This window comes from Tyto alba, unplaced genomic scaffold (assembly GCF_018691265.1).
Source record: "Tyto alba isolate M040663 unplaced genomic scaffold, T.alba_DEE_v4.0 Super-Scaffold_40, whole genome shotgun sequence".
NCBI lineage: Eukaryota > Metazoa > Chordata > Aves > Strigiformes > Tytonidae > Tyto > Tyto alba.
The window spans coordinates 28,036,421-29,149,271 of NW_024881316.1; the positions used below are offsets into that span (position 1 = coordinate 28,036,421).

Sequence of the window (1,112,851 nt, forward strand, 5' to 3'; positions counted from 1 at the left end):
GGTGTAAAATGATAAGAGTAACAACATAACTGGTAAAAACTAGGGCTGTTTAAGAAATACTGGTAAAAAAAATGGCCCTGTGATCATCACTGTCTCAAGTACCAACTCTGGTTTCCTTTCCCTGCCATTCTTTTGTTTCAACTAGATATATAGTAGGGATTCTTGACTCCTAATTATTCTCCTCCCTCCTATCCCTCTGCCCCACACTCCCACTTCATTCCATTGAGTAATTTATGAAAGTTAGAGTCTCCAAAATAGCCTACTAATTCCTAATACTGATGGGTTCATTCCAGCAGCTCTCAGCACTCAGTAGGCCAAAACAAATTAAAAGTGTGTGATTATACATATCGAGTGCATTATTTTACTGATATTGTGTGTCAGTCTCTGCTTTTAGGAGCAGTAATGTAAAGACAGAATAGTTCCAGTAATGTACTAAATGTGTGGAACTATTACAAACTTGCATTAAATTATCTTAAAGTAGGAGTTGAGGCAGTAAATATACTTAAATAAAAACATCCTTTGCTACAATAGTACTCAGGCTCACACTGGTAATAGCTACACAGAGATGTTCTGTTAAATCCAGTGCGAATCTGGTGTGCAGAATAATGGCAGACAAAAAAAAAAAAGAAATTCATTAAGATGCTTGTTACTACAGCTGCTCAACGGTGCCACCATTTCCCCTTCTTGTGCTTTCTTAAGTTTCCCAGGAGCAATGCCACTGGAAAAAAACACCAAGATACAACTCTGTCTAAATCTTCTGGGTTCATTCAAGCCGAAAGCACTACATGTCAGTCCAGACACAAAGCAAATCACCCCAGTACCACTGCTAAGCTTTGTGAGAATGAAGGGTAACACATCTGTGGAGCAGTCAGTGGAATGGATACCATAAAGCAGGAAAAGCAATAGGCTGATGATCGTGAAGAGTGATCATCAGGATACAACACTCTGAGAGCCAATCAAACAGCACAGGAGAGTTGCAGCTTTCAAGTGAATAATTTATTCTTTTATCACTTTAAATTTTACCAGGTACTTATTTACAAAGGAATTTTTTTTTGTGGACAGAATTTACATCAGCTACTGCACAATTTTATTCATTAATAGGGTATGATTAGCATCCTTCCCGTGTTGCTTAACAGTGCCTGCTTTGATCAAATAGGGTTATTCTTTTGCCAATTATTCCTTTGACTTAGTTTCCAAGTGTAAACAGTATTTGTACACATGCCTTTGCCGTAATTAAGATTTCTTTTTACGGAACCAGTTAATAGATGGAAATAATAAAGACCCATCTGTTATCAGCATTTGCTTAGAAGGCTTGTTGCTTTATTGAAGCACGGGTTTAGTTTCAGATGCAATGAAGGCTTTAGACATTTCCACGTTAGGCACTGCAATGTCTCTCTACCAAGGCATCACCCCTGAGAAGAATTCAAATTACCTGCTCGGCCTCCCAGTATAGTGCATGGAGTCCCTCACCTCAGACTGGCAACCTACAATACAGAGCCTATCCAGGAGACCTTCCCACAGAAGAAAACTTGCACCAACATGTACTAAATGTGTCCTGAATTACCCATCCAGGAGCTGGAGCCCAGAATCTCCCCAGGACTCGGTGTGCAAGAGCCTACGTATGCTTTTGGTGGATTTGCATGAGGTTCATCCCTCAAAAAGAGCCGCAGGAGGTGGTCCCAATACTCTTCTAGTCATCTAGATTTGAGAACACATACACATGAAATGGGAGGCCCGAGTTCAGTCCTTACTCAGCTCAAGGGAATTCAAGCCTACATCCTCTAGCAGATGATACTGAAAACAGGAGTACTATAGGGAGGAGGAATCAGAAAAATTATCTCCTGCATGTCCTCTTAAAAGTGGGAGAAGGGGACCGTGAGGTTCACGGAGAAGAAAGACAGCAGAGAAGACTATGTCTCTCCAGTTAGTCTCAGATCACTCACTGAGGACGAAGGTTTGAATTCACCTGCCTAGATAATTTCTGAGATTTTTAGCCAATTAATGTATAATACAAAATGCACAAATATTTAGAGATCAGGGATTAGCTCCAAAGGGTCCTTCAATCCATCGCCAGTCAGGCAGTGGGAGATGTGGGTTGAATCCTTGCAGGCTAAGAAAGCAAACACAGATCTCCGTGTTCCCAAATACAGCAGCCTTCAGGCTATTGGATAAAAGAGCTTTGTTTTAAAAGCAAAACTTAACGCAAACACAATTTGAGAGTGGCACGGCCCTTTAGTTTGTACCATAAAACCATGTTACATCACTGGCTTCTGGTTGTCACATCATCTAGCTGCAAAGGCGCTGAGGCGGTAGCTGGGTGGGTGCGCAGCTGCTCAGAGGCGAGCAGTTCTGAACGGGTGGCGGGGAACTGCTCAGCACCTCCGCACGGCAAAAGGTTGCTCGGCGTGCTGGTTGCTCAGTTTAGCAAATCAGGGTTCTGAGATGACAATTTTGGTCTTCAAATGCCTGAAGTCCACCTGAATTCTAGTTTTAGTAGCCAAGTTTGGTGTTTTTTTTTTTTTTTTTTGGGATACGCTGAAGATACAATTGGGGGAAAAAACAACTCTCAGCAAACTTGCCTCAGGCTTACCAGGGAGGAAACGGAGGCCACAGAGTAGGAAATCTGGCTAGAAACATGCCTCTGTTGTCAATCATCAGGCTGTGATTATGCAGAGAGTGTACAAAGGAAGCAGGTTTGACAGGCAGCTACTAATGAAGACCAGACCCTGCCCTCATTTACACTGTGTAAACAGTGAAAGCGGGTAAGCACTTGATTCAATCTTTCTTAACAATAGGATCCAGCAAAATTACAAACCACTGCAGGTTTGTAGAATGCTTATTACTCTAAAGATTATTTCCAAATGTATTTCTTCATGGTGTACAGCAACGAATACTGGAAGAAAGGATACTTTTCATTCTTTCCGCAAAGTCTGTGGCATATTTTTACAGCTTAACTCATGAAGACTTCACAAAATTCATTTAGAAGCATTTTCATGCATTAGCAGGAATGAAAATGCTTAATTAATGTTTAATTAATAGGAATGCAAAAGCTGGCTTGATTCCTCACTATGCTGTAGTATAAGAACTATACTACACAATATTCTGAATTATGAAATCGTATTATATTGTAAGACAAAACAGACATTTCCTTGTGTGTTCCTGGTGACTCTACTAATTTAAAATCTGGCCTAGCACTTATGCCTTTAGTTTAAGTATGCACCTAAGTGTTTCACTACACAGCCTGAAATACTTTCTACAGTTAACATAAAAATGATGTTGAAGGCAAACACATAATTTTTCTTTCCTGTTCAAGCTACAGTGTTGTAATTTAATTTAGAGTCAACATTTCCAAGGATTCTAGTCTGAGAATTAAGTCCATCATTCAGTGAAAAAAAAATTATTTCTTTGTGAATTGCTAATGAATATGCCATCTGTGGTATTAAATTCCACTGCACTGACCTGTACTGAGGCTAAGATAAGCATCACACTCTGCAGGCCTACAGCTCCTACCTGGCTGATGCTTTAATTAGCTCACTAGGGAATAGGCTCACTTGGCTAAAACTTTTAGGACTGGACCACTGTTTTCTACAGTGGCTAAACAGATCAGCTGCATGAAAATCCTGTGCAAGACAGATTGAGACAAGAAAAAAAAATCAAAACAAAGCAACAAAACGTGAAAGTAAAGGAAAGAAGTATCTATAAACTTCACTATTCTCTTTTGTGAAGACGGTGTCTCTTAGGACAGAGCCTGCTGCCTTCCTTTGGAACTAGCAATAATGTATAAGAAAGCTAATGTCCTGTTTAACAAAAACATCTTAATAAAACATAAAAAGATCTGCTTTCTTTGATGTAAGGTCCCTATATCTTTCTAAAATATGAATCTATACTAGAGCTTTGAGTATAAACAAGTCCCTTCCACAGTCCATGACAGTTCCAGGCTGCATTACCAATAGCAAAAACACTGGTTCTTCTTTTTTCTTTTTTTTTTTTTTTTTTTTCAGAAAAGGTTCCTCAGTGACTTACCATAAAGCTAAAACATTTGCCTTGCCTATTGTTTGGGAGTTTTTTATATATATAAAATGATAAAATGTATAAAATAAATGCATGTGCCGTTTTCAACATAGTCTGTCTGCGTAGACGGTTTACACTTTTCCAGTTCTGAGTAACATGACAAAAAGTGTGCTCCAACTTTCCAAAGGCAGGAGGAAGCTTTGTGTGGTTTTGCCTCGTTGGGATGCTGCTCCACAAACAGTGCTCTCAGGTGGTTCAGAATCCCAGTGACAGCGTACGCCGTCAGCATGTACTGCAATTAACAAGGACTTACTGATTACAGCAATCATTAGATCAAAATAAATAAAGGAGTCTCTCAGTCAAAAGATAGGGAAATAACATCATGCTAGTGTACAATATAATCAACATGTGTAGTGCATTCCTATTTTCCATGTCCTCCTTTGATGGTCTTACACTAAGTTGGAAAAGCTTCTTGCCACAGGATACTGAACATACAGTGAAACACTTAAGCTGTCTGCAGACAAGTTTCAAGGAATTTACATTTGGTTTAGGTTAATCTTCCTCGACATGCAGTTAATTAAAGAGCAGCTGAAGGACAAAATATTTCCCCCAACTCTAGTGGCATACGTGGTCATGTCAATCGGTTGCAGTCTGAACAGCTTCAGTTCATTTTTGTTATAATTTAAAATCTCTGATAAAAAAAGGTAATAAAATTATGTCTTTTTTAGACAGAAACCATTGCCTTTTTCAACTAAAGAACATATCAACATTTCATATCTGCTATAGTATGCCACAGTTTAAAAAGGTAACTTGCTTTTTTTTTTTTTTTTATGTATTCCAAATACAAACATGTGGCACACATTTGTTACTTTAAGTCTGGTGTCTGTTAAATCATTTGTGGTTGAAATTCCTGGGACCACACAGTGCCACGTCTTCCTTAAGCCATCTTTTGCACCAGAAATGAAAGGCTGTGATGGCGATGTTCTTCCTATAGTTTTCTAACACAGGAAATAGCTGGTTTAACATAAAAACAAATGCAGCTAAACTATGTTGCCAGCAGTGTTTATCCCTCAGTATCATCCCAGAGAGAGAGGAAACAAATGGCAGAAAAGGCTCCAGCCCGGGTTGCAACTATGTGTAAACACTCAACCAACACTAACAGTAACGTCCCATTATGACACTGTTGTCAGGACTTTTTTAGAAATCGAGGTGTAAAAAAGTTTTTCTCAGATTGGGAATTGGCACAAACATAATCCAGAGATTATCCTTTATAGCAGCTTTTCCTTTCATGTGCTTGGCTTTTCACGCAAAGCACAGCAAACATGATTAGAGTTACAACCGAGTTACAACCAAGTCACTCCAGCTCAACATCTGGGGAGCAGAGAGGAGGGAAGGGGGAGCCCCTCCTCTCTGCAGGCACGCCAGAGAGGGTCCCCTCTGTAGGGGGCAGTTTGTGGGTCCCCCACATCTGCAACGCGGCTCCCCACTCGGGAACCCAGAGCCAGGCTGGCCACCTCACAGCGGGAGGGAGCCCTCCTGGTCCCCGGCTTTGTCCAGCCTCTCAGGCAGAGTGAGCACGAAGGGCAGGAGGACACCCTTGGCATCCAAGGGAGCTTTAAGAAGCTCTCCATCGAAGGTGCCCTTGAGCCCGCCATCTGCTTCCACCTCGCCGTCCTGGGCTAGGCTGAAGCGGAGGGTGCCGGTCCGGTTGACGCAGTAGATGGTGTTGCCCAAGGGAGCGCAGCGGAAGGGCTGGACGGGGCCACCGCCGGGCCGCAGGCTGGCACACTGGCTCCAGCGCTTGGCCACCGTGTTGTACCGGAACACTTCCACACCACCACCGCCGGCAGTCCCACCGCCCGGGCCCTGCTCCCCACCGCGGCCGCTGCTCACGTCGAAGCGGTAGATGAAGCTCTTGAAGGCCACCATGTCAGCAGAGCGCCGGCGGCTGCTGTTGTAAGGGCACTCCTGCCACTCGTCGCGCTTGGGGTCATACTTGAGCAGGCGGTAGAAGAGGGAGCCTCCCGACACATAGATCTCCCCGTTGCAGGTGGTGGCCTCATGAGCCACTGCGAAGGCACCCTTGGGCAGGGGTGCCACAGGGCTCCAGCGGTCAGCCCGTGGGTCGTACCTCTCCACGGTGAAGAGGCACTCGCCCCCAACGGCGTAGAGGTAACCATCCAGGGCCAGCAGCTTGAGCTGCGAGCGGGGCTGAGCCAGCGGCCTCACCTGGCTCCAGGTGTCGGTGAGGGGGTTGTAGCAGAAGACCTTGTCGGAAAGGCGGGCCCGGGGCTCCCCGCCCACTGGCCCCGCTGCGATGCCCCCGGCTAGGAAGAGGTAGTTGTGGAGGACGCACATGGCGCAGCCCTTGGCATTGGCCTCCTCGGGCAGGCGCGTCAGCACCCTCCACTCGCCGCTGGCCTCCTGGTAGCAGTGGACGAGGGAGCCGCTCTCCTCCAGTGACACCACAGAGGAAGGGCTCTGCGGCCGGCTGCTCTCGCGGCTCTGGGGCCGGCTGCCGCCACCGGGCCGCTCGAAGGCATCGCTGACCTCGGCCACCAGCAAGCAGGGCCGGCCGGCCTCCATGCGCCGCTGCAGGATGAGGTCCCGCTCGGTGCCGCTGAGGCGGCCGTAGACGCCGGGCTCCCGCAGCACCTCCAGGTAGTGGTCGCTCATGAAGCGGTAGGCAGCCTCGCGCAGCTCCGCCAGCCGCTGCTTCTTGGCCAGGCAGAGGAGCTGGTAGCAGTTGTCGAGGCGGAGCTGGGCGCGCATGGCCTCGGCGGCGCAGTGCAGGGCGCAAGGCATCTGGAGGACGCGGGCGCCGCTCACCACCTCGGCCAGGTTGTCGTGCCGCACCTCGCCCATGCGGGCCGTGTACACGTAGTCGATGAGCAGCCGCAGCGCCCCGTAGCTCACCCCTTTCACCCGCAGGACGTCCCGCGAGGCGCGGGCGCGAAAGTAGTCGCTCTTGGCCGCCAGCACCGACTTGTGCGCCCGGATGCGACGCCCCGACACCTCGATCACCAAGTCGGGCTCCTCCGCCGGCCGCCCCCGCGGCCCCACCGTCTCCCCTTCCTCCTCGTCCTCCGGCTGGCAGGCGGCGTTGTTGATCTCCCACTGGCTCTCCACCACCCGGCCGCCGGCAGCGGGCGGCTGCGGCTCGGCGGCGGCGGCGCTGAAGCAGAGGGAGGAGCTGAAGCCGCAGGGGGCGGCCGGGGTGGGCGGCGGCGGCGGCGGCGGCGGCGGCGGCGGGGGGGGGAGGTCGGCCTGCCCGGCCCGCCCGGCCCCGCTCTCCTCCCCCGCCGCCGCGCCGCTGCCCTCCATGGAGCCGCGCTAGCTGCGCCGGCGCCGCGCTGCGCCCCCGCGGAGGGCTCCCGGTCGCAGCGGCGCGGCCATCACCTGCGGGGGGAGACGGGAGAGCGCTCAGCTTCCCGCGGCCCGGGCCCCGCTCCCACACCTAGCCCCCCCCCACCCCCGACCCCCCCCGAGCCGCCGCTCGCCCAGGCGGGGCTGAACCCGCGCTTCTCCTTCCCCTGGCGCATCCCTCCCGCTACCCGGGGGTAACTGCACTAGCTTACCCCCCGAAAACCTGACCGCTTTCTGGGGGGAGAGGCGGGGGGCGGGGGGGGGGGATTCGCCCCCACGCACACCTCAACAGCGTGAAAAGCGATTCAGCTTTTCCTGGGGCTATGCAAAAAAATTAAGCGGTTCTCACGCACTGCGTCCTTCTCGTGACAACTGGTCCCTTCGCAGGGCCGGGCAAGGAGGAAAAACGTCCGTTAAAGGCAGACAGTTGGGAGTACTATCGTAATTTATTCACCTTGTGCAACTATTTCAGCGGAAGGTAGTGGTTGCAATCTGTTCTGGAAGGAGATTCCCCACTAGCCAAGTTTTGCATTACATGACCTTCGCGAAGGCTTCTTCATTATCACTGCTCCTCACGTCCATTCCCTCTGTTTAAAAGACAGTATAAAAAGTTGATTAGTTTTAAAATCGATATATTCTCAGTTCACTCAGAAGTTTGGGACTTTTAGAGTTATGTTTCCTTTAATAGCATATCTACAGTATCTTAAAGTGACCAGAAGTATGCTAATAGATTCTAACTATTTACAGAACACATCAAAGGATTTGTTGTTGTTGTTGTTATGACAAAAGCAATCCAACATGTATGGTAACAGCATATGTAGCTGTAATGCATTAGCAAGATGTAAATCAGACTTCACAGGGACTGGCTCATGTCTGAAAGATTTATGCCTTTAGTAGGAGCAAGCAAAAATCACAATAGATAATTAGAACATGAAGTTTTTTCTGGGAAAATGGCAGGCTACAGGGTATGGCTGTAAGTAGGTTAAGTCCCTGTCAGCACAATCACCACCCAGTTCTATCTTCATTTCACAAATGTAGTTTTTAAAATTTAACAAAGTACTGTTTGTTTGCCTTTTGTTTGTGAATTTCCCAGACTTGGTTTAAGTTTCAATGAATAATGCATGAAAATTGTCCAAATGTACTTAAATTTATTTATTAAGTATCTGTAGCTCTGATTCTATTTTTAAGGAGGTTATTAATTTCCTTTAAAATCTGCGTTGGCAGGTTTTTCACAGTCCTCAAAGAACACTCATTTCCATGTAAAATATATGTTGTGACTTCCTTTCAGCAGAGATGATTTATTTACTTACCCTATTAAATTAATATTAGGAAAATATGTTTGTTTTTTTTTTTTTTTTTTTTAATGAAAGCATAAGTGGTAAGTGAAATTATCTGGAAACTTCTGACACAGACATGAAACCTAGAAGCCCATACTTGCCAAAGCAAACTTAAATGATAGGATCAGGATCAGTCTTCTCTTACAGGTTTTTATTTTGTGCACTTGCCCTGTGAAGGACTTTCTACTACATTTGATCACATTCAGTGAGACAATAAATCAATCCTGAGGTTTGATTTCTGGATATTTGAGCCTTTGAGACCGTAAAAAGGCTTCAACAGCATTTGAAAACTCCTTACTAGAATGAGTAGATTTTACAAACTTTGTATTTCTCATCTGGGTGTTTAAGAATCTGGCGCTTAGGAGCCTTCTATGAGATTTTATGAATTATGGATAGCCTTAGTGGCAAATTGGCTGAGGTCCAGACCCAAACTCAGTAGGCTAGGCTTTACTGACTTTTCTGCAGCTTTAACTAGACGAGGAGAAATGCAGTGATCTGTGTGTACACTCAGTATGTCTGTGGAAGATATACTGATTCATTAATAACTTAAGCTGGGCAGCATCCCTGTCGATCTGACTTTGTTTTTCAGTGAGTCTTCACAGTACTGAACTCACTATGTGACCATTTTTTATTCTGATTTATTATGCTGTAGACATTGAGATTAATCTACTTTCTGCTCCAGGCCTTCCAGAGCCCTGATGATCAGCTGTGTTCGAGAGCAGCTACTGTACCTGACCCTGGCAAAATGACAAAGGTCAAATGGAAATGGTTAGAAAAACACCTAGAATGTCAAGCTCTGATGTGCTGTTACATTACGAAAATTGCTAACTGTATATCATTTGTAACATAAGTAATTGGAACATTTTCTGTCTCCTATGCTCTTTCTTGGGCTGAGTGCCCTGATATTCAACCCTTATCTTGCTACAGTTCTGGATAGCTTGATCTCCTCAATCACGAACATTCAAAGGGTGCTAAAATACTTTCCCCTGTTGATCTCAATATTACGATCTTTCCTGGATCCAGACACACCTCACTTCTGAGACCACTTCTCCTAACTTCTACTTATGTTCCCTCTCTACAAGAAGGAACGAGTAGCTTCAGATAGTTTCAAGCTCTCAGTCTACTGCTTGATTTTGCAAGTGAAACTATAAAGGAAGAATGAAAGAGAATGCTAACAAAAATAAAAGTTGTGGGTGGCTAAATGTGAGAAGTCAAAAACAGTAACTGTAACACCAATAATATTTCTGTATGGTGAAATGTATTTCCTGCATCATGTCTCAAAGGAAAATGACCAATGAGAACATTCAAAGTTGTTAAAAACAGCATCTAGAAAAAGTAATCTTTTCAACTAATAAAAAGGGTGAGATCCTCCTCAAGCACAGTAATCATACCTTTTCCATATTCAGGTGTCTGCTTGGCTTGGAAGTTTAACTTGACACTGAATTGTTATTGCGAAAGAAGCTGCCACCCACCATACTCCTAACAAAAACATCTGTGTCGACATCCTCTTGAGGAATCACAAGGAGGAAGAAGGACTGATGGTACAGTTGGCTAATGGCAAGCAGCAGAATTCTGAAGAAAATGATCAGCTGGTATATTTAAAATTAACTATCAAGAATATGTTGAAATTTATGTTGAGCATGAAGAGGACTTGAATCAAAGTATCACATGTAATTTAGGCAACAAGGAACTCTACAGGGAAGCTGAAGACTTAGAAAAGTGGAAAGAGGGTTTGGAAAACTTTGTCAATGACAGAGCAGTGACTGCTCCTGCAATCTCAGGACCTTTGTCTAGCTGAAAACAAAGTGTAAAAATTACACAAAGATGAAGCCAAAAAAAAAAAAAAAAAACCTCAGAGAAGTTGTGGAACCTTCTCATTATTGAGCAACACAACCAATCTGAGTTAAAAGGTCATGGATTTAATATAAAACAGGAAGAAACTGAAAGGGGCTGATGGAAATACAATACCTAACTCCTTCATTCTTTTCTTATCTACAGCGATCAAAGAGTTGCATTACTGTTCTGGTGACACAGAACATTAAAAAAAAAAAAATCACAAAATCACAGAAGATACTTGATAGCTGTGCTGATTCAAAAGGATCTGAGCTCCTAGCGATCTTGTTTGGCTTAAAACAAACTTGGATTTAGCATGTTTTTCAGAACTTGCAAACAAGATAGGTACTGGAAAAGGAAGCAAGCTGTTTAGCATATATGGCATCTGTGGACTGATGTCACCTTTTATACTGGGGACTTTTAAGTCAGAAGCTGAATTACTTGGACTGAAACTGTTTTCATTATCATGGGTTTGGGATGATGTAATGTTAATGGACAGAGAAACTGCCAACAAACATGAACTGTATTTACAGACTTGGCAATGACACGCTTACAATATCCTGGATGTGTGCCCCCAACCTCAGATGCTGTGAGACGTTACTCAAGTAACAGCACAGATAAGAAGGCATAGCTTTTTCTGACAGAGGAACTGTAATGAAAAGCTGCAGGTAGTTTCCTGGCACGGTATTCATTTGGCAGTTGTTCTGATAAAATCCAATTAAATGCTTGTTTTTCATTGTTTTCTCTCTATTTTTGTGTGCAATGCCAATAACCTTTGACCCAAACCCTGTCCTCTAGCAAGACCTACTTTCTCTGGGGAATATGTGCATGTGGGAGGAATTGAGTTACTGGTCTCCAGTTCACAAATGGAAACTGCTCTGACTCAGTCCCAGGGTAAATAAAAGCTGTGCTTTCCCTATCATAAGCAACTCTGATTTACATGAGCAGGCTATCCTCCCCAGGAGACACTACAGCAGTTCAGAACTGACAGAATGCCGTTCTGCTCCACCTTAGTCCAGGAAATGCTTTTGTAAAAACTTGTTCTGCCAAATTTTACCCCAGTTGAGAATTCCCTCAGGATAGGGGCGTCATCTGATTGAGATGATTAAGGAGTCCAAAAAGGCAGCATCATCAAAAGAGAAAACATCCCTTGTATTTATTTTAAAAACTAAAAGATGACTGTTAAAAGTAGAACTGGCTAGCGTGAAGACATCCAGCTCAGCCCAGAAGGCAAAATCTTCTGGAGGGGTCAGTCAAGTGTAGAGAGGTTTGCATATTTATAAAAATGGTCTGTTACGCTCCTGCTCATTGAGCAGATCTGTGAAATTTGGAGGAAGAAAAAAAAAAATGGTCTCTTCTTAGCTGAGGAGAATGTCTGTAGCATAGAGATGCCATTTCTCTGAAAGGGCTTGCAGCACTTGCATTCTTGCATCCTATTACAGACTTAAACTTTAGATCTTAAATACTTGATTAACCTCCTGCTTGTAAGAAAAAAAGAATTGTCTTTCAATGTCAAGAAAAATTGCAGGAAGAATACATTTTTTCTTTCCCTTTTTTTTAAAATTAGGAGTGCTCAAAATTGGGGTTATAATACAGTCCTAGTGTCTTGCCCTACCTGCTGGATGTATGTCTTCTGTAGTATGGCATCCACACTCAAGTTGCCTATGCAGCTTCCTTGTGACCTCTCAAGGTGCTATAATTTTATCAACATGTAATGAATACTTTTATCTCATAGATACAAAATTTTCATAAAACCATAAAGAAAAATAAGCATGCAAGAAATACAGCTTATGATTGCAGACCACACAGGAAACGTGGGCAGCAGTTCCTCATCAGAAACTCAAAGGAAGAAAATGCTCTGTGTGTGTCTGGGCAGGGAGGAAGAGAGAAAGGAAGTAGTCATAATAAAAATATTATCAAAAGCCTGATTAAATCAATATTATAGCTAGCAAATCTAAACTAAAAATATACAATTTCTAAACAGTCATCATGACCAGAGAAAAGGTTTCCTAACAGTGATATCCAGAGACAAACATTCTCTGAAAAGGAAACTATCTTTTTGAATTCCTTCCAATTTAGACTTTTCTGAAGTAGTTAGGGAGGAGCAATGTCTCTCAGGAGTTCTCACACCAAAAAGGAAATAACACTCCCACAAAAGCAAAATCTAACAAAGGTTAAGTACAAGTCCTCTCCAGTATCTCTTAGAAGAAAGAAAGTCTAGCAAAAGAAGAACTGTCAGAAACAATATTTTGAATTATTACAATAACTTCAGCAAAAACTCCAGGGCTGATGTGATATCTTTATCACTAAAGCACTACAGATCAGGAGATAATGGCATGGCAATACCATACTGAATGTAACAAAACTTTTTATGGAGAACTGATGCTAATTCTAGACATGACCTCATAATTACAGTTCTAGATATAAGGTGAGAGCATGTCATCATGTCTGTGATAAACTGAAGTTTGGTTATTTTCACTGTACTTGGACCCAGCTAACACTGTTAGCTGAAAGCTAACAGATGAACAGCGTGCATAACATACCAGCATAGTGCTAGAGCTGAAAGCATGAATGCCATCCTTGAATGTGTATCCTGGGAAACAAGCAGTAACTGTAGCAAAAAGGCTACCTTTCATCTATAGCATTAGTAGGTTTGCAATGAAACACGATGGATGGATGGATGGATGGATGGATGGATGGATGGATGGATGGATGGATGGATGGATGGATGGATGGATGGATGGATGGATGGATGGATGGATGGATGGATGGATGGATGTTCCAGGCTTTATATTTTGGAAGTAGTATTTAAAAATCTGGGAGGACGGAGAAAAGTGCCAAATTATTTAAGAGCTATAGAAAAACACTTCAGCAAGAGACTTGGAACAGCACTCTGCAACCAGACATGAGCTTACTCTGTCTCCACACAGTGTATGCCAGTCTCAAGCCAACTTACAAACAAAAATGTAATACCTAGCTTAGGCACCACCTCACAGCCACACTTCCATGGCTTTGGAGAAGGTAGCTTGTGCTAGTAGCTTGGAGAACAGGTAGAGCAAGCCTTAGTCAGCCTGAGAAATGCAGTGCTGACACTTCTTCAGGGCTTGGTATGTTTGCTCTGTGACTTGATGACTGTGCACAGGGGTAGGCACATGAAAATTCTGCATGCTGATGGCCGCCTTAGGCTGGTGGAGGAAGCCCTAAACAAACCAAGGGGTGAAGCATAAACAAAGCAAAATATTTACACTACTGAGGGGAAAAAAAAAAAAGGAAAAAAAAAGGAAAAAAAATACTACTGCAGCATATTGTTGATCCTGAAAAGTTTACATCTATTAATGGGGACAGTGAAGAAGAGGTTCAAGGAAGGGAAATCTATTTAAGGTGACTAAATACATACTAAACACTAAAACTGCATCCACCCTAGGAGGACCCTGAACTGGAAAATGGTCAGAGTATTAATATTCAAAGGTAAGCTAGTATCCCATGATGAAACACACATTTTAACCCTGCTACACACTTCTTTCAATACTGGATTATGGTCCATATGGGAGGCAGGATGATGAGCTAGGTGGACATTTGATCTGATATGGGAAGACCCTTATTCTGGTATGATGAGGGAGATCAGGAATGTGTGCCTTGCTGGAAAGCACCTGGCAGTCCTGGGGAATGAAATTTGACAGGAGCAGACTAGCTGATCTAGTGATCCATTTCGACCTTAAATTCTGGAAATTGCCATATGCGAGGAGTACTGACATCAAGCAAAGCATCAGCTTGTGATGATTAAAAGCCTCATCTGAGCATAAGTGTGGTTAACTGCAGTAATGTTGATTGCAGAAATGCTTTTCAGCATTAAACTGTGTTGTCAACAAATAAATAATTGGAAACATGTTCAAAGTCTCTGAGAACACTTTGGCAATGTTGGTACTAACAAAGGAGGAGGAGAATATCCACAGAGAAGCCAAGTCAAGCAAACCAGCAGATTTCTTCAGAATGGATTTTTGAAAATAAGGGTCAGGCTTGGTGTTGCATTCCAGAAGAGCATTGATCACCATGAACATACTGCATTCTTGCAACACACCTGCTATGTATTGCATTTAATAAAGAAGGGCCAATGTATTTGGAGGAAATTAAATTCCTTCTTATAAAACTAGATTTTGCTTTTTTAGTATCATTATGGAAAGGACACGCAGATTAAACAGCTCAAAGCACCAGAAATCTGTCAAAGTGTGTGACCATTGTGCTTGAGAAAGACAGAATGTGAGAAGTAACAATAGACTTCAAAGGAAAGCTAACAAAGTCCCATTCTATGCCTAGGAAAAGAAAGTAAAAGAAAGATTTAGAGAGGAGGGAATAATGAAAACACTTATTTTTTCCAGAAAAATTCTAAATTGGGTACTTGAAGAAAAAAGCCCCACTTTTAAAGACTGAACAGGTTCATTGATTTCTTGATGAATTAAGTAAGAGATGCTTAGAAAGGCAGTGGTCCTTCAGATACATGGCGAATGGCATCCTTCTCATTTTGGAGATCATATATTGTTTCTTTGCCAAGATACTTTTTTCAAACTTAAGGTTTACTAGTTAGATTTACAAAATAATTCCAGGTTTCTGCAGACATCATCTCTACACGGGCTTTGGACTGGATTCAAAGATGGAGAGATGCACCGCAATGCTAAACATGGCAAAGGCTGACTTTGAGGGCAGTTTTATCTGGCAGATGGCAATGAAACAGAGATAAAGGAGCTAAGGCAGCCAGATCAGATAGCAGGAGAAAAAAAAACTCCAGCACGACAGCCCTAATCTGAAAGGAGGAAAAGAATGAGATTGCAGAGACTTCTCTCTGCCATGGCAGAAGTGCTGGTGGTAGAATTTGCTTTTGGGCCTATAACTGTGAACTATTAGGTGACTCATGGGAGTCTGACTTCTTTTATTTATTATTTCATGGAAACCAGGCCAAGGTGCAAAGACATGGGGCAGGCCTAAGGCCATATTCCTACACAGAATAGATCTGTGGGTGGGATGCACCTCCTAGTTCTCCTGCAAGGGCAGAGACGGATGCTGTGTGTCTGAAAAGAACAGTACTGCTGATCTGCCTATAGCCAACTCCTGGAATGGAATCTGAAACATATGGACAGGTTTTGTACCCATATGCATCATGTGGGTACAGTTAGATGCCAATTGATTGGGATCCTTAAAAACCAGCATACAAGATCTACCAACAGCTAACCAGTAGAAAAATACCAAAGACTACAGTGATGAAGTGCTTAACTAACCTCAGGAGGTGTTCTTGCTTTGAGTGCCTTAGCCCAGAATCCTCTCTAAAATAGACCTAAACTATTTTAAAAGATAGCAGTACTGACTCTTGCTGCTACTTCATCTTTCTCTACAATGGTTAGAGCTCTGACCAAGCCCCATAGGAAACTTGCTGCTGCTCCTTCCTTTGTCTGACAAGATTAAAACCCCCAAACGTCAACCGAGTGCCTAAACAACCAAGAGTATGAGAGGAAGTTTACTGTCCTTCAGACTAAAGCTGTATTACTTTTCACAGAAACAACAAAAACGTTACTGAGGGAGAGAAAGAAGAGTCCTGGGTTCTGTTCCATGATGAAAGGGAACTTTCCATACTTCTTCCCACTACCTTTGGTGGCGCAGGGCTCAGCTATACCGCCTGGAGATCCAAGCCATCCCTGTTTGTGCTAGGACTGAAAAACACTTTTGCTGATCTCAAAGCAGAAACACATGCTAGAGTCATAGGTACTTTTGTGGCAGGACTTTACTATCAGAAATAGGGTGTCAGCACAGATTTCACCATGCAATGGGAATGTTTTTAGCAGCAACTATGTGGATGAGGCCTTAACAAAATAGGAGGCTACTCCATGTGGTCATTGGAACTGAACAGGAGAAGAAGAGAAAATGTAATGTAATGCATGCTGTTTACATTACTAGAAGGTAACAGTTGCTGGCCATTTTGAGACAGAAATAAAATAGGTTTCTATTAAAATACTATTATTTCCATGGCCTGACACTTTCTGCACTGGATGAGTAACATTTTTACTATAATGTGAATTTCATATGCTGAGCCTGGGCGTTCAGGGAAAGGCTTTCTGGCTGCACTGATTTCTCTGACTATATTCAACTTCTAGAATTTAGTGCAAGCAATTCAATAGCTCCCACAATTTTTTTTTTTTTTTCACATTTAACAGGGCAGGTATGTAACAGTTAAGATGCCTGAATTTAAGGGACAGAAAAGACTGCCTGGTTATCTAATCTTATTCCTGCAAGAACAGGCCAAAGAATTTTACTCCTGTACCAAGCCAATAACTTCTGGCTGAATTAGGTCAAAGCATTGTTCTGCTCAAATCATCCATTTCACATCTATATGGTTCCTCTGTTTTGGCCAATGACCTTGATGGAAAATCAGATGTCAACTGGATCATCCTGGATATCTTGCAGAAATACATATGCTGCTTTTCACTTTGGACTTCATTTTTTTGTCTGCTGACTTGGCAGCATTCTGTTTTCCCAAAATGATCCATGCTCTTTCTGAAGAGACATACAGACGGGGAGCACAACTGTGAAGGGTGATGAAGACCACAGCTACCTCAGGACTGTCCCATCTGCTTTTGGACTGCCTGACGCAGAGGATAAGTAAATATTGTAGTATGGCTGAGTAACCTATGATTCAAACATGTCCTTTGCAAGTACTACAGGATAAAGGCTTGTTAATGCATGCAGTTAAATTTGCATCATGTGCGACAGTCATGGTGCTATTCTTGCATTTATTAGGTAACAATTTGGGCAGAGCTGCACAGAGTCAGGACCTGGAGTAAGAACTAAGACTTTCAAAGCAGGATGGGAGGCAGAGAAGTGTTTCATTTTATGGTTATGATTAGGGAGGTATGAGGAGAAGCCCAGATTCAGGGGTCCTGGTTTGTTGTTCTTGACCTGACCGTTTTGAGATTTTGATGTTTCACTCATAAGTCTAAAGTTTGGTTGCTTCTGACTAGGGAGATATTTTACATACAGATCAACAACATTTCCTCAAAGCAGACAGTGGGACTTTTCAGCCACTGTACTCTGAAAAATTGCCTGATTTTAGGGGTGCAATAGTGGTATTTATTTCTCCATAAGGCTGCAAAATGTCTTGGCAGGGATATAGTCCAGGCATCGGGCTAACAATCCAATAGGTCCTTGCAACTCTTTTTCTCATTATAAAGGTCTGGTCTTCTGTCACAGTGAGTGGTACAGACCACATCCTGGTCAAGGAGAAGCAGCAGCAATTAATTTTATCATACAAATGCACATAAACAGTCTTTGCCCTCCTTTTTCTGTATCACAGTGTAAAATTACTTGGGACACATGACACTGACTAACTCCAGAGCTCACAAAGCAATACACTCAAATGACATTTACTTTACTGTTTCTGCATTTGCTGTAAAAACCCAACTCCTTCAGGACTCTATTATCAGTTGTTACTAAACAAGAAATACGTTGTCTGTGTACTGGTCATTTCTATGGCTTTGGAGAAAACGAGGCTTGTGCTAGTATCCTGCAGCTAGAAACTTCCACCTAAGTTTCACAGAGCTTTTTTGATAAAGCCAGAGTCTGACATCACTGTAAATCCTATCCCCATTGTAGTCAAGGGAAGATTCCCATTAACTTCATGAGCATCTGGATTTCCTACACTGTACATGCAAATGTGTACAGTAGCTTTTTTTGAACTGAGGCAATGTGGGGAGTTACAGTAAAGATGAAAGAAAGCTGCAGGATAAGAGGAGAGCTCTCCCGCGAAGAGATTTGTCTTTGACTGACGGAATAAGAACACTTGTTGTTCACATGCCATTCCCACAGCAAAGGGTTGGCTTTTGGTTCTTACTGTCTAACACTTCAAAATATGGGTCACAGAAATAATAGTTTATCTCCAGAGCTTAGGGCCTGTTCTTCTAATCTACTTACAAGAAGGGGAGAGAGGAAAGCAGAATTGCTTCCAAGAAAAAAAATGAAAATTACTGCAGATTTCTGACAATCTGAAATGATTCAGAAGTCCAGGAACATTCCAGCAGTTAGAGATCCACATGCTAAGCTTACTCTGCTCCTTAAATAATCCTGGAGGAATCAGTGTCCAGAAAAAAACAAACAGCTCATGCTAAGCTGTGAATGTGTACGTGTAAAACAACTTCGGTGCTATTAATTAATGCAAATCATGTTGTGACAGACAACATAGCAGCATGGAAGCTGCTTGTCCAACTTATGTGGATTTGCATGGAAAGGTTGCGGTTTCTGGCGTGTTTCCGAGTGAATTAAAAAAGGCTGTCAACCCATCTGTTTTAGCCAGAGGCACAGCAATGGCAGCTCGTGAAACATCGCACCTGAAAAGCATTTGTGTGACACATCTTTCTTCTCCTTCTGACACAGAGTGCAAAATCTGTACAACTACTGGATTTTTTTTCCAGCTTGTTTTGCATTAAATAAACTGACTTAACCGATCATGAATTCCTGCCATCCTCACTGATGAGGTATAAAAAACTGCAAACTACCAAATGTGCAGTGCAGAACAAAGGACCTAGCCAACTCTTTTTTGCATTAACACTCAATCATCCATATAGAATACTGACCCACTCTTATAATTCTTTCAAAGCCGAAACTGCCGGTTACCATCCGAGGAGCATTTTAGGATGAGGACAGGAAAAAGGCTACAGAATTGTCAAGACCATCTAAGGAAAACACAGCATGTATGGTCCTGATCCTGCAGAGAATTACATGCAGACTTAAATGCTCTGGTCACAGGACTAGCCCCACTCATAATGCCAATATCTACATATGTAAACTCAGTGTTTTCTTAATTAACTGCAGGAAGAAGGCAAAATCTATATCCATCCACTGTAGTGTCGTGTGGTTACGAGTGCTGGCACAAGGAAGCAGGCAGGTCTGTATGGCCTGGGCTAGGGAAGGAGCAGGGTCTCTTCTCGCTCAGTGACAGCTCAGTCATAGATCAGGTTAAACTGGTTGTCAAATCCTGAACTGCTATGAAGTAGTTCTTCAGTTAAAAGAACTAATCATGCCTGCTCTCTGACAAAACACCACTGAGACCAAAAATGAAGCAGAAAGAACGGATGATGACAATTCCATTGAAAAGTAAAACAGCCGACATAAAAATGTCATGTCCCAAGAAGGCTAATGAGATCAAGCACAATGAAAATGAGCTCATTTTTCAAATGGGTATTTCCAAGGGTGTGAAGTGGTATAAAATGACTTAGCTTCTGTTCACAGGAAAGAAATAGCTTCCTAACTGCAATGCTGCAGAATCTCAGTAAACAGCAAAATCCCTGCAAAATCCATACAGGATCTCACAAGACAAAAAAAACAAAAAAAAAAAACAAAACAAAACAAAAAAACAAAAAAAACACCCCACATTTTAATTCTATTTTAAAAGAAATTGCAGGATTTCCTTTCATGTTTTATTATACCCTTCTTTAGCAGCCAGCTGCCCCCAATATCCTCTTGCAACAGGATACTACAGGATGCCGAAACCCCTGGTAAGTAGGATCTGGATCCAGTCATCTAACCACATCACTGTCTCTACGGTAACCTAGGCCAGCCCTAAATACTATAATCCTGCTTTACTATAGTAAAGCCAGTTAATGGCTTTCATTGAACGTTCCTGCCAAGTAATGGTGCTCTAATATTTATTGACATTTCAGAACAGTCCACCTATTTGGACTATTCGTTACACTGAAAAGTCACGCGAGCAAAGCACTCGTAGCAGAAAGGAAGTTATTAAGGATCTCGGTCTTTTGATGTTGTCAAGGCGCACTCCTGCAAACTCCAGCTCCTAAGAGTGTCACCACTGACTTCAGTGCCACTACTGCCAGGAGTGAGTCCCTGCAGAGCCGGGGGGAGCTGGGGCAGGCAAAGGACCAGCCCTCGGCTCTTTGGCAGGGTCTCATCAGACAGTGCCACTAGCACTGGATGATAGGAGGGTCCCACTGGCACGCACTGGATGTCCTAATTAAAGTGAATAAATACTGTGTGATGGGCCCTGGGAAGAGGAGAATGCAGAACAGGCAGGATAGGCCAGAGAATTAAACCAGGGAGCAAATATTGCTTTGTCAATACTAATGACAAATTAATTATTATTGTCCATAAACACTGCGTTTCGTTCCTTTTTGGGAGACAGATGGTTAAGTCTCTGAAAAACAGAGGAGCTCTTTAGCTTCTCAGATCATATAAAAGGATTGTTCCATTTTATTGCTATTCTATTTTTTATTGCCCTACTTTTTTCTATCTTTTTGTTCTAGTTTTCTATTGTTCGATTTAATAGCTGTGGAAAAGCTTTACATAATATAATTTCTAGAGGGTTTTATTTTTCCTTGACGGGTGAAAAAAGTTGGCTATAGAATTTAATACTATCATTTTCTGCACTACGTCTAAGTTTGGGTTTGGGAGCTAGCTTTTTGTTGCTTTAAAGGACCAGACATAAAAACCTGCTGGCTTGGGACAAACGAAATCCAGTAGGACTTTTCTTCAGGCACCTTCCACCCTGCAAAATCGTGCGTGCATGTGTACACCCAGGGCTTGCACCACTCGTGCTTTTAGTAGGATGGGGAAGCACGCCATGAAGAATTTATAGCGGGAAGCAATCTGCTGCTGTTACACATCCCTAAACGTTAGTGTAGAGAGTCACGTAGATTTTAAATGGGTCAGCAGGATAAAAAAAAAAAAAAAAAAAAAAAAATACGCAAGCATCAGGGTTGGCTCCTCTGCGACATATGGAGAAAGGAGATGGGGATATGCCCGGCCTCCCTCCTGCCCAGGGGAGGAGGGTTAAGGGGGACTGAGGGGAGAGAAAAGCACGATTAAACCTGACAGTGCTCCCGCACAGACACACACCCGGCTCCGCGTCGCGGTTTTTACCTCAGCGATCCGCACCAATCCTCCCCGGAGGCTCCGCGGCGGCGGGACGTGCCCGAACCATCCCCCCGGCCCGCCGCTCCGCTCCCGGCACGGCTCGGCTCGGCACGGCTCGGCTCGGCTCGGCTCGGCTCGGCTCGGCACGGCTCGGCTCGGCTCGGCACGGCACGGCGGGCAGGCTGGGGCTTACCTTTCGGCGCCGGCCGGCGGGCCCCGCGCCGCTCTGGGGAAGCTCCCTCCTCTGCCCACCGGGGCGAGAGCTGGCGGGGGAAGCCGGGAAGGAGAAGCGGGGAGGGAGGAGGGGGGGAGGCGGGAGGGAAAGCGGCGGTACGATGCCGGGCGAACGCAAATGGCTGAAGCGCAGGGGCCGGGCTGGCGGAGGGGGCCGGGCGGCCGCGCTCAGCCCCTTTGTTCGCCTGACAGGCTCGCACAGGGGCGGCGAGAGGAGTCGGGGGGGGGGGGGGGGGGGGGTGGCGCAGACCTGTTGCGGCCGCTGAGGCGGGAAGCGGCGGCGGCGCCGCTCCGGGACCGGGTGTCCGTGCTCCCGCCTCGGGATGAGGCGGCGGAGCGGCCCCACCTGCCCGCGCTGAGGAGAAACTCCCTCCGGGCGGCTGCGGGAGGGGGAAACGGCGGGTCCTCACCTCCGGGCGGGGTCGGGGGGAGCCGCCCCTCCGGCAACCGGGGCGTGGGGCAGCTCCGGAGGGGAGCTCCCGGGCTGGAGCCTGACCCAGCACGGCCCCCTAGGGCCAGCCCGGCCCCCGCCCCGGCCGCGGCACCCCCAGCACCGGCCGTGCTCGCCGCGGTCGGCCACGGGGCGGGCTCCCAGCCCGAGCCTCTGGGCCGCTCGAGTTTCTGCCGACGGAGGAGCAACGAGGGGGAAGCCAGGTGGTTTCGGTTTGGCTGCAGTTTGGGGCCGGGTCCCATTTTGTCCTGCTCTTCAAAGCTGGGACTCTCATTGGGATTCCCAGAATTAGACCCGTTTTCCAGTTTATTGTCAACAAGTGCCTCGTGTGACGTTAGTTGTACCCTGGGTCTGCTCCTGATGCAGTTGCTGGTACTTACCTAGCTCAAGTCCCACCACCAGCTGCAATCTGACTTCTCCCAAGACAGGAGGCACTGGCACCGTGCTATCCGAGCCTTCCTAAACCATGGCTGGTGCCTGGGCATATCGCTGTTGCAACACATGGTTTTCCTATGATAGTGCTGTCTCTAAACACACTTCATCTGCAGCTTTTCTCTTTTCCCCTCTTTCCACTGACTCCAGGGTCCCGTCAGACTGGTTCTCCTGAAGCCACCCAGCAAGTGGCTTCCAGCCCTGGGAGACACTCCTGAGCAGACTTGCAAAGCTACTCCCATCTCCTCTCAAATTAACCAGACGATTAATTTATTCTGTTCTGGCAGCATAACCATCGCAACTGTATGTTCTTCCAGCTTCTTGGTGGTGATGGTTAAGCATGGTCGGGTGTCTTCTCATTCATTTTGTCCCATTGCTCCTACTTTCTGACTTTGGCTTTGCTAAATCTCTGTGTTGAGTTAGCCCTTAATACACTAAAGTACTTGCATGCAGTGCTGGCTAAGTGTAACCGCTTGAAACCCTTGGCTCCTCTCATGTTGTGCACTTAAATAAGTGCAGCACTCATCCAGAAGGCTGGTTTTCAAGCTGAGGTCATGTCTCATCCCTACTGAGAGAGGCCATTGTGCTTCTTGGTGCCATAAGTAATAGTCATACAGTGTCACAGGGGTCTTAGAATAATTGGTAACCACAACATGTGGTTTTAACATAATTGTGCACAATTTAGCACTATTGTGAATTGTCCCCTGATTTGGGTCCATTACATGATTGGACTCTTAGTTTCTCTATGTGGTTTTATTCCTAGCTAGCTGGGAGAAGTTTCTGTGTGGTACAGCAGATCCATTAAAGCCTGCCAGAAATAACTCTTTTCTCCTGACATCAGGAACTAATCTTCCTGCTGTTTCACGTTACTTTAAATACTATATTTTTCAAGATGACATTGAAATTAGACAATTGATACAAGTCCGGGAAATTATTTTCACTTTTTAGATCCCCGTTGTTCTATTCCTCTGTGGAAGATCGTGTCCCCTTGAGGTGCCTGACTGCTGTTCACGCTGATGTGAGTTATGTGGCTGTGGCAGCAGTATCATATCTGAGATAATTTGAGATCATTCTGACCCATGCTTTCTGAATATATGACAATTTTAAGCACTACTGGGATTGCTTAGCTCCTCTTCGGGTTTAGCTGCCACATCACTTTTAGCTGCCACATCACATTCCAGCCTGTGTGTACACAGAGGTATCTGAGCTACGGTTTCTGGAGATGACTGAAAATCAGTGGTGGGTAGGAATCAGCATATTGCATGTTTATGGGCCATACTTTCCCCTGTGGCTGGAGCCAGCAAAAACCTATACAAAACCCAAGCTCCATGGACGTCCTAGCCTGCGAAGTCAGGTAGCACTTGGCTGTTGCAGATTTATCCTCCACCTTCACTGAACATTGCCAGGGGCAGATCAGGTAAAATTACCTCTGTTCTGCTGTTTGAAAGTTTAGCTTTGTGCACTGAATCCCTAACTTTGAGAGCCTCGGTCTACTGTCCTCCCTCTAAGTTTCTTTCCAGTTCCCTCATGCACCTTTGTCATCAAGAAACCTTAAAGTGAAAACAGATATAAAGGAGAGTCGCTGACCTCTTAGCACAATGTTTGCAAATTACTGCTGTTCTGTAGTTCATAGGCTGGGAAACTTCTCATGGAGAATAAGGCTGCTCATCAACTAGCCTTTCAGTTTTTGGTAGAGCTGAAGATAATGCTAAAAACTGAGACACTCATTGTAGATATCATCTCAGTTCTAGCTGTTTGATTTTCCTACTTAACTTGAGTTCCCCGAGGCTCCATTTATAATTACTGTACAGGAATAACCGTGTCTGGAGGGCAATTTTTCTCACCTATCTTAGACATCTTAAGATGAGGTAAATCACCCTTTTGTATTCCTTGTTTCTTTCCATTAGCTGTAAAGTCAGACCGGTACAGCTGTAGACAATTACTTTTCAAACACTTAAATTACATGAGATGAATCATTGTCCCAGTGTAGAAAAGACCCTGTCCTAAAGAAATCAGGTATTGCACAGCTTACATGATACGTAATTTGGTAGCTGTCATGTATTTCTGCAGCTCAGCCAACACAACAAATATTCTGAGGGACTGATTTCTTCTAACTGCTGCTGCTGCTGTGCTGCTGTGAGCACAGTGAGGTGAGTAAAGGCAGGGAGGGAAGTGTTTGTTCTGTTCTGTCCCAGAAACCTTATCTAGTTCCTGCCCAGTCACACACAGCTAACGTCCTTCTGGACATACAGCTCATCCTCTCTGTCTCTCACATATCAGCAGTAGTGCTCAATAATAAACAGGGAATACAGTCTGGAACAACCATATCAGATGTTTCTCTGGTTAAAAATAAATAAATAAATAAAATCCAGATGAAGAAATAGGAATAGGAGTTTCTTCATTTTATAGACCCTTCTGTCTGTTTAATCCACATCAGGTAAAACAAAAGATGTTCGATTTCTTCTTCCTAGAAGACAATAGACTGTGATGTCTGTAGCGCAGAAGTGGGCACTAGAGCTGAACGCCGTTCTTGTGGTAGGGTCACCAAAGGGCATCCTGATCCAGAGAGATGTACCCCCGCTCAGAGCTTGTCGGGGCCCTGCTCTCCCGGGAGAGGTACTGAATTCCTTTCCTTCCTCCCACTGGCCGCGGGAGCAGCTGCATTGCCGCAGTTCCCAGCTCTGAGGCTGCCGTGCAGGACTGACTGGGCTACCCTGGTAGCTGCAGCCGATGCACTGTTCCTCAGTAAACTTAGCCAGGAGATCACATCAAAAATGAATCAGCTCAGTCTCAAGGGTGTTGATTCCTGGCCAACGAAGCTACAGAATTTCTCATTTAAGGAGGTTAGGAATCATTTAACAAAATCGTTATTTCACCCAGGTGAAACACTCAATCCATAGCCTAAGGACCAAGAGGCTTTCAACCTTCCTAGATAGCGGGCTCAGACTGTAGCTCACACAGGCGTACGCAGGCTAGCTTTTACAAGTAGCAAGGTAGAATCCTGAAGGTAGCGTATTGATGGCAGTGTGGAGCTGAGCATGGGTCCATGATCAATTATTTACCCAGCTAATTAGGTGGGCTTTGCAGCCTTCACTCGCTGAATCCATTACACTGCGGGCACGTTTCCAGCACACTGGGTAGGACTGGTATGCCTACACAGTCTAGGCTTGCTACTGGTGCCCATGCAGATGCAAAGCTGTTGGTAAGCTATTCTTTTGTGGTTTAGGTTGGCAGAAGGGTGTTTTGGAAAAATAAACATTGCAGCATCAAAATTCTGGAACTGGAATAGGTGAAACTCGGTAGTATTCCTCCTGTGCGTACTGGAGTATCAGATACATAGTGGCAGTATCTGACGTTGGTGGTCCCTGCAGTACCCAGAGATACGGTTCATTGCCAGAAGCCAAAATGTAAACCCAAAACAAACAGAAAAGAAAACCTGACTCCTTTTGCTCATCCTGTGTTTGACAGCTGAACGCTCCTGTGTGAAATGCTTCTTGGTATTATAACACAATGGCCTCAAGGACTGGTTTGACGCTATTGCTGGCACAGACAAAAGGCTTATTGTTTTTCTGCTGAGCAGCCAAAGATGCCTGAAATACATTTTGTATATTTGGAATACAAAAACCATACATGCTGTAGTCATGTTACACAGGATACATTGTATATGTCTGATGCTGACCCAAGCTGATCTGCCTTTATGTATTAGTTTTCACACATCCCTGTGACACACCCAAATAGTAGAATCAAAAGAAAAGGGCTGGTTTCATCAGGAGGGTTATCAGCTTGCAGCAGATAGAGCAGTAGTAGTCATAAAGAAAAACAGATCATAAAGATTTTTTCAGTGTTGTGTTGCATACTTCTATGCACTGAAGACAGATGAATATTGTTTTTAATTTAAGAAAAAAACCCACAACAGCATAACAAGAGACTGTATTAATGCAGATTTTTATCACCCGAAGCAATGCTCTAAACAGGTAGAAGAGCTTTTAACAAGGTTGAAAGCATTTGATAAGGTTAAAAGATGGGGAACACATAGCATTTACTTAGATGAACAATTGAGAAAATGTGCACATCATCTCCTAACTCACTAAAAAGATAATAAAAACTTAAAGAATTTGAAAAAGAGAATTAAATCATACCCTTGCTCTTTACAGTGCTCTGGGATTATCCAGTCAACATTTTTTCCCAGCCGTAATCAGCCATGGACTGTCCCAGCACATGTTTCATCAATGTGCATCTATGACTATGGCTTTTGAGCAAAACACCTTGTGATTGGTACATATCTCCCAAAATAATGGTGTATCAATGAAACATCATCATGTATAAGCATAAGCTATAACCAGTTTTGCTTGCCCAGACAGGAGGGTCTGTGCAGGGAAGGGACTGGCACATGGATCCCACCTGGTACAGCCTCAGGATGTGCATCAGTATCGTTTGAAGTGCTCTGGAGTTCAGCAGTGTAGATGCAGTTTAAGTTAACTGAGGGTGTCAGCTGCTTGTGAGTGGCATTAAGAGCATCACAGACTGCTCTGAGCAACATTGCAGAGAAATCGTTGCACTTACAAATCTTGGCTGAACTAGGGGTAATCCTCCTCATTAATGCACGCAGCCTGTGCTACCCAATTCTCCAGAAAAAAAAAAAAAAAAAAAAATCTGTTTAGAAAGGGAACATTAAAAAAGCATTTAGTGTGTTAGTGTGGTCTGACAGGCATGTTCCGCAACTTGAAGTGCGCACAGAAAGAACAAACCAGAAAAGCCCACAGGAAACAGCTTTTACCATTTGCTTTGGAAGGCGTGAGTGAATACATTTTTTGTGCCAACATTCAAGGCGACCTTGATGCTCAAGGAGAAACCCATACAATTTCTCTCCAATGTGGAATAATAGAAAGCAAAAATAAAAATTCTGTAACTCTGTAGCTAAGCTGTATCTGGTTTCTTGAATTTAAAACCCTCCATGTTATCTTCATTGGGTATGTAAATATTCAGATTTCAGTGGAAATTAGGCACTTTGGTACTTGAGAAAACTCTGCTGGAGGCTCACCTGGATCTTTCGGTGTCAAATACTCCTTAAATCAGATTTCCAGTGAATTTTTACAATGATTTCATCCCCCCCCCCAAGGTGTGCCATTTTAATGCTAGGTGTTCTGACTCATCTTCTGGGCTGGAACACACACACATTAATGATAACTGTGATTATCCCCAGAGTATAACAATATGCACAACAGGAGAACTTGCAGTTCTGCTGTCAAAGCCTGTTTTGCTGGAGGAAAAAAAAAATCCCTTTGAACACCTTTGAAGGTCGTGCTATGAAAGACTAACTGCCTTCATAGTGTGGTTTATGGAGCTTGGCCAAAGCAGTTGAAGTGCTTTGGGTCATACATCGACACTGTTGCATTTCAAATGAAGTCACACAGTAAATCTTCATTTGCCTAGGAAATTTTCAGATCCTTTCATCTGAAGCTGTTTCAGTGTTGCTATTTTGATTCTTTGTTTCAGGAGGCAAAGGGTGTTTCTGGCAGTTTGGTAGCTGGGCATGCCTTTAAGGAAAATGCTATAATCAAGTAAGCACAAGTACAAGGCAGCAGCAAATCGAGTAATTCTGAAAAATCTTGAGCTAGATCTCTCAAATCAAATAGCAGATAGATCTAGCAGTGTGCTTGCTGCATTTGTGAAGAAATGGTGTGCAGATTCTACATACAGCTATAAAACCCCTAAATTGGAAAGGTGAAGGAAATAAACCGGAATTTTGAGTTGTGGCGTGGCACAAGGAGCTGATAAACCATCACAGTCTAACAATGAGACTCCTCATACCTGCCACTGCTACCTGTATGGTAGGTGTCAAGACTATGCTCGTACATATTTCTGTCACCTCCTGACTATGAGAGACTGGTCTCAACTTCTAGGCGGCTAGGCAGCCATCCCGTACGAAGTAGGTTGCATGGATACATGCTAGGCTACATCAGTACCAAGAAACCAAAGGCAGAGCCTATTCTGCAAGTGGCACCGCACGGTTTATGCCCATGCAGTTCATTAGTCCCCCAAATATCCCAGATAAGTGGCCGTGTCAGTGCTGTCTGACAGGAGCAGCCCAGGCCAGGCTCAGTCCCCGAGAGCCAGCTGCTGCGACCACAGGTCACTGCTCACGTTGTCGCCCTAGTCCCGGGCAGCGTACCAGCAAACGGTTTCAACAGCCACACACCCAGGGCACCTGCAAGGGGGAGGCCGTTTGAAGGGCTAATCATGGGCTTAGGGAGCAGCAATGGCTTTAATCTGTGTGCTTTTACAGGCGGCTCATCATGTGGCTTCAAGTCAGGCAAACACTTTTCAACTCAGTTTCTTCCTAGCTACGGGATGATATTAATATGCCTTCTTAACAGGATTATTATTATTATGAGAAGTATTATTACTCTGTAAAGCAAACAACTGTATCAACTCCATGGTATCACTCACTGCAATACAGATTAACTCTTACAGAACCCTCCACTATAGTTGCACCTTTCAAACTACAATTTTTCGCACCCCTAAGTACATTTTACAAAACCTAATTTGTCTTTATGTGGTCAGAAAATTAAATAGGACAGAAGAGAAAGCAAGAGTGAAGTTTAAGCAGTGAACCATGGTTCAGGAAGCCCTTCTCAATATTCAGTCCTCTCTCAAAGGGGCAGTAAGCAATTTTTAACCCTCGGCCTCCCACCCATAAACAATGAGTTGTAAATTCCCATTGAGACAGAATTTGTCTTCAGGTGTCTGAATGTACAGTATCCTGCACCCATGTGATTTGATGTTTTCCAGAACTATAGATTTAAGAGAAGTGGTATAAAAACTAGAGCAAAAAGGCAGGCTTTACCAGCAAACAAACTCAGTAACTCTTGTTTATTTATAATAGTGCAGGTACACACAAAAAGGCTATTGCCGAGGCTGATGAATACAAGTCTCAGTATTTAAACACAATCATGGGATTCTGTATATATCCTTTATGGCAGATTAATTAGAATGAATTGCCAGTTAGCGACTGTAAATTAATTTCCTCTGTTAATGCTTTTGCTCTGCAATACTCATTTTGATGATTAATGCTTCTCATTCTCACGCATCATGCATGCTGCCCAAGTGCTAAATGTATAGTCCACGTACACAGCGTGGTAGAAATTCCACTGCTTAGACACTATTTGGGTCCATTGATACAGGGGTCAAACTTATTTTAAGACTGCATCTTTTTCAGAAATTGCATTTGCTGTTTTCTAAATGGTAGAAACTATAAAACTAAACAAAAAAATACACACCTTCATTAATGTCTTAATGTTCTACTTTCCCTTTTATAAGTCCATTAATTTGTATACTATTCATTAGTGCATGACACAAATTCTAGCCTTCTAGTTAAAATGATGACCCGAGAAATGTGCTCCTGAAGTTAATTTTTATCATATTTTTTTATTAAACATTTTTCTCAGTTTATACTTTGAACATAAATACACAAGTTTTATGGCTCATGTTATAAAAGACACTACTATGTGTTAGAAAACATATATAGAATATATCATAGTGGTTACACTTGCTCCTCTCTTTTCCGAATATTTTCTGTAATTTCTAATAATCTAGAAAAGCAGTATCAGAAAGCAAAATCCAACCTACCTAGCAGCACAGTCTACAACAGCTATAAAGACTATGCCAGCTGTAAGAGAAACTTTGGTTCCTGCCTGTTTTCATAGTAAATACCAGTTAGCTGCATATCAGAAAACAAACATTGCACCTTGTGCTCAGTTAGTCACTAAAAATCTAGTTCATGACAATATGCAATTTTAAAGACAGACATAGAGCTTGTCTTTTGCTTTACAGCTTAGTAAAACAGATACTTATTTCCAAAACAGTATAATGTAAATGAGGGACCTGGTTCTGTTCTTACTGAAGTCACTGGCAAAACTCCAATGTACTTTCAGAAGAGCAGATTTGTACTTTGTTTCTAATGTTTTATTGATAAAACTGAGGAGAATTATATTTCATGTGGAAGATAGGATGAATTTCACTTTAAAATTCTAATGCATTAGTGCTAGCAGATCCCGTCATAACGCCATGCATGGATTTCCAGTTGAATGTGTGGTGAACTCTGCTCACTCTGTTTTATCACTCTGCTAGTGATAAAGATCCATGAGAGAGTGGACGTGATCCTCCAGTCCCGAAGGCACGGACATGGAATCCCACACCGAAGGAGCACACAGAATAAAACCTGTGGGTTTTTTACTGCAGTGTAGCAAATGGATACTAGATTATATATGTTTTATACACAGAAGAATATTTTAACTTGTTTTTTAATATACATACATTAAACTGTACAATGTAGTGCTTCCACACAGTGGGCAAAGAACAGCTCCCAGGGCCATAGCTATGGAAGAGTGTAGAAAATGCAACTGGCCTTGATCCCTCAAGCCAGGTAAGCCCAGGCAGTAGGCCAGGAAGAAGAGGAAAAGTTTAGGAAAATGTTGCCAACTTTCTTGCTTAGAGGCACTCTGCCTTTTTTTTTTTTTTTTTTTTTTTTGTGCATCAGGACTCATGCCAACACTAAGCCCATGCCAACGCTGACAACACTCAACTACAGTTGCAAGACACACAGAGAAAGACACTGAATAAAAGCACAAAATGGTAATGAAGACCCTAAGCCTACAACCTCATCTGTAACAAGTGTCTGTTGTGTTTCACTGAAGTCTGTACTATTATGGCTTAAGAATCCTGTTCTGATCAGGATGTTGGATGTGGGAAAAACTGCTGAAAAGAAATTGGGGTGTGTATCTGATTTCTGAAATGCCTATTTTGGTGCCATCCAGCAGGCAAAGACTGTTGCACTGGCATTCCCTCTGTTCCAGGTACTTGGTGTCAGGGAAGACCCAACGCTACTCCGGTGCTCTGTCAAACTTGGTAAGTCAGCCCACTCACCAATTTTGGGGTCACCTTGATAGAGCAGACAGACTGAAAATTTAAAAGACACACAAATCTGCTGCAAAATAAAGGAAATATATTTCAGCACCATTATCTAAAAAACCCTACTGCTATTTTGAAAAAAAAAAAAAAAAAAAAAAAAAAAAAAAAAAAACAAAACAGAAGAACAAAAATGAAACAAAATAATTCTGTCTCTAGTACTGTTTACCTTGAAATGTCATGTGCTGGGACACTGTAATTACAGTTGATGTTGATTTAAATTAGGCAGATCGAAACAAAACATGGCAAAATCAAGGAGTTTGTATTAGCAGTAGCAGAAATAATTTCAGGGCAAACCACCCCATTATTGGCACAGTAACAGTACCAAAGTAGCTGAAAGTTTTACTTGATTCTAGTCAATGCATACATCTGACAAACGTTCTGCTTCAGGTATATTTAATTTGCATTTTACTGCACTGAAGGACAGTAGTAGAGGTTCTTAACATATTTAAACGAAACTTAATCATCCTAATTTCTCTGTCTTTCTTTAAGTCTATTGATGAGGAGAAAGGATGTTCCCAGTGATTCAATTCAATGTTATCTGTATTAAACATATTTTGACTGAAGGATGTGTCTCATCACCATTTTTGGCAATGTCTTTCTGAGCCGAAGGCTTTGCCTTATATTTCACATGTGCAGAGGCTAGTGCAAAAAGCAATTTCAGTAGGAATCCCAAATTCAAAGTTTCCTTTGGAAATACATCAATTCATTAAGAAACAATGATTAGGTCTCTATTTAGAATTCAGCCCTCTAATACTACCAAAGCAACCAACCTGCCCAAATGAGCGAATGAAGCTGTGTGTGCTATTTTCACAGTATCTATTCACATGACCATACTTTGCTGAAATTCTGGGTGAAAAGAGGTGACCGCCACTCAGATACAGCCGTACCTGTGCTGTAGCTGTTGTGCTGTGACATTATTTGATATGTGTTTGCCTGAGGACGTAGCACAAATCAATTGATGTAGGACCTATACCCACAGTGATTACCTGCACTTCCTATAGATATTCCAATATTAGTATATTTCTCCCCAATTAATTATTTAATTAATAATTTCATTAGTAATTTACTGGATGTGCCTCCTTAAAAATGGCATAGTACATGTCTGGCTTTGATACTGAGTTGCCAGGGGGAGAATGTGTTAGCAGCACCACCATGCACACCTGTCCTGTACCTGTATTTTCTATTTTCCCTAACCCATAGCATCCTTAGAACTTTCTCTGTATAACGAAGGTGAGTCACAGACCCATTGCACCTACCAAGAAAATTAATGCACTTTTTGTACTGCAACTTTTTGGATAATACTGAGCATTAGAAATAATAATAATAATAAAATCTACTTTCTATATTAAAATAAACAAATACCAATCAATTAATATAACTGCTTTTATCTAGACCAAACTCTGGCTTGTGGAGTGATGTTACAAACTACTGTACTAATTATGAAATTAATATTAGCTTACATTAGACTATTAATTGTTTAAAAATATTTGCTAATTTGTTACAATCTACAGTCCATGCAATGTGTCACTTTGGAAAAAGAAACAACAGCTGATTTACATAAGCAAAAACCAGCATGAGACATGGCATGTGTTCCTTGCCTTCCCTAAGTGCTATAGAACATACTTGTGGTATTTATAAATGTGAATATAAATAAGGTAAAGATTCTAAAACCATTTAAAAGTGTCTAACAGATCCTTTTTGTTCTAAGTATCAAGGACAGCATCAAGGGCTGAACGTCTTCCAACACCCTAACACTGCAGAATGTTCTAAGTATGTGAAGACTGTCGTGCAACCCTTAATCCTGTGATCAAAGCCTACTGAAATTGCTCCCAGATGCTTAAAGTCTATCCATTTGGGTCCTAAGCTGGAATGTGCTGTAAGAGGATATCAGACTTTTTTTTAATAGCAGAAAGTATCTTGGATTTAGTTCAGTTAGATATTTAATAGCGGGATTTGCCAGACCATCACTGAAGACACTAGTTCATCTTGTCGCTGCTGCTTGGTCTTCTTGTTCACTCTTCTGTGTCCTTGGCCACCAGAAATGACTAATATTGAACTCGCTTTCACTTTCCGAGATCTCTGTCTTTTATTTTTAAATGAGATATTTTGATCCTTCAAAAGCTCGTAAATGTTACTGTCCTCTGGCCTGTGTTCTAGGGAACCTGATCCGTGAGACAAAGTAAGGGATCCAGAAGATGACGACAAGTCACTTTTTTGTGCAATGGATCCTACTGAACCCCCCAGCCAAATTGCAGTTTCATGGGTGTTACCAAGGGAAGAGCCCGGTCTTTCATTGTGCAGAACGTTCTTCTGGTCGTCATCTTTCAGTTCTGAGCCTGGAGGCAGGCTGTTCCTCAGCTTGTTTCTGTTCTTCTTGTTTACAGATGTAGCCGTTACAAGAAACCTGACTGGGCCGTTGTGTGCATGATATGACACCATGCCTCTTCCTGGAGCCAAAAGACAATTAAAGAATATTATTTGTTTTACCACAGTGTTCTACCATAATTAGTTCATGAAATTTGCTCAGAAAAGCATAACTCTTGAAACCCTATTGTATGCATCCAGTCTGTCTTGCGCCTTGTGTGTACACAATTTACAGAAAAAAGTGTACAAAAAAAATCATCTGTTGTACCACAAGTGTTTTAGGAGTGTAGTAATAAATCAGCTGAAACATAGCATTATGAATTTTAGTTGACATACTTTCGTGCTCTGTTCTCACAACAGCACGAGTACAGAAAAGCTGCTAACTTCTTTTTGTTGACATTGACACAAATGTAACACAGTGAGTTTTCTCCAGTAATCCGCAAAGAAAATACGTGATTTTCAGTTAATCCTATTGTACCTCTGTACCTCTCCAGAACAGCGTAAGAACATCTGTTTCATTGTAACAGACCTCTACACACTACACAGCAGGAACTAAAACTCATCCTTCTGAATTTTTGTCTAGTTACTGTGACAGATTCATAAGGAAATGAGTGAACAATTATTATTTTTTCTTTTTTTTTTTTGTAAGTATTTAAACACTGGGCTGTTGGCAATACAAGGAAGATTTACAGTGTGCAAACCATTAGAATGTATGAAAAACAAATTGCATACAGCCAAATTCAGAAGCTACAACAAATATCAGTATATGTGGCTTTTATAGCAAAATCAAAAAAAAAAAAAAAAAAAAAAAAGAGACAGTAGGATTGTACAAAATTAGCTACAATATGGAAAAGACCTAGTCTGTCAAGGGAAAAAACCCACAACCCTACAAATCATTCTGTCCATCCCTAACTCCGTAATGCATTCATGGTTGCAATAAAACATATTTTGCTTTTACAAAAAATGCCATGATATAGAGATGAATTATCACTATTGGAAGCACAACTGGAAAATGAAGCAATTTTTCAGTTCAAATTCTAAATACGGTATCAAAGACTATAAAGATAGATCTCTAAACATAATGCTGCTAAATCTGTGAAATCTGACAGATTTTGACCCAAAATACAAGAATATATAGATGACATAAACCACAATAATCAAAACAGAAAATGGAAGAATAACATGAGAGATTTTTTGATTCTGCAGCTATGCATTTTTTTGTGTTGCATTTATTTTCATCTATCATAGGTTCCATAATTTTAAGAAGCATTTATCCTGTGTCATACTGGATTATTGCTGCATATTTTGCTGAGCACAGAGGATTTCGTTTTCATTTTGCAAAGTTACATAAGCTTTTTTTTTTTTTTTCTCCCCCTGAAGGAAGTTGCAGACAGCTTGCCTCATAAAATCTGCCAGCTTCCCTCCACAGCACAGAAGCTTGAGCAGAATTCTGAACCCAAAACATAGCATGGCAAAGCCCCTATTAAACACACTTTTAAAATCTTGTTTCTGTTAGTAGCTTAAACATTTGCAAAGTGATACAGCAGCATTCATGCATTTGTACTTTAAATGGGGTAATAGGAAAGTAACTCAATAAGTACATCTCTCCAAAATGCAAAAATCTTTGTAATTGTCAAAAAAATGAAATGCATACTCTCTTATATTTTAAGTCTCCTGTTTGGAGAGAAAGGGAACAAAACCAATTTATGTCAGACAACAAACTAAATTTTCAGTATCTATGTCTCTAAACCTAATGCATCTATTTTTCCTAAATCTGGAAGAAAGATTGTTTGCCTTCTCTTCTCATCCCCACATATTTCACTGTACTCTGACAGGATTAATGCCTATCCTATTCTTATGCCCTAAAGAAAAACAGTTGTCCCAGCTCAAATAACTAAGACAAAACTAGACAAATATCTGGATATAAAGCTTAGGAAGAACAACAAATATAATTTTAACACAAAGCTCTGATATATATGTAAACAATAGAGATAATTTGGCAGGTTCACTTAAGCTACTGACAGAAGAGAAATAAAATCTTCAGTATAAAACCATTATACTTGATCCGTTTGAGAAATTTCACTCACCGGTTACTTTGGGAATCCCCTGCAAGCGTGGCACTGGTAATGCTACTATTATACCCAGGTTTGTTCCAACCAACAATAAACCATGGCACACCAGGAGGCTGGTCACAGAAACACGCTGCTGCCCTGCAAAGTTCAGGAAGTGCTTGGTTACTTCAGAGTGATGATCTTTGACTAGCTCAAAGTGACTTCAGGCAAACACAATCAGCTGTGCCATCTCATTCAGCAAAGCACTCATCACAAAGGCAAATATTTTGCTGGATTGTGGTATTAAACTTTACATACATGACAATTTAAATACTATTGAACTTCTGAAACACTCTGTCCTAAATCTCTAAAGCACAGTATCTAAAAGTAGACATGAATTATCTTTACAAATAGACTATGTTTGTGTATTCTCAGTAATAAAACTGAAACGCATTTCACCTCACAATACTCCATAATATATTGCCATAACACACTATACTCAAACCTCTTCATGATTACTTTTTTTCTCCTAGTTTTTATTCTGTGAAACTGTATCCGAAGTGCTGTGTCCCTTTGTTTGAGTTTGGATCCCCCCGTACAAGAATGGCATTGGCCCAACAGAACAAGTCCAGTGGAAGGTGACCAAGATGGGCAGGAGACTGGATCACATAGAACACAAAGAGAGGTCAAAGGCAGTGCTGTCTGCACCTATCTGACGGGAGGAGGCACAGAAGACAGAGCCAGACTCTCTTCAGATGTGCACAGTGGATCAAATTTGGAACACGGGAAATTTGGATGGGAAGTAGGGAAAAGCTTCTTTATCGTAAGGGTGGTAAAACACTGCAAGAGGTTGTGGAATCTCCATCCAATCTAAAGATATTAAAAATTTGTCTGGACAAGTCCTTGAACAACCAGTTCTAACCAGGCCTACTTCAAAAAGGAAGGACAAGATGACCTCCAGAGTAATTTCCAATCAAAACTATTCTATGGTTTTCTACAACGTATTATTTATGGGATTGCAATGCTTACTAAATATGTTTGCTTCAGTATAGATGGACTTTCAGAATGGTATTAACAAGTTTCAGAAATGGAAACTACAGCCTGACCAAACTTTTGCCATGGCCCAAGTTTATGCGGAGGAGCATTTAAACCTTGTTAGAATCCTCCAGGTTCAAAACCTACGTGTTCTTGGATTTATGATTAACTTTCCATGCAAGAGAGCAGTCATTCTCATCTTTGTCACAGCTCTCAAGTTGTTAATCACTTCATCTGTAAGTACGGAATTTGGATTCTTCATCTGACATAACCTGGATGAACCCGTATGTTCCACACTTTGGAAAAGGGCCTTAATTATGGTGTATCACAAACGAATGCATTTTCCACCTCATCCCTTGAAGCTTAGCCAATTTACATCCAAGACTATGAATCACAGACCCAGTGGGAAAGTAGGGAAGGAGCAGCTTGACTGTATCCCAGAGCACTCAGCTGGACAGCAGGAGGCAGACCACAGTTCAAGTCCTTCCTCACAGAACCTCACAAATTGCAAACAAAGTATTAACGCAGCAATGGGGTGTTGTACAAGGTACACATAGGGCCAGATCTGGAATCCCAGCTCTACCTACCTAAAACCACATTCTAAAAAAACCCTAAAGGCACCACGGTTAGGTCATCCTCAGCAGGTGTAACAAGCATAGGTGAGTTGAAGAGGCTCCATCTACTCACGCAGACCTTCAGACACATCTGTGTTGTTTTCCATAAACTGTATGGTGGTAGGACTGCATCATCCCCCTTCAACTACATAGACATGGATGGTCTATGCCTATAGATAAATGAGAAGCCTTTTGAAGCTGGGAGTTCGCTCTTTTGAGGGTTTTTTTTTGTTTGATTTGGTTTTGGTGTATGGTGTTTTTTTGTTTTGTTTTGTTTTGCTTTGTTTGTTTGTTTGTTTGGGGTTTTTTGTGTGTGTGTGCGCATGTGTGTGTGCATTTGTTTTTGGTTTGTTTTCTTGAGATATTAATGGAATTAATGTAGTTTCCAAAACAAAGCACACAAAGGCACGCCTTCAGCACAAAAGTTCAACCAGTGATGACCAAGCACCACTGTGTATTGGTGTTCTCAAAAACCAGTATTTGAATTCTGTGTTTTAAAGATCAGGCTTGCTCAAGTTATGTATGGCATGTGAATCCTCTCCCACAACTGGTGCCACAGCAAGTGCAAGGTAACTGCAGGTTAGTTTGACTTCACTCCATTTCACTTAAAGATTGTATTACAAACCATGAACAGAAATGCTTAAGTACAATTTTTAAACTGTTAAAATTATCAAAAACTGCAATTGTACTTTTGCCTCTCAAACACCTTGCAGAAGCAAAATGCTCACATTTTTAAATAACAGATTTTTGATGCTTTTTTAAGCATTTAAAATGTAAAATAACATGCATGATTTCATACTACAACCCTGAAGCAACTTCTAACCAGTAATTTTTACCAGGGAAAACTGGTAATATGCATTACTGTTTCCATAGGTGAAAACAGCAAATTATCAGCCAGCAACATAAAATGTTAAACACTGAGCACAACCTTAAGCATGAACCATCCATAGCGAGGCCGAAAGTACAATCACTTGCTTTGAAATCTTAGAAAGAAGGAAACATCTGCATCTGAAAATATAATATGAAATAGCATAAAAACAACTGAAAAAATTATATATAGGTTAAAAAAAAACCTATTAAAACACTAAAGTATTAATTTGTTATCTGCTAGCCAAGGCTTGAAATCATACTTTTCTTTGTTGTCTTGAGATATTTATTTTGATACATCTCAAATTCAGAGAAAAAAAAAAATAATCTAATTTTCTAGAATGTGTTATGCAGTAAGCACAGAAGTTAACAAGATGGGAAAATTATAACTATAAATACCAAAACCAATCAAATACTCCTATCTTTAAATTACAAATACTTCTATCTTTAAATTACAACTTTTAGATCACACTGTCCCAATTCAGACAGAACTGTTAAAACCTGTAAAATAATCTGACCAAGATCTTGACTTTATGAAGAACTGAAGCCAGAAATTAAGCTTATACATGGACAAATGTTTTTACTGCCTATGTTCTGCTCTATGTCCACCTTTCTGGAGTCTCAATTACAACAGCCACCAGACCTGGGTAAATCCTCCTGTGTTCCCACATAGATCTTCTGAAGTCAACCCTAGGTAGATGCAAGGGCATACTGGTGCATATTCTCTTATGTGACCATGCTGCCTTCACTATATAAAAACAAGCCCACTGTACAGATCTATTGGGATGACCTAAAGTTTCCCCCAATCTGTTTATCGTTTCCCAGCAGTAAAATCATAAAACAACTGCATTTTATGGTCTGGCACCTGGTAGGGTGGGGACAAAAGAAAGCTGTAAGCCTCAAAGTATAGTTTGTTTTCCACAGAGAGGAAATTATACTTTTTTTTTTTTTTTTTCCCCCTTCTTTGCTTTTCTCCTCTGTTTCCAGGAAACACACATGACATTAGAGGATATACAGATATAAACAGAATACAGCAACTCAAGCAGAAATCACCTCTTTGTTAAACAGATAACCTGCCACAGTCCATATAAGCAATGAAATTACATGTATCAAGTTCACAGTAGTCTCTTTAAAAGGATAAACTATTTTAGAGCTGGAAGGAAAGACATGTTTAAGGATCTTCTTGAAGAATTAAATATTGAATGTGACTATGAAAAAAAAGTGGACTGTATTCATGTGCAGTATGATATTTTTTTTTTTTTTTTGCTGTGGTCTGTGATAAAGGCTGGTGAAAAGCTGTCTTTGTTGAGATTTCAGCTACAGATCACAAACGCTAAGCATAAACTTACTCTACAAATGAAGTACATTGCACTAGTGAAGTGTGTATAATTTGTTTTCAAATGTTAATAGACTTTTTTTCCTGCTGCTCAGTATGCCCTCTGCTCAGCTAACAGAGCTGTGCTTGGGGCACTTAAAAGCAATCCTGCTGTACTGTGGTTTACAAGATAGTGAAATAAATAGTTACCTGGACCTGTAATAATGATGATGCTCTTTTTTCTCAACCATTCTCTTCCTTCCTTATATGGCATTTGTGCTGTTTTGGCGTTTTGTTATAGAACACAAGCTTGTTATACATTATTAGGAAGTATTTCTGATGATATATGAAATAAAGGTACTGCGGACCACTCCAGACTAAATGTCTATCCTGTGGTTGCCTCCGTGACTCTGGTTTAATTTCCAGTCCTGCATTGCCACACACAAACTTCCCATAACTCCAGAAAGCAAGAGCCCTCCCAGCTCCATTCTTCATAAGTAGACTGACACAGATTAAAAAGGTTACATGCAGCAGATAAAAAATTCTGCCAAACAGAGTCTGCTTTTTTCATTACTAAACTTTGCTAAATCATAAAGACAAACACCTCCTGTGCCATTTCCCTTACACTTCATTCCTCTCTGATTCTGTCCTGTGCATTGTGCTTGCAGGGTTGTCTTCCTCAAAGCAAGGGAGGCACATCCTTTACAACAAGGAGAGCAGATAGTGATATTTAAAGTCATTCCCTCCTAAGAACAAACTTGGGAAAAAATCTAATGCTATGAGAACTGGTTACTAAGGATATGCAAACCTCCTGCTCCTCTATCTTAATTAGTTACTACAACTATCCTTTAACTACAGCACTGTAATTCACAGTAACCATTCCTGACAGTGACAGTAAGTTTTCCTTATACTGTATAACAACAAGATAATTTCATTAACTTCATAGAGTGACATTTCCCTCATTTACATTGTTCTAAACGAAGACAGATGACATCTCCAGGTAGCCTATGAGGCCAATATTACATATTGTTGTTCCTACTAAAATCTTGGCAAAAGAAGTCCAGCTTCTTTGAAGTTATATTGAGATCTTGACTTTTTCATCTCTCTCTTAAGACCCTTAGCAATATTTTTACACTGATTTCTTCTCTCTCATTTCAATACCGGTTGAATTTTTACTTATCTGTTATTTTTGCATATTAAAGAACTCCTGTTGGATTTCAAAATACTATCAGCTGTTTCCTTTAAAACTAAAGTCCTAAAAATCCTCACTAAAGGCAAATACATATTTTATAAATACTCAGCTATTTCACTCTTTTTCTGTTTGACTTTTTTTTTCTTTTTAAATCTCAGTGTATACTACACAGAGCTTGATTTATTCTTCAGCTGCTTTTAGTTCCAAAAGGTCCTTATTGCTGCTTTATTATGTAAATCTCCTACTCCTCTGTCTTTTAGCCTTTGCTGTTGCAGCATTATTGGGATCATATAAGCAGGCCCAAGAGCTGACGCTAAATAATTGAAATTCATTTCATTTTTAGAATGGATTTTCCCTTGGAACGTTTGCTGTAATGTTCTACTCCTGAAATAAATTTCCACTTCCATTCACTGGCATGCTCTTTGTGAAGATGCTGAGGAAAAAATGAAGGAACTAAAATGGGTAAGAATGACACCGAAGAGATATAATTAGCTAACAGTTTCACAAAAAAAGATGGTATGTTACATCAGCAGTTTTATTACCATGGCAATGAACACTACAGCTAAATTTCTGAAGATTTTTATATGCAGAAAAAATGTATAAGGGGAGGCCCTACTTCCCTTTTTTCTCCCACTATAAACAGAAGAACATATTAAAAGTTAATCTTCTTTTTACAACTGATCTCAAGTTCTTTGCATAACTGTGATGAATTCAATCAAATGACCTATTTAAAGGCAGGTGATTTGCTGCTGACACCACATGTAAGAAACACCCTGTCTAGAACATGATCTAAATGGACACAATTTAAAATAGAGCTTTATTGCAAAGCTAACGTCATCTGAAAGAAAACATGGTAAGACAACACAGCCTGAAGAAGCAAAACATTTTTTGATGCAAGATTTATACCTAACTCTTGTAAGAATATAAATATAATCTCAGCCTGGGAAGAACTGGCTTCTGCTAGAAGCAAAGCAATAAATCTGGCACACGCATTGCCCATAAAAACTGTAGACGCTCAGGAGAGAGACGGAAAAAATGGTTGTCTCCTCATGGACACCTCATGCTCAGCCATGCCAGCATCACTCTTCTGCCCATCTCTTCTCCTAGCACTGGCACAGCTCCCACACGATGTGCTTGCTGATGCTGAGGCCCTAGCCATTCACTTGCAAAACTGACAAGTGCAACTGTCTGTGATGCTGATGACCAAACAGCTTCTGCCTTAAAGCACTTCAAGATCCATTAAATTTTATCCTAATAACCACTGGTTCCATCTTTACGTACAAGATTAACCATTTAATTCAACAGATTAAAGCTCCAGTCAGCAAAGCGCTGAACTCCAAAATGCCAGCATGTGAGTGGTTCAGCTGAGTTCGCTGGGACTACTGATGTATCTAAAAATAAGCAACCGTTTGTTTGGTCCGATCCTAGGCAAATTGACTGCATCATGTACTCTGATACTAAGTTCCAGAAGCAAATGCTAAAATTTGCAAAGCAAACATATTTTCATGGGAGAATGCACTGTCCTACTGCTTTACAGTTACAAAAGAAAAAAAAAAAAAGACTAAACAGAAGAATCCACCTGCTTATCTATATAATTACATTTATAACCTCTAAGGAGGAGAGCTGCTAATCAACCAGTTCACTGCACACATTGTTCTTCTGGGCAGGCACTGATTGTGATTTACTAAAGCAAACAGTCATGAAAGTTGTCAGACTCAAAGTCTGAGATGGACCTTCTGATTCTGGCCTAATCTACACCACTCTGGAAAACGATGGTGATAAAGACAAAAGAGAAATGTTATCACATGATGTGATTCAGCTACCTGGCAACATATTGTGAACAGGTGTGGCAATGTTAATATCCTGGAGGTGTTTCAGTGTCTCAGTGTGGAACAGGCGAAGCGTAGATCCAGATGTGAAGGCAATCCAGATTCCCACTCCAGCAACAGCCATGTGAGAGATTACCATCCCTTCCTCTTGATGGGCTTCAAAATGGCTCTGTAAGAAAAAACAAGGATTGTGTGGGGACATGCAACTGAACATCATTCAACCTTCCTTATCAGCTCTTAGGTGTAGGCACTGTATCTTTGTCTGCTGTGTCAAGGACAAAGCTAGTTTCCTCTGCTTTGCTCACAATATGTTCTGACTGATGAATATTATGTGTTAATTAAACTGTTAATTTTTTTTTTTGAAAATACATTATCATTAGAATGGAAGGATTCTCAGCTCTTGAGACAAAGTTCTATCTCATGACAGAATAACTTCACAGCAACTTAGATAATATATTTCTTAAAAATATTGCATAGTAGGGGCTGGCAAGCCCATAACAGCTCAGACTTAAAAGGATTTTGTATTTCTTTATTGATACTCCTTTGGGAAAACTACCACAGATGAAGTTCCTGGGAGTGGGCAGATTTTTTTCCTAGTATGTTACTTTTATCTACAGAAGAACTCCTCTTTAAACAATAAAAAGTATTTTTCTCTGTTCTGTTAGGGGGTCTTTTCAGAAGAAGGATAATAGAATCAAGGAAAAAGTAATCTTTAGAAAGTAGAGTGTTTATGAATACAAATACACAATTCTTTGCTCAACTACGTACATAACAATGTGAGCCTTAATACTGTGTCTTGCTTTTTGGCTCATAGACACTTCTGAATTTCACAAGTATTAGCTATTTTGTTTTCCTGTCCTTCAAAATATTGATGCTTCTCATTAGAAAAGCCAAAATCCTCCTTCTGAAGATGTGCAATACAAGGACTTTGAAGATAGACTTTTTCCTTAGTGCCTTCAGTTAGAACTTCTGCATGGCTCCAGCAAGACCAAAACCTCTCTACTTACCCCTGTTAACATGAAAGATAAAGCGGTAGTAAAGTTCTTTAATCATTAACAAGAAGTAGGTTTTTTTTTTTGCCACTTTTGTAAGTAAACTGTCTTAGAAGTTAAACACAGACTTTTAATGTTGTGCCAGCTATTATCAAATACTGAGAGCTATTCTGACAAACATAAAACTTCCTTGGTTAAATAACTGACAAACTGTTCCTTGGATACAAAACCCTCTCTGAGGGATATGGAAGTAAATATCTTCTAGTATTCATGCTACATATTATATACTCTTAATTATATTTGCAGATAAAATGCAAAAGTACCTCCTCCCTCCTTGTAAAAGTACACTTAAATTTTCCATGCATTACAATTAAGAGTTACATTTTGGTATTTTTTCATCAAAATCAAAATTACATGTTTCTCAGGATAAGATCTTGGCCTAAGACAGTTATGTTTTTAATATATCAGGGTTATAGTTATATTGTTCAAATTCTCCATCTAAATTCAACAAGCAAGCTAAGGTCAGAGATAAAGAATAGAAGTTTAAGCTTTCACAAAGACTAACTTCTGATATTATACTTAGTAGGCACTTTATTTTCTTTTCATACTTAGTGCTTTCCACTGAGAAATTGACTGTTTAAAAGTAAGAGGAATGATTTTTTTTTTTTTTTAAATTTTTATTTGTTAACACTGTTCTTCAAATATTCAGTTTTTGGTATATGAACAGAGAAGATTCTCTTCAGCTATTACGCAGTGGTTCAGTTTTTGAGCGTTATTGTATTATCTTTTGACTCTGAATAACACCACTGCAGAATGAAAGGTAAGCACCTCTGGCAGGCATATTCACTGCTTTCCTCAAGTAACCTCCATTCATTCTGTACCAAACGATATAATTTGAAAATCATATGATTTATTCAATAGAAGAATTCATCCATTAACATCTTTCAAAACCAGAAACATCTCTTATGGCTAAATTTCCAGATATTCTCATCATGCATGTTTTACTGCAAAGAGGATTTAAAAATAGTAACATCTGTTTACAGACTCATATCCTTACACAGATGATCAACTGATTTCTCAAAAATTTCTCAGGGACAGATCTAAGGCCACTGAAGTGAACCTGACCAGGAACTGGCACTGTATGAAATTAGAAGAAAAATGAAGCAGATCGTAAGAAATGAATTTTCTCTGGAGTGGTCTGACCACAGCTGACAATTCTGCTGGTGCCACTATAAACAACTTGCACACGAATTTTTGTCACATTCCATTTTTACCAGCCAACTCATTATACTCCCACTTAGCCTGTCCTGCCATTCATACAGCTGTCTGCTGAAACACATAGACTTGTTTAAAGTAAAACTCTAATACTGTCAATGCCACAAGAAACATGTAAAAAGAACCATTCTTCTCATTCAAAGGGTCTTTTAACATGGAGCAGGAACATAACCCAAACCTGTACATTCTTTTACAAATGCATAAGTTTTTGTATGGAGGATAGATGTGACATCTGTTTCAATTACATGTCTTTCTGAAAATCAATAGCTGGACTTTTTCTTCAATTTTTTCGTTTTTTCTTTCCATAACAAAAAACACAGATACAAAATGTCTTATTCCCTTCGTTGTATAAAAAAAATTTTGAACTTCATTTTACTTTTCTCTTTTAGTTTTCATACCTACATTCCTGTCTATTCAGAGCCCAGCTTTTTTTCCCCTCAGGCTCTCTCGTTCAAACTCTATAGCAACATGAGAGCTGCAGAAGACATTCTGGATGCTGCAGCCCGCCTGCCCAGCAGTGCAGCCCAACATAGCTCACTATTGTTTCAGCAGCGTGGGGCGTAGCTGGAGTCTTTCTTTTGAGGGGGTGCTCACTTGCACCAAACAGCTGTGCCAAGAACTGAACCACGATTTCTCAAGCTTCATGAGAAATGTATAATGGGTACCATTGTCCACAAGGTAAAACAAATTACTTTTACTGCTCTAAAGAAGTTACAGTACTCAGGCAACATACACTCCTGTATAGGGATTTTCATTTGTTTTGTTTATTCAGCTGAACATTTCAGAGTAACTGGTGTACAGTTAGCCAAATTTTAAAAACAAGACAAAACAAATCAGGATGGAATGCCATTCAATTGGTGACTTTGTTTTTAAACAAACACATACTGCCTTTGCAGAGCATAAGGGTGCATAGGCACAGAGACCACTAAGGGATCAAGGTCTACACTCAACGGCAATACAACTATCAGATCTAGGGTCAAGACTAAGGACAAATTTATTCTTCACAGAAAGAGTATCAGGGTATGTAATTAACATATAACAGAAACTAATGAATTTTTCATATGCACCTTGCCAAGGGCCTTGAGGCACTGTGCCAGTTTGAGCTACTGTGCCAATAAAAGACATTTCCTAAAACATTCTATTGCAGTAATATATAATTAAAACAAGTGAGTTGAGAGTCTTATCCATATCAGAGGGGAAAAAAAGCTGGAAAAGCAAATAACATCCAAACCAAATATATAGGATGCCAAACCTGTTCATTTACTAATCGTTATTAAAAAAAAGCTTAAATAAGAATCTTAGAAAAGCAAGGAGGCATGGAATGAGATTGTTTTCAAGGATAATGTACTTTGCAATTAGCAAATAAACAGTTAAGCATGACATATCTATGAAGCAAGAAGTGCCTCACAAAGACAAAGTTTGCAAAATAGTCTTGAATACGCTCATGGGCTTGCACAAATATGGCCTCAAAAACTAGTCAGGTGCCTTTGTAGATAACATATATGATACAGAGCATACAATATGTATGCATGATAGTACAAAGCAATGAACAAAGAAGTAGCTGCAATTTGAAGTATATGGAGATATAAAGGAGTCCAGCAAAGAAGAAGGAACAACAGTTGAGCCCTATGCAACACTTGGATTGCTGCTGCTAAATGTGAATGTTACGCAAAAAATCTAGAGTCAAATCATTACTACTAACTCTCAACAAGAGAGGGCACAGAGGGAGAACAAATATTTCCTCGCTGCTATTTCCTTTCATATAGAAAAGCTTCTGTTCTGCACAGTAAGGAAGAGGTAGCACAGATGTATTCAGCTGCTGATACTGTTAAAATATTCCCTATAGACAGAGTTTAAATTGCCTCATGTATAATATAATATTGAAACAATATTGCCAATGAACATAGTATGCATGTCATAGCAGATCACTTTAGGAAATATAAACCCAGGAAGTTATCAAAACAAGTCAGGTAACTGAGTAGGTAGCAACAGTGAAAACATTAGTGAGCTGTTCAGTCTGGTCAGATGATGATAGCAAGATCCATGCTTGCTTGCATATGTCTTAGGACCAGTAAAGAGGCAACAGAAAATAATCATTTGTTCACAGTTCTGTGAGGAAGATGACATGCTACGGTATGGATATTTGTGTGGAATAAAGAAGATGAACCTTAGCCAGTCATACAAAACCTCATCACGTTCTTGAACAAAATTATTCATGTCAAGAAAACATTATTCAACCCATACGCACCATTTCCAGTTGCACCATTTCTTATATGTTGTTTTCTACAGCATTCCTTGCCTGCATATTAATTATATGCACTGACTTTTATACCTAATCTGAGCTATTAATACAACGGACAGGTTAGTTTACAAAGCACTCTGGAAAAGAAAAGTAATCTGTGATGCTTTTGTAGGAAAACTTGTAGTAACAGCTGAAAAACGAAACTACCGTATCTGAGAGATATTGATAGAATATTTGTTATTTTATATCTCAGCTTCTGTTTTCAATACTGCAATCTGTTACACTATACTGTATTTTGATAAAGTAAGCTTTATACATTCTTTAATCCTCAAAGCTTGTCTAATTGGTTTTGTTCTCTTGTGCCAAAACAGCACACAGCCCAAACTGCAGCTGTACCACCTGATCTGGGAAGAGCTTTGTGACAGAATTAAGCCAGAACTGCAAAACTTATTTACAGAGATCTGGCTGTATGAAACCAACCTCACAGGAATAATCTGGCTTCAATTCTCTTCTTGAGAATCAGAGAGATTCACCATCAAATTCTGTAGGACAATAACCAGAAGTGTCCCAGAGGCTACACTGCCCCCCCAGTGAAGCAAACAGAAGTCCATTTCAAGCATCTATCCAACTCACTTTTCCAAAATCTTTCCCTCATCATACCATTCAAGCTATCAAAAAAACCCAAGCCTTAAAGAAAAACAAAATCGGAAAATACATATTCCAAGCATCTACTTGGATGAAACAAATCACCCAGAAAGCACCCAGAAAGACAGAGGAAATTAGGATGTTAGCTATTTCCCTGCAAACCCATGACAATGACTCACAGAATCAATTGTACCAAATAGACAATTGTTGGGAGAAAACACGATCATCAATGAAACAAAAAAGCGGCAACAAAGCACACAAAGGAGGCGGCTGTGAGCTCATCACGACTCCTGTTTGAAAGAACTTCATGGCTGTAAACATCACGCAACTCACTGTAACTGTGTTGTAGGTTGAAGGAAAGGTTTAATTCCTAACATTTCATCAACTCCAAACTTTAGACCTCCACGGCTTTCTTTTGGTGGAGGCTGCAGTTTTGACAGAATTGAGGGCTTAACGCTTTCTGGAAAATGAGGTCACAAATATGAGCTTGAATCCTTAACACTCCACTCCTTCCAGAAAAGCTGACCTTCGTATGTTTATTCATTAGAAAATGTCCTTATGCAAAGCAATTTTTTGTACGCCACTGAGAAGCAGAAATCTGAAGATAATATGAAATTATCACAAGGTACAAGTAACATCTAGCTATGTCTCTTAATTAAACCTTCGTCTGGAATTCACAGGCAATTCCTACAGGCACCCACTTCTTTGCTGCCTTTCCTCCAATCTCATTTTTAAGTGAACCTCTTGCTTCAAATGCTCGACAAGTTCCAAGCACCTTATGGAAACCCGGAGGAAAATGGCAGCAAACAGAGGTCATCAGCAGAGAACATCATGGCAGAATTTCAAAGCACAGGGAGTGGGCTTTAACAGAACCGAAATCATATTTCATTAAAAGCTTCCTGAATCATGAGACTTCTTAAACATATTATAATGTTTAAAATTTCACCACTATACCCCTTGTAGCATAGTATGTGAGCAATGTTTTTAAAAGTGTTTACCTCTATGGCATGTGTCACAGTGCTGATTATAAAAATTTGTCCACCACATGCAGCCCAAATGGTCTCCTCCATCACAAGCAGACTTCTAACAGGCAGAACCCCCAGTTTAACTATCTTCTGAGGCTCTGTGTTCCATGTCCCATCTTCAATAAGAAAAAAGAAGAAAGGTTATGCACAACAAAACGGTAACCTTTGTTTTAAAACAGTTTTGAAAACACTATCTCTCAAGCCTACTGCTTGAATCTCTGCAGGTTGCCACTTCAGGCAACACTGTGATTTATGTATGTTTAATTTTAGATTCCAGGGTAAGTTTGTAAGAGTGATACAACATTAAGAGGAAAAACCAAACCCAAGCACTCAAAATTTGTTCAGTTAACAAATATATATCTGGATTACTTGATAAACAAGGAATCCCACTTTGCTTTTCTGATACAACTGCCTTCCTTTCCAAAGGAAATAAAAATCAGAAAGCCATGGCTGATGTAATTTTCTCCAACTCAGAAGGAGCTCACAACCAATCTATTTCAAGATGAATCAACATCCAACCAGAACAGAACCATGTTTCATGTGAAAAGTAGTCAGCAAGATTTTTACTATGGGTTCTAAGGAGCTCAGATGACTCTCTAAGAGCATGTTGATGGAATGGACTTCCTGCTACTAAATGCTTGATTTAAGGAAATTTTTTTAAAAAATAAATTAGAACTAAATTTTGTGCTGTATCTTCACTTTTTCTACTTTTTTCCCCCCACCTATAATCCACAGTATTTTCTGGTGACTGCATTTAGCAGATCCAAGTTACATTATGCATGCATGTGTGACACAATCAATTATTCAGAGACTTTCTGACAAAAATTGGATGCTGCCACTTACCACTCTGGTCACTCTCACTTGCCATTTCTTTGAAACAAGGATTAGCAGATTATTTCTCCCCAAATTTAAGAGCCAGAAACATAGGCTTCTTGAAATTGTAGCTGTGTCTTTTGACATACTAAGTACGTTAATAACAATTTTAATACTTTTATGTTAGTTTATTTCTATCGTAAATGCTCACTGAACATGAAGTCTCAAAGACCGCACCTCTAGCCATCTTGATTAATAGTATCAAACTCTGTTAAAGTACCTGTTTTTATATTGAGATAAAATATGTCAAAAAGGCCCCATTTCCTCATTTTAATGCCTTCTTATTGCACAAGCTGAAGAAAAGTTGTCTACTTTACTGATATTGGTTTCAACTCAGTAACCACTTAAATTTTGATTCATGAGACCAAGGTAAACACTTCTTTAGGCAAGCACTTAAGTACATTTTTTTTTACCAGTAACAAGTGTATCTTTTATTATCTGCTTAGGTAAAGGGGTATGAAATTTCCTGCTTTGAAATAACAGCAGCAACAACAAGAAGCAGCCTCAGCCCTAGAGTACTTCTCATCGCTTCTGCCATCTGCATGATACAACCTTCACTGAGTCATTCTCAGGATGTGGCTCCTTTCCAAAAGCATCTTTGTAAAACTGACATTTAGTTTTAGGCCATCAAAATAATTCTCATGATTTTACTTTGCAAGGGAGAAGAGTGTTTCCAGTTATTAGCCTGCAAACTCTCCCAGCAATGTCAAAGTTACTCCGTGTTCTTCGTGACTCATATGTACCATTAGTAATAAGGAAACTTCTGGAAAAGTTTTAATTTCCTAGCAACAACAATATCCTCAAATTAAACTCTAAAGTGGAAGCTGCCCATACCCTATGAATGTTTTAACTACTGTGGGTAGTTCAGTGCAAAAAGCCTTCAGAGAGGAGCTGCATGCGTGTGCATATCCTGACTTCTGCTGTGTAAATTATGCTGACTGCAGAAGTCATAACAGCATCCAGCATGTAGCACCCTTGTGTTTCCTTTTTGGGGATAAACCCGGCATAATTCTGGTATATGTTTACTGACTCTTCTGAAGGATAAACACTGTGAATTTGGGCAAAGGGCAGATATGCTGAGCAAGCAGCCTTTATTTTCTTCTGAAGATATATTTTCACACTGAATAACACATTAATATGCAGAGAAAACCATTCACTGAACTTGACAAATCTTTCTCTTAAACACATTCAATCCATACATTAATCTAGACATAAAGCATAGCTGATACTGAAGTGACAGGTAAACTGGAATTTTCAGGATCTCATCTGTGGACTCTGATTTAAATTTTGCTTAATTTTAATTTCAAGCATCTAGGGTTGTTTATTTTTTTTAAACTGGGTCTTTATGCCCTCAACTTCCATGCAGCTCCTCATGTGGCTAAGCGTTAGGCCATGTTATTAATTTTGCTGAAGTCTTATCTAAAATTATCATCTAGCAATTATAACAGTTTTGAGTGAAAATGAAAATTAGTACTGGTGTCAGGTGGATGTCCATTGCAAAAAAGTTCTAAAACAACTTACTTCAAGGTAAGAAGGAGAGTTCAGTATTACCAATGTTATGAATACTACCAGTGTTATGAATAGTTGATTCAATAAATATGCATATCAAAACTCAGTTCTCACAAAACCATTTTCTGTTGGTGCTGCTAGCACAGCACTGAGCAATATGGTTAGCTTTAGGAGTTCAGTGGGATTGGACATACGAAATAGGTGAGACAGAGACCTGATGTTTTCCATGCTACTATGACTTCATGCAAAGAAAATGCAATCCCACTCGATGTATCGGTCCGGGAAAAATCCAAAGCTGTCACTCTACCCAGATACTCTAGCCATGTGATAAGGCTATTCTGTAGTACTTTTTTATTTCTTCTTGCAAACATTGCTGTCTTCCAGATCAGACAGCATCTGAGACAGATGAGAGGAAAAAAGGGGTGGGGGGGAGACTCTCTAGTCTGGTAATTAGGGCAGTGTTTAAACGATGGGTCAGCAGTGTTCTGGTCTCTGCCTCAGTGAATGCTTAATTACTTATACAAAGTAGAATGGCACCAGGAGGAGAAATTAAGCACTGTGCATCTTTCTCCTCGCATTTTGTGGAAGCCAGGGAAATCTCTTTCCCTGAGAGTTGGAAGCATGAGTACAAATCCTCTCAAGCAAGGCAAGGGATTAAGCCTGGTAACCCAACATACTTCTGTGAATGCTTTAACCACGGGCTGCTGGTTAAAAGCAAGATCACTACTTCATTTTGCTAACCAAGAATTTTATCACCCATCACCAAAATTACTTAGCAAGTCTGTGTCTAGTTCACAAATCGTTTCAAGAGTATCAAAATCACACTTTTAAGAAAACATAATACTCTCTGCCTCTCTCTGCAGATTTCAGCAGACCCTGTGCAATCCCTGCCTGCACAAACTTTATGCTTGACATCGGCTATTTCATGTTATCTGCCTGATCCAAAGTTCATTGCTTCTAAAATCTAAGTGAAAAGAAGCTTTATCTTTATTCTACTTGTGTAAACACCTGCAGATTCAAGACATACTTATGTAAGCAGGTCTAATAACGGTACTATCCCTGTATCAAAAATTAGGTGCAGCACTTGCAAAACATATGGAACAGCTTTGTCTGATGTTATAACTCCTTGGTCAGTTACTGATTTAATAAACTGATTTTTTCCTAAGAAAAAAGAAAACAAGCAAGAAATAGGAGCAGAGGTAAAACTTTTGCCAAAAAAATCTCAAGTCATACAATAGGACAAAGCCAGAGCAAGGAGCCCAAACTATTTTCTGAAAAGCAGGAATTGAGCAAAAGAAAAATAAGCGATGGAGATGTACATAACGCAGCTCCCAGAGACCTGGCTGGAGAATAACTACAGAAGAGCCCACAGAAGTGTGGCTTGTCTTAAAATTCTGTTCAACTGATACCTGGTTGCTGTTCTCAAAATAAGCACTGTTTTAGTTTTATGGTCATCGTTGTCTCTAGAATGCTGAAAAGTCACAGACAATAAAGTCGTCTTCTACCTATGAGGTAAGCATATAGATACCAAATGAGATGCAATATGCAGTACCTATATCCTATAACCAGAGGCTAGTCTGTATATGGAAGAATCAGTTATCTGCACCCTGAGCAAATACAAGATTGAAGCCTGATACCTGTGGAAACAGGAAAGAAACAGTGGGAGAAGAGATAGAGGTTTTCCTTCTGCTTTGTGAGAAAAGTCCACACAAGTATTAATGCCACATAAAGATTACTGTATTTGTAAGTTTTAGTTGATTCAGATCTTAAAATGGCCACATCAAAACAGGTATACTCTTACAATCAATACACCAAATGCCTAGTACACAACACTTGACAATCTCTGGCTGCCTCTATAACATTATTGTAATAGAATGTAGGCATCTATATGAATTGCAGGTACAGCTATTTGCAGGAATGAGATGTGTCTACAAAATCTGAGAATAGGGTCAAATATAAAAACAAATCTAGAGGATTCCAGAAATAAGATGTCATAACTTCTGATATTTGCATATTAGATGAATATTTAAAACATGAGAACACAGTTTTTAAGCACTATTGTGCCTATGCACTAATAGATCTCTTATGCCACTATTTGTAATACTCTGTAAGTTATATTTCTTGAATGATAATGTTTATACCCCAATGTTGAACGGTATCTTGCAATGCTTGTATCAGACTCTTTAGCTACATCAAAGTAACATATCTTATGCTCATAAAATATTTCTCAGATTCTAATGTAAAATGACATTGTACCCACTAGTGCATTTTGTCATCAGTCTCATGATTTTTATGAATTTTAGAGAATCAGTTATCCTTCTATTCACTCAAATTTAATCAGACAGGAAAAGTTTTAAAACAATGTTCATTTTATAGGACAATGTTGGTTATTCTATCTTTCTGTGGTTTCTTTCCATAAAACCCAATGAACGAAAATAGTATTATCTTAGAATAATATATAAAAGTACGTTTCCTATTATTTAATTTATAAATAATTTATTAATATTTAGTATTTTTAATAATTTGCTGGTGCTATCAAGTCTTCATATGAGAGAACCTAATAAAATAAAGTTTATCTCCTCAGAAAGCCTTTTTAAAGTTCGTAGTAGTTTTCCCTTCCTTTACACTTTCAGTCGAGCTGAACTGAACATGCTTTTTTGTTGGTAGGTTCCTCCCTTAGCAGCACTATTGATGATTTCAACAGAGCTGCCAACGCAGCCCTGGGAACGGCGGTTGTTGGTTAATTTGTGCAGTGGAGCACAAACATTTTTTCCATCACATGGTACATAAACCAGCACTGCTGAGGAGTAAGATGGTAGCTGCAGAAGTAAAACGTTTAGCACATTTCCTATCACTTGGAAATAAGCTGAGAGACTCAGGTCTGCTCTTCTACACAAGGTGTAACTAGGAATGTCCTGTGCTACACATGCATATAGTCATTTTTTTATACATATCCAACAAATTCTTCATGCTAAATAGCTGACAGAACTCTAACTAAAATTATAGAGAGAGGGTGGTGCTGGAAGTCCCAGCATGAGATATACAAGTAAGACTGATAGCAATGTCAACATACTTCTGGTAACAAGTATTAGGTGATACTGCTAACAGTGATAACACAGTCAAGACAACAGTATTTATTTCTTTTTCAATATCACTGCTCTAGTCCTCTCCCTAGCAGCTTAACACCATGCCTTACTTTGCATAGCAATACCTCTCACCATGTCTACTTTAAGTGGCAATCACATGCCAGAACCACAATCTTCAGACACACTGGAGCAGTGCTTGGATCCACCTCCCAAGCTCTGAAGTTTGACATCAGTCCTTTACATTCCATATATTCCTCCTTTCCTGCATTCGTCAAAGCACACAATTATCTTGCCAAATTCATCAAGGTAACTTGCTAATGAATTGGTCTGCTACCCTTACAGTTTTATAACTGTTTCTCCTTACCCATATATTTCATTTCAGTTTTGGAAGGCCAGCGGAGAGCAGTGATGAGTGGCATTCCTCAGGGGTCAGTGGTGGGGCCAGCACTGTTTAACATCTTTGTTGGTGACACAGACAGTGGGATTGAGTGCACCCTCAGCAAGTTTACCAGCAACACCAAGCTGTGTGGTGTGGTCGACACACTGGAGGGAAGGGATGTCATCCAGAGGGACCTGCACAGGCTGGAGAGGTGGGCCGGTGTGAACATCGTGAAGTTCAAGAAGGCCAAGTGCAAGGTCCTGCACATGGGTCAGGGCAATCCCAAGCACAAATACAGGCTGGGCAATGAGTGGGTTAAGAGCAGCCCAGCAGAGAAGGACTTCAGGGTGTTGGTTGATGAGAAGCTCAACATAAGCCAGCAATGTGTGCTGGCAGCCCAGAAAGCCAACAGTATCCTGGACTGCATCAACAGAACTGTGACCAGCAGGTCAAGAGAGGTGATTCTCCCCCTCTACTCCTCTCTCATGAGACCCCACATCTGGAGTACCGTGTTCAGCTCTGGGGCCCCCAACATAAGGAGGACATGGACCTGCTCGAGCGAGTCCAGAGAAGGGCCATGAAGATGACTAGAGGATTGGAGCACCTCCCTTATGAAGACAGTTGAACTTGTTCAGCTTGGAGAAGAGAAGGCTCCAGGGACACCTTACAGCAGCCTTCCAGTACCTAAAGGGGGCCTATTGGAAAGATGGAGAGGGACTTTTGACAAGGGCATGTAGTGATAGGACAAGGTGTAATGGCTTTAAACTGAAAGAAGGAAGATTTAGTTTAGATGTAAGGAAGACATTCTTCATGGTGAGGGCGGTGAGGCCCTGGAACAGGTTTCCCAGAGACGTTGTGGATGCCCCTCGGTGGAAGTATCAAGTCCAAGTTGGACGGGGCTTTGAGCAACCTGGTCTAGTGGAAGGTGTCCCTGCCCATGGCAGGACTAGATGATCTTTAAGGTCCTTTTCAACCCAAACCATTCGATGATATGATTCAGTTTTGGTTCTTTTCCTCAATATTAACCCTCTGAAAATGATCACTGATTAATGTCATAAAGCTTCTTTGGACAGGTAAGTTGTAAAAACTCTTGACCAATTCAGAGCTGTCTAAATTTTAACTAGTGAAGTCTCTCTGAAGAATGCAAACTGCTGTTATGTGCATGGCCAGAATTGCCTCAGCTGTTGTTCTCGTTTCACACTCAACTGCAATCCTCAAAGTTGAGCTTTTCTTGGAGGCTTCACAACCTCTCTGGACAAGATATTCCAGTGCTCAGTCACCCTCACAGTAAAAAGTGTTTCCTGATGTTCAGAGGGAACCTCTTGTGTTTCAGTTTGTGCCCATTGCCTCTGGTCCTCTCACTGGGCATCACTGAAAAGAGCTTGGCTCCATCCTCTTTCCACCCTCCCTTCAGATATTTACAGACATTGATGAGATCCCCCCTGAGCCTTCCCTTCTCCAAGCTGAACAGTCCCAGCTCTCTCAATCTTTCCTCACAGGAGAGATGCTCCAGTCCTTTCATCTGAATGGCCCTGTGCTGGACTCTCTCCAGCATGTCCATGTCTCTCTCGTACTGAGGAGCCCAGAAACTGGTCCCAACCCTCCAAGTGTGGCCTCACCAATGCTGAGCAGAGGGGAAGGATCACTGAGCATGTTAAGCACTGTCCATTTAATTCTAGGAGTGTGCGTGCAAGAGCTCACTGTAGGTGCTGTATACATGAGTGAGGCTACACATACCAATCATGTGCCGAAAGGATGGCCACCACAATCAAAGCAGCATGACTTTTTTGTTCATCTATTCTCTCACCTTAAACAAACTCCTTCTGAAACTACTAATATATTAATTCTTCTACTCTTTGCCACAATCGTTTTGAGTTTTTATTTTCTTTTTCCTGTTTCTCTCCATACTCTTTACAGGACTTTATGGAAAGGAAATGTGTATCAATGTCTAGAAGAAAGGAAGTAGCTGGAACTGACTACAGTATATCAGGAACAATACACCTATATTATATAAAGATTGTGACTTCCCTTTCCTGAGATACTTTTGTGAATGGAAGTCAAACACACACTGACCTTTTTGTCTATTACATCACTCAGAAAACACATCTGCTGGGCCGTCTGCAATCATCAAAAAGGGGTTTTGTTATGTTTTTTAAACAAAGACAGTACAATGTACTTTTTCCTTAACCTCATCTAGAAGTGTTTTGCCTGGAAATATTCCTAATAATTCAGCCTGAGGCAAACACTAAATACACAACATTTCAGACTGATAACTGTGCAAAAGTTAACAGCACTGTAAACAAGTTCCCACCACACAAGGTGTCAGAAACTTTACAATCTGCATCACTACCATTCCTACATATAAATGCATTTAATGCACTAGCTGTTTCATGGTTCCCCAAACTAGTCTTCTCACCCACATAGAAGTAAGGATTATTGAGGATAATTATCAGGGCTCCTAATTTTACAGCTAACTTATTAGCTGACCTACATCATAGTCTTTCTGTGACATTTTCACAGATCACTACGTTAGCTCAAATTTAAGAACTCAGTAGATTTTATTATATCAGCACCTCATTGACTTTGCTTTTAATTTATGTTCAAATACATTCAGGCTTAAGTGCTTTTTAACTCATAAGTTAAAATACACAGATACAGAGGTGTCTCAGTAAAACATGACTACCCTCCAATAAAGGCAGAAATCTCACAGTGCACCTTCAACTCTCCAACATGGCATGCATTCCTCGGTTTACTATACATACTTCTTAGTTTCCATTTTCAATTACTTCAGGACAAGACTTTCTGCAGCCAGAGGGCACTCTGGATGCTGTTGATCTGACAAAGTTCTCTTGTGAAGTAAGTCAGAAGAGAGCACCTGCTGTTTGTAAATAAGCTGGATATATACATGCATTGAGCCACCTGAAAACAACAGGAGAAATTAGAGCTATTTGGGTACTGAAAACTGAAGAACAGAAGTTGTGGGTCTTTGACTATATACATTAAGATATTGAGCTTCTGTGACTGAACTGATCCACTACACTTTCTGCCCAGAGAGATGGACACAAGGCTCACAACTCTAACAGAGACTGCAAGGTGGACTTTCACCCTAGAAGAAAGATTACCCCTTTTCATTCATGGAGTCCCACAACAGGCTGCACAATCATTTAGGTGTGCATCCCATAGCATTTGTCCTTTTCAGGCTTCAAATTAAGATGCCTTGTAATACAGTGACCATATTTCATGTTCCCTTTTAAATCTTTCCTTAATCTCCTTTATGCTGGTAGACCAAAACCCAAGTTGAAGTTCATGGCTGGAAAGTAACCTGCTCTGTAGAACAGAAGGTGACCCCAATGAATTGCACAAAGCTCTTTGGGAGGCTGCATTCCCCCTCCCTTTTGTTTCACCGCTTGAATTCCTTTGTTTGGTAAAATAGGTCAGCGCTCATAAAAACAGCCCTCCAGGGCTGACTGCCTCACATGACCACAGCAGCCAACTATGAGGAATACGAAGGCTAACATGGGAGCAGCTGATTCGCACAACCTTCACAAGGCACGGAGATCTGAAATCACACACAGAGGCCAAACTGGAAGGAAAGGGACTACAAGATGAGTCAGGTAAACACGACCGCGCATTTCCCACCTCAGAGCTTCAGTGATCCTGAAATAGACTCTGACAGGCTCTAAGAATAGCTGCGCAAAACTGGTATCTTCAGAGGAAGATAGACAGGGCATGCTATGATCCTGGTCAGTACAACATAAGCTCCAGCTCATAATGTATTTCAGTCTGGTTAACAGCTCTGCCTTGTCCTTACCTTCCTCTGTAGATATGCAACCCATGCATCCTTTCTTACCTGTACTACCAAGGATGCCACTCATGATTTAGAAATGTTTTTTTCCAGAAGAAGTTGAGTGACAGCAACTGAAGTCTTGAAACAGCTTAAATACACCAATCCCCTTCAGAGAAAGTGACAGATTCACTTGACTTACCACAGCCAGCTACATACAGAAACTGAAACATCAAAAACTATGTCATAACACTAGAATTAAGGCCTCATTCCTGTGCTTCCAAAACAAAGAAAAATTTGTTATTCAGTGGTAAAAAAGATTTCTTTAAAGGGAACTAAAATCTAATGCCTGGCATCAGATCAGAGACGACAGCTCAACAGGAAACCCACTGGTTCGAAGATGATAACTGGTGAAAGGAAATCTCTTTCCCAACACTTTTTTTCAAATATTTTGTTGCTTGGAAAAAAAATAAAATGCATCCTGTACCTTTACAGAACTAAGTCTTTATATGATCTAACACTGGACATATAATTTGTTCCAAGATTCAAGATACTGACTGTGGCTCCTCGGCGAGAGACTGGCAGGATTTCCTAGGCGAGGTACAGTGCCACACAAATGCAACTGCACTGTTTACAGGGCCCACCTCATTAGAGAAGTATGACAACCATCGTTATGCAGCTCACACTAATAAGGTACACCAGATCTCTGCTGGCTCTGTACTTTGCAAGGTTAGGTGCCTCTGTGCTAACTTAAAACTCCTGATTCAAACTCTGAGTAAAGCCCCACTGATTTTGAACTGAACTAGCTATGTAGATGTGCAATACTGCAGGAAGGGTAGTGAGATGTACAGGAACTACACAGAGCAGCACCCAAACCAACTCTGGAGAAGACAGTTCGGGTTCAGAAGTATTACCTGGGATTCTCCTTTACTCCAATTATTCTAGCCAATTACTTTGCTAGATACAAAACAACCAGCTGTGATGCTAATGGGAAAAGGAGTCTTACTGTGAAATACGAGCCACACACATAGGAAAGACTTCTCCTATCTGTACAGTAAAAATGGAGTTGTCATTTCAAATGAGCTATACAGGAATCTCTAACAATAGTGAATTTTTGTCCTCTATAAACACCAATACTGGGTAGTTCAGTGGAATTAGCACTGTGCTGTGTAAAATACAGTATACTGGCTGTTATCACAAACTTCTGGACACTTGTAACACTGAAGACCTTAGGGTTTAAGCTAAGGGGCACAAATTAGTTTTCGTATGTATTGTATGGTAAAGTGGGAACACTATCAAAGTTTCCACTATCCTTCAAAAAGAGAAAACAAGTCTTTTCAGAAGTACTGAAAAAGTGTAGTAACCTTAGTTCAGAAGTTTTACAGATACATTTTGGAAAATATAATAGTGGAAAACTATTCCTGCCAAAATATACTGACATGCAAGTTCCTCAGGATGTTATCAAATCATTTCGCTACATTACCTTCTGCTTTTGTGTAGATTGAGATGTTTCCATTTACCAAGCCAGCAAACAAGTATTGAGACATATATGTTAAGCTCATAACAGTTGATTTTTCAGGAGTGAAGAAGTGCTGAAGTCGTATTTTCTTCGAGCCTTGGCAACTTTTGTAAACAGAAATGCTATAAAAAGAAGCAAGAAAAAATAAATAAGTGAAATTAGGTTTTATTTAGTTCTTATTAGAGTATGCACAAAAGAGCTTTAGAATAAAATACTGGGGGTAAAAAAATATTTTCTCCTTTCATTCACAGGAAGATGAGTAAGGAAAGGAGTATTCTTGACCCTCCAAAATGTCTATGTAGACAATTTGCAACTACTTAACATTGACATATGACACTTTTCATATTATCTTGGCTGGAGAAACATTTATTCAACAAAGAGACATAACAAAAATACTGCTCAAAGTCCTTATTATGAGTCTATACAAAAGTTTCTATTAATTTAAAAGAAATATTGGATTAAGTACTACCTGGAGAACAAAAGAAGAAAAACTCACTACTAGACATCAATTACACTTAAAATTTCCACCATTACTACAGATTATTACCATGGGTATGTTAGGAATATTGAATAGTTAAATCTGTAATTAATTGAACTTCACAAGCAAAGATAATCAGTACAATTAGATGTTGGAATTTCTGGAAACTTAGCATTTCCTTCAGAGAATTTTGTCCTCTTTCATTTATACTGGTTAGAAACACCTTCAACAGTCACATGTAGATACATATGCCCTCACTAGCTGTAACAAGATGTTTGCTTACTGACGTATAAGTTTAGAAAATGTAGCTTTGTTCTTAGTGATGCAGCAAGTTTTGACTCAGTAAGGTTATCAGTTCAAACAGAGCAAACTAATTCATGTCAATAGTAAACAGCAATATTATTTATTTGCATGGCAAATCCTGCACAATATCAGAGTGGAGAAGGTTAATGGGTTTCTGATTAACACTGTCATTCTGAAAGTTTTTCAATACCTAAAGATTATGTTGTAACATTTATATTTTTCAGACATGATGTATGATGAATTAATCCTCTTTTCATAAAAGACACATCTTATTTTCATTTCAAATACTACATAGTGTATTTTAAAATCACAGAGAGTGTATTTTTATCTTGATTTAGGTGGAAAGCATAAGTTGAGGTCACTGGGATATCGCATGGATACTTTTTAAAATATAAAACATTTTCTTGGAAGTATTTCACGCAGTTTTGCTATAGAATAGTGAACTCAATGAATGAATCATACACAGTACACTAAAAAGAGAATCACCTTCCTTCTTCCATGCCAAGGCAAATAGTAGGCACATTAGAAGTTTTTGCAAGAACATTTTCAGAGTCAAGAGTCTTATTTTGCTCTTTCAGTTTCTCCTCCTCTGGTATGTAGACCATGCAGAGAATCCGTGATTCCACATTGAAACATTCAATAACCTTGGGGCTGGAGCTTTGAAATGAGACTATTGCAATTTGGCCCATCTGATTAGTGCAACTGCCAATCTGAATTGGAAAGAGGAAAGGGAAAAAAATACTAAGACTGATACCTGTCTCCAGGAAGATCAGCAATAACGAGAAGAAATGACTGGAATGTTAACTGAAGAGTGCATCACAAGTTATATTTGTGAATATGAGTTCTTATGCATTAAGACATAAACAAGAAAATAATTCAGCACAAATACAAGAGATTTCAAAAACATTATATACACAAAATTCCCTTGTACTCTCACAAAAGCAGGTCATTCTTTTTGAAAAGGAGGAATATTATGGCCTATTTTGATGTCTGACTCATAACTGCAATGCAATTACAGTAAGTACCTGTGTAATATATTATTTTAATAAGCAGTGTTTTAAGTTATCTCAGATTCTCTTAAAAAAGGTCATACAGATGAGGCTTGTCCTTTGCACAGTAACAGGTCTACGAATAAATGCTCTGCCCCAACAGAAAGAGGGATTATTAACATAAACCCTTTTGTAAACTTTCTGATCCAGGATCCTAAATTTATCCCAGATCCAGAACTAAGTATCATGAATATGTCCACAAATCTGTACACTTTAGGAATCTGGGAGCAGTAAAAAAAAAAATCACAGTCTGCCCAAGAAGCAGTAAGTGTTTTTATACAGTAACTCTATGTTTATATGGTATTTAAAAACATAGCAAAGAAAAATATTTTGTGTCAGTAGAAAGATTTTATTGGCATATATTTGTGATGACTGTTTACAAATAGCATAGACAAAAAGAAATTATATGGGTCACCTTGAAAAAGACCACTGACAAAAGCTATTTCTAACTTCTACTTTTAATTCACAAGGGTTCCCTTAAAATCTCAGTACTATAATAACAAGAAAAGCTACTGAAATCATTAAAAAAAAAAAAGGCAGTTAAAGTGTTGGCTATCTTACTTAGTCTGCTGGAATATCTGTATATTTGGAGTCATAACAATATGCCAGAGTATTTTTTTTCCCTATGTACAGACTTAAACAGATTATTTATGGCTAAAATAGTTTTAAAATATGGAAACAGACAATAGGATAGTGTGAGCTCATATGGGTTTTAGCAGCCCTCATTATAAATTAGCACATAACTCACTTCTGAATAGGTTCAGCACTTTGGAATTCATTCTGTGCTGCAATAAGAAATCTCACACACATAAGAGGCACCCTCCAGAGAACAGAGATCACATGGACAAAATTACTACCTATCCTTTATATAAGTCCATCTTAAAACAAGCAAACAAAAAAAAAAAGAGAGAAAAAAAACCCTGAAATTTATTTCAGATCCATATGTTGCTGAGAGTCATAAAAAATGCAGAGAAACCGGAGACAACCCTTTTGTAGCTTTTAAAGATTACACTTACCCAAAGAAAACCATGTTCCATGGCACAAGAATCTGACTCCGTTTCACCAGAGAGGTATGGTTCAGGATTATAAGCAGCACATTCAATCTTCAAAGGAAAAGGCAGTAGTTATCACATTAAAATGATATGCCTGTTCCTGCTTAGTTTAGCCTGTAATTAACTAATGCATTTAAGGATATCAACGAATCACAGAAGGCAAGAAGTCAGTTTAGTCCATCCAGCTTCCCGTGGGCAGAGTCAGCTGCTTGCGTGTTGTTCTTGACACATTCCTTGTCTACTCTTACGGACATTAAAGGCCAAAGACTACAAATTCTCTACTTGATCTGCTCAAATGCTTCAGGGTCTTCATTAAGTTTTTCCAAATACCCAACTTAACATCATCTTTGCTGTAACTGTTAGTCTGTTACTTCCCATCACAGCTACCAGGTACCTCTGCTACAGTATCCTTTTACATATAAGGCTGACATATGTCATGACCCTGCCTGAGTCTCCTCTTCATTAGGCTAAAAAATTAACATTATCACTTAATTAAAAATAAAAATTTAAAAAATAACTTATTTTTAAAATTATTGTTTTTAAAGTTTTTATATTTTTTCCAAATGGTATCTCTCCAGCAGATATATCAGCTTTATATATTTGAGAGTGCAGAACCTTCTCACCTGAACATGCTATTCTAACAGAGCTGTTAACAGCACTACATCATGATTACCTCTTCTGAAGCCTGTTTGCACACGTTCCATTGATTGTTTGCTCTTTTTAACAATATTACATTCTTAATCAACCCTTATCTTGCTGGTCTATTAAAAATAATTTTTACAGACCTTCTACTCAACCACCTCCTCAGTCTGTACTTGTGAAACTCTTTACTTCTGCCTGAGCATACCATGTGTCTGTCCTACTGTCATCCCTTTTTTTTTTCTTTTTTCCCCTCAAAATATTTGTCCAAGTGCTTTACTCATTTTGAATGCTAATGCTATCATCCGTAATACTCCTACTCTCTTCTAACTTCATGTCACCATGTTACTGTCAGTAAACTAATAACCATACTCATGATATTATCATGTGGACCATTTAAGAAAAACCTGAAAGCTAAATACAGATCTTGAGTCTGGTTTAACTCCATCCCAAACTAAAAATCATTCAAGTACCAAGGTTCTGAAAACAGGCATTTTTATGAGCAGTCATGGATTTCTGTTCTCCCTAATTTCCCTAATATCCATGGCAGAGCTCCCTAAAGCTTATGTAAACACTCTGTAATATATACAAGAAATTTATAACCATGTAGAGAATAAAAAGGTTTCTGATGAGGTGTGATACTACATTTTAGACAAGACTGTCTATAAGTCACGTGCTCTCATCTCAGACATCAATGTCATTGTGATTATATTGCAGCACTGGAGACAATTTGGTTGGTATTGACTTAGACAACTTCACCATAACCTGACAACATCACCTCCCAATAGTGAAGAATTAAACAAACAAACAAAGTAGTGAATGAGCAGGCATAAGTTAGAGTTTACTTAATTTTCAAGCGTGCAAAGAATTTCACAGATCTCCCTGAAGTCAGCAGGTATCACCAAGTGATTAGCTGTATTAAGAATAATGTTATGTATCATAAAAACAATTCACTATAAGGATAAAAGATGGAAAGTGATAGATGAAAGAAAAAAACAATTAAAAAAAGAGCTATCCATGACAATCTTAGCATGTCTCATTTAACACATGCTGAAGCTATCTACTTGTAGTGGGGATTCACAGTAGCTGTGACAGCTAAATACATCACTAGTTAAAGAGAAGACAGGGTGAATGCTGGATATTTCTCTGGCTGCTTGTTATGCCTCTGTGTTACTACCTATCTTAGTCAAAACCGATTATGTTTTTCCGTAGTTAAATCCTGGTAGTTTAGCTCTCAATCTTGACAGAAGCCCTTTGCCTGGGGTGTAAACTGCTCTGATGGGTGAAGTTGTTACAGGCTGCCCACAGCACTGGGCAGCCTGAGCAGCACGCAGAGAGGTAACAAGCAGGATCAGCCAAGCAAAGGGTCTCTTCCCAACCCAAGCTGTGGCCTGACACCCAAACTGCAGCTGAGGCTGCAGAAAACCACCAGTAATACTTAGATCATCTTTTCCAGTAATATCGAGGACTTAAGGAGCATCAGGCATGACAGCTGGGCTCACGTCCACATTATCTTTAGGAGCTGCAAAACCAGTAAAATTGACCCAGAGCTCGGGCAAATACTGCCACACACTGTGTTCCCGGGGTGACAAAGGCCAAGACCATCACCCAACTGTATGGGCAACAGACTTTCCTTTTGTTTCAAAACAAGCAGATCCTGTTGTAACTTCATTACAGGAGTTGAGCCTGGGCCTTCAAGACTCCTGGCATGGACCTACAGGACTTACAAAAGCATAAACTCTAAAGAAACATAAATATTTTAAGTTTCTGACAAAAATTAAATTAGCTTGGTTATTTCACCAGTGGTGACTTCAGAAATTATTCAATACTGAAAAAGCTGACTGTTTAATAAGACAAAGAATGACTATGGCTGTAGTGGAGACTGGAGACTTTCAATAGACTTGGCTGCTGTAGACCGCAGCTCTGCTCTGAAAAACAGTATCTTAGGAACGGCTTGATTTTACCAATTATTCTCCCCCAACACCCACACCTGTATACTCACACTGGACATGAAGCTGCCAGCTGAACTTCCCTCCTGTGTAAGCTGTCCTAGCAGACTTAGTGCTTCAAGCAGTACCCACACAATGATGTTAATTTAATACTGGCGTTCTGTTCACACATATACAATTGAATTTCCATTAGTGTTTTTGCACAAGCCTAACTGGCTAATGGTCAATAAGAAATCCTGTTTCTGTGTAGGAAAAAATAGTATCCAGCACCTTTCCCTTCCATCTGTCAGTCTGGACATGCTGTCAGTGGTCAATATGACTTCAAACTGACATATTACTTTAGGAAACAAACCAGTAAGATGAGTTCTGTATCATTGTTCAGAACGGAACTACATTCAGAACAGAACTACATTTTATGTAAGATGCCACAAAACTGAATTTTAAAAATTATTTGAAAACTATTGCTCTCTGTGCACTAATGAAAATCATAAAGTTGAGGAGGATTCAACAGGACAGCTATCATGAAGCTCAGATTCCTGCACTTTGTAAGCTGCAGATTACTTTGGAGCCTCAAACAAACACTTGGAAACCTCAAGACCAATTCAAAATTCTCAGCAGTTCTGTTTTCATGGAGTGATGAATTTACATTTGAAAGTAAATGCCATACTACATAAAAGTAAACACTATGTTCTTTAGTGCCTGAAAGATTGCAGTATTTTGCATTCCTGTGACCCTCTCTTGGGCCTTCCATTGCTACCGGTCTTACACCAAGGTAGTAACTCAAGAGAACTAATAGATGTATTTACAATACTGTACTCTTTAGCAATTATATCACACAAGAAGAGCAACTGTAATCTCATATAAAAATTCTATTCACCTTAAACTCTTGCTGCTTGGCCATCATCACTGGCATGTGTCTAACAAGGAGAGGATGTTTCTCCTTTTTGATTTGATTCCCATCATCTTCTACACAGAACCAACCTAACAGGTTATCTTCAGCTGTAATGGAAAGAACAATAAACATCCCATAATACTTTCACTGAATAATCACTTACACCTCTCTACAGGAATAGAAGAAAATTCTGTTAGGATTGGTTAATACTGATCAGGCTGTTCTTACGTCATATATGCATACATGACAACATAAAACTATGAGCAAAAATTCAATATGATAGATAACATGCTTTACTCTAGCAAAATGTTAAGGGTGTTGGCTTAATGATCTTGTTGATAGGTTATTAAAAGAGGAAAGGGCATATCAAACCTCTCCTCAGACTCCAGGAAATCTTTTTTGCAAACAGCATTTCTCTGCCTGTGTAAGTGACATCACTATCAACTACTACCCATCATAATGATAAGGATCTTCCTCCTGGAATGATGGAGACATCCATTCTCCTTTCTGGGTTTGTTATTTTGCCTGCCTTCAGGAAAATACCATAAAAGCACTGGATTCTGAGGATGTGCTGGTGAAACTTGCTTTCTAGCAAGCGCATATCATCAGTGGTTCTCAACTTAGGCATTCAAAATTCCAGGTATCTTGTATCTATATCCCCTGTGAAAACTCAGAAGACTAATCACATCACCAGACAGCACTTTATTGCTCCCACTTAGATCAGGTTTGTTTGTGATAATCCCTCCAGTGAAGACTACAGATTTATGATAAAAAACAAACAAACATCCCCCCAAATAACGTGAGTTTTACATATCCAACTGTAAAAATACTGCATTATATTAAAACTACACCATAGGTTTATTTCATACTCAGAAAACTAAACAAACATACTCAACAGCTTTACTGATTTCCTAGATAAAATCATTCTGAGCTGAAACTGAGAAATCTGAACCTGAAGTTCATAGTTTAAAGAGTTCATAATAAATATGTTTATAATGGAACAACTTTCTCACCTGTGTGTTCTGTAGCATATTTCATTCTTGTTGATTTAGGTATAACAACTAGTAATGACTAGTACAGGCTTCATTAAAACTGTAGAAATTACATTCCTTCATACTGAGACCCCCATCCTATCTATAACATCATTACTTCATAGTGATACACTATCACTACTATTTACTGTATTACAATTTTAACATCTGCAGATAGGTTTTCACAAAAAAAACTTGTTTTATAAAAAAAAAAAATAAAAAAATTACACTGTACATTGAGAGTTATCTTAACTTGATAGGAAATTTAAGTAACTAAGGATTACCAAGGGCCAGTTTAGCCATTTGTAAATTGTTGATCCAAGACTGTTTGATGGCAGGGGTAAATGTATTGAACACAGCTGTAAAGAAAGTGGGCCGCCCAGACCTGCAAGACAAAAAAAAGAGCCACTCTAAATGCACTGAGTATGAAATACAGTCAAGGCTAGAAAGGTTGAGCAAGATGAAGTATCATTATTTTCTAACACTTAGACAAAGACACAGCCCCAATATAAGCATGCAGGCTATGATATGCCATACACCCATCTTCCTAGTCTTTACATGAAATGGTACCAGAAGAACACCATCCTTGGTGAAGGAATATAACGGTGGCTGCTCCCTATTAACTGTCACTGCCATGGTTCCTCTCTTGCTTCTTGCATCTGGAATGCAGGGTTGAGGAAAGAGAGAAAAGCTACAGTGCTGCCCTGGAACATGCAAGTTCCCAGCATTGTGCATGAGAGGAGAAGTCAGAAGCTAACGGTGGAGACAAGAGGGGGAAGAGCTACAGATTCCCAAATCCTCCCTGGTACATCTCTGCCTAATACATAAACCCATTTAGAAAGTTTTGTAATCAAGATTACTACTGACTTGTCCTGTTTTCCTGGGAGTTGCAGCTGAATTCTACAGCGATCTGCGGCTCTGATTTCATCTTCTTTTTTCAAAATCAGTTTTTGTAAACCTGAGGTCCAGTCATGGGCTACAGATTGGTTTAAGTTCTGAAAAATTAAAAAAGCTAAGATTCAACGCCAGCCTGCTGGCCTATTTCCAACAGGCTAAGGTGATCTCTGCATATAACAAACAATTCCTGGCACCTGGGCCTCATTTAGTCCACATTTTAATCATGGATAATTTAGCCATATTTGTAAACACATTTCAAAAACATCTGTAAAAAATTTGCTAGCATATTCTATCTGATGAATTAATCTCACATTGCTCAGAGCTTGATGATACACAAATGACATTCCCAAGAGTGTGTCAGATTAAGAAATGTAAATACACATCAGGTGTACACACAACCCTTTTATTTTGTTTCTATTAGTTCTACAGAACTCACAATTCTGTTTCTAAAGAAAATCTCATGAAAATATCTATAAATTATACTGGCAATATGTTTTTGTTCATATCTTTGAGCAAAAATGTTTACAGAGCCATCATGAAAGCTGTCTGTGTGGTTGAAATCTGTTTTAAGTAGAATGATGAAACAATAACCCCCTGCAAGCTGAGTGTTTGGTCACAGAGGGTAAATGCACACCTGAGTGACACTTAAAGCACCAATAGTAATGAGTAATCATACATAAAATTACACTAATTTTCCACAGTCAGAATTTTATGAAAATTGAAGTCTTTTCCAAAAGTAGAAAAGTTGACCTCATTCCTCACCTGAACCGCTCTAATTATCTTACACAGATCTCTACTTGAAAATATTGACTGAATTTTAAGTTTTCAAAATGTAGTCGGCTCTGACTGGCAGTACAAGCAGAAAGGTTTTGTATATCTTAATGGGCGAATGTCTTATGGTATCTGTGCTATATGTATTCCCAATAATGCAGCTGAAATTCACCTTCAAATACCTGTGAAATTTTGTCCAAAAGTACTGTTTCCATAAACTTCCTTCACAGTACATATTTTCATAAAACGTTATGTTTTATTTAATGCCATTGACTCTGAAGGCAAGATATTCCAAGAGAAACTCAGCGTTCATATGCATATTAACACACACTCATATATATTTACAGCCTGTGGTGGCAGGTAGGAGTTAAAAATTGTGCCTAAGCAACATATAAAGCATATAAAACAAAAGCAAAAAAAGCATTTTTTTTTTAAGTCTTAAGACTGGAAAACTAATTCTGAAATTTGGTGTTAAAGTACTACATCTGCTTGCCAGAATATAAGCTAAAAGGCATGTAAACAAAGCCAAAGCAAATTACTTTCAAAATTTCTCTGAAAATCCTTTTATATTTTTGTGATTTGCACTCAGTTTGAAGCACAGCTCCCCCCAAAAGCTAGGATTATGAGCTCGGATGGGCATCAAGAGCTTCCTCCAACCAACCAGCCTCCTACTACCTTGTCTAACTGCAAGAATCCAGTTTCTTAAGATCAAAATTTAATTCTGTTTCCATATAAGCTTATCAGCTACTGGGAAATGCAGACACTTGTAGTATCCACCTACACTTAAAAACAATAAAGAAAAACAAGATTAGAAAGACTGCTGTAATCTACTTATAATGCTAAACAGTTAACAGTAATTTAATTACTAGAGGTAAAAATTATTACACTCTTTAAAGAGAGAATTAAAAAATGTCTTTCACGGACCTTAAGGAGAGACAATTATGTTACTTTACAACAGGAACATATTTGAAAAATAAATCCAGCTTTCTTTATTACCTGATAGTTTCCTTTAAGGCTGCTTATTAATTGACTAATTTGACCAACTACATTCAAGTCATGTAAAAGGTTCTGCAGATCATGGTACAGTTGCCCTGGTCCCATATAGAGCTTGTCTAAAATGAATAAAAATATAAGTTTATATACAAATAAAAAGATATAATTCTCAGTTGAAGGAGGAAAGCATGACAAAGATAATGATTTTTAACACATATCACTATTTCTTGACACTATGAAAATTAAGCTTATCAAAACTGATGACACTCTGGATTGTAAAAACAACTAATGCACTGATGTGCAGCTGGGGTCTTCATTACCTCTGAAAACCAGAGTGATTTATTTACACATATATCATTGATATTTCACTTCGCTGCTTCATGTGTTTTTAATGCAGACAGCTAACTGTGAAATGCATCCCAGGAAATTATAGGTAGTAGTACTTTATCACGTATTAGCTTTACATGTACAGGTGTTGCACCATAGGCATCTCCTTTTAGCTCACCTTATCATTGCCTTTTATAGCAACAATTAAGATTCAAGTTTGTTCATCTAGTATGACGGAGAACATCATGTGTAGTTTTAATAAGCACGCACTAGAACTGTGACAAATATCAAAGCTTCACTGGCCTCTAGATCTCACGCTGAAGTTTTGCTTATCACCAAGCATCAGATTCGCTGCTATGCTTTAGTTTCAACATCCTTCCTGAAGGTTGCTTTTGGTCACATGACGAAGCAAAAAAAAATTATTTGTAGCCTTCATTATGGTGGTTTAAAATTCACAATTTGTTTAAATGATTGAAAGACAGTTCTGGATCACGTATCCACATCCTAACTCTTAATACAAGTCTGCAATTTCACTGAACCACTTGAAATGTAATTTCAATCGCGGCTAAGTGAAAAAAGCAACTGCATTGAGAACAGCAACAAATGTTAACAGCAGCAGTAGTATTTTGCCCTAACCATCAATAAGTACATGTGTTTATAAAATAACACTAACTCAGATAAATATTCTGATTAGTAGGATCAATTGTCTATTTAAATACACAAACCTTGCAGAACCCTGCTAACACACTCTAACTCTCAGACACGATGTCAGGAGCGGGATGGCTATGTAATTTTTGTGGAAAGTACACTCTCCCTCTCCCCTAAAAAACCCCACTCCGACTCATACAGAGTTGGCATGTTTCCCTTTGGCTGAGTGGCAGGAACCAGGCTGGATTATCTTTCCAGGAAACCCCTGCAGATCATTTAGCTCACGTAGTGTAGTATCCAAACTATGGGCCCTTCACCCTTACCACAACTTTGGAAGGTAGTCCTGGCGCAGAAAGATTTCAACCCTGTGTTGGTGAGAACATGATATAAATATGATGCTGGCTGGTGACTGTGCCAGGAGCCGTGCCAGCAGGCCTGGCAGGTCGGTGCTGGACACAGCGCAGCCGCCGGCCCAGGCACCGCTAGCACCTCCATTCAAGTCTGCGACAGGCACCACCGTGTAAACCGAAACGCAACGAACCAAACACAAAGCTATCAAAACAGCATAAGCCCGAATAAACATCAAAAATAAGCACGTGAGAGAGTTCTTCTTAAATCATTAGAATACTCTCAGTTATGTACCCAAATAACTATTTTCTAAAGACACTTTCCTGTTTGGAGGCATCATACAGATCAAAGCCAGCACCTGATGTTTTTCTATAATGCAATTCGCTATATTAAGCTAGGAGTCTGTCTTAAACCTTGAAGAGTATAAAACTTCAAGGCTCAAAGAAAACGTTAAGGGTTACATTTTATCTCTGAATTCTCCACTTCACTGCAGGTAAATGCAACATAAACCTGATATATTACACATTCCCATAAAATTTCAAATTATTCTCTTGCTTTTAAATCTTCTCATAAATTGAATCAATGAAAGGATTTCTGTGTATTGCCCTTGAGCACTAAACAGAGGAATGACTGCCCTTACTACTATTTACCCGGCCAGAGAGTAGATGCAACTTCCATCCACTCTTCTTTGCCTGTTCTGAATGTTAAATAGAAGAACAATCCAGCTCTTCTTACCCTTAAAAAACAATTAGCCCAGAAGAAAAGATCGTTACATCTATTGTACACAATGAAAAGAAATGACTGCAAAGTAGACCTAAGAGGAAGAGTTTTGAGATTATGGTCAGATGGTCAATAGAGGATGCTTGAAGATTTAAAAAAAAAAAAAAAAAAAGCAGCTTTTCTGGAACTGCAGACTACATACTTTCATTAAGCTGCATTTTTACTTTCGTCAATCCAAATACTTGAAAAATTATTCCTAGACATTTCAAACGATTTTGATAGGGCTACATACAAAGAAAGGGGTGGGTCAGTGGTAATAGAAGTCTGGTGAAATCTATCTAAATGCCATGATAATGTGTTTGGCAATGTAAAGAACACAAGTGATATAATTCTTGCCCCAAAATTCTGTAACAAAAAGATAACTTCTGCAAAACAAAATTTAGACTGATCGAAAATAACGGGCAGCTTAGTTGAGTTTTCAGCAGAAGTCCATTCACTTGCCTGTCATTCATAAACTCCACTACCAAACCAACCAAACTGCTCCACTGAAGAAAGTACTACAGATATTTCTGAAATTTATCCTCATTTATACCAAGAGAAAATTTACAACTACCAGGCTATGAAAAGCTGAGTTTGTGAGGATTCTCTTATATAGGATGAATATTTTCACTCAAATGAATTAAACTATTTTTAAGTTCTAAAAGTTAAAATCACTCGTCACAGCTTCTTCATAAAGACAGAGTTACCAGACATTTCATTTTATTCTTGAAAGCAGGCCGGAGAATGGACACTAACCTGAAACATGTAACAGCAGGCATTCAGACAACTCTTAGATGCTGCAGGGCTTTACACCATAGACTTCAACTGAGGCCATAAAAAAAAGTTTTAACTACTTACACAGATGGACTTGCCCTGTGCACTATATACATCCAACATGCCTCAAAACAGCTGTCTTCTACAATCCTCTTCCTGGAGCTTCAAATGCTCTTACAAATATCCTTGTTCCAGCCTTGGGAATAAGGCATAAATCTTGAAATTCATTCAGTAATTGTCACCTGAGTCTATTTTGTCTGCACAGCTCATATCTTATAACCTTTAAATAAGTCAAGATAAAAAGGAAGCAGTAAGAGTGTCAAAGCAAATAAACTAACCTGCCATCTGAAATTCTGTCACATAGAAAAGCCAAACAGAAGGAATTTTAGGCTCATTCATTAAAACCAACATTCTTAGCACAGGAAAGGAAGCCAAAAAGAAAATCAATAAATAATTAAAGAGAACCTACTTCCATCTTGTGATATTCTAGAAAAGTCAAACAGCTAAATTAAGAAGAAATTTTAAGAGTCAAACAAAGACTAGTTCAATAGCTACAGCTAATATTCTTTTATAGAGGTCCTTATTGGGCACAAACTGGAACACAGAAAAATAAGTAGGCTTCAGAGATCAACAATGGTGGACTTATCAGAAGAGAGTTCTCTGAGAACTGACCACTTGGTTTGTCTGGATAACAAGTTACAGGTTATAGCAACTTCACCTTTGAACTGGGTCCTGTAAGGGTTACTCAAAATGTCTTTTAAAATAGGATTAGCTTCTCAGTGGTTAATAAAATGTTGAATACCAGTTGATCTGGCTGAGAATTGTCTGACAGAGGGTTTTTCCTGGGTGAAGGAGGTGGGGGGGCACACTAGCCTGTTCATCAGATGTGTCTCTCAGTTCATAGCCAAAGACTGGCTGCTGCAGCCCACACATGTTCCCTGACCATTCAACTGCTCCTATTTTGGAGTGGGTGTTCACTCTTTCTTTTTTCCATAGAAAGCACTGAAAAAAACTTGGCTTCACTCCAAAGCAGATACGTGGTTGGTTTCTTCTTGTACTTTGAAATGTTTCACAAATGATAAAGCCATTTCCTTCCCACTTCTAAGCCACTCTTGCTAATTATCAAGCTTCAAAACAACTTATTTTTCCAATGGGAAAAAAACACCCCATGAGTTTAGAGAAGGTTCTCCCCAGGTCTATATATCCTATGTGTTACAGAGGACAGAAGACAGCGTGCTGTAACCAATAACCACGTATGTGGCTTCAGAGGCAACATCTTTTGCATTCCACCTACAGATCAAGGCTGAAATCTTGGTCATGTGTAAATTAGCAGGAATTTTTTTCATCAACTCCTCTGTTGCTACAATTTTACCAGGAGAATTTATGCCTCCCTGCAACAGGCAAGTATGCTGCCAACAACCAGTAATGCATGTAAAATACCTAATTCCATGCTCAGCATCATTATGAAATACATTCAGGGTTAAAAAAGAAAACAAAACTGCCACTTGCTTTCGGGAGAGGAAAGGAGGTTAAAGTTTAGATTGATTTTAGCTGCTATGTAAAATTGTGGTGGGAAGATTCTGCTTTTGATAACAATTGCTCCTTAGCTAAGGTATTTGAGTACAACACTAAACACTTATTTTACCTGCTCCATTTCCCAGTGTTACTCGCAGCACCACAGCTTTAAATTTATCAGCTTCGCCTGGTTTGAAGTGCTTCTTAAATTTGAAGCAGAAGCAGTTTTAGCCCATTTACATCCAAGCATTTTCCGAGCCTGCAGGTAACTGCCTGGGTGTGGTTCAAGTCAGTTTAACACGGCTGGGGCAAAATGGGGATTTGGAAGGCTGTGCATAAATATATACATGTAAGAGAAAGTGTGGTGGGTGCCTGGGTGTGGGCAGAGGGGGCAAAGCCCTGCCACTGGCAGTGGGCAGCTTTGCCAGGGAGCACAGCCAGCAGCACCAGCTCTGTCCCAGCACAGCAGCAGCTGCTCTAATGGGCACTGGCAGAGCCACCGCTCCCTCCGGATCGCTGCCTGTCTGGTTCCTCTAAATTTTCAATTCTCATGGGCACCACAAGCATATTGGATATTGTAATCCTAAACTGATCACACCCTATTCTTCCTCTCAAACAATTACTAAGGGACACATTTATTTTCTGTGGCAATTTGTTACTTGTACACATTTTCCAGTAGCCTTTGCTGTGTGCTTTGATTCTCTCTTGTGAATAACTAATTTATCACAGATTTATAAAGGGGAAAAATAATGTGTTACAATGCCTAGAATAGATGCAGTCACCCGTAATTTCAACATCTGTTAGTGGGTAAGCAAACATAATGGCTCAGGTGGTCCCTTCCTGTACTGAACTCCTGTTTATTCTGTTAGGGGGATTTTTTCAAGTAATGGTATGCCAAATGGCATGCAAATAAAATGGAAACCTCATTCAGCATACTCTCAATACTGCAACTGTTCTTGCAAACATTTCTATATTGTGTATCATGCTAAAGGCAAAGTCTGTTAATAGATACACTCCTGGGTATCTCTTTTACTGTGAAGTAACTAATCTTGACAAGATCTGCCTTGAGTATGAGTATAGTAATGACCTTTCCCCCACATGGTTCAAAATCACAATACATCAATATAAATTGCTTTGGAAAAAGCCATATTGACATGAAGTGAGAATCAATGTGTCATGGAAATTCAAGGTCCTTAGAAAGATTACTTTGCTTCTGAGAGACACAGAGCCCTGAAGTCTGACTAGGTGCTACAAGAAATAAAAGTTCACAAATGCTCACATGTGAAAACCACAACCAAAACTGAGAAAGCCTATGTTCCTGACTATAGTTCCAGCATTACTGAGGGCTAACACAAAATTAATGATACAGCTGAAAAACATGCCAGATTTGAAGACTACTCTGAAAGGCTGGTAGATCCCAAATTTGACTTGCCATTTGCAATCCCGTCTTTGAGGCTGAGCACATTTGTATTGCTTCCTCCCACTGAGCCATCTGTGTGCATCCAGGCAGCATACCCAAACGTCAAGTGTTGTGAAGGGAAAAGATTTGGAAAGGATTCAATCCTCATCTTGAGCATAAAAATCACCTGAGATAGGCAGAGAAGTTATATATGTGGGAGGTAACTTTACAAGTTGCTGTGTCTGAGGAAGGCATAACAAACTGGTACTTGTGTAAAATTACACACCCAGAACAAAAAAATAGGTTCCTTCCACAACATTTAAGTCTACATTTAAATCTGAGAAGTTTGTACTGTGTTCTGGAAAGCAAAGCATCATGATACCAGATGAATTCTTGATCAGTTCATAATAAACTGGGCAGATTTCACGGAATTGTTAACATGTTTAGGTTAAACTATGATAGCTTAGCAGTAATATATCTAAAACTACTTAAGTGCAGTCAGAACTGTTCAAATGTTTTGTTTTAAATGTGACTTTGATTGTCCTGGGAGCGTTTCACTGATTTTTTTCATCAATTAATAATAGGGAGACAGCATCCCACCACTCAGTTTAAGATGCTCACCTTTAGGAAGGACAAGGATGTTTGAGAGACAACATTATTCCTGAAGTAAAATACTTTCCTGTCCTCTGCAAATCTTGATCATTAATTTAAAGAAGGAAAACCAGAAACCATTAATAAGACCCAAGATTCTATTACTGCAACTGATAAATTCTTCCCCTATACTTGGTACTGGATCCTGCTCCTACAGATGTACTGGTACACAAAACACACAGGACAAATGCCTGACAGCTACTCTGGGGAAGAGAACTTGTCAAATAGAGGAAAAACATTCTCCCTGAGGAGGTCTAGTGGAACTAATTTTCTCAGTGTAAGTAGAAAAGGAGACCTTTATGGGGCGCTTTCATATCCAAGCTAACTATTTCAGCAACAGGTAAACAAACAGAGGTGGCAAAAAGATTATGAATATTGGGAATACCGGGAACACTCTCATTCATTTATCAGTTGATACAGATGCCCACTGTTAAATATTATTCCCTTGCCCTTTACAAAACCCTCTGCACCAGAACACCTGCTTTTGCTGGAAGGCCAGTGATGAGGATCCCCTGCTGCACCGAAACCTTCCCTTGCAGGGAACTGGACAAATCCAAGCACCAGCTATACACAAGGGAGGCACCTCTGTACCACTGATCCTTCCTGCCTCAAAATTCTGTATGAGTGTTAAAGCCAGTGACAAAGCAGATGAGATTTTATTTTTAGATGCTGAACTACAAGCTTTCTGCACATTGTGTTATGTAAGCAAGGCCCTTGACAGCTCTCCCAGCACCCACCCTCCTCCTATCTGTGTCTTTCCACTTGCTCACTCATGCTGCTCCTGTTTCCATAGACACCTCAGAGAAGCACGTGGGTGGGTTATGTTTTCTCATTTCTCCTTTATGAGGGCATTTTAATACCCAACTGGATTTTCAGTAAAATAAATGAAAAAAAAAAAAAAAAAAAAAAAAAAAAGTAGTCTTGTGAATCCAAAATTCTGGTTTAAGAGCTAAACAAGCCTATAGGTCAATTTAAAGTTCACAAGAGAAAAGCAGACTTTCTGCCTTACCCCTGTTTGTTCTTTCATGCCCGGGTCAACTCACAATCTCCACAGTTTCGTGCTTCCAAAAAATCTGAGCCATTGTAACTCAACTGCAGCTCACCTGAGATTACATCATACTCTCAGGTCCAAACTACACAAATATTTAGAGAGTGGTATCAGACTCCAGGTTTGGAAATTGAAGCAAATGTGAAGTCAGGAATAATCTCAGAAAACAAGAGCTTAGTTGGCAGTCATCAATGAAAAGCTGAGCAGCTACTCACATGCAGTTTTACAGCACAACCCTAAATCAGGTTTAGTAACCTAGTGCAGAAAGAAGCAGCACAAACACATACATAGCATTAAGTGATATGCAATAAGCCCCTGAGATTACATGAACACAAACTTTTAAATTCAGACATGGGGTAGGCAAGCCTAATTACCAATACTGCCAGGACCTATCATCATCATCAACCAACACGAAGAGCATTATCATAAACATGAAATGACATTATTCAGCCTAATAATACTTTAATCATGCAAGCACCTAAAGGTAATCTTTATGATTTTAATTACTGAGTTTGATAATCTGAGCCTCTAAAACTCTTTAACGTATTTATTCTCACTGCCATGCAAGACTGGGGAGTTCTTCAAGTCCTAATCACAAAGAACCAAATACCACATGTCACCCAGAACACACAAAGCAGAGCTGAGAAACAAACCTCCAAAGTCTCAACTCCGACAAAGTATTTTTAACACGCTTCACCTCCGTCAGCTGTTAATACCTTGCTCTCAACTGGTAATTACATGAATGCTAAGACCTGTCTTGCTATAAACTCATTCTATCAGATCTGAACACTCAAGAAACAGGCTGCACAAAAACTACAGTCCAACCACAGAACTGCTTATTCACACAGCTTGAGCAATGCATAGATAAAATCAACAGCTTGCAACTGCAAATACTAGGTAAGGTATTAAATACACAGTGCTATACCATTTGTGAGTCAAATTATGCAAGGACACCAAGGAAATGCAGAGCCTCTTGAGATGGTGAGAAGTAGCTCATACATTGAAAGCATGGCTTCAGGATTATATTAAACTCCAGCTAATCCTGACCGTGCAGGGAATTTCAGAGACAAAATGCCGTAAATATTTTTCCTGCTGACAGAAGCAGCTGTGCTGAGCCAGACACAAGGGAGGAAGCAAAAGCAATGGGGAACAGGAAGCAGGAATACCAGAGCCCTGATATGCTGACAAGCGTGGACCCCACATCCCGGCTTCTCAACATCACGCTAGCCTGGACAACGGCCAGGTGTCTTCCTGGACTAGGTACTGACTGCAGGTACAGATCAGAGGGACTCTAGGTCCTGGCTCTGTTCCCACAAGGAGGGAAAATCCTGGAAGAAAATAGACTTTAGAGTGAAAGAAATGAGGTGTCATGGCCCTTTCCTCTCACAGATCCCACAGGGGAAGGCTGAGGGCAGCACGGATCTGGAAGCCCCTGCCCTCCTACGGAGGGAGAGGGGCTGCACAGGACCTGTGGGGTGTGCCTGCATGGGCACGAAGGGCGAGAGAGGAACTGGGTGGCATAAACAGGCAGTGAAAATACACTTGTGAAGGTGTTTAAACAATGGAAGTACTGCAGGGATCTCAGGACAGGTCTGCAGGTGATCGCAAACCAGCCAAGCTGCCAGAGGTTTACATTGGAGCTCCCACGAGGCTATCTGTAACAGCTCACATGGAATTCATACTGTGAGGAGCTTACCTCCCTCTTCCATACTCACTTGCTTATAGGTAGGTTTCTACTCATTTTACTACTCTGTGTCAGGATGTGGATGAGACCCCTGGCAACACAGAGAAAGGTTTATAGGAGGTGAATATCAAGCCCTATAGCCACTATAATGACTACAAAAGGCAAATAGAAGAATCTCATCCTAAGTGGGTGAGACAAATATGTGACACCTAATACACCAGCAAGAAACATATATTCATTTAATAAGTGAACTATTTAATGTCACCCATTTTCCTCAGCTGAGAAGGCTGTTTGGAGTTAGATTTATTTAAAATCTCTGGTCTTTTGTTCACATATATTAGTGATAGGTTTACATTTGTGAACATACTACATCATCTTTAGTGCACAGTATTAATTTCAATAGTTCTAAAATAAAGATTTACATTATTACTCTATACATATTTCGCAGAGATTAAAGTTAGTTCAACTACCAATTCATGTCACATCATCCTTTTTAAAACCTTATCATCAATGCTAGACTTGATATGCCACTTAATATTTAGACATGCTTATTCTGGACATTGTATTACAATTGCCCAGCCTTAAAATGATGGTAAAGCTGACTTTTTTTTTTTTTTTCCCCAATTCTATATTTCTAATTAGACAAACCAGAAAAAAAACCCAAACAGCTTTAATAGCAATGGCTATCAGACTAGCACTATTTCTGTTTTTGAGAAGAGCTGTCCTTTCACTGAGCAAGATATTAACAGAAACACAAGTGCCCACTGTAGCCCATCAACCATTCTTACCTGTTTCCCTGGCAACACTCAGAGACCTACACGAAGTGATTGCATCAAGCACAAGGAGCCTTGGAAGAGAGGAATCATGCCTGCACTTTGGTGTTGTGTCAATACTACATTTGACAATAAACAAAACCCACAGAGATCAAAACCACATGCAAGTGGAAACAGAGTACAAATGTATCCATGGAAGTCTGACCAGGAAAGAAGAAAACCCATGGTTTAGCAGTGCTGAGGTTTGATCTCAGTCACAAACTGTAAAACTGGGAAACAAAAAACAACACTAAAATACAGCCACAGACATAAACGTGCTAACCTGTTTTTTCATTTTACTATCTCCTACACTCATCACTGCATGATATATAGTACAACTGGGTCTTGCTCATTTTCTCTTCCAGCCTTTAGCCATATGGCTCAAATTAAATGGTTCTTTGCTTAAATAATAGACTATGCTGTATAAAGCTCCTAATCAACATGGTCAGCAGCAGAGCACTGGTTTCCCACCCAGAAATGGCAGGATGCTTAGGTGTCTCCATTTCCTTCTACAGAGTATCTGTAGTCTGGTCGTCTTAAATAAAATCACTGTGAAAAACTTTTATAGCTCACCCTTTTCATTCTTGGGAATCAGAGAACAAACAACTCAGGGCGGTCTCTGTGGCACCAAACAGCCTCTCATCTTGGCACAGAAACTGCATTTCACGACGCAACAACAGTTTGCATAAAGTGCTGCGAACTCATAATAACATGTGCCAGGAGTCTGAAAAACTGAAACTCTGGTCAGTATATTTGACTTTCCCATTTAAAGGGCAGTGAAATACATGTATTTTAGTGATTTTATGTATAGAAGGATGACTTGCTAGTGAAGGTCAACTTCTGATTCTTCTAGAGGATAATATAGTATATTTTGATAAGAAGTTAGAAATTTGCCTTTGACTATACTCTTTATATTTTTGGAATACATATTTAAAAGATGAACATCTAAAATAAGAGACAGAAAATAATAAAAAAAATAGTTAGCAATAACCTAGTACTTGAATATTGTCACTGATTACTCTTTCAATTTCTCTATGAGATAACATGATTTTCAAAGATAAACATGCCCACAGGTAAATTGCTAAGTGATCTGTGGCCTCCATCAGACTCCTTCTAGACACATTAGATGTGTGAGGTCCTTTGAGTGTGTAGGGTTCCTACCCAGAGCATGGCATAAATCATAGGTGGGGAAACTGAGGTACAGAAGTAGCAAGACTCTCAAACAAGCAAACCCATGACAGAGCAAATACTAAAACTCAGGAGTCTTTTAAACTTGATGTTCATTTCCCTGGGTCCATAATAAACAGGTCGCCTATATCTATCTTTGTAAAAAAACAAACAAACAAACAAACAAACAAACAAACAAAAAACGAGAGAGAGAAAAAGAAGGGGAAACAAAATAAAACCAATATCCCAGATGTGAATGCTGGAGATGAAATCAATGCACGTATCAACACAACTGTGTTGAAGAACAGAATTCAGTAGTTAACATTACATAAGGAAGACGGGTCAGTAAGGAAAGTGTCTTCTTTTGAGATTTTCAACCATTTATAACCTAGGGTTTTCCCCATATTACATAATATTTTTGCTGAGTTCTTTTCAGATCTTGAATCACAATTGTTTCACAGAATCACAGAATGGTTTGCGTTGGAAGAGACCTTAAAGATCGTCTAGTCCAACTCCCCTGCCATGGGCAGGGACACCTTCAACTAAATCAGATTGCTCATAGCCCTGTCTAACCTGACCTTGAATGTTTCCAGGGATGAAGCATCTACCACCCTTCTGGGCAACCTGTTCCAGTGTTTCAACACCCTCATTGTAAAAAAATGTATTCTTTTTATCTAGTCCAAATCTACACTCTTTCAGTTTAAAACCATTACCCTTGTCCTATTGCAATAGGCCCTACTAAAGGGCCTTCCACTTCGCAACCTCACTTACCATTGTAACAGTTTTCATATCTTACCACAGAATCAAGACAAATGCTCCCATAATTACCTAAAACATGCTTCAAATGCTGCTTACTGAGTTCCATTACATAACACAATTCTTCCAGGACAAGTAAATCAAAGCCAAGAATATACAACTTCCTGTTCATGCTGAAAATATTCCTCTTTTCCTATATTAAGTCACCTTTCCAGTACTATGAATGTGTCTGTGCTTCTGTACGTGGACTAATTGGGAAGGACAGAAGAACAGCATAGCCTACCAGAAATAGTACGTATATTTGTTAGGGAAAAAACTTCATCTTGCATCTTTCTGCAAATCCTTCTACAGAAGAAAATTTGTTGATTTTCTCAGGCCTCTTTGGCACAGCGTTAACTACTTCCACAGGAACTGTCCAGCTGGGATGCCAGAGACTCATACTCACAGACTTTCAAGAAAGACTAACTCCAATACATGAAAGAGAACTTTGACTAATTTGCTCAGAGAAATGTGATGCGATAAACATGCTATTTTTTTCTGAAGACTGAGAATGTGAAACATTTTCTGCTTTGAATATCGTTACAGGAAGTAAACACAAGTCATAACTGCACTCCACTAGGAAACAATATTAGAACCATACAAATAAATGACTCTGCCAAGCAGCTGAGACTTCAATCCCTCTCCATGTTCATAAGTAAAAGAATCCATAATCTACTTTTAGTGATAGGGGAGAACAACAGGAATAAGGCAAAAGCACATCAAGGACAGGGGCTGCATAGCAGAATACACCCTAGGAAAATTTTCCTGTTCCCTCCCTCCCTGTCCCCTCAGGCCACACAGTTTCTCCTGTCAAAAGACAAAGGGCTTAAAAAAAGACACAAACTTAACAACCCCTAAATATGTTCTCCTCTAGAATTCAGAGACAAATGACTGGTATGCAAAGCAGAACTGGGTAAAAAACTGCAAATTGATGACTTTGCCAAGTGAAAACCAAGTTCACACAGTCCTTGATTTCCACCTTAGAATAGTAATAAAGCATGCCCTTGATTTATATGTACTCATAAAACATTTCAACCTTTCAGCAGTTGCATATTACAGTCTGTACAAGATGGATTCAAATTAAGCTATTAATTTCTCTGTAGCACCCAAAGTAAAGTTTATATCTTTAAACTATACTATCTTTTCTTGCAGCATTGTAGAAAGCTGAAAGCACCAATGGCATTTAGCCAATAATAAATAGTGAAATATGCTTATGACAGTTGCCTCATAAAAAGGATTCTGGCAGAGAAAAAAGTACCATGATAAGAGAAATGTAACTAATAACCAGTCATCTTTACAAGGACACAACCAGAATCCATCAAGAATCCTTGCTAATCATAGCAGTAATGTGAGAATACCAACTTTACAGGGGTCAAGTACTTAACCTGGTGTAATACAGATACAAACCAACTTTTCTCAGTCCTCCAGAAATGGAAGAGGTAGTCACCCTACTACTTAATGCTTTTAGACAGAATCATCTTCATTCTGTACCTCTCCAGTTCCCACAAAGAGGAAATGAGAGCTGAAAATAAGGTCTGAAACATGGTTCTACCTCATGAAAGCAGAATTTTGCCTGCAGCATCCCAAATTGTTCTTGATCATTAGATGTTATTAAAACCACATACTATGAGGCCACTGGGATTTCACCACAGCAGTTCTTTCGTATACTTTGAAAACAGAGAGAAACATAACATAACTTTGAGGACTGCGAAATCATGCAGTTTCAGGCAGAGAACGACAATATTTTGCTGGTAGTGCTTTGCAATTTGTGGTAAATACCCAACAGGCTCACCAATGATGCGATAAAGACTGTGTCGTCATCAACTATAAAACACATCATCTTGGTGGGTGCAAATAAACAAGCAACAGTGAACCACTACACAAAGTCTTACCAGTCCTTTCCTTCTGCAAGAAGACTGTGCTTTCTGAGCTTCTGCAAACTTTAACAGGCAAGAATACTGGAACTAAGGGGGCAACTCTACAGAACAACTAATACAATTAGGTGTGTACTCAAACACACATTAGGTGTGACAGCTGGCACAGACCCAGCAGTACAGGCAAATAGCAAGGCTATGCTCTTCCTCTTTCATAACAGGTTGTGTTCAATATATTGTGATCATTTGACAGAAAAGTTTGATTAAAGTTAAGAGAAGACTTACTCATTTGCATAACCAGTATCTATCCTACATATACTTTTTAATTCTTATCTTTTGACACCTTTTATTAGAATACTGAATTAATACAACAATCAGAGCCTACCAGGAGAACAATGAAATCCACTCATCCTTTACCTATTGAGTACAATTCAACCTGAAGGTTGAGACAACAAATGATGTAAAAAGTCATTTCATTTTTTTTGTGATATTGTCACCAAATATAATGAAGCTGAGAAACCTCAAAGCCAAGAGGTTCGAGTAGGTTCTACAGGCCTGTTTGGGTAAGAGTTTTTCTTTCCCACCTCATGGTCCACTTCCCCATCTGATCTTGCTGACAGACAAGGATTTGGTCTAATCAGTTGTGAAGCTGCTGAACAAAGTCTCAGTAGGAATAGTCAACAAGTTGCTCCTCCCTCACTCACTTATGACAGGGATCCCCAGTTCTAAGTAATACACTCCCTTATATACATTCCTCTCGGGGTCATGCATGCAGCAGCTGGTAAACGATAAAATAAGAGCTTTAATCTCATTGTCTAAGTAGCTCATTAATGCTCAAAAGGAGTTACAAGAATGAAGCCACCCTTGAAATTGAGACATAAGTACCTATAAAATTTTTCTGTGGCTATGTACAAAGGGAGGAGCAAGAAAACCTGACAATAACCATCCTGAAGAATATGAGGGGTATTATATGCTGCAGCTGCACCTCGGATCATTCTGAACTGTAACATTTATGCCTCCTTACAGCACTACTGTGGGCAAATTCATGAAGCAAAAGGTGTAATATTAAATAAATGTAGTGTGAAATAATGCCCAGAGCTAGCACTGGAATCCATGTAAATTATAGTCCATTAATAGGGATCACAATCTAAATATATTAAGTGCACTTAAAAATACAATATTTAGGCAAAATTACAGGATATAAAAATAACTCATTATATATGAAAGGCTAGCTACAAGTAAACTCTTGAAATTCATATATCTCTTGAGGGTAGTTGGCAGGCTTGTAGGAAGGATTAACAAGCACAGAAAGAACTTGCAAACTTTAGAGCTTGAGGTTGTTTTTGGAGAGAGGCTAGGAGGAAATTACATTTTGGCATATTGCTTCAAAAACATTCATTAAAATTAAAATTGAAGTTTTTTTTTTTTTTTTTCTGAAGCACTTGTTACTGTCTTTGAAGGGTGCAATACTATGGGCCTGCGAGAAGTAACTTCTACCCTGCAGTAACCACTTGTGTCCACTCTTATTTCAGAGCAATAGGGTGGCTGGTCGTTTTTATTGAGAGAAACTTCCTTGCTTCAACTATGGGAAAAAGAACATATGCACGTCCAGCTACCATGGGACATCTGGCACACCACACCAATACCACCTTTTTGCATGCCCACACACATTCATGCTTTAAAACTCTTTATGCATTCATGCATAAAACTTTAAACTAGGGCTAATACAATTCATAACAGCAAGGCAGGAGACTGGCTATCACTTTATAGCTTCTCAGTTTCCAAAAGGGACGGGTTATATTACTGTTCATGTTACAGAAGTTTTCATGCACAAAATGCTTTCTTTTGTTTTCAGTAGCTCATTGAAATGCAAATATGGATTTTAACAAAAAAAAAAGTCTGTAAAAGTCAGTAACTCCTGTCACTTACTTGGCTTAGAGTTAACGACGACATTTTCAGCAGAGTGCTGGGGTGGAAACCTGCAGTTCTCTCCTTGGCCCTCACCGTTGCCATACTCTATGACTTCCACTTGTCCCAGCGGTACACTCCACTTCAATAAATACCTATGGCCAGTTGTCACGGCGCCACTGCTTTCATAGGAAGAGCTGAAAGATGCACAAATTATTGCTGTGAAAAGCAACTATGTTTCATGGCATCCTATTTATTATTTTAGCTTCTAAAATCTGCTGTTTATCAGTCCGAGTACCGTGCACAACTTGAAACAAATACATGCATCAGGCTGACTTTTGTGACTGACCTTTCCTGAAGTGCAAAGAGCAGCTATGCAGGTGTAGATAATCTTGTTTACAAACAGCATAGGACTGTCAACAACAGTCCCTACATTTCTATAACAAAACATAAATTACCATCTTGTAAGATCAATGTGCATTTTGACTTCCTAATACAAGTGCTTAGGATGATACTTTTGTTCCATATTTTCCTTTCTTTTGAAACAGTGCTCAAAAGAAGTAACTGCTACATCTAGGGAAGTATGGATGATGGGACCTTTGAATCACTACCAGCAGCAGGAAGGGCAACGCATCCTCCCAGGCTAACATTTCTGCTGAGCCCCACAGCCCAGGATGTTTTTTACAGCAGACCTTTGCAACTGCTGTGGCTTCTGAGAGTAATCCCACATGAGCTGCTGCATTAAAGGAAGCGTGTATCACAAGAGGCATTTCGGAGGAAAGAGCACACTGAGGAAGCTCACTTGGAATAGAAATGGCATTAATACTCCTTTTTCTTTTTTTTCCTTCATTCCCTTATTCACATTCAAGCACAAGGACAAAAGAGGTGTTAAAGTGAACAAATAAGGTTTACTTCACAGAAAGCGTGACTGAAATAGAGAAGTTAAATGCTTAGGAGAAATCAGCAAAATGCATTTATTAAGAACAGTACCAAAATGATGATGATCAGCTAGTCAGCTACTTATTTGCAACACAGTCATACTTTTGTTTCAATGAAGAGGCAAATATGAACAAAACCCACAAGTGCCACAACTTAAGTAAATATTTATAAACTCTTGATCTAGTTCAGAAGAAAGAAAACAAGATTAGGCAGGACACAGCTGTTCAGTCACTAGGGATAGCATCCACCCCATCTAACTGCTGCTACTTATAAGTTAGGTCTCCGGTTTGAGCCGGTCATCTGGACAACATGTGAAGAAGGACCTTCCGAGTGTCATGTACTCTGTAGAAATACATGTCTTGACAGCTATAGAAAATTGGTCTGGAACCAATGATCCCCAGGCTCCTGGGGACATCCGATCATTTTTGCAAAGGTTGAACAAAAAGGTGGTCAAGCAAAGTGAGCTGACACATACTGCACAGCTACATGTACATGTAAAGCTTCTGAAGAACTCTACAGCTCCAGGGTAAATCTGCAGGCATGCACCTTGAAAACCACTGCTATAGCAGAAACCTAGCTTAGGTAAGATGCCTAACTTCTATACAGTTAAAATTAAGATAAATAAAGCTCATCCTGCGCAAGTCAAGCAGGTAAGTGGTATATTCTATAGCATATGCTTATTTTGAACAAAAACTTCTGGCCTGGATATAGGTGTCATATGTGAAATATGGCAGATGATTTCCTTCAGTCCCTAACTATACATGACAAAGGCAGTTTCTTCTGCAGTAAAAAAAAAAAAAAAAAAAAAAAAAAAAATCTAAGAGCAGCCCATGAAATCATGGAGGAATCCTAAAACCCACACACAGCTTTCAGGTCAGCCCACCTCCAACTGAACACCCCAGGGAAGTCACAAACCTTTTTTTTGCTAGTAAATAAAACTAAAAGTGTGTTCAACTATTACTAAAAACCCACTCTTATATGAATAAATGGGTTGGAAAGCAAACCTTAACTGCTAGAGAAGACCATAATTAAACTCTTTCAGAGTTAGCAAACTCCCATGACACATGCATGCCCAATTACCATCCCAAAGGAGGTTGCTCAGAACCAGTTAACGCCCATGGGAACAACAGTGCTGTGATAACCAGAACTGTTGACTTAAGGAACCCGGGGACTTGGCATATAACATGAGACCAAGCATTCACACAGTTACAAAAATAATATGTAAGGTGTTCATACTTCAGTAATAAACTCAGATATCAACTCATATTATGCTTAAGAAAAGCTGTTCTTGGAAGTTTTTAATGGTTCACATTTTCTCTGTCAGAATGCACCATCACAGAAAACAATTTATGACACAAGCAACATTTCAGTGTGAGTGTGACCTTGGTATACACAGAGGTATAGTAACAGTAATAATTACAGCCATCTAAAATACAGAAGGCACTATGAAAAAATGCTTACCTCAGAGCACCTCAGCTTTAATCCTTCAGTGTTTGGTCTTAGAGTTAAAAACCCTTTTTCAGCTGTAACTTTGTTAGGGAGTTCCAAGTTTGTTCTGGTTACATAGATCAGCATTGTGTTTTGTTTGGTTTTGTTTTGTTTTTTTAAATTTGCAAATTGTGTAAAGTTACAGATTTATGTGTGTGTGAGACAGGATAAATTTAAGGAATACGAGAAAAAAATCCTACCCTTTGTCATGCCTGTGCTCTGCCTAACTAGATATTACAGAGCATGTCTATCTAATCTCCAACTGATGTAATTTTCTTACAAATTAACTCTAGAACTTCCAAACATCGGCATGCAATTTAGAGGACTGTAACAAAGTTAGTTATCCATTCATTATGACTACTCCTAGAAATCATTAGCCATAGTAAAAACAATTAAAAAAATTTCAGTGTCATTTTTTCCAGTTGAAGCTTGAATGATCATTTAAAAAATATGAATCAAGTCTTACCGAATATTTACTGTGGCACACATCAGCACATCATTTAACATGAAAAGTCGTCGTTCTTTGGTTTTGATAATTTCTCCTTTATCATTGTAAACAGTCTCAATCATATCATCAGTCCTTATGAGGTATCTGTTTCCACTGCTGAGAAGCTAGATTTTAAAAAATCAACACTATATATTATACATGATACATCTAACATCCAGTGCAAAAAATAAAAGGAAATTACAAGAAGTCATCTCTTTCTATCCTAGTACAAGTGTTTGCATTTGGATTTGCCAAGTGAATTAAGCCTCTTTACTAATTTGCTTTCCACTTAGAAAAACAGTAACTTCTGCTGCCACCAATATGGTCTGTAAGGTTTTTTGGTCTTAATATGGAACATAATTGCTCTGAAAATCTTCCACACTGATAAAGGTCCCCTAGCAAAAAAAAAAAAAAATAAATCCTGATAGCTTCCACAATTTCTGTGGTTTCCTTTCCTCACCCCTTTGTTCACTGCCCATGTAAGTGCTACGCATGGTTCCAGCTGTCCCAAAGGGGGAGGTCGAGGTGGGGGGAGGAAGAGTGCTCCTGCCCAGGCTCACAGAGCTAGCCGAGGAGCACGGCTGCCACAGGGTGCAGAGGAGGTGATTGGTGTAAGAGATGCTTGGCATCTAAATTTCTCCTGCCATTTGCCTTCAAGGGCTGAGGATCATCACTGTGCGCAAGGCTGAACCAATCCCTCACGAGTCAAACACACCTCCGTAGTGGCCCAGAGAACAAAATGGTGCATAACTCACTCATTTCCTATCCACCCACCTCCTTCTCTGCCTGTTTCACCCTGCCTGGCATTGTTCCAAACCTGTATATGCAAATATTAGCCCACAAGGCACACAGGACCCTATGGGATTTGGAGTGACTATCCACATATATATCAATTCATCCTCCCAGTACACATCATACAAGATTTCATACTTGATATTGATTGACAAAAGGAAACCTGGACCACCTCTTAAAAAGCACATTCTGTGCCTTAAACTTCTCCAACTATTAGTAGATGATCAGTAGCTGCTTCAAGAAGCAGCAGTATGAGAACTAGAAAAGAAAGTATAATGTCTGAATCCATCTTCTAATGCATTTAGAATGGAAGTACTGTTCTAGTATGACAATAAATTTAGTATCTCATTTCTAAGAAATAGCCTAAAACAAGTGTGATCTGGTTAACTACTAGTATCCTAGAAACTATGCTTTTATGCATCACAAAAACACCCCACTCCCAGCACTCCTTCAGCTTATCCCCATTACTCCATCCCAGAATGAGTCCAGACCATAATCACCTCTAATTTCATGAAAGCAATAATTGAAGCTTTTATGCCCCATCTCATGGGAAAGGAAGAACCATTTATGATGCAAAAAAAGACAAGCGTACATATATCCATAGTACAGATAGCTACTAACAAACTCAAATGAAGAAGAGTGTTCCTTCCTACTGAATGTCTTCTACAGTTCTTTAAAGACATTTATATTGTGTGATCCAAAGGCATGAATGAAATAGACTGAGATATTCCTTAAAATAAGAAAGATGTTGGAAACATTCAACAGCATGTCTTGAACCACTCCATAGTTGGAAGCACTGCAGTATAAGGAGCTGGCTCCTTCCTTTATATGGTAGTAATTCCTCAGTTCTAGGGTAAATTCAAAGTTGAATTTTCCCAAGCAGAAAATGTGCGTCAGACCTTACTATACAGCCATATTTCCTACACTGCCACAGAACACTGATACTGCTGCTGCTATTTCAGCATGTTGCCTGCTCCAGCACACAGGGGTTTAACCAGCAAGCCTGTTCAGTCCTGGAGGTAGGTCACATCTCACACCTACCACTACAATGACCCCATGTTGTCGAGCTCTACAGAAAAAAATGTAGGTGCCTCTTTGGTGTCCATTTTAGAGATTGCTCAAGGACCAGACATTAACTCTTCCATCATATATTCCTACTTTCCTCACCTTGTTCAAATAACGTTCATTCATTGCTTTTGCTATTTGTTTTATTTCACAGCGCTGATCTGCATCCCTTTTCCTTTCATTTAACTTCTCTGCCAGTGTTTCAAGTTCTGTAAGAGCCATCTGTAGAGGTAATCTGTCAGGATGTCCTTTACTAGTGTTCTTCAACATATCCTGAGGGGAAGCAATAAAACAAAACAAAAATCAGATTTCATTTCAAAGTCAAGTTCAAAAGATTACAGGATGTAAAGTTACCACTATATTCTTTAGCTGAGTACTACTAAAGAAAAAGACCAATGAACACCTAATGAATATTCAGACAGCACATTGCTTACTTTTCTGAATATCTTAATAATTCTTTAAAAAGATACTGAATGGGGTCACATACGGCTTATTTACAGGATGAAGTACAGAGAAGGAACTTGAAAATAAATGTAAAAACCACAAAGGTAAATATAAATAAAAAAGATTAACATAATATTAAACAATTTGAGAATCAATATTATAGTATAATATGTAGGTGTCTGTAAGCAATTATTTAAAATTAAACTTTTCTGATATTTATTGTAGTAATAATATTGTATTATCTTCATTACTGTTATTACTGCTCAATAAAACACTGACACCATGCTCATCCTGAAGTAGGAGTCATTACTTACTTCACGAAGGTCACAACAGCTTCTCAAAGTCTTTCCCTTTTGTAGGAATACAGTAGGAATAATCTGAATTATGTTTTTTCTCCTTTCCCACAGTGTTTACAAATCCCAACGTAATTACTACAGCTTCCTGCCACAATGAACTCCATCTCTCCTGCTACCTCAAAAAGTCTTGCCATGGTTTCCTACCGGCATGCTCTGCCCCCCCTCCCCGAACTGCCTCTGCTCCTTCTCCCACAGTAATTCCCAGACCTGCATCCCAAAGCCCGTCCTCCTCTGTGGCATCTACAAAACACAGCTAACTCACAGCGCTTACTGAGATAGAGCTGCTGTGGTCTGGAAGGAGTAACAAGCTGTAAGTTGGTCTGGAGCAAGTTTACACTGGGGAGCTGTGCTTTTTCTGCAGCTTGACTGCCTGTTCAGATGAGACCCAAGGACTCCCTGTCAAATACTCAGTTTCCACGGAAAGGAAAACAAGATGTTGAAGGTCAGAAGGAAGCTGCCACACACCCCATCAGGTCCTGTGAGCCAAATAGTGAGGGAGAGAACATGCTTTTGTTCTACATCCCACATATACTCTGAACTATCCAAGGCATGAATTAGATCATCTTGTATTTTTCTTCAATGGAAAGCAATGCCACAAAGTTCCTAGTGGTGTTTTAAAGTGTTATTAGCTAACGAACTGATATGGAAAAGTAACACGTTTGAACTACAGCTTTACTGCAAACTGACTTACGAGCTAAATCTAACATAGAAAGTAATCTAGAGTAAATCTAGTTTACTAAGATTTTCCTGCAGCGTATTTACTGCCTATCCCTGAAATCAGACTACAAGATCAGCATGTTGTGATGCACTGAAATTTTTTCTTTGTTATTTTCCCATGATTCAGTGGTCACTTCCACTGCAGCGTGTTCCTCAGCAGAAGACAGCTACCATGCAAGCCCACAAGCAAACCATGTAAGAATGCAACAAGAGCATCCTTTTGGTAAACCTTATTTACCTGCAATAGTAGAATGAACTGTGGAAAGCGCTGGATAGGTTTCATCATTAAACCATACAGTGTAATTCGATCGGGGCTTGACTCCTGGCACTGCTGCAAGGCAAGAAAGCCACACTATTTACTACCACACGCACATTTCCATCAGTTACAGAATGAAAGGAAAACATTTCCTAAAAATTCTTCTACATCATTTACATTAATTATAATAGTGGTACTGTAAATATTTGTCATGGTTTAACTCCAACTGGCAACTAAGCACCATGCAGCCACTTGCTCACTCCTCCAAAACATAGCCCCATACTTGCTACTATGAAGAAAAGTAACTCTATCCCCAGCCAAAACCAGCACAAGATTCCATTTACTATAAAGAGTATATTTAAAAATATTAAATCATAAAAAAAATATAAATCACTATTAAAATGATGGTGTGCCACTGAACTGAAATCTCCTTAAATAAATACAGCTGGGATAAAGCCACACCAGCAATGCAGCACCTATGTATATATCAATACAGCACTTTCATGCTTTTTACATAAACAGTGCACTGAAACATCTGCTTAACTTCAAGCACAACAAAGGGAATGTACATGTTCAAGGTCTTAAATTTGAAAACTATAATTTATCTGTTGATTTATAGTCCATAATTTACTATTGCTGCTCTGTTTCTTGGGGCTAAGAGTCTATAAATCTCAAACTACCTATGTGTTTTTAAGAGGAAAGCTAAGGAAACATAATCTCAATGCTATGCAAACAAAAAGAGATTTTAATTTTCTTTATTAAAAGACACTAAGGAAAAGAACATTGATTTTTGTTTGGAAAGAAAAACATAAGAATCCATTATTTTGGTTATCAGGACTCGCAGATAAAGACAGATAAATTTCATTTGCATGTGCATAAAAGTCCTGTTTGTATAAGACATGTCAACATTTGGAAATATTTTGGCCAGAACCACAGCAGATCCAAAATAAGGAGAGCAGAGGAAATACTCAATATTAAAGGCAAAGCAAACCCCAAAAATATTAAACTGATGCTGTGCTTAAATTGCTGTTTATTACTACAACTATCAGCTTCACAACAATTTGCTTCCACAGTTATCTCCACAAACATTGGGGTTTTTTTGCCCAAACAGCAGCAGTGAAGGTTCTGGTCTTCATCACTGGTGGGCAAACCGAAAGAGGAAAGTACAGAAATGTCTCCTGTCCTCAGAGTTCAGCTGAGAGCTCTGAGCAGCACCAGTGCTGGCACTGACAGGCAGTGATGAGAGGTGTAAGTTATGCCTCTATTGGAACAACAGGATTTTAACAGTGTCAGAGGGACAAAGTGACTATGTGCTCACTGGAGAGTCTGATCTTCGTGGTGCTTAAGGCTTCCAGAATATAAGCCTGTGCGGTGCTGGCCACACTCCAAAAAGCTGTTAGTTAATTTTAAGATCTGAAAACAAATTAGGAATCAGCCCCACTGCCACTCCAGTCTAGGCAGCTTAAGAGCTTCACTATTTAGTTGGCCTAGGGTACCAAATTTCAGTGTTTGGTGGACCACTGCAACAGACCTAACAGGGTGACAGCTCTGAGAGGCACAACCCAATCCAGGACTCTCAGGGAATGAGACAAGCAGAGCTTCCAGGCCCTCAGCAGTGTCACAGACAGCCTAAAAGCCTTGCAATGTTCTTTGTGCACCCTGTGTGAGGTATCATCCCTAGAGATTCGCAGCACTTCTGCTGCGTGTATCAGGCTCTCTGTGCACATCATCAGAAGTATCATATTCATCAGGGTAGTATGCATTCTACACACAGATTTTCAATTTCAACCTGAAATTGGAAATAGTTATTTTCAAAATTCTAGGAAACTCTAGTGGTAGTACTCTGCACAATATAATAAAGTTAGAAGTAAAATAAATTTCAAAGAAGGAGAGGCCTCCGATGGTGAACTATTATTTGAAGCTCACCTGATGTCCTGGTTGGGGCTGGCCTAGAGTTCCCGTTGGTCTGGCAGCAGGAAGAGTGCTGCAGCCCCCTGAGACCCCAGGGGCTCCCCAGGTCCCAGTGCCCTCACCTGTGTGCGGGGGCGGGGGGAGCACAGCTGGAGGGCTGGGCCCCGATTGGCCGATAGTCCATGTCACGTGACCTTGTGCTCACTATATAAAGGCAGGAGTGGGCCAGGAGGGGCTGCTGCTTCTGGGAGTGCTGCTGTGTTGTCTTTGTGTTTGGGATTGCTGGCCGGGAGCAGGTGGGTGTTGGTCAGTGGGTGGTGAGCAGCTGTATTGTACATTACCTGTTGATCCTGCTGTCAGTGTGTTATTCTGTTACTGTTATTAAACTGTTTTTAATCTCAACCTGTGAGTCTCCCTTTGCCCCTCCAATTCCCTCCCCATTCCCAAGTGGGGGGAGGGTGGGTGAGCAACTGTGTGGCATTTAGCTGCTGAGTAGGCTCAAACCACAACACCTGACAAGAAAGAATCCTAATGTTTTGCCAAGTATAGTCATGCAAACACCAATAAACCGATCTGAGCAACAAAACAATTCTCTGTACTTCAAAATACATCCTAGATCTAACATCATGTTATTATTCTGAAAATACAGTAGTGGAAGTGAATTCTCTGAGAATTTTTTGTGCTAAACCCATAGAAACAGTCATACAATATACAGTAACAGCAGTCAAATTTCCACCTAACTTATAATTTATAGTGCCTTATATTATATGCCCAACTGCTTTAAGATTGAACTCACCTTTAAGAAGTCTAAAAAGGCAGGTTTAGTGGCACATGTTTTCTTGAGAATCCCTACTGCTGTACTGAAGTTGTTCACATATTCGCTGTACGCATCCAATACCATAGATTTAGAAAACTGAAAAGATAAAAGGGTAAACCTTAAGTATAAATACAAATATCTCTGAAAGTATAACTATCTAGATCTTTGACTATTAAGGACTTGCCTTGCTTCGAGCTAAGGGCTTTGACTGGCCTAGTGCTGGATCTACAGAAATACTGGTGATGCCCAAAATAATCTTTCTGTAGAAGACAGGTTGGAAACCTGTAACAGCTGTGAAGTACAAAATTTAAATTTACAGAAATAGCTTCATCTTGGCTATGAGACAAGGGCAGACCCTGAGCACTATGGGCAATCAATGGGCATCCACTGAGATTCAAAGCGGCTCCTGGGATCCCCTGATCATCTCACTGCTGCCTATCTTCCAGATTTGGTGAACTAGTGAAGCCCCAGGGCCTTCATGCCCCATCTTCAGCTGCTAAGGGTTTACCAAGAAAGCAGACAGATTGTGCATCCTTCAAACAGCTATGTGAAGGGCAAGATCATTGCCCATTGCCCTGTTCATAATTTTATTCCTCTCTTGCAGAGGTGGTCTCACACTGCCTAACTTGCTTCAGTCAGAACAAGGCAGGTTTGCTTTAAACAGCAAATCTTTCGCAACCGCTTCATTTTGACTGAAACGGGGCCAAAGCACTCAGAGACACAGATCCCAGCTCTCTTACAGCAGGCATGAAAAGGTGGTAATTTCCAGCAGCTGGATGGCACCAAAACAAAGCACACAAACCAGCAGGTAGGCAGGGAACTATGTCTTTCTATCAACCAAGACCACTTCTTGTTTTCTCTAATTTAAAGCAGTGACTAGTTCAGCCCTTTACTGAATGGGTGGGATAGTGTTTTATGAGTACTCTTTACCTGTGCCCCAGGCTCAGTTAAAACCCAGGAACTCAGGACATCACCTACTGTGTTTTTTTTCTACTCCCAACAAACATACTATGTGTGACTACCTACTTTTTAAAAGATGTTGAGCCTCAATCCCACTTTAATCCTGGTGGGCTTGTGAATCTCTACCTTCTCAGAAAAAATAAACTGTTTACTTAAATGTCTGAAAGCTTGACCAAAGCCTGAAAATTTTGCCCACAATCCTTTCGCATCTGCCAACTAAGCCAAAGACATGTGGTGGTGTCTCCTTACCAGGATGGTACATACATACTCCGACAGTTGCCTGAGGCATTGGAGAATATGGGAATAAAGTGGCCAAGTTAGATAGAAAGATATGGAGATGGAATAACAAGTCTAAAATAAAAAGAGAATATCTGTTCAGATGCATTTGCTTACTGAAGCAACAAAGACATCACCAATCATTTCAACAGAGTCCCACTCAGATACACGACTCGCCAGTGCGATCTGAAACATTGAATGGCACTGAAGAATTTCCTTAATTCGGTAAAAGACCATTTTGAGTTTTCTTTCACTCAATAATTTTGGTTCCATATCTGAAAGGGGCTTTTCATATTGCTGTGGGAAAAAAAAATACAAAAATAGATTTAAACAAACAAAAAAAGAGGTCTTCTACAAGCAGAAAAAAAAACAACTTATGTAACAGTATACACACACAAGATGTCTAAATATTTGGCTTGAAGCATCTGCAGCAAAATCTATGTGAGTCATACTACAGATTCCTTAAGGACGTGATTATTTTTCAAATTTCCAAATTATAAAATACAAAAGATATTAAAGTACCTCCAGGATTCTTTTAAGAGCATCCACGTAATTCTTCTCACTGTCAACTACAGAGCCCAAAATATACCTTCTCACAACCTGTTGAAGAAATAAAGATTTCTCTGAAGCTCTAATGAGGTAACACATTCATTATAGCTGGGAATGCTGACAACAAAATTCTCACATTAATAAAACACAAGAAGCATACAACAATTTCAATACTGAAACTGCAATAAAATAACACTGTAACTCCTCAAAAGTAATTAGATTTACTATTGCTCTAAAATTATATATATCTAAAATTATATATATTTAAAGAATATATATATGTTTATACATAATCTTTAAAATATATACTCTATATAGATATAGATACAATAACTATAATCTTTGCTGACTGTTGCAATTCTAAGTTTTACTTTGGAAACTTGTCTTTTAATTTTAGATGTATAAATTTAGGCATTAATATAGATAATGATAGGTATAGGATGATGTTGGTTACTTCAGTGAATTGCTGCAACAAAATAGGTGACCAGTTTTCAAAATCAGCTTTCAAGATTAATTTTCTTTCTTTAATATGTTTTATAAGTTTACTAGGAGTAACCTGAAGGACAAACAAGCAAATATTATCTTTTTAAGGTAAAGCCATATAAACTGTACCACTGAGAAAATACCTAAGTCAGCATTCTGTTTTGGGCATTACCATGCATAAGTGAAAATCCCCTCATCTATATTCACATGCATTGACAGAGTTGTAACAGCTTCAGGAAATCCTACCATATTTCATGTTTACAAACTACAGGCTATTTATCATACCTCCTTCTCCACCTCCTGCTTCTGTAATTCAGCTGAAATGCACTTTGTATGCACGTGCAGGTGACATAACAGGAAGGACCGGGGAACTGATCTGGTTTAAAATTTAAACTTCTTACTGTTATTAGACTTCTTGCTGGTTTTAAGGATTTGTTTTCACCCAAATCCATTTCCTAATGCAGCTCATCCCAGGGCTTTCAAAAGCATGACTCTGAGGGAGAAGACAGCACAAGGGCAGGATCAAACCATTCCCTACTACAAGGGAAGGCAAAACTGCCTCTCGCTATTTCAAGCCAGCCTAAATGACCATGAAACTCAAATCTCAGACTTGCTTCTCTCTGCTCCCGATCCCCATGGCCTCCTGCCTCCTCCACCACGGCTGTCTTTAATTCTCCACACTTGTATTTTGCATTATGAAGTTAAGTGGAGATTATGCGAGAATTTTCTTTCAAGTTCTGGCATTTCAAAGGAAGACTTAAAAATTATCTGAGGCCTTGCTTAAAGATATATATGGTAAAATTAGTTATGTCTAATTTGTATTTAGAATGGATTTAGCAGTGACTTATTCGGTATAATGTATCAGCTGCTCTGGTAAAGGATACTAACTCTACTTTTAGTCACAGTTCATTCCTCTGAACAGAATAAATATCTGTAGAAAATGTTTTTTTCAGGCTCCCTAATAGACAAAATAGATACTTAATAGCACCTACAGGTTATTGCAATTGACACACATAACTTACAAGAGGCTTGCAGGCAAGTCTTGTATTTATATTCACATTTTTTCTAGTAACAGTAGCATACAAACATAAACAATGTAATAATTCAGGTCCCAGTATTAAAACAAAGCAAAAGCTATTCACGACTGAGACCCAGCTCAGGACATCGTATTTAAACAGGCACCAGGTTTGAAACAAAAGCTATCATGCCACCTGCTGTTTCAAAGAAGCACATTCATAAAGTCAGCTCCTTTGTGGCAGAGGGGTCCGGGTTGGAAGGGGACCCTGGACCCGGCCAGGCGCGATGCCCAGGGCTGCCGCGCAGTTCTGCCAGCCCCCAGCCCCTGCCGTGGCTCAGGGTTACTCCACCCCAGAGCCAGGACTCGTGTTTGGCTTCTGTTGAGCTGCTCGAGTTTTTCTGTTAACCTCAGCCCATCTGAGCAGCAGCCTCACCCTCCCACATATGGCCTGCTGTAGCCCTCTGATTAGGTGTCGGCTCCAGATGTGCACTGCATCTGGTATCCAGATCATTAATAAAGGCATTAAACACCACGGGCCCTGTATCTGCTCCTGGGGGACCATCACTAACTCTGGTCACCCACTGGACTTTGTACCATGGAGTACAAACTTCTGAGCATGGTGTCCTCGCCTGATTTCCACCCACCTTCTGGTTTAGCCATATAAATTGTCTCTCACCTATATGGCTACAAGGACACTGCAGGAGATTGATGAAAGCCTTGCTAAAGCAGAGATAAATGACACCCTCTGCTCTCCTCTGTCCACAAGCCAGTCATCTCAAAGAGACTTAAGGTGGTCAGGCACAAATGGACACTGGTCCATCTATGCTGACTGTTTCCAATCACCCCCCTGTCCTCCCAAACCCAGAAATAGTTCCCAGGAACATTTGGCTCCATCACCTTCGCAGGTATTGAGGTGAGGCCAGTCTGGATCCTCCTTGTTCTTCTTGAGAATGAGAGTGTGACATTTACTTTTTTCCAGTCTTCTGATCACCGTGATCTTAGATGTTAGAGAAAGGCCTTACCCTCAGCACCCTTAAATCTATCCCGTCTGGTCCCACAGACACCTGTATGTCCAGCTGCCCTCAGCACCCCCTAACTGCAGGTAATGCTTCACTCCAGCAGGACCTGACCATAGGCTGAGGGACTTCAGAGGGTTGAGGACACACCTCACCAAGTAAAAGCTGAGACAAAGGTGACACCACGTACCTAGCTCTTTTCAGTGCCCTTTGTCACCAGGTACCTGCCCCATCAAGCAGCAGACCTGTATTTTTCTTAGCCTTCCTTTTGCTGCCAAAGTACATCTAAGAAACTTTTCATTGTCTGCCTTCACCCCTCACTAGCTCCAGATGAACTTTGGCTTTCCTAACTCTATTCCAGCCCACTCGGTCAGCTCCTCCCGAGTAGAGAAGCAACATACATCATGACCTACACAATTACTAGTTTGCTCCAAACTAAGAGCACTCTATTTTTCCAAAAGAGGGTACATTTATTTTTAACTACCTACAAAAAAACACCCACCCAGTGAAACTCTCAAATTTAGAAAGAAGGAAAAGAGCGCATTCAGATTGATGCTGAGGTCTTACATTATAATGAAATCTTACAGTAACATAACACAGTTTGGTAGTTGTGTTGTTACAAGATTAGCACTTCACTATGCTAAACACATTAGAAAAATAAACCTCACCAAGCAAATAAAAAAGAAAACAAAAAAACCACAACAAAACATATAGCACTCTCCTCAGTTGCCCCCTAATTTGTTTTTTTGCTCATTTTCTGAAGGTACTGACCAACTCATGGCTCGACACCACAAGAAGCTAAAAATTCTCATATAGTTATTACTTGTCATAACAATACAGTAACATGAACCCACAGGATTTATTTTCAGCCAAAATTTCTAACTGATGCTGATTTCAGTGTTTTTTGAAGTGGTTTCCACAGTGACAATAGAGTTTGAGGCAGAGAACTGCAAAATATACTCTTCTATAGACTTGGCTTTATTGGGGACAAGTTTTTTTTCATCAGGGGAAAACTTAACATTCAGACAGCATACAGGATATTCTCTACATTTAAAATAGAAATCCTGGAGTAGCTGGAGCAATGTCTTCTGATTCAATAAAAATGTTTAAACTCTTTTCTTTTTCACTCGAAACCACTGTATTTAGTTTAAGTGTTCAGGTAACGAAACAATATAATTATTATAGATTATTTTATAACTCAACACAGCATTTTGCATCTCTGGCTGAATTCAGGACTGATGCAAACATTTGCACACATACCAATTTTCAAAAACTACTTATTCAGTTCTGAATTAGACGTCCACTTAATTTATGTTAAACACTAGTATGTTTGAAGAGCACAGCACCTGGGAGCCATTGACATAGAGCTGAAGGGGAAGAAAAAGAAGCAAATGACAATATTTCCAAAAGCCTACTACCTGCTGCTGTGATAATCCTTCAGGCATAGGAGTCATAATTGCTTCTGTATGCATACAGTCCACATCAATAAATAAATTTAGCTCCTCTTCTTCCAGACATGACGATCTGTGATCTAAAAATAATTGAATAACCAAAATGCCAACTTTTACATGTAGATTGAAAGAAGGGAAAAAAAAAAAAAAAAAAAAAAAAAAAAAAACAAAAAAACCCCAAACAAAGATCCCATCATCCAAACACAGTAATTACACAGCGGTCTTCTTTTCACCTACCAAAGAAATTTCCCACTTCTGTATCACCCACTCCTGTATCAACTGTGAAATCACATAAATACCACAACCGACTGGCACTCTAATACAGAACATCTTTCAAAGGTATCTTAAAATCCTAAAACACAGCACGAGACAGCTAAAGCGTCTTTTGCTTGACCTCTACTCTCTCTTCACAGCCAGGAGAACAGAGCTGCCCAGAGTACAGGACAACTAGGGTTAAAACACTGCAGCTCCATGGCCAGCAGTTTTGAAATAAATGACTTCTGAGAAGAAATTAAACACACCCATAATATGATCCAGCTTAAAAAATTCCATACACCCTTCAATAACTGAACAAAAATAAGTAGCCAAATATACCAAAATGTTGGTTTTCATCAGAAATGAGAGTAAGGGATTCTGTATTGCTTCCTGTATATTAATTTTATGCAAAAAGCACCACCAAAGTACAGTGATAGGTGGCAGTACTCAGCCAGCCAAACACACAGACACGGGCAAAGCACAGATAAAGAAAGAACAGTATGTGAAACTGTCTTAGAACAAAAAGGGAAGTAAGAGAAGCAGAACTGTTGGCTGGGAGGAATTTGAGTTTATTTGACAAATTTGTCACTAGGTCCCTGCTGATGTGGTAAGTGGCTTAGGGATTAAACTGTCCACAGATATCCTGTGTTCTCTACCTAACATCTAAGTAAGGGAAAATGCTGAGGTCTACTGTAACACTGCCCTGCTGAAGCAGATCATTTTCTCCTGTGAGACAGCAAGAAGTTGAGGATACATTTTTGATAACTAAAGTTTGTGGAAATAACTTCCTATTTTCTGTCTATGAATTGGGTAAATGCAGAAGCAGTTAGAGGCCATGACAGGCATGTAAGATGTGTCCTGGTCCTTACAGATAGCATGCAGCTTTATATTAGCTCACTCACTAAAAATGTCTTGTTCTAGTCTTGTGGCTTTAGCTTCCTAAAATTGTAGTTTTATAAGCTCTGAAGTCACAGCCATTCAATTAGTTGGGCAGAAACTTGAGCAGAAAGACATACTACCTCTCAAACTTATCCTGCAGAAGAAATAAGGTTGTATTCAGTTACTAACCCCTGCTTCTTGAAAAAATTAACTGTGGACTGCTGCTGCTGAGGCTCATGATAGAGGGCTGACATTTGTTCCTAACTAGAGAAAGAACACAAATACTTTTAGCTTTCTGATTTTAGACCACCTTCTGTTTTCCCAATCCAAACTCAACTTTCATCAAAAATCATGAAACTGATAAAGCAGAACAATCTCTTCCCCTACCTCCACTCTTAAGCATGGAAAGTGTTTGTTATCCCTTGGCCACAACATACTTTTAAAATAGTCAACTATCACTCCACTGAAAAACATGTCATAACAGCAGACATTCCTGACATTCAGGAGTTACTCGGAGGGAATTGGACAGACTTAGTAACTTAATATAACTACCATATACCAATACCTAGATAGCATCTATGACAGTGTTTGGGGAGATTTTTTGTTGTTGTTGTTGTTGTTGTTGTTTTTAAGTGGACCCTTCTCTGCAGTCCTCAGGTTTCTCATGTCACTCAGATTCTTGCCCCAAACCCAAAACTACTCAAGATGCATTGACCATACTGTCATCTGAACTGGATATAATACCATACTTTATTAATATAAAGCTGATTTCATGCATCTAGTACTCAGCTCCCAGTATAAAAATCTGCTAGACCATTCACTTACTTTCTCAGAAATTACTAGAGAGACTAACAAAGACGGTATAATTAGCACATACCTTGAGAAATAAAAGATTTTGTTCTAATGAAAGAACGACCCTTTTTCACAGCTGCTTTTGTCTTTTCAAGCCCATCTTTGGTACCTTCTCTAGCAGCTCTCATAAGCTTTTGCATCTGTAACATAAAAAATATAGTCTACATGTTCAGTGAATAGTAGGAACACATTTGAGCATGCCATGCAGAACACTTTAGATCAAAATATCTTTAGAAAGAACACTGTCAAGTAGTTTAGGCTATAAATATAGCCCAAAGTCAAAGAAATAAATAGTAAGCACACAGATCCATTAAAGCTCAGATCTGAGCACCTGTACTTTTTCTTAATAAAATCAAACCTGGAGAAAGGGATTTATTTCATGGTAATATTGTATGCAAGCCTAAAACAGCAGAAATGCTTAAAAGTCTTCTGCATCAAACATCTGAACTCAAAATAGTCTCAAATGCTCGGCTTTACATTGTACAACAAATAAATGCTATGGACAGGTCGTTACTGGCCAGGGCTCTTGTCCATCTTCCAATGTCCCACTCTCTGCCAAAGCATTTCTGACCTAAAGATAATGTCCTAGGCTCAGCTCTATATTAACTATAATCTCAAACAAACACTGTTTTTCAGAAAATGTTGCAACTAATATTATTTCATTAACTGAAGAAATAAGTTGGTTTAATTAAGAATTACATCATTTTATCGTACATTACATCAGCAAAAAGAAATTTATAAAAAAAAAAAATAAAGGAAAAAAGTGTTGTTTTGCTAGGAAATGTTTATTAAAAATACTGCTTTGTACTTTTGCTTTACCAAAATGCCACCACGGCAATAAGTCCCCACTACTGTCAGAGCTGTGCTGACGTCACCAGAGACATCAGAACACAAAGCTGTCTTGCAGCAATCAGGCAATTTCTCAGTTTGAGCCGAAGCTTTTAGCAAAAACCCAGCCTTTTCATACTGGCTCCATTCAGAATGGAGAGCAGAGAGATTCTGACTCGGGCAATTTGATCCCATGTGGCTGGAGAGCCAGGGTCAGGCTAGCCCTCTGGAGCTCACCCAGGCCTCGGCGCGGCGCCGGGGCTGTACGCCTGGCTCACACTGTAGGATAAGGGCACCAGTCAGTGGGGAAGGACAATGCCCTATCTCATCTGAAACTGTTACCATTAAAAATAAGCATGCAAAAAGTTCCTTGACGAAGTACTTTTAAGACAAACTGCATAATAATAATCCAGCACATTTAGAATTCATTTCATACAAATTATTGTCTGCTTTTTCAAGTTATTATTAAAATACAACATTGTCTGTGTTGGAAAAGCAATCATTTAAACATAGCTAGTTACAAAAATCAACTACACTACCTTCAGCTCATGTTTTTGCTTTAGTTGCTGAATCTCTACTGCTCCCACAGTGTTTGCCATCAAATCTTTCATCTTTTTTTCATAATGCTCCTTTAAACGCGTTAGGTCATGAGAAAGCTACAGTGTATAAAAAGACACAATCTTTTCAAAAAGCCTGCAGTGCAAACTTCATGCTAAAGTACTTGCGTATATCATGCATGTTGCCCCATCTGCCTCCTGATACATAGACAATGGAGGGAAAATTATCATTTAGGGAAGCTCCAACCTGACAAGTGGATCATCCCTCCTGTGCATTGCTGACCTTCCTGAAACTCAGCCAGGTGACTTTCTGCTACCCTAGCAACTATATAGAGGGGCAAAGTCACTGAGGCTAAGCTAACATGTATTAACTATATTGTGCACATCTCGCAAACTGTATGGAAACAACACATCAGCTTTAACCATGAGCATCATTCGTTGGAGAGCAAACCCTAGCAAGTATATTTTTTACTATCCTTCAAAACAGTGAATTGAAGAATTCTCAAAGGCTGAAGAACCTGTGGACGTTCCTGGTGCCTGAGAAGATGGAGACTGACTGTGCCAGCAAGCTGGGTAAGGAGACACTGACAGGGGAAGATACACAGTCTTGTAATTTCCACGTGCATCTATCATAGCCTCATTGTGTGGAGCATGTGTGTCACCATCTCATACATGAATATATCCATTTGCAAGGTAAGGAAACTATTGCAGAGAAATGCTCTGGAATACTAATTAACATTCATTAAACATATTGAAGAAGCCAGATAAGAGAGTTTCAAATATAACCAGAAAAAAAAAGAAAATATTTGGTGCACCTTATAATAGAAGTCCAGTGGAAAAACCCTCAGCTTGATGTCAACACAGTTATTTGGCAAGAGATGAAAGCACCAGGAAAGAGGAGGCCTACTGGGTTGAAAACAAAGGGACAGGTCGAGCATATAGCTCCACTAGGCTCGCTCAGGATGCAATTACCTCCAACATGATGATTCTGGCATTGCAGCAGTATAATTAAGAAGAGCATCTGGTTCACAGACTAGAAATATTTAATATCACAAAAACTTTCCCATCTTTAAATAAATAAATAAGTAAAATAATCAGGAGTCATCATGAAAAAGTGACTTTGACAGAAGTCATACTATCATTTAACAGTAAAAATCCCACCTCCAACCTCCTCATACTTTTCAACGGACACTAAAAATAAGCAAGGCAAGTCCGTCATAGGCTCTGAAAGGCTATAGAAGGAGATGTGCTGGGAAAATAGTCTAACATCCATCACAAGACCTGAGGAGAAGTGAGAATTAGTGCAAGGAATGGATACAGAGAAAAGTTATAAAGTAGAGTGGTTTCTGCCTGTGCTGAAGTGTCAGTGCAGGGAGGGCTAGGGTTTTTTTTTGTTTTGGTTGGTTGGTTAGGGTTTTTTTTTGTTCTGGGTTTGTTGCCTTTTTTTTTTTTTTTTCCAGCAATCTTAAATTTTCTGTCTTTCCTTATTCTCTGCAAAATCCCTTCTCTAGTTTCCTGACTTCTCCATCTCCCAGTTACCTACCCAGGTGCAGCAGCCTCTCCGACTTCTCCATCAATCAACTAATGTGTGCCTAGGCTTCTCATCCCCATCCTTACAAAGCAATCCTCAAACCTTTTTGCCACAGGCCTGGAGAAGCCAGCTGCAGGGCAGTAGCCCGAAGCACGCTTCTTCCCTCCCACCACTCCTTGGTCTTTTGCTCAGACACTCTGTGCCTGATCCTGACACCGTCACTCTCAATCAACTGCCAACAGTTTCCTGTGACAGATCAACATATAAGTGTTTTAAAAATTATTTTAAACCTTTCTTTGTGCACGTGTGTAAATAGATTCCTATGACTATGGTCAAATCTGAAGCTACAGATAACAGGAAAAGATTAAAAAACAAAAACAAAACAAAAAAAAAAAAAAAAAAACAAAAGCAAACAAACAAAAAACATAAACAAAACCAAACCAGCAGCCCTGTTAAGACTTACACACTCACATGCAAAGTCCTTTCCTAGTTTCTTCCAAAGGTATTAAAAAAAAACAAAACAAAAAAAAAAAAAAAAAAAAAAAAAAACAGCCAAACTGTTTTCTTCAGTCTAATTTAAAAACTCCCCAGAAAAAACCAGCTGCAATAGCTTAAACTTGTTCTACTCAGGACAAAACCAGAGGATGAGCACTCAGCTTACAAAGTGCTGATTTCTGTGGACTCAAGTCTTGCAGTTAATTGCTCGCTGCCCGATTTCCAAAGGGTGGACAGCAAGGATGGAGGTGGGGGGAGAGCAGACAATGTGCACTGGAGGGAAACAGATGACAGTGAGGCTTTTATTCTCATCAAGATAAGAAACCTGCAAAATGAGAATAAGGGTCCCATGAGAGAACACCCTGGCCACTATCCATACATCCTCCAGCCTCGGGGTGCTGGCACAGCCAACAGTACCCAGCTGTGGAGCAGCTCCTGGGTGTCTATCCCTATCCAGCACACCCTGGGGGGCTCTCAGGATTTTGCAGTGAACCCAGGCACTGAGCCCAGCCCTGCCTGTCCCCACTGTGCCCTGCACCTCCGTCCTCCAAGTGCTGAGAGCAGGGAACCTGCAGCGGGAGGCTGCCCAGGTCCCAAGGCAAGTCTTCCCTCTCACAGAAAGGGCACGAGGGCAGAAGGAGAGGAGCCAAAGCAGTGAGAGCACGGGGGTCTGGGGCTGCTCCTGGTGTGCGATCAGATAGATGCAGCGAGGGCAGGCACCCATGCTGTCAGTGTCTCCCTGCCTCCTGTGGCACGGGTGTAGCCAAAGATACTAGACCAGGGATGTGTCACAGGTGGATCACCTTAATTATGCCATCTCCCTTCTCTCCTTAATAAATGGTACAGACTTCTATTTGATCACAAAAACCTTACATTTTGGGGATTTTTTCTAAGCTCAGTCACCTTCAAACAACCAAAGTGATATAGATCTAAGACAGAAAGGTAAGGAACACTGGTGAACACTCGTGTAACTTTTGAGCACCTGAAGGATCCCAAAACTTCAAGTCTTGCCAGGCTTACCCCTATTTGTTCTTCACAGTTTTTTTTTCCCACATTCATTTACCACTTACACTAATCCAGCAGTTGCAAAAGAAGAAAAGGTGAGGAACTGCCCACAAGCAAAAATAATCTCATTTTTAATTTCACTTTTATCCAATTTGAGTTTTTTCTTTTTTAAAGAGCTTCTGTTTAATATTTTTATCTTTTCTTTTCACTGTTACATTTTGTTGTGGACTGTCACCACAGTGATTCACATCTCCTTTAAAAAGATGCTGTTGGCATTTGAAATTGGATTGAGGAGAAGGGAAATACAGGTGAGAAAGACAAGTGTTAGAAATAAGGATAATCTCAGCGACGGAGCAGCACTGTGGGATACATACATGTCTCTTGTGGTTGCCTCGCAAAAAGGAGCTGGGAATTCCATTTTTACACTCAGAATCACTCTGTTCTTCATAGCTTTCAAACTCACTGGAACTCCACCCATATTCCAGCGAGCTGTTTCCACCATCTTCACCATTTTCAACATCATCATAAATCATTTCCTCTGCAAAAATTAAACAAAAATTTAAAAAGCTACACTGAAATTTCTGTTTGTTTAAACACCAAAAAACTCATTCAGGATGTACTACAAAGAACTATACAGACTTTTGTATGCACATTTTTTAATGTGAATTAAATCCACATTCAAACAGCCGAAGTGGGTTGTCTTTGTTGAAAGAGAGTACTAAAAGAGGATAGTGTTATGGGTACACACCAAAATCCTCTTAAAAACATGCCTTTCTCAAACTACATGGTTATGTCCAAATCCCACAACATGTTTTAGAAGAAATTCAAAGGAAGTTCCAACTGTAGCTGTGAACATACGTCTGCACTGAGAAGAAGCATCCTTCCACTCGCAAGCTTGCCATTAGTCCCTAGGAACATCAGCAGCAGCTAAAATGACAAATGCTAAAACACTGCAAGAATCAAAGGGAAATGTCACCACTTCAAGCAAAACAGATCAGACCAAAATAGCAAGAAACATGTTACGCTATGATATTTTACAACTCATCATTCTTGCAACTCCAGCAGTCAACTACAAGTCTCCCATATCCGCAGGTTATCTCGTCCATAATCTAGTTTAAGAGCTTGAAGCATTAACCTTTCCAAGATAAAGAAAGCTATATTGCAAAGGCTGACCAAAGTATCACCTGTTAAAGACACAGGTCTTTTCATTGGCACAGTTGTTAAGTACACCAAACTGACTCAAAACAAAATGGAAAATTTTTAGTGCCTATTACTTTGAGGAAACAGGCACGCACTCTGCATGCAACATCATTTGTCATTTCAAGTAGAGAAGTGTGGACACTTCTGCCAGGGATCTCCATTGTCAGAAGTTGAAATGCAGCATTTAAAACTGTCTCATATTAAATTCAGTAAACAAAGCTTGTGCTTTCATTTTAAGATTGAAGTTTTATTTAAATCGAGGGAAAAAAATGTAGTTGAAAGAAAAGCTGATGTATTTTACACATCCATCTAAACCCTGGATTCTGTGATTTGAAATGTACATTTTGACCAGTAACAATATTCTAATATTAACATTAATTAAATTCTTTATAATTAACACAGAGGAATCTCCTCTAATTTTGAAGATTCAAATTTTAAGAATTTTTTTTTAAACCTCCATGTATATCAAGACCATCCTTAAAATATCCTTACTGAATAAGACATTTTAGGGGTAATCTAGCACAATGAATAATTAAAGAGAAACATCCTAGTAAGTCAAAAAAGACTTACAGAAGTCACACTTTTGCAATGACAGTATTGGGGCAGAATTTACCCAGTGATTTGTTAGACTTATCTTGTTCATGTGCTAATGTAAACAGCTCTGACTGTGACTTTTTTGGAATAGTTGTGCGTCCCTGACAAAATATAAAATTAACAAATATCAAGGTCATGAATGAACAAAGATGAAATTTCCCTCACTACCTATTTTCTCAGAATCTTTCAATGTCTTTGGGGACAAATGGAAAGACACCATTTTAATTAATGTCTTCTGGGTTAAGCTGAAAATTCTGACTGAGATGCAGATCTTTGCTGCATGTCCCGTCTCCCTCCCCAGCTCAGCCTCCTGGCCTCGGTGCACTTGTTTCCTGACTGAGCAGCAACACTGCAAAGATGCCCCTGCCCAGAGCAGCACAGTACACTGAGAGACCATCCAGTGGTAAAAGCATCCAAGTCACAAATGTAACATAATACTGTCAAATAATAAATTAAACAAATTTCAGTAATAATTTGTAAAACACCTTGCCTGCACAGCACTAAGGCCATGAAATGAAAATGTTACAGCTTTAAAGATAAATGTGGTTTTCATACAAGAAAGATTAAGTGTTTTCCTGAATCATTAACAACCTCAGTGTCAAATGCCTACACACTCCGAGAGCCATGACAAGTAGATGTGGGGTTCCTAATAAGCCGATCCACTCAAACACAAAATCAGTTAGTATCAACCAATCTTTAAGCACAGTCTTCACTAGAACCAAAAACTGCAAAATAAATCTGAGCAAGAACTCATTCAAATAAGCTTCTTGAGCCCTACCTCCACCATTCCCATTAAAGGTAAAAATCTTGCCTCCAGCAACTACTTTAAAATCTATTCTACTCCTTCCAGACATGGTCACACTATCAGGAGCTGGACCACTCCAAAGCTGAAATAAAACATTTCCAGAGTCACAGTCAGGGTGGTAAACAGACACTCTGAATCTCCTCTGCCATCTATTAGCTATTTTTATGTTGAAGGGGGACTTTCAAGAAAAGATCAGGTCTCTACAACCATGAAAATGATGCATTATTATATGTTACTTAACTATTTAAAACACCCTTTTCCTACCTACCTTGCCTTGTTTAGGTCACTATAGCTACTACACCCAACACTGTAACTCTCTAATATACAGAATACTCAAGCATTTGGGACAATATTTATAGAACAAAGCAGAATTCAGCTTCTGAGAAAAGCGGTGTAGGAGACCTGCTGAGATAAAGTCTTTCAAGAGTTAGTTTAACTCTGAACTTTGTAAGACCTACTGATTATTGACACAGTGTTAATTCCATTTACATATATTTTAGGTACTTAATGAATATCTATTCAGTATACATGCACATAATTCCATATTATATTGCTTTCAACGTGGGCAGTATTACAAAGACCTCAAACCTGGTTCAGAGTCTGAATTTTCTCTTGGCACATCATCATAAATTACTTCATCTGGGTCTAAAAGCAAAATAGAAAAAAAAATAAACAAAACAAATGAGAAACCCTCTAAAATTTGAATGAGACCAATAAACAGTGTTTAACAGGCATTTGGACAATGACCTTAACAACAGTGCTTTAGCTTTTGTTCAGGCCTGAAGCAGACAGGCAGTTGGACTAGATGATCACTGTAGGTCCCTCCCAGCTGAAATAGTCTATTCTATTCTAAATAATTTTGGTTATATTGGCATATACGAATACAATGGTGACATGACACATTCTCTATTAGCATTTTGCTAGTACATCTAATTATCATTCAAATAACGCAATAATGCACAAAACCAGTATGTGGTATTTGTGAAATTTCTCACAGCTTTATCTACATTGTTTATGATGACCTTTGGTGGCCTAAAAATAGAAATGCACTTCCACAGGCAACATTTATCTCTCCTTTTTAGAGCAGTATGGAATGTTCTGTGCTTGTCAAGGGCTGCTCATTGCCTTACTAAATGGCTGTAGAGAAGCTGTAATAAACACTTTTTTTTAAAAAGAACCAAAACTAAATAATGTAATGATCATTGTAGTACATTAAGAGGCAAAACGAGGATGCAAATTCATCAGTCACTTCAAGTGACCTGTAAGATGAACCTCCATCCCAGTGTGAACAGATGAGAACAGGCAGGATAACCTGTCCTCAAACCACATGGGCTCTGTTCTGGTTCAAAGTGCAGCTGCCAGCCAAGAGCCAAGCAGACATACCAAGAAAAAGTGTCAATTCCTTCTCTTCCACTGTCTCCAGTAACTTATTTGCCAGTTACTGCATGAGAAGAACAATTTCATATACAGCCACAGTATGACACAGACTCTGAAGTGGAACAAATTTCCACTCTATGTGTATTGATGAAGCCAAATGATTCCACACACTACAAAAAGCACTCCACAGAAAAGTAAGTGCCAACTTTATTCTAAAATATGCAACTTTATTATGCTGCTGGACATTCTGGAATATATCTGAAAAAATACAATAAAACTTAACATGAACATTCCTCTAAAACAGATTAATACACACATACTGTTGACCACAACTTAAAACTAACCTTCTTCTATCGTTGTACTTCAGTGCTTACTGATACTTACTTTCCATCCATGCTGTATTTGCAGGATCTGCAACCCACTTGGCCAGAGCATCATCCTCTCTCTTGGCCTGGTTATCTTCACTTGAAAAAAACAGCCATAAAATAAAAGCATTAAAAGCTACACCACAATATTTTTAAGCAACTGTGAAGACAAGACAATAAATATCTTGCTGCCTTCCGGTTACCACTCAGAGGCTTCTGATTACTCAAAATTACATACTGAACCAGTGTTTAAGAGATTAATAATCTACTCTATTTAACCATCTGACAATTTTAGTCAAGAAATTGAAAATACTTCCCTTCCAATCTCAAATATTTTGCTTTTGAGTTCTACCAGAACACAGAAACCTCTCTCTTAGAAAGCAGTGGAGAGAGCACTGCTCTTTCACTGTAAATAAGACTAAAGATGTTCTGGACTGCATCAGGAGTCATCGGGCTTGATGAGGCTGTTATCCTCTCTGCTTGGTGCTGGTGAAGCTGAAGCTGCAGGAGCACATCCAATTTTGGCTTCCCACCACTCTCCTTCTAGAGAGCTGTGGAGAAATTGAATCCACCTCTAGAGAAACATGGAGAAATTAAAATTGTGGACTAAAGCATATGGCCTACAAGGAAAGATGTGGAAGACACAGAGCTTATTTAGTCTGGTGAAAAGGATGCTACAGGGTGATCCAACAGCAGCTACAACTATCTGAAAGAGAGCTACAGAGGTGATGAAGACGTTTTGGGGTTTTGGTTTGGTTTTGTTTGAGTTTGTTTTGAGGTTTTGGGGGCTGATTTTTTTTTTTTTTTCAGTGCCACATGATACACAAGGGTCAACAAACCGTACGTTGGAAGATTTGGTTTGGATACTAGGGGGAAAAAAAAAAAAAAAAAAAAAAAAAAATCACCAAAGGGTGACAGTACAGCAGGGAAGACTGCCCAGGAAAGCTGCAGCATCTCCATCCTTGGAGGTTTTCAAGGCCATAGCTGATCTAATAGCATGTTGGCAGTGATCCTACTGAAAGCAGCAGGCTAGACTACAAGATCTCCTGCAGCTGACATGGCTATAACTCTAAAACTCTAAAACCTAGTTCCTTCAAAAATGTCATGCACAGTTACACATAGGAGACCTCAACCAGTGCTGATTTTGGTACACAACCAGAGTTAGAGTTCAGAAAAACAAAAATAAACAAACATGGAAGCATCACACAAGAAAAATAAAATACTTATCAAATGTAAGCTTTCTCAGGAATTAAGGTTTTACAGATCATTAAAACATGCTGAATTGACAATCACCTATTTTGAGGCTCCTCCGAGTTTACAGAATTATATTGACATTCTTCAGTTGCTGACTGTGTACCTGTTAAATAGGAAAAAAAAAAAAAAATCACCAAAATGCTTGGAATAAAATGTCACATGTGGTTCAAGTGGTACGTTTTATCATACAAAACTGATATTACTAGTTTACTGCTAATGAATAATCTACTTCTATACAGTATTTTTATTCTTAAACACTAAAAATTTTAGAAGTTTCTTCACACTAGCCATTTTTGCAAGTGAAAGAATCTAGAGACACAGTAGCTTGGTATAAGAGCTGTTAAAAGGAAATTGCAATGTCTGATGCATTTCATTCTAATCTCTCAGATATATATTCCTCTACAGATGATAACAACCACACAAACATTTACCAATGTTCCTAACAGTGGTAGACAGCAAAGACTGCAAAAAAAAAAAAAAAGTATCACATTACATGGAATTAGAGTAGAATTGCTGCCTAAAGAATAGTATATTCAAAGTACAAGAAAGAAAAAAAAGGCAGGTTAAGGGGAGCTTTCTGCTCCTTGTATGAAAGGACAAACAGAATTCGCCTCAAGGAAAAAATCCCACAGCAACTCTAAATCCACAAGGATTGGAAAATAAACAAACAGAAGTGCAGACAGAAAAGGTAAAATGGACAGGAACTCTGCCAGGACCTAGATAAAGCATCGTAAGATATAAGAAGAAACCATTTTGCTTGAACACTTAAGAATGGCTCTGGAAATTATTTTATTACATTAAAAGGGAATTAGCAGTAATCATTCTTAATGGCAAGATAAGACGGGAGTCTTTCCTTGTACCACGTGTTGTAATACAGTGCCAGCAAAACAAAGGTCAAGCAACACAAACTTAAAGAAGGGTTGAGAAAGAACTGACTGTGTATGCACATTTGATTTTTCTTACGCATGTTTACTTAGGCATCTCAATCTTAGTATGGCAAGCAGAGTCCCGTAGAAGTTGTTGGTTTGGTTTTTTTTAATAAACTGACATTTTTTTTTCCAAGTCTGACATGAAATTTTAGTTCATACTGCAGAATAGAATTCTTTTTCTCTTTTGACACAAAATCTCCCACACACGTCCAGGCTGAGTGCTACACAATCATTTACAAAACAGCACAGGTACCTGAGGTTAAACAAGGATTACCCTTCAAATAAAGTAAGGTGTGTAAACATAGTACCTTCTTCATCTACAGAAACACTGCGTATTATGACAGGACTGGAGTATGCTGGCAGTAGCAAAGGTAAATTAGATGGCACAGCATAGCCACAGGGGACAGGAACAGAATATCCACCGGACAAGTTTGGACTTGCACATTCATCTTGAGGACTTGGTTCTGGTGATGAGGGTGGATCTTTGTCTTGGATTGGTGAAATATTTATGACTGAGTAGGGATTTACTTTGGCTGGAATGCCTTCTGCAGCAGGTTCTGATGTTTGTAGCTTTTCACTGTTTTCTAAGTTATCAGCCCCTTCAGTTGAAAAAGTAAACAAAAAAAATATTTTTTTTTTATTTTTCATACCTGTTCAAGCTGCTTAATATTGCTCTTTGCAAATATCCTAGTCACTGTTATGATGCTTATTATACAAGTAGCATACGATCTATGACTCAAAATTCCCACATAGTTCCATTTTACAGATGAGGAATACAACAGCAGCAAAATAAGCTGGGTTACAAGGCTGTTTATGGAAAAACAGTAACTGGATTCTAATCCTGAATGGGAGGATTTCTGAAAAGTAGTGAGGGTCCTCTTTTGCTTGTCATAAGCATACAGCTCAAAACAGCCTCGAACCCTGAAGGCTAAAATCTGGATTCTAAATGAATTGGGATCTCAAACTGAAATACAAGAAACATTTTCGGAATAGCCATGAGGACAGAAAAAGTTCACTGGAATGGCACTCCTCAAAGAATAGTCCTGAAAATGCTGTTAAGGAGAAATAATGTAACTTTCCAAGTTTTCCTCATGGAAAATAAATTATTTTCTGTTACACAAAGTTCTTGTTATTTATTGAGACAAGTTGAGGTACAGCAGAATGAAAGGCCCCTCTGAAGCAAGCTGCAGAACTGCATCCCAAGCGATTGAAAGTTTTTGAGCTGTAAGTACAACTTCATGAAAGGGTGAGCAAGCAACAAATTTTCAGGGAAAGATGGTGTTTAAGTTCCAGGTTGTCAAACTGCATAGTCACCTCAAGAGTTATCTGTCTTTAATTGCCAAGACCACAATGACTCCACTTACAAAATCAGTTGTAGTCGACTTGAGCAGAACACAGCAATTTCCAGACTACACCCTACACTGGGAACGTCTGCATGTGTTGTAACAAACATTTTAATGCTTATTACATGTTTATGAACAGAATTCATACATTCAGACTCCATTTATTTTTTTGTACATCATCTTAAGATCAGCAACTAGCAAGCTTAGCTGTGAAAGCAGCTTATCCCAAGCCATCCACATGCTATTAGAGTTGCAAGGGTGTAACATTTTCCTGTAGCATGGCGCTGTGACTGAGACCAATCCATTGGTTTGGATTGGAATCTCACAGGAATTACATGTGATGGTCATTTGCCTTGTCAAATCTACCATGACTGTAACTAGCAGGAATATTCAAAACACTTCTATGGTATTTCCATGGAAACCTCTTTTCTTTTTACCAGTATTTTTACTGCACTGTCATGAAAAGGCATCCTATAATCAGTCTTGACTATTTAGCCTAGTGGAGGCACAGCCTGACAGGCTAACTTACCTGTGGCCTTAGCCTCCTGGTGCTCTATGTTATTTCCAGGACCAGGAGGAGGTGGCACAGAGGCTTGTCTGTCTGCTTCTGGTATCTCATCTCCACTGTCAAAGTCAAACTGTTCTCCCTCATCCTCCTCTTCATCATTCGTACTCGCAGCTTTTGGTTCATGCTCTAGAACTGTGCAGAAAGACATGCATTTGGTTGTTTGCTCTCACTGATTTCATGGGGACCAGTAAGTGTTCCATATTACAAATGAAGCTTACACAACAAACCCTTAGATTTTTAGGTTACTGGAACAGAACAAAAGCTCCTTGACATTCTGATAATCTCACACAGTTTTCAATCCTTTAGTGTAAACACTTAAAATACTTGGAAAACAATTAAGTATTGATAATGCAAATACCCTTGCTTTTGTCATAATGAACCAAAACCAAAACATTTTTAGGAAAACACTTAAGTAGCCAATACTTTAAACAAGAAAAGTTCAGACTCATTTACTTGTACAGGGACTTTGGGACTTCATAACTTCAAGTCATTTTTCCTTTCTAATTCAAACTTCTAAGTCTATTCTTTCTTAACAGTGTCAAGATGACAGTGAAAGTAACTTTATTCACACACATCATGAGACACAGCAGACTGCTTTTCCTACTCCAATCTGAAATAGTTTTAAACCAACGACCTGCAACATGCTATTAGCCCTATTACCACACACAAGGTGCACTCTGGTGGAGGTGGGGGGTTGACTATTCAGTTCTTACCTTTGCAGAAGTGATGGCTGAAGTAATTACAGCGTAATATTTTTTTTTTGTCTTTGCTTGTGAAGACCTTGCAACACAGATTTGGCACTGTACACGGAGCTGGGGAGGGGGGAGCAGAAGGTGCCGGGCAGTTTTCCTTCATGGTATTGCTCTTACCCACAGGAGCCTGGAGAACCCATGAAGATTTAAACCCTTTCAGTGCCTTACCTACTGCTGGTTTTGCCATGCACTCGTATCGCGAGAAGGCTGCCCACAGCATCCACAGCCTCTGTCAGAGACACTGCACAGAGGAGGCACAGCCAGAGCAGCAGCAGGGAGGGATGCCCAAACCCTCCAGCCTCCTCCCTGCTTCAAGAAACCTTCACTGCAGCTCCCCAAAACAAAAGGGCTTCATCCCTCCCTCCCTAAACCTGCCTTCGCTGCTCTTCCACCTGCTGGAGGAGAGACTCTTACCAGAGGTCCCCTTGAGGCAGAAATGTCATCTGTGGAAATTTTTTGGCCCAGCTGACCTTCCTCCCAAGCTCTTCCCCAAACACATGATCAATTCCTAACTTTTACAAAGGTGTTCAACAACGTATTTTAAATGTTATAAAAACCCTCACACAACTATAGCATAAAAGCATATACTAAAATAAACATGTAAATACACCAACATGTTATAAAAATATACATCAAATTAGTAGGGATTCCCCCTCCCCCTCTTCAGGTAACACAATATGAAAAGGTCTTGCAAGGACAAATGGATCTCCTGAGTCATGATGATATTATCAGCTTTTCCATCATCCAGGACAGGTTTTGTATCTTTATGATAAAACCCACACAAACCACAGCTCTAGACTGCTTAGATTGTCATGGTAATCAGCATTCCTGCCAAGGCTTCTGTTTCTTCAGGCAGGCTGAGCCAGCATATTTTATCACAGCCACAAATAACAAGATCTTTCATGCAGCCTCTCTGCAGGAGAAAAAGTGAACTAATTGCAAAAATAGTAAGGAACAAAAAAGGGGTTATCTTGCATTTATTGTCATGGTTTATGGCTGAGGCAGCAGGACATTTAATTTAATTTTGATGCTTTTCAAAAATCCTTCTGTACAAAGTCAGCCTTTAGACTAAGGCTTTTCATTTTTGCTTTTGTCCATTAGCAATATTTTTTTTCCTGAAAGATGGAAGAGCTCTGCAGGATTTTTTGCAAGTGATTCAAGACAATCACGGCATTCTTTGCCAATTCAGCATCCATTTGACTAGACTGTACTACTTGCTGCTTGACAGTAACAAGGAAAAGAAAGAAAGGGGGGAAGGGTATGGTGGTGTTTTATTGCTGTTTATTTCAGTTTCTTTGTGTTTTCAATATGTCTGCATACTTCAAATTTGGAAAACACAAGCCCATGTAATACTAAGTAGAGTGTTTGTGATTACCAGTGTATGAAACACCGGTTAGTCATGCAGACTAGGCAGGTAAGTGAGTAGATGGCAGTCACAAGCAGGTAACAGCCACAAAACCACAACTTCTCATGTACATGCACTGCTATCTGCCACTCTTCTCACTGTACTATATAAATGAATCACAGCAGCAACCACTTCCAATACATTAAGTAGCTCGGTCTGCACTTCATGTGGTGGGAGGAAGGGGAAGATGAGGTTATTGGAACGAGTCAATAATTTCTGCAGGATTAGGCCACTTGGAAAACTGGGGCATTGCTGGAGCAAGGCTCCGCTGAAAGCCATGAACCCACAGGCTCACTGTAGGTGAATTCTAGACATCAGCAGATGAGAAAGCGTGTGTGAAACATCCAAGCCATGCAGGGAAACGTCGCGGGAGCAGCAGGCACCTCTGAGACTTTGTGACTGCTAAGTCAGGATCCAAATACTTCCTTAGGCATATACAGGTAACAGGTATCAGATGCCTGATAACTCGCTACTCTAGCACTTTTACACCAATGCAATTCCCCAGGCACTCAAGTCCAGTGCAGTGCCATTTGTCAGAGACAGACAAGACCTGCCACAGGCAAAAAAGGGTAATTTGAGACACTAAAAGCAAAATGACTAGGGACTCAGGAGCAAGACCTGGTCAACTGATACACAATTCCCCTCCAACATGACTCCCGATTCCCCCTAAAAAAGTAACCAATGCATATTTTATGATTGTGGGAAGAAATCTTGACATAGGATTAATTTTCTCAACTCGGGTAAAAAAAAAAAAAAATATCGAAGGTACCACCTAATTTTTATCTGTTATGGTTGTTAATGCTGCCCTGTTACATTTTTTCAGGAACATTTACTTTGTGTCATAAATAAACAAGGCACAGAACCTTATAATTGGGCACTACAGCCTGGAAAGATCCCCTAAATCACATCACTGATGGGACAGTGAGTTAAGATTACAAAACAGATCAAGAAAGAGAGAAATTCCCTTCTCAGATTACATGTCCTTTAAAAAGGGCAGACTGGAGATAAATATCTTCACTTCAGAAAGTTTTAAAACTGTATTTCAGCCTTGTATCACTTCTGTGTTTTCTTAATTTGGAGGGATAAACGTTGACCCTTTAAATTTACTGATCCATTCAATCTCATATTCTCCTTTAAGCTTTTAATTTCAAGGGCAAACTATTTCAGTTGGTGGAAAAAGTATTTTAATAACAAAAATAAAGAGAGGGTGGGGGGCTTTTTGCTTCAACTGAAGAGCTGCTCAGCACTGCAGATAAATACAATTATGCCATAAAAAAAAAAAAAAAAGACATCCTGAATAACTACAGTTTTGAAAGTATGCACTTTTCCTACAGTTGTTTGGGTTATGTCAAAACAACATACACACATGAAAGCACTTGTGAAGTGCCACAATAAATTAGGAAGACACACAGCATCATTACACTTAAGCCGAATCTGGCTAAAAAAAAACCCACCACAGGTCTTGCAAAATTTGATGCTCGTGAGAGAAAGCCCCAGTTTCTCCAGCACTTTAACTGTAAATCAAAAGGATGAAATAAAAAAATGTATTTCCAGGCAACTGTGCTTGCAGAGATAAGCTGTGAGGGTGAGGAGGGGACTTCCAAGGTCCCCCTCCTCAAAGAAAAAAAAAAAAAAAAAAAAAAAAAAAAAAAATCACACAAGCAGCAACTACTTTTTTATTTTAAAATAATTTTAAAATACACTATTTTTTTTTTGCCAAAGTAGTAAGCACAGAACACTTAGCATTACAGAGTCTGCCTGGAATTTCTTTGAATAATTAAATTAGTTACTAAAAATCCAATTTGCCCTTTCACCACTACTCACTTCCTTAACTTTATGCGTGCCAACCAGAGCAATAAGAATACAATAATTGATTAAACTTTTTCATCTTATGCCAATACCATTCTGCAGCATTTGCTTTGCAAATGCTTCAGGGAAATTCTTGTGTTTATAAAAATCTCTATTTGGAGTTCTGAAGCACAAAAAAAAAATAAATTATATAATGGAAAAATTGTGTTCAAGTTAAATTAAGTGTGAAAGTGTCAATTTAGGATTAGGAAAAGGAATATATACACTTATAATTGTTAGCACAACACACGGATTTATGACTTTTTTTTCTGTGGTATGTTATTCAGTGAAATTACTTTTACTTAAGCTTACTTCAAAAACGAGCTAACTTAGGCTGTGTTTGCAGAGACCTGCTGGGGCATAAGCAAATTTAAACAATTTTTGGCTGCTCTGCCAGCTGCAAAGCATTCTTGACACCTTCTGCTTTACCATTCAATTTCCTTATATTATTTATACTTCAACGTAATACAGCTAAAGGGTTAAAAGCGTGACATTAATTTTAAAACTGAGATTAAGCTAGTGAAGCTCCATTAATAGTTTTCTTCAACAGTTTAATTTAGAGATACAGAAGTAAGACAAAATAGCTCTGCACTTACTATCAAGTGCACTTTGAATACAGTGCAAATACACAGGAAAAAAAAAAAAAAAGTCACCCCAAAACTCTATCCTCCCTTGCAAACATGTAAATCAGAGATGATGATGAAGAAATCAAGTGAGTTTCTTCCATGCAAAACCATGATAAAGGAAGAAAAACAGAACCCCAAGCAGGAACATTTTAGCAGTCTGGAACATGGTAACAACAAACCTGCCATCAAGAAATATGAATATTTTATGTTATGAGTTAAGGTTGGAAAAACAAATATCTTTAGAAATCAAAGTAAGGCCTCTGTATAATTAGGAATGTCATCCTTGCAATCAGTTGTGGTGCTTTTTTTTTTTTTCCCCTCATAATTTATTTAAAGTTAGTAGGAATCTATGAGGGAAAAAAAAAAAAAAAGAAAAAGAGGAAATGCATCTATTAGATTTTAAAGAGTCCACGACAAAGAATTTTCAAAGGACTGTAGGACATAGTAGATATGCCTGTCCTCAGAAGGAAAAACTATTTTTTCCTTTCTCCCTCTAACACTGACTTTTCTTCCAATACATATTTTTTTTTTTAAATGAGGAGGGAGCACTCTAGAGTGCAACCTCTTGTATATTCACTGAATGACAATTTTTTTTTTTAAATTATGAACATTTTTACTCATTTTTACCATATCACCACCTTACACTGATCAGTGAAGAAAACAACTGTACAGTGTTTCAGATGGAAAATATCTAGTTATTATTTAGTGAAAAAAATATTAATACAATTGAACCTAAAGCACACTGGCAGGAACTGCCTGTTCTTATTCCAATGTGCAGTTTTAAAACATTTATCTTCTTTACTCATTTATTTTGGATTGCAGTAGGACACTTGGGACTTCACAGACCCACTTTCCTTCAAACTGAATTCCCTAAATGTTTCAACTTTCTACAAATTCTTGAGTATCTTGAAATACACAAAACTTTTACTTCAGTAAAAAAATATTCTGAGACAGTAAGCTTTCTTTATATTTTAGGTATTATAAAATTTGATAACTTAGAAAGGTTACAAATCAAAGCAAACAGCCAGGAATAGCAATCTGAGTGCTTATTATTTAACTTGGATACATTCCAGAGATTTCTCAGATAAGATATGCTTGCCTTTTCAGAACCTTATTTCTAAAGAGTTAAAATGTGCCCAGCTCCTCATGTAAGTCTACAAGGCACTAGATAGAAATAAGAAATGGTAGTGTGCAGATAGCAGGAAATAACTGAATTTTTAAAGTTATCATTACTTTTGTAAACCTAACCATTCAGGCCCAAACATACCATGCTGACTGTGCTCCACAATGAACGGGCTCTCAAGCTGTTCACTTTTCATTTCAGGCGAAATTTCATAGCAGAGGTTTGGTATTTGTCAGGAAGGTGAACCTTGAGCTAGGAAACACTCGTGCCTGCAAAAGCTCCCCAATTCGGCCAACTTGTAAACCTTTGGAAAATGACGGTTGATTCGTATTTAGCAGGAACTTGCAAAAATGTTTTAGGAGACTCAGTAGCCACTGGGCTGCCTCTAGTTTCTCTCAGCTCTTTAGCACTGATTAGACTGCATTCCTACAGCTAAAAAGCAACACAGTATTTTCTACCTGCTCGCGTCTCTCACCTGTGACAACTATTTCTTTGGTATCAGGAGAGAAAACCAAAGTTCAATATTATTTTGCTCTGGTACCTGGCTTACGCATCTCTCTCCTGCCCTTCCCCAAATGACACCTCTGCTGGCACCTGCGCAGGGAGAGGGCCGAGGTGTGCAGAGCAGTGGGGCAGGGCAGGCAAGCTCCTGCAAACGCTGCCCTTCACTGGCTCTTCCAAGTCCCAGCATGACATTTGCCCGCACACCACTGGCATCCATAAATCAGCTCCTCGTACGGGCACACAGGTGGAAAGCACCTATTCTGTTGGGGGAAAGAAAAGCCTAAAGCAAAACTGTATGCAAAAACAGACGGGTAAGACCTCCTTCCCATAGGAAGCTGATCAGAGCCAAGGACTTTCATTCTCGTTTCGCTTGCAGTTGTGCTAAGATGGTGCTGCAGGAAACCCAGGTCCCTGCGGTACAGGCACACTGCTAATTACACACAGCTCCTGCACACACCCAAAGCATGACCACAACATCAGCATTACAAGTCTCTGGGGAAAACACTTATCAAAAACCAAACAAAACAAAACAGAAAAACCAAACCCAAAAAACAACCCAACAAAACTAAACAGTACACATTCACACAAAAAGTGTTTCCAGTGATGGAAACAAAAGCAAAACCACATGTATCAACAGGCTCTCCCTGTAAATAAACCAAGAAATAAGTAAAAATGCCTCTCTAGTATTTCATAAATACACCTATTACATACTAATTATGTTGTCAAGCATGCACAACAGATATTATTCTTCTGGATAAAAAACAAACTCAAAACTGAAGTCAAAAGAACAATGAATCTGCCTGCTCAGGTTTCAGAGAGACTACTAGCAACAGCATGCCTAATATTACAGGACTTTTTATTTCTTGAAATAAAGCCCAGATCTCTGGATGTTAGGAAATAATTACAATTACTGAAAACATTGAACCTTACAAACTACTCACAGTGCTAAAAATTAAGCTTAAAGTTAGCTAAAAATTAAAATAATTGAGTTGCAAAAAATCAAATCTAAAATAAAAACATTAGACATGAACTAGGTTGTCCAGAGAGTAGCAGCAACATCAGCAGACTTGTACTCTTTTGCGACGCCACAAGATGCTTTTCAGTGCTGGCTACACTATCACCAGAAAGACTGCTACGTAAAATCAGCATTTTGTGACCATTTATTTTAACTTCCTTCATACTCAGCACACTGGTATTGCCTGCCATCACCAGAAACATAGACCAAGCCTGGTCCCAAGCAGGTCTTTTCCACCTCAACGCCCTATGAGTAGATTCTGCCATTAAATTTCACCAAGAAATGTTGCTGGTATGTAGCAAGTCCTTAAAAGGAGATGCTGTAAGGAAAGTAGGTACAGCCAGTATTTGGAAAACTGCATAAATACACAACGGATCCCTATTTATGCTGAAAAACATCTATTCATATTAAAGGCTTTTAGGTTTCCATCAGTAATAAAGGAATACTAATATACTTAACAGTACCAAGGTTACCATTCTAAATTTGTGTAAATTCCACCAGGCACCTAACATGAGGTATAACACTCAAAACAGAAAAGCTACCTTTCTGTCTGACACACCTGTTGGTAGGGATAGGTGCTGATGCTGGCTGTGTAGCCGAGCTCAGCCTCAGCTACTGCGCATTATGAACTGCTGAACTCACCTACAACGTGCTGCCAAGGGGACGATCCGCACAGGGAGTGGGAAAACCAAAAATTGAACAGCAGGAGGACTGCAAAGTCTTTGGGAAAATGAAGATCTATCCCTGCACTGCCAGAGCTGGATACGTGTTGGCTAACCATAGGATACAAGTGTCATGTGAGAGAAAAAAGAAAAGGAAAATTTTCTAGGAAATGTAGTTTTGATGATGCAGTTGAAATATTTGTGAGAGAATAACCATTTTTAAGGAAATTTCCACCAGTGAGAACAGTCTGGCTTGTTCTTTATTTCTTCACATTTTTTTTCTAGCAGATATAATCTATTAATATCTAGTTTTCCAAATAATTACTTTTTACATTGAAGCAGTTACTGTTTAATGGTTTGAGGAACATGCATTCCTCTAATACAGCTTGTTTAATTCTAATTAGCAACATGAAACTGCTGTATCATCTGATAATACCTTGAACTGAAAGGACTTTAAGAATAATTGGGAGTCCCGTGAAGCAGAAAGTATTAGAAAGAGGCCCTGGAGGCCTAAAACAGGGAGCACGAGATCCCACTTCTACAGGAAGGAAGCTTACAGTTCCAGTACATAAACTGTGTCTCATACTAAAAAGTGCTGAAACCCACTCAGAGCAAAAGCTTAAGTATCATAGGTCTTGGATCATGCCTAGCAACATCTTTCTACCAGGCTGACACATTTTGGATTTGAAATAGCAAGGGATTTGACTTCATTTTTGGATCATGTTTCTTTCTCTACCTTGCCAGCAACTGTACATACTTCCCATACCGAACCTTTGGATGACTTTGGCAGAGGGATACCTAAATTCTGGGTCACTGGTCCAGGCTGAACAACCGTTTATCTAGCAATGTCAAAACTGAAGCACTTGCAGGCATTCCCCAAAAGCAGCACTTTGAACATCTAGAAGCATCTAACTCACTTATCAACATCGTTCATACACTCAGCCTCCTCCCGTGGCAGCAGCCCTGGGGTGGGCTCAGAAGATGCACATGGCTTCAGGAATGGATTTGTCTTTTTGGACACACTGCCACCGGTTCCTTTTTCTCAACAAAAACTCCATCTAACACTCGCAGAGCACTGCGTGCCACCTGTACATACACACTCAAGGAAACCTCAATTGTTAGATAAATGTATTCTAACCAAGAAAACAATCTAGAAATCAACTTTTATAGCAACTTACAGCATCTTTTACTACAGAAAATTTATAGACTAGAACAGAATGGCTACGTCCTGTAAATCCAGGACAATACAGGAAATATTTTGGATTTCAGCTGGCTTCTGACCCACTTGTTTCTATTGCTAACCCTTCGCCCAGCCCAAAGAGCACTATACAGATTGATCTGTAAACAAAGTTCAATATATGCTGTCCTGGGTTTGAGTGAGTGGTGAGGTGTTTTTTGGTGGCACAGGAGGGGGCTATAGGGGTGTCCCCCTGTGAGAAGCTTCTCGAAGCTCCCCCAGCTCCAAGTCAGCCCCACCTCTGCACCAAAACTGAGCCAATCAGCTGCACCTCTGCAATAACGTATTTAAGAAGGGACATGGGAGGAGGAGTTGGACTTGTGAGGAGGAGTTGCTGCAGCTGCGTGAACACCAAGGTCAGTGGTGGAACAGAGGAAGAAAGGAGGGGGGAGGTGTGCCGGAGCAGAGACCCCCCTGTATCCTGTGGTGAGATGGCAGGGTGGCCCCCCCCTGCCACCCATGAAGATCTACGGTGGAGCAGACATTGATTAACGGCCTGTGTTTTTTGCCTGGATGATCAAGGTGCTGTGCCTGAAGAAGGCCAGGGTCTTGTGGGAAAAGGCAGCCCCGCTGCTGTAATTCAGCGCTGGGAGGATTGCAGCATGCGGGGGAGTCCCACGCCGGAGCAGCTCGGGAAGGGCTGCAGCCGTGGGAGGGAATCCAGTCAGGGGAAGTTAGTGACCCATGACGGAGCAGTGTGGGGAACGCTGTGGCCCATGGGGGGAATTCAAGTCGGAGAAAGTTTGTGGAGGACTGTCTCCTGTGAGAGGGGGACCACGATGGAGTAGGGGGAACAAGTTCCAGAAGCTCCCTCCACCAAAGATGGAAGAAGAGGCAGCACTGACTGCACCCCACATTCCCTGCCCCTGCGCCACTGGGGGAGGAGGAAGAGATATCAGGAGCAAAGCTGAGCCCGGGAAGAAGGGAGGGGTGGGGGGAAGGTGTTCTCAAGATGTGGCAATGCTTCTCACTGGCCTACTCCGTTAAGTGATGTTGTTAGTGTCTGTAATAAATGTATGTTCTTTTTTTCCTTCCCTTAATGAGTCCACCTTTTGTCCATAATCATAATGGGTGATTTGCCCCTCCCAGTCCTATCTTGAATCCCAAGCCTGGCTCATTTGTCCCTTCTCATCACTGGAAGAGAAGGGAGGAGTGAGCGGCTGCATGGTGCTGGGCTGCTGACCAGGCTCAAACCACAACATATGCAAAGTTTGACAAATCCATTATCCCAGAAACTAGTGGGGAGAGAGTTTTTTAGCATCTCTTTTCTTAGCATTTGTTTCAATTGTTGTTTTAATGTGTCTTGCTCTTCTTTGTCCTAATGTACTAAGGTCCTGTTATAACTCAAAAAAAGTATAGTTGCGGAATTCACGCAAACTCAAGAAAACAGTAGTTTTTACATCAAGACTCACTAACTGAACTCTCCAAAATCCTGTTTTACAATATACCCTTTTAACACCGCTTCTACCAGAAATTCTGTCACCTTTGTGGACACTGGCTTAAGTTGGGCAACAATGGTGTTTCCTTGGAACTTTTCAGTCCATCGCCCTGAGTCCTCATTGCCACCTTTCATTAGCCATGGAGGGGAAAGGAAGCCCTGTCTTGGCCCCAACATTGGCCAAAGACAACCACCATAAACAAACTTCATGATTCAGAGCTTCAGCCAGTCCACATGAAAGTCAGGAAGGAATTTCTTCCAACATGAAGAGTGTTCTTAAGAATTTGGCTGGCACATGTTCTTCATGTGCAAACGTGAGTCACCATCAGATATGCAAGTGGGAAAGAGCAAAGCCAGCCAAAGTTAATTTTACTTCTACCTTCTTATGCAATACAGGAGACTGCTAAAATGCTCTGGATATGTTACACCCAACCAATTGACTACTCCCAGGGCAGCACCTGGATCTCCCTTTGTCTCTCCCTGTGGCAACTGGGAAATACAGAGACTGGGAAGTTGACCATCAGTGTTGGCACCCCCTTATTCCAGCCCTTGGAGAAACCTGTACCAGCATAACAGAAGATTTTTTGGGAACTATCATGCTTTCACCTAATCAAAGTTATTAAGCTCAACAACAGACTATTTAGCAATGAGACAGATTCCTGCAACAACTCTTATTTGACAGACATCTCCTATAGTCATTTTACTGAAACTATGACAAGGTTGCATTTCCTGGAAAGATTATTTAAATGAGGAAGAAAAAAGAATCTATACAGGGCATTGGAGCGTTTTTCCACAAAAAAAAAAAAAAAAAAAACGTTTAACATGTATGTCTTCCTCAGTTTTACCCATGCTCATGCATAAGATAAAAGAATTATAAAAAAAAGTTATAAAAAAATTATAAAAAAAGTTAATCCCTCTGTAAACTCTAGAGAAGAATCATTACAGAGACTTTAGGCATAGTTAGGGAATATTTACTGGGATCAGTGAAACTGAATTAAAAAAAAAAGAAAATCCCTCAGTTATTTGGCAGCAATTTATCCTGGCCAGTTAATGCTATATACAAGTCCTAAAAAGGCAAAAGAAGCAAAGAGAAAAATAATTCACACCTCTCCTTATATGTTGGCTCACTGTTTGGAAGTAAAATTTCAGAACTTTGCTTACACAAATATTCATTGCAAGAATACCCAAAAATCAGTACAAATTCCTTTAAAATTTGTTTGTCTTTTAAGAAAACAATACTAGCTACACCAGACCAAAGATAAAGTTTTGCTGCAATCCCTTGGAAGCCCTTTATCTCATCATTTGCTCTTTTTGATAAACACGTCTGGGCCTTGTCCCTGCACACAAATAGCAAGTTAAGTCCAGCAGTAAAGTCACCTTACAGAGCAGCTGAGTGATTAGACAAAAAAACACAACAACTTATTATTCAGAAAAAAAAAAAACACCAAATACTACCAGAAGGATGAAGTCAAATTCTCAGAAATCTATGACAGTAGATCACATCTGATCATTTAACAAATTATAGACATCTAGCAAAGATTTTACTGTATTAGTTCAAAACAAAATAAGATATAATTACATCTATGTAAACTGTGTTTTCTTTGTAGACGCTAAAAACAGAAACAAGTTTTTAATTAATCTATTTATTTTCTCTCTATTTCTTGATTTTCCCAATACTCATGAATAGTTGGCTAGAAGAAAAAAACACATAATTAGGAGTGACATGTGACACCATCTGTGCATTTCTGCAATGGGAATTTTCTTGTTACTCTTTGTTATACAGCTTGTCTGAATTGTCACACAAAATAGTTGATCCTTACCTTAAACAATGCATTTTCCTTTATTTACTGAGAGAAATGTGATCTTTAGAAATAAATAAATTGTTCTGTTATAGATGGGATGTCAGACACCAGCAAGATACTGCCAGCTTCAAAAACAAGGAACCATTCATAACTACAATTCATATTCTGTTCTCATTCTTCTGAAATCTTGGCTCCCCTTTTACCATCATTTGTAACTGTCTGTATGCTGAAAATAGATACCTAACAAACAATGCTGTTTAGCCCAAGACCAACTCCCTTTATAGCTGCAGTTTAATTTAAGCAGTGTTCTTATTTCAATCCCCCCAATCATAGTAAGAAACATCTTTTTGTTTTACTTCAGTCTGAAATACAAGCTTGGGTACCCCCGGTGTTCTTCACTTCCATAAACTAAATCGTAAAACATACAAGTGCTCTTCTTGTCAATATTATAAAAGCCCCACTTTAACTTTCTCCTTTCTCAGTCACAAAATTAGCTTTTTAAAACAGTTGAAACCTAAATAAACTGTGAAATAATTCACTAAACAGCACAAAATGAAACTAAATAATCTGAAAGAAATATATATAGGGGACACAATAAAAACCAGTTCCTCTAGCAGAGAAATATAGTGATCTCTACAGCAAAACATAGAAGCCATCCAGCAGCTCCCTACCAGGGTTAATCAAAATTTCTTCTAGTTTTTTTTTTTTTTGTTGTTAGAATATGTAAAGTTATCCGAATGGCAACTTTTATGAGAGTACAGTTGTTCCTACTTCACTCTTACCCGCAGACTCAAGCCAGACTTCCTTCTCAGGGACAGAGGAACTAATGACTATTTTAGTGTTCCGGCGCTGGCAGGCAAACAACAAAAAATAACTGCGGAAAGACACAATCACAGCACTCGATCACATACAGGATATCCAGATTTAAGTCCTTGGCCTCCTTGCTCTATGTCTCTCTGTATCAAGAACAAAGAAATATCCCACTCACAGCCCTAAAGCGCTAATGATTTGTACAAAAAGGTATATAAAATGCTTCTACGATTGGTGTCTAGGAGATATCTTCAGTCTGTTGTCATTTTAAAAAAAGTCAACCAACCAACCAGACAAATTCAATGCCTTTGAAGAACATCTTAAATCCCAAACTTCACCAGAATAAGGTTTCTCACCTAGCTTTACCCACAGTACTGGGGACAATGGTGTAGGTAGAGTGAACATCCAGCACTCCACTACACTTGGTCTTTAAAGGCACCTCACGCTTCCCAAACAAAGAGTGACAAGTGATTTTCTCTCCAGTAAAGAAATGATTTGGCAGTAATACAAAGACTATGCTATCAAATTAATTCTCATTGTCCTTGGACAAACACTAAAATTTCAGTATTTCACTTCAAAATTTTAATATTGTGCTGGTTTTGACTGGGGTAGAGTTATCTCTCTTCACAGTAGCTAGGATGGGGCTATGTCTTGGATTGGTGCTGAGCACAGTGTTGATAACACAGGGATGTTTTCATTACTGCTGGGCAGCGCTTACACAGTGCCAAGGCCTTTGCTGCTCCTCACCCCACCCCATCAGAGAGTGGGCTGGGGGTGCACAAGGAGCTGGGAGGGGACACGGCCGGGACAGCTGTCCCCAACTGACCCAAGGGACATCCCACACCATATGGCATCGTGCTCAGCATACACACCTGGGGGAAGAAGGAGGGAGGGGGGGACATTTGGAGTTACGGCGTTTGTCCTCCCAAGTCACTGTTACACATGATGGAGCCGTTTTCCTGGAGATGGCTGAGCACCTGTCTGTGATGTGAAGCAGTGAATAAATTCCTTGGTTTGCTTTGTGTGCACATGTGGCTTTTGTTTTACTTATTAAACTGTCTTTATCTCAACCCACCAGCTTTCTCACTTTTACTCTTCCTCATGGTTGAGGTTAAACCACAACAAATACAAATAATACGTTCACTTCCTATAAATACGAAACAAAATATACTGTCTGTTCACAATTCAAGAACTGTATTGTGTTGCAGCCATACTCTAAATCTCATCACTATATATTAACCTATCTTGATAGACTTAATTAATTATAAAACAGAGCTTAAAGTTTATTTTAGGCTTTACAGCTGTTGTAAAAGGCAACTCAGTGTAGGACAACCGGAATGAATTGTTGGCAAGTACACTCAGTATGAAGAAACACACCCAACGTTTTCTAGTAGTTTTCACAAAGAAATCATATGACGTATACTGCCATGTACCAGAAATAGTGAGAGAGAGATAAATTCAGAGATGAAAATGCAAAACCAGAAGCCTAACTGACACAGATAATACACTCCACTCACAGCCTCCCTTGGGCAAGCAAGAAGCTGTTTCTCAGGTATCCATCCTGCTGAGCAAAAAAAGGTGGTTTTCCTTTTGAAACAGGCCCTGGTGAAACTTCTCATTTGAAGAAAAGGACTTCCACTTTTCTTTAGTTGAAAAATATCTTAAGATCTTGCAATGAAAAACAGCCAGAGATCACATCTCCTAATAAAGCATTAATAGCACGAGCACAGGCTGTCACACATAAACACCATTCTAGCATTAAACATCCATTCTCCAGTCCTAGCTGGTCAGCATGGACATGATTCCTCTACAGAAGCACAATGTGATTCCTGGTTCTCAGAATTACCAGCTTTTTAATTCCTCACTGCAGAGCCTACATTCCGCAGCATATCCTTTTCTTGTCTAAATGAGTTTGGTTAAGGACACTCCATTACAGCAACTAATTAAAAACATAATTATAACTTTCAGCCATGATAAAATTTACCATTTTCATTTAGCTTTTAAAAAAGGATTTGTTTTGTTGATAGAGAGAACAAGAATCATTATCTACTTTATTTCACAAAATAGCCATGGAAAGTTTTTATATATGAAATCTTAAATACCAGCACTTTGTGCATAAATTCATATGCATAGACACACTAAAGAAGGGAACACAAGCTAGTACTATCATCTCAAGTGTCAATTTTGGAAGTAGTATTTTGGATTATGCTCTTAGCTAAGGCAGACTTTGCATCCACCCTCCTCCAACTGCTCCTTCGATAACACATACACTCATTCAAAATATATAGAGAAAAATACTAGGGAATTTTTAATCATGGCTAGAAGAACCTCTTTTTAAAGCAGGCTGGAGGAAGGAGCATACAGGCATTAATTTTTCTAAAGTTACTCAGTACTTGAATTTGCTCTGGGGTAGGGGAATTATCTAGCACAGACTTGCCTCTGCCTAATTAACAATGCATGAATGGAATGTCCAAACAGCTATGAGCAGATATGTTGCATAAGCATAATAAATTAAATAAAAGGTAAAACATGTTATCTTCCATTCTTTTATCGCAGGTAGTTATTCCCTATCAAGAAGTGGCAGAAGCAGCTGTGCTAATGGCCTTAACTGTACTTTAACTTAAACAAGGTATAGATTCACATGGTTATTGCTAATGAAAATACATTATTTAACATTAATTTAATCACATAGCTTTCATATACATTCTCACAACATCCCCATGACAAAGATGAAGGTTTACCATTATTCTTCCCCTTTGTATACATTAGGATTGATACAAATAAATTTGTGGCATTTACTTGTTCAAAACATAGACAACCTACGTGACATGAATAAAACTGAGATTTATAATGCAAAGCGTACACCTGTAAATGGAATGGAACCCGTGCAACTTTAAACACTGCAGCTATATTTGTTAGGACAATAAATAGGTAAAAGAAAAAATTCCCATGATGTTTAAAAAAAAAAAAGGCAAGCAGGTTATTTCATCTGTGACTCCAATCCAGGCTTTTAGAATCATTATGCTATGTTGTGATTTAGGCCTGATTGGCAGACAACCACAATGCAGCAGCTCTCTCTCCCTTCCCCTCCGGCAATGAGAAGGGACAGAGCCAGGCTTGGGGTTCAAGATAGGACTGGGATGGGGAAAAATCCCCCTTTTATGATCACAAGCAAAAGGCAGACTCGTTAGGGGAAGAAAAAAAAAGAACATACATTTATTACAGACACTAACAACACATAACAGAGTAGGACAGTGAGAAGCATTGCCACATCTTGAGAACACCTTCTCCCCACCCCTCCCTTCTTCCCAGGCTCAGCTCTGCTCCCGATATCTCTACCTCCTCCCCCAGTGGCGCAGGGGCAGGGAATGGGGGGTGCAGTCAGTGCTGCCTCTTCTTCCATCTTTGGTGGAGGGAGCTTCTGGAACTTGTTCCCCCTACTCCATCGTGGTCCCCCTCTCACAGGAGACAGTCCTCCACAAACTTTCTCCGACTTGAATTCCCCCCATGGGCCGCAGCGTTCCCCACACTGCTCCGTCATGGGTCACTAACTTCCCCTGACTGGATTCCCTCCCACGGCTGCAGCCCTTCCCGAGCTGCTCTGGTGTGGGACTCCCCCGCATGCTGCAATCCTCCCAGCGCTGAATTACAGCAGCGGGGCTACCTTTTCCCATGAGACCCTGGCCTTCTTCAGGCACAGCACCTTGATCATCTGAGCAGGAGCAACAGGCCACAAATCAATGTCTGCTCCACCGTAGATCTTCATAGGTGGCAGGGGGGGCCGCCCTGCCATCTCACCACAGGATACAGGGGGGTCTCTCCTCCGGCACACCTCCCCCCTCCTTTCTTCCTCCGTTCCTCCACTGACCTTGGTGTTCATGCAGCTGTAGCAACTCCTCCTCACAAGTCCCACTGCTCGTCACCACGTCCCTTCTTAAATACGTCATCGCAGAGGCGCAGCCGATTGACTCAATTTCCCAAACAGAAGTGGAGCTGACATGGAGCTGGGGGAGCTTCGAGAAGCTTCTCACAGGGGGCCGCCCTGATAGCCCCCTCCCCTGCCACCAAAAAAACTCCACCACTCACTCAACCCAGGACATGCTAAAACTAAAAATATTTTTTTATGATGTATGAAAGGGTCCTGCCCCTAGGACACAGCAGGAGCTTCATCTTCACTACAAACCACAGTAACTCACCCATGCACCCACTGTGTGAAGGCACTGGCGAGTGCTGCTCATCCCTTCTGAGCAGACACCAGGGGTGGCCAGTGTATATGCATGCCAAAAACCCCTCAACCATTACAAAAAAATCCTGTATGTTTCCTTCATTTGTTATCTGTATTTGCAGTCATACTTGGACCTAAAACCTCATTTATTTTCCACTTGCAAAATGGCTCATCAGAATTATATAGAAAGTGAACTAAAGTGTATTTCAGTGTGATTAATAAAAATTATCTTCTGATATACCCTTTATTAATATGTTTTTTAAGAGAGTTAGCAATGGTAAAGTGAAAAAATATACAAGTTCCAATACGTCAGACAAAGCTTTTTGAGATGACAGTCAAAGCATCCACTGACAGAAGATCAGGTAGAGCAGAACCTCAATTTATGTTAAATAAATCTAACCTCAGCCTATTAAGGAGTGACATGTCTGAAAATAAGAACACGACACACATAGTTGTACATGTCACAAGGAGCTTTGCAGAGAAAGAACCTGAGTGCTGGAATTGTACTGAACTACATCACCCTGAATTTTTGTCAGAGTATCCCACACACACTGACATGCTACACAAAGTTGGAGCAGTTGCCGCAATTATTAGCTGTCTTTGAAAAACAGCAGCCCCTGCTCGAGTGGAAATATTGATTCCTTAGGGATGACTCTTCCCCCACAGCACTACATTGCTTTGGAAATGGATTATCCAATTGAGACAGTTTCACAGTAACTGCCACTAAACAAAACAGAGCTAAATTCAGGGTCCTGGCCACATGGATTAGGACAACGACAGGAGAAGCATTTTTGCCAACAATAACCTCAGAGATATCTCAGAGCATAAATAAAACCGTCAATAATGCTGGCCAAAAATCTAACCCATTAACAGCTGATTTCACAGCTTTCTGATTCTCTCACATGCCCCATTTCCTAGGTAGTACTTAGTAACAGATATCTATCTGTGGCAATGTCTAATCTAGAAAGCAGTTTTGATCTAGGATGGCAATTCCAAAATTTCTAAAGAGTTATGGCTGAACAAAACTAAGATAAATTCTCTTTCATACTTAAATGGCTTCATATAGGTATAAGTTCTGCATGAACAATAAGTAAAATGTCCTATAAACAATCATGCCTATTATTTATATATATTAATATATACATATATCAAAGTATATAATAGAGTATAAGTCCATAAGTAATAATGTCTTCTATAAGGGAGAGATCAAAAATATATGGGAAAGTAACTATCTATACAAACTATATTAGCGACTTCACTGAAATAAGAACAGCTGTATCCGGTTCAAACACGGGTCTCCTTAACCCATGTCTCCATAAGCTTGTGCTTTGGAATGATCAGAACAAGCACACAATACTTCTCCTAAGAAGTCTTCCAGCATCCAACTGTCAAAAGCCAAATCCTTTGAAGACTTAAAATACACAACAACAAGCACTACACAAAGGTGTGTTTACAGGAAATCAATCAGGAAAAGAAAATAGACACATGTAATATTCTGTTAGAGAGAGCATAAGTGCAGAAGGCAATTACACGGTATTTTTGTAGATCATAGCTTTGTGCCCCCTGAAACTTGGGTTACACCAGTAGTGGTCATACAGCTACCAGCATAGAGCAGGCACAGGGCACCGAGTGCTACCTTTACAGAACCAGCTCCATAGTCCAGCATACATAATACTCTTCCCTAAATCTCTGTGCTCTGACCACACAGAGGTTCGGATGTGCATGCTTCCTCTCTGCTTCCCAGGGGAATGCACGCTGGCTAGAGAACAGCATCAGAAGAAGGTCCTTCAGCTACAGCCCTCAGCAGACATTGCCCAGATTAAGTATGCTTGGTGGAAGCAGCACACGCACTAACAGAAAACAACTCGCCCCTCTCTGTCCTTTCAATTCAGACTCCAAATCTGTCTGAGCACTTGAGACACTAGCCCAAATATCCTGCCTGGGTCACAGGCTTCACTTGTTTTTTCTCTACAGGGCACCATATGCATGAACACTTGAGACTGCCAAAGCACACAATGAAGGTGCAATGATACAGTCCACACAGTGTTTCCTTAGAAAACAGGTATTTGAAGACTTGGACTGTAAGGACCCATCACTCCCCAGGTTTCTTCCCGTCATGCTCTTGCAACACCAGCAAACAAGGTCCAAGAACAAGATGGTGTAGATGACAGGAGCTCATGTTTCAGCAAAATACCACTGGGACCAAGTCTTAAGGTGATATGGGAAAATGGAGTGTTAGGGAGGTAAAAACACTTTGGGAAATATAACCAAATCGTTACAGAAAAATTAACTTTAAACCCCAAACTATTTTTATTACCTTCTGGTGGTGGGGGAGGGAATTCCTCTGTGTCCATCCTAGTATATCCACCGCACCTTTAGCAGACTGAAATACCCTGCAAAAATGAAGGGAACATGTTTTGTAGATGAACATAACCTCCAAATATTGAGACACTCCTTTTCAATTTGGCCAAGCTCATACCTATTAGCTAATATCATTAGGGAAGAGAGGAAATGTGCCTGGCTTCTTGCTTCAAAATACATCTAGTCCAAATTTTTATGTACACAGACCTCAATATTGGAGCCAATTCTTTTAATGCTCTCAATAAGCCAGCTGAAAAAAAGATGAAGTTTTCAAACTATTTGGTACTCTGCAGCTCCCACTGTGACAATCACAAGCAGATTACTAAAACATGTTATTTCAATTCCTGTTTGGAGTATATATTCTGTTTCAAAATCTTCACGAAGAGGAGATGGATAAAAATTCTAGAAAGCTCATCTGTTTTGATAATGCTTTATTTGGCAATCAGAAATCACAAGTTTTAATTAGACACTTTATACACAGCTGCTTCATTTCTTTCCTTTTTTTTTTTTGTAATCTTGAGAAGTCCACTTGAGCCCCTTTTCCTTCCACCTCTTCTGAGAAGAGTGAAGTGCCAACAAGCAGTCTTCTGAGTGTCTTCTCTTTCCTCCTCTTTTGTCAAATACCACCGATCTCATGTATTAAGGAAAAGACTAAACCTACAAAGTATTCCCATACTTTGGTCCTGTATACACACTGGGGGAGAGCAAAGCCCAGAATCTGCCAGAGAAAATTTCCCTTCGTCCCTGTAACAGTACTTAACAGTGATATTCCAGTATCATCTGGAAGGAAAAACTGGACCTGTCGGGGACACTCTGCCCCAAAATGATTTTCACTCTAACTCAAAAGACAGCATGTCAGAAAGATAGAAATCAGAACAAGGCTGAGGAGGAAAAGTATGTTTCCAAAAGCCACACAAGACAGTGGAAGAGCCAATACTGAATTTTCTGTCCTACTCTTGAGTAGCCCATAGATATTAATCTCAAGAAGCTACCATTTCTGCTGGCAACAGCACACAAAACAGCTCAAGCCCTTGGAAAGTCTCCATAGCTGAAGTATGAAAAGAGTAAGTTCCCTTTTAAATCTTCTTAAATTTTGGTAATTTTTAATCAAATCCTAGACAAAACCAAGTAGCTTCAGAGCCAAGGCTCAGAAAAGATTCATCCACGTATACAGCGTAATTCCCTAACACAGAAAATGATCCATTACATGCTTTCACCATACAGTGTCCCTTCTAAAGCCTCTTTTTATAATTTATAGCTGCAGAGCTCAAAGGCGTGTTCCTGCTTACAAATGTCTGGAATGCATCTTGCCACACCAAAATTATCCGCCAAAATGAGAGAAAGTTATGTTTTGAAGAAAAGGCTATTTTTCTTTATTTTTTCAAAGTTGATTCACCACTGGAACATAGAGTTTCAAGTGTGAAACATGCAATAACTGGCAGACCACTGAAAGTTAGTCTCTTTCAAGTACATCTTTAAGGGAGTAACTAACAGGCTTTCAGAATACCTTTTTTATTATTATTATTTAAGCATATGATGGATGAATTTAAAACACCTGTGGAAGTTAACTTCAATAACGATTTTTAAAATCAGTTTCTTCCTCAAGCAAATACTAACAACATGCAAAATTGAGCTATGGACATTTTCAGCTTGTTTTCCACTTTGATATATCTTAGTGACATACTTCAAATTGCACAAGAATTGTGATGAGGAAGGACACAGACCCAGTGTTAGAGTCCTAGCCACTGACCTGCTTGCTCTCATCTGAACACTGCAGTTATTCACAAGAAGAAAGATACACTTTCTCACTTAAGCATGCCTTAGGGGTTGACTGATACATTGCATTAATTCATCTGGAAGTTCTACAGATTTTTCTCTACTTTTTAGGTGCTGAGAAAAAACATTGCAGCAGCAAAGCGAGCTTGTGTATGTATTGTACATTCTTGTAATACCCTCCATAAAAATAAAATAATTGCCATTTTATGTAGCAGATGGCACATTCACAAACAATCTCTAACTGCACCATATTTCAAAGAGAAGTTTTTCACTCTTCTATTGAGAGGCAGGGGAACTAACTCAAGTCAAAGATGTTTAAATCCAGATTAAGTCAGATGATTTAATTTGACTAGCAGCATATGGCACAGTTTGTGTTTGTAGCTCAAGCGGTTTCCCCATTGGTTCTGCTGTTAACAGTTATACACCACACAGCTGTACAGGTGCATTCAAAAAATACTTGTGGAAATCACAGCTCAAATTAAGCTGAAAGGAACCTCTGAATGTTCCCTCACACACTCAGGACAGGCGTCTTCAAAATTAGATCAGGTTGCTCAGGGCCTTTCCCACCCAAGTTCTGAAACCCCTGCAAGGTGGAGGTTTCACGACCTCCTGGGTAGGCAGCCAGTCTGGGAATTTTTCCCTTAAGCCCAACTGGAATTACCCTTGCAGCATTTTGCAGCCATTGCCTCTCATTCTCCTGATGGGCACCTCTGAAAAAAGCCTGGCTCCATCTTCTTTCCAACACCGTCTCAGGGAGCAGAGGACTGCAATTCAATCCCCCTTCAGTTCTTTCTTCTCAAAATGACACAAATGCAGTTCTCTCAGCCTCTCCTGACCTGTTCCCACCCCCAACCATAGCAGTGGCCTCCGCTGGACTCGCTCCACTTTGCCAGTCCCTCACTTGTGCTGAGGCCCCACACTGAACGCTGAATTCCAGATGCAACATCATGACCACTGAGTAGACGTTACTTAGTTTAACATTACATTATTTAAGAAATTGAACAGCTATGTGCTTTTAAGACACAGAATACTAAAATTGTTCCAAACGTATTTAAAAACTGCAAATAGAATATTTTAATAGTAGAATAGAAAATAATCTATTAAACATGAAAGACATGAGCTATTATATTCATGTGTATGGCATTATAAAATTATGAATCTGAATAACTGAACAACTGCCCTGACATAAAAATGCTGAGCTTTTTTTCCATAGAGAATTGATTTCTCAAATGTAGTATAACCTCTGCTTAATGACTCAAACCACTCCTTTCCAGGCTCCACAGCAATCACAGAAATGCAGGAACAGAAAGAAGCTCCTGAAGTTACTTAGCCCAAAGTTTAAGATTTCCCATGGGCTTCCAGACACCAGTTCAAGTTGCTTGACTCAGCGTTCATCACGTTCTTTGCTTCAGATGCTGGTAGAGGTATCTATCAGTGGCTGGTGCAGACTACAGTGGTGGTCTGCAGACTGTCTCCTTTCCACCTCTTCCCCCACATTTCCCCTGCATACCCAACGCACAGCAGAGGCAGGGAGAGAGGCCAAGGAGCACCCAGACACTTTTACAAAAGGCAGGTGACCCACTCCGGCCAAAAGACTGGCCCTCACTTCCCCTGTCTGCTTCCTGCTGTTTTCACCTGGTCCTTTCTTGTCAAACTGTTAGGAGGAACAGGTATCCCCTACTCATATTTACAAACTGGAAGAGGAAAGGCAGCTTTCCAACTCTAAGTTCCCAGTTTAACTGTCCACTTACAACAGGTTAATCACTGAACTAATCTATCTGAGCAAATCCCAAATATTCCATGTCTGAGACTACTGATGTTAAAAAAAAAAAAAAAAATATTTGTAGCAAGGTAAAATGCTTTTATTCCAGCCATTTAGCCAGTAATTTGTTAAGTTTGTCTATAAAAATCAGCAATAGCCATGTTAAATGCATGCATTTGAAAAAAAAAAAAAAATATCAGATTCCTTAATACACTGCAATATATTCAGCTCCTCGGCAAGTTTGTAATGATTTCTAAATTTTAAATTAATATTTAAGAAAATAATAATTAAAATACCACATTAAAATCTGATGTTCCTGGGCAAGTTTCTCAGGCAGAGAAGTCCCACACAGTCAAAGGAGTCAGATCTCAAATGGCACTCAAATCAGAAACCAGAATTGGCCAACCATGAAATGATCCCCAAGGAAGCCTCCCAACACTTATTCCAAATTCTCCACTAAGAGCACTCACCTTTGACCACAAGAGCTGGTATGGATGGAAATGGGAGTCTGCAGTGCTCTCCCGGGCATTGCAGACCTTACAGTCTCAGAGTGCTACCACCTGGAGAATAGAGGCTGGTGGCCTGGCATCTGTGAGACTGAAACTCTGATTCCACAGCAAATGGCAGTTTTAGCAAATAAAAGAAAGGCACCGTTATACTTGTCCGAAGACTACAGAATAAAGTCAATGTTCCTGTCTGTGATTCAGTTTCCCCTCTCATTACCTCTGGTAACTCCTTCTGCCTCCAGGACTGGGTTTCTCAGCTACAGCTACGCATCAGATGTGGTCTGATAGTTTCCTCTAATTGTGAAATGAACAACAGACCACCAGATCTCAGCTACAGGGATACAAATACTGATCAACATCTGCATTTCCACTTCTCTGAAACTATTTTCCCAAAGTCATTACTTGTACAATAGTCAGTAGGTAATAGAAACAGGACTAATACAAACTCCACCAAAACTGAGGCAGCACAGCGGTTCAGACCTGGTGGAAAAAGTACCTATACACTGAGCTCCAAAAGGGCGCATGCTGTCAAGTTTTCCAACTCTATCACCCTAAAAACTGTAAAGGCAACATACCTTCTCTTTAAGAAGGAATGCTCACTGTAACTGCAGTGACATCAGGATTCTTCGTTCTTAACACTGCAGAAAGAATGAGCCAGTGAGCATTTTTTAATAGAAAACAGAAAAGATGAAGCAAGGAGACTGATTTCCAAGGAACTGTGACTCATGGAAAAAGCTTAGTGAAGGCAAGCTGCAAAGTAATTTCTCTGAGACAGCCTGAAAACCTAAAAATTAAATAAGATAAAAAAACAACGGTGAAGTCAAAGCCCATGAATGTCTAAAATCCTCATGTCCACGTCACTTACTGAATATTGCTGTGTAATGCCCAATTGAGTCTTCTTCCACCTATAACTACAGAATTCTTGCTGGGAAGTAAATCTTGCTGAAATTTGATATATAGGCTCTTTCGGGGGTGCAGAGAAGCAAGGAAATAAAAGAACACAAAATAAAGAAGGTTAATTTCCTTTTTTTTCTCCCTATACCTCAAGATGGCTCTGTTACATAGAAAAAATTCAAAATGATAGCACAATTTGTTCTCTATACAAGACTAAAACAGAGAAACACAGACTGTAGGATTTTTAAGAGATGTTTTTATACTACAGTAGATGTAAATGAAGCAGGCATTTGTATTATGACAGATTACCATCACATGCTGTAAGCCATGGAAGAAGGCTGTATCAAGACTGTATAGTTATTTCTTTTAATGTATATTTGGTTTTATTAATAGCTAACAGTCCTCTACTGTACCGATTTTATTATTAAGTTTATCAAAGAAAATTACCTAAATCATAAGCAATTGAATAATGAGGAAGTGCGTAGGTTCAAGTAGAAAATAAATATGAAGCCCAGTTCCCGTCTCAGTTAAAGTCAAGGGAAAGTCTATTACCAGTTGCAATGCAAACAAGGTCAGATCCACGGAGATGAACATTTTTCAGACTGCATGCAGAATCCACTTCCCCAAAAGTTACTTTGCTTCTTTTTCTGCCACCCCCTTTTCACACCAAGTAGCATCTTGCTCAAAGCTAGAGAACAACGTGGCAGCAAGCCCTGAACAAGCAGCAATCTACAGGGACACCTCACAAACATGGCTGAAGATCGGTTTTCTGAGCCTTCTTTTTAAAGGATATTTACAACATTTCTTCACCTTGAGTGGATTCCTGTCCAATACATCATCTGAAGGAGGAGAAAAGAGGAAGAAAGCAAAGATTGCATTTGCAGATTTGTCTGAGGGCTCCTACCCTCAATGCAAGCAGAAACCACTATGGATTTTTTTAATATTTATGTTCTTCCGCTCTATAGACTATTATTACAAGGCAAAAATACAGAATCACTGATTAATAGACTCATTCAGGTTGGCAGGTACCTTAGAAGGTCATGTAGTCTAACCAGCAGCTCAAAGACAGGTCAGCTATCAGGTGGGGCCAGACTGCTTTACCTACTGAGATCCTGAAAATCTCCAAAGACAGAAACTGCACAACCTTGCCAGGCCGCCTGTTCTGCTTGGTTGTCCTCCTAGAGAAAAACATTGCCCTTGTATCTAGTTAGAACCACCCTTACTTCAGTTTATGACCATTGCCTGTTGTCCTGCCACCTTCTTGATAATCTGCCAGCGGGCAGCCATTGGGCCCCCATGAAACATCTCCTCTCCAGGCTGAGCAAGCCCAGCTCCCTCGGACTCTCCTCCAGCGCAGTCCTACAACTCCCTGACGTTGTGGTGGCTGTGTGCTGAACTTGCTCCAGTTTATCCACATCTTTCTTGTACTGGGGCCAGGTGGGGTGTGGACACAAATCTGGATGCAATACTCCAGGTGTGGTCTGACAAGCGCTGAGTGAAGAGGAACCCTTCCCCTCAGAGGAGCAATTCCTTCCCACGTGCGCAACCTTGCCCTTGTTATTGAATTTCACAAAGTTCCTGCCAGCTGGCTCCTCCAACCTGCCCAGGTCCTTCTGAACGACAACCTTCATCTCAAGCACATCAACTGCTCACCCCTTCCCCCAGTTTGGTGTCACCTGCAAACTTCATGAGCAAGGGCTGGTCTACTTCCAAGTCATGCATAAAATTAAACGGGACACATCCTATGACAGACAGCTGGGGCCACTCCACGAGCTACCAGCCTCCAGGGAAGGTATAGCCAACTAGCCACCTCTAAACCCAACCATCCCACCAATTTTACACCCATTCAGATCATAATGTCATTCTGCAGAAGACCTTGCTGAATCCAACAGGAACATATGATTTTATTAAGCTCAGACGCACTATACTCAGTTTACAGATGGGAAAGCCAAGACGTACAAATACTTAAGGAATGAGAGGGAGTATGGGTAAAAAGAAACCAGGGAAGGGAACAGGTTCCCAAATAAGCAAGTCGGGCACCTGACTTTTAGTGAATAAGCCTTTGCTCCTACCTTATGCGCTGGCAACTCTTTGAACACCCAAAGGAAGAAAAGAGGCATCATCCCAGCTTTTGGAGGCCATCGTGGAGGTCAGGTGTACCATAACAAATCACAAGCATCCAAAACATTAAAAATGAATGCTGGTGTCATGTACTTTTAGAACTGACTTTTTTTTTTTCGGCACCACACAAAATTGAGGACTGTTGCTGATTCAAGACCACGATCTTCCAATGTCGCATGCACAAGCAAAATAAAAATATTTGAATACTAACTGCATGTTTTTAATTCATTCTAAACTTGATTCCAATCAAGTAACTTATCTGGAAAAGTAATCTTATTTCTGAAATTTTCTCATTTAAACTTAATCCAAATTAGCTCCTTTCAATATTGGAAATCAAGTATTACCTTAATTAGAAATACCCTCAGCACGATTTCTATTTTTAAGTCGGAGAAGATCCTCACAGGCTGCATAACACTTCAATTGTGATGTAAACCTACATATGGTTTAGTTTCATATATATTACTATAATGCACATGTAATTCGAATTACTATGCAGAGACTTTACTTTTTTTTAATTAAAAAATACATCAAAATAGTAATTTACTGTAGTAATTCTGATCAGCCTTACCTGTAAAATGCAGTATTTTGTCACAGAGAAAGTGCCCCCTCCTGAAACGTATTTTGATTTCCCAGAAAATCAAGTTCTTAGCTTCCCAAAAAAAAGGCAGGGGGCAGGGAATGTTTTTTACGGATGTAGCTGATAAAGTATAATTTTCCCCTCCAATTGTACTTCATCTGCACATCCACTGCAAAAGCAGAAATTCCTGGTCAAACTTGAATTAAACCTGAGAGTCCTAGCTTTACAAGGCATAGGTTGTCTTTCAAGATACTGATGACAACTGATGAAAATTTCAATCAGAAGCTCTTTCCAATGATACAGGCAAAATGATACATTGAACTTAAGATTCAGTTTCTACTGCTTTCTGCAAACTTAGTCCTGACAGAGACACTTTTCCTAAACATTTTCAGTTCTTTGTGTACTACTGTCCTTGGAACCATACTGTTTCTCATCAAGAGCAACCCATTACATCTGACCATTTCAAAAGTGTCCGATTAAACAAATTTATTTCACCTGATGAATGAAGTTACTAAGAATATAAATGCAGACACTTGTTCCTGTGTTTCTAAAATATTTGGAGTAAAAGATGGAAATACATTTCTAACCATAAATTAGAGTTATAATGCATGCTCTAGAAAAATAGCACAATTTCCATTGATTTTATAACACCAGAATACGATTCAAATAAATCAGAGATCAGGTAATGCAGCCATTAAATCATCAATTAAAGTAAGAAAGAAAAATAGCAATAGCACCTGCACAGAACAGCCCTCATCTCCAAAATATGTATAACGGAAGGCAGTTTTCCATTGAAGTATAAGTTCTGCATCTAGTCCTAACATCAGTGGTTTTCACTCTTTCCTTGATTTGAAAATGATCGAGTAGACCTCTTTCTTCTCTAACTTCTGCAATTCAAACGTGAAGCTTTTAAGACTCAAATTAGTCAGTCCATTGTTTGCAGCAGCATTAAATATTATATATAAAATTCTAAAATAACACTGAATGCTTTAAAACGGTGGAAAATATAAAGTCAAGAGCCAGAAGCCCAAGACTCACTGTGGTCCTATCAGGAAATCTAAATATTGTCATCTACTTCCCAATAACTTACGATCCTGTTTTACAGATAAGGAAATAAAGTTTATCTCCTTTCTCGAAATTTCCAAGATGTATATTCTGTATCTCTAAGGCAAAAAAAAAAAAAAAAAAAAAATTGTATGGTTTCTGCAATCTTTTTGAAAGTATTGAAAGAAGAGATTACAGAACAGAAACAAGAGTGAATGTCTGACCTTGAGCCTGGATCCTAAAAATTCGTATTCATGGTTCAATCCCAAGTAACAAGTATGGTACAGTACAGTAAGTCACTGAAACAGATTTTCCCAAGATAATGCCCCTATTCAGCACCACGTAAGTAGAACAATTTATTTTGCCCTGGTTAACTGCTTCACCCACACATTTGACATTAAGCTTCAGGCTTCCTGACTGAGCAGCAAACATGTAGGACATGAATCAATGTTGTGCAGTTATGCATCACTTCCCACAGTTTTGCTGATTCAGGCAATTCATAATAAAATATAAATCAGGTTTTTGATCTAGAAACACAGAAGTTTGAAAACATATTTCAAATCTTGTTTAGCATTACTTGTCATCACTCCCTTAAAAACAAGTTGTACTTTCACATGTCCCTGGTTACAAAATAACCTGAAGTATTTTGGTGCAAGTAAAACTCAGATTCTCTACTGGAAGAAAATGTCCAAGTGATTTAAATCTCAAAAGATGCTAATAATGCAGCAGTTTCCTTCCATGAATACATGACAGACCTTGATTCCCAAGATTCTGATCTCTACAAACCACATATGCACGCAATGACATTACTGAGAAAGATGTGAAAACAAAAAGAGTATTAAAACATAGCTGTACAGGTCCATAATGAGAATTTTGTTTAATCCTGCTCATGTACTTCCCCTCCTTATAAAGAGCACCTCCCCCTCACAACATGCCTGCAGTCTCCCTAAGTAATTCACAAGCTTCGGTTTATGAATCCCTGATAATTTCGAAGCATCCAGGCTTGCAGCTTTTCCACTCTTTAATCTATTTCTAGATTAAGAAACCAATTATTTCTAGATTAAGAAATTTACCAATATTAATTTTCCACTAACAGATGTAATAACAAGAAAGACTTTGTATGAATAGGAACAGGAGTGGAAAAAAATACCTCTAATGAATGCTGATTTTAACAAAAGAAGGTCTTGGATATGAAAAATGCTTCCCTCACGTGTTGTAGAATAGACATAAATTGAAAGACTAATTCATAGTATCAATGAAGCCTGCTTTATTGCCCCATTATAATATACAAAATGTTCAAAAAGTAAGACATATTTGACAATTGTTTAATTTAACACTGTAGCTCCAAAGGAAGCTTCTCTAAGGGGCAACTGCTGCAACAGATATTCCACAAGAAGCATCCAAGGAAACGCACTTGCAGTTCAAAAAGCCATCAGGAAGCTGAGCTTACAGAAAGACAGTTTTAAAAATGCCTTTAAATTTAGAGGCCATAAGACAATTCACCATGAGGTCCCTTGCACAGTTGTAAACAAAAACTATAAAATGGAAAGACATAATTAAAGAAAAAGCAAAAAGCGAAACAGAAATCACTTTACAGAAGCTGAAAATTACTATTCCACGTATGTAAAGATGAAGAAAATAAGTACTACACACTGCTCATTTCTCCATCAAATATAAAATTGAAAGCAGTGTAGTATTATAGACACATGAATAAACTGACTGCAGCTCTGCACAATATATAAATTTTAATCCGAAAGTCTGAATCGGAACTCCTCCTCCTCCTCCTGGATTCCAGAATTTGTTTCCTGGCTTCTTCAGAAATAGACCAACGTTTATAAATTGTCTATAACAAATGCTAAAAATAATTTCTACTTTATATAGAAGCAGTTAATAGACTTCCTGTTTTACAAATGAGTAATGCACTATTTCCAGTTGCATTGAATTCCATTAACAATTACGAAGTTTGACAACAGCCCTTCAGGTTTTAGACAACCTTGTTGGCTTCCTTCAAATGTTTATAAACTATGAAAGGACTCCTGAACAACTCAGAATCAATTTAAGAACTCCTCTGGTGTTGAGATTTCTTCATATCAAGTTTATTAATGCTGACACTAAATACCTTCAATTGTAAAAGAAATGGGAAACAAAAGACAATGTGCCCCCCAGCAGCAAGTAGTAGTGTCCTGGCCAAAAAGAAAAAAAAAAAAAAAAAAAAAAATCAGTACAAGATTTTATGCATATAAAATGATAACCAAGATGACAAACAGACAAAGAAAGAGTTCGTTAAAAGGAGTAACTTAAAGACACTAAAAAATTCCAAAAGCATTTAAAAAAAAAGCTGTGATATCTAACATTAATAATTCAGCCTACTTAAAACTCAGGCTGTACCTTACTTAAGACATGCTATACAGCTACTAGGTTTAGGATAATCAGAAGCTTCTATACGCAACATATGACTAAAGTAAGTCTTTTGACTCAGTGTTTCAACCTGGTGTAAGTCAGCACATTTCCACTGAAGTTAATGGTCTAGAAGAAAAATAACCCAAGATGCTTAGGTACCTAGACCCTTGATTTTACTCATAATAAGAATTAGAATCTAAATACTATTTATGTAATAGTCTGTTTTTTTAAAGGTAATCTCAATAAACGTTAAAGCTTGGTTCACAGTATTCTACTCTGGGAAGGACTGTCGCAGTCTATTGACGAATGAAACCATATCCTATCTGCTGAGAGTAACCACAGCTCCTGGGCAGAAGAAGGCTTCTGTGCATGGGCACGGAGGAAGGCAACAGCCTCTTCAGTACATGGGTGTGCTCGCCACTGACCCGTCAAAGCGAATAGCACAAGACTTGCACATTTGGTCTCAATGTCTCCAAGCCGCGATGCCAGCCTGCACGCACCCATCACCCAACGCTATGGCTCCTCCATATCCTGTGGCATATGAACTCCTGAAGCCCAAATCTATAGGATCCTGCTGGGTCCTAGCACGCAGCAGCTGACGGACAGCACGTTCCTCAAGCATCTGTCTGCTTGCACAGCCCTTTCTCTCATCACATCCATCTGTGGGTATCAGCCATGAAAGCCCCATGCACTGGGCAACTGGTGCCTGTCCCATCACAAGAAACGTGTTGCCACTCATGCAGTAGGTCATGTCTTACATACACTGCCACAGGCAAACTAAGAAATCTGTAGACTATACTATAAAAGTCTTGAAATCTCACTGCAAAGCCTTCAGAAGTATCAGATTTCAAGGTAGTATCTAAAGAACTACTGTTCATAACCAGATAAACACATGTAACTAGTTCATGAGCTACTGAGCCAGAAGGTGGGGAAAAAAAAAAAAAATAAAAAAAAGACAAGATGGATTATACAAAGCAAGTCAGACAGATTATCAAGATCAAACAGATCACCCAAGTGAAAAGAATGAAGGGCCCATTGAAGAAAACAGCTGAACAGCCAGAACCCCTGCCTGAGTAATGGGCTTGCGGTTGTAGGCGCTCAACATGTCCCATGTTCAGGCAATAAATCTGTGTCTCCTGAGCACCAACAGAAAATTCAAAAAATGTAATACTTCATTTCTACTGCAGAACAGATCTCTCACTGGGGTTCACTAAGCAGAGTAAAGGCTTTGGAAAAACATTTATTTTCTTTACAATAATAGCAATAGTCACAAACTAGCATTTATTTATTTATTAGCAATTATTCAGCATGAGACAGTTTTTAAACAGTCAATCTTTCTTACTTCCTGACTCATGCAAAAAAAAAAACTATGCCTTTTAATGGTAACAGTTAAATTACACAACTGAAAAAAATAAGATACTTTCTACATTGCAATTGAACAACTTCAAGCCCGCTAGCACAAGGTAAAAGATCTGAAGTAGCTTTGAGGGAAAAAAAAAAAAAAAAAAAAAAAAAAAAAAGGATTGAACAAATACTTAAATGAAAGAGGACAGGATTTAGGAAGGATGAAATCTTTTTGGTCAAAAACGCAAGCACCACCTAAACGCCTTTGAAATAAACCTTTGCTGTGGACAAACTATTACTAGCTGTCTTCCCAAGCACCTGGCATTGCCTACTGACAAACCTCACTCACTCACCCTGGTGAGTGACTGGTCAATGTTTTAAAGCTGTTCTTGCCTTACCCTGTAAGAACAGGGCATCTGTCAAAAGTAACTGCATGGTCTGGGATCACCACAAGCAACTATGTAACTCCTCCAATAGTTAAAGTGTTAATTACAAAGAAACCAAAGACAATTCAAAACAAAAACAAACCACAAAAACAACAAAACAGAAACGGACAGCTGTTGCTGTGTCAAAGCATTTTCCCCTCTGTTTCAAGAAAGCCAATTTAACTACAGATGCCAACTACAAAGCTGGTGTTGAACAGTTTTTAAGAAGGGGGAAGGAAAGAAACTCAAGTTCCCCTGGGAATTCGGTTTTCAATATCCCTGTCCCTACCTGATGAAAAGGAGAGCGAAGCTGGAGCCGGGCAGCTCCCGATGCCGAACGCCACGCAGAGGCGCACACGCGAGCAAAAACGCCAGCGAAAGCCTTGGGGAATAAACTCCACCAAAAGTTCGGAAGAGGGGTAAATGCGTCTATGAGCGACCCCTTGCACCCTCGCTTCAGTAACTCGCCAAGCCGCGTTACGCTGGCAGAATTTACTTAATACTACATTTTTTAAAAATCGGGGTTTCTTCTGCTCCGCCGAAGCGGGGGGAGATCGCCAGCTGCCCCCCCGCAGCCCCAGCGAGGCGCCGGCGGCGGGAAGCGGCGGGACGAGGAGGGGTGTCTCCCCGCCAAACACCGAGCCCGGCCTCGAAGGACAAAACTTCCCGTGACTGACACCGCAGCGAGACCCCGGCGGGAACACCCACCTCCTCCTCCTCCTCCTCCTCCTCCTCCGACGCCGCCAAGAGCCCCGAAGCCGCCGCCCGCCCGCTCCGCTGCGGCTCCGGCGGCTGCCCCGCTCCCCAAACCCAAACCCACCCCCGGCCCGGCCCGGCCCGCAGCCGCCGAGCGCGCCCGCCCGCCCTCCCTCACTCACCGCCGAGCAGAGCTCCCGAGTCCCAGCGGGGACCCTCCCGGCCGCGGTCGCCGCCGCCGTTACCGCCTCCCCGGGGCTGCCGCCGCCGCGCCCCGCCCGCCGCCATCGGGGCGGGGCGAGGCTCCGCCGCCTCCCGGTTGGCGCAGCGGCCCGCCGGTCGAGGAGGGGCGGGGCGGGGCGGGGCGGGCACTCCCCGCCCCCCCCGTCTGCGTGTGTCCCCCCCTTGGACCCCCGCCGCATTCCTGCCGGCGGGGCGGGAGCCCGGCCCGCTGCCGGGGCGGGGGGAAGCCCCAGGGAGGGGGGGCAGCGCTGCCCGGGTGCAGCAGGGCTGGGGGGCGGGCGTGGGGCCAGGCCCAGCCCTGGAGAACGGGGCACACGCGGGACAAACTCCCCCCACCCCCCCCACCAGCCTCATTCTCCCGAACAGCCCACGAGCATGCTGGGAGGCGCGCTAGGCCGCGGGGGCAGTGCTGGGATTTCATCTCCTTTTCCCACTTGAAACTCGTCACTAGTTTTCAAAATGAAAGATTTTCTAAAGCTGCCGGCACCTCACACCTAAACCTTTAGATCCTGGCTCTTTCCTCCTCCTCCTCGCTCGACTCTCCCCACAGCAAGCCTCGCCGCGGACCGGCCGCGCTGTCGCTCCAAGCCCGTGTCCCTCAAACACCTAATGCCGATTCTGGAAGTAACATTCCCACGAATACAATTCAGTACGCCACGTAACCCCTTCCACAGAAGTGAACAAAAAGAAAAAAAAAAAAAAAAAAGCCACCTTCACAAGATGCAATTATTCTGAAAATGTGTACTTCACAATATACCCATGTACACATCTGTCACACTCGATTAAAATAAATGCTCCAAAGTACAATTCTTCAAACATACTATAAGTCCTTGATATCAATTACAACTATTTAATGTTGCTAAATATTATTTAAATACTTTGGACCACTTTTAAGCATGAAAACTGCAAGTTAAACGCTGTTCAAAGATCCATGTGTCATCCAGCAGTGATCCTTGCCTATTTAAGTGCATTCATGCTACAGTCAATAATGAAATACGTCCAGATATAGTAAATTCATTATCATTACATGAAAATGTTAGCAGGAAATGGTGGTGTTTCAAAAGACATTTGATTAATCCACCTTTCCTCTACATTTTTTATTTGTCTATAGTTTAACAACACACATTCACAACTATCCCATGTCTTCATGCGGGTTCATACAACCTCAATTACAAATTAGATATTTAAAAGTTGGGGGGGGGGGGGGGTTGTCTATGTTTTCGCAAAGTTATTTCTTTGTAATGCAGTTTATCACCATGTGAACTTAAAATAGTTCTTACATAGCTCTGTAGGCTCCACATAAAAAATAAAATGAGAATGAATAATTGGGCCGTATGTAAATGTTAAGGCCAGGAATACCATTATGGAATTCAGCCTCCAGTAGAGACACCATTTTATCCTGTTGTTTCATGTAATTTTTTAAATATGTTGCACTTCACTCACACCCAGTTATCATTTCAGGAGCTGAAATGGCAGGGAATCAGTCTCTGGCAAACTGATTAATGACTGCTTATCATTAGAGGTCACATTAAAGAACAGACAAATATTTACACTAAGTGCAACTAGCTCAATTCCATGATTAAAAATATGATTTACTAGAAATATCCTTTTCTTTTTGGCAGCCAACACATTATCCATGTGCACTAATTTATCCCCTTCATAATTACGTTTCACTGTTAGAGACACAAAATCCTTCCTGCTGTTCTTTTCTGAACCCTTTTGATCTTTGACAACCACTTTTTGATTCTGGTGACCATACATAAATATCCTTCTCTAATTCCAATAAGAGGTCGCTGTGGAAACCTTGTTGGACACACCAGACAATATCAGATCAACTTACAAAAAAAGCAAAACTAACTTCCAAAATAACTTGCATTCTTCCTACTATTTTCTAAGGCAACATTCTACTAGCAGTCATAATTAGCACCCTGATCATTGCAATCACAAATTCATTATTTATCCACCCGTAATTGTCGATAATTAGAGTACTGATAACGCCTGTCTCCAGAGTTAAGATGATGCTTTTCATAACCAGGTCCTAAGAAGATGATGTTTAAATTGGGTTTACCGGTGAAACACGTACAACAAGACCTCCTCAAAATTTACTTACTCTCATTGTTGCCTACTGGGGCTTCAGAAAAGATACCTCTTGTCTCCAAGCTACCATAGGTCATGTATCTACTCCAGAATGTGTACTGGTCATCTTAAGGACACCATGGACAATTAACTGTGTCCTGGCCCCACGTGACACAATGTTGTGAAAAAGGGACCTCTTTTTTCTCTCTCCATGGAAATTGGGGTGGTTGAATGGAAACTTATGACACCTAAGAACATACATCATTCCTATTGCTTGCTTTCCAAAATGTTGCATGAAATCTGAACAAGGTAACTAAAACTTAGGTTACCAAGTTCTTCAGTGATGCCAGACTTTCTCAGTTTCTTCCTTCTGTTTACCAGCTAATGTAGATGGCACTTTCTCTTAGAGAGTTTTCATCCACTGGCAATTCAGAAATTGTTTCTCTTGTTGTTCTCAACCATGTTCTCCACAAAGACACTATGTCATTTGCTTACTGTAATCCTTCAGAAACCACTCAAAGACAGGACATCCAATGGCTTTACTTAACTTGAGCATCTGCAGTACTCATGCTGGAGCCTTGTGAAGTTACATCCCCTCTACTTCCCTTACCAGATAAGGTTGAATTACAATACTTTTTAAAATTTTTATATACATATACAAATTATTTTTAAAAAGGCAAACCCACACAGCTTGCTTAAATTCAGACTGTTACATCAAAATAACATTTGGTTTTATAAAAGCATTGCTCATTCATGTTCTGACATGACGCCTACTGCTGGCCTGTCTTCCAGCTCTCCCTGAAGCACCAGCACCCCTACTGGGAGACAGTTTGCCAATTCTGAGCATACCAGCACACATTAACTTGACAAATGAGTTTTATAATACTGCCATGTTTTACCGGCACTAGAACTTCTTTTATGAATGCCTTTAAAAACTCTCTGCTTACAAGGAGACTTTGCAAGTCAAATTCTTCAGCTGCCAATTCAGATAGACTAGGTACATATTTTCCTAAATTTTAATACTCCTCAGAACCAGAGTCCTTGTGTTACATCAGCTCCTTATTGTCACGGATGGCACACGAGAGAGGGTACAGATAATGCTGTAACTTATTGTGGTAGGTTGACCTTGGCCAGCAGGCCAGACCCCCACCCAGCCACTAACACTCTCCCTCTCCTCAACAGGACAGGGGGAGAAAATAAGATGGAAAGATCGTGGGTCAAAATGAAGACAAGGAGATCACTTAGCAACTACTGTCATGGGCCAAACAGACTTGGCTGGGGGAAATTTCATTTATTGACAGCTAAAATTAGAGTAGGATGGTGAGAAACAAAAGTAAAACCACCTTTTCCCCTGCACTCCTTCTTCCCAGACTCAACTTCACTCCTTCATTCCCGACTCTTTTGCCTCCTCCAGCCCGAGAGGCACAGTGGGGTGGAGAATGGGGGTTGTGGTCAGTTCACAACAGCTCTGCTTTGCCACTCCTTCCTTATCACATTTCTCCCATGCTCCTGCGTGGGTCCTTCCCACAGGCTGCAGTCCTTCAGGATAAACCTGCTCCTGCATGGGCTCCTTCAGAGGCTGAGGGGAATCTCTGCTCTGATGCCTGGAGCGCCTCCTCCCCCTCCTTCTGCTCTCACCTTGGGGTTCACGATTGTTTCTCACTCTGTTTTTCCCCCTTCTCCTCTGACTGTCTGGTGTTTTTGCCCTTTTCTCAATATATTTCCCTCAAAGCACCCCCAGGGTGTCTGTGGGGCCGAGCCGTGCCCTGCGGTGGGTGGGTCGGAGCCGGCTGGAACCAGCCGTGTCCGGCGCGGGGCAGCCCCGGCCTCCCCTCACAGAGGCCCCGCAGCCCCCGGGGCACCTGCACCTTGTACAGTAACATGCACAAGTTATTTCCATAACACAAAATTCCTACTTTTGGTTATTTTGCTGTGCTCTGATGGCTCTGCTTCATTCTGAAGCTGAGGAAGGGAAAAACCTGAATTAATACACTGTCACAGGAGGACCATGAAGCACTAAGGTCATGCAACCGTGAAAGACAAATGCAACCTTTGGCTGAAGCAGAGCTACTTCCAGTGGTGGGAAGGAAGTACTAGTGTAATACAAGGTATTGAGAAGACTTTATATGAAATACTATGCATTACTTTAAGCCGCCACCATTTAAGAAAAAGGAATTCAAGTGGGAAAAAATGGTAAATAAAAAGTATTAGGATGACTAGGAAAATAAAAGAGCAGGTTGATTTGTACTCATGAATATGCAAAAGAGCCTCCAGGGATAAAAAATAATTATGTAAGATAAAAAGGCAATAATAATATAAGAATAAATTACTATAAATTAGAACACACCGTAGGCTACTTCAGCTTTGGGTAATACATTGCTTGGGAACTTTGATGTCCTAAAAAAGGTCCTCAGACTTATCCTCAGCCAGTGGCACTGTGATACTTAAAACAATCTGTTGCTGAGAATAAAAGAAGAGTTAAACCACTGGACAATCTACATATTCAACGTCCCACTGCAAACTGGTCAGCACTGTACAACGTAGCAACCAGTCTCAGCTATCTCATCCCAAAGCCTCCTAATTTTTTTTCATGTTTATTTCCTATGACTCCTAAGCAAGGCCACTGCTGCTTTCCAGGATACACTTTCTTCCTGTAAGTATGACGCACAAGACAAGATGATCAAGCTCTTGTTTGATGCTCCATGTTTAGTCTACACAAACCACTTCTCTGTACTTTTGTAGTTTGCCTGCACAGCTGTTTTTCAAGGTATCATAATTACCACCTTGATTTACTCTTAGAAGATCCTGACAGCAGAACTACACGGTCCATTAAGGTAGGAAAGTCAACCCTCTACTTTCTACAAAACTAGTCCTTTCTCAGCCTTTCTCAGGTGTTCCCCGCCCCCCCCCCCCCCCCCCCCCCCCCCCCCCAGTGCAAGCCCGATGCTTAAACTTCGGTGAGCACAGCTTTGGCGACAAAATGCAGTGTTCACATGGCAAAGTGCTCTTGGCAGCAGAAGTAGCAAAGCAGGAGAGGGAAGCTGCAGACCTATATAGCAATAGCAATATAAAAGTCACGCCAAGTTACTAACTGGAGCTGCCACTATAAGTACTAAAACAAGGTACATCCTCACAAGTCTTTACGGTAAATGTCAGAGAACATACCAGTGAAAACAGTGTCAGCTTATACAGCACTCTAATGTACACTAAAGGAGCAGAGGCAGCTAAAAAGAGACTCATATGAAGAAATAAATTATTTCAGACCATAAGTAATGTATCCTTTATCTGATAAAGCTAGTATTAAATTTCAATTCTCTCTGCTCAGGTCATATCCTTAAGGACTCAGAAGTGACCCGAGCTGACTCATCAGAACACACAGAGATAGCACCACGCAATGGCACAGCCAATTTCCTCGCTTTCTTCTTTGTGGACACATGAGCAGGCCCCACTCCATTCCTTTCATGCTAGGACTGTCTGCCACCTTGAACACTGACATCGTTGCACATTTGCTGCATCCGTCTCTTTGTCATTCCACCTCACTCAGCACTGTTTTTACTCAAGGAAAACAGGAAGGCAGTGTGCTGCAAGAACACTTGTTTCTGCTGTGTGACACTACCACTAACAGAACACACCGGTTAGACAGTCAGTTCCAGAGCATGCCAGGTCTCTTCCAACACTGGAAACCCATCTGGGGGGCTGATAACTAGAACAACAGGCATAAATTTTTTGTTCCAAATTATCAACTTAAATACCAGCACCATGACACAAGATCAAGATTGCAATTGCTGAATAATACCATCCATCAGGATAAGTGTGCTCTAATACTTTTCTGGGAATATGGTAGGAACTACTAAGTAAAATATATTTAACTATTAATTGAAAACATCTGAATAACAAAACATAGTAACATTTAAATTCCTTTTACATATTGTTTACAAATAAAAAGGACTTTATTCATACAAATACTATTATGCATTATTCTTCTCATCCCAGCCTGTACCCACACAAATTCCAGAGTTAGTGGAGCTTTACACATGAATGTCTTACTTTTGCTTTAACTAATCTTGGGGACTTCAGAGGCAGCTAGCAAAATTATGCCAGCCAGTTGCTTAGACAGTGCATTCTTACAAGAATAATTAAAATGCCTGTAATAACTCTATTTTCCTTTAACTCACTAATGCTGGAAAGCATCAGGAATTAATTCTTGCAAAGCACCACACAGGACACACGCTTAATGCTTAGAACTGTATTTTGTTATTTAGCAATAAGACAAGTTTTATGTTTTGGTTTTCTTCTTTTAAATTTAAGGTGTTTCATATTAAATCATGAAGTGTCATGTGGTACGAAATGAAGTGCCTTCACAGTTACAGACAAATGCAAAAATAGACCACACACTTTAAATACACAAGCCAGAAGAGTCCTTCCTAAGTGATGCTTTTTAACAGTTTTTAATACATACTTACATATAGCGCAGCTTCTAGTGTTTTATTCATGTAACTAAACATGCTCATGTTCATAATATATTAAATGTTGGTGAAGGGACATTAGTTTACAAGATTTTATAGCTATTTCCATGGATATGATATTACCTTTGCCAAGTTTAACAGCATATTTCAAAATAAACAAGTCATCTTTTTAGTGCATGCACTACAAAAAGTGTTTAAGCTACAAATAGCAAGTAAAAAATAGTAGGCATTATTTTCATCAGTAAATGAAACTCATGGTAGACAATTATTCAATAAAATACTTTTATTTATGTACACATTGTAAAGATGTTGTACCGTTCAACAAATGTTATATTGTACCAGAGCAGACTTGAATTTGCTTAACACTTTTAAATTCACTTTAAGTGGGAGTCTCCCTGAGGTTAAGAAAGGTGTCTTATAACTGTACATGACATCAATATTTAATCAGTGTTATCAGGAAAAAGGAAAAACACTTGAAAGATTTGGACATGGGTACTTAGCGAAGGAAGGGCCTAACAGTACATGCTGAAAACTATTAGACAAAAACATTGCTGCGGTAATGTGACTGCTGCAAGGTCATGACCAGTACTGCAAGTAAGAGTAAATATTATAGAAAAATTTGTGGGTGCGAGGGGAAACCATGACAGCTTTTGGAAAAAAAACATGACAGGACACAAATGGAGGCAAACACAAACTGTGACTTAGGAATGCTGTATGAAGACAGTAAGAACCAGGTGCCTGGGCAGAGTGTCTTAGATCAGACATCTTCCTTTAAAACACTCCCTCCCCATCCCCCCATCCCCCCCCCAAAAAAACAAAACCAAAAAAAACCAAACAAAAACAAACCTCTAAATAAACACCAAACACCCCCATCACAGTTTGTTTGTTTGGGATTTGGGGGATTTTTTTTTTTTTAAAGTTTCAGCCAGAAAGATGACACTAAGAGCACTCCTTGAATAAGCCTCTCCTACAAGAAAGCAGGGTGAAGTCTCTAATAATCACCTAGGCAAACAAAAAGTTCACCCAAAAATCTATTATGCAAGAGTTGTCCAAATCACAGCAGCAGCACACCCTGTGACCTGATCTAGCCACTACTAAAGCTGACTGAATTTTTCTACATCAGAGTGCAGATGAGGACTTGTAAGAGAGGCCCAACAGGACTGGGATTAGTTTCACATTACCAAAATTATAAACAAACTATAGCTAGTCTACCTTTGGGTTGAAGAGCAGCACTTAGTTATGAGAGTAATTAGACAGCAAAACCCTCAGTGAAGATAGCTTTTCCAGTCTTGTTTCAGAGCAATGAGACAGTCACCCACAAGCATAAACCAGAAAATCCTCTCGAAGAAAGCAGCCAAAAGGCACTGAAGAAAACACCTGAGTATAAAAAAAGAGGCTCCATGTAATAGAACTGGTAACTCCAACTCTAGGCTGTCAAGATGAATAAGAAAGGTTGTCTGTATTTTTATGTCCTGTTGTATTTCTAGCTGGACTGTAAAATCCCCTCACCCCTCAAACCAACAGAAACAAAATGAGTGCTGTCATTTGCTTTATTGCATCGCTCTCTTATTATAGGAGATCTAGTAGTGTTTAGGTTAACAGGTGCTCTTAGGTATTATTATAGTTAAGACATATGAAAGATTTTCAAGATACACTGTAACAGTCTTTGCGTGAAAAAACTCACACTAAGATGCATACTAAAAAGACTGCCTTATTATGATAAAAAATACTTTTAGTGAAAGATTTAAAACCAATTTAATAACATTACACAAAGTAATAATACAAAATATTAAACTTTAGAAGTCTGATGCCACTAACAACTATCCACCTGTCTGCCTGGAGCACACCTAATCTCTTTTTTAAGTCCCAAATACACCAACAACCTCAAACCTCCATATTCTTTCATTTCAGCACACAGAAACTTCACCTTTTTTAGCCAGCCACTTTAAGAATTACTCACTTAGCCAAAACTTGTTTTTCTTCTGATGCTTCCATTTTCTGTTAAGATTCTTCAGAATTCTGTAGCTGGGATTTTTATAACAAACAACTTGTTTTATTGAATCCAAACCTTTCAGTTTTAAGCTACATAAAGCACACCATCATTTTGATAGCTGGTGACTTATCCTCTGCCTTCTGCCCTTGGAACTCCTGTAAGTGAGGTTTGGATTCTGCAAGATACGCATTTGGGTCACATATTTGGATTCTGTTTCTGAGGAATTCACCCCTCTGCTTTATTCTAAAGTACTTTTAACATTACTCTCCCCCACACAACCCCTCAGGAGAGATATGTAATTTTAAGCTTTAGAGAACCCTCTTTTCTATAAAATAGCATCCAGACAGGTGACACTGCCAAAACACTATATCATCATTCTGGTCTGCTTAGAATTAAGAAGGTAACACAAAATTTAGATTTTTCTCTATTGAATATCTGAAGGATAACAGACAGGGTTGCTGTGCAAAATTACTAAGACCCTCGTAGCCTAGTTTTGAACAGGCAATTTCAGATATTCACCACTTCATCACACCAACAAGATCTGTCTGTACATTTGTACAGTAATGTACAGTAAGAAGTTTCCTCTCCCTCATACAGTAGCTTTTCAACTCTATGCCCACAACAAAGTAAAATAGAGAATACAGCAACCTGGCCACTAGCTTCCTCAGAACAAAATCAAAGGCATTCCCACAAAAAAATTAGTAAAATGAGGCTGTTTACACCAACCAGTGCTTCTCTTACACATTTAAAACAATATGCTCAACCACAGATCAGTACACAAAGCCTTTAACACACACCTTGACCTAAAATTCTTCACAGCTTGGGCTTGCCCTTTGGAAAGTAAAACTGTGTAGCAGTGTCCTCACACTATACAACAAAGTTTCAAAGAACAGGTTTTTTATCTCACTAGTTCAGTACATGAAAATTAATTAATACCTTTATTATTCTCCTGCCACTAGGCGTCACTCTCTTCTATCGTGATCTTTATACCTTCATCTGCTGTCCAACATTTCACCCAGGAACCATCAGTCCAACACTATTAGTAGGAGAACATTCACCACAGTTTGACAAATCCCTATCTAAAAAAGCAACCCCTATTCCTTAGGTCAAGGAAAAATTTAGTGATGTGGCAGATAAAGAGCAAAGGATCATTAGAGTCACTTTGTAAGTTCTTCAAAGTAAAGTAATACTAAAAGAACAACTGAACTCCTGAAGGAGGTGATATGGCCCTTCCTCCACAGAGGAGTCACCATAGACCTCAAACCCCTCTTTTTTTCAAAAATTAGAGGAACCATACAGGAGCACTAGTGTAACTAATTAAGTTGACCTGAGTGGTCATGCAAATAAAATAATTTTACTAATCAACCAGCAATCTTTTCAAGGGTGAAACAGAGTCAAACATTCTGTCATTACCTCTTGTATTTCACTGATTTTACATCCAGAAGGGACCACTATGATTAGCTAGCTAGACCACCAACACAACAAATGCCTGCAACCCCACATGCATGTTTGTGGTGGACAGGAACTCCTCCCATACTGAGGGCGACCTGGAAGCTGCAACTCACTCTGACAGCAAACACTCAAACAATTATCTTCCTCAAGTGCACTTAAAAAAAAAAAAACAAAACAACCCAACAACAAAAAACCCAAACCCCAGCCGTGACTGCCTTCTACCACTGACCAATTCAGCCACTTGGAATGATTTAATGGCACACAGGAACTAGGTACCCATGCATACCTAATTTGGTTCATAATTGATCTTAACAAACAACATAATTTCCAGTATCAGTATCTCTGACATACATGAAATAGGATTCAAGCTAAACTTGATTCAAGCTGAGCTTAATAGACAAATTAATTGTAAAGCCACTTTGAAGCATTAGGACATAGGATGTCATTAGAGAGCATGTCATTACTAAATCATGGAATACTGTCCAACCTGATAAAATTGTTGGTGCAATTCGTAACTAAGAGGTTGAAGATCTTATGTGTGTGCACATATGAAACACAAATAATGCTTTTAAATACTTCTAGTGCATACAGAATGCTACCAGCAAGGAATCACTGTGTTAATGAGCTTCTTGCAAAAGCTTCTAGTTCACAAGCAAAGAATTACTTTGCATTATATTCTTCCACTACCCTAGTAGGAAACATCTGTTTCAGTGTTATATCCTCTTCTTTTGATGTGTTTCACCATTTAATTTTCCATTTTCCACTGTTTTACTTTCAAAGTTCCAGTCAGTTGGGCGGAGGAGTTGCTGAGTTTTTTTGTATGTCCAGTATGGGTTAAGTATTAGTGTAACGGCAAATAATCCCGAGAATAAAACAATAAAATGAAGAAGTCCCAGGTTTTCCACCACAGAATTCCAATTGAAAATGCACACCCACCACATGTGGTAAGTAAGAATCATGCGGCAGTGAAACAGGTGGATCATCACCCACTGGTTTGCCTTCCAGAAGAAGGTGCTAGCACGGCCAGCCTAGAAAAACAAGAACAGAAAGTATGCCGAAGTGAGATTATTACTTCAAGATAAGGAACTGAGGAATCTGTAGAACTAATGTAAATATTCATCTTTCACATACACACGCTCTCAGGCATTTTTTCCATGTAGAGCTATGATATTCCACATGCATACAGCATCCTAAACTCAGAACGAATCTATACCAACTCACTGTCCACATGTACACAGCATCACACAGAAACCTATAGGGAAGACTACAGAAATATCATCATGACAAAAGCTGATATCACAATAACATGGGTATCAGTTACATGAACACAGATTACCTATGGGCAAGCAAGTGAGATGCCTGAAAACTATTACAAACATAACTTGAAAATCACCACAGTCTTACCTTTAGAAGCATCCAGGAAATACATGTTGAGGGAGTACTCATCTCCAGCAACATTCCCATCAAAGGCAGATAATGTCCAGATTTCACATTAATTACTAGACCAGCCAGGCCACCAAAAGCAAGCAAGTGATGAGCCACCAAGAACACATCAAATGTTCTAAAAATAATGTTGGACATGTGAACAGCTACATTTTCAAGCAAGAAAAATCCAGCAGCTATTAAACAGTTAAACCAACTCCACTTTTGCTGTGAATACACTTTGTCAGCATGAAAAACAGGATCTATGAGCAAAGCCCATAAACCAGCAACACAACTCTGAAGTCCAAACACGCCACGTGTGACTGCCATATTCCAAAACACCTTCTCCTTTGCATACAATGCACGATAAGTGGTGCTTATCCATGAAGACAACCAGTGAGACAGAAAAAATACCCCCAAGTAGATTAAAAAACCAGCAGCTATAAATGTCAAACGAACTTCCCATAAGAGATAGTCCCAGTCAAAAATGGTCCCAAACACTTCATCGTCATTTCTAAGACTCATTTCTTCTTTTTTACAGAGCAAAGCCTTCCAAGGGGCTTGGCACTTCTCACCCGCACTACAGTCTCCTTTACGCCTATTCCGTCTCTGCCATTATGCAAACCAGAAACCATGAACTCTTCTTTACCATCTGGAACAAGGAGAAAAAAATTAAGTGAATTTTTAAGTCATCTATATACATAACTTCTAAACCATCAAGAACTCACTTCCACTGCAGTTACAACTGTGGTCCTGTTGTCATTAGGCACAGTCATCCCAAAGACAGGTAGACAGATAAAAAACCTTAAGCAATGTGTTTAACAGTTGGCCTACAAAATCTGTACTAGTCCAAAGTAATGCACTGAAACAAAAGCTGAAGAGGGCAAAGTAGGAAGGCAGGAAAGAGGAAGAGAAAATACCAGCAACAAACTCTGTCTTCTTACTTATGAAACTTGTATTTCAGCAGCAGCATGCAGTTATTCTACTTCGTGATTCTCCTACTCCCCTGCTTTTTCCACCGCTCCCTAGGGCTTTGAGTGCAATTCAGAATCTCAAATACAGATCCAGGACATAAAACTACAAAAACTTAATCCTGTAAGTGTGGCCGCTCATCCTGAAAGCCCTTTTCTGTGTATCTCAAAACAAGACTTTGCAACCAGTTTCTGAACATTAAACCACTTTCCAACAGAAAACACATTCCAAAAATGCAATAAAAGCATGGAATGCAGGCAAGCAACATTAATATGTATTATTAACAACATTAGTGTAATTAACCGAACAGCCTGGCAGTGAGTGCCCTAAGTTAGCTGAAACTTCCTGAATGCACCACAGTTGAAAAACAGATTTGCGGGGAGGGAAAAGCCACATAATAGTGCAATATTTGAACGCCAGCTCATTTTATGAACGATTTAGGCGATCTCAGAATGACCACCAGACAGACCCACTGCAGCCTGGAAATGCTCAGAACCACAAACGGTGCGTTTGGGAGTTTAGTGGGAGCTCGATGAAGAAGCCACAGCAACCAGAGAGTCCAGAGCCCCTGGCGAGATGCTGCCGCCTCGCTTCACCACGCAGAAAATACCAGCACGGCAACCCAGGTCCTGCAGGGACCGGCCCCCCCCGGCCTTTGCTCGCAGGTGTCCCAAGCCCGACAAGATGGGGGGGGGGCGGGGAGGGCGGGTTCGCTGGCAGGCCCGGTCCGAAGGACCTACGCCCGCCCCACGGCCTGACAAAACCAACTCGAAGGTGGGGTCCCAGCAGATCCCCCCACTCTCCCGGGGGAAAAAAGGGGTAAAACACACCGATCCGATGGCACGAGCAGGCCCTGAAGAGCGCGACCCGCTGCGGCGAGCCCTGGCTCTAGAAGGGCCGTGACAGCTCCTCCGCCCCCACACAAACACCGGCAGCAACTCCCCCCGTCCCCGCCCGCCTCCCCCCCGCGGCCGCCGAGCCCCTCACTCAGACTCGGGTGGGGGGGGGCCGGCCCCGGCGCACAGATCTCGCTCACACCCGCCGCTCCTCACCCACAGCGCTGCCCGACGCGGCGGGCCGGCCCTTCCCGGCTCCGGGACTGCCCCGGGCGGCAAACCACCCTCACCGGCCTCCCGAGCGCGCCCGGCCCGACCCACCGCACCGCAACCTCCCCCGGCTCCGCAGCCGCCATGGGCCGGCCTGCGCATGCGCCGTACGCCACACAACGCCACCGCCCCCTGCGCGCATCGGCCCGGCGGCACGAACCACCGGGCGCCGCGGGGGGGGGAGGTGGGGGTGCGCGGCTATACCACTGGGGCGGGGGGGGGGGGGGGACAGGCGGCGGTGTTTTTCTCCACCACAGCTGAAAGATTAATAATATTTAACAGATGCCTGTTCAACAATAATAATAATAAAAAGAAGGAGCAGTGATGCCATAGCTAGTACCTTTACCTGTAATTATACAATTTCATTAAACACAACAAATTATTAAATTGATGTCATGGAGTTCTGCTACATGATTCTCTCCATACCTGTGAAAATTGATGCTGTCATCCCAGTGACTCAGCCCGGCAGGATCTCGGAAGCATCACCGGGGCAGGTCACTGGAACCATGCCGGGAGGGTTCCACAGCTGTGCCTCAGCCCTGCACCCGGGGTTTTGCATGGCTTCAGCATGAGCGACTGCGCGTTTTGCCAGGGAAAAGCGCAGTCCCACGACAGAGCAGGTGATTCCACCAACAAGGGACCAAAAAAAATAAAATCAAGCCACAGCTTCCACATGGAGAATTGCTAATGTGATACACCTGATGGACGCCCCAAGCTCTGTCACAAGTAAAATCTCTTCATACACCACCTCCATAGTTTACATAAGGGCAGCCAGCCCAGGTGTTTATAGGAAAAGTCTGGGAACAAAACCTACCCGCTCGTGTCTCCTTTCAATGCGCTGGGTGTGAGGCATCACACCTTCTCTCCAAGCTCTACAGACAGCCCCGAGGGACACCAGGGTTTGGCTGAAGCCATGCCCACACACCCAGACACTACCTGTGTGCCATCGAGGTGAGTCACAGGCTGGGGCAGGCCTGACACCCCACCGCCTGCATCTCTGCCCAGGAGGCCCCGGCTCAGCAGGAAATGCAGGGCGAGGAATTTCAGCCAACGTACTTATTTCACGCAGAGAGCACACTCATGATCAAGTGACAGAGATCCTAATGACACGCGCTGGCAAGTTGGTCTTGTAGACAGAAGGATTCGTCTTTGCACAAAAGTGAGAGTAGATTTGTTGGAAAGCTCTGAGTCAAAGCCATTTGCTAACCCTGAAGAGGAAAAAGGGCTGTAGGGCCTGAGAGATGCAAAGTAGAAGATTTGGAGGAGTTGTCACTTGGGAAGTGCTTCCTAGCTGGTGATGGATATTCATTTAATAACCTCTGTTCCCTAACAGATGCTGGACCTGTCCTGGATAACATGAAAAGGATGAGAAAGCTGAACAAGCAAAAGCTGAGTGAGCTACTGTTAGAAGAAGTTGCTCTCCCAAGTAGCATGATGGGGCTAATGCACCAAGAGCATGTGGTTTAACTTCCCCTAATTTTGTTTTTCCCATAGTTATCTTTAAAGAATTCCTTTAAATTGTAAAACCTTGAGTCAGGAGATTTTTTCACTTACCTATAAGGAACTGTGATAGTACTGTAAAAACGAGATCATAGGCTGTTGTCTATCTTGGAGATTTTCCTTGTCTTTGCTGCTTTTCTTCCCTTCTCAAGCAAAATCACATCTTTTTTAATTACTGCTAGCTGTAGACGTGATGAAATAGTTTAGTGTTACTTTCTGAATCTACTGATACTACAACCATACTTAGTGACAACTTTTTAATATGTGCCTCATTATGGTAATTATGATCACTTCAGGTATTTCAAAATAGTTCTTCCTGCAGTGAGGCTCATCTTACATATTATGTCATACTCAGTTCTCCCTTTTACAGCCATTCTGGCTGGATGCTACAGCATGCCCTGTCCAAAGCTAAATTTCCTGACTATCTGCAGTCTCAGTTTTGGAAGACTTCCTCGGCATCTTTAGAATACCATAGCTGGAAGAGCAAAGAGCACCTCCAGGCAGGGAGTCCTGCCTGCAGCCTGGGTGATCTGCACCTTGTAGCTAAGAGCCTCTGTATACTGTTTCGGTAGTGCTTGCCTGCAGTCAAGAACTGAACATGATTTTCTCTCACTTTACAGTATCTGCATTTTAGTGCCTCAATGGCTACATCTATACAGCCCCCCATGTGGGGGCTGCCTTTTACTTTGAAATGGTGTGGCTACATCCCTGCTGCCCATTGAATATGATTTTGGCACACACTATCTCCCAAAACATCCATAGAAATGTTGGCTTCAGAAGATAATTTTGGCCAGACTCCTGCTTCAAATGGGACCAGTTCCCAATACCCAGGAACCATCTAGCAAAGCACCAGTTGGCACAGGCCAAACTTCTTCCAGGTAGCATACTAATAATTAAATATTGCATGCAGTAATGAATCAGGAGTTTCTCTATTGTATTTATGAATATATAGATAGCTGATAAAAATGTCTTTAGTTTTATCACTTTTTTTTTTTCTCTTCATTCCTCAAATTGGAGTGCCACGATCCCAGGTCTTTTTCCTGCTCCCTGTATTTCCAGTGGCAGACTAGTACCCTCTCAGTGGTGTGAGAGCACCTTAAAAGCAGAGTCTCAGGGGTTGTGTATGGAGGACACAAGACCAACCAGTGAGACCTTCAGTGAGAGGGGAGCCAACAGTTTGTGCAGAGGATGCAGGATGACTATTATAGGACATGTATGAGCACTTGTGTGTATGTGTGTATCAGGAATACAGAATATAGCAAGCTGGTGCTTCTATTGCCATTGGCAGTGAATTGAGTAAGGTGTTTTAGGGGTGGGTTGAGAAAGGCGTTTTAATCCCATTAACAAATTAATCCATCCATTGCAGACAAGTGTTTATCCTGTAAAGATTTGCCTTAGGCATGTAGGGGCAGAAAAGTCCAGAACAAGCCACCCTGAATTCTGCCTCTTGCTATGGCAACAGAGGGGAGTTCTTTCTCTGCAGGAGACATGGTGTGATGGCAAAGTGGCCAGAAATTATCTGTGGCAGCAGTGAAGGAATGGAGATTGGAAGCAATCCTGCCTGATGAGGCTGTTCTCTGATCATTTTATAGTTCTGTCTCATCCTCTGAGTCACATATGAAGGAACTGGTTACTGCTTTAGGTTATTTTAAATAATTTTCTATTTCCAGAGTACCAAAAACCGGTAGTGAGTGGTACTGTATGTTGAACTAAGTCCTCTGAGTATAAATAAAACCTGATCTGGTAATCTTCCCAATAGAGGATGAAAAGTAGGCTTCAACTTTAAAAGTCCAGACCTCGTTGACTTCTCAAAAGGTTTTAGCTCTCTCTTCCCAAAGTTTTCAAAAAGCTTGCATGTTTACACACACAGATCCTTGCATATACGCATAACTTGTGCTGACCTGTCACATAATCATATATTTTCAGTGACATACTTCTTGAACTGTTTCTTTAAACTGAAATTTGCTCCTTTACGACCTATTAATCTGCAGTCTGCATTCAAATCTGTGGGAGCTTTACTACTAATTGTGGGAGCTTTGCTTCACGTCTGTGGGAGGTTTACTACATGACCGCCTGAAGGAACTCTGTGGCAATACCAGATGTGTAAATCTCACTTCGTTAATGTTTTACACATACTCTCAAAGTTCTCCTGATTCTTGTCGAACAAGTACTTATGCAGTATTCCTATGTGCAAACTACAGTTATTCCAAGAAGCACTTTGAACATGCTTGTTTAAGGCATTTTTCCTCTCAGCTAATAGGAAGCATACTCAACTTCTTTCAGAAAACCTGTATTACAAAGCTTTCATGTACGTCAAAGATTCAGAAAGTCTTTACATTGCATAACATATTAATCTACCCAGGCTGGTTTGCTTTCCTCAGTACCTGGAGATCAGCACTAGTTTCTACAAACTCTTTTTCTACTTCACTTACGGTCAGTTTTAAATGAGTTAATCAACTCGTGCTGCAGAGCAGATAGTAGCAACAGCTGCCCTGAAGCACATGATATTCTCAAAATTTTTAAAAATTAAGATTTCCTGAGCATCCAAACTTTAAACTACCAGTTGTGAAAATTGCAGCAATGAAAATGGCTGTTTTTGCCTGCTTGAATCTTCCCAGATAATTCAAATATTGTAGAACTTGAGAGTCTTTGCTCAGTCCCTCTCAAGATTACCCCCCCCCCCCCCCCCCCCCCCCCCCCCCCCCCCCTTTCTCTTTACCTTATTAACATTTAATGAAAATGCTGGAGGTATACAATTGCTGTTGAATAGTGCTGTCTATCCCAGTCTCACTAAAAAAAGCTCTCAGGTGTAGACGCTGTTCAGGATGTTTATAATCCCCATGCTGACCCTGTGACATCTGGCCATTCCCTGTCCACTGCTTAATCGGACCTCACCAGTACAGCCTTTGGGCAATTACTCCTTCAGTATTTCCTCCCTTCTCAATATTTTACTTCCATTCAAGGCAAGATATCCTACCCATTTTTCTTCTAATCCTAATTTATTTCTATTATGATACAAGACACTCTCAAGGTCTCTCCTGCTTGGTCCAGTCATTTCTCTCAAGAATTTCTCTAAATCTCAACTCCTCTCTCCCGTTAGCTCTGCAAGTAATCTGCAATGCTAAAAATGTTGCTGCTTCACCTCTTCTTTGTGTCCTTAAATTCATACCTCACTCCAAAACCTTCCTAGCCTCTTTCCATTTTGCAAGCTTCTCTTTATGTTCCATGTACCATAAACATGCCTCTTGAATCACTGCTTAAATATATATATTTTTTTTTCTCCCTCTTCTCCTTCACTCTGTTAAAGCCCTGGCCAGTCAATGCCTCTTTAGGCTCTTCCTTGAGGATTTTCACTTCCTAGTGCCCAGCATCACTGGTGAAACTATAACCACTTCTTTTACCCCATAGGAATAATAAATAATACTGACTGTATCCAGTCCCGGATGTAAGTTCCTCAGTTGCTTCTGGTTGGCTTCAGGTAACTAGCAGGAGATGATGATAGAAGCTTGAGTTTGCAGTTGAACCTTTTTATTCCTCCCTCACCAATCTACATGTCTTAACAATGTTCACTGGAACAAGTTATTCTGCCTTAGTAGTTAGGTTCTTGCTTCACAGCTGTAGTCATGGTTAGTCTAACTGGTGTTTCAGGTATACCCAGAATCTCTAGTCTTTCTTCCTCATTATTCACACAGGTACCTCCAGTGCCTCTTCAAGTATCAAAGGAGAATCCTGTGTCTGTCTCATGGAATATATGCTTATCATTTTGGAGTTTTATTTAGCTCCAGATAATCTCACCTAAATAGAAACTAGGGACTTTACCAACAGGCAAAACAATGTTTGTCAAGTTAGAGCAGCCAGTGACTGGCTTACCAGTGGGTCCCTAGCAAGGGTTGGATTCCAGATTACCACCTGAGATCATCTTTCAGTTGTATCTGTAGACAGCTTCAATCATTTCCTTTGACAACTATCTAAGATGAAGTCAAGGACTACAATTACTGTTCGGTAATGGTGGGCAGAAACTAGGAACATTTCTGTCGTCTCAGTAATCTAGTAAGTTTACTTTTGGGGATTTCAGTAAAATGACAGCAAATCCATCATATTGACAAGGTTCTCAACAGCTTAAATGACTTTGTGGAATAAGCAGTTCATAAGCAGTAAAGAGGATGGAAGGTGACAAGCTATTTTCCTGTTTTCAGCTTCATCCAAGTGGACACATTCAAATATTTCACAAATTGCAGTACTGTGCAATAATGACAACAGTATAAAGCAGTAATAAATATTAGAAATGGAGAACAAGTGGAAAGAAAAATTGTTTCTGTTAAGACATTTTGTTAGGGATAGTTGGGAGGAATGTAAGGTATGTTTAAAACAGCAGCTGAGAATGAGCTTCCTTCATGGCAAGTTGTTCTAGACTTGCAAAAGACGGAAATCCTTTTTTTATGTAGTCTATTTAAACTTATTTAGAATAAGAAGATTCTAACCATTTACTTCAGATATTCCTAAAAATAAATTCTACAAACCCATATTAATGTAAGTAAACAGCAGTTACGCAGTCTCTTTTAATATTTAATACAGTTTTTAACTTAACTAAGCCTCTGGTGCTAAAAGCCTTCCTAATACCTCCTTTCTCCGAAAGCTAGCTTTATATGCACTGGTCAAGAGTCAAGCATTTGATGTCTGCCACAAATCTGTCAGAGTGTTAAATAAGCCTAGAGTTTTCATCACGGTCTGTTATTTACTGCATTATAGCAACTCTGTGGTATGCTGAAACAGAAGACATCATCCAGCACATGACTACTGAATTGATTTATACCAATTCATGGTCAGGCCCTGTGTGGGCTTTTTCCATTTCTTTGTATTCCATCCTTCCTGAATTTTCAGCAAAATGTAAACTTTCAGTAAAATGTAAACTGTCCTTTACACTATTTCACTAGACTCTTACATACGACAGTAGTTTTGTCAGATAGATTAATGTGAAGGGTAAAACTTAAGACCTTCCATTCACAAGAGTCATATCCGAGGGGAAAGAAAATATTTCAAGGGTGAGAAGAAAAGAAAGAGAAATGTGGCAGAGATTCCTCTGCCAAGTTACTCTCTCCTATTTCTTGCAAGCTTAATCAAAACCCCACTGAAATAAATCATAGCAAGTTATGGACATAACCCATTGTAATACCCTTTAGAGTATTTTAAGGAGATTTAAAGGAAAACATACAAACAACAAATGACAAAATTTAAAAGAAATAAGGTTTTATGTAATCTTACCCTTTGCACATCAGCCCACATGAGATTTTCATAGTGCCTTTTGAACCAGTTGGCTGGTTTCATCCAAAGTAAATACATTCTTAAAAGTTTAATAAAAATGAGCAGTACCCCAGTTAGTACCCCATGAAAAGAAAGGCTGCACCACAAAACAACAGATCTCTATCCTGTTTGGCTAAAGGCCCATCAGCTATCACCGATATCCCAAAACCAATGGCACCTCACCAAATGCAGCCACAGGGGCAGCTCACTCTGCAAGTTGCTAAGGTCCATGCAACATAGCCAGGAGTAACATGCTATTGAAGCACAAGAGAAATTCATGGTGGAAAAATCACAGAAAACAAGTTTCCTTTGCCTTGCTTCTCTCCAAACAAATTGATTAAAACAATTAGTAATGTCTACTCAAAAGCATGAGCAGGCTTTTCAAGCCTAGTCCTCAGAAAAGTTCACACCCAACTTTATAAAGATTTCTGTGGGATTCCTTACAGTGAAAAACATGAGTAAGTCTTTGTGGACTGAGGTGGTAATCTATTTAATCTGTGTGTAACTATTTCCTCATGTTCAAAGGGCTAGGCTGCAGCACAGCCCCACGGGTGACCAGAGGGCTGTGGAAGGAGCCAGTTTTTAGAGGTCTGAAGGCTAAGCTGTGCTACAGCTACGTACCCACCCTCCTTTCTCCAAAAATGATGATGCTAGAGCATAACACTTTATCTGTTTACTAGGTGTGCACAGTATGCCAGAGATGGGTCTTGGTTACTGTTTGTTGCATCCTTTTATTTTGGAGGACTTAGGCATTTGAAAATACACCATAAGGAAAAATATAATATATTCTGCATAATTTTGCAGTTTTAAAGTGATAGAGACCCCTAAATAAAGCAGGTCTCAGTGTAATGATTAATGTCTTACTAGATGCTATCTTCGCACTTGCATAGAACTTGACAACTCCCCTAAGGGTGAAGTCAGCCTGGTTTTCCTGTTCTTACAAGAAGATCCCCATTCTATAAATACTTGTGTTAACTGATTCTAGTCTTCCTATATCTTCTAAGACGTTATTTTGCAATTAATTATGTTAATAAGGGAAAAGCCCCACTGAGAGTTATAGCAGAGATCTTCACTGTAACCAGAGAACATTTTTTTCTACAAAGGTGACAGTCAGGACTGAACTTTGTACTGAAGTTGCTATTTTTGTGAATTGACAGAAAAGTGATACCTGCTTGCACAAGCTACAGAAAACAGTGGCCCTAATTCTTTACCAGTTATTTGAAAAAGAAAACCAAAACCCCCATGCATCCGACATATCTTACATACAAGGAATCTGAATGAAATAAATGTCTGAAAGAAAAGAGAACAAACTGAAGGTAGAAGCAGCCAATTAATTAGTCAACACCTCTATCATAAGGAGGCAGTTCTGACAGTAGCAAAGAGCAGGATCTCTGCTGTTCTAGCATCTCCAACAGATAGGCTATTATCAGAAACTAGATTTTAGTTGCCAAGTAATTCTAATTCTGATTTGGTCTTGAGGCAATTCCAGGTTTCCTAAGGGACAAATAAAAGATCCCACAGGAAACGTTTTTGCGGCTCAGGAACAGAAAGGGGTGAAATGGCTGTGTAGAATGAAATGTCCCTTGTCTTCCAGCAGGAATAAGCTCACTTTTCCCTATAAAATGAAATCTCAGTTTACCTACACTACCAGAAATCAAACTGACTACCAAGAAGACAGAAGGTGTGCTCATGAAATCATTGTAGGAGAGTTTGCTGAGCATTCAACCCTTCAGCACATACAAAGGTACTCTGCACTGACAAGGCAATAGATTTCCGTTTCCTAAGGTTATAGTTTCATCCCGCTGAAGTCACTGGATTTAAAACTGCATGCCAAGCAAATCAGATTAATTACTACCACTGATGAAGAGGATAGACTCAAAGACAAAAAAAAAATGTATTTCAGAATGACAGATTTCTGAGGAAATCTACATCAACAACATATTGCAACAGCAATAAGTAATAAAATACCAACTTTGCCTGAAGCACAAACATAAGGTTCCAGATACACACTTCCTATTTTACCCCATTTAAACTGTTATACCTTCTGCATTCTCCATGCTGTATTCATTACAGAGCTGGCATTGGTAGCTGGAAGCAGCATAAAAAAAGTAAATACCTTGGCCACAGCAACAAATCACTTAAGTTCAATCTATTAAATTAAGTTTTTGTGACTTATTATGACTTGCAAATTCATCATCTATCACAGAAGATGAATTTTTCATGAACGGACCTGAAGAATGGATATGAGAAAATACCTCCAGCTTCTTCCAAAGTGACAGTCAGGAATGAGTTCAAGTACTAATTAGAGTGGTTCTGCTGCACAACAGAAGTAACAATATGACCATGTCTTTAGAAGTGAGTGGGAAGTGAATAAGAACAAAGAAGGGAGTTTTTAGAGTGCTCCACGGGCAAATTAAAATTCAGCATTAATGGGGAGGTATGCAGATGAGATTGGGATGGGTAGAAGCTGCCAGAGGAAAATCCTACTTCCTATTGTGCTCCTTAATTTAGAGACAGGAGAAATCAAGCAAAACTAAGGCTGGGGCACATGTTCACTCCAAGATCTGTCTGTGCTAGCAGAAGCTGTTGTCTTCAGCTGAACACATTTCCTCTCCCCCACCATCCATGTTGCAGTTTACTGCCCCTTCTAATCTGCTCCTGAGTTGTTTGTATGCTTGTCTCTGCAAGCTGGGTTACTTTGAACGGTAACCCTTTTCTGACCTGTCACATTTAGCTCTGTGTAGGTAAGGAACAATTCCAAGCAGCTCAGCTAACAGCTGGCAGGGAACTATAGCATCTGGCAGGAGATCCATAATGGCCTTCTAGCTGACATAGCTTGGAGCTGGAGAAGCTGTGCCCACTGTCTGGCTCTTCACAATTAGTGGTGACTTCTGTGACTGCCATTTGGCACAATTTCATATGCAAAAGATTCATTAAGCATCAGCCTTTGGTGGTAGAAAAAGAAGTTGTAAGAGCTTTACAAAAGGTACATCCTTGAGCAAATCTGTACACCACAGACCTTAAGTTAGGCCAGTGTGTGATGTGGCTATAACTGGCAGAAGAAAAAAACCCAACATTGCACCCAGTGAAAAATAGGGCATCATTTGGCTAAAACTAGCAGCTAATTGAAACAGCTTTCTCCCTAAAAATACAATTCTTATTACCTACATGTGTCAGATGCTAGCAAATAACTAATGAAACAGAAATAGCAAACAGTAATAAAGGTGTTGGGTGAAATCTTGCTGCTGAGAGTAGTACATATAAACACTGTGGTATGGTGGTTCACCACATGACCCTGTCGGTACTTTTGCCCAATTCCCAGAGCTTCAGTGTATCGTTAGGTATGTAAAAATGGGATATACCTTCAGAGTTAAAAATCGTCCCGTCCTCAGACTAAAGCCAAGATGTTTTGAATGGTTCTTGACATACGGCAAGTCAGCTCATGTGACAAAAAAATGCTTTTATGCTGCTTGTTCAGTCATCACCGATACAGGTGAAAGACAGGGCGCTATGCTGATCTGGGTGAAATGCTGAGATATAACTTCAAGCTACACCGCACTACGTAACACTACCTAGCACTCCCAAGCACATCAAGACATGAAATTTGCAACACATAACCAAGCTATGAGGTTGTTATTTGCAGTGGATAAATTAATGAACTCAGTGATTAATATAGGCTTTACAATTATTTACTCCAGCCTGTTGAGTAACACAGGTCACTGGACATCCGTTAATTAATTTGCTCCAAGCCCAATAGATGGTTCTGAATTAAAGCATGTCTATCAAGTAAAAAAAAAATCCAATGTTGATTTAATTCAAGTGATGGGCAATCTCTGATAGATTATTTCAACAGTTAATATGCACACAGATAACTAATGGGAGCATTATTTATGGTCTGAATTAGTTTAGCTTCATCTCCCAGCCACTGAATCTCATTATATCTTCAACAGCTAGATTTGGCATTTATAAACTGTGATCAAGGGGCCTTTAATCTTTGATCATTTAAATAGATAGAATTTGGGATGATTAAGCAACCTATAACAAGTTTTGTCATTTCCATCTATAATTTTTTTGAATCTTTATCCATTTGGACACAGTAGTCTAGTAGTTGTTTTACCAGCAACCTACAGGAAAATACTATGAAAATGTTATTTCTATTTTCTAGCATCCTGTTTGCACGCAAAGCTTACCAAAATGATCTCCAAATTTCATTCTACATTTCTGTTTCCTGAACACTGTGGTGGAGGTATGTCCTATGTCCTCCATGCCTGGAATCATAGTCTTACTTCTGACTAGGGCAACTGTGCAGAATTTCCCTATGTAATCAAGTTGTTGATCTCCCACTAATTCACTGTGTGCCTGCTCATGCATCCAGCTGACATTCCCATTGGAGCTGTATGCAGATGTTAAGCCTCTTCACCTGAGCACAGTTTTTAACTGAGATGCTGTAGCTGAGAAGTGATAGATTTTTAAATAATTCTTCAGCTGTAATTGGCTTTTTGGGTTCTGCTAGTTTATTCCTGAAAGACAAGACAGTGAACTGAAAACATTACTGAAGGATCTTTGGTCTGACACAATATGGAGGGTCTTACTTATCTACAATCAAATAGGCTGTAGACAGCATGCATTTTTAGAGAAAAGCGTCTTTATATATGCACATATTTTAAAATAAAGACATTAAACTACACTTGTAAGTACTGTCAACACTTTTGGACAATAAAACATGGCATAGCTAGTCTATCAAAAACGAGACACATTTAAAAAACTTTGCTCATATTACTAACTGAACACTCTTTATTTTCAGGAAAGCAGCTCATAGACAGACATTAGACTAATGAAACTGAAGGAACCACGGAAACAAGTGTGATGTGATGTGCCAGATCCATATCAAAACAGCTGGGCTGTGATGACATATGAATAGCTGGGGAGGGCAGAAAAAAAACGTGAGGCAGACTGCTGGTCCAAGTTTGGTATGAGTCTTGCCCAGAATACTCCAGGCAGTAGGAATGCGGGTACATTAAGACAGAAATCACAACTCAATTTACAGGAAGACAATTTAAATAACCAGGTGGGTCATGAGGGTCTTCAGCTGACCAGCACCAGGCTACCACCACTCTCATGGCAGCAGCCACTCAACAGCAGACATTTATCCTAGAATAAACCAGTTTTAGTTAATTTGCTACTGCAAACATATCTCAATGTGCACCGTCAGTAGCTGCTTGCCCAGAAAGAAGGTGTTGGGAGTGTGCTCCTGTGTATATGGGGAAGGCATTGACAATGATCAGTGTCATCAGGCTTCTCTAACAGCTACCCCTGTCACGTCTACTCCCTTCTTCCATTTTGCAATATCCTCAGGCCCAATTCTCAAATCCCTCTCACCTCACTTTAGTGTGCACCTCCCCTCTCTCCTGATACTGCAAAGTAACACATCCTTAACATCTTTTTTCTTCCCTAACACAACAATCCTCCAGCCTGTACCTCTTCTCTTCCCTGTGCCCAATCCCCAAACCTCTACTGCCAAACTACCAACCTTTTCTCTTACAAGGCCCTTTATCCAAAGCCATGTGAGTGCTCCTGGGTGTCCTTCTCCCAGCATCTCCATGCCATAGTCTTTTGATCCTTCTCCCTGGTATTCCTACGTTTTGGCCTGCTCACACTTGACAGGTCAGGTTGCATAAGACTACTTTAAAAGATGAAGAGAGAGTGGTTTAAAGATTGACTTCTCAGAGCAGGCTATGACAGCTCAGTCAGTAGCATGCTTGCTTTCCTGCTGACAGGGTAACAGCATGAGATGGTCTGAAGGGAATCTTTTGCAGCTGAATCTTAAATCTTCTAAAATTAATGCTTAAAAGATCTCTTTCTTCACATGAAGAACAAAATTTAAGCTAGACAAGCGAGGCCTTACTTATTTAGCATTTCTCAACAGCTGAGTGATGTTTCTGCAGGGGCCAACAACCCCAGAGGCACAAAAGGCTTGATGCCTTATCTGCTTTTAGCCCAGACCTCTTGCCTAATGTGCAATAGGATGGCAAAAGAGATCAGAATCCGATTCAGCAGAAATTCACTAAATTGGGGAAGAAATATGAAATTGAGCCCATACAAGTCTGTGGCCATAAAAACATTTATGTGCCCAGCTTTATGAGCTGCTGTGCAATGGTGTCATTAAACATCATCTGAGGACCGTTGAAGGCTGTGCCACAGATGATTTACATCACACTTTACACAACTGCCTGAAGTAGAGAACAGAAAATATGACCGGTAAAATCCAAGGACTTTTTGGATTGGATAGTATTTAAAATACGAGTATTTCCGTGTATGAAGAGTACTGTCAATATTTGAGGAGAGTATGGCTGAGAGGACAGAGATAGTGAGCAGAGCCCAGATAATGTGGTAGAGTCATCAGACTGTCAGGCAAATGTTTAATGTGTAGTGTTGAACATCTTCTCTGTTCAGTACATTACAAGCCTCTGCAGAATAAAAAAAAAAAAATAAAAAAAAAAGAGGAGACAAAACTGATTCTGGACAAAAAAAAAACAAAACAAAGTGTGATTTGGGCATAATGAATAGAGTATCACTTTTAAATATGTGAAAAACATTTATTGTGTACTGCCTCTTTGCAGGGATTTGTGGTATTTAATGTTTCTGTTTCTAGTGGGGAAGAAACACTCTAAAAAAACATCAGAAAAACAAAAAGAAGAGAGATACTTCATTTTTGAGTTTGGGAAGAATTTCTATGTATGAAACTTGTTTGTCCGTATGTTGTGGTTTAGGCCCTGTGGGCAACTGAGCACCACACAGCCGTTCACTCACCCCTTCACCCTCAGGAACAGAAAGGAGAATATGGAGCAGGAATGGCTTAAAGAATCCATCTAAGGGCCAGGAGGAGTAACTCACCCATTATGGTCACAAGCACAACACAGACTCACTAGGGGAAGAAAAAAAAAAAAAAACAAAACAAAAACAAACATCACTTAATTCAAGTGCTAACAAAACCAACACTTAACAGACAAGGTGGGACAGTGAGAAGCACCACCACACCCCAAAACAGCTCCCCCCACCCCTCCCTTCTCCAGGGCTCAGCTCTGCTCCCCATCTCTCTACCTCCTCCCCCAGCGGTGCGGGGGGGCAGGGGATGGGGATTTCAATCAGGTCCCTGCTTCTTCCTTCTCAGGAGGTGGGGTGAACGCCACACGTTCTTCCTGTGCCCCACGCGGCTGCCCTCTCACTGCAGACAGTCATCCACAAACCTTCTCTGGTGGGAATCCTCCCCACAGGCTGCACTGTTCCCGAGCTGCTCCAGCGTGGGTCACCCCCGCGTGTTGCAGTCCTCCCACCGCCGAACCACAACAGTGGGAACTGCTTCTTCCCTCAAGGTCCCGGCCTCCCTTAAGCGCAGCCGCCTGTCCCGGCGCGGGCTCCTCCACAGGCGTCAGGCCGGCGTCTGCTCCACCGCAGACCTCCAGGGGCGGCAGGGGGGCGGCCCTGCCGTCTCCCCGCGGGACACAGGGGTCTCTGCTCCGGCACACCTCCCCCACGTCCTTCTCCTTCCTTCCACTGACCTGGGTGTTCATCCTCCTCCCAACTCCTCCTCGCAAGTCCCAGCCCCCTCTCAGGTTCCCCTTCTTAAATATGTTATCGCAGAGGTGCAGCTGACCGGCTCGGCCCTGTCCAGAGGCGGGTCTGGCTGGGAGCCGGGGGAGCTTTGGGAAGCTTCTCACAGGGAGCACTGCTGTAGCCCCCTCCCCTGTTACCAAAATCCGTGCCACTCAAACCCAGCACACCATATTAAACCTGACAGTTGGTAGGAAACAAGAGCAAAATTACTTTAAAACAGTCACTGTTGCACTTTGATGCCTTATTACTTAATCTCGCTTTCATTTTATAGTTAAAAATTGAGATTATATTTATTGATATGTCTTGAAGGAGCCTTGATTTTCAGTTTCTTTGTTGTGATTTAGTAAATATGCAAAATAAGATATTACAAAATACTTATTTCTGAAGGTTGAAGGTATGCTTAGACTCTGTGAGAGCGTTATTTGCTAGGCACTTGTTTTTCTACCATAGGTTTCCCTAATACCTCTCAGCTGTTTTGTTTAGTGTATGTGTTAGTTCATTTTAATAAGTATATTCTAAATAAAGCATTGGCAATGCATTGGAGGGTTGCTTTGATACGGAGGAATGTTTTTTCCCAGGTAAATGAAAAATAGTACCAATTCTTTTCAACATTGCAGCATTTTTCTCTCATATATGAGACACTGACATTATAGAATTTTCCTTAAGGTATGCCGTGGGCGTACACCTAGCATGTGGGAAAACAAGTAGTCATGTGCTTGTGATTTCTCTCATTTGAATGCATGCTTCAGGCAACTTATCTATAAAATCGAACAAAGTGCAGCTTGAATATATACTTTATTTAGGAAAGATTGGCTGGAGGAAAAAAAAAAGTCACAAATGTTCACAGGTTGGTTCTGCCTTTAGACAACTGGTAAGCATAGGAGAAAAGGAGAAAAGAAATCCCAGAGGTCTTCAGAAACAATGTTCATGGTATCTAACAGTCTGATGAATTTTATCTCCCCAGTTTCCCTCTAGTCAATGGAGAGAAAATGTCTACTCTAGGAAAAGTTTCCCAGCAGCTGAACTCTATGTGATCGGGAACCCAAAAGACATCAGGGCCCTGGTCACCATTTTCTAGGACCATACCTCTCCTGATGGCTTGGCTGCTGGAAACACGGACTTGGCAGTAAGGAGATACGGTTGCAGTCAACATAGGCCAGCTTCACACAAGGCAGCAAGCAATGCTGTTTGAAAGTCAAGGCTACGTGCATCCCTGCGAAGGACAAGCATGCTTTCAGAAGTGATATGAATGCATGGCAATTGCACATTGAGTTGCACAAGATCTGAGGCAAGGCAATACCGGTGAGACTTTGAAGACAGGGCCAGGGATCCACATGTGCCTGACAAAGCCTGAGAGCCAGTCAGCTGAGGACACTGGTTGTTTATTTCTGGATTATCAGCCCCATACATCCCCATGTCCTTCTGAAGCAGCCCAAGAAGGATTGCTAACACAGAAGAAATGCAATATTGGCATGGGTCACAAAATAGTGGGCACGTCAGTTTGCACTGGAAACACGCTGGCCAGTACTTTGGTGAGCTCCATCAGCCAGGCCATTACATGGGGAGCAGGGGGAAAACCCTCTACTCCCTACAGTGCTGCTGTCACGGTTTAAGCCCAGAAGGCAACTAAGCACCACGCAGCCACTCACTCACTCCTTCCCCCTCAAGGATGGGGAGGAGAAAATAAAATAAAAGGCTCCAGGATAGAGAGAAGGACAGGGAAGGATGACTCACCCATTATGGTCATGTGCAAGAGACAGACTCATTAGGGGAAGAAAAAGAACATACTTTTAATTTGAACACCACCACCACCACTAGTTTACCAACCAAACAGAGTGGGTCAGCGAGAAGCATAATCACATCTCAAAAACACCTTCCCCCCCACCCCTCCCTTCTTCCCAGGCTCAGCTTTGCTCCCAATTTTCTCTATCTCCTCCCCTGCAGTGGCACAGGGGGACAGGGATGGGAGTTTTGGTCAGTTCATCACCTATTGTTTCTGCCGCTCCTTCCTCCCCAGGGGGAGGACTCCTCGCACTCTTCCCCTGCTCCAGCACAGGGTCCCTCTCGTGGGAGACAGTTCTTCGTGAACTTTCTCTGCTGTGAGTCCTTCCCATAGGCTGAAGCTCTTCATGAACTGCTACAGCGTGGTTCCCTCCCATGGGCTGCAGTCCTCCCAGCAACGAATTGCCCCAGCGCAGGCTTCCCTCGGAGTCCCGGTCTTCCTTGGGCACAGACACCTGCTCCAGTGTGGGGTCCTCCAGAGGCCACAGGTGGGCATCTGCTCCACTGTGGACCTCCATGAGTGGCAGGGGGACAGCCTGCCCTCTCATCACAGGCTGCAGGAGACTTTCTGCTCTGGTGCAACTCCCTGCCTCCTCCTCCTTTTTTTTTTCCACTAATCTCAGTGTTTGCATTGGTGTCTCCCTCAAAACAATTCCTCCTCTCAGGTTCCCCTTCTTAAATACATTATTGCAGAGGTGCAGTCACCATTGCTAATCGGCTCAGCCCTGGCCAGAGGTGGGTCCAACTTGGAGCCAGGGGAGCTTCTAGGAGCTTCTTACAGGAGCCACTGCTGTTTCCCCCTCCCCCGCTACCAAAACCCTGTCACACACAAACCCAACACAGCTGCCTACTCAGAGAAGAGAAATCATGGCAGATGTGATATTCTGCTTTTCCCTCGTATTTTCATGAGCTCTGAGAGCCACACCAGACACGGATTCACTACATCTGCCATTGAGCCCAATCAGCCCATCTTCATGAATGACCATCCTTATGTCTGAGGGTGTATTTCTGACCCTCAAGTGCAGAATATTCTGCTTTTTTTTTTTTTTTTTTTTTTTCTCTTCTCCACTCCCAACAAACGATCTGTCATCACATTAGGGGATGACACTTCATGTGGGTGTTGTGGGGTACAGAGTAACCTCTGTGACAAGGTGGAAACAGTTGGGGGAGATTTATGACAGCACAGGAACAGAGCCTCACAGCAAGGTTGAGGAAGAGAGAAATAGAGAGGTCTCTCTCACCACCCTCTCTGAGGACTTTGGGGTTTCAGCCCTTTTCTGGAACAGCTGATTTATCATTTGCTGTACTGAGACCATTTGAGTGACCAGATGAAGAGAAATGTGTATTGCATCCAGCACTCCAGATAGCTGTGGACCCGTGGTGGCAGCCCACGGTGACTGTCTCCAGTAGCCCACCATGCTTGTTCAGACTGGCTGGGAGCATACCAGGACACATCAGCTGCAGAGCTAATGGAGTTGGCACTTCATCAACTGCCTTGAATTCTCCATGTGCTTTGCCAAAGACAGCTTGAAGCAGCAGCTGGTTCTTAACCTACTCGGATCAGACAATTAAGAGACAGAACAGGGAAGCGGCATAGAATTATACCTCTGATATAGGAAGCAAAATTAGCTCATTCTCTCTCGCTTTCTCTAGCCACGCTCCTTTTAGCTTTCACACTAATCTGCAGACTGCTGCAGAGCTGTACAGGTCACTCCAGATGCCCCAGGTTCACGGGATGCATAGCCAACATGCCATCCTGTGTGGTGCTCTCCTGTAAGCACCGTCTGGTACACGGTCTGCCTGGGACAGGACCTGCCAAAGGACGAGCACAGCCTGAGCTCTGCACACACTGCTGCTGTGATGGAGAAGAGCCCGACTCAAGAGACTGTGTTCAGTGACAAGATCAATAGCTCCTTAGGTCGCTCACTTGTATGCTCTTAAATAACTACTTTGTTCAGTTAATTAAATATTTTCGTTTGATTGAAGTGGTTTTTTTTCCGTTTCCTTCGGAATTTCTGAGGCCCTTGCTATCTCATTTTTGTCCCTCCCTGGCCTGGAACAAGGGAGGGCAGAGGGTCCAGGATCCAGTGCATAGCTAGTAGCAAAGGAGTATCTCTGTAAAGAAGGGAGCAATGGAAGTGGATATCCACCATGTGTCCATCCTGCAGGGCTTTGGCCTTGTGGCCACCAGGGCCCCAGGGGACCTTAACCCACCAAGCAGAGGCTCAGCTACACGGGAGATGCAGACAGCGCCACAGTGCATGCGGATGCCTTCACAGAGCTTAACGTTTGTGCCCCACAGTGGAACAGGGTCCAGCGTTGGCAGTGTGTGCCTAAATGTCCAGTCAGCACAGTCTTCTGATCAGCTGGCTTTGGAAGGTCAGGAGGCTCCATCTTCCCATACCGCCCATCCACACGCCCCGAGGCACCATACCAAGGCAGACGGAAAGCTGAAGCCTGGGAATTCAGGCTCCACGGGGAAGGAAGCAGCTCCAGTTAACATTTGTGGTTTTCCACATTTCTGTTTACTTTCTTTAATTAAAATAGGAGATTACTCACAAAACTACTGCAGTGGCCCCAAGTAAAGCAAATCAGACACTTTCAGAAATTAAGGTCTGCAAAAAGCCAACAGTCAAATTTATCTTACATTCACAGACCAAACTCATCCATGGATGGATCTTGCAACTCCTCCAAAGGCTGCTCTAACGAGGCAAAGTGGGGGGTAGCACCCAGCTCCTGGAGGCAGCGTTCCTGGGGGATGGCAGGGGCTGTGCTCCCCAGGGAAGGTAGGACCAGGCTGCGTCACTGGCTGCAATTTTGGTTGCACAGTTCTTCCTACACCCTGTGTCTGCATTTGGCTTTGCAGACTCCTCCTGAGCAGCCAGGGACCTGCTGCGGGGCAGTCACCTGCCTCTTCCAAAAGCTGTAGGGCCAAGGCCCTTTCAATATTGCCCATCCAGGGCAGGAGGTGGGGGGCACAGGGACAGGCCAGGTAATGCTTTTGGGGTCTCTTCCTCAACTTTAAGTCCACATCTGGTTTGAGGCAGGTGTGAGGGATGCAGTGTTGCCTGGTGGCCAGTTGTGAGGCACAGCACCCAGTGAACGGCACAGGGTCTGGGGGGCCTCAAATGGCCATGGGGACAAGCAGCCTTATGTTCGAGAGTGTGGCGCAGCACTACCTGGGAGAGGCTGATTAAATTCCTGTACAAGAACTCTACAATTTCTTGCTGTAGTTCCTGGGTAGTCAATTTTACAACTTTATATAGTCTAAAATCAGCCTATAAGAAATAGAACCAAAATAAAATTAATAGTTGCCTTACTATTCTTATGCACTAATGGGCTAAATGCATGATTTATAATTATTACAAGTAAGGTCAAGCACAGTGCAGGAGTGAGCTCCATAACAAAAGCTTCATAGTAAAAACTTCAAGGAACTTCATGGTAGAAGTGTTTTGGCTACCCTATAAAAGTAATTATTTAAGACTTACAACTCTCCTGAATCTCAGTGCTCAGAAATTCATTGCTCAGAAAGATTTTGGGTGCAGTTCCCAACAAGTATTTTGACTACAGAACACCTTTCTTGCTGTGTGTCACTTGCTAAAGATGAAGACATAATTTTCAAAGTGGCATTACAATACACCACAGCAATAGAGGTTAAAGGGTAAATAAACATAATGAGATGTTGTCTTCTGGATGGGAACTTGGCGGTGATACTCTGTTTATCAAGACCTCACCCTTTTTGTACAACTCTTCACGGGATTTATCACTTTTTTTCAAACTCTCCTAGTCCTAAATTCCTATTGTAGAAACAGGGTATGGCTGGGACCATTCCCACCAGCCCTGGCCACCCCAAGGCCATGGCAGCTCCTACCCCGGGTCACTTCTTGAAGGACTCCACCTGCGCTCCCCTTTTTCACTATTTCATTTTTTTTTTATTATTATTATTTGAAACTATGCAAACAAATATAAAAATAACCACCTTCTGCGGAAAAACGAACAAACACACACACACACACCCCACCCCACCCCAAAAAAAAAACACAAAAAAAAAACCCCAAAACAACCAAAGAATAAAAGACTCTGCAACTTCTCCCTACCGCTTTCCAGCGGCGCCGCCAGCGCTGGGAGGGTCGGGGGGTCCGGGGGGGGACGGGGACGGGGGGGGGGGGACGGGAATGGGGGGACACGCGCTGGCGCCGCCCCGCCCCCGCCCGCCGGCAGCGCGCGCGCCCGGGGCGGAGCCGCCGCCGCCCGTTGCTGCTTTGCTGCCACCTGGCGCGAGCGGCGGAGCGGTGCGGGGCGCCTTAATTAATTACTTTTAATTAGGGACCCGCGTTAATGAATTAAACAACGCTGCCTCAGCACCTTTTCCAGTCCGCCGTCATATGGCAACGCTGCGGGTTAGAGGGCCCCGGACTCCGCGGCTTAAGGCTCAGCCATCCTTAAAGCCTCCACAAGTTTTCTACGCCGGGTGCTTGGCTGTATGCGAAGAAGTGGAGGGGATGGCGGTGTATGGAGATGAGGCTCGCTCTGCATGTTTGAACATTAATCCTGGCTTGTTACAATGAAACAGGTTGGGATGCTCCCACCCAGCAGGAAAACTATTTGTTACCTGTTTCAAAATGACAACCACCCCAAATGGTGAAGTCGGGACATGCTAGTGACACACAGGCTCCCAAGGTGGTTCACAATCGTCTTTCACGGCGCTGCTGGCTAGCCTTTTGATGCCTAAACCAAAGCTCCAGACTGTGATGTTTCCAGCTGCTGCACCTCCCATCCCTGTGTCCGCTTGTGTAACCCACCCCGCTCCCCAGCACGTCCCCTGTGCTGTCCCTGAGCACACCTGGGGACGGGCCGCTGCTGCCCGGCGTCCCGCTCTCTGCCAGCACCCTAAACCAGCGGTGCAGTGGTGGCTGCCTTCTCTTCCCCCAGGTCAGCAAGGACCCGCTGCTGTGGAGGACGCGTGGATGTTACTGTTTGGCAGAGAGCAACGCTGCTGGGCTAAAATCAGGACTTGGAAAACACTGTGCCAGACACGTGTATTTAGAAAGACAGCCTATCGAAAAGGGACACAGCTCCTCCTCTGCAGAACGACTCCCCAGAGTAAATGGTAGCAGTGGCACTGTTCCTGTGTATTACTTCCAACAGTTTCCAAGAACATTACTATTGACAATTTTGTTCTCCCATTTGAACTTAACTCAGTGCTGGAAATCATTCAGGAATGGAAGATGCAGTGGGAGCTTGCTTTGCAAATAGATATGGTAATACCACTTAAGAAGATGTAGCAGGCAGAAGGCTGGTGTGGGACATACAAATCTGCAGAATTTAAAGTCTCCTACTGTTTCAATCAAAAAAAAAAAAAAAAAAAAACCACAAAAAACCAACCCCAAAAAAACCCCAACAAACCAAAAACAAAAAAACAAACCCCTCCAGCTTTTTAAGCAAACAGTTGCTTAAACATCTTTAGTGTTTGTTCATTGGTAGACCTGAAATGAGATCTGAAGGGCCCAAGGAGTCCCTAAAATCTTGTCATTTATCTCACATGCCTGAGGCTACAGCATGCACAATGCATGCCTGTCATTTTTGTGGACTTTGCTGTGATAAATAGAATGGCCTTAGCTCTTATTTGTATTAATGCTGTAGTAGTGTCAAGGGGTCGTAAAGTGAATTCTGTTTCTTATCAAGGTTTAGGAGCATAGAAAATAGCAAAGCAATCATAGACAGGCACATGGTAATTGTTTCCCTGTTTTCTGAAGAAAAACATAAAATGGAGAATAAGAAAAATGTGGATTTACTGAATTGTGATCATTATGCTGGAAACAAGTACAATGCTGTATTTACTCAGAGAATTTAAGGATAGATGATATCACTAGAGCATGTAATCTAACATCCTGCACATCACAAGCCGTTAAGATTCACAGTTGTTCCTTTATCAGACTTCATCACTTGAGTTTGACTAATGCTTATTTTCAGAAAGCCCGTTATTGTGCTTTTGAAGGCCAAAAGAAATGAAGAATTTGTTGCTTTTATTAGCAGTTTGTTCCAGTGACTCATCTCAGACTTAAATGCATGCCTTTTCTGCAGTTTTTCTGCAGTCTAGCTTCCCTTTTTTGTGTTGCCTGTTACACTTTTACTTGCTAGATTAGGAAGCCTGTTAATTCCCATTATTTCCTCCCTGGGAAAATACTGATATATTGTAATCAGATGACATGCCAGTTTTTTGCGTTTGGGGGAGAGTGGGTTGGGTTTGGTTTTTTGGGTTTTTGTTTGTTTGTTTTTTTTATAAACGAAACAGATTAAAATATTTTTATGCTCATCTGTGAGGCATTTTCTGAATCTTAATATAACTTGCATGAATCTTTAAATCTTTTAAAGACTAAATATGGACTATAAACAGTTGATCAAAAATATCAAGGAAGGTTTTTTTAAGCCTAATTATAGCCAAACTTACTTTCCTACCTGTTTTACATGTAAATACTTACTTAAAGTAGTTTTTCCCTTTCATCATTCTTTTCATTTCATCAGAATATTCTGATTCATTGGTGCTGAGATGATTTGCAGAACTGGGCTATTTTAGGGAGAAATTAGTAATGGATTGGACAATTCATTGTGGAATGGCTTTTTTTTTTTTTTTATTTTTGGTTTCTGAGCAATCTTTTTTCTTTCTGGTGCAGACAGCATTTATCCAAAGAAAGTAGTAGTAATATTAATAGCAGTGGAGCTACATTAATCCAACATGGTGCAAGAGAAGCCTACTTCTATAAGGAAACTCCTGTCAAGATTGTATGGAAGACAATGTCTACAGATGGTCCTTTGTCCTTTCCACTCTCAACTAGGATGTCCACTAGTGCCCTAGCTACTCCATTTTGACTCTCTCTGACTAGCTGCACTCTGCCAGTTAGCATCAGACTCCAGTAAATGATCCTTTTATTAGTGCCTTGAAAATTCATTTGTAGTCCATTAAAGTAAATCTTGAACTGCTCTGTGTCTTTTCTCTAAGTGGATAAACACAACAGATACTTAATGTTTCAAGAATAGGACCAGATTTTTCCAACCTCAAATATACTAAATGGTGTTACTTTCCTCATTAGAGAAAAGCTACTCAGCATAGACTGAAACCATCCAGGAACAGAGCTGCCTTCAGTGATTTTTCTGCTTGGCCATTGCCTGTGTTGGTGGGCAGGATCAGGGAAGAGGAGCAATTACAGCCTTGGAGAAGAAGGTATTTTCTCAAGTCAGTTTTCATGTTGTGACAGTTCATCCTGATTTTTATCACAAATTTTCATTCTCAAATTGTACTTTTTCTTCTTCATACGAAGCTAATAGAATTCCTCCCACCCCAGTGTTCAGAAATATGTCCCAAGTGCTTATGCCAAAAATAGTGATGCAGTCCTTTCACATAAATGGAAATTTGTTCTCTAGGGCAAAGCTTGAGTGAACACATACTTTTTGTAAGATCTGGCAGATCTGTCTTGACTTATGTTCAATGAATATACTGCTGACCCTCCTTGGCATACTATGACTGATAATGCATTATTGAAATTAAATTACATCTGCAATATTTTGTAGTGGGTTGATCTGTTGGTTTTTGTTTTGTTTTGTTTTGTTTTTTAAAGCATTAACAAGTTCTATATATTATCTACAATTCTTAGTGGGGTATTTTGAATGAAAACCAACAAAAAATAGAAAAATGTATTATAAGATTCAGTGTTCTTGTTGATTTTATGTATTCATTCTTGCCTCTTTGTTTGTCTTGTACCTTGTAATGTTTCTCCTGGCCATTAATTAAAATTATTGAAGTTCCTCTGTGTTCAGATAGGTACCTTGTTTAATTTCATTATGTATTTTCCCCCCTTGCTGTATTATAAATCCCTGTGGTTACTTGTAGATTCTCACAGATGCGTATTATGTGGTAGCACTGGCAGTGGGAAAATGGAGGGAGGATGCTGAGGAACCCTCCATGCTCCAGCTGGGAGCTTGCCCATCCTGCTTTCCACCAGCTCCTTTGGCCTGAGGAGGAGCTGCATTAAATCTGTTCTTTATTGGATGAGGGACAGGGTTTTTTTCCCCTATAAGCACTCTGAAAGTGGCTTTCAGTGCAGACTACTTAAAATCTCCCATCTCCTCTACCCCCAGCTAAAATCCAGTTTGGTATTTAAAAGGACTAGATCCTTCCAACCTTTTTACTGGTCTCCATGTGAACTGGTTTCTTAAGAGGGCTGAGACATAGCTGAGAACTGATCTATTGTTTTTTTTCAGAGGCATTGGCTAGGAGTAGCTGAACATTTACACTGAGTAGCCCTGGACTGAGTTTGGGCTGGAGAGAAGTTCCTGCTCTGTCCCAGCAGCCAGCCTTGGGTACCTGCGGCAACTTTTTCACAGGTATTTCTGCCTGTTGCCTATCCTCTGGCTCTTCTCCTGTTCCTCCCCTCCAGGCTTGCTCCCCTCCTTCTTCAGTAGGAGCCGGATTTCTTCCTCAGCATTTTTTTATGTCCTGGGCACCAGACAGTAAAGCACAAGGATCCCCAGAGAGACTCCCTGCCTTCCAAGGAGCAAGAGCTCCTCAGTTCCTTCACAATCTCTTCAGAACTGGGAGAAAGAAGTAGAGGGAAAATCCTGGTGTCCTATCCTGCTCCGTGATGGTTGCTGTGCCCTGGAGCTCCCAAAGTCCAGCCACCTTGAGCTGCCCATGTGCAAATGGCTTCTGTTTTGTTTTCCACATATGGCTGATGCAGAGCTGAGCTTTACTCCAGACATACCATGGAGTTCCTCAGCACTACAGCACTGGTGAAATGATTCTCACATCTTTTAAAATACAAACAAAATGCACTTTCTTCCTAGTCCCACTTACAGAAATTAATTTTTGCCTAAAATGACCTGCTAGATGATTTCATCAGTTGCTGACAATTGGCATGGAAAATTTAGGATTTAATTGATAAGCATTGGTGTAAAGGGAATTTGTCATCTATACACACGTGTGTATGTGTGTGTGTGTGTGTGTGTGTGTCTGTGCAACTTTGATATGCATGGTTGTAGTAAGTGAAGCTGAAGGGAGGAAATGAAACTAAAATTAAAGCAAAGTTCTTTGAATGACACAAGAATGGTGCGAGAAAACATTTGCAAAACTATATGAGAGCCTAAAATCCCCCAAACTCTCCGAAAAAGAGTGAAATCAACACCATTGAAGAAAATTCTTGATTTTGGTCTTTGTATTTCACCAACAGCTGATATATTGTTTTGATGCTTTTTTTGCAAGCTCTGTCTACACGAAAACATAGATTCTCTTATTACAGCAATATACACTGATGGTCCAGATGTATCAAATGTGATTTCCTTCTTGCCCCATTTTATATGAGTTGTAGCTCCCATTGCACCTGCCCTGCAGGTGCCGTTGCTTCTAATCATGTGATGTAATGTATCTTCTTGTCAGGCAATGGATGCTCAGCCTCAGAGTTTACAAAGACCTGAATTTTCTCCTCTGCACCACTGCAACATGCTGACAACATCTGGAACAAAACCCCTGTAGCAAAGGAACAAAGCTGGGGCTGAAGTATTCTTGGCTGGGAAGAAGCAGGCACTAAAAAGAGATCCAATGACTCCACAGTCTGATCACGCTGCCTTTGATAAAGCATTTCCACCCTAACCTACGCAGACACACTTCAGAGCCGATTATTCCCAAATATATCAGTTTGCTGTGATGGAGAGCTGTGACTCCAGAAAGGGCAATGTGCTATCGCGAATGAAATCTGCTCAGGAGTTCGCTATCACGTTCAGGGAAACGCTGCTCCAGTGCAGCAATGGGTGGCAGTATAAACTTCTGAAATGCTGAGCTCCACGTTCAGAAGTGCTGGCTGAGCTGGTTGGACACGGCGGCTGCACGCTGCTGCCGGCGAGGCAGCCCCGCAGCCCGGCTGCGGCAGGGCGCAACGGGAGGGTGCAGCAAGGCCGCTGCGTGCCGCCTGCCTTTGGAGAGGCACCCAGGACGACAGGCTGGGGGGGAGGTGTGAGGTATTCCTGTCATTCCTGACGCTTTCCAGGATAGCGAAGTGGGACTGCTGAGTGCTTCCTGCCGCCCGTTTGACAGAGTGTTGTGGTTTGAGCTCAGAGGGCAACTGAGCACCACGCAGCTGTTCCCTCACCCCTTCACCCTCAGGAATGGGAAGGAGAAAATAAAGTAAAAGGCTCGGAAATTGAGATAAGGACAGGGAGGAGTGGCTTATCAATTCATGGGCAAAAGACAGACTCCTTAGGGGAAGGAAAAAAACCCTGTCACTTTAATTCAGAGATTAATAAAGACAAGATTTAACAGACGAGGTGGGACAGTGAGAAGCACCACCACACCCAAAAACAGCTCCCCCCACCCCTCCCTTCTCCGGGGCTCATCTCTGCTCCCCATCTCTCTACCTCCTCCCCCAGTGGTGCGGGGGGCAGGGGATGGGGGGTTACAGCCAGATCACCGCTCCTTCCTTCTTGGGAGGTGGGTTGAACACTGCACATTCCTCCCCTGATCCATGTAGCCCTCCTATCACTGCAGACAGTCCTCCACGAACCTTCTCTTGGCATGACTCCTCCCCACAGGCCACAGCCATTCCCGAGCTGCTCCAGCGTGGGTCACCCCCGCGTGTTGCAGCCCTCCCACCGCCGAACCACAACAGTGGGAACTGCTTCTTCCCTCAAGGTCCCGGCCTCCCTTAAGCGCAGCCGCCTGTCCCGGCGCGGGCTCCTCCACAGGCGTCAGGCCGGCGTCTGCTCCACCGCAGACCTCCAGGGGCGGCAGGGGGGCGGCCCTGCCGTCTCCCCGCGGGACACAGGGGTCTCTGCTCCGGCACACCTCCCCCACGTCCTTCTCCTTCCTTCCACTGACCTGGGTGTTCATCCTCCTCCCAACTCCTCCTCGCAAGTCCCAGCCCCCTCTCAGGTCCCTTCTTAAACACATTATCGCAGATGTGCTGCTGATCGTCTCAGCCTTGGCCAGAGGTAGGTCTGACTTGGAGACCGGGGAGCTTTGAGAAGCTTCTCGCAGGGGGCACCCCTTCCCCATTACCAAAACCCCCACCACTCAAACTCGGCACACACAGCCGAAAAGAACTGAAGAATTTAGTGCCACCCCAGACTGTCCCTCCACACAGTATTCAAAGGCATCCTTCCATCTATCTGTTTCTGTTTTTTCTTCTTGACAAAGAAGGGTGGGAGAACCACATTTATACTGGTCCATTATACTGGTTATACTGGTTCATTTAGCTAAATGTAAGAAACAGTGAGGTTCTTTCCAGAATAAGGTAAAATTAAGCAAGAAGGGTCAAAGGAGGCTTGCTTTTAACCATAGTTGTACAGGGAGGGAATTCCCAGGACCCTGGTAGTGTCTGTTTGTTTAGGATAAAAGGAAATAACAGCTATATCTTTTGAGAGCATCAGAAAGGGGGGCAGGTGAGCAGAGAGAATGGTGGTGAGACAAGGGGTCAAAGGGCTGTCAGCCCCTCTTACTCTTTCTGAAGTCCCGATCTTCCTAGGGCATGGTAAGGTAATGCAAGGATAATTACAGCAAGTTAGATCCTATTTTGATTATAATAATATTTAATTCTTAGCTACTGGAAATAAGTTTGTAACTGAAAAGCAGCTGTTGTTCCCTCCTATCCATCTCTGACTTCTCCCACCCACCTCCTCAGGAATGATTTCCCCCATATATTTTACCTTGCAAACTACACCCTTTCACAAATTGATTCAGAGTTATCACTCATCTTGTCCCTGAACTCACCTAAACTTTCTTGACAGGTGAAAATACAACAGCAGCTTTACCAGAAACCTTTAATCTTTCTTCAAAAAAGTCAATGGTCCCAATGTAGCATCTGACACTAGATAACAAGACAGATTATCACAGGCAATATTTACAGATCTTTCATTTGTGACAATAAAGACAAATACTAAGCAGCTCATAAGCCAGCTATTCCGTCTGGTTTCCAGAATAGAAAAGTTTGGTCCCAGAAAGAAGCCCTGGAAGGGTCACAATCTGTTAGGTCTCACAAGGTAAATGCCGTTGAAATGAAATGCATCACAGATGGTAAATGTGCCCCAGAGGTTTCCTGCAACAAGCCTTTCAAGTGGCCGTGAGGTGCTGCTGTCTGCTCCTCAGGTCCTCCTCTGCACAAACCCCCTCCTTCCATTGTATTACTTCATTCTCCTCCAAAACAGTTCATTCAAGGGAGAACTTTGTAACCCTTGACTTACAACAGCATTTTGATTACACTTATTTTATTTTGATATTTGGAGACAAGCAATCTGAGAAATGCCACGTACAGGGAACCTCCCCTCCACATGTGCTGTCACAGCTGGTACACACATGGCCTTAAATGACTCTTCTGACTGAAGGGATAGATATTCACAATTATTTCTAGGTATTGGACTTTTTTCTTCTTTGTTTACTACAAAACGTAAAATCTAATGGAGTATTACAGCTTCTTACTAGTTATTACAAATGAGGATGCTCTTGTAAATTTTGTTTATTCCATGTCACATTAAATAAGTCCGATGATAAAATATATTTTGGAAATATTCTCTTGGGAGAATGGAGTGAATCTGAGTGGAGGAATAAAAGATCTTGAATTTGTTATATAGCAATTTGTCTCAAAATGATACAAATACCTGTCCCAGTTCAGAGGGGAAGGTGTCAAAATGCATGAATTAGGTCATCTCATGCACAGACTGTTTGCTTTCTGGCACAATATGGGTGTCAGTATTCAATTTGTGGTCTGGCTGTAGAAACAGACAAGCAGTGTGATTTAACCCAAAAATGCCTTTTCATCCTGAAGCAGATTTATAGTAAAATCTTGTTTCAAATCAGCTAAAATAGTCATATATTCCTAATAAGCAAAGAATAAATAGTATAGCATTTAAGTTTATTTTGGTCTGTAGGTTTTCCCTTTTGTCAGCCCTATTCTCCTCATCCTTCATTTCAGCTTCCTCTTTCCTTCACTTAGATAATCAAATGTTTTTTTTTCCCAACATATAAACAGGCACAAACAAAACCAAATATAAATTTTTGCCATTTAAAAAAAGTAAATGTATATAAAATTTACAGTTGGTCCTCTTATATTTCTGTATGAATAAATATATACATACATATTATATATATACATATACATATGTGTATATACATATATATTCATACACACATATAAAGCCACATAAACTCATTGAAATATATAAATATAAACATCCATAAAATTCTAAATACCAGCTTTTTTCTAAGGTGTTGTCAATGCTTCATAAATTTATAAATATTTTACCAAATTTACTTTGACATATTCAAACCCCAAAGCATAACATTCATCTGCTTCCCTTACTGTTCACTCATGATTTATTTCCTATCTGGAAAAACTGATTTATCACCTCTGTTATGATTGGGTTTATGTCACTATTTAATATTTAGAATCTTTGATTTTTACCAAAGCTAATTTCCTGTTTAAATTTGTTTGAAGCAGTCTATTATCATATACTCCTCAAGGATCTGCATTTAAATTGATTTGTCATTATTTTCCATTCCACTGACCTAAGCCTGTCCTCCTCAAATATTTCAGTGCCAAGCTCTGCAGGGAGTATGATGAGGTTCAGCTGTGAGGAGGTGAACCAAGTATGGCAACGACAGGCGCACAGCCCTTCTGACAAGCAATGCCCTCGGTGGTTTTATGTATTGTCTAAATAGCTCACAGCTACGCAGCCGAGTTAGTGTGGGTCATAATACTATAGTCACACAACATCCACAAGGACCTTCTAGGAGATTTTGGCTGAGCATGTTAGTTACCTCTACACCTGGTCAGGATCCGTGCTTCCATGCAGGGGTAAAGGCTGAAGTGATGTTAATCCTCATGTGAAGCGGAAACTTTCTTATGATTTTTCCCTTAACTGCAACACCTCAAGCAGCCCGGTGCCTGCTAATAATAAAAAGGGATAAGAACCTCGTGCTGAGGAAAGAACATTGCTGACTCAGCTGCTCTCACCGATTTTCTACAGTTCATTTACTTAATGTTAAGGCCTTTTATTCAAGAACGGTCCAGCTTCATTCTTGTGTGGTCTGACAGACCCGTAATACACAGGAGGAGCAGTGGAGAGCCAGCCATGACCCTGAGCGCTCACCTCCCCAAGTGCTGAGGCCAGCTGGGGTGCACATGAGCGGGGCGATGCTGGGGGACCAGCTGTGGCCGTGGGCCAGCCTAGCCGCTCGCGTCCACCCGTCTGGTCACCTTCTCCTTCTGGGAAGAGCTGGGGAGCAGCTCTCTGAGCAGGACTTGCAGCTCTGGCAGATGAACACCTCTTTTACACTTGCAAATGGGCAGTTGCTTCTAAATAGGATCTTGTGTCAAGTGAGAGGAGGGGACGAGTGACCCGGGCGCATCCCTTTCAGAGCACGTGCGCAGCCTGGATGCTGGGTGGTGGTTCCTGTGGCTCTCCAGGGGAATCCGACATGTGGATCACATCTGCAAGGTTGCATAGTGAATGCTTGCAACCTTGTATTACCGAGTCCTTGAGCTAAATAGTTTTTCCAGGATTCACTATCCAAACCGGAAAAAGCTAGACTCTTATGCTAGTTACGATAATAACGTCTTTCCAGGGAATGGGGAAAAATATTGCATTAACAGTTCACAACAACCTCTTCGTGTTGAAACAAGTCAGTCTTTTCTTGATCCATTTTGTGAACTTCATTCACTTAGGTCATGCTTTCTAAAGCTTTTATAATCCTTATTACTTTCTTCTGAATTTTCTCCATGTGCTTCTCGATTCCTCCAAAACAAGATTTAATACTCTAACCAAAACCTTACCAGTACTGAACAGAGTGAAACAAGAACCTCTCAGTAGCACAGAGGAGACATCTTTACATCCCCAGAATCTGGCTTGCCACTTTCTCAGTGAGTCATTCAGTGTCACTTTTAGATATGCTGAAACGCTTCTGCCTATCTCATGTGTTAATATTTTGCGTTTGAGCACTTGCCTGAGGTTCAGAGGGTAATTTCTGTTATCTTAGAGAGGACTTGGGTGGAAGTGGCTATGTTGAAGATAGTGAGATTCAGAGAGTCTGTATCACACCATTACCCAAACATGACAGTCTGGTTCCCAAACGCAGGCAGCCAAGCGCACAGAAAGGATCCTGCCCTCTGCCCCAGCCCCTCTGTGGTTCCAATCTAGGACAGAAACATGCAAAATTTCCATCCGAGTTCTGAAAGGGGCTCAGCCTGTTAAGAGTCCTTAGACACTTGATACACAGCAAAATGAAGTGGCCATGGAGATTGCTGCTGAGCAGCCTGGATGGAGGAGGACAAGACATGACTTGGATGCCTGAGTTTGATTTTTATGGATTTGAAGACTTCTTCCTTCTATGTGCAATTTGTTTTAGCTTGGCTTGCAATGTCAAGTCCAATAACATGTGCATGCCACAATTTAAGATTGTGTATACATGGATGATTACACAGCATGATAATTTGTTAAACCACACTAATTTAATGATATGGTAATACACTCAATATTAGGTTTCCCATTTCCTTAAGAGCATGTGATTCAGCTTGTGTTGCTTTAGCATCAGGTTGACTCTCATTTAGCATGTGATCCACCATAGACCACATCTTATTTGCTCTACTTTTTCTCAAATGGATATTCTGTCATATCTGAGCTTGATCACATCTTTTCAGTATAGCATTTTGCATTTTTCCTTCATTGAATTATATCACATTGGATTTAGAAACTGTCCAGCTTTTTGGGATCACTGTGAATTTTGATCATATCCTATACAGAACCTGTAACCACTCCCAGGCCCATATCAAGCGATCAATTAATATTTTATTTTTTAGTGAAGTTGTCAATGAAATTACTGACTAGTACTGACAGCAGGTTAGATTTTTGCAAGATTCTCTCTTTCTCTCCCATTTCAAAAGCCCTTCAGATTCCACAATGGGTCAAGGATATATACAAATATATATTTTAATAATAATAATATATATTTAAATAATATTTTCAGCTGTATCAGATTTGATTTTACAAGACCTTTGTCTAGACAATATTTTCCTAGCTTTATATAAAAATGTTACATTGGAACTGTATCAAAAGACTTAACGAAGTGAAGATCTATCACAGCCTACTGTTTTTATGTAATCCATTAGGCCGTTCATCCTGTCAAAGAAGAAAATTAAATTGGTTGACATGATAGGATGTTGGCAAATCAGTATTGCCTAGTTTTCATCACTGTATTATCCTCTAGCTACTTATAAATTGATTGTTTAAAAATTCACAGCAGAATCTGTCCAGGGCATGTGTTAGGGCTGCATTAGGTTATGTAAGGCACTTGTCTACATTTCAAAATTTTCACACTTCAGCTGTGCTGCTATGGTTAAAATAATAACAGCCTTCTGCAAACCCACTGCCAGTGTCAGCGCGGTTCAACTGGAATAAATATGCTAATTCTGGAGCATGTACTCTGCACCTGATTATTTGGTTCAGCAATTAAAATATGCCATATCTATGCTCCAGCTTTACTGACCTTACTAGTTCATCAGCAATGACTGTCCTAATTTATATGGGTAAGCCTGTAATACTAAGGCTGACAAGCAACCATCTGTAATACTACTGTACAAGAAACTGCTTGCTTGTTAGTCTTGAGATCCTCTCCAGATTGCAGGAAGGATCACCCTATTTTAGGGAATTCATGAAGGCTAAGACAAGCTAAATGGTTATTGGAATTTCAGCTAGAAGTGATCAAGGCCTTTCTTAGTTGTAAAACATCAGTACAGAACTGCTGTGAGTGATGCTCTAGGTCATAACATCTACTATTAGGATACAGACAAAAAGAAGCTCTTAAGCTGCTCTAATGACTTCTCTCTAAATTTCATTTTCATTAGAACAGCTGACATATAGCTGGAAAATTTAGAGCCTTCCACAACAGGTATTAAAGATGAAAATTCCTTTTCACAAATAATGAGCCAGCAGAGAACTGAATATTTGATTTTATTGGTCTTACTGCCAAGACCTTTCACAGTTTCTTGGTATACCACCTGTCCACAGTGTAACTAGCATCATTCATTAATTATGGAGATGTCAGCTTCCACCTCCAGTTGACTCATTACACCAAAATTCGTCATCTCTGTGTTAAATTTTCAAACAAACATCTTTCTTGGACTCCCTCCCTTCTTGGAAAGACATCCCCGAGGGGATCTTCCAATCCACTTTGTTATCCTCTCTTCTGATGGCTATGAAACAATTGACAACTGATGGGCTGCTGGGATGCTGCAACCACCGCTCTTCATTTTAATTAATAGCATCTCACTTTTTCCCTTGGCTTCTCTCCTGTATCTGCCTATCTGTTGTTTCTCACCTAATGGTTGGGCTGTAAATTCTTTGGGTTAAGGGAAAACTTATAGTTTTGTAAATGTACAATGTTGTCTTGGTCCATAGCTAGGGCTCCTAAGTGTTATAGTATATATAATAAATAAGCAATAAAAATCCAGTGATTCGAGCAACTAAGCACTTTTCTATGCCAAATAAATTCATATTTACGATACTATTTCTGCTACCTCCTTTATCTAGATTCAGAGACTCCACACATCTCCACTGCATGCCTACCATGGTTTCTGTCTTATCAAGGAGTGTGGCCAATACAAAGTATTGATCAAATTTTCTGCCGAGATGCTAAAGCCATTCCCAGAAGGACACTTGTCTGCCCTGGAAGGAGCTGAAAAACATGGAGTGAGCTAAAACTTCTCTTTGTTGATTCTGTTGCAAGCAACAAAAAACACACATAGAGATGCTCCAGGATTCACCTTTCCAAAACAAATTATTTCAGTTACTTCTTCCCAATAATGACTGCTTAAAAATAATTCAATTTTGGAAATTTTACATGCAAAAGAGGCTATTATTCTTTCTGCTAATGACACACAACAGTCTGATTCAAAATCAGTGCATGATATTCTATACCTATAGTACTAATGACTATAAACGAAATCACATCAATAGCATTGCATAGCTGATTCTGTTACTTGGCAAATTCTTTCAGATTTTAAATGTCTTCATTTGAATTCAGATAAGACCCAATCAAAATTATTTTACTGAAAATGAATTTCCTGACACTCAGAAGGCTACTTGTCTAAAGTAATAGTTTTGTGTGGTCTACAAATTGTGTGATTGGAAATGGCATATTTTAACTAATGCAAAACTTAAAATGTAATAAAGAGTGTACTCTATTTTTCTCAAAAAATTTAATTGCAGAATTATTTACAGGAGATGAACATAAACAATACATAAACCAATTGAAAGAGGCAGCTTCATAAAAGAGCCATGGGGCAAAATAGTGAAGCACATTTTCTTACAATCAGCTGGAGGTGAGTTAAGAACCATGAAAAAAGAATAACTCAATAATAAAACAATTCTCAAATATGTCTTCAAAGTAACAAATAACATTCTGGTAAAGAAGATATTACTGAGAAGCGAGAAATTATTGTAGCAATGAAACAACATACTGTACATTCAATTTAGGTATCCTGCATGCTACTAAATAGAATTTATCAAAAGAACCATAAAAGCATGAGAAAGAGAATTACATAAAATAGTTTAATTCTAGTGAAGTGTAGTTTTATACAGATGGTGAATATTTGGCACTCAGTTCATCCTCATTGTTGATATGATTTCTTATGTATATATATTTATATATATTTATATATATTTTTAATGATAACTAAACAGCTAGTTTCCTGGTTCTAACATTCCTTGAAATTCTATAGGAGGCATTTAATTTAGTCCTTAGGCCACACTTGATTATTTTGGCATGTCACATGGTAAATGAATGTATGAGTTTTGTCTCTGTACAGAAAATCCTGCACAGTCATAGTGGCTTTTCTTCAGGAAAGAACAGTTCTAGAGCAGTATAAGTCAGGCTACTTGAAAGGGAAATTTTCTTAATTCAATAAATTAATATATAAATGGAACTAAAGAATACATACATGCTGAGCCCTTTTAAAATGAGATGGCCATACTATTAAACCTCTTAAGGGTAAATCAAAGCATGGATATGAGCATGTGGATTCCATGGGTAATTATAAACAAAGCTAGTATTTCTTTGTGAGAATGAGTCGGAGACCTGAAGCTACTACCAAGCCCTCTGCTTGATTGTGACCTACCTGAAAAGAAGAACTACATCCTACAGAGTAGTTATGAAGTTGCTAATTCAAATGATGAGTTCTTCCTACCTCGGCAGGACTTGCTGAGACAGATATTGAGCTGAATTATAGTGATCCGAATCTGACTCCTTCTGATTTCGGTTTCTCAGCATTGATTTAAATACAGCCGAGATCGGAATTTAGCCTGAAGCTCTGCAATAATCCATCCCACAAACAAGAAACTCACATGACAGTTCAGCTTCAGGAATGGGAAATGCTGTGTTGAATGAAAGAAGAGTAAGGGAAGGAGAAGAAAAATCCTCACTAATGGGCTGTGTTGGTGAGTAATGACCATATCTTCAAATAAACCTCCCCCTCGTTTAAGTTTAGGTGAAAATATTAATGGTTTTGTACTAGAGAAGAAAAAATCCTGTCCGACAAAACCAATTTAGAAAAATAAAAATTTGGCTTTAATAAAATAGAGAATTAAATTGCCAGCTGATGAAAATTGTTCTGTGTTTGCTCAGTTAAAGAGCAAGCCACATAGACACACTAATTTACATTATCTACTATCTGACTTCAAAAGCCCAGTTCTGTTTCAGCAATGAAGGGTAATGGGAGAAACACCCATGTGTGGAACGGTGCGACTGTGAACATGCAATCTTCTTCTGTGATCATCATTTATGAAATGTGATATGCATTTAATGAGAAGGGATCTGGAATATGGTTTTTAGATATAACTAATGCCATGGCCTCTTGCAGCTATTAGAATTTTATCTCGTTAAGAGGAGCTGAATCAGCCTTAACATGCTGGCCAAATTCTCTTTTGGGCAAGTTTCCATTTCAATTTCGGTTTTATACTTGCTGTCCTGAACAGCCTATTATGTAGTTAAACAGCTGCAGCATTACACCATAGAGGTAGCTGCATTTCAGAGATAAATTAAGCAATTTCTGCATAATTTCTGCATATACAGAGGGCTTAATTCCTGCCAGGAGTCTGTGTATGCATATGAGTATGCTATAAAACAGCTGCTCCCAAAAGATGGTCCCTGGAGGTGAACATGGGGAATAGTTGCAGATGGGCCGTGGGGCTGCACTAGGCAGTGAACCGGCCATGGCCATCAGTGCTGAGGCTGAGCTGCGAGCAAGTGGCACGGTCTACAGGAATGTGAGTGCTGACTGTGGTTCCTGGGTCCAACTCTCTGGGACCACGGCACCAAAATATCGTTATATATGTATATATATATGCATGTATATATCCTCTTTCTGTTCTCTGCGGTATGAAATGGCTGCCTCCAGTCTGCGGATCCTGCCAATGCGGAGAGGCGTCCCCATTGCTCTGCCATACGAAGAACCCTTCGGGTTAGAGCTGAGTCTCAGTAAAGAGCAGCTGCCCAAACGAAAGCATAATCCTTATGCCTAAATCCTGCGCCCCACACTATCCCTCGCGTTAGCTTGGCTGGCGGGCAGACCCGGGGAGAGAACAGGGCGCTTGGCAGTTACGGCACAGGGGCTGCTTCTCCAGCGCGTGCCCCAGATGGGTCTCTCCTGCTAAGAAATCTGGGGGGGAAATGCACTTGGGAAGGAGAGACTCGCCAAGATCCCCGACCGAGAGGGCTCAGCTGCAGGCGCCACCAGCTCCCGCGCCTGGCACGGGCCAGGGCTCTGCTGCGGCACCCTCCCAGGGGACCTCCTCCACTGCAGGGACCCTCACTGCCATCGTCGTGAACAGAAGCAGCAGAGATTGTTCTGGAAACTTAGTCTGATGCTCTTCATTCCCTGCCTACACCCTGGGAGGATGGTATGAGCATTGCCCTCGCCTCTGCTTTGCTTCGCTCAGGTCCTTCTTTTGGTTTAGTGAGTCTTTGCTTCTCCTTCGGTGCAGGCTGGGGCCATAAGGGTCCTCCCGGGCGCTGGGAGGGTGGTGTGGAAGGAAACTCCCCGGCAGTGTGGGGACAGGCAGAAGATCTCCCAGTGTCCCACCATGCCGGCTCACCAGACCACGGGCAGCTTAACCTGCTCCAGCTGCATCCCAGCCTGGAGTTTGTGTGTCGGCTAATAAAGTGCTTGGAGATCCTTCTGGATGAAAGGCACTGTATAAATGTAATAAGTGTCAGCCTGTCATACACCAGGAAGCACCTTTCTAAATGTTAAGGGGTTTGCTGATATTCCTCACCTCGAACGCAGTTTGCGGGTGGTTTCACTACATCATAAGATGCTCTGGGAACAGTATCTGGAGGAACGCTGCTTCGCATTTCATTTAAGCTAATACTGAGGCTCCTGCTACACAGGGTTTCGCAGCTTTTCAGCACACACAGCTTGACACCTGGCGCTGCCAAACCAGCTTCAGACCTCAAATTAACACGCACAGACCAGCGCTTGATGGGTCAGCCTCCAGTGTGCCCCCTGCCACCAGCGCCCACGCCGAAACGCCGAGGAGGAGGAGGAGGAGGAGGAGGAGGACATCAAACCCACCGACCGGGCAGGGCAGGCTCAAGGCTTTGAACGCAAAGGGCTGAGAGGTGGGCTGATCTGGAGGCACGTTGCGCCGGGCACAGGGGGCCGGGGTGGACCTGCGTGGGGTGCCGTGGGGCCAGCAGCCTCCCAGGGGCACTGCTTCGGCAGGGCACGAGGCGGCTGCGGGTCTCGTACGGCACGTCATCACGTAGCTGGTATTTCTTCTCCTGGCAAAATCACCCAAACACCGAACGTTCCCTCACTTTCTCCTAGATGCAGTGCTGAAGATGAAACTAGAGGACTAACTTACTGATACAGCAGGACACGGGCTTATTTTAAAACAAATAACTTCCATTATATGAAATGTATTTTATATATATATATATATATATATATATATATATATATATATATATATATATGAAATCCACACACCTTCCTATGCACGCTTTAATTCCTTCCTGCTTGATCTCAAATCTAACATAGTGACAAGGTTTAAGCATGAATTAAAATGTCATTTTTTGGTATTAGACTGTACAATATTATTAGTCTTCACACGCTGCCAAAGGCCATTCTAATCAGGTTGACACAAAATAATAAAACACTTCATAATGTACTTCACCAATTTACAAATAATTTAAAATCTAAAAAAATATACAAAGCAAAAATAAGTATGGCAAATATCAACAATTTTACCAGTCAGGTCATCTTCTTTATTTAAATTTTCAGAATTCTGTTTATTATACTTGTGTTTTACAGGCAGTGAAAAATGAACAGAGATTTTCTATAATTTTCATCTGTTAAAATAAATATTAGTCCAATTAGTATTTAATTAAACACTAGATGATATTGCTATATCCAGGTTTTCTGTGTGGCTACACCATGAAGTCTCTAAGTAGAAAGCATTCTGCTTTCTATCTTTATGTTTATTTACGTTCCTCTTACATTGGTTTTGTAACTGAATTTTATTTTTGTGATGTGGGGTCGGATTACAATTTATCTGTTTATATGTTTATTAAGATACCACATGCTGTGTTTCTTATGTCAGGGACTAAAGCAATTTGACTTTTTTTTATTTGCAACACAAGTATGATAAGCATAATGTTTTATTTCTAAACTAGCCAGATGTACAATATGTAAATAGAAATGGCTTATTTGCCTTTAATGATAGAATGTTACCTGTACAAAAATGTAATATATTGCACTTTGAAATGTAACATGCACAGATAACATATTATCAGATTTTTCATTAGGCATCTAGTTTACTTTTGATTCTTCCTTTTTCTTTTTTTTTTTTTTTTTTTTTTCTTGAAACAAAGGTAGAACAAACAGAAATCAGATATCCAAAGCTTATACTGAACATTTTCTCATAATGGCATGGTAAACGTAAAATACAGGGTTGGCGTCATTCACACAGGCCTATTTTTGCCTGAGAACATCCAATAAAATTTTAATGTATCAAAAAACTATCAAAATATGATTCTAAAATTAAAGACTTATACAGATTGCTCCAAATCAGCATTAATAAATCATCTGGGATCTAAACTTATCTGTAATCTGTTGTTTTTACAATTTGTCTTTATAAACTTTGATTACTGGCATAATCAAATACAACTTGTCTTAATCGCATGACTTGTTGCTGCAGGTGGGGGGTTTTCAAGAGAGTAAGTCAAATATGATTTCTTCTTGAGGTGTACAGGAAAATTAGATAAAATGTATCAGCTGCCATATATATATGTGTATGTATGCATGTATGTATAGGGGGGTGTGTGTGTCTATTTTAAATTTCTTAAATCTAGGAAAGACACTGGCTTTAGTTTTGTGTGGATATTTCTAATTAGCAGCTCCACTTTAAATAAGATACCAGCTTTCAAGAGTAAGGGTGCCAATATCTGCAGATAGGATTCAGCTCTTTCCTTAATAGAAAATGCCTTGAAAATACGAGGGATGGGAAATATAATGTTTTCAGTTATAGAAGAATATTTCAGGGATTTTTTTTTTTTTTTTTTTTTTTTTCATTTTTGAAGGATATACATTCGTCTTGGTTTTTGCTTCCAAATACAGTTTAAGGCTATTTGGTAAAGTATATACCAGATATCAGGCTCAATTTACAGGGTTTTCTTCTCACAGAACCTTCTCAAAACTTCATCTCTAAAGATTCATATCTTGAAGCTAAACATGCTATATCAGCTGTGCTCCAAAGACAGAACTCATGTTTAGTACTACACACTGTAGGAAAAAGAGAAGGAAAAAGAAAAACAAAAAAAAACCCAAAAGGAAACAGATTTGAAGCAATGTCAGATCTGCATAACCTATGATACTTCATGTTTTCAGTCATCCATCAGGCTGCAGGGTGCGTGGGATTCGCATTTAAAGTGCTCATCAGGTGAAGAACCAAAGTGCTTGAGTATAATTAAATAGCTGTTCTGCCTATGGCTAAATACATTGCATTTGTTAAAGCAGGTAAACGGGGGATGTGGTATTTGGGGCTGTCTGTCTCTGGGTTCAGACTCTTTTGACCTAAAGCAGTGTTCAGGAGGATTCAAACCTTGGAAATGGGGGCTGTGGGTTACTCATCTTATTGCGTCTTCACCTGAAGACTTCTAAGTGCTGGGTTGCTCAGTTGGCTCTGGAAGGTAGGTGAAGTGGAATAATTCTGTCTTAATTTGTTTTAAATTAAAGCCTCTTGGCTGTGGTAGTTACCACTTCTCTCTTCTGACAATGTGAGGCTTGGAAATATATTATTTTCTGTATATTCCATGGCTGGAAATCACTTATTTCTTGAGTCGTGGTTTTTTTTTGTTGTTTTTTTTTTTTTTTTTTTTTTTTTTAATGTCTGAAGCAAGCAAGAAGCTTTTTCTTGCCATAAATGATACTGCATAGAAAAATAGTTCTAAAAAAAAATACAACTGTAAACCACAGTTCACCTTTACCTTAACATAACCATTTAAACTTAGATATACTTACCACTCACATTCATATTTCTTAAACTGTTTACAACATCACAACTGGCATTTTAAACAAGCAAGATTTTTTTTTTTTTCTCAAGGATACCCTGGAAACTCAATTGATATAACATTTTGAGAGTTTGAAATATTACATGTAGCATAGCTCTTGAAATGAAAGAGAGAAGGTTTATAAAATAAATGTTAACACGTAAAAGAACTGTTAAAAATGCAATGAGTGTTCCAAAGGAGCGAGTATAACTTTTTCTTTACACATCTTGCTACAGAAGATCTAACTTTTTAAGGCTTCCATTTTCCTTTCACCCATCACTCAAGTCCTCTTGCATTATAATTTTGCTTAGGTTTCAGAGTGTCGTTATACTGCTAACGGCAAACGTTTCTCAGTGGGCATTCCCACCACCACCACCAGACTTGTATGCTTCTTGGTTTCTGATGAACTTTGGAGTTTTAGTGGCTGGATATCCCTGTTCATCTCCAGAAACTTGACATGACATGAGAGGCCTAATGTTATTTTGCAGTAACAAAGATGAGAAGAGTGGCAGAGCACATGGGTAAATATGTTAGCTGGGTTCTAGGAAAAGAAACTGGAGGTCAGAGAGATAAATGGGTTCTTTCTTTCCTGCTCTTTACATTTGTAGCACCTTCTACTTGGATTAGCTAATGCCTCTAGTGAATGGTGAGATGCACCCATTTATAGTTTGTTATTCTTATCCCTAATTATCACACATTTTATAAAAATATAAATAACAAAAAAGTAAGCTGGGTTCCATCTCAAGAGGTGTTTCTTGTTGTCCTCTGAGAATATATTGGATAAGTCAGGTCTCAACAAGCCCTATCCATTGTAGCTGATTGTTAGTCAGACAATAAATACAAAAAGAAGTCGTTCTTGCGGTGAGCTCAGCAAATTCTGAGGAAATCAAAAGCATTCCACTGTGCTTATGGCACAAAGAACACAACAGCAAGGGCATATTTAGTGGAGAGAATGAGACAAAAATTACCAGGTAAGTGACAAACTGTACAAGCATTTTGTTTAAAAAAGGAACTCTGCAGCATTCTGTCTTTAAAGCCGGGTTTGAGCCTCTGGGATATATATCTCGATGCTGTCTGCACGTTCTGTGGCTGAATTCTGCCGGAAAGAGGCTGCTCTCTTTGCAGCCATTAGCCGTCTTCTAGCTTCTTGTCGCTGTCTGTCAGGTAGGTCCAGAGATTTTTCTCTTGTAATAGGGAATTTTCCTTTTGGGGGCTTCTTTGGTACAGGAGGAGGAATCTTTCTTTCTTCCTGCAATGGGGTATTAAAACTGAGTGTGAACGGTGTGTGGAAAGCACCGTCAGGGGAGCATGCAAATCGAAGACATGAAATGCAAAATACTGGTTACATACATCAAGCATGCTCAATTTGTGCTCTCCACTCAGCTGACTAATGTATCACATGAATAGCTATCCACACTAGGGACACTGACAAAACCCTGTTGCTTCAGTAACCATTACAAATTCTGCAGTCCTGTGCCTTAAAAAAGACTGGGCTTCTTTCTACTGTCCTTGCAGATATCCTGCACATGCAATCTGTGTACTTCACTTTCATATGAATTTGTTTAATTTTAGTTGACACATTATTACAGTCATTATAAACAGAAACACACACTGGCTCTCCAATAAGAATTCAGCACATCTGTGTGGTCTGATTGAGTGAAAAAAAAAAGACTGTCTAAGATTAGCAGGATAGGATTTTTAATTAAATTAATCATACTGAGTTTAGCCTCAGCTGGATATGAGACAGCAGCTGTGTATATATATATATCTATTAGTTTAGTCTCCTCCATGAATTGCTAAATGGAAACATGCAAGCATCATCCAGAGAGAGAACATAGGGCTAATTGTTCTGCTTGCCAGCCTGGACCATTTTAAAGAAAATTATATTGAAGAATTATTAAATTATAAAATGAGAGTCAGTAGATTTTGGTAGCAAAGTAACTGCAAATTGCTCTGCAGGTTTTAAATCAAGAATTGTTTTGAAGTATGAAATTGATATTGTACTCCATTTAGAGACTGTGAAATATCATATAAGGGCCTTAAAAAGATAATGTAGAATCACGGAATCATACAATAGTGTAGGTTGGAAGGGACCTCTGGAGGTGATCTCAAACAACCCCCATTCAAAGCCCCCTTGATATTAGAGGCAACTTTGAAGTTAAAGCAGATTTTTAACATCATATGTAATACTGGACTGAATAGCCCCAAAGGCAGAGACTCCACAACTTCATATGTATAGTATGGTTATTACGATCAATTTTTCTGATATATCACTTAAAGTAATAGCAATAGTCCAGAGTATGGGCTGTTCCTTATGGAGAACACAGTTAATTTGATGCACAGCAGGATTCAAATAATACAAAAATTGAACTGATGCGCCTATGGTTTACAGACTTTACATTGTTTGTTTGTTTGTTTGTTTTTTAAAAAAACTAATTCTGAGTCTACTACCAAAATGCATTAGCCAAGACTAAATAACTAAGGTTATTTAAGAATACAGGTCTACATTCTCAATTCAACAGGAACAGTGCAGCAGCCTAAGATGCTATTCCCCATGGCAGCCAGCTCTTCCAGTCTTTATTTTCTCTATTTCCTGTTTTCAGCCAGGAACACAAGGGCTCCATTCCTATTGTCCCATCTCATATTTTATTTTTCACTTTTAGTTATTTCCCTCTTAGGAACATCACTGTTGCTGTCATTATAATAATTTCTTACTTCCAGTTGTCACTAGTAAGCAAGAGTTGCAAACTCACCATCCACCAACCAGTTGGCTGAAAATTAAAATCCAAGAGGAGCATGAAGAAATGAAAGAGTTGTCAAAATGCCTCCTAATTCCTTCCAAACCAAACAAGTATTCACCTGAGGCCAACAGTACTGACTCAAACCAAATGCTGTCTTCATCTAACTGATACGATAATCAGCAAAGATAGTGGGATAATTAAAATGAGGGGTGGAGCTCTAGAAAGGGGAAAGGCAGTTTCAGAATTACACTGCTTTCATGGGCAATTTGCCACCTTTGGTTTGTAAGCATCATGGCTAGGGTGTCTCCCAGGTGGTGGAGTTGCAGGGCAGACGTGCAGGCAGTTTGCCAGAAGTACTCTTTGTCCCCCAAACTTTTGTGTCCCAAGCTTTAGTTTGACCTGTGCTATGTTTTGCCCCATGCTTTTATCTCACTCCTGTTCTAGTATCAATTGTGTTGTGCAGGCAGGACCAAACATTGTAGTGCTCGGGTTTGAGCTTTCCCAAATGCAGCAGAGTGCTGAGTTTACCTTGATTGAATGCTGGGGCTGTTGTCCTCAGTCTGAATTGATCAGAGTATATTTCAGGTCTAGCTTTTAGAATGTGAATCCAAATATTTTGAACAAAAGTGTTATGGAATGGACTAAGCAAAATCCATTTTGTTATACAGTTCAGCTTAACATTGTTAAAAGGAAAAAAACCCTCACATCTGATGAAGGTTTCCATGTATAAATTGGGCCATGCCAATTAGACACTTTCTAGAGTTAGAATCCTATCATGTTTCACTATTGTATTTAACACAGGGAGACTACAGGACTTCAAATGGGGAGTAAATGGTATTGTCCATGGTCTGCTTACCTTCCTTTCAGGTGATTCTATTATTTTCCATTCATTGAGTTTCAACTGGTGCAGTTCATCAAACTTCATGCTGACATCTTCAATTGAGAGCTGCAATAAGTCCCAGAAACCTGCTAGGTCCTGGGAAGTTGGTCTCGGCATGGCACTCGGATCCTGTCACGCACAAAGGAGAGCATATGAATAGACCAGGAGGCTTTAAACAACATGCTCTGAGGCAGGGAAGGCACCGCGCCAGATTCCATTGCTACAGCGCTGCTCAGTGCTAAGGCTACGTGTGCTTTACAGCTGGGAGCTGTAACTGGAAAGTTTTGCCTCCTACACAACCCAAACATGAATGAGTTGGATGTCATACACGAGCCTTCCTGAATCCGTGCGGCACGAGAAGTTCCTTAGCACCATATGCTGTGCTGACCTGCATTTCTAAAAAGGAAGAAGCTGACAGTTCCTGCCTGCTGATTATTAAAGGGAAGGGGAACGTGGTTTGTATTCTAGCCAGTCTGAAGTCTTTCTCATTAAAAATTATATTCATGATAGCTGATTAGAAGGCAAAACACCACCAGTAAGAAGATGTCAGCTTATGCTGAATTTGATGTTTACATTGTCTTGCATTTTCAAATGTATACATAAGGTATACAGTTTTGAAGGGGAAGGTAGGATTTTGTTCTCCAGGGAGTTGAATCACCCCCAGAAACTAGGAAAACACTACCCCCAGGTACTGCAGTTAAGTGGCATTATGTGCACAAAACTTAATGGAGCAAACATTGGTCATAACAATTTGCAAGATGATCCTCCATTTAACTGTTAACTTGATGTCAATGTTGGATAAAGCTTACATTAGGAGGTGGTATACAGACTCTTAACCCTATGCTCTATGAGCACTGGTACCAGTTCAAGAAAACAGCTTTGTCACTTCAATGAAATAGGACTTAATTGATAAACGTGTTTGTGAAGATGATGTAGAGATGCCTCTTCTCTTCCAGGGAGGAGGAAGCCATTAAGGTGGTCTACAGAATGGAGCTGGGGGAGATGGAGTCAAAACCAGGCCAAAGGGACTCTGGATCTCCCCCTTCCTGGGTAAAAGCTGAAATGACTAGTTTACTATGTCAGAAACACTGGTGTTATTTCTGAAGCAAGGCTCTGTGCCCCATCTTTTACAAATCTAGTGGACAAAGGCATTTTAGATATTAAACACAACCTCACATAGTTGCCTAAAAGCTGGGACTTAAGTCAGTATTTCTACTGAATTCCTCCCTTGAATTGCACATTTTTAGGGGTATTAAACTAGGAATGGCTACTCAAGTTTGGGTTTTGCAGATGCCACTGTGGGATCTGAGTGCCTGGAGCTGGGCATGACGACATGCAGCGTCACTCATACCTAAGCCCCTTTTGGAATTGGGCCCAAGAACCAGCTTAGAACCCTATACACTTGGAAGTTTTCTTCAGTAGAAGAAAGTCTCTTTTTCATAGGGAGCTTCGGGATCATAACAGAACTCGCCGTATAGATTATAACACTTCTGGGAAACAGGATACAACTCCAGATTAGTGTTCACTGAAAATGACTTAATTGGGTAGATCCCAGTTTACTCCAAAACAATTTAAAATTTATGTCAGTGGTATTAGTTACTCTACAGAGGTCAGTATCTCAGGCTTCAGGAACCAACTCCTTGTGTGAAATTTGTCCGGACAGTCCCACAGCAACGTATCTTATATTGCGATCTGTTCTCTCCAGCTTGGCCTCCTCAGTCACTCTCCCCAGTTTCCTCTAAACAGCCATAAAACGATGCCACTCATTGAAATGCCATTGCCTTCTGAGTCAAGGCTAATTGCTCTTCTGTACCTCTGTGTCCCCCCACTCTGCTCATCATGCTCGGGAAGATGGCAGCCCCCAGCGCGGCTCCTTGCAGCGGAGTGTGCGGCGCATTGTCTGGACACAAGAGGGCTGCCTCCTGCTGCTATCGCTTATGGATCCACAGACCACGAATAAATGCTGGCACAAATGATTACTATTACAGCTAACTAAATTTTGAAAAGATTGGCTTAAACCTGTTTCTGCTCAGAAGCTGCTGTTTTATTTGTATCTTATTTGGAATTCAGCTTTGCAGCGCTCCTGAAGGAAGCCTAAAGCAAGCAAAAAGTGCCTAGCCAGTGCTCGAGCCACTCTGCTTTTGCCTGTAACCATGACATACTGGGAGATGATTTCATGAGCTGAGCAGGATCTGTGCTGACTAGAGAGTATGGAGGAGGACACTTCAAAGAAAAAACAGGGTGTCACAAGAGATAATGTGAATAAAGCAGAAAGGAGCAGTTATTAACCAGTGGAGTTTTTTTTCTAGCAGTTAGTGGGAGCAGTAGGTTGTAGGAAATAGCCAACCAAATTATTAAAAAAACTTAATCGAAGCTTACATTTTTATGAATTTAACCTAAGTGAGAGTGTTTGGTAAGAGATCTTAACCCAGAGCATAATCAAATGTGTCCCTTAAAGTTCCCACCAACCCATAGAAAAGTCCATAGGAGATAGGTGAGTTTCCTGTTTAAATTTCAGTTTGAGTAAGTATATTCCTTTTCCTAAACCCTCGCTGCATTTTGAATTGGCAGAAGTAAATGCTGTTGTTCTTTATGCTACATTTATGCTCTTTGCTGTTGAACACTGTTAGAGAAACTGCCGTGTGGTAGCCCTGTAAGTGCTAGATGTTTTTGAGTGGGGGAACACACTAACTGGCTGCTATCTGGCAGCATTCCCATGGGGCACCGAGATGCTGCCTCAGGAGCATATGGAAAGCCTGCTGTGGATACGCACTAAGTGACTATTTAACAACAAACTCTATCGTTAGTCATAGGAAGAAAAGCCTCAAAACATGAATAAGCTAAAAGTCCAGTTCTGCAGTTGCTGTTTTCGGCAGAGCCCGTTGCTGATTTAATGAAGCTGAAGAACATTCAGAGTCTAAATCTTCAGGGTGGGATAAAGCTGCTGTTATGGAGTTCAAAGGTTTATTATCCAAATAAGGAGAGAAATAAAATCTTTCCAGTTTTTTGGTCATGTTGTCTGCAAAGCTGCAGATTTCTCCTTGTGCTCATATTGCTTTTGCAGTAATGAACTGTTCACACTTGCAAACAGCTGATGGCTGTGCTGAGCAGGAGCTACGCTTGTTATTACAGTAATGCTCTCAAGCACAAGTGCTGGACCCACTTGAGGATAAATGAAGTGGAGTGGGTCTCCAAATCTTAGTCTGCATAGCTTAATCAATCAAGTAATGGAGAGCACTTTGAAATTTGCAGTGAGAAACTTTTAGACATTGATGAAGATTTCCTCTTCTCACCGCAAAACAAATTACTAGATAGGGAGCACACATGATGTATTTGATACTACAAATGTGGTCATCTCCTGCTTGCCTGACTTTGCGTATTTCCTCTGTCATTCTGTAACAGCTATTAAAATTCTTGTTTTGACAGAGTCTTTGAAGTGTATAATTGGATTCTTTCCTAATGAGGACCATATATCTTATCATTTTCTATCAGAAGGTAGGACATTTTTTGCCATGACTTTCTCAGTAATATTTGATTGCAGTTTCAGGAATTCTGGATATTTAACTTTATGGATGGAAAGTAGCAAGTAGGTCTCTGCAGAATGCATGTTTTGCCTTAAAAATTTATGTGGCAAATACTAACAAGTAAAGAAATGTATCTAACCAGACATACAGATCATGATGTCTGTTGTCATGCATGCAACAGAATTCAGTACTTTTAATATATGAGGTGTAGGGGCAGTCAAAAGCTGAAAGTTATGCTTAGTTTTAAGTGAGCCAAAGAAAGGTGTTCTACTAGCTGTAGGTAGATGAATTACATTCTTCCATTCATTAGTACTATCACTGGTGGCTGCTGTCATATTAATGAAGATAACGTTTAGAATTGAATTACTCTATAATGAACTTCCAGAACAATAGCAGTAACTCTCATAAGTAATATACTGCATCTGTTCCTTTAGCCCTAGGACATCTTATATATAATTGGCAATGCAAATTATGAAACCCAATTTTAGGAACATTATGTATATTCCCATTTCTAAGAACAGTCCTATTTTCAGGTAGGTAGAAAGCTGGATCATGTATTCTCCACTATTCTGCTATTTTACTATTCTCCACTTACTGTTATGTGAAAATTTTCTCCTTTCTTACCAGAAACATAGTTACTATTTTAGGGTATTACAAAAATAAGCCTTCATTTTATGTCTCAGAAAACTTGCATTTGTTCCCTTCTCATTTTTTTTTCTTTATTAAAGACAGCAAAAAAAGAAAAGACAAAACACTGCCAGACTGCAATTACTGAAATATTGTTTGCATTGATAAAAAATGTACTAACATCATACTTAAGGATTAAATTAATTAAAAAAATTTCAGAATGCTACTGTTTGGGTACTCTATACTTGTTTTTGTTATTGCCTTTTAAGTAAAAATATTAAATTCCAAAATTTAAAGTTATGTTTTGTGGAATATCTATGGATGAGTAGCCTTACACTCTTCAAGAATGGCCAGACATGGTAACTTACCAGATTTTGTTGACAAAGCCAATAAAATTGCTGGAATTTCTGAGACATGAGGAGCTGTGCGCTTCCAACAGCACTTCGGATCTTACCTAGGACTAAGCATACAGACAGGTTATTACCAATAGATGTCTTTTGGCAGTAAATGCAAAATCCAGCTCAAAAAAATATGTAGCTGAAATTACTGTTTATTTTATAAGGGAAGTAAATATTTGGTTTTGTTGTTTGTGATTATATACATAAAATATTTTTTACAAGATGGAGATATGGGAAAACTCAGAGGCACCTCACCCTTTGGCAATAAGAAATGATATCTTAATAACTCATAACAGCTAAGACTGTATTTTCTTAAGGAAATAGAAAAAAACAAGAGAATATGTCTGAAGTGGTCATACATACATATGTTTTTGAGAACAATCTTAAATTTCAAAGTAAATGACACCTCCTCCCTGATTTAAATTTGCTTATGTAAATTAAAAGCTGTTGAAATAGCCTTGCACCAAAAATCAGTTAGATGCCTGTTCCCTCTGCAAAGGGAGCTCTACATGTACCTTAGATAATATCTTCTGATTCTGCAATTACAGATGACTTCGCTCACTTGTGTGGATGATCCCTGGGTGAGCACTCTTTATCCCGTCTGTTCTGGGGGTAACGTTAATACATTAAAGTATAACATAAGATACAACCATAAGGATGAGATCCTCAGGGGAATCATGTATCTGAGACATGTCTTGGTAGCCCCGTTAGGAGTTACAGGTTGCTTACCCAGAAAAACGCACAAAGTCCTAAGCACAGGAGCTTCAGACAAAGTGGGACACAAGCAGGTGCTGCAGGACTTTGCTGAATTGTGATCAGCCCTCATGGCTCATGGGGCTTTCCCCACCCTCAGTGTACTTGCCACGTACAGTGTGCATAAGCAATGGGGAAAGGGACCAAATTAATTTTATTTGACTTTGCTTCCAAGAGTCATCTGTCTAAATCAAAATTTCTGGACGCCCTATAATCAGTAATCTGAGCTCATCAGCTCAGCCATTTTAGCACTTATTTTTAGATGAGCTGAATCTCTTCCTGGAGATGCCTACTTCTTTCTGTTGACGAGTGCCTGAGGGGACTGGTTTATCCCCAGGAAACTAACTCCTGGACTCCCACGTTTACTGGGATAAATACCATACTTTTGTAGGTAGCAATATATTTTCCTACATCTCCTTCCTACACATCCTTTCCTACACTTCCTTTCCTCCACATCCATCCCTATGCTGAAAAAACAACACTTTAAAAAGCATTCTAAACTGAGGTTTCAATGGAAGATTGATTTTATCCAGAGAACTTTCAGGTCTTTAAATAATGTTTAGGGTAAAGATAGAGACAGGTAGGTGCAGGGGTGAGACAGGAATTACTCTGACATCTTTTAATTCAACTTGAAGAAACCAAATTGATAATTCAAACAGAATACATAGGGTGGAATGAAGCTACAATAGTACAGCAGAACTGATCTGCAGCCTGTGATATAGAAAACATTACATTCTGGCAGGGCTTAGCACTTTGTTGTTATTTGGAATAAGTACAGAAAGGGACTGAGTTGCACGTGAAAACAGCATTATTTTTATAGTAGGTATTAAATTTTAATTTTACTTTCTCTAGACCAGTGTAACATCTGCTTAACCACAAGTAGCAGCAAGAGATAATTTGAAAGTTTTAGGCTCCAGGTCTGTGGAAACATAGAAACTCTGTAACTTTAAAAGCATGTGTTAATATGTAGAGCTGTGGTTCTCAAACTCTATTCCATTTTCTGCTAGACAAAGAGTACAGCTGTGCTACAACACTAAATTAAACAGCAAGATGCATAATTCATCAGTCCTCTGTGGCACTCATTTGTGAAAGGGTTAAGTGGTTCAGAGTTGCATGAGTAATTCACTGGTGTTTTGGTATTGTTTTGTTGGCCAAATGAAATAAAACATTTTAAATAGTTTGGGGTTTTTGATCACCAAACCCTTCACTTTATGGAGTTACTGGCACATGGAAAGCAATGTTTTTGGTGTTAAAAACCTGAATAAGCATACAAAAACCTAAATAAAAAGGTAATGTTTCACTTGATCTGAAATAAATTGCTTTAATTTGGTTTTCAGCATTTTTAATAAAGGCAAAGATTTAAGTGACAAATAGCTTTGTATCCTCCTTTACCCTCAGTGCGCTGTAGCTCAGGACATAAGATAAACTCCCAGTGTGGGGTTAGAGTCCCTTCTCTGCCAGGGTGGGGAATTATGCTGTAGCAGGTCGCTGACATCTCCTGTTTCATGCTATGTTCAACTATTCACTGGGCAGAAAGAGAGTGGGGATGGTTCTGTAGGCTGATGGTTTTAGTGCTTGTCTAATAGTGAGTAAAGTTCAGTTTTAGTTTCTTCTGTTGAATTTTATAGTTCATAGCTTGGATACATAGCCCAGGTAAGGGGCATTTGCTTTAGCCTTACTGCAGAAATGTAGGTCTTGACAGAATCTATATATGACTGATATTTTATAGTGAATCTCACAGTTACCGCAACCCCCATATTAAATAAACATTTGTTTTATTTTTGTTATCCTGAAGGATCATGTCAACAAGCACTGGCGATTTAAAGCCCAGTCAGACCAGAAAAGACTTAGGCACTGGCAATGCCTCATTTTGGTGGGATACACATCCATTGGGGATGTAAAACAGTGGTTCTGAGCTACTTGTATGTGTCACTGAGTCACAGTGGTGAATACATATGTATAATTACAGCCCTACCATTTACTAAAGATCTTAGTCTATTTCCATTTCAATAAGTAAATCAGACGTAATAAAACATGGAAGTTAAAATCTCTCATATTCATGCTACTCTACTTTGCTGTAATTAAATTAAAGTATTAAAACACTTCAACTCATAATCTTTAGCACAATATTAATAGACAGTCAAAGCCTTGTTATTAATTTCATGCATTGGGGAATTATTCTGATGAGTGCAGATTGATTATCTCCATGAAAGAATGATGAATGTTAGAGACTGGAGAGATTGAGATGTTTGGTGATGCCTAGAAGATTTTGCTTGTAAATAAATGATGATAAAATCTACCAACATACATAAATATATATAATTTTCATGTAATCTATATACCTCCCTCTATTAAGATAATGTTATATTTACTTGAAAGTCAGGAAAGAGTCACACAACCTTAATTCTGCTCCCTGAAGAGTATGAAGCCCTACATTTTTGTTGTGTGGTCCTGTATGGCTTCTACTCTGAAGACATATAAAACTCTCACCATGGCTGCAGTAGAAGCAGACTCAGGATTTATACCATGGATAGAGACTGTGTAAATTGACTGTATACAAAGTGCATAATTAAGACAATGTTGTCTTTTCCCCTGCAATAAGCATATTACAAAATTTGAAGTAATATATGTGTTGTATTGCTTGCTACAAAATCTTCTGATTAAAACTGATTTCATATCACACAGGTAGAAGGGGAAAAGTTGGATCTATATTGATGAAACCAAGATTATAGTCTCATGCTGTAACACTATTCTTGACAGGTTAAAAGTTTTGCTCAGTTGTGTCACTGCTGCACCAGCAATGTGAAACTACTAACAATCAATCTACTTCTGGTATTAAATACTATTTATTTAAATGACAAGTATTAATTTAAATATTAATTCCATTTGATTGTTCCTTTTTTTTTTTTTTTCTATACTTGTAAAATAAATTGATCTACAAACAATCTGAGAAAATATGCCTGGAAAAAATACTGAAACTGGCATTTAGTTCATCCTCCTAACTCAAAGCAGGGCATGATATTTGTCTAACCTCTAAAATTACAATTACAATTACAATTACAATTAGTAATCTTCAGAAATATATGTCTTTTTCACTGTCAACTCAGCAGGTAAGTGTAATAGTAAGTGTATAATATTCAGAGTGAGATAACATTTTAGGACAGCACAACTATCACTTGGCAGTGCTCTGAAGAGTAGGTAGGGCCATGGGATCTTTGTGCACCAAATCGAACATGGGGCAAATTTGCTCTTTACCTCAATGGAGCTGAGTTCAAAGAGAAGAAAATTTAAGCAGAACAATACAAATGCTAGGAGGAATTCTCAGATTCCACACTATGGGACTGTCTTTTATTGACTTTAAAGACTGTTTCAGGGCAATTAAGACATTCTGTAGTCATTCACAACACTCCAAATGTAAATTTCAATAGTTCCTGAAGGATTGGTTTGTGAAAAGCATTAGGAAATTATGTCAGTAATTACTCTTTGGTTAAAGGATAACCCATATTTGGTCAAACACCTAAGAAAGCTTTTGTGGATGATTAATTGATGAATATACTAAAATAAATTAGTTGTGAGGGTTGTTGGGGTTTGGTTTGGGTTTTTTTTTCCAAAGCATGGGAGATTTAACACTATATTTTCCGTTACAATTCGGCTGTGTTAGTAAAGCCCTTGCAGTACTGTGGGAATATCAACCAGAGGACTGGCAAGGAAAAATCCAGCATCCATGGAATGGAGGGGAAAGGGGAGAGAAGGGTAATTTGAGCTCTGACTGTCTCTAATGCCTTTTTTTTCACTAGAGGTCACTTTACTATGTATCTATGCCAGCAAAGCTCCTAACCATGATGCAAAAGTTACCAGCAAAACAACCTTTTTTCTGGCACACCTTATACTATCATTAATTTTCTTTTCACCTATTTTAATTTTTTGATACAAGAGTAAACTCTGTGTGGCCGTTCTCCATTTGTCTTGTGCACTGAAATACTTCAGTGGCCAAGCATGTGGCATTCAGAAGCCCAGGATGTCTTCTGCTTCCCTCTGCCAGTCCTTGCCTACAAGCCCTGGGCAGGGACTGCGGCTCCCCACCAGCCTCGCCTGCTCTCCCCCTCCCTGTGCCAGTCTCTCTGCTCCCATCACAGAACTCGTGGGCGGCAGAGTCCTGGCCCTCTTGGTCTTCCATAGCTCTGTGACAATTGAAAGTGTTTTTCTTCTCATCACCTACACACCAGTCACAGCCAAACACAATTTTCAGGGTGTAAAACTGAAACTCCAGTCAGCACCCTTGAGAAACACATATCTTTGCTCGAAGGCACCCTGCTAGTGCAAATGATCAGATGACTTACCCTGGGAGCAGTTACAGCCACATATATTTTATATATATATATCTAGATATGCTATAATAAACACTGAGAACATGGATAACTGCCCCCACAAACAATATACGAACTTTGCAGAGAGACCAAAACAAAATTCATGGCAACTGACCAAATAAACAAATTTTATGAAAAGAAAGGGAGGTTATTTTTGCTGCAATGATTATCTTCTCCTTTTCTAAGACCCAGTGAGTGAAGTTCTTAAAACAACATTATGGGAGAAAAGCTACAGTGAAAGAAAAAATCAATACAGCAATCAGATAGCAGTCTGTGATCTCAGGGCTATTGTGTTAACACAGAAAATGAAATTGTTTCTAAAATGCAGTTCTATTTTAACTCTTCCCATGATTAAAACAAGATAGAAATGGTTTCATAAAGACAGCGTTCTCCTATGAGATGCAAAGCTGTATTTGGTCTTCAGGTACAATTAATATACCCAGGCCAAAAAGAAATGATTCAGCATTAACAATGACAGTTTGAACGTACAAACTTTGCTCCTTCTGGAATAGTAGCTCCTGCTGGAAGATGGGAAAACTTATTTAGTGGTTTCTGTCTCCCCCATTTGTGTGTTATTTTTTTCAGGGAACTGCCAGATGCTTAAATATTTCAAGACATTTCATGCTGGGATATTATTAAACTTCAATTCTTGTGGATATGTACCCTTCAACCTCCATAGCTCAAGCTGGGGATACAAAATGTGACAAAAACTCAGCAGGAAAAAAATTATTCATGCTGAAATTTTAAAATGCTGTGGAGCTCATTCCCTTGGTGAAAATAATTATTTGATAACTTCCTTTTACTTGATGTAAGCTATATTAGGTGAAGGGGTACCATTTCAAAGATAATGTAATTTGGAAATTATTTGAGGAAGATCTCTTGAAATGAGTCACATAAAATTAAAAATTGGAAGTCTGGGTGACAATCAGCTGAAGACAAGCATCTGATTTTGCATAAGTTGTATAGACCTACTATCCTACAATAATTTCTCTAACCTATTAGGGACGTCAAAATATTCCCCCAAACACAAGTAATGAACCCCTTTTTGGTTAGCTTAAAAAGAGTATTTCAGTGACCCATTTCGGTTATGATTTAGTAACTCTGTATCAGGGAGTTGCTCCTTCTTTTTCCTCTTAAAGAGTAGAGTCACTCTGCAAATGAGAAAACATAAAATCCTGATATTCCATTTTGTTTTCAGATTGAAATGTTCTAGGTTAAAAGGGTGTCACTAACTTCAAATATTAATAAAAATTACTGAAGTCCATTTTGTCTTTGTCCTCTGTACAATTTACTGAGAACTATCTTCCTAATTGCCATTTCCCCATGCAGCAAGGGTATTTCTGGAGTGCAAGAGCATAGCTTCACATGGTGAGAGGGAGGGTGGTTTTGCCATTTCCCCATGCAGCAAGGGTATTTCTGGAGTGCAAGAGCATAGCTTCACATGGTGAGAGGGAGGGTGGTTTTGCACCTGGGTATGTGTAGTCAGCTAAAATCAGGTCCTCCAAGTTTTCCTAACAGTACACAGCTTCATATTCCAGAGAATAACACCACTAACTCCCTGTCTGTGTCTCCGAGTGAGGAAGGAGTACTGACGTGAGAATGTTTCCACTGCTCATTTCATGTGGCTGCAGATTTGATTAGGGCTGTGCATGAGGAAGGGCTTGCAGAGAGAGGAGGTAGGAAAAGTCCATCCCTTGCCTGCAGATTCCTCACTGGCCTCCTAGGGGAAGAGAGGGGCTAACAGTGCGTGTGTTTCTCCCCTTTGCTCCCTAATAATTTTACTCTTTCCAGGGAGATTAAAGTCTTGCTCTTTGAGCTTCTGCTTCAGATCATAAGCACTGATGTCCCCACATCAGTAACAGGCAATCTTGGAAGCAGGTGCTTTGGGATACTTAATGATGGCAGAGAAATATCAGTATTCAGCAGTGCACAGATTTGGGGAATTGAAAAATAAGACGTATATGGTAAAAAGAAGTATTAAAAAAATAGCCATTATGAAAGAAGCCTTGAAAATTCTCATAAAGGCTAAGCAAAGCAAAATATTTTATTATTCATACTTTAACAGCCCCTCGGAGTGTATTCAAGTCTTCACAGAATTCAATGTGAAGGGAAAATTCTCAGTTCAGCTCTGCCATGATGAAACTAAGGACAAAAACCTACACTCCAGAAAGCACTGGAGGCTGAAGGAAGAAAAACAGCCTTATGCTCTCCCTGACCCCAAATTCTATGTTGTTACTTGGCAGACTTGTGTGCAATAAAATCGAGAAATATTGCAGCAAATTAAAAAATGATGAGGTAAAAACATAGACATCCTTTCTTTTGAACAGGTCAGAGAAAGAAATAGAAATTGGCCTTTTAGTCACCATGCAGGCCTGGCCCCAGACCTGAGGGTAGATCACAGCAAGGATTCACTGAGGAGGAAAGAAGATGATCAGGAAAGAGTATTTGGAGGTGATAGTGAGATTTGTGAGAGTGCAGGAAAAGATGCTAGTAAGAAAACTTAATATGAACTAATTTGTGATCTGAGAAAATCTCGGCTGAGACAATAATTCAGATTGGCAGGGATTGAAATATTTATAAAACTGAGCCTGAAGAACAGGGATAATTGACCTCAGAGGGAATCACAGGGAGCTGTCTACTGAGTTCTAGGACCACTTTGATATATTACTATCATTAGTGCTGGCTTGGATCTTGTTCCAAAATAGTCTACATTATTTTTCACTTTATTCCATCACTCCTCTCAAGGTGTCCACAAGACGTGAGAGAATAATAATGATTCTTGACAAATTGTAATAAGAAAATGCAGCTGAACTATCTAATAGTGCATATGCCTGTGTAACTGAAGAAGTGCTTTAACTATTGTTCTTGCCTACTCCTTTCTATTCTTCCAACAGATCCTTTATGATAGGCAGAATTGCCTGTAAAGGAATTAAAACATTTTAAAAATGACTGTTAATTAATAAGAGATAAATTCTCAAGTTTCAGGAAAACAGCAAAAAAATGTTCACATAGGACCACCTTGTGTGCTTTGGCAAAGGCTCAAGCACCGGAGCCATAGAAGTGTGTGGGAAGAATGAGTCAGAGTCAGAGCTGTGGATGGAGCTATTGCATCATTTGAACCATATCTAACACCAGACTTGGATCCTGCGCTTGCCTCTACAGCTGGCTCCTCAACTACTCCTACAAAACCTTACTTTGGGAAATGCCAGCTTGCACAGTCAATTGCAGGACAGGGCTCTCATATATAATAGTTCCGTAGAGTGTCTTTGGTACTACACAATGAATAAGGACAAACTACAGCCCACAACTTTATCCTAACCGATTTCTTATTTTAGCAGACATCTATAAAAAAAGATACCAAAATGCTCTTACTTTCTTCAGAAAGATCATTTTCTTCTGCTTCTCTTTCCATTTCTTTACACCACCCTTCCATTCTCTTAGTTTCAGTATGTAGTAACTTCATAAACCAAGATCCATCCCGTCGACAAGGAGACATTCGCCCGGTCTCTACCGTCTCAATGGTTGGCTCTAGCCAGGGTTCTGGTGGTGGAAGGTTTGAGGTGTCAACTGGGGTCCTATAATCTTCTCTGTAACTGAACAGTCCCTGTGTCCGTACAGTTCTCACTGCGCTGTATTGGGTGGGTGTGCTGGGCTCTGAGTGCTGCTGGAACGACGAGCCAAACTGAAGCCCCTTGTCCTCCATCGTGATGTGTCCTGGAAAGCCCTCCAGTTCCAGGTCAGCCTGGACAGCTGCTGTTACACTGTTTGAGCGCTTGAATCGTCCGTGTCTTGGTGAAGAAGGAAGAAAGAAAAGAGATTAAGACATATAAATTCATATGTGATTATACAGAGGCACAGAATAATGTTTCAGTGAATGGATTCTGGTTTTCTTTAACTTTATGTTGAATATTTTTCCTTTGTGCATATCTCACTAACATAAGACAGTGAGTAAAAACAGAGAGGAAAACCAAAATGCATAGTGGCATCATTGATCTGTGCAAAGATAAAAAAGAAAAAAATTTAAATTATCTCTGGAAACAAATATTGATTTATTCTCATACTACAAAATACCATGTATCATTACTAAATGAACTGGAAATAACTAGCAGAACTGCAAGGTTATATCTCCTGATAGCAAAGTACATGTATGAAAACATCTCAAATATTAAGAATTGTAATTAGACAAGATCTGAAAAACTGCTAAATTAGGACTGTTGAGCAAAAGAAAAATAGTAGCAGCAGGTTTAAGACTGTAGGTTTTTTTACTTGCCTATAGGATGGCCATTAAATGCTGATTTTCTATTGTGATATGGCACTGAATAATGACATTTTAGAAAAGCTCTATGTTACATAGAGAGGCAAAGATTATTTGTGAAATCTTTTCACATACGAGCCTATTGCTTCAAATTGCTTCTAGTCAATGATGGTAAAAGGTAATTAGCAGTCAGTTACTGTCTGACAGCTGCCGTGAAATGAGATAATGGTCCCAGTCCAGTACCTAACAGGCAGTGCCTGCCAGGGATAATCTGTGGGTTAGTACATGGACCATCAGTTTTATAAAGCTAGAGAAGGACTGAACAAGTATAAAAGCTGATTCTAGCTTAGGATAAAGGTACCATGGGTTACATCCTAACTGTTACATCACTCTATGTGGACTGGGAAAGCCTGGATCAGCATGAGGCGTCCTATCAAAGGAAGAGTATTCTAATATATAGCTCTTCGTATTTGTTATGCCAATAATTAAATTATATCAATTCACTACTTTAATTTAAAACTTTTACTTCCTTCTCTCCAATTAAAAACTGCAAAGTTAACTAAATATTAGGCAACTTCCAAGTAATCTCTACAAATTTTATCAAATGACCAGCATGCCTATAAGAAATTTGGCTTTGTGATTTATTTAGGGGCAGCACTTGCCAGATGTTTGTTATTAATTCTGTTTACAAATGCGTGTTGTGCTATGAAAGACTACAGATTTTTGTACATGCTTGAATTACCGTTTTTCATCTTCCACTTGTATTCCAACAGAGTGGTATTCCCGTAGGCCTCTGCTTTCAGTATCTGAATCAGTTGCTGTTTCCACCTAATTCAACACAAAAGATATATCTGCAGAGTGAGGACCAACAACTCAACACTATTTCTACCTGCACTTATTCAAAATTAATTATATATTTCCTCCCTTACTGCTAAGAAACACCTAGCACAGTAAAATAAATGAAATCAGTATTCAGCCTGGTATCACTGTTTTGGTGCTGTGTTTTATAAAGCTTTGCGCAAGTACTTCTGTTCTATGTAATTCCCTATTTCAAACCTAAGCAGATGCAATTACTTAGTTCAGCGAAAGCAGGGAAGAAGCTTGGTCTGGAAGAGCTGTTCTTAGAATGAGGAATCCAAAGGATAACCCCTTTTTATATTATTATAAAACAGTCTCATTATAGTCCTTGATTTACAAAACAAAATAAAATTTCAAGTAGCCTGATAAACTTGCAAGTAATAAAAAGAAATGCTGCAATGAAATTTTATCGACAACTGTGTTGACAAATATAGAACCATTTAAATGACGTGAGGGATACAGCAGAATGCCATATCTCACCTTTTTAAATAACATGGTCCTTAAAATCAAGCAAGCAATTTATGCACTTTTTATAGTATTCCCATCTGAAATACACTTACCAAAATACATTCAAAGTAGAATTTTCTTCATAACCAAGACCATATTACTTTTACAAGTTTCTGTGGGATTTTATATAACACTCCCCAACACCACACCGCCCCCAAGTCTTTGACACAGACATAACGAGAGCTGCAGTATGCAAATTATACTGAATCAAGGGAGAGACAGGAAAAAAGACTAGAACTGACTTTTCATTTTGAATGATATTTTCACTGTTAAATTATAAAAATAATACCAGCAACCAGTTTTTCAATATGCACACTCTCTGTGTGAATTCAAAGAGTGTATCCTATGATGAAGACAAGATAATTTTTCCCCTTGCAGCAGTCACAGGCACTTCTGGAAGAAGCCCAATAGCCTTTGCAGCTGCCTCTCAGCTGCACAGTCCCAATCCCGCCAGGTTTCTGGGAGGGGGAAGGAGGGTGGAAAGTGAATATACATGTGGACTATACTTCTTGAAGAACTCAGTTGTTGGTAACTTCTCTTTCTGTCTTCAAGCTGTAGCTCCATGTAGATTCACATGGAAGGCAATTCCAGCTAGTAATCATTACACATTTATATTTACATAGGTGTGGGTCTTGGAGATGTTAATGAAAACAGCTAGTGTGGGAACCCTTTAGTAAATGTTAAGAACATGCTTGAACTGTACAGTGTAGTCTCAGACACAGGTTTGCCAAAAACTCAGTGTAGCAACTGTTAGAGAAAGGCACATTTCCCGGCAATTCCATTTATTCTGCATGAGGTCTAGGGGAAAGTGTGCTCTTCTGTCTGTTTCCACCTTGGCGATGCATGGAAGCTGGCTATGTTCACTTGGACAGGCAGGACATAGAGAGAACTAAGACATCAGGCTTGCTAACAGTCTCCAGGATTTGGTGTTGTCAGTATAAAAGATCCCTCTTGATGCTGGCTGTGAAAAAAAACCTCAATCACAGAGGTAGGCAGCTTGGGGAAAAAAGAAAAACAAACAAACAAACAAACAAAAAAAAAACAAATCACAAGAGTCAACCAAAACCAGGCAAGCTGGTTTCCTAGTTAGGGTGGGTCTTGGCTGAAACACGGGTGAGAAGCTTAAGCTGTACTTGGAGGGTGACCCTCTGATGCAGGAACATTGCTATAAGTAGAACAGCCATAAGGTCCAGTTTCTTAGCACAAGAGACACCTATCAGGAAATACACCCTTATTTATAGCATAGAAGGATCCAAAAGAGTCTTGAATAAGTTCAAGTCTAAGTGAGGGACTAGGCACCCACCTAGACCTTTCAGGGATGTGAGAAAAGCTGCATATAAAAAATCCTCATTAGTGACCGGTGAGCAGAAATTAATACTCATCTAGCCTGTTGGAGGAAAGTTACACTTGCAGTGATGAGAGCTCGATCAAATATGCACAGACATGCTTTGAAGAATCAAGTCAACTTATGCTCAGAGGGACAGGAGGTGGTCGGTAGTGAAGAATAGCAGGTAACAAAAAATGCTGAGACTGTGGCTCTTGGGTGTGTGTGCTGGGTTTGAGTGGCAGGATTTTGGTAGCAAGGCAGGGGGCTACAGCAGCGGCCCCTGTGAGGAGCTTCTCAGAAAGCTCCCCCAGCTCCAAGTTGGACCCACCTCTGGCCAGGGTCGAGCCAACTAGCAGTGGTGGCAACATTTCTGTGATAATGTATTTAAGAAGGGGAACTTGAGAGGGGATTGGGGTTTGTGAGGAGGAGTTATGAGAAGGACAGCTATGCAAACATCCAGGTCAGTGGAAGGAAGGAGAAGAAAGGGGGGAAGGTATGCCAGAGCATCTGTATATTGTGGTGAGACAGCAGGGCCGCCCAATCTGCCACCCATGGAGTTCTGCAGTGGCGCAGAGGCCAACCTGATGCCTGTGGAGAAGCCCACACCAGGACAGGAGGCTGCACTTAAAGGAAGCTGGGACTGTGAGTGGAGAAGAAGCCCCCACAATTGTAGTTCAGCGCTGAAAGGACTGTAACATGCGGGGGTGACCCATGCCAGAACACCTTTCTTGGAAACATAGACAGAAGGATTGAGTGCACCTTCAGCAAGTTTGCAGTTGACACCAAGCTGAGTGGTGTGGTTGATACTCTAGAGGGAAGGGCTGCCATCTAGAGAGACCTTGACAGGCTAGAGAGGTGGGCCCATGTGAACCTCATGGAGTTCAACAAGGCCGAGTGCAAGGTCCTCTACATAGGTCAGGACAATCCCAGAGATACAGGGCTGGGCAGTGAGTGGATTGAGAGCAGCCCTGCAGAGAGGGATTTGGGGGTATTAGTGGATGAAAAACTGAATATGAGCTGGCAATGTGTGCTTGCAGCCCAGAAAGCCAGCCACGTCCTGGGCTGCATCAAGAGAAGTGTGGCCAGCAGGTCGAGGGAGGGGATTTTCTCCCTCTACTCCACTCTGGTGAGACACCCTCCCTCCCCGCAGTACTGCATTGAGCTCTGGGGCCCCCAATATAAAGACATGAACCTGCTTGAGTGGGTCCAGAGGAGGGCCATGAAGACGATCAGGGGGCTGGAGCACCTCCCTTCTGAGCACAGGCTGAGAGAGTTGGGGTTGTTCATCCTGAAGAAGAGAAGGCTCCAGGGAGACTTTACAGCAGCCTTCTAGTACCTAAAGGGGGCCTACAGGAAAGATGGGGAGGGACTCTTTGTCAGGGAGTGTAGTGATAGGACAAGGAGTAACTGTTTTAAACTGAAAGATGATATGTTTAGGTTAGATATTAGGAAGAAGTTCTTTACTGTGACAGTGGTGAGACCCTGGCACAGTTTGCCCAGAGAAGCTGTGGCTGCCCCCTCCCTGGAAGAGTTCAAGGCCCCAGGTTGGACGGGGCTTTGAGCAACCTGGTCTAGTGGAAGGTGTCCCTGCTCATGGCAAGTGATTTGGAACTAGATGGTCTTTAAGGTCCTTTCCAACCCAAACTGTTCCATGATTCTGTTCTATTATATTATTCTATTGGACTGAGTTCAAGGAGAGAACCAACATCATTACTTCTACTTGTGGGATTGTTGATCAAGATCCTTGAACTTGTTTGGATGAACCACAGCTCCAGATGATGATGTCAGTATTGCAGGGACAGGATCCATGACATTACAAGCCTGAAGTTTTGACAAGGGAAAAGAGCTTTGTGGGTGGCCAGGCTGAAGAAGCTGAGCAGATGGGAACACAGGATTCATCAGAGCCTCCTGCTCACTCACATGGCTCAGCATGGAGGGACTGGACACTGTGTGCCACACCAGACCTGAGCCAAAGCCAGACAAAAGAAGCCAAGCTGACATCACCCCATGTGTCAGTTTTTTCCTTCAGTTCCTTCTAAAGCACTCCCTTTCCTTCATAGACTGATATCCCGAGGATGACCATTTCTACATCATATGCTCCTTGGGACCTACTGAATGAGTTCTGGGGGATGAATTGGAGCCCAGATTTCTGCACATGGAAATAGGCTAAGGAAGGTCAATGATATCACATTTGTGGGGCTAGCATACAGCTAGTAACACTCTGGAGGTGAGCAATGGTCAATGGACAGAGAAGAGACTTTTGCCTTCCATAAGGATGTCTCAGCAGCTCAGACATAGCGTTGTTGGAAACGTGATGGTCTAAAGATATAAACAAGGAAAATTCCCTACAGGGAACATCAATTTGGCCAATTTGTGTTGTTGGAACAAAGCAGGCAGACTGGCAACTCATAATTTTCTTCTGTATTACATATCAAAAGCATATCTGGTTTTGCCAACTACCTTGACTGGTTTAGTAACAGATAGCATGTCTTCTTTTAAATTCTCCTTCCGATGTGTGGAGGCAGATTTCCCTTTCATATTTTAGATGGGATGGTATTTTCCACTGATGCAACACATTGAGAAAAAGTGTTTTTCATCTACCTGTTTTCAAGTGCTTTCTTATTGGTATTTCACCTAGAAGTAAGCTCTGAATAATTTGCCCAATATGCAATTGACACATAGAATTGACAGGCAGAAATTAAGTAATCTGCTCTAAAATTTTATTCAAAACAGAATTATCAGGAAAATGATGACCCAGGTATCAAAATAAAAATGACATCAGTTACCCCTAAATATAAACTCTTGCGAAATTATCCTTCCCTCCAGCTTGCCAAGGCTGACACTGACTAAATGACCTGATGATTGCCTTCATATTTTAATGCTTTAATTTCCTTGCTTTGCCTTCTAACAGCAGGTAGAATGCCAATTTTTTTTTGTGTGTGTGTGCAATCTAGGATTTCAAATACTGTAACAACCAATAAAAAAATAGATCTGTAAAATGGAGGCAAATGCCAACACAAATAGAAGTGGGAAATAAAATAATTTTCACTCACAAAGAAAAAAATTAACAAATAAATTGCATTTCTGAATGGCAGATATTATAAAGACACCTGCTAGAAGACAGCAGGAAACTTTAGATTTAATCAGCTTGGCCAGGCTAGATTCAAATGAGCAGAGGCGTAAAAGTAATGCTTTTGGTTTGATTGTGTGGCTCCTGAAATTCAAATAAGTCTTAATAGATTTGTTGTTATTCTCCATGATTCATTGTTGTTTTAATACTTTCATGGGTTCTAAAAACCTTAATATTTGCAAACTAGCCCACAATCTCAGTACAGCAAAATAATGTGACAAATTATATGTCTATCTGGTTATGAGGGAGTCTCACACAGAAGAGGAAACAAAAAAATAGCCAGTCACTGATCAAAAGCAGAAGAGGAGTATATCTAATATAGCAGGTCATCTTCCTCTCTCCTTGCAAAGAACTAAAATTTCTTTAAAAATCTGGCACTTTATGCCATGAAAAATGTTGGTTTATGAGCTTATAGTATGTCCCTAAGGCTTATAATATTAATAGCAAATGTAATGGAGCATTTTGAGATTTTTTCTGTCTTATTTGTCTTATCTTTCACAAAGGCATAACTTTATCCTCCATGTTTTATTGCTGCCAATACAAGGAGCAGACAGTACTATGAATCCTCTTTGATCAGTCACTGATGACTGATCCAGCTCACAGTCTGAAAACTAAGTATCAGACACTGACACTGACTTGGTAATAAATGATCCACAAGTAAATTACACTAACATAGATGTATTTGAATAAATGCAAATCACTAATGCAAATAACTTGCTTATTATAATCAATCTTAGTTTGTTTATAGGCAGTCATTCTAGAAAAGGATGCATGAACTGACAAAATTATTCCTTTGAAGTATTTACTAAGCTTTTTTAGCTGATAATTTTAACTACTTAAAAGCAACCTTTATTTCTGTATTAAAGTATTTTTCTGCTCTTAAAACATGAGCACTGCAACATAACTATGTTCAGTTTTGGTCCTCACTACACAAAAAATATGTGGGCAGGCTGGAGAGGGTCCAGCGGAGGGCCACTAAGATGATCGAGGGACTGGGAAGCCTGTCATATTAGGAAAGGCTCAGAGAATTGTGATTGTTCAGCCCTGAGAAAAAAGGGCTTAGGGAAGAGCTTATCATCATGTTCTGGTATTTAAAGGGTGGCCACAAAGAAGATGGAGACTCCCTTTTTACAAGGAGTCATATGGAAAAGATGAGGGGTAATGGTTACAAGTTACACCTGGGGAGATTCTGATTGGACAGAAGAGGAAACTTTTTTCTAATGAGAACAATTCCAAAACATTGCAATAATCTCCCCAGGGAAGTGGTGGATTTCCCAACATTGGACACTTTTAAGATTCATCTGAAAAGGGTGCTGGGCCATCTTGTCTAGACTGTGCTTTTGCCAAAAAGGTTCAACCAGATAATCCTTGAGGTCCCTGAAAACCTGGTATTCTATGATTCCTTGGTAACATTGTAGTGTCCTAAAAATTCCAGTCTATGCTTCTATACATACTGCCTCTAAGGGAGGCTTGGATTTAATATATTCAATCCATAAGAAAACAGATTTTACCCTAGTGTCTTTTGGTTCTCTCCTATAAGCATCAGTAATAAGAGTCCTTCAGGCCACATTATCTCTCCCTATGCAACTTCACTGCCCTCAGTGGGTTTTCACTGCTGTAACCAATTTGTTCTATAATTAGAATTTTATAAACAATCTCTGATGATGCACAGGAAGGGAAATAATTCACCTTTTTCTTCTCACATAGACTTCACAGTGATAACAAGAGTAAAAAAAAAGGGAAGAAAACACTACATTTGACACTAGATCAAGTACGTGTAATTGTGAATGCAGATAACTATTCTTAGGTACAGGGAGATCTTATTTATATGCAGTGACTTCAAAGTAGGAAAAATACTTCAAATAAAACTACAGTACTAACTGCTACTGCTTTTCTTAACTGATGGAATACTTTTATCAGCCAAAAACCATATACTCTTTCAAAATAATTTTTAGAAACCCACAAAGATAAACCTACACTTTCTGCTTGAGTGATTTCTTGTGCCTCACCACAGGACTCCATTCTGCTACTCCACTACTTCCCAGCAGAACATCTGGACTACTCAAATACATTGCAGTGGCACAGTAAGTGCTAATTACCATGAGAATATGCTACAATGGGTTGAAAACTTCTGCTGGTCTTATAAGAAAGCACTTGTTGAAATGCATGCCAGTTTAGAAAGAGGATTGTGTCAAGCTAATATAAGATAGCAACAACAAAATAAGCAGTGGTTGCTCATAACTTTTTTAGTGCATTTAATGCTAAGTGGCAAATTGGTCTGAACCAACAAATATTCTGCAAGGCAGCAATCTGTATCTTCTCCACTTTGAATGTTTCATTATGTTACATGGCAGTTAAGAAAATGAGCAACAGTAATTTGTGAAAAGATTACAAAATTAGATGGCTTTAAAATAACCATAGCTTTGTTTTAACTACAATTCCAACTGCTAAGATTTTTGACAACTGAAGAGGCCAAAATGCAACCACTGGCTGGGAACTCTGCTAACCAACTAAGCTGGTGAATTCTGACTCATGTGTGTGTGTATATATATACACATATATATATATGTCTCTACATATATATATACACACAAACACACATATATATATGTATAGGTCAATGTTAACTCTAAAGGCTATAGGTTATATCTTCTGTACCGCTGAGGTGTTATCAAAACCTTCACTGACTTCTGCAGGCCAAGGACTTCATGCACTTCTCTCTCACAAAAGCACAGCCTGACAGTGATTTTAGGAGGTGAATGAACAATGCTTAACTCTGAAACTTTGGCTCATTTATGATCCAAAGCCCAGTGTACTCATTGTGAATATTTCGTTTTATTGCTATGTGTACACTGAAGTAGAGCACTGACAAGGATGGTATAACCTAAACAGTACAAAGAAAATGTAGATGCTTATCCAATATGTACCATGTAGGTACAAAATACTTTACCTTAAAAGGAAATTCCACTTTGAGACTGCAGAGTTTCTTGAACAAAGTTTTTATCACATGATGTTAATAATTTCATTAAATATATGTATAAATATTGTGAAGAAGATCCTCTTTTGACACAAAAAATTAGGCAGGCGAGTTACTGCACTAATCCTCCTGAATACAGCTTTTGATTTACAAGAACAATTTGTTTAATGAAGATTCTAGAGATTAGAAAAAAAAAGATAGATATTTTTAAGCATGACCTCCTGATGATAAATGAAGATGACAGGGTCCATTCTCTACGCTACAATTAGTGCTCATCTCCAAAAATACCATCATGAATCAGCCTCCACACTTACAACATTTGTTTCCATCTCATATCCTTCCAGGGTTTCTGTTCATTTTGAGAAGCCTTGATGTCTTTTAGAGAAGAAACAAAGGCCTGCATGTATTGAAATACTTGAAAAAAATAAGGAGCAATTTCTTGACATGTTTTCTCATATATTTTACAATCCAAATGCTTTTAATACAAAATGGTTTATAACTAGAGCAGTTTTTGAATGTTAATCATTAGCATATATACAAGGTTGTGCAAAAGAGCAAGGAGAATCCCTGAAAATACATTAGCAATAATTTTGTTCTTGACATAGTGGTTATTTTACTCTAGACAATCTCTATCTCCATTTTAATTCCAATACTTTGATTAGTCTTCTGCTGCCATGATAGAAGACAGATATGAAGACTATAGCTACAACTATTACTAGAATTTTATTCTTTTTTGTATGTATATATTCTTAAGAATGCTGACTATATTTTTAATCCCAGAAGTGATATTTTGCAACTCATTTGAATTTGGGAATCAACTTTTTTTTTTTTTTTCCAGTGCCTACTGATACATCTGACAATATTCCTCCTGATTTAGATATGGCAGTGAAAAAAAAAAAAAAAAAAGAAACAAACAAACCAAAAACCTAAACAGCAAACCAACAGTTATTTTCTGGAAAAGCTTTGTTCCTGAAGCTTTTTTTGTTCAAAATTCCCATCTGGGTTACATTTAACATACTATGAGATGGGTTACCATACCTGTGCTGTTCTCTGTCCCTGCAGACAGGGTGCTACTGATCTTCATAGTAAGTCCAGTGCTCCCCTATAGGATTACTGTTCATTACATGTACACTATACAAATCATATATACCAAAGACATGGGAGCCCTAGGCTGGGTCCACATGCAGAAGCATCACTGGTTGTTCTTTATCTTTGTGCCTCTCTGCTCCTGCATGAAGCTCCATTGGCGAGCATTCTCACAGCAATGTGTTAAAGGAATAAAGCATTAAAAAATGCACAAATTAACCATCCTGATAGCAAATTAATTAATGCAAATAAATGCAAATCAAATGCATTACCCTGACATGGCATGCTAATGAGAAAACAAGTCATTTAGTCAATCAAGGAAATATGGAAATAAAAAACATCCTTTTCTAAGGTGCTTTGATGCAGAAGTCTAAAAGAAATTAAATACTTCAACTGTATTTTGGGGGCAGAAATTACTATTTATGTAGTTTGCAATAAGAATATTTCACCCCGTGTTTTTATTCCTTACAAGTCTGGCAACAGGAATACAACAAAACGCATTTTCTGCTTAGAAATGCTGCAGAAAGGTATTTTTCACACTAATGTGAACTTTGAAATTTCCTGCAGAAAAAAACCCCTAACAACTAAAATGTGTTCTCAGGATACTGTGTTGAGGGTAATTTTGCAGTTTTAACCTTATCTAATGCCAAATGGTACAACCAAGCAGTTTGTACTTCTCAAAAGATAACAAACAGCTCATCCTTCTAAGACCTGCTGTTGCAAACAATATTTGCTTTTTTCAGTGTGTGCACCTGAGGACCAGTATTATAGGCCAAGCGTCAGATGGCGAGTTGCTACAGAAGATCTGCTGCCTTCATGGAAATCATTGCACAGAAGTTTTATGTGGATTATAAGAACATATTATTAAACACACCACATACCAAGAAGGGTCAGAGCCCAGTGAAAAGTCCTGATCATCACCTGCAGTAAGAAACAGGATGAAGTGATGTAATCAAAGTTTCAGAATTAATTGCTGAAATACCAGGACTGACTGAAGCAAGACACCAACATTGCTAAATACCAGTGTGCACAGCTGCTGTAAAGAAGAGATAAGAACAACACTAGATACTATTCCTCTCTGAAGAGTAAGTTTCAGGTTAGGGGCTAAGAGGTACCAAAAATGACTTGCTGTTCATTTGAGCTTTTCACTGTTATTTGCTAAGCCTCTTTTTTTTAGGATACACTAATTACTTTGTAAAACATTTGAAAAGTAGCCATCTGAATATTTTAGCACTGCTGTTAAATTGCATTTGACTCTTCTGCATCTCAAGAAGCAGAAGCAGTATTTTTGTGTTGAGAAATGGACATGCAGCTTGTTGGCAAAGCATATGCCTTCCCATTAGTCTAATATGTTGTGGAACAGCAGAATTGTGCCACACTAAGAAGTTAAACAGTGAAGTTCAATCAGTAGCTTGGACATGCTTAACCCAAATACTTTCCTCTGTATTTTGAAATTAATGGAAATGGAATTACTACTTTTTAAAGAAAATAATGTACTCCTAGTAGATGGACAGACACTCACTGGGCTTTGCTACATGGACTATTATCTGCTCAAGATCTATGTTGCTGTCTCCACAATAGCTGCAACTATGCCAAAATACATGGCATTTTCTCTATAGTTGATCTGGCAAAAGTAGAGATTTTTAAGCACAAAAGTGAACCTAGTGATGTAAAAGGGAATATTCACATACTTAAAATTATAAATGTGTATAAGTAACAGCACAACAGAAACCTAAATTTTCCTCTACTTCTCAAAGGACATTATATTCCTTGCAAGTTCAACTTTCTGATTTTTATTACTACTTGGTATTTCCTAGAGATCTAAACAAATGACCAGTGCTATCTATAGTGCTTTCCATTTAGCAGAAGGAATAGCATTCAGAATTTTCATTTGGAATCATTTCATTCATCTGAAACAACACAACATAACTGAGGTTTCCACAGACTGACAGACATTTTGTCAGGTGAAATACATACTCCATTTTTTTGGTGGACAAATGGAGGAGTGCTCAAGGACTGTGCTTTTATTAACGCTCTGTCATTACTCACAATCTATAATTGTGCTGCATCTACATCAGCACATTTCTTTCTCTTCCTTGGTACTTTTTCCCCAGCAAAACTAAAAGAAAGGGCAGTGGGGGGGGCTCTTTCTAGGTAGAATAACTTGAAGACCCAGCAGCATTACACATTTTCCAAGGTCAAAAGAGAAAGATAATGGAAAAAATAGAGTCAAGCATTTTAAAGCTAGCATAATTCTATAAAAAGGACTGTGAATTCATGGAGGGCAGGAGATGAACATGCTGTTCACCTGTAGCTCTGCAGTATAATTTTCATATCAAGTGTTAATGACAGGGAACCTCCCCAGAGATTTATTCATTCATTTTCTTCCAGGTACAGCATATTAGCCGAAGAGTTTGCTGTACAGCCACATTGCCATGATGTGAATTACAATTAACGCTAAGCAGCCAGGGGTTGTTTGTTAGATTATTAGAACCAGTGAAGCTGAATGACTCATTCTATGCTATTTACAGAAAGAAGGCAAGCAATTCATCACAGAGAAGATGTTAATGATAGGCTACCTGGATCCCTATGGAGGAACGTCGACTCTTCAGAAACTCCTCTGCTTTTGTCACTAAAATGGCCTTGTCACTGGTTCGTATCGAGGTGCTCTGGCTCTCGGAGGCGTGGCGCTGTGCAGCTGCAGTTTCCAAGGCAAGATTCATGGCCTTGTTACTGTCCAAACTGTCGGTGGAGTTGTACATCCCTCGCCCGTCCTGTGGCCACGGGGAAATCCTCTGAGTCCGGCTGTCATGATATGCGTCCTGGGTGGATTCTGTGCTGCTCTGTGCCGTGACTGAGATCAGTGGCTTGGAAGTGGTACGAGGGGGTACCGGTGGCGGTGTTTTTTTGTAACTTGTGTAAGTTACAGCTATGGAAAGAATTTAAAAAAAAAAGAAATCAAGTTTAATTTGATGGAAACTTCACAACAGAAATCACTTTAAGATTACGCTACTTAAAAATGAAGATGGTGCAACATAGCGCTCTTTGCAAACCTCAGTATTAGTTGAAAGTGTCTCTCAAAGTCAGATGAGTATTGACAGCAACTTCTTATTTCAATCAGGAAGCAAGGTGTGGAAATTGGAGTCCCAGATTACAGTGAAGATGAGAGAGAGTTAGTGAGGATTTGTGTCTGCTAAGACCTGTGCTGGGTAGGTACACATTGGGGATTCTGAGGTTGTTTCTGCATGGGCTAAAGCTTATAAGAGAAATAAAGGAAGATTTTTTTTTTTTCCCCTCTTGTTATCATCTGAATTGTGGGATCTGTGTTGATACAGTATATTAAGAAAGTAGCATCAATATACTGGAACAAAATATTGTTCAGAAACTTCTACTTTACAGTATGCCACACTTTAACCTTTAAAAATACTTCCAGGTGTACTGGCTGGAATTAGGCAAGATTGGCTACTTACACAAGAAGCATATGTTTTAAAAATATCCACAATACGGCTAATAAAAGGAAATTCTAGACATGCAAAAAAATGTTAAAATATATACAAAGCTACTAGATACTTGGACAAGTAATATCAAAAGCAGTGACTTTTTACCCATTATCCTGCAATAAACCTTAAATCCTTAGAACATACACTGAAGGGGGGATACACCTAAATGCAGAGCATATGGAAATACAGAGAAAAAAATGGGTCTGAAACACTGGGAGAACATGAGCAGAACTAAGACTTTGTCTGATGAGCAGAGCAAGTCTGAGGCTGGTTTAACATAGATTCTGTCTTTCAGCAAAAGGCTTAATAGAACATCCAAGAAAGCTCTACAGATGTAGAACTGTGCCAATACTGCTTCCTTACAAAATTTTAGAGATTTTGTAGAGATAGATATTTAGTTATTAATATCTCACAGCTGAATTTTCTAATTGTCTAAGCCCGCTATACTTATTTGGTACTAATAAGAGCATTTCTGTTATGGAACTGTTTTTTCCCCAAAGCACATATATTCATAATTCATAAAATTAGCAACTGATAAAAAAGCGCATTGTGATATAGCTTTCCATATTCCTGTACAGGAAAATCGAGTCCAATACATTTCTTGTATAATTGCAGGAAGATAAAACTATTGTTTTATTGTTTTCCTGTATCAGTAATGCTGAAATAGCATAATGTAACATGTAGAGACCAAGCCAATGAATGACTTAAGGAAAAGGTTTGCCTTTTTCTGGTGTTGTTAAATGCATTAGACATTGCAACAGTGACTCAGGACACCTTGGAATTGGAGTTACTTGAGTCCAAAAAGGATTCTGCAAGATTTCCTCTTCCCATCATACAAATATGGTCTCATGAGAAATAAAGTCAGAAGGAGCGCCTCTCGTGCTTTTTGAGATGAGGCTATGTTGCAGCTCTCTGGAGAGAAGAGGCCAGTTTAGGAATTTGTTAATACCTGGGACTGCTGAGCCTGTGTCATCAGGCTAGCCTACGGGAAAAGTGAGCCTAGAGAAGACTACTTTTAAATTTTGATTCTCATAATCATAAATAAAAGAGTGATCATAAATAAAAGCGAGTCAGGCAGACCTAGGAAGTGAAAACCTTCATTTGAAGCATGTCTTGAATTACTATTGATGCCACTCAATTCTAGTAGAGATTGAAAGAGAGTCTTGCTCTGAGCTAAATTGCTCTAACAGAGTGAAACACATGAAAACATGCTCTTCAGATTCTGAGACTATGCTTTTAAGCGCTGTTTTGTTGTCCTATCACAAATCTCATCACCTGTCAGTTTTGTAACCAGCAGTTAAGAAGAAAGAAAAAAAAAACGGTATTTTTCAGATGCTTTAGGGAATACAGAAAGTTCACAAAAGAAGGGAGAGCCTGTAAAGCTTGGAAGTTAAGACAGTGCCCTATGAGCTCAAGAGGTGGCTGTAAGGAATGTCCGCTAAGAGAGTTGCCATAATACTGCTCCGTTGACTTCCCCCTGCAAATGTATATGCAAGTGATCAGAGTGCTGGGAAACATTAGAAATAGAGACAGTGGGGTGAAATAAAGTGAATGAAATCCAGAACAGGAAGCTATTTTTATCTATAACATAATACAAGTTATCACTGTTATTTTACTGTTATTTACTGTTTTTTACTGTTTGTCTTCATGCAAAAGAATAACAGTGAATAATGAAACATATGGTAAATGTGATAATGAAGCATCACAAGAAATTATATCCCTACTACTTGGGCAGCAGATCACTTCTCTGTCTAATGAATATAAATGTTAAACTTCTGCTGCAACCTTTCATAGCTAACTTAATTTTCATTTACATTTCAACAAAATAAAGTCTCCTTGTGGCAAAACCAAAACAGTCACTCACTTTTTCTTTTTTTTTTTTTTTTTTTTTCCCCTTAGGATTGAATATTTTATTCTGGAAATTTCTGATTGTTTCAGTGGAGTGACATGTCTTAAAGCCTCCAAGTATTACAGTTACTGCAGTATTCTGGCAAGCATTTGATCACGAGCACTAAAGAGGAATTTAAAAACCCACAGATGTTCAACAGGGAGAAGAAACCAGGAGAAAGACTGAAAGTTCATGAGAAACTGGCTACATATTTACAGTGAAATATGGCAGGAAGAAAAACAATTAATTTCTAAGATACAGTCACTGAGATCAAATATTGAACAGGGGAAAAAAATCCATCTCTACACAGCTAACAAATTCCTATCTGGAACAACAGTTTCAGAGCCACAGAAATCTGGGACTAACTGGAGACTGTAACAAGATCAGGTAAGAGGATGGAGGCGTGAACTTGTGAAGCAAATCTTGCCACCAAATTCTATTTGCTTTAATCACTCAAGAGGTTCTAGTGAAATAAATGGGATAAATTAGATAAATAATGTGACCAAGACTTATCTTAGATAAACCTGGTATGTGTTGCTGATTTAAGAGATGAATACATAACAGATTAGGGGCTTGTTAAAGGATAAAAGTAACTTCATAATCCATAGTTCACTGTTCATGCTTAGTCTTACATCTCTAATAAATAGGTATTGACTTAAGGTCTGAAGCATGAAATTTTATGTCACTTTCAAGTTTTTTTTCCATTAATTATTATGTCTGTGAATGTTCCTGTTATCATCAGTAATGATGACAGGGGCAATTCTTGGTCCCGACGGCCATCCGTACCACATACTATATATGGGAAGAAGCATTTCCTTTTCCTAACAGAAAATTAACTTCCTTTTCATTTATCATCCCCTTCTTATGCTGATGCACAGAAGCTCCTGTCAGCTTTGCATCATTCGCTACTTTGCAAATTTTATTGGCCTTAGTGGTTATTAGTTCAAAGTAAGCAACATAAAAGCTCCTCAGTGCTGCTTCATGCCTTCCTCATTTTTTGGCCCATCACTCTACGAACTCCAGAGCCGAGGTGGGTTTTGCCGTCCCCTCAGGGAGGGCCGGGGCTGGGCAGTGCAGCCCTGGGGCACTGAGTGTTGGACAAGGACCGTGCCTGAGTGACGCCATCCAGGGCACTGGTGATGAAAGCTGAACTGGGAAAAAGGAGACCGGGATGGAGGCTCCTTGTCTTCAGTCGCAGCGGGACAGGCTGGGTGTCCGAGCCAGCGCAGTGGTCAGGGACGAAACACAGCGTGAGGACAGGGGTGTGCAAAACCAGAGCACCAGGAGGGCAGGGCTGTCGCAGGGCGACTTTAGGCTGATTTAAATTGTGGACTTCAGCAGAAGCAGAGACATGCTTCATGTTTTGACATATATAACATCAATCCTGGATAATCTCCTGTTGTTTCTGTGTCTCACAGAAGATGACCAAAGATTTCTGATTTCTTTAGTTTTCTGAGCAGTTTCAGTGTGCATATTCTGGGCACTCCTGATATTTCTCTCACCAATCCTGCCGTTGAGCAGTGAGGCTCAAGCTAAGTAAAAGCAACAGCTTTCTGTCATGCTGTTAATCAATTTGTAAAATCTATAGCTGCTCTGAAATGCAAAGGAAGAGAAAGTAGATGGCACAAGAGGTAAATATATATTTTTAATTTTTAAACTAAACACAGAAAGAATTAAGAAGAAAATAAAATTTCTCTACCACTTGTATTCAAAGGTTATCTTAATATAGAAAGCTGAATTTATTTTTTGACTTTTTTAATAAAGTGGGAAAAAAATTTTTTTGGAGCTCATAAGATACAGTCTATCTCCATCTCTTAGTTTATGATCATCAATGAAAAATTTCATAAAACTGGCAAAAAACTGTTCTAATTTTCAATTATTATGGGTATTTCAGACTTCCATTTGAATCAAAGTATTAACTGTTCAGGTATTTGCTTCGCTTCAACAAAAACATGTACAATTGGCTCCACTGGACTTTCCTTTAAAGAAGGACATTCCTAGGGAAAAGGAAATGGTTCTGTGCTGCTTCATAGTAGGCTTGACTAAATGATGATGAAAACCAGGTATAAATTGTTTAGGAGAAAGGAGCAGGTAGCACAGCAGCGTAACATGCATTAATTTGTCACTCCGGCAGGAAAAAGTTTAACACATCAATTTGTTTTTGTAAGCATAGCTGCCTTTATGTAAAGACTGCAGTGTGCATTTATGCCAGCTCCAGTTATCTTCTCCTAGCATATACATGATTTACACTTGATACCTTAATGGCCAGATGACCCTCACATATACAAGACAGCCTATCAGTACTGAATTTGGCAAAGAGATGGCTATAAATGACCTGTTTTGCAAACCTAATTAATTTATCCTCTGTGCTTTGTGATCCAAGCCAGGAAGCACTGGTCAGAACCAGAGCATTAGGCATTATGGCAGCACTGCAGAGTAACCAGGAAGACAATCCCAGCACTGGAGAACTGGAAGTTTGATGGTTTGGACACATACAAGAGAAATCAAAAGGAAGTTTCCTGATAATTCATAAGTAACAGAATTATTTTTTATTTAATTGATATATGTGGAAGCAAAATATCACTCAATCTACACTGCATTTGGCTAAACTTGCTTAAGGTTACTACCGTTACTACAGCCATAGAAAGAAATCAGTTACTCTTTCCATATTTCTGTGCCAACATAGTTCATATAAGAAATAAAATTACTAAAATAATTAAATTTAGATATAACTCCAGGTTATCTGTAGAGATTCACAGACAAAAGGCAGAAGGAGAGATGTGATATATTTGATGAAATGTCAGTGGCTGTAGGTGACATTCAGAACACCTTTCAAATGGCAGTCTTTTAATAAATCACAGCTGTTGGTCCATTTGCAAGATAGAGTCACCTGAGGGGTTTTTACAAATCAATATAACCACTAAGTACTTAGTCAAAATAACATTATTCAGGCTGAGATCACAAAGTTAACTGGATGATGAATTTACATGAAAGCACCATCAATTAAAGGAAAAGGTTGTCCCTTATGACATACAGCAGGAGTAAACTGGATTTTCTGTTTTACAAGGAGGTTTATTCAGAAGGAGGATAATTACTCTGCAGGGAGCATGGAGCTGCCCTGGAGGCAGAGCTCCCAGGGGCAAGTTGCTGCAGGCAGACGGGGCTTCTCTGAGGAACCACAGCACCGAGAGAAACACAGTGCAGACTCCCAGGCTGACGAGAGATCTTCTGCTTTGCACAGGGAAGGTGAATGCTAATCCTTGAAACCATTTCCGGAGAGGAAAAAGAGACCTTCCCATAATGAAAGGCTACAATTAAAACTAACCCTCTACGAAAAGAGTACTACTCAGTTATTGGTATAGTCTTTTGATCATCATGAATAATGTTCTAGCCAAATGTTTTTACAGTCCCAACTAGCATGGCTGTCCTTGAAATGCCCTGAAACCTCATCATTGTGCTCCATCATGGTCATCAGGACCTCTGAGATATTCTTAAAATAAAAATGTACATATGGATGCATAAGAGTTACTTCTCAAAACAAAGAATGATGAACATTAAAAGATCATTAAGAAATCAAAGGGGACTTTTGAGAAAAAGAAGTCTCACCCACTAAAAAAGTATATTCCACACACAAAAAGTGAACTCTGACAATCTTTCTACCAATTCATAGATGTCAAAACTAAGAACACAAGTCTCTATTTAAAAGAGGATGTTGGGACACAACTTTTTATATATGCATCTTGACAACTTCCATTATACACTGTTCTCCAATGCCAAACATAATTAGAAGGAGACTGTAGTGTCAAACAGGCCAGTTAAATTTTTATGAAGTAAATCTGCTTTTTCTAAAGTAAAATTCTGAAATGCTAGAAATCGGTTTCCTTCTTCGATCAGTAATACCTTTGAAGTTCAATCATAACAAGATGATTTAGAAATGCTGAGTTTTGACATATGTAGCCCCTGGCTGATCAATTAAGAAAAAGTGATAAGCTAGAATGAGGGGAAAAGGTTAAGGTAAATTAGTCTGTTTGGATCCAAGTCTGATGTTTTCAATGTGTGCCATCAGTGGCCACCTCAAAAACCTACACTGGTAATTTGGGGTCTACTTTCTCTTTTCAGTGCTGGAGCAGTATGTGCTCAGGCTCTGCACAGAAAAAAAAAAAAAAAATTGCTCCATTACCTGACCCTAGGCAGTGCTAACTGAATGTAAATGCAAGTCCTTCAAATTACTTCTCAAACACACCTGCTTTGCACTTAAATTGAAACATTGGCTTTATGTGAATGCAGGGCAGGTGAGGAAGACACTTTACGTTCTCATACAGTCTGGGCTCCCTCCAGCCCTTTTCTTTGCTGCTCCCTGGGCAGGTCTACACCTTTGCTTGCTGCTCTGCTAGTGAAAGATCCTATAATTTCAGAGGGCTTTCCATGTTAAAGAGTTTCTCCATTTGAAAGGTAATGAGTGTTTTTTTTGAACTGTGAGGATATTCAAACCTTGCAAAAATAGTCATTAAAACTTACCGATGTCATACCATGCTTGAAATTCAAGAGAGAATTTTGTTTTAAATGAGTTAATTATTTTAATCGAGTCTTTGATAGATCTCCTTCAAACATAATCAGAGAGATACTTCAGTTATTAACCTATCTTCCTGATTCTTCCCTTTTCTCGTTCAGCCCTCCACAATGAATCCTAGCCAGTAAAGAGACCACATAGTTTCTCAGTAGAGAGAGTCTTTTTGAACTTGGATATCCATGAAAAGAATCCTGTTTCTTGCTTTCCAGATTAAGCAGTAAGAAACGGTGATATATTCACAGCGATGTTTTTGTGAGATATTTTCTTGGAAAGACTTACACCCAGATGAGTTTTATCAGCATAGTTTGTGTGATGGGCTGCATTTTATTTAAACTACATAACCCAAAGCATTGTCTGGGTGGTAGGTATCTATAACTTCCTAATCTTTTTTTCCTGATGGGTCACTTTATATGTATTATGTTTAGGTAAACCTGGATATTTGTTACACCCTAAAGTCAGATGTTAATTGACGGTCTCATGTTGCCATAGTCCATGAGGACAAAAGGCTGCATTTATCCTGTGCTGTTTTTTTAACTAGAGTCTTTTAGTAACAATGAATTTTGTCATACCTTCAAGATGATATTTGAGAACTATACGTGGGAATCAATCTCACCTCACATTAGTCACTTAAAAAACAGTCATCCAAGTCTAAGTTAGTTGTTTGATCTCTTTTAGAATTACAGGGAGAAAAATAAGAAATTCTGGGGGCAGCTCTCACCCATCTTAGATGCGTATTTTACCAGGAAATGAATCATCCTATGCAGGTGCCTACTTTTCTCCATCAACCATAAACAGAATCAAGGACAACCAGCTCAGATTAGGACATCTAATTTTGAAATGCTTAAAGAGGTGAGATAAAGTCCAGCCAAAATCTCTGTCCCTGTGACAGCACTGGTAGGACTCTAGCATGCTCTGGGACATAACTTCCCCGTCTTCCGTTACCCATGTTCATTGGAAAGGTGATAGCTTCATCTTCTCTGTTTCGCATCCCCTGTGAGCTGGCTGTTCAAGCAAGCCCGTGTGGAATTTGCGTGCACTAATGACTGAATCCCAGTTTCCTGCTTTGATTCCTTCTGCTGCAGCTACTACATAGCAGCTAGTATTAGCTTGGCCCAAGGTCCCTTTGTAGCTCCACAGAGGTATTAAGAGCAAACCCTCTGTATTTTTGTAGTTTTAAAATTGATTGCAGTTTTAGGCACTGAAATTGTTGATATTGAAGTCAGTGGAATCAGACTAATTCACACAAACTCAGGATCTGGATCATTATCATAACATTATTGACACAGACAAGATTTGCGCTACTTATATATGACTTTTAAAAAGAGTTTTTTAAAATAACATGTCACTGAGACACTTCTGTCATGAATCCCATATAAAATGTTATTTTTTAAGCAGCATCTGTTTTTGACATCTCTCCGCTAAACAGAATCTATACGGTATTTGTGAAAAAAGACTGAAATCATTAGCATGACACATAACCTCAATCAGAATTTATTGGGGTAAGGCAAAATTACTGGAGGAGTTGTGGTTTTTTTTTTTTTTTTAAAGATGTGTGTGTGCATCAGGTTAGACTCAACATTCAGAGCAGATCCTTTTAGGCTTAAGTTCTGTACGTATATCTGATTTTGTACAGGAAACTAACAATTAAGTGGAAATGTGACCACTAAATTTGGAAAAAGCTGGAGTCTAAGTACATACTATAATCTCCCAGGAGGAGAACAGTCTAAAAGGAATTACTGTAATCAAGTCATTCAGTGCGTAAGTTATTACCTCCATACTGAGGAAACTTAGGTCTGTAGGCAGCCCATGTTACGTAAATGATAAAATCTGTTTTGACAGTGTAATTAATGTTAGTCTCAAAACAGAAATGCAAATTAAACAAGACATCAAGATCAGAAATTGTAAGCCTTTGCCAGAGTTAAAAGATATGTGGGCAACACAAACCTCATGGACTGCTGATGGACTAGTTACAAAGGTTTCTATTTTAGATCAGTTAATTAGTGAGAAATTATAGCCTAACCAGCATCCTGTAGATGACAAGGCAAAGTGCTGACAGCTGTTTTGCTCTTCTAAATGGTTCCTCTGTGCCTCTAAAATACTAAAGTTGCATTAAAAGCCACCATCTCAGTTTTTTGGTTGAAGGAAGGAAACATGTACCTTTAACTATATTTAATTTACAGAATGTATGTGCGACTTTTTAGGAATAGAGATTGCATTTGTCACATCATCAACACAGTAAGAGACAAAGAGAAAACAGAGCTCCAAAATCTAAGAGTCGCTCTTACTAGGCTACTCTTTACACATTGAAAAAAAATAGAAAATTTGAAAACATTTATCAGCACAATCAAACTAGTATTGCTGGAATTCTGTACTTAAAAAAAATTAAATAAAATATCCTCTTGACCTCTCACATATTCTTATCACTCAAGTCAGATAAATTCCATCAGCCTCCTAAACCCACTCATAGATATATTATGTAGGCTTATTACTGGTTTTATCTGTGTATTTTATATTCTCACTCTTGCAGTAACTATGTGCAGCTTGTGATTTTCTTTGACTTACAGTAAGGAATTCCAAACTGAATAGGATGAGAAAAACAGTTTGCTCAGTTAATCGTGAGGAAGTGTTGCACAATGGAAAAAAATTAACAGTGTATTATGATGATGGTCCTACATTAGAGAATTTAAATGATTGCAAAATATTTTAAGATAATTTAATACCTTTAAATCATTCTTTTAATCCAGAGAGCTACAAGTCTGGACATAATCTCATAATGCACTTTTGAGATTGGTAACAATACAGGCAATAGTCAAAGCAAGAAATCGTTTTACCCAAGATGCAGATGGAGCCAGTATCAATGTCAAAACCAGTGCCCAGAAAGCTACTTGCAGGCTGCTGGCCCTGTATTTAGGTGCAGCAAATGATGATGCTGGGTTTTGATGTCTCAACACTCTAAATCAGAGTATGGTGCTCTCAGTTATCCTTGTTCTCAGTGGGACCAGGACTTAATCTTTGGTTTCATCCTATAATGCAATTTGAATAGGCCTGACTTTTACCTCAGATTTATAAAAGTTAGCTAGCTATACTATGCTGTCATTGTAGACTATTTTTACAGGCAAAGGAGAGAAATAAGGATGTCCATAAAACAACTTCTTACATAACAAATACTAGTCCTAAAGGAGATAAATCACATTCCATTGACTATAATAAGACATTAATGTGACTGCCTTTGACAGATACATTTTAGATATAAGTATTAGATGAGATGAATTTTTATGACTAAAATTTTTATGGTTTTTTTTTTGATTGGGGCAAGGAGAAAAAGAGTGGAAATATATGTATTTTTTTGGACGCAGAACTGTCCCAAAAGGTAAAGAAATGCATATAAAAATCATGACTCATTGATATGTCCTTGATATCCTGTTCTCTGACTCAGAAAGCCAAGTGATAGGTTACTCTCTTCAAACTCAATACCTTCCCTAACCCTGTTTGGATGTTTTCTAGTTGCCCTTGAGGAGCTGTAATGAGCTGCTTGGATTGCTCTGATATTTGTGGTTTCCAGTTTGTATATTGTAATGGACTATATATTGAGACTAAACCTTGGCCTTACAGTGAGTGTCGAGTTTGTTGGTATCGGGCTGCTATTAGATGAGTGTTAGACACCTCAGTGTAGGTAGGGGTTTGTTGACTCTCTGTTGGTGCACAATAGGATCCATACACTCTATTCAGCTTGAGTCAAACTCACACAAACATAGGTATCTAATGCTTTTTTAGAGGTCCTTGACCCTCCTGCCTAGCCTACAGCTGTTCGTCCAGAAGGATGCAATTCTGTTGGAGGTCCCACGTGGATGTCTCAAATGTCTCAAATGGTACCAGCCAATTATCTTTGAACTAATCTGAATTTCTTGCGTGGGAACTTAGACAGCTAGTTTGAACTAAAGCATCTATGTTTAGATGATATGATCTGGAGGCAAACCCCACACCATTCAACTAACCTGTCTGACCAAATGCTAATTCTGATTATTCCCTAGGAATGTCACAAATTTTAGTATCTTTATTTTCTCCGATCCTCTTGAAAATGTCTTTCAAGTATGTTTTAAGTATCAGGTTTTCCAATTGCCCTTCTAGGGTAGAGCTGCGTCTGAATAAAATTCCTGCCAAAGAAATAGAGACTTAAGTACAAGCTTATTTTGATAAAAGTCCATTTCAGGGAAGTGAAAATAGAGGATGGGAGTTGCTGAGAGGCCATAAGAGATGTGCAAGTATCGTAAGATGTTTTTTATATTAACAAAACAGAATTTTCCTGAAGTAAAACTAAAGGTAACTACAAAATTTTTTTCTCCTCCTTCTGTGACTCTCTACTTAAACAAAATACAGCTTTATTTAAATAGTGAAGAGCTTGCTTTGTCTCTACCTTCAGATGTCTCTTTTATTGGAAAAGATTTGGGTAGGGCTGCTCACTAGCATTCTGTTCTCCTGGAAAAGGCAATTCTGCAAGTGAGAAATAACATCTCTGAGGACAATTACATGGGTAAGTGGTGAGCATTAATAAAAATGTCCTTGCCATGAGGCAGAACAGTAGAGAAAGCACCTGAACTTGCCTCCTTAAGTGCTTGATAATGCATTTTTGGAAATAGCTTTACTAGCCAATGGACATTCTAAAAGTGGAAGGGTCCCTATGGAAGCAAGACCTGACCTGCCGTAAAGGCGTTTATTGTTATTTTGAAGTCCAACTCTCTTCACACATACCCTCTATCAGCCCCTGTGCCTTTGCTATGACCCATAGGAGAGGCATTCCCCAGAGGCTGCACACACAGTTTTTTGGGAGAATGTTTTTATTGTGAAGAAGCTCAAGCAGAACACAGCTCACACCCCTGTTGTACTGAAAGTGTAAAAAAGCTAAGGGCTAATTTGTCAGCAAGCAAAACTGGGTCCACTTCAAGAGAGTTATGCTTAGTTACATTAACTAATGGACTGAGGCCCTGATGGATGAAGTATTACATGTAATCTAGTAAAAACTAGTGTCAGAATGCAATCAGAATGATGTCTGTATACCCAGCACAGCAAGCATTGTAGTCCCAGTGCACATGTCATCATTATGGCTCGTGACACATATGCCTTTGACAGAAACCAGGACTGAATACATGCAGAGCTTCTGAGAAGACTCCTTAGAGGTTTATTTCATTCACGGAAGAACACAGAAGGAGAAGTACTGGCAGGAGAGGGGTTCTGCCTTTTTTACTACAGGTACAAGGAAGCACGATAAACTGGTGCTTCCAGGCTCACTCACCTTGTGAACCTCCTGCAGCTGCACAGACCCACCTGAGGACAAAACCCCCTGGCAACCTCAAGATAAATAGCTAGGCTCAGATTTACCTCTGCCAGTTAGCTTCTATCATGTCAAGAAGGCTTCAAACACTGAGCAGTGAATCATCCTCCTTGCATTAATTTTTTTTTCTTATACATTTTTTTTCTTTTTTTGGTATAATATCATAAAGAAAACGAAGCTGGGAAAACTCTGTGAAAACTGATCTCACAGAACAGCTTTGAAGCCAAATTCTGCCAGGGGAGGGAACATGGGTGTTCTTTTTAATAAAGAAAGAACCAGCTGTCTGGCAAATCTATTAGGTTATGGAGGAATTATGTCAAGTGCAGAACAGGAGGAGCAAGGAAGAAACACTCATTGTACATTTTTTTAAACAAACCACAGATGGAAGGCAGTGACTTTATTTTTTATCTTTGCCTCTGCAGATCATCTGTACCAAGGAGAATGAAAATTATGAAAAGCTCCTGGCTACTGATCCAACTGTTTTCATGCCTCATCAGCCTGACGAGGCCAGGCAGCCAGGCAGCCCCGATTAGCACAGCCTTACTCCATCTCAAGGAATCCCAGACTTATGAACAGTTGCGACGGTCCCTTGGTCATCCTCTGTTGAACTCGAATTGAAGGGCTTGTGTCACCTTCATCCCAGTGACTCCCTGGGCCACTTCTATGACGTGGAGCTGCTATTAAGCAGCAGCGTCAGCATAGCAGCAGACCTTCAATATATTTAAAAGAACTAAAGACTAATTATTCCCCTCAGATACACCCAAAGCAATGAAAATGATGTATGATGTAGAACTGGGCTCATTGTTTGTTAGTATAAGATTTATTCTCACAGTATAGGCACGTAAGTTGGCACAGCATCAAAGTATTAACTCAGGATCCCCGAGTGGTCCCACAGATATATGGTATGTTTCCTGCAGTGACTTAGTGCCAGATAATTCCATGGAGCCCCCAACCATAATTAAGCAAAGTCAATAGGCAAATTATAATTGAGAAAACAGCCTTCTATATCTTATTTGGACTTAAGGTTTTGAGGTTTTAAGTGTACCTGTTGTGGATACCACTGCTAGCTATTATTTAGCAACAGATATCAATAAAAACCTCTAAGGCCCAGCATTTATTTCTATAGAGAGAACAGAAATTGTGGAGATGTTACTTCATGCTTATGTCTTCCCCCATTTGGCTGGGTTTTCCTAGACATAGTGCATTGGATTAATAAGATCTAAGCAGCCACCTGGATGAATTATCTTATTCTTGAGGTAGTAAAACAAAATCACGCATTTATTGATCTTTTAGGAACTGAGTGTGTTTTTCCAATTTTTATATTTATATACATTTATAAAATCCCCTCTGAGCCTTCTCTTCTCCAGGATGAGCAGTCCCAACAGTCTTATCCTTTCCTTATGCCAGAGATGCTCGAGATAACACTTTGTCTTCTTAGTGAACCTTCACTGAACTCCACTAGCTCCACGTGTTGTAGCACCATGACTTAAACTTTTGCCTGCCCTTGGTATCCTCATATCTTTGAAAAAAAACAACCCAACCCCCCAAAAAAGAATAAATACTGACATTCTTGTTCAGATTGCAACAAGAGAATTGGTCCTTTTGGGGCCTGCAGAGGTAGTTGTGCTATGGAACTTCTTGATGAAATAACATATTCTTATGTCTTTATGTTTGTAGGTACATGACCATGCAATCTATTTGCTGGAAATGAGAGTTTTGTGGCTAAATATCACACATCTGCTCTAAAAATTCACCTTACGTAGCTCCTTATTTCAAAAATGGAAAGCTGAAAATAGATTTAAGTCAGGAGAAAGGAAACCTGCAATTCCTTGGGCATTCTGAGTAACCGTATGAGCTGTAATTGAAAACTCCCTCATGCAATGTGACCTTGTTTGAATTAATTGGTTTTGGAATCAGTGCTCAGTAGTTCAGCAAATGTGGAATTCTCTGAAGTTTACTCATCGCCAAGCAGAGTCCTACTGGCTGAGAAAAGTAGAATGGACAAAAGACAGTTCCCCACTTCTCACCTTTTTCAGTGGACTCTTTAGTAAACATGAATTTAGTAGAGCTACCTACTATAAATTAAAGGAGGTGTATATATAATTGATCTGACCAGTTTGCATTATGCTACATTTTCTAGAAAAATTAAGTCACTGTAATACAGTGTACTGGCCACTTAAGGCATGTAACTATACCCCCTGAAATCAGCAGTGCTTCATGCTAAGTTTCTCTCAAGATTGGCTGGAAATCCCTGAAGTGGGAGAAGTGATCTCGGACTGACACTTAACATAGGACAGAAATCCAGGATGCCTTTATGTACTGTGACCTAATCCCCATTGTGCTGAAGTCCATAGTTAGGTGGAGATTTTTTGTCATTAATTAATTCATCAAATACAGTTCTAGCCAAAAAAAAAAAACTTGGGTTAGAGGAAGATGTGAAGTAGTTTTAATAAACTGAAAATTATGTTCCCTTTTATTCATCAGCCTAAAAGCTGAAGAACTTAACTGAGGCCACTCAGTCAGTACTTGTTGCTAGAGAAGGATTCTGTAACTCTGACTGGAGTGCTTCAGTTCCTCCTTACAGGATATTTAGTCTTTACTGTTTAAGCTGTTTTGGTTTGCATATAAAAGTAATATTCACTGGGCAGATATTCCACCTGATGGGTGAGTGTCCTGAGCAGTGGGCTAGAGCAGCACTGTCTCAATAAAGGTGAAAGTGATTTTTACAATGTATATGTACAATGTAATGCCATCAGGAGAAACTGAGTGTGTCTCCCCACACATGAACAGATGATAATCCAGTGTTCAGGTTATCCTGGATGGCCAAAGGTGAAAACACCAAATTACTCTCTGTCTCAGAGAAGGGATTTTAATATGTTCTTCTGCTTCACAACAGATCATCCTAACTGCTACCTCCAGTATCACTGCAATACAGTAAGTATTTCTGCATTTGCAGTAAAACCAAACAAGAACAGCAGGAAAAAAACCTGTGAGGAAACATCCTGAAATATTCTGTAACATATGGAATAAGTCATATACAGGACTGTCTCTACATATAGGACATGAAACAAAAATCAGTTGGCCTCCTCAGGCAAAGGGGGAACAAGGGAGAGAGTGGTTAGTATCTTCCAAACCTTCTTGTTGGTTATGCTTTCACCGTACGATCCAGTGTGGTACTGGAATTACTTTTCAGTAAGACAACCTAGGTGTTGCAGGAGGGATAAGGCGTGTAAGCAGCACTGCTCCCAGCCCAGTGCACTCTGTTTCCCAACACAGCCAGGGCTCACTACGCACCACGCTGCTGACGACACAGCCCCGATGATGCCTCGGGTAGCTCGTGTACCTCCTGCAGCACTCTCCTGCACTACCCAAACGTTACCAGGGAGGAGCCTTCCAAGCTGGCCACGCGGCATATATATGCACAGATGTACTTAGACAATAGGGAACCAAGCTGGTACTGCCTGGAAAAGTGACCCAGGTTTTATGAACTCTTCCTGAAAAGTGAAGCATTGCTTGCAAGAGTAGCAAAGACATAAGGCAGTAGTAGTTAGGATGACTGCTGCACTCCGTGACTTCCCATTCAGGAAATTACATGTTGTCTGTGATGGAGGGACAAGGTGGGAAGCGGCAGCAGCTGGAGCTCTATTTTCTCAGCTGTGCATCTGACAGCTGCGATGGGATACAGTTCAGAGACAGAAGGCATGCGCTGTCATTCAGGGCTTTTAACATCAAGCGTTTTTTACTGGGTTCATTATCTCTTTACAAAATGAAACGGGATGGCTAGAAATGCCCAAACCACAATGAAATACGAGTCTTAGCAGGGGTCACACAGAGTTCAGGTCTAGCTTACAGAGTGCCAGGAACGCTGGCTGCCTCCTCTCCATTGTCACTTGTCTCATTCATTTACACATGGGGCAACAGGTAGTGCCCTATGCCTTCTTACACAGTCTCCATCAGAGGTATAGAAGCCTGGTTCCACAAATAATTAAACCAGGTGGGTCCATGCAAAAGTTACGTGTTCATTAGTACCACAAATACTACCAACGAACCATCGGGCTTTCTTTGTAAAGTTGTATACATTCAAGAAGAGCTAGTTACTCGTCATTAGTTTTTCATCTACTAGAAAACCCTGGAAACAGAGTCCATTAATAATGTTCCACATAGTATTCATTATGGTTGCAACCTTCCTACCTTCTGAAAGCTGTTAATGCATCTAGGAACATTTAAGGAAACTGCATGCTGTAAATATATATTCCATATTTTTGTAATTTAATTCATAGATCAAATATTAAGTTTTTTATTTTAGATTGACAATTTTAGTTACATGAATTAATTTTTAGCTAAGCCTGTGTGTTATGATTTAATTACTTTATATCGACAAGAGGCGGTCATGACCTATATCACTAAAATTTCAAGTAATAATTAAATTGCAATGCCTGTTAATTTTCTAAGAAATTGCTTTGGTTTCTTTGCCAAGAAGAGTTTGTTACATCAGAAGCAGGAAAGGAATTAATGTAGTGTAATTTTCCTAAGAATTCTAATGATTGAATTGGAACTGAAGGCTGATGTGAAACTTCGACCTTTTTGACATTTATTTGAATGAAGCCCATATAAATGTCAAATATCTGCCAACACCATTTTCATATTTCAGGCAACTGCTTCTTTTACAATTTTCAGAGAGGGCTGGAGAAGTAAGATTTTTTTTTTTTTTTTTTTAATTGTAGTAATAATAGGAAATGGAGCATCTCCCTCCAAAGTGACAGGGACTGAAGAGAGAAATATGGAAGAATTACCCCCAGGGTTTTAAAAATGAGAACTTATTTGGCAACTGAAATTTTCAATTAGTAGTGAATCACATAATCCTTAATCTTCTTGTAAATTAGATAAATATTTGTAATTTAAATATTTACTTTATATAGACACTGAAGACAAACTTCCTTACTGATAGAGAGACAATATTTTGAACACAGAATCACACTCAGAACTGTATACAGTCCATATGTTTGGAAACAGTTTTGGCTAAGGAAATCATCTCAAATAACCTTTTTTCTCCACAATGTCAGTATCACCTCATCACAACAAAGTAGAAAAATTACATATTTGGGCAAGAAAATTAATTCTGATTAATTTCTGAAATAAGGGAGAATACATATGTGAAACAAAGATTAAAATTTTCAAAACCACTGTATTTAACCAGAAGACTGCTAATCAATGCAAAAGATTTTTCATAAGTATGAAAACTCTGGGATTCAAATATATTTAATATCCAATCTGGTTATTTTCCCAAACATATATTATTCAGCTTTGTTGCTCAAGAGAAAATAAATTCCTTTCACTGAGAATTTTTCTCTTATCTGACATACAGACGCAAGACATCTTAGGTTAAAACCAATCAACCTGGTAACCAAAGTAATTCTGAAAGTATTCCAATTCAGTACCTGGAGTCAGACACCAAATTAGATACTTAGTTGTGTCTTTCGCCATGGAAGTTTTCTTCATAATAACCACACAGTACTATATGATATAGATGAAAATTAGTCTCTGGAGTAGCAATAAAATCTTATTTTGTATCATGATAGCATCTCTATTAAACAAAGGACAGAAACATCCCTAGAGGTGGCACTGTAAGCCACAATTTCTGGTTTTACATGAAGTTATATATAGCAATTAAAATACTATGCTTAAGATAAAATAACATTTTGTGCTACTTCTGGAATGCAAATTTATGTTATTCAACCTTAGCTTACTTCCTTTCTAAGTTCCTACTGTTCTGTTATACAACAGATGTGTCAGGCAAATAATTAAAAAAGTATTTCTGCATGATACATTTTGAGCTCTATTTTTACCTTCTGTAGATGGGTGGCCTGCATTGCAATTTAATAGTATGTGGCAAGGACAATATCATAATTAGGAACTGACGTTAACATAGCTGGAAATATAAAAGTGAATTTGGATCACTTAACAAACAATATGTATTTGTAATAGATTTAATTTTAATTATTTAACTGCTATCTGTGAAATCTTTTCTCTACCAATACTAAACACTAATCTAAAATGAATAAAGCTATCATCTTTTCTAAGCAATTAGTAAGAGAAAAGAAAGTTGCTAGAAGAATGTTGAAAGATCCTAAAAGTGAATGGTATAGCAATGAATGATAATTGTTACTGATGAGTAATAGCAGATGTGTGAAGCTTGTCATAATGTTTATGATTCAGATCAAAATATTTAAAATCTTGCTTTTCTTTTTCTTTTAGTACTTTAAGGACCTAAATTAATATCAGTGCAACTGATCTGATTAAGAAGACCAATTACTTGATAGATAAAAATACCTAAATGTCTAACAGTATCTAAACAATACCGTTTGCACTTTCATTTTTATATGTTCACCTGGATAACTGCATGTATGGGAAATGGAGGTCAAAAATCCAGGTCCATTGTATTATGCTCGCAGGATTCTCCCCAGAAGGAGCTTATTCCAAGCTGTAGCCACAACGGTACAATATTATAAACCTAAGAATACTGGTATCAAATATTATCACTACACAGGGAAATTGTTTCCAGTGTCAAACATCCTTTTACAAAATAAGATAACATATTTTTTACATGCAGAACAGTGGGTCAGTGTAGATTTGCTTACCTGTGGTTGACCTGATAGTTGAGGTGATGTTGGAAGATGCCATCGCAGGTATACATTCATCATCTTGGGAATAGCCTGCCTGAATGGCACGCAAGTAACTGTGGCTTCTTGTTCGGAAACATCCAGGGAGGTCAAGGGCATCCATTGCCTGAGCTTCAACTTCACTAAACACTGATTCACACACCGATTCAAATTGCCCATTAACCTCTGCTTCACTCATCTGAATAAACAACAACAAGGCATTTGATTTTTGACTTGCTTTTTTGTGATCATCACGGCCTCAACATCTCAAATGGACACCTGTACATTGATGAAGAACTGTTTTAGCAAATAGTTAAAATGTAGTAATCCCTTCTGATCACATTCACATTTTTTTAACTTACATCAGCTGTTTATATGTATATAGTAAGTACATCACACATGCCATACATTTAATTTTACATTTAATGTCTTTTTGCATATCCAGAGGATTATAAATACATGATTAAATGGTAACTAACAAGATCACTCTGTGCTGATAGAAATCTGTGTTCTGCCAGGATAGGAGAACAGAAATCAGCTATGCTAATATTAGCCCTCAAAAGGTGAGGAGGTGAGGGTGGATTGCTTGGATTCCTCACTTATCAGCAAAGTTATTACTCATATGAACATTTAGCCTGTGTGGCAGGTTGTTATCTTCCTCTCACTATGAAGGGGCTCAAGGAAGTATCTCATACTTGAAGATGTGTAAGTTCAGAGGAGGTGATGTTTCTGAAAGGTTTGAGAAATATAGCCTCTAGAGTTGTGTCCAGTGAAGCATGTGAAAGAACCATTGTCTGAAATAATAGAGTGAAAAGTGGTCAGAGAGCAAGTAATGCTTGGCCCGCCTTTAGCTGAGGAGGGCCCTAAACCAAGTTAATTCCCTGGTTAACTGGGTCAGCCATTCAACTACTGTGGAAAAACGAGACACAGCCACTACTGCTGCCTCTTCTTCAGCAGCATTGTTTTAAGTCTGATACTTCTGCCGCGGGGTGTGCTGAGGAACCCTTCCTGTCAGAGCACCCTAGCTGTGCCTACCTGCATCACCTCCCAGGTTGTCCCCTTAGAGATTTTGGCACCACCCTCCAGCTCCCTGCGGGGCTTGGGCAGGAGCCAGCATCTACCTACTGTCCCTGCCCTGCAGGTTGGGCATGATGCAAAACTGTGCATTTTTAGGCAGCTTTCATGATAAACAGGGTTTAGTCAGGCTGGTCAGGCTTAGGGATTCTCTCAGTCGGGAACTGCATTTTGCAGTTTTGAAGATGATTCTTTGAAGCCTAAATTCTACCTGCATCATTTTTATCAGGTTCTCTGAAGTCAGCCCTAACTACCTGTGAATCTATGTAAATAAATCAAAACTATGTTTATCCAAAATTAGATAGGAAGTTAACATTGGACAGATAAATGCATGACCTCCTGATACATCCTCCTGATAATATTTTTTTTAAGAAGAGAGTGCAAGAAATCAGAACAAATGTAAATACCAAGTTAAATTTGTTGTGTCACTAAACAGCACATCCAGTTGATACCATTTTTTCTATATGGCTGCTAAGTGCATTTTTCATTATTACTGTTCCTAGTACATTATTAATTGTGGAAACAGAGTGAGTGCAAGTGTTTCAAATGTTTTAGGATTTTTATTAAGTAAATGGAATTTTCATATGGAACTTCTGATGATAATGAATAACTGATGTTTTAATTTCATGTAAGACATTTTGGCTACTACATCTCTTCTGAAAGGAATTACATTACCCTTCATAAAATTTGCTTTTAATAAAGTTGACTAATGTAATCTCAAAAAGATTAAAAAAAAAATCTCTGAAATATTTTACATACATCATTGATCAGGAAATTTATCGTAATGTAGTCCATAAACACTTTAAGCTCTAACCACTTCTTTCAAACTAAGGTCACTGACAATAGAAAAATAAAAGTTTTAAAACTTAAATTAAAAATATAAACCTTGGAACCCAGCATCTTTCTTGACTCTACCTTGGTAAAGAGTGAAAAAGAAAGGATCTCACAAAAAAAAAAAAAAGGCATTAAAAATACCACAAATCATATAAACTGCTATTATGTAGATGGAACAAGAAGATGATGGTTTAATGGAAAAAGAACAGGAAACAGCAAAAGTTCAGAACTTGTTATTTTAATACATTTACTTTGTGTAATATCTATTAAATGCATTTATTACTGGTCTGGAAACCGCTGGACTGTGAGGTAGGAAGTGTGTGGTTGACACAAAATAAAGTGTAGACTGAAAAAGAAAGTAAGGAAATATATCCAGCAGGTTTAGTTAATCTGACCAATTGAGCAGTCTAACTGCAAATGAAATCTATTGTGGACATCTTTCCAGGTAATGCACACTGGAATGAAGAATTTTAACCACTGCTGAAACCAATTAGTCATTATGGACAGCTGAGTGAACACCTCTGTGCACAAGCATGGTCAAAGAGGCAGAATAGTTCTGTATTACAACATTGATAGGTGACAGCCAACAGCACTTGCTTTGAATGCAGGATCTAATTCTTGTGAAGCTTTCTCAAAACCAGAGTGTAATAAAAATAGAAAATAACCAAAGCAGGGTAATGAACGCCAAGGCATGAGGATGATGAGGACAGGATTCACAAGGGAGATATGAAAAATAATGAAGGGTTTGGAAAATGACTGACTGTCTATTTCTCATTCTGATGGGTGCTATACAAGATTATACTTAGATTTATCCCAAATAAATTAAGGAATCTTCCTGAAGGGCATTAGTCAGGCGACCAGTCCCTCCCAACTCTCTACAGTCAGCAGAGACTGACAAGCATTTCCAGAGGGCTCTCAGCCCACTTGGGATGTGCATTGTCTTGGAAGAAACTCTTTCATTCCATTAAACACAGAAGAAGCTTTAGTTGTTGCCTCAGTTAAAAACCTCAAGTTAGATAAGCTGAATCCAGGCCTGAATAGCCATGCAATGCAAATTGAATGTGAACGAATATAAAATTGTTTAAAAAAAGATTTTTTTCAATAACCATTGTGCATAATCAGCTACTATACCCTTAGGTGCCTCACTAAATGGTCAAAGAAAAATAAAGTAATACATGTCTGAGAAGAGGGCAGGGCCTACCTGTTGTGAAGCAACACAGTGAAGAAATGTCAGGACCAATGAACATTAGAAGCATTGGAAATTTTACATAAAGTCCTCTGCTAAACAGAACATGCACATACTTCATAAGGCTTCTTGCACTTCAGGCCTAATTCAGATCTCACTTCAACATGAATTAGTACTAACTAACCAACATAAATCTATCAGGGTGGAAAAATGTCTCTTTTCAGAAGTCCCCATACATAGAATAATTCTTGGGACTTATTATTTCACCCAAGAAGAACGAGGGATTGAGTTTAGAGATGAATCACTGCTTCTTTGGAGCATAATTATTTCAATCTATATCTTAATTTGGCAACCCACATTTATTGAAATCTGAGTAGATATTTTCACAGGATGAGTACTGTAGGAGTGTGCCCCTTGTGCTCAGTCTGAATCTTAACATTTAAATATTTAATATAGATGGAAAATGAAAATACCGGTATTTATATTTTTAATGAAATATAAATGGAAAATATTATGCGTGACAGTGTCCCTTTGCTTCTAGTAATCAGTATTTTTCTTGAAATTTTGAACAAGGGTTACATTCCTTAGAACTGAATTACTTTGACAAATCACATCCTTACTTTGATATTAATTAAAAAAAAAAAAAAAAAAACTAAAACCATCCACTAGTAACAACTCTCACATCTGTGATTAACCTATAAGAAAAGTTATAACAAGAATTTCCCACCTGACTAACACAGCTGGCCTGACTGAGCGTGCTCACTGCTCTCATATAGCTCTGATTCCTTGAGCGAAACTTTGGGGAATTGTAGTTTGCAGAGGGATCCAGGTTGTGACCCCCAGGCACGTCACTTGCAGTTTGAAGGTAGCTCTGACTACAAAGGAAAGAGGAAGAAAAAAGGAAAGGGTGTAAAACTACAGATGGAATCAATTAGGACACTAAAGACAGTAATTTATATGAGACTCACAAATCCATTCCCCAGGGACCAAATGTCTCTCTGTATAAAGTATCATAGATCTGTTGTAGACAAACGCCTTAGCACGAGCAGAGAATCTGTCTGCAGTTCTGCTACCTAGATGACATGAAATTTTAAGTCTTTGTTGTATTTAAACATCATTAATCCTCCTGGCTATTAATGTTGAACTTTACTAAAAGAGAATGTCTAGGTCAACAGGAATAAGAACCAGAGCTAAAGCACAAACCAAAATAACTAAAAATCTTTCTTCATAGATAAAATCTGCTACTTGTCATCTGGTTTTCATCAGGGTGTTAGGCATCAAGAGACCTTTTATCTTCAAAAGATTGATATATTTTTACAAAAGATCAAAATATCCCATGTTCAGCTAAAAAAATAGATTAATAAGGTACTTAGAGCAACTGCATGAAGCTCCAGAAATTCTCTTCTTACAGCACATCTCCCAGTTTGGAGAACTGGGATCTTAACACCACACTGAGCCATTTTCAGTATGCTTTCACTAGAAGGGTATGTTAGTCTTCATGTTTTATGTTAAATATATTGATTATCTATCATTCCAGGAAAATAAATAAGCCTAAGAAAAGAGCAGTACTTTGCTTTTAATACAAAACTAAAAAAAAAAAAAAAAAAAAAATTAAAGTAGCAAACAAGGTTTACCAGCCTCCTCAGAACCTCCGAAAATCAGATTTTAGAAGTCATGTGACACTCATCCCCAAACATCAGTGCATAAATTAATTAATATTTCAGAAAATGTTGGGGGTTGTGTGGTAAACAGGCAGTTTTTAAATGTATTCCTTAAAGGTAGCTTTAACAAAAACACATTTTATGTGAACAATAGATTTGTGCCAGTTGAACATCTGTCAATATTGGCAATACAGTCATTTCAAGCTGAGCTGGCAGAGTCACTCAGTCCATCCGTGGCTGTGACACATGCCCAGGCTGTTGGGAATTTCCCTGTGAAGGAGGAAACTTCCCCTCTGGAAGGACCAGACCACTTAGTGAATGAGAAAGCCATACGCTCAACTCCTGGTGCAAAAAGGAGGCACAAACCAGGATCTTGTTTCTTAGTCCATTTTTATGAACTGCTGAGTGTGACCATATGCTGGTGGTTGAGGAAGGACTCATCCTTCCTCACTGAGTGGACACAATGTGAGTTTGAGTTTGAGTTGGATGCAATCCATGAGGAGCACTTGGGGAGGAATCTCAGATCTTTTATCATGGCTCTGTCTGGAGCAGCAAATAGTGTTGAGCTCCATCTCGCTGTGTGGCCATGTCCTTTGATGTCAGACATGGGATGACCTAGGGTCCCCTTACACCAGCAGCTGCAAGAGCAGATGGGATTTATAGACCATCCCAACCTTATACTTGAGAGATCTGTTCTCAAGCACTTCCATGTGTTCTCCCTGACTTGGTCAGCTCGGGGTCAACATAGATGTAGCCTTGCTTCCTCTGTGCATGTCCCAATAGCTGGGCTATCTGATCCTCTAAGACACACTGCCACCTTCCTCTTCAGTAAAAAAGGACAGGTTTTGTTTTCATCTTGGCACAAGACAGGCATTTTTTTGAATTCTTAAGAAATTTCCCTGGAGAAACCCCATTTTTTAGTTCCTGTCTTTATTCAGTGATTTGTATAGAATACCTCTGTAACCTCATGACAGAGGTAAGCTATGTAGAAACTATGCTGTATCTGCTAAAACCAAAATGAAAATGTATGAGATTGATGCAGGAATGTGATCTGAGGTTAATTAAGTCATTACAGTCAAAGTGATTTGAAGATTAAGATAGCTGTCCGATAGTGGGTCTAATATGGCCCTAGTTGATGAAAACAACAACTGTAGCAGCATTTTTTTGTTCCCAGAGGTATGAATACAAATATAATAGATTAGGCAAAGTGGTGTAGAGCCTCCCTATCTATACTTAGTTGCTGGATGTAACTAAACCTCCTTTCCTCTATAACCAGCAGGTTGGTAACTGTCACCTGCTTTGTGTTATTCAGTTTCTCTGCATATGCTTTACTACATTTGTCTGGTATTGTTAATTTAATATTTTTTTCAAAACAGTTAGATGAGCCCCCTCTGGACCTTCTGCTTGTCCTCAGGTGGCAAAATCTGGGATTCTGAGTTCAGAAACAGCTTGTGAAAGATACATCTGAGGTTTCTTCATTAAAATATGGGTCACATTAAGAAAAGACAGAAGTAATAGAATTAAATTATAAATTATTAATTATTTTATAAACTACTTAAAATGTAATTAATTTAAACTGGCTCCTAATAACCATCTCTTTTGCTAATTAATGCTCAACAACTTAGTATTTCATGATGCACATAAGAGTTCCTCATGAGGTATTGCTATCAACAATTTCTACAGCAATAATTTCTTAGGGAAAGAAGCCCAGTATTCCATAGTAACTGCTAAGCAGCTGAGTTTTGATGGATGAGTTTGGACATTACCTAAGATATTATCAGAGCAGAGCAATTGATTCATAGGACTATAGCAAAATAAAAAAAACATGTTAAATATATTGGGCTGCAAAAGCAATTTCACATCTATTTGGTTAATACTTTGAAATTTTCCTAATAAAAAGAAATGTTTAGTTTTCATTTCTAAGATATACGCTCAAAGTTATTTTCTAGGATAAATGTGTCAGTGTGTGGTAAAAAAGGTGACCTTGCTATAAACATGATCCAGAACCAAAATGACATAGAACCAAAAGTTTTGAGGGGAAGTTGTTCTCAAATGTCATTATCTGTTGCTCAAGGAACTTTCATGATTGTCAAGAACTCTACAAAATACAAACCACATGTGGCATTGGTAAATGCTGGCTTTTTAACAACATCCACTCTATCTATAAGCTTCGAAACAAAATTCTTGACCTTCATTTCCAACCACAGCTTTATCACTTTGATAAAAGAAATTTTTTTTTTTTATGCTCTGTAGTAGATGATCTTATATCTCAGCTGATCACTGAAGAAGGGCAAGACAAGCATGAGTACATGAGATGGTTTCATCTCCAGGACCACAAAAAAATTACGCACATTGACATCAAGAAGGTGACTCTAAAGTTCAGTATTGTGGAAAAGGTACTGTAAAGGAAGAGGATGAGAGTAATAGGAAAAATTAAATCACTATGTCAGTTTTCTTCACATTTGATTTTCCAAAGAGACAAAATCTTAAGAGTGGATTCCCCTTGAAAAGCTTTTTTGCCCTCAAGGGTTGCTTTCCCTTACCCATTAGCTTCAGAGAAACTCCAGGGCAGCTAGGAAGAGGTCTTAAATTTAAGGAGAAGTATCTTAGCTGCAAGCAAGACTCAAAGCCTAGAGAAACTTTTGAGTATAAGGCAGTCCCCTGTAATGACCTTGCAGCTCCTGAGAACCCCTACTCTAAAAGCAAAGCTTTAGGATTCCCAGTGAAGGCAGCTAAATTTGCAACAGCACTTTCAGCACTCAGCAGATTGCCTGAATGTATTCAGGGAGGGCAATATACTGTATCATAACCACATAAGGTGAGCTATAGCACAACATGCTTATCTGGGACAGTATATCTGATAGCATATCTGATGGCATGTCACCCTGATAGACAATGAATGGGAAGGAGGTTATGCTGCATATTCCAACAGCAAAAGATAGACAAAGAATAAGGGAGAAGACAGCAATCCAAAACAGAGTTCCTGCTTAGCAGTTTCTAAGTCTTGCATTGCAGCCTCCCTTTTCCTGCATTTCTCTAGTCCGCAAAAACTCAGGCCTCTGTATCCAAACCTCATATTCCCTGCTGCTCCTATGTGAAAGCTGTCCCTTCCTCCAGCCCCAGAACTCTCACTTTACCAAAACCCCCCAAGTACAGGTATACTTCATTCTTGGCCAACCCAGACCTTAATCCTTACTACTCCTCTTAATTCTCTGCTCGTGGTTGTCCTGCTCAAGATCCTCTAAAACATCATCACAGAAGCCAGAATTGGGCCACTTACACTACTTCTGTCCTTCTCAGATTTCAAAAGTACCCTTAACACCTCTATCTGTCAGCAGAGTCCAGCTCACCCCTGCTACAGCCATCTAATCCTACTCCATCACTGGGGACATTGGCTTCCATAAAAGCACAAACTCTTTTCCTTCTTGTACAATCTAACTGTTCTTGCCCACAATTCACCAAGAATTAATTTAAGAGTGGAATGGGGGAAAATAACTGATGGAAAATATCTGTTACTGTAGCTCTACAAGGAACAAGATACGTAAAAAAAAAAAAAAAAAGTCTTTCCTCTCTTGACTCCAGAAAATAAATTTCCTTCTGTGTTTTGCCATGTCTTTTGGCTGTCCTTAATAGGACTCAGTACAATAAAAATGTTGGAAGAAGTTTAAGTTTACTTATATTGTAATCAAAAGGCATTAGATAATGTTTGTCAAGAGATTTCAGGAGACTGAAAAGCACATCTACATCTCCTTATCTTTTCCCCACTTATGCCATTGTAACAGAAGACTTGTAAAGCTATTTAGAACATGTTTTAATGAAAGGAACAATCATGTAAGCTAATCCAATAGCTGCAATCAAGCATTAACTGATGATAAGGGAAGGACTCTTATATCCCCATCTTTAGACATCTATTACTTAGGCATCTATTTCCTTCTCTATTTACTGTGTATTTTTAAAAGGAATAAGATGCTTACTTTACTTTATAAACAGTAAATAGTTAACTTTTTTTTTTTTTTTTTTTTCCCCTGCATTGCATTGTTTTATATAACTTTTGGAAAATTTATATGACCATGGATAGTGTCTGAAGCAGTTCAATGACTTTGGCATATGGTGCTGGGGGGTTTGAGGCATTCGCGCTGTGGTCTGTACCACAGCACCTTGCTCCACTCACTTGAATTCTATTGCTTTGTGCACAATTCAGCCCATGTTTTGTCATCACTGAGTTCAGATGCTTATGAATACCCAGGGTGGTTTCTGGTGTGTTTCCTGAAGTCTCTTGTCATTGCTGTATGATGAGTATTACTGTAAGCTAGAATTACAACATGCAGTACTGTACCGTGACTTAAGCAACCATTACATGTTTTCTAGAAGACAAATCTTTTATCATATACTTTGTCACAAACCTAATACCTTTGCTTAAAAAAGCATGAACATGATGCCAACAATGCAGCAAATGTCATACACTTGCCAAGGTCATTTCTTGATCTACTCACATTCAAAACAGTGATCACTCCCCAGAGTACCTGCTCTCTGTCAAACATTCAGCCACCAGTGCACTCTGGGTCAAAAAGGTAACAAAAGTGAATTAAAGTCTTCCTAGGCCTCTAAAAGTTGCAGCAAGAAAATCACCTTATGGGGCTGAATGGGTCTATCAGGCTTAGTAAGGGAGCATCAGATATCATGAAAGTCCATTTTCCATAAAATTAATTTTTGGAATTGTAATATCTAAAATCGTACTTTTTTATTTTCATGATCATTCCTGCAGTTGTCCAAAAATCAGAGAATGAATGGGAACATTAAATAAAGTACAATCACTTCTGTTTAAATCAGTATATGCAATTCAGAAGTATCATTCTGGGACAAAAAGATAAAATTTGTAAAAGAATTCATCTTGGGCACCTAAAAGGGAGGTGCATTAGGATTAGCAAGGTAGCGTAAGTTATCAAAACCTATTTTACAGAGAGATTTGCATTTCAATGGATATTCATTTCTCTATCTGGATCTATCTTAACTATGTCTTTGTAGGTACATGAAATAACTCATCGACCAGAATCTAATGATTAAGCTTAGCTAGCAGTGCCATTGTATAGCAGCTGCAAGTCACACTGTGTCTCTGTGAATCCCTGCTGAAGTCAAAAGAGCTCTGCAAAGGGGCACAGATGTGCCTGCACGCAGCACACTGGGGAATTTAAAATATAGACTAAGTGTGATTCTTTCTTCAGAATAGCACAGTTAGACTGGTTCTTTGAAAAAACTGGAAGTACTCATAAATCTGGTGAATTTATCTGTAGTGAAGAATTTATTTTCTAATCTCTGCCAAACTGGAGCTTCTCTTTGATCAGTGATAGATATCAGAATTTGGGCCAAATTAAATTTTTAAGATGCCTATATTTTTCATCATTGACCCATAGCCTTTTTTTAAAAAGGTGCCTGAAAGATATTGAACATTTGATTCATTACAGGAATATGTTAGGAAAGAGGTGGAGACTGCTGTATCCATCCTTATGAAATGCCTACTAATCACTGGTAGGAGAGAACCTTTCTCATCAGTAAGTACTTAGGGACTTTGTACAACATGAACCAGAAGAGAATGAGAGGAAATCATCCAGAATAGTTAAACAGTCTGGTGATTTGATCACTCCTTGCAAAGATACAGAGGATGTAGGCTCAATCAAGCCTGTACTCCAAATCACGCAGAATGTGCATGTAATAAAGAAGTCTGATGTGGGAAATCTAAACTCAGAGCTCTTATTTGTAAGGGATGACAGATGTGCATATATAGCTAATCCTAAACGTCTTGTTCCGATACCCTATTTTGGGCTTGCCCTGGAGAGTAGACACTGAACTGGTCAGCAACAACAAAACTCAGGCAGATGTTACAGCAAAAACTTAGAGGCATTTAAAGCATCAGGTAGCAGTTCAGGAAATGGATCTAAGGATCCAGGCAGAACTCAAATATGGGGTCTGTGTTCCTAAATCCCTTTATGGGACTGAAATAGTAATAATTTTCTTCAGGAAGCTATGTCACTTTTTCTTTTATTTGCTTTTGGTACATATACATGTATACATGCAAAAAAACCATAACTGGGCAGAACAAATGTAGACTAGAGGCCATCAGGACTCAATAGAGCATCTGAGTGTGAGCTTAATTTAAACATACACATAAGTCCATTAAACCCAATAGGTCTTAAGCAAAAAGTGACCTTTTCATGCTGAATTTGAAGACATTAATGAGACTATGTAAATTCCGGGGAAAAAAAATAAGAGTTGAACTGGGATAAGTGAAAATATATATATGATTTCTGCTTTTTACCCTAAAGCATCTTGTTTTTCAAATTCTTGCCTGAAGAAAAGTGTTTTTACACACATACTTCATAGTCTCATTTAGCTTTTATTAAAAGCTAAACAAATGAGAAAGGGAGGTCTTGATCCTTTTCAAAAGAAAAGTAAAACTAACATTTGTTGAAAGCAGGAATAAATAAGTACTGGAACTGTATTTTCTTTTGGATATCAGTATTTGTGCTTGTGAGACTGGCCTGAATCTTACTGCATTTTCACTGCAACCCATTACATAATTGCATATTTCTGACAAAAGCCTGGTTTATTCCTGAGGAGACTCTGAACTTTGTTCAGAGCCTTAGGATCCACCTTTCTATCCCTAATCCAGAGTGATACATTTCAGCCTTACAGCATAAAGTTGGTATTCACTACAATGAGGCAGGAGATTTGGGCTCAATTACTCCCCAGATTTCACACTACGCTACTTCTAAGAGAACAAGGTGCCTAACACTGCTTAAGAGTGTTTACTATTATTGTGCAAAGGAAGAAAGGATGGGGACCATCTTCTGATCCATAAAAGATACTTCCAAGGTAGCCAGATGACAAGCTGCCCTTCATCAACATTCCCTCTTAACCCTGTGGACTAATCTAACCCAGATTTTACTGACAACAACAGAGAACACTATCGTTGTGCCAGTGGCCCACTGATAGTATTACTAGTTGATAAGGCTTTGTAATTAGCCCTCAAACTGTCCTCAGTAAATCTCCAATTTCATCCCTCAGAGACTCTGAATAGATGCTACTAAACTATAGGGCCTCAGAAAACTACTAATGAAGTGTGTAATGAGGCTTTTTAGAGTCAGAAGAATGAGGAAAAAAACAAAGATAAATAAAAAGCGTATAAAAGATGGATTACTTTTCTAGTGATTTTCCCCATCTCTTCTACTGAAAATATTTCTCAGGAATGGCTTCAAAACCATTAGTAATTCAAAATGCAGAAGAAATTGAAGTTTACCCTTAAAATTAAAAAAAACTTGTATTACTGTTGCACAGCAATGGATAGCATTGAAATAGGACATTAATTTCTCTAGTAAGGAAGCTGTGCTTAAACTCTTAATCGATTAAGTTTTTGCAGCACACCCACTTGTCCACATGTGCACACTGCAATACCAAGACTTCTTTTTGTACTACCTATCTGCTCACATGCCTTTCTGTCTGTTCACCCATCAGCTTAAGGTATCTGGACTACCAGCTGCCACAGTGAAGCCTGCCATCAGATGTTCACAAAACAGAAGTACACATTGCTGTCACCGATTTGATTTTGTTGTAGTTTAACCTATTTCATCTTCATGTTTGCAGCATCTAGTTTCCCATGAGTCACTTCAGAGCATAATGGAAAACTTCAGCACAGCATGACTCTTCATTTGCGTGAGTGATACCAGTACAATCTTCAAATAGAATGTGTTAACTTTGGGCTAAATGCTATTGTTATCCCTTTTGACTAAATGGTTAGACAGTTTTCAGAGTCTTTCCCTTTTCAGAGTCTTTCCCAACACTTCAAAAAGGAGATACTGAAAATGGAACTTGCTATTTCTACAGTGCTATCCTGTTCATTTACATAATCAGTATATTAAGTACTCTTTTCCTGAAAACAAGAAACACCAAATAACTGGAACATTTTCTTCAGTCACAGAATTGATTTTCCATCACATAGTCTTGTTTTCTTTTCAGCTTTCCTTTCTGGATCCCACTGTCTTTGATGCTTCCATCTACCAGCTTTGCTTGTTTTTGTCACAAATACGGAGAAATGACATTTACTAGATTGGAAGGATACCCTTACAAATCATATGGGTCAGTCTCTCTTCCAGGATTGCACAAAACTTATTTAGGACAGACATTCCCTTTGTTTCAAGTTCCATAAATGGTTCAGCTGTTTTGACCTTTACTGTAAATGAAAATACCTAGCAGCAAGTTGCCTACCTTCTACAAGCTACCTTCTGCAAACTACCTTCCAACATAGCTCAACTCCATCCCCTGTAGCATCACAGTACAGAAGAAAACAATGGACTGAATTGAAAGGGCTTGCATTTCACCTCCAGAATCCCTGTATTTGTTCATAGGATACTAAAACTGACATCTGAAAGATTTTGTATGTCTAATCAAAATGCCAAATAAAAAAATAATTTAAAAAAGTTTTCTATTTTTTCTCCTGGGAGTCAAGATAATTTCCACAATAAATGGTATTGCTGGCACTGTTCCAAGAAAGCAAAAAGTTGGAAAGAAAACAGATTCAGTATGTGTCCTGTCTCCACCACAGCAAGCCTGATTGCATTATATTTCACTCAAATGCAATTTCATAATAATAATAAATTATGCTGGCTTTCAACTTGATGTTATAGGACTAAGTAGTGCAACATACTATTTAGTTTTGAAACAGCATTCACAATGAAAGAATTGAAATGCATTTATCTTCAGTAAGTAATGTAGATATTTAGGTGCATTTAATTTTTGAAAAATCCAGCAAAATTTGAGTCACTTAGGCTATACTTCGAAACAAGCTAGGCCCATTACCTGACCCTTCAGCCAACTGACCTGTACGGTTTCTTACCCTATAGAGAGGGTGGCTGTGTCCAACAGGGTTAATCCCTGAAACAGGCCTGGGCACTATCTTGAGGAGAGCCAGGTGCCTAGGTGGGAAGTGGGCTGGGGATCACCCCGGCCGTGCTGGCACTTGGACAGAGGTGGTGATCAGATGGCAGTGGTTGGGAATATGCCCTGCTTCTGCCATCTGCCTAAACCAGCACTGGCAGACCCTGCACTTCTTTTTTTATTCCCACTTGGAGTAAAATATACTCCTTTCCAAGAATAACTTAAAAGAAACTATTTCAGAATTCTAATGCTTCTTTTAAATCAGTTACATTTACCTATTTGTATGTTGTTAAAATAATTTATTCAGATACAAATATGCATTTTTATTGTTTGTGAATTTTTAATGTTCAATTTGCTGAGTCTTTGAGCAACACAAACTGACAAAATAGGGGTTTACCTTTTATCAAGGCAGAAAAAGAATTTAAATGGAAAAAAAAAACCTCCTTGCAAATAAAACTCAGAGGAGAAACATGCACAGATGTCAGAAGTCTGTTGAAGGTTAAGTGAAGGCTTTTCTAATTTTTATTTTTATCCTATTCGGGACGGTGATAGCAATCTAGGTTTACTCTTATGAAACCCACCTACATACGGTTTGTTTTGCAGCTAGTGCATGTTTTTACACCAAAACTATCAATATTCAGGTTTTATTACAGGTTTACTGGTGCTCTGTCAAACCCCAGTTCTGAGCTATTCTGTCACCCAAATGGAGGACGTAGAGAGCATAAACCCCATTTTATTTCTGTGCATTAGCTGCCTCCATCCTGGTAAACAAGCTAAAAAGCCAGCTAATGCAGCTGACATCTCAAATTACGTAATTTCTCATAATACATGCCAGAGATGCTATTCAGCCCTGCTACACACGCAGGAATGCTGCTCAAACCCTGGCTTCTGGCTCAGCAGCATGATCGGTGGTACAAAAGGTACTCAGTATGCAGTGGGGATTACTGAGCTGTGCTGGAGGAGGAAGGAAGGTTCCATAACCATCATCCCTTGCTATATCCTTCATAGCAATCTGCCAGACAGAAAAGGTAACCAGAGTGACAGGGAGACAGACACGTACTGGGAGGAGATGGCTTGTGGTGAAACTCCAGTTTTAGGATCAGCACTTTGTATTCTTGTGAGACAAGAAATTTTCTGTCTACTTTAGGACTGCTGAAATTTACAGATTTTTGCAAGAAAGACATACAGCCAGAATAGTTGTCACATTTCTGCCTGAAGTTCACCGGAAAAAACCATGTATGTTAGGCTGGCAGATTCAAGGTGCTGCCCCTCAGTTTAAGGGAAAACTGAGGATTTAAAAGATATCTGTCAGCCGTAGCCTGGCTGCTCAATTATTCCTAGTGCAGTGTTTGCGACAAATTCTCAACAGAGCCCCTAATAATATTTCACAGTATTACAAAATGCTTCCTCCTTTTCCCACTGCAGTTAGTGGTAACTATGCCATTAAATCCTTTGGGACCATGAACAGGCAGAGCTGTCAACCCCAGTATACTGCATCAGCATCTCACTTGTGTTTTAATCAATTACATTTTGAGCAGTGTATTTTCAATACATGGAAAACTGACAGAAGACACAACATTTGGCGTTGACCTACTAATAAGCATCTGCCTTCAGGATTTAACAGATCAGAAAGACTTTTTTTTCTTGAAACATTATTTGTTTGAATACATATGTATGTCTAGACATTGTCTGGATCTGTTTATAAGCTGTAGGGGTCTAGACAAGGCACTGAGACTTGCTGCTCACTGGAAAATTTGTGCCATTATCTACATTCACTTGTGGGAGGCCCAACCATATTTGAAAACAAAAACCAGAATAGAATATATTTTGTTTGGTCTAAGTACTTGGAAAATTGGAACTGTCTCTGAGAAAAGATTTTAGTTTATGGTACTACAATGGATCTGACATATCCTCCAAAGCAGGATGGCTGCATACAAACTGCTTCCTGGGAATGATCCCTGGTCTACACCAGTGCCCAGAACTTGGCCAGGCAGTGACTGGGACAGTGCTAATAGACCCAAGTGACAAGTCTACCACTCCAAAACTTTCTCAGTGTACACTGTCAGGTGTCTGTACTCAGGAATGTGTTCTGGAAATGTTTCATTTACCAGCAGGAAGACAGCCAGGCAATGTGTAGAAGTCTGAGAAAGACGACTGTCTCCTCTTTCCCTGTTGCCTTCAGAAGGGTCACTCTTAGCAAACCACAGACACTAGATCACTCTCCCTTAGCACATCTTATCCCACAAGGATAATTGCCCTTTTGCAACACCCACAGCTTTCAGAGACATTTAGGAGAAAATCCAGGACTGAAGAATTCACAACATATGTCTCCACATGGCTGAGAAATTACAAGCACTTCATCCTGAAAGACCTCTGTTCCCTCTGACACATACTCACAAGCTGAAAATTAACCACCTTTTTTGTTTCCCATGAACTTTCACAAATTTGAATTGAACCAGTCAATGTAGCCAGCACGACTCAAACCCAAAATTCAGCCCACATACAATGACTGAGGGTATAAAAAATTCAAATGTTGCTTCCAACCACTGTCATTAAGAGCTCATCTTTACATCTTTAGAAATCAGCCAGGTACAGGTTTTCCAGCAATACTTACGTTATAGGCCATGTTTTCATCATTGGAACTAATATTCTAGCAAATCCTACAGATTCACATTCAGAATTTGGCTCAGTTACCTAAATATAGGTCTCTGACACTCTTTGAGATGCCATTAGGTATCCTGCCTGGGTTTTAGTCGCCAATTGAGACCAGACACCTACCAGTCTTATTTCATGGTATCTCAAATCTTTATAGCAACTCATGGTACAGATGCCTTTGTGCATCTGAATTGAGCCTACTGAGATGCATGAGCAAGCTATATGAAACAACAGAGTTGTAAAATGTTCTCTTCAGTAATACTGAAAGTTGATGGTTTTCTTCCAGATCACAAGCCAAATAATTCAATTTAATTAAGCCAAAAGGATTTTTGCCTAAGGTTTTTGTTTTGTTTTATTTTATGAAAAGGTGAGTCACTATGGTATACTGTACATGGTATTAACCTACAGAAGAATAATCAACCTTTGATCAAAGGTTTCACTCTTAATTTCTTCATTTTATGTATTACTCCAGGCAAAAAGGTCGATTTTCTAAGATATGAGAAACACCCAGTCTCATTAACTGAAGGTGCAGATTTTAAATCAGGCTACCACTTTGAAACTATATTCAGAATTATACTTACAATTTAGATATAAAATGATTGAAAAGATAAAATGGAGAAAAAAAATCTATTGGAAAACTTATATAACTTCACATTTTACTATAGTTTTAAAATTTGCCTTAATTATTTAATAGGTCATATTGTAGGTAGTATGAATGGAAAAAAAACCCAGTCAAACAAACCCCTCCACAATGTGTTTAAATGAGTATCATACAGTACAACTGATACATAAAGCATTGTACTGATAAAAAAGGTGTAAGATGCCAAATATAGGATACAATTATGTATTTGTTATTACACCTAGTACAGAGTGTATTTTCTATTTCAGAGAAAGCAATGAAATAACAAAGACTTCTAATATCAGTCAATTCTTCCAGAGAAAAAATATTCAGAATTTTAAACTTTTGATAAAAATATGGCTATAATTGTTTCAGTAAACATAACAAACTCCTTCTGAAGTAGCAGGTTTGTTACATGGATGGAGGAAGATGGTAGTTTTTCATGCAGTAATCACAAGAAACGAAGACTCAAAAGTTATCTTTTTAACTACAGTATTATATTTTCTCATGGATACTGACCACTACCAGTAGGACACAAAGAAAAATTACCCAAGTCATGGCAACTTTCAGAAAGGTGTATAACGTGGTATAGCGAAACTTACTTTTGATGATCTCCCAGTGGTCTCTGTCCAATGGATTTTAATAATGACTCTGGTCGAACCGTTAATTTTGGTGATGTCTTGGGGCTAGTATCAGAGTCTCCACTTTCTTCATCTCCCATGGCCTTTATATAGCTCCCACTTCTCATTCTTCTGCAGGGGATCTCTTCATCTTTCCCACCAGCTGGGTATCCTCCCCATTCATCCTGAGGTACCTAATGGAGACCATAAATCACACACGTGAAGTGTGCATTATTCTTTTCATACACTTAAATATTTCCTTCAATTTTTAATTTTATAGGCAAGTAATGATTTTTTTTTATTCTTCAGAAACAGATAACTTAGAAAGAAATTTCTAAGGTCCTCAAATGATTTGGCAATTTAATTCCAACTTCAAGATTGGAAATTTTCAGTTTATAAATGTTGGAACCTAAGGCACAATCAAGTCATGGTTTGTAAACTGAGCTGCAATATCTATTTGTAGATATGCCCTAAATTACAGGAAGAAGCTTAGTTTAACCTCTTAAAAGTTTGCACACAGATTTTCAGCTGATAAACAGGAAGTTGATGAGGTGTCTCAGATTTAGAACTGAAAGCTGAGCACTTCAGAGTCTTACGAACTCTCCTTATCGGGGGCTTTGGCTGCTTTTCAGGAAGGTGAATGACGTATTTAAGCTAAACTAAAGTGTGATTTTGGCATAAATGGATAGGATTCTGATTTAGGGCAAACTTCTGTAAAAAAAAAAAAAAAGTAAATGTGACAATTTGTCTTTTTCTTATTTAGGAACTAAAAAATAATTCATAGATGTTGTAACATATCAGTAACATAGCCTGATATGATTAATTATTAATACAATTCACTGAGGCTGCTTTGTTGCAGTTGATATGGTTTTTGAAACAGTAAGATTGGTAGTCAGATAATCCACAGCTGGTGGACGGGTATCTCTCTGCACCACAAATTGGCAGAGAAATCAGCCTTCTTTTAAGATTTATGGATAAATTCAGTAAGCCTGTCTCTGACAGTATTGCTCATTCTCTGCTTTTTGTTTAATTTTCCAAGGTGCCGAGTCCTCTGGTCCTAATCCAGAAACACACTTAAGCATTTACTTAATTTAAAGGATATAAGCAACTCTCTGAAATCCATTATAATGACTCATGGTTAAAAAGAAGGATGTGACAGAGTACATCAGTGAACTGGGGCTGATGCACTTGGCAGCATCAAATTCTTGATCAACATAATGACTTCATATACATTAAACTGTACAATGGCATTATTTACCAATATGCTATAAATCTGAAATTCCAGTTAAACATATGTTAAGGAGTTTCTGGAAAGCAAGATGTCTAATAAAGACTTTCAAGTCATATTTGAGACTTTCTATAGACAGTTCACTGCAGAGCTGAAGGAAATACTCCCACTGGTTTCAGCAGTCTTGGAGATCGGATTTAAGTAACTAGTAAGATCTGCCTGTCATCTTTACTGCCCTTTCAAGATACGTGAATTAGCAACAAACCAGGTGAACAGACTTAGTGCTCTGAGTCCTAAAAAGGGATTAAGGGGGAAGTTTTAAAAGGGCGTGAACAAGTAAACATAGAGGTATTAAATTAAAGAAGCAAGATCAGGACAGAAGAAAGGGAGACTAAAGGTGAAACCAGATAAGAAGAATGAAACAGATCACACAGATCCCCGGCGGCATGAGGAGGAGAAAAAACAAAAGGCTCAGGGGTTAAGACAAGGACAGGGAGGGCTCATTCACTAATTATGGTCAAGGACAAAAGACAGACTCAGCTTTGGAAAAAAAAGACATCAATTTAATTCGAACACCACCACCACTACTAATTTATCAATCAAACAGAACAGGACAGTGAGAAATACAACCACATCTTAAAAATGCCTTCCCCCTCACCCCTCCCTTCAACCCAGGCTCAACTTTGCTCCCAATTTCTCTAACCCCTTCCCCAGTGGCACAGCAGAATGGTGATGGGGGTTGTGGCCAGTTCATCACATGTTGTTTCTGCTGCTCCTTCCTCCTCAGGGGGAGGACTCCTCGCACTCTTCCCCTGCTCCAGTGTAGGATCCCTCTCTCACAGGAGACCATCCTCCACAGACTTTCTCTGATGTGAGTCCTTCCCACGGGCTGCAGTTCATGAACTGCTCTGGCGTGGGTCTGTGCCTCAGGCTGCAGTCCTCGCAGCAACAGACTGCTCCAGTGGGGGCTCCCCTCAGAGTCCCGGCCTTCTTTGGGCACAGCCACCTGCTCCAGCGTGGCGTCCTCCAGAGGCTGCAGGTGGGCATCTGCTCCACCGGGGACCTCCACGGGCTGCAGGGGGACAGCCTGCCCCCTCACCACGGGCTGCAGGGGAGTCTCTGCTCCAGTGTACCTCCCCCCTTCTTCACGGACCTTGGTGTCTGCATAGGTCTGTCTCACATCTCACTCCTCTCCCTGCTCCAGGTTTTCCCCTTCATAAATATGTTACCACAGAGCCGCAGCCACCATCTCTATTTGGCTCGGCCCTGGCCAGAGGTGGGTCTGACTTGGAGCTGGGGGAGCTTTGAGAAGCTTCTCATAGGAACCATCTCTGTAGCACCCTCCCCCACTATCAAAACCCCACCACACACACAAACCCAGCACACATGGGCCTCCTGCAATCTATACTGGTCAATTTTCTATACTAAAGCTGAATTATTATGTTCAGTCTTAATATTCTTTTTTTCAGAAAACTCAAAAGTTTTTCATCGAATAATTATTTTGGCTTGAAATTTCTTTCCTTCATTTTAGCTCAAAGATAACTAAATAGAAAGTTTTAAAAGACATTGATCAATAACCTTTTACTTAGTCAAATGCAAGTAATGATTAGTTTCTCAACTTTTTTTTTGTCTGAAATTCCATTTTCAAATAACTAGATAAGGACTGGATTTAAATGAGTAAACACTGGCTTATTTGTTGATTGAAGTAGAAATCTTACTTTAAAAGATAGAAATGACTGATTTTTTACATTAAAGTATCTACAAATTAAGTTTCTTCACTGTGATAAGGAGCTTCACAAGGACAAATCTTACAGTTATGTGCCTTACTACTGCTGTTGATTACATTTCTTTTGCTTCCTGAATTCATAAGTTAAATGAATTCACATAAAAGCTAAAAACTGAAGAAGTACTACTCCATTTGTGCCTGTGATGTACAAAATGCACTAAGAATCCTTTTCTAATCAGAGTAACTCATTGACTATCACAGAAGCATTTATGGTTGAAAAATCACATTCACAATTAAAATATGTCTAGTTTTTACCCTTGAGCCATCCAAAGGAGCAGAATACAATGAACACAGGGAAAATGCTTCTGGAGCCTGGCAAGCAAATTTGACAGTGTTCTCTCAGGTTTCATGCAGAGCCTAGGAAAACAGCTGGAGTCCTTTTGCTGTCTTCAAAGGCCAACAAAAGGGCCCTTGACATTGTTTTTCCTCATGGACTGAGAATAGAAGCAAAATTTGAGTCCCGACTCAGCCTGGTTCATCAGTTAGTTTAGCTGATAGGTTAAATACTTGGAAAAATCTTTCCAAATCCAGACCATCTGAGACCCAAACATAGCTTTAAAGAAAAGCAGAAGTATTGTACTACTGCAGGAAAGATTTTTATTTTGAAATATTAACAAAAATATTTATCAGCATGTGTGAGGGTCATTAAATGTATATTTTCCAAAACATGAAACGGGCTTTGCAGCTTGCAGAAATGCTTTCTTACAATAGTTACCAGCCCCTGAAATTCCCATCTGCAGGGCTTGCAGCTGCTAATTGGGAATAATTACCCTAATTATCTACTTGCATATAGTGATGAGTGCTGATATTTATAATGTCTAAAAAGACCTTCCTTCTGTTCTAGATGTTAACATGAATCTTTGTATATGCAGTTTCTATCCACATAGGAGTTAGACTGCATATTACCATATGAATTTCCTTTTGTAAGAACAAGGAGCTGACAAGGTCTGGATCTTTTAATTTAATTTTGTCACTGGCTGCTGATTTGGTTGTAACTATTACAGAGAATGATGAGTCTTTTTCATAAATTTCATCCACTGTTGCTGTGAGGAGCACAACCAGGTTCAGGAAACTTGGGATCTTTTAATTGCTCTGCTACTGATTTCATGTGATATGTTACATTAGTCACCAAGGGCCAATTTTTTTAGAGCACCTGGTACATAAAACTTATTACATTTAATGAACCTGATCCTGAGAGTGAACTCCAGAAGCTTGGGTAGGACCCTAAATTCCTCATAAAAGGCATTTAGGAGAGTTAGCTCCTTCAGAGTAGCATCCTAAAGGTCCCTTTAGTTAGCAACCAAAATGCAAAGCATGAAGAAAAATCCTGAATGCTTCTCCTTTCTTGGGTTTATTGTGTCTGATTACAGGCAGCACAAATGCCCTTCTGTCATTTCCCATTCACAGCTTAAAACCATCTTCTGAACAAATTCAGATATTTTTTTCAAAAGAACTGAGCAGCTTTTTTCTTTCCTTCCATGATGAAAAGGCTGTGGGAGTAGGAGATGTTGCTGCCCGCCAAGCAATAATGGTTGGAGTGCTGAGGATGGAGAATACTTAGGGCTGATAAATAAACCTGGATGCTCTCCTCCTCTTTTTGTAACTTCTGGTCTTTTCATGAAACACTCACAGATTGCCTGGGGAGGACTGGTTAAAAGAGAAGGACTTAATGTACAAGAAAGGGTGTGTTGCAGCCTTGTGATCCAGGCGCTTACCTGGAATGAGGGATCTTAGTTATATAGTCCCTGGGTCAAAGACTCACATGAATTTTATGTAAAAGGGTATTTGGATAAAACTTGTGGAGCGTCCTAACAAAGAAAGAAGTGCCTTTGCTCCAAACTGCCTTATAGCCTGCTGCTCAAAATGCAGTTTGGGGAATTTTGAAGATGGGGGCTTGACCTTCTACAGGTTAAGGAAGAAACTGAACTCCTATCTTCACAGTGGGTATTCTGGAAACTTTGTTACTATGAAAAAGAATTCCCTTGTTTTAGAAGAAAAGTCACTATCCTTGTGTTTTGTTAGAAGTCCTTCCTGTTGGGTGTCTTGGTTGTGCTCAGATTAGACCTATCAGAAGAAAAAGATTTTGGACCCCTGACTGGAATTCAGCAGTAAATCTGTCCCCTGATTCTCAGATTGCACAGATTCTGTGTGTAAGCAACAGCATGTTGTCAGGGAAAACCGGGATGAATTCACCAAACTTCCAGAACAAACCAGGAATCATGGAATTGCTGAGGTTGAAAGGGACTCTGGAGGTCTCTAGTCCAGCCACCTTCATGGTCAGGTATATAGCCCAGGACTGTGTCCAGTTGGGGTTTGAATGTTTCCAAAGATGGAGACTCCACAACCTCTCTAAGAAACATATTCCAATGTTTTACCACACTCAGGGGGAAAAAGTTTTACCTTATATCTAATCAGAGATAGGTAATCTAGGTTCCCATCAGGAACTAGTGCTGGCAGTTTGAATAACCAACCTTGTATCTAAGGAATACTGATGTTAAAACTGGAAGAACCAATGAAGTATCCATTCTTCTGGACTTTGACCACTGTTACTTGAAGTTTTTTTATTTCAGTTTAGCATTTAGCTAAAGAAGTCAAACTGGCAACAGCCACTAGCATTTCAAAACAGATCTGCTCCTGTTGTTCCACCCACTTCTATGCCATTTGCTCCCAGCTCCCAGAATTTCAAAGGTGTTCCACCACTAAACTGCCGATCTGCTCAAAATCTGCCATATCACTTTACTATCTAAAATTAAACACTTCTAAATATATGGCTTCAGCTGAGGGAGCTGACTATCACTTCTTCATATTTCTCATTCTAAAAGGTTAAAATGAGGATTATTTTACTTCATAGGAGTCCTGTGAAATTTAATTAGCATGCAGATGTAAAATCCACTGAAATATTCATTATGACCTAAATCTTATTTTAGTAATATAAATTTCAAATTTTACTAGAAGCAGAGGCTGTCTGTGCATGAAATTAGACTATAAATGATATGAAGAAAGGTAAGATATGAAACACTACATAGTCGATATGTAATTTTTGCAATTTTATGCTTTTTCAGCCTGGTCAAGAAGATACCGCCCCCCCCCCCCCCAAAAAAAAAAAAAAAAAGAAGGACACAATCTGAAATGTAGGTAAGAGATTTTCTCCTAAATGATTCCTTCTTCAAGGAGCCTTAGAAAAACAGCCTTTGTGCACAGCTGCAAGTAGATGAAAGTAGATGACAATCTTGCAAGGCAGACAGAAGTGCTTTTTAGCATGGTAGAGTTTCACTGATATTATAATGGGAGGTGGGAGCTGGACCTCCTGTGTTTTCAAAAATGTTGCTGAAGAAGGAACACTGACCAATTACTAGAATTTTCTTCTGAAGTTAATGACACTAATGACGTTACCCTATTTACTGGCTGTGGACTCTACACCCTATTGGTCTAGCTTTTTGCAGGAGACAAGAGTGCAGTATCTGAAAATAAAACTTTGTTTTCTCAGTAGCTAACCTTGTGTTTACACCTCAACACTATTCTCAGTGCCGATTTTTAACTATTTTTTTCTGTGTTTTTTTTATTAATGTGTTGATTCATTGTTCAAAGAATATGAATTGTACAGTAAAGTCATTCAAAAATCTCTACAAAATATGCCAGGGACTACTTCTCACCACTAGCAACGCCAACCCTTGTAATTAGCTTTAATTTTCACATGCCACCCCCTATACCCTGAACTCCTTGACAGCTCAGAAGCACAGAGTTCTTGCAGCATTCCTCCAAAGTTCATTGACACTGTCCATCAAGGCAGGAGCTAATCTGAGAAAGCAAGAGACATATTCACCTTATCAGTTATTCTCTCTGGGGTTTGCTATGAACAGCCATATTATCACAGGAAGAAGAAGAAATCACATAGATCCCAAACAATATATCTTTTACACTGGGAATTCAGGAATTTGGGAGTTGGGAATGGACTGGACACCCATACAGATCACAGAAGAGTAACATAATATTCCAGCTGGGTGATGTTCAAATAGACAAACCAGTACCAGCATTATTTACTGCCAAATTTTAGTTTTGCATGTGTAGTTCCAAACAAAGCTGTGCTAACTGATCCTTGATGGAAAGATGATTTCCAACCAGTGTATTCAGGATTGCTCAGTCATCATTTCTGTATTTTCTACAGAACAGTGTTCTTTTCATTTAACTAATACTTTATAACTCATATCTCAACAGTGATGAACTTAAAAAAAAAAAAAAAAAAGAACCAGCACTATGTTCCCAAACAAATGTGAATTGTAATTTGAGGATGGTTAAATACTGTTAATAGCGTTATGATGCCTGTGTGGCTTTGTTTATACTGTTTGGACTAATGTGGGCCAAATGCCCATTTCATGTCCTGCGGTGCTCATATTGTTGGCAAAGACCCTTGCAGTTCAGCCACCTGCAAATGCTCTGCTATGTTGCTGGGTCTCTCTGGGACCCACTGAGAGACAAAACTCTGTTCTGTTTTGACATGGTGGAGCAAGGTGCAGTCAGACAGCAGTGGTGGGCTTGTCCACACTATGTGTGATTTTAGCCTGCGAAGCCTGGAGCTCACTGAGATCTTGTGCCAGAACTTTGATATGAGGTGAGCTTGGACTGAAGGGAAGGCTAGACCTGTACTTAAATGAGAACCCAGAGATATATGCCTCATATATATATTTTTATATATATATATGTCTCAATCTAAGACACAAAACAAGTAGGGATTCAACCAAGAAAAGTGGGTTCCAGCTGGTTGCACATTTCCTTTGGTAAGTGACCCAGGATGGTGCTTCATGGTCATCTTAAGCTGCTTTAAAATTATACTATTATCAACTTAAGTGGGGCAGGCTTTCCTTAAGCAATATTCAGCTTTTCAAGTCATGCTAGTCATAGTAAAGTGACTTGAAGTGCTGCCTGGAAAATTACCTTAACAGTACTAAAGATAAGTAAAGATAAGTATTCCGCTGAACTTGTGAGTTGGTCCACTTGCTGTGCTACTGCACAATCATCAGTACTAATGAGAGAAGGATGCAAATGGTATGGTGATTACTCTAGGGCTGTGCATACATTAGTAAAGGAAGACTCACTGTCTTGCCTGAAGGTCAGCTGGCCCGCAGCACTCCACACCCATGTTATTGAGCAATCTTTGAAATAAATCTTTCCCCCAGGGGACCACAATATCAGCAACTGAAGCTAACTACAAGTTTTCCTGGTGGATATTTCTGGGAGAGGTAGACTGAATTGCCTGAACTGCAATGGAGCCCAGGTATCCGCACAGCACAGTGAAGAAAAATTTTGTGACTGATGAAGTTGTGGGAGACAAGATTCTGAGAACGAGGCATGTGCTCCTGCTCCCAGGGGTCACCTGCATCCCTGTGGCCTCATTGCATCACCCCCCCAGGCAGCTGGGGCCCTGTGCAGCACACCACAGGCCTTGCAGTGCCTCACTGTTCTGTCCTTTTCTAGCCACTTTCAGAAATGGGAAAATAAAGTATCAACTGCCCCTTCAGCCCAGGTTCTCAACACTGCATGACCTATCATGTAAAACCACCTGTAGGTCTCTCTGGAAATATCTTTGCCTTTACCATTGCAGACATTAAGGGAAATCCAGAGTTGTGACCTTATCACTACCTGTGTGAGTGGGGCAAGACCCCACAGACCATTCATGGTCACAGAAGTATAGAGTAGGAGACAAAAATGCCCTCATAGAAAGAAAAGGAGAGGTGCTCCCAACATACAACGCACACAGCACCTCTAAAACCACAGAGAAAGTAGATGTATCAAGGGTTCCAATGTTGTAGAGGTATTATAATTCTAGACAGGGAAGAAGAACCTAAAAGGCATCATGGCTGACCCAAAAGGTGGCCTGTAATAAACAGTGTCTTATTTAATCTACGCAGGAAATGATACCACTTTTTTTTTTTTTTTTTTCAATTTGTTATAGGGCTACTGAAAAAAAAAAAAAAAAAAACAAACCCAAAACAGTGTATGTCTTTAAAAAAATAATTTTAAAGGCTATATAAAATATATATATATACACATTTGCCTTTAATCTGTTTTTCTCATTTTAACTAATGATTGACAGTTTTGAACAGTTAACTCCAGATGACTTCAATTATTCAGCTTAGGGAGTGAAATGAGCATTTTTTTTCCTGTCTAGGTACTAGGTAATACTTAACTATCTTTTCAAAAGACCAGTTCCCCTACCAGAAGTACCTTGTTCATATAGACATTCAGCTATTTAAACATACCTGCAACTCTACTTTAAAAAACAGCCTTTAAGCACATCACTGTAAGATGGTCAAAACCACATGAAAAAAAAAATAATCAAAGCAACATTTATGAATGCTTCATCATTTTTTACAGTCACCTCATTGCAGGAAAAAAGGTATGGACTGCTCAGGATAGGAGCTGGCTCTGCCCTAGGCAGCAAGCCTGCAGCGTAGGAGAGCATGCAATCACTACAGCCCTGAGTGCACGTTCCTGGCAGCCTCATTTGACAGATGCAACTGGCCTAGGTGTATAAAATAATAAGTCACTCCTGCCTGAAAACTTCTTCAGACCCAGTGACACCTTTGGGTAACAGCTCCAAAGGTCAGCCTTCAGCTTTGGTGAGGTAAACATTGAAAAACAATTTGGCAACATGCTGTAGTAATGTTATAAAAGAGGACAAGTCCCCCTGATTAAAGGGCAGTGGGATCACAGCCTCCGTTTTCTGCTCCTAGCTTTGACATTTCTACAGTAATAGGGACTTGTTTTGGCAGCTTTAAGAAAATACTAACTCTGGAATCTTTCTACTCTTGTTTGGTAAAAAGCTTCATCAATTAATTTCAGTCAATATAAGCAACCTAGTACATGGGCATGGAAGTAGTGCACTGTTGTATCACTGATTAACACAGCAATTCAAGATACCAGTAATCTGAGACAACCATTTGGTCAGAGTTTTACACCCTCATTGATTGAGTGTATTTTTTTTTCCCCTTCTTTTTCCCTTGAAAGGGATATTTAAGAAGTATTCTGGGGTTTATGACACAGAAAACCATCAGCATGCTGTAAATACAGGGAAGTGTCAGTTTTATTAAATCCTTTTTATTTAACGTTCTTAAAATCATAAGTGCCAGTCAGAGATGTGACGGGTAGAGAGAGCACTATAAGGAACAAGTAGGAAGGGTTGAGCTTGTTGCTCTATATGGCAGGATTATACCTTTTCTGAGCTGGGGAATAACTCCACAGAGCAGCCCCAGGTGCTGCAGCAGGCTTTGCAGGCTGACATTACACTGGAAATGGACTGTAGGACATTAACTGTCCTATCATTTCCCCTATTGCCTGGGCATTACAGGTCTCTCTTGCACATCTCCCTCCACTCCTGACTGGGAGGGCACAGGGCTAGCTGAAACGTCTTTGTGGGACTGTAATGGGCTGTGGAAATCAAAATGGCATAGCACGTGTCCATGCTGATTTAGGATGCAGACTACCCTGCAACCCTACTATTTCTACTGGCTTTTCCTGCTGTGAAAACAACCCAGTTAATTCTGGAGTGGTGGCTGGTCATAAATCATTGTGTAGGCAGCGTGGGTGGTAGTGATTTGGCTGCTAGTATCAAAACTCCGCTAGCTCTGGCTAACTCCACAGTATGCATCAGTTGATAGAGTATTGGATATATAGTTTCTGTAGTTCATATATGGGGTTTATGTCAAGCAAACAGATACAATCTAGTTTCACAGAGATGAAGTGCTGAGAAAGGTGCACTGAGTTCAAATCCATCCATCCTCACAAACCAGAGGGAGAGTGCAAAGCAGTAGCATGCCTCTCGAGGGCAACGGCCTCGTTTGTGGGAATCTGTCTTGTCTCCAGGAAGAGTTCCTGGAAAAATGTAACTGAGGGCATAATGTCTGTTTATCCATTAGCTTGTCCTCAAAGCTCTTCTCCATATAGGCAGAACTTAAACCAGCAAACAGCCTTGTTGAAACTGCTGCTTTTTTCTTTTCCTCTTTTAAGAGACCAAGTCTTGTGCTTTTTTTTCATTCTGTGGAGTACACAGCTGACATTATTACCCACATGCTTAGCAGTGCCACTGCTGTAACGGATGACGCTAGTACTTAAATGCACTAGGAAGACAGGAGTGGGCTGAAGCCATTTTTAGAACAACATGCTATTTTCTTTTTTAGTGCTGACTCATTCACTGTACCTTGTGGTATGTTTACCTTGATTGCTTGCTGCTTTGCAGGCTGTTCAATGGCTGAGGGAGGAATACTAATCAGTGGCACATAGCACTGTGCTCCCGAATTTCAGTGATGGTGAGTGCTATGCTCTTGACTGTTTTTTGGCTTTATTGTAGGAATTACTTTTGTTTAACTATCATTCACATGTGTTTCAGTCCTGGAAACTGTAAGCGACACTTCTGCATGCATCATTTTAGCACAGCTATCTAGTTCATATCCATTTTTTCTGTTGAAAATCTTTGCTCCTCACTAGTTCTCATATCAGAGTGAAATTAATCAAAGTCATTGCACTGTATACATGTTGAACCTAATTAGCCAAAACAGCTGATGAAGACAGAAGAGATCTCACAACTCATTTATCTTTTTCTTAACATATTTTATATTAAAATTAAAATGACATGGAAACCAGTAGCAGCTGCTATAGCTAAAACTATACAAAAGTGTGCTTTACTGCATGTAGGATGTACTTAGGGTATTCTGCCTGCTGAATGAGATGGCAGAAGTGTGTGATACCCAGAAATGCATTTGTAGCTCAGTTTGTCTGTATTCAAAACAGAAATTAAAGGCCCATACATAAGAACTGTTGATAGTCATTCACAGGGATCTGATAAATGCTATTAGTGTACAGTTACAAATGGCTGCTCTCTGCTCTCATGGTGCTACTTGACCATCTGGTTCACTTTACAGCTAAGCTGATTTAACAATGAGCTGGAGTCCAAAGGGGTTTCCTACCCTTCCCCCCTCTCTGCTCTCTGCATGTTCCCGCCGTCTCCACTGTAGCAGGAGTGATGCAAATCTGATCCAAGCTTTAGATAAGAAAAATAACCACTACTTTATACAGCTCTATTTTTATTAATTTAGTTCTCTGAAACTGTCTACTTCAGGGCTAGATGACCACCCATGCTGGAACAAGGCACGCTGACTGACTCACCTCTAACTTACAACAGCATACTCCCTGTCCAAGGAGACCCCCCAGCTGCAAGGACTGTCTGTGGAGAAGCAGGGGATGTGAAACCCTAAGTGAGGAGCCAGAGACTAAGCTTGGAGATTTACCAGGTTAAAGAAATATCTGCTTTCAACTCTAGGACATGACAAGCACATAATATGCAGACACCTTCAAAACCTCTTTTCTCGTCTCCTGTTTTCAGTTATCTGTGAATTTGGTAGAAGCTCCTTTCTTAGAAAGGAATTTCCTTTGTTCACTCCTCAGAGTTCTAGTTTTAAGGAAAAAGCAGCTCAGTAATTACTGCGGAAGACAAAATTGAAACCCAGAAACAGCACAGAAAACATGGGTTTAAGCACAGGCCTAAGACACGGCCATGGTCTTGCAGTTTGGGACTCTGTACCACAACTCTCCAGTGGGAAACAGAAGTAGCAATATTTTATACAGGTGTTGAAAGAAAGAATAACAACAAGGAGACCAGTAGATAGAAAAGTGAGTTGGGTACAGTGAATTCTCATATAACCAGGTAGCAGAATAAAAGTCACATATATATGATACATTTATAATAATAATATATAAACATAGAAAATGAATTTTTATTATTTTGGGGTATGTTTATGTATTCATATATAAAATCATGGAATAATTATAATTTCACAACTTTGCATTAAAAAGATTTTAAAAATATGTAGCTGACATCACTCAGGAGAAATGTCTTTTAATATCATGTGTTGTAATACTATAAACACAAAGATCCTGTGGAGGGCCTGGGGTTTTAAGCTAATCTGTTCACTTGTGCACCTCGGGGAAATATGCTGCTGCATAATCAACTTCATAATCCCTTGACTTCTCATTGCCAGATATTCTGGAGCAAGGCAGTAAACTCTCTTGGCTAAGGATCTTGACATGTTTCTCCACCTTTCCCAGTTTTTTAACCTAATGAGTATTTTTATACAATCATTATTTAGTGATTCTTCTTACACTTCTGTAAGAAAAGTTAAATATCACTCAGTTTTGCAGATAGAGTAATTGAAGTCTGCAGTGATTAACAAAGTACGTTTCCTGGGTCAGAGAGAAAGTACATGGCAGAACTAATAATGGGACTTATATCTCTAGTCTTAATGGTTACAGTGTGACAGCACAGTGTCCCGCAAAGTAGAAATTTCAAAACTAAGCATTCAGTTATGACATTGACAGAATGGGGTCCCTTCAATTTGTTTGCTGACCTTGGACTAGTGAATAAGCCAGACACTCAATCAGAAGGATATCTATGCTCTGAATGGCATATTCAGATTCTACAGAACTTCTATTTTATTTTAATATTTTGTAATAAGAATACTCCTATTATAGAATTCCTTGTATTATTGCTTTGGACACAACTGTAGATTCCTTATGGTGGTAACTGAGCACTTGAGTCTTCACAGATTTCCATTATAGGATCCTTGTGAATAGGGAATGGCTACTATTCCATTTTTACAGGTGCTTAAAAACAAAAATCACAGAGAAAGTCTCAGGTGCAGCAAAAATATAAATTCACATCTCCTAGATTTCAAACTGGATGAGCCTACCAGTGGATGAGCTTCCCTAATTACTAGATGAAAATTCCTTTCTGTAGTCATCCCAAATCATAAAAAGCATAAAACAATGACTGCAAAAAGTGTGCTTTCCCGCTCACTAGGCTTGCCACTGGGCTTGATGTAAAGCTTAGTGATAATCAAGTTAGTTTGTGAACTCAGTGTTTCACATTCACTAGAGGATGCTGATATCAGTTGGGAGTAAGAAGGCCCATTAAAACGTAAACACTGGTGGTTTCTGCAAAGAAAAATGAGATGTAAAGGAGAAGAAACAATGAAACATGATGAGAAGGAAAGCACAAACCCCAGCAGATGTAAAGGAACCAGAGCTGACTCTGTAGAAGTGGGAGTATGTCACAGTAAGGAAAAAACTAGCCTTAAACTTCTCTATAATGTCAGAGCTGAACATGTGGTTTCAGAACACAGACACAAGTGGAACTCGCTGCACAGGACACGCTTCCAGTTCTGGATCACTGAGATTAAAAACTTTTAGGGAAGTACGGGCTGTTTTATATATATGAGAACTGCACTTGGATATGATAAAATATCACAGCTGCCAGTCTAAAATAGAATCCATTTGCACAGTAATGCTACGAGGGTTGCAATTTCTTTATTTTCCTTTCTCTACAATAAGGAACTTTCCCTGTTTTTCTGGGGAAGATTGATCCTGGATGTCTGCATATATGTTTTAAAAGATACGGCTCTTCAAATGTGACTCATTACTATTGGACCCCTGTTGCTCAGAGGGGAGAGAGCTCTGCAGAGAAGTACAATGGTTGTTGCTAGCCTGTGTTTGCTGGCTTCTGCAGAGCCCACAGGAACTGAAATTCTCTAAATATATAAGTCTGCAGTGGAGATTTGCACATGTTAATATGACAATCAGTTAAGCTCTGGAGAAGTTCCTTAAAAAGAAGTAAAAGAGAAGGTACTCAGAACAACATAGGCTTTGCAGACTGTACTTGGTAAGAATACCTAAGAGAATATTTGTATACAATGTTTTTTTTCCAGTGGCAAAGCCAGTTGAAGAAGTTATCCTCCCTGCTACACTCTCCTTTCTGCTATGCTCCCACTGCAGTTCTCCATACTCACTGAAGCACTAATGTCACTTGTCATGGGACTGTGCGTAGGCCACGTAAATGATGTAAATGTCTAAAAAAAGTATTTTGGAAGCTATTTTTTAACCATATCACTTTAAGATCCAGATCATCATGCAACAATATGAATGGCTACATTAACATGACTTTGGGGTGACAAATGGCAGCAAGCAGCAGGTATAAAAATTTAAATGTAGGAGAAAATAGGAGCTCCTTGTTTGCCGCTAGAGAAAACAAGTGTGCAGAACACCACCATAAATAGTCTGAGTGCCAGGCCTGAAATATTTATCTCCCTGAGGTACCCATGTAACTTTTACCAAGGATAGCTTACAGTATGGTCTCAAAAGAGGATCAGTTCAATATGATCTTGGGTGACCCAATCACTAAAAGGAAGTTTGTGAGTGATCATCATCACGACAAAGCAACTGAGTACACCAGTAAATCCATTCTCCTGTAACTTACAAAAACCCAGAGAAAGGAATAAAAGAACATGAAAACAGGATTCCACACAGCTTGTTTTTAAAATCACTCCTTCACAGATGTATTTGAACCATTTTTTCTAGCCCCTAGACTGCTGGGAGAAGTGCCCATTTTTCAGTCTGATATATGGATTTTATCAAGATGTTCAGTGTGAACTCCAAAGATTACAACACATCCACTGACCTTAAATTAATTTATATCACGCCAGTTTTATGATCCATAGGAACATAAAAGCACACAGTTTAGAAACTGTGCCCTATAAACAAAGTAAAAAACTAGAGTTTTCTCACTTTCATGGAATATCTGCATTAGGTGAGCCATACAGGTATTTTTTGAGAGATACACCGATTACCCTTGTATTTTATGATGACTATGGCATAAACTGATGTTTTTTTCATTACAAATCTTAAGAAAATCTTCCTCTTACCTGAAGGTAATGGCACGGCCTCAAGGAAGGTTTGATTTCCTGATGAACCAGAGGCTTATCTAAGTTCAGTGATGATTTGCGATAAGCTTCTTTAGCCTGACTTACTGTAAGCGTAGACCAAGAACTCCTTTTCATATATTTACCATCAGGGGTCATTGCTAGCCCTTCACAAGCCGAACACTTCACATCATTGTTACTTTTGGAAGTCTTCAATGAGAGATCCCCAAAATGCCCCTGGAGTGCCTCAGGATAGCAATGGGATATATGATCTGCATGGTGCCTATTTACCACACTAGGGGTTCGGTAAGTGCTATCGCTGTCCAAATTATCATCAGAGCTCCACCAGCTGCTCATTCCAGATTTATGCTTGGTTTCTGGTTTTCGCTCCTTACTTTTACTCCTTTTGCTATGCTTGGAATGGTGCCCATGATGATGGTCGTCCCCTCGACTATCTCCCTTTGTTCCATTAACATTGCCCTTGGATGATCCTTCCAGAGAATGAGATTTAGTAAAAAGTTTCTGGACAGAATGAACGAGATGGCGTATTCTTCCTGGGCTCTCACTGCGTTGTTCCGCAGCTGTTGAGGTCCTCTGGTACTGTAAAGTGTGAAACCCATCCCGGTGAAGAGGAAGTTGTTTCTCAAATTGGTCCAAAAGATTTGCAGGAATACGGTTAATCTTAGGGTTACCGTGAGACATGGCGCAGTCGTCTCTTGAGTCGTAATGTGAGCTGTAGTGCATTCTGGGGAAAGTGCTACTTGACATGTGATCGCCCATTACCATGGGCATCATCATGCATTCAGAATGAATGGAGCTGCGTGGTGAGCAACGATGGTGGTCCATCGGGCAACTCTCCGTGGGGCTGAGAAGATATGATTGCCTTGGCTCCTGCCCATGGTGGATATGGTCGTGGGCGTGTTCACAATCTTCAGGGGATGCTAAGCCACAAGTATGAGCGGAACATAACTGTGGTTGGTTGCGACTACCAGATAATCCTTTCATATTCCTCGGAGCAGGAGAGTATCTTTCTTCATTGAAGTGCTGAGAAGGCGACCATGAGTACTGCTGGTCTGTCAGGAGAACACATAAACCTATGTTATGTGTCTGATCAAAATATTAACTTGCAAAATCCAAGAATATTTCAAAACTAAACATTTTTTCTCTATGAGTTTGATGGAAAATCTCACCATTTATGGAATTTCATTCATTATTTTAAAACTGGTTAAAATTGCTCACTGTGACCAAATTATGGGGTGAACGCACTTTCCTTCGTGTTTGCAAAACTGTCTGCTAGCAGTTCTAAAATTTATGAAGCTATTCATTATGTAAATTTACTCAAATAGATTTAATGTATACATTCAGTATTCATTTTATTATTTGATACCTGGAATTCATATGTTAAGCTTTGTGTCTAGTCATTTAAGTTACATGTGTCTAGTTTCTACTTCTGTGGTTTCTCAGTTGGGTATAACCTAAATGTATCCTTTCTCAATGGAGCCAAATTTGTATCACAAACTGAACTTCATTTTCTTAAATGAATCTGTTTCAGGATCCCAAGTTCACTGTTCATAAACATAATTAATAAACAGCAAAGAGAATAAGAATATGAACATCTTGAGATGAAGCTTAATTTTTGTATCACTAAACAGTTTATCAGTGAGCATTTCATACTATTTGAACAAGTTATCCCTAGTTCAGAAGTATTAGTGCTATTCCCATACATGTAAAGTTTTCTGTATTAGGCAGTTTTTCTCTTTTTATGTCCAAATTAAAAAATATTTATTTAACAATTCTGTGTTATTCCTGATTTTAAAAATATCTTTAGGCACAAGCTATGGGTTTTGATAGACACGATTATTAGTTCCTGTGGATCATGTGTTCTGAGTTGTGGTTATTAAATGAGCATGATTACTAAATAAATGTAGCTTGTAAGCAAAGATTTTGATATTCAAGCCTCTGATTTTTTTTTTTTTTCCTCTCATGCAATTTATTGCAGCTGTCAAATGCTACAAACAGAAAATTAAAAAACCCAGAAATGCTTCAATTTGATTTTCGCATTCACTTTCTCTCTTCAATTTCAGCTTATCTAAGCAACATTTCAAAAGCAGACAAAGATATAGGATGCAAGACTTTAGAGGATCAGACAGATGCATAAGTGTTTATACAATCCACTTATCATAGTCTGACTGCAAATTTGCTCTAGAGAATCTAAATAATCTTGCACAGGTGCCTGATACAAGGAAGTTGAAGGCCTCAACCAGAATGGAAGCCAGAGAATATGTACTTGTTATATATAACAACATAACTGGACACTGGAGACTGTAGAGATAACACAGTAGCCAACAGCACTTTGAGGGGTTTCTAAACATATGACAAAACTCTCCTAAATCATATTCCCACTGCTAGTGAAAACTCAATGACTGGATATGGTCATGAAACAGATCAATATCCGTATCTCTTTAATGTATTCAATTAGTGAGTGTTATGTCATGATACTTCAGTACAAAATGAAATTTGCTGCAAGTCTTTAACATCAGCAATCTCATAACCTAAATGCTCTAGATTTCCTATAGTGGAAGATGCTTAGATAATTTTATTACATCCTAATTTCCACAGAGCGCCACATAATGTTTTAAAATGAATGTAGCATTAAACTAATAAGCAATAAAATATTCTTCATCCTAGTCAAAATCCTGCCACACTAAACTCAAAGATGGATTTAAGGTTCCAAATGTCACCTCCAGACCTTATCATGGTGTGAAACTGATGTGTCTGTGCACATATCCTTTTCTGCTTCTATTTTGTTTTTATGCAAGTTTCTTTTACTTAATTCTTGGCTATTTTCACATTAAAATTAAAACTTATTACTGTTGATTACTCAGTCTGTTGTACTATTTAGGTTATAATGCCCTGCATAGATGTAGTTACAAAAAGGAAATAAAACTCCTTCTCTGAAATCACATAATTTTGATTATCCAATTAAAAGTACAGCTATATATAGACAAGGTAGTAAATTATAACAGTGCATTGGGATTCAGCCACATAAGTAGCACTGTAATTAATGGTACTTAACACAGTATATTACCAAACATTATCAGGGGAATAATAATGGTCCATGTGTTGAACTAAGTCTGTGCTTCCCATTAAGGGTTTCCAAAACACCTGACAGAGATTACTGCATTAGTTTTTACAATCCCATGAGATGTGGAAGGCACAGTTCTTCTTTTACAGAAAAGGAAACTGGAGTACAGGCAACATATTCCAAAGTGCTTGTGGATTTGCTGATTTTCGTTTTCACAGTGGTATGAGCCAGAGGGAGGTGGAAGGATGCTCTTCAGTCAAACTGACAGCACGATGAGAGTCAACATTCTTGCACATCTATGAATGAAGGTAACTCTTGTACTACGTCTCAGCAATGCATTTGGAAAAAAAAAAAAAACAACCAAACAACAACAAAAAAAACCAACGGAAGGGCATGGCAGAGATCCAGAACAAAAGAAAGAGTTAGACAGGAATAAGAAACTCATTTAAACGAGTTTCCTAGCACAGAACTGGTAGTCCCTGGTGATTTCTTTAGGCCTCACACAGTACCAAACATAGCCCAGAAGGATTCAAACATTTTCATCTTGTTACATCCCTAGCAATATGAGACAACATGATTTGATTGCACTGCAATGGATAATCTAACAACAGCTTTTCCATACCTCATGACTTCCTATGATTCTAGCTTAGTGCAGTTATAGAAAAATACCATTTTCTGTACATTGCTTTCTCAGCCTTATAGCATTTCATGTGCCTCACGGAATGTCTGAATTTGAAACACAGTAGTTAGAAACTGTTATAGACATTTAATAAGCATAATCAAAATAATTAAAAAGTGAATTAAGAGGGGGGCATTCTCCAAAAGTAATTTTCCTCTCTTAAATCTGCCATAGAGAGTAACTGATACTAGATAAAATCCCAAATTACTTACATGTACATCATCTAAATTTATCACTCCAAATAGGTTTGGGCTCTGGTTGGGACATAAAACCTGTTCTATGTCCCAGGCACCATTACTCCTTACAAACCCTGTGAAAGTCTTCAAAATTTTGATTATAATACATAAATTTATCAAGTTATCTCTGCTTTGTACTACTCAGTCAACTTTGTTCAGGGAGCTGGTTTCAGGGCTCAAAGAAACAGTTGAGCTATGGCTGAATGATTTACTGTACGGTACCAGGCCAGTGTAACTGGCCATGTGCTAGATCTTAGTCTGCCAAAAACGCCAAGAAAAATGTGCTAGTGTAAAATACAGTTGAGCTAATACGCTTTTCTTGCATTTGCAAGGGGCTAAGAGTGTGTCTACAGTCAATGTCCACAGCTCATCTGATTCATAAAAATTTGTAAAGCCACAGTATTAATATTTTTTTATGAATCCTTTAAAAAATAAATTTAAGATTTTGATGTAACAATATAATGTCAGATTTATCCAATAATGACAGATTAAATGGGAGTTTTAGTCTATGTCTTGAAGATAATGATATCTAGAATAAAATGCAAGTGCTTTTTTTTTTTTTTTTTTTACATCAGCTCTTATGTTTTCTTAGGGTAATCACTCTAAAAATATAATTGAGGATACTAATGTCTAGTCCCTTAAAGAAGGTGCCACCATCCAAATCAAAGAACTGACAGGAGACAGAAGAACAAATAAACATAACCCAAGGCAGATAGAGGAAGAGGAACAGAGAAAAAATATGTGAGCACAGGAATGGCATTTTTTTAGGTTTCATCAGAGCAAAATGGAATATTTCCACTGACTTCAATGGATAATCAGAGAATACATAAAGGCTCAGAGGGAGGACACCTAGACCAAGACTTAGGCTGTTATGTCATAGAGAATTCTGTCATTCCAAAATCCTGAAAATTCCTTAAAGCTGTTCTTTCCGGAGACTACTGTACAGATATAAGTCAACCTTTAACCTCGACAGACGGAAGAATTTCCACATCCTTTCCTGTCTATTTCAACACTTTCCCTTTTATGGCATGGCTTTCCCTGCTTTTTCTCCCTGTTTTTAATTCTGGACTTCCTGATGCTAAAAGAATTGCTCTCTCACTCCAAGCAGATGTTAGTTTGACTGTCTTCAAGGACCGGTCACAATATTTAGAGCCTTCAAGCTTCTTCCTTATGTCAGTATCAAGGGAAGAAAGAGAGGTTCAAGGACCAAGAATACTGTTTGGAACAATTAATCAGAATTAGTTTTAATGTTCTAGGGCAGAACGGCTAAAAATCGTTAAGCAATGAAAAATAAGAGCTGCGCATTTCTAGAGTTCCTGGAACACTGCTCTTTGCTAAAGAGAATCAATGTAAGAACACTAGAAACCGCTCTGACATTCAAAAGAAGTGCATGTCTCCACAAATCTCTTCATACAAATCTTTTTGTGTGTTACATATTTAAAGCAAGCTTTTGGAGCATAATAAGAATTCCTGGAACTAAAAAATGGTGCCTGATTTTTGCTTTCATTTATTTATTTATTTATCTATTGCAAAGCACTTCTTTTTCTCTTGAGAAATTAATTTAAATTGCTTTAACCTTATAAGCCCCTGAGTAAACTGCTTACCCATCTGAAACATTTGTGCTGTTTTCATTGGAGAAGAAACAGCTCTTTTGCATAGTGTAACCAGTAAAATGCATTGATGAATAGAGATACGCAATCAAGCTTTCAATAAAGATGTGGTATAGAAAACCAGACTGTTGCATTGTGCTGTTTCACTCAGTTAAATTAGTGCTGCAATGCATTATGAAAAAAAAATATATCCACAGTCTAACCTATAACTAATACAAATATTAAATAATGTAAAACCAAGTACATTAATCAAATAAGTATATATTAAATATTAAAATGTATAAATAAAATACTTTGGATGGAGATTTGTCTGCCCAAGGACTGTAGTAAGTAGCATTAATGAGCACTGTTTCCTCATTAGCTTGTTATAGTATTTTTCTCTGGTTTATTCTAACCTTGAAAATGAATATTTACATGGATTGAGAAGCGTGACTAACCTGCCAAGTGCAAGGAAGAAATTCTGGAAATGCCTTAAGCTGCTATTCCAGTCTCATGAGATTTCAAATCTATTTATGCAGCACAACATCTTGTATAAAATTTACATAAAATTGCAAAGATTGGGTGACTACCTGACTTTAACCTCCAGCTTTAGAAGATGACTTGTATTTTCCGTCACATTGAGTTGATGCATTTGCACTGCATGCAGTGCATTCACCTGTCTATGAATTCCTATCTAACATCTGAGGCTGCTTACTTGAAATACTGAAGTCTGAGGAGACATCCTCTCAAAAATGAGTATTATCAGCCCTCTCGGGACTATTGCAACAAGGTACAGTCTCCTTGTGCAAAGGAGAGAAGTAGGCAGATCTGAGGACCTAAAGCCAAGCACCAGAATGCCCAAGGCTGTCAAACACACAGCAGTCATGGGCTGCATGTGCATTCCTGTCTTGTTCTGACACTTAAGCCTGAAAATGAAATACCTCTCTATTCCGGATCCTGAGCAGTCCTTGTGGTAGGCACAGATAGCTGTGTTTATACTAGCGGACTAAACAGAACCAGGGGATGTGATCAGTCCATAAAACTGTTGCCGTCATAGTGTCATACTATGTAAATAGGACTCTTCCAACAAATATATAGACACAATTTCAAGAATAACATGGGCCAAAGATTGTTAGAAATATGCCGTCTGGATGCAGTTTTATTTTGCAGTGTGAGAAACTGTCGTGATTCATCTCAGCCTGAAGTACATATCTAAAAAATGTCAGATGAATACCACCCTTCGTGTACGTATTTATCTCTGCTGACTACAGCAGAAGCTGTGGATGACAAGTTCCGACGCAGAAAACTAGATCATAAATATATAGATGTAGGTGATCTGAGGCACATGTCTAATGCTAAAATATGGAAATGATTTGACAGCCCAAGCTAATTCAGTGGAACCACATGACTAATAATGACCAAGGGTAAGATGGTTTTTATAACTCCCATGTTAGATAAAAATGGACATGCAAATTCCATTCCTAAAACAGCTTCTGTGACCAGAACATACCAATTTAGAGCAAAGTCAGAAAACCCAAAGGGATAAGTAAGGAGTGGAGTGCTGCCATTTATTCAGCACAGTCCCAGTTTCAAGCACTGACGCAGATGTCTACAGGTGGAACAAATATTTGATGGCACCCAATCATATTGTTCAGCACAACAGTTCTCTGACTTCAGCTCCATCCATCTTTCAAATAGAGGTTCGTAGAGTGGCAACCCAACATCCCAAGGGATTTATTTCTGAGATAAACAAACATGATCAGAGAAAAGGGTCCATAGTAAAAGGAGTGCAGAAAAACTGTCAATTAGTGAGAATGGGATGTCTGAGGTGGCGGAGTGGGAGGTGGGGGTATTGAATTTCAGGGGATACATAGTGCAATATACTGAGAGGAAGAAAAGCACAGAGAACTGTGATTACTGGAGAAAGCTGTGACCAGGGGTATGCTAAAGTAGGGTTACAACACCTGACAGAGAGACCAGGGTGTGCCATATGTGAAAAAGGAGAAATGTGGAAAAATACGTGAGGAATTATGACATCCCACATCTTCTGGGTGGAAGAATGGGCACCTGGACTGTATGGGAAGGCTGAGAGGCACAATATTGTGTTCATGCCATGACAAAGGACAGGACAGAAATCCATGAGAGGTAATATGGGATTCCAGGGATTGGAGTGGAGGGATGCAAGCAGTCCTCAGGATGGTGCAAAATTAAATTCCATTGGCTTGAAGTGTATGATGTCCTAGCATTAACTGGTATGTAGCACACAGACCTTCATAGGGCTTTTCAATTTTTGAAGTACATTGCCACTATTCGCTTTTTCAACAGTGCTATGACAGAGCGAAGTCCACAAAATGGTTTATGACTAACATTTTTTAACAGAATCTGTATAGTCAGTGAAGTTTTTGAAAAAGATATAAAGTACGAGGATTAGATTGACCTAAACTAACTAACGCACGTGTAGAGAGATACAGCTGTATGGAGTCAATCAGGTCTTCATTATATGAATATCATTGAACAACTGGTTATAAGAAGATAGGTTATAATACTTTGAAATAAAGACCAGGAAAGCTAGTCCAACACTATTAAACTTCTTTTGTTCCTTATTGTGCCTGGCTTCATGGACTTTTTTTCCTAAGGGAGAAAATTCTGCTGCTTACAGTTACTAGGTCAAATACAGGAGACAATCAGTTTCCCTCGGTGTCATTAAAACTGCAACAGTTTACTCAGCAATTAAAGAAAGCCAAAGTAATTGAGTAGTACAGGTCAAAGAAATACACAGGAATCTACACACAACTCTAGAAGTAAAAGGAAAATCCTTGTCCCATTGAAGGCAATGACAAATCTGCTGTTAACATCACTGCTTCAGGGTTAGTTCTAAACATTTGCTGAGTAAAGTTCTTGGTCAGTTTACCTATGAAACCTGGTATCACTTGAGGAGAATCGCCTCTAATCAGTGCTGTATTTTACAGAAAGCGCAATTCATGATGGACTGGAACAAATGTGTTAGAGGCCTGGAAGGGTCCCCAGTCAGGAAGACAGTGGCATGGAAGGGAGAAACTGGTTCTGCTGAAATACTGTCGTTGATAGCACAGGGGTCAAGCTTTAGTCCCAAGGATCTAAACCACTTGGACCAACTATTCAGCTGAATGGAACTACCATATCTCCAAGGTTTCTTTTCTAATAAGAAATACTTATAGTTGATTCTTAAATGAAAATCAAACAAAAGAAATAATGCTGAAAATTAAGAACCTCTTCCTTGAATGAATTTTCTCTGCTTAGTGTTTCTGGAATTCTTCTGAATTTATCCTTTATTTATGTTGATATATCACAGAGGAAGTTTACCATCATCTGTAATGCAAGAATTAATGTTTCTATATCCAAGCAAAAATATTTCTCATACATTCCTCTTAAACTGCCTTTTATTATTTCTTTAAAATGTGGATATATTTTAAAGATTTTGCTTATTTTATAAAGCACTCTTCTGGGAAAGAAATAATATAAGCATTAATTCTCAGAAGCATTGATTATTGCCACAGAACATATGAATGTTCAATTTTAAATACCTTCCTATTTCAAAATCCACTTTATTTTTTTAAAAACAATCAATACATCTTTTTAAATTGTCAGAACTGAAGAAAATTATTTGATTTTCTGTTTGCTTCAGCATCAGTTCTTTGCAGCCTTTTGATTCACCAAAAATTTCAGAGTTTGAGCCTTAGTCTGACCCAAAACAATTATTTCTTTTACTTTTTGGATTTCATCATTATCTGCTCAGCTGTACACCCTTGGCACTGCCTCTTGCTGCTTTGTCATTGTATTGTGAACTTTTCTGCTCAGCTCAACCCACTGAGATGGAGGAGGTCTCATCCTGATTTTCCTATGGGGTGCAGGAAGAAACAGCAGTCTGGTGACAAGTTCTCTTTTAAACCTGTTGCCATAGTAACAGGCAGAAAAATCTCCCTTTTTCCATAACCTTCAGACTGGGAATTTTCAAATCAGGGTGCTGTCTCTTTTCTGCCTGGCTAAGCTCTGCTTTGGGTCTGTGAGAAGCACTGCAAATATTAATTGCCTTTTCCCACAACCATTAGCACCCACGTTTCCCATGTGGCACCGAAGGGTCAAACTGCAAACCCTGCTCCTGCGATGAGGTGATGGTGTAAGTACCCACACCCTTGGCAACTTTGAGACAGGACATCTTAATATGCTGTTGTCTGATTAGTTATGAAGAGAAATGACTTTGTAAAAAGGTGGTAAACAAAACAAAACGAAACAGAATTGCTCAAGAAATTCATCATGAAAGGTGATAGCTGAACTCACTGGTGAAAGCCTGGACTGTATTATTAATACTTGCTGGTGTTTATCCTGCTGTACTACTTACATTAGTGCAAATCCCCTTAGGATGACAGACTGAATCAGTGACCTGTGTGGCCAGCACTGTGAGAGACAGCCATGGCCAGGTACCTCCATGCTGGAAGTACCCCCACCACCCTGGGTGGGCCAATACAAATTGTCCTGCCCTCAGCAGAGCCTAAGCATCCCGCAATGAACGTGGAGGTAGAGCGTGGTAACTTTTCTCTGGAGAAATGGAGAGCACATCATATAAGCTGTCCATCATGGGAATACATTTAAAAGGCTGCACAAATTTTATCCTTTTGGAAAGAGACAATACAGTGAAGACACTCAGTGAAGAAGGCAGGCACAGTGAAGCAGCCAAATGAGTCAGTCTCTCATCTCCATTGCAGCCTCTATGGGAAAGTAAATTTTGCATATCAGCTATGCACCCAGGTGTTACAGAGGTCACTGGGGCATGAGGGAGAGAGAAATATCCCTCCTGTGCTAACAACCCACAGGTGAAAATGTGAAAATTAACTCAAGCTGTTTCACCACCTCCTCACTTCTCTCTCTTTTCCTTGGAAAGGTCTTTCATTCATTCCAATGCAGACACTGGAATCAGTAGTACAGATGTGGACTAACAATGGGATGACACTTCCCAATCTGGAAAGAACATATTTCCTCTGCAACTGAACTTAGGAGCCTCCTGGGCTGGACAGCCCAGTCAGAACGCACAAATCATTTAGAACAACAATATTTGCTTCTTGGCAAAGTAACAAATGCATAAACCCCACTGTATTCTGTAGTAGAAATGGATGAATAATTCATAACAAACAACCTATTTGATTAATCTTACATTCTTACAAATATCTTCTCCTGTTTGTGAATTGACCTTGGGCCTAATGGGATTTTTGCAGAGTTATGTGACATTATGAGGTGTTTAATTTTTAGAAATAGCTTCTGGTCTGCAGATTGTTAGTAAAGAGTTTGTTGCCAACAGACTATAATTAAAATGCAGGATAGTTAGCATGTTTTTATATGATGCTCAGGCCATATGATATGATTTTGTTCTATGACTAGAAGTAATTCATAGAATAATCTCTAATTAAAGCATAACTAAATAAGCATAACTAAAAGGAATTTAAAGTTCAAAATTAATTTTCTGAAAAACATTCTTCATTATTTCATTAATGTTTTCTCTGGTCCCTATCATCACATCAGTAAACTTCTACACTACAGTTTCTGTGTTCAGATAAAAGGAAGGGTTTGAAGTAGAATTATTTACAGATATGATGGAATAATAATAAAAAAAAAAAGGTTGGTTTTTGCAGTATCTGTTCAGCTAGTCACAATAAGCAAAAACAGCATTGACACAGAGACGAATCGGGGCATCTCGTATTTAAAATCTCTTGTAAGTTTAAAAGACTTTTATATCTCCACACCAAACCACCTGTCTCCATATTTTTATTATATGGAAGAAAAATAGTCCTGTGGTTAGTAGATTATCTTGGGAAATCTGCAGTCAGGATTTCCTGTCCAGCCATGAATTTTTTGTATGGTCCAGGATAAGTCCATGGGAAGTGATGACAGTGGCCACTGAGAGGCTTTACTTTGCCTCAATGGGTTAAAGTTAACCATTGTGGATGACTCCTGTAAACTCCCTATCACAGTTCCACATAGCATAAGAATAAAAGTAACTTCTGTACCTCTAAGGGTTAGTGTCAGAAAGCAGGGAAACATTCAGTCTCTGGGATAATGACTGTCTAAGAATTTAAAATAAAGTGTTATTGTGCCTGCTTTTGCAGTGGTGTCACTGTAGCAGTTTATTCTGTGTGTCCAAGCCCTGTGTCTGACTGAAGTCCCACCAGCTCCAGTCAACATCTACAGCTGTTTAACCATCCCTGGATGCTCTGGGGGAAGGTGGACCGAGGCATGGATCTGTCACAGAGGAGAGCCAAGTGCCCACTGCCAAACCCTTGTCTGTCTTTGGGAAAAATTCCTTGTTGTGCCTGTTATATGAAGCTGAAACCCATGAAAAGTGCAAAGTGTTCAGATGCAGACTGCACTGAGGAAGGAAGGCTGGATAATTAGGTAGAAAGACAGACAGACTGGAAAGTCAGTCCTTTATTTTTTTTTATTTCAAGAGCAGCTATATCCTTTCTTCCTTTCAACACATAAGCTCAGAACGGCATGATCATGCAATCAACAGTGATTGGATAACCACGATGTTACTGTCTGGCACTCGAACTGTACCAATTAATCAAAAGTATGACTGCAACAACTGTGAAATAAAAATACATTTTTGTAACCTGCCTTTAAACCCTCTTAGAGTTTACTTTGCAATTGGGGCAGGTTAAGAGCATTATTAGTAACTGCAACCTGTTTTATAGGTTTTTAACCTTTTTCTTAACATCAACTCAATATCCATTCCTGAAGAGAAAACAGTAATTTACTGAAACAAAAAGCCTTTAGTGAGAGTTCTCTTTCTTTGCTTAGCATTAGAAGCTGGTGTTAAACTTGTGTAAAATAAATGTTTTCCTTACCTATAAAAAGGAGTTAAAGTAAGTTTTCAATAACCTATTTTTCTCTCTTTACGCTGTGCATATACTACCTATTAAAATCTATATTTAAAGAAAAGTTCCACCTTCCCTGTTCACATCTTTCTCTTACTATTTGAACATGGCACATTTTCACTATGTTTCTTGTTAAGATTTCACTATTTGTTTTTGACACCCAAAGCAAATGTTACTTTGCTCTGTACATGCTTAAAGTAAAAGACTGTAAGAAGTTTCCAGTTTGCATAGAAAAGACTGGTTTCATAAAATGTTTGTGTTTTTTTTTTTTTTTTTTTCTAATACATTAATGTTCAGATTTTATAGTCACCAGCTAGAAGAAAGTCTGGAATTGGAAGAACTCCAGTTTTCATGAGACTTAGAGTGAGCTACTTGAGATCACGCATGTCAGATGTCTTGCTCCTACTACCATGCCCTGCTACCTTTATCAGGTTTCTTATTTGAGCATGCTTATTTGAGATATTTCTAGTGAAAAGAATAGGAATTTCTGGTATGAGCGTGAATCTTGTAACCATGACAATACTTATCACCCTGAACTCTCTTAACAAATAAGTGCTAATGGAAAAGCAATGAAATATTGTTCTTGAGGACTGACTATGAATGCTTGGGTAAGCTTTTTTTGGAGGAAACCATTGCATTTCTGCCTGCTTTAACTAATGATTTCTTTTATAGAATCGATAATGTAAAAGAGCTGAGATCAGTCCCATCCCTTGATACCTCTTCCCAATTAAGACAGTGGATCATTGTATTAATAATATTATTTAGTGACTATTCAGCATTTTTACTCTGGTGAGATACTGTGCAAACATTAATTAATCCCCACCAAAGCCCTGAAACCTCACTGGGAAATATTAAACCTGTTTTACAAATAAGGGCCTAGAGCCAGAGATTTTTCAGTACCAGAGAGATCGTAACTTGAAGCTTCTTGGGACAGTGAGCAGGTATCAGAGTCTAAAATAATGAATAGCCCTGCAGTTAGAGCTACCTTGAAGAATATCATCTCTATTCCTGCCTTGACCTGGGGCAATGATTTTACTTCTCAAGGAAAGCCTTTTCTGTGCTTTTTTCAGGGATTAATGTCTCTAGCAGTCCTCGAGACTGTGGTTGTTCATACAAAATAATTACATAGTCATTGGGGTATATATATTTCTATAGAGAGAGAGCGAGCCCATTGCCACAGCCCAGTGGTTGGAGTATCCAGATTCAGACTTCTCTCCACTGATTATTTAACTTTATACACGTGCAACAGCAAGAAAAAGTGGAGCCTAAAAAAGATCTAATAGTTTGTAGCTTTTTCACTAATGTTATGTTGAGTTTGTGACTTTGAACTCAAATCTTCAAGTAAAGGAACCCAGCATGGGGAACAGACAGACAGACAGATATATCCCAGTTTTATGTAGAGGTATTAATCACTAGCACAGCTGTAACTATAGAGCTTGTCTGCTTGGAACTTGACTGATTATCCCCAAACTTTTATAAAGGTCTTCTCAATTTCCATCTTCCATAGTATGCTCCTCCTTGTTTTACAGTGATTCTCTCTGAGGGAGAATGGGACATAATTTGTTTTTACATTACTGATGGTATCCAGTTCACCTATTTTGGCTATCTCCAGTTTGGCAGCTAAGTCAGGAGGACAGGATTTCGTTCTGCAAATACGAAAGCCATCCACCTCTCTCCATTCATTAACTAGTGATCTTTATTACTTACTTTCAGAGGACTCCAATAGGGATCCAAAATTTATGAGCAATCATAAATTGTCCTTCCTTGCTTTTAGCATGTTGTTTGTGGCTTTTTTGTCCAGTCCTCTGGTCATAAATAGATGAAGTTTTTGAAAGCAGCTTAGTTTCTTTGTAGTCTGGTTGAAATTTTATTCTTATCTTTTACTTTACTGGTTTTCATTTCTGTTGACTAATCCCCATCTTCTTCCTAATCAGGGTGCTGGATGATTGATCAGTTTAGCACATCTTTGTGTTAATCTTTGATTACCTATTTCATATGATGGCCCTTAGTCCTGTAGATACCTGACATTTAATACTATTGACTTATACATCATTTACTCTAGCTTCAGAAATCCTGCAGTTCTTTTCAACCGAATGGGAAAGAGAACAACTTTGACATACTTCTAGAGCACGATTCATCTCACCCTAAGTTAAACTTCTAAAGTAGGCCAAATCTGTAATGTCCTAGAAAAGTCTATCACTCTTCATTGACTCTAAAGGAAGTCCTGGTATCTTCAGTTTAGACATCTACATCTGAATCACTTTCCAACTGTTAGATAAGATGAGATGAATTCTACTCCAGGGCATCTGAACTCCTTCCCCTGTGTTGTGAAATGGGGTAGCAGGGCAAAAAAAACCCCAAATGTCCAAGAAGGATGAGAGGTGTGTACATTCCATGAGTCCTCCATAGGATTCACTTGTGAGATTCCTAGGGTCCTCATGTTTAACCGAATCTTCCCTCTTACACTATTTTAATTAAGGCAGAAACTGCCTGAAGGTTCTTCAGTCTCTTCCTTAACATAGCCTTCTGTCCGATCTTTGGAACTTATCCCATAGCTTTTTTTCCGTTGTTTTCTAATATTAAGTGGACAAACAAGTCTAATACAGATATTTTTACACCGAATGTTTATGGAACTCCCTGACTTGAGCGTATATCAGTGGTAACACTTCTTGTTGCAGAAAATCCTGTTTTAAGAGATTATTTAAACATAATGATATCTCCTGCCTGAATTCCTGTTCCTTGTTCAAACTGTTTGGGTTTATTCCTTAATATAGCAACTATGATTTATCTTCCTATCGATGTGCAACAATAACGTCAGAGTAAGAATACATAATAATCTTGTTAAATACAAAAAAGTCCTAATAACACAAAATAAACTGTTGTGATGTATGAACACGGGCATATGCATAAAAGGAGAAAAAATACTGTTACACTACCTTCTGAAATGTAAGTATGCTCACTTTGAATAAAGGGAACTTTAACTAGCAAACACACAGAAACCACTTTCCATATTTCTATTCCAAAAATAATCACATAAAGTAATTGCATATAAATCAAAATGTTGATGGATTTCACATAAAACAGTGACAATCTGAATATAAAATTTCAGGAACAGAAACTCAATCTTGCACAGTCTAAAAGGTATAAATCTGGCTACTCTGAAGCCAGTGGGACAGTCTACTATTAGCTTTGTGAGACAGAAGTATCAAGATTTCACTCATGGGCTCTATGAGTTTCTTATTTCTTCTTACTTATGTTAGTTTTTTAAATTTGAAAGATTGAAATATTGAAAACTCTATCTGCAATTATTATGTTTTCTAAGGGGTAAGACAAAAAGTAAAAGACAAAAGAAAGCTGACCATTTCCTTGAACACCTTTTTCTTTTGAATTCTTGGTTGCCTGGATGTTACTCAAATCTGATGTTGTTCTGCTTTCGATTCTCTAACCTTATATAGCAGGTGAGAAATTCCCAGAAGGATTGGACTGAGAGTTTTTTGGCCACTCTCATTAACAGAATCTGGTGCCATGCCTGATGTGGGCTTTGTGGCTGGAGGAAGGCTGTACCACCGAGCAGCCTCCCGCCTCCTCACCCCCACGGCTGCTCCCAGCCTCTGAATGTACAACCAGTACAAGTTATCTGAGAGATGATATCTGTACCTAGCTCCTCCTCTGGCGTCCCTGGAAAACTGAAGCCCGACTTGAGCAGATCGCCACCCTCTTCTTCTGAAAAGACAGAAACAAAGTAGCTATTTAATAACTCTGATATTTTTGTGTACCCAGACATAAACTCTCCACTAGTTTTAAAATCCACTCTGTGATTCCTATTACCATGTAGTATCTTTGATACTGTGAAGCTGTTGAGGTGTTATCATCTGCAGTATCTATTAGTCTTTGACAGTTGTTCTAGTGTTCTTTTTTTTTAATTATTTTTAAATTTTGCCAGATGTTTTCACATTGCTAGTGTCATAATATTCATAAATGGTTTATTTTTTAACATCTTGCACATTCTTCTTTCCAGCTTTGATTAGTCACGTTGAATTCTACTGTCTTTTAGTCTTAATGTATTTATTCCAAGAAGAATCTTTGTCAGTCCTCCAGTTGTACTTTTAGCACTTCCCACCTTTGATGATAATAATGCCACTCATGATTTTCAGGCCACTTTCTTTACCTTTTATTCACAGCCATTTCAATTCTGCAATTCTGAGCTTTCACAATGCTGTGATGGTGACTCTCTTATCAACATTTACTTTTGTGTCAGAGACAACTTCTGTAATTCTGGAAGAGTGCTTAATCTCAGATGATATGTCTATGCTGCATGAATGCAGCGAGGTACGCAGAAACCTGCTGAATAGCCTTTAGCTACCCTGCCTATATCCCTTTCCGAATTGCAGCTTGTTGCCTCTGCATTGCGTTATTGTCATGCTGGCATACAAATTAACTTGGACCTGGCACCTAACTCAAATATTTGTAACAGGGAGCTGCATATGGAAAACTATGTCAGTAACACTTCCTTAAGATTGTCTTGAGAATACAAAGATTAGGATACAAAATATCACAGTAGCGTGTTTCATATAAGTACACAATAGTATCTTTTTTTTTTTTTTTTAATGTTTTTGTCCTATTATCCATATTGACTGGTCTCTCAGGTGAGTGGAATTTATTTGAGTATATGCAGCTTTTCATTGTGCTCTTTCTTACCATCTGTGCGTGCTACACATACAGACACCTCAAAAGAACAGCGAAAGAATGGAGTACTCCATAGCCTCTCAATATACATACAACCAGCAGTTCTTCAGAGAAAGACAAAATCAGGTATTGCAGACCATGTTTCTGTAGTGCACAACCGAGGACTGATGACATCTAAATAACTCACATCAGTTCATGTTCCTTATATCCTCAGGCAGACGTTCCTCTAAGTCTGAACCAACTCAGACTTTTCACAAGAGTACCTCAATCCCTATATCAGACAAGCTGTTTTTTTGTGATTCAGTTTGCAACAGACACACTGTTTTGCCTGTTTCAATGCTCCATTTAACAAATACATGCATTTTGTATATTTCTTGGTCTTGGTTGCACTTTTTATTTGTACTATGATTTTTTTCCCAATTATCTCACAGCAAGCAAAGGGAGTGAATACTCTCATGTGGATACTCTCAAACAATTGTTACTGGCTTCGAAAATTTGTGAAGTTAAGACTATACAATTGATAACAATGGGTAGTATAGCATAGGTCCTGCATTGAAAATAAGTCCCAAGGATGTTAAGAATGTTGAATAAGGTGAGCTGTCAAATAAACATCTTGTTTATAAACTCAATTGTTAAATAAACTCACTCTGCTAAAATACAGCCTACTAGAGAGATCTCGTTAAGTGACGGATAAAAAGTCATACACAATTTAAAAAATGACTGGCATATGAATTTAAATTAAATTTCATTTGGAGAGGTAATGGACAACTCTAATTAAATAAAAGCACAAATTAGGCAGTTTCCATGGAGACTTTGCTCACATGATCTGCCTATATTGTATAACTCATATGCCTGTCCTCTAATTTGGCTGCACAAGAGTAAGGAATTCAATGAAAGTTATAATAAAAATATTCAGAAGGATCCTTTACATTCATGTAAGTAGGAGATCTTACTGTTAACTTTATGATAAAGAAGCTTTATATTGAAACAGTAGGTTTGTATTTTTGAAAAAAACTATTAATTTATTCCAAAGTAATATCATGTACATATATTCAGAAAAACTTACAGAATAATCCAAAGAAAATAAAATGCATAACATTATTTCTCCCTTGCAAGAAGTCAGCATTATTCTCACAAGCTCTGTCCAAAAATAGACTAAAATTTTATGGGTAGGCTAAACTAGCCTAAACATTTCTGGGTTTGGAATGTTTGAGGAAAAAAAGAAGAAAATAAATTTCCTTCTCAAATTGAAAGGGAAAGGTCATGCAATAGGATCTGTAAATCAGATTCTGACTCTGCCATAAGAATTCCTGTGCAATTTTGGACAAATCAGTTAATCTCTTTCTGCCTCAATTATCCAGTCGAATTAGGATTAGAATTCATTTCTTTCTCATAACTATCCTATATGAATACATTTGTTAGTGTCATTGAGCCTGTGGTCTAGAAGAGTTTATAGAGAGTGCATGAAAGTTAGAATTTCCATCCTTCAAGAAAGCTGTGTTCTGTTTTGAATAGGGTCAATTGCAAATGTTTCAAAGGAATTTAGAATTGCTTTGTGATTCCCTTAGGTTTATGAATCTGCATGAGGGATATGAGCATCTCTTAGTGATTGGTTTACTTCTTAAGTATGAGGACTTCTTATTTCTTTATATTTTATGAATATACCTAGTCACATCATTAATTCATTGTTTAGACTGTCTTTTCAAAAGGCTATTGTTAGTTCCTTCGGTCCTTGAAGAGATTCAGTTTTTGTATTCTGCATTTATGAAGCATAAATTAAAGTCTCAGTGGCTCTTGCGGTACTACAAAGACAATCTTTGTGTGAAGTTGAACTGTACTTCAAAGTCATATTATTTCTTCAGCAACAGACATACATGGTTTATTCAGCTTACAATTTTCCTAGAAATTACCATTTTTATTATTGACCACAGAAACAAAAAAACATATTCTTCACTGATGAGCACAGCAGCAAACTTCATATCTCATGGTAATGAAGTCAGGCAGATTATCACAGAATTCTCATGCATGAAAGTGTCATAAACTGCATGCATTCATGTTATGCTATTCACCTCCTCTATCTCATAGCTCCATAGTATTTCAGCTTGCCCTTTGCTCAAGATGGGCCTACTGGTAGGATATTCTACACCAGTGGGAGAAGAGGAAAATGGTAGTCTTACCATGGAATGTTTTGATGGGCAATGAATTGCAAAGAAAGAGATTTTGAAAACAGGATGATTTACAGTCTAAGGTTTTAAACAATGCACAGAACACACAGTCCACAGACAAGGGACACAATTACTAGTTAAAATCTCTTCTCAATATACAAACTACTGCATCACAGAATAGTCTAAATAGAAAGTAAAAACCTGCCTCTGAAACTGAAACTAAAAAAATAGTGGGAGAATTCTTCACTCTCAACAGGGCTCAAAATAGTGACAAAAATTTATAGGCTTTAAAAGTGCAGAGATGCCTGCTCTTGTGAAAGTTGAATGTATAGTAAAATGATGCTGTGATCTGCATAAATAGGAGAGCATAAACTGTCATTTACATCTAGTACCTCATTTTCTTTTTAAAAAATGTGATGGGTTTGTCATGCATTCCAGTGCAACACTGCACAGATAACACTCAAGACTCTGTTAGGTACCTTTCATAGCTGAAGTTCTCCAGACTTAAGCTTGGAAACATCAGGAGCCATTGCTGAGCTGGAACCAGCTTGACAGATCCAGATGGCTCATTCAACCCTGAGGCTACTACATGTACAGTGGGAAATTACATGGGCCAGTGCCTGAGATCAAGCTGGCATGGCATAGCGTTTGTCCTCAGAACAGGCTGGATGTCTGTCAGGAGCACGGCCCGGCTTGTGCTGTTCCTTATCCTGCTAAGAAGACATTACCTAGGGGGAGTGCTGGTTGGCATGGGCCAAATCTGGGCAAGGGCATGTGCTGTGGTAGGGATGATAGCTGCCATTGCTCAGGCGTGTGGTGTGTTCCTGGTGAGCTACAAATCGAGAGGGAGCCTTAGCTGCTTCTACTCAGTTTTCTCTGTCTAGAGAATAGGTAACAATCCAGTGTAAATCCAGAGTAAAACTACTGAAGGCCACAGAATTACATCTGCGTAAAGCTTGGATGAAGGAGATGCAGCTAATCTCTTGGGTGGTCAATTTTGAATCATTCCTGAGCTGCACTTGGTACTGGATTGTGGGTCAGTAGGATGTTACTTTGTGTTCTGGGTCAGGGAAGTAAAGTTTCTGTAAGAGCTTATGGATGCAAGCTCTCTTCTATCCTGTTGCTCTCTGCTTATGCTTTAAGAGAGCATTTGGACAGTCAGTGCACAGAAAACACTTGATGTCGCTGCTTTTCCTCAGTTCAATAATCACTTTACCAATCCTTTGGATTTTATCATCTCAGTTTTAACTTCTCGATCTACTCTCTGAGCCTGATCTATCAGTTTAAATTCTCTTTCTTCACCTGAGAAGTCTTGCAACCAAGATATGCCTCTATGTTGTCCCTCATTTTTTATGCACTCATTCTGCCCTTAATAACCAGGCGTCCTGCTTCCATCTCCTAATCATACTTTTTCCATAACCTATCCATCCACAAAACAGGCCCCATTCTCAGTGGACTTGTTGCACACATACTTTAAAAAGCTCACATCAGCAAGACTTACAATCAATTAACTGCCTTCTCCATCACAATATGAGAGTAAGACTGAACTACATCCAATATTGAACTTCTCAGTTCATTGGATTTTAATTTATTTATTATTGGCTTGCTCTGGACCTCCCACTGTTTTTTTACTGTGCTGTGTGCTTTTATTTCAGCCTGGAAGCTCCCTATGGTAGCTGTTGTTCTTTTAGTTCTCTCTCATATAGCACCTGGCATATTAACTCTGACAACAGATGAAAGAAAACACAGGCCCTGAAATGTCTGGATTAAACAGCAGGTGCAACTTCATTTGATCACATAATTACAGAGCTTAAACCATGTATAGAGTAGGAATATGGGTCTCTCACCATATCACTCCATGATCTGAGAAAACCAAATTGTCTCTTCGAGACTAGAGATACTGAGAGATCTAGAAGAGATATCTCCTGTACCTCTAAGCCCACTAGCCTGTTATCCAATTAATGTATTTCTTGCAGGTGGCTTTTGACCCTAGCCAAAGATATCTTGTCTGCTACAGGGCATGTATCACTGAGAACTGTCATTAGGCTGATCCTGACCTAAGCGAAATGACCAAACGCGTACACACCTGGGTGCCGTTATGGCCCCCTCACCCCCTCCTGGGAGACAGGTAATTGACTTGGTTTGGACCTTCCCCAAAATCACTTGTTGCAAACCTTTTCCTTTTCTCACCTGATCTCCAAGAGGTTACATCCAATCAGTATTACAACATCTATACAACATCTATAGAGTAAATTAAGCATGGTGAAGGCCCATTCTCTGGCCATAAGGCCAACTGGCACGGTCTAGCATATCTTCAAGAACAGGCTGGCTCCATCCAAACTGTTATTGGGAATGGTCTCTTGCCCTAGTCAAGCCTGGGAATTACTTGGGAAAGTAAAAAATAGTTGGGAATTATTTGGGACAGTAAAAATTAGGTGGCCAAGCTTAAAATTAAGACAAGGACCTCTATAACCAACATTATAAATACTCAAATTCCTACTTGTTGGGCCGTTGCCCTGGCACTGTTCAATCTACTACTACAGATGTAGCCCAGGTGGCAGTATTGTCAAATACAATATTCTTGTGCGTTGTTTTGATAGCATGCTGGTAAGCAACAAATGCACAGAAGCACAGCAGGTCTAGCAAAATTCTGACTGAAGTAAAAATTAATGATAGTATGAGATTTAAGCTTATTGAGGTTTCCTTTGCAAGAGGCCTGTGTGAAAAGTATTAACAGTAAGAGGAAGTCATTGTTTAATTAAATTGCTTTGTTTTTTTCTCATCTTGCCCTCTTTTTTTTATTCTTATTTTTTCTCTCACATGCATATAAGTGTTCCTGATGGATCCAGCAAAGACCTGTTCATCCCCATATGCTGGTTCCAGCACTGGCCCAAATGGATGCTGCTGGAAACACGGCAAATACATAGATTGCCTAGAATACCTTCCCAGCTTCGCGCAATCAGCACTTAAGGGACTTCCTGAGCTGGAAGTTTAATCTAGACCATCATTTTTAATAGCCAGCAGTGGATCTATCCTCTATGGATTCATCTAATCTTCTGTGAACCCATTTATACTGATAGCCTCTACTGCATCCTGTGCCAATGCACCTCACAATTTAATTATGCTTTATTTGAAAAAGAATTTCCTTTTTGTTTGTTTATCAGGATGCCTGATAACTTAATTAGGTGCCCCTAGTTCTTTGGTTGTGAAAAATCATGGATCTTCGATCCCTATTCACTATGTCTATTTCATTTATAATTATGCAGACATTTAGCATATCCCTGCCTCAGTCCTCTCTTTTCCAAACTGAGGAATAAATTGGTTTAGTATATTATTGTGGCAAAGCCATTCTAAATCTTTCATCATCCTTCTCACTCTTCTCTACATTTCTGTTACTCTGCTATGCCATTTTCAGACATAGCAGCCAGAAATTCAAACAGCTTTGCAGCATGGGTTTTTCTAGTGGCATGATGCAGTTACCTTCATTTTTTCTATTTTTTTTTTTTTTTAATATTTTCATCTGCCCATTTCATAACTCAGAGAATTCGTTATTCATATTAAGTTGTGCCCAAGAGAGACAATTTGTTTGGCTTTCCAAACACAAATACATTTCTCTTTTATATTACTCTAATAAATATTGAAGAATCCCAGCATTTTACTTTGCTTGGGCCACTACCAAGACTGTTAAAAGCAAATAATCACAGTCCCCACCACCTGAAGAGCAGAACTGAGGAATTCCTGATCTCCTGCTTTCATCCAGCCTGTCCACTTTTATATAGCATAGTTCCAGATAGCAGGACTGTGGAACCAGGCTTCAGCGATCAGAGAGTAGCCAGGCACACAGCCTATTAAATAAAGTAGAGGAAACTGGCTGCATCCCTCAGGTCCTCTCTCAGAAAAAGTGTAAAACGAACTATATTGCAGGGATCACAGAAGTTGTCAGGGGTTGTCTTGGTCTTGGCATCACCAACTCCTGCCTCTCAGCTTTTGGCAGCTGAAAATAATCCATAAAACATGGGTTGCCTTAGCAATATTGTGGTGATCACCCTGAAAGGCTTTGGTTCCCCACAGCAATTGTTTCTGAGCCAGCCAGGGTCATTTTGCTCCTTGGAAGCCTTTCTGAGCTGCCTTATCCCTTTTGCCCCAGAGATCTACAAGTTCCTCTTCCCTGCCCCTATTCAAGCAATAAATGAAAAAAAAAGTGCTGGATAATGCTGTGGAGTGTTAAATTAGATTCATTTTTCAGTCATTCTAGAATTTAAACGACCAATTCCGTTAAGTAGCTCTATCTCTCCTTATCAAAATTAACAAATGACTGCAAGTAAAAAGAGTGAGCCAGTGATAACACATTGTGTTCAGACATGGTTCCGTGTGATCGTGCACTTCAAATAGCCTAGGAAATTCCTAAAAGCCCTTTCTTCCTCAATTTTTCACAGCTGAATGACTGTGTCAAGCTCCTGAATGAGCCATTTACCTTTTATTGCTTTTCAGGATCTGTGAGAGGAATTCCAAATCTATATTAAAAAGTGGGAATATTAAAGAGTATATTAGCTAATAATTGTGAATAATGACCCTTATTCTGTGAGCCCAAGACATCTGGATACCCCAGAAAAACCTTTAGCTATTCCCTCCTACTGATCTTCAGAATCCATCCTTTTTCCTCCCCCCAGGTAACATGCAGCAGCTGCCTTTTTTATGCATTCATCTTCCACCTGCTGTGACAGCTCTTGGAAGGACTTGCAGCTTTCTCCACAGTGGACACCTGAGGAGGTCCCAGAAATGTATCTTGAGCCTTGGCAGTGAGTAAATAGAAAATGCGTGTCAGAAACACTGTTAGAATGATTTTGCACAGCTGTAAAGGTTTAACTGTGGTGTCAGAGAAGTAAAATGCTTACTGAGTCTATCAAAATACCTGAAGAAATTATATGAAAACATACTTAAAAGAGACAAAGGTGAGGAAGAATGCCAGGACAATGTGCAGGACAAAGTCCAGTAGTAAGAGAGGAGTGTACAAGTCAGAAAACTTGGCTTATACCTCTCCAAGATATACACAAAAAATGTCCCTGGATCTCCCTGGTTTGTGAATAGAAAACACAGGATCTTCTTCTTACTGGATGAGTATAGATATTTAATGATCTTTCTACCTCACATATGCATGGAAAATGGAACTGACATTTAGGAAAAATAAACTAGATAAGATTAGTCTTTTCAATATATTTCAAATGCACTTTGATGAAAAGCATTTCTTTAAGACTCTCCTTAAAAATTACTGAGATCTCTAATGTTAAACGATGTTTGACAGAACACAGGTTTTAGAACCTTTCAATTTTTAGGTGAAAAATAGATATGCTCACACTATATTTACTCTACTGTTTGGTAAAAGCCACAACCAGATCTACAACAATTACTACTAGTGGGTGATGGCATTCTTTTTTTACAGCTTTGTTTTACGGTAGGGCAAAAGGTCTGAGCACTGTCCCTGTCTTTCGTATATTCAATAAATAAGATCTTTTACCATTAGAGAACAACTGTATATGTTACACTGATCCAGCATGGTAGGAGACATTTAGCATGAAAAACCTATGACCCTGCTGGGATGTGAGGGCAAAGTCAATAGTTCCCCTGAAAACTGAAATTAGCTATTAGTGGCTGCAGCCTTGAAAACTCTCAGTAAGGCCTTTTGACATGAGGTGATGAAGGTCTATATTACCAGAGATGGGATGCATATGGGTTTTTCTGTATGTGAAATGTTGAAAGGAGAGCAGGGGGAGGGCTCAATTATATTCATTCCTACACAGGCCAATTTTGGTGAGGATTTCTGTGAACACTTAAGTGCTGGGGCGATATGATTGGAAGCTTATGTTTTTTCCTTATCTAGTAAATATGATTACATAAAATATAATATGTTGCTTCCTTTTGGCAATTTAAGCAGATATGGAATGCCAGTACCTTTTAAATAAGCCATTTTTCCCTCACAAAAATAGTGATAACCACAACATGGTTTCTTCCTAGTAAGAATCACAGGTCTGGAGCAGCTGTAGCAGGCAAAGACTGATGGATCAGGATGCCTCATTTTTTTGTCCTATCTTTTCATCGTCTTGTGGATACTACTGAAGTTATGCTTAGCAGCTCAGATTCATCCCTCAGACTGAATGTATTTTCCAGTGATTGGTCATTAGGTCCTACACCTGCCCCCCCCGCAACCTCCCCAACATACTTGCAATGCAAGTCTTGACGTCTCATCTGCTTCCTTTCATCTTTCTCATCTTTAACCTGTTCCCTTGTCCCATATTTCTAATTTTTCCATCTCCTTCAGAGATATGCTTTATTTTTTTCTTCTTTTCCCTTTTAACCCTCTCCCACCATTCTCTTGTTTCTTCCTCCTCTTCTTCCAATCTCAGCTATAGTACTATTGAGGTACAAGTAATACGTCACAGGTTAAAGCTCACCCGAATATACTGTGCATGCATGTATACTCCCAACTGTATGCTATACTGAGTTATTTATACCACAAGGTCTTTAACGAAGGACTGCAAGTAATTAGAAAGAGCAAAGAAACTGTTTTCCCTTCCCATAGCAATTTTCAACTACAAAGCAAAAAAATCCCAATTTAGAATTAATTTAAGATTAATACAATTGTTAAGTGAGAGTCTAAAATGAAAGAAACTTCAATATTTCCAAAATAATTCCACCTTTTTCACAAGTTAAAAGAGATCTGAAGCAACAAATGTTCGAGCTGGAAAGATGAAACTTCTAAAAATGTCAAAATGGGGTGCTTCAACAATTGAAAACCTCTGGTTTACACCTGTATTTTTACCTGAAAAGGGTATTTGTTTGAAACTGACCCATAAACAATTTCAGCTTCAGAAAGGCTGTGCTTTACAAAGAAAAGGCTTCTACCAGCTACCTCGCCACAGAGAGCTTTCTCACTAATGCATTTGTTTAGCACTCTGCACAGTGGGTGCAACCCTCCTCAGGTCCTCTCTGGTTGCTTTAGAAATCGTGTAATATATAGCACGTATTTCTGTGATTGTTTAGGATACACAGACACACTGACATGTTACATTTCAAAACCCATCACACCAAGGCTGAGGTGGACCTTTCTGTTTGTTGGTTGTGACATTTGACTACAGCCTGTGCAGCTGCTGGGTTATTTGGACATTCCCTATGACACAAACAGAAATGAAGGTGAGGGAGAACCAGTTTTGTGTGTGGCCAGTGAAATCGAAAAGCAAAATGCTAAGGTATGTATTGCGAGGTGGGCAGAATCAGTATTTAGGATGTTGCAAAAAGGTGTGCAGATGCTTGGCAAGTTCCTAATCCTAAAGTTCGCTGGATTGGTCTCACCAAAAGACATGAATGTTTCATTTCATTTCCCAAGCATAGGCTTTTCACTGAAGTACTATGCAGCCTGGAAACACTTGTCTGCTACTGTTAATGGAGAGGAGCAGGCAGCTCTGGGTTGATCTGGGTCCAGCCTACCTCTCCAGGGACTCAGAGGGGTGCTGGGTGGCTGGGCTCTTCACCTCCACTCCTCAGTTGAGGGCTTAAAGTAAAATGACATTAAACCAGATTGTCATGATGAGTTAAATAGGAATTGAGAAACTGAAGACAAATATTTGCTCTCTCAGCAAAGATGTTATTTGTTCAGATCACCTCACTATCTGAATTTACATTTGTAGCTGCTACACTGGGAGGGGGATGACCTAAATTTCTTCCGCATTTAGGTGTTGCCAATCCTACTTGTGCTACAGAAGCAAAATAGTTCCCAACCTTGTTCACTGGAAGAGTTTCTCAACTGAGGTCTGTATGTGGACAAATACACATGCAGAGCCAAAGTCACTGACATGAATGTGGGCTCTTTCAACACCTGTATCTGCAAAACACTAAAGGTACTTTGGACATATGTCAGCCCAGACTTTTTCTGCCCTGGCAACAATGCATGGTCAGAAATACATCCAGCTTATTCTTCGGAGGAACTCACATAGCTGACAAATTCAACCAAGACAATATTTAATAATAATGGCTTAGATATCAGATCAAATTTTGATGGTTTAATGTGCTTAAGCATATCAGCTCTGCTGAGTGTAACTATCCATCTGCCTGTAAGGTAAGTCAAATTAGTTAAGCCATAGAGTGGGGGTAAAAGTACCTGTAATTAGTTCATATTTGCTAATAGTATAACAGTGTAAACAAGTTCAGTTACCAAAGCTCAGCAGACACATGATCACTTGTTAAACTACAGCAACCCAGTGGTGTGGCAGGACCCTCACTTTGATCTGGTTATCACAGATACAAAATATACAGGGAACTAACACATCATTGAATTTACAGTTACATTTGGGCAGTATCATTACGTTGAACACAGTATCTTTCAATTGCAATCCATTTTTTACATCATCTTACTATAGTAACTGCTTAGGACATACATAAACATTTGCTGTTTGCTGGGATGTTACGTACAGTCATGCAGTATTTAAGCCATAGCTGCATTTTCAGGGGAAGGAGTAGAAAAGCTTGTATGAGGGTCTTCAAGCTCACATTACAAATGGAAAACAAATTATTACTGTTGGGCCCATTTTGATGCTCCATATCTTTGTTTATTCAAGGCCATAAACAGGGCCACCAGAAAGGTCAGAGAGCTGCAAATGGAATACTGAGATTTTCATTTCTGAGAGCATTGCTCAAATCAAGCCCAGGCTGGTAGTGACAAACACACTGGCTGAAAATGAATTAGCAAATTCTGTCAATTTCCACAGGAGAGGTGTCCATCACTACAAAACTTTCACCTCCCCTTGTTGTCTCAGAATGAAAGGGCAAGGGGAATAAAATAACCTGTCAGCTTCTCACCCCATCAGAATCAAGTCACATCAGCAAGACAGTACTGGGAATCTTGCCTCCACGTACCCATTATTCACCCATGCAATTGGATATGGTTCCTAGGCTGTCATTCTGAACTCTTGAGGACATTTGTGAGTGTTTTAAAATGCAAAGCTGGTTTTGTTCTATAGAAATCCATGAGTAAGGCCTCCACATTTTTAGCAATTTGGTCTCCCAGTAATGGGATTTAAAATGAGTTTAAATCAGTGCTTAATTTCTGCTCTTTCAGGACAATGGCAGTGATTAGTAGTAATGTTTGACTTCCAGTTCCACTCTTTTTATGCAGCTGTAATGCTGTCTGCATTTGACTGCTGCTTTAATGATTACTAATGACTTTATTTTGAAAGTAATATAACTTTTTGTATTCATTCCCTGGACTCTGAGCAAAAAGCTAATTTGAGTTGAATTACGTAGTCTGTTCATACAAGACCTTCAGTTGGTTAAACTTTGTTTTGAGTCAGACCAAAGGAAAATGGCAAAGGCACAGAAAACACTTGATGTATTTACACACGGCAGGAAGAACATGACTGTGTGAAAGTGGCAGCTAAAACTAGTTACAGCACAAAGATCCTGGCAAGCATCATGTATGGGTGACTTTCTAGACATCAGTTTCTATCATTGAAAGCATTTAATGGGTTAAAGTTTACTGCTGAACACTCAGTTCTTTAAGAGGAATTATCTCCCACAGGACATCAATTTGGATGATCCTCTATGGAAGCACCGAGGGCTACATTCTGTGCTATACACATGACTGCAGTTTCTTATTCAAAACATAACCTCTGAGCATGCCTTATTGTACACAACCCATCCTTTTGGATTTCCTGAGGAACTTTTACATGACTTACTCCTTGATGGATAAATTAAGCTGGGGGGTTTTATTGCTGTGGGGAGTTTTGTTGTTATTGTTGTTTTTCCTTTTTTTTTTTTTTTCCTGTTTTTTCTACTCTTAGAAAATATCAACTCATTGAGATCTAAATTTTTTTTTTCATGAACATATCAATTTTGATGAAGGTTTCCTCTTCCAGTCAAAGAGAGAAGGAAATCTGCCTTAGAAGAACTTGCTAATTTTGGCACTGATTCAGCCTAGGAGAAGCAGCTGTCAGCTGTTACTTTATCTGGGTCAGGTTTGGGGTTAGAAAGCAAGTCCCTCACACTCTGATCAAGCGCTTCAAGTATCTTGATGTTCTGGCCTTGATCTTTCCTAGTTTCTTCTGTTGGAGCTCTTTAAATGTATTTAAATGAGTAAATATTCGTTAAGACGGAGGCTATTCAGCATGCCAAAAGTCAAGTAATGTCAAGAAGAATAGGAAAACTAGAAGAATGTGTCTGGGTTACTCGTATTGCCACCATGAGCCATACTCCTCTTCAGCTTTTTATTAAAGAAAAAAAAGCAAAAAAGCAAAAAGCAAAGCTTCAGTTTCTGCTAGTTCTGGCTGGGATGGAGCTAGCTTTCTTCATGCCAGCCCATAGGGAAGAGTAGGAGGAAGGGGGGACATTTGTGGTTATGGAATTTGTCTTCCCAGGCAATCGTCAAGGGTGCTGAGTCCCTGCTTCTCAGGGACGGGCTGGACACCTGCCTGCTGATGGAAAGCAGTGAATGAATTACTCTGTTTTCTTTGCTTGCATATGCAGCTCTTGCTTTCTCTCTTAAGCTGACGTTATCTTGGTCCACAAGTCTTCTCACCTTCCTTCTATTTTCTCCCTTTACCGTGGGAGAGGGGAGTGAGTGAGCAGCTGTGTGGGTGTTTGGCTGCTGGCTGGGGTCAACTCCCCACAGAGTTTTGTTGCAGTTCTGAAAACTTGTGATCCTGACAGGTCTTGTGACAGTGAAAAACTGTTTCCTGTTCAGACCAGTACAAGGCAAATGTTCAGTCCTCCAAATAAGAACAGTACCTGTTTGAATATTATCCGCACTTACTTTGAAATTACCATCATTTGCATCACCTAAATGCAAAAATATTAGGATATAATTTTACTGCTCATTTAATGAAAGAGGAGGAGAAGGGGTCTTTTCTCCACAGAACTTCATCTAAAGTTTTCAGATTTATAGATAAAAGCAGAATTATCAGTGGCTAAAACTTACCACCTTTGAAAGAAATAGAACAGAACATACTGTAGTGGAATGCTTTCACTGGTACAAAAAGACACTGAGTGTTACACTCAAATCCACTTTCCTGTCCCCTGCCCCCAGAATTTGACTGCATCATTTAGGTAGTGAAGGCAGGGCCTCCTATGCTATCAAGCTCACTTCTGTAGTTTTCCATCTCGCACATGCTGATTAACTGCTTACATCCATCTTCAGCCCTCTGTTCTCACACACATGCACACATTTGCTCAATATCTTATGCCTTTCTGTTAAGAATGATTACAGCATGTGTAACTTTAATCTGGTTGGAAATCAACAGTTGCTAAGCAATAGCAACTCAGGCTTCAGCCACCAAGAATATACACAGGGTCCTGGTAAAACCTTCCATGAAGCCTGAACAGCAGCAGCTTTGTTGCCATCAGTACTGGAGCTAACTACATCAACTAATCTGCAGAACTAATTAATGGAAATCACACTTGATGGTAGTATAAATATGTCCATGGATAATGTTGTCCAGGACAACATGTCAGGGCTTGCTTTGCCATTTGCTAAATTATGCTACTGGTGTTCTGGACACATGGAACCAGCCGTGGGTAGGCCCAAGAACCTCTAAAACATCCCCAGCTGTTTTCCTTTGTTTGGTTTCTCACTTGACAACATCTCTCTTCTTCTCAAAACTCCAAGTAAAAGTTATATATAACAAACAAAACTTCATTAAAATAACTCCCAAACATAGAACTAACATGATACCTGTAAATCGCTGCTCAGTCTGTGCGTTGTAGTAATTTCTCCTGTTATTTGCTCATTTTGGGATTATGGATTATAAATACTAATATTCTTAATGTACAGAATCTCTATATGTATGCATTGATCAATGCTAGATTTAATATATAAGTAATGAAAGAACTAATTAATACTAGACTTATTCTAGTAGTTACTCCTAGTAGTATGATAGTATTAGTATTTCTAATACCTAGTAGAAGAATTATTATTATTATTGAAAACAGTTCATTAAGAAAGTGCACAATTTGGAACAGTAAGGCCCTCAAATGAAAGTCAGGGCAGCCTGATGTAGCCTGAAAATGCTACAGCCATAGAATTTTTCATCCTGGTCTTTTTTTAATGAAAAATAGTAACTTCAAGGATGAGAAACACATTTAAAAAGTTAATAAAAGCAACAAAGAAACAAACATTTGGGTGCCATAAGTAGCAAGATACAGGTTTCTCTTGCATAGGTAATGACTTGATCCATGAACTGGCAAGTTAATATTATAACAATATACACATAAGACTTCTGGAAAAGAAATCACTAGCCTTCCATTAATAGCAAATAAATGGATATGTAAACAGAGTGGCCACGCAGGACTGTACTGTCAATATGTATTGAATCCAAGAGACATAATTAATTGGCATATATATTTGTTTCCATTTACAGGAATCAGACGTCCCCTGGAGATGCATTTAAGACTAAACAGAACACGTGAAATTATGAATAAAAGTAATTTCAATGCTTCAGTCTGTAGTTCATGAAAAGTGCTGCAGATTTTTTTTTCTCTGTTTATATTATGCAGTCTGTTACTAACTGTCTGAAAGAGTTTCTAGGAATCTTTCAGAAGTAGCCACTGATGCTTTCTGTGGTTGTTTCCACTCTTTTTGCCTTTCTTCTATTTGACCGTAATTAGGAGGAATATACTAGATCTGTAGAAAGGAAAACATCAGGCTGAAAAATAAAACATCCTTACATCATGAATCATTGGATAATCAGACATGAATTTACAGGTATGGTGGTAGAAACGTACTGCCTGCTTGCCAAGTGCAAACTGGAAAAACCTCTAGCCAGCATACTAAGCAGGAACATCACGTTTATAACAGATTACTGGAATCCTCCCTGCCTGAAATGTTTAAGACATCCCACTGTAGGAGTATATACGTGACACAGTCTCCGTGATGCTAAGAGCCTTTTCCACAACTAGCACAAACTTTTTTTGTATAGTCAAGAATATATTTCTCCTATTTTTGATAATTCACATTAAGAAATTATATATTTTTCTTAATATTCTCCATTTTCCATGGCCATAAAGTAAAAAAATAGGGGGATAACCTCTCAGAAGGTAGTTGGAAGGATTTTTTATCGTCCTAATTACATGTCTGGCCTACTTTGATTGCTGAGATTTCACTGCGTGTACCGCTTCACTGAATTCCTTCTTAGATTTTTCTTTATTTAAACATGTAAAATTTTTATTATGACTCCAGATTCTTCTTGGTGGTTCCTTTATGAAGTTAACTTTCTTTTTAATATGTGCCCACAACTCACCTTTCCATGAAATAATAGGCCCTATAATAGCCTTGTATGTCTCAAGCTTGGCTTTTCTGAGTATTTCAAAGCTACCAATTATCTGCTGAGAAAAGCAACAGGCATGCTTACTTTGTACTTGTGCTGTGCCTTAATTAATCTCCTCATTAAACTGTAAGTAATTAACATTCCCTGTCATTTAAACTGCATTTTTTATATCAGAGATTATTTATCTAAACATGCTCAAGATTTTCTCATCAGCTAACAACACTGAATTGTTTCACTCCATTAATCTTACATCTATTTCATCATTCTTAGTCTCCTATAACATAATGTATAAATAAAGCCAAAAATTCAGTACATTTATTATAACAGTTGCTTATGCACATACCACTGGTGAGAAAAATGTTAATACCAGCAAAATTAAATGGAGTAATATTTTGTCTGGATTTGTTGAAATGGGTGAAAGGCCAACATTTGTTTGAAAACACCAATGCTGCTCATAAAAATATCCAGCATTTTCTGGCTCCTGTTCACTGGAGTCAAGATGTTTTATAAAGATGTTTTGAACCCAACAAAGCTTCACCAAAACTCAGCAGGAGAAACAAATTCATTTTCCCTTGGATACTTCCTTAGGAACGTGGCTGCAGCCCAGAGACCCAGTCAGGAAACATTTGCAGCTCTGAGACAGGCTAGCCATGGGAACTACCCAATCTGATAGAATTCTTCTGGCTGAAGAATTTAAAATTTAGGGGGTTTTATGTTGAATTAGAATTAAATAGGATTTCAATATCCTTCATGAAGTGAATTTTAATCCCTAGGTCCAGTTACAGCTTTTTATGTGTCTAAAAAATTCATTGTGTTGGGAAGAAAAAGGGAAGAAAAAGCATCTCCTAAAAAAAATAAATAGCAGAGTTTTTCTGAAAGGAAACAGAAAAAAAAATATTCCTAGAAAAAGAAAGTGGAGAATAGAGACAAATACAAGTGAGCATGTCTTTTAAAAGGAACTGGTATAAATCTAAGAACCAAAGAAGCTTTAAACAGTTATTTGAATAATAATCAACAGAATCTGATGACTGATAACTCAGTGCTTCTGTATGATACCAGTTTACTTCTTTACTCTAAATAATAATATCCCTGCACCACAGAAGAATGCAGTGGTGTCCATCTCCTTCCCCCTAGTCAAGAAATAAATGCAAATGAACAGTTAGGTGTCTAGGACATGAAAGAAGTATGTGTAACTGAATCTAGTCTGGTCTAAGAAACAGAGGGTCTTATTTCTGTGTTCCATTTTATTTGCCTAGATGACTACCTAAAGACTAAGTATTACTCTTCCCCCTTAATTATTAAAAGTCTAATTGAGGACAGTTGGAAAGTCTTTCCAACTCAATAATCAGTTAAAATCTGAAAGTAAAAAAGTAACTTTTTAAAAACATAGAAAAGTGGGGGGTTTTTCCCATTATTTTTACATTTCAGGTATCTTTTAGTATCAATATTGTATCCGGTATACAAAATAACACTTTTGGCCAAAATTAACCTGTTATTTTTTCAACTGACAATGACTTCTGCTTGCCGAATTAATGTGAATTTTGGTGGCTTTGTGTGGGTTACAGAATTGCAGTAGGTGGTGCTACCATCTGCTTTTTGTTTTTCTGCTTTTAATCATTAGAAATGAAAACAGAATTTAGTTTACTACATGGCTGGAGTCCTGAGACTTCTGTCTTCAGATATGCCAACTGTCGTGTTTTGTCTAGGCAAAGCCAACTTTGTGATAAAAACAAAACAAAACAAAGCCCAGAAGACAGCTTTTCAAAACTTAAAAACTTGCTTACATTGTTTTCCAAGTAACTAAGTCAATGGAAAAATATACTATAGAGATAATATTCTGCATTAGAAATGACTCACCAGACAAATAATAGGTCTTTTGCTGCTTTCTTAGATCTTGGAGTATTTTTCAGAGTATCCCTTAATCTGAGTCACTACTTATCTGGGGCCTATTTCTGCTATAACAAAATGTACAGCTTTCCATCACTGTGCATCAAAATTAAAGCCTAAATGAGACAAAATGTGCTCAATTCATAAACCTCTTTGATTCATGTCCCTTTTTCATTTCTTCATTTTAGTAGTCTCTTTTCCCTACTATTCTGGTATTCCTATTGATAAGCCCTCCTCATGATTCATACAGGCTGCAGGATACTAAAAAAATGGAATTTGTTTTCTGCTTTCTGACCATCACTCTGTTTGCAGTGCATACCATACACCTTCTCTCTCTGCATCTTCTATGTGGAGAGTGATATGTTTGTAACAGGTAGCTACATTATGCTTTTGTAGTTTAATGCAAAAGGGACAAGATGCCAGACTTGAGGTGTTACCTTTCTATGGATAACAGCAACAAGGACAAGGCAAGATATAAAGCCTTAAAGGCAAAATAAAAAAAAGGTTAAACATGCTCTGTAAGGTATAGACATAGGTGAAGGGAAACCCAAGAGCAGAACAGTGCTTTAGTTATTAAAATAGAATCTCATGATAAAAGACCTCTTCCTTCATGGTGAGGGGTTCCTTCATTACTAAAAACAAATATGAGTTGATGATAATGACCAAAATGCAAGGAAAGGATGGACAGCAGTCAAACACAATACTGACTGAAAGTCTGAAATGACTGAAAAATACAGAGGCTTAAGTTATGTATGGCTGAGAAACCAGAAAGCTGCATAAAATATTTTGCAGGTTTTACTCAGATCATAGGCTGCAGACAGGGCACCTGGCAGTTGCAGGAAAATTTTCACTTTTATCTGGTAGGAATGAGTGGAAGATTCACATATTTTTTAAAAGGAGATCACCTGTTTACAATGCATCAGAGAGTGGAAAAATCTACATATCAATTCCCTTTGCAAAGATTTTACTTTCACATAACTGCTTTTGAGCATGCAAAACCCCCCATATCTACAAGTGTGGAAGAACTAATGAAAGGAAAAACAGTAAGTAGAAATCATACAGCATTGCTCTTGTAGGTGAATTGTCAGTGGGGCCGAGAGGTCACATAGCAATAGGACACAGTTTGCTGAAATAAATTAAGAGTCCACATGGCAAGATTAAGAATAAAGTTATATTTTTACTTCAGCTATTCTCTGAAGATCTGTGCTGTCCTTTCTGCTGCTAGATCATAATGGAAAAATTGACCTTTCAGCATCCTTTCCCCTAAATTTCTCGTGATAAATATTTCATTTTAATACACAAAACTGAGTTCAACATCCTATTCTCAATTTTCAAGAGACAGGTTAGTACCACTGGCCATGTTTTCCAGTGCATGTTGAGGCTTTAATGTCTTGGTCTTTCAAAGGGAGATGAATTAAAATTTGAAATTTCAGTTAACTTTCTGAAAAAAAAAGGAAGAAAAAAAGAAAAAAGGAATGGTGAAGTGGCAGCATCTGGGCAAATGAGGGAAGGCTGTGAATCAGGAACTCATGGGTCCTAATTACCGGTTTTGCTGCTGGTTTGATTTGAAACCTTGGGCAAGTGACAGTCTCTCTGATGCAGCTACTCAATCTCTGTAACATGAAATACAGCTGTACTCTTCAAAAACAGCTCGTGAGTTTCTATTTCTGAGTTTATTCAGGCCTTCCTTGCCAAAGTGGCTGTGACAGGCCCGCTGAAAGCAGCGCTGAGATGAGTGGAGTGGGCAAGGCTCGTGGAAGAGCTGTGTGTCCATCCACCCATTCCTGCACTGCAGCCTGAGACAGCTCGTGCCCTTACACCTCCCCTGATCTCTGCTGGCCCCTCTCCGGCTTGTGGGCTCATAAATATAATGGTTGAAAATCTGATGGTCATAAAATATAATTCAAAACAACTATTAGTTATGAACCATTTTCATTTTCCATTCCCAGATCCTAAACCACACATTTTAGGCAACCTAGCACACTGTGACAGCCTAATGAAATCCAGCAGGGACAGAAACTGAAATCCTGTTCAATTATTTTGGATACAGAATTTTATTTCACCCATATGAAGCTATTTATAGATCAGAATAGCTAGATGGAGAATTTCAAACATACAGGAAGAGATATTCCCAGTAATAAAGACATTGCAATGTAAAGACTAGATCCAGCATGCACACACCAAGATCTGTTGGTAGTTGCAACACTTCAGCAACACTTGGAGAAAAACAAGTCATGTGCAAAACAAACAAAAATTAATGAAAGAAGGGAAACAATCTGCTTTTCATTTAAATGGAAGTAATTTTAAGAGAAGGTGGTAACACAAGTATTAAAAAAATTGTTGCTATTTACCTAATCCATGTTTTACTACAAAAGCTAGTTTTCCTTTGACTAGGCTATCTGCATAGGATCATTTGAGTTTAATTTTTTCTTTTATCTGCTGTCATAATTTCAGTTTGCACTGAAGTTGATAATGAGGTATTCAGCATACTTAAAGCTAACTGTATTATTCCTACAGCAAAAATAATGGGAAGAAATTTGACTTGAGATTGTATTCAAATATGGTACAAAAATACACATTACCTCTAAAAGTCAGTAGGCATGGTGCTATAGAACAATCATCTCATATTTCACTGTCCTGTGAGATAGATCTTTTGGGGCACAGGTTACAAAACAGGCAAACCTAAATTTATTGAGTTAGCATCCATTTCCATGTAAGAATCACTCACATTTAGATTATATTTAATACAATTCTTAGATATGCTTTTGTTAGTCCTACACTATGGTACCATCCTGCTCAAGGCAATATCTAAACTCTGTTTCCATGGCACCATTTACCTTCCCATGCCGCTTGTTCTGTGTGTATTATTAGAAAATCCTGAGAATTGTTGCATCATTGTACCAATATTGAGTTATCATCATAAGCTGTGGGAAGGTGGAAACAAAAAACAAAACAACATGAACCTTTCTGATTTCTTGGATCAGTGTTTGTTTGTGTTTTGTTTTTGTTTTTTTTTTTTTTTTTTTTTTTAATTCATCTGCAACCAAATTGCTACATTTTATTCACAGCCCTGTAACAACTCTTCCAGTGCAGCTGTATCACGCTGGATTCAAAGGCAAAGGCTGCCAGTTATATAGATGAGAAGTACTGTCTACAAACTACCAGTACACTAATAAATTAAACAATGCTCAGGAACATTCCCAGGCTCTGGTGTGTAGTCAAATACATGGATAAATTGTTAGATTGGTCTGTGACATGCATTTTGCCTGTGCCACCTAGCAACATCAAAAAGTCCTAAAGCATTTCCACCGGTGGTGTGGATTCAGAATCTTGCAGGGAAATGAGCAGATCTCTGCTCTTCCCAATGGACACTTGGCATGCAATCATCCACGCGCACAGGCAAGTTTTGGAGGTTGCCAGATTTACTAACAAGAGGTAAGTCAGACCATGCCAGATGGTTTCATTGCCCATCACCATTCCTGGGCACGTTTAGTTTACTTACATAGATGTAGCTACAATATCAACCCCACGCTGGAATGTTGAGGGCATCAAATGGCTCTTACAGACATCTGACCATATTATATAAAGGTATAAAACTTCTAAATACCAGGCTACAATTTGTTGTTATTCTGTAAGATATTATGGATGAGATTTAATTCCTTCCTTACTACACACTTAATGAAGATGTTTAAATGCGTGCTAGGCATCTGAGCTGCCATATACTCAAATACAGTCAACAGAGCCTGTACTGTGAGCTGAGGCTCCACTGATGAGAATTTCACTGATTATAATGGGAACTTAGACATCTAGTTTGCCTGTAGACAACTATATTTGACATTTTAATGCTGAACTGACTTCTGCCCAACACATTTGTGCTTGCCAGCATTACCTAAGGTCATTCTAAACATACGGACACTGAAGAAACAGTAATTTTCTTTCTTTCAAAATTGTAAGTGAAGCTAAAGAACCAAATAATAAATCAAGAAAGCACAGTTTTAGTTTTGACATAAAATCTCATTCCTTCTTCTCTGCTCTAGCATCTTGGCTAACTTCAAGGCCAGGTCTCTTCAGGTGCACATCTCAGCTGAGCTGTGTCTCTCATTTAAAATGGAGGCTAGAGAATATTCCAGCTCCCATCATTGTACAGGAGCAGGAGCATGAAGAAAGCAGGTCCCTCTATCATGCAGATGGATGGAACATCCACAACAGAAAGCTGAGAAGTATTCAAAATACTTGGTGGATACCTTCTATGTGTTTCACCCTCCTCTCCCCATTATGATGAGGATGGAAACTGTTGTTTCTCTTTTTCACCCCTCTAATTTCAAATCTGTTCCCGGTCACTAGGAAGGTGACTTGAGTAACACAGAACTCATTCACTGACAGTAGCCAAGAAGACGTTGGAGTTGTTCCCTTTCCTCTTGTCTGTTTCCTCTGTCCACCTTTCCATCCTATCCACATCTTCCTATTTGGGGAAATTTATTTCTGATGCATTGTTTTATTTAATACATTATAATTACAGGATGTTTTTTTTGCAAACAACTCTAAAAATGAGAAAGAGTAGACTGGTTTTAATGTTTTAATTCTTATGGTTAGGAACTATTCATGCTGGAGATACCAAATCCCGTTATTCATAATATAGAAATGCTGTTTTTTAAAACACCTAATTGTAATGATTTTTCATAATAAATAATTTTTTAAATTCAATGTGTGAAAGCTAGCTACTTGTTATTATTAAACCGCTAAAATGATCTTAGCCAGTATTTCTTTGATGACTATTGCTCTAAGCATTTAAAAGATTTATATATGAGAAGCATGTGTTTCATCAGTAAAACCAGCTGACTTAATATTTTTAACAAAGGCCCAACTTACACTGACTGATTTTCATTTCCCTTGAATTGCAAGTTAATTTATTACTCAAATGATTTTGTAATTCCTAAAATGATATTATTACAAGTTTCTGACTGCGACTGGGCAAATAGTGGCATCCTGACCTATTTATAATACTTTTCAAATATATTGCAATATGTGATCTCTATAGGCTATGTAGCAATTAAAAAAACAACAAAAAGAATAAAATATTCCCAGTGAACTCTCTTCCAGTTACTCTACCAATAAAATGTCTAAAGGGTTAGCATATTCATAAATACATATATTTTATACAATTTAGTGACAGGAGTGCATGTTTATCACATTGACATTTTCCCTCATAATATATTTGCCTTCAGCCATTTATGCTTTCTATAATGATAACCCTGGCCATTTTATTACGTTTGGCACAAAGCACTTAGATAATATTTGGAGCCTGGAGAACAACATAAGATAAATACTCTACCATTAATGGTGTAGCTTTTTCCCACTATGTTTATAAGAACTCAGCTGTGTTACAGCTGTTACCAAACTATTGTTAAAGAAATCAAGCAGCTCTCCTTCTCCCCTCCCAATCTTCATTTATTATATTTTCTTTTTACTTTTCACCAGAAAATAATGTTTTGGCATGTGAAAAATATTATTAACATGGAGATAAAGGCAATCTGTACTAGATTACATACTGTTCCAAAATGCATCCTCCAATTTTTTGTTTTGTTTTTCCTTCTTGCTTTTTCTCCTCTAATAGAAATATGAGGCTGAAAGCTGTGGAAATGAAAAGGGTCTCAGAAACTTTGTGTGATAGTGTCCTTTTCTATGGGTATTAATTACTACCTGCTTCATTTCTGTGCACAACTGTATATACACTTATATTACTCTTGTGAAGTTAATTTACTCATAATTGATGATGTTCTGGAAGGAAATACCGTTTACATCCTTTTTCTAGCATTAGTACAGATGTGAGAAATCAGAATTTAAGCAATCATTTTGACAAATACTTCCTATTTCAAACTTAGAGAACTCACTTTCAGGGCTAGATTTACAAGGGGATCTAGATTCCCAAATCTGCTCTGTCTACATACATATATAATATAAGTGCTGCCTATCTATCTAAGCAAGATTCTCCATCTTTCTACCAAAGAATTCGAAGCTTTGTATCTGAGATCTGCATTATGTTACTATCTCTAATGTTCCCTCAGAACCAAACATTTTGTCACTAATTTTGTTCATTTTGAACATACTGTACTAGGTAGTGAGTAGGAAGCACCTAAACCCCCTCAGAAGACACAAAAGAGGCATTTTTGCACCTATTTAATCTTCTCTACTAAACTCTCTTTCTAATGTTCTGCACTGAGCACCCCTCTCAAGATATCTATAAAATTTCCTATCTTAATATATAAATGCATTAAATATTACCCAACAATTATTGTTCAGTGAACCAAGAAATAAATAATGAATATAATAATACCCCTCTCTAATATGTACCTCTCTCTTCATCAGTACATCAGTACATTTCAGATTTCTTGATGGAATAGTCAGTGTCATTATTCACAATTTATGAATTGGGAAACAGTAAAGTAAGGGGGTTTGCCAGAAATCATGCCACAGGCTACTTTAATAACTAGGTCTCCTGAATCCCTGGTTAATGCACTATTCAGATAAGCTATGAACACAAAAGAACTGTTAAAGTCAAAAACAATGAGCCAGTTGCTCTTCACAGACTAATAAACAGTCTCTAGTTATTTCTCTATTTCAACAAACAAATCACACAAAGGGATTTACTCTTGCTCTTTTATGCCAAGTGGAAACCTGACATTTGTGATGTTTCCCACTGAGATGAAAAAGAAGCAGAGGGAAACTCAGCTAAGGAAATTTGTTATTCCAAATCTCTTTTCACATCCCATCTGAGACACACAGTATTCAAGCTTTTATAGGAAAACCAGAGGAGACAGTTGGGCTCAAGAAGTGTGTGTGTCTCACATTTCCACCACAACAATTTGGCTCATTCAATGTCTGAATAGTTATTTATAATCAGACATGTGTTCACTTTTCCATCCTGCATAGCTTATGTTTGTAAGATATGAAAAGCAATTAGCATGGTGATGAGTCTAAGCTAATAAGCCTACTGTGAGGGAGGGTATATTAGCTTAGGGTCAGCACGCTGTTAGCCACATTCAAATATCTTTCATTTGCCCCGGAGCAGGACAGAGCAATCTTGTGTCTATATGAAAAATAGTATTCTAGACCCAGAATTAACACCTGGCTCCTTCAGCATCACACAAAGTTTCTGATTATATTGCAGTCAGCAACAGCTCCTCCGAGCTGGTGTTTCCAGATGTTTTGCTGCAGCTGCAAAACACTAAGCACAGGGTACAAATAAACAGGTGTATTCAGTAAGTCACACAAAGCTGTAGTCTACCATGGCTGCTCTGCAACCAATACATACAAAACAAGTTTAAAGGTGGGTCAGGATGTGTATGTGATATGCAGAGACATTAGAATAGTATAGATGTACCACGTAAGTCTCTTTCTGAACATTTATTATCTGGATACAGCATCCAAATGACTACTTCAATATGTCACTTCGAATTTTGATAAGGTGATTAGTCCTGCCTGACTACTTCAAAGAGTAACTATCCTTTGAAGTGATTTTGAGCTTTTGCACACATCTCCGTAAAACACCCATCACAGCCATTTCCAGGAACCATATGAGGATAACACACAAAAGCTATGTCTTGGAGGCTCAAATCCACATTTGGACATAAAAATACAGCTCTTTCTGAAGTCAATGAGTTGCATATGGTCCTCACACTAATCAAAGTTTCCACACCTTGATCTTGCTATGGCATACATCTCTAAACCTCCACCCTGATTATGCATTATCTATTTTCTGTCCCCCCAAGAAATCATGTTAGAAAAACTTTCAAGAATTATCCTATAGCACAGAGCTGTCATAGCCAACCTGCAAAATATACAGCCTAAATAAGCCTGAAACAGCACAGCTGTCTAAAATGTCTGTATTAAGAATGACACATGTACCCGATTAGATGTAGGAAAGTACCATACAGCTATGACCTGAAACTATGAAGATACATGTTTGAATAACCCTCAGTGATAACAGGAAGACAATTCAAGTGCTGCCTTCAGCTGTTCCTTCTGCTTTTCCAAGCAGGTTGCCGCTTTACCTCAGTCTGCCAGACTCCCACAAAGGAAGAAGAGACCTTGACTGACTCTAAGAGCAGCAGATCATCTAGCAGAGAGCCACTCCCACACAAGGCATGATAGAAGAGCAAAGCTGTTCAATGTTTGTCAATAGGAAATGGGCTATAGAGAATTTTCAACTCTGAAGACGTTCCTCTAAATTGAAAAAAAGAAAAATTCCAAAGCAGCTGCTGCACAACGGTATCAGTAAAGTGATATTTCTGACTACTCTCTTCATGGCGACTGTTTTTTCCCCTTTTCTCCCACCATTCTCCCAATCATATGTGCACATATTTACACTCCCTTAATAAATTCAATTGACTAAATCCACCAAATGTATATTCAGTAGGAAAAAAAGGACCTAAAATAGTTTCTGAACAATTAATTAGGAAGTCTAGCTAGCCAGCCTCTTCTTCCTCATAAATAATATTTTTTAAATGAGGCTTGGGTCTTAATTATAATCTTCATTGGAGAAAAATCAAGACATTTCAAAATTTTTCATGAGGAAGATGAGATGTAAACACGGCTATTAAAGAACAGCCCAAAGGCAAATGATCAGATGCCCTGCTTGGTGCCTGCATGTTGCTTGCTTCGATGCAGGGACTTGACTCTCTATCTCTCAATGACAGCTGAGTACCCTAACCACCAGGCTAATGTTACTTTCTCTGCAGCTGGAGCTGTTCCATCTTGTTTAAATAATTAAGTATCCAGTGACCCATGAAGAGTGTGTGTCTCTAATCTGGTGACTAGGGTATTCGCCTGGCAAATTGACCTGTTGATCTGATAAGTGTTCTGCAAAGACATTTATAGTCAATTCATCCTTAAAAAAAAAGGAAGAAATTGGGTTTTTTCCTCATCCCTGCATTAATTCTCTCAATAGCCACCTATCTCCTGATCCAGCACTGGCTACTGGTTGCCACAGTGCTGGCAAGATAGAAATTCTCTATGCAGCACATTTACAAAGCATAACAAAATGGTTCCCTAATGAAAAATGGGTTTAACATTTTATATATGACATAAAATTGATTTAAAACAACTACTCCTGAAAATCTTGTTATGATTGAGTTTGGAAATGGGCTAAGGAGGCATGCATATATATACATTTGGGAAGTGCACACTTTATACACTTATGTACACTTGCTTGGTGTGCACTTGTAAAGTCTGCATATAGAGTTCTCATCTCTCACATGGTACCAAGTACCAAAAACCTAATCTTGTGGAGTATGTAGAATGTTTTAGCAGAGAAACCCATTAGCATTGGAGGGCCTCTTTATTGTGGAGTTGCAGCTCATGAAATTTGTTTTCTGCTCCTGCAGGAGACACCACTGTATTTAATCCATTTATGAACTTTATTAATCAGGAAAAATATCATAAACACTGTGAGAATCACAACTCTGCAGCAAGACAAAAAGTTTGCTAGCGGATTGCCGACCTGTTCCTAGACAAATCAATGTGCTGAAAGAAAAGCAAACCTGGCCCTGACAGCTGCTCACTCTGCCAGCCCTGCTTAAATGTCTCTGCTCAAAGTGCAAAACCGTAAAAAAAGCATAGCCCACTTTTATGCCATCATGATGTCTACCTGTTTCCAACATTTTTATCTGAAAATTCATAAAGAGGATTGGGGTCAGGCATGTAAATACTGTTCCAATTTTCTCCACGGGATTTAACTGTTAGCGCACTTGTTGGGATGGGCTGAAGCCTTCCCAACTGGCTTCTCACCAGGCAACACCTGGCCATGTTCTGGGGCCCTTTCTCCGGGGCATTTTGGATGAGATAATGCTGTCCTGCGAGGGGATAGTTTAGCCACTTACTACGGCCCATTTTACTTACTAAAATGGATTCAGTGAAAGAGGTTAAGTAGGCACAGTTGACAACATTTTCAGGGCTGAATACAGTTCAGGAATTCATGTTACTTGATGCCAACGGCCTGCTTTATTACCTGGCTATTGTAGCTTGGTTTCAAGCACAGCTAGGTGTGTGTTTGGGAAGAACCGCGGCAGTGACCTGGTGCTGACAGCTCCGAAAAGACCCAGGGGCAGCCTGCCCTTCCTCCTGCCTTCCTGCCCACGGGACCTGCAGCCGGGCAGGGCTGTCGCATGAGGCCGCTGCTGGAAAGAAGTGTCAGCATCATCTGGGCTTTAGTCCTCCCGTTCGTCACCAACCTCCTGCCTCCCATGCTACCCTGAGAACAAACTAGAACATGCTACAGAACATACTGAAACAAATTTAAAAAATGCAGCCCTAAAAAGTCTATACAAAGTCCACGTTTGACAGCCTGGGCAGATTTTACAAACCTCTCCCTATAATTTTTCCCCATGCTGGCTGCTGGCTTATTTTCCTATGTGCAGTTGTTCAGGCACGAGGCTCAAGCAATGCAGCGGTTGCCATGGAGAGAAGCTCAAGTTTGCACTTTATTTATTTAATTTATTTCTGAATGGCAGTGTGCTGCAGTATGTAAAATCTGCATGATTTGCTAGCACACCGGATACCATGAACCTGGGCCTATATTTAAGCATAGCCTGTCTTTTGAAAATCACAGTAAAAAGCTGAGCCTCATTTGCAGCCGAATCTATTTCTTTTTGGGGACTGGATTTCCCTGGAGACTCATGTCTGAAATGTCCACTGAAGCAGAATTAACACTTACCTCAATTAAATCACAATTTTTTTACCTGATACAAAGACACCTTATGTCAGTGCTGTTAAATATGCAATTTCAATGAGACTTTTGGGAGTGGAGCATGGTCTTTTAATCCTTGTTTTAATTATTTATATAGCAACTAGAATCACGTAGAATCCTCCCTGCTTCCATGAAAAGGACAGAATTTACACAGATACATTTACAATTAATTAGCAATGAAAGACATTACTGAATTTTATCCTTCAGCATTACAGTAAATCTCATCACGCAAAATGACACAGGAGAAATATACAAATACGTGAAGGTCACTTTCTTTTTAGATTCACTAAATCTAATCACACCAAAGCAGTGTTCCATTGTTAGTTAAAAGAACGTGTATGGGATAATGAATCTCTCTGTCCCTTTTTTCACCTCCTGCCCCCTATTTTTTGAAGCTTTTAAAACAGTCATTGTTTGAAACTAAAACCCACAGAGAGAGTGAGTCTTTATTTGTACCACTGTCATTAAACAAAATGAGTAGAAAGACAAAGTGATTTTTTTTTTTTTTTTAATTATATGGATTGTGAGTGAGCTGAGGATGTGGACATGGAAGGTAGGCTTTGATCTGTCTGGATATTATAATTCACGCTCTTTTATATAGAAAATAAACATCACTTTTCTGTATCTATTCCTTCATGAAAATAAGTTAAAACATTTACAGGAATATAGTACACTGGGTGTAAGTAGATATCTTAAAACTCTGCTTGTGTCATTTAGCAGACTCAACTATTGTACCTTATCCAGTGTTCTATGCATTCCCTGCTGCCTGGGAAAACAGGCACGCAAAACAGCCATAGAAGCTCTGCAGGCTGAGCACTGTGACTTTATTCTTATTTTCCACCCATTATATGCTGCCAAGTTGCTTTGACAGTGCTGCTAGCTATCTTTTAACTGGTTTGGTAGGTATTAAACAGTTTAGTCATACGCACTGATGATTAATTAAGCCAGCTCATATCTGTATTGAAATTCAAATCTAAGGAACAATATTAAATTTTGTCCTTCTCTACAAGATGAAATAGAGGGATAATCAAAGGATAAAATAACAGAAAAAAGATCCTTTTCTTAGTTATAAAGGGACAAAAATTGATAGATTGGCTCTGATTGATTGGTGACTCTGCACTATGAGAGTTCTTTAACAATCCACACACTTGAACTGTATTATAGAATGAATTTCAAAGTAATACCTTTCATTAGCTCAATGTATGTATTTGCATTATCTTAAAGAAGTAATATTAAGCCTTCATTGTTATGAGATCCTTACCTAAGAAGGTGACATAGCCTATTGTCCTTGTGTGGGAGAGTAGGCCAATAATTCAGTAGTAGAAAAGTTAACATCGAACTTTCCAGAAATTTGCATAGGAGTCTTACAGGACTGATGTAAGCATATATCAAAGAGAAGTCCCTGAGAGAGTTAGTCAACAAAATGTCAGTTGTAATGATACTGTAGACCACAAAAGAAAGGAAACCCACTGCATATGAATGTTTTATTATACTGTGTCAGTTGGTGTAACCTAGATTTTAGAAGTTTGATATGAGATTCAGGCAGCCTTAAATATGGACATCAGTAGAATTAGCTGATGAAAGAGGTCTAGAAATTATCTAGCATCTTTTGCTCTTCACTGATAGCTTCTTGGTTGGTCAGAAAATTCCCTTCATGATAACATGGTAATGTTTTTATAAAGTTACTGCTGGAGAAATAGACTTCTGAATCCTTCCTTAGCTCTACCACCACCTAAAAATCACAGGCCAGGCAGCTGATTTCTGTTTGAATTTCCACTAGGGCTTGATGTTTTAGAGACATTCACGATAATACACATTGACAGCCATGGGGTGCAGCACAAAACCCTGTCAGGCAACAGGCGTGAATCCTAATCCTCAGCAGCTGGGAGCTGGTTGGCAGCATCACAGGCTCTTTCCATTCCTGCTCTGAATCTCCCAGCACATGCCCTACCCGGATCACCTCCTGCTCCTGAGGCAGGCACGGACACCTGGAAGGTGACACCCATCACCTGTGGAGCGGAGCTGGCCGGTCTCCTGACAGGGACTGCCATTTGAGAGTCTGTCCCTACATTTAGTGGCATGCAGGATATTGATAGTAAAAATCATCACCCCATGAAACAGCCCCAGCTGCACTTTTCAGTATTTACTTTAACCTTTCAGAAATAGACCCTCACATTTGATTTCTCTATGCTATGCTTACAAAGCCCAGCAGTGTGCAACCAGCTGCAAAACACAGTTAACTGGTTGAAATTGCAAGCAAGAGGTTTCTAGGCTTTCCCTGAACAAGTTGCTACAGCAGGTGACATGTCAGCTTAAAAGAACATCAGTAGACTTGAACAGATTTATTTTTTTAAGTTTTTGTTTTTTTTTTTTTTTTTTTTCCCTTCTCCGTGATACCAGAGTGGCATCCTCCTGGGCCTTCAGAAGTAGAATGTCTTGCTGAAGTCTGCGCTGTTACAGACTAGCAACCTGAAAAGGGTTAAATACAGAAGCCACTCTATTCAAGAAAGGAACAGGAGTGAAAAATGCAACTCTTTAGACAAACCTATACTCCAGGCAAAACACTCATATAAATCATTAAGGAAAATAGGGTCTACTTCTCAGAGGATGACAGACAGAAAAAAAAAAACCAAACTCCAACTAATATTTATTTGCCAAACAAATCCAAGTGAGTTCTTTGAAAGGGTGACCAAGAAAATAGACGATAGAAAGGTGATGAAAGCAATCTGTCTGTATTTCACCCAGACATTTGATAAGCTGTCACATCAGAAATTGGTGGGGAAACGAAAAGACAGGAACAAGTACTATATTGACATCATTGATTAAAAGCTGGCTGTAAGCCCAAACCAGAAGATGTTAAGTATTTAAAGTAATTAGTTAAAAGGTGGAGTGGCAGGGGTCTTGACATTTGGCATGTCCCAACATTTGGGTTCATCCTGAGATTTTTTTACTATATTTTACATGTGATGTCTTAGGATTTATTTCAAAGGAATAAAAAAAAAAATTATGAAGGGAAACTTCTATGACTGTTGCTGCAACAGAAAAAAGTAGCCAGACTCCACACATGTATTTATCTTCTCCTTCTATTTTTATTTAATCGCATTATTCTTCCTCACAGTGCAGAAGTAATTCTTTCTAAAGACTAGACAAAGAGAGTAGAAAAAGGGGAAAAAACCCCGTATCTTTTGAATGTAGCAAAAATAAAAAAAAGGTTATTGAAAATTATTTTTATGACTTAGGATCAGGACCATGCTATACCTGCTGTACAAAACACTCAGGAGGATAAACAGTAAACTCTTTCATTGAAGTAAATGGACAAAACACACATTGGTCTTAATAAAACACACACAAACAGATTTTATTCCTGCTCCCTGCCCAAAGACTTCCTAAACTAAAGTCCATGTAGTGGGCAACCTCTGGCATGTCTGGAGAGCCAGCTGAAATCAAAAGTGCAATGTGAAGACAAATATAAAAAATTCAGGACAAACTCGGGATTTGTTCCAATTTGAAACGAAGAAATTAAGTGAAGAAGCATGAGACTATTGAGATTCAAACTAAAGGACAAGTTTCTACAAAATCTTTCACTTCACTATACATGACTCTCCATTTAATTTTGTGCAATTTCAGCATTTCAGTTTTTAAGAGATGTTCATAATACAGGATTACATCTTGTATGACCTGTCAGTTTTTAAATAACATATCTTCAGTTTACGTTCAGACTTCAAGTAAAATGAGAAATCTAAAAAGATTAAAGCAATTGTGACAGTCTAAAGCAAAGAAGTGCACTTGCCTGAAACAAATATCTTCACTTTTTTCCTATCTTATTATTAATAATACATGTATAAGCCATATTAAGAACTACAAAACACAAACATGTCACACACTTCTTTCTCTACTGCAGTGTTTGAAGTAACTGATGGCTCATGAATAAGTTTCAAAAGCTGTGTGAGGATACACTTCCCACTACCTCAGCAATACAAGGAGCTTCAATCTCACAATGACAGATTTACAGAGGTATTAAACATACAAATGTAATCAATATCCTAAAAGATCCATGTACAATGTAGTTTTTTTAATGTACATTCGTACAACTGAAAAGACAGTGGACATGGAAGTTACATATTTCATGTTCATGACACAGAAATTTCCAAATTTGGTCTAGCTCAATATACAGAAGTCATTAGACTATGAAAACTGTGATTTTTTTCCCCCTCCCTTACATATTCTCCCACTGAATATATAGAATGTTTCTCTACCAGGGTCATGTGGAACTACTGCAATCTAAACTGATACTATCAGCAGCAACACAAAGGCTATTTCTGTTTAAAAACAAAGGGATATCTGTGATACCTCTTCCATAGTAAAATTGGCAAGGTTGGGCAGGTAATGGTGCTGATTGTAGTCCTTGGGTGTTTTGCACTACTGTTATTCAGCTTGCCTTTTCTGACTGGCAGCAGAGAGGCAGGAGAGAGGCAGCTCTTTCTCATGACCATATAGTGCCCTCATCATCAGCTCATGACTGTTCTGACCGTTAGCCAAGCTGCTGCGTCTACATGATCATAAATTCCCTCAGCTCAGTGCGGTTACAATGACCTACATTTAATACAGAATTTCTCCTAGAAAGCAGTACCTTCCATCATCCCTCAGCTGTGACAGTGCTTCTTAGTGGGAACAATCTCAAACAATGAAGGAAGAACAACTGCAACTTTTGAAAAATCAAGGTAATATCAGAAATAAAGTAGATTATATTATTGGCCTGATCTTTCTGTGTGTGCTTATGATACTTTAGGATAAGAATATCAAAGTGTACAAACAAGTAGCTTGTAAAACAGATCTGAGTTATTCAGCTTGCTTTCTGGTGCAGAAAGCTGGATGAAGTTGACCAAATGAATATTAGGATTCAGCTCAAATTATTACAAAAGCTGTTTCAGAGAAATTACTCTTTTGACTTTTCATTCAGGTACTTCACCTTCCTGTACAAAGTGCACTAGGAGTCTCATTGTTAATTAAAGGCTTTATGAAAGACAATTAAAAGTAACAACGTAAAAAAAAAGCCTAAGCAAATATTAGACCTGATGAAAAAAAAATGAGGTACTTATTTTAAATAATGTGCATCTGTTTTACAAAAAGGTGGCTGAACCATTTTAGTTCCAGGGCCCTTCAAAATATTCTTTTTTTTTTTTTTTTTTTTTTTTACCGAAGTCATTGCAACCTTAGCTTCTGTTTTGGGTTCATATATATTTCAGGGTGATTCCAGCTTAAACATCTCTTCTGAAATTTGAATGCTAATCCTAAAAGAATTAATATAAATCCTTCTCCAAAATACAGCAGGGCTTTAAGAACAAAATTATATTTGCCTTAACACATAAAGGTAAGTGCTCATATATGACTCAAAATTTCCAGAACCACCTCTAATTCTGTATTACTTGAAAAGCTTCAAATTTCTAGGTGAATGCATACAAGCACACATTTTTTTAAAATGCAGATAACAGTGTTTTTATATATTCTTTATGACAGAGATTATCCTATAGGACAGAAATTTGCTGTGAGCAAGTTTCCAATTTGATGAGAAAAGGAAGAATCATTCCCCAAAACAGCTAAGGTAGCCACAGGGCAAAACAGTTGTTCTTGAATATTTCTCAAAGCACCAGAGCTTATATTTGTGTGCATGTATTTATATTTCTTTGGTGTTTTTCACTATAGTATCTCAATACTAATACAACATCTACTCTGTCTAGACTAAGAGATGGGTGGAGATTTCAGGACAAGGACCCAAATCTACCTTGATACTTTTTATAATGCATATTTTAAATATCCTGTGTGTTTCTAAAATTCTTCTGAGAATCTTGCTTGGGATCCTGGCCTAAAGCATTACCGCCTCACCCCTATCTGAATTCTCTTTGTGATGAGTAGTTTTGTGAATATTTGTAGTTAAATCTTGTAAATTTAATAAAGTGTTTAAACCATAGTTATTCATACTTAAGATGCTTTCTTAATACTCTGCTGCTGTTCTCACCAGTGCTTCAGTAATGAAAGTACATTCGTTTAACATCAACTTCGGAGTTCACTGAGTCTCATTTAAAACGTAGAAACATTGATGGCACAATTTTAATTGATTTCAGCATTCTTGGGATTGGGACTGTAGAAATTTAGCCATATAATACTGCTTCTAGAAATAATTGCTTATCAATTCATCTGGAACAGTACTCAAAAGCAGATAATATCTGTATCTGAAATATCCAGTTCCAAAGACACTTTGAATTGAAGTGGTAACAGCTGCACAGCTAGAAACATCCTAGTATACTGACTAAATACTAATCTTGTACTAGAAACATACTGTTTTCAGTGAGAATAACACAAATGCAATGTGTTAATATTAATGAATATCACTTGAATTATTAGTATAATTGACCCCTATTCATATAGCCATAGCCATACATTTGGATAGGTGGACTACCCATTTTTATGGTGGATGAAAAATCAGCTGGACAGCTGGGTTTGCAGTGTTCAAAAAGTTCAGCCAGTGGCTGGATATTAGTGTCATCTCCAGAGGTTAAAACTGGAGTCAATACTGTTTAACACCTTCATTAATGTCAGAATGGGGGGACAGAGTCCACCACCAGCAACAGTATCAGTTTAGGGGGGAAGGACGGTATGTTGGAGATTAGGACTGCTATTCAGAAGGACCCAACAGGCTAGAGAAACAGGCTGATAATAAACTCATGACCTTGAGGACAAATGCCAAATCCTGCACCTGGCATGTAATAACCTCTTGTCACAGCTGACATTGGTGGCCAATTGATTATTACAAAGCAGCTTTGCAGAACGGGTTCCTGGTGGCTACCAAGATGAACATGATTTAACAGGGCATCCTTGAGTGCTGTCAAAGATTGGAGTAGGTTTTCTGGGAAGGCTGTAGACATCTCCACGCCTGGAGATGTTAAGAACTTGATTTTACAAGGCTCTGAGCAACTCCAAGTTGACACTGCTTTGAGTGGGACATGGACCAGATGTTCTAAGGAGGTCCCTTAAAATCTGTATTATTTTGTGATTCGAGATTTTAACAACCTGCTCGTAAAAATATGGAATACTACACATTTATACAGAAGATCACAAAAGTATTATCTCTGTTGCATACTCTATCAACATTTCTCCATATCTTACGAGTGAAGAGAGTTGTACTTGAGTATCCTTGCATGGCATCATATCCAGTTCAATTTTCACTTCAGAAAAACAAGATGGCATATTTGTCATTCTTAACACAAGAAGCAGTTTTGCAAGTCTGACACTGCAACAGTAAAAGTACAGCATGCTCATAAGCGAGGTATTTTCTAGCTAACAAGATATTTGCTAGTGTCTGTTTCATATGATTTAGTGACTACCCTCTGCATAGAGATAGCACATAGTTCATAGTATATGCTCTTTGCTCAGTATGTTTAATAAATAGATTGCCCTCTGATCATTTGATATCACAAATTTACTTGTCTTAAGAAATCACTTTGTATACCCTATGAAAATATAGCCCTGTAGAACTGGATTTAGTCTATGAAATACGGCAGTTTTTTGACCGTATCATGTAATTAAAGGGCATATCTCTGAGTGTACACAGCTACCTGGAACATAAAAGTTTACTGTACTCCTCTCCTCTGCTAACTAACTGGTTTTCCAGTGTACCTTTCCATGAAACTCTGCATACCATGTTTTGCTTAAAACTGCTTCTTAGCACCCCATAGATTTTTATCACTTGCAGATTAAATATGTGGCTGTGCTTCACTTAACCTGAAGCTTTTGAAGGGAAATTAGAAACTCTACTGTGCAGTAGCTTGGAGGCAGCAAAGTTCTTTGCTATGGAGAGATAATGTGTGCTTGTGTTTGTGTCACAGCATCTGTATAAATATCAAGCTTGTTCTCTGCTGTATGTTGACAATTTTCTGGCTCTGCATGGTATTCCTTCCGTCTGTCACTATGTTCTAGGTGTCATCTTTCCTGCACTTCCTAGTGGTTTCCCTTTACTTTGTCTGCTTTTGTCTTTCTGATTTGCAACAGAAAACAACAAATGAATGTAAGCTATTATATGACACAATGAATGTGGATTCATATTATATTCATTTTTGTTTATAGTTGCTGTTGTTTTACCATCACTCATTCTAATTGTCCTCCATGCAATAAAAATATATTTATTTAAAAAGACAGTGAGTCTTGATACATGATAGGAAGTGATGATTCTTTAATACCAATAACTACCAATTCAGTACAGTACTACCACCCAGCAATTGAATTTCCAACACTATCTAGATATAAATAAAACTAATAAAAATAAATACCAGCTTTTCTCCTAAGTCATAGGATTGGAAGCAGCCATTCTCTGAAAAACTACTACTGAAGCTCTCTACTGCTGAGCCATTCTCTAAAGCTATTAATTCTCTGAGCTCTCCTACTTTGGATGACAGTTTTTCTTTAATAAAACTCTATATTAAAAAGCCAAATAAAGTGAGCTTTAATTCAGCCACAGTGGTGTTTTTCCTTGATTCTGAGGAATTATAATGTCTCTGCTGAGAAACAAAGTACCAACTGAGATTAAATTTCACAGAGCTGTATTGATAACCATCCTTCAATGGCTTTCCTTATTTCAATTAGATTTCAAAGGCACAACAGCAACAAAGTGCTGGCTCCAGATATTCTAAATAGGATATATTTCACTGTACAGATTTTGCAAGTTGATGGAACATTAAGGTTAGTCTATTTGCAATAAAGAGTTTTTAATTTCTCTCTTTTCAGAGTTTAGTTTTTCTACAGCAGTCATTCAAAAACGTCTCATTCACCTGCTGATGGTACATAAGGCAACACAATTTAATTGAGATCACAGCTTTTCCCTCTCAGCACATGTCCAAATTTTGAGGCACAAAAAGGCTCCAAAGGCAAAAATAACTTAACACATTTGAACATTCAGTTTCTATGGAGACAAATAAAAGTAAAATGTCTAATGTGAGTTCTTATTCAGCCCTATACCTTACAGATTAGAAGCACTTTAATAAACCTTAGGGACAGATATTGTTCAATAAATAAATAAATAAAATAATAAAGAAAAAACATCCGTGTTTCTAATATGCACTTGTGTATTCTAGTTGTGTAAGAATTACTGCTGGCAGTCAGTTTCTCTTCTTCTGTTCCCACCCCACATTACGGCCTAATTGATATACCTGAGGTATAGTTTGTGTCATTTTCAGTAGACAAATCTTTCTGTCGAAACATGAGAAAACTAAAAGCTCAAGACTTTGAGGCTTCTAGCCCTCACTCCAAGGGTTTAGAGAATAATAGCTACAGAGTTAACCGCTACAGATGCCTGATGGTGCTAGGTCAAAGTAATGAATGTTACATGAACTGTCTGACCTTTTAAACCAGGATCAGCAAAAAAAGGCCTAAAAAGCACAGCATCATGATTAGAGCTGTAGAAGTACTTGTGAGACTTCTCTCAGGCAGCTGGATACAGGGCCCTCTTTTAAAAAGTGCATTTTAAGTGGCACTCTAGTCAGTCTTAAAGATCATATTTGAAGAGGTGCTGTTCACAATTATCATCAGCTTTAATGGTGTTTTCTGAATCCTATGCTTCTGCAAGGCTTATTAGTTAGCCTAATGTCTCAGTCAGCTCTTCCTTCACACAAACTGCAGGTAAAATACAACATGAGATTATCAGTACTGAGGGTCTCTATAAAGCTTTTTGCAAAAACGCAAGCTCCAGTGATTACATCTGAGCCAACTTCTACTCAATAGCCATGTAAGTTGTCATTAGCACAGCACTGGGCTTCATCTCAGTTCCCAGCAGGGCTTTATTAGCTCCATACTGTTATCACACTAATTATGGCTACATGTTTTTTTGGCCTGAAACTTGCTCATGACTGACCATTTCAGAGCCTGAGCAGAATTCATGCACAACTAAAAATATAGACATATAGAAGAAACATGCATTACAGTGCAGAAGCCAGCGTCAGCCACCTTAAGTTGGCATAAATTACTTGATTTTACTACTGTTAAGCTTATTTTATTTATCTGAGGATCTGCCATGTGTTGGAAAGGACCATGTATCTCAGCTAAAATTTATTATGCACAAAGATCACAAAAAGCATACCCCCAGCAGGGTAAAGCTGGGTCCAACGGACAGAAGTCCCACTGCCTGCTGAACTAACTAATCCCAGTGCGGAGACAAGCGGGACCCCCATGGTAAGTGTTCCCAGGCAGAGGATAACAGCAGCAAGGTCCCCGGTGCTTGCTGTTACCTTGCTCCTGGGCAGCAAGGTCTGCCCCAGTTCACTCCTAGTTTGTGTGGCTGCTGCACCTCTCAGAACCAGCCAGAACAGTTCCTCCGGAGAGTCCGCTGTCAGCTGTGTTTCTCGTGCTCACTGTCAACACTGTGTGTGTGTGTCAGCCTCCCTGACTGGCAACAAGTGCCCTAAATAACACTTCAGACACTGGATTCTCACTTTAGAAAAGCCTGTATTTTTTCCAGCTAAGGATTTGCTATGCTGCAGACCCACCCAGGGAAGTTCTGTACAGACTGACCCGTCTTTAAATAGTATAGATGCATACCCATGGCACTGTGTTAGGCAGATTTACCACTCAAATAAATACTACTTTAGGGATATCTCTGCTCCATATTCCACAGCATTATTGATATTAGTTGTCTGCAACTGCAATTTCACTACATATTTTGGTAGCCTTATTTATATGTGTCTTATTTGTACCTTTTGCATAGAATGTTAAGAAGATCTGACTTGTGCAATGAGGTCTGACAGCTGGCTGCTTCCCCACTAGCTATCTCTGAATTCAAGGATCAAATTAAAGAAAAAAAGTAATTCCTAGAGGTGATTTTTGAAAATCAGAAAATGAGTAGAGAAATGCACAATAGTGTCTCCACTGAGGCAGAATCCTGCCATGACACCAGAGCTGGTAGAAGGCAAGTGCCCAGCCGGCACATGGGTATTAGCTGGGCAATGCACACAGTTGCAGGGTAGCAGCAGCATTGCTACTATATGAGATCTCATGTGGGACAGTAAAGGAACACTGGGAAGGGGGAGATGAAAAGTCAGACAGTGAATACAATTCATGGGAAATTAGACTTCAGTATTTCCATTTCCCTAAATAGGAACTAATTTTGGGCATGTTATCCTGCTCATCAGTCATTCTGATTAATTAAGACTTGCCTGCATACTTAACACATTACCAATTCTCATGAAGAGTAGCTGATGGAAAATTAATTTTACTTATTATTCACTAAAACCCTCAAAAAGAGATTTATGTTACTAGACTAGAATGCTACCAAAATGCCAACATCCAAGTACTTTAGAAGTACTACTTCCTGAACTTCTCTTGCATGCTTATTTGACTCAACACAAGTAATATTCAACTGCCTAAATGAAACTTAGAAAACAATATTGAGTACATATATAGTCAATGTAGAGATAAAATGCTATTGGGTGAATAGAATGTTATTCATCTAATCCTAAAACAGACATCTTAAACAGGTCAGATGAATCATATCCTGAAAGTACTTGTTTCTCTCCATTTACTGTAAAGTGAGTCAGGGGTAGCTAGCTTTAAGATAGGCACCTATGGTGTAAATACTTAAAGTCAGGTGAAATTAATGTCATCTCAGAAATTCAAATGTAGAATCAGATAATTAATGTACAACTGAACCGTGTCAAAGTTCCTACAGTGAAATTTCTTAAAAAGAAAAAAAACAAAACAAAACAAAACACCAAAACTAGGCAAATCTCATTAAACCCCAGCTGAATTTCTTGTTCTGCATCTCCAATACAGAAAAACAACCCCACAAACAGTTAGGCTAACATGAGAGGTGGACCCACTAGTCACTACTTGGAAGTAGAGGTCTTCCCTGACGTCTCCTCTTCCAAACAGAGTTCTTCTTGAGCCCCGAATTTGGCAGCTGACAACAGCACAACCTTCCGCACTGGTCTGTGGCATACCAACAAGAAATACCGATAGCCCTTGCCTTCCTCACTCCTTTGCATTTCCTGCACCTGAACCTTATCAGTTTTAACCCAGTTCAATTTGTCCCAACTGAACAAGCTGAATAGTTGTCTAGGGTCATTTAGCAAGACTTAAAATTATCTTTTATGAAAAAAATAAGTGAAGCTGTAAGCAAAACAAATACGACAATCGACTCTAGACTGTAATTACTAACAATAGTCTGTAGTACTTGTGCTGACTCTTTCTTACCCTGATTCCTTCCAGAAGGTGACTCGTACATGTAGGGACACTAACTCACACAGGGAAGTCTTATACCATAATATCTGATGAGTCTATGGACCTCAGCTTTGATTTGCCATCTGACATATGCCACTGCATGCCCGTGAGACCTGGCCCACAGATCATCTGGTGCAGTAGTGAGTGAGCCTCCCTTATCGCTGAATACCTTGAATCTTGGGGGCCAGGGCACAGAAGGTCAGAAGGCCACTGCCCGCCCATTTCTCACACCCACACATGTGCAGGTTGTGGTGAGGCTCACATCCAGATCTGCAGACTCAGAAGTGAAAGCTTCCAGAATCCACAGCCCTGCTGCAGGCTATACTTCTCTACTGGCTAACGTATGGAAATCAGCTTCCAGAGCTGAACTACTTGCTCCAAGGGAAGCCCTGTGAATTCCCCTGGCTATGCTCATACTTACTTCTGTGTCAAAGGCTGGTAATGAAAACACAGTTAAACCAACAACGGAATTTTTAGGGATTTTGAACTTATATCAGGGTTTGAGAACAGTAAGAGTTGCCATAATAATCCAGAAGCAAGTTGTACCAAGACTTGTCCGGAGCCTCTACAGACTCATAAAACTTGTATTTTTCATACTGTTTAGAAATATTAACATATAGGTTACCATTAAAACAGTTTAAGACAGGAATAGCTTATACTCGTCCTAACATACACAAAACCTTATCTAGCATTCTCTGCATATCCAACACTGATGGGAAAATATATTAGACTTCAGCTACGTAACTATAAAAACACACCTCAAATCTTTTAGCATACCAATATTTCAAGAAAAAATAATTTCTATATTGTGTAAATAGGCTAATATTTTGGTATCCATTTGAGAAAGCTCCTGTTTACAAAATGTACTTTTGTCTCAATAAATAAAGATGCCTTCAAAAACACAAAAAGCTTGAAACATTCACATCATCATCTCCCTAACTCTTATTTGAGACATGCTTCCTATTGCATAACCTATTGTGTTGAAGAAGTTTGCAAAAGGTCATGCAAACTGTATGCAATATATTAAAGACTAAACACAAAATTACAGAAGAGGAGGTCAAGAAAACACAGACAAGCTATGATCTTAAACAGTTAAATAAGAACACACTATGTAACTTTTTAGAGTTTGAGGAGTGAACGGCATAACATCTATTCAAAGCATGACGTTCATATAATTAAAATATATGGCAATCAACAAACACAGCTATAATCCACCTTGGCAGAAGTTAGTGCATCAAGCAAATACTGACCTGGGAGTCCTGCCACTTTCTTAATTGGAACAGTAACTGGGTTTGTTTTAAAGAATGAAATTTATTCTTCATCTTAAGTGATACCAGTGGATAACAGAAAAATCAGACAGAGCAGAAAGACTGCAGAAATGTCTGGAAAATAGATGCAGTTGCAGAAAAGTTCCTGGTGACAAAACTTATTTAATCGAAAAGAATCTGATCATGTAAGAAAAGTTGTTTATGAGACTGTGCAGGAAGGGCTTTAAAGATTTCCTTTTAAAAATACATCAGGGTATTCTGAGCTAGATCTTGAATATATCTCCAGAAACCTCTGTCGGTATTAGAGAGTGAAGATGAATAGGGTTTTCCTCCTGGAACACAGGGGAGGGAAAATAGCAGAGCAGTGTATCCATTTCTCAGTCGCTGTGAAGTGTCATGGCTCAATTGACTTCAAAAGTGCTACAATAATGTACACCAGGGGAAGAACTGCCCCACGGTTTTGTGCAGGCCCTAACAGGGAAAGCTCAGCTATTTGATGGCTACGGAAGAAACAAATACAATAGTCAGAATGAGATAATATCTCTTTACAAGTACAGACTGTTGCTCAGGATTATCTGTATGGACTCTGGTTACCTGTTGTGCTGGTTTTGGTTGGGATAGAGTTAATTTTCTTCACAGCAGCTAGTATGGGGCTCCGTTTGTGCTGAAAACAGCCTTGAGAACACAGGGATGTTTTTGTTATTGCTGAGCAGTACTTACAGAACATCAAAGCCATTTCTGCATCTCACCCCACCCCACCAGTGAGTGGGCTGGGGGTGCACAAGGAGCTGGGAGGGGACGCAGCCGAGACAGCTGACTCCAACTGACCCACAGGATATCCCACACTATGTGGTGTCATGCTCAGAGATATAAAGCTGGGCGAAAAAGAAGGAAAGGGGGGGATGTTCAGTGAGATGGTGTTTTGTCTTCCCAAATCACCATTAGGCGTGATGGAGCCCGGCTGTCCCAGAGATGGCTGAACACCTCTCTGCTCATGGGAAGCTGTGAATGAATTTCTTGTTTTGCTTTGCTTGTGCATGCAGCTTTTGTTTTACTTAATAAACTGTCTTTATCTCAACCCATGAGTTTTCTCACTTTGCTGATTCTCTTCCCCAACCCACCATGGGGGGTGAGCAAGCAGCTGCGTGGGGCTTAGTTACCAGCTGGAGTTAAACCACAACATGTGTAAATAAAATGGGCCTGAGCCATCACACTGGCCTTGAAGCAGGCTGATACTACACAGCACTTGCCTGCACAGCTGAAATCACTTTACTCCCTCTTCCATTTCCACAAATAAGATCCCTGCATCAAAACCGTCTTTTGGGAATGATGCATGGCCAACATTAATTCTTGAAACGTGCACAGGCACTTAACTATGTGGATGGCCACATGTCAGTGAGGGGACTCAGACCCCAGCCCACTTCAGTTTACTATGGCAGGTGCAGTCACAGGGACACTATGGACAGTATGGTTCACTGAACTGATACATATGGGATTCTAATCAGATGTGTACAAAAGGGATGACCCAGTCCTACAGTATGAAAGGTCGGATAATTACACCTACAAGGAGGAAAGGAAGGTTTGATCAAAGAAAAGAGAGAGGAAACCCAGTTTTTATTACTGCTATCTTTCCTGCTGGCACAGTAACAAAGATCCTAGCAATGATCCACAAAATGCTTGATGGCACACTGTGCAAGGGCTGTGTCTGAGGATGTCTTGCTTGCTCGAGGAATGCCCTTGTTAAGGGATTTCTTTGAGATGAAGACAATATAAGTGAACCTACAAGACAAATTATCAAGGCAAATGGAAGCTGAAGAATTTAAAGAAAATAACCACTGCTTAATTAGGTTATTCCACACTATAAGAACACTGAAAAAAAGTAACCTCTTTAAGGGGAAAATGCTTCCTATATTTTTATCTTAAATGTGTCAGTGAATGCTTCTCCATTTTCATACAGAATTGCTTTCTTCTCATAGTGTTTATCAATTTTACTTGGATCACATGCTTAACATAAATACAGTGTTGCAGGGAAAATATCTGTTGCTTGGCTTATTTCTGATCTCTTGCAGATAAGTAGTCCTGTTTATTTAGCAACTGTATAATTTGATAACATAATATCATGGGGAAAATATGAGTTTCCAATTTGTGATTTCAAGACAAATATAGCACTTTTTTATTGAGTAAGAAATGAACAATTACAGTGGGTGCGTCTTGAACAGTGAGGAAAGTGTGTTACAAGAATGCAGGTAATTCTCTGCAAGGAAAAAACAAATGTGTGGCTGGATTCAGCGAGAATGTTTTAAGATATAATAGGAAATCAGGTTTTAGTTAAAACTCATGAGGGCTTGGGCTACACTTCCGAAGCCTATTTTAATATTGATTATTTTTGGCTACATCTCAACTTACAACAAAAAAATGTATAAAGGGGATGCTGAAAGGAAACAGGTAGTGTCTTAATTCCAATGTTCAGAATAAACAATGTTTGCTTAGACTGATTTGCATTTTCCCATAACTATACATATTTAAAGCATTAGCAATAGGGATAGAAATCAGATTTAAAGGTTTATATCTTCTTGATTATGCTGCAATTCAAAAATTGCTCAGTTAATGATTATGAAAGATATTTCTATGGAACGGTATATTATTTGAGCATTTGCTCCTGGGGATTACTGCCCAATACTGTCATTAAAACAAAGCAAAAAACTGATGGTGGATGCAGTATAAACATTGTCCTATTAGAATAAGATGTCATAAGAATTGTAGCTCAAGCGCTTACATAAAAATTTGTGAGCTACTGTTCCCATAGCAACAGGCAACATAGTTTAGCTAACATAGCTGCTTTCCATTCCAGGAACTTCATTGTCATTGCAGTTTATAAAATACAAAAGTACTTCTTCTAAGACTCTGACATGGTAAACAGACAAAACATTGGAAGTATGTCGAGGAAGGTAGAGCTTTCATTTCAGATGATGGCTAATAAAATACTTCTTTCTCTTCTCATGGGATTTTCTACCATCCTCAGCCCACCACATACTAATTTAGTTCTCCTTACAGTGCAGGAGATCCAGGGAAAGGCACCTGAAGCTGGTCTGCCTCTATGTTGATCTGATTCTTTCTGGAATGTGCAGAAACAGCTGCTTTGCTGGCAGATTCCCTCTTTCTCTCTTTCCTCCCTTCAGTTACCAGAATAAGATTCACTTCAATGCAGAGAGTCAGCACAACATATCTGGGGCACCTGTTAAATCTCATATTGAGCCTACACACAGTTACTAATTTAACACACTGCTGACACACTCCCATAGCCATAAGTCTTTTGCTTCCCCAATGGTTCTGTGAATCTTGTTATTAATCTGAACCACTTCAAAGTGCTTTGTTAAAAGACCTGGCTCCATAGTTTTCAATTAAAAAAAAAAAAAAAAAAAGTCTGTGAAAAAGTTTTAAAATAAGCACTTAAAGAGACAACAGAACAAATATTCTCACCAACGGTACTCTGAAATTTCACACTTGAGTAGCTGTGATCTAAATGGAAAGATCAGAGGGAGCACCATCAATTTCTATCTACTGGAAGTTTAGGACTGCCAGCCTGCAATCCTTGCCTTGCAAAGAATAATGTCTCACACTATTTTCTCAGTGAGGCTGGAAAAATTCCTTCTGGAGGAGAGATCTAATCGATGTCAGCAAGTGAATCACCACCTGTCCATGGGTAACAGATGCTTTTGGGAGCAAGCTGTATTGGCCACTGCACTTGATAGACTCCATAATGAAGTGCTAGCTCTGTCTCCGAAGTTCTCCTGTGCTGAGCACCTGACAAGGACCCTAAGGCACTCACCTCTTCACAGATCTTCCTTCCTGAACAAATATATGGAAGGTAAAAACACTAAGCTGTTAACTTCACAGCTGAGAATTAATTATGCATGGTACTATGAAGCAGATAATTTATCTGACTTCGAAGTTATTTTTTCATTTTGGTGAGTTGAACAGTGCACCAAAGACAGGAACTGACACAGGTAGTTGGAAAAGCAGCTATGGTGCTGGCATACAATCACCCGTCCTTGTGGGTAGGTAACATGAAAATTTGACAGCAGCAGTCAGATTCAGGGATCAATGTGTGAGATGCAATATATGCCACTCATGAACTTCACCTACAACACATGTAAAAAGTAACCATGGCAGCTAGCTGTTTTTTTCCAGCTAGAATGCAACTCACTCCTGTTTCCAAACAAAGATGCTCTGACAGAGGAATAATCCACTACTTCTACATCCATTCAAACAAATATAGAGAACCTGCCTATTATTTAATTCATATTAAGTATTTATAATGTAGCACTTTGATGAAGGCTTAAGTATTCAGCTGATATCAAAAAGAAAGTATTACACCTACTACCATAATTATTACAACAGTGTTTTTATCCTTCAGCTGAATATACACAATAAATGATCATTGGGTTATGCTACTTAAACAGTGCATTAGCCTTTATCGTCCTACAGTACAGATTCTCACAGATTTCATCACAGCAATTTCAAGTTCTTGACCTGAGATGCAGGTTGAGTGTGCCTGCTAAACTAGAAAGAATAGTAAATGCCTCGTTTCTGCAGGAAATTGATTGAATGCTAATCACCAGGTCTGTAAAAGTTACCTCCATATTATCTAACAGTGCCTAGTCTTGCATTAAAATCAAACACACATACACAAGTCACTGATCTTGATAGATAAGTCTCACACTGCCACATCCAAGATTTCTGGTTATAGGAATCACAACCATATTTAGTCAGAGGTAGAAATAGCTACGGAAAATACTAGTTACTATCAACTCTGATCCTTATGAACACTTCCCGGGCTCAGATCTGAATCAGGAAACAGTTCTAGAACCAAGTCAAATACAAAATTTAAATTCTGTCATCAAGTTTATTTTGAAATAGCAAAGACTGCATATGGCATTTTAACTTTGAGTAGTGTCGTTTAATATTTTCAGAACATATTTATATAGCAGTATGAATTATTCTTGTTGAAAATCTTGTAACAGCGATAAAATACCTGACTTGTGATCTATGCAATACATTAAACTTCTGTGAAGATTTTGTTGGCTTGTAAAGAGTTATCTGAACATCTATTCTCCTTGTCATAGCTTTTGTAATTCACAATTGAGATTGTTCATTTCAAGAGGAGTAAAAACTTTAAGGTCTGACATAAATATAAATTTCAAAGATATAATTACAAATTTAAACAATATTCCGAGGTCATATTGTTTTAGGGAAAATAATCTTTGAGAAATCAATATGTAAAAAATAATTTAGAACTACAGTATAGAACTGTTATTTTTAAATCTTCTTTGTTGCATACACAAACAAACCAAATTCATAGAGAGGTATTGTGGATCAATTAATTGGCCATTGAGGATCATGATGGTCATGATTCATATTGTGCCCTAGAAAACAGATATATATCCTAGAAAAATATGTACTAATATGAACTACTTATTTTGTATAATATTCTAGGTATAACTTTCAGTTGCTACAAACTGGTCTGACCATGTACCTAAGGAGTAGCTTTGGACAGCACATAATCACAGTAAATAGATACCTCATCATTTCATACTTGTGTATATTAAGCATCTACTACCTGAAAATTTAAAAACATTTTCATTATTTAGCTGTGAAAAAAGCTATGTTTAATCGATGTTATGAAAACAAGGGAACTAAAGGAAACAGGTTTTAAGTCAAGAGGCAGAGTTTGCAAGAACTCAAACTAACTTTTGACTGTCAGACTTCTGTCTCAACTTATTACAATTCTTTTTACTTCTTGACAGCATTATAGAGAAAACAGTGAGTTTATTCCCAAAGAAATGTAGGATCTAGTGCAAAATTAGAACAAGATGGCCTTTAATAGTAACTACAATGAAAAGCTCAATAGCTATACACAGTACTTCATAGATATGTCAGAATCTATAAAAACTCCACACTTTGGCAGATTAATGTCAAATTTATGCCTTGAGCCAACATGGTGGTCCTCTTTTCAATTCAAAATCTAAATTATCCTCCTTAAGGATTTGCCTTTGGCTATAATACTAATTTAATATCTGTCTTCATATGAGTTCTTGCGGACTACAGAATTAGTTTAAAAAATCTGCATATATTTCTTTTAGGAGACTAACATTTCAGAGTCTTCATTTGACCCGTTTCTCTTAACATTATGAAGTGCTGGGGCTATTTAAGATGTTCTGCAGCATAATAGATTCAAAACAATTTCCAGCAGCATCACAGGCTAAATGTAGAGCAAGAATAGTGGAATGACAGTTCAGAAAAATTGCTGCCTTAATAGAATGTTCGGGATAATTTGACAAACCCAATATCATAATTACTGTTGCCCTTAAAGCTCTCAAACAATTATGTTTCCAATTTTTCTAAAAAGAAATGTTTAATTAAAGAAGAATCAAGCCATGAATTCATGTATTTGCAAATCAGAGATACATCATGTAGTTCTGCAGTATCTAGGAGAGCCCAAATCTTTATTTTTTTTTAAATTTTACTTCCTTTTAATTCTGTTTGGTGGTAGTGAATGAGGTATATAATTACTCTGATTCATCCTGTACCCTTAACATGAAGTACCACAGAGCACTTAAAACCAATAATTAATAAAATATCCAAAAAAGAATGAATTAAAAGCACAACTAAAAATTAAATCCTTGACTTGATATTAAACATAATCAAGAATTGTGCAGAACTCATTGAGACTTTGTATAACTCACGTTATACAAATGTATTTGTATAATGTTATACATGTATAACATGTTATACAAATGTCTAAGATATGACTAGTAGTACCCATACCTCTATACCAACAGCTATTTATACAGTTCTTGTCTATAAATCATAGTGAGGAACCAAAGAAATGAGACCAAGTAATCCTAAAAAGTAAAATAAATCCATGTGGCAAAGCACCAGCTCCATATGCCTCTGTGAAACTCTTAATTTCAAAGAAGGAGTATATATCTCCTTCTAATTCTGAAATTACCTCATTTTCAAGATAAATTCATATCCCTTTAATTTTTAAGTGGAAAATAAACAGGTGAAATTGAGAATACAGAAATAAATATTTATATACTGGACGGAAATTCACACAACTGTTGAGTTCCTGCATGACTAGTCATCTTTGTGTTTTGCCATCTTTGTTACTCCGTGACTAAGTCTGCCCTCTGGAGCAGGGACACACCACCACGCTGTGCATGCCCCAGCTCAGCTTCCCCAGTGCACATGCTGTCTGCATCCTGACCCCAGGAAAGGTTTGCTCAGTGACGTGCAATCCTCATTGCTCAGTCACCCGTAAGAGGCAGGCTCCAAAGCAACACAGATGGGAAACTCATAAACTATTTTGGACCAGGAGCCTGAAAGAGGTCAGAAATAAAAGAATTCACAAAATAAATTTAAATCAATTTGAAATATTTTTTTCATCTTTCCCCCCAGTGTAAATTCATATATTAGACTTTTCACTGTGCTTGGTTTTCTACCTGCAGATGCATCTGGCAGCCTGATACTTCGAACAGCAGGACTATGCACGGTTAAATCTTAATCAAGACTCTAAAGGCAACAGAAACATAGGGTACACACAAGCTTTCTCCTCACAGTTTTTACTTGAGACAGAAAAGTCAAGGGGCAAACACAGAACTATAAGAAATTAACAGAGCTAAAAAAGTTATGAAGCCAGATAAGACCTATACCAGATGAAGTGTAATAGATGAAAGAAGGCTTATTTCTTCTTTGTGATTCTGTCCATTGAATTTTACAGAACAAGAAGCACGAAGCAAGCTCATCTGTGAGTGACCTTTTTTGTTTTGTTTTGTTTTGTTTTGTTTTTTTTTTGTTTTGTTTTGTTTACTAACTCATCATACTCCACCTCTCCCCCCTCCCTCCCCCCCCCCCCCCCCCCCCCCCATGGTTTGATGGCTTTCATTTTATGCTTTGTTTTGTTTTGTTTTTAATCAAGCTTGTTGTCAGCCTAAGATGAAATATCTTGCTCTTTTTGAACTTGGTGTAAATCAAAAATAATGTCACTAAAGTTCAGTAGAAAGGTTAGGAAAAAAAAATAAATTAGCCAGACTTCAATTCACTGGGCAGTCATTTCCCTCGATAAAATCAACAGGATAGCTAGCCAAAAGCATCTGTGAAATAATTTCTCCAAATTTGTTCTTTAAAGATCTGTCAGCTCAAATCAAATAACACTGAACTTTGATATTCTGTTGTTGATACTCTTGGACTAAATTCCACTCCACGTTATTTGTTCTAAAACATTAATTCTTCATTAATATTCGACCCAACCTTACACATACTTTGGACAAAGGCAGAGAAAAAGGATAAAGATGAGACCTTCTGTGCTTCTGATTCAATGCTACAACAACTGCAAATAATATGGCTGAGCAGACACTTTCAGATAAACTTTGATTTCAGCCACAAAGTCCCAGTACTGGTGTAATGAATGTAACATCCATTTAACTTTTAGACTTAGCAGATCTGCTAATAGGAAAGTGCACAGTTCAGTAGGCTATTAACTAACCTGTGAAATGATGCTCATTATACCGACAAAGTGTTATTTCTTCTGGAAAATGAACAGGTCACCAACCAAATACCTTGATCAGATACACCCAGGATTTAGAATGGATATTTTGTGTTTTATTGCATTTGATTAGCATTTGAGACACTCTTTCTCTAAACACCTCCCACAGGACTGCATGTGCCACATTCCTACCATAGCTCGAGCTATATACAAAGACCTAGTAATGCTCATTCCACTTAGCTCGATCTTAGGTCTACTGACAGTGACGAAGACAAGTCTTTTCCCTAGACTATTAAATGACTTTCAGTAACAAAAAAAGAAACATTTTGTAGTTGAAATCTAGCATTACATTGCCCACAATGAAGAACGGTTAGAATAAATAATCAGCCAGACATTGTCCCCGAGGTATTTTGTAAAACCTCAAGCCTATTTAGATGAATTACAACAAAACAGTATTCATCATTAACACAATGAAAAACAAAGTCTGTGGAGTTTAGATACTTTGGTGTGGTAGTAAGGAAAGGACAAAATACTCCACGCTAGAGCAGAATTAAAAGAAAATTAAACAGAGTAGCAGAAGGTGCTTTTGGATTATCTACTGTAGATTCCTAATAAATACATATGTGATCCAGAACAGGAATTCACAGGCACACTTCACAGCCATTGGAAAGCAAATCAGATAACTGCTATTAACTACTCTCTCCAAGGAGTTCTTATGTGTCAAAGGTATACTCTTAATCTTCAAGGTGAGTTAATACAAGATATTAGGTATAGGTAAGTGGTTTGGGGGATGTATTTGAATGGAGCATAACTCAGTGTAGCAATAAGTACCTTGGTGCCTTTGCCATTCCAAGACCACGAGTTCACATCTGAGTGTGGAAAAGTAACATATCTGAAACAACCCTCCCCCTGCCCGCTTTTTTTTTTTTTTTTTTTTAAATAACAACTATAACTGCCTCTGTATACATGGGGACCTGGGGTAGAGCCATTTTCCCTCCATCTCTGGGCTATTGCACAGAAAAGGAATGTAAGAAATGCAAGAGCTATGCTGCAACAGACATAAATTGAGTGAGCAGTCCACTGCTAAGGACAATCCTCTGGGATTTATGGATCCCTCACTTCGGTCTTTATATTCACTGTAGGTTTATGCATCTATCCAAACAAAGACTGTAATACAAAATACATAACTTATACTTCAAATAAGAACTAGAGTCCAAAATTCCATCTCTTCATCACCATTCAAGAAAAAAACGTTATAAGGCACAGAAATAATTGCTTTGGAGAAGCTACTGCAACAGTTTGGACAAACTACTGTCACTAAAATGTGTTTTAAAGCAAATAGAAGACTGGGACATCTGGGAACAAAGGACTTGGATCTACAGAATTGGAGATTCTGTTCTGTGAGCCAGTTTGTGGCACAGTTATTTGTCAGATAAAAAAACATAATCCTGGAAGACAGATTTCTCAAGGTTCTGCCATGAAGGCCCGAGTGGGATTACAAAGGAATGTAATTATCTGAGTAAATAAGAGTAGCTTGATTGAGCACACTGAGAAAAAGCCTCTGGTTTCAGGGATTGCCAGCACCACATTTTCTGTTTAGCAGGCTCCTGAAAGTTAGGAGGAAATTTCATATTCTTACATGCTTTTAAGTCTCTATCCTTCTTTTCATCCTGCTCCCTAGACACACATGGTGGCTAATCCTCCTTCCTCTTTGGAATAATGATCACCCAAAACTAGGTGCCCATCCAGGTACGAGCAAATTGGAAAAATCTAGATTTCATCCATAATGCCATATAAGGCATTCCCTTTCACCTTTAATTTCACGTTAGCCACGTCAAACTAGGGGAAAAACATTCACTCCTATCAGCTGAATTTTGGGATCACCACTTGGATTGCTTGACACAGACAATCACTGCAACATGAGCTGGCAGTTCTGAACTGTAGCTAAACGCCTAAAAATGGAGAGTGAGAAAGGAGGTGTTATGTACAAATAAGAAATTACTTTGCTTCTATATACAGCATTTACAAATTTTCTACATTAATATATTCTCTATAGTTCTCACAGGTTTTGAAAAAATTGAGAGAGTTCCTAGGACAGCTGTCAGAAAACCAGTCTTACAGTGTGAGCCTTAAAGAATATAACATATCCAATTTACCAGAACAAAAGTTGAAAGGTGTCTTGACTCCTAGATATAAATTTTTAATAGTCATAGGGATGTTAAAATTGTGATAGTCTAAAGATATGGAAGATGTAAGGTTTGCAGATCAAGGCAATAACTTCATTAGGCCAAGTGGCAGAACCAGAAAAGGTGCACAGGCTTCTGCGTGCATAGGCTTTTCAACAGGTCACTGCAAATAATCAGTTTTTCATAGACACCTGTTCAGAAAACATATCTGAAAAAGGGAGACATTTTAGTCTTACTGACAAAGGCATAGCAAAAGGAAGACTGGCAGCTGAAATTAGACAAATTCAACCTTTCCACAACATTGCAATTTCCTAGCACTAAGGGTAATTAAATATTGGAACGGCTTACCAGGGGAGCTGGTGGACTCGCCATTGCTTGGAGCTTTAGGACGAGATTAGATATCATTGTAAAAGAGATGCTTTAATCCAGCTTCTGGAAGTTCTCAACATGCCCATAACACTTGCAGCTCTGCATTAAGACAATGACTATAATCAAATCTCGTACTTTAGGGTTTCACCTGATCAACTGCAAGGGTTATAAAGAATTTATTTTTCCTTCCACATAAAAACCAGACAGATACTTTGGTGTGGTTTATATGCTGATCTGTCTCTGAAGTAGCAGAGATTGCCCACATCTACAGAAAACACAAGGGGAGCTGATGCAGGGGTAAGTAGTGACAGGGAAAGTACTTTTTCTTAGCCTGAAATTCACCAAGCAGTTATATATTAATGTAAGCTCACATGAATTTGAAGCCATCTGGATGCAAAACCACCTCCGACCGACCTGGGAACTCTGTGATTAGGTCAGTGCGGAGCCAGGTTTGATCCGCCTGCCCAGCGAAGGGCCTGGCATTAGCACCCACTCAGCATTGCACTAACACAGCTGCCTGCCTTTTGGGACAGAGCCATTTCACACTCTGCTACTGCAGAGCACTGGCCAAGGGTCAAATGAAAAACTGTTGGATCACCATACCCTTAGAGGTCTTGTTAATGAGTCTTGTTAGATTAGCTCAAAGGGAGGGCTCTTCCCAAGGTGACATAAATGGAAATGTCAATTGAGTTTGTTTTGTGTTTGTTCAGTGTGAGATCCAAATCACCTGTTAATACACTAAGATCATCTGGACATATCCAATTAACTAATTGCTATTGAAGAAGCATAAGTAACACCTTGACCTTTTCTGTCTCCTGAAAATTAACATGCTTTAGCCTACCTAGAGTTCTCATGTTTACACACAGGTATCAGGATGGATTTAGTGTTCTGTGTTTTCCAGTATAACTAGATATGTAAGCATCCCTTTTGGTGTTTAATTTAGCTACATCTGTAACTATGCAATCCACACTATTTTAGCAGAATACTGTCTTGACTTTATTATTAAATGCAAGTAAAGCTGAAGACAAGACAGGACATTCTGCTGCTTTTACAATTTTGTGTGAAAAGCGTATGGCTCAACTCTGTCAAATAAAGCATAAAATGAGAAATGGTTCTTCTAGCAATTTCTGTGAGCTGCACAGTGGCATGTCTATACTGTGAGTCTCCAAATAAAGATCTATGTAAGTCAAGTCCACGTTTTCAGGCTTTCATTCTTCTCAGCTACCTATACTATTCTCCTCCATCCCTTTGACAGTGAGTTAGATTCAAAGATATTTCTGTCTGTGCTAAATAATGGGACATTTGACGGAGTTGTGCACAGCTACACTTGGAACGTAACATAGGCATATAATTCACCTGTCCTGCAATTCAGGACATTTTCCATCCAGAATAAGGATGATTTCTTTTTACCACAATTCTGAAGCATGCATATAAATATAAAACTCTGTTGTCAGTATCAGTCATTATCATTATGTTAAGACTGTCATATTTCAAAGTAAGAACAGGACACACCATGATAGTACTATCAAGTAACACAAAAAATTAATGTAAAAACAAAAGCAGACTGAATTTTTAAAAAGGAGAAAAAAAAAAAGATACATCGATACTGCTTGTCTCAATGTCTATCTTGGTGACACATGCATACGTTTGACAGCAATTGTGAATATCATATTTACAAGATGGCCCTATTAAACAGTACATTATTCCATGAGTATCCTTAGTCAAACCAAACCAGACTACTCAGAACACGACATTGAGTACAAATAGCACTGACAGACTCTGTACCCGGATCTGCTCCACACTGCACACAAGTTTCATGATAATGAACTTCTAATCTTTTTTTCATCATTTGTTTTACTGAGCTTCTTATATCATACTTAATGGCCACAATGCAGGAATGCTTGGAAAATCTCAAATAAATCTACTGTCTCATAAGTTTTAAATAATACTCTTTTAAACAAAAACTGAAGGAGGAATATTATACTATGCAATAGACACATTAGGAGTCAATTACACAATGAAGACTAATATTGTTCTAATGATAAATATCATCACAAATTTTACCTAAATCCCTTTGGCATACAAAAATTATGCCTTAGTTTTCACAACCTGTTCATCTGAAAGATTATTCAAGAGAATTTTGAGTACATGAGGTGTCTGCACATTTGCAGCAGAGATTTACCTTATCTCACAGAGTGCTTATTTATATTCCTCCAGTGTAAACATTTTTACCAGAGTTACATAGAAGTTTACATGATCACTGAGCATCAAAGTCTCTGCTCCTGTATTTCTGCTAAAAAATTCCCAACTCAAAATGTTTGAATTAAGTAATTATAGTTGTAAGATTCTAAAATTTTTGAGTGGAATGTTTTTAAAGTTAAATTTAAAGTAGAATCCAGAGACTTAACATAATTGTGTTCTCATCCTTTCTTGATTCTTTACTGAAAATGATGTTCTTACTGTTCAAAACCTGTTTCATATACATTTCTAGTAAGAGAACTCAGCCTTGTCTTTCTTGAATCTTAGTTTTCCCTAAACACTACCAGATGAATTTTTTTCTTTCTTACAGAATCATGTGCAAGTTTGAATTAACTTAAAATCTTTTAATTAGGATTTGATATTTTGGATTAATACTTCTCTCTCCTTGGTTTGTTTAATATTAAAGGTACTATAGTTAATATTTAAAGCAGATGTTTAATTCTATTCTTTAAACTAGTGCATGTAATAACTACCTCTTCTTCATTTATCTATAATTTAAAAAAACCCTGACAATACAGTTTTGACATGCAAAAAAATGTCAGAAGCACAACAATTAAATTTTACCCACCCCCCAAAGAAATCTCAATAAATTCAATATAAAACAAACAAATAAAATAATCTAATCTAACTGTCCACTTTACCTGGAAATGCATGCCCTGTTAGAGAATCCAAATCTGAAATTAAAACAGTGAAAAAAAAATCTTTAACACTAGTTTAATATTAAAAAAAAATAACAAACCAAAAACAAACAAAAAAAGATCAAAAATAAACCTGGCACCAAATATCACATTATCACCAGCATCAAATTTTAATTATATATATCTGGAAAGTAAAAATAGAATACTTAGCATTGCATTATGGAGTTTTTCTTCTCCATAGTTTTGTAAAGATGTAAAACAGGATCTAAAGATGAAAGTCTTGAACACTGTGAGAAGCTAATTGTCAGTTTAAGACAGACATACCACAATTAAATAGGAATTTTACAATATTTTTTTAATGAACCTCTGTTTTCAGAAGCTTATATCTTGAGTATAAACATTTATTCTAAATTGTACATAAGAACAATAATTAGAAATCTGCAGAATGCTTTTTAGATTACCCAATTTAAAAAAAGATTTTCTTTCTTGATCATAACAAATAACAGATCTAATTTCATCTATCCTACTGTTCATTCTTCCTTTTTTTTTTTTTTTTTTTTTTTTTCAAATATTAGCTGTTTTAAGAAAAGAAAAGAGAGCTAAAAGTATTCCTGTTGACACCAAAAAGGATAAATTAGGGCTTCACTGGTTGACTCCAATCTGAAGAGAGAGCAGGAAGGTGCATCAGTGGCAATGATGGCACCAGAATGACACCTCCCCAACTTGCACTGGGACCATAATTCAGAATTTCATCTTTGAAGTGCTTTGCCCCACCTTTATAAATTCCATGTTCTTAATAGAGACATATCTAGTAACTTTGAGGAGTTATACTCAGAAATTCACTTGTAAATCTGTAGCCAGAACTAATATAGTAGTTAGCTCTGATAACATATGGTCACAATATCAGCTAGGATTGATATTGCAGTACCAAGGTGTAAGGCTACTTCTTGGATATACATGGCCAAAAAACCCATTTCGTAGGTAGTGTTCTGTTGTGCAAGACAGTGATGTGAGCACATCTGGAAAACAAGCTCCATTGCTAGGACTGGTCCGCCAGATCCCCATTACCTCACCAAGGTAGCATGTGTGACCCTCAGACTGTCCTCCTTCCCATCATCTCACAAGTGGGATGGGAGAGGGATGCAGTAGCTGCATTCTCTTGGAAAAGCACAACAGGCAGATTGTGGCTGACCAATTTACCCTCATGTACACATGAGCTCACTTAGCATTTATAGGAATTGGATGTATTTATTACCAGTGGCTGGAAAAAGGTAGTTGAGAAATCTAGGCATTTCATTAGAAACTTCTAGTACCATTTTAAAACTACTTACTCTTGAAAAAAGATTTTGCTTCCTGATTGCAACAATCAACAGATAGAAGATTATAAGTTAATGGTTTAGGTCACAGAAGTCTTGAACTTGTAATACAGTAACTGATTTTAAAAATTATTGGGGAAAATTTTTACCAATGAACTCCTGTATATACTTCTCCTACTGGAAGACAGAAGGAATGTGTGCTTGGCTTTAATAATTTAGAACTGTTTAAATGAGATAAATTTCCTGAGGATTGAGAACATGCTTAATGTTGTAAGTGAACACGAGAGAAAACCAGCTCAAAATGCAATGAATGTACTAGAGAGAATTGCTTTCTGAAATCCAAGATAGTGAACACAATCCATTACCTAACACTTCCAGTATGTGGGGTCTCAAGCTTCAGCATATAAAACTTTATCATAAACTACAGCAGAAAGAAAAACTAATCTCGGCTTTTTTTTTTCTACTCCAGAGCCTCAGAGACAAAAGAATATTGGTGCCTCATAGAAGCCCACAAAAACCCCACCAAAACCAGATTATGCATAAATAGGGTATCTAGCTATGCAGTGACTTCTTTCTGAAAGCACAGAGACTGGATGCAGCCACCATGCAAATCTGGATCATCCACCCAAAAGTCTAACACTTGAATTGCCCAAACTGCTGTCACTGTGCACATGCTGTGGCTGCACATCCTGCCACAGCAATAATGTGTTTGAAAACATCTGCTCTATGTCATTTTATTGATGAAAGTATCTGGATGCAAGACCCTAAAAACCAAGAAAAAGAACAGAAAAAAAAAAAATCTTTTTCCTATGGCAGTGACACAGTATCTACTCAGAGACTGGGATTTAAAGGAAAAACAAACAAACAAAACCAACAATCCAAAACAAAAAACTGGGACTTGTTTCTGAAAAGTGCATGTACATATTGTGAATTGCGGCAGAAATCACTGTAAAAATGTTATTCTGAAACCAATTCAGATAACTTAACGCAAATTAATTAGGCACTTGTCCCAGCATAAACCAGCACTACTTTGTAATACTCCATGTTAAGCTAATGACGTAAATTTTGGATGTGTTTATTTTCTTACAAGTTGACCTACACTAACTGAAAACAAGGTAGTTTGTCACCCAAGCACATGTGTCCTGTGTGAACTGTTAAATAAAATCAGACCTACTTTGCTAGCTGAAACCAGAAGAGTTTATGGTATATTGAACCTACAAATCATGATCCACATGCCCCAATTCCATCATTACATTTCACAAAGAATGATATGAGCTGACACTGCATAGGCAGGCAACGTAAAGTTTCCCATATAAAGATAAATACAGTGTGCAGCATTTCCCTGCTAGACTTCAATACATGCAATTACTGCAGTTATAATGGAATGAAACCTTTGCTGTGACTGAAACAACCAAAGTATTCAGTCTCTGCCATAAGATTTCTTCTACTCTTCTATAGACTCCAAGGGCAGCAGAAAAATCAACATTTCCTGTTATTGTTCAGAAGACATAACAGTTTCTTGGACTGATTTTCAATTAAGTAAGCCTGGTCAGGTAAAATGCAATTTTCCTTCATTCCATTTATTTAATAAATTACCCTGATTTGGCACCATTCACTTTTATTTTTGTACGTAAGACTTTCTAAGCAAAGATCAAGAATATGAGACAAAAGTGGAGTACATACAAATGAAACACATTTCCATCTTCATTTTAAGGCAAAATAGCTTTTATGTCCACAGTAGCAATTAGCAATGAATTATATTCATGCAATCCATACCTCATTCATACTGTAAGTCATTGATTTAAGTAGAAAATCAGTGATTTGATGATAAAGGTGACTTCCAGTTATATTGCATAGCATGATTTTTAAAAAGGGAAAAAGTATGTATACTTCTTAGCAGGCAGTATCTTTGGTATGCCACATTCATTTAATTAGCTCAATGCAAAACAGACTTTGGAGATGGTACAAGCTTTTCATGCCAATAAGCTAATTGTTTTTTCCTAGAGCTGATTAGTAAAGATGGAGTCCTGTCTATATCTTGCCTCCAAGGCTCTGTTCTTCCTATTTAAAACCAGTGTACACTGCACAATCCAGTATGCAACCTTTGACTTCTACTTGCATGGCACTCACAGTGCTGTACTTACAGTAAAATATCAAAGCATAGTATAGCTGACACTGACGTGTTGGCAGAGTACCAATGCCAAACGAATGGAAGGGATGATTTTTAGAGTATATGGGAAAACATATTTAAGGTGCAGAGCACATTTAAGTCATTTAACATCAAGGGCTCTCAATGGCATTGTCAGTGAGATGGTGAAATACCAAACCATCTCTGTGAGCTGATACCTGCTTAGAAAGGTTAGGAAAAGCTAAATGAATGCTAAATCATGCTATTTTGAAAACACAAGATTTCTTCCTGCTTCTAAGTATTTAATAAGTATTGCCAGCAGGGAATGTCTCTGCTTTGCTAAACCACAGTTAGACTCCATGTTATCTCACTAAAAGCCCATAACTGGGCAGAACTCAGGAGCCGTTGTGAATGTGAACAACACCTGAGCCATGTATTTGGCAAAGCTCATATCTTCTTTAAACAAGAAGAAAGGAGTGAAGTCCAGCCCTTCATAAAATTGGGAATACAGAGGGAGAGAAATAAAAAGGCTGGTCACAAAGAAGAAAGCAAAGAGCTGACATGTAACCGCAGTGGCTGAAGATGTGAGATGGCTTGCATTTACCAGAAGTTACAGCTGGAGCTTTGATAATCAAGTCACTAAAAACTATCGGCATATAACTCCTAGAATTGGATCTGGGTTGTGAGTACAACTGCATCCAGATTTAGGGTTTAATTTGGTACTGCCCACATCTAAAGCCAGAGGCTAAACTAGATGTAGGCAAGTAGTTCTTTGCATTAGCCTCTAGAGGGGGAAACTTACCTTCAGTTTGGAAATTATGTACATTTTTCACTAAAAAGCTGGTTTTACACTAGAGGCAACTCTTAGACAGCCCTGTTGCCTCGACTTGGGTTTGCACTATTTATCATTATTCTGCCATTGAGCCTCTACCTACTGCACTAAAACTGTTTTCAGGCTCTTTCTTATTTTCATTGATATATTATTACATTAATTTGCCACCAATCTGGTTAACAGCACAATTATAATTTAATGGGAATGTAAACCTTTTCTGTGAGAATTTCCTCAGTGAGAAGAAGAAAAAGAGTTAGCATAAAGGTTGTACTCAGGAATTTATAATGGGACAATCACCATCTTATAAACCCACTGCTCACTTGCACTGGTTGTTGGAACTTATCTTTACTCTTGGAGATAATTCAAAGGAAAAAAAAATCCAAACATTTAGTTATGAAGACCTAACAATATGACATTAAAAGGCCTATTTATTTCTCTGGTTCAACTTGATACCATCAATCTATTGATAAAAAATTGCATCGTACTGGGACAGGTAGGTCACATTTACAGTGCTACACCAGGATTTAATTTTGCCAGCTTTCTTTTCTGTGATACCATTGAGACTGGGATTTGAATTCACTTTTCTTCAGTAGAGGTGTCTTCATGTGAGCAAGGTGTCTGAGCTTCCGTTATCTCCAATGAAGAAATGGTTGAAAGTGAGTCAATTAATTACAATGAAAAGTAGAAATCAAACTTGGTCAGATGAATACTTAGAACAGCTCCTTCCATTGACAAGATCTCTAATAATTACAGTGGGAGCTTAGACAGCTAACCTACATAACCTACAGTGTTGGTAGCTGGATCTTGATCTCACCACAAGAATATCTTTAAGGAAAATGATCTACATATATGGATGTGGATCTGAGTCAGCCACAGGAATAATACAGGAATGATTTAGGCATGGAATATTGGCTGTTTTGAGGTTGGTAAATCTGATAACCTCAGATCTCGAAAATGGCTAGTTAAAATAAGCCCTAGGCAAAAATAAACTTTGCCCTGTCAGCCTCTAGTGCAAAAGCTCGCTGGTCATTTTCTTCAGTCTCTTAAAATCACAGGAAAATTATACAGGAAGATGCTTGCAGCCTTTTATTTTGCCTTCTGATTTAGTGTTATTCCAGCAAGAACTTGGAAAATAAGCACAAAGTGAAACACAAACACAGGAGTCCATCTGAACACCAGGAAACACTACTTTTTACTACGTGTTTTTGGTTGTGGTTTTGGTTTTGTTCTTTTTTTTTTTTTTTTTTTTAACTCTGAGAGTGACTGAGCACTGGTACATGTTGCCCAAGGACACTGTGGAGCCTCCTTCCCTGGAGAATGGCCAGAAGCCATCTGGACATGGTCCTGGGGCAACCTGCTCTGGGTGGCCCTGCTTGAGCAGGGGGGGTTGGACCAGATGACATCCGGAGGTTCCTTCCAACCTCAAATATTCTGTGACTCTGTGAGATAATGCCAACTGTTGAAACAACCCAAGGGCTGCATATGGCTGCGGTGCTGACAGACCAGGAAAAAGAAATGTCTTTTTCCTGATGAGGGGATGGAATTGAGGGAGAAAGATCATAAAAAATATTGATTAGGAGAGCTTTTATTAATAAGGCTGCTCTTATTAATAGAATCCATCTGTTATTACTAATAGCTGGTAACCATTCACACTGTCCATGAATGCATTTTGTCACACAGCTCACACTTGCCCATGCACACTCACTCACAGTTACCCACTACTACGTGGCTGGGAGGCCAACCCCAAGAGGTTTGTGCAGAGGTGCAGGGTTGTAACAGCACACAGAGGCTCTTAGGTGGGTTTCCAGAAAGTCCCTCAAAGGGTCCTTCATTTCATGAGGTGTATATGCAATCCTGCAGCCTGGCTGTGTGTAGCAGTGGCACCCTCTTGAATGTGGTCCCATTTACACAACTGGCTGCTGATGCCAGCGTGAGCAGGTGGCCAGGAGCGGCCGACTTTTGGTGCCCCAAGTTTATCAGTTCTTGCAGAGCCAGCCAGACTGCCAGTCTCAGGATCTTATCAGTGCCTGGGAGACTGTTGCATGCTGCTCTCTGCAGCCTGCTCTATCCTCATAACTTTCTCCATCCATACACCTATGTACCTATAGAAATCACTTGCACAAGCTCAGACAGAAGGCACTTCCATGCACTGCTACGTGATATGCTTTAGCAGAAGTAGCTAGTGGGAGACCTAAAATCCTGTTATTCCAGATGTAAATTTATCCTTACATAGTAGTTGTGATAATCACAAGAGCTGGTAATAATACCAAATGCACGTTATCTTTAAAAGACTATTCAAAACAACATGATAAAGTAAAATACACTTCCAGATTTACTGAAGTGTTTTATTAAAACAAAAAGCTCTCTTAAGATGCAGTTAACTCTTTTTCATCCCATTCTCCTGGATAGCAAATATTAATTAAATGTATTGTCCTTAGTTTCCTTAGAATAATTTAATTTCTGTGTTCCTAAAGTTGTATTTATTAGGGCTGTTGTGTTAAAATGTCACCACCCTCTATATAGAATGAAAGTTCATATTACATTCCAAATTATAAAGACTTTATATAAAAAAATATGGAGGATATTGGACAGAGTCGATCGTAAACATGTCTTCCAGGTCTAGTTGGACTTGACTGAGCTCCTTCAGTAGGTCCATAGCGGGTAACATACTTCAAAGTACAAAAAACTGGGATCTATTGACCCTGGCCAGCTTAACTGGATCATGATCTGCTTTTCTTCTTTCACAACTTATGTTTTCCTCATTTCTTTAGCCAGTCTAACTTTAAAAAACTAAAGAAAAACAACCAGCAATTAAAAATAAAAAACCCAAACCCAGTTTCTTTACATTTTGAAAGCCATCATTAATCCATTTCCTCCTTCTGTTGATCTCAAGCAAGCTGCCTGCTTCATGCTTCCTAGTACAATCATGGCCTCAGGACTGGTTTATCCAAACTCAATACAGGGTTTTTAAATAACATCTTAAATTATGTTGTAGAACGTACAGCTGCGCACAGCCATCTCAAGATCAGAACATTAATGCTTTCCACAGTATCTCTCATTAGGAAGCTTGAAGTACATTACAGCTGAAATCCCAGCCCCGGTTTCCTGCAGTGATGGATGCTGTGCTGACAGCAGCGGCAGCACCCACTCAAGAGCAGAGAGGCTTTATTTAGGCAGCATTCACTGTTCACTAGCACTTTGGTAGCAGTGATGGAGGACACCCATCACCCATGGTAGATGTACTGCCATTTGGAAGCCGCAGTTCACCCCAGCCTTCCTGCCCCATATCGACCCAGGATTTCCCGGAGGACGACAACAGGCGTGCTGTCCTCACCACATGCAATAACCCCAGCACTTTGAGGAAGGCACACTGTATCTACAGGCACACTGTAACTGGGAGCGCTCAACTGTAACTAAATCCCATTCAAGTTCAGTGTGTACTTATGTGAAACAAACTCACCCATATAAATGAAAAAGTTTCTCAGATATATCAGTACAAACATTATTCAGACTTTCCCCAGTGACTTCCACTTGTGTGGCCGGTTTACCCATGAAAAAGGTAAAAGAACTAATTTCCTAATGTAGTTTAACTTAGCATGTCTACAAACATTTTTATGCTCAGGGGCACTTTTAAAATGATGTATGGCTGATCATTAAACAATCAACATCTTACATCTAAAATTTTCTAGGAGGTTTTAATTCTAACTCATTTTTTGTAAGGACATATCTAAATTTATTCCAGTCCTGCCAGAACTGAAGCCCACTCATATCCATGATCTGAGAAGCCATCATTAGTACAGTACTATTCTTGAGCTAATAACCTAAAGCCTTAACTTTGGGTCAGAGCTGATTTCTATCCTGCTAGCTCAAAAGGCAAGTATAACTCCTTCCTATCTGTCTGAAAAAGACCATGAAGAAACAACACCATTTCCAAATTAAAGACATGGCTAACTCAGACAGCTGTGGACTATTCGTACTTATTTAACCTCTGAAAAATTATTATTTGTAGGTAGAGTTTCAATATCTGGCAGCAAATACCTGGTAGAGTTTTGAGAGTCTAGTTGAATCTGACTTGTGCATTCAATCAACTCTTCCCGTATGAAAAGTTAAAACTTAAATTTATTTTGCATTAATGTGGAGCATACACATTCCATGACTCAAGAAAAGCAACGACATAATACAGATCATGATATGGTGATATCATGAGTCTCGGAAATATCAAGCTATCAAATTTTCCTGAACAGAAAACCATCCAGTAGGTGAAGTAAAAATATGCTAAATAAAAATCAACCTGTTTATGTAATGTTGAGACATTTGTGAAATCCTCTGACAAAATTCTCAAGATAGGCACTGGGCAAGTGAGGACTCTCAAACAGAGGTTTAATAATACTATACCAAAAAATAAAATAAAATTTTTAAAAAAATCAGTTTCCTGAAAAATGAACTGCAAAATATATCTGCTCACTTTTATTTCAGTCCCTTTCTAAAGCTGCTTCCTGCATGAGAAAGGCAAGAAATCGTGTGAAATTCAACTGTTCCACTTTATGCCGCTATTCATGTCAAACAGTAAGACATGTCTTTTGGAAGCTGCTTCTTAGTGTTGTCAGATTCTTTCAGTTCATCTAATTCTTTCTCTTGTTCTGGAAATGTCTCTTCTCTCATACTTCCCCTGGTTTTTAGAGACTTTGCTTTTTCCTTGAAATTTATATAAATATAAGCTCTTGAATCAGCAGGCATTTTTAAACAAAAGATAATTTTCTCTCATTTTCACCTCAGCATCAACTTCCCTTTCTCTACCTCACATCAGATTGCTTTCAGGTTTATGCTCAGCTTGATCTGGTCTTTCATGTATCATTCATTATCTTCTGCTGGCCAAGCCACAGTATTTTTTTGTATTCATCCTCCTGTCTTTTTTCCTTTTATCAGATAAAACCAAACACTTATTATTAAGCAATCTTTCAAGACTTTGATGCCCTGCCTGGTTTCAGAGATACTAAATAACTATGTTTATACACTGACATGTAGAGTACCAAGTTGAGCTTTATATGACAAAGCTGACTCAGTGACTTACTAAATATTAGGACAATTCCTGTTATACTAAACAAGCTGAGTCTTCTAAGTACATTAGATTTGCAAAAGCTAGTGAGGAAAAAAAGTGCACATCTACTTAAGTACTTAAAGGGAAAAAAACCCCACAAACATTAAAAGTGCAGGCAATGAAGCATTTATGTGAGGCAAGCCCAGGAGATTGCTAATAGATAATGCCTTTCCAGAAGGAAAAGTTAGAAGAGATTTGGCACGGTCTGTGCATACATTTTGTAATCTCCAGAACTGGTATACAAGAGAGATGGATTAGGGCTAGAGGAATGTAGCACTTCTACATCCCAGAAGATATACAAAGGAGAAAAAAAAAAGCTGTTAAATGTTAATTTAAAAACCAAACCAAACCACCTACAAACTGATTTCCTACAGAAAAGGCAAATATATTTCTGATATAAGGACTAAAGAACTTCAAGGATGAAAGTGAAAGCATGAGAAATTTATTTTCAATGGCACTGGATTTAAAACAGAATTCAAGAACTATACTAGTGAATCTACACAAAGGTAAGCAATGTTATTTGGTATTAATTCTGCTTGCAAGGTATTGCAAAGAATTATTGCACAGATGTCTCAGGGATTTTAAATCACTGAAGTTAAAATGGACCATTTTGTCACTTAACGTGAGTACTGTGTAGGAGGTTTAAAGTTTATGTCAGGTCAACAAATACTTGGACTCTGTTTATTTGAGAAAAATATCTTTTTTGGGAGACCAGCTGTATTATGTACACATGGATGAAATTGACTTCTGTTGTAAAATGGTTCTTTAGTTCTCATGTGAATCTTAGTTCAGAATACCAGTGTGCTCTGACAACTACTCTGTGTACTCTGAAAACAAAGATAGGTTTTTCTTAATATTCTGAAGATAATCAGTCAACACAGATGTTAAAACATTATGCTACAATAAAATGGTGACTGTTATTTTTTATTATTTTTTTCTTTTACTTTCTCATTACTGCCCACTGCCTCTTCAAACTTTATGTTTAGTTAAATCTTTTCAAGCCTGTGGCAATATCTGAAGAGATTGTTAAAATTAATCAAATCCTTGAAAACGTTCAGCCACAGTTCTGCTCTTATTGAGTTTTCTCAAGAGTGATATCAATGGGAAGAGCAGCAGGTGTAGGTTTTCCTTCTGTCCTAATATTACAGTACTCAGGATATAGATGGGTTCTAGTGAAAGCTTGTGAAAGACAACTTCAACGGGGAAAATACTAAAGAAATTTTTTAATTTTAAAATTTATATGGTTTTGGTGCAGGGGAAAAAAAAAAAAAAAAGGCAGAAAATGTATTTTTCTCTGCCAGGAGCATAAAGGGCCTGGAAGGAGATAAGAGCTGTGTTAAACCTAGGTACAACAAAAGTTCAAAACATAAACCAGGCTACTCCATTTCACTGTTTTCCATACTCCATGCAATGAAGAGACGTATGAACCAGCCAAGTTGTTAAAGGAAACAATAGAAATTATGAAAGTTTATCAATTCCAGGCAATTTTATGACGTTGCACAAGAAACACGCGTATGCCTGTTTATGCATGCTAGAAACAGGAGCAAAGAAGAGTGTGTTGTAGAAGGCCCTGTTGACTCCATGTGCAGCGACTAGGATCATGGAGTAGCAGATGCACATTCACGACACATTGCGTATGATCTAATAAGCCATTTCAAGATTAACGGCTGTAGTCCGAAGTAGCTGCTATGCTTCAGAGCCCATGTTGACAAGTCTACATTACACCAAACTGTTGCTTTCTTGGAATATCTTTTCCTGGGAGGAAGCATTTATCAAAACAAATAAATACAATTCACAGAACTTGCATTCTTAACCAGCTGAATTCTTCCCACAGCCAGCATGGAGACCAAGGGGCAAAGGAACCTCCAGCATTTAAAAAATACTATAGGAATGGGTCCACAGCCTGTAATACAAGGCAGCACAAAATAAAAGTGACTATAATGATGTGCTGTTAATATGTCATTCACTGAGCAATAGTCAGCTTCTGAAGTGGTGATTTAAGAAAACTGTCAATGTTTTCAGTGAAAAACACCAGAGTTCTATCAGAAATGACTGCAAGTTTCCCTTCAATTTCATAGGGGTAAGAAGTGCACTGAATTCAGAAAGAAAAGACCATGAAACAGGAGAAAGGATTTCATGGGGAAAAGTTTGTGATAATGTAATTAAAATCTCTATGCACAAGGGAATGAAGTAAAGGCTGAATTGGCTCTTGCCCACAGGCATTTCCAGATTTGAATGCTTCACGCAGTTGGTTTAGCATTCTTTCAGCACAGTTTTGTGCTTTCAACATTTTTCATGTGGAATATAACCCGAGGAGAAAAGTTATTTGATGATGTAACTCACTGGAGTCAGTGGAATTACTCCAGTATGGAATATCATCATTCACCATCAAAAGTGTTTGATTTTATAGATTTAAAATATTCAACTATTAGATGAAATAACAACTATTTAATCCTAAACTACGTCCTAGGTATAGCAGGATGGCTGGGAAGAAGAACTGGGAGTGCTGTACAGCTAGTGAATGATGAGGACATCATGACCCTGGTCGGCCAGAAGCCTTGGGAGCGGCAAACAGGAATGTAGAAAAACAAGATAAGGATGCTGAGTTTTGTCTGAAGAAAACATGCAAGGAGACAGTTAAAGGAAAACATCTGGCTGTTTCTTAAACAGTAGAAAGTTTTCTACCTTGAGCTAAAAGCGTATAGAACATTGTGTTTGTGCTGGTAAGATTTAATTAACCAATAGGCTTAGGATAGCAGTAACTAACTTGTAGACAGTGAGTTGTCTGGTGTATTATGGACAGAGGGTAATGACCAATCAAATGTTAGTCTTAGGCGTGTGGACAGTGTGTGGAGAATGCATGTAACCAATCAAGCCTTTTGTTTATGTGCGATCAGTTGTTAGTAAGATATATAAACGCGCTTGTATCGGCAATAAAGGTCTTTGATTTATGACTCTTACAGAGTTGCCAGAGTCCGTTAATCTCCTCACCTAGGTATGACTCTTCTGAACATTATTATAAAATGCATGAATGCACACGTAAAATAGAGCAAACAGCTCAGTTAAAATCTCTAGATCCAGGATACATATCCATGAGCTACAAAGTAATTCTGGACCCTGACATGCAAATAGGCAAGCAGCCAAACTGTCATGGGTCTCTCACTTTGTCCAACTTTCACTTTGAAAAGCTTTTCTGAAGAAAATGCACTGGAACTACTTTGTTCTCTGGGATAGGCTTAGTCTTGAAAAATCAGCAGTTTCAAATGGAAGGAAAAGACTTATCAGAATATTCTAAAAATAACTGTATTTGAAGACCAAGACTGGTCTGCAGTGTATAATTTGAGCTCATCTTTTCTAGATGACAAAGACCTCCTTTCATATTTTAGCATATCTATGTATTATATGTTCTAGAGTTTGTTTTAACAAAATACCTAACAATAGGAAGGTTGCATTAATTATTTTTTTTAAACCAACTTGGATATGGAAATAGATTTGTCTCCAAAATGGACTGGTTAAACTTTTTAGAAACAATGTCATCTGGGTATATTATGAATATGAAATTACATGCAACATAAATTTTGATATCATGAGAACCATAAAAACAAACCCATCAAACCCCCCCAAAAAACCCAGCCTCACAACTCTGGAGTTCATCTGTAAATAAATCCTGCAATTTAGAAAACTCAAGGCAACTGGTAAAACATGTTTCTACTGGCAATGTCAATTTACTTTGGTAGCATTGTTTTTTCACTTTATTTGACAGCTTTCCTGTCAGAAATGTTGGTTATAATGTAAAAAATTAAAAAAAAAAAAAAAAAAAAAAAAAAAAAAGAGGAAGAAAACCAATCAAAACACTAGATTCTTGTCTTGTTATTAAATTTAGCATTTAATCTGATATAATTGGATTTTATGAGAGGACCTGTTGTTAAAATAATAAGACATGTAATTTTTAGTACTCTTGCTCAAAAAGATTCAGGAAGGTCCAATTGTTTTCAGACACTTCTTATCAATTTAATTATTTTCAGGCAAGGGAGCTATGTTTTCTGTGTCCTACAAATCCTGCAGTGATTCAGTTGTTAGAAAAACTATTGCACTGACATAAAGTGGAGAGGATAATATCTATCTTTCACATTTCTTAGTTTAATTGTCTTACTGCAACTGACTATGACACACAATATAAGAAAGATTAATGATGAGAGAAAACTGAAGGCAGCAGCCTCAGGCAAGACAGTTTCTCAGAACTGGCTTTATAATCTCAGAAGAGATATGATTAACCTTAAACGAATTTGAATTTTTTACCTTTCTTTTCTGAAATAGCACTACAAGACTTGTTTTTCAAGCCCTTCTGTATTCTGAAGAAAATTTCCAGCTTTCCAATTCTTGAACGGATTTTAAATAAATTCAAACAGTATTTCACCCAAGCATATTGTGTAGTGTTAAGAATTTGCTAACACTGGTAAGTTTTTAACTATGATTGAAAGTGTCCCTATCATATTTGCCCTAAGTTTCTTCAGTAGATTCAGCTCTGTACTAAAACAAACAAACAAAATGTGTTCTAAGCCATTAGAGCAGCAGTGGTGCAGTATTGTTTGCTCCCATCCCTAGAGGTCCCGAGGACACTCATGGTCTGTCCCCACACACGTCTCTTCACATCACAGTTCTGCAGTTCCTCTCCCCTGCAAAGCCTTGCCGGGTCTTTGGCCTCTTCCTCTCCTCCCCACACACTATAAATATAAAACATACTTTTTCTCATCAGAGAGATATTAGGACACTGACAACTTATCAGCTTCCTCCTCTTCAATCCTTTGCTCTACAGGCAGCCACCCTGGGTCCTGAGAGAGCAGCAGGATGTTACGGCAAGGTGAGTGGCAGGCTGGTTGAACCAGTGGAGCAATGGCTCCTGAGGTACAGCTCCGGCTGCTTCACCAGAAAAATACTCCTGGCTCTGCTTTACTTCCCTTCTGCCCCTAGATTCAACTACAGAATATACATGTGCCCTAATTCTCTTCCTCATAAGGTTTCCCAACATATAACAATGTCTTCAATATTGTGCATGTACCTTCAGGTGGAAGAGGCTCCATTATCAATACCATTTTATTGACAGGGCTGTTGAAGGAGGATCATAACACCTTTCTGCCCATGAGCCAGCTGTATGCATTTGAGTTCCCAGATAAACCTCAGATTCTCACACCCAGGACCAGCCACCAGTAGTGAAAGCACTACTCCCACTGATTATATACAGAGGTAAAGTATATAAATGAATCTTTGCATCTGGGCTGCTGCATATTCTACATTTGATGTGTAGTCTCCTCAGAGACCAGATAAAATAATCCTCAGGCATTGCAAAACAGAGAACCCTCAACCTTTCTGATTAACTTGCCGAGAGATTCACTTCATGTAAGTAATTATTTTATTACAGTTTCTTTTAGACACAAGATCTGAAAAAATCATATCAAGAATTTGAAAATGCTGGGAGTTTGTGCAAATATCCTGCCAAACTTTATTCCTGATCCCAGAAAACAAAATACTTCAAGAAAAAAAAAATTAAAAAAAAAGAAAAGAAAAAGGGGAGAATAATATACTACATGGTTCCTTTAAATTTTCTCTCCAATAACCTTTTTCCACATTGGCAAAGGAAAAACTCTATAATCAGTAATATATAAAATATTTCAAAAAGCTGGAATCACATCAATCTCCATTAGTATAATTAATATATACTATCTCAAACCCTAACTGGGAGGGCAGGTTTCAAAATGATACCTCGTGATGTGGTGCATAGTACTTTACTTAAAGTAGGTGCTGAAATCAAAAATAGCTTTAAAAAGTAAAATTGAAATATTGCATTACATTCAGCAATACTCATATTCTGAGAGTTCTCACAGTCTCAAGGAAAAAAATAGTTTTCTATACAGAGACATAGCAAAGGTTGGTCTTGCTAGATTTTAGCTGCATGATAAAGTTCTCCTTTGCAATACAATGTAGAAAGGCAACAATAAATGACGCAGAATGGCCAGATCAAGGAATTCAGAAGCACTGGCCTACACCCAACTGGTCCGCTGAGTAACTTAAGGAAATTCCCTTTTTAATCATATCTGCATGTAGCCTATGAAAAGTTAGATATTTAGTATATGCTGTATGTTTAGTCTCCTATAACCACCAGAGAAAGACACATTTCCAGCAGGGTGATATATTCCATATGAAGAGAGGTCTGAACTAGACTAATGTGTGTGTACAGCTCCAGAAAACGTGTGGAACAACTACTTATGGTACATTTATAAGTAGATGGAGGACAAAAAGATAGTTGGCAGTTATACAACATTTTTCCTTTTAGTTCAAGGATTTTTTTTTATGCCTTTTCATGATTGGCTTTGCATCCAGTGTGTTCTTTCTGTCCAGGCTGAGCAGATGTCCTGGGTTGAGTGAGTGGTGGAGTTTTTTGTTGGCAGGGGAGGGGGCTATTGGGGCGGCCCCCTGTGAGAAGCTTCTCGAAGCTCCCCCAGCTCCACATCAGCTCCACTTCTGTTTGGGAAATTGAGCCAATCGGCTGCGCCTCTGCGATAACGTATTTAAGAAGGGACGTGGTGACGGGCAGTGGGACTTGTGAGGAGGAGTCGCTGCAGCTGCATGAACACCAAGGTCAGTGGAGGAACAGAGGAAGAAAGGAGGGGGGAGGTGTGCCGGAGCAGAGACCCTCCTGTATCCTGTGGTGAGACGGCAGGGCGGCCCCCCCCTGCCACCCATGAAGATCTACGGTGGAGCAGACATTGATTTACAGCCTGTTGTTCCTGCTCAGATGATCAAGGTTCTGTGCCTGAAGAAGGCCGGGGTCTCATGGGAAAAGGTAGCCCCGCTGCTGTAATTCAGTGCTGGGAGGATTGCAGCATGCGGGGGAGTCCCACGCCGGAGCAGCTCGGGAAGGGCTGCAGCCGTGGGAGGGAATCCAGTCGGAGGAAGTTAGTGACCCATGACGGAGCAGTGTGGGGAACGCTGCAGCCCATGGGAGGAATTCATGTCAGAGAAAGTTTGTGGAGGACTGTCTCCTGTGAGAGGGGGACCACGATGGAGCAGGGGGAACAAGTTTTGGACACTCCCCTCACCGAAGATGAAGGAAGTGGCAGCACTGACTGCACCCCCCATTCCCTGCCCCTGCGCCGCTGGGGGAGGAGGTAGAGATATCGGGAGAAGAGCTGAGCCCGGGAAGAAGGGAGGGGTGGGGGGAAGGTGTTCTCAAGATGTGGCAATGCTTCTCACTGTCCTACTCTGTTATGTGTTGTCAGTGTCTGTAATAAATGTATGTTCTTTTTTTCTTCCCCTAACGAGTCTGCCTTTTGCTCGTGATCATAAAAGGGGGATTTTCCCCCATCCCAGTCCTATCTTGAACCCCAAGCCTGGCTCTCTGTCCCTTCTCATTGCCGGAGGGGAAGGGAGAGAGAGATGCTGCATTGTGGTTGGCTGTCAATCAGGCCTAAACCACGACAGCAGAGCCCAGGGCAACCGGAGACAGGTACCCGGAGCAGCAGGCTCCCAGGTTTCTGCTATGGCAGAAGCATACTGCTGCTTGGTTGCTGTGGCTTTTAGGACAAGTAGGAACATTTATTTCACACAGTCTATTAAGTTATCTCAGATCTTGTGGAGGTAGAGGTAGGTAGAGGAGGTACAGGACTAGGTAGAGATTACAAAGGGAAAACAGAGCTTAAACCTTTAAAGGGAGGTGGCAGGGAGCAGAGGAGGACTAGTCATAAAGCTGTAGTAATTAGAAATCCCAGAGAAAGGAGAAATTTTAGAACAAGTAATAGTGTATAAGCACTTGGAAGAGCACAAGGAAATGAATAGCAGGTAGCCTTTAATCTGTTTGTCTAGAGCTGAATGTTTGTTTTATTTTTGCATTAGAATAGACAGTCTTATATGTGAGGAGGAGACTGAGGTGTCTCTTATATTGACTTTCTTATGGCTTTTGACACTGGCCCACATGACAGTGTCCATATCACAGACAATGCGAGACACACATTCTAGATGAAATTACTTTAGATTGAATTGATGGAAAGCCAAAATCTTGTATCACAGTCAGTCATTCACAGTTGAAATGAGGTTTCCGTGTTCAATACAGATGAATTGGTGATGGCAATTTGGGTTTTTTTGATCCAATGAGACAGCATGTCACTGGGACAGCATGAAGACAGGTTTACAATTATATTGGAAAGCTAAAGAAATTTATTGAGGGAAAAATAAACAAAATAGGATTGTATTCTGTTTGGACAAGTACAAGATACTGAACTCAGGAGGGAATAATTAATTGCAAGACACTAGATAGAGGACACATTGTCATATGTCTGTTCTATGCAAAAAGTGTCTGCAATTACAGTTTAGCACAAGTTAAATTGGAGTAGACAATATCATGCTATTTCTGGAAAAGAAATAAGCATCGTAGTGGTATGTATAAGCAAGATCATAAGCTATAACACATGGAAGGTTGTTCTCTTTCCATATCCAGTACAGGTTAGGGCCTCAGCCATGTGCAAATTTGACAGGGGAGAGACTACAGAGAAGAGACTGATCAGAACTCTGGAAAACATGACCTATGAGAAAAGACTGAAAGAGTATTTGCTTTTAAGTCTAACAGAGATAAGACTGACAGGGTCTGATATCTACAATATCAGTCTTCAATTGCATGAAAGACTGTTGCTGAAGGGAAGGAATAATCTATTCAGCTTTCATATGCAAAAAATAATGAGCTTATTCTGAAACAGGGAAGGCTCAGGTCAAACATTAGCTGAACTTTCTAACAGCAAGGATTGTGAAGCAGAGGAACAGACCTGCTGGGGATATTATGGCCTTTCCATTGTTGGAAGCACTGAAAACCAGGTTAGACCAAACATCTGTCCAGCATCACTGAACCTGCGGGGGCAGGGGATAGACCGGCTGTTCTGTGCAGTTCTTTTCTTGTCCTATTTTTCTGAAAGCATATGTTCTGTTTATTACAGGGATCTACTAGTAATACTGTGAATGAATATTAGCTTAGTCCTTGCCAGTCAGTCTACAACAGATCTATATATTTTCTACTCTGTCAACATAAGAGGAATCTCAATGCAACACAAATAGCTTAAAAATAAAAAGAAAAGTAAGTTTAAAAAGTTCCCTAAAGCTAACATGAAGGAATATTTCATTCACACAGCCTGTGCTGATTCAGATTAGACCAAACTGAAAGAAATTAGTAAATAAGGAAAACTGAGTATCACAACTAAGAGCAACAAAGAATTGTGGCGAGCACTGTGGCAAATACTAAAACTTAAATGAAGCACTCAAATAGTGAAGAAAAAAAAAAATCTTTTACAGACTACAGTGTAATGCTTCCTTGAAGCTCCCCATTAAAGTCAAAGCAACTCAAGACCAAAAGGAGCGGTGTTGGACAGAAACCTTAATGCCAGAGCAAAGGCAATGGACATAAAAAGGGCTTTACATATATGCAGCTTTGCATTTTCTTTTATAAGTTTACACCTGCCTTATAAGATACAATTGAAATGCAATTTATCCCTTGCTTATAGGCAGGCAGTAGAAATAAAGCCCTGGTGTGCACATTCATTGGCCTTCAGCGATAAGCATCTACTAACACAGTCATTTTGTTTCTAAGCACATCACTGCTGTTATTTCTAAGGATATCACTATTGTTATTTTTATTGTTCAAGTTTCCCTCTTCTCAAGGAATGTAACTTTGACTTATTACAAATCTCAAATCTTAGTGAAGTTTGGGAAAGCTACAGGTAGTCTTCACTAAAGTTAACAGAAAAACAGTTACTAAGTAATCATTTGGTGTATCAGAAAGGAAGTCACTGCAAAGATCAGCAGGACAAAAGCTGTAGTAAGAACTTAGGGTTTTTTCTTGTCTGCATGGGAGCTCTGCCTGGGTATTATTCCTTGGAGCCCTTAATCTGAAATATTTGAAAAAACAAACAAACAAACAAACAAAAGTCCAAGGAATGGTAGCAGGGCCAGGGGAAGGATTTGAAGAAATCAAGAGAATGTATTTCCCCTTTCCCCTAGAACTCTGGTGTGGCAGGGGGTTGGAACATCCCCTAGAATGGCATTCAGGGATGCAAATCCATAGAAGATACTAGCTTAACACGTCTTTATTTTTTATTTTCTTAAAGTGCATTAATTGTAAGAAATACAAAAAAGAGAGTGAAGGACACACTCCTGAGGTGCATTTTCTGTTAAATGAAACAATCCCATTTTTCCTTCTTGTCTCAGTTAATGCCACTGAGCTAAGAATTCAGACACTGCTCATAAAGTTTACACGTCCAGTTAGCCATATTTCACCAGCCTTTTACTGCTGCTGTGAAAGCATATGAAAATTGTGATGATACTTCTGACTGGAAAGGATTTTCAAACTGCCTCTAGCAACAATGGAAATTGTGTGAACAGTTCAGACAAAACCTGTGCTCAAGTGTGCCAAAAGTAAAGAAATCCAATTTTTTGTAGTTAAAACAAAACAACACTGGTAGGACATGGTATCTGTGAGGCTGGGGGGCTTTAGCTTTGTTTTGAAACCTACAAGGCTGGCAGGAGCAGTGACTAAATATGTTAGATTTATGACCTTGTACTATAATGGATGAAATACTGGGTGTGCAGCAAGTGGTGGGGCTTCATGGTAAATTATGCCATGGAAGTTTTCAAAGCAAAAAAGAAATTATTTGGGAAGGGATCATCTTGTTAATCAGTTTAACATCAGCTTTCAGACCATAGCCTGAGAGCTGCAGGAGAAAGACTGGAGTTAGTGAATGGCAGTACCTGATAAGAATAAGCATCATGTTAAGGAGGGCTAGCTTTAATTCACATTGGTCCCTATAAGAAACCAGACACTGAATATCTCCCTAATTTACACCTAGTGAATCACTCCTCCGGAAGTAAGCACCATCCTGTCTACAGAGAGAAAAAATCCTTCCGATTGTCTTCAATGACACATGCTTCTCTCTATTGCCTATATGTGGGACACTTTGAAAAGCTAAATTTGAACCAGAAGTTGTGACTATTATAATATATTCATAATAAAACAACCTAGGACTGTCCTAGAAATGTCAGTGTATGGATTACAGAAAAGGTAGCACAGTGATTTCCAGTTTCAATGCCTGGTCCCCAAACTGCCTTCTGAACTTTCCTAAAAAAGAAACATCTGTTCGACTGTGACAGGCACTATCTATTTTATTTTTTTTATACGATGCTACATCCTTTCAACAGGCTACAGCTGGTCAGCTGAAAGAAAGCCCTTGTTTGCCTTCTCCCGGTGGCTGCAGCATCCATCTGATGAGGCGTGCAGAGGAAGAGCAGGGCTGATCCTCCCCAGGGGAGTGCAGAAGTGCACTCTATGATGGAGGTCTCCAGCACGGGGCTGGAGGAGGAGGGACAGGTTGGGTGAGGGCAGCAAACAGAGCTGATGGCGCAGGTTGGTACGCCTGTCAGAGCACAGGCACCCAGCCAGGCTCCACGGAGAGAAGGACTTTTCCTAATGTTCAAGAAGGGACTGTGGTATAGGAGTCAACTGAAAGGTTTCTGGGCTGGGAGCAAGATGGAAAGAAAGGATCCCTGCCACCTGCAGGGACATGGGGGCCAGGAGGAAATCAGTGGACAAATGCCATTTATTTTAGCCCAGTCATTTTGGCATTTTAAAATTTTCAGGTGTTGTCTGCTCTAACATCTGCTCAAAGAAGCCTGTGTTTTAGAATGTGAAGGCCCTTGACAGCATTTTTGAGGTGCCACTAAAAGTGCAGAACAGGTCATGAGGTACACAGTAAAAGGTCTGATTGATTCAAAACGCAGAATTTACCCTCATTTTACGCAGATTTTGGTATAAGTTTCTTATGAAAAATTGCTTAAAGAACTACAAGACTAATCATACTTAAGGTGAAAAACCTGTTTGGCACCAGTAAATTTCTCTACAGGAAAGCACAGAGCAAGAGAGATATGTTTTTCAAAAAAAACCCCACAAGTGTAGTCAGTGTCCCTCTCTAAAACTCTGCTCTTATTCTTAAACCACATTTTATTTCAGGTTTTGTGACTTCTGTATATTCTTAATTTTACATGTTTTATTTCTACTATAACTGTGCTCCCTCAACAGAAACAAAGATTTTAAGTTATCAGTTACTTGTTATATTCTTTATGGAAATTCTGGGGCTGTCTACTCACTCTAGATGTAGAGACTGAAGTATTATTTATTGGCAGGTTGGTCATCACATTCAAAAAATAAAGTCAGATTCCTAGATAGCTGTTTAACAGAATAAATTATGTAATGGAACAGTAATTCTGACAATATAAGCTTTCAAATACTGTGTCTTAAGGTCAGGTTTGCAGAGAATGTAAACTGATGGAGACTTTAGAAGTCAGTAGAGCTCTTATGATAATCTGGTCCTATGTGTTTATATATATGACTTGTTCATATATAAGAGTTCTTCAAACTCTCAGACATTTGTGGAAGGGAAATGATACTTCACAAGTTTTGAGATAAGAGTTTCAAAGGCATTGAAAAACACTTTACCATGCCATACAGTTATAAACTTCTCACATAACAAGGACTTTCTATTTCCTCACACATGCGTTAACCGCAGAATTGAGAAAGACCAGCTTAAGGACCTGACCAAGGCCAACCACTTGAATCCTACTAACACCTACTAAAGGCTGTAAGCAAAAGCAGAAGCAGTCTGGATTACATGGTACTTCAACCAAAGCAAGTATGTCAAAAGCTGTGAGGCAACCAAAGGAAAGGAGAGACTTTCCATTCGAAAAACTCAGTGCCAGCAAAGCTCAAAGAACACACAGAAACAGGGGCTAAGCAAAGTAAACATTTCTTAATATCTAGAAAGGCTCAGTACTGATCCAGCAATAAGAAAGAATAGAACTAGCCATATTTCATCCAGAATAAATCATCCTGAGGCAGGAAGTTTTCATCTGATGACGTAAAGTATCTCACAGCTGTTGTCAAGGTTTACTGTCGATATTAATTTTAATTTAGTACTTAAGTAACCTTATACTTCTTTTCACCTAGCTAAAATCTGAACAGTTGGGTATCTCTGAAGAACACAGAAAAATGACTGAGTTAAAATAGGGATTTATTGTCATTTAACTTGAAGGTATTTCTAGTATCTTTTCTCAATAATAACAATAAAAATATAAAGATTTATTAATGGAATTCATATCTTAGCCTATCAGTAAAAGTAAAAATAACATTTTATTAGCATTTGCCCTCTGCCTGATACAAGCAATTACAGAAGGAGTCTACCAGGTTGTGGTAGAACTGTAGAAACTTGGAAAACATTCTAAGCAAATTGAACCGTGAAATAAAAACTGAGAATCCCAAGGAAATGTAAGCAGATATTTTAAAAAATCCTGTAAGCTTGAGGAGCTTACATAGCATAATAATAAAATAAAAAAAAAAATAAATAAAATTGAAAATTGGGGAAATGATAGGAGCAATTGGATATTACTAAGCAGGATATAAACTCCCTAGAAGGAACATGCAATAGCACTTTTTCTAGATGGAGTGGGTGGGGATATATACTTCTCCTTCAGGAACTGTACTTCCTGAAGTAGGATGTAAATTTAAAACAACTGTTGGTCTAGATCAAGCAGAACAACTCACAGGTCCAGAAGCAACACTCTGCAGATTTGACCAGAAACATCATAAAGTTTACCACTCTTGTAATGCAAAAATGAAATCTGTTCTTTTCTCTCCTGTTGATGTTTCTTGTGTTGTGAACTTGTACTGCAAATAGGCTGCATCCTTCTGGGAAATATTTGCAAGAGAGCACAGAAAGCAAGTGTGACAGCCATAACTGAAATTGCTGAAGAAATCATGGCCATACTGACAATAAAAGCAATAATGAATTTTCATTTTAGTAACCCTGCTGCAGAAGTTTACAAGAGTGCAGCAGTTCCTGACAAATGTATTAGAAAACCAAACCTGTCCTGCCATCTTGTCACTAAAGGGGAAAGTATGCTGTACCTGTCAGAAGGCATGGTAAGCAAAATCATCTATTAACTTCTGCCTGATCCACCACTTGACAGGGTTCTTGCAAGCAAACACTCAAATGTTGAATAACAAAGAAAAGAACAAGAGCAAGAAGAGGTCTTTTGATATGCAAGGTATTTTTGCTACAAATTCTGATAAAGCCTCTGACAATTTAAATTACTACAGGTGATTTCAGTTTAAATCAAGAGTTTTCAAAGTAAACACATATAAAGCACTAATCCATCAGAATGAGGTTAAAGGGGATAAAAATCCTACAATTGCAATTTTAAATTACTAATTAGCTACTCAATAGAACTACTGCAGCTGTTCTTTTTGCTAACCATTAAACTATAAAGATATGAAGACAATGAAAGGAGAGTGACCTTCTGTATGTCAAAGAATATTGCTGAAGGCATCTGCAGCTAATCGGCCTGTGCTTGCTCGTGCAGAAAGAGTAAATAGGTTTATTAGCTTACTCAGCTGGAAAATGCTTAGCAGCTACTGGTCATCTGATAACAAATTTAATTCATAGTTCATTTAGCTACAAAGGGAACTGATTTTTTTTTATGCTGTTATTCAAATGTCCTGAAACATAATCTGTACCCAGAGGGGGTGAGACAGACTCATGAACCCTAGAACAAAATGTTTTCTACTTACTCTGTCCTAGTTTGCATCCTGTACAACTGCATGTGCGTTTCTTACAGTTTAAGCATTAATTTCCCAGAAAAAGATTAGTTCCTGTAGCTAGAGATAACAAATGGAAAAACTGGAAGCTTCCTGAAATCCTTATCAGCCTTATTGCAATTATATAGATTCCCTAATTATACGTTTTCTAAAAAAATATTTCTTAAAAAGTGTAACTTGCAAAAATATTCCATTGTTTGACTTAAACCAACATAATTTTATACTACAGTTTTGCTCTCAAAACACATCTTGGATTTTATTTGGATCAGATTCTTCTGCAATGTATAACCTACCATCCTTATGTTAACTGTCTTGTACTAGATGTGAAATCGAGAAAGGGTCGTACCTACAAATATTTGCTTTCAGCTGCTTCAGTGAACCCTTCCATGATTGATCTTCAGGGAGTTTTTCCCCATACACTGAGGAAATAACTACAGCTTAGATTGGCAGAAAGGGGACATGAACATTCAGAACAAGGTAGAAAACACTCTCTACTTAGAACTCCCTCATAAACTAGTAAAAAAATTAGTACTACAAGTTCACCTGTGTTATTTTGTTCCCTATAGAAACCCAGTTAATGGCAAAGACTAAAACAACTGGAGAAGCTTTCAATAACACAGATCAAATATAACGACACTATCAAGGTGCTACAACAGGGAGGCAACCAGGGTTTTTTTTTTGACATGCATTTTTAAGCCAGGTATCACTTGCTCCAATCCAGTGGAATCTTAAACGTTCAGGTTTTGTCCCAGTAATAGATTTGTCTATTACTATTTATTTATTATATAGACTTTTTACTGTCAATAATAATTCATAGAACAGGTAGGAAAACTAGAAATACTTTTTCTAAATTTCTGGAATATTTAAAGAAAACATTAATTAATTCTGTGTCCTGAATTATCATTAGTGTTTGCAGTTGCCTCATATTCTGTAAATTGAACAGTCATTCTCACACCTGTGAAATCCATCAGAAGGTTTCCGGTTCTTAAAACACAGAAATGAAAATGAAGTTTGTTGAATGATGTTGAATAATGTTGTTGAATATGACTAGCATTTTTAGGATTGATTTATGTCTTATTTATCATAACTTTAAAACAATTGAAGGGAAGCCCTTCAATTTTCTTTATGAAACTGTGTTAAAAATATCACACTGATAAATTAAAGTGAGAGGTTTGATTAAAATCACTGCTCAGCACTACATCTTCAGATATCTACAGTGTTGAAACATGCTGTAATAGGAAAGACAGTATTCATTCGACATCCTGTTTGTCACAACTTGATCTTCAAAGTGGGAAAAAGAGGAGCTCTGGCATTTTCTGGTTCAGCTCAGTATAAATATAACTACATTAGTTTCACAGCGTGAGCACTTTGGACAGGTTATGAAGGTGTGAGCCCCACTGCCACAGCCACATTTCCCTTGGTTAAGTCAGTTAACCCACACATCATGGTCACCTATGATTCTTTTTGCTTTTCACTCAAGAACTGGCATGATGCTGTTCTATGGCAGTGCTCTCTTTACACATTAAATGGATGTTTGCATGGGTATTTTCTTTACAAACTGTTGCAGTAGTAACTCATCAGAAGAAATTAAATGCTCAGACTACAGCAGTGCCTTTTATATGCTTTTAGAGATGTCTTGTGGCTCAGGGATGTTTTGCATGCAGACTGCCAGATTTAAACACCCACAAGAAAAACAATTTTATATGTGAATCACACACTGCAGTAAAAAACTCATCAGATTTCTAAAAGGGATTGTATTTTTGTAGAAGTAAAGATGCATTAGTCTTAAAATATCATCAGAGGACAGTAATAAATATATTCTATTTACACACATTGCTCCAGCTACACATAGCCTAAAGTCAGTCAATGCTCTTGTTTTTCCTATTAACTAGCTCTAACCAAATAGCTTCCAAGCTGAGGGAACTATAGCTAAGAGGAAAGAAGATATTCAAAGAAAGAAAGAGGAAAAAGAAGAGAAAGAAGGGCTTTAAGAGGTTGGTTGAATCAGGACTGCTGCGCTTATTGTAATAATATATTTCTGCTAGGTGAGAAGTAAAGCTCTTTGTACCCAGTGTTGTACAGGTGTAGTGTAAGAAAAAGTTACTCTTACAACAAGCATTACTCTCTATAAGACATCAAAGGGAAAACATTAGAAAAATCAAGAAGAATTAGCAATGAGTTAGAAGTTTCCATTATCTAGTGGAAACCTCGTCTCTTACAATCTCTGTTAAGGTAATGGAAAGTTGGGTGTAAAATGGGTATGAGCTTACAGAGGAGAGATGAACAATATAGGAATTCAAGCAGTGGAGAGGTGAGAGAAGAAAAGGAGAAACTTCTTTGAACATGATGAAAAGGGGAAAAGATGAAGAACAAGCCATCCAAAGAAAGAAGGAAGGTCATGTCATATTCTGTTTATTTTCTCTTGGAAAAAAAAAAATCAACAAGACTGTGTGAAAAGAGAGGTGGAAGCTTTGAGAAGTAATTCAATAGACTAAAGGTTGCTGGAATTGTGGGTAGTGGGAATAGCATTCATTTGTGCTGAAGATGTAGAGCTACTGCATTCACATGCATTTGATCATAAAAGTTATAGAGCACCAAAATCTTTTTCTTACTGCACCCTGCTCTTTTATTGTACCTAGAAATGCGTTTGTGTAAGTTACTCTTCACTGCTTTGTCACCTTTTGGTTTATATATCCTAGAAAATCTTTCTTGTGGGTTTTTGGTTTTCTTTTTTTTTTTTTTTTTTTTTTTTTTTTTTTTTTTGTGTGTGTGTGTATGTGTTTTCCATCATCCTGGAAGCCTGAAGAAGCTTAAAATGAAACTGATGTGGGAGTTTCACATCTTGTAAACAAGCTAAGCATGTGGTGGTCCTTTTTAACTCCCCAACATGTTCCCTAAATATACTTTACAGAAAGAAGAATTAGGCAAACATAACAGCTGCGTATGCTAGGAGAGCTACTACCAGTCACAATTTGGCTTTCTGGAATTTTTGACAGATACTAGTAAAAGATAAAACCTAAATATATTCTATGTAGCTTGCTTGTTTTAATTCACTCTTTTCCCTGGTATGAAATAATTGATATTTCGGTCTGCTATGAGTATGTATTCGTGAGACTCAAAGAATTTAATCTTTCTGCGAGGCTAAACACTGAGGAACAATAACAACTGCTAACTAAATATTCTGCAATATTTTAATTAATCAGAGGACTGTATTATTTAAAAAAAAAAAAAAAAAGTCTCCTAAAAAAATTAAGTGGAAAACAAAACCCCAGGTATTTTAGCTTTGACGTGCTGTATTATTTACTGATACGATGAACTGTATGATTCTGAAAATTTTAGCTCTTGTTAAAAAACTGAAGTAGAAAATAAAACCAAGATATTTTATCTTTGGTACTGTGTATTTATTAACCAATGGGCTGAATTACTCTTAGGGGTCTTCTTAAGTGTTTTACATGACAATTTTTTTCCTTGTGGCAAAAAAATTTCCTGCCCCCATCAAAATCTCTGAAGTCCAATTCATTTCATACCAAGCTGCTGCTGAGTTATAAAGCCAATATTCAAAAAAACATTCCATAAAAACTACAAGTAGGCAATAAAAACTTAGGCATTTAAATACAATGAGTTGGTTTCAAGGTGTTGAAAACCTTATTTTTTTGGTGGGGCAAGAAAATAAGGCTTCTGTTCATGTCATATTCAGTCAACTAGAACTGAGTATTTTCAATGATATTTCACACAGCCTTCAAAACACTAAAAACCCAACTAAGACCGAAGTGGCACTGTTGTCCTGATGATTAAAAAGTTATGAAAATAAAACCATGTGATAATACCATAAAGAGAGAAACTTCCAGAATATAATAGCCATTCATAACTGAGTAGACAAATGAACACTGGTAGTTACAAAACAGTGTACTGGGTTCTCACCAACAATTTGAATATTATGCATGACTAACTTCACAAAGTCTGTACTGCCAATATATTCCACCAGTTTTTGTCAAACTGAAAAAATGTTAAAGACACCCCCCCCCTCCCCCCCCCAATATTTATTAATATCTAATATGTCAAAGCAGTACAGGGAGTCAGTGATGTTTTACATAACAACTCTTCAAAGATGGACACTACAAACATATTCATGACAGAGGTATCATTTATAAATCTGGGCATGGTTAATCCAGTCTATACTGTACCAGAGGAAAGAATGAGCAGAGCTGTGTCTAACATTACTCTGTCATATCCTGCAAAAGCAGCCTCCTTTCACCTTAAAAGAGCCTGTTAGCGGAACAACACTTGTAAAAAATGTAATCTTCTGAATATAAAATATATAGCAACAATATAGTCAATATAGTATCAGTTATTACTATAATGACCACAGAAACATGGCCACATTTTTAAGGACACCATAAAACCTGCTATACCTCTGTCCATAACTATTGATTCATGCTATATATGATACCTTGGATTACCAATAGGATTACTGAGGTCTTTTACCAATTTTAAATGTAGAAAATCAGAATGATTTCATGTTATAATCAAATGTAATGCCCTGTTTGTGGTGTGAAAACACTTCTAAAGATTGATGACAGTCTGATTATATAGTCTCGTAAGTAACACAAGGAGATTATCAGGAAATTAGTAACACAAAGTAACACAAGGAAATTATCAGTAAAACGTATCAATTGATGTTTGAAGGCTGTCTTTGGTACTTTCTCTGCATCACCAATTAATGTTAGCTCTGTTTAAGTTTTCTGGTTTGTGTCAGAGATGGATAAAAATACAAAAATGTATTTTTACAATAGAACTACACCTACTGGGGGTCCCTTCCTGGCTGAGCAATCACAGGATTATAGCAGGTGCCTTTGAGAGTTAAAGCACAATATGATAACAAAAGCCATAAAAGTCACACAGAGTATGGTATTAGAGACCCCAAGGCTATGAACACAAACCACAAATGGTCAATTAATGGTTTTTGAAGGAACACAACTCTGAGGACTGAGGTGAACCCATTTCAGGACATAACAGGAGACAAGGAATATACATTCAACACACAAACAACCTAAATATACCGAAAATATAATGGAGGTAACAAGAAGGGTTGAGAACAACAGCCTGTGCAAAAATGGGCAGAGAGGAAGAAGAGAGAGGAAGAATGGATTCAGCTGTGGCTGCCCTGGTTAGGGCTCCTGCACCCGATCAGCGCCTGAGGGTCTTCCCTCCCCCTTGGCAGAGAAGGCAGCACTGCCATTCACCACATTTCACTACTCCAACTCAGCATTTGTACCAAAACTGTTATCTTTTACTATGTAGCTGGGTTAAGCAAATCAGAATTTGGTAGAGAAGCATGTGTCTCAGTGTTTTGTGCTTCAGTTTTCCCACATGACAAAGTGATTGATATTGTGGCACTGAGACATTGTAAAGTGGGATGCAACAGGTGAATAATGTTATTGTGTTACTTATGGAGTCGATTTATACATGACCTTCCTACCACTCTAAACTGTGACATCTGCATCATAATTATTAGATCGTACCTCAGTGACACCTACATCCTCAGTGAAAAGGTACAGAGATGTTCATAACTGCAAATGGGGATTAGGACAATACCTGGTCCAGAAAGCTCCTTTTTCAAAGCTTCTCAGAAATCACATCATAGCTAGAAGAGGATTATTTTACCCTGCATGTAACACAACAACTGTACTCGGCTTTGTCAAATGTTAAGTTTGCAGCCGGGCCTTTGCCAGTTGCAACTGGGCTATTCACAGTGGTTGTCTTTAGATATCCAGACTCTAAATTGGTCAACAGAAAGAAAAGATATCTAAATGAGATTCCTACTGCTAGCCTTGGGGACACCATCTCTATTTCTTGACGATATCTGAACCACAGTTAAACTAGCTGTCCAATTGAGGCAGTTAGAAGTTTACTGTTAGGTCCTGGGAATACTTCTGTATGTTTTCAGGCTACAGTTATTAATAATTCAATGTATGCAACACAGTAGCATTTGTTGTAGTATATCACCAATATTCTTTGGTGCCAATCTGTATTGTTAAATAGCTACGGGTTGCTTCTGTCTTTTTCTGAAAGCACTCTCAAAGAAAATGTGAGTAGAAAATGAAAAGCAAGTTTAATTAGCAGATTTCTCCCATACCCTTTAAAAAATAAATGGGTCGAGTCACAGCACTAAAGATGGCATTTTAGTATGTATTTATTCCTGAAACAATAAATCTATCTATAACATGTCAGCAAACAAGAGGCTACCATTCTACTCTCACTCAATTATAACATACTGTTTCAGGGTCATTTTCTGTTACCCAAGCAAATGAGGTTTTCTGGCTCATCTAACTGAGCACTGAGCAGCAATATATGGGAGAAAAAACCCAAACCAAACAGAACTTAGGAAGATTTTTAAGGATCTAAGTTTTACAGGTCTTCTTTCATAAGTTTTAAATCCCAATTTACATAGAGAACTTTTCAGGAATTAGTGAGAAAATAATTGATTCTTACTGGTAAAAACTTGTATTGAAATCTCTTTTGTAAAAGGATGGGTGTCTGAACAATGAAGAATGTCATGTTGAAAAGTGGTACTAAAACACCTCTTTAGAAGTACATCACTATAAGACACAGTTCAGCTGTGAATGTTCCTCCAAAAAACTACATGTATAATTTTTGCATTCCAAATGTGGTCTTAGTATATTTTTATAATAATTAAGAGGTATCACAACAATATCTAAATCTCCAGAAAAATTCTAAGGTTATGAGATGTGACAGGGACAAATAAATGGGCCAGGTGTTGTTATTGACTTTCAAATTGTTATGAATATAGGCTTTTTGTTTTCAGTAAGCATGTTTCATCAGTACTGTACAGCAAAACACAAGTGTTGAACCTGATCATATATAAGCAAATTTTCTCACATTCCCCTTTTAAAGCAGTACAATTCCTTTAAGATACTGTATCAGGCATCAGTAGGGTGCCTCCTTTTCCACCTACATTTATATCTCCGACAAACGTCTGTTGTGTCAAGTAAAAGAAATGACCCTCAGCATTCATATTTGAGTTCCCTCTGTCCTTGTCCAGGGCATTGGTGCAGAACAAACTGTTGTTCCATGACTTTTATGTAGGACTCTCAAGACTTGAGGGCCTTAGACAAAGCTGGGAGGATTTAGAGATCTGCACCAGAGTGACTCTAGGTTAAAGATGTGAAGAGAAAGCTTCCTACCCTCAGATTATTATCCCTTATTGATTTTTCCGGTAGGCAGTGATGAAGTTGCAACAAAAAGTCCAAAAGCAATCAAGAGACACTTCAGTGCCTTGGGATGACTGGTTAAGGGATCTTGAGCACTAGTAGTGTTCTCCTCTATCATTCCAGTTGCAGGGAATGATGAGGGAAGAAACAGGAAGAGCCAGCAGATCAAAACCTGGCTCTGAGCCCAGTGTCACTGGCAGAATTTTAGGTTTTTTGACTGTGGGTCGGTTTACATGACACCAGGCCTGCTGGTGACAAGTGGGGTACACCTGTCTCAAAGGGGTAAAGGATCTTTGCACAGGAGTTAGCAGGGCTCATTGAAAGATCTTTAAACTAGATTTGAAGGGTGAAGGGGATGAAATCAGGCTCAGCAGAGATAAGCCTGGAAGTGGCACACCAATGCTTGAGGGACGGTGTGCTAATGAGGTCACTTTGGTTTGCTGTCTCAGTGGAGGTAGGGGATAGAGACAGCAAATAGGGGATTTAGGGGATAGAGGCAGCAAAGACACAAGGGTTATTGATGTGTTAGAAACCATGGAAGTGCCTGAGAATGGTCACGTAGGAATTAGGGCTTCTCCCCCTGAAAAGGTGGCAGGATCAATAGCTCAGCTGAAGTGCATCTACACCAATGCACTCAGCATGCACCGCAAATGAGAGGCTGGAAGCCATTGTGCAGCAGGATAACTATGATATAGTTGTCATCGAGGAAACACGGTGGGATGACTTGCACAACTGGAGTGCTGCAATGGATAGCTCTAAACTCATCAGAAGGGATAGGCAAGGAAGGAAAGGCGGTGGGGTAGCCCTGTGCGTTAGGGAGTGTTTTGATTGTCTAGAGCTTAATGGTGATGATAAGGTTGAGCGTTTATGGGTAAGAACCGGGGGAAAGTCAACAAGGCAGATATTTAGTAGGAGTTTGTTACAGACTACCCAACCAGGATGAACAGGCAGATAAAATACTCTATAAGCAGCTGGGAGAAGTCTCATAATCACTAGCCCTTGTTGTCATTTGGGACTTCAACTTAACAGATGTCTGCTCAAAATACAACACAACAGAGGAAGCAATCTAGGAGGTTCCTTGAGTGTGTGGAAGATAACATCCTGACACAGCTGGTGAGTGAGCTAGCTATGGAAGGCAGACCACTAGACCTGTTGGTGAACAGAGAAGAACTTGTGGGTGATGTGATGGTTGGAGGCTGTCTTGGGCATAGTGATCACGAAATGATAGGTTTTGATTCTTTGAGAAGTAAGGAGAGGGGTCAGCAGAACTGCTACCTTGTACTTCTGGAGGGCAGACTTTGGCCTGTTTAGGAGCCTGGTTGACAGAGAACCTTGGGAGGCAGTCCTGAAGGGCAAAGGAGTCCAGGAAGACTGGACATTCTTCAAGGAAATCTGAAAGGCACATGAGCAGGTCATCCACATGTGCCAAAAGATGAGATGGAGGGGAAGAAGGCTGGGCTGGCTGAACAGATTGCTTTGGCTGGAACTCAGGAAAAAAAAAAAGAGTTTATGACCTTTGGAAGAAGGGTCAACAACTCAGGGGGAATACAAGGGTGTCATGAGGTTATGCAGGGAGAAAGTTAGAAGGGCCAAGGCCCAACTAGAACTTAATCTGTCTATTGCCATAAAAGACAATAAAAAATGTTTTTATAAATACATTAGCAACAAAAGGAGGGCTAAGGAGAACCTCCATCCTTTATTGCATGTGGTGGGAAACATAGTGACAAAGGATAAGGAAAAGGCTGACGTACTTAATGCCTTCTTTGTCTCAGTCTTTAACAGTAAGACCAGTTGTTCTGTGCATGTCCAGCCCCCTGAATTGAAAGATAGGGACAGAGAGCAGAATGAATCCCCCATAATAAAAGGGGAAATGATTAGTGACTTGCTACACCACTTAGACACACACAAGTCTATGGAGCCGGATGGGATTCACCCAAGAGTACTGAGGGAGCTGGCGGATGTTCTTACCAAGCCGCTTTCAACCTTTTATAAGCAGTCCTGGCTAACTGTGGAGGTCCCAGTTGCCTAGTGCCTGCAATTTGTGAATGTGATGCCCATCTACAAGAAGGTCTGGAAGGAGTATCTGGGGAACTGCAGGCCTGTCAGACTTACCTTGGTGCTGGGGAAGGCTGTGGAACAGATCATCTTGAGTGCCATAATGTGGCATGTACAGGACAACCAGGTGATCAGGCCCAGTCACCATGAGTTTATGAAAGGCAGGTCCTGCTTGACTAACTTGATCTCCTTCTATGACAAGGTGACCTGCTTAGTGAATCAGGGACAGGCTGTGAATGTTGCCTACCTAGACTTCAGTAAAGCCTTTGACACTGTTTGCCATGGCATTCAGTGGAGAAACTGGCTGCTCATGGCTTGGAAAGATGTACTCTTTGCTAAGCAAAAAATGGCTAGATGGCCAAGCCCAAAGAGTTGTGGTGAATGGAGTTAAATTGAGTGGGTGGCTGGTCACAAGTGGTGTTCCCCAGGGCTCAGTACTGGGGCTAGTTCTGTTTAATATCTTTATCAATGATCTGGATGAAGGGATCAAGTGCACCCTCAGTAAGCTTGCAGATGACACCAAGTTGGGTGGCAGTGTTTATCTGCTTGAGGGTAGGAAAGCTCTACAGAGGGATCTGGACAGGCTAGCTTGATGGGCCAAAGCCAACTGTATGAGGTTCAACAAGGCTCAGGGCTGAATCTTGTACTTGGGTCACAACAAACCCATGCAATGTTACAGGCTTCGGGAGGAGTGGCTGGAAAGCTGCCCGGCAGAAAAGGACCTGGGGGAGTTGGTTGAGAGCTGGCTGAATATGACAGCAGCATGCCCAGGTGGCCAAGAAGGCCAATAGCATCCTGGCTTGTATCAGAAATAGTGTGGCCAGCAGTATGGGGGAAGTGATCATCCCCTGTACTTGGCACTGGTGAGGCTACAGTTCGAATACTGTGTTGTTTTGAGCCCCTCACTACTAGACAGACACTGGAGAGTGTCCAGACAAGGGCAACGAAGTTGGTGAAAGGTCTAGAGCAAAAGTATTATGAGGAGCAGCTGAGGGAACTGGGGATGTTTAGCCTGGAGAAAAGGAGCCTTGGGGGAGACCTTCGTGCTCTCTACAACTACCTGAAAGGAGGTGGTAGCAAGGTGGGTCTTGGTCTCTTTTTCAAAGTAACAAGCAATAGGACAAGAGGAAACGGCCTCAAGTTGCAGCAGTGGAAGTTTAGACTGTTTATTAGGAAAAATTTTTTCACTAAAAGAGTTGCCAAGAATTGGAACAGGCTGCCCAAGGAAGTGGTTGAGTCAACATCCCTGGAGGTATTTAAAAGACATGTAGATGTGGCACTTAGGGCACTTAGGGACATGGTTTAGTGGTGGACGTGGCAGTGTTACATTAGTGGTTGGACTTGATGATATTAAAAGTCTTTTCCAATCTAAATGACTCTGTGATTCCATACCAGTGGGTTTGACTCTTGGAAAGATGTAGTGACTTTTTGTCATCTTGATGCATTCAATTCCCCAGTGTCTGAAACTGTGCATTGGCTCTAGTGGCAAAGGGAACATAGGTGGATGATTCCAGGGATTGCTTTTTTCAACTAGATGGTTGTTTTCAAGCCGTTTCCATGTAACACAGATTCTTAGCCTGTTTTCAGCAGTAACAGAGAAAGCTTTACTCTAAGTGACAGCATTACGGGAAAGAAACCATGAAGAGTATTATATAGTTAGTAATATACCAAGACACCAGAATTTTATGGTGAAAAAAGTAAAATAAAATGACAGCAAACATTGTTGGCCATTTGAAAAAAAGCATTAGTTGCCATTAGAACCATTTTAACAATTTTTCTGTCATGTCATGTTAATATTACGTTTTCCCTTGTCCTTTCATCCTGAACAGTTGGTTAATGGAAATGAATGCGGTTTGCTAAGTGTCCTCAAAAGCAACCGGGTGAGTAAAAGAAGTCAAAAGAGAAGGAGGAAAAAGCCTTAGGCAGTATTCACTATGGAAGAAAACAAAGATACGGAAGACTTGCTCTTTTCCCTGCCCAAATATGTGAAGGGTTCCATGGGTTAGTTACACAGGTGAGAAGACAGTAATTTGGACTTAATGGAATACATGTTCTACAGAAGCAAAAAGATCTCCCGAATACATGAAAATTAGGGAGAATAGTAGAATAATGCCTGTGATTTTTTGATTAATCTATATTAAAGTAAGACTGCTGCCACTACTAATTTGAATTTTTGTACTTATTTATTTATGTAGCACATGTGGTTGCATTATCCAAAGCCAACTGAATGTATTGTTCCTCCTTCTTCCCTTTCCTTCTCTCAAAGGTACAAGGTTAAATTTAATCATACAGAACTCAACAAGCTATTTATCTGAAAAAGGAAACCAGTGAACAAATCATCTTTCACTAAAAACATCTTTTTAATTATATTAAAGATTTTTTGGTTAACATTTTTTATTTGTGTCAGTTACAGCATTTGCTTCTTCAGCTGGCTGTTCATTAAGTGAGGAAATCACACAGTCCATCATATCAAGCATTTGACTGAAAGAATGAAAAATGGCAGGCTGTTATCACATCTGTTTATTACTATTTTAATGGAAAATGATCAGCCACATTGACAAACAAAATTCAATGCTGGTTAACACGAAGGAGGCACAGCTTGTGAACAGCTTAATATGAACATTTGGGGATCATTCTTGCTGCCATTTAAGATAATGAGAATTTTGCCACTGAGTTCAGTGAAAGCAAGACCAGATCCTATACAGTGCACTCATAATTATACTAATATAATTTGAAATTTCAGTGATAGTAAATAAAATATCACAGTCAAATTGGTTTAGCATAGATAGAAATGTGATGTCCCTTCTTTGGGTCTCCTAGAACTTTTGCTAATGAAATATATCTGTACCTATCTATATAACTATGCATATATAAAAATCTGTGAATTCATGTATTATATTCCAGAGCATTCCAAAGATTTTTTTTTTTTTCTCAGAATGGTATCACCTGAGGTGTAACACCAGATTATATTCATGAGCATTTGAAATTGTAACTTTTTATACTCTGTCAAAGTCCATGGAAACATACTTTTTTCCAGAGAGATGGTATCACTGCCTTGAGATAGAAAACAATTTTTCCCTTCCAGAATTCAGTGCTATTTCTTTACAAGATCTGACTTTACTTTATCCTAGGGGTTAAAACCAGAGCTAAGAATTGGCTCACTCACATTCCAAGGTACAGTGTTATCTGTACATGACCTTGTAAAAATCATGACATATGCAATATGCACAGGAATCTCCTAATGGTGTGGAGGTTGATTACAGCATTTATGGCATTTTATATAAACTGTTACAATGGTCATTCAGTCATGCATGTCTATTTGACCACTGTTTCTCTGCCTCCAAAATCTCAGACCTCTAATTATCATCGATTTCTTTTTTCATATTATCCAAATGCTATTGTTGATAATCTCACTCTCTCTTTTGCCTGTGCTCCTCCACATACACCCTCATTCCCTTTCTCTTAATTTCTGTTTCACACTCAGTTGTTCCTGTGAAACTGGAGTGCACCACAGTGTTTTGATATATTTTAGGTCCTATATATGGGTCAGTATAGAAACTAAATGCTGATAAGTAATCACCATAGAGTAGTGGAAATTTCTAGGAGAAATGTCGTTCTCCACAACGGGTGAGAGATAAGGTAGTCATGAGCCACCTCATATGGTAGATGAGATAAGAGGAGTGAGTGGAAAATTCCACCAAGTTTTGTTTCCTTGTTTTTGAGTCCCACATAGATTAGAGCACAGCTAGCAAACCAGTTTACTCACTAATCTTCTTAGTACTTCAAAGAAATAAAGGAGTATGAATAAAGACGACTACAGGGAAAAGCAGAACTGATATTCAAAGCAGAGCTTCATTCATTTGTTGAAGTAAAATGTATTTCTAGCCACAAATTAAAAGACTTTCTAGAAATAATACTTTAGTTAAATCAACAACAGCAGTTGGTAGCTCAAGCAAGAGGGAAGTTAGGTTACTTGGACTGTATGTCTGTTGCGTCTTCAAGAGTGTTTAAATCTGTACTATATCAATTAAATTAATTCAAGATAAATGTGCATTTTTCAAGTTGGATGACATAAAAGGCTTTTTTGAATCACAGCTTAAATTAAAGGAAGGAAACTGGAGATACCATTCTGGATACTGGTTTAACTGATGGCTGCCAGTTTTCTATTTTGCATTTAGCATGTCACTTCCCTACTGAGTTTTTCTCTCTTTCTTCCTTAACTTAACAAAATGATCAGATTTTTCTTTCAGAAATATGACTGAAAATATGGTATTGTCTGGATCTACTAATTCATTTCCTATTTTAAGAAGGTCAGCTGGTTCTTTCTGGTTTATGGTTATTCCCTAAGTTATTCTAAAGCCTCTTCATGACAAAAAGTTTTGCATTTTTTCTGCTTACATCAAAGATAATGAGTTAAAATGCATTTTTAAGGTAAAATTAAGTATTCCAATCTTCAGATTTTTATTCTTTAGTTTATGATGTGATAATTACAACAAAAATAATGGCACTAATTTAGAAGCAAACAAAAATGGTATAATTTAAAAGTGCAGTTTAAATAATGTTAATTTCCAGCTGCAAAGACCTGGTCAGAATTACTGTGCTAGGAATAGGAAGTCATAAGGAACTCATCTTTCATGAAAGAATAGTCAAATTAATGTGAGTGGAGCAGATGTCTCAGCAGATCAATAATATCCCCTTGACAGTCACTAACATATGCCAAAACATAACATCTGAAAAACAATGAGGAAGAACAAGACAATAAGCACCTGTTACACTATCCCAGTTTTATCGTTAAGGTGACACCAAGTAGTTCAAGCTGAATACAAACCATGCAACAGGAAACCTTTATATTCTGCTGAAATGTTTAGTCTAAATTTAGAGGAAGAATATTCAGACCACCGCTGTAGTACATGGAAGGCCTGGGTTCAGTAGTAAGGAGAAAATAATATAATAACCTGTTTCTAGGCTTCAAAAACATTAGTATACTTGAGAATAGATTCAGTTCCAGTTGATGTGATATTCTGTCAGTTAAATTATTCCAAGGTCCTGATTCTGCTGTTCTTAAATTAGTTTTTCCTTTATTACACAAAATTATTTGTTAATATAGGGAAAAATAGAACCTATCTTAAAATAATAAAACCAGACAGGACCATGTTTCTTGGTAGAGGTGTAAGCATGAACAAGGACAGATGACTTGCTTAGAAGACAATGGAAGAATTTTAATTTCTCCATGAGTGTCTATCACAGATACTAGCTAATACCTCAGCATCACCAACATTGACAACTCCATCTAGATAACTGTATTAGGCTTGCCAAAACTGTCCAAATTAAAATAAAAAAAAGTTCTCAACACTCATTATTGTTTATTTATTTTTAGTAGAATATTTCTAACTTCATAACTTAATTTACAAAAACAAAAATCACTTATGAACACAAAGCACATTTGCATGCTTGAAATTCAAACCCCCAGTTTCTGAACAAAAAGGTTGTATGATAATTACAATGCACCTCAGTGTCTAGCAAGATGAGGTTCCTTACAAAGAACAAATGGAAATAATGCACAACTCCTTAAGACATTTTTTTGTCGGGGCCCTGAAGGGACTAACTGCCCTCAATGGCCTGTGCCGCACCCCACAGGGCCTCGCCCCACCAGCTGCCCCAGAGGACCCCCACTTCAGCTCACTTCAGAGCCTTCAGTCCCTGCCTCAGCAATGCTGTAGGTGTGTTGGTGACTCCAGTCCTGTCTCTTTGACAGTCCTGAGATCTATGCTGTTGGTAGCTCATACCCTAGATGGGCCCTTTGGACGGAGGCTGCATCTCGTCTGCAGTCCTGTCTTTGGACCTGGCTCCTGGGTGGACTTTGGACTCATGTTATTGCCTTGTCTCCAGCCCTGCTTCTGGCCATATCTCCTTCTGGTCTGGTCTGGAGCCTCTGGGCAGACCCTAGACCTGGTTCATTCCTTGCCTTATCTGCATTCAGCTTCCCTGAGACTGTGCACCATAGATGAGGGTACAACCTGTGCTGGGTCACCCTGGCTGCCTGGTCCCAAAGAATCAGCCAGCCCCCCGCACCCTGACTCTTTTTGTCAACCTCTATATATGTAAATATCCATGAAGAAATATTAGCCACTTACTTGGTGTCTAATTCAGCTGTGATCAAGAGTTTGAACTCATGCTTTAATAATCACAAAATAATAGAAAAATGTGCCTTGAAGGAACCACGAGAGATCATCTAGTTTATCTACTTAGCCCTCAGGTAAGAAAAGTGATATCTACATTGTTCCCAAGAGCCATTTGTCTGACCAGTTCTTAAAAACATCCAGTGGTGGAGATTCCATCACTTACCAAGAAATCTATCACAGTTCTTTATTGACTTTGCCATTCAAAAGTGCTTTCCAATAGCAAAATAGGTCAAATTTTCCAGAACTGTAATCCATTTCATTCATTTCTTCTGAACTGTCTCCACTGGACCGTGTAGTTCTTGAAGTACAATGCCCCAAACTGCAGTTTTCTAGCTGGCTAGCTTACCAGAGGCCTCATTTATTTCTGAGTACAGGATTACTTCACACATCTTGCTGACTGTTCTTATAGCTATATGCTTGCTTTTTTTCATAGCACTGTGGGCTCATGCTCAGCTTTTTCTGAAAAACTGCTACCAATGCAGCTGTCTTCATTTTGTATCACTGCAGTAAATAATTCCTGCTTTATGTTTTCATGTGCTTTGCCACTTTGTCATTATCATTCTGAATTCTGATCCCATCCTCCAGTGTATGAGCTGTCTCTCCCAGTTTTGGATCATATGAAGATACAATAAACTCACTCTCTATTCCACCATCTAGGTTGTTAATAAAAGTATGCTAGACAGTGTACTGCATCAAATATAAGATACATGACAGCTAGTGCTTTGCTCCTCTACTCTATTTGACTTCTTGCTCTAGAATTTTTCTGAGGATTGATGTTAACTGACAACAATTGCCAGATTGTTCTCTTTGTTCTGTTTACAATCAAGCACTGTGATTGCCTTTTTCCAATTCTCTTGATATCTTGTCTCCTGCAAAATCTCAAACATAACTGCGAAGAGTTCTGGAAGCAGACAAATATAGGGTAGTAACAAAGTTCATGTCATGAAACTGCAAAGAAGACTTGTACTGCTTATACAGCAGAAAACCCTGGAGTTCTCTGCTCTAAACGTGAATCATGAGATACCCTGGGCTATGTCAAAGTGGCAGAATGCCATGTATTTGTTGCAAAACTAATCACCAGGGAAGATCAAAATTGTTTAAATAAAAGGGGAAAAATTTGTACTGCATCTGGCAGCCACACAGGACACAGGGCACATGCTGTGATTGGAACATCATCTACCATAAAACACAGAATGAGCAACAATGATGAAGAATAGTATTTACTAAACATAATGTTATTAGTCACCAAACAAAAGTTATTCTTTGGAACAAAAATAAGGATGGACTCTTAAAAAATTAATAAATTAGATCAAGAAACAATGTTGTATTTTGAGATAAGGGCTGCATACAGCTAGCAACAAAATAGCCAATTATTCCTCAACACTGAGATGAGAAAAATTCACCAATCAAAATCTAGCAATCCTCCATACAACAGAAAACTCTGTAAGAGACTTGTTAACAGCACACAAGAGCAGCTGTGCAGTTCATAAACTCACTAGGGACACAGTACAGGTGTACAAAGAAATGTTAGGTCTAGAAATGTCAGAACAATGAACCAGAGAATTGCCACACAGATAATGTTCCTCCTACCAGCAAAATTAGTATTTGTAATGACAGGACAATTCACAAATCAGTACATTTCAGAACTGGGCTCAAATTCTGACGGTAGACTATTAGCTGTCCTTCTAGTAAACTAGAAAGAGCTGGTAAGAGAACTATGATCAGACTTCAGAGCTACATGAAATACTTTGTAAAATCTGTGCTGAAACCTGTTATTTAATGAATATATACAAATTTAATCAAATAATGTTAATTAACTTCATTTACTTTTCATGTTTAATGATATTACACCATAATGTACCTCTAATTTAAAAGACAAGCAGTAAAAACTGGAAATTATTTACTGAATCCTAGACAGAGTCCTGAACGTTCAAGGAAAAACTCCAGATTTTGTCTTTATTTAAAAAAAAAAATTCTGTCATATCACATATACTTTGCTCTTATATGAATTAGAGCCATCCTCATTAGCAGCAAAGCACATAATAGCAGTTTCAATACATCAGTGAAACCCCTTCTTCTCTCTGCCCCAAAACTGAATCCATTTAGAGTGACAGCTAAAACTTGGTACAAAGACCTTCACCCCCTTCATTCCCTGACAAAACATATAATGATTGCACTCCAGCCAGTATTTCACACCTTAGCTCTTCTTACCATTCTTGAATCAGAGTAGATTTCCAGTCTTACTTTTAAACTTTCTTACAAAGGTAGCTAACCAGAATTTTACTATGTCAATACTATCCATGGAATGATAAATGACGTAAAAAGCAAAAGTTTATATATCAGGTACTATAATATAGTATATTCCCTGAACATTTACATCTGAATGCTGTACAAACAACACAGAAAGGTGACCTTAGTGAAACAGTCCTTAATAAATAAGAGTTCTTAGATATTCAGTATGCACACAGTGACTTACAAACATATTGTAAAATTACATTCAAAGGCATTTATTTTCCTTTCAGTCTCTCTCTCAAATATTCAGTTTTAATCTGCAACTCTCCAGTTCTTGGAAGGTACCCCACAAAACCATTTCCTGTTTATTAAAGGTTTCACATTTCATTTTAGAAATAAGCAGTAATTTTTTTCCAGTAATTTCCTAAGTCTTAGCATATTTCACTATCATGCCTTTTATCTTTTGCTTTATAATTGGAAAAGAGAACACAAAGAGAAAATTTTGGAAATATATGCCAGTGCAGAATGTTGCTGATGGAATGCTCGGATGTTTTATCAGTCTTTATTAACATCAATTGTTTGATTTTTATGTAATGTCCTTCTGTGTTGGGCACTGCTCAAGAAGAAGTTAAAAGACAGTTTATCATTTGGAATTTATCACCTCCTGTTGGTCGGATTAGAATTGTGATTGTAAAACAATGAACAAAGATAAGAGAAAGGTGATCACAAGATTGCTTAATTCAATTTTGACCCTGCAAAGTCTTAGGTGGGATACATGAAAAAGTTATCACAGGCCATACAATCTTGCTGTAAGTGTCACAGAATCATAGAACAGTTTGGGTTGGAAGGGACCTTAAAGATCATCTAGTTCCAACCCCCCTGCCATGGGCAGGGACACCTTCCACTGGACCAGGTTGCTCAAAGCCCCGTCCAGCCTGGCCCTGAACCCTTCCAGGGAGGGGGCAGCCACAGCTTCTCTGGGCATAATCTAGAGAATTTTAGCAAATTCTTAAAGGCTCATTGATTACATAAATTAAATGTTACTGTATTTTTTTTTTTTTTTTTTTGCTTTTTGTACCTTATTTCATTACTTCTCCAATCTGTCATGACAAGCAAGCAAGAGTCAATTGCAAGAGCAATCTATAATGCACCATAAACTGGACAGATGTTTGTCAGAATGACACAATGTTAAGTCAAGGTCTTGATGAATGACCAATTCAGTGATATGAGCCTTGTCTAGTGCAGCACTCCTGTTCCACAAGATCAAAAATCCAACAAACCAACCAGACTATTCTTGAAATCTCTTCAGAACAGGAAGTAGTAGAATGAAATTTCTGCAAAATATTATAGTGTTTGCAATGGCAGAATCTGCTATAATTGAGGTTGTAAAATGCTTTCCAATCTAGTTCTCATTTTCACATTCTCATTTTAAATTATTCGCCCTCTGGGTGTGACATTTTCCAGGCTTCTTTGCTGAAGAACATATTTGTTGATAATATATATTTGCAAATACACTTTCTACTGTTTTACTGTTTTGAATTCTAAAACAAACAATTTTAAGCCTTTGCTTTTCCAAGGGCTATAGCACAAGGATCCCAGCAATGCTGTCACCTTGTCAGTCTCACTGTTACACACTTTGATCACCTGTGCAAGAAATAAAGTATTTTTCAAAATAAGTATTTGAGCCAACAGCAAAAGTCCTATTGCCTTCAGCAGGACCAGAATGTCACTCCATTTTTAGAAGCTTAAGAGTGACACACAGATGATCTTTAGAGAGGAGTATATCCCTCATCAGGTTTGTAATAGAAGGGGTTTTTTTCAGTAAAAACTGGGAATGTCTGAGTGCTGTACTGAGCATATGAATTACATGCTTGAAAGAAGAGGCAAGTGTGGCTCAGGCAGAGCACATTAACCAGAGCAGGTGCAGGTCCTGGTCTCTATAATATATTTCTTTCATAGTCTGATGTTCAGTCTCTTATTGGTTCAAACACTTCCCAAGATTTCTTTCTTTCTTTAGATAAGGCATCATTAAAATGATCTAAGGCCTTCAAATCTGCTTAAAAACTTAACCTCTCTAAAGCTTCATACATTTGACATTATCTGAAATATTAGCCTGTCTTACATTTGTTTAAAAATAAATAAATAAAACCAACACAAATTTGGTGGCTAAGTAGCCAAGAGAGAGTTAGCATAATTTATTAATAACTTGCATTTAAGGTTATTTACGAGGAGACAGGATAACAGTCTGAAATCCAGACTCTTCAGAATTTTTCAAGTTTTAAGATTTTTAAAAAATAAATATTAGGAAAACTTACTTTGTCTGCATGTAAACTGAATTGTGGCCATGCTACATTATACCCTCTGAGCTCCTAATCTCTAAAGTCACCCAGAACAGAGACTTGGCCAAAGCACCCTGTGGCCTGTTACCATGTCACAAACCTGGGTGTCCTTGTCCTGGAAACCAGGGCACCCAGAGGGCTAGAAAAATGAGGGAGAAAAAGGCATGACTGCATCCAAACTCTAAGCTTGAAAGCTTAGAGGTAGCTGTGGGAGACTTTTTCTTATTGTCCTTATGTTTCCCCTTTGGAAAGCGAGGAAAATTTCTCTTGTGGATGCTAGGAGGTATTTACCTATGACTGTAATGGCATCATATTCATGAGATGGGTAAGCAGTCACCCAAGCTCAGCATCCTTGGTTCACAGTCCACAGGCTCTTTTGCACAGAGTACTTCTGCAGCTCAGTTATTTTCCACAATACTTCTAAATGTGGCTTTTTGGAAATAAAAGATTTCTACTTTAAGATTTTTCTGTAGGAGGGACAGCTAGATGACAAGTAAGTGATGAATTTCAAATAAATCTTTTATGGAAATGTTTGTGAAAGTTTAAAGCTGAACTGGACATTTACTTTTTCCCCTATTGCTAGTACATAGCGTTTGACTTCTTTGTTCTATGTGAGTTATGGGACCTTCTAGGAATCAATCATGCATCTCTGTGGGAAAGAACATAGAGAATAATTAGAAGTCAAGGCCCAAAAATCATGGGGTTGTGTCAGGCTGTTGCCTTTCTTCAGACCTTGCAATGACCAGAAGCACTTCAGAGAGAAGAGGTGTAAAGTGATCAAGGAGGGATCAAATTTAGGGCACCTCATACAACTTCCAGGCACAGGATTTGCAGACTACAAGGAATCCTGATGAATGGTTCACAATATACATGGCAGTGGACAACTGCTGTTAATGTAAAGACAAATAAACTAAGTAATGTACACAATGAAAAACTTGGATAAGGTCACTCACAAGCAGAGAACCAGCCCAAAAACCGTATCTCACACGATATTTTCTATTTTGACAGACTTCTGTCAAGGAACAGGATTGATCTTTTCTTATGTAGATTTAAGCAGGAGACACAAATAGAAAATCTGAGTCCAAAGTAATCTGTTCATGCTGTAAATAAGAGAGCCACTATGACTACTATTGCCTCCTTGACCTCAAGTATTTTCTCTTATTCCACCATCTTTCAACATTATGGCATTTTGAAAAAGACAAATTCATAATGAGATTAGTTACAAGCAATTTGGAAATAAATAGTTCACAAATTAAAAAATATATTTGTAGTATCACTCTGTATATTCGGGGTTTTTTTTTAGGATTTAGGCATTTTCTACACTGATATGTCCCAATCTGGATTAAACACTTGTTTACTCATTAGTTACATTTATACCTAGTTATTCCCAATAGGCTCACACTTGCATATTTAAAAATACTCTTACAGAAGCGGTACTATATTTCAAACCTCTTTGCAAAGCAGAAGAAAAAAAATGGGAAAAATCAATGCAATATTTATTTTTTAAAATGGAAATCTGTATTTTAGGGACACACAGGTGTTATCAATTTTAAGAGAAGTACTCAAGCAAATGATCAAATGTAACTATTCATTGATTTTACAGCTGACAGACTAAACAGATGGTTCAAAGATGGTATCAAGTGAACCTAACATTTGTGAACTAGACAAAGCATGGGCAGAGGGTTGTGTGATTACATTAACACTGAGCCACTCAGAAGCCCCGTTTGGGCTTTTTTCGCATAACATGTATTTATATTCTCCCTATGTTCATGATCAATAGGAATCAAATTTTACAGTTCCAATAGCAAAAATCCACCATTAGACTAAGGATGGTCATTCCAAAAAATAGTCCTTGAATTGGTCAGCACTTGTTAAATGTGAAGACCAGTATTGTTACCGATAAATTTTGTTCATACTTAAGAGGTTTTTTGGCCTTAACCTTCTGAAAACTAAGTAGCTGATTGGAAATAAAAGTAAGTTTTCAGTCATTAGAGATAAAAAAAAAATCACAAGATGAAATTACAAGCTATCTTTTTACCTGGGATTTGTGAACAAGGAAGAGTTTGAGGCACAGAAAAGCTTTAACATCTCACTAAGCATCTTTAAAAGATGGATGAGAAATCAATAACACTACACTTGAAAATGTACAGCTAAAACCAGGTGATGAGGCTGATGATAAATATTCATTTATGTTATTGTTTCTGAACACAATATATGGACTATTTATCTTCATATTAAAGATCTCACTAAAGTAAAGATAATTTAACCAGGTGAAATGCTAGGATAATATACATTTTCTTTTTATCTATATTGATGATCTTTAGACTGGGGAAGGCAGGGGGTCGCTGATGCACCTGAGCTAAATAATATAAAAGAACAAATTATTCCTGTGTTCGAAAGGTACAATTCTTATTTCTGTCCTTAGATTTCACATCATCAAAAGCTTTCCAGTCGCACGGAACTATCATAGTGACTTCATGTGCAAAAAGGATTTGATAAATATGCTTCTATTTCCCAATTCACTGAAAGTGGTGAATAATCAGATAAAAACTGTAAGTAATTGAATATATTTACAAACTTTCAGTTTGCTACAGTGATCAAAGATTTGCACAGACATTCATCATGCCTGCTCTCTGCCCAGGCAAATCTTTCCACTACATTGCTTTCGTGCTTTCATTGCTTTTCATGAAGTGCATCTACCCCAGCCTCTTACTTTCTTATTCCTACTTTCTCTAGCAATAATTTTATCAACGCTCTAGCCTCTTACTCATCATTTCCTCCAGTCAGCACCCAAACAAGACTGAGTAGCTCACTACACAGGTTTGAGACAGACCCTACCACAGTCTAGCAGCGTAACTCCACACCTTTATTGCTTCACGTGGCATAGTTGCCTGTGACAGCAGCCTACTGGGCTCCAGAGTCAAAAGGTCCTTTCCAGTCCTTGACTCCGCATCATTGTGTTGTGCAGCACATGGTACAAGAGAGAAGGGAGAAGTCTGGCAAGTGGAGCCGTTTCCACCCACACTGTCCCCAGCATCTCTGCTGAATCCCAAGGTGGCCAACCCAGTAACAACACCCTGAAGTTGCTATCTGTAAAAATCTTTTGTTTAACTGGGGCAGGAGGCTTTTGTCTCCAGTAAACTGCACCACAATGACAGTGAAACCACTTCTTCTTAAAGTTATAATAAGAAAAATTAGCAGCATGGGTGCCTAAGTGGGTAATATTTTTAGCATCTGGGCTTATCAAGCACAGCCACTCTTAATTCTCCACATGTTTCACTGGAATTGGTGTCATGTACTCTTAAATTAATGTGTGAGGAAAGAAATAATAGGAAAGAACAGCAGGAGGCAGATGTGACATAGTGCAAACAGAAAATTTGCAGATGGAAAGAGACTGGGAGTATTCTGCTTGAGAGGCTCTGACATCCATTTCAGAATGAAAGCTAATGAAAATTATTTCTACTACAAAACTTTATAACAGACCATCTCAAATTTCAGTCTGTCTTAATACTCTTGTGTAATTGCCTAGGAATAATACTACACGTAAAGGTCTTCTGCAAGCTGTTTGTGTGCTTGTATTCACCTATAGACATTACAACCTTTTCTAGTTTGACAAAGATAGACTTTTTTAGTACAGTGGAGAGGGACTGGCAATCCATATGTGGTTTCTTGATTTCTTTAGGCTACCCCTAATCCTCCCCAGAGCAAAACAAAGCAGCTGACAGGAGCCCTAATTATTCACATGACTGTCTCTGTGCTCCCTGCTTAGAAATGTAAAGGAAAATGGGAAATAGTTGTGGTGTAGGTGTCTCAGCAAGGGTTCTCTTCTCACATGAGATTCAGGCCATGCATTTCTGAGTAGACTATGGTTTTGTTTTCCTCCCTTTTTTTTTTACCTGAAGATACCAATTTTGGACACTGTAACATATTATTCATTTTTAATACAGACTACCCTCATTAAAGAAATGACAAGAATATTTCAGCACATATTCTCTTACCCTCATATGCTTTTCCTCCTTAGGTTACAAAGGTGAACTACATAAATGCAAATTAGCATAGGAAGAACAGGATGGAGAGGAATAGAGTGTTTCACTGACGAAATATAGATATCTAGTATAGACATTGAATCCGCCTTCATTATCTAGGTTCCCTTTAAAGTCAGTGATGACAAAAAGGCAATTCTAAGGCACAATTTTACCTTATGTTAAAGCTGCAGTCATATGATTTATGTTCTTACTTCTCTCCCTTGATTATGAAGATTGCTTTGTGCAGCTCATTCTCACACAAAAATCCAAATTTCAAAACCTCACATTAAATGAGATTTCCACTTGCTTCCCCTCTGAGCACCAGTACACATATCTACGCTTTGTCTCAGACCAGAATTTTTAGACTTATTTTGATTTTTTTATATTATTTTCCCTTAAAGTGTCTCATGTGCAAACCTACTAAATGGCTCCAAAGCATTGCAGAACTCATCCTTACACATTCACCTTTTAACTCTTTAATCCACTATACACCATATTTTTCCAGAATCTGCCCCTCCCTCCCTCCCAACTTCCTGAATTCTCAGAAATTGCTTATTCCTGAAACCAAAAGCTCATCACCTCTGATTTTACTGACTTGTTGGCTACGCCATAATCACATCTAAAGATAAATCTTATCTCTTTACTACACTTGGCCTTTTTACTATCTTTTCTTTGCTGCAGACGTATGCTTTCCCTATCCTGTAAAATTGATATAAGTTCATGTTCTTCTATAAACCAGAGTAAAATTCAACTTCATCTGCTTCATTTTATGAATCTCTGCATTGAGTATCTTATGATAGCATTCCCTGTGAAGGATGGTTTGTAAAATAATAGTGTTGCTTTCTAGAGTAGATATTCCTCTCCTATAAACTAAAGAAATGTTTGAAAGACACTACCATTTTTTGCATTAGTTCACTATTCAGGTGTGAGTGCTGAATACATAGGAATAATTTACAGTACGCCTTAAAGCTTTTGACAGAGATTTATCCATACAATGCACAAATTGAAACAAACAAACAAAACAACCAAACAAATAACCCCCCCCCTGTTTTTTCATAGATGTATTAGGTTTAGAATTCAATCACAGCAGACACAGAGAACTCAGTTCTACATGGATTTGAGATAGCACAGCACAAGTGTGTACTAATGTATATATGTAACTAATAATCATACTGCTCCCATTCTATACTGTTCCTGCTCTAACCTTATTTAACTCATTGCCTCAGAACTGACTTTCATAGCTTGAATATAAAAAAAAAAATCTTTGCAGCACTTCATATTTTTTTTTCTTTGATAATACTTCATTGTCAGTAATACAATATTTTCAGGCTAATAATGTATTTTTGAAAAATACAAATATTTTGATATTACAGAATTTGAATATTTAAAGTCTAGAAAAAAATGAGATGTCATACTCTTGAATCTGGAGTCATTTGTTCCCAGTAACAGTTCCTCTTACAAAATAAAACTCATAATTGGATGCATTATTGAAAATGCCTATTATCAACATCAGGATACACATAAGGAGTAGTTAGTTTTTGTGCATGCTTGTGTCTATACTTTCAGTGGGTCCTTGCATCTCAGGAGGAGTGTATTTTTTAAGATTTAGTAAATAGAACAATTTTCAAAATTTTTGAACTTTTTTGTGAGACAAAATACTTTCTTAAGATTAATTTCAGAAGAAACAATATAAATATTTACCTTCTTTAGAATTTAGAATGAAAATTTCAGATTGTCAAAAATGCTCACAAATTTTCAAGATTTCATGAGTTTTTATTATATGACTAGTGTTGTTATGGTTAGAATACCTGCTGAGATGCTTGTTCATCTTGAATGTGATACACACAGTGTTTTCTTTCCAAGCTTTTCAGTATTAATCCAAATAGATATTTTCACGAGGCCCACTTTTAACACTAATGAAGTTTGAATAGATCTGTTTGTACCCTACATTGTCTGAGAGCAGATGTGGACAGATTTACTGTCATCTCTTCTCCAGGTATTGCAGTTCTTCCTGTGCTCTGTGTTCAACTCTGCCAGGGATGCTAACTCTCCTTTGCCCTACACCAGAACTGAATGCTCACTTATTCTCCCTTTGTGCTCTCAGTCATTTTGATCAGCACTAGACACCACAGTATTCAATGAGTGAGCATCTTGTATAAAGGGACTTGAAATGTCATTGCATGTTAGGTCATACAGCTTAAATACAACTTAGATACCAAGAGTTAATCATGGACATTGAGTGACTCTGCAGCCGTGGAAAATGGACTTTATGAGTGCTAAGGAGCCAGAAATTAGGCACAACACAATGGATTTGCCACTGGATGAAATATTAGACCACTACAGAAGACTGCAAACCAAAGGAGAGATAAGAGTCTCTTACCCTTGATACTTCTAATCAACTCTCAATTGCTAAAACACTTTTGAAAAATCCTCTCTGCTAGAGACCTAGTCTTTAGTACTAGTTCTCAGTAAAAATCCGAACCCAGAAGTGTACTATCATCTTTCAAAGGGTGAAAAAATATAACTTTTCCACAGAGCATTATTATTTACATGTTGTGGACAGGATGGCACTTTTTCCAGTGTGTTAGGTTATCTTATCAAAGGCCAGTCACCATAAACACAAAGACCCAAGTGAGGATTGGAGGAGCAATGCCATGTGGAGAAACCCAAGTAACCAAACCAGTGAAAAGTGGCTTACTGAATCGGCTGCTCCCTAAGATCACCAAGGGGAGTGGTTAAGTCATGGTCCTGGGGTGAAACCCCCCACGATGACACAATGGAAGAAACACCCTTGCATGACCACCCTCTATGCTGAAGGGGGTAGTTGTCTATGAGGGTTGGAGGCTTAGTGGCATGCGGGGGGAAGTACACTTTTGGAGGCTGTGTAAAACTTCAGGGGGTATGTCATAAAGAGATTGTATGTAATTTATTATGGGGTGTTTAATGAAAGGACTAAACGAGAAAGGGAGATATCTAGGTGGCTCAGGAAGGATGAGGAGTGGAACAGAGGATAGAAGGGATAAAAGGGGTCAATCATTTGGAAACAGGCAATGGTACAGTACACCTGTCTGACTATGCCCTGTGCTTGATCACCAGAATTTATCCTATGTACACATTTAATCCTGAATAATCTAACTTCTATGTGGATGTACCTGTGTTCTGAGTGGCATGGGTGAATGCTAGTGAGGGTCAAGCTGGACTACATGGCAAATAGGATGAGAGGTCTGAACACCAGCAACCAGGGAAGTCCTGTGGGCATCCAAGGCTCCTATGTCCGTGTGCCAGCAACTGGGGAGACCTGGGATCCAATGGCCAACTTGTAGGTAGACTGAGAGTCTAAGGCCAGCTACTAAAGTGGTCTGTAGTGCATGGGTGTATATATATACATATACATGTATAAGTATATATGTATGCATATGAATAGTGTTATACAAGTGTGTGTGTATATGTGTGTATATATATATACACACATATGTATATATGCCTATCAGAAATAAGTGCTCAACCTTGCTGAGCCTAGGGATGCAGTGCCATAGCAGCCATACTGCATTGGTCTACCAGATTCTGCAACCTCAGACAGCATCAAAAAGAAATAATCAAAGGTACTAAACCTAAAAATTTCTACATTTACAAACATTAACGTACGTGTGTTCAGCATCTGAGTTGGAAAAGAGAAAAATATCCAGAAGTAGGTGGCTTTAAAAATGGAATCATCTTGGTAACTGGAGAGGTCACAGTGCTGTGGTGAGAAAGCAAAACCAAAAAGCAATAAAAGAAAGCTAGACAGTGTTTATGGGCTACTGATGGAAAATGAGGGAGGAAAAAAAGGCAAAAGGATTTAGACAGAAGCAGAACTGTGAAAGGACTAATGAAGGGAAAAAGAAGAATGAAAAGAAGCTAACAGATGAAGAGTTTTGTGATAGGTCTGGTGGAACAGAAATTTGGTGTATATGGGAGAGATAATATCTGTCTAAAAAGGCCAGTGTAAAGGTGGAAATAGTCACTGTGGAATTATCTACTGTGATGACATAGGAGAAAGCAAAAAATATCTAAGAGGGGAAACCATCACTCATGAGAGAGAAATGGGATTCCCTTAGGGAACATGACCTTCACAGCTACTTCTTTTCAGAGAGATTATAACTATGTGGGTCCCCTTTTGAACAATTCTTCACTTGGTGTTTCAAATTATCAGTCAGACTATCTTAACACTTGAACTACTTTGCACCAAAGTTCTTGGTTTAATTATGTTTTTCCAACATAGTACATATTATTTATAGGTTCTGAAGCCACAATTTCTAGCCTGTCCCAATCTGACATATCTTAACTATTTTAAAACATATATGAAAATTCTGGTAAATATTTAAACACAGGTATGCCAGATTCAGATCAAAAGTACCATAAATAAATGTTAACAGTTCTTTAAATAAAGAGTAGGCAATTCTGATGAATTACAAAGCAAGTGGACTACTGTTGAAATTCTGGTAAATTACCATGTATACATTTTGGGGGAAAGAGTATGCAAGTGAAACACAATGAAAGCCTATTACTCATCCCTCCCACACGGTCCAGTAGGAGATTTCTAACAGGAAGTTTCATAAGAACTTGTTGATGGCTCTTCTTGATAGTTTCCCACATGCTCTGTTCTTGAGTTTCTTTGCTATTTTATGCACAACTACCTACTTGGGTTTAGGTTTGTACTACATATCATTGTGAGGTTGCTATGAGAACATTTCTTGGTCCCATTATTTCATTTGGGCAGGTTTTCTGTAGTGCTCCTCTCCCAGATTTTTCTCTTGGATTATGGTGTGCATGGTTCCCCCATAGGGTAAATAAATGGCAAGGAAACAGCCTACACTCCTAACTGAAGTGGTAGAGAGAATTATCTTCCTCTACATAGTCCTGAGCTCCAGGCAGCTGAACATTGTCAACCTACTGCCAAACCTCCTAAGCTGGCACAAGCACTGGCAACAGCTCTCTCTGGAGAGGGCAGTGAGGAAAGACATGCCTTTCTGTATTCAGCATTTTCTCTGGAGCAAAGTTTACATGTACTCCTTGGTTAATAAATTGGAGTGCTCATGCTCAAGTATGTGTCCACAGCCTATACATGGTTCTTGGAACTTCTATTGAAATATCAACTGTGCTGGTCTTTTTTCCTTTGGACAAGATCTATTGCTCACAGTGAAAATTAGGACAAACTGCTTGATATTCTGGAAAGGTTCTAGAAGATACCATTCCAAATAACAATTAAAAATGAAAAAACTATTTACATTGAAAAACAGTAGGCAACATGACAATTAATTAGACTTTCAATCACAAACAAGAACTCACCAGCTGCAAATACGCATTGTCCATACACACAAAAAATGCATTAGAGCAATATATTCATAAGTGATCCTTTCAATAGTTAGGAATTGCAAGAATTAAAGTTTCCTGAGGTACTGCCACCCTAGCTTTACTGGCCTTAGTTATACGATCTGATTCTATTTTCTAGAGGGTTCTGGCTTCACTCAGAAGTCATGATGGTGGGTGCTCACTTAACATTCATCTATACAATATTCTGTTGTCTCAATGAGCAGTTAAACAACATCTGTAGTTATTATTAGCCTCATGGATTATTCAACACCAGAGTTTAAGAGCATTTCACAAACTGATTTATTTTCTTTATGCCCCATTTTATGCATGAAGAACTGAGGAATACTGAGAAAAAAGTCAGAAGTTTCCACACTGAATGTCCATTCTGAACTGCCTAGGAGTCAATCTCTCAGATAATTTTGTTTTATGCATCTCATCTGACACTCAGAGCAGCCTTCCTACTGCACTCTGTCCCAGCTGAGGAAGCTCAGCATTCCTCCACAGCAGACCCTATCAACTCAAGTTACATCTCAGAGCAGAAGAAACATTGCATTTGTGACCCTTTGTAGAAAGGATGGTAAAAACTCAACATCTAGGAACTGCAGGATGCAGTCAATTTTCCCAGAGTTTGGGGTTTTCCCAGTGTTTTTCCCAGAGTAATTTAGTGGATCCCTAATAGTTAGAACACTTTTCCTTTTTCAAGCACTGAGTTCACTGACATTATTCCCTCTTGCATTTGAAAATTACTTAGATTATGCATCTCCTTTTCTTTGTAAGGTTACATCTCAGCTAGTATCTACCTATTTATATCTATAGCTATCTATATCTATATCCATCTCTCTATTTCACTCACATGAGTAGAGACAAAGACATTCTTAATCTATGTAAATGAGTATGCAAAGAATTCAGGCTAGCAGAATCAAAACCTATTGAGAATTTGTTATGAAGAAACATATGTGTGTTGTCTTTCACGTCCAGTGTAAACATTGTCACTTGTGGAAACAAGAGTAGACTGAATGTAACACAACTATGCAATCAGAGTAGGGACAGTCACACTTCTTGATTAGCTCTCAAAAAAGGGTATGAAAGAATAATAAATCCACATAAAATACTGTAGCAATGCTTTCCGACTTTATTGCATTTGTAAATAGCATCATGATAAATGGGGATCTTTGGAAATCCATATAATACTATGGCAAAAACTCTCAAGTAAAGTGTATTGGTGTCTGCTGCTGAATGATAACATTTTTTCCTATAGAGAAGAAACTTTTGGTTGAATAAAAAAAAAAAAAATCAACCAAAACTGGTGCCCTCACTCTGTAGCTTTCACATTATTTCCTGACTCAAGCAAGTTACTGCTCGTATTTTAAAGCTCTACTTTTACTTAGAGGTATACATATCTCTACTCTGGAATTCTTTGTGAAATCATTTTCTCTTGAGACAGAACATTTCATCTGTCCTAGTAAACTACCAAAGTTACAGAAAGATTGTTTTCTCCATTTGTAAGACAAATCACAGAATTGCAATATTGACCTGAATCGTATGGTTAGTTTTGTAAGCGCAGGTAAAAAGAAGTACGTTTCTTCTGAATTCAAGAAGAAAGAAGAGTCCAGTTCATTCAATGTCATAATAAGAAGTCTGAGAACAAAATGAGGATGGACAAGGCTTTCCTTTTATTGATTCCATGAGCAGCTATGTCAGATTTAAGTTTAATTATTAGTGAAGAATTGATTGAGAATCTAGAGGGAGAAAATTAATTGGGAAAACAGCTATTACAGTTAACATTTGTATTAATTGGAAGGTTGAGTAAAATAAATAAGGATAATGGACTTCAAAAACCTCACGTCTCTTGAAAAGAAAAACTAAGTTGGAGTAAGCAAGCTAAGATAGAGATGCTGGAGAGAGTAGAGGTAGATAGGTAGTGCTATGAAGCAGGGTTAATATAGGACCAAGAACTAGGAGTGACAGCATCATGAGAAGGATTCATGAAGGCAACATCTCCCAGCTGCTGGTTCCTATCGAATTCCAGGCTCTGCAATTGCCAATAATTGCTATCTTGCATAAAAGAAAGTCGTAACTGATAATGTGATTGACAGCAACTGTCTCTTCAAGGGGCAATATCCTCCAATTCCTGCAGAGACTTAGCCTTAACCTTTGGGAAAACAAAATGTAATCCAATTGGCTATGCCACTCTTGATACTGTCCAGACCAAAACATCAAGTGCAGAAGAGCTGACTGTTCTTGTGAACAGCTACAGAAAAACTCAAACAACTAAGAACTTGCTTATCTAAGTGATTTGGTTTGCTGAAAGCTGAATCTTTTTGTGTTTCCGCTATCATCAATGACATGGGATGTTTTTCATCTTTGTGTGTACACTTCAAAATCTGTCATGCCTTCTCTAAGTCTGAAAAACAAAGTAGTATATTTAATAGCTTATTCAAAGCATATGTCCTAGTAAGTGAAGAAACACGGTAAGCCACATTTCAACTAAACTGAGCATACAGTTTGCCAATATTCATATTAGCAAGACTGTACTTTTTGTTACCAAATGCACAGACAAACTATATGTACTTGAAGGAAATAGAGGAAGCAAAGTTAAGAGATCTTTCTGGCTGAACCAAGAGCTCTTTAATGATCTGAAAGCAGAAAAGGAATCATAGAAACATATCATAATGAGTACATATCACTGAGGATAAAGGAGTGGTTTATGTTCATATGAAAAGAAATCAAAAAGATTAGTGTGCAAATAAAAAAGTCTTCTTAGAACAAGGAATAGAAGGCAACAGGAAGGGTCCATAACTATACTTGAATGATTAAAAAAAAAAAATATATAAAAAAGAACAGAGACCAAATTATAGATTATGAAAAGGTAATCAATTCATTGCCTTTTTCCTAGATCTTCACATGAAAGACAAATTATAAAGACCACTTAACAGAATTAATTTAACAAGGACATTAAAATGCACTGATAAGAAAACATGCTGAAAGCAGATGCAGATCAGTCAATTGTGAGCATTGGAGTAGAGACTGAAAATATTCACTTTGGAGTTTTTAGGAAATTAGCCATTGGATTTTTGAATATTAGTAAGTATTTATCAAGGACCTGTAGAAGGAAAAAAGAAAACAACAATAACTTTTCAGGGCTAACAGAAAACTACCTAGTCAAATAATAACTTCAGAGTTAAGTATTATTAAATATTGTATCTCTGAGTTCCTAGAAGGTAAGATAGTAAAACAACCTATATGCATCTGTCAAAAAGAAATGTAAGCCAGTCTACCTTCCTTCTTTGACAAGCTAACTGGATAAAGGGGAAGTTGTAGATATGATATATCCTGACTTTTAATTAAAGCTTCTGACACTATTCCATATAATATTCCCATAAATAAGCTAAGGCAAGAGATGTAATCACCATCAGGTGGGTGGACAACCAGTTGAGAAATTGCTCTCAGCAAACAATTATCAATGATTTGCTATCAAACTGGAAGAGGATTTCAAGTTGGACTAGACTGGGGACTGTAAGGGCTGAGATCTACCAAGCATTTTCATAAGTTCCACAAGTAATGGAAAAGACAAGACCAAATTTGATTGTTGGACTAAGGGCAGAGGGGTTATAAGCACATTGGAAGATGGAATAAAAACTATTTTTAGTCTGAGGGTTGAAATTTCTGCATCTGGCTGGAAATCAGTAGAGGCAAGAGCAAAGTATTATACCTGGAAAACAACAATCAAACACAGTCATAACACATGGAGTAAAAGGGTAAGCAGCAGCTGAGCTGATAAAGATGTAATAATTGTGCTCAGTTCAGCACCAGTGAGCTCCAATTCAGTGTCCTTTTTTCACAACAACATTTTAAAGAAGATGGAGATAAAATGAGGAAAATTGCAGGGCACAGTAAAAGGGATTAGAAAAAGAGTAGAAAATATAACCTCTGAGTAAAAGTTCAAACACAATTTGATTAAAGATGAGAACGCAGAGTAGTGACACAGTAATATTCTTCCAACATACACAAATGTGTTATAAACAAAAGAGTGATCTGCTTTGCTTAGTCGCCACTGCAGGGTAGAGAAGAAACCAATGCAATTTGCAAAAAATAATACCTAAGATGCGTAGCCAGAAACTGTTTAGTTGCTAGGGTGAAAGAAATTAGGAATATTACTGAATCATTTATTTGGAAGTTTTAAGTACAGATATATCACTGCTCCATCTTGTTTAGGTGTAGTTAATCCTGCCAGAGCTGAGAGACTGGACTAAATTACTTGACTTTTCTTCTTGATGTCATCTATTTGAATCTGTCATTTGATATTGACCACTACAGATGAATCAAGTATGATCAAGTAATATATGCCACTTTTAATATCAGAGATTTCAGAGTTTTCTGAACTAATAATAACTTAATAACTTAGAAATAACTACTGATGAAGCTACCTCAAGCTTTTAATTTATTCAAATCACTGGGATGAATCCATTATCGCTGGAGGTGCCAACTTAGTAGCTGCAGACTTTCAAATGTTTAAGTAACAACATATGTTTAAACAACCGGACAATTAATGACTGGGAGGAATATAATGGTAACTTTGTCTTTGACATCCTGCTGATAAGGCTGATATTGGAGGAACCATTACAATATTGAGTAGACTGTAAAATCCATCACATTAAACTATGAAGATATTGTGGATATCATCTTTGACATTACCTAAGTTCTTAAGACAATTGGGACAACAATTTTATCACAAAGAAGGTGTGTTACGAAGTTGAATCAGCCTGCTCCACATGCTCCCACACCACTTACAAATAATAAGAGTTCTGTTTTGATGCCAAGACAGTCTGGACAAGCTGAGACCTTCAGCATGATACTGATTATTCTTAACTATTATGTGGACATCCAGCCCAAGAATCAGGCTTTAAAACATTTTTCATGTAAGGACACAGCATACCTTAATAGGGGAAAAATTCCTGTTGATCCAAACCCACATTCAGAACAACTATCTTGAGAAAAAAACCTGGAACTCCCATGAGTTTCACTACATATGTAACATTTCTGCAAGAATAAATATAGATGAATTTACCAGAGAACAATGAAGCTTAAACAAAACAGCGTATAGTGGTAAACACAACATGACACGACAGGAAATTGAAAGAAAAAAACTCTAAAAGTTCATAAAAAGACATAAAATCTGAAAAGTACTCAAATTTATGCAGAAGTGGATTTAGTGCAGCTACAACTAAGAGGTCAGCATTGCTCCCAAGGAAATCACCAGACATCTATTTTAACATAAATAAAGTAGGATTAAATTTTTAAATTACACCCTTCTGAAGATATCCTGCTACTCTTAAAGAAGTGCTTATATAAAGAATTTTACCCTGGTTCAAAATTTGCATTGCTACTGCAATCATAAAGCTGCATTTGAACAGATAAACAATCTGCACACCTCTAAGTGCTGAAGAACACCTATAGTTTTCAGAAGCAGAACTGAGTTAAGCTGTTACTGTGCTGGAGTGAAAAAAACATGAGAGCTTTGTGATTTCTAATATGGCATTTTGAAGTAGACAAACAGGGAAACAGAGTATCATCACATGTACCTTTATTGTCTTTTTATTTTTTTCTGTTAAAAAGCATTAGCTTTCTCAGAGAAAAGTTTCTCTTTTTCACTTTCTCTTATCCAGATCCTCAGTGAGCTCACTCAGAATCTGGGAACAGATTTTGTTAGGCAGTTTTTGGGAGCTGACACTTTGGTAACCCAAGAAAGAACCAAAAAACCCATCCATCTCTATATAGCTTTTGCATCACCAGGAACTTCTATAGAAACAGTTATTTCTCACATGAGTGTGTGATAAAATGTCACCTACAATGAATAAAATTCTTTATTTGGAAGCTTGGTTCTTTATGTTGAAATGCAAAGTCTTTTAGAGAAAAGATACAGTAGTGTTAGCTTCTATTTGACCTAATATTTTCATTGTTTACAAAACTTTGGCTTATTTCCATAAAGAAGTCAGACAGGTGTAACATCTTGCTTTACAAGACATCTTCCATGTCTCCCTGTGGTCTTCCTGAATTTAATTTGCAAAAAGCCTAGCTCTACCTCTATTTTTGAAATAAGAGGAGACAAGGAAGTCACATTTGCCATTATTCCATTGTCAGATAAAATACAAACAAGAATTTGGCTACATTTCAAATGGATGCTCATATATATTTGCTCCATTGCCTGTTTTACCTGATTACATCTAATAGATAAATAAAAATTTAAAAATATAATAATATTAAAGAAGATCCTGAACACCACTGTTGTAAATGAGAAACATACTACAATCCAATTGACACTCTATTTTTTCATGACACTGAGTTAGTACCCTTGTACCATGGCAGAGAAGAGAAAGGGTATTGATAACATCCTGGCTTGTGTAATATAAACCATCTATCAGCAGTTATTGAATTACACAAAATAGATCTGTTTATCCAATTTAAGCTTTGAACAGTTTGTTCCAATTTAGAGAAAGGTAAAAGGACATGTAAAACCAACTGCAATAGAAAACATGTCATACACTGCAAATATACTTTATTAAGTGAACAGAAGACTCAACAGAGCTATTTAGATTAAGATGTTTGGTTTAATTTAGTCAGGGTACGGAGAAAAAAAAATATCAGGTTTTTATGGTTTATTTAAAAAAAAAAAAAAAAAACCAATTAAAATACCTTCATAAGTACCGATTTTGCCAAGTATGTGAAATTATTGCATTGCTTACTATAACATAAATACAGGTGACAGTCCTAGTAAAAGGTAATTAGCATATCAAATGATCCATGAAGCACATAGAGTATAGCACATTATAATTACCAAAATCTCACACTAGACTGGATATTACGTTGAGATTTATGAGAAAAATAAAGAATTATGATCTTGAATGTACTTTTGGCACAAATATATTCTCTAGACCATTCAGGTAGACTGACAAACATAAGAAGTCTTCATGATGGTATGCAGTAAAGCAATTCAATGCTATGTCCAGGTTGTAGAGTCAGAAGGCTGCCACTGTCACTAGCGCTGATAGTGCATCAAAAGTTATTGGCTAACAAACTTATCTAGACTAACAGATACAATAATCCAAGCCACACTTCAGAGCCTCAAAATCTAGTAGATTTTGTGTCTTACTCATGTACAAAGGCACATCAGTGTAACCACTGCCATTGAACTTTATCCAGCAAGAAGACATTAAAATGAAATAACCTTGACTGATCTTCTGGAGGCAGAAACAACTAAATATATGATGGAACATATTAATATAAACTCTAAATTACATAAAAAGAAAGAATTTCAGAATGTATTCTGCTTACTTAGTCCAATCCATTTTTTTAAGGCCTTAAGAGGCTTGAATGGCAGCTACTTATCCTTCTTGTAAAGCTAAAATAAATTTTTGATTTGTTACTTCAGTCAAACTTTCATCTGAATTTGAAGATGAAATGATAATGGACATGAGTAACTTAATGGAATGAAATACTGTGTTCATGTCATAAAGCTTTGTGAAGGAAAGTATAAATCAGGCTGATACAGCATATAAGAGTATATGAAGTACTGTGCAATTGCAATAATTAAAAATATTTTTGTACTCTGAATTTGCTCTTGTATTTTTGATTGTCAGAATTTACTGCTGTGGTGGAGTTGGAAACAGCTATGGTTGCATATTGGGGAACAGACTGATCAAGTTAAAGACTGAAATGGACAGTACAGCTTAACAACAAGAATTTCTTGCCTCTGAAAGATTCTTTCAGCTTCTCTAGAATTGCTTTAAATAGCCCTTGTACACAAATATCAAAATATTTAGAAAACATCTGAGAAGAAAGTTGTTATTTTCTTCAAGGTCAAGAATAAATCAAGCCAAATTTTAGAATCTCAAAATGAAAATACATGCACTAAAAAGGACAGATATTTTTTTAATGAAATTGTGCTCACATACAACACAAGAAAAAGTGGAATACATATAGGGTAGAATTGATGAAAATTTCAGCTTTTATGAGACCAAAACCTCTATTGCTACAAACAAGTCTTCCTGGTTTGATTACGTATCTAATCTCATTAGCTGGCTTTCTATAGGTTACATATCACAAGAATGGGATATATAATATACTCTAAACTATAGGAAAGTAAAATTTCTTCTTCAGCCACACAGGTTTCAACGGTGATTCTCCCCCTTTACTCTGCTCTTGTGAGACCCCACCTGCAGTACTATGTTGAGCTCTGGGGCCCCCAGCATAAGAAGGACATAGACCTGTCGGAGCAAGTCCAGAGGAGGGTCATGAAGATGATCAGGGGGCTGGAGCACCTCTCCTGTGAGGACAGGCTGAGAGTTGGGGTTGTTCAGCCTGGAGAAGAGAAGGCTCCAGGGAGACCTTCCAGAGGCCTTCCAGTACTTGAAGGGAGCTACAGGAAAGATGAGGAGGGACTCTTTGTCAGGGAGTGTAGTGATAGGACAAGGGGTAATGGTGCTAAACTGAAAGCGGGGAGATTTAGATTAGATGTAAGGTAAAAGCTCTTCACTGTGGGGGTGGTGAGACACTGGAAATGGTTGCTCAGAGAGGTTGTGGCTGCCCCCTCCCTGGAAGTGTTCAAGTCCAGGCTGGACGGGGCTTTGAGCAACCTGGTCTAGTGGAAGGTGTCCCTGCCCATGGCAGGGGGGGTGGAACTGGATGATCTTTAAGGTCCCTTCCAACCCAAACCGCTGTACAGTGTTATGATTCTATGAATATAATAAATACTTTTAAACAAAAAACAAAACCAAACCAAACAAAAAAAAAAAAAAAAACAAAAACAAAACCAAAAACAATTTCAAAAACATAAAAAATAAGGTCTTTAATAAAGACAAGAAATATGACACCCATTAGAAAATATATTAAATGAAGGATGCTGAGGATAAGCAATTTTGATCATGTACAAAAGCCATCCCAAATTAAGAAATTAAATTTAAATCTATTAAATACTTTTTAGTATTTCTGATTAGAGATCCTAGAAGCATACTCCAAAGACTTCCATGAGAAAAGAAACACTAATAAAATGTATATTTGTATAGCATTAGCTTTCTTTTCTCAACAGAGTATATCAGTCTTAACCATTTTTAGAGTCAGAGTAACGTGCATAATGCTTGATTTTCTGAGACTGAAATTACCATCAAAAAGACAACAGAACAATACTTTGTACACTAACAACCAAGAAAACATTAAAATGATTCCCCGATTACAAAAAAAAAAAAAAAAAAAGTATTTTCACAGTTGAGCTTGTATAATGACTTATCTTTTGCAGCCATCATTTGGAAAAATAAAAACATTGACAATTAAACCAAAGTTAGATTAATGAAAGAAATTAAGATATTTAGACAAAATACCCTTTTGATTTGAAAATGCAGATAAGGGGCTCAGATCTCTCAAGATCTTTGTTACCTCTATAATGCTTTCTGATAAATATCTTGTTCTAAATACCCTAACACCTGTGCTTTTACATCCCAATGGCAAAGCAGAAAAGGTATTTCTCAAAAATGGTTCTGCAGGAATTTAAGAAATTTAGAAATGCACACATAGTCTTACTCTAAAAGAAACCTCCTAAAGGTGCATTTCCAGAACAGCTATGTAACCAGGAATCTTCTGACAGTCACCGAGTTCCCTGAGTGTTGTGGTAGCCTGAACTTTCCTTTTCCTCTCCAAGACTTTTCCAAGCAACTGCAACAACAGTTGAAGGAATTCAAGGTTTGCCATTTTCTCTCCACTTTTTCTTGAAAGGCTGGTTGTGGTCTTGAGCATATCAGTGCACCAACCACAACGTGTTTCAAGAAAAAATAATAAGCAGTTTTGTAACGAGCCTAGCAAACAAATGTGCACCAGGAGCAGCAAAGCAGCAAATGCAGTACCTCTGCTTTTTCTCTGCACTCCTCCCATGGACATGTCATTATATTGAAAGTGCTGTGTTAAGATCCCAGTATGCCTGTGAGTACTAACCCACCTACTTCTGCTTCCAATAGCAGTGATGACTCTCTTCACCCAACAATGTATAAGCAAGAAACATTTCCTCCTCTCTAAGCACAAAAATGAGAGCATTGGGAGTCTCTGTGGAGACTCCAGAGGCAGAACCAGGCAACCCAGACACTATCGGGTCTTGATTGACTGCTGAATCAAACGATCCAGGCCTTCCAAGAGCACATTTCAAAGAAAACTGGAGAGTTACCGAGGGTGGGATTCATCTGACCAAGAGCTGATATCTGCAGTTTTCTGTGACGTCTGTTTCTGCTACTGCTTTTACAGTCAGTGAAGATTCATCTCACCTTACAGAGGTTTTTTAACAAAAGATCAGATGAGTGGACCTGAAGCACGGTTATTTCTCTTTGTTGCTTGTAGTGGGAAGTAAGGTGCAGGATGTTAGGTTATGGCTAAAGGGTACAAGAAAAGCAAAACACTAAACGAAAGAATACATACGCAATATGCAGAGAGAAGGAGTAGTGCTTGGATGGAGTGGGAAAAAAAGGATGAGAAAGAGTTTTGGAGGACAACATGGGAAAAGGAGAGAGAAATAAGGAAAAAAAATATAGAAAATAGGGATAAGAAAGCCTCCTTGCTTGAAAAACAAACAAATCTAAAAGGTTAATAAATTCTATTTATTCAGGTTCCTAAAAAATTGAATTATCAATTTTTTACAGAGTGCCACTGATGTTCTTGGCACTTGGGAATACAGTCAAGGCTCTGTATGTGAGAAAGCCACAACTTTTTTCTTTTATTATTTTTTTTCCTAAATCAGTGAACATGATTAACCACTGGCTCACTTAGGAAGAAACACTTTTCTGTCTTCTAAATCCTCCCATCAGAAAGGTACGTCAGTAACAGAGGACAACACACTGATTTTGTTCAGCCACAATGAAGGAATCAGCTTCCTACGATGAAGCTACTCTCATGACACTAACATAAAAATCTTAACACCACCAGGCAAAAAAAGAATCCACAGATAAACAGTGACTTAAAGGTTGATCTGGGCATAACCATTCCTAACCACAGTAGTTTATTTCTTCAATGACTGAAATAAATTAAATTCCTGCCTGGCTAAAGAATGTTAAAATAGAGATTTGGTAGTTAGGTCCTAGCAAGGATTCAAAAGGTGGTTTTGAAGGAGAAATTTTAGGTTGCTTGTTGTAATTGAAAGAGGAGATTGTTCCAGGCATAGAGAGAAAGCAATGTGAAAATACTGCAGAAATTAAAGGTTCTGCTAGGCGGGCAGTCAGTAATGCGCCTAGAGTTCTGGATGGGTGAATTTTAATTAAATCAAAATAAACAAGTCACAGCAGGGCCAAGTGTGAGCCAAGCTGTAGGCAGGCTTGACATACGAAGTTTGAAGGTGAGTCTGAGGAAGTCTGAAGTTGCTGAGGACTGAGAAAAGACAACAACAAAGAGAGAAGAGCTGGGTAATGTGCTTGAGGGAGAAAGAAGGACAGTAACTATATCTGCAAGATGATGAATAGCCTACAGCAGTGAGAGATGAAGGGTGTACAAGCTGGAGGAGAGATGGTATTACTTGTCAGTATGTGGCTGAGATATATAACCCACCCAGGACTTACTAGGAATGGTGCTCATGTTTTACATGTTTTTCCAGTCCTTATCTTTGCCCCAGACATTCAGAACAAAATACCCTTTGGTATTGTATTTTTAAGGTTCATTTAGGGGTCACTGACCATATTTTGCATTTTAAAGCAAATTGGTCCATTTATTTCTTAATTCTGTCACTGTTGAATTGTGCAGCAGCTGAATAATCAACAGATACTCTAATTTTTGGAAAAAGTTCAGGATTAAGTTTATGAATGTCTGTAGAGATTAATAATAAAAATAAGTTCCTCAGACTTGCTCCCCAGGAATTCTACAGGTTGGGACTTGGAATTTATTTAAGGAAAAAAAAAAAAAAAAAAAAGAAAACAATGTTATTTACCTTTCATGAAAGGCAGCCCATTCTTTAGGAACTGCTTCATGTAACTAATGGGACAAAGAGGACAAGACAATGGATGGGTGTACAAAAGGTATGTAAAACTGAAAACAAATCAAAAATATTCATCCATGACTAACATTATGAAGTGATCGTCTTCAGCTGTTCTCCTTGCAGTGCAAATGCTCTCTCCTGATGTTTTCCTTGGATTGACAAAAAAAAAAAAAACCCCACACTCTGCTAAAAATCTAAATATTATTGCTAACAGAAAATAGCACTTGTGAGAAAGTGGTAGGACAACTCATCAAAATATTTTTTCCCAGATATTTCACCATTAAATCTAAAGCTATTTATCTTATGACTGCTCACACATACAGTACACTGATTCATAGTAAAAATTAAGGAGGCAGCTGTAGGCACAGAAATATTTGGTATATGTATGCAAAGCAGAGTGATTACCAATTACTAGAATATCCCCAGAATGCCAGGTTTCAAAACATGAGTTCGATTAATTGTAAAATGCTTTTAGAATATACAGTTACATAGAAGAGTTTTGCAGGTCATTAACTGTCCATACTTCTCCCCAAAGAGGTCTTACACTAAATAGTAAATAAATTACATTAAACATATTAAGCTCAAATTCAATTACAATGATAAAAGTGATCATTTTAAATGCATATATGCTTTTCTCTTATTGTTCCTTGCAAGAAAAACAGGTTTGTGCTGTTTTTGTAACAGCAAAGACACCTGAAAACAGACTTTGTTCAACAGCAAATTAAACTTCATTCTCTGTGTTTACAGTGGATGAGTTAACTGCTGGAGGTATCATGGGATATCTGTATATAGAAAATATGCTAGTTTGATAACGTAGATGTAAGCATCCTGGCTGTCAGTTAATAACAGCAGCAATGTTCTCATGGAAAGTAGGCTTTTAAAACACAGGTTCGCATACAGAAGGTATTTAATACACACATCCCTTTTCAGGTATCTTGGGTTTTTATAATTTTAAGTCATGCTTTATTTCAGCTCTATACTTTTGGTAACTTGATTGTGCAAATACAGCAGAGCAAAGATGCATACATGCACACTTGAAATTCCCAATATATAGCTCTGAAGCCCCACTTCTTCCATCCCATGTCACTTTGCTTCACTGTAGTAGTGAGTTTTACATTCTTGACAATTAAGGCTGACTTGACAATTATGAGCCTAGCCAATACTTTTCAACGGGAATTCAATGGTAGGTGAGGCAGTCCTATTGATCTATGAAACAAATAACCTTTCTTTTTCCACAGATGCCAAACAAATATACCTAATTCAACAAAAAATGTCAGCACAGGCTTAAGCTGATTATTATTGAAATATAAGGAAATATTTAAACTTGACCGCTTAAGGCAAAGTGTGTGCTCAATTGCCCAGATGAGCACATGCCTAAACAAATAATGTATTAACTTTTCTTAGGTTGCTGGTTGACACTAACCAGCAATTTCACAGTTGAATTTTATATATAAAATTACATATGCTGTTCTTGGTCCAAGGTCTGACAACCAGGTACTTCACAATGTCTCCTGAGATCCTGCGGAGGATTGCTGTCATTGCCCTCATGGTCCAGTAGGTCAACAGTAGAATGTACAGGTATCTTGTGATAATAATACTTTGACTAACTCACAAGCCTAGCTTCTATATAATCCTGCATGAGCAATATTTTTGCTGCTCCCATAATGCTACCTTCCTCTATTCTGTTGCAATTTTTTTGGTTTGTTGTTTTTTTTTTTTTTTTTTTTTTTTTTAATAACCACTCCAGTTCTGGATTTTCTCCAAGAATAGATTATTTCCCCTTCTTCTAGTAAAAGTGTCAATAGCTAGTTTGCTCATCCTCAGCTACTGAAATATTTATCTTGGGGTTATATGCATTCCAGACACAGAGTCACAGAAACTGCAATTCTGCAAGTGAGCCTTTTTCCATCTTCATAGCATTATTGTGCTTTGGGAACAGCCAAAGCTCTGACATGTCTGTGTTCTGTAACTACTGAAAGGCTCAGGTCTCACCAGATCTTTAATAGGGATGCCACAGTTGATCAAACAATTGCCAATCTGTTGCAGATCTTCTGAGAGCTGTGGCAGTTTTCATTCATCATCACACACCCAAGTAATTGAACCTCCAGGGCAAATCTGTCCAGCATCACACTTAACTAGCTTTCAATGCTTGTGGTGGGTTTTGTGAGTTTTGGTGGTTTTTTGTTTTGTTTTGGTTTTTCTTTTTAAAAACTTGTATGTTTTTGTAACAGCAAATACATTCTCTGTGTTTACAGTGGATGAGTTAACTGCTGGAGGTATCATGGGATATCTGTATATAGAAAATGTGCTAGTCTGATAACGTAGATGTAAGCATCCTGGCTGTCAGTTAATAACAGCAGCAATGTTCTCATGGAAAGTAGGCTTTTAAAACACAGGTTCGCATACAGAAGGTATTTAATACACACATCCCTTTTCAGGTATCCTGGGGTTTTATCATTTTAAGTCATGCTTTATTTCAGCTCTATACTTTTGGTAACTTGATTGTGCAAATACAGCAGAGCAGAGATGCATACATGTACACTTGTGTGCAGTTCATGGACTTTTAGGGAGAAGAGGCAGTGGAAGTGGAGAGAGAATTATTTGAAGGACTTTTCAAAATATTTAATACTTTTCTGTACAAGAAATAGGAACTGTATGTTGGTCTTATTATTACTCTTGTTGCAAGTTTCCTCTCTGTCCACCCATACAGCTATCTTATCCCTTTAAGTATACAGCTCTGGAAAAAAAAAAAAAAAAAAAAAAAACAAAAACAAACAAAAAAAAAAACCTACGTGCTAACAATTATTTGATTTAGACTTTTATGAAGTCTACTTGGTAGAAATAAGACAAACAGGAAAATAGAGAAGGAAAAGAGGGAAATAATTTGTAGATCAGTTTAGCCAGACTTCTCTTGTACATCAGTTTGATAAAAGAGTCAAAGGACAGAATGGTTTTGGATATCAATCTTACCTAAGAAACTGAGATGTTCTGTTTCAGGATTATGTTTAATCCCCAAAACTGAAGAACAGTCCACTCAGTGAAGCTTTGATCTGCACTCAGACAGCAGCCCTTGATCTCGCCTTTGTTACTTGGTGTAAGCACCCAGATGTGCTTTGAGGATCAAGTCTGCTTCCCTACTCAGTGAGGTAAAATGGCAAGAGACACAAACTGACTTGAGGGTAAATAAAACATGTTGAAGAACAGAATATTATTTTGTCTTTTGTTTTCTCATATACACTGAAACCATAAAAATCACATATTAAGTGGCCAGACTTGGATTAGTCAGTCATTGTAGGAAGCCACTTGTTTTAGACTCAGTTTGCAATTAACCCTCGGGAGCTAATGAAGGTAGGACAGAGCAAGGCTAGTGCGGCAGTTGTCCAGGAGACAGCAGCCTGATCATTTTAGCCAGGGCTGTAAATTCAAGCACCTCAGTGTGCACAGTGGATTCAGCGTCACACTGAAAAGGAAGCTGTCTGTCAACAAAGAGAATCCGAAACAGACAGGCTGATGCCAGCATCATAAACTTAATCCAGAAACCTACTGGTAACTAGCTTAGTAAGCTTCTCCTTTTATCATTCCAAGTAACATTCAGTAAAACTGCCTTTGTAAATAGTGAGACTTTACACCTAGCAATCCAGTGCATGGTGTCTCCAAAATGTGACGTTTCTACAAATGTCTCTTAAACATGTTGGGGTATATGCCATGAGGCCATGGTTTAGACCTGATTATTCACATTAACATTTCTTAAACTCGAAAAATGTAAATCATAGGAAATCCTAAACAAAATGAAGGTATGAAAATTGAGTAATTCACTGAAAAGAGATGTTGTCTTCATGCACTTAATTTCATTTTTGTTCGTTATAAACAGTACCATAAGAGGTGTTTATCTAGTTCTTGTACCATTATGGATAAACAACTATTTACTGTTTCAAAGAAAGAATGATTACACAGGCCACTGGAGACCTGTTCTATATTAGCCTGTAATCCAGATCAGGGCATTCATCTGGAAAATGGACTCTCAGCTTCAGTGTCCCTCTTCTGAATTAAGTGGAGTAGGGATTGAAGGCTCTATCACATCTTTTGAAGGCAAGCCTGTCAATCAGCTACTGCATATATTTATTTCATGAAATATTAGTAAGTACATTGTCATCTGAATCCCTGTATTTCCATGAGAAGTCTTCTTTTCAACAACTCTGACCTTTTCTTTAAAAATTAACTTCAACCTAAAATTTCAGATGACTTTTTTAAACTTAGTTTTAATTATAGTCACTCTTCCTGAGGAGAGATTCTGAGTGTTATTCCACCAGAAATTATGGCCAGAAAGAAGTTTGCCAAAAGTTCAGTACTGCTAGGAAGCTTAATTTATCACTGCATGAGCAATTACTTTTTCAATAAATTTTGCAGCATTTATTAAGCAATGTAGTACCTGTTCAAACAAGAAACAAAATCTCCCACTGTGCATATATTAACTGTAGATAGAGTATGATACGTTATGCTGCAAGGAAACAGAAAGAAGAATGGTGTGGTAATCTAGGGCTCTAAATTCAGGGTGAGACAGATGTTTAGCACAGAGTGAAAAATGTTCTGTAAGGAATTGGTGAGTTGAAGAGAACATCAAAGCTGTGAATATTTACAATGCATTTATCTCTTTCTAAGCCAGTAAAAGAGGAAGATCCTGGCACTTCTTGGAATTGCCCTGCTGTGTTCCCACATTTTAGTGTGAAAACAATTATCATTAATTTCTTCAAATTACATTGAAGTGTTGCTTCTGCTAAATAGTGTCACTTTCACTTTATAAATTTCTTTTGGCTTCACTGTACATTTGATCCACTTTTAGATCATACAGCTTATTAAGAAGGTCTATGTGAACTCAACCAAAACATACTAGACGTTATTTGAAATTTAGAATTTGGTGACCAGCCAGTCACTACATAACAAGCGTAAACATCCTGACCAGAGAGTATGCACTAGGTATTTAAAACGAGTTATATGTGTTAGGTTCTGCATCAGAGCCTTCTATTACTGTGGCCACGTTGCTGCCTATTGAATGGCACAGCATTATGTGATGTGATCACAGCCATTTTGCAACAGCTTAAAATGTGACACTGATCTTTTACTACATTTAAAAAAAAAAAATAAATCTGAAAGAACCCTTGTTAATAAACCAGGCTATGAAACGACAACAATATCCTTAATTGGGATTCCTACATATCTTTCAGAAATAAGCTGCAGTGTTTAATTGCACTGTTTACTACCACAACTTTTAAACCTTAAAAGTAATCCAAATGTTAATTTGTTGGTTTTTTGTTTGTTTGTTTGTTTTTTTTAGTTCTCAGTTGGAACCACTTAATTCTCTAGCAGAAGGTTTTTTTTTGGAGAAAATACCCTCTGACAAAGAAGATATACTGAAAGCCATATAACATGACTGTATTACTTATTTTTTTTAGCTACAGTAACGCATTATTTAATATCTTATATTACTTAATAGTGGATCTGTAGCTGTGTCTCAAAATACAATATAAAACATTACTATCTCTTTTTAACTATACATACTGAATTTATGTCCGTAGGGTTTGTTTCTGAAAATTCAACTTAAAATATAACTCACTACATGTTAATGTGTAATCTCATTTTCAATTGTGAGGATAACTTATGTTTGCTACAGAATGCTAGTTATTTAGACCCAAATAGTAGGTGTACTTTGATCACAAGACCTTGCAATCAGTCAGCAGGGACAGAAGCCGACTACACAGTCAGCTAGGGCTGTAATTTATTTCTGCTTCTGTCAATGCCCCACTTTGGATCCTCCTCCAATTCTTCTGCCTATTACCTCTATCACTCTTGGAGACAGTAACAAATTGCCTATTCCTTTCCCCCGTGAATTGTAATGGCTGATTTGTCATTGTCTAGTTAAAACTTATTATAAAGTAAGCAAGATCTTGCAAAAGTCTTTATGTCTTCATTTTCAGAGGCTGATCTTTCTAACAGATAAAGTTAGGAATAGAGCACAGATGCAGGTACAAAATTTTCAACTTCCCCTGTCTTGTAGAAGAAACTTAGTGCAAAATTTCCTTAACCTTCCCATTTCAAGCAAATTAGTCATTTCAGTTGGGATGCCTAGTCATTCAGATGCATCAAATCCAGAGCTTGCTACTGAAATCCTGAGCTTGCTACTGTGAAGTAATTATGGCTGAAAGGTACTATGTGGTTTAGCAGAGTACAAACACCTTCCACAGACATATTAAAATGGGAGCAAATACACTGTAGGTGTAAAACCTGCCATCTTTTGGAGGTTATGAGGATAGTAAAAACTGCATCAGTGGAACAGAGCAAGAATTCCAACACTGAGGTTGGACTTGGTCCTTCTGTTACATCTTGTATCACATTTGCAGCTCGTCTTTTGTGCTAGATAATGCTGCTGGTTTTGGTTTCCTTAGTAAGAGAAATGGGTGTGTTTAATCTCCTTCTCTGGTCTCTCCATCCCCTCACAGAATGAGAACTTGAAGCTCGTCTATGTTGTTTTGGGGGATCATGATCGTGTTTGTCCCTCCTTGGGTTATGGGTAATCTGAGTTCACCTTTTCAAGATTAAAGACATTGAACGCTAACAGAGAAATAAGCTTTATAAAGATTCTGCATATAAATCACATTCATCTTATTGTGACATAAGTCATGATCCAGCACAAGAAAAACAGCTTACACTGTGTCATAAAAACAAAACACAGACAGACATTTCCCTTCTTTCATTCCTTGCTGTTCTTGACTACACTTTGGAGGTACTTCAGAAGTTCTTCATGTTTTCACAACTCTGCTCTTGTGCAAGTCTCACCATCTAAAACCTCATTTCTGTCCCACAACTCTGGCTTCTCCTTTGTAAAGTGGAATTTGACCCCTTTGCTACCTGAAGTCCTCCATCAGTCAGTGAATCTGCTGCTTGTTTACCAAACATCTGGAATTCAGACTTGAAAGCTGAGTTTGCCCTTGACAATATCTCCCAGCCTGTGGGTGCTACAATTAAATCCATGGTTGCTGAAGTTTAGGACCCTCCATTGTTAGTTTTGTGTCTGAAGCAAGAATTTCTTCTGTTAGCTTTTTAAGGTTTTAGATCAATATGAAGACATTCAGTAGTACAGAGTATAAACAAGTCCCCTATTCAAAACAGAGTGCACTCAGATCAAACTTTTACAGGCAAAGAACCTCTGGTATCAAGCAGAATTCCTAAATTACATATTGATGCCTCCAAAGAATTTCACATGGCAGAGAGAGGCATAACATGTTCTTTTCTGTGAGCATTTTTATAACACGAAATAATACATTACAAGTAACCCTCTCCCAAGTTGGGTTTAAACTCTCAGCAGCTGGCTAGCTAGAAAACATAACAAACACATAAACCTTATGGTATCAAGAATCAGATTTAGTTAACAGAAGAAAAGGCCAGAATTTGAACTGCATGGACTTTTCTTCATCTCAAAGTGTCTAGCATGCTAGCGTAGACCAAAAATGGTAGAATATTTTGGCTTAGTTTCAGGAACATCCTCCAGCTCTTCTGTGCTGTTTCTGTGATACAGGGCGAATATTGAAGTTGTTAAACAATCACTTAGATGCTTTACCACTGCCAGAAAAGTTAAAATCACTATGTCTATCACAAAATTATTTTTAAAGTAATTTATATACAGTAAATACAAAGGAAAACAAAGGCAAAAAGAAAACACCCACATGCTCTTAACCAGTAAGGGAATTAATTTTCTTCTATATCAGTAGGATCAACTGAAGATTACTGAGGAAAAGGCAAAACTAAATTCTCCATTGTACTGTTCATGACATTAACTTAGTGACTTATTTCAGTTTCTGAAATCCATAACTTAGGAACATCAGGAATGTGGTTCATCACTAGCTTTGGATTCTCTTATTAAAGCACAAAGACTATTGAGATGGAATTATCTCAACACTGTAACTACTTCATAGTAGCTGAGAACCACTTTAAGAAGTCTCTTTTCAGAATGGAGTCTGGTTTGCAAACACAGACATTCTGTTCTTAAAAAGGACACTGTCATAATATGCTTAACAAAGAAAAAATGTAATGTCATAATGAAAATTCAACACAAGATAAAAATCCCATGAGGCCACTGTCTCCACATATGCTGAAAGAGAAATTATTTCCATGTTTTAATAATTAGTCCATCCCAAAAAGAAGGCTGATAAAGGACATTAGTGAAACTGAGTTCAACATTCAAAGTTTCTAATTAAAAAATGAGTCCATTCTAAAAAGTGAAAAAAATTATCTCTTTTTCTTACAAGTAACTTGTTGCACTGTGTCTGAAGTCCTAAATCTGACAGAATATATTTGTCCCATTGTTTTTTGAAGTGTTACATTAAGTAAAACAAATAAAGACTGAACCATGACCTTTGTGCAGTATTAACATAATGGTTTACTATAGTCCTTCTATTAAACATGCTGAGACATACAGTGTGGTTGATTTGTACCACTGACAAAAATCAGCTGTGGGAGAAGAACACTCTGACTCAAGTTTCAGTTATATTGTATGGGGATAAAACCTGTAAAACCAGCACTGGGGTAAGAACTGCACTGTGGAGGACATGCTGCCTCCTGATGCACCTAGAAATCACGTTTTCAAGTAACTGGAACAATACCATGTCAAGATTCTTCAGAAATACTTTTCAGAGACAAGTGCTGAAAAGCTTTCTTAACATTCAGCTGCACAAGCTAATTACTGTTAGCACAGTTGCTGCCATCATCCTATTAATTTTCATGGACATTTTCAACAGATACAAAAAAGTATTTCCAACCACATATCCAAAGCTACTTCTTTGTCACTTATTATTACACAGAAATGTTGGCTTTAATATTTTATAAGGTGTGTGATGATTCCAGTGACTAAAACTGTGATAAAAGCTGATGGAAAATAATCAGCAGGTACAGAAGTCTAAATCATTCTGCTTGAAGTTCTTTGCTGTGAAAGTTGTTGCTTTTTTCCTACATACTATTTCCACTAATACCAGTTGTAGCTCTGCACAACGTAAAAGCTCAGGATTTTCATACATCGTTGAGGTGAATGCTGCCAGAAGTTATCTAAGATTTATGCAAATGTACACTCTAGGAGAACTCAGTGTTCCTTCTGCATGGAAATCTCTTTAAAATTAATGCAGTTTTTGGCTTCAGAAAAGGGTTCATTTTCCTAGTACACTGTTTCTTAACCTTTTCAGATTGATTATCCAGAAACAAAGTGAAAATCAGTCATGATCTGCTCAGTCAGAATGAAATGCATACATGCATGCAATAATAATCATACAATTTATTTGTGCATGGGTTTCAAAAGATGGATTGAAAATATTTGATCTTGAAGGTCACAGTGTGTGGTGATAGGAAATTAAGTTTTTCTTTACTGTTACAGTTGTGCTTCGAGGGAGGTGATTCTCTCCCTTGTGAGACCCCACCTGGAGTACTGTGTTCAGCTCTGGGGCCTCCAACACAAGAAGGACATGGACCTGCTCGAGTGGGTCCAGAGGAGGCCGCAAAAATGATCAGAGGGCTGAAGCACCTCCCCTGTGAGGCCAGGCTGAGAGAGCTGGGGTTGTTCAGCCTGGAGAAGAGAAGGCTCTGGGGAGACCTTATAGTGGCCATCCAGTATTTAAAGGGGGCTACAGGAAAGATGGGGAGGGAATTTTTATCAGGGACTGTAGTGATAGGACAAGGGGTAATGGTCCTAAACTGAAAGAGGATATATTTAAATTAGATATAAGTAAGAAATTCTTTACTGTGAGTATGGTGAGACACTGGAACAGGTTGCCCAGAGAGGTTTCGGCTGCCCCCTCCCTGGAAGGGTTCAAGGCCAGGTTGGACGGGGCTTTGAGCAACCTGGTCTGGTGGAAGGTGTCCCTGCCCATGGCAGGGGGGTTGGAACGAGATGATCCTTAAGGTCCCTTCCAATCCAAACCGTTCTATGATTCTCAAACCTTACAACCACTGATTTTTTTGAGACTTTCCCCCTACCCAGAAGAATTAAATAACATTTGAGAAACATTAACTTAATCTTGCATACAGAAGATCCCATGATACTATGCATCTCATTGGTGTTAATCTTTACACCTAGAATTAGCTTCACCTTTTCCTAGAAGAAGACAAAGATATTGACAAATCTCCTCTAGCTCATGGCTCCTGTTAGATTCTGAGCTGCAAGCTAAGGCAGGCCTACCTTTCCTTATAAACCAGTTGTCTCAGACTGAGCAACTGAGCATGCCTTGAGCCAGTGACTAAAGGACAGATACAGGGAGTGATACGGTGAAAGTCAAATCAAACTTGCAGACTCTCCACCTGAAGCTATACAGTACAGAACTTAAAACTGATCCATAAGATCTGCCATTTCAACTTTACTTAGTCAAATCCTTATTAACTTAAATAAGGAATTAATGTTGTAATGTGCCCCTTTAAAAAAAGAAAAAAATCTTTATGTTTTGGAAGGAATCCATCATGTTTCTTATCCTACAAAAGCACAAAGGTATCCTTCCAAAATAAGTAAGCTAGAAACTTCAGGCAATATTCATGAGACATTACTGTTCAACTTCACATGTATATGTTCAAAGGAGTATTGCAGTGGAATTAATATACAAACCCTAAGCAATTTAAAGCATGGAAATTAGAAGCTAAGGGAAAGCAGAAATGGTTCACACTATTTAAGAAATGCTCTAATTTATCATACATACTTCTAAAATAACACCTTTAAGAGAAACATGCTACTGCAGAAATGAACATACAGCAAATATAGCTGACATATATGAATGACTACTCAAACCAGGACTTTTCATGTAATATAAAAGCATGCTAAACAGTTATCAAATTAAGAAAAATGGAAAAAAGATGTGTATATATATGTAGATAGATACATACTTCTATTCAAAGGTTAATTTAAAATACCAGTTCCTTCCAGCTTGCACTGACCTTACTTGCATTGGGCCCTACTCCAGCAAATGCTTAAATCCTGATCTCTATAGGACTAAATAACACATGTAATTTCCTTCACTGTTGGCAGAGGAAATATTCACATTACCAGTGCTGCACGCAACCTTAACTGTGTGCTGACTACAACTTTTGAAGCCAACTCTTCCCCGCCAGAAATCAAATCAGCTTTTCTTTTATTCATTCATACTGTAGCAGGAAAGATGAGACGGTCCTTGTGTTTCATTTTGTTTGCCTTTTTAATCACAACAATGTAAAATGAATGTACAAGCAATACCTTCTGCATTTGGGATTACATCTTATTTGTCCAAATTAAATCATTTTTTTTTTGTTGTTTTTTGTTTTTTTTTGGTTTGCACAACCCAGGAGAGTGAATCAGTAGAACAAAAAACCAAAAAAACAGACAACAATATAGTTTTAAGTATAGCTGTTTCCTGCACGTATGAGAAATAGGAACAGCTGAACAATTATTTTAATCTATTCTAAATATAAATGACAGTTGAAGTCCTGGAAAATACTTTTTAAATAAAAGAAATTATATCCTTAAAATATACCTGGGTATTTTTTTCTTTTATTTTAAGACTTTTATCTTAAATCACCACAAAATACTCTGTAAAAGAAACATACCAAAATTGAGATCATCATATCTCACACTTAGCTTGCGTAGGTCCTAGTCCCTTAAATAACCCATTCCTTATTTCAATATAACTAAATAAAATGGGCAACTTTACTCGTTACAGATAAAAGTATTCATTTTACTAATGCCATTTATAACCTCGTAAACTATACAAGTATAAACTACAGAATTTAGAAGAGTTCAAAATTAAATCTTCAAATATTTAAACTATAACTAGTCACTGAAAGTTTTCTCTGCAACTAAGTCTTTAGCAGGTGTACTGTAGACAACTTTTGCTGTCTGCCCAAATGCAGGTAACATGAAAATTCAGAAGCAACATGTTGTTCAATAGTTTGAATAAAACCACACTGTAACTCTTTGATGAATATCATGATACAATTCTCATCACTTTATATAAAACCTAGCACAGTTCAAGAATAATGTACATTGTGAATATACTATAACTAGTTATCCTAAAGAAATTAATGAGTAAAATCTAACATAGTAGCCCAGTGAGAAAGATAATCAGAATATTTAGGTTTGTACAATTGCCAAATTTTGCAGGTTATTTTATTTTAAAAAATATCAAGTGTAACTAACTTGCATATTTTGTTTTGATCTCAGAGTAAAAAAAGTTTCAATATTTACAGACTGCACAATGGAGAATGATAACAATACATTTCTATGCAACTTGAAAATGTTTCTATGAGGATGAAAAATCAAATCACATTACTCTGAGAGTAGTAGCTAAAGTGTTAAAAAAAAAAAAAAAAAAAAGGTATATTAGCAATACTTGGATCAGAAGGAAGTTTCATACTACCAGCAATTTTACCAGAACCTATTATTTAAATGTTAGCAAGGAAGTTCACACAGACACACAAATGTGACTTCCTGAAAAACAAGGTGCTGGAATACGAATAAAGTCAACATTATATCAATCACTTCAGACAATAATTATGAATTATGTTGATAGAAGGAACAATAATCTATATAACTGTTTCAGTGGTATATATGCAGAAGAAGAAACTTTCTAATTTGAACAAACAACTGTGAAGTTTTATTAATTAACAGGAAAATGAGGAATATTAAAATTATACAAAAAAGATTTTAAGGTGTTTTTTTTTCCTTAAAAATGTCAAAATTATGTGTTATGAAATGCACTTTGCTTCCACAAACTTCAATTTTTGTTACTCATAACTGTTCGTCTAGTAAACACAGCATATGTATAAAAAAGCTAAGGCTGTAGGACTCTTGAAAGACATTGCTACTGGTGGTAAAACTGCCAGTTTTCAGTGTGGATTACTAAATGTTAAGATTAGCGAAATGAAGATTAGAAAAATTCTCGGGAGTTATTAATATGCCTGTTATAATTTTCCACTAGGTATCAAGGGAAATGTATATATTCAGAGCCAGAACTACCCAGATGGAACATCATCAGTATTAAGATATATTGCCAAGATTAAGGTATTTTTCTGAACTACATACTGTCTGGATTTAGTAACAAAAAAAAAAAAAAAAAAAACCAAAAAAAAAAAAAACCCAAACCAAAACAAAAAAAAAAAAACAACAAAATCTCAGACTTATTTCCCCTCAAACTCAAACACACTAGTATTAACCAGAGCACAGAGTGTACCAAAGCTGATAATACCTGAAATAAACCCACTACTCTAATATTGATGTATCTGAAAAATGCCGTTTTTTTCTCAAAGAAAGCAAGAGGGTTTTGTTGTTACTGTCAATTATTTATTTATAATTGTTGTATTTCCCAGATTCTATTGAATATTTTAGGCATTTTGTGAGCAAATACAAACAATTCAACAGTACTATTTGTTTTGATTTCAAAACATTCAAAATTTCTTTAATTAAAATAAAATAATCAATTAAATCCTTCCTCAACTTTTAACCATATTAAAACCCCTGATATTTTAAACTGTTGTAAACATCTGTTAGGGTAAATGAGTGACATGCTCTATCATTCTTGCAACTTTGCTAAAAATTTTGCACAAACTTGTTCCTTCTCAAAGAAAAACAAAATTATGTTGGTATCTTAGCTTGAAAATGTAAATCAGCAGTAAAAATAAATCTAAATCTTCTTATATTTGGATTTATTGTCAGATAATATATAATGGTCAGAAGATTCTCAGTCTTCTGCACTTGGAGTCATGCAGTATCTATGCATTGGCTGTTTGAAATTTTAACTGTTTAACTTAATGAAAAATGTTTAGGGAAAAAAAGCAAATAATGTTCACTTTGAGATACATTAATAAATATGTCTCTTCTAAATTACTGTTTTACACAGAACATTTATTTTATTAATTAACATGAAGTCACTGTTCTAAGGTTTCTATCACAAGCTTGAACCCAGAAAGTCTAACAACGACCAACCAATTCTTGTGTCAGTTACTGGTAAAAAATAATGGAAAAACTTAATTCAAATTGTAGGTACATAACACAGCCCAAAAGAGATCTGAGATACTGATGAAGAATCTGAACTACCTGGACAAATTCTTGGGAAAAACTGTTGAAGGAAAGTGCATACAGGAGAAATACAGTAGCAAAAACACCAGAAAGTCCAAGTCAGACTTTGACAGATAAATTCTGTGACCTCAGAACAGGTCTGTGAAAACATTTTTTTGGTCTAAAGTGCCTAGGTGCAAGAAGATGTTCACTTGGGTGCAAAGAATATTTCTCCCACTCTTTGAAACTTTAAGCCCAGGACTTCATCATTCTTTGCAAGCATACAAAAGATTATTAAACAATCCCTAACTTTATTTTGTTCCCCTTTTAACTGGGACAATCTGTAAGACCCTGATTCTGACTGCCACTGGTCACAAGGGATAAAAATATGGAGACTGTCATAATCTCTCTGCACTGATATCACTGGCTTTTCATACATTTTATACACTATACAATACAGACAGCACAGCACTGGTCTGGTTCTGGGGTGTGTGCAAAGATTGTCTCATTAGTGGTGGACTTTGTTGTGATAGGTTAACTGTTGGACTTGATGATCTCAAGTGTCTTTTCAAACATAAATGATTCTATGACTCTATCAATCTATGTCAGAGAAAGACATTTCTGTATGCCATCTTCCTAAATTCCCTTTTATGCTTTGGATTGAAACCTCCACACAAGTTGAGATAACTGCAGCAAGTTCTAATGCACCTCAGTATGTATTTTTTTGATCTAGAGTTGTCCCACTGCATGAATATACCTAAAAAGATCCAGTTATCTAGATGAGATAGGAAAGTGAGAATATTTCCTTTTCATTCTTTGGAGGTTAACTCTTAGACATTCACAAGGCCTTCACAGAAAGAATATGAAAACTTCCACAAGGCCAAAGGTTTGTCCAGTAGGGTATTCAGTTTCTGACTACAGTAACTAAAAATGTAATAAAAAACAAAAATAAATAAAAAAAACCACCCTATTCATAACAACCTACCCCTGCAGATGCACCGCTCTTGTCTATTAAAAGACAGGTTAGTTTTTTTGTTTGTATAAAAACATATGTTGAAAAAAACTGGATTTCCCTCTATCCCAAATCTGTCATAACATTCATACAGTTCACCAAAACATCCAGTGCTAACTGAGTATGAGGTCAATCTCAGAAGTCACATTGTGGCATCAAGTTCTACAGTTGTAGTCTACAATTCTGCTTTTGAGCATTTACTTGGTCTGGACATATTATGAAACTGGAATGCATGGTTTCCATGGTCTCATGGAAAATGGGATGCAACATTTACTACAGTATTAGGAAAGTTCAGTAGATGGATTTTGGTTTCTTTTTTTTTTTTTTTTTTTATTATTATTGGTACCTTCTCTAAATTACACAGAGCAAACGATCTCAATATTTTTTCATGTGGGATTTGCTTCTTGTGTATCTTGGTAAATTTACTATGTATCTCTAGATTCCTCAATTCTTTGCTATATTCCTTTCTTGTAGTGGTGGGAAACAAAGATTCGACACAGTATTTCAGGCTAGAGTAGTTCTAGTATGCACAAGTTATGTTTTAATGTACTGCATTGTAATCTCTGTCTCATTCCATATAAATATTTGTATTTTGCTTGTTTTCTTTAATTATTATCCTAACTAGGGGTCTTCACTGAACTGTTCATAATGAAACTTGAGTCTTCTTTCTACAATGTTACGATTAATGTAGGGCCCTGCAAAGTAGAGAAGTATTGTTACTTATAGCCTCTCTATGTATCAGTATCTTTCACAATACATAGTGAGCCAGACTTGATTACTACATGCTGTGGAACTGAAAGGACATTGGCCACATAATATCTCTAGTAGAATGAGATATGAATACTACAGTCTGTATGTAGACTGTAAGACCAAGAGGTACCAGATAGCAGAATAAACAATAGGTAGGACTGCCTGCTACCTATTCCACAGGTTTTGCATAATTGCTCAGCGTATTCTACCACTCTCGTAATACGTCAGGAGCTTCTACACAGAGAAGCGTATTTTCATCATGAGATACTTCTAAATAAATTGAAAATTGATATCAGCATCACAGTAACAGAAGAGAAAGCTTAACACCTACAGTAAAGATAACCTGAGTTTTCTCTCCAACAGGTATCTAAACAGAATTCTACACATAGCCACTGCTTTTTATGTCAAACTGATAAGAAACCAACAAACCCTCAAGACCATTAGCAGAGGGTCAGATCAAAGGCTGGTGTTCCCAGTGTTCTGTCCTCCATAACTGCCAGGAGCAGATACTTGGAAAAACGCATTTTTCAATGCTCTTCCTAGTTTTTAGAGAGAAGTGTCTAAGGAGAACCAGAGCATACAATGATGCTCTACCGGGATCCAGTAATCTATACATTCTAGTGGCTAAAGGACTACCTGAAACAAGCTGTATCTTTATCATTATTTTCTTTAGTTGAAGCAGGTGACAGATGGAAATGCTGGACAGAGCCAGACCATGTATTAATTCTTCTCAAACTTCACTAGAAACATCCCCATTCAATGGTATTCCTCTTTAACACCACATTTTCCAGATCTGTGTGTTCAGATACAGCTTGTGCTGACAAAGAATGTGTACAGGTGTCTATTTTTACAAGTGTTGAAAAGCACTGGTATTGTACAAGGCTGTCCATTTATCTTTAAGAAGGAAAGAAACAGTATAATCATAAAATACAGAAACAAAAGCCATGAATAGAAACAATAAGTCACTAGTGGAGTTATGAAGGATATTAAAATTGAAGAAAAGCTTCCATTTGCATAGGCTTTGAGAAGACAGAGGGGTCTACTGAAATTTTAGCTGCCATCAAACTTGTTTGCTGCTTCGGTAATATTGAAAATTGTATTTGTTAATACAGTCCTTTCAAAAACTTCTGTGAATAAATACCAGGAGTTAGAAAGAACAAGAACATCTGCTTAAGGCTTAATGGTAATAACCGTTCCTGAAACTTCTCATGACTACACCAGTCTTTCTAACAGAATGTGTTGGCTGTCACAAAGACCGAGCTAGACACATGCTATAGCATGCCATCTGAGCAGGAAAAAAAAAAAAAAAAAAAAAAAAAAAAGAAAAAGAAAAACAACCCAACAGTGTTTACCATGACAATATAACCTGTCAACTGCAGATCACTTCCGCAAAGGTGACTGTTGTCATCTGTCTGAAAACAGGTCATTGCTGCTCTTGCATTTCCAGAAGAAGGAGCAGCTTGAAGTAGCTACACTAATGGGATTTATTAGACCATTAGATCTGTCTTCTGTAACTTTATTTTTCTCCCAGTATAAAATAGGCCTCCTAGTCTTCAAACATCTCACACTGACAGGAATGGCAGTGGATGTGCTTGTCAATAACACAGAGCAAAACCATGATTTTTGAAACAAAACACATAAGCTTTTGCAGCTCATACAAAAGACAGATTCCAAACAGACACCTCAGTGTTGTCCAACTTACTCTCTTTAGATGGGCTGCAAAGCAGGACATATGACACACATTTATCCATAGATCCACAAATTCCACAGGCAAAACACTGAAACATGAAATCTGTATTCTGATAATTTATATCTCCCTCCCATATCTGATATTTTTTCACTCTATAAAGCATGCGCCTGCACTGCCCCACAACTGTACAACAAAGTGTATGAAGATAAATGCACTTGCTTCCTGAAGTGCAGCACTAACTGCTAAAAACTTTGCAAAGTGCCCCCAGCAAAGAGCTCTGTTTTGCACAGTAATTTCCTATTACACGTGGATATACTGGTAATCCAGGACCCCACTGCTTGTTTGGAAAGGGGAGTGATGGTTAGAGATAGGATGAACCATCACAAGAACAGTGAGGACTGCAGTTGACAAATGTGACAATCTGAATTTGTGGCTTGCAATATGCTCTCATTCTGCCACCTTTCTTGTAGGAGGTAGATGTTCAGAGACTCACCCCTAGCTGCCTGCAGGTTTTTCAATAAATGGTATAAACAGCTTCAGTGGAACTCAGAAGTAGTAATATGTGAAACCTTGTCTTCCTCTCCCAAGTTAGGGAGATTTCTCTACATCTACTATTTCATGAGTGAGCCTCTGCTTAACACTTTGGAAATTAATATAGGAGGCTTACACCACGGTGTATCTGTCCTGCAATTTTTCAAATTCATCTTACTTTACTAGAGGACATTAATGTAGTTTATAAACTTTGATTTTTTTCTGAAAAGGAGGAGGGAAAAAGGAACCTGGAGGCAAATGGCATGTACCATTAACTGATATTCTTTGAATTGTCTCAGATATCAAAAATGCAAGCTACAAGCCACGGAGTATCTCAGATTTCTGAAACAGGCTGCAGAGAAACGTCAGAAATTCCAATTGCAAAAAAAATTATTTTTTTAGTTCTTCCTTAGTTTTCTAAGTAACTAAATTAGTTTACTATGAAACCATAACAAAATTTATAGAATGTTCCAGAGGAAAATTATATTTTTTGAGGTTTGAGTTGGGTTTTTTTGTTTTTGTTTTACACAACAAAGATGAAAAATTTCTTTTAGAATGGCCTTGCAAAGACTATGTCATATGTATTGAGCAACTACTTCTTCATCACAAAATCACACATAAAACTTCTGTGAATGTTAAGTGTTAGATCAGAAATTGTGCTAATCTGTCAAGGAAAAAACTCAAGATTCTAAATCTTGTCACTAATCTAAGATGACATTAATTTCAATATTTTAAAAATTGAGGCAGAGAATTAATAATTAGCATTCCAGTAATGTTGTGTTTTGAGGGGAGAGTATGGTGATCCAGGAGACATTCACTCCTGGGAAGGTTCATTTCTACTCTGCTAAAAATTTTGCTAGTTCTTCAGGACTGTTCCTACAGCAATATATATAATTATCTTTTGATTGTGGGTTTTTAGTCATATAAATGTTAAACATTTTTATTAACAAATCTTTTTGGAATTCCCTTTATACAAAGTCCATGTACATTTATTAACATTTGCAAAGCTGAACTAGTATGAGAGAGCATTAATGAAAAGAAAGGAGAATTATTGTTAAAGCGGACATAGCATGTAACAAAACAGAACTAACCCAACTTTGGACAGCCTTATCATGAAAGGAGAATCTCATGAAAGGCAAACAAACACCTGTTTTATTCTTCCTTTTCATAGGTGTATCTGTACTATCATAAATTTATCAAATAAAGGACAAATAAAATTAAGAAATCAAGAATTGACTGCCTATTAAAGGAGCAGAAAGTCAAAACAAATCTCTAAAACAATTATTTGTCAGCAGATAACAAAGGAGAAGTAGATAATTAATGTTTAATTTACTGAGTTATTTCATTAGTTGCAAGGTCTCAAAGTCTTTCACTTCCAGGCTTCATCTTTTAATAACTTCTCTCTCCTAAATTTATAAAACATTAGAAGTTTAAATTGTTTTTCAGAAACTATTCAAGATATAAAGCCAAATGCCTTTGGGAAGAGCCTAGAATCTATAATTTTATTGTTTAATTGATATACTTTACTCCATCATTTACATTTGTTATTTTGGACTATGTTTCTCAAAAAGTCTCCAGATGGTTGATTTGAAACTAAGGTCAGCTATTGACATTTTCTTTATAATAGCACCAATACTAATAAATAGAGATATTTTCCTCAATGTTGTCCTACTTTAAAACTCATAATCTCATTGCTTCAGTGTTCATTTAGGTAAATTGTGGGTCTCACCTTGGCATTTAGTCACTTGGAAAAAAAAAATAAAACAAACCACGAAACACCTTCATGTGGGCATGTATTTGCACTGCATAACAGTTATTACTTAATTATCATTATTTCAGAAGCAGTGTTTATTCACTTCACCTGCTAAAAAGTGTTAGCCTCTTAAAGTTCTCTGTAAATGTAATATCAAACATAAAAACATTTTCTCATTTCCCTTTTATGTCCAATTGCTCTGTTTTCAATCCTCACAGTGATGTCCTTAAATGTCTCCACTTTCTCTCTTACCTCAAATTAGTTTGACAAGCACATGAAAGAATAAGAAGTAAATATTTCAATTTTTGCTCTAATGGAATAGTTGTCCTTTAAGACATATCCTACCTGGAGCATGTATTGTGCTTTACTCAGCTTAATTCAATTTATCCTTGGTATCTAAGATAGGGGAAAATGACTTTCATTGGTTCTCATCATTCAGATACCATTTCCAGTCTATTGTACATGTGTATCATTTGAGTCAAGTGTTGACCTCTAGCTGCTTTTAAAAATATTAGTAGGAAAATGCGCTCACCTTCAGGCTCCCCACAGAGTGTACACTGTGACTCTGCAAAGAAAAAGAGAGAAATTATAATTTCTTGATATTAATATCTGTCATAATTTCATCCAAATATAAATAACAAAACTTATAGAACTGAAATTTAGCGTGAAAAATGCAATTCTATTTTCAGCACCCATTTTTTAACAGCTGTGAAGTAACTTTCAAAAAAGAGTTTTTGCAGGAAGAATTTTAAAATAGAACTATATAAATATCTAGTTACATTTATATAACTATCACCTTCATAGACTCCAGATGAATACATTCACATAGCAGGACTTTTTGCTTCCACATGACTTTTTTTTTTATTTGTAGATGTACAATACTGAGGTGACAACAGTCACTCAAATAAGAAGTTTAATCTTCCTCATATTTTATCATTGGAGGTAGCAAACAGTAATAGTGACAGAGTTATTAGATTCTTCTCTCATAAAAGACTTCCAAGTCCTCCCAGGCAAGAGCAGTAAGTCAAACAGTCAATGTAAATGTGCAGTTATACTCTGCAAAATATTCAAGTACAGAAATGAAGGAAATAAAACTCCATCATAACAAACAGATGGTCTCTAAATGTACAATTACTATTTTATTCACACACCACTATTTGGAAGTTGACTATCTTAAAAATTATTTTGCATAATGTACAAATATATACACATATGTAGGAAATATTTTAAAGTATCCCTTGAGATTGAGCTGTTTCAGGTGTTCATATCAAGCAGTAGATCAAAGCTATTGTTTAGAATTCAAATACCAGAATCAGTTGAAATCACAGGGAATGTAATCAAGTTGGCAGATAATTCTGATATACTGGAAAAAGTCCTACTAGAATAAGACAGCAGAATATATTTTAAAACACAAATCTCTGAAATCTCCATTTTAACACTCAGCTCAAATATTATATCTCTAACAGCAACAAGTATGCTGAAGCAACTATATATATATATATATGCAGACACACACACTCACGCACATGTGCATGTATACATTCTTATATAAATTCAGTACAAAAAGCAGTTTGGCACACCTGCTATACACAAATCCAATTCAAAAGCTTGCTGAAATTATCTCTGGCCTTGAACGACAAATAGGAGACTGGACGTTAGCTGGGATCTTGACATGAAGTCAAATAAAAGCTACAGACACAGAATATGAAATATATACTGAGTAGATTGACCTTTATAGCACCACTGTGACATTGCCAGTTATTTAGAAGTACTTTTTCCATACAAATAAGAGGCTGTCTCACACTGACCCTATATTTCATATATTTTAAAAATGCTAATCATTGTTTTTTTACTACTTCTAGAGGTTGAAGCATGCGTAAGGGAAAGGAATGAAAAAAAAAAATATGTTTTTCCAGCCAACTATACTGCTGATAGGTGGATCGCAACTTTTAAACCAGCATAAAGTTTCATGATAGAAACTAATTTTGATGCAGTCCAGCACCATGAAACATATAGTTGAACCATCTATTGATAGACTCAATAGTGTCCCCAGCCTATCTAACAAACTGAAACTAACACCCCAAAGGCAAGCTTGAGAAAACCCCTCAGTGAAAAGCATGAAAAGCCTAGTCTCAGATAACACAGGCCTGCTTCTTTCACTGCTGGATGAAAAACGTACTTGCCACAATCTGAAGTGATACAGAGGAAGCAGCTCAGAAGATCTATTTTTCACTTTTAATTCAAAGACTTTCTGAGGTTTTACTGAGAGGGGCCGCCTGTCTGTGTGCAGTTTATTATCCTGATTGATAAGGAAGAACAAGCTGAGACTTGGTTTCTGAACTTCTGACTTTTTGCTGATCCTCTACCTCCTGCTAACAACTGCTTCACTGGTTTGTTACAAGCCAAAGAACCTGCCTGACATTTTTTGCATCTCTAAACACCATCTTTGACAGGTCCCCACTCAAGAGTACAAATTATTAGCTTCCCTCTTTTCCTCACTAACATAAATTAGTGCCAATATTGCAAATATGCAGCAGGGTAGATAGTTTAACCACAAAATAAGGTTTGTAGTTATGCCTGGTGCCAGAAAGTTGTCCAAAAGCCAGGTAGGTATCAGCACTATCCTTGACAGACCGCTGCTTTTTTGGACTTCTTTCAGGTGTTCGTTCAAGGTCCCCTGTTTGTGGGTAAGTCAGGTGTTCCTTTTCCTACCTCAACATGCCTGGGGAGAGTTCATGGGGGGATTTTGTTTTAATCCATCAATGTATGCCTTCCAGAGGCTGGGAATCATTTCAAACTGACAGCAGCACCTCTCTTGCTACACTGGTAAGAAGCAGACTGCAGATGTGGATGATTCACCAGTAAGTCTCTGTTTACAAATTTCCCCACTGTAGTTTGCTGCTGTGGGGGAGGACTAGATACCCTTTTTGTCGTGCTTGACGCATACAGGTCGAGTGACAAATAAAAACACAACTACTTCTTCTAGACATATGAACAATATGACAGAGAGGTATGGAGCACTGTTTCCCACAGACACTCTGTGTGTGTGAGAGAGAGAGAAATAATTAAGTGTATTCAGATCTGTATGTTATTGTTGTGAGATTGCATGTCCTAAATTTCACTAAAGTCATATAAAATATACATACCACACTCAAATATTTGTAGGTTTGCATTCTCAAATATTTGTAGTTTTATGTTATATAGGACTACAGAAATCTTGTAAAGAAGCTATGTCTTGAAATATTTTAACTTCTTTTCTCTGTAAGGAAGTTGCTGTATCTTGGTAGCAAAGATCTTTCTGGAAGATATCTCAATACTAAACACCAGTGCTAATTTGGAAATTTTCTAATTTAAATTTCAGTTCTGTGGTCAGATGACAGCAGTGTAAAAATTACCACTCCATCAGATGAAATGACATTATTAGACTGAGATGCACTTCACCGAAGGTTGGGTGTCTCAACATTACTGTTCAAAATATAAACTAGTCTTAAAAGATTTACCAATTAGTGGAAAGAAAGAGCCACCTAACCTGACTTAGAAATTTATGTTAGCATGAGATAAATCAATAAATGCTTTTTGCAAATACTTATTAATTCTTTTGTGTTGTAAGAGGTCTTAGACTTCGGCTACATCTTCACAATAACATTAATGGCAAGAAAGAAATGTTCATTGTAAATGACCTCTGGAGGTCATCTAGTTCAGCTTCCCACTGCTAGCAAGGCTGTCACCAACACCAGTTCAGCTCAGCTGGGGCTTTGATAGTCAAGTCCTGAAAGCCACCAAGGATGGAGGTTCTACAGCCTCAGTGGGCAGCCTGCTCTGGTGCTGCATCAGCCTCTTAGGGTTCTACTTTAATCTCTCAGTCTGCAGTCTGTGGTCATTGTTCCTTGTTATACCACCTAGCACTGCCAAAAAGACTTTGGCTCCATCCTGTCTGTAACTCTCCTTCAAATAGCAGTAGTCCACTATGGATCTTCACCTCAACAGACTTAATAAGCACAGCTCCTTTATGTACTCTGACCAGAGGGCACCCGATAGACTCCCTCCAATTTCTTCCTATGCTTCCGGAAGCAGGGAGCCCCAACCACTGAACACATTAGGTACAGCTTCACCAGCACCAGAAGGAAATCATAACCTCCTCAATTTGCTGATCATACTCATCCTGGGCTATGCACAGTTTGCCTATTGCAATGAGAACACTGCCTGTTGACCCATATGCAACTTGGTATTCATGTTCCCTCAGAAAAAAAAAATAAAATCAACTCTTAGTAAGATCGGTCCCCTGATCCAAGTCTCCTGCTAATTATAACCTTGCTAATGTATGGCAGAAGGGAGGCGGGAATGTGTGGCCAAACACAGGTAGACCAAGACTGCTCTTTTCAGGACTGGCCAGCCCATAGTTTGGCTTAAGGGAATCGTAAAATCTCAGCCTCACATCTAAAGTGGAAGTGCTTAAGTTACTACATGTTGTCATGGAACAGAAGCAGAGACATTACCACATTTCAGACAAAGATATTTATCTTCACAATTCCTAGTAATTCCTCTACGTATCTGATTCAGCTAAAGTATTATAATGATACTTTCACAGGAGGTTTTCTTTCTTTTTAATATGTTGCTAATCAGCTGCACCTAACAAAGATGCTTGTTCTTGAGAACACTCATACATGTGAGTAACTTTGTCATTGCTCTCAAAGGTAAAATGGTGAGTGTTCAGAGATTTGGGACCCAATAAATCAATAGAACAAGGAAAACCTGTATTTATATTATTAATCTCACTCTATCATTCTGAAATTGTCTAGCCAACAGAAATAATCTTCCCAGATACAAGAACTTGCTGACAAAATAGGTCACAAGAAAGATCTTTTGAAGAAACAAATTTATCATGAAGACACAAGCTCTTTTTTCCCCCCAAATAATATGAAATTTATTTTGATAGTTTTTCATGTCTACCTAAATGGTAACTAAAACTGAAAATAATAAACCCAGACATGTAAACACCAACATTCTTTCTCCAAAGAGCCGAGTTCAACATTCAATTTTAAAGTAAGAGTGAAAATAAATTATTCTGCTAAACATATTTACCTTTCCTTGCTTTGTATATACTTTTCTTGTATGCCTGGTGCAAGTATAATAAAATGTACTGTAAAGAGCTACAACATAGAAAACAATACGTGGGCTGAATGAAAGATACAAAATTGACATTATTAATAAATTATGAATCAGAATACCCATGCAAACTATATAATGTAATAAGACTAATAAAACACAATACTAGTAGTATCTTAAATCAGGATAAATAAAATACTGGATGGTATTCAATAGTTAACTAAACTGTAAGTACACTATGCTCTCAGCAAGAGTTTACCCAGATTATGGAGTCCAACCTGGATGACTTTTGACTGAGGTATATGGAAGTGACGGTATGACAAAAAATAACACGCAAAGGTGAGAAGCAGAGCTGAGGATAACATGTCACCTCAGCACTGATTGAGAATATGGATGCAGTCTGCCCTTCTGACAACCGCTTGAATAATACCATACATCCAGTTCTGTCTCCCGACTTCACTTGTGTAACAGCCCTTTCTGTCTTTCTTTTCATCCGATACTACCAGCGACACTTTGCAGCTCCTCCCTGCTGCCATCCTTCTCTGTATTATTTTAAATTTTAATTACAAACAGGTATGTTCTCTATTGCCTATATATCTCTTTCTTTTTTCTTTTTTGCTACTGTCTAAATCTATTTAATGGATGCCCCAAAACAAGATACTCCTATTATATAATTACTGAATATCACTGCCGATTTGCATCCAGAATTCAGTGCATCAGAGAAAAACTGGAAATCGTTTTTATTTCACTGAGAAATATGATTGGCCTAACAGAAGACAATCCTCAGCTGCATTTTTTATCCTTTCCTCTATGTAAAATAGTAATAATAATTTTAAAAAATTAAAAAATAGATCAAGTTCCAGTGAGGAAATATATCAGATAGTGCTTTAGATTTTGGTTCTAGTGGCAAGAAATGCAAATGACACTATTTCATCAATGTCTCTTTATATCATTTTATTGATGTCAGTGAAATGGAACTCTGCAACAATTAGAGACATAGAGTAGCCATGCATTATGTTGAGATTTAGTGTAGAGGAAAAGTAAGGTATAATTTAAGGCCAAACTGTAAGACTTCTAACCATTTTCAGGATTTTAATCCAGTATTTGTATCTAAACCTGGCTACAATAGTGCCAACAAAAGCTGATTCTATTATGAACTACATTTTCCATTCTCTCTTTTCATAACTATTTTTTCTCCTACACCTTTGGATATTATCTGTAGCTTGTTCCTCCTGTTGATATCCCATCACTGCACAATACCATCAGATGAAACATTATGACAGAACTATAGAACAAACTGCAAGATTTTATCATGTCCACTAAGACTCTCCCATTCACAACCATCTTTGTTCCATACCAATGCCAGAGCAAATCCTGTGATCTCCCACTCTGTGTTCAGTCACCAATGTAGGTAACACACTGAGAGACACCTACAAAAACCAACCAGCCTTTTCTTCTGCAAAGCACATTTGAGCCTTACCTACAGAAATTTTTCTGAGATGTCCTCTAAAACCTTCGATGACAGGGAATACAACCCTCTTCAGGTAAATTATCTCTGTTGCTAAACTATCTTTGCAGTTGGAGACATTTTTCCTATATAGCCCAAACAGGCATTGCTTTTGACTATGCAGATGAAGAATAAAATTTTTTAATTTTAGGAAAAAATAACATTATCTAATTCAGATACTTATTGTTACCTTCATGTCTTGTTTTATTGTAAACCTCCAATTTTTCCTCACAGTCATGATTGCTACTACTCATCTCATCTTTGCTGTTCTCCCCTGGAGGCTTTCCAACTTAGCCATATCTTAATATTATAAGTGCCCCACACTGAATACAGTACATGACCTGAACCCTTCGGCTGCCAGGTAAAGCAGAATATTTGCACTCTTACATCCTTTTTATATTTCTAAGAATGCCATTGGCCTAATTTTGGACAGCATTATTTTCTTGACTCAAATGAGATCTCATCTCATCCCTATAGACAGGAATTTGACTAGAGGTACCTTGAGCAGTCACCATCATAAGAATTAAAAAAGTAAAGGATACTTTGGTTGGTCTGCCTTTGCAGTAAGAGCCCTGTTCATGTAACCCATATAAACCAAGTGAAATCCAAAAAATATTCCAGATGCTTCTACATTTTTTTGTTTGAAACTATGAAGTGGTGAAAATAATCAAAATAACACTACACTAAAACACTGTATTTCTTACAGTACTTTGAGTGATGACAAATAATACAACAGGAAGAGAAAACAACTATATTTGGACTCAGATATTGTTTGGGCCCATTTCCATGAACAGTCATAAAGGAAATAAAGAAGAATAATTTCAAGTTACGCAATCAAAGAAAAGCATGTAATTAAACATATATACATACACATATATTAACGTGTGTATATACATATCTGTCTATCTTGAAACCTTTTTTCTTCTTTTGAACAATAGTATTTACACATAAAAACAACTACCAGCAGTCAGTTCATCATATAGAATGTACTGAAAAACATAGTAACAACAATTGTTTGGAACTGTTGTGGATATAGCCAATAAATATATTTCATCCCTCTGAAACTATTTCCACAAGCACTTCTTGCTGAGCGTAAGAGCCTATTTTTCTGATCACTTATGGTATGACCACTCTCAAGATGAGATTCCCTTGTGTTTGCAATTTCAGCTTCCTCAAATCTTTCCTTTTAACTGGGGTATTCATAACAAAGGCCCTTTTACTGCCCAGGATCAGGCCTTGGGGTTAGGACAAACAAATATCTGCTTGAGTTTTGGAGAAAAATACAACACTAAAGAAAAATACAATAGAAAAAACAGCTATCTGAGAGATTAGCAGCTGGACTATGTTGGGAAAGACAGGGCAAGAGGAATGAGTAACCCTGAGAAAGGCAGATACTGAAAGAACTGTAAATAAATATAGGATACAGAATAGCCATTATTAAAATAGAATGAGCCTAAAGCAGAAGAAAATCAACTAACCTGGCAGCAAACTTTGTATCCTTTTGAGCAAATGAACTGATATCCAACCAAATGCATAAAGCACCCACTAAGAGCCCATTATTTTCCCCAGATAAAAATATAAGGTTCATGCTCAAAGCAATGCCAGAATCCATTCACAGTATTTGCACATCAGATCCTTCTCCATATGGAGTTTACACATTACACGTGCATTAACCAAGCCAAAAGAGATTTCAGAGAAGAATTATGAGACCAGACAATCAAATATTTTCAAAGGAAAACAAAAATAACTGAAGCAATAAAAAACAAAATATAAACCACTCAAGAAAGGAAGAAAGCAAAAAAAAAGCTAATGTTTCTCTTGGTAAGCTGCACACAAATACTTCCTTTTCAGAGGAGCAGTAATAAACACAGTAATAAAATGGACATGCTTTAGCGCACTTCTGATACACATTTCAAATGCACATTATCAAAGTGGAGAGTCCAAATATCCTGAATAAGTCCAAAACCAACCAGAAGATATGCTTATAAAGAGAACACGTTCCTCTCTTCATTTTTACATTCGTTTTCTAGTATTTGACGTTGGAAGGTTAAAGTGAGTCATATTCCTCACAGCCAAGGGAAAAAACCTTACCACCCCCTAATCACATTGTTGCATATTTATGAAAAACACCAAGGAAAATAAGGCTGGTGATAAAAAATTGTGAGAGTGGGGACCCATGAAAGTGCTGTGAAATACAACACTGAAGACCGTCTGTATCAGAGGCTTGCTCCAAAAGCCCTCTGGAGCTAATGTGAGTGTCATTGGAGTTCAGCAGACTCAGGGTCAAATCTCAACAGCATACTAATGCAAAACCATCCAGGCTATCTATCACCATTCCTCTACTTTCTATTTTTTTCTCTCTCTTCTTTCACTTTGTTCATTTTAAGAGGTTTCACCGATAATCTCAGAGCTTCATAAGAACAAATAAAAATGGTACAAATCCAAGTTGAGCATGGTATAACAAAGAACCAAATAGATAGATGTCAAAAAATATAGACTAGGACAGCGCAGTTATAAAGTAGATCACATACTCTGATATTCTGGTACGTTGAAGGTTAAATTGATTTTTGCACTCCTTTCTCCTTTTCTCTCATATAGGAATCAGATTTCAAAAGCATTTAAATGGAGTGGGGAGTTGACTTGACAAACAGATTTGAGGAGGGTGTACAAAAAAATGATGTAACCATTGAAAGGGGTAAGAGATCAAGTCCGGGATGCATCCACATCTGGGCAAGACTGTTGAATAATGTCCTTCATGTAAAGTCAATAATGCATATCAAATTAGAACAGTACAGGTTGGAAGAGACCTCCTGAGGTTGTTAAATTAATCCATCAATTCAAAGCACTGCCAACTTCTGAGTAACATTAGGTTCTTCAGGGCCCACTTAGGTTTTGAAAATCTACCAAGGAGAATCAACAGTCACTCTGGTCAACTGCTCCAGTGTTTGACCACCCTCGCCATGAAGAGTTTTCTTCCTTGTGTCTAATTGAAATTTCCCTTGCTGCAACATCTATCTATTCTCCCTCATCCTTTCACTGTGCATGTCCATTACGTCTGGCTCCATCTGGCTGTAATGAACCATTAAGCAGCTGAGGACAGCAATTAGCTCTGTTCTCCTCTTAGCTTCCTCTTCTTCAGGTTGAACAAATCCAAGTCTCTTTACTGTGTCCTTGTGCATCATATGCTTCAGCACCCTACTCTTCTTGGTGGCCATCCTCTGGACATGCTCCAATTTGTCTAAGTCTTTCTTATACTGGGGTGGGGCAGGGACTAAAACTGGGCACTACCCCAACTTCAGCATCTGAAGTGCCCAAAAGAGGGGAATAATCACTCCCTCTAACCTACTAGTTGCACTGATGCAGCCCAGTGTGCAGCCAGCGTTCATCGCTGCAGATACGCTTCTGAGATCCTAAAAAGGGCACTCAAACACAGAAGGACTGTGATATACAACTAAAGCTTTGAACTGATCCAGTCCCAAGCATATAGTAAACTCACATGTTAAGTGACTACTCAAGGAGATTACAGCAGCAAACTCTGACATGCCAGGCAATGTCTCCCAACAGCTAGTGACCATAGATCAAGGACTGACCTGTTGTATAAGCCTTTTCTACTGTCCTGAGAGGGAATTCACTATGGGCTCCTTAAATACAGGCTGGGGGGAACAAGGCTTGTTTACAAGAGCACTGAGCTATCTTCTGTAAAGATTTCTGTCTTGACCCGTCTGTAACAACTTTGGAGATCTAATGACATTTCTAAACATATCTGCATATTTCAGAAGAAGACTTTCCATATAGTCTCTGCTTTCCATCAAAAATGCTGTCTTCAGGTGGGAGCAAGTAAATACACAAGAAGCACAAATTTGGTGTGAAACATGAAACTTGATTTCCAAAAATTAAACAAAAATTTCTTCCTGCTACATAGCATTTGCCACCAAATAAGTAAGTGTTAATAAACCTAATCTGGAAAAATGTAAAAGTGAACTGACAAAAAATATGCTTCCCCTTCCATCTTGAACACTCTAAGAAAAAAAAGTGTCTGCTCTGTTGATGATTTCAAACCCATCTCACTGGATATATAAATGTAGTCTCCATCATACGCATTATGAAGGCACAAAGAGCTCATTGCAGAACTCAGACCTAAGCTCAAAATAACGAGTGCTTAATTTTAGCTTTTACAATAGAAAATAATGATTTATTTGGAGTAATAGAAACTTTTCAGTGACTTAGAGGAAAAAAAAAAAAAAGTTTGCCATTTTCTGTAAAACAACTAGTAGCTTCAACTCAAAGCTCCAAATTTGTTCTGGTGAAGTAAGCATCCACACCTGTACAAAGACCATATGATGGAACAAGGTCCAAAATTGGGCACACCTGGAAACTTTTTGTGCATGAAGTTTTCAATAGCGAACATTCTCTATCAAAATTCATAAACAAAAACAATCCAAAATTCCAGTTGCAACTAATCAAACATTAATCAGAACTGTAGATACATTCTTTGACAAAAGGATGTAAAATTGGAAAAAAAAAATAGAAGTTAAGAATCCAAAAATATTTCATGAAGCTAACATTGAGATATGGAATACAATGACTAAAGAATAGTCTGATCTTTTTGAAGAAACACGCTTAAATTCAACCTTAAATAGACAAGAGAAAAGTTGAAAGAACAGATTTAAATTTAGTATTTTTCAACTGTATGAATCCCTTTTAGTTCCTCAGTACATGTACACAGCAATGTGTACCTCTTTCAGCCAACCTCACCTTTTCGATTACTGCAGCAAACTAGTCTGTCACTGATTTGACCTTCACTTCCTTTATACTTCTGCAATGGTCTGGTGATTTCTTTAATAGTTAGCTACAGCGAAGTCCAGATCTGCAGTATTAGGAGTCTATGTACAGAGCACAATCACTGTAAGGAGCTCTAAGGTCAAAATAAAAGTTGTTAACACACAATATGGCTGTAGTAGCAACTGCTAAGTATCACGGATCTCTATGTGTCCCTTAGAAACTTCAGAAAACCTGAAGTGCAAACACCCACAATTCATATGGGATGCTTTTGTCTGATTCTTAAACATCACTGAAATTAGAAACTCAGCACAAGCCTTCCAAGTATTTTAGACACTGTTATTAATATATTAAAACCTTCATAAAACTCTCAAGATTAAATGAATGTATAATATACTCAACTAATTAAGTACAAATCATTGGCATTATCGTCACTGGAGCAAACTTTCATTGACCAGTCTAGCCTAAGGGCAGGATACTGTTAATAGCCCCATCTGAATGTTACTGCCTTTTGAAAATTAAACGTTTTGTTGTGTCAGACATAAGATGAAGTTGTATAATTATACATCACTCTCAAGACAGTAAAAAAGCAGGAGTCCAGAAAAGACACTAGTCCATATTAAGTGCCATATTATGTAATTTCTTAGATTAGTCAACTGAGTTTAAAGGAAAAGCAGTTTCCCTATATTCTTCAAGCTACCTTTTTTTTTCTTCCAAATCCATTACATAAAATTTCTACTATAAATGTCTCTTTCGGTCTTAGAATACTAATAATTTTTCTCTACTTCCTAACAAGACACCGGAGGGAAGTTTATATTGAAAAATTAAAAATTACAGAGCAGTTTCTCTTTATGATCAGGTGTTTACACTCTACGCCAAGAAACTGCCACCCTTGGTTTGTTTCTTTGGCTGAATATTTAAATGGGAGAAAACCTGCTTCAGTCACAGGAAGTTTGTTGTTAATGAAGCCTCTTCTTTTGGGTAAGTGTATGAAACTGCTGACTGACCCCTAGTCACCTAAGTGAGGTTATCTGCAGGACTGGGTATGAGTTTAGAGATTATAAACATGCACATTATGTGATTTCCACAATTTTACTGACCTCCATCAAATTATTTACTTGATGTAACTACGGGGTAAATTCCGGAAAATTTGAAACTAACAAGAAGATAATATTTATAATATTGCAAGAGACATGTAATGAAAAAGTTATGATCCAGCTTTCAACAGTAAAATGATAAATAATTATACACAAGTTACTCATAAATAAATGTCATAAATGACTGGTTTATAATGCTAATTTCTGTTAATCACAGAAACACCACTGAGTTACTAATCAGCAGAAAACAGACATACACAGGTGTGAAATTAGCTCTGTCAGAATTAATACTTCATCCTTAAAAAAAAAAGCAGGAACAAATTGATTCATCATAGCTATTTTTCAGCACTATTGATCTAAATTTTCTTATTTAAAATATTTCAGTTATTGGAGGATGTAATCGGGAAAGTACTGTTTGACTTCAAAAACTATCGCACCTCAGATGTGGTTGAAAATCATTAAAGCATAATGTTTGGTAAGACGGAGTCTAAACATAAACAAGTTTCCCAGTATATATAATTCTTCATAAATATTTCAGGCCCTTTTAATAAACATACAGTCTTCATGAACTAATCGTATGATGTATTAGTAATAACATGAATTTGTCTGTTAGACTTAGAAATGTTTTGGCTTACATGAAGTTTTATGGTATAAGTTCTCTAGCCTAGTTTTATGATGTCAATAAGAATTAACAAAAATTCATTTAACTTCTAAACTACCTGGAGGAATCTGAACACTTTAAAAATATTCATAAAACATTTCTACACATATTTTTTTGTATTTCCATGTTCTGAAAGCACACAAGATTTTCTCTAGGGTTGTAATTTTAGTTCCATCTGGTTCCATAGCACTAAAATAAATAAAAAATAAAATATTTTTTCACAACAATAACATTAAAATCTGAATGTGAAATTACATGCTTTCACATAATTACATGGGATTCAAAACCTACCAAAGTAAACAGCTAAATATTAACACTGATTTCAGCAGAATGAAGTGCTCTTTTATACATTTGAAATTGGTCCAGATTGAGACACCCTTAAATGCCCATACAGCATAAATAAAGTCAATTTAATAACATCTATTCTCACCTCTTTACCTTATTTTTTGTCAGTTAAGATCTCACAATATACATATTCTGATTTTGCTAATGCAATAATAAGTTGAGCATAAATAAATTAATAAAATTGGAAAAAACAATTATTCATGTCAAAAAGTTAAATTACACTTGAAAGGGGGAAAGAAGTAATCTCTCAAACAAAGCTTCAGGTAAATGTTCAAATTTGCATTGCCTCATGTTGCAGGCATTGCATGCGATGTTTACCGTTACCACTCAACTGATATTTCTTTCAGTTAAGAAGAAAAAGCAACATCTATGGCATCTTGCTGTTGAAACAATCATTAGGAATACAAAAGAACTGGGGAGCCCTGAGGAAATCCAGGTGTTTTTTAAGCAGTTCTTCAGCTTGCTTGTCCAGGGAACTAGAAGCTCAAACTCTGCTTTTAAAAAGGCCTTTGAAAAGAATATTATTATTGCTGATGCACAAGATCCAATGTTGCAATAAGCCTGTGTTCCCTATGATTTCATGTCTTTGCCACGACATTTTAGTCACACTGCTCAAACTAACAATTTACAAGGGTTATGCTTATATGAAACATTTTTTCACAGTGGAAATAAACTGTTCTGTATTGTTTGCATGGTAGGTCTCCTTATAGTAACAGCTCTAAAATCTAATTCAGCTGATTTGGAAATAAGAGAATCTATCATGAAAGAAAGATTTTCCTACGTGGAATCTAGCAGAAGATCTGCAAATACACTGGTGGGAACAAAGGTTAAGAATGGAATTTGTGAGAAAGAGCCTTGTAACAAGAATCTAGGACTGAGAAGACCAACTCACAAAAAAAACATATTAAGGTAACAAGTACCAGGAGGTAACAAGCACCGCAGAATCAGAGCGCAAGGCTTAAAATAATTACACCAAACTGGTATACAGAAACACTGAGGAGCTGAAAAAAAAAAAAAAAAAAAATCAATAGATTCAGAGAAAGAAGAAGAGATACATATTAGAATTTAAAGGTGTTTGTTTTTAAAAGCTGTAAGCATTGTCATTGCAAAACATCTGCAGAAGTTCACATACGCATAGCCACAAGTGAATGCTCATTTCATGTTTAGTGAAACATTGAAGCTCTTCAGAAGTGCTACTAACTTCATATGAATTCCCTGGAGAGAGTATACCAAGAGTATAGCTAAATGAAATACTCATTCACAGTAGGAGCTTGGTCTAAGTGTGGGAAACACAGCATCAATACTGTATATGAAAATTGAGAGAAGTGTGACTCAGACATTCATTTTTTTGAAAGACAGGGAACTTAAAATATACAACAGTAGGAAGTGAAAGATCAGGATCTCGGTATGTGTCACCATGGCTCAGCCAAAATCAAAGGAATCTCACTGTTTTTTATCAATAATTTGGCCCAAGATCTTACAATCTGTGGGTAATAACACAACTGGAGACAGAGCCAGTAATTAAGAGAATGCAATCGGATTCAAAAGGTTTTCCATTATTTTTTTGTGACTGGATGAGCAGATGGCAAATGCAGATTAACACAGAAAAAATGTGAGATAATTAGCAGGAAAACCAAACACCAAGTTAGAGAATATGTACTAAATGGAAATCTCATCTAGCAAGCTAATCAAGAGAGGAATTTGGGGGTTATTATGAAAAATAATTAAAACCATCAAATCATTTCACAGCTGCTGGAAAAGAGGAGTCAAAGATGATAGCAGGTTACATTAATAAATAGATACACCACAAAGTAAAGCGATATTATTAGTGTTCAAGGCATTTATTAAAAGCCATCTAGAATACTCCACCTGGCTCTGGCAGGCGTGGGAGTGTGCGGCCAGGCGGTGCATTACAGATGAAAATTTCATGCGCTAGTGGTACTCCCCGAGTACCAGGCTTCTAGCGTCATTGAGACTGAACCTCTCCCAGCCTCATTCATGATGTGACAAATTCCATCCAAACCTAGGTAGGTTATTTTTATTTCTACTGCTCTTAAAATGTTGTTTCAAAGCCTCAGTCTTGCATGGTTAAAACCACCCTACTAAATTGCAACCCATATTTATTCATGGCCAGTATGTTCTTATGCCAGCAATATAATTTAGACTATATCACCTTTCTTTCTGCTGTTTACCTCCTCGATAAATATATAGAGAACACAATCATATACCTTCTTGGCCTTCCCCTTGCTGAGTAAAACATGTCAACACATTATATTTTCTCTTGTAAAGTAAGCACTTGATCACCACAGTAGCCGTATAACTAAGCCCTCAAGTGCTCACTTCTATTGCAGCACAGATTTCTGCCCTGTGAACAGGTCCCTATGCTTGCAAGAATCAATTATGACATTGATATCTATGTTAGCAAGCAAGGAGCCCAAGGAAAGGGACATGCTTAGCTGTCACAGCAGCCAACAAGTCAGTCTAAGTGACTATTGGGACCAAATCCAGGACATGAGGGCAATGCATCAGCCCAGACATACGAGTGTAAATCGCAGTACCTGGACCTGGCTGGGAAAGATGCAGACGGTTATGGGGCGCTGAGCTCAGAGGTGTCCCATGGGAGAAGGGGCAGTGGAAAGGGTTGGGGCCACAGGACTGTGAGGCTATGGGTTGAAGTGCAAGTCTGGGGTAGGAACTGGGACCAAGGCTGGAGGAAGGGCTTTGGAGGGAGCAGGGCCACTGTGGGAGAGGATGTATGTGACTGCTGGGCATGTGTAGGGGGAGACATTTTCAGGATCAGAGAGGGGTGTATTGTAGGTAGCTCTAAATGGGCTGGGAGGAATGGGGTTACTCTAGAGTAAATTCAGAAATACTGGGAAGGCTCTAGAGCAGTGTCAGTGACATTAATCTGGAGTCTGTCTGTGGACTAGGACACACATGTACAAGCTGCTCCCTTGCTCCCACTTCATTCTCCTTTTAAACTTTGCTTTATTAAGGAGATTAAATATATATGACCAAACTGTCTGGCTATTTGGCAGTTCTCTGACTCTCCTACTCACTACTCCTACCACCCTCCACCCACTGTCCTGCATTCTAACAAGGAGCTTGACACCTAGAAGACAAGTTGCTAAAAAATCTGAGAATATTGGCATCTGGGCAGAGGAAACAGAAACCCAAATTAAGACCCCCATTGGAAAGGCAGCCATACAAGCTCAGCAACTATCACATTTGTTCGGTCTCCCAATCAGCACAAGTATTATGTTGAAATCAGCTATTATACAAGCTGCTCCTTCCCCAGCAGCTGGGATTTAGGGGACATGGGAGACAGCCAAGCGTACTGTGAATAGGGAGGCTTAGCAGATGTTACAGAGGAAGTGAAGATATTACTTGGGGTGGGAGGAAGGTTATTTATAAGGAAGAGGAGGAGAGAGGACCAGGGCACTGTAACACAGGAACATAGGTCATGAATCTATAAGATAATTTCATTAGTTCCAGCATTAATCAAACACCTTGGTTGCTTTCCAAATACAATGTGGCATTGGAATGTTCAGCATAAGCCTAATTTTGAACTAGTAAATTACTATAAGTCGTAAGAGCCAATATATTCAGCAGAAAAAAAATTTATATAATGACTGACATATACCAGGTATTAATTACAATTTGATCAAAGAACAGAACGTATTTATAAATGTTTTCTTTGATTCCATCCCTTAAGTTTGCAGAGAATTAGTGATCTCAAAGAACTTTTTAATCAATATTGAAAAATCACAATGATTTTTTTTTTAACAGAACAGAGAATCTCTAAATTACTGTTCTTCACAACATTTCCATAGAGCTTGACTGTCCTTTGGAGTACTTTCAACCTATATCCACAAAAAAGAATAGGACCTTCACTGTACATTTTTGTATGCCAACTATTTCTTTCTTTTTCTTTTACCTGCTTCCTATTTTCTACCTGGTAGGTGGGAAACATGCAGTCTTATCTTCATATAACAATACAACCATAAATTTACCTGTACTGTGTAAAGTGGTACTTTGCTTCTGTTCTTGTCAGTCATCTGATTAGTACTTCACTGGAGCTATGGGAATGAAACTGCCTCTGAGACAGATTTCATCTCCAGGATGCTTCTAGGTTCATATACTTGCATAGAAATACATTAACATTTTTCTTTGGGAATAACATATTTATTGTACAAATTAAGACCACTTTTAAAGTAACATTCTAATTCATTGATACCGTATGTACTTAGCATCACTTAGAAGGTAGGTTAATACAAATCAGAATTTCTAAACAGTGGCAAAGAAGTTCAACATTTCAGCAACTGTTTTCATCTATGACTGGAGTAAAACTAAAACATCAATCTTTTTTGTAGGCTAAATTATACTGAACTTGGACTAAGATGAAATGTTTAAATTTAGTTTATCAGAGAGAAAGGAAACATTTGTACCGTTTGATTGAGTTTGGTCAAAGTCTGTTTTGCTGCTCCAGTTTCTCAGGCCTCCTCTCTGCCCAGGTAAGCTTCCTAGACACTTCTGAGATGCTACATAGTTACTATGAAAACATATGACCACATATACCACAAAAAAGCCCAGTTCAGGAAATTTTTTCCATGAAAAGAGCATGTATATAAAGAAGGACTGTCTAAAAGATATTCAAACTACACAAGTTTGTGTAGTTCAGTGTCTATTACAAAGAAAAGCATTCCAGTACAGTACAACCCTGAAACATGGCTAATCCAACATGATACAGAAATCATTCCTTTTCATTATGTAATGTTCAAGAAATTAAAAATCTGGTAGGTTTTGATTTTGCAGGAAATTCTTTCCCTAATCATGCAATTTGTAACATCATACCTCTTATTCACAGAAATCAACTTTTAGTAAAGGTCTCTGTTACAGGCATAATGAAACCTGCAATATGTTAAATATTATTAAAGCAAATTCATGCTTTTACCAAACAACAAGAAGGTTCCTAAATACTGTTGATATTTTTATTACTGTTTCTGTTGCAACCATGTTCTGCTATTTCTGTAAATCATTTTCTCAGGTAGAAAGTGAGAAGAAGCAGGAAACGGACTTGTTTCGCTTTAATAAAAAATAAACTGCAAGAGGCTGCTGCAACCTGCTATGTCTCTCCCTTTGGCCCTTAGTGTAGATAATTAGTGCTGGCTACTTTTCTGCTAGTCATTCAGATCTGTCCCTATTCCTTCCCTACCAACGCAACAGCCAGACAGACCGGCTTAATATAAAAGTTCCCCCAAAAAGCTGCTGCATTTTCCTTTCTCTATTAAGTTGAAGAAAAAAGCACTCAGTTTGAAAGATTTAGGTATGTTTTACAAAACTCTAGTGCATTTAAAATCTAATCATAAAATAATGTCTTGTGCTCAAAGGTTCTTATAAGTGCTTCCACTGTTTTGTCTCCAATGGGTACCATCAAGTGATTTTATATTTTATGTTGACAGTTTACTGTTCAAAAAGTAGTTAGAGAAAGGATTGTGATTTTTCTTAATGTGAACAAGTGGCCATTGAGGGATACAACTGTTATGGTCATGTGGGTATGGGTCAGAATGCCCTACCATATATTTTCTTAGAGAACTAAAAAAAAAAAAAAAAAAAAAAAAAAAAATCTTTCAGTAACTAGCATTTTGCTGAAAGCCTGTACATAAGCTAGAGCATGACAATGTCTTAAGGAGAATACCAGAAAGAAAATCCTCCCTTATCTTCCTGGTCTCAGTGGTGGTCATTCATTTCTAATTTCATGGACTAAATAAGGTCAAACGCACAGCCAAAGGCATAAGAAATAAATACTTCCTGCACTTAACACTTCCCAGGGAAAGAAAATAATAACAATTAATAATTATATTAAAGATTGTATTAAAGCTACGAAAGGGCTTCTTGCTCCTTGAGTACAGACTAGGTCTCTATCTGCCTTGCTTGTGTCTTTAGTGTAATTTTTGCTTTTCTGAAGGGGCATGAAGAAAGCTGATGTGCTGGCTAGCAGCATATGCTTTAGGTAAGGTGGTTCATGTGGATGGGTTCCAGAAAACTAGCTTCACAATCCTATTTGTTGGAAAATCACACCCTTCTACAAGAGTAATCGTATTAAAGTTATTTGTTTAATCTGTCATTATAAAGCTAAAACAATACTGTTACAAATCAACTGAGACTATATTAATATATTAGATTGCAGTGGCTGAGGAATAGAGTAGGTGTTTATAAAACAGGAATCATGATATTCAAGTTTTGTTAAAACAGCATACAGAAAGGTCATGAAATTATATTAGGCATGTAGGAAAACTGACAGGTACTACTGTATAAATTTCATAACACCTACCTTGGATTCATCCTAGTTACCTGAGCAATACTGGACAAAAAAAAATCTATCCATTTAAAATATTCCAACCCTAATATTACTCTTACAACTCCATATAAATCCTGTCCCTCACCTGAAGTAAAGCATACACGTAATGATGTTTCCTTCACTGCTCATGCTATCTAGAGTAAGAAGGTAGTTGTTGATATGCCTATAGGAGATGGCATAGGAAAGGCAAAGTTACACTACCCAGTGTGTACAGTGCAGACACAAAACATGATAGAGGTGGCAAGGAGCTACACAAAGCAATCAAATCACTCAAGGATGGAGGGCATGAAGACTGCAAAGACTATGACAGCAGCCACCACCGCCTCTCAGGTTGCAGAGGATGAGGCATAACCAGCCTTCTTTGATGCAAGACATCATGCCAAACCTATCATGCCAGACAAGTGCTTTTAACAGCTGCAATTAAAAATATATCAGTGTCTCTAGAGAAATATATTTTCCTTCCTGCAAGTGCATTTTTCTGCCATTCTCTCACTTTCATTCCTCCCCCCATATGACACAATCCTAAGGTCCAAAATGTACAAATGAACCAGTGACAGGCTTGACATTCAATATCTGGCAATTCCCACCGAGACAGCAAATGGCACTTCATGTTACGGGGAAGTGAACATTCTTCAGAGGATCCCAGCATATGTTTCACAAAACACACTTAAAATTGATGGTTTTGTCGCTGCTGTACAGAAAGACAGCTTAGAAGATTTTAAGTCAAATCTTAGTAATTTCAGATATAAACCATGGAATATTAAAAAAAAAAAAAAAAAAAAGTCCTAATACATTTAATATATTACAGAAAATTTAAAAGCAGGGTTTGTGGTTTTTTGTTGCATATACAGACTACAAAAGATGTAGCATGATGTTCATCATCCAAGTGTTCCATGCAAATGTGTATTAGTCTTTCCATATAAAGGAGGACATGAATATTTAGATCTTTTATTCACAATGTAACACCTCATTTTTCTCATATATCATACGAAGTTACCAGGCAAAAAAAGAGATGATAATATAGATGGGAGAAACTGCATCTGTAAATATATCAAAACCATTTTTGTACATTGAAAAAGGGATAGTATATATAGCTATTGTGTTCAACTGTGAAGCACTCTGAGACAGCAAAGAAAAAGTAAAGAATGGTTACTGTATAAACTTAAAGATTAAAAAAGCAACTTTGTTTAAGATACATTATGTTCTAACTTTTATTTTTCTACTTCACTAATAAATACCAGCAATTCTTACCCATAACAGCAGAATTTTTCTCTATTGCAAATTCTATTGCTCAAATTGCAAAGAAAACAAGGCAAATTACTGGAATACCTACAGCTTCTCAGAACATTAACAGTGATTTAACCATGCTGATTCTTGTTTGCAAACTGATAAGCAGTCTTTAAAGAGTTAAGAGAAAAACAACTACAGTGGTGTGTGAGTAGGGATGCGGAGTTATTTTTTCTTTGAGAGCTAAAAGAGAATGATTTGAAATCAGATTGATGATCCCTACAGTGTCAAGTTGCTTGGATGGTACATTTAGGCTTTGGTCTTTTTGAGTCTTCTTATTCTAGTCTTCCTGATCTGCAGGACATATAAACCAAAAACAGACAGGCTTTTGCAGTACCTGAGGTCACAAGAGAGAAGAGGTGCAGATGACAAGGCTACCAAAGCCAGCAGGTAAGACAGCAGGGCCAAAGGTATCATTCATAACCACAGCAGTGTCAAAACCTTGCAAATCAAAGCCCCTGGCTCCTACCTACCCATTCGTCTGGTTTGATGGGGTCACTAGTAGTTTATCTTACGGCAGCAAGTAATCATGAAAACTAAAACTGAGTTTTCCATGACTAGAAACTGCTGAATTTTTCCCAAATTTTCTACATTTATAAGATTATTTGAATTTTAAGTCAAATATGTTTGATTAGACAAGAAAATTTTATTTGGCTAATTGTTTTTATTTTTGTGAACACAGCACACTAGAGGTGTGTAGAAAATTTCATCTGGGATCTGCACAATAACAGCTCTAGAGCTGAGATATACACATACTACATTCTTTACCCAAATGAATGACACAAAGATTGCTTGTCATAAGTGAAGTCAGTGAACATTATATGGAAAAGACATCAGAACAAAGGAGATAATTTGCAGATGATGTTAGTTCTGTGAGAATAAGAGTGATATTTTATCAGTGCCGAGTCAGAACAATAGAAATAATTTGCAGATAAAGTTTGAAAGAAAAGCAAAGAAAAAAAAATGGTATTTTTATCACAGTTAAAGTCTAAAGTTTGTGATGATTACTTTCCTGAAAGATTAGAATGAGTCACTGCAGAAAAAGGAAGCTAAATAAATAATTCCTCTTCACCCAAAAACATGTCAGAGGAAATCCATGGGGATTTGAAATACATTGTTCCACAAGCTGGGGCTACAAAATAATTTTTCTTTTGTTTTTTTTGTTTCTAATTATGTCCTGACTCCTTACATACCTATTACTGTATTCTAGGTTCTCCCTGTGCACCCAGTCCCTCATGTGGTAATTCCAGCTTCCTTCCATTCCTCATTTCCCTGTATTTACCTAAACTCATCCCAGTATTTCTCCCAACCTTAATAGCTGCTGCTTTGCCAGGTGCCAGTACTGCGTGCTGCCTGGCCCACGGGCACACACCTATTGCTCACGCAGCTGACTTTGGAGCTGAGACTGAAGTCTTTCTGTCAATCTGATCAAATTTGGGTCTCCCTCCTTTCCCTAGCTGCCTAGCTGTAGTTACAAAAACTACAAACCTTCACAACTTTGGGATCAGTAAGTTTACAAGGGTTTTGTTAGGAAGACCAGTCCATGCTCATGGGAGGTCCCTCACTGGCACTAGGGAGAGCATCTTGGTTCCCTCAACTGCCAAAGCCAGTCAGACACCAGCATGCCAACAGCAGAGACAGATATGCTGTCCTGCCACAGACTGCCCTGATCATGAACAAGCTGCTTAACAGGTACCCCCAAGCAGCTCTAAGCAGATGACTTGCTTTACCTCATACTCCCTTCCCAAGCTCTTCCCTTTCACCACTCTCATCCCCTCCCAAATAAACAGCCCACTCTATTTTCCATTTCCCCACTGGCTCTGGTTTTGCTGACTTTATACCCTTATTTGGTGATTCTGATACAGTTGCCCTGGCACTTCCTGCCTTGGTCCTCAGTTCTGTTCCCTTTCATTATCTATAGTGTTCTGCTGTCTCTCATGTAGCCATCTTATGAATGTCACCAAAGGACAGGAAAGGTCATCTACATGTACATTACTCCCATTTGCCTATTTGTAGCATCCTGCAGTTCCTCATGTCATTATCTTGTCAGATGCACACAGCTCAGGATTAGCCATCTACACACATACCTTAAACTCTTAAGGGGAAGATTTACAGACAGACAAAATGACTGTGCATGCAAATAAAGTGTAAAGCCTAGGAACAATGGCACATTGCCCTGGTACAGTCCAACATCCAGGCAAAAACCATCTCAGTGCCGATGGAAATGGAATCTCAAGAACCTCTGTAAAGACCACAGAGATAACTGATAGTACCTGATGGGAAGTAGAAAGAGTTTTTAGCTGGAATATGAGGCAGCTGAATGAGGTTTGAGATTACATTAGAGTAAAGAAAAGCAGCTGCAAGAAGCCCACTGGCACAGGTATGTACAAAAACAGATTATTGCAATAATGCTATAAAAGAAATAAGAGTGAGAATAATGGAATTTTATCTGAATCTTCTGGTAAATGCCAGACATGAGGTTATCAATAAGGGAAATGCAAAAGCATCTATATACAACATAGATATCACAGAGACACAAGCACAGGAAAGGAGGTGTTGAATTGCATATCTAGAACAATTATTCTGAAATTCAGAAAGAACTAATAACCTAATGTCTCTGGGTGGATCTAGCAAGAAAAAACAGTCATCACCAAGGAGTAGGTAGAGGTTTGGGGGTCTGTTTTATTGGGTTTTTCTGGGACACATAATTCATTGGATCTTTAATGAAGAAGTTCAGTACGTTTCAAGGTGGCAAAAGCTACTGGTGGAGGTGCTATTATAGGTTTGGTTTTAACTAATAGGGGAATCAATTGGCAGTGCAAAGCTAATATAGGGTGTTCATGAAATGGTGAAATTTACTATATGAAAAAAAGACTTGAAATTCTTGTTCTGAGTTTAAAAACATATTAAAAGAGGAAAAAAAACACAATAAGATCTCTCAATAAGGTAATCTAAAGGATAAATGTTCACATGAGAGCCACTAACAACTGAGAGAAACTATATTGAATGCACAAAAGCAAACCCTTTTTGAAGTGTAGGTATGAAAAATGTGAAGAGACCATTCTAACTGCATCAGTAGTTTTTTAATGACCTGAATATAGAAAAAGAATCAAAGTGGAAACAAGAGCACATGATTAATGTTAAGTATAATGGATAGCTCACATGCCCCATATGTATAAAAATCAAAATACTAGGGTGCGAAATGTATTTCAATTAGCTAGAGACATAAAAGGCAATGAGGAAGAAGTCTACAAATACATTAAGTAGTTGTGGGAAGAAAAAATACAGGAAGAAACCATTATTTATTTGGACAGAAGACAAAAAATATGGGTGATACTCAGAGATGGATAAAGTGTTTAACACTTTGCTTCAGTTTTCATACACAGAAAAATTAATTATAATCAGCTACCAAACAAAATGCATTTTAAACAGCAGACCAGCAAAAGAAAAGATGCTAAAGAATATTTAGAGAAGTCAGGCATATCAAGCTTCAGAGAATTAATCACTGTAGTGAACTTTTCTAACTAGCCAAAGCAGTCTCAACAGAGAGATCACCTTCAAGAATATAAGGAGGAAGTAGCAGAATAACAAACACAACACCTCTATCTACTGGTAAAAAGAAAGACTGAGGAAATTAGAATCATATTAATCTAGCTTTGAAAGTTGAAATATTGCAAAATAAGCTATCAAAACAACAAGCTATAGGAAAAATATGAAACAATCTATAAACAGCCAGTAAGAATTTGCCAAGAATAGTAATGCCAATGTAATTACCTACTTATCAGCAAATTTAGGAATGACTTTAATATGGCTGTTATACTACTGCAAATTCTAATAAACAATCTTGTTAATTATAACCTGAATGTAACCACTACTATAGAGAAATACGACTGTGGGAAAACAATCCAAAACATGCCTGACATTATCAACTGTCAGTTATCAAACCTGGAGTCACCAAACCTGGAGGACATCTTCAGTACAGGCCCAAATCTAGGACTATAATCTATTTGCAACAATGATTTACAGAATTGCACAAGAATCACATTCATACCACTCAAGGGATAAAAAGCATTTTGCCAGACAGCATCAGAATCCAAAATAATCTTGAAAAAGTTCAGTGTGTTCAAAATTAAAAAGATAAAGTTCAACAGAGACCAGGAAAAGTACTGATATTAGAAAAGAGCAATCACGTGCACTAATACAAAAAGGGGAATACACAGGTAGGCAAGAACTGGCTGATAGAAATCTAGGTGTTAACAGCGATCACAAAGTAAATAGCAATGGCAATGGCATTTCAGATAAAGCATGTACCTCTTTCTGGATTGTGTTAGGAGGTGATGCCTTAAGATAGGGGGTCAATCATTTAGCTTTCTGAGCTGGTAAATCCCACCAAAGATTATTATACCTTAAAAAGCAGCTTCCTTTAAGAAAGTTATAAACTAGAGTAAGTCCAAATGAAAAAAAAAAAAAAAAAAAAAAAAAAAAAGCCAACAGCCAAACCCAGCACATTTAAAGTGGTTTACCTGTAATCATCCCACAGATTTTCATAATAATTCTCTTAACGCAATACAGAACATTCTCTGTTCTTTCTGATTCCCCATTAGGGTACTGACCTCAAACTGAAAAAAGATGCATAACACGGTTAAGTAGAAAAATGCAGCACCGTCGAAACAATGTTTGGATCAGGTCTATTTGGCAAACAAACTAGACAGTACATTGCAATTTATTGTAGCACTCTGTTTATCCTTGAATGGATATAAACATTTATATGTACTGGAGACACTAAGCAGGGCATTTGTATTGTTGAGGCTTTTTATCCCTCCAGGCCTCCTGTAGCTTTTAACAAAAGGCTTATTCTAAATGTTTCTATGCTTCCTCCTTACTGTAGTAAAACAAACATTACGCTTCCTCATCAGTTCAAAATGTAAAAACATTAATGATCACTATTTACCATAAGATAAAACACTGAAGTCTGGACTGAGGTATGTGCAAAGGTAGCAGACTGCCCTCTTACAACAGGAGTGCTAATTGGATCTTGGCAGTGACGACACCAGCTGTGGTCAACAGCAGCCTTAAAGAGTTTTGTTAGAGCAACTGCTCAGTATGGTTATAATGAAGTCTGCATTCTAGAAGGGGTCCTTGTGAGTAAAAGCACAGGATGATAACAAGTGTTTTTAGAGAACAGACTCAGCACAGCACTGAGGCCCCAGGGGAGGAAGCACATACTGCAAATGGTCAGTTCCTGGCCACTCAAAGAGTGCAGCTTGGAGAGCTCAGAAGAATTGCTTTTAGAGCACAATAAAGAAAATAAAAAACACACAAAGCACATAAAACTGGCCACATATAATGAAAATTCAAAGGACAAAACAAGAAGGTATATAAGATCACAACCCCTACAAGAATAAGCACAAAGGAAAAACAGGGAGAGCACAGCTCTAGCAGTATCTCCTCTGGATAAGGATAATGCACCTGACGAAAACTCCACACTCCTTCAGCAGAGAAAAATAAGTGCTTTTTGGTTTGCTCAGCACCACATTTTGCTTCTGCAATTCAGAAATCATGTATGAAGTGTTATCTATTACTGTGTAGTTGTGTTAAGAAAATCAGAGTTTTAAAGTGTGGGGGGTGTGTGTATGTGTTTTATTCACTGACACTCTTCTACACAGCAAGGTGATTTATACTGCAGCATTAAATCAGAATAAACTCAGATGCAACAAAAATATCATATTTAGACCTGAGCCAGAGAAATACGCATAGATACGTTAAAATACAGAAAGATTTTTTTTTTTAGTTCCCCTATAGTATAATTAGTGCTGGCAGCTAGTATTCAGTTGTCCTGCCATCCTTCCTATAAATTGTATAAGTTCTGAGATGCCCATTCAGTTCCACATTTGATGTGCTAGTTACGTGCACCAATGGCAGAACAAACCTCCATGGGTTGATGTCACAAAGTAAAATATCAAGAAACTTCCACTCTGACTGGCAAAAGTCAGTTTTAGAGGTTGACATTCTGTTTCAGATTGCATTAGGACTGAATCCATTTTCTGTACAAAACTATAAGCCTTTTGATAAAGAAAAGTTAAATTCATGGATTGTTACAAAATTTCCAAATTATCAGTCTGTTTTACTTGAATGACTGAGCCAGAATAAAAAACTATTTATTTTCTCTAGGCTGCCATATCACATCTGGAGTCTTCTCTGTAAGGTTTAGTCTGTAAGTATGCACCCACACAAGAGAGAATGGAAGAACCCTGCAATTAGAGCCCTACGCAAACCACCCAAATCTTAGGCCTGAGTGTGTAGGAGTGAAGCAGACTATTTACCTAGCTATATCTTCTTTGAAACGGGTGAGCAGAAGGAACATAGGGAGGAATGGGTGGAGAGTGAAGTCGTTTTCCAGACTTGCTGGCTAGAACAGCTGTGCCACTGCAGAGAGATACTAATTTCCAGAAGTAAATTACTATTCCCTCAGAGCAACGAAGAAGCAGAAGAGAAAATGTGATTCAGAGGAAAATCTGAGTCACCATACTTCCCCAGGTTGGCATTACAATGATGCAGTTCACACACCTCCTCTTGCTGTAGGCTATGCCAATAGGCACAATCTTACCCTAAATAAAGGATAGGACAGTTGTGTCAGCAACTAACAGTTTCCACAAGTAAGCTTTATATGCTGCTGTTTAAGGTTTAGGAGAAGATCAAGAATCTAGGAAGCTATGAGACAGGGCATTTGCTATGTTCTCACACTAAAATATCCCTGTGTTGCATGCCTTTTGTCTTCTCGTATCACAGAAAGTCCCCTCTGCAGAACAAAAACCCAGATGGATCATTTTATAATGATTAGGCATCACTGTTTAAATGTAGGCACCATGAATCACTCAGCAACAGCTGCCAGTGATTTGCCTTGGAAATAAAAGCAATCATCTACCAAGTTTAAAGAGCTACTTTATAGGAAAGGGATGGGAAGCATGAATTAAATGTAGGAAAAAAAAAAAAAAAAAAAAAAGACACAAAAATCCAGAAAAGAGGAGTGATTTAGAAGTTTTATCAAAATATTTTCTAGTGGTTACAGACTATCATCATTTAGGCTGCAAGGACATCTGGAGTCATGTGGTCCAACCTCTTTGTCTGAAATCAGGGCCAGTTTGGAATATTGATATTCACCATCTAAATGTGATTAACATTATTGAGGTATTCATGTTCTTTATTATCAGAAATAAAAGGAAAGTGCTTTAGTATTCACTACTTGGGAACAAGATCTGTTTAGCTTTTAACAATAAACACACTATAAAAAAAAGAAGTTTATTCTGTTTTGAGCCTAGGATTTGTAAGTATAAAGAATTCTTTTGACATACCTGAGAAAATAAAAGTGGTCATATTTTATCAGATTTGCTGTTATAAAAATGGAATAAGCATAGAGGAGGAAATACAACTTATAGATAAAAAGTGAAAAATCCTACTATGTACATTGGTTGCTACTATATTAGCAGTGTCATAAAACTATTATGGAAAGAGTCAGCTATTCATATAAGAGCCTTTATTGTGCACATGCTTAAAACTACTGCCATTTTGAGTTTCTAGAATAGCATCTCTTCACCTGCATTCCCTTAATTGGCTCAGAAGCAGGCATGACCAGCAAGACATGCTCAGAGTCCATCCAAGACACTAAAATCCTTTAATTCAGCAATAAGATGACAGCATCAGTAGCAACTGCCATTGATAACACAGGGTTGATGAGTGAAAAGGAAGGGAACTGTTTTCATCTTTTCTATACCAGCCTCAGGTGGCTTTTATCCAAGAAGCAGGAAAACAGGTCTCTTCCAAAGCATTCTTCAGCAGAAGCAATTTTGCTATCACACCTCTCCTTTCCCACAAATATAACCCAGTTATCAGGTTGGAAGAAAGGATGGAGTGGGAATAATGGTTCCATTGTAGTTGTACTGGATGGTAAAGAATGAAAAATTTCATAGGGGTATGTAGCTAAAACACAGGAGGCAATATGATTCTGCATCTCTGTTAGAAGGACATTCAGTTGGGAACAGAAGTATCTACTTTCCTGTCCCTGCAGTTAACCTTGTTTATGTATATTATCCTCTGACTAATGAAAATGCAAACACTGCTGTGGGATTTGGAGAATTCATCTTACCACAGTACATTACTGAAAAAAAAAGCAGGGAGAATATCATAGGACTCCACTGTGCAATATCATAGGTATTAGCCTCAGCACTTGTTACTTGCATCAGTCACTGTAGAAATAGTGGTACTTGTTATTTCACTGATAACTGGAATATCCCAATGTATTCATACAGTCACAATAGGAAACATCCAGTTTATCTTTGTTCCAGGAAAAAGTAACTGTCTGAAAATATTCACTTTCTAATAGGGCCACCTATGAGTTTCATTTTCTCTGTAAGCTTGGCTTACAGTGTCCTTACTGATATATCTTACCCGAGTCTTCTTGTGGACTCACTTTGCTCCTGAGTAATCCTCCATTATTTCCTCACCAAAACAATTTTAACTTTACAGTACTGATGTGGCAAGGCAATCATCCATCCCTCTATCTAGGAAGTAGATTTACTCATAGAATGGCAGAAAGCACTGGATCTGAGACCCTTATCCAAAAGCTCTAAGGTGCCTGTTGAGAAGCTGTAGAATACATGAAGAAGATACTTCTCTCATCATACTCCATTAGGAAACAATCTGGCCTGCTGGTTAGCTCACATCCCATGGAGAAACTGAGCCAAATGTCTCAATTTTCCATGCAGCTAGAAGCATCCCATCATAGAGCTGAATGGTTTAAAAGCCACACAATCCCCATTATCACAGAATTAATTTAAAACTGTCTTTCATTTACAACACAAAGGTCACCTATCTACTAAATTTCTTCTTTAAACATCTGTGCATGGGATCTTCCCGGATGAGCCACAGTCTTGCATGCACAGTCTTCGTCATGCTTCTAGATAAATGACACTCATTGGGATGAGAGATAAAAGTTCCCTTAACCACAAATAACTGTGCCATGGGTGTATTTATCTGACTTTTTTGATGAAAAGAAATCACATCTATTTTGAAATCCTGCTGTGAAAATTTAGGCTCAAAATATCAGGCCCCATTAAGAATGCAACATTTTTCTATGGTTATATATTTTTGTGGACATTTTTATTATCTATGAATGTGATGTTTAATGTAAAAGGGGAAAAAGGAGAGAAGCAATGTATTCTGCAAGACTAATGGACAGATAAACATAATTCATTGTGTGAAACGGGCAGTGTATAGAACAAGAAGTTAAATCAAGCAGCAATGACCTTGGACTGAACAACTTTTCTAAGCTAGTCTACTGGATTTTTAATTTCTTTTGGGGAGAGGTCCTTTTCTTATTATACAACAAACACTATAGAGTAGGATTCATATAATCAAATGTATATGACTACATTGAATTATATATAAGGTAGGTGCCACACAGTGAAAAGAGAAAAATGGTCATTTTAAGGACACAAGTCATCTCATTTGATGTACAGACCTGAAAGCAGGCAGACCTAAAAACACCTATTTCTCAACATTCATTATAAAAGAAGGCATAGGTGATCAGTTCAATATACAGACTTCTCTATTATACCAATATTAGGTGAAATGAATTCCATTCAGAAGGACTAAGAAATTCTGGACTCTATAGCCAGCTTCAGGCATCCAGCTTAAATTCCAGCCAGGGATTTAATTTTAGAACTGGGGGATGAAGAACATACTAGATATAATAACAAGTCTTACCTCCTACCTCCTCTAAAAATATAGTTTTTCTCCCAGTTGCAATATACCTCAAAATGAGCAGACTACTGAATCATTTAAGGGAAATACTTCTTCTCAGGAATTTCTTCATTTAGGGATTTTTATTCTTTTAAATCATGAAGAACATTTTTATCCCTCTTGCAAAATCTTTGTCAACAGTATTCAACAAAAATCTGTGAAGCTATGTATGGATACGATTTTTTCTTTCAGGAAAATATTAGAAAGGTATTAGAGAACACTACTTTGTCCACTTTCTGTCTTAAAGCCTTATTCTCAGCTGCAGTCTCATTTGCCACCTGGCTAAATTTACTTGTGCTGCTAACATAAGGTGTATCTAGGGAAGTAAACACAGCCAACAGCATCGGGTCTGCACTGCTTGGGAACTGGACAGCACATCCCTATTGTAGACCCGTAGTTTTCTAGTACTGCACACTTTGCTTTGTATTTTAGGAACCAGCAAGGTTTGGAGTAGCTGAATACAGTTAGTAAACACAGGTGTCTAGCTGTGACCCTGTGCTGTGGGATTTTTTGTGTTGATGCTACAAAATGACTTAAAAATGCATGAGGCGTAGCTTTTAGACAAGAAATACCAAATGAACAATGAAACTATGAAGAATAGAGCTTTCAGAAGGTAAGATATTATTCATCTGTCAAAACCACAGAAGCAGCTTCTTAATCATCCTTTTCTTCTAAGAAAGAAGTGCTACGCTATCCACAAGGTATAAGGTATAGTGCAGTATTTGTTCTAGTTCAGCTACAACAACAGAAAAAAATTTGAATTTCAGCCTGAAGAAGAGAAGGCTTCAGGGACACCCTATGGAGGCCTTCCAGTACTTACAGGGGGCCTACAGGAAAGATGGGGAGGGACTTTTTATCAGGGAGTATAGCGATAGGAAGAGGGGTAACAGTTTTCAACTGAAAGAGGGGAGATTTAGATTAGAAGTAAGGAAGAAATTATTCACTGGTGAGGTACTGGCAGTTTGCCCAGAGCAGCTGTGGCTGCCCCCTCCCTGGAAGGGTTCAAGGCCAGGTTGGATGGGGCTTTGAGCAACCTGGTCTAGTGGAAGGTGTCCCTGCCCATGGGAGGGGGGTTGGAACTAGATGATCTTTAAGGTTCCTTCCAACCCAATCCATCCTATAATTCTATGAATAACTTATGATTCAGAAGTAACTTGCTGTAAATGAAGAAAAATAATAATTTTGGCATACTATTTTATGTCCTATTCATAATTATTTTAATTAAGCTTTTTAGCTACTGTCTTGTCAAAGAAATACACATAATTATTTATTTATATGATTTTTTGATATTAACTTCCATTCCTTTGTCTCTTCTTGTGCTAATTAATATACCAGTAATAACATGGCTATGAAACATCTTAGTCAGTGCTGAGAACTAACTAGTGACAAAATGCTACACAAGCTTCAAGTTGTTGCCAAGACACAGTGGTATGAAAAAGAGAGTAGACTGAGGACAGGACTACTGAGTTCTTATGCTAGCATCCTTGCCGGTTTCCTCTTCAGTCTCCATCAAGCAAATATCATATTCTGAGTTTTCCATTTTGAAGGCTTTGAGATAATAACAATTATGTCATTAGGTCACCTTAATAAAGACCACTGAGATATATTGACAGCAAGCTTTAGGGCAATGCAGGTCATTTTAATAACACAGAAATAGATGTACATATCTAGGATATGAATACTATAAGGTTCATATTCATCATATCTGCTAAAAAATATATGATGATAAAAAATAAAATTTCTATAACATATTTCACTGAAATAGGAAATGTAAGATATTTGCTGATATAAAATCACCAGTTTATGGGCCATATTGAAAATGCCTTCAATGGCTTCATCTACTGCAGTGAAGTTCAATAAAGCAAATTCTCCTAATTCTTCTCCTTATTCTTCCATTCGCAATTTTCCCTTTTTTTTTCTTTTTTTTTTTTTTGTTTGAGATTCATGATCACTACACTTGAACTTGGGTTCAGCTGTCTAGCCTGTTGTTACAGAGTGCTCCCATACAGTCAGTGAGTTTAGCATAGGGAAATCTACAACTCCTGGGTCCTTAACATGGACTAAAACACTAGACTACAATGCAAACAGCATGCTTGATTTCCAGTGCCCACTAATTCAAATCCTCTTAAGTATTCTGAATTTTCTTTTCCCCCATACTGTACAATTTCTTCTCCTCCATGCAGGCACCACAACTAATATTCTACAGCTTTACAGATAACTTCACCAGAGCAGAATTAAAATTGCACATTCCCAGCAAACAACCATTTGCAAAGGCATTTAGTCATAGTTCTAAAGTTAATAATTTATTGTCTCTCTTCATTAATTATAAAAAGCTGAAAATTTTACTACAAATATCTGTGTTAAGAAGATCTAAGAAGACAAGCTTTGGATGTGTTATATAAAGACATGTAAGAGCAGTGTTGCATTTTTAAAGGGAAAGCTGTCTTTAACACTGGAATTTATCAATATTCACTCTTTTGAGACATTTGACTAAGAGATAACTGACCTTGAAATAGGTTATGCATCTTCAGTTTAGGATGCATAACAAGTCATGGACAATTAATACACAACAGAGCCCATAATCATGGAGATTATTGCCTGATCTGGAGAAAACATACTCAAGGGCATTACAGCCTAATTTAGCTTCACAGTCAAACTGATAACTTCGGCACCTCAAGTACTCAGAAACCACAGCAGTGAGCACTCTGGAAACACCCACAGATCTCCAATAAACACTGACACTCTGTAATGACGTTTAAAGATCAGCTGAAAAACCTTAATAAACTGAAATAAATATTAGACCCATAAACCTAATTTCATAACTTTGCTAACACAATAACATGGTCCAGAACCTGCCCCCTACTGATATTTCTCAACAGAAAGCAGTCACCCAAGACAAAGAATTCAACTCTGGGGTTCCCTTAGCCAAGGGCAAAGAGATACTGTCCAAGAAAAAGGTCAACTGGCCAGTTTCGCACTGAGACAGGTCAGTGTGTGGCTTAGACCAGGTAACTGTTGGAAATACTCTTACAGCTCTTCAGAGCTCCAGACTAACCAAGCATGATGCCTTGCCACTGCTCTTCTCCTTAGTATCATTCTTTGGTCAACTAAACCAGCAAAAAGGCCACAGGGGCCAGATAAAGAGGATGATTTAAAAACAGGAAGAAAAATTGAGGCTGCATTTATTTATAATTTAGAGTGTGTAAGAGAACATTGGTTTTAATGAATATACTTTGTTTCCGTTAGAGGCCTTGAACATCAATAAAACTCTGCTCTTTAATTTCCACTGTAATTTTTGTGGATGGTTTTTCAATCCACAGATGACCCTGTCCCCCAAAAAATCAGATGTAAAAATTGGTTCCTAAATTACAATTAATTTTTTTTTAAATTGGGAATTAGTTTTACATATGTCCTGAAGCAGCTGAAAATAAATAATAATGTTTTATACTTTCAGTATTTGGAGCCTTTAATCTGAGGATTTTAATAGTGCTCTGAAAATTATTTACTAATTAACCTTCACTTTACTGCGAACAAGACAAATCCCTGTAACGTTCCTTTTAGCTCAGATGAAAAATAAAAGAAAAAAAAGGAATGAAATTGTGTGATTTTTCTATTTCATGCCCCCATACTAGCTCACAATCAATAATGTGCAATATTAGCTTGAAGTGTAACATCTTGTTGTTATTCTCCACACACACAAGTCTCACAATGAAGCAACGTTTTAAACTAGCTAGCTGTTCTACCTGGAGAGGGTCAAAGTTCAAATACCAGTGGTACTCCTGATAGTAAAACAGTGAGGAACCAGTGTAAGAAGTGGATAAACTGATTCCCCCTGTTGCACCTCAAGAAGCTGAGCTACAGAAAAATGAAGAATGCCTCTTCAGATTACCACCCAGCGAGGAAACGGTGAGGTCAGTATTTCCTTGTCCTCAAGGAAATCATCACTTCTGACATGGCAGGACTGTAGAACCTTCATGACTTGATGGCAAGTATATCGAGGCACATGAGAAGTGACCTCAAACCTTTCAGACCGCAGAGGAAATTCCCACCCCAGACCATTGTCCTGAAAGGACAAGTGAGTGAATCAGATTGCTGGCAACTTCATCCTCACCTCTACCAGTGATTTTAGGGACCAAGCAAAGCAAAGAGTTTTTCAAGTTTTTCAATTCTACTCAAATGAGTGCCTTGTTTTGAACCCAGTGAAACTGCTTTTTCCAGCAAATAAACTAATCCAGGAAAAAAAAAAAAAAAAAAACAACCAACCAACCAAAAAAAAAAAAAACCCAAACCAAACACAAACAAAAAACAACTCAGCCTGACTCTGCTATTCTGTGCTGTTAATCCAATCGTTTTGTTGCACTTAGTTACTTTCCAGTGTAACATCTCTCACTCAAGGCAGGCTGAATTGACAGAAATTAACTTGAAATTCTGATTTTTCAGCACTCATGTCAGTCACATTCAATAGGTATTGATTCCTCCTTTTCCCACATGAGCTGCTGGCATGGGATGGGGGTCCAGGAAAGAATAAAAGAATTCTGGAGATTATCTGAGATACATCTCCTCCTTGGATAGCAAAGGGGCAAATTGTCTTGATCAATGAAAATGCTGACTGGAAATTTCCACGTCAGAACTCATACTGATGACAGTGAGGATTAGGAAACAACACAGTTTCCCATGCACCCTATCATTGCAAAGTAAATCATTAAGTTGTTTGAGATTCAAAAAGTATTACAGGGAAGAGTAAAGGCAATTTTGTAAAAAAAAACAAGCATAACCTGTATGAAAAGCCTAAAACAGCTTTAAGATTTAATTGACACCATCAAAATAGTAATTGGAACATATACGGCTATGTGTTCAAAATGTACATGTACATGAAAACTGCAATAATATATCTCTGATTCCAAGCTAAAACGAAAGTTTCATGGAAGAAGTAGTAATCCTCATCCTATTTATTTAACAATTTATTTAGATCACAGTTAGATCATGGAGGGATGGCTCCTATGACTGGAGTGTTGGAATGGAAGGATACAGGCTCTTTAGGAAGGACAGGCAGGGGAGACAAGGAGCGGGGGTCACCCTCTATGGCAGTGACCAGCTGAAGTGCATGGAGCTCTGCTTGGGGAGGGATGAGGAGCCGACCAGAGTTTATGGGTCAGGATTAAAGGGAAGGCAGGGACAGGAGACGTTATAGTGGGGTTCTGCTACAGGCCACCTGACTGGGAAGACTGAGAGGATGATGTCCTCTATAGACAGGAACAGGCCAGTCGGTCTTATCTCTGTGACTGGTGTGATTACGGAGCGGATCCTCATGGAAAAAATGCTAGGGCACATGGAAAATAAGGAGGTGATTGATAACAGCCAGCATGGCTTCACTATGGGCAAATCATGCCTGACAAATTTGGTGGCCTTCTATGATGGGGTTACAGGGCTGGTGGATAAGGGAAGAGCAACTGATGTCATCTACCTGGACTTGTGCAAAGCCTTGGACACTGTCCTGCATGACATCCTTGTCTGTAAATCAGGGAGACATGGATTTGATGGATGGACAAGTAGGTGAATAAGGCATGGCTGGGTGGTCACACTCAAAAACTTGCAGTCAACAGCCTGAAATCCAAGCAGAAAGAAGTGGCAAGTGGTGTTCCTCAGGGGTTGGTGTTGGGGCCAGTGATGTTTAACATCTTTGCTGTTGGTATGGAGAGTGGGATTGAGTGCACCCTCAGCAGGTTTGCCAACAACACCAAGCTGTGTGGTGCAGTCGACATGCTGGAGGGAAGGGATGCTATTCAGACGGACCTTGACAGGCTTGAGAGGTGGGCCCATACAAACCTCATGAAGTTCAACAAGGCCAAGTTCAAGGTCATGCACATGTGTTGAGGTAATCCCATGTACAAATAAAGGCTGCGAGATTAATGGATTGAGAGTAGCCCTGTGAAGGAGGACTTTGGAATAGTAGCAGATGGAAAACTAACTTTGAGCCAGCAATGTGTGCTTGAAACCCAGAAAGCCAACCATATCCTCAGCTGCATGAAGTGTGACCTGCAGATCAAGGGAGGTGATTCTCCCCATTTTCCACTCTCATGAGACCCCATCTGGTGTACTGGGTTAAACTCTGGAGCCCCCAACATAAGGACATGAACCTGCTTGAGCGGATCCAGAAGAGGCCACAGAGATGATCAGGGGCCTGGAGCACCTCCCTTCTACAGATAAGCTGAGAGAGCTGGGGTTGTTCAGCCAGGAGAAGGCTCTGGGGACACCTTACAGCAGCCTTCCAGTACTAACAGGGGGCCTACAGGAAAGATGGGGAGGGACTCTTTATCGGGGAGTATAGCGATAGGATGGGGGGGCGGAGGGGTTAATAGTTTTCAACTTAAAAATGGTAGATTTAGCTTAGATATAAGGAAGAAATTATTTCCTGTGTGGGTGGTGAGACACTAGAAGAGGTTTCCTAGAGAAGTTGTGGCTGCCCCCTCCCTGGACTTGTTCAAGTCTGGGTTGGATGAAGCTTTGAGCAACCTGGTCTAGTGGAAGGTGTCCCTGCCCATGGCAGGGGGGTTGGGACTGGGTGATCTTTAAGGTCCCTTCCAACCCAAGCCAGTCTATGAATACTAACCTTATTAAAATCCTGTATTTGTTTATCAGTAATAGTTCTGTGTTTAATACTGGAAGTTAAGACTGAGGGATACAAAATAAAATTTCACTATCATTCCATAAATTTGACCATAAAACTCAAACATTTTCTGTAATTTATTTACTCACCTCTTGAATTTTTGATTGGCTCTCTGTTGTAGCTACCTGAAGAAAGATCTTCTTACTACAGGATCAGAAATTATATCCAGGTGCTGCTTGTCTGTTTGTTTTTTATTTCTTCTCATCCTATCACTTGTTAACTGGGAAAAGAGACGAAGACCCACCTCACTACAGCCTCCTTTCTGGTAGTAGAGAGAGATAAGGTCTATCCTGAGCCTCCTTTTCTCCAGGCTGAACAGCTCCAGTTCCCTCAGCCGCTCCTCATAGGACTTGCTCTCTACACTCTTCACCAGCTTTGTTTCACTTCTCTGGACACACTTCACCACCTCAATGTCTTTCTTGTGAGGGGCCCAAAACAACATAGTATTTGAGGTGTGGCCTCACCAGTGCCAAGTACAAGCAGACAATCACTTCCCTAGTCCTGCTGGCCACACTATTTCTGATACAAGCCAGGATGCTATTGGCCTTCTTGGCCACCTGGGCACACTGCTGGCTCATATTGAGCTCGCTGTCACCCAACTCCACCAGGTCCTTTTCTACCACGCTGCTTTCCAGCCACTCTTCCCCAAGCCTGTAGTGTTGTGTGGGGTCATTGTGACCCAAGTGCAGGACCTAGCACTGAGCCTTGCTGAATCTCATAGAATTGGCCTCAGCCCATCTTGCATTGTCTTGACATCATGAGTGAGATATTCCTCTGACAACTTCAGCCATGGGTCCATAATGATTAGGAAAGAGATTGTTAGAGTGATCACATAAATCCAGCCTGCTTCAGAAATAAGTCCACAAAAACAAGGCTACAAAACAAAAAAGATGAGGACAAACAGAAACACATAAAGCTGAAGAACACAGTTTAAGGCAACTGCATCATCAATATGAGTTTACTCTGAAGACAGATTCACAGCTAGCTAGTATTACACAGACCACAGTGTGACTGTATCAAATGGAGATGTCATTAAGTCATCCACATTAACAGTGCTTGCCAAGGACAGGTGGAGCACAACTCAGAACTGCGACTTGTATCAACCAGGAGCAGGAATATAAGGGCTGGAATGTTTCACTGCATAAATACTATTTACCAGGTAACCAATCAGGACAGAGATGATTTGTAATGCGCTAATGGGAGAGAGAGGATGGTTGACCGTCTGGTTCCTGCAGTGGATGAGATTGGTCTCACACTTATCTCTGAGCAGCGGCAGGATTTTCACTGTCTTTCTGCTACAAGAGCCTCAACACACGCTGTGAGTCAGAAGCCCATGCAGTCTCATGAACAGGGTGTTGCAAAAGCGTTTGGCAGTTCTCTGTGATGCCTCCCACCTGATCTAACTGAGCTATGCTTGTGACTCATTTAGCCTGCTAATCCAAGGAGATGCAGGCTTTCTCTCATGCATGTTCCTGTTACTCTGGTGCTTTGCATAATTATCTTATGAGGGATTCAAATATATTATGAGATGTTGCTGATTGGATCAGATCAGCTCAGTTTCTTACCCATTTTCATATGTCCAATTTTGCAAAGACACAGCTGTTTATGTTTCCATTCCACTTATTCTACATCTTGAGTTGCAATAAACCAGTCAGCTTTGAACTGACTTCCCTCACACAACATAGGAAGTATGCAATTCAGCATAGAGGGTTTGACCCCCATTTACATCTTTATTTATCATTTCTGTATCATCTTTGCTCTGTTAATACGTTCATATCAAAAACACTGAACATATATATCACATGATATTGGCACAAATTTTCCCGTACTTCACTCAAGAATTGCAGTCCTCTCTGGTTTTATATTAGCTAGTCTCTGTCTACTTTGCTATCTGGAGATACAGTGAGGAAACCTTGGAAGCAGAAAGATACAGAGTATGAGGCCCTCTACCAATGCTGGATATGTTCTCTGTTGTCTCTTTTCTGTCTGTGAACTTTGCTATTATTTCTGAAGTTTGTGGTATTGGTACTTCTTTTTCCAATATGAGTCTATATAAATCTCTGCAATCCAGTACAGACAGTTGCATTGTCCTGGAGTAACCGAAACAGGTAGACATGTCTACAGGAGTAAGAAACAATGCTACAGCCCCATAAATATATTCTTCCATGAAGTGTCGATTACCAGGCTGGACACACTCCCTAAAATGTGATCAGAACTACCCCACACATCTGGTTGGCTCATGATGTGAGCAGAGTAAATGGGACACTTTCTGCTCTGATCTATGTAGACCTAGCTTAACATTACGTGTAAAACATTAAATAAGGCCAACTTACACACTGTGAGAAACAAATGTTTTCCTCTGTGGAGTGCCTTAAGTCTCCAAGTTTCCAAAATGTTTACAAGCATTATGTATTTAATTGAAGATTACCATTTCAGTTTCTATTATATAGATATTTTATGCTTACTTTGCTAGAGTTTACTTTTAAAAGTCATACTGCATATAAGAGAGACAGGAAAAACTACTGAGTTCATTGATACAACCAGTCAATAATAGATGTTGCGCAAATTGATTTTCTTCTTACTCATCACAAATACCTGGAGTGTCTTATATCTGAAGTAAAAGGCACATGAGGAACCTTTTGCAAGGAAAAAAAAAAAAAAGCTCTGCCCTATTTTGAAAAGGAACTGTGTCAACATAGTGTGGTTTTAATTACACATATGTATTTGGAGTGTGCAAAGAGCAACTGCATTATTCTTCTTCAGAAGCACTCTTATAAGGCCTACATACTTATTCCTGTGCATGCCCCTTAAAAACATAAAAGTTGGTTTGATTTCAAGTTCATATGTTCATACAGATATATTATGGAATAAATGATCAGAATAACAAGAACACTTCAGTGAACGAGGACAGCCTTTATGTCCTCTCACTTGATCACAGCCCCCTACATAGAACTTGGTTCAAATCAAGGAATTTTAATACAATGTTTTTAATTTTAGCTAAGACTAATTTCCTTCAACAAAGCATAGCACAAACATCTAGGATCTAGAATACCATCCTTTCAGAATATTGCTGTGGCAAATTATACAGCCGCCTTTGAGGACTTAAGAAATACAAATTTAGGCAACTTTAGATTACTGTTGAAAATAGTGTTTAGCTAAAAAGTGAAGGTTAGATCTTGAGTCCCCTCTGAGACCAGTGTGCCCCTATACCACAAAGTCATACTATGAAGATCTGTCAGAATGGTGTAACTTTGTTTTTTGTGACATCCCGGGATATCAGTTCACAACAGAAATGAAAATTCCCTGAAGATATTCATACTGGTAAATACATATTAATCTATAAGAAACATTTAAATCTAACTTTAAAACATCTTTTCTTTCTGACTTCTTTGTAAGTACTTACAGGACAGTTGTCAGAGAAAGAGGAACTACAGCTTAAGCATTTTAAGTTGTTTGCTTCAGAACTAAGTACTAGCTTTTATCTCAAAACATCAGAGGTAAAATGCTAACTACCATATTAATAGCTAAATACTTCACTGGTTGATATTGCAACTAAATATATTCAGACTATGCTCTCACTGTTATTCCATTGAAACAACCCATTATGAAAGAGACACTGCTCCCTAAGCATCTAGAAACAACTCTTTTTCCTCTTGTTAATTAGAACTAAGGTTTTAACAGATGTCCACATGTTCCTGGCAGGAAGTTTACAATCTATAGTTTAAAGCATTTTGCACAATTATTTCATTGTCTTTTTCATGCTTATAACATGAAATACAACTTTAAAGACCACAGGGAAATTTTAGTTAACCAAAGAGTACAATTACTAGTCTCTGTTGTATCGGCTATTTGCAAGAACACAATCTCACCCCGATGGTGTTAGATGAAATAATAAAACACTTGCCTTTAGCCTTGATGATCTTGTGATATTTATGTTCTCTTGTACAATAAACTTCTCTTAGCTGATCATGAACAACCAACAGAGAAAATATGTTTTAGATTTGCACGACAGATATTGAAGTAATATAGCAGAAGGTTGTGTGGAAGACAAAAAAGAAATATTATGTTATTTATGATCTCTCTCATGGCTGGCCAACTTTCCTCTCTTATTGGAACATCTATTAGTATGTTTTCTCCTGAGGACACTTCTCTCAAATGTGTCCTCCTCTTAACGTCTGCTTTCTCTGCTTCAAAATATTGAGTTTACACTAAATCTTTTTCCTTTTAAGTCACATAAATTCATTCTTCAAAGAACAACAACAACAAAAAAAAAGTGGTAACAGGCATGTTATCTGACCTAGAAGAAAACTTTACTCTAAAATCTGATTTGTACTTTTGATGAAAGCAGGTACTTTGTGGACTCCTACTGCACCTCTTTACAATGGATGAGTAACATATAGCAGTCTAGAAAGCAAAGAAAATAATTGCTTTTGTTGATAATACAATAGCAAGACTTTTCTTTTAGCTTGTGAGCTTCCAGATTCAGTTTCCATATCAGAATGGCTTAGCCGATACTGGATACGTTCATTCCTGAATTCCCAGATCCACCAGGGTCCACTGTACCATCCTTGCAGCACAAAAGCTTTAAAATAAGGGTGAATATAACTTAAAACAGATTATTTTATATTGTTTAAGAATGGAACTAAGAAGCTGAACCTTGATCTCCAGCAACAGCTCCTATACTCTTTACAAATGGAGAGCGTAACAAGCCACATATCTGAATGTTTTGAAATATATGTTAAACCTTTCTCAAGAGTAACATCTGGTAAGAGTGCAACATGCCCAAAGCAAGCACTGCCACCCACAACCAATTATTGGGTAAATATTTTATTATTCAAGCTCGATTTTCTTTGTGTGCTTCCCCTCTGCTAGTGTATCCACTCATACTAACCACTTTTTCATTCAACTTTGTCTCTCCTAAGTGGTGTCTCATCTCTATCCTATTATCCTATTATCAAATCATTTAATATATAGCTTTCTGTCTTACAGAGAATACTCACATTTTCAGAATTAATCAATTTGAATCCTATCTTCACAGTCTGATATTATTTTGCTGCTGTTTGAAATAAATGATCAATGCATCATATATATTTTACAGTAATTAGAAATGTATATTTGCTGCTCCACAAAAGACTGGGTAAAGTCAAACCCCATGCAGAGATATTCCCAGCACAATTCCTACTACCACACAACAGATGGTGGTTGACAGGAATAGAGTGGTTGGAGAGCACCGAAATGAGCACTACAGAAGTAACTACTCAAGTTAGGAGCACACATTGGAAAAACTGGTTGGTTTTCCTTTGGTTATTATTTGTAATTAAAATTCATGCACACATTTATGAAGTCTTTGTACAGATATTACTAAACACAGTTAAGCATGAAAGACTTCTAGGTCTGACCTTGAGACTGGTTCCTTGCAGAAGCTAAATGCACTTGCTCTACAAAACGGTTAAGCATAGAGCTAACATAAAGTATTGAAGAAACTGTCAAAAGCTGTATTACTGAACACTAGGCTTGAAGTGTGAGCAGCCAACTTACTAGTACTGTCAATTACAGGCAACATAAAAATATTTTTTTATCATCTTACAATGCTAACATGTTTACAGTGTTTTGCACAGTACAGATATAATGCGACAAAGTGACAAAATTTGTAATAGCCAGAAATGTTGCCACGGTAAGTCTTACCAAATGGTGAAGAACACTGGAGAGTACTCTTCATATCTGAATTACTGTAGAAAGTACAGCCAGAAACTGCTTAAATTACTTACCCAGTGTATGGCTGGGCAAAAAACTGGAAACCTCGTAATTATGTGTGTGCACATGGATAATGTCTGTAGACTCACTCTCCAAATGTGGTGAGTCCTTTTACACTTCCGTTGACCTCCATATGAACAGGAGGCTCTCAGCACCAGGAGGAACTGCACTGCCATTGCCATGAGTGAGCTCATGCATACCAGTGAACAAGGAGCATGAGGATCTGTCTTTAGCGCTTCAATTGGATTTAATGGGACAACTCATGTGCACCTGATAATTGGGTCTGATTCAGTAAGTAAGGATTCCTGAGAGAAATTATTAATCTAGAAGTAAGAAACCTGTCACAGACGAGGTTTACATAAATTGATATACAAGGCCTACAAAAAAAACAGCAGTTGTCTATGAAGCACTAGGACAACTTGGTCCTTACACTGAAACAGGAGTGTAAAGCTCTGCCTCAAAGAAAGCTATGCCTACTCTTTTTTTTTTTTTAACTGACAAAATAAAATATAGTAGTAAGGATTTAAAAATCACTTATATTGATTAAACAATTGTAGCAATTCTGAACTATTATTATTCATTTAGTTCATAAATTTCAGTGGAGTTCTGCTGAGTCATACAAATGGAAAGCCTGGCCAACTGGGTGGATATATGACTCGATCACTATGCTGAGACAAAACATCCTGTTATGTTTCTGCAACATAGCTTAGCTTATTGATTTGAATACATGGATTGTACAATTCATACATTCAGACAGGAGAAACAAAGGCAGCAGTGTTACTCGGGACAGTGCATAGGAGCAAGGGGCAGTAGCCAGCTGGCCTGGAAGACCAAGAGCAGAGACATCCCTCAAACTATGCCAATGGAAGAGATCACTAATGCCACCTGGACCTGTTCGAAAAAAACATTTCTAGTCACCTATTCTAACTTTATAAGGCATGCTTGTTTTTAAAAGGGATATATATCCCAGGGCGGCCTGGAAGAACAATATCTAAATGAATAGTCATTGATGCCAAACATTTGTCTTGCATGCTAATGTATTTTTATCCTACTTGAATGAGCCCTTACCATAACAGTAATTTTACATTTTATATTTTAGTTCCAATGAAAACCAAAGAAAGATGAATTTTCTGTGCAGTAAGTGGTGGCTAACCACCCACCGGCTTTTCCAGGACTCAGAAATACTTCTGAGAACATTTCACAGGTCATGCTACATTCAGCTTTTTTTTTTAATAACAGAAAAGTTCTTAGGTGAGAAAGACAAAACAAATTTTCAGTATAAAAAACGAACACACCTTTAAAGAAGTCAGTCCGAGCAAGTTTCCTACAACTTCGGTTTCAGTTTCAACTCCATCCACCGCACCTCCACTTCCACACAGGCCATTTTTAGGGGTGACTGCTTAATGAGCTGACAGGCTACCACTAAATGGTTCCGACAGCAATTAATATACAAGAAACGACGACCTCACAGCATGCACTGGGCACAAGCAGCCCGGGGCTGCTGGGTGCCCTGTGGGAGAGGTGGCTGTACACTGCCCTAAACTGGTTCCAGCTGGTCTTAGCCAGTCCCAGCTGGTCCCAGCCAGTCCTAGCCAGTTCCAGGTGGTTCTAGCAGTCCCAGCCAGTCCTAACCACTCCTAGCCGGTCCCAGCCATCTCTACAGTCTCCCTCATCCTGCCCAAAGAGTCAACCAGTTGGAGGGGAACGTGGCACCCCTGCTCAGATGTTGTGAGGAAGGGTCCCTCTGGAGGGCCCCCACCAGAGCAGAGGAGGTGAGTAAGAAGTAAGGAGCGGCTGAAAGGAATGGCAAGGCCCTGAGCCCACCCTCCTGCGCACCCGCAGGGCCTGAGCATGCCCGGCGGCGGCAGCAAGGGGAGGCAAGGCCAGGCACTGGCAGAGGTGTCCAGGCTGGAGCTGAGCCTGAGCAGGGCAGAGGAAAGGTGTCTTCCCCAAGTGTTTGTTTAAGTGGTTTCTTCGTTTCTCGATGCCCAAGTCAGTAATTATGTTAATTGGCAAGAAATTAAGTTAAATACCCTGAGTCAAGAATGCTTTTCCAGGATGCACCATCATTTTAAAGGACTATTGTTTTCTCTGTTAGGATATTGTGCATCTTCTGAACCTCTCCTATCCTTTAAGACATTTTTGTACTTTTTAGGTGATTCATAGTATCTACTAACAGAATATATTATGTAACATCAATATACAAATATACACATGAATGAATTAGCATCACTCTTGGATATACATAGCCGTACAAGGCAAACTTCACACACTATTTACGCCGATATACAACACTCTTGCATGATAACTTGTATGATCACACGAGGGGAATCTTCATCATCACGCTGACATGTGTAGTGTTTGATATCTAAACCTGCTTCTTTCCCTTTGATCAACCTGTTAAATTTGTCTGTTCTCATTCCCTTAAAAGGCGTGACAGGCTGGTGGTGTCCCCTAGGAGGGGCCAGAAGCTGCACATTTCTTTGGGAAATGCAGCAGCCTCAGTTACTGCAGGGCAGAGACACAAAAAGGCAAAGAAAGAGAGAGAGCGAGCACACTCGGATCCTGCAGCTCAAAGAGAGCCTGCATGATTGCTAAGTACAGCAAAAGGCTACGAGCAGACCAACAGGAGATATTGCCAAGGACCAATAAGCACTGTCAGAGTTTGTAGGAACACAGCAGCAAGGACATGACTGAAAGCAAAGATCACACTGCAAGGTCACAGGTAGAAGGAGGTCCCTGATTTATAAACCTTGTTGTATTTCTGTTCTGCTTCATCTGGCCACTTGGAGTTTTCTGTAGCTTTTATTAATTATTCCAGTTCATAGTCTAAGAGAACGTGGCTTTTTGAACTTCAAAGCCATCTGGATCCTCTTTGGAAAGCTCTTTATACAGAAAAGGTTCAGGCAGCACTACCTCAAAGCTCTGGCAGTTTTGGACTCTCTCACAGCTCTCAGTTCTCAATGAAAGCATAATAGAAAGTACACTTTACCATGAGGAACATAATGTCTTTTACAAACTATAGAATAGAACCATTGACAAGTACAACATAAAGGGCTTGCTTGAGTATGTCCTGTATCTCCTACAGATTTGATTTACTCAGCCATGTGATTCTCCATTCATGTCACTACTCGCAAAAAAGAAAGGTGCAGTAGTGTCTGTGATACAAAAAGTCCAGGCAAAGAAAGCATAGCAAGTGTCAGCAGTAAACTGACTGTGAAGCACTCAAGCTGGAGTCCAAGCTAGGATAACTAGTAACACACTACCTTAAAATACAGATACCTGTAATTGTGCCAGCAATCCGTGCAGTTGCACAGCTAGAACTGTGCTTTAGTGCCTTAGATGTGGCTTTCTGGTATGAATTTTCATTTACAGTTTTTGGCCTTTACATATGTACTTTTCACTGGGAGGCAAGTCAACCTGAAACCATTTGAAGTGTACCAAATAAAGGCTGTCATAGCTAGCATTAATTTCCCAACATATACTTTAAAAAAAAATCAATTTTCTAAAGAATATTACTATGATCAAAGAGTTCGGGTTCCTCATCAGCTCTAGATGCTATGGATTATCGCAGTAAATCTTAGAGAATTAAATTACTGTGACACTGACTTGACATCCCTTCTTACTATCTGCAAGTGTAAAACATCCTGCAAATGTAAAGCACTAGCCGAGAAGAATGCTGCCCATGTGCAGTTCCATAATGTTGGAAGCTGCCAGTTTAACACAAATATACTAGCAGGGATAACAGCAAATAGAGAGGAAAAATATCCTTTTCAGTCATGAAAATTCTCTGTCAGATTAATGCGGTAGAAAAGAGAAAATCTGGTCCAGTGTTTTAAAGATAACTTATTTTTAAAAAGGGAAATGAAGCAATTTCCTAGTACTTGGTTTTGAGGTTTTCAAAGCAGTAGGTATACGTCTTTTGTAAAGGAAGATGTGCAGACAAGTCTTCTTGCTCAAAAAAAAAAAAAAAAAATGACTAAGAAAAGAATCTCTACAAAAAATAAATAGGATATTTAGATTAATGAATATTTTAAAAACATTCAAATTTTATGATACTATGAATTGGTAATTGACAGATTAGTAGAACAAATAAAATATGAGGCTGGATTAATCAGTTTTCTGACTTTACTGATAAGAAACTTCTTATTTTAGTTCAAAGCTTTGGAGAGTTTGTTTGCAAAAATATTCAGGGTTTATTTTTTTCCAGTGGCTGTGCAATTTGAGAATGAAATTGATGAAAACTGACACAAAGCCTTTGCGGATCTCTGGAATTCTCTCAGGAAAACTGAACGGGTATTGAAAGGTTTTACACAGTAGAATGAACATGAATTTACTCTGCCTCTAAATGCACAGAGTCATTTAGAGTAAGGTACAAAGTGGCATTCAATTTAATTCACGTACAAGAAGACGGATTTCTTCACAGCTCCTGGTGCTATTAGTATTGTTTTATCATTCAACATCAGGAGCAGTGGTGGTAGCTATTGAGATCCCCAACCACAAGGCAAAAACCAGTTAATTTCCATGAAAAGCCAGTATTCTATACTGTTATAGGACCATAAAAAGGTAGAAAGCCGTCTGTGACTAATTTTTCTATTCCTGTAATACTTTTTTTTCTTAAATAATAAATATTCCTTCAACAGATGACAGCAAAGATGGCAAAGTTTTCTTTAATTTTTTTGTGGTTCTGTTGGCTGTGAATGTGATCTAAATTGGTAGATTTGCAAAGCAGATGACAAGATGTTTTCCTGAGTTGACAGTGGTTGTATAGAGCGATTGATCTATCCAATTATAAAGTTAAATTAATGGAAGATATGTGGATATTTCTTCCTACTTTAATAATCTGTCTAGATTTCTTCATACCAGTCTACCCACATTACATTAACAATAACAAAGTTTTTGCCCCTACACCACATCTTTCATTTCCCAAATTATAAAACACCTTACATTTTATTAGATAGAGAAAACATAAGGTGAAACGCTGCCTTCTCCCCAAATTTATGAGCTTCCGATATAATAGACAGCATAAGGCTTTAAGATTTTGCCTGTTTGTCCAAAACCTTATAATTAGAGAACATATTCTGATTGATCATTACCAACTTTCTAAGCATCAGTACCAATGATAAGCATCGCGTATAAAGAATTGTTCTTCAGAAGATACAGATGCCCTTGCTTAACAAAATTCTGAAGGGAAAACTTGAGGTATTTCTGACTATTTCAGGAGTGTCTTTTTGAGAAATGCAATGTCCTTAAGCAGTTCTGTGGTTATCGATTGCTACCATAAGAAAACTATACTGTAATGCCATACAGTTTTTACAAAGCTCCTTTAATAGGTGAATATGTCAAAGTAATGTATTACATAATTTAAACCAATTATAAATCCTCCAAGCATACCGAGCAAGAAAAAAACTAAATAATGTTGTACTGAAGGGAGAATACTTTCTCATGGGTATTGAATTCTTCAACTTATCAGTGAAAATCTGTGATGCAGAATGGCAGGTTCAAAAATAATACAGTTCTTGACGTCAGCAAGTGTCTTTAGAAATTACAGATGGTACTTACTTTCTATTTTATATACTTACTGAGCACCTGAAACTATATTCTCTGGGTTCTTCTATTTACAGGTGGGAGAAAAGTATAGAGAGTAGCAGACACAGCCCTTAGGATCAAGCTCAGGACCTCATATTCTAAGGGCCAGCACCTTGACTGCCAAGGTGCTGATCCTCACAAGGGCCTTTGCATTCAGTGAGAATCAACATTGTTTTCTGGTCTGAATCCTGCAAATGACTGTCTGATGGCAAACCAGTATTTTGGCCCAGAGCCCTAGAGACTGGATGAAGTCTTCTGGAGAATCATGTTTAGAGTGCAAATGCAAAGGTATTCAAAACTCTGTTCACGGGTGGCTACATCTTCTAGATAAAATGGACAGTGCTGTGTGGTAAGTGCTATTATGTTTTATGCCTGAAGTGTGTGGCTTGTTCTCATAACGATACTTTAAAAGAGTAATAGAAAAAGGTGTGAACAACAGAAATCCTAATAAAACTTTGAAGGCAAGTGGGGATAATACATGAACAGTTTCATATTGAAGTGTTTTTGCTTCAAAAGCATGGGGAACTTCCATGTCTCCTAAACTGTATATGCCTTATTTTTGCAGCTGCATTTTCACAATATGCTGTGGTTTCCATACTGTAACTTCAAATGCTGTGCAGTCCATGTCAATATATTTACTGAAGTCTTGCTAGCAAAAAATATTCTGTGTAGCTTATATTACAAATCACACTTATCCTGACATTTGCTGCCATTTTGTTTCCATAAATAATAAATTATGCCAAAAATGTATTTCTAATGATATATGGTTTTGAACATTCACTCTGGCACTGAAAGTGATAGCAGGTAAATTCAACTCCATTAAAATGAACAGAAACATGTGAAAACTGATCTAACAGCATTTGCAGCTAATTTTACATTTTTCTTACTTCTAAAATTTTCAATGTAATCTTAACAATGAAACTTCTTTGTTTCCAATTCAATTATATGCTCCTCATCACTACCGCAGCAAGACTACAGTTACTCATTTCCAAAGTTGGAGTTTCCTTTCCTGTTTCATATGATGTTATCCATACAAAGGCATTGACAGTCACCAATAAAATTGTATTACATATATGCAGAGGTTCTTCACCCCCCCACACAGGCAAAACTCAAAATAATTGGTTGGATCTTATTGCATACTTGCTATAAAAGTCAAATAAGGGAGCAAAGGGAGTATTCTGACTGAACAAGGAGTGTGCAGGCTGCTCTTTAATCTGTTTATAAGTCTCACATGAAGAAACTGGAAACAATCTGAATCACTGTCAAGATTAAGATTTTAACTGAAAGGCTTCCCCTATGTTAATAGCTATGGAGCTATTAAAATACTAAAGATTTTTTTCCTAACACTATGTCTAAAGAATAGTGATTTGGAGAGTTAAATGGACTCTTCCAGTTTGTGAATACCTACAGGCATATCTGGCTACCCAGAAGAGTGAACGATAAATGAAAGTATCGATACAAATGTTTTCACCACCTTGTACCCTTTCCTTTTACAACGTTCTTGGTGAAATTGGTGATCTTCGCATTCCTCTCAAAAAATAAATAATGAAACTGTGGTAGAGAAATAAATTCTAATAATGGAAACCATGACAGTATTTTTTACTTTTTATCTACTAAGCAAAACAATGTTTTGAAACTTAATGTCCAAATAAACTGTGACAATGTAAACAAAGGCTTCCATAAGAACTGAACAAATTTTCTGAAATAAAATATGGCAGAAGGCTGCATCATCACTCCAATTTTTAGCTACTTTATGCTGATATTTTATTAGGCTCTAGAAATAAATGCTTTTCATGGCATTAAAACAGTATAATTATTGTTCCTATCCAGCTAGGTGCTGGAGACCTATTCTGTTTCCAAAATTAACTCAGTTGGTAGGCAAAATCATCCTGTCTGCATAAGTGTGTATGTAATAATAATAACAATGCAGAAGGGAGCTCTATAAAGTTATTAGGAAAAGAACATTTAAAAACAAGTTGCTAAAGTTTCCCCAATAAATTTATTGTGAAACGAGAGTCTGGGTTTCTTGAATGTATGGTATGCACATAGATCCAGGCTAGAATCTTCCTTTTTGAAGATTTTCAGGCATTGAAAAATCCATACCCAGAACACCACAAATATGTGAAGGATGATTTTCCCTAGTAGATGGTCAAACTGGCTAGTGTTTGGAGTCCTTTCTCTATTCAGAATGATGAAAGTTCCTGCTACATGACACCTTAACTTTAATAAAACAAAACACTAGAAACACAGCAGCGAGGAATAAGCTTTCACAAGAAAAATAATGGGGTTAGATTTCATCCTGTTTCAAAGAGCTATAATTTGAAAAATGGACTCTAATGATGCCCCTGGAAAAAAATCCGTGGAGGAGGAGAATGACAACATGGACACAAGGATTTGCCTTTCATTGCTTTAGTGCAGGATGAAGGAAAGGTAGTTGCGAAGGTGCCCCCAGTGCTGTATACAGCCTGAATAGAAGACTTGAGTAAAGAGCCCTGTCAGTCTGCCTTCCTTCAGGGGCACTACATTCATTTGCACAGAAGATGACTCCTGAGACTGCATAATGTGCTAACAAGAATCATTTTTTCCCTGCCAGTGAAAGATCTGACAGTATTATTATCAACCAATCTTCTCCATTCTTTTTACAGGTGGTACACACAAGCAAGAGGTGCATTTTTACAGTAAATGAAATATTTCACTGAAAAGTATTTTGACAATGCATGAATATATATATTTTTATGTACGCCAAACTTGTATGGAACTTAATGAATTGCTTTTATCACCAACATAATGGTTTAGGTGCCTACATAGCATGTATCTTTAACAGAAAAAAAAAAAAAAAAAAAGAAAGAAAGACCATGTCTAAAGACTGTGGCATTTCTCTGAAGCTGTTTCTCAACGTCTTTTAGCAAAAATTGATCCATCCAGTTTTAACAGATTTCCACTCATGGATCTGAAAGCATATGGCTGACTCAATCAGAATTCATGCATGTATATGCTAAAATTTGTCAAATATTTAATACAGGAAAATATTTTTTTATCTCTCTTTTCACCTTTATTCCCAGCCTCTCTCAAAGACAGTAAGAAGTCAACTTTATGCAAGAAAAATAATCATCTGAGAAAAAATCTTCAGGTAACATGCCACTTCTTAACCATTGATGAGATTTCCACTTCAATTATTTATCTCATAAACTGACAGATATATAGAATCACAGAATCATTCAGGTTGGAAAAGACTCTGAATATCATCAAGTCCAACCGCTAACCTAACACTGACAGGGCCACCACTAAACCATGTTCCTAAGCACCACATCTTTTAACATCTTTTAAATACCTCCAGGGATGGTGACTCAACCACCTTCCTGAGCAGCCTGTTCCAGTGCTCAACAACCCTTTTGGTGAAGAAATTTTTCCTAGTATCCAATCTAAACCTCCGCTGGTGCAACTTGAGGACATTTCCTCTCATCCTATCACTTCTTACTTGGGAAAATAGACCGATGCATACCCTCTTTCACCAAGTAAAAAGCTAACAAAGAGGCACATTGCATTATTTCAGTGAGCCCTTCAGTTGGAAATGCTATGTCTCTGTTTTAAATAATGTCAGAATAAGTCTACAATTCTAAAGTAACAAATGGGATATGTGGCTAATTTAGGTTTGTCTTAATTGTGCTTCCTACGTAATCTAAGTATAACTTGTTTCTGTGTACAATACTAACTGTACCTCAGCAGATCAAAATTCCCATTTATTTAAGTGGGAAGGAAAAAAGATCTATATTTTGTTAAAGTTACAGGACTCAACTTACAATAACGATTTTGGTCTCAGTTTAGGAGACAAACTGGCTATTTGTCTACTGGGAAAGTTCTGCAAGACAACAATATCCACTCTTCATCAAAATATTAATTAAGTTTCTAGTATCTAAATGTACTCCCACAACATAATAAATGGATTATTTCCCAGTGCTTCATACTGTGAGTGATTTACAGCCATGTAGTCTTGCTTACTTTTCTTTGAGATTAAATTCACAGATATCATGATAGATCCAGTTGCCATTGGGAACCAAAACATTTCTCCAATATTTAAAAGTAAAATTAAAATTTCCATCTCTACAAGCATGCTTTTCTTCAGATTGTTCAGACTGTTTGGGAGAAGGTCTTTAGCATAATATCCTATTTTATCTCCTAACAAAGTATGCCCTTTTTTCTGTCCTGTTTCTTCCCTCCAAGATGAACATAAATGCAAAAGTATGGTTCCATTTCCAAGCTTTACAGGGTATCTCTACTACTTACTCCTTTTCACTCTGCCATATAGTGCCTATATTGGTCATAAACTGGCTTCACACATATATGAAAGATTATTCCTATCTCTACTGTGTCATTAAGCCTCTTTTCACTTCTAATTTTGTTTTATTTTTTATTTATAATCTATAATTTACTATTATATATTTGTTATCAGGTAACAGCCTTGATGATACACCATTAATAAACAGTTAATAGATCTAATTTTATATCTATATATTGCATTTCATTCCAGAACAAGTACTTAAGATGATAATCTACTAATAAATGCAATTCAAGTATTAAAATGCAATTATGCCTATGGCACAAAAATGATGAATTTAACAAACATAACCCTCCTACTTGGGGAAAAAAAAAAAAAATCGGTTTGTTGGGGCTTTTTTAAGTTCTCCAAGCCTCCAGGACCTTGTTTTTGAAGGTGTTATATTTACAGCATCATAAAGCTAATTTTCTTTAGCATTCTTGTAGTTTTCTGATTAGTAATGGTGGTAATTTTCTTCCGAATTTTAGACTTCTCTCTTGTACTCTCTGAAATTTGCTGTTTTCAATCTGTGTTTCTGTCATTTAAGTACATGAGTGTGATTTGCTTACTAATGCTTTCCAATTAGCAAAGCATTTACTGAGCTTTCACAGTCAATATTCTGTGATGGAAGAACCAGCTCCTGAAGAACTAAAAAGTTGAGACCATAGAACACTACTCAAATAAGTCATGAGATAGGGTAAAATATATAATCACCTGCTAGCTTACCCATTTTTTAATACATATTGAAAACAATTTTGTAGCAACCAGCAAGGGAGCACTAAGCAAAGCTTACTTCCGTTAGTCAGCCAATATGAATGTATAATAGGAAAGTCTTCCATAACTAAGTTGATAGAACTCTTTTAAGATAATGCTGCTGTGATAGATAAGAGTGTGACGTGGACAGTATGCATTTTTCAAGAAGTATTTGATAAAGCTATACATCAAAGATAATTGGTTGTTGTAAGGAACCCTGATACAATATAGCAAATTTTAGAGAACTGGAAAGTGCATATTGCCATTAATACACTTTGTCTTGGTAACTGTAAACTGTAAGACAAACATAAGACTGTTAGTAGCACAGACACCACACTGGACGCATGAGCACACAAGAGCACCAACCCATGCAATTTAGTACAGTGACATTCTGCTACACTGAAAGATACAGGCACATACTTCCCAAAATTTTAGTCAAGAGAGGCGTCCTTTTCTGCACCATTATTGTGAATAAAAGTGAATCAATATTTTGAACTTTATGCCAGTGCTTCTAAAAAAAATAATGTATATGGAGGTGCAACAATGAAGTTGTGCCTCTTTTTTTAATTGAAGGTAAGAGCTCATTTGTTTACTGATATTTTTTATTTGCTCTTTTTTTGTTTGTTTGTTTGTCCCCTTTTGCAGAAGCTGAGCTAAGGTTAATTTAAGAATATTAGGAAGTCATACATAGCAGTGACTTTTACGGACTTTTGAATAATCTCTATATAAAATTATAGAAGACTTAAATGCCTTTGCATAAGTTGCATAAAGCATTATGAAAACATACCAGGGTGACAATTCCTGCAGCGCAATGAGAGAGATTAGATGGTTTAAGTGTTCTCTGAGCTGTGAATGATGAAGTTCACAGCTGGCCTATCTCCTTTGAAATCAAGTCCTCCTAATCTCTGAAGCTCCACCACGGGTCAGCTCATATCTTTATATTCTCAGCATACACTTTCCTTTGAGACTGATGAGTCTATCGTTCTTTCAGAGCAAATATATGCAATCCTGCAGGGTCAGTTCAGTATTCAGGAAGTTGCATCAACATTTTGTAATTATTACTTGAATTAGGAATGATAACTAATAAAATGCCATTTATTCATAAACATTAGAAAACCTAAACATAGCCTTTGTGCTTTTGATGAATATTGAAAAGTTAATAGTTATTCTTCACTTAAACTCATATGACAAGTTTTCACATTTAACCTCTGAAACTGTTTCATAATGAGCTCTCAATATTGACAGACTCCACTGATTTACTGTCTAGAATATCCACCAACTGACTGAGCCCATGATGATGAAGCAATTGTTTTCCCAGTAACATCTATCCTTACACAGCATATGCGGTAATACATCTTTGGTTTGATTTTATTTAAAACCTTAGTCTGAATTTTTTTGCGTACATTCCATATGTCTATATTTTTACAAGAGATCTGGAAGCACTGAACATAAGTGCTTATTTTATCTACCAATCCTATTAATCAGCCTTCTACTACATGCTTGCATGCTCTATTGGATATACCTGGTTTATGTCTATCATAGTTACCTTCTCTATTTTGAGTTGTTTTAAAGAATATTTTACAGTGATGTTATTTTTAAGCTATACACTGGTTATGCCAATTGTTCTAGTGAAATGCTGATAAAATTGGAAGGAAAGATGACTAATGTCAGGATTAAAAGTTGTTTACTAACCTTTATGTTCCAGTGGTCTTCTGCTGGCATTTTTGCACCAATATAGAGTAAAAATTCTAAAAAGTAGACCAGCAATGACATGCCTAAACTGTTGAGAAAGCATGAAAAGAATGAACTCTTCATCTTATGCTTAAAAGTATACTTCATACAGTTTTGTTAGCTTTGACAGCTTTTACTGTTCTTTCAAGTTTCTGCCACATGACTGTTTTGGGGATCTCATATTTGAAGCATCTGCTTTTTAGCAAAATATGCTAAAAAGCATTGCAAAAAAACCCCTACATGTTCAAGCTTCCCACTCTCACAGATAATTCCTATGCTTTCATGGCTAGAATGAGCCCTTCTTTTGTTTCTGCAGACATTTTTATCTAGCAAAAGTCCACCTATAAAGGAATCAGTGGGAAATGTTAACCTGAGAGAAAATTAGCTTTGCAGTATAGGAAAGTAATGAAAGATAAATTGAGGGGGGAAGCAAAAAGTTTACTGCTATGGGCTTAAAACATATTGTATAACAAAATAAAAATGCCTGTCTAGTTGTGACAACCATAACTAAAAAAATAAAGATACTCCTCAGAAAATCAGGAAGGGAATATGGTCTTATTTTTTAGTTTATCCTCTTAACCCACCTATGTCATCAAAGTTCAAAAGTTTCAACAAGATGCAAGTTACCCCAGAATAAATAAAAGAAATTATAATCTATAAAATGAGCCTTAGTATGATATGTCAGTCCTTGCCATCATGCCCTTAGGTATTCAGCATGAAGTTTAGTATTTATTTTGACATGAGAACATTCAACTTCCAGGCCTTTCGTATTTAATTGCATTCATAGTTGGAGTCATGCTTCCATATTAGTATGCAATAGCTTATAGGATGGAGCCATCATAAACTGTTGCTCAGCAATCCCATATGACAGACAGACTCACAAAAACATGTTCTCATATAAAAACATGCAATTAAAAGTTGAATCTTAGTAGACTTATTCATAGAATTCATTTCTGATAATCTGATCTAATTCAATCATTTCAGATGCTTGGCTTTGTAAAACAGCTCAAAATACATTTTCCTGCCATTTTGACGCATTGATATATATTAATATAGATTTGAATCAGGAAACAAGCTTTTCAGAATGGATATGAGTGAGTCAGAATACATCTGACATTAATACATGTACACCTGCAAAGATAAATACACAAAAATATCAAAAAAATTCCTTGTGATCTCATTTGTATTATCCAAATAATTTATCAGTCAAAGGCACACATGAAAAGGACTTCTATTATACTCACTGGCAGTAGCATAGTAACAGAAAAAATATGTTCAGGAAAACAGCATGAACACAATTATGAAGCATAACTTGTGCAGTGTAGCGAAAGAGATAAATTCAAGATCAGAAAAGACTCATGTCCCTAAGAGTCAAACTAAAACAATACTTGTAGAGGAAAAGTGCACCTCATCTTCCCTTACCTGCTTTATAAATTATTAATAGTTATTAGAGACCAATAAATCTTATAAGTTGTGGTGGTAGTGGTATTGCAACAACAGATAAATCTTAAAACCTTAAACCATTTTAGTTTCCAGAGATTTCTGCCTAATAATAGCCTTACATTTCTTTGTCACTCTAAATTACTGTCAAACAGAGCAAAACACTAACTTTCCTTACACCTGACAGTGTCAGTGTTAGCATTCAGTGCAATTACAACCATATGAACAGATTTTTTTGTACTTAACTCACACCTCACCTCTCCATTCAGAAAGTTTCATAGAGTGACACGAGTATGACTGTTAATGCAGTTATCAAGAATATGTTTCTTACAAAATTTCAGTTCTTTCCATCTAACCTTGAGCATTTCCATAACATGGAAACTGGAAATATTCCCTCCCTCTGCAGTCACTGGGGAGAGACAGAGATAAACCTCTCTCACAGACAGTAAAGGGAGACATGAGAAACTATGTATTATCTCTGCCACCTTAAGCAAAACTCTGAAAATTACCTGGAATAAATATTAGCTATTCTTCATCTTCACCCCATTGTGTGAGCATGGGATTATTTTAAATTCTTCAAATAATAAGAAATTATTAATCTGTTAAATGCAGTTTCTTATAGATAGCAATCAAACCCACTCATATATGTACTTTTATACTCACAGATCAGTGGATTATGCTATAATGGCTGCAAGCCATTCACATATGTGAAGTATTATTCAGCACTACTCTGATGAAAACACTGGCAGCTGGTAAAACGCTCACAGCAATGAAAGAAACTATGCTGGATATTTATTCTTTGCACTATATATAGCCCTGTAAAATGACCTAAGCTTGTGATTTACAGTAACAAAAACTGTTGGCTGTTTTTCATAATAGATGGTGGAGAAAGAGGTTATTGTTGAGAACAATAAATGTGATTCTGAATACACTTCCCCAGTAAAATATGTATTATGAATGGGCACCAGAGGACAGTAAAAATCTTCACTCATTTATAGGCATCAATATTGTGTAAGTAATGCACTGTGGTTGCCTTCATGCTTTGCTCTAAATATCAGCCTGGATCATGATGGGGATAACTTCCTGGGTCATAAGCCACAGCTGAAGGCTTTTGCCCTAGATCTTCATCTTCCATACTCACTTTCAAGAGAGAATGAGCACTTTACACTCTTGCAGCAAGATATATTGCTGACCAAAGCATGGTGATATAAGCAATTGTTACTACTCTAACAAAAGTACCGGGACAATCCAACTCCTAAATTATTCTGAAACAAAGGATAAATACTGCTGCAGTCTAAAATTACACAGTACATGTTTTTCAGTCTTGTAAGTTAGTTGGTTTAGAATGCCACTGAATTCAACTGAGTGACCTGCAAGCATTTAATTTGTTCGGAGAGCACTTGAAAGTGAAGGATTTATTTGATACCTCTTTGCAAAAGCACAGAGAGGTAAACAAAGCATCAGGTTCAGATTTTTCCTCACATCTACTTTCTACTAATTCCAAGCTGCCCTTATTTTTTTTTTTTTATTTTATTTTTTAGAGACTACTGATCCAGATTTAAAGTAAATAGAGTAATGACAATAATGACATTTTTATTTTATATATGTTCCTCTGTTTGTTTTGTAAGTAATACAGTTTTCTACAGTTTCTAAATTAATAATTATCTCTCTGTGTCTTCTCAGTGGTATCAAGTGACAGGACAAGAGGCAATGGGCACAAACTGAAATACAGGAAATTCCACTTAAAAATTAGAAAACAAAAATTTCACAGTGAGGTTGGTCAAACACTGCAGTATGTTGCCCAGAGAAGTTGTGGAGTCTTCATCCTTGGAGATACAAAAAACCTGACTGACATGGACAGTGTTGTGGGCAACCCACTCAGGACCCTGCTTCAAGCATGTAGGCTTTAACTGGAAAATCTCCAAGGATGTCTTCCAAACTCAACAATTTCTGTGATTCTATGAAATAATTCCACTTTAAAGAACCTGCTGAACATGCATTCCCAGTATAAGAGCTCAAATCATGATTGTGTTCCCAGAAGAGAACTGAAAAGCTAGGAGCTCAAAGATGCCTTTGACACTGGAGGTCAGTATAGTATTTCTTGCCTGATAATATTAGACTTCACTGTATGACAAAGTTGGTGCGACTGTTGCATTTGCAAGGCAGCTTTCTGGGCCAAATGTTGGCATGGAAAAAAACTTTTCCAGTCTAGGCAATTTATTTAAATAAAGATGGTAATAATATAACAAGCTTATACGCACTACTTACTGTCTTTTAAAGATGGCTCTTAACTGAAGATTCAGGCTACCTTCTTTTCTCGTTTAATCCTTCTCTTACTGAATGCCACTCTGGAGTGAGGTAATTGGCCAGTGTTTGAAATAACCCAGTTTTGTACATAGAGTTTAGAGGTCACCGCATGGTCAGAAAGGTATTTCAGTACTGCTTTATTATTCCATTTATAGATGCCTAAAATAATAGTGCATTAGCTGTTCTTCTATCAAAATATTTTTCTCCTGCTTCACTACAGTTTACCTTTGCAGAAGCAGTGTGTGGTTTCTTCTGGCCTGCCTGAGCATGCTTAGCTATACTGAAGGGGAAGGAAACTATACCCAAAGTAAATTCCTTCCTTATTCCAGGCAACCAATACTGCTTCATTGATTCAAACCAAGAACAGATTCCTTCTTCTATCCATATTTGAACACAGTTGTCATACAAGAATTAAGAAGCAGAACATCCATGAGATCCATCCCTTCCTTGCCCGTTAGTTCAGTTTACAGTGCCAATCACTTTCCTGTCTATATATAGCTCACGAGAGTTTATGAGAGCACTGTGTGCAAGGAAAATTCCCTCTCCTCACATACTGAATGCCATAAAATTCGGGATAGAGGTTTGACGTTAGTCATTTAATATTGATAGATAAGTTAGAGCTTCCAAAATATATAAAATAACAGCACATTTCCCCAAAATCGGGAAGTTAGTGTATATCTAAATGTTTAACCCCTTTTGGATATGTGAAAGCTATTATTTAATACACTTGTTATTTCATCTGCTGAGAAATTTGGCAAAGCTCATCTCAAATTTTGTGCTAAACCTTCTTCCTTGATTTCAGAAACGTTTATTCTGTAAAAATAAAAATTATTAGTAGCCTTTTAAGAGGTAGTAAACAGTTTTCAGTACTTCTCGTTTCCCCTTCTACTCTCGTTTTACACTTTCAAGGAAAAGGAAAAAGTCCTATAGCCAGGAAGCAAAGCAGATCCAACAGTGTAACACGCTGTGCACGAGCACTGCCAGAACAGGGAACCATGTGTGCTATTTGCATTGAACAATGCATCTGAATGTGCATGGACAATAAAAAAAAAAAAAAATCTAGTGAAGATTAGACACTTCTAATAGACTCTTTTATACAGTAATATTTAAATAATATTTTCAGAAATCAAAATGAACATATTAAAGGAACCTGGGTTTACGTCTGTCTGTGTTCATAGTAGTGATGAAAAGTAAGGGGATGAAGTTCATATTGGGAACTTTGTGGGTTTCTAACAGCTGCTGTGACTACAGAGCCACACTCAGTGTCCTTGACCAGAAAGGCACTACAGGGGAAAGGGGAAGGGCTGACTCAGGAGAGGGAGGCATTCCCTACAGGGATATAAATGACTATGGAGGATAAAGGATCTTTTTTTTTGGCTGGAGCACCTCAGAAGGAAGAAGAAGGCAAGAAATTATGCTTTCCTTTGTCCAATATACTCAGCATTTAAACCTTTCTACCTTGAGTGAAGTGTTACCTACTATGTCTTCTGTGTGATAGAGGTGGGGAACAAATACTGGAGCCATCCCCTGCCAGTTTGGATCACTTTCTAAAGGGAAGAGGATTTGCCTTCAGTCCTTTTCTCCACCATCGTGCACATTTATATATTTTCTAAACTTAGTGACCATGGAGGAATACAAACTGTGTGGAAAGTGAAAAAACTGGGCATCTAGGGATGCTTCGTGTAAGGGATGGGTCACACATAGTAAGAGGGAGAAGGTGCACTGATGGCATGACCTAGGAGAAGGCAGAGGGACAGAATTTGGCAAAGACAGATATCATGCAGTGAGAAAGCCTTTAGTATTTCCAGTTTCCAGCAGAACTGTTGGCAAAACTCATGTCAAAGAGTCCTTAATTGCTGACAACATTTTGTTTCCATTCAATCTGATCCAGCTGCAGCTGGGTGAACACTGCAGTGAATGAAGTGTTGAAGCATTACTAAGACTTGCCCCGTAAGTCAGTAAGGTATTGCATGTCTAGAGAGGGCAGTCAGAGGATATAGCAAGGACCATTGTGACACATGAAAGAAGAGTGCATTTGTTGTTTGTTACTCCAGTTTGCTATTAGATGGCTAGGTTCACTGTTTGCATGTTTGGATAAATCCTCAAATAAGCTGTATAAGAGGCATCTTTTCTTCCTGAAGTGCCACTCTGCATAGCTTTATTAATGCCAGCCTGAATTTCTTCACAGCACTCTACATCTTACATCCATTGTGAAGTGAAGCTGATGCTACACACCTGGTAAATGATATATTAATACCACCACATCAACTTGTATGGGCTGCTGCTAGTTTCCAAGTAAATGGTTCATTTTTACATACAGGCTTTTCAGCAACTGGGATTGTGCTCCTACTTCTATTCTGTTGCATTAGCAATGAGCAAAGCCATCTGACTTTAAGAAAATGCCCAAGAGAGGTAACTTTCTAAATTTCTATATAGAACCACTTTTAAACATTTTTTTTTTTCTTCTAGTCCCATACTAAACTGTTTCAACTTAAATGGGAACCCTTACTGTTCAAAATGTCCACAGAAGGTAAAGAACAAGAACACATGTCAGGTACTAGGAAGAGTATCATTATGATTAATTCCTTGGTTGGATAATTTTGTCTGGTGATGGAGTTGTGATTAAATAGCCATATTGATTATTTATTTAAGACTCTGTTTAAAATATAGGCCATGGTTTACAAACGTCTGAAGAAAATGCTTTCATTAATTTATACTAACAAAATAAAGACATCTAGAGTCATCAGCTGTTTAGTCTGACCTTAAGCACAATTTTTACCTTGCCCTTTATTTCTGCTGAGTCACCTCAAGGCTGAAAACTGCACAGGTGCCTTGGGATGCCAAATTCCCATTCACTTTCATGGACGTCCAAGGCCTCTTGTATGTCTGAAGAAATTCTGACATCAGAGTACCTGACTAATTGAGTGGCATCCCTGCCGCCCTCAGGGATCCGCGACTGCAGCGCCCGCCTGCCCACAGGGCTCTGTTCTCACTCCCCTCGCCCTTCGGCTGCCAGCCAGCTCTCCCCACCTGCTCCTCACAGTGGGGCTCCTGTGGCTCAGCCATCTCCATCTCCTAGCTCTCCTCAATCCTCCAGTCAGATCCCTCAAACAACTGTGGCTACCTCTCTCCCAAGTTCCCTCTCCTACAACAGATAAAAGATTGCCTTTCTTAATAGCTAGCTTCATGCACAATTCAGAACATTTCTGAAAGTGGTGTCGAGCTCTCTTCTCTAGCAGGCAGGACCAGTCCTGATCCTACGGAGTCTGGTAGGAGTTTCTGGTTTAATTCACCGGCTTTAGTGTCAGTTAGAGCAGAATTAGGCCATTTGATACTAAATTCTCAGGATGTGCCTGAATAAAAATAGTACAAATTCAAGCTCTTTATCCATAATATATTCATCTTGAAGTGCACAGCTGCCATGCATATATTTATGTAACTGCTATCTGTAGAAATATTTAAGCATTCAGTTCAACTCTGAAAAAAATATTTAGAAAAGTTAAGGAAGGCTAAATGGTGAGAGCAAGAGAGGGGAGAGAGTCATTAGACATACATGTCTTCAGAAGGCAGCCAACTGCTAACATTTTCATCTGAATCACTGAGAAATATAGCATAGCTAGAAAATGTACAGAAGGAGAAGGATGACCAGACATATGGAGCAGAGGGGAATCTAAGCAGACCACAACTTTTCAGCCTATAATTGGGCAGCTTAAGGAGGCAGGGACAATATCTCTGTGAGATATACTATTCACTTTTCACAGTAAAACCACTTGAGGCCATCTGTAAAATCCTCATACAGGAGGCTTAAAACAATGTGATTAATTTATAGAATCCATTTCCATAACATGTTTCTGAAATCGATGATGTAAGCAGGTTAAAAAACAAGATTGGATAAATTCATGAACAACTGAGACATCAGAAGCTTTTAAACACAGTATGACCTCCAGCCTGAGAGGACCAGACACAGCAGAAGCTGGATAAGGATCAGAGAGGAAGGCAGCAGCACTCCCTACAAACGCCCTCACCTATACTGTTCTTCACCATCAACTACTGAGACCTCTAGCCTCTCCCATTATGTCAGCTGTCACACATTTGCCCTACTCTTTTCCCAGACTTCAAAGATAAAAATGCTGTAAATAACTTAGTCTATATATGCAGTAAGTACTGGGGCTGCAGGAACATCTCTGCCTCTCCCCTCTGCCCAGCTGATACAGCTATGCCAAACCTCCCTACACCTGCCTCTACTTTTCCAGATTCCCGTTCCCTTCCTTTCTAAACTCATCTGTGACAAAGTCTTTAATATGACATGGTGTTACAACACAAGCACAGTCATATTAATCAGCAATATTTTTATTCTGTCCCATTTCTGGCAGGCTCCTGGCAGTATAGCAACAAACATCTCAGTAATAAATGAGCTTCTAAGTGCACCAGACTTTACTATTCAGCTGCTGGCATGTGGTCTCTGATCAAAACTTAACTTACACAACCCCTGCATAGGCAACACACCAAGTAGCAATAACAGCAACAACACTAATAAATAATGTAAGACACTGCTCTCACCTAAAGTTAAGAACACAGGTCAACTATCTTCCTAAGTATACGAAAATCTATTACTTCAGAGTCTCTTTTCCTAAGCTACACCAATACACTACTGAATTATAGTGAGGTAGGTAAGTAGGAGCACGATGCCCATTAAATCTCCATAAACAATTAACTTTCGCAGCTGAGCTCTACAACAAAACACCTTGCCTGCTGACATGAGATGTTGCTTCACTTCATGTAGGTCATTGGTGAGGTAACAGACAGTTTTAACCAGCAACAGCAGAAAAGTGGCAAAATCCCAGCACAACACATCCTTTGATAGGTCTTAATAAAATTATAGATCAAGTTTACAGCAGAAGAAATTGAAAAAAAGCAATAACCTCACTTTAATGTATTTTAAACGTTTTTAAAGTATACAGAATTTTACTGCTAAAAATACCCCAACAAAACATACATTCAATGTAAAAAAATGCCTTAAACTTACCTCTTAGTTTACACTGATTTAATATATTTTTTCTTCTACTTTTCAACTTTCCTTGCATCTTGGGAATATAGTGGTTTTCTCCACCCGCTTCCTTCCTCTCACCTCCTCCCCCTCCAATCTGGCCTCCTTTCCTTCCTTGGAGGTTTTTAAGCTTTAATTTGAGAGTGTAAAGCTGAAAAATATTTGATACAATTTTTTTTTTTAATTAGAGAATTGAGCTCCTCACCATGGTTGAAGCATTTCTGGGAACAGCACCAAAAAGCTGGAAGCTACTGCACTGAGTAGCCACAGCCTCTCTCTTAAAATCATCACTCATTTATTTTTCCCAGACAACTAGTGTTTCAGCATTTTACTTACAGACATGACTGCAGTTTAGGAGACTAAGGCTAGAAATGAGTCCGAGTCTCTTTGTTCAGTTTTGGAACGTGAAAACTAGATTCCCAAATTCCAGCGTGGGCCCATCTCCAGCTGGAACAGGAACAAGACTCACCAAGTGGGATTTGACAATATATGAGCTGAGGCTTGAGTTAGTCACATTTTCAATGAGCTCAGAAGGGTATTGATGATTATATGTTCTAACTGGAGGAGGTGGTTGTCAGTCTGCCTGCAGCGTGCATGTCACCACACCAGGGAAGGAGAAATATTTTAGAGCTTGTGTGGGATTTGGCTTGCTGAATGGAGCACTCGGGAAGTCTCTTCTCCTATAATTTGGATATTGGGGGGGGGGGGGGGGGGGGGGAAAGGGGGGAGAAAGAATAGGTTAGATCTAACAATTTAGGGACTCTACAGCACGCATTCACACTGAGAGGTGTTGAAGAGACTCAGCATTTCCATATGCTAGTGAGCAGCAGCCTACAGCCTACTTTAGGTTTCCATTAATTGACACTAGGTTGTGTTTTACAGCCTTTATGTATTTATTTTGTAATTCTCGGTGTAACATGGTAAGAGGTTGCTTTCACCTAATACAAAACGTTTTCCTGTTATGATATGAGATTTTTGGTAATGCTAAATAAGTCATGTTTTCTCTAAATGCTTACAGATATTTCAGGCATGCAGATTATAGTAGTCTTCCTCTCCATTCTTTGTTTGCTTGGTCATTACATTTCAGTCTTTCCTTTTAAATCAGTCTATTTAACCACTGATTTTTATTTGCTGCTGCTTGAACAACAACAAATTGCTCCTACGATCCACCTATTTGTGTATAACTCATCAATTACTAGTCTGGTCTTTTACACTATCTACACATTCTTCGAAAGACAATATTGCCCTTTTAGGTATTGCACTGATCACAAACTGAACCTTTCTCAAACAGAAAAAAAAATGTTTTAGTGTAATTCAGTGTACATATTTCTGTATACTTAATATGTATTAGCCATATGAAATCAGTGCTGAAATAATTTATCCAAGATGGATTAGCTTATCGTTTTTCTCAATATGAATATTACACATTGATAACTCCTCTTGCTCATATTTCTAATCTCTAAGTATCTTCTATTTTCTGTTTCCTGCTGTTTACATCATCTGCTGACTTCATTAACATGCTGTTCACTTGTTTTCTTTAATACTATTAATGAAACTGTTAAATAAGGCTGAAACAGAGACCAATCATTATAATAGTACATTGGACAGCCAGAATGTGTCATCAGCCAAATTTTCTGCAGCAAGACCTAAAAGATCATTTGTCAAAATCATTCCTTTTAATTGGTTTCAGTAAGTTATTATTTGTATAATTGACTGATGTTTAATTGTACCAGAAAGCCATTTGGGAAACCTTGGCACAGAAAAGCTGACTGCTTATGTATTTGTTCTTGTTTAAACCAAACCTACAGGAAAGTTTGGATTTGCTTCAGAATGTGTTTTAAACTATTTACTTCAGTTCTCCTTTCTATTTACCTCTTCATACTCACTATTTCATACCATAGTTTACCATTACAGATTTGAGATGTAACTCCATGCAACTGATAAAGCATGTGCAGAAGGCTACATGACAGCAAATAATATTAAGTAGAAGATAATATTATTTACTTAATACATACACACACATTGTGTGAATATATATGAATGTACAACATACACAAACCGTTCCAAATACATTTCCAGCATAACTAAGGGAAGCACAAGAGGTGTCTCTCTGTTAAACATAAAAAACAGCTAAACACAGAGAACGAAAAGACCTCTTTCACCTAATAGTTAGTGGTGATGTGCAAACAGACTAACTGAGAATAAATTAGGCTAGAAATTAGAAGGTATGTAACAACCATCAGGAACGTGAGGCTTCAGATAAGTCTTCCAGTACATGTAGCCAAGGCAACGAAACTAATGTCTTTAATACGAAGCTGTCTTGTTTCGTAGAAGGAGTTGTCGAGCGGTTGCTCGAAAAGGCCACGTACCCAGCCCTGATCTCAGACATGCCCGTCCCTGTCTTCCTTCCAGCTCTACAAATACGACAGTGAATATCAACGAATCTTAAACCCTAACTTTGTATTTGAAATTACTGATTGTACTCAAGCACATTTTCTTCATACTGAAAGTCTGAAATTAATACTGTTTGGTTTCGATGCACCTAAATTGCTTCATGAAATCTAAAAATAAGAAAATGAAACTATTATTCTTCATCACTAAGTAGTCACTAGCAGCTAAAATTTTAAGTATCAAAATCCTGGCCTCTAAAACATTATTTATCAGTAAATACACAAGGGACAAAGCTTCACAAGGAAGGGCACTCCTGAAAACAATGGACTTGAGCACTGGCCACGGTCTTTGCTGAAAAGCTCAAGTTCACTACTCGTGACATAGAGCAGCTATGTCAGGGTCTGCTGCCTTCCCAGTCATATCAACACAGACCTGGGGAGAAAAGAAATAATCTAGACCACAAGAACACACCTTTGCTATTTGTTCTCCTTTCAGTGCCAGAAAACACTGAAATCCCTCATGAGTTAAAAAAGACAGAAAATATTTGAATGCAGGTCCCCAGATCTATTTTGGATCTGTGGAGTGTCAGAGCTGACAGCAAAGGAAAAGTGGGCATTTTTGTACTCATAACATTTTGGGTAGTTAGGTCATTCCATTCTGAGGTTTTAATCTCAGAAAACACTTCCAGACATGCAAAGAATTCAGCAGGTCTCTTTTTATACGTTAAAAACTAGTCTCAATTAAAAAGAGTATAAAAAAAATTGCTCATGGATACATATGAGGCTTCATGGAATGAAGCATTCTTGGTCCTTCTTGGAGAATTTGCCTCTCAATTTTTAACGCTTATCAGTGGAAGAAGGATCTTTGGTTAAAGGACCTATTTAACCTTTATAGTGCATTATTTACATAGACTACTCAAAGAAAACTAACAGGGCTGTTACTCTAGGTGTGATCTCTTTATATGGCTGAATAGTTCTTGGTCTCTTGAAAGCACACGATTCATTGTTTTCATCAGCCTATGATCATAATGATACAAAGAAAAATCACAGTAATTATAGAGCAGTCTTCATAAGAGCTATATTTAATAAGCTATGTTCATCTCTGTTCCAACTCCACTAGCTTCTGTCAAAAGCAAGGATATATTTAACCATTATGTGCTAACTTGCATAGCTACAATTATTATCCTTGAGAAAACAGTAATGCTCTGGTCCATTCAGAGGTTAAACCTTGCTTTCTGTCTGTTAACAAAAATACTGAATAATTAAAATTAATTGAGAGTGCAATAGATGTTCATAGAGTTCAAACGAAACATTCTTTCTGAAATCTCATATAAAAAAGGCCAAACTGTATTTTTTGCTTTTCAATTTGACAACAGAAAGGTTAACAAAAAGCAAACATATATATATACACCTGTATGTATTCAAGTATAAGCATATATGCAAACATACTGACAAGACATACTAGTCAGCAGTTTTTCACTGGATTACTAGTTGCTGTAGCATTTAAGAACTACAATTCAACTTCAGAAGTCCATCAGAAGTTGAAAAAAAATGGAAGACAAAGATATACTCTTTGTCAAGAGGAGACCACAATCAACATATGAGACAACAGTAGACAGACAGATGCATAGCACTGAGAAAAAATGAGGAAAAAGTCACTCAGCATACATCTCAGCACATGAGTACATAAACTGATCATTAGATGTAATCTGTTGCCATCACCAGGTGGTTTACATAAACATCTATCAGTCATGAAGCCTCTGCAAATGCTATTTTGAATTGTTACTGGAAAGTTATTCGAATATAATATGGTCTAATAACAAAAAAGCTCAGGGCACCAGCATAGCCTGGTGCTATTTTACCTGTTGAATTTAACTGGGAAAAATAGTTCAGACTACCTTGCAAGAAGAAAAGGCTTGTTATTGACTTCAAAGGACTCACTAACAGTAGCATACAACTACCTGTCTGGCATCATTTCAGCCTCACTGACTCTTGCTAATTAAAAATACTGTTTACTTCATAGTATGTTTTGAATTTTATATATATATATCTAAAAGTAATTCACACAGTTTCTTTCTTACGCTCTTTGCAAACACACTGTGTTCTGCCACACAAGTGTTTACTTTCCACGGTCCTGCAGAGGAAGCCTTGCATACACAGGGGAGGAAGCATACGGCTTGGAGAATAAGATCTACAGAACCATCATGCAGTAAGTCACCATTCAAGGTGGAAGGGATGAGGGGGGGCAGACAACGGAGCCAAACGATAACTTAGATTATATTAAGAGAATGAAATTCAAAGATCCCAACAGTCTGTTTTAAGGCCATGCCAGAACTCCACACATCCTTCCTGTTATTAAAAAGCATGAAGTATCATAAAATCCTCCCATCTCATCTACTGCATACAAGATATCCGTCTTCCCACCCTGCCATCCAATACAGCTCAGAACTGTGGTCTTATAAGCCTCAAGATAAAATGTGCTGTTCTCTAAAATAAAACTTCAAAAGCATACACTGTGTTTATACACAATGGCTCACAGTCACAGGGATCATATGTGTCTGTGCATGTATATGTGAGTGTATGAGACAAGAGTACCAAACCTATTGATTAATTTCTAATTAAAAGAGAAGAGAGTGAAGCACTGGGAAAATTTTGAAGCAACCTTGTATTGTGATACGCAGAAGAATACAAGCTGCAGTTCATTGGTGTCTCCATAGAAACAAGACATATTGGAGGGTGTAAGATTGTCAGAGGACTAAAAAATTTCAGCTTCAGCAGAAAACAGGAAAGCACCTGAGGGATTTTTTTTAACCAGGAAAACAAAATTAAATATTCATTTCCCATATAGGAAGCATTCATTTTTTAGATGAGTTACTTAACATACAGCAGGACTAATTTATGGACTGGGTAATCCTATGGTTTTCTAATCCATAAAATCTAGAGCAAACACACGGTTTCACTTCTAACGCCAAAAAGGAATATAAGTAAGCTCTCAATGAATAAATGAAAGCTCTATTCAATGTGGTGTTAATTCTTGGTGCCATTTTCACACTTGCTTTAGACACAGCACTTATGCATTCACAGCAATATTGGCCCATATGCAGAACCCTGTCTCGGCCCGTGCAAAAGGCGTCCCCAGGAGAATTAAAGGCAGTGGGGAGACATTGCTTCAATAAGACATTACGTTCTAAACCTGCTCAGCATCCCTCCTACTTCAAATGAACAGAGACTCACAGCGTGCAGCTGCAGTCACTATTTTTAAGAAGTTGAACCCACACACAGGGTGGATTAAAAAAGGCTCATCTCCTTATGCCAGACCTGAAGCTATAGGCAGAGGGTTTTTTCATATGTGACCAAGAGACCTGTGCCAGCTGGTAGCTTCACACGCTGGTTTGTTGTTCCCTGATTTTCTGCCCAGACCTGGCTACTGCAGCCTCAGGGACAGACAGTCTGCCAACTGAACTGACCTCAGCACCCTCAGCTCTTTTCCTAAAGATATTCCTTATCTGTGGAGCTCCTCAGTGCTGGAGATAACTCTACCTCCTTTCCTACGGAAACAAAAACGGTGGGGCAATTATCGGTTAGCAGTTTCCCCATCAAGTCGTTTCTGCTCCATTTCCACAAAAGAGCAGAAAGATCGTCGCGCTGCCTCCATCGCCTGGGGTACAGATGAGGTATATACATTCCTGCTTGTGCTATGCAAGCAAACTAAAGTTGACAACTGCCATTAACTTTTGGCTGGAGGTCACTGCAGTTTTCAGAGCCTCTCTGAGGGCTGCATTAAGAAAGTGCATGTCAGACACCAAAGGAGAAAAGGTCCTTCAGAATAATCAGGCCTTTTCCTGGTGGCATGGTGTGCCACCATGCCATGGTGATGTCTAACTCTTCCACAACAACCAGCAGATTTAAGGCTGCTTAGTCAGGAAGATGAGGATTAAGGAAATGGATGAAAACTATGAGACTTCTCACCTGCAAACAGGAATTAAAAGGCTCTAAAAATATGTATCAGTGAGTGGGAAGGAAAGAAAAGGTTTAAGTTAAAGTGAAAAGTTATTCTGGGGATTATTAATGTGCATGTCACACATAACCAAGTTCTGTACAGAGCACCCATGTTAGTAAAAATATTCAGATGACATACTAGAGACTAAGTATTATGCATCTTTTTTATCAGTGCTGATTTTCATAACAACTATCCAAGCATCAGAGCTCTGCCAGAGGATGCAGACTGATTCTCTAGCTCTCTACAGACTTGCATCAGGATGCATCTAAGAACAGAGACAATCCTTTAATTAATAAAGCATGGCATCTTCCTGTCAGTTGCCAAAATTTATACAATACACAAAAATGGGAGTAAGAATGATTATGGCTTGTTTGAGTGCAGCTGTGCTTTTTAACATTTGTGAAAAGTCAGGAATTCAGAGAAGTGTGAATGGATAGACACTGCTTTGCGCTGCAGGTTCTCCAGTCTGTGCACCAGAGCTGAAAGCAGTGAACTTGTTTACAGCCGCTTATCTTTCACAGGATCACAAATACATTGCTGTCTGTACAGGGTCCCCAGAAAAAGTTGAAATTGATGGGTACACATGCTAAAAGAAAATATTTTAAAAGAGATACAGAAGACAATGAGAAATAGTTAACATTGATGATGTTTTCTAAGGAGGACAAGAAATAAAAAAACCTGGGATTTATTTATCCTCTTATGAGGACTAACACAATGGCCCTGTAATTGACTTTTGGGCTTCAGATAATTGCTGATATCATCCTATACCTTTGCTTATGTGTGCCACTCTTGCCCATATAATCGGTCTTACTGATGTTAAGGCCATTTCTCATGCAAGTACAATTTACTCAAGGCAGAAGATATACCAACAAAAGCTTGTTTTTCTGAAGGACATAATGCTGGGCTGCTGCTTTAGGGAATCTCTTAAACTCTCGTTTGTCACATCTGAAGGAAAAGACAAAAGAGCTAGCTAGTCTAGCTGCCATCTTTCACTGTGATCACAACTTTATGCCTCCCGATTACTTATAAACACTGGTGTAAAATGAGGAAAGGATACAATAATATGAATTATTTTTCCCTCTCCTGTACCCCTTGTCCATTTCCCAAACAAGGCAATGAGAAAGGAAATTGATTAACATTTTTCACTAGTTGTGATACTTATGAATAAAAGTCAGACTGAAGGGACACTAAGAAATAACACTCAGAAAGGAAGAGTGCACCACAATATCTGACACACAGTTGCTGATGCCTACACCATAATCATATATTACTGCAATTCCAGATTAAATTAGATGGAATGGTGTTCACATATCTCAGGAGAAAATTAGCTATAGCTTAATCAATAAAGTCTTCATTATCTGTGAAGCATGCTTGACACTTACTTTTACAAAGTCTGATACTTTATAGGAGGCTATCCAGCACTCTAAATGCTTTGTTCTGTCACAGTTTATAGGTGCATTCTTTCATATTAGATCTACTGCATCAAAAGCACATATCTGCATTGTGCAGTGGTGGAAATTCAGCATGATTTTGACATTAGTAATACATATTGAGTTCCCAGTGGAAACTTAATGTTTACATTCTTGTATGAAGATGACTTGCATGCTGGACAAACCAGAAAAGACCCTTCCATACACACTCAGTAGTTCAGTGAAAGGACAAATCTATCCCCAGACCTAAATGGTTCAGGTCTATGTAGCAAACATCAGTAAACTTAACAAGTTCTTTGGTCCCAGGACTATGTTGGACATACTGCAGAGGGATCACAGCTGAATTTTCCTAATCTCAGTTCTAGGAACAGTGAGAACAAAGATCTCTGCCAGATCTGCTGTCCCGTAGATGCACACAGACCCAAATTTTCCAGAGATTCAAATTATCTGGGTAGCCAAGGCTGTCTGAGTCAGCACAGGATATATGATGTTTTAGCATAATTACTGGAAAAAACACATTAGCCATGCTAGCTGTCACAGAATTTTGTCACACACAGTTATCAGATGTGGGGAAAAAATTGTGAATAACTTTTATGAAAGACTGAAGCCTGCTGCAGTGTGTCCATCATTCAGGTCAGTAGTTATGGCTGTAGTGAGAGACCAGTGAATAATGCGTTTATTTTCATGTTTTGCAAGGCTTCATAAGGGACATGAGGGAGGCTACAGAGCCTCTGCTTAATTCTTAAAATAAGGATGATGATCTTTCCTCACTTCAGAGGTGTGCTCAGACGAAGACTGAGGCAAGTTGCTGTAGCATGCAACAGGTTCACATTAGTTTGTTCCTGTATATATACACACACATATATATGTAAACATATACATACACACATATACATCTGTACATATATTCTCAGCAATCGATCAACATTAAGGAACTCACACGGTGAGTTTAGATAAACATCCCAAGTTCGTGTGCTTTCCTAAACTTTGCAGGCAGCACATCTTACTTAGAAGGAGAGATGATTTTGTAAATATAAACAGCTTTACAACATACTTCTGACGTCCATCCAGGGCAACATATTGCAGTATTCTTCCTTTAGTTACTTTACCACTTTGGCATATAACATATTGATTGTGAGCATATTTAAGTGAGTTTGTTTGGGTTTTTGCATTTTGTATATTTAATGCAAGCTGCTTTGAACAACTTTACTACTTTCCTTAATTAAAATAAAATAAAGCAGAAAAGGGACATATTAATTTTCCTGCCAGAGTTGCATTTAGCCCTAAGCACTTTGAGCAAAGCACAGCAAGGCACAATAAGTTGCATAGTAATTCTGCCTGAGTAAAGCTCCTGATATTAAAGAATAACTGTGCATCCAAGAGACAGTCAGCCTTAGACACAGACAGATTGACGCAGCATGGTGCAACATTTTTGTCCAGAATCCGGAAAAGCCTGCTTGTGAAACTTTGGCAAGAGTAAGTCTGCACCATGTGCATCTCCTTGTAGGTTTAATTGTCTGTATACAAGCTATTAGTCTACCTTCAGGAGTTACTTTTCTTAACATTTTCTTCCTCCTTTTGCAGCATTCTGGCTAAATGAATATGATTAAGTCAAATAAATGAAAGGCAATCCATGGTAATTTGAGGCTTTTGACCAAGATGAAGCCAGAGCTGATTAATAAGATAAATAAATAAACAAACAAATAAATAAATATTTGTCTATAAATCAGTACTGCTATTCCACAGGCTGAATTCCCCAAGGCAGAGGTTCCTTTAATGTGGACCACAGTTCTCCAAAGCAAACACATTGATCTTCTGCCATCACTGCACCATAGTGCAGGCCTCCTTCTCTTGTATTCCTCATTAATTCTTCACTATACTAAATAATGGAGCTATGCTTGATGAAAAGGGATATTAAAAAAAAAAAAAAATCTAATAAACATTTGCACTGAGAAACAGTGGTCAATCCCACTGAAACTGCATGAGAGATCTGCAGCAACATCAGAGATTTCTTAGAAGAATTTGTATGCTGATTACCTAGTTACTGGAAATAATCAAAAGAATGCTATATAGATAAATCAAGACACCTACAAAGAAAAGGCATTAACTGAAAATAGGCACAATATATTTCACGTTTCCACCATGCATTTCAGTGCCACAGCACAATGAATCACCGTGATTAGCATGGTGACAGCTTCTTTAAAAGGCATATCTATCTGCCCTTGTAAAGGCATCCTAAAAAGGTTGAGCACACTGTATTATGTCCTGTGTGAGTTTATTCAGATAGTTTTACTGCATTACAAACTGTACAGCCTATACATATCACTTGCATGTGTTGTCTACATTACTGTCATCAGAATAAGTCCCAAGATATCACAGTCACACTTTTTCTTGGTGTCTAACTTTATTTTGGAATAATACAGTTTTCATGGATATTTGCTTTGGTCTTAGTTTCATATAAATCATAGTTTAAATACTCCCAATGTTCATTCTCATGTATCTGTAGGCTACACAAGGCTACATGTAGGCTTCTGCAGACTTACATGTGTCACTGCTAGCAGAAATCTTAGATATATGCAACTGTGTAGGGATGTCTTTGAAGACATGGACCATTTTGTTCTCCATATGTGCACTTCTGCAGCATGGGAAAGAACTCAGAATTGCTATCAAGTTGCAGTCAAAGTGATCTGGAATATTATCTATGCCAATACATTGCAGAATAACTCACATCCAAGGACACAGTCAAACCTCCACCTGCAAAGGAGAAGATGTGCTGCCCGGTGCTTCCTTCAAAGAAAATTTCCTGGAAGACAAGATGTTGTGCACTGATCTAGAAGCAACCGGACCAGCTGCCTGCCAGTGAGGGATTTCTCCTCAATCTGGAAGATGTTCCCTGTGAGAAACTGGGGCTGGTCCCCTCTCTAGCACTAAGGAAAAAGACTCTCATCCTCTCTTTGTGGGCTGCAGTGAGGACACAGAGCCACACGTGCTGATCTGATGCCCATTTGATCTTATTTCTACTGTGTTGGATGACATACAACCTCTCATGGTCTGGACTGTATCAAAGATGGACAAAAAAAAGGCATGGATCTTATGCTTATGCAAATATATGTTTCCTCATATTGAAATGTTTTGGAAATAGTGGATCCACACTGTCTAACTTGAGGACTTTTTTCTAAAAAAACTACAGGAGAAGAATACGTAAAAGAGCATTTTTATGAACTGAAATTATGAATTTTATCAAAATATAGCTATTTTGGAAAACTTCACTAAAAACTCGGTTTCCTCACCTGGAAATTTTCTCTGAGGTTTTTAAAAATCAGCGCACCAGAATCTCCAAAGCCATCAGAATAAAATAGATTAGGTTTTAAACAGAAGACATTCAGCACAACTTTGAAATTTCAGATCAAGGTTTCATTGTTCATGCAGGCTTGCCCCACACTCCCTCTCAGAGAAGAAGGCAGGATACAACTGTAGAAAAAGCTTACAATACTGAATTTTCTATTTGGTTTGCCTACACATTATTGCCTACACACCATCGATATTACCTAAGGCTCTTTAAATTGCTGCTTTATACTGTGATAATCAGATATATTAAGAACTTTTTATTTTAATCATTTTTAAACAAAAAAGCACTGTAGCTGTCAGCAGGGCTGCGGAGCCTCTGTGAGGGGAGGCCGGGGCTGCCCCGCGCCGGACACAGCCGGTTCCAGCCGGCTCCGACCCACCCACCGCAGGGCACGGCTCGGCCCCACAGACACCCTGGGGGCGCCTCGGGGGGAGTGTATTTAAGAAAAGGCAAAACATGCTGCGTGGAAGTGAGGAAAAAAACATGAGAGAAACAGCGTTGCGAGCACCCAGGTGAGAGCAGAAGGAAGGGGAGGGAGGATGCGCTCCAGGCGCCGGAGCAGAGGTTCTGCTGCAGGACCATGGTGGAGCAGAGATCCGCACTGCAGCCTGTGAAGACCCCACACAGAAGCCAGTTTACCCTCAAGGAGTGCAGCCTGTGGAAGGCCCCACACAGGCAGATGAGATGTGTGAGGAGGAAGGAGTGGCAGGGAGGAGCTGTTATGCACTGACCACAGCCCCCGTTCCCCACCTCCCTGCAACACCTGGGGCGGAGGAGGCAGAGGAGTCAGATATGAAGGAGTGAAGTTGAACCTGGAAAGACGGAGGAGGCCAGGGGGAAGGTGTTGTTTTCATTTGTCTTTGTTTCTCACTATGCAAACCTATTTTTAATCGGCAATAAATTAAATTAACTTTCCCCAAGTGGAGTCTGTTTTGCCCATGATGATAACTGGTAAATGACCTCCTTGTCTTTGTCTCACCCCACAAGCTTCATCACCTCATTTTCTATCCTGTTCTGCTGAGGAACAGGAGTGAGAGAGTGGCTGGGTGGGCATCTGGCAGCTAGCCAAGGTCAACCCACCACACTGAAATCAGAAATATACATTGTTCTAGAAATTAAATACAGCATCACATCAGATATTTTGTTAATTAAATAAAAAGCACTGCTTTAAGTCATCAATACAAAAATACATCACAATTGTAGAGGTTTGTAATTATACCTAAGAATTATGGAAGAGGTTAACAGATGAATGTTTATCTGTATTTTATAACAAGATTTCGTAAAATCGTAAAATAGCTCAGTGGAAGACATACCACTCCTTGTTATTTCTGCAGACTGAAAACAGTGAAAGCCTTCCCCTGCTTGAGGTTATCTAGCAAGCTTTTGATAGTGTAGGGAAACAAATTCCAACATTCTGCCAAGACAACTAATTTTGGTCTTGAAAGAGACAGGTTTAACCCCTGTAGTACATCAGTGTCAAGTGAAAGAACACCACCATGAGCAGAGTAGGTGTAGAATGGGTCATTTGGTGCAAATAAGCGATCTAGTCCAAGCTAACACATAGGGAAATCAAATCAACTCTCCAGACTAAGCCTTAGTTACAGCGATGTAAACTTCAAATAATTTAAACTAATGCCTTAGTGAATCAAAAGATAATCTGCTTCATATAAATGCTAAATCACTAACCCCTCCACCAAACCAGATCTCAGGTTTTACAAGATGATATATAAACATGTTCCTATTAATCTATATGAATCAATGTCATCTTGATGAAAATAAGGATCTTTCAGCTCTCAATTCAGATTTATGCTCATTTCTTGGGCAAAGAGCTTACTTTTTTTCCCTCCCTTAGCAGCATATGCTACTCATATCTTATTACCACAATACATCTGTCCAATATAATTTATTCTTGCAATATACTAAGCTCTTTCCTTCATTTAATGCTGCCATTACCAGTGCAACACCATTTTTTGTTTTATTCGTGTTTTAATACAGAGAAAAGAAAGCTATAAAAAAAGACTCCAAAAAAGTCTCCAGCTGATGCAAGATTGTTATAATCCTGATTTGTCCAGGTCCCTTTTGATGCATAAAATATGTGAGGAAAATCAAATGAGCTTTAGAGCGTGTATTTTAAAACTTTGCATGAGCATCCTCATTAATATTATGTCTAACCCAGCTTTGAATATATGAAGAACAGCTAACAGATTCTACTGGCTTCTTAGTTTACCCCATTGTCCCACGAATATGATTTCTCAGAGATGCTGTTCACAGGTCAGTAAGGGACAAGGCTGTAGCTTTGGCAGCAATGTGTTGAGCAGGAAGAACTACATTTATGTCTTCTAGGTGGACATCGGGGTACTCTTTCATCTGATTTTGCCTACTAGTAAATACCTCAATGATTTGACAATCTATAAACTTTTGCTAAAAACCAAATGAAAATCACACAAACATACTTTTGAAACTGACCTACTGAATACTCAGTCAGCTTTCCGAATCTATTAATTTTGTAGGTTTAGGGGAGGTCTGGTAGATCCTTTTACTTGGGCACATCTTTATTTTATTCCTCTCATATTCTGTATTACTTCTCTATAAGAGTGTCCTTCATTTGAAGAGAACAGCTGCTAGCACAGTAATGACAGTGTCCCCTTCTGTGTTGGAAACAGTAGCTAGGAATCCTGTTCTCAATTGTTATTTTTCTGTTCATGACACATCACAGCTGCATGAATAAGACCACTTAAATTTAAGCATGAAAACATTAATTTAAAATGTTTTGTTTGGAGGAATCTCTATTATTCAATATCCAATACTGTTTTGTTCTGTTCACAGATTTCAGTGTCTCTGAAAAAATTTCAAGCACGTAATCTTTGTCTGAATTCCCTTGGAGCAGGGGCGCAGGTGCCATACCCACGTAACCAGGAGCTGTGCAATCCCCTAGCCTGCAATTCCATGGAAATCTCATCTTTTCATAACCAACTGGCTATCCTGAATTGGATTCTTAATGGCCAACTACCTGGAAATTCAAGTGCAGCCTCTTTTATTTTCAAAGTAACCCATTTGAACACAGACAGTTAACCTTACTTATTATGACCATTTAACATGAGTGAAAATTCTAGAAAACAAAAAATATATTACTTCACCCTTGGGGGTTAGGGAGAAAAATGTTCATATTGTATTCAGAAAACTGGCACTGCTAAAGAAAAAGAAATTATAATGGTCGATCTCCTGATATCTAACTGCTAATAGAATTTGGGACTGAAATCAGTGAAATAGAAATTGTGCCATTAAATGAGTATTATAGTAATACTCTTTTGAAATACAGTTTTAAATATCTGAGTCGATTTCCAGGTCTCTGTGCTACTTGCGGATATGATTTCTTCTCTTTCATTCTCATGCCCAATGCAGTAGGGCACACACGGCACCTTTCAGGCTAGTTGGTTTTCTCAATGTTTCAAAACTAAAATACAAGTAAGTGTAGAATGTGTTAAAGAATTGCACTTCCAAGTACTTCCTTAAGATAGTCATAAACCAAATCTCACTAGTAGCAGTATTTTCCATATATTTTCAATTTCAAAACCTTAATTTTTGGAAGCTAATGAAAATCCGCATTCTTTATTAGGTATTTAAGTCTGCCCTTGCTTGACTACTGTTATAATTTTAGGGCTTAAATCTAAAGAAATGGAAAATGTTGTTGAAGAAGAGAGTTGAAAGTGAGTGCATTAGCAGCCAGGCTCCCTAGGTGCCTTCACTGAATTTTTCATGCAGAGTCTCTTTCACTGGACCTCTTCAGAGTCCCAGCAAACTGACAGAAGAGAATCAATGGAAATGTCTGCCTTCCTGTGAGGATAAATTCCTCTTCCTCACCAGAGACAGAAACATTTATGGACATCATCAGATATAATTTCCATCAATTTATGTTGGTAGTGTTTCTCAAATATATCAAGTCACCAACTCCTGCACTTTTATCTCAAAGATGACAGCCTTCTGCTACCTGGTAAAGTCTTATCATCCATATGTTACAGAGGAATGACTTGTAAAGAAACTGAGTGACCTGTTAACAACCAAAAATGTTTTCAGCACAGTCACATCTCCACCTTTTCACCACGGTGCCTGACAAACTCATCCTGCTCTTCTTTTATCAGGAATAATGCACATATCCTAGAATTTTTTCCCCAAATATCCAAGTAATTTATCATTCTATTATCTGCTGTTAATGCATGAGCATGTAAGTGAAATAAAAATACCTGAATCAGAGGGATTAATCTGGTAAAAAGCCAGTATGACTGTTTTGTTACTTTTCTGACAAATCATGCAAGGGTCCCACTGGGGCCTGGCTTGCAAAGATCAGAATAAATGGTGTCATTGCATGAAACAGTGAAGACTGAAGTATTTATGAACTGGTTAAATTGCAGCCCTGTGTGAGAGTTTGGGGGAGGCTGTTAATTATGCATGTATAAACTAAGAGTGGAAATTTTAAATTTACTTATCAACAGTCTTACTCACTTCAGAATCCCATCACAATGATTATTAGTCCAAAATCCACCGTTTAAGATTTTAAAATGTAAACGATTACTGAAAGGGCTTATCTGAGAATTGCGTACCCACATTTAAAAGACTTGGGACCAGAATTCGAGTCCATCAGTAGAGCTCCAGGGTCAGGCTATGGGCACTGACCGCATGGTGTGTGCAGCCACGGAGCGGGGCAGCGAGCTGAGTCGGGGAAGGCACCAGCCAGGTTTTAGCATCCTCCTTGGCAGTACCTCGGCGGAGGCACACACTGCTCTTTCCACCTCTCTAACCAAAAGTGTGTGTGTGCGTGCGTGTGAACAAATGCCTGCCTCTGCTCAAACATAACAGCATTCCTATATGAGACATGTAATTAAATGTAATGTATATGTGACCCGGTATAGGAGACATGAGATCCTAGGAGAACAAGAGGAAGCAGAAACAAATCTCAATATTACATTATAATAAATATATGTCTGTTCTTGCTTACTGGAACACAGACATATCCATAAACCCCTCATGCTCAGATCAGACACCGAGGGGTTTAATACAAAGCAGCTAGTATCTAGACAGCTTTGTCCTGTCAGGGAATCAGGAGAATGGTAAGAAGCAGGTACCACACAACAGGCACATAAGGGATCCATCAAAGTAGTACTACAACTATCTTCAAGGGACGCCAAACACAGAGGGCTGAGATGACATGCACAGTCCCAGGAAAGGGTGTTTCTCATATTAGAAAGCACTTCCCTTTTCCCACAGGGCCTTATCCCAGAGCCCACTAAAACCCAAGGGGAAGCTCATAGTCGTTTTCATCTAGAGTACACCCAAACTGTTACTACTACTGCTTTCTTTATAAGGGAACATAGCATTCTAATATTGACATGAATATAGTAAGAACCTTGAAGCTCCACGATGGTCTGAACTGCACCAAAATCTACAGGATTTTAGAGCATGGCCATGGAACTGCCCTCCCAGCCCTGGAGCCTGTCCAGGAAACTTGAAGAACATCCAGAAGACTGCACAATGCTGCTAGATACTATTACTGACAAATGTCCTATGCCATCTAACTTCTCTACCACATAATGCATCAAGAAAAATTACATCTAAGTAGGTTTGCAGGTATTGTTAGCTCACCATCCAAAATTTGGATTTTATCTGTTTCATTACCCTGCTGAACCCATTTTTCAAGCTGCAGAATGAACACTAAGGACAGTGGTTCACCTTTGCTTCCTGCTATAAAAACAAGGTCTTGCTCAGATGGTGCTTAGTTCCAAGAGGTCCTCATCCTTCATCTGCTTTATAGGCACTGCTAGAATGGAAATTATACTGATAACAGCCATCCTGTTCTGCAGTTATATTGAAGAGAAATGTTGTATCAGAATTGGTTGCAAAAACCTTGCAGGTACTTCTCCCCTCAAAAGAGGTTATTAATTTGTTCTGAACTGAATCCATTTTAGGAATCCAACATTTAGATCAGGTAAAGATCGGCTTATCAAGTTTGTTAATCTCTCTTTGGCTGTAGGTCTGATTTAAGAGGCTCTTAGTGGAAGTTAGTCTTACTCCTAGCTCCAGATCTTTTCATACATCAACCTCAAAATCCCCAAGTCATGTTAATCAACAAGTTATCTGGTGTGCTTTAAAATGGAACTCTGAAATGGTACACTCAAAGAAATGGAACTACGCACATGCACAAAAAAGTAAAAGAATTTTCAAAAAGGCCTGTTCAGCTTGTCCCTGTGTGTTTTTTAAAAAGTCAGTCTCATCAAAGCTGTGGTTTGGAGTGTGGCCACAGAAAGAGCCAAGTCAGCACAACTGGGTGCACTTTGGGCAGGGAGTGGGAAGAAACAAGTGTCTGTGGGCAGGATGTGAACCTCTTCAGATGAATCTGCTAAAGGAATAATGAAATGGTGCCACAACTTCAGTTAAAATATGAGGGAGATAAATGCTTAGATGGCAGTTCAGAGCAATAGTGCAAATTAATTGTCGAATTGTAAGGCATAATTTAAGCTTTTACTAAGTCTATCAAAATGTATACAGGCTACATATTTATGAGAAAAATACCACTGATTCCATATAATCAATAAATCGAAAGTTCCTATGAGATTCAGCTATTTAGCCTGTCAATCCTTATGATGTTACCATATTATTCTCTTGGTTTAAGATGTTTTTTCCTTTCAGATGCTACTATGTCTGCACAAATGGGAAGAAGCCAAATGATTGCACTGAGGAAACAGGCTGAATAGATACAAAATGCTATCAAACACATCGAGTGAACAGAAAAAATATGCCTTTAATTTCTTTTAGTTCTTGCCTATTATTCTATCAGCAGTTGGGCGGGGGGAAGGAAAATAAATCAGATGCAAGAATGAATGTCTGGATTACAATACCCAATTTAAAGAGCCACTGATAAAATTTGTAGGACTAAAAATGCATGGAGAAAACTGGGATTAAAAAATCACCTATGGAGAAATTTATAGAATAGTCCACTAATTCTGTGCCCTCTCCTATCTATGCAGCTGATGTGAACAGTGAGGGAGGCTTGGGGGTGTTTAACCCAGGTCTCGTCTCTAAAAGGAGAGAGCCAGCACAAAGAAGGGCTTTCTAAGAACAAGCACCTAACAGGAAAAGCACGATTCCCTCAGAAACAAGAAATCTGAACTGGGGGAACTCTTCAAAGCAATGCCAAGCTCACTGCCCCTTCCCACCCCGCGGCAAAATTTCCACAGGAGATGAACTACCACTGTTTGGGTTTCCTTGTCGTCAGGTAGAGGAGCCACAGTGAGGGAGTTACCGTGGCTGCGTGCTGAATTAACATCTGATCACCAACTCCTGTTTCCCTCTTTGATCCTCCGCATTCAAAGCACAGGACCCCACCGGGGTCCTGGCAGCAGGGGCGCGAGGGGCCGGCACACTGCTCCCCGGCTGCACAGCCGGAGGAGCACCGTACGCCAGCTCCCCCCGGCCACACGCTCACCAGCTATGCCACCCTTCACACTGGGTTACGGGAATATTTATCTCAATGTGCCTGGCCTGCCCTCGCCCCTCCTCTCTCCCCAGGTAAAGCACATGAGGTCTGGAAGAGCTCTTCCTCTTCGTGAACTGCCATGAGGTTTTTCTCCCAGCAGAAACCGTACCTGGATCTGACAAGTGAAAAAGCAGCCTGATATTTTCTGGTCTGTGTTATTAAATGGTGGGTTGCCCTTATCATGATCCCAGTTCAGCCAGTAACTGTTTTGCCAGTAGAAGCATGTTCAAGCCCTAGATACCAAGGATTTGATGATGACAGGTCACCTAGAAAATGAACTGAAATTTATAAAGGATGTTGTTGCTCTCCTGTCGAAAGACAGAGTGGTTAAGAACTGGGAGGACAGACGACACGACTGTTTTCGCAACACGGTACTATACAGATCAGCTAAAACTTGAACCTGGTAACAAAGAATGCCTTTCTCAGGAATTGCATGGAAATGCATGATCCTTTAGTGATTTTCTGCTTTGGATCTCTTTCTTGCTTTCTTTTATGGGCAATGGACACCTTTAAATCTTTGACTTTGATACTGGAAGTAATTATTGCTACCACAAATGCTGCAGTAGCATTTATTAATTGCACATTGTTCCATGTTAATACCGACTATGATGCAGTTTCACTCCCCTTCAGTAAAAGAAATCTATGAACTACTATCTGGTTTTCTCTGTGTATCACTAAATGCTCTACTGTGCAGGTTGCCTGACGGTAACAGACTTGCTGCCCTATTTGTACCTTGGTAATGTACCGCTAAGAGGAATTAACAGCTTGCTAAGCAGAACTACTTTGCTGCTTTCTGTATGCTTTACTGGCATTCACACTGTCCTGTATGATTTTCAGGCTTCAATTTCAATTTTGCAAGCACGTCTGTCAAAGACAATTAAAATATGTGACGAATATAATTCGTATTGGACCAATTCATGCAAGTCTTTCATTGTTGCAGGCATGAATATTTTATATTACACAATATGAAACTAAAAGCAATTCAATTTGATTTAGCCATGGGGTCTCCAGTCAAGAATGTGTGGTTTCATACATACTCTAGCCCTTTGCACTGACCTTGGACAGATTTTTTGAAGTATATATAAAAAGAAAAAATGTACTGCCTGTGGTATTCAAAGAAAATGAAGCTGGCACTCATAGACCCTGTGCTATACCAAATTGTTATCAGTGAACAGAACTTCTTTTTAAAATGAGTGTAAAAAGCCATATAATTTTCCTTTCTACTCCAGAATAATTTCTCAGGATTTTATTTTTGAATAGCAACTAGGAATCATGGAAATGTGGTTCTTTCCTTTGTGTGCATATTTAACTCTCTTTATATTCACATCAGAGACATCTGGTCTACACTCATGAAATCTGGTCTACACTACACTCATGAAACTTCAATGTACAGAAGCCCAGTTATTTGTGATTTTCCCTGATGTGCTCCAGCTCAAATTCAAGCCTTTCTCCTCAAAAATAGAATCAAATTATTAACTATATAAACTTCTTGCAATGAGGAAGCTAAGAGCATAAAATTATGTATCTAAGAACAAGAATTCCGAGTAAATGGCTCAAAAAGTTTTCAGAAATATATGACTGTGATTTCTAACATATTTACAAAAATAGAATGTAACAAATAATAGGGAAAACTTATGGAACATAAATAATTTGACATAATCTATGATACAGAGTTGTATGACCCCTGGATATATAATTTAAAAACTTACTAGATAAAGCAAAATTAGAACACTTTATCCTCTGTGCTATGGTCATTCCTCCTCTATATTTGTTAAATTCATTTAAGAACTGTATATACTGTTTTAAACACAAAGGATGGAAAGCTTTCATTTATATGCCCATCAGCACGCTTATTACCCCAATTATGTTGATTATCTTTCTTATTAATTTTTAATTATTTTATTATTTTTGAAAAGCTCCTGCCAAATCTGCTTTCCTTTAATGGGAAATTATAAGAGAGGTGCAAAACTGGTAGAAAATTATTAATGTAATTTTTTTGAAAGTAAAAATTTCAAAATAGTAGCTGAACTACAAAAAGTAGTGACTACACAATCATTTCTTTATGTTTGTTCTCTAAAAGATGCACCCTGAAAACCGTTCAATATTTGAAATTTGATCAGCTAAGCTACATGACAGTTGCATGCCTGAATTACAGAGCATGTAATTTGGTCTCTACATTCAGTATATGTCACTTTCCTTCAGCTTTTGCTTAAGATGCATAAATGAAATCTGTGGAAATCTCTTAATTTTTCTAGATCACTTTAAGAGGCATTTACAGTGAAATAACTTCCATGAAACATATTAAGCAGATCTAATTATGTAATTATTAGACCCAAATAGCCTTTATTCTGTGGCGTTTTTGCAAAAGCAAAGGATAATGTCAGGCAGAGTGCTGCTGTTTAATATGCTTATGTGCTGAAGTACCTTCACCTGCCTTCTAGCATTTAAAAATATCATGTTTCTTTCAAAAAAAGGATGCCAGTAGTCACCAGCTTTGCTAACCACACAGATTTTAAACAGTTAGTAAATATTGTTTGACTGTTTTCACATTTCAGAAGATATATTTTAAAATGGACTGCTCTGGGCACTACATGATCACGTTGATCACTTGTTGCTAAATAAAAAGGATGTAGGCTGTCTCAAATGACAGGGAAACATGACAGATATGGATCCATGAACTAATTATGAGCAAATGCAAGAGCTGATATTAATGCATGCCTGTAAAATAATAACATTGGTACTACAGAAATCAAACCTTCAAACTTCTCCACAGAAGTGAAAAAGCAACAGTAATTACAACTTGTGAATTGATGACAGCCAGCCTGTACCTTTGCTTTTATTTCATACACACTTCACTTTTTTTCCTTTTTGGCTTTGTTCCTGCATAAACTTTTAAGGACCAAGCTATTTTACTTGAACATCAGAAACCTATACTGGCAATTACAAAATTATTGATTTTTTTTTTTTATAGGCATATCCAAAACTAGAAGGGATAATACTGGGAAAAAAACCCAAGATCTTTACTGTTGAAAAGTTTAAGACATGGGAGGGAAAAAATACATACAGAGAACACTTCTCATATCCAAATATTTCAAGCCATCTGAACACTGTTCACTTGCTGCAAAGTTGCCAATTCTAAAACCAGAATTGAATGAATCTTACTAAAGGAGACCCAGTAACCCAGTAATCCTCTAGAACTCTGCTAAAATGTAGGTTTCTCTAAAAAATTCTTCTAGCAAATCTTAACCCTTATTGTACAGTTAATGTTAGCTATCCGAAAGAGTGCATACTATGTGTGTGATCACAGCACTTTTTTAAAGCTGTTTAAAGAATATTTCTGTTCGATAGCTTTTTTGTTAGCAATATTTCTATAATGTAATGGTTCCTATCACTGTGCAGCAAATATGTGGGGCTTTTTGCTCTTACCTCATGTAGTGCACTTGATAAGGGGTACTACTGAATCTTCTGCACGCTGCATTACAAAGAGAACTGTCTTTTTGTAAGGCATTTTCTCTCTGCTGCTTTCACATAAAATAAAGGCTCTTGTAAATGGATGTATCTGACTGTATTAATACTCAAATGAAAACTGAAAGCCTTCTACTTTATCTGAAGTATAACTCCCCCCCAAAATTCTTGCCTTTCCAATTGTGTTCGCTGTAATAAAGGTTAATATTGAACTGAACTTAACGTATTCTAGCATCACATGTTAAGTTCCAAATCTGTATGTGTGATCTATTCTTTTTTATTGTTGAAATTAAAGGATAGGAAAAAATTTTGGCAATATTGTTAAAAACAACAGAGGAAAAGCATTTTACTTAAAGACAGTTCAAATCTATTGCTTTCATGAGGAGGAAAAAAACCCCATGGTGCAAAGTACTGGGGGGAGGGAAGGGAAGAGCATCTGTTGAAAATTAACTACTTCAACCTTAATTAACACATAATTTTCTACCTGATGAGATGGTGTTGTAGAAAGTATAAATTGAAGGCACGAGAGTAAGAAATGAGTCATCTTTGACTTACCGTTTCAAAGACTATGGCTGTATTGCAGTCAGCATCCAAACACAGAGCATGAAGCTTCTCACAAATCAGAAAAAATATACGATCAATGAACAAATCAAATTCATTGTAAAAAATAAAGGCCAGATATTAGAGTATGTATCCAAGGGTCTGGTTAGTCACAGCTTTGACTAGCCTGCTACAGAGCTCTGCAAAACAAGTATACTGCAGCAGTGTGGCAAGCATAGGATTGCAATGCATGTCCCATATATTCAAGCATAATAGAAAACATGGTCTGGAGCTTATTCCATGTGGAAGTGGGGTTTGTTTTATGCAGGCAGAAAAAAGAGGGTTTATTTTCCCACATAATAGAATTAGAAATGAAGATTTTTCTTGATTATTGTACACAATAATTCCCCAGGATATCAGTTACATAAAGCAGGTGCCTCTGTCTCCTGTTTCCCAGATAAATGCCTGTAATCTCATTTCACAAATGATCCTATTTAGACAGGAGCCACCTATTGTGATGATATCATTTGCTCTAGTATCCATAAATGGGCAACTTCCTACCAAACGTCATGACCACTGACGACACAATTCTTTATAATATTGAGTGGGCAGGGTGCTTGATGGGGTCCCATCAATCTACAGCAGCTTCTGCTGATGTGATATCATGAATCCTGCATAATCATCTAAAAGGCTGAAAATGAAGAGAAGTATTAAACCTGTCTGGTGGAGCTCATTAAAAAAAAAAAAAAAGAAAAAAACAACAACAAAAAAAACCAACCAACCAACCAACCAAACAAAAAAAAACCCACCAACACCGAAAACTGGAAAGAAAAAAAAAATCCTGGAGAGACAGTAAAAGAAAATAAAACATAACTACATATCAGTGGCACCTTTTCAAATGCCTTCTGAACTCACAAGTATACTGGCAGGTATGAACAAAATCACTCTCAGTTAAGAAGTGTAGATGTCAGTTTCTTTTTAACAAATAATAAAGACTGTATATCCTCTTTCCTTGCAAATGCAAAATATACATTGACAGCAAAAAGGACCAGTGCTTCAATGATGTACAATTTAGCCCACTCCTGGTGAGTATTTTTAGAATTAGCAACCGCTTGTCACAGTAGCTTGGAATATGAACTCTGTAATAAAATATCCTTAGACTGTTTGAAATCCAGTCTGCTAGACTGATTTGCTTCAAGCTGTAGCTACATAGGTTTTGTTTCTCAAATCAGTGTTTTCTTAAGAAAAAGATCATTCAATTAAATATACATATTTGGGAAATGTTATGATACTCACAGTTAGCTGAATTTAGTTTTCATCTGCCTGCTTCAACACATAGAGATTTGAAGAGAGTTAAAGGTGATACAGGGTTCACTTGCTTCCCCACCTTTCCCCAAGGGACTCGGTTGTGCCTAGTGGCTAAAGCAAATTGCTTGAAAACTTTGTATTTAGTATTTTTCCTGGCAGAAGTTGGTAAGAACTTCAAAAGAAGGTCCCCAGTTTCAAAAAAATTACCTGAGGGCATTTTTCAACAGAATTTTCACAAATCTTAGTCTACATACTCCTGCTTTGAACAGACTGAGCTGCATCTAAACAACTTCTTAATACACAGACAGAAAGGCATAACATTAGGATCCATCCACATTACTGTTTGGACAATGCTCACCAGAATGCCAATCAAGCTGGGGTTTTGGAGTAGAAAACTTTAAAGCTTAAAAGCACAAAACCCAAGAGGACTTTATATACATTTCCTCTGATGTGGTTCAATCACAACAGAGTCCACTTTTCAAAATCCAGCCCCTCCATTGTAGACATCCCTTGTTATACCTTGCATTTACTTCATAGTATCTTTAGGGCAGAGACCACACTTTACTAATTACTGTATTACACACAGAGAGGGTCTCAAACACAAGCAGTGTAAATGTTAATAATAAAAGCAACTCTTTTAGAGTTGACTACTACCACAGTGACTCATATCAGGTCTAGACAGGGTGAAAGCAAAATTTGAGCACAGCATCCATGGCTTCAAGATGTAGCAGTGCTGTCAAAGCAGAAAAGTCAATGGGTTTTCTAAAAGCACCCTAAAGAGAACAACTCTGTCCTCAGAGATTGAAAACAATGGAGAAAACTATTTCAGAGCACTGAATAGCCATCTAGACACAAGCAGGTGTTTTCTCCCTCCCTTCCTCCCTCCTGTGCTCATCTTCAAGGTAACACTAGGTGATCTCCCTAGACATGCTGTCTGGGCAAAGACATAAGCATAGCTTTGACCCTGGGGATCATAACCTCTTCATTTCAGTACTGGGTGGAAGTAGAAAAGCATATACTCTGTGTGTCCAGATGGCATAAATATTTTCCGTGTGTTTCCATGACAAAAGATAAAGATAACACAAGAAACAGAAAGTGGAAGCGTGTGTGAGTGTAACTCGGATTGATGGTCCAGAAGTTTCTCTCTTGGCTAGATGAAAGATGACGAAATGGGAATGAGGAAAAAAAAAAAAGGTGGAAAATAGCTAAAAAGAATATTCATCACTTCTCCATCAAATTCAATCCTGCCTTGGGAAATGCCAAATGTCACATTTTCTTGGTAATGTACAAAGACTTTTAAGGCTGTTCCAGGACATTGTAGGAAAACGTGCATTTACTTAAAACAATATATTTTTTAGCAGCTGAGCCAAAGGATGTCACCACTCTTCCTTAACCTAGTTTTGAGCTTACCAAGAACACAGTGATGAGCTTAGAGCACAGCTTTCCCATGCAGAGGAGCATGTTAAACATGGTCCAGCGGAAGATGCCCTGACGGTTCTGATCTTTGCTTGAAGACCTCTAGGTTTTCTAAGAGATAGTGCTAAAGAGAATGGACCATCATTCCCAAATGGTTCCTATTTGTGTAAGGAGATACTGTGAGAAAGTGCCCCAATGATATTACTATCTCAGGAATGGCCTGAAGCATTGTACTGAAAGGACAAGTCACTCCAGTGAAAGGAAAGCTCTTCTATTTTATCCAGGAGAGACTATCAGAAGCCACAACATCTAATGTTAAGTAAGCAAACAGTGGACATCTGTCAAAAGTGCAGACCACACGACAAAAAATACTAACCCTCCTAATGTCTTTGCTTTACTTCTGGGATCATAAAAAAACACCTGATATCCTAACAAATAAGTTTAAATGTCCTTAGAACACCTTTGAAATTCCTACTGGTCTTCCTTTTATTGGGCTTATTTTTTCTAGCACACTTGGAAACTAAATTTCTCCAGGCATTAGGGCCAGTCTATAAATCTGCAAATTCCAGGGCAGAAAATAAGCAGACTGGATCTTCTTTAAAACGTCTAGACTTTCCACTAATTAGAATTGAAACCGTAAAACACCGATGGACTACTGAAACTCCATTCTGACAGGTAGGAGACAGAAAGATGCTACCTTCTAAGACACCTACTGATATTTTAGTAGGTAGTTTCTTTAAATTAGAGATGGAAGGAAATCTTTTGGTTAAGTGAACTCGTCTGCTGACTGGAGCAGCAAGAAACATTGCCATGTCCAGTAAGTGTGACTGTAACTTACATTAATTAGTGGGGAAACACAAAACCAAAAAAAAATTATACTAAAACAAATTGCAATTTTTTCCTTATAAATGGCAAACAACCAAACCAAACAGTACAAATAAAAAGTGAATTCTTACATGTCATTCTTTTTGAGAAACAGAGTAGGAAAACAGTTACTGTAAATTGTGTGATTCAACAGCCCTTGTGTGTGTTGATTAACAAGGACCATGCACACTAAGACAATGAAAACCTTATAAGAACTTGTGCGTCCACTCATTCCTACAGCAAACAAACAAAATTAAGGAAGAGTCTTGGACATGGAAATTTCAGTCTGCTACCATTTCTAATGTTTGTAGCGAGGATCAGGAATTCTAAGGGCTAAAAGTGCATCCTCCTTCTTTTAGCCAGGTCTACTTGTGTCTAAAATCTCTTGAGGAGCTGAACCTAACTGATAGGACACATCGGACAGATATTACTTCAAGATGCGTTACATTGTTGTACTTAAGCAAAGACTCTTCCTTAAATACCTCTGAGATTCATCACTATTGCTTTTCAACAAGGCCATGGAAAACTCCAAAGGGGGATTTCAGCCTTGTAAGGCCAAATGTAATTTGTCATAATATAATAATGATGATGAAGAATAATCTGCAGTTTTTAATTACTTGTCAAAATCCTATTACCCAACAAAAAGCTAGAAATATCTATTGCCAATATCATACTTAAATAAATTCTTAAGAATAATAATCACAATAAATTATTATTTAATGGCTAAAACAATCAGGAAAAAGTGATGTTCATAAATTTATTTCTATACCACCAGCTGCAATGCTGGTATCCCAAAGAAAACATGAATGTTCATTTTAATTTCACACTCCATTAGGAATACAGGTATAAAAAAAAAATCTACTAAATAAAAAGTGACATGTTCTGATAGGAAAACACATAATTTTAATTTCCATATCAAAATTAACATAATTGAGAGCAGAAATGTTTAAAATTTTTAAGGAGGATTTGCTTTGTTTTTTAAAGCCTGATTAGCCCAATTGTTGATTGATAAGGGACAATGATGGTTTGCATCTGGCAACCCTCCTAAATAAATCACCATTGTTTGGGAGACAGGAAGAAAGGGATAAAAAGTTCCATATGATGTTATTCTGCCTCTGAAACAGTGCATTTTACCAAGTCATTCTTTTTTCAGTGGAACTCCCTGCTGCTTTGAAAGGGAGCTATGCTGAAACATTTATGGCCCAGAAATTTGTGCAAAATACTGTTTCATATAAGCAGTAACTAAATACTCTCTTCTACCATAGACCTCGATACTCTAGGATGCCTGTTAGAAAGAGCCAAAGGTCAGATGGCTGGCAGGCTTCATCCTTGTCACCTATAAATCTTATTCTTAGAGCATTTCAGATCAGGGTTCTCTATAAATTATAGCTATTGTGACAAAACATTCCCATTGGCAGACAGGTGATTTATGGACATAGTTTTATTCATTGAAGATCAAAGCTATTAAATGGTCCTAACATTGACCAGCAAAGCTATGGTACAGTCATAAACCTATGACATTAAAAAAGAGGATTCTTGCAGGTTCAGATGACAGAAATACTTTATATTCTGATATTACCAAGGTGAAAGATGCATCTGTGAGCAGGACAGCTTTGTGAACAACATTCCCTTGCTCATTTGGACCAAGACTGCAAAAACTTCCAGCTACCCTTCGATACAAGTGTTGAAGAATGGCAGTAATAACAACAAAGAGAAAGACAATCCTGAAAGACCATATACCAATAATAAGACAAAAAAATGTACCATTAATGCCTTCTTTTAAAGACAAATGTCCCCAACATTGGACACATTTAAGATTCAGCTGGACAGGGTGCTGGGACAACTTTTCTAGACCATACTTTTGCTAAGAAAGTTTGGACTAGATGATCTTTGAGGTCCCTTCAAACCTGGTAAGAATTCTATGATTCATTGAGACTGCTTCAAAAAGTTCACTTTTTCCTTCTTACCAACATCTCCAGAGGACTTAATTTAGACTTACCAACATCTCCAGAGGACTTACTAGCCTACTCTTTCTTTCTTTTCAGAACTTCCAGCCTTTTCTTTGAAGTAGCATTTTCAGAATATACCCAAGAACTTGGTATCTCAAAATGATTATTGGAAAAGAAAAATACACAGTAAACACCTGGTCTCCCGGTAGAGATATGTAAGTTTACAGCTGTTAAGAAGTGTCTCAACTTTGCACTGTTAAATTTTAATGAACTTTGTAACAAGGGCATTATTTTTACCAAACTTGCAAATATTTTTTACAGTTAACACTAACTCAGAAAACATTGGTCTGAGAAAATCACTGTAGACTTCCTGTTTTGAGTAAAAATAGTTACCAGTGACTTGTGATAAATGACAGGCTTCTACCTTTCTATCTTATTGTTTTCTGATCTGTGTCCTATGACAAACTCATTTCTTTCACCTGAAAACCTGTGTTCCTTGCCTTGAATTCCCATTCCCCTTCCTCTTCTCCTTCCCAATTTTTGAAATTCAAACAGACAAAAAATGATGTGAGGCAATCTTTTGCTATCTGGTTTTGGATTTTACACGTTCCTGGTGTTTTTGAAAGATGACCGGTAGACTTTATGACAAAACTGAAGATGCAACTCTGTGTAATCATTCTAGAAACTATGGAAAAAACATAATGAAGAGGAAGGACTTGAGGATGACCAAAGGATGACCAGATTCTGGCTAAATCTCACATCAAGGAATCTCTTCTCCTTTGAGAAGCTGAAAAACCTTGTTCATCTTCAGATAGTACAATTATATTGGCAGTTTGTAAATGTGATCAGTAGAAGCACTTTAGAGAAAAACACTGGGACAAGAATGCAGACTTATGACATGTTAATGTCAGCTGTGTATAAGGAGGGAAAACATTCATTTTCTTTGAAGCTAGAACCTCAGTCTTCACATTTTACTTCAGTGCCCATGAATGAAAACAATGAAATGTGAAGAAAGCAATGGCAAAGATTGGAATGCCTTGGTTTGAGGTTTTAAATCTTAAATGCATGGCATAAATGCTTGCATGTTTGGACAGAGCACTATAAATAAGCAAGAATAGTTTGTTCCTACGTGTAAGGGGATTCAACTACAGACAAAACATCTTTTATACATATGTGAGAGCTGTACTGAAAAAAGCTTGCTACTATTTATGCTCTTGTGAGACCCAACCTGCAGTGCTGTGTCCAGCTCTGCAGTCCTCAACGTAAGAAAGACATGGACCTTCCTCAAGCAGGTCCAGAGGAGACCATGAAGATGATCAGAGGGCTGGAGCACCTCCCTTCTGGAAATGGGCTGAGAGAGTTGGGGATATTCAGCCTGGAGAATAGGAGGCTCCAGGGAGACCTTACAGTGGCCTCCCAGTACTTAAAGGGGGCCTACAGGAAAGATGGTGAGGGACTCTTTACCAGGGAGTGTAGGGATAGGATGAGGGGTAACAGTTTTAAACTGAAAGAGGGGACATTTAGATTAGATATAAGGAAGAAGTTCTTTACTGTCAGGATGGTGAAACACTGGCACAGGTTGCCCAGAGCAGCTGTGGCTTCCCCCTCCCTGGAACTGTTCAAGGCCAAGTTGGATGGGGCTTTGAGCAACCTGGTCTAGTGGAAGGTGTCCCTGCTTGTGCCAAAGGGGTTGGAATTAGATCTTTAAGGTCCCTTCCAACCTAAACCATTCTATGATTCTATGACGCACTTATAATACAAGCTGAACTTCTGCTTGAAGAATAAACAAGGATCCAAGGTTTTGGCCCACGAAATATGAAGACTATGACTTTCAGATTTGGCTTTGTGTAAGAAACCAAGGAGAAAGCATCAGAAAAAACAAAAGCAGATAAACAAGATTTTGGAGAAGCAGGGAGAGAGACGTGTGTCAGCAGCTGCAGACAGCTCGAAGGCTTTCTCAGGGACTGGTGAGCCCAAAGGAGGCACCTCACACATGCGAGGCTCCAAGTGGCAGCACTGTCTCCAAGCCACAGCCAGGAGAAGTAGACAGCCCACAAGTTCTCATTAACATTTCTTGGCTATTTACTAATAATAACAACAGGTAATCTTGATTGTCCAGTGTGTAAACAAAATTCTGCTTCACTTAATCTATGCTTTGTGCCTCCAGTATGCAAATATGCCTACTATGTAAGCTCAGTATTAAATGTGTGCTGCACCGAAAGAGCTGGAGTACTGGAATTTGGATCTTTTCAAGCTGAAACTTGTTGTGGGGTTTGATATCATGTTCAGGTCCTTGTTCTAGCTGATACACAGTGATCTGAGATGACAAACTTTGTTCTGAAGACGAAACAAAATCAAGTTCTGTAACCTCAAATGTTGCCATAAGACAAAACAGTTGTCTTCTGGCCATATCTCATCATAGGCACTGGCACTAATCCATTTCCAGGCATCACAGCGCATAAACTCAGAACTATTATGGACTCGATAAAGTCAATCAATACATTAGTTAAGTGAGATGGAATGATTTAGCTCTTAGGAAAAAAATGTACGGCTCAGTATTTTTCGTTGCTGTTTTTGAGCATCTCAGAATAACAAATCTCAAGAAAACTGAGTTCAGACAGACAACCATGCCTTGGTACATTCACTTGAAATAGAATCAAGAAAACAAAGACTTTTTGTTCTGTTTAAATAAGTTGAGGTGTCTTCAAAGCAAGGACCACTTCTTAATATCTGTTGTACAAAACCCTCTTGAAGAGCTTGTTTTCTGAGACCCTGCTTCATACCGAATATGTGAAACAGCTTGACAACATACTGGTTTTGTCCCCTACAAATTTGAAAAGTCAAAATCTAAAGTATTTGTGTATCACTGGAGAGTTTTTCAAAGGTGGAAAAACCTACAGTACTTAAATTACTTTTCCCCAGTGCCAAATCTGAGCTAGATATAAAAACATAGTACAGTGGTAATGGAAGGAAATGTGGTACACTGGATGTCACAATATGCATTAAAAATACATTTTGATAAAAATTCTCTTCAATCCTACTTGTTAACTTAAAGTAATAAAGGTAAACAGCTCCATGTATTTACACACATTAAAATAATCAATAATGTATGTTGATTTGTTCTGATCTTTATGGGGCCTATTTTATTAGCGACTCTGCCTTTTATTTCAGAAACTAATTGAATTACATCTAATGCTTCCTTTTTTGGAGGAAAAAAAAATATTCACAACATGGGATAGGTAAACTGCATTTTTGTAATGAAAGAAACCCCAGAATACTTTAATGCAATTATATACAATACTCAATGTTGCAATATTCAATACTCAAATAAACAATAATTTCACATAACAGCACTTAGATCTTCTGCTTCATCAGCGTACATTTTCATTTTGGAGAACCTTGCTCCCATCCCAAAAGAAAGTTCCCAAGTTGACATGAACTAAAACTTTAATTAATTTTTTTTAAGCTTGAATAAATCCAGAGGCTTCTAGCATAAGCTGTGGCAGTTAAAATGTGCAGTGAAAGAACTGTTTAGCATGACTACTAAAAATAGTGAAGTTATTTCTGACATAGGAAACAAAATAGTAGAAATATTTTTTTCAGTAGATTATTTCTATTAAGTTTCATGTTTCTTGTAGAAAGACAATGTGTGCAAGACTACTTATTAACAGTGGTGAGGAAGAAGAAGCAAAATCTAGCAGTAGCTCAGAAAAGCATATTACAGTACATCTGTCAAGTGGCTCTTCTTTAAGTATGGCTGAGGGCCAAAGAATGATATGACAAAAATGCGGGTATCACTGTCAGATTATTTAACCCTGCCAGCGTGCAAAGGAAAAGCATCAACAATAACATTAATATTCACAGTGGCAACCTTTGATGCTTTTGTAATTTAGATTTGACCTCAGTGAGAAACTTGGCAAAACACTGTTGTGTTCCTGTGATTCTAGTCTTTTATGAAAGGACAATAACCCCCCTGCATCAGCCCTTAATCATGATTGCCCAATAAGAACCCACAAATGTTTGATAACTAGAATTTTGCAGACTAGAACTGAAGCACACTGGCAAAGCTGATATGTGTAGAAGTCACTATGGTTACTGCCTACACTTGCTTTGCCTCCAATAAAATCTTTCATTTCCATAAGCATTAAAATTCACCAAATGCACCAAAATCATTCAGACCAAAAAAAAAAAAAGGCAAAAAAAACCCCCTCTTTGGTTTATAAGCCTTTTAGCTGTGTTGCTTTTATCTTTTTAAGTTTAGACTCTTAGCTGAGGCATATTATTATACATCTGTGTATAAGGGCAATTATTGCAGTAGAAACCTTGCGTTGGAAATGCTTCATTAGACCCCAGCTTCAGCAGCGCGTGCGGAACAGCTCTGCTCTTGGCCAGTACAAAGCTGAAATCCCAAATGCTGTATAGGATGCCAGACAAGAAGTACTGGCTGGGGATTTAGCAAGCCTAATTCAGATGAATACACTTTGTATTATTGTAAATCTTCCCACGTCTAAGAAAATTAAAAGTTTTTCTTCCCTGATTAGATTCACTGTCTCTTGTAATAAGAAATAGCTATATGTAAAAATAATTTTTTGTTCTTGTTTTGCTTTATCTTATAGTAATCAGCATGATTATTCCTTTCAGTATTCTTCCATAAATGTCAAACTGTCTAGAGCTTATAATATTTCCTGAATTCACTGTCATTTGGTATATCATAAAACTGTTCTTTGAAAAAGTGTCCAGTGGCTGTGTCCTTGGCAGTCACTAAAAAACATCTTACTTTTTTTTCTTTAACTGCAGGTAGCTTTCTACTTAAATTCTTCCCAGCATGCCAGGTGATTTTGCTCCCTACAATGGCCTGTTATTTTGAAAACCAGACTGAACCACCATCGCCACGCCTCCTACATCTAAGTAACCTTTTCTTCCTCTTTTCACCTCAATACCTCCTTACAGCTAATTGCCTTTAGTCACCAGGTGACATATCTGACAGAGGTAGATCAATGCACTTTTTATCAGTTCAGATATTTCCCTTCGTATTCACTGGATTTGATTTTGCTGATGATCCCTTTATGTGAAAATTCTTAATACTACTCTTCATACCCTCAGTGACGTCCTCTGAGAAGGTTTCACTGAGAACCTTTTTCCCCTTTTTCAGGAAGGGCATAGCGCTCACTGGGAACAGGACATGAAAGTAGAATACTGGAAACCTTCAGCAAGATATAGAGACCCCTGAACACCCAATTCCACACAATCTCTCCTAGCACTGCCAGCACCAAGTACTCAACACCCCCAAAAGTCACAGATGGAGTTTTCCCAAAATCACAAATACTTTCTTAAAAGGTAGGTATGTAAATTTCACTTGATACTGACTTTTTAGTTGGTAGGGTATATTCAGATCAGATTTCCAACCTGTAAGAACTAAAAATACTGTTTGTTATACCATTACTTTCTTAATCCACCTGAAAAACAAAGCTTTTCCTGTAATCTCTCGTTTTCAGAATAACTGACTTTAGCCAATGCATTGAATGTCACATGAAACAACAAATCAGCAATGGTCAATTTTTCATGCATAATTTCCATGTACAGCAGCTAGGTATATTAAAGAAGGAGGAAAGTACTTTCTAGAAGTACAAAGGACTTGTTTTAAAACAGTATAATCCACTGCCTGAAATCTCCAGTCTTCAAGGACAAACATGTCACAAGGTAACTACTTTATGCCTTCAACAGAAGTCATCAATATCTATGTAAGTCATAGAAAATGATATGAATGGTATTGAACAATTCTCTGCTCTAAATTTTTCAATACAAATGAGAATGTGAAAAAGGTTTTCCTTTTGATGAAGTCTTACTAAATGCACTTGTGTCCAGGTTTCAGCAAAAACAGAATAGCAGTTTAGTGAGACCTTATAAAAGCTGGGTAACTGTGGAAGGAGAGTATACCAAAAGTCTGATATTTATTGGTAGAGTGCTACTCTGACTTTTAAGCTGTTTTCTGTTACTCTTGCCTACTTACTTGTGCTCCTGTCTTCTTTCCTGGGAGAAATGCCAAAAAAATAAAGTGACCTCTGTATACTAACTATTAAGTATGTCACATCATGCTACCTAAAATATGTTACAAGCTGGTTGGCACAGAAACACATTTTCTTTCGTTTAGGAACACATATACCCAGTACAATGAAAATTCACAGCCCCAGTTTCTTGGGAACCAAGTAGTCAGCCCTAAATATGGCTTCATATAGGGGTTCAGATACAGCATTACAAGATATGGCAGAGTATCTTAATCCATAAACAAGATAATTTATAATGGAATAATATTTAAAACAAATACAGACCTTGTTCAGATTGAATTAATCCAAATTAGGGATCAAATTACCTGTAAAGCTATGAATTATGCTTTAGAAATCATTCCAAGTAAAGCTACAAGCACATAGAAAACATGCCCCCACTTCACCTAAAGCACAGACAAATATAGTGCAGATTCACTGTCATAGCAATTGAGCACATAGTATAAAGAAAACACAGCTATAAAAAAGTCATTATCATATAGAACACAGCTGGCAGATAGATTTAAACTGACAATGAAGACATTGAGGAAATGGCAACTTTTGTGGGCCTGGAAGATGCTAAGAGACAAAGTGAGCTGTAAGTGATGGACAAGAAGAGGGAGTAGAGAAAGCCTGTGAGAAAACAGCCAGGGATGGCAACAGGCATAAAAGTCTTTGCTATAAACAGGGAAATCTGCCCTGCAGCCTATTCCACCTTACCCACCTCTGTAAGACAAGCAGAGGAGAGCTTGCAATATTTATTCACTGCCATGCTTGAGCCGGGCATTGCTGGCTGCAGGGCTCTGCCCACCAGTCTTACAGGAGAAACGTTTCATCCTTAGTCTTTATGCTTGTAGTCTACTCTGTCGTAACACAAGTGGACAGCTCCATCTAGAGGGCAAATATTCCCTCAGCTATTAAAATGGCATAATTGTGACTCTTAAGGTCTTTTATTTATCCACAGTTCAGCACGTACTCAAAATAGCACTCCATGCCGCTGTTCTCTTGGCAGGGATTGCCAACAGGAGGGAGCAAACCTCAGCCACCTCACCTTCTGCAAAGTCTCAGCAGCTGAAAATAAAACCAAGCTTTCTCTGAAACCTACCTCTTTCTTTGAACTGTCTCCAACACCAAGCCTCCTGGACTGATTTTGCGGCATCCATAAAATACCACAGATTGAAGGCTACTCTCATTCTGGTGAAGAGAATGGGTCCCAAAGGCAAAGGGTTCATGAACTCCTTATCACAAGTGTCTCATAAGAAACAAACAGCCAAGGTATTTCTCACTAGTATCTTGACAAGCACATCTATATTCAGTAGCAAACAGAGCATCAGTAGTTAATACAAAGTTAAAGAAATGTTTTTAAATGCTGATATTATCAGAGGATCTTTATAATCTTTTCTGTTGCAAAGGCTTTCACTACTGAACAAGGAACAAGCTATTCTTCCCTATTGATCAATTAACAAATATCTCCAGAAACATACTAATACTGTTAAGGAGCCTGAGACCACCAAATCACACACTTTAAAAACAATATGCAAATCTAACTTCATCCTCTCCATTGCTGGGATGTGGGCTTTGTGCCAAGCTATTCTCACAGAAGAGCTCCTGTTCTGCACTGATCAGGAATAAAAAAAACCCCCTTTGAGTAGATGCCTCTGAACTCCCTTTTCTCCCAGTCACAGGCCAAAATATGTATTGTAATGCAATTTTAAAAGTTTAACTCCACGTAGCTTACTGTACTCCTGTAAGGGCTTATTCAAATAGGCACCCAGTTATATCAATATTATTTTTTCCTTTCACTGTTTCTCAGGCTCATGGGGTATGTATCACCAAATATGCACTTTTTATAAATCAATATATTTAGATTCAGACAAGCTGTGTATCTGAGCAACAGCACAGCAAGGAGAGACTGTTGTCTATGCATTAAATTTTCTCAGATTACTCATTTATTATACAATAGTGTTCTAAATTTTACCCATCAGTTTCTTCTGGTGATTGTTAACGAGGAACAAAATTTTGGCTCAAAAAACAAGTTTACCTTTTTCATAATGATGCATTCTGCAAGTTAGGTATAAGCAGTTAATGTGAACCAATTTAAGATTAAAACTGCTGAGCTGATTACTCTAAGCAAGACATATTTGAGGAAAAAAGAAAAAATGCATGCTCCTTTTCTCATAAAGTTTAATTGCACAACTGGCTACTCATTTCTTAGCCTATTATTTTCCTGTGTTTACCTCACTTAATATGTATTTTTGCAATAAGAATACAAAGTTAGATGAACAGAAGCAAAGACAACAAATTTTACAGTTCTAGGTTTGGCTTTTTTTTTTTTTTATTGGGCATGTATTTCATGAAGGGTTGTTTTGTTTTTTTTGTTTTTTTTTTTTTTTTTTTTTTTTTTTTGTAGAGGATTTATTGCTTAAAAGAAAGCTAGCAAAGTACATAGCCATTTCTTCCCTAACTTCTTCCTACTTTAGGAATTCAGATCCAGTTCGCTGTTATTCAAAACAAAATTAGTTGCAGTGATGAGTCATATTTTTATGGTAGCAAAGAATATAAGATGTATGTATATTTATGTAACACATGTATAATAATGCATCTGAAGTTTTTTAAGGTCTCTTCCAACAGAAGTCCAAGAGCATGGATGAAGAGCAAGCTCAATGGTGGCAAAGAAAGAGTCCACTGGGCTCTTACATATATTTGCAAATACATACACCTATTACTTAATGGCACTGAATCTGTATAAACAACTATGGTAAGAGTTGAGTATCAGTCAAATGAAAACACCACAGCTGACCTCCGAGTGGCTCTACTGATTAGCAATCACTTATGCTCAAAGACATTCCCACTTTGCAAGCTCAGCTTCGTCCCTTGGCTTCAGACCCAGAACAGACCAATCCTCGAGCAAGTCCTGCCTCTTTGCAGGGTCCAGCACTGATTTAAATCAATGTCTCAAAAAGCAGCGGGCTAGGTGGCCACAGAAGTGACACCATTAGTGTACCCCACAGTCCCAGTCTGTACTTAGGTGGTCCAAAACTGAAGGAGATACAGGTGAGAGATGGACAACAGCTTTCATTATTTCAGTAAGGTTTTGGAGGCAGTCTCTTTATGCAAACCTGAATTAATCTAATTGGATAAAAGAGAAGAACAGCTTAAGTCAAAGCACAGTGCTGAGAAAGGTGAATGGAATGAAATGTACAGAGTACAAGGCAGCATGCTCAGAAAGATGGAAAAGATGGTCTATTATGATATATATCTAAAGAAGTGGTATAGGATAGAGATAATTTATACAAATTTAACATAGCCCTCTCTATGTGTCAGGAACACACAACACAAAATCCTACCTATTCTGTGATATTTTGAATGGTTTATCCATTTCTTGCTCTACCTGAAAATGGTAGAATATATGAACAGTGATTTCCGGAGACTGAACTACAGAAGTATCCATGAGTGTAATCCCAAAACTTCAAATGTCGAAATCGGAACAAGGCTGAGACTATTTCAGTCATTGTAGATCAATGTTCCTGGTCTAAATTAGTCAGCTGCCTGTTATGCAAGATCATCCTCCCTGCTAGTCATTCTCACAGGGTATTTACAGAACACTACATGGGAATGGTGAGAATCTGAGTGAAGGTACTACCAGGAGGAGGATACTTAAAAAAGAATATACTGCATGCATTTTCAGGCAGACATTTAAGTAGACATTTCTATAAAGTATTTTCTTTTTCACATTCCATTATATAGACATACATACATATCTACACACATGCACACACCATGTTTGCATGTCACTGTGGGTAACGTGGGAAGGAAGGAATAGATAAATATGTTTAAAAATCTTTCTAGGGCATTAAATATTTCTGTTACTTCTGGATAGCACAGGCTTATTTGGAAATAGCTTTCAAAATGCAACATTTGGAGAAAAGTATTTCAAAAATCAAACTGATTCTCTCAAAGGTTTTTTTGTCATGATAACATTTACTGGAGTAGGAGGAAAAAGGAAGAGACAACTCAGAGAAATTTGGTTTTATATCTTCCCAGTGGATTCAGATCTTTCCTTTTCCGGATGTTTGATTCAATGTCCTGAACAAGTTGTAAACCATCTCATTAAAAAGATCACAACCAAATGCACATAAGATATTTTAGCACAATGATCTGTTGCTCTTCTACTCCCTTTCTATCTTGCACTATCATCTCCTTGACCGAGCTGCCTCAGGGTTGAGATGTACTTTAATCTGTATGGGATAATGCCTGCCTACTTAACTCATGCTAAAAGACTCCTTTTTGGGAAAAACATAACAAGTGAAGTGAACATAAGGTGGACCAGCTCGAAAAATCTCTCTGAATAGCCTTTTGCTGCTTGCATCGTATGACAGCATTGCTCTGTGTGCAGAGTTATCTCAATTACTGTTCTATCAATACACTCATAAAGATGCCAGAGGAGAGAGGTCAAGTAATTTTCTGAATTATCATCATTATTTTTGCAGTATGTTTTTATTTTTATTTCTTAAGAGGTATAGTACATGAATTAAAAGTAGTTAGATTCATTTTATTTCCACAGAACGCTATCTGATCTGCGTTGATTCAGGGTCCATCTTATTTGCTAAGGCACGAGACAGGGAGTGGGGATTGTTGAACCAAGCCAAGAGTTAGGTTACTTTTGTTTGATAAATAGCATTTTTCAGTAGCACTTGACCAAAAATGCAGGAGTTTCATCAAAGCCCTCCAAACTCCAAATGGACTGTCTGATGATTTGGCACAACTTGAGATAACGCTGAAAGCAAGTGCGGCCAAATTAGTACTTGCATTCAGTTAAAATGAAATGGACTATAATATAAATAGATCAAAATTGGGCCCAGATCCTTCAATTCACTATGCAGGCAGACTGTCAAGTGCAGAATCAGCACTTTGGTGAGCAGAAATCTAATGAGGAAAAGCTCTAAAAAACCAAAGAGAATTGCTAGAAGAAAAAGTATTGAAATCCTGAACATAACTAGAAATATTTGCTAAATACCACAGACATTAATAAACAATTCAAGAGCAATTACTTCCAGCCTGTAAATGATTCTCTTAATGTAGTGAAAAGAATTTCATGCAACAATGTTGCAAGTCAGTTCCCAAAAAGCTCTAAAATAAGCCTGACAACTATGTTTATCCACAGCAAAGCAAGTATTTTAATAAGTATTAACCAGTCCAAGAAGCGGTGCAATTCCTGAGCACAATGCAAGTGACAGAGATTTTGGAAGAAGACTAAAGATGAGACCGAAGCAGCGAAAGGTTAGATATACAAAACCCAGAAAGCAAGGAGTCTTTAAATGCTGTGCTTTTTTTTTTTGAGAATTGCAGCCTACAATGCAGTTCCTCTGCTTCATGTTTGCTCTGAATTAAAAAAAAAAAAAAAAAGCAGTTTCATATTCTTAAAGAACCAGTTTTATAGAGAAATCTATTTACGTTAACACGATAGATTGCATCATGCTATATAAATAAAACCTTATACTGTGACACAAGGATCTGCTAGGAAACTCAGAAATTCAATTGAAAGAGATGCTGTGAAAAATCTGCAAACCTGAACACCAAGGAGGAAAACGATACAAAGAAAACAGAACATGCTTCTAGACATTTTACAGATAAAAATATGTACAAATAATAAAGGAACAACAACAACAGCAAAAAGCCTTACCATGATGTTTGCACAACTGTGTGTCTGTAGCCCATGCTATAAATGTGGGTACCTTCTATTCCCATCATCTCAGCCCCTCTAGTGGCCAGTACCTGAAGATCTTGCCTTCAGGAGGGACAAGATCTATCAGTATGTACCATTTGCTGCTGCTCCTGTATCTTGCTGGAGATTTTTTTCTTAATTGTGTAATTTTTTCTGGAGATATAACTTGTCACCTTTTATTAGCATTTCTGTCAGTGCTGCTGCTACGTGCATACATTTAATTGCTAAGCAACAAAGGGTAAGCTCTGCACAGCACATTCAATTACTGCATTCCCTGTGCCATGCATTGTTACCAGTGCACTTACATAATATGAAATACAAAAAAAAATGGTAAAAATATTTACTTCTGTTTCCATAGCATCTAGAAACCACAATCTGGAATCAGGCTCCATCATGCTAGCCACCAGGCAGAGAGCTAACAACTGAAGATGGGCACAAGTGAACTGATGCAAAGTGGAGAAAAGTTACAAAAGTAGAGCTGAGTTTTAGCACTTGCATAGATGAATAGCCTAAACTTAAGGCCCAAAGGTGACTACCCACCTACAGCTAGACTGTCGTGACTTTCAAATATTAGGGAACTATCCCTGTGGCTAAAATTTGTCATGTACTTGGGGCATTTGTAAGCATGGTGGCCTCAAGGGGCAAAGCAATAACATGTTGCAAAAGCTTTTCAGTTTGGAAGGAGAGATACATCTGCACTGTATCAAGAAATAATCTCTCTTCCCTTTCTTCTTTAAGGTGTAGAAAAAACAGGGCAGGCAGTATTTTCTCACTAAAAATTGCACTTCACTATTTTTCCTATCCAAATGTACGTTTGCCCCTGTAATTGAAGGCTACTGCCTCTGAAATGTGAACATGGATTATTTCAGTTTACCATAACGAAGACTGCAATTCTATCTTTCATTTATTGAAGAATAAATATGTTTACCAAAGAGTTCTCTTTACTCCTGAAATGTAAAAGGACAGTGATCCATAGATGCTCTTGTCATGATTACTAGCCATTATGCCCATCACAGTCAGGACTGCATTTCTAAATAGTGCCTTATCTGCAGTATTCAGTGGGAAGAGCAGCTTGGAAAATGAAGCCATTATTGAGTAGGTGTAAAAACTTGCACAACCACATACAACTATTCTTATTTCTGTACTTGGGAATTTAGTTGGGAATTCTGCAGATGGGAATTTAGGTATTGGGCCTGACTCTTGCTGCGTCCCTTTGACATCTACCAAGTAGCCCAAATGGGACGCAAGCTGGCTACAAAGAACCAGTTGGGAAAACCTGGTAGAATCCCCTCCAACTTTATTTCAGGGTTCTACATACCAAGAATTATATCAGATGTACTTTAAGACAGGTATCTGGTCTATTAGTCCCAAGGATCAAGAGAAGTGCTAGGAAAATAGGCAGTTGGTATTAAATCATGGACAGTCATATACACAGTCCTGCCAAACAGCACCAATATTTCCTCTGGGTTCCAACATTTTTACACACAAAGAAACAGAACTTTTATAATAGCTAATGAGTCCTGTCTCTTTTGGAGGAACTGAGACAAAGGCTGTGGTTGTGTTCTGGGCACACCATCCCTTATACTCCCAATGGGAAGACCAAACAGCATTCTTCTAAATGAACCACAGCAGGAGTCCACACAGAACATTATCAAATTCCTAAACTAATTAATTAAAGCACTACTTAATCATACAAAGTGCTTCTGCATTAAGCTACTCAAAACATTAATTACTTAACCCCTAAAGTGTCTTTGTGAATATATTCTTATTGTTATTTCCTAAGAGGGGAGATGGATGCTCGGAGAAGCCATATATTTCCAAGAACTACAGAGTCAAATCCTTTAGCCTCTTGATCCAAAACAGATGCCAGGGAACCAGCTGCCAACTGGGAGACCCCATTCCTGCCTCCTGGGTGACTCTGCGTTAATTCAGTACAGAATTGAGACAGAGATTTGTGAGATAAATACAAAAGAAAATTACAGACTTTCCAGCTACTAGAAGGAGCTCAGTGATTTTCTTATGATCCAGAGTCCTATGGCTCCTTGAACTAAGGGTTCCATAAAAGACAGCACAGAAAACAAGTCTTGCATCACTAGCTTTTAAGATAGAAACTTTGAAAAACCACTGAATGAGGTAAATTAATGGCATATTACATTGTACTTTGTGTGCTGATAACAGTAAGAAATTAATCTCTTTCCTACCATTTAACTTCCTAGCATTCAGAAACTACTAAATTAATAGGTATGCATCTACATTTCATAACACATAGCTCATTTCTGAATTCTCACCTTGAACATTAATGGTTTCTCCTGCTCAGCTCAAGACAACAGGATTACCTTGTTTGATGAGATTTTCCCTAAGCGTTGATCTAAACGCCAAACACATATGGGGCTAGCATAATCTTCTTGAATTTGGTGATACAGACAATCTCATAAAACTTTTAGGGTTCAACTTCTAGTGATGACTCCAGTGTGATTATGAAGCATTTGGTGCACAACAAAGTCCTGAATTTGAGCTGCAGTGACAACATGTGCAATACAGCCAACAAGGAGGGAAAAGAAAAGTTACGTGCAACCATTTCAATCACACAGTTTACGGCACAGGGTTGTGATAAATGCTTTGTTATTCCCACATTTTTATAATTGCCCTTCCATTCCTTCAAAGAAGGAGTGTAGTCATAATCTGTTTGGCTTTGAGGAGTTCAAGAGGAAAGCATACAGTTTAAGTGTATTTAAGTATACATGCCCTTAATAACATGCTTTAACTTTTGGTCAGCCCTGAATTGGTCAGACAGTTGGACTAGATGACCACTGCACGTCCCGTTAAACTGAGCTAATCTGTTCAATTTGATTCTATTCCATCCTATCATGTTGGTGACAGCAGCCACAGACTCCAAGGTCTGGCAGGGTGGTGCCTCTGTCCAGCTGGGGGGGCCAGGGATCTGCAGCAGCAATGCAAGAGCTCCAGGCTAATGGGATTCAGAAAGGGAACTTTTTTCCCAATAAAGCCCCATTACAGAGCATGCCTACTTACATTAATAATGAAACTAAGCCTGCCCTTTCCAGACTCTTAGCCCTCTTTTTTCCAAAAGAGCACTGACAGCAGCAGTAGCCTTCGCTCATACTTCCCACATCATGAGGGTTAATGGGGCCACCCTTCTAAATGAGGTGGCAAGACAAGCTTTACAAGGCTCAGAAAATTATCTTTCTCTGAAAATAATAAAATTGAGTAGATTTTTCTCTCTATTATAATGGAATTTTTTAGGGACTAGATTTATCTCATATAGACCACCAGCAATGAGATAATTTTCAGCCAGTAGTAAGATAAATATATATATTTTTCTAACTCAAAACAACTTCAAAGATGCTTCACAGAAGACTGAGTCCAAACCAAATTAGAACTGTAGATTAAAAATACATTTACAAAAGGTGTGTGTATAAAAGGCTCAAAGAGATTTCTCAGTTCAGGAAACAAAACCTGCATTTTGGTTGCTTTTTTTCCTTTGCAGACAGATCATTCAAAGGAAGCCAAAACCATACATTCATTGAGAACAAGCACATGGAGAACCCAATGGGGATTTTCCTCAATTACAGTGCTTTAAGCATACTTAACATCAACATCTTCCATGTTTTTTCCTAAACTACTATTTTCACTTTGTCTATACCCATCATTTTTGTGAGGTATGTCTTTAAACCAGTCTGTTAACATATGGAATTAGTGTGCCCTTTTTTGCCACACCACTGTGGGGAGAGAACTTCATTCTTTATCGAGTCTGGAAGTACTCACAGTGACAGCACCCAAATAAGGATCTGAACAGCAGCTGTGAATTTTAGTGTTATAATATTATTAATTTAAGCCTTCTATAAAACAGTTTGTTAGGGATGGGCATGAGGGAGAGGAACATTATAGGAATTTCTGTAATTTAGTACCTCAGAGTGATGAACAGCAGAATATGTCTTCAGGCACTTATCTCCAAATCATTGTTTCCTTGCTTGTAAGGTAGAGGCAGGGAGTGTTTTATTCACAATATTTCAGAAATGGCTAAATGCAGCTCAAAGGACAAAACTTTTAGAATATGCACTTTACTTAGGCTTTGAACCTGCTAGAATCTGGTAGGATTTACATATTACAGAAAAAACGATCTTCAGCTCCAGAAATAGTGAGGTATAGTCAATCTCTATTATATTCTAAACTTTGCTGTCATTATAGTAAATGAAAAATCTTTCTCAATCCCAAACAATTCAGGCAGTTGAAACTGGGTTATGGGGAGGGGTGACACACAACACAATTAGCATTAATCTTATGGAGGTAAGGAGGTACCAATAAAATTCTAGGAATAATTCTAATCCTAGAGTAATACCTCTCCTGCATAGAGGTAACAAATATTTGATGAAATCTCATCATTCTGTAGGAAGTCTTTTTGATATACCTCAGTGAAAGAGGTCTTTGCCTGTTTGATTCATTTGCTCATGACAGCAAGAACAAAACACCAAAACTGACAAATACAAATTTTCAGTGGTCTTTATTAAGATATACATATTTACATATCCAGGACAAAACTGAAAGGCTCTCATCTACCTTTCCCAGAGGAAAATAAGGAAAGAGGTAGGATTTAAGACTGTTTTGAACATAAAACTCTACTCTTCGCAGACGTTGCCATCTACCAGCTCTTATGCCCATGCCACTAGTTGCATGACATTTGGTAATTTTGTTTACATCTTGATTTACTCCAAAATAGTTCTGCCAGGGATAAAAGACAGGAGACCTGTTGAGTAAAAAAAAAAAAGAATTAATTAGAAACTTTCAGATATTGAAGATCAGACTGATTTTCTTCAAAAAGAATACTCACTAGGCTGAAGAATGCCTTCACTCATTTTCTAAAACATTAAAGTGCACCTCATCCAATACCTTCACATTCTTTACTATAATAAAAGTGGGAGCAGTTTTTTACTGTATGTTCTAATATGAAGAAGAAAACTGTGATGTTCTACCAGCATGCAGAAAAAGTGTATCTGAAGTAGTGCTGTATTATGTGCAATATAAAATTAAGTGTGGCAGAATTATGCAGTATGCTGTCCCTCATCAGCACTGATAAACGTCAAGTGTTTTCACAAATGGAACAATAGCATCCATTATGTTGTCTCAGAATACATATGCTTCATAATTAACATTATTAGAAGAGGAAAACTCTGTTCTGTAAAAGCAGTGCAGTTAAATGACATTCATAATACCTACCATGAAGTCCATTAACCTCAGCAATTTTAGTCATCCATGGCATTTCAGATTTCTCACAGCTTCAGAACTGTGGGCAGCTTCACAGGCTTTTTGCAAAGTTTCTCATGACTAGGACATCTGTAAAATTCCCTTCAGACCTTTCTTCAATTCATCTCTTATGTACTCAGTAATTCACATCTCTGAATAAGGATAAAGGTACGTCCTTAAAATCATGCTTTACTGAACACAATATTTAAAAAAAACAAACAAACAAACAAACTTATTTGTAATTTTAGGTGTTGTAAGATATTAAAAGCACACTGTTTCCTGTTTCTTAATCTTACCTTTTTTTCCCAGTTCAGTGTGAGTTTTTGATGAGCAGCGTTCCCAGTTGAGTCTCATAGTGAGAAGTCAAAACAATCAGATATCAATCTTCTGGCCTTTACCAACTAATTCACCATTTAACATAGGTGTCTTCAAAGGTTTTATCAACTTCAGGTGAAAAAAACATATATATTTTATAGTCATACAAAACAGTGCAATACTGCCTGATGTGTTGCTTAGAGACAACAGCTCAAAGCAGAATCTTGAAAGATTCAACAAATTACAACATTGTGTGAGTATCAGTGGCTAATATTTTAATGTTCTGGTTTCATATTTTGTAGAAGTGATTTTCAAACCAGAAGATAGCACAGGGAATCCACTTCTCTTTAGGTAAATAGACATTGAAAGTTCTCTCTTTTAGTTTTTAATTTCCACTTAGTTGCTCTTGAGTTTGGCCTCTCTCCTGAGGTTCATTTTGCTGAAAATTTTTGTTATTCAATAACAGTGAAAGAAAGAGTATTAAATACTGTTTCACTGTTAAATTTTCTTCTTGCCTGTGTACTCAGGAAATAAGAAAGGGTAGAAACGGGATGCTAAATTTTGTCATAGTGGTTTTTGTTAATTTCTTCAATCCACAGAGAGAAGAAATTGATGCATCTTCATTAATTCTGATCTCATGAAACTGCTGTTCTTTTTGTGCAAGGAATTGACTCAGATTTCATCATCAAAACTGGAACAGAACCGCTATAACAATAACACCTTTAAGTTACCTCTTATTATAATGTACTCTTAGTCCTGCCTCTGACATAAATACTTTTGTATTTCTGATACAGATATATGAGGCCTATCTGAAGAAACATACAATGATGATGCTAAAGGAATTCAGAGATCAGCATGCACAGAAGAGGATGCCATCTCTTCTTCACTAGCTAGCAGTGCTAAATAATGTTGCACTACATACACAATGTAATTCAATATGAAAAAGATATTTAGACCCTCAGAGCATGCTAAAGTCTAAGAAATACAAAATACACTGGATCTTATACCCCAGGGCATATACCTAATTTACGTTAGTGATAGAGAAGAGGCGATATATGCACTCTCAGAAGTCATATCCTACCTATCCAACTTGCTATTCATTTTGTGTGATGCAGACTCTAGATAGAGCCCCAAAATGGCATGAGTAGACAGCTTTAACTGGTCTAGATTACCCCTAAAAAAAGCCCTGTATCTTAGCTGTTTTAGGGTTTTCAGTCTAAGGGTAAGGCTGCAAAGCCCAGAATTTTTAAGGACTACATGTGCTTGCAGTCTCATGGACACAGCGACAAGACACAAAAACAGATTTGTAATCTGAACTCAACAAGGGAAAGACGGGTGCTTTAGAACTTGCTTGTACTACACAACTAAATTTGCTAAACTAAAAGCTAAGTCTGCAAGGGCTTGTTGTACCAGCATAGTTATAAACTACCAACTCCTATGGAACAGAGTCAGCAACCCTACTGAAAGGCTTAGCGTGCTTCGTTACAGTTGTGCCACGTGAAACCCCACTTCGCCAGCGTAAAACTCATTGTGGCCTGGCAGCTTTCCTACTCGAGATATTGGCCCTAGTTTAAGCACACTTTTTGGCAGAGAGATGTCTTAACTCTCCGGGGATTTCTGGACAAGGTCTCTCTGGAAGCTGCTCAAGCCGCCGGCCATGCGGCAGAGCCCATCGAGCCCCACGGAACGCCGGGGACTCTGCTGCAGCACCACCCTCCGCTCCCCGCAGCTCCCACGGGCGCCCGTGGGGATGCTCTGAGTCACAACTCCTAACATAAAACCTCCGTCTGCAAGAAGGTTCCTTCTTTACAAGTAGGGAAAAAAGAAAGCCAGAAGGTGGCTTTCATCTGCAGAATGATGCTGTAGCCGATATCCCGCACCCTCAGTCAGCTCCATGTTTGATTTTAACTTGTCCAAATAGGTGTGGGGGGAATTTCATATTTGCTTGACATGCAAGCGATGACACTTCAAATTAAATACAAATAATACAGAGAGAAATGTATTTTTGTACTTTTTAACACATACCAGTGCTGTCTACAAGTCACTTTTTTTTTTTCCCCAAAGAGAACTATAAACTAAGCAAACACCAAGAATATGTTTGATAAAGGAGAGTATCCAAATTTGTAAGATACACTTTCTAAAGGTCATTTTCTGTAATGTTACAGTGATCGCCACCTGATTAAATTGCCTACTATTCCAAATTTAATGAGACACTGAAAATTCTCAATGGTAATTGGGACAGCCAATTCTTTAAAGAGAGAAAGTGAGTGGGTAGCTAGTTGAAGTACAGAATAATGCTTATTAGTGTGGAGGTGGAAGAAGTCCTTACTGAGAAAAACAATTAAAAACTATTTTATTTGTAAAACATTGAGTTTTTATTTGTGCTACTTCACAGGAGTCCTGGATACAGTATCAATGCCATAACAGGTGGGAAAAAAATAAAGAAGGAAAAAGAAGATCCAACAGCCAATAAGCCAGCACTCTCTCCCCTGCCTACAATTGCATGCTGTATGGTAAATTTAATGATTCCACATTTTTCAGTACAAAAGATCTGCAAGTATTGTCAGGGACTCTCCAAGTGATTTGTGTCTTGCCCTGTTTTTCTTAAAAGTAAAAAGTTTGTTTATCCAAATGAAGCCATTCCAAGAAACCCAAATACACAGAAAGATATAAAGACAAGTACAATAATGACTATCTGATTGAACACTACAGAACCACTACATTAGGAAATAAGAAATAACTGCAGATTAATTAATATAAAGTCCCATACAGGCACCAGGTACAATTTATGCTTCTGCAATAGGATTATCAAAAAGATATACTGGGGGTTGAAATGGTACTAAAGTAAACTGCTAATAACTATGTGGTTCAAATGTGCATTCGGAACACAAAGATAAAAAGAAAAATGACTATTTAAATCATAATCAGATTTTTTTTCCACGTAAAAGAGTCCATTTCATATAAATATTATTTAAAGGAAATCCCATGAACTGTATTACACAAAACATCAAGGAAGAGGCAATTGCAATAGACCTTCTGGGTTCATAATCAACAAAATTACTGATATTTTCATGCCTTTAAGCCTGCAACTCCATCTTGATATTCACATTTTACCCTGACTGCAAAATGCATATCAAAACTCCAGACTGACTTATTTGTAAGTTAAAATGTGTCATAAAAGCAAAAATGCAGTTTATTAAAAAAAAATTGCAAGCACTTAAGACTGTTTTAAAAATATCATTGAAAGATGGTAACTCAGTGGTTCTAAATTAAAGGAAAAAAATAGCATAAGGAAAATCTTTAAGACTGTTCCAGTTCTGTGAAATGACTAGTCCAGCTATCAGGAGCTATGACAAGTCTGGGAATGTCAGGTCACAGCCTAGAGGATCATACAAGCACTCCAGCAGAAAAGCGCTCTGTCAGAAGCTGTATTTGATGTTCCTTGTCCATTCTATGCCAGGAAGAAGTCAAAATACAGATGAATTGTGATTCAAGACTGGGGTTAAAATCTGTCCTCAAGCATATGACTGCAGTTTGTTGCTCAGTTGAAAGACTGACTTGTTTTCTACTTCCCAATATTCTTTTTTTTCAGAGTAGGTATTTTATTTGGAATCATATCTGGCTGGGTGAAAAGGACAGACATCACCTGCTTATTCATCCATCTGGTATAAAATGCTTAACAAGAGTGAGAGTGGCAAAATGTGCAAAACAAACAGCAAGCTCAAGCTGTAAGTAGCAGAAGAAGATATTGAAGCATGAGCAGCCTGGCCTTTCTTCCTAACAGCCAGGAGAAATGGACTTCAGTAAAACTTTATTTCCTTTTTTAAGATAAAGCAAATGCAGGTTCAGGCAATTCTCACCAGGTCTATTATTATTTACAGTAGGCCCAGACATCACTCTTGGCATCCTGTTCAAGGAGAATAGGGGGAGGGGGAGAATGCCAACAACTTTCAGCAGAAGGCAGTCTTAACTCTGCACAGCACAGTCATTCTAGTGTGCGATGAAAAGTGACTTCATTGCTAATTAGGGCTTACTAGTGCTATCGCATTGTAAGCTATCACAAATAATCAAACAACAAAAAAATATTAGAAATGCCCAGGCACAGTAGTACTTTCAGATTGCCTACAGAAGGCGTTCAGGTTAGAAAACACGTTCTTGTTTTGAAAATCTTCTAGCTCCCTGAGGAGACTGAAATCCTTTTGCCTGTACCATGAATCAAAATTACTTTTCCCTAGCCAAATGGTATTAGCCCTTCAGGCTTGGAGGCAGATACCCCAGTCCCTGGTAAGATGTCTTCTCTGCCCTCAGACCAAGCAATTTCTGAGGCTTTTGATTTCAAGTGAACAAGGAAGAAATCTTTGTAGACCCTACTGCTCACAGGAAAGCTACCCTTGCACCACCTCTTTTCCATACCCCCAACCCCTCGTTTCCTGCAAGAGGCGGGAGGGACACAGCAGAACAAGATGTCTGAGTAGATGAAAGGTTTCACAAAAGTTTGCATAAGCTGCACGGGAACCTTATCTATCAATAATTCGTATCAACCCTGCAGCTCTTCTAACTTCAGGAGGGGTCCCGTAGCACTTATCTCTTGTCAACCTCATGTGCCCATGACTGGACATCAGGAAGAGGGACTGCACCAGCTCAAGGTTTATTCTGACGCTTGGAACATGTTGTAACCTTGCTCCAATTAAAAGGAAGCGTGCTACATTAAATATCCCTTTACCTCATTGTATGCCCTTACCAGGTAGAGGTTTTTGGACCTGTTTGAACATGGTTATGTAATTATGATCGAACTCTGTTCTGACAAAGAGGAAGTTTGAAGAAGTTCCTCCTCCCTCCCTCATAAGGATGGGACAGTGAGGAGTACCTGTGGCAGAGCCTGATCATCCTGTGTGAGTCTTCCCTCACTTTTCAGTGTTTGAGTTAAAAATAAGAACCTAACAATGTTTATTCTCTAATTGAACTTTCAAGCCTCTGTTTACCAAATGGTTTGTAATTCTGGGAGAAGGGAAAATAAAAAACAACAGCAAAAAAAAATCCCAGAGAAAAAAAAAAAAGACTAAGGAGGAAGAAAGACTGTAAAAGCTATCTTAAATGCTTGAGCCATAATATTTCTAGGACTGTTTCCATATTGCCTAGATTCCAGTGGCATAAGATCACTGTTCAGTGATCAAGTGTGCAAATTGCTGCCTTAGGGAAAGACAATCCTGGACAGAAGAATACAGAGAGTAAAGATGTAGGTAAGAGCAAGACAGTTACAATTACTAAACTACACAGTGGTTATTCATTTCACCTCTAAAGAGAAAGCATATTTTATTATTCACTCCATCTGAACTGTGTTCTGTAAGTCTGGTTCTTTTATACACTTAGAACTACATTACTGAAGAACTAAATGAAAATAAATAACATTTACATTCAACTTGTAGTTCCTTAAGGATGCCTTAAGAATGTAGAATGCAGTTCTTTAAGAATGGATTAAGAATGCCAAGTAGATAAATCCAAACAAATCTAATTTCACTTTTCATGATAGAGATATTCAGGAATAATAAAATATAACAATATAATAGTGGAAAGGAAAAAGTAAGTCCCTGCATCATACTGGGTTTCATTTTATTCTCAGAGAGGTACACATTGCCATTAACTGTGCAGGCTATATACTAAACAAGGACATCTGGTCATGAAATCACTGTCAGTGAATTGATAACTGTCAAGAATCTGTTCAACACAACACTTGTTTCTTCTTGATTCACTTTAACTTTAACAAAACTGAATATTAATGCACCACAAAAATAGTAGTCCTTGCATGCAAAACTTATGTGTTTCACTGAAGACACCCCCACTTCCTCCTACCAAACAGCTGTGTACAATAGTATATTCCAAAAAATTTTCTTTAATGCTAGAGCACTAAAGAATGGCTGAGGTAAAAGGAAGTCTTTTTGTCAAATGCCTTGTTTGGTGAAGGCACTTTAATATATTTTTATTTTATTTACCAGTTAAAAAGCTGCTATCATATTACGTAACTTATCTCATGCCAGAATTAATTTACAATAAAGCTATAATCTGAATGAATCTTTAAAGAGTTATTGGCACTTTCTACACCATCTATTGGTGAACTAGAAAGAGGCAACTAAAGAGGTCTTACTAGGAAAATAAGCATTATGGATAGACATGAAAACCTATTAATCAACTATTCATGTGTGCAGGGGAAGCAGAGACGTGTTGAGAAGAGCACTTTCAGTCCAAAATAGGAATAGTAAATCTCTAAATAGATATGAGCTAGAAACAATAGTTCACAATATTTATCTGGCAGCTAATTGGTGAATCGAATAAAGTATATCTTGCTATGTGCAAGGACATGATCTGAAACACAAGGCTTTTGATAGTTCTGTTGTTGAGAAAACATAAAGTGTTGATACCTCCTGTGTGGATGTGTTAAGTTCACAAGCTCATGCTAATGTCTTGATTTGTTTCAGCCTGTGGGAAGTTTGTGCAAAATTACATTAGCCAGTCCAGTAACATTGAATGTTTCACAGGATCATTCTGGGATGATTTATTTCAGGACAGGTTTTTCATCCAGAGCAAGTTACAACTGGATAGTGATGTACTGAAGAGCTTCCAGGCTGGAAGGACATGCAATGACCAGGTGTGCAGAACCAACACCAGTTTTCCTTTGTACTGTAGGAATTAATGCATGGTGACCTGGTGGTATTCTCACAAGTTTGATCTATTTTTACTAATAAAGTGTTCTTGGTGATCAACAGCTTCCTTTAGATTTTGCACTGGGCCTTGACCTGACTAATTTGCCTGTTATGTATTGTCCTGAGTGTGAACATATTGCTTACCCGTTCAGCACTAATCTAGGTTTCCAGCAGAGATCTGAATAAGCCCTTTCCTTACTGAAGGACAACGGAGCTGTGTCTAACACCCCTGAATGAAATGGCATTGCGCTGAAGCTTTAGATCCAAGGCAATCATTATTTATCTGTACAACATTAAAGACAACAAAAAGAATGTTTTGATTACTGATTTTTAAAAAGTATTTTTTCCCAGGGCTTTCCTTCAAGGAAGAGATGGGCAAAAGCAGTGCTTTGGCTACTAAAGCTCTTACATCATTGAGTAATGACAGAATTAAGTAATTTCTGCTTGGATCATCATAATGAACTCCTCATACTTCAGCAAGGGGATTCCCAATGACTTAAACTTCTCCATTCAGTGCAGATAGTAGTTAGGATCTCCTAGCAAGCACTGCCCAAGATGGCACAGAAGTTAGGTCAAGTTGGAGCCTGTGCCTGACATTAGCATACAGCAGCAGCAAGAGGCAGAGATAAGAAAAGGATAGGATTGAGAGATTCCATCATGTATTTTTAAGGAAAATCGACATGTTCCGCACAGACTGGACACAAATGGGACAGTATGCTCTGCTGTTAGCCAGCAAACAGATATAGGTTGCACAGAATGCAAGGAGAAAGAAGGGAGAGCCTGTTGGAGATACTTGTTCATCTGACAATTGAACAAGGAAGTGGAAAACCTGAGACAAGAACTACTCCTAAAATGAAGCTGTGGGTTTCTCCACACAGACTTTCCACATACTGGTGTTCTCCAGGGATCAGTATTGGGGCCAGTTCTGTTCAATATCTTTATCAATGACCTGGACAGGGGGCTTGAGTGCACCCTCAGTAAGCTTGCAAACACCAACTTCGGTGGGAGTATTGATCTGCTGAAGGGTAGAAAGGCACTAGAGAGGGATCTGGACAGGCTGGATCGATGGTCCAAGGCCAATTGTGTGAGGTTCAACAAGGCTGAGTGCCAGGTCCTGCACTTGCATCCCAACCACCCCATGCAATGCCCCAGGCTTGGGAAAGAGTGGCTGGAAAGCTGCCTTGTGGAAAAGGACCTGGGGGAGTTGGTTGAGAGCCAGCTGAATATGAGCCAGCAGCATGCCCAGCTGGCCAAGAAGGCCAATAGCATCCTGGCTTGTATCAGAAATAGTGTGGCCAGCAGGACGAGGAAGTGACTGTCCCCCTGTACTCAGCACTGGTGAGGCTGCAGCTCAAATACTGTGTTGTTTTGGGCCTCTCACTACAAAACAGGTATTGAGGTGCTGGAGCGTGTCCAGAGAAGTGCAAGATGGTGAATGGGTCTAGAGAAAAAGTCTTATGAGGAGTGGCTGAGGGAACTGGGGCTGTTTAGCCTGGAGAAAATGAGGTTCAGAGGAGACCTTATCCCTCTACAACTACCTGAAAGGAGGTTGTAGCAAGTCAGGTCCCTTTTCCTAAGTAGTAAGTGACAGGACAAGAGGAAACAGACTCAAGTTGTGCCAGAGGAGGTTTAAATTGGATATTAGAAAAAATTTCTTCACTGTAAAGGTCGTCAAGCATTGGAACAGGCTGTCCAGGAAAGTGGTTCAGTCACCATCCCTGGAGATATTTAAAAGACGTGTAGATGTGGCACTTAGGGACATGGTTTGGTGGTGGACTTGGTAGTGCTAAGTTTACGGTTATCTTTCAACCTAAATGATTCTATGATTCTATTCTAAAAGGGAAGCACTGCTTTAACTAGTCAGCATGAAAGAGAATTTCTTTTCATTTTTGGACTCTTTGCAAACATGATCATCAAATATCATGAAAGGGCACTTTTTTGCTTTCAGGAACATCAGTCAGAATAGATGGTTTAGGTAAAAAATATAGACTACTGGCCCCTGGTGGGGGTGGTGGGAGAAACTGTACTACAGCTAAACATCAGTTTCCCAAATACTAAATATTATTTAACCTGATTTTCAAGATGCTGAGTTCAGTCAGTTATATATGATTTTCCTATGCTTGATGTTCACTTCAACTGAGTATAGTTATGCTAAATATAACCTCGTTGTACTCTCGCTCTCCATGTGGCCCCTACTTTACATAGGGCCACATTTTAATTAAAGAGAATGTTTTCTTCTGTGCCACTGACACCCATCCAGACCTCCTTGCAGAGGTTTCCTCTGTCCAACTGTGCACATATATAACAAATGCATGAAAAGGGGTAAAAGTAGCTGCAAGTCTAATGTGACTGAAAATAAAACTTCAGCCTCACCTGTTTGCAGGCTACCTCCTTTTTTTTACTTCAACTTTCAGAGCATTGTGAATACTGGAATTAATAATGTTTGCTGCCTCTGCTTTTTTCTTTTTCTAGAATCATGCTGTGATAACATTGAGACTTCTCCAGAAGTCTCCACAAAATTTAGATGAGATACTTATATTAACAAAACAAAACTAAGAATAGGAAAATGTCTTTTTCCTCAGACCTAAAGATTTCACTGAAAGAAATTTGCGTTTGGTATTTTCCTTACATGGATTGGGCTTTTGAGCATAGATCCAAACAGGACAGATTAAAAGTTAATTATTTCCGTTCACTTCAGAATATTCAAAATATAAGGTGCTGTCATGAAGAATGTGTATGGGACCTTAACTGGAATAACAGTAATAAGCCCTGTTCCTTTCATTCCCAGGTAGCAGAAAAATAATATTAGAGATAAGAAAAATACTCATATGTTAATATTTAATTGAAAGATTTTGTACATTCAACAGAAATTTGAAAAACTTATTGCATGTTTGTATCTTCATTCAAAACAACAACTTAAATTTCTGTAAATGTTAATCTATGTTTCTGTAAATTTTCCGTCAAGAGAAAACAGTTCATACGCTAAAAGTTAAAATGCTGTAAGGCAAATCCCTTCTGCATACAAAAGTCTCTTACCCTACCTCTATAGTTTTGTATTTTGGGTCAAAAATACTGGTTATGGGTGATCTTGGAGGTGTGCTACAGTATCCTACATGTCAAAAAGATTGGAACTAAAGCTGCTCAATGATGACATAGAAACAGTTCAACTAACCCAGATGTCACTGGCCTAAGTGGCATGGTTATCTTCCCCCTTGCAGCAACAACTCCATGGGTAGAAAAATTACTGCCTTTCCAGTTCCTCCAAATTGTCTATCTATATGCAATTTTTTAATTTTCCTTAGAATACAGAGGTAGTACATATAGACCCACTAGAAAATGTTTATTTCTGCTTTAATTAAGTTTTTTTGGCAGAAGCTGAGTAACAAGCTGGCAGAATTAGGACTCTCTGGAGGACATGTAACAGCGACCACTGAGGCATGAGACACCCCTGCCTTGGCAGGCAGTAACAGGATCTGAACTCTGCCACTTCCCAGTCCTGCTAGTCCATCCTCAGCTATTCTTATGGATGCTGCCAGCACATTACTACTGTCATCCTAACATTTAAGCAAAATTCTTTTAAGTAAGAGTAAGCTGTAAGTCACAAACTATTTTTCATTGGAATACAAGATGTGGATGGTTCAGTATCCATGCCCTTTTCAAATCCCAGGTTCCCACCAGTTCCAGCAGAGGCACTATCGCTCTGCCAGGGTGACACTGTGGAGTGTTTGCTGCGAGTGATCAAGTATTAGGAGGAAAGATGAAAGCACTTGGAACAACCCCTGCTATGAACACACAAAAAGTGGTTGAGCCAAGAAAATGGCTAAAGACAAGTGCAGAAAATATGGCATCAAAGCTACTAATTAAAAAAGAGCTTTAGAATAATATAGCCTCCACTCTCAAACAGAATAGGTCACTGTCAGCTTCATTTGCCTTTTTATTAGAGCAAATATTAAGACCTCAGATGTGTGCACGGCCATTGTGAATAAACAAAGAATTCAGGACATATACACATATTGTTTATATTTTAAGAGTTTTCTAAAAATATGATTACCAAGAGGTTGTGACTTTTTCTTTCGGGCACTAAGTTTTTTACAGATATACAACTTGTCAAACAGCCTTTCTAGTGCAATGTGAGCACCAAGGCAAGAATATATATCACTTACTGTCTCAATCCAAACCTTTTAATCCTTAGTTCGCTTTGGTTGGTTCAGTTCACCACTTAGAAATCTTTCTCAAAAAAAACAGTATACTCTTACTAAGAACAGCCAAAATAAGAAACTGGTTTCAAAGTACTTCTGGTTTCCAGGGAACATCAGTATTGACTGCAATGGGAAGTTCAGAGGTGGAGAGTCAAAATTCCTCAGCAAGGAGTGAATCAGGAATGAGGAGCCTGAGAGAGGGACTAACCGAGGAAATGAATAGCACTGAGATGGAGAACCAGAGCTGGGACAGGTTGTAAACAATGCAGAAGGTATAATCCTGATCATTGCCAGGACTTTAGGATAATCAGCATTACTCTTCTGGTATCACAGCAAGAACTTCTGAATCCAGCTCATAGGCAGACCCATTACTATTTAGTCCTGGGCCACAGGCTATAAACAACCTGCTCCAATATCACCTATTCTGTTCACAGAGGACTGTGCCACATCAACACCAGTAAATAAAATTCACCAAGGAATATTGTCCCACTGTGAGGCCAACATGTACAGCCTGTCCAAACAACTCTCTGGACAACTCTCTCCTCCAAAATAAGGTGGCTACATCCAAGGTGCTGCTGCTGGATCTTGTCCTTAGCCTCAGCCACCACCTCTCTGTGTCTAGGAACTGCCTGAGACACATAGCTTTGACCCAAGGGGAAAAAACAAACAAACAAACAAACAAACAAAAAACAAAACAACAAAAACAAACAAAAAAACCACACACACAACCAAAAAAAAAAAAAGCAGTGACAAAATACCTTATGCTCACAATTTAACAATATGAAAAATAATAAAATCTGTGGATTGGAAAATAACAATATCTGTGGACAATATTAAGATCTGTGTACTGCACAGTTTTGTTTACTAGTATAGGTGCAGTGTAGGTCCTTATTTACAGTCTGGTTGAAAACATATCTGTCGTTTCTAATTTAAAAGAAAAAGAGGTAAGAAGAAAGGGAAAGGAGAAAAAGAAAGAGCTAGAGAAAGAAAAAGGAAGAAAAAATAAGAAAGAGGAAGAACAAAAAAAAGCACTTAGAGAAACAATCTGAAAAGCAAATCAACACAAATCTTGTTAAAAATATACTAAGGTAGTGGAACCTCTGTGTACTCAGATGAAGAGCTCATTTCAAACTGCTGTAAGGGACACCAATATCTAGCTACTGGCCCCGTAAAAACAAAAATCCTTAAGTTTTGCAATCCTGAATACAAACAAAATACTTCTCCTTTCAGTGTTAGTAACATTGTTGTTTGGACTTAAATCTGGGAGACGACATGAGGAGAAAAGACAACTTTTGGAAATTTAGTGAGAAGCTGTTGAAAAAAATATTAACTCTTTACTTTGCAATAAATCTATATCAATACCTAACACTGCAAATCTCAGCGTGCTGGAAGCTGGAACCTCACATAGTACTGCTGTGAGGCAGCCCTGCCACCCCAATATTTGTCCACTTGATTCTTGTGGCTTCTCAACAGGGCTTTCACCTGCACAACTGGGAATTAATACAGGTTACAAGCATGAGTTTTAGTTGGAATTGGTTCTTTGCTCCCCTTCACTACGTGCTTGCACAGATGTTTCCATGAGCTTTGCGGTGGGGGAGAGTAGGATCCATCAGCCCAGCTCAGGACTGGCTCTTCCCACGTAAGCATCAATGTAAATCACTCTTGGGGCCACAGGACAAGGACAGGCAGTCAAACCCCTCTCAGCAGTGCCATTTGTGGGGGCAGCTGCACATGGAACTCCAGCAACATGAGCCCAAGTCTGTGATGCCATCATCAGTAAGTTTGTAGAAACATTAATAAGAGTAATCAGAAGTTCCAGAAGACCTTTGGGAGCTACCACAATACAAAGAAAAACAATATTTTGATCTCTCTTACTTAATTTCTCACTTTTGGATTCTAATATTGCTTCTGAAATAGGATAGTATCACAGGCCAGAATTGGTACTATGGGAAATTAATTTATGACTGAACATGAGTAATTCAAGACATGTTCTGCTTTCATCTTCCCCCTCAAAAAAGTGGATTGCATCCCCCAGTTGCCCTCCCCTTGCTGTACTCCTAGCATATGTCCAGAGACAGCTCAGGTTTGGCAAGGTTTAGCCCTGTTCTCCAAGAGGGCAGTTTTTCACTACCTGTAGTGCTTCTGCAGCACAAGTCTCAAATAATTACTGCCTCATCAGGTTTCCAAAATGTTCCCCATCCATCTTACCCATTCTTTTCTCCAGCTATTGTCAGGAGCTTTACATATTTGGTAGCGCAATCTTCCTTTGCTTATTATTTGTTTTTATTATTACTGTACCATTATAATCTCATTATAGTCTTTTCTAGTTTCAATTATTGTATTTATTCATTTCTGAGTCACTGTAATTGCTTTTAGTTTTTAATAATGTTTAAAATTTCCACTCTCTATAGCACACATTATCATTCCCATTATAAAATTCAGTTAAGAGGTTGTCACCGATCTTGGTTTGCACTGGTCTTGGATTGATCTTTTTGTCGTGCATGATACATGGAGCCTCCCTTGCCAATGCCTCCAGCCTACAAAGGTAGATTCACTTTTAAACAACAGGCTCATCAGCATATGAGAGCTCATAGGAGAACTGGTCTTCCTACTTGTATAGAAGAGAAATATTTTATAAAATTCTTAAAGCCTTGGAGCATTATGAATTTATTTTCGAATCCATCAAACTGTGGGAATTACTGGTTTTCTAAACTGGGTGTGCTTGATAAAATTACAATTTTATGACAAGACTCTAAATTTTTTGTGACCAAATGACCATTAATCTTACAAAACAACCACATCAATAGAGTGTAAAAGTAACTCCCCTCTGAAAGAAAACAAGACTACATTCTCCTCATTTCCCAATTATTTCTCTCAAACATGAGATTAAATGTATATCCACCAATCACACGCACACAGACCCAAAGAAAAATTAAATAAATGAGCTATGAAAATCAATCCTGAGTTGTTTTCCTGTAACCTGTCAGGAACCCACTTAAAACCAAGTTTTACTCAGTTGCATGGATTGTCCCTGAGAAAAGTTAGCAGAAGCATTGATTCAAATTCTAGTGATGTAGTCATTTAGTTAAGAGATACCTTTGCTATCACATCTGAATAATTTAATTCACAAGTTTCTGATTTACCAAGATTGATGTTTTTCTAGAAAGTAGAACTAAATGCAACCAAAATGCATTGATATTGTTCTTTCAAAAAACAAATTTAATTACTCTCTTATGTAGGCATGGCACTTACGTCATAAAAATACCTCTAAAAAATTGAGGCTTCCTTTTTAAAAATAATTTTGGATCCTAATTCATGAACAACTTGGCAACAACTTGATCCCTTCTTTATCTAGGAATATTATTTAAAGATGTGCACAAATCCCACTGTAACAATGACAGAATTCTCATATGCAACAGGAAAAATATTGCAATACTCTGCTCAGGAGTGTTTTGAGAAACAGGCCTCAGCACTTAATCCCATTCAAGTTGCATTCATCATACATGTCAGAAGTGTGTAGTATTTGCATACTTTTAAATTTTTACTTTGAATTCAGCAGTTAGATGCTTTAGGACACAGCACATGCATTTACTTGTGTGCAAAACCAGATTAGAAAAGTTTGAGTATTTTGTGATACAGGATCACCAGAAAGAGGGGGGAAGATAGCTCTAGTGTATGGGTGTACTTCTCAGCAAGACACAGCTTGACATCCTGTTATTCTGTATTGCACTTAACATCCAGATTAATTCAGAGGTACTTCTATGAAATTGCTCTTCAGCTTGTTCATCTGCATATCTAATGATCACTTTAGAGACAGAAAGATCCATCCATGATAACATCAAGATAAAAGTTAAAAGCTCTGAAGTTACAGACAGCTGGGAATAAGATAGTAATTTAAGTGCAATTTTGGAGAGAATATGCAGGTTACATTGTACAGGTAACAGAGTGTGATGAAGAAAGCATTTTGGCCTGCTTCTGAAGCCCTTAATTACCAGAAAAAGCAACTCGCATACAGTTCCGCTTTTTCACAAAGAGCTGGAAAGGATCATTAAATCACCTAGTTTAGTCTCCATTTCTCCACAGACGTCTACATTTTTACACAGTAACTCCAGTCAACTTGGTTGTCTAAATCATAACCTTTTAAAGAGGCACACATCAGGTTTATGTAGTGGTCATCTTGGCAGAAACATCTGCATCTTGACCACTGAAACACCAATACTCAATGAATTAAAAAAAAATTACACACAACAAAAATGGAAAAAGAAAAAAGGGGTGGAGGGTAAATGGAAAAACAGAGGAAAGGGAATTCATTATTTTTAAAATTTAGTGCTTACCTCACTACAGCTAATATCTAGTTTTATATTTAGCAAAATTGGCAAACAGCAATTACAGCTTAAAGGCAATCAGTGCGTGCACCCAGCTACGCAAGTAAATAAGTAAAGCTGCACATATGAAGATCTTTAGATTCACCTGAAGTGCATTAGCAAGGTATTTGAATGACAAGTACCCTGCAAATTCCCATAAACTGAAGTCAGAAAGGCTAGGGAGCCTGGTGTTCAAAAGGGTTATCATTTGGTTAGGTATTGTAATGTATGTCTCATGCATATTCTAGAAATGCACCTCACCATGGAAAAAAATTTGCCTTATATGCAATCTGTCTTGTTCTACTTTTCTCAGATAAATTGAAGAACCTTTTATTAGATGATACTTTCACTCTGGAGTAATGCTCATCTGGTTCAACCTAAATACACCTCTGTTTCTGAAAAGCCAAAGATCAAGCTCTAAGTCTGACTGTGAAGAATTTTACCTAGATATTAAGGGGTTTTTTCCTCTTTTCTGCATGCCCACCCATTTTTCCAAGATCACTTAAAGAAAGTAAGCAAGAAAACTGGGGTACACCATTTATAATGCCAAACCCCTCCTTCTGTTCACTGGTCCTCTACTTATATGCCATACCAGTAAGTTATCCCTACTACTCTCAGTATGATCTTAAAACATGTTGTCCCTTGTCCAGCACCACAGAATAAAAATGTTGAAACTTCCAAGAACATATTCTTTGCTATTCTAGTATTGTGACCTTATTTGCCTGGTCTCAGTGGGCCATTTCATCTTCCCCTACACTAAAATAATTTTGCTGGAAGATGTCCATCTTACTAGACACAGATGAGATTGATTTATACAACTGCCCAATCTATTCATGGTATTCCAATTGTTCATTTCAGATACAAGTTCTAGAAGATTTTTTTTTTTATATTTACTTTTAGTTTAGTGCTAAATAGGGCTGAACTTGGTTCCACTTGTTCCACAGCCATTCCAGAAAGAGCCCTGTTTCACTGCTGTCACGACAACCTTTTGAGATCTGTCTTTCAACCAGTGTCCAGCACCATTAGGTTTGTGTTCTGCTGTAATGGAGCGATGGTCTTAAAATCATCTGCATCAAGTCAAACAGCTTACAGCACTATACACATGTGGCTGAAATTAACTGAAACCTTGAAGAAAGATTCCTGTTGGCAAGACTTACTCTTATAAAAACATGTGAAAATCCATTACAGAGTCTAAACCTGTAACTGCTTACTGACAAAAAAGATGAGACAGGACTCAGTTTTTATATCACATGAAACTAATTTGTTTCTGGAGTCATCCTGATTGTTGCTTTGATTACTGGCATAATACTGACACTTTTTTTTCAGTTTTCTCAGTTCTCCTTGAATTATTCTAGGATTAACAATGAACCAGAAAACTTTCTCAGACAACTGTTTCAGACTCTTGGATGCAAATGACCTGACTATAGATACTAACATTATTCCTAGATACCACTGGCACAGAAAGCCTGACTTGAATAATGTAAGACCCTCAACCTGAAAAGTCAAACACAGAATAAGAATATTTACAGAAACCCTCTCATTTCTTTTAGCATCAAACACTGCAATTTTATTAAACTACGATGGGTTTACTTCTTTACTAAAATTTTTTTGTTCTTAATTTATTTAAAAGCGTCCAGTATACTTTGTTTGCCCAATTATATTTTTCACTAATGCCCTTGAGGGAACACACTTTTAAGTGTTTTGCTGTATCAGATCCTCATCAAGGAAGGAGTCAAACCTACAGAAACTTTCCTACCTATGATGACAGAAGGCCCAGGAGACCATTCCATATCATTTTAATCTACAAAGTCATATTTGGAAATATTCTTTGCATTTGTTAACCAACCCAAGGTGATCCTGAGCAAAGACAAACTCACTGAACTCTAAAATATTACATTAATGGATGTCCCAGAAGCATTAGTGAACATCTCAGAAGATAAAGCTACTTTTGGACTGCAAACCTAAATTTGAGACCTAAAATTCAACAAAGAATTAAAAAAAAAAAACAAACAAACAAACAAAAAAAAACCCCCCACACACAGCTAAATTGGAGTAAATGTTTTCAAAGACCTCAAGAAGTTAGAGTTTGGCTACAGTTTCTTCAGGACCCTTAATTTCAAAAAAACTAACTAGCACACACAGGCTGAAAAAAAGTTGATTAGGTTTTAATATTAAGAAATCTGCAAAAGAAAAAGCCTAGATGAAGACAATTATGCAGCCTTCACAATATGAATATATGCCCTCTAATTCATTTGCATAAAATACTTAATGTTCAAAACTATCATTGCAGCAATATGCCTAACTGGATTTGTTTATTTTGTATAACATAAGAAAACAGAGTCATTAAACTCCTACAGATTTACTTCTCAGTGTGTAATTTGAATGTGAATATATTCAATTAAAAACACTTAAGTAATGAAAACAAGGATTATCACTTGTTGGTAGTTGCATTTCATATTGGCATATTTTTATAAAACAGAAATATTCCAGGGTCACTGTAGTCAGTCAACTGATGTTTTTCTTAATGTCATTTATTCATTGAGTGCTGAACTTCCAGTATTATCTGTGCATTCCAAAGTCAATAACTGTAACATAAATGAAGCTTTCATGTTAAAAATTCCAAGGCTGAAATTAATGCAAATAGGCTAAATGTTTTCCTTGCCCTTCTGCAAAGACTGCTTCTAAATTAATTCAACAGAATGAACTACATACCATGGATAAGGAGATACAGAAACGAGAATACTTTTTAAAAAGTGCTTGTTTTACCACAGAGGGAGGGATGGGGGGAAGGAAAGAATGGAGAAAAATTATATTTGATAGTGAAGAAGCTATCATGCCCTAATTTAACTGGAAGACAGTCTATAACTGCATATATAACTGACTTCCTGAAACTAAGGTTTTAGACTATGGCTTCCTTCTTATGTTTCTGATTCACATAGCTTAAGAAGGATTCATTTGTTGGAGCCACTGTGTTAGCATGTCATTTGCTTTTCAACTAATATCAGAAACAGAGGCAAATGTTTAATAGAAATTTAAAAGTTTTAATTTGGGATTTAAAAAATAACTACAGGACAACATTCTTGTGATCTATGAACTCTGATCACATTTACTTGCCTCAAAGAATTTCTATGCAGTCATATCACAATTGAGGAAAGGACTTTGAAAAACAGTAAAATGCAAGATTTACCTTTTCTCAAGAGGTTTAGAAAAAAAAATGGTCAGGGGCCAAGAAACTGTTTTAACTCTTTTTTTCTTGGAAAAGTCTCAAATCAAGGGCTCTAATTTCCAGATACATAAAATGCCATTACAAAAAAGAGGTAATAATAATCTTTTCTCCATGTCTGTGGTGGACTGAACAATAATTTTAACTTTCAAATTGTAACAGGGTGCATTCAGTTTGAAATACTTTGCACAATATCTAACAGTAAGACTAATCAAACACAGGTCTACATCACTTCAGAAAGTTGTGGAACCTGCCATAGGCTGCATAACCATCAGGAATGACCTCCAGGCAGGCACAAGCAGAGCTTGCATTGGACAAGGGGAAGAGACCATATGATCTGTTCAAAACCTCCTCCAGACCTGCAGGTCTTCTGTGATTATTTGAATGAATTAAAATGGAAAAGTACATGAAAAACCTGTGGCCATCAAATCAGATATAGTTACAATTAAAAATGCATTTTTGTACTGGATTAAACAACATGCCTCTAGGCAGAACTCTTGCATATAACACATTCTCCAAAAAGTCAAAATTATCATAAAATAATTTCATTAAACTATATGCAGAATTAGTTATCAATTCCATAAGAAATTGTGAGTATAGGCAGATTGTGTTATAAGTTAACAGTTACCATTCACAAAGAAGATACCAAATGTTATAATACAGGACATGCTTGTGAAGACACAGAGGGAGACACTCTCAACCATACCAGAGATCCTAAATTATGGACAAGCCTTATCATCATCTAAGAACTTAGGAAATGCCAATCCATGATACCTGGAAAGGAAGAATATTTCTGAAAAACAATTCCCTGGCAATAGGAATTAATTGTATTAGAGAAGATATGCTGCTTGTGGGAGTCTGGAAACAGTCTAAAGAGCAACAGCACTGTGGTGTGACTGCCCTGCCTTCACCCTGGCTGGCCAGGGTGTGAAAAGAAGACAGTGTAGTTAAAAGAATGGATGTAACTTCCATTCTTACCTTTATTGCCCACCCACAAAAACAAAACAAACAAAAAACACAAAACACCACAAAACAACAACAAAAACATATCTTTGCTTCTATTGCAAAATGAGCTGACTCTTGGCACTCCCATCCCATCCTATTCATATGGCTTGAGAAACAAAATTCAAGAATTAATGTGCTATGCACATGTGCCCAATGCCAGGAGGAAGCAGACAGGAATAAAACAGCAAAATATTTGTACTGCAAGTTAAAACTCCCGAGTTCTCCTAGAATGCTCAAGGTTAAGCCTTAGCTAACATCAGATTCCTTGAATGGGAAAACAAATATTTATGGTATGATATTTATACCTCAGTCAAAAGATCTAACAGGAAGGCAACAAAATTCAAGTTAAATAATGACACAATTTTGTAGGAAGCCATATGTCTTCTAAAATGCCAAGCAAAGATGTCAGTGACAGTTAAGTATGCTCTGCAGTTTACAGTTGAGAGTAATTTGTCAATAACTTGCATGATGATATGCTAAAAGATTTTTTCAGAGAAATCAGCTGAGCATTACACAATGTCAAATAGCTAAAACACTGCTAGTCCAAAAGATTATATTACTCAAGTGTAACTATAGTGAATATCAACCTGGGAAGAGTTTCTTACATGATTAAAGAAACAGAGAGAAAGAAAAATTCAGGTAGGTTATAAAGAACAAAATTAGAATATCAAAAAGAAAGGCAGCAAAACTAGAATGATAATAAGTGCATAAAATCCTATAGGGAACAGCAAAACATTAGGCATGAAAATCAGCAAAATATCTAATAAAGTTATAAAGCTGCCAAATTAGAAAAAAAGGATGAAAAGAACTACCAACAAGGGAGAAGACTGGAGTTATTGACTACGCTGGGTTATGAAAGGCCCTAAGGAAAAAGAAAACACAAAACATCAGGGTATATGTCTGTGATCTGTGATACTCCTGAGTTAAACTCAACAAAATAAAAATAATGAAATGGCATAGGATGTCTTTCACAAGGACTTAAACAGTAGAGTGTCAAAAGAAGAAAGATGACTGCAGCTTCCCCACACATAAATTACTTGAGTAAACAAGTCAGAGACCAGCTCTAGCAGAAAACAATGAATGCAGCCCAGCAACTATTACTTGTAATGATTTCCAACAGAGTAGTATAATCATAGCTACAAGGTTGCAATATTGAAGACATTCACTGTAAGACCAAAATCTGCCTTTCACTATGAAGGTGAATCTCATGCCAACTAAAAGGACAAGCAATCAAGTCTATCTCAGTTTACCCTTACTTGAGTTTTAATTCCAATAACATGAAGTCCAACCAAAACCAAAATCATATAATCATAAATTTGTTTGGGTTGGAAGGGACCTTCAAAGATCACCTAGTCTAACCCCTCTGCCATGGGCAGACATCTTTCACAAGGTCAGGTTGCTCAAAGACCCAGCCAACCTGACTCTACGCACTTCCAATGATGAGACATCCACAACTTCTTTTCTTCCAGTGTCTCACCACTCATAAAAATCTTCCTTATGTCTAATCTAGACCTACCCTCTTTCAGTTTAAAACCATTTCCCCTTGCCCTGTCACTACAGGCCTTGGTAAAAAGTATTTCTCTGTCTTTCTGATAAGCCTTCTTTATATGTTGAATGATGTACACCGCAATCTCTTTTCTTTCAAGTTAACACAAGAAATGGAAAGACAATCATATTTAAGTCTTACAATCTGTCCCCCATGAAAAAAAAAAAAAAAACAAACAAACAAAATACTACTATCTCCGTCAAAACCATCTTCTCTGCCCATATGCAGGCTGATGTGCCTTCATTAGCATCTTGAGTTCATAGTTATGAAGAAGCTGGTCTCAGCATATAAATCTCCCTCACAGAGACAGCCTCTCAAAGTGGTAGAAAGTATCTGAAGAGTCCCTGTCAAATCTGATGGCCTGCCTAAAGAAGCTATCTCATTTGGATGATGCCAAGATACTGGTGTTTGCACAGACAGAAGCAGATACCTTAAGCACCAAGCCAACAGCCTACTACTTTCTGGATATTAAAGTATTCTGTGCCTTTGAGGAGCACCATTTGTCACCATTGTACCCAAAATGTCTCCCAGATAATTTATCTCATTCCCCGTAGCAACAACAATATTCAGAATATCACTTAAAGAATCTGAAAAGAAAAACCTACAGATTGAAGTTTTGGTGTCTACCACCACCAGAAGAGCAGCAAAGCTTTGAGCAATGGTTTGTGTTTCTCCAGATCAACATCTTTCTTTTATTAGCCCTGCCCATCCCCATCTATTTTGCTAGAGCATTTTTGAAATGTGACTACCATTAAATAAAGTTATCAACTGATTTTGTTAAATACTGAACACAGCAGGTATTCAGTGGAATAAGAATCATAAATTGTTCATATTAAAAAAAAAAAAAAATGTATCTTGCTTATTGTATGGCAGTTCTCCATAAGTTGCTGAAGTGCACTTAGCTTTACAAACTGAAGTAAAGGTGACTGCCTCATTGCCATCTTGCAGCCCAGAGGACAAGTTCGGGTAAACTCCCAGTAGCCTGAGTACCAGCAATCTCTTCACCACACCAAAACCAAACAGATTTCCCCCATCCTAACTTTGACTATGTGAGCCCTGACTTTTTCACTCCCCGTGAACTGCTCCAGAAGCAGGGCATAAGCATATCATTTACTGAGCCTCTTGAACAATTTATCCACAGTTTTAATCTTTGAAAACCTGACTACCTCTTCCAGCAGTAGTAAGTCATCTTGAAATTGGTTTCACAGAAGGAAAGTTCATTTCTAAAACAGAAGGCAAGATCAGTAACCATGCAGGAATTTCACTGCATCATCGGTGAGTACGAAGTTTGCCTCCCTGACTCAAGCTCCGGGGTTGGGCACACGTGCCTGCGAGACCCACGGTCCCCAGCGCTGCCGGGGATGCACTGCGTGCGCCGGCCTCCAACCTGCCAGGCAGAGCAGGGGTAGGTGGACGTCAGCCTCCTCGCCGTCTTTGCAGCCTTCGGCTGTTCAGAACATACAGAGCTCTCACTGCTGTGCAAGGACAATTGCTCCAGAAGAGGACAATCCACTTTGTGAGATGTAATTTGTTCCACGAAAGATGTACTATTTATTCCTAGACAGCAGGTGATGCCTTTTCAGCTACGGCTCTGGAAGACCACACCGGATAAGTATATATATTTCAAAAGAATCACAGGCAAAAGAATTTTTCATTTTTTGCATTAACCTGGAACAAGTGTAATTCTGCACTTTAAGATTTTCCTATTTCTGAAGTACTTTGTAAACATTACTAAGCACTCACTACTCTACTCTGAGCTAAGCAAGCATTACCGGCAGTAATGTACTAACCACTGTCACATACCACCCCACCACTCGGTTAGAAAAATGATTAAAGACCAAAGTAAAAGCCCCCAAAGCTAGAATATAAGTCTTCAGGGGAAATTAAATAGATACTTTACTGTTTGGATGTTCAAATGCACAATACCTGTCACCAGACTAATTTGGACAGATATTAATAAAATTAATGTCCTGCTAAAGATGAGGCTTATAATGCAGTGCATTTGTTTACCGTGTCTTCTTACTATTACAGTTTCCATAGAAACAGGAGAGAGTTAGAAAATTTCAGCACTGGGCAACAAATTCTAATGATGTTTTTTTAAAGAATCATTATATGTATTCAGTGCAAATAGAATACATCAGCAAGACTTATACTCAGGTATATGAAACATGGATCACTAGTCCTAATACAGGGGTGCTCACAACTGTACATGATTTTTAAGTCTTTCTGACAAGAGAAAGGACACTTTAATACACATTAGTATCAGTCCACGCCATGATGGTCTTTCCTCTTCAGGCTTTTCAATTTTGTATTGCTTCCTTCAACAGCCCTCCGAAAGAGCAGGGGAGCAAAAAGTAGTGAAGCATTTTCAAAATATACCTCCCTTTCCCTGAAGCTTATGTGATATCTTATCTCCTACATTTATAATCACCTACAGCTTAACCATGATGTAATTTCTTATGCCTTGTGGGCTGATTTCTGTGACTCACAATTTCCAAATATATTTGTGAAGGTGGTTCATGAATTAAACTTCTGTCAGCTGAAGCCTCCAGCATTGTTCTGCCCATGTTCAGTATGGAGGATCCTGGCTCACAAGAAGTTCTAATGGTACAGTACAGAGGATCAGTCCTTGGTTTATAAAGGACATTCAAGAAGCCATTATATAAGCTAGGAAAGACTGCAAATGCCCCCATGGCTTTTTCTCATGCCACCATTATTCTTTGGTAAGTTTAGGTTTCCTATATACACCACTGAAAATCTTTAGATAATTCATCCCTAGGGTTTGCTGTTAGAGGAGCACAGTTGTGAGTTATGCTTCTCGTAGTTTCTCTGGTACTGTATTCTTACCCCTCACTTCCCTGATTTTAAGCTGTGTCCAGATATGACCTGGGAGACCCTAGGACAGCAGCCTTGGTCAAGTACAAAGTCACGCTTAAGCATTTAACTACCTCAGTCTGGCAAACCAATATATTTTAGTAAAAGTAATATAATCTATAAGCGCCAACATGTATCTAATCTTGTAGGGTTATTTTCATGGAGGTATACTGAAATATCACCTTCCTTTATGGTGAAACATTTTCACCTTCTCTGTCCCTTCCCTGTCCCAATGATCTTTTCCCTGAGAAGAATAAGCTAGTAGGACATTTTTTGCTGTTCCTAGGCTCTTCCTCTGCTTTTCCCTGCTTAACAGAATCACTCCTCCCAACTGGCAGTTTGGGAGTGATTCTCTGGAGATACAGCTGGTGTCTTACCCAATGCAGAGTCATACTGAGATGACTAAACCACATGTGTGGAAGCATTTGCTACCATTTAATCTCAAGCACAGAGGGTGCGGCACTGTCTCCAGTAATATACTTCTACAGTAAGCACCACTAACAGCTTTGGGAATCATATGCATTAATGGTGCAGAAGTGTTTGATATTTCCCATCATGACAGAAAGGAGACAAGTGGTTAAATTACTGCCTGTTGTGCATGATTGTAGACATTAGTAGCTGTTTTTTATAGTGCCTATTATGTTATAGTATCCCAAAAGACAGAAGAACCACGTCATACAGCATTACTACAAATCAAATCATTCTAGCACAGAAAAAACATTTTAAGCATAGGGAACAATACTATAGTTTATCTTTAAATGGAAACCATGAAGATCTCAGAAGTTTTGATAACAAAATATATGTTTTAGTACTCCCACCCCACCAGCTAATAAGAAGAAATAGGAAGGATGGGAAAAAAACAAAACAAAAAAACCAAAACAACCCAAACAAATGAAAAAAACAAACCAAAATAAAACTAATTTTTAAAAAGGGAAAAAAGAAATACCTGGGGAACTACAGGTCAGTCAGTCTCACCCATGTGCCCAGCAAGATTATGGAGATGATCCTCATGGAAATTATGCTAGGGCCTATGGAAAATAAGGAGGTGATTTGTGACAGACAACATGGCTTCACTAAGGGCAAAGTGTGCCTGGCAAAGTCGGTGGCCTTCTACAACAGGGTTACAGCACTAGTGGATAAGGGAAAAGCAACTGACATCATCTACCTGGACTTGTGTAAAGCATTTGACACTGCCCACACAACATCCTTGACTTTAAACTGTAGAGATGGGTTTCACAGGTGGACCACTCTGTGGATAAGAAATTGGCTTGATGGTTGCACTCAAAGACTCGCAGTCAACAGCTCCATGTTTAAGTGGAAAGCACTGACAAGTGGCCTTCCTCATGGGTTGGTATTGGGACCAGCGCTCTTTAACATATCTGCTGGTGACACGGACAGTGGGGTTGAGTGCACCCTCAGCAAGTTCACCGATGTCACCAAGCTGTGTGGTGCAGTCAACACACTGGAGGGAAGGGGGGCGGACCTGGACAGGCTTGAGAGGTGGGCCCATGTGAACCTTATGAAGTTCAACAAGGCCAAGTGCAAGGTCCTGCACATCAGTCAGGGCAATCCCAAGCACAAATACAGGCTGGGCAACAAGCCGATTGAAAGCAGCCCTGCGGAGAAGGACTTAGGGTATTTGTTGATGAGAAGCTCAACATGACCTGGCAATGTGCACTCGCAGCCCAGAAAGCCAACTGTATCCTGGGCTGCATAAAAAGAAGTGTGACCAGCAGGTCAAGGGAGGTGATCTGCCCCCTCTACTCTGTTCTCTTGAGACCTCACCTGCAGTGCTGTGTTGGGCTCTGGGGCTCTGTCGTCATTTGAGCCTACTCAGCAGCTAAACGCCCCGCAGTCGCTCACCCACCCTCCCCCCACTTGGGAATGGGGAGGGAATCGGAGGGGCAAAGGGAGACTCACAGGTTGAGATAAAAACAGTTTAATAACAGCGACAGAATAACACACTGACAGCAGTATCAACAGGTAATGTACCATACAGCTGCTCTCCACCCACTGACCAACACCCACCTGCTCCCAGCCAGCGATCCCAAACACAAAGGCCCCACAGCCACACTCCCAGAAGCAGCAGCCCCTCCCAGCCCACTCCTGCCTTTATATAGTGAGCACAATGTCACATGACATGGACTATCGGCCAATCGGGGCCCAGCCCTCCAGCTGTGCTCCCCCCGCCCCCGCACACAGGTGAGGGCACTGGGACCTGGGGAGCCCCTGGGGTCTCAGGGTGCTGCAGCTCCTCCCACTGCCAGACCAACGGGAACTCTAGGCCAGCCCTAACCAGGACAGTCCCCCAGTGTAAGAAGGACATGGAGCTGCTCAAGTGGGTCCAGAGAAGGCCATGAAGATGACCAGGGGGCTGGAGCAACTCCCCTATGAGGATAGGCTGAGAAAGTTGGGGTTGTTCAGCCTGGAGAAGAGAAGGCTCCAGGGAAACCTTATAGTGGCCTTCCAGTGCTTAAAGGGAGACTACAAGAATGCTAGAGAGGGACTTTTGACAAGGGCATATAGTGATAGAACAAGGAGTAATGGTTTTAAACTGGAAGAGGGTAGGTTCAGATTAGACGTAAGGTGAGGATGGTGAGACACTGGAACAGAGAAAGCTGTGGCTGCCCCCTCCCTGGAAGGGTGCAAGGCCAGGTTGGACGGGGCTTTGAGCAACCTGGGCTGATGGAAGGTGTCCCTGCCCATGGCAGGAGGGTTGGAACTAAAGGATCTTCAAGGTCCCTTCCAATCCAAACCATTCTGTGATTCTATGAGTACAATACACCTGAAGTGAATCTGGGAGAAAAGACTGATGGTTGCTTCTGATGTTGTTTCTATTGCTTATGCCTCTCAGGACTGGGAGTCTTTCCAGGTCACGAAAGGATATATTTTTAGGATAACAATCTAGTAAAACAGTTGAATTTCAATTTAAGGGAACAATGAATATTATGAACACGTTAAAAAACTGGTAGCAAATAAAACATATCTATTTTTTCTGTAGTTTATGCATGTGAATTATGTACAATTAATACACACCTGCCAAGAGATTGCTCCTTGCTTCTGAATGCCTCAAAGTTGCTGGAGAGAGGCAATGCATTACTGAAACTGGGAACATGGATACTTCTGTCTAGGCACCCCTGAGACCTTTAAAAGGCAAGGGAATACTTACTTTCCACACATGATCAAATTCTTCCAGTGGTAATGAAATATCAGTGTGGCCTACTGTACTCATGTGAAATCAATGACTCCAAGACTCCTCCAGCATTACAGCTATATTCCTCTGAGACCTATATGAATTAATTCCTTGTGCTCCTCACTATTGACTGGTAGTTGTTCTAGAAAGCATTACTAACTTTTTATCTTACTGGCTGTATGAGTAGAAATGTCTATCTTTCGATTTCTCTTCTTAATTACATGTTCTTTAACTCTACCCACACACTTTACTGTTGGCCAAGTCATACATTTTGGCAGTGGACTTCAAAACTATGTTCCTCTGAAGTAGAGTGCCTGTGTATAGTACACTCACACACATATACATCTGCCCCCCGCCCCACCCCCCCAGTCCACATGATTTATGCACTGCCTGGGCAACTGCTTCACAAATAGATGAAAGCACTGAAAAGCAAATACCTCAAACTCCGGCATATATAAATCAGTCATTCTACATGCTGCTTTCATTTAGCAATACTTAGTCATATTACTAATGTGACCAGTTATCAGAGTTGCCTGCAGTTTCTGATGATGATGAACACTGCTCTCTCTTCCTTCAGTAGATGAACTGTACGCACTGGGAATGCTCTACAAAACATTTTGGAAATAACAGTCAAGTAATCTTTCTTACAAGAGATGCTGTTTTCTGGAGACAATTTCCTTCCTACACTCCTTCAGCCACCAGGGCTCTTATGATGTTAGGCAGAGACTGAAAACACACATACTCATATTTCTCCCTCCAGGATTAAGCTTCACTGAGTTAGAACACCTTCTTCAGCCCCTATTAACACACACAATGAGGGTTAGACTGTTGTCAAAGTGCTATTCTACATTTAACAGTTTATATCCAGTCCCGAGAGCACATGGGCTACTCAGCACTAGCCTTTCAGGGGAGCACATTTTATTGATCTTGGAAAATTTAATGTGACATCTAAGACATCAGTGAGATCTCTTGCTCAGTTCTTTTGGTTTTAAGACTACATAGTTTTGGGTGAAGCACAACTGTGACTTCTCAAAACAGTTAATAAGAGGGGAAAAACATCTCTCAGAGGAGCTACTTGTAGTGCAGGACCTTGAACTCCAAAAAGGACTTTGCACTATGCTAGGAACCAACTAGGACACTGTGCTGTGACCATGCCTTTTACTCGAGAAGCAGAATGGCACAAAATTCTGAACCAGCTGAAGTCTTAAGACTTTTATGCTCACACATATCCAGTCTCCTGGCCTGGCCAATTATTTAAAATGGACTAATATATGTTAGTTAGTAGCATACCTGCAAGTCTTGATACTGAAGTCAGAGTACCTATAGATCTTGATCATAGACCTGACCCCTTTGAAGTCTATCACAAACTGCCTATATTTTTTCACTATATAGAGACCAGATTTTAGTAGATTAATCTGAACAGTCCTAGGTAGATACAAATCCAGTAAGACAAGGCAGTCTTCTGGCTGATTTGAGACTGAAACTGTATAGTTGCTTATACTAGCTAGACATCTAGCAGTATTAAGAAGACTAAAATGACCCAAAGGATGCAAACTAACTTTAGAAGATCATTCCTTCCACAGTCTGCAGGTTTCCTCTTAGCATCGCTACAAACTACCTGCTTTTCCATGCCGGTTGTGCCTTATCCAGATTCTGAATCCCTGTGAGAAGTGGAAGCAATGTCCTGGTCCCTTATGGCTATGCTCTCTGTGCTATTGATCTTCTGTAGATATGAGAAAAGCTAGAGAAAAACACTGATGAAAACCAAAGCTTGGATAACAGACTTATATTCACCATGTAGGCTGTGATAAGAGGAAGAGAAGCAGGAAATCAAAAAGTGAAAACCCACCCACTCAGAAATATTAAAATAAAAGATTTTTGTATCTTTACTCACACATCCTTTTTTTTACTAATCAAATTACATTCATTCCTACTATTAGATCACTTTTCCAGAACTGAACCAGTACTAAAGAAAAAGAAGTAAACAAAAACACCCTTCTTTTTCAAGTCTATAGCCAAGTCAAATGGAAGAAGAAAGGTCACAGACTAAAGTATATGAGAGTTTCTGTAGTTTAAAAACAGGACATTAGACATTAGCTAATCAAAGATGATGCCGTGTTTAGGGAACCATCACATGTCATGTTAGAGAACTGCTACACTGTACATTCTATTCTAAACAAATCTGGGAGGTGAAAAAATGTTCATATTTCAATGAATTACAATCAAAACATGTCAGGCTTAGATGTATGCTAGTGTAACATACACGAAAGTGGAATTTGTTAACCTAGATGACAAAATCTAGCAAGAGGGAAGACAGGATAAACAGTCTTCAGGTATACAAAAGGATCTGTAAGGAGCTGAAAAATAGGAGGCACCCATCATCCACACAAGTTAATGAGGTTAAGCCACAGCAAGGAGGGCTCAGGTTATGTATCAGGAAAATTTTTCCATGGTGAGGTTGGTGAAACTGAATGAAAGGCCTGGAAAGACCACACAAGTATCTGTCAGGAAAGAGGTGGGTGTAGCTCATCCTCCTTGGGTCATGGTGTAGGAAACAGGGGGGAAGCACACCTACACCATGACAACTTGACTAGTCACTTCTGGCCAAAATAAAAGAAACAGAGGTCTGGCCTAGAGATTCTGGACCTCCTCTTCCCAAGGACACGTTAACACAGAGCTGTGACTGGGGTTCAGCCACTGGGGAAAGGGCTGAAGAGCATATGTAACAATATGCTGCTTGAAATAAGTAGCAATTTCCCTGACCATACACCCATCTGTACAGGAAACTGATCCACAGCCCTGACTTTGCCGATATAGTAGTGTCAATAATGTCGAGGAAAAGAGGAGAGCAGGAATCTCCAGGGAAACACGAGAGGCTTAAGTTACATTCTAAATGCATTAGATGATGTCATTTGTTTCACTTTCAGTCCAAAGCATTTAAATTAGATCTCCAAACTGGATGTTTTCCTCCCCCAGGTTCATGTGGCACTATTCAATTAATTTCTGTCAACATTTTTCACAGTGCACGCCAAGTCTGACAAGAAGTTCTGTTACAGTTTATCACCTTTGCCACTGGGTATTGCCTCACACCCTTTCATCACTTTATCCTTCCACAGTCCAGTTCAGTTCTCCCTTCATCCTTTACTGGTGATCCCCAACATGTCTACAGAGTTACAGTAACAAGTATTACTCCTAACAGCTCTAATGGCAAGTTTTATTTATTTTTTATTTTGCAAAAGTTGGCATCATATGCCCAGCCAAAGAAAAACAGAAAAAAACCTTGATACAAAGGTATGAGAACTTCCAGATTAACTAGAAGATTAAGAAAATACTACTTCTTGCTTTATTTTCACCCTTCTAATTCCCATTTCCATGGAAACTGGGCTGGAAAGTACCAGCAGGCAGTCTGCAGCTGAACATCTGAATGAGAACACTCATGTTGAACTCAGCAAGCAGACAGCAGGTAAAATCTGCAAGAACTGTCTAAAAACCTATAGCTACATCTTGAAAGTAAAAGGACAATCTCAGTTTAAGCAAAGAACTTTTAAAGATGATGATACATAACCCTAGTGAATATTCTTGCATTGCACCATCTGATAATCTGTTTTTTTCTTCTATAAAACATAGGAATAAAATTTCTTTATCTCAACAGCACTAGACAAAAATTCATCACAAGTAAATACTTCAAAATGTTCAGATGGAAGATGATATGCTAGTGAATATGCTGTTATTTTTGTAACAGGACTCTGGCTTCTGAACATTGTCCTGCAATTCCTTCTGTGAAATCAAACTGGCTGCTGCACAGTTCATACACACGCATTGTGAGCCCAGTCATTTGGATGGCTCTTCTTACAAACATCCATTGCATTTGAATAAATATATATATACCCCAAAAAAATAAGTAGCGGTTAGTAACATGTATTGCTTGTTATAAAATACATTAGTTTTGAGCACAAATTCACACTCTTTTTATTTTAAAAGCTACTAAGGCAACAGTTGTACATATAGTTAAGATAAAAAAAAAAAAAAAAAAAAAACAAAACGTTAACAACTATCAATTTAGTAAAGTTTAATGCAGGAATTCTTTTTAATACCATCTTAGATTTTTCTCCTGTTCAATATTTGCTCTTCAAGCAACAGGAAGAAAAGCAAACAAGCAAAGGATGAAGCAGTACTGTCTTGGGCTATACTTTACCCACTGGTTATTATTAAACTCCTGCTTTTGTATATAAAGCAATTACCACTCTCTCAAGCAGATATTATTCTTTCATTGCAGAGAGCAGAACATTGGTCATACTTTTTTCAATGTAATTTTAGCCAATGCAGTGGACAAAAGAGAATGATTATAATGAAGGATTTAATGTCTTGTGCGAGTTCAATATCAGCATACAAGAGCTGACCTGAAAATGGATGGTGAAGAAACTTCAGACAGCATAAATCTTTTTGCTTGCCTTTTTTTCTTTTTTAAAGACTGTTGTTTAAATTTTAAAAGAGCTATTTGTCAGAATCAAGGCAGCCAGATAGGTGCAGGTGCTCTTTATTGTACCTATGTTCTCCTTCACTATGAGAGGGGAAATTCAAGCTTAAAGCATCAAAGAACAAATGAACCCAAGAAGCTGTTAGTGACTATTGATTTACTCCTTCCTTTGGGATCTTCAGTGGAATAAATGAGCCCAAATTTGCAGTCCACAACATATTAAAATCACAGCTATGACTGAAAAGAATAGTACAGAAGCTGTGCCATTTCCTTACATGACATAATTGTGTATCAAGAGCACAACAGCCGCAGACAAAGCACACAGCTATCAGCATCTCTGCAATGCAAGAATGTCCATTTAACAGCTGCAGCAATGGTAAAAATTGCACAGAGTGCCTTCTGCTAATAAGTCCCATTGATAACTCACATTTTACTGCACAAAGTATATTTGTGCTCACCTTGAGGATCATTTACTGTGCTAGATCACAATACAAGGAGCTCTGGGCTAAACTAAAACCAAACTCCAAATAATTCACTTATCTGGCCTAAGATTGCTTAAACACAGCATACACAAAACCATAAGCTTTCAGATATATTTCCTCTTTTTAACTGCATGAAATTATCTATAGCTAAACAACCCACATGTACTGCCTGAAGAACTCTATTTCAAGAAAGACTGGAAATAAAAATAAATATAAAAAATACATAAATGTAAATAAAAGCAACCCACATCAGGGTACATTGACTTCTCTGTTTCAAATCTGCATTCCTACCCCTATTTTTTTTTTTTTTTTAGGAATGCCAAATCATCTTGTATTTAATGGCTAACTTAATTTCAAGGGTAGAAGCCAAGTGTACTGTTCATACTGTGTGAACAGCTCTCTAAACCTTTATCATAACTAAGAGCCTTGCTAAGGGGGGAAGGACAGCCTTCGCATCTGTCTAAGGTTTACAGAAGTGACCCTGCAGTAACAAGAGGGACTTCTGACTTGTCTGAAGAGTTCCCATTAGCAGGGGATGGATCATCACTGCAAAATATTTATAAAGGAAATTAGAGCTGTCTGCATGTGTACACAGGGGGTGGTGGATGTCCATCAAAAGGGGTGGGTTATGTCTCCCAGCTGGAGTTGGAGAAAGAGAGAGGGTGGGTTATAATTCAAGAAAATAAACAAGCTGCTTCCCACCAGGTCATTAGTACCTTCACACTGTTTCCTCTTATGATCTTGTTAGTAACACCTGTACAGAGCATTTAACTGCTTTTCTTCCAATTAACTTTATAACTGCTAATGCATCCCAGTTGTTGATGGCTGGTTAAGTTACAAGAGATGGAAATAAACTCATAAGGGACATCAATATAGCTTCTTTCAGTATGTTTATAGTATATAAGAAGGAAGTGCAGAATAAAGTTTTCTGGTCTTGGATATTTTGCTTCTTGCGTACAGGGTATGTCAAATACAGGTTCTGGATACCAGGTAGCATGATAATGAGAATTAATTATGCCAGTGCATGATATATGAACTTTCAATTTAGTAATGAAAATGTATTTATTATTGATGCAAAGCCACAAATAAATTAACACTTAAGAAATGAAACATCACTGTCTATTGGAAAAGCTTAATACAATCAACCAACTAGCAGCATTCAGTGTTTTATTTAGAGACTGAAATTTTGTAAATGTTTTACATGTTTGAAAAATTAATCTTTCTTTAATCTTTGAAACACCTAATCTGGTTAAATACATGTCTTCTTCCAAAATTGCACTGCTGTGGAATGGCCGAATCACTTTTTTTTTTATCCTCCCTCTTGAAGGGCTCTGCAGGAGATGTTTTTATAGCCAAGTTATAAGCACTGAGAATAAAAGTTCATGGTAGAAGTACTAACACACCATCGTCAGAAGGTGATCATTGCTCCCATGTACCTTTATTTCCATGCATAGCTCTCTTCTCCAGTTTACAAATACAAAATATCAATACTGACAGAGTAAGTGATGCCACTTCAAACTCTTACACAGGGTAAGAAATGACAGTGGCACATGCAATTTTCTAGTATACAAGGCATTCCAGGGCCATACTACTTTTAAAGCTAATTGCAAATATTCCCCAAGAACCAAGCTTAGGCTGGGTCTGAAGGACAGCCAGATGAAAGGCTGGCCTGGCAGCACTGGTCCCATTGCTCCTGAGGGCTCATTTCTTTCTCTGAGGTGTAACTCCTGTGCTAACAGCATGAAAGAGGCAGGTTGTGTGTGCACTCATTAATGAGGAGCACAAGACCCCTGAACTGGCCACACCTGTACTGCTGAATGGATAAAAAAAAGTGGGGAAACCTACTACTGACTCTCTCCTTTTCACTCATCCTCACTCCCTACATCATCTGTGTTCTTCCCTAATGGTTTTGGAGGTTTTATTCTATGCTTCTTACCTTCTTTCTTCTCCCATCCCTCTCCCTAGCCCATCACTTTAGCTTTCTTTCCTTTTTATTAGGAAAAACACCCAAGTCTACACATTGCTAAATTCCTCTGCACACTGCTAAATTTAAGCAGTTGAACACATACAGACCTACAGCTTGCAATCAGGCAATTTCTATGTACTCACCTAGTGAGAATGGAGCTGGACAAGATAATATATGATGTATACATTTGGATGCAAATAACATGTTCCACACAAATTTAATGAATGTCATCATCTTAGTTTGGACTAGTTGATTCAGACATAATCAAACAAGAAAATGGTTCACCTATCTCTAATAGACTCAATGAATCAAAATCAAATTCAGCAATTCTTTTCCTCCAGAAAAATCCCCCCATGTCCCTGTTCTTTTTCTCTGAGAAGTATTTAAACACCATAAATGGGGAAAATGGAACACAGATATCATTTACTTTGCACCTGCTGGCAACTCCCAACTATATAATGGGTAGGCACAAAAATACTTACTGCAGCAGTCACACAGAAGCAATAGAAATTAGTTATTTTCATACCTGACTGTGCTTGAGTTGTACAGAAGTTATGTATGAAAAATTGATAGGCTTTCTCTTCAAAGATATTAGTTCAAAATTTTCAAAACCAAATTTTACATTAGCAAGCTCCTCCCTTCTCCTATGTCCAAAAAAAAGGCACCTTTGAAGGTGACTGTGATTTTAGATAAAGAGCTTTCTTGATATTGATTATAAAGGCATATTTCATCCTGTTTAGATAAATGGAGTTACCGCACAATTCCAGGCCACCTCTTCATGTAACACTGGCTTTGACACCCACTTGATACACTTCTGTATATCTCAAGAAGAACTTGGTCAAAAGAATCTGGATCAAATTAATATATTACAAATAAAATAAAAAAGTTAATACGCACAGGATTTTAGCACAGAAGCACACAGACTGGGCTGAGGTAATTATACCATGATTCCTTAGTCCAGTTTTCAGCAAAACTTGATGCAACTATGAAGGCCTAAGTCTGCTTGTAATCTGTTCACTAATTATAAACTTCCAAATTCTTGCTAGGTGTACTAACAGTCTTATAGTATTTCTCCCATGTTCACAGATGAAAATGGAAAAGAGATTTTAAATTTCATTTGAGCAGGTGCAGGTAACCACAAGTCACACTACAGTTTAACAGAGTTGTACAGTTCTTTGTGCAATTACCCTCACTGCAAACTCTGCCTGAAATACAAGTAATAGCAAGCCAATGAACAAACCAGTTTATTTTAATGGTAGCTAGTGGGGGAAAGGGGAATGAAGATTTAAGAGCTGCAAGCAATCATATATGTTCTATTAAGAAGATATCAAAAATAAGTTGGATTTTTCCTCCTACGTCTCTGAAATTAGTCCGTTAAATCAAACTCACAATTGCATATGCAGTCACTTTCACACAATTTATAAAATTATAAAAAGGATTTTAAAACTTATTTTAAAATAAATTGATTTTCCTGTAATAAAAGAATGTAAAACTAAATCATCACTTTCTTTTCATCCCTGTTATCATTCTCATCAATTGATTTGTTCTGGTCACAAATGTATTACTTTGTCTCCTTCTGCACAATAGCAAGACATCATTAGCGATGTTCCTTCTGTCTACTCCTTTAGTCTACTTCTCTATACTCTGAAAAATAAGAATAAAGCAAGCATTTATCTGCAGTTATGCATAAGACTTACTGCTTAGCACCTTTGTGAATCAACAGGACCAGACTGCAGACTCCAGTATTAAGCCCCTTTTCTTGCCAAAATTGTAACTTTGTAATTAATAGAGACACTTCAGAAGTTCATACAAATACGTTTATAAGCAAGACCTGATAGTAGTCTCTGCAACAGCAATAGCTCCAGAAAGTTAACAGAATATACAAAATCTTCACAATAAAGCAGGTAATTTAAATAAAACATCCAAGTTGTCACTCCATAGAAGAAAATTTCAATGACTGTAAATACCAAACAAGACTTCTCTATATTATCCAATTTGCATTTGCATTTCTCCAAATCTTATTACAACATTAATTCATTAAGAAAAAAGTTTACCTGTGTTCCTGTCAGGTAAAATACAGCAATGCTTCTGCAGTATGCCAGGCAGAACCTGTTACAACAAAGAAACAGATGTTAATATACATATATATTTTAACATCGTATGAAGAAGAGATGATGATTGCTGGAGTGTGTATCTCATCAAGGTTTTGCTCACATGCTGCATCTAAATTAGCTATCATGCAATGCAAATGTGAACCCCACTCATTAGGAACTGCACACAGAGAAGAATCTCACAAAACTAGCTGCTTACTATGTGCCTGTAAAGTTAGTTTGACACTCTCCTATAGACCACAATATTAAAAAGTTGAGCAAAAGAACATAAGACCATGATTAAACATGCTCAACATAGAAAGACAGTATATCAGCCAATGATGCTGTTCTTCCTGATTTTGCACATATGGCCCTGGGGTTATGAGATACAGCTTTTCATAAATCACTCTGATACAAATCCCAAACCTCACCACTTCCTTTCTCATACAGCCAGTTCCAGCAGACAACAAAACCCCAGAACCTTGAGTAGAAAACTCATGGGAACAGGGATAGAGAAGATTCCAAGTTTGTGGCTCACCATATCCAACATACTGAGATGCTACCAGCAGCCAGAAAGAAATGCTGCAGAAACCTTCCACCCCTCCTGGCCCTTCCTTATAGGCAGGACCTCACCCTTCTTCACAGATTTATACATTGAAGTCACCTGTTTTGGTGCAGACAACCAGTTTTGGTGCTCCTAACAGCAGTAATCTGTACTTAAAGCACCCATGACCTTATTTTAATCTGATTTTTAATTCTATAATTTGCAACCTCTACAATGCTATCAGCATCAGTAAAACTAGCTTAAAATTAATGGATTTTCCTTTGCTGTTTCTGAGAAAAAGCCAATTAAAAATCATGCTCTGAGGTGGCTTCTTTAAATTTTCTCTTGGAGGTCAACATGTGCTCTCTAAATCTGAAAATTAAAAAAAAAAAAAAAAAAAACAAAAACAAAAAAAACCCAAACACTTAATTTCTACAAACAGGAGGCCAGCATAACCACTGTCTGGAAATGCTGGGCTTCTAGCCTCCGAGAACATCCCAAGCACCACCGCAACTTGCATTAACTTTTGGAAATTCAGGAAGGAAAATACTTTAGGGAATAGAGACATTTTTATTTTTCACAAAGACTGATATTACTGTTTGGCTAAGGTTAATACTTAAGGATGAGACCACAAAAGTCAGACACATACTGTTGCTGCGGCAGCACCGTACATCCCCATCCATCCCTGCAGGACTTTTCCAAGACATGCTCCAGTAACCCCAGGGGGATGAACACCTTGGCTTCTGTGTCCTCCAGCACAACAAATTAAAGTCTTAAGAAACTTGCTGCACCATGCTTCCTCCTGAATGCACACACACAGAGTCAGGGCCACTGCAAAACTGTGCTTCTATTGCCACTATAACTTGAAGAGTCAGTCTGTGGTCAGAAAGCTGCCCCAGACAAAAAGCAATGGGCAGAACTGACAGGGAAATTGTCCGAGCAGCCAGGGATAAGGTCAGGAACGCTAAAGCCCTGATAGAATTAAATCTGGCCAGGGAAGTCAATGTCCTGGGTTTGAGTGAGTAGTGGGGCTTTTTGGTGGCAGGGGAGGGGGCTATAGGGGTGGCCCCCTGTGAGAAGCTTCTTGAAGCTCCCCCAGCTCCAAATCAGCTCCACCTCTGAACCAAAACTGAGCCAATCAGCTGTGCCTCTGCAATAACATATTTAAGAAGGGACGTGTCGACAATCAGTGGGACTTGTGAGGAGGAGTTGCGACATCTGCATGAAGACCAAGGTCAGTGGAGGAACGGAGGAAGAAAGGCGGGGGGGGAGGTGTGCCGGAGCAGAGACCCCCCTGTATCCTGTGGTGAGACGGCAGGGTGCCCCTCCCCGCATCCCGCCACCCATGAAGATCTACGGTGGAGCAGACATTGAGTTATAGCCTGTGGTTTTCGCCAGGATGATCAAGGTGCTGTGCCCGAAGAGGGCCAGGGTCTTGTTGGAAAAGGTAGCTCCGCTGTTGTAATTGAGCATGGGGAGGATTGCAGCATGTGGGGGTGTCCCACGCTGGAGTAGCTCGGGAAGGGCTGCAGCCCATGGGAGGGAATCCAGTTAAAGAAAGTTGGTGTCCTACACCAGAGCATCTAGAGAAATGCTGTGGCCCGTGGGAAGGACTCCAGTTGGAGAAAGTTGGTGACCCATGATGGAGCAGTGTGGGGAATGCTGCAGCCCATGGGAGGGACTCATGGTGGAGAAAGTTTGTGGAGGACTGTCTCCTGTGAGAGGGGGACCACAGTGGAGCAGGGGGAAGAAGTTCCAGAAGCTCCCCCCCACTGAAGATGGAAGAAGCAGCAGCACTGACTGCACATCCCACCCCTCCACCGCCCCATTCCCTGCCCCTGAGACACTGGAGGGAGGAGGTAGAGATATCGGGAGCAGAACTGAGCCCGGGAAGAAGGGAGGGATGGGGGGAAGGTGTTCTCAAGATGTGGCAATGCTTCTCACTGTCCTACTCTGTTAAGTGTTGTTAGTGTCTGTAATAAATGTATGTTCTATTTTTTCTTCCCCTAACGAGTCTGCCTTTTGCTCGTGACCATAAAGGGTGATTTTTTTCCCCATCCCAGTCCTATCTCGAACCCCAAGCCTGGTTCTCTGTCCCTTCTTATTGCCATAAGAGAAGGGAGAGAGTGGCTGCGTGGTGCTTGGCTGCCGACCAGGCTCAAACCATGACAGTCAAGGTCAAGAAGAAAAGCTTCTATAGATATGTCAGTCATAAAGGAAGGCTAGAGAAGATGTGAGTCCTCCTCCAGAAGGAAGTGGAAGACTGGTTACCTGGGACATGGAGAAGGCTGAGCTACTCAATGACTTTCACCTCAGTCTTCACCAGCAAGTGCTCCAGCCACATGACTCAAGTCACAGAATACAAAGGCGTGGACTGAGAGAATGAAGAACTGCCTATTGTAGGAGATCAGGTCTGAGACCACCTAAGGAACCTGAAGGTGCACAAGTCCATGGGACATGACGAGATGTACCTCTGGATCCTGAAGGAAGTGATGGATAAAGTGCCTAAGCACTGTCCATCATATTTGAGAAGTTGTGGCAGTACTGTGAAGTTCCCGCTGACTGGAAAAGGGGAAAGATAACCCCCATTTTTAAAAAGGGAAAAAAGAAAGACCCGTGGAATTACAGGTGAGGCAGTCTCACCTCTTTGCCTGGGAAGATCATGGACTGGATCCTCATGGAAATTATGCTAGGGCACATGGAAAATAAGGTGGTGATTGGTGACAGACAACATGGCTTCACTGAGGGCAGTGACTGGCAAAGTTGGTGGCCTTCAACAGGGTTACACCATTGATGGATAAGGGAACAGCAACTGATGTTATCTACCTGGACTTGTGCAAAGCATAACACTGTCCTGCATGACATCCTTTGTTGGAGAATGGCTCAGAGACAAGGGTCCTGTGCCTTTAGCCAGTAGATTGTAAGTCTGCATGCCTAAGTTGTGCCTTGTCATGTATTAAGAAAATCTTTGAACTAACGTTGGCGCAGGCTCTGCTCATACAAAAAGAAAAAGGGGGAATTGTTGGAGAATGGCTCAGAGACAAGGGTCCTGAGCCCACCGAGAAATTGTATGATCAGAGCCTGTTCTAGCCGCTGATGCTGGGCCTCACTAGGGTTTGCCTGCAGCTGCTCGCAGCTGCTGATACAGGAGGAATGTCAAGGACGCTTCGGCCTTGTGTACTGTGGTGTGTCGAAAACAGGTTAAGGGGAATTAGGAATAGGGGTCTGAGAAACCTAGTGTTATGGTAACGGTGGTCTGAGAAACATTGTGTTACGGTACTGTCGTGTATCGAAAACAAGTCAACAGGAATCAGAAATAGTAGCATGAGAAACTTAGTGTTATGAGAAGCTTGTGCTGTAAGCTAACTGCAAGTAGGTGGACCGTGCGAATACGACCTTTAGAGCTTAAGCCAATCAGCTAGTGACTAGTAGGCATAATAATTATCATTGTCTGTATAAATATATGTACCCTGGACCAATAAAGACACACGTGGATTGATGCTTTATCATCCACACTGAACCCGTCTCGGCGTGTCGTTCGTCCGCGGCTCCGCAATCCTTGTCTCTAAATTGGAGAGACATGGATTTGATGGATGGACCACGTGGTGGATAAGAAATTGGCTGAATGGTCGCACTCTAGTGAGTTGCAGTCAGCAGCTCAATGTCCAAGTGGAGACCGGTGTCAAGTGGCATTCCTCAGGAGTCAGTATAGGGACCAGTGCTGTTTAACATCATTGTCGTTGACTTGGACAGAAAGTGGGACTGAGTGCACCCCCAGCAAGTTTTCCGACAACACTAAACTGTGTGGTACAGTCGACGTGCTGGAGGGAAGGGATGCCATCCAGAGGGCCCTGCACAGGCTTGAGAGGTGGGCCCATACGAACCTTATGAAGTTCAACAAGGCCAAGTGCAAGGTCCTGCACATCAGTCAGGGCAATCCCAAGCACAAATACAGTCTGGGCAATGAGTGGATTGAGAGCAGCCCTGACGAGAAGGACTTGGGGTATGGGTGGATATGAGCCAGCAATGTGTGCTCGCAGCCCATAGAGCCAACTGTATCTTGGGCTACATAAAAAGAAGTGTGACCAGCAGGTCAAGGGAGGTGATTGTCCCCCTCTGCTCTGCTCTCATGAGACCCCACCTGCAGTGCTGTGTTCAGCTCTGGTGACCCCAACATAAGAAGTATATGGACCAGCTCAAGCGGGTCCAGAGAAGGTCCACAAAGAATATCAGGGTGCTGGAGCACCTCCCTTATGAGGACAGGCTGAGAAAGCTGGAGTTGTTTAGGCTGGAGAATATAATGGTCTGGGGAGACCTTATAGTGGCCTTCCAGTAACTAAAGGGAGTCTACAGGAAAGATGAGGAGGGACTCTTTATCAGGGATAGCAGTGACAGGATGAGGGGTAATGGTTTTAAACTGAAAGAGGATAGATTTAGATTAGATATTAGGAAGAAGTTCTTTACTGTGAGGGTGGTGAGACACTGGAACAGGTTGTCCAGAGAAGTTGAAGATTTTCCCTCCCTAGAAGTGTTCAAGGCCAGGTTGGATGGGTCTTTAAGCAACCTGATCTAGTGGAACCAGATGATCTTTAAGGTCCCTTCCAACCCAAACTATTCTATTAATCATGATAAGAACAGTTCACACCCCCTCGTCCCCCAATTCCTCTAAACTCCACTGAAGATACAGCATTTAAATGTAAGCTCTTACAAGAATAATTCACATATTCTAGCATAATTCTGAAGTTAAGCTTGTGGATAAAAGGGAGAACAAGCTGGGTTTAAGCAGCAGAAGTTAGTCATAGGGTAATTGAGTCAGATCCCCCAACATACATCTCAGCAGATCCCCCCAGCAGCATATCAGGAAACTGCTTTATTGAAAATACAATTTATGGTCACATTTGGGTCTTTATCACATTACTGTACATATATCTTGTAGACGTGTTTGATTTGCTAAGTGGGTTATTTTTCTTAAATTCCTTCTAGCTCACCCTTTTGCACATGCACACATGTGGACTTTTGGCCTGGAGAGGTGTAGGTCTGGAACTGACGGTGCTTCTGGAAGCTGCCAGACCTGTGCTTCTTTCCTTAGACATGACATAGGACCTCACAGCCACTCTTGAAGATCCACAAAATTTGAGGGAAGAAGGAAAATGTATGTTAGGTTCACAGCCACCTACTTCCAAGATGTGCACTGGTCTTTTATTTCATTTTGTTGCAACCCTGTTTAAACAGCTCCCACCACCCTCTATTTGACATTACAGCCCCCTGCCTACAGGAACACCCTCACCGGGAGGCAGACCAAGCTGAGGAACATTTGTGGACATCTTGTACTTCCACATTTCTGCATGCTCAGATATACCAGCTAAATATCGTCCTTTCTCATCTCTTTTTGTCTGCACAAGAACCTTTCAATAAGGAAATTGCTTTCTTAAGCAGAAATCCTTCTCCCTTGAAGTAGTCTCAAAACTAGCCTGTTTGCTTCAGGGAGGACTATTTGAGGGAACAAAGTAGGACTTGAACCAAAGTATCAGATTGCCTTACCCCATTTCACAGGCAGCAGGCAGCTTGTTTTTTTAGAAGAATCAATAGCATGAATAACAATCTTCTGAACACGACACTTGTCACTTTACAGTGTTTCTTAAATTTAAAAATAAAAAAATCCAGTAATTCTTAGGAGTACAATGTCAAACATACAAACTATAGCATTTTCCTTATGGCCATGGATATAAATAACAGCACAGTCTTATAGGCATCAAAAGCATAAAAATTAGAAGTAGAGAACAAAGAAATCCTAAAATGAACAGAGGCAGTCTTTCAAAGCAGTGTAACACAAAGACTGAATTTAAAAAAAACACTGTCTTACTCAGACATAAAGTAACATTTATTTCCTAGTGAATCTGTCACATTTTCTTCCCCACATTCATGAACCATGGAGAAGCATTATGAATTTATTATGAGCACCCAGTTAATCAAATTAGGACTGAAATTAAAAGAAGAGACAAAAAAAGCTGGTCTGGAGTAGCAAGACAATTTCAATGGGAAAAAAAAAAAAAAAAGCTCTAGAATGTAATTTTTCCTTCCTGGTAGACTGGATACAGATAAGAGAATAGTCATACTGAAAATCTCAAGCTGGAAAAACATTTATTTGTCCCTTCCTTTTGCTCTCTTAAGTGTTAAGTACGCAAACAGCATGGCAGAGGCTAAAACAATGCTTCCTTCTCTCCAGCCCCTTAACATGTTTACCCTGTACAAAGCCAGTTTCTGGCTGGTAGGAGTTTGATATCAACCTCCCACTTATCTACAGTATACAGATTTTTACACTGTACCCATCTCCATGGTATCCAAGAGCCTCTTCACACTGCTTTCCTCCCACTTTCTCCCCACTGTTTCTCTCCTCCCTCGGGAAAATGACAGGAGAATTCCTCAGCAAAACTGTCACCTTTCCCTCTACATGTCTCTCCTTTCCCCTTCTGCTTTCCTTTCATTCATTTGCATGCTGTAATCCCCATTTTATTCCTTAAAATGCCTTATGTTTCAGAGCTTTTTCTTTCATTTCACATATAATCCCTAGATTAAATTTTTTAAAAAAACTTTTGGTGGTTTGAAACTTTACCTACACAGGCAATTTAAGTAAGAATATTCACCCAAATCAGACCTGGAGTGATTTCTACTGTAAAAATAAAAACATGGGAGCAACTGGAGGGATTCACATGCAGGGAAAAAAAAAACCCACAGAGATAATAGAATATGATTTTAGAACATTCTTCATTTTCCTCAGCAAAAGACAAACAGGTTTCAATTATATTAGCTTATGATTTAACCTTCAGTTGTTTTATAAACTCTCAGCTGGGAGCTAAGGCATTGCAATACTAAATTAAAACTGGACACAGATGCAGAAGCAGAATAAATAATACAGGAGGTAATATGTCCTTAACATGAAGATGCTTCCCTAACAGTAGGCAGATTAGCTCTGGTACGCTGTATACGGTTAGGCAGTCACGTGTAGCAGGACCATAGTCTTTGCTCATGGTACCAAGTTGAAAGCTCCCTCAAATTCAGTGAAAAATTCTAATTGGTGGTAGTGGACATTGATCAGGACCTACTAAAATTTCTTTTCACTACAGCTTGATGTGCTTAGAGATATATAAATATATAGCTGTCATAACTAGTGTTTAAATTTTAACTTGTAGCTATATGTAATATAGGTATGCAGAAAGCTTCTCAGAGCAGCACAGGGTAGTTACATAGCTGTTTACAGTTTTGTAAAGCTCATATTTTTATATGTTTGCTTGGAAACTTTCCTTCATTTCATAAAGATAAAACATCTGAGTCCTTCGACTGTTCAGCATGCAATACATTTTTAGAGTGATTTAACAAGAACTAGAATTAATTCCTAGAAAATCATTTTAAGTTTGGAAAGTACTAACCTCTAACACAGTTTTAACAAAAAACTTACAGAGAAGCGGAAACATGTGAAGTTAAATAATTATAGTATCGAAAAATGCCTCTGAAATGAATATCTACTCACTTAAAAGGATCTGTTTCACAAAGATCATAGAATTATAGAATCGTTTGGGTTGGAATGGACCTTAAAGATCATCTCGTTCCAACTCCACTGCCATGAGCAGGGACACCTTCCACCAGACCAGGTTGCTCCCAGCCCCGTCCAGCCTGGCCTTGAACCCTTCCAGGGAGGGGGCAGCCACAGCTGCTCTGGGCAACCTGTGCCAGTGCCTCACCCCCCGCACAGTAAAGAACTTTGTCCTTATATCTAATGGTCCTTATATCCAAGATGTTCAAGCCTCTCTGTGGTACTAAATGATAAAAAAGTTTTTCTTTCTACTCCACTTATAATTGGACTGCTAAGATGGCCATAGAGAAGTGAGCTGGATACTCTTTTCCCTTCTCCATTTACATTTTTTCCTGCAGAAAAGTAATTAACTGAAAATGAATGCTTCACAGGTCCAAAATTACAGAACACGCAACTCAGAAGTTTGAGTGCTCTATAGGTGAAATGCAAGACAGGAGTTAACAAAGATTTATACTGTGGTTTGTAACTTGCCAGAAGGAAGAAACCTCAACTTGAATTTCAGGTGCCAAGCTGAGATATGATATTTGCCTCTGCCTTCTGCATCCTACAAATCCAGTGATCCCAAAGACTGGAAAGTCAGAATATAACCTTTAGGACATGCCAACCACACAGGCTATGGTCACTGCCCTTGTGCTCATGTTCAGCCACTTCCAAGGACTGCCTCTGAGATAGCTCCCTATCCACCTAAACTCCCTCCCCCAAAAAGCTATTGCAATTAGCATGTGAAGCATTTTGATTGCAAGAATATGGTAATATACAGAAGAAAATGTGTTAAACACATAGTGGGCAAATACACATAGATTTATAAAATTTCAGAGAAAATATATTCTGGATTTTGAGCTTTACTCATGCACCGATGTTTACAAAGAAATGGTCCTCAGGCAGAGTCACCCCATCAAGTGTGTCTTGCATCTTCTGTGGAAGCAGTACAGTACTGGAGGGAAGTGAGGTTAGGTATTTTGGTGTAATCCAGGGAGTGAGTTCCTGTCTTTTTCTCTTTCAAATGTGTTGCTTCTTTTGAAAAGGCAGGCACCTCCTAGACCTTAATATCTGCACTGCTCCATACTAAGCATTGCTGCTTTGCTACCATCCACACAAATCTCGTGGAAGATGTTTTAATTGTTTTCACTCTAAGGATCATTCTATTACTGTATTTGCTTTTCCTTGTATTTGTCTCCGAGCTTTTGTTTTAGGCAAGATTTCTTTGTCAGCTACTACAGAGATGTTTTAAAGTAATGTTTGTAAAAACTAGATCTTAAAAACACTGGAAATCCTGCACTCCACACCTCTCTGAACGTCTTGTGTTGCCTTCCATCATTACAGGGGCACACTATATTTTGGGTTTCCTTTTTATTATTGTTTCCTTCTATTTTGGACTTCATGCCTGAGGATGCCCCAGTGACACTGTTAAAATGAGAAGGTCCTGCTGCTGTGGAAACAATTCCCTGCTTATTCTTAAGCAGGAAGGAAGCACTCGGGATTTGGCTGTTCACATCAGCCAACTACCTAACAGGTCTGTAAAGGTATCTGCCTTCAGACAGGGAGTGAAAAGTAGGTGAGGTTTCCCATTCACAAGCTGCTAGATGATATGAACCATCATAAATCAAAGGTTTATTATTATAGCATTACCATATTTCTTCTTTCAGAGAAGACAGGTACATGCAACCAGGTGCTGAAATACTACATAAAGCTATTGCCTTCAGCCTCCTTAACAATATGCAGTTGGTTCAACCTACAAGAAGCTAAATCTGAACTTCATTCCACTCTCACAAGCATAATTATATTTGGTTATGCTTTTTAAGGGGTATCTAGGGAGTGTATCAACCAATAACTGTTACCATTTCAGTTCCTGTAAGAACTCAAAAGCAACATAAGTTTACCGGTGGGTCTCTTCTGTGTCCCACTTGAAGCTGTTATTGATACAACCCGCACCAGCATCAGCAACAGTTCCAAGTTGCTCATAAGATCAGTCCTTGAAATACCTAGCTCTGGAGGAAGACAGCAGCAGAAGCAGAGGGACCTGCCCTCCCAGGGCTTACCCAAACCCACACGTGTTCCCTGCCAGAGCAACGAAGACCCTGCTTGCAATGGCAAAACTAGCGCAAGTAGAAAATATTAAGACTTGATCTTTTTGTGTATCTGGTACTGCTGAAAATAGTAGAGGTTTTTCAAGACCTTTCAATCGTTCCCTGCTAGCTGTCAGTTCCTCTGCCCTCCCAAGGAAACAACTTTGCACCGTAGCTGCTGATGAGCTGCACCCCCCTGCAAAGGCAGCCTGTGCTAAAATGTCTCCCACCCACGGTAGTGCGAGTAAGAAGCAGGTCTTGTCAGTTTATTTTATTGTATTCTAATGAGATGGCCCAGACTTGTCCAATTATGTTTCTTCAAGATTTTACTAGATTGTTACTGTCCAATATCCAATTTCACATATACACCGGTGAACCTTCATGCTAATTTAATGTCAAAACAGAACTTGCTAATGATTCGTCTGCTTTGTGGGATTTTTAGTAAAAATATTTTCTTCTCTTATCATCCTCTACTTTAGTTTACTATTCCCAATTAGATACCAAGAACATAATTAAAAGATGATGATTTTGTTGAAAGGACAAGTTACACTTAAAAAAGATACATCATATTTACCATATATCAGATAGTTTGATATTGTATCAATGTATCATCTCATAACAAATCACATTTAAATATGTATATTGTCTCCTTTTCTTTTTGAATGAAAGGAAATGTTAAGGAAGAGAAATCTCAGAAATATTCTGAAAACATTACAACACCCATACTAATATGCATTCTTTCAGATTGAATTACATTTCAAAAAATGTAAATTTTCAGAAAAACATTTTGTAATTAAAGGAAGTATTGACACCAACAACAGAAGTGTTTCTTTACCAGAGTTTTTAACTAAAAGTGACAGACATTAAAGCAAAGAGGAACTCAATAACTGCATAATCTATTTTGTATATCTGAATCAAATCTAAATAACAGGAAGCACCCTAGAAGAAAAGGTATAGTGTTATAACAACTCCAGATAGCATAGCTGAGCTCCAGGTACTGCCTTTGGCTTCATTACTCCTTTTATCCAAGTCACCATGACAAGTTAAGGTGAAACACAGTTTTGATAATTTTTTTGATGGCCCAGGAAAGAAAATATGATTATCACTATGACACGTTTCAGATTCGTGTTAGCATGAATTTGCATTAGCATGAACTAATTATAATTGTCCTATGATTAACAAGTACTTACGAATCTTTTAAAAGTTATCATCTAAAGTATAATCCCTCCACACAGACTAAATAGAGTAACTAGGCAAGCCTGTGGGGAAAAAAACCTATGTACTCTGGAATTAGCAGCACATCTAGCTCTGAAATGATCCAAAATAATACCTTAAGACAGTCTTTTCCCTATTTAATAGAATAGGAAAACAAGTGGTGGTACCAGCAGCAGCCACAAACCCTACTTCCCTCTGACTTCCTCTTCAGTATATAGACACTTTGAGAATAATACATCAGCAACAATAAAAACTCCTTTATATCTTTCACTTTTCATAGGTTTAAACTCCTTACAGACAAAACAAGACTTTGCTATAGTGATCCATATATTTGTGACTTCCAGGTCCAATTACTGTAATTGGCTGCACTTACAAGAGAATCCACGAATTATTTAAGATGCCTCAGACTAAACACAGCATGATAAATACAGATCTATTGGGAACACTTGTTTATTGTTCAAATAATTGCACCATTGTCCAAAACTAGACTTTTAAAAATATGGAACAATGTCAGAGTTCTCTGAATCTGAGAGATGATGATGTCGTTCCTCCCAGGGTAACATTGCTGTGCGGAAGAGACCAACACTTTTCAGCTGATGCTGTAATTTCTTTTTCCAAAAGCAAATGAATAGGAGGATAAACTTCAGGACAAAACCAACTGTATTTTCAACTTGCCTTCAGATGAGGTATTCCTAACCAACTCATCAGATGTAGTCATTGCACTCCACATAAAGCAACCAACACAAACAAAATCACTTGTTCCTGCAATTGGACCTGTGAAACAGGTTTTGGTGACCACCAGAAATCACAAACATTTCTTCTGCCTGTTACCACCATGAGCAGCAGTAGCATCTCCTACCTCACTGCAATACCTAGATGTGAGATATCCTGCCTCTGATATGGAATGTGTGGGTCATGGCGCAGAAATATCTGTAGTGGACCGCTAATACTCCAAAGGTTGGTCACAATTCTCCACAGAGGTTCCGCAGGGACAAGACCCTAAGCCTCATCTTGTGCTGAAGGAGGGATGGGCAAAGACTATCCTTGAAGTGAGGGGCTGACAGAACACTCCCACAGTGGTGGAGGGTGGCAGCTAGTGATTTCCAGGGTCTGGAAGGTGACTGAGCCTGGTCCACAGGTCACACAAAGGAATTAATGGGTAATAGCAGTTAGATATTCCCTTCTGTGGGGACACGCACTGATCTGCTGACCAGACCATCTGTTTCAGGAGTTTGCTGCTTGCCTGGAGCCCAGGTCCTGCACGTCCCAGAGCATTTGCAGAGGTTCACCCAGGCCCTGCACTACAACTCTGAGCTGCATCCAGGATGGAAGAAGGGATCACTTAAGCTAACTGGATAAAGCAAGTCCATGGGGTTGGGTGAGATGTGTCCAAGCGGTTCAAGGTGATGACTGCGAGTCCTCTCTCTGTCATTTTTGGAAGATGGTCACCTTCTCAGGGCAGAAGGTAGGGGGATCCTGAGAAAGAGAAGAGAAGGCTAAAAAAGTGCTCTGAAAGACAGAGCCAGACTCTGCTCATAAGCGCACAGTGAAGGGACCCAAGAAAGCAGTTTCAAGTTGCAGCAAAGGAAATTCTTACTGGGCATCAAGAAAAAAATATCCCAGAGTGTTGGGTTTGGGTTTGTTTCTTTTTTTGTGGAATCTCCATACTTGAAGATTTTCAAGACTCAGATGGGCAAAGCCCTGAGAAACCTGCTCTAACTTTGAAAGTAGCCCTGCACCGAGCAGAGGGTTGGACTTGATGACTTCTAGAAGTCTCTTCCTACCTAAATTATTACACAGTTTTGATAGATTTATAATATAAATTTATAATATATAAATTTTAATTAATTTATTAGATTTAACATACAAACATACAATACAGTCAAATATCACACTAAAATATAAGACTAATATTCATCAGTTCCTCCATCTTCCTTCAAATATATTTATAATTGTTATATATATATGTATTTTTTTTTACTAATGAACCTTAAATTTGAATAATGAGCTCATTTACATCCACCTGCAAAACTCAAAAGCCTTGTAGAATCATAGAAGCTTTAGGAGCCAGTTAAAGACTGCTATTCCCTCAGAAGTTACAAAGTAGTCACCTCAGGGCTTCAATCGTGTAATTAATTTAAGAATAAGCTGTGGAGAGTGATTTGACACAATAAGTCGCTTATGAAAAGAAATCTTTGACTGAGTCATTATGATTTATTTATCTTTAAACATCTGATTGTGTTTTGACCAAATAAAAATTCTAGAGGTTGCCATATATATCGGAGCAGAACAAACATCTTCATTTTCGTTCTCTAAAATACAAGATATGATAATAATAGATTGGTTTTTTTCGCTACACTAATCTATTTAGATACAAAGTATGTACGTGCTTTGCAATGCCTAGACTGCGAGGTCTCCTAGTTGGAAATTGCGGTACTACAGTGGTAGGGATAAACTACAAGGTTGCACATGGAAAGGCAGCCCTACCAGGAAAAGGGTGCCCTAGTATTATTCTCGTTACTGCGGTACTATGAGGGTCCACACTGAAATGATGCAGATAAAAGTGAATATAGAGCAAGGCTACAGCAAATCAGAGTAAATATTTTCAGGCTAGGGAATTTTAAGCTCTTTAGCAGATAGGTCCTGGCTACGTCCCCACACTCATCACTTGCCGGAGTTGGCTGACAGGTTGTCAGCATGCACACACACATATGCACTGCAGATACCACTGCTGCCGTCCCTGCCGCAGAGATTTCTCATCTTCTCAGTTATATCTCCCGAGCAGAAGTCACAGTCCTCCTCATGGGTCAGCTTGGCTCCTACATGCCAAGCTGCTCTTTCCACAGGGCTCAGGGCTGAATTCCCACCAGGCAGAGCTGGCTGGAGCTGCAATAGCCTGCAGCAGGCGTACACGGAGGAAAAAAATCCTCCTGACTTGGGAACAGCCTCCAGTGAGCACACCAAAACCAGTGCTGGAGAAGTGGAGGTGCCTGGCCATTGGGGAAAGGGACTGGACCTGGTGGCACCAACCTGCACCATGCCCCTGTTGCCTCACTGGGCACTACTTGACCCCTCAAAGGTTTTGTTAGAGGAGAGGTGAGAGGTCTCCTTTCTTCCACCTCACCCACACACTGCTGAACAAAACCAGCCATGGCTTGGTCCCTCAGATTTTAGTCTGGGAGAGTGTTGTGGAATATGTTTTTATTGTGGCTTGTCAGAAGAAGTCTTTTTAATGCAAAGTATCAATAAATTGTGTGATTCAAAAGCAAAGATTATTCAGATAATAATACATACATGGTAAATGCCAGAGAATCCCCAGTGTTTTTTCTCCTTGCTGCTCTGGAATTGTATTTAAGATTTATGTGTGACACACACGGATCTTAAAGATTTTGATACCTATATTTGCACTACTGAAACAAATCCATTAAGCACGTAAAACAGTAATAGACCTTCCCTGCATCTTTGTTAGAAAGAAACTAATCTTAATTAAAATTTAAAGTTTATGGTTTTGTACTAGGACTTGGCAACAAAACTCTCCCAATGGCCTGCTTTATTCTACTATGTAGGAGTCACAAAGAAATTCAGTTAAAAAATTATGAGTAAGGTGAGAGAGGATGTTTTAAATATAAAGGTTACCACAATAAAAATAAAAAAGGAAACATCCTGTTTACCTGCATTTATGTTCCCGGTATCACAGTTCTTTCCAACTGTGATTCAGAGAATAACTCATGTACCAGAAGTGGTGAATCATGGCTCAAACCAGCAAGGAAGTCACTTAATACTTTATAATTTATTAGTAGTTTAACTATGACATATGGTTGCTTTTAGCAGCTATTTTCTATATCCAATTCCAAGTTTATTAATAGCTAAGAAATAGAAGTCACCTATATAAGTGGGGGAAGCTGAAGTCCCCGCTGTACTAGGACCAGAGTCTATCTGTTAAAACTATCTGGTATTACACTTCAAAGGTAGCTTTTATACATTTGTCACTTTGGAGAACTTGAGACTCCAGGCGTAAGTAGCACTCTCTACCCTTGATGGGACAACTGCAGAGATGTATCTGCAATTTCATCTAGCCATTTCCCCCGGCCAGCTGAAAGATGTCCTGAAAACTGGGAACCCGGCATAGTTTTTCCAACAGTTGCTTTGCTGTTCCATGTAAATCAAGTCCATTTTGTCATCTTTTGGCCCAACATACAAACTGAACTAGCAGCAGAATTCATGCATACACAGAACTGGGACGTTTCACTCCTGATGGACAACTGCAAGCGATGGCAGAAAAACAGAGAAGGGAGGGTTATTTTTAGGGATACTTATTTCATAGATTTAGGCTACACAAATTTTTCATGCAAAGAGAACAAACAGAGAAGGATGCCTGTGCCTTGTTCATGCCCTTGGCAATGTTTGATAGCACAGCAGGATATAGATTTCAGAACACAAAGCAACTACCCACACCTCCTTCCCCAACGAGCAGGCATTCTTATGGATATAATAGCTTTCTCTTTAAGTCAGAAATTTATCTTTATTTCCCATGTTTCATTCAATATTGAACAATTTGATAGCTTATTGCGAGCCACAGTCATTTGGGGAGATTTTGCTGAAGGTGAGATAAAACAAGGATAACTCTCAGTAAGCAGGTTATAATTTTTTCAATTCCTGTTGAACAGTTATGCTTCTGGCGAGGATTTTTGAGGAAGGAGACTGAATAATTTGTGCAGTCGGTTTTTGAGAATACAAAATGGAAGAGCGGCAGGGCAGTTTTAATCTGTGAGCTGATGATAGCACACTTAAAACTATGTAGATTCAATAGGTTGCTCTAATCTTTAATCAGCTTAAGGTCTACATACTGTTAGATGACCCAGAGATGCATATACAGAAAGCGTGGTTTTAATGCCTATAAAGGTGAAAAGGTGTAAAACATGCACAAAGGTGCCTATTTCTCTGCAGCTGATGCTCCTCCAGTGCTGTGGAAGGCAGCAGGGGGAGCCTGGGGAATCCCCAGGAGTGTTACAAAGCCGGCAGTCATTAAAGACCTGGTACACTCTTGGGGATAGTCTTAAACTGAGTACTGGAGATGACAGTGCTGCTTTACCCCTTGAGAAACAGGCAACAGAGGCACAACTTATCCACAGGATGGGAGATTGAGCTGCAAGTCAAACATCTGCCAAATAGAGATGTTAGACTCTTATCTTTGTAAAAGCTGCCACAATCAGTTATTGTGCAATAACATTCATCTTCTCCGATTAAGATTTTCTTGATTTTGCACAATTAGTGAAATGTTACTCAGATCACAAACAGCTCTACAATTTAGCAGTCAGAGGACTTGATTAAAAAAAAAAAAAAAAGTTTCTGCCTTTTTGTTAACAAAGTTAAATTATTTTGTACAATGTACTTCCACCGAGAAATGTCTCCAGTATCGCAGTGGCTTACAGCACTCTACCAAGACCAAAGAAGACCAAAGCTAGACACCTCACTTTGAATTAATCAGAGGAGTATTTGGACCTGTGCCAACTACATCCCAGGGCAGCATGCTAAGTAATCCCCTAAAAAGAAACAATTACCCTTTTCTTCATCTGTTTGGGGGTTTATAAGGCTTGCAAGGGGCAGTGGGGCTGCACAGAGTTAATTAGTTTTCTGACGTGGACAAATTTTTTACTGTCTTTTTGTGATGCTTCTAGAGACTTCATCTGTCACCAGATAAATAAGTACAAGAACTGGTGGAACGGTAGGGAAACACTTTTTTGTTGGTAAATGTATATGTGGAATGACAGAGCTTTTACATGTGTGGGTTTTTAACTACAAGCTAAAATAAATGTAGTTTTAGAGGTTGTTTGTTTTTGTTTTTTTTTTTTTTTTCTTGCTGTCTTGGCTATCCAGTTGAAAATAGCTTGTTTTCAGCCTGTTTACTTTTAATTCAGCCTTTCATGTTGCTTTCAAGGAAATGTCACCACCCGTGAACAAAAGGTTAAGTCACACAATGCTGAGCTATATAATCAGTCTGCTTGACAAGCCTAGTGTGCTGAAAATATTAAAGAATGAGCACCTGACTGGTAGACAAGCCATCTCCATTGGCATAAGTTCCTGTTTCAGTATTTTAATTATTCTCATGGGTCATCCCATCTTCAGACATGTCAGCATGTTACCTCATCACTGGTAAACACCAGTAATTTGTTTTTTCCAAGGACTGAACTCTGCCTCTTCAAAACAGAATCTAGAATTAGCAATGAAATTTCCTGAGCATGTCCCAATTGCACTGTCCCGATAAAGGCCAAGGGGCTCTGCCACTCACTATTTGTCTTGCTTACTCTAGTCAAAAAGCTATTAAAAAAGCTACCAAAAATGTTGTTTTGATATCAGCCAAGATTCCAAAGTGTAAGTAAGCGGCCTGTTTATTTACACAAATATTCTGTGCAACTAGTGCAACATCCCACTCAATTTCAGACTGCCCTAGATAGGTTTTTATTATTCAAACACATAAAAATCCATGAGGTAACTGCAGCTAATTTGATGTTTGGAGTGCTTGGAGTAAATGTTATGAAAAGTTGGTGTTTGTTGAAATCAGTACAGATAGCAGAAAAAACAGTACACAGTCGACTGCTAGAAGTCTTTGGATGTTTCAAAATATCACCCTAGAAACTTGTGATTTTAAAATCCTTTTTCATTTTCCTGTTATTATTCTATACTATCTCATGGAAGCAATGGCAATTCATTTTGTTGAACTATCTCATTACACCACCAACAGAAGATATTGAGATCTCTGAGCCAGAACAGGAACATTATTGTTACGTGACATAATGTGGAAAATCATATCAATGCAAATGTGAAAAAAAAAGAAGTATTAAATAAAATAAATTACTACTTCAATACCTGTGGGTATTTCCCTTCCACCCAGCTTCAGGAAAGGCTACTCCCTTAAATACCATACTCATTTTTGTGGCAGGTAGGTAAATGTTTGCTACCTTTCAAAGGTGGCATGCTATTTGCTGTCCATATGTTTTCATATCTAAAATAAGGAGACTGGAAGGAATAGCAAAATTTTGTATGTGATCATACAAGGCAATACTTAATCTTTTCTACATTGTGTTACTGATGAAAATATGTTTGAAGGCCTTCCTCTTATTTGTTTATATAGAAAAATAATTCATGCTGTAGTCTATTCAAATTCATGGACATGACATGGTCTATTCTTGATCACAAAGAAAATAGCATGGATGCTGGTCCACTCCGCAGTGCTGGATTCCTCACTGACGTGTATTGTGCACTTGTCATCCTTCCTAACAACAAATTCAAACAATTGGAAATGGGAAACAGACACTTGGCATTCTTTTCCGGAAATCAGACATTTAAAAACATGGAAAACTAAAGGTCTGAATGTGGTTACAGATTTAACAACAGGAGGCATCAGGGTGAAACAATGTAATAAGCCTTTGTTTAATGTATTTGCACCATAATGACAGCACAGAATAAGATTCACAAAAATTGACATATAACTGGGGGAAGCATGTAGCATAATAGTATTGATTTGCCTCAGAATAATACAATAAATATTCCAGGGGTCACGTGTGTTTCTTCTTTGACTCAGCACACAGATGCTCATTACAGTTTAGTATTTTGTTGTGATTAATAACCATTCACACTGACTCAAGTCTTGATTCAGCAGTATGTCCACATTTAATCACATGCTTAACTTTAAAGTATATGCTTTAGTATTTTGTTGGGTTGAAGCATAGATATTATTATTCTTAAATCTATTATTAAATGAATAAATATTTAAATTAGTGAATCAAGTAACATTTGCCACGTACATGTTTGGATCACAATTTCAAAACCAATGTGTATGAGTATTTCAGCTGAAAAATTTAACACACGAGTACGTAATGCAGAAAGTGAACAATTGTCCCCATTTGCTACCATTTCATAGAGATATATAGATATGATGCTGTCATCAGTACCCATGAAATTTATACGCTTGGCATTCCCTGCATCACACTGTAGGTAGCAGTTTACTTCATGGTGGCCCTGAGCATGGCTTATTATATCTTTGACACTCTGAAGCCTTTTGCTGAGACAGAGAAATACGAGACTGGACACCAAAAGATTACAACTAATTGCCCACGTATTGGCTGATGGAATCCATAAACAGGGATTTGAGTTCTGCTATTCTGAATACTCAACAAATTTCAACATGCCTTTGCAGAAGTGAACTAGGAGAATATACTGCTGATCTCCAATTATTAATGCCTTATATATATATACACACATGTATATATACACACAGAGCAGTATTATAAATTAGGATCACCCTTTCACTTTTACTCATATAAGTAAATGAAAGTTCGGAAAGATTTGGTTGAAACTTTTATGTTAGTGTCTAAGGGTAGAATTCATCCTTCAGGCACTGCTTTGAGAAAAGGATGAGGATAACACTCACTTAAGCAGAAGCAGCCCCATGAGGATGCTTTGCAACTCCAGAACGGTACCAACAGCAACAACCACTTCTGCTGACTCAGTTACACTGAAGCAGGTGGGTTTGGAACAAGAGGATAGGCTTTGCTGAGGATATAAAGGAAAACAGGAATATATAGCGTATGTTCCCATACATATATTTATAGTTTTTAGTCCATAAAATATTAGTAAAATTTAGGCATATGCATTTTCTGTGAATGCATTGGGTGGGGGGGGAAGGGGCAGAGAGGTTGCACTTGGCTTATTTATCATTTTTAAATTAATGCTGGCTATAATTGCTATAATTTTTGATGCCTACTAGTGCAAGTGAGATGAGAGTTTGACCCTAAAGAGCTACAACAACATAGGAAATGCAGAACAAAAAATAAAATGTGCAGCACCATTCCTGGGATCGGGGGATAATGCTTTGTCCCCTTCTGCTTTGCTCAGCACCACAAGTACAAAGAAGCAAAAAAACCCATAAATTTCACATAATTCAATGGTAAAACTTGGCTCTACCAAGTGATTCAAAACAATCATTACCAAAACCAGCTAGAGCATAAAAATGAATTTGAATATGGTTCACATCAACCCAGTAGTCTTTCACAGTATCAGTACACTACTGATGACATTTATTACAGAAACAGCTAGGAGTAATAACCTTTTGTTCTTCTAGTTTACACAGAAAATTTCTGATTTACTATGGTGAAGGATACTACAACAGACTAGTGGTGTTTTTTCCAAGGAGGGGTGATCAGGTAAACAAAAGCACAGAAAATGTGAATGTACAGCCTAAAATGACAGAATTTTTCATGCTTTCTGATACTTCAAAAAGCATTATCAAGTTGTGTATTTTTGAAACATGTAATTAGCTTATATATTTCCATCTACACCTTTACATTCTATGTGGTATCCTAGATATGTTATTCAATAAATCCTAAAAATAGTAGTGTAAATAGACAAACCAGTAACTCCTTAGTCTTCCCACATTTTTTAACTGATTAGACAGCATTATAGTTTTCACAGCAGCAAATATTATAATTAAGTCTATCAGTTTCATTACAACTTCAGTACTTTCACCTGCTCATTCTCCTTCTCCAAAATCATCCTTCCATAGCTGGTTTCATCCAAAATAGCATCTGGAATGCATGATTATAATTCAGAGCTTAATGTGAATGCTGCTTTTAGAAAGTCCATAAAACACCTGTTCATCCCCGTGAATTGGGTATGGGGGATAAAAGAAAACAAACGGGCTCACAGGCAGCCTTGAGGATGGTCTGCCTTGGGAAGGCTGCTGTCGTTCCCTCCCCTCGCTGCCCACACTGTCCTTGTCACAGAAGTTACATCTGCACTGGAGGTAGCTCAGCTGTCAGACCACCAAGTAGTAGCTGCTGAGCTGCCCACGCTTCCAGCACAGAGTACTAGGAGGTGATTAAAAGAGTTGAGATGAGCCAATGCTGTTGCTAGCAGGAGAGGCTGCCCTGCTCCTGCCACCCACTGCCCAGACACCTTCTCTTACGCACATTTGGCTGCTTATCCAGCCCTTTGCTGTGCCCATTCAGTTCACTGAGCTGGCAGAAAACAAATACAGAAATAAATGAAAAAATAAATACGTTCATTTCTGCTGGCTTATTGACCTAGATCCTGGCCTCAGTAAGAAGGCAGGACGACACAGCCAGGGATGAGTGAGAGGTGAGACAGAGCAGAACCACCTCATCTTACATCAGCAGGACGGGTGGCTTGAGAGAGATGAAGTCAGTGTTCTCTTCTGACCTCACCCCGAGTTAAAGAAGCACTGATTTCAACAGTAAACACTTCTACTGGGTGTTCAAAAGCTAAACCAAATCCTTTAGACAGAACAGCCCTAGAGCTGAGGGGACAATACCCACAGTGGAAGGATGAAAGCAGTAAGCAGGCAGGGGCAGGGACTCCCTTGCCTGGCTGAGCTAAGGCATTCACAACCATTGTTCTTCTCTTGAGAGAAAAAAGAGCTTAAACTTAAACATCAAAACTTAACTTAAAAAGGCAAATAGTTATTTTGCAAGAATGGGAGACAATAGCAGAGTCGGGAGAGTTTTCAGCTGCAACTTTTTGCTTAGTACCATGAAAAGCAGGAACAAGATCCGGCAGCATCAAACACTGCTGGGAGGAACCCACACTGAAGACCTTACACAGTCATCTACACTTCGAAGGGTAAAAAGGCCATTTATAGAGTACTGATATAGCCAATAACAATGTATTTTTTAAAATTCAAAATAAAAATCCAGTTTCCCATGAATTATCTTTGCCCAATACCAAGGCTGTCTTTTTTTCCTTAAAACATACGTGATTTTTTTTTAAACCCCCAGGACAGTGAAACTACTCTGTATGAATGATTCCTTCACATGAAAAACACTCCTATGCTCTGTAAGCATAAAAGGAGCTCAGAAATTATGTCTGACGAAGTAGATGTCTCATGAGATTGCCAAAAGAATTTATGTGCAGTTTATGAAATGTGGGTGATGTTATAAAACTGCCATATTGCTGAAAGCCTTTATGTATGTGAAATCTGCTATTCCTGGTAGCATTTCTGTCATTTATCTCCCAGGCCAGAGACAGTGAATGATTATTACACATAGAAGACATCTACACAGGTGAAACAGTTGTGAAGTAGAAGACAGGCTAAGGACTAGCATGACTTGGTAAAGCAGTTCCCTACCTTTTTCTTTAGAGAGAACATCTGAGGCAGTGAAATTTCTCTGGATGGCTTCCAGGTTTTGTTCAGTGACTATCCAAATAAAAATACCCGAGGCAGTGCTGGAAGCAGGGATCAGAACCACATGCCTTTGCTTCCAGAGGAGAGCCTTGAACAGACAGCAAAATCTTCCTTATCTTCTCCTGGAGAGTTACTGAATTTCAAAAGAAACACAGTGCCATTTTTCTTCTCTAAAATGACCCATAGCCATTACAAGACTTACTATGACTCATGTTTATACCTCCGAGGGCTGAAAATTAGACTTCCTCAGCTGCCAGAGACAGAAGATACTCTGTAATAAACTAGAGCTTAAATATACCCTGTGAGTTTAGCTCCCAGAGACAGGCACCTGACTTTTGGGTCTGGACCCAAGAGTCTTATCTGCATTTCCCTGGCTGCGCTTATCTAACATTTTCACTAAGTCAGATGCTCCAAAGCTGGTCTTGTTCTTGTACCGCACACAAAGATCATTTTTCTTTAGGCAGTTTGCTCTTGAATTTAGTGTTAGATGTTGTAGTATATGGACTCATTTGCAGATAAATTCACAATGTCTTATGAAATTCTGGCAATCAAATAACATTCTGCTGTCTGTACTTTGGCCTCAAGAAATCTTGTTCACTAAGTGTACATATTATAATGTTAAAAAGAATACACTTGTTCTCTCATTCTGTCATTAGAGATTTTCATTATGATCTTACAATAATGTACTATTTTCCACATGTCCGGTGATTTACAAGACTCCCTCATGCCTTGAACAAGCCATTACATATAGAACAAAAGCACTATAGCTCTCCATTCTCAGTCTAATCATGTATTGCTGCATCTCTGTTCTTTCCCGAGGCTTCTTTATTTTCCAGAAACCCAGCACTGTAGTTACAAAAACCTAATGTACCTGGTGCCTATTTCTCTACAACATCCCATGTAAGATGTCAGAGGACAGCAATAACACATCACTAAAATCAGAAATACACAGATTCACTTTTAAAAATCTTTTTTTCTTTTATTAGTCAGATAGTTGTCTGGAAGAGGAAATGAGCAACAGTTCTTTAAAGCATCTTTAGCAGTTCTTTGTAGCTCAGACCTAGTCTGATCCAAAGCACTGCTGGCAGCTGCACTATTAATGTGCATTATCCAGAGGGAACAGAGCAGACTTTATTTTTTCCTACTTTGTTTTTTATCCTTTTTTCTTTTCTCTCAAAACTGCTCTGAAGCTTTTACAGAAGTCCCGATCCCACGCTCCCATGGGAGAGCAGAGAGGAACACACGGTGGCTCACTCTCTACTTATGTGTTTGGGTTTCTGTCCAACAAACAGTGACGGTCTGGCCTGAGTTCTCAGTTGAAGGGACTGGGAAATGCTCCAAAATCCCCCAGTTCAGATGTACCCAAAGAAGCTCTTATGGCTATATTTACTTTCAGCATCCTTTGCAGTCCCTGCTGACACACACCTCACACTGATTTCAAAGGGAATTATATGAATCTATACTGACACTTTCAGCGCTGACACTTTCAATACACTGACCTTATGCTTTTATAAATGTAGCATCTTTAGCCCTTCCATTCCAGCATAATGGCTAGAAATATGGATACTTCAGTGGCTTGTTTGTGATAGTGGCTGCTCCATACTCAACTGAGTAAGTTACTCCTCTAAGTCATGTGGAAGGGCTGCTGAGATAAAACACTGAAGAAGAAATGATTGGGGTAGACAGGAGGCTGCTGTACAACATTTGCAACTGTGATCAAGGAGCCCAGAGGAGATATCTGGTCTAAGCAGAGCGACAGGAGAATAAACTGTGATGCAAAATAAAAAACAAAGCTGACATACGAGAGAGAGGGAGAGAAAACACTTAGCGGGTGTTCATAGTGCAAGTTGCTGACTCTCATGCAGAGCTAGCTCAGGTGCAGCGCTGCTTATGCTAGCAGTAGGTGGAATACAGGGTTCCAGCAGTGCTTTGGCTCTAGCCACCAACCTGAGGGTAGCTTTGGAGGAGCAGAGTGGCCGCCAGCCTGCCCCTCCTCCCCGTGACATGGTGAGAAGATGTGTTGCAGCATGGGAAATCCCTGACTTTCACACCAAGTAACAACTAGCAAGGTGTGCCGGGAGCCACCGCACTCCTTCAAAGCCATCAAGAGTGAGTGCCTCAGAGGTGGGTGAAAATGCAGCACGGGTCTGCCCACGGAGACCTGTGAAACAGGCGGTGGTTGCTGGAGGACGAGCAGATCAAGTAATAAAGCAAGACCTGAGGATAGACCTCTAGTGTGGACAAGTCTGGGAAGAGAAGGCAAATTCTGGAGCCTGTCAAGGAACCACAGTCCCAAGAGTGCTGGCTTTGCCACCTGAGCACAGCCCCAAGTCCTGACACTGTCTTTCATCTTTTCTTAGTCTGATGTCTTACAAGTAAAGAGAGGAAAGGTGATTCAGGGGTGTATATATCATCTGCTGCCCTCTAAACACCGCTACCAAGAACTGAGACACCTGGATGTATTGCCCTGCCTGTAGTGCTTGAATCAACAGCTTTTGCCCAAAGGAAAAGTAGCTTCAAAGTTGCCCAAGCTTCAAAGTAGCTAGCTTATGACTGCTGCCACCTTAATGTGTGCTTAACTTGTGGAAATATTAAGCTGCACATCTAGGTGGTGATGGGCACTGGAATGACCACAACTTCCTTTAACACAAATGTCAGAAATAGAGGGACATACAAGTCTTCCAGAAGTTTGTTATTGTCAAGTACAGATGAGCCTTGCAGTACCAGGGGTTAAACAGAAGGTCTCAGGACGTAAGTTCTAGCTAGAATTACCCACAGGGACTATTGATGTCTCTGCTAAGAAAAAGTCAATGGAGTGGAGAGAAAAGATCTGCTGGCAAATAGAGGAGAGAGAATACTCAGAAGCTGCTGAAGACTCCACTGGATATCATTCAGGCTAGGAACAAATCTTCAGAATTTTCAGTTTTGACCAAAAAAAAGGTTGAAATTTTAATGATCTGTGACACGGGTATGCCAAATGATTCAAAATATAATACTGTCACATTTCCTTATACCTATCACAATATGACTTAAGTTGGTCTGTCTGTACTGGAACACTTTTGGACATACATATCATGAAGGCTTATCCTTTATCAGGATAGACTGCCTTGAGTTGCTTTGCTGGTTGGGTATAGTGTGCTACAATATCTTCAGAATACCTGAGGACCTGCTCATAATTCCTTTTTCTAAACAAAAGATGAGGAAAAAGGAAAAAAAAAAAAAAAAAAAGACTTAGAGGGATGAAGCAAGAGGTCTGACTCAAAAAAAAAATACATTCAGTTTGTTTCCAAGGCAGATTCAAGGAAGTACAGCAGTTAGGTATTTCAAAGGTGACAATCAATTGCTCTTTAAAATTCTTCAGTGGTCTATGTTCTAAAGAAAGCTGCATTGATAATAAGAAGAGAAAACTAGTTTTGAAAACAAACACTGGCTTGAGATTAGAGGAATTTGATAAGGAAGATATCTTTGTGAGTCAAAGGATTTGGTACAGGGTAGCCAGCAATGAGGAAGATGAAGTCTTCCACGTAATTTAAACTGTTCATCTCAGGTTTTGTGCCTTTAATCAAGCTGAACCTGGTATTGCTTATAAGGGATGTAAGATAAGTTAAACATGACACTTACTTTGCTTTAATGCAAACTTCTATTACTTTGACTTAGACTACTTGCTGTAATGGTGACTTTGTATAGACATACTTTCTCCTAGAAAAAGCACCCTTATGATTTGTAATGAGCAATGCCAAAAGGTTAACAGAGTTCAGAACTGCCGGCTGCTTTACGGTCCTATTCAGAGGATTTGCTCAGAGCAGATTTTGCCCTTTTGCGCTCTGCCACTATTACCCAAGTGCCGTGCTGGTGATGGAAGCAGCATCGGCAGCGTGAAGTGGTGGGGAGCACAAGAAAGGAAAAAAGTGGCTACATATCCAGAAGCCCTCTGTCTGGTGCCTTCAACACCTGAAACCTAGACACCGTCTGTCTGGAGCCCGCAAATCTAGAAACCCAGAAACCCGCTGTCTGCTGCCTTCAAACCAAGGTGGACCACGAGCCAGACAGCTAGGTCAGGTGGCAGTGAAGGTCACTTCTTCCGAGAGGACCACAGGTCCGAGAGACATGGCTGGGAGCAAGCTGGATGCCTGCTATGCCGGTAAATCCCCCATCACCATCGAAAGGAGGCCATGGGGAGAGGGTGGTGTGAGCTGCCCTGGCAGTTAGCACATGGATCACAGGTTGGTCATGCCTGATGTAGGAGAATTCTTTGGGTACATTAAAGCACAAAGACGCCTGAGTGATTTAACTGTTCGAGGATGGCAGCCCATCACCGCACAGATTACATTTGAACGTAGACAACTGCATTCATATGAAAGGCTGATGGCTGGCTCTTTCAGAGTGGCACCGAGTTTTCCGGGGCTTGATTTTTTGCCCATATGAGTGAGTTAGCCTTCTAGGTGCACTTTTTTTTTTCGCCCAAAGGCTGCAGGGACATCATTATGAAACTGAAGCCTACCACTTCTTAGTGTGAAGGCATGAAATTGTTTGAATTTAAGTAAATACAGAAACTTTCTATCTCTATTAATCTTTTTTTGGTATTCCTTAGTTTCTGTGTAAAAATTTTCAGTCATTCAGTAAGATAACAGAAAGTATAATATAGCACTGTCAACTCTTGTGTTTTTATTTTACTTTTCCTCATTTCATCCTGAGGACCCAGATCATTAAATCAAGAAACTGTAAAATAAACATAATTTCCTTACTAAAAAGTGTTCAAATCCACACTTGCAAAGAAAAGCTTTAAAATGTAAAGCAAATGAAACCTAAAGGCTCAGAAGCCAAGTAAAAAAAAAAAAAAAAAATGCAGAAGTATTTTTAATAGGAAAAAACCCACATAATTTTTAAACAATCCCATGATTTTTTGAGTCTGACTCATGATTTTGTAATGTTTAAAGTTGGCAATACTGATACCCTGTGATTTAGATGACTAATCACACACTGAAAAGCTAATAATCAAAGTAAGCAGTTTGTGAAGTACCCACAGACTAGAAAATATGTATCTCAACTACTCAGCAAAGGCTTATGCATAAATTGACAACAAATAGAATCAGTTTATATAACTGCTTCACAAAGAGAGAAAAGAGCTAATCAGTTAATCAGTTATTTTATTTGTATCACATAATGCTACCAGCTGCAGTAGTGAGTGTGAAGAGGGAAGAGCGTGGAATAGAGAGAATAACAGGGTAGCGCTTCAGCAATGCACTCACAAGGAACAGGTGAGCATGGATGGAGTTCATCAGGCAAAATGCAAGAATAAAAACTGACTGAAGGAAGGCTGCAGTTACACTGCACGCCAGACAATAAAATACCTGGGGGAAGGATGGAAGCAAGCAGAAAAGAAAGTCAGGGGAGAGGTGATCAGCTGCCTACAAAGAGATAAATCTATGTGCAATGTGCAGTCCATGGAGGATGACTGTGGGAAGAAACAATGAGAATTAAAGCAGCAGAGCAAACATCATTCGAAGACAGGTGGAGGCAACAGGAGTAAATCCTGGCTTCTCAGTGGGTTTTCTGATCAGATCGCTTGTTCGAGCACAGCAGTTCTCAGCTGGGTTCTTTCCAATCTTTTATCTTATCTGATATTAAGCAGACAGCAGAAGGAGGTGTATGTAGCATGTGCTTTGCATCAACTATGTTTCCTAATAAGAAGATGGATTCTTTCCTGAAACTCCACTCATAGCACTATGACATGGATAGAAGCTAAAGCATCTACATGTATTGATGCTGCTTAAGCAGCCTAGTTCCTTCAAAATAAAAATGGCAAGACAGGATGATTTCTAATTTTCAGAAGTTAAAGAGGAAATGAGGAAATACAGCGGATATGGTGGGACTTAATTTATTGACTTGCAAAGGCAGAAACCAAAACCGCTTTAAAAAGAAACACTACAGATTTATCTGAATAAGTATTTTTGTAACTACTTCATTTCAAATTATAAGGAATATGTGGCATTGGCCAGCAACTTTGTACTCTCTTTTTATAACATTTACATACTCTTTATATAAAATTTATATTCTCTTTATCTAAAATTAAATGGAGCTGTTAGTAGTTTCAGAAAATTCTCCTGCAAAGGTATTTTTAATTACAAGTTTGGCAAATGGGAGTTTCATTTTCTTCTGAAGAACCTGTTATAGACAGGATATTACACTAGTAGGATCTCTAGTCTGATCCTGTATGGAAGCTCCCTTATTCCTCAGAAGAGAAAAAAGAAGCCACACACTGTTTGAAAATGAAGGTCAAATCAAAGCAAGCCAAACCAAGCAATTGGAGTGAACAGAGCAGAATGATCCAGCTGTATTAGGGCTTTCTATAGCAGCTGTCACCAACCAGGTGTCACCATAATGTCTAAGGTGCTGCGTAATTGGAGTGGATATCAAGATTCGAGGGGAGATTGCAGACTAAACGGGAAAGATGGAGGGAGGTATTTCACAGCTGTCAGCCAGATAGGAAAGATATTCCATTCCTCACTCCAGATGGAAAGTAGCTCACATTTTGATGCAGTGAGTGAGGGGGTGACTGAAATGCCAGGATTCATTCATGAGCTGCACGAACAACGCAGCTTTTTGAAAGTGCTGTAGTAATGCACAGAAAAAGGTGTGTGTGGGGGTATCGGGATAATGAATCCCTTAGTGTAGCACACGTAGGGGTCACTGAAACCGAGTACTGTCACAGGACACATGGCTCACATTCAAAGCCCATCTATTTTGCTTTTACATTTATTTTTAGGTAAACGCCTCAACATTAACTACGGCACGCTAGCTGCAGGAGACCATTCTCTGGTGACAACTTTCTATCTCTGTTGACATCATTCAGTAATTAACTGCCAGATTTACTCAAAAACATAAATATTTTTATAGGAAGGCATGCAAGCACACAAAGCAAAAAATATTTAAATAAATATGCTGGTGGGGCTGGCAGAAAAGTCAGTAACTAAAAGCCCTAACAATGTGTCATGCAGAAAAAATTGAAAGCTCTGACATATCTACACCAAGTGGACCAAAGTTGCCATAAAGACTCGCAAAGAGCAATTCACCATGCAGTATACTGCCAATGTATCAACAAAACAGCCCTGTGTATTTTCAAGGGGTGTTTTTAACATCCAGAACATTTCAGTGCATTTATTCTACTGAAACAAGCCATTCATAATATTGATGCAAAACATATAAAAATTAAAATTAAAACAATCTTCTTTATTCTGCCTTGGTATACAGACTATGAACAGCACATCCTGCGTATTCTACGTGCTCTTACTATTCATACCATTTAACATGGGTTTACGTGACACTGTATAGTATTGTTACACTTATCTCACTTCTCCCTAGGTGCCTGTAAACTAACATACCGATCTAATGGTAGACATTAAATATGACAGTTTGGGGATCTGCCTAGGGGAACTCAAACATTTCTATTTTATTTCATGAACACTTGGCAAGCTTGTACCTTTGTTTATGGTTTTTATTGCAACCTTGCATCATTTGTTTTGTTTCAAGGAAAGGAGATACTGATATATGAGGGGTGGTTTGCATATGCTTCTCTCTTGTATTTTGCCTAAGAATAAAGTCCAATTCATGTAATAATGTCTTTGCCAGGAGCTTGCCTGTCCCTAACTGAAACTGTCACAGACCCTGCAGAATGAAACAGCCATCCAGAATAGGCAGCATGGGGAAAATATGAGGGAATTGTGCACAAGCTGGTGGGAGAACAGAGTCCCAACATGGCTCCGGAGGTAATGAGGAACTGCACCACGGAGCTCAACCCTCCAGAGAAGACCTCAGCCTTGGCCTTTGTATCCTCAGGAGTCTTAAGTGCATCCAAGAGTTTGGACAGAAGTCAGGGAGTCCCAAAAGACCAAGATCTTCTCGGTCCTAGAGGGATGGTTATGAGGAGAGATCAGGATGGCAGTGGATGCCACCACTACAGTAACAGTAGTCCAACAGCACTGCCTGGTGTAGTAAGCTCTGGAGTCATCCTGCAGAGGAGAGGCTCCCACTAATGCTCTGAAACCTCACCAGAACCTTCTTTATCCCAGGGAACTGCTCTGCCCTTACTATCACTAAGCTTGTTGTAGCTGTGTATCTCTACCTGACTGATTTCTTCCCTCAAAAACTGCAAAACGTAGATGCAGAGTGACGATAAAATCCAAAAATTGTCAGTGCTTTATGCATGAACATGAATCCTTGTATTTCAGCCTGCATGATAACCAACAAAAGGCTGCCTGGTATCCACCAGCACCTCCTCCTTGTTTCATTCCCCATGCTCACATCTCTGCGTGCTATGTAGTCTCTCATGTGACCACTGAAGCCTCCATAAGTAGAGTCCTTTGCTGAAGACCTGTTAGACTTCAACAGATCTGTGATTTTTGCTACAGAAGGAAATAACAGGCAGCTGTCGCACAGTACTAGTAGGGTACATTTGATCACTGAGAACTGCCAGGCTATAACCCTTAACTCTTCCACTGACGACGATGATGCTAGATCCCCTGACGCACAACTAACAGATTGTTCAGAAACAAGTGGCTGCGCCCCCAAGCAAAAGCTAAAAGCAGACGACCAGCATTGCTGCAATGCAAAAGTGCTGGGATAAGGGCTGCGTGGGGCGAGCGCGTCTCATAGCAGCGGTGGACCCGGGCATGAGGCTGGTCTGTGGGCAGAAGCCTGCCAGGCAGATGGTAGGGACCACAAACAGCCACAGAGAGCTGCCAAAGAGCCTGGGAGTAGCAAAAAGCCAAACCACCACAACCATATAGGTGTTGTAGCTATAGCGGATGGGATTCATATGATTCATATTCATGCTCTCTGTAGGCAACAGAAAGAAGCAGGCACCCTAAGAGAGTGATCCAGATGGGTTTCTATGGCAGACAGATGAGCCATCTCTGAAAGCCTGCTCTCTCCATTGACTGCAAAGGCTGACTACGCAGGATCCACAGCAGTGTGCTCTGCGGCTCAAAATAAATGAAAATTATTTCACCAAAGTTAGATGAACTCTATTTTTTAAATATACACTTCATGCTGGGCTTCTATGTCTCCTGAATTTTGAAAAAAAAAAATGCTTATTTCTGCTGGTTTAAATACTACAGTCACCTGCCAGTCAGTTTTGTATTTTGCTTCTTTTATACTACATGACGAAAGACATGGAAGATTTTTATTATAATATTTATGTTTATAAATATATTTACACACATTTATTTAGCCTACACATGCACATATGAATGTGAAATTTTTAAAAATTCCATTGCCAGCCCTCACTGTCAAGTATAATTGTTTTTTAAGAAAGCATTCATAAGAATATTTACATTTGAAAGTGTGCTACTAGAGATTTACAGTATGCTTTTAACATGCAGTATCTCAAATGCATATAAACATATACATCTCATTATTGTTTTTTTCAAAAAACTTTAGCATGAACCATTCCATATTTTGCTGGGTTCTTCTGCAGCCTTTGAAACAGCAATCGATTTGCAGTGATTTCAAGGGGCTTTGGACTGGACTTTGTATTATCCCATTAAGACAGACATTCAGGTTTACTTCTATTTTAAAATTCGCCCTAGGTTGGGAGCTAGAGTCGTAACACTGTCACTCTGAGAAATGCCATGCACCTCATCTGAGAGGTAAAATGCACCTCTCGAACGGACGTGTTTAAAGATGTAACACACACATTTGGAAAGAAAACTCTGTCACTGCTGTAAAAGTCCCAGGTACTGTGAGGTTGGGAGCAAAGAATAGCAAATGTGGCAGCTAGCCTCAGCCTTATTATCTGCTTCATCCTACTGTATCATCCATTTCTACCGAGGCTGATGTTCACATTGTAAGCTCAACATAAAGAGTTGTGGCTAAATCCCCAACTCCCACAAAAAAGCTCACGTTCATTTAAATTAATTTCCAGTCATAGGTTCTTGCTGTGCCTTCGCCTTCAATGCAGAAAAGCATGCTCCTGTTAGACCCCATCACTCCGCTAAAGGACTTGTGTTCAGCGCTCTGGGGACCCCTCTACCTCCCCTTCTGCACGAACAGAGGTTGCTCCCGGCATAATCCTCCCAATGCTCTGCAACTCTGCTGCCGTGGACAGCCCCCCTGGGATCTCCATCCAGCACCTCCACATCTGCTAGGAAATGCCACCATCACACCACCACGCTCTGATGGCCACCGTACCCATTAGGGACAAAGTTTCATCTCAGCTTCTGCTTGATACTCCTCCCTCATATGCCTTCATTCTTCATTCCCAAATCATCGTATTGCACTCAGATTAATTAAAACAAAAATTTGAACAGAAATTATTCAGAGAAGAACTCACATCAATTTATAGCATCTATGTGCCTTCCTCACACTTTATCAGCCATGTTTTCATATAGACCATTGCCAAAAGTACTGAGCAGCTTTCAGTCAATAACCAGTCTCTACAGATCCTCTTGAGGAAAAGATATGGTCAAACCTGCAAATGAGACAGTTGTTCATTCCACCTAACACAGGTGTAGGTTTTAATCAAAATACCCTGTGATACCAAGTCAAATACTTTGGAGAAATTAAACTGCTTCAGTATCCACACTGTTGTTTCCATCAACTGATCTATAATCCTCTCAAAGAAAGATAAAGGATTTATTTGACAAGTCTTCCTCACCATCAAACCATATTGTCTGGCATTATTTATATTTGTCAACCTATCCTTTCTGTTGGCTCTTCCAAGCTAACTGTTCCCGTATTATACTGTAATCTAGATTCATGCAAGGGGGTTTTTCCAGGTCCCATTTTCTACCCTTTTTTGACATTTGAACTGCTTTAGCACTTTTCCAAGTATCTGAAATTTTCTTAGCTCTCCAGGATTCACACTAGTGGTTCCGAAGCCACCTCAGCTATTTTCTCCATAACTCTTGTGGGGGAAAATTTCCCAGAAGTGACAACCTGGAAAAGCTTGGAAGATTTCCATCATCCAAGGCAGGCTCCCAGCTTTCACGGAGAGCTGTCAGCTTTTTGCTGAGACAACAAGAAAAGCTCAGCCACTTCTGCCACAGAAAGGGAGAGTTAGGGCTGGAAAAACAGGGAGGACCCTGAAGAGTCAAGGTTGTTGTACCCATTGTTGCTGTTCCTGTGCACATCTCCTCAACAGGGAATGTACACCTTTATTACCATTTCGCCATTTTCTTCTAAATACAATTGTAACTAGTGTGATTATTATTCAAAGAGATCCAAGAATTTGCCACTGCTTTATTGTTACCTGCTTACACAGGTCAAGCAGAATACGTACACTTCCAGATAGGTTTCTCAAGGTGAAGTGCTGCTGGTAATACAACTGCTAATACACCTAAATAACCATAAATTCAGTGGGAGAAAATGAAGAAGCCTAACTAGAGCTCCAGTAGGAGAAAATAGGGAGAAAGAATTCAGATATTATTGTAACGACGGGGAGGAAATCAAAGGATAATGATTTGTCTTTTGTCTTTTAAATGCAGTATTTTGTCCGTCAGATTCATTCATCTTATACAAAGAAGAGTAATAGTATACATTTCCAAGATAAAATCAATTATGCATTATCTTAGAGTTGTACAATCTCATCCTCCATAGAGGCCTTAATATGACTTACATGTAGTATAATTCTTATTCCAGATCTCTGAACAAAGCTAAATTTCACTGACCATTCATTGTACAAATTCCAATTTACGGACAGTTTTTCCAGTATTCTCAGAGAGTATGAAATCGCAAAGGTCATCTCTGCTTGAACCAGAATATGAATTTTGAAATATAATGAAAATAAAAGAGCAAATTAAGAGACTCGTTTGATTCAATTCATTACCTCAGAGCACTTTTGCTTAAAATACCCTCCTATATTTTATGTCAGTTTTTTTAAATGAGTGAAAAAAGGCTTTGTTCCTCAAAAACTCCCAAACTGTGGCCAAGATAGCCACACTTTAATTAGTTTCTTAACTCCATTATGAAATAAAATAGGAAAATAAGTCTTGTTTCTGTAGTCCATTAAAATGTTTCTGTGCAAGTTAAAGACTATTTTGTTATCATGGTATTCCAAGCTTTAAGCAACCTATTTTTGTAAAAGCTAAAAATAATATATCACACTTTAGATTATCTTCATTTGACAAGTTTTGGCAGAAGTCACAAAGGTACAGCAAAATTTTCTGGAAAATTTGCAGGGTTTACAATGCCTAGCCCATTTTCAAAGGAAAAGATGATCCCTAACCAGTTCATTTCCATTTCCAATAAGATTCTTTCAGAAATAGCACTCTTTTTTTTTTTTTTTTTTTTTTTTTTTTTAGCATAAGGCATTTCAGGCAGTTGAATTTTAGCTTTTTCTTGACTATCCAAGCTGTGATCATGTTTCCTTTCAAGAGTGCTCTCACTGGCAAGGCTGTGGCCAGCCCATAAAACATGTCACTCATTCACTCTGAACAGATCTACTCCCCTTAAGTTATTCTCATGACATCTCTTAGACAAGTCTGGAATGGCAGGACAGCTGCAAGCCACTGGGAAAGTGAGCCTCCATGCAGCAGGGCAAAAGATATTTTGAAAGTGTGAAGCACCAGTAGATAAATTCCTAACCTGGACAAAATATTGCTCTGAGAGCATGAAAAATGTAAGGTACATTCATTCAATGTGTCCAAGGTTTTATTTTTAACAAGAACTATCACTAAAAAAATCCCAATCATAATCACTCAGTCTATTGACAGAACAGCTGAACAGAGTGCATACAGAAGAAATGTGAAATCTTAGGCAGGAATGAGAGATGTGTCAAACCACCTATGTGAACTGTGTTTTCTTAGCAATAAATCTAAATTTCTAACTAAATAAATATTTTACAAAGGTCCTCAGTAATAGTATTTTAGGGGGGGAAAGTATGTCCAAAATAAACTGTAACACGTAAGCAATGATCGGAAGAGCATTAATGGTAATGAACAGTACAGAATAATGAATATACTCTCAAGTCTACTTGATGTGGGAGTATCTGATGAGAAGGAGTGACATGTACCCAACAACCTCTGCAAGATGCAAAATAGATTATTTATGCAAAAGAATATGGCAGAGACTGATATTCATAACAACCACATGACTTCTCAGGTAGTCTGCACAGAAATGTGATTGTTCAAGTGGAAGAGCAAGACTATTATTGCATACAGCTTTGATCATGGCCATTACCTTAAGGTCAATATGCTCAAGCACAGCCATTTGCTGCCAGCCCTGTGTATAACAAGAGATGCTCATTCTCCTTCTTCCCTGGTTTGGCTTCCAGATTCCTGGTCAGAGACACCACCATGCCTGCACCATTTGCTGCCTCTCTGTCTCTAGTGTCCTTCAGTGGACACGGATCAAGCACACATTTAGAATAATTTCCTTAATAAGAAACTCTGTATTTTGCATAACTGTGATATATATTTCACAGAATCATTTCATAGAATCATAGAATGGTTTGCGTTGGAAGGGACCTTAAAGATCACCTGATTCCACCCCCCCTGCCATGGGCAGGGACACCTTCCACCAGACCAGGTTGCTCAAAGCCCCGTCCAACCTGGCCTTGAACCCTTCCAGGGAGGGGGCAGCCACAGCTTTTCTGGGCAATCTCTTCCAGTGCCTCACCACCCTCAAAGTGAAGAACTTCCTTACATCTGATCTGAATCTATCCCCTTCCAGTTTTAAACTGTTACCCCTTGTCCTATCACTACATGCCCTTGTCAAAAGTCCCTTCCCAACTTTCCTGTAGGCCCCCTTTAAGTACTGGAAGGCCGCTATAGGTCTCTCTAGTGCCTTCTCCAGAATGAATAAGACCCAACTCTCTCAGTCTGTCTTCATAAGGGAGGTGCTCCAGCCCCCTGATAGTCTTCATGGCCTCCTCTGGACTCACTCCAACAGGTCCATGTCCTTTTTATGTTGGGGGCCCAGGAGCTGAATGCAGGATTCCAGGTAGGGTCTCACAAGAGCAGAGTAGAGGGAGCAGATCACATCCCTTGACCTGCTGGTCACGCTTCTTTTTATGCAGGCCAGGATACCGTTGGCTTTCTGGGCTGCGAGTGCACATTGTTGGCTCATGTTGAGCTTCTCGTCAACCAACACCCCCAAGTCCTCCACAGGGCTGTTCTCGATTTATTTACTCAAATATAAATTTCAGTAATATAACAATATAAATCAAATCTGCTCTCAAATATATTTACTGTCCACTAAGTGCTATATGTTTCATGGATGGATATGGAGACAAAATGAGAGACTCATTTATGGGCTCAGGTGTTGCAAAACTCAGCATTCCACTGATTGCCTCCTGAAACAAGGAAATCTCTGTTACAGACCTAGGAGTACATCTTCTCTGTAAAACTCACAAAAAGAGGTGCATAAAATGGGAACCACGAGACTGCTGCAGTGAGCAGGGGCATTCCATCGACAGTGGAAATAATTGAAGGGGCAATGTGACCTGAAGCCTAGTTCTTAGGCACTCAATTTCAGGCTTCTGGACTTCCCGAGCTGGAATTTTCTTCCATACATGGGTGCTGATGGCAGCTTTTTTTCCACAAAATGCAGCTGGAATGCTTCAGACTCTGACAGGAGGTGAGAAAATGAGATTTAAGTTGTTGCCATAGCTAGAGTGTTTGACTAGATTCAAACAACCAGCATCTTCTGCCACTGAGATGAATGCTCTTATTATTAACTGCTTGATCCCTCTTACTACAGCTCTTTGATTTTGCATGGGGTTTTGTGGGTTTTTTTGTCTTGATTTATCTTTTTTGGGGGGGGGGCGGGGAGACGGGGACAGAGAAAGACTAATATACAGAATGGGATAGTTGAAAATTAATTCTTCCTGTAGTGCACATAGAGCAGAGCACTAAGCATTCACAGTTGCAGAAACAACACAGGCATTCCCTTGCTCAGACAAGTACACCCAACAACAAGCTTTAGCACCTATTTTTTCTCTCTCTTGCATCATTAAGATTTAATTATTTTTGCTAAAGGAGAAACTCCAAAGTACTTCCCCCAAGAGAAAGAACTAAGACACTCAGACCAATTGCTGGTAAACTGGAAGATGGGAGGCTGAGCCCCTTCAGACAGGAGAGGGAACTGAACGCCACTCCATCTAGCTGGGAATACTGCAGCTGTTTTATTGCTAAAAATGGAGTCTGTTCTCTGGCGTGCTGTCTTTGTGCAGAGTACTAGTGGGAAAGCATTTCCTCAGAATGAACCCCACAGGTAAATGAGTGTGTATTTTATAAATTCTAGGATTTAGGTGGGAGACCTCAGCTGCTGCAAAATAACTTCCTATTTCGATCACATCGCTTTGAGGTACAGAACAATTTGGGCTTTGATAGAAAGGAGCTGTCTTTAAAGAGCACAGCTGGAGCTTAGTTTTGTGGGGATTGCTGCTCACAATACAAACAGGGGAAGGAATAGGGTAGTGCAGAAATCAAAGCCAGCAACACCAGGAATCAAAATGACGTAGCAGTTGTTCTCTCTTCACCTGAGAGACCGCCTCCATCAGAACAAGGCTGAGAGCCCATTCAGCAAGTGAATGAAAGGAGCCAGGAGCTTCTGATTCCCATTACACTTGCTCAGTGGGTTGGGATTTTTCTGTTATTGTTGGAGTGTTTTTTTTTAATCCCCATGAGAGTTTTTGCTTAGTCAGTATTTAGGATAAGTACACTCCTTGCTTGACGTCATCTAGACTGATGAAATAGCCTAGTCTCATTGTCTGCTGTGCCTTTGTCTACACACAAAATAGCATTTCTAGTGTGGTATAATATAGTACTCTACAAAGGAAGAGTAAGTGGCACCATTTACCAATAGCAATTGAACTGTCCTTTACAAATCTGCCAGCATATATAGCAAACATAAGTCAGAAAAAATGGGCTAAGAAGTATATTTACTCATACTCTAGGTTAAAACTACAATGGTAAATCCTACTCAGAACTAATTTCCTTATTTCAAGCTTAAGAAAGTAGGATACAATCCATGATATCATGTATTCATTGACTATATAATAGCTGAGGGGAAGACAGCTCACACAGAAATAGATGAGAAGTAGTGGTGAATTCTGCGGCAGGTACCTTAGCATGCATATCTATACATTTATATGTATACATGCACTTACACGGTCTAGTAGCTGTAACTAACTGGAATAACCAAATTATCCTGCAAAAGCTCCAGGCTACCTAGCTATAGTTTAATGAGGCAAAGCTAGCCTCTAGGGACATGGCTTAGTGGTGGACGTGGTGGTGTTAGGTTAATGGTTGGTCTGGATGATCTTAAAGGTCTTTTCCAACCTAACTGATTCTGTGATTCTAGTTTTGCAAACATGCCATCAAATTCTGTCAGGTAAGCAATGAGGAACCACAATATTCAAGTTAGATTACATTATTTGAGTGTGTGGTGTAGCCTGACAATTTACAACAAATTCAGCAAGTCGCTTTTCTATTAAAACTTGGTGGACATTTACCAAAAAAAAAAAGGCTATGCTTCTTTTAAGTGTTTAAAAAGAAACTGCCATTTGAAAACTCAAGTCTTTCAGGTATTTTTTGTCTTTGGTGCTTCTTTAGGATCATGTCTTCCATGTTTATTTAGAATAAACAAAAGTATATATCACAGTCATTTGGCATAGTATATGAGACTGGTTTCTTGTAAAAGAAAATGTAAGGTTATAACAAGGCAGTTTATCAAAACTTTGGAGCACAACACAGGTTGCAAAGCAAGGTCATTATATATATGATCCAAATTATGTACTGCTTTATAAAGCATCAGCCAGACTCAACAGAGAGTCAGTTAAACTCTGGTATCGCTGGAGTTACTCATTTCAATCTATTTCAACTGGATTAAAACAATATGAGTATCACCATGCACTAGTTACAGCCCATGCAGAGCTTTATTTCAGAAAGTGTTGCAACAGTCAAACCATGTGGGTCTCTGAGGGAGTTCATAGCCTGGGGAGCCCTCAGACAGCACTTCATAAAATCCACAGTAAATATAAAGCAACAGCAATCAGAGAGGATTTGGGACTCAGGAGGAGTAAGACTGGTTGTAGCCAACCATTAAAGATAGATGCATTTCTGGCTCTGGGATGGAAAGTTCCAATTTGGCCAGTGTAAACAGAAGACACACTAACTGCAACAGATAAGTAACAGCAGGGCAAGCCTGAAATGGCATTGTTTGTCTGCTTTTATGTGCCATCCATCCATAACTTCTATTCTTCCTGGGCACAGGGCTAAGGCTAATGCAGTGTGATCACATGAAAGCTATCCACGTTCTCCTCCACGCATATAGTTGAAAGAGAGAAAATAGCAAAGAACACAGCAGAGCCCTGAGACAGCTCCGGGAATATTTGTGCAAGCCAAAGGGCTGTATATTAAGATTCAGGAAGCAAATTAGGGCCTGGTTCCCTGCATCTGAGCTCACGAGGAAGGCGTGGTGTTTAGAGAGCAGGTTTGGTTTGTAAGGCTGATGGAAGGACCAGCCCCAGGATCAGTTCCCGTGACTCAACCCTGTTAATCTTGGCCACTGACATGAAATGCACTCAAGACTTTAGGTGTGCTGCAGAGAAGCAGTTCTGCTCTCCCACGCCTTGCCCGGCTCCTTCCCACTCCCTCGCTGCATGTCCTGATGTGCCGCTGGAGAGGCTGGACCCCTGCGCTGGTTTGCCCCACACCTTGCTGCTAAAAAACCTGGGTTTCTATTCCCCCATGATGCCCTGACTCAGTTCCTCAGCACAAGCGAAGCTGAGGAGTCTGGTGACTCACAGGGTGAGTTGCACATTGGCAGAGCCAGCTGCGATTCACCATGGGTGCACCCCCTAGAAAAGACCCTCAATAGTACTGAAATATCCATGAAAAATCGAATAAATCTGCCCCAAGCCCACAAAGCTAGCTAAACCTAAGTAAAACGTTTCAAAGATCCGACACATCCTGGCAACGCAACAGATATTTTGGAAATAAAAATCTGCAGCTTCTGTTTCTCCTTGTTTCACTGCTCAGACACAAAACTCAATAGCTTTTCTTTAGTACATGTCTCAAGGCAGCTCTTGCTTCATTTTAAGGCCATTTAAATTCTCCTCCTCTACCTGCTACCTGTGCTCCAGCAAAACAAGCGTTTCACCTTTCTGGTGAGCAAGATGCCAGCTAAGCTGACCTGTCACATCTCATCAGAGCCACCCAAACCCCGGCACTCGGCTCACCCCTTGCTGGGGGGTGTCCATGCCCCCCGGGCTCCCGATGATGGGCACCCAGCGACACCCCACCAGGTTTAGACCTCTCCCAGCTGTTTCTTTCCCAGCTTGACCCATTCCAGGCTATGTAACTGTTCAGAAGATATTCCAGATCCTTCTCTATCATCTTTACTGTTTGCTGTGGTTTTTCTACTTCTGCTAGCTCTTTTCCAGATAATCAGCTTTAGGAAAATCAAAATGTCTGCTTTTTTTTTTTTATCAGTGATATATTTGCTGTAGCCTTTGTTTGAGTAATTTCAATCTTGATTACTATTTATTTTTACTTTTAAAAGGAATAGGTGACTAATGGGCTTGGTTTTCTCTATAATTTGGATCTGTGGTGAATTTCTGTGTGACTGGATTTGAATATAACAGGAGAAGTAAATAAACAAATCTGTAGTTGAAGTTTATGGCATGCACACGAGAGGCAAAAAGTTCTTTGTATTGGCCATGAGGATAAATAACATCCATGTCCATAGTCCTGGAAACCAGTTACTTCTGTCTGAAACTTAGACTATCACAGTTCAGCAGCCTAACCAAAATGAGACACATATCCTACGTTCTGCTTCAAATGACAGCACAGTTATCAGCTCTTGTGGAACCATTTCTGTAAACTTTTACTCCCCTGGTCAGAAAAGGTATAATTTTACCTTGGAAGGTAAATAACACGTAAGGTGTATCTGCATGAAGTTATGCTGAAGAAAAAGCACTCTAGCTGCATCACAAGGTAAACCAGGCAGGTCAACCACACCAGAGATGTCATTCGATCCTCAAGATGTTTCACCTTTTGAGAAAAACCCACAGTGCTTTCCTACAGTGACTTTATCTCAGGATGGGTTTATGTCAATTAGTTACCCTGCAGCAAAACCACAATTTCCAAGCCAAAACTACATGCTGTAGGCAAGGACAAAGAGCAGAGATGAAGACAGCAGTCAGCCCCTTCTTCAGTGTTCATTGAGCGGTTGAGCCTGGCTGGCAATCAGACACAAGGCAATTATTGATGTGCAAACAGCACTTTGCACTCAGTTTCGTATAGATATTTAAATAGAAAACATATATTCCACTAAATCTGTTATGTGCGTATCATTCCACTGCAACAAAAAATTACTCTTGCAAAATAAATTCATTTGATCGCAATATGAAGGTTCAGTACCACACCTACCTAAAGCAAATATAACACACTTTCCCTGCTACAGGTTTTAGTTGATGCCTTTCTTTCTAAAGAAGCACAATATTTCCTGGTTTTCATAATTTTTTAAAAAATTTATTTTATCTGAGGCTGGAATTATTGCTACAGCAATTTATACATCCATTCCCCAACATCAATTGCCTTTCCTCGTCCTTAGCAGTAGCTTAGCAAAGGCACTAACATTTGTGGGGAGACTCCCCAAAGCTTGCTCTGCTGTTACATGCAGTCACATACAGAGAAGGTTCAGAATTGCTGGCTTTAGTGCTAAATGGTTTTGGGGCAAGGGGACAATGGAAGACCTGTGAGTTGCTTAAGCTCTGCTTAAGCCCTCAGAAATTGAAGGTTGGACCCTGAGTCTGCAAAGACGTGAGGTTCTTACTTTTCTTGGTTAGCAGTGGGTTCTGAGCATAGTGGGTGCATCAGGGTGTAACTGCATGTAGATATAGCAGATTCTAGATATTTTGTCAAGTAAGTTGCTAGAGTTGTGGTTATAAAATATCTGATGCTGAAAGTAATTACCAGATGAAAGGTAGAACAAAATGCAGTTCAAAGGCTGCTGTACACCTGTGCCACATATACCCACAGAGTGAACTGAAAGCATGGTTTGAGAGGTCATTATATTTTTGCAGCTGATGTCCTCCAGAGAAACCACAGCATTTGGTAGTTATGTAGGTAAGCATCTAAGAAAAGAACACTGAAAATATTAAGATTTTCATCTACGTCAGCAAGAGTGGCTACAAAAGAAATATTGGAAAAGAAAACAATTAAATAAAGAAGAAAGCTTTCAAGATTATAGCTACCCTATATTCAACCAAATATATTTAAATTTCTAGGCTTGGAAAAGGTCATGGTCTTTATGAATCATTCATAATGCTTTTCTTCCTGGGTTACTTTATATATGATGACACATATCTTCCTCCTTATAAGGACATGTATTTACATCTCTGGCACAGTCTGTGAATGGAAGGTTCTCCAGTAATGTAATTGCTATATTGCTGCAAAGAGAAGCAGCCTGCTCATACGAATGACCAATAGTTTACTTGCAAAGCAAGTAAGGAACTGAGAACCGTTAAAAGTAACACCCTTCAGTGTTTCAAAGTCAGTGATTCTACAATATAAAGAAAACAATAAGCTTTACTCAATCTGAAGCATGTATCTGGGCTTGGATTAATTTCCTTTGGTATATTCAAGTTTGCATATTCCACAGAATTCCTGTATTGCAGCCTTAATTTCTCCAGAAACACTTCTGAAACTGAAATGTATTCTTGAAGCATATGAGATAAATAACTTGAATTGCATTTTGTACTGCATCCATCACCTCTTCACTTTCACTGTTCATTTTTCACCATCGTATGATTATTGTGTGTAACTAGAAACCAGAACAAATGCCTAGAAAGTGGACAGTTTAAACAGGATTTGTAAATGGTGCTATGATGAAAGTTTGGGGATGAGCTTTTCATCCACATCTTTCAATATAACTTTAATAATAATCGAAGACTATACAAATATTAACCAACAAAGAATGACCACACAAAGAAAATGGAACCTCTAGAGCTACACAAGATCTGTTTCATGCATATTGAATAATAATTAACATTATTTACAGCTAATGTAGTTTATAATCCACTCTATCATCTCGTACCATAACCCAGACTTGTACTTCAGGTTCTATTCTCTGACTTACAGTATTGTTCCTTAAGTATTAACAATTTTTTTTTTAAAAAAAAAAAAAAACCTACACTTAGTTCAGTTCAGGTATTTTCTGAATTACAGTAACATTGATAATAAATAAATAAAATAGTAATAAAACTAAATCAAATCCCAATAGCACATGAACACCTAAAATGGACTTAAGGCTTGGAGTTTTTCTTTTATTTCTTGAGTTGTAAGTTCAGGGGGGAAAAATCTTACAGCAGAAAATTATTACTGTTTTGTAAAATGAATCTATCCATTATAAATAAATAAATAAATAAATAAATAAGGAGGAAGGAAGGAAGGAAGGAAGGAAGGAAGGAAGGAAGGAAGGAAGGAAGGAAGGAAGGAAGGAAGGAAGGAAGGAAGGAAGGAAGGAAGGAAGGAAGGAAGGAAGGAAGGAAGGAAGGAAGGAAGGAAGGAAGGAAGGAAGGAAGGAAGGAAGGAAGGAAGGAAGGAAGGAAGGAAGGAAGGAAGGAAGGAAGGAAGGAAGGAAGGAAGGAAGGAAGGAAGGAAGGAAGGAAGGAAGGAAGGAAGGAAGGAAGGAAGGAAGGAAGGAAGGAAGGAAGGAAGGAAGGAAGGAAGGAAGGAAGGAAGGAAGGAAGGAAGGAAGGAAGGAAGGAAGGAAGGAAGGAAGGAAGGAAGAGAGAGAGAGAGAAAGAGAGAGAGAAAGAGAGAGAGAAAGAGAGAGAGAAAGAGAGAGAGAAAGAGAGAGGGAAAGAGAGAGGGAAAGAGAGAGGGAAAGAGAGAGGGAAAGAGAGAGGGAAAGAGAAGGGAAAGGAAAGGAAAGGAAAGGAAAGGAAAGGAAAGGAAAGGAAAGGAAAGGAAAGGAAAGGAAAGGAAAGGAAAGGAAAGGAAAGGAAAGGAAAGGAAAGGAAAGGAAAGGAAAGGAAAGGAAAGGAAAGGAAAGGAAAGGAAAGGAAAGGAAAGGAAAGGAAAGGAAAGGAAAGGAAAGGAAAGGAAAGGAAAGGAAAGGAAAGGAAAGGAAAGGAAAGGAAAGGAAAGGAAAGGAAAGGAAAGGAAAGGAAAGGAAAGGAAAGGAAAGGAAAGGAAAGGAAAGGAAAGGAAAGGAAAGGAAAGGAAAGGAAAGGAAAGGAAAGGAAAGGAAAGGAAAGGAAAGGAAAGGAAAGGAAAGGAAAGGAAAGGAAAGGAAAGGAAAGGAAAGGAAAGGAAAGGAAAGGAAAGGAAAGGAAAGGAAAGGAAAGGAAAGGAAAGGAAAGGAAAGGAAAGGAAAGGAAAGGAAAGGAAAGGAAAGGAAAGGAAAGGAAAGGAAAGGAAAGGAAAGGAAAGGAAAGGAAAGGAAAGGAAAGGAAAGGAAAGGAAAGGAAAGGAAAGGAAAGGAAAGGAAAGGAAAGGAAAGGAAAGGAAAGGAAAGGAAAGGAAAGGAAAGGAAAGGAAAGGAAAGGAAAGGAAAGGAAAGGAAAGGAAAGGAAAGGAAAGAAAAGAAAAGAAAAGAAAAGAAAAGAAAAGAAAAGAAAAGAAAAGAAAAGAAAAGAAAAGAAAAGAAAAGAAAAGAAAAGAAAAGAAAAGAAAAGAAAAGAAAAGAAAAGAAAAGAAAAGAAAAGAAAAGAAAAGAAAAGAAAAGAAAAGAAAAGAAAAGAAAAGAAAAGAAAAGAAAAGAAAAGAAAAGAAAAGAAAAGAAAAGAAAAGAAAGGAAGGAAGAATCTGAGCACAGACTCAGTTAAAATTCCCCTGCTCGGACAGGGCCGGGCCGGTCCCGGCCCGCTGCGGCCACGGCGGGTGCCCCGGGCTGTCCGGGCGGCCCCGCCCCCGGCCCCGCCCCCGGGCCCGCCCCCGGGCCCGGCCCCGCCCCCCGGGCCCGGTCGGCGCGCGCGGCGGGCGCTAGGGGGCAGCGCCGCGCTGCTGCTGGCGGCGCGCGGGGCACGAGCCCGGCGGGGCACGAGCCCGGCGGGCGCGGGGATGTCCGGAGGGCACGTGAACGCCCGGCGCGGCCGTTCGGGCTGTCGCTGCCGGGCAGAGGGGCGAAGGAGGAGAGTTTAGGGAGGTTTCGGGAGTGCCGCTGCGAGGGGAACGCCGAGCATCGCCCGGGAGCAACGGCCTCTTGCTGGTCTCCCCACCCCAGAGGCGGCACCGCGCGTGGACCACAGCCGGATCCCCCACGGCATCGCCAGCCCGCTGCCTTCTCCAGAAACACGGGCTGCTGGCCTCGGAGTCCCCGAGCTGTCCCCCACGCCGCAGGGACCCCCCACGGAGCAGCAGCGGGTGAACTTGGGGCTGTCATCCTCACACCTCAGAGAGTGAGGAACCCTAAGGTGAGGGATGAGTAGCAACGGGGAAATAGGATTAAAATGCAAAGACCCCGCCCCAAAGGAACAGAGAAAGAGAAAAAAGGGAACGGGTTTTAAGTTCTTGTGGTATGCGCGTGAAGCAAAAATAAAACCACGGTACCAGAAAGCCTTTAATTTAATTAAGCATAGCAATGTTGCATGAAACAAGCAAGAACAGGGACACATGCTGCATATTAACAACCAATCTATGGAAGACCTTTTTGATGTGCTCAACTTTGCTATCATGTACTGCAAACATTTATAACAATCCTTCTGCTCCCTACGTGCAAGATACAGGAAAAGAGAGACAATCTGTAATTGAATCACCTAGTCGTTTATCCACCAAGCGGAATGGACATTATCTGTTGGAAACACATATAAGAGATTAGATTAAAGAAAGAACTGAGCTTGTTTAGGGTAATCAGCATAGCAATACAGGTAATCAGAAGTCCAGTGAGTGGAAAATGCAATGTATTACTATACCAAACACTCTACCCAACCCAAGAAATGTAATACCACAATGGGAAAAAAAATAAATGCCATGGAACTAAAAAAAATGAGTTAAAATAATGGTTCTAATACCCAGTACCACCTGGGTCAAATCAATAAAATCAGCAGTGAGGTCAGACAAGTTTTGTACTGGGATAAAAATAAATAAAGCATAAAGGTGCATCTTTTGGGAGTTATTTAACTTTTGTTTGGAAATTTGCAAACAGAAACCCACATGGTAAAACTATATAGTACATTCACCGCGAATCTGTGATATCTGAAATGTATCAGATCTATATACGTGTGTGCCCCACAGAGCTGACCCATGCATGAGCAGGGATCATATGCCTGAAAGACACTGTTGTTGTTAAATCAATGTATGTCAAAGCTCTAGGGGTATCCAAGGGACACTTTGAACAGCATGGCAACTCAGCTGACAAGCAGGAACTTGTTAATCTGCCATAATTCAGGCTCATTGCATTATGTACTCACACCTTGTCCTTGGTATACTAATTGATGAAACAACAGAAGCTGAATTTCATGGCAGAAAATTTGATTATCCCCAGCAGAAGTTTCACCGAGGTGGCCCTGCGGGGTTCCCTGGGCAGACACAAGGAATAGGACATTGACATATTTGTAGTATTTGTAGAAGCATCTATGAAAGGAGCTAAAAATTCAGGAGACAGGAAGAAAAAGCTAATAACCTGGACCTGTAATGACACAGACAAGACTTTACAGAGCATAGACTGTTAGATGGGAAATATACTGCCATTATTTGTACAGCATTCAAGGAATTCAGGTGTTGGCTTTATTCCAAAGTGCTAAACAATGCAGTACCTCTACTCCAAGTGATGATCCAGACACCTTCAATCAACAACACCCAAGATTCAGGATTTAGGCTTCTATACCATATCCAAAGAAATTTGAGGTACCTAAGAATGGGTCCCACATAAGGCAGCACATAAGGCCAGCACTTTAGAACTACTGGAGATTATGGAGATGGTTGAGTTTTACTCCTTTTTTCCCCTTGGAACTCATGAGCTTTCCAGCAAGCAGTGGGGAGGAACTTCTTTCTCTTTGGGGATGAAGCATTAAGCCATAAGCCCTGGAGCTGCATTAGGAAATATTTTTTTTCCTTCAAAAACTGCAGAAGTATGCCCTTCCTTTCAAAAAATGTCCAGAGAAATCCTGCTTGGTGGTGGCAAGATGTGGGTTCCAGAAAATACTCCCATGAATTCTCCCTATAAATATGGCCACTTCAACACTTAGAAACAAGTGAAACCTTACCAACAGAAACTCTTTCCCTTTTAGGACTTTCTTGGATTTGTAGGCCTATCTCCTGCCTACAGTTCTCCAAAAATTTATCTCTTTACATACATCTTTTGTAGGCAGGTCTACACCAAGGCATGTCTACACTGCCTTATAAATCTGTAATTCCATCTACTGGGAATACCTCAAAGTGCTCCAAATGCACTGCAGTGCATTATTTAATTTCCATCAGTAACTTAGTGAGCCCAAAGCCCTTCTTAGTCTTCTGTGACTTGATTTCCCTGCGATAGCATTCCCCCAGCTCACAGTGCTGGTGTGAGGATAGGCCTGGATGATGCTCCAGCATCACCTGAAACCCCTGCAAGAACATACAGAAAAACTCAAAAACTTCTTCAAGAGAGTAGACTGAGTCATCTTCTCAGCCACAGCACCCCAAAAGCAAATACAACACCTGAAGACCTGGAACCATTCACTCTTCAGGTAAGGGCACCCTAAGGGACAGGGTCATTTCTTAACAAAAGGGACATCTGAGTTCCCTACTCCCAAAATACAGAGCTGCATCACAGCTCTGTATTCAGGGTGTGCTCCTACAGGCAAGAACTGTGCATGTGCAGCAACAATAGTCTCAATCTACTCCTGAGAGCTGCACACAGCAGTGTAGACACAGCCAAAAACACTTGTGTTAGATATATTGGCATTTAAATCTGAGCTAAGTGCTTTGGTTTGATTTAATGTAGAAATAGGGCATCTTTACGTTAGAAAAACCAAATCAAATCAAAACAAGTTAATTCCTATTCAGAAACCAGTAAAATATTTTTTTTCCATAGCCTTTAGAAATGAAAGGTTAGTTTGACTTGCCTGTCAGTACTGAGCACTGAATTACAGCTCATCTTCTCTCAGCCTAATGAACACTGTTTGTAGATACTAAGCCAGTTTGTATGGTGTTGGAGAATTCCTCCATGCTTCCTACCAGTTTTGGTATATCCAGTGTGGTCTACATTTTTGCTTAGTGCTTATTTCCCTACTGCTTTGCTCTATGTTGGTTCACAGAGAAAGGCACCAGCTTACCTGAGATACCAGGATAGTCCTATATGGGAAACAGAGTTCAGGATTACAGGATAAAGTGACAATTTGGCTTTCTCAGAGTTTTGCCTCCAACGCAAAGTGACAAAAACCAAACACACATACCACAGGATGCGATGCCTAATAGCAGCGTATCCACCCCAAGGGTAGATAATAATGAACCAGTGTTAACCAGCTGTGCTGCCCACAGACCCACGTCTACCAGCAGTGGGGGAGAAAGCCCAGGAGACGAGCTCAGAGGACAGAAACAAGAGCCTCAAAATTGGAAGACAAGCCAGGAGCGGTGTGAGCACAGCCTGTCCCTACACTGGCAACATCGAGCGGAGCGACCCACGGACTTGAGGACAGGGTGGGCTCGACCCCTCTGGCAGGGTGGCAGCCACCAGCCCCTCACCTGACCCCCCCTCCTCCAGGCCCCACGCAACCTCTCTGCTGGGCTGAAATACCAGATTTTATGTCAAATCACTGCAGGAAATGCACTTAAGTGCAGAGAGAGAGGGGGCTGATGAGAAGGGGTGATGGAGAGGAGGTCAGAGGCACCACAGCTCTTTTAGCACCCGGCTGCCCCAGGGCTGCAGCATCTCATTCCTCCTCCAGCCTCACAGCAGCGTTTCACGCTCTCTCCCGGCTGCTTCTGTGCAAAGGAGTGAGGAAACCCAGCCCTAGGCAGCTGCAGTTCGAAACCACAGCCACCACGCTGCTTCCCTCTGCAGCCTCCTATAGAAAGGGGGGGGTGCAGGACAAGAACAGCCTTTCCTGCTCCCCGTGTCCCAGCAGGAATGTCTCCCACCCTGTGGAAGTCTTTTCTTTCACCTGTCACCCACAGCCTCTGGAGACATGCTTGGAGACAGCATGAGGAGCGATGTTAGCAAAATTAGTCATTCCTCATTAATACTTTAATATGTTATCATTTCTATGTATTATTTGTTTATATTATTACCTATTGCTTGAAATAATACACTGGATTTATTTGGATAGGATTGCATTAACTGGGTTAGTTTATTTAAATCGGATTTATTTAGTAGTGCTCCCCAACTCCTCACCTGATCCTCAGCACAGAAAAGTAGCTGAGACCAGTCACCGATTTCAGGTAGGAGGGGCAGCTAAGGACAAGATGATGACTTTTGTGAATGCTCCAGGATTCAGAGCAGGACCAAAAAACACAGCAGGATGATGTTTTTGCTTCAAAATAAAACCTCAGAATAAAATACAGAAAGGGCATAATCATACGTGTTTATGAGAAGTTAATAGTTTCAAATTCAGAGCAGAGGGAGGTCCCTGCCATATGTATCTAAATCTTGGAAAGGTCTAAAATGTAGGTCACATCTATTTAGGACACTGAGCATCACTTTTGGCTAGTTCTACATGGCTTCACACCGAGCTACTTGAAGAGCTGTCTGGTTCAACCTGCTAGCCACTTAACATCCAATTCCGAAACGCTCTTCTCTCACCCCAGGTGATGCGTAAAGTTCCTATGGGCTTCATCTCAAGACCGAGGACTCTCCTTTCAGGAGACAGGACCAAAGAACAGGCACTGTAGTGCTGAGGATGGGAGCACACACATCTTTCAGATGCTTCCCAGAGATGTCTCAAAGTGCTTCATAGGCAAAGGTGTCTTAAAGTGAGTGTGCTAATTTAAGTCATCTGAATAGTGCACAGTTCCTTTGTGTAATGAAGATTCTGGCCAATTTTACTTTGACTATTAACTTATTAAGATTTGAGTCAAAAATTAGGAAAATTCAACAGGATTATAAAGAATGATCTCTCATATGAATGTGCATGGCCAGTTCTTAATCCTGAACTTTCTTATTCCTCCAAACTGCCAAGACTAACTTAATTCCCCCAAACTGTTGTTATATCAAAGCTTTTGCATCAACCTATGAATCAAAGTATGCTGTGTATACTCTTTGCTTGATTCTAGACTCCCTGGTGAGTCAGGAAAATATAGATGTCATTTTAGAGGGTCATTTGGTTGAAGTTTCCTTTGAAGACAAAGGATATGTTGTAACTCAGGCTAATACAACCAATGCATCTAAGAACTGAACACTAAAACATGCACCAACTTTTCACATTACTTTAAGCAAATACATTACCTAAGTATTATTCTTTGAACTAACACACAACTTAGGAAATTTTGAAGTAGGAAATACAGGAGATAAAATGGAATGCAAAGCATCTCATCCTCAGGTGGGGTTTTACAACTATCAGATTTAATGTAAAGATTATTGACATTTATAACGTCTTTTTTTTTTTTCTTTTTACATGGCAGTGTGGGGCCTTGTTTTTAATCCAGATAGTGTATATTGGCATTATTTGACTCTGGCCCAAGCAGAAGCATAACTACAAACCAAGGGTTCTTTCTGGATGTTTTTGGTAATATGTGTCAGAAAGGACAAGCATAAGTAGGGAACAGCAATGTTTATCTTTGTGGATTAAAGTTTTCTCCCTCCATTTGATAACTTGTGGTAACATAGGGGCTGAAAATATATGCCCTCACTGCTAACAGGGAAGGCAGAAGATATTTTTCAATTCTTTTTACAGAGCAGTTTCTCTATTTATCCATGTGCATTTACCAAAGGCTAAAGAAGTATCAGGCAGCAAAGGTTATCCAAACTTGAGAGCAGGAGCATGCTGGAGTGAGAAACAAATTGGCTATAAACTGCTAATTGTTGAAAAAATAATGTTTTTCTTAGGAATACAGTGAAACTGAGTCATTACCTTCTCATTTGCTCAAGTAACCATCTTACACTTCAATTGATTTATTGATGAAGAACTCAGAAAAAGAGCTAGTAAGCATCCTGGAAGATTTAAGGAACATTTTTATTGCTTACAATTGAGATCCCTTGAGCTTGCAACACTGCTGTAGATGAGTAAGCTGGGTGGCCACCATTTTTGTCTGAAAATGTTTCACTATAACAAACTTATTTGCTATAGAACAGATTTCCATAACAATGTAGAAATGAATCATAAAATCAATACAATGTATTTCTACAATGTCAGGTCACTGCAATCTTGCCTTTCCATTAATAGAACTCATCTTTTCATACACAAATTTTTGTATACATGAGATGCTTGAAGAATATATGAATTTACAAGCTTAGGCTTTCCTTACTTATTTGAATTTCACAAATGTTCAAGATAATTATGGCAATTATTTTCTTTCATTTGGAAGATCCCTATGCATCAGTGAAGATGCTCATCCTTGTAGCTATAAATCTGTATCTATTGGCTCAGCACGTGTGTCTCAGGTCTGGAACAAAACTTTAAAATGCCTGTTTTGTTTAGGATTCAGTATTAACTTATTTGATAGTAGTTTGTAATGATTAGTGCTGCTTTAGGCGTATGTAGAACATTTTATGGAAACCTTTAATTACATGTTACTGATACAGTACAATTGCTAAGTCATATCTGGGATCATTTATTCAGGAAAGCAAATGTATGTAAGTCTTCTAGAAAGAATAGAGAAAGGGAAAAAGAGAGACCTTTTCTTGTGTAGATTGCAGGCTGCAATGGGTATGGTCTCCATCCCAAATCCACCACAATTTTAGCACACTCTGTAAAAGAATACAAAGATGGTCCCCTTTTGCAATGAGAGAACAATGAAGCGGAGGAAGGTGTTTTTGAAATGTAAACTTCTTTATACCACTTTATTTTTCTCTTCAGAGAAAAAAATAAGACCACCTTTTAAGAGTTTTTGAACCTTTAAAGATCTGGGGTTTTAATAAGTACTTTAGAGTCTTTATCTTCTGGACCCTAAGGAGACCATGCCCTGTGTATGGTTTGGAAATGCTTCATTTAAGACAATGTTTTATTAACACCAAAGTGTGAGTATATGAGTGGCATAACCTCATATTTACATTTGAATGTGATTTAGGTGCAATGGCAAGGTTTTATATGGTAATTTTTTGACACTGTGATTATGAAAGTAGAAAATGTTTGACGTATACATAGAGCAAGTTCATTGGCAGAATGAGTTTGGTATCTAGTGGTAGCGATGCCTCATCTCCTCTACTGAAGACCAATGAAATGTAAGGGGTAACACTGGCAGAGGCCTGAATCAGTGCAGGAAACCTAACAATGCTCTGAGAGGTTCCTCATAAATGAAAAATACTTTCAACTCCATGGCATATGTATCAGCAGATTGCAAATTTATGTGTTGGAGGGGCTCCCAAAACAACCTTGCAAAGACTGCTCAACACCAATGAAAGGCCAACAGTGGCTGGTATTTGAATCTAGTCAGCCCACTAAAGTGTGGGGGTTTTCTGCCTTTTTTCTTTCTTCAGAGAGATTTCAAAAAGAAAGGACATGAATCTCCCTGAACAGAGAGAATAAAGAGCAATGCTCTCAATTCCAGCCTATTAATTTCCACAAGCTACCAGGAGCCCCAAGGAACAAAGAAGAGAGAACAAAACACCGAGTAACTTTATCCTTTTACCAGCATTTTTGCAATGCGATGGCACCCCTGAGACTTTAATATCATTGCTGAAACAGATTTTAAGCATTGTACTGCAGTGCCAGTTTGCTTGGAAATTGCATTATAACCTCTATTTGCTAGACCAGTTAAAGCTTGTCCTCCTGTACCTTAGTCTGTGACTTAAGTGACAACTAAATGATGCCACTCGCATCATGTTGACTTTAAGAAATAGCCTAACAAAATTATAAAAATTTAATAAATAAATAAATAAATAAATAAATAATCACCTGCAGCAAACCTTCCTAGGCTGGACGAAAGAAACTGCAGTCCATAGTGAAATTTTAAAATCAACCCATTTATGAGTCAAAACAATTGGAAATTGATTCTTTCAGCAGTGCAACAACTAGTTACCACTTTTCTTTCATTTCAGCAATGAAATAACATTGAAACTTCCCAACCGAACAGTCCAAGCCCATACTGTGACAGCGGACTCATCGGTGGTAAGTGCAGGCACAGTCCAAGGTGGATGTCAACCCCTGCCCAAACTGTAGCTTTAAGTTGATGAGTTGAACCATCAGAGAGTAATAAACACCTCCAGTTAATTGTCTCACAGACACCAAGTAGCAACAAAAAGCCTCTGATGTTAAATGGGTGTAACAAGCAAACTGCTGGGCCATCACCTTAGCAGTGCACTCTTGGGCTAACTGCTCAGCTAAGGAATGGAGACGTTTGGTACAAAATAAGGGCTTTTGCCTGAAAAAAAAAAAAAAAACAACATTGTCTGAACTGAGTTCAGGCCCAGCTGTGTCAGGAGTAAAAGTGGGACGTAGAGTTTCTCAAGCTGGGCCCCAGGAGGAGCAGGCAGTGGGGAGGCAGCACAGAGGTCTGGGGAGGGGGAAGGTGCCAGGGAAGGAGCAGGAGCTGGCTGAGCCAAACGCCAGCTCCTGGGCTAGCTCCAAAGGGACCCGTGGGCAGAGGGAGGAAGCAGACAGGGGAGTCAGGGGAGAGGAGAAAGCAAAATCGCTGAGAAATGCCTAAAAATGTTTGGAGCTGCTACACGAAAAATGTTTAACTTCCTTAAAATTAATTGGCTTTATCCCTTGAAAAAAGAAGTCACTGACTTGTCTGCACAGTGGAGTATCAGATAGTGTACAACCAAGTAAACACATAAATTGGCTGTGGCTTTAAAATACTTTCCTCTAACGTTTTGTCTCTCTGGCTAAATACTGCTTACTGAGTAGCTAGGAACAGCAGAATGAAGAAGCAGGAGCCTTCAAACAGACAGCTTGAATAAAAGCTGAATAACTCAAGTAAGAGCAGGAACAGCACCTAGATTCTGGTCGCAATGTAGGTTAAAGGCTTAGCTTACATCCAGACACAGGACCAGGCATCAGACCTGACACCTGGAGGACTCATTCCAGGGGGACCAGAAATGGGACAGAGATACTATTAATTCCATAACTGTGTCACCAATCTTAAGCAAGGACTCATGGCCAGAAACTTCACAAAACTGTACAAAGCTATCTCTCATTGTTACTCTTCTGTCTATATAACATATATGTTGCTCACATCTTTTTAAAAAATCATCAACCGTTTTCAGGTCTGGTAAAACAGTCCTTGAAATACTCTCCATAGGAATAATAATAATAATAATAATAATAATAATAATAATAATAATAATAATAATAATAATAAATAATAATAATAATAAATAATAATAATAATAATAATAACAGTAATATGGGTGGTAGTCATGGATTGCCTTGCCCTGTGAATTAAGGTTCATCTGAAATAATGCAATAATAATAATAATAATAATAATAATAATAATAATAATAATAATAATAATAATAATAATAATGGAATCATTATTATTATAGTAATAATACCAAGAATCCTCTATGGAACAAAATTCTCTAAAACTATGAATTGTTCACATGAGAGGCAAAGGCTTAATATTTTAATCTTCCCTCCACTGGTTACTAAGAAAAATTGTGTAATAAAAACAAAAGATTCCCAATTGTTTCTGAATACCTTCTGAGCAGAGATAAATCATTTGAACTCCAGAGATATTTTTGACAGTGAGCTAAAGGTGTATTATGAGAGAGTAGGAGGTTCAGTGGGTGAATATAATCACTGCTTACCTATGAGGACTGTATTAGAATCTGTAAAGAGAAATGTGTGGTTGCCCTGTTTAATGGACATTAGCTAGAAGAGTAGTCACACAATTCATCTTTGCTAGCAATTCTGGTGAGTGTGTTAGGGATTTTTAGAGCAGAGCCATACATCAGCATAAAACACAATTATTCAGCTGGATGGCAAAAGCCAGTGCAGCACCTCTGCTTCTGGTAAATGCTATTGTTCGCATTTTCATAAGCACAGAAGAACACAAAAGAGAGTAAGTATTTTAATTTTTGGCATTCCACTTCAGATTTCCTATATAGATCTTCATGTAGCTAACTATTAGTGACTTCTCAGTATTTTTTAATAACTTCAAAAGAATCTAAATGTAAACCTGCAATCAGGCACTGACAGTTTGAAAAATATGCTTTGCCCTACTAAGAGAATTACTTTGAAATGCATATAGTGATTTATTTTAAAACATTTTGTTAAATTACCATGTAATGTTAGTACATATAGGGCGTTATATACCATGCTCTCCACTGAGTCTTGACAAAACAGCTTTAAATGAGATAGGAACATAGATAATGTGGTTTGGTTATGAAAGATGTTGTTAAATTCTGTTTCTGTGTGGTATCTCCTCTTCTGCAGGTTTGTATTAGGACACAGTCTCAGAATCTGGCTTTGGCTCAACTGGGCAATACAAAGAAAACCAATCACAGTTACAGCTCCACATTTAGTATGGGCAATTTTAATCAGATTAGTGTCATTTGTATAATAAATTAAGCAACCAGTAGATTGCTTCAATATACTGAATTAGAGATGATTTAAATATATTTGTTAATATTCAATTATTTCAGCTGAACCTTCATTCACAGAGGAATGTGATGACTAACATCCATATTACAATTTTCTTCTGCTTAAGTGTTCCTTACCTTCAAGACTCATCTTTGCTGAATCTTAGCATCTAATTTGCAAAGCCAGGGATGCTGTCCAAAAATATGTTCCAGTTTCCGTACAGTATGTACTCCCAACAAAGTGTTTCACTTACACATTTTTAGCTAGAGCTCAGTATACCACATTAAGCCTAGTTGTTGGTTCCAGCATTCATAATTACATTGCTTAACCTTATAAACAAAGCTGAGGACTGTTTGATTTTCATTAATTTGACCAATATAATTAGCATTTCATAAGCCCTCCTATAAACAAAATATTGGGTCAAATCAGTTATTGGTATAACTCCATTGAAAACAACAGAATGACCCCAGAGAATGATCTAGCTTATTTAGCTTTCATTTAATTGTGAATACTTAACCTGTAATTATCTGCTTATTAAAACATAACTACATCCATTCTAGCTGATGGGTCTGGGCCACATCCAAATATCATCCTAACCAGTGGAAGACTGTCTGCTGACCTCGGAGAGCCTTAGGTTGGGTCCAAAATATGCTACACTTGAGGCTTCAAATTCAGCAGAAAACACAGTATTCAATGTCTTGGTCACTGAACTGAGGGTATTGCCTTAAACTGAGACCTCCTGGTCTGACCAAACAGCCCTATAGCAGGAGAGGCTCAACATCTGTCCCCGCTCTGGGATCCACAGCCAAAGCAACAGGACAACATAGGAAAGGCAGAAGAGGGAAGGGAGAAGTGGGACTACAAATCATCGCTTGAAATGGCAGCCCAGAAGGAAAAGGCTGATGAACACTTGGCAACATTTTATGCCATCGCAATACCCTGTTTCTGTCCCAGCCTAAGAAACATGATCACCTCCTGTCACAAGCAAATAGGTACATTTAAGAGTTTATAGCAAGAGTCCTGTGCCCTAAATTCAAAACATCTAATGAAGTGAAAGGAAGCACCTGAATCTCTTCTATATCATAATGAAAATACAACAGGTTTCTAGGTAGGAGTCAAATGCTGGCTGCGACCTACAATGCCTTATGTGATTTGGGACCATATTACCTGAGAAATTACTTCTGTCCCTGTGAAATCTTACTGCAGCCAAGATCTGCAGGGATGCTCAATTGTGGTCTTATGGTATAAATGAGAAGGGTTTTTTTGTGATGGGGGCTCAGTTTGGGATTCACTTACCCCCAGGGTTTCTGAAAGCTCAGGTTTGTTAACTTTCAAAGTGTGCTGTAAAACTCCTCTCTTCTCTCTTTCCTTAGGCTGCAGTACAAGGATAAGCTAAAAGCAGTGGGAAATGTTATATTCATGAGCTGTCCTCTGGCACTATTTAATGTGTGTTAAGGTATAGAAAAGATAAGCAGAACGCAGCTGTACTTGTTGCACTGCCTGTAATGATAACTTATGTAAAGAAGATAACTTGGGAAAGAAGAGGGACATGTAGAACAGGTGACAAAAAAGTGTCGACTGGCAAGTTATTAAACCTGCCTAATCAGCACTGGCTATGTGGTAAGCTTAGAAATGGAAATTCATCTAACTATTCTGCTCATAACAGTATTGTCTTCTCTGTATAACCACTTCATTGCTATTGTCCTGTTTAATTTCTTTTGTTTGACAAAGCAAATCATGTATTTTATTTCCTTTCTCTATTTTTCCCCATTTCATCTCTACTTCTGTTCCTATTCTCTCTGTAAAACAATAACTTCTTTTTTCTTTTAAGACATTGATGATTTGAGGCAGGAATTCTTGGTTGAAATTTTAGGGGAGGAAGCTCCCACTCTTTGCTGACCAATGGGCAGCAATCACTGGTAACCAGGTCTGGAAAACACCTTCTTTTGCTGTCAGCCACAGTTGTAGACTTCTTAATTTCAAGCTTCCATGAGCAAAAACAGGCAGTCTTAAGAGAAGCATGGGTTGAGGATCATTGGTCCCTCACCAGTAACATTCAGGAGGCAAGTTCAGATATTCACAGTAGCACTTTTAGCCTTAAATTCTGTGAATCAGTGAAGCTCTACTCTATACTCCACAGTGTCATCTTCTTTCTAGACCATGTCCTGTAACATAAGTGTAAGAGGTCATTATACCTGCCCCACTGCAGTGCCTCAAGTGGGTGTCCAGGCCATCCCCACACTTTTACAGGTGGTGATGCAATGTGATACACAGCAGAAACACCACCTAACATGGAGTATTTATAGATAGGATAATTCTACAAAAGGAGGAGAGGGCAAGCCAAATGATGATGGAAACATCCTAAGTTCCCATGACATGAATAGGTGACAAACAGGGATTTCTTGATGTATTCTGTCCAAGAGATATAAGAGTGTGAATTAGACCTGCCAAATTACCAGCAAAGCTGCTTGAGAAGATAAAAAGGGACAGAGGACTCTGAGGTATCAGTCAGTCATCATGTTCAGGAGAGGAGTTCTAATGAAAGAAAAGCCTAGAGGGAACTAAGAAAAAAGGTACACTGTGAAGTTGAGGAAACTGAAGCAGGACTGAGAGTGTGTGATTGCAAACATGCAACTAACTTTAACCATGAGAATTAACTAAATTAATTTAAGTGGATAATTCCACAAGGAGAAGTATTGGCTATACTGGGTGCCAGCTTTCTGCAGACTCTGAGATACATTGAACAGGGAAGAACCAGTAACCCTTATAATTATATTATGTATTAATTTCCACTATAAAATGTTTGCCATTTCCTTTGCGATGCTCTCTTCACAATTTTCTGTAGACTTCAAACTTTAGCAGGCACATAAATCGCAGAGGCACTTTTTGCCTTGCCCTGGAAAAAATCCATTTTTATTTGGAGAAGACCACTGAACACTGGCATTTCTTGTCCATGTATCAGAGAGCACAGGCCACTCTTGTCAGCCTGCTAGCACTCTTCAATATTTTATTTCTATTTTGCATACATTGCTTTAGAATTAATATTGGTTAGGAACAATTTGATAACATACATATTTCACTTGGAACAATATTCAGTTCCTGAAAACACTTAACTTCAGAGTGGTATTTCAGTGAGAGTGGGGAAAACAGCTAATAGTCTTCTTTCTTGAGCACTGACCAGTGATGTGGAAAAGACAAATTAAGTTAAGCCACTACATCTACGCACAGTAAGAATTGAATAATGGTCTTCCACTTCCTAGATGAATACCTTAAGCATCCTGACAGTATTGAGGTGGGTGAGGAAGGGAAGGGGAGTGCTGTCTGATATAGCTAAAAATAAATTTAGTTTACTTTAAACACTTGGAGCTGCAAAGATCTAGAACAGCTTTACAAAATATGAAATAAGGACAAAAGTAAAAATAGCCAACAATAAATAAAAATGGGACTTAAATCAGTCCTATTGAGATGTATGATGATGTTATCTCACCAAGACAAGTGAATCATTTCAGTCCTAAATGCTGTATTCCCAAGAGACTTTTTCTAATTAAATTCTTGTTTATTGAGCAGGCCTGTTCCAGCACATCACTATAGTAGTCAAACTGCTACCTCAGGGATGGGGGGGAAAAAAGGGACAAAAAAATTAACAATCATCAAACGCTTCTGCCGCATCTTTTATTTCTTTATCTGTTTATCTATTTACTAGTTGATTTGTGGCTCTGGGAAGCAGAGCATCTCCCTTCCAGCCTCACATCGGTGGGTCCTATGAATCCTGCGTGCTTCCCAAGCCATACGACAGAGCAGAGCTGCACAACCTTGTCTGGCGTGGTCTCAGAGAAGACACTTGTTTTGTAACCTCAGACAAGACACTACACTTCTCTGTGAGTGCTTTTCTTTTAGACAGTGTTATGCAGATTGCGAGAAACAAATGTATTCAGGACCTTTCGACATATGTGCTACTGCAATAGAAATAAATAAGGATAAACATAAACTATGCCATGTAGGTACATGGTCTCCCAAAGTCACCTAAGTATCTGTGCGCAGCTACTGCTGAAGGCCCTACCCACCATTCCCAATTATTACCCATCTTCTCCCTGTGGCTGGTCTAACTAGAATAAATGCCTCTCCTCCTGTTGGATAAATGTAATTCTTAAGTATGAATGACAGAGGTGTGTTGTAGCTAATAAGTGTGCTCCTGATGCAAAGTTTATTAAAAATAAAGACTGGGGGTTTTATCCAGAAAGATCTAGAAAAGTAAACGAATATAAAATATTTTAAGTTGTTAAATCAGGCACTTGAAAGTTGGGGAACGTGAAATGTCTTTATTTGAGCACTTTTGAATATGCATTAGGATACAAACTTGACTTACACAGTGACTGACTGATGACCATTTCATCCATTCAGTGCAAAAAATAATTGACACCTTGTACATAAAGTCATGCTAATGAATAAGGAAACTCCAGTGTTACTAAGGGTAATAGCAGCCATACTTCACTAAGTATACAAGCAAGAGGACATTCAATTACTTCAGAGAACAAGATAAATGAAATAACAGGAGCACATCCAGCATCTAGGCCCCATACAGAATTGTTCAAAATAGATTCACCAAGTCCTTAGTACAAAGTGCAAGAGGGAGTTGAAACTGCAAGCAAGAAATATTTCAATGTTTCTCAGGGGGAAAGAAAAATAGACATTACTTCAGCCTCTAAAATTTAACAGCAAAATCAAATCTATGCTCCAATAAAACAACCTGAAAAGCCCAAAGCAGGGATAACCTTTTAATCTGTAAATGGATAACAATATGTAATTACCGATTTAGACAGATGAACTCTGATAGCCAAAAGCATACATGGGATATGTTAATTAATATAGTTTTGATAATTTACTTTCCTTGCTGATGAGCAGTTTTCAAAGCTACGGACTGAGAAGATGATACTCTTTTATGGAAGTCATTCCTAAAGACTAGAATTAAATTCTGTAAGTCCCTATACATAGTTGCTACTTTCAAAGAAATCCAAGACACTAGGATAGAAACTCAATTTATGTAAAGTGCTTTAATTTCTTTACTGTAAATATATAGAATTTTACTAACTGAGGATCTGGCCAGTTGTCCACTTCTTTAAGAGATTAACCTAGGAATGGCTACACCAGCTCAGACCCACAGCCCATGCAACACTAGTGCCTTGCTCTCACCCACAGTTAGTAAGAGACACTTCAGAAAAGTGAAGAAACAGAATGACCCTCCTCTGGATACATGCTCCTGGCTTTCAGCAGTCAGTGGTTTAAGATCCTCCTAACTAGAAGGTGCATCTGATCACTCTGTGAAATAGATGCTAAGAGCTCATTTTTCTATCTTATGTTCAGGAAAGTAATTCTTCTTTTTTGATCAGCAAACACATAGAAATCAATAGAGCAATTATACAAATGAAATTACTTGCATGTTTAAAAGTCTAGGCCAGTAATGTGTGCCTTTCTGAACACGGCCGTGTCCACCACTCTTCTGGCTCCTCACTCCCTTCTCAAGTCAACTTCTCCCAGGTCATCTTTTGAGTTCGAGCTGACGACAGCAGGTCATAAACAGTTGAAGTCCTTAACGGTTGGGAGAGCTGTGTTTCCAATATCAGGGAACCTGGGAGGATACACAGGCTCTCTGAAAAGCAGAGAAGTTCCCAAAAGCGGAGGCATGGCTCAGCCAGGAGGACTGAGAAGCAAGGGCGTGGAGATAAGAGCAGAGGAATATAAATGGATGACTAAGAGAGTGACTAGAGTATGATAAAGTAAACCAAGTAAAAATGGAAAACAGCAGAAAGAGGAACAGAGCCACAAGCCATACAATGAAAGGTTTTGTGGACAATATAAGCTCTCATTTGATGAAGCTTAGTGTTGCATTAAATACTTTTAATAATCTGATCATATTTTGAACTGCTTCTCTATCTTTCATATAATGTAGTTTTCTTTTGTCAACTCTTTATTTTTACAATAGCTATTCACACTTCAGGAGTAATTTTTTTTACTACAGTCATATCCATTCTGGATTTCAGAATCTGCATTTTATATTCTTATTATACTGATGTAAATTTAGAGAGAAAATCTGAATAGCAAGTGAAGAGGTTGCACTGCTAGGCTGCTTTTCATTCTCCGTTTAGGACAGGAATGCCTTGATTCAAAAGCAGTCACATAAAAGCACACTAAAACATTTAATAGAACTGATCTAAAAATGTTTATTGAAGAGAGACAACAGTGCCTGACAGATTTTAAGAGATGAAATAACAAACTACATTCATATATGGACCAATAAGACTTGCACTGAAATTAATGTCAGGATTGTGGCTTTGAACATAACTCCTCTTTATATTTATGAGTAATATCATCACAGTATTGTGCTATCACACTAGTGGCATGAGAAACTACTGAACTGCTACAGATTGCACACAACAGACAACTCAGTTTGTCCTCAGTTATTTGCTTACATCTTTTCTAAGCGAGGGCAAGGTGACTATAATATACCATCATCCCCATCTGTTTACCCTCTCACCAAGCAAAAATTTCTTCACAAATACAAGACAAAAAAGTGATCCTCCTCTACGAAAATCAAAGTGCCTGAACTGAGAAGATAGGTTAATCCAAAATTGTATTTGTATATGAAGTTTTTATAAGCCTTGATGAGATTAGAGACACTGAAGTTTTAGAATAAATTTCAGAGTGGTGCTAAATGTAACAGGAAGCTTCCTTTCTATAAACTCAATTTGAAATATTAGTTAATTCCTTATAGTTATCTCTTAAATGCCAGTCATGTCACTTCTGCATATGCACGATGAGTTGCCATTTTCCCAAGATACACCATGGCCAAGCCCTTATGCTCACTGTAAAAATGGCAAGAAAAGTCATTAAAAACTGCAATAGAGCACATTTGTTCACAGACACGGCAGGGCTTATTACATTGTGCAGAGCATCGCCCTCACGTAGCTTCACAGCTTGTGGACAAGAGTAGATACTCCCTTAGAGTTTGCTTTCCCACGCCTCCATTTAGCTATGCCATTTACACAGCTCCTGACAGGGATTTTGAATATAAGGCTGCTGTGCCGTAGGTACAGGTGGACACGCTTGTTCACCGCTCTGCTTAGATATACACAGCTTCTTAACATGACTTTCATTATTCTGTCTGTAACTCCCACCGTTTATAATTTGCCTTTCCAGTGGAGTCCCTGGCTGGCAGGCTGATAACATTTCTGGCCTTTTTGCTTGCCTGGCATTTTCAGTAGCAAGGGTAAGGGCTCTAGAGTTGGCACTTAATCCAGATTGGTACTAATGGACTTGCCCTTCCCAATTAACATAGCTTACAGTTGAACTTTCCTAAGTTCAAGCATTAAAATTTTATGATTGATTTTAAAATATAAGATATTAAACACATGCCTTGTAGCTACAGCACTTGAGCACGTTTCAGGATATCTGAGTCCTGTGGCTTGACTGGCCACAGTGACTTAGAATATTTATTCCTTAGGAAAAACACCCCATGAATCACTTAATACTCTTTTGCAACTGCTATGGATATCCAACAATGCGCCAATTGTGGTTTTATAGCAAACATAGGGCTTAAATATTCATCCACTTTAATGTGTAATAGCAACATGTTGTTTCTTCTTCATATTTAAATCATCTAGCATTTGAACACAGAAGGAAATTCAAAGAATCTCCTAGTAAATTGTGTGATCAGCATGTGAATAATATTAAAAAAAAAATCTGTAAGAAATTCAGCATCAAACCATCTATTCATTTCAGTAACAGTGATACAGATCCCATACCTACAAATTTACTAAAATCTTACATGGAGATTTTCTTAGTGATTTAAGTTACTTCACAATTATTGGGGGGGGGGGGGGGGGGGGGGGAGGGATATTATTGTTTACTTGTTTGTTTGGAAGTGGGGGATTTCTGCGGTATTGATGATTACTGAGACATCCCCTACTAGAAAACAACCATCCCTCATAGGATCCCACAGAGATCTGCTTTCTTCCAACATGAAGCAATCTCCAAGTCTTTTGAAAGCTGTCAAAATCCACTTAAATAATTCCTGGATTCATTTGTGAGGTACAGTGTCAATATCCAGCTATTTCTGTAGAAGAAACATTTTATTATAGAGAAAAATAAAGTAAAATAAAAACAAAACAAAACAAAACAACATATAAATGACTAATGTACTTTCCCAGTAGGAAAATCAGACATGACTGTGAAAGAAACAGGGCAGAAGGAAACTACAGATAATTAGGATGAGAATAAGGTCAGGTTGGGAAATGTGTGCAGTTCCAGTGTGGATGATCTGTGCTTGCTCTGAAATTCTCAGTGAGGCAAACTACTCTCTAGAACACGATTTTCTTCTAGATGGGGATATCTTTGAGTTTAGGAGATCCAGACACAGTTTTTTACACATATGTGCCTACAGATATGCTAGGTATAAAGCCCTTCTTCTACACAAGTGAGATCTAGGAATTAATACAGCTGCTTAAATGCAGCTGCCCAATGCTGTCTGAGATAATTCCGGAGACAAATCTAACTCTTCGCTCTGTGGATGCCAAGTTTAGGTGCCTTAGCAGTAAGGAAGATGCAAGCCAGATGACCCTCTCCTCCATCTTCTGAGTATGCATGTTTTACTACATGAAATGAGTTGAATCAATCAATTGACCACGAAAACATAAACACCTAGCATATTACCATCCTCTTACATGTAGACAAGTAAATTTACAGAGTTTAATCTTGATGCAAATCTCATCAACTGTCCATATATGATGTCCAGTGCCATTCTGAGACACTCAGGTACCTGTACCCAAGTCACCCGCACAGTGGCAGGTGAGATACAGAAACTGTAGAAGACCACACCTCCCTGAAGTGCCAGCTGGAGATAAGCAAGGTTACACGGGGGCATCTAGTATTGCATTAGATGTGTGGGGAACCTGAACAAAGTTTCAAGAGATCACATTAAGGAAGAAAGTAGATGTCCTAGAAATTAATAAGTTCTAAAAATTTTCCTCAGTCCTCCACTGTGAAACCTTGTTCATCACCTTGCTTGCTGCTCCAGATGACCCACACAAACATAATGGGTACTAGCCTCGTGTTTGTGTAAAATGGTGAAACAATTTGGTATTTTTTTATTAAATGAAAATTCTGGTATGATAACCTGTGGTAAATGCTTAGAACAGACTTATTCTGAGACACTTCTACATCTGGTGTTCTAACTGTGGCTCAGTAAGGTTAAATGTATATTTTTAAAGACAAAAACATAGCAGTTTTGCCCACGGAACAGGTAGGATGAGATTCAGTTCTACATTTGAACTAGTCGCTCCCATACATCCTTTGCACCCAGCCCAATCTATTCAGACACCTACTTTAGAAGGAGATTAATTGCACTTTACACTGACTAGACCTCCACTGACTGTAAAGAAATGCTAGGGCAATAAGCTCAGATGGAGACATCTGCACTGTATGAATTCCACACATTGTGATAAATGCAAATAAGAGGTGTGCAGTAAGTCCCTATTTACATTAATTTTGTCTGTAAAAACACCTCTACACTTGCCATTTTAGATAGCAATACCTTCCCACCTAGCACAGTCTTCCAGCTCCTCACTGAATACAGAAGAAGCACTACTATCCAGCTAAAGTAGAAGTTAACAGCATGAGTAATTTTCCCAAGGTCCCAGGAAGAATTTATAGCTTCCTTTTTATTCAGTACTCATTCTTACAGACATGGGCATAAGTTAACAATATGCACTTCACTCTGTTGTGACATTAATTAATATTTGCAGAACACATTTAAAACCTTCAATGATGCAGAATTGTGAGGTACTGTTATTGTGGTTATTATGTAGTTTGACTTTGGCCCTGACTTCTTTTCATGCTGCCTAGCTGTACTCTAATGGAAAGGTTGCCATAAACATTAGATTCCCACACTTCAAGCATTTGAACTTCATAAAAATGAAGCAACATTTTGGTAGCAGAAAGTCAATAAGGACTCAACACAGAGCTTCTAGACATGACTTGCCAATCATAGTCCTAGGTACTCTGGTGTTGGTTCATTAAAATTAGTGACACTTGTTTGAAGATTTAATCAGGCACAGATGATGTACAAAACAGAGTATTGTTTGGATCACAAGTGAAAATCCTGAGTAAGATTTATAGGCCAAACAGCAGAGGAGGTCAGTTTATGGGAATGGGACTCTTCAGCTGATAGACTAGCAGTTTCTCATCTATAGAGGACAATGAAGTCTTGAGTTACCACAGACAAATAGCCAAACAAGAAAATCATGTTAAATTAATATCCAGCTCCTCACTGAGGTGGAATTCAGCTCATAGACCTACATTGCTCTAATTCAGGTATCTACACTGACCAAAGTGTCTACACCTCTAGCACAGTCAACAGTGCCTATGCCAGTATGTTGAGGGCTCAATTCAGTCACTCACATACTAGTGCCTAGCGTCACTGCAGGTACTCTCAGATATGATACCTAACCTCCAACTGCCACTTCTAGAGAACATGCACCCTCTGTACATCTGTCTACAACATATGTTCTAGCACATGCAGATGTCTCGGATAACCTAAAGCATCTGAAATACCATAGGATGTTTAGGTTTAATGCACACATAGCGGCTGATCAGCTGAATTTCTCAGTTGCCTTCACTGTACTGACCAGATCTCCATGCGCTGTAGTGGGATCTGAGGGATGTAGGGCTTGAGTCAGTGCATAAATACAGGTGTCTAATGGCTTCTGGGGCTGCCCATTTACTCAAGAGCTCTGCTGAGGCCAGGAGACACTACACAGGACCTAAGAAAGACTGGAGTCCTTTATCACAGTAGCTGAGAGCCATGTGGAATAACTTAGGGCTCCTGAAAAGGCACTAGATGTCTGAGTTGGTGCAGCTGAATCCCCTCATATACAGGCAGGCGATTACATTCAGGTATCTTAATCCTGAGCTGAGTATCAACTTCAGATTCTGACATAAATGTTACCCCAAGAACTTGTAGCTAGATTGTAGAGCTGATTACCGCAATAGATCATAAAGAATGTAACTTTCAAAAGCAACCATTTTATGCTGAAAATTTGAAGTGAAAAGGAGTCTGACAGAAGCAAAGACAGTGGTGCACACAACCGTGACATTTAATAGCTTAGTAGAAAACACCAGCATGCCTTGCACACAAACTTTATACAGAAGTGCAGTGAAACATTTTTAACCAAAGAAATTGCTGCCTGAAGGGTGACAACACATACAGACTACAGTTGTGCAAAAGAAAAAAGTTTATGGTTACCTTCCCTAGAAAGTGTTATTTATCTATGCTTAAATATGATTTATAGATATGTACTACATCTATATATAATTAATTTATGAACTACTTATTTCTCTTATAAATAAAAAATGTAAATGTTTTACATGTCTCTACAGTATTAGAATACAACTGATAATAACAGTGTTGATGAGGATTGGAGGGAGAATAGTCATATCTGTATTACACAGTTACCTTCTTTTTCCTCAGTGCCCTGCAGAACTAGGCTAAACTAAATATTCAATAATCAAAAGCAACAGAAAACAGTTCAGAAGTCAGTTGGACACAAAAAACGTAACCTGCCCATGCAGCTTAAACACAAAGCATAAAGGCTCTCTGCAGGAACACAAAATGTTGAATTTCTAATAATAAAAATATTTATGAATCTATTGTAAAGACTTTAGAATAAAGAACCACAAAATCTGATTTGATTTCATGCTGACAGGACAACAGAGAAGGCTTAATATTTCCACATGAATTTGTTCCTATTGATGATGCTGAACTCAGTAGGACTAAGATGACTTACAGACGTTTCATATGGAGCAAGGCTGATACCTGTCAGGACTTTTTTAGGTATTACAAGTATCCAAATATGGAATGTTTTGCATATTTTTTTTACTTTTACGTACAAAAAAAAAAAAAAAAAAAAGAAAGAAATTAAAGTCTCACCCTGAATCATTCCAAGTATTTCCAGTTGAAACCTTCTAACACTGACTCAGTTTGAGAGCAACTTTGTATCGATGCTAAAAATAGTTGTGTGTGCAGCTTGGTAAAACAGAACTTTACATGCTTTTAAATCCCAACAATAAGGGCTTCATTTAATTAAAATAATTGTTAAAAACCTTGAAAATTGTCAGAAATATCTGCTACTTACAAAGACAATGGGTATGTGTATAATGATGTGTATAATATATACTGACAATTTATTCCTTTTACATTAGCAGGATTAAAAAAGTATAATTTTTGACTAAACATAAAGCTTCAATGGCAATTTTTTCTTTAACATTCTAATGGTCAGCAGCAGATTTAATTCACAAAAATACAAAAATTAATTCAGCTGGAATTAAAATGCGGATGAATACTTCTTCTAAAAGAACTAGGTTCTGGTAGTTTTTATTTACCTCGTTATTTTAACTCTGGGGTAAGTTAAAGGCAGCACAGTACTGTGATGTCAGTTCTGAAACGCACAGCAGACCAGTCAAGTAAATGCAGGACGTCCACATTCTAGAAGCACTATGGATGGAGCTAACGCTTCCAGGTTGGGACAGGTTCCTGTTCTTTTTGCATTTTGAAACCAGCACCACAGCTATCTGGAAATATAAAATCTTCATGCTAAAAGGACCAGCTTAGAGATCAAAGCTCCCCAGTTCAAACGCGGCTGGTGAGGGAACACAAACAGATTTTTTATGTGACTGCCGAACTTCCCTTACCAATACCTGAAGCAAAGGCAGTATCAGGTATTCCAAATAGTCACTTTTGCCTCTGCCTTATACTCCTTAATTCTTAACTGCACCTTATTTCTCTACCCATCTACTTCTTTTTTAAGCCAAAATATTTTATGCCTCTGATATTTTTATGTACTTAACTACAGGCAGCAATTAGAATGCTGGCACTTCTTGGCTACTAACATTTAAAGCTTCTATCACAAAGAGAAGGAGCATGTCGTGTACTCATAAGGAATAGAATCATTACCAACAACTGCTATTATTGGCATGCTCCAAATCAGCCTTTTTCTGTGTCTTAATGTCCTGTTGCTCAGCAAGGAATAGAATCACCAAGCATCTCAGGAAGGCAGGCAAAGATGTATTTAGTGATTAAAAAAAAAAGAAGGCATGAACCCCAACCCTGTTCCTGTGTGAAACTACTCTAAATCAGACTTTTTCTGGTACGAAAAAAGGGTGTGCATGAGGCAGGACATACAACTCAAAGTTAATGCAATGTTATGACACAATTTTCAACCTCCTGCAGAATTCAGTGCATGAGAACAGTGGGTTTAATTGCAGCCTTACACTAATGAAAAATCAGTTCTTTCTGATGTCTTTATGAACAGATGCTGATTTTAAAAGCATCTTTAGCAACAGTCAGAAGCTATAATTAAAAGATTCATTCCTTGAAGAGCTTTTTAACAGTATGGCCAAAATTCTACTGGAATGTATTAAAAAAAGAGACTATCTGTAGATTTCCCTGACGGAATTCACCGCACCAATACATATATCCTTTATGACAGAAGCCCGCCTCTGAGGCAGTTACCCCAAGCTCCGGCGTTGACATAGCCAGCACTTCCCAGCTAACCTGCTTTAGGGGCTGCCCATCGCACTCTGCCCGCCACACAGGGAACCAAGAAGTACCAGTAACTGTTAGTTACTGCCCAGACAGAGGCAGCTACAACATACACATTTAATCAGATTAATCTCATACGCAGCGACAAAAGTCTCAAAGAAAGAACTGAGTCCATGAGTCCGCTTGACCACAGCTCCTCTTTCCTTTAAAATCAAGATCACAAAAGCATGTAAAATATATCAAATACTGCGAGAAATAACAGATGTAAGTTATGAAAAGGAACTAACATATTTCATCAAGAGCCACAGAATTTGCTAGGCAACACTTCCTAGTACCATACATAAGGGACCAGCATTATCCACAGATGTAAGCAATGTTCTTATTTATTTCAGAAAATATTCAATACAGCAAATGAAAGAACCAACAACATCAGAATTATAATGGTGAGGCAAGGAGATAGCAAATAGAGAGCATTAGGGGAAAAAGCTATCAAGGGAGAGCTGCATTAATTTCTATAAAAAACTTAAAAATGCTTCTCTGTTGGGAAAATCCAATACACTCCAAGCCCTTTGACTGTGAGAGGAGGGGCAGAGGAAAGGTGGTGTACATAAGGCAAGGCAGAAGCATTACTTTACACACTCCAGCACCCGCAGAGCTGAACCATGCAGTACCAGTACGGAGGAGTTCACAACAGCGCAGGTGGAGGAGGCACAAATCAGGATTTTTACCAGCACCTGACCTCGCGGTGGGCTAAGCAGAGAAGGATTGGGAAAATTTCCTGATGCACACAAGGAAGCCAGGAAGAACTAGTCCAGGACTTTGAGGAATAGGTACCCCAGGGAGAAAGGGAAGCCTGTAATAAAGGAGGAGACACCACACCTGCACCTGTTACTACTTGCGCCTTTGAAGGACTTCAGAGTGAGAAGGTTTTGTTGGTTTTAGTAAGCTGTCAGCTTCACAGGAAGGGGATATTAATTAGCTAATAAAGGTTGTCATAGCAGGCCTGACACGTACGATAAATATTGAGGGTCACTGGATTTTTTTTTAGCTCACTTAAACCTTATATTATATTTAATACTGCTTATTGATTTCATTTAGAACAAAAATAATTTCATCTTCTGAAGCGGTATTTAAAATAGATCACACACTGTCAGCTCTTTCAAAGGAAATTTCTAAAAATGATGGAAAAGCACAGTCAGCCCTGTTCAGGATAAGCACTAAATCTGCCCCCCTTCTCAGTCTTCACTGGAGCTCAGCAGAGAGGAGTGCTGACTGTGGTCCTCCCAAACGCTGCTACCTCAGGGAGGTCGGAGTTCAAGCAGCGGGGCAAGTTCTATAGCTTGCAGTTGTGGTTTGGTAGTGAAATGTGATACACTGCTCAGCATTAGTATGGCCTGAAGACATCGCCTTGGATGGAGAAGGCAGAGATCTTCAGGTGCAACCTCCCACCCCCCATGCACCTCCTTCTTGTTTCTCTAACACCAGCAAGAGAACGGCCCAAAATACTCCAGTAATTCCCATCATGCCAGTGACTGGGGCGGCTCGCAGCAAGTTCAGAGAGATGAGCAGCTCACTGACACCACGGAAAAATAGACTTGCAGACAATTTACAGAGGGCCACAAGCCCCAAAGGGGGTAGGTTTGGTGACGGTGTGGAGGCAGGGCACATGCCGCCGTGGTACCTGGTGCGGTGAAGGCTTGGTCCCGGACACGTGGCACACCTTCAGTGGTCATCGATGGAAGGGGATGCTATCAAACAAAGGGGGCTGAAAAGTTGGGGGAGAATAACTTGATGATGCTCTCTCTTCAGGCACCAGTGAACATATATCCCAGCACCGTGTTTTGGGGTTATTTGGCTACTTTTGTGACAAGAGCAAAAACAGAAAGAAAATGCTGTTTCCCAGTTTTCCATCACAATAACAATAGAAACATATATGCTCATATATAACACAGTCGAGCCAAAAATACAGGTTCTCTTGTAGGCAGACTTTGTTCTTTATGACCTGAAAATGCCCATACTTGCTTTGTCCAAATTAGGTGATTTTTTTTTTTAAGCACATTTTGCTCAAATGGTTAATATATTCAAGTCACTCCTTCTGAGTGAGGATATAGTGAAAAGAACTGAAGCATGACACAGCCCCATTATAATGCTAAAACCAAAAGCTCTGCTCACAGCAAGGTGTGTGCTTAGGAATGACTTCACCTGCTGGCACCTAAAAACCAGGTCTGAGTTCAGTGGCAAAACCTTTCTTGTTCACCTGTAACTCAAACAGCTAAATTCAAACATTTCAAATATTTAAGATGGCTGGATCTCACCAGGAACTAGGCTAATTTGTGAAAACTAAATAAAAATAAGCTGAAGCCTGAGCAATGGACAGCACAAATTTGCACACAGGCAGCACAATGTCCTCCAAGCATATCCGGAGAGCACTTTATGTGTGCTCATTCATTTTATCAAGTAACAAACACAAATGCATTTAAATCTCTAGGATCGGTCCGTTTTAAATCTGTTTTCCTACGGAAGTTGTCTCCATCAAAGTCAACATTTACAGTTAGGTACACCCTCTTAAACAGTTCCCCTTGGTGTGATGGCAACACATGCCCAGGGCAGGATTTGGTTGTCCACAAATGGGTGCCTGGTGCTATTTGGGAAACCTCAAGTTACCTGAGGTTGGCAGATACATATCAGATTGGCAGATATGGCAGATGGGTTACATGGGAACCTTCTGGAGTAGTGGCTGAAAGGCAGAAGGGCGACAACCTCGAGTCCCTAATGTGACGGTGAGCATTTTAGCGGTGGCAGGGGAAGGCCATTGTGGGCAGCTGGCACCCCCCCAAGAGGTGCTGGGTGCCCCTGACTGGGACACCAGCCAGCCTTTGCTCTAACAGCCAGGTCTGCATGGGTGTCTTGGAGATGTTAAGGCACCTCAAGCAATGCTGGGCCCTAATGGAAGCCCAGCTGTATTTAGCCAGTGCTATTAAAATGTTTCTTCCTGTCAAAAATGAGGATGGTGCTTTCTCCTTCACCCCCCAACTCACTCAGAATCAAGCACAGGTAAAGCGAATTAACTACCAGTATGCAAGAGAAAGCCTGCAATTTTCATAGGGACCAAACCACGAATGGAAACAGATATTTCAGTCAGCCCCTTTTAGTGCATTAAAAAAATAAGTGAAGGCCCAGGTACAGGCACAAACACACGTGGAGGATATTTTTATGTGAGTTCACAAATATATCACTTCAGCACCAGCTGAAATTTCCAAGTAGACTGTTGTGGGGAAAAAAACAATTAAAATATTATCAAGGAAATTCAGAAAGATGTTGTCATTTCCTGGTGACAACAGGCAACATTCCAGGAAATTCTTTTCGTTGAACTCTGAATAAAAATTCTAAGCCATGTGTGAGAAGGAAAAAAATTCTATACATAACCACTAAATGATATTATATCACATTCCAATTTGTACAGGAGTCAGTTCTATTCTGTTTTAGTCTTTCAGTTCGTGAGTTTTTCCATATAATTAGCAACAATTAACTGCCTCCATATGGAAAAAAGTGAAATTATTACTAGTTTCATCTTCATAATGACTAAATGAATAATAATTTGCTATTGCTCTGTATTGTTAATTCTATATTACCTTCTGACTTTCCACTTTGTTTTGTTTTATTTTATTATACTTTAGTCACTTCATTTTTTTTTTTCCTGTGGAAATATTTAAATTATTCTTAAAATTTATGTGAAATCTAAGGATACTAACGATGTTGAAAAGGTATTGTTAGGTCTGCAATCGTAACACTTTTTCCAGTCTGCTTTGTGGATGGTATATAAATGCTTGGGTATAACCACAATTTGTTGCTTATGTATATAGTCGATTTTTCTAATAGGTTTATGGTATATAGGTTGGCACAGATTTATGTTAAAACGATACATGAAAAATCAATCAATTAAGAATACCACAAAATCCTCTAGATCAAACCACACAGTATTAGTACCTATAGACAAAAAATAGTAGTACTGGATGGTAAAGTAGATTTTCATAGATACAGTTTTAAAGGGAACACATCAACAAGTTTTTACTGAGTAATATTTCAGTGAATCCATCATTCTTTCATAACCAGGACACCTTGCATGCACATACACTGCTGCTTATCTTGGTACTTCTTGCAAATCTTTCAGATGAGATTTCACTGGTGATAGTGATTACAAGAGCTGGACATATTTACGAAGGGAGGACGAGGCTGGAGAATATTTTTTTTTTTTTTTTTTGCTCTGAAAAAGATGAAGACTGATAACCAAACTGGTGTCTTTCAGAAGAGAATTCACACGGAAACAGCCTGGCTGCCAAGAATACTTTGTTTCTTGTGCTCCAAAACCAGAAACATAGGAAAAATTTGTTCCATTGGTCAAGAGGAATGCAGCTTACATGGCAAGTTGTGATAATAATGAGTAAGATAGTTCTTCAGGGTAACTTGGACCAGCCCCATGACAGAGGCAAATTTTGTTCATCATTATGTGGAATTACACAACTGAAATTATGAGCAGTATAATGTTTTCTTGCAGTAAATGACTTCCTGGGGTTTCTTTTGACAAGTTACCCTATTTTACAGGTAATCTGTTCTCCAAGAACACTACAAATGCAGCCTGGCAGCTACCTCACATCAGCTGAGCCCTTTCGATACATTTTTACATATCAAGATGCACTCACTATAACATGCTGATGACTCTTTGTATAGTCTGTGCCGTTTTATCTTCTACACATAAAAATACTTAAGTCTGTCAGTCTTTCCTGATGCATTTTGTGAAACGTGTATGATACCTCAGGAAACAGGTGTTTTACAGATTGTTCCTGCCCCTTACCCGTAACCAGAACAAGACAACCAAAATAGTTAACCCCTGTACTGTCCTATTAGGATCTCTTCACTGTTATATTCAGCCACTTTCATCTACACCCTTGGTCATTTGTTTCCTTTTCTTCTGGTGCCAAGCAGTATCACGATGCTTCCCTAAACCCCTCCATAATACTCCCCCTTTTTTTCCACCATTAGCCTGGGCTTGCCCTTGCATCTGCTCACCCTTCAGCTGGTACACTGCAACATTAAGAAGTGCGGGAAAACACAAATGTTAATACGACAAGCTGTACTTAGAACACTCATCTTTCAAGCAGCGAAATGAAATGTTATCTTTCATTTCAACACCGTAATCAGAATGTAAGGCTTCACACATTCTCTCGATTCTCAGGCGTCACACTAGTTTGCTAAGTTTCAGTGTCCGTGTACATGCTGTGGAGTAACAGATGGACATTTGTCAGAACATTTTAAATGAAATTTCATCAAATTAGGAAGTATACCACAAAGTTGTCAAGATAATGGAGGGTAATTTAAAGGAATTAATAAACACATAGAAAATATTCCATTAAAGGAATTTTGGAAAAGGTGTTTGTTATCTTTCTAAAAAAACTGAAAAGAAAAATTACATTACTTGGGTATGCAACTAAATAGAAGGCTACCGACAAGTAGATACCAGGAAAGCTCCTGAAAGAGACTGCAGTCTGAATGTAATACAGTTGTAGAGGAGAAACTTTTCTATTTTATTGATCAAAGCAGCATTCTACAGCCTAGCGTACACTGCACTTCTCACTTCTTAGCTTTGTATTTTGCTCTTTCTGCATCCTTTTTAGGACAGCAATTCATGACAATATTGGAAAGTAAAAAGAAATAGAAAATCACAGGGAACTGATCAGACACCTGACACTATTTAGCAAAGGATGTGTGTTTCTTAATTTATCCACGATAAGGAGTATCTGAGAGTGACTTCCACTCCACTCTAAACCATAAGCACAGTACATGTTAAAAATATTAATGTGTCAGATGAGAATTTACTAAGGAATGTACAATCTCCAAAAGCACCATGAAATGAAAATGCTATTTTGAAATACAATAGTTAAGAAAAAGAACAGCTTGTATGTCAAAAAGAAAACTCAAAAACAAACAGTACGAAAGAATATTAACTGCCCTATAAATTACCTCGGGAATGAACATGCATTACTATAGGAAATCTTATATTGGTGGACATAAGAATATTTCTGCTGATTTATGTAACCTTTAACAATTTATTTTAGCTGTAGAGAAACATTTTTAGGCAGGAAAAAGAGAAAAACTTTGGGAAGCATCCAAAATTAATCTATCACTTCTTAATTTGAAAAGAAAGATAACAGAACTTCAAACTATTGAATTTAACTATTTAGCTCTATTATAATGCTTTGGTCATCTATTTCATTATTTTCAAAGGTCAGTATATGTGCCTTTGAATTCATAAAGCAATATATAACTTTCTAAATCTCGTTGCAGCTGAAATCTTGAAGTGTAGGTAGTTCAAGTTTTCCTAAGAAAGGTCAGTGCAGTATAAGAATGCATCACTTTACAAAAGGAGGAATGAAGTTGAAAACGAGCTTTCTCTTTTAGTAGTGCCATATATGTTAATATTTTAGGGTAGCAAATTCTAAATTATCATTTTAAAAGTTATCAAATTACTTGCCACCCATATTATTATAAAAGTACAGGATATCATAACTAATTGCATTCCTCTTCATCAAAATAACTTCCTTTGAAACACCTCATTTACTATACTCACCTCCTGTATAACGAATAAAAGCTGATGTGCATGAGGATGGGAGACGCTATAGAATACAATGCATTTCAAGATTGGCAGCAAAAGTAATGCCGCATTTTCAGATGTACGGCTGTCTTTTCTGCATATAATGCTATAAACTGCAGATATTTGTCACAAAACCACTCTGATCTACAAATCATAGTACAACACAGTTTAAATAAACTGTGTGTTGTGAAGGAGTCATACTTAGTCTATGTGTAACATTTTGATTTCTCAGCCTCCTAAAACTTAAGGGAAAAAAGCAGCAGTACTGTTTATCCATTTGAACCTAGAAAGGAAAATTGTAAATTTAAATTTCTGCCAAGCTACTAAGAAAACTTCACTTACATTACTCATTTTAAAATTAATCTCTTAAATATAAGAGTTATTCTCTTAAATCCAATCATTTATCTAGCTCTGAAAACTCATTTTGGACATTTGCAGTGTGAATACAAACTATAATAGCTATTCCTAAATTACACCATTTGTAAACAGACCCTCGAATGAGTGAAATCAAAATCTGACTGAAATAAAAATCAAATTACAGTCTATACAATGCATAACAGAAACACTTAACAAACATATTTTTAAAATGTCTTACCTTTAAGTAAAACATTATGGCAAAGATAACCCCAAAATAGCCAAAAATCAGACCAGATGCTGGATAACAAAGCCACAAATCACCATCAAAGAAAAGATGGGTTTCATATCCTGCAGCCAGAAAGGGCTGGAAACATCAGAGGGGCTTGAATTGTCCTTCAGAGGGAAGGTGAAGCTTGTGTCACTCTTACCAATGGGAGCCCAAAATCTTCCCAGATAGAGGATATTAATACTTCTTATTTCTATGCAACGTCTTCTTGCTATGTGATGTCTTCATGCACCAATTTTTTTTTTTATTATTTTTAAAAAAGCATTATTAAGTCTACATATTTCCTCTACATTGTGGCATCATGAGCGAGCCTGGTAAACGGTATGATAAAGAATTCAGACAGATAGCCTTTTCAAGAAACTTGACTGTGTTTTTTCATTTCCTTTTCTAGCATTAAAAAAGGCCCAGATTCTTCCTGTAGCTTCAACTACACAGGATTTGAAAGGCTGCAAGATCAAGGGAAGTAAACCAAAGGAAGAAGAGCACACTTTTTCCTCCTTTCTGCTCATCAGGGAAGATAATAGTTATCAATTTCTAAAACTAAAGAACGTATTTGTTCGTTTAAGTGAAAGGTGCTGTTGCGCAGAGGATAAAGGTGGCCTTACTCTGATGCTCTTTGGAATGAATTTCACTCTGCATGAATGAAGCAGAAGTGTCATCTTTTATCTTCCTTGGACTCTGTTTAGACAAATTCGATAGAGTAAGAGTGTTTATGCTCTATAGCTTTATATCCCAATGACTTATTAAGCCATAAATCAATAAGAATGTAAAAGTGGAAGATCCTCCGGGGTTTTTTCCTCCCCCCCTTATTTTTAGATTATAAGAAATAAAAGGAGTAGTAACTACTTCAGATTCTCTCTCTACTGCTGCCATTCAGTGGAAAAAAAGAGGGTCAAAAATAACCTCCCACTTGTGGCGATTGAAGCTATTTGTTCAGTGTTATTTTTATAGGCTACTTGTGAAACTAGAAGGCAGGCGTGAAAGCTGGGAAGTTCTTTCTACTTCTCACTGCCAGTAAAACACACAATAATACAATAACATATTTCTCTACCCCTGCAGCTGCACGAGCTCTAAAAACGACCATGCAAGAGTGAAATGGTTTGGACAAAGTTTCCTTGAAGGCTAAGTTGATTATCTGCATCATTAATAATACCGTATACGGTTTCTATGAAAAGTCACCAGCCTATTCAGTTGCAAAAATAGGAGAATTGCTGGAGACTTTGCTGATATTTTATGATATGTAATTTGCATAACATTATTAAGGCATTAAAAAGTTTTACAATGCAAGTCATACTGTCAAGAAGTAAAGAATCACGGGAAACTAATTCAGTTGACCTCCAATGCAGAAAAATAAAACTCATGTAGGAAATCAACATATTAAAAAGCCCTGGCAAGCTAAGGGCATTTAGATTCCAGACAAGCTTAAACAATTAATTTGCATTCTCCCCCATACCTTAGGGATTATTGAAAATACAGTATCACCTAAATTAAGGAAGAAAGATAATAAGGACGTCATACAAAAAATGTTTTGAATTGGTAGTCTCAGCACTGACCTGCTACCTCTCCAGGGCAGCACCCCAGAAGCTGAACACTGTTCAAGCAGCCTTTCAGCTTCCAAGCTGAAATATGTATCAGAGACACCTTAAATGACCACTACACAAGTGATTGGTGTCCAATTTCTCCCTAAATTTGTGTTTCTTAGTTTTACACTTTCCTGACTGTTTTCAGTTTCATTATCAAGACTTAACCTTTACATTTGCTACAATAAACTTTGGCTTGCAACAACTTTCTGTGTTCAGACTAAGCCCAGGTGAATCTCACAACCCTAAGACGCTCCTCTTTCCTTTGACATAACATATTTACTTTCTTTAAAAAGAGTATCTAAGATGGAAGACAGAAAATTGAGAGTGGTGGAAGGATTTTGGGTGGAAAAGGAGCAGCTATGAAGGACCCAAGATGGGGAGCTATATACAGGTAAAAAGCTCTGGTGTATACTTCGCTTTCTGTTATTTGTGCATATGAACAGTCCAAATCTCTGAATTACTCATTTTTTTTTTTTACCTTGTTGGATTTATGTATGTATTTGAGCATATTTTTGACATATTTCATTACTGTGAATTCATCTAGTTTATCCACACACATTGATAGCAGCATCTACTGAATAGACACTGATTGCCCTTGTGAGATAAAAGTCTCCATCTATGGTATACCTCATGCATCTCTGATAACTGCAGATCTATACTACATTTACCACCAAAAGTGGAAAGGAAGTCTATCTAGATCATAAGAATATATAGTTATAAAACTACAAAAATATTTAGAGGGCTAAAGGCCAGTGCCATATTGGAAGCTATTTGTTGTTCACTTTCAAAAATGGCAAGGACAGAGAAATGAGACAAACATGGAATGAAAATGCATGAAAGATAAGTAAAATTTATGCACAAAAGAAGAAAGTACAAACAGATAGAAGCAAAGTGAGACCAAATATACATGCATGTGTAGAAACACTGATTGAGAAATCTAACTGCAGAGATTTCCATCCTCTCATCACAACTGAGCGTGTACTAAATGAATAAACTGCTACTTGACATTTCCTAAATAAATATCATGGGAAGAGTACTTATTTTACTTTAATGAATCATTTTGGCCCCTACAACAGAAAGTAGCTGTGATGAACTATAATCTGTTTCGGGAAATATAATTCTATAATGGAGATATATATGGACTGAAATATGAGAAGTTGTGGTCTCCAACAGGTTTGCTTTAAAAGAGATTCTGATTCATCCATGCCCACTTCTACTTATATTTGATCATAGCTGTTGACATACTGTATCTGCCATGCAGAGAGATACTTCTCTACTAGAGGTAAGAAAGCCATATGGTTCGTGGATGACTATGAGTTTTCACAAGGCAAACTGAACTACATATAATTTTTTTTTCTGTAGTTATTCAAACAAATCTACCCATTCGGCAAACAATACTTTTGATTCAGGTGGGATATTTTGGCCATACAATACATTTCTAAGAACTGAAATTCTCTCTCTTGCTTACAATCATAAACACTAACTTTCTGCATTAGTGGGACTCTTGTTCACCAGACACAGTTATATAAACAAATTCACTGTAGTGATGAACTGAAACAGCAAATAAGACTTGTTCACGAAGTAGAACTGAAGCAGCTGGTTTTGTTTGACTGATGCAGTTTGAAAGGGCCCCCGATGGTAAACCTCAGAAAAAAACAGGGGGTTTTTTCAATGTTCTTTTTATTACTAAAACTACTCATAGAGTATCATAGCTATGGAAGGAAATTGCTTTGACTACATGTAACTGCAAACAGGAAAAAAAGTCCCTGCCAAAGGCAGGTGTAAAATGGTATTTTACCACCTTTGTTAAGGCACACAAAAACTATCCCAATAATTACTCCAGTGTCCATAATTTAGCCAGACAAAGCTCTCAATCAAGCTGAAATTTAGTCATCCAGACTATTTCTTATGAGAACATCTGCTGTCAGAAAAAACCTGTTGTAACTGTGAAATGGTAACTTGAGTGGGACGGACAATGTTCTGGAAAGCCTGCAGAGGGTACCCTCTGGGTGGGATGCTGCCTGCAGTTCAGGCACAGTGAAAACTGAATATCCAAGCTTTCCTCAGGACCAGGCACGAATGTTCTCTTCAGGAATACATTTCTTCTATCACATCTACCAACTAATATTAAAGTAACTTGCTTCATATACTGGAATTCATTAGAATGTAATTTTTAGTTAGCAATAACGGACCTTGACATTTTTGTCTTGATTTGGTAACTTTTTCTTTTAACAGCTTGGCAGAGTCAACAATATCACCATTCATACTGGTGGGACCTTGCCCTACAAAAATGTGAAATTCCGATCCCATTAGGTCTTTAGGAATACCACCAACTATTCAGCAAACCTTGGATTTGACTGTGCAGTTCTACCCGTTACACAGACAAAACATGTTCTCCTCAACACCTCTGTCAAAAGCAGTCAACGCTTGCCGGTTGTTAAACACTTGCTTAAAGCATTTATGACTTCACTGTAAATGTAACTTCAACTTGCACCAGAAATTTAAACTCATTTCAGAGGGACTGGAAATTCTAAAAAAGTTAACAAAGAGGTATGCCCTATACTGTTCTAGTGCAAACTAGATATAAATGAAACTAAATGCAAATAGCACTTCATAGTACTAAAATTAGAAGCTAAAAATAATCTAAAATAGAATCAATGAATTTATTTGACAGTTCTAGTTTTTGCTTCATGTGTAACTGAACAATGGCATAATAAATGCATTCTTTAACTTAGGAATATTATGTCAGATCACACAGGGTCTGACTACAGCACTCAGAATTAAATCTCCAAGGCATAACATTGTAATTCATAAAACTATTAAACATCATCTGAGTCCATTTTAACCACATACCAGACATCTTGAAAAGCATGCAAAATTATGGGGTGGGGGGAAACCATTCAAATATAAATGATAAAGTCTGGTTAGCATTGTAAAAATAGCTCCATGCAGTAAAATTAAAACTTGCAATTCTGAAAGGAAGTGCTTTGTGCAAACCATCTGGAAATCACTTGGAAGTATAATTGCCGTATTGCTGAAAGCACAGAAATATAAAACTTCCACTCTTCCTATTTTACCTGTTTTCCAGATAAAACACAAAGATGGAAATGAAACTAATCACAGATGTGAAAGGCTGATACTTCAAATACATCTGCATTATAAAATAGCACTAACCCCTGCTCTAACCGGGGTCTGGGACAACTAACAGGCTCCCCTGACATATCCCAGGCTGCGATACAAAGCATTCAGCTACTAAGACCCCACAGTCATCTGTGCTCGGTCACACTGGTGTGACTGACCCCTTCTCCTAGCAGGATGCCTGCTTGCAGCCATCTACTACCTAAACGACCGGTGTATTCAGTATTTTCAATTTTGCTAGTGATGCTACTCTGAAGCACGCAGAAATACACACGGAACACTCCAGCACCGAGAAGGGCACTTGAGTTTCACAGCCTCGTTCTTGGGTTCGGCATCACCTAGAGTGACTTGGAGCGCTCGATCTCATTGTGAGCGCTTTAATTTGGAAGAGATTCAAACACCACCTGCTCCCGAGTCACAGTCAGCCGGCGTAAGCCTGTGCTGTAACGAAGCACAAAAGGAATCAAACAACAAAAGGTTCGTCGCTGAAGGCGAGAAACCCTTGGAAGTTTGAGGGAAGTTGAGGCCGAAGCACTTGTATGCCTTTACCGCTAAGCGGCACGGCACCGGCACCGCTGTCAGAACCGGGGCAGCAGCAGGGCAAGAATTCGGTTAGGACAGCGGCCCCTTCGGCGACGACCCCCCCGCCGGCCGGAGGGCTGCCCCGCTCCCCCCCCCCGCGGCCCCGCCGGGCCCGGCCCCGCCGCTCACCCGCCCCGAGGTGGCGGCCGCCGGGCGGTTTGCCGGCCCGGAGCGCGCTGCGCTTTACTGGTGACGCCGGATAATTCTTTTATTTCTCCGGCAGCCGGTTGTTTCAAAGGGCGGCGGAGGCGCTCGGCCAAGCCGGCTGCAAACACCGCCCTCCCCGCGGGGAGAGGCACCCAGGATCGCCGCCGGCGACCGGGAGCGGCGCGGCAGATGCGTTCGGCTCCCAGCGGCCGCCTCCGCGCTCCGGCTGCGCGCCCGCGGACTTTTCCAAGCGCGCCGAGCCGTGCGCGCCCGCGGAAGGGCCCGATGCGCGGAGCCGGCGCCGGTAACGCGCGGGACGCCCCCCGCCGCGCGCCCCTCCGGTGGGGGCTGCGAGAGGCCGGGGGGAGCTGCGCCCCCCCCCGACGTACCCGCGCCCTCCGCGGCACGGCACGGCGGCCGGGGGGGGAAGCGGTGCGAACGGCGACGCGGCTGCAGCCCCGGCCCCTCCTCGGGGCGGGGGGGGGGGGGGGGGGGGAGCCCCGAGGATCACGCGCTCCCAAAATTTGAATCGCCGCCGGTACTGCGGCTCCGCGGGCAGCACCCCCCCCGCCCCGCCGCTCCCCTCCGGCCCAACCGGCCGTACGGTGGGTCCGTCCGTGTCCCGTGTGTGCGTGTGTCGTCGTCCCCCCCCCCCCCCCCCCCCCGCCACCGCGCCTCCGGTGCCGGCCCGCAGCCGCCCCGCGCCGGCCACGGAGCAACCCCCCCGCGCCGCGCAACCGTCCTGCCCGGGCTGTGCCGAGGCGAGACCGCCTCCACGGCGAGACCCCGGCCGCGGTTAGCGCGGCGCCGGGACGCTCCGGTGATGGAGGTGGGGGGGGGGGGGGGGGGGGATGGCGGTGGAGGACAGCACAACCGACGGCGCGGCTGGTGCTCCCTCGCCCCGCTGGCCGGGCACCCGCCCCCGACGGCGGCCGGGACCCGCGGCGCCGGCAGCCCCGGTCGCTCCGTTGCCTGTGCGGGGCGGGGGGAATTGTCCTCCGAGCAGCGCGGTGCGACCGCCGCCCCGACGGCGGCCCTTTCCCCTCCTTCCCGCCCCCCCCCCCCCTACCTTTTTCAGCGCTGACATTCTAGTGCATTATTAACGCGGCGGGTGCGGGCTGCGCGCGGGGCTGCCGGGTCAGGTGAAGGAGACGCCCGGCCGGGAGCGGGAGCAGCGGCGCGCGCCCAGCATCACCCCGGCGCGACTCACCCCGCCGGGGCGCCGCCGCCGCCGCCCGCTCCCCGCGCGCCGCCGGGGCCGCCCGCCGCGCACCGCCCGCCCCCCCCCCCCACCCCCCGTCCTCCCCCCTCCCCTCCCCTCCCTTCCCCTCCACGCGCGCACCCCTCCCGCCCTCGCTCCCGCGCGCGCGGCGGAGGCGCCCGCCGGGTTTCTGGTTTGCGCAGCCGCGCTCCCCCTACCGGAGCCCGCGGGCACCGCGCCCGGCCACGGGAGGGAGGGAGGGAGGGAAGGAGGCCCCGCCCCCCACCGCCGCCGCCGCCACCGCCTCCACCAATGGCGCGCCTTCCAGCCCCGTGACGGACGGGTGGGCAGGGCGGCGGCGAGCAGGAAGTAGGGCGAGCGGCGGGGCCAGCGCGCGCTCGGGGCCATGGCCCTGAGCAGGAGGGAAGGTAGGGCAGGGCGAGGCGGTTAACGGTCCTCGGCTGAGGCGCGTTTTCCCTCCGGGCTGTGCCGCCGTTCCGCACGGCGGGACTCGCGTGTCCCTCCCCTCGGCGCCCTCCTCCCGGGGGAGGGCGGCGGGGGAGGTGGCGGCCCTGGGGGCGGCTCCCCGCGGGAGGGGACGGGGGTCAGGGTGGGGAGGGGCTGGGGAGGGGGGAGCGGGAACGGCCGGGTCCCTTTCTCGGAGCTCCGGGCCTGTACCTCGGGCTCGGGGGCGCTGGGAACAGTGCCTGATGCTGCCTATTGCTGATGGGGGCGGGGAGGGGGGAGTAAGTAAAATCGCTTTTCTTAAAATACTTTGCGATTAAGACGAGCACCTTTTTTTTTTTTCTCAGCGCAAGTATGCATGTGTGCTTGCTAGTGACCACACAGCTTTATTTAAAGTGAGTTAGCACGGTTCTGAAATAACCATGGTACTGTGCTTGCAAAGGAAAAAAAAAAAAAAACTTTCCCCTATCCAAGCATAACTTCAGTCCGCTTGGTTTGACTTTACATTTTTATAAGACTTGGCCTTGTGCAGGAAGAATGCAATAATAAAAATAAAGGTCGTCTTGAAATGGTATCTTGTTCTTAAGGGCAGTCGAGAAGGGCTGAGCTACAGGAGAGCTGAATGCTTGTCCACTATAGTGACTTTGTGGCTGGCTCTTAAGTTTTCAAACAGTTCTGGGGCATCCTGAAACTCGAATCCTTCCTGCAAGGATAACAATGTGAGAGTGAGACTGAACAGTGAGGCGTGGTGTTTAAGCTATTTGCTGGATGACTGCAACTGGTGATAGTTTTGAAGGAAGTATACAACCGGAGTAGGGTTCTCTGTGTTTTAGATGTAGTTTCATTGTGAGAAATGGAGAAGGCGGAGGGAGTAACTGTTCTGCTTCTAGTTTGAGTTCCTTTGAGGAAAACCAGAGAATTAAAAATTGATGTTTTCTGGGAGAAAGTTAAAGAGTTGGGAAGAGTGAGTTATTCACGTGTAAATGAATGCCTGACTCTACAGCTGAGAGTGGGGGAAACTAATTCCAAAGCACTCGTATTGTTTAAAACCAAAGGTCAAATAAGGAACTACTTGTTTCGGTAGGATGGAAGAGAAGGATAAAATGATCATGCTGAGTGACTGTCTTTACTGTGTAAAGTTAGAAATCACTCATGTTTTGTTCAGCTGCTCTAAGGAGTCATGACTTGAGATTGGGAAGAAAATACAGTGAGGAATACAAGGATGACAGATTGCCACGTGGTCACCTAGGATGAAATGACAAAATTGGAAGAGTTTACAACCTCATCCAATCAGCCTCTGCAGCTGATAGTATATATGGAAGCTGTTGACTTTCTATCGTGTAAAACCATATACATTTTTAAAAATACAGGTGTCTCAGAAAAGAGCCGAAAAAGAAGGTGTAAATGCTTCTCTTTAAGGTTGTTTTTGCTCCTGTCTAGAGGAGTAGATGCTAAAGACAGACTTTTGTCTGCATTACAAATGTACACTGAAGCTTTTTATTTTGTACTGAACTGGGCCATAATACAGAATGAATGGGATGGTCAACAGCTTGTATGTCATGGGTCTAATTTTCTACAAAGAGAATCTAAATAACAGAAAGACAGTAAGCCATCAGAGCAGGTAAGTGAAATGCACTTCACTTTGCCAGGAAAGGGTTGGGCAGGTATAACTGAGAAAGTGCAGAGCTTTTTGAGTTTTGTGGGGATTTTTGCTTTTCAGTTGCTCGTATACCAACGGTATGTAACAGGGCTAGAGGTACTAGCAGTTATTATATGTATTATTGACAGGATGGTTATCCTCTCTGGGCCAACTGGATTCATAATTCATAGCTGTTAAACATCATCAGTTGCTTCTTTAGAGCTGTAGTCATCATTCTTGAAAGTTTGTGCAGCCCCAAGGTAACACTTATCGTAAAGGTTTATAGGGTGGCATTCCAGCTGCAGAAGGGTAAAGTTAAGATACTGGTGTAGTGTAGTATATGTTCTCAACCTTAACTGCTAATAAATGATGCAAAAGTTAGTATGCTGTACAAAGGATGATCTAGTGGTACTGCAGGAGACTTCTTATTTGAGAGATCAAACTGGAAATCCAATGCAGCCCATTGATAGTCATCAGTAATAAGTTACAAAAGATTTTAAACAGTGAGGGTATTGTCTCAAGTAATGGTATTTTAATCTCTTTGTCATGAGTCAAATGACTTGGGCTTGAGGCAGGAAGCTCGTACTTGTAATAGGGATTGAAATGTGATTGCAGTGCCTTAGTTCTAGGGTTTTGTTGGTTTATTGTGTTTCTCTTTAAGTATCCATTTCAGATATTAACCAGCTTTAATTATTGCAGAAAAACACACCGGGTTTTTTCCTTTTTCTAATTTTATAATAACAACCTTGCTTTTTACAGATCCTGAGTATTTTTTTTAATTTATTTATTTTTGGTTTTTAAACTCAACATAAGTTGTGGAAAACACTTTGAGGCTTTTTCTGCAAGAAGAAAAAAGGATAAAACTTTTTGCTCTGTTTTAGTGTGGATGTCCTTTCATCAAGATATGTTTGTCAGTAAGGGAAATAATTAATTAGGAATGGAGTTTGAGGCCTGACACTATTTTGTTTGGCTCTGGGAACAATATCTTGTTCCTCCCCACCCCCAAGCAATTAACAATGCATGTTACTTTCAGTCACCAAAGATTTATTACAGCTTACCAAGATCTAAATTTTATTTGGCTTGTAGTTGAATAAATCACAAATATGTGTGCTTTGTTATTAAATGTAGAAGTTGGATTAGAGCAAATGTAATTGACTCAGCCATTAAAGTCTTTGGGGGCGGGGGGAGGAAGTCTCGGGCATTTTTTTGTTGCTGACTTCAATATTGTGCCTGGGTGAGAAATCTAGCCAAGGAGCAAGGCCAACATGGTAATGAAAGAAGAGACAGAAATGATAGATCTCTTGGCTCTGTGTTTATAAAGTCTGCGAGGGTAACTCATGATCACAGATAGCTGAATACGTAGATCCTGACATAATGTGGTCTTTGGGGTTCTGTGTTTTGTGTGGGTAGTTTGTGGGGGTTTTTTGGTGGCAATGGGGGATGTTGAATGATTTTTAGAAATTACACTTTGGAGCAATTCTTTTCTACTTGGCAGTGAGATAGGGTGGTCCACAAGAGAGAGATAGGAATCTGTTTAGATAGACCAGGATATTTTTAGGAACAGGTGTATGTACTTGTGTTATTTAGTAAAAGTGGCAAGTGGGGGAGGACGTGATACCTGCCATTTTGGTGTGTTGGTTTGGGGTTCTTTTACCTTTTTAAACAATCAGTGTGTGGTGCCTTTCATTCAACACTAGTTTTGAGCTTGTTATCGGTAGATTTCTGGAATCTATGGGCTATCAGAGCAATTTGTAAAAAGTTACAGTTGTGTTGTGGTTTAACCCCAGGTGGCAACTAAGTATCACACAGCCACTCACTCCTCGCCTCCCCTGCTCGGTGGGATAGGGGAGAGAATCAGAAGAGTAAAAGTGAAAAAAATGGTGGGTTGAGATAATGACAGTTTAATAAGTAAAGTAAAAGCTGCACACACATATGCAAAGCAAGGAATTAATTCACTGCTTCCTATCACAGGCAGGTGCTCGGCCATCCCCAGGAGAGCCGGGCTCCATCGTGCGTAATGGTGACTTGGGAAGACAAACACTGTCACTCCAAGGGTCCCCCCCTTCTTCCTGCAGCTTTATATGCTGAGCACGATGCCATATGGTGTGGGATATCCCTTGGATCAGCTGGGGACAGCTGTCCCGGCCGTGTCCCCTCCCAGCTCCTTGTGCACCCCCAGCCCACTCTCTGATGGGGTGAGGTGAGGAGCAGCAAAGGCCTCGAGGCTGTGTAAGTGCTGCCCAGCAGTAATGAAAACATCCCTGTGTTATCAACACTGTGCTCAGCACCAATCCAAAACATAGCCCCATCCTAGCTACTGTGAAGAAAATTACTCTACCCCAGTCAAAACCAGCACAGATTGTTATTTCCAGTAGGCAATATGTGGTTTCTTGTGTTTTTCAGTTGTCTTCGGTTCTAAAGGTTGAAAACTGTTCTCTAGAAGTTTGCATTTCTGTTACGGATTGCCAAATAGCTTAAATTAGAATTCCCTTTAGGACTAGAAAGAAAAGAATTATCTCTCATTGAAACTTAAAATACTTTGTAATGATGGGATTTTTCATATAATATTGATTTCTATTATATGTATATGTGGGGACACTTTCAGAAGTTGCTGGATATTATGTTACAATCAGATATTCAAGTCACAGCAAAGGTGATCTATTTAGACCCTGAAGAAGGCTATGTAGACACTCAGTTGTATTTATATATTTATATAATACGAACTGATGAAGATGCCTTTTAAATAAAGCTTGAATGATGCGCAGTCTTGTTGAACTTTTGCCTGTGCTCAGTGATATTACCCCTGCCAGTTCCATGGTTTGTTTTGTAAATACTAGTATATTGAGCTTCATTTTAGTTTCATATGAGCAGAGGGAGCAAGCTGTCTCTGTAAAACTTCCAGATTTTTTTCTCTTCAGTAATCTGAACTCTGAATGACTTTTTTTACTGTTCTCAGCTATTCTTATGATAGTGCTTTAGGCTGTTATAGTACTATGCCTGTTTCCCATGTTACCCCTGGCATCTATATTTTACTTCAGCCCACGTGTGGTGTAGTTTGATGTTCACGTCAGGCCGTATGCTGTTTGCATCTGGATAAGAGTTCTTTAGGTTGAAGTAAGGTTTAATCCTTCTGAACTTTAGGAAGTTTACACCTGTGCTGGCAGGGGACTGTCAGTGATGTAAGCACACAGCCTTTCCCCCGTCAACCCCCAAATCTGACTCAGAAGAGAGAGGAAAGAGTCTCCTGCAGCTATGGTTTGCGGTTGGCTCAACTTTTGAGTAGCCAGAATTGTTATTAATAATATTCAGCGAAATTGAGCTTCTTTGGTAAGGGTGAGTGAGATACCTTTTTAGATGTTTTGAGTAAGTTCTGTTTGATTGTGCCAGGTAAGATCAAGATAATGGTGCAGTATGAGAAGTGTGTTGTTAAATATTGTGAAGGATAAAATGGATCACGTGCACAAATTGAAATAATGGTGAAGATTCTCTATTTTCCCAGGACTGTGGTAGGAGTACGCATCTTACAAGGTTTCACTATGAGGCAGACAGGATTCTTATGAACAGCTGGAACAAAATCTGATGTTCTCATTGTGTTGGTTACGTAGCTTTTTATCATCTGTGTCACGTCAAGTTTATTAGATGTCTGGGAGCTTGTGGCTGCAATTAAGGTAGCCTGCTGAGAGATCTCTGAAGCCTTTGTTGAGAGAGGATGGCTCGATCTATTAGTCAGGTTCTTACTGAACTACAGAGTCATGCAGAATTTGCTGACAGATTCTTACTGATTTGAAACTGCAGTGTGACAGAGAGATTGTGCTTGATGAAGCTGAATCAGTTTTGTTCAAGCTAAGAGGAGAAACCAAATGTCTGCTTTGTGCAGTGACTAATTTACTGGTTTGTATCTGCAGTTTCTGTGAACTGTGGTGGCCTGGATGCACACAGGTCAATCTTTGAGTGGTAAATCATTCTGCCTTTGTGACTTCTTAATTTAGGTGAATACATAAATGTGGATTAGGTAACCACTGTAGTATTCTCCTTTCCTTTCTACCCTGCTGATGTGTGCTATATAATTAAACAAGCTGCTCTTGTTCAAAAGTTGCCTTAAAGATTGGAGAATGGTGTATTACTGATTTTTGGGTAACAGAGTTGTTTTTATTACACATATTAATGCTAGGGGAAAAGATAAGTGGAGCCATGTTTTATGGTCTACTATATTAGAGCACAAAGTGGAGGGTTTTTTACACTAAACGGTTCTTGAACTATAATAAAGAGTAAGACATGAGTAAAATCTAGGTGATTAGCATTTGATTTTAATGTCTAATGGCATGTAGAACACTAATGCTGTTTCAGTGAGAATAATGTCAGAGGTCTTGAGGTAAACCTCGATATCATGAAATTAGTATTACACACTAGATTTAAACCAGCAGCACCTGAGCTTCATGTGCAGCTCCCCATGATGTTTTGGTTAATGTCTGTACTGAGATGCAGAGAGCTGATACCAAGCACAGAGTTCATGTGACCTTAAATACAAGTAAATCCTTCTGTTGTTTGATTCCCAAACTGTATATGCGGGTTTTCATTTTTCCCACTAAATATGTAAAAATAGCTTTGGTATTAAGAATTAAATTATCTGTGTTATATGGAATGTCAGTGAGATCAATTGTAAGATGGCTAAAGAGAACCATTCCCTCCTTACATGCAGACATTTTGTTAGAAACCACAGATTTTTCCCTTTAAGCTGTCATTCAAGTTTTATGAGGCTAGAAGAACTAAATGATTGTGTAAGGAGCTAGTCAAGTTAAAAATAATCAATTTGTGATATCAGCATTTCACCATGGTGTTCCTAGTCAGTCTTAATTCCAGAGTTTTGTAGTTCAAAAAAAAAACAACAAAAAAAAAAAAGCAACCCACCCTACTTGACATCTGTTAACCCAGACAGTAATAGCTTGCAGGGGAAATGGGTTGAACAGGCTTTGTTCAAAGAAGTTCTTTCTTTGCAAAGGCAGATAGTTAGAAGTAAGGTATGTGTGGCTGAGAGACTGCCTTCCAGACCAAAAGACTCTCTTCAGAATTAAGGTTTCTAACCTATAGTGAGATCTTCACAGGAAACGAATTACTATGTAATACAGGATCCCTTAATATAGTAAGGAGAGGCAGAAAAAGGATCAAGGCCAAAAAAAACGGACCTTGTCAAATATGAGTAACAAAATATGGTGTGGGGGTCAAAGGTAATCACTGGAAGAAAACTAATGTGAATATTTAGTTCCTTCACTTCTTGAAGGGCCTCCAGAGTCTTCTGAAATATATTAAAAGTATTCAGGCACAAGTTGTTGGGTCTTCGTGTGGGTAGGTGTGTAAAATTACATCTTCCAGTCATTCAGAAAAGATAGCCTAGTTCATTTTCTGTCCTTAAGGGGCAAGTGAATTCCACCCTGAAATCTGAAACTGAAAAATCACTTGGTATCTTCCTCAAGAAAGAATTTGAGAGTAACAGTGCTGTTTGGAAACAAGGACTATAAATTTATATATAGATATATTTAAGTCTGGAGTATGAAAACTGAAGAAGTTGTAGATAATCTGCAAAAAATGGTATCCTCTTTGATCAAACACAAGATTTTGTAAGATATTAGCTTCTGTGTTTGTCTACAAGTGCCTCTTTCAAGAGATAGTCAACTTCAGCCTGAATTTTCTGCAGCAGATCTTTCAGTCCTTCACTTTTTATCTTGTTTTGTCCTTTAGCTAGTCTTGTAAGATCCTGTTACCATAGCTTCACCTGCAAGATGAGGACTGATTGCTGACTGTGAACACAAAGCTAAATACTGTAAAATTGGAGGGTTCCCATTCTTACGTACATAAAACTTTACTTTGACCACAGCTAGAATTCTGCATATTTCATGCCTTCTTTTTTCCTCTTCGGAAAGATCAATTTTGTTATTCCCATGTCAGTGCTTTGCTTTGGTTTGCACACAGTCTGTCTATGGTGGAATGGAAGTATGTCACTCTTGGGAAAGCTGACCTCCCTGGTAGAAGGAAAATTACTTTTTCTTCTTCCTGACTTGAGCAAGAGCATCCCATCTTAAATATAAGATACATGCTTATGATGATTTGAACTGTCAGGCTACACAGAATGTAATTGCGTGTCACTGCATTCTTGTTCTTTTCCCCATATCTCTGTGCAGCTTGAACAGTTTTGGAAATGGGAAAGTCCTATAAAAATGAGGGGGAAGAGGGAAATGATACCCTGTTCAGCTGTCATGGAGTGTTTTCTTCTAGTTAATTCCTACCTTTTTTGATTTTTAATCTGTCAGTAATTGCTGAACTGGTATCCCAAGTCTGGGAATCTTCTCTGGAGCTAAGTGATCTCTACTCAAAGATTTTCTTAAGTTAATGTTTAAATAGGAAGTCATTTCCCTCCAGGCTAGAACTTGTGTATGCGTGTGCGTGTGCGTGCGCAAACACCCCCCCCGCCTCTTGACTTAATCCAAGCCCCTGTTTTTTGCCATTTCTAGCAGTGGTTCTGGGGTCTTTGAGATTTTAGCTATATCCTTATTTTTTTTGCTTGTGGAGTTCTGGCTTCAGGGGTTGATGATTGGAGGATTTGGGGTTTTTTTGTTTTTTTTTTTTTTGTCTGGGAGCACTGCATATGCAGCTTGTCTTGTATTCTGAAATTCAGGTCAAGATTAATAAATTTAATTATCCTCAGAGGTCCTGTGTATTGATTTCCATTGACTATAACAGAGGCTTGTACTCAGTGCAGTATCATCTGTACTGAGTACATCTTGGACACCCAGTGGATGGCCACCAGAATTGGTGTCTTGTATACACTAGGTCTCTGGAGGGGTGTCTAATGAGTAAACAGAGTATGATGCCCTACATGTGTCTACCATTAGGCATCATAAATGCAAAGTGAGTTTTTGCCCCTAGTGTCTGAAATATAAACTAGATGCTTTTGTCTTTTTGAGACTTATGGAGCCCTGACCCAAGAATCACTGTGTGATAGGCCAGAAAAATACAGAGTGAAGACCTTTGTTCATCAGGTTGGCCAGTTGCTGAACTCCTTCAGAAAGAATACAGAAGACCTAAAACTCCATCCTGTATGGTTAAGGGGCAAATAAGCTTTGTGGGGAATGGTTTAAGGGAATGGATAGTAACTCCTAGTCAGAAGTCATCATCAGTCTTCCACCTGCTAGCTGGTAAGAATAGCAGTCTGGCTAATATTTTCTGTATGTAGGAGTCTCTTAAAATGGAAATGCTTCTACACCCTGTTGCTTTGGGTCCTAATGAAATTTAGGTGTCTTTCATTGCCACAGTCTCTCAAAATAGATGAGGCAGGTACTTGAAATGAGATTTATTCTCATCAAAATTGTTCAGCACTCCAACAGACAGACATTAGTAAACTGCAGGTTCAGACGTCTGTAAAATAGAAGTAATACTATACAGCTGACTTAAGGCTTAGGGGTGATGACCAAAAATGCACATGTCACCCAGCAAGGCAAGGGCTCTCAGCCTCAAGGAGTTACCTTGAGCAGCATCCCAATCCGAGGAGAGAGTCCCTTACTGCAGACCTGCAGAGGACTGGCTCAATTTGTCCTCCAATGAGACTCCCATTTACACCCTGGTTGAATCTTCTCTGTGGTCACCATGCTGGGTTTGAGTGGTGAGGTTTTTGGTAGCTGGGGAGGGGGCCACAGCAGTGGCCTGTGTGAGAAGCTTCTCAGTTCCCCCAGCTCCAAGTTAGACCCACCTGTGGCCAGGAGGGCTGAGCCAATTATTGATGGTGGCTGCACCTCTGCAATAATGTATTTAAGAAGGGGAACCTGAGAGGGAGTTTAGACTTGTGAGGAGGAGTTATGAGAAGGACACCTATTCAAACACTCAGGTCAGCGGAGGGAAGGAAGAGGAGGAGGTGAGGTATGCTGGAGCAAAGAGCCCCCAAGTCTCCTGTGGGGAGACAGCAGGGCCACCCCCCGGTCACCCATGGAGGTCCATGATGGAGAAGAGGCTGACCCAAAGCCTGTGGAGGAGACCACATTGGAGCAGGTGGCTGCACTTAAAGGAAGCTGGGACTCAGAGGAGAAGCAGCCCTGCACTCTTGTAGTTCCACACTGTGAGGACTGCAGCATGCAGGGGTGACCCACACTGGATCGTCGCAGGAACGGCTGCATTCCATGGGGAGAACTCGCTGTGGATAAGGTTCATGGAGAACCGTCTCCCATGAGAGGGGAGCCATGTGGAACAGGGGAGGAATGTGTGGTGTTCACCCCACCTCCTGAGAAGGAAGGAGCAGTGAGCTGGGTGTAACCCCCATGCCCTGCCCCATGAGCTGCTGGGAGAGGAGGTGGAGAGATCAGGAGCAGAGCTGAGCCCAGGAAAGAGGGAGGGGTGGGGGAGGTGGTTTTGGATGTGGTGGCACTTCTCACTATCCCACTTTGTTAAGTGTTGTTTCTGTTAGCATTTGAATTAAAATTACAGTTCTTTTTTTATCTTCCCCTAAAGAGTCTGTCTTTTGCCCTTGACTGTAATGGGTGAGTCACCCGTCTCTGTCCTTATCTCAATTTCTGAGCCTTTTACTTTATTTTCTCCTTCCCATTCCTGAGAGGGGAAGGGATGAGTGAGTGTCTTCGTGGTGCTCAGTTGCCCTCTGGGCTCAAACCATGACAGTTACATGGTCAATGGTCTAGAAGTTTCTCTTGACCAAGGCATTTCCTTAGCTGAGGGCCTTGTTTGTTGACTGAGGGGCCTTGCCTTTTCTGTCCCTCTACTGAGGATGGAGGTGTATGTATGACCACAGTCATCATGCAGCTGGGCAGCTCGACCCTCAAAACATGACTTCTAGTTTTAACTCTTTCCTTTCAGCAGACAATAAGTTTCAGTCTTTATGGGAGCAGGTGCACCTGCCATGCTCTTTCAAGAGCCAGTCTTTCTCAGGTGGTCCCCTTGATCATCTCTGGTCAGGCATTGACTGTCTAGCAGTTATTAGGGAAGAGGAGATTATCGAGGCAATGGGATTGTTATACTCAACTAGGCAAGCTCTAAGCAATCTGCTCTAGTTGATCCTACTCTGAACATTTGGATTAGACTAGATGATGTCCAGAGGTTTCTTCCAACCTTAATGGTTCTGTGATTTTTATGACAACGCTGTAAAGTAACTGTCCTGTCTTGACCTTCACAGGAGATATGATACTTACATAATAAGAGACTTCAAGGATCTAAATCCTTCTGGGTATCAGAGAGTAATTCTGCACCGAGATGAACTGAACGTTTTAATGAAGCCTTGTCCATATGTTCTGCATGTGGATTATCATTCTGTTTGCTCTTTCCACACTCTTCTGTTCTGCTGCACTATCTTCTCTTCTGCTGTAGCCGAAATAGCATGTTAACACATCTTACACATGGGATGGTTTCAGAAGAAATTCTTGACTCTTCCCTTTTTGGAAACTTCTGTTTGTAGGAGCAAGAGACCAAGTAAGGCAACTCGCAAGCTTCACAGGGTTCAAATGTATTCGGTGCTCTTGATGCCACTTACTTTGTTCCTGCTGCCAAAGTTGCATTTGAGTAGGCAGAAGGGAACCAATTGAGAAACATGGTGGGGGTGCTTACAGTATGTATGGCAAGTAGCCAAAAGTACCTCGCAAGCATTCTCCACAGAAATGTTTTTGAGGAAACTGTTTCCTCCTACACTCAGCTGGACAGGAACACTTCTGATGTTCAGAACTTTATTTGTTTAGTTATTCAGCATACATCTGTTACAGTCTGTAGTCTTAACAGAGTTTTACATCATGCTGTCAACCTCACCTTTATAAATCCCCAGTGCTATTCCAGAGTTGGCACATCTGTGTTTGTGAGTAGTCTGCTTATGTACATAAGAAACTTAGTGGTGTCGGTTTAATACATAGGTGCCAAAAAATGCATTTATTTGAAGGAGGCTTTTTACTCTTCTCACAAAGTGGTGTTAGAAAGATCCTGGATGTTCACAATTTGTATCACTAGCCAGCATGTGTTCTGCACTCTATTTCTTGGAGTTACACTTTGTTTTGTTTATGTTATGTCATGTCAAACTGTAGAGTCCTGGTGCTTTTTTAGTTTTCTGATGTATTTGTACTTCACTATTTTCACACATGAGTTGTCAAGAATTAGCCATGGAACTAGTTTGGTGCCTATTGCAACTTGTTCCCACTTTTGAAAACACTGGTTCCTTTTTGTCACTGAAGAATTCCTGGAAAGCTGCATCTTCTGGTGTTGCTTCAGCTCATGTCACAGAACATTCAGTGCTTTCTATTACAGCCTGGGTATTTTGATAGTGTTGCATGTTTTCAGCTGGAAAGTGAATTTCTTTCACTTTTGAAATCTGAATAGAAAACTTACTTAGAAGACAAGACTAGCATATGTAAACTTGTCACATTTTTAGGTCTATTAGAATTTAAGTTTTCTACTGAAAACTTCCATGCAGTTGGACTAGGTGATTGTTGTAGGTCTGTCCAACTGAAATGTGCTATTCTAACTGCAGAAATACACCAAGTGCTCTCTTCATCTTGGGTTTACAGCTCTCTACACCTTGGATGCAAGACCACAGTGATTTGTGAAGCTGTAGAAGTACACAGAAGCCATGTACTTCACTGTAAAATGGCGTAGGCTCTTAATAATGCTGTGAAGAATGTTCACGTGTTTAAATATAATTATATTTTGAATGAAAGTACAGTGGCACTACAGATTAAATTATTCCATTGTTGGCTTTTTCAACTGTTATTTACACTACTATAAGCCAAATTACACTTCCTTTTCTTTAAGTGGAAAACAGTGTCAATAGGATTTCTGTGAGGAAGACGAGCAAAATCTCATCCTAATGCTCTAAATGAGTTGTGTATATGCATTTTTATGTACTGCCTTTAAATGTGACTGTGCCTTAGGTACGGCTAAAGTAGTAAGCAAAGTTCAGGATCTTGTTTACTATGCTAAGATGTTATGTGGTTTTTACCCTTTTAAAAAAGCAACAGCCATGCAGTGGGTGTAACTAATAACTTATTCTTTCTTTAGGAAAGTCTGTCTGGTCTACCATTAGTGTACCCGATAAAAGGCAATTTATCTGGTATTGTTTGACATGTGATATCTCCCTTTGCTAGTTTTAACTTCAGAGACTTGTTTTAGACCTCTTGTTGGTCTAAATCTTTCATACATTTAATGAATCCAAAATCCGTTCTGTGTAATAGATCCACCATTATGTTAGGAAAACTTTTCTTTCCTTGATGACCTTTGTAATCACTAAGATAAATTTTGTCTGTTTCCTTTTAACAAATAAAATGATCCAATATGATCACATACCTCTGATGTCTGGCTTAGTTTGCATACATGTCAGTAACCAGATGTAAGGAACCCTGGAGTGACCGATGAAGATTATAGTATTAAAAGCTGTCTTCAGTGCAGTTGGTTCTAGTCCTTTCTGTTTGCAGTCAGCCCTGAAGCACTTACAGGAGTTAGAGCTCAACATCAGAGACTTCTCTAACTACGTTGTTTTATTTTCTCTTGAACTAGAAGAATGTTACAATACTTCTAGATGCTCATCAGTTCATTGAGATTGGCAATTCTCCTTTATGATTAGTCTCTAATATTTTTGTGACATGATCTAATGCAATCTTATCCTTGAGCTACAAATATCTTCTCACTGCTTGCTTAGAATTCTTTTGGCATTTATTTACTTATCTGGAGCAGCCCAAGCTCTCCTTGTTCTTCTGGGTCTTCTTGGTTATTGTAAAAATTCCTTTCTCAGGTTTGAACTCTCTTGAACTCAAATCTGAATTCAGCTGGTTTGTACGTAGCAGAATTAAGGCTGTACAAGGTTTTCAGTGACATCTCTCTAGATTCATATATTAATGTAGTTTATTTTCCTGTCTCAGGTTAAAAAATACTTGGCCCGATAGGGTCTTGGATCACATTGTCATTGTACCTGACCTCCATCACAATAGTGGCTCAGTCTCTCTCACGGTTGATTAAACACACATGTTTTCATCTGTAGTCACTTCCAGCTTTAGTAATCTTCATTTAGGAATATTTGCTTGTCCCTCTAAGTGTGGAGCCTCCCCAACCCCAGACGGGAAAAAGTCTGTAGGGTTTTATTTCTCTCTTTAATCTTTATAACCTTGTTAACAGACGCAGTGTCTTTGTAGCCAGGTCTTCCCCTACAGCAAAAGAGCAAAGACTTTCTTTAAACCTTTAGGATTTGAGCCAGGTATTTCTGTTAATATTATTACTGTGCAGTACCTCATTTTGGCTGTATGCCTAGCTCTAACATTGTGAAGTTTCCTTTGTCTAATCTTGAATTGTTTTCTATCTATTCCACAAAGCTGGTGTGGCATGCACAACTCTTCCCTGACCCCACTGTGTGCATATACACAGTCTGATGCCTGGTAAATCCAGGTAGATTCAGAACACAATCGCCTTTAGTTGATGATTATAAAAAGTCTAATGCTTCACTCACCTTCAGTGTCTTCTTTTCAACACTGTACATCTCACACCATAAAGAATCTCTCCATTGCAGTGTTAAAGTCCTGTTAGACTCCTGGAGGTGAAAGAGCACACAAAATATGGCAAGCGCTTCTTTGCAGTTCTGTTTGCATTTCTGTTTGGACTCCGGAGACATCAGCAATGGAAATATCTTTCCACACGCTGCTCTGAACTAAAATGGCAACTCAGTCTGCTATGGTAACACAGAACTCTGAAATACGGTGATGCCTGGGCCACGTTCATCTAACGTAGAGGCTGAGAGCTTCCTCCAGTTGTCCTTGTGTGACCAGGTGTTCAGAGCTATGTCTTCCTTCAGTAACGTATAGCTATGGGGAAATTTTCCTTCACTCTGCAGAATATATTCCATATAGAACTCAGAAAGCATCTTTAGTCTTCGGTAGGTTGGGAGTAATGAGCTATCAATTATACGTCAGGGAAATAGAGCCATGGTAAGCTACTGCGGTAGTTTTTAACGACTTACAATGGATTGGGTGAACTGAAGTCTTCCTTTCATTAATTCTTGACTGGTCTATGCCCTATAAAACTCCTTGGACTACTATCTGCTGTCCCAGATTTTGTAGGGAAGTAAGGACAGTTGAAAGCAATGCAGAGCTAATGCTAACAAATATTCTGTGTTGCTTTCAGCTGCATCCACATCACTACCATTCCTGGCCCCTAAACCTCTTAGCTTATCTGCTTTCCTCTCTCACTTCCAGTTTCTCATTAGTTAGTTCCAGAGACTGCTTTGTTCTAAGAGGAGATATGTATTTGCAGTAGTCTGTGGAACAAGGCTTCCCTTTTTTACTTTGTAATTGGCTTCTTATTGCTGTTCACATTTCTTTCCTGTTTGATTACAGGCTCAGTTCCAGAGATAATTCCCCTCAAACTATTTTTTCTCTTCCAGACTGGAACACTAGGTTTTGTAATATGTGAATACAACTTTCAAGAATGTCCTCAAAAACATACTCAGTAGAATATATTAAATTCATTCCCTTGTACCTTGTGCATTAATGCTGTATTTAAATGTGGCAATTTCTGTTGGTTCTGACTCCGGATAGTGCATCCCTCATCTTTCTGTGGTCTTCCTTGTCTTTGCTTGAGATCTTTTAAAAGCGCATCTCAAAATTACATATGCTTGTTTAGAGACATCAGTCTGCAGTGGAAAGTGGAAAAGTGTTTCCAGACTGGTCTACTGAAAGACCACATGAATCTGTATAGATCCTCCATCAGTTATGTTGACTGGAAGACAACAGCAAGAAATAACTATATGTACTTGGCTATGCTACAGATATGGCGAGAGCAAGTCAGATCTCGTTTTGGAACTCTGATAGGTTAGATATGTCTCTGGTGGTCGATACTTTTCCTTGAATTTTCTAATTTTCTATATTGGTAATCTCCTGTTAAGGGGTAGTTATTTTTAAGGGTTTGAGTAGTTCTTACCAGATGGACTGATCTCTGATGCTGTGTAGTGCCAAAGACATCAAGTTAAGGAGAGTTTTGAATAGGGAAGAAAAACTGCTCTGTAGTATCAGGCCAGACCAACCTCCTGCAGTAAAGCCAATGGTCATGGGTATCACAGGATAACTTTTTTAAGTAATTGCAGCAATAAAACCCCGAGGAAAGAGCATCCTGTCATCTGAAAAATGTTTTGATAGCTCAGCTCAGACTCCTAACTGCAAAGCAGAGTGCTTCTCTGGAGCAAGTAAAGCTGCTGAGTATGGCAGGATATTCCTCAGAGCCTAATTTCCTTGTTCATTGATACATAGGACAAACTTGTTCAAAAAGTTTTGGGCTGCAGGCAGATTTTATTTTTTTTTTTCTTCAGGCTAGAATATACTTAGGATTCCAAATAGTTCAGACTAAATCAGTCAATTTTTTCAGCTGCTCTCTAGTGATAACCACCTTCTTCATTCTCTCAAGGAAGGCGTACTGCTGGGATACACTGCTTCCTGCTGTCTTCAGAAAGCCTGAAGTACATTAGGTTCCAAACAGGGACCTTGTCATGCCTAGATGTCACTGCTGTGACACTTCCATTCTGTTGTGGTTATTGAGAATTACTAGTCATCTTCAGAGGACTCTGCAGTGCTGAGATGTGCTGACACAGGTGTGAAAGCTTTGCAGGCAACAAGGAACTCCCCCACTCTGCACCCAGCTGCCTCTTCCCATGTCTGCTGAAGTCTCCAGCCTGTAAGATTGGGTGCTGCTTTGGTGTTGGCAGCTAAACCACATCTTCGCTGAAGTAAATCTATCACTAGATATTTCTTTCTAAGCAAGGGAGATTTTTGTTAAAGAATACTTTCCTCGGTATTCACAGCCTCCCAAGGAAGGCATTGTTTCAGCTTTCTCAAGTTAGGTATTGGAGATGGGGGGAGCCCTATGTGATTGAGAAGGAATGACTGTGTCAGAACTGGTCTTGTATTGATTTCTGAAGCAATGCTAGTGTGAGTATAATCTCTGTATTTTAAAAAGGAAAGAGAAAGAGTGAAGTCATTTTTTGTGGGGGCAACAGAACAGATGACTAGAGAAATCACATTTCAAGATGGAGAGCATAAAATCCACTGTATGAGGAGGCTGGCTCTCCTCAGCAGATTTGGAGAAAATGTATTTCCATATATAGATCCATCAGTATCTTAATGATCATTTGCTTCAGAAGAACAGTTTCCTCAATGCAAATGCTTGAATGTTAATTTGTGCACTGGTTTTGGCTGTGCTAGAGTTAATTTTCTTCATAACAGCTCCTGTGGTGCTGTGTTTTTCTGATTTGTGGTGAAAACAGTGTTGATAACACACCAATGTCTTGCTTATTGCTGAGCAGTGCTTTCACAGAGTTAAGGCCTTTGCTTTTCACCCCACCCCACCAGTGAGTGGGCTGGGGGTGCATAAGGAGTTGGAAGGGGACATATCTGGGACAGCTGACCCCAACTGACCCAAGGGATATCCCACTCTACATGACTTCACGCTCAGCTATAAAAGCTTGGGGAAGGAGGAGGAAGGGAGGATGTTTGGAGAGATGGCATTTTGTCTTCTCAAGTAGCCATTATGCATGATGGAGCCCTGCTTTCCTGGAGATGGCTGAGCACCTGCCTGCTGGTGGGAAGCAGTGAATTAATTCCTTGATTTCCTTTGCTTGCATGTGCACAGCTTTTAATGTACCTATTAAAGTGTCTTAATTTCAACATACAAGTTGTCTCAATTCTATCTTTCCAGTTCTATTTCCCGTCCCACGCGGTGGGGAGTGAGCGAGCAGCTGTGTGGGACTTAGCTGCCTACTGGGGTTAAACCATGACATTTAGTAACAGCTCTAGTGGAGTTCATTAAAATGCTGTAGTGTTAGTAGCAGTACTCGGGGAAAGGATCCAGGATAAACTTCTTGGATAACTTGCTTTAGAGTCAGAGATCTGTAAAGGGCAGTTAACTTTGTCTTATTACAGTGCTTTTTTCTGTCTCCTTTCTCTAGTTGTCCTCTGAGAAGAGTAATTGTGGATTTCCTTCCTAGCTGTAGAATATCCTGGCAAGGGAACCTTAAGAAAAGAAAATACGCAGTCACTTGTTGATGTCTGTCATGCTGGGAACAGAAGCCTTAACACATAGCTTGCAAAATGGATTGTGGTTACTTGATAGGGACATCACTGACAACTTGTCACAGTTTTTTTTCATGTCACTGAATGATGGATAAGCATAGAAAAAATAAAATCTGGGCTTCATAAGCAAAGCTTTCTGCACAAGTATTTCTTTAGGCTGACATCTTGTCATAAGCCTTTTATAAGGTCACCAATAAGTCAAGAGACTGAGCACAAGCAAAGAGTAAGTGATCACATATAAACCAGTAAGAGGTCAAAAAAGTTGTAACAAGACATACTCCCCCATAGTTAGTCATTTACAACACAATTGAAGTGTATTGCCAAAGTACATGTGGAGGTAGAGTTTGTTTATCAAAGACTGGTGGTTCAAGGATTTCCTAGCTCAGTGAAGGTGATTTTTTTTTTTTTTTTCAGTTGTGAAGGAAGTAATTTATTGAAGAGAGTTATGTGATGATAGCATGGTGTTCTGTTAAGCTATTCTTCTTACAACAACGTAGGTCCTTTTTTTCTTGGCAGAATTATTTCCTTAAGAATCTGCACCAGGTTTCATGTATAGTGTCCATACACTGTATATTAAATTTAAAATTGGAGTTTAGATAACGTATTTTTCTCCAAATATATCTTTTTCCCTTCTTTCCGCTGTACCACAATATCTGCTTCACCATATAGAATTCATGAAACTGGTGATGTTGTTTTACAATAGATAACTTTCTTAATATTACTTTATATTTTAATATAATCTCTAGTTTCAAGTGATTTGAAATATGCATGCATCCATGTAAATATGATAGTGTTGTTGATGAGTAGATTATTTGCATATATTTCTTTTCTTTAATCAAATGATGCTTGCATTTGAGTAACTAGTAGCAGATTGCCAGTGTCGTCAGAAAGGGGCCCATAAGAGGAAGAGGCGTATAAGAATAGTGCTAATTCTGTAGAAATAATTGGGTTACCATGTGTTTCTGCTGCTGTCTACTTCTAGGGTCTTTTTATGTGATTAAATAGTTGTAGCTTACCAATTTTAATGAGTGATTCAATTGCAATGCCTCTGTGCCAGAAGAGACCTTCATTTTGAGCAGCTTTAAAACACTTGTGTGGGAAGATACTTGTTTCAAAAGAAATTTAAAAAATTAATGTGTGTGTAGTCTGTATATGTACTGTATTACTTTATTTTCAAAATGTAGTCAAACAGAAGACTTTAATCTTGCTGGTGAACTCTGGGGTTTTAAAGCTGCTTTTCTGACTCAAGTTTAGGACTTTAATATATTATTTTCAGCTTTACCTTGAGAGCTGGGGACTACTCGAGACAGAGTTGCATGGAATATGAGGGAATATATCTTGTATCAATTAGCTGTTGTTTTTTTTAAAGTCTTAAAACACTCAGTTTCTTACTGTTTAAAAAAGTTTTCTTACCCCACAGTGTTCATAGGGAAAGTACTGAAACGACTCTATGCTGAAACTTCATCATCTTCTCCTGTACATACTTCGCATAGAGAAGAGGAGGCATTTCTCAGAAATGTGGACTCAAAATCCAAAGAAAAGAATTTGGATGATGTTCAGAGTTCATCGGCAGATGCTAGCACATCAACTGATACACCCGGTGAATCATTGCAAGGTGAGACTGCCTAGTCCCTTTTCTGATAATATGATTATAAACATAGTTACTTTACTTGAGAACAGTATAGTGTCTACTTTTTTTTCATCCATTGATACTAACAGACAAATTTGAATACAGGTGCTAGTGGTACTTAGTACTTAGAACACTTGAGGTCAGTGTGTAAGTCCTGTGAAAGCCAAGAAATAGTCTCAGTGTATATGTGTGAATGCAGCATTTAGCAGTGGCTAACAACTTCAGTGTAAGCTGTAACTGTCCTACGTGTTATGTCAGTTGACCAGTGGGGAAAATGGCTTATATTGGTACAACTCTGCTCAGCTATTGGAGATGCAAACAAAGATTGGTGGGAATATATGATCCAGCACTTCCTCCTGACCTCATGATGTGACAGAAGCCCCATGAGGAATATAAACCCAACAAAATGCAATTATCAATTCTGGCACTATGTTCGTACCTTGCTAAAGAGCATTATTTTCTACGTTTATGCAGTGAAAGTGGCATGTGAATTTTTTGACAGGTGAGTAAATGTCCTTTTTCAAGTGGATTGTAAAATGTGGATGCCATGCCGAAAAATGAGGGAGTTGCCAAGTGAGTCAGCTGTGGTATTACTTGTGGGTGAAAGGCTCTGTGCGTAAGTACAGAAGAAGTGGGAATTGCTTTCTGTTGTAGCTTATCTAAACCCAAATTTTGCCATAACTGAAAGAGGTTGTTAAACTGACTTGAAATAAAAAGGCAGGTTTCCTGAGAGTATAAAAAGCTTTCTGTAGAGGAGGTGCTCAGCTAGATCTATTACTTACAAACAAAGAACTAGTTGTGAATGTGGTCTGGGGCAGGAGGCTAAAGTCCTGAAAGAAGTGACCAAAATGAGTAGTAGGATTAGAACCCTGTACTACAGAAGAACATGTTTGCCTTGTTAAAGGACCTGCTTGGTAGGATCAAACGATATACTGGTCTGAATTGCAAAGGATCTCTGGAGAGCAGGTTGATCGTCAAGAATAACCTTCTCAAAGCGCAGGAATGGCTCATTTTGGCATGCAGAAAATTAAGCAAGTGTGGCAGACGCCTGACTGAGCTTGGATGTGTCGGGGAGCAGCAAGAGGAAGGTGAGGGAGGGCTAGCTGGCACAAGCATGTCTGGTAACAGTCACCAGGTTCAGCCAACAGTCCAGTGACACCAGTCAAGTCAATAGTAACGAGACAGGTCTGAGGTCAAGCCAGTAAGTAAAGCCTGTGAGTCAAGGTGTGCGTCAGCTGGGGTATGTGCCCAGGCACAGGGATGGCTGCAGTCAAGCTCAGGCTGGGAGCTGCTTAAAAGCCTCAGTTTAAAAGCAGCTCTTGAGTAATGTGAGGGGATCCCCTGCTGAGGTGGCTTCTTACAGGTCTATCATAAGCAGCTCTTTCTTCACGACAGTCTGGATCAATATCAGAGAGCTGCCTGTAAGTGCAAGCAGCTGAGCTCCTAAGAGTGAGCTCTGGGCCCTTACAACACAAAAAAGGAAATACAGAGAACATGAAAGCAGGCATTAGCTACCCAAGAGAAATGTAGAAATGATGTCTGAGTATGCTGGGATGGAGTTAGGAAGGCCAAAGCTCAGCTAAAGTTGAAAGGCATTAAGCTTATCTTATAAAATTATATTTAATAGCACTGGGAACTAATTGTCTTCTTGAAATAGGTAACAGGCTATTTATTGGCTCTTTGATGAAGATGTGCTAAGTAAGTATGACTATGGAGTAATTTCTTAGACTAAAAATGCCTTCCTTTGTAGTGAATCTATACCATTCCTTATAAACTAAGACCTGTCCAAACTCCCACTGAAGTGGGAGGTGAGAAGGAGAATTTAGTTGACCTTGTGATGTGTAACTCCTCTGATTGTTTATACCTTGTTCCTGAGACAATGTTCTTCAAGTTAATGAAACAAAAGCTTTTGATCCAGAATCCTAATACAGGTAAAATATGGGAAAGAGAACATGAAGCAAAAAGAACAGTTCTGTATTTCAGATTTTTCACAGCAAAACAACAATGCTGTTCTTGAAATTAACAGCAAACTAACTGAGTTTGTTTTCTGTTGGAGGCAAGCAAATGCTATGGAAGTACAGAAAGGGTTCTGCCTTGATTGACGTTGTACAAATGTTTACTTAAAAAGCCTTGAAGAAGGTTATAGTGATAAACTCAAGAAAAAGAAAATCCATTGCCCATCTGTGAAACCAATAGATAACCATGCTTCTCTGGTTGTGATTTCATTTAAATTTAAGGGGTTTTTGCATGAATAATCATTTACATGTTGTGATTTGATGGCATTGGACACTGAAAGTACATGCTTAGTGGTAGGCTGTAAGTTTTGGATCTATAAACTGTGTGGTCTTGGAAGAGTAAAAACAGAAAGGCATTGATTGACATTTTTGATCGTATATTATGTAACTTATTGTAGACTGACGGTTATGGGCATAACTATGAAACAGCTCATAATTGAAGTAGCAGTAGTCTAACATGGACAATGGAAAATGAGAGCAATTTTTTTTGTACAGATATGAACTCCTTCTTAGTTTGAAAATAATCATTTTAGTCCTACAAAATCTGCTCAAAAATTTAATTTAGTGTCAGTCAATAAGAAATTGAGAATTTTTTAAAAAATAAGCTGACTGAGTATTTTCTAGCATTAAATAACAGCTTTTACTGTAAAACTCATAACAATGTTCTACTTGTCTTTCACAGTTATTTTCAAATTGTGAAAACACCATTACCGATATGCATGAGCTAGCCCGGCCCCCCAAATTCTTATATTTATTGGAATGCAGTTTGCAGCACTGCCTTAAACGTCTGCATCTTGAAGCACAATAGGGACTTATTCCCATAAAATTTAAAGATCATACTTTTATATCCTGTAAATATTTGCATTTATATGCCTCTCTTGAGATCAAGTTGAAGTTGAGATGCTTAAGGATAGAGAAGATCAGGACCCATGTTAATGACTGGGGCTCATTTAATTTTGGAAGATTAGTAATTTAGTATCAGAAAAAGTTGTCCCCTAAAGGTCCCCACATAGTTCTGTAACTAAAACTTGCAATAGAACCCAGAATAACTGGAGGTTGGAGGGAATTTGTGAGGGATGCTATCCTTTTTGACTTTAGAGTGATCTTCTGAACAGTATTTGCATTTTCTTTAGGAAGGTGGTAGTTCTGTTAGGGATGGAAAAAACATGTGGAGGTGGCATACTTCTGAACCCCAAAGAAGGAGGGTAGTCACTTGTATCTTATCTCCTGAAAAGAGAAGGTGGTGATGGTTGTTATATGGTTGGGTTTTTTTTTAAAAAAAGTGATTAAAAAAACAAACAAACAAAAACAAAAACAAAAAAAAAAAAAAAAAAAAAACAAAAAAAAAAAAAAACAAAAAAAAAAAAAAACAAAAAAAAAAAACCAAAAACAAAAAAACAACCACCTGCCTGTAGCCAAAATTTCTGTTCAAAGGCGTACTAAGATTTACCTTCCCTTTGGATTTTAGTCATCCTGAATCAGATTTTTTTTTCCCCCTATTCTACCAACATACTCAGTGAAAAAATTAGTGTAACCAAAATAGAGTTCCTGCCCACCTCCAGGACAACTGGATAAGACTTTCTAAATGTTTCTCCCCTTAATTCTTCCATTACAAGACCTATAGTTCTTAATTTCAGAAGATGTAAGAAAATTAGGGGTTTTTTCTTGCTTCAATGTAAAATTAAAGAGGGTTTAGATAACCAGCTTCATTACCTTAAACTATTTAATAGTTACATATATGTGTAATAAACCTGAGCCTTCTTGGCAGACAAAGTATTTGAGAGAGCAAATGGAAAACCAAATGCTCGTACAAATAAGAGGACTTAATTTCTTTTTCCCCAAGCTTGCAAATATAGTTCCAAGTGCAATATTATAAATGCTTGAAAAGTTGCTGTACCACAATAAAAAGTGTCTGGCAAAAGACTGAGAAAGCATTTCTAAGTATGAATTACTCACTTGGATACGGGCTTTGACTAAATTTTGTTGAGGATTGGTTTTGTTTGTTTCTGACCCTTGTTAGGTCAGGATCTACTTGCAACAAGGATTCATTTCATGGAGAATGGTTGTGTTGAGGTCTGCAGCTCTGTGATTTACTTTTTGTTGATACTCTAAAACCTCACTAAGTATTTTTAATGCCTTTATAGTATGTTTTCAAAGCAGACATGGATGCTTCCGACTACAGACTTGCTAACTGTAGAACTGGCTCTTTTTAATTGCCTCCTTTTTCTTGGTCAGAATTATAATCACTTTTTAAAGGACTTGGGATTTACTGATCAGCGTTTAGCATCTTATAAAAATTTAAGAGTTGCTGAACAAGCATAACTGTATACAAGTGAAATGTATAGTATTCAGCTTTTCTGTTTAAAGCATGGTATTCCACTTTTGGTTTTGTGTTTTCCCTAATTCTGTAAAAGCAAATCAAAATGCAGAAAGCCTAGGCAGAGTCTCAGATGTTGTGGAGACAACCCATTTCATTTTTTTTGTCTCCATTTATTTAAGTAAGAGGTAATGAAGAAAAATACTAAGCTATTTTTACTCATATGTTTTAAGTTTTTTAAATAAAGGGAATCCATATTATGCTATATAAATAGACAAAATGCAATTTACTCCATATTCATTAAATAAAAATGTGAATGTCTATCAGCTGTGAAATATCCTAGCACTGTTATCCTATATAAGGAATTCTTGTCAAAATTCAGTACAGCTGTGTGATCTTTCTTTGGTGTATGTTCTCCTTCTTACTTTTTCCATTTAAGTTTTTAATACTGACAGCATATACTGCATTTAAGAAATCATCAGTGGGACACCTAGCATGTGTCCTTATCCATCCTAATCCTGTTTTCCTGTAGCCATTCTATTGTAGAAAAATTAAGTTTGTGACAGAAGTGCCTAGAAGAGAGAACTTGTCTAAAAAATATGCATGGACAGCCCTAGCTTTTAGATGATCAAACTGATGAAGTGCATATGCTTGGGAAATTAAACTCTAGCAGTACCCAATGCAGTAAACAGCTTTAGAGACTTGTTAAACAATTCAGCTTTGTTTGAGTTAATTACTCTGAAAAGCTATCTATTGTGAATTAGCTAAAGAGCAGCAGAGATAATTATTATACAACAAAGTGTTGTCACACACTCCTGTGTTCTTCTCTCAAGGGTTTAAAAATTCTCTCATTACATGCTATGTTACAGTGGCATTATACTGGGAAAATGGGACAGATATATCTAGAAGCAAGTATTTGCAGACACCAACCTCTGGTGGCTGTGGTAGAAATGGTGCCCAACCAGATTTACAAGCTGGTAGCTATATGCTTGGGGGCAATGTAAAGATCTGGAGTTTGGGGGAGGAAGGGGGGAAAACAAACCCAAACAAACAAACAAAAATCCCAACAAAACCAGTCACAAACAGACAAAAACCCCTCTCTATTCAGACTGAGCCGTTTGCATGTATAATATCTGTAACTTCTGCTGTGACAGAAACAACCTTGTAGCTCAGTCTCCAGTTCCCTTAGCAATGCCTTTTTTTTTTTTTCTTTTTTCCCCGGTGGTTGGCAGATTCCTTCCTTTTCCAGTGTCCTTATGTATATATATTCACTCATTCTTCTCTTGTCTTCTATATCTTCATTTCAAACAGCTTAGCTGTCAGAGAGAAATCTGCTGGCCTCTGTGACAACTGAAAGCAATTTAACAAGTAGCTCATCTAACAATATGTAGCAGTTGCCTAATTGGAGTAGAAAATGCCAGCTTTAGCTGTAAGTGTAAACAAGCTCTAAACCTAAATGTAGCCAGCTGCAGAAAAACTAATTATCTTGAGAAAGGAAACAGAAAAATGGCTTGTGTAAGAACTTGATAAAATGGACTTGTTTCAGCTAGAGAAGGTCTGATGGACAGTCCTACTGTAACATAGTAATTGTGTGTATTACTGTTCTCACTGTCCATCTTGTCTCCCTGTTTGAAATTACTTTTAATGTATTGATGACAAAACAAGTTGCGTGAGATGTCTCTGCTGCTCCCATTTACGCTGGGGAGTTTATTACTTAAGCCACCACTGTCAAAATTGTAGTTATTCACAGTAAAATTTAATGTTTTGTGCTGTTACGCATGCTTACTTCCTACTTGTCTTTTCTACCAACTGTACCCTCTAACCACTATTTGAAAAGTGGAAATGCTTATAGTGTGAACTTGGTACTGAACTAAGTTCAGGGCAAATTATTTTCCATAATTTTTTGTGCTTCTGTGGTTTGCATTATTTTTATACACAAACAGAAATGGACTCTTACTGATGACTTACAATTATGGAATAAAAAAATATGTGTTTTGGGGAAAAAAGGGTTTAAAACCTTAAATTTTGTTTACTTTTAATCTGATGAGCACATCTATTTATTTCCCGGTCTAGCTTCAGGTGCTCCCAGTAGTGACATAATCACCTAAAACAGTGAGGGTAATTAACTAATTGAAACTTAGGCATGGCCTTTTAGCATCAGTGTTGTTCAATTTATTAAAGCAAACAAACAAACCCAAACAACAACAACAAAAAAAAAATCAACACATTGACAGGGATTTATTTGGCTTTTGAAAAGTCTGTTGGACAAATAAGATCTGTAGCATGAGGATAAATAATTGAGCTGAGTACTAACTTAGCATTGATAGCTTTATTCTCCTGTTTATACAGCTAGAGTTCTTAGACATCTATTCAAACTGTTGCCTATAATCATATATTAGGACATAGGAGAGACACTGAAGCTTTTAAGTTAACATTAACTGTATAGTTTGTTTCTTCATTACCTCATACATTCAACTTTCAGAAAACAAAAAATATCTTGTTACACTTTTTAAATTATCTATCTCATAATTTTAAAACTTCGATCTGCCTATAGTGTTCTCTTTCTTGGTTTCCTTGATCAAGGCTTTTTCCCTACTCCACTCTCACTTTGTGTTGTGCTTTATTTTTATTACTTTTTCCAGGGGAATGTAAAAGTTTTAATGGTTCACAGGTAAAAATTCTTCCTCAGATGATGAGTGAGAACAAGAGAAAGAAGGATTTCTACTCTTTTAATCTGTTTCTTCTCTGTGACAAAGAATTACGCTTTTAGTATAATGAAACTGAGGCTGAGTTATATTCGTAAGTCCTATCTCAAATAAAATGGGCCATAATACAGCCTTTCTAGGTGTCTAAAAAAATTTAAAAGTTAGTGTACATGTGGGAGGTGGTGAGGGAAATAAATTTGAGCACTCTTGTTCCTTGTTTTTTACAATTTTCCCACCCCGACTTCGGGTCTTGTAAAATGAGTATATCTTTATTGACCTCAATTTCCTTCTGAAGTTTTTGGTTTCCATCAAACTGAAAGGAAACAAGGATGAGGAAGTACTTCCGAGGATTTTCTCAAGTTTGTTTTCTTCTTTTAATGTTCCAGTCCTCTGAGCATCAAACCCCTCCCCCTTTTGCAATTATTCCACTGGAAATTTGAAAATGCGTTTTAAACCAACCTTAGATGGTCATGATATTTTTACTAGCCACAAAAAAAAAAAAAAAACATGCTTGTATGGAATGAAAAGCAAGAGAAAATAGTGCTTTGGGTTTGGAGTCGTCCTTTTTTTGTTTTGGTTTGTTGTTTGTTTGTTTGTTTGTTTGTTTTTTCCTTTATATAGAATCATAGATTGGAAAGATCATCTAGTTCCAGCTCCACTGCCGTGGGCAGGGACACCTTCCACCAGACTAGGTTGCTCCAAGCCCCGTCCAACCTGGACTTGAACCCTTCCATGGAGGGGGCAGCCACAGCTTCTCTGGGAAACCTGTGCCAGTGCTTCACCACCTTCACAGGAAAGAACTCCTTCCTTAGATCTCATCTAAATCTACCGTCCTTCAGTTTAAATCCATTACCCCTCATCCTATCAATACCCTTCCCATTAAAGAGTCCCTCCCCACCTTCCCTGTAGCCCCTTTAAGCACTAGAAGGCCGATAAGGTCTCCCCAGAGCCTTCTCTTCTCCAGGCTGAACAACCCCAACTCTCTCAGCCTGGCCTCACAGGGGAGGTGCTTCAGCCCCCTGATCATCTTCGTGGCCGCCTCTGGACTCGCTTGAGCAGGTTCATGTCCTTCTCACACTGGGGGCCCCCAAACTGGACACAGTATTCCAGGTGAGGTGTCATGAGAGCGGAGTAGAGGGGAAGAATCACCTCCCTCAACCTGCTGGCCACATTTCTCTTAATGCAGCCCAGGATCTCATTGGCTTTCTGGGCTGCTAACACACATATATAGATATATATAAAAAGATCTTTGGATCGTTTAAAATAGGAAAAAAAAAAAAACTTTTATTAGTTTTTAAGTTATCTTACAGCTATTTCAGCTCTTAACAAATAAATTGTTTTCCTGCTATTAATACAAATGAGAATAAGGACTAGTATTCAGTGGAGGAGAATGTTAATTCTGTACTGAAGATGCTGCAGTCTACACTGAAATAAATACATAGCTGTAAAAAGAGTAAGAAGTGCAAATATGTTTGTGGAAATAAACTGCTAGCCTTTAGAATGAGAGAAATGTGAAGACACTGTGACAAAATGCTATTGTATGGGAAAGACTTCACTAAGCCTTCAGAGTAGGTAATGAGACAGCTTTAAGATATAATTCTGGACAAGTAATCGCCACAAAAAAAACCCACTCTATTCTAAAGCCCTCAAGAAAGGGGGCTTTGATTGCCCTTAATTGCTAATAGACCCTAACAGCAGTTTTAGGATTTGAAGATCTCAGTGCTGCTCAGTAACAACACTAGTTACATATTCCTCAAGTGGAGATGAATCTGAATAAGAAAGTATTAAGCTAACCTGTAACAGGTGTTTGAACCTGTAGATAGTACAGTAGATTTTAATAAAATTGAAAGTTAATTTAAAACACAAACCAGAATTTAAAATCAGAATTAATAAAATCCAAAGTGCAGGGGGCTTAACAAAAAGGTGACCGAGTTGGCAATATTTGTAGAAGTATTTAAGACATTTCAAACAAGATGAGTGCATGGATCATCATTCATTTGTATGATGTCATCATTCCTCTTTTCATTCTCCCTCCCTTCTAATCATACTCATTCTTGAACAGGAATATTGAAACACAGCTTGTCAAATACTAAGTAGACCCTTCTTTCAATGTAATATTACAATGTGTTTAGTTGAAAAGTGTTGGGAATCCATCCCACTAAACTCATGGGTACCACTGAATGATTGTATCTGGTTTCACTGAAAATCTAATCATTTTCTTGGTACGTTGGAAAGGACAAACTGTAAGGGTGGCCATCATCTACCCTTTTCCATTCTCTTAAATTTTCATGTTTTTCACAAGGGGGGAGAGCTGGGAAGAGAGCTGCTGCAGGAGTTGGTTCCAGACACTAAGCCATAGGCAAGTGTTAGCTCTCTAGGGATCTACCTAGTGAAATCTATTACTCATTTGTGCTCCAAAAAAGCCTGGTGGTCATAAGGACCAGGTGCAGATTGTCATACACTAGTCTTACTTCCTCACATGTGAAAAAGGTGGGGTGAAAGAGAAATTACTTCACTCCTCCATCTTGTTGGCTTTCTATCAATGTGATGACTGGCACAAGTTATTACAGACTAAGGAACCATGGGCTATGGGTAGAAAAAGGAACTTTCATTCAGAAATAAATCTTGAAGACCTGGCTTTATTTATCTAATCAAGTGTACTGAGTCACTAAGTCAGAAAAAGCAATGCTTAGGAAAGATTCCATAACTACTGACTTTGTTTACTTTGTAGTCATTTCCATTATTTGAGAAGAGGGAGCAAGCTCTGTAATCTAGACTTTCTCTTTTTAGTGAAGTGAAGCACTTGTAGTGCTGTAAAGTGTCAGGAGAGAGGTTGGAATGAAATTACTTGAGTTGCAACATGCTACCAGACACGAATGGTATATACCCTAGGGATGGGGAGCTGGCTTCTATAATGCGGCTAGGCTTCTGCAAGAAAAAATCTGGGAATGTAGTGAAAATATGCTTTTTCACGAACATCAGAGGATAGTAGAATTTTTCTGTTTAAAGATAACTGAAGAAAGCAGCAGAAATTAAGGTCAATCTAAAAAATTCGTTACTGTTGTCTACGCTAGTATGTAGTGACCAATAGTATTGTCAAAAAGAGTACTGGAATGAAATGAGCATATTTTACTGCTTCCCATGATGGTCTCCAACAGTTTGCTGCTTGAGGATTTTCTGAGCCAGAGGACAACATGTATCTCTATAATTATCTGATCTTTTTTCTTTCATTAATTTGTTGTTTGAATCTATGTAATTGTGCAATCTGGAATAGAACTATACACTTTGAAGTTAATAATGAGGGGGATGGATTGGACACTAATATTTGCAGAAGAGAGAAATTTTTCTATTAGTTGAATCAGTAAGATTGGGCACTAGAGCTGTGTGGTGGGTTGACCCTGGCTGTATGTCAGGTGCCCACCAAAGCCCCTCTATCACTTTCCTCCTCAACTGGATGGGGTAGAGAAAATACAATGAAAGGCTCATGGGTCAAGAGAAGGACAGGGAGAGATCATTCAACAGTTATCACAGGCAAAACAGACTCAACCTGGATAATTGAATTTATTGCCAATCAAATCATAGTAGGATAATAAGAAATAAAAACTAAATTTTAAAACACCTTTTCCCTATCCCTCCCTTCTTCCTGGGCTTAATTTCACTCCTGATTTCTCTACCTCTTCCCTCTCAGCATCACAGAGGGCCAGGGAATGGGAATTGAGGTCAGTCCATCACCTGTTTTTTCTGCTGCTCCTTCCTCCTCAGGGGGAGGACTCCTCACGCTCTTCCCCTGCTCCAGCTTGGGGTCCCTCCCATGGGAGACAGCCCTACATGAACTTTCTTCAATGTGAATCCTTCCCACAGGCTGCAGTTCAAGAACTGCTCCAGTATGGGTCCCTTCCATGGGGTGCAGTCCTTCAGGAACAGACTGCTCCAGCGTGGGTCCCCCCACAGGGTCACAAGTCCTGCCAGCAAACCTTCTCCAACGTGGGCTTCTCTCTCCATGGGGCCATAACCCCTGCCAGGAGCCTGATCCAGTGTATGCTTCCCATGGGGTCACAGCCTTCTCTGGGCATCCATCTGCTCTGGTGTGAGGTCCCCCCTGGGCTGCAGGTGGAGTTCTGCTCCACTGTTAAGCTCCATGGGCTGCAGAACAGCCTGCCTCACCATGGTCTTCAACACAGGCTGCAGGTGAATCTCTGCTCTGTTCCTGGAACACCTCTTCCCTCTCCTTCTTCCCTGACTTTGGTGGCTGTAAAGTTGTTTCTCTTGCATATTCTCACTCCTGTCTCTGGCTGCAATTGGCTGCAATTTCCCTTGTGCATATTTTTTTTTTTTTTTCCCCTCCTTAAATATGTTATCACAGAGGTAGTGCTACCATTGCTGATGGGCTCAGCCTTGGCCAGCAGTGGGTCCATCTTGGAGCTGGATGTCATTGACTGTATAGGGCATGGGGGAAGCTTCTAGCAACTTCTCATAGAAGCCACCCCTGTAGCCCCCCCTGCTAGGAGAACTTTGACACACAACTCCAGTACAAGGTATTGAAACAAGCTAAACGAACTAAACTGTAATAGTAAACTATATTTATTAGCTCTCCATAATTTTGCGATAGGAAAGCTCCTACCTGCAATAAGTGAATTTGTAACAAAATAATTCATCAGCTGCTCCAGTCACTGAGCAATGTAGCACGACATTTCCATTATTCTGTGATGGTTATCTCTGGAGTAAAACAAATGACCAGCAGTAAGTGACTGTCCGTTCTTTGCTAGGTTGGTTATCATCATTTTTTTCCTCTGTCCAGTGTGACTTACCTACTGTTGAGGGAGACAATCCTGCTGAAGACTGAGATCAAGCAGCGGGAATTATGCAGTACTCCAAGGAAAAGGATTGTGCTTTCTGATTACACAGAAGACTACTTGAGTTAAAAAGTTCTGCCTTTGTGGAAAGCACTCTAGTGTGTTTGTTGATTTGAGATTGGAAAACGATCCTGAGAAAGTCAACATGTGAACAGAGGATGATTGTACACGATCTAACACCTCATGTCCCTGAAGTTACTCTTACATACCATACCACGTCAGATTAAAGTAACTATAGCTTGATTTCAGGAACTTGGATATCACCTGAACAAAAATGTGTGTACCTTGGGGAACGGGAGAGTATTTAGGATCACCAATTTTTTTTTTATGTTCATGCTGATGGACAATTTGATGTCTTCATGTTGATCAACCAAAAAGTACATATTTTTCATTACTGCAGCTCAGTAGAGCCCTCAAATTATGTATCTTCTAGAGTTAGTTACCAATATCACCTTTGCTCCACTTCAATTTATGAAGGTTTTTTGGAGGAGACAAAACTCTCTTGCCCAGGATTTGCACGTGAGCTATCTTTAAAGACTCTGTCTTGCTAGTCAATGAAGGGAAAAGTGATAGTGCGTCTATATTGTATAGAAATAAAGAGGGGATTTATATGTATATTGGGGATTGTTATAGTTTTCAGGTTGTAGTCTCAATCTCACTTGTATGTAATAAAAATGAGGAATAACTAGAACATGGTCATATTCTAGCTTACATAAGTGAAAATGTACTTTAATATAAACTTTTTAAAGGAGATAGCAGACTTTCTTCAAGCCTTAGTTTTGTCCAGATAATATCAACTGTAACACCGTGCAATAAGTGCCTACTAAGAATAATGCCTTTTGTAGAAGGTATGACACTGAACTAATCAGAGCTTGGATTTGATCCAGCATCACTCCCTCTCTTCCTATGCTTTTCTGTGGAGACTTGTTTTGGGGGATGAACTCTTTTCTTCCATTTGGAGAAAGGATAGCCAGGTGTTTCCAAGGGATTTTGTGGAAAATATCCCAGTCTTGGAAGGGTTTGGTTAACCTGACAGTTGTTTGTGGGAGGCTGCAAGATGTTCTAGCTGACCTATGGACTCGGGTCTTCTATGTGCTCTGAGTCCTGCCCTGCGGGAGCACAGCGGTAGGTTGCCAAGGCTTTCTGAGTCTCAGGGAAGCATTTCATGGGAAAGACAAAATTTCTGTGTAAGATTGTGAAACTGTAGCAGGTAGAGGTGCCCAGGCACTGGCAGCCTGTGAGGGGAGGCCGGGGCTGCCCCGTGCCGGACACGGCCGGTTCCAGCCGGCTCCAACCCACCCACCGCAGGGCACGGCTCGGCCCCACAGACACCCTGGGGGTGCTTTGAGGGAAAACATATTTAAGAAAGGAGAGAAAATGCCTGAGAGAGGAGGGAAGCAAAAGGAGTGACAAACAGCAGTGGGAACACCAGGGTCGGAGGAGGAGGAGGAGGTGCTCTGTGATTGAGCAAATGTTCCTGAAGGACTGCAGCCCACAGAAAACTCCCGCTGGTGCAGGAGAAGAGTGAAAAGGTAGGAGCAGCAGAGAGGAACCGTTACATACTGACTGTAACCAGCCACCACCACCAACTTGCACCACTTGTTGCCTCCCTGAAGGGACTGAGTGTAACCTGCAGTGGTTGTGTGCAGGGAGGAGAGAAGTCTGGAGTGAATGTGAGCAGTGGAGGAAGGGTGTTTTTCCTAAGTGTTTTAATGTTTGCTTCTTTTTGCTTTGTTCCTATTTTCCAGTACCTGAGATGGTAAATCAATATTTCAAGTAGTTGGCAGTAAATTAAGTTAATTTTCCCAAGCTGAGTGTGTTTTGCCCACGCAGTAGTTGGTAAATGATCTCCCTGTCTTTGACCCATGAGATCTTTCATTCCGTTCTTCCTGTTTTTCCCCCACCTCGCCCACCCTCGTCCTGCTGAGGGGAGAGTGAAAGAGCATCTGTGGGGGGAGCTTGGGTGCTAGCCAGGGTCAACCCACCACTGAAGCTAGAAGCGATTCAGTCTCTGCCCAGGGTTTAATCACTCTTACCAGTAAGCAAAGGAGCAAGATTATATGAACATGTGCCATGTCTGTATTCGAGGTATGCTTAAGCATGCTTTGTGTTTAGGCACCTGGAAGCCATGCTATGTTCTGTACCACCATTCTGAGCTGCAGGTAGGAGAAAGTTTAAGGATACTGAAAAATAGCTGTAAAACCAAATATACAGTCTGCTCAAGATGATGACAGACTGGAGAGTTAATAGTTTTACATGGCTGGAAGCTTTACCCTCAGCTCCTTCTTAAAAGGTCTGATACTTGTTTGCAGTAGGATAGCAAGAGATAACATGGCAAGCCAAGCTACTGACATATTGCAGTCATAACCTTGGTAATGGTATAGCTCACATGCTCTTCCCTACTCTGTGCACAAGGTTGGTTTATATGTAAAGGAATTCTTCCTGTGGGGAATGTTGTGGAGAAGAACGTGAATAGGAGACAACTCATTCCAAATATTTATTCTGTATTCTTAGTTTGCCTTTAAGAGTAATGTTTGTTGGTTTTATAATCATCCTTTAGATGCTTTTTTTCTTTCCATAAAATAAAACTTCAGAAATGAGATTCATAACTTTTAACTAGTAGAAAGAAGAGCATTCTTGAATATCTCCAGTATCTGATTACTTTTGTTAGTCAACAACCCTTTTTATGTCACATTTTTATAAGCTTAGCCATTAGCTTTGCAGCAATGTTTATGACATTTAGGACATAACCAACCCATCTCTTCTTAGCCCAAGACAACTATGCCCCCAGGCTGGAAAAATCCAGACTTAATGCTTGAGACTGGGAGATTTGTTGATACACTGAGATTATACAGTTGTGCGTACACTTTTTTTTCCTGATGCGGTAACAGTTTGCTAATCCTGTGCATGTATGTCAAAACAAAGACTGATGCTTGAATTATGGTTTGTAAACTACTTAAAGATGCATATGTGCTGAACAAATATGTAATTTGGGGACTCCCATTTAAATAGATCAACTTTTTAAAATTGTTTTGAGTCATCATTCATTTACACAGTAAAAGTTGTTACTGTTCTTCTTTGTAAGATTAAGTGTTACAGGTAGTCCCCCAAATTCTGTCACATGTAACTGTTTTGTCCTGTGAAGTTAATATCCCAATATATTTACTGTTTTTATGACTGAAGGATTTAAGCTAGTCAGGACTGCTGCAAATTGAGTTTAATGTTTTCATGGTCATCTTTGTTTTACAAAACCTAAGTATAAAGGGAAAAAAGGGAAAACTTGAAATTGTTCAGAAGGGAGGAACTCAAGAAACATTTATACATCCTTGTAATTTAAACCTATCATCAATTAGCACTTCATCATTAATCAGCCTGGGTAGGGAAAAAAAAAAAATCAATGTAAGTACTGCCAGTTCAGTGATTTGGCATCATCTTCATAGAAAGGATCTGTTGAAGAATTATTCCAAGTTAATTTTTAGTGGATCTTTTTTCCAAATCACATAATTGCTCTTCATCTTTCTGTATTATTTATTTCTTTTCCTTTATTATCCTTTAAGCATCATCAATATCAGTTTGAAATTTTCTGGCTTATTCAAGAAAAAACAATAACTTTCTAATATGTTCTCAAACCAAAACTATTGCATCCTGATGATGAAAGCAACTGTCATGTAGCTTTTGAAAAGTGCCTTGAATATTCTGAAATGTACTTTATCATAGATATCTAAGATGATCAGTCATGCTGAACTGTTTGAAGTGTGCTATCTGAGAACAGTCAGGATATAGTTAAATTGCATATTTGCATACAATGTGTATAGTTAAATTACCTATTAGAAACATAGATCACTAACAAGAATTATTTCTGTCAGACACAACCACATTTTAAATGTTTAGGTATTAATCCAACCAAGCTGCAGCTTGGTAATAAACTCTAATCATCTGGGATCTTCTAGCAAGTTTGTGGTTTGGCAGGTACACAATTAACCTCCGTAAAGATGTTTTTACTATATGTTATTTTAACAATTCTGTCTGTGTGTTTTAAAGGGGCAAATTGCTCCCAGGAAGGGAAGGCTTAGTGCTGTGTCTGTACTGCCTTACGTAGCTGGCTGAGTGTAAAAAAAAAAAACAAAAAAAAAAACAACACACAACCATGTAAAATTATTCTGCGTCATCTGGAGACACCCTGCACAACCAGGCCTTCTGGGTCTCCCTGTGGTTGATCTCAACTGTTGTCACTACTGAGCAAAAAAATGCAGTCTGCTGTTTGGACTGGTTTCATGTAAGTGGAGCAGAGATGCATCTCTCATTCCTACAGAGCCACTTCTTGTCTGGTGAACAAATGAAAAGTTTATACTGCCACTCTTGTATGTATTTTTCAAAACCTTTTAAAAGGGAAAAAAATCCTACAAAAACAGTCTACTGCCATCATCACAAATAGTTTCCTATATAATGAAGTAGCTGGAAAGCTGGCCGCTGGCACTCTTTCCCCCACCACACCCTCAGAAAGTAGCAGTGAAAGAATGAGATGAGCCCTCTTGGGCAGGCTCTGCTGAGGCTTAGTCAGTTGTGGCTTTCAAACTTCCTTTATCTTTGCACCCTTCGGAACAGCATAGGCAGTATTTAAAAGGTCTGCAAATGGACAAATCACAGTTCTGTGATTCTTTTTCTATTGTTTCTATCATTTCATCATCAGTTTATCTCTCCATCCATTCATCCATCCATCTTTCATGAAACGGTTCTTAAAGAAGTAGTGTCTGCTTATGCTGAATGGCGAAAAATGTGTAGAATGTCTTGAAATATCACTGTAAGTGAAAGTTGCTTCTGAAGTTAGGGCACAAGAATTGTCTGACACAGGGAAAAAAAATCTATCTCTGGTGGAAAGAACTAACCTGTGAAGTATTTGTTTATTTTGTAGCTGCTACAGAGTTTGGTGCAATTTTGTTGGTCGTAGAATAATTTCAGTGTTCTATACCTGACTTTTTCTCACTTCCTTTTCCTCTGTAAGGATTTTTTGAGACCACTTATCATCGCTGTAGTTGAGAAAATGTTTGAGAAAATCTATACTGTGCTCAGTAACCAGACACTGTTTTTTCTGTTTTGTAGGTAGTGACAATACAGTTCTGTCTCCAAGGAGGATGTACACAGTGAATCTTCCTCCGGAAGGTTACGTTGCAGTTACTTCAGATGCTATTAGTATTTCAGTTTCTGAAAACTCAGACAGTAGTGCTGACTTAGCAGGTAAGTTTGTATGGTTGTTACTATGATGAATTTTTCTCAAGAGAAACTTCATAGCAGCTCATCAAATTGATCCAAATTGCAACAATTAAGTACTTAAACTGTTGCTGCCAGTGGGTGTCACTGTTTTGCAGCATAAGCAAAATAAGGATGTACATCCCTATGGGTTCATTTCCATTGTTAAGAGTTTGAAGACCAGATTCAACATTTGGTTATAGCCATGCAGTGCCATTGATCTTACTGAAGTTACATCAGGTGTAACTGAGGACAAAGTCTTCAGCTCCTCTCACTCAAGTGCCATGTGCATATTATGCCTGCTTACAGTCATATTATTTTTAAGGGTAAATGTTAGATAAAGATGTTTTAATAATCTTACTCCTGATGTTCTGAGGACTTGGGCAAAGACTTAACGACCTTTCAAATTTACCTCTCCGAATTAGAACAAACGTTCACCTGATTGGAGTTGATGGGGGGAGATACCAATTCTTTAGCCTTGAAAGACTTTCTAATGAGAAACTGTGACCAGGTTACTTCAGAACCAGTATTGAGTGTTGTCAAAGGATACAAAAGAAGCAGCACAGGATCTGTAAAGAAGTGGACTCTGAGTTGACTTCAGTTAAAATCATGGTTTTCTGAATGACATTACCAGAATTAAATTGATTCTGTCTGTCTTAGAAGTCCTGAGCTTAGATAACACAAATTCATTTAGTGTTTTCAATTGGTGGAGATACATCTTTTTCCAAAATTGTGTATCACTGTCATTTGCTGCTAGGGGCAGTCTACAGCAAAGAAAATACCCAGGTGAGCCTGCTGAAGTAAAACACTTGATAAGCAGGGTTTATTAAACTACTGTATCTATTTCAGCCTAGAGACTGCCTAAGTGTTAGGAAAACCTGAGATACAACCTGCAGATACAGAAAGGCAAATGCTTCTTGCCTTTGAAAGCAGTACCCACAGGCCTGAATTTTCATCTTGGAAGTTGGGTCTGCGCTATATTCTGAGCTCTGTTCAGAATCTGAATACAAGTAAAACTATCAAAGTAGCCCTAGAGACTGAAGCAAAGTACAGTGGGACTGGTGGCACATTAAGAATGTTCTTTCTTGGTGTGAAATGGCTTAAAGACATTTTTTGGATTGGGGAAGGAGTAACTTTTTATCAGAGTAACATAACAGTAGATCTTGATACTGTGGGGATTATGGATAGGAAGTTGTTATAATGCACAGCTTCCAGGTTGTGTTTTTCTCTTTATATTAGATAGGATTCATGTTCAGAATCCAGAGTCTGTTTCTAGACTATCCTTAAGTTTCTTTAGTTACACAGTTCTCTTAGAACAGTTCGTTGGGTTTCTGTTTCCCCACGTCAGGTTCAAGCTGCTTATTCTGATATTGAAGTACCTTTTCTCTCCTTCCATGTCATATAATCTCTGTTTATTCTTTGATGTGATCTCCTTTCAGATATTAGAGGGTCGCTCCCCTTCTTCTCTATTTTGTTAATAAGACTCAATGAAGTCTCATAATACTTTGTAGGTAAATAGACCTATAACATTCACTTTTGTACTGGGATTTAAGTGACTATTAATAAAATATTAGAATGCAGACCTCGGTACACTACTGCAACTGAGGTATATCCTTATTAATGTATCAACCCAGAACCTTTGTGGCAAATTTACTCAGCTGCTGTTTAAAATCTTTGAATAAATCAATATATGGTACATACTAGATGCTGATATATTGCATAGCAGTAAAGTAGAATAGAATTAGGATTGTGTTATTTAGTCCCTTTTTAGGGTCATATAAATTTGCCTGGTTTTACAATGGATAGATTATTGAACAATGGCTTTACTTGCTCATTTATTACATTTAGTCACTTCCTCTTGTATTTCAAAACAAACATACTCAACCATGATAGCAATAAGTAGTGTTCTGGTGTTGCTTAGTGACAGTATTGACTGTTGATGGTGATATCTTTTAGCTAATCCCAGTTTCAGTGTTCAGGAAGAGTAGGTTTTAGACTTCAGCCACTTTTTTAACAGTTAATAAATTCCTATGTAATTTTGGGAGGCTTATTTTTGGATTGGTTTGTTACTTGACTTTACAGTTTACCACGGAATCAAGAAAAATTAAGTTTGAAGTTATCTTTGGAGGTTTTTAATCTATGTTCTCTTTGCAAGGTAGGTTTGACTATAAATGTTATTCTTGCCAGGTATTTGCTTAATTTGTTCTTAAACCTGCCTGTAGAGAGATTTTTCTTACATGCCCTTTTCTGTTTGCTCTAGTATTTCACTACCCTTTCATGCTAGATCTTTCTTGCTGCAGTTTAAGACCCTTATTATTTGTTCTGTCTAAAAATGGATTGCAGAGTGAGAGATCTGTGCTAACTCTGCAAGGTTGAGGGACATGGTTCAGTTTACTCATATGTATGCCTTTTGTAGTGTTTAATTTAAGCATATACATAAAATCTATTGCAGGATGAAGGCTGTGATTTCAGGCAGTGCCCATAAAATACAAAAGGAACAGTTTAGATAATCACACTGTGGATTACTTAGTTTGCTCACTTAGATTTAGTTGTATATCCCTTACTTAGGTCTTTTTTTTAAAAGGGTAAAGGAAAGCTCCAATGAGAGCCTTTGACACTGAAGAAATAAGAAGGAACGTGTATGTCTGTATGTATGAACTTTCTGTATATACAAAATAAATCTGTTTTGTTTAGAAGTGGCTCAGGTATTCCCAAGGAACCAGCCCCATAAGGCGGAAATGCAAATCTAGTGTTGCGTTGGTTTACTCCTAATACTATTTATATGGTATATTTTGAAGGGCAACCGGGTACCTTCTGCTGTGTTTCCTAAAAAGTGGAGCATGTTGTATATATGCTGAGTAACAAAAGGCTGCCTTGTTAGCCTTTTCTAGCCTTTGAACCTAGAAGTATGGGAAATAAATTGTGTGGAAATTCAAACAAAAAGAAACCTGACACAGAAAATAATTTTATTGTTTATCAAACCTGTCTCATGAAAATAATCTGTCCATATTTGGGGATTAAAATTTTTCAGTTGTAACTCAGTTATAGATCAGTGTGATTTGCAATGCCTTTTCAATAAATTAAGAAAACCAAATCCATGTCTTGCTGAATTAATATAACAAGATTATCAAGAGGAATAGATATGCCATGGCTGATAATACATTGTGTTAAACTCATCTGTGGAAGAATTAAATACTCAGTCACTAGAATATGAATTTAGTCATCAGTTGTTTTTGAAAAGTTATTTAAAAGTTTAAGTTAATTACAATTATAAATTAAAATAATTTCTTGTGAGCTCTAAAAAGTTTGGCTTTGTCCATTATTATTATTCTTTAAACTAGTAGTTACATTATGGTTGATACTGTCAGAATGAAATTAATCTTGTCCAGGCTAGCTTATGAACAAGAGAAGAAAAAAACAAAGCAGGTCTGTGTGAATCTTTCAGTATGTCTTTCTCCATTTGTCTCTGCATGTTGTTCTTAGCATTTCAAATATTTTTTCAAATATTTTTAAATAGTGTTCTCTGTTGTGTCAAATAAATTGTGGCCAGTTATACACTTAACATTATGCAGTCACCTTGTGATGCATGTGGAAATTACTAATGACACTGGGATTTAAAGTTCTGTGAAGCATCTTGACTTCCTTGTATAATTCTCCTCCACGTTTCCCAGAAGTGGGGGGAATAAAGCTGCTCTTCCAGGTTTGTTTTCTTCATGGAAGCAGGTGACTGATGAGCCTGTAGTAATGATAAGAAAAATCTAAGACTGCCTTGTATTTCAAGAAAATAATGAAAACTAGTTTTATCCAACATTCTTAGAATAATAGATTAGACTTAGGTGTCTTCATTTTTAAAAACTCCCTTGACTATTTTGACGGAATTAAGACACTATGATGGTGTGATCAGGTCAGCCTTCTGTTGACTGAATTGAGTAACAGGAATTAGACAGTCAGGGGAGGAAATAATGCAGAAAATTTATTTTTGTTTTCACGTGATTTTAATATTGACTTTGGTACATGTTAATGCATTGCTAACTTTCTTTTAGCAATAGGCTTTACACTTTTGACAAAAGCATTAAAAATATGTAATGTTCAAGGTACAGAGAAGTTATCATCCATCAAATTCTGGTCGTAAATTCATTATCCTCATAGATTAAAGTTCTTAAATCAGAGATCAAAATCAATTTATTATCTATTTCTTGAGAAATATTTCTTCAGGGGTAGTCACCTGAGAGATATACCACTGTGTTCAAAAGGGTGTTCTATATGAAGGGAGAATCCAGGAAACTTTTAATTATGTGTTCCCTACTAGGAAGCAGTAGCTTAATTTTGATTTAGTTTGGTTTTCAGTTTCATAGGATGAAGTTAAATTGTAGAGTTCTTCCTTCTTATTTTAGAACAGGTGAAACAATAGGAAATACTGTATCTTGCATTGAAATACGAATCCTAAATATAGAACCTTATTCCTTCCAAAAGATAAACTTTGATTTTATTTCTCTAGCAACATCTCTTCTTGGATACTCTAATTTAAGCCATAATAATAGAATATAACATGTAAAATTATTTTCTTTGTGCACAAAACAGTGTGCTGGATTATAGTTTCTCTCTGAGGTGTTTTATTATTAAATCCATATTTTTATGTAGGGATGCAAAGTAGTATTTGGTGTTTCTTACACTCACAGCAGAGCAAATTCCTGACCCAGAGACTGTGGAAAATAAAAAGACTCTGCACACAGTAGTTTAAGAATATGCAGTAGTTGAGAGCACCTGAAAGAGTAGATAAAGAGAATTCAAAGAAAAGTGTTCTTAGGGTATTTTTTTATGTTTAATTTTATACCCCTATTCATGTTGTGCTTGTCAAGTCTCACTCATTTTTTCCTTCATATTTTTGAACCGCAATGCAGTCTTCCATCTGATAATAGTGTTGTTACTATCTTGATATCAACCTACCCAGTTTTGATGAAACCCTTTATATAGACAAAAGGAGCAAGACATAACTGTGCTTTATCCTGCTTCCTAATGGGTACGTTATGAGAGAATTTTACCTAGGAGGAAGAGTCCAGTTGGATGTTCCATTCTCGTACTGAGAAGCAACCCATTTTTTTTCTACCTTTTGGCAGCTGGCAAGTCTGAAATAATGTGGAAGGTGGTACTTCTGTGGAGCATTTCTTCATCTAGTTAAATTTCTTCTTTGGCCTGAAGAAGTGCAATAGTACATGGTAGATGCATACAAGTGAGATGTCAATGTAGCTGGTCTTTGGACTTTTGTTTTCTTTTATTTGTTTCTGTCAGAAAAGGCAGTACTGAAAAGAATTGCTACTGCTGCAGCAAGAGGTTTAAGCAGAGGGAATTCATTTAGAAATCTCTCTCATTTACATATGAGTAAATCAAGTTATTCAAATGAGATGCACCCCAGGAAGTTATTAGCCATGTCAGTGAAGGATAGTGACATGCGGGAGGGGTCCTTAGCAGACCTCCCAAAAACTACTACATATCTTGAGTTTGGTTCTGCTGGCAAAAAATGTCTGGACTTACTGATCAGCAAAAGATAGATTTGGTAAAGGCATTATCAAGTAGTCTCTTATCTGTCTGTAGTGTCTTCATTCACTTAAGGCTTAAGGCAGACATTTTAGGAAGACTTAATTATGCTTAAACCTGTGTTTGTTGTTAAGGAGATGCTAGTATGAATCACGTGTTGACTACTTACATTCTTGGCAGGTGATTGGGAATGTGATACATTACAGAACTGATATACACAGCACACCAAGGGAACAATATATTTTAAACAGCTGAGGCCAGCAGTAAACCTTTTTCACTGGCAGGTAGCACCAGTCGTGAAACTCAAGCATTATGAATCTTTTTGTAGCCTTCAAACCAGAGGGATCATTAGACCGTGTAATTTAATCTTCTGTACTTGTTAGGGAGATCTTACCCCATATTGAGCTCAGCAGTTTGTGTTTGGAAAAAAAAAAAAAACACACACATGCACATTTCAAAGAAGTCACAGAGGATCCATTACTTTTTGGTAATTTATTCTAATAGTTAATTGGCCTCACTCTATTAAAAAAAAAAAAAAAAAGATAATTTGAAAATTGCTTTTTTCTGCCTTTCTCTATTTGAGTAAAGAGCCTTTATTAAGCAGTATTTTCTTCCCACAAAGCAGCACAGTAATCAAGTCACCATCACTCTTTTTTGATTAGATAAATAGATTCATTTGTGTATTGCTCTAAGATATTTACTTCAATCCTTAAGTCACTTTTGTAGGTCTTTTATGTATCTGCCTTTTCACAGTATCCTTTTAAGAATATAAACTCCAGTATTGCATGTGGTATTTGTGGTTTCAACAACACCATGTGTGGAAATAAAATAGTCTTTATGTTTCTACCCGCTACTCTGTTATTTTAATATGTCAAAAAATTTCTTCAGCATTTTCCTACTGCAGCATTCCACCAAAAACTCTGCTTATTTGATACATTGATACCTTGGTTATTGCCAGAAGTCAATCTCTTCATGTTTTCTGATAAACAACTGCATTTGACCATGTTTAAAATTTGTGTGGTTTAGGGCCTTTTTTTTTTGTCTGGTTGGTTTTGATTGGTTGGTTTTTTTAGAACTAGGTTACCAAGTAGTACTTATGTATAACTTCCCTGTTCTCATTGCTTTTTTTATATTAAAAGTAATTTTAATATTAATTGCTGATGAAAAAGCCAAGTAACTGCAGGTTTCCTGACAGTCTGTGCAGAACTGGGCTTTCTCAAATATACAGTTGGGTTTTTTAAGTCATCTCAGAATCTCAGTGCTATGAGTTCATAGGCTTGTATGTGTTGCAAGAAGAAGTATCCAAAGCTGTAAATATTTTTTTTTCCCTATATATTAATAACTCATGTCTTACATTTGCCATTCTAGGAGTCATACCATGTAATTTCAGCATTTCCCAGCATCCCAGTTACAACAGATTGCCCAGAATTCTTTACCATTGAAGAAACTAATACTATATCAGAGTTTTAAATGCTTTCAAACATATTTAAGGAGGGAGTATCAGTAGAAGAAAGTTAAAAGAAATATTGTATTAAAATATTCTTCTACTTCTAACTCCACATCAGTTCATTCGTGCATACAGTTATCTCAGTAGTGTTACAATACATATTGTCTGTGTAGTATTTCTTACCTATCAATCAAAATGTTTAACAGTACTCAAAGTCCACCACTACCTATTTTAAATAAAAGAGAGATTTCCATTCAGGAAAGAATGGAATAAACTCAACTTATACAGAAGACTAAGGAATTTAAGCACACGTACAATTGCCTTTCTGAATCCGGTATCAAGAGAGAAAGAGCTCTGGAAAAAAAAAAAAAAAAAACTGTGAATTAGGTTGTCTTTTAGTATGTTCTGTCAGCTGCTCCTAGACTGACTGTCCAGAGTCTTGGGGGAACTTCGACCATGTGGTGATAAGGATTCTGCATTTGCAAACAAGAAGTAATACAGTTCTTTCCATCCAGTTTTATTTCATTAAAAAAAAAAAAAATCAAACAACAAACTTATTAAAGGGTGCTTACAGATAAAAACCATATCTAATTTAGGACTTCATTAAGTACGCTTGAGTAATGGCAAATGCTACATAATCATGTCCAAATAATGAGTTGCTAAAGTACAGCTCTTAACTTAGCGTAATAATCAGTGTTTTGCAACGCAGATACACCAAATCGTATTTCAAATGATAGTGTTAATAAATTAATGTGATTGATATACAGATGTCCAGATTTTTCTTACAACTTGCTGAAAAAAAGAGTTTTCCTGTCCCACGTTCAGCTACTTCTGAAACTATTCTCTAAGGTTTGTTTCTCTTTCCTCCTTTCCTACACTTGTTATCATGGGGTTTTTCCTCTTCTAGTAAAGATGGTATGGACTTGGAGCTTGAAAACTTATGTGTAAAAGAGTTACTACTTTAAAAAGGCATTTTCAGTAATTCAGCAAGGAAGAAGCAATGATTATATGGTGGTTCTGCCTCTCTTGTATTTCTAATGATTAGGCTAAGTCTTTTAAAATTTCTATAAATGAATTCCCCTAGTTAATTTTCAGTGTTCTGGTTTTAATTCTCTGCCAGTTTGCATGTTTATTATTAAAACAATATCTTTGTGCATGATAAAGTTATAGGTGATAGCATTCTGTAATTTAGCTCTGTGCTTGCAGAAATTAATGTAAGACTCCCAGCTTGTGAATGACAGATTTTCCTGAGCTCCCAACAGCTTCAAGCATTCTCACCTGTATGTCATTCTCAGAAAACAAGCCATAGCAAGAATGACACCTCTGTTAAAGCTGTTAATATAAGCCTTTTCATAATGCTGCTAGTGTTTATAGATTAATCAATAACTTGGAAGGAGAAATGTCTGTGAGGTTAAGCAACTTTGTCCTCTACAGCCAGTTTCTCCTTCAACTTAAATGTACTTGACATTTTGGAACCACTTACAGCAAAAGATGCCACAAACAAGTAGAGATGTTGGATGACTATAGCTGAAGAATTCTGTACTTCAGATGTTTTCTCCTTGAATATCCTTTCTGCAGAACTTGTATTTGTTGATAGATGCAATGACATTGCTAATAGATAAAATCACCATGGGTTTCTTTCTGAAATTGAATAAGATTAAATACACATTTTTATTTTCAGAGTTCAGATAAAGTGTTTAATCATTTGTTATCTCAGGCTTAATTTTTAAAAAAAAAAATCTAGATCCAGTAGTGCTAATATTTACACTGACACTGTTATCAGTTGACTTAGATCATTGAAAATAAACTGCAAGGTTAAAAAAGACCTAAATCAACTTCTCTAATTCAATATTGCTTTGGAAAATTTTTGTAATCCAGTTCTATCTGAACAGGAGGAGGTTTCATTTTTAAAGTGACACCTGATTTAAGAGCTGTCCAGAATTGTAGTCGTGTTTAACTTTTATTGCATTGACTTCCAAGGAATTAAATGTATGCTTAAAAGGAGATTCTTGCTGATGTACCATGCTGCAAAAGCTAGCTGATTAGCGTGATCACTTCTTTTTGGAAATCTTTCTTTAGTGTACTACATGTGATACAGATTATAAGCATTTGAAGTAGGTGCATCTTGGGCAATCAATTATAAAAAATATCTCCAGACTGCAGTACCGTGTAGCAGTATTATAAGCTATTTCAGTGATCTGTCAAGCAGCCAGCTAGAATCAAGTAATCACCTCTTGACTTCACAACAAACAAGTCTGAACCCCCTGAAGGTGAGTGTGAAATTCGCCAAGAAATTCACTGCTGCCCACTGAGGTTTTTTTAAACACAGGGTTGGGCTATCAATTTTAACTGTAAGTATGAATCACTAGTTTAGGTTTATATACAATGTAGAAACCAGTCATTCCTAACTACCGTTGTCTATAACTATTTACATCTTCTAAATGCCAATATATCCACAAGCATATGGGACTGTTGCAGAACACATGCATTATGGTATGGATTAGGAGTTGTTTAATGTCACTGAAGTCTTCAGTAGTTCTCATGTGATAGTTTCTAACATTAAGACATTGGTAGACTCCCCATTTAAAAAAAAGGGAGGAGAAAAAAAAAAAAAAAACAAACAAACAACAAACCACAAATGAAACAACAAAAAAAAAAAAAAACACCACCACCGCTCCACACACACAAAATCCAAAAAACTCTGAAAAATGTCATTGGAAGTAGAATGGCAAAGAATTCTACCCCAGATTTTTTGTCCAAACTTGTGTGTGGCATTAAGAAATGCTGTCAATGCTGAAAATGTATTAAGGAAAAAATAAAGTTTCTAGCAATGCAATACACTGATAATGCTTTCCTTTAGCCGTGGCTGCATGTTAATGGTTTATTAAAGATCTTTGATTTATATTTCTACAACTATAAATAAGTATACTTATAGATGCTATAAGTACTAGTTAACTTTCTGCATGCTTTTGAGAATGCCTTGAATACTTGAATAACAAAAATGTACCTTTGAAATGAGATCTCATTCCTATGTGTTTCTGTAGTGCAGAAAACAATGTACCCTTAATCCTGGTTTGTGCGTTTTACATTTTAACAAGGTAAAGAGAACACTCGGTTGGAACCCAGAGGGCAAATGTGTGCTTAAGCAGAGTAAGAACTTGACAAGTATGTTTTTAATGAGACATGTTTACTCTGGCTGTTACCTTCACTTTCTGTGATGGTTCTTGTCCTTCATCTCTTCTTTGTTTCTTATTTCTCTGTGATATAATCAGTGTCTGAAACTGAATCTCCGCTTGTTAACATGTCCATAAGTGTGAAAGTAATTCAATTAAAGTAGGTTCTGCTTGTCAGGTGGCAGTATATGAAGCAGAAGGAGAGGGAATTAAGGCCTTTATCTCTGTGGCATCTTTTATCTTGCTTTTTGTTTTATTTTAAATTACAGTGATGACAAGCATTTTTGGTTGAGCGTCTCCTCCTCTAATAGATGAGCCTCACAGAATGAAGAGGCACTGTGGCCTTCTGCTTTCTCTTTCCTGACTTTCCTGACTGAATCCCTTTAGCTTCCCGTATCATTTTTCTGTTCTTGCCCCCCCACCCACTGAGTCACTTCTCCCCTCTCAGCTGGAGCGTTCTCCCCCTTTCTCTCTCCCTGCAGCTGTGTTGCAGGCTTCCCGTTGTCATAGAGACAGTAGGTGAGGGATCAGAAAGGAAAAGAAATAGAGAACAGCACCAACCACCACCTTAGATCCCAGCGAACAGCCAGTGCTGTTATAATTGCTGCCTTGCTTGAGCAAACACCCAACACTTTGGAAATCTGTCACTGCTTGACTACTTTCACCTCCTCCTTTCGTCATGAAAACATAATCAAGACTTAAGCTTTTGTACTTAAATTGTCATGGAGCAGCAGGGTAAAGTCAATAGGGTGCTGGATTAAGGGGAAAGGCACATTGGGAAACTTACAGCTTGGTCTCTGGCTGCTTAAGTGTTTCATCATTCTCTACCTCATTTCACCTGTAAAAGCAGAAGATTTGATTGTTTTGTAGATCTTAGAGAGGTTTCTGATCACAATTAATATAAGTGATATTTTCATTTTGGCTATCAGTTGTATAGTTGGCTGCATGCAAAATTAGAACCTCCAATGCCCTGCTGGTGCCCATGAACCTGTTAGTATTGAACCAAAGCAACATGTTGCTGACCTATATGTCAAGACCCAAATATCTGCTGACAGACAGCACACTTGTGGATACTAAGCATGAGAATGGGACCCTGGCTCGTACTCTTACTGTTAGGGCTCATGTTGCTCTTTCTCTCTAAAAAGACTTGTTTGCATGAAGTATTTTAAGTTCTTACATACAAACAAAAAAAAAAAAATTAGGGAGCACGGGAAGAGGAAGGCTATTTGAATGCAGAATTTCTGTTGTTATATGTTACCTTACTGTTTAAATATTCTGGATGCTGTGAAAACAGAATAGAAAGCTCGTTTCTAACATGAAGGGGCTTACAATCAGTATGGCTGAGTGGACAAGGAAAATTGAGACAGCAGGAAAAAGAATGTGTATTAGTAATCATGCCCTTTTTTTTTTTTTTTCTTAAACAGTTTTATGTATTTTGTATAAGATACATAAAGTGCCGCTGTCTCATGTTGTAAATCCGAATCAGGCCTACCCAATGGTTTCATTTTACTGGTATTCTGTTACAGCAGCTGTTGCAATTTATGGCAATTTGTAGGCTTACAGCCACACATTGATATAGCTTCCGTTAGGCTCTCTCCATTCAGTCTCCACTTGGGAAATCTCTTGATCTCATATCCTTTGCCTTTGGTTACTGCCCTCTACAAAATTTACAGGTAGCAGTCTTTTAAAGTACTGAGCAACCTTCTGAACAACTGTGCCAAGGAAGCTTTGAAAATTGTCCTCCATCTACTTTTCCCAATACTTTTGCTAAATAATTTTGTTTTCTAGTTTCATTTTCCTTCCATTTTATCCCTGCAAGTGGAAATTGGTCCACAATTGTAGTATTCCATGTTAGTAATTTGAACTCTATCAGAGCCTTCTGTACAGTAGACTAATGGAGAGGAAGTCCCTTACTTCACCATAGAATCATGATTGCTCATATTACAGGATTTGCATTGCCCAGGACATGCATCAGCCTCACTCTCCCTCTCTCTTCTCAGTGATCTGTGGAGGGCTGAAAAAAATTGAAGTTATGTTGATATAGCAAAAGACAGAAATACCAGCGCAGACAAATTTATTGCTATAATCTAGCCAAAATGCACTACAGGCAATCTAAGTGCATTCCAAGGATCTCCAGTTCTGGCTGACCAAAGCTACTGCAGTTTTTCTTATTGCTTCCGAAGGGGTGTATTTCTTTTCTTGCATCTATGTACTCTTAGTTTCATTTCCCTGCTGCTTTGGCAGTATGCAGCTGCACAAGTAGGCATTAGGGCAGATACGCTGTCTCTCCTGATAAAGAGCAAATCACTTCAACAGCTGCATCTCTGGTTCACCATACCAGATAATTTGTATCCAGCTGCTGATGCTCCACCTCACAATCTCCTCTGCATGAAATCTGAGTGTTCTCAGCTGTTCTGACGTGAATGAATTTGGTAGTTTACAGTAGCTGAGCACCTAGCTTTGTATGGTTGTAGTGGGCAACATGACCTTTACTGACCTGTGGACCACTACCAATATCTGGCACTTCCCTTCTTTTCTTGATGCAGGTATTTTAAACAATAGTGTTGAGTCTCCAGTGTTGGCCTGGCTTGTCTAACAACAGGTGAAGTTTTGTGTGAATTCATACCTGTTCTGCCTACTTCTGTACTTTTCCATAAAAGTTGTATTACCTTATTTTCTCAGATCTCTTTATTTCCGTGTGGGTTGATGATACTTGACAAGGACTTCCACATATCTCACCCTACAAACTATCTCTGCATCTTGCTGCTGAGGGAGTAGGAGAGAACTCAGAACCAGTTTTATGGAACTATTTTTGCTTCATTAGGCTGATACAAGTTTTTCACCAATCTAATTAAATAAGCATGAATAAAAGGTTTCTTAAGCTGCTTTTTTACAAGGGATTATTTAAAAATTGAGTTCATAAATGTTAGGAAAGCTGAGAGAATGCAACATAGGCCTAATTCACTGATAAATCCGACTTTAAGGTGTGTAGAACAGGATGAAAAATGCCATGTGACCTAAAGTCCTGACTGCTAGAAAGATTCTGCCAATTCAGATTTGTTCAGTACATTAGTCTCAGTGAGTGATGTGGTGTTGGCATTTTTTGAACTGGGACCAAGGTACGAGTGTAACACTGAACTGAATATCAGCATACTTGCACAGAGAGTCACAAAAATAAATTTATTTTGTTGCTTTGCTTTTCACTGACAGATAGAGGATGCACTGTCATGATGCCAGATATAATATTAGATAAAACCTTCGGTTTGGTAGCTTGAATAATAGACTAACTAGATGCAAAAATCTTAAGTATAATGAAACTAATGGTTGCAACACCTTAAAGAGAACCTAACAAACATTTAATAAAAAGATTCATCCTTAACACATTATGAGCTTAATTCAGTTCATGCTTCTGTCTTAAATCCAAAGTAGGTACTTTCACATCTGGATGGCTTACGTTTGCAGTGTGTTCACAGAACATTCCATTCTGTTCCCATTTTTAGTATGCACTCAACTCCATTAGTGTATCAGCATTTCTTGAATATTTACAAATTGAAACATCTCTTCTTAGTCTGGACAAATAAATAGCTCTATCTAATTTTTTGGTCATTGTCTCTCTAAAGATTAGGAGTTAGAAGCTAATACTCTTTAATGCATGTGTCTGGTTTGATTTTTGTTTTTTTTTTTCTTTTTCTGTAGAATGTTTTCTTATCCTGACTATAAAACTAAGTGTAAGATATGATTTCCAGAAATGACAGAGACATGCAGCTGCTTAGTTGATAGGAAAATTATTTACTGTGAAACTTTATGAAAAGTGACTATCGTTAAATATAGGAATTATATCTGTAGTTACTCAGCATTCTAGAGGAAGCAGCAAATAAAGTAAAAATGTCACAAGTGTTTCTTAGTGCTCAAGTGTAGCACCTATTCTTTTCCAGCCTTCATTCAATATACTACAAAGCCTTAGTTCTTTTATATTTAACTAACAAATTTAGGTTGGTTTTCCATTAACTTTTAAATCCGTTATTTGTCTGTTTCAATCTTAGCTATTCCCTTGTGTCTTTCTATCTCTGTCCATTATCTATACTGGCATTGACATAGTAAGCTCAAACATCTTAGGGTGCTGTTTTAACAAACAATTGTGTTGGCTTTAAAGACAGATAGATGAATTAAGTATGCACCTTTATTAAGAATCATTCACCAGAGAATTTGACTTTACTGAATGCTCAGATCAATGCACTTTTCATTACACAAGCTATGTAAAATAGTAAAGATTCTGCTGCAGAAGCCCAAATGTATAAAGACACGAGCAAAAATATGCATACAAGGATGGGGTTGAAATTAAGACAGTGTTGGTAGATTGGCACAGAGAGACAACGACTGCTGCAGGCTCCAGGGCTGGTCTGCAGGTCCATAACACTTCATATCCTGAACTGCTGCAATAGAACAGATTTGTGCAGGGACCTGATTTTATTGCACCTTTTCCCTGGAGCATATGAGAATACCCTACTAAACTGTTTGTAGAATTAGGAGAGTGAGGCATCTAGTGATATTGATATTATAACAAGTGATGATAATAAAGTCTAGCTAGGATCAGACTTACCATTTGAAGGAGCCTGCCACTTTTTATTTGACCACAGAGAGGGGAGTGAATATTATGGTAGCTTATACATCTCAGTTAAATACCTTAGCTGAACTGTAGCATTTTTACTGAAAAGAACAAAGTGTCCATCCTTCCTCTTCTGCCAGCAAAAAGAATTGATTGATTCTTTGTTCAGTACTTCTTTATTTGGTATATAGGTGAACACTATAGAGGAAAGAAATGTTAATTTGTGCTTGTTACAGCTCCTTAAGAAATGAAAATACATAGCCTAAGGATGAACAGAAAGAATTAAAAGTAATAAAACAGTGATACAGCTTTTCCGCTTTCATCTCAAGATCGAGGTTTAATCTTGTCCTCTTTTCCCAGCTTTCCTCCTCCTGAAAAAAACACCAGATTTTCTTGGCATCTTGTTTGTAGCACTTGCCAATGGAAATCTCACATTTACTTCCATTACTAACTCACTGTCTCTTGAGTTTTTCATATTTATTTTGGGCTTTTTTTCTTTTTTTTTTCCCCACATGTTTTCTGATGCCCCTTTTGTTTTTTCTGCTCTTCAGAGACTCTTGAACTATGTTTGCTTATGATTGTTTTAAGGCATAGAGGTGCCTAGTGAGGTAAGTACTCATAGTTCTGAAATGCTGCTCAGCTGAACTATGGTACCAGAATCTTGAATATACTATTGATGGGTTGACCCTTTAATGCTAAATATTATACAGCTTTGGATGGAAATTTATTTTTTTTTTCTCTGAAAGGGAAGAAGAATATATCAATGAAAGATTATCAAGTACAATATGCAGCGTTTCCTTACTTCATATGTATTACATACATATGTGTGTATCTGTGTTTCTAATTTCAAGCAGGTAATGATTGCATGGAATTTAGATGTATGTTTAAATAATCTCAGAAATTACTTTTCCCAAGAAAAAATTCTGTTCTGGTATTTTCTTTGACATATATCTAGAAATCATAATGGTATACAGCATCCACTAATAATCATAAATGTTTGCATTTGAAAAGAAACATCATACGTTGTTTAGTGTAAACCCTTATATATATGCATAGAGAACTTCAGCAAAAGCTTTAGAGATGGTGTTATAACTTTTGCACATATGCAGAAAAATATCTAAAAACACAATGGTTAAATTACTTGAATGTATTCTGTACTGATCATCTACAGTGCTTTTCCGTTTTACTCTGTAACTGGCATTTTTGTTTTATTAAATACATTCTTGGTTAAATATGTGTATTAAAGTGAAATGCCTCTAGCAGTTATATTACAAGCTATATAAACTTTCATTGTGTATTATATATCTGTTAGTTCAAATGTATTTACAAGGTTTTTATGCTTCTCTTTTTTATACCTTTTCTTCTAATGGCAGTAGTTCCATACACTTAAACTTGCTTGAAGTTAAATGCTTATTTTAAAAGCCAAGTAAATGAAAGTCCTGAATTATTTTGAGCTGTTTGCAGTCTATTTTCTGAAGTTCTGCGAGCTTTCTGTGTCACCGTACTTGTTCATACAGTGGAAGCTCTCTCTGCCTGCTACAGTGTAAAGTAATGACAGAGGTGAGTCTTGTGTGAAGTCCTGGTTAGCGTGTGGTCATCCTTCAGAGGATGAGGCACTAGTAAAATTTAGGTTGCAGTCTCCCTTGATGTTGCTCTGGCAGTGAAGGAGCCAGCACCAGAGAGCCAGGCACCCACTACCTCCATCCCGGTGGCCCCGGTTCCCAGTCCTGCTTTCAGAGGGGGCAGTGCTCGGGCCCTTATCTCCAGAGAACCTAAAGCCATTGCTGCGGTTTGTTGGTCCTGTCACTTGCCACAAGATTTTTTGTGAACTCTCTAGTATACCAGAATGAAAAAAGCCCTGTGAACACAGGAACTGACTACCAAAGTCAAACTGCCAGTTCTTTGAGGACACAGAAGCCTGTACTGTGTGGTCTCTTGTCCAGCTTGACTTAAAACAGCTTTTATGGAGGGGGCAGGGAGGGGGATTCACAGCCATTGCTTGTGGTGATTTCAAACTCAGCATTCCAGTGAAACCTTAAGAAGCTTGGCTTTGCTAATGAGATGTACGGGTAGCTTCTAACCTTACTACAGATTTCTTTGAATTTATTTTTGGTTTAAAAAATCTAATTTTGTTGAGTTTCTGTCCCGCTTCTCTTTGCTGTTCATCAGTGTATATGAAAATGACCCACTTTCTCATGGTTCATTTTGCATGTTTTCTAGTTGTCCTTTGGAAAGAATTGAAATGGAGCTGAGCTGTGCATAAACACAGAACACTGGTTTCATTTTTTTTTGTTTCTGTTTGGTTTGTTAGGGTTTCTTTGATAGCACTTTTTCATAAAGTAAACAGCTGACCAGGAGTCTTTATACAAAAAAATAAAAGCTTACTTTCCAAGAAAGCAATTTTGATCTCCTGTATACCCACAGATAATATTCAGGTTGATACATATACAGTAATTTTTCATGTGCTTCATGAGTAGCTTGTGATATAGCCATGAGAGTAGTGGTAGTATAGTGTAAAAGCACTTGGATAGTTTGTACAGATAGGAACAGCAACAATCATGCAAGATATATAATTATTACAGAAGCACGCAGATCTTTTTGAATTTATGATACCTACTTAGCCAGCCTGCGTTGTCTAATCAGCTGTAAAAATTTGTGTGTTCTCAAGGTGAAAAGGGCCAAATGAAGCTATAGTCTTTGACTCCAGCAAACCATTTGCATTTGCAATGAGATTTTTTTTTTTTTTCACCAGAATTGCATTTGTTAATTAAAGTTAAGGAAACTGTTACTGCTTAAGCAATTTTTTTTTTTCTGAGACCTGTGTTCCTTGCATCGAAATCCAGCATCTTCACTTTATGCAATTGGCTTAATGTAGGGGATGATCTTGTAACTGGAGCCTACAAGCAGGCTCCCTTTTACTCTATACAAGTAAAATGAAGAAACAGTTTTTACATTTTCTTGTTTAAACAAAATTCTGTGTGGGACATGTCATCGGGCTCTGAATATAAAAATAGAATATTCCTTTAGTGTAAGAAAACTGTCTGTGGTGTAGTAGCTATCTTGGGAAAAATCAGATATGACTTGGCTGCCCTAAGTATTGGTAGAAGCAATTTCTGCAGCTTAAGCGTAGGAAGCCTGAACACCCCTTTGACAACAAGCATAAGTCAGATGAGAGAGACCAGAAGCAAAGTCTTTGTGAGGGGAAAAAACATTGTATCACTTAATTAGTTTCCAGGTTTTGAAATGGTTTAGATTGAAACATAGCAGAAATCCAATGCAGAGGATATAATATATCAAGTAATGTGATTCTGTAACCTTGTCACTACTCCAAAAGAGCAGTGTGATTGACTTCAAACTGAGTATCTCACTGAAGTTGTGCTAAAGGTTTGACAAGGTTATGGGTATCTTGCTGCTGGAATGATGTGGAGATACTCCATTTCCAGAAACGGGAAGCAGTATGCTTTTCACGCTGAACTGGGAAGAATAATGTCAAATTACAAACATAAAGGGAAACAACAATTTTGCACGCCATGTCAAATTACTTCTAGGTGGAACCAGACTAGGAGGACAGAAAGGGGGGGGGGGGGGGGGGTTTGTTTGTGTGTACTTGTTAAAGTTTATGGTTTGATCTATAGTCTGATAATGTAATTGCATCTCTTCAGGAAAAACTTATCAAGTAGATTTTAGTGATGAACTGTAGCAATGTTAGTGGCATTGCACAAATACTGGCAGCATAATAAAAGGAACTTTTATTGACTGGGTAAGAAGGCACCCTCAGAACTGTAATGGCAGGAAGATGAAATGACCAGAACAGTTCTGTTCAATTTTTTTTTTTCTGTCCCAGTCATGTGTAAGCCTTTGTGATATGTGTTATTAATTACTACTAAAAGGTCAGGAAGAGCAAAAGTGAAATAAACCCTGCTGTCCAGCTTCATCAGGGTTAAGCCATCACTGCACTATACCCATTTCCTTTTTTCAGATTGGAAGTGGTCAGTTTAAGAAATCTTTGAAGATTTGCCCTCCCTAAGTCTAAAATGTTTTCAAAACTAACTGCTTAGTCAATGACGTGTACTGACAGTATCCAGTACAGCTCGAGATGCTTAAATCATAGCCTGTCCCCAAGCTATATTCAGCGACACAGTAGTACAATAGCCTCTTACAGCAGAGCTGCCAAATGACTTGTGTCACAATTTCTTTGCCCAAATCTGTTGTCTGGTTTGTGGAAGACGTACAGAGGAAATATCATTAAGCCCTAGAGAGGGGCTTACTACACCTGGATTGATTCATTCTCTCCTCTCACAGATTTCTTAGCTGTTCCTATGTATTTCATTTAGGGACTATATCCTGCCTAAAAGTTAGCAGGTAGGTTAGAGTTAGATGCTAGTGCAGGGTAAATTCTCTTTGGGAGAACCCTTTTGTTCCTTCCCTGAAGCAATGGCATTTTATGCTAACAAGTGGATTTACCTTCCTCCCAATAGGATTAATAGTAGTATACATCAGCCAGTTCAAGAAAGCATGTGAATGTGAGAGATGCAGTTAGCAATGAATATCTAATTACGTGTATAGATATATCAAAGAAGGGAAAGAAAAATTATGCATATTCATAGCATATTATGTGTAGTCTATGACTTTAGCTATAAAGTTCTATGAAGTAGAAAAGAAAAATTAAACCTTCAGTTTGTAGAGGTGTCAGGCGGTGCACCAAGTACAGAAAAAAAGCAATAGCGTCACCACTAATCTGGATGGGGATTGCAGCATGTGATGGAAAACCTCTGTTCTGCGAGCACATGACAGATTTTAAATTTGTATGAAATACAATGTCAAATGTAGACAGATTAACACATTTCCTTTTATCATAGCAGGATTGTGTCACAGATCACATCATATAACTGAAAAACAGTAAGCAAGTCTCTTATTTTCAAGTGAATATACTATGCTTCAGTGAGATGCAGAGCAGTTTCTAATTTTCAACAGATTAAACGGGAACTAAAAAGAACTTGGCACTTCTCTAAGACGAACAGACAAGTCATTGTGGTCACATTGCCATTTTAAGTGTTTTGGGAAGCAGCACAAGAAATCCTGGAAATTATAAAGACTGGGTGATGCGTGTTTTTGCTGTGTCTAGAACTAGATGATCTAATAGTATAAAGTAGACGATGTACAGTGGGATCAATCCCTAGGAAAATAGACTGTGTAGTACATGATCTCATGTTGAGAACATGTGACAAAATTCTTTCAGTCACTTCCCAGACATTTGTGTAGCAGAAAGGTATCAGTTGGAGGGTTTTTTTTCTAATTTATTATGCATAATCACATATTTGTATCATCTATCATGTTTCATTTTTTGAAAAACTGTGGCTGCCTAGTAGAGAAGCCAGGGTGGAGCCCTTAGGAGATGAGGAGACATTTGCTGAGAGAGAATAACTTTCTGGAAGGTAAAGGGCAAACAGGTTGTGGAGGAATGATGGTGCCTAAGGTCTAAGCCCTATGTATAGCAGAGACCAGATGTCTGCTGAGAGCAGCAGGAACCCAGGCTTCAGAGGGACTTTCCCTAGAGACGCGAAGGGGACTGTGCAGGCTTCTCCGCAACTCTGCAAATCACTGATGTGCTGGACTGAGAACAAGCCTAAGCAAAGCAGATTGATTTACCAGGATAAAGTAGGCAAGGTGGAGGTACAGTGATGTATTTTATTGTTTTGATTTTCCTCATTTTGAGTTTTCTCCCCCAAAAATGCCCTGTTCTAGTGTCTGTTCTAATAAAACCTAGCTTTCCTATTTAAAACCTATTTTGGCATGTTCCTTATGGAGAAAAAAGGTTTGAGCCCTGTCACCTCGCAGCTCTGGCCAGGGCAGAGCCCCATTGCAGTGCAGCATGCAGTCAAGAGCAAACCTACATCACTGGGAAGACTGTGGCACCCAATACCCAGCCATTACACGTTGGCAGATTGCCAGTTTACACGGCTGTTCAAGATCTTCCCTGTGGTGTTTAATTTTTACAGCATACCTGTCTGCATATCTATATGCAAGATTAGCTTAACATAGAGCACTTAGTCATTAAGAAATGACTTACATTAATGTTTTCAACTGTTCTTTAAAACATAATTCATTTAAAATGTGATTAATAAAAATAAACTGAACCCAGACCCTAAAACATCCTTGTTTTTACAAAGATGCTTAGAAACTATGTAATTAAATTTAATTTAATTGAGAGCTAAGATCCAAAGATAAATGGATAAAGGCTATAGTTTAAAATAAAACACTTGGAAGGTTTGCATTCTTTCAGACTTTCCTTTTCTAAAGTGTTATAAAGTAGGATTTACCGAAAGAACCATGTAATAAATTGTACTTTTGGCAGCTCTTTCATATGTAGGGTTAAATGTGATTGGTTATTGGAGGCTGTGTAAGAAGTGAAGAAATCTTGCAAAATATTGCAAAAATTTAATTGAGGTATTGTATTTAAATGTTTGATAACTGAAATTGATAAATGTGGGCTGGGTTTTGTTGCTGAGTATGTCAGTGTCTGTACTTTTAGATAGCTCTTTTGTACAAAAGATTGTACTTTTAGTTTAGATATGCTCTTTGATACTGTTTTATCACAGGGGGAAACTAGGTATCAGTTTTCTTATCATTTCATAGTCTGTGGTCCTGTAGTCTAAATAACTTCTTAACGCTTTACACTATTTTAGCTGATGCATTTGGAAAAAACATGCTGAAAAGGATTTTAAGATTGCAGCTTTTCTTATCATTTCTGTTGTTATTCTGAGGAAAGGCAGAGCTTTGGATTCTTTAAGCATTGGTTGAAAATCAGCTCTGGGAAAAAAAAAAAAAAGACTTTAAAAAAACCTCTGAATTTGTATTTGTGTCCTGCAAAGTTAAAAGAACAAAATTTTTAAGTGTAAATATGACATCAAATGTTGAAAATGTTTACAGTTCTTCACAACAGTTACTGATTGTCTCCAAAGTCTCTGTTCTTCTTTCATGTCTGTGCATATGCTCAGTTCCATGATTTTGTTTTATTTTCCGTACTGAGTCATCATAATAATTCTCCATGTTTTAGGGAAGCACCACTGAGACCACTTAGGAAGTGTTGCATGATGCCTCTATACAGTGGTGACTGACTCTATCTGCATATCACCCCAAAAAAGCCAAAATAAATGAAGACAGCGAGCTTGAAATTTAAAAAATAATAATGAGAAAAATCACTAAAAGGTCAATATATTTGCTTTCATTTAAAAATTAAGTCATTGAACGGTACAAAATTTGCATCAGAAAAGTTGTTATTTAAGAAAACTTGTGGGCTTCATCAAGCATAGCTTTTTGTACAAAGTGACAGGAGGCCCGAAACATTATTGTCAAAATTAATTTATTTACTCGAATAGTTCCAAATGACTCCTGGATGCCTTAGATCAATGTGTGTGTGGACTGAGTGTACATATCAAAAAGCAAAGCAAGCTTAGAGTCTGTTTCATCATGTATCCAGCTGGGATTGTGAATACTCATTGCTGTATGCTGAAAGATCTGAGAAGCAGCAAAGAGGGTAGTAATGGGATCTTCAGTTTCTCCCAGTTCAGATGACATGACTGTCACATCAGGATGTTGTAAAAAGTCTCAGTTTTTAGACACAGTCAATAGCCAAGGCATCGGTTTGTGGGGCTATGATTTCTCCAGGGTGGAGTTTGGTTCACAAGAAGCACATTGCCACAGCAACCATTAGGTTCAATATCCTACTTGAAATAACAGCAACAAAAATCACAACAATTATGATCCTCTTCAAGAAGGAACACTACACAAAAATAGATACTTACAAAAAAAAAAAAAAGGTCAGCTAAGAGAAGAAGGTTGCACAAGGTTGTGTGGAAGCTACTTAAGGACACCATATGTGATATTCAAGGCCAGCACCCACCACCTGTCATGAAATGCTTGAGAAATAGCAAAAGGAAGACATCAGATGTAGACAACAGAGTAAAAGAAGTTGTTAGAAAGAAGTAGGTGTCCTTTAAAAAGCTGAATTCACACCCAAATGATGTTTTAAACAGATTTAAATGTAAAAACATGATCAGACAAGCTGAGGAGTGTTTGAGCAAATGGTACAAAGAATTAAAACTGGTAGTAGGTCTTATCTCTGATACATCTGGAGCAATGTGCCTGCTAGTCTTTTGAGCCAATGATGATGGTATAGAAGAAATACTTAGAGAGATCTGTTTCAGAGAAGTTAAATAAATTCTTTGCATTGATGTTATCTGTGGAAAAGACTGGAGAATCCCATGCTGGAATGCTACTTCTTGGGCTTTTGTAAAGGATATGTGAAATTGAAGTGATTTAATGGTCATGAAACACAATAAATGATAAAATAAAATCACCAGTACCAAATCTTATTCACCTAAAATTTCTGAAGGAATTCAAGGGAAGAAATTGCCCACGTTTCAGACACTGATGCATAACCACTTGCTTTTCAAATTGCCTTGTTATCAGAGACTTTCAGCCTGGATAGTGTGATACCAGTTTCTTAAAACAGTTCTTAAATTATCCAGGGAACTGCAAGTGTGTAATCCTGGTGTTTGCCTTAGGCAGTTCAGCACAAATTATAATGCAAAATAAAATTTATGGATGCCCCAAAACCTGTGATCTACATAGGAAAGATCAATATGAGGTTTGAAAAAAGGAATTCTACACCTATCTTCAAATTCTTTGAAGAGCCAGGAAATTATGTGGATAAACATGCTACAGTTGATGTGTTTTCCTTGAATTTCCATAAAGCTTTTGATAAAGACCCTCATCAAGTGTGCACATAGACATAGCATGAAAGGCAAAGTCCCAGAATAGGAAAGTAGATGAAGAGAATGCAACAATCCTCAAAACAGGGAGGTCACAACTGAAGACTTGTGTTCAATAGATGATAAAGTAAAAAGAGTGAAAAGTGGAGTCAGAAGGTTTCCTCATGGCTACACACGTATCGACTGCACTAAAGGCGAGAGCTGGGTGCAACATAATCTCAGATTGAGTGATTTGTCAAAGATGGCGGATGAACGACATTTTAGATAGTTGTCAAGTGATGCAGTTAGGAAAAAATAACCAGTCAAAGTTCATCTGCAAAATGGTGGACTCAGAGCTGGCTGTTACCAAGCAGGAGTAAGATTCCACAGTATGATAAATAACTGTGAAAACATTTTAGCACTCAGCAACAGTCAAAAAGCAAATAAAATTATGGCAATTACTAGGGTAAAAAGTGCAAAAGAAAGAACATCATTATACCACTATATAAATCAAAAGTTTACCTTATCTTAAATGCAGTGTGTGGATACTGCTTGATACAGGTTATAGTACTAGGTAGATGTTTGTTGTGACCAAGTACGGTTCCTCTTGTGGCAGGAGTTTGTCATATCTTATGAGTAAGAGAAATTCTTCTGTATATACAGTCAGATAAACATTTAGGATCAGAAGACTGTTGCAGACTACTTATTATTATCATTACTGTTAATTGGATTTGCTTTAAATTCAAGAGGTAGTACTCTGTTGTGATAGGTAGCGTATACACATCTTTTGCCAGTTTTGTATGAATTCTTCATTTGTGAGTATACAAACATAGTATGAATGAACGAACAAGAGACAGTCCCTATCCTAAACAGCTTCCAGTCTTTTACAATTTTCTCCAACATCAAAAGTGTTATAATTTACTAAAACCTTTGAAATGTTTTTTCTTCTGATTTCAGATGATGATTTGAAACTATTTCAAAAAAAAAAAGAGTGTAAAAAATATTAACGTCACCTTGTACTTTTGCAGTATTGCTTTTATTCTAATAAACCATTACATTACATTTTATTGCATTCGTTAGCCACAGCTTTTCACTGTTGGCCAAACTGTAGCTGCTGATACCTTAATTGGCACTAAAATAGCATTACTTGTTTCCCTTGCAAGATCCTAAACCACAATTAAATTCCTCTGCATTGACTACTTGGTACACCATGGAAAATCCATCCAGTTATCAGAGAGAGGAAAAGAGTTCAAGCTGGAGGAAAACTCAGGAGTGGCACATGTCCTGTTTCATCTGAGCAAAAGAACAAAATTCCTGTGCACAACATCCAGAAAGCCTACTGTGGGACTTGGTCCTTGAGCAGAAGAGCCAGCTGCCATACTTGAGTCATGATGAGCACATTATAGAGGAGATTTCTAAAGCTCAGTGGATATTCTTTGACTATCTTTTTCTCAGTCTGCTTTATCTCTTTTTTTTTTTTTTTTTTTTTTTTTTTTGTAATGTGCTGTTCAAATAATTTGTTCTAATAATATCTAGGGACTTGATTTTTTAAATTCTCTAGTATTATCAGCTTATTCTCAGATACTCAAAGCCAAACTTCAGTTTGACATGCTGTAGAACTTTGTATACCTTAGACTTGCAGACACATAAGTAAATAGTCTTCCATTTTTCATTGTCTTACATAACACTTTCCCTGAATGTTTCCATCTGCCACTGTCTGAAGGAACTGAAAGAATGCAGATAAACTTGAGGAGGCTCATCTTTTCAGTCATGGAGTTTTGAACAGTTCCTGAGGAGGGTGTTCTTATTAAGGCTGAAAGAAATGCTTATGAAATTGTGACCATGTCTAGAAAATGTATATGGACATTCTGTCTGGAAGCCACTTTACTCAGTCTGAGAGAGCACGAAGTCCAGACTAAAGACAATTGGTTCTAGATAATTGGATTATGTGATAAATTAAGCCATTTGTGGAGCAGAGGTGGGTTTTAGGAGAGAGATAGAGGTGACAGGCCATTATGGAACAGAAGGAGAAGAATCATCAGTTCTTGTGGAATTAGGACAAGCTGTAGCTGCAGTTGTGGCTATAGTTAGTGTAATCCAAAAGCTGATATTCCTATCAACATTGCTTAAGTATGTTTTCAACACCTTACTAAAATTGCTTGTGTAGTATATATTCCCTGCATTTGTTATAATTGTGATGCTTTGACATAACAAACCTCTTCAGTCAGTGGGAAAAACTATTGGAACCAAGTTCATATCTATTGAAATTTTATCAGGTCTACCTACTAGTCAGAAATGTAGCAGATCAATCAAAAAAAATTTTTTTTTCATAAAACAGTGAATTTTGTTGATTAGTAAAGATCAGTCTGATGAGCTAACTCATGTTAAGAAGCACCTTCCTCCATACTGTTAATTTTTGTAAAAGAATCTAATTCTTCTCAGTTGTTGTAAACATCTAGTCCAAATTCATTGTCTACATTTCCTTTGTAGTTAATAGAAGGGGAAAGAGAGAGATGGAGACCTTCAGGGTGCATTTCCATCCCGGCTGGTTTAGGATGAGGTAAATTGCTTTCTGAAGATGCTAGCGTCTCTTGGTTTATCAGAGGGAGCATAGGTCTAAGTATGCACTATTTTCTTTCCAGAGAGCTAAAGCTGTGGGAGGTGAATCCCACTGAACGTTTCATTTGTTAAGATCATTGTGTGGGCTGTGACCTAAACATTATGATTGTGGCAGGTTTATATTTCTTGTACAACTCTTATTTATATTTTAGCATAGTTGTTATAATCAGGTAGCCTTGCTGACTATATAAATAACCAGTTCTTGAATCCCACTAAGTTCTTGGCTCCTGTGCATGCCACACACATGTGAATTCAATAAACTAACTATACCGTTTATAAAACAAGTATTTACTTTCTTCTGTTTGCTTGTGAAACTGCTCAGATTAATTAGATGTCACTTTATTCTTGCATGAGAAACAGAGCCCATTTTACTACTCTTTCTTTCAAGTCAAATCATTCAAATCTTTTTAGGGTTTCTTTCTCTGATAACTTCTGTAACAGTCCTCCTCTTGTCTGCCAAAGCCTTACTGTGCTGGGATTATGCTAAGAAACAGTGTTACAAGCTTGAAGAGTACAACAGATCTGTATAATCGCTTTGGAATATTTTTCCTGTTATTTTCCATACCTTCTTATGTATGCAAACAAGGTGTTTGCAGTTTTGATCACTGATACCCACTGAGCCAATGTTTTCATTGAGCTTACCGTGCTGAATCGCAGGTCTGGCTTTTGTTTTGTTTTTCCTGAGCTGATAAGAGTTCACTCTAACCCTAGCAATGAGTTGTTCAAATTAATCCCTTTTGTGTGCATTGCTTTGTATTTGTCAACATCTAATTTCATCTGTTCCTGATGTTGAATCACTAGTAGCTCCCACACATGAATCAGTAGATACTAAAGAGATATTAAAATACAGGGCAAAGAATGACAAAAGCTGCTAGAACACTGCCAGTTTAACTCCTCAAGAGAACTGGGTAAAGTCTCATGTTTGATTTGTTTTCTGTGTTGGAGGAAACTCATCACAGTTCTGATTTCCTTTCAGTCGGGTATTTGTCTTGACATACACGTGGGATAACTACCTCCATTCTGCCTTTTGTCAGTTTTACACTGTTCACTTCAGACCTCCTGCCCTGAGCTACCAAGGATAAGCAAACTTTTGGATTTGATTCAAAGTATCAATTATCTTGAACCCTGTTCTGCCTTCTGCACCATTTTTTTCAAGTGGCTTCAAACCGATTGAAGATGCTTGGCTACACAACATGCTGTAGTTTTGCTCTAGATTTAGTGATTCTTGGATCCTTGAAGAGTGCATTGGGCCACTTTGCTGAGAGCATAAGATTAGAGTAGCTTTATTAGCAAACAGTGTGGTTCAGGTTAACAGAGGGCTGACAAATTTTATGGAACAATGTATCTATGTTTACAGTGAAATTCACCTATTATAACACAATACTCCCATGAAAATCCAAATTAGATCATAAGATGAAACATTGATGTTTTGTTTATAGCATCTTTCACCATTCATATCTGCCTTCAGTTCTGATATTTTATTCCCACAGACGTTATTTTTCCCACATCCCATATGTCCAAATCATGTATAAAGATATTTAGCTCAAATACCATGCATGCGAAACGTTCCACACTGTGGGTATGAGGTGACGTTTGGTGTGTCTTTAACATGCTGTGGTGTTCAATTACAATACAGCAAATTTATTTTTATTCAGCCTTCTTTATAGAAAGTATGGAAAATTGCTTTGCAGTGAGTCATCTGTCAGCTAAAGAACTAAAAGTCTTATAGTGATATTTAAAGAGAGAAAGTGGCTCAGAGCTGACAGAGTTCAAGACAGAAAAAGAAACCAAAATGAAAGAGAGGGCCTCCAACCATGGAAAACATAGAGGCAAAGACTGGTAGGGGGAGGAGTGATGAGAAAGCCAAACAAGCTGAGAATGTCAGAGGCAGTTCAGGAGACTCTGCAGATCATTTGGAAACACACATTGGGCTTCAGGTGTCTCTCCTGCATTACACCAGCATTTGCCAAGCAAAGATTCTTTGACCTTAAGGAAATGGTGTAAAACCAGGTGAATAAGAGGATGGCGTAAAACCAGATAAATAAGAGCACTGGGCTTAATACACTGTGGGGAATTTAGAAACATGCGGGTAGAGGTTGAGGGGAAGGATAAATGGCTTAACTTTCTGGAGCAAGACATTAGAAGAACACTGGCATTCTGCACTCCATGATGTTTAAACGTGAGGATTTTCTTAGACTGTAAAAGAGGGAATTTCATTTAATTAGACAGGATTTATTATAGGCTTGAATATGGACTTAAGCAGAAGTGCAGTCAAAGGGAAGATGGATTCTGGCAGTCTTCCCTTGCTAGTGTCAGGAGGGCTTACACTCAGAACTGTGGGAGAGGCAGTCAGTTCAGGGTCAGAGATGACTTTAGAACTCTGGCTTTGTGTATGGAGATAAAATCTAAGTAAAGAAGCATGAAAGCGGTCTTGGAGAGCAAGGGGGACTTCTTTCCCTTGACATTTGTGCCTTTTGAAGAATTAACTAGTAAGGAAATTATAACGTAGCAAGGGAATGACAGAAACAACACAGGCTGTTAAAGAGATCAGAGATTACTATCCAAGGTCACTGATGCCTTGTGTGCTTTCCCTGTAAAGTTAATGTCCAAAGCTGAGCTTGCAGCTCCCTAAAAGAGGAGGTATGGTTAAGGAGGAGAAAGTGGAAGAATCAGAAACAGATGCCTGGTGTTTTTAAGGCACAGCACTATCGTGCAGGGGTATCATCAATATAAGCACTGTCATCTTTTATTGTGAATTACATGCATTCTTCTTGTGTTCTTGGTCAAGTCTACCAAGTGGTGGTGTGGGGCTCTTGGGGGAGCTCTCTCATCCCATGTCCACCAGCCTGCCCATACTGCTTTTTGACCTGGCATTTCTTTTGATCTCACTCTCTGTATAGAACCATATTATCTGCCTTAAGAAAGTAAATATGATGTAAAGTACTTAGCACAAAGCAGACTACAGTCTTTATTGAAAGCAGAAGGGAAAAGAATCTTGTCTTCTTACTCAATGCATTCAGAAAAGTTGGGTTTGACACTGTAATACTGAAAGGTATTCTAAGCATAAAAGTAAGGTTAGAGCCACTCAGACATCCTAGAATTTGAAGGGAGTAATATTTAATTGTATGCAGTTCCAAAATGCTTTTTACAGATCTTCTTATTTATAACTATCATGTCTCTTTTGAATCTGCAGAGGAGGAATATCAAGGACAAACCAAGAGAAAACGCATTCGAAGGAAGAAACAAAAGAGCAGATTGCAAAACCCTAATAATTTACATGGAGAACAAACAGAATCTGGAATACAAGAGGCTCTCATTCAAGATAATTTACAGCTGCAGCAGACAGACAGTCCCAAAATAAGCAAAAACAAGAAGAGGAAAATGAAAAAGAAGAGACAGAAAGAAAAAATGAGAGCAGCTGGTTTGGTAACAAAAACTACCGGTGTGGATTTTACATATCAGCCTGACAAAAACAACAGAGAAGAAGCAGAAGGCTTAAAAAACATAGATGAAAAGGCAGATAGCATTCTGGACTTCCTGCAGGCAACACAACAAATTTATTTTTCTGATAGTATGTACCACTCTTTCTCCTTTTGTTTCATGAGTATTACCACATAGGGGAAAATAGATGTACCTTATTATCGTTGTAGAACGGTCCAGATCTACTAGAGAAGTCTCTCTTTTGAACACAGTAAGATGTATGAGTACTTAGTATTTGTCCCATTTTCTGGTGTGTACACGAATATGTAAGAATCCACGTCAATATAAAAAACTGTGGTCCTAATCTCTTTGTTTCGCTGTCTTTGAAAATATACATAATATTCCTTGCTCTTTTTTAAAACATTCTAATGCATTTGGGGTAAATGTAGTGGTTAAAATGGACTGGATTTTTTCCTCTGGAAGCACACATCCAGGAGGATTACTTCTTTTCAGAGAGCTTCAGATGAGGGCAATGATTGCTATCCTAAACTACTTTCATGCTTATTCTCTCTGAACCAACCTACTTTTAAGAAAGTTCGCCTTCACAGGAGGAGATTTATTTGTAATATATAAGGAAATCTAGACAGACAGCATCCAAGAGGAAAGTGGAAGATACTGTTGGCACTGGGAGAGTGTTTTGGCATAAAGCACTTGTGAACAAGATGAATGTGAACTGATGTTCAATGCACATTCCATAGCACTTTTTAAAGTATTGCATGGATGTTGTCCCCAATGGCCTATTGAATGTTCATCTGGCCACTAAAATCAGAGAAATTCCTACTGTATGTTTCTTCCATTGCTTTTCTAAAATGCTGTTTGTATGGTGCTTATGTCATAAGTGCCTTTCAGAGATAAGTTATAATGGTAAGTACTATAGTATTTATCTGTACATACACCAGATTATGTTGGTATCATCTAGAATTAGATATGTTTTCTTAAGGGCAAGATGGTGTGTTCTTTTGTTGCTCAGCTCAGAACATAGCTTTAAAATTATAACTGTCTTGTAGAACTGGAAAAAAAAAGTGAAAAATTTTTCAAAGTGTATGCCCTTGACTGTCTTTGTGGAGCTGAATGAGGGATATTAAACAGCTTACCTACCTGTATGAGTTCAGAGGTGTCAGCTCTTAGTCCCATAAAATTCATCTTTAGGCTACAGAATTACTTTTAAAACCCTGTTAAGATGACATCAAGGATTTAATGTTAATTTTTTTCTCAAGATTTATACATAGAATTTCCTTTACTGTTAAAATTTTTCTGCTGTTTCATGTCTTCATACTAAGCCTAGCACTGGAAATCTGTCCTACTTTCTGGCTAATGTATTTCCATCGCCAAAAATAAGAATTTTACTACTTCAGTGTATGGCTATGTAAATGTAAGCTAGAATACATACATTTGCTGTAGTGGAACTCCAGAGTAACTGCGCAAGACTGCAAATTCAGTTAAAAGTTCTGCTGTTAATACATGATCCAGAACAGAAACCTGGTCGGTAGTCCACAGCTGTGTTGCATGTTGAATTTTAAGAAAAAGTGTTAAGGTTCCATCTTTCCTGGAAATCAAGTTCAGGCTTTAGCAGTGGTTGACTGACGGGGCCTGGTGTCAAACCTGCAGGTTGGAGGATTGAGGCAGTGAGGACCTTGGAATCCACAGACAGAAATTCTCAGGTAAAAGAAAGTTCACCTGCAGATAAGATGTCACATCCATAAATCAGACTGTGACTAACTTTCTTGTTAGGCAAATCCCAGTTAATACATAGATCTGACATTATTCTGTTCGCCTTTTCTAGTTGAGTGACTCTAACACTCCCTATTTTTTAGATAAAATTGGAAGCCATTGCTTTTAGAAGCATTTTCAAATGGTCACATTGGATTATACTACCTGTACTTATGTTAGAAAGCTGAATCGGGAAAATTCTGTTCTTCTCAGTTGTCTTGCTGGTGAAAATCAAAAGAATTAAAGGGAGTCTAGTTAAAGAGATAGACTATACATTGTTACTGGAATGGAAGAACTAGTTTATGCTTTAGTAATGCAGAAACAATGTATGTCCTTCTCTGCTGTCTTGCATGCCATAATATCTGCTTATTAAATAAAAACTTAAAAGTACAAATACCAAGATAACTGGATGCTTCCAGAAGTGCTCTGAAGTAGTTCCATGGAGTTGTTCCCTGTCTCCACATGTGTGTGCTTTTTAGTAGTACATGGTGTGTAGGAAGCAAGAACACAGTGCTTTGGACACACTACAGTTTCTTCATCACACCCTCTTCCTGGGGTAATCTTGAAAGTTTAGATTCCTCTGGCGTTCCTGTCACTATGAATCCCATTGTCCTTTCTACTTTTTGAATATGATACTTCAACCTCTTACCATTGTTATAATATTTAACAAAAAATGGGAGGAGCAAGCTGCTCTTTAGTACCTGATAATTGGTTGTAAGTTGTACTAAAAAGGAAGGTGCTGTCTTTGAAAAGTATAATTTGAAGAGTATAATTAAGAAAGTTGTCTGTGCTCATTGAGTATTTTTAATCTGGTTTTCCAATTGTTTTTCCAGATAAGTCAGAATGCACGGATTCTGCAATAAATTCAGCAACTGCCCAAGAGCTTTTACACTGTCTTGAATCTCGAACCATCTCCTCCTCAGATGTGACTTTTCTACATCAGTTGAAATCCCTTGTATTGCTACAGGATATTGAGAGATTGAAGGATGCTTTGAAACAGTTCCAAGAACAATCCATGATGCCTCCTGGTACGTACCATTCATTTATGTTCATTCACTGATGTTCTTTTTTGTGTGGATTAAAATTCAGATTTGTCACAGGTTTTTTTAATTAGGAAGCTGTAAATAATTATGTAGTAGCATATACATGCTTATACAAGATTTGAAAGCATAATTCCAACCAAAAATACAATTATTTTCTCTGTTTCTTGTTTGGTTACAATCGATACAGAAGCTTTTCATACTTTGCAGCAACTACAGAGAACAAGATGATTCAGGTTCTTAAAACAATATGTTTAAAATCTTAACTGTCTTAAGATTTAATCATGTTTAAAGCATATTTTTAATACATTCTCTTTGTAGATTTTTTTAAATCACAGAAACGAACTTGTTTATCTTGGAGATTTTAATTCAGTTAAGGATTAATTTTACATGTATAAGAATCTATGAAGCCCATTATTTCATCTCTTCTTGGTCACCTATGTGACTTCTTTAGCGCATAGATTTTGCATGACAGAGTTTGATTTACAGCGTTGTTTTTGTTTAAATGTAAATGTCTGGTTTAAGTTTTTAACAAATACTGTTAATTATGTAAAAACATAAAGTCACTCTTTATAATAAATTATATTTTAAGGTCATTCATAAAAAGAAAAATTAATCTGCTACTAAATCTTTTCATCCCTGAGACACAAGTCTGATTTCATTCATGGTCCTTTTGTTCTCTATTACAACCCCTTTGATTTTAGTAGAATTTCTTCTTGGACAGTTAATAGTTCCTCCAGTGAGTGTGGGATCAGCATGTAGTCCATAGAAGGTATAATAGTATGTTTTCCGAGTAGTCTTCATTTAAACAGTCATTGTTACTTGTCATTAGTATTTTTGTTTCAGCATCAAGATGTGCTGAATTTTCTTGCCCGCAAAGAATTTAAACAGAGTTGAGAACACTTGCTATGGCATGAGAGATTCTCAACCATTTTAGATTGTGCCCTAAAGTCTTTTGAAGAGTAACAACTGAGCTGGTAGTAGTGTGGTTACACAGTAAGTAAGATCATAGCCATCAGAGGCTTAGCAATAACACTCAAAGAAGAGACCATTGCTTGTAAGATCATTAAATGATTTACAGTATGGTAGTGGCTAAAGATCCCAGTCAAGACAGGAGCCTACTGCATGCTGTGCACTGTAAAAACACAGAAAATAGAGACTTCAAGTGGATTCAGAGGAGGCCATGAAGATGATCAGGGGGCTGGAGCACCTCCCTTACGGGGGCAGTCTGAGAGAGTTGGGGTTGTTCAGCCTAGAGAAGAGAAGGCTCTGGGGAGACCTTAGAGAGGCCTTCCAGTACTGAAAGGGGGCTACAGGAAAGGTGGGGAGGGACTCTTTGTCAGGGAGTGTAGTGATAGGATGAGGGCTAACAGTTTTCAACTGAAAGAGGGTAGATTAGATATTAGGAAGTAATTCTTTACTGTGAGGGTGGTGAGACCCTGGAACAGGTCGCCTAGAGAAGCTGTGGCTGCCCACTCCGTGGAAGGGTTCAAGGCCAGGTTGGACGGGGCTTTGAGCAACCTGGTCTGGTGGAAGGTGTCCCTGCTCATGGCAGGGGGCGTGGAACTAGGTGATCTTTAAGGTCCCTTCCAACCCAAACCATTCTATGAATGTAGAGTACATAGCCAATACATTTTAAAAAGGACACTCTTACAGAAGTTCATAGGTATTCTTTAAAGTGTAGATACGGAATATGACAACCCTTAAAGTTCTGATAGATCTGAAGTATCCACATGTACATGAAACCAAATCCTTCTGTGCATTCAATAATTAATTTCAAGCCTGAATTCTATGATCTTAATTATAATCAGATAGTCTCATTGGATGTAATACACATTTACAAACTAAGTAGGACTCAGCAGGAATAGTGGTAATGGTATTGGCCCTTTATTAAATGACCTAATTCCGTTTCTGTTGATTAAATCACAATGGAACTGTTGAAGTGGCCACATTCAGGATATTCCTTCCAGGCCTTATCCAAATTCTATTCAACCCACTAGGAATTCTGTTGGGTTTTGCAGACTTGGGGGAAGCTGTTCTGTTTATTTTTACATAACAGGAATGTCAAACTGAAGAGAGAAAAGAAAACAGAAGCAAATTAGAAACAAATCCATGCAACTACTCTAATTTTCTGATGTACGTATTTGTCACTTAAAAAAGCAGAAGAAAATTTTGTGAGTGATTTTTAAAATTTATTTATGTTTCTGCTGATACAGAGTGAAATTGTTTACTCTTCCAGCCTTTTTTTTTTTTTTCTAGTAACTGTTGTTCATTCCCTCAATTCTAATCTCATTCCAAGTTCATGGTGGTATAACCATAATAGTTGATTTGATATTCATGAAGTACAACAACATAAGAAAGAGGAAAATACATAGTTATAAAATATTAAAGAATAATTAAACACCTGCTAGATACTAATTTGTCTCAGCAGAGTTTAACAATGCATTCTATTTGTAATTCAGGAATCTCAGTGAAAGAATATAGTGCTCTGAAATTTTACCTTGAATTAAGGTTTTAATTATGCTTTTTTTCCTACTTCTAGCTCAAAAATAGGTCTTCTTGCCCCATTTTCTTAAATTTTAGATTTCATTCCCAGTGAACAGATGGTAAAAGTTAAGAGTTAATACCAAAACTTGATGTCTCAGCAAATTCAAGTTCTTGTTATAGAAATACAGCTTAGAGTAGTTTATTAGGTTAAAAATGTATAGTACATCATAGTAATCTCAACATGACTACTTAAAGTGTCATTGTTTTCAGACTGTAAAAAATAACAAAATGTCCTATTACTATTTCCATTTATTTGGTAGTCTTTAACAAAAAGTACTTACCTCTACCTGAAGTCTTCCTTAAGTTCAGGGAAGAGAGTGTTTAGCAGTCAAATAGACACACATTTTGCGTGAGAGGAGCTTGACTGATTTCTGTCCGAAAGACAGTGGCCATTTGCTCAAGAAAGCCAGACACCTTCATGATCCTGCACAGTGCAGTGGGCAAAGGAGAAAAGCTGTGAATGGAAGTAATGCTCCATTTGCTGGTTGGAAACCGTAGCTTTTTAAATGAGAGCTACTTAATTCCCACTTCACATCAATTATTAAAGCATAGGTGATCACCTAATTAAAAAAAAAAAAAAAAGTCATTATCCCCTAATTTATGAACTCATTCAGCTTCTACTCATCAACTTCATTCCATTATCTATTAATATTTTCCATTTGTTGGTTAGTATCAAGTCTCAAATATGCTCTTCCCTTGTTGCCTAGGAAATTATCACTCACAGAAGAGCTAGAAGCTTCTTTTAGCTGCCTTTTTTTGGAGAGTTGTCCTTTATATATGTCTCTATTGTGGGGGGCTACATTTTGCAGACCAGAAGTAATACAGTTACTGTGTGCCAGCAATGCACAAGCTAGATACACAGAGGCCTGAAAATGATTAAATTTGACTTTTTTTTTTGAGTGAACATTCAAAGAAAAGGAAATGAAATGTGAAAGGTATATTAGCATAACATAGAATCATCTTAAACGTGATGTTATGTGATAAGTACCGTAGAAAGACCTGTCATTAAAAATAAATAGTCACATAGATAATCTCTGAATTAAGACAGAAGTCATGGCATTTTGAGACTTTAATGCAGCTGTCTGTGCAAGACGACTCATTCTCAAATGGGACTTCTAGGTGCTTCTGTAAGTTAAATAATAATGTGTGAAATTACTCTCCATTCAGAAAGAAGTAGAGAAGTTTGCACTCTCTTATCCTTACCCCTATGATCATGTCAGTTCCATCTCCTTTTTTTCAGAATTTCTGAATTGTAAAAAATAGGACATTCCAAAATATAGGACCAAAACTGTTTCTCATACAAATAACTGACCTCCTAAAAGAAAATGAACCTGTTTATCTAGAAATGCATATGTATTAGTGTTCAAGGCCTATTGGTTTTACTGAAATGCTAATGTTGAATGGAAGCAGATGTTTGCACAATGTTTAATGTTCAGAAATGTCATAGAGGTATTTCAGGAGAAATGTGTTTTCTTTGTTTCAGATCATACCAAGGTAGTCACGTCTCTGTTTCACTACTGGATCACAGATATCCTTCCTGTGAAGAACAGGAAATAAAGCCTTGCCTGTGTCCATATGCACAGGGTTGAAATTTAATATACAAACTCCTAACCAAGTAGTAATTGCTCAGGGAGAGCAGTGTCAATACACATTCTACACCTTCAGGTAAATGTATTATTTTTCTGTGTTGCAAACTCCAGAAGACAATAAAACAGGGTATAACTACACGTGATTTTTGTGTTTGGTTGATCAAGAATATACATATGCTGTGTGTCCTGAGTCTTCAGCTTCATTAGTGTGTACAGTTCACTTTATGATAAGGAAATTATCTGGAATGATAAAGTATGTATCAAGTATTTTGTTTAGGGGTTTTTTGTTTTTTGGGGTTTTTTTATAAATTGATTTTTCCTTTCTGGAAATTTTATTTCTTGACTTTTCCTGTTTATCTGATATATATATTTACCTGAAAAACAGAAATATATTTTTATATTTAAATCTAAGCAACAATATGTAAGAGGAATGTATTTTTGTTCAATAAACTTCTAAATTATGGAAACAGATAAATTTCAACATGTGGGTCACGTAGGTACTGTTTGTAGTCATGCAGAAACTTGGATGACATTTTCAGAACTGTTCCACAGCCCAACCAGCTACAGTCCAATGAGCTTCACTGACTGCAAAATTACGGGAGTGGGTTCCCTTGCTAATTACTCTGTAGTCTTTCTGCAACTGAATTTATCCATTTGTAGATGATACAGTAAATAGTATTAATGGTTGTAAAATGTTTTGGAATCCTGAAGAAAAAAATGCTTTGTGAGTGAGAGGCTCTTCTGTCAGCTGAGTCATTTGCCTGATAGGTGATACAGAGCAAACCATTTCTCTATCTTAGTGTGTTAGCTTTCTCATAGGCAGGATAGGGGCAACATACTTATCTCCTCCAACACGTGCTTGGAGATATATTACTGACTAGACTCTATAAATGTTTTGTGGGTTTTTTGCTTTTGTTTTTTTTTTGTTTTTTTTTTTTTTGCTATATTGCCCGATATATCCTATTGCAAGGCATTGTTTTAGTAATGCTCAAAAATGTGTAATAAAAATGCAATCATACGTCTTTCTCATTAATTGAAGAAGTTAAAAAAGGGTTCCATATCATGCCAAAGGATTGCAGGTGCAGAAAAAAATGGTTTTATGGCTAAGGCAGCTGTGTGCAGCTCTAGAGAATCTAAGTTAGGTCTGTTTCTGCTAGGAGAGATATTTAAACCAGACTTTGCAAAGGGGAAACAAATAGTGTGTTCCCTGTTTTAATGCTCCTGACATAGACACTGAACTGTAGCTGTGGCTTTTCACTGAGATGCTGTGTGCCTCAGTCCCACATCTGAAGAATGAAGAAAATATCACTTGAATGTGAAGCACCTAGATACTCTATTGACAGACCCCGCAGGAAATGAATCACTTCATCCTCACATTAAGGTTTGAGTGTCGTATAGTTATGAGGCCTAGGAACCACACAAAAAGAATGTTCAGCAACTCATTCGGTAAGCATCATCTGTGCTATACGCTCAATATGAAAAAATAAATTACATAATGTAATTAAAGACAGTATTTTGAAACACAAATACAAACCAGGTTAAATTAGGACCATGCAAACAACTGTAGTGCCTGCATTTCCTGATGCTCAAGTGACTGTGCTGATGGATGTTACAAGGCTGCTGCCTTGAGTGGAGCCCAGGACCTGGAGGTTCCTCCTCCTTGTCCTCTGGATCCCAGGCTGGTACATGTGGAGACCTGGACATCTCCATCCCACGCCGGTGGAGGCAACTGCAGCTTTCAAGTTTTAGCTTCAGCTGATAGTAAGGCTTGGCATACATCTCAGGGACACGCTCACACACACACACGACACTCACACGGCCAACTGCACAGGCTGCCACAGGCAGGGCACTGCCTTTAACAACACCCATGAGTAACCCTGCCAGGGCTCACCTCAAACATAAGTGCAGTCATCTCCTCTGATTGGAATTGAAGTTCACAAGTGAAAACACGCATGCCTTCACTTCCTAGATTCCCATTCAAGCATAACCCCATTCACAGTACAGGGCCCCCATCTCTCTCATACCCCTGCCTGGATCCTGGGCCCTCTTACCTGCCCTGCGGGTCTCCGACTCGCCAGCTAGCCCACCCTGGCACACACGTTCACATACTCATCTCACAAGCACTCACGTGCTCGTCTCACAGCTTTGTTTATTGTTTTTATGTCTCTTCTTTATTATTTCTGTTTCATCGCTTAGCCATTCCTCATAATATTAAAGTGATTTTTTAAATTATGCTGAATTTTAAATAGCTGCATACAGAGGAGCAGATTTGGGTATCTTTGCCAAACAGAAATGTTTTCTACTATGAGTACTCCAATCACAGATTGTGAGTAAAATTTCTCAGGTCAAAAATATACTTTGCTTGAATCAGGTAATAATGGGGAAAAGATTGCTTTCGGTCTCTCTTTTTTCCTTTAACCACTGTAATAGCCTTATATTGTGTGCAGAAATAAGCTGGTCCTAACAAAGCAAGCCTGGAACAGTTTCACAATGTAGCTAGTTAGAGTCAGTGGTATCTGATATCTTTGTAAATGACCTGCAATAGGAGCTGAATCTTACACTTATCAAACCTGCCACTATTACACTAACAGGGATTATAAACAGTAGAGGATAAAGTAAAATATGAGATGTTGGGGAGTTTAGAAAATTGGACCAAATTCAAGCAGATAAATTGTAGATTGTCATTGCAGATCGCATAAGAGTATATTTGTTTCTGAAACAAATGTGCCTGACAGCAGCATGCTGAACTACAACGTGCATAAGGACACTTAAGAGCAATACATGAAGGAACACAGCAGAAAGATCTAGCTTAAAAGCAGAAGAAATGGGCATTACTCATCGTACAACACTATCAGTTAGGCAATGTACTAAAAATGGCAGAGGGGAAGAATTGTTTGGTTCCTTGTTTAGCATCCTATTTGCAGTCAAAAAGATTTCATACACCAGAATTTGAATACCTGGCCACTTCCTGTGCTTCTCTAGAAGACATGATGCTGAATCTCCCTACAATTTTTATGGCTTATTTGAGCAGCAATATAACCGACACGGCTGGGATATGAAAACTGAAAAATTTAAATGGATATCCACCAGTGAACACAGTGTGGTTTTTACATTTCACTATACATAGCTCCTTCAACATAGCAATGAGACATTTATAGCTTTGGATTTTCGTGCTAAATTCATAAACAGGAAATAGATATGGTCTTGAATTTTTGCTTCTTCCGAATCATTCAGTCTAAGGAATGTGCAGTATCATGTAGCATTTCTGAGGCATGGAAGATTTTTTTTATTGGACTTTACATCAGCGAACTTCAGACTGACCTGTGCACACTATTATCAGCATATTTCTAACTTCTGAGAATATAGAACTTTAAAATTTTGTTTTTAAAACCTACGTGGACACCAACAGTTGGAAGAAGTTAAGAATCACCTAGAAAGTAGCCTCCATATGGCTTCAGGAGTGAACTTTCCAGTTTGCATAATTAAACATTACACAATAAGGAAAGAACAGCAGCACAGTGGGAGAGAAATTGGCCTCTGAGTAGGTGGTGGTCCCTTCCCTAGGCTCTGTGTACAAGGAAGACCACAGAGGCTGAAGTAGTTTGGGGCATCTGTAGTAGTGAATAGCTTGCATGCAAGGATATGAGCTCAAAGCTATAATCTCTATATTCAGGTACATGTTTTATTCTCCAGATTGACTGTAAAACCTTAATTCTTCTCTATTGCGGATACGTAATGTGGGAATCGGTCTCTGTTGTTACAGATTTTTACTGCTTCATAAGTGGTGCAGTATTTTATATAGTACTTTACAGTCATGTAGAGTTATAAATTCTTTAATGTGTTTTCTGTGACAGCTGGCTTTTCTCCCCTGCACCACTGCAGGGGGGTACTACTCAGTTGGCTGAATCTCTGAAAAGACTTTAAAAAAAAAAAAAAAAAAAAGACAATGAAGGAAAAAAGCGGTGAGTGGCAGCATGGAGGCAGAAAATTGTTAAGCTGTCTTTGACCGAAGAAAACATATTTCACCCAGTAATACCTGGTGTATCATAAAACCAGTCCACAGAAGTAGAGTGGAAAGTGATACATGTTATGCTTGCACAGTATGCTACACATTAAGTGTAATAACAAAGAGTGGTAGTGAAAAAAAAAAAAAAACAGCAAACTTAAAAATCAGAAAAAAATGCATTGTATTTAATATTTAGGCCAACCTCTGGTTATAGCTCTGTAGATTTTGTGATTAATTGCTTCAGCCCAAGATTGCACCTAAGGAGGGCTGCACTGCACATGTTTATGCAGCTAATTTTGCTGCACTGTTAAGTAGTTTATCCTCTGCATTGCATCTAAGTAAATTTTGTTGAATAGGATAACTGTAATGTCTGAGTATTTCACAATTTTTAATATGTTTTTCTTAGATGAAAAAATGTATATTTTTAAACCATTAGATACATGCTGAACTAAGCCATGGGGGAAAAGCACTACATGGATATTAAGGAAAAGCAGATATTTACAAATGCTCTATGTTTCCTACATCTAAGGATCTAGAAAAAACTGTTTATTATTTGATTATTTCAAAACAGTGTATATGCACCACAGTCACTCAAGGTCAAATATATAGCTTTAATAAGGCTATTCTTCAAGTTGAGTGCTTAACTTTGTAAAATTAATAGTCTGTAATCATTTTAATGAACTGTATCATTTGTAAAATGTATAAGCAAGCTCTAGTTCTCTTTTACATTATTACTGCAATGCTGCATTCTGGTTTAGGATACATAATGCAAACAAAAAAATGTGTTACCTAAGATTGAGTAGGACTACACAAAAATAGAGAAGGAATGAATCTGTGGTTCAATACCTTCTTTTCTGTTGCATCAAGACTAGGCTGCTATAGGTTACACCAACTAGAAGCTGCTTTTCTTCACTTCCAGATCTTTGCCAGTCTTCTCAGTCTCTCAGTCAGTGCACAGATGATTCTTCCATCCTCTCAGCCTCTGGTACTAGCTTCCATCACCCATTAGCTACATTTTCAGATTAACACATTTGTGCTTTTCCCCACAATGCCTTCCACAGCTTTCTACAGAGCAGTCTCTGTCATCTTCCTTTCCTTCTTTAAAACTACTTTGCCACGATGCTGCCCAAAAGCTTGGCAACAGCTAGGTCAGTGGTGTGCTAAGACAACTGCCTACTGTGCTGACTAATGTTGCCTTATTGTATCTGTGTACTCCCACATCAATCTGCATATTTTCTCATCTGTTTTCTCCTATCTTAAACTAGTAGCAATTTGATGCAGGGTTTCGCCTGCTGCACAGCACCCAGCCCAGAGAGTTTCTATTACATCTGAGGTGCCAGTGTGCTTGAGGAGTGTAATAGACTTAACTACAATCAAGAATATGCCAGAACATGTAAGCAAGGCTGCTGATAGTTTAAAATGGCATAATAATTTTACATTGCACACATGATCAGTCTAGTGAAAGAAGGATCTGATTCTCCCAAGTAGACACTTTGGAGACAGTGTTCATATGCAGCTTGCTAAGGAGAGCTTGGAGGCATGCAGGGTGGGATTTATTTCCTCTAATTTCAGATATGTACAGTGTAGATGTTTCCATCTGAGCTGCCTATCCTAAAGAACTTTATAATCACTGGGATGAAATAGATACTTGCACAGCCCAATATAACTGATTGCTTCTAGACTTCTGTTTTAGGATAAGAACAGTGGTTCAAATAGAAGTTATGTCTTTAGTTGACTGTTAGAGGAACATAAGCAGGTCAGATGGAAACATCTGTATTGGTGCCATCTAGATCTTGTCAAAGAAATTAATTTACGGCATCTGAGAAAGGGACAGGAATGTACGTGTTGCGTGACCAAACGTCACCTACTGCTGGTTGCTGGTCTGGCAGTGGCAAGCTACTTCAGCTTGGACAGGGCTGTGACCCCCCCTCCTTGCTGCTTTTATATCTTCTGTTCAGAAGCCATCGCCTGTGAGTGGTAGAAGGGGGAAGGAGAAGAGTAAGGAGCTGTTGTACAGCTGTGTGTGGAACTCACCCAACACAAGCTGAGGAGGTGCTTTTGCTCTTTCTTTTGTTCCCCTCATGCGATTGTGCACAAAGTGGCCTCCACCACTTCTGGATAGGCTCAGTAGAAGATTGGGGGGTGATTTATTCCTCCTCCCAGTAACAATAATGAAGTGAAAGTGAATATAAATGCACAGAGAAGGAGTAACCATTGCTAGGAATATCAAACCGATTACCCATTACCTGTGTTCTAGAGAGTAAATCAATAGCAAATACATTTTTTTCAGAATCACAGGAGTAATCACCAAACTCTGTAGACATAGCTGTTTGGTCTCTGTCTGGCATGTTGGAGCTTTAAATGAAGGTCATGTTCAAATCTGATTGGAATTCAGGGAAAGCATCTTAGCTTATTACCATTACCATAGTGCTGAATTCTGTTTACATTGGTAAACAGTTTAAAATACTTGACATGTTATTCAATTAAATCTGTGATTGCTAACTGACAGACCAAAGTGCGTTGATTTTTCCAGCCACATTAAGCTATATACATGGCACAGTGTTTCAGTAGCCTGTCTGCTTAACCCTTTCACATTAATTCAATTACCCAGTATAAAATTAATGTGTAAAATATTAAATAACTCTAAATTTCTAAATCAGAAGGCGTTGCAAGAATATATTCATTTCAGTGGTTTCTGACATATATTTATTACTGGATGATTTACAACCTGCTACGGATTACATTGTTATCTGGATGGCAAAAGTCACTCAGAAAGTTTTTTTCTCTGTGCTCAGTAAATTGATAGATTCATAGAGGATAAGACTAAAAAGGACATGAGATTATCTTCTCTGACCCCATCAAGATCCCTAGTCATAAATTTTCTTTTTACTTCAGGGTGGAGACCAGTAGCTTCAGTCTGACAAAAGCACAAATTGTGGTTTTTGCTAAAGCAAGTCTTCTGCAGAGACAGGCAAGCTTGATTTAAAGACATCAAGAAATTAAGATTTAGCCCCTTCTCTGGTCATTTATTTCAGTGCTCAATCACTCTCACAGTTAGAAACATGTGCCTTATTTTAATTTTGAATTTGTCTAGATTTAACTTTCAACCATTAGTTCTTGGTATGCTTTTCTTCACTAGATTAAGTAATCACTCACTAGCCACTATTTTCTGTCTGTGAAGAGTTTTGAACACTGCAATCAAGCTACAATGCAACCTCCTTTTTGCTACCTTAATCACATCTCTTGAAATTATTTTATTAAGGCATTTTCTACAGCCTAATTGTTTTTGTAGCTCTCTTGTACATTTTCTCCATTTTTTCCCCCACCATTTAGAGAACAGCTGTGCTGAAACTGCACATGTAACTTTATTTAAAATCTCAACAGTACCAACTTTTGTACTCATTACTCCATTGTTTGGGGGTCCACTTTTTGCCATAGGATTGTATAGCGAGTCCATGTTCATAGAATCATAGAATGGTTTGGGTTGGAAGGGACCTTAAAGATCATCTAGTTCCAACCCCCCTGCCATGAGCAGGGACACCTTCCACCAGCCCAGGTTGCTCAAAGCCCCGTCCAACCTGGCCTTGAACCCTTCCAGGGAGGGGGCAGCCACAGCTTCTATGGGCAACCTGTGCCAGTGCCTCACCACCCTCAAGTAGAGAACTTCTTCCTTACATCTAATATCTATCCTCTTTCAATTTAAAGCTATTAGCCCTTGTCCAATCACTACATGCCCCTATGAGAAGTCCCTCCCCGACTTTCCTGTAGGCCCCCTTAGGTACTAGAAGGCTGTTGAATTATTTGCCATAGTAGACAAGTACTCCTGAAATTTATTTCTTTCCAGGATTTAGTCCCTGGTTCCATATTTCTTTTTCTTAAATGTGTGACTTTCTGTTTGGCCACATTAATGTTAACTTTTTTTGACTATGTCTAGATTAGTAAATGATGGATTGTTTTGTGTGCCTGTACTGCTTTCATTAACATCATCTGCAAATTTTACCAGCAATTATTCTATGTTTACTTACAGTTCGTTAATAAAAATGCTGAACGACGTCAAGTACTAGTACTGATCTTAATGGGATCCAAAGAGAAATAACATCGTTCAGTCATGATTCCCTATTTATACCTTCTTTTTGAAAACAGAAAGCTGAGATAATCTAGTGGATTTCTAATGTATTTACCATGTACATTATTGTCCTGTATGGTTTTTTTGTTTTACTCAGAAGGTCATGTGGGACTAGATAACTTCACAGAAGTCTAAATAGCACAAGGTACAAAGGTTGTCTGCTACTATCAACAAGTATTTCTTCAGTTCTCTACAAGAACAAGCTTTATTTTTTTTAGATAAGGATAAAAGTCTAAACTAAAGACAATGTACAAAAAGCTATAGGTTTGTGTTTTAGAGTATGCTTAAGGGGAAGCAGAATAATTGAAAAGTGTTCAAAGTAAATATCCTCTAAAATTTGTCTTACGTGTTTTCAATTTGTTGCTCTGCAGGGAATGATTTGCATTAGTTAAAAATGATTGTTGTGAAAGATTCCTTATTTTTAAACATCAAAGGAAAATTCATATTTCTTTCCTTTCCTGTGAGATATGATCCATAACTTTAGATATGAAGGTGTCTAGTGTGTGCATTTTCTATTGTGTTGCATTTCTTCCAGCTGGTAACTGAAAAAAGATCCTTGCAATATGTTTATTAACTAGTGATGAAACAAATGGGTTTGAGATTTAGAAGTTTTCTTAGGAAGTTGCATTCGCAGTTTTATAGTGGGATATGCAGATTTTCAGTTTTTTACAGAGGCAGTTCTCTGAGCAGATTTCCAAGCCACAGCACAGGCATGTTAACTGTCAGCATTAACTATCTAAACCCTAAAGGTGTTGTTGGAGACCAGTGTAAGGATTATCAAAGATACTAATCAAACTTCAACTTAGTCTCCCAACTCCTGCTGCCCATGAAGTACCAAGTTGCAGTTGGTATCATGAATCAAAATGCAGGCAGCCTCAGCATTTTCTGTTGGAGACAGAAATGGCAGGGAGAAGTCCCAGTTACTCTGCTCAGAGCTGTCACAGTCCAGAGAGAAGCAGGAGTGGATTCTCAGGTGGATCCTTCTATGAGATGGGATTTCCCACTTCATTGCAGTTGCTCATCACCCCCATGGTTCCCTTTAGTCAAGGCTGTGTCACAGGCTGGCCCCAAAGCTACACAGTGGAAAAACAAAGGAGTAACAATAGCTGAGCAACACAATAACCAGCAAAGTCACAGTGGGGCCTGTTAGTACAGGAGCTAAACATGAAAGAGGAAAAAGAATTTTAAAACAACTTGCAACTGGAAGTACAGCTCCTGCACCGGCTGCAGGAGCCCACAGTTCAAAAGTGGAAGGCAATACTGAAGTGTTTTGTACCAGAATTTGAAAATGAAAAAGAGCCAAAAATAAGAGATATTCAGAGTGATACATTGGTTTGTTTTCTCAATGTGTATAAAGCTGGTGAGTGCAGTTCTGCTGTTTTATTTGAGGAAAATCTAATTGCCCCAGCCAGAATCCGACCTGTGGCTGTATAAACCCCTTGCATACAAATAGCATAGAGCTTCCAGCTCCCAGGTTCTGGCTCTGTGCTAACACAGACCGTGTCTTGCAGGATTCCAAAAGGTTCCTTAACTCTCCCCTACACTGGAAGCGTTAGGGATAAAAAGCAGCATTTCTGTCAAAATGCTCTGGCAGCACCCTTTCTTTCAGTCTGATTCCCATATGCATAAGCAAAAAACATCAAAGTTCAATATCAAACCAAAAACATTCCAGGTGTCCTTGTCAAGGTACCTGCAACACGAAGACTTAGCTGACTGTTGTGTTTCCAGAAGTCCCGTGCCCATCTACTTTTTCCATAATTTGCAAGGCCTTGTCCTGTTTCACAGAGTGAAATGCAGTCTCAAACTACCTTGCAGGCACCACAGGATGAGCCTCTGAGCGTGGGCAGGTCCTGGGAAGCAGCTGGCAGCAGTGACTTACCGAGGTGACGTGAACAGGAGAGAAGGAGAGATGGAGCTACACGAGTGTAGCTTTTCCCTTGTAAGGTGCGACGGTGATCAGCAGAGCCGTTCTGCTCTGTGCTCAGCAACATTCCCGTGGATAACCTGAGACTTGCACCTTCAAATGAGAGTGGTGAGAAACTTGGGAGGTAAAAGTCACAAAGATGAGACACCACTGAGCAAGTATCTCTAAGACGATAATTAGTCTTTTGAATAATAACTAGGGGTCCTCTCTATCCACCTTCATGCAGCTCTAGCTGTCCAAGGCTGATCCAAACCATAGCAATTACTGGTATCTGGAAATCATAGATGCTTTGTACAGCAGTCTCTTGCATGTTATTTTGTTTGAAGCCAACCAAAGAAGTCTGAAAATAACCCTATAATATTACAAAAAACATAAAACTGTTAGAAATCCAAACTAAGCCAGTCTTTGGCACCTTTTTTTTCTCCTGAGTTCCTGAATTGTTGTTGTTATTCTTTGTGAATATCCAGAATAAGCAAGTCATCTGAAAAACCTACTCAATAAAAGCATTCTACCCACAGTTGCTGTTCTTTCTCTTCTCTGGGTTCAGATCTGAGTCTGTGGACCTGAATATTATCTCAGTGCATGGAGTGATGTGCTCGCATTGCCATTATGCCCTGCAGGGATAGTCATTCCCTTTCCCAATCTGGCAGCCTGTGCTTGTGAGCAAGAGTCATTACAACTGAGCAGGCTGTTCTGTGGTGTGCCCTAAGGCGGCGGAAATGACTGCGGTCCAACTCTCAGCTCAAGAGTATTGTGCACCAGGATATTAACTGTAAAATTGGCAATATTGCTTTGGAGCAGAGGCTTCCTCCAGGCACCCACAAGACAGATGGCTTTATCAGTACACAGCCATTCACCTCTGCATTGCAATTGGGAAGAAATACAAACAAATTTCCAACTATCTTTGCTAAGCAATTTTACAGCTGTCTATCTGAAATTAAAGCACCCTCCCTTGGTTGTGCTTTGCATTTTTATAGTGACTGACAGTCTTTTTTCCACAATGCTATACTCGGTCTTCCACAGAGTTTTTAACGCTCACAAAAATACGTGACACAAAGTTAACGAAGATGAGTGCTTCAGACTGTAGGGAACCAAGCAAAGGAGGGTTCTGCATACTCTGTAGAATTGGACACTTGCTATAGATCAGTGTAAAAACCAAATAATTTCTGGCAGGGAAAGACTTTTGTATAGAAGTTCACAGGAATGAACTGATACGCAGCTCATGGAAAGTCTTTGTAGAGCCTATAAAAAGGGCGGCTTCCAGCCCGCAGCCCGTCAGTCCCGTTCCTCCTGAACTGAGCTGTGCACCGGTCTTTGAAGTGGTGTGAGCCAAGGACTGGAGCAGTGCGGTTCTCAGTAACTGAGTATCTGTCTTTGGCTCAAATGAGTGGGAATCCATGAACACATCTCTTAAATTGGAGCGAGTTTTCTCTCAGAGTCAAAAGCTGGTCAGAGCTGAACTGTAAGGCGTTTGCACCCCTTTGCTAATGCAGTACCAAATAAAGTTGACACAGACTTCCTATAAGTGAGGGGAAAGACTGAACCATGCTTAACTAGTAGTGCACCTTGCCATCGGGGAAAAGCAGCTGGGTGAGATTTCTATAAGCTGTGAAATGGGAGGACTTTACAGTCAGGTCTGAAAGTAACTGAGGTGGGACAGTCTGTCACAGCAGTTCCTAATTCACAGAGAAACCGTGCACTGAAAGCAGCCTCTGCCTCTGAATTGGAAAAGTCAGTGTCTGATAATCAGTAAAAACCTTGTGGATAAGACTATGATGCAGGAAGGAGGTAAAAACTCAAAGGAGGTTTTTTTCCCTTGTATATTTGGGCAGGGGGGCAGTGAATCCTTGTGCATTTAGAATCATAGAATGATTTGGGTTGGAAGGGACCTTAAAGAGCACCTAGTTCCAACTGGAAGGCCACTATAAGGTCTCCCTGGAGCCTTCCCTTCTCCAGGCTGAACAACCCCAGTTCTCTCAGCCTGGCCTCATAGGGGAGGTGCTTCAGCCTCTTCGTGGCCTCTTCTGGACTCACTTGAGCAGGTCCATGTCCTTCTTATGTTGGGGGCCCCAGAGCTGAACACAGTGCTCCGGGTGGGGTCACAGAAGAGTGGAGGAGAGGGGGAGGATCAACCTTTTGGTCACGCTTCTCTTGATGCAGCCTAGGAGAAGGCGTATGGGAAGATCAGAGGACGCCCTCCCTCTAACTCTTGAGTGAGGAAAGAAAATGCCAGCAGCTTGTATTTCAACCCCTTCATTTGTCTGCAGGTCTGAGAAGACTATGGAAGTGCTGATAAAAACATGGAAACTTTAAAGGCACAGGAAGACATATAGACGAGGTAAGGAAGCATGAAGAATAAAAGGACATCCAACTTGAAGAGTCCTGTTTGCTCATTCTTCATGAAGAAACTTTTCCTGCTTTTCTTTATACCCTTTTTGCCCTTTCCTGTAGCTTTTCCAAGTCTGCTTCATCCTTTCAGGGATGGGAAGACCAAAACTTCCCCTGTTATTAAAAATGCAAGTTCACCATGCATTGTTTGAAGTGTGCTTTGATTTATTCTCTAGTCCTTTACAAATAATTCAGTTGTTTTTTGACCCCTTACTGAGTACTGAGATGACATCTTCCTAGAACTGCTATTTCATTCCTGAATGGTCCTTATCAGTTGGAGTAATTTTTGCAATATTTTAAAAATTTGCAATACCCTACATGGAATTTCATCTGCCATTTTATCACAAGTTCTTCATGATTGTCGTGCTCTTCTACAGCTCTGCACAGTCAGCTTTCAATTTTAGTCCCTGTGATAACTGTAGTGGAATCAGCAGTCTCTGTTCCCTCATTATTCATCACCTTTTCCAGGTCATCTAGGACCTTGCTGAGCAGCACAGAACCTGGCACAAAGTCCCATGGGATTGCGTTGGCGATTTCCTTCCAGCAGAGAAACTCTGAATTCCTGCTTTTTCCTTTGTATCTTTTATTGCTTATTTATTCAAATGGAGATCTACTTAGCCCATGAGACTTCCTTTTTAAGAGCTTTTTTTTTTTCCCAATATATTTTAAAAATGCACTTTAGTACATCTTGTCTGCTTGTTTGTCGATTCCTCAAAAAAAAATGCCAATAGGCTTGGGAAGTATGTCTCCCCTTTACAGAAGCTTAACGGACCACTTCCCAGTATATTTTTCCAAGTGTCCTCTCATTCTGTTCCTTGCAATGATTCCCACTGATTCGCTGAACAAGGACATCAAGTTCGCTAGTCCGTAGTTCCTCAGATCAACCCTGGAGTCTTTTGTAAAAACTGGCCATTTCACCACCTTCCTGTCCCCTGACACTGAGACAATTCCCAGTGAGACGTTACACACCATGGCTTGCAGTTGTGTTATTTCATCCTTCAGTTGGTTTAGAGCTCTTAGGTGAATACCATCTGGTCCTAGTGAGCTGTTAGTGTTGTACCATGGGAAATACAATCTCTGAAGAGAGAACTCCATGCTAAGTCCAGTGCATTGTGCTTAAGCGCAAATGTTCACTACTCTGCCCTTTTGTTTTGTTTTCCACTCCTAGGTAATTTGAATTCTCTTTTAATCATTTCTGCTCAGCCTTGGAGTCAGACAGCCACAACCCTTAATCAGAATAAAGACTACCTAGTGGAAAAATAAACTTTATAGAAATATTGCTTTTTTGATTAATGTATTTTCCATGCTTTATTTCCAGAATAGATTGTTTTACTCTAAAGTTGATGAAAGAATCTTCCAGTGTTCAGCTAGAGAGTTCACAACATATGATATGTAAGTTTATGCAGGATTATGCCTAAAAATAGATTACCAATCATGTTAAATAGCCATGACTATGCTGGCATAATGCCATGCCAAAAATAATAGATGTCTCTTTAAAGGATTATAACATTTAAGTAGGAATACAGATAGTAAATGATGGGAACCGTGTGTAACTAGCAATGTGAAGGCAATTACAAGGAAAGAAAACAAGGGGACGTGTCAGAAAGTGTGCAAGAACAGGAATTCAACTATCAAGGTTCCCACAAAAGCTATGTAATTTAATTTAAAGCTTTGAAGCATTTTCTACCATACTTGGAAGGCTTCGGTAATTTATAACTTCTTATATTGCAGTTTAAAGTCTTACAAGAGAATTTACAGACCTTTTGTGTTTTGGGTGGACATTAGCCTGTTGCATTGGAAACGTGAAGTGTACAGCAGTATATCTTCAGGCCCTTATATCTGCAAGGATGGAATAAAGCATTTACAGTTTCAAAATTAGAAACCGCTTTTTGATGTTACAGATCTAGATATCCGTTACTGCTAAATGTGAGTAACTTTCCTAGCAGACTGCTAAGGAAGACTTCAGAACCTCTCAATGTTTAGACACCTTCGCTTATTCAGAATGGTAAATGTCATAGAATTCTGCATTTTGATAATAGCTCCAGATTCATTTCAGCTGTGATCACACGTAGAACAAGTTCCAGCCCTTCCAAAAAGAGGATTCTACAGGTTTGTTTAGAAGGTGGATCAGGTGCCCTCATAGGATTCATGACTCACAACTTCTAATGCCATATGGAATACAGTAACCCACACATTTTGACTGTCTGAAAATTTTGTCTGAAAAGAACAGAGAGGTACCAGTGAAATGATTGACTGAAATTGTGTACTTCTGTTGTAAATCAACACTTTAGAATTAGAACCAAAATCATGGTCATGCTTTGAATGTGTCTATATCATCTTCTTAGAATGCATCTTTTTCTGTTCCAGAGTTCTAGTACCCCCAACATCCCTACTGCGGCTATTTTTTCACACTGTGGCTGTGCTCTGAAGCAAATTAAATATGTCCTTAGCTACAGAAAAGCACAGGATACTGTATGTTAGGATCTTTCTCCAGTCATTTGCAGGCATCACAGAAGATCTGGTGACCTATCCTCAGCTGCCATACCCAAATACCTGGAATTACATGTCAGAAAACTACTTCTTAAGCTCTCTCATTTGTGTGATTAATGGTGAAGATCTGGCATGTGTGTAACAGAGTTGCAATGTGGGATGTAGAGGAGGAGGAGGAAGAACCCTGCTCAATAGTTAGTTGTGTATGCATCTGCTCATGTGCACAGTTTTACCGATGAGAAAATTTAATTTTCCAGCAGCAATACAGAACTGTGGGGAATGATCTGTCCAACGTTTTACAAGCAAGTGGCTCAAATTCAAAAGGCTGTGTGTATACATGCATTGGACAGGTTACAACCCTACACAGGTCAGTATAGCTATACACTGTGTATCAAGCTGCAGAAGGCATCTGGGATGCTGTGATGGACCCTCTCATGATCTGGGACCCTCTGCAGATGGAGTGAGGGATGCTCATGTGGACACGGAGTCTGACAGTCCAGCTTTTTGTCTCATCGGCCACAGAAGCAGTGAAGGACACAACGTGAATAGTTCTCAACACAGATTGTAATATAATTTCTCGTACCAACTCTCACAGTGAAAAAGACCCACTGAGGACTGGCCAGCCAGGAAAACATGTTCAGCCTGGCACAGAAGCCAATATTTGGTGGCTGTCTTGATGTAGATACCCATTTTAGTGGATTTTGGGGAGCAGAGCAGAGTGAGAAAGGACATGCCTTTCTCCTTAACGAGCTCACCCCTCTTTGCTCCATCTCTTCTAAATGGAGAGGAAATTGCAGGCTGTTCCCAGGAAAGAGCCTAATGCCTTGTTTCTTTGCAAAATAGCAGCCATTGTATATCACTCCTTTAGAGCAACAAATAATATAGTGGCTTGGATTAATAGCAGCTAATTGTGACACACAATCACAGGAGTGGATGTGCTCCTGAGAAATGATGTATCTCGCGAGTCTTATGTATCCAGATATACCCATAGGTGTGCCACAGACTTCCCATGTCAAGTCAGCAGTGCCTTGGCAGCTGAAAAATAGCATTATGTTAAATGATGATACCCACCTTCTTCACAAACTTTCAGGATTGCATTGTGTGTCCTTCCAGTGCTTTACCTTGCTGAGGTGATTGGTATGTGCTCTGAATACTGGGATCATGGCAAGACAGTGCATTACACTTGCGAGAAAAAGGGAACTCTATCACTGTTTCCAGGGTTGACAGAGACTCTGGACCTCTACTGGAAGTCTGTCCACTGCCTGCCAGATGTGAACCTTCCCAAAATAATGCCTGTAGATAAATCTTCCCACCAATATTCACCCAGCTAATTCTCAGGCCAATGAGCCCAGCCCATAGTGTTCCAGCTTCACTGGTAGTGTGTTGTGTTGTTTGATTTCTGAACACACCTCAGAAGCAAGAAGGCATAAAGCTGTTGCTCAAAAAAGACAGCTATTATTCTGCTATGCATTTTAAGCACAACCCACTTTCCAGGAGTGGGTATTAAGCAAAAGACACACCAGGAAAGTGCTTGTGATGCAATGTCACTTGCACAGCAGAGGCGGACAAGCTTCTCTCTGCCCTTATCTGCTAGACCAGTTTTCTCTTGCAGTCCAACCTACAGGTTCTGCAGAGTTGTACTAATCATTAAGGTGGACCCAAACATCACAGTTGTCAGTGGTTGGTGTGAGTGTAGCAGCACCTTTTTGAAAGGTGCTAACTTCCATTAAGGTCTTCAGACCCACAAGGCCCCAAGTCTCTCTATTAATTCCCATTGTTTACATTCTTGTTTTGAGGTTGTTTGGTTTGGTTTGTTTTTTGTTTTTGGGGTTTTTTTTTCATTTTGGTGAGGTCTTTTTGGATCAGTAGCAGTCAGGACTGGCAATGTTCTTAGGGCAATGACCGTCTACTGGGACCTTGGAGATGATTCCCCCAAAGATGCTGTACTTGCAGATCAGGTCAGATAGTACCTGTTTATGCAGAGCCTTAAATGCACTCCTCATGTGTTGGCTTTTCCATGTGTAGTGGGCTGCTCAATTTTACCAGTGTTGCTTTCCCTCCATGAAGATCTCCCCTGTGTGAGAGGGGATGAAGATAGTCTATTGACCCCATCCAGTTGTTGGGGAATGAGGCAAAAATCAGTGTTCAAGGACATCATCACTGCTTATCGGTATCTAAGAGGAGAGGAAGGGTTTGATGAGCCTCCTTTTGGGAGGTTAAACATGGCTTCTTGTAATACACACTTTTCATTTGTTTTGGTCATCTTAGTAGCCATTCTTCATACCAGTTTCACTTCGAATTCTCCTGCTCTAATCAGTGGGGTGCAGTTCACATGACTGGCTGTATTTACACTATGGATGTCTGTGTCTGCACTAGCTGTATTAACTCACTGTCCTACCAAGCATCACTTTTTCCCCTGATCTTAGCATGAATTTCTAAAATGGTTAAATTACAGTGGGAGTTTAGAGCAACTAGTTTGGAGGCCGGCACCTGCACCTGCCACGTCTGGAATTAGGAGAGAGGGATCCAGCCCTGCTTGACCAGAACTGGGCTCCAGATGAGCTGTGCTAGTGTTTTGCTGCTGCCAGTGACAGTAACACTTACCTACCTTTGCTTCGGAAATACTTCAAAACAACATTCCAGGATTTTTTTTTTTTTCCCCCTGTAGTTTCTAACAGAAACAAACTGCAGCAATTTCTAACATTTTCTTTCGTGGCAGAAGTTCTCCTTTCTCCATAGCAGAAATTAACTTGCTTTTCTGCTATTCTTTTGCTGTTAAATTTTTGTCAGTTTCTATTATTTTACCCCTCAATGGCATCAGAGCACTAAGGGTAGGCAAGCTGCAAATACAGGAGTAACCACTTGGCAGCGGAGCTGGGGGAAGTGAACGAGTCAATTCTCAGTGGGAAATAAATGAGTAGTTTAAGCTACTTCAGTGGTAATTCCATGAGCCTCAGCAACACAATCTCTCGCTGCTCTCTATCTGTAACCTTAGATGACTTTGAGGATTGAACTATCTGCAATTGTATGTCTATGCCTCAGCTCATCTACACAGTACTGCAGTCTTATTGGCAGTATTTCCTATTTCTGCCATCAACATACTCCAATACGTCTCCCTAATTTTTTGCCCTGCACAGATATTACTGTGTAATGCAACAATATGACTAACATTGTTCCTGTTCCTTGCCTGCCTTATCATCCTAAAATTCATTAACCACCTTCATATCCCTCCTTAACACTGTGCTTTGCTGCAACGCCTACAAAAATTTGGAAATAATCTGACTGGGAGTGAGCTGAGAACATTGCCTCGCATGCCAAGCAATACATTCTCTTTGTTTCCCTGGGCTCCTCCATCTGGTGGCATCCATCTGCGTCCCCACGGACTGTAGGCTCTTTGGGGCAGGATCATCTCTTGCTTCTATGAGCTACCAGTGCCCGATCCTGTTACCCCTACAGAGCTGGTGTTTTAGCTACCCTTGAGCTAGACAAAATTCCTTTTAGCTTAGCTTTAATTTTTAAGTAATTCACAGAATGATTTGTGAGGACATACTCTGAGATCTGATAACTGTTGAAGCCCAGGATTAGTCATATGGTTGTGTGTAGAGGAAGATTTGCTGGTTTGTTTTCTTTATATGGTTTGTTTTATTTATTTGCCTACAGTGACAGCACTTTGCGCTTACTCCTGTCCTGCACACAGATCCACAGTGGAAGCCATGGGTGGGTTCAGAATCCTGCCAATATTCCTCCACCCTGGCCTCTTTAAGGATGATGAATGTTGGAAAGTATTTCTTTAGTTAAATATCTGAATTATTTTCAGAATTATTACTTCAAAATAATACATTTTGCTATTGTTGTCCAGGTATAGAATGAAAATTGTGTATGCTTTACATGAAATCCTCTTTTAAAATGCTGCCCCTGTATCAGTGTGGAAAGCCTAGAGTAAATCAAGCTTAATGACCCTCGAAGCCAGTGGAGAGTTTTGCTCTAAAGCAGTTTATTTTTCAGAAATGTGACCGCACATAGGCAGTGCTCTGCAGTGTTCTTCCTGCAATCTTTATCCATCAGGTAGGAGCCATCAGCTCCAACTACTTGAGGATATAGTGGGTCACAAGGAACTGATGCCCATGAGCACGCACGCTTGCCACCCGCGTTGCCTTGGGTGCCTTAGCCTTCGTGCAGCCAAGAGCCTCCTGTCCTGGCGGGGGGTGTGTGTGTGTGTGTGTGTGTGTGTAATAGTTGCCCTTCACTCCAGCCACCCGTGGGGCAAGATTTTCCCCTCCTTGGTCTCACATTCTTGCTCTTGTGCTGCCGTTCTCATGGCCTTGCCCCAGCAAAGCCATAATTTGGCTGTGGAGGCTTTGTGGAGGGTTCTCATAGGAAGCGACGGTGACAACGGAAGAATCACCCGCCTTTCCCCGCCTTCTCCCACCGTTGCTTGGGGCCCAAATTATACTGTGCACGGAGCGTGGCAGTGGGTCAGCACACCCCAGCCCCAGCCCCAGCCTGCACGCACGAGTCAGCGATAACAGCATGCCAAGTGGGAGCCACCAGCAGCAGCTTGAGCAGGTCCCCCTGAGACCTGTGTACTGCCTGCAAGGGACTTTCTGGGGCCACCCTGCTGCACTGGAGGGAAGCCCTGGGGAGGCTGCTCGCCTGGGCACCCCCATTAGCTCTCTTCCTGCTGGCCACTGATTTTCCCTCTTTTCCCCTTTTTTATTTTGTCTCTCTCGCCTCCCCTCACCTCTCCCTTCCTCCGATGTTTCCATTTTTCACCGAAAGCAACGCTGTGCATTCCATCAGCTGCAGACCCCACTGATGGATCCTTGGGCGTATGAACCTCTCAGGGCGTCCCTTGCGTAACAGCCACGTGTTGGCTGCAGCTCCCTAGTCTGAGCTTCCACGCAAGTCTAAGAGAAACTGCTCTCTCCAGACTGAAGTTTAACTCAGGCACCCTACCAGTTTGCCTTGCTTCTCCCTCCCTCTGCTTCAGGATGGCTAAACATTTTTTAGAAATAGGATTTTTTAAGAAGTAAGCAGAGAGGGAAAAAAAGAGTGGGTAATTATAGGCAACAGACTGTTGTATGGGTGAGAGTCAGGGCCCACTAGCATCCAGAGTCTTTCGAGTGCCACAGATCATCTCTATTCCAGCTTCTGCAAAGGTCTGTGATGGCAAGAACCAACCAGCAGAAGAAAGCAGGTCAAGTCCCTCTTCTGAAGGGAAATTTCTAATGCTAAAGCTGAAGTATTGGTGTAAAGGCAAATGTTGACATAGCTGCCCTTTCATCAGGAAAAACGTAAATATACTGGAAAACAGCTGTGGAAATGAGCTGAAGAAAAAAAGAATCATTGTATGGAGCACAGGCAGCAAGGAAAACTGGGCAGGTGAGCCCAGTTTTAGGAGATAACATATTTAAGGATATGAAAGTGAATTCAGGGTGATGGGAGAAGCAGCTGTCTGTGAAAGAAGCTAACAAAGTCTGGGGCACAGAGAGAACACAACAAATCCAGAAATGATTACAGTGTCCTTTCAGCCTAAATATCCGAGGCACCTGGCTCAGAGTGGTCAACAGCACGGGCTTTGGGTGGGCTGCAAAACCTACCGAAAGAGCAGAGGCCTGAGGCCCGTGCTGCCACACTTGCCCTGCTGCTTGCTGCTGCGCTGTGGTGGGCGATGCCAACATGCACGGCCCTGCACCGCGCTCCGGAGAGGCAGGGACGCGCTCGCAGGCAGCACAAGCAGCACAACAAGGCTTTTTGAGGAACGCCGGTCGAGGAGGGGCTTCTGACAGTGTGAAGAGAAGTAGTTCCCATCGGTTGATTCCTGCTGCGTTTGAGGAAGCAGCCCCTCCTCATCCCAAAGGCACAGGATTACAGTGAAGAAACTTTGAATTTCATTAATGATTTCTCCTCTTAATGGAAATAGGGCACAAGGTGATGAATATTGACAGCTGGGTTCAAAGAGTCCCTCACCTTTAATTTTGGGATGGGGAGGATGTCAGTGTATCATTTGCATTCTTACCCGCTTGATGCCCATCAGAAAGCAACGCCTCCATCAAGCACGAAGGCATTAGTAGGTGAATGAGGTGAGTAGTCTGCACTGCACGTGGGATCCCCGTGTATTTGCCAAGAGAGCCTTTTGCTGGCTGTGCTTTTCCTCCTCCGTTAGCCTGTCACCTGCACGTTCATCTCTGCATTGTGGCAGTCGGGACTCAATCCTCAGAGGCTCGAACTTCAAAAGGAACAGAGGCAGTCCCTTCTTTGTTCAAAGTCCTCATGAAACAGCCTGGGAGGGTTACTCTTTCAGAGTCTTCAGGAAAGTAATACAGATTTTGGTAACACCTTGCCATTACAGAAAATGTTCTACAATTCAGCTGTGTTGAGCACGGCCAAGAAATCATTTTTGAAGACAGCTGTGGCATTCAAGGTGTACTCCTTCCCTTCCTTTTTATTTTCTGCACAAAGAAACTTGGTTGGAAAGCTCTCCCTTTCTGAATACCGTGCCTCAGGAATCTCACTGCCGTTCTCCGAATGGAAAGAATTACACACAAAATGACGGAAATTGTTAGTAACACATTTTTTGCAGCTCCTGAAACTCTGATATCAGTAAGTAGGTTTTTCTTTGAATGCAGGCAAGGCTGGGTATTTAAAGGAAAAACTCAGCATTCTGTGTATTTCCAGAAGAACATGGACTTTGCAGCATTAGCCTTGTCCAGCTCTGGGCAGCAAGCCCAGATGCTCCTCTTTGTGCAGGAAAGTTAGCATAGAGCATACGGTGAGAATTAAGAAGAAGAAAACAGCCTTTGCCTTTTTATAGTATAGATTTTCATCCCAAATGCATTTGGGCAGGTAGGGTGACTTGTCTTTACTGATATGCTTCCCATTAACTTCAGTTGATTGTTTCCCACTAATACAATATTTCCTATACTAAGGTATACTGCACTTAAGGTTTAGCATGGGGTCACTGTGCAAGTTTCATATTAACACCCCCCCCCAAAAAAAAAAAAAAAACAAAAAAACAAAAAAAACAACCCCAATAAGACAACAGATTGTTAGCTTCCCAGTCTCTTGCTTTTAGAATTTAGATTGATGCTCTAGAACTAGTTCAACTCAAGTTACCTTTTTTGTGAATGAGACATAGCTCCACTGGTGCTGATGGGGTTCATATGGTATAAACATTGTGTGGCAAAAGGAAAATGATATCTGCCCACTGCATGCTGTGCAAGCCAGAGCCTCAGAAGAAAAGAGGATCATTCCTTTATATAACATTAATTAAGCATCTGCTGAAAAGTAAATGAGTTATGGGAATTCTTGATAAGTGGTGTTGTTGTGGAATACCTAATGTAGAATATTTCTCTAAGTAGAAACATTTAATGTTTCTGCTCTTTTACAGCAGGAGTATTTCTCAGAGCTGTAGGCTGGCATAGCACAGACCAAAGGGGTGTAAATCAGTGCTGTTCTATGGAGCACTTGTGATGAAAACTGATGTGAGTTTGCTGTGCACACTGGTGCTGTACTGACTTACACCAGCTGAAGATTTTTATCCTGCATGTTTAGAAGTATGACTGCAACAGGAGCCAAATTCTGCCTTGCTATCCTTATTCAAGGTTGCATGTATTGATAATGGGAAAAAGGAGTTTTCTCAGCACAGTCTATCCATGGACACTTGCAAAACAAAGAGAAATTAATTTTGTAGGTTAGATTGTACCACCATTTCTCACACCATGAACTTTATGATCTCAGGAGCAGAACTGAATGCAAGCTCACTACAGTGAAAGGAAATCACTGTTAACAGAAAATAGTAATAAGTATTAGATTAAGTATTTTTAGTGGTAAAACTTTAGCAGTAGAAAAGGGAGAAAGAACAGACATACTTCTGGGTAAAAGAGAATGCTATCAGAAAAGAAAAAACTAATTTTTAAATGTGCCTCCAAATAACCCTATTATATTAGCACATCCTTTCAACTTGGGTCATGGTTGCATTAAGCTTGCTACCCAGTCAGATCATCCTATGGGTATAAATATATGCTCTGAGTTACATAAAAGCCATCCAATCCTATTTGCACTGTCACTCTACAATACAAAATGCTGTAATGACCTCCTTTTTTGATGTCCAGTGCTATCTATAAAGCATGCTTAGGCCATTTTGTTCTTAAGGAGGTCAGCTCTTGTGTTTCTCTCTTAATGAGCTTCGGGCATTCTCAGGGAGTTTTCCAATATTGCAAGACATACCTGGCCCCAGGCAGGACAGTCTGGGGTCTGCCAACACCTAAGTGGTGCAGACAGATCCCATGTGACAGGTTATGCAACTGAGCTGGGCTTTATATACCCCTAGGACCTTAAACATGTAAAAGGCTCTAGGGAAATGAGCATCAGGTAAGGAAAAATTGTTTGCATTCCATGCTTCTTGGATTGCTTTTGGCACCTTACCAAACCATATTAGAATAATTCTTCTGTTTCATTAGGGGGTCAACTTGTAAAAACTCCCTGGGATTTAGTAATGTTTGTGTGTTCTAAAATTGTAGGGGCTGAAGTTCTATGAAGACTCAGAAATCATGGTTATTCCTCTCTGGAGAATGACACCTGGGTATATAAGGTTGTTGCAGGTATGAAAATTCTGTCTTTTTTTCTGCTTTTAATTAGATCTTTGAAATAGCAGTATTTCTCTCGCTCAGACTGATTTTATTTCAAATTATTGCATGACCAACTCAAGGGAACACTGGATTCTGGTGGGTTAACTTGCATAACAACTCAGGTCTTAATTAAGCCTCTGCTGAAAAGTAAATGAATTATGATAATTCTTGATAACTGGTATCATGCTGGAATACCAAATGCAGGATACTTGGAAGGAGTTTATGTTTCTGCAGTACTTAAACAGAAACTGCTTCTCCGTCATTTTCTCTTTCAATGGCTTTGTGTGTTGGGGGCAGTAGGAAATGTTAATGGCTGCTGGATTCCTATGCAACTCAAATGAACTGTCAGTGAAACACTTCAGCCAGCTTCTATGGTTATGATAAAGAAACCTTTATCAGTATTGACAGCTGGGACATTGGGGAACCAGAGTATCAATCATTAGATGAAGAAATAAATAAAAACATGCATAGAAAATGTTTTTAATCGGCTGAATAATTCAGAATAAACCCGCCCAAAAATAAATATACCAAATTAGAGCATCTTCTTTGTTGTACTCCATAGTTTGATATTTACTGATATTTACAGATATATCCTTTTGCTGGAAAATCCCACAGCTCTTAGTAATGGGATCTGCATCCAGAATCATAGACTATAGTAGCTGAGAGGTGATAGTTGAGTAGTTGAGAGGCTAAGAATAATGTGTTTCAGTCCTAGCAGTGAATTTCCTTCACGCAACCCTGCATATCTTTTGACATCACCTTACACAGTAATTTTATTTGGAATTTCTTCTGTCTTTATTTATTTTGCTGATGAAGTAGCCACACTGTCAGCCACATTTGTCAAGGTCGGAGCACTCAGCTCTGATTATTTAAGCTCACATGAAAAACTAGACTCTGGAAGTGAAAAGCAGGCTCCCTGGAATCTGTCAGTCCTGTCAGTGGTGCCACACTTTCCATCCATGGACTGCAAGGGAAAGCATAAAAAAAAATCATTATTTGAGGCCTAGGCATCATTCCATGTAACAAATGCTGCAACCAGAAAGACACATGATATGTTTTAACTCACAGCGCCAATATGTAGAGGGATTTGTGTTTTGCTCTCTAGGGAGTCCATGTGATTGTCTTCCTGTGTTTTGTCCAGGGTATCATGCATACTAGGCAAACAACAGTAACTTAATTTCTGATTGTTATTCAGATAACCAGTAAATAATTAATTTTTAAAATCTTTACTTTGATTGACATTTCCTTCTTTGCTGGACTGGACACAGTGACTATGTTAAAACTTGTCTGCTTGGTCTAGTCCTACCTGTGGAACTAATAAAAGATGCTACTGATCTCTTCTAGCCTTGCTTTCCTGAATTAATAACTAACATTCAAGGGATCGTCATCTGTGGGAAGGAAGAGATCTTTGTACTTCACTGAACAAGTCCCTTTCCCTTTATGCCTAAGCCTCCACGCTTGATTCAGCTCTCCCTCCCAGCCAAGTAGCCAGAGGAACCCCATTAAAGTCACTGAAATCAATGAGTTACAAATGAAAAAAAAAAAAAAAAAAAGAAATTGTATTGTATCAGAAATGTGTCCTTTCTTTTACAAAGTGATAAAAAGGGAGGGGCCTTCCAAAACGTGCAATAGTTTGCACTGAATACTCCTCAGCAGAAAGCAGACACATACTATATTAAATGCCACGGAGTAGAAAGAAGTACTTTGTAGTTTCCAAAGACCCACTTTTGTGTTGCACTCGGCTGAATCAGCATGTAACTTGCCCTGTTTCTCCCATAGACTCAAGCTGCAGGAAAAGTCATTATCAACTCATCAGACACACTGCTGCAACGGGCAGCATTGCTGCTGGGAATGTTTGGGATCAGTGTATCCAGCTACAGCACACACCAGCTAACTCAAAAGCAGAGAATACCCTTGACCCTTTAAGCTGTGTTGGGATGTGACCCAAGAAGCAAAGGCTTACATCAGTAGTGCTGACAAGTGGCTTTTCTGCCTCAGTTACTGGTGTGGTGGTAATGAGTCACTCTGCAACCATGATTTCTACATTCAAAGTTGGAAAGATGGAAGAATTACAGACTTCAAGTAAGAAAAACTGAATAATGACTAGCAAAGGCATCAGATTTCAAAATAAGACGATCTGTCTGTAAATACAAGGGACTTGTTTTGTTAGCTGGTGTATAGACACAGAGAGATCTAAAGGTATAAAATACAGTTAAAATCAGAGTAGGTATAAACAGATTGATGGGGGTGCCAGGCTTCGGTAGTGTCACCTTGTGTTGCAGCTTTTGCAAATTGATTCTTATGCGAAGACTGGTTTTGAAAAGGAAAAGTTAGAAGCAATATGTTCCTCATGACAAGAGTATGACCAAATAAAAATAATCTTTCATGGACTCTCTGTACTGTTATATCTAATTAGATATGTTCATTTGTGTGTATTACAGAATTTGTGCACTCTAACCTTTCCTATTGGATCTTAAACATTTCTTGATGCCTTTTGTGTAGAAATGTTTGTGTATTGTAACACAAGCTGGTAGCCTTCTGCAGCAGCAGAGATGACCACAGGCTACACCATCCATACAGTGTTGGGAAGGAACCATGGCACCCGACCAGATAACTTAATAATTCTGTACAGAAACTCTCTACTCGAGAAAGTATCAGTAAAAATGTTGGGTTCTGTTTTGTTGCAGAGTTCAGTATCTGATTGTATTCCTCTGCAAAGCCCACTCATCCCATAATATACACTCTGATTAAAATAGAAATAGAGCTTGACCTTTTTTTCCCTCCTTCTCTCTTGTTTTCTTGTTCTTTTCACTCAATGCAATAGCTTATTCAGGAATGTTCTCTTACTATCAGTTTGCATTTTTCCAGCTGTTTCTGATGTTTTATGAAAACATGGCTTTGTAGGCTCTTCTGTGCATACGTTAGCATTTGAAATCCTTTGTTCTCAGTTACTAAATACAAATATTATTTTTGTGGTTTTTTCTGTTTAAAATTATTTCTTCTGTCAACAGTGTTTATATTCAACCACTAAGGGGCATCCTACACAGTTGAATATTTTGAAGTCTTCAGATTGCTCAGTGCAACATTACAAACCACAAATTGAATCAGGTTGAAATTTTTACCTTTTTTTTATTTTTAAATTGTTCTTGCCCCTGGTTCCCTTTCTCAACCCTCCCCCCACAACTGTTGTTAAATTGAAGAAGATAAGAAAATCAGTGGTTACAAGGTCATTTTTTACAATGTAACAAGTCACAAATTACCTCCATCTGTTTATATTTAAAATTTAAAAAATCATATAATGGAATATTCCATTTTCTGCCTTCATCTACAAGAAATTAAGCAAAATAATTGATCCCTTTGACAAAAGTAATAAAATCTCTGGAAAGCATTTCAGGACACTGATTGAAGATATACAGTGTGACCCCCACCACCGCCCACAGTATGCCATATTTATGGCTTTTTAATCAATGCATATGATTTTGGGCAGCTGCATTTTTGCTAACTGATTTCCTGCCCCCCATACAACTTGAATGTAAGATCATTAGTTGTTTTCAGTGCCATTACTATGCTAATATAAACTATTCTGTTAGATAAAACCTCAGTGTAATAACAATATAATGTTAAGAAGATACACTAGAATAAAATAAATGATAACTTGACCACTGAGATGTTCCCATTTTACTGTATCGTGGAAACGATGCTCATGAGGAATGTGTATTTTTTCCATGAGAATTGCTTTGAATAGTTTTGAAAGTTTTATCTGGTACCACTGAAAATGGCAAGAGGACAACACAGGCAATAGGCAAACTGAGCGTGGAGAGCGTCAGTAAAGGTATGGGCCTTAGGAGTCTCAAAAACATACAGTGAAGCACCAGGAAGGTGTAACTGAAATTAATTACAAAACAGATACATTTAGACTTGATGATGATGATTTGAGCCTAGGCTGAAAACCACCTTCAGATGAAAATTTGGGACTGCATCCAGCAGAAGACGCAGGCGTCTGTAGGTAGCCTATCTGCTCCTGTAAAAATCTAAATCCAAAATTTCAGTTTTCTAAAGTACCGCTGCCACCTCGCGCTGGGCACAACAGATGGCCACGCACCCATCCCCTTCGCTGCTCCGGCTCCCCAGAAGATCTGTTTTCAGGTTTCCCCCCCCTCCCCGTCGGGTGAGGCTGGGGTGTGTTGAGCACCGACACATCGAAACCCTGTGGGAGTGCACAGCAACATGCCCATCTTCTCCTCCTCCCTGCAGCTGGAAGCACAGGGGTGGACTGGGGGCTGCCCAAAATATGACTGGAAGCCGATATCCCCTAGCCCCTTTCGTCCTGCTGGTTGCTAGAGTAAACGCTCTTCGGCAGAGGAGGGAAAGGCACCTGCACAGTGGCACTCGCAAAGGAGCCCGTGGTGCTGTGCCTTCCCCCTGTATGTTCTTCTGAAGGACAGCACGGTCCCATGGGGTCCTAGCCCCTAAAGGAGCCTGGCCATGTGAACCTGCCCCAGCTCTGCATCCACTACAGCAAGGGCCCCAAATTCACAATTAGGACAAGCTAAAGACTTTTTCCTCCTACTTGCCTGTTAGCTAAGTTTGCCCCGCTCCCTGCACTCAGTGTGCCATGTGCTTGGACCCCACTTACATTTGCCATGCTTATAGACATCTAACTCCAGCCTGAAGGCTCAGTACGTGACTGGGCTCCCAAAATCTGAGCAGGATACCACCCCGTGCTGCAATTCCCAAACCTGCTTGTGAATTTAGTCTTCAAAAGTCTGAGCATGCCAAACTTCAAGCATATGTTTACGTCCTATTAAAGTCAAAGGGGGGTTTAAAGAACATCCTTACATCCTTTGCCAGACTGAGGTATTTAATCTCTTCCTTGATCTCCCCCAAAAAGCATTTACATTTTAAACATATTTGTACTCTTGTTTATACGGGTTTTACTTCAAAAATTTTGGCAATTCGTCAACAATTGAATGCCGATGAAAGTCGGGAACCTGGTGAGCTTGGGGAGGTTAATGCTGCTTTACTCAGTTTTGCAAAGCTTTTAAGAAACACCAGCAATGGATTTCATTTGGCTCATAAATTGTTATGTTTGAGGAGTTATGCTCCAGGAATTACTTTTTACCATCCCTAGCTTATAAAAATATTTAAATAGAAGTACTGTTTAAGCTAGTAAATATTAGACCTCCTTTACAAATACACTTTAAAAGCCATTTCATAAAATTTAGTGGATTGGTTTTACCTCTAATGTCAGGCAAATATAGGTTAATATCTCCTGATGCCAAACAATTTTAAATAAACTAATCCACTTCTAACAGCAGTAACTTACCTAGTTTGAATTACGTCTTGATACATCAAGTTAATTATTTTATTCTTTGAGAAGGAATCCCAAGAGATTTTGTATCTGTCTGGTTTGTATGCCTGAGTCCACATCTTAAAGACAAGTGAAATTAAAGTATTAAATAATCAGAAAATCAAACATTCTTGGTACTTTCTTCAAATAGATGTAGCATAGGCTGGAGGGTTGTTTGAGATAAAGGGCATTGCTGATGAATATCAGAGATAATTCAAGCTTGATCTCTTGTGCTAAATAAAATCGATTAAATTCACTTGAATGTTTTATCAAAAACTCTTTCACATATATATAATCAGTTGTTTAAAGCAGAATTGCTGTCTTCTTCCATCATGACTGGCAGCTTAGGACAATTACTCAAGGTAACATGCATTTACTAATAAGGGAAGTATAAAATGAAGGCAACATCTCTGACATGTTTTCATGCATCTTCTGGAAATTACATTTCTGCATCAAAATTACTGTTCTAGAGTATTATTTATCTCTAAAGATGGAAATTATAGAGTTGCAGATTGTGCATCTCCAAATATGCCATAGACAAGAGGGCAAACCTGAGTAATTACCAATCAGTGGACACTCCATCACTTACTAGGCAGTAGTAATGTCATTGTGATGCTGAGCCTTTAATTTGTAGATGAAACTAAGAACAAAACACAAACAAGAAAATTATTTTTTTTTTACTCCTAAATTATGTGCATGTCTTTTTATACAGCAAATGTGCTACAGGCTGAAGAATCGGATCACCTGAGTGGGCTCTCTTCTGTCCTTCAGCTGCCCTGAGGTTGCATGTTGTGCAGAGCTGATATCTAGTTTATAAAGAATCTGCTATGGCACTTGACAGAAGCACCACAACAGCCTGGGGGTTGTTCTGTCAGTGTAACCCTCGCACCGCCGGTGCCTTGCTGAGAAGCCCTTCATATTAGACCATGCATTTTTACTAGTGCCAAATGCATGGAAGTCTGGCCTCAGCTGAGGTTTCAGGTGCTGCTGTAATGGTAATTAATACCACCAATAAAACTGGGGCACTGATGCTGTGTGGGATCTTCCTCCTGTCTGCATCGCCTTTTGAATTGCAAGTTGTACACTGGGTTTATCAGTGGTAGAGCTGTGTGCCAGTGGTAATTCACCTCCCTGGCTTCAGTCAAATGCAGCTACAGGGATTTAACTGAGAAATGGTTCTACCTGTGCAGTGCAAAGTTACTTCCCTGTGAATATATTAGTGATAAAACAAAGATATATTAATGCTTGTCACGTCTTTTCCTACCTTGGATAAAATGCCTTTTCCCCTCTTAGTTGTGAGTAGTCAATGACAACACAAAATAACTCCCTGAATCAGTCTTGTCTTTCATGTGACTTTCTTGTTACTCTTCTACAACTATCGCAATTTAATAAGGTAGCTGAAAGGTAGCTTAATCAAACGGTAGATTAATACGATTCTTGGGGCTACGTTCAGTTTTTAACTAACTATGTAATCATGAGGTACAATGTGTTTCCGACCTTTAATCAGTGTCCCTGTAGTGAGTGTGTTTGTAAGCACAAAAACAGCCCAATAGGGCCCAGAAAGAGATGTTTCTTCACCTCCTTAGCAACATTCTTACAAGTGACCTTTTCTAAGAGCTCAAAGTGCCTTAAACCCAACAACCCACACCTTTTCGAAAGGTTTTAGGAACTTCATGTAATCCACAGCACCCCACCAACTAAGTCCATCCTGCAAGGGAGATATTGGTGCAGGGTGGTCAAAGGAGGTGTCTGATGCCAAGCGGAGTGAGGGCTTGAATTAACTCTCAGTGGCTGTTTCCGTGTGTTTCCATTCAGAAACGGTGAGATTCAGCTCGGCTGACATAAGAAATGGAAAGCTTGATCAAGTCTGCCAGTGCCCTTAGTCCCTTCTACAGACAGCAGAGACGGGTCCTGGGGAGGCCACCTCCAACCTGCCACCTGGCAACGGCCTGGGGGTGCTTCAAGATGAGCTGAAGGAACGTGGATGGTTTCCTTAGATGTGAAAGCATTTAATGTTTGGGATTTCTTTTTGTTTTTCTGTAAATTTCCTGACTGGGGGAAGAAGCTGTATCTTGATCCTCTTGTTTAAACCAGAGTAAGGAAGAAATACCAAGGCAGAGTGACCCTGCTGCTGATAAAGGTTTTTAATCTTTATTTAAAAAGCAAGTAAATTGTTTTGTCCTTCACTATGTGTTCTTCATCAATAAATTACAGGAACTTGAAACTCTCAGCCCAACAAGGATGTAAAGTCAAAATGCATGAAAGCTTGAACAGAATCATCACTGCCTGGGAATAACTCAAACACTGTGTGCCTTCCCTGTCATAGCTGAGCCATATTTCCTTTTAAAAACCAAACTTTGCCCTAAGGGAAAAGGAAGTGCATAGGACTGTGCTCCCTCAGGTTCTCTTCAGCTGCACGGTGGTAGGTCTGCGCTGTAGGTGAGGAGAGGAAGGGTGGAGGAATGTCACCAAAACCTTTGCTTCGCTGTGACCCTCTGATGGCACAAGAGCCCCCCGGCTGCTGCTTCGGGCCATGCTCACCCTTCGGTGAGGCTCCACATCTCTGTCCTGACTGCTGTCTCCTGCTCCCAGAGCTGCTCTCCGGCTCCTCTGAAGCGTGTGGAGCTGTGGCTGACCCGCTGTGTCTGTGTGTCTGTCTGCACATGTAAGGGAGAGAGGGCCAGAGAAGCCTCAGGCCCTCGCGCTGCAGGAGGCGATGAATACCCAAGAGGCGTGAGGAGGGCTGCCATCGCAGCGCCAATGATTTGTGCAGATCCCTGGGTCTTCTCTGAGTAACGTGCAACCTCCCGCTGGGTCTCAGCTTTCGTCTGCAGCACAGCTCTGGCAAGAACTCTTTCACCAGGTAACTCAGTGTCCCTTTTTCTCTCCCTTGCCAGTTACATCCCATTCATTAACCCCCAGAGGTCACCTAAGGGATTATTTGTAACATTTCATCCCGACTGAATTTAACTGTTAATTTGATAGCATTGTATCGGAGGAGAACCTAAACAAACACTGGAAGTGTTAGACATGAAAAAATTCCTGCGATGCTTTTTGCCACTTTCCTCCTTATTGCCAATTTTTCAATAATAATTCTGCTCTTGTATTCATGTCCCTGCATCTCCCTGCCTTTTTTTTTTGCCAAGCAGAAAAGCTCCGAGGCCTCAGCTGACCCCATCTTGCAGAACGGCGTGCGATGGGAAGAGAGGCATCACTCAGCGAAGAACAAGAGAAGCAGAACAAGCATCCCTCCCACCGGCTGAGAGGAGCTGTAAATCTCAACTTCTGGGCACGCAGTGAGCCCAGGATCACGCTGAGCCCAGGGTGGCTTTAATGAGCTAATGCTCCTGCAACCATTTAGCAAAGCCGGGGACTCACTCGAGCTCGGGGTAGTTTTAGCTGTGGTTTAACTATGTGATGGTTTCAATACCAGTTTGTGCCAAAGTGACACAAGGAGGATGAATGTAAAGCAACCAGCTTATACTGGGTCACCAACAGGCTTTCTGTTTTGTTTTTTTTTTTTTTAATATCATACAGTCTGAATTCCACTTAATAATTGCTCCCCCACATTATAGCAAAATTAGTTCTTTGCTGAGCAGCGCATTTAAAAGCCCACAATTTGCCCAAGGGTATCAACACTGGAGTATGATGTTACACCTTTATCTCACTAAACCTTATCCACTGCACATTAAATATTCAGCCTGAGCTATTTCCACAGGTTCTCTCCATAGTCAGTGCAAAAAATTAGCATCTCCAGAGAGCAATTCATCCCCTTCAGGAGGTGTCTAGAAGAGATAGGCCGACTGCCCCCCTGAATGTGTGCCTCTCTCCTTACTGGCTATGAGCTGGACACCTCACTTTTAGAAAGCTCAGTGTAGCAGAGGCAAATCATCCCTATCTCTACAAAAACATCCTATTCCAGTAATAGCAGTTTCCCATTGAAGACAAACACTGAGATATAGTAAGTTAGTGATTTCAGAGGAACAATTGCCAGGCTCTGGGCAGCTTTCAAAGGGAGCCACTGAGTTGCAGGACACTGTCTCCAGGTCCAAGAAAGTGGAATCTGGGCATCAACCAGCACAGGCAGCCCCACTGCAGCTCACCTCCCGTACAGAGGCTCCTGGAAACCTTGGAGAGCTGAAGCAGCACTGAGTGAGAGCGTGCTGCACCAGGGCGGTGCATGCAGCAGTGTGTATCATGGTAGCAGGGCTGACTAGCATTAAGAAAGGTTGCAGTGAAGATGCACAGGTCCAGGCATCTGCATGGGAGATAAAAGCCCACAAAGGACATTTCATATTTTCTTGGGAGCTGAAGCCCTTGCCACCACACCTGATCTGTCATTGTGCTACAACGGGAGCTGCTAGGCCGTGCTTGTCACACACCTGCTGACCATCCTTCCCCGAAAGCAGCTGGGTGCCCTCTGCAGAAGGAACAGCTTTCAGGCACCTGGAAAACCACATCAGCACTGAAGGATCCACCACAAAGCACAACCCTCCCGGCTACCATCATTCATCTCTCCACTGCAGGAACAGTGACCACCAGCCTGGTCACTCTCTTCCCTTCTAGTAGCACCTCTCTTGGTGGTCCTTCCAGGGAAACAACCCTCATCAGCAATGAGGTCATGACAGCCAGCTCACCTCCTGCCTCCCCTGAAGCAGAGGAACGGCCACTGCCTGCAGGCTGGAGGCTGAAAGTGGACTGAGGGCTGGAGGTGGACTGAGGGCCAAGGTGAAGCCCAGTGGCCACCAGAGCCTTCTGCTGGCCCCAGGGCATGAAGCACAGCCAAAGCAGGAGGTGCCCATGTGCTGCAAGAGCCCCATGGAGGCCACTTAATTGATTAATTTCAATTGGCATACAAATACAATCTAATAAGTTGCACAATCCTTTATGTAAGCTATGAGGGAACAGCAGAAAATTAATCACTTCTGGGTGAGAAATATAATCTGCAAACAAAAAACAAAAATAAGAGGAAAGTTCAGCTCAAAACTCTGCAGTTCTATGTTAAAATATACTTTAAATACTGTCTTGAATCTTATTTAGCTCATCATTATTTTGCTATCTGAGCAACCTGTATATAAAGACCCAGATCCGAGTGACATCAAATAAGATATCTCAGGTATTTAAACTAGGAATGCAATTACTTTAGGTTCTTCCCACTGTCACCAGAGAGAAATAAATGCTTCTCTGCTCTTGGGTGAGCCAGTCCACCCCGCAGAGGCACCTATTTCTTTCCACTGATTATGGAAGGAGCCTACTGTTGTCTGTGCTTCTAACTTAGTCATCTCATTTAGGTTCCCGTAACTAGCTAGGATGAATCCAAGCCAAAATCAATCTGCTTAAGTATCAAATCTCCTCCCACCAAAGGCCAGGCTGAACTTGCTGTTACAGCAAACAAAAACCACAGCTCTTGACACTTGTTTTTCCCAAGCAACAAAGCCACAGTCATGAACAGCATCACAGAATCACAGAACGGTTTGGGTGGGAAGGAACCTTCAGAAATCATCCAGTCCCAACCCCTGTGCCACAGGCAGGGACACCTTCTACTAGATCAGGTTGCTCAAAGCCCCATCCAGCCCAACCTTGAACACTGCCAATGATAAGGCATCCTGTTCTAGTGTCTCATCACCCTCATAATTAAAAATTTATTCCTTATATCCAACGCAAATCTACCCTTTTTCAGTTTAAAACTATTCCCTTGCCCTTTCACTACAGACCTCGCTAAAAAGTTTCTCTCCATTTGTCTTGTAAGCCCCCTTTATATTTAAGGGCCACAATAAGGTCTCCCTGAAGCCTTCTCTTCTCCAGGCTGAACAAGCCCAACTCTTTCAGCCTTTCTTCACAGGAGAGGTGCTCCAGCCCCCTGGTGATTTTCATGGCCTCCTCTGGGCCTGCTCAAACAGATCTATGTCCTCCTTGTGCTGGGCCTCCCAGAGCTGAACACAGTGCTGCAGGCGGGATCTCATGAGAGTGGAGTAGAGGGGGAGAATCACCTCCCTCGACCTGCTGGTCACACTGCTTTTGATGCAGCCCGGGATACAGTTGCCTTTTGCACACTGCTGGCTCACATCTAACTTTTCATCCACCAGTACCCCCAAGTCCTTCACCCCAGGGCTGCTCTAATCCATTCATCACCCAGCCTGTGCTGATACTGGGGATTGCCCTGACCCATGTGCAGGACCTTGCACTTGTCCTTGTTGAAGTTCATGAGGTTCACACTGGCCCACTCCTCAGGACTGTCAAGGTACCTGTAGAAGGCAGCCCTTCCATCTGCACCAGCTTGGTGTCATCCACAGTCCTTTTCAAACAGAAATAATGTTAGTTAGAGATACTCTGCACCTGGCACTGTGCAATGGATGTTGAAAGGGGTGTGAAGCAGCACAGCAAATGACCTTCCACGTGTCAGCACTGAACCCCCTCCAGCCCTAGGCCATCTCATGTTGCTCATGAGCTTCACTGTCATCCCTGAGATTTGCTTAAAAAGTGATTTGTGCTCTACCTCAGTTTTCATGGTTCCTTTAAAGCTGGACTTCATGTACTCATTGTAGTCTAACAGCCCTTTAAATGAAATATTCTTTTGTCAATACCAATACTATAGTATTCTTTCTGTTAACACAATGTTTGGCATAAAACATTACTGGTTATTATATTCTTTAATCCCAGAGACTGCTGGGAAGTTCTCAATAAATAATAATTTTCATTTATTTTCAACACAGGCATCTATAAGTAATTGTGTAATATCACTGAGGATGAATTATCTGCAGGTCCGTGCTGCACTGTAAATAAAGTGCTGTGTGTGCTTTGTGCTATGTGAGCTGATGTGGTGCCAGGAACCTGAAATCATCTACTTTCCCGAGAGAGAGCAAGAAAAAGAGAGGGTATATGGAGAACACAGCTCAAGTCTTACAATTTGGGCTGATTAGGGACTCCAGTACTGGTTTCAGTTCCTTCCCTGCAACAGGCAGGTAATAATATTTCCTTTCTCTCACATTTCTGCCCTGCCAATGGCAGTGAGATGGGGGGCTGGTGGCCGCCCTTCCCATCAGGCAGCGTGTGCTCCGGATGCCAGTTCTGACCCACAGAGACCCTTTGGGCTGCAGGGGTTACCATGGTGGACTGCATCCCCCTCAGCTGCCCGATACCACCAGCTGCTTGTAGTGAAGAGCCTTGGTCTTTTCATGGAATAATATGAGCTGCTGCCAGAGGCAGGGATACAACAGTAAAAAAACTGGCCCGTGGCTTAAAAAAAAAAAAATCAGAATAGAAATGATGGCCTTCTGGGTGCTTGAGATCCTCTCCTCCTGAGAAAAAATCAAAACCTGCCAAGATCTTAAGTAATCTGGCTCCATATCTATCTGCAACTGACTCAGCGGTCTTCCCTTCCTCCAGCTGCATAAGTAGCGTGTTAAATGTCCTAAAGCCAGGGATGATATCAGTCCTTGATGAATGAACATCTACTACTCCTACTGCAGATGCTCCGCAAGGTCCCCCGGGATGTCCCTGCTGCTCTAGGCACATACCAGCACTAAACACAGTTTCCTGCCCGCTTTTGCTTTCCATGCAAATGAGCAAGATGTAAAGTTTGGCAGGTCACTCTGGTGACTTGTTAGTGTTTCTGAAAAGTCAAATGTGAGCTATGGGATTTTATTCCTGCTTTTTTTTTGCCAGTAGCTCCTAATAAAATGTGTGGGGAAAATATCAATATGCTTGTACAATGAGAACAAAGAAGCAACTGAATCACCCAGACCATCAACCTCACTGAAAATGTCTGTGCTGTATTAGATAATGTTGAACGGCAGTTATGCCAATGCCTCAGATGCTTTGTACATACCAAGTCTGAAACGGTAATATCTAATAGTTGTGATTTCTAATTAATATAATCAGTATATGGTTATTTTAAGTAATATTTTAGTATCAGAATCCATTTGCTTCCGCTACCTGAGAGGTGCTGCAGCCAGAGAGCAAGGATTCCCCTAATAACTATGCCATTATCAGGTGGACCCGAGGAAATTCACTTTGGAGTACTTTGAGATCTGGCTGAAGGAGTCTCAGAGCCATTAGTGGTTATAACTGAGGTTCATGAAGGATGGGAGAGATCCCAGAAGACTGAAAAAAGGGCTTTTTCAGATGGAAAAGCCTAGGATCAGCTTGCCACTCAACAGTGCTCAACAAACACTCAACAGTACTCAAATAATCAGAGCTATCTGCAAACCCACAGAAAAATAAGATGATAAAAAGTATCTAATGTGTTCACCAGGAATAAATTGTGTGCAGCCAACCCAGCTTCCTTCTTAGACAACATTACAAGCCAGAGAGCAAGCATTGTAACGCATGACTTGAGTAAGATGGTCGCAAATGACATTCTCATGCGCAAGCTGGGGGAAAGCACTCTTAAATGAATCACAGTAATGAGATTACAGGTCTTGTCCAAAAACCTACAAAGAATGAACAATATTCTTTGAGTGTCTTGAAAAAACAGTACAGAATGGGCTGCTACACACTGCTGCGAACGGGGGCTGCCTGATATTTTTACTAATGACTCATGTTATGAGAGTGGGTATGCATAAAACATCAACCTCGAAAGATCTGCCGGCACCGAAAGACAGGAGCAGAATTCACAATGATCATCTAAATTCTGCAAAGTGCTCTCAGATCAGCAGTGGGATTCAAGAAGGACAAGCACAAAAAGCTTGATGCTTCGGAAAAAGCATCAGCTGTGAGAAAATAGGGTGAGGAGCCATGCAAGATCGATGGAGTGAATCACAGCACCAGGCAAGAGCGTCAAATTCTTGCGAGGGCAGTAAGCAATCTCTTGGGGACGTCAAGAGTGGGGGTGCAGGCTGGAAGGCATGTGGAGGGGTCCTCCTGCTTTGCTCAGTGCTGGTGGAGGCCCAGCAAGACTGCTGTGTCTTGTTTTGGACACCACCCTTCAAGGAAGATGTGGAACAGTTAAAGACAGCTCAGAGCAAAGTGACAAAATTAAGAAGTGCAGAAAATATGGCCTGCACAGAAAGACTGAACAAACTGGTAGCCTGGAGAGGGGAAGGCTGATAAATGCCATGGTCCCAACCATCTCCTCACCAGTCCTGACTGTGGACACTGTGCCTATGCTGACTCACAAAAAGGAAGAGTTTTTTTTCACTGACCTACTACAGTCTCTGTGTTACAGAACTCTTGTAAAGCTGAGGCTGTCTTGCTTGGCAATGCTTTTGTGGGTACGTAATACACACCGCTGTGCTGCAAAATTAATGCTGGGTAAAGCTGGTTTGAACAGGAGGCTCAGAGGTGGTTGGTTATCCTGGAACCAGTCAACACGCTGACCAGAGCTTGATAGTGAAGGATCACCACAGGGAAAATGCCACCTAACATGCAAGCAGGGATGAGCCAGCCCAGACCTTTCCCGTCCCGCAAGTTGGCATCCAGGGACATGGATGTGCATGGTGGCATTTCCAAGTGTTACCAAGGGTTGTCGGGTACAAAGGAAGTGCTGGAAATGGGTGTTTTGGCTTCAGTTTTGTTTAGTAAAAGAAATTCCGGCAAAGGTGATCTCTTGATATTCTGTCCACTTGTAGTGGTTTGAGCCCAGAGGGCAACTGAGCACCACATAGCCACTCACTTACCCACCCCACTCCACCAGGAATGGGAAGGAGAAAATAAAGCAAAAGACTTGGGATTCGTGATAAAGATGGGGAGGGATGACTCACCCATTATGGTCATGGGCAAAGGACAAACTCCTTAACGGAAGAAAAGGAACATCATTTTAATTCAGACACTAACAAAAACACCACTTAACAGTCAGGGTGGGACAGTGAGAAGCATTGCCACATCTTGAGAACACCTTCCCCCCACCCCTCCCTTCTTCCCAGGCTCAGCTCTGCTCCCGATATCTCTACCTCCTCCCCCAGTGGCGCAGGGGCAGGGAATGGGGGGTGCAGTCAGTGCTGCCGCTTCTTCCTCCTCAGCAAGAGGACTCCTCACATTCTCCCATGCTCCATTGTGGTCCCCCTCTCACAGGAGACAGTCCTCCACAAACTTTCTCTGGTAGGAGTCCTTCCCATGGGTCGCAGCCCTCCCTGAGCTGTTCTGGTATGGGACCCCCCCACATGCTGCAGTCCTCCCAGCACTGAACTATAACAGTGGGAGCTTCTTCCATCAGTCCTGGCCTTCTTTGGACCCAGTCATCTGCTCCAGTGTGGGCTCCTCCACAGGCTACAGGTTGGCATCTGCTTCATCAGTGACCTCTATGGGTGTCAGGAGGGGGAAGCCCTGCTGTCTCACCATCGGATACAGGGGGGGGTCTCTGCTCCAGCACACCTCACCCCTTTCCTCTTCCCTTTTTCCACTGACCTCAGCATTCGCATACGTGTCCTTCTCGCAACTCCTCCTCACAACTCCAACTCCTCCTCCCAGGTTCTCCTTCTTAAATACATTCTCACAGAGGCGCAGCCACCACCACTAATTGGCTCAGCCTTGGCCAGAGGTGGGTCCAACTTGGAGCCGGGAGGGCTTCGAGAAGCTTCTTACAAGGGGCCACCTCTGTAGCCTCCTTCCCTGTTACCAAAAACCCTGCCCCTCACACAAACCCAGCACAGCCTGGGGAAAGGTCCATAATACTTGGGGGGGGGGGGGGCGGAAAAAAAAGCTTGGCTTAGATTTGAAAAGGTACTGAAGCCAAAATCACAACTTCCTACTTCAGGTGCCTTTCTTTAGGAACCACAAAGCTCAACCTCACCAAAATGAGCTGTACCATGCCAGAAGGGGGCCGGAAATACCTGAGCCTCCATCAGTGCTTGGACACGCCTGGTCACTCAGGACCCACCAACCAGTGGAAACCTCTTCCCAATGTTTGTATCCACAGACAGCTGGTGCTTCTGGACACACAGCTGGAAGGGAGCAGACAGCAACACTTGCTCCTCCCCAAAATCCTGATCAAAGGGTCAAAGGACCCATCTCAGGATGACAAAGGCTGGAGGTGGCACCAGGCTTAACACCAGAAGCACTGTGTCCCCAGTCCTGGCCACCACCCAGCCCCATGAGGTGCCCCCAGCAGTCGGTCGGGGGAGGAGACAGGTCCCCACTGCAGGAGAACAGAGCATGGGGACATGGAGGGAGCAGGAGCTGGAGCATGGCTATAGGTGAAGAGCTAAAATGGGAAAAGAGACCAAAAACTTTAAACCACACATCTGCTAGCACCTGCTCTGCTCTTCCCATGGCTCCTGAAACAAATGTAATTAAACACTGAGGAGAACAGACTGACTGAACTTCAGCATTACTAATCTATTAAATTTCATTAATTCTCCTTTCCATTATAAACTCTGAGAAAGAGCCATAATCTTGTTTGTGCTCTGTAGAAGATTGTTTGCAAGTGGTAAACAACCATAATTATCTCCAGTGTAATACCCAGTTGAATACCCAAACGAGTCACACATGGCAAGACTCTTCAGTTCGGCAAGGCTGCCATCGCACACGTAGGTGGATAGAGGCAACTGCCTCATGTCTACACTTGTCTTCCCCTTCCCCAGTGATGTGGGGCTGTTGGACCCACTGCAAGCCTTCAGTGTTGGACATCTGGTCTCACATACATCCACAGGGCAAGCCTTCTCCCAAGGCACTTTGGGGAGATCTCCTCTGTATGAGCCCCGCTTTGCTGCGTTGACCAGAAGGTGAGGTTGGTGTCCAGCTTTGATGCAGGAGCTCATTTTCAGGTATTCAGGATACAGGCAATAATATTCAAACTTCTAACATATTTAACACACCGCGAGCAGGAAAGCTATCCGTGACTTGTAACCTAACTGTTATGCTATGAAATGTCATAAACTGTGCAACCAGAATTCCCTTCTCAGGTAACAGCATAATAATTTTATGCAAGTATCTGCTCTTTTCAGTACTGTTTTTCTTCCCATCCTGGAGTTTTCACTCTTTCCACATGTCCATCTTATGTCCAGTTCTAGCGTTTGAATTTAAATACATGTGATTTCTTTTGTTATTCTCATTGTTGCACATGGTTCAACTCACTAAACTGCTTTTTTTTTTTTTTTTTATTTAACTGTTCAATATCATGTAACCCAAATAATAGTTCATAAGCCTAAGGTAAAGTTAATGTAATAGCAGAAATCTCTAGTTTATTTGTAGGAACTGAGCTTTTATTTCATATGCTATTTATCATCAGAGATAAAATGTTATTGCAGGTTTTCTCAGAACTGTTCCTATAGCACCAGCGTGGAGGAAGTATGAAGATCAAAAGAGCAGAGAAATAATACTTGTTTCAGAAATTTAGATGCAAATAGAAATGGTAAAAAAAAAAAAAAAAAAAAAAAAAGGATAAAAATGTTCAGTGAAAAGTTCCATCTCTCTGTTAATCTCTTGTTGAAATCTAGCTCTTCTTTTGACCAGCTTTAGGACAACTCAAAGGACTTGGGCAAGCACCAGACCAAAACTAGTTTTGACAGTGTTCTGAAAATCCTGGCTGCCTTTTGCAGTCAGACATGCAGAGGGGTTTAAATTTAAACATTCACTGTCAAAACTGGCATCATTTTATCCTAGTTGCAAAAGGCAGCCAATGCCCTTGCGCTGGTGAAGGTGGTTACCTCTGTGCAAGCCCTCGCCAAAATGCTGAGTCAGTGTAAATGAGCTCGCCGAGCGAGTGCGGCTGTCCCACAGCCGCCAGCATGCTGGGAAAGAAAGCAGGTCTGGAGCTCGGTGTGCCCTCAGGATCTGTTTTGATTCACTGTACATCATTTTTCCATGTTGCCTACTGAGGATTTTCTATAAAAAATGATGTACATGTTTCATTTTAAGTAATCTCTGGAGCCTCGTAGCCATTCTCTTTGAAATAACCAGATCTGAACATCCATTACTGCAAGGTATTTGACGGCAGATTTCCAGGCAAGATCCTTAAACCATCCCTGCAACATGCACATGTTCATAAATCCACCTGTGAAAATTACTGCATTTACAAAAAGGTATCTTTTTTTAATGCATAATTATTTTTGCCAAATCAGGAAACTTTCACAAGGCAGGAACAAGTGAGGATTCGGTCAACCCCTTGCATCTGCGCTTGAAAGATAAAGAAAGACGTGGAAGAGAACAGAGTCTTGAAAATGAGAATAAATCAAATCCTAGTCCCAGCTGCTTATTATAGTAAGTGCCATGTAAATGGTAATCTTGGCAAATGTAATGTTTCCTCCTTTCTACAAGCAATGAGGCATTTTCTTCTTTGGGAGTGTGTCTGGGTGCGACTGCCACTTACCAGCTGAGCATACAAGGAGGTTGAGCAGTTTAGACAAATCAATCATATTCCTCATCCCTGCCTAAAAGCTGCCTCATCCGTAGAACACCTTACAGGGAATAAGGTAATCTCTGTCACTTTGAAACAACTCTAAATATCTTTAAAGAAGGCAGAGCTCATAAACTTGATGCAAAAGCTCATGGGCAAAGCTCTTTCTGGTGTGCTGCGGTCTCCCACTCTGATTTCACACATAATACATCCTTCTGCCTGCTAATACTCTTGTGGAGAGCATGTGGTGAAATACGTGAAGTTATTACTGCTGTAGAAGATGCCGGAGGCTGAATGTGGGGGCCGGGCTTCTTGTAGCGGGCCAGTTTGCTCCTTCTGAAATATATAGAAAGAGAAATTACATCGAGGCTAGGTGTGGTGAGCAGCTTTGTAAATCCCATCCATATGCAAGTGCCATAGAGCAAAGCCTACGCCATACAATGGGCACAAGAGGGAATCTCTGGGGCGGATTTGCACTTGAAGTACTTGTGTGAAAAAAGGAGGGGGTGGTTGCTGGTTTTTTTTTCCTTCACTTTGGGCCCTCTTTCCAATTTCTGACATTTGGATTTAGTATATCTAGCTCAGTCCTGATTTAAGTGCATACACTTGTGGCACTGGTGTGGTTTAGGCCCAGAGGGCAACTGAGCACCACGCAGGCGCTCACTCACTCCTTCCCGCATCAGATGGGGAGGAGAATATGGAGCAGAAATGGCTCAAAGAATCTATCTAAGGACCAGGAGGAGTAGCTCACCCATTAGGGTTACAGTTAAAAGACAGACTCATTAGGGGAAGAAAAAGAAAACATCACTTTAATTCAAGCACTAACAAAGACAATACTTAACATACAAGGTGGGGACAGTGAGAAAAGCAACCACATCCAAAAACACCACCTCCACCCCTCCCTTCTCCGGGGCTCATCTCTGCTCCCCATCTCTCTCCCTCCTCCCCCAGCAGTGCAGGGGGCAGGGGATGGGGGTTACAGCCAGATCACCGCTCCTTCCTTCTTGGGAGGTGGGTTGAACACTGCACATTCCTCCCCTGATCCATGTAGCCCTCTTCTCACTGCAGACAGTCCTCCACGAACCTTCTCTGGTGGGAGTCCTCCCCACGGCTGCCGCCGTTCCCGAGCTGCTCCAGCGTGGGTCACCCCCGCATGTTGCAGTCCTCCCACCGCCGAACCACAACAGTGGGAACTGCTTCTTCCCTCAAGGTCCCGGCCTCCCTTAAGCGCAGCCGCCTGTCCCGGCGCGGGCTCCTCCACAGGCGTCAGGCCGGCGTCTGCTCCACCGCAGACCTCCAGGGGCGGCAGGGGGGCGGCCCTGCCATCTCCCCGCGGGACACAGGGGTCTCTGCTCCGGCACACCTCCCCCACGTCCTTCTCCTTCCTTCCACTGACCTGGGTGTTCATCCTCCTCCCAACTCCTCCTCGCAAGTCCCAGCCCCCTCTCAGGTCCCTTCTTAAACACGTTATTGCAGATGTGCTGCTGATCGTCTCAGCCTTGGCCAGAGGTGGGTCTGACTTGGAGCTGGGGGAGCTTTGAGAAGCTTCTCACAGGGGGCATCACTGTGGCCCCCTCCCCGCTATCAAAAAAAGAACCCGCACCCCAGTAACCCAGCACAGGCACCAATATGTTTCTTTAGCTGCTTTAAATATTTCTAACATTTCAGATATCTCCCTCTGTAGCATCCCTCATGGAAGCACAAGTCTTGTAAAAGTCCCGTGTGTTGAAACAACCCACAAACTAGGAAGAGATGAGTTGGGATAATGTAAAAATCTCAAGTCCTGCAGTGGGGAACCATCGCTCCTTTCGAGTTTTCCCTGAGAGGAAGCGTTATAAACAATTGCCCCTTTTGTCAGAAATGCCCTATACACCATCCATAGATGGTCCCCAGTAAGTCTCACTGGTACCCGTGTGTGCCAGACTCATGCTATCAAAATGCCATGTGAGAGATGTTATTTTTCCTGTTATGGCTTGGACTGCCTGCAAATGCCATGTGTACCCTCCCTGGGGTTGGCTGTTCACCCACCCGTGCCACTCCTGCTGCCAGAAGACTTTTCTTATTTCACAGACATCCTACAAAATCATGGGGAGGTTTTGGTGTATGTTCAGGGAGAAGAGGTGGCATTGCACCCACCCCATCACCACCACCCAGCTGTAACGACAATGACCCTTCACTGAGACGGTCCCAGAGCAGCCCTGCGAGCCAAGTTCCCCCATGGGACAAGGCAGGGGAATACTCTAATTAATCTATGAGCAGACGAGAACTTGATCTTTAGTAGCAGTTTGTGGGGGAGAAACAGTACAGTGAAGTGTGACTGTGAGACATCGTAATTTTGGGGGGCTGTTAAAAAAGAAAATCCCTTTGAAGGAATAGCTGACTGACATCACAAAATATAAAGCAGGAGACAATTCAGCTTGTGAGATGAATGCTACAAGGTATCTCAAAACACCCCAATCCTAAATAGCTCCAGCATTGCTCTATCATTTTGGAAAAATTCAAATTTTATTCACGTTGATTCAACCCCACTGAATTTAGTAGCACTCTGCAGAGTTACCAGAGGGAATGATTTGACAAGGCAGTCCTTCAGCATTAAAACTTACTAATTTTTTTCCTCCCTTACACCTCATTTATAGCCCATGCTGCCTGCTCATTCTTGACTTTGCAAGTTTCTATTGTTCTCTGACTTAATCTATTGGAACGATGCCTTCCAACTTTTGGGTCCTATGGATGTATTAAAATGTGCTGAGTTCACTGAGCAAGTGTTCACCATTACAAAACTCCATGGGCAGCAGAGGTCTGCTGATCATGTTAGTCCTGGTGCTGACTTCATCAGGTTTGGATTAGAATGTAAGGTCACGCAAATCTGCCATCAAATCAACATCACAAACCCCATAATTTTGTGTTTAACTCTTGGATTCTTCAGACTGATTTTTTCTTATGTTGTAGAGTAGTTTCTGAATATCAAGAAAGAAAAAAAATGGAGATGTTATTTGGCAATCCATATTTTACATGCTATTATTGTCTTACACTTGAAAGAGTATGAACTTTCAAAATATTTTCTCAAAAATAATTTAAAAAAAAGACTCCTGCCAATTTAAATGAAGAAACTGGAAGTTCTGTCATAAAATTCAGCCAAAAGCAGTTCTGTAGAAAGCACAGGGGAAAACAGGGGAAAAAAAAAAAAAAAAAAAAAAAAAAAAAAGGACTGGTGTGATCAGATGAGTGCCAGTGTGGTTGGACACTGGGAAATCAATTACTGCTTTTGGCTGTCCCTACATATTTCTTCCCATGCCCGGTTGCTCAAAGCTGTTTTTCAAATTTCCCATCTGAAGGCTTGGCCACCACTGCACTGTCCTTCACGTGATAACTATCACCAACTCTTTTCCTAGAGAATTCTGAATGTTTTGCTCCTGTAAGAAATGAATGCAACAGTAGGTATTATCTTGAAAGCAGCACATACTGCCCAAGGAATAATTTCCGAGTACTTCAGATAATCAGTTCTTCAGAAGTCTGTACCAAAGCAGCTTCACGGCTCTGAAGAGCGCTGTGCATCCTCTTTATCCCAGGACATAAATCTCACCACTTCCAGGGAAATCTCCTACCACCCACCACTCTCAGGGAAGGAGCCATCTTCAGAAATCTTTACTCAATAGTTAATTTTTGTCTGAGCTATTTCCTGGGAATAAAACACAATCCATTAAAAGTAAATAATGAGCATCTGGGCAAATGTGTCAAAGCAGGGATGTCCTGCAGCGGTGGTAACATTAAAAGAGCTGCTACATAGCCTCCTTATTGCCGCCAATATAGTTAGCTTGAAAATGCTAAAAAGTTAGTGGAAAAACAGTATTAAAATCAAGAGAATGACGAGCCGGACACCACAGTGTTATTTCTTGTTTAGAAATGTTATAAAAAGGCATGTTAAAGCACCTCTGCTCTTCTCATGCCTCTTCTTCAGGAACCACTCCACATTCTTCCCAGTCAGTAACAAAACTACCTGTCACTGTAAAGGCACAAGCCAAACCTGACAGATTGACTCACGTATTTCAGCAAAGGTTTTTATGTATAAATATATCATTATGTATAATAATAATACCTATTATAATATGCACATATAACACCTATACTGTGTATTATATGGATATGTTACTATGTATATTATAACATTTAAATATAAAATATAGAAATATAAATCAATTCTATTACACATATATTATGTAAACTTTAGATAGGTATGTTACATATATTATCTAAACATGTATTACATATATAGTGTATATTATATACTACAGCATATCTGCATATATGTATATATCATTATGTATCTATTATCATATATAGTATTATTTACATATATGTATATTATATTATATACATATAATATATATGTATATTATTTACATATATATACATATATTTATCTATTATTATAGGTTCTATATAATTAACATCTATAAATTTATGTGTATTATATACGATCGTATACATTTTATATCATCAATGTATTTAATTTATAAGTGTATCGTTATTTAACTTTATTATTATTGCTATTGTTGTTATCATCATCATCATCACTATTATTATGTGTTTCTGCATTCCCACTAAGGCACGCCCCATCGTGTTTCCTCCAGGGGCAGGAGGAAGGCACACACCAGCTCCCCGGGAGGCAGCAGCCCGTGCTTCTGCACGCCCCTCGCTCCCCCAGCCAGACCGAGCCCCCCACTCCCCACTCGCCAGCCCCTGGGGCTGTATTCCCCCACCCTCACCCCCCCCACGGGGGTTCCTTCACCAGTGACTGCAGCCAACGCCACGCAGCCCATCGCAAACACGGGGACGACAGCCGCAGCTTGCGCGAGTTGGACCTGCAGCCTGGGAAGTCAGAGCGGGCGCAGAGCCCTGGTCCTCCTGCCCCATCCCACCCCGGGGAGCCCACGGAGACGCGGTGGTGCCGCCTCGCTGCCTTCTTCAGGGATCCCTCCTCCTCCTCACCCGTTCTGCAGGGCAACCCCTGCTTTGATCACCGCGCCCGCGCTGCTGCGCTCGGGCTGGAGACAGTCACCCAACCTAGACCAAGCCCCAGGCAGGAGCAATCTGTCGCGACATGACACGCAGGACTGCGCGAGGGCTCCGGGGCTGAGCGAAGCCTCATCGGCCACCCGGTCCCCGGGCCTCTCTAGAGACCAGTCACCACAGCCCTGACTTCGCTCCGTGATGGGCAGAGCCAGAGGCAGCCTGGATACAGGGCCAAATTTTGAGGCAAAAAGCACACTTTCTTATTTTTATGTATGACTGTATAGTAAAAAATATACCCTTTCAATGATTTGCAGCAGATTTTGTCAAAGTGTTCTACTTCAACGTCATGGGCTTCAGGCTCCCATTGTCATGCTGGAGGAATCACGACCACCTACATTTAAAGTTTTGGAAACAGTCTTTCACTAGTGATACTCATTCTGTTTCACACTATTTACCTCAGGTTAACTTTTGCTTCTGGACGTTTAATTCCTACTACAAAAAGTAGCAACGCAGTTGGTGTAACTCAATGTAATGAACCCAGTCAGTATTTTTTTCTTCTGACCAACATTAGATAAAAATCCTTTCAAGCGTAACTTGAAACTCACTGGTTACTTCACCTTATAGTGCTTCTGTATAGCTTCTTATAAACGTAATATATAATTACAGAGCGTGTAGCTTCTTATAGCACACCAGTTACTTCACCTTATAGACCTTCTTCTTCACCTGATAGCACTTCTGTAAAAAGCAGATAGCAACTTGTAACTTCATTTTACTCAAGACTTCATGAATATTACATCCTTATTCAGGGCATTCCAAGAAAGGAGCCACTGAGCTAGGCCAGAAAGGCTAAATGACAGCAAGTCCATGTGCTCCTAGGTCATGGGGTTTTGGGTACCCTTACTGTGTACTGTCCATGCACTATGTATCCAGAACCTCAGGACATCAACAACAGCTCCAGTATACAGCTCCTAGAAGACCTATACACATGCACACATATCCCTATATGAACATATAACATTTTCTTATATATACCTATGTATAAAAACTCAAAATGGAAGCCCATTTTATTGCTAAGACTCATCACAGATGCAAGTGAACGGCCATGTGATGGGGATTTGGAACTACCAATAAAACCAGAAAACTAAACCCCTCCCAAAATGCAACGAACCCCCCTGACATCCTGATGTGCTAGAGGTGTAGCTCTCTTGTGTTTACAGTAGTCGTGAGGCACAGCAAAAGCATTTTATGGGCTGGTGGGACAGAAACCAGAGCACCCTCAGCACGAGACCACAACACCAAGGCACAGGCGGGGCAGGCACAGGTGGAGGGAGCCTGCAAGCTGCTGCTTTCCGAAGGGAAACAGGAAAAAACACCAGCACACAGAGCCTAGAGAAACCAAAGTCAAAACAGGAACTAGAGTATGACTCGAGACGAGGAAATAAAAGCAACTTCTCAGGCACACCCTGCCAAGGACGGGAACTGGGAGCCCCCAGCACAAACCTTGTCATCTGCTCTGTAATGCCTGCCCTCATCAGGAAAACAGTTGTATCAAAGACCCACCTGGGTCTATCAGCAGTTTCTCCATCTATCTAGTAAAAAAGTCATCTGAGATATTGCTTTTCTTAAATTAACTAGTTAGGGGAAGAGAGCATAACCTCCTCACCTGTCACAGCTGCAGTTTTCTAAATATACAAACAAACACAAACTTAATTATCCTGATTTCTAAGCATAAGGTTATTAGTTGTTTATTTCCTTTGTTCCACTCTGATAGAAATCCTAATTAAATTTAATTATTGAATAATCTATTCCTATTCTTTCCTCAGACCTCTGAGCTTGATGCTGCTTTCAGGATTATGGACCTGTAGGCATGGTGTCCTGTGAATTTACTGTGTGTTCGCTATGGCACAGCAACTGTTTATCTGACCAATTTTACTCCATGGCAAATATGAGATTGTCTAACTCTCAGCAGAAAGCAAGCAACCTATCTGGAGCTACCCCATGTTTCCCACTGGTAAGAGAAATGTATTTGGGCAATTACTGTTAAGCAGTTCAATGAAAGTAGTTTGTTAATCCCTGGTGTGTCAACGTCCTCAGTTACATCAGTGTGAATCAGGACGAGTTCCCTTGAGGACAACAGGTGAAATCCATCTTTCAGTAGCACAGTCTGATCTGCAGTGAAGCACTTGCATCTCGCTGCCTTAAAGAATATTGTTGTGATTGCCTTCGGCTGAAGCATTCAGCCAGGCCTTGCTGTTGCTGTGATGTGAATTAGAAGCATTTTTGGCACTGTCCTTCTTTACAACAAGCAGACACAAGAGGAGGGACATATGCTATCTACATGAGGGGTCCCTTTCCTTGACTTTTGCAGTCAAAAAGAAAAAAGTGATTTAGTGCAGGAGTGTAATTTGGTAGCTAAATTAGGTGCTGTGACCATTACAAATTCTTATTTTTCTTATTACAGTAGACTAAACATCTCTCTTCCTTGTGCTACCTCCTGAGGCCATACTGTGTATGCTCTCCCAGCCTCCTTGAATGCTTTTTGCTTCTGGCACATTGATGTGAACAGCTGTGCTACAATTAAATACCCAAGCTCCTGCATTTGGGATTAGATCCAAATACTATTTTATCTAAATTAATTCCTGCTTATGCCTTCCTATATGGCCCAGAATTTTGGCCTGCACTCTGCTATTTTAGTTGTTGCACTCCATAAAGAAGTATCACACTGGAGGGTAATTTGCTAAAATACCTGTAACTATAGACCTGCATAAACCCCAAGAAAATTCTAAGATCAGAACATAACACAGGTTATTCGACATACGAAACCTCTTCAAGTCAAACTGGTGTTGAATGGCTAAGGCTGAAATGTTCTTCCAGTCAGAGAAATAAGTCATAGTTCCCACCCTGAAATATGTCTCTTTCTGGGGAAAATTTCTGAAGGTGCTATCCCCCGAGTCAACACTGGGCTGTCTGCTGTAAGACCACCAGGTCTGGATGAAGACCCTGACTCTTCTGCAGCCCAGTTCCGTCAGAGTGCAGAGTGATGCACAGGTTAGATCAGACACCTAGAAGAGCTGAGTTAACCAATATCACCTCCTCTAACAAGGAGCTATTAAGATCAGATTTGCTACATCCCCCTGGTTGCATATACGCCTTGGGGGAGAAAGAAGGTCGGTGAAAAGATACAGGCTTCAGCTACTGGTCTGATATAATGGGAAAGCTGCTTTAAGACAGCCTGTGCTGGGACCACTTTTTGAACAAAAGGCTCAACATTGTAAAGTGCCCTTGAATAAGATCTGGATATTTCCTTCTATCAATGCAATAGGTAAGCTGAACCAGTGAAATATTGGTTTGAGATGGAGGGCTTAGGAGAACACTCAGATTGTCTGTCAGTAGGCCTGTCATCGCTGTTGACTTGTGGTGATGGAAAAGCAGACTATATCTATATTTCTGCCTGTAATGCGATGGCCTTTTGAACCAGTATCAGGAGACTATGATAAATATGCATTGCTTTCCTTGACTGCACAGTAGACTGAAGATGTTTTTATTTGAATACATATAAATTCCTCCTATTGTGGAATTCTGTATAGCAGTCTGGACTGCCTTGCAATCTAATGTGATGTATGACAAATTAAACTTGTTGCTTAGGGCTCAAGAACTTGGAATAGATGATCATATCCTTCTGAGACTCATTTCTTACAGCTGGAAGTAATTGAGGAGTGTTTACTTATTCCAAAATTTCTGATCATGGTATGAACTGGTAAGAGCAGAAAAAAGTCTAATGACTTTCAGGAAACTGATAAAATGCACATGTTCTTTTTGCGTGTTTAATTGACAGCACAGCACATGTAGGTGCAGCCTGGCCAACTCATGTGTGCTTGCTTGCTTGGAAGCCCTGCAGTTTATCCAACGGGTTTGGTTTTATTCCTACAGATGCTGACTGAAAAGAGGTCACCTCTGGGCTAGAAAATCAAGTTTCTGTGGGTGGATTCCACCCAGAACCAGCTCATAGTGGGGCCAACTCACAGAAGGAGCATAGGGTGTAATTTGAGGCAAAATCTACCCTTAACCTGCAGACTATCTAGGTGAAAGTAGGATTGTCTTCCCTGTGATGTTCAGCACTCTGAAGATCCAGTGTGTTGTGTAGAGACACAAAAATACTGTGAGCTTGCCATGAACAGCAGATGGGGGGAAAAAAGGTCATGTAGATTAAAAGCTGCAAAAAACACCAGGGTTTTCTGAATTCCATCTTTCTTGGAGTAAAAAGGAAAAAGAATCCCATTTTTAAATACAGAAGGGAAATGTCAGGTAATGAAGTTTCTTATTCCTTATATTGTGGATGTATGTCCCTTACAGCTCCCAGCTCATACTAGGGGCAGTAGGAAAACTGTTCTTGACTCCTATTTGATACAGTAATATTTTTTATACTATTTGATGCTTTGATATCTTCTTTATAGATTTTACCTCTTTCATTGCAGCAGTTCGTTTACATTTTGCGGTCAGCAGGGCGTTATGAATGCAAGGAATAATCTGTGAAACTGATTAGGGGTCTAGGTTTTAGCAAAGCAATAAACATGTGAAAGCAACTTGTAAACTTTTGTAGTTTCACTGCTGAGATTTCCCTTTTACTATTTGTATTAATGAGTATGCGTGTAAATCAAAGAAAAACAAATGTCAGTGACAACAGTAGTTAGCAGAGATTTAAGTATGCTATTTCCTTCTCTGCTTTATTCTTTTCTTCTGATTTCACTACTATAGAGCAGTAAAATGAAGGACCACAGGATTTCCTTCCCCTTTCTTGAAAAGAAATGCACAAAAAATCAGAAAGTTTTAAGCAGGAATGAGAGTTATAGAGGTGAAACAGAATAGGAATTGGGAAAAAGAAGGGAGGAGAATTAGAAAAATACAATTTGATTTGAGAATATGAAAGAGAAAAGGAAGGCCTCTGCATGGTAATATTTGTTCCAGGGATTGCTTCAGGATTTACTGCTTATTTATTCCATTGAAATACATCCGCCGTGTTCATTAGATTTCAGCAAAAACAATTCAGCCACCGTTACTACTTAACGTTAATGTCATACATTAATAATCAGTGGTCACTTGCTCCAGAAAACACTCAGGCACAGGTACCATTCTGAAGCTGAGAAACGGTAGCTACCAGTAGCTATTTAACCCCCTGGAAGCTGTTTATTACTCAGTACACTTAAAACTAGTAATTAATCTCAGGCTAGTCCTGTGGGAAAGAAATAATTGCAAGGTAGGTTGTCATTTTATGAGCTCAAGATGGCTGTGGATGATAGAGGCACTCGAAGTCTTTGCTAACGAGCATCCTTTGAATACAAGCACAGCAAATTATAGTAACCTGTTAGTGGTTTGGTATCTCACATTGGTGATTAACACATTTACTCCTGGATCAAACAAGCCATGGGTTGGGTGTCATTCCTCGTGGTGAGGAGACAGGATCTTGAAGGATGGTTCTTGACTTGTTCTTTGGGAGGTGGGGTGGGGTTCCTGTCTCTTACAGCCAGTAAAGTCCTATGCTACCTACACTTTAATTCCCATTAGCTTCTATATGTACATAGCTAGTGCATTACAGATGTTGGCAGGATATCTGGTAAGACACTGAAATTGTCCTACTTTCAAGTTACCTCATCTCAGTTTTGTATGAAAGCTTTTTGTGTGAACTACGGTTTCATTTCAACAAGCAAGAAATACACCTAAAAATCCCATATAGCAGTGAAAGGTTCTTCACTGCTGCAGCCCTCGGCAAAAGAAGAGTTTAAGAGTTTCTGCTGGACACAGCTGAGTGATTAGTAAGTCTGCCTTGGCCAGGGCTGTAGCGAGGGCTGTGTCAGTGCTGCCAGGCTTCAGCAGGGCTATAGATGGCTTCAGCAGAGGTCATAGCTGGGATATCAAAATTTTCTGATTTGAAGTTAATGGGAAACTTTTAAATACCCAAGCAGAGTCTTCAAATGCAACAGATGAGACACCAAACTTCCGCTCATTTCATTGCAAGCATTTGCCTTGTGTGCAGCAACTTGTGCACCCTTCTCAATAGGAGAAAATGATGACAGTCAGCTATTTCTTGGATACGATTATGTTTATTGGCAAATAACGTTCTCATAAGCACGAAGATCATACAGAGCCAATTTCCCTTTTCATATTTCCAAACCTGGCCTTTGACTAGTATTCTGTCTAAAAAGCGGTCTTCTCATTTTCTTTCTGACTTAACAAATGTGATTTTTTCCTGACTGCATGGCTTTCTGCTGAAATTCTGCCTGTTCTATAAGGCGCACGCACATATAAGCCCTGAACTAATTAATTCCTAGTGTTAGTGTTTATGTTCAGTCTAGTCCTTGGCAGCCACTACCATTGTTTTAGGTCTGACTGAGCAGTGGGATATTTAATTGTTCACTCATTTAGTCTGAAGAGAGAGCAGCCAGCATAACCATAAAACCCATTGAGAATTGTATGTGACCAGCTTGAAAAACAAAGATGTATTTGCTGGATTTCACCCAACCTTCTGCAAAACAATGCTCCAGCAGTGCATTCAGAGAAGGGCTGCCGTCTCCGTGTGCTGAGGGGAAGACTCAGCGAGCCTCTCACGCGGAGAGCACAGATCCTCTGCACCACCTGGGGGACTTACACTGTTCCCAGCCCCTTTGCTGTTGCTGTTTGCTCCTTGCCACTGTGCATTCCCACTGAGGGAACTATGTAATTAAATAAATAAATAAAAAGGAAAAACTCTGCAAAAGTAGACTATTTTAAAAAAATGCTATTTAATACACTTTTTTTTTTTTTTTTTTTTCTTTAAATGGTTCTATGAGCAACTCTCCAGACATATCTGAGGAGCACAGCACGGTTGGGGGCAATGAGCACGGGAATGCATTAAGCCAAGCATTGCCAACAGCAGTGAAACTGGTACGTGAAACATAAGAAGAGGAAATCCCTGGATCTTACTTCCCTTGCCAGTTCTGTTCCACAGATTGCCCATCCCTATATTTCTGAGGACCACCTTAAGACATTATTTAACATCAGGAAAAGGTCTGAGTTTCCTGAAAGGAAGACAATGCCATTTATAACAGACGTTTGCTTACTTCTAATACTTACAGGTTATACATCAACATGACTGTTTCTGCCAACGCAGTCACTCTGTAAAGATACTGTATAAGTGCTTCCACTAAATAAATGATTGGATGAAGGAATATAATTTGCATAATTATTTCATATCTATAATTTATACCTTTTCAACACCCATTAACTCATAATTCACAACAGCAATTTATTCCTCTGCACTCATCCAGTATTTATCTCTCTGCTACAAATAGCAGTGGCCTATTTTTGGCCAGCATTAGTAAAGAAATTAATAGAGTGACTTTATAGTTGTTTATTACCCATTGGCCTTCTGGCAGTAACTACAAGAGTCCCAACAGCTTGATATCTGTCTTCTGACAGGTGTAGCATCTTATCATTTTGGTCTTGAGCATAGATTTAGGGAAAGTTCACCCTTCCCATTGTTGCCGTATGCAATAATTTTACTACAGATCTCAGTGTTTGGAGAGCTGTTAACACAGAGAGTGAGAGCACCTGTTTGAGAGCTAGGTGATCTTCCTTTACAGGCAACAGAAAATCCCTTTCAGAGAGCACTTCAGAGCACCTCAGCTGGCTGGCTGCCCTGACTCGTCCTTCAAGGGACTGCTGACTAGGGACCTGCCCACGTACCTTAAGCTCATGACACCAATGCCTTTCCTCCCATGCTTTCTGACACCCATCTTGACATTTTATTATGAGAAAATGTATTAAATTGATAGCGGTCCTTACTGGAATATATACAAAACCCAACTGGTTTGGTCCACTGTGGAGCCGTGTGGGGCAAATATGGAAAACAAAAGCTCCAAAGGGCCCCCTGGGCAGTGCTCTTCAGGCACAAGGGCACAGAGCTGAATCCGCCCGCCTTGCACTGCCTGGAGACTGTTGTAGAAATTCAGCAAATTGTTCCTAAGCGTGGGGACGGGAGTGGCGCAGTGTGGTTTAAACTGGCTGTATCTGTGCTGCCTTGCTGGTGAGCCTGGGTTTGAGCCAATGCTTACCTGCTGCCTGAGCTTCCCCACCCAAAAAGCCTCCTGGCTTGCACCAGGGTGTTCGAGTAATCAAGTCATTTTGGTTTAAATGAGACCTTGAGACCCAAGTAGCCAGCTTGAGGTTACCCCTTGAGTACCAGGGTCCAGCACCTGTTGTTGGTACCTGTAAAACCCAATATGAATAACAATGGCAAAGAAATAAACTGTTGTATTATTTCAGCATCCTAAATAGCATTTCTCTTCCTTGCCATCTTTTAATTGCCCATGAATCATCTTTAGTTAAGTTTAAGGCAATGAGTAAGTCAATGACACAACAGAACCTACAGCTCTGAATTCATCTCTTCAGGCACCATAAATAAAATGTGATACATTTGATTGATCTATTGTCAAAATAACTGCAGTTTAGAGCAGTATTTTATTTTTAAAGGTTTTCATTCTATTTCCCAGGACTTCAGCAAAAGGATTTTTCTTCACCTGATTGAGGAAAACACAGGTGGTAGAACACTCTGTGCTCACCTCTTTGTGGAAATACACTGGAAGAGGTATTCCTGAATAACTATATCTGCTGCAGAAATGAGAGCTGTAATTATTATTCCAGAATAATTATTTTTGAATAGCTATTTTGGTTTAAGTCTCTGTGCAGCCACGCTGTTTCTGAATTAGCTCTGAATATGGATTACAGTCAGTCCAAAAAAGCACTCCTATTCTGAAATAGGAGCATCCAGAGAGGATGCATGCCCAAATAACGTTCTGGAATATCTATTTCAGAGACTTTCCAAATGCTGAGGAGCCCCGAGGGGAAGCAATCCAAGGTCTTCCAGCAGCACCAGGGTGGCCAAGTTTTGCATCACCAAAGTGCAAAGTGCTGTCCAATCTAGGGTGGGGTGGGGAAAGCTGCCACTACCAGCCCTCCGTGGAGCTCCTGGAGGGGCTCGGGGGGTGGTGTGGGGTGTGGTTCTTGCAGAGAAACAGATCCTGTCCTTGAACACACACCTCCCAGCTTGCAGATGTCAGTATGCACGACGCTGAACGGGCCTACGTCCATTGGTCCTGCCAGGATATTTTAGCTCGACTTCCTCTGTCTCATGTTTTGGCAGACCTGCAGTTATTTTTATTGAGGAAGCCCGAATACATACTGAATATACTTAAAATACACGTTTTAATTTCTGCTTCTCATTTTCCCTATAATGCCTTACATATAAAGAACTCTTCTGCATCCCTTTTTATAAGGCCAATATTCAGTATGGGATCTAAGGGCAGGGGTGTCCCAGTCAAATCTGTGAGTCTAGAAGAAGAGGTAAGTTCTGAGAAAAATAGCTTTTCTTTCCCTATTCTTACTCTCTTTCCTCATCTGCCACAGAGATCTGAAGAAAAACTAAAATAAATCCTTCATGGGAAATATTTTTTCTCAGACTGAACAGTGAGAATTATTTGAGTTTTATTTACAGAATAATGAATGTATAAAGGAAAGTCAAAAATATTTGCATATTCATTTTCCTAGCTTCTTCTATAGAAATTTTCCCCTCTATTGCATTGTAACAGATTTACATATACAATTATAGCTTTCCTTTTTGCTAGAGAGTCAACAGCCATACCTTGTTTTCAGTGTTCCTATTATTTTCCTATCACTGCAGACATGTTAACAAGTACAGAATATACATTAAGTTACTTTACATTCCTCATAGCTATGAATGCAATACAAAGTGTATTTGTCATAATCTAAAATAAAACCATACTTATTTCTTAAAGATGTATAGAAGTTTCTTTGAACTACATAATATCTATCATTTAATTTAATTTCATATCTACAAGATATATATCATTTCTGAAGAACTTAATAAAGTGTGGTTTTGGTAAGCATGTAGCTGCTTCAGATATTTCTAACTTTCCCATATTTCCATTTTTCTGGAAGACATTTCTGGGAAATTTTATATTTCTACACATTTTCTTCTAGAAATTGTACCTCCCTTGCCTGAGCAGGAGTCCAGCAGCCCCTTTGCATCCCTGAGCACAGGCAGGCAGAACTGACCCAGGTGGCCCACGGTGATGCTGGCATGGCGTTTGGGCAGGCGAGCCGACACCGGCCCCACGCGAGCGGGTGGGTGGGTTCAGCCCGGCTCTGCTCCCTGAGCAGCCCTGTGGCACGTGTTTGACCGAGTCCCGGTCAGCCAAAACCATCTCAGCAGCTGCCCAGCAAATCCGACCAAAACCTAGCTAAACATTTGGGACTTGAAGGGAAGAAGCTAGGATGGTTTGCTGACGGTAGGTAAGGCTGATATCAGTGAAAAGTGGCTGCAAAGCACGGTGGGAGAATGTGCTGAGGCCGCGGGTCCCAGATGCAATAGCGCTGGGGGTACATGCCAGAAGCCATACTAGGGCACTAATTAAGAAAACAAGCTATTAATACAGGTTGTTCTTTAGGTAGGTGAGTTCCTTGATCCACTTCTCAGCACACATATGCAAAAGGCTAAGCAGTAAAAGGACATAATGGAGCCCCAGGAGTCATAGTAAGTAATGGTAATGAACTGTCGGGCAGAAATACAAAATTAGGGTTTGCTAGGAAACAACTAGAAAACAAACTAGAAAACGCTATGCTGTTATAGAAATCCATGGCGTAGCTGCTGCTTGAATACCACATGCTCTTTTCTTTTCCCACCTTATATAGTGAAACATAACCTGGTACCGGAGATGATGTGTGTCACTGATGACAACATCTGACCATGGTCATGATGATGCCATAGAAAGCAAGAATGGAAGGCAAAGCATATGAAGGGACTATGGCTCGTTATCTTGAAAGAGGCAAGAGTGATGCCAGATTTGAGGGAAGTCTTTTAAACCATGAATAGTATGGACACGAGAATAAGGGAGCATCCACTGAAATCATCAGGCAAAGTTTTGAAATAAAAAAGAAGAAAACATTTTTTGTGCACTGGAAAAGTGAAATGTAAACATGTCTTGCTGCAGGATATGAAGGGCTGTGTTTTGTCAAGGTTAATAGTTTCACTATGTAGGATATTGCTGGAACCTAAAGGGAAGGTGTGCCTGGAGAAACACCACTATATATTGTAATACTTTTCACCAGAGGAACAGCTACTGGCTGTTGTCAGCCAGCAGGAAGATAGAACTTTGGTCTGACTCACTGCAGCTGCTGTTATCTTTGTGATGAAAAACTGCTTTTCACGGGTGGCTGCACGAATCTTTCCACTGAAAAGTTTATTTAGATGTGGCCATATTCTGTAATGTAGGGTCACTAAAGGGAAATAGATGATTCAGAAAAACTTTAAAATAATAAATAATTTTCATTTGAGGCATCCATGGAAAGCTCAACTGTATTAAAGACGATGGGGAGAAAACCAGATTTTTTCTTTAGTAAGTTTACCCAAAATGGCCCCAGGTGATTCTATGGGACACCAATTTCCCTACTGTTGTTATTGCACTAACTATGATCTGTAAAAAGGGACCTTCAGTGCCTATGGTACAGCCCATTCATTTTGAGTTTAATAAAAAAACCTGTAAGAGGTCTTCATCAAAGTTTATGCTTATATATCCTAATTCTCTGAGTCTCTCTACCCGATTCTGAGGATGGCAGATATTAGAAATTGTGGGGGGGATGGTACACCAGCTAACCAAAAGTCTTAAACCCTCAATCACCTCTTGTATCACCAAACCGTGGCGCTCCTCTCCTCGCTGCTTTCTCCTCTATGGTCCATTGCTCTTGCACGTATCCGTCTTTTGAGAGGGGTTTCACACCGTATTTCACATGAGGCATAGCTAAGCACTAATTTTGAAAAACACTAGATGGTAACACCACTGCGGGGGTGGGGTTTCCCTTGTATTCAGTGTACTTGCCAGAGCAATATAGTGATAGTGAAGAGATAAAACTATACAGAAGCAATACAAGCCTTGATAAAGTGAGTCTAAGTGTGTGTGTACATGTTGAAATATGGCCCTATTATTGCCTGAAATTGCAAAGAGAACCAGCCATTGTGTTTCATGCAATCTATCTTAGAGATGTGGGATAGGAAAGGTTGTGCAGATGCTTGCTTTTTTAATCATTGTTTTCAGAAGACTAAAATGTATCTGCCCAGTCACAAAGATACCTTTTATATATATATATGCCGGGGGAGTGGGAAAGGAAAAAGTCCTGTATAGGAAAGAGTCTCTGATAAGATGATTACTACTTCCTTTCAGCTCAGGGTGATGGCTCTAATCACTGGGGTTTGGAGCCCAGCTCAGTGACCTTGACTATTCAAACCACTTCTTTCCAGCCAGGCTGGTGGGCAGGTCACCACCTTGGATGGGGGAGAAATTGCTCTCTTGGTCTCATCTGGTCAGAGCCACCATCCCAGAGACCCACGGCTCGTGTGGATATGATTGCCCCTCTCCACTGGAAGAGGTCTCTTAGGTCCTTCAGGGACAGGGACAGTTTTTCATGTTAGAGGGAGACTTCGTGAGCTCTGGTAGAACAGGAATTCAAATACAGATTGGATTTTGTTTCTTTTTTTTAAAAAAAAAAAACAAAACCAACCTCTAGTTCTTCTATTTCCTATCCAGCACTAAATATCAGGCTGCTCTGAACGTATACTTTTCTTTTCCTCTTCTTGTTACAAAACCATAGTCGCTGCTTTGCACAATCCTGTAACTCTAGTTTTGGTTTTCCCTGAAAGTTATCCTGTACATCTTTACCAAAAAAAATCCCTTTTTTTTTTTTTTTTTTACTTTGTGAAAAATCCCCTGTATTTTCTTTTTTTCCTGGTTGTAACAACCTTTTATACCAAAGTAGTGTGATCTTTCAGGCTTTGATACAATTCAAATCCAAAGTATTTATATAGCTCTACTGAAATTTTTACTAGCTTCATGTAAGGAAGCAATGAATATGCCTGGTTTGTTCATGTCACCAAACATACTCATTTTGGAGGTTTTAATCCCCTTTTTGCATATGTTCAAAGACACCAGAATTGGTCTATTGGCTGGCACTGCAAGAGGAAGGATGTCTTATTCCTGTGGGAACACCTGAGGTGGAGCAGCAGAAATGCCAACATGACCAAAGCTGCTGTTGTTTCTAACTGCCTACAAAATGCTAAACCTGAGCCTAGAAAACACTATGGTAATATTGACTAGGAGTGCTGTTTTTAAGACTTGAACAATTATATCAACAAATTATACTGATAAAAACCATGAAACTTTTTTTTTTCCCACCTTTTTGTAGTTTGGGAAATAATATTTAGCTCTGCCAACAAACCCCACAAAAACAGGGAAAGGCTAAAACCAAGGGGATCTGATGGCACAGAAGGGACACACTGTACTGTTGTTCAGGTTAATTTGGTGATCCATTTGGCTTGGCTTGCTATGGTATTTTAATCTGCAGCAAATGCATATCATTTCCTCATTGAGTTGGCAGGAAATGAATGTGTGTGATGTATTACTACTGCTGTTAATTCAGTCCTCTGTGTACAGAGGTACAATACGCTCACTTAGGTGGTGTCATCCACTTAAATCACCAGCTATCAGGCACTAAAGAGCAAACAGTAAGCATTTCACTGGCTCTTTTGTTCTCCATAGACTATTAAGCCTTGAAGGGAAGGACCAAAATTCAGAGATACCTGTGAGGCAGAAGGGTATTTTCTGTTTATTGGTATATAAATCTCAAGAAGTGTCTATTTAGATCTTTGCACTAGCTGGATGCCTCCTGTACACAGGATTTGCTGAAAGCTAATTTGAGCACCTCTGACTGACCCAGCATGGATGCGTCCCCAACCCCAGGCTGTCTCCGGGTAGTTAAAAGGATGGTATAGGGGTATAGGGCCTCTTCAGGGCAGAAAAAACCTCCACCTTGCGTTATTAGACAATGAGCACCCTCACCCAGCCATACTCTGGGGAGCGCACAGATCTCACGTAATTCCTACCCCACACCCTGTGGCTAAAGGTACCTTTTAAACTATTTGGCAGCAAAGAAAATGGAGTCACCTGCTCTGCACCACTTCCAGCATTACTCCACAGCCTCTGACAGCACTTTGCTTTACATTCAGCTGCTTACATGTGTGCAAAAGGGCAGAAAGCGCCTAGAAGTATGCAGAAGGGAGTAAAAGGTTACTCCCACACTGCATTTCTTTCCACAAGCTTCAATATTTACAGTGTGCTGGGTCCGCTGCCTCCAGCCCAATGTTTTTACGCTGGCAGTTAGTATTTCTGCCAGCATTGCCAACTGTTGATCCAAAAGAATGAGATTTAGGGAGTTATTTCACCACATAGAAAAGAAGAAACCTGTTTTCCTCATGTTTTTACTACTATTTACTGAAAGCTGTCCCATAGATCTTCCAAGGTTTAGAAGAGGCTAACTGCTACTCAGAGGATTTGGTGGGATGGGGGGAGGGGTTGGTGTTTCAGATATCCATATGTTTCAGACAGCATCTTCAAAACTGAATGACTGATGTTACTTGAATCCATAGTTAAGTATCAGGCTAGTTCTTTCCTGATGCTGAGGGGCTGCAGTATTCCTCGCATGCTTTGAAGATGGTGAAATCTGGAATTGTTCAGCAGCTTTAAATTCCATCCCCTTTAGGTATCTAAGCATGGAATTTAAAAAAAAAAAAAGTTAGTATGTGGATCTTAAGATATTCATTATGCTTTTCCCCTCCTTAAATATGCTAACACCATCCTCCCTTGTGCTCACATTTATGGAGAAACCCTGCAAGTTCTCAGTCAAAACTCTTCCCATATGAGAAATACAGAATTTGATTGAAGTGGGTCACTGTCATTATTTCCATTATGTCAGTTCCCTAATACATGACCTCACCAAAGCTCAGAGAAATAATAACAAGAATACTCTATAGTTCATCTGTGCCTGTTACTCAGGAATCTCAAAATGCATTTCTGAAACGTTGAGCCAAAAAATGAATGTAACCCACCTTATATTTCAAGGGCTTCTGCTGGGTAAGTAGTATACAGATTTTGCAAGTGAATGAACTGTCACATTGTAAGAGTCACAGACCAAAACCAAAATTTAAACTGGAGATAAATCACTGCAGAAATAACAAATAAATAAACATGTCTTATTCTATTTTTGTCTTCCGAACTTTTCATTCCCTGATGTTTGTTTATTTGATCTGCTTTCTTCCCTCTTCCCAGAGCTAAGGCAAGTATTCTTCTAGATTTTATTAGATTTTGATCTTTCTCTTGCTCCAGCTTTGTAAGGGAGCAGAATGAGGTGCTTTATAATACTGAGAATCTGACTGTGCTGTTTTTCTCTAGCTTTGATTTAAATTGTACTTATTTTTTTCAGCCTCTTTTTTCCGTTCCCACTCATCTTGCACTTCTGCTTTGCCTCTGGAAGGCTGCGTCTCCATGCCAGGTGCACTCATACTCGCGGGCACATCGCAGGGAACTTGCCTGAGCCATACTGGGACTGCCTCACAGCCTGCAGGTTTGGGGATGCTTTCTGCGGAATCCAAAGCACAAGGAAGGCGAGCCTGATACATTCTCTGGGGTGAGCGGCTCAAGTCCACTACAAAACTTGGAGGTCAGGAGCTCTGCTTTGCAGACCCAGCCCAGCAGACCTTTAGAAAATCCAGATTCTCCATTCTTCTAGTATTTGCAAAGAGGAAAAAAAAAAAAAAAATGCAACAGATTAATGAAGTAGCTTTTATCACTAGAAAAATGTATTTTTACTAATTGAATGATTCTGTAGGAAAAAAATCCATAGAAGAATGGCTCATCTGCATGGGGTTTTTTAATAATTTTTTTTTTCACCTGTAACCCCATCCCATTCCATACCCAGGTCAACATTTAAGGAAAAATGGGGCCCCACAAAGATTTAGGATCTACAAACTTGACATTTCTACCTTGCTCTGTTACACTGTATTTGGATATAACAAATTTTTTAGCTCAGTGAGTAATGCTGGCCATTTTGTATGTCACATTGTACACCATACACAGCAATTTTGGACTGAGTATAAAATGTACTTTTCCACTTCTTTTGCTTTCTACAGCTTATGTCATAGCCTTAATAACACTTGCACATATTTTTTTCTGTGTTACTACAGCATAGGTTAAATTATTATCAGCCAAAATCTCTTCAGCCATGCCAGTTCAATAAGAACTCACTAAGCTTCAATGCAGTTTTCATCCACAATGTAATAGCTTCAAGCCACAACTTGCAAACCTCCCTAAAGGACTCAAATGTTATGTTGCAGCAGCCTGGTAACATCAGTGTAGCCACTGGCAGTGCTAAATCATAAGCTTTAGATTTCTATACAATAGCTAAAAATGAAATGTTTAGAGCATAAGTCTTATGAGGAGCAGCCGAGTGAACTGGGGCTGTTTAACCTGGAGAAAAGGAGGCTCAGGGGAGACCTTATTGCTCTATAACTACCTGAAAGGAGGTTGTAGCGAGGTGGGTGTCGGTCTCTTCTCCCAAGTAGCAAGCGATAGGTCCAGAGGAAATGTCCTCAAGTTGCACCAGGGGAGGTTTAGATTGGATATTAGGAAAAATTTCTTTGCTGAAAGAGTTATCAAGCACTGGAACAGGCTGCCCAGGGAAGTGGTTCAGCCCCCATCTCTGGCAGTATTTAAAAGGCGTGTGGATGTGGTGCTTTGGGACATGGCTTAGTGGTGGACTTGGCCGTGCTAGGTTTGTGGTTGGACTCGATGATCTTAAAGGTCTTTTTTTTAAACCTAAACAATTTTATGATTCTATGAAATAGCTACTGACCATTGTAATGGGCAAGCAAAATAACTTTACTCTAGGGTCATGTTTCACGGTACACATCCAACCACACAAGTTACTTATTAGCTGAGGAGCAAGTGCTACAAAAGCGTTTGTTTTCTGCTTGGACTAAATAATCATGAGGGATTCTGCTATTTCTGATGGCACAGCATACACGCTGTGCTCTCAGGATTTTGGTTGAGACATAAGTGCAGTGTTATCTTAAAGTGTTTTCTTACATTGAAACTAACAAGGAAGCATTACTGATCACATAAAAATCAAAAATATCAGCAAGAAAGTTTTGAATACCAGTGTGTCTCTGTGATGAGCATCTTCATTCTGTTAGAAATTGCATTTTTTAAGGCACTGTAAGTCATTCTTCCATGCCAAAGTTCAAACACTCACTTCCATTTTCTAGCAGATGAATACTACAGTAAGACAGTACAAAACTATTTTCCTAGAATATTTATGCATTTTATAACATTACTTACTCATAGATGTCTGAATCATTCACAGATGGGAATTATAAGATAGCAGATAACAAAAAGGGTGATAGATAGTAATGATCATGACAGATTTCTGATGTATTATTTTAGATTTAATAGCATATAGATTTATATCACAATAGCACACTAACAATCATTTTGACAAATGCATAAAAAGCTAATAAATGTTCCATTAAATAGCAAATGTGACTGCTTTTCTTTTACTATGGACAGTACTGTTGTTCATTGTGAAACTGAAATTACAGACCACTGTAACAACAGCTCTCCTTCATTATTCTGCAGGAACCAATATTCATTTAGACTATATTGCATTTCTACAGTGTAATTCATCATAATCTGAATTTCTAGCAACTATATCTAGGAATAACCCATTAGAAATTCAGCTACCCTACCAATATGGGTGGATAACAAGTATTCCCCATCTAAGTCACTCTCCAGGTGTGTTTGCACAATTAGACATGGTGCTTCTCATCTAAGACTGTGCAACATTATTAACTTCTCCTGCTTTCAGAATGAAAGAAAAAAAAATAAACAAAAAGTCCAAATATCTTTGGGGCATGAGGTCTCTGTGAGCTATTCCCTGACTTATGTCATGCATTATAACCCCTGCTTGGGATTGTACTGAAAGGCAAAATCTAGGCTTTATTAATGTTATATTAATTTTTCCACAGACCCTAAGGAGAAACACCAGCAACTTTTTTCATAGAGGGGGTCAGCACTAGGCTGGGTGTTTTTATTGACTAGATCTATTGATTCATATGCTAGTGTAATTCACTTGTTTACTCAGGCATTCCCCTGTGGGCCCATTTAAGGGAGTAAATCTCTGCGTATATGTATGACTAACAGTTTCTTTAGACTTTTATGTAATTAAGTTAAAAGCTTTTGTTTTGCTTGCCTAGTTAGCGTCATACTTATTGCCAGAGATTACATAATGGCCAAGTTTTCAAAAATGACACAATAAAACTATGCTTCCAGATCTCTGCAGAACACAAGTCTCAAGTAATTGAAGAAAAATATGTAACATTCTATATATTCAAGTACATGTCCCCTAAAAAATTCTTATTCTTTCTTGCAGTGGAGATGAAGACACAGGCAGCATGACCTCTGCTAGGCAGCAGCCAAAGGTTTATAGAAGAGTCTTGGGAGGAATTCCTCATTTTTGTGGGCTCAGGTCCTGCCTGTTGGGGGGCTCTCTTCAGTAGTGTGAGGAATACTGGCAGTGGGTTAAGACGGGCACACTGGTCACCGAACAAACTGGGAATCAGTGTACCACCACTGGGTCCCCACGCTGACTCACCAGGCGCCAGCCTCCCATCTCCCCTCAGCCGGGTGCTGCTAAAGGCAGGGATGTTGCAGAACAGGGAGCTTGCAGGCCCTGGGCTTAGGGAGTTTGCTGCTTAGTTTAAACAGTGCTGGAAAGCAGTCTTTCCGGATTGCAAACTAGGATTTAGCTGGACAAGAGGTACCCAGCTCCCAATCTAGGTTAATGGGATGTGCTGCCTTTCTACTGAAATGACCTCACAGCTGGGTTTTCATCAGCTTACACAAAAAAGATGTGGTGCAATACCGTATTAAGATGCCAAGCCTTTCTTTGCAAAGAAAACAGAAGAGGAGTGTTAAATTCATTCATATATAAATTGATTAATTTGGTGGCTTGATATCCGAGTTATCCTACACCATCTGAAATAGTTCAATATTTGCCTTTAAAATCAGTGGCAAACTGATCTACTGCAGGCTCCTATGATGCTGAACTCATGCAGAAACCTTGCACGGGATGACTAAACCAGATGTCATTTGCTTTGAAATTCAAAGGGAACTTTACTTGCTAGGTATTTCTTCAGAGGAAAATGCAGGAGGACTGACTTCACACACACACACGTGACAGCTGCTTACGTTCGAAATCAACAGGCCAATTGCCAAATGTAACATGAAGATATAAAAACAGTTTTGCAAAAGCAGGATTATGATATTACAGCACTATATATCAACACAACAGACAACGGGAAATTATTTGCAATGGCATTTGTAAATCTAAACATTTGTCCTCATAGGAAATATAAGATTACTATTTTTGCTATCGATCTTCAGCTTTCCTAAAGAATATGGATGTCTCAGTTCCAAATAACTGGTAGTGAGTTTTGCTTTTTGTTGCTAGCAATAGATGTAAGTTCCTGAATGAATGTAAAACTACACTAGATAGTAAATTATTGTCACATTAAAAGAAAAAGGATTTATGTAAAGTACATATTGAGACTACTAAAGCCAGGAGGAGGATACAGTGGAATTTCAAAGAAGCTAGTGATTTTACAGTGTAACTGGAATATGTGAATATATAAACTCATCAACAGTGGATGAAATAGAGGAAGGGAAACTATATATATATATATATATATATATATATATAAATATTTTAAATCTAAATAAAAACTAGGCAAATTTAAGTTACAAAATTCCTATGAAAAGTACTGGTATGCAAATTCACCCACAGAAGATAAGCTCTTCTAATTGAAGCCTTTGATAAAATCTCTGAACTCTCTGAATCAAAGTAAGCTTCTTAAAGCATAAGCAAATTCTCAGCCAGTATAAATCTTTCCAGTTTTAGCCTAAACTGAATTCCTAGATTTGAATAAACCCCTTGTGGCTGAAGCAAGCTTTATATTCCATTACTCCCAAACATAAGGGACGTAGTCTCTGTTACCTGACCTACATTAAGTGTAACACACACAAAGCACTATAATATTTTAAAAAGTAACTATCTCATCTGTATTTGCTTTAAAGTAGACCTTTCTGTCAAGTATGATTGAGCATATAACTAGTGAATACCTGGGGAAAAATTTGTTTGGAGCTCAAATTTTAAGTGGTGTAAAAAAACTGGAAAATCTAGTTTATTGTAAATTTATGTCTCACTGGAGATACGTTAAGAAAGTTGTAAGGTAGCAAGCTGCCAGTTTCCTTGGTGACTCACACTGGATTTACATGCTAGTGTATTGAGAACTGTGACAAGCAGCAACTGATTGTTGGTAACCTAATGATTTTGGAAGCACTTTGTATTTGAGTTCTGGTTTTGGAATAATTAAATGCTAAGAAAATTATTGTCAATGAAAGAGAAGTTAGAGACAAGCAAATCTGCAAAGACTCAACCACATAAACTGCTGTCTAGGTTTCCTATATTTGGATTCTCTACAAAATTGAATAAATTATGTAGGAAATTGGTAGAATTGCTTGTATAAGTTGGTCTCCAATGACAAGCTTTAATGTAACTGTCATGATTAGGAGATGATTCTGCTTCACACCTAATCCTGACTACTTTTTATGTCTACAGCTCTTTACAGGAAACCCAAGCCTCCCCAGAAGACTGGATGAGCATTTTCAGGGGGCTGAAGCTCCAGTTTTGGAGCTCAGCTTGTCATCAAGTGAGACAGTGTTTAGACATTTTTTTTCTTTCTTTTTTTTTTTTTTTTTTTTTTTTTTTCCACCCCAGTTGGAGAGTCATTTGAACTGTTCAGGTCAAATAATTTCAAAAAAAATCAAATAATCTGAATTTTACTGAAATAGAATTTAAGAGCCTGGTCCAACATCCACTAAAAACTATGTCCCTCATTTCAAGCATTCGTTCAGAAACAATCTAGGTAAGTCTCTGCCAGAAGAAACACGTCAAATGCAGAGTCTCCTTTCATGTTATGTATCTGGTGTTACTGCTATGATCAAGACAGAACTGAGAGGAAAAAAAAATCACTCCTTTAACTAGTTTTTGAACCAACTGAAGTGAATCTTTCTCTTGTGAAATTTAACTGGGTAAGAAAATTTCATTTTTAGTATCAATCTCAAAGGCATAAGACAGAATAAAACTACTTGAGTGGATAATTAATGTTTTTATTAACAGTTTAGGAAACCCAAGTCTTAACAAAAGCTAACCTGATAAAATACCTGGTTAGACTGCATCAATATTCCTACACTGTGCATATGCAATTTTTTTCTCTTCCTTCTGTATCAATTTATTCTGAATTAAAATACACCTCTGCCAAAGTCAGTGAAAACTTTCATCAACCATGTGAAGGAGGCCAAGATTTCAGCAAGTTGGTCTAAGCATAGAAATAAAAAGCAACTTCGTCTTGCATCATTAACCTGTGCATGGGAACATATTTTTTTCATGTTAAAGAAAATTAAGAGGAATGGCAAATACTGTAGGCAAATTTAGGCAAATGCCACTGACTCCTGCATACCTGATTAGAAAACTAATTAATCAAAACTGAGTAATGACTTCTGGAGAAGTGTTTACAGCTCTCTTCCTTACTCTGTCATTATCCAAGGGTACAGCAGTTTCCCATATTTGTGTGTCACACTAGCCTTGATTATGTAGAAGCATTGAGGAAAATGATCTGAAGGTGTGACTTTGAAGTGTATTAATAAAACTTCCTCTAATCCTGTGTGGACACTGGTTCAGAATTAAAACACTTTAAATTTAATTTTGCATATTTTACTTCAGAAGCAAAGCAAACAAAGTGAAATCAAGGTCAATTCAATAGTAAGGCTATATATATGAGGAGTAAATATAATTTAATCTACTTTTTAAGGACTTCCAAATTATAGTAAGCATAATTCTAGAAATTCACATGCTGTTTCTGAGTTGACAATAACATGCTTTAAAGTTATTCTGAGTGTTCAACCTCCATGAATACCAAGTCTTATGATACAGAATTCAATGGAAAAGATATGGGTATAATTTCATCAGCCATAACTCTAACTCCATCTGTCATACAAGTGGCTTTGTTTTGTTGATTAACTAGTATATTGTTACTTCTCCTAATTCCCTTCAAACTTTTAATTTCTCAGTGCATTTGATTGTATTTTTTTATTTAACTAAAATTCCATGCATCCATAGTATGCTTCTATACTACGTATAATTCTACACTTCTATAAATTAAAAACCAAGCATTTGTCTCAGATTCTGGACTTTGTATTCTACTGGCACTCTCATATTCACAGATTATAGGTTGCTGAATGATTAAAAGGGCAAAAGATTATGTGTCTGTATTTTATAATGATAATAAGAGTTGAGATGCTTAGTGGTTTGGCCTAGACCTTTTTTCTTTGCCAGCAATAGAAAGTTAAATTACTATAAATTCCATCATCCTCTGAAAGTCTTTTCTAGAGCAAACACATACCCAAGCGTTGGGCATGCTGACATTGTGTAGAGGTGGGTGGAAACTAGAAGGCTGTTTCATGGGCAGAGGGCTGTCCTGGGGCAATATACAGGGGGACTTTTTGCAGCATATGGCATTGTTCCACCAATAGGACTATGACTAGATTTTTTGGGGTAATCTTGTCCCACATTATCTTTCCCATCATGCTATTAACATTCCTAACTTTTGTTCTGCTGCTTAAAAGCAAAGTTCTCTGTGTGTCTTTAATTAAAATAATAATAATAAAAAAAAAGAAAACGAAAATTAAACACTTTTTATGCATCTGTAAGAAGTTGAATCCATAGTGAAAACTCATGAAGAAAAGTCCATCAGGTTTTATTAAAACTGAAGATGCTGGCCTCTATAATAGGAAGCTGATGCTGGCAGGATACACCAGGGGAAGTATCACCCTGAACTTACACTGTGCCTTGTTTCTTTTCTTAAACACCATTGTCAAAGACAGGATGCTGGGGCAAATGGACTTTTGGCCTGATTCAGCCACACTAAAGCAAGTATCCCTTTACTGTTCCAGAAGGATGTTTGTCTTTTAGCAATACTGCTTCTCATTCCTTGGGTCTGCATCTCTTCTGTTTCCCTCATAAATGTGGCTATTCCTACAGCTGCACCATAAATAGCCTTACACATTCCTTTCTCTCCGGGTTGAGGAAATTCATACTCTTTCTTTCTCTCCAGACAGAAGCACGGTATTTAAGTGTCTTCTCAGTTCATGTGAGGCAATGTCTGCAAGTCTGACTGCCTGCAATCTGGGCTAGCAGTGGAGAAAATAAAAAGTATTTCTCAAATATGAAGGTTTCATATCACATTGATCCTACAGCAGTAGAAATCAAAATCTCAACAGGACAATTGCTTTGAGGAAATAGAGCACTGTGGAAATGGAAGATTGTTAGGAAAAACATAAATGAGGCAACATCTAAGCTCCTGTTCTGCTGTAGGCTGGATAAAAGCTTCTGTGGCTCTGGGGAGTTGGTATCACTCAGACAAGAATAATTTCAGTTTTTGATCTCTTAAAAAAATGTATTTGTAGATACACAATCCATGACTACTTGTTGATAGTTCTGCAACAATACTTGCTAGTGTAGATGTAGTATTGGAAAAGACAGTGGGCTAGTGAATAAACAGCAAGAATGCAAAGTCAGGAAATTGCTGCTTACTTAGTAACGGATTTCACAACACTCGCTAGAAAAATCTGTGTATTTTGGCTTTCAGCATATATAGCACTTTATTATTAATCATGATTTGTTGTTTGATTCCAGTAATAGCAAACTTTGAAAAAGAGGAAGAAAAGATAAGATACAGTTTCCAGCTATGAAGATGTTAATTAAGAAATACGTTGTCAGGATTAATTCACTGACATGTAAGCGAGTACTTTCAGATCATTGCTCTGAAGCTGCACTATAAAGGAAGTATGTAATTTTCTCACATCTAAAGCCTATTATTAATATAACAAATAGGGAACATTTTAAATGTTAGGAAAGAATAGAAGTTACAAATAAACAAAATTCTGTCTTAAATCACACATGACATAAAAAAGTAGGCTTTCTCACTGCAGAACAGCATGTCAGTCTTGCCTAGATTAAAGAATATTTATTCTTCCAACACATTTTCATTAATGGTCACTTGAGATGTTTGTAACACAATGGGCAGTAAACTTCAGTGTCCTCCCAGTCAGGGCCAAAGTGGCCTTTCATGACACCAGGGGAAGCAAACTCAGTGGAGGGGACACTGCCAACTGCATCATCTGCTTCCAGTCCCTCATCTTCTCATGCCAACAAAGAGAGCACTGGTGGTCAGCATCCATTGCTTCTCTGGGCACATTTCAGGAGTGACTGATGGTGTTGGGGTCTGCTTTCCTCCAGTCCCCACCAATTTATTTATGAGTCTATGGCATTCACACACCTTCCTTTTAACCTTTCTTGTCCCCTGGAATCACGTGTTCATAGAACCACAGTTTCATAGAATGGTTTGGGTTGAAAAGTACCTTAAAGATCGTCTAGTTCCAACCCCCCTGCCATGGGCAGAGTCACCTTCAAGTAGACCAGGTTGCTCAAAGACACTTCCATGGAGGGGGCACCCACAACTGATCTGGGCAACCTGTTCCAGTGACTCACCACCATCACAATGAAGAAATTCTTCCTTACATCTAATCTATGTCTACCCTCTTTCAGTTTAAAGCCATTGCCCCTTGTCCTATCACTACATGTTCTTGTCCAAAGTCCCTCCCCATCTTTCCTGTAGGCCACCTTTAAGTACTGGAAGGCTGCTATAAGGTCTCCCTGGAGTCTTCTCTTCTTTAGGCTGAACAACCCCAACTCTCAGCCTGTCCTCACAGGGGAGGTGCTCCAGCCCCCTGATCATCTTCATGACCCTCCTCTGGACCCGCTTGAGCAGGTCCATGTGCTTCTTATATTGGGGGCCCCAGAGCTGGACACAGCACTGCAGGTGGGGTCCCATGAAAGCAGAGTAGAGGGGGAGAATCACCTCCCTCAACCTGCTGGTCACATTTCTCTTGATGCAGCCCAGGACACCATTGGCTTTCTGGGCTGTCAGCGCACATTGCCAGGTCATGTTGAGCTTTTCGTCAGCCAACACTCCCAAGTCCTTCTCTGCAGGGCTGCTCTCAATCCACTCATCGCCCAGCCTGTGTTTGTCCTTGGGTTTGCCCTGACCGATGTGCAGGACCTTGCACTTGGTCTCGTTGAACTTCACCAGGTTCATTTTGTTCTTGTATTTCTTTTTTCCTCCAGCCCTTTCTCTGCTTAGAGGGCCTGAAGGTTTGGTTACAGTTGGACCAGCACCTGATTCTAAAAGGTGATTTAAATGGGTTAATATGGTTTAAGCAAGACTCAATTAAAATCTTTTAGCTCCTTCTTACATGGTCTAGTGAGAACTTATGTGCTCACTGTATCACTGAGAAATACTTGCAGAATAATTGGTCCCATGAGAGTAGTATGCTGGTGCCTTGATATTCTCCCTCCACATTGAGTAGTTTCCTTTGTTATCTTTCCACTGCTGATGTCACCCAGCAAAAGAAGCATTGAACTGGAATCTTTCTGGAGTATTTTACTTTGCCAATCACCTTCTTTTGTCTGTCTTTTCAGATTTTTTGTGAGAACTGGAGTCACAACGCTCTGAGCAAGGATAGGATGCGGAGGGGAGCTTTGTCCTCTTCAGAGTCTTTGTGCTATAAATTTGGACCAAAACTGTAAGTAAGAATTAGGTCTCTAAAGAAAACAGGCCATCTCTGCTAGAGGCTGGCATACCCCTGTAGCGCAGAGATGCCATTCATGGCCAGAGCAGCTGCACTGGTAGATAGCTGTGTGCAGACAAGTCAGGCCCCTTTTTTTCTCCCAATACACTTTGTTTTGCTCAGATAACAGTGGAACTACAAAACAAAAGGATCCATCTGCAGTAAAAATGCTTTGCCTGTTTGGAGCACTGATATATCCATGAAATATTTCAGGCTGAGATCACCATTTCACCACGCAAAGGCGGCCTGAATCTGCAAGCAAAGTTTCATAGTTGACTTAAAATGCTGGGGAGGTTTCTTTAGCTTTAACTCTTTACTATTTCTCCTGCAAAGCAGATCACTGAGTAGTCTAGAGAATAATGCATATTTGATTACAGTTACTATTTTTGTGTGAGTCTAGGCAATCTCTTTCGTGAGCACTGTACACTGTGCTTTCAATATTCAAAAGTTAGTCTTCCAATTTTTCATTTTCATTAGCTTTTGGTAATTCAAAATTGTAAATGCACTATATTTCTTGAAAAACTGTTTCTGACCAACATATTACAGCATATAGCACACTTCAAAAAATGGAGAACTGCACCCACATCAGATTATGACATTTGCTTCCTGCAGACAATGTAATTTTAGCACTTGCAATCTTCTGAGTGCATCTCTATTGAATGTATGTATTGCAAAGAACAGCAGTGCTTCAGGTAATTTTATTTTAACTCTTTTGTGCCTAGGAAAATTTTCTGAAAAAGAATTCTGGAAAAGAATATAAATGTGAGACCAGAGAGGTTAGGTAGTGGTATGCTTTATCTAATATTCTATTTCCAGTAGAGGTCACTGCCAATTTGACTTACATTACAGCAAGAAATCCTGCAGCAGAAAATAATGGAATGTATTATCATAAAGCTTTGTTATTAACATATAGCTTGTGAAAATTAGCATATTCCCTGAAATCTGAGCCTTACACATCATACTAGTTTTTTTGTTTCACTTGTGTTACCTGATGCTCTTGTTATCCTCATAAACTTCCTGTTTCTTGAATCCTGCTTCAATGGCATTCTTTGGAAATGAGTTCGCACAGTGTTCAATCACAGAGTTGAAAAATATCTATTTCCTTTTTCAGTTATAAATGCATTATCTTTCAACTAAATGGATGTCTCCTTGTTTATATCTGATGAGAAGAGGCAATTCTATTAGGTGTCTCTACCTTTCCAGTCTTTTTCTGCATATGTTTATTCCATTTCCTCTTATTTATTTATGGTTTAAAGCATAGTATTACTCTATCTTTGTAAGAGTATTTTTCCATGTCTAACAGTCTTCATCATCAGTTCTGGCCTTCTTCTATTTTTGCTATGTCATCCCTGGGGACATGAAATCTCTATAATAAATCGTAATGACAGAGTATAAATTAATTTAGCATGCATTTGCACACACTAAATATGCTTCCTCTAAGACTCTTGGTATTTCTTTAACTGACTTCCAGTTGATTCAACCAGCTGTCAATATTTTAAAATAACTGTACTTTCCAGAAGTATTTTGCTTCTCTCTCTCACACTTTTTCTTCAGACAAAGGTCCACATTGAATAAATTATGTGCCAAGCCACAAGGAACTTTCCTATACATGTCAGTATTTTAAATCAAATTGGTTTTGTTATCAATAAGAATGGAGTTTGGCTAGAGACAGAAGATTTCCTTCCCCTTACAGGATTGAACTTCACTTTTCTATTGGTAAGGCTTAAAGTAGCCATAAAAGACTTTAGGAAATAAGGTCAGACCATTTGGCGGTGTTTTCTGGCTCCTAAACCTGCTATATTTTACAATTTGCTTTAGTTGGGAATTACACTTAAGTTCCAAAAAAAGTAAATTGCAACTGCTCTAACCAGCTTTTCACTAATAAATGCATGTGTATAGAAAAGTGAAATATAAGTATTTTATTTGAATGAGCTTGGACATTGTGATGACTTGCAGAACTCAAGCACTGCAATCATCCAGAATTCATATTCATAAAAATTGTGTATCGTATCACACTATGTATTCTCTCATACACATTACATATGTTTTAGCTTAAAGTATTGCTAGGGAACTGCTAGAAAGTACGGGGGAAAGAATGAAGAAGAAAGTCTTGCCATCCCTGGACTCTATTCTTGCTAGTTGCTGAACCTTCTTCCCCTTCTGCAGTTTGGCAGATGTAGCCCTGGCACTGCCTATTTTTGTGAACTTTGATATGTTTATAGCTACATGCCCACAGTAAACACCTAAGAAAGATAAGATGAACGAGGCAAAACCACACAGTATTTCTCTCCACCAATTAGAAAGGGAGAATAACTGAGATTAGACATCTAGGCATTTAAAATTTCATGAGATGAATACCAGCCTAGGACTCTGGCACTATCAGCTTCCAGAAAGTGAAAAACACTTGCTTCTAAACTGGGGTATGAATGCAGGAAAGGATATGCTGATACTCCAGCACCTGTGGTATGTTCTGGCACAGTGCCATACAGTTTTCACCATAAAATGGCTGACAGTGGGCCACGGCAGGAGGAGGAAGAGGTCTCTCTAACGCTCATGTTGCACGCCTAATGCTGCTGGGAAGTGCTGAACCTCATCTTGCTGGCAATAGTCTCCAACAGCTTGGTTAAACACCCGGAGTGCCAAGTGCAGCTGAGAAGGTTGCTGGTGGTGGCCGCACTGGTGGATGTGTGGTCTCCAACGTAACGTAGCTCACTATCCCTGGGCTCCTTTTTGCTTCTTGCCTAGAGCAGCAGCACTGCAGCTGCGTTCACTTTGCACCACTTGCAAGCTTTTCAGAACAGGCAGCCATGGCAAGCTTAGTCTGCCAAGTGAAGGGTGATACTCGTGTAAAATACTGACTGTGGCATAGATGAGTGGGAGATGCCATGAATAGTAGCAGGGATTTGAGAGGCAAGCCCTGAGAGCTATCAGGATAGATGCAGGACCTGAAACCGTTGTGCATGTACCTGAGAGCATGGCAATATCCAAAGGGCCTACAGAGTGGAGTCACTGAAGTATGCTAAAGCCAACAAATGTCATAGGGTATTGTCTCTTTACTGCTCTTTCCTACCTTTTTTGCTTTCTCTCACCTGAGAGCCTGGATTAGTCTGCCAAAAGAGCTCCACCCTTTTCTCCCCTGGGTGAGAGCCTGGAGCAAAAGAGTAAAGGAGAAACAAGTTTTTTAGAAGTGTAATGTTTTGCCAGGTCATGAAGTGGCTGCTAAAACCATGTTGTCTGGCTTTGCTTTCAAAAAAGCTCAGTCTGCCACAGTCAGAGAGAAAGGCTGCATTTTCTGTTACTTCCCTCAATTCTTTTTTCCCCTGCTCTGTTTTCACATGTCCTTTAAGGGAGACAGGATCAGCATTCAAAAGCAAAATCATAAAATTTTCCTCATAATGATATTTATAAAAATGTTCACAACATTTTAAATACCATGCAAGAAGTCTCTCAAACAGGATTTCACAGCCTTCCCCTGCATACAACTTCAGGAAACATGACAATGTGGTTGCTTAGAGGAAAAAACTTTGTATTTAAGTATTTTGTATTCTTTTTCATTCTAGCCAGTTCCAGTTTGTGGATGTCAGCTTCTTACTCTGGAAAAATCTTGATTAGAGGCATACATTTAATTTTAAAAGGAAATAATAAATTTCTAAGTGCAAAATCTGTAGAACGGATCAGCAGAAAACAGTATTCTTTTCAGAAGAACAAAAGACAGTGCTCAATCATGCCTTGAGGTCTTGAAGACAAATACAAAATCTGGATTGAAATTCTCACCTCTCTGAAGTCAACTGGACTGATTTTCAGTGACCGAAGTAAAGCTAAGATTTCATACCAAAGTCCAGAATCTTAAGAGAAAACCTAAGAAAAAAAATTTAAAACTTAATAAAACTAAAAAAAGACCAAAGGCATGTAGTTAGTTTTATTTGTGTGTACTGGGAATGCTGTGTGGATTTCTTCATGAGACTGAAACTGAACAGAATCATAAGTATTTGCAGGATTTAAGCCTAATGGTAGAGCTGGTGTTTCAGATAACCGTAACAAAAATAGCATAAGGAAAGCACTGTATTAAAACAGTAGGGTCATGTCGTGAATAATAATTTATTTGATCTTTTCAAGGGTCTAAATACAGAATTCAAATCAAATGAAATGGTTGTTTACTACTTAAAGCTACACAAATATGCATCAATGTAAATTAGAAACATTCAGCTCTGCCTACTGAATATTTTTGTTTATAAACTTGAAGAAGGAGAGGTTAAAGAACTAGTTATAAATTGACTTGGCCTTTTAGAGGAAACCCATGCTAAACCTGATCTGTCTTTAGTAACTGAGAATGTGTTTTGTCTCCTACCCTCTTCAGATTTGGTTAATATTAACACAATATGTGAAAGCGAATTCCATGCTTCACTTCTTAGTAGTTTCTAGTCTTGCAAGAGAAGGGATTGAAAATCAGATAAAGAAGATTCTGTTTGGGTACTTATTGTAAAACTAAAAGCTTTTCCAGTCCTTCAAACACTTGTGCATTTGCTTTATGCACATCAATATCATTTTGAGAAGTTCATTTTCAAGGCAGAGCACTAAAACTGCACTGGTATAAATTCCAAGATTTCAGGTTCAAGTGAAGTGACTGTGTCTTTTGTGCAGTTAGGTAATAAATTATAGTTAGCTACACGGCATTCCTAAGTCATTACAGAAATCCTTAGTACAAAAGCAAGATTATAGTTAAAACCATGATGCCTCTGAAGTTAGGTGTTATGGGTAAGGATGTTTTATGACAGAAAAAGTAGTGTTTTTTCACTGATTTGTACACCTTGACTCTGTGGGTGTTCATATGCCACTGATGGGAAGTTAAAGCAACTCCCCTACATACAGGCAGCATACAGAGCAACTGGCCCACCGGAGCCGGTGTTCCAGCCCTGGGGTGAGCCCTTTTCTGGCTAAGCAGGTAGGGGCACATTGTAGCTGAAAACACCCTCAGAAGCGCATTGCTGCTGCCTAATTGCTGCTGTTTGGCCCCTGAAGAAATCAAGCAGTCAAAGTAAGACTTGCAGCTCTTCTGTGAGGGATCCTCAAGGGTTATGACATTTCACTAGAGAAATCACAGTAACATTTAGCAAGCAGAACAACCAAAAATGGCTTTTTAGAATATTTTAATGGTTCTTTGGGCATCTGACCCAAAGTCACAGTTCAAAATAATGGATAAATCAATACCTGGGTGGGGATTTTTATAGAAAAGTATGGTAGCATGTCTGTCTGAAAACAAGAACTGTCAAAAATACCAGCTGGTATGTAGGGAGTTAAATATGGATCATTCAGCCATCAAAATGGGAGCTACTGGGGCTCACTGGACCCCAGCTGGAAACATGAGGCTGCAGGGCTCCATGGGATGAAGGAGGCAGGAAGGGGAAGGTGTGTGGTGCCGCCTTGGCCCAGGCTGCAGGGCACGGTTGTGGAGCCTGCCCTTCTGAAGTGCAGCACCCTGGATGATCTGTGGGGCAGAGGGGCTGGTGGGTACCCCGGCAGGTACATCGGTGATGTCCTGGGCTTGAGTGAGTGGTGGGGTTTTTTGGTAGCAGGGGAGGGGGCTATAGGGGTGGCCCCCTGTGAGAAGCTTCTCGAAGCTCCCCCAGCTCCAAGTCAGCTTCACCTCTGCTTGAAAACTGAGCCAATTGGCTGTGCCTCTGCGATAATGTATTTAAGAAGGGATCTGGGAGGAGGAGTCGAACTTGTGAGGAGGAGTTGCGGCAGCTGCGTGAACACCAAGGTCAATTGAGGAATGGAGAAGAAAAGTGTGGGAGCGGTGTCCCAGAGCAGGGACCCCCCTATATCCTGTGGTGAGATGGCAGGGCGGCCCCCACCACCACCCATGGAAGTCTGCAGTGGAGCAGATGCCAACATAGGGTCTATGGGGGAGCCCCTGCTGTTAAAGGTGACTGTACCCAAAGGAGGCTTGGATCCTTTGGGAAGAAGCAGCCCCCGCTGTTGTAGTTCAGCGCTGGGAAGATTGCAGCATGCGGGGGTGTCCCACGCCGGAGCAGCTCCGAAAACACTGTGACCCATGGGAGGGATTCAGGTCAAAGGAAGTTTGTGGAGGACTGTCTCCTGTGAGAGGGGGACCACGATGGAGCAGGGGAAAGAAATTCCAGCAGTTCTCCCCTGCCCAAGATTAAAGAAATGGCAGCACTGACTGCATTCCCCATTCCCTGCCTCTGTGCCACTGGGGGAAGAGATACCAGGAGCAGATCTAATCCCAGGGAGGGGTGGGGGGAAGGTGTTTTCAAGGTGTGGTAATGCTTTTCACTGTCATACACTGTTAAGCGGTGTTGTTACTGTCTGTATTAAATTTACATTCTTTTTTTTCTTCCCATAACGAGTCTGCCTTTTGCCCCTGACTGTAATGGGCGATTTATCGCTCCCTGTACCTCGAATCCTGAGCTTTTGCTTATTTTCCCCTTCTCATCACTGGGGGACGGGGGCGGTGAGCGGCTGCGTGGTGCGCAGTTGCCCTCCGAGCTCAGGCCACGACAGGCGGGTACGCCAGGACCCTCTGAGGTGCTGTCGGGCCGTTACCCGCAGCACCGCGCTCAGGCCCGACTCCACTCACAAGTGCCCCGCGTTGCCCTGACGGACATTTTAGGGTCACCGCTGCTTTGGTCAGCGCCACCCGCACCCTCCGCAGCACCCGCCGGCCGCTCTTCCGAGGGACCTGGGTGCGCCCTTGCGAGGACGCTGTGGGGGGTTTTTCGCCCCGCGGGGCGAAGCCGTGGGCGCTGCCCGGCGGCCGTGCGGGAGGGCCGACCCCCGCCTGAGGGCCCGGCCGGGCGGCCGCCGCTGTCAGAGCCGGTTGCCGTGGTGACGGGAACAACCCCCCCCCCCCCCCCCCGCCGCCGCTGCTCCGTGCCCCCGCCCCCGCAAACATGGCAGCGGCGGCGCGGCGGCTGCGGGCGGCGGCGGGAAGCGGCGGCAGGTGAGGAGCCGCAGAGCGGGGAAGGTGTCGTCCCCACGCCGCGCCCGCCTCGCCGCCGTCGCGGGCCGGGCCCTCCCCTCCCCGCACCCGGCTCCCTCAGCCGCCGGGCGGGGCCGGGGCCACCAGCAGGCCGGCGGGCGCGGCGCGGCGCGGCGCGGCTGCCGCGGGGGGCGGGCTCCCGCCACCGCCGGGCTGCGCTCCTCCCTCCCGCCCCGGGAGCGCCCGGCGGGGTGACAGCCCTGCCCTGCCCTGCCCTGCCCTGCCCTGCCCAGCCCAGCCCAGCCCAGCCGCCCCGGCCGGGGCTGCGGAGGCAGCTCCCGCTCCCGCCTCGGCCCCTCTGGCTGCCGGGACGAAGAGAGGCGGGAGCTGCCACCCCCGCGCCCGCCATGTGGAAGCTCAACAAGAGCAGCAAAGTTCTGCTGGACGACTCGCCCGAGGAGGAGGAGACGCGTCCCCGCGGCCCGCCGCCGGCCGCCGCCTGCGCCGCCGCCGCCTTCGCGGCCCCCCAGGTAGGAGCGCGGGGCCCGGGGAGGGGTCCCGAGGCTCGGCCCAGCGCCCTGCTCCCGCTCCCCTCCTCTCCGGCGGCATGAGTAATCACTTTCCTCGCCCCTGGATGTGCCGGCGGGCTCGCCGTGGTCGGGGGAGAGGGTGTTTGCGCGGGGCGTGCAAGTGTCGCCCGTTTTTTTTTGGGGTGCTGACTGGTCTGCCCTCCCCTGTTTTCTCCCAGCAGCCGGCCTCCGGCATTGTTGGGACTTGCTGTCCTTCATTCCGGCGGCTTCATATCGCGGGGCACTTTCCCTCCCAGCCCTGGGCCGGGGTCACTGCAACCCATCTGTTAAGCACAGCTCATTAAGCAGTGATTTGTAAGAACATAATATTAATTTGCGGATGTGTGCACGTTTGTGTAAAGCATTGACGTTTTGGCAGGATTGCTTATTCTATAGTTTCGATAATGGTAGTCGACTGTTGTTAAATAGCTGCAATCTTAGAAGCTTTCGTTGTTAAATGATGAGTTAAATACCTACAGCGACCTTTCCAAAGTACTGGTCGCCTAACAAACACAACCTGAAAGGAAGGGTATCGGTTGAGCATCAGGCAAAACAACTAAAAGAATCTTTGTTGACTTGCTTTCAAAAACTTGATAACAATTAGGCATCAGTCCAGCTCAGAAGCCTGTTACTGCTTCGTTGCTGAACTGATCTGTTGTGGCCACGGAGTATCTTGAGATGTTATAGGAGAGGTTGCAGGAGACCTGCATATCCAAAGCAAGCAGTTGCCCAGGGCTGCAAACTGATGAGGTTTGTATTCAAAAGAAGGTACAAAAACCCACCCAACTTCCTGCCCTATGGCTGTCTTGCCTACCTTGCTGGAAGGGCTGGAATGTATCTGCATAATCTACCTTCTGCTTGAGTTTCCGATTGCCAACATGTGTGGCTGCTGCTGAAAAGCAGCCTCTCCCAAATGTAGTAGTTATTCCCTCCATCTTCCAGTAGCCAAAATCACCAGTCTGCTCCCCAGTTCAGCCTTGCCTTGTTCTTTACCCTGCTCAGTGAACGGAAGAGACCTAAGCTCTTGCTACTTGTTTGACAGCAGCTGTGGAGATTCATATGGATGAATAGGATCTTCTCCTGTGGGAGAGGAAGATCATATACTTATTTTGGAGACTATCTTCAAGGGATGAGGGGGGACTGTGGGGTTGGAATCGACCTGAAGTATTTCCCACAACCTCTCATAACATCTCCCTCCTACAGTTCCTATCCTCAGGTGCTCGGAAGCTTCCACTGTTTTCACTAAACTGCTGGCTTGTACTATCCACAGCCCTCCTAGACTTGCTTAGCTCCAGAAACCCTCCTTGAACACCAAAGGTCACCGAAAGCTTCCAGTAAATCTCACTGACTATTCACAGCTTTTCTTCTCTACCACAAATGCTCCAAACCCCCTCTGAGGCTCCTGACCTTAGCCTCCCAGTCAGTAGATGATTCTTCAGACTTCTGTCTTAACAATTCTCCCAATCCTGTACTTCAGCAATAGAGGTTGGGGGTTTATATGTTTGTTTATTTGGTTTTTCTTTTTGTCCTCTTCGATTGGCTTTACTGTCCTGGGCTTCTGTTCCATTAATGGTCTCAAGTTGAAGATGGTGATTTCTGGTGCAAATGGTTTGCCATTTTCATAATTTTTAAAGAAAAATCCTTTCCAATTCCCACAGTGTCTATTACCAATGGCACTGGAATAAAAGATGCTTTTTTGGCATTGGAGGTGGCAGGGGAAAAATAAAGGCACTAATTGAAAAATTCTTGAAGATAAAGGATTCAGAAAAGTTAGCAAGGCTGTAGTGTAGCTTGGCACAGAAACTGGGGTGAAGACCACAAGCTACTAGTTGTTTTGCCCCTTAAAATCAAGAAGATTTGACAACTGGGGGGAAAAAACCCCACCTCCCCCCAAACATTTAAATGTAGTTATTTTAGAGTTTATGTACACTTTAAGGAGGGATAGACTGTATGGAAAACGATGATTAGCACTGGTTAACATTGTAATTCTCATGATCTATCAAAGGCAGCCTCTATAGGTACGGTATGTGTAGAACATGGCTTAGGTGTCAAGGAGAAAGTGTGAGGTAACAGAACATGCTTGTTCAGGTTGTTATAGCTGATATGGTTCAAGGGCCTTGCTTTTAGTCTTTGATGTTTTTGATGTATCATAAGAACCTGGTTTTGCTCCCAATAATACGATTGCAAGGGAGTGAAATGCAATAAAATGCAGGGGGATTTGGTAATGACCTGCACTTTGCTGCTTCTCTGTTCTGACCTGCATCACCCAAACCCCTGACTTTTGAGGACAGTAGCCGCTCCAGAGCCTGGAGGAGTTATGGGGCCAGTCCTCTTGGTACCTTAGCAGTGCATGAGAAAGTCCTGGTCTTCCTCAACCTCTACGCTGTTTAAGTTTTCACGGTACAGCCTGCTTAAACTGTGAATAAAGGAATACCTCATCAACAAGAAGACAATCCAGGACTTCCCTAATTCCCTGTCTTGAGGGCCAAAATCCAAATCATTTGTTTGAGTGCTTTTTAGTAAATGAAGAAAGCCCAGCATTAGACTTCATGCAGAAGTTTACTGTTAGATTTCATTTCCTTCTTTTCTGATATGTCATTTGGTAAAAGAGAAGGTGAACTGTAGTCATCCCATTCTGACTTTGATTTATGATATGTTGCTTTCCCCAACTGTCTTCTTGTCTTTATTTTCATTTTTAATGGGCAAGTGGGAGGAAAATACTTAAGCTTCTACAATTCATGCTATAAATAATGCTGAAACTTTTTATTTCAAGGGAAATAAATTGGTAGTCACATCTGTGTCATTAAAACCGACCAGGTTGAAAGTGTTCAGTGTAATGAAATGTTGGTGCTATATGTTGTTTCTTCAAAGCTGAGAAAAGTTAGTGAGGGAGTTCTCACTGGGCAACCTAATAATTAGGACATTGCAGTAGCAGACAGCAACAAAGAATTAGGTTACTATAAGTTAAAAAAAACCTCAAAACAAAACATAAAACTTTTGTTACTCTACAGAAAATTTAACCTTCCTATTTAGATATGGAAGCCTGAGCTTGGCTTAAACAATCAGGCATTTGAATTTGTAGTTTCATAGTTCTTAAATACAAAAACTTAGTTTGATCTAAAAAGAGAAGTTTTGACAGTTCTGGTTTTGTGGAATACAGAATGGTTTGATTTTGTTCCAGGGGAGAACAAAAACAAATTTTAGAACATGAAAATTGCAATGGGAGGGAATTGTCAGCCTCTGGCCACTTTTTAGCAGAAGTTTCTGCATACATTCAAGTACTTTGAATTGTTAACACTTATTTAAAATAGTAAGGTGTTTCCTGAGATAAGAAAGACAAGTAAATTTTGAAACAGTACTTGTATAAATAAATGTGTGCATTATTGTATATTTTTTTTAGACCAGACAGTTTCAGACTGAATCTTAGAAGTTAATTTATGCTTTGAAGCATAACTGTTTTTAATATATGCAATGAAGGTGCTTTATTGGCTAAAGTTACAATTAATACATGAAGGCAACTTGACACACATAAATAGCATACATGTATAAAATGAAATTAATGTGCTTTTGGTATGTGTCTCACAAAATATGCTAGAAATGTACAGTGATGCATGCCAAACTTGCATTCAGCCTGTAATATAGTCATTATGTTTCAAACTGTAGTTACATTTTTAGAAAGGCAAAAATGTTGGGTTTTGACTTCTGGAAGGCAATGTTTTGGCAGCTGTGCAAAGTTCTCCTTGTTTCAATCCTTCTATCATCTAATCAGTCCTCAGAGATGTCAATGCAGTGTTGATATCACATGTAACTGACGTAAAATGGCGCTCAACTTTAAAATACAGCTATATATTTGGTTGGTGGATGAGTGTCAGTCTGACCTATATTATCTTCTGCAACTTTATCTTTCATGTAAAAATATTTTAGATCCTTAGCCTTAATCCGTTTACCCCATTTTTTTTTGTTATGTTCAAAGAGAATATGTGCAAAAACATGTTTTATGATGAATTTTGTTTAGACTTGCTCACTGAATCTTTTAAAGTTGGCTATACAGAATTTTAGTTATCTATTTTAATGAAGATGTTTAAGTCTGGTACAATTTTAATACTGGCTTTCATCTTGGAATGAGTAGAACTCAGACAGGCCCTGCAGGAATGGGTGGGAGCTGAGCAGCGTTTCTTGTGTTCTACTAATAGGTTGAATAAGGGTATTTTTTAATTAAAAAAATAAAGCAGTCAGTGTTAATCCAGCTAATGCCTTTCCTTCACTTTCTGACCAATTCAGTATGTCTCAGGCTTTGCCTGCAGTACTCTTAGAATTCCTTCATGCCTTCTCCTCTTTGCTAGCCTGTTTTTTTCCTTTCATCAGAGTTGTTCTTGTGACATTTCAGTGACATTTCCCTGGCTCAAATCCATCACCTGTATTCTGTCATCATTCTTGAATATTAGATTGTGGGACTGACAGCAAAGACTTTCCCGAGCCCTTCCTTGGCCTGCCTGTCTTGCTTTTCCTCCTTCTTGTCACATTCATCTTTCGGCAGCTTCTTGAGTGGGTCCTGTTTCTTTCTCACAGTCTTCCTGGAGCTCTGCGGAGCTGATGGTATTTTTTGGGGCTTTAGACTTTCTCTTTTTTTAATCCCTTTCATTTCTGAGGTGCTTCATGTTCTGATTTATACTGTCGTCTTTACACAGTTGACCCGGATCAGATCTGCTTCTCACCTCTTACCCGATCTCTGTTGGTTTATTCTGACTGTTAGAAGTCCTGCAAAGCAGATATTGTCTGGTTGGTCTCCTACTGTATCCTACATCATCAGTATCTGTCTTTTACTTTTAGCCAAGCCTATAAGCTGAAGGTTGTCAGTGGCCTTTATCTATTGTGCGAAAGAGAATTTGTGTCCAATACTTTACTGCTGTTTTCTCTATAAAGTCCAGGTCTGCCTTTTTTTTTTTTTTTTCCAATTATTGTTATTTTTCTTTCTGTCTAGACAGATGAAATTCTTATGCAGACCCTCACTTCCCACCCTGATGATGATTACTTCCTCTGCAGCTTCTAATATCTACTCTGTTTCCCCATCCCCTAGTCCCTGCAAATCCCACTGCTGATATTAATGTTGTTGCTTATGGCATAAAGTTTAAGTCTTCCTCATCCTTGGTTTCCCTTTCTTCAGCTGGCCTCCTTTGTTTCAGGACATTTACATTCAAACCTCTGTCCTTGCTTTCAAGGTTTTTCTTAGTACATCCCCTTCCTCTCCCCCATTTGTCATTTTTATCACTTGTATCTTTCCTCAAGCCAGTTCTGCTTTATCGGCCCTGATTGCCTCAGTTTGCCAGCAGTCTCTTCTGTCTTTCTTCTCTCCAGCCTAATACAGAATTATCCCCTTTCACTGATTTACAAACCCACACCCCTTCTCCACCACGTCACTGCTTGAGATCCGCTTTCCCGAAGCTATCTGTTGTATCTTCATGGGGTTTTGCAAGGTTTCTGGAGCCATACTCTACTAGCAGTGCTGGCCTTAGTGCCATTAATATACAAACTGAAATACGTTGTTTTTCCAGAAACAATTATTTGTTTTAATCTATTTAATTCTTTACTGGAAAAATAGGTCTATATTTTTTTTTTCCTCGCTTTTATATAAACTATTTGATAGATTGCATGAGGACAGACATCACGTAAGTGGAGTTATTAGAAGTTACTGAACACTTTATGAGGTAGACCGTCTTTCAGTTCTGTCATCATCAGAGGTACGTTTCCAACAAGTTTCACTGCAGGTTCTTTGTGAGGAGCTCCAGGAGGGGTCTGTGTGAACACTGCAAGTGCTGATAAAAGCTGCATGTCAGAAGGAAGCAGTGCGTTTGCTGATGAACACTATAACCCAAAATAATGTGTTCAACCTGTTTTACGGAAACTATACTATGAGAATATTGCCATTACTCATGCAAGAGCTTTTTTTTTTTAAAGATACGTAATTTGTTTGCAAACACCATGAATGAATAAAAATTATATGTCAGCTCCTGTCTTTTGAATTAGCATCCGTTGATTTGTTTTCCGGATCAGAAAAAGGCAAATATGAACTTATAATATGGTTAAGTTGTTAAAAATAATTGACAGATTTTCAGTCAGAAATTTTATCAAAATTGAAAACTTCACCAGTATATTTGAATTGTTGCAGCAATTGAAGTAGAATTGATTATTTGACCTTCTTTGTTTCAGCTTTGACACTGATGGTATTTTGATCTTAATATAGTTGTTTCCATTTCTTTAAGCGTATTTGAAATATTATAAATTGGGCAAAACTAAATTCTTCATGAGCTGAACTTTAAAGATTAAACACCTTAGAAATATTTTTAATAACATTCTTCCAGAAATATTTCAGAGAAGCAAAGTCTGTAACCACTTACTACAGAGATGCACAATAATGTGAACAATTAATAGAATAACCTTGCATATTGATGTAAAAACAGAGAGCATAGGAATCTGGTGGTCTGATGTTTCTCTTTGTAATGCCAAGAAAATACAGGACTACAAAAGTATTCTTATATAAATACTTAAATTTTGAAATTAATCTTCTCCAGTTAATTTGGCCATTTATATCAATTGACAGTAAAAATATGGAAATAATTTAGATATTCTATTTTGAAATACAAAGGAATGTGAAGCAGTAACTGAAGTGGTTGAATGAAACATAGTTTGTGAAAACGCTAAACAAGTTCTTGACAGCTGTGGATGCTGAAGGAAAGAGCATCATCTTAATTTATTCAGTATTAATAATATTTTGAAAGGTGAAAGCATAGGAAAATTGTTTTTCATCTTCCAGTTGGTCTGGTGAATAATAGGTAGTTATGAAAGACTGGGGCCTAGAAGATGGAAGCGTTGTTAAATACATTGGATGGGTTGTCTGCTGTATCCGAAATAGTCATCTGGACTTTTTAAAGTCAGTGGAGTGAAATAAGTTCTAGAAATGGTCTGATGGATTATATTTTAGGAGAATGTTTCAAGATTAGTGTTGTCTACTAAATATATCCTGGGATGAAAGTATAATTCTTTAACATACTTAGATTTTTACATTTTCCTTTCCTTTATGGACAGTCTTTTCAGTTTTGCCAAAAACTGTCAGAAGAAACTTGTGGGACAGGAGTCACTGTCACTGTTGAGTTGCAGTGGCATCTAAAATGGTATATTGTCATAATACAGTTGTTTCTCAGTGTAGTGAGCACTCTGGAGTGGAAAAGCATTTTTTATAGAAGAGAAAAATGAGTTTAAAATACTGAATTACTCTGGAGCCTGAACAGACTTCAGGAATGCCTAGGTTAATATTTTTCATTGGTGATATTAATAGGAAATTTTCAATTTACACCACCTGCCCAGATGGCTAGGTTGGTTTCCTCACTTGCTTTAGGGACATACGAATGGAAGACTGAGATCCAGCAATCGATGAAATATGGACAAGACTAATGAAATGATCTTAATCTCAATCTAGGCTACCTCTGCCAAAAAGGAGCAGAGGCAATTCACAGTTCCGCATGGGAGTTATGTCTGCTGAACACATAGCCTCGTGTCCCAGAAGAAAGCTATGTAGGACTGAGTAATGCATCCTTTATTTGTTAAAATTGCAAACCTTGTTTTTCCTCAAAGGGCATGTTCAGTTTCGTGTGAGTGTTCAGGTACAGTTAGCTTTATTTTTCAGCTGTTTTAAAAGATTATGTTGAAAATAGCATAGTTGTTCCAGTGTCCATTTACATCTGAACACTGTTGCCTCAATTTCCTGACTCAGAAAGCATATATCCACACATTGAATTTTTCCAGGTGTATATTGTAGGTGCAGCAAAGAAAATGAGGCCCAGTACCACTGATCTGCTGCTTTCTTCTTACCCATGTTTGAGTGCATTTTGCATTGTTTTTGATTCAGTTCTAAAATTAATAAGCAGAGTGACTTTTGGATTAATAATCTGCTTTAGTATTGTTTGTTTCATTTGATGTTATAGCAAGATTCTACTCCAACCCAGGAAAACGCTTTATTTTGTTAGCTGTATTTTAAGATGGTGATCTGGCAGTGTGATCTCCTCTTCCGAATCTGTGCTGTTTCTGGTCAGGCTGTGTATATAAAGTTGTTCAACTGTTTGGTTTGTAATCAGTGTTTTGGGAATCTTTCCAACTTCAGAGGTTAACTTTGAGGTTTGTGATTTCCTGAGTGTTTTTTTTTTTTTTTTTTGATTTTTTTTTTTTTTTTTTTTTTAACCTTTCCCTCTCCTATCACTAAATGATTTGGTGGGGTTTGTGGAATGCTGGAAATTGTGTTAAATTCTACCCTGAAGTGTATCTCTTGAGGTGGTGTTTGTTTGGGGATTTTTTCCACTGAAGTTATACATTTGTGGTTCAAAATCTTAATTTGCATTTACATGCCTGATAACCTAGACTTCAAATTAAGCTCAGTCCTTGAAGATATGTGATGATAGGCAGAGGGGATGTAATAGGTCAATAGAAGGGTGAGAATTTGCACCAAAAGGACCTACTCTTTTAGTAATAGCTTGTTTACTCTTACATGTGCTTGGCTTTGACAGCTAGTGTGTACGATAGGAAGGTTCCACAATCCGGTAGAGAAAATCGATAATATACCATTTTATGTACTAGAGCAAAAGAAGGGCATGGAGAGCGAGATGATGCTATTATTTGCCTTAACTCTTTGATGTCCAGCATTCCTCATCTTGGCCTGAATTATGAAAGTGAATGATCTAAAGACACTAATTAATTACTTTACCACAAAGGAAGCTGAGGGAAGTAGATTACAATTTTGATCTCTGTACAAAAAGGTTTGTGTGATAGTTGAATTAATCCCTTGAGTACCTTATGGTTTGCAGTATGTCCAACAAAAGGGCACTTGTTTCCTTACGAAAACACACTGCGCATACCAACCTCCCCCTGCCAGAACTGGAAAGCTATTCAAATTGCTGATCAGCATTTCCCACTAGTGTTAGCATTAAGTCACCTATTAGTTACTAAATACTGTACTATGGTCCACATTTTTCTTTTAAATGGAAGTAAAAAAATGAATTGTTGTACCTGTAAACTGCCCAGATTAAAATACACTGAAATAATTTGTAAGTATTCAGTGTCAGCGTGTGTACACAGCATGATAAAGAAAGCTCATCTTCGCTTTTTACATGTAGCTGTACAGTAGATTGTCCCCTAAAGAAAATTTGAAAAACCAAGTCGTAGGCTCCCTGATCTCTGAACAGTAGCAAAAATAGACAATATGTATCAGAAGAGGGTGTACTGACATGTATCACTGGAAACCACAAACTTTTCTCTGGGTAACAAGTGAAGAAGGGTTGTATATGACCTCTTGTCTTTTCTGCACAGCTCTTCCCAGTGGTGGCACTGGCCCCTTTCCACCTGTCTTTTTTGTTTTGTTTTGTTTTAAATAATACACAACCCATCCCTCCCGCACAGTGCACAGGTCCCTCCCTGCAATGTGGGCCATGGCTGGCTCTGAACCCCGACACGTGCTCCTCCGTGCTCCCTTCCTGCCGTGGGGCGTAAGTGTGCTTCTCTCTGCTTTTCCTAGCAATGGATGTTCCTCAAAACATTTCAAAAATCTAGTCTCTTTGAGGCTGCTGAATTCAAACCTACTGGCTGTTTTCAGTCAAGAGTTTCTGTGAGCATGTGGGATGTATGGATGGACATCATAAGCACACCACAGGTGTCCAAGTCTCCTTTTCTCAGGCAGTGTATCTTAAAAGGATACTATGGATTTTTGATAGGTCGTTCACCCCCAAAAATGTATTTTAGGTATTGGATTTTCACCAGTTGCTTTCTTTAGGGTTTTGTATCTTTTAAGCTTTGCATGTTGTATCTTTTAACTTTGTGTTGCCTTCTTACAATCAGCCTCTGCTGCATGAGCATAGTTACTGGACAGTACTGTCTCATTCCTTATGAGGTAGCACCTCCTGTGTCCGTGAGCAGTAGCACTGTATTAATACAGAAGCACAGCCCTAGCTGTCATGCTTTTGAAGAAGCAAATACCCCTTTTGTCTACTATTTATTGTGAATAACATCTTCTATCAACAATGGTATTCACGTTTTGTTACACTGACTCCCTAGCCACATGAGGTGCTCATTGCATCTCGGTTTTCCCCTAAAAGCTTGCACTGTGAAAGTTGCTTTGCGCTCTTGCTTCCTTGTATTCTGGCTTGCTAGAAGCTGCACGCCTTCACACTTCCATCTTTTCTCTTCTCTGTAGTAGAGCATGAAGCCTGTTTTCGTATTTTTATTATCTTTCTTAAGGTATTTGGAGAGCTGGAAGAATTAAAATCAGATGTGTTATTTCTTTGGAAGGTACTAACAGTGTCTTGTTTGTTCTGGAGGCAGTATTGTTGGTTGTTGAAACTGATAGCTCTGCCAGATCTGGATGTCTGAGATAATTTCACCTCTTACCATACTTCCCCTTGAGGCTTTTCTAGTTCTTGCTACTTTTCTTTCTTTTTGATAAAAATTTGGGCAAATCTGATGAAATATTCTCTAGCTCATACTTTGTGTCCAAGCAGAGGTGTTAAGTCGAAGGCTTTGCAACCTCATCCAAAAGTTTGAGAGTTGAGATTGTTGAGGAGAATACAAGGAAACTTCTGAAACCGTATGTGTGTGGCATTTCTGTTTAAAACACTGGCAATGATTCTCTTAACAGGAAAGAAAGAGGGGAAAAAAAAGGGGTGGGGGGAAATAATTGAATTTCATTTTAGTGTACTGCACAGATCTTAACTTTGTCATTTTTGGTATCCCAACTACAATAATGTCCTCCTGTGTTAAAGACAGCTAACTGAAATCCGGAAGTTAAATAACTTTTTAAGATCCAGAGGAAGTAATATTCTCATTTTGGATGATAATAGGAGTTCCTGACTTTGTGTTCTGCCCCAACAAGTAAAGCTATCTATCTACAAACCACTCTGCTGCACATACAGTTATTACTGAATTACAGTGTGATGGTCTTCATACTGGTTCTAGAAATGTTCCTAATTCCATCCTTATCCCTTGTATAATATAAAATATTACCTATAATGTAAATGAAAACATGAATAGGCAAGTAAATATATTTTAAAATATTTATAAAAAACAACAAAAAAAGATGCATGGGATTTGAAGCTTCTCTCTCAAAATGAAGCTGATGCATCTGGGCCCTCACATGACTAGGAATACCTAACACAGCTCATGCTGACTTTCTCACTTCTCTCCGATGCTGTTAGCAAAGTGAAGGGAGGTCTTTGGTAATGCGTAGGAGCTGGGGTACTGTGTGTTTTGTGTGTCTTGGGATACGTGCGCATGGAGTTACCCTAAAACAAAAATAAAGCTTACGAGGCAAAGAGCATATCAACTCCTTAGCCTTTAGTTTAGTTGAAAAGGAAGTTGATAAATTTGATTTTTAAGCAATAAGTGGCTGACATAAGCAGAAAATGGACCAAAGTGAATACAGGGAATGCTGTGAAACTGCCACTTCAGAGATGCTTTCCAGAAACCATTCTGATGTAATTTTGTTTTTTCTTGGAATTGGAGTTAAATAATTTAAATTATAGGTAGCTGTTGTTTTGTACTTGGGGACTGTTTGTATTTGGAATTATACATAGAGCAAAACCAAAGTAACATATTTTCATTAAAACACAGACTGGAAAAAGTTAAAATTACATTATTCCTGCACGCTGTGCCCCACTTCCTATATCTATCTTCGGTCTATAAAGTACTCCTGACACTGATCTTACTTGTCCTGTTTTGAAGAGAACATTGATAGCAACAGGATGGCCTGAGCATACTGAGAAAATCAGTGTAAATGCAAAAAATACAGATAAAATGATTAAGATTCAAATTAAATTTTTAATTTTAATTGTACTAAAATTATCATGACACAAGGGTTTTCTTGATCTCTCTTTGGGGTGTGGGGTTTTTGGTTTTGTAAGGGTTTGATTTTTTTTCATCAGTCTAAGTGCAGTTTTGTTCACATTTCTTATTTTAGTACTGGTGTTTGCTTAGTTTTGCATTGTGATCGTATATCATCAATTTTCTTTTATGATGGGCTGACTAGAACAAAAGCATTTATGAATACTCTAAAATGTGTCGCTAATTGTCAAACCAAAACTGACTATGGGCCTTTTTTATCTTTATCCTTTTTTTGAGAATAAAGACCAGTTTCTTCATGATGAAGTTTCATCTTCAGTGTCACAACTTGCAACAAAGGTAAATACCCGTTCTTTGGAAGTGTAATGTTTTCTATCATATATATTGCAGTCAATGTATGGTAGGAAGTTACTTGTTTTTCATGTGCAGCCTTATTAAGGAGGATATTTATATACTTTATTGATGGTAATTACTTATGATCCTTGGTCATGAGGTTTTCAAGAAAGTGATAGTAGCAGTGCAGTATTAGTTAAAAAGATGCCTTACTTCCTTTTGTTAATGAGGAGGGGAAGGTATCTTAATTTTTTTTTCTTCCACATGATAGATATTAAAACATATAATGAAAATAAGAAGCTACAGGAATAACTGAAGTGAAGTCTAAGCAAACACCAAATTCTAGCTGTAACTGGAAATGAAAACATGAAAAGTAGAAGGGTTTTGTGTTATTTACTCCATTATATGTAGCTCAACTGGCTCTCTGACCACAGGAGGTTAAGGACTTTATCTCATATCTCTTTCAGAAAAGAAAAGTAGGCATACAAGTTACTTTTTTTCTTTTTAACCTTGATATGGGTCCAAGAATCTTTTTTTAATGTTCTTAAAATACATTAGTAGAAGATGAAGGAACTGGAAGTTGTTATGATATTCTCAAGCTTGTTTTGTAATTCCATAGGTATAGAGAAAAGCATTTAAAAATAGGTTCATTAGTGTAATAGGACACTTTATATTAATATGTATAAACTGAACATCTGTCTCTGTTACTTTTTTGTTCTACTTCAGATGCAGCGTGATTTTCACTGAAAATAGAAATCAGATTGTGCTATACCTTTTTCTACTTTTTATAAGAAATGTATTCTTTTTAATAAAAACATAAATTACTGCTTTTTTAATTCCAGATGATGAATGTTTAGGAAAAGACTCTTTAAATGACTCTTTAAATCATTTTATTTTATATTGAGACTTTTTTGCCCCTTAGTCATTCAGGAAGGCTTGATAAGTGTGTGTGTTTTGACTTAAAGTCACCAAGCAAACCACTGAGCTGCAGTATTTTTGTGTTTTAAAGTAAAACCCTGTTGTCTTAAAAATGTATTCACAAGAAAGCACCTTATTCTTCTCATCTTCTCTTTCTTTATTGTTGTTTCTGAAAGCACTTCTGTATTTTAAGACCGTGCACTTTAGACTGTGCTTTTGCCAAGAACCGTTGGACCAGATGATTCTTGAGGTCCCTTCCAACCTGGTATTCTGTGATTTTATGATTTTATTTGGTTGTTCTGTCATCTTAGAAGCTGTCAAGTACAATGATATTCCAGAAGTTCCAAAATCTTTAATATGTTAATAAAAGACTGATGAATTATATGTATGGCCTTTTCAAGTATATACTTGTCATGAGTAAAACAATCTCAATGTTGAAGTCGTACAGTGAAGAACAATGAAGTTCTTGAAGAAAAGGACAGTGGATGAAAGATATGTCTGCCCTTTAGGGACAAGCCTTCATGGTCTCTTCAGCCTGAGTTTTAAGACAGTCCTGATGCCCATGTGCAGAGGAAAGCCTTTGAGCTAGGTTTGAAGGTACAAAAGTGGGAACTAGTCCTGATGGCTGGAGGTGAAGGTTGGAAAATGGTCTTAGTTACTGCTCGTGCAGGAAGCTGCCCACTTAGCAGTGAGGACAGGCTAACTACAGTGCTGAATTTTTCTAGTTCCCTCTTCACAGATCTCCTGAAAGGCAGGTAGGTGTAGCTGGTTAAAAAGCCTCGTGACATCTCAAAGTGGGGAACTGTGAACCCTTTAGTAGTGCTCTGAGAAATGCAGAAATGTGGAACCCATGTTCACACTGCGCCTGGCCCTTCTGCTTCTGAAAAGCTTATCCTGAGGGTCTCGCCTGTGTGCTGAGTGTCTGAATTAAAAGTACAGCGGAGACTTCATCTACAGTTGTTGTTAGGCCAGCTTTTGAAAAAATACAAAGAGTTTTGAGAAATAATTTTAATAATGAAATTGGAGATGTTGAGACATTCTGGTAGGGCCAAATCCTGTCATTTCAGCTCATGTGCATCACCAAATAAGGAGTAGGTAACTCTTGTTCTGCACAACAGCAGTTGGTTGAGTTGAGAAATCTACCCCCCCACTCCCCTCATGTTTTGATATCTGGAAGACAAATTGGGAGGGGGGTTGTTTTTTCACTTTTTGTTATTTGAGTTCTTGTAGGTTATGAATAGGTTTCCTATAATGTGGGAACAACACTTCTTTAATTAAAGCTGATTGGCATTTCTTGATTATAAAACACTTAGTTGCAACTTTACAGAACTGTAAGGTACTTGTATGGAAAATTCCATCTCTAGCTTTTTATTTTAGGTTAATTTTTTTCAGGGGGAGGGAGGAGGGAAGCTGTAGAACACACAATTGCTTTTTCTTAGTCAAGGTTGAGAGGAAAATCCGTTCTTTTTGTTTAGAAAAAAATTTTGCACATATTTTGTGGAGTGCCTCTACTTTGCTGGAGAGTTTTGATTCACCTGTTGTCAATCTTCTGTGAAAATACTTCTGAAGGTCTGCTAAAACATGGCCAAAATATAAATTTCTGGAAATCTCATTTCAAACATGCTGAGCAGTGACTTTTTAGGGATTAGCTGCTTAACTACACAATGGCATTGAACATGCTGATTTTCACTGCAGGTATACAGCAAGAATCCCCTGTAATTGCTCTTTTTGGTTGCTAAGACTCTTGTCATGTGGCTTCTTGTACCCCACAGAGAGTGACTTGTGTGTTCCAGAGTCCTGCTTGCCAGGCAGTTGGGAAGTAGAAAAGTGTAACTGGAATATATTGAAAGTACTGGTACACATTCATAAAGCAATACCATTTTAGAGTCAGGGTAGTAGTTGAACATACTTGAATCTCTTTCTTTGAAATGTAAAACTGTTTCACTTGTACCTCTAACGTAGTGTCCCAAATCCTTGCTATTTTCCTTTGGCTTGACTGAATTCTGTGCTGTTTTCTCCTCCAATAATATGATGATAATGTATATTAGCCCCATCCACCTGATGGATGGATTTAACTGTTTTCAGGTAAACTTACACATAGCCTTCCTCTTTAGTATATCCTTATCTATAGCTATATACTTTTTTTTTTTTTAACGTAATGTACTTTTAAAATTTGGTTTTAGGACTGATCTACTTCTTTAATTTATACCCAACTGTTAGTATTCCTGGTTTGTTGCCTTTTAGCCTAATTTTTCATGAACCTTCTTGACTTCTAGTAGAATTCTAATGATGAACTATGTACCTTTGACAGTAAAATTAACTGAAAAGTCTTCTTAGTGATGCTTTACTGTTTCCCAGTAGACTCTTCAATTGTTCATTTATTACTCATTGCCTGTTCACCCCTTATGGGAAGCTGAGAGTCATGTAAGTCATCAGAATTTGTTGATGTGATGAAAAATGATAAACCGAGAGTCATTTTTGGTAATAATACCTCTCCTCTAAATTTTGTACGAGACTTCCAATTTGAGAGCAGCTGTTCCTTTCTGGGGCACTTTATAAACTTAACTGTCAGTAGGCATTTGTTCCTTGTTTTATCTAATGAAAGAAATGAAAATTGTAGTCAACAGATACAATTTATGTACAGTTGATTCACTTGAATCAATACAGGTAACAAAGCAGAAAACTCTTACTATAAAGGTTGAGTTTACAGAGTGAAGCTTAGTGGGTGAGTTTGGGGAGGTCATGCTCTATGTACAAAGCTGTATGTGTGGAAGAAAGAGGATAGATGACTGCAACTTTCAGAGGGTGCTTGAGCTGATATGGTAGCTGCTGCTACAGAAAAGATGCTGTTGCCCCTAACTCCCACATTCTTTGGTGGGTGACATCTTTTAATGAGCTGATCCTTATCACTAATCCAAAAGAATGCAAAAAAATAAATGAGTTAGATTTCTGCTGGCTTAGTGAGTTGATCTGGTTTTCCACAGCATCACACAGGTACAAAACCACAGTGTAAGGAAGGCAGTATTAATGCAAGCAGGCAGTGAACTGGGTTGACCCTTTTCAGCAATGGTGTCTGGTAAACTAGATCTGCCACCTTGTGAGACTTCTCTCTGGGAATCTGCCTGACAGATGGGCATTGATACTGAAGCATCAGCAGAGCAGAGGGGAAAGGAGCAAGGCAGAGAGACAGCAGACAGTTTGACTAGGAATACAGACTGCATCATTCCCAGTTTCAGAAGGTGCACTAATTAAATGGCAACTTTCTCATGCTGGAGAAAGAGTGCTTCATCAACTGGAACTTCCTCTACTGAAGGGGAAGAATCTGTGCTCTGGGCTTGAGCTTTTTAGCTGCCTGTTGGAACAGATGTTTATGATAGCTTTTCAGTAGTCTGCCCGGTTGATGAATTAATAGGTATGTGTAATTTCCCTTCTGATCCTTTTACGGGATTGCACAGGGCATTGTGCTGCACAGATTTTCACAGTCTGAAATGGAAGATATGGGAGAAACTATTAGTGGCTGTTCTGATAGACATACTCTATCCTCTCACAGTCAAACTGGTATGAGAACAGTCTGTAATCCTACTTCACAGAACAGTGAAATGGCATCTTGAGAAGTTTCTGCTTTGTTTCTCATTGGCATTTTTGAAAAATAGTAGACAACAGCATCCAACCTGGTGCTGTAAAAGTTCTGACTTTCTAACATCTGATGTTACAATTCTAGTCCTTCTTAATAGTGCTCTTTTCTTAGAAGTGCCTTATAGGCGTTTCACTTTTTTTTTTTTTTTTTTCTCTTAATTTTTTATTTTTAACCTGGGGTTGTACACCTGGTTCTATTCTAGTGTTATCAGTCAGCTTTGATTTTTGAAAGGTCACCTCCTCCAAGCACCAGAATGGCCCAACCCATCAAGCAGAGAAAGAAGCAAAGGTGACATGACGTCTGTCTGCATGAACAAGATGTTCCTGAGAAACCTCAAACATAAAAAGGAAGCATACAGGAGTTGGAAGCAGGGTCAAGTGGCCTGGGGGGAATATAGAGACACTCTTTGAGCATGCAGGGATGGGGTTAGGAAAGATGAAGCCCACACAGAGTTAAATCTGGTGAGGAAAATGAAGAGCAACAAAAAAGGTTTTTGTGTGTATACCAGCATCAGGGAGGGTGTCAAGAAGATGGGGTCTGGCTCTTCTCAGTACGGCTCAGTGAATCAGCCAGAGGCAATGGGCACAAACTGAACTAGAAAGAAAGTAAGAAAAAATGTTTTCACCATGAGGGCAGTCAAGCCCTGGAACAAGGTGCCCAGAGAGGTTGTGGATTCTCCAGCTATGGAAGGTAATCAAAACCCAGCTGTACGTGATCCTTGTCAGTCTGCTCAAGCTGACCCTGCTTTGAGCAGTGTGGTTGGACTAGATGGTGTTTAGAGGTCCCTTCCAGCTGTAAAGTGTCTGTGATTCTGTGAACTTTGGATGTTGAATTATTTCTTTTTCCACTGACACATGGAAAAATACTTTAAAGGTTTGAGAATATAAGCTAGTAAGTTATGTATATAAACTTCTGAAAATTTTAGGAGTAGTACTTTTGAGTTTTGTGTAGATGGTTACATCATAAAAATTAAATACAGAACCAAATGGCCTGATGTTTTATGACCGTATCAGTACTGTATTTTCATATGTTGCGTAACTTTAATCTTTTTACATGAGTCTCTAGTGCAGTGAGGAGTCAGCTTACTAGGGTGTCATCTCTTCTTTGCTTATTGACCTTCCTGTGACATCCATTGCAAGGAAGCTAATTGTTCTGGGATCTCGGGTCTTTCTCCATGTGCTCCATAAGAATGTGAGAAATTCCCAGCTGATTCAGAGACAGGCCCATCTAGTCTGGCAGTTTGTCTTTGCGGCAACAGGAGATGCTGTTCAGGGAGAGCATAGCTTGGCCAGTTTCTAGAGCCTCTGCCCCTAACATCAAGAATCATTGTTTTGAGATATTAGAGGATGCATCCCTCTAAATAGAGGGTATCCAATTATGGATCTGCTGTCTGAGTTTGTCTAATCCTTTTTGTGATGGTTCCCAGCATTTTTTGGCTTTGCAGCTGCTATGTGATAAACTGATGGTTTCAGAGAATGGTGACTTCAGGGTCTCTTTCCTGAGCTGTACCTACCAGCAAATACAGTCGTAACTGTTCCAGCTGCACTGGTGGTGGTGCTTGTCTGTAGGTTAAAAGACTTTAAAGAACACTGAAAAGAAATACAAAAATGCAGCAGGCTGTTTTGAGGGAATTTTTTTAGTACATGACAGAGTTACATGACAACCATAGTCAAGAAGATTGTTGTCTTCAACAGTTCAGTAGTTAGAAGAAAGCTTCTGGAAGTGTGAAATAAGTATTTGACCTCCTCCTTTGCTGAGGTTTATATTCTTAATTATGGTACCACTGAGAGGACTATGAAGAGTGAGCTGTTCACTCCTTTTTAGTTGAGTGAAAAGATGCTTCAGAAGATCAGTGCTGGTTCAGGCATGTGTAGAAGAGGAGGCTTAAGCATGGTAGGCAAAGGTTCTAATTTTACTCTTGCACTTGCAGGGTTTCTTTCAGTCTAGTCCATTTAATATGTGGTAGGCTTTGTGCAATGAGTTTTATCCCATACTAGCAAAATATGGTCTACTTCGACACTGATGCTCTTATGTAGATTATCCTGGCATGTTTCCTTTGGAAATCCCAAATAAGTAAGTGATGGAAGTGTGTCTTAAAGGTTCAGTGTACGTTTCCCCTGAGAACTAACTGAGAGGAGAATAAATCAGAATCTGCTACATGGTTATTACCCTTGTATGTACCTGCCAAATGCCATAGATTCATTGTGGGAGTACTTGTGCCATTCCTTCAATATTTTCATAAACAATGTGTACATAGGTACAGATTTACATACAGGTAGAAAGAGTGCAGAGTTTGTAAATTTTTAGCTGGAGACCTGCATACGCTCACTGCTTGACGTTGAATAGACCTTCTCTAATCATTATTCTTAAAGGTATCTGTAAATCAGAATTGGGCTTAATGAAATTAAATTTAAAAATACCTAAAGTTAAAAATATGGGAAGATTGTGGCTAGATATAAACAGGATTTTATTATGAAATTATTTTGGGCTGTTTTGTTTTGATTGGGGTTTTTTTATGTCTGGAGGATTGCCTGGGTATCGAAAACAATGCAGCAAAGGTTGGAGTTGTATTGGTGAAGTATGAATGATGTTCTAGATTAAAAGAAGGTGTATGGGTAGGCATATCCTTTTTTACATTGAATGTGTATGTATAAATGTTTATTTCAAAATAGTCCTTCATCAATGCTGTTCTTTAAAGGCACATATAATTTAAGATGCTTCTCTGTGAAATTGCTATCTGAAAGGCTGTAACAAGGTCTTTTTTTTTTTTTTAAATCTGCAGATATATTATGTGGCAATGGCTTGATGAAACATTGTTACTGAAGAAAGGCACGCATATATGTAAACTAGATCACTGAGGTATATTTGAGTGGTTTTCCAGTTTAAAGGCCCAAAGGATTAAGTCAGTAAGAACTGTTACGTGCTGCTTTTAGCTGTGGGTTTGCCTATGGTAGCAAAGCTTCCTTCCCCAAAAGGACAGAAATAGTAGAGTTTGAGTAAGACGACAGAAGATGAAGGATTTTTTTAACTTACAAAAAGCTAAGTGCTTTCTAGAGTTTTTATCTTTTTTTGTTTGTTTGTTTTTTGTTTTCCCCTTCCCTTTCTCCCCCCCCCCCCCCCCCCCCCCCCTTCTTTCTTTAATCAGACCGCTTTCTTCAGCAGGTAGCTTCTTGGGAGGTTCTTCCTTTTTTTTGGAAGTTTTTTGTGGATGAAGTACTTTACAGTGAGAGGAAACCAAATCAGAGTAACAAATCCTCATGTTAAACTTGTTACAGAATTTAACTGAGCAGCAGAAACAGCTAATAGGATTAGGTCTTTATAAACTAAAATTGAGGGTTTAGACCATTATTTACACCACAGAAGCATTAAATGTTGAGGACTGCTTGGAGAGGCTGACAGTTTAAACACAAGGATTTTGTATAGCACCGTATCTGTTTTAGCAGCTTATCTGGTTTTGTTTTGTATGAGATGAGTATAGTGAGTCTGCCACAGTATTGTGGCCTTCGTGATTCGTCTAAGGAATGCTGCCCAGGGAAGCCCAGTGTATCAAAGGATGCACAGCTCCACATCCTTGCTGCTGTAGTGCCAAATTCCTTAGATAAGCCTCAAAGGAAACTATACATTTGGGCCAAAAGCACTGATAAGGTAAAGGCTGGACAATTACTGGAGTAGTAAAGGTGGTAGGGGGGAGCATGACCACCTCGTCTCTCATGGAAATGAGTTGGTGGAGTACTTGCCTCTCTTTGTCTGCTGTGCTAATAAGCTGATAAGATGAACTTAAAAGGTGACAGAAAACTTTGCTATGTGTGCACCCACCACCCAAGATAATCAGACCCGAGACAGTGTTGCAACTTGGAGTGGTGAACCAGACTTTCTGCCCTTTCTTTTTCTTTTATTTCCTTTCTTATAGATTTATCAATAAGAGACTACATTGCTTACTATCCTTTTCTGAATTTAAGTTGTTTCTACATCAAGTGAAATATTTTAACTGGTCATTTGGTGTCGTGTCACCTTAATTTAACCTGGGATACAAAGTTGAAGTTAGCTGTCTATATATTTTTATCATAGAGAATGCATGTGTTTAAATTAAACATGGGGTTTGCTTATTATAATCTATACTCACTGTATTCTCATAGCAGAAAAAAAATATATATAGAAAACATTACTTTTCTTGTGAAGCCATGAGGAATGCAGTGGTTTATGGTAAGATTAAGCGTGAGTTTAGGAAGAGGTGGGCAGAGCAGTTGTGGAGGCCTGGGTTGTGGTGAACCTGGCTCTTGTGTACCTCATCTGTCCATAGCCCGTGAGCGAGAGCTGGAAATTGCTCTGGGCTTGCTCAGCCTTCCCTTTTCAGAGTTCTCCAGATCTTTGCCCAATCTATGTATGTATCTAATCAAGGTGAAACTGAGTCTAGGTTAGACCTTCCTTCTGATCTTAAAATGGACCTGCTGTGTCTCTGAGTTGGAGTGGCTGAGGTGGTTCAGTTGTGAGTAGGGAAGGTGGGTGAGAAGTAAAGTTGTAGGACATAGTGAAACGGGAAAACAAGAGATGGAAATACTCTGTGACGAACGTGCAATAATAAAGGTGCTGGTTTACTCCCATAAATGGTAGAGGTTGTGGTTTTTCTGAAAGGTGAGGAGGTGGCATTACTGGAATTTTTCTGTCCTGTGTTTGCACTTAATTCATAGGTGATGTTTCCCATGTTTTAAGGCCTATGTGGACGTACCACTTATAAACTGTAATCAGTTAAAACCTAAACGTCAAATTGGTACTAATTTGCACTGATGAGTTCTGCAAAAAGGATGAAACATAATAATAGGTGATGAATTAGCCTTAGCTCGTTGACAACTGTAATTTTGCTTTGTTTATTATACTTCATAATTTATTGTTGTATTTATTAATGTAATCAAGTAACACTCATAGACTGTCTCTCTGCCATTCTTACTAGACCCCGTTAGAAAGAGCAGTAACTTCCATATTACGTGCTCAGCACACACGCATGCATTTCTGTTAGAGTCCGTAACCATGCTATCAAAATAAAAACAAACAATACCAATTTTTTTGCTTCGGGGGAGAAGGTATCAAACCTTTAAAAATGTTGAAAAAATAACTTAAGCTACATGTTTAATAGTCGCAGTGACTTTAGAGAGCAGACTGTAGTGCACCAGTGCCACGTGTTACATTTCACTGGTCAGCCAGTGCTCTTACCTTTTTTTTTTTTTTTTTGCTTGGAGGGCCAGAAGTAGTTTTGGTGAGTTAAAATTAGGAACAGTGAGTGCAAAGCAGGTTAAATCTTAAGAGTTTTGTAATTCAGCTGGCTGTCCTGTCTACTGTGGCCTGTTTAGCAATGACTTTGATTTCTGTCTACTGAAGCCCCTTGGACTGTTTCCTGAGGTGCCTGGATTGCCTCCTTACTGCGAGACACTAAAACGGAGCCAGCAGCTCCTGCCCGGCGAAGAGCATCGAAGAGCTCAGCTGTACCCACTGCCATCACTTGCCAGCCTCTGCAAACCGGCAAGGTTTTGTTCCCTGTGCTCAGCAGGGAAGAGCTCTCGCTGCCGGAACCCAACCTGCTCTTCCCCAGACGGCGGCCACCCCTCCGCAGCGGGCTGTACGGAGCCGCCGCGCTCCCAGCTGCACAGCACCCCGGGCGTGGGGCTTTTGCTGCCTGTCAGCCACCCAGAGTCAGCGCTGGCAGCCACACTCCAGGCTTGTGTTATAAATTGAGACCACAATGGATCATAATCCAATTATAATTTTATTAATTATAGCAAGTAGAATATGAGCAAAGACAGCGCTGGACGGCAGGGGAGTCTGCGCTCCGCCAACTGCCGTACTGATCAGTTCAAACAGTTCCTTTTTATACATTTTTACATCCGTGGTTGTTTTTGATCAGTACCCCTTCTGCTTGCACAAGTATCTGGTTTGTGTAAGCAATTGCTGTTATCTTATCTCACGCAGTCATCTTGTCTCACAGGTTATCTTGTCTCACACAAGCAGGTGTCTGGCAGCTATTTGCATAAGCAGTTTTTTTTTTTGTCTTTTGCCGCCTAACCTTTACATTGAGCTTAACATAAATTTCAATAAACAATACCCTTAGTTCATAGTTTCTTACACTTGCAAGTCTGTCATTCACATTGATGAGGATGTTTCCTTCTCTGTGTAGGTTCAAGGTGCGAGTTTCCGGGGTTGGAAGGAAGTGACGTCTATGTTCAATAAAGACGATGAACAGCAACTGCTAGCGGGATGCAAGTCTCCAAAATCCAAAGGGTGAGTAAAGCCAGCTGGTCTCTCTGCTATTAAAGTACATAAACTGAAAATAGCAGTGAAAGCAGACGCTGAGAAGAAGTAGTGCTCAACTTGCGGTTAAATTGCAGAGAAACATCTATGTGCATTTCAAAATTATGTGTATGTTAAGCTTACAATGAATAAGGCATGCTGTATTAGGAAAGGATGGATATTGTTGATAACCTTTTTTAGTTCTGTCTGGAAGAAAAGGGAATAGGTGCATAATAATTCTTTACTGGATTAAAGGTTTCTGAATAAAAGGGTCATTTCCCTCCTCCCCCTTTCCTTTTAGGGATTAATTATGGTTGAGTTTACAAATTCCTTCTTTCACATGCTTTACTTTCTCTTTTGAAATCTTCTCTACACCTAAAAAGGTTAAGTGGAGTAGCTATAACAGGATCTTCAAATCTTCCTGTTGGAGCTGAGGTGTTTACCTGGAATGGTTCTGCTGCTGGGGCAGTTAGAGCTGTTTTTCAAACAGGACAGACCTCTTCCCGGGACAGGCTGTTTTGCTGTTGCAGGTGTATGTAGGCTTCACCTACACGTACTGCCTAACTACCTTGGTTACAAACAGGAAAAAAATGTGCCACTATCAGTATAGCTGTTCCAGCCAAATATTAGCTCTGATAAGATTTGCTGTAGTATGTTTTGTTTCTGGTTTACTTTGACATATATGTATTTTGGTATGCAAATGTATATGTGTGCATATAGGGGGTGTGTGTATGTGTGTGTATATATATGTATATATAAAAACAATTTCTAATATAAATAGGTACATTTCAATTTCCATTTGAGCCTGTTAAATAACACTTCCCGAAAGTTCTCAGCTACTGTGTACAGTACAATACACCCTGTACAATCTTATGGGTGTTATTAAGATGCTAGGTTGTTTTAAGGGTCCTTTGCAACTGATGCTGAATATAAGAACAAGTAGACCAGTGAAGAGATCAGAAGTATGAAAATGGAGTTACCACAAATGTGGAAAGCTATTTTAACATTACTATGAAAACTGCCTATATTTTAAGTTTGGGGGAATTTTCGTGTAATTGTATACCACAATTCATACACTACTTCTAAAGAAAAATGCGTTTTTTTCAAGTACGCTACTCATAAAATATGAGAAAAGTGTTCAGAGTTTATGACTGGCTTACTAAGAGGAAAATTCTGAACAATCATAAATTCAAAATTCAGTAAAGTAATTTTTAAAATACTGGTTCAGTTGCTTCTGATCGTGTCAGAAATATGATCGTGTCAAACTTTCATTAATGGAAAAAAGCTCTTTTAATGGAAATATTTTTAAAATGTCAGCGGTGTTTTTATTTATGGCTACTTGGAGATAATTTGTATGCTACTAGGAGATAACATTTTCAACTTGCTACTTAGCTCATTGGACCCTGAAAGTTGTGTGTATCACCACTGGTATTCATCCTTTCCTTGTGGTCCATTATTTGATTCCATTCATAACCCTGTATATAAACTTAGCATAAGCATTTGACATTCTGTATTTTAAATATTCCACACTGCAAATATGAAATAATTCAGATTGAATGTTCTTAATGGAATAAGAAATATAATAATATGGGTAGCTATTCAAATGTCTCTTTGAGAGAGAAATTACAACAGAGGTTGCTTTTTCTTGGTTTTGGGAGAGGAATTTCATGAGTTCTTACCAGAAATACAAACCAGATGTTTTCAAAATATTGTGCAGCTCTCTATGGAAAAAATGATGGTAACTTTAAGGTCCTAATGCTGTGTACATCAAATATTTTAGTGTATAAGGTTTAACTGGCAAGGTATATGAAGCTGAGGAACACAGTGATTGTTAAAGCTGGTGGTAGACCAAACATTTTCATATTCCTTCTACTATCCTACCTCTGGGTTTGTGGGATTTTTTTGTTTGTTTGTTTTTGTTAGTCATAACTCGTTCTAAAATACTTCGTAGGTTTCCAGGGGCAGTTCTGTATAATTCACATGGGGCAGAGGGGGGGAGTGTATGAGTTCTTTTATAATAGGAAGTGGCCGTACTCAGTCCACTTCTGATTTATCACTGCAAGATTCTGTGTTTAGGCTTACATGTGTATGAGGGTGTTTTTCCTGGAGTTGACAGTAATGAATGTGCTATTGTAGGCTGACGACTGACTAGCATTCCTTACTATAAAACCTGATAAATCAATTGAAAGTTTATTAATAACTATCACACGCATTGTTAAATGAAGAAAATAATCACCTCATCATTGTTATTTTCTAGGACAAATATAAAGTTAAAGGAAGAGATGAAGTCTGAAAAGAAGCCGGGTTTTTGGGACAGTTTGGTGATAAAGCAGAATGTCCAGTCTAGGAAACCAGATGAGATTGAGGGATGGGAACCACCACAGATTACCGCTGCTGACTCTACCAGTGAGGCAGCAACTACTTTAAGTGACTACACAGCCTGGTCAGGCTGGGAAGATGAAACCAAAGGCTCCACAAAATACACAAACCTGGCCAGCTCAGGAAACAGTTCCAGGTGGAGTATCAAATCAGCTGGAAAGCTGGTTAGTATTAGACGTCAAAGCAAAGGTAACCTTACTGACAACTGGGAAGAACTAGAATGATACTGGTAAGGTGAAATACTTTATAGATAAGACGAGAAAGGTTCCATGATTTACTTGTATGTTTAAACCAAAATCAAATCTGCTCAATATTGCACCTTTATACAGTACTTCGTTTTATTCAGATTGTTACAAATTTTTGCTCACCTGACAGTAAATTTTCTTATTACATTGTTAAATAGCTATGTTTTCCACACTGAAAAAAAAGTAGAGAATCTATTTTGTGCCTATATTTCACATTCAGACTCTACAGTATGTTGGATTGTTGGTTTTACCAAAAAAAAATGTAATTCCTTAGTGAATGTATACACTGGTTGTAAATTTGACTGCCTTATGTAGGAACTTCCACTAACTTGGGGTCTGTTGTTTTGTTTTTTTTGTGTTTTTTTTTTTTTTTTTTCCCCCCTGGTATTTGAGGGCCACTCAAAGTTTTAGTTTTGATGCTGTCTCTTTTTAATTAAGAATACTGATCTGTTGCTTGCAGGGAGAATGCTTATACTTAGTAGCCTGTTTTCCAAATCTTCAGCCTCAGCATATGCTTCAGCTTGTGCATACAAGATGCTCACCTGTCACAATGTGCTATACTGTGTATGAAATGGGAAAATACTATTCTAATGTAATTCTTTTCCTCACAGGATATTCACCAATAGTCAGGTCAAATGGGTCTTCCAGAGTTTTTTTTTAATATTGAACATTGTTTGACAAAGTTAAACTGCTCAGTTTTTAAGATGCATGTTATGCCAAAAGTAAAAATGATTGAAAATTTGGAAAGCAGCAGTGAGTTAGAGTATAAGATGATCTTGATATTCAGTATCTGTAGTTCTGAATCTAGGGATAAGTTGCCTCTTATGGAAGGGTGCGTTTGGTTTGTTTTTTTTTTTTTTTTCATTTTTACAATAGCTGATCCTTGTTCTACAAAGAGTTTGTTTTGCTTTGTACTGTGTTCTTCCCCCCCCCACTGGCATTTTCAGGGTAACTGAGTAACTGAGCCATTGCAAGTATGTGCATGCACACAACTTCTGAAACATTTTTGTTATACAGCTTTGTCTTATTAGCTACTGATATTTTAATTTTTTGGTAAAAGAAGGTGAAGCGTTAAACTTGAGATTTGAAATGTATATAGGAATACTAAAAGTGCCTCTTTCTAGCATATTGTCTCTCACTAGCAGTGCGGCTGATGTCAGATCCAAAGTTGGTTTCTATTTTGTTTATATCTATATAAATACTACTTTAACATTCATGGAAAAAAATCAAACCAAAAGTTTCATAAGAAATGAACAGTAGGCCTTTTCTCTCCTGATTGTTAAACTGGTATAACAGAACTGAAAACTTGTTGACTGCCTAGCAATATGGCCAGTACAGTTGGAAGATCAAGTTAATATTTCAGAGATAATCAACGTTTTTACAGGAAAGCATATACCTTTATATAATGGATGTCTTGTAAACATATTTTTGCAAGAAGCTTCTGCTGATGAAAAGGGATGCATGCAATTTTCTTCTAAGCTTGTTCCTTCTTTCTGTTACTGCCACATTACTCCTTTCTTAGCTCTCTCTTTCTCTCCCGATTCATGTATAATTTTCTGGCTTGCAGTTCCTGCATAGCTGTTTTTTGGAGATTCCTGTTGAGATGTGCCTGGAGGGAAACTGTAGCAAAATGGGTTTGTTTCTGGTGGTTTTTTTTGGTTTTGTTTTTTTGGGGTTGGTTTTTCTTTTTTTTGTTTTGTTTTGTTTGTTTGTTTCCTTTTTTTTTTTTTTTCTGGTATTAATAGTATGTTAAAAGACCTTGTTCTTAAGTTTATATACAAGAACACCAGTGTTTTGTGCTACAAAACAGGATCTTGTAACTGGCAAATGTATTTGTAAAATTGGCATTATATATTAAAAAAATACTAATAGAGGAGAAAGGGTTACCATTTATATTGCATCATTTAGTCTGTGAGTAAACTCTGTATTTGCCTTTGGCAAATACATACGCTGAGGTTAATTATAGGAAAGAATTAGTATTCTTGGGTCAAGTATGCTGCATTTTATAGTTTATGGAATACCCTCTAAGGCATGAGCTAGTATTTAGTTTGGTTATTGGTGCTGACCTGAAAACAGAAAAAGATCTGCTAGCAGCCCTCGATATTTTGCTCTCAAAGATGCTGAGCAAAATCTTTGCTCAGCAAAGATGCTGAGAACTTTAAATTTCCCTCCTGAAGAAACTATTTATACTGTGACTAGTAAAGGTTTTGCCTTGCACATTATACTGTCAAGTGCCTGTTTCTCACCTTGATGATGTGTTTGATGCACAGCTTAACTGCAACATTGTTCAATTTGTTTTTCAATGTGTGGTAAAGAATATGTTCACAAACCTGAAGCCTACTACAAAACAAAATTGCATCCAAGTGGGAAATTGAGATATGTAAACTTAGTTTAACTCCTAGTGATGAAAGTTTTGGTGTGTGTAAGTGATATTTCCTCAGAAATAACCATTCTAAGGATGAACATTATTAAATTTAATATAATTTATTGTTATGCTTTAATTAATGTATTTGTCTTTGGAGATCTCACTGGTGTGAGCTCCTCTTATGTTTATAAACTTGTCTGAATTTTCAGAATGGGGTCTTCTTTTCTTTTACCTTCTTTAGATGCTTAACTACACTATACATTTATGGGCTTAATCTATACACAGCTCCGTATGTGGAATAAGTGTAGAATACGTCCCTTAATATTTGTTTTGAAATTGCATTTCAATCTATGTGAAATGGTTTAGAACGTAGCATTAAGATTGTATGATAAGATTGCACAAAATAAAATATAGTTTATATTGCTTTCTCATAGCCAATCTGCATGATTGTTGGCGTGGTTTTAATGGGAATTAAAAGCTTCCTGTGGCTGTAACTAGTCACTTAACTCTAAGCAAAGTTCCTTCTGAGTATTTTTATTTATTAGCATCATTTGCAAAAAGAAAAGTAGTATTTTCCATATGAATAAAGATTTAGTTTGAACTGAAATGCCTTATTCTTTGGTATCCTTTTTGTCCCATTTTGTCATGTGATTTTTGTTTCCATCCGCGTGGACATTACTTTGCATCACTGTTGAATTTGTCCAAACTCAGTGAATCATGCCGTCTCAGGAGCTGCAGCATCCTAGATTTGAAGCATCACCCATTACTTTCACAGTGGGAAGAATTCATTGGTTTTGACAAACCGCAAATATTTTCTTTCCCTGGTATTTATTGGTTTAAACTTTTTTTTTTTTTTTAATTTATTGACTGTTATGAAAGCTTGGGCAGAGCAGCATTCTTTTGCTGAAGATTTCACCAGCTACATGTAAACCTGAGGACCTGGAACGCTTTTGCTGACAGCGTCCCCGTAACGAGGTGAGACCTGCAGGTCCTGGGCTGTGACAAGGGAGATGCCGCCGCCGGGACCGGTGGGTCGGCAGCAGAAAGACGCGTACGGGCAGCTAATCCCCTTCCGCGCTGCTCCGCTGGCCCTGTCGTTGCCTAAATAGACTTAGCAGGGAACATTTAGGCAAAGCGTTGCTTATCAGAGCGTGCGAACTGGCTGAAACAGAAAATGTTACTCATACAAGTTTCATTTTGGGGGGGAAGACCCCTTGTATGGCGATGCCCCTGGCGGGGGCTGATGCCCGATGCCGGGAGGGTCAGGCGCGCGCTGGGTGGGTGGGAGGGAGGGGAGGGCCCCGCGGTTCCAGACCCCGGCTAGACAAAGGACCCGGCCAAATTTTGAGCATAGCTGTTCCCACAGCCCAGGTGAATTTGGCCTGGCGTGTGGCTCAATTTCCCAAACTTTTTGAAATGCTTGTTAATGTACGTGAACGTCAGGTGACGGAACTGTAGGTCCTGTCTCTGACAAGAACACGAATGCGCGTGTTATTTACCTGTTTCTTGCATATCTAAACTGGGGGGTTTTTTTGCTGATGTATTTTTTTTTCGTGAGTGCCTGCTCGTTGTTTTCTGATGTATCTGGGAAATGAAACCAGCTCTATGAAGAAGAAAAATTATTTCCTAAAAGGCTTAGTCACTGCTGATAGTATGAGTATCGTTACATGTCTGTCTGTCTCAAAACTTTCTTGTAGCATGACTGCTTTGTACTATACAAGACAGGGAATCGGACACATAGGCAAAGAATTTGGTTTAGAAACTGAAAGGAGAGAGTTGCATTTATCCTAAGTACAACCAGCATAATAGAAAAAAATGCTCCTCCTATACTTGCAAAGTAATGAAGTATGAAAACAATCAGAAAATAGGGATATAAATAATAGAAAATTATATTAAATATAGAATAGTAAACAAAGTGTAAGAAGAAGATTTTTTTTTTTTCATATGATACTTACCAACTCTTATCACTGGTACTGAATAAATAAATACCTGCTCTGTATTTTGTCCTATTCTGTCTAGTATTTACTAAAAGATGCAAGAAAGTAACTATATTATTTTCAAGTCCATAATCATCTGGTAAAAGCTTGGCTGGCACTTAAAATTTTTATGCTCTCGAGACCCAAATAACACTAGTGAGAGCTTAATAACACATTTTGAACTGTGAGTTTGCTGTTGGGAAGGAAAAAGTATTACTCTCTGCAGAGAAAAATGTGCAGCTGTATTTTGTAAGACTACTTTGTCCACCACTGAAAATAATCATGTGATATTTTGCTTTCTGTTTGCTTTCAGTTGTACTGAGAGCAACCAGGTACTGAGAAGACTGAATGGTGGAGTTTAAATAATTTTTCAGAAAATTGTCTGGTTGAATTATTTGAGGTTGTATAGTAAAACAGCTCATATTTGATACAGAACCATTTCTTTGTTACAAGCAACATCCTCTGGCCTTTCTTACCTTGTACCTCTTTCCTTGAACCCCCCAAATGCTCTTGTCTGGAACATTTTGTTTGTCCAGGAGTCTTGCAAGTCTCCACCAGATTACATTGCTAAATCCTTCTGGTATTGGAGAGACAGAGAAAATGTGGTGCATGTGTTTGTGCTGGAGAGAGGAAGGGGGGGCTCCTGTATCCAGAGTCCGAGTACTGTACTTGGCATATAATTATTATTTTTTTCTGCTAAAGCTTTCTTACGTACAATATAATTAATATTAATTATTCTTTGCTTTGTTTATTTCTGTATTTGTCCCATATTATCTTTTATTGGGTCACATATGCAAAGACATCTCCAATTACATAAAGAACTAATCCTTGGTATTTCTTTCATGGCAGACACCCACTTTTAGGCAGACTTGCCTTGGGTTTAGTGCCTGTAAACAGTTTGTCTTTTGAACATTTGGACAGAAACTTGGCAACCAACATTTGACAGGACAAACAAAGGAAAACAAGTCAAGCATCATTTCCCATTAGGAAGTAAACTATTGTTTGATAGGACGGAGCACGAGATTCCCAGAAGTCATACGACAGCTACAGTGACGCTGCCCATCGGGTTATTTTGAAAACTGGAGACTTGATGAAATACATACTTGCTCCTTTTTTTTCTTTCGTTCTATAAACTGGCACGTCTCCTGGAGCGCGTTAACCTGTCCGCGCCGCGCGGCTGTCGCGCTGCTGCCGCCAGCCAGTGCCGGCGCGTTGGGCCAGCCCGGGGGGGGCACAGGGGGCGTGGGGGGCACGGGGGGCACGGGGGGCGGCTTAAGCCGCGGCGGGAGGTCCGAGCTCCTGACCCGTGCGGGGAGAACCGGCCCCGCTGGGGACAGGGGGAAGGTGTTCAAGACAAGTGGAGCAGCAGGTGTTCTGGCTTTGAAGAACGAAGCACAGTGTAGAGAGAAGTAAGAAGTCCAGAACACCTGAAAATGTGCCGGGGGCGGTGTGTGTATGTGTCGTATTAATATTTACTATTAGGCCAGGGGTTTAGTGTTACAGAATCCGAGCTTACAGAGTCGGTCCTCATTCCTAGTGTTTGCTCTTGGCTATCCTACTCGAGAACAGGACTTTTGTCTGTGATGAGCAATTGGAAAGAGTGTCCCCTGCGCGCTGGTACAAAATGAAGGTTTTGAATGCCTTTAACACTGATGCTCCGTAACTCGCAGCAAGCACTTCTCCAGATTTATCCCGTACTACTACGCCTATAAATTAGACTGAACTGATCAAAAATGCAGAAAGGTGAGTGTGGGTGGTAGAAGATTGTACCTAGAAGGCATATCGTCAGCTTGCAGCAAGAGTTTAACTGGTGGTGGGATTAAAGCATTGAAGTTTTAGCTGAACTAAACAGCTCCATCCAGTATCCTACTTCTTCAAATACTATACTTTCAGCCTCCCCCCCTTCTCTCCTCTCTTTCCAGATTCCTGAGACCTCTAAGAGCTTTCCCCATACTTCCCTCTCTTCCCTGATGATTCCCCATGAGAGTCAGGATATACTTTTTTTCCCCTCTTAGTTGATGAATTACATGCTAGAGGTTGATTTTTTTTTTTGTTTTGTTTTGTTTTGTTGTCTCTAAGCCTGTGAGTCTGGAAATTCGTGAAGCATTACTTGGAATTTGCCTGTTTTGAATGGGTGAAACCGTGATTTGAGTCCTCTCTGCCTGGCTTCCACCTCCTGCCCCAGGCGCCCTGTTTCGAGGAGGCAGAAGCTGCACAAAGACTTCCCGCGCGTACAGTAAGTCTGTCCACAGACTTACTGGTGAGGCCAGATCTTCAAAAGGTGTGCGTGTAAGCCTCCTTGGCAAACCTGTGTGAGGTGGGTGGCCTGGAGTGTCTTCCCGTGGCTACCACGCGTGTACCTGCGGGGGGTCGAAGGCCTCCTACAGCCTTAATCGGGGCAGAGACTTATCACAGGCCTGGTGGGAGCGCACCAGTACGGGGGGTAACACCATCCTGGTTGGTGGTGACTGTTCAGACGTGGTCACGCTCCCGTATAAGAGGAGGGGAAGGGTGGCTGGTGAAGGCTCGGGATCAGGCCACGCACTGTGCAGCTGAGTAAGGAAAACCAGCAGAGTTCCAGGCTGGGACACGCGACTGCAGGAGCTGCTGCGTTACTGTCAAGCATACTGAGTTTTAGTGACTTAGGAAAATACTGCCAGAGTGTTGCTTTTGTAAATAAGCTAAGTTCTAAAGGGATACTGCTGAGTTAAGAAGGGGCCTTCAGGTTTACATCTTGAAAAGTCTCCGGTAGGAAACAGTTTAAAAATAACCGCTGTGTCTGAGAGAGTAATGGGGACTGAAACATAGGGGAGAGGTGCTCCAAACGTTTGTTCTGTAATCTAAGCATTGTATGGGAATAACAACTGACTTCAGCAAATGAATTATTCTTTCATTATTATTTTGTTATAAATAATATAGGAAAACAGCATTCAAGTGGAGAAAGCGTATAAAAATTAAATACATAAATTTAGAATTAAGTGGCAGCTGTTGTGTATGCCTTGAAAATTGTTAGAAAGGCTTTCAGCTGAAGGCACAATGACTAAGTACCCAGAAAGTGCAACAAATACAAAGCTGAACACGTTTTATTCGTATTTGTAGAAGAATGTACATGTAAACCTGCTGGAAATAAGCATTACCAGCAGGTCTGAAAGGCGGTGGGACAGGACTCTCTGTTGACCAGAGAAGAGCCCATGGGAACTGAAAGGAAAGAAACCCGGCTTAGTGGCACTCTCACCTCTGCCATGGTCTGAATCCACTTACCTGTCATGTCCTTGGGTACAGACATTATGAGCTCTAAAGGTAACTGTCATTCTACTGAGCTTTGTGGGAGTTGGGAATTATGTTCCAGTGTCTTTTAAGGGGTTGGACCTGAGCGTTGCAGCTAAAAGCACTGAAACAGCGCAAATGAATGGCATAATTAGCTAATACTTCAGTATTCTGAACCGTAATTTAACAACTGTTTCCAAACATTTGATAGTTTGCTTTATTTAATGTTGGTTATCTTTGTATGGAATTGGCAAACTTAATCAGATATTAAGGATCTACTCTGACACCCAACATACGAAGGAAGAACAGGACCAGCTATTGTGAAAACGGGTCAGACTGCAGCCCCCTCTCCTAGTGGCACGTGCTGGGGTACGTATACTCGGTCATACGATGCTACACAGCTGGGAGGCTGCTGCCCACATTTGCCTGTGTGATGCTTCTGACCCTTTATTTTTCTTAAGGGAGCACCTGAACATCTAGCCCCATGATTAAATGTTGACTGAGGGCCAGAGAAAATTAATTATTATATGGGAGTGGAGTAGGTTCATCTGAAAAGACTGAGGAAGAATGGTTCAATTAAAATTATCCCTAGGAAATAATTTCCCATTTTGGTTGGATCAGCAGCTGCATGAGTGCCTGCCACGGTGCAGGGGTGAGGGTGAACGTGACGTGGGACACAACACAATCTCGGATGTAGCTGAGGGATAGGGAGAAAGTTTGGGGTGAAATGGGACCTCTCATGGGCTTTGAAAGATGTCAGATCTCAGTTTTTCAAAGAGTGCAGGTGACAAGCTCCCAGAAGAAGGTGCATGTGCTTGACCTTGCTGGAGATGTGTCTTGCTTGGTCTCGGGTCGAAAGCCCCTGAGGCCATTCCCAGTGTGCTGCTGGACTTACTGTCCTGTTCAGCCACTGAGGGTGACTTAGGCACTCTCCCCATGTCTTCTGTAAGAAGCTATGAGGTACCTGGTTTGTTAAATTTCGGTTACGGGGCTGGTAAGTATCAGATGCTGAAGTATCTATGACCAATTTTGTGAAGTTTGAAGGTTTTTGATGAAATCGGCTTCTGGTGCAATTGTCTGACTTCAAGTGATGAGGCTTAAGAAATACATACTCTGTCTTGCCCTCTTTGTACAAACACGTATGTATGAGGTTGAGAACAATCAGCATAAATGCAGAATTAATATGTTTTTCCTCTTTGCCTCCTTTCTCTACAAGTGTATGAATTACTTCCATGCTTATTACTGGCTTACGAATACATCATATACAAGACTGTTTAGCTAATGCACTTCTTTCTTTGCCAGTGATGGAGCTGTAAATATGCTAATTTGTGTACCAGGCAAATCCAAAATGCCGTGCTACTGTTCTCCATTCCCCCTTCCCCTGTCAGCTGGCCTGCATTGCTTCAGCCTTCTAGACGACAAAATGCCATTAGTGTTTCAGTCCTTTTCCTAGTGGATACATCTTTGAGCTAGGTTTTTTCTTGCATTTCAGTTTCTTCCTTCTCCAAAAGCAAGCTTATGCATTTGCCAGGCATGGGGAGCAGGGGAAAGGAAAAGAGCAGGGTTCTGCTCCTCTGCTTTTTCCAGGTAAGAACCACAGTCGTGTCTAACATCCAAATACAGGGGCTCACTCAGTGCTCTCTGAACAGGTCCATGTCCACTGTCTTTATAGTCAGTGTCTTTTCTCAGAAACAGAACAAAACTGTTGGGAGAAAATGTAATACAACAGGTCTGGAGTCTCTCAGAGACAGGTTGTGGAGGTAATGACGGGGATGGGGCAGGTGTTTGGGAGGTGGAAGGAAGATCCTGTTTCTCGGAATTGTGATTTCAAGCTCCTTGTGGACTGCGGCAGAAAATGTCTTGATTGCCTTTGAATCAGTATCGTTTTTCAGGACTAGATGAAGTCAGAACATACTTTCCTATCATTGCCACTGCAAAATCTATATAAAAAAAATGGGACAAATGCTGTGGAGCAAGAAAAGGCTGTAGTGATGTGGTGCACAGTTCAAGGTAATGCTTTCAGCTTCAGGAGAGAGCTCCTGCCTGCCTTTGCATATGACAGACAGCACCCAGGAGGCCAGAGCAGAGGTTTTACTTTCAGGCATGACCCTTCTCATGGGTTACAATACTTTTGGTTACATGAGTAAGTGCTGGTGTAAAGGACAATGAGATTTATTCAGGTTGTCAAAATATGTTTTCTTAATACAGGTGAGGTATTAACAGGATTGTTATCCTGAAGGGGAAATCCTCTCCCCTTTCCCTTGCAGGAAGAGATTTTTAAAAACACCAAATATGATACAAACCCTATTGATCAAAATCAATCTGTGCTTAGGCAACACAACTAAAATGTCTTATCTATCTGATGACTTCACACTGTGTAGTCACTTCTAATCAAGCTCTGTTATTTGCCTAGTCTAAGAAATATATGCACTAAGTATTTAGCTTGTGGAACTACTCCCAAAGCTCAAAAACTCCCAAAGCTCTTGCCAAGTGTTAAAAGCTTCTAAGACTGCTCATGACAGTGTGACTGCACTCAAAGTCTTTAAGATTAAAAAAAAAAATTGCAGTAGCCCTGCACTGAAATGCTGCTTAGGGCATCCACGCACATGTTCCTTCTCCCTTTATTTATTTATTTATTTATTTATTTATTTATTAAGATGGAAGAAGAAAAGTTTAAAAAAACCCACCTTATTGGCTTTTGAGCCTCGGGTGACTCATAGTCACCAAGTTAAACATGAGCCCTTGCCCCCGGAGGTGCGGTGCCAGCGGGTGGAGGGAGGTGATCCTGCCCCTCCACTGCTGAGGCCACAACCCAGTATGACAGACATGGACTTACTGGAGGGAGCGCAGTGAAAGGCCATGGGGATGATGGATGGGAACATCTCTCCTAGGAGGAAAGGCTGGGATGGTTCAGCCTGGGGAAGAGAAGGCTCAGAGGGATCTTATTAATGTCTACAGATACTTCAAGGGAGGGTGGAAATAAGATGGAGCCAGCCCTTTGTCACTGGGCACTACTGGAAGGACCCGAGGCAGTGGGCGAGCTGGAACACAGGAGCTGCTGTCTGAACACCAGAGAACACTTGTTACTGTTGAGGGTGACTGAGCACCAGAGAGGTTGCAAGGTCTCCACCCTTGGAGATACTCAGAAGCCATCTGGTCACGGAGAACCAGCTCTAGCTAGCCCCTGCGGTGATTGCTGAATGAAGCCTCAGGCTGGAGTCCTGCTTCTTCCATCTTAGCTACTGCCACCTCAGAACAGGGGCAGGGCCCTGTTACCCTTAATGGAAGTGTCAGGACAGGAAAATGTCCCAGAACCTCTTCTTCAGCCGAAGGCTTTTTGTTACAGAATAAAGAGCACAACGGCAAGTGGCAAAAGGAAGATGAAGCCTGACTCCTGTCATGGGACATTTGTAAGAGAACTGAAAATTAGTTACTACAGAGACAGATTTTTCCAAACCTCTTTTTTTAGCTTCTCACAAGCCCTTTTAAGTCACTTCTCTCCCTCTTCAGTTTAGAGGCTAGGGGCAATACCCCTCAGCTCTCTTAATACCTTTCCATGATTCTCACAGTATTTGAATCTTCCATAGTGAGCATCTTCCAAGGTAAGGGTGTGTCCCCTAGGAGCTTGCATTCTGTCTGCAGGAGGACAGTACTTGCTGTCCCTGATCAGAGACCTTCAGTCAGCATGATGGGTGAAGAGCTCAGCACAGTATTAAATCAAACACTGACTTTAGAATCTTTAAAACTCTCAAGGAAAGCATGTATCTATTAATGTGCGTATTTACAGGAAGTTTCAAGATGGGCAGCAAAGCTGGAACCATGTTAAAGGAGTGATGAACAGATGCCAGCCATCACCAACCAGTGTCAAAGTTACCGAGGTCGTGCAGACCTGCACCCATGACATTACCTAATTAAACAGGGTACAAGTATTTGTTGAAGAGAAGCTGCTGCTTCCTTAACAAATCCAGGAGCTACAGCAGTGCTTGGGCTGGCAAACAGGCTTGCAGCAATATTCTGAACAAACAGGAATAAGAGTGGATGTCACTGGCTCCACACCTGACCATTACCATAGCTATTAGCAGAGACACCTTAATTGAAAGACAACAACCCCACAAAACCCTGTAGTGAAAAATCCACCTATCACCAAATTCAATGGGTAAGGTTAGTATAGTACATCACTAAAATTTAAGTTAAAGCAAATAAAACAATCTCCTGAGGAAAAATATTCTCTTCTTGTGAAGCCTATTAACAGTCTAGCTATCCTATTAAAAAAAGTGCTAATACAAGCAATTACTGAAAAGCAATGTCACTTGGACTGCTTGTATGCTTCTCATTCCAGTACCAAGTACTACAGAGAGAGGGTTATAGAAAGATCTGGTTATAGAAAGATCTTAAAAATTTAAATTGATTCATCTCTATGCACAAGAGACTTCTAGGAATAATAAATAAAACCATGATTTATTACACTGTACAAAACTAGATTCAGAACAAGCAAGTGCAGAATATAGTACATGATTTATTTTTTCTGTACATTACATAGTATTTGTTAAGTTCCACTGACAACCCCAAAACTTCCTTAGTTTTCCTTTACCTGCCTAAGCCAAGCGATTAATTTTGTTCTACAGGATGGAGGAAAGTAGCTTCCTGGAGAATTTAGCATCTGATTAACCTGGCAGAAGGTGCTTCAGCTCAGATTGACTTTCAGTGTTTCCCATAGCATGTAAAGACTTCCCAGGTTAGAACCTCAGCTGGTAGTAAAATGTCCTGCCACTGTACCAGTCTAGAAACAAACAACTCCACGGTCATTAAATTTCAATAATGTCTTCATCTTAGAAGATTAATTAATGCAGTTGCAGCTGTAGACATACCAAACAGTATAAATGAAGGCTGCAGCTACTATTACAAAAAAAAAAGAAAAAAAAAAAAAAAAATCACTTTCCAGTAGCTCCAGATTGGTCTTGAGTTATACAGGATGTGCTGAGATAGGTTATGTGTTTAATAAAGTCCTTAAGAAAAATAAATATTTTTGCATAATGTATATACAAAGATTGGTTGATTTCCTTCACTTATAGGTCCCACAACAGATATAACCAGAGCTATATTTTATTCACTAGTTCACAATGATTAATGCCACCTTGGTAACTGATCTGTTAAGAGTCCAAGAGAATATTAGCCTATTCTTTGTAATAGTGCAAATTATACAGAGGTGTTTTGAAAACAGTGGCTTAAAGAAAGAAGGATTAACAAAAAAACCCCTCCTTTGGTCCCTGTAAGACTAGTTTAACTCTTCCATGAAGTCTTCAAAACTCCCCCACATAATTTTAACCAACTATTAAGGCCTCAAAAGAACGGACTCGAAGTTAAGATGAAAATGGTCTTTCTTGGACTTGAAAAGAAGTCCACTGAAGATTTCCTGACAGAAATTTTCTTAATGTGTCTCCTTCTCCTCAGCTCTTTTCTGCACCAGAACAATACACCAAATAAACCTGTCTGATAATCTCCCCGGAATCTTTTTTTTTTAAACTACAACAAAACATTACACTTAAATATATTGCACAAAAAGCATAACGTATCCTGTCCGACTCTTCACAAAAATGGCCACAAACACAGGAGAACAGCTACTGAAAATCTCAGAATTTGAAGAGATCAATGAAATGCTGAGGAGATACTGGCATAAGACAGGTGTTTGGATCACTGGCTGTGCAGGGGTGCCCTGTATCCTGCAAAACGAAGGAGAAAAAAAAGTAAGTTGTTTCCATACCCACAATCTCCCCTCCAACCCCACTTAAAAAAAAAAAAAAAAAAAGGCAAAAATTAAATATAGACACATGCAACCACTTCCACTGTAAACAAGAGCAGCAAGTTCCTATCGGTTTAAGAATTCACCATATTTTTCTTTAAAAGTTTTAGACTAAGTTAAGAAAATAGGCCTTTCCGGTTTGACTGTTGTAGTGCAAGGTAGCTTCAGATTTCAGGAAAAAAAACAGCCCACCAACCAACCCTCTCCTACCAAAACCAGAACTTGAATCAGAGCTCTTGAAAAAAGTTTCATATTCCATATCCATTAATTTTTGATACGTGTAATTAAAAAAAAAAATCTGCTTTTTTGAACCTAAATTATCTGTTTAATGAAAATCTGAAATTACTACTTCAAGGGGGAAAATAAGCTCCTTGCTTTCCCATTGAAGGGCAGCAGACACTTCAAAAAACAACAAACCCCAAACCTGAACAGCATGTTTAAATTCCCATTTTTTCTATCTTACTTGTTTTTCCCCCCAACATCTTTTTCTCCTCTTTCACTCCTACCTTTTCCCCACCTGAAGGCATTGCCTTAAAACAGAAGTTAGCAGCCAGGCAAGTTAGGATTATAGAAGACAAGACAGAACAGAAAGGCTTTGTCATTACAAATTCACTAAGCCTGCAGTGCTTGCTTTCTTATTACAGAGACTTGAACTCAGCACAATTGTCTGATTATTTAAGATTCAAATTCCTCTTCAAATGGAAAGTTCAGTTTTGCACCTTATTAGTACCCTCTAAAGGAAGAAAACACTAGAGGTCGAATGAGAAGATTCCAGACAGTTCAGTGGAGACCTTAAACACCTTGATCAGTAACTTTGTAAGGCTTAGAAACTGTCCTCCCCAGGCCTTAAGGGGTTTCTCTCACTTTTCCACTGGTGTTGATGAATTCACCATGTGGGGCAAGAAAAATAGAGTAAATATTAAGTAGATCACAGACCACTGCACTCTTCATTTCTTTCATTTCCATAGGAAATGAAGTTACATGCAATTCAGTTAATAAAAGGACAGAACCTGTAAGTGAATTTTTTTTCTCCCTTGGCAACTTACATAAGGAAAGTGCTGTCAAAGATGCCATGTTCCTGTCCAAGGTGTTTCCAACACCAAAGTGCACCAGGTGAAACACATTCTGAACACTGCTCAGCTCTTCCAATGAAAATTGTTACTCTATAGGTATATTATCTGTATTTTTCCATTAAGTCCACAGATGACTACATAAAAATATCGTGTGGTATCTCCTCATCTTCCCACTTTTTTTAATAATTACTTTAACATCATTTGAGAACCAGTTGTTACATTCATGACACAGAGGGGGAAAAGAAAAAAAAAAAAAAAAAAAAAAAAAAAAGAGAACAGACCAATAGATTAAACACCAGGTGGAACTGCCTGTTTGGGGAAGTTGCAGATGAGAAAGAACAGACTTAAGATCAGAAGTGTTAAACCTAACACATTAATCTGGAGATGACATCTGCAAGGAATAGCTACACCACAGCAAAAAACACTCTCAAATGTATTTGCTAATGAACTATCATCTTCTCTACCCATTGCCATGTCAGTGTCATGTCATCACTTTCCTAGTTCCCAGAACAACACAATCAGAATTAGGATTCTGGGAAAGCATCTAGGGTTTATGCCCTTTCAGTGCTTATTTATACTCCTAAATATTTGGGACAGAATTTGTAACACGCTATCTGCCTTGCTCTGCACATTGTCATAAAAATGCCTTTGAAAGCTCTGCTCAGTCAGGAATTACAGGTCCAATAAAAATCTCAGTAGCATCAGTTCTTAGGGGTTTTAGCTATTAAAAACAACAGAAACAGCAATTTTACAGTGAAAAAGAAGTGATAAGGACTGAAAAGAAGAACGGTAACTGTCCTCTAATTATGAGTATTCCTCCTTCCAAGAAAAATGTATTTCCCTTGCAATTATATTTAATAGTGTTCAAATCATATTGATTTTCAATGTATCTGCTTACAGCTAAACCAGAATTCTTTTAAATTAACAAGAGGATTCACCAGAAGTGTTTACTGGCAAGTGTAGTTGGTTTCATCCTCAAATTTTATCATAACTGGACATTAAGAAGCTCCTGTAACAACTATGGAGCTACAGTCCCTTTCTGTATAATTATTTCCACCATTTCTTCATTCAGAAAGCAACATTATATTTGCTTCCCCCCCAGTCTCCCAAGTCATATGCAGCCTGTTTTGGGAATTTCTTTTTAGAGAGACTCTCATTAAAGTATGTATGACTACAGCATTCCAAGTGGAACAAAATCAATTTTAGTACCTTTGCATTCAAGAAAGTTACCTGAGGTTCACGTTACTCTTTTCAGAGTTAAGGACTGAATTGAATACATCAGGGAGTGCAGAAACAGTTTGTAACACACAGTGCAGAGAAACGTATTTCTTAGCAAAATCTGGCTGATCTCACTGACACCATGCACCTATGTTCATGAGAAGTTGAATTATGGTCCCTACTTTAAAGGGCATTAACAGGGAATATGGCAATAATAAACAAACCTGATGGAAAACTGAGATGGAAAGTCATTGCTACCTTACCTAATAGGGAAACAAGTAACAGAAGTATTCCTGCTGCTAAACTGATGTGGGGAAACAAAATCAAAACAGAGCATCAGACAATTAGAAATGAACATGTTATTCACTTTGACATTACAGAGCAGTCAGCATTGAAAACAGATGAGACACACAGGAAATACCTTGAGTAACAAAGCAAGGTGGTAGTCCTTTGAGATCGTGAAGAAGGAAGCAGGAAGGAGAGCCATAAAGTAAAAGAAGCAGAGTTAAGGTTTACTGAAGCTAAGGCTCATACACCATTTAGAAAATAGTCTTTTATTCTTGCAGCAAATCACAAGCACCTGGAGAACCAAAACCAGCACAAGCCCCAGGACAAGTAAAACCAAACACGAAGCATATCACTTGTGCAAAACAGTTATACTATTTTACATTAAGCCCTGAATGATACTGAAAGAAGAAAAGGTATTCCAGCTTCTGTGGCTGTCTCTGGGATAACTGAAATGTGCTACTGAGTGAGCTATGAAAATAAAAGAACCGCCCGCAATTGCAGTGTTGCCTAGTGGAACAGAAGAAATAGTATACACAAAAAGCATTCACAGAGGCATCAGTAATCAATTTGCCATTACCTTTACACTACTGAAATAAATTATTTTTCTCACTTTCGTCATGGACAAAAACTTTACCAAGAAGTCAGTTCTGAAAGATAAGTCATTTGTCCTAAGAAACTCCTCATCTCCAGATGTTCTATTATAGCACTCTACCTCCTAGAATGAATTTAGGAGTCTCCTTCTTACTGTATTTAACATTACTATGGTCACAGGTTTTAAACAAATACAGGAATAGAAATGCTGCTTCCTGTAAAGCTCTTATAGACTTGTTAAAAGCAACACTAAGATTATTATAGCATACTGAAAAGTGAAAAGTCATTTTCTATCTTCAACTGTTTGCCAATTCAATTCAGTAACCATCAGCCCCTTCTTTTGCAAGGCCTTCTTCAAAAGGACACAAAATGCAGGACTGAAAGCATTTCCCTCTGGTGGGAAGAGACAGCCCCCTCATGTTGCCAGCAATTACTTTACATTAACAATGCCATTAACTGATGAAAATTCTTTTCATCCCTAGCTAGGCCTGTGCTTTGCAGCTATTCCAGAACCTTGCTGCTTTGCTTCTTAAGAAACTTTTAACTCTCAGCGTAAGTTTACCCACAACTAGTTTCTACAACTTGTTCGCATCAAGGATGTCCCTTAGCTTAAATGATTTCCCTAAGCAGTCTCATCTCTATTCATCCTTTCCCAGTCACTGAAAATAATTTATGGAGGGCAGTCACATTCCTTACTAGCTTTAACACAGCTAAATTAAAAGAAATTAACCTCTGCTAGTCTTCTTCATGCCCTGATCACTTCAGTACTTTTTCCTCTGCAACTAATTCAAGAGCAAAGCAAAACACTGGAAAAGGGGAGGAAAAAATGTGCAATACCAAGAAGTATTCAGCTCACTGCCTAAAGTTAATCTGAATGCCCTTGAAAGCAAAAGTGACCTGGTTTTTGAATTGTACCATTAAAAGAAACTGAATTTTTACATATTATATACTATCTGAAGAATCCAGTGCTTTTATTTGTTTCGAAATTCAAACACTTGCTACCTTCCTTCTGTAAAGTAACTGTGATTTCTCTTTTGAAGTTTGTCCTTGGTGTTCAGGTTTTTCAGGTTTTGTGGTTTTGGGTTGTTTTTGTGTGTTGTTGTTTTTTGTTTTTTTGTTGTTGTTGTTGTTGTTTTTTTGTTTTGTTTTGGTTTTTTGTTGCTATATGCCTAATGGAATTATGCAGAGTAAAAGCTTCAGTTGAGAAAAAAACCCTGTACATTAAATAAATATATATATATGTGTGGTTGACATATAATTGTATCTACAATGTATTAATCTATCTAATCAAGTATGATACACAAACTCGAATGAATTGTCAAAGCCTGATAAAAGTTCTTTCTGATTAAGAAATATTTTCACCTAGCACAGAATTTTTCTAGAACTAATAAAGTACCTCCTGTCCTGCTGCTCCCCACTTCGCTTCCCATCTCTCTTTAGAAAGCTTGGAAAAGGATACACATACAAGTGCTTGAAAAAGCAGAACTATTTTTCCCTCCATATAACTGACTAGCACTACTTTACTCACATTTCCCTGTAAACAGAGGGACTGTTTTTCAGACCAATGATTAATGTCTTAGTGTCCCTACCAATAAGGTGCCAGTTGTGCAGAAACCAATTTGTTTAACAAATCTGTTTCAGCCTGATCAAACATTTACTTTAAGACAGTGACAAGGCTTAGACTCTAAGACATAGAAAAGGAAAACTGCAATGCAGGCTCGCAGAATAATCAAGTTGGGAGGCACCTCAGGAGGTCTCTAGTCCAGCCTTCTGCTCAAAGCAGGGTAAACTATGAGATCAGGCCAGGTTGCTCTGAGCTTGATCTAGTCAGGTCTTGAAAACATCCAAGGATGGAAACTGCACAACCTCTATGGTCAAACCATCCCCTTGTCTGGCTGTCCTGGCAGGTTCTTAGGTTACTCTGAAGACATTTTCTCCAGCATCTCCACACAGGGCACTTCCTCAAGCCTCCCTGATTATTTGGCTCTCACCTGAACTCCATCCAGCTTCTAAGTATTTTTTTTTGTATTGGGGACCCCCAGCTGGATGCAGTAGCCCAGATGCAGTCTAATGAGCACCAAGTGAAAAGGGATAATCACTTTCCTCACCCTGCTGACCATGCTTTTGTTACAATAGCTGATCCCAAACACCTGCTATAGCATTTTAGTGATGATGCATGCAATTAATCTATAACCACACCATTACTTTAAGACCTGCTCAAATCTCCAGGATGACACAGTCAGCACTGGAATGGCAATCTAGTAGGTACTGCTCATCAATCTAAACAAAAGTACCTTTAGAATTTACTGTGTTGTGTTTCAATAAAAACATAAAACCACAAAATAAGTGCTGTTATTCCAGTAGTAGATTGGAGTAAGTCAAAGCAACAAGACATCTGCCTGCACAGGTTCACTGCCTCTTACTGTCACACAAGATGTACAAAGTTAAACATTTAATTCCAAACATATTTTAGTCAGTCCTAATATTAAAGTGCTATAGTTTCAATTATACCAAGATCAGAATGAGAGAAATTTACTGTAGAAAGCATTAACCCTTTAGACAGCAAAGCCAGACAATCCAAACAAATCTGACACCAAAAATGCCCACCTGCATGCACACTGTGTGCTTACCTTTAAAATTTCCACTTTCAAAGAGAAAACTTTACCCTACATATTGGGTAACATGATAGATTTATTCCACTGCAATGAACGGTTCTTAGTCATTCTTGACACAGATTCTTCAGCAAATGCCCAGGCTTTTCACAGCAGAAGCCCATTCTGACTACCTGCTTTCCTACTATTAAGTTAGCAAAACATGTCAGTACCTGGAAGAGCTGCTGTATACTCAAATTTAAGATAACATCATTCAGCACCATGATACATCTATGAAAGCTAGCTTATCCTGTTAAACAGCCCAGTTTTTTCTATAGAAAATAAAAAAGCCTCACACTGGCATGCAACTCCACTTAAAATCACAGAAAGACTACACAAGAGCAAGTAATTTCTGTAAATCAGAATACAGGTATTTTCAAGATTTCTCAAACACTTCTTGTTCTTCACTGTTGTCCTGGGTTTGAGTGGTGAGGTTTTTGGTAGCAGGGGAGGGGACTACAGAGGTGGCACCCTGTGAGAAGCTTCTCGAAGCTCCCCTGGCTCCAAATCAGACCCACCTCTGCACCAAGGCCGAGCCAATCAGCTGCGCCTCTGCGATAATGTATTTAAGGGGCCTGGGAAGAACTGGACTTGTGAGGAAGAGTTGTGGCAGCTGTGTGAGCACCAAGGTCAGTGGAGGAATGGAGGAAGAAAGGAGGGGGGGAGGTGTGCAGGAGCAGAGACCCCCCTGTATCCTGTGGTGAGACGGCAGGGCGGCCCCCCCTGCCACCCATGAAGATCTACGGTGGAGCAGATGCCGACATAGGGTCTATGCGGGGCCCAAGACAACTATTTAACCCGTCTGTGCCCAAAGGAGGCCAGGATCCTGTGGAAAGAAGCAGCCCTGGCTTTTGTAGTTCGGTGCTGGGAGGACTGCAACATGTGGGGGTGTCCCATTCTGGAGCAGCTCAGGAAACACTGCATCCTGTGGGAAGGACTCAAGTTGGAGAAAAGTTGTGGAGGACTGTCTCCTGTGAGAGGGGGACTACACTGGAGCAGGGGGAAGAAATTCCTGAAGCTCTCCCCCAGCTCAAGGTTAAATAAGTGGCAGCACTGACTGCACCCCCCATTCCCTGCCCCCTGCACCACTGCAGGGAGGAGGTAGAGATATCGGGAGCAGAACTGAGCCTGGGAAGAAGGGAGGGGTGGGGGGAAGGTGTTCACAAGATGTGGCAATGCTTCTCACTGTCCTACTCTTGTCTGTTAAGTGTTATTGTTAGAGTCAAATTTAGCATTTTTTTGCTTTCCCTAACAAGTCTGTCTTTTGCCTGTGACCACAATGAGTGACTTATCCCTCCCTGTCCTATCTGGAATCCTGAGCCTTTGCTTATTTTCTCCTTCTCAGCACTCGGGGAGAAGGCGGAGTGAGCAGCTTTGTGGTGCTCAGTTGCCCTCTGAGCTCAAACCACAACACTGTCCACTTAGCACTACTCGTATCTGGTCTTTGAGCTGTAAAATTAAAGAAGTCTCACTAAAAGCAGTACTATGTGTTCACACACAAGTTAAACATGAAAATGTCCTACTGAGATTAAAATAATTCTGTACAACAGAATAAGCTTCGTGATAAACATCAAAATCAACGTAAAATGCATTTTGAATGAAGTTTCAAACGTTCCTCCAAGCTGGAGGACAGAGCAAGACTATAAAAATACAGAATTTTACACCAATGTGGTAGGAATACTATAGTAATAAGTTCTCATTAGAGATGTATCAATTGCCATGCCATCATTAGAAAAGGGCTGTCAAAAAAGGCCAACTTCAAACAAGTTTCTAACAACTCTGCATAAGATTAAATAGATATGACGACACAGAGTGCAACTCTTTCCACATGACCCTTTTCCTTAAAATTCTAAGTTAAATTGAGGTTATCAGATATGAAGAGATAAGAATGCTGGATAGAGAGCAACTTTGGAATTTAATAGTGACTCTATATGGAAGTTTTATATATTATTTAGAAGTTAGATATTAGTCATCCAATCACATTTCACATGAGAAAGCTGACAAGATAATCTTAATATTTTTCCTTTCAGATGATCACCAGTAACTGTTTGAACTTATTTCTGATTATCTATTTCAAAGCTCTTACCTTCCAAAACAGAATACTACAGTGTCGACAGAAGTGCAAGGTGTCCCCGTACTGTTCCTTTATTGGGTAATATTTCTGAAGTGCAAAGTACATCAGCTTCCAGTCAATGTGACCTTTCTCTGATGGAATCAAATGCCTACAAAACTGAACATAAAATTAGTATCTTCCTTTAAAATTGTTAAAGAACTAGCTAAATGAGGTAAAGGACTGGAAAAAAAAAAAAAAAGGAAGTTAAACTGAAGTTCTGTAACTGTAATTCTTTGAAGTCAATAAACTGACCTCACAGATCTCTGCAAAGCAGTGAGACAGATCTAGCCACAAAAAAAAGATAAACCACTAAAAATAGGAGGGTGCATATTTGCCAAGAAAAAGTAGACCATACACAGCTGATCTAACTCTACTGTCTTGAAATTATTCTAATTATAGTCAAGATCTATATAACAAAAACAATATTTAGAGCTGTAATTAATTTTATACTTTTTTAAAAACCACTCAGGAATGAGATTAAAAAAAATGATTGTGCACTACAAATAGTGTTTTTCTGTTAAGACAGCAACTGGATTTAAATAATGCTTTTTATTTTAAAAGTATGTGATTATTTTTCACATTTACTTATGATCTCTCTAGAAGGATAGTAATAATCAGTGATTGATGTACTTCTTGAGGACATAATCTGCATGTAAAGATTAGCTAATCCACAATGGCCATCTCTCCCCGGATTAATACACAGCCAAGGTTTATTAAGTATGTACTTGTAAAAGGCTTCTCCCACTCTGTGTTGATTAATACTAATGCATTAAGGACTTTCTCAATTCAGAAGACAACTCCTAGATGGGGAGAATAGCGCTGCCTTCTTGATACCAGCTACAATTCACAGTTTCATAATAACTTCCCTGTGTAGAGTTCTCGTTTTTTCCAAAAGTGCTCTTTGGATATCAAGTATGTTTTTGTGGTTTTTTCAGTGGTTCAACAAATATACTGCAAAGGACAGGAAGAACAACCTAACATGATTCTGTACCTTAAGGCAGTACACTTTCAAACTGAAAAAGCAGAATTTGGGATTGGAAAATAAATAAAATCAATAGATTTCCATTGTTAATAACATAATAAGAAACAGAATGTGAACATTTAGAAATGTAATGGAAAAACTGTGTACAAGTGTCCTTTGTAAGGCACAGGGATAGCTAATTCTACTGAACTGCTTAAATTCACTTTTTCCCAGCGTTACCTTAGTATAACAGCTTCCCCTCCAACCAGTTTTGTCACTGTTCAATAGACCTTACCTCACCTAGCCTCAAAATCTACCCAAATGATACATTAAGCTTAAACTTCTTATCATTGTAACTTCACCTTCCATTCTTCTGAGCTGCTTCTGAAGGAGTGTTTTTCAGTTTTCTTTTGTCTGTCCATATTCCCCATGAAGTTCACTCTAAGGCTTTTCATCTCACCAAAATTCTTATTTGGGTCAACTATACAAGTTAATTGATCTTCACTTTTACTTTTCTTGTTATAATAATACTTAATCTGGTAGTCACCAACCAAACGGTAGCACCACAACCCATCTGATTTAAGAATGCCTATTTTCACTTCCTCCAGTCTGGAATGCACTAGGTTTTTAAAGTTCTTCTTCCAGCTCTGATGAGGTAATTTACATTTTCATAGTTTCATTTTCACATAGTCTGATTTTGTCCCAGCATATATTACTGTCAGAGGATGAATACAGTTCTGGAGGCATTCCTAGATTAATTTAATGCTTTCTATGAGGAAGTGACAGAAAAGTACAATTTCTCTTTTTGTTCTTAATTTCAAAATCTCAAGCATGTGTTCTTTTTTGAAAAAAAGAAAAAAAAAAAAACAACAAAAAACCAAACCAACCAATTTTGGCTTCACTAGACTGTTCAAGTAGCCTAGAAGTTTGAGGAATCTGTTTGCCTACCTTGGTTAGTAAAACACTTCTGCTTTAGGTACTAAAATTAGAAACACCATAGAGGTATCCTCTACCACACCTGCTGGGGATTGTGTAGTTTAACAAAAAAATCTTACAATAGACATTTTTAAAAATAATGCAAGGAAACAGTCCGATAGTTATCCTAAACTCACAGACATGCTTAATACAATTTTTAGTACAAACCAGGCCTCCAAAAAAAAAAATATATAGAACATTGCCACTATTACTGGACACTGTCACAGTTTTAATCTCAAAAAGGTTGAGTTCATACTTCATTATTAGTATACCATATTGCAAAGGTAAGGGCCACATTTATGAAAATTATAGAGAGTTTATTACCTGCTTTTCTGCAAAATGGTACTGGCAGAGCTTTTTCCACAACTGTCTGTCTTCACTGAGCATGTACAAAGTTGGGGTCACTTGACCCAGAGTAATAATGTCCCAGCCATCAGAGAACCTGTATAAGATGTTATTCAGCATATGGACAGGGAGATCGCTAAGCGTAAGACCATTGTTGACTTGCTGAAAATAAGAGTTGAAAACTTTTAACTACAAAAACTTGACACTATAAGGTACAAATCAGATTCTTACTTTAGAGGTATCTCAAGTCTCAGTTTAGTTTGTACAAAACCACTGAGTAATATCTATGGTTAATTCTGTGACACTGTGACTATTTGGCTACTGTTATTCCCTAACTGCTGTCGTTGAAAACTTAAATGACTACAGGCACAGAGACAGCCACAGACTATAGCTTTATAACTTACAGCTTTCCTAGTGTTAAAATAAACATATCCTAAATTCTTTATTTAAATTTCAAATAATTTAAAAACACTTCTCAGAAAATAATTCAAGAGTATGCAGTCTTGAAAACTATGATGCATTCAGTTCCAGCTTTGTGAGAAGTGTGTTAAAACCCTAACTATAATAGAACTATGAACCAATTATAAATAATTTGTAGGATAACTACAGTTTCTCAATTTTTATTAAGAAACAGAGCACGTGTCAATTTGCCTTGAAGACAACTAAAGTACAGAATATAGGACTGAAGAGCTGAAGTACAGAATGAAAACATTATGAAAGTCAGAGGCAGAAGAAGGTTCATTTCTGAAGTCCAGAGACAGTTCCTCTCATGTGTAAATAAGGAATTGTGCAGGGGGTGACAAATCAGAGCACTGAGAAAGCTTTCACTGAGAGCATGCACCTCTGCTGAACTTTCTTTTCAACAGGGTACATCCATGACTGAATCTGGAGCCTCTCCAGCCAGGTGGGACAAAGCCCAGCATGGTTGGCCACAGCGTCCATCCCAGCTGCGAGGGAGGGAGCGTGGGCAGCTGCCAGCCCTGCCGAGCACAGCCCCTGTGCTCCATCAGGCTCTCGCCTGTGTCCGTTTATTTCAGTCATTCATCTCACTTACAGACTAGACTTTCCATAGTGTCATCTGTTATAAACACCTCTGGGACTGTTGTTCTGTTCAGGAGTACACGAGCATTACAGATGCGAGATTTCTCATCAGTTATTACAACCAACAGAGAACCGCTCAGACAGAAGCGGCACGCTGGAAAGAAACAAAAGCAGCAACTGCCATGTTTCCAAACTGTCTATGCTGTCGTTGCTTGGCATATGAAAACTGCTGAGATTGGGCTCCCCGTTTCTCCTTTCCATTCCAAAAATAGCTGTTTTATTCAGATACCGAGCACATACAGCAAGGACAATTTCAAAATTTCACAGCGGAAAGCAAACAAATGAAACAGTTGTATGACTTTACTGTAAGCAATTTCTTGCAGCATTTATTCCTCCAGGAATAACACAGACAGGTTAAAAAAAATTGCCTGCTTATCAGAAGTTTCCATTATAAAAGCCTGGAACACTGCATACCACATGCTTTGAACCAAGTCGCATGATTGGAATCCAGATGCTGAAGTCGTTATTCTTTTTTTTTTTTACAAAATGCAACTATGCTAATGAATAAAGCTGTAAAATTGCTACTCGAATCTTCAATTTTTGTTTTCTTGATCCACCTCTACAATTCTTTTTAGATTTTTATTCTTTCAGTAGTAGAACATTTAATTTGGAATTAATAATTGGTATTTTTTTCCATCTGTATCTGACAATCTAGAGACAAACATTTTGAAGTTTATTTGGGTGAGAAAAACAATTATATCTGTACATCTCTCCTACAAACCAGCAGTGCAGGCACTGTAGCAGCCCTCATTAGGAAAGAGCTACTGAAACGTTACAAAACTAAGTTGATTCCATTTCATTAATTTCATATTACATCTTAAACAGTTTTTAGAGAAGTATTTGTTCACTTACAAATCATAAACCAATGTTCAATGTAACTCCCCTCCCCAATCTTTTAGCATTATTTAATAATGTACCTTGTTCATCTGAAGGTTTTTTAGTTGCTGTTGCCACAGAAGGATAGTTTCTAATCGGCAAATCCAAATATTGATGTTCCCTACCAACACGGATTTTCCTACTCCCCTAATCAGTATACGGAGAGTAGAACTCAGATCCTGTAGAAGATCTTTGATTAATCGTGGATTATATTGGTCTTCCATGACTGGAAAACAAAACCAAAGTTGTATTTGGTTTGTTAACTGAGTTAATCAAGCTAATACAGTTAGCTCAAGCTAATCAAAACTTTTTAGATTAACTCATTACAACTCAACTGTCTGTGTACAAATAGCTGCCCATTCCTACCATTCCATTCATTAATGCTGTTCTGTAAGTGCAAGATCAATAATTAACAATTTCACAGGCAAATGTGAAGTAACATTTCATGCTATGCATTTAATAAACTTAATGATGAACAACTAGTTATAAATCCGATTTCTTCTCTTCAAAGATGATAGTATTACATCTCCATTTAGTGTGGTTACTAGAAATATTTTTTTTCCAATATTATGTAGCCTTTTTTTTTAAATAAACAATAAAGAAAAGCAGTTATGTACATCATGCAAACTGAAAACCAAATGTAGCTGGTCTAAAAGCTTTCACATTTCATAAAGATTATAATTTAATAGTAACCAATAGTTTCTGAATAGAATCTGTTTGTCATTTAATGTCATCATTTTGTTTCAATAGACATGATTCAATAATCAAGAGAAAACAACTTATTGACACTGTGGGATGGGAAGCATGAAACCTTTCACTAATATGCTATTGCTTTGTCTTGCAGTGTAAAAACAGTAATAAAGCTAACAAAAAAAAGTAAAATCAACTGATAGCTTAATCACAGCTATTAAATCTAAACAAGCAGATTACATAACCTTAGGTCTCACCCTTCCGCACAATTTTGTCCAAAATGTTAAAGTAGTTCTTCTGTGCTGCACCACTCAGTGAAGTTAACTGGGATTTTGCAATTAACTGCAAAAGCTAGGACAAAGAATTAAAACTCAGAAGAATGACAGAATTAAAGGATGGTTTCACATGCATGCTTTCGGTACATACATTCACCTACAACAGCCTAAAGCACTGCAACGGTATCTCATGAAAACATAACTACAGAGTTCAGAAAACGAAGCAAGACAAATGCAGAAAGCTTTAGGCATTCCCACTGCCATCCCATGAACAACTCATGAGATGAACATTTTCAAAATACTATACAAATACTAGTGTATATCTCTGTGATAGAGCACGTGCCATATAGTCTCTATAAGCTGTAATGGAACAATGGAGGGAGTCTGTTTTAGAGGCTCACAAATAGAAATGTAGTCTTTGATGCGGCTGGGTCCTGAACTCCCTGACAGACTTGGTGGCCAGGAACATCACTCTGAACTGATACCAACTACTAGACTTCCAATTTCTGAGTGAAAGTATCATACTGGTCAAAACCCATGGTGTGATGGACTTAGCACACTACTTTCTGCTCATGGAGAAGAAATGCCATATTCTACCTAAACTGGGAGGGGAGGGAAATAAATCTGTATTACTCCCACATTCAGGTCCCTGGTAAAAGAAACCGTATTAATCTAATAATGAACAGTACACCTACTGTATTAGTAGCTTTCCCTTAACTATATTATGAGGGTCTCCTAGCTGTCCACACGTTTCTCTCTGGAACCACTGTGAACAGAACGAGTGGTGAGAACAGTGGGAATGGTCTAGGGGAATAACCAGAGTAGCTTAAGTTCCTGCTGCACATGAATGCCAAGCTATAGCTGCTAGAGCTTGGCATTCTGCCTTTCTTGATTTGTATCTTGCTATCTTAAATGCAACAAGCAGAACACACATAAAAGTAACTATCACTGTGTTCATGCATAACTAGGAATAATTCTTGCCATTCTTGCTCCATTCTGACATTTGGCTTTTACATTTTAGATTCATTTTTGCAGCTGATGCGGACTCTGGCTCTTCAACAGAACATGGTGTCTTAGTATGGAACAGAAGAGTGACTTTGATGTTATGACAGTACTGCAATGTTTAGAAGTGTGGCACCAAGCTTGACAACTGCGATTCATAACACTGAGTTCAGAACGAGTGTTCTCAACACATCGGAAAGGGAGAGCAGGGAGCCGAAACCCGCATCCCCTACAGAGGGCTTGAACCACTAACCTGCCGAGCCATGCTTTGTAGGACAGCATCAACTACAGGCACAGAGGGTGAACAAAGATTAAGCCTGCCAAAAATTATTTCTAACACACTGATTTGACACTAAATTCAACGTTAATTTTCCTTTGGAGGAAGAGAGAATACACCTGATCTCTCCCTGATAATGTTCCTTCTGGCTTCTCTGCGTGATCCCTGACAAAACATTATGTGCTATGAAAGGAGGAAATAATTCTCCTGATGTATTTAAATACAAGCAATCTATTTATACAGTTTTTGAGACTAGATATCAGGACCTCTTTCTTGGCATTTTCAAAGCCTTTTAGTTAGAGTAATGGTTTAGAGCACACTTTGAGGTCTCTGGCAGTTTGCCATTCAAGCAAGTATGTACATTTCTCTTGATTAATTTAAAAAAATTCAGTTATGTCACTCAGACTAAAGATCAAATCAAAGAAACAAATTCCTCCTAGCTGACTGTAATGAAGATTCCAATTTCAGTGGCGGTTAATATGCAAGAATTAAGAGAGTTTTAGCAGGTGCACAAGTACAAGGATCTGACACGTGAGTTCAGTCTTACTAATACATGCATAGCCATGGCTTATGTTGTCTACTACAGATTAAAACTCTGAATGGATCAACTGTTTATTCAAAAGGAAACAATTTGGAGAAAGACCATCCATATCAAACTCAACGTACCAGACATTTAACAGCTAAGAAACGACCATTCTACTACAGCACAGACAAGTACAGGAAAACAGCTGATCCTGCCTCCTCCTCCCACTGCCCACCCTAAAGGGGTCCTGGGCTGACATATATATTAACTTTTAATAATGATTAAGAGGTATTCAACTGGAGAATAAAAATAGATCATCTTCATGGTCTAAGATCAAAGGAGAGCTATCCAGTACAGCTAGGTATTTAAGAAGTATCTTCTTGATTTGTATCTTGCTATCTTAAACGCAACAAGCAGAACAACACACACAAAAGTAACTAACACTGTGTTCATGCATAACTAGCAATAATTCTTAGAGGAGAAGAAATAGGAACTGCTGCACTGCATTAAGTGAGATCTACACAAAACATCTCCACCATTAGAAATATCAGGGAAGTAAATGAGAACTTGTATAAAGCAGATAGGCATGGAATGACCTGCTTCTTACACTCGATCTCAGTTGCAGACTGGCTTAAAACCTGATAGAGCAGATTAAACATCCTTTTTAAAAATCTGTTGCAATTTCACATATTACTGACATCCACACAAATGTTTTGTTAGATACACTACCACAAATGTTTCTCAAGTCAACAAGTTCTATGGCTACACAAAGAGCAGCAGCTGTCACTCATACTGAACACATTTATTAGCAGCTCAGTAACTTTTAAGGTCTTAGATGTAAAGTTTCTGCACCTATTGAAAAAGTCAGTTTGCCTCCATCACCTCAGAGAAACTAATGCAAAAATATATTTTTGTAATTGTAAAACATTTCTAAAATTTTTAAAATTTCAAATAAATTCTAAAATGTTAAAAGGATTTTGGAAGTCTGTCTGCTATTCCAAGTTCACCCTAATTTCTTAGGGTCTACCATTATTCTAGTAGTGGTTTGGATCACAAAGCCAATTTCTGAATTTTAAAGTATTGCTCCTTTTTCAACAATCTTAAGCCTGGCTAACTAAACCAGCCAGTCAAGCCCAGGCTGGATGGGGCTTTGAGCAACCTGGTCTAGTGGAAGGTGTCCCTGCCTGTGGAAGGGGGGTTGAAACTAGATGATCTTTAAGGTCCCTCTGAACCCAAACCATTCTATGATTCTGTGATTTTATATCCTTTGGCAAACAGAAGAGAAACTGGTCAATGTGCTTATGTTAGATTTTGCACTTTGTTCCAATTAACTGTTCTGAGCAACCCCACTTAGGCACTGCAGCATCTAAAAAGCATGTAAAATTGTAGTTCTGCAGTCATTCTACCTGTTTACCATTCAAGTGAGGCACTCGAGGTTGACACCATTTACAACACAAATCACCTTTTTAAGGTGCTTTTTTTCCTCCTACTGATTGAGGCTGAAAAGTCTCGGGAAAGATCAAGGTTCTTGTTTCTGCTCCCAAAACAGCATTAAAAGCAATGTTCTAAACCACATTGCATACCTATACCAAAAAAATCTTCAATGGGAATAACAGGCAAGTACCCTAACCACTAGCCTGGTTAGGCCCGGTCCTTGTTTTTCTGGAAGTATAATACATTGTCTCAGTTTCATATGGATGAGTAGAATGTGTTTTCTCTCCAAATATTCCACAGCCTAGTGGTAAAGGTGCTCTCCTGGTATGTTTATTGAATTTTGATTTGGGTCTTTTCAAGTTCTGGATGCATTCTAACCACGTTATCTGTGAACAGCCTCACCACTGAACTGAATTCTAGTCCTAATGTGTCTCACATTTTTGAGCTTCACTAGGAGTTGGGACAAAAGCACTTTACTACATCAAGTTAGACGACAAAAAAACTTGGGGCTGGGGAAAGATCAGTATCTCCCAGAACAGGTATTTCCAAGTGGGCAGCTGGTGAGGCACTGAAGAAATTAAGGCATAACCTTACGTGGCTCCCTAAAGTACAAGTTACATACTTTTGGAAAGCAGGAAGACAGCAATGTTGTCCAGAACTTACAGGTTCCATGCACGTATATTTCAACTTAAGACCTGACCCAGAGAAGCTAACATAGTGAGAAAGGGACTTTCCAAGAAATCGTGAGATTAGTATATCATAATAGTTTCTATAAACTTCATGTCATTGCGTTATTTGTAAAATACAACATGCAATAAAACTCATTTCTGGAAGAGAGAAAAAAGAAAAAAAAGGAAGACTGAAAAAGCTGGAGTCTCAAGTTTTAAGGGATGTTAACAAAGGTAAATGCATATATATCTTGTCCTAGCTTAGATAAGGTGTGCAATGAATCACAGGACTATTAAGAAACTGCAGAACAAACAAACTGCACAACATTTACACATCAAATATTCTTCTGGAAATTGCTATTTTAAGCACATTTAAGATGAAGTAAAGTATATTTAAGATGTATTACACTTTGCTATTTTAGGTTGTATAGGAATTATTTTGCCTTTAAAGAGTTTACTACCCAGACTTATGAACAATGACTGAAACTACCATCAGTGTTTTCCTGTAAATACATAGCATACTGGCTGTCACCATCCTTCTCAAGCTATAGGCTTTCATAGAACAATATAACAACTTCTCACCAAAGAAAAATAACTCAGTTTAAAGATGCTTCATGCAGTATAAATTACAGATGAACAGGCTATTCATACAGTCATAAATCATCAGTTTTTCAGTGCAAAATTATTTCTTTTGTACACATAGGCACATCAGCAAATGCATTTTTAAAGTACGCATATAGAGAGCTTACTTTGACCACGTAATTGAACCTTCTGATGTCCTGAATTGCACTTGAAAAGTCTAAGCGGTTAAAAGCTTCTCCCAAAGTGCAATAGCCATGTCTCTGAGAAGAAGAATAAACACACTTTAAATGAAAGAAACAAATATAAATTTGAGGAAAACATTCAGAAAAGCATTCTGCCATGCAACTGATGTTTATGTATACCATGCTTCCTGGAAATATATAATGTATCTGAAGACTTATTTAATTTCTTGCAGAACAAATGACAACAGATACGCTCTTTGGAACTACCAGGTATGTCAGCAATATTACTCAACAGGAAGGCCTTTAAATTCACACTAATCATGAAATCTGCCATCACTGGTATTTGAGCGTCCTGGGCATCTACTCCACTATTGCACAGATACAATGCTGTGTCACCTTCTCATGGCGATCACACTGCCCATTTGCCTCAGCACAAGGTACAGCTTGTTTGTACAGCAGTCTGAGCTTACAACCATAAGCATTAACTGACTGCGTTTATGTTCACATTTGAGGGTAAGAACACAGCTACTCACTCCTGGGATTGGAAGGACAAATGGTCTCAACATCTAGAATTTATTTTCTGGGTGCTAGAAGTTTAGGAACAATTTTTCTTAGGTCCCAAAAGCAAGAGCAATTGCATTTTCTTTTGGTACTCCTGCACTGGTGTCTTCAGGTGAAAATGGAAGTTTCACAGGCTGTTGTGGAACTACTTAAGACAATAGTAGCAGACCAAAATAATATGGGATCACATAACCTGACTAATTTTAGAGCCACAAAGCCACACAGGAGCCTTGGAGCAAATATAATGATGCTAGAAAAACCCTATAACTAGTGAAAGGGATATTTGCAGAGGGAGGGAGGGGATAAATAATTAATTGAAGTTCATTTCTAGACAGACTTCCTCGGTGAATTAGGTGATGACAGTACAACTTAACGTTCCTTTTTGCAACCCAATGAAAACTTACCTTGGGTGTACCCCAGTGCAATAGGAGACAGTTAACTATTCACTGCAGAGTAGTAGTAATTACTGCCTGCAGGTTAATGACTGAATTCAGGATTGTACTGCATGCTCATATCCAAACGTGCTGCATACTTCACAATACGCACAACTTGACTGGCAAATAGCAGTGAATTAACACTTACAGACAACAAAAATTTAGTTGAAATTTAAATAATTGTGGCTGTTCTCTGGCTAAACAGTTATCAAAAGGCCATGCCTAAATACATTAATGAGAGGTACATTTCCTTGAACAGCTGGAAGCAGATTTCTATGAACCCTCAGCTCTACCTTACCCAACGTACCATCATGACAAAATTACTCAAAGAGCATTTCCTATGTCATTTCAGCTATATACCTGTGTTTGTTTTGGTTTTCTTTATTCTCAGTGCTCTTCCATAGCATGTTTTACATGTTTCTTATCAAGACCTTCCTACTCATGTCATTTTGCCCTAAAATTCAATATGCAGTTTAGAAAAAAGGTTTCCTAGTTGTGAGACAGCCATTTAGAAAATCAAGTAAGATTACCACCTGTAAGGAAAACTAGACCCTCTGTAAATTATGTTTTAGATTAGCTTCAGTTGTTGCTCTGATTTTTTTGGTTCAAGTGTGCTCATTTCTGGCTGCTTTTTCATTCTGCTACTTAACTTTTAACTTTTTACTCAAAGCTTTTGGATTTATACAAGGAATTATTTGAAAAAGATTAGTGATTAATTCTAACCATCCGAGGTTTTTTTTTAATTTAGAAAAGCAAGCAGAAAAGGTGAATGGTCAATCATTAGGAGACAACAGCAGTGACAAGAATAAGCTAATTTGTACACCAAAATAGTTTGTCCACACTCTGAATGGACAAGAAACACAAGAAAATAATCACACATCACTAGTGCAACAACTTCTGCACAAGTAGGTGGAAAAAAAGAAATAATCCCAACATACAGGTTATGAAGGACATCAATGAGTGATTTTAGGCAATTTGCGTTTTGGTCTGAATGCAATTTGAAAACTCAGCTCAACAACCTTATCATTCAAAACACCATAATGACTGGTGACAGTCTGTCATACCCCTTTCCTTCTTACCCTAAATTTGAGATGGCACAAAGGCAAAGAGCATGCTTGAGACTTTTGCAGTAAGTAACTACATGTACCACAGATGAAGATAAAACTGGGAAAGGGGGATATGAATCTGGTGGAAGGCTTTGTAATACCCTTGAGATGTAGAAGGGCAGCTTCCAGGCCACTGGCCTGCAAGGTGAAGTTTTCCATGGTCTCCTCTATGTAAGCTCTCTCCACAACACCACTGTCTTCCTGAGTAGAGAACTTGTTATAGTCTCTCAGATCTAAAATGCAAAGCCAACTTCTGCCTGCATGGCTAGGGGGTCATCACACTCTCCTCCTTTCCTCTCTCCTGGCTGTCATTACTGCGTGGATTAAAGACATCCTCACCGGTGTCCAAGTTCCACTCATCCCAGATAACCATAGGAATCAACACAGGAATGAAACTTGAACTTCAAGGCAGTTTATCTCTACATACAGTGGATATATTTTAACTCTTGGCTTTCCAAGTGGTCATTTCAAGATCTTTAATGTTCCCTTCACAGTTTCATGACACAGTTTGTATCCCAAACTGAAAGCATTTGGGCTTTGTGGAATACAGAGGTCCTCTTTGTGAAGTTTGAAACTGAAGTTTAACTTACTTATTTTCAAATTTACACCACGATTCCAAAATATCAGGTAGCTGATTTTGCAAATACTTTCAATTTTAGTTTAAAGACACAAAGTACAGATAGGGACAGATGGGCTAGGAGAAGTAGTGCAAGTTCCCATATCTCTACCACAATGATCCATGTAAAAGTCACTTTGCTAGCTGCCTTTGCCTTATCATGTGCAGGTGTACTATGTTGCCAATGAAGAGAGAGTTGACTATAACCCCTAAGACCACACAGCACAAACATTTTTTTAATATACCATTGGTCAGTTAAGCAGCACAAAGATTGTAGGAATTGACCCACAGCATGCAGGACTTACTTCCCTGGTGCTTTCTTTATGAACATAAATCCACTTTTCACGATAAAAACCTAAAATAAAATCAAAATATAAACATTTTTAGGCTTCCACTTTAGGTAATGCCTTCTAGAAAGAAACTGAACAAAACAGACCATCCTCAATAAAACGTTTCATAAGATAGGAGAGTTGGTAGAACAGTTTTAATTAAGGGAGTTTATAAAGGTTGAAAAGGATGAATACAAATTCTCAGAAGTTACATACTTCTAAAAAATAAAGGAAAAGTTAAATAATTTTATAAATCAAACACAAGAGTTGGCAGATGTAGCACAACTTTTGTCAACTGTGTACCAACAGGCAATTTCTCCTACAAAACCCCCAAATCTTTTTCAATCCAACAGGCTCTTTGGCACTTAACACAGGAAAGTGCAGAAATGAGCAACCTTTTTGTTCTTGACCACTCTGCCCCTCTAATCTATTTTCTTCTGTTAAGGTTCCTGCTCCACATCCACCCAATGAGTTCAACCAGTTGCAGAATACTGCAGGAAAGTCAAATATACAAGGCTAGTAAGCAGACCTTCAGCTTTCGGCAGTCTAGTATATTGTCAAAGGAAAGCATGCTCTTACATACAGCCACTTGAATCTTTCGAAATATTCTAAGCTCAGACAAGCCTAGGGAGGCTTGCTGTTTTCTGCAAGACCATCTCTGTTAAAATTTTGGGAATAAGCAAATAATAGAGATCATTTCAAGATCAAAGCATTAGAAATACAAAAAAGTTGCTAATCAACTTACCTTTTTTACCTACTCTACCAAATTCTCTCCTTCAGTGTGTTTACTTGCTGTCGTACACATTTGCATTCCAAAGTACAGGTGACTTTTTAAAAATGACAACTGACAAAATGGCTTTCATTTTTTTTTTTTAAAAAGGGACTTTCTTCAAGAAATTCAATACTGATAAAGTCCTTACCAAGAGCTATAGGTATTATGATAAAATATATTTATTTATGAACTGATTCTGGAGTTATATCACTAAACAGAAGTTGAATTAAACAAAAACAAAACAACTGCTTTGGGTAAGCAGCAGCTTCCATAAACATCCAGAAGGATTTAATCTAAAACTAGTCCACAAAACAAAACAGTATCAGAAGAAACTTATTATTCAAGAATTACTATTCGTAATGAAGAACCTTTGAATCTTTGGGGGAAAAAAAAAAAAAAAAATAATCACATAATAGATGATCAATGCCACAGTTCAATTAAGATGTGTCACTTCTGACATCAGAACTTGTTGCCCATATAGAAGTAAACATAATTCAAAAGGCTACTCTATAAAGAAATATAAATGAATGGGTATTATAACATTTTGCTGAACCTGTAAGAGTCTTCTAAAATAAATTAAAAAACACTCAGCCTTACATTGCGAATCTGTGTTATTCCTAAAATGATCTTTCTTCCTTTTCTTGGCTGCAAACTCACAATCTTCAGTACCGTATATTTCTTCATCCTCATCATCACCAGTTATGATGCTGAAATAAACACATCTAATTAGAACAGCAGTGAATATTTAAGATGCATACAGCTTATAATTCTCTTCATTAAGGTCTGACAGCTGGAAAAAAATAATTGTATTTTTAATGACGTTCTTCTACCTGATGTTCTATAGCAACATATACCTTGAAAGAAGCTGTCTTGTTTTTTCCTTCCCAGTGGGGTTGAATTTTGTATCAAAGTGATTAAATACACAAAAGTATCTTCCTAATAGTTATCTCCTAAATCATCACTGACACTTAGGAAGGACTACTGAGGAGGCAGTACTAACTGGACAACTGGCTGGCTGCAAAGCTCTGATGTACAAAAATTAAATTTGAAATGGACCAAGCCTTGAAAAACTGTGCACACAGGTAAAAGTCAGTGCAGAATTACTGCACATCCTTGCATAGGCAGAAAACCAGGAACTGAAGACATCTCTCTTACTATTGTCAACTTCGGGGCAAAGAAAGTTTGTATTTTAAGAAATGCCTGAATAACAACACTACATTGTGCAGGTGTCACAGTACTGTTTTATCAATGACTTGTACAGCATCAAAGACCATGTGGTCTATCCCTCTCTCCCAGACAGACTCAACTATACCTACCTCACTTCTGATAGTTAACTATGTAACCTGACACTGACACTAGTTTACTATGCAACCTGACACTGAGGACTACAACGAGTAATTTTATTTATATATATATAGTGTATGTGTATATATATAAAAAGAAACAATTTTATAAGTTCTGTTGGATAAACTAACCTTTCTAAAATTCATATATATTTAAAAACTGCCTGTGCTACATAAAGTCTATACAGTTTCATAAAGTTTTGCTTTCCATTTTTGCAGATAAGGACTAGCAATACAGGCAAGAATGGGTGTTCATTTTTCTAGCAGAGAGAGAAGATACTTCATATGAAGGCCAGAGTCTTAACAGTTAACCAGAATAACTAAGGATATGTGGTAGAGAAGTTTAACTGTAGGACTATTTATTTCTCTATTATTATTCTTTGACAAGGAAGTTGTCTACAAAACTCCTCCCATTCATTACTATTTTTTTCATCCTAATTTGCCAGATGAATCTAGCAATGTCAGTTTGACCTTCAAATTGCACCAGCAACAGTTGACCCCTGTAAAACTGAAGGACACCAGTTTATTCAAAAACAACCTGTATATGGGCATTAAGTGGCAAAAATCAAGTTGTATTACTCTATTGCTACAGTTAAAATTTTCAAGCTTGAACCATCTGTAAGGGAGAATGACTAAGCAACACTGTAAAAAAAAAAAGCTTTTTTTTTTTTAATTGCTCTAATCAGTAAACACTAGCTCAGCTTAAAGATACACAAATTGAGAAGACTCAGAACTAGAAAGTTGTTTTCATCTTAGGTTTAAATACTGAAAAAAAGCTAACATACCTCTGCATTCAGCTAGAGCTCGATCCAAGATGAGGGCATCTTACCATTTTAGAAGCAGATAATAAAGACTCAACAACTTCAATATTCTATGCAACATTGCCAAATATCTTATCTGGCCTAACAGCAAGAGAGTTTGGAGAAAAGGAACTGGCAACTGACAAAAGCAGAACATCAACACTGGCAAGTTATTTTGATTATGTAATATTCCAATCCATCAGGGGTTTTTTTCCAAAGCTATCATAAAGGAAATACCTCTTTTTAAGCTCACTAAAATTATTAATTTAATGTTTTAGCATATTGACTGCATCACCATGTCACACAAATTATTGTAGAATCTGGAAAGTTGCTGCAGAATCAGAAGTAGAGCTCAAAGCTCCCAGACCTAGCTTTACCATCCTAACAACAGATAGAAGACTAGAGAGATATGGCCAGGTTATTCTGCAATATAATTCAGGCAGAATAGAAACACACCCATTCCAACTGACCCAGTGCAGTGGGGAGAGGAGGGGACATGGCATTCCTGAAGGCCTGCTTTAGAAGAGGAAAATTAATCTGGCCAGATTCCTTCTTTTGTTCCTAGCAAGGAAGTATCCTTATAAAGCAATTTAGCCCAGTAACATACCTGAGGTGATTTAAAGTCCACCTCTGCACATGCACTTGAACTCCACCCCCCCACCCCCCCCAACCTGCTCCAGTAATATGCACTTCCTCAACAGATAAATGAGCAAGGCAGCTTAAGGACAGTCAATTAATACAAGGAATTGTGAAGATAGAGGGCTATTTCGAACACTTTTGCCTGACATTCAAATTCACTTGTGACATTCCTAGAATTCTTCATGTCATTTCAGAGAAAATATGAATTTGACTGTTATCCCTGAGGATCTTCTCATACAAGGCTTTATTGCCTCATGTTCTGTTCCACTTCATGTGGAGAGTCTCTCCCTGCTTATCTGTAACCAGTAACTAGAAAAACTGTCTCTTACTGAGAATGAAAGCAAGGGACCCACAGACATCAGGGGAATGGAACAGAAATACAAGCACTTGCCCATCGACTGTCAGCCTTCCTTACACTAATCTGGAAAGCTGCTTGATGAATAATAAAGCCACTCCACCAATTCCAAAAGCGACCCCTGACACTCCAACACCAAGCTGAGATACAAGAAAGCAAATCAAGTACTGCTCGTGTCATATGGTGTAACAGAAGCCTTAATTTAATGTTTTTACCACAATACTGCACGTGACATCCAAGTGCACCTGGAAGGATTTAAATACACACATAATACTGCCAATTTACAGCTATTCTTACTGCCTTGTCTTGATGATGCACTTCACAAAAAATTATTCTAAAGCTTCTTAAAAGCAAAGTACACCGTGTCCTTAGAACTACAATACTCTACATAAAGCATGCAAGAATTTCAGCTTTTTCAAAAAACTAATTTCATAGCAGTATTTAAATAACCTCTTGCGTATGACACTTAAAATGCTGGAAAACTTGACAGGGCTATCTGAACTCCAGCTATTCTTCCTCATCCCCTTGCTTCTTTTGTTATGAAGAAAGAAGGCCCTCGAGTCATGAAATTACTTAGAGACACGCTAAGTGTTTTAGAGGAGACTCAAAGCCATTTACAGCTTGACCATTCTTGGAAAATCCTGAGGTAAGTGCCTGCACCAAATAATGTTACAATATATTTGTCAAATGCCAAAATTATCTAAGACTGTATTAAAATCCAAGGACTTCTATCCAATGCCAGAAACACTTCTGTTAACACCGTATCTCACTTAGAGAATCAGACAAGAGTCACTGCAGACTCTGATTACCCTGCCAGCCCAAGCAGTTCGTGAGCCCAACACACAGAAAAGGACTATTACCATCACGATAAAACCGCATTAGGTTAGTCTGATTCTTTCTTTTACCTCAAAAGGAACACATAGGGCAGCTTTACTCGTAAATTGCAGGCTACTGAGAGATATTTACATACAATTCTGTAAGGCAGTGCTGTCCTCTATCCCCCACCATGCTTCAAGGACACAGTGCTGCAGGCACTGGAAATATGTATCTGTGCTAGAATTTATAGGTACAAATTGCAGGTAGTCGTGGCCAGCATTCAGTCCACAGAGCCTGAACGAACACTGCCTCAACCACATTTCCTGCTACTGTTTACCTTGAATACAAAGCATTCTTCAATTATAAAATAATATTAATTATCCAAATAAATAAGAGCTACAGAACTGAGAGTCTCATTTTTTTCCCCATCTCAGTTTCCATAAGTGGAACTCAGTTTAAGTGTAACTATTCAAGCATTACTCCAAATCATTTAAATTGTTCCTGTACAAGTGATTGTTCAACCATGGTTATCATTAGCTCCACCTTTTTTTACTAATTCATCAACTGGATTCACCAAGGCACTGGATGACTAATCGAATAAGGTAAAAAGTTCTATTTTAACAAAAACATTCTTCAATTTAAGTTATTTATATGTCTTGAAGTTTTATTTCTGAATCAGTTTGTGATTAGATCTTTTTCATTTCTGAAGAGAAAGTATTTGCAATGGATAAAAGACAAAGTTTGGCAAGTAACTCGATCCACACTTTCTCTCACAGAAGAGAACACAAGTAAAATTAAAGCAGGTTTCAGTGAACTACGTGGCTTAAATTCATTTCTTTTTAAAAGACGACTGCTGTAACTGCTCCCTGGAATACAACACTCAAGTATTACCTTTAGCATAGATTTCTACAGAACATTTTAGTGCAAAATATTATTTCATTTAATAGGTGAAACACAGAGCAGTTTAAAAAAAAAGACAAATAAGTGTTTATGTATCAGTTACTATATGCTTCTTCCACAAGAAAGGAAGTGTTTTATCAAGTCTCATTCTTACTCAGTGCTACTTCATGTTAACAGATATCTTAAGATGAGCTGTCTATCCAACATACACAGATAATTGTTTCCAAATAGCTTAAGATGGTACAGAGAAACAGCCAGCAAGACACAGTACACTGCTGTACTTCAATATGAAGCCTTGCACATGTAACAGAAGCAGCCCATGTCCAAATATATGCCTGGTACAGACTGGATAGGAACCCGTTTTGCAGAAAAGGAGCTGAGGTCTTGTGGATAACCAGCTGAACACAGGTCAGCAGTGTGCCCTTGTGTTGTACAAAGCCAACTACACCCTGGTCTGAGTTAAGAGTGTATCCTGCAGACTGAAAGAAGTAATCATCCCCTTTTATCTGGCATGAGAAACTACATCTGGAGTACTGTGTCTAGTTTGGGGCTCAATTCAATAAAAACACTGGCATACTGGAACAAGTCCTGTGGGGAGTTGCCAAGGTGATTAGGAACTGGAGCACATGATGCATGAGAGTAAGAGAACCAAACTTGCACATTGTTAAGAGGTGGCAGTAGAGGGAAATGTGATTACTGTTAATATCTAATATGAGGGTATAAATAAGATAGAGCTAGACTGTAAGGTTAGAGGAGGTGGGCAGTAGTAAGTGCTAATGGACACAATCAGTGATAAAAGAAATTCTTAACAGATTGGGGGAGGGAGGAATGAAGGGGGGACACCAGACAAATAAAACAGGGGAGGAAAAAAAAAAATTAAAAAAAAAAAATCACAGTGAGAGTAACAGAACAGGAACCCAGAGAGGTATTTCCATTCTTGGAAATGCATGAAGCTCAACTGGACAAGGCCCTATACAACATTAATTGCTTTTTTGCAGCAAAGGTTAACTCACAGATCCAAAGTTCAAGGTGTAGTGAAATTATTCTCAAGTAGTTGCTACTTTGCCAAAAAGTACAAACTGGAATTCTGTAGTCTAAGTTTGGACAATATACATTAACTGAATAGCCAGAACCAGAATTAAAAAAAGAAAAAAAAAAATAGGGCCACAGAGCATGGCATGGTTTGGCTTTGCTAAGTACGAGATGTGCAAGATGAAGATGGGGAACTGAGGAATCACTATATATGAGTGCATCTACTGCAGACTAGGTTGGTCCTTGAGTTTGGGATTCGGACAGACTGACAAACTAGCCTAATAAACCCAAATCATGAAACACATCAGCTTTCATTAAAATTCCCCCCCACCTTCTCCCCTCCCAAGCATTTCATAGCCATTCCCTTCAAATTAATGTACCTATTTTAGTCCTGAATGTTAAGGCTCGTATCTTTCAAAAAACAGTTGATTTAAATCTGTTTCTAACAGCATTGAACTCCTGCGGAGTTGTATTAAGTTCTTTGAAGACTAACAAAAAAAAAAAAAAAAAACAACCTTGTATTTTTGCTTGAAGAAATAATAAAAATACCTCACCTTGCTCTCTGGAGAAAACACAAACACATACACATAAAATTAGGATCAGAAAAGCAAAGGTCTTAATGATATTCACAAAGACAATGATCATTCATGTCATACTTGCCAAACAACAGTCATTAAAGCAATCTACAAGATACAGTTATTCAATAACTGTACAAATAGCTATCAAGATTAAATTAGATTTCCTTTCATTTGCCAACTATATTAATAATGATATATGAAAGAAGGAAGAACAGATTTTTTCAAAGGTATTTAAGTCAATTTTATTTTATGTTGGAGACTTACTGTTCCAGACAAGCAGTCTTTTGTATCCACAGTGGCAAGACTGTGGAAAAAAGCCTAAATAAGATCAGTGACAGATGAACACAGAAAGAAAAAAGGCATGAAGAAAACAGTAGGCCAAGATAAGATTAATAATAATTCTTCACTGCTTGCTAACTTTCCTGAGGTTTATTTCTCAAATTAAGAAAACACAGGTGTATGACTACAGCAAGTCCTGGCTTGCCAGTAAATTCCCTCTAAATCAGATCAGTTACTGTATCATTTACTGGACTAACAACAAAACACTGAATGTTCCTTTTTCTCATTATGAGCACATTATGCTGGAATTTATGACCAAGAATGCTATCCCTGAGAATTACCTCTTCATGGGGAAGCCAAGTAGAAATTTGTTTGGACAAAGCTATTTATATCACACTAGTCTGTGGGCATCTGCCACAAGTATTACTTTATTTAACTAATATCTTTCTCACCTGTTCTTCAGGAGCACATACAGTCATATATTGTGTTAGAGAAATACCGTAAAACTACCATCAGTTGTGTATTTGGAACAAAGGCATTATATGACTGTCAAAACCAGTCCTAATCCAACACCCTATCAGCAGAAAGACTTCATTCATGTCCTGGTAACATTTCAATATGTCTGTTGAACTTGCAATTTATAAATATCACTTTTATCTTTAAATAGTACTTGACAGATTGTCTGGGGTATTTTTTGTTTGTTTGTTTTTAATGGACATACAACATAAGATGGAATCTGTCTGCCTAATACAAACAACCTGCAAAACAGTGACAAGACAGACAACGTCCATAGGGGGCTCCTGTCTGCCTAACTAAACAAAACACATGGTTGTATCTGTATACTTCTAGCATATGCAGATGATATCATCTACCACAAACACCTGCAGCCTGAATGAAAATTAAGTCAATCTTTGCCTTCCCACCTGCTATTAACTCATACAGAATCACTTTAAAAAAAAAACTTACACAGTATGACTGATATCATTCAGTTGGTTATTTCCATCCTTAAGTGCAGGACTGAAGAGCTCACATCGTTTCCATCCATCTTCTGTTTTAACCCATCTCCATCCAGGGGATCTCCAGTCTTGGCCCAAAAATGGCATGGTTTCTCTATAAGCAGCAAGAAGACTGTTTTGTATTACTTAAGGAAAATTGCAAAACTTACTGTCATTATTTTGGTTTTCTCTTTAACCTTAAAAAACCCCTAAAGATTACCTTGAGGAAAGAAAGTTCTCTGTTTCTTACAAGAATGTTCTACAGATTCAGTGGTTTCTTAGAGCACATTTTAGATTCTGTAACCTCATTCTTCTTGTCTTTCAGCACTTATTAGATCAAGGTAGGTTTCTTAGTTCTTTAGAGAACAGGAAAAGAAGCATGGTAGTCCATGCAAAAGATTATACCAAAACAAGCAAAATTGTGTGCTGTGTAATCTGCTCCACCATGATCAGACAGATTACTGATTTTGAGACCTGGCTAATAAATAAATGGTTGTTAAAGAGTTTGATGCCACAAAAATCAATGTGGTTCAATTTATTTTTTCTAAGGCTTATAAATACTGAGTTTGCACTACACTGTATAGTGATATTTCAGTAAAGGAATTTTCATTTTCCCAAATATTTTTTCAGTTGTTGAGGGTCACCTCCCACACTAGGCTATTAACTGGCTACCCGGACAAATGGAGACTGCAACATAAAGTCAATTTTGAAATGTCTCCTGAAATTCCTACAAACAGATGGAAGTCATCACAGGTATATCATTCAAATAGTGTTCTGCTACCCTTTTTCAAAAGGGAGATTCACTTCTGACACATTAAGTAAGAATTTGAACAAAGCCGTTTTCTACACTTTGAAGACTCTGACCTTGCTAGCTTTTGCCCTCTTCCCATTTATCATCCATTCATGGTGCTCCTTATTTTAACTAGAGGTTTCACATGCAAACTATACAGGGAAAATAACGTATATTACAAATATGCTAATGCTAGTATATTAACACCAACAGCTTTGTTCCTAACAGGTATGTATTTTCCATTATCTTTTCAACTTGAAAAAATATTAGGCCACAGTCAAACATCATTATGGATTTATTTATCCATTTGCACTCTTGACCAGCATCTGCCCAATATACTAGTTAGAACAGAAGTCACAGATGCATAAAAAGCCTGAAAAAATACAAGCTGAGTGAGCCAATTGGGTTTTTTTTTTATTAAAAAAGCACACACCACACAAAACTAAGTGTATTGTCTAGCCCTCAGCATTGACTGCAGTCCCTTTCCCAGTCATAACTCGGACTTTCTCCTCATCTAACAGAAATCTTTTCCAAAACTTACCACATCCTTTCCTCCAGCTACCACAAACTATTCATGCCTATCTGCTTTTCCAATCTTTTTACTTTTTCCTAGGAGTAATATGAAACATAACATACTTTTTTCCCAAGTTGTTTAGAACTCCTCTGATTTTGACTGAAATTAAGGCCTCTTGTCTTTATCATACAACTGTTTAAATAGTTGGTACACACTAGTGCATTTCAGAATAACATAATTTAAAATATTTTTAATCCTGCCAACATAAGCAGAATTTACCCAATAATTTGTTAAATCACTGACTCGGAGAACAGCAGACAGCAAGTCAAAAACATCATCTTAGACAAACACAAATCGTAAGTTTTTGAACCATATCTAGAGATACTGAGCTCACAATCTATTCCTGGTCAGCAACTCTGATATAAAACAAACAACAAATAAACAAACAAACAAAACAAAAAAAAAACAGAAAAACACACTATTGTAGGTGCATGTCATTACTCAAAAATTAAAATCCAGAGAGAATTCAGAAGCACAGAGATCACCACAGGCTACATGGGATATTTAAAAATTTTTTTTCAAGTTATTTCAAGAATACTTACACTGATAAAGAATTGTTGGGAAAAGGAAGTGAAAAAAACAAGACCACATACTTGCAGCAAGGTAAGAATGTGTATTGTTAGAACCTAACAGGATAAGTTACCAAAAAAATGAGGATAAAGAAAAAAAACAATCCTGAAAACAATATAAGAAAACATGGAGTATTTTGTTTAAGTGGATGCAAGTAGCTGAAGTGCAAAGCTAGTCATAATTTACAGAATAGGATGCTTATTATACTTTATAAATTCTTAAACTTTCAAAACATCCCTTGTGGTTTCAAGGTATCAGGCCATCAGTGTATATACGATGTATAACTCCCTCCTAGGGAGCTGTACTGGCATTTAAAATTACATGCTTCAATAGTTACATGCTCTAAACCAGACCACTTTTCAGATCTTTACAGCCTGAAATGTGATGGTCTTTCACTGCAAGGTTTCAACACAGAATAAATGTCCTGTAATCCCTCCTCAAAAAAATTACATTAAGTCTTTTCAAAATAACAGCAACAGTATCAGGAAGTACACACACACACAGAAGATTACTGACGTCTGCTCCAGAAATCCTGGAAAACCATACCTAAAACAAAAAGTTCATAGAGACATGAATGATTTCTGTATATGCAGGATATATTCAGCACATTATTCTTCCAGAAGAAAAAAATAAAAAGCTATTACAAAAATCACAGAGATTACTTTAACTTCTTTAAAATTACTTAAACATTTGTGGAAGATTACAAATATCCAGTTATTCTGTGAGGTTGGTACATGATGACGTTACTTAGTCCAAGACATAGTTTCACTATTGCACCAGCTAGGAGTGCATCCATCAATAGCAATTTCACAAAATGACCTGTACGCATACTCAAAAGTTGTAGCTCATTGAGTCAACAACATAAAAGTATTCTTTTAGTAACAGTATATATGCAACTAAAAAAAAAAAAAAAAAAATCCCATTGCTTCTCAATTCCTGTAGCATTGAAGTAGAGATTTGGGTGTTATTCAGCAGTAAGCGACCAAATTTGAAAAAGCTGCAGTGTATCATAAACATCTATCCTATGTATCTCTTTCATATGAGAAGGGATCACAGAATATGAGTGCCTAGACAGGCTGTGCTGGTTTTGGACGGGATAGAGTTAATTTTCTTCACAGTATCTAATATAGGGCTGTTTTGGATTGGTGCTGAGCACAGTGTTGATAACACAGGGATGTTTTCATTACTGCTGGGCAGCGCTTACACAGTGCCAAGGCCTTTGCTGCTCCTCACCCCACCCCATCAGAGAGTGGGCTGGGGGTACACAAGGAGCTGGGAGGGGACACGGCCGGGACAGCTGTCCCCAACTGACCCAAGGGACATCCAACCCATATGGCATCATGCTCAGCATATAAGGCTGCGGGAAGAAGGAGGAAGGGGGGGATGTTCCAAGCGATGGTGTTTTGTCTTCCCAAGCCACCATTATGCGTGATGGAGCCCGGCTGTCCCAGAGATGGCTGAGCCCCTGCCTGCCCATGGGAAGTGGTGAACGAATGCCTTGTTTTGCTTTGCATGTGTGCATGCAGCTTTTGCTTTACCTATTAAACTGTCTTTATCTCAATCCATGAGTTTTCCCACTTGTCCGATTCTCTTCCCCATCCCACCAGGGTGGAAGGAACGAGCAGCTGTGTGGGGCTTAGTTGCTGGCTGGGGTTAAACAACACACAGAGGTAAGAAGATTCATGCTTTTGTTCTGTCTTCACTCAGACTTTGCTTCCCAGTACATCACTGCACTAAAGCATCCCTGTGGCTTCCAGACCCTTGCTTTCAAGAGTTCCTGCATTTTTTATGCAGTGTACCTTCAGTAATAGCAAGCAGCTGTTTACTTGCTAAAACTTTCACCACCACAAAACATGAGCTCCCTAGACTTGGATTTTAAGGAAAATGCAGTGGGACGGGGTTCTTTAAAGCAAAGAAGGACTGGGAAAGGAATGTGGTCATTAGCTGACAACAAGGGTTTAAGACAAGGCTTCATTTAACTTTTTCCTAAAAACAAACGAGAACAAGAGTTCTTTGCTTTGTATCAGGCACCTTTTCCTCAGGAGAGTGGGAAAAAGGACTGGGGAAACAAGAACCACCAGAAAGAAGCACAAAAGAGGAGGGCTATGTATATCAGCTTAGTACATTTTGAGATTATAGTAACTGCTCTAGCCATCCTTGCACTTTTAAGGGAGTTCTGCTTTCCATGAAGCAGGTAACTCACCACATCAGCAAAAAATCACTGCAAAGCTGTTCAGAATTGCAGCAAGAAGTCCTATTACTTTGCCACTGTACTGGAGATCTCTTCTGTCTATGTATTTGTGTACTTAAGACATGTCACTATGACCCAAGCCATTTTTGTTATTCAGCAGCAAGACTGCTGACAACATGATGGGAACAGGCAAAGTTCTGTTTCCCAACAGCACACCCATCTCTTCCTTTAGCATGCTAATAAAAATCTCTTCAGCAGTTCAACTTCCAACAGAAACTGCTCCTTTACGCTCTCACTACAGGTAGATGACTACCACCTTCTAGGAGCTAGCGCAGTCAACCTCTGTGACTCAGAGGTCAGAGTCTGTTTAGACTTCCTCCCACCCCATGTTTTTCCATATCAAATGACTGTCTCAGATCAACTCTCAAAAGCAAGACCATGATTCATCAACTCCTCAGCTTTTCTCTTGCCCACCCCTATCCTGATTGTTATTCCCCTATACAACAATCCTAGTGCATCGAGGTCACGCAACTCTCTGCTCCCAACAGGCACCAATGCTCCTCCTCTCCAACTCAGCTGCCCACCCGTGGCTCCTGCCCTCCAGCCTGCTGCTGCCACCACCTTTGCCCCTCCCGGTTCTCCGACCCTCATGTGACCTACTGCCAGCCCAACACCCCATTCCTCCAGGCAGGCTCCCACCCAGCCCACCCCCATCCCACCTGCTGCCCCTCATCCCCAACCTCTCCCCCGCACCCTAACACCTCGTCCCGAACTCCTCCAGCTCCAAACGCCCCTGAGACCCCGTCCCAAACCCCTCAAGCCACGCTCAGCCCCCAAACCCTGCACCTGGGGGGCTGACCCGTAGAGTCCCAGCACACCCCCCGCCAGCCGGACACCCCCCCCCCCCCCCCCCACCTCACCTCACAGCGGCGGCGCCGCTCCCCACAGCCACCAACCGGCCCGGGCCGCGAGAGCTATTGACGGAAGCAGCGCGGGGCTGCGCCCCCCGCCCCGCTGATTGGCCGCCGCGCTTGTTGCTACCCGGCAGCGCCCTTCCCCATTGGCGGAGCGGGGGTAGGGGGGTGGGAGGTGGCGTCACCGGCGGGCGCGGGCCGGGCGCGTCACGTGAGGGGGGAGCGCGGCGCACGTGTCAATGTTTTGGTCGGCGGGGGGGGGGCGGGGCGTGCGGGGCGGTGTCTCCGGTCCCGTCCCCGTCCCCGTCCCCGTCCCCATCCCCTCCTGGTCCCCGCCCCGTCCCGGTCCCCGTCCGCGTCCCGGTCCCGGTCCCGGTGCCGGTGCCGGTCCCGGCGGCTTTAACGGAACAGACGCGGTTGTCTCGGGGATGCTCAGGCTCCCGCGGGTTGCACTGTTACGAACTGTTAGGTTTTCGAGAACTGTGTCTAATGATTTAACTAGGCAGAGCGAGGCCTTAGCAACAAGGTGTGCTCTTCCCATTGGAAAGGGTATGCAAGAGAGGTTAAGAAGAAAGGGAGTGTGATGTAATATTTTGTTCAGAGTTGTAACAGGGCCGTAAAACATTCAAACGAATAGTGAGAGACGGTTCCAAGAGGAGAAAACAAAAAGGAAATGTCATTTATCATACCTATATTACTAAGTTGCTCATCGGCCCAAAACCCCAAACCATGGTGACCTAGGAGCCCAGGTAGTCAGCAGTCAGATCAAGATAAATGGCCAAATGATTCTGTAACTTTTATGAATATGTACGATTCAGAGAATAAGGAACCATTAATACAATAATGATGTAATGGGTAAAAATAATAGTAACCAGTGCAGGTAAAAGGCAGTTATAATGAGCAATTAAAAGCGGACAGTGTATGCATGCCTATTATAATGAAGGAGAAGAAAGAATGTTGGGCTGTAAGTATTTGTGGATTACAACGTTTTGGTGGACACCTTTGGAAATGATCCTGTGACCCCAGTGAGCATCGTTAATAAAAGATGTCTCTGCTTATCTAACTTTGTGTAGATAAGTTTTTCTTACCCTGCAGATTTGCAACAGTCCAGGGAGAGTGGGGCGAGTTCTGCAGCCTGGGCACAGCTGGCGAGCACTGATACCCTGCCCAGCCGTGCGCTCTGTGCGTGTCCTCCCCAGGCAGGCACGTGTCTTTGGGTGGCTTGGAGGCCTGGAGGTACACCGGGCTTCTTTTTGTAAGAGAAGAATTTGGGGGAAGTGGAAAACAAGCCTGTTAGAAACCAAGCTTATGGAGCTCCTTGTTTCATAAAGCTTTAAGTTAGGAATATATGGTTGTATGGAAATTTCAGCTTTCATTTAAAAATCAGTAGTTTCCCCCTGAATGAATGTAGAGAAAGATGTAAAAAGAGAAAGTAAAAGAGCTACAAATAAAATTGTATTTTAAAACACCGTAATCAGTCTTAAATACTTTGTGCTGTGGAACAAGGCATTGATCTTTTAATTATTTGAATGCTTGGGACTGACAATGCTCTAATTGTTGCAACTTCTCCCTACCTGGAAGCATTTTTTAATCCTTTTGCAGCTCTTCCCCATGTGACACTCGAGGTTATGATCTTACAACTTCAGTGCTGTGAGAGCACAGAATTCAGCGTAGGCTCAGATGTCTTAGAAGGGCTTCTTTTCAGCCTTTGGGCTTGAAAAAGTTACATGAGTATTAACTTTTTGACCTGTATATCACTTTTAGTAATTGAACTACTGTTTTAGAGGTAGGATTCATCTCTTTTCATGAAGAGGCTAAAAAAGACTATACCCTAGTCTTTTTCAAGACCCTGTAGTCATGAAACAAAACCAGCCATGGCAGAGGTGCTGCCTTTGCATGGTGGAAGGCTGTAGGCCACACTGCCTGCCAGCCCGATCATCACATCGGAGAATACAATGGTTGAAAAGAGTTTCCCAGCCTCACACTGGAAAAGGACACGAGTCGATATCTGATGGTTTACACTGGTCTGGAACATTTTGTGGGGCAGCGCACTCTTGTTGCTGTTGAGTCAGACGTGACACATTCATCAAGTTGCAAGCAAAGCCAAAAGCGAAAAAAACAAAAGCCTAACTTTATTGTCTTACAAGCCTTATGTATATTTCTTAAGCATATGTGTTCTTAGATTATTGGTTCAACCCAAGCCCAACAGTTCATGATTGGATGACTTTATCCTTCTTGCCACATCTGCTGTTTTTCTTGCTGTGTTTCTGCTGTTCTCATGTTCCATTAAGTTGTTTACATCTGCAGTCCCAGCCACCTTTTTTTTTCTCATGGGTACACAGCTGTCTTATCAAGCTGCAGTCTCAGCCTCTTCTTCCTTCTCACGGGTACACAGCTGTCATCCAGGTCAGTGTCAGCTGTCTCCGTCTCGGGATCCTCAGGCCAACTGTGGATCCCCACACACTCTCTCCTAATGTTTTTAGCCTTGGTAGCCCCACTCTCTCATTTCTTCCACTGTAGATTCAAATCTAGGTTCTTGCTGATGTCACTGGCTGCTGTGGACAGCCTTCAACCAAACAAAGCTAGAAGGCAGTTGGGTCTACCTGCGGTTATCCTCACATTCACTGGCCTGAAGGATTCTGTCATAAATGTCAGAAATGTGTGTCTCAACACTACTCTGCCAGAAACTTGTAATGCCCCTTGCCCAGACCACGGAAGAGTCTTTTTTGCTCTTTTGGATCCAGATCTAGAAAAATCCTTCATAATGTAGAAAAAATCCTTTTGTCTCTAGGTTCCTTCTATATTTTCTCTCCATCTCTTGAGGTATCGTGTGGACAAACAGCAAGTACACAGTTACAGCTCAGGTGGGATTTAACTGATAGAGCATCATGAGCAAAACATCTAATCCAAAAGTAATGCAGTTCAGAAAACGTGGCATAGTACTCTTGTGTTTACCCGAGGACTAAGCAGCACTAAAACACTGAAAGAGAGGAGGCTGGGGCTTCTTGGAAAAGTGCAGCCTTGTGGGAAGGACTCACATTGGAGCAGTTTCTGAAGGACTCTATCCTGTGAGAGACTCCGTGCTGGAGCAGGGGAACAGTGTGAGGAGGAAGGAGTGGCAGAGACAAAGCATTATGGACTGACCCCAACCCCTATTCCCCATCCTCCTGTGGCACTTCTGGAGAGAAGGAGGTGACAGAAGAGTTGAGAACAAAAGAGTGGAGTTGAGTCTGGAAAGAAAAGGGGGTGGGGGAGAAAGTGGTTTTAGTTTGGGGGTTTTTTTACCCACTACCCTATTTTAATAATATCCTATTTTTAATTCACAGTAAATTAAATTAATCTTCCCCAAGTTGAAGAACCTGTGATGGTAATTGGTTAGTGATCTCCCTGTCCTTATCTGCACCCAGGAGCTCTATTCATCTTATTTTCTCCCCCTGTCCTGCTGAGGAGGAGGAGGAGTGAGAGAGCAGCTGGGTGGGCACCTGGCAGCCAGATAAGGTCAGCCCACCCCATTGCCTTAATTATCAAGCCCAGCTGGTGGATGATATCTTGGGTGGATGCCTCACACTTTAGGAAGGATATGCTATGGAAGGAGAGGAAGTGATGTGGGTTTTGTAACTTTTTTCTCTTTTATGGTATAAGTTCTAGAAGCACAAGGACAAGTGCACCTTCCCAGCTTGGGCAGTCACACTTTTTGATTTGTGCTACAAATTTAACCATTAATAGCTGAGGTACATAAGTAATTGGGTTTTCCATTACAACTCTCTTTCCTGAATATTCACTGCTATTTAAATCTAGCTATTACAGTATTTTACCTGCTGATTTTAGCATATTTATATTAATTATACATTAGAAGGAGCTGCTATGGTGTGGATTTTTTTTTTTAACTACAGAGCCTTTTGTTATAAGACTTTGTGTATATGTTTTTATTCCAAATGTCTAAAAATCATGTGCTAATTCAACAAGAAGATGTAAAGCGATTATTGCCCATAGTTAGTGTTGAGCCATCATCTCTATTACAAGAGTAATTTTAGCTCTCTGTACTCCTTAACAGAAGTCTTTTTGTTATTTGTATTTATGGTATCTGTCCATCTGCCTTTATTTTTTTTTAACAAAAGCTGATAAATTTTCAAATGAGCAAATTTAGAGATATTTCCCATGGAAAGAATAGTTGCTATCTTGAGAATCCAAGATACTACCTATAAAAAAAATTCATATGGGAGAGTTAGGTTCTAAGACTGAGAAACTTATTTTAAAATATTTTTTAATGTGTAGTGCATGTCTATGTTAAAAACGCCCAAAAGAAAATATGTTGTTCGTTTTAGGGGCATCTGAAACGTTAAAATAACATAATGGAATGTGGAAACTTTTAAGACTAATCTAATCAACGGTGAGCAGCTCAAACAATTCTTGAGTAATTTAATAATGATTGACATTATTCTGTTTCAGACATTCTTCATAAAATTCTATTTTTCTATTCTGGTGTCACAGTCTTTATTTGGACCTACTCTATTATGTTTTATTTAATACTAAAGCAGTTTAAACCTTTGTAGTGGAAATCAAAAAAACTGTTCTACAGTGTGACTGTTACTGCTTTTGATTATTTCAGAAGGATGTAAAGTGAAGATTGCGTTAAATCGCGCCAGTCTCCTGTTTTGCAATTTGGATGGTTACCCTTGTTGTTGATAGCAAGTCTATGTGAGTAGCACAGATGAGACACTCTAAGTCATTTCCATGATAATATGAAATTAGGAGACCTAAATAAAATGGCAAATTCCACCTCTCCCATTTCTTTCCTGTTAAATTACTTTAAATTATGATTTCTATTTAATAAGCCACAGCAAAGGTGAATTCTCTAAATGGGCTTGCACTGTTAGAAAGCCAAGCTATTTTGCTTTTAAGTTACTTTGCTTGTAAGAGCTGAGACACACAATTAAAAGCAAAATAAATGGTGTTATTTAGGGTGGCTTAGGATAACCTCATGGAAGAGGTGAAGCAATTTTTCATCAATATTTGTATTTCCTGAACTATTTGGTTTGGAAATATGCAGCATGTTTATAGGATTCCCTTTCACTTTTTCTTAGAAATAATCTGTAAATGAGGGTTGTGGTAGATGCAAATGGCTTTCTTTCCCTTGGGAGAGTCATTTTCATTTTGCTGAGTAATCTCTATACATATATCAAAGAACAGAATAGTTATGCCAAATAATACCACAGCCTGATTCAGTTACTTAGCAACATTTAATGCTAATAAAAAGAAACGGGAAGGTGATGCAGCAGCAATAAAACCATTAGAGAGCAGAAGGGAGCTCATGACAGTAATGAAGACAGAAGTCATAGTATTTTACAGGTAAAACAAAACTAGACAAGAACACATAATCCAAGCACTTGTAATTTTTCCAAGGAGTCAGTTGCTTATAGTTTAATTTTTCAGGGCATCTTCCAACCTGTAAGAAAAAGAAACCAAACAAAAACTTGGACAAAAGCCTCATTGTCCTAACTATTACTTAATGTGTGATTTCCAGTGTATTACACGGTTCTTCAGAAGTTTCTTTTGTGGTTGACGTGAACTCTCTCTAAATCTTTATCTTCAGCACTTCCAGAAGAAGAGGTTAATGCCGCAGCTCCTCCTCCGTCACGTTTCTTGCTCTCCCCAAATGATGAGAAGATAAATATTTAAGTCTGTTAGGATAACTATAGATGTGTAAGAGAGCATCCCCCTTCCTGGAGGCTTGGCTGCTGGGGCTCGGGGCGGCCAGCCCAGGGCAGCCCCTTTCCCCCCCCCGGGAGCGGCGGAGGGAGGCTCCCCACCGCGCTATGGAGGTGCTGGCTGGAGTTAAACCACGGCACCGCGTAACCTGCTGCCCCGCGCCCCGACCTGGGCCTGCGGGCTGGCTTCCCAGCTTGTCCTCGCACCTGCCTCGCCGCCCGCCTGGTGGTCCGGGCTCTCGGTTGAACCTGGCCACCATCTTCGAGCCGGCCCTCACCTCCTTGCCTCCCGCAGCCCAGGCTGGCGAGGGCCCCGCCTTGCCGGCCCTGGGATCCCTCTCAGCTCCCCAGCCCGCAGGGGTGTAATGGAATCAGAAAAATTGCTCTCCAAAGAACGTGGGGAGTGAAAAGCCTTTATGAAAAGAAACATCTTATATGTGCTTTGTGAAAAACTGAATTCACATGTATACAGTAGTTTATTAACAATTGCATTCAAAGATGTAGTTATTTTCATCAGATTCACAAACCAGTGCTGGATGTAGAACTTTAATATGAAAGATGTTTTATTATATAATGATTCCCTGTTGACTGTAAAACCAGATTTACTTCGGTTGGAAGAAACACTATATAGTATAGGGTAACGAATCTTGAAAACTAGTAGTTATTCTAGGAAAAAAATTGGTAACAGTTTGCTGGGAAATAACATTAAGGGAGAAATAAAAAAAAGTTCAAGTGTTGCAGTGAAAACCATGATTTTATTTAAACTCCAGAGAAACAATCTGAAAAACAGCACGTACCATATCTTGAGACAAATCTTTAATTGAAAGCACGGAGACACCAGCAGAAATTACATTGTTTGATCAATGGCAGGTTGGATACTGCAATGAACTCATTCACAGTGGAGGAAATGTGAGGTCAAAACTAAGTTTTGGAAAAGAAATTTTAATTTTTAAAAAAATATGAGCTTTCCCTATGTAAGAGAAAGAAAACTAAAAGGAAATTAACTAGTTCAGATATTTACTGTATGGGGTGGAATTTCATGGCATCCAAGCTATAGAAATTGGTAAGGAATTACTTATAAAAGTGAATTTTGTGGCTTTTATGCTAATGAAGGATGGTAAGAGATTTTCTAATCTTCTACCTGAAACCTTTAATCAGAAAAAAATAAGTTTGTAGAAGCAGCCTTTCTGTGTTGGTAAGTTACCAGCTGTTTTCACCATATTTGTATGCATCCATACAAAAAATAAATTGTTTTGGATCAGTTGTTTCAAATTTGTTCATAAGAGACACCAAAAAAGAATTCAGCAAAAACTAGGGACATACATCTCGAGGAGAAAATGGATCAAAATTGAAGACAATGTTGTAATAATTAAAATAGATATTAATCTAGAAATGAGAATATATCTAACTGTTATAGGAGAGAGATTCTCTCTCATATTTCTCTCTTCCTTCTCTTGGCTTTTCTCATAGGAAGAATTGGAACAAAGAATTCTAATTAATTTTTAAGAGAAGCTTAATCAGTATATGAAGGGAGCTATATGGTGTAGTTGAATTTGACTGCAGGGAGCTGAATGAAAACTCCTAGAGGTACTGGGAGGTCTAAGGAAAGTATTAAACTATTAGTCTACTGTGATATGCATTGGTGTTTACTAAAATGCTCAGCTAAAGGAGACAGTTAACAGAACTGGTAGCTGCAAAGGTTAGGTTTCCAGAGGAAGACAGAGGTAGAGAAAAATAGGGGTTTCCAGAGAAAGAGAAAGATAGCTAGAGAGTATTTAGAGAAACTAGATGTTCATCAGTTTGGCTGGACCTGATAGATAGGGTTACTTAGCATGCAGTTATGTAGAAAAAATATGGAGGATTGGAGAAGTACAGAAGAACCATAAAAGGGCAAATACAGTGTCTATTTAAAAAAACAAAACAAAACAAAACAAATTATAATTTGTAAATTTAACCTCTGGTGGAAAAATCTGGAACTAACATGATCCTTTTAGTGAGCTGGAATGTGGAATGGAGTGCATTCATGGTAAATTGGTAGATGGTAGGAAACTGGCAAGATCTCTAAGAATGTGGAAATATATGCTAAGAATTAAAAATTACATTGGAGACAGGGTCTGAAAACTAGAATGGAATTCCCTACAGGCCTTCTTTTGTATATGTAATTATAGTTAAAACATCTGTCCATAGTGTGCTTCTATCCCATCTAGCTATGCCTGTGATATAACCACCATTTAATGGAATTACATAAAACCAAACTAAATTACTATTACTATCACTATCTAACTGTCTTTATCTCAACAGCAGAAGCTGTATCTGATTTAACAGTAAGCCTGACCCTTCAGGAAATAACAAAGAAAGCATGTTGAAGGAAAAACCGAACCAACCAACCAACCAAAGAACTGAACTTTACTTAGCTTTTGCTTATATGGGTAAAACAGCCTTAAATAATAGTTGTGTTAGTCAATTTATGTTGTCTTGCTTATGGTAGTGTGAGAACAGAATCAAGCTCTCTGATTTATCAAAAATTACAATGGAAGCCAACAAACGCATTCTAATCTAAGTGTTTCATCTCCATGAGATGCAGAATCCTGATTTACACTAATTCCAGGTAAAAATAAATGTGTTCTTAGTACATGCATCGACTCAGTTACTGCACTTTAGCTCAGTGGTATCAAAGAAATGTGGTTCTGGCTTCCCAAATGCCCTGTTTCAAGTCTGCTTTCTGAAGTGACCTGCAGATACATAGTAAGGAAAGAGAAAAGGTCTTGTACAATAAAAAATCTGATTGAAGACCCTTAAAGTTGGTGTGTTTTTCCACTGACATAGCAGACTGCAGAATAACTTCAAAAACAAGCTAACCCATTTCTTACTTCAACTACTTTGATACTATACCTGTGTTAGTTTTCAGAACTGGAAAATCTTCCACTCTTACTGTATTTTTTTTTCTCTGGTAAATTTTGCATGTTGAACTGAATGGCATAATTTCTTGAGGTTTTGGTAGTTTTCAGTTTCCATGTCTTATGTTCTTGCCATTTTGACAATGTAAAGGAAGGGAAGAGCCCGGAATGAGGTAGGGGTACAAGGAAGAAGAGGAGATGCTGAAATAAAACCAGTTATTTCTGCACAGGTAGGTAGCAGAATTAGGGGTTTGGAATAATCACTTGGTGAACGCTGGAGCATTGTAAATTCTGCTGGCATGTGTGTCTGCTTCTGTGGGATGTAAGCTTTGCCCTGCTCCTCATTTTTTATTACAAGCATAGTTAGTACCATGGGTTCTGTTTATTACCTCATTCTAAGATTTAAAACATGAACAAAATGGTGTGACTTTTTGACAAGAAGTGATGTTTTAGCAGCTTTGGGGCATTGAGTCATCGCAGGTATTTGTGTATGAGATTGGGTTTTAATGGCTACTTTCTTTGAGATGTGTTATGGCTGCCATTAATAGTGACAAGTAGATGGATAGATACAGTTTATGCTTTCATCCCTTTCAGGTGTTCTGTAACGTCTTTGAAACCTTGCATTTTCACTCCTTTTTCAGGAGGTTCTGAGTTATGATGACTTTCTCTCCAAAGCCATTGTTCATTCTTGAGCTCAGGCTGTTCATGGCTTTGGCCAGAGGGAGTCACTGTCATACTTAAAATGCACCACCTCCTCACAGCAGCTGGAAATTAATGTTTTTATCTAGTCTTTGTGCACATGAAAGTCAGCCTATTAGGATTTTTTTTGATAAATAAATTGTGATTATAAATAACATAATGCTGTTTGTTTTTTAATAGAGTAATTTGCAGTGCTGCTGAAGGAGAGTGGTACAAATGGATTATCAGTCTGACCCAGAAATGAAACAGCAAGCAAGCTGACAAAGCCTTTAGTTGGTAAAATATTAGGGTGATGAGGTTGAGAATAATTTTATCCTTTCTTGGAAAGATGTAAAGATAAGTGGTTCTAATGAGTGAAAACAAAACCTGAAGGTTGACTATTATAGAGGGTGCTCTATATTATATGCTCTCTATATTGTATATTTATATCTTATTTAACTACTCAAAAGTCTATCAGAGATTAGTACATGATAAGTAATTCTATACCTCATCATTAGTAGTCCTCATGACTAGTAATCCTGTGTGATCTCCGGTTGTAAAGAGTTCCCTTTGGAAGCACTAAACAGAGGAAGTCTTAAAAAGTAATATATTTTGTGAAATAGAAGCACAATATACTTTTACGATCCTTATTCATACTCTTGCTCACCATGTAATTACAATCCTTAAAATCACATTTCCTACTGAGGAATCTGAAATGCTAGCTTTTTTATTGTTATTGTGAGTTTGTCCAGTAAAGCTTTATGGGTTGAGCTTCCTGCATTTGGTTATTTGTTCTTTGCTTACTGTATTAATATGAACACCACTTTGTATGACAGCCTTCCTCAAGTCCCATCCAACCCCTGAGGGAGTCAAGGAGGATTTTGACCTTTATTTCACAGGAAATGAATCAGGCTTGTTCATACAGAAGCAAAGCAACTGCATATGTGCAACTGCAGTTTTAAGCTTTATAGGTAAATTCAGTGCTAGTCTAGTACTAAAAACAGTCATGAAAGATCTGTGCAAATTTCAGGTTTGTTTTCATGGTGGTTTTATTTATTTTTTTTTTTTTTTTGCCTTGTAAGAAGGACAAAACAAAAGCAGCATTTTATTCAGTCACAAATAGATATCTGTGTAGCTTTTGGGACTACTCTACTACTCAGGGCAGGACTGCTTGGCAGTCTGTTTATCCAGTTCTCAGCAATGTTTAGAACTATTAATTCTGAGTGTAAGTTCTTCACATTTTTATTGGAAACTTTGATTATGATTTTATAGATATCTTAAATATAAAATCTATGGAAATGAATAGGAATTTTTGGGAAACAGTTAAAGGCCTTGTGCATAGCAAAATTATTTTTCCTGGCACATTTTGATCGATAAAGGAGGATTGTAATTAAACTAAACATAGTAATTTCAGAAGCACATAGAGCTGGAAGACACATAGATTTCATTCATTATTTGAACAAAAGCAATATGCAAAGAATTAAATAATTTTTAAAACCTATTGAGATAAAACTGAGTCATTAACACCCATATTAGACTAGAGAAACAGCAGGAAGTGAGCAATGTGCCTTTCAGGTTGGAAATTTATGCTAGAAAATACCAATAGACAATGTGAATAGTCTTGCTGATAGATAGCACTGGGAATACTATTTAGACTGACATTGCATAACTAGGTGTACAGCTATCCTACCATCTAGAGGCAAGAATCACTTACATATTTTTCTCCTGCAAGCACCCTAGTTAAATGAACATAACATTTACTGCAGCAATGATTGCCTATCTGTACCCAAAGGATAAATAAATGTCTTTAAAACTCTGAGAATGGAACAGGAACGGCACTTCCTTGATTTTATTTTTTTTCTTCCCTTTCTTCTGCTTCTTTCTTCCTACCTTGGCCTTCTAGCTTTCAGAGAGTGTATGTTGCACACAGCTCCTCATTAAAAAAACAAAGGACTTGCACACATACAGCAGACAACTGTAGGCTGGTGGCCTATCTCGGTTGGTTTCTAGGTTCTGAGGAGGTTTTTGTTCTTCCCAGCTCTGACTTGAGAAGGAGGCTTCCCTGGACCGGTATTGTCTCCCCAGACTGTGGTCATTCTCTGCTCTTTTGAAAACATGGTGTGTTTAGCATCTAGATAATCCTGCGAGCTCTTTGAGAAAACAAAATGGTACCCAATGACTGCATCGACTCTGTCACATTAATCATCTGCAAAATGAATTTTAGGGCAAAATGGCATTCTTTCACATCTGATGTGAGGTAACAGGCGTCTCCAGTCTCTCTGGTGTATGCTACTGGTATCCCCCCAAAGAAAACTTCTGGTGTTTACAGTGCTTAAAACATCTCACAGAGCACATCAACTGCTGTGTGGATCTGGCACTATGCAGCTGTGGATGTTCCACCTGCTCTTCCACAAAGCAACCTGAAGGAGAACTCCCAACGATCCTTCACAGAAAACAATGAGAATGCAGATTGCATGTGAGGGCAGTATGTAAAACAGAAAGATCTGCTATCTCTAATGGTCTATATGTTATTGTTTCACCTTCCCAAAGCTATTAATATAAATTCATATAATGAGAGAGATAATCAGTCAGTCCTTATCACCAGCAGTAGGTCTTTGGGATGAACTGGAATTTGGAGCACTCTATAAAGTACAGGAAAGATGTAGCCAGTTTGTTTAAAGATATAGCTAACTTGTTTAAGGATGGCCTAGTCAGATCCTTTATATTCTGTGATTGCTATAAAGGTCTGGTTCTATGATGTTATCAGTTGTGAAAACTACTGAAACTGAAAGGAATTTTGCCTAAGTATTGACAACAGGATTGCACCCCATAGAATTCTGTTCCATGGGATCTTCATCATGTTTAAATCAATACACTTAAAAGAATGTATTTATGATTGTACTAATAATTATTTGTTGCTGTTAACCTGTATCCTTATATTAATTCTTCAGCTTTGAGAGGATGCAGCAGTTTCCTATTGACCATTAGAGTTAGCGCATAATTCAGATTTACCTGTCTGAAAGATACTACAATTTGTTGTTGCTAAATTAAAAACAGTTAATCACTTTCCTGTATTCATTTATATTAAGGAGATCATTTCCTGAATAAATTTGCTGACAGTTCTAAAATGTAAATGCGTACCATGTACTATTTTTGTGTCTTGATTTTATAGCATGGTTATATTTTATTCATTTAATTAAATAAAAAGTATGAGGGAAGAAGTCATTTATAACTTAGATACTACATCTTTCAGCTCCAGAGTTGGGATCTGTACAAAACGTATTTGGCACAGTAGAGATCAGAGGGTCAGAGGAAAAGTGATTTTTCAACCTTTAAAGCTGGACTATGTTGAGTTACTATAGTGACAGATGAAGTTTCATCTGGATATAACTACCATTTCGGATGCTTATTCATTTGGTAGTCAATTCTATGCTTGTTACTGAAACGACCTGTTTTAGGGAGTGTTAATCCCATGACAATAACTGGAATAAAGTAGTACTGCAGAGATTACATCTGTGAGATGAACCGGGCTGAGTAACTTCAGTCAGAGTTTGGCAGGGTGAAGACTGGCACCAAGATGCTGCTGTTGTGTAGGAAGTTAAGTAGGAGCTGCATCATCTTTTGAGTACAGGCTATGTCATTCCATAGCATTATGGTTCTGTCACACTGGAAAAGCTATTTACCAGAATATCTGCACCCAGAATCAGTGGAACCCTCAGGTTACAGAGCCCAGTGCTTGTGGATAGGGGTAGGGTATTTAGGCTATGTACTTTTAAAATAGCTCCCATCTATTTTGCAGTGCAGCCTCAATCACATCCCATGGCTCTTGCAGCAGCTGCACTTGTAGAACATCAGCTCTTAGTACTTTTCATGGGATCACTGAAAGTAAATTAGCGCTGACAACACTTTAAGTCCAGTGTCTTTCACATGAGAATGTTGAAGGCAGTTTCCACCCATAATTATTCCCTAACTCATCAACATGGCTAGCAATGTGGCATGATTTTCCTGGGATTTGGTTCAAAGCCTTGCACTTGGAATGTTCTGGTCTAGCAGCCTTCTTCAGTGGTAAGAGTTGAACCACCTGCACATTTGCTGGTAACACAAATGCAGAAGTTGATAGAACCTTCCTGTGGGTAAAGAAGGAGGAATGAGACATGTGACAGTGCTCTGTATGGTTTTTATCCTCCTTAACTAAGACCAGTGCATCCTTATCCTCAACTTTTATTGTATCCTTGCTGGTATAAGTGTGGCAGAAAGAAAGGCATACACCTAAAGAGATAGAGACAGGATTTCTCAAATAAGTCTGTGCCAGTCTGGAGAATTTATTTTATTTTTGTGTCAGTAAACTTACTGAATTAAAACCAGTTTGAAATTATTTACCCTTACTTGAGGCTGTCCATTTAATTTAATGCAGTACCAGCCACTGATCTCATCTTTTTTTCATTTTTTTTTTTTTTTTTTACAATTTTATGTAGTATGTACATGCTTTGAGCATAAAGTCCATCAGGAGATAGATGTTAGCAAAACCTTCACAGCTTCCAACACTGTGAGAATGTAATGGGCCCCAAAAATTGGCAGTCTTGGTGGTGGGAGGAATAGTCTGGTGAATTCTAGTGGCAGAAGCAGTTCAGTGGCTGTAAAGCTCTGAGTTTGGAGGATGAAAATGCATTAGGCAAGTGCTATATACTTTCACTAATCTATCACAGCACAATCTATCATGTATCTCCTTTTTCTTGGATGAAATTGCCTTCTAGCAACATCAGCACAAATATTTGGAAGAAGATAGAGAAACATATGGCTTGCAGTACTTCACTGACAAATTGCTTCAGCGGAAAGCATGCCTTTTCATTTACCTTCTCCGCCAATGCTCAGAGTTAATCACAGCAAGTAAGTGCCACTGCTGTGCCATATGGAAGCAGAGCTAACTGTTAACAGAAATTTAAACACTTGGGGAGAGTCACAGGAATTATGAGACCTGGAAGTGTACATTTAATAGTCATACAGGAGCACTTGATAGAAAAGAGAGGAAAAAGTTGCACATTTCTTGAATGTTACTTGTTCCAAAACACTTTCAGTTTTGGCTTAAGCTTTCACCTCATATGGTCCTTCATGTATCACTGTGTGCCGTAAGTTTTTAGCTACTTGATAGAGTAGGCAGCAGAATGCAGTCCTGATCTTACTGAAATCAGTAGCAAGACTCCAGTGGACTGGGATGAGCCAAAATTTATCTTTTAATGTAGATTCAATTCTATGAAAAGTGTTGGCAAAAACAAAATCAAAAACCTTTTTGCTGTCTTTCTAAATATTACGGGAAAATGTCACAACAGGATCCCTGTTCTCCAGTTACTTGCCATTACAATGAATTTTTGGGTTGTATTGTGCTTTGGGGCTCCAGGTCTAAAGGGATTGTCTTGGCAGCTTTGCTGTATCTTCACTTTAATCAATTATGTAATCAATTTGTCCTTCCTCTTCCAGTGTTCTGTAGACCACTCTTGAAATGATTAGAAAAGATTTAGAGGATACTAGATGCCCTCAGTGAGCACATAACTCGAAAATCTCATTACCACTCATGAGGAATATTCAGAACAGGGCTATTTAAATGACAGGCTCAAGTGCAAATCTGGACAGTTAGTAAATTCTTTCCAGACCTCATGAGAGTGACTTAAGGTAGGATTCATCTCATCTGACTGTAGCCATCTCCAGGTATCTCCTCCTGAGCTTGCTGCTTGATGCTGGCTATATACTCTGGAGGAGTGGTGGAGAAATGGGAATTTTAAGGCACATCAGTAATTTGACCTGTTTTACACTTCTACTTTAGGATGAGACAAATTGTTCCCTGAGTGTGCCTCTGTCTTTCCCGTGAGTGGAGAGGGAGCATAAAAGGTAAATGTCTACATTGTAAATGTGTCTAGTTGGGTGAGGTTTACTCCCTCTGTGATCACCTTTCGTTTTCCTGCAGGATATCCCATATTCCTCCAGCTTTTGGGGAACAGATTCAGTTCCACCATAGTTCCCAAACGCTGTACCACTAGGTGGCTGAATGGAATTGAAACCAAATCACTGATTTCTACTAGCTGACCTTGAAGTTATGCAGTAGACATGGTAGAAGCTGGGTGGCCTTTATCACAGATGGTCGATAAAGTGAAAAGAATGGATACGGAAGAGAAATAAACTCATTTAAAGATTAGTGGAGACATAAAAATATGTGCTTAACCTCATAAAAATGGAAAATAGAACTTTAAATACACCGCTGTTTTTTTGACACTAGATGGCAACAGTATACGTTAAAAATAGTGGATTCTCAACCAGTAAAAATAAACATTACTCAAGGAATTGAATGGAGAATCACGGAGATTATTTTTAGAATAGTTTTTGCATGAAAGTAGAAAAAAAAAATAAAGCATGTTTAGAGTACCATATGTTTCTTCTATCAAGACACATGATAGAGAAACTGATCTAAATCTAATAGAAAACCTTCCAATTACTTTGAGTTAGAATCTGCTCTCCCATAAAAGAAAATTAGATGTTCATCCATTTAAAAGGCTAAAATTTGCTTTTACTGAGTGGATGATTACAGAGGGTCTGAAGGACAAAGGCTCCACTCCTTTGCTCCTCAACTTCCTAAACAAATTGGTGTACACATAGAGCTTGAGAGCAGTTCTGTTTTAGGATCAAATACATTTGTAGAATTTATGAATCAAATTTTCATTTCCAGCTCTGCAACAGAGTAGTAGAGATGCAATGCAGTATGACTCATTTAATTTAAACAAACAAACAAACAAACAAACAAACAAACAAAATTATTGAAAGACTGCAGAGAGGTAAAATTGTGGCGTTAGTTTGGGAGGAGAGGTTGCAGCTGCACTTCTCCTTTCACAGTGGTCTAAATCTTTTGATTTGGTCAGTGTCATTACCCAGTGCAGAGGAACAGAAGAATGTGAATTTTTGATGCTGGCAGTCCTTTTTCTTTGCTGATGTATTTGAGATAGCATGTTGGGGAGATAGCATGGATATATCCGTATAGGACTTCCGAGTTGCTCAGGGAAACTTCCCGAATCCTCACTGCTTGTTGGTTTAGGATAATTTTTCTGAATATATATTTCTCATTGTGGTGATTTTTAGGATAAATATCCCCATCCTAGCCAGACCCAATACATTCTCACTTGAACTTGCCAGGTTCCCAATGGTGTAATTTAGGGAGCACCCAATAATTGTCAACATCCCATGAGTGATGATGAGTTGTTAGTTCTGTGATACCATAATACAATTTCTACAATAAATGGGAACATTGGACCTTTAAAGAATAGAAGAATGGACTATTTAAAGGCTACCAAAATGTGGAGATAAAATTCCTAGACTACTTACAAATATATCCTTTTAATATTACTATTATTTTGAAAGGAAAAAAAATCTCACTCCTTTTGTAGAATATTATTCTGGACTGTGGTGCTATCCTTTTAATGGTACAACTATTTTGAAAGAAAAAAATATCCTATTTCTTTTGTAGAATATTATTCTGTGCTATGAATGTGTTTCCTGTAAAACAAAATGGACATTGATTGAATTAGCATGCTGTGGAGTTTTCTGCAGGACTAAAACCACAGCAGTACTCATGGCTTCACAAAAAATAATATAAAGAAATCTTTTGGGGAGTCAGAGGGAGAATTACCTGCTTTTTGGGGATAAAATCATACAGCAGAGTAGAGATTTGGAGCACAGGCACTGAAGCCATCTTCCCAGCTGCAAGAGCTGCATCTATATTGTCTTCTAAGTGGCTTTTTCCTTACACCTGCAAGCGGAAGCTCACTAAGCATCCACATTGTCTGTATGCAGGTCTGTGCTATGGTCAGATAGTGTGTGTATCCAGGATTCAGGTTCTGAGCTTGCCAGTAGGTATTTCTGTGGAGAAAAATTCTATAGCATCAATCACAGGCAAACTTTTAACCCGGTCTCAAAGGTTCAAAATCCACAAGATAACTTTCAGTTTTCATGTGACTTTGGGGTGAGGTATGTCCTAAGGGAAATATTTTTGGAGGAGAGAAACAATGACCTTTCTTTACTGTTAGGTGAATATGGTAACTTCATATTTCACAGATGTGGAGTATGAGGCAGAAAGATTAAGTGAACTGCTCAAGGCTATAAAGAAAATTTTGTATCAGAGCCCAGATCAGAAGGGAGGAACTGCTGACTCCCAATGCTATGCTAAGATACCTCTCTCTGTTAAATAGGCCTATGAATCATCCTAAAAGCCAACAGTAATGTTTTATGAGTCTCAGCACTGCAGATGCTATTAGTACTGTTGAGAAGGAAGGGACTTCTTTATCAATGTGCAGCAATAATCATTTTTAACTCTTACAAGCATATATTCATATTCAAAGCATTCACAATCTAAATCCAGTGAAACATATGGTGTGCCAACCCTGCCTTCCCAGGACTGTCCTTGGATTTGCTTTTATCTAAAAAAATCCTATTATTATTATTGTTTTTCAAAATGTAGTTTCCAAAGCCTGTAAAAATGACTTTGCCGTCATGTCTGCTTCATTACAATGTTTTTTTTTTTTTCATCCTTAGGAGGCATTTATGAGATATAGTCAGTTTCTTGGTGCCATCAGTTTAGAGAGAGAGAAAAAGAAATCCTAATGTGACCCTTTGTATTTCAGGACGTATCTCCATTTAATTCTGAATGATAATACCTGCTTATTTTCTGTCCTCTTTCAGATATGAACAATTTTATTGTCCCTGTCTGGTGAATAATGTGACTGGAGATGAGACAAATTCTGTGCACTCACCTTTTCTGACACAGCCAGCAAGAGCAGAGGACTCAGGTGACTCAAATGATCCTTTCACTAGGGGAGGAATGAGAATCTAGGATGTCTGGGAATAGCAAAAAGACTCTCCCAGGCACTGCAAAGCTATGTTCCAGAGACTTTTCTGTGTCTGTACAGAAGGAGATTTTCAGGTTGAACAAAAGCAGACCTATTGCATACATGTCTACATAAGCCACCCTCTTCTTTGGTGTAGGTGGTACATTAATTCTTACAATAGTACATCTCAAAGGACAATGATTCAGCAAAAAACATGCTTGACATAAAACACATGCAAATGCCTCAGAAGTCAGTGGGATTTTAGCATATACTAGCTGATGTACTTGCCTTATTTGAGGCCTTTATTTGCATATCGGTATGATGTATTTTATTGTTGCTCCACAACTTGCAGAGAATATTCCAGTTCCCAAACCTTGCAGGATATAACTGGCATCCTAAGGCTGTGTGTTGGGACTTAAGGACTATAATATTTATGGTGAAATGAGGAAAATCTTTTGGCAAGTATCACAAGTATTTTTTTACTCATCTGACTAAAGCTTACAATATGATGATTTGAAAATAAAATAGAAGTAAAACCAAACACCTCGTGCTTGAACTGTTGAAGTGTGTTAAGGCACAAGAAGATAAAGACATTGTCTTAATGTCAAATTGTCTAATTAGATATATTGTGGAACCAAATTTATTGCAGTGCTTCAAGGAACCAGTCCTGGAGGTTAAACTTCAAACTGAGGAGGTAGGAGACAAAGAGCATTTGTGTTGTGGAAGTTTTGCTGGTACTCCTCAAAGAGCTGTTTCTATGGACAGATTCAATGTGTTTGGAATAGAGGGTTTGCTGTTGAGAGGGCAGGTCTGCATAGAGGGGACAAAATGCAACATCTGCTCTTGAGCTGTGCTGCTATTGCCTCTTGCAGGATAAAAAGTGCTAAAGAACATCTGCTTCCAATGTATGTCTGAAACTGAACAATTTCATTTACACTCTATACTAGCACTGTAATTGCTTGTGGGGATTGACTATGAAGATATTCTCAGCTGGACCACCTGTGAAACTCCTTTTGCTTCAGCTACTTTCTCAAACCAGGTGAATTTGGAGTCGAAGGCACACTTCTTTAGGTTGCTTGCTGGAGTAAATCAAGAGTGACTCCACTTAATGGTGCCACAATGGTGTGTGAGGAGGAAGCAGGCCAGAAATGTCATGGGAGATGTTCCCTTGGAAATTAAACTCACTTGCCTTGCTGAGGTGATGATTTTATCTGAGTCAGAAAATGATGTCTCTTATTATACTGAATAACTTTGTCTTCTGTCTCCCTCTGACTATGTTAACCTTCTTGGCAATTCTAGACTAGAAGTCAAATTTCCAATGTGTATGAGACATGATGGTAATCCCCAAGTAATCCATACTTCCCAGAAGACAAGATCAGTTAGCAGAAATGGGCTTGGAGAGGTTTCCGTGTCTGCCCTAGTGCAGAAAAGTCTCCAAGAATGTAAGGTTATCTGTTATTTTCTCGGAGCCATGAAGTGATTTATTGCTACATAGGTGCAAGGCCTTGAAGAATGGGGCCTGGAGCTTCATAGCTTATGGAGGATATTTGCATACTTGAGTGTGAAATGCACAAAAGTAACTTGAAGCGAGAAACAATATAACATGTTGCACACAGCCTCACTCACAAGTAAGCATCAAGCATAAAAGGGATCGAGTAACATGTCATCCAGATTCAGTGAGCTCTGAAATGACGCTGTTAATTGTTGTGGTGTCTGATGTCTCAGACAAACATCCACCATATTCTCTCATCTGGAAACAAAAATGAGTTTTCTGTATTTTAATAGGTTTTCACTTGACTTGCAGACATGAGCTCATGCAGATCCTAAGCAAGAAAATCTGCACAGGCTTGTTTACGTACAAATACTGTAGCTCATTAGCTTGATGTCTTCAGAACAGAACTTTTAATTAATTGTGATTTTTTAAAATCATAAATGTAGTCCCAGATTTTTCATTAAAATTAAATGCTGCATCCCAGGTCTACTTTCACAACAGAGAGATATGTAATACTGTTTTTCCTTAATCGATTATTTGTATTTAGCCACCTGCATAACTGGCCTCTATGAAGATATCACTATTTGCATTTATCATATATACAATGTCATATTTTCTTCTTCATTTAGCTGTTATCTCCCTGACTGTCCATGGTTAAGTTACTTATACTTCTGAGGGCCACCATCACATGGCTTGATCTAGCATAGATATTCTTTAAAGCTGCTTTTTCTGGAATAACCTTCATGCATGCTTTCTTAGTAATGTCACTTCCCATATGCATTATGAAATCTGCCCATAAACATGTTAGCATAAGGGCATGTAAGTGTCAAGCATGTTATACCATTTAGGAATTGTCATTAACATTTTAAAATTCTAATTAAAAAAAAACCAACAAAACAATATTTATCTAAATTAATATTAGCTATCTTTTTCAGTAAGTTTGTTTTGTAGCTGCTACAAGTCACTTCAGACTGTGTTATTAACAACTCCCAGTAACCAGGTTGTTTACATCCATCCAGAACCCTGAGAAGAAACCAGTCTTGTAGATAGTGCTGGTGATTGTGCAAGTCTGATCCTGCTGTCATTCAGATGAATCAGTCAACAGTGTGGCTCCAGTAGTCATTTATTTAAGGTGTGAGTACTATGCAACCCAGAAGTGATAATGTAGCCCAGGAATTAGCAATGAATGAGACCCCTAAAACAAGAGTGAATTAGTATACTTCACACTTGCAAGCAGCCGTAGTTAATAATTGATAGAAGTACACTCTGCCCGTGCAGGTGGTTCTAGACAATAGTCAGCATACACTAAATTGACAACCTGGCAAAGTGACTATTCAGTTAAGTAACTTGGCAATGAAAATAACTTTTAAAGTGTCCTGAAGGGAGCTACGTTTATTATAATAAAAAACACACCCCCAGGTCAGAATGACCCCTGTCCAGTTTAAAGACCCTTTTTCTGAGCATATGTAGTGATGAAAGCCTTATGTAATCTGTATTATAATTGTATTATAATCGCTGACCAATCAGTATCTAATAGGCATGTTTGGAAAAGTACTAACCTGTGATTTTTGTGTATAAAAGAAGCACCTGAACCTGCTGCTAGATGTGCTTGATTTGTGGAAAATCCACTGAATACCCAGGCCTGAATAAAGTACAGTATCTCTCCCGAGTGTGTTAAAATTGGCTTATTGCACACGGGTACAAACCCACTTTTCGGTTAACAAGAGGAATTGTATTGTGCCAGTGAAGAGGAATGGCTGATAAAAAGTGTGGTCCTAAATAATTTTACTAGTGAAATATTCCTTCTTTTTCTGAAAGTTCTGAAATACTAGTTCAAGAGACTGCCTTTGAGTCTAATTCAAATAACTTTATCCTGGATATGTTGCCCATTTGGAGTAGTATGATATTACTTCCTGACTCAGATTGACATGAGCTGTTACTATTAACCAAATGCCATAGGCAGTTCCAGAAAGCCTTTATATCTGTAGTGATGAATGATGCATAGTCTGTAAAATGTTCAGGCATCCTTCACAGAAAAAAGTGCTGTTTAGCTGTGTGGTATTTTACTATGATAGGTTGTTTCAGTTTTTGTATTAAGAGCAGCAACATGGGAATCATGATACTTAAACAATATTAAATCTGCTATCTTGTTATTCCCATGTCTAAGCCCCAGATGTTGCAGAAAGACATTTAATCAAGTACTTAATACAAATATAGCTGTACTGTAATTTAATGGAATAAATCCTTCTAATTATACTGGTATTGAACTATAAATGCAGAATTAATGCAAGTCATCCACAGCACTTCAGATGACACTGTCATAAGAAAGCAGACTTCAAACTATTTTATTTACATAAATACATATATGCTTCCTTTTTAAAAAGACCTGAATGAAATAGAAGTAATGAATGGCCTGATCCTAGATTACTTAAATTAAAAGTTATAAAACTCATATGGCAACTTCATGAAGAGAGTATGAAAATGCCACTTGAAAAAGACCCCCAAAGGAGAAGTAACTTAGGACAGGATGATCAGTACTTGCATCACTGCCTGTTATTACAGATGTATTATACTTCCATGATCAGATGCTATTCTTAGTTGTTTGTAGTGTTGCTACTTGTACCCATCCAAGCTGAAACCTGGAAACTGTTTACACAGCTAAATACAGAGAGGGCACTTGACTGCCTATGCTGTTAACTGTTAGCACGAGTCCTGGCAAATTTTTTTCCCATGCAAACCAGCAGTCTGCTAGCTGATGCCTGGGCATAGTTTGGTCAGCACAAGCCAGGAAGACAGTCAGACTGCGGCCATTCTGTTTTGAGATATACGAAAATTTGGTGGCATATCTGCAAACCGTGTTGTGATACTTGGCTACACAGTGCTACAAAACTGTCTCTGGAGTCTTTGATTTACTAATATAGTCATAGCTTAAGTGTTTAGTGTCAGCCTCCTCCTGATTATTTGTTTGGAAATTTTCAATGAAAACAGAAGAATTTTTTACTAAGAATGAAATAAAAGAGAAATACAGTTGTCTTCTCAAGGTAGAACATACGGACAGGTTTTTTTCTGAAAAGGTATCAAGTTTTCATGACCTTACATGCAGATCTTCCAAATTGGTCGGCTTGGGTTGGGACAAAGGGTCATTTAGCACTTTTGTCAAGCCTCTAGCTCTTGAGAAAGACAGAAAACAAGAACATAGTGATAATCTGTAAAACACGTAGCTAAGAGGGAGCCTGGTGTCACACAGGAACTCTGTGGAAGAAACAAAGACAAAAACAGTTTCTGGAAGGCTAGAAGCAAAAAGGATAAGTAAAATATTCAGTTGCGTTAACGTTGAGATCAGCTTTTTTATTCCACAAGTACCCAGTCTCATTCACTGGAGACCTTCTTATTCCCTCAGGAAATTAGACTGCTACAGATAAGAGTCTCCTTCAGTATTCTGCTTTGATTTGATCCTCAGCACAGCTTGGGAAGAACTGTATGCGGTATGTAATTAAACACTGTACTAAATCAGACATACAAGAGAGCTCAATAATGTTATCCACATGGTGTGGAAACAGATACGTCACTCTGTTGCTACTGTTTTTCTTACTCTAGGCAACATTTGCTGTAACTAGAACTCTTTTTCCATGCGAGTCCCAGCACTAAAGTAACTTGATTATTGCAGGATTTTCATCATACAGTCTGATAAACAAGATTGCTCTGATGCTCAATCTATGGTTTCATCTTCGTGCACCCAAGCTATCCCAATAAAGAAAAATCTTAAATCTCCTTTAAAAGAAGCTTTAGTCCCTTCCTTGCTCTTGCAGCCTCAGATATGTCACAAAAACATGGGGACATGTTGTTTTCTTCATGCTGTTTGCACTGCTGAACTATTGCCTACTGTAACTGTTAGAATGTAGTAAAGTATTTTCAGAGCATTTTTCTAAATCTCCTTGTGATTTGGTTCAAACAGAGTAGCCAAAAGAGATGAGACACAACCACGGTGAGATTTCCTTTGGAGTGGACTTCAGGACCCACCTGTTTGCTAAAGGCTTCTTACCATTATGAATGAAGATGAGGAAAGCAAAAACCAAGCAGTATTTCTTAGAATAAGAGATGGTGGAGGAGCCAAGTCTCTGGTGAATATGATTTGTAGAAGTCACAGTGAAAATCTGCCAGCTTATACCTTAGAGAAAAGTGTAGAAAGACAGGATAACAGAAATAACATTGACTACAGCATGTATGAATTATCAGTCTTAAATGTTACAATGTCTACTGTCATAATCTTGATTCCATTTCCCTGTATAAACTTTGGGTTTTCTTCTTGACTTCTAAATGAAATTTCAAATTAACAGACATTTTTGCTTCTGTTAGCATATCTGTGAGGGGGTTGAGACCTGCATTTTTTTACCTAGTTCTGAGACATCTGAACACAGGATAATGCAAGTCCTGCATTATTAGTGACAATTTTCATATTTTGCTGGTTTCTTTTGTTTTTTCTATGTGACAGTGGTAGATGAAAATGAGAGGTAAATTTGTACCATGTGGAGGTTTTATATAGTTATGAAACAGGTTATCAACCAAACTTTTCACCATTATTCATTAATCCATTAAATATCACTCATTTAATTTCTGAATTCATAAGTCCAAGAGAACTGGATCTGTGATCTGACACATCTGAATGTGTCTGTATGAAAATTCAGGAACTGCAAAACCCCAGTTCTGGTCAATACCTTCTACCTTTTTTCCAAAGTTAAAAAAAAAATAAAAAAAGAGACAAAAGAAAGTAATATTCAATGCTGGCAGTCAGGTTAGGGCAGAGAGAAGGGGAAGAGGGCATTTGTGGAATAAAAGGTGCATTCTCACAATATATACAGCTACATGGTGTCTTGTCTACTGAAGTCTGTGAAATAAGGAAGTCATTAGTTCCAGCATCTTTTGAATGTTCTGATGGATGTTAAGAACTACATTCACTACAGAGTAGTTCAGACCTAGCTAAGGATAAAGGCATCTTCACACCATCTTTCATCTTTACCTTCTCTTTTCTGTGTTTTGTCTTCCCAAAGGGTGCCACTGAGTTCCAGCTGAGGAATATCCCTTAGCAATGGGGTTACAGGGTTCCATTTTCAGCTTCTTGTTGGTGGCTTTATATGTCTGCTTCCTGCCCTGCAACTTGTTCTACCAAAGCCTTTGACAAGTAGAGCTCGGTTACACTTGACTCACATGCAGCTGCACAGGCACTGGGGGTAGCAAAACGTACAGTAACTGCCTGCCCGTTGTCGAGTTAACTCAGGCAAATAAATTCCATGTCAGGTCTGCGCTTCCTGCAAATTCAGTGTTCAGAAGGGATAACGCTTTCCTCAGAAGCAGAAAAGAACTTCACTGAAACAACTTTGTTTATGCCAGTCACTTTTTCTTGGCCAAGCTACTGTAAAGTATTGCATATTATATGCAGACAGAATGTGAAATTTAAACTGTTTCTCCAAGTCTCTGGTTACCAGGTCATTATCTCACTTGTTGACAAATATTATGTTGCTGACAACTGAGCTATTAAACATTAGTTGAAAGTAAGAAAATAAATGCAAATTCTCTTTTAATTACTTGAAGAATTTTCCACATCACTCAGTACCATAATAGCCTTTTTCATCAACATGCATATCCTTATTAATAATCCTATAAAGTAAGGACGTACTATTCTTCCCATTTCACCAATGAAATATAACTAGAAAACATAAAGTGACTTGCTGAAAGCTACATCAAGATAGTAACAGAAACATATTAAAAATAAATATTTTTAATCCTCGAGTCTCAATCCAGTTCCTTCACAATAAATATCCTTTCCTGTAACCAGTTTTTATTCCTCTAACCTGTACTCTTCTCTCATAATTTTAGTATTTTAACCAGTTACTTAAGTTGTAACTGATATTTCTGCTGATTGCACATTAGCTTATAATTCATTTTTCATTAAGAAAATTTTGAGAAAGAATTTTATAACAGGGAATAAAAATTAAAATGGAAAATAACATTGCAATGGATATGCTGTTATTTTAACCTGACATAAGTTTTTTTCTTGAAAATATACAGGGGAAGGCAGATGTATATCAGAGCATATTTTGCATTCCAGTTATGAATATAATAGTTTAAGAGAAACTGACTATTTTCTCATCATTCTAAAAAAAGCATATCCAGTACTGATATTTTCACACTGAGAGACAGATACAATATCATCAAATGATCATCAAACTTCAATATTCTAGGAAAAAAAAAACAAAAACCAAAACAAAACCACATTATTTCATCAGTGAAAGAGTCTTTCTGTGAAAGGCATGCAACGGTTTTGGTCAAAGCCACCTTTCACTCAGTGATCTGAGACAAATGCTGTTCCTTTTTCCTGAATAGCAGAATACAGAACTTTCCCTAATGGTCAGCTTTAAGTCTAAATCAAAGTTCCATTAATTGTGTTTTAGGTTTGGTGTTTTGGATGTTTTAATGAATAACTTGAGTGATGGACTTACGTTTGTGGATGATAATTAGCTGAAAGGTCCACAGAAGAATAGAAAGATACCATGTAGCCATATACATTATGATAACTCTCTGTTGATTCCAGCATACAAAAAGGCATGTCCTTCACCTTTGATGAAGAGTCAATATGACATGGAAATCTTTTGAATTAACTTCTGGGATGGTTTGTTGAGAAACGTAGGCTCAAGCTACATTAAATTAATGCGTCTATGTGAAACTAACTAAAAATATGTATCTTTTAAATTTTTGTCCATGGAGAGTAGCTTTCTCCCCAGAATTGGAAATGGCTTTCTTAGTCACATGATCATGGACATGTTCTTTAGTCAGTGATTAAGGCACTTGGAATAAGGGAGTGTGAATCCTGGGTTTGAGTCCTTCTTGCTAGTGCTGGTTCTCCACTGTATGTAGGAATATCACTGAGTGAAATCTGCTTGCTCTCCTGAAAGTTGGACCCAAGAAAGTTTTTAGATCTAAGTAGTTTAATCACTAGGCTGTATACCTTGCTAGAAATATTACATTATATATCATGTGCATTGTAGATCTTCCTGCTTACATTTCTGTCTACTCATGTATATAAATATGCATGAACGATATTCCTGCTGTCTTGGTTTTTTATTCTGTGATTTCATCACTGTCCTCTGCTGAATAATGGCACAACTTCAACAGGGAATAGTAGGCAGTGCAGCCTCCTTCCTACAGCACTCCACCAGGAAGGAACTGAATTTAGGTTTCCTGCTTTCTGGATCCTTCCTGCTTTGGCCTTGTTTTGAAAGAAGAGTGACTCCTGCCTAGTATTTGAAAAATAACTATGCTTGTGCTTAGGAGATGGCACTGAGCTGTGGATGCCTGGTAGTACATCCCTGTGACCCTCAATCAAGGATCCAACTCCTTGATTGGGAGAAGGGGATTGGAAAAAGGGTCCTCCATAAAGATCTACCCTGATGGAGTCCTACTGATGAGCTATAGGCAATTGTATTTAATTTTAAATACCCCTCATAAGCGTTTAGTTCTCTGCATAGAGATTATAAATTTAAAATGTGGGTTCCCATTTCTAGAACCTGCTATCAAATATTTAGGTTCGAGTCTCCTTTAACAGGTATAGCCCATGGGCCTTAAACCAGAGTGTGAAAGTCTGTGAACTTTTCAGATAACGAGTTTCTTTTCCTACTCACTAAATCCAGTGAGTCAGTAAAATTAGGAAGCACATTTACATGAAGTATGACTCACTTTTTAATTAAAAGATTGGCAAAAATAATGGAGGACATGTCTTTTTGTAGCATTCGTTTTGCAAATTGTATTCAACTGCTGCCAAAATTTCTTTCATTACTGTTGATTATTTAGTCCCATTAGCAATATTTCTTTTGGTCTACCAGATCCTCAGGGCTTATTTTTCTAGTCACATGGGAATGATGTGTTCAGGTAACTCCCTTTCTTATGAACTGGCATAAAGGGCGTAAGCCAGGTATGAATTCCACTAAATTTAATTTGGAGCTGTAGTGATTGTGGCCAGCAGGTTGAGGGAGGTGATTTTCCTCCTTTCCTCTGCTCTCGTGGGACCCCACCTGCAGTGCTGTGTTCAGCTCTGGGGCCCCCAGTGTGAGAAAGACACGGACCTGCTCGAGCGGGTCCAGAGGAGGGCCACAAGATTAATTAGAGGGCTGGAACACTTCTCCTGTGAAGAAAGGCTGAGAGTGTTGGGGTTGTTCAACCTGGAGAATTGAAGGCTTTTGGGACACCTTATTGTGGCCTTTCAATACTTTAAGGGGACTGTAGTGACAGGACAAGGGGCAAAGCTTTTAAACTGAAAGAAGGTAGATTTAAATCGGACATAATGAAGAAGTTTTTTATGATGAGAATGCTGAGACACTGCAACAGGTTACTCAGAGAAGCTGTGGATGCCCCATTGTTGGAAGCATTCAAGACCAGCTTCAATGGGGCTTTGAGCAACCTGGTGTGGTGGAAGGTGTCCCTGACCATGGTGGGTTCGAACTGGATGATCTTTAATGTCCCTCCAACCTGAACCATTCTCTGATTTAGTACTTTCCCAGCAGAACTGCCTGCATGTAATTCTCACATAAACAGAAGTTCCATGTTTTTTAACCAAAAATTCCAGTTATGGATGTGTCTTTGTAATTCAGAGATCTCTGTGTCTCTGCAGTATAGGCTTTAGAATAGCCTTTGCCAGTTGTATTGAGTGCTACAATTTGTCTCATCCTTACTGGAATTTGTCCAAGGCTTCACTCTGTGTTTTTCTTTCATAATTCAAATGATGGAATGCTAGAGAAACCTCAGGCTAAGAGCTAATGAAGGAGAACCAATGGAAGTGTTATTCTGCTGTGTTATTGTTATTACGCTGCTTCCTTGCACACACAGATGATACCTACATGCTTAATACACCTCAGTTAGATCAAGATGCTCAGATGAAAAGAAATACAGCTTGAAAGACACGTGAAATAATTCTTAGTTTTAACACAGCATTAGTGAAGTTTCTGCAGAAGTAGAGGCTTCCAGTTTGTGGAAGAAAAAAAGGAGAAATTCAGAATGAGATCCACAAAAAAGGACCAGAGGTCTGGAAAACATGACCTACAAGGAAAGACTGAATAAACAAGAGTCATTTTGCTGAAAGAAGAGAGGATTATCGGGAGGAAAAGACAGGAAGAGGAGTGTCAAACTTCAAATAAGTAAAAATCTTCAGCAAAGATCAAGGAAATAATTTGTTCTCTATGTCTATGATATATATATGCAATGAGATATAAGGGCTTAAATTACATCAGAAAATTCAGGTTAGACATCATGGAAGTTTTCTAATGGTACAAATAGTAAAGGGATGGAAAAGGTGCCTAGGGAAGGTCATGGCATCTCTGTCTCTGAAGAAATTTAAGAACAGGTTAGAGAGTTGTCTACCAGGAATAATCCAGGTAGAGGTGATCCTGCTTTGCTGTACTATGGTGGAATAGAGGAACTTAAAGTCTTTGGTAGTTGCTCTGATTCTGTGAGACTAGTAGGAATAATAATGTATTTTCCTCATTTTTGTAGAACTCACTTGTGCTTTCCAGACAGTTCCTGATGCTAAGAGCACAAAATTCTCCAAGTGGCATTTTTATGGTACTGGCAAAAACTTAAATTTGACAGAGTAATTGCTAAGGAACCTGGAGAGAAACTCAGAAGGCTGAGTGACATGGGCATTGAGATAACTGTGTGTCTTTTGCAGGGAAGGAAGTGGAAGAATAACTCCAAGCTTTGGCTGCAGGGAAAAGTGGCTGGATATGGGAAAGGCAGCTATCCCTATGGAGAAGGGCAAGTGACCCTCTGAAAAGGGACTTGTTGGAAGGAGGTTAGAGTAGGGGGTGAGTCATTCACTGGGTACTGGCTATTTGCTTTGGGTTCTGATCTTAGGAAACTACAAGCACTTTTGCAAATAAATGTAGATATCAGGATTACAGCATGCTAGTACTACAGAATGGTAATGTGCTAGCACTGAGAAAAAACAGTGACCTGAAGTAAGCATGAGTGGAAAATTATTTTGTACAAAAAATGATTATTTCAGTTGATGAGAAACTTCACAATTAAAAGCTAACTTTTAATTGCACTGCTGCAAGCTTTCTTTTGGTGAAAGTATGTCATGTTTATGTATCGGAAACCCATAAGGAAAAACAGCAGCAGCAGCACCAATGTTTCCAGAGGAAGGAGGGCTTCTGGCACAGTTTCAGCAGGCTGCTGAGATCCATAGTGGGGATGGAAACTCTACCACACTGGCTTGTTATCAACACTCTCCTACCTGACACAGAGGCAAGATACTTCAGACAGATGAGGAACAGTGTTGTGCAGCTGTGACAGGCAGGGACTCTGGAACCTGCGTGCTCTCTGGTACCTGCAGAAACTCAGCAGGAGCACTGGTGCCCACTGTCAACACAGACTTCTCCCCTCCTCTGTTCAGTAACATACTGACCTTCAAGATGAAGAATGATGGTATGCCATACAGCTCCGTGGGGCAGTAACAACAATAGTAACAGTCATCAGTAGAGTGGAGCTCTAAGTAGCTAGGAAATGACAAGCTAGTTTTCCTGTTTGCTAAAGCATAGAAGCCTTCATTCAGTTTGTGAGTTTTGCTAAAAGAATATGGTAGAAAAGCTGTTGCTAAAATGCCAGCAGAGATTTCAAGCAGTTCTTAGCTCATTACCCATATGTTCACCCTTACTGGTGATAATTTTATCTCATGGTGGGAAGCATTGCTTTATTTTCATGGCAGAAAAGTTCTGCGTAGACTCAAACTAACAAACAAACAACTAACAAATTCTAATTTTTCAGGATGTCTTGGGAAGACGGTATCACTGATTTCATAGCATCTATCCCTAAAGATAGGGGTTCAGGGCTGTTTTGTGGAAATTCACAGAACGCACAAATCTTAGGGATGAAAAAAATGAAGGTGCTCTGCATGTTGGAAGACAAGATTTAGGTACCAGATGATTATGGAAATCTATATATAGTATGGAGGGCAGGAGGATCTTCCTACTACTAGGAATGATGCTGCTAAAATATGTGAAATGTTCTTTTGACATGTGTAGGGAATACAGTAAGAGTCACGTTTCCAAACAGTGCCAGAGCTGGTGTTCATTTAATATATTGGTATTAAGTATAGCAATTGATGGAGTGTTTCCACTTTCTGGGGAAGCTTATTTAACATTGTTGAAGTTATTTTAAATTAAAGTGAGAAATCTGTGACAGCTGGACAAATTTATCATATGTGTACTTCAGTGAAATTAATCTGGCCCAGATAGTGTTTTCAATTTCTCTTGAAGCGTGCCCACAATGCACAAGCTGGAATGGAAAAAAAAAATCAAGATGTCAATCAGTTTCTAATATTATAGTGAATAGGTCTGAATTGTGAGATACCACTATAAAGAAATATAAGAAATTTAGGAATCTTGCCAGAATTAGATGTAATGGTTTGATTTATTACTATGCAGTAGGAAAGTTTATTTAATGGGATCACACTTTGTTGTTATTTTTCTGTTGATAAGAAATGTATTTTACCTTCTGCTGCATTGTGGAAAATGGTTTTCAGGGTCACCAAGCTTTTTTTTCTTTTTCCTTAACATGATTTGATAATTACAGACTGCTACTACATAGCTTTAGACATGATGTACCCCTAAAGCATGAATTTGTCGGGGCTCTGAGAGCACTAATAGACTTTAATGGTCCTGACCAGCCTTACCTGGAGTCTCCAGCCCCACCACTGCCTGGGGCACCATTTCAGCTCGGGTCTGGACATCCAGTCCTGGCCCCAGCTGTGCTGCAGATTGGTCTGTGCCCAGCACCCAGCCATGTCTCTGGTCCTGCCTCGTGGATGGATCTTGGACCTTTGCTACAGCCTTGTCTCCAGTACTCTCTCTGTCCTTAATCTCCTGACGGTCCCTGGATGGACCATGGACCCGATTCATGTCCTCACTATGTCTGGGACTGCCCTTGCACACTGTTACCAGAGCTGATGCACAGATTCTGTAGGGCTGTGCCCTGGTTAATGAGGCAGTGGCTCCCAGCTCACCTTCCCTTGGGGAATGTCCCCATCTTTTACTGCTCCCTGCCCGTAAATTTTTCTACCTGCACAACCTGAGTGTTCTGGAAAGCTTTTTTTTTTTTTTCCTTCCATCCCAACCTAGTTAATTTTAAGGACTTCTGCTGTTATTTCAGACATTTTGCATAGTAGCTCAGGTAACATAAGGTTATAACTATGACTGGTTCGTAGACTTTTAGTATCTATCAAGGCCTAACATTTTTTTCTTGAGGCACGTGCAGGATCTTACCTCTGAATTCCTGCTGGGATCTGTGCATTGACATTCATGCTGTACCATAGTAGTTGCTTTGCAAATAAATAGAGAAATGACTGTTAGATATGTGTGACTATTTTCATAGTAAATACATAAAATCAGAGACTCATGAAAAACACAGTTTGGAAAGGACATTCTAAGGTTAGCTAGTTCAGACTCCTGCTCAAAGCAGAGCTGTCTTTGAAGGTAGGTGGGGTTTGTTCAGTGCTGTGTTTAGCTGAGTTCTGAATACCTCCAAGGATGGGGATTGCACAATTTCTCTGGGCAGCCTGTTCAAATTACCCTCATTGTGGATTTTTGTCCTCATATGTGATAGAAATTTCCCTTTTTGCAGCTTGCATCCTCTCTTGGCCTTTTACTGTGCAACTCTGAGTTCAGCTCCATCTTCTCTATAAACTCCCTTTCAGAAATGGAAGACTGTTACTAGGTCTCCCCCGCAGCCTGCTCCAAGCTAAACAAGTGCAGTTCCTTCAGCATCTTTTTGTACATCAGCTGCTCCAGATCTTTAACCATTGCAGTAACCTACTGCTGGGCTTGCTCTGATTTGTCCTTGTCACTGTTGTGCTGGGGACCAAAAGTGAAACCACAGTATTTCAGATGCAGCTGCACAAGTGCTGAGTACAGGGGAATAACCACTTCCCTTGACCCGCTGACTATATTTTTGCTCATAGAGTCCAATATGTGGCTGTATTTGATTTCTATATGCAGCAGAAGTCTGAGTGTGGCCACAGTTAAGCTCAGGGCACTGCAAAACATCTCAGTATTTCCTCTTTCTCACCGAACCTGGAGCCTGTACTGAACAGGGGTAAGAGGTCTAATTTGTGTGTGGACAAGGCTGCAGCTTGCCATTATATCCATCCATCTGCCAATTCTTTTTTTTTTTTTTTTTTTTTAAGAAATAGAGAGTATATAAGTGTGGCTCAATGCTTATTACGTTGAAACTGCTCTTCACATTGGCCGTTCTGCAGAATGTGCAAATGATGGCCATTCCATATACTTGCAAACTCAATGGATTATCATGTTGCTGTGAACAGCTCTACACTTTGCTAGGGCTTTTAATAACAAGTGTTTAATAATAATTTCCTCTGACTTCAGTGACAACAGTTTACATAAGACAGTGGTGAGAGTCTGGTCAATATCAACAGAAACATTCAGGTCATTGCACTGACAGATATGTTAGCTTCTTTTGAACAGAAAAGCTAGTTGGTCCAGAGTGTCCCAGAGTTTTAGCCTCCATACTTGGCATACTGTTGAGCCCACCCTTTTGAAAAGTTGTATAGGTGCAGAGTGGCTTTGGGGAATTTTAGGGCAGAATTTGGCTTTGTTTTGAATATGTTTGGCTGGAGAGAGTTACCCGTGAAAAAGGTATGGAGATAAAACTACTGTTGTGACTGTAAGTGCTAATGTATTAGCAGAAGTCCTACAATGCAGGGAAAGTCTGTCCTTTCAGTAGACTGATTTAAATACCGAGGAAGAGAAAAAGGGGAAATTAATATACATGAAACCATGTTTCATTCTATTACAGTCTGCCATTACAGAGGTCACTGATTCCACTGTATGTAATATTCAGCCGCAAAGTAGAGAAAATGTGTGCATGATGCTGAACTGTATTTACAGTTTTCATGCTATTTCTGGACAAAAACTTGAAAAATGCTAAACATCTATAAACTCCCAAGAGGGAAACAGCAGCAGAGTGAAATAATCTTCTTCTCCACCTGAAGAGAACTTAACACTTCTCTGTATTTACATCTCAAATACAGAGGGAATGTGGTTTTCCTTTTCGGTACTTAAACTGGCCTATATTGAAGTACTTGGCTGTTGTTGAGTGAAATTTGTGACATAACTGAAGGTTTGAAGCCAGAAATATTGTGCCTGTATAACACCACAGTATGGTTCTGTCCTTTGTACAAATCAGTACACTGCAGCATGGAAAACTGAAATGGCTTGTTCAAGACAGTACAATGGAGAGAGATGCTCAGTGCACTGACACATGCTTTTTATTGTAACTGCCTCTCTCTGCAAGCTGTCAAAAGTCTACACAACAAAAAGTAAGAATGTGGAGTCTCTTATCACTGACCCAGGGATCAAGACAGCTTCAGAGTCCTGAACAAAGGAAAAACCATCAGAAACCTGCTCATTTGGCAAGCAGAATGATAAATCAGTGTCATGTCAGAAATAGGATTCAGAAGAACTGCATTATTTCTTTATTTATTGCTATTTCTAATATAAATACTGATAAAAAAAAAAAAAAGTTGAACAGTGAGTTCAGCTGAGGAGAAGAACTTGCAGCCTAGTTAATATTGACTTTTCTAATAGAAGCTTTTTGAGGATTTGGGGTTCTGGATTAATGAGAGCAATTTTTGGATCTGCTTAATTTTTAGCTCTAACCTTACCCTGTTGAAGGGAGTACATTGGCTACTCACTTCATGTCTGGAAAAGTACTTAAGACAGGGAGCAGTGTTTATATGTTTATACAATTAATCTCTCATAAAAAGCAGTGGCCCAAAGAAGATATTACTAACACAATGACTGTTCTTCACATCCTCTTCATCTTCCATGCAAACATCTCTGAAATTAAGGTAATAAATAGTTAAACATCACACTCAAGAAGGCATCCCAGTGGAGCAACTCTAGTGGGTAGTTTTTATACTGTATGTTTTTGTTATGCTTTTACTGTAATGCTGGCATTCAAATTAGGCACGGTCGTCCAACTGAAGTCTTACCAAAGCAGAGTAGAACAGAAATATTACTTCCCTATGTCTTTAGGTGCATATTTCTGATTATATATGCCACTATGGCTTTCCTCCACTGGCATGTCACTTCTGATTTTTCATCTTAATATTGGCTTCATTGCTAAATCTTTTTTTGAAAGAGTATGTACTTAGTTATCCCCATACCTGTATTATTGCAAATGATTATTGCTCCTGAAAAGTAATATTCTGCACTTGTGCCTATGTTTTGAGACCAATTCTCCAATTTGTCAAATTCGTTTTGGATTATAGCTCTGTCCCACTACAAAAATCTTCAGTTTTATGAGCTCCGTACATCTAGCAAGCATACTCAGTCCCTTGAAGAGAGCTAGAGCCAGGAAAGACTACTTTAGAGTTTGGCTCAATAAATCCTCTGATTTTGAAAGTGGATTACTGATTACTAACCCCTTACTGGTTACACAGTGTTTGAAATAATAATCTGTAGTATATTATAATCTGGTTTATGGTAGATTATAGGAGTGACCTTTATAATGCTGCAATTATGCAATACAATTTTGCCTCCTAATTTTGTAAGTTCTCACCTGTTTTACTCTACTGGGTCAGATGATTCAATTACTCTTTCAGGACCCTTTTTCAGTCCAGTATTTATTACAGAAAATTTCTAAATGTATATATCAGAATATATAATGTATATCTTTTTTTTTTTTTTTTTCTTGGCTGTTATGATATGGTGTATATAAAAGGCTTGCCCTAAAACCTGTGTATTTTTAGTATTAAAATTATAAAGAAACTCAATACAAAATTGGATGTGCCAAAAACAGAGACAGTGTATATTGCTCTTAGAGTATATAATATTTTAAACAAATATGAATAATCATGGTAGGAAATTCCTGTATCAAATACAAAGTCAATCATAGAACCATAGAATAGTTTGGGTTGGAAGGGACCTTAAAGATCATCTAGTTCCAACCCCCCTGCCATGGGCAGGGACACCTTCCACCAGACCAGGTTGCTCAAAGCCCCGTCCAACCTGGCCTTGAACCCTTCCAGGGAGGGGGCAGCCACAGCTTCTCTGGGTGACCTGTGCCAGTGCCTCACCACTCTCACAGTAAAGAATTTCCTCCTATGTTTAATATAAATCTACCCTCTTTCAGTTTAAAACCGTTATGCCATGTCCTATCTCTACACTCCCTGATAGAGTCCCTCCCCATCTTTCTTCGAGGCCCCCTTTAGGTACTGGAAGGCCACTATAAGGTCTCCCCAGAGCCTTCTTTTCTCCAGGCTGAACAGCCCCAACTCTCAGCCTGTCCTCACAGGAGAGGTGCTCCAGCCCCCTGGTCATCTTCATGACCCTCCTCTGGACTTGCTCCGACAGGTCTATGTCCTTCTTATGTTGGGGCCCCAGAGCTGATCGCAGTACTCCAGGTAGGGTCCCACAAGAGCAGAGTAGAGGGGAAGAATCACCTCCCTTGTCTTGCTGGCCATAATTCTCTTGATGCATCCCAGGATACAGTTGGCTTTCTGGTCTACGAGTGCACATTGCCGGGTCACGCTGAGCTTCTTGTCAACCAACACCTCTAAGTCCTTCTCTGCAGGGCTGCTATCGATCCACTCATCAACCAGTCAGTATTTGTGCTTGGGGTTGCCCTAACCCATGTGCATAGATAATAAATAAATAAAGTCCTGGGTAGGAAAGTTCCATGTACAGAAAAAGTTGATGTTCTTTTTTTTTTTTTTTTTTTTTTTTTTTTAAATATAATTAATCCTTTAACAGAGTTGTTCTGTAGAAATTGAACATAGGGGCCAAAATCACTGAAGGAAGGCCTGGCTTGTATAGTGTTTGACTACCTGTAGCTAGTACTGGCATGTACATATGGATAAAAGCAGCCTCTCTGGCTACATCTATGTTCATAAATTAAGCCATAGCAGAGTACATCCATGGGTATGGGAACTAGATCCTCTCTATTGTTAAATTCTTAGAATGTTTTTTGGCAAGATCTGAACCAGCCAAGTAGTACTTAGCAATTCCTGGGCACAATTTCAGAGTTAGCACAGGTCATTCAGAATGAGAAATTTCTATGGGGATGTTGTGTTTTTCAGGGTAAGGGAATTTAGTACTGTGGGCATAGGCTGGAAGTACTGTTAACCACAGAATAGTCTTGAATGCATGCTTTTCAGCATAAAACACTTTAAAATAGCAAATCCCAGAGCATGTACCGTGGCTCTGTAGAAACAGTATCAACAGATGGATTCAATTTAAAATATGGCTTCCTGAAGTTAGATACATAAACTCTGTCTATGTCAGTAAACTCTGCAAGGACTGGACACAGTTCCGTGGTAGCACATCTAATGCTTTCCTGAAGAACATTTGGGTATAACTCAGGGAACATCACAGGCCATACCATCACATCCCAGCATCTAAGACCCTATTTTGGACTGGAAGAGAAGTTCTCCATGTGGATGAGAGGGTCATTGTATGGTTTTGCCTCCGTAGTAATTTTGTTTACTAGCACAGATGTTGTCTTTTGTTTCAGACATGCTAATTCATATTTAAGTATCTAACTTAAGCTCATAGCTACCTTGCAACAGAAACTGGCATTGACCTTTAGGCTGAATTAGAATACTGTGCTTATTAAACCTGTTTAATTATCGTCATGCAATATTTGGTGCACTTCCCCATTATACAACAGACTCCTGCCTCTCATTGAACAGTTCAGTCACTACTCAGGAAAGCAGATTACCAAACCTGGGGAATGACTTCATTTTTAGCAGGTTTATCTATATGTCTGGGATTAATTAAAATTGACTTCTCTATATGTAGAAATAGAAATTATTCTAGTGAGACAAGCACTGCATTAAAACATCACCCAGGGATGACGTAACTGCTAAAAGAAATTCAGAGTCACAGTCAGATTTGTAGGGCTGGTGCTCAGCTTTGGGGACTTATTCTCTACAGTCCTTACCTGTAGACAAAGTGCCTTCTATATTATATTTGTGAGTATTCACGTTGATAAGGAACTTACATAAAAAAGTGTTTGTGGGCTGCATTTTTGTTGTTAGGGCACCTTGGGAGTGTTGGGTCCTGCATTCCTTTTGCATGTTGCACTGTAGCTCAAGTATTAGCCACAGCCACAACCAGGTGTCAGAGGGAGGATCAAAGAGATACTGTGAGTACAGATTAACTCCTGGCATTTCAGCAAGCATTTCTGTATCTTATTTCTATTTCTAATTCAGTTTTGTGAGGGTGTAAACTTACTAAGGCAGGAGACTTTAGGAAACAGATTGCTAATTGCAAACTATAGAGGTAAGAAACCTTATCTTCATATATCCATATGCACTAAAGCTTTCCAGGGCACTGAATTAGCTACACAAGAACAGTTAGCTAGAAGAATGCTCTAGATGCTGATGTCGTACTAAATATTTCACCCTCATGCAGAATTCCCTTACCTGTACCATTACCATTGCAAATCCTTCAAAGATGCACCAGGATTTGGCCTGGCCTAGTCTGCAAAATACGTTCCATATCTGAGGCTTCTGGGGACTTTTTCAAGCCATTGGACGATTCTATAAAGGTAGAGAACTTCCATAAAGGCCACTGCAGGTAACACATGTTCATTGTTAAAAAAACCCCAAACAAACAAAAAAGAGTTTTGTTTACTCATCAAGTCCTTAAAAGGATGGCATGGAAGTTCTGAATCTCTGGTCATCTACACTTACTTTGGGGTAATTTTCCTGATTTAACAAAATGGAAGTGTTATGTTTTGTCTTCATTCTTTTTCAACCTGCAGAAATAATCACAGGTGGTCTAGTAGGGAATCAAAGAAAATCTGGAGGTGTTTAATTTCCTACCTTAGGTACTTCCTTTTGCAGACAGGTGTGGTTTGCTATCACTGGTGTACAGTTATGTATTTTAGAGAGCGTCATGCAAAGCACATAGGAATCCAACCTGACATTTGTCATCACTAGGTAATAACTATACTTAGAACAGGGAAATTAGAGACAAAGATCATAATTTTTGTTCTGTATTTGTACAAAAAGGGCCCTGATTTATTACTATGGTGTCTGTGCAGGCACTTTAAAGGCAAATAGAATAGACTTGCCTGTTGGTGTTTCCAAAGGCTTATTGCTGAAGTTGGAATGATTATTTTATTGGTCACAGTCAGTGATCACAGTCATTTCAGCTGTGGGAGATTAAAATGTCCCTTTTTACCCAGAAAACTCTTGCAATAATTTCAGCCTAGTGCTATTTCCATTATAACACTGAGGCTGAGTTATGTGGCTAATAGTGATACATCCTGATGTGAGGGCAACTTCAAGGAGCTGCTGTAATATTACCAATTTTCTAAGTTCCTTGTTTGTAACATTTTATGATGGTAGGAAAGAAAGAATCATTATGATAACATGGTCACTGATTAGGAAAACGCAGCACAGTGCTACTTTTCTTGCTGATCAGAAAAGAAAGTGGGGAGTTTGGCAAAGGACAGGGAAGATATCTTTTCTGCAAGTGCTCTCTCTTATATTAATAGGAATTTTCCGTTGTTTTGTTTAACATAAACCCAGTTTGTTTATTTGCTTTTAATTTCAGAGAATTTTTGGTGCATTGCAGTCACAGTGCACCCCACTGAGATAACATAGAAGGGCATTATGTTTTCATGCACAAGGAACAAATCATACTCTTGCAGTCTATGGCTTCTTTAATTTCAATTAAGGAAAACAGCAAGAAAAAACAGAAAATAAAAACTCCATGAGAGAATATAGGAAGTATCTATCTTGTATTACATACTACAGAATGCAAAACTTGGCATAAAGAAACAAACAGCAATCTGGAGGTGGAAACAGATCTGTTTAGTATTCTTTGTTTAAACTGTAAGAGCTCCCATCAAAAGGAAGGGTTAGGAGTCCACAGGACTCTCACAGTGTTTCATGTCACTATTGAACAACACTATTTTTAGATAGTCATTCATTCGGGGGTAGGATTTGGAACAGAGAGAAAATTTATCACTCAGAATCTGCTAAAAGCTTTCAAAACAAAGGAAAAAACCCTCCTCTCTACTTCTGTTTTAATGGCATATCCTTAAATGCACCAACTCAGAACTTGTATCCACATGATTACATGACATTAAAGGAAGCTCTTGAAGGGAAAAAATTTCAGCTATATGTCCCAAGTCTCAAAATTCAGATAACAAATATGAAAAAGGCAAGAAACAAAGTACTATTTTGAAAATACCATGATTTTAAGCTACTCACCCAAGCATTTTATCATACTTCTTATGACTTTGAGTAGCTGAGGATAAACAGCCAAAATCAGGATTTAATGCCTGCTAAAATGTAAAGGAGATCTATAGGGTTTTTCCTAAAAGTCTTACCAATGTGAAAGGTGCACTGGTCAGCAAATGTACTGTAGGACAGGTCATTCCCATCTGACAGTCTCTCTTGTTACCTCCAAAAGGTCTCTGCCTTGTTCAGGGTACCCTGAGCTTGTCCTGGCACCCTGCACGCTGCAGGGGTGAACCAGTCACCCTGTGTGGAGCTGCCACCCCTGTGTGAATACAACCTCTGAGACCTGTCAGGTGCTTGGATACTGCTTTGAAGAATGGGGAGACCATAAGTAAAAGCAAAATGGACCAATTATCATGCTGAACTGTAAGACTTGACAAGTAGTATATTTGTAGCAAGTATACAGAAGAAAACCCCGGGTGTTTCTAGCTACTGATGCTCTGCTTAGTAACTTCAAGATGTTCTTAGTCCATTGACCAAAGAGCTAATGACAGTGATGAAGCTCTGCCAGCTGGGACCCAGACATTTTAAAGTATCTACCTTCACCTTCAAATGGATCAGTATTCTCTGAGATCATGCAGTTACTTTTTGTCTCTTTTCTCTGGGGGCTGCATTCGAAATCGAACATATTTTCCTGGCTGTCTTCTAATAAGCAAATCAACAGTTTTAAACCGTAGTCCAAAGAGCTGTGGATTTAGACATGCTGATGTTCCCCAGGGCATGTCAGTCAGAGTTAGCACTTGGCCAGACAGTGAACAAAACATTTGTTATAGGCAACATCTAATGAGTAGCTTGATACTTGACAAGAAACAGATAATTTACCTGTTAAGAACTAAGTGTTCTTTGCAGACTGCTAAGGAGCAGTATAAACCTTAGTGCACAACCCTTTATATCATACAAATCGGAAATATGTTTTATGTAAACATGGAAAGGAGAATTATGAAAGCCCCTTATTACTAGTTATTGACAGTCTGGAAGTGATGACAACCAAGCAGGTTTGGACTGGTGGCATGTTTGGGATGAGAACCATCCCCCAGATTTGGCTGTCAGGGAGTAGAGACACCATGGCAACCTTACATAAGTGTGGTGAGATTCAGACACATCATCTTTTCCCCCTTGTCAGAGTGAATTAATTAACCACTGCCACAGGTAACTGTTTAAATTAGCCTGTGGTCGTCACTGTCAAGAAAAAAATTGTGTTTATAAGGTTTGTTTTAGTAACTTCCTAAAATATAATTTCAGATCTGAAGATGATGATGATATACTAGACAGAATGGGAAACGGGATCAACAAATTCTAGAAGTGTTCAACTACGCTTCAATTATGTACTTTAAAGTGTTGATTAAAAACCACCACGCCAATTATATATGATACTCTGGAACAGTAGGCTACATATTATCTTTCTTCATCAGTCCTTTTTCATACCTGACTCCTGTTGACATCCAGCTGTCTGGAATTTCTCCAGAGTTCTAAAATTTCTTGAAAAATAATATCAGAAACATTAAGACTTCTTTAGACAGGTCTTCCAGATTTTTAGTTAGGAATTATGAAGTTTGCGGATTTTAATGTTCATCCCTCATAGGTACCCCTCATAACTAGAAGGGGAGAAAGTTCTTCAGTTCCTCACGTGTATAACATCCTGGTTCTTCCCAAATCCAACCATTCATCCTGTCATTGAAATAACTCTAGATTTACTTTTAAAACATTAGTTTCAGATCAACTTTGGCCATAATTTTCTGCAGTGAAGCAATAAGTTACATACTTGCCAGAGTGGTCCCCCAAAGTGCCAAATTCCAATCTCCATATTCTCTTTATTTGTCACAAGGAGGTCTTTAGAGAAGTTATTTATGTTGTGTGAAACCCCTTGGGAAAAGGGAAACTGCCATTTATAATTTTAGGAACACCAGTTACATTTCCTAACTGGCCCTATAAGATCTCCTGTACAAGTCTGTCAGACTTGCACAATTTCAAAAATTTTACTTTATCCTGTATTTGATTAAAGCACAATGTGATATGTTCCTGGTGCTCTTGTTGATACATGAAATGCTTTACTCAATTGTGTCTTTTTAATAAATTAGCATATTGACTAATTCTGATGTTTCTTATTTCTAATTAATTAGTAATGACAAAATCTAAAGAAAGAAGAGGACGGAAACTCTATTACTCAATGCCTCTTTTGAGCTTATTCGCCAAACATTTCAAGTTGCAGTGCAATGAATCTTTTGCCTTTGACCGCAGTGTTGTCTTTAGGTTGACAGTTGCTTCCAAAATCGAGTGTACCTCACTGGAAAATAGTTTATCTGTTCAGCCGCAGGGTTTTTGTAGGATTTAGGGCAATTCTCCTGCGTGCATCTGAGATGTGCTGCCCCCCTGCTCCTGTGTGACATGCAGAGATGGCAGCAGTGGGTACCATGGCTCCAGGCTGTGGAGCTGAAGCCTCTTGCCCCGGGAGTTTTCTGCTTCACACCTTGGCTTCTGAGACTGAAATTCAAGGTCTGCTTACAAATCAGTCCCATTTATGGAATGCTGGATTGCTAAAAGTTTTCTTTGTATCATGTTTGTTTGGATACTTGGCTTTAAAACTATCCCTCAAGATTAAAAAGGAGAAATGTTTACTTATGAGATACAGTAGTACATAAAGTGCTTGTACGTGAAATAAGAGCATGCTTGCACCAGCTGTCAACAGTTATACAACCACACACCCATTTTTCCACTTATTAGACCTACATCTTACACAAATTTGAGCTGATCCTTTGATACCTTGTAAGCCTACCAGAAAATCTTGTGTACCATGCAAGTCACGTTCCAACACTTTAATTTCCAGAAACCTTGTGGTAATGCAAAGATATATGAGTCAGATAATGCATTAAACAGCAAAAGCGGGAGCCTTTTATAATATTCAGTTGTTGCTTACTATGTATTTTTTTCTATAGATCAGCAGGATAGTGTTAGACACATGGAATGGTAATAAATGAATCTTGGACTAGTTGCAAAAGCTAGAACAGACTAGAGATATAGCTTACACACTGCTAAGGAGCACATGTAAAGTGTTTGTGGTTAAGGCTTAGGTTTTTTTTTACAGTCGAACTGTTCTAAAGTGAGTCATGGTTCCTTTGATCAACTTACATAAGGAAAGGATTCACAGATTCACAGAAGAGAACAGTCCAGCCATTGGAAGATTTCTGCCAGACTGGTTAGATCTGAACACAGATGTTTGGGCTCTGCTTCCCTAGGTGTATGTGTAGGCAAGGACTGGCTCCACTGGATTCACCCTCTGGACTCCACACATAAACATAAATGGCACCAGGGCTACGGGCTAGCCCTCTTGGCCAACCCACAGCAGCTGCAGTCCCTGCCCAAATAGAATCAAATCTTTTATGTTGGGTTTCACTGACAAGCTGGGACTTGGTCTTTAAATTGGCTTCATCAAGGAAGAACTAAGGCAGAGAGTATGTAAAGTGCAGTCTGACTTGCTGGTGCTACCCCAGGCAGCATTTGGAAGGGAGGGCCAGAGGAGGTACAAATCATTCATATTTTAGCTTCCTGAAAGTACCTTGATCAGCTGCATCAAGGACAAGGAACAGCAGCACCCTTCAGGGTAGAAGCTCAGGTGTTCACAGCTGACGTCCTACAACTTTTACCAGGGAAGATGGGAAGGCTGGCCATTTCCTGCTAACTGTTCTTTACCACAAAACTTATTGTGATCTTATTTTTTTAGCACGGCTGCCTTACGAAGGTAGGGTGAACCCTTTACTTTTGGCCTGGATCTTCATTTCTTTTCTTAGTTTTGCAGCTGGTTTCCTAACAATATGAGCAAGAAATATTCTGCCTTCAAAATATTTCAAAACACATTACAAAAACAGAGTAATTAAAGCTGAATTATGCTTTTGTCAGTGGTCTTAGTGGTATAAGTTGAGTTAATGATGACACTACTTTGTCTCAAAGCTTTACACCTAAGTATACACACTGGGATTCAGTTAAGTTGGGACACTTACCTATATCTCTCTACTTGTAGGTATGTACAAACCCACTAAATATCTGAAGTTTTCACTATAGCCAACGGAGATCTAGTTAATGCAGAGCCAAAGGATGGCTTCTCTACCCCTCAAGCCAGTTCAAGTAGAATTTAGTTGTCTGAGTGTAAATTTCTATTGCCACTGATGAGCACTGCCTGCCTGTAACCTGAGCAGGAAGGAATATGACTGTAGGCACATTGGGAGAGGGGTGGCTAAACTAGAGGTTCTGGAAGGGGGGGTGGTGGTGGTGTAGACACGTATCATATCCTGAGAACTGCTGCAGTGGGCACCTGCCTGGGAATTAGCGGGTGTACGCTTCCCCTTTGGTGAGGCATAACGAAATACCAGGTTCAGAAGGGGAGGTTCTGTTTTCAGGGAGGTGTTATGAAGTTAAAGTGTTTCATGACTTTTGCTCAAAGCTGTAGAAGAAAACAATGTGTTGGGTCCATTCCCTTCTGTTGTTAGAGCAAGTTTTTCTTTTTTATTATTTTTACCACTTATTCTTAAGTGATAGGATATTTATGCTCTTTTGGCAGGATCAAGCACGTTTATATGTGGATAGATGGAGATACATTTTGTCCTGGCACAGTGACTAATGAAAAAAAAAATTATATGAATGTTTTTTGTAGAGCTAAACCCTCTGAAATAATTTTGGTGTAATGATCTAGTACTCCAAGTGGTTTAGTACACTTCATGACAAATATCGTCTTGAAAGATAAAAGGTATCTCGTCAGCATTTTGATTTTTTTCTCTGTGCATGCGTAGCTAAATTCTGTTGTTAAATAAGCAGAAACCAAAGGGATCTGATCTCTTTGAGTAGAGCTTGTCACCATAAATAAAACAGAAATCCTGCTGGAATATTGCCTTTTACATAATGATTCGCACTAACTGGCTTGCTAGAGAGGGCTGCAGATTTGCACTTTGGTTTGACACTCTATGCCGTAAACAGATCATTGATTATGGCTACACTTAAAAATATTCCCCATAAGGTATGTCAAGAAACTATATTCTAAACTCCAGAGAAGATCCAGAGCATATTCCTCATGCTATAGATATATTTGGCTTGTTTATCTGTGGAGGTGTGATGCAACTGAAACCTTTAGTATCAGCACCCTGATCTACAGGGTCAATATTCTTAGAAGAATTCCTGTTTGCCAGTCAGGGAGCCAAGTAATATTATAATATGAGTTGTGGAAATTATCTTTTAATATGAATAATATGTAATAAATAGCCAAAATACCTTGCTAGTGAATGGCCAATAGATTGGAAGTTCTTTTTTTTTTTTTTTTTTTAAGGGAAATGCTTGTGGGCAGAAAGCATTTTTTAAAATTGAGATGATCTTATGAACAGATAATTAAAAAGAAATGAGATTAACGAAATGTCCTGGATTGAGTGAGTGGTGGAGTTTTTTTGGTGGCAGGGGAGGGAGCTATAGGGGTGGCCCCCTGTGAGAAGCTTCTCGAAGCTCCCCCAGCTCCAAGCCAGCTCCACTTCTGTTTGGAAACTGAGCCAATCAGCTGCGCCTCTGCAATAACGTATTTAAGAAGGGACGTGATGACGAGCAGTGGGACTTGTGAGGAGGAGTTGTGGCAGCTGCGTGAACACCAAGGTCAGTGGAGGAACGGAGGAAGAAAGGAGGGGGGAGGTGTGCCGGAGAAGAGACCCCCCTGTATCCTGTGGTGAGACGGCAGGGCGGCCCCCCCTGCCACCCATGAAGATCTACGGTGGAGCAGACACTGATTTATGGTCTGTGGCTTCCTCCTGATTGATCAAGGTGCTGTGCCCGAAGAAGGCCGGGGTCTCATGGGAAAAGGTAGCCCCGCTGCTGTAATTCAGTGCTGGGAGGATTGCAGCATGCGGGGGAGTCCCACGCCGGAGCAGCTCGGGAAGGGCTGCAGCCGTGGGAGGGAATCCAGTTGGAGAAAGTTGGTGACCCACAATGGAGCAGTGTGGGGAATGCTGCGGCCCATGGGAGGAACACACATTGGAGAAAGTTTGTGGAGGACTGTCTCCTGTGAGAGGGGGACCACGATGAAGCAGGGGGAAGAAGTTCCAGAAGCTCCCCCCACTGAAGATGGAGAAAGCGGCAGCACTGACTGCACCCCCCATTCCCTGCCCCTGTGCTGCTAGGGGAGGAGGTAGAGATATCGGGAGCAGAGCTGAGCCTGGGAAGAAGGGAGGGGTGGAGGGAAGGTGTTCTCAAGATGTGGCAATGCTTCTCACTGTCCTACTCTGTTAAGTGTTGTTAGTGTCTGTAATAAATGTATGTTCTTTTTTTTCTTCCCCTAATGAGTCTGCCTTTTGCTCATGCCCATAAAGGGTGATTTTTTCCCCATCCCAGTCCTATCTTGAATCCCAAGCCTGGCTCTCTGTCCCTTCTTATTGCCAGAAGAGAAGGGAGAGAGAGTGGCTGCGTGGTGGTTGGCTGCCAACCAGGCTCAAACCACGACACAAAAATAGAATTATATTATAATTAATATAATTAATATAGTAATATAATTAATTATATTATAAAATGTCATATTATATACATTTATATTATTATTATATATAATGTAATGTTCTATATTACATATGCTGCAATTATACTATATAATATAATGTTCTACATTATATATGCAATAATTACATAACATATGTAATATAGACCATTATAATATATAATATAATAATTAATATAAATTGCCAATAAATAATTTAAGACAACTTTAATAGTCATGGATTTCTTACGTGATATAGAATTGGCTGAGTGAAGTTAAATGAAGTGGTGACATGGTAGCTAAGATGTGAAGCAAGAGGCCAAGAAATTTATTGGCTTTGATAAGAAAAAAGATGTGTTTGTTTGATTTTATTATGGGGAATGTGAACAATGAGTAAAAATAATCACTAGAAAGGAACAAAATGTGAGAATAAAGACCAAAGATTTGGAATGATTTATGTGACAGCTGTTCACAATACGCATAACTAATGTCCGCTCTTGAAGATCTGTGTTTATTTCAGCATGTCACTCATGCAGGAATCTTGGATTTTTTTTGGTGTTTCTGGGAAGTATGTATTGTAGGCTCTGCAGTTCAGGACAGAATTCAAAAGCACTCAGTGAACCAGAAAAATCCCCTTTTTCTTATTGAATACTTCTGTGTATAAACAGTAGTTTAAACAATGTTCCAGTGAACTGGTTTTGCTTAAACATATGAAATCCATCAGCAGAATTTTGTACAAATTCCTTCAGAATCACTTGTTTGGTGGTCCGTAGGTGGTCCAGCACCTCAAAAATTGGACTTTCATTAAGTGGCCTTTCTTAACGTTGAAGATGAGAAGACAAAATGATTCCTCCTATCTCATTCGCTTATCTAAAGTATCTGCTAACTAGCACTCACCAGGAGATGACAAAGCATAGAGTACACTAACCTTTTAAAGACATTTTGAAAAACATTCTTGAAAGAGAAGCTTGCCTTGCTGCTGGAAAGGTACAATTGTTGGTGACACAGAAAATTGCATTACACATTTTCTGAACCAGTGATCCCTTTAAACCTTCTGTGAGCCACTGGGGCCTGATTTTCCGCTCTCAGTATGTTCACTATTATTGATGTCAACAGTTTCTTCGGGTTGATACTACAATACATGGGAGAAAAATATTTCTCCTGTCACTCTAAAAGCTGGTTTTCTTTCTCATCAATAAAAGGGCAGTCAGTAAAGGAAAATGGAGAGTGGTGGTTTAGTCAAAGTGGTAAGAAAACCATACCTCTCCTGTGTACAGTAGATAGCACCCGACACTTCAAGTCGCAGGCTTCATAGAAATGGCAGCTATAGGGTAAACTGACATTCAGGGGGACAGGGGGAGAAACAGTACAGGCTTAACTACATGTTACCAGTGCTGTTTTGTGCTGGTTTGGCTAACAGTGTGGGACAGAGCAGCACATCTCTTGCTGTTGTACTTAGTCTTGATGGAGACTGCTAGCACTACGTTGCCGAGTGACTTCAGTGCCAGCCATCACGGAGGCAGAACAAAGACTGAAATTACTCAATGTTCTCACAGAGTACCAGGACCTGCAGGTACTTTGCTCTGCACCAATAACCCTTCCACATGTGCTCATCCCAAACCTGGAAAGAAAAATGTGCCAGGAGGTATAGACCACGAAACTCTTCCTTGGCTGGGCTGTGCATGGGCCCTTGCCTCTGGCTGTGGCTTGGTGCATGGCTGAACATCCCAGTAGTAGTCTCTGGGTGATATCTCTGCTCTCCACAAGCACTGTCCTTATTTTTGAAAAGGGACAAGTCAGCCCAGGATGTGGAATTTGCCATCTTGTGTGTGTATTCACCAAAGGGTGTGCAGGGAATACTAAGCAGAGGTGGATCTAATCTTAGGATGTGATTGGTTTCCTCTCCATGGAGATAGGGCTCACAGACCCATGCAGCTGAAGTGCTGTCTTCTGCTATTTCTGCCACATGCTCCTGAAAAGGCTACTGCTGCTCTCTGCCCATCTGCTTGATGTCACTGAGCAATCCCATCTTCTAGCAAAGACATTTTTCTTCAGATAAAAGCCACTGTTTGCAAGAAGTCGAGCTGCTAGCTTGGATCAAGGGGCTTCTGACCACAAGAAAGAGATCGACCTAAGAGCAGTCTATTCAGGAATTGACTCTGCCCACCTACCAAGGCTGTGATTTCTGCATGCTTGCTCTCATTCTCTGCTACGTTTGTTTTTAATTCTCAGCAATCACACTACAGGCTTTCCAGTCATGTTGCTCTTTGCAATGCAGGGAGATAATGAAGTCACAAATTTTCCTTTTAAAAATACAAGAAAATAAAAGGGACTTCTCTAACTGTCATCCTCAAGAAATCTGCAAGACCGCAGTTGGAGCCCTAAGGATAATCCTCAGAACATCATTGCCTTAATGTATTTTCCATTAAGTTTCAGGTGAAGGTGGCAGAAATGTTGGGTACTACAAATGGTTTAGAAATCCTGAATGATGTATAAGTCAAAAATGCCACTCGTCACGAGCAAGTGATAAAAACAACACTAGAATGGGACTATGAAGGAGCTATACATTTTTATTGCTAGAAAATCTGATCAGGAAACACTTTTGCTTTGGGAAGTCTACAGATCATGGTTTAATATTGTTACTCAGTGAACAGTCTTCAGCCCAAAATAGATCCAAACTCTAAAACGATCAGCTGTAACTAGTGTTTGACAGCCACCAGAAGCCTCCTCCTTGGGTCTTCATGAGCATATGGGGAGCTGAAATGGATGGCAGGGAAGGTGACTCAGTGAGATCCTCAAAGTATTCCTGGGTAGAGAAATCAGTCTGTGATCTCTGGCCTATTTGAATCAATGGATGTGTCTAACATCAACATTTCTGTTCAGCCACCCTCTATTTTTCACAAACCACCAGGCACTTTAATCATTTAATATGGAGCTGTATATCAGCTGTTATCCACCTTCTATGGCCTCGCAGGCCTCTCATGGTCCTCAGACCATAATCCATGAACCATAAATGCCTATATACAACATAGATAGGGAACAGAAGTGCACCCAATTTTTGGCATCCTTGTCTTTGAAAAGGAACGAAGGAATACAGTACCTGGAGATAAAATATTTACTCCAGAATGGATCTCTTATTTTTGTTTAGCTCTTGAATTGATGTATATTTTTTAAAATTATTAACTAAATATAATAGTTTTATACTTCATAAAATATTTTTACATTATTTAATAATCATAATATTACTAATGATCAGTGTGTAGCATTAAATTAATTTGGTGGATGGCTTCTCAAAAGATCTTACAGGACATTACTGGAGTCCAAAAGATAGAGGATCACAACCCTACACCATCGCTATACTCATTAGCCCACGCATGTTGTTGTACACTGTTGTAAATGCCCTCATCCCTTATTGATGAACACCCAATATGCTCTGTGGCAGCATGGGAAAAGTACAATCCCAGCCTTCATCTAGACCCCGTGCGTTCGGTGCCTTTGGCTGCCTGTGTGGTTGATGTAGAGAGATGCTCCTGTGGGGAAGCAGCTCTGGGCAGCGGCTCTGGCCAGCACAAAACCTGAAAGCGTGGGCCCAGTGGTGTTGCTGCTGCTCTGCTTTATGGAGAGCCTGGGTGCTGGATGCATGTGGGGCTGCTGCCGCTGGGCCAAGAGCTAGATGCTGAAGGCCTCTCAGAGAAGGTACATGCCTATGGGGTTGACACTCCCTCTTGTTGAAAAGTAGCTGCTGAGATGTGGTGGGTTTTGCACTCTGCTTGGGCAATGAGAAGTGTGCTTCTGAGGCATTTCTGAGCTGTGGTTCCTCTTCCCGAGTCAGTGCCCTAACTTCCAACCTGGGGGTATTCGGAGGAGGTGATGCTGGGAGATGGAGCTGGGTGGGAGGGGAAATCAAGGAGTAGCCTCCATCTGTATGATGAAGGTAGCACACAGGCAGGAGCACAGTCAGATCAGCAAAGATAAAGCAAGAATCCGAAGCCCTGTGATCCGGGCACATACCAAGAGCCTGCAGGTGCAGGTTCCCAGCTTCTGCTCATGTGCATGGACCATTGCCTGCTGCTTGTCTTCGTGTATATATCTCGGGGGAGTTGTGTGCACTTCTCAGCCTTGCTGATATTAGCAACCAGCCAGTACTAAAAAGCATATATTCTGGATTGTGCTCTTGGACACTGGAACACTGGACCTGAATTTTACAGAGTTTTATTACTTTCCAGCTAGTCTTCTTCTTTGTGTCCTAAAATAGAGTGCTGTGTGGCTTTCACAGTTATGATATGATCTTTCATGGAGTTTCCCACCATATTTCTATTACTTCTTGTACTCCAAAATGTATGAAACACATTACTCATAAAATATTCCCTGCCTCCCCCTTTCAGTTTTCAGTGAATTAATGAAAGGCCTGCCACAACTCGTGTTCCTTAGTCCTCATTATTTCTGCCCTGTTTTCAACAGCCACTTCTATCAGGGAGTATAAAGCCTCCAGATTCAGCTTGCATGCCAAAGAAAACAACTGCAGTTTGCAGAAATCCCTTAATAATTTCAGCAAAATGCTGAAGGAGGAAGTTTGTAATTAAAGATTTCATATTTTCTTACTTGATGTTCCATGCTGGGCTGGGAGGATTTTTTTCTACTGATTCCATGATACCACACTGGGGGGAAAAATTGTTGCTCAGTTGGCAAGTTCTTTATTGCAATAACTTTGTCATATTGTTATCTCTTAGATTAATGGAATAAATATTTACGTGTATCCTTTTTCTGGGCAACCTTCAAGTCAACATTTTCCTCATTAAATTGTTGCATCATTTAGATCAAATGCTCTGGCAGAAGAAATTAATTCTACCCCAAGTTTGTGGGTTACTGTTTAGCAAACCTTAATACATAACAAATCAATGTGATTTTATCAGGATTCTGTGCCATGCATCCTGTGAGTTAATATACTGGGTGTGGAGGATGGAAAGAAGCAAAACTTTTGTCATAGTGGGAACTCATATGAATCTGATACCTTAAGAACATTAAGAACAACTGCTCTTGCTCCATCTGTGATGTGCATGACTGTCTGTTTCACAAAACCTCTGGGGGTCAGACTTCCTGATGTCTATCCTCCCATTTCTTTGTTTTGTGGACATAATTGTATTTTCTTTCAAATGGGACTGAAATTTATCCAATACCAAGTTCAGCAAATGATCTTTTGAAATCATGCAGGATATTAAATTTCTTCCTGGATGACATGTAGGTATGTCTGGACAGCATGCAGCTAGCTTCTAGTGAAGCTCACTCAGATGTCTTCTGTTCCTTGTCTTCTAGGACATCATTCCTTTTCCTCTTGATGAAGAAAAAGCATTTAGCAGCCTGAGCTGGAGCACCTCCATTCTCCTTCTTTGTCCATTTTACAAAATAGTTCTTTCCTGTGCCCTGGACTAACCTGTTTTTCCCACAGAAGTTGGTCTGACATTAAAAGATAATGCAGTCCCTCATATTCTGAGCCTTTTCTGATAGGAGTGTTTACTGCTAGTGCTGAAAGCTCGGTCTTTGGAACATTGAGAACTCTACGGGCCTTAAGAAGTCAAACTGAAAAAAAGAGAAAATTCCTACCTCTCTATTCATTTGTATGCACATGTATAATTATAGCCAATAACCTCTGTCATTGATAAAGTACACGAATTAATAACAGGAAAGGTTCAATATATTATTTCAGCAGATTAATGAATGGCTGAGCATATGATGAAATAGTAAATTTAAAGATAACTTCTATATATTACAGTTTTGTCCTCTTGTCTCTCTCTTCATTAGAACCTTGGTTTATTAGCCTGTTTCTAAAACTCTTATTAAAATGTTGCTGTGAAGTGATATATTCTGTTGCATAATATTGAACTTCAGGATTTGCAGCCTAGCCCTGCAGAGATCTCTGCTGAGTCAGCAGAACGGCAAGTGCAGAGTTTCTGCAGAGAAAGGCGTCACCCCTGCTGATGCCCCTGCCATAGACTTGGAGCGCAGCCTCAGCCCCAAGCCAAAGAGAGGGAAAGCTTTGAGGCAGTTTTAACCAAGGCAGAGAAAAAGAAGAAAGCATAGGAAGAGGACATTAAAGCTGACTCTAATTTGCTTGATTATTTTTGGAGGGAGCATGAAAATTTGATCCAATGTGGACAGTTTTTTGGAGAGCAAGGTTGGAAAGTTTATGGTTATAAATACTGAAATTTTTGAAAAAGAAAAAGATAGCAGGAAACTGTGATGTAAACTCTGCCTGAAAAAAATAGAGTATTACAGTAAGAATACATAGATGTATATTGATGCAGTTTATACCCGTATAAATTACAAGTGCCCAGGATGTAAAGTAGGCTTTACTCCATCAGGCCAGATTTGTACATGTATTTCCTTCCATCTTTTAAATTATTGTTTTACTTGCAACTCTGTACTTTCATGACATGAGCTGACACCAGATATGCTCACTTACTTGGATTCACATAATTTCTAATGAAAGTTATATATATATATTAATTATCCATATATAGCTGAATATATCAATATCACAGTCACAAATGTACACACACATGTGTGTTCATGCAGAATATTGTAATCCTAAAAGCAAATGCACAAACCTTCATTTCTTATGTGACCAACTGAGGAATTTAGGCAGTTAGTCTATGAGAAAGAATATATTTTATTTCCTTAGCTTTTTTTTTCTTTTATTATTTTTTCAGTTTAAAATAAGGAAACCTACTCTGTTCAGCATCACAACTTCTAGGTGCTTCAAAAGGAATGCAGCAAAAATAAATGTTTAGGTTGAGTGCACTCTGGTCTGTTTAAAATAATTCATGGCTGTCTCACTGTGGGAGTAGTAAGTATTGATCAACTTCTTTTTTTCATTCCTTTTTTAATGTGTTGAAGCACTGTAACCAGCTGCATTTGTAGAGCGCTTTGTGGATTTGGCTCATTCACGACAGCTCAGACACTGCAAAGCTAATGAGGCTGCTGACCTTGACAACAGGAAGTTACAGGCCTCACCAAATACATACAGGGCACTGAAAGATGTTTGTTTTCTTCCAATTTATTAAAATGAATTCTTAAATTTTAATTACTGGTACAAATAGCAAAGAGATCAGAGCAAGGAGTCAGAGAAGAAGTCACATTCTGTGGCCGTTCATGAATTAATGAGTCTTTCATGATGGAGCTATACTGCTGTCCTGGTCACTGAAGATGCGTTCTGCTAGTGTTGGGCAATTCCTTCAGTTTTCATGAAACATAACTCCTTTGACTGTCCAGTCCTTTATCCTGGGATCAGTCACTGGACAGGTCAGAAATCCTGCTTTGGAAAAGAAACAGAAAATTCCCATCTGTGCCTGCCATAATCTAAATCAAACACTGTATTCAAATCAGAATACATTTAACATTTAGACATTGGTTACTGTATTCATACAGAACAACCTTGGTTTTAATAAATAAACTTTTGGCCCTGCATCATAGGGTTTGTTAAAGTGTCTTGGAAATGTATGTTTGCTAATATTTAGTTTTATTTGCCTCTCTTTTGCAGCAGTACGGGGACCAAACAATATTTCCTTTCTTCTCTTTTTCAGCCCATATGAAATATAATCCAGCATGATTTTTTTTTTTAATTATTATATTAAACTTTGAATGGAAATTACAAAACCCCCCACTGATACTCATTTGTCCTACCATTTAATTCTTCAGGGTTCTTTCAAATCTTGGCCTCCTTGTTAAGATGAACAGTTGGGGTGATGAGAAAATCTATCTGTTCAGTTTATAAATACATAATCAGTAGGAAGTATGCACAGTTTTTCAATTCATAAAGAAGGCTAAATGTTCTCAAGACAACAGTGACCACTTGTCACCTGCATTTTATCTAATGGTGCTAAAATTAAAGACTCCCTTGCCATCACCATGATTATATTTAATTGTAATAGAAAAGTTATTCAATAAGCACTTTCTGGACACTGTTTTGAAGAATTTACAGGATGGTCCAGTCTTCCTGCTCATTACTGGCATCCTATGAATCATTTCTCACGCTTCATCTGAAAAATGTCATCGCTGTTCTTCAGTCTTAATAGATGTCTCCCACCCTGCTGTTCCTCTTCAATTGTATAATCCATGCTGGAATGAAGCCTACAAGAAACTGATGAAAAAAGCCAAAGTCTAGAGCTGTCTTGCACTCCAGCTGTGCAGAAAGCGCAGAATGAGAGCATGTTTGCTAACAGCATGTCAGTGGCCTTCTTACAAAATCTACAGGCAATCCTTTTCCCCTTTTGATACTGAAAAAGAGGAGAGTCTCACATAGGTATTCTGCTTTTAATTCTGATTTTGTCTGTCCCTGTGGCATGTGCCTCATGCCTATCAGGGTGAAGATTCACCAGTAGGCACTATTCACCCTGCCTGACTTGACTTCTAACTCCTCTGCGGATGCTTGAGGTGCTTGTGGGTCATCTCAACCACTGTTGTGGTGGATTTCATGCTCCTGTCCACAGCATCGTTGGATGCAACGGACCTGCTTCAGCCAGACTGAGGGGTCTTGTTCTACTGATATTCCTCATAGTAAGTTATAGAACAGAGTATCATATAAAAATAAAGCTGGAGGTGACCTCAAGTGTTATCTTAGTTCAACTGGCTGCCCCAAGACAGGATCAGCTCTAGCTGTACATTTTCTCATTTTCAAAGGTTTCCAGGATGGATATTCATCAATGTCCTTGAGCAATCCATCTATTGCTTCACTATCCCTGTCATTAAAAAATTTGCCCTAATGTCAAACCTGAATGTTTCTCACTGTGATTTAAGTTCAGCACAGTGGGGTTAGTCTTGCTCAGTAGAAGTCCCAACAAGAATGATAGCTATTTTTGCCTAGGAAACATCGTATGTGGAAGTTTAATGCATTTTGCAAGCCTGCCTGTGCATTGCACATTTCTAAAGCACTTTCAAGTATGTATAAAAAGTCAAGAGAAGTTGCATTTCTTCATTTAGTGTCAAAAGGGCTCTGCATCTTTTAAGTATAATGGGTAGCATCCAAGTGCAAGGTCTTCTATTCCCAGTGCTTGTAATCAGGTTCTGCATCGCCGTCTCTCAGTTCACTGTGATGAATTAGGCATTCTTGTCTAATTGTGTCTTCTTGTACCTGTCAGGCTGGGTAGTATCAAGAGTCATTTAACTTTTGCAAAAGGGGAAATAAGGGGGTTATATCACCACTGTCAGGAAGGGAATTGGGAAACCTGCCCACATACTACATACCTTCCCTTGAAAGATTGTCCAGGGACCAAGACAAAACTACGGGATGTTCTTTTTTTTAGAGATGAAAAAGAGGAATTACATGGTTTTAGGAGAGTTGGTCAAACTGCCTGTCAAAATATCCCTAGAAATTCTTTGCTAGAAAAGGAACTAGAAAAGCAGACTGATCAACAGGACAATAGTGCAGTGTTAACCTCTGTGCAGACCCGACGACTGACTGATAACTGATAATTTCTGTCAGCTTCTACTCAGCAGGCCAGTTAGCATAGTTAATTTTCCTTTGGACCTGTGAACGTAACTATGATTACAAACATAAAGTGATATAATATGTAAGGGTTATAATACATTCAATTTTTTAAAAGTGGATTTTCTTTTGCTTATTATCTCATATCCAAACATGGTTCTGAAACTAAGTGAGCATAAACTATTTGGAGATAAAATGCCAGATTCTGTCATTGGCTGGCTGTGCATTATCTGCTGTTTCAACAGCAGATAATGCACATAGCTGACCTAAAAACATGTTTGCATGGTACACAGAATTTTGTCCCTACTTAAGAAAAGAATATTGCTGCCTAGATTGCAAAAACAGAGCAAAACTGCACAGATAGGCGCCATGCTGTGAGCTTTTATTGTCTGACTGTGTCTAATGGTTCAACTGCCAAAACTAGCAGCAGGGCTAGAATAAATTATGAACAGATGATGAACTCTCTCATTCTTGTGTGATAATCCAGAGTTCCCTTATCTATAAATAATGATCCCAGGGTTTGCAAATGAGAAGCACAAATGTTATGTGAACAAATGGTAGGAAGCTTTTACATCCTTGTTAGAATGATCTTCTCTGACAAATCAAACACCAGATACCTAATCTAAACAGGATGGAAACCCTGTAAATTAAATGTCACTGGTACATATGTAACATGCTTTACATTCCGAAACTTGGTGTACACTTCTGTATCTGCTTCCATGTCACATTAGAGTTTTGCATACGTGAAATCTATTTCTTGTATCCGAATTTAACAGAAATACCCTGAGATATACTAGAGATATTTTCTTTAGTGGCGTGTAATTTGCCAGTACCTCCATTTTGGTTTACTTCACATGCAGGGGCATTTTCCATGGTATTGAGTACAAGGAAAATGCTATTCTTGTAAGCCACTGCTTCGAACAATTATGGCAATACAAATATTACAACAACTGAAGTCCAGATAAATGTGGATTTTTTTTTTTTTCTTTTCCAAAGTAACCATTTAACTCACTTTAATCACATAGTTTCTAAGTGAACTGTGCTGGCTTCTGCTAGGAACATAAGAACGTGTAGTTGTTGTGTAGGATCCAACTTTATTAATTTAGAACTGGAAGCAATAAGAGTGCAGCAGGAAAACATAATCAGATGTTTGTCCTGTTGTATTTTGCAAAGGAGCACTGGTGGATTTTCTTTTAAAAACTGCATTATTTGTAAGGACAGTCCAGTGAGTTCTTAATAATTAGGAGAGCTCATGAATATGATGACTCTGAGACTCACAGTCAATGTTCTTTTTTTAGTCAAGAGGAAGCAGGTCCATTTTGCACAAGAGATTGCTCAGCTGAGCAGCTTATGCACATAAACAATACCACTGAAATCAATACTTTGCCTCACATTAGTTTTGTTTCCTTACAATAATTTAGTCCACGTAAAGACTGGCATGTTTATTTAAAACTGCTTATACCAACATCACTAATGCTAATTCTTCCTTATGTGGATTTATACCGGTAAAATTATTTCCATGAGACAGCTATCCTCATACAAATTATGACTAATGAAATGCATATTTGCACATTTTCTGTGTCTGATGAGCAGAAGTTGAAATGAGACCTATGCTTCAAGCTGAATGTGATGGAAAAGAAACAGAGAAAAGGAATGTCAGTGAAAAGAAGGGAAAACAAACAAGGTGATAGGAGAGATAGGAGGACCTTTAACTGATCCATCTACTCTTTAAGTTTTGAAGTGTTCTGGCCACTTGAAATCATTATTTGGAAGAATATATCAACTGAGACTTATTCTGACCATCACCTCAGGTACTTGTCCTCCTCTAGTTACTATGGTCTCATTTTTGGTTGTTTAATCTTTTCTCTCTTTCTTTCTGTTCTTGTTTAATCTTTTAATTCTCATCTAGCTCAGTTTTTTATCCAGTTCTACCCAAAAGGAGATTCTGCTGCAGTGGAGCCCCAATGTAGCACAGTGTAAACATCATGTCTTTTTAATGGGCAAGAAGTCCCCTACCATGGCTGAATACTGATGAATTATTTAAAGCAGAATAACTAAGGTATGCTACGATATAAATTATTCTTTATAGACTTATATCCATTTGCTACCTTGGCCCATCAACTACCGTCTTCAGGAATTTCAGTCCATATGAGCCTTTTACCTTACATACATATGATTAGGACATATAGCAAGAAGCTGAATGTGGACCAGGAGCTGAAAGATACAAATAACATTAACACGTCTGTATATATCTGATGATAAAAAAAAGTAATCTAGAAGTTTCATTTATAAGATCAAATATGAGGATCAATAGATTTCCTAGTACAAAGTTGTTATACCAGAAGATACCTTAGCTATGGGTCAATGCATGGAACTTGAATTTTGCAAATTTTTTCTTTTACTTGTTGTATTACTATAGTTTTATCATATAGCTTGTAAGTAATTTCCACAAGAGGTTAGATTTGCTAAGCATGTAACTACTCACTTCCTGCATGATTTCAAGAATCCAAATTCAGTTCATGTATGGAGGGCTCTAGAAATGAAAAGAACATGGGATTTAAAGCCTGGCTGAAATAAAAAATTCTTGTCTTTGCCTGATTCTGAAAATAAGCTCAGAAATCATAATTTCTTAGACCTTCTCAGCATGGAAGCTAATTGAATTAATCTGTTTTAATAACTTTGCAATAATTTTGGGGCTTTCAAAAAATAATTTTGTTTTTGCAAAATGAAAGCTGCCTAAAGTTGTATGAAAGATATATTTGACATGTACAAAATACCAGGCCTGGAAGCTCATGCTGCTTTGAGACTTGTTTTGCATATGCTGTGGTCCTATGAACTTAATAGTTGACGTGTAGAGAAGACATGATAAGCTGTAAAGAAGCTTGAATCAATTACTGTCTCTAGACAAATGTTACATCTCAGGAAGATTTCAGTTTTTGACTTTGTGAACAAGATGTTCTGACTGTATGTATGTGCTGTCTCAATTTTCTTACTAGAGTGAGAAGTCATTTTGGCCAACAAAACAAGCTTATTATTCATAAGTCTGTATGTTTGCTGCTAAACTAAACATGGGTAGAATATAAGATTTCAGATCACAGCAGAAATAACTGGTTTATTTTAATTAGCTATAATTGTAATTAACTAGATACATGAAGATCTTCCTAGATGACAGTGTATGAAAATATGTAGTGCTCTCAATGCATATACAGACAAGTATTCTTCAATTGGAAAAAAAATGTTTCCACATAGCCTTGTAAGGTTCAATTTTGTTTGGACTGTGAATGGGACTTTGGCATGACTTTAAGCTGTGTTTGGGATAGTTTAAGTTACGGTGACCTCAGTAGTCACAGAATATCTACAATATGAACTATGGATCAGACTTACTAGTCTAACCCTGACATGCTCAGTGCCACTCTTTGAGCTGATGGGATGCTCTTTTGACAATTTGTGCTTCTGAATGAGCAGATTAACAGCACTGAATACAGGCAAATATAATGCCTCTAATACTAATAAATGTGTGCAGATATGTAAAATAATAGAATCACAGAATGGTTTGGGTTGGAAGGGACATTAAAGATCACCTGATTCCAACCCCCCTGCCATGGGCAGGGACACCTTCCACCAGACCAGGTTGCTCAAAGCCCCGTCCAACCTGGCCTTGAACCCTTCCAGGGAGGGGGCAGCCACAGCTGCTCTGGGCAACCTGTGCCAGAGTCTCACCACCTTCACAGTAAAGAATTTCCTCCTTATGTCTAATATAAATCTACCGTCTTTCAGTTTAAAACCATTACACTACACTCCCTGATGAAGAGTCCCTCCCCATCTTTCCTGTAGCTCCCTTTAAGCACTGGAAGGCCACTCTAAGGTCTCCCCAGAGCCTTCTCTTCTTCAGGGTGAACAACCCCAACTCTCTCAGCCTGCCCTCGTAAGGGAGGTGCTTCAGCCCCCTGATCATCATTGTGGCCTCCTCTGGACCTGGTCCAACAGGTCCACGTCCTTCTTATGTTGGGGACCCCAGAGCTGGACATAGCAATGCAGGTGGGGTCTCACAAGAAATGAAAAGACTTCTGGGTTCATAAGCAATTACTGCAGAGTTTCCTATAACCAGCATTTTAGGAAACTGCACTTTTTCCTCAATATGGTTTTACATTTTTTTCCAAAAGTGTAGCACAAACAGGATGAGCAGAGAGAAAAGAAGAACCATTACTGGATGCATGTACTTTTGCATTATTAGAAAATTTAGAAATATAGCACGTCTGGTAACATAAGTGAAAATTTGTAGAGGGGGCTTAAGGAAGGCAAAAACGATAAAAAAGACTAAATTAATAAATGATGTGTATGGAATATTTGAAATTATTATATACCCAAAACTGAGGTTTGTGAGCAATCTGCAATACAGATTCTTTGTAAGCTCCCAGATTTCCAGTGACTACAGGATCTTAAAATCTGTCAGATCCCAATATTGTGGGATATTTCAGTTCCAGACTAGCAAAAGAAAAAGAAAGCTGCTGTGATCTCTGCTTTGATGTTTGCAAAAAAGTAAAGTGGTCAAGGTTTTCTGAAAAGAGATTAGTAAAATCACATACATTCAAGTGAAGTCTTGCCAGGCTACATTTACCATGTAGGATAAATTTGATTTGCAAAAATGTGGAATATAGATTACTAGATTAATGAATTAAAACAACAGAGCTTGCCATATGTCTTTTGCTCATTTTCTGTCTCATGGGAAGGAATTTTGAAGAGCATGCAAGTACAGTGTTGAATAGTTACTCATCAGTTTGCTATTTTGCTGAACTTTCCTTATCACAAAGTAGACATCAGTCTCTGCACCTAATCATTAAGAAGCAACAAATGCCCCACTCAAGCCATCATTTTTGCTACTTTTCCCTCTGGGAAATCACCAAACTGGGTTTTTTGATTTTTTTTTTTTTTTTTTTCATTTCTTGCTTCATCACAATTATGTTATTTCCACTGACTTTGGGTCCTGAATTAGTTTTGCAGCTGCCAGTGAATATTTAGAATTTTGTCTGTGAAAACTATGGGAGGGATGGCATCTCACACAGAGGAGGAATCTGGTTAGAGGTCTTCATGCAGAGCACAGCAAACCCTGTGAGACCGTTTCTTATGATTTTTGTGGACACACAAGCAGGGACAGAATGGCCACTGCTCCTTTCAGATAGCAAGTAACTATACTTTGAGGAGAGATAATAGTGGAAACAATCAGCCTTCAGAAAAAAGGTATATGCTGAGGCATATTTGACTGCATGAGAAAGAAGTAGAACAATTGGCAGGACAAGACAAAAGATCGAAGAAAGATGTAAGTTGCATGATGCTAATAAAAAAAAGAGACTGGTGACTTTCAGGCACACAGAAAAGGGTCTTGGTCCTAATGAGAAAGACATTTTATTGCACTGTTTGATTACATATACGAGCCTCCAAAGTAGACGTTGTCTTGAGGGAGGGAAGGAGCAGTCCCTCCTCTCTACTTGAAGGGAGGTCATGTTTTACTGGATGGGCTACTGGAAAGAGGACTGCAGGTCTACTAGTTTCCCTGATAAATCAGTGTCATGAAGGGAACATGAGTGCTCACATTTTTGTCGTTGCTGTTGTGAAAAAATGGGACCACATATAAGAAATACCTGACTTATTTACCAATTTCTCACTATGGTGGAAACAAACTGTAGGACTGCTAACCCTGGCTCATAGTCCAGGACAGGTAGCAATCTCTCTATATATAGATTCAGTATGTATTCATATAAAATATTTCTCCTCTAAGATGGTCCCTCTGTAAAACTCCAATTTCTGTCAGCTTAGATTAGCCTTCTAAACTTTAGAGCCAGCAGCTAACAAGCTTAACAGCACAGCCTTGTAAATCATCTGTCTTGCAAAGGCACTTACGTGGAGGAGCTGAGCATCTCTGAAAATCAGGCCATTTCATTTTACTGGCTATATATGGATGTAGCAACTTAAATTAGGCATACAGAAATGTTAGCAGTGGGATTTTCTAAAGATTGATTGCTGCTTGATTATTAGAGCATGCTCTGAATGCTTGTTTTGTGCCAGAAAAGATATGACAGCAATACTTCACTAGCCAAATGGACAGAATGACCTTATTGAAATGACTCCAGCACAGGATGGGCTGACAGAGTGCATGACCAGCGCATGTGGGTGGATACTCAGAAACTGAGGGGTTCAGCTGACACAGTGGGTAATTTTCAGCTGAGATGAACTCTAGAGCTGGTAAGGTCATATAGCCCCGCCACATCCTGAAGGAGAAGTGTCAGGAACTGGCTTGAGCTGGTCAATGGTGTTAAGGGTATATGGCTGAGAGTAGGGGTCAGGCAACACTAAGCGTGTGCTGAACCCATCGTTGGCAATGTTTAAATGATAGATCCTGTATCTTTCCAACTCAAGGATAATACGCTCGAAGGAGCTGGGATACTTTTCCTTTCAAAAGTAGTTCTCTTGAGCTACTGCTTTCGGAGCTTGCACTCTGGTGCCAGCTCGGCTGTGTGGTAAGCAACATCTGCTTGTCCTCTGTGCCACAGGCTGCTGGCTCTGCCACCAGAGCACTTGCCCAAGGATGATTATTTAAGGTCTTCCCCTAAAGTTGGTGTGATTGCTGCCCACAGGCTCAGTCTTACGTTGAGCAGCCAGTGAGATGATCCCCATCATTCACAGATATTCTGTCAGCTTCCCGCAGAGCTCTGAAGATCTCTAAACATCATATTTTTCAGTGAATGGGACAAGATCATATGGGCACAGGCTGTGTGTTCTGGGGACTGTGGCTGTGTTTGCAGCCAGAAAAATAAAACCTATTGAATCTTTGCTGTGCAGCACGTAGTCTTTTTGCAGTTCTGAACTAATTGCTGTGACAAGCTTCTCTGAGACATGTGATCCCCCTATTTAAGTAATTGCAGTCTGAAATAATTAAACCTTAATTAGTGAGTTGTTCTAACTTGCTCCAGCTTATGGTCTTATGTGCTCAAGATATACCAGCCAAACCATGGTTTGATTTGACAATTAACAGATTGCTTATTTACCAAACAAAGGCTTGTGCCTTGCTTGAGGGGTGGGATTCTGCTCTCGGTGAAAGTTTTGTTGTTTAGTTTTCCTCTGAAAGGTGTGATTTTAAATAGTGACAGGTCAGCCATAGGAGGATAGCTGCTGTGTTAGCATTGCTGTAACAGCTATAAGCCCCAGATAGTCCCACTGTATTGATTCCTTCACTGTCACTACTCTGCCTAGATGTTTGCAGAAAACAAGCATCTGAAGAGCAAGGGGAATGTACTTTGAAATTACTTCCAGAAATTCATGGTTTTCCCTATCTGATGAGAGGACTTGGAACCAGATGACTCAGCTCTGCGTGTTGGTGTCTGTGTTACAACCAAGGCCACAGATACCTCCTCCTGCTCTTGGAGATCATGTCTGCTCTGCCCTGGCATTGATTTATGATCTGATATTAGTTTAAATTAGTCACAGCACCGGCATGGTATGCTGTGATGTCTGTCTTCCATCTGCTAAAGGGTTCTTTCCACTTAGAGGAGAGAACAGCATCTGCAGTCATTGGGCTGGCAGTGAGAAACAGAGGCTAAAGCGATAATGGTAAATAAAACAGGGCTAGAGCACGGGTTCTAGCACTGGTACATAATTGTCCAAACTGGCTGTTAGCATAATCCCTGTTATGGGTTTTGTCATGCACCAACTATCTCTCCCCCAAGGAATGCCCAGACACAGCCTGGATGACAGCGTCTCTCATGGACCGTTCCTTAAAACTCAGTGTGAGCAAGGGAGGAAGCTGTATAGATGCAAGGTGTGCTCTGCCAAACAAAGCTGGAGATGCCAAACATCTGATCCCTTTTTCCTGAATCTGAGAAGGACTTGAGCATTTGTAGGATACCTAATCCTTGGTACTCTAATGTCAGGGCTGCCCTGGAGCTTTCGTAGCCTGAAATTTTGAAGATTTATTTTGTAATAAATGTTTAGGCTATATACGGATTGATGTCAGAACTGGATGACACCCTTTCTTCCTGAGGCTCTGTAGAAAGTCTGCACCCTTTTAAAGAATTACATGCCACGCTTTGTGTACTGCAGGTACAGTATATCCCACGTAAAGCAGTAACAACTGGCAAATGTGTACACCTCCTGAGAGACATCCTTGCAATCAGAGTCAGTCTGTAGCTTTGCAATAAATTACATAGCAACAAAAGTGATAAGGCATTGTTTTATTATTCGGAAAGAAAAATGCCTCTTAGGCTGGTTGGATTATCTTTAACGCCTTTGAAAGTTAGCAGAGCTATTTTCTTCATGCTTTGGGAATTCACAGTGAGGGATAAACACAGCTAATGAAACATTTTCAAGGAGTCTAAGCTTAGCTAAAGTCTGTTCATGAATCCCTTCGATAATCAAGAACATCGGCAGAAGAACAAGGTTGAAAAGACAAAACCCTACAGCTTGACTTTACACTCTGTACAAATTAGGAAACTGATTCTTAAATATGATCTTTTAAGTAAAAGGGTAAAGTATGGTTATGTTTACTCTCCCCCTTGCCTCTCATCACCTCAGTTCTGTCAGTACGATTTGAATGGTCCTGATTTGTGATACCACTGCTTTATACATCAGCCCAGCTGGATTTCAGCTACATTTCCACATGTTGCCATTGCCATGTCCTGTCTTTGAACTGAAATGTTTGCAATTTGTCCTGCTGTGGCTTCTCCCCTTGACTGCAAATGCACAAATCAGCAGATATTCATTTTTTTTCCTGATTACTGGAGAATAGAATACATTTTAGTTCTTTTCCTCATCAGACTGAGCACCTCTGTTTGCAGTTAATAGGAACTTGAAGCCATGTTGCTCCATGAGCTTTGTCCCGATTTCATTGAAAACTGGGGATGGGCAGCACTTCACAAAGCTGAGCCTTATAAACTGGCAATACCTACTTGTAATGAACAGATTATAAATGGGCTCTACTTAAAGGGAAGCAAAACTCCTGAGCAGGTTGCCTTTAATGTGTCTTCTTCATAGGAAGAGTTACAACTGCTTTGCTGTTGTTGCCTTTTTTTTTTTTTTTTTTGAGGGATTGCTCCACTGCTCCACTGCTATTGTACTGATTGAATTTGTCCATCATTTGTTAAGCAATCTAAATTGCCTTCATTCCCAGCTGCTGCACAATGTAACTGTAATAGTCCAGATTGTTTTAGAGAGATGGCTTGATTTTTGTGGTAGATTGTATGAAAATTAATTGTTTGTCAGAGATGTAACTATAAATGCAACAATATATGCACAGATTGAAGTAATTAAATTTGTGATCATGATGATACTGCTTTCCTATTTTATGATACAGTCAATCTGTCCTTCTCTTAAAGATAAAAAGCCAGGTTTGATGACTGCTAAACAAAAGAACAGATGTTCCCTGCTCAAAGTTGAGCATACAGAGTGTGAAACTGTGTTATATAACCTAGTCAGAGCCGTCTGGAAAGGATGTAGTTATAAAATGTTTTGGATCTGGAAAATCAGAAGATAATTATGAGACTGATTATTTTACATTTCAACACTTAAGCACAATCCAATATTTGAGTGTAAACTTTTTGATCACCTCTGAAATTTTTCAGTCTCTTGGTAACAGTAAGACTGTTTCCTTGAGCAATTTTAGCAAGAACAGGATAGTTGCCTTAAAATGGCTGCAAGCCTGGACGTGGTGCCAATGAGAAATCTACAGGAAACTTTTTTCCTAGAACATGTTTTTGTAGCTAGATACTAAGCAGAAATGCTGTCTGGGAATCAGCATTGAAAATTACAGCAAAAGGAACCATTTGGGCAAACACCAGTAAATTTTCCTATGGTATTGTAACACTCTTTCAGTAAATGGCTTGTGCATTAGAGGAAATAGATTGCCAGATCATTCTGAGGTAGCTGTTGCTGGTCAGTCTCACAGCTCTGGTGTGGGGCATAGAGGACAGGGCTCACTTAGAAAGATGAAACTTCACGTGGTGCAGCCATCCCCACCTCAGCTCATTGTTTAAGCTCCCTTTACTGTCAGTGGAGAGAAATATACACTCTGAGAAAGCAGGCATCCTTCAAAGTCAGCAAGGGACAATAAGGACCTCCAGAAAATGATGATCTCATCTTGTCTGATGTAGGTGGAGGATGAGTGTTTATCACTTCCCACTACAGCAGGACTTTCTCTCTGGTGACTAGAAGAGGAACCTCAAGTGGCTAAGGTAGGTGACTGATTAGATAACACCAGGTGACATAAATCCTATTCAAGCATTGGTGGAATTTTGTCAATGTACAGAGTACAGTACATCTTATTTCCTTTCCATGCATACAAGCACTTTTAACCATTTATACTACAACCAAATGAAAGGGTGCCATGCCATACCATAGTTTTAGAAATACTGGCATTATTAAAGATCTCCAGCATTTTAAATACTTTAAAATCTTCCCTGCATCTGTTTTTCCAGCTTCATCTCTCAAGAGCAAGCAGTTTGCCTTACACTCTTATTTTTTTACCTTCATCTCTCTGCTCTTCTCACTGATGGTAACTTTACACTGTAATTTAATTGATGCCTGACCAGCATTGTATTGATGCCAGGTTTGGAATTAAATGTTAATATTGTTTTATTTCACTGAGAATGGCTGACTAATAACAAATTAGGTTTTGGTCAAAAATGTGATTTTAGAAGCCTTTACCCTTTATACATTTTCAAATCACCCAAAGCTGCAGCTTTTGAAAAAATCCAAAGGAGACAAAAGCAAACCAAAATAAAACAAACCCAGAGATGTTGTCTTGATGAAGGAGAAACTGAAGTAGCTTTTTTGCACCTCAGAACTCTTAATGATTATTATTAACATAGCTGATGAAAGCAGTCCTCACAGAAATTACCTATGCAGTGTAAAATGAATTCTGTTAAATGTTAAATGACCCCTCAAAATGCTTTTGAGCTCTGAGAAGAAACCTGAGTTCATTTATTTCCCTGAATTGCCTATTTCTGGTCCAGATGACGTGGATCGCAGAGGAGAGCAGCAGACTCAGGCAAAGGGGGTGGGGGTGTCTGACCACACAAAGCAGCAGCCATTCCACATGCGGTGCTGACATGTTCCCAGTGGTGGTCTACATATTTAAATCATACTTTCCTGTATCAGTGATATCTGGTAGATATAAACCTGATAAATGTGGTTCCAAGTTATGTGAATCCTATGCAGCAGCTTTCACTTCTGTGATCCAGTACCTGCTTTCTCTCACAGCTAAATTAAGTCCCACTAATGCTTGGATTTGTCAAGATACAGTGATTTTGGATAAAAGTGAGGGAATAAGGAAGAGGGAAAAATACAAATGTTTAATTTTCTTATGTTACCAAAACCACTTATGGCATTTTTTCATGAAAGTACTGAATTTGAAAAGAGGCTACTTTCTGTCAACTTGGAAAATGTATCTGCTGTCCAGTTCCTTTAGAAAGAAGTATGAGAAAGAGTATGTATGACTACATACTTGCCCACACAAGGCTTCTCTCTTGAGTAAAACATTATTGTGAAAGTAAGAGACTGTGCCCGCCTCTCAGAGCAAGCCATGACGTCTTGTTTGCTTTACATGTTGCAGAATATTTTCTTCTGCCTCTCAACTATTTCATCAATGCTGGATCTGAACTGTGGGAGTTAAGCAGAAGGTTTTGGTTTTCTTGCGGAGGCATGAAAAGCCCGATGCTAATTGCAGTAACATGCACTGAAGTTCAGGGTTCTTCAGTAATGGGCCCTGAGTTAATTTCTGTAGAGGCTTGTTCAGAAAATCGTTCCATGTTTTTGTCCTCCAGATCTAAAATGACTTTTTCTCCCATAATATGAAATAACCACAGGTTTTAGATGGCACAAAATATCTTCCCTTGCAGTTGGAACAACTCAGGTTCATTGCCAAGTATATAGCTTTTTTCAGTTACCTAGAGACTGAGTGAAAAGAAATATGTGCCCTTTACTGAGCTTACCTGAGAAACAAAGTAATGAGAAGATGTATGTCTCATGGAAGAGAAAAAAGAATCGTCATTTCCATTTGGTGGTATGTGTTTCTCTTTCCAAAGCTAATAAGGAGAGGAATTTGATTCTTGCACTGTTTGGTACTAACGGAAGGATGATGCTCATTCATAACTATTATTTGTTCTCAAGACAATACATTAACTTTGAATTATGCAGTTTACAGATTATTGGCACTTTGTATTTTAATTGTTTATCCAACAGATAAGAATATCCAAAATAAATACACCAAATCCATAAAATGAGGAGGAAATCTTACATTTCATATTGATTTTATTTATAAGTCCATTTACATGCCACCAAAAATAAACAATAGACCTAATTAGGTATGTGTCATGTGACAAGAAAAAATATTTTCTGGCAAATTGCTTGTGAATTTTTTTGGAAGGGGGCTAGCATGTAACAGTTAAAAACATATAGCCTATAGTCTGTAACTCAAAGTGCCTATCTACAAACATAATGTTGTGCATTTACACACATGTGAATTTGACAATCTGTAGTTTAAGAGAAATGTCCCAAACAATTTAATCACTCAGTGAATGGACTCCTGTAAAATATACATTACGAAGCCCATAGATATTATGTAACGAGTTTTATGTTTTCTTTCACTGATTTTACTCTCTTCTGCAAGACAATCTTTGAGTAACAGGCCAGTATATTTGTATTATCAGTCTTAACTACTAGTTTTGATTATCTAAGGTCATAATCATGCCAAGGTTCATAGAGAGAGACAATATACTCTATCTGACTGATTTAATGAGAAATCTAGGCTGGATTTCATTGGCAGAGACCATATCTGAACAGTCAGGTACCTGAATGAATATTTGTTTTTCTTCTAGCATTTCCCTATCTTGAATTCCCTGTGTTCTGTTGATTCTTGTTCTAGTTTCACACTCATCACAAACAAAGGTTTGTTTTCAACTTTTGCCTTTGACTCAAAAATATTTACTGAAAGAAGTAACAACAGAAAGGTTACAGTGGAAGGGATAGTATGTGTTACATAACTTCTGTGCTTCAAATAATTTTTTTAAAAAAGAAAATTCAAAATTTTCTCCTTTGAGAATGTAAACTCAATTTTCCAAATAAAATCCTGGCCATCCTGATGTTAGTTTTGTCATTTGCTGCAGTGCAGCTAGGATTTCACTTTTCATCTGGGAGGCTTGTTTAGTTAATTACCAGTCACTGAAGACCAGGATCATACCAGGTTCAGAAAGAGAACCACCTGCTGGTGTCATGACAATCGTACCTATTAGTCATTTACACATAGAGCTTTGTGAGTTTATGAAGTATATATGACTACAGCTCTAATTTTGAAGCACTAACCCTATAGTTAATTACACATGGCAAGTCACATAACTGTTGTACAAGAAGTATAATACCCGAGGCTGTTCTTTAGCAATTTCTAATCTTTACAGATCTCCTTGACCTCCCTCTGATTATAAATGTGTATTAAGGTGATGAAAGATTAAAAATTAAAACAAAAAGAAACATTTCATAGGACAAGGCCTTGGGAGAGAATAATGGACTCAAAGATAGTAGAGTCTTGCAAAATGAAGAAGATAAAAGAACAGATGTTGATTAAAATTAGTCTACACTGAAATTTATATTACTAGCAGAAGAGGGCGTACTTGTAAAAATGTGATACGGGCTAGGAAGTAGAATGCAAGCTATCTATGGGCTTTGAACATGCCATATTTTCATCCTTAATTTCTTCAATGGCTGTATTACTGTCATCCCCTGTAATACAGCTTAAGGGCAGCACATGTATGTCTACTCTTCACTGTGCTATACAGCCTCTCTTTCATGTGGTTTAGGTCAAAAATTAAAGTTACGGACATAATTACTTGGCTGACCATGTCCTCATTTTACATGGAAGAGAAACAGAAGCAGCAGAATCTACTCCACGCTGGCTGTCAGCACACCGCAGCTCCACACACATATTTCAGAAAAGTGAACTACTTGTAAATTGTATGTTTGTACTCAAACTTTAATATTTCTGCTAATTTAATGTGTGAAGTAAAATGCTCTTTAAACATTTTGTATGAAAGAAAAAAAAAATCCTTCCTGTGGACACATTTTTGGCTTGTGAATTTGTGTGCTGGACATCACATAGTGCATTTCTCTTGGCTTAACATCTCAAACACCGTGTGCTCCCTGAAACTGGTAAGCAAAGATAAAGTGAAAAGAGCTCAAAAAAATAAAACATAAGCATGCACAGAAGCAAAATGAGAGGTAAATTGGTTTCTTAAAAACCTAAAGAGAGAAGACAAATGACTTACATTTGTGGTTTCTTTTTTTTTTTTTTTTAAAAAAGTGTTTTATCTGCTTCTTCCACTTACATATTGTGGAAACAGATTATAAAACAAAGCAAAAGCTATAAAAGATGTTTGTGACTGGGATTTATTACCTGTTATTAACAGTTTGCTCTATGTGTCAAGAGGAGAACCCTTTAGAGAGGATGATAATAAATTCTGACCTTTTACAGTTTTGGGGGTGGATGGCAGGGTTTGGGCATTTCTTCGTGACTTTTTGTTCTGTTATGGTTCTTCTGAAGATGTAACTTTTTAAAAAGAGATCTTAATTTCCATCTAACACAGGACCAGCCACACAGCTATAAAAGGGCACTGAAGTTTATACTGTGCCTCAGATCCATAACCAAAGGTTTTTACAGCGCTGTGTGGCAGCCCATATGTCTTTCTCCTCACTCACTGATGGGTCTAGCTTCAGAGTTGGCTTGTGTAGTGTTAATGTGGTCGCCTCTGGACCTGTGGCAGAAATTGGCCCAAGAAGTCCCCAAATACACACAAGCAAAGGGTATTAGATGTGGTAGCAGCGCAGTGTGCAGAGCTCCCACCTGTCAGCGGGAAACTTGGCTGGTGGATTTGGCCACCCATAGATGGGGAACAGTGATTTCCTTCCAAGACAGATGCAGCACTTTGTATGTATGAACATATAACTTAATGCCACGCCAAAAATTTTCTTATTCATTGTGGGATAAGGCAGTGTTTTGAAGTATGGCTCTCTGGTGTTGAAAAGCCTAGTTCTATGTAGGTTCTTGTTTAGGCACTTTTGTATATCTGGACCATAATCACCCGTTTATAATAGTCATACAGCTTAAGATGAAGGAAAGCTTTACCTACAAGTATTTGATTAGGAGCCACTGGGGCAATCTACTCTTCCTATCTTAAAATCTAAATTTAACCCACTTGTAAAGAAAAACAGATGGATCTCTTGCAACTTACATTTGAGGAGAATCCATATTTGCAATGACAGGGAGCTGTCACTGTAAACAAAATCAATAGATATCCAAAATAGATTTAAAAAAAACCCAAGGAAGATGTTACGTTTCTTTTGTGATAAGTGAAAGGAAGAAGAGAGTTGGCATGTTATATGATGTAACAGCTGGGATAAATATGGAAGGACACTTTCTGCTGCTTACATCTAAATGATATAATGTTCATGTGAAACCCTGGAGTAAAATTTGTTCCCCAAATTCTGAGGTTCATAATTTACTCATTGAAAGCTTGGATTTGCTTTCACTGCATCAGAGACAGGAAAATTTAAAGCCAGTCCCTAAAGAATTAAAGTGTTAAACCGGCCAAGTCTCTCAAATATGCAGCATATCCATATGCTGGCTTAAAATTTCACTTTTAGTAGCTTAGATATGAAACTTTCCTCTGAATTCAGTGGAGTTATTCCCAGTTATAGTGATGGATGAGAAAGCACACTGTCGGTGGAAAAAAAAAAAAAAAACCAACTCAAAATTTGCTATGACTGAGGCAAAGAAAGTATTTTATTATTTTGTCTAAGTAATATCTTGACATTGCATTGTTATTTGAAAATTGCTCCAAAACTTGCTGTTTCTTGAGTCTGTGATAGCACCTGCAGGGCTGACATATGTGCAGTGAATGAGACATCTGGTCTGGAACAAAGCTGTCTTTTAGCCCAGAATAAATGTCACTTGTTCTTCAACCACAAAGAGCAGACAGAGGTAGGGATGAAAGCCAGGTGAATGTTTCACAGTGTATATCAAAACTGATTATAATAATAAGAGCTTACAGGGCATGCGATTTAATCTCCTCTCCAGAATCCAGGGTGGTTTTTTGCAGACACCTCACTGTGGTTAACCAGGTTTGTTTTACGAGCTGAAGATGACGTTGCAGCCCACTTCATGAAGCTATGTGGGGCAGTATATGTGTAAAGCCTCTTTTTTCTTTGCCCACGTTCAGCAGACAGGACTGAGAGAACATGGTGTGGTATGTGGAGGGCTCCTGTTCGTGTTCCAGTGGGGTGCTAGCATTACCTGCTATGTTGCCTATTGGTGATGAAGCCTGGCAAATCTCTCCCTGTGGAGGCAGCTCTCTTGGGTGGCTTTGCCTCTGACCTGTGAGAAGGCTCTGGGTGCTGGGAGGGACTGTGGGGCCAGGCTGGGAATATGCCTTCTGGCAGGGATAGCTCGAATGTGGTACCCACCTGGCACCAGTGCATCCCTGTGATGCTCCTCTCCTGCTGGCATCCTGGCCAGGCTGGCCACCTCCGTTGGGCACATTGGACTGCAGATCAGGAGAGGTGCCACAGTGTCAGGGGAGCTCTAGCCTTGTCTCTGCAAAATGAGGATGATGGAACGAGCTAGGTGATCCTCACAGTTTATGGGGTTTGACAGGACTGTTGAGAGTTGAAGGGAATGAAACAAGACAACTCTTGATATTCTAGTCCTTGGCACCCTTTGCAAGGGCACAATATGAATAAACTGGGATGTGGAAAAGTCAGTATTCAGCCCTGAGCCTGTCAGATATTTCATTGCCCCTAAAATCTATAAAAGTGACAGGGACTGAGCATAAAAATTTGAAATAGGTCCAGTAGTTGAAACATTTTTGGATGCTTTGCCAATTAGAAACAATTGGCAACCTGCTGGCAAAAATATGGTTGCTGACTTTTGTGAACTGTGTAATTTCTGATAATACAGGCAAGAAATACTATTCTATATCCTAGAGAACTGTTCTTGAAAAAGAAAAAAAAATAATCCCCCCCCTGCTTTTCTTCCAGTGTGGCAACATGATCATTATATGGCAGAGCTGGGTGGACAACAGGGAAGAGACCACACTCAGTGCTCCACAAGTTACTTGCTATAAACAAATAACCACTGGAAGAAGGAGAGTGATGACTCGGGACTAAATCTGAGTTCTGTTCAGGGTTTGGGCTTCCGACTTCATGTGGCCTCTTAGAAAAGTAGTGAAAATTCAATTAATGTTTAGACACTTACTCTTAGGAAGGTCATTTCAGGGCCTGCTGTGATAGTTGGATTTTCTTGACATAAATAGTTTTGCAGGCTTCAGTGCAGTACGTACCTAATGGGCTTAATACATCTGGGATGTATCAAACCTACTGGGCATGCCTTGATTCTGCATAGTAAGTGAGATATCCTGAGCTTATCAAACACACAGAAGTAACACAGATCATCTATAAAGTCCATGCATTAAAATCAACTACCTTCTACTCCCAAAGAATCAGACTTTTGAATGTGTGCTAAAGAACAACCTTCCTCCCTGATGAGCATCTCCATGGATTCTGGATGATGGGCAAGCCAGAAGTCATGGACAAAAGCAGAAAATCCTCGTGTTCTGCCCAGGTGACACTTCTGAGTCGGAGAAGTGAGCGTGGCAAAATAAACTCTCTTGGAAAGCATCCCTGGAGGAGAGAGGCAGGAGGTGGGACCAAAGGGATGACATGGGAGGCTGCCTGCATCTGCATTCCTTAAGAGGAAGAAACTCTGTCGAAGAGGCTTTTTTTTTTTTTTTTTTTCCCATGTTATTTCAAGCTGGTCCTGATAATTACTTAGAAAAATTTATCTGGACAGAGTCTCCCTTTTTCAGGGATGGCAAATCCATGTAGAAGTTCCATATTTTGATTTCAAAGAGCTCAGCAGATATATTGGCCTGCTGCAGGGACAGCATATGCACAACTGAGCAGGAGATAACAGGATTTCTGTTTGAATTTCCACTACAAACCACATCAGATTTTCAGTACAGTTATTTCACTGATCTGCAAATCTACTATGGTTCATTATTAAAGATAACTTATCTCTTAAATTGTCTAAGTACTTATTACAAGGTTTCAACTAACATCACCTAAGACACCCATTAAACATAATTGAGACCTGCCTAGAATAAATGCCTTTATGTAAGAACAAAGGGAAAAGGGTGAAAAGAACAGGAAATATTTAGAACACATCAACATCACTAGTGCAGCTTTCTGTCTCAGAAGGTCAACGATGTTGACTTCATGTTATCTATGTCCAAATTTTACAGGATTTTAGGAGAGTGTGAAAGGTCCTCCCCAGACAACCGTATGCCATTTTTCATTAGTCTTGTTTTGAGCCCTGTGATATGGCTTTCCATCACTTGCAATCTTCTGTTGTCACGTACTGTTGGAGGTGGCACAGCTGTAAGGAAACAAAACTCCTTGGTACAATGACTATGTAGAATCAATCTAATAACTGCTCTTACCTTTAGAGTTCTTCTGAATATAGGTAGTTCTCAAAGCAGCCCTGAGGGGCATTTTTTTCAAGGTACCAGTTGTGGAAGACAGCTGTCAATATATATCTCAGACCTGTTAAACACAAATAACCTTCAAAGTTACTAACCAGCAGTTTAACACCAAGTGAAAGATTTCCTCCTCCTTTCCAATGTATCCCAGGTACCAGAAAATGAGAGCTCCTAAGGCTATAACGTGAGTCACAGAGAAGCCAGTTTGGCCACAGTAAATTAAGCCTCATAATGGGCCCGTTGAACTGTGATGACAGCTCCTGCTGGGTGATGTTAAATGTGTGAAAAGTGCTGCAGGAGAGGGCTGGAGGAAACAAAGGGAAAACATGTTAAAATTTGCAGAGTCAAGTCAGGTAAGAACTGGAGAAAAATGTAATGCAAGGGAGAAGGTTTGCAATAAATTCTGGTAAGAGGTAGGTAATTTCTGCAGTCATACTTCTTTGTGGATAAGATTTGAAACTGAAGGGCACAATCTCTACCAGGTAAACTGGCAAAAGGGCGCAGCAGTAAACAGCTGCCAAAAAAGCTGTTCTCAGCCCAGATGTGACCCTACTGCCTCTTATTACCATTGCTCTCCCTTCACCCAGGCTTCCTTGTAAAAAGAAACAGAGCTAGAAAGACATTCCTGTGTCCATCAAAATGAAGTATCCATGCAGAGTAAGAGTAAATGTTTTTCAAAAGTGGAAATAGTCTTAAATTGCAAAAGGCAATTTTTATCCTTTGCAGGATAAAAAAGGGATTTAGGCAGAGATTAAAGTGACCATGAATTTTTTGAGAACAAAGCCTAAATAAATCCAGAAATGAAATTGATTTTTTAAATGTAAGAAAGAAAAAGAAAACGAAACTTTAACCATTTTGATAGATATTTGTTTTTCCAAAGTGCAATACCTCACCCTTTTATAAACAGTAGCAATACCAGTGGAAGAAAGCATGTGACACTCTTACTAGTTTACAATTAAAAGAAAACAGTGCTTAATGTTTTTAATGCCTTTCTAGATGTTTCTTTAAAAATGAAAGAACATGCAAATAAAAATAGAGTGTGCATTTTTATTATGAAAATTTGGTTCTCATGCTTTATATTTTTTTAAAAGTACAAACTAGTTTGAATTATTTTTGTTTATTTTGTGGTTTGTGAGTTTTTGGGTACTCACTCTCAAGACTTCCTCCACAGCAGTAATGTCTGGCAAAGCTAATATTTATTATTATTTTTATGAGCTGAGTTTTCCACATAATCACTTAACTTGAAGATTTGGTTTTTAAGCACAGCATTAAATGTCATGATACAGCTCATGCTATCAGATAATGCTATTTCCTTCACAAAACTTACTAAGGAGCTATTGCATGCTTCAGCAAGTCAAGCGGCCTTATGTGAGAGGGTCTTAGCTAGCAAATAAAAAAATTAGCTGAAAAATTACCTGGTTTTCCATGGTTTTGCAACAGCAACATATTGACACCTCAACAGGAAAGGCAAACCCACTGACTAGATGGTCTTATCTCATTTAGAGTACAGCCTTGTGACTTAGAGAAAGAGGTATAGTAACAAGTTTTTCCAAAGAGGAAAATCTACCAGTTTAATTGGCCTGTTTGTTTGATTTGACCAAAGACTATTCCCTTGCATGCTGGTGCAGCAGCTCAGTGATTTAGATAAAGAGCTGTTGCTTTTTCTTTCCTATCAGTCCAGCCCTGCTATGAGAGAAAACAGAAGCAAACTCCTGTCTGGAAACTCCTAAGGAACTGGGGATTAATTTCATGAGGAGCCTGGCACAAGACTTAATGTCTACCAGACCCTGATGACTACTTGATGAATCCTGCATTTACTTATAGAGGGCTTAATCTAGTTGACACAAAAATATTCTGTTTGCAGTGCAAAGAAACAAGTTAAAAAAGGCTTAGTTAGACTTTCTTAGTGAAGTCAGATTAAACCTTGATCCTAGCAAAATGCAGATGCTCTCCTGGTTTGTGTGATGGATAGGCAGCCTGTTTTACTGAACAGCATGCCTTTTCTTATGCTTAGCAACAAAAAGGTACCCTGTTCTTGCAGCAGAGTTCAATATTATAGAAACAGGGAGAACAATTTTAACTCTGCACTCCAGTAATGTTAACATCCACATCGTTCTGCACCCAAATTGCTTTCCTCAGAACTACTGGAGATGCTTTAGTCAAATGGTCTTACAGCAAATCTTTAAAAATTGTAGAACCTTAAAATTAAGGAAAGAAGCCTTTAATAAATATTCAATTTTAAGACAGTGATCAAATAATTACGGTAATCAGTAATAAGTCACAGAATTTAAGCTAGTTGTCTTTTCTTTTACATCTTCTGACAGGTTATTCATGGGCATTACTGGTATGGATTAGGTCGTGAAAACAGAAATATCTCACCTGAGACAGCTGCCAGTTTTCAGCTTTACAGATTTAACTATGTAGCTTGATACCGAGGCATTTTTCCAATGCACTTAACGAACACATATTACCAGTGTGAACCCTGGCACCCTGCTTATTTTACAGATGTGAATCAACTGAGAGAGGGCTGAAGGACCTACCTTATGTTGTTTGCCTCAGATAACACCTTCCAGAAGGGTGTTTACACTCATCAGACGATTCAGTCTTTGTCATACATGGGTACAATTTCTCTACCCCCCATCACCAGGGCTACCCCCTGCACTATGACAACTGCAGCCGAGCAGCCAGGCTGCCAGGCAGTGCCCCGGAGGAGCTGGGTGATGCCAGAACTAGTCACTGAGGAGCTTTGCAGAGCCCCAGCCCCAGTGTGCAGAGGTCACCATGTCCACGCATCTTTGCAGGACCAAACCTTTCAGTGTAAGTCTACTCTTAACCGTCCTCCCTGCCTTTCGACTGTTTCACGCGTGGCTGATTTGATCCTGCCAGCACTTTGGGAGGCAAAGCTCTGCATCCACCAGGCTTCTGGTTTTCAAGGTTGTTTTACCCACAGAAAGTGATGTTTCTGTTATTTTTCTCAAGGGACTTTTACCAAAAAAAAAAAAAAAAAAAAAAGGCATCATTAAACTACATTTAAACCACTGTCCAGATTTATGATCATGGAAACTTGTTTTGACACTGTCGTTCCTGAGTGAGGCTGTGTTATCAATCTGTAGAAGGGGGAAGACACTGTTTGCTATCTTACCTTGCTGTCAGCTCACTACTTCACATATCAATGTTATGGCTGCAGTTCAGTTCATATTTGTGAAGCCTTAGTAAAATGTTAAGCACCCTAGAAGTGCTGAAGATTAATATTATATTTCCCTGCAGAGCACATGGCTACTTCAAAAGGACAGGGCAGTCCAAACAGGTCTTGACAGTGCCTGGATAAGCAAACAACTAACATCAATCAACCCCTTGTTGCATTTGTTTCTGCAAACAAAGGACTGAGTCCTGTCCGGCTGAAGGTCATCCTTCTTTCTCCGTGTGTTTCTCCTTGGATCACGATATAACTTGCAGGAAGAAAGCTAAAGAATCTGTCTTTATTCACATTTCTTTATATTCCTGATAACTCTCCCTGTTTATAGCAAGTGCAGAAAAGCCACACTGGCTGCGTTTTCGTTGATATTGGACTGGTACCTGCTAGTACAAGTAGCTGGAGGCACTGAATGAATGATGGTACAGCAGCAGTCAGCCACAGTGAGGTCAGAGACCATGGGGTTGATAGACAAAGGTATGCCCATACTCCCCATTGCGCTTCCTTCAATCCCATTTCTAATCCTTATAGTGTCTGATTTAAGAAGTAACAGCTGTGGAAGATGAATAGCAGTTCCAGGATTGCTTTCTTGCCTTCCAGAAAGCCTTGTGCAAGTGCACTGCAATCAGCATTTCAAGAAATGACTGTATTTTTGCATCGAGGAGTGCTGGATGTACTTACACTTGGAATGCCCCACCTCATCTCACTGTTAAAATGGGGTTGTGCACTGTGTGCTTCCTAAACCACATCTCTCCCAGCAAGCCACAGGCACTTAGCCTGATTAGTTATCTTTGAAATACAATCTAATGAGTAATGCAGCCAGAAAAGAAGAAAGTAATTTTGCAAATAACAAAAGGAAGGAGAACAGTACTTTTTAAACACTTTACTGATGCATTTGCTTCTTCTTAGCCATATTAATCAAGTTTAATTTCCAAAGACAGAAACAATACAGATTTTCTCAACAGAGTAAACCACAATGCATGCAGGATTTTTTTCTGTTTGATTGCTTACTTGAAAAAGTTATAAAAAATGGCTTACCACACCCTCACACCCACAACAACCTTTTTCTTTGCACCCTCTACAAGACATGCATAGGCAGTGCTACTCATGGTGCCCGAGTTCAGCAGATGGATGAGAAATCTGCTGGGACTGTGAGGCCGCAGCTCCATGTGCAGTCAATGGAGACAAGTAATTCAGGCATCTACTATAAGATTGGTTCCATTCACCCTAACTAAAACATCCAGAATTTGGCCTGTGTTTAAGGATTTTTCAAGACTGTGGTATATACACTGCTAATCTATGGCTGATTTGCCTTCCCAGCAATCTTCTTTCCTACTTTGCCTATGGCCAAAGCCTGTTCTGAGTCAGTGTGGGGACAGTTCAGATTTCACCTATCAGCTTGACATTTTTAATTGCATAGCACGGTACAGAATTACTAGACTGAGCATAATACGCCAAGTCAATAAGCCATGCATTACATTTTTAACCCAAGGCTTCAGAAGTCTGTGTGTTTTTGTAGGTGTGTTTCCTGTACTGGCTTTGAAGCCCAGCACATGTATAGCTTAAGGGAATTGTACAACCTTCTTCGTTTTACACAGGCAGCCTTGTGTATGAATGGAACTTACAGCGTCAGTCCACACCTACAATAATTTTTTTGTGGTTGAGAAATGTTCCTTTTTTCAAGTACATGTGAGCATTAAATATCTCAGAGGATCAGAAATAATGCCTCTAATTCATGGCTTGACTCCAAAGAGAAGACTTCTGACAACAGACACTCTGCCCTGTGTTTACACCTGCAGAAGTGGCACCCTTATCTACTCTTTTTGTTTTAGGAATTACCAACAATTTGTGACACAGGGTGAATATAAAGATGAGTGAAAGTATTCTTAACCCCCAAAAAAAGAATGATCTGTGGTTTATTCCCTTGACTGTCAAATTTAAAAAAACATTACAGTTTTACTGAGGTGTTTTCAGCCTGGCAGCTAACGTGTCCCTCCCTGGGCTGCCATCTCCAGCATCACTGCCAAGACAGAAGTTACCGTCCTCCTAAACTTCTCGGCTCAGCGCAGACTTCTTGCCCTCCACCAGTCAAAGAGAGTCGGCTTAGCAAGGCCCTGTCTGTATTTAAACACTTCAGGCCAATCTTGGCTCATTTTAGCTGGGAGAGGCAGAAGGCATCTCTCCTGAGCAGGAGGCGATAGGGCAGTAACTGGCACAGATGGCCCTGGGCGAGGATGAGCTGCGGCAATGACGTGTAGGGATGTGTGTGTGTAGGGATGTGTGTGTGTAGGGATGTGTGTGTGTAGGGATGTGTGTGTGTAGGGATGTGTGTGCGTAGGGATGTGTGTGCGTAGGGATGTGTGTGTGTAGGGATGTGTGTGTGTAGGGATGTGTGTGTGTAGCGATGTGTGTGTGTAGCGATGTGTGTGTGTAGCGATGTGTGTGCGTAGGGATGTGTGTGTGTAGGGATGTGTGTGTGTAGGGGATGTGTGGTGTGTAGCGATGTGTGTGTGTAGGTATGTGTGTGTGTAGGGATGTGTGTGGCTAGCGATGTGTGTGTGTAGGGATGTGTGTGTGTAGGGATGTGTGGGTGTAGCGATGTGTGTGCGTAGGGATGTGTGTGTGTAGGGATGTGTGTGCGTAGGGATGTGTGTGCGTAGGGATGTGTGTGTGTAGGGATGTGTGTGTGTAGGGATGTGTGTGTGTAGCGATGTGTGTGCGTAGGGATGTGTGTGTGTAGGGATGTGGTTGCGTAGGATGGGTGTGTAGGGATGTGTATCGTTGCGTGGATGTGTGCGTAGGGATGTGTGTGTGTAGGGATGTGTGTGTGTAGGGATGTGTGTGTGTAGCGATGTGTGTGCGTAGGGATGTGTGTGTGTAGGGATGTGTGTGCGTAGGGATGTGTGTGTGTAGGGATGTGTGTGCGTAGGGATGTGTGTGTGTAGGATGTGTGTGTGTAGGGATGTGTGTGCGTAGGGATGTGTGTGTGTAGGGATGTGTGTGTGTAGGGATGTGTGTGCGTAGGGATGTGTGTGTGTAGGGATGTGTGTGTGTAGGGATGTGTGTGCGTTGCGTAGCGATGTGTGTGTGTAGGGATGTGTGTGTGTAGGGATGTGTGTGTGTAGGGATGTGTGTGTGTAGGGATGTGTGTGCGTAGGGATGTGTGTGTGTAGGGATGTGTGTGTGTAGGGATGTGTGTGTGTGGAGTCTCCCAGAGCTGGAGCGCAGCTCTGCAGGCAGACTTTGCCTGGGAAGAGGATAGGGTGCATCATTTGTTCAGCACTTAGGGGAATTAGCAAATAAAAGTGTCTGGGAGATCTCAGTCTAGCAAAGCATTCAAGTACCTGTTAAGTTTTAATGAAATCAACAGCTTGTTGACTTTGCTGGGACTAACGATGTGCCTCAATTTAAGGCTGTGTTTAAGTGCTTGTCTGGATTCAGGTTTGAAATATTAATTGCTGCCCAAGATTGTGTATTCTAACACAGGGAAGTGTGGAGAAAATGGAAGGTGATACCACCCCTAACATGAATGCTACTAAACTTGTTTTGGAAAAAAACAGGTAATTGCTATTCAAGGTGAAAATCTAACAATCTGTTTTGAGTAAAAACTAGGTTTACCATTTCCTCTCCTCGCTCACTTTAGGACACTCTGCCACTACTGAATTTATTTGCTTTACCCACCTCCAAGTCTCTTCCACTTGTTTTTCTTCCTTGTTTCACTGTTCTGGGAACTGGAGTTAAAAGAAAAGCAGAGCCCCTTTGAATCTTCAGCAGGCTGCATTAACTGGGACACGCAGCCCTCCCTCCTCTGTCCTGCTATTTGCAACTGAATGATAACATCAACTAGCCCTTGTTCCTTGCTCTGTCCCATGTGTTTTCTCTTCTTTTTTTTTTACCTGTCACTAACTTTAATTCCACATGCACCAGTGAACAGCAGCCACTGATGCTTGATCTAACCACTACACAAGAAAAGCTTTTATACAGGCTGCAACCTGAGCTCCTGCAAACACATTTTAAACCTCCAGCTGGTCAAGGTGCACCTCTGCTCACATTTCCTTTTATCAGAGGGCTGCAGGGGACAGTGCTAAGCAGACTATTTACTCTCCTCTGTATGCAACTTTGCTGGCCTGTATTATCAGGGGCAACATTTTATATTGGAGGTTGCCACCCAGTAACTAAACATGAGATAAGTAGCCGTGGGTAAAAAATACTTGTTCTGTGCACAATATAGTAAGATCATTAGGGGATCACACGCTGTTCATTTACCCAAATGAGCAGTCAGGAGCCAAGTAGCAAGTAGCAGAAGATTCTCTGCACCAATACTGTCTCTCTGTTCATTTTTAACCCCTTCTGACAGCATAGCTGGGAATCCAACATGGGTAAAAAATAAGAATGCCAGGATCCAGCTCCCTGAAAGGACATCACAGGGTAAGGTGGTAAGGCATAATAATTGATGTGTCTTGCTTAGTGACTGGTGTTATTTAAAAGGACTTGAAGAGGTGTCTGATCCTGAGCAGAGGCTGGCATTGAACATTGCTTCTCTATCCAGATCAGGAAGGTAAGAAAGACCAAATACCATGAAAAGGCCAAAAGGAGTGGAGGAAAACCACGCAGGAGCAACATGAAAAGGCTGTCAGGGCTCTTTTCTTCAGTGTTTCTTCACTGCTGTTATTGGCTGTCAAGAAGTCACTTTTGCAATGAGGCGGCTGTGACTTGGGCTGTGTGTTATGGGCTGGGGAGACGCTGCTGCTCCTTCCCCAGCGACCGCGGAGGAGGCAGCGAAGCTCTGTCTTAGCCTCCGCTGTGAGGCACGAGTCCAGCCTCTGCCTCTTTTTTCTGATACCCTGTATATTTAGCAAAGAAACAAAAATGTCCTTGAAATATGTGGACGTGATAGGCACTTGCTTGCTCTGAGTCTCCCCAGGGAGTTCTCATCTAGTATGCATCCTTCTGGATTGCACCACTTTGGGGAAAATTATAGAGCTCCCTCTTGCATTGTAACCATGTTATGTAAAACATCTGAATCTGCCACCCCCTGAGAAGATGTGCCAGCTCCAAGAACCACATTCAGATATTTCAGATATGATAATGACCCATTTAAAGTACTAATTAAAATTGGATGAGTTTCATATCTCCCTCCGCTTTAGAAAAGAAAAATCACAGGCCAAATATAAATTTCATAAATGCTTGATAAAACCTCTGCAGGAAGGAATTTGGCAAAGGGCACGAAGACCCAGCACTTCTGAGCAAATGAAAGAACCTAAAGCAAGACTTTGAAGTCTGACCTTCAGAACTTATAATAATACACTGGATGACAATGGTAATAAATACCAGAGTGGGACAAAATGTACCTAATTAAGCACTTTTCGCCACACTTTGGCATTCTTTTAAAATACGCTTCTTATCAGAAGGATTTTCAAACTTATCATCACAGCTTTTTGGTGAAGCCAGTTCTGAAAATACTGCTTTCTTTTTCTCTGTGCAAAGAAGAACAGTTATTTTATAGTCATATTCACTTCAGCAGTGTCATTTCCATTACAGCAGCGGAAAGGCCTGAGGGAGCTGTGACTAGTCATCACTTCATTGATAACTATGGACCAAGAATGTTCTGAGTTTATGTTAAAACCAATGGATAATTGGATAGACACTGCCATGTGAACTGGAGCCCAAATTTTTTCTCTGGGTGGACAAACTAAAAAGTGTGCTTTCTTGCTCTTGCTTTTTTCCCAGAATTCAAGAATAGTTGAATTGTAAGGGACCTCTGGCAGTCTCTAGTCTGACCCCCCACTTCTTTTACACCTCCATTGGTTAGTTATACACAGTGATATGATCCCCCTGAACTTTCCCTTCTCCAGTGTAAACAGTCCCATCTCTTTCAGTTTCTCCTTGTAGGACACATGCTTCAGTCACTCCATCATCTCCACGGCCCTTTGCTGGACTCTCTCCAGCATGTCCATGTCTCTCTTGTACTGGAGAGCCCAGAACAAGACACTCAGATGTGGTGTCACCAGTGCTGAGTAGGCAGGGTTACCTCCTTTGACCCGCTGGCAAGGCCACTTTTAATGCAGCTCAGGAGGTTCTTGACCTTCTTTGCTACAGTTGTGCATTGCTGGCTCATGGTCAGCTTGTTGTCTAACAGGATTCTTCACTGTCCTCTGTAGATCTGCTTTTCAGATGGTTGACACACAGAATCTATTGGAGCATGGGGCTTTTCTCCCCAGGTGCAGGACTTTGCCCATTCCCTTGCTGAACTTCATGACATTCCTGTCAGTCCATTTCTCCAGCCTGCTCAGGTCACATCCCTCTGAATGGCAGCACAATCCCCTGGTGTATCAACTACTCTTTCCAATTTTGTATTGTCTGCAGTCTTGATGAGCTTTCACTCTGTTCCAACATCTAGGTCATTAATGTTGTTATGAGAGGCGATGTGAAAAGCCCTGCTAAAGTCAAGATAAGCATCCACTTCTCCCCTCTCACCCACTGAGCCATTTCTTTCATTGTAGAAGGCTACCAGGTCAAGTATGATTTCCCCTTTGCAAATTGTTTCTGACTACTCCCAGCCACTTTCTTGCCCTTCATGTGTCTGGAAAGGTTTTCCAGGATTATTTGCTCCATCACCTTCCCTGTGATCATGGTAAGGCTGCCTGGGCTGTAGTTCCTCATATCCTCCTTCTCACCCTTCTTGAAGATAGTGACATTTGCTCTCTGCCAGTCCTCATAAACCTTTCCCAACTAACATGACTTTTGAAAGATAATGGAAAGTAGCCTTGCAGTGACATTGGTCAGCTCCCTCAGCACTCCTGGGTGCTTCCCATTAGGGTCCATGGACTTGGGTCCATCCAGTGTGCTCACATGTTCCCTAAATGATCCTTCTCCAGCAAAGCAGTCTTTTTTTGTCTCAGTCTTTCCCACTAGTCTCAGGGCCCTGGGATTGCTGAAGACCAATACCAGTAAAGATCAAAGTGAAGAAGGCATTCAGTACCTCAGACCATTGACTACCTTGTCCTTTGTCACCAAGTCCCCTGCCACATTCAGCAGCAGGCCCACATTTTTCCCAGTCTTCCTTTTGCTGCTGCTATACCCGTTGAAGACCTTCATGTTGCTCTGCATGTCCCCCCACCAGATTGAACTCTAGGTGGGATTTGCCTTTCCTAACCCCATCCCTGCATGTTCAGGCAGTGTCCCTGTATTTTTCCTTGGTTACCCGTCCCTGCATCTACCTCCTGTTTGTTTCCTTTTTATGCTTGAGTTTAGTGAGAAGTGGCAGTCCTCCTGCCACCTTTGCTTTTATACCTGCTCATCACGATGGACCATCCTTGAGCTCAGAGAAGATGATCTTTAAAAATAAACAGCTCTCCTGGACCTCTCTTCCCTCCAGGACTGTATCCCGTGCACTTCTAATCAGCTCTCTGAACAGGCCAAACTCTGCTCTCCTGAAGACCAAGGTTGTGATCCTGCTTTTTGCCTTGCTTCTTCCTCTCAGATCCTGAATGCCACCATCTCACAGTTGCTGCATCCAAGTCTGCCCTGCAATCTTCACTTTCTTGAGCAGTTCTTCCTCTTTTGTAAACACGAGGTCCATCAGAGCACTTCCCTTTATTGATTCTTGTTTCTGAACTGCATAGTCCTCAGTGGGTGAAGGCATGTAGGTCTCTTCTGATAAAGCCCAGGAATGGACGATGGGGCAAACCCTACTGGCACTGCTCACATACAGAAAGGCACAGCAGAGGCAAGGTGCATTCCTCCACATTCCTCATTCTCGGCTGGAGCTCTTGCTTCAAGGATCCAGCACAGCTGCGCAAAATGATCTTGAACAATTTGTGCTGACAACATGTGGCATGAAACCTTTTCCCAAAAGGCACCCACAGCAAGGGCTGTTCTGGCACTGGCCTCGTGCCCCAGGTGCTTGTTTCACAAACTGTCCTGTGTAACAGGGACTGGGAAAGGGTGAGACAAAGCACAGATGGCTTGAGGAGCTTTGGGTGAGGGAACAGGCAGACCTGATATCCTGAGAGCTTTACAGTGCTTATGTCAGCGACCATTACTAATATACAGAGAGCACATTTGAGGCTTTCACTTGTGGGATCAATTAATTTACTTTATGTGGATCTGTGTGTGCTCTGGATAAGCACCTGCTGGAGGAAAAGTGGGGGGGGCTGCTGAAATGTAAGGTGCGAAATGCCACTTTCCACAAATAAAATCATGCTGGATGCTGAGACTGGCTGAGGAAGAGGATGTAGACTTGTATCTGGTTCATTGCCCGATCCAGAGTACATGCATCATGATCTGCAATTGAGAAAAGCTCTCTGAGGACATCAGAAAGGCTTTCCAAACTGGGTGCTGCAAGGGGTGGACACTGAATGGTCCATTACAAGTTATGACCAACACTATCTGGATATATATCACAAAAGTCACCATGCTTCCCTCATACTCCAAGATAGAAGATGCCATGTTAAAACCTGTTAACACTAGTACAGCTGCCTGGTCTTGAGACTCCTTTCTTTTTCAACTTCTTCCTAGCCACTTTTCCCAACTGTCAGACAGTTCTCTTCTTCTCTATCCTCTCTTTATATTTGATTTTCTTATCTCATGCCATAGCAGCACACAGCAGAGTGGGCATACTCTTCAGCCTTTGCCTAATATTACTTCACATGGAAAACACCTGTCTATGTGGGAATTATTTTCTGATTGCAAACAGTTTGCCTAACCTAGGTTCCTGGACTGTACATTAGCACCCAATGCTTGGTGGAGCAATCCTGCTGAAATGAGGACTTCACAGGGGCACTAGTTCTCACTAGTTCTTCACACTTCTCACAGAGGCACTCAGACACAGATCCGCATGCCCTGCTGAATCACTTACCCTCTGGGGGATGGCCTCTGTGCACTGGCTGAAGACATCTTTGACTCCATGTGCCATCACAACAAAGTGATGTGCTTTCTGCAGACTAATGTGTCACTGGTGCGGTAGTGGAAGATGGTCTTGCCTGTCCTCAGGCTTTGAATTGTGTCGAGGAAAAAGATTTTCTTCCATGCTGAGCTGGGTGACGTGTGCTTCTTTCAGACTTACAGAGATATCTTTGGGGCAGGTGTGGTTTTCCTGCATGGGAACCCAAATGCAATGTGCACCTAACCTGGTGGCCCAGCGGTATGGGGTGCCTGTGTGGGGCATTCCAGTGCCATCCATGGGAGCTAAGCTGAGATCAGTATAGGTGTATAAACATGTTAATAATTTTTACATGTATCTATCCATCTTTAGCTAAGATATAGAAGAAGATTAACGGTGCAATTTATGACTGGTTTTGCACTCCCCTTGTTGTTCAAGGCTCTGTCGCTGCTTCCAGACTGCAAAACTCCTCCAAGAAATCACTGATCTCCTTGGAACGCCTTGTATTTTATTGCTTAATTATTTTAAATGCCTCCTATTAATTAACCATGGCTAGTATGTACATGTTTGTGTACTGCACTGACTGCACCATGGTGAGTTCTTCTTAAACATCATCTTTGTGGGGAGGGAGATTGAGTGCAGTTATCTGGGTGACCTAAATTGCTTCATGAGCTGGGGCTGCTAAGGGAGAGTGAATAAGTGATGGCATTATGAAATCATGTTTTCTCTTGCGTAGCTAAATATGGTTCCAGCCAAATAACAGGCTCTAAGTTTACTTTGGGGTGTGGTGAACTTGTATATTTGCAGTTTCTCACAGGAAAGGAATATAAAAATCCCTTCTTTGAAGGGCTCCTTCACTGAATTATGAGAGGATTGGGCAAGAACTCCACCTTCTTGATGAAGGAAGCATTTGCTACTTGTGTTTGCCCTCTGCCAATGGACATTTCCTCAACTGTGTCATACTAAAGGGTTTACAACAGCCGTTAAAAAGCACCACAGGTCCATGTCGCCAGAGCTCACCTGCTGTGCCATGAGCAATGCCCAGCATGAGCAATGACCAGCAGCTTGGAAGGTGCTGGATGTTCTAAATTTTCACTGATAACATGAAAGATCAGTATGTTTTGGGTTTTCAGGAGAATTTTCTGCATCCAAGGGATAAAAAAAATAGTGACTGTGCCAGTAAGATCAGGATAAATCACCTCTTAGAAAAGAAAGGAAAACAAGATCGCTTCTAACATAGTAAGCAAGCTGGGTTTTCTACAGCTTTTATTTGTCTTATTTACAGCAAATATATATATCTGAGGCCTTTAACTGGTTAAGCAAAGTATCGATGAGCGAAAGGAATGTTCGAATGATCATTTTGAGATACTGTGGAGAGGATTCTTGAATATATCAGAGAAAATAAAAACAACTTCCTTAAACACCCCTTTAAATGTGTTTCCTGTTGTTCCATGGAAATTACGATTTTTTACTATGATAACGGCACATCATATCCTACATTCCTTCAGAGGAGCAAAAAAAAATATTTGAAAATATCTATCAGGGAAATTGTCAAAAGTGACTGTGGAGTTACAAGTCCATATCCCCATTTCACATTTCCTGCCCTAAACAAAGACTAAGAATTGGATTAACTTTTTATACTGGGAATCACGGAGCAAAAGGAGGGACAAACTGAAACGGTGCATTTATTAGTAACTGTAAAAGAAAAAAAAGTATTTTTTTGAGACAGCACCTATTTGTGTTGCTGTGTGTTCTGAGGGTCATGGTAGCTCAATTGCAGCAAAACCAGTTGTCCTCAAAAGACCACTACTGGGTATGTCTATGGCTTATATGACTCTAGAGAAGAGCATTCAACATTATGTTTCCAGCATCTCAACTAATGGGTGTGTAAAGTTCATTTTGATTCATGGGACACTGAGGGAATACCTACAGTGCCAAATCCAATATTCTGCCATCCAGTCCTAGTCATCATTGTCCCCTAAAGAGAACAGATTTTACACCTGTTTCTATTTCTCTTGAAAAAAAATGACATTGCAGTTCCAATTTTCCTTTTGCTGAAGTGATAGAGAGGTTAGAAGCCTCAGTGGTCATCGATTGTGCTTCTACTTTTCAGAAGAAAACCCTCAAAACTGTCAGCTGAAACCTTTCAAAATCATTGAAACTATATGTTTCAGTGGTTCCAACATCTTGTACAATCTTGTACAAAATTAAAATACAACCCACTCATATTCAGGATCACCTGAATTTCTGTAGTAAAAATTTTCTTTTCCGAAGAGGAGAATTTTATTTTTTTGATAATTCTGAGATAAAAGCTTTGATTGTCTTGACAGTGTGATGTATTTTATACCAATAATCCTTTGATTAGTTAGTATTTAAGGGGTATGTGATTACTGTGAAGAATTTATCAGTTTGCCCTTCCTCTTTGGCTTAGTGCCTGATTAGGAACATGATTTTGATCATCTTCCACTTCAGCAGGCTTTGGTGCTTCTGTTATGTAAACACATGTGGCAGTGGCTATACATATCACAATGATTATTAAATCATTAATGTCTGCAAACTCCAGAAATGTTTCTGTTGTGATATTCATTTTAATTGCTAACCAGACTGAGTTAATTAGGGAAAATTCATGATATTGTAACTGGTCTATCAGCTCTTCTTTCACAGTGGTGAAACTCTCTTAGGAAAGTCACTGAGGAATTCTGAAGAGAAATTGTTCCTAATGGGTGAAGCATACAATTAAATGGAAAGAGATATGATAAAGTCATGACAAAATCATCATTTAATGATTTAGAACATTAGTCATGTTTTAAAATTATTTATGTGCCTGCATCTCTTTCTACCTATTCATCTCTTCTTTCATATTGCTCTCCAAAAAGTAAATGGCATTTCTAATTCTGAAGAAGGAAAGAGTCTATATGTAGCTCTGTTTTGTGTTTCAGGTTGTTGCTATTTTTTTCAGATTTTATTAAATTTTTCTTGGTTGATAGATTAGAAATTGGATGAGGTTTATGTGTTTACAAACAGATCTGCCAAAAAAAAAAAAAAAAAAACAACAAAAAACAAACAAACAAACAAACAAACAAACAAACAAACAAACAAAAAAAAAAAAAAAACAAAATAAAAAGCAGTAAAAGAAGAGAGGAAAAAGGTTGATGTATTTCATAATGCTGTTGTGCGCTCATATCCCTTAGGAGAATAAATCTTTATCAAAAAGAGACTGGAAAGATTTGTCTTTGTGAACTGTGCCCTTACTGATTTTTTTTAAAGCTAGGTTCAAATCCATGCAATCATTTAATATAATGTACTTTCCCTCCAGCACTGCTAATATCAAAGCATTGAAAGAATAGTGAAAGACTACTCTGAAATCTAAATATTGAGTGCATGTTGAGCCTGTGTTTTAAAATGTTGTATTTATAATCAAAAATCAAAACCAAAATTCTTAAAATTTTGAATTACCAACTACAGGAGACACACAGTCAGGAAGGGCTGGGTTCCTATCTGGCATTTCTGCAGAACTGGACTGTCAGACATGTCTGAAGTCAGCCTTTCTGAATCACATCTATTAAAAATCCCTGCTCACTTTTGAAAAGCTTGGTTGTGCACTTGCATTCAGGCAACAAAATATGACCTCTTTTTTTTTTTTATTATTCAGAATTAGAGAACTTTCACAACCGTTAATGCCTTTAATGAGGACTGTGGTTGAGTAATTAAGTTGCCCAATATAGATTAAGATATCTAGCCACTTTTTGAAAATGTTGGCTTTGTTTTGACTTGTGATTGTTGTCTTTACTGTAGCTGTCTGTCATTTCTTTATGTCTCTTAGAATGTAAACTGCTTTTGCCACAAATATATTATTGGTATGTGTCTGTGCTGTGCCAAGCAGCATGGGCACTTAGAGACGTGGTGTTTGAAGGGTCTCCTGTGCTGGTGCAGAGGGCACCATCCTACAGCTTTGGGGAGGATCCAAGCCTTGTGGATGCACAAAGCCTGGTGCAAAGTAGGTGGCTTCCCAGCTGATTCACACAAATACTGAAAGTTGTCCCAGTTATGTGTTTTGCCCTTCACAACTTTTAATCTTTGTCAATTCAGTCATTTTTTCTGCTTCAGAATGTGTGTGGTTTTTTTAAAAGCAAATAAAATAAATATACTAATCCATTTAGTCCAGTATCTTATCTTCAAAAGTAACCAGTTCAAGAGACTTCAGAGAAAGAATTAAATTTACACCAAAGAGAAAAGAGCCTCTAGGTCTGAAGAGCCAAGGAAAGGAGCTGAAAATGTATTAGAAAGTCACTGATTACTTTTTATTAGACAATAATAAGAGCTATTAGAGTATTTTTAAAACAACTGATGATGATGATTATTATTGTTGTTGTTGTTGTTGTTATTATTATTATTATTATTGTTGTTGTTGTTGTTGTTATTATTGTTGTTATTATTATTATTACAAGCCTTTATTTTAATAATAAAATAGACCATAATTCCCTCTCTACCAATCCTCCCACGACATAACATCACATATCTCTGGTCAAAATGTTTTTTCCACTCCTTTGATCAGCAATTCCCTTTTAAACTATCTCCTCTCAGCTCCTTCTTTGATCACCTTTGACAGACTGATAGAGTATGGAGTACCAGTGTATTTAGAAAAGCAAGGAAAATCTCAGAATACAAAGCATATTTATATGAAATACAATGTAGACATGTCTCCAAAGCAGAAATTCAGAATAAGAGATACATATGCTAGTGCAAGGAAATGGCAGAAGGAAGAAAAATTGGCTGGTGTTTCTCTGGTGCTGCAATTCATACTTTGCCTTCGGGTTTCAGCAAATAGCATCTGCATGAACCTTGATGGTTAGAAATCAATAATATAGATTTCATCTGCAAACAGATGTAATCTCTGCCCCTTAATGGGAGGAGCAGCTAATACCTCAGGCAAATACAGGGCATGACTTTCAGGTATGCCTAGCATATGCCGTGGGGAGTGTTGCCTAACCTTGCAAGCAGCCTTATTGTCATAATAAGCACAATGACAAATCAAAGGGCCAGATATGATGGGGAAAAACTGCTGGGGACATACAAATTTAGGAACAAGGTATAAAATAATTCCTTCATAAATGGTTTGTGAAAAGCTTGTAAGCAAGACTTTAAGAAACATATAATTTCTTAGGAAGGATAGCTGAGTCTATGATACCTTTGGCCTACCAACAGGTCATAGGCTTTGTTTTAAAGTATTTTATGCATTTCTATTTCCTGGCCACTTTTATTTCAGCCTGATGTCGCCTGCGATTCCTTCCTTCCTTACTTTTTTTTTTTTTCCCCTGTTCTCTTTCAGAAATAAGAAATTTTCCCTTTAGCATCAGCATGGGATTTCTCCATTTTGATGGAATTTTATTTTATTTTTGCTTCAGTTTTCCTGGAAATAAGGATAGAATTGCTTAATAATCTGAGAGGATGTTACAAGGGTTCCTGGATGATTTAAGAGTGTTTCACAACAGACTTACCTTTCATAAAAGTAGGGATAAAGCAGTATCTAGATATAATTATACCTTTAGAAAAAAAGAGACCTAAAAGTGAAATTGTCTTTACTTCCCTACTGCAAATTGTATTTGGTACATACAAAATATTGCTCATAGCACATGTGAATCACAAGTTTTTGACAGGAGCAGAAGTGTGAAAACTGCAGACTCAAACTACTGTTCCAAAGTATCTTTCACTTAGTTACACATTAACAGCTGCAGTAGTTGTACATTCACATATTAAGATACCATCCACTTTTAGAGTTAAAATGAAAACTTCCTTTTCAGTTCATTACTACTGAAATAACTGTATACAATTTTTCTAGAAAAAGTAATGAATCTTTATATAGCACTCTAATGACCTATAACATATTTGGCTGACTAGAATGCTAACAAATATTAAACTTTAATAGTAATAGACTTCAGAAAGTGTATGTATATATTGAAATTTTAAGATTAAGTGGGTACAGTGCCTACACTCAGTAGTGCTAGTACAGAATACTTTACATTAAATGTATGAGAGCTCTCTAAAACTCTTGTCACAGCAGTTCTGGTCCTTACCTATAACAAAAAAAAAAGTCGTTACACATTGAATGCACTTTCAAACTATTTCTTCCTCCTTACAGCTGAACAAGTAACAATTAATTATATTCAACTTTTCCATGAATCCCTTGCACTTCCCCCCCCCCCCAAAAAAAACAACAACCAAAAAAAAACAAAACAAACAAACAAAAACAAAACAAAACAAAACAAAACAAAACAAAACAAAAACAAACAAACAAACAAAAAAAAACAACCTGAAAATGAGCCTGTTTCTGTGTGTGCCAGATGCCCTGGGCATACTGTTTCCTCTACTATGTATGTGATGCTTTGTTTTGACCTGTGGTTGTACTTCCTGTCAAAAATATATTGATTTTCACAGATTTGTAATTTTGTTGAAGAGTAAAATATTTTTTTGGGGCGGCAGTGAATTTATTCATACGTTTGTGAAAAACATTAACTCAATAAAACTCAAGTTTCGTGATGAAGTATTTTTGTTGGAAACTTTTTGATGAGCCTTACCATTTAGATATCTAGATTTATGTACACTAATGACTCACATGTCCTTCCCCCACTGATTTTCAACACCTTTGATATTGTTTTCACAAACTGCTCTTTCCTCTTTCATTCTGAAAAAATACAAAGGCAGTTGTAATCAATCCTTGCCTTGCTTTTCCTTGCCTTTCCAGCAATTGCTTCATTTTTTGGCTTAAGACCCAGATCTTTTCTGAAACAGGAGCACACCTCTTGATTTTTCGGATTTGTCTTCTGTGTTGCTCTCTATCAAAGGGATATACCAAATGTCACCACGGCTCAGTTAGCACCAGTTCAACCTGCAGGCTGAGAGTTTGAAATAACCTTAAGAAAAGGGACTGAAGGGAGCAGACAATGAAGAACTTGTTCTAGACAGCTGCACTCCATGGAAGTTAATTAATATGCCAAATGTTAAGTTTATCTTTAACTAATTCACCTATTCCTAAAGAAGTAAGCACACATTTTATACTTCCTCTCCATGTTAGGGTACCACTGTGGTGCCACATTTCCCAAGCCCCACCTAGCCTGGAGGCACCGACGTCCTTTGCTGGATTGGGACTTTCTGCCAATGACCATGTTGGATCTGCAGCATTTCTTGTGGGGAGATTCAGTTTTGACAAATTTGGAGTTCACCAAACTGAAGCTTCTTCCTGCCACACCTGTATGGGGATTTTCAGAAACAGTAGACACTCTGACTGAAATGCTTTATCTCAATAAAGGTTTGAAAAAGATGACAGCCCCTCCCTAAAAATCCCAGTAGGGTTTATGGCTTTAGTCAGACACTGCATTCACAGTTTTATAAGTTATAAACATCAGCTGAGAGTCAGACTGCTCTTGTCTAAGTTTAACTGGCCAAAGGTTAGTTGTCTAGCCTAAACTAGTCATCTAGTCCCCCTCTGTAATCAGCAGTGAAATATAGGTAGGTCCAGAAGTGATTCATGTCTCATACCCAAACCTATCTGAAGATGGGATGACTCACTGACTGCAGAGGGAGCTGCTAGGGGCTTAATGTTGGGTGAGATGTACTGTGCTGCTGGATCATGTTTGTGTCATAACGAAGCAACATGTCTTGGCTGCAAAGGACCCACAGGCTGGGCTGCACCTCCTCTCATTTGGAGCAGGGTAGGAGCATGCACCAGCCACGGCAGCTCGCAGGGCGAGTGCTGGCAGGTTCAGCTGCCATAGCTGAGTCATGTGGCTGAACCCTTAGTACCAGCATCTGTGTGTAAAACTGGCTCTGAGATACTTCCGATAAAGAGAATTATGACTCTGAAAGGTTGTGAGTGCTTTTGAAACGTTACACCATTTCAAGCAGCTCAAGCTATTACCAAATATCTCAGCACCCCCTCTTCTTGACTGAAGTATCACATGGCTTTTTCTAGTTGCAGTTACTACCAATAATTAATTAATGACTTAATTAAACACACTGAGAATCTTTGATCCTGAAAAGGAAAACATCATATAAAGTCAGTATCTAGACCCCGCTTCGTTAAAATTATTCTTACCTCAGCTTTCTTTTACCTCAGAAGCTCATCAGACTTGCATAGAATAGTGGACCACCCCAACCATTTTTAAGGAACCCAAATAGGATACATGATCTTTCACTTTATTCCTAATGATTTTTTCTTGCATCCTCCACGCAATTGAAAACCCTGTCATCACAGCTACATCTTCTTTGCACAGTGTGGGAGCTTTCCAGTTCACCTCATTCCTTGTGTTTTTAATTTTTTGAGAATCCTTCTTGAACTTATTTCATTTTCACCTTCTCGTCCAGCCACGCTGGCTTTGTTCTTACTTCTGATGGATGCAGCACACTTCTCCCTGTGGAATACATCCATTTGTGTTCGAGTATTTTATGTTTCCATTGCACCATCCCATTTGATTTCACTCAGAACCACCCATGTTTACTTCCTGCTCTGATGGAATTTGTTGCCTTTGCTTTATGTGTCATTTTTGGTCATGGTGGCAAAAGTGTAATCCTAATTGTTCAGACACCATCAGTTTGTCTCCAGCCATGAAGGCTGCAAGAAATGGACATCACGGGGTTCTGGGACATCATTATTCCAAATAATGGAAATATTTGCACCAGGCAATATTTATGTTTTACAGTCATTCCAAGGACATGATCATACTACATACTATATACCTACAACAAAACACAGCACTTACCCGTGGCCAGACACACCACATACCGTAAGTTCCTTGTGGCACTCCTGCCTCTTCCACTGAACCATGAACTTGGATGAAGACCAGGCTTGAAGCAAGATGTAAAGTGGAAAACTGGTGTGCTTCTGTTTCTTGTCTATATTCAATAACTGAACTGTCCTAAATGTTTGTATGTTTTTGATCTGGATCATAACTTTGTTTATAGAACCCTGAAAAGGTTCTCTTTGAAAAGAAATATACCTAGATATACCTTGAAGAGATATATACGTGGAAGAATGTTGAGTAAAATGAATAGAGAACAAGTACAGGAGTCCTTGGTCAGCATTTGTTTTAATTTAGGAATGAGCTAAATCACTTGAAGCTGGACTCAAGCTGAAAATATATATTTGCGACCCATTTGTGACAAACACAGGACTGTTTGAAATGGCAGAGTATTCCTTTAGATGGAAAGAAACACTGTCCTCTTCCTTTAACTTACTGGTATATATTCTGCTTACACAGTAGTCATGCGCCTTGAAGCTGATACAGCTACTGTTGAGAGGATGAGATCTGTCATGGTTTGGGCCTGGTTGGTAGCCAACCCCACCGCAGCTGGTCACCCTCCCTTCTCCCTCCCCACCTGGGAATGGGGGAGGGAATTAGAGGGGTGAAGGGAGACTCGCAGGCTGAGATAAGAACAGTTTAATAATGGCAAGAAAATGAGAACAATGATGATGATGGGGAAAAAAAAAAAAAAGAAATATATAAACAGGCAATGTACAGCGTAATTGCTCCCCACCCGCTAACCAATATCCAGCCCGTTCCCGGCCAGCAACCCCAAGATACCAAGATCCCACAATTGCAATCCTGGAAGCGAGAGAGCTCCTTCCCAACCACCCCTCCTCTATATAGTGAGCATGACGTGCCATGATATGGAATATTTCACTGGCCAGTTAGGGTCAGGTGCTGTGGCCGTGCTCCCTCCCTGCTCCCTGTGCCCTTGCGCACGGGCAGGACATGGGGAGTCGGAGAGTCCTTGAAGTCTCGGCAGCAGCTGAAAATATCAGTGTGCTATCAGCATTTTTCTCATACCAAACCCAATGCTAAATCCAAAACACAGCACTCATCTAGTCCCTGAGAAGGAATATTAACTCTATTTCAGCCCAAACCAAGACAGATCTAATGAACAGTTTTAGAGTCCAGGTCAACCACCCCCTCCTCCTAGCAGCCTTCCCTGCTTATCAGTCCCCACTCCCTCATAACCTCCTGCTACATGGTCAAGAACCCGAGAAGATGCCCAGGGGAGCATTAAATCACTAAAGCAGGACTGGAGGTGGCCAGGGTGGTTTTTTGCACTTCGGCACACTTCAGAGGCTGTATCTGCAGCTGATAGATGGAACTAGGCAACTGCAAGGCCATCACATTTGATGGCGGGATCTCATTCCTTGGCCACATCTCAGCTAAATGAACATTTCAGTTTCAAACCTTTTCAGTCGGCTTTCTGTTCGGCTGAAACCTGTGGCAAGTTGGCTTGACCTAAACAGAGAGAGGACTGTTGAAGCACAATTGTGCATACGGAGATTTGCAATGCTTTTGAATCAATTTTATTTTACAATTAAAGTAATATAAATAGATTTAAATCCATACTTGTAATTAAAACAACACAGTTTCCCGTGTCTCCCAGCTGTAGGCAGAATCTGAATTATATTCTTTGAGAAATCATCCCCTTTGCAATTTACTGCAGTCCCCCAGATCTTGCTAGCTCTGCTAATCCATTAGATTTGCTGTAAATGCATTTCTTAGGGTACTCTGAAGGAAGTGGGCTGATAACTTTGGAAGCTCTTTTTCATTTTTTGTTTATTTGAATCTATAGGTAAATATTCAGTGTGGTATTTACATGTTACACATATGATGAAAGAGAGAGAAAATACATTAAATTATGTAACTTCAGGAATTAAACATTCCCCCAAACTATGTTAACTTGTTTCCTTGAATTTTGCAGGACACAATTTCTTATTGCACCATATTAATTTTATCCATAAGAAATCTGACAGATTATCCTATGTACTGTGGATTAAACAGCAGAGTTAGATTTTTATGTACTCCAGCATTTGTGCAAATGTTTTATATATGAGGACTGTTGCTAATATTGGCCTCTGTCCTCAGGTAAGATAAGATGCTAACATAATACAAAACACACTGATTTATTTTGTAAATGTTTGAACATCAGGAGAATTTATTTGTGATAGTTCGAGATCAGGCACAGGTAGCTGTAAATGGGCATTTTAGACAGAGTGGCCATGGAAGAAAATCATACTGCTGGATAGTGCATGATGAGACCTCGCATCAGTGGACAGAGAAGTCCTCTTGCCATCCCATCACCTTGTTTCTGCAATGGTTTTAGAGCGATCTAAGATGAACTATGAACGTCTCATGCTCTGGAGGAATGAGATGGTCTTTCTTCCAACAACTACAGGGTAGTAAAGTTATATGATCTAAATAACTGAAAAGTCAAGAAAATTGGAGCCTCCAGACTACTGGTCTGTTTTGGGAGGTTACATTGAAGGCCTCTTCTCAGAAAGTACACAATTTTCAGCCTCTTTATATTAATAGACATCAAGGAATTTAATCCTTTTCAGTAAGAGGGAGGAAGAACAGAAACCTATTCTTGCTGCTGCCACAGCAGATGGAGGCAGCCCTGGGAGACCTCTTCTTAAATGCAATGGATGCCTGGAGAGTCACCTCAGCTTGTGTTTACAGATGAACCCAATCAACCACATCACCGGTTGATGGTGGTTGACCTTGTGTGTAATAAACTGCTTCTTAAATTTACTATCCTGCAGAAAATACGTGTTGAGTGAGGGATGGTCCTCAAGAAATTCATGATAAGCTGCATCTTTCCAACAAGTTCAAGAGATACCTCACCGTGCTGGGTCTCACACAGAACTGCTTCAGGCGCATTTCTTTTTTCAGTCCTATCGCTGCAAAACTTGACAAATTTGCTTTCATTGTCCTGGTGTGCTTTTTATTTGGTCACACTGCAGTTCCTCGAAGGTTTAAGCTATACTTCACCATGATAAGATTTGTAATTTGGCATTTGATTTTGCAGTATCTGTGTTCACAGGTCTTCTTTTCAGACCAATAAAGTGTCACACCACAGCTCTGAGAAACTTGTAATCTAGAAGATCTAAAATCAGGCCAAGGATGATGTTATAAACAGGTATCAGAGGAAAACAATGAAAAACAGTATGCTAAGTTATGCAGGAAGAGATATGTACATGAAAAAGGACTGGAGAGTTAGCCTCTAATCTAGTAAGCCTCTGCTTAACTATGCAACTCATTAATTTGTTGACTGTTTACATGTTTAATTTCTAGTTTCCTTGTGGTAGGGACAGATAAAGATTGAGCAGGAGGATATAAAACCTGACTGGAAACATCATTCAGAAAAAAAGACTGTACAAGAATAAGCAAAGATAGAACAGTGCCTTGTGTAACATGACTGGCACATGAATGAGTTCACTGGAAATGTAAACACAGAAAGGGGCTGTTAGAGAGGGCATAAGATGAGTAATTCAAATTGATGAATAACTGTGGAAGTGGTTAAGACTTCTTACCTACCAATGAGAAAAACAGTGATGTAAGAAGAGGTTGGGTTGACAGGAAGGAGCAAGAGCAGCATTCCCCTTAGCGTGCTCAGCTGTACCTGCCTCTCTGTGCACGAGTCTAAATCTTGGCTCTGGTTGGTTCAGCACTGTCTTACGTTGATCACCTGATGAATAATCACGTGTTTTTGTGAGTGTCTGATGATTACTACCCTCTGTTTTTTGCTACAGCCTATGAAAAAGAACATAAAATTGGTGCTCCTGTGGGACTCTTGATTATTGATGCAAACTGAAACCAAAACAATCAAAGCTCTTAGAACTTTTTAATCATATTAATTGCTGAGGCAACCTAACTCCTCTACGAATATGCAAACTAATTTTACAGCATTTTATGTTCTTTCAGGAGCTAGACTGATTTATGGGGGTGGATATATGTAACTGACTTTGATCTGGAGGTTGTTTTTCTCTGATACTGTTTTTCTGGTATATCACCAGTTTTATTGGCAAGTGTGAATGATCAAAATTCTCAACAGCTTTTGTCATGGAGACCTCCCTGAACTTAGCTGCCTGTTACATTGTTGCCTGCAAATGAGCTGAGTAGTCCTTTCTAAGTGCATTTCATTTCAAGTTGGTGGGTCATCTACCACCTCTCTCTGCAAGATTCCACCTAAGTGAATTGATATAGTCCCCTTAAGTCCTGCAGGATAAATCCAGGATAAATATGGACCAATTGCTAAACCTCGCCAATGTCTGGAGGCACCTCTTTGCAGGGTAAAGTTAAGACCTGTATTTGCTTATTTGTCTGCTGTTGACATAGACTATTCTTTGTCAAAAGCTCTTGAAGATACTAGGTACTTTTGCAGTTCTGTGTTCAGAAAGCACCAACACCTACAAAACACCTGAAAAGGCCTTTTTCCAGTTACTATATCTTTGCAGAGTCTCTTTCCAACACCTATTTACTACCGAGAGATGAATCAAAAGAGAAGCAGTGAATCAGTAATCTATGGACTTTAAGAGGTTGCTTGCACCAGACAGTCCAAGAACAGGAGCTTGCAAATCCTTATTTCTGAAAGAAATGTGCCAAACTTCATAAAATATGGGACAAAGAAGCTATGTGAAAAATGACCTAAGAATGACGTTCTTAAATGCTAAACTGGGCTGTAGCCCAAGGTTATTATCAGTCTCTGATGGCTCCTTCTTCTTTAAGGCAGCAATACTAGCAAAGGCTTGCTATGGGAGATTAACTTCCATAGCAAGTGGGATGCACAAATTGTCCTTTCCAGACTTGCTTTGTATATTGCACTGACATGGGTCAACCAGAGCTTGCGTGGGAAAGGCTACGTGTCAATGGTGATAAAGTTGCTCTTGTGGGGTTTTTGTGGAAGAGCCTATTCTGCATCGCAAGCATCAGTCAGCTCTACCTCCAGTTGCGTTCAAATGCTGGCCGGTGAAACAATTGTCTGAGCAGTTTAGTCCATACCAAAATGATAATTACACAACTGGAGTGCATTGGTCTCTAGTAAAAGCTCACTGTATGCAATCATTATTTCAGCTGCTTTCTTCACAAAATACATGCACAGAGAACTAGCATCATATATTGAATTCTTCCTGTGGAATCCAGTCAAACAACAACTTGTTAATAAAATTCTGGTGATAATGTTTTTTCCAAGCAGAACTTCAAACCCCTTGCCGCTTTGGACACTGGCTGTGATGAATGTGGTGCTGCCTGCAGCACACTGTAGCTTTTGACAGTGAGTAAAACCAAATATAATACTAAAGTTTGGAAAAAAATACTACCCTTCAGAAATAAACTGTCGATCTTTTCAGCCATATTCTGAAATGAAAAATATTAGAATACTGTGGAACAGCCCTAGCCTCATATATTTCAAATTTACTGATACTGAGAGCTAACAGTTATTGTGCCATCTCCTTACAAGATTCCCTGCCTAAGCTCTCAGCCAGGGGTCTAGGTATGGCCCAGGGAAGCACTGCGCTTTCAGATGTTCACAGTCTAGTATCAGCCTCGCTCACGGACAAATTAATTCCCTAATGGGATTCTAGCTTTACAATAATAGTACCTTAATGGAGACAACAGAATAAAAGTATACTTTTTCAAAAAAAACATTAACTTTCAGAGTGGTAGTTTTATTTGTATGCATTCAATAGCGCACAGGTTCTTTCACAGGGATATAAACATAGCAACTTAGAAATGTCCATACCAGATCCAACCAGTATTCCATTTCAAAGGATTCAGATGCAAGAAACTTCACAGGAGGCAATGACAGGACAACCTGCTCCCAGAAGAAAGTTTCTGCCTAATCCTCATCGATGCAATGTTTGGCCAATTTCACAAAACAGGAGGGCTTATATCCCTTAGAAAAGTAATATACATAATATATTTGAACAATTTATATTTCTTATAGATTTCTGTAAAGTAATATTTACAATATATTGCAAAGATTACAGTCTCTATCTGATGCCTTTATTGCAAATACTTGCTTCCAGGACATAAAAGACAGACTTTGTACCTTTTGCCAGTTACACTACAGCCACAGACATTGCCCCTTGTCACAGCACTGGAGCACCTTGAAACACTTGGGTGTAAATAGAAGTTAGCAACTGCTCACTTGCACTCCATTTGAGTATTTTAGTTTGCACAGTTCTAGTCAAATTAAATAATTCAATTTATTATTTGCTTTTTCCCTCAGCCCCAGTTTTAGTTTTCCCAAAAGACTGTAAACCCAACTCCATTGCTAAAATTTCTGTTCATACCACCATGGCCCGCTTTACCGCAGTTTATTTCTACAGCTGAAAAATCCCACCCCTTCTAAAGCATGTCTTTAATAATCAAATAGTTAAAAAAAAAAAAAAATCTCAAGAATTATTTTGGGAAAAAGATAGGTAGTGACTAACATTAGCAAGTTTTTCTCATTTTGAGGGACATGACTGAAAGACCCAGCAGAAGTAATTAAAAACCTTTACTTGTAACAGTAACAGGAGCTGAGTGAAGCCCAGAGTTCCCACTCCTTGGAAAAATCACTGGATTACCCATTCCCAAGATGTATGGAGAAAGAAGGATTGTCATCTACTGTTGTTTTGGCATACCAGGAAAGGTAGGTTATTAGCATACCCAGAAGCTATTATTAAATAAAGACAATCTATAGCTTATCAGGGAAAGATCTTGGATAGATTCACATTGTCTCTGAAGTAAATGATACTTGGGGTTCCTATCAGTTTGAACAAAGCCAGGGAAATTTTGCCATGTATCAGTCTGGAAAGTCACCACAACCCCACTGAACTGTTCATAAAGACAAAAAGAGGGATTAAAAAAATATTCAGAACGGAGCCAGTTCTGACTTCACTCAGATCTGCCATAAAACCTTCATCAATTTTGAGAAAGGCTGCTGTTCAGTACTTACAAGCAAATTAAACATATTCCTTCCTAACACTGAAAACTCATGACCAATGCATCTTTCACCTTAACTTTTGAGCACTGCTCAACTAAAAGAGCAAAAACAAACAGAAGGTTGAAAATGAAACCAAAAATTTCCTTGGAAATAAAACAAAATAAATCTCTTCTCCTGTGGCAGGGCACTGATTTGTAATGCAAAAGACTTTTCCTGCACTCTGAGCTGTCTAGAGTCATACATGTTTTCAAAGAAAAGCAGGCCTTAGCTTGGACAAATGCATATAAACATTTATGTAGTACAGCACCTTGCAAGGTGAGCCTGAAAAGAGCAGATATGTCAGGTTGTGTTCCTGACTAATAAACCTAGACTGCGTCCCTTAAAAAACCTGCACCCTAAGTGCATAAATCTTATATTAGCAGCATCTTGTGCTGGAGTTTTCTTAGAATCATCCTTTAATAATTATGTAACAAATATACATGGAAATTTCATTATTTAGCAAAAAAATCCCCATGTACTACCCTCTCTCTTAAATTTGCAGAAGCTCACTGGTACAAACTATTTAGTTTTCTTCCAAGGGGGAAGTAGGTTCAACAATTATTTTATCTGGAATTGTTATCCATCTATCTCAACAACTTCAGACATGTAGACCTTAGTACGTAACACTAGAAAATGAAGACAAATGCCCTGCATTCCCAAACCGTTGCTGTAATTGAGAACTAACCATCCAGGGACCGACACGCACATTTAAAACATATGGAAGTGCAATCTGGATGATCTTGCTGTGAATTTAACTGACGTTAACTAAACCGCTTGATGAGCACAAGGACAATTCTTCCAGTGTGCAGCGCTGGCGTAGGTTAAAATGGGCAACTGTTTCTCCTACCACCAATGTTTTACTGAATCCTTGATGCTCACCCTCGCCCTTTCCGCTCCTCCAGATGTATTTACTGAGAGTAGCAAACACTTGAAAAACACAGCTCGAGTGCTCACTTGAGCTCGGCATCCGCCTGTCTGTGCCCACAGCTGTTTTGGGCGCGGAGAGGCAGCGGGGCGAGCTGCCACGGCGCGGGCAGCAGGAATTCAGAGAATGAAAGCTGGTGTTTCTGGACTCCTCACACTGCAGGTCTTGCAGCCAGGTAAGCCAGACACCAGGACACCACATCCATGGCAACACAAAGTAAAATTTTAACCTCTGCAGGACCCCCAGGTCAAGTCACCGTCAGGCCGGCGGGGCAGCTATCACACACGGGCGCTGGTGCAGCTGAAAGGGGAATGGGCTTTCACTTTGACTGGGGGATATTTTTGCATTTTTTTGTGGTTTGCAATGTCCACAAGAAAATGCTTTGGTGCAAGACATTTTCTAGCAAGCAATGACGTATTGAGCTAAGTGTTTGAGGCACAGCCAGCAAATTCCATGAGTTATTGTAGAGGCCTCATTCACTACACTGATGATTCAAAGTACTTTTTATCAGCTTTTAAAACACATTCAGCTCGGCCAGTCCAAACGTAGCATTTTATTGATGATATTGAGTAAGGCGCTGTCTACACTGGGGGTCTCACCCCATCAGGACATCTACCTGGCACAGCTGTGCCCTAACATGCCTTCTTGACTTGCAGCATGGGGATACCATCCTGCACATCCCAAGCACAGCCCTATTCCAGACCCACGCTAGGGAAGTGTGGCCTTACACAGCCTGGGGTGCAATTTCCCAATGTGATTCTCTAAGCTCACTGCTCACTCACAGTGCATAAAATTAACACTGCTAAACCGCAAGCTGCCAAACCTTGCAATGTTTGCAATGTCAGAGTCAGAGACACGTTGCAAACAAAGCGAAGGAGCCTACCTACATGTGAATTGTACCACTGTGCAGTGAGGCAGTCACAGTGCAAAATCCTCCCTCATTTTTGACTACCTGTTTCTTGGAACCATGCTCCTGAAAACCCTTTGGGCAGGGTTTTAAAGTAGCTCCCCACTGGCTGAGCAAGCTGTGTGACAGAGCAAACTAGATGGATACAAGGTACTCCAATTTGGCTTGAATACTCTCAGAGAAAGAGAGGCCTGGCAGGGATTTAGCTTGCAACGTGTTCATCAAGTATGCCAGATAAAGCTGCCACAGTCCTCAACAGGCAAGCAAATAATGTCTAATCATGTCAGGATGAGCCCTGGTCAAACAGCCCTGGTAAGACAAAGCCTTTCAACATCCAGGTGGAGCCTGTCTGCCTGCAAGGAAACGCCTGACCCAGAGGTCATTGCCACTTCATTCCCACTTTCTCCCACCCCATCCCTGTCAACAAATTCATTGCTGGAGAGAGACGGGTGAACAACACAGACCTTCTGTCACAGCCTGGAATGGCATCCTGGGGCAGTGAGCTGATGTTGAATATTATCGTGGATGGCAGCTGCTGTCACGCTTTGCTTTTCCAGGAGCTTTCATTTCCCGCTGCCTTGCTGGGGCACAGTTCACAATCTCCACTTGCCATCGTGCTCTTGGATGTTCCTGCGTTTGTGACAAGAGTGCGGCTGCCAGGGGATGAGGGTGAGGGTAGGAGGCAAGAATTAAAATACTAAACTTGGACAGAGTAGTCATGATCCAGATGAGGGAAGAGTCTCCTCCTGTGTCTGGTGTTGTTCAACTTCCAAGTCAAGGATTCTGAAGAGGAAAAAAATGTGTCATTTATTACTTATGACATCAGACAAGCATGAGGTGATATTCTGAAGCTTTTATTCAGCTCTTTATGGCTACTGCCAACATAGTAAATTCCCCTCCCAGGAGATTTCCACTTGAATAATGAACATCCACTTAAGAATGGTGCTGAAACTCAAGGCTGAGTAATCTTGATTCAGCCCAGAAAAGAGGACGCAGAGTGATCCCCCTTCTTAGAGTCACACAGAACCGACAGTGAGAGGAGCTGAACTGCAGAGGTGAATCCAGGCAATGTCCCACTGAGAAGCAGCAATGCCCATCTCGCTGAGGACCTCTGTTTTCTGAAGGTCACAACCCACACTCAGACTCTGCAATCATCACTCTGATGAAATGGGTTAGGGAACCTGATCTTTTAAATAGCTGTTTTATTCACATGGTGCCTCACCAGGTCCCAAAGAGCTCATGAAAAATTAAACAGAGAACATAAAATATGAATGGGATGATCACCAGCCCACAAAAGCCCTGCAGTTCTTGAAAGGTGTTTTACACATAATGAATGCTGGATTTTAGAAAACAGGTTTCTGCCTCTTCTTCCAAAGAAGGTGCAATAATTTTCAAGCCTCTGTGTAAAATGAGGAACCTTCAAGGATGTGCCTGGGAGTGCCAGGGAGAGCATATCACTCCCCGGTGCAGCACAGGATTCCACTGCCATTGATAACCAATAAGCAAACTAAACAGAGCCAAATACATGGATATAGTGAAAGCACATAGATATCTAACTGGATGCTGCATTGTTAGAGGAAGTGTAGGACTGAAAGAAAAGATGAACATTTTATCAGAACTACAGGACTCATCTTGCAATCACGGGGTGATAACAACTCTCAGTTTAAATTCTGCCCAGTAAGTGTAATATTTAACTTATGGTAGCTCTTGATGACTCTTGTCCTTTACTCTGGGTGCTGTGTACAGGTATTTTTAGCTGACCTTTCTGAACTTTCTGGTTCTGTGGCCTAAATGGTAAGTACATTCTCAGTTTTCAGAAACTACCCTGGAAGCAATCATAGCCCTAGTGCTGAGGTCCATCAGCTGAGAGTCAGCCCTGGTATGCTTAAAATTGGGTTTATAATATGAACCCTATGGATGAGTGTTTCTTAGGCTGACAAAAATTTTGGTGCCAAAGGAAATTTCAATCCCTTGTTCTACATATTAAAATTATTGCAGGATGACCAGAGACTTGAATAACCTTGCTGTTTACTTCATGGAGGTCTTTCCACCACCCTGTTAGGCTACGTGCTACGAACTGTCATTTTGTCTAAGATGTTAACAAAAAAGCCACTGACCAAGCCCGTGAGGTGACACTGTCTCAGCCTCTGGAAAAGAGCCTCCCCTCTCCTGCCCTTGTCTTTGCCCTGGTGATGCAGCTACTCTGCAGACTGGATGCTCCCTGGGGTGGTCACCAGCATCCCCTGGCTCAGCTGCAGTGCTGGACACACTTAGTACCCTGAAAATGGGTGGGCAAAGGTCCAACTGCTCCCTTCTGAGCAGGCTCTGCGGTGATGACTGCGGTTCTAGCCCTGGACCCTACAGCTGGCAAGGGCATTCAGAAGCAAACAGACTTTTATTTTGTTTTCCTTGAGGGAAATGTGGTTGCTTTTGTTACATGGCTCCTGCTTGGGGTGAAATCCGCCCTCCATCCTCTGCATTTAGCAAGGCCGGCAGCTGCAACAAGCTTCACAAACTGCCACCTGCATCGTTTTGGTCTCTGGATATCCCTGGCCTTTTATCACAGAAGGATGAGCAAGGAGAAATTATTAGGGCCCTTTCTTCCCTCTAAGGTAATTTGGGAAAGGTTCTATCACATAACAACACTTCTTTAAGTTGTCAGCCAGATACCTGACAACTGTTCTTATCTACAGGGGCTTTAAATGTTTGTGTGAAAATGGCTCTCTCTCTCCCTTCATCCTCCCTCAACTTGCAGGAACGAAATAGGCTTTTGAGAAAAATTTAAATTTTAGAAGTGATCCAAATTTCACATACTTAAAACCAATTTCAAGTAATTAAATGGATTTTTGCATTATAGACTAAAGGAACTGTAAGTAAATGGATTTTTGCATTTTATTGTCTAAAGGAATCGGGAGTGACAGCCCCACATCCACGGAGGGAAGAGGCTCAAGCACTACATTTCTCCACATTGATAAGGCCCACATGCTCTATCAACAGTTGTATCTACACTAAATGATGTTCTTCTCATGCACCAATTACGAACTGTCAGAAAATATACATGTAATCCTTCGTATCAAGACCTACTCATGCAATTTTTAAATACCACACTGTAAGCTGCAGTACTTATCCTGAGGGCTTCATGTATTGGAAGGAGAAAAAGCTGTTATTTACTAGATCATCAATACCAAAGGCTCCATGAATACAGTCCTTTTTCAGGAGGCCAGATGCAAAATAAACACCACTTTTATTAAAACCAGGATATCGGCTTTTGCCAGGGCTAAATTTGTTCGGCTTCTGTCTGTGAAGTAATTGATTTCCAAGCCTAGATGCCACACATTTGTATTTGTTACCTTTAGTTTAAAAACAGTGAAGTGCCCCTCTAACCAAGGCAAATCACACAAATGATTTTCAGCTACCAGTGCCAAACCGCACGGAAAACCCACTGCAGAGGAACTAAATCCACTACAGTCAAACAGGACAGAAAGCTTAAAGCCTGTGAAGAGCTAGGGGGTCACCTGGAGCAAAATTTATGGTCCCAAGAGAAAGCTGTGGGGGAAATAAGACTGCTAGCAGAAACACTGACTTGACTCTGCTTTCCTGAGACTTGAGAGTGCCTATGTAGAAGGGGAAGGGAAAGAGAGGGATGGAGAGTAAGGAGGAAAATATTGTAGCAGTACAGTATAAATACAGTGTACTCCTAATTAGTAATTGTTTCAGCACAGTCTGTTTTCTAAGCAACTGTAATTAAGGGTTGAATACTTTTCTAAGGTTTTTTATAGCATTTAATATAGCCGAAATTAGAGAAAACAAGCCATTTACAAAGCAGGAATCCACAAAGGACAGACATCCCTCACAGACACAGACTGTCTAATTTCATGTGTGGAGGGGTGTGATCTATTCTGGCAAGCTGCAGACATTTGTTTGTATTTTGGTTTTTGTAACTACACGGGTTTCTGCTTTGCTAAAAGGCCATACTGGAACACCTAGTATACAAAATAGGTTTTCCTTCAGCCCTTCCTGAAAAGACTAAAATAAACGGAGAAAAGCCAACAGCCCGCTAAAGAGGAAAGAGAAATATATAAATCGACAAGGCGAGGCTTTGCACACACCTTGAGTTCCCCAGGCTGCAATGCACGCTGAAAGAAGCCATCATGCCAGTTCCTGGATCACCTTGTTAGTCTCCCTGGCTTTCTTACACGTGTACAACCATTTGATTATCCGAGCGTTGCGCTCGATCACAGAGGTGCTGCTCGGGACCTGCTCTGTGAGTTCATCCTCCAGCAGCCCCTCGTCCCCGCTGTGCCTCGTGAAGTCGCTCTCGGACGTTGCCACGCTGATGCTGCGGATCTTGAAGGAGACGTTGTCGGACACCACGGAGAAGTTCTCTCTCCCGAGATCCTCAATGACCTCCTGCTCCAGGCCACAGTACTTGAAAAATGTATCAAACTCGGAGAAGGACTTGGAGTAGCGGGAGCTTATGTCCGACTGGGAGCGATGGAGACCTCTCCTCTTCACCTCCTTAACCTCCTCAGGAAGTATACTCAGTTTTGAGGGTCTCTCATGCTCTTTCGTACACACCCCTGGGGCTTTGGTGCTCACAGCGACTGTGTGCCCTGCTCCATGGTTGCTCGGCTCATGGTCACCGTCTTTTGCTGCGAGAGGCTCTTTGCCCTCGGTGGCTGCGGTCTCCTCCATGACTCTGGGCATCTCAGGAGAAGCCAAGTGCTTCTCCTTTACCGACCCTTGGAAGATCCTCCTCACCAAGCTCCCCCGTGAGCTGTCCTGGCTCTGACCTCTCCCAAACTCACATTTCTGGCGGTAAATCACCAAGGAGTCCGGCCGCATCTGCCTCTTGGGGGTGCTGCGCCTGGCTATGGGGGGGCCGTGCTGCAGGGGGGCACGGCAGGAGTACACCGCCTTGGCCAGCTCCAGGGGCTTCGCGCCCGTCCCTCTGGCAAAGTCCCTGCTGATGGCTTTGCTATCCACCGAACAGGTCTCGCTGCTGCTCTCGGAGGCTGAGCTGAGGACGATGACGGGTTCCTGCTTGGTGCTGATCACCTGCTGGCTTTTCACGTACTTGGCCTTATCGGCCGCCAGCCTCTCCACAGCACTTTTCCTGCCAGGGGTGCCTGCCTCCATCTGCCTGCGGAGGTACTCGGGCCCCTTGTTGAGGAGTCGCAGGGTGAGGGAGGAGTGGAGGTCGGAGATGGCGTGCATTCTCACGGGCCGGCGGAGTTCAGTTGGCATAGCAGTTGCAGGGATCCTGCTTCCAGTCCTGGGGGGGAAGGAAGGAAGGAAAAAAAAAAAAAAAAAAAGAGGGGAAAACAAAACAAAACAAAAAAAAACCAAAACAAGACAAAACAAAACAAAACAAGACAAAACAAAACAAAACAAAAAGGAGAAAAAAAGAAAGGTGAAAAGTAAAAAAAAAAAAAAAAAAAAAAAACAACAAAAAACCGATAAAAGTAAGAAAAAGAAAAAAAAAGAAGAAGCGGGAGGGGAGCGCCCGGCGGCGGCGGCGGCGACAGCCGAGGGCCGAGCTCCCGCCGCGCGCGCGCGCACCCGCCGCTGCCGTCGGGGCGCCGCGTGTGCCCGTGCTGCCACGGCCGCCCCGCGCGCGCGCCCGCCCGCCCGCCCTCCCCGCGCCGCCCGGCGACAGCCAATCCCGCGCCGCCGCGCGCCGGGCCCGTCACGGCAGGCAGCTCGCGCGCGGCCCCGCCGGGCTGTGGCGGGGGGGGGGGGGGGGGGGGGGGGGGGGGGGGGGCGGGCAGGGCTTTGCAGGGGTCGGGGCAACACCTCCCGCCTCCCCCTCAGCAGCCTCGGCAGCCCCGCGGGGGCGTTGGGTCGTGGGCCCCCGCTGCGCCGCGGCGTGGGGTGGGGTGGGGGGGGCATAAATCTGTATTGCGGGTTATAAATCTTTGCCCTGCAGAAACACAGGGCAGAATTCCCGCCCTGGGGGGTGGCAGTTCTGAGCGGGCAGGACGGGGCCGCTGGCCGTCATTTAAACACCTGAAAGTTAGACACGCAAGTCACAGGTAAATCACCTGGGGCAGTCTGCGCGTCCAACTGTTACTTGTGTGATCCCATGCGAGATGCACCCACCTCCTCTGTGGTCACTAATAGCTGAATTACAGATAACTTTTCTCCTTGCACAGAAAACAAAAGCAAGTTTGTACCTGCAAGGTTTTTTTCACGCATAGTTTCTTGGTTAGTTGGTTTTTAATTTGTCTATTACTTCTGTAGGATTATAATATCAGAATGCTTTTGTGGTGATTGACTCATACTCCCATCTTTACAGTCACTAAACTATGGCAAACAATTCCGTTTACAAAGGGAGAGATGGGCTACATGCCTCCCTGTCCTTGCTACAAAGTTTGAGGGTGCACCCCTTTGCCTCCAGGGACCATTTGCTCATAGCTGTGTGGCTGGAGGAAAAACACGAGGCATCGTTAGTGCCAAGAAAGCGTAAGTCCGATGGTGGGTACATGTCCCCTCTGCACCCCCTGGGAGCAGGCGGGGGGGGCCTGGACACCTCTGGTGCATGGAGCTGCTTTGCTCTGCAGTAACAACAGCTTTTGTGCTTACATCCCCCACCAGGAGTGGGACTACTCAAACAGAGCCCTGCTACAGTGGCTGCAGCCAGACACCGTGTCATCACCAAAGGGTCGAGCCACGCGAGTGGCACCAACGTTCTCCTCATTCAGGTGTAAGAGAGTACAAAGCACCGAAGTGTGACCTGAGCAGCTGGGTTTTCAGTGGAGCTGCACTCCTCTGGGAACATGCCTGCCTTCTGTGGGGAAATTTCCACGGTTACTGTGTGCTACCAGAACCATGCTATGGTTCACAGAATCATAGAATCGTAGAATGGTTTGGGTTGGAAGGGACATTTAAAGGTCATCTAGTCCAACCCCCCTGCCATGGGCAGGGACATCTTCAGCTAGATCAGTTTGCTCAGAGCCCTGTCCAACCTGGCTTTGAAAGTTTCCAGGGATGGAGTATCTACAACCTCTCTGGGCGACCTGTTCCAGTGTTTCACCACCCTCATCGTAAAAAAATTCTTCCTTATATCTAGCCTGAATCTACACTCTTTTAGTTTAAAACCATTGGGTTTTAATAGCCTTGGGTTATTGCCCAAGGGACCATGAATGACATGGTCCATCTTCCTGAATGGATCGCAGGGCACTGTATGCTCATTTTTGAGTGTTATGAGTGTGGAGTGATTTTGTCTTTGCCCTCAATGCAAAGCAGAGTCTCCAGTCATGCTGAAAGTATTGGCCACATTTCAGCCTAAAGCCCTGGACAAGCCCAACAGACTTGGGTGAGGGATTCTCCCTGTGACAAGGGAAGGGTTAAGAGAAAACTTGGGGTAAGACTTTGGGCTAGCTCTTCTGTGAAGAACTGCTTACAGAACCACAGAACAGAAATATTTTCTTGACAGCATTGTTCTACTGCTGGTTTTCCCTCTAATTTTATATCCTCTTAGTTCCTAGGCACGTAGGTCTGAACTCCAGAAGCCCCTTAGCACATACATCTGCCTGTTCGCAGCGAGGATCCCAGGCAGGATGCTTGCCTGAATCAGGACTGAAACTTGTGGCATACTTTGAGATCCCTTAGGGTGAAATTCTTGTGGATACGCAGAATGGGCATGTTTTTTGAGAAAGAACTTTTTTTCCTCTACAGATACAGTAGAGCTGGTTCACATAACAGCTTACTTAAAAATGAATGTCGTCAAAAACTGAGAGATACTCATAAAAGTATAAGCACAGTTAATTACCAGGGAGTCCTTCCCTGATAAAGCAGCTCGTACATGGATGTGTAAGAGTGTAGTTAATATCATTACATATTTAAATGTTTCATGGAAGGCTGGGCTTATAGAGAAGGCTAATTTCTTCTGGCAATGAATCTTGACAATAAGCCAATAGATGTGATGAATTTAGTAATGAGATTAAGGTTTCATTCCTATTCCTATATTGACAAATTTGTCTTATTTTTTTCCTTCAGCTTTTTCCTTGGAGTTTTCTGACACGGTATAATGTAACAACATATATTCACATTGCTTCATGCATTTTAATTTGTGTTTGTTCCAATTTCTTGTACCTTTTATCTCTGAGCTTTAAGAACTACCAAAAAATCTCATATGTGGTTTGTCTGCACTCATTTAAAATAATGAGAGGAATGAGGATGCATGAGTATCAGTAAGAGTGCTCTTACTAAGCAACTCCATTTCTTTACCAAAGCTATTTACTCACTCCTTGCCACATGCAAAATTCACTAGCAAGAGCAGATATTATATAGTTTTGTCACTGGACAATAGCTTTCTGTTTAGAGTTGATATACAAAATCAATTGAAAAATTTGTTTTGGATGAAAAAAAAAAAGTTTTTTAAACATAAAAGAATTTGAGACATTTTCCTTTCACTTAAAATTTCCTAGGTTTTGCAGGCATACCTGAAAGACAAACCTGGACACTTCTGATGGAACATTCTTAATTTTCAACCGATTTCCCCCCCCTCTCACTGACAAAGGAAAATGAGAGTTTTGATTTCCCACAAAGTGCATGTCACAAGAAATTTCTCTTGAAAAATCACAACATCTCTTTTCAGCTGACTTTCTTGATATGTGAGATGCTTCTTTCTACAAATCTTGGGTAATGACAACGACATTTAAAGCGGGATAAGAGTCTTCCCAGGGTCAGAAAATGTGAGCAAGAAAATTTTTCAACTTTGTCTCCCCTTTGGTAAGGTACATTAATATAGCAGCTGCACAGTTATGTGATATTTTAAGTATATTTAGGTCATGTATTTAAGAACTTAAATACATCTAAGTTTAAAATATGTTTATGTTATTTGAAATATTTATATATCTTGAAATTAGCTCTTGTATTTATGGATACACTCTTACAATGTTCAAAGAAGACAGAGCCATTACATTTCTTCTTTCTGGAAAGCAGAGTGAGATATAGGGTATTATGAGAGCCCAAAGAAAACCAACTTTGCCCCTGGTTCAGTACAGGCTTGCAGAGAATAAAATGGAAATAAAAATGGGCACAGCAGCACCCATCGTCAGCCTGTCAGCTGGCATCAGTCTCTCTCTGGCATCGATGTATTAGGCAAGGGTAAGAGAAGCAAAGCCTGTACACACTAAGCCCTAGCTGACACTGTGAGTTTTCCCACAGGAGGGGAGTTTTACAAAACACTTCTGAGTCAGCTGGCATTTAAAGTTATCGCTAAACACAGAGCAGTTGAATTTTATGTGGGGTAAGACAAACCACTTCTCACTCTGTATTAATAAGAGATGTGTCTGGGGCACATTTTCCTGCTGCTGGAGACTGGAGAGCCAGTAAATGAGAGCTGCTGCAACATGACTGCAGGTAAGAGGTATAACATGTGCAAAGCTTAGGCCATTGCTGTCTACTGCTCCCACCCCATTCCCAGTGTCAGTGACACTCCTTTGATTTCTAGTGATCAAAGGGCAAAAATGAAGCAGTGGCAGTGGGAGGTAAAAGGCAAGGGGAAGAAAGGAGAAGGGGGAGCTCAAGCCCTAACAGAAATGGAATGCTTCCATTTTGGAGACCCTCGACACAGCTGTGTCCAGGACTGAGGTCTCTCCCCATAGCAGCTCTCAGAGCTGGGCTCAGGTGTTACCTGAAAAGCAGGAGCAGGCCGGATCAGAGGGTGGTTTGCTCCCACTGTGACATACTATGTGGTGCCACTGGGTGTCCTGTTTGCTGCGTTCGGGCATCCACAAAGTAGAAATGAACAGTTGGGAACCAGCTGTCTCCAGTGGGGAAATTTCAGGCCTTTTGGCATGAAATCAGTGAGGGTCATGACCCACCCTCAGATTCATACAATAGAAGATACATGCATGCCTGCACATCTTCAGACAGAATTTTAAGAGTCAGGACTTCAGCACTGTACAGCAAATTTTTCAGTGGAGTCAGACCCATGTCACTTCTGTGTCTCTTTTTAGCCTTTCCCACCACTGCCAGATTGCTTAGCATCCTTTCCCATCACCGTAATTCTGGGTTGTTTGCTTCGTTAAGCAACTTAGCATCTTAGTCAGAAAACACCTTCCTCCTAAAATCAATCCAACTTGTTCACAGTTGTCATTAGTGGTCTTTAATTTTTTAGCAGAATTATTTTGGAAACCCCATGTGTTCCACTTTCCAGACTGAAGAACCATCATGGATCTGAGCAGGACTGTGTAATTTACATGACAGTGATTCATGTCAATGTATGGGGAGCCTTATTAGAACAAAGAGCAGAAGAAATGTGATGGGATAGTATAATGAGAGCAAGAGATGAAAGGGAGGACAAATGCAACATGCATTACACCAGGCAGTGCCAATGGGGAAGGTGCAACTCATGGCACACTCCCTTCCCATCTTATGCCCTTTTGTCCCTGCTGTACCTCTGAGCCTACACTAACTCCTTTTTTCATGCACCTCTGACATGCTTAACACATGTAAAAATAAAAAAAAAATCCAACCCAAGTTTGGTACCTAATGTATTTAAGTATGTGTTAAAACTTTGAGATTTAATATTTTGATTTAAAAAGACTGATCTATTTAATGTGTTGTCTGAGGGATCAAATGCATTGAAGAATGTATAAAAGGATGGGGAAGAGCCAGAATTTTCACAGTAAAATACAGCTACAACGCTGCAGAGGAAATGATTGAGTTAACTCCCAGAATGACTTTGCTTGATCCAGAAAGGAATCCTTTGAATTTTGAATTGAAATCCTTTATGAATGAATGTATGTTACATGTGTTAAAATAAACTTTGCAATGAGTAAAAGGTTCTTACTGTTGCTTTTGTCATGTATAAGTTGGATAAATGTTCCCACAGTCTTCCCCTGTAACCACCGTCATAGCTTGCAGTTGTAAAACTGCATCTCTCACTGGTTGCAAAACCCTTTACAAACCAACTGAGCTCATACACAGTCACTGCACCCAATGCAGAGATGGGTCAGGGTGCTTCTTTAAGTACTTCATGTGTTTACAGGCAGCATTCACACAATCCCTCTCACTCATGAGCATATTTATCCAGACAGTTCTCCTCTGGGGAAGTACCGTTAGCCTAGGCTCATATATAGCTAGCTTTGGTCATGGAAAAACCCTTCCACCTAATCTAAAGCTAAAACCCGTAAAGGGTTTAAAGCCATACAGATCCCTGTTGTTTTAGGGAACTTCCAGCATCTGTGTGTCACTGGGATCCTCAAAACTCTCTCTGATGTCTCCTTGCCCTGCAAAAACAATGACTAAAACAATCAGTGCAAAGATTTTGCTGTTGTGGTGTCTACGCATGGGCACAAACACCATCATACATTTACTGTGGTCAAGAAGCTGGGAGACTTAGCGCATGCTTACATCTCATGAATTCTTCTGCTTATTCTCACACATGGGCTCTCTCAGCATGCATGTGCCAGGTGAGGAAGCATATGAGAGGGCACTGATCACTGGACTTCTGACAGAGGATTGCCTGTTGTCTGTTGTATATAATTTGTATCCTGATAGTTGGGGTACTCACCTGGCAAGTGCGTGAGGCCATTTTCCCCTCCCAGATTTGGGGCAAAGGTTTGAAATCAGATTTATTTCTTCCCAACACAGTAGTTGTAATATGGGTGCTGTAGTTCATTGTCACTCAGATTCTGCTGCTGAGAACAGTTTTATTTTGCTTGCCTAATTAGAAATTTACTGAAGATAGTAGACAGAAGATATTAATTCTATAACCTAGGGTCCATGTACCTAGGCAGTGAGGGATACCTTACAGATTTTTATTTACCCTTGCAAAGTGGAAGGATTTAAACAGGGAAGGTTGAAAAAGTCTCACCTTCAGTGCTGGTCAAGCTGTTCTTTGGAGATGTGGGTTCAAATCACAGTATGATATCTAAAAACTTCAGCTCTTCTGCCGTGCAGGTTGTTATAATCTCTCCCAGTCTCATTTTCCATTATATAGACTCAAATTTAGCAATCGAACAACAGGATAATATTCATACTTGAAAATCATAGTGATACATAGGAACTGAACTACCTTCAATTCAGTCTTCAGACCTTTGAACGTCCTGCCAGCTTATGCAGGTGTTGCCTCACTCAGACACTGACTGTCAGAAATCCCATTCCCTATTTAGCTCATTCATTTTTAATAGAATATATTAAATGACTTATAGCAAGTGGTGATTCACTAACCCCAAAATGTTTATATTAAGGCAAAAGTTTTGACACATTTTCCTTGAGAGAATGGTCACGGGAGTCTTGGTACTGCAGCATTTCCCACCACAGCTGAGCATAGGTCTGCTTCCTTGTTCTAGTAGGAGAGATCCATAAAAGACCATAGTGATCTCTGAGATGGCAGCAGACATGCTTTACCTTTTTGCGTATCTGTCAAGCTCCAGCAGTGTTTTGAGCTGGGCAGCTTCTCAAAATCTGGCTGGTTGCAAGGAAAATGTCAACACAGACAAAAAATTACTGCTCATCTTAGAGCTCCTTTTAAATGTAGCTGAATAAATTTGTCCAACACTATCTATCATGGACACAGCTCCTAATGTTTAAAGAAATGCATCTATCAGTCAAACACCAAAAGACTGCAGATATCACCTGCAAAACACAGTGTCCGAACTTGTAACATATGGACATGTGTAACAGACGAAGTCCGTCATCTCCTGTCTAAGGTTTCAATAATAAATTGGATGAGATCACGATTGCTTCCTTCCTAAGGATTTCTTGTGTCTGTGAAATACACTGTCTGAAGATATAGCTAGCAATCACTCAATCTTCCTTATCAGCAGTTGCAAAGTTTAGCCTCTTTCCTTATACAGTCTATGAAGAACTGACTGAAGGCAATGTTTTACCTGTACTTTCTGTATATTAATTTAGATCTGGAAGAGATCTTGCATGATCTCGCTAGTGAAATTACTGGCAAGTGAAGTCTGCACATCCTTCCACAGAAGGAGCCAGTGCTCCTCACTGCTGAGGTGCCTGGAGGTTTTCTATGGTTTTGAAGAGCTGAAAGTCTTTCCCATATCCCTTAGCATGTGGGTCTGTAGTTCAGTTCTTCATCAACATCTGATGGTTAAAGGAGCCTGCTGGAGTAGAGGCTGTCTAAGGGCTCCAAAGGGTGACCGCTTTTTAGTGTTGTAGGCACAAGAAATATGCTAATCTAGGAAAACTGATAAATGTGTTTATATGTATTACTGCAGCTTGTTTGCTTCCCCCTTCTAGGTGTTTTCAAGTCTCCTTCAGTTCTCTGATGCAAAAGCTCCTTTTGGAGATCAGATGGGAAAATTAACTAATTTATCAAGAGGGGTCCCCTGCCAAGAACAAACCTGTACATATAATGGCCATCAGTCACTATATCTCTGAAGGTGTGGTGATTTGTCCTGTCACTTTCTAAAGGGCTTTTGTTCAGTTCAGACATAAAAGGCAGGTATCCTCCAAGCTTAAAAGGGAGCCTGTAGTCTGCTCTGTATGTATGTACGGAGGGGATATATAGGCTACTTTTCCTCTGCTTAACTTTGGGAGTTATCACAGGGTATTGGCTATTCCCAGCTGTCTTATTTGGCTAACGGGAGAGTTAAATATTGTCGATGTGGTCAAATCATGTCTGTTTTAGTCTTGGGGCCAGTGAGTAAGTCTAAGCCCATTGATGCTACTCTGAGTTATCATTATAAATTTAATTCATTGTTTGACCTTCTCTAGATATTCACCATAACATGAAAAAGTTTTATACATACACTAATTCTGAGTTTGAGTGAGCCTATTTGATAATTTTCAGCTTTGCTTTAGGAAGATGAATAAGTTTCTCTTACACTACAGAGTTGTTGTTTTAATTAAGCTTGGAAACATCTGTGTTGTAAGTTGGTTCTCTGACACAGTTGTTTGCATTGTGAAATTGGGCCATGTCCAACAGAAGTCATGAATGCCCTGCCCTTTGCATTTCAGAGTCCTTCTGAATGAACCCCAACATCACCTGAGCTTCGAATAACAACAGAAGAGCATTCCCAACACTCCTGGGATGATCTGACTACAAATTCTTGATTTACAGGAATTTATGTTGAAAGTGATAACAGATTTCTTTTAATCTGATTGACTCTGAAGATTAAATAACATCTTGGATAATGAAAGTAAAATGGCCTAGCTGTTCTGTATAATTATATCAATTCCGAAGCTATACAAAACAAATAAACATAAGCCCCAGTATTCAAGCTTCGTTAGGTTTATGTTGCAAGAGCTACATTAAACAAAATTACAGATTCAGTCAGATCTTATCATGCTGCTGTTGTGTCAGCTGCTCTGGACAGGATCACACAGTTATTCGTACTGCACGGCTTTTCTGGGAATCAATGGTCCAGATTTCTTCAACAAACAGCTCCACCCTTGCCCTGCAAAACATTAACTCAGGTGCCAGCAAGATATTCAGCCCCAGCTTAAATTGGGATATGTCCACTTCTGGCTGCTGGACTGCAAGGATTCCCATGCCACTCCTGTTTCCTTCTCCAAGAAAGAAGATTAAATAAGCAGAAAAGAGCTGGAAATGTTGGAGGTTTTAGTCATTTATCCCATATAACTGTTCATTGTCCAACCAGGAATTTACCTGTCAGAAAATATTCTTCTACCTATTTATTGGGTTGTTGCTATGTCTGCAAGTACAGCTGGTACAGGAGCTTTATTTATGGCATCCTTTCTATGAACCAACCTATATGTTTAAGACTTTCTAAGATATCTTTCATAAAGAAAAATAAAAAGGGAAAAACTTCCTGGTTTCTAACATAGATACCCAAGGCGTCATATCTAGTAAAATTTGGGGATTTTACTAGAGTCTGAGTTGCATGGTGGTGAACTAAACCACAGGATGAGTTGTGACCTGATGGGTATGAGGGGGCCAGAGAGGGAATATGAGCACTCATCCCCTCGTTCCTACACTGGCTCCATTACTGGAGGTCTCCAGCCACCCTTCTCCGGGACAGGCAAATCCTCTGGGTGCTGCTCAGAGAGATTTCATCCCTGGAGCCCCTCTGGAGGGCTTCCTGGACAGGGATGCCCCAGGTCACGCTCCTTCTGCTCTCTGTCTCCTGCACCCTACACCCTAGGGCAGGTGACGTGGTCCCCAGCATGGGTAGTTCACCCTGGTCGACCAAGTATGACCCTCACTTTTCACATGTTTTGGACAAAATGACTCCTTTCCTGCTCAAACTGATGGAAATTATGTCTCAGGAGTAACACAGGAGACCGGAACAGAGGGGCGTGGGGTGGATGTAGATTGGCTTAAGTGTAGGGTGCGTATGCGTAGTCTGCTTTCACTCTTCACCCTGGGCACTGGGGTGAGCCCCAGAACCTGAGGAATTTGTTGGTATAGATGTAGACCATGAGCATGCTTCGGCTCGGAGAGGGGGGATGAGTGGAGTTGACACAGATCATAAGATCACAGGGAAATTCAGGTTGGAAGTAACCTCAGGAGTTCTCTAGTCCAACCTCCTGCTACAAGGAGGGTCAGCTGTGAGACTACAGCAGGTTATGGCCTAGAAATAAAAATAGTGTTGCAAGGAAGGATTATATAAAGACAAATCAGATTTTGCAGATGGAGAGGAACAAGGCAAAAAAATTAATAGCTGATAATATGGTATTCTCGAATACCTATTTCATAGAATCATAGAATCAGAACCATAGCATCATAGAATCATAGAATGGTTTGGGTTGGAAAGGATCTTAAAGATCATCTAGTTTCAACCCCCCTGCCATGGGGAGGGACACTTTCCACCAGCCCAGGTTGCTCAAAGCCCCGTCCAACCTGGCCTTGAACCCTTCCAGGGAGGGGGCAGCCACAGCTTCTATGGGCAACCTGTGCCAGTGCCTCACCACCCTCACAGTGAAGAATTTCCTCCTATGTCTAATCTAAATCTAACCTCTTTCAGTTGAAAACTGTTACCCCTCGTCCTATCACTACATTCCCTGATGAAGAGTCCCTCCCCATCTTCCTGTAGCCCCCTTGAAGCACTGGAAGGCCACTGTAATGTCTCCCCAGAGCCTTCCCTTCTCCAGGCTGAACAACCCCAACTCTCTCAGCCTGGCCTCATAAGGGAGGTGCTCCAGCCCCCAGATCATCATTGCGGCCTCCTCTGGACTCACTCCAACAGGTCCATGTCCTTCTTATGTTGGGGGCCCCAGAGCTGAACACAGTACTCCGGGTGGGAACTCATGAGAGCGGAGTAGAGGGGGAGAATTACTTCCCTCAACCTGCTGGCCACACTTCTTTTCAATTTTTACCGTGATCCAGCTGTTTAATTTTTCTATATAGATTTTAGGCTTCCGGTTTTTGTATTAAATTGGTCTGTAAATTACCTAGAACATCTTAGGCATGAAAAAAAGAAATTATAGCAATATTAAAATCAACTGACATATAAAGAAATGTGATATGCTATTTGTTTACAATCTAAAGTAATTATTTATCTCCACTGAAAATCAGCCTTCAGTGGAGAGAAAAATAATCTCAGTTTATTGTTCTTTGGCTTTGAATACAAAGTCTCTATTATTTTAGTACCAGCTGAATTTAGAGAGAGACTTGCAATGTAGGCCTAATAGAACTAATTTCTTGTTATTAAAAGTTAAAGAGTAACTGCAGAAAGTAATTACAAAATTACTTTAAATTTATCCTTAGAAAATGGCCTCTGTTACCACATTTGCTACCTGCTCCCAAAAGTCACCCCTCTAACAAAACCACTTTTAAAATATTTTAATGATGAAACTATTTTTTTCCTTTCACATCACAAGAAAATATTTCATTATTCCATTGACTTGTTCAACATCTGTGTTGAACATCTTACAAAAGTGAAGAAAATAAGAAATAATACACAAACTCAAGTCATGCAGTATGTAGTAGAAAAAAGGTTAGCTGAAATCCCTAATCCTTTGGTTTAAGACTAGTACTAAATAATGAATGAACAGATAGTTTTCACTATTAGCATTCTAGATTACCAGGAAAAAAAATATTTCCAAACCCCCATAATTATTAAGTTTTCTAATCGGGGGGTATTTGCTCACTCTGTGTGTGTGATTCTCCCAGTGACCCAATTACAGAGCAAATTTGATCCTTTTGATTTTGCAGCACTGAGCATCCCGCCCAGATGGAACTAGAGCACTTTCCCAGCAGGAGAAGATGGTGTGGAAACGGGCACCGATGCACTTGGTCATGCAAAACTTGAGTCTCCTCTTGAGTCCCCTGGTGTGTCTGTGCACTGTGGGCATTCAGCACCCTGCACGGCCAGCCCTGACGCGTGGTGGAGGGAAGACGGGGTAGCGCTCAGATTAGCACCATCTCTTTTCCTGACCTGAACCCCTCTGAGGCTGCAAGAGCAAAGTCCAACCATTGCAGATGTTTTGCTGAATGAGGGCAGCTCTCTGGGGAGAAGAGCAGGGCCCTGAGGAGTGTGGTCCCGCTGGGGGCCCCTGCGAATCCAGCACCGGCTCTGGCTTCGTGTGCTTCCTTTTGGTGCTTGGAACTGCCCTTGCTCTGATATCAGCAGAGCCAACATTTGCTGAACCATTTGTGAATCATTTGACACTTGCACAGACTTGTTGAGAACACCAAAGTCATCTGCCAGACCACAGTGTTCCCAGCTTTTCTTTCTTTCCTTCCTTCTTGAGCCTGCTTTTTCAGCCAACTTAAATGATATGAGCATGGCAGGGGTGAAGAGATAGGCTATAGAAGGTGAGAAATACCAGTGTGTTCTTTTCACAAGTTTTCATGCAAAAATGAAGACTTTCTGTGTGATGTATCATTGAATGCTGTTAAGTTATAAACAGCTCCAGTCCCCCCTGGCTTCAGTCAGAGATAACGACACGCAGCACCAGGCAAGTTTGTTTGCTCAGAGATATAATCACTCAAGAAATAAGAATAACTGTCAAGCTAGCCAAAGATGCCAGTGCTCATTGAACATTTACAAAGGCTTTTGGAAGGAGATGAATATTGTAAAGAGCTTAACTTATCACCTAACTAATTATAATTATCATATTTTAAAGTAATTTAAATTATTAAAGTATAATTTAACCTTTATTTAAACTTTTTAGAAGCTTAAAAGTACTGTAGACAAAGTATGCACACATTGATCTACTGTTGTTTTATTTGAGAGATTATTATTTTTTTTAGTATCATCTAGGCATTTCTAACACTGTGTAAACAGACATGACATAACAAAGAATTAGGTTGCATCTCTGAATTTTAATGTCAGCACTCTGCCTTTTATGCTTCTAGACTGTTCTTTGAAGAGGCTGAGATTATACATTGGTCACTAAATTGCCCTATTATGCTTTAAAGGATTTTAGAGTTTGAAGAAGGGTGATTGGCAAGGCTGTCAGTTGGCAAAATCAACCTTCAGTTCCATACTGCTGCACAGAGCATGGAAAAAAAAAAAAAAAAAGACACAAAATCTTTACTTTTCCAGACAAAGATGACAGATAATAGGCAATGTTTTTAATGAACACTTAAATCATTTTACATGTGGTGACACTTCCAAATCCTTCTGCTGGCAGAGCTGTTACCTAGTGGGAGTCTCATGTTTCTAGTCGGTGAGTATAAATACATCATTACTGAAACTCAACCCTGGGGAGGGGACCGCACGAAGGCTGTGAGCCGCATCACAGATCTGAAGCCTGGTTTGTGACCACTGTTTACACAGCATGTAGTTCTTTTCGGCTCAACATGAGAAATGATGGCAATGCCCATGGAAATGGTGTCTGCATCCACTAGCATAGCAGCAGCAAGGTTTTGCTTTCTTTGCCAGCAAGAGATTGGTATTCATCCTGGGTTTAGCACTGTGTGGCTTGAGGTAAGGAGTATTAGATTATTGGCAAAGCCATTGGACTAAAGCTTTGCGCTGGGGAAGGCTGAAATGCATTTACTGACATAGGTTGTTGGTATTTTGTTTTATCTCAGTCAGAGCACATAAGGTCTGCTGTCCATCTTTCCCCCTCCCTTCTCCCTCTCAGCTCTCCCCCTCTGTTACAGCTCTCCCTCTCATCACACCGGCGCTCCCTCGCTGCTGTCTTTGGCCAAGACTTCAGCAGCCTGCAGGGGAAGTGGCCTCCCCCATCAGGATTGTGCTAATTGGGGCCTGATGAGAGGCATTTGCTTTCCCCTCCGTGCTTATGGCTGCCCAGCTGGGGCCCTGGCTCGTTCTGCCCTTTCCGTGTCTCTGGGCTGTTCCAGGAGGAGAGCAGATGCTCCCCCGTGGAGAACAGCTGGCTGCTATCGCTGCCATGTCACGGACCGGCTTGTGCTTTGTGCCACCCAGCCAGGACACTTGGAGTCCTCTACCGGGATCCTGCTCCGCAGGGAGAGTCCCAGGCTGCAACAGGAATCATTGTTTTCTCTCTCAGAACAAAAATAACCAGTTGTGTCCTGGTCACAGTGTTTAAAACAGGAACCCTCCAAGAACAGATAGCATCTACATTGAAAAATACACACTGATTAATGCAAAGATTGCTGTGAAAATGGCTTTTTAATTTTTCAATAGTAACATAAATTCTGATAAGAGCCATTTCCAAAGGCTAAGGGTAAGAAGGGCCCTCACACACACAGAGCTGTTATAGAGGTAATCCACTGGTGTGTCTACATCAATTTTAATTCACTTAAGGCATGGGTTTTTCAACCCAGTCTCTGGATCATCTCCTTTTACTGCATTTTGATTTGCACTTTAGAGGGATCTCAGATTTCCTGACTGAATTCGATTTGATAAAAGTAGACCAGAGCAGCATACATCCCAGCTACTGACAGGGTCTATGGGACCAGGTCCGTTCTGGGTGTCAGATCAGTTGATGTGCTCCACTTCTGCTGCTCTATCTGCTGACCTTACCCCTGTGTCTCCGAAGGCAGCAGGTCCTGGCCTGACTTTCCCAGAGATGGTAACAAGAAACTGAGCTCCAGCCTCTAATTTCAGGCTGTCTGAGAGACCTGGTCACCCTTCTCCAAACATGTGGTTGTGGACACGTCTGTTTATGTGTGTACCCTGTGCTGAAGGGAGATCGTCTTCAGAGCCTTTGCAGAGACTACAGCAGCTTCATTCCGCTCAGCTCCCAGAAGCAGGATGCTGCCAGGGACTCCCCACTCAGTACAGCTGCAATCCAGTTCATCCTCCAGCTGGTTTCTTCACTCCTTTTGATTAGATCATTCATTCCTGGGAACAGATCTAGTTTAAAAACATGGTATGAGAAATTTTAACTTCATTGTAAGAAGTCACTGAAGTTTTGTTTTGCTTGCAAGTAGAGGAATTCTAAGTTGTTTGTCTTTAGAATTCAGTGCACTGTTTGTAGAGGAGGTTGTGGCCATTTGGTCTGTGGTCACTGAGGAGACACACACTGGCTCCTGACAACTCCACCTGATTAGGGCCTGATCCCAGCTTTCTCATGAACCAGCAGAAACAGCGCATTTTTGTCATTACGAGGAATTGTCCCAAGTGTGTGGGTTGGAAAGGAATAGGGATAAAAGAGGGAAAATTCTATTGTCACTTAGATTCTTTTTATCTTAAAATATTGCAATTGGCTTTAATCATTTTGTCACTTAACTGTATCAAAGTAGCCGAAGTTAGTAGAAGGTGCTGAACACTCCTTTTGAACAATGCTTCTTTTGAGCTATTTATCCATGTAGTGCTCTGCTGGAATGCAACCAGCAGAAGTAATATCTGATGGGCTTGAGCAAAGCCCACTTAAAGTATATTATGTTGTCAGAGCAGATCTGTAAACTAGCTCTTTCTGAACAGGGGCTGTGTGTTTGATCTTAAACCTTCAAAACTTGGCATGTGAGCTGAGGGGAAAGACCATCACTTAGTCTTTGTCCACATCTCCATTGTGCTGCAGAGAACACTCAGACCCGGAGAGTCCAAAATGCTATGATTAATACATTTTAAATAATCTATTATGTATCCATATATACTGAATCCGTTGCTGGCTTCATCCCACCTAACGGTACTGGTGGGGTTCAGCATAAGACAAAATGTAAAGTGTTCCCATGTAGGTGCAATGAGTAAACTGCACCCATGGTCAATGGTGGTCTAATCAACACAATCCCTAGAGAATCGTATAGACCACACTAAAGTCCACCTGAGTTTAACTGCTTAGATGTATGCCTCCTGAACCATTTGAGGTGCTTCAGGGCTAACCCATGGGATCCCCAGCTGTTGATCTGGAAGAACACGGGTACACTACGGGATATGTGCCATATTTGATGGCTCCATGAGGCCACTTTATGCATCCTGTTGTGACTCAAATAGCACCAGATGCCTGTGCTTAGTGAACTCTGTCCCAGTGTAACATCAACACTGTGGACTTCTATGTTTGAACTAGTCCTCCTGTGTCATTCCTCTCTCCTCCCCTGTTGCTTACTGGTGATGTCCATTTTATTACAAGATGAGCTGTGCCTTATAATACCTCTTTTACTGTATCAGGACTTCCCAGGTGATGAGCTTCTATGCAAATATCTGCAGCTTTTTCTGGGAATATGTTTGCCTCAGGAGGATACATGGAGAAGTCTGTGGAGGATGATGCTGGGTGTAGCCCTGGCACTGTGCGGGGAAGGCTCTCGAGTCACACTCTGCTCCCACACCACTGCTCCTGCCATGTAACTGCACTTCACCCTCTGGTCAGGACTTCTGGCAATTTTGTAATATGTCCTTGGCTGACACTGCTGCCAAGTTACCCAGGGTGTGGCACAGTCACGATTAGCACACTCCTGCCCAGAATTTCTAAAAAATAAAAGTTCAGGGAAGATAAGAATTTTCAGCAAATAACCATAACAGCAGTATTACGATTGTTGATTTTTTTTTTTCCTGGATTATCTTGAGTTTAAAACAGAAGAACTGACAATTTTCAATTCTTAGTCAGTCTTACAGCTTGTGGACAGTGTCAGTATTAAAATAATGATCATACTGGTTAGCTGAGGACTTTCAAATCTACTGCCTACACCCTTCCCTGCCTCGAGTTTTCAGCCATAGCTGACCAGCTTGGAAGTCCCCTTGAGTGTTTTTTTCTCCACATGAGGATATGCCTGCATGGAAAAGGCATTCTGTAGAAAACCAAGGTGTGAATTTGCAGTGCAAATAGCAAAATAAGGGCCTCCCCATCTAGACAGTCTTGTTCCCTATCCTAGACACATCTGCACTGATGGGGTCGGTGGCACCTTGTTCTCTGTGTCCATGCTTGGATTGGGCAGACATGGATTAGCTATACTCTGGAAGTTGTATAAGCACATTATTGCAGCTCTGAGCATCAGCTAAGGTGCTGGACTCTTCTGACATACCCTGTGAGTTTTGTACATATTGACTTCATTAATTTCAAAATTCACTAAACTAAATGAGACAATGAACTGTTTGAACAAACTGTCCATCTGAGAATCAGCACAACTTGTCATTCTGAACCACCTCCTCATAAAGAGAAGTACTAAGAGAAAATCTCCAGGCAGACAAAAATGGGTGTAATAAAATCATGTGAAGGGCAATACTTGACCAGACCAAAGATCAAAGTTACCCAGTATCCTGCTGCTGGTACGGGCCAGTAATGGATGCTTAGAGAGAACCTGGCAGGGATACTGCCATATGTCTATCTCCTTCTGGTATAAGCACATTTTTTTTTTTTTTCATTAAGTTATAGATTTCCCACATTGTGCTTCTCTCTCAGTGGCTCATCCCATGGTGACCTTGCATCTTTTTCTGGACTACCTGGAGAAATTTTTAATGAAACTCAGAAATTCTCCCAAGCAATGCTCCTGAGCAAAATTAAAATAAAATAAAAGAGGGGAAAACCCACTCTAAGTACAGATGAAAAATGTATATGAAATGTATCAAAGACAGGTTTTAGGGAAAGTCTCAAAGAATGAATGTAAAGATTGCAGAAGACAAGGTCTTCACATAGTGGAATGAAGTGTGCCATGAGTCTGACATTATCACAGAATTCCACCATTATCTGGCACTTAAGATGTGATCTCTCAGCCTTGGGCTTTAATGAAGTATGTCCTAGTAGAACATGAAATTCCTACAGCAAAAGAGATGTCCGTGTTTACTGGGTGTTGTCTATTGCTAAGACTTCTGAGGATGTAGTATCCTTAACTAACCCAACGCTATTTTCTGGGATGTGATTGAATACCTGACAGGGGGTCTTGCTGTAGAAGTCTAAAACCAATTCATATTAAAGGATAAACACAGGAAAAAGACCATCTAACTGCTGTTTATTTCATATAGCTAGAAATAATGCATAATAGAAAATATCAGTGTGTTACTTCTACAGTGACAGCAAGGTCATAAAACTTGAATGATTATATAAAACTGGAAATCAATTTGTGAATGGTAAATGGAGCAATAAGTGTATCTAGCAGATACAGTCATTCTACTCTTGCCATTTTAAATAATGCCTACAATACTCCATTTCTATACCATTTAGATGAAAAGCAAGCCTGGATAACTCAAACTAAATTTACATGACATACAGTAGATCTAGGAAAAGGTGTATGACAATAGAAAGCGCCACTGCAGCTTGCTCCGGTGTTTCTCAGACCTTATATAGAGTACCAAATTGTGCCAATATACAATGATGTAGAGGTTATGGCCCCAATGTATTAGTGCTACTGTCTTGCACTTGCCACCAGTGCCACTTCTTCAGTCTCCCAGACATGATATCATTACACAGGATGAAAAATGTAGTTTTTTAAGAACATTTGGAAGGGGTCACAGCCCATGGTTCCTATTATTAGTCAGTTTGTATCCACTAATTGAACTAACCTATTCTAAGTTGCATGGAATTTTTTTAGAGGCTACAGGAACAATTACAATCTCTGCACTTATCTGAGTATGGAAAATGTCCCCAGGTCAACCTCTCTGGGTGGTGGTGAATCCCAAGTGAGTCATGATAGAAAAAACATGGTTGTCTTCTGGTTCTTTCCCTAGTGTGGTATAACTTGCTGCCACCCATTTTGTGCTTTGGTGTTACATTGAACAACCAGACTTAAGGATCAACTGAAAATACTCACTGCAAAAAAGTTTGGGCTTTTTTTTTTTTTGCACACAGACACACCAGATTCTTGGGTCTACTGCACCAAAAAAAATAATAGTTCTCCCGTCTAAATGAGTGTGCATGCTCCAGACGTAGTAGCTATCCATAGCTATCCCTGAAATAACATATGTACTTAAATATGCCTACAGTGTAGTCTCATTGACTTCAGCAGGGAAGTTCACGTGGTTAAAATTAAAGAAGTAAAGGCACTTTTACAGGTTGCGGTCATCAGGATGTCATTACACATCCCCAGGAACTTTACAGCTCAATGAGATCGTCTTTCTTTGATATAAATAAATAAAAGCTTCAGGATTATAAAATGTTTCTGAAGAGCTGTGAAGGGAGAGTGACATGGCAGGAAGCAGATTTATCAACCTCACTGGCAGATGCTGGGGAGTGGAGAGAGGAGCAGTGCTGGCACAGGGGGGTTACTGGAGCACAGGGGTCTGCAGGGCTGCAAGGGGGGAGCTGCTGGGCTGGTTCTGCCTCGGAGGGCCCTGCAGACCTGTGCGAGCACAGCCAGCGTTCCGGGGTCCAGTGCTCAGTGTGACGAGGCAGCCCTCACAGCTGGGTAACATGCTGGAAGCCGGAGAGAGACGGGGCTGCAACTTCACTGGTACCTTTCCTTTTGAGTAAAGGTTTCAAAAACCTGGGGTTTAGCTCCCTCCTGACTTACGAGAGGAAGCATCCTTTCCCTTGATAGCTCCTCCACTCTGGATTGTGCATTCCTCAATGAACCCAGTCATAAGAAGGATTAAAGGAAGAGTCCTCCTCCTTCTCAGTTACCTTTCTACGAATTGATAATGGATTCTTTAAAGTTTAGGGATGGAATCACAGTCTGTGTTGGCAATTAATTTGGTTCAGCACAGAGTGATGCTATGAAGCTGGTTTTGTACCTGTTGATGCTAGGAGCTGACTAACCTAAAAGGCAAAGTAGAACAGCTGCAGAATATTTCGGTTGCTCAGGATAACAAGTTTTTGGCATATAACTCCCAGGGCACAGAGTCCAACTCCTACCTGGAAGAGAGATACTGGTGTTGCTTCAGAGGGCTGGAAGGATATGAACTTTCTCTCTGTTCTAACATAATCTTATAGAAGAGATTTGAACCCACAGGCTTTATCTATTCCAGTAAACTGTGCTGGCATTGCCAAGCATTGGGGCTGAACAGCTAAGGCAGTCCATGCACATCGTATTGAACTTGCCTGTCCTCCCAGCCATGGGGACCCCATACAGCCTGCTCTGGGGCAGGCCAGCTGCCAGATCATGCCTCAGAATGGATTGGAACATTGCTAATCAACCGAGACTCATGTGCCAGGGACTGTTCAAACAACAAAGACAACTGAGTTGCAAAGCCTGGGACCATCTGATTTGCCATTCTAGAGATAATCACAGTGTGTATTTGGGAAAATACAGTGAGGGTAATGTGAAGGTACTTTGGTCCATATATGATCATAAAAGATTAACTTGCCAGCTTCTCTGATGAGCAAAAGATACAGCTGGTTCTGTTAGGTTTTCAGAATTTTATCAAGCAAAGGCTAACTTGCCCTTCTGCCTTCTGGGAAACCCACCAATATGCACAAAACCAGGGCAAAATGTAGCTACTCTAGTACACAAAAATGTTATTAAGTGCTCCAGGTCAGTTTGTTTGACAATTTGTCCGAGTTGTAGTAGCATGTAAAAGGCAGCGCAAACCTCTGTGGAGGAAGCAAAGGAAGAAGGCCAAAGTCTTGTTTTTAAACATGGGCCAAGTAGACCTTTTGATCTTTAAGATGCAAAGGAGAGGGAGTTCAGTGGAAGCTGCTTGATCTGCTGAGAATGATAAAGGATGTCCCACATGCCTCTGAATTTCTAATTCAAGATTATGGGCGCCACTACCATTTAATATTCTAGGTAGCTGAAATGTTATCAGGTAATGAGTTAAAAACCCTAAATTCTATGTTTTGAAAGAGAAAATAATATTCAGAATCAGCATTTGAGCAGTGCACAGAATATAAACCTTGCTGTGTTGTGAATAGACATGAGTATTATGGTACGTACCCCCTTTCATGCATTGTTTTGACAGCTTATCCCTTGGAGTCTGCATGAGTTGAAAGTCTTATACAGAGGTTTCTTCCTCGGATGCTGCCTTAAGGGAATGAAGGATTGGTTTGTAAAAGTGGATGGGGAGCTGAAGGTAAGAATAAATTCGATTTACTAAAACATATTCTGGTGCTTAATCTGATCCTGGGTGAGCTCACTCACATAGCAGAGTTCAGAGAAAGGAAGAGGAAAAACCTTGGAAACTTAATTAAAATGATTGGTGGTGTATGTAGGGAAAGGAGAGAAGGACAAGGAAAGATCCTGCCAGTACAAGAAGGGTAAGTACTGGAGAAGATGAATCTTACTTTCAAAATAATAACTGTGTCTTGGTCAAGTATCCCCATAAATCTGTAATATAGCCTAGGATTTGAAAACTAAATCCTTTTTCTTCCTGAAATAAATTTCTGAGACAGTATTTCCAGACCTCTTTTTAAGCATATAACATGGGAAATGCATAACTGGTACGTATAATTTTATTCAGCTAACTAAAATTGGATTTTTCAGCACTCATTTGACTTATTTATTTGGAAAGCTCTTTCTGGCACCAGGAAATTGTTATTCAGCACTAGACCTCGCATTTTCTTCAGAACTGTCCATTGAACCAAAAAACCTGAGTTCTATTAAAGCACCTGTTTGGAAATAACATGCATGCACCTCTTTCTGTTGTTTAACATAAGCAATTTTGAGGTTACTCAGCTGAATTTAAAAATTAGTTACAGGTTACTTTATAATTTTCATTACTAAGATGGTGCAGTTTTTTAATTTTATGAGCATAGTGATCACAGAAAAATTCAGTGTTCAGTCTGGGACAGCATCCTGAGAAATGTGCTGTATGGAAAGTACCTATGGGAAATGTCTCTACCTTTTCACCCCCAGCACACAGGCACAGTCCTTGTCCTGCCAGGAGGCACCATCAGAGCCACCGTCTGACATCCGCCCGTGCCGGATTTGGCATGTGGCTGCCCTGCCAAACCTGTGCGCAGCCTCCTCATCACTGTCCTGATGTCTGCTAATTGGCAGAGACGGAGCAGTAAATCACTGTGGGGGTTTTTAAAATGCTTTTTGGTCAAACTACAGGTGACATAGATCCTGACATACTTAGCACGAGGGGAAATGACTGCCAAGTCTCTCAAGAGGCTGCTTTTTAATTGCTCTTGCTGAAGTGTTGTTATTATCACTAATAAAAGGGCTGGAGTTAAGAAAACAGCACTCATGTTTGGGAGCTGAGTGCGCAAGGGGGAAATGGAGTAAGTAAGCAGATGTCAAAGGTTGTCAGCATCTGAATTCTCCGGTGGTAGTGATATAAGAGGTGGAATGTTAATTGCTTTCCTGGAAGATGCCCCCTAGTATGGGAATTGCTTATATAAGTCTTCTGTAGTCCTACAAGCTTTATTTGAAATTCAAAAACATGTTTTCTCATCAGTGCGTACCAGCCAGAGTGACTTTTAATTTCATGTTTCCCTACAGACTTTCACCAAATGTTAATAAATGATTGTACGCAGCACGCTCAGTTGTCAGAAAAGGTTGCAGAAGCACTTTATGCCATAGTTTGTAACAAGACAGTGTCCTGGGATCCAAAATTAATTTGTCTTCACGCAGTTTGTTTTTTGTGTGCTTTACATTTGTGTGGTTTTCCGTCTATTAAACTTCTTTCATATATGAATCCTTTGCTGCCTCAGCAGGTCACCATTATATAAACCCTGTGGTGTGGTGCGAGAAGCTATAGAGTGGCTGCTCAGACCCGCTGGTACCCGCAGGTCAGGGTGGTGGCAGCTGAGGTGGTGCCTGGTGTCCTAGGCTCTGCACAGATACCCAATGACAGCTGGGAAGTGCACTGAGGGATTTATAGTCTGAAGGGTGGGATAAACGATGGGAAAGAGGAAGAAACTCACTCCAAGTGACCCAACAGATCCAGGCAGACCTAGAAGAAAGATCCCAGGACTATCAAGCATTATGCAGCACACGTCCTCTGTACATCGCGCTGCCTTTTTGGCATCGCACACTCAAGCAACAGCTGACATAACAGGTTGCCCTTCCTCGCCTCTTCGATTTTCTGCCAGAGGGTGCCAACATCTGCTCGGAGGTTCCTAGCCCACCACTCACACCTGGACTGGCAAGGCTGAAAAGAGCTCAGTGGATTACGAAAAGGAGTCTGCACAGAGCAAGTGGCCCTTGTCCTCCACCCGGCACCTGTGGGCAGGAGCCCCCGCGTAGCCCCCAAGTTTTCTTGCTCTATTTGCCAGCTCCGGGGGGACTCGCTGCTGTGCTGAGGGCAGAGTGCGGCAGTGTCCTCCTGCCCTGCAACAGCCCAGCTCCTGCAACTACCCCGCACCGCCGCAGCCTTCAAACTCGTGTTGCTTTGATGGATTAAAACCTGGTAATAATTTATTTACCCACGAAGCCTGATATTTCATTCAGGAAATGAAAGAGGCATTCACAGGATTATGCACTCTCACCATCTTATATCATCATTCTTCTTCCCTTTGAATTTTTCTGGGTAGGAACAGTCTTGGGATCGTGTTGTACTTAAACAAGGGGAACTTGAAACTCAGCAGGGCTTTCAAATGCTTAATTTGAAAAGGTGAATCATGCAGAAATGTAGATACAATAACGAGCAGTTCTTCCTGATTTTCATATTCCAGAATAATTAACAGGAATGAAAGCATGTTCATATTTCACTTCAGATACTCCAAATTATGCTTTCCAAAAGAAGTTACAATTATATCTTTGGAGGATTTTATGGATACAGTAATTTTACAAAGCACTATTTTTTTTTTAATCAGTTGGGCTAGGGTTTAATTTGCCTGGCTCATACACAGAACTCTAGAGTCTCAGGAGAAAGGTATAAGAATAACAGAAAAATTCAGTATGTCAAAATATCTAGAAAGATATTAAAAGTCTTAAAAGCTGTTTTAAAGTGTTTTCACCTAAAAAATCAAGGAATGTTGAATTAACTAACCTTAAAAGCTTTTCAAGCTTTACATACTCCTTCAAAACCAGATGTTTCTTTTGCATTATTTCCAATGTAATGTAGACCTTTATTTTTCAAATGACATTACATCAGAAATATATTTACATCTAAATATGAGCATATGACAAATACTTTTATATGAAAGTATTTTTTACCAAGAAATAAAATAACAGTCACTGGTTTGCTAACTTTGCCTTTCCCAAAACTTGAAGTTCAGCGTCCAAGCCCTGCTCTGACTGGAGCCTTTTATATCTGCAAAGAATCCATAATCGGGAAAAAGGTTGTCTCACCTGGCTGAGTGTTTTTGCAGCGACCAGGTATTTCATGTTTGACAAATATGTGATGGCGAGCAGGATATCTGAAGACTGGAGAATTGTCCAAGTCTGACTCAAATATTTCACTTGCTCCAGTACAGATCACAAAATAAAAGTCACCCATTAAGTAATTTATGTAATTATGGTAACACTATCTTGTTTTTTTTCATAACATTTCTCGAGTTTTGATGCATCATCTTTTTATGTATATTCTATGTCCATTTTAAAATATATTCTATTCATATTTCTGTCTGACAGCATGTTAAGATTCTCACACTTTCAAAAATAAGTCAAGCCATCTTTTCTGTCTGAAATATCAAGCAGGCATCTACAGACATCTTCAAGGTGGTGCTCCCCCATTCATTGCAGGGGGTTATTAACCATGGGAACTAATAGCAGATGTCTTCATTTCAATATTGTGAACAGTTCCTGCATAGTTCATTTTACCACATTCCCACTATAGACTGTTCAAATCAGAACCTACTTCTAGGTTGATTTCTAAAGGAGAATAAACCGATGAAAATGCCACTGCTCCCTGGCTGTGAGAGCTGACAGAGGGTGAGAGGTTTCAGGTTGCTCTGTTCCTGCACATCTGGCTGGTGTGTGGAGGAGAGCTGGGGTGGGATGATGGGCCGGGTTCAGGGCAGGGGTGCCCCAGCCGTTTGCCCCCTTGGCGGGCCACCACCATGTACTGACTGGCCAACTGGCTGGCACGTGCCAAACTCAGACCTGGGCACTGGACATGATCTGTCTTTTGCCACATGGCTGTTTGGGGAGCTGAGGACTTTGTTGAGGATGGAGGACACTGAGAGAGATGAGAAGGGACTGTCTAGGATGAGATTATGGTGGAGGGAAGGGAGATGCAAGACCCTACTGTTGGGGGCACGTCAGGCAGTAGGAAACAAAGCTCTGGGAAATCATGCTGGCAAAACTATTCTTGTTAGTATATTTGAACCTTAACCAACTTTGACCTTGAAAACCAGGAACAAGACTTTTGAAGTGGTTATGGGAAAGATCTGAGAGGCAATAGAGGTTTCCGAAGGAGGAAGCAGGGGTGTAGACACCCAGAGCCGCCTCTTTCAACAATTGACTAGTCAGCCCCAGGACATGGTGAATCAAACGCTGACAATAAACATGGAACTAAAGATTCTTCTAATAGCCAGACTTTAATTTCACCTGTACCAGGATGTTTAAGAAGACATTACAGCCTCTAGAAGGAGGCAATAGGAAGCTTTAAACTCAAACAATAAGCTATTTCATTTTTGGCAGAGGAAAGAGCAACTTAATTACCCTGTTTTGCTTTGCTTAGACATCATGGAGTTCCTGCTGAATACAAAGTGCTGGGCAGGAGTGGAGGCTTAATAGAAGAACCAGCATCAAGCTGATTCACTCTTTTTCAAGAAACAAATTATTATTTATTTGCTGATAATCAACTTTGCCATTAGCTCTAAGGAGAGTATTAAACACTCTTTCTCTGATGTATCCATCATCTGAAAGTCCTTCTTCAAAATGCACAATTCCTCTGTCCTTAACTGGTGTATTTTTATTTGCAGGGTTGCAAGCATCTTTGCCTATAATGACTCTCTGATGCTGTTGAAACTTTACTGGACCTGAAAGTTTGTATTTTTAATGGACAAAGATTTGCTGATTCTATCATTGACTTTCATTCATCTTCCACCAATTTCTTCCTTGTCAAGAGAGTGGAGTCCCATGCAGTAATTTAAAAAATATAGAAACAACTATTTTCAGGTAGTTGGTTTTGTAGCTAATTTGTCAGAATTAGCTTTTTAAAGGTTTGGGACTCTTTTGTGGTTTCATTTTTGTAATTTTTTATAGCTAGAATTGTGTACGGTCATTCAGTCCACCATTCTGTGCAGCAAATGTAAGCCTGATTCTTCTTGTTGCTGCACACCCAAAATAAAGTGAATGGCTACCACAGATGTTCAGCCTTTTAAAGGGAAATCATACAATTTTTATCAAGGAACATGTTGGCTGAAAAACTAATATATTTTATTGGTCTTTTTAGTTTGATGTGCCTCTGTCTGAAATCTTTGTTTTGTGCCTACTTATAAATAAATTTTACTTTGAAAAATTTATCTTATTCAACTACAGACATTTTCTTACCAAAGGGAAAAGAAAACAGAAGTCCTTTAAGCATGCCAAATAGCCATTTACAAAGGATCATTTTCTTTATCTCACTGAAACTTCAGACAGGGAAGTCGAGTCGCTTAAAGAAGGAATTCTGATGTCAGTAATATAAAAATACACATTTTTCTGCTGCAGAAAGTTCATAAAATTGGGACATTTTAAGGCTTTGCTATCAGATAAGAACCTGTGAAGAGCGAAATCCTGGACTGAGATGCTTGTTTATTATTCGTCACTTTTGACATTTTATGATCCCACAATGATTAGATGAGTAATTTTATCAATGCTAATTCTAACCAGATAATCAAGAAAAGCATGAGTAAAAACTGTCCCTGTGGTACTCCATCCCCTCAGAGACCTCATTCACTTTTTTCTCTGTCTGAACCTTCCTTCTGGCTCCCATCTCTGTCTTCCACATCCTGTTACCAGTGTAAACATATAACATGACAAGGTTGGTGGATAATCTGTTATGAGAACAACTTCTGTATTTAAGGGAAGTAGATAAGCTTTCAGGCACACAAGTCCTTCTTTGGATATAAAACAGAAGTAGCAAGCTTCAGAGCTAAATCCTAGGTACTCTGTATTTAATTAGATATGTAAATCATTTAAGACAACTGAGAGTAGCTGGGCAGTTTGAACATCAGGAATAGAAAGGGGGGATGCTAGATAAGGAGGTGATTATCACTTACGGAAAGAAAATAAAAAAAAAAGAAAATCAAGTAATGTATTGCTAAGGAGGAGGGGAAGGTTAATGGGGAGAGGGAAGAGACATATCACATAATGCCATTAAAAACGTCTCTGTTGACTCAGTTTTATGGATTTCAGTTCTTAGCATCATCTTATGAAAGTGTTTTATATACTTAGCAAGGAAAGCAACAGAAGAGGAAGCAGTGAAGCAGAATAAGAGAGTACTGCTTCTCTGCACCCACATGGTTGGAAAGCCATGCCCCTCTATGGCAGGAGTCAAAATGTGGATGCAGTGCCTAAAAAGTAGAGACAAAACAGTACTGAAAAAGGCAAAATCTGGCCGTGGAATAAGCCACTGTTAGAGAAGGAACCAGTTCCACAGCTAGTCAGCTGCAAGATGAGGTGCAATACAATGGTTTTCACAGTTAAAAAATATCTTGCAGAGTTCTTGTGTGCATGTACCTAAAGGAGAATTGCCTGGAACAGCTAAGTGGATGAGAGAGGAAAAATTTTTATTATAAGATATCAAATATAATAAAGATTATGAAGATGTAATTTACCAAGAAACAGTTATTGTAGAGAGGCTGTGAGATAAACAATAGGACAGCTTGTTCATTGTAGCACACTGTGCATTGTATAACTGCACCTCACTGATATGCCAATGCTTCCAAAAAGCTTAACCCTGTTGTTTCTCTTTTTGCTCTGTAAGCTTCTGAAGCAGGGACAAGATCATCCTGTGCTACAGAGATCCAAGCATGTGATCCCTGAAATTATTTTGCTAGTTACAATGCTGTAGAAAGTCCTGTCACAATAATGTCTGTTCTATAGATTATCTTCTGACAGTAAGTAAAAGACATCTAAAAGCCTTATGAGTTAACATTTTGGCACAGCTCTATAACCTAGTCCTCTATAGAAGACTATCTGATTATGCTTTATATTTTGACATTTACAAAAGCAGAGGCTCTTTAGAGCTTAAAGCACAATACCATGAAATAATTTACTATTGTTTGAAGAAGACTTTGAAATGCAGCTCCTCCTCCAGGTGCCTCTGAGGTGACCATTAACCATTTGACTGCTGGTGTGAAAGCTGGAGTGTAGCAATGCCGGTGTCCAGCAAGCTCCCCAGAATGTGGGGATCAGCCTACTTCCATTGACTCACATGAGCCATGGGCTTGGCTTTTTACCATATATCAGCTGAACTATTTGTACCTGCAAAGAGTGACATCTTAAATTACAAGCAGCAGAGGCAGTGGGTAATATTTGTAGAAATTTCATTTGTATCTCACTCAAATGCAAAATAACACACTAAAAGGAACTTTAGAGAAGAGGGAAAAGTAAGAGCACATCCTGTGATACCTCATGTCTGAGAGTATATAACCTGCTTATATTCAAAGACTTCTGGACATTTCATGCCCTTCATTGCCTTGAGGCTTTTTGACAACAATGGGAATCTTCTAGCAGGAGTTTGAGCATTGCAATATATTCAACAGAGAAGTGGGATGAATCCCAGATCCTGGGCTCTGTAGATTAACTGCAGTTTTCTGTAGTATCCCAGAATTTTAACTCTACAGAGAGAAGATACTCTCCTGTACCACTGCCCACAGAGAGTCAAGGAGTGAGCTCCTCCCATAACTCCTGCAGCTGGTATGGCCACATTCTCACATGTAAAGCTTTGCACTGTGCTTTAGCATCTCTCCTATCAGACAGGGTAAGACCCACTGCTCAATTAAAACCCTTCACTGCTCTGCCCATGCCAGGCTGAAGGATCTTCTCCAGGGGACAGACTGCACTGCATTAATACAGGCCCACTGGGACCAGTGGTCTTCACGCAGCTTGCTGTCACTGAACAACCAGTTGTGAATCAGTTGATGGACATGGATTTTACAGCCAGCATGGGTTGTTCTGGCCCAGGCAGTCTTGCTGTGGAAATTAGACCCGGACCTGAGCAAAGGCCAAACAGAATCTGTGCCTCCAAGACACTCGTTGGCCATGAGAATAATGCACTGAAATGGTCATCGGAAGAGAAGACTTTTACAGAAAAAGGTAAAATCAGAAAAGCACTGCTATTTGTGTCACTCCAACAGTTTCTCCAGTAATGTCAGTCCTACACAGAGTTTTTTAGTGGTGTTTGGGCTGATCCAAGCCAGACTTTTATTTACAGGGTATACAGCAGGAGCTATAGCTGTTGAGCCAGCCCTGGCTGGAGTCACTTGGCACTCCACTCTCAGCTGTGGTAGGTGCATCTACCACCCTTGGATGTCACCATTCCCAGAAATACCCTGTGAGTACAAGTGACACTGAAGATACCCAATATTTATGTTACATGCTTTTTCATGAGTTTGGTTCTTAAACTGTATTTGCTAGAGCCCTCCGAAGCTGTCACAGAGCTTAAAGTTATTTCTCTGTCACAGAAAACTTCCTACTGGTTGTAAACTGCTTCTGAGTTTTACTAGGGTCATCAGTCACTCTCTGAAAGAACACAGTTCAATAAAGTGCACCAGGACCCAAAAATAATTTCTGGCAGAAGACACCATCATGAAGAGTGATTCACCCACAGGAGGATTAAAGTAAATTATAAAGCAACCAGGAAAGCTGAAACCAGTGGGGGGTGTAGAAAAGTAAATATGATTTTATATAATAGGAACTTGAGATGTAAAGGGAAATTCAGATCAAGGTTAGAAAATTATGATTGAACATAATCAACCAACCACATCCATCTCATTAAAGCAAGTTTATTTTCAGCTTGTTACCTTGATATTGTTTTCTCAAATATTTATGCTATATCTTTATTCTTTGATAAAGAAACTTGAATAATACTGTCCCATCAAATAAGGTTTATTTTATGCCTCCTTTGAGATGCGCTGGCCATATGTGCACTCAGGCAGCAGGGCATCTTTCCCATGGTACTGTAAACTGGAGGGTTTTGTAGTCAGCAGTAGCTGCAGATCCATGCCTGAGGCTGTCTCCTCTGCACCCATCTCCCATGGCTGCCCCAGGGGCAGATCAGGGCATACTGGCAGTTCCTCCAGACACAGAATCACGAAATTCATTGTGATCTGAAAGAAAGGGATAGGAGTTCAAGCTGCGACTTTGCATCAGGACCACATCAAGGAGAGTGGTTGCAGGTAAGAAAGTCTCTCTTCTCTTTCACGTGATTATCTACAGGTACATTCACACTGTGGGTCACTCTGTGAATCTTACCTACTTTCCCAGAAAGCTGCTATCAAAAAGGCTTTGGTCTTTGATAGCTAAAGGAAAGAACAGGATGCATGGATTGAAAAGTCTTGATTGTAAAAGGTGTAAGAAGTAGGCTCAGGTCTTACTGGGGAGTAAGATTCCAGAGGGAAACACTGAAAACTCTTTTCAACTGAGTCACAAGTAAGATGAGAGAATACTGAAAAAAACACGTTTGGTGGATGCAAATCAGATACATGTTTCCTTCAGTTGTGGGAGGAAGGTCTACACCTTTTACTAGGTAATGATAATGCTGTAAAAGAGGATTTAAATCTAGATTTACACCTGGCTGAAAATCTGGTCTATTTGGCCAAATATTCTATAATAGAACTCCCCCCTGCATTTACTGAGAGCACCATTACCAAGGATAAGCGAGCTTGCTTTAGCCCAAGATCTAGCCCAAGATCGTCCATCACTCTACCGCTTTTATGAGATCCAGGTGAATGGAGGGGAATTGGATGTTCTCCAATGGCTCTTGCAAATGTGAAAATCTCTTTGCTATTAGTACATGGATATAGAAACATCAATCATAAGATTATATCTATACACAAGCACTTGAAAAAAAAACAAAACTTCAGCATGTTTCTTTGTTCCTATGTATATTTAATAATAATATATTCCCTTCTGAGTTGCCGCATTTAAATAGGAGTATCTGCCTGCAGTACAGTGTGTTGCTAGATTAAGGCTACAAAACATGCAGGCATCAACAATATATTGCTTTCTGGCAGCAAGTGTTTGTTGTATTTTGTTAGTTAAGAGTTTCATTTTCAGCCCAGTATACAACAGAATGGGCTGGGCCCTCAGGCCTTTGCTTTAAATGAATGTTTTAAATGAGACAGAAGTGTTCCAGGGAGGAGAAATTACCTGAAAATCACACATCGTTTGGCATCTATTTCTGGTCTATAGTTTTGAAATCTGAATTAAATTAAATTGGTATCTCTATTTCTATTTCAGAAGGAAAATTTTCCAGGCTTCAGTTGTTGCAATGCAGGACCAAAGGAAAGAGAGATGCAAAAGCAACCAGGGAGGACTTGCATTTGCAGATAATTAACAAGTTATAAACACCAAAATTAAACCAAGTTTCAGTAATTATGCTAGAGTTATCGCCAAGACTTATAGAAAAAAACAGAGTCTAGAAGGCTGATCCAAATACTTAACATGATGCACAATTCAAACCCTGGAACTGCATTTGCATTGCTTTTGCATTTCAGAAGATTTATGCAGAGAAATTTGTATTTGAAATGACTGTGATTTCTCAAACCCACAAAGTGATGGAAGGTAGGGTGAAAAGCAATTGTTTAATAATCATTACTTCCCAGCTTTGCTTGCTATTCCTTACTTTAACTGAGGAGAAATAGCCAATTCAGAGCAACTATGGAAACTTTATCCTTTTTGTGTGTATTATTGCTCATGAGGACTCATGACACAATTAGAAAATTTTCCATTGTCAAGATTTTGCACAGACTATGTCCATCAACATTAAAATTCCATGGCTGAAGATTAATATGCAACGAAACCCATGACAGACAAGGCTTTGTTTACATTGTACATGGGGCTTTAGCACCTTCTTTATCAGCTCTGATTATGGGGCTGCCAGAGTATGGCACCTGCTATTTTAGAAATGCACAAATGACAGTGAACATTAAAGGAGGACCACTTCCTTTGTCAAATCAAATAATCATTTAGTTTTACCAGAATTAAGGAGGCATAAAAAGAAGTAAGGCCTACAGTCATGTTAGCCTTATCCAGATGCAAACCCAAAGATAACCCAAACAGTTTCATGTTACTGAAATTTTTATGAAAACAAATATTTTATTGATTTTAGATTTCCATACCACTTGAAAACACCGGAGGCTTGTGTCAGCTCTCTGTTCCACATTCACCCTTTGCTTTTATCACATGTCTTTTTATAGCATGAATTCTTATGTGGTTGGAGTGACCAAATGCAGCTGATAAAACAGATAAACTCCACATCTGACTTTCAGCCTTGCTAACACTGGGTGCTGGAGCTACTGATCAACAGTAAAAGGTACTTACTTTAAATAATGGACTTTGGGGTGAATGGTGTTTGTGCTACTTGTCAAGATTTTCTTTCCCACTTAATATCTCTTTGAGAAATGAAAAGTGACACAGTAAAAGGTAATGCCCTCTGTCCAGCCCTGCTGGGAGAGGATGTTGAGTCTGGAGTACTTACACATGAATCAATTTGGCTCTGCAAAAGTAATCAAGCCAAGTTTCAACTTTATAACATGACACTACAATATAAATATACATTTTAATCCTACTTTGGTAGGAGCTTGCTTGCAGACAGCCTGGGACAGGTCCTCAGCTAATGTGAATGGATGGAAATGGGTGAAGACCTCAGGGGGACTAAGAGCTCCTGTCGCAGCAGATGTTCACATATTTTTCACTTTCCACTTGGAAACCCCCATATTCTGCTGTTTCTGAACTGTTTGATTGAGGTCCTTCCCAGTGCAGAGCGGGGAGAGGGGAAAGAGGGGTTGGAGGTCAGCGGTGGTCCAGAAGGCAGCAGTCGGCTGGGGGGGGGTAGGGGATGTTGGGAGGGATTAATCCATTTAGGAGAGGATTCATAAAGGAAAATACTTGGGCAAAATCCAGTTTTCTACAATCCGTACAACCACATTTCTCCTTGTAGAGTTTGTGAGACTGCTACATATATTTCAGCCAGTTAGGCTGAAATTTTGTGAATATAGAACGGTTATGTTTGGTTGTAGAGTAAAAAAGTAATGCAAATAAGTTGTTTCTGCCTTTAACTCAGCCTGAAGCACAATCTTGTTGTTTACAGCCACGTTACAGCAGTTCTTCTTTATCAGATTGTACACACAGACGTGTTTATTGAATTTACATTTCTGCTTACTGATTGCTAGCCCTGCATTTTCCAAGGCTGCATTTTCATCTGAAAGTGATTTATACATGTTTTTTTATTCCTCCTAGTTCTTCAAAAATTTTCTTTTGTGGAAAAAGGTAACATTTTTCTCTCCACATGGAATTGTATTACTTTCAAAGATATTTTAGTCCTTATCATGAGAAATATGTGGAAAAGTCAATCACTTTAAAATGATACTGCACTATTGAGATTTCTTGTTCTGCATATTCTGGATACTCAGGAATTCAGACTAAATGAGTGGCTGCTGAAGGAGGAGGTGTCGCAGTCACTGGGGGCTCACTTGGGAAAGAGGCAGCACAGGATGGGAGAGCAGGGCCAGGACCCCAACCCAGAAATCATCTCATTCTAATAAACTCATTCCTACCCAGGCTTTCTGAGTTTGCTTTTCAGAGACACTAGCTGCAAATCAAGTTGAATTTAATTAAAATGGCAGTTGTTCACTACTGCTTATGAGTCTCTCCACAATTTCAGGAAGGTTTTTTGTAGGTTACTTCAATACAAGTAAAACGTGTGGGATGAGATAATGGTGTGTCTGTTAGAAAATATGAAAAGAACTACAAAGACCAGATTGATTTTACACAGTGTGAGCATACATTTCTGTGACTGTTCTTCACATTTTACTGCAGTAATTCTTCACATAAGTTAGAAACTACTGTCTTCTTATTTCACATGATCAGTCTTTTAACAAAAAAACACGAGTTTTTTGCATATTGAGTGTCATCCAAAATCTTACCACTATGAAGTAGATAAATTACCATGAGCTCTAATTGCAGATGCACAGTCTTGGCTATCACAGCAGGATGTGAGAAGCTCAAGGTCAAACAGTGAGGCAATACTGAAGGAGAAAACATGCCCTGCACAACCCAATTCCTGTTCCAGCACCTCTCTGCTGGTCCGTCATCCAAATTAGTGTGGGCATGGAAGAAAGCCTTAGGAAAAGTGCCAAAAATCAGTGTACCTAGACAAATGATAGAAAGCAGAGGAGAAAGGGAGTGTACCATGTCTTCAAATCCCTCCCTCTGCCCAAAGGCAGGTTTATTTATCTCTGCCTTTGCCACTCCTGTTAGTTATTTGTCCAACCTGTTCTTAAAAAAAAAATGACACCAGCGATTCCCTCCCTTCCTTAGGCAATCTCTTCTGGGAACTGGACTGCATATCCTGGGCCCCCGGATTTGCCTTTCATTGCAACAATTCTGGGGAAATGCCATTCACATGCAGACCTGTTGTGGCTAGTCGTCATAAAACTCCATGAGATAAGACATTGCATGGGCTGCTGACTTTTGGGGTGTTTGTTTTCATGGGTAAGGGCAGGAGTCGTCAGAGGCTGGAGCAATGTGGGAGGTTGTGCATTAGCTGGTGAAGGGTGAATGTAGACTGTGTATATGCATATAGGGCTTTGCAGATGTACAGAACTTAAACTCTGGCAACCATAGGCCTTTGGTAATAGTTACAAGGTACCTGACCCAGTTAGAGAGCTGGGCTAATGGTGCTGTGGGTATGTACAGGTCAGCAAAGGGATAATATAGTGGAAGGATTTCAGAGGAGGGTCTTTCTGGGAGAGGGAGAGCCACACTAGCTTTGGAAGCAGGAGGATGGCAGTACTAGGAATGAGCAGAGAACAGGAGGGAAATAAAACACTGGAAAGGATGTACATTTTTAAGATGGTACAATAGAAAAGTGGTAGGGCTTTTTGATAAAACCCGAGGGATGGATTTCCAATCTTGCAGCCCTAATGGCAGAGAATAAAATATTAATAAATCACATTTCTTTCCCTTTTTTTCATTGAGACTTGGTGGGTGTTTTTTTTTTTTTTTATACTGTTCCTTGTCTACTTAATACTTATTCTGTCTAAATATCAGTACATGAGTTAATATCTATAAATCAAGACCAACATGTATCTCTGAGCACATTAGCCCTTCCTAGTGACTATATCCATTGTAATGAATGTTATATTTTAATAAGTGATGTTTCACATGCTATATTTTGCCCTTCTTTGCACTGGGAGCCTAGCCAAATGCCTCTGAAGCTCTCCTTATAAGTGGAAGGTAATAAGTGAGATGACAATACAATCTTTTTCCTTTTGCGGATGGACAGAATTTACATGCTAAATTCAAGTAAAATTTCAGCTCAGCTACTGTATCCTTGTCAAAATGCTAAGGAATCAAAGTTTTGAGAGACCTCCAAATTCACTGCAAAGGAAGTCATGAAACATTCATGTAAGTCGATTACAGTTCCACACCCTATTAGTCATAGAACTTGAAAGTAATTTGGAATCTTGAGTATACATGAATTATTGAACAATGGTTGAAAATGAAAGAAAATGGAGACTATAGCTTGCACTTCCACCCTTTGTGTAAATTGCTACTGTGATCCTTTTGTTCAATAATTTCAGGGCAGTGTTGAAAGAAAGGAGAAACCTGTAATATATAAAGACAGTAGGAGCCTTATTACATAGCAAAGCCAGAAGGCAGAAACAGATCAAAGATGATAAAAGAGTTAAAGGGAATGTGGAGGGTTCCAGTTTGTCCCACCTGGACTCGTGGCTGGGTTGGGTTCTACACCTTTTCAACTGGTTGCCCTCCTGCCATTTGGCAGGTGAAGGCTACAATATTTTGTTATAGACAGCTGGGACAAGCTATAAACCAAAGTATGCTCTAGTATCATCTCTGGTAGTGGGTGTGAGCTCTGTCCAAGATCTATGAGATGAAAGAGATGAAGTGAAGCTACAAAAACATCTCAAACACTTTGAATAAGTGTTGTAAGATGAAAAGGAGTCTAAAATGTATTTAATCACCCAGCAACATTTTCTGTCATCCAGGAAAAGAGAATAACGAGATATCCAGTAAATGCACTAAAGATCACAATGAATTTCAAAGGTACCTATATAGAGCTACAAATTTAGCTTTTAGAGTTGATCGCTGAGCTTTGAATGTAGGAAAAGCTCTTTTCCTTGTGCCTAGTTTTTTTAACTACTCCCAACATAATTTTTACATGGTTATTTACCTAAACAATTTTAGGACCCTTCTTTACCTTTTTCTCCTTTTCTTGGTATGAATCTCTGAGTAGCGATTTTTTTTGTCTCTTTAACATCCAAGTCTCATTCAATTTCACAAACTCCTCAGTGCCAGTGGCTTCACTCATTAGGTCTTCCTGTATTCTAGAGATTCCCTTTCTGAAACTGGAAAATCTCTAATATGGGGTCTTTTTGTTGATCATTCCAGTTAATTTAACCCCATGTGAAACAGGACTACCTTCTGTGGCCAGCACTTTTACAATAGCGTCATGTTCTAACAAGACCAGATACAAATCCCTTCTTTGTTCAGGAATTTGTCTTTCAGTTGCAAACTGATGAAAAAATTTGTTGGCTAGCAAACCAGATACCTGATCTTCATCTCTAATTGATTTGTGGGAACTGAAAACCTTCCTTAAAGATATTGTCTTTTATAGTATTTATCTTCCTGTATTGTTAATATCTTTTCTAGTAATCTTAAGGAATCTTTTTCTATACCATCACCAGTACTGAAGAGATTACTGCAGTCTGCCATTTATTTCTCTTTTCTCATTAGATAAATGCTTCAACACCAGAGATCAAATCTTGATTGCTCTTTGACTGCGTTTTGGTTTTTCCTACAGTATTTACTTTTGCATTCTGCACGGTACTTCCAATTCCCAGATTTTCTTGTCTGGACTCCATGAACTTCTTGTACATCAATTTCTCATTTTTTTCTCACCAGTATCTTTTAGTCTCCTACATGGAATCTCATTAACCATACCTTCTATTTGATGACTTTTACAAGAATCATTGCTTCTCCCAGTTCTGCTTCTGCTGTAACATTATCCATTAGTATATCCTTACTTTCCTTCCTTCCTTTTTTTCTTCTTTCTGATCAATAACAAGGGTCTCCAAGAGCCTCTACCAATCTTCTGCCTTTAGTTCATAAATTAAAATTCATAGTCACATGCAGACCTCACACACAGACTTCTGTAGAGTTCAAGAGGAGTCCTTTTTCTACAAATGCTTTTTGATGGTCTCTAATGAAAAAACTTTCTTCTACCATCAGTCCTTGTGCTAGCTTTCAATATTTATTGTTTTGACATGCCACTTCATTAAAGCCAGCCAAGGTATAAATATCTGCTAGTAAATGAGTTTTCTAACCCTGACTATACCAGAAATGATTCTTCACTATTGTCTCTGAGACGATATGAACCTTCAGTTCAAAAAAAATTACATAAAAAACGAAGTTGGAAAAGACAGACAGGTTGTGCACTTGTACTTTATTTTAGAGTGAGCTGTAGAATTTAGCTATAAAATCAGTTTTGGCAAGTACAAGCTGTACTTTCACAGCGGTCACACTGGCACTACCTACATAGTACTGGAAGGGCCAAGCAGCAAGCTCACTCTGCAGTCATGAAACAAGATACTGGTCATTGTCTGTGAGTATGCACATGAACCTCAGCGTGCTATTTGTTAATTGTCACAGGAGACCTGTATGAGAAGTTTCCAATCAGCAGTTTGGAGCCAGGCCATGCAGCTTAGTTTGCCAGTCTAAATGAACAGTTCACGAACAGGTTAGTTTGTGTAAGTTATCTGGCACCTAGACAAAAGTCAGACTGAGACGAAACAGAAGTCCTTTGTGAATGTCTCACAAACAAGAAAAGAAACTAATTTAATCAAGTACTATAGAAAATAGTATGATCAGTTCCTGTTTTAAGCCAGAGCAGTGTTATTAAACCAGCTATAAGAATATGAATCCAGATTTATATGGTGACAACTTGCTAACCAGCTTTTGCAAAATCATTGTGTCATATAAATAGTTCATTTCTTTAGGTATCAAGGCCCCAGGCAGTGATAAGACAGCTTGTGAAAAGGTGGTTTGGGCAGTTTGGGTGCTTGCTTCTTGATAAAGTATTTATAGGAAATCTATGGTTATTCCAGGTGAGGTGGACTGCATATTGATATGCATACAATGCTTAAAGTAGGCTAGGATGGGCAATTCCTTGAAGAAAGGTAGAACTCTAGGAATCCAGAGTAGAAGGGGAAATCCTGCTTCTCCTTTTACCTGTGTGAATATAATGTGTCTCTTCTTCCTGTTTTGTAGCATACAGTTTCTTTATATCCATTTCCAATATGATAAACAAACATAAAAGCCTTTGAGTAAAAGTATAACCTGAAAAATAAAAAAGGGCCAGAGGTTTTATCCTCCAACTCACCGAGGACATTGAGCAATACCTAGAAAGGTCTCTTCATCTCAGCTTGTACCTCTGGACAAGTCACAGAATAACCAGTATCTGGCTTCCTACTCATTTAGGTTTTTAACTCCCATGTGCAAACCCAGGCAAGAAGCAGCCATGATGTAAGGAGGTAAATCAGAGACTGGGAACAGGAACAGTTCTAATCTCTGTTCCCCTTCCTTTTTGTCCCCTCCCAAATTAAGAAAAATAATACCAGAATTTTTAATGGGAATGAAGGTGTAGCGAGGAGTTAAACCAAGACATGACTTTTAGATGTGACAGAAAAGGGACACCTCTTGCTGTTTCCCATTCATCAAACCTTTTAGGACCTGCAAAAGGGCCCATGGGAATTCAGATTGTTTGCATAGAGAATGAGCAGCCACGGTGTGAATTTTCTGTTGTTACTTTATTTAGCATTGCAAAGGAGTTGCCAATTCTATTTGAGACTCCATCAGTGCTGTTAATGTTGCCACTTTGGGTAGGCTGAATTTATCTCAACAGATAGACCTCAGAGCCTGATAAATTTAAGTGCTGATGCTAGTGTTTGAGAAGTTATACCAACAGTGCCAAGCCAAAATAAGACCCAGATAATCAGAGCCATTAAAAATATGGGCTATCACCACTGGCAATGCTCTGTTTCCTCTTTCAGCCTTGCCTTTATTTAAACAACAGTGCCATTTACAGGGAATAGCAGATGGAGATTTTTTATTATTTACTTTTTTTGCATTCATTTTTTATGATCAGCATTTCAGAGACTGTGAAAATGGTAGCAAAGGCCTAATTCATTCCTTGGTTTTAATTTTCTGACACTGGACATGTCAGCACCTGTGTGGGAAGCACTGGTCACATCCCACAGTGAGGGAAGGGAGCACCACAAAATCCTGGAGGGCTCTCCAGGCTGCTACCTGCTTTCACTTAGCAAATATGCTACCCATACCCTGGGACACTGTTGGTGGTGTGAACTAGGGGAAGGCATTCAACCATGGTACATGACTCACTGCTGAACCATCACATCAGCTGGTATTAGTTCTGCTACTTAACCCATATAAATCCTATTTAATATATGCTTATTCAAGTATATGAAGGAAGATGGGCATAATGAAGTTAACATTAAGAAGAAAAAGGATTATGCAGGCATCAGTGCTATGGGCCCTTGTTGTGACATACACGGTGCATTGCCTGGTGCTGTAGGTGCACTTTTATTCTAGCTGTGATACTTTCCCAACCTTGTTCTGCAAACCCTTGGCAATGTTCTTGGCAGCATCTTGCTTTTATTGTGGCTAAATATCACTTTACACAAAGGTCCCAGGAACACAATGGATCATTAGTCACTACCAGAAGACAAGTATTAAATACCATGCATGAAATATTAGTGAACTAGTACCTGAACAGAGTCCCACAGGAGAGGGAAGTGTTTCCCTACTCCTCTTGTGTAGGTACAGGCACAGCGGTGCCATCTTCCTGCTCCTCTTTTCATGAAGCTTCCCAAAAGCCAGCCAGTTCCCTGCTCTCTGTCAGTAGAAAAGTTCTTTCCTCCACTCAAAAGAAAGCTCAAGCTTGCTGATGGAGGAATATCCAACTTGGTCCTGGAAGTTAATTTGAAATAAGCTGCATTTTTAATGCTGCCAGAAAACTTGACTAGTTAGTCCTCAAAGGTTACAAACAACGAGAGAGTAGAGAAGGTTCCTGCTGTGCTAAGGCAACTGCCAAAAACTTATGTACACATTAGCAAGGTCAAGGGTTTACCCAGCCTGGGAAGGAGCAGGTAAATACCACGCTAATCCCTCTGGAGCTGTGAGACGCACAGGCTGCCAGGACATACCCCTTTCATCAGGAGATGCAGGAAGTCAGCCAGGATTTGTTTCTCTCCTTGCAGTTTGTTTATTCAAAGTATCTACGCGCTCGGATGGTTCATGCTTTACAAGGCTGCCCCACTAGTTCCTTGTCATGCAGCCGTGCTGATTGAAATACAAGGGAGCATAGCACGAAGAGCACGAAGAGAGAGGGATGTTTCATAAGGTCAGCTTTGCACTAGAAAAGCACAGAGGAAGCTGATAGCAAGGTCCCAGGGACCTCTAAGTTAGTGACTGCAAGCTCTGCTCCTCCTTAACCATCAGACCTATCCAGCTCCAGCAATACGTTTCCAACTAGCTAAACTGGATGTTGAGGATGCATTTTTAGAGCATGATAAAAGAACTCTGAGTACATAGCCACCTAGGACCACTGCTTATGAAGCAGGGAGACCATATGTGATTGAATCAGGGTTTCTCTATGGGCACCTTCATCCCACTGGGATTCAGATTCTGAGGGTTGGTATGATCCAAGCTCCAAATGATACCGGTTAGCTTCACTCAGAAATGCACCAGGGCTATATTTTACTTTTATATCCTCCTAACAATACTGAAAAAAGATATTGAGTATCTCTACCAAAACCTGAGACAGCACTACAGATTGTGCGGAACACAAGCACAATGTCTATTAGCCTCAGAAGAATAATTATTATCAGGCCATGTGAATTGAAGAAAAAAACCTGATGGAAGCAGGCATCACCAATGGTGCCTTTACTTTGAATCAAGCCAGGCTGGTACTATGGAAGAAGAAAAAAGTCCCAAAGAACTGAAATGGCAATGAGAGAGCCCGGTGACACTGGATAGCTGCTTCCTCATTTATCCAGACCCATCAACATCTGAAGAGTAGTGGTTTGGCTGAGGTACCTTGGAATATGTTAAGAGAATCTTATCTCTGTGTAAATTGTTTAGGTTTTCTTTTAACTGTTTTTCCAAACTTGTTTTCCTAAACCCTTACTCAAGATTTTATTATAAGAAAATAAAGGTTCATTTAGCAGAGTCTACTGGATGTTTGCAGTGGGTACGGCCTGCTAAGCCTTGTGGAGGAAATGACACTTCCATAAATTGAAGACGTTGACATGAAACAGGACCTCCGCCCATCCTGCTGAGCAGGACCGCCGCATGGCTGGGGATGCAAGACACCCAGTGACCTGGGAGCCACTGCAAGAGCTTAGTGGCCAGGGCATCTCGATAAGGTATGGACAAAACCCAGGCTACATTCCTTTGTCCTGCAATGTTTACAAATGTTTCCTGAGATAACAGAGAAAAAAACAAAAAAAAACAAAAAAACAAACAAGTTTGGGTTTGTTAATCTGAAGGAGGTGACACAGATACTGCTTTACTGCTTCATCCACACAGCCCAGGTGAAGACACAAAATCAGGCATGCATGGAGCTAAGGAGAGTTGGGAGTTGGGAAACTTTGCACCTTCTGTATTGGAAACGTGTCCTCAGCTGAGGAGCAACTCAGAGAGGATAACAAGGAATACTCTTCCCTATCTGAAACTAAGGGAGTTTTGGGGTGGAAGTGTGGAAATGCATCTTAATCCATTAAATATATTAAACTGCATCAAAGACATTGATCAAAGTCCAAAATTCACTTTTCATCCCTAGGATCCCATGTCCTGTTTCTTCTGTAGAAAAAAATTATGTTGTCTTAAGGGGAGGAGATAAGGAAATTTCAGAGGGTTTACAAGCCTGTGGTAAGGCAGAGTTGATAAACTGGCTGCTAATGAATTGCCAGCTCCAAAAGAGTGAAGTGAGTGTTCATGATGCAGCCAGTAACTGCAGCGAGTCTTTCTCTCTGGTGCTACAGCCACCTCACATGGAAAGAGGATGTTAGGTGAATCAAAAAAGAAAAAGGTTTCAAATTTTTTTTTTATTCTGATTTTTCTCAAAAATGTGCAAGTCACAACTGGCAAATTTTTAACTTCTGATGGTAAGAGCCATCCTTTTTCTACATTTGTCTACCACATAGCAAGTAAAAGGGACCTGAGGCTACATCACCTCACCATTACTTCTACTACAATTTGAATCCAATGAAATTGGTGGAGGTTTTCTGGAATAAAATGGCTACAACTCATAATCAAGCTGAACACCCTGAAAAAAAGTGACATGTTCCTGATATGATAAGTAATCCAGTTTGTATTTCACTGTTTACTTTGTAGGCAGGGAGAACTTTGCTCTTATCAGATTTTTCCCTGCAGTTTTTAACAGCAAGATGAATGTATGGCACTTTGTGAATGCTACAGCTGAGTTCAATTTCATTGCTCTTTAAAACTTTCTCTGCTTTCTCTCTGTTTAAGGAAAATCAAGTAATGCAACAATTACCTATCAGGGATTTGCTTTTTACAAATGCAAATACACGGAGTGACAGCTGAGACCCACTGACACCAGTACCTGCTTTTAAGGCTTCACAGAACTGTTTTGTAAACACTAATGTCATTTGAATCATCTCATCTGCCTCCTCGCCTTCATACAGAAACTATTAAATGTTGGGGCAATGAGGGAGGTAGAGGAACCCTTTGCTTTATGCTGCTGTTCACAGTGTTACAACCTTCATAAAAGTTCAGTCTAACTTAGATAATTTGTAGAGTTTGGAGACCTTTTTAATCCATGTTTCCTACCTATATAAAATAAATAAAAAACAGACAAGAAAGCTTCCTAATAGGGCAGTCTAGATCTGAAGAGCAAATTAAGGTCAATTCCTGCAAAGAATTCAAGCGTGAGCTACTTTTCTTTTTTGAGTAGTTTTACTTATGTTAATAGCCACTGTTCCTTACTTTATGAATTATTCATGTGCACGAGCCTCCACAAGACTTGAGCCTGTAGGTTACAAACTTGTATTAAGCATTGAGTGGCTTAAAAATATCTTGGTAAAGAAGTACAGAACAACTTTTAATTGGTTCTAAAAAGAATAGCAATAGCAACAGTAAATTATTGTGAATGAAGATGGTTAAACAAACACCATCTACATAAGGAGAATGTAGTAAATATCTTCAATACATCTTCAACATGCTGTACTGCATATTACGGTTTCATTATAGGCAGGAACATTTTAAGGAGCGTATGGTCACATTCATCCAAAGGAAAATACACAAACATGAAACAGTACGTCAGGCAGAGTTTTTGGCATGATAACTCCAATTTAAAATCTTATTTATTTTCTCTTTATATCCACCAGTGTGTTCTGAACTCTTCTGAGCAAGGTGAGCAACAATTCAGGGGGGGTTGTTTGTTCTGGTGGTATTTTTTACAGTGGTGGCAATTCCTGGTGGTTCCCACCACCTCAGTAACTAATGGCAAGCAGTGTCAGGCTTCAGGACCCCGGTCCCCATTCTCCAGAACTGATGTCTGTTAGCATCACTCAGGATACTCTATGACTTGACAAAACAACATCTTTAACATGCATGTAGAGTCTCACCCACAAACAGGATCCTTGGAGGTCCTGTCTGTGTTTGATTCAAAGATCCCATTAAGTTGGCAGAGGCAGCTTGTGAGATCTGATGACTTCTGCCAGTTCCCGTAGCAGTCGGTCCACAGTCGCTCCTCTCCCTTTTTTAGGGTTTTCCCAACCATTGTTCTTCCCTCCGCTGAATGCATCAGGAATCGAGAAAGCAGGTGCCAAGCAGGTCAGTACATCATGGAGGCACAGGTCAGGCAGGGAAGGGTGAAAAGTAACAGCAGCGTGAAAAAAAGCAAGGAGGGTACATGTCAGGGAAGAAGAAGAGGAACCAGAGGCAGAGGTGGAGGTGGGGAGGGAAGGTCTCAGCGCTCATGGGAGGGCTGCAGGGCTCTGGCTGTCTGTGCATGGACACACTGGAAGGAGGCTGAAATGGCATCTCCTCCATACCAGCGCTAAAACTTCTGCAAGAGCTACAGGTTTCAGTCACAAAGTGGTGATGTCCTGTGTCGAGTCATTTTTCTTCCACCTTGGTGCTTGTTTGTTGCGTTTGTTTTAAATAACTGACGTGTGACAGTCTCATTACATGTGAAACCTCTCCAGGAAAAGCTGAATGTGTGTGGGTTTTTTTTTTTTTGTTTGTTTTTTTTTTTTGTTTGTTTGGTTTTTTTTATGTATATACCATGTATGTTATACACTGCGTGCCAAAAAAAATTTTAATACCGAGTAACAGGATGTGTGTTTTGAAAGTGGAGTGAGTGGAGGAGGTCAACTGCACTTAGCAACGTCAGGTTACAGTGGATATAATCCAGTCCTTTGCACTCAAGAGTTCATGCTTTTGAAAGGCACCCACACTCAGAAGAACACTGTGAAATTTCCACAAAAGAAAAAAAACTGCAAACTTTAGCCCAAAGATAGGTGGTTCCTTCAGCTTACTGAACTTGGGAGTATAAATGCACGGTCAAATCTCATTGCATGTAGAAATGAAGCTCCTGGCGTGAGAAGGCTGTGGTGTGGCGGCAGAGGAAGCAAGCTAGAAATTGTTTATCTGAAATGTGAGGCAGTGAAAAGGTGCAGGTGGGTGTCCCACGGCACAGGGTGAGGAGGCACCTCATGGCATTCAGGTGGCTGCCAGCAGCTTGGTGGTTTTGCTACAGCTCACCCCACACATCATGTTTGTGCCCAGCACAGTGAAAGGCATCAGCTCTTCCCACTTGCTCCCAGCACCGTGACTCTCCTGTGGCCACTGGGCTCCAGTGGGGACCATGCTGTGAATTAGGGAGTGCCGTGGGGCACGGGTGAGGCTGGTCCCACTGGTGGGGCAGGAGCAGCAGCCCAAGCACAGGGTGCTGTGACACCCGGACATGATGGAGGCAACGGCAGCAATGGGGGCAGTGGCTCTGGCAGCTGCTTAGCTAATAAAAAACCTCTTCAATTAAAATGTAGTCAGTCCTGTTGTGTAAGTGTAGAAGGAGGTTTAATCCATACCCTCACCTCAATAAACTTGTTTTAATCCTGGGTCCTTGCCCTGAGTCAGGGGTTGTGGAATGCAGCACCCACCAGCTGCAAGCATCCCTGCCCCAGTGGCCCCAACCAAGGGACTTCTGGTCTTCTGCTCCATATTTTCTGCTGAAGCCATTAATTTTATCCCTTTTATCTGTCCTTTTTGTCTCAGTAAACCCAGAAACTATGTCCCATTCTGTGCATCTCATGCCACAAGTTTAAATTTGTCTCCTGCTAACTCGTGCTGTTTCAGTTTCTCACCTGGCAGTGTCTAAAAGCTCCTTCTGCCCCTGTGAACGGCTCTATTAAACAGTCTTCTGTGGGTTGTAAGGACATGTTTTAATGACATTTGGATGCCTTCTGCTGTGAGTAGCAGATAAGACATCGGCATGTCTGGCAAATGATCAGGAAGGGTACGACCTTTTCCCCAGCACATACTGAGGGATCTGTATGTGTTGGAGCTCATTAGCAACATGAAGTAATGAACTGAGCTGTCCTACTACCAGGTTTAAAAGGTCAGGCTGGGGATGATGTCTGTGAAGGGGTTCAGTGCGCTGAGGAGGTTGCCACCAAACTATAAGCGTTGTTTTCCACCGTCTATTGTGTAATTTTCAGAGCAGGTATCAATGTATTCTGCAGCCTCTCTGGGTGCTTTGCTGACCCCTCTCCTCCTCCCTCTGCATGTTACACAGACGCACAGGGAGGATGGGGTGTGAGTGCATGGGTCATTGGGATGCTGCTTGGGAGACTGGCTCCACCACAGGTATTTTTCTGATCTTGAGTAAATCACATAGCTCCTTTCCTCCAACCCTTCCCCATTTAAATAATAGCATATGTCTGCCCAGCAGATTACAGCAGTGCACCAAGACACCCAAATTGCCTTCAAGCCCCTGTGAGATACAGGGTGTATTAATCCAAGTGAAGTATGACGTTAATATGGCTTAGGGCTTCTTCTTTAACAGCTTTACATGACAGAACACTGAACCATATAAATGTACCCTATTCCCAGTGGTTTTAACCTTTCTCACTTTTGGACCCCTGAAATATTTCAGGAAAGGTACAGCTTCACAAATGCCTTAGATGTAGTTTCTGTGTATGTGAACGTCCTTTCCTTAGCCACCCCTTAAAATTCAAATATAGGTCAAAACCTCCTGCAGTAAGTACACTATAACAGGGAAAGACTTTTTTTTTTTTTTTTTTTTTCAGTGAGTAAAGCTCACACGGTGTTGTGACTTAAATGACTTGGCCCAGGCAGCAAGAGCAAGGAAAACACAACAGCGGGGGCTCTAGGTAATGTTAGTCATTTGAGGACCCCTTGGTGATCCTGCAGATCCAGCCTGGCCAACCTCCTTGCTGTTGTGTGCCCACACTAAGCAGAGGAAGGAGAACTCAGGGCTGTACACGCATACTGCTGCCACATGAGTATAGACATAGACATAATGTGTCTGTGTATTTCTCCTCACAGCTGGCCCGGAGCTTGACGAGACACTAGGTTGTATCGCTATGTGGATCTGGGATCATATTCTTTATCTTTCTCTTTCCTTTTTGGAAACATGTATTTTCACTCACATGCAGTTTGAAGGCTGATTTTTTTTTCTTTTATATCTTCTGCATGATCTTTGCGTTGATGGGTCTGTTCCTTCCAACTTCAGTGACATTCAAAGTTGTGCAAGTGCTTTGCAAACATGCAAGAAGATGAGTCTCTGCTTGAATGAGATTGTAATCTTCAAAGGCAACAGCAAACACTGAACATGTGGATAACTCCTGAGAGCAGGTCAGAGAAAAGCTGGTCAAAAAGAAACATTGCTGTTAGGAGCTAAGTATTAAATTTTGAAATATTTCAAAGCTAAATATATTCTCTGATTGCAATTAAATTGTCATTAATTGTGGTTTTATTCTTTGTGCTTTCTTGTGAAGATCTCATGGTGTCTCTTAATGTCTTTTCCATTGATTTATCAGAGGCTGAGATTTTAGCTTGTAAACATTTTAGTGCCTATTTATGTCAAAATATTGAATGAAAAACAATTAAGCAGCTCAACATGTTCACAAAACAAGAAAAATCTTTTTAGTGTGTTGCAAGAGTTTTGTTTGGTAAGAAAATCATTCTTGCCAAAATCATTTATTGTGTAAAAGCCAACTGGCTTTTGCAGCTCGTTCATTTCAGAGAGATGATGCCCTCCAACCTGTGCAATGCAGAGCCTTGCCCTAGGTACCCAAATCCTGACTCTTTTTCCTTGCTTTCTAGTCTGTGACATAGAACTCAGTTTATTCATGTGCATGGTTTTGTTTCCATCAGGGATTTTACAGAGCAGTGACATATTTATTCATTGGAATTTAAGACTCTGCCCATACTGCAAATTAAAACAGGTTTGGAAACCAGTCCTTGACCCAAAGGTTGAGAGGCAGCTTGGGCACTTTACACAGTGCTTGACCTGCTTCTCCTCAGTACCTCATCTTGTGCCCCTGTGCCATCATTATTATTCTGTGGGAGGATTTTTTTCCCAGCTAAAAATGCCTGAAAAATGTGAGGATTTTCTCACCTACATTTTTTTTTTTCTGTGTTAGAAAGGTGATTATTGGTTTTGCAAAATGTGCGGTGCAGTGTGGCGGCATGTGGAGGAATTTCTGTGTGCAAAACCCAGGCAGAGGTTGGAGGATGGAGCAGAAGGAGCCAGCCTGATGCAATCACAGCCATGCTGTCTGCTGGGAATGGTCCCTCGCACATGGCCTCTCCCAAGCCTTGCTCAAACAGGATTTGGGAATGTTTTAGCTGGCGTGCACCAAAACCGTGCCTGGAAGCATGTTAACAGTTAAACAGCCTGGCTAATCAGTGGGCCAGTGCTCAAACCTGCCTTCTGGCCCTGTTTGAGCTGGTGGTGTGGGTACTGTGATGCCTGTGTTCCACAGCATGATGGGCCTGTCTGTGACACCAGGTGTTGGCAGGGGTAAGGAAACTGTGGAACGTCTTTCAATAGTTATTTCCTGTATTCTGTTTGAATTGCATCTTGGTTTTATGCCTCATTGTTATCCACTGGATCTGATGTTTGCCTTTGAAAATTACCAATTTTCTTCATTCTAAGCCTCCCTGAACACTCCATTTCTCTCAAGCACCGTGAGCCTGCAGGCAAACTCTCCTCTTTGCTCACTCTCTAATCTTCAAGAAAATTACCACTTGGCCAGTGATTTTATTTCTTTTATTCTCCTCTAGATTTTTTTTTTCTGCTGCTCTTCAGACACTAGGGGAGTGCTGCAGGGTAAACCTGCTACACTAACTTTGTGCCACATTGGAAAATAAATGGAGAATATGAATAGTGAGTGCCTTCCTGACCTGGCTCTAACAAGCCCTTGGCAATAGCCTTTCTTTCCTTTTCCCTGGCTGCTGCAAGCAGGGTGCTCTTTCTATGGGGCATTTTCCTTGATGGTGCCAGCCCCATGCAAACAGACCTGCTGGCTTGGTCCAGCGCTGCTGTACGTTGATGTAACTCTGATGGATTTATATTAGCTGAAGCTCTGACCCACTGCCCGAGGCAGAGTATAACCAGGCAACGTTTCTCATTCACCATTTAGTTTATTTAAGCATTTAGGAGTTTATATTAGCTTTCTCCTTTTGATGAATTCCTCATCTGCATTCAGAAAAAGAGCCTCATTACCTTAGGACAGAGCCATTATTTACCTACCATTTATTTCTCAATATTTCGCTCTCACCCAAGAGCACACTCTTGTTTCCTGCAGCATGAAGAGCCCCAAGTGCTACTCTGGTGAGCTGACAAATAAATCTCAGTGACCATGCTGCAAGGATGGGGATGATTTGGAGGGTAAACGGGGGTAATGTTAGGAGGATAATGTGGTATGTGGTGACACTTAGTCATAATGCAACAGAGCAAAGGAGGCTTTTTGTAAAAAAGAAAGTTCAAATAAATAAGACATTATAAGAAGACCCTTAACCAACTCACTGCTTGTTACCATTGTTATGAATCCTAAAATCACTATAAGCCTTAAAAGGTTTTTAATTTCTGCTTAGAAGCACCTGCCCCCTCTCACGGCACTGAAAGGTAATTTTCCCTTGGAGAACGATACCACATTTTCCTGGTTCAGTATCAGTCTAACTCTGTATCTACATCTAGTGGTTTTCCCAGAACATTGCCCCTGGCTCTGGGAAGGGGCAGCAGGATGCCCTGCTGTGCCTGCCCACCAGCGTCCGGGCTGCACCAGCCTTGACCCGGCACATCCGTCATCACCCAGGTCTGATAAATCTGCAGCTACTCACGTACACAAACTCTACACATCTCTGTGCAGAATAATACCGCAGGAGTTCTTCTGTGTCAGTGCTGTTATGCTGGTGACTTACATCTGGTTTTCTGACATAGATCAGTACGGATGCAGTCATTAACTCAATATCACCTCTCATTTTTATTTTCCAGAGAACATCATCACTAAAGACAATAAGGAGATCTGGGTCCCACCCACCTTGTCTCTACCCTGCCTCCAAAAACATCACTGTGGACATTTCTTGTTCCCCTTCCTGCCTATCTTTTCCACCCTGTCCCATGTAGCCTGACTATTTATTCTGTGGCTCTTTGGGGCTGGTGTTGCCTCTTTCTGTGCACTTGCATCCCAATGAACACCTGTAGGGCCTCAAACACTTATGCAGTTTGAACAATTGTTCCTCAAGGTGAATACTCTGCACAGCCATAGGTGCCACTCTGGCTGTATCACATGTCTGTGGGAGGGGGCACAAATGCCCTTGTCCCGGCCAAGGCTGTCTCCATCACCACATTGCAGTGACTTTCTGCTCCTGCAGCCTTGCTGCCTGTGCTCCCTGCTTGAGCCTCCTGCTTTCCATGTCAGCCAGATGCACTCAGCTGGCATCTTCACTCCACCTCTCTCCATGGCTCGGGAGAGGACCCACATCCTTGCCCTCCCACTGCTGCCAGGGAGGTGTGGTGCTGCGGCCCCGGAGCAGCTCATCTCCCAACCACCAGCACTGCAAAAACGGAGCTGGGGATGAGCTGCAGGTCCCGGAGCACTGGAAGTGCCCTGTCCCAGATGACCATCAGCACGACCCGTCCACCTGCCAGAGCTGCATCAGGCGTCTTTGCCTGTTTGTACAGCGGCACGGCCTCTACAGTGTGTTAAAAGCCCCTCTTTCTGAAAAGCTGCTTCATCAGTGGGGGACAGGCTTTACTAGAAGCAAAGCTGAAGGAATGCCAGACAGGCAGCAAGATGCAAACACCTGGCTGAGTAGTTTTTGTATCATTGTCAAACCCATACGTTCATACAGCAGGAGCCAGACCCTCGAAATCATGAAGTTAATAGCAACCTGTGATTTATTTTTAAAGCCATTTGTGCCTTTCTCTTTAGTGCCTCTGCACGTTCAGAGGAAGTTTTCAAGATTTTTACTGCAGCCACCGACCAGGACTTGGCTGTTTAATTCAGTTTGCATTTAAACTGTACATGCCTAATGAGGCAATTCTCTAAAGATAAAAACCAAACTCCCTATAGAGGTGATCAAGAAAGAGGCTGGGGCTTCTGAAAGCCTCTGGAGTTGGTCCCATAAAAGATATTACCCATCTCCACATATCTTGCATTTCTTCAGGCTAGGCACCAAAGAAAGGCACACAAAGTCTCCCTGTGGAGGTATAAGTAGCTCCTGCTCTGCACTGACTATATAGAACATCCAGGTCCTGTCTTTAGAGGAAATGTTTTTTTCTAATATCCATTTGCCAGAACTGGGTTAATAAGGAAATACTCAAAGATTCAGCAGAAACCTGCAGAATAAAAGTAACTAGTACATTCAGCAGCTGCAGATAACAGCAAAAAAAGTCTAGTATTAAAGATGGCCAGAAAATGTCAGTTGCATTCCGTGTTTCTTTAGAATTTAAGTAAAATGTGTTCTGGAATATTCAGTCAATATTTTGGTAATGTCAGAATTATGTGACATGAAATATAGGGTAAAAGACACCTAAATGTGGTATAAAATTAAAAAATAAATCTAAATGATGAAGGAAAAAAAAATTTAAATCCCATATTTGAAAAGAAGGAAGAAATGGGTTTGTTAATTCTTCTTTTCCTGAGAAAATTTTCTCTAAGTGAACTGGGACACACAAAACTTTCTCCTTGAACACAAGGTCATTTTACAATGGAAAATTGTTTTATTAAAAAGAAGACCAATTATAATTGGTACCAATAAATATAAAATCCTGCAGCCATTAGGAGACAAAACCAGAAGAGACTCATGAAATACAAAATAGCTTCAATAAGAAGGAATACTGAAGCAACTGCATTTATCTCCACAGAGGTTTCCCTTTTGCCCTCACAGTTCCTGCAGGGTAGATGTGGAATGGATGCATTCAGATAACAGGGAAAATTATTAAGATGGGCCTTAACCAAATCCAATGAGAGTTATCATCTAGTTCATTCAATACAGATAAAATAATGAATTAATCATCGTCAGATCTGAGTGTAAAGAATCACCCAAGTTTTCCAAAAAAGAAGTCCCTTCCCAGTTCATCCTTTAAGAGATCAAAAGAGCCCTCAGCAACCAATGAAATAAGTACGTGACTATTCAAAATAAATATGAGTTATCCCCAAATACTGATCACAGGGGGAAAAAAAAGATCTGGTGTTGTTTTTCACATGTTCCTCCCCCTTCCCCTAACCACCCCTGCTCCAAACACATGAGTTCAGCTGTAAATTCATAACTGCACTCTTTTGCACATATATCATGTTTGTCTGGAGATGAAAGAGTTTTGAGGAAGTTCTTTGTCAATCAGTGTTATTAATGATGTGGTTGTAAATCTCACTGTCATAGTATTTACTGAGCAAATAAGTACTGTGTGACCTAGAGGAATATTTTCCCAGTGAGGAAACAGGTTAGAAAAAAAATTGACTCATCTTTTTTCCTGTCGTACCTCAGAGTCTTGCACGGGGTTGGGCACTCATTCAAAGATGAACTCAGACAGTGTATTTTACAGGATCAGTAACATGCAGATTTTTGAGATGTATCACTTAGCCTGAAGTCCAGCAGGTTGTGCAAGATGGATGTATTCATTGACTGGACTGGAAATAAAAGAAATGGATATATTTTTCCTATAATTCCTCTCTATTTTTTGAAAAGTTTTATTATTTTATTATGTGCTTCTGTGCTTCCAAGTAATAATAGGGCTTGCCTGGAAACAGACCTAGTTTAGCCGTTAATTTCCCCTTTTTTGATCAGTATTATCAGTAACCTGCCTCAGTTTTCTCTACTTTAGAGTCACAGTCCATACCACTTCTGGTGTGACACTTTGGTCATTTAAAGACAGCTACAATCTGTGTGTGTATGACTGGATTCCCTGCCCCAGGCTGCTGTCTAGACTTAGCTGTGGTAGGACAGGTAGGCTGGGCAGAGGCAGCAGGAGGAATTTGTATTGACGGCCAGGTCCTGAGTACAATAGCTTTGTCCCTCAAAACTCAGACTGTGGCTGTCTCTTGGCGCAGTCAGATTGGGATCCAGCAGATGCATTTTTTTGCCATCAGCCCTTGGTGAGATCATTCCCCATTTCCCTGCCACTGTGGTCCTTCACAGTCATCCTTCTTTTATCACATTGAAGCTTAGGTTTCTGCTACGTGCTCAGCATGGTGCCAGCATCTTGTAACCATCTGCAAGCCCGTGCTGTCACAAAAGGCTGTTGGGATGCTTATCAAGTAGAGCTGCACCTCAGCAGCACATAGAGACTGGTGTTCTGAGACTGGCTGGACCCTCCAGTAAGATTTTTGGTGGTATTCAGGGCATTAGCTTAAAGCTGTGGCATCCCAAACAGTTCCTGACCCAGTCCTTGACTTAGCTGCTGGGTTGTGTCAGCTGAGGTCAGCAGAGCTGCTCCGTCTGGTGCTTCATCACCACAAAGCAGAGGAAAGCTGAGTCTGGGGTGATCCCTGCAAGGATTCTTCATCTTCTGAGCTGCTCTCCCCTCCTCTCATGCACCCACCCCTTCCTCAATAACAAACCTCACAAGCTGTAATGCTCCTGGCATGTTTGCCTCCCTGTGTTAACGCTGCTGCACAAGAGTGTGAGCTGAGTGACCTCACCTCTGCTGCAGTAGGCACCGTGGTTTTCAGCATGTAATGGAGGTGTCCACAGCACTGAATGGGTGGGCAGTGATCTGATCTTGTTTTGAGATCAGTCTGAATAAATAAAAGTAATTTCAAAGAATTTCTCCCAGTGGCATGATATATGGTTATGCTTCATCCAGAGAAGTAAGAGTGCATTGCCTCTCAATGCACCCACACCTAGGAGCAAAAGGTCACAGGGATGTGGATAAAAAACAGGCAGCAAGTATCTAAATGGCTGGGTAGGAGCTTGGAAGCACGTTTATGAAGGCTGCCCCTTTCTAAACTCATTCATCAGCCTGCGCTTCATTGTGTTGGGTTACTTCACAGCTTTGTGGGTTTTTACCTGATTTTGTGGGTGTCCTCCAAAAGACAAATAGTTTGTCTTCAGAGCAGGATCTCCTGTCATGGTCGCCATGAGCTCCACTCACTCACTCACACAAAGCTCCTGTCCTCTTGCATGCATGTAAGGGCCCAAGTAACATTTTATTCCTTGAATTCAAAGTGCTAGGCAACTAAAAAAGAGGCCCAGCTTTCTCCCATGTAACTACAAGCACTTAGGATGGGATGCCTCCCGTCTCTTCTTCCCAGACTTTCTGTACAATCAGGTGAGAAGTGTGTGTATGGGGCACATCCATGTTAAAAGAGCAGTAAGACCATTAACTTATATTTCCTGTTGAGAAAGTCACCCTCAGACTTTGATTTTTAAGGGTCTAGCTTAAAATATCAAAGCCAGACAATGCAAGGATTAAGTTGAGAGCAGTTTGTCCTTCTGACTTCTCCTGAGGTAGGTTTCAAGGTAAGCAGGTTTCTAAATCTTTTCCCTTCTGAGGGAATGTATGAAACAGGAATTTCAGGCCATTGTAGGTGAGGTAGTTTTCATCTGCCCTCTCATAATGTTGATAAACTCTGAATAATCACCCATGTTTCTCCTGATCTATAAAAATTCTGTTGATGAGGCAGTGCTACCAGCCCAGGTGTAACACTGGTGTAAGAGGTGTAGTACACCTCTTACCCTTTTTTACAATATCAGACAATAATTTAAGATGCAAAGAGATCACTTCAGGCCATCGGGTCCAACTATTGCAGGACTCAAACTCAGATCTAACTTTGACATTAGATCATGTCACTCAGGGTCACATGCAGTCAAATTTTGAGTATTTTCAAGGACAGAGATCTTCCCAGTGATTTCAACAGGCTTCCTGGATTTTCTGCCTGCTGACAAATCATCCACTAGTTAACATGTGCCTTTGGCTCTCACATAAGCATCTCTGTGCCCTTCTGGGGTAATTTCTTACTGTGGTGTTTCTTATGTTAGACATGTGAACACGCTTTTCCTTCCTGGAAGCCAGCTGGATCAACCCAAGGCACAAGGATTGCTCAACTATGTTTCTCAGCTAGGCTGCCTCTTCTTTCACCTCCTCCCCTTGGCCCTGCCCCATTTCACAGAACTTCAGCAAGAACCTGTCCAACAACAGAAATTATGTCTTTCTTCTTTGGAAAGTATCTAGCACATTTGGAATGCCACCAGAAGCAGATAAATATTAGCCGTACCTCTGAGAAGAATCCATCGCTGCTAAGAGCTCACTTTATCCATTGATTTTATACAGGCAACACCATGACCCTGCTATTGCCTTAATGATGATAGATATATAACTGAGGGCCAGATTCAATAAAATCTGTCTCAGTTATCCTGAAATCATTTCTTTAGATCTTTTGTGACCTTGCATGGGACCAAAATGATTGGTTTTATTGAATTGAAATATACCATGTTCTCTGAAAAGTAATTAAGGGATTATGCAACATTAGTCGTTATTAAAAAACTAGCACAGGACATTTTATAATGCAATGTAATGAAATTACATAATAAAGTGATTTTGCTACTTTTTATTTTATCATACAGATGATAACAAGCAAACAGATACAAGCAAGCACATTAATTCATTCAACAAAGCTACGTCTGTAGTTCTTTTTTATACCTGTGTGATCTGTGTAATTTTTTTTTTTTTTTTTAATTCAAGGGCTGTATGTTAGAGAAGTCTTCATGTTGAAGATAGGCTTTATCCTGTCTATGTTATAAGTGTTCATGATGGCCTGTCATCACTTCAGAGAGAAACAGAGGTATAACTTTAAAACAGACTGTGGTATCAATTTTGATGCTGAAAAATGTATTATAAAGTATTCTGACAGAGAGACTAAAAAACAGTGTATTCTACCATTTCTTTATTAAGTATAAAAATAATATTCAAAATAAATAGTTATTTGGTTGTTCTTAATTCAGAAATATATTAGTAACAAATTCTATGTATTTCAATTTGCTGGAAAACTGTAAGACTGCATTGTCTTGTTGACAATAACAGAATGTAAGATCTCAAAGCATGATGGTATGAGTAGCCCCGGAACAGGCAAGGAGAGGGGTATGAGCACAAAAAGACAACTGATTAAGAAATTAAATTACATTTTCATTTTTTAAAAAATTTGAAGTTATTTCCATTTCATATGGAATGGACAACAGATTTTCCTTTTTTGGGGGGCTCTTTTCTGAATTATTTTTAGGTTTCCCTCTGCTCCCCTCCCAGAAAGGCAGACTAGCTGCTCTCTGACCCCTCTGTAAGGAATTAGGGTGCCTGAAGGTGTTTAGTCTTGGGGCTCTTCTCTGCCTTACCCATCTCCCTCTGCTGCTGTCATGCCCCGGCCATGGTGCGTTCAATTCCCTGCATGCCACGTGTCCTCCCAGTGCCATCAACTGGCAGAGGTGTTACACCAAACGAGGCTGGAGAACACTGTTGCTAAAAGGGAATAATTTCATCTCAGCTTAAAACCAAGGGAGAAGATGGGTCTTGGTAAATTCCCAGGGGCCATCCCAGTTTTGGACCTGCAGGACGGGGGCTGCTGCAATGTGACGCAATGTAATGTGGTATGTCATGCACCAACAGGGAAGGATGACACCACTGAAACTAGTCTAGTCTATTTGGAGGCCAGTAACTAGTGGTGTATCCCAAGGAACAATACTGGATCCAGTCCTGTTTAACATCTTCATTAATGGTCTGGGCAATGGGGTAGAGTGTAGCTGCAGCAAGTTTGCAAAAGATACAAAACTTAGAGGAGTGACTGATACGACAGAGGGTTGTGACACCATCCAGAGAGACCTCAAGAGCCTGGATAAATGGGCTGACAGGAACCTCATAAAGCTCAACCACGAGAAGTGCAAAGTCCTGCACCTGGGGAAGAACAAACTCAGGCATCTGTATGTGCTGGGGACCACCCAGCTGGAAAGCAGCTTTTTAAAACAGGACCTGGGTGTCCTGGTGGACATGGAGTTGGACACGAGCCACTAATGTGCCCTTGCTGCCGAGAAGGCTGGTGGTATCCTGGGCTGCATTAGACAAAGTATTGACAGCAGGCTGAGGCGGGTGATCCTTCTCCTCTACTCACGTTTTGCATCCAGTTCTGGGCTCTCCCGTACAAGAGTGACATGGGCATACAGGACAGTCTAATGAATGGCCACAGGGATGATTAAGAGACCACCTGTCTCATGAGGAAAAGCTGACAGGACTGTGACTGTTCATCCTAGAGAAGAGGAGATTTAGGGGGACCTCATCAATTTCTATAAATACCTGAAGGGAAGGTGCAGAGATGATGGAGCCAGGCTCTTTCCAGTGGTGCCCAATGACAGGACCAGAGGCAGTGAGGGCAAACCAAAACACAAGAGGTTCTGAACATCAGGAAAAACTTTTGTTACTGTGAGGGTGACTGAGCACTTGCACAGGTTGCCCAGGGAAGTTGTGGAGTCTCCGTCCTTGGTCATATTCAAAAACCATCTGGACATGATACTGGGCAACCAGCTCTACGTGGGAGGAGGGGTGGACCAGATGACCTCCAGAGGTCCCTTCCAACCTCAACTGTTCCATGATTCTGTGAATCACTAGCGTATTACTGAGTTGAACTGCACATAACAGATCCATCAATATATGTGTTGTGCAGCAGATGATCCACTTGCATTAGAGATGTGTACGCTTGTATCTGGCATGTATCAGACCATGGTACAGAGTAATGTCAGAGTGGGCAGGAGACAAGTGAAGACTAGTTCCTTAGCCCAGGAGCTGTCAGTTCTGTGCAGGCTGTGTAGCACTTGCCAGACAAATTCTCTGTTTCTAAATTCTTCCAATAGAACTTTATTCAATGAGCAAATCTCTTCATTACTTTATTTTGTCTTTCTCTTTATGCAGTGATAGAGAAGCTTTATTAATAAAGTCTGAGTCGTTATTCATATTTCAGAGGCAAGAGGGACAGGTAGTCCTCTTAGCCACAGTGCTTGTTGCTGATCCTCATTAAAAAAAGAAAGACCAAAAAGAAAAAAAAATCACTGTCTCCTGAGATATAGATACTTCAAGACTTACTGTCTAGTTGAGTGGTAATTCTATGGTTATGGGATACTTAACCACAGCTTTCTTCTAGAAAATAATAGCAGGAAGTTTATTACCTATCAACAACCTAGTTTCCTCTTTCTCTCTTCCCACATGCTAGGCTAGCAGAGATTTCCCAACCTGAATTCCTAAAGTGTGCTGGGAGCTAGTCTGTGGTAGACTGTTTATAAAATAAAACCCAGATTTTTTTTTTTACTGTAACAACTACGACTTTTTTTTTTTTTTTTTTTAATCAAAAGAGAGAAATTTCCAGAAGTTATTCTGCTGTCTGGCAACCACCTGATCCTAAAAATCTGCCTTAAGGGCCAAGTTCACAATTCTTAATCTAACAGAAATGCAGCTGAGGTCAAAAAGAGTTTTTGTGGTTTAGGGGTACATGCTGTAGCATTGGAGCAAAACAGTAAATGTTTATATTAATTACACTAACAATTTGAGAAAGAAAATATTCTTTGTAAAGAAAAATCACTTCACAGACTCTAACAGTTAATCAGAACTATCCTGAAGGTGAAGTGGTATACAGTTAAAGCACTTTTGCAACAAAATAAATAGTACTAAACTCAGGCATTTATTTTTATTGCACATCTACCTAACCCAGTAAATATCCTAAAAATTGTAAGGCAACAAAACTATGGAAAGAGTATATTTGTATTTCAATGGACAAAACTGTCAAAATTAGTTTACACTGCCAAATACTATAAAAGTTCAAATTATTCTTTCACTATTCAGTTCCAAAAATCCCTTAGATTCACTGTTGCGTTTAAGATTGCCTATGGACATCATGACTCGATTTAAACATTTCAGATTTAAGTTAAGTTCTGTCAAAGGCAAAGCTAAAAATAGATGTTGCGTATGTTTTGTCTCACAAGGATGAGCAACAAATAGAAGAACAAAAGGTTATTGAGTAAATATAGATTTTTGGATTGGGGGGAGCAGGTATAAAGGTTCCAGATTTTTTTAAGTGCTTTTATGACAGACTGACACAAACATTAAGACAGTTTGACCTATTATGTGTCTAAACTCCAACAAAAAGCGATTTATGGCTTATTTAAACTTGTGTTACTGAGGTGGAAGACATTCATCTCATTCTACGGATGCTTAGAATAAATCAAAACTGATTTGGGGAGAGGACATTAAACTTGTTTTGTGTAAAATTGAAGTTAAAAAAAAAATACCTGTGTTTTCTCAGACCACTCTCCCTAGCAAATATTTAGCCCATAGGAATGGTTAAAGAAAGCGAAGGTCTTCCTTTTTCTACATAGCAAACATGAACAGCTGCTTGGTTTGAAATGTTTCCCTAAATATGAATAATTGCTCTGGATCAAGGGGTCAAAGTATGAAATAATCATCAGCATAGCACAGCCAAACATTTGGAGGTGAATTAGCCAAAGCCCATTTAAACACATTTTCAGAAGATCTGATATTCTGTTTGTAGCAAGAGGGAGCAGGGTGAAGCCAAGGAGAAAGAGGGCGTATTTTAACAGAAAAATAATGAAACTGTGGTTACTAGAACTCAGCTCAGACTATAATTTATTATAATTTACTTTTCTCACATGCTGAAGAAGTATCTTGTCAAAACTAAGGGAAATAGTTGACAGCACTTAGTGCATTCCACAAATAATATGGAACAATCAGAATAGTAAAAAAAATTGAAATTTTATACTGAATTTTAATCTGCTTTTCTCAAGGTTTCTAAAATATCAGGACTTTCATTGATATCAGAACTTCACCCTCAATAACTTTTATCTTTATGTATCATTGTCATATGGTTCAGGTTTAAAATAGTAGGAATTCGGAGCAGGACCCTGAAATTATATGTTACCAGATATAAGTGTAAAAATACAGTCGTTTCTGTTTATTGAAGTTGAAGCACTTTCTAAAATCAGGTCTTTAGGTCACAGATTTTATGGAATTCACTAATCTTTGCCGTTTCCATTTTGCAGTACCCAGCCAACAGTATTAAAGTTATCAGTTATTTTATTTATTTTAATTTGTTTTATGAGGACACAGTAAGACTTAAAAATAGCAACCCCCAGTGTTTCTATTTGGACATCCACAATTAACACACACTTGAAGGCACAGGGTTTAGTCCTTAATTGGAGCAGATTGAAAAATACTACAAAATTAAATGTCATCACTGGCTTTAGTTCACTAAGACTGTACTCTGAAAGTTTCCATGCTGCTTCTCTCAGTTTCCTTCACCTTGGTAATGGATAATGCTCAACCAAAAATATTTGCTAGGAAAAAGGAGGGTTATTTTTCTTTTTATTTTGTTATCTTTGGGGACATGAAAGTTATATTTCATCCAGTTCAGAAAAGAAATCCTAAAACATCTAATCTCTCTCAGTAAATACAATCCTGCTGAATTACAACCTCTCATATAACTTCTGTGTTTGTTTAGCATCTACAGATTTAGAGGTATTGTCCTCTGCCCAATTTCAACGTTCAGTAAGGCAGAGAAGGGATATTGGTTTTAATCCAGCATAAATCCCTGGTTAGTTTTATGAGGTTATAACAGACAGGACACAAGGGGCGAATATAACTCCAGTGTGTACCAGAACTCAGGGATGAGCAGAGACTCAGGGCAGGCTCAGAGCTGTTTTGAAGATTTTGAGATTGCTTTTTGTGTTGTATTTGCAAACTCTTTCTTTTCCTTTGACTCTTAGGCTCAAATGTTTGATTTGTATCTGGCATTAAGTTAATAAATATTTGAAATCTGACTCTCAAAAGAAAAGTCAAACCTGAATGTTTCCTTTCTGCCCTATGGGGATGAAAAGGATGGACCCTTATAGGGAAACCAAATGGGGCTGTTTCAGCTGAATGATGATCAAATCTCCTTTTCAGATCTTACCTCTCCACTTTGCTACAACACCAGGGTTTTGTCTTTCTGCAGGGTCACCAGTGGATGAAAGAGGGCCCTGCCTTAGCACTAAGTTCTCCCAAAATACAGGAATGTTTTGAGCAGAGTGAGGGAGGGAAGGGTTGTGAGGAGTACTGTGATTTCAGCGCCCTGGTTGTCTCTTATGGAAGAGCTGGAGACAGAAAGAGCAGAAGGAGACACTTTGGTGTTTGACCAGCGCAGGTTGTCTTTCATGGGATATATTGACAGCTGTCGTGTCTGGGTTTTTTTGAAAGAATCTTTCTCAAATGTCAGATGTTGATCCCATTTGGCAGTGGGATGTCAAGGAATGAGCTGCTATTCTCTGACAATAGAGGGTATCAACTCCTAACATAGCCAGCGAGGTGCTTGCACTGGTGCACGCAATGAGAATGGTTCTGTGCAGGGCCACAAATTGTGCTGGCTCCAAAATTCTGATGTTGAGGAAATGTCCCATCTTCCTACAGGGACAGGGAAACAATATATATAAGGTGACATCATCTTGTAACCTCTGTTTTCATGCAGTTTAAATCCAGAATAAACTATTGTATTATTTAATGTGAGCATTTATTTATTATGACCCATTGAATTGCATAAATATATATATATATATACCGAGCTCTATGACTCCTTGAGCAAGTGCATTTCCAATCTCATAACCCCCAACAAATAAGAAATTAAATAAGAAATAAATAAGAAAAATGAAGGTAGCCCTCATGGATATTTGCAGCCCCTGCACTGTCAGGGAGCTGATCACGATGTTTAGATGTGGAGAGGACCAGAGCAGCTTGCAGATCCCTGAACCAAGCTTCAGAGGCAAAAAGATATTAACGTATCTTCATCCCTCCAGTCCAATATGTCAGAAATTCTGGCTGCAGCTCAGATACTGGTAATCAACTAGATGTTGATATGTGAATCCAAGTTGCTGTTCCTACTTAGGAAGCTCAGGGGCATGTGTTATCTGAATGCAGGCTTCATGTCTTCTGAACATGGCAAGGACAAAGCTGAGCCTTCTTGGCTGTCACTCACCCACATGGAGGGAAATTGTTTGTGGTCCTCTGCAAAATCCCTAGAGGCTTACTGTCCCTCCAGCCAAACAGCTTCAGTGTTTAATGACCTTCACAGCTAGGAACACTGAGGGAGAATTTGTTCAACTTCAGCTGCCAAAAAGTAATTTTACTATGCCACTGCTTGTCAGGTTAAAAAAAACCTTTCCCCAGAATCAGATATTTTCTTCTTATGCCCCTGCCTACTAAGTCACATTTCAGCTTTTCTTCCTGAAAAAGGTAGCATGTTTTCTTCCACATCACTTTTTTCAGCCTCTGAATCATTTTGAAGGTTTCATTTGAACTCCCTCCATTATTTCTACATTGAAACTAAACCAGGAAGAAATATTCTAGGAATACCTTTATCGTGTGTGAAGCAAGATTGCTTTTTGCCTTGATCAGTTATCTGAGATGACATCTAATCATTCTCTGAAACAATACTTTCTAAAACAGTCTTCCAAACTGTAGATAGTCTTGATTTTACCTTGTGTATAACTGAACTGAAATGCATTTTGTGGAACTTGAAATATTTGACTCTACAGTTTTAACTCCTATATAATAGAAATTTATTCTTATTATTTACTACCTTGCCGGCTTTTGTGTCATTTTCAAATGCACCAGCAATGATTTTATATAATCTCCATCATATAAACTGCTTTAGATCAAGAACTGATGCCCCCATTAACAACTGTCTGGTTAATGGATACATCTTCATCAACAATTTATTTTCTGAGATCTGTCACTGAGCATGCTCTTTGTTTATGTGATGTGTGTTCTGATAATTCCACATATAATACTGTAGTAATAAAACTGTAAAAATAAGTTGTCTTAAAATACTACGCTGTAGTAGTAGAATCATATTGTAAAAATTATTTACCTTTTTAACAACCTGCTGCACCAAAAAAGGTAAGAACTTTTCACTGGATTTGCCTTCTGCAAAGCCATGCTGGCTGCCATGAATTATATTTTTAGCTTTAATTACTTCTTGATAGAATCCTAAGTAAGTAATTCGGTGGTTTGACTGGTATTGACAGTCCTCCATTCTTTTGAAATACATTCAGTTTTCCAAATTTTCTTAAATCAGAATTCAGTGCTTCAGAGATCCTTTTCAGTCCTGAAGATGTTGGGAGAAGAAAGTGGGTCTACTGATCTCCAGAACCTTTCAAAAGTTAACTGGACAAGGCCTTGAGCAACCTGATTTACCTTTGAAGTTAGCCCTGCTTTGAGCAGGGGATGGGACCAGATGGCCTCCAGAGGTCCATTCCAAGCTAAATTTTCCTGTAAATGTATTTTCCATTTTATATCCCAAGTGTAGGTGATTTCCCCTGAGAGAAGGGGAAAAAATGGAAATAACTGTATAGTTAAAGGCTGTGTCATATTGCATGAAGTTACTGAGATGATCTTAAGTCTGGAATCCATTAATTTTTGAGTGATTAACCTGGCATCTTAAGCATTTCCATGTATTTTTTGCACAAGATATTTCTTGACTGTTCTTAGTGACTAGTGAGAATTAACATGCTAGTATGGAAGATTTAAGTGGGAGAAGAAAATCAGACAACGCTGACATTAATAAGACCTTTCATTGTTTCTTTGGTTGCCAGAGCTGAGAAGGTTTCTAAGAATATTTTTGTCAAAATTAGTAAGCAATTGAATGTCATGACACTTTGCAGTTAGGGATGCAATGGATTTAACACCTCTCCTTTGTCAGAAAGGAAAAGTGGGATACAGTGAGGGCAGCTCGACTTAGCCTCTGAGTTAGAGGGGTGCATATGTAGTAGAAACTTCAACCAAATACAGAAGCAAAACACAGCACAGCTTGTTGCAGAACTTCAGTGCTCCAGGAGTACAGGTACTCTGGTGTGATGAAGTAGAGAGCTGTGGTGATCCTGCCTTAGCTCCTTAGCATCGTTTTCCCTCAAGAATTAATTCAGAATTTCAATTTTATATTAAGTGCAATGAATCAGTTTCTCTGCAGCTATATCTGAGAGAAGTACTGCACCTTTAATTTTTAGATGCATTAAAATCAATTTACTGTGATTAGTTCTTCTTATTTTCTGAACTTCCTGCTTTCTCGGCTAACGACAATTAGTTTGCTCAGAATACCCAAGTGTTAGAGAGCAAAGTACATAAAGCTCTGATGTAGACTCAAAATCTGCTTTCATTCATCTCACTCTACAGCCTTTTTTATCCTGATTTCAAGACTCTGACTCCAGTCATACACCTATTTGACTCAAGCTGGAGGATCTGACACGGCAATAGCCTCCACACCACAGTTTTTTGAAGACAAAACAGCTGAGTGGAATTTTGCATGCTCTGTAGGAACCTCCCACCCACCAGTGTCTTCTGCAGCAGAAATCTCCCCTATCCTGCTGAGGCCTTCCCCAAGGAGCTATTTCAGGGGAGAAAATTCATTTGGTGCATACTGAAATGCTTGGTTAACTTTTCTAAGCTAACCCATGGATGCATACCTAGCACAACTCTAATGGTTATTGACAGATGAATTTAATTTTTCCTGTGCCCATTTACATGTGCCCCATGAAATGATCTACCAGAGGGACTTCAAATCACTACTGATGGCACTGAATTAATCCCTTAGGCTCTGGCAGCTAACGCTGCACTGGTGGACATGTGGATCCCAGCCCAATCAATGGGCTGTTAGATGGTATGGAGGTCTGTAACCATGCAGTGAGTTGTCAAAATAGGGATTTTGTGCTTAGAAGTATGAGGGCAGAAAGTTAGTGTCTGAGTTTATCCTAATCACAGACCCTCTCACTGCTTCCTTGACCTATCTGTCTCGTTAGCCAGGGAATTATATGAGTCATCATGTTGCTTTCAAGGCAAGATGAGCTTGCAAGACTGAACCTTTCTCTGTCTTATACACCCAGGAAGATGCCTGAATGCATATTCATTTTAATGTTAGGCATCATCCTACTTTTTTAATCTTATAAAAATAATTTTTCCTTCTGAGTAGATTTTTAATTGCTCTTATGAAACAATGCCTGAATTTGCTGTCTGTGTTCTCTCCAAATATCTGTGCTAACAGTAGACAGATTGTGCTAGGTAACAATGCTGTTACCACTGTTGCAAGCCATTTCTGTCTTCTTTTCCCCACCAAGGCAAAGACTTTGCCAAATATTGTTCCTATTTTCCAACCTCTGCTTGAAAAATGCATTTCTTCCTGTTTACCCTTACTGTCAAAATGAATTCTCAGCTTGAACACTGCAGCCTCTTCCTTATACTTCATGGCTACTCATCTGAGTACCATCAAAGTCCTCGTTCTCTGCGCCTATAACACTATCTCATGACTTGAAATGTTGCTCTGGCTTCCAGTCTTCATGGAGCTCATTTCTTGCCATCTCAGGTCTTGCTGTACTGGGTTAAGCTTTCAGATGTGATTGCTATTCACAGCATAGCTTGGGTTGAGAGCCAAGCCAGCACTTAGGCAGCTTTCAAATATCTAAATTGGAAGCCATGAATCACAAATATATTTTCTGCTCCCATCCTTTCTCTCCACTCCAAAGCCTCTGCTACTGAAGACACCTAAGATGAAGATGCAGCACCCAGAGGAGTAATTACTCTTCTCCAGTTCTGCAAGTGCCCTGAACTGTCCCGTCTCAGCAGCTCCATATTTACCTTTGGAAAATCCCCTAGTGCAGATATTATCTTATATCATTTATTTGGGAGGCTCCATACTGACAGAACTGGATCCCTTACTTAGATAAAGGTGAGAGAGGATGTGCCCTCTTCTTAGTATCATTAAGTGGCTCCCAAACTTTTCTGCCACAACCTCACTTCCAGTTGCAGTTTATGACGCAGCTGCTCGTCTCAGAGAGGGGACAACTAAAGTTTTCCAACACCTGAAATGGCTCATGTCAGCACTCACCACTTCCCAACATGTGTCGTAACCACAGTCTTAGGTTAGGGTGTCTTCTGCCAGCTCTCTCCTCTACCCTGTGCAATTTGTACATCTTCAACCCTGTTTCCTATCCCATAATGGGATACTTAGGGAATTCCATTTGGAGGTCAGAGAAGTGGGTTTGACGCTGCTTATTTGACCTCTACTCCTAGTGAAAAGGGGAGAGGCTCAATCTTTTATTCACTGTTCATGGTTTAAGCCATTAAAACAATATATAAATATGGGGCCAAATACCTTTCAGAGTGCTGAACAGTCCCCACACCCTACATCTGGAAGAGAGGCAATCCATACGCCCTTCAGGGGTAAGGTATCCTACCATCCAACTTGCTTTTACCTACCTCCTTCCCTGAATCTACGCCCTCACCCCAATTTCATCATCGACAAATTCTGTTTTGTTTCAACTGATGTGATTTAGGGAGTGGGAAGGATGAATGGCTTTTATTTCACATTGAACTGGCATTTCGCAAAGGGATATGGCTGAATTCCATTTCCATTATCTAGTTTGGCCATTATCTGTCATTTCAGATGGAACTGATTTATTGAAATTATATTACCTCAGCACTCAGTGGTTACTCACTGCCTTCAGTGGGAAATTGTTCAGATAATCCATTGGGGAATCCTTTAAAAGGGCTGTCTGGAGCACTCCTGCAAGTAAGGAAAACAGCATTGGATCAGCATGGCTAATGGCACCAAATGGGAGGCAAAGTTTAGTTGAAAAGGGTTGAAAAAGTAACAATTTATTGGAGAGGATTATCAGAAGCACATTGCAGTGTTCTTGAAACTAATCCTATTGATTCCCCCTTCTTTTGATCTTTATAATTTTCCCTATATCAGGCAAGTTGGGAAAATAAAAATGTGCTTCAGGTTCAGTTCATTCTTATTACTTCATTTATCTGTATTTTACAGTGTCTCACACAGAGAAGTTAATCTTTTATTTATTTGAAGAATATTTTATATGTATTATACCAGCCTTTTCTACCACTGCAATAGTGACAGTTCTATCAGCAGTATTATTGTGAACATATTAGTCTCATTTTAAAAACTGCAGTTGCAAAAATATGGGCATGGGTTCAGACTCATTACTCAACTTTTCAGTCAGAGAGCAATTGTTTTTTCTTAACACTATTTTTATGAAGATATTTAAGAAGGGGCAAAATTAATCCAGGAGGAATTTCAGAAGTAGAGTTTCAAAAGAGGCTCTTCAACAGTAATGCAGAAGATAACTACTGAGCAGAGACATCTATAAATAACTGAAATGGGAACCAGCAGAAATGCCTTAGAGCATCTTCATGCCTACTCAGTGCAGTATGCTACTGAGCTAATTGGGAGCACTGAAATGTAACTTTGTACTTAAGAGATCCTTAAAATCACCTTTTAGTCCATTTCTATTTTCAAACTCTAATGAAAGTGAAATCCATACATCCTAAAAGCTTAACTCTGATGGTCACAACTTGCACAGGGGCTGTCTAAGCTTTGAAAGTCTTGCTAAAACACATGCTTTTGCATGAGTATTTCTCAACCTTTTCAGATTAAGGTTTAGAGTGTTTATTGGGTTTTTCTTGTTTGTCTATTCATTTTTAAAAGCGACCTGATCTTCTTATATCCATTATAGAAATTAAAAGATTCTATCATGATGTTAATCATAAGGCTGTAAAATCTACATGTATTCTGGGTGAGATTTTTGTGAGAAATAGTAAGAAGCCCACATCCAGATACTGTCTTTGGTTTATTAATAGTATTAGATTGATAACACAATTGGAAACCCTTTATACCACCTCTTGTTTGTCTTCTGGAGGCCACTTTGCATCTCATCACAGCAGGTGAAAAATGTTGCCGTAGGCTAACTATAACTGTGAGCTCTGGAAAAAAACTGGTCAATAGTATGCAGGAGCATCATAATGGTTCCTTTTTGGCCTTTAAGAAAAGTGAAGTCAAAGAGCATTCAAGGAAAGGTTAACGGGAAACTCTGTATCAGTCTGCAGTGAGAAAAGAGAAGACTAAACCTTTAATTTTGCAAAGTTCCAAATTGCTCAACTATGCCAATTACTCTTAATAACATTTCATCTGAAAGCAGGCCTTAGAAAGTGTTTTCTTGTCCCAGAAGAAAGATCATGGTTTTGTAAGAAATAATTATATTGAGTTCTGTGATTATAACCATTAAAACTGTATATTTATGAAGCAGATTAGTTGCCTTGTTGTATGCTAGTAAAGTAGACTGTACTAAAATAAAGGCACATCTTATTGTAAATGAAAAAGTGGCTGCTGGTTTCATCGGTTTTCTTAGTTTCTCAGTGAGTGTCCCTTGGAGATAATACCTAGGTGTCTCAAGATGTGTGCACTGTAGCTGATGCTACTACAACAGCACTGGAGTAAACATTCTCCCAGCTAGTGTCTAGCTACTAGGGGAGGCACTGAAAATAATTCAGACATCACGGAGGACTAGTTCCACTGACATGGTGAGGACCACTAGCTAACTGGTGCTGGTGGTAAAGGGCTACGGGGCTTTAATCTTCATCACAAAGTGATGTTACCTATCTTCGATGCAGTTACTTGCCTCCCTTTAAATGCGAAGGAGAAGTTATCCAGTGGGAGATACTTTGGGGAGTAAAGAGAGGAGAAACCCTGCCAGGCAGGACATCTAAGGCAGGTGGGGTATATGGGCGTGAGAAGTAGAGGTGTGAGCAGGGGTTTGGGAAACCCTGGCTTAAAGGGATTCAAGAGCTTGGTGTTCTTGGGCAAGGAGCCTGAGATTTGGGATGAAGTTAGAAGTTTCTAGCACAGTAGTGGAGGGAGCAAGGAATGCTGTGTGATAAAAAAGTTTAAGAAGTCACCATGAGATGAGATACTCCTAAGAAGGAATACCAGTGCTAAGCAAAGGTATAAGCCACCAAAACATTTCTCTTCCTTGCCTCTAGCCCTCATTCTTTTTTTTGGTGCCTGGCACATGGAAGTCATGTTTTCAAAAACTTCAATACACTTGGCATGAGGAATTAACTTTATGGTGCCCCTTAACTTTCAAAACCTTTTGATGATATTCCTCTCAATTGACTCTTAGACGTTATAGGTTCTTACTGGCTTAGAAAGAAGATCAGATTTTAGACTAAATAAGGATAAGCATAAATGCTTAGATCACAACTATCAGGAGAAGCCTCTGAAGGTCAGTGTTGGAATTTGTACTGTTCAACATGCTCAGAATTAGCCTGAAATAAAGGCATTACTAGTGATGGGAAGGTCTGCAGTGGATAGGAAATTATTTAGTGGATTCAAAATTAAAGCTGAGTGCAGAATGCTACTGAAGAAGTTCACAATATTAAATGGCAAAATGACAGATGAAATTCAGTGTCATTAAATGCAAAGGTATTCACAAGGGGAAAAAATATCAATAACTATACATGCATAGTGATGGATTCTATATGAGCTGCTACTGCTCAGAAAATTAAGTTTTGGAGCTGTTGTGGCTAGTTCTCCTGAGACATCAGCCCAGTGCTTAGCTTTGATTGCAAAGGTACAATGCATATAAGGTACTATTAGAAAAGAATGAAACAGAGAACTTAACCATGGAACTTCTCATCTTGAATTCTTTATGCATTTCTTGTCATGCCATCTCAGGAAGAATATGGCAGAACTAGGCTCATCTACCTGCTAGATGACCCTTGCTATTCATTTGTTCTGAACATAACAAATACCCAAATACTTAAGAGGCTACTGCTTCTCTTATGCAGAAAGAAATTAGGTCCTCCATCACTGTCTCTGTTGGAGGAGAGGAAGCCATCCCACCTTGCCTCTTAGCTGGAATGCTAAGGCTTGTTCATGTTAAGGCAAACTCACAGTCTGAAGTAGATAAAGCTTGAGGTGAAAGGTCCACCCAGAGTTTAGGAAGTTCTCTTAACAGCAAGAATTGATTTCCTCAGTGATTTAGTGTGGTACTAAGGATATTAGTGTTGGTTAGTACTTCTAGTTGGTTAATTCTACATCTAAGCAGTACTGTTCGTACTGGTAGCCATGCTGGTTAGGGCAAGGGGAAACAGACTTGAAGTCAATTCTTTCTCAACGTATTTTTTGTTTTGGCCAAAGGTGGTATCTGTTATGCTCCCTTTGCCACATTTCAGGACATCATAGGTTTAGCAGTGAGATGGTTTAACCATATTGCAGTCATGAATCTCTTTTTCTGAAGCCAGCAGATGACTTGAAACTGGACAGCATGATGACAGCATCTGAATTCCTTTTAAATGGTTTCAGGACAATGCTTCCCTAAGATCTTGGTGGCCACAGTCCTCTCAGGGAAGAGGGATCTCTTCTCCTCACACCACCAATGATGTCTCCCCAGACTCAGCACATTCCTCCTTCCTCTGAATTTAAGATGGGCACCACTTCTCTGCAAATGTCATCAGAGCCAAGCATCATGACAATTTCTTTTGAGTCAAGGGATTGTCCTAAATCAAATAATTAAAGTAAGAACATCTGTAATGGAAGCACTCCACATGAAAGGGACATCCATCTATCTTGTCTGCTTCCTTACTTTTAGTATTGGTAGTCACCTAGTAAATGTGATACTCAATTCAAGTGCAATCCTGATTATGCAGAAATGCATCAGTAAGCATTGCAAAGTATTTTTTTTAGAACTTCAGAAAGTAGAAATAGAAAGTGTGAAGTATTTTTAAGGTTCAGAATTTTAAAGTCTGTATGAACTGTGCAGGGAGAACAGGACTGTCTAAAATGAAAAATACAGACAGACATGTTCATAGCTGGATAACTGAAATCCAGAAGCCCATATGAAAATGTAAGACTGTGTTGTTTGAAGGTGAAATAACATAAGAGTAAGGGAAAACTTCCGAAGTACTTTCTTCTGGCCAATCTTAGGGAAACAAGGATAGGCTACAAATTAGTCCCATAATAAATTTGGTTCTTACAGGTGATTGACCATACTAAATAATTCCTTTGGAGATAAGGTTGAAGGGTAAAGATATGGAGTCAAGTTGGAATATGGTTTTAGAAAGACTGGGAAGTCAGTCTCCCATGGCAAGCTTACCTCCCTGTTTGTACATGCAGTTGAAGTGGTAACAACTCTTGAAATCTTAGGTTTCTTGATATTTGATAGCTTTCTTAAACCTCAACTCTGGAAGTCATAGGATTATGAAAAAAAAAACCAAAAAAAAAACAAAAAACCACAATATTAATTAAAAACTGTAAATGTTTAAGATTTATGCCTTAAGAGAAAAGCCAGAAAGTATGACGAAGGTGCACTCTAAAAAGAGCAGAAAGAGAATAGACATCCACAATTTCCTGTTTAATAAAAGTCTCCTAGTTAAATTGATCATACTATTTTTTTGGTGGATGTCTTGACTTTTGAAACTTTGAGGCTGGCAAAGAGTCTAAAAGGATAACTTTTAAAACAAAAATCAAGCTTATGTGACTGACTGAGTATTAGAACCTTCCACCAGACTGGAACCAACTTGTATAAAACAGATTCCTTGTCTTGTACTGGATGCGTGAATTGCATGGCAGAAAATGTATTGCACATGTCAGAACAATGCCTAGGGAAAAGCTCCTGACTGAACACCAGGTTTCCTAATAACAGTTAGGTCAAAAGTAATCTAAGTATCACCAGATCATGGCTGAATTAACGGAAATCCCTCCATAGTACAAGAATGCATAACCTACGGTTTGCAATGTTTAAAATAAGTTGAATGAACACAACTCACCCTTGGTCAAAATTCTTGGAAGCCCATATAATTACAATAGAGGTGATTTAGTTCACTAGGAACATAAATGACATAAAATATAATTACTTCACCCAGGTTATATTATATGCACCATATGCCTTGTATTTGATATGTGTAAAAGAAGATTGGCCTCCAAAGTACCAACTTTAAATGTGAAAAAGGCATGGTGATTTCACTGTGATGATGATGATCATGGTGATTTCATGGTGATTTCTTGCACTGGCCAGCACAGTATAAATAATATCTCAAGAAGTTCTGCAACCAGGTATCTATTCTAGCTCCTCTCTTCAGTCTAGGTTTTTACCTCTTCTCTTGTATCTTGTGACGGGATATATTACGGATACTCTCTGGGTGATACACAAGCCCCTTTTGCAATTTTTTGTGTTGGGACCTCTGAATACCGAAACCACGCATCACTGGAAAGGGCTATATTCAGAGTGGGGAAACCAGTCCTTGCCTAATGCTGACTAGGCTTTTCAAAACATTTTTAGGCCAAACAGTAACCACAGTTGTTTATCCAATAATAACACAAAAAAAACCTTGTACTCACAGGCCTTTCAAAATGAAGTCACGGGTTGAATTCAGGCCCCAAGGCCACAGGTTTTTCCATCCTTGTTATACTTCAAATTTTGTTTGGATTTTGTATCAAGTGTCTATTTTAACATATGGAAATTAGAAGTCTAAATTCCACTTCTGATGTAAGTTCAATGGTTATGAACCATAGATGGGTACTCTCTGAATTTGCCATAGACACAGTGAAGAACAAACCATTACATTTGCTTGCAATGCAAAAAATTTACATCCCCTAAAAGCAAAAGTCAAAGTTTATAAATTGGGATTTACTTTGCATGTTACTGATCAAGAATAAACCAGTGGGATTTGCCTGCCTGGCATATGTAAAAAAAGCAAAATAAAACAAAATAAAATACCTACGGCACAAAATATGTGATAGTCACTATAACTAAAACACACCATGGAATAAAAGGAATTGCAGATTGTGAGCAATTTTAAAATGTACTGACATCTAATTATTTGCTGCAATCAGTCTTCTGTTACATGAGTTAAGGGGATTGCATGTATCAGTGTGAATGTTCTGCCTACAAGGTCATAAAGACTTGAACAGTTTTCCTCTGGAGGGTTTGATGGGGGCTGAACAGTTCTTAGGATGTCTCACCCCGTGCAACATGCTAATGTGAAACTGAAGGGTGTGAGCATCTCCCCAAAGCAAAAAAGAAAAATTCAGTCATTCTTGGAAATGCTCCAAGATGGTCTCCTTTCAAATTAATCTGTGCCATTCTTCAGTCTCATTAGGAATTAGAGACTTGCCGATTCCTGTCGACATTAATATAATGAAGGGAGAAATCGCCTCTCCATAAAAGACAGAAGAAATTACTGCAACAGAAATATTTAAGGCCAAACTCTGCACTTAGTTACTCTTTGGTAAGGTTATTACAGATTAGTGCTGATAAATTATATGTGAAAAATGGCTCATTTTCTTTAAATAATGCTGGCCTGATTTTCAGTGCTGAGGAGTGATTTTCAGCTGTGGGAATTTAATACTTCTGCAAAGGAATATCCCAGCTCTCCATAGTATCCTTTCATTTTGAGTTGTATTTTTTTTCATATATTATATCATACACTTTGCTTCCAAATTCTCTTTTACTTTGAAGTTTGTCTTATGGAAAAAAATAAAGCTGCTTAATGAAAGTTTTATTATGTTGGTGCACTTTGCATGGTGAATTTGGGACTGAAAGACAAATCTGATTAGTCACTGTAACAATTAGGTGTAAGGGCAGTGCATTGCTGTGCCTTTGATCCCAGATTGTCAGCAGTCTCAAAGTGGCATGGCTGATCTTGCCTATAGAAAGATAGTTTTGATTTGAGGACTTGGATTCCAGCATTAAACACACTGCCACACATGCACTGAAATTACAACATTGATAGCGCCTGGATGTTGAAAAAGAGGAAAGATAATAGCTGTAAAGGATAAGGTGTGGGGGTTTGGTGGGCTTTTTATTTTGTTTTGGTTTATTTTGATTTGTTTTGTTTTTAATGAGGGAACTATTTAAAACTCTAGTTTTTGCACAGTGTTTTAAAGTGATGATTTAATAAAACTTTAGTAATATGGAAGCCAAATTGAAAAGAAAAATAGCCACTATAGATAGAGCCAAACAGTAGTTAAGATGGATATTATTTGGACGAAAGTAGTGTTTTCTCTTTAAATCTAGAGGTGATATCAAGTTGTTACGAGATTTGTGGTGAAATGTGGAAACAATTTAAATTTGCAATTATTTGACCTCATTCATTAAATCATAGAATCATAATTCATAGGCTTGAAAGGGACTGGATGAGGTCATCTAGTTTATCCCCCTCTCCTCATGGATATCTCTGTCAAGCCACCTCTAACCATGTAGGCTCCACAAATTTCCCCATAACTGGTGCTTCATCAAATTAGAATTAGAAATTATTAGAAAAAAAAAAATCCTAATGGCAAACTTGATTTTTTCTTGCTGCAACTTCAGCACATTATTGCTTCCCCGGCTCATTGAGAGCATGGAAAACAGATTCTTCCTTTCTTTGCAACAGTTTTTTGTATCTTCTCTTCTCATCCTGAGCAGTTAATCTTGTTTCATATGGCAGTGGTTTCCAGACGTTTCATTATTCTCACTTGTCCTGGGTTGAGTGAGTGGTGGAGGTTTTTTTGGTGGCAGGGGAGGGGGCTATCTGGGCGGCCCCCTGTGAGAAGCTTCTCGAAGCTCCCCCAGCTCCACGTCAGCTCCACTTCTGTTTGGAAAACTGAGCCAATCGGCTGCGCCTCTGTGATAACGTATTTAAGAAGGGACGTGGTGACAGGCAGTTGGACTTGTGAGGAGGAGTTGCTGCCGCTGCATGAACACCAAGGTCAGTGGAGGAATGGAGGAAGAAAGGAGGGGGGAGGTGTGCCGGAGCAGAGACCCTCCTGTATCCTGTGGTGAGACGGCAGGGCGGCCCCCCCTGCCACCTATGAAGATCTACGGTGGAGCAGACACTGATTTATGGTCTGTGGTTTCCGCCTAGTTGGATCAAGGTGCTGTGCCTGAAGAAGGCCGGGGTCTCATGGGAAAAGGTAGACCCACTGCTGTAGTTCAGCGCTGGGAGGATTGCAGCATGCGGGGGTGTCCCATGTCAGAGCAGCTCGGGAAGGGCTGCAGCCATGGGAGGGAATCCAGTTGGAGAAAGTTGGTGACCCATGACGGAGCAGTGTGGGGAACACTGCGGCCTGTGGGAGGAACTCATGTTGGAGAAAGTTTGTGTAGGACTGTCTCCTGTGAGAGGGAGACCATGATGGAACAGGGGGAATAAGTTCCAGAAGTTGTCCCCGCTGAAGATGGAGAAAGTGGCAATACTGACTGCACCCCCCATTCCCTGCCCCTGCGCCATTGGGGGAGGAGGTAGAGCTATCAGGAGCAGAGCTGAGCTCGGGAAGAAGGGAGGGGTGGGGGGAAGGTGTTGTCAAGATGTAGCAATGCTTCTCACTGTCCTACTCTGTTAAGTGTTGTTAGTGTCTGTAATAAATGTATGTTTGTGGGTTTTTTTCTTCCCCTAACGAGTCTGCCTTTTGCTCGTGCCCATGAAGGGTGATTTTTTCCCCATCCCAGTCCTATCTTGAACCCCAAGCCTGGCTCTCTGTCCCTTCTTATTGCCAGAAGAGAGGTGAGAGAGAGTGGTTGCGTGGTGGTTGGCTGCGGACCAGGCTCAAACCACATCACTGCTTTTCTCTGGACCATTTCCAAGGAGAGCATATCTCCAAGTGCAGAAGGCAAACTTTAAACACTGTATTCCAGATGGGGCCTTAATGTACTTTGGATCTTTTGGAGGCTAACCTCCTGTTCAAACTGGAGCTTGTATCTCCTGCAATGGCAAGTCACAACTGTCTCAGCCTGTGAGCTGCTGAAGCCTCTGCTCTGTTTTTGCAGGACTGCTACATAGCAACACATTGCCTCGCCTGTATGTGTGGAGATGGTTATTTCTGCCTCAGTTCAGGACCTGAAATTGTCTTCAGGGTTTATACAAACACTTTCCAGGATGTGTTATGGGTCCCTGAGTTTGGATGCTCAGTTTGCAGGTAGCATGGTTCCCAAAGCCACAGAGATTTGGAAATTGCTTTTTGAAACATGCTCATCAAAAGTGTTGGGCAATTGGGAGGCAGAAAGCAGTCAATGACAAAAATGTGTAACAACACAGACTTGTGCACTTGCCTTTATTCAGCTGAAATGTCAGAAATCCTCCCTGAAATATTGCTCCAGTCTCACAGCAGCTCCTTGTCCCTGGTGATTTTTCAGGTATACTTCAGCACAAAGGTGTAGACATAGCATTTCATCTTACTCTGAGCATGCTTAAGTGGAGTGTTTACTATAAGGTAACATAGGAAACAATATTAGTGTTAAAATAAAGCAACACGAGCAGTAGTTTGGCTTGTATGGGCAACTATTCTAAGCATCTTCTGCCATCACAGCTTTTGTTAGGTTAATGGGCAATCAGATGCCACAGGAATTCTGTAAGTAAGAGGCAGAAATTACCTGGGGCTTTCTGTGAGCAAAAAGTCAGAAAACCAGGTTGATTGCTATAGCGCCAAGAGATAATTATTTTCCCTTCTTTGGGCTGATTTACAATCATGTTATCATATCCACTTACATTATAGAGACTAAGATAATTTTATATTACTGTTTGAGATAACGAAAAGGAGGCCCAGTGCTGACTTTGCAGATGTGTTATTGTGATTATTCTTATCTATATATACTACAAAACCATAAAGTTACCTAAGTGAGGCAAGATTTTCTGCCTTAATAACACCCTATTAAAATAACCTTTAATTTTGTGGGTTTTTTTATTCTTACATTTATGCTTGCTTTCATTAATTGTCTATACAATAATCGACTGCACACATTTTTAAATTGTTATGTACATTTTATATGCCAATACTATATTGCATTGTATTGCATATTTAAAATATGAAATACAATTTATTTTCTGAACTACTAGGAGAACTTTTGGAACATATTTCTTGACCCTTTTTCATCCTGAATTATGTGCAGGAGGTCAATAAAATGAGATGGAATGAAAGAACAAGGTCTGAACTTGTTCAGTGTTACAAAATAAATAAAATTATTTTTAGTAAGTAGAAGACTGAGGAGTTCTGTCCAGGCATAGAAAGTCTCCACCCATATTCAAGTGTCTGTGACTGGCTGTTGTCAGAGAACTGGATGTAAACATACCAGAGTGACAACTGCAAATACCTGGTGATATTTTCAAACCACTCTCCAAGAGTTGGCAGCGTTCACCAGCCGGAAAATGCATCTCAAGTTTCTCACATAATATCATTTTTCAAACATGTACACACAAATAATTTTAGGTAGTTTCCTTCATAAACATAAATGTATGGTGGAGACTTGGGAATTCTACTTGTCTGCTCTGGAGCTTTTCTTGCCTGCCCAAACTCAAAACTCAGGTCTTTTCAGATCTCTTGGGTATATATAGGTGTCAAAATCAGTACAGTCCATTCCACATTCTCCATCTTCTCCCTTAGTCATTGTGAACTCATCTTCCCTATCATTCAGGCCCATAACACCAATTTTCTTCCATAACTTTGGATCTATATGTTTATACTGAGATTGTCCATGAATTTTTGTGATTCTGCATCTGTAAGATAAATCTTTTCTGCCCATCCACCCAGATGAGATTTCCATTCAGGTTCCTACTATATCTCAATTATTGCAACATCATCATCTCTAATACATTAATTACATGTTGGCTCTTCTATAGCTTTCCTCAGCCAAAAATTACAATCTTCATCACCTGTTTTTTATATTTTTAAAGCAAACACTAATTTTATTTCTCCTGTGATGCTTCCATTCCACCTTATCAAGACTCCCTAGGAACACCCTCAAACTTGCCCCATTTCTCATTAGATGTCTCATGAGTGTTGCCCCAGAGAAAAACAGGAGGTAAACTGTCAGTATTAATGGTAGCAGAGTATATGGAGCTGTGGTGCTGAGATCTTCAAGACCTCAGAGCTTACTGGGACAAACTGTTTTTTTGTCTTCTGTTTGTAGAGCACAGAGAGCAGCTGAGTGGTTTTGTGGTTGGGTTCTTAGGCACTATTACAGTACAAACAATAACTACTATTAATATTTAGAGTGTTCCAAGGGAATGATGGCATGAGAGCTGTAGAGCTGAGTCATGCTTTGTCCATACTCTTGCAGTGCTGATGTTTACAGTAAATCCACACCTATGCATGCAAGTAGCTTTGATTTCCTATGATTCACCCCATGCCTGTTTTCCCCAGTCATTTGCTGTATTGTTTTATTTCCATTTGAAACAGACATAATACAAGAACTATATTAAATTGCTCTAATTTTGTCCACCGAGACCCAGACTCATCAGAGACAAACTAAAAGCTTTGCTCCAGAAGTGCCAAGTAAGCGCAGAGATAGCTGAATTACCAGTGAGGGATAAAGAAGAAAAGTTAAAACTAGTTAAGACTAAACTTGTGCCATCCCAGTACACTGAACAGAGCACTGAAGTAGTAAAGACAATATAAGTTCAGGTATGATTTAATGTACTTTGCAGAAAGTTGTGAGATGTCCTGGTCTTGAGAATAAATCCTCAGACTTGGGTGTTTTTCTGGCAGCATGGGCAGTGCTGTTTGACTAAGAGGGAGCCTGTAGCAGCAACAGCAACACCTACTTGGATTTGCTGGTGGAGCATGCGTCTCATTTATAGCCTCTCTTCCGTAAGCACAAAGCCCATGAGGTTATTTTTGTTGCTTTTCTTTCTTAGTTTAAATGTAATCTCTTCTCACTTTCCATTTTAAACAGAACTTCTTTTCCACTTGGGAGGGTTTTATTGTTTGGAGGTATTTTTCATTTTTATAAGGAAAAAAACCACTTGACTAATACATTTCATGCTATAAAGATCACTCCTTTTTAGGCTGCTTTGGGAGTCCAAGGAAATGCTAGACGTCAACAAGTGAAGATGATGCCAGAATATAGCACAGTTTATAGTATTGAAATTTAAAGGCAGATGATAAAAAATATCACCTTTTACATCTACGGTTGAAAATCTTCCCCACAGACCTACTGTTTGTCAAAGGCAGCCTCTTAACTAAAATTCTTGGTATGAAGAGGAGTTCTCTGCAGAAAATATACAGATATAATTCCACACAGAATGTAAGTGAAACAGGAGTGCATAGCATGTTTTTTAAAAAAAAGAAATGTTACTGGTAAAGACCAAGGATTAGCTGCTGGATAAAAGTAGCATTGATAACATACTTGAAAAAGAAACTAATAATGAACATGTGTGGTTGTGCATAGTCTTTACACTTCCAAGCAATGAAAAGCTTTAACAGCTTAATCTACATTTTAAATAATTCAGACATTCCTCTCTCTATTTTATGTTTTCCCTGTTTGGAGAGCACAAGGAGACAGTATTTCCACAGCTATAGGAGCATGAGTGCCAAGTCACATTTTCATGAACAGCAGCACAGTTAACCATGCTGCTGATTTTTCAGAACAGTCTCTGATATAATTTTGTCCTGGATCAACCAGATATCTTCTAAATTATTTTCAGAAGTGCTTGGGGTGTTATCACAGGCTGGGGGATGCTACCAACGACAGCTTGCATGCACTCGCAGTGCTTTGGAGAGAGCAGAAACTATGGGCATGGGCTGCTCTGTAGTGGTCGGCTTCAGTGCCAGCTCATCCCAGCATCTTTAACTGGGTTGTGTTGGGACAGGGCAGAAAGCTGAATGTATCATCTCTACTACCTCTAACTGTTACGGTTTTCAAGGTACCTTGATTACTGAGATGTTTCCTATAATGAGTTGTATGAGAAATAAGCAAGGAGGTGAAAAAACAGCTACATTATAATGGTGATACTCACCAGGCAGTCATGTCATTGAAGAGACTGTGAAAAACTCACCTGAACTGCTTTCACATGGTAAGAACTGGCCATCTCACATGGCCAACAAGCAGGAACCTAAGAGAAAAACAGCCTAGATTTAAAACCAAAGACAGCTGCTGGGAAGGACCATGGCTGGTAGCCCCAACCGCTGCTCCCAGCTGCTGTCAGCTCTGGGGGGCTCTTATGGGACCGGGCACCTCTGGGAAGGAAAAGGGCATGAGGATTGTGGGCAAGTTGTAGCGGAAAGGTAATTGCATACAAGAAAAAGAAAGGAAGGGGTTTTCAGAAGCACTGAAGGAAAAGGAGTTTTCTCTCTCAGTAGAGGACCTGCTGGATCAGGCCCTAAGTCACCTCCAGAAGGAGACACAAACCACCTGGCAGGTCTGACAGAGCTCAGGAGCAAAACCAGATGTCCCCTAACATAGCTGCTTGAGCAGCTTGTTATGCTCTAACTTTCTTAATTTTCAAATGAAATTATTTCACCACTGAAATGGAAGGCTTAAATGCAAAAACAAACACACAAACAAACAAAAAAAATTAAAAATTATTATTTTCCAGCTGGTAAGAATGTATTGTGGCTCCAGAGCAAAAAGTTCTCGTCTGGTGCAAAATGTCCTGGTTTTTAAATTTAAACCAGCCGTGGTATTTAGTGACATCTAGGGACTATCTTCGAGTATTACATTTTCTGGAAACTACATATATCTCCATGTGTCTCCAAGCAGCAACCAGAGATTTGAACTCTAAACCATTGCTTTCAGCTGCGGTGGTAAATATTGAAGTCTGTAGATAGACACTTCCATCTCTACAGTGACTGAGAAATACAATAGGTCATGGTCCGTGGAAATAGATAAACACTGAGGCTTTGCTTTGTATTTGAAATGAAACATTCTGAGTTACTTAAATATTGCAGGTTTTGACTGGAATAGAAAATTTTTGTCATAACTCTGTTTACAGTCTCTCTCCCATTAAATTACATGCCATTCACCATTTGTGGTTTCTATTCAAAAAAAGTGTCACAGTAGTCTTAGGACATTCTGACAAAAGCTGCACTGAAAATGTTTTCATTGGGTTGAACATAAAAATAAATCACTTCTCATAAAATGCTAAAATTCTGTGGCTGATGAATTATTTTTTCCTAAAGCTAAAACTGCTACCAGAAGAGTTTAGAATTGCATGGGCCTGCTGCTGGATTAAAAATTTGTATCCAAACATTTGCTTATGGTGCATCCCTATGGAGGGTTACTATTGCCTCACCTTTCAGTTCAAAAACCAAGACTACTAAATGTAATGGTATCCAGATATTATGTTTACATTTATTCCCATAGTAAATAATAATCGTTACATATTTTAAAATATGAATTAGATGTTATTAACTTGGAAACTGTTGTTACGTTGGATACTGCTGGTGTAAGATTGTAAGGACTGATCAGCCTTCAGTTTGTATTAAACCTATACAAGGTATTTTAAAAAATATTGCATTTTTAATAATAGCAGTCTCTTGGGCAGGTTGTATGGTCAAAATAAAGACCAGTAACCCTTAGATTTAACCCCAGTGCTACCAGAGATTTTGCTACATGACTGCAAGGATGTTATTTAACCTTTTTTGCCTCCTGCTGCTCTCATTAACACTGATGTCAGGAAACAGGAGCCGCTGAAGTGCAGCTCAGAGGAGAGACGGACAGCCAACTGCTCAAATCCTGCGGTTCTGGAAGCTGGAGCCAAGTGACCCTGCGTGGGTGTCAGTGGTGGCACCTGACCCTCGGTGGCCGTGGGTGGCCAGGCAGCCCTCGTGAGCGGTGTCCCCGGCTGGACACATGCGATGGCTCAGCCTCCGGTGGGTTTGCCCTGGGCTGTGCTCACCCCTCCACAAGGCACCGTGGGCAGCGGGAAACTTATTTACTCAATACATAGTAAATATAGGGGGGTGCAGGCAGAGTGTGCTTGATCCCGTTTTAGAGTATCTAAGTTATGAAATAACGTAAAGCATTTTTGTTTAAGAAACAAGATTCTTTTTGATGCATTCCTCATTTGCGTAAACATCACTTGCTTCTTAACCAGCATTTCTCCTCTTTCAATCCCATTTTGGAGAGTTGGGGAAGCTGCTTTTAATTCAATTTACCTTTCATGTCCCCTGCTGTTGGCATTTCTAGGCATCAGCCACTCGGGAGGCAATTGCTGAGCTGGAGGACCAGCTCCGACCATCACGAAACCAACAGCCTCATACTGCACCACCAGCTACTCCTGACAGCGTGGGAGGAGTTGCAATGGGTGTCTCGGGGCAAGAGGGAAGGGCTAGCACTAGGCTGTAGGTGCTGAGCGGTGGTGGGGGTCCCGGGGGGTCCCAGCTGTGCTTGGCATGGGAGTGCAGCAGCAGCAGGTCACGGGCAGCAGAGGCGTTGGGGGCTGTCAGTGCCTTCCTTAAACAGGCTGCTGTGGGAGCCAACGTGAACAGGGCAAGGTAAGTCCCAAACTAGAACACCTCTACTGAAAATTCATCCTTTCCCCCCACCCAAACCTGCTTCGGATTACAGAAATTATTGCAAAAACCAGAGACCTTCAGTCATACTACTCCACACAAAAAATGCTCTGGATGTTTAGGTCGCATGACAGAGTTCTTTCAAACTCAGGATTACTTTGCTAGGAAGCCAGCTGTGTTATAAATGCAAACAAATCTGTGCTCGGTAGATTGAACAGCAGGATGAGCCATAGTGTCACTGTGGGACCTTGCATTGCCACAGTAATTGTGTTGCCAGAGCCTGTGATCCCTGGTAACAATACCAGAGGCTGTTCCTGCTAGGAAGTCTACAAATTAAATAGAAAGAATGGCAAGAAGAGGCATGAAAGGACCTTGTAGTCTAAGGTCACAGTGTAGTCTCTATATAAGAGCACTAGAGCCCGCATCTATCACTCTTCCCAAATTTAGTGAGGGTTGTCAGAGCATTTCAGTGGTTCTCAACTATCTCAGCTGTGGAAGATTCTCCTCCAGAACATGATTGGGATATGTGGTAAACACCCTTTCCTCTGGATATTGAAGGAGCTCAGCTGAGATGACACGTAACTCTGATAACTCGATCTCCGAAAAAATGACATGAATTTTGACCTACACCTCTGGTGTGGCCATCTCAATAAGCAGCTCTGCTGACAGTTCATTTCTCAGTATGAGATTATGTACTGAGGAGTGGTGGAGGACGACATGCTTACTTGTTTATTTGCTTTATTTTTAAACTTGGATGTGGTTTTTTTGAATGTTGCCTGTAACACTACCCTGCTGGGAGGGATCCTTGTGCCTTTCATTCCTTGAGGTTTTCAGGTCCATGGTTACTCTGCTGGTCTCTGGAAAGCATTTACTGCACATGCTTATGATCAGGGAGCCATTCATGCTATTACAAACATATTGCTGATTAAATAACGTGTTCCGTTCTGAATTTCATATTGCACATCTTCACAGGGATGCCCCGGCTTTCGGTGAGCACCAGGCAGACCGTGCCGGTGCTGCCCGCTCCTGGAGCGCGCAGCTACGCAGCACTCACACCATGTCTCTGGGCAGTTGTGCACCTCATTTGTTCTCCCACTGCTCCACTGACAGCCCCACCAAGAGAGTGGCTACATCACGCCGGCCCCCGCTCTGCATGGACCTTCCCGAGAGGAGCAGCTCACTCCTGGCTGACCTTGGGTGGAGGCGGGGAGGGCATGAGCGTGCCGGCACCAGCCCATGTGCCCTGGCCCTGCTGTTCAGCGGTCACTTGAGGTTCCAGTTCTTCTCCCTTCTGCCATCTGTTTCATATAGGCTTTTCTCATGTTAATTACTAACCTACTTATTTGCTCATGAATAGGATAAATTATGTTTCTCCCAGGAGAAATAAAGTGCTCCCAATTTGAGGCTCCTTCAGAGAGAAACCTGTGCCCAGGCTTGACAGAAATAATTGCCCTTGCCCCAGCGTAATGACAAAAAGATAAGCAATCTCTAAGGCCCAGCAGTTTAGTGAATCTATCTTCTCTTCCTAACGGCTGGATTAGAGGCTTTGTGCTCCCAGACTCTGGAATAGTTTCCATCTCTCAGAGAATAGAAATAATTGCTAAGGACAAACCATGCTGTTGCAGTTGTCATATATTTCTTGGTTGAGTTATCAGCAATAACTTATCTATTACACAGGGTTTATTGTTTTGGCACCTTTGGGGAACATACATGAAGCACAATGAATATAAATCGTGTTGCATTTTGACAGTATCTTAAGATTTATGGAGAGAATAAAGAGAAAACAAAACCATTTTGTATGTGGAAAGGATGGGAAAATTATTGATTCAAAAAACGCTTAGAACGGTCTCGGTCTGGTAAGACAATGAGCATAAGTTTAACTTCAGATCCGTGGAATAATGCCAGTGACCTGAAAATAGTAAGAGATTTTTAAGCAGCTTCACTGAAGTGAATGGGGGACAGGGAGGGAAACATTTTTGATTTCCAGAGTCACAGGTAGACAAGTAATGCTTTTGAAAATCCTGCCTGCAATTCATACTGCTTATAATAAGTTAATAGTCACGAGGAAGTATTTTCTATTTGGTTTTCAAGGAAAAAAGTTTGCCATCAGAACAGGGGGAACAGCTAAAATACAGGGGATCCTGATTACACCCATGAAATTTTGTTTGACCTAGAGACCCTGAAGCTGTAACACCACTGCCATTTTCCCTGAAAAATATTTGATTTTTAGTATCTCTTGTACAGATCTTGATTTCCTCCTAGGTCTTGTAATATACCTCTAATCATTAAGGTGATTCCCAGAGCATGGAATTGAGTGACCTAATTCCTTATAAACTTTATTCAACCCACCCGAGTCATAGGCAAAGATTTCAGCTTTGAATCAGATGGAGAATGCCTTATGGCAGAAGTACCTGCTTCTGTTGCCCCAATGCAATAAAGACAAGTTGACTGTCAGTCCTGACCCTGACTGCCCACTCAGCTAAAGGCGTTGGTTTCATGATATTAATCTCTGATGGTCTCATAAATCCGCATCCTCAGAAAGACACATCTTACTCTTACATAGGGGTTGCTCCAGTAAGATGTCACCTAGACTATCAGGTTCATGTGTTTTGATTAATTAAAATTTGATTCCAACTGAAAAATGCCATAGTGAGAAAACCTGGACAGTTTGAAACAAATTAAATTGCTTTGGGTTGGATTAATGCCTAGTTTGAGCAAAAGTGTGGTTTTGTTTTGTTGTTTGGTTTGGGTTTTTTTTTTTTTTTTTTTTAAATATGCCAATATTTCCACCTCTAAATTAGTAATTATATTAGGCTGGCCATAAACTTTCATCAACAATGTTTTAGAGGTCTACCACTAAACCGGTTAATTAGTTATGCACATAGACATAATTGTTAGTTTCTAAAATAGTGATAAAATAATTAGAATTCAGAAGAAGCAAAATGAAGAGAGCTTGATAAAGTAATTCCTAGAAAAACTAAAGCAGAAGAAACAAATGTCTTAACTGAGTGATTATCACAGAAAAACATAGCAAAAAATGACAAGTGCAAAAGTAAAAACGATACAAATTAAGAAAAATATCTGTATTAACAGGTAACAGGCATGAAAGATTATTATTCCAATAAAGCTTTAAACACATATACTTCTATCTTCTGTCCTCTTCAAAAATACTGATCAACAATAACAGAAAATGTGACATTACAGATTTCTGACTGAACACGTGCAGAAGCACATACATTACCAAGTACAGGACACCAAGTCCCTTTGGACATCAAGCCCAGAGACTTTTGTGCTGCATGAAACCAGTTTAGAAACACAAGACTAACACTCATTTGAAAATAAATGATGATTGATGGTTCATTTCATGCACTATGTGACCAGATCTTTGATCATCAGTGACAGAAGGTGCAAAAGTTTTCATTGCCTATAAAGGACACTCTTAAACATTCAAACATCACTTTGCCTACTCAATGGCAGTTCTCTTTACAAGATTATTCCCATTATTTCCACTATTTTATAATCCTTAGTTATTATAGGTATTAACATGTACACTTATCTAGGTTCCTTTTCTCATGAAAGATTGGACTAGATGATATTTCAAGGTCTCTTCCGACCTGGGCTGTTCTGTGATTCTATGATTCTCTGAAAACATTGTTTATTCATTTTTCTCTTATACTTTAAGAGGTCCAGTTTATATGTACTATTAAAATAATGAAATTCTTCAAAAAAATGTAAAGATGTATGGCAGTCTGCAAACCTCTACACAGGTGAAACAATCAGTGTTTAGGATAAATAACCTTTTTTGGGCCTGAGGTAGAAGAAGCAAATCTGAAGTTAAGAAGGGTCAAGAACAGATTGAGAAAGGCTGAGTACTGAACAAGTGCTCTGAGTTTAATTTAATTAATTTAATGAGCTAGACAATATGAAAAAAAGGAGTGATAGTGGCTTTTAGAAGAGGACCAATCATAAAGTCATTAGTCCCAGTGGAATAAAAAGAGAGAAGGACATTTGTGGAAAACTTAATAGGAAGAAGTTTTTCTATTGTCTATAAAACAAGTGGAATTACAAATCTTCATTTTCAAGTTCGACTTTTGAAAAGGAACAGTGCTGAGAGCTCAAAGTCAAAGTGTCTGCTTTATGAAAAATATTCTCACAACGCTTACTTGATGTTTACGTACATTAGTGAGCGTGTGTCCACCTTGGTGTATATAGCTTTGTTAGTTTTGTCCTCATAGCACCATTCTTAACTTGATAGCTGGATGAAGCATATCACATCCATAAAAGGACATGTGTCTGTATATTTATTTAGCTCTGCTGACAAGGGACACCTACTGTGATGGCTGCAGAGTTGTGCTGGCTGGTTTTAGCACCTAACAGGCATCATTTGACATGTCAAAAGACAGCGTCTCTTCCTACAGATCTGGACTTTCCTCTGTCTTCAGACTGCCAGGGCTGTAACAATACAAAAAAAAAAACAAAACAAAACAAAGCAACAGCAACAGAAAACAAACAACCAAACCAACCAACCGACCAAACAAACAAAAAACCCAAGCCCAAACAAACCAAAATAAGAATAAGATATTTAGTGCTTTATCTTAAAGAGAGCAAACCCAAATATTTTCAGATGCAACCATCAACTTTTGGTCCTTCTGCCTCACACAGGCAAAATTAAATATGATTTCACCTACATATTAGACTTCTTTAGCTGTTAGCATAGTTAGACCAAGCTGTGGGAGCTTTCTGACTTGTTTTACAAGCCTGAAATTCATTTACAGGACTTTCTCTTCATTCACAATTTACATCGTTAGCAGCAGAAGCAGTCCAACTTGCTCTAAGAGGCTGCCACACTTTGCTGATGGTCATCAAAGCTCAGAAAGATGCTTCAGGGGTGGTACAGTGGGGAAAAACTGCTTATTGCTCTGTACTCACATGAAATACGTCTTTGCTGCTTAGATCAGACTGATAGTCTTTTCTACTGGAATCCTTTCTGCACCATTCTCCATTGAAGTTAAAGGTAGGCATTAATGTTTGAACAGTGCCTGTGTTTGTTAAGTGCCCATCGAAGAGGACTTGAATGCCTCAGACACAAGCCCAAGTAAAACTGGATGACTCTGGTTGAGTGTCAAAGTTACAGGGTAGGAAAGGTTAGGGGTTGGGGTTTTTTCCCCTCTTCTACAGCAAAACATTTCATTTGAGACTCTTTATTAACTCTGTAGTTGATAGCAGACAGTATTTTCCTTCTTTAGACAATTAAAGTAATCAATTTCATGTGGCCATGGAGGAATAACTGATACGTAACTATTTGTTTTCCTTCATTACCTCTCTAAAACATGGATTCCTGATCCATGATGGAAACGAACAGGGAATGGGGAGGGAGGGAAGGAATTTAAGTGGATAGGGAATTCTAGACTTTTTATGTTCATTGTAACTTAACTCTCTTCAAATTAAATAAAAGAGCTAATTAGCCTACAATCTAGTGTTGAATGCGTCTACATACCAGCTTGAAAACTTGCAACCTTTATTCAGGCTATGAATCAGATTGTAAAACCTGATGTTCACATAACTAAACATTCTCCAAGCCAAATGCCATCTGTAGCTGCTGCCTGCCTCAGCTTGCTATGCTAGAGGGGATATTCATAGCATGGATCCCAGGAGGGGCTTGGGAAGATACTCCCCAGCAGCTGAGGAATAGCAATAAGAGAACTTTATGGCATGAATCACAATGTTGGTGCCTTAGCCCTCTGAAAGGAGGGAACCATGGGGTATTTCTGTAATATTTGGTCCATTACCTCCTTTCTCTGTGGTCTGCATTTCCTCCCATTTATAAAAATGATGAGAATGGAATAGCAGTAAAGCATTACCACAGCTTGACTTCTGGGATGGGAATATTTGGATCTTCTTGCCCAGAATCTCACATTCTGGGTGTGGTGTAAGCAGTGCCTACAGTCCCCTCTGCACTCAGGGGCTGTTCACAAAGCATCACTAGAAATAGGTGGGATTCAAGTATGTGATACAAGCTCTCAAACGTGGTCCTGAAGTTTTGGTGTTCCTCTGTGTCTGTTGTTCCTGCATATTCCCAAATGTCAGGGTGCTCTTTGTTCACGTTCTTTGTTCTTATTGAGGGGACAGGATGCAGTAACACAGGGTGCAGCTGAATGCCTGAATTGTGCTTTAAACTGAGGTCATTTGAGTTAGAGGTAAGTAAATAAACTGCGTAAGTCTGCTAGTATGTGCTTTAAATGTTTATTTATTTACTGCATTCCAGTGGTGTGGCTTACAGGCTATCAAATCTACTTTTGTCAAATGCAGGAAGAAAAGAAAACCATTTTCCTCTTCACCAAGAGTCTGGAAGCCAAGTTTCTGTCTGGAATGATCTTGAGGGGCTGATTTACAGATATCCAGAAATACAGGTTTATAAAGAAGAGGCAGAGTGTCCCAAGGCTGTACATAAAAGTGGGGGTTGTTACATTGCCTTAAAAAGCAGAAACACAACACAAACCAAAATCCTCTAGAAGATGTTAATAACAAGTTTTTAATCTGTTCTCTTTGAAGTAGTTCTTTTCCTTAAATGAAAATGACGGAGATCCAATATCTTACTGGGTATCAAGCTTACCTGTTTGAAAACTATTTTCATAAAACTTGTGTTAGGATTTACATATCTTTACAAGTGTACCTATTTTTCTCCCAAAAGCACAGTCTTTGGGTTTGCAATCTCACACAATTTCATGAGATGGTATATGTGAACATAAATTTTGAATTTAATTTTCCCATATTGGGAAAATTCTACTCATCAAATGAAGTGGTTCATCACTTTCCAACAGGAAGATTTGATAGAAAATGGGGAGAGCTGACTTATGGATACAAATACTACCGTATACAAGATGGTAGACAGTCCTAAATAGTTCACCACAGTTCAGCCGGAGGGATCAGATTATTCCAGAAGAATGAGAAAAATGGTGCATGGATCTTGAAGTCTGGTAGAAGCCATTATAAATACAGCCATCACACTAACAGTGGTAGCTTTTCACTAGAGAATAATTAACTTAGTAGCTATATTTAATGAAATAAAAACACAAAGCAGGCATCTACCCATCCATTTGTCAGTATTCATGATTTCAGAATGATCTTGAAGGAAAACATAAGTAAAGATGTGGGAGAAATGCAACAATACTTACAAAATATGGATTATGCAAAGCTTATTTGGCAGCCTTTGTGATAAGCTATTCCTGGATAAAGGTGATGAACCAAACCCAAACTATCCAGACTTGTCTAAAACACTTGCCTTTGATCATGTGCTACATGAGAATTGAACTGAGATAGAGAAGATGAGGAAAATGGAAAGTGATCATCACGACGGAAATACTTAATAGGGAGAAAGTGAGGTGTTGCTTTGAACGGGTATCTATGGAGCTGAAAAGGGCTTTTTTTGACAGAGATTAGTCATGAGATGCGGCTGATTTAATATTTTAATTGCTGGTCTTCCCACACAAACTTTGTCTCTGGGTACTTACAAACTTTACTAAAAAAGCAGAACACAGAGAAGCCTTACAAGCACAGAAAGAGGTCCAGATCTGGACAATCTTAAGACCTGAATTTGTAGAAATAGGGTGAGAGTTAACAGCACAGAATGGAAATTAGAGCACCAGGGGACTATGAATTAGCTTCAGAGGTAATGTCTTTTAAAGATTAAGCAGTGGAAGGTCCCAAGTGTTCTGATGACAAAGTATAAACTGACTTTAAAAAGTCCGAAGGCATGTTTTCTTTCTTGCCAAACTGTTCTCAAAAATGTGGTTTTGCTGAATAAGCTTGTGTATCATAATACATTTACCTAATATTCTGCTTTCCTTCTTCAGCAGTGTATTTTTCTATTTCTCAGATTCTAAAGGTTTTGAAGTCATTCTTATGACAATTACTGGGAAGGAAAATGAAAACCATAAAGAAATAAGAGGAAGAGTTTTTTGTTTCAAGATAGCAGCAAAAAATGAGTAACCTGCTCACTGAATTTTCCTTTGCCTTTTGTCAGGATTATGCAAAAGGCAGAAGAGAAGAACTTTTTTAAGAGGGAAGGCAGATGTTTGCTAGGAAAGGAAGCTCCTACACAGGGTTTCAGGCAGCTCGACAGGGTCATGTATTTTCACTGATGTGCTTAAAAGAGAACCTCAACTTGTATCAGTAACAGTTATTGAAGGATAAGGGTGCCCATGAGCACTGCTGCATACATTCAGCTTGTGCGAGGCGGAGAAGGATCTTGCTGTGCCATCCAGCTCTTGTGTAACACAGTTCCTGGACCACACTTGTGGGAAAACTAGTTTTTGGGGGTACCCACAGGCAGTCAGAAGGATTACGCTAATCAGTGCAGGTGCAGGGGAGAAGGTCCGTGTAGCTTATTGAAGAACATGCTTGGGAAGAATCGAGGGGGTGTGCTTTCTTCTGGTGGGGATTTTTTAAGGGCAATCTGCCAAGCATTTTAGCGGCTAATTATATCAGGAGTTTATTTTTTGAAGTGTTTATAAGTGATCCAAAAAGAGGGAGGTTTGATTCTTCCACTTGACATGTGCCAAATATAATTGGAATGATTACACACTGGTCAATCTGTGAACAAATTGGATTTGCAATTTTGGCAATCACCCGGCTTTTGAAAGGCCCTCTGGAAATCAGGATGGTTTGTTTCATGCAATGCTGACAGTTTGTGCACAAAAAAAGAATAATAAAATAAGCACTTTCTTGCTAGACAAATAAGATCTAGGATGAAATCTTACTCCTTTGAAGATGATGGCAAAATTCCCATTGGCCATGATTTCGCCTCAAATCTTTCAGCAGTGAACCTAATAGTTCCTAGTAGATCTGCAGAAAAAAAAAAAAAAAAACAAAACTATGAAAATTAATCTAATAAAGTTATCTTTTCTACTTGCAAACATTCCCAACTGTAAACACTATCATCAAGCTGACGCTGTCCTACCTGTAAAAACCCCATCATTTATAGAAATTAGGAAGCAAAGGAAGTAATTACATTCTTTAGGTTAATAACATTATGGCAGAGGAAACATCTAAAAGTGCTTTAAACAAAGGCTGAGGACTTTTTCAGTCCTATCTTTGATATTATTTCTCGTCCATCTAGTCCCTTATCAGCCTGCCATTTTGACAGACTGACTCAAGGTCAGTTGTTTCTAGTAATTTCATTGCTTGTACTCCTTATGCACTCTTCTGAATTGTTTTTGTCCTTTCTGCTTTCAAAGTCTATGGGGTTTTTTACTTTTTAAAAACCTAGAAAGAGAAATAGGAAATAAGTAACAATTTATTGTTCTGAATTTTGTCACTTGATTCATTCTCCTTATTTTGCCCTTTTCTTTTTTTTTTTTTTTTTTTTTTTTTTTTAATTTTAGGATTTCCCCAATATTTTAGAGATGAAAAAACTACAAGACAATAAATTTGTTTTTAAAATTTTTAATACTACTTCATTTAGGCCCTAATTCGGCAAAGAAACTTAATTCCCTGTTAAATGTAAGCATTTATTAAAGCCCAGTGTGACTTAAGCATGTTAGATGTATTTCTCAAGATAAATGGAATGTATCTTTCACTTATACAGCATCAGACTGTGTAATTTAGATTGCCACTGCCACTATCCAGTAATCTCCACTCTACGTTCTCCTACCATCAGCTCAGCTCATTTGACTCCAGTGGGAGCAAGGTATATGTCTTCAGTTATTTCTCTCTGTGTCAGATGTTAGTTGTTAGAACTCAGGACAAACCCAAACTTCAAGAGAGGTCACTGATTTGTAAACCTTTCTCACTGATACATATTTGTGTTTGTGACAAAGAGCAAAAACTCAACAATTCCTAAAAAGGAATTTCCTAAAAAATGTATGTTCAAAACCAAAGAAAAATTACAAGTGTTTGTTCAAAGAAAATAAAAGGAATCCAAATTAAAATACGTTGTTGTGAATGCAATGTATGAACACAGACACGAAGATGTAAGATTCCTTTCTAATTCAGGCTTTCAGCTTCAGTGATTGTAAGTTTTTGTCAATGTAACAGTGGATAGAAAAAAAGCTTTCAAAACTGTTTATTAACCTAACTGGCTATCAAGAAGATCTATCTATCAAAATCCAAGTTAGCTATTGCTCTGCTGGCTGCCACTGATGACAAAGTTTAGACTGTCTGAGAGAAAGACTCCCACTGAAATGAACGGAGCCATCAGAAATCTGCATTTTTGAATGGCAGCCAAACTATACTCAAAATTTGCTTCTTTCATTAAGACTTTATCCCTTCTGTATATCGTTTCCTTGGTAAATTTTATTCCATAATGTGAAGTACAGATACGCAGCTAATGACTAGGTAAATAAAAATTTAAAAATATATTAAAATCCACGGAGCTCACAGTAATGTTAGCATTTTAGCATCACATAAATTTGCAGAAAAGACTATCAGGTCGTGCAAATAAATGAATTGTGTAAATTTTCTTCAGTAATAGAATCACCAGAGATGTCAAGATATTCTTTGTGCTTCTCTTTCAAAAAAAATACCTGGGTAGCTAGATGTGGCCCCTGTAATCGTAGTAGTGATGTGCCACAGAGGTATCTAAGAAGAAAAGTGACAATAACTATCTTTTTCCCTCTCTCACCTGCGTGCTAAATTTTGTATTGAGCTTAAAAGCATATTTATCTTTGATTCTGCAAGGAACTGAGTCAATATACCAAAAATGAGGGGTGGAGGTGGGAGGCAGGGAAATCCAGGATAGTGAATGTGAAGAAATCAGTTTTTTACTTAGTTCTGATGGGTTTTGGAAATCACATGCATTAGGGATAGATGCACGAAGGCCAAAAGGGGAACTGCTTCACTGGGATTTGCACGGTCCATTGCTCACGTTTGCTCACAGCTGAACGTTTGCTCCTTACTGCTCATGCCATTATCATGGCACGCTTGCCCTGACCAGCGCTTGGGGCAGCTACTAGTACTCTACAAGGGGGAAAGTTCTGCTATCAAAAATTATAAAACCAGCTTTGCTTGAGACACCATTTTTCTTGAGAGGGCTTCCAAGTTTTGACTGTATTTCTGGCTTCGCAGAACACAGTTTTCTGTGTAATCCTTGTGTGTTTGGGTCTTGATAATGTTTGTGTTGTGCCAATTTTATGCTTTTGGCTTTATAGGAAGAGCATAAGGAGAAATAAAAGGATGTTTAATATTATTTGGAACTTGATAGAATAACATACATCTCTTCCATTTATCCTTAGTTTATTGGAGCAGACATTCTTCTGCTATTTTCTTCCTAAGGCCTTAAAGACAAATCCCAAAATAAAATGAGACTGACACACCAACCACAAAACATTTGGATGAATTAATTGGTGGTGCAAGTTTTCTGATATAATCCTTTTTCACTCTCTCTCTATGCTACTGCTTCTTCCCAAGTTCATGCCTTCCCTTCCTACCTTGCCCAACCTCTCACTTTCTCACAAGTTCCAGTGTTGTCTGTCAGTGCCACTGCAGCCTCTCTTTACTGAAGCAGATTGATAAGAACATGTTATCTGGTTAGACACTTATTTACCCTCTCTATTTATCTGGAATCACAAGATCATCTTCCAGGAGTGACATAACCCTCGCTCATTTTCCTTTGTCCCACATGACTTGATCTTTGACTCTGCTTCACATGCATGAGGGAACTGGTATATGGGCAGCAGTGTCTTGTTTGTCTCACAAACACAGATCAAGAAGCCTTGATCAGCTCTCATATTGTCCCTATTACGCTGTTCTTGCTGACATTGATGGTGTCTTTCAATTAGTGATTTGCCTGGGGCTGTGACCACTGTGACTATGGATGCTGTTGACACATTAGGCAACAGCTCTGTAACTTAAATGCCCTTCATTTTACCCCAATCTCTTCAAATATGTTCAGTGAGGCAGCTCATTTCTTAAAAGAAGAATGTCCTTAGGCATTCAATATAAAACTCTCTAAAGTTAATTCCTAATAATTTCAAGCGCAATTGGATCAAATACTTTTAGTATATTAACTATTTTAATCTAATTTCCTATGGATTTTATTTTTTTGGTTGGTTGTTTTTGGTTTTTTTTTTTTTTTTTTTTGGTTTGGTTTGTTTTGTTTTTTTTTTTTTTTTTTCATTTCAGCATTTACTAAGGGACTTGAAGGACCAAAATGGAAAAGCAGCATAAATGAGCCTTTTCTTTTTTGCTTTTTTTTTTTTTTTTGTCATGAGAACCTCCTATTCTGTATTCATCATTCATGTGATATTTCTACTTTCCACAGATGTTTCAAATTACATAGGATATGTAGCATCTGTATACTCACACCAGCAAACAGCCAGCACTCAAACTTGCCAAACTAGAAGGTGCATTTCCTTGGCCTGATCTCTTGTTGGCTTTGGACCTAGTGAGTACAAACTATGTCCATTTTTAGCATCTCTAAGACAGACCTATTTGCTGCCTGTTTGCTTTAGGGTAAGCCAGGCAGGTGCTCAGGCGACAGTGCCTTTCTAAACAAAACCAGTGTGTACGCAGCGGAACCTTGCACAGACTTCCACTCTGCTGTGAAGGAGAGCTGCTGCCTTCACCGCTCTTCCCCCACCGTGTTCCCACAGTACGAGTGCTTATTTTAAACTTTTTTTTCCCCTTTCCCACGTTCTTGCTTCTTTGTGATAACATACATATAATTGTGAAAATATAAAGGGGACAAAGGTTTGATTTTGGAGTGATGGATGTCCAGGACAGCCAGCGTTTATCCCAGATGGCAAATCTTCTCTAGGATACAATTTTGATTATTTTGTGGGTGCATAGCAATATTGTAACTAATTTGCTTTAACTTTCTTTAACACCATGGAGACCACAGGGAGCTCAGCATATTACTGTGCTGTCCCCTAAAATAAGCGACTAGACCAAAATGACTGAACACAAGCAGGAATTTGAACAGTGCTGCCAAGGTACCAACATGGAGAATCTACCAGGAGTGGTTTTGAAATATACTTCCATCTTTCAAAGGTGCCTGTGTTCAGTTCTTTCCATATATTAGTCCCTGAAGTTTTAAACACAGGATGTTCCTCACATTGCACAGGTGGAAGAGGAAGTGGCAAGGCTTACTCAACCAAAAGATTGTATCCAGCAAGTGGAAGATTGGTGAGCTGGATGGACACATATGCCCAGCTTTTTTCTCTCTGCCTGCTGCTTTGCCACTGTCCCAGCCTGGCAGCTTGGTCGTTGATCACTTCTGTTTGCAAAAAAAGGTGTGACAAAAATGTCACCTTCTGGTTTAAGGGGATGACATTTTATCTCATGCCACTATCTCTGAAGTGAAAGCTGCATGTAACACCTGAATTCAGGAGCATAAAAGACAAGGTTAGAATCACACATAGAACAACTTAGGTTGGAAGGGACTTTAAAGACCACCTAGTCCCAACCCCCCTGCCATGGGCAGGGACACCTTCCACTAGACCAGGTTGCTCAAAGCCCCGTCCAACCTGGCCTTGAACCCTTCCAGGGAGGGGGCAGCCACAGCTTCTATGGGCAACCTGTGCCAGTGCCTCACCACCCTCACAGGAAATAATTTCTTCCTAATATCTAATCTAAATCTACCCTCTGTCAGTTGAAAACTGAGCCCTCATCATATCCCTACCCTCCCTGATAAAGAGTCCCTCCCCATCTTTCCTGTAAGTCCCCTTTAAGCACTGGAAGGCCGCTCGAAGGTCTTCCCAGAGCCTTCTCTTCTCCAGGCTGAACAACCCCAACTCTCTCAGCCTGGCCTCACAGGGGAGGTGCTTCAGCCCCCTGATCATCTTCGTGGCCTCCATTGGATCTGCTTGAGCAGGTCTATGTTCTTCTTATGTCAGGGACCCCAGAGTTGTTAACTTTGAGAACAAACTTATCTATGTTTGCCCAGAGAAGACATATATTTAACAGGGGTTATCTAAATTTCTACACTGACCTTAGAAAATCACTTTATTCTTACTTAAAGGGAGAATTTTTCTGTGCCAGTTTAATCCTTGGCTTCTTTGCTGAGTATACTAACCTTGAAGATTGTTTCATTTATGGGGACAAAATACACTTCTTATGATAGAAAGCAACATTATTTGCTTCAGTTCTGTTTTGGATTCATGGGGTAACATCGGTGAAGGAATTGTACCCAGGCACTCAAATTAAAATCAGGCCTACATCATATCTGCAGCCTGAGTTGTATTTGGCAATGCACAAGTACTCTGAAAACCATGGGAAGTGAGCAGACCTTGAAAAAATATGGATACTCCAAATGTTAATATCACTGCTGTAAACTTTTTCATTGCTCTGGTATTTGGAGTACTCTACACTGTTTTAATTTGGGCTATTAACATTCCAAATGAAAGTAGCAAGAACTCCACTGTAAGTTTATCTTTCTTTGACTAATCGTAACATGCACCCAAGTCTCTGTCTAGCTTTCCAAGAGCCACATGGTACAGTTATATTTCAGAAGCACATTATCTACACTGTGTGCTTCAGCCATTTTACTGACACTGCCTCAGTGGCCCCCCCTGAAGCACTTACCTCTCTCCAGTGACTGTGTAGGGAGTTTGCTCTTCTAATTTTTCTCTTCTGAATTGGAACAAAATTAGATCTTACAGTAGACTAAACCAGTGATGCCAATATATCCAGCAGTGTCAAGGATAGAGTTTTGATCCTTTAAATCTTATTAATGCAAGTAAATAAGTGGTGCTGCTTGTGGAGTGGGAGAGAAGTGAAGCTATGCTACTAAAGGTCACGGGACCAAGGCTTCAGAATATCTATGGCTTTTGCTTCATTAAGCCTTAAAATTCCCATGCTCAGCCCCCTCCCTCCATTGCTGTATTTTATCCAATTTCTGAGTAATATTCCCAGCACAATGTAATTCTGAACTTCAAAGCAGTCTCTTCTATTTTTACAGATGTAGTAAAAGCACAGTTATGAAAATAAACATCAGCTAATAATATAATAATGATGGAGAGGGCAAGATGCAATAAAACCCAGTCAAAGAGGTTAGGTTCAGTCCAGCATTACCTCTTCACCAAATACTACTACAGATGATACACACACATGCAGAGGCACTCATAAAAACTGCTACACAGAATCTACCCTTAGATTATCCAGTCCCTCCACTTTATTACCTACTGATGCAGTAAAGCCTTTTACCATTAATTTAATAAATGCAACGAATACTTATAAAAAAGATACCGAAGAACAGGATTTGAAAGAACCTTCTTTCTCTGCAACTACAATTTCAGCTGGCTTCAGTGTATTTTCCTTTAACATTCAAATCTGACGTGTCAGTGCTTAGGGGAAAGTCTGCATTTTCTTTACTACAGACAATTACTAGACTGTTGTACTGATAGTGCAAAAAATTATGCCAGGTGAAGAAAGAAGGAAGGAAAGGACTATAATTATAAAGAGCACATTTATAGTTTTCTGTATCTCTGACACACACATCCTACTTCAGGGATTTCAATCCCTTTTTATTTCAGTAGTTAAGTTTCTTTGCTCTGAAAGGCTGTGAAATGCATAAACACAAATTGAAGAGCAATATTTGTGAAACTTACTGAAACACTGTAGGATGACAAAACCACTGGGAACAGCAGAAGAAAAGTCCCAGGGAGCTGGAACACCTGAAATACACTTGAAGAAAATTTATTTTTTCCTGATTTTTATTGAAATGATTCTCAAAATTTTTTTTCACATTTTTTGAAAAAAGAAAAAAAAAATCGAAACACTTTCTATTTTAAAGAGTTTAAAAAATGGACAATTCTTGTGAAGGAGGATTTTGTGGAAAATTCCATTCTGTTGATAAAATGACTTCTGTAAAAAACAAAAACCAAAAAGCACAGCTCTGATTCAAAGAATCAGAGAAGACCACATACCAAGATGAGCACATTCCCCTTACAGGACCCAGAAACTGGGATACTGGCCTCTATACGCTTCCCAATAATTATGCAAGGATAGTCCCTTGCTGTCATCATTTTAGTTATGTAGGTCTGCACATGGCACACAGACAGTTGTATGTCTGGGGTGGATCTCTGGTAAAATACAATGCAGGGAAAAAGATCTGTGGACAGTTAGCTTAACTGCTTATAGCATGATGAATTTATAATTCTACAGCCTTTATTTTGAGGGAATTGAAATTCACAAGCTGGAAAAAATAGACTCAAATAAACATTAACACATTCACCTTTCCCACATAAATAGTGGAAATTCACACTAATATATGTTGATCTGTTTCACAAAGCATAGATATCGTTGCCATCCTTGTGTGTGCAGTACTTCACTTAAGGTTATCTTGTTTCAGTACAAAGTCCTGTAATAGATTCTTCACAATCTTTTTATTCAAGTTTGTCCATCTCTTGAGTGGTACTTGGGCAGGTTTCATCTTGCTTCAGTAAAGGCTAGTTGCTTTGTACCTCACGAAGCATATATGGGACAAAGACACTTACAGCTTCCTTGTGCTCAAAGTATCTGCTGACCTCATCTGCTGAACTAAAGATCTATTTAAAATATATTGTCATTTCATGCAACATGCCTGTACTATTTTAGGTATATAAAATTCATTGATCTTATTAAGAGTTGGCCATTGAATTCCTTTTAGCAGTAAAAAGTAGTGAGATACTCCCAGTATTATTTTATGCAGTTATGCAAATTGAAAGGTTTTCTAGTTAGAAAACAATAAAGACCACTATAGACAACTTAAGAGAGTTAAGTGCAAGTGCCAGATTTAAAAGGGAAGATGCCGTTTCAGGATCCCAACCATGTTATACAGCTGTTTTTCCAAGACAGGAACACAAGAGTTGAAATGATCATACAAAATCCCCTGAAGAAAGGTGAAATGAATATTTGGCAGCTGCCTGAGAGAAAATGGGGAGCACACTGAAAGACGGGATAAAGGAAAAATAAAAAATGTAGCTAGGCAATCTGACAAGCACAAAGGCAACACTACCCAGACTTTTCAGAACATACAAGCAAAGAATAAAGATTTAGTAAGAGAGAGGAATAAAGACGTCTTGACTTTTTAACCCTCTCCTACATGTATCTCTGAATGACTTATAGACTGTTTGAAGAAAGCCAATTCCGTATCCCTGGACATAAATTCTTGTATTTTTCGCAGTGTCAAATACAGCTGAGTTTATCTTGTCATACCATCTGGAAGCAAAGAAGTGCAATCATGGGATTCAATTTAAGATTAAAAGAACTGTGATGATATTCCTGGCTGCAAAAGGATGAGAGTGCAGACTGACCCCTGAGCCCTGACAATTTTCAAAAGCTTTCCACCATTTTCATTTATGACATTAAAATATACATTGTTTCCTTAGACTTTCAGGTTTCAGACCACACTCCAGAGGAAGAATTCCCTTTTCCTTTCTTATTTCAAAAGTTACTAAGGGACGTAATATATATTCAGGAGCCAAGGCACCAGGAGGGATTAACAACATTGTTAATGCTTTCAGTTGACTGTACTTACCTTTCACTGCACCATGTAAGCAAGTACAAATACAAGTTGCAAAGGATGACTCTATCATGGAAGACAGACTCTATATGCAGCTCCTTGGGCATAAAGAAAATACCTGCACAGGAAGAAGATATCTTTGTGGATCAGTAGAGTGTGAAGTTCTCTAGTTTTTGAGCAGTGCATACGATTACAGAGAGGAGTTATAAACCCCTGATGACACATTTCCAGGAGGAAATGTGAAAAAGGTCATGAGGAGAACCTGAAAATTTTATTTTTTTCCAAGAAATCAGTTGAAAAAGTCTTCATCAAGTTTTGAAATGAACTTTGATGTGTTCCACTGCCCAAAATAATGTTTCCACTGAAGCCAACAGCAATGTTCCTACAGACTTCCTTGGCTATGAAATCAAGATATGATGGTTGATCCAGAAGATAGTGCTACATAATTAATTTGTGCTTAGAGATGTCAGACCAGATTTGCTAAGATGTTATAATCACTCAGCTGCCATTGAACTAAGTAGAGGCAGGCAGTGTAATAACACTCTTCTGTAATATCTGAATCAGATTAGAGGACTTGAATTTTAAAGCCATTGTATAAATCCCTATGGTCAACTAATTCTTCAGATCACTTAAACTAATCATCTTCATATTTTTAATTTAAGCAGTAGTCTCAAACTTACAATGAGTTTTTCAGTCAAGGTTATATGTTTGTTATCCGTTGGTACCTAGTTTCTTGGTTTAGATTTCGCTACGTGCAGCAAACTTTTTAAAACACAGCAAATCTATGGAAATTCTGAATTTATTTAGATAGGTCAGAATTTTAAGGCTTATTACTCTAATAATTCCATTAACTTTTACTTATCTCCTAGTCTATAGTGTTCAGACACCTATTCTGGTTTTCACAGCAGCTTATAAAATAGTTTAATTAAAAAGCAGAAAGGAACTCTCCATTTATAATGGAGGTGCATGACTTTCTTTAAAAGCAACAGCCTAGGCCTTGCCAGGGAAGAATGACTTTTTATCTTTGTCACAGAAATCCTAGCTGACAGCCCTGTTTATGCTACAGAAAATAATGACTGCTGACGGTCTCAAGGACCACCCGGTGAGTTATTTACATTTGAAACATTTGAAGTCAGCTCTGTTTAGATAATGTTTCGGTTTTGCATCTGGCTTGCCTGCACATGTTGTTTGTATGCTGTATTAAAGTTAGTACATCTCATTGGAACTGTAATCAATAATGTCCAAGTTTCAGATTGTCAGCCAGGATCTATTAATGTGAAACTGCTGAGTTTCATGTTAAACATCTTGTTCATTCAGATTTTGGAGCCCAGTTGTTAACAGAAAATGCTTCATGTTTAAGAAAACTAGCATTTCTAAAAGGTAAGTGAATAACATTTAGGCTTTTTTTTCTGACATGATCCTCAGGAGAAGAATATAAATATAATTCTTTAATATTATAACATGTAAAAAAAGGATATTCCAGGCTGATATACCTGAGTTCCTTAGGCTTGGTATGTACAGTTGTTAGATATCATCAACACTTAATATTGTTAAATTAAGAGTCCTAGATTAACATAATCCATTTAGCAACATATGATTTGAACAGTTTTAAGAAATCACAACTTTTCATGAGATCTGTGTTTTCTTCATTTCAGGAAGTTCTCTCTTCATCTCACTATTTTCTATCTCTTTTTTTTTGCCAAGAGTATTTCTAAACAGATCAAAAGAAGAATAACTTGAAGGGTGTTACATTAATCTAAACTAATTCTCTGAATATGAAGTTAGATAGATACATATTTTTATCCAGCACTTGTCTTAGTACCAAAAAAGGCAATGGTGAAATAAGCAGATAGCCTGAGTATGTCAAAATTTGCAACTAAGATTAATATCCCATATTAATTCCTATTACCAAAGTAGATATGAACTTATATTGCTGTTAATTATCTTTCCCTTTCTTAGATTTCCCATTCTTCATTCACACTGGCAGTGATCCATAGTTTCAGTTCATGTTCCAGTTTGGAAACTTCTTAATAGGATTTGAAAATGTGTCTCCTTGCTTAATTTAGTAGGTCAGGGAGAAAAAAATCATACTTATTTCTGAAATGCAAGAATAAAGTACTTATATACAAAGATCACCCTGAAGGATTGCCAATGAAATGACATTAGGATGACAGTTTCAAAGAACAAATTAATCTTCCCTACTACAGACTCCAGAAAGCACTCTAGAAGGCATTTCATACAATCTACCTCTCTCGACTGACTGCTTTGGAAAAACAGGTATCTAACTTGGGAGGACTCCTACACCTACTTGAACAGGTACCTGAAAGCAGATGGCACAAATCTAGGTATATCTGCAAAAACAGAATGCTCTTTGGATCATGTGTTGGTTGGTGCTGAATATCCTTCCCCTCCACATTTTTTGTTTGGTTGTTTTTTTTGCCTTTTTTTTTTTTTTTTTTTTTTTACCATTTATCAATGGTGTGGCAATGAGTGCTACTCTGCAGAGTAGGAAGGGGATATTTGTGTATCAGAAAATAAAAAGCCTTGTTACAAGAGGAAAATTCTTGACATCATGAAACATTACAACTTAAGCTAAAGTAATGTTCCAAAACTTGAGAAGGCAAAATAAGGAAATAG

At 39.4% G+C, this 1,112,851-nt stretch overlaps 8 protein-coding genes and 2 long non-coding RNA genes across 39 annotated transcripts; 2 read left to right on the forward strand and 8 right to left on the reverse strand.

The window, feature by feature from the left end:
• Positions 1 to 981: 981 nt before the first annotated feature.
• KBTBD11 (kelch repeat and BTB domain containing 11) lies at positions 982 to 22,700 on the reverse strand. Of its 4 annotated transcripts, none has more exons than XM_033009864.2 (3): positions 22,518 to 22,700; positions 7,832 to 7,964; positions 982 to 7,410 (listed from the first exon to the last, which is right to left on the reverse strand). In XM_033009864.2, exon 3 carries the CDS (start codon positions 7,333 to 7,335, stop codon positions 5,527 to 5,529), a length of 1,809 nt encoding a protein of 602 aa, XP_032865755.2. In that variant the 5' UTR covers positions 7,336 to 7,410; positions 7,832 to 7,964; positions 22,518 to 22,700; the 3' UTR covers positions 982 to 5,526. The 4 variants fall into 4 exon arrangements, with proteins under 4 accessions (XP_032865755.2, XP_042659219.1, XP_042659218.1 ...); XM_042803285.1 differs by lacking the exon at positions 22,518 to 22,700 and adding an exon at positions 21,937 to 22,243; XM_042803284.1 differs by lacking the exon at positions 22,518 to 22,700 and adding an exon at positions 21,646 to 21,900.
• A 6,711-nt stretch (positions 22,701 to 29,411) lies between these two features.
• On the reverse strand, positions 29,412 to 149,384 carry ARHGEF10 (Rho guanine nucleotide exchange factor 10). Of its 5 annotated transcripts, none has more exons than XM_033009940.2 (29): positions 149,296 to 149,384; positions 135,525 to 135,600; positions 115,722 to 115,892; positions 114,158 to 114,448; positions 112,960 to 113,023; positions 111,686 to 111,765; positions 110,513 to 110,569; positions 107,700 to 107,863; positions 104,277 to 104,393; positions 102,935 to 103,049; positions 100,891 to 101,003; positions 96,929 to 97,006; positions 96,524 to 96,703; positions 95,150 to 95,266; positions 92,425 to 92,514; positions 90,772 to 90,942; positions 88,792 to 88,937; positions 85,920 to 86,095; positions 70,193 to 70,308; positions 68,396 to 68,523; positions 67,813 to 67,913; positions 66,483 to 66,604; positions 62,982 to 63,068; positions 61,403 to 61,626; positions 60,100 to 60,257; positions 48,959 to 49,101; positions 42,801 to 42,975; positions 35,991 to 36,113; positions 29,412 to 33,986 (listed from the first exon to the last, which is right to left on the reverse strand). In XM_033009940.2, exons 2-29 carry the CDS (start codon positions 135,559 to 135,561, stop codon positions 33,472 to 33,474), a joined length of 4,059 nt encoding a protein of 1,352 aa, XP_032865831.2. In that variant the 5' UTR covers positions 135,562 to 135,600; positions 149,296 to 149,384; the 3' UTR covers positions 29,412 to 33,471. The 5 variants fall into 5 exon arrangements, with proteins under 5 accessions (XP_032865831.2, XP_032865829.2, XP_032865830.2 ...); XM_033009938.2 differs by having other exon boundaries at positions 92,425 to 92,517; XM_033009939.2 differs by lacking the exon at positions 149,296 to 149,384 and adding an exon at positions 148,707 to 148,740 and having other exon boundaries at positions 92,425 to 92,517.
• Positions 149,385 to 156,166: 6,782 nt separating this feature from the next.
• Positions 156,167 to 167,918, reverse strand: CLN8 (CLN8 transmembrane ER and ERGIC protein). Of its 9 annotated transcripts, XM_033009907.2 has the most exons (4): positions 167,772 to 167,918; positions 164,398 to 164,525; positions 160,748 to 161,417; positions 156,167 to 160,371 (listed from the first exon to the last, which is right to left on the reverse strand). In XM_033009907.2, exons 3-4 carry the CDS (start codon positions 161,288 to 161,290, stop codon positions 160,057 to 160,059), a joined length of 858 nt encoding a protein of 285 aa, XP_032865798.2. In that variant the 5' UTR covers positions 161,291 to 161,417; positions 164,398 to 164,525; positions 167,772 to 167,918; the 3' UTR covers positions 156,167 to 160,056. The 9 variants fall into 9 exon arrangements, with proteins under 9 accessions (XP_032865798.2, XP_032865799.2, XP_032865804.2 ...); XM_033009908.2 differs by lacking the exon at positions 164,398 to 164,525; XM_033009913.2 differs by lacking the exons at positions 164,398 to 164,525; positions 167,772 to 167,918 and adding an exon at positions 163,658 to 164,109.
• A 29,340-nt stretch (positions 167,919 to 197,258) lies between these two features.
• Positions 197,259 to 674,389, reverse strand: DLGAP2 (DLG associated protein 2). 9 transcript variants are annotated; one of them, XM_033009918.2, is made up of 16 exons: positions 531,662 to 531,834; positions 444,933 to 444,965; positions 359,149 to 359,181; positions 356,228 to 356,347; positions 302,485 to 302,550; positions 286,337 to 287,406; positions 270,559 to 270,770; positions 256,821 to 256,968; positions 252,979 to 253,198; positions 233,633 to 233,982; positions 221,911 to 221,996; positions 220,286 to 220,701; positions 211,764 to 211,855; positions 207,221 to 207,373; positions 206,377 to 206,394; positions 197,259 to 204,872 (listed from the first exon to the last, which is right to left on the reverse strand). In XM_033009918.2, the coding sequence occupies exons 6-16, from the start codon at positions 287,336 to 287,338 to the stop codon at positions 204,654 to 204,656; spliced, it is 2,916 nt and encodes a 971-aa protein (XP_032865809.1). In that variant the 5' UTR covers positions 287,339 to 287,406; positions 302,485 to 302,550; positions 356,228 to 356,347; positions 359,149 to 359,181; positions 444,933 to 444,965; positions 531,662 to 531,834; the 3' UTR covers positions 197,259 to 204,653. The 9 variants fall into 9 exon arrangements, with proteins under 9 accessions (XP_032865809.1, XP_042659294.1, XP_042659296.1 ...); XM_042803360.1 differs by lacking the exons at positions 356,228 to 356,347; positions 359,149 to 359,181; positions 531,662 to 531,834 and adding exons at positions 590,608 to 590,662; positions 674,216 to 674,389; XM_042803362.1 differs by lacking the exons at positions 302,485 to 302,550; positions 356,228 to 356,347; positions 531,662 to 531,834 and adding exons at positions 590,608 to 590,662; positions 674,216 to 674,389.
• LOC116965659 lies at positions 553,481 to 554,647 on the reverse strand. The gene is made up of 3 exons (XR_004409525.2): positions 554,508 to 554,647; positions 554,185 to 554,363; positions 553,481 to 553,714 (listed from the first exon to the last, which is right to left on the reverse strand). It is a non-coding gene; the product is annotated as an uncharacterized LOC116965659 (long non-coding RNA).
• Positions 651,113 to 654,801, reverse strand: LOC116965663. The gene is made up of 2 exons (XR_004409528.2): positions 654,718 to 654,801; positions 651,113 to 652,511 (listed from the first exon to the last, which is right to left on the reverse strand). It is a non-coding gene; the product is annotated as an uncharacterized LOC116965663 (long non-coding RNA).
• Positions 674,390 to 674,699: 310 nt separating the features above from the next.
• On the forward strand, positions 674,700 to 760,289 carry ERICH1 (glutamate rich 1). 4 transcript variants are annotated; one of them, XR_006166426.1, is made up of 8 exons: positions 674,700 to 674,775; positions 693,948 to 694,142; positions 711,148 to 711,282; positions 740,621 to 740,998; positions 743,451 to 743,645; positions 747,688 to 747,869; positions 757,741 to 757,973; positions 760,117 to 760,289. XR_006166426.1 is itself a non-coding variant. In XM_042803188.1 (6 exons), the coding sequence occupies exons 1-6, from the start codon at positions 674,754 to 674,756 to the stop codon at positions 747,759 to 747,761; spliced, it is 999 nt and encodes a 332-aa protein (XP_042659122.1). In that variant the 5' UTR covers positions 674,700 to 674,753; the 3' UTR covers positions 747,762 to 747,936. The 4 variants fall into 4 exon arrangements, 1 of the variants encoding a protein (XP_042659122.1); XR_006166427.1 differs by having other exon boundaries at positions 757,741 to 757,957; XR_006166425.1 differs by lacking the exon at positions 760,117 to 760,289 and having other exon boundaries at positions 757,741 to 758,366.
• A 67,595-nt stretch (positions 760,290 to 827,884) lies between these two features.
• On the forward strand, positions 827,885 to 856,786 carry LOC104366885 (testis development related protein). 2 transcript variants are annotated; one of them, XM_033009898.2, is made up of 4 exons: positions 827,885 to 828,205; positions 840,398 to 840,457; positions 851,173 to 851,276; positions 853,543 to 856,786. In XM_033009898.2, the coding sequence occupies exons 1-4, from the start codon at positions 828,083 to 828,085 to the stop codon at positions 853,886 to 853,888; spliced, it is 633 nt and encodes a 210-aa protein (XP_032865789.1). In that variant the 5' UTR covers positions 827,885 to 828,082; the 3' UTR covers positions 853,889 to 856,786. The 2 variants fall into 2 exon arrangements, with proteins under 2 accessions (XP_032865789.1, XP_032865790.1); XM_033009899.2 differs by lacking the exon at positions 840,398 to 840,457 and having other exon boundaries at positions 827,886 to 828,205.
• Positions 856,787 to 866,013: 9,227 nt separating this feature from the next.
• On the reverse strand, positions 866,014 to 901,824 carry FBXO25 (F-box protein 25). 3 transcript variants are annotated; one of them, XM_042803447.1, is made up of 11 exons: positions 901,743 to 901,824; positions 896,669 to 896,812; positions 889,558 to 889,667; positions 888,165 to 888,214; positions 885,128 to 885,220; positions 880,457 to 880,550; positions 879,551 to 879,735; positions 877,512 to 877,694; positions 875,225 to 875,368; positions 870,030 to 870,056; positions 866,014 to 867,237 (listed from the first exon to the last, which is right to left on the reverse strand). In XM_042803447.1, exons 2-11 carry the CDS (start codon positions 896,803 to 896,805, stop codon positions 867,148 to 867,150), a joined length of 1,113 nt encoding a protein of 370 aa, XP_042659381.1. In that variant the 5' UTR covers positions 896,806 to 896,812; positions 901,743 to 901,824; the 3' UTR covers positions 866,014 to 867,147. The 3 variants fall into 3 exon arrangements, with proteins under 3 accessions (XP_042659381.1, XP_042659382.1, XP_009968834.1); XM_042803448.1 differs by lacking the exon at positions 870,030 to 870,056; XM_009970532.3 differs by lacking the exons at positions 870,030 to 870,056; positions 888,165 to 888,214; positions 896,669 to 896,812; positions 901,743 to 901,824 and having other exon boundaries at positions 889,558 to 889,644.
• Positions 901,825 to 1,002,776: 100,952 nt separating this feature from the next.
• FAM110C (family with sequence similarity 110 member C) lies at positions 1,002,777 to 1,011,242 on the reverse strand. Its single transcript, XM_009971487.3, has 2 exons — positions 1,010,040 to 1,011,242; positions 1,002,777 to 1,006,713 (listed from the first exon to the last, which is right to left on the reverse strand). The coding sequence occupies exon 1, from the start codon at positions 1,011,175 to 1,011,177 to the stop codon at positions 1,010,080 to 1,010,082; it is 1,098 nt and encodes a 365-aa protein (XP_009969789.2). The 5' UTR covers positions 1,011,178 to 1,011,242; the 3' UTR covers positions 1,002,777 to 1,006,713; positions 1,010,040 to 1,010,079.
• Positions 1,011,243 to 1,112,851: the final 101,609 nt, after the last annotated feature.

What these genes read in the sequence shown, in the direction of transcription:
- KBTBD11 (XM_033009864.2), bottom strand. Translation starts at nt 7,335, where the DNA reads ATGGAGGGCAGCGGCGCGGCGGCGGGGGAGGAGAGCGGGGCCGGGCGG.
- ARHGEF10 (XM_033009938.2), bottom strand. Translation starts at nt 135,561, where the DNA reads ATGGACACAGAGGAATTCCCTCCCCCACCACCAGAAG. An exon ending in TCGGAGGAGCCTCAAAATAG is followed by an intron (nt 111,766 to 112,959) that starts GTGATTGTCAAT and finishes GTTTTTTTCAAG; the next exon opens with TGAAGATAACCAGGCCAAGA. An exon ending in AATGGCTAAACTGGCCCTTG is followed by an intron (nt 66,605 to 67,812) that starts GTAATCCTTAGT and finishes TTTCCATTACAG; the next exon opens with CTGAAGATAACCTGTTAGGT.
- CLN8 (XM_033009908.2), bottom strand. Translation starts at nt 161,290, where the DNA reads ATGAGTCTTAGAAATGACGATGAAGTGTTTGGGACCATTTTTGACTGG. An exon ending in TTTCCTGGATGCTTCTAAAG is followed by an intron (nt 160,372 to 160,747) that starts GTAAGACTGTGG and finishes TTGTTTTTCTAG; the next exon opens with GCTGGCCGTGCTAGCACCTT.
- DLGAP2 (XM_042803360.1), bottom strand. An exon ending in GGCCGTGCCATTACCTTCAG is followed by an intron (nt 270,771 to 286,336) that starts GTAAGAGGAAGA and finishes GGTCTCCATTAG; the next exon opens with GTACCTCAGGATGAATGGGG. An exon ending in CCACTGGGAGATCATCAAAA is followed by an intron (nt 256,969 to 270,558) that starts GTAAGTTTCGCT and finishes TTTCCTTTGTAG; the next exon opens with TCAGAGCTACCTTCAAACTG.
- ERICH1 (XM_042803188.1), top strand. Translation starts at nt 674,754, where the DNA reads ATGGCCCTGAGCAGGAGGGAAG. An exon ending in GGCCCTGAGCAGGAGGGAAG is followed by an intron (nt 674,776 to 693,947) that starts GTAGGGCAGGGC and finishes CTTACCCCACAG; the next exon opens with TGTTCATAGGGAAAGTACTG. An exon ending in ACAATCCATGATGCCTCCTG is followed by an intron (nt 743,646 to 747,687) that starts GTACGTACCATT and finishes TCTTTGTTTCAG; the next exon opens with ATCATACCAAGGTAGTCACG.
- LOC104366885 (XM_033009898.2), top strand. Translation starts at nt 828,083, where the DNA reads ATGTGGAAGCTCAACAAGAGCAGCAAAGTTCTGCTGGACGACTCGCCC. An exon ending in CCGCCTTCGCGGCCCCCCAG is followed by an intron (nt 828,206 to 840,397) that starts GTAGGAGCGCGG and finishes CCTTTTTTTGAG; the next exon opens with AATAAAGACCAGTTTCTTCA. An exon ending in TGTCACAACTTGCAACAAAG is followed by an intron (nt 840,458 to 851,172) that starts GTAAATACCCGT and finishes TTCTCTGTGTAG; the next exon opens with GTTCAAGGTGCGAGTTTCCG.
- FBXO25 (XM_042803447.1), bottom strand. Translation starts at nt 896,805, where the DNA reads ATGCCATTTTTGGGCCAAGACTGGAGATCCCCTGGATGGAGATGGGTT. An exon ending in ATAAAGAAAGCACCAGGGAA is followed by an intron (nt 885,221 to 888,164) that starts GTAAGTCCTGCA and finishes TCTTCTTCTCAG; the next exon opens with AGACATGGCTATTGCACTTT. An exon ending in GGACAAAATTGTGCGGAAGG is followed by an intron (nt 879,736 to 880,456) that starts GTGAGACCTAAG and finishes TTTGTTTTCCAG; the next exon opens with TCATGGAAGACCAATATAAT.
- FAM110C (XM_009971487.3), bottom strand. Translation starts at nt 1,011,177, where the DNA reads ATGCCAACTGAACTCCGCCGGCCCGTGAGAATGCACGCCATCTCCGAC.